Genomic DNA, 955,892 nt, shown 5'->3' with positions numbered 1-955,892 from the left:
AGAGTGTGAGTGAGAGAGTGTGAGTGAGAGAGTGTGAGTGAGAGAGTGTGAGTGAGAGAGTGTCTGTGAGAGAGTGTCTGTGAGAGAGTGTCTGTGAGAGAGTGTCTGTGAGAGAGTGTCTGAGTGTCTGTGAGAGAGTGAGTCTGTGAGAGTGAGTCTGTGAGAGAGTCTGTGAGAGAGTCTGTGAGAGAGTCTGTGAGAGAGTCTGTGAGTGTCTGTGAGAGTGAGTCTGTGAGTGTCAGAGTGTCTGAGAGTGTCTGTGAGTGTCTGTGAGTGTCTGTGAGAGTGAGTTTGTGAGAGAGTGAGTCTGTGAGAGAGTGAGTCTGTGAGAGTGAGTCTGTGAGAGTGAGTCTGTGAGAGTGAGTCTGTGAGAGAGTCTGTGAGAGAGTCTGTGAGAGAGTCTGTGAGAGAGTCTGTGAGAGAGTCTGTGAGAGAGTCTGTGAGAGTGTCTGTGAGAGTGTCTGTGAGAGTGTCTGTGAGAGTATGTGAGTGTCTGTGAGAGAGAGTCTGTGAGAGAGACTGAGAGAGAGACTGAGAGAGAGACTGAGAGAGAGACTGAGAGAGAGACAGAGAGAGACTGTGAGTCTGTGTGAGAGAGACTGTGAGAGTGTCTGTGAGTGTCTTTGAGAGAGTGTCTGTGAGAGAGTGTCTGTGAGAGAGTGTGAGTATGTGAGAGTGTGAGAGAGTATGTGTGAGAGAGTATGTGAGAGTGAGTCTGTGAGAGTGAGTCTGTGAGAGTGAGTCTGTGAGAGTGAGTCTGTGAGAGAGAGTCTGTGAGAGAGAGTCTGTGAGAGAGAGTCTGTGAGAGAGAGTCTGAGAGAGAGAGTCTGAGAGAGAGAGTCTGAGAGAGAGTCTGTGAGAGAGAGTCTGTGAGAGACTGAGAGAGAGACTGTGAGTCTGTGTGAGAGATACTGTGAGAGTGTCTGTGAGAGTGTCTGTGAGAGAGTGTCTATGAGAGAGTGTCTATGAGAGAGTGTCTATGAGAGAGTGTATGAGTGTCTATGAGTGTCTATGAGTGTCTATGAGTGTCTATGAGTGTCTATGAGTGTCTATGAGTGTCTATGAGTGTCTGAGAGAGAGTGTCTGTGAGAGTGAGAGGCTCTTTAGTGGTGAGTAGGGTCAGGATTTAATTAACAGTAATAGATGAAAAGCCTGAGTGCAATATGACAATGCCCAAAAGCAGGTAGCGCTCAAGATTGCTATTGAGAACTCAATTAGCAAAAACCACCAAGTAATCACTCAAAAACAATCACTGAAGTTGCATAAATAATTAAAGATTGTATGTCTTTCGGTAATATGTGCTAAGTGACATCATAAACCATGAAAGACCCATCAATTCATGACATCACAACAGAAAAACATATATTATAATTGAGGAGATAGGACGGTGATGTGCACCTGCGGGAGCTTCATTGGGAATCATACACGGCTAAGCTCGGTCAGCTGGGAAGCACTGGAAGGGAGGCAGATGGTGGCTGCGTGCGTGCACGCTCGCGTGAACGCAAGCACTAGGCCCTAAAAGCCTGCTGTGGCAGCACTTTGAAAACCCCAATACTAAATGTCTCGGAGCAGCGCATGTGCTGGCTCAGCGAGACCTAAAAAATGGACAATAATACTGCAAAGGCCATGGGGACATTACAGTTCAAAGGATCTTTTAGGAGAGCAGGTACAACTACCAGAAGACCGACAGGCAGGGAGGCCTTTCCAACTGACCAACAAAGCCAGCAACAACACCAAAGCCTCACTCATTGGACAGCATAACAACCGACACATCATCAGTGGCAACACCCAGCAAGGCAGTCCTTTCGAGGAAGGTCAAAGGGAAAAGGCCAACCTCCCAGGGGAGGAGGATCAAAAGCAAGTGACTCACTCACCACACAACCACAGCACAAAACACCAGTGTGGGCAGAATAGGAGGATTCCTCCACGAGTGGAGGTCAATCACCTCAGACAACTGGATTTTTAACATATTATGACATGGCTACTGCATAGAACTCACCAAACCACAGCCCCACGTCCCTCCAAGTGTAAACACCTTCAGGGTACTGGAACTCCCACAGCTGCAAAGAGATTTCAGAGAGCTCATCCGAAAATGAGCCACAGAGAAGGTACCCCCAGGGGAGGCAGGCAGGCAGGGGCATCTACTCATCGTACTTCCTAGTACCAAAACAAGATTTAACACTGAGGCCAATCCTAGATTTCAGGTTCCTAAACAATTTCATACGGACTCATCACTTCAAAATGACAACGCTACAGGGTGTACTACCTCTACTAAGGAAGAAGGATTACATGGCCACCTTGGATCTAAAGGACACCTATGTGCACATACTGATAAACCAGATACACCTCATATTTGTCTTGGACAGGGTATACCACCAATTCAGAGTGCTACCGTTTGGCATATATCCTGCACAAAGAGTTTACAAAATGTCTAGCAGCTGTGGCTGTGCACCTGAGAAGACCGGGCATCCATGTTTACCTATTCTTAGATGACTGGCTTGTAAGAGCAATGTCGAAACAGAAATGCCATCAAGACATACAAACAGTAATTGCAACAGTACAACGCCTCAGGTTCACGACAAATCTTCACCGCAACCGTAACAACTGAAAGTGTTCCTGGGAGCAACGCCAGATTCAAGAACTGCATGGTCATTCCAAGTCTCCAAGAGAATGGCAGTAATTGCAGAGCATACACACCATTACCCGAAGAGTCCATCTCTGACAGTGAAGACTGTCATGAAATTTATGGGCATGATGGCATCATGCGTTCCCCTCATACAACATGTGAGACTGCACATGCAAGAATGGATCTACAATGGTTAGTCACAAACTACAGGGAGCTTGGAGGATTTAGTGGTTGTCCGAGCAAGGGTGCAAAAGGAGATAAATTGGAGGAACTTGAATGTGGGGATAGGGAGACCTTTCAAGTGACCATAATAACGGACGCATCTCACAGGGGTTGGGGACTGCACACAGACAACCTGAATCTCGGGGGACTCTGGAGCCCCACGGATGCTGTGAAACCCATAAACTACCTGGAACTAAAGGCAGTTTTCTTAGCAGTAAAAGCCACCCAGGCACATGTAAGGAGACAGACAGTACTAATCCATATGGCGATGACCATGTTCTACCGCAACAAACGGGGGGAAAAAAGCCCTTCACTCTGTTGAAACTAGCACAAGAAATATGGGGATGGGTGATCCAAAGGAACACCACACTGTAGGAAAATGCCCCTTTTTGATATGGTCATTCACATTTTTTGCCTGGTTTGCCTGATTTTTGATGCAATTTTCACAGAAGTGCACTTGACTCCTGCTATACAGGTCTCCAGTGCCTGATCTCCTTACCTAAAAACTGTGCAATTGTTCCTCCAATCGACCATAACTTTAGCACCGCTGTGATTCCCAGTAAATGGTACCTCAAGTAATCAGAGCATGGGTACCAAAGAGAGTCCCTAAGGGCTGCAGCATGTATTGTGCCACCCTAATGGACGCCTCTCCTAACTCATGCAGACTGCCTTCGCAGGCTGCATGACTTGGTGCAGATGAAAGTGAAAACACGACATGGCACACATCCCTGTGTGCCATGCATGCAGAAACTGCATTCAATATAGGTAAGCTACCCCTACAGGAGGACTTACAGCCCTAAGGCAGGGTGCACTATACTACATGTGTGGGCATATCTGCATGAACAAATATGCCCCTGTGATGTCCAAGTCAATTCTTCGCTATCACAAGTGAACAAGTAAGCCATTTTAAGTACATGTGCTGGACATTGGTAAAAACGAGTTCCCGAGGTACATGATGGCTTCCCTAAAATCTATGGTGTTTGGTATCAAACACTTTGTATTATATACCTTCACTTATTCAAGTGGTAGATTTATTAATACATGCATCCGGAGGGCACCATAGAGTTGCCCCATGAAAACCTTCCAGCTTCTTGTGGGTTTGCTGACTGGTGTTGACAAGTCTGCCACCACAGGATTCTGACCCCCTGCAGGTGAGAGCCTATGCTCTTGGAGGGCAGAAACATTGCATTCTCTAGACAAAGGTGTTGTCACATCCTCCAAGCAGGATAGCTAAGTAATCAGCATATCAAGGCAGGAGGCTTCAAAGGCCTCTACATCCTTTGATATGTGACCACAGCATCTCCAGATGGGGGAATTCCAACCCCCTGCCCTTGGCCTATTTGACACCAGGATAGGAGGGAAATTAGATATGCAGGGAGGTGTGGTGCACTTTCAGGCCAGTCACACTCCTAAGGTGAGCTGCCCGATGTATCCCCCTTTAGGACAATTCTGCCATCTTGGTGATGGCAGAATTAGAATCTCTCTAACCGAGTTATGCTCACTTCCCTCAGGAAGTGCTCCTATAGGGGGTGTAGTGACCTCAAGGGTAAGTAGCCCATTGGCTACCACCCTTCACTCCCCTTAACATCCCTAAATCTAGTATTTATGGGAGCCCCTGGCACCATGAAAGCACATTCTACTGACCTAAGAAGTACACTGAAGAGTTGCGAAAAGCATGAACTGAGGAGCAGCAACTGACTTGGCACTAACCCTGACAGCCTGCCTACCGTCCCTAACAATTGTGCCAAAGTCGACTCGCCCTGCATCTGGTCTGCCTTCAAAAGCCTGGGAGGACTGCCAGAACTTCAAGGAACAACCATCATCTCTTGTGGAGTAGTAGAGCTACTACCCTGCAGGCACCCAAGAATAACCGTGAGAGCCCCGGACCTCGAAAACCATACACCAAAAAGCACCACTGCATTTAAGCCCCCTCGCCCGAGTTGAAGTGAGCCTATGGTGCCACCGAGATCCTGTGTCCCTCCAGAGCTGAATCTCACCTTGGGTTTGACTAGACTGGTCTCTCAATTGCCGCCTGCAACCTTTTTTCGCAGGCCCCCTCAAACCACGAGAAGTCTTTAAGACGCGACCCCACCGGGAATAGCCCCACTGCACACGCGCAACATAGCCCGAGTTGCTGTGGAACGACGGTGGCCTTGTGTGCCCAAGACTCTCAAGACCTTAGCTCCCCTGTTGGTTCAGTCGGACTGGCCCCCAGTCCCTACATGTCCCTATATGCAGTCTTTTTTCCCAGGAATGCTTCCCATTAAAACCAATGGGGCACCCACCACCGAAAATCACCTCTGCACCTGGACGCCCAAGAGCCTGCCGAGGTGATGTGTTGATACTGCCTTGGGTCTTGCCCCATACTTACCTTAACTCCAGAAGATTTGTCCTGTAAGTTGCTGCTAAGTACCCATATGCAGTAAATGTGTTTTTCCCCATAGGATAACATTAACACATTCGAGACTAAACAAGTGTATGTACCTGTTTTCTTCAAAATGTCTACAATAACGAAGTTCTTGGTGCCTAAAATTATGTACAAATGTGTTATTTTTCTATATTGGTGTGGGTTGACGTCTTGAGCATGTGTGTATCATCTATTGACTGCGTGTGCACAATAAATATCTAACACTCCTCCTTGATAAGCCGAAGGCTGCTCGACCACACTACCACTAAAAGAGCACTTTGGGATTGTTAAAGCAAGTCCCTGTCCACTCCTAAGGAATCGCTGGACTCTCTACAAACTATACCTTTTTTGGTATATTTTATAAAGAGCCAGCTTCCTACACACTCTATTAGCAATCCGCCTTCCAGGAAAGCAGGACACGGAGGCAGACAGAATGAGCTGGCAAGACGGCACCTCATATGAATGAGAGATAAAACAGGAGGTACTGGACAACATTTTCATACCAAGCATAGACCTATAAGCAAGCGAAGAAAACGCAAAATGCCAAGACCTCGCATCCAGATTTCCACCGCACCAATCCAAGGGGAATGCGCTGTCAATAGACTGGTCAGGGAGATTCACATAGGCCTTTCCACCACTTCCCCTGATCCCAAGGGTACTGGAAAAGCCAGACTACCAGGAACATCGTTCATTCTCATAGTCCTGCAGTAGGCCAGATAAACATGGGATTCAGATCTGATTGAGATGTCCAGAGGACAGATAATTCCAATCAAGGCAACACAGGACATGCTAACCATGCAAAATGGAAGAGTGCATCTAGAACCAGCCACTCAGGCTAGCAGAATGGCTATTGAATACGTAGAATTTGGACATCTACAGCTACCCCCCCCCCCCACAAGACAATGAAAATCCTGAGGGAAGCTAGAAAGCCAAGCACGAGGAAGTGTTATTCAGGGAAGTGGAGCAGGTACATCCACTGGTGCAGGGACAAGAAGATGAAACCAAGGACAGGGTATGAGACAGTTATAACATACCTCACCCACCTACTGGACAGCGGCCTGACCGACGCATCACTAGTAGCCTACACCAGAGAGAGGTACAACATGGAACAATTGCACACTGGATAGAGAAGAGTATACAAACCTACTACACCAGGGACAGAAGGGCCCTACCTGTATGCCCCATGGCACACTCAACCAGAAATAAGGGTGCTACCCTAGCGTTCCTTGCAAACATACCTATTGATGACATCTGAATGGCCGCGACTTGGTCATCCTCATATAGCTTCACAAAACACTACTGTGTGGATATCCTAATGAACCAAGAAGCACAGGTTGAACAGAGAGGACTACAACACCCGTTTGCCAGCACATCCACATTTCAGCCCAGCCTACCCAAGGAATGAAATACCTCTACGTAATCGGATCCACAGCATGTGAATCCAGAAAAGAATTCATGCTATAAAACTAAATGGTTCCTTACCAGTAGGAGTAGTTTTGCAACCTGAGAATTTTCGCGAGTCATATGCGAACAAACCACCTCCCCGTAAATGGGGGAAGAAGCAGACTGCCAAGTAGAACAACACTTTAAAAAAATAATAAGGGGAAGAGAAAGTAGAAAAAAGAATCTGAAGATGGCGACTACACACAAGAACTTCTGCTGTTGTCATTGCAAACCGTTTCTCAGTCAATCAAACATCATTTGTAAAGTGCAACACTGTCAACCCTAGGGCTATCTGGGCACTGTGTCTCTGTCGAAAAGCCAGGTCTTGAGTCTATTCCTGAAGTCTGCCAGCGATGGAGCTGTACGAAGCTGGAGAGGAAGGTCATTCCAGGTCTTGGGAGTGATGAAGTTGATGAGATACCAATACTTGAGAAAAGGGTAAACTGTTTCTTTTGACATCTTTTCCTTTGAGAGTCATGTCAGATGGCATTGGGGACAGCAGACAGTGGCCCTGGGGACCACTATAGTCGACCCCATGTCTTCCCAAATGTGAATCCTTTTTGTTTTGTCTTTAAAGCAGACCCTGGCCCTTTACGGTACTACAGGGTGCTCTTAGACTTGAGACTGTGACGGCAGGGATGGAGGCGGGCTGTCTCATGCAAGGTTACAACCCTATGTTGAAATCCAATCTCATGGGCCTCACAAAAAGCAACCAACCTACTCAATATTCATTAGGCAGTTCATTTTGCGATCCTCTCCAAATGAGCATTCTGCAATGTGACCGATTAGTACATAATCTCATCAAATTGGTCATAAACAGTTGGTGTGCAGGTTACACCCACTATTTGCATCCTGGCATCAGGCCTCCAATAATTGTGAGGACATTTCAGCACGAAAGTTCTCGATGCCAGGCACCCCTGGTCAATCGTAGGGAAGCACATCACCCCTCTACCCTGTCCCAAGCCTCCTGCAGAGCATGCTGAGACAATTCAAGATTGTGCCATCAAGTTGTCTGTATTCACATCTCCTCTGGGGGCCTTAGCTCCACCCCTAGCAGACATCACTGCCAGGAGAAGTTCCCACCAAAATTTCAAAGGGAAAACCCCTCTCCTGAGTTGGCTCCAGAGGTCATCCTCCTTTGTTCCGTGGGCCTGGACTGTCCCAACCCTTGTACAGTGTGACAGCTAATTAACAGATGCAGATTTTCTTCCCACCTTTTGCTCCTTGGGAGCTGAGTGAAGCACGGTTAATGACTCCTTTTGTGTGGGGAGGCTTTTGTTCCGTCTGCTGGAGAGCAGAGTAATTAACTTGGCCAAGCATAGTGACAAAAGGCTTGGAATCTGATCCTGAGCTGGGCCAAAGAAATATGACATTGCTGGATGGCCCATAACGTGTTCATGTAGACTCTTGGCACTTGTGTATTCAAACTTGGAGCACCAGTTTGATGCTACACTGGACTTAGGTGGCCTAAGGGAATCGAAACTCCATTTTGGGACAGATTCTCCACTGTCTTTATTACACAGTGACACTACCAATAAAACAGTAAACCCGGGGGCGTGGCCTTAGCGCGCATGGAGTGAGACATGTCCCATCGAGTCTCCGCTCCAGTGCCTCTGGCCCTTACCTTTTTCTCGGTCTCCGGGCCCCGCTTGCAGCTGGGGCGGGCTCCAGATCCTGCTGGGAACTTCTAGGCGGTGTTTTGGGCACAGATAGTCCCTCGTCGGCCTGGCGCCTGTGCACCTTCCTTGCCGGTCCCGGCCCGGCTTCCTCTGACTGCCATCTTGCACTTTGGCAGCCGCCGCGTCTTTCCTGGCAATTGAGGCTCCACTCTGGGATCACGGAGTGGAGTTGCTGACGACAGCGGGGTCTTTGGTGGCCTGACCCCTGCTGCCCTGCTGGGAGCCATTGCGGACACCCAGATGCCTGCCACCGCTTCTTCACGGCTGCAACCGGCTCGCCTCCTGCCGACCGCCATCTTGGGCTCCGGAAATCCGTCTACCTCCGCTGGCGCCGGTAATCCTGCACGGAGGTGAGAGGCGCTGCTATCGACGAGGGAGGCCCATATCGTCTAGGCGCCTGCAGACCACCTGGTGCCTCTGATCGCTGCAGGACCTGCTGCAGGGCCCCTGGGGACTGCAGAGCCCGGCGACCCCCCTGCTCTACTGACCCCAGCTGGAGGGGCATCCTGTGGGGACATTGGACAGCTGTAGACTCGGTGCAGGTACCGGGTAGGGGGCCTCTCCTGAATGTTTCTGAGACCTGGCTTATCCCTGGCTATGCCTGCTTCCCCCAGCCCCGGCCTTGCTTTGGGTCCCCCTCTGGACTGCTCCCTCTGTGGTACAGCGCGGTGGTGGGCCTATGCTCCCGGTGCCCCACTGCTGGAGCTTACCTTATGATCTCTGCCACTTGAGGCCTCTGCCGTGGCGGCAACGACCGGTGGCACTCACTCTTGGGGCTTTATCATCCCTGCCGGACTCCCACTTGCCTGCGCAGCTCCCTACTTAGTGGGGGCTCTACTGTGTGCCTGCTGACCATCTCGGCCCCCTTGGGGTGTGCACCCTCCCCGCCAAATCTACCTACCTTGACTGGGAGTCCTGCTGGTACTGCGGAACTGGGGATTTGATCTGTGCGGCGCCCTCATAGGCGCACACATATGTTGGCATACCTCCTTCCCCCCTCCACACTTGAGTCCTCCCTGCATCCTGCAGGAGACTGCGCAGGCCCTCTTCACGCTTTGTCGTTTCTTCTGCTGGGCTCTTTCACCGGCTCTCTTCCTTGGCAACCCGGCTACTGAGCCTTGTACCTCTTCTGACTAGACTCTCGGCACTTTGGGACTCCTCACCATGCCGCCTAAGCACAGAGCCAATAAGGACGCCGACGCTGCAGCTTCCCGACAATCCTGTGACCTCCTTGTGGGCCAAGGTGCCCCCATCCACCCAGGAAGACTCTCTTCCCTCCTCGGGACCCCCGGGCTTGTCGCGGTACCGATCACCCAGGCCTAAATGTCATTCTTCCTGCAGGAGATTAAATCCGAAATGTGCTCTCTTCGACAGGATTTCAAATTGGTTTGCAGGATGTCCACAAAGATGTCGTGGAGATTGGTGACAGGGTTGATTGCCTTGAACGGATGCTGGATGCCAGGACAGAAGACATTGAGGGCCTCTGGAAGAAAATATCTGAACTGGAAGAACAAAATATCTCCCTCCAGTTGAAGCAGGAGGACTTAGAGAATCGCAGTCGGCGGAATAACCTCCGCATTCGAAGCGTGCCATTGGGCACAGAGGGGATTGATGTCTTGGCTTACACGGCAGACCTCCTGCACGCCATCCGGGAAGGAGAGGGTACCTCGCCGCCTATGCTGGAGAGGCCACATCGCGACCGTGGTCCCCGCAACCGTCCTAATTTTGTCCCGGACATTATCACAAGGGTCCATTTCTTCGCGGATAAAGAAGCTATCCTTTGGAAGGTGCAGGGGATCCGGACAGTTTCCTACAATGGGCTCTCTATTCACATTTGTCAGGACCTTGCACCTTCTACGCTTCGACGGAGGAAGGCCTTCAAGCCTGTAACTGATAAATTGTGGGCCATGGACGTTAAATACCAGTGGGGTCATCCCTTTGCCCTGATGTTCACCTGGGAGGGTTGACGAAGAGTTATTTGTTCTTTACAGGAGGTGCTGCGTCTCCTCCGTCTTCCTGTGGACTCGGATACTGAAGATCCTCCTTCCACCCGTCCACTGTTCTTCCCCCTCATTCCAGACGCCCCTCGAGAGTCCTTGATTCTACACAAGCCAAGCAGAGAATTCCCATAGAAGCCCATGTTGACACCAGAACATGGGCTTCTATTGTAATTCCCAAGGGCATATTATCAAGCCCATTATCACTGCTTTAGCGGCAGTTTTCTGTCGCTAAAGCGGCGATAATTTTAACGCCGTTTGTTGATAATATGCCCCTAAGAATTGTGGGGTGGCCATTTTGTTTAAACCTGACTGGCGTGCAACGACAACCCAGACTATAGCTGACACTGGTGGATATGGTATGGGGCCGGGGTTCTTGCACCTTTCTTAATGTATATGCGCCTAATCAGAAACAGGATGTGTTCCTGCGCCATCACCTGGGGTCTCTGCTATGTTCCCTTTCGACCCCTATTGCGCTTGGGGGGACTTTAACTTGGTTTGGAATCCTGAACTGGATCACACTGCGCAGGGATACCATGTTACTGGGGCGATGTCAGCACCATTGAGGAACGCCATCACCTACTTGGGGCTGGTTGATGCCTGGCGGTATCTCCACCCAGATTCTCGTGACTATTCCTTTATTCTTACACCCAGCGCTCTTATTCACGTATTGACAATTTTTTTCTCTCTTCCCTTGGCCCATTCGCTGTGCTCTGGGGATATCTCAGACATTTCCATCTCGGATCATGCGCATGCCCGGCTTACGCTCCGTATACCCAACGCTCGTAGCACGCCTATTCCGCGCTGGCGATTACCCCCCATTCTTCTTGACGTAGCAGATATTCGCAAAGAGATTGAATCTTTCTTCACGACAAATTCTCTCTTGGACACTCCTGAGGACATCCGTTGGGATGCCTTTAAGGCTACTATTCTGGGGGTTATCACATCAATTTCCATTGCCCGGACCCGGGAGGCATGACTGGTTGAAACCACTCTACCGGGATATCAGGGAATTAGAGCATGCGGACCATATTGATCCTTCCTTGGCCAACAAACGATGCCTGGCTACCTTGCGCGGTCAATTGCGCTTACAGCGTACTAACAAGGCCGAACGCCTCCTTCTTAATTTCAAACAAAAATACTATGTGGGTGGTGATAAAGTTGGGGCCTGCTTAGCTCGCCGTTTACGGGCGCAAACGGCTCGTTCCCATATAGCGAAACTTCAGAGACCGGACAGATCATGGGCAATCTCTGAAGCAGATAAGGCCCATACCCTGAAGACCTTCTAGCCTGAGATCTATGCCGAGGATTGTTGTTCCCCGGATGCGATTACAGCGTTTCTAGACTCCTGTCCTTGGGACCCTATTGACCCCTATTTCAACATTGAAACAATTGAAACATTTGCGGGTGGGCAAGACCCGGGCCCTGACGGCCTTCCGGTAACTTTTTATCGCATCTTCTATCCACAACTGCGGGACCATCTCCTCCATCTTTTTAATAACTTTACTGATCACACCGGTCTGTCCCCTTCGATGAATGAAGCAGAAATTGTCCTTGTCCCTAAACCAGGAAAGGACACGACCCTGGCAGCCTCCTTCCGCCCCATTGCTCTCTTAAACACTGATGTAAAGGTATTCACCAAAATCTTGGCTAACCGTTTGGAGCCTCACCTTCCAGGCCTCATAGACCCAGATCAGATGGGGTTTATTCGGCACCGTCAAGGAGCGGATAACATTCGCTGGTTCACTCATTTGGTAGAAAAATTGCAGATTAGAGGTATCCCTGCATGCCTGGTTTCCCTCGATGCTGAAAAGGCGTTCAATCGCGTAGATTGGGGATTCCTCCGAGCTGTCCTCCAGAGGGTTAGCTTGGGGCCGGGCCTCATCTCTAAATTGATGGCCCCCTACGCGAAACCTACCACCCGCCTCAACGGAACTACCACAGCCCATATTTCTATTCATCGAGGCACTCGCCAAGGGTGTCTGCTTTCCCCTCTCCTTTTTAGGTCTCGCCTTACCCAGCGCATGCGCTGGTCTGGCGAGACTTATTGAGAGGGCTCCAAAAAGTGCTACCAGGTCAGCTAGAGCTACAGTGCATGTGCGCGGGCGCGCACACCGCGCTTTACCGCGATTACTTTCACTTTCGCAGCCGCACGGCCGCTTTGATGTTTGATCGCAATCACTTTCACTTTCGCGGCCATAGCAAATAGGTCTTGCTTTTGGGACCTTATAAGTATTTAGTTATGCAACTGTTGCATGGCTAAACACTTATAAGGTCCCAAAGGCGAGACCTATTGGCTATGCCAATGCTTGTTGTCGAGCCCCTAGCCATCGCTATCCGTCGCCACCAGACTATACAGGGTATTCGCATGGGGGCGCTGAGCACAAAGCCTCTCTTTTCGCGGACGACTTGCTTCTATCTATGTCTTCTCCCTCGACATCCCTCCCAGCAGTGGCTGAGCTTTTGAAGTCCTTTGAATTTGCTTCGGGCTATCGGATTAACCTTGCCAAATCTCATGCACTCAATCTGACACTTTCACCCTCTGAGGTTCAGGGCCTGAGGGATTTGCTCCCGGTGCAGTGGACGGAAGAGTCTATCCGCTATTTGGGTCTTGATTTGACCACTAATCTCGATTCTTGGTCCTCCTCCAACTGGCCTAGATACCGGAGGTCCATTTGTGATGAAATTCATCGCTGGGAAGACCTCCCCCTGGCGTGGCTGGGACGTCTTGATGTCGTCAAAATGTCTCTTCACCCTAAGATTCTATATTTATTTCAATCTCTTCCTACCCCCATACGGCGCGCTGACATTTTGGCTCTCCAACGGGATTTTACCAATTCCATCTGGGGGAAGTCCCGCCCCCGCTTCTCCCAGAAATTACTTATGCTACCCGGGTCTCAGGGTGGCTTGGCCTGCCCCAACCTGCTAGACTATTATTGGTCCTGCCATCTCCGGTTTATATCGGAATGGATTGTCCCTGAAAGCGAAAAACACTGGTTCCATATGGACCATGCGGTGGCCTGTAGACCGCTGTGGGACCTGGCGTGGCTTCCACGCGGTGCACCCCCTCGCAGTGCCTACATAGCGACTCCGACGAGAACGGTTTTGGAAATCTGGGATCACTTGGCGCTTTCCCGAGGCCTTAAGACTTTCCCTTCCCCTAACACTCCCCTGACACTCAACCCTGCCTTCCCTCTTCCCCCTCTACAATCTCAGAGTTTTGCGAAGTGGACAATAGAAGGTCGGCGAGTGATTCAGGACTTCTTTGAGGGTCCGGCCCTCCGTTCATTTGACCAATGCAAGCAATTCTTCCGCCTCACGGATAGCGCACGCATACAATATTGTCAAATACGTCATTAGCTATCTTCCCCGGGGTACTCCCAGGGGGTGACTCGTCAGCTCACTCCTTTTGAGGCCCTCGTGCGCAGATTCGAGGGCTCAAGGGGCTTAATTTCTAAAATCTACTCTGTCCTACAAACCTCTCGACAGCTTCCTCCTTACGGCTATCGGGTGCGCTGGGCTTCCGATTTGACAGCTGACATCCCCCGAAGGCCTGGGACCACCTATGGACGGACATTCCTAAAGTATACCGTAGCATTTCTCAGCGCAAATCTGCTTACAAATTAATGACCCGGTGGTACTATACCCCCACCCGCCTGCACCAGATATTTCCGGACATCCCGCCAACATGCTGGCGTTGTCAGACGGAAAGGGGGGACTTCCTTCATATTTGGTGGTTATGCTCAAGCCTTCTCATGTTCTGGAAGGAGGTCCTCAGCCATATTAGGGAGGTAATGGGTTTCCCGATCTCCTCAGATCCGGCCCTAGTGATCCTGGGCATTCGTCCGGGTACACTGAGGACCATGCCTACATCCCACTGGTATTTAATAATCCTCTTACTGGGTGCTGCGCCTCCTGCTGGAAACAACCTCATCCCTCTCCCTTTGCAGCATGGTTTCTCCGTCTGTGGGATGTCTTGTCTTTAGAGCTCCTCACGGCCCGTCTTGCCCACACGGATACACACTTTAGCCGTGTCTGTCGCCCACTTAGACAATTTCTCACTAGCACTGCTAACTCACGCCCCATGCCCCCTCGGCTCTTTGATGACCCCTTAGTACCCTTCCGGTGGGGTGAAAGACCGGCCACCCCGGAGTAAGCTGTGTGTCTGATGGAAGTTGACCCCAGGGGCCTTTTGCCCTCAGGGAATTGCCTGTTCCCCATGCTCGTCCCTCCCCTTCCCCTCCACCACTTAGGCGCATCCATAACTGTCCTTTCTTCTTATCTTTGCCGGGTCTCCCCCTCCACTGTTCTTTTCTTCCTCTTCATTGTTTATTTAAGTTCTTGGTTCTTCTTATTCTTTCCTTTTGGCTTCATATTGTTTTTGTGTTTACACTTGGCGTTATGTGTTATTATTACTGCAGAATGTGCTATGGTTCCTCAGAGAAGGGGGACCCTAGCTTTGATTCGATTTTGTTAACTTTGTCCTTTTGGAGGGTGGTGGGGGGGTTGTGCTCTGAATAGGTGGCTATTGGACTTTAACACTGGATTATGTGACTTTGGCTAGGGCCACCTTCGAAATTTTTTCCTTTTTCACGTTTGTCTCCAAGAGTGAGATGTAAGTCCCTTTTTCTTTTTATAGCACCCCCTATTGTCTGAGACAGCTTTGAGCTTCATCTGCAATTGGCTTTGAATTTCCACCTTGCTTGTTGATTGCCGGGTTTGTTTGTTACTCTTTATCACCGCAGTCGGCTCCTCCCCCACCCTGGTGCTTCTGATTTTGTGCTATGAGTCACCCCTCCCTCTTTTTCTCCCCTTTCTTCTCTTTTGTTGTATTTTTTGATTATATTCAATAAACAGACTTAAAAAAAAAACAGTAAACCCTACTGACCTTACCCATGAGCGCCCACTAATATTCTAAGGCCTTCCCCAGATCAACTCTAGCCTTGCAGAGTCTCCTCTGCGCAAGGCTACCTCTGTGCAGTTACCAGGCTGTGCACAATGGTAGTCTCAAATGTGCAGCAGGTACAGGTGATTTATTTTTGTGCTGTTCCCTCCCACACTGTCTCCTTGAGATGTTTTTGACTGTTCACCCTCCCTATTTGGAGAGTCAAATACCTAAAGGGTGTATTTTGGCCAGTTTGCAAAGCTATTGTACCACAAATCACAGGAAACCAACGCCAAATGACCTCAAACACCACTGTTGGGGCCTTATAGCCCCTGTCTGCCGTGGGATCATTTCAAATGGTTTCTGACAGTGCTTAATCCTAGTTCTTGACTCATACGCATAGAAACTATTGATTGTATACAGTGCTACAACAAATATCCAATCGAATTTCAAATAGTAATGATAATTTGTCGTAAGCAATGATCCTATCACAACTGCTCCCATACCAATTAATTGACTACCGATCAAAGAAACGTCACAATTCAGGACTCTTAACTGTCCCTAGGCTGTGGATGGTCATTTTACAGCCTTGATTTGGGTCCTACATTACTTATAATGAGGATTGTTTATAAGTGCAGACCATAATTGTTCACCACTGTTACCGTGGGTAAGAAGTCTAAGCCCCTAGATTCACAGGCTTGACCCCTGTGATCTCCTATGAACAGACTGATCATCTGTGTGCCCTCCTCTGATGGACCTGTTTCCTTTTCATTTTTTAATTCCACTCCTATGTTCTATCACTCACTCCCCTGTCCTTATTACTTGATCTGCACAGTTAAGTGTCCAATCCTTTTTCCTCCTGTTACCTTTTCCAAACACCTTCTGCCCACTGCTTCGGTCTCCATCTACTTCCACCAGCTTTTTCTTTTCCAGTTCTTGCTTACTCTTTCTGTGCCATTATTTGTTGCTTCTATATCCTCCTGCCTGGAATTACTTCTGCCATCCCCTTTTGTAGTTTTTTTTCTCAGCCTTTCTGTACTCAACATTACCTCACATCTGCGAGTGATAAACCATATGTTATGAAATATGTCCACTAACAAAAGGAAGGCATCCTAGGCAGCTGCAATTCCAGTCTTACTGTACTTTGCACCATTCACTTGATGCCACTGCACTCTATGCCAGTCCACTCTGCACTCACCACCATTGCACTTTACTATGTAGCACTCTCGTGTATGCCACTGCATTCTGGATCATTGCATTGTACACTGCTGAATTCTATCCTGTTGCACTCTACACCACTGTATTCTATGCTACTATACTCTGCAATACTTTATGCCAATGCAGTCTACACCAGTCCACTATACTCTACTCCATGCCATTGTACGACACTGCGCTCTACTCTACGTCACTCTAAACTATGCCACTGCACTCTGTGCCAATGCACTCTATGCCAATCTATACCACTGCACTCTGACACTACAACACTCCACTCTACACCACTCATGCCACTAGCAAGAGGCGTTCAGATTCAACTCGCCATATGTGCTATCCCCCGCGGCACAGGATGCTACTTGAAGGTACTTTTTGGTCCTAAAGAATGTTGGGGTTTCTGACTGATATTGGACCTCATGATTCTGTAGGCCTTTCTCAGGAAAGAAAACTTCAAAACGTTGATGAAGGCTGAGGGCATGGCAGCCTTGTATCCTGGCGGCTGAATGGCATCCTTGGGGTTGCAGGATGTGTAATTTCATGCAATGATCTTGCAGTCACACAAGCATTTCCTCCATGTCCGTGATTACAGCACACCTTGGCAAGTCAAGAGTACCTCAGTTCCTGGGTGCTAAAGCTGTTCTTACCTCAGTCATAGTCAGATCACTTGAAAGTGACAATTACATTGCAGTCCACTATGGGTTTTTCCATCAATCAACCAAACTCCCATCCTCATCCCATGCACAGGATTCTTTGTATAAGGGTCGTTAGAGGGATACGCTATCTCACGCCACATCGGAACGCGCTCATAGGCGGTGAATGTCAAACTGAGGATCAACGTGGACCTTAAAAAAAGCCTTCCGTATTGAGAAAATATCCAATTGAAAAAATGGGGGTCCTTAGAACACAGCCTCCAGACTAGAAGAGTCCGTAGAGAGCATAAATACCGGCACAAGGATAGACAGCACAAAGACAGCTTGCCGGCTACTATAGAGGCCATGAAATACGGCAGAATTTAGCGAATACGTCCCATATATATAAGGATAGTGAAATCAGAAAGTGCTTCTGAGGAAACAATCAGTATTTTTGTCTTGAGAAAGATGGTAATAGAATTATAATCCATCGAAACGCATCGACGCAGTTGCCAGCACAATCTTGAGGACGAACAAAGACTTGTAGATATAAGTGTTGCGAAACATATCACAAGCATTGTTACAAAATTTATGGTCCTGCGGATGTGCAATATATGACAGAGTTCATTGTCTTTTTATGTTGTTTTCTCTGTTATGCTGGTTCATAACGGCTGTTATAATGTGTATGTTATAAAAACGTCTGTTTTTGATAAAGTGACCCCTATGAGAGATTGTGAGGTGTCACATGTTTAATTTGTACAAAATATGGTTTTAAAGTAAATAAACTGAGTATGATACGGTCTGAATGTGTAAGCGTATAATTGGTCTGTAGTGTGTTTCAGATATAGGATTAACGTGTCTTGATGCAGTGGACTTAATGTTATTATTGGTTTAGTCAAGGGATATTTCTTGTTTTACTAAGGGTCATCCTGGACATGGTGGCTTTGAAGGTCTTTCCACCTCTTCAGTGTGCTCCGTAATCAGCTCTGGTGGTGCCCGGTGCAACAATAATTTTTGGTGCCCCTATACCCCATGACCACCTCCTCGGATACTCTCACTCCCACCGGAGCCCCTCATCTCTCCAATCATAACTTATTGCTAAATACAGCGCCCCCGCCTGAGGTCAGTGCCCCTCCAGTGCAGCCGCACTGGTCGCGTTGCCCAAAAGCCGGCCCTGCCCGTAATTCATGTTATAATCCTGATGTTTTTGGGCTCATGTTTTGGTTCCAATCTGGATAGTTCTGAGGCTTCCTGGTCTCGTGACCTTATCCATACTGCTTGCGACTCATGCCCGTTAGCACATGCAGGCTCTGCAGTGGAACTATCTTCTTATTTTTTTGTAAAATATTTTTATTAGCTTTTCTATATTTTCGATAAATCACACAGTACATACAGATCATATTTGGTTCACACAATTCTTGCGTTTTTCCCATATATCGTTTGTAATTACAACAGTTCGTTTGGGATAGTACCTACCTACTCTGTGTGAGGTATAAATGTATGTAAGTGTGTAGTCGCATTGTTATGTGCTCTTATGGATATGGAAATGTACCTCCTTCCTGTAAATTATCGGCCTGCTAACTACCGGTGTAAGTTCTCAACCGTTGGAACTTTCTTCTTCAATGGGCCAAACACCGGTGAGGCCACTGACAACATCCACATATAGTAAACGGCAGCCTATGATCTTCTGTGGTGGAAGAAGTATGCCAACCTGCAGCAGACCATACTGCGTGTCCCACAGAGCTCACGGTAATTACAGACCCATCTTCTCGGAGCTAGGAAAGCCTCTGGGGTGACATGGAGATTAGAGGCTTCTGGTCGCTCACCATATTAACCTCTGGAGCAGCGTGCCATATTCATGGCCCTGAAGACTTTTCTGACTTCTATCAAGGGCCAATCAGTCAAAGTTCTGCTGGACAACATGATGAACTTGAGGGCAGAGTGGGGTCCTGTAAATTATCGGCCTGCTAACTACCGGTGTAAGTTCTCAACCGTTGGAACTTTCTTCTTCAATGGGCCAAACACCGGTGAGGCCACTGACAACATCCACATATAGTAAACGGCAGCCTATGATCTTCTGTGGTGGAAGAAGTATGCCAACCTGCAGCAGACCATACTGCGTGTCCCACAGAGCTCACGGTAATTACAGACCCATCTTCTCGGAGCTAGGAAAGCCTCTGGGGTGACATGGAGATTAGAGGCTTCTGGTCGCTCACCATATTAACCTCTGGAGCAGCGTGCCATATTCATGGCCCTGAAGACTTTTCTGACTTCTATCAAGGGCCAATCAGTCAAAGTTCTGCTGGACAACATGATGAACTTGAGGGCAGAGTGGGGTCCTATACCTGCTGTCTTTTGAGGCTCTGAGACTGAGACAATGGCTAGGTTCACACAGGGTTGCCCTGCTGGTCAGTCACCTTACTGGGCTTGCTGAACATCAGGGCAGACAAACTCAGCAGGCAATATCTTGTAGATTATGAGTGACTCAGTGCGTCATTGCACAGTCAGCGGTGCCCTCAGTAGATTTGTTCAAGACTGCAGAGAACTCTGAATGTCCAGCCTTTCACGCCCTGAAGCTCGCTCCTCAAAGCTGTTTAAGAGGTGTTTTCCACCTTTGGTGGGACCCCAGCCTCCATTAAGCATTCCCATCTCAGCTGCTCATCCTACGAGATCTAACGAAGCTCTGGAGGGACTGTGCCCAGCTAATCTTGATAGCCCCAGATTGGGCTCTGAGAGTTTCATAACCTGACCTGTTGGATCTGAGCAGTTGCCTCAACTTTGGCCGCCTCTTGGAGGCTCTGCTTTCCCAATAAGAGAGCAGAATTCTGCACCACCATCACAATGTGTGGAGACTGAGTGGAACGAACTTAGGGGCATATCTACAAGGCGGCGATAAAATATTATTGCCGCTTTTGCGGCTGTTTTCGGCCGAAAAGCGGCGATAATTTTATCACTTTATCAGCAAGGTCACGCTATCGCGTGAATCCTTGCCTTAGCGCCTGTTTTCTGAGCGCCCAGCTTTGCATCTCTAATGAGATGCAAAGAGGGCGTTTCTTCCTGAAATAACTGGAGAAATGTCGCTAACCGACATTTCTCCAATTATCAAGGGAATCGCTAACAAGCATAGCGATAAGAAAAGTAGCGCTAACCTTGGTTATCGCTACTTTCCTTACGCCCGCTTTTCAACTGACTTAGCCATGATATCCCATGGAAGGTGGATATCATGGCTAAGTCTGCCTTGCCCTATCAGCAAGCTATCGCCAAACGTTGTGCGATTATCGCTGGAGTTCCAGCGATAATCGCACAGTTGGCAGCTTGCGCGTTGAATTTTATCGCTTTGGAGATAAGCGTTGCTGATAGCACACTATCTCCGCGATCAAATTCAGAGTTGGCCGGCGATAATTATCCTCGCGCTAAGAGCGCTGAGCGATAATTATCACCTGGCCTTGTAGATATGCCCCTTTGTAGCTACGATCTCACTACGGATGTAGTGGCTGTGATTTTGGATCCTTGCCATCCATCCACAAAGTCCACTGGTCTAAATTGTGTACCTTGTGTGAGGACACACAGGTTCACCTCTCTCCAATGAACCTGTCTGATATTATTTTTATTGTTTTTTCTGTAGCCTTTCGAGGCTTTGCTGTGGGCAGAGTCAGAGGTTACTTACTCTCGCCGTTTTAGTTTTTTCTTTGTTTTCCTGGTCAGCCCTCTTTATTCAAGTCACCTATTGTGATGCGTTTCCTAAAAGTGATTACATATATGTTTCCCCCTTCTCGGTTTATTAGGGCGCAATGGGACCTTAATTTGGTTCTTACTTTTGAAATGAGCAGCATTTGAGCCTATGTACAGTTGCGCCTTGAGACGTTTGACCCTCAACATCATTTCATTTCATTTATAAAGTTTTATATAGCGCGAACAAGATCCCGAAGGATATCAGAACGCTTTAAAATAAGTTGGGAGAGAGGACAAAATGAAATATACACAGCAATTGTGGAAAGAAAAAATAAATAAATAAGTAAAATAAAATAAAAAACAATGATCGGATTTCATTTCTCTGTGTTGCGTCATTGAATGGCATAGTTGGCCCGTCAGGCACTGTGTGCCACTTTTTGCATTAACCAGTTGGAGCTTTGGCCGTAGGGACCCATTTTGCTGAATGCGGTGTTGCCTTTTCCTGTGAAGCATTCCATCACAGACCCTGCATTCTTGCTTCCTCTGAGGCAGAGGTGAAGCTACAACGGTTGGATCCTTCTGCATAGACAGTGGCACTGGGTGGAGGTTCAACTCTTTGCATGGCTCGCATGTGCAAAGAAAGGCAGTCCAGAGACGGACATTAATGAAGCGGATTGGCCTTTGTATTAAGCTGTCAGATCCTCCTGAGGTGTTCTGGTGTTGGACATCTGCCAACCTTCTTATTTTTGATTTATAATTTTATATAGCGCTCGAATGCCCTGAGGCGTCTTAGCACTGCTGCTTTCATGAAAGAGAAAAGATAAATGGGTGGCTGTTCATATCCACATCAGGCAATACTGTATCAACTCTCAGGTTTGCAGGAGGGTCCTTTTATCTGCTCTGTTCTGCAGGATTTCCTGGTGTAGAGTCCACTCTTGAGCCTAACCACCTTTCGGAGGGCACTGCTTTCGTATTGATTCGTAACGATAGGAGGTAGTTGAAAGAGCAAGTTACCTACCTTCACTTATGCTCTGTCTGAGGGATACTCTATCTACATGCAGACTTCTTCCTTCCCACTTTCTCCCCATTCTGAATAGTGGATTTTTCCTAAGTAATAAGATCCTGCTCTAATTTCACAGTCGCTCTGAGGGTACAGAAAATGTTGATGATATACTGATATCCGCATGCAGGGGTGGTGGTGCCTTTTCACAGCTCCATGTTTTCTCATCCGGAGATGGGACATGATTGTGGGGGAAGCCAATGGCTCCGCCAGGCGGCGCATGGAAGCTATTGCAGATGTTTCAATATCTAGCCTGACGCCAGGGCAGATTCCTAAGGAGAGGACTGTGTGGTAAGATACAGTAGCCACTAGAAAGAAAGTACGTAACATGTCATCAGGCTAAAACACACTTCTGTCAGACACCTGCGAGGTTTGGGAGGAGCGCATCACTCCGAAGGTGCTTTACTCCCCGTGTTTTGTCCACATTGCAATGTCCAGGCTGCCCCAATTAGCAGGTCTAGATTGCTTAACGTGTTTGGGGAAGTTCCCTGGTGTCCTGGAAGTCGGTGTAGAGCCACGATCTGGCTATAAATTACGTTTAGAGAGCGAAAGGCACAGTGATTAGATGTTTGTATGTTACACACAGCAGCAAATTGCTATCTCAGGTTAGCTGAGGCCGATCTTTCTTTCTGTATCTTTTGGGTCTGCAAAAAACGCTCTCCACTGAGAACAAAATGGATGCGAAGTAAGAGTTTTGGGCTGACGCTTCTGGTCTACTCAATTGTAGGAAGGTGAACCTCTACCCAGGAATCCACTCTGTGACTTTAACGATTAGTCAGGGGTCATTGAGACTGTTCTAGGACACATTTTTAAAGTGCTTTCTTCTTATAATTACTGTTTTGAGTATGCACTGATTAAACGGCCACTTGGCTAGAGTACTCTGTGGTCCGCATGCTCAGTTGTGCTGCCACCTTCCCTGTGCCTCCTGCACCAAAGTCCCACCTCTTCAAGGCACACCCTTTTTATATGGAACGCAACAGTATTGCCGTGTCTGGGAACCCCCCGAGGCAGGGTTTACTGATGGGGTGGTTTTGATATCTATGGAGTATAGCTACACAGCAAGGGAGGCTTTTAGCATTTATCAGCACATACGCCAAACAGTAACTGTAAGGAGAAGACACTTTGAAATGCTAAGCGAGGAACCTTGGGACACCCCCTTGGTTGACTGGTTTAAAAGTAGAGCACTAAGGAGGAAGATGCATTGGTTGGGTTCTGTCCTCCAGGTACGACTTGCACCATCCTAGCGCTGAGCCTCTGACCCCAACTTCTGCTTGTCTGGAGCGTAATAAATCCTGGTTGACTGTATCGATGGCAGCGGACAGGTCAAGCACCACTAAGGCTATCTGATGCCCCCGTACGCTGCCGTATGACTATCATCCAGCACTGTTGTTAGTGCTGTTTCAGTCCTGAGTAGAGGGCAGAAGCCACATTGTGCTTGGTCTAGGAGAGAATATTCTTTTAGGTGCATTGACAGCCTCATATTAACATTCCTTTCCAATATTTTGCTTGGGAACTGCAAAAGTGATATGGATCTGAAGTTGCTAAGGCCAGTAGGGTCGGTGGAGACTCTTTTTTTAGAAGAAGAAGAACTAAAGCCTTTTTATACTCTACAGGAACTGTAGATATTACAGGGAGAGATTGCAGATGGTCAAAGGGGACAGCAGCTAGTGGGGGGTGGGTGCAGCAGCTAGTAGGTCGAATAGCATTTTCCAGATTCTTGGTGGAAGGGGTTCTAGCGGGGAACCAGATGAGGCAACATTAACTAAGTTGGTGAATTCAACATCTGACAGCCGACCGAAATAGTCCACTGTGTTGGGCAAGTTGCTTATGTGGAACGTACCGGTCTGATCACGGTCAAACACAGGGCCGACTTTAGCGCTGATGGCGCCCTGTGCGACGATCACTTTTGGCACCCCCACATCCCATGACCACCTCTTCGGATTCTCTCCCTAGCACCTGCAAAAGTGCCCCTTATCCCTCTCATCATAGGATATTACTAAACACAGTGCCCCCCTGAGGTCACAGCGCCCCCCTCCACAGGTCAGCACCCAGTGCGACCGCACCAGTCGCACTGCCCTAAAGCCGGCCCTGGTCAAACAGCAGGGAAGCAGTCGGCGGTTGAGGGTCAGTCTTTGGGTAGAGTGATGCTATCATACTTTTGACTTTATTATCAAAACATCTGAGAAATTGTCACATAGCAACTGCGTGGGCATGACCTGCCATGGTGAGCAGGCTAGCTTGGGGAGGATCGAGAAATAGGAAGGATTTACTGGGCCACATTAGGGGCCTCGAGAATTTCTTTTGCTGCTTTAATCAGTTTCTTGTGTTTTTTTCAGAGCTACTTTGAGTTGGAGTTTAGACTTTATGCCTCAAAGCCTACCGCCACCTTTCGTTTTTCCAACAATGGCTGCTCGCGGACATTGCACTAAGATATGGGGTGCCTGGGCTATGGCGAGAGAGTGACGGGTGGTGGTAGACATCCACCTGGTGGTGCCAGCAATGACTTGCTGATGTACCTATTTCTGCGTGGCAGCCCTTTGGCAAAGACCCTTACCCTGTGGCCACTCCCTAAGCCTTGGGGGAAATCCCCTGCTCTGATGTTGGGGAATCCTAGAGACCCGAGGCACCATGGTCATCTTCCATTGGGTACACACGCCTCTGCCTGCCAGAAAGGAATACCAGGGATCTGTTTCTCATTTTGGCATGAACACCAAGGGGCAGATTTATGAGGTTTTGCCGTAGGGAAGCGCAGCAGGCCTTCCTGCTGCGCTTCCCTACGGCAAAAGAAAAGGGCAGGGATGCGCCGTATCTATAAAATGCGGTGCATTCCTGTCCTTTTCCCCTGCGCCGGCGCACAATGGTATGCCTGCGCCAACGCAGGCACCTCTGCACCATGGTGCAAGGGTGCCTGCGTTGCGGGGATGAATATTTTTGTACAGGAAGGGAAACCTTTCTGTACAAAAATAATCACAAGAGGTTTTTCCTCTTTGTATGGGTGCTGCAGAATGCAGCACACATAGAAAAAGGAAAAACGAGGAGAAATAAAGATATTTCTCCCCGTTGCACCTCCCTTACGCCTCCCCTGGGGAGGCGTAAGCTTTTGGCGCTGCCTCAGATTTACGATTTCTCGTAAATCTGGGGCAGTGTCAAAAGGCCATGGATGTTGCTGGGAACGCCCCCAGCAACACCCATTGCACGCCCCTTTAACGCAGAACACTGCGTTAAAGGGAGTGATATTTATGAGACAGCATTAAGCCACAAAAAGTGGCTCAGTGCTGCCTGATAAATATCACGCAGGCTTCTGCGCCACGGAACGTCACAAAAAGTGACGTTCCGATGGCGCAACGGGCCTCATAAATCTACCCCCAAGTATTTACATTGGTCTGTCTTGAAGGGGCGTGGCGGAAAGGATTGAAACATTCCAACAAAATAATCAGCCATTGGATTATAAACCAGAGGTGTGCATGTTGGGATTGATACCAAATAAGGAAAGGGGAAGGGGACACACATTTATTTGGTACAACTTTTGATTTAAAGAATTATTGGGATGTTGTGAGTTTCCCCTTTGCTCTGACTGAGCAAATATTGCCTACATCGTTTGGTTATCTTCTGAAATTTTCTGTTTTCTGCCAATGTTTATTATATGGAATATTTCTACAAAGTGAAAGGAATTTCCAATTTCATGTGCCACCCCCCAGCATTGCCATTCAACCACCTTCAACTGTTGGTTCAGTATAAGCACCAAATAGAATAAAGGACATGAGTGGGCAGAGGAGGAAAGTTTGTTTGTGGGAGATACCAAACAATCTAATAGTTGTGTGACCATAAGACCAGGTGTATCCATTCATGGAAATGTATTCTCATTGTTATTATTGGTAATTAGGATTTGTATAGAGCACAGACTGCCTCCTCCCCGCGTATAGATTCTACAAACCTTTCTTTCTATCGTAATGGAACTATTATTGTCTGTTTTGTTTTCTATGTTTTTATGATTATATTAACATCTTTCCAAAAATACAATTTTGTTTTCAGGGAGAAGGTTGTTTTACTTTGAACAAAGTCATGGACATTGCTTATGAATTCATCTGTGCAGAACTCTTACGCACCAAGTCCAGCATCAATGCCCACCATTGCATATTCGCTGAATAATTTTGAAATATTCTTCATCAACTACTGAACTCTTAGTTACTTTATATCATATCCGGTTCCTCGGTAGGTTTACGCCGGGGCACTGCTGACCATGATAACCTTCAGGTGGAGATCACGTCTTTTAGTGCCTTTCTCTAGGGTTCTGCTGCTCTCCTGTACAGCTAAGCACACTAATGGGTTAGGGTTAGATTCAGGAGATTGTCACGTAGTGCAGCGCTCCAAGTCACCTTGCTGCAATGCGTGATAGGGAAAGGGCGGGAATGCATCACATTTAAGGCAATACAGCGCATTCCTGCCTTTTCCCCTGCTCTGGTGCCCTTTTGGCAGCCCAGCGTCAATGTAGGCACCCTTGCACCATGGTGCAAGGGTGCCTGTGTTGAATGCAGGATTGTTTTTCTGCAGGACGGTGCCCATCTTCCTGTACAAAAACAATTCTGAGAGGCAAATTCCTCTTTGTATGTGTGCTGCAAAATGCAACACACATAGAAAGTGAAGTAGCGAGGAGAAATGAAGATATTTTGTCTCATTATGCCTCTCTGGGAAGGCATATCTTTTTAGTGCATGCCCTGGTTTACCACTTCTGGGGAATCTGGAATGCTTCAAAAACCATGTGAGCTGCGTGGGAACACCCACGCAATGCCCAGGAAACGCATTCCTAGCGCAGAGTAAGGCAACGCAGCAATTTGCACTGCTTTACTCTAGATTTATGGAACCACTCAGCACCACGCACCGTATGTGGCTTCATAAATTGCAATTAAGGTTTGCGTCGCTCTTACACCATGTTGTGTGGGACAAGAGCGACGTAAACCATCTCATAAATATACCCACAAGTGTTTTTCTTTTCGAACCTTGCAGCCGGCACCCTGCACCCAGTCCATAGGTCTATCTTCTAGTCATTCGCACCGCAAAGTGGTCTAGAATCAGGTAGCTACAACAGCCCTTATAGAACCTTCCATCATTTTATGGCACATTTTTCATTTGTTATCCTGACATCATCACCTATTCTGCCAACTCCTGCTTCTGTATGTCTTTTGACCAACACTCCAATCTGAGCCTCTGATGGCTAATCAATGTATTGTTATTCTCCGTCTCATTAGCGTTTGCCCCTATGTCACATACATATATGTCATCTCGCCCTTCTTTGGTCGTGCCATCAATGCCAGTAGCCACTCCCCGGGGTCTGATATAATCATTCCCCCGCCACAGTTTGCAGGTGTTCTACTGTTTCGCTCAGGAAAGCCTGCACTTCCCCGCACGGCAACATCACATGGATAACATTTGCTTCTTCCTCTCTGTATCGAGGGCAAGCTGTCGTGCATTCTGGGTATATATTGTTAAGCACATTTAAGGACAGATAGCTCCTTTGTAGATAAAAAAGACTGCACTAAATGCAATTTTCCATAGCTTGTGGGTATCTGTCAGTGCTTTCGGGTCAAGTCCATCCTGATTACCTCCAACCATCGGTGGCCTTCAGGCCAGTCTGCCCTGGCTTAATACAGCATGGAGATCACTTACCACCCCTGTGAGTGCCAGCACCTTTTATTATTGGTGCATCTCTGCAGTTCTTGTGGGAAAGACATCTACATGGACTTAGTTACTTCTCTAGCTTTGATTATATAAAGAATTGCTGGGATGTGCCCAAAAGTGTGTCCTTACCTCTTCAAATGTCAGGGATCTTAGGAGAACAAGTCAGCCATGTTTTCCACAAGATTCTGCTTATCAAACCCCTCCCCTGACCCATGCTGCGGATTCAGTATGTAGTAGTCTGTAAAGAAATTCATAAGTTGTAGTACCTCATCATATTTTGTCAGACAGCAGAATTCAATGCTTGTTCAACATCTAATTCAATCACTGCATAGCCGCCATCTTCCGTTGTCAGCTGATGCTTGAGATAGTGCTCCAGTGGAAGATTATCCAACATTGGTCAAGGTGCGTCACACTTTCAGTTACTCTCAAGAACCTACCTGCAAGAACTTTAGTCAATATTTCACAATCTGCATTTATCATCGACAGGGTTCTGTATGATCCACGTGTCAATAGGTCTATTTCCGTCAAAGGATAACATTGACTGCCATCTCTCTCAATGTGGGCAGGAATCTTCCCAGCTCTTTAGCCTCTATATTGACTTCCAATTGTTTTTCCTTCACTATTTCTGTGTTGGTCATCCATAAATCTCCCGACAGGCCATGTCTGTTTTTATGACTCAAATGATATCTATCAATCTTTCCTCAACACTAGTGCCTTTGGTTTCTCTATTTGTTTGGGCATGTGCTTAGTTAGATTCAACCGTTCACATATTAACACAGAGTCAGGGTGGGCTGCCTGCACATATAGGGGCATATTACCAAGGAGATAAATATCGCAAAGCGCGCTTAGCGCTGTTATTTTTATCGCCGGCTATCGCTGGATTAAATCGCCGAGATAGAGTTGTATTATCAACGCTTATCTCAAAGGCGATAAGAAATCCAGCGATAGCAGGGTTTTCCATGGAACATCGCTGGTTTTCCAGCGATGTTCCATGGAAAACGGCGATAGGCTTAATAATAAGGCCCTGTGGCCTTAGGCACACAATCCACCCTCCATGTTAGGTATGCCTTAGTCAGGAATTTAACAGACGTTAAATTCCTGCGTTAAGGCAATGTTAGCGCAATTAAAATTATCGCTGCAACTCGTTGGTAATATCGCGAAGCTGCCATTGCGATATTTACCCGTGTTGTTTTGACAGCCACGCCTACTTTGCATCTCATTAGCGATGCGATGGTAGGCGTGCTGGAAATGGGCGCTAAGTAAGGAAAACACGCGCTAGCGTGTCCTTGATGATATTGCGATATAATTATCGCCGCTTTTTGCCCGAAAACGGACGCTAAAGCGGCGATAAATATATCACCAACCTTTGATAATATGCCCCATACATTCTTCCGGTAGTTCCTAAACTAATAATTGATAACAATTTTAATAGTTAAATCCCCCATCATCTGGCCGTAGATATTAGTCTTTGGCTGCTCACTTTTAAATAACCATGCTAAAGCATGCCTTGATGTGGCCCTGTTCTTTGTGGAGTTTTGCTTATGTTGTGTATTTGTGAATTTCTCAATTGCTTTATATGTTTTCCTTAAGCTATTTTCTTTTTAATTTCTGATGATTTCGTGACCTTCACTGTCGAACATTGTTGTCTGGTCTTACATTTCCTAGTCTCTCCCAAGTTGAAGCCGGATATTCCTTACTCATGCACACCCCTCTCAGTGCCACTTTCAGTGCTTCCCATTCCGTAGCCCTAGATATTCTGGATCCCCACTTTGTCGTACAAAATTGTTCTATTTCCGACCTAATGTACTGTCTAAAGCCCGAGATCTGTTTTGCCTCTGTATGGCAATGTAGGAAAGGTCTGTTGGGTTCTGTTTTCTGCACACATTTTGTGTCCAAGTCCTCTCAATGATCTTGCTAACACCAGCCCTTTTTTGACTACTGCATGCCTGTGGTGGATGGCTATCCCATGCATCATTTAATGTATATTTCATATTGCTTACCCTGATTGACCATCAGCACATCTGTATAAAGTAAATATTTGTTCCTGTAAATAATCTAAGGAGGCCAGGTTATTTATGTTAGGAGCATAGATCATCAGGCATATATCCTAACCATCAGACAAGCCATGTATCAAGTACGGGCACAATAACACTATGCTCTCCATTTCCTAGCCAGTTGGCCATACTCTGTGCTCCACAGTTGGATTTCCCTGAGGAACACAATCCATAATGTCTTAATAAGAAATTGCTCTCTACACCTCATGGAGTAGTTATTTAATCCTTAAACATTCTATGTGTGCAACCTGCACTTTTATTTCCATTCTAGATACGTATATGTGTAGTCATAGTCCATTAATATTTACTCATTGTAGCATCAGAAGAGAGAGCCGTACATATTCGTCCTTCTCTCTAAATAGTTTAATTTCTTGTCTTCTTCTAATACTGCATTTCCAGGTACTGCCCCTTAATATCCAAACTCTTCAAGCTCCCCCCTCTTCCCGGACAGCTGTGCTCATATCCAAAAGACATAATGAAAATTCTCTTAAAAGTAAATTATCCACTCACTGTAGCATTAAGGCCTGCGAATGTCAGCAGACCTTAAAATACGCCAATAAGAACCCCTCCCCTTACTTTATGCAATCAACTGTGATCTCAAAAATTTATTAACTGTAGAAAGCAAATCAAGTCCTAACTTAGTCTGCCCACAAACTTAAGTAGGTATGTCACTGCAGTCAAGGCATTCTGCTCCAGCCCGAAGCCTAGTTACGGTATAGTCTCAGTCTACTAGGACATACTATCCAGCTTCACCATATATCAGTAACTAGTTTATTGACACCGAAGTCCACACAGGCAATGGTCAACCATCCATAAGCTCTTCTGACTCATCTCTGACCCATCCGAATAACACTGGCTTCCATTGATGGTGCAACCGTCAAACCTGTGAAGGTTCTCCTCTGCAGGTCCAAGAAGTTTGTGAGATGCATTCAAACTAGCAATGTATTCTGTGCCTCATCTTTGTACTTCTTCCTAATGCTTCTGTATTGCAGCCATTGTCTATAAGGCCTAATCTCATCTCAAGCCACAGCAGTCACTGTTCCTCTCAGATGCACTTTGATTTTAGTCCTTAGTTTGAGGGCAACAATCGTGGTAGAACTGTTGTTCTGTGCACCATTTTTAACTTCATACAGCAAATTCCTGTCCTTTCCTTGTTATGTTATGTTATGTTATGTTAATAGCATTTATTACGCGCACAGCTGCCCCAGCTAAGGGGCGTCCTGGCGCGCGACAAGGTACAACACAACCAACACAAGACCACAGGAAAGCAACAGATTTAAAACAAGAAGGTTTTTAAGGATTTCTGGAATAACAAAAGATCGTTAATTGTACGGAGCTGAAGCGGGAGCGAATTCCATAACGCTGCAACCTTCGCCCGGAAAGAGCGCCCACCAGCTCGGCAGAGCCTGAACCTTGGGACTACAGCAAACGCCTGCTCCGAAGATCTTAATGCACGGGTTGGTACATAACCGGAAATGAGATTGGAAAGAATCAGGGGAGCAGATCCTTTCAAGATTTTAAAAAACCAAACATAAAACTTTAAAATGAATTCGCGACTTAATCGGCAGCCAATGCAGTGCTCGAAGAGTGCTGGAGGCCGAGCAAGACCTAGGCAAGCCGACAATTGCTCGGGCAGCGGCATTTTGAACGCGTTGAAGCCGCACAATTTCTGCCTGATTGCTCCCTAACAGGAGCGAGCTGGCATAGTCCAGGCGAGATAAAACTGTTGCCTGCACTACTACCTGCCTGGTAGAGGGATCAAAAAACTTAAGGACAGGCCTTAAGCCCCGAAGGACACCAAAGCAACACGCCGCGGTTTTCTTGGTGTGCCCCACAAAGCTGAGAGTAGAATCCAACCAGACTCCCAGGTTTCTCAGCTCCATAACTGGAGTTGGAGCTACACCAAGTTCCGGCGGCCACCATCTGTCACCCCAGAGGTCCCTACCCTTCCCGACGATCATGACCTCGGTCTTCTTTGCGTTCAGCTGGAGACAGTTGGCCGTCATCCAACTGGCTACCGCCCTTAGCCCGTTCTGGAACTTGGGGGCATCCACATCGGTATCCCCACTGATGGTAACCGCTAGCTGAGTGTCGTCAGCATATGAGACCATATACATGTCCCATTGCTTGACGACATCAGCCAGCGGTCTCACATAGAGATTGAATAAAGTGGGACTCAGTGAGGAACCTTGTGGTACTCCCAAGTCCAGAGGATGGAATTTGGACTGATGGGGGGGTATGGCAACGCAAAAAGACCGGTCCACGAGAAAGGAGCGGAACCACTGAAGGGCAAGCCCAGTAACGCCAATCTCTTCCAGGCGGTGCAGAAGGATACGGTGCGAGACCGTATCGAAGGCGGCGCTCAGATCTAATAATACTAGCGCCGCCGTCTGTCCCTGATCTAGCACCGACCGGAAGTGTTCAACCATGGCGAGAAGGGCAGTCTCCGTGCTATGCCCAGCTCGGAACCCATGCTGGGTCTCGTCCAGAATGTTGGCTTGAGTAAGATGGTCAGTAAGTGCCTGATTGACATGGGCTTCCATCAATTTAGCCGGCCATGGGAGCAAGGAAATGGGCCGGTAGTTCTCCGGTCCCGAAGCGTCCAAATTTGGCTTCTTCAAAATAGGAGAAACCACAGCACACTTCCATTTGGATGGGACCGTGCCCGTGGCCAATGAAGTATTAATCAGGGAACAAACCGTAGAGGACCCCACAAACGACTGGTTCCTAAACAGGGCAGGACATACCGGATCCAAAGGCGAACCGGATTTGACCCTCTGAGTCAAAATATCAAAAGCCTCGGATGAGAGTTGCGGAAAAGATGCCAGCATGGAACAGGCAGGGACAGTCACCGCGGTCTTCTGAACGGGCTCAGAGCTTGGAAAGGCACGGTAGATGTTCTGCACTTTTTCAAGAAAAAAAGAAGCTAGGGCTTCACAGTGCGAAGTAGAGGCCGTGACTGTAGGAGTGGAGCGCTTAGACAGCAGATCCTTAAGAGCTTTAAAAATAGTCTTAGATGGGTTAGGGCTATTACGAAATTCCAGAGAGTAGAACGTCGCGCGAGCCCTACAAATGGCACAATGGTAGATTTTAATAGAGGCCAAGTACAGCGCTTTCTTCGCCGTATCGTAGGATCTCCGCCATTCTCTCTCGGCACGCCTGCAGTTCCCTTTCAGTGCACGTAGAGCACTGTCATACCAGGGGTTAGACTTTTTAGGACTGATCTTGCTCGTCCGAATGGGAATCAAGAAGTCCAGCGCCCTGGTAATCCAATTACAGAACTGTTCATAGCCCAATTCAACATCACTCGAGAGTTCGAGCGGATCGGCAGTTAGAGCAAGATGAAGATCCTCTAACCTAAGCTTGCCCCAATGTCTTCTAGGGATAGAACGAGCTAAAGGAGTTGGAATAGTATCAGGTAGAGGAACCTGAATATCCACTAGAAAATGATCTGTCCATCCGAGGGGCGACACGGAGCGTATTGAAGCTTCCGTTAGATTTGTAAAAAAAGGATCCAATACATGCCCTCCAGAGTGAGTTGGTTGGGAGACTCTTTGGGACAGTTGAAGGGCCTCAAGGTCCGCAAGAAAATTACATACAGCCGGAGTCTTCTCGTTATCAAAATGGAGATTCAGATCTCCCAGTATAGAGAAATTGGCGCACCCCATTGCCAGAGCACTGACAGCATCAGGGAAAGCCTCTCTAAAGGCGACATCATTACCTGGAGGGCGGTAGACCACCAGCCCCGAGATCGAATATTGGGGATTGATCCCAATCTTAAAGGATGCACTCTCGCACCTAGCAATGTGCACGGCATTCCAGATGCAGGAAAAGTTAGATTTCACTGCGAGTGCAATACCCCCCCCCTCTAGTAGGGCGATTAAGGGTAAAGGTAGAGTATTCCGATGGAAAGGCAAGATTGATTATTGCTGCATCGTCCTCCTGCAGCCAAGTTTCAGTAATAACGAGGATATCTGGAGACTCATCGTGTAAAAGATCGAAGACGTTTTGATGATGCGATACCAGTGACCTAGCATTTAGGCTAAATATCCGGAGAGCGTTCGGCGAGCTAACCCTGGTAGTGGGACATAAAGCAGCAGCAGCCGTCTGGCGAATGGTAGCCGGGGAAGGCAGAGCAAAACCTTTGCAGGCACAACAAAACGGGCCGCGTAAAGGATGGATGACCTGGGTACATTTAATAATGGTCAGACCAATAGACCGTAGTGTTTCGTTCGAATATGTAATCATCTTATCACCATTGGCTAACCATACGAATGCACTCACCTGCTAAGCCCCGCGCGCCCTGCACGTCCCTAGCGCGGACGAGCGCAGACGGGCAGGACTCAGGCACGACTCCGGCTAAGCGACGGCGTCCCACTGCGCGGTACCGCTGCGCGGGAGGAAGCGGCTTTAAATAGGCATCCGGCGATGCAAACCCGAGCGCTGTAGCGCTCAAAATGGCGCCCGCCACAAAGATCCCCTGCCCAAGCCAAAATGGCGTCCACCCCGGGAATCCCCGTGACCCGGACCCACCAAAGCGGCGGTGATAGAACCAAATTACATGCGGTGAGAGGGGGGGGGGGGAGATTAGCAGCCCACTAGCACCCTGAGCGCCTGTTAAAAACAGGGGAGAATGGGAAAACAACAAAAACAAATATAAAACAGGAAATGCTTAAAAATCGGACGCTAACAGCAGCGCGAGCGTCGTGATGCTGAATAAGTACCTTGTCTAGCAGCCAAAAGAGAAATCCGCCTTAAATAGGCGTCCGGCGATGCAAACCCGAGCGCTGTAGCGCTCAAAATGGCGCCCGCCACAAAGATCCCCTGCCCAAGCCAAAATGGCGTCCACCCCGGGAATCCCCGTGACCCGGACCCACCAAAGCGGCGGTGATAGAACCAAATTACATGCGGTGAGAGGGGGGGGAGATTAGCAGCCCACTAGCACCCTGAGCGCCTGTTAAAAACAGGGGAGAATGGGAAAACAACAAAAACAAATATAAAACAGGAAATGCTTAAAAATCGGACGCTAACAGCAGCGCGAGCGTCGTGATGCTGAATAAGTACCTTGTCTGGCAGCCAAAAGAGAAATCCGCCTTAAATAGGCGTCCGACGATGCAAACCCGAGCGCTGTAGCGCTCAAAATGGCGCCCGCCACAAAGATCCCCTGCCCAAGCCAAAATGGCATCCACCCCGGGAATCCCCGTGACCCGGACCCACCAAAGCGGCGGTGATAGAACCAAATTACATGCGGTGAGAGGGGGGGGGAGATTAGCAGCCCACTAGCACCCTGAGCGCCTGTTAAAAACAGGGGAGAATGGGAAAACAACAAAAACAAATATAAAACAGGAAATGCTTAAAAATCGGACGCTAACAGCAGCGCGAGCGTCGTGATGCTGAATAAGTACCTTGTCTAGCAGCCAAAAGAGAAATCCGCCTTAAATAGGCGTCCGGCGATGCAAACCCGAGTGCTGTAGCGCTCAAAATGGCGCCCGCCACAAAGATCCCCTGCCCAAGCCAAAATGGCGTCCACCCCGGGAATCCCCGTGACCCGAACCCACCAAAGCGGCGGTGATAGAACCAAATTACATGCGGTGAGAGGGGGGGGGAGATTAGCAGCCCACTAGCACCCTGAGCGCCTGTTAAAAACAGGGGAGAATGGGAAAACAACAAAAACAAATATAAAACAGGAAATGCTTAAAAATCGGACGCTAACAGCAGCGCGAGCGTCGAGATGCTGAATAAGTACCTTGTCTGGCAGCCAATAGAGAAATCCGCCTTAAATAGGCGTCCGGCGATGCAAACCCGAGCGCTGTAGCGCTCAAAATGGCGCCCGCCACAAAGATCCCCTGCCCAAGCCAAAATGGCGTCCACCCCGGGAATCCCCGTGACCCGGACCTACCAAAGCGGCGGTGATAGAACCAAATTACATGCGGTGAGAGGGGGGGGGGGAGATTAGCAGCCCACTAGCACCCTGAGCGCCTGTTAAAAACAGGGGAGAATGGGAAAACAACAAAAACAAATATAAAACAGGAAATGCTTAAAAATCGGACACTAACAGCAGCGCGAGCGTCGTGATGCTGAATAAGTACCTTGTCTGGCAGCCAAAAGAGAAATCCGCCTTAAATAGGCGTCCGGTGATGCAAACCCGAGCGCTGTAGCGCTCAAAATGGCGCCCGCCACAAAGATCCCCTGCCCAAGCCAAAATGGCGTCCACCCCGGGAATCCCCGTGACCCGGACCCACCAAAGCGGCGGTGATAGAACCAAATTACATGCGGTGAGAGGGGGGGGGAGATTAGCAGCCCACTAGCACCCTGAGCGCCTGTTAAAAACAGGGGAGAATGGGAAAACAACAAAAACAAATATAAAACAGGAAATGCTTAAAAATCGGACGCTAACAGCAGCGCGAGCGTCGTGATGCTGAATAAGTACCTTGGTGAATAAGTACCTTGGTGAACTTTTGGCTGCCTAGCGCCAATACAGGCACTCTTGCGTCATGGTGCCAGGGTGCCTGCGTTACAAGGCAGGATTGTTTTTGTGCAGTAAGCGACACCTTCCTGCACAAAAACAATCCTCAGAGGCCTTTTTCGCATTCTATGTGTGCTGCATGCAGCACACGTAGAAAGAGGGGAAAAAAAGGCAAAATAACGATATTTGTCCTCGTTACGCCTCCCAAAGCAAGGTGTAGCATTTTGATGCATTCCCAGGTCTACCACTAATAGAAAATCTTGGAATGCACCAAAATCCAGCCAACCATGGAACGCCTCCCTGGGGCAGAGTAACCAAGGCAGCGATTTGCACTGTGTTGCGCTCCTCCAGATGTATCAAGCCATGCAGGGCCACGCAAGGTGGCCATGCTTGGCATGATAAATCTCACTTAGGTTTTGGGTTACCCGAGCGCCCACTTGCGTGGCACAAGGGTGATGAAAAACCTTGATAAATCTAGCCGCAAGTTTAGTACTTGGGGGGTTCAGGTGTAATAGCTGACCTTGGTGTTGACTGGCAATTTGGGCGCACAGGCAGTTTCTCAGGTGGATGGATGGACATCTCTAAGAGGAGGAAGTATTAAGGTTAGGAGGAACTATTAAGGTTGGCAGGTCCATGTTGATCTAAACAGAATTAATTTAATTTATGCGTGACACATTTTGTGCACTACATAAGGGATCATTTGAAGTGAGAGAAACATGTTAGCAGATGTCCCTCATCAATCTGTCCATAGGGAATCGCTCAGAGACGGTGCCTGGATGCAAAGTTTTGGCATTTCACGTTAGTACAAGAGGTGAACAGATCTTTTTTGGGGGTTCAGAATGTTGAAAGTATCTGCTGAGTACATGGGAATTGATCTCCCACTTGTGCCTTTTCTAATCTCTTCTGCTGAGAAGATCAGCAAGTCGTTGTTCACTCTTGGCGAGTGCTCTGATAATAGATGTATGTGGAGTAACTAATGTAAGATTGCCTGAGCCAGCCTGGATAGCTTTGGTGAATGTTTTTTGTATGGAGTACCTAATCTAACTAATGCCAAGTTGCCTTAGCCATCCTGCATAACTATGGTAGATGTTTTTTTGGGAGTACCGAATATTGCCTTCCTCCACATCTTGTGTTTCTGTTCTAATTGAATCAGGCAGTTAAAATCTTCTGTCACCTCCCTCTGGTGTTTCGCCGTACCAGGCTAGAAGTGTCATTGAGTTGGCAGTACAGCACTGTGCTTCAGCCTCTAACTGCCACTTGCTTACTAGTAGCACCTATTTTGTGCTTTATTTATCAGATTATAGGGTATCTCCTCTCCCCTAAATGAAAGCCTTTTACCTGGCTGTGTGGATGATGAATGATCTGTGGTCACCTGGTGATGATGAATAAAGGATCCTGGGGGCATATTATCAAGAAACGACGTTAAAATTATCGCCGCTTTAGCGGCAGAAAACTGCCGCTAAAGCGGCGATAATGGGCTTGAGAATATGCCGCAGAGAATTCCCATAGAAGCCCATGTTCTGGTGTCAACATGGGCTTCTATTGGAATTCTCCGCGGCATATTATCAAGCCCATTATCGCCGCTTTAGCGGCAGTTTTCTGCCGCTAAGGCGGCGATAATTTTAACGCCGTGCTTGATAATATGCCCCCTGGTGTCTGGGCTTGAATCTTTTCTCTACCCATTCTTTTTTTGGCAAAGTCCTTGACTTTGAAGTTATCTGTTGAACATGTGAGCGTTGCCTTCAGCATATGCAAATATTCGTTGGTATTCTTGGTCTTAAAGAGTGTCTCAATGAGTAAATCATTTTCTTTAATTTCTATTTGTATAGTGTTGCTCTGCAGCCTCTACTGGTTAATGCTTTTGTGGTTCATCGTCATGAACATGCACCCTATGGTCTTGCCATACATGATCGTCTTGCTTTGTTGTCCCTGGTTGATGATAAGAGGGCAGTGGATCTGAAAAGATATCACTGTCTGATCAAATTTGAATGATGAGGCTGAGATGATTGCGTGGATGGTGGTGACCAATTTCCTCCTAGTATTGATACGGAGTACCCTGATATCCTCTAAAATTACTTCTTCAAAGGTAAGCCCACATTTTTTATGTAGTGGGTGCAAACACTGGCAACAGTATGACTTGTGTCAAAATCTGTGCAAATTTTACGTAAACATTCCTTTGGTTGTGGAGACATCACTTCCTTTCTGCCCGTACATGAAGGCTGGATCCTTACTTAAATATGAGGATCTTGTGGGGTTAGTTTGGTGCTAGGGATTGGTCTGGATCATCTCGACATTGAGATTCCTCCAAAGTCAAGGGTTGTATTCGAGGTCAAACAGTATCCGGCACAACAATTAGAACTGACAAAGGAGGGCAAGCTTTTATTCAAGGTGGGTCCCTGGTAATGGAATGGTGTTTTTTCAAAATTGTTCTTTGAATTTTTTTTTTAGCAGAGTTTTATATAGCACGAACTTGACCCGAATCCAATCAGGTATCAGAGCGCTTTACATAGCACCAGTTATGTTACATGAGGACACACATTCATTTTTTTATTTTTTGTTAGGCACGGGGAGATTAAGTGATTTGCCCAGAATCACAGGAGGTTTAGCGTCGTTACCGAGACTCAAACACAGTTCCCCCAGGTCCAAGGTCGAGCGCCCTAACCGTTGAGGCCGTTGAACCTAGTTGAGGCCGAATCCTGCGGAGAAAAGGGTATGCATGCAGACATTGTTGGTTCCAGGCTGATGGTGGTGCAACCGGTCCTTATTGCTGAGGTCTGAAATTCGAGTTGTGGTCTTAGCCCATACACAGGCTTTGCTGGGGCCACTAGACCTTGATTTCTAGATTCCGAGTTTGCTGGAGAGAGTGATATGGTTCTCTTCTCTTTTTGGTCTTCTTGGATACCATAGGGGTCCCCGGTTTGTGGTCTTTACTTGAATAATTTGTTTTCTATGTTAAAGACTCTGACGGATGGAGTAATGAGCTCACCTTTGGCCACTTCGGGATCAAAAGGAGCCTCAATAGGCAAAGGTTACAGACTCACTGTTGAGGCAGGGCAAAATTTAAAAGGACTGCTTTCCATATCATCCCAAAAAAATAAGTCCTTCTCATACAACCTGGTTGCAGGCTCTTCTGATACATAGGAAGCAAGATTACAATGTTCTTGGTCCATGGTGCACAGTGGAAGTCTTATGTTAAAATTCTATATCATTGGGGTGACTGATCCGATCTTTGTTGCTTTGGTCTAATTTTATGTATTTCATGTGAGAGGTTACCTGATTCATTTCTCTGTTTCTGTGTGTGAGAAGATTCTGTAAGGCTTGTGACGTAAATACGGAGCTGGACACCGCCTTTGTAAATTAACTAATGTTCTCGTCCTTTTTCTATGTATTAAACGTGACTTAACACCTCTCGCATTCCTCATCAGCTTCAGGATACCATTGGTTGAAGTCTTTACATAATTATTACCTTCAAGTATCATTGCACAATGGTTACAAACATGTCTGAATTAAAATGATCTCCTTTCATCAGCTCGTGATCAGTTCATAAGACCATGTGTTCTAAATCTCTTCTCAGCATGCGACTCTCCGCAAACTGAAATAATTTGAGAATTTTTAAAGTTCTGGTCTGTGTCTGCTTCAAATGCCTCTTCACTAGACCTTGCCTTCTCATCAGATCAGTTGCCCAAACAAACTCTGCGCTTACCATTAAACACAAAACTCACTCAGGTAATTGGGCAAAACATTTATTTTTCTAAACCAAGAAATACAAATGAAATGACTGAATATAAATGTTGACTGTGAATTATACAAGATGTTTGCTAATACTCTGGTGGTCCTGCCTTCCATGCTGTCCAATTTATAAATGAACTGACCTGTGTATGAGAAGCATTTTCCTGTTATAAATCTCCTCCTACTTGTTGCTTTGGCAAACTACATACACAGCTATTCCCGAGTCCTTCTGTGTTTTGTTTTGAGTGGGTAAATGTATGCCACATCACAGGGACATCATATATATTCTACATCATTTCCAACTCCTTTTCCTTCAGGTCGATTATATTTGTTAAATGTCGTGCCATATCCTCTTTTAAATTTCAATATGGAGAATGTGTTTATATACTGGCCTGATTCAGATCCTCTTCCAGATACTACTTTGGGGTCTAAGGATATAGATTTGGGAGGGGGTATTAATATGTTGTCCCCTTCAAGGTCTGCTGATTAGCGTTATTATTTTTTCTGCTTTCTTCAACCCTGCCTTTGAAGAACAAGTTATTTTCTCGAGGTTAGGTTTTCCAGAATACTTTAATGTTTTAGTTTCTACTACCGTACCCTTGCACAAATTCATCACTTAATTTCATAAGCACATGATCTAGGCTTTCATTCAAGGTGAGTTTTTCCTCTTGAAGCTATTTGGCTAAGTACATCTACTTAGGAAATGGGATCTCCCATCCAGTGTTCTGATTTATCACTAATAATAAATACTGGTGGGATTCCATTCACATGATGTTCCTTGGGAATTTGTAACCCTCTCTGCTAGCTCTTCGTTGTATGTACATTATTATCTCTTGGAGTGTTAGACGTTGGTTAACGATGCAGATGTATGAGGACCAAACAGCTACTCCTTACTGATGTTATTTTATATGTACTACTAAATCTACACACATCTTTCATTTGAAAATTCTTCACTGGAACCATCAACTTCCTTTTCATTAGAATGCCTTTCCAGGGTTCTCATTTTTGACATATTTCTGTGTAACATGGTTCTTATATGGGGATGTTCATCTAAGTGTTAGTTACCAATAGTTATTTGGATATGGAGCACATTTAGTAAATTGCAGGATCATCCTATATCCAAGATTGACTGTGATTAAGCTTTTAAAAATGCATCTTGCCTCACCATATGTGTTTTATTTCCTGAATTAAATGCTTAGAAACCAATATAATTGATGAAATAAAGAGGAATGTGACGGCCATAGTCACTCTTACTTGCACTATGCTATTTAGTAGTCTTCTTAAACAAATAACATAGCAGAGCTGCAGAGCAGCCTGCCATGTAGGAGCAGGAGTGCTAGAAACAAGCTTGCATGGTGAAAAGAATAGGAAGTAGAGTCATCCTACGGTAGCGTTGCAATGCAATACACAGTTATGGCATCTTAGAGTTGTAGACGCTATATGTTAATTTGTGCAACTTATTTCACTTTCTCCCTTGACCTTATGAAGGCAGGGGAGCTTCATATCTTCTTAAACACATATGTCTTATATAGGTGTAGTGAAGTCACGTTCATGCCTGATTTTCATGCTTTCCCCAAAACATAAATTTACATACAGTAATTTAAATTGAACTCATTTATACAATGTTATTTCTGGAAATCTGGCCTTGATCATGCATGCCACACAGTATGTACTGATGGCACTATAATTCATTGCTGAAAAAGTTGATAGTCCATGTTGTGCGATGCAGGTTATACACTGATTCTCGGTATGTAAAATCGGGGCCAGTACAACCAGATAGTCTATTGACAATTCAAGCCCGTCCACTCTGGGCCATACCAGTTCATATCTAGGTGCTTGGATGGATATTCTCCTTTAAGGGAACTTAATGAGGGTTTGTCTCACTGGCTTGCCATATCACTGCAACTAGGATGTACCAAGAGGACAGCAAGTAAAAGGCAGCCTGAAGATTAAAGTAACAGCTTGACAAATAATTCACATCCTTCTTTTTGCTCTGGCTAATCAGACCTGTATGCAGTTCTTCAGACTGTGTTATGGAGAGCAACAGCCTTAGTGATCCAAGCTGCACATGGGTGAGGGACCCATCAGGAAGAAAACCTGGTTAGTGGAAAAAAACTGAAATTCAGAATAATGACCAATCAATAAAAGTGATACACTGTTGTGTTACCTGCAAATTATTGAGGTCACCCACCTAGTAGATATCCTAACCTCTAAAAACAACACTGGGGGGCATATTATCAACACGTAGCGATAATTATCGCTAAACGCGCTTAGCGCGTTTTTTGCTATCTCCGGCTATCGCTGGTTTGTATCGCCATGATAGCGCTGTATTAACAACGCTTTGCGCATTGGCGATTTAAAATCCAGCGATAGCTGCAAAATGCTTGAATATCGCTGGAAATCCAGCGATATAAACTCACCAATGGCTAAATCCTTGTTGATACGCCCTGGTGGACTCAGCCTGACAATCCACCTTCAATTAGCAGGATGGCTAAGTCAGGTTTTCTTCAGGGGTGAAAATCAGGCGCAAAACGCGGTTAGCGCGGCTTTTGTGATCGCCTGACCTGCCTCGATAATAGGGCGATGTTGTGTTTTTGACGGGATCCATGCGGATTAGGTTGGGAACACCTACTTTGCATGTCATTAGCGATGTATATCGGTGACATGCAAAGTATGGTTAAAAAGGCACCTGACTCAAGGAAACTCGCGCTAAAGCTTGATGTCGAGTCCTTGTAAATTGTGAGTTGCAAAAATCGCCGCTTTTCCAGCGCATAGCACCAGTAAAGCGGCGATTTTGCTCTTGATAATATGCCCCTGCCTTTTTCAGAGAAAGGTAAAACTGGCAGGTGCCTCTCACTCTTTTCCGACTGAGTAATGCTCACATAAGTGGAAGTGTTAGGGGTCAGACAAAACCTGTCAAAGAACCTGTCATTTGCAGGTGATATATAGAGCCCCGCCCCATACCCTAACATCAGTATGTACACAGTGACTAGTATTACATTGAATTATAATTTGTTATTCACTATTTATCTGCAAATCATGTGCATCAAAATGATTATGAATATTATAAATTTATAATCAATTATTATACATATTAGGATAAAGGTTAGATAAGCATAAGCCCTAGTCATATTTCGTGAAACATCCCTGTCTGCTTAGGCCCTTAGCACGAGTGGCCTGATAAATGGCCCGGATTTTCCCTAGCCTTGGAGTTACCGATACCCAGGGTATTGGTAACACCGTTGGTGGAGACGGTAACTTCTGTTACTGGCCCCATTGGAATTAAGAGGCCATTCATAATGAAGATCTTATTCTATATCCTACCTAAGTTATAACCAGGTTCTTGCAGCATTTTTGCTTTAGTCTATCATGATATGGCACATCAAACAGCTCACAAATAGTGATTTTCCCCTTGTAAACATGTTGTAGAGAAAGTGCCATTAAGATTGAAGAAGGAGCTGTTGCAGGGACCTTACATATCAGGCAGCCTTGCCACGATAAACAAGAACAGTTCGACATAATTTAATATTTTACTGGTGCCTAGCATACTTATCCTTGCTTGCTTTCTTTACTGTTGCTGTACAATGCATGGTGATACTATCCATACAAGCTGGATATTGATTTCATTCTTACAAGGCTATGTTACACTGAATTCTTGTCACTGAAATCCCCATTAATTAATGCAAAATGGTGGCTTACCAGCATCATAGACATAAAAGAAAGTGATGACAGATTAAGGACCACAAGTAAAAGCCTACAGCTACCACTGAACCACTGGAATGATGTACATATATTAAGGTAAACGTGACTTGTTTATATCACCGCCACATTTTTCCCTACCATTTGGACCTTTTTTGCAAAGTCGCAAATCAACTTGCTTTCTCGAATGAAAGATCCTTACATAAACTATACAAAAAGAAATTCGTACTGGTTAATACATGTGTAACTAAGTATAGACTGCAAAGTGAAAAATAAAAGTTTAAGTTGGTGATTGTCGCAGTGCATGTTGTCTAAATAAACGAAGATACCGTGTGCTTACTATAGGCATTTATAGTCCTGGGCCAAAGTACTGCTACCCTCTCTTGGGACAATTGGCTTACAAATACAATGGTATGGTGAACTGGGTTCTGCATGGAATAACACAGATACACACAATAAACCCGGTCCAGCGATGGTCCTTCTGAAGGATCCTGATGAAACCATTCTCGTATAGGCGCAGGTTGCCGCTCTCTGACTCAGTCGAGGGTGTACTGGAACTGACCTGGTGGGTGTGGCAATGTGAGACGTCTTCCTTTCCAGAGAGGAGAAATACCTAAGCTGTCATGGCAGCCTCTGAGCTTAGACCTGTGGACTTTCTCTCCTCCTGATTGCAACAAGTTGTGAGGCCACTCAATGAGCTGATTGGTTTGGACTCAAACCCAGCTGCAAAGTAGAAAGTACCTGGTACATTCTCTTGTCCTTGTGAGGTCAGCATCGATTGCTCCATTTCTGTTTAAGGTGGGGGCGTGAGCTGTGAGAAGATGGACAGACAGGCCAGCGCTAGAGTCCTCCAAGAAATGAGAGGGTACTGTGCACAAAGGAAAGAGTCTGTTGTGGCATTCATGTTCATGCAGGTTAGTGCAGGCAGATGAGGTGGGCTTTTGAAACAGGCGTTTTATAGGTGACAGACAGAAGGACTGGCATTTGCCATACCAACCTGGTGAAAGAATTCAATCTGCTATCTAACATTTACAAGCCCACAATAACACCATGAAAATTCTTACAAACTAATGCACATCTTCTCAAAAATAAAAAAAAAGACGAGATCGAGTTTTAAAAGAGTGACTGTCTAGTGGGATTGTGTTAACTTAAACACTGATTAACACTTCTGAAACACGTTGAACATACATTTTGATTACGGGGCAACATGGCGGACGCGAGCGACTGAGGCTCCGACCGTTACCTCCCGGACATCCTGCCGATCATCCTGAGAAGGGGGCAGATCGTGGTCGCTGGACGTAGGTCCGGTGTGGGGCAGTGCAGAGCAGCTGGCGTGGCCCCGCGAGCGGTGACTGTGAGGCGCTGCGGCCCGGCGGAGCTTGTGCGGAGAGGAGGCGCGCGGCGGCCTGTGAGGCGGGGCCTGCTGCGGGACCCTGCGAGGAAGCCGAGAGACGGAGCGGGAGATGGCGCTGAACGCGAGGTTGTTCCCCTGGCGGCTGCGGTGCCCCGGCGGCTGGGAGCTGCTATCACTGGCGGTCACAGGTCGGTGGGAGCCCTGACGGGTGCTGCGGAGCTGCGGGGGGCCCCGGAGACGTGGAGTGGAATGTGGCGCCCTGGCCCTGCAGGTCAAGAGATCGCCACGCATCGCGGAGGGCAGGGCGGTGGAGAGCTGAGGAGCGGCAACCCCCCCCCCCCCACCCCCCCCGTGGACCCGAGTGGTGGGGACCGCTGTGGACGCCGTGACGGCGTGAAGAGCTGTGACCGGGGGCCTGCAGCGGTGAGTCCGGAGTGCATGGGAGTGAGCCGCGTGTGGCGGAGGACCCTGAGCTGGAGTGACCTGTGCGGCGGAGTCTGAACTGGGGCGGCCGGGAGAGGACAGTTGCTGCGCGGGAGAGCCCGGAGGCAGTGGTGCGGGCACTGAGGCCTGAGGCTGACGCCATTACCTGTGAGGTGCCACACTGTGAGTGGCCGCGGCGGAGGATGGTGCACTGGCCATTGAGGGGGCCGCCTGGAGCAGCGCATCGAAGAGGTGAGAAGCCCTCGCCCGGGGTACTAGACGCTGCGCCGCTGGGAGCGGGACCCCGGATGTGGTGCTGGCCGGCGGGGGCTTTAGCGCCTGGGTGCACCTAGCGGGGCCAGCACGGGTCTAGACTGACCGCCGGCTAACTGGAGCATTGGCGAGGGGGCGCGGTGGTGCGGAGCCCTGAAGGGAACTGGAGGACTGCTGCCGGTGGGCCCCCCCTACCGGGGCCGGTTGCTGTTGCGGGCTGTGGGGTGCCCCCGATCCCCCCCCCTACTGACTTCGGCCCGGCGGCTGGGCCTCGGGGTCCGAGTAGAGGCCCGGTGGCAGAGCGGAGCGGGGAGCCGGCGTGGATTGGAGGGCCCGCGACAGGTCGAGTGCACGGCACCTGGCAACGAACTGTGAATGACGACCGCCCAACAGTACGCGTTGGGCCGACTACGCGACAAGACGCAGCAGGGTCTGCCGCGGGCTGGGACCGCGGACACTGCGCAGAGCTGGCCGGGGGGGGACGCGGAGTCGCAAGCGGCGGCCCTCTCGACCAAAATGGACACCATGCTAGCGGCAGTGGAGAGGCTCGGCGCCACCCTGGATCAGACGCGGGCGTCACTCGAAACAAGGATGGACAAGGTCACGTCTGATTTCACCCTCCTCCATGCTGACCACCGCAAACTGGCCGAGAGAGTGGAGTCGCACGGTCAGACGCTTCAAGAACTACAACCTACTGTACGGAGCCATGGCGCGGCGCTGCAGGATGTATTGGACCGGGTCCATGCACTCGAAGACAGGGTTGATGATGCGGAAGGACGCTCGAGGCGCAATAACATCCGCGCAGTGGGTCTCCCGGAGGGCAGGCACCCAGAGCAATACGTGGAGAGCTGGCTGAGGGGCCTCCTGCCCCGGGGGTGTTATCTCAACACTTCGTGGTGGAAAGGGCGCACAGGGTGCCGGCGCAGAGACCCCAGCCGAGGGCCCGGCCCCGACCGTTCCTATTCAAGCTCCTAAACTACCGGGACAGAGACGCGATCCTCAGCGAAACTAGAAGAACTGGTGACCTGACCGTGGGCAGTAGCCGAGTCATGCTCTTTCCCGACTACACCGCAGCCGTCCAGCGGCGACAAAGCAACTACATGGCGGTGAAACGCCAGCTGCGGGAGTTGGCTCTGCCTTACTCCCTGCTGTTCCCGGCCCGCCTGCGAGTGGTGGCAAAAGAAGGGGCCCGTTTCTTCGACTCCCCAGAGGACGTGTGGGACTGGCTGGAGGAGTCGGGACAGTGGACGGGGGCAAGGCCTGCTAGCTCGGAGGTCGACGGCCGCCCGGGGAGGCGATCCAGAAAACTAGGGCGCCAGGGGGGCGCGGCAGCCGGCGCGGCTGGGACCGGTAGCACCTAGCCCGGAGTGGATCTGGATGGAGCGGCGGGAGGCGGTGGCGACGCTTGGGACGCCACCCGCCAGTGACCGCATGGAGGCCTGCACGCCCAGTGGGGCGGGAGCGAGTGGGGCATCGTCCCCGTCCACAGTGGTCTCGGAGGACTTGCTTCTGCCAGTGGTGACCCCGCAGACGGCGGACCTGATTGTGTGACCAGATGTCGGGATGCCGAAGGTTGGACAAAATCTGCAGGCACTGAACTGGGGTCGTGCGACTGCCTTGGCGCTGTACTGGATGAATCCGGTACCCTGGGCCCACTCGGGGGGCAGAGGGCCCAGAACTGGGAGCGCCTGGCCCTGCGGGGGCGGGCTGGGTGATGCGAACGCCACCTGTCATTACACCTGTGGAAGCCTCCCGCTGGGGGCTCACATTGGACCTGCACGGCAGTCCAGCTCCGGACCTGATGCTGCTCCTTCCTCTTCCAGTTGGGATAGGGGAGGGGTACTAGGGTCAGGAGGTTGCTATGATTGCACAAACCCCATTTGTTACCACACTGCAATAGCCTAATATTACTTGGCGTAACTGAGGTTTGGACGGATGCCCCGTTGGGAATACGCCCTGTTTGTTACACTGTTTATAATGGTTCTACTGTTTACATGGCAGCGCGTTAACATGCTCCCCCCTGACTGTGGCCCCCCCCTTTCCCTGGCGCGGGCGCCCTGGCCCCAGCCCGGCTTGCTTACCTAGATTTGCAATGGCGCACACTAACATTGTGACCTGGAACATACAGGGCATGCACACACCGTCCAAGCGCTATGCCATCTTCTCCTATCTGCAGCGACACTCAGTCGGGATTGCCCTCCTACAGGAGACGCACATGTCCTCGACGGAACTGGGCAGGCTCTCTAGGCGCTGGAGGGGACACACGTACAGCACCGTTTACTCGGGGCACGCTTATCTGGGTGCGAGCAGGCGTTCCTTTCGATTGCACGGAGGTGGTAGTGGACCGGGAGGGGAGGTACACCTTAGTGCGGGGGAAGCTGAACGGCCAAGAGCTGTTGCTGGGCTCACTGTATGCGCCCAACGTGGACCAGGCCTCTTTTTTGGCGCGATTGACGCAGCTCCTACACCCTTATGCTGGGCTTCCCTGGCTGCTGGGAGGGGACTTTAACATGGTACTGGACGTCCAGTTGGACAGATCTTTCCCTCCCCTCCGTGCCACGGTGGTGGAATCTAACGCCCCGGCGCTGGGAGACTGGCTCACGCACTGGTCGCTGCAGGACTTGTGGCGCACACTTCACCCGACGGACCGGCTATATTCTTATTACTCGGCGGTCAATGATCTCCATGTACGGCTGGACAGGATAGTGGGGTCCCAATCATTGCTCCCGCTTATTGAACAGTCGGAATATCTGGGGCAGACGCATTCCAACCATAACCCCTTATGGCTTCGGATTGGCTGGGTGGCGGAACGCTCACCGGTGCCCACCTGGCGACTTCAACCGAGCGCTCTGGAGGATCCGGAGTTCCGTTCCTCCCTTGGTACGGCTGTCCTGGCCTATTTTGACGCCAACGAGGGGACGGCGAGCAGTGCCTTGGTGGAGTGGGACGCCCACAAGGTGGCCATTCGGGGGCACTGCCTGGGGACCCAGTGGAACATACGAAAGGCCCTCTCGGACTCCCTGGCGCGCCTTGAAAACGACCTCCTGCAATATGAGAGGGAAGGAGAAGGAGGGGGCAGGCACTCACGCAGCCTGGAGGATCTCCGCGGGCAACACGCGGAGCTCCTGGAGCGGCTCCGCTGCCACAATTATGCGGCGCACACCGCCAGAACGCACGCCAGGGTGGATAGGGCGGGCCGCCTGCTGGCCTGGCTAATCAGGCAGGAGGATCGCAGCACCCCGATCGGAGCAATCCGTGGGGAGGACGGAGTGATGGTACACACACAGCGTGAAATACATAGGGCCTTCGTAGGCCACTACAAACGCTTGTACGCGGCTCAGGGGACGGGCTCCCGGCACCTTCTTGGGGAGTTCCTCGCTTCCATTCACCTCCCTGCGGCCACCAGGGAGCATAACGCGGCACTCAGTGGCCCCCTTTCCCTAGAGGAAATTGGGGAGGCGATCCAATCATTGGCGACGGGCAAAACTCCCGGGCCAGACGGATTGTCCGCGGAGTACTATAAGGCATATCGCGAGACCCTGGTGCCGCTGCTGCGTGAGCTTTACAGCAAAGCGCTGGAAGAGGGGTCGCTCCCACCCTCCATGCGGGAGGCGTTCCTGGTCTCCCTACCTAAGTCGGACCGCGACCCCACGGCCCTGGGCTCCTACCGCCCCTTGGCGATGCTCAACGTCGACTACAAAATACTGGCGAAGGCCCTAGAGGACCGGTTAGCGCCAGTGGTCCTGCACCTGGTGCACTCTGACCAGAACGGGTTTGTCCCTGCGAGGTCCACGTTGCTCAATCTCAGAACATACTTTAGGGTGGCCGGTGAGGCAGTGCACAGATGGCCCAGAGCGGGGTGCCTCCTCCTAGACTTGGAGAAGGCGTTTGATTGCTTGGAGTGGGGCTATCTGTCCACGGTGTTGCTGCAGTACGGGCTGGATGGGGACTTCCTCCGGATGGTTGACCTACTCTACAGGAACCCCACGGTCCGTGTTCGGTTGGGCCCCCATGTCTCGGAGGCGGTGCCGGTGGGCCGGGGCACCCGACAGGGATGTCCCTTGTCCCCGTTGCTGTTCGCCCTGGCGATGGAGCCCCTGGCGGAGGCTGTGCGGACGACCCTGGGAGATGGTATACCACTGGGAGACGCGGTTCACCAGGTGTCGCTTTACGCGGACGACCTGTTGGTGTACGTTAGAGATGTAGGTAGTATGCTGGAGCGGCTGGCCCCGTTATTGCGGTCCTTTGCCACTGTTTCGTGGCTCCGCGTGAATGCGGATAAATCTTGTCTGTACGCTTTCAGCGAGGAGACTGCGGACCCGGGTTACAGCCCGTTGACAACCACGGGCAGGGTGGCGCTCGCCAAAATGGTCATGCTCCCTCGTCTACTGTACTACTTTGTCAACCTACCACTGTACGTCACCCACGCCTTTTTTGGCAGGCTCAACCGGATGCTGCGGGATTTTGTCTGGGGCAGCGCCAGGCACAGGTTAGCGCTTGCAAAGCTCTTCCTCCCGACGGACAGGGGTGGTCTGGCGGCGCCCTGCTTTGAGCATTACTACCTGGCGGCCCAGCTGCAATGGATCGCCCGCTGGTTAGCCGACAGGGGCAGGGATGACACAGCCACGGTGGCTGCCCCCTACTCGCTGGAACGTGTGACCGGGCTTTTCCACCCCTTGGCTGCGGTTGCGGGACCACTGCCGCTCCTCCTGGCTGTGGCGCACAGGTGCTTTAGGAGGGCCTTGTACCTCACACGCGCAGTAGTGCCATATGTGCCGGCGATACCCCTAGAGGGTTCTCCTGGAGGTGGGGGGGTGCTTGCGGCCCCCGTGCTGACGGGCTGGTGGGCGGTGGACGTGCACACGCTGGGGGACCTATACAGGGATGGTGAGCTGATACCGTACGAGACCTTGGTGTCGGAGGACGGGCTCCCACCCGGCGGATTCCTCACGGACCGCTCACTGCTGGCGAGCTTGACCGCCAAATGGGGGAGCACGGCTACAGAGCCTGCCCAACACCTAACCATGCAATATCTGCACGTCATGGGAAGAAGCGGGCACCTGGTCCGCTGGTTCGCCGCCTCGTTGCGGGAGCACACGGCGGTTGATCTGGGCCCACTCCGAGGCAAGTGGGAGCTGGACCTGGGGAGGCCGCTGACGGACAGGGAGTGGGAGAGGGTCCTCAAGAGCCCAGTGCGTATCCCCCGCAATATGCGGTTCCGTCAAATCCAGCTGTTCATAGTCCACAGGGCCTACCTCACACCTGAGCTGATTAATAGGTACTTCCACCGCGCTGACGTGCTCTGCCCTCAGTGCCGTGAGCTAGGGGCGGGGCTGCTACACATGCTGTGGGGCTGCCCTGCGCTGCACGCCTATTGGAGGGCGGTTAGTGGGCAGCTGCAGGGGAGTGTGGGGCGCAGCATTCCCTTCGACTGGCCCGAACACATCTTACACCAATTTACCAGATCGCCCAAAGACAAGGTAGCGTCCCGATTCCTGGATCTGGGGCTTGTGGTGGCGAAGCGCCTCATCACCAGGAGATGGAAGGCACACGACCCACCGCACGCACGGGCCTGGAGTTCATCGTTTCAGGCATGGGCCAGAGCGGAGGGGACGGCCATCCGCAGGGAGGACACCCTGGGGCTGCAGAGGGAGCCCATGGCGGACCGCTGGGAACAGTTGCTTGCTGAGTTTCGGCACTCGGAGGGGGAGGGTACCACAGGCTGCACGGGTGAGGCCAGACAGGAAGGCAATGGCGCAAGCGGCGGCGCAGTGTAGGCAGCCTCGCTGACGAGATAGCATAGCCCCCATTATCACTGGCCCATAGATGGGGCGTCTGGGAGCACTTGGGGATATTTGCACCCATTGGGGCTTGGAGGGGTGCTCCTGGAGTTCGGGGGGGGGGTCGGCGTGGGAAGGGGGTAGGAGCACACCACGCGAATCACTGTAAACGCTGCCTTTGTTATGGGTTCTTCCTTTTGTATTGCATGTAACCTTTTCGACTTTATTGATGCCTCAGTTGTGTAGGCGAGATTAGTTTCCTTGTACGGCTCAATGGCTGGTGGGTGGTGGTGTTGGCCCCTAAACAAGAGATGGCATCGGAACTGCTAAGGGTGAAGTGGCTGGCTCCCAGGAGGGTGGCGGTGGGCGCGCAAACAGACATCAGGTTGTCCCCCCCTTGACAGTCGGCATGATTTACCAGCCTGTATAAGTTTGTCTTACTGTATGTGAAGCATGATGCCGTACAATATACTCCTGTACTAAAATTCAAACTCAATAAAAACAGATTTGCAAAAAAAAAAAAACATACATTTTGATTACATTTTGTATATGAAGGAAGGAATGAAGCAAAAATACACGTACAAAAATGTTATAATAATTTTATTCTTCAAACTTACAATAAAAAGTACCTTTAAACAACTTTCAAAAGTTTCATTAACACTTGAGGTGTTTCTCCTGGTTAAATTATTAACAACACAAATAAAAGATGCATAGGATCACTTTCTGTAAAAAATGCATTGCTTACAAAAAATAGCATTACATAGAATCAAATTTCTTTTGGCCCTTTAGGATTTGTTACATAAGGTTTGTTCAGGTTTAATGAGAGATTAAATATATAGCATTTGTAATCTAAAACTTCACTTGCGTTGGTTCATAGAAGAGAGCCCAACAGATATCTCTGCAGGTGGCCTACATACAATGACTTACGTTGATGTAAGTCAAAAGCTTTTTATTTTATTTTATTTTTTTAGAATTGTAAGATATGATGCTTGTGTTCTTGCCATGGCTATTTATTTTTGATGTATCAACAGGTAAACTCTGAGTCTTGCAGATGTCAGAATTGCCCAGCAACCAAGTCAATCCCCACATTGATTTAATACCTGCAAAGAGGAAGGCAGGAATCTTTGCGCCTGTGGTTGCTTTTTAATTATGTATGCATGGACATTTCTGTCTTGAAGGTAAATCAGTTAATTTATACAGCACTTAAAATCAAAGGATAGGGTAATCGGTACTTGAGGGAGAGAAATTATCTAAACAAAGGGTTATTTTAAGCATAGGAAAGAGCTGTAGTAAAATGTTAGTTGCTAACTTGTACGGACCAAGAGTGATCATATACACTTTCAAAATGGTTTTACTCTCTCTGAATTAGTGTAATTAGATGACTCCATGTCACCAGGGCACCACATTCTGAACTATCTTTTTAACAAATCGATACATTCTGGAATTTGTAGCTTTGGTTTGATTCAACTGAACCCATTGAACTAATATACTGATTCAACTGAACCCATTGAACTAATATACCTGGTAACAATGATTTATTTCCCGGAAGTCCCGGACTGGAAACCTGGTGCCATGAGTAGATCCTACTCTACATGAGTTAGAAGATTATTGTAATGTTCACATATGAAGGAGGTATCCCGGCTGTACCCAAGTACAAATTCTGAATCACCCGCTCTAGACTTTTGTCTGGATTTAGAAATGAATAGTATTTTAAGGTGATGCAGTCTTAAGACTGGTCGTGTCATCCTTATTTCAGCAAAATATTGCGATTCGTAATAAATTACACTGTACGAAAGTAGATATTTAAGGAGACTACAATGAAAACATTGGGGCTTTTAGGGTTGAAGACAAAGTGACTAACCTCAAACATACAACCACAAATAATGATGGTGCACTGCATGATTCGTTTGAAATCCATAGACGTACTTGGTTAAGGACAAATGTAGTACTAAAGCCACTGCCTACCTGCAATCTATAAAGCTTTAACATGCTAAGAGACTGTGCTTTATCTTTCTTCTTAAAGACCGATTGGCAAATGTTACTTTACTAAATCAATGCAGTGCAGACTCTATGGAGTCTACTGGTAAAGCACGTCTATCTTGTTTTTGCACCTCACAAATTTGAAAGGAACAGCATATATGAATTATTCCTAAATTTTCTGCAATTTTTCTTAAAAATGTACAATGTGTCGTGGCTAAGTGTGAAAATACTGGTGTGACAATAGAAATATCTGAATGAATAATTTCAAATGATGCAGAGGCCAGCCATGTTGATTGACGTATTATTATTACTTTTTGTACCCTGTCTCTTCCTCATTTAACCTCTCTTCTGTTTCCTTGAATTTTCATTTATGATGCTTCAAATTCACCCCCCCGCCCTTTTCATTGTGAGCGCTGTTTCTCTTCTGGTGCATTTGTCACCCTTTGTCTGCCTTTTTGGAAGTAATTTGACAGACTATATTCTATGTTTGTTTCGTTTGAAGAAGTAGACCAGTTTTTGTACTACTCAAAAGATCTCAAGAACATTGATTTATCTGAGGGAGAACGTTATTAATAAGATACATGTTCTTCAAGATGGCAGAGAACTGGTTAGCTTTTCAAACTGATTTTTCATGCTGGAGGGGAGTGGGTGAGGCTTCACTACTATGCCGGCCCGATGTTGACTAGACTAGTTTTGGCACATTATATAGATGGTCTTATTCAAGATCACTTAGTTTGCCAATGAGGGCACCACGATTCGAACTGTGGTTTGGACTCTGTCGCTTAACCACTAGACTCCACTTACTCATAATAATTTTAACCTTAGTGTGTAAATACATTGGTTTAGTACAATTGTTACACGATGAAAGTTTAAATATCATGAGAAATACTCCATGAATCGGCCAATACTGATTAGATGAATGTGGCTGTAAAAACGAATGACTAGCAATGACTTCTGAGGTTGGCGGTGTGTGTGTAAATGTGTATATATATACACACACACACGCATAAGGCCAAATAGAAGGAAGAGATTAAATAACATTAAGATTACTAAATTGTTCATGATGCCAGCCACATTGATAATTGCCTATAGTAAATGACTACTAAAGAGGCCAGGAAAACTGTGTTGTGCTCCCATTTCAAAAACAGCAGTGACATTCAACAATAAATAGCATTTTTCATACATTTGTTTCTGATGGGTTTGCACCTAAACCACAAAAAAAGACAACTCAGCAAGTCTTTGTACAGTAACTAAACATTCTTATACATGGGACATGGTGTTGTACTGACATATTTAAAATGAACTACCAAAAAGAATCAATGACCTCGCAACAAAACTATTTTTGAAAAATCCAAAACCATGTCTGCAACATGCAACCTACAGAAAAATATTATGTCAACTCATAATTACAAGCATTCGAATGTCACAATAGTATGACTCAACACAGGGTAAGATTGTCACACTTGCAAGGTTCTTTATAAAAAATACTCACTCTTTTTTTACTTTTTATATATAGTTCAAGGTGAACGTTGTTTTTAAAACGTTCAGCAATATATGGCAGACCATTTATAAAAGAAAAAACTCTACTTATAATTATACAGTGTAAAAAGAGAAAAATATGTTTAACTGTTTTCTGTCCTAAAAAAGCAGATGTGTGATAGGGGCTTCAGCAAAGTCTTGGAGGAATCAAATCGGCGAACAAGGCACATTCAGTCCTAAAAATGCAAAGAATAAAAACATTAGTACTTAAAACTAATAGTGCATAGACCTAGCCATCACCTGTTTTGTTTTCTAGCTTAACCAAAGTTCTCCCCATAAGCTCAGACCATATATTATATCATTATCACAGAAGTGTATGCGTATCTATAAATGTATGCAAGCACAGTTCTATGACAAACAGTGTACATTGAAGCATAATAATACTTTCTTTGCATACAACGAAATTACTTCCTTTGCACACTAGGGAGCATATTTACAAGGAGCAAGCACCGCCGCAGCGTTTTTTTTTATGCAGTGGCGGCGCAATCAGTGTTTCACACTGCTCCATATTTACAAATTGACGCATTGGGCGCAATACGTCAGTTTGTAGAGGCATGCGTCACATTAGACCTGCGCCAGGTATAATGTATGCAGGGTAGGCGTACCCACGTTAAAAACCACGTAGAACTGATGCAGTGAAATTTACAACCTTTCACTCTACGACATGACTGCGTCAAAATCCCTATGCCTTTTTAAACCAGGCGTAAGGATTGGTGCAGGGCTTTTAACATGGGACTTGCCTCTGTGTTCTGACACATTGCCAGAGTTGTGTCAGTCTTACAACCAACTCCAGCAATGAGCCACTTTGGCGCCTAAAGATGCATCAGAATTACTAGCGCATCCGGGAATCTTTGCGCCATGGAGTACTGTATTGTAAATACAACGCATCCATGGCATTGTTAGGGCATTTGAGGCAAGTGTGAGAAATCGGACGCCAATGCATCAGTTCTTGTAAATATTTACAATGACCCTGCAGCACTTTTAAGCCACAGGAGCATAACTTTTGTGACGCTCCGGAGGTGCAGTGTACCGGCCCATATTAAGAAGGCCAAGCAAAGCCACCCAGCTTGGCTTTTCGTGGCCTTGTAAATATGGAGTAAGGCAATGTCTTACTCTGCGTAGAAGGGGCTTTCCATGGGTGTTGCTGTGGGTGTTCCCCATTAATTAAAATAGCAATTATCATGGTCAATTCAATTAAATTGCATTAGAACATTTTCAGGCTCTGTCTTTCATGTCAGAAACATAACAAGAATCTCCAAATTATTAAGATTGTCCTCAAATGTTACAATTTTTTTTATGAACAATTAAAGAAGGAAATTCAGCTCAAGAGTAAAGTATATACAATATATATTTTGCTACAACAATAAAAGCACATTTCTAATCAAGAGTGCAAGAAATGCAACATAATGAAAAAATATGTAAAAAAGCAGTGTGAGACGAAAGAAACCTGGAATTTGATTTAAATGCTGTTCTTTAGGCTTCACTTGTCATGGCCCTTCCAGGCATATCAAGGGTACACTTGCGTGTTTGCTGTCTTTTGCCGTAGCTTTGTTGCTGGAATGACTCAGCGACCAAGGATCCCTAATAGAGGCCTGAGGTGGTGGTAAGAGGAAGACCAGAATACATTTAAAATGTGATGGTCTATTTCATCTTAATAAAGGGGCCTGCCTTCAGTTTTGCTCTCAAGGTGCCCCCTTCTTTGTGTGCATCTATGAGAGACCCATACACCATTGGGGTTTTCTCTGTCTGTTGATCGCACAGTAGGAAAACCACTGCTTTGTGCACCCTCCTAATCCCTACACCTTTCAAGGTTTCAAGGTCACACTGGTTTGCATGGATGCGATATTTAATGGACATAGCAACATAAAGGGCAGCAGAGATTCATTTTCCTCTATTACAAGCAAGTGCATTGTCTGTATCATCTGCCTATCTTATCTGAATAGCCATCACAGATGTTGAATTACATTTTACTTCCTGAAAGAGCATTCTCTCTGCCATGGAGATGACTGTAATCATACATGGTGGGGATAATCATTGAGGACGAAGTTCTCCATACAAGCAATGGAATTCAAATGTACACATTTCCAGTTATTTTTAACTTTTCTTCTGATGTGATTGTCCTTTCAAATCATGTAGAGAGCCATTTTTTCGGACTGCTGATCTTAGACCCAAAATGGCCTCCACCTCAAGCCCAGTGCACAGTGCCTGCAGGTGACCTTGCCATTCTGTGTTTGGTTTCATGCATTGAATTAATCTCAGGACTGATCCACCAAGTTGATCTTTATGTGCATTGTTTTGTAGTAGATGGGGCCATCCTGGTCTGCCGTGCCTGCTTGCAAGGCTGTTTTGGGAGTGCTACTAGCCATATCGAGTCCCCTTCCTGGTCTTTTTTCAGTGGGAAGAAAGGATGACAACAGTGCTCTTCAGTGAACTCTCTGTAAGATGGTGGTCCTAATATTGGTTTTGAAATAGGTTATTAGAAAATGAACCTACCCTCATCTGTTTTCCCAGAATGATCAGAACGTTATCTGTAGATTGATCCAAGGTGTTATGCGGTAATATTTTGTCTTTGCTGCCTTGGAAGACCAGTATAATGTTTAGGCTTCAATACGTTTATACAGAGGATCAACTAAGACACACAACAAATCCTGAACATAAACTTAGATTAAAAATCTCCAATTCTGAAAAAAATTATTCAACACAATATCTTACTTCTGTTTGGGAACACCATGAGGAGGGCCGCAAGTGGGGGGACAAGAGAGGCAGGAAAAGTGGTCAATCCGAAGATCACTACATGCATGAATCAAACGACTAAAAAAACCACCACCTCAAACATCAACAACTGACATACATAGAGAAATAGATACATGCTAAGTAAATCATAAGTCCAAGGGAGGGGACCAGTGTCTAGTACCTGCTCTCGGGATGGAGATTATCAGTCCTAGCAACCTCTTTTTCCCTTTAAGTCCAGAAATACTTCTGAAGCTTCTACTTGCATGAACACACAAATCTTGCTCTTGTGTGAACCTTTCAGTTCCGTGGAGTGCTAGGGTGAGGTACCTATTTTCAGTGACATCAGCTCCTTCTGTATGTGCTGTAAATATTGCTCTCTACTCTGTGAGGATTAACTATAGTTGAGGAGCAGTAAAATGTTCATTCATCAAGGGACGCAGGAATGAATCCCTCTATGAAGCCCTGTTATGCTCCAAAATCCCCATCCCCATTAGTTCCGTATTCCCTTTTGCCTCTTTGGTCAGAAGACGCTACGGTTGATAAACAATGATCTGGAAAGGGTAGTTCACTGGTAACAATTACCTCACCATGAACCTCTGGATTGTGGCAACAAGGGAACTGCCCTCCATGGGCCGTTTCAGGATCCCCAAAATATGGATGTTGTTGGCTATAATTCCGTCTTCATTGTGTCTGACTTGAGCATCAAGGTGCAGCAATGACACCACAGCAGCAGCTCCTCGAAAATCCTAATTTAATCCCTTCATCGGTTTCTCTACTGAGGTTTTCAAACCAGCAGCAGAATTCAATGCCCCTCACAATTTATCCTATGATTCATTTATGTGTTTGTCAATGATGGCTAAAGATTAATCTATCTATATGACTTTCTTTTTTTATTTGTTGTATGTTGTAGGTCACGTGTCACGCAAAGACTGCAAATTCAGAAAATCGCACCGGATCTTGACCACAGAATACCTTTTGAGGGTGTTTGGACACCTTTGTGTCTTTCCCTCTAGGAAAGGATCTTGTGTAAAAAAAAGTATCTTTTTTCTTTTTTGCTTCTCAATTTTCCTTCCTTAGGGATGATGGTGAGCACATTCAGTGCTAATAATTGAACACACCTGTGTCTGCTAAGGGTAATTGACTCATTGGCGCCTCGCACAGGTAACACTGTGAGGCGGTGGGGGGGTAGTGGAGTTTGACATATGGCGGGAACGTGGGGAGTAAATAAATAAAAGCACTTACCTTGCGCACACAGCATCGCCGACGGTGCACAGTCTAAATATCGATTTTATATATCGACCTACAGAAATATCGAGTTGCAAATATCGTAGGGACAGAATGTCGAAATCAAGAATATCGATGACCAGAATATCGACCAGAAGGTAAGAAATATCGTTTTTGTTAATATTGAAGTCAGTAATATCGATAGCAAAAAAATCGATGTTACTAATATCGATATTTATATTAGTGTTATGTATTTTATTATGTATTTTATAATTATTTGTTATATCTTTTTTGTTAAGTATTGTACTTGTTTTTAAATATATGTATACTTTTTTTAGAAGTTAGTAATGGTTTTTTAAGTAAATTTTGCGTTTTAGTACTGTAGCGGGTTGTGGGTTTATAGGGGAATAGCGTGGGAAGTAATTTTATTATAGTAAATTAATTAATAATTTTTAGGAATTATTCATTACTTTTAATTTAAAAATTTGCGTTTTAGTTCTGTAGCGGGTTGTGGGTTTATAGGGGACTAGGGTAGGAAGTAATTTAATTGTAACTAAGAAATTAATTGTATTTATTGGTATTGATAATTAATTTATTGTAAATTAATTATTAATTGGTAATTATTTTTATTTATTGATTAATTGATAATTATATTAAGTGTATTAATATATTATAGGTGCTGGTTGTGAGTTTATAGGGGAATAGGTGGGAAGTAATTTAATTCTAATTAAGTCATTATTAATTTTATTTTTGTGTATTGATAATTAATGTATTCTTTAATTATTAATTGGAAATTAATTTGCTTAATAATTAATATTTGTTGGTATTGAAAATTAATTTTTTTGTTAATTAATTATGAATTGGGAATTACTTTTTAATAATAGTTATGTTTTAGTATTGAAAATGTATTTATTGTTAACTAATTTTTATTTGGTAATTCATTTTTAATTATTATTATGTATTGGTGTTTATCATTACTTTTGGTCAATTAATTATTAATTGGTAATTATTTTTTATTAATTATTTATTGGTATTGATAATTAATTTATTGTTATTTAGTCATTAAAACATTATTCATTTTACAAAATTATTTTAATTATAAGTAGGTTATTTTTAACCCCTACGCTATCCAACACTTTCCCTACTGTTGCACTCACTGTAGTGGGAATAGTACTTTTTGCCCCTACGCTATCCAACACTTTCCCTACTGTTGCACTCACTGGAGTGGGAATAGTACTTTTTGCCCCTACGCTATCCAACACTTTCCCTACTGTTGTACTAACTGGAGTGGGAATAGTAATTTTTATCCCTACGCTATCCTACACTTTCCCTACTGTTGCACTCACTGGAGTGGGAATAGTAATTTTTACCTCTACGCTATCCAACACTTTCCCTACTGTTGCACTCACTGGAGTGGGAATAGTAATTTTTACCACTATGCTATCCAACACTTTCCCTACTGTTGCACTCACTGGAATGGGAATAGTAATTTTTACCCCTAAGCTATCCAACACCTTCCGTACTGTTGCACTCACTGGAGTGGGAATAGTAATTTTAACACCTACGTTATCCAACATTTACCCTACTGTTGCACTGTTTGGAATTGGAATCATAATTTTATTCCCTCCACTATCTAATATTGTTTGTATTATTTTAGATAATGTAGTAAATAATTAATTTTAAAAAGGTTAAACATATTTTTTTTTATTTGTTATATATATTTATTTAATCTGTATTTATATTATTGTTTTATGTGTATAGATGTATTTATAATTTATACAAAAATTAAATAATAGTTATTAAAATAATTATTAATACATATTAATAATTAAGTGTATATATTATATGTATATATTAAATGTATTTATAAATTAAATATATAATTTATAAACATTTTAAAATATTTTAACTATGTTTATTTAATTATATGTATTATTTACTTTATTTTACGATATTTTTGTACTTACCATGATTTAGATAGGATGTCGATATTCTTGACTTCGATATTCTTGCTGCGATATTCTTGTAGGTCGATATTTTGACCTTCGATATTCTGTCAGTGATTCATCGCCGACTCAGCGATGATTTTATTTATTTAATAAAAGCACATCCTGGATGACGATGGCACCGCCTTTATCAGCTGGTTTGATTATGATGGCAATGTCCTCTGTGAGTGCCTTGAACTGGTCTCTTTCTTGTGTAGACAGGTTATTGGATGGCCGTCCATTGGTGATTGCTGGGATGTCTCCCAGGATCGCTTGCTCGAAGGTAAGGATCGCATGGGGCGTCATTGCCACCGGTGGCGTGAATCGAGATTTTTTTCTTAAGACCTGTTCCTGTAACAGAGGTCTCAGGTTTGTTCTGAAAAAAAGGTCCTGAGCCTTATCCTCCGGAAAAACTGGTGGAGTTCTTGGTGGAGTCGGAAGGAATACACATGTGGTGTCGGGACGAATTGCCAAACCCTTCTCCAAGAGTTAAGAAGGAATTCCAGGGAAGTAGTCTGTTGACTAACGCAAAGGATGGCATCAAATCCACAAAGCCCAGGAGTAGGAGACTTTTCTTAAGCTTGACATATTTAACATAGAATCAGTAGAATTTGAGAGCTCAATGATTCCATTTCCCCAACGGAACAGTGCTTAGGTAGGCAAAATATTCTTTTTTTATCAAGGAATCCCTGGAAACAGAATAAAATATTTTTTCAGAATATTTTTTCATTCGCCGCTATTGGCGAGATTGGTTTATAATTACCTGGAATAATATGATCACTTCTTTAAAAAAGCAGGCAGAATATTGTCTCCCTTCAAAGAGAGAGGGATCTCATCAGTACTTAAAATGATTCTAAACATGGTGCAAATGTCCACTTAGAATTTAAATTATTAATTTTAATTTGGATGTATGCATGTGTGTGACTTTTATAGCTCAATCCAGTCACAAGGCAAAAGAGTGCTGGGCATGAGGATGGTTTTACAGTAAGTAGTACAGAAGAAGGTGAACTGTCTGCCCCTATGCCTACTTCTGAGCCTAGTGTGTTGGTGAAGGTATGAAACTGAGGCCAGGGTTAGTTGCGACGGGCCGCCACGTTACTGACACTTCCAGCAACGTCCTGAATCTTGTATTGCTGCCTACGGGAACCGCGTAGGATCAAACCATTATCCCAACACTCATGGGTGAGCAACACACAATCACCGTGAGACGTGTTGGGAGATGGAACAGTATAGAAGGGAGCAAGGGGTTGCCAGATAAACCGCGTAGGAGCTTAGAGTGGAGAGAGTAAGGATGCTGGTTTGAGGCTCACAGAAATGGTCGGCCAGTGGCAGTCCTGTGGTGGGAAGAAAGGTGGGGGGACGGGAGCAGTTTTTTTTCAGGATTGTTCCAGCATCTGGGCTTTACTTGAAGAGATGAGTACTCAGCTCATTACAGAAGTTGAGAAGAAATGCAGTCAACTGGTTCTGGACTGCAGTGAAGGGGCAGGTTCTCTTAGGAATACAACAGGAGAATGCCTGGCTCCTCTTCTTCTCCTTGATGCATCTCCTGATTTGAAGTCTGGTAATGTGGTGTGTCATTTTTGTATTCTGTTTTATTTATTTGGCTTTTTCTATAGTGCGGACCGGTGCTTAATTTGAGCCGTTGGTTTTCAGTGCTCAGCACTGGCACTTAATCGTCAACACCAGCGCTTATTGCGCGATCTCAACCCAAAGGTTCAGTTAAGGACACATTCATCTTTCATTTTTTTTGTAAGCCCGGGGAGATTAAGTGATTTGGCCAGATCATAAAAGGGAACATGGCAGCATTCACAACATGTCTGGCGGAGACTTCCTCACCCCATGAGATTGTAGCAAATTTTAAAATCATAATTACTGAGATAAATAAGGCTCTGACTTTTTTTCCTAAAACGAAAAGAAAAATGAAAGACAGTTGGTTCAATTTTTCTTGCTCCAAGGCACATCAAGCACTTAAATTAGCTTTAAAGAAAGTTCCCAGAGACAGAATAGAGGTTACCCAACGGAGGAAACTCTATAACAAGACTCTTACGAATCGTAGAAATGAACTAAAAGAAGAGCACTGGATTGCTCTACATAAGAGCTGTAAATCAAAGGACTCCTCAGCTTTTTAGGAGGTCATAAACTCTTCATTTCTCTCAGGCTCAAAAGAACGTGGTACCATAGAGGTCACTATTACTGAGAACGAATGGACCAACTATTTTTCGCACATGTTTAGTCTCACAGACCCACCCTTGCCACTCCCAGGTCCCGTCGCACAGACCACATCAATTACAAGCTATGCCTCAAATCTTCTCCCTTTAGACTTCACCTTGGCAGATATAAAATCAGCTCTTAAAGCTAGCCGGGAAGGAAGGCTCCTGGCCCGGACGGGGTCCCTATGGACCTATATAAATCAAATATTGATCTATGGGTCCCCCTTTTACATAGAGTCCTGGAAGCTACTGGTAAGGTTGGACTCTTGGACTCTTGGTCGGAGTCCATTTTGGTTCCGATTTTCAAAAAAGGGGACCGCAATAACCCGACTTGTTACCGACCCATCTCATTACTTGATTCACTAGGTAAAGTGGTGGGTCGTATTTTACTTGAACGGTTGCAATGTTGGACGGAGGAGAATAACATCATTTCTGACCTCCAATATGGTTTTAGGGAGGGTCTGGGCACTATTGAACAGGTTCTTAACTTGGGCCTAATAAGAGGAAAATATGTAAATGCAAAGGGAGGCAGACTTTGCATGGCATATGTCAACCTCTCTGCAGCATTTGACTGCGTTTCTCATGCCAAATTATGGACCATCTTGCTAGGCATAGGGGTGGATAAAACCCTAGTGAATTATATTAGAGAACTTTACTCAACGCTACTGCCAGAGTCAGGTTCGGCACAGGGGGCCAGCTATCCACATTGTTCAGTGTGGAGCGGGGAGTTAGACAGGGCTGCGTCCTGGCTCCCTTCCTCTTTACCATATACACCAACGGCCTAGAGGCAGCTATGTTGGAGGGGAGCCAGGACCTACTACAGATCAACAATCGTCCAATTCCCGCACTACTATACGCGGACGACGCGGTAATCCTTGCTTGTACCCCATTAGAATTACAACGCTCCCTAAACCGTTACTATAAATTTATGCCCAACTTAGATCTAAAAATCAACACAAAAAAGACCTTTACAATGACCTCTGAAAAAAAACACTAAAGGGACATGGTACTTACATTACAAACACAAAGATTGACCATACTACAACCTACCCTTTCCTGGGAGTGGTGATAGACGAAAAGGGGACTTGGATAAGGGCAATTGAGTCTAGAAAACTCCAGTTCTTGAAAGCAACGATGGCTCTAGTCACTTTCACGCAGAGACTCAGAAAGAGACCCCCTAAAGAGATTCTTGAAGTCTTTCGTCCAAAGTGCATTACCACCGCCACTTATGGCGCTGGCATATGGGGATACACTCAAGTAGATTCTATTCAAAAAATCGAAAATAGCTTTCTCAGACACCTACTAGCAGTCCCCCAATCTTCATCTACCTACGGTTGCCACCAAGAACTGGGCTTGCCATATATTTCCGATACCATCCGGATGCAACCAATTCTGTTGTGGCATCGCATTTGGACATCAGACAAGTTGCTTTTCACTCAAGCAATCATAAAGGACTGTCAAAAATTAGAAAATACCCCAAAAAATTCTTGGATACATTATGTACAGAAATTTTTTATTGATCTGGGCCATCCAAATTTTTACTCAGCTCCCCAGGAAATGACAACGATCCCACGCAAGTTACTAAAGGCTGAGTGTCTAAAACATCTAGGCGATCTTCGTCTGGCTGTCGAAGCCAATAAACTTTCCGTCCAGCATTCCCTACAAATTCAAACCTCATGTAAAATCGAGCCCTACTTAACCCTAAATTTGCCAACCTATGATGTTTTCTTACTCACCAGAGTCAGACTTAATATTTTTCATCGTTTTATTACTTTCCCTAACATCAATGATTGGTCAAAGGAGCTTTCTAGTTGCCCTTGTGATGATACTTCCACACAGTCTCTTTTACACGTTACTTTTTTTTGCACATTTTATCTCGAACCTAGAAAACGGTGGTTGAAACCTCTTTTGCAACAAATGGCCCTGCGTAAATGTCGCCCGGCCTTGCTGGCACTACAAATGTTGGACTCACCCTTGACATCTTTCAACATTGCAAAGTTCCTAAAATATTGTACAAGGCATCGGACAAATATATAATTACCAACCTTGATTCCATGACTGTCAGCTGTATTTTAATTAATCTATAAAAAAAAATCTTTTTTCTTTTTTTTAACTATCTTTTTAACTGAAACTACAAATGAATTATGTAAACTCGGATAAATTAGATAAACAAATGCACTTTTTTTTGCTACCCTGCACCTGAAATTTGCCGCTATTATCGCACTTACATATTCCCACACAGAACTAATAGTTTTTACGAAAATGCCCGTCGGTTAGAAACCTGAGTGCCATATCTTTCATTGTGTAAATATTGACAATTTTTTTTTTCTATTATGTGTATTTGTATTTTGCTTTTATGGTTCTGCTATGCATTTTCCGAATAAAGCTTTTATTGAAGATTTGGCCAGAATCACAGGATGTTGAGCCTGCGCTGAGACTCAAACCTAATTCACCAACTCCAAAGTAGGCAGTTCTGGCCCTTATGCCACATCCTCCCTCCCCTTGTAGGGGTTTGGTTAGTTCTGGTTTAGGCAGCGCTAATAGGAGCAATGGTCTGGTGGAAACTGCCTCCTGACAAGAGCCCCAGCACTTATTTTTTCACAAATTACCCACTGCTGTGGACATTATCCAAATAGATGTTAGAAGGCTTAACATCCTAAAGAGATAAAGGGGAGCATTTGTGAATTTAAATATTGAGAAGTACATGATATTTCAGTCCGGTTTTGAAAGATATGAAGTAGGGCCCCAGTCTCATTTCAACTGGGATGGTGTCTTGTATCGAGAAAGCAAAAACTGAAGTGTGGGAACTGTGGGATAATGTTGAGCAGTGCTTAATTTCAGCCAGTGGATGCAGGCGGGTCCCACAGGCCTTCATCCCTTATTTTATCTCATTAGATTTTGACCCTGAGCAAGAAAGAGAAGAAGACACAACGGGGAAAGAAAGAAGATGAGAAAAGCGGAAAAATAATGACAAGGAAAGAAAGCAGGGATGAAAAAGAAAAATATCTTAAAAGAGTGGGAAAGGGGACAGAGAGTGCCTGTGGTGGATCAACGGGCGTGAGGGGGAATCAAGAGTATACGCCCTTGGGTGCTTATTTCTAGCCTCTTGTGCCACCAGGTATCCATTTTTCCCATATTAAAAGTGACGCACTGGCTGTGCAAGGAGCTTGTAAATAAGCCCCCTTGTATTTACCACCCCTGATGTTCGATAGCACTGGTCGGGGACCCCCGAACAAAAAACTTGGGCATTGGCACTTATTCTTGTACAAATTAAGCACTGATTGTAGAGGTCTTGTATTGTTTAGTTTCGGGTGGGAAATTGTTAATACTGCAAAGATGGCTGGGGTTACCTATAGATTAAAAACAATTTCTCTGGAAGGAGGGCGTTTCAATGCTTTTAAAACAAATGAGCCCTTTAAGCTCAGTTTGTATTGGTGTGATACTTTCACATCTGTCTGTTCTTGTCTCTGACTCCCTGACTGCCCAATAGCAATTCAGGTGAACAGTTGAAAAGTAAGGGAATGTAAGCAATTGCCCTTGCTGTCATTTACAGCAAGAGCTTACCTGGAAGGGGAGGAAATGCTGCGCAATTGACGTTTTGTAAGATAGTTTCAGCAATAATTAATTGAAATGTCAAGCGCCCCAGGGAGGCTTAATGGAAGATACCCTTGTCATAATGGCAGCTCTGAACTACTCCATTTTGTGGTGGGGAGATCACCTGCATGGCTCGTTCACTAAAACTGAAAGTTGTACAGCTCAGGTATCGTGAGTGAAGGACAAGGTTTGCACGCGTCCCCACCTGCCTGGGGAAATCGAGGCAGCTTGGTCAGCCATTTTGAAATGCTGTTCTCTGTCCCTGCAGAAGAGAGCCCTAAAGCCTCATTCCTGGATCCGCGTAATCCCAGGAGGTAACTGCAGCAGGTAAATACAGATACCATGAAGTAAAGGTTTCTGTGTGTGCATATATCATGAGTTTAAGTATATCAGACCTCAGAATGGTACCAGGTAATTCTGCATGTTTTCTCTCACTATGAGGTGTGCTGTTTGCCTACACAAATAACACCAGGTATCTCCTTGCACAAATTGTGCACGCAAATACCTGAGGGCTGCTGTATTACTGAAACAGATGGAATACCTATTTAGGCACAAAGTCTCACTTGCGCCTGAATCTGCATTTATGCGGGTCCTGGAATGGGCCTAAGAGTGTAAGTGTGATTCCCTACACAGGGACCAATGCTGCTAATAATACTCCACTTTATTCTCGACTGTCGCTGTTCGGTGGGTAAAGCTTATCACAGCTGTAAAAGTTCAAAATATTATTTATAACTTTTTCAAATCTGGTTCAAATAGACAACATTGCAGAAACCAGGGCCCAAATGTACTAACATTTTTCGTCTAGGTTGTGTCACTTTTAACGCGGCAAACACAAAATGTGTATTTCTGGATTTTTTGGGCCTTGCAAAGCCTGGTTTATGTGGCTTTGCATGCCTCAGTAAACAAAAAGTAATGCAGCGCATACGGCTGCCTTGCGTTATGTTATGTTGCGTCTGGGAGGTGTTCCATGGGTGCAGCATGGGCATTCCTATGCATCCACCGATGATTGTTGACGCAACCCCAGATTTGCTAAAGGCAGTAAACTTGGGTTTGCACCAAAATGGTGCACCTACCTGAGGCAGGCGTAGCGAGGAAAAATATCTTTATTTCTCCCCATTACTTTCTGTGTCTTTGGGGCATATTATCAAGGGCTGGCGATAATATTATCGCCGCTTTTGCGTCAGTTTTCGGGCGAAAAGCGGCGATAATATTATCGCTTTATTTACAAGGACACGCTAACGCGTGTTTCCTTGTTTTAGCGCCCGTTGTCAGCACGCCTCGCATCGCATCGTTAATGAGATGCAAAGGAGGCGTGTCTGACCATACTCCATGGGAAGATATCTCTAAACCAGCATCGCGATATTTACAAGGACCCTAAATCCGGCGCAGGGATAATTTTATTCGCGCTAACGCACCTTTAGCTCTGGATTTTAACGTCTGTTAAAATTCAGACTAGGGTATACTTTACATGGGATGTGGATTATGTGGTTACGACCACATGATCGTATCAGCAATGTTTTTGCTGTTTTTGGATGAACATCGCTGGTTTTCCAGCAATGTTTTGCTCTTTTTAGCGCTAACGGTCGAATATTTATCACCTAGGTTATACACGTTGTAAATAACACGTTAACCAGGTGATAAATAACAGCGATAGACGGCGATAAATATGAAAGCGCTAAGCGCGCTTTGCGATATTTATCGCTGTCTGTTGCTAATATGCCCCCTTGTGTGTTGTATTCTCCAGCACAGATAGGAGTAATACACCTCCAGGGATTGTTTTTGTGGTGGAAGGTATCACTTCCTGCAAAAAACACAATCCTGCCCGCGACACAGGCGCCCTTGCACCATGCAAGGGTTGTTGCATGTGCGCTTACTTGATACAGTGCAATTTTGCTCTCATCCTTTCATGCAGCGCAGCGCACCCAGCGCAGCAATTTGCATTGCTGCGTTGTCTTGTGTGAAAGATTAGCAAATCTACCCACTTATAATAAATTCATCCAGCTGAATTTGGAGGGTGGGTGAAGGAGGAGCGACAATGCAATAAAGAGTGATTAGAACTAAGTGGGAACTAGGCTGTTATATGTTAGGCCTATCAATATCGGACTGCTCTTGTGCCAACATATGAATAGAATTTTGGAAATAAATGTTATCGCTCGACTTCGCTCTCCCTTTCCTTCTCTTCTCTTTCTTTCCCTTTTCCTTCCTTTCGGCTTGTCTTTTCTTCTTTTATTATTGATCACTGGGGTTAGTCTCTTGATACCTATATAGGCGCAATAACCTCACTTTATGATTGTATATGTGATAATTTTGCCTTAGATAGCTTATGTTAACCCTATTACAGTTGTTTTCTGTCTTCCCTCTTGAAAATCAATAAAGTATTTTGAAATAAAAAAAATGTTAAAAACTCAGTGGGAAGCACACAATGATCAGGCTTCCCTGAAAAGGCAATGAGGGTCCCCTCAGTGAACCTTATCTCTGAGATATTCATAGGGCTTGGCCTGAAAGGGGGCCCTCAAGGGATAATGCCCCACCTGCACCCCAGGGGCTTCTGTGAAGTGAGGGCGGCCATTTTAGGTTCTCTAGGCATTGTCAGGCCAGGGTTGTGCAAAATATGCTTTCGGGCGCTTTGAGAATAGTGGGCAAATTGCCGTTTTGGACGTGGTATTAGCATATGTTTTCAGAATCGACCCCTAGCAGCACAGTTCATGTTTGCTTCAGATTTTTCCACGAATAAATCAAGCTCGGAACATTTCTCAGAGGAATATGTAGGAAGTGTTGGGGGAGGGGCTGCGCTCCAGCAGGTTTTTTGCTAAATGTTTAATAAAAGCAAGTCGTTTGGCAGTGGTCCCGAGTGACCTTGGTATTCTCTGACCGAAATAGACTCTGTTTGCAGCGTTAATGGCCACATGATAATCTGTGAGAAAAAATATCCCCTTGTGTAAACGGAAAGAAGCCAGATTCGCTGCCTGCCATGTGCTTTCCCTTTCAGGATAGTCATTATGTTTGCATCGACCTGCAAATGTTTTCCCCCGAGCCAGACGTTTTTCGTTGATTTTGTTTATTATTTATACCACCAAAAGCTCCCAGTATTTGTCCCTTTGCTGCTGCTGTCCCTTTGCCCCCCCTCCCCTGGAATGCCAGAGCACTCCCACCTGTCCGTCAGTCACTCTTCACCTTCAAATCACGAGTCAAACGAAAAGCCCTCTTCACCCTACGCTGCCTTCAGGCCCCGCCCTTTCCGACACCCGGCTGGTTACCTCGATAAGCCCCTAAGGCCAGAGGGGCCTATTTTACCTGCTGTATTTCCACATGAATTACATCATAGTAAGCAGCATATATGCTTGCACGTCATATTATTATGTATGTGCATATTTTCCTGGTTGGTCAAACATGTACTATAACAAATGATAATGCGCCTCTTCTCAGAGTGAGGTAAAAATATGCCCATCAGTGCTTTACATGGAAATATAAAGTGCAGGTACTCGCTCTTTAGAGTACCTCTTTGCTCCTGAAAAGTGCCGGTACTCTCCCATTAAATGTATTGCAGCAGTGCTGAGAAGTGCAGGTACTCTCTCTTTCAAATAAAAGAAGTGCAGGTACTCAGTACTGGACAGTACCTGCCCATTTAAAGCACTGATGCCCATCACTGTGGAAAAGCAGGAAACCTTACCTTTCTAACTAGCAATATCAGTGCTCTGATGTCGCATGTATGAGCAGTATAACCAGGTAAGGTTCTGTAACTTACATCCTTGGACCTGTAATCCTACAAGTACCAGAACGTAAAAGAAAGAAGAACACAGACTGTGAGCTACTCCCTACAAGTACCAGAACGTAAAAGAAAGAAGAACACAGACTGTGAGCTACCAAATCAAGGAGTAAGTAAGCCTGACAGCTCTGTTATATCTGTACTTTTAGTTGTTAATTCCTTCGATGTCCAGTATCTTCAAGTCATGGCCAACACAGTATAAATGTGACGAGGGTAAATACATACCCAGGGGCCGATTCACAAAGGGCCCTCTGCACTCGTCACGGAGGCACCGCAATCGTGGTGGGGGACCCGCACTCGTGGCAGGACCCCTGCAATGGGTAATCGCAATACGGAGGTTTCGCCACAATTGCGGAGCTTCTGCTACAATTGCAAGCCTCTGCCACGACTGCGGTGCCTCCGCCACGAGTGCAGAGGCACTTTGTGAATCGGGCCCTCAGGTTCCTCCTCTCTTCTCGGCTCAAAGCTAGCCCTTCTTCAGAGTACACATTCAGGGGCATATTTACAAGGACCTAGCACCGTCGCAGTGTATTTTTTTGCCGCAGCGGGTGCACAATCAGTGCTCCACACTGCTCCATATTTACAAACTGACGCATTGGGCCCAAAGGGTCATTTTGTAGAGGACTGCGTCACATTATACCCGCACCAGGTATAATGTATGCAGCATAGGCTTTCCTCCGTTAAAAGCCATGTAGAACTGACGCAGCTAAATTTACAACTTTTCACTGCATCACTCTATGACTTGAGTGCGTCAATATCCCTACGCCTTCTCAAACCAAGCCTAAGGATTGACACAGGGCTTTTAACATGGCACTCGCCTCTGTGTTCAGATGCATTGCTGGAGTTGTGTCAGCCTTATGACCAACTCCAGCAATGTGTCCCTTTAGCGCCAAAAAATGCATCAGAATTTCTGACGTATCCGTGAATCCTTGCTCCATGAAGCACTGTATTGTAAATACAGTGCATCCATGGCTTTGTAACGGCATCTGCGGCAGACGCAAGAAATCTGACGCATTGAAGCCATTGCATCAGTTCTTGTAAATATGCCCCCAGTTCCAGTACATCCCTTTGCCACATGCACTGTAACCGGCGTGGTACATAAACCATTTACTTTGAACATGACACTTAGACAACTATAAGATACATGAGACAGAACAGTGTGATTACAATGATGGACATCGGAACTACTGGTGACCTGTTAAATTATAAAATAGACTTCTAAACATACTAGAAAAAGCTTTGGAAAAGTTCCAGATGGAAATGAAACGCATTGACTAGGCTGAAGTGTGTGTCTACTATGACTGATACAGGAATAGTAAAGAATTAAGAAAATAATGACTGAACTTGGTGAATGTGGTGGACTGTGCCACAGCTATAATTTGTAAATGTGCTGGACTATGCCACAGCTGTTGTTTGTAAACTAAAGGTAGGCACATACTAGGGTTCCTGCTCTCCTTGATTCAAAGGCAACCCTTCTTCAGGATGCACTTACAGCTCCAGTACAACCGTTGAACAGATATCATTCTAAAACTCTGCAAGAGGCGTGAAGATTGAGGGAAGTTTGTTGAAAATATAGAGTCTTATTTACAAGCCCCTAGCGCCGCAGGTGCGTCACTTCTTGTGACACACCGGCACGCAACCTGCTGCTCCATATTGACAAGGACACCTAAACCCACCCTGCATGGCGTTTCGTCTCCTTGTAAATATGGCGTCTTTACATGCAATACTTTGCATGAAAGGGGCGTGCTGTGGGTGTTCGTAGGGAGGAGCAACGAGGAGAATTGTTTTCAATTCTCCTTGTTTTTTTCCTTTTTCTATGTGTGCTGCACTCTGCAGCACACAAAGAGTGAGGAAATCACCTCTTGTGATTGCTCATGTGCAGGAAGGTGTCCCTTCCTGCACATAAACAATCATTGAAAAAAATGTTGCTTTTCAACTTCTATGTGTGCTGCATTAAGCATCACACATAGAAGTTTAAAAACGCCATTTCAGATTGTTTATATGCAGGCACATAATCAATCATTCCCACCAACGCAGGAGGCACCCTTGCACTATGGTGCTAGGGCCCTGCGTCGTCGCATTGGCAGCAAATTGTGCGCTGGCGCATGGGAGAGCACAGGGATCCGTCTTATCATTGTAGATATGACGCATCCCTGTGCTTCGGAATTAATGCAGCACAGCGCAGCCAAATTGATTGCGGCACCGCACTGCGTTAATTCCTTGTAAATGAGGCCCATAGTATTTAGGGACTGCGCGTACAGAAGTTAATACAAAAGTGAATAAAAAAAATTATTTGCATGTCGGTTCAATTCACTTTTCACATTTGATAAGATATCCAAACAAGAAAGCAGACACAGATTTATTAGGCAGACTCCACTATTAGAACACTGGAATGTTGAGAGCTCTATTGAAGACAATGGAGTAGCTATGGGCTTATTATGGCTGGTACAGTCCGGGCGGTCCAACATTACAATGTTTGTCTTCATGTTTCTCTCTTTTTTATTTAGAACATTCTACCCTCAGTGGGTGGAATCTTCTAATAGACTTAAAGCCCTTCTGCCACGGTCTATACCGGTTGTTAAAGGCTCTCTCTCTCAGTATAGGCTCTCGCCTGCGGGTCAGGCCTCTAAATCGGGTTCAGGGCCTTTAACAACCGGTATAGCCCTCAGCAGTGGGCTAAAATGTTATAGTATTTCTGATTTTGGGGGGCTATCAAAGACATTTACCACCTGCTCTGAGTGGGGGAGGGGTCATGGGGATTAGAGATTGGAGAGGTGGGAGAGGCCAGGGAAGAATATTTACAGACAGGGAGAGCATTACATGCTCCCCTGTGCCTAGGCTGACAATCTGGAAAACAGGTCTGGGCTACAATGCAGCTCTTTTCCACAGCTATTTTACCGGCTTGAATTTCCACCTGTGAAAATCGCATAGCTGTTCCAGCCCCTGGAAAATCTGGGTGTGGGAACAACAGCCAACTTATGATTGAGCAGAGGGGGAATTTCACATGGGAATCCCTCTATCCTCCACAGATGATCAATGCCTAATGTGGTTTCATTATTCATATGTATGGCACATAGACATAGACCAGATGTACAAGAATACCCTTTACATGGAAGATCGTTAAGTATTTTAGCAGTTGCTAATACGATACTGAACATATCTAGATTTGTACTAGAAAATATTTGCTTGTATTTGGTCAGACTTTTTATTTAATTTTATATTTAACCGGACAATGTTAGTGTTAATTTTATATTTTACACCACTGTTTACAATCTTTCCCACTTATTCTATTTAAATTCTCATTAATCTTTAGTTCATGGACTTTTGACCTTCAGATTCAAGGAGCAGTGATGATTTCCTTATGGTACTGGAACGTTTGTGGATATGTGGGCAGTCTGTGAGTGCCCGAAGGACTGGTCTGACAGGTCAGTGTGTGGGCCAGTTTTCTGACTGTTTGTGGGCCTGTTTTATGTTCTGATGAGTGAGTTTTGCTGTTGATTTCACTCATATTACCAAAAACATTGGCTGCAGCAAGCAGACATGCATGATGCCTCTCAGGCCCTGCAAAACACTTATACAGCGTGTCCTTTCAAGTTTAAAACTGCCCCAATTTGCAAATGTGGGCTCCTTTTAAAGTCAAGCCTGTGAGAGCATGTGCTAGTGCATGCTTCTCGCTCGCGAGGCACTAGTGTTTACCAAAAGGGCTTGGAGCCTGCACATTGCTTAACATTTGTTAGCTTCAGCGTCACTCTTCTTTGCAGCCGTCTTAATTGGGCAGTGATGCCGAAACGTCACTTCTGTGGCTGGCAGTGGAGCAGGGTCCAAGTACTGATTGATTCAACGTAATCAGTGATCTTCCACTGCTCCTGACGGGATGCAGGTACTATTTCTTCCCCCCTCCCACTTTCTCTGTCAGCTACTGCCTCCAAAGCACTTTTTTCTTGTTTCTTCTGCATTCTTTGGAGTCATGCAATAAGCAGAAAGGCGTATGGATTCATTAGACAGCGGTTCTTTCACGCTTTGGATTGCAGCTCATAAAGGCAATCAAGCCCATCTTTTTAAAACGCTTTTAACTTCAGTGCTGAAAAATAAGCGGTGGAGTGGTTTCAGAACATCAAATCAGTGTGATTCTTGCCACTGGGGCCTTTACCAGTGCTATTCTGTGGCAAATCTATCCAGTCTCCTCATTTTCACTCTGTCCTCCTTTCCTTGTCGTTCTGTTGGCCAGCTTTATCCGCCCATTGTTTTCTAACGTCTAACTTTTTAAAAATCTCTGTTGAGATTGGGAGGCGGCCAGCAGGGTTTGTGGTGTGAGCTGGGGTGCACTTGCCTCTTGTGACGTCAACCTCGCTCTGTGAACCAGACCTCCCTATGGGGTCATTGTGAGATCTGCAGCACACGAGACACTCTGCGATGTTTTGATCGCATCTTCATATCTCAGTGTAAAGTTAGCATTGCTCTCTGGCCTCAGAAATGAAATGAAATGAAATGAAATAAAGATTTTTATAAAGCGCGTGTATGCTGAGGCGTCTTAACCTGAGCAGAAGAGGAGAACAGAGGTTAAAAGTTGGGTGCGAACAGCCATGTTTTCAGCGCCTTTCTGAACAATTGTCTGTTGATTTGGCTTCTCAGAGTAAAAGGCAGAGTGTTCCAAAGTTGGGGGGCCAGAGGAAAGAAGCTTCTTCCACCCCATTTTATGGTCTTCACCCTGGGGATGACCAACAAGGAGGCAGTCGATGAGCTGAGGTTGCGTTGTGGGACGTGCCATCTAATGCGATTATTGAAATAGGCAGGTCCTGTCCGATAAAGGGTCTTGTGAACAATGCACAAGGACTTCAATTGAACCCTCGCCTGGACTAGCAACTAATGCAGCTCTCTGAGCCCTTTGGACACTGAGCTGAATTTGGGTATTTTAAGTAGTAACCTTGCTGCCGCATTTTGAAGTGATTGAAGCTTACGTATGGTGATTTGGTTTGCACCTAGATAAAGGGCATTGCAGCAATCAATCTTTGATAACACCAGGACCACAATTACTGTTTTCCTTATATCCATCAGGATAAAAGGTAAGATTTTTCTCATGATCTGCAGGGTGTAAAAGAAGGATGATGTAATATGATTGACCTGGTCTGATAAGGACAGTTGATCGTTAAGAAGGACACCTAGACTTTTTACCTTCCTTACCGGGGATGGGCAGGATCCTGCCGCTTCTGGCCACCAAGCTGTTTTCCAGAGGGAGGTGTTTTTTCAGAATAGCAGCACCTCAGCTTTATCGGTATTCAACTTTAAACAGTTGTCACGCATCCATTTAAATATGTGGACCATACAGTTGTTACATTTTATTGCCACGTCATCAGGCTTTGATGATAAGAGACACCACTATTTGCATATCATCCGCATAACAAATAGCAGAGAAGCTGTGAGAGCGGATGAGCATGGCCAGTGGGGCGGGTTCACTGATAGAATATCGATAACAAAAATATTGATGTAAAAATATTGAAAAAAATATAGACTACAAAAATATCGACTCCCATACCTACACAGGTAAGTACAAAAATGTGATGTAAAAATATAGATGTAAAAAATATCAATTTAAATATACATATAAAATAACATAATATATATTAAATATATTTAATATTAATATTAATTTTAACAAAATAAATTACATTTAATATATATTTTAACAAAAGGTTACAAATTTAATAAAAAAAGATAAGCAAACAATCATTTATGCATATATATATTTAATTTGAAATAATTAATAAACTATTATCTTTAATTTATTTTAAAACTTGAAAATTATATAAAAATAAAATATATATATACATATTTTAAAATATTAAAAAAATCTATAATCAATTCAAACATTAAAGTATTAAAAATTATTTAAACTTCGATTTCCCAATACAATCAGTGCAACAGTAGGGACAGTGTTGGATAGCAAATTGATTAAATTTACTATTCCAACTCCATATGAGTGCAACAGTAGGGAAATTGTTGGATAGCGGAGGGGCAAAAATTACTATTCCCACTCCAGTGAGAGCAACAGTAAGGAAAGTGTTGGATAGCGGAGGGGAAAAAATTACTATTCCCAATCCAAAGAATGCAACAGTAGGGAAAGTGTTAGATAGCAGGGAAGTAAAAATTACTATTCCCACTCCAAAGAGTGCAACAGTAGGGAAAGTGTTGGATAGGGGAGGGGTAAAAATTACTATTCCCACTCCAAAGAGTGCAACATTAGGGAAAGTGTTGGATAGTGGATGGGTACAAATTACTATTCCCACTCCAGGAAGAGCAACAGTAGGGAAAGTGCTGGATAGCGGAGGGGTCAAATTCACTATTCCCACTCCAAAGAGTGCAACAGTACGGAAAGTGTTGAATAGCGGAGGGGTAAAAATGACTATTCCCACAACAATAGGGAAAGTGTTGGATAGCGGATGGGGAAACATTACTATTCCTACTCCAGTGAGAGCAACAGTAGGGAAAGTGTTGGATAGCGGAGGGGAAAAAAATACTTTTCCCACCCCAGTGAGTGCAACAGGAGAGAAAGTGTTGGATAGTGGATGGGTAAAAATTACTATTCCCAAAGAGAGCAACAGTAGGGAAAGTGTTGGATAGCGGAGGGGAAAAAAATACTATTCCCACTCCAGTGAGAGCAAAAGTAGGGAAAGTGTTGGATAGCGGAGGGGAAAAAATTACTATTCCCAATCCAAAGAATGCAACAGTAAGGAAAGTGTTAGATAGCGGGGAAGTAAAAATTACTACTCCCACTCCAAAGAGTGCAACAGTAGGGAAAGTGTTGGATAGGGGAAGGGTAAAAATGACTATTCCCACTCCAAAGAGTGCAACATTAGGGAAAGTGTTGGATAGTGGATGGGTACAAATTACTATTCCCACTCCAGTAAGAGCAACAGTAGGGAAAGTGGTGGAGAGCAGAGGGATAAAAACCACTATTCCCGCTCCAAAGAGTGCAACAGTAGGGAAAGTGCTGGATAGCGAAGGGGTAAAAATTACTATTCCCACTCCAAAGAGTGCAACAGTAGGGAAAGTGTTGGATAGCAGAGGGGTATAAATGACAATTCCCACTCCAGTGAGAGCAACAATAGGGAAAGTGTTGGATAGCGGAGGGGAAAACATTACTAGTCCTCCAGTGACAGCAACAGTAGGGAAAGTGTTGGATAGCGGAGGGGAAACAATTACTTTTCCCACTCCAGTGAGTGCAACAGTAGAGAAAGTGTTGGATAGTGGATGGGTAAAAATTACTATTCCCAAAGAGAGCAACAGTAGGGAAAGTGTTGGATAGCGGAGGAGTAAAAATTACTATGCCCACTCCAAAGAGTGCAACAGTAGGGGAAGTGTTTGATACCGCAGAGGTAAAAATTACTATTCCCACTCTAGTGAGTACAACAGTAGGGAAAGTGCTGGATAGCAGAGAGGTAAAAATAACTATTCCCACTCCGGTCAGTGCAACATTAGGGAAAGTGTTGGATAGCGAAGAGACAAAGATTACAATTCACACTCAAACAGTTAAAACAAAAATAAAAAAGATTAAAAATTATAAACAATCATAAAAATAAATAAACAATAATTAGAAATGAAAAACTAAATATATTAAATATATTAAAAGAAAAGAAAATATAATATTAATTATATATAAAATACGTACAAGTAATATATAATATAAAATAATAAATACATTCATAACAAATCTTTTAAACTAGAAAATATTTACAAACAAATAAATTAATATATACATAAATGTATTTCCTACCCTATAACACCACCTTTGACCAAGTAGGGGCCCTTTGCTTTGCGGAAGAAGAGGAGCCAGGTGCTGCAACTGTTGTTTGTTGCCTGCCATTGTTCGCTGCTCACGGCTTGACTGTTTTTGCCCCGCCGCCTGCGGCCAGCAGCCTGTGACCTGCTAGTGTCCCGCCACCTCCCGCCTGCCGCCTGGAGCCTCTCCACCTGTTGCTTCACTTCCACTGCCCCCAGGACCGGACCGCACCATGCCGCACCGCACTGCTCTATACTGGCCCCACGAGCGGGCGGGAGTGCCGGTGGTGGAGGTGAGAGCTGCGAGGGTGTGGGGGGCTGTGAACCGGGGCGCCGCTGGGGCCACGGAGCGGCTGTGTGCCTGACGTGTTTTGGCAGATCACCGCTGTCGGGGGTGCGGGGACAGCAGGATTTGCAGGCAAACATTTGGGAGGCCCGAGTTTTGGAGGGAACCACAGCCGGACCTACAGCCTCACCCCTACTGCCCTTGCAGGCTCACTGGGAGTTCTTGGCCGCTGTCGGCCTCAAGTTCACGTTTTTTTGTCTTACTGAGCCTGTGTGAGAGCAGAGCAGACATAGCAGGCAGTGAACGCCACCACAACAGCCGAGGAGGAAACACGCGGTCGCCGCTGTTGCTACCTCTGCGACCTACGACCCGCAGAATGTTGGCAGCTACCCTCCTGTACCTCCTGTACAGTCCAATCACCCGCAAGCTGCTCTGGCAAGGCACATGGTAGGCATCATAACGGAACGCGAATAAAGACAACCCTAGATGGTAAAACTAGCCTAAAGCTCCTTGAAAAACCCACATTGAGGTCCACATCAGAGTTGCGCAGCTCTTCACAAACTAATCTTGGTCACTGGTCGTATAGTGGTCGCATAGTGGCTGGAAAGCGAGAAAGTGGGAAAGTGGGTAACTTAACATAACAAACACAACCACAACCGAAAATCACAAGGAAACATGAGGTCTGGCAGAGAAAGAAAGACCCCAATAAATTCAAAAGCAACAAAAACAATAAAAAGAAAAAAAGAGATTGAGAGTGGGAGCAAGGTTGACGACCCTCTTGGCTTTGATCTAGACACTCAAAAAATAAAACGTGGAAAGCTCGAAGGAAAAAATGACACGCCGACAGCTATTGAGATCCCCCAACCTCCCTAAAGATCTCCCAACTTACAGCTTAACTCACAACAGCTCTCATAATACCTCTCCAAATTAGGGTAGGACACCACCTAAGGAACCGGAGTCAAAATTTGGGGTCAACTCGAGGCCAGGCTTGGTCGCACAAGGTCTAATAACAATAGAGGGGACCCCCCAGCGGATGAATCCATGCTCCTTCCAGCCCATGATATACACAAGATTTGCTTTTTTGAAAGATTCTGGCACAGTAATATTTTTTAAAACCGGCAAAATTAAAGGAATGCAAACCCCTCTGCAACCAAGAAGCTTCGACTTAACCTCACAACTCTTAATAAACCTCAAACAAATCAAACTGTTGTATTAATTCACTCAACTGAATCTCTGCAACCGAAAACGAACTGAATAATTAACAGTAACTTGAACATCATCTGCAAAACCAAGAAGCAAAAGAAAAAGTTGAAGTGACTAGTGGGTCAAACATAACAGCGGACCATGATAGTATCAGTCCCGAAGTCCAACATCGGTTCAATGTTAACGTCATTGATAATGAGCGAATACAAGAACTACAGGATGGCCCAGGGGCCACCCCGCTTACCGCACATAAACCCCACCAACTCTTTCAACCCCCCGAGGCCATAGCTAGAGGAAAATTAGAGGTAGTTACGCCAAATCACACCAGCAAGGGGGGGGGGGGCGGAAAACTGGAACAGTTTCTAAGACTAACCAGTTTTTCTCACATACAGAAGGCCCTCATCTCACTGCCACTCAAAGCTCAGCAGAACAACTGGGTTTGACTACCACGCTTGACTCAAGCTTCCATCAGGTGACTCAACATAACATAGTAGAGCAAGTAGAACAAAAAATAAAGGAACGTAATTTGCAAGCTACCAGTTCTTCCCCTCAACACTTGCCACTTACTCAACAGGGAGAAGCAACAACCTTGACAGCCGCCAGGAAATCTGTAGAAAGCACATCGCCAGGGCATAGTCAGGTGACTCTTCCAGATGACCACCATAACTCCAATGACGACATGTCCTTTCTAGCATCTCAAGAGTGGAAGGAATTAGTTGCCTCGTATATTCATGACCCTAAAACCTCAACAAACAGTTCGAGCACAGAGAGCAGTGCCAAACGCCAAACGACTAAAGACTCAATTTGGGCAACAATGCTAAGTACGATGCAATATTCAACTGAGGTTTTACAATATCAATCCCATAAAATGGACTTACAGCTCACAGTGCTTCAAACCCTAGCAGTCTTTACTTCGGGGATTGACAGGAAGCTATCCGACTTAAACGGACTAATAAAGAGAGGTCAAGAAGCGGTTTTCAATGATAAGTAATCACAGCAAGAATATACTTGTGCTCCAATAGTGGACAAACTATTTATGTTACCTTCACTACTAGGTGACTTATTATCTGTCATGAAATCAACAACTAAAACTCAGGATGCAGCAAGCAGGGATCCATCCACAGAGGGTGATATAAAATCAGAACCCCAATCCACTGAGACAACAACAACAAACAGGGATCATAACATAGGAGGGAGTGGGTCCCCGCAAAACTCCAAAGTGGAATCTCCAGATAAAGTGATATTACCTGAATTATCTGATAAAAACACACTAGTGAATACCTGTCGTATGAAAAAAAGGAAGGGGAGGAAAAAGAAAATAACCTTTCAGCTCCAACAACCGGCTAACCAGCTACTGCCACGATTACCTGTTACGAATGCCAGCATTAAAAATACCTTATGCTCCCCAGCTCCATCACTGGAAGAAGACACAAAGGTCACATTAATAACAATAAAATCGCCACAAACATCGCCAGGGGACTCGCACCCCCCCATCAAAAACCAATCAAACTAAAGCTTGGTCACATGTAACAACAAAAAGACGCCCTGTTAGTAAACTAACAATATGCTCAAAATCCCATAGCAATACCCAGGAGTTCATGCACCTGACACATGTGGCAGCTACGTCACCCCAAGTCTGTATTGCACCTACGGAAGATGACCAATGACACAATTGACACCAGGCAGTGGTCCGTAGGACACTCATAAAGAGCTCCAAAAACCACAAATGAAGATTCTCGAGCGTAGCACTGACGTACAAGACAAAATATGGAAACCACATGACCTACTGTCAACTTCTCAAAACAGTACTGATGGTAAATCAAACAGCTCTAACAACTCTAGGTCTTTTCTGCACACAGCCATTAACCAATCAAGGAAGAGGAGATAGACACCATTATTTTTTCCCCTCATTACAAGTTGCGAGGTCGAGCAAATATCCTAAACAGAGGGAACGTGCTACGGCTTCTGCAAACCATCCCAAACCTAGCTAATATCAACACCTCTGACCTACTCTCTATAGAGTTTGTGCCAAACATTGTGCCAAGCTCTGAAGCGACGAAAACCAGATGGAAAACGTCAGAGCTAGCAAGCAGAATCATACAAGAAAGAAACAGACTTCAAAGCGGGGGAATTACTTTGAAACCAGTATCAAAACCACCATATCCAGCACCATTTCTAATCACAGAAACGTACAGTCAAAATAGAAAGTCCACCTCAGTACTAAGGGAAGCAAAGGGGCTGTTCCCCATTGGAAGGTCAATCCCTCTTGACTGAACCTACACTAATGAGTAACTGGCAGAACATACAATGCACAATACTGTCAGCGCAACCAAATTGACATCGGATGCCCAGTTCATCAAATCCCCGACCGGCCTGCAACAAAATCAATATATGCATTTGGAATATCAGCGGCTTTACCTCCAAATCAAGAGATCAAGAGGTTTTAAACTACTTAAAAACCTTTGACATGATCCTGCTTCAGGAGACCTGGGAGGACAAACCCTTTGAGCTACAAGGTCATAGCTCTAGTTTTATCCCGGCTACCAAGGGATCTGGCTTCCGTCGCTGTTCGGGGGCCTACTGTTCCTATCCTCAATAACACAAATTGGTGAAATTCTTCCCCTAAAGATTCACATTGTTCCTCCAAGTTGAACTCAGGCTTAGTTAAGCTAATCCGTATCCATACTGTTCAGAAGGTAATAATCATAAATATCTATGTACACCCCAAACATAAATTTAAGACAGCCAAGGAGCTGATCAAAGAAGTAAAAAGAGTAATAGAAGAAGAGGACACGGACAACATCATCTTGGCTGGAGATTTTAAAATGCACCTCTAAGGGCGCGATCAGGACGATGACTCTTCACAAGATCTTACAGGTGCATGGGGAATTCCGACCCAAGGTTCCTCAAAAAAAGCCAAACCAGGAAGATGCTCGAATTACCTTCTTCCGGAACTAGAGCAACTAAACTTGAGAGCACTAAATGGTCGTCTCAAGGGGGACAATCCTCCAGCACCAACACACCACTCAGCCAAAGTATCGTCTCACTTAGACTTTACATTTGTGACTTTAACTCTGTTCAACAAAATAGCCTTTTTCCAAATAGGCAATAACAAATTCAGTGACCACATGCCACCACAAATGAAACTTCAAGCTAACTAAACTTTACTACTGGAGATCGATAAAACCATTGTCTCGGTAGAAACAACAAACCTCAAACGAATAAGGTGTAACTCAACAAACATAGAAGCAGTATCAACCACAGCCAAAGAACTACTCAATCAAGCACAGGACAACATAATCCATCCGCTGGAAAGCTGGGAGAAATTTGTTATGTCTCTCGGCGATAAAATCACAACCAAAAAGGGTCTGAAACAGAGGAACAGAACAGCCCTGCCAATGACGAATGTTAGGAGCCCAGTCTCAAAGAAACTGAAACAAACGATAAATTATGCTCTAAGGCAACTCTGAAATCACCGGGAAACCAGAGTCTGCAGCACTCCCTTTGCGAATCAAAGGCTTTTTTTAAGCGAAGAAGATGGAGCAGCAAAAGAATTAAGAGCAACTAACTTTGGGCTAATCTTCTTTTTGACGCAAAACAGAAAAACAGCGCAAAATTTTGGCAATCTGTTAACAGACTACAGCGGCCAGACCATCTCGGCATCAATGCCCATATCGTCGAAGCAGCCTGGGTAGACTTTCTTTTTAACCACTTTAACGAAACAGAGCAAAAAGCAGTCCCCCACACTCATCTGGGAATTGCAAGCTCTAGCAGGCCTGCAAAAGAAGTAACATATCAAAGCCCAGCACTTTCAGTGGAAAGAGTCAAACCGACAACAACGGTAGATGGAACCAACTTCTGCACAAAACCGCACACTCTGAACAAGGGACAGCACAACAGCCTTGTAGTACCGCAAATAAAGAAACAAATAGCAAGGGGCAGACAGGCGGGAGCACCTGGCTCCAACGGCATTCCGCCAATCTGTTCAAATACGACCCAGAATTTTGGAGCAACGCATTAGCACCAGTTTTTAAACATGCATCCAGAACGTCCTCAATTCCTGAGTCATTGAGTGGCTCAATCATAAGCTCAATCTATCAACAAGGTGAGAGGTCCGCACCAAAAAACTACCGCCTGATAGCCCTCAAAGACATTGAGGCTAAATATTATGCTGGGCTCATCTTAAACTGCCTAGCCACTTGGGCTTCCGAGAATCATATAATCCCGCCAACGCAAACAGGGTTCCGGAAAGGACAAGGTACAATAACAAACATAAAGGCACTGACCTTGCTCATGCATGCAGCTAAACAGGGAAAACACCCCCTGCTTCTCTGCTTCATAGACTTTACAGCTGCGTTTGACCATGTTGACCGAATAAAACTCTGGCAAAAACTGGAGGGCTGGGGGATACCTCCCCCTCTCCTAGATCAACTCAGGAATCTGCATACTAACACATGGGTCAGGATAAAGCTAGCCGCTGGTTCAAACATATTAAAAAAAATACCTACCTCAAAAGGGCTAAAACAAGGGTGCATCTAGCCCCACTGCTTTTTAACCTATTTTTAGCGGATCTCCCTGGGGATATGGACAGATGCACAGCCCATGCACTAAAACTAGGAAACTGTCAAACTTGTTATACGCCGATGATCTAGTTCTGATAAGCCGGACCCCTATTGGACTCCAGCATCTCCTGAACGCGACTCACAGATTTTCACAACAAAATGCATTAAAAATAAACTTCAATAAAACAAAAATAATGGCAGTAAATTACCATAAGAAGAAACACCCTAATTGGTTTCTCGATGGCCACCGTTTAGACCAAGCAGCAAACTATAAATACCTGGGGATAATATCTGTCATAGAGGATAAAAAAGCATTAGCCAAACGAGTTCACGGCTGGGTGGTACTGAACACATACAACGCCCTTAAACCCCAATCCTACTTGAAAACGGGAATAAAAATCACCACCAAGGAAACATTCCTAAAACTCCACATGGGGTCGGTCCCTTCAATCAGTTCCTACCTCCTTGGGAGAGAAGTGGAGGAGACCAGCTCTGCAGTTTTTGTGGTTGTGGTGTTGAGGATGTTATCCACGTTATATGCATCTGTAACAACCTAAGAGATATAAGGATAGCCTTGCTAAAACCAATGTTCAGACAGCATGGAGTTAGGTCCTGCAGAAAAGCGGTAATGCTGTGCTTTAATCCAGAGATAGTACAGCTAAACTGCTGGCTAACAATTTATTTTGATATAACCGCAAAAAGATTGAAAAACTCGCCCGTACTGGTTAAGACCTAATTTTCATCAGAACAGACACTGTTTGGAACAACCTTTGCAGATGTATAAGAGTATGGAGCAGAAGGTTTTAACAACTCAAGTTCACCCCTTATTGACTTTTTATATTCATTTATTTATTGTCGTAAAAAACGTTGGGTCTTTTAATAGGGTCTTTTATTGTATAAGAGCTAGATATTTTATTGTAAATGTATTAATGCATGCAATGGTTTTAATTAATCAAGCATAATAAAAATGTACCTACCTATAACACAACACCAATAACAAAAAAGTCAACATTTTTTATTAATTGTTTTAACAAAATTACCATAATTGATAATCAATGTAAAAAATATTACTAATTAAAAAAACTAATAAACAATAATTGACTACACACACTTTTACACTATGATATCAACGACACACACCTAAATTAAACTCTAAAATAATAAAACACAATTAAAACTGATTGATAAATTAAAAACTATTACTATTAACAACTAATAATAAAGTAATTAAAATGTATTTAATACCCACCCTTTACCCCTTTAAAAGTAAAACAAGCAAAAAAAAAACAATTAGCCAAAATACATATCAAATAATTAACATTAATTAACAACACAATATTAATTAATTAAATACAGATTACTTCCCACCCTTTACTCCTATAAACACCAAAACACACACCTAAAATTATTTACACAATTACCATAATTAATTACCAATTCATTAATTAAAATAATTAACATCTAATTATTAATCCATCAATTAAAAATAAATTACTTCCCACCCTCAACACCTAAAAACACCGAAACACACACCTAAAATTAATTACACAACTACCATAATTAGTTACCGATTAATTCATTAAAATTAATTAACAGCCAATTATTAATCCATCAATTACAAATAAATTACTTCCCACCCTTAACACCTATAAACATCACATCACACACCTAAAATTAATTACACAATTACCATAATTAATTAATTAAAATTGATTAACAGTCAATTAATAATCCATCAATTAAAAATAAGTTACTTCCGACACGCAACACCTATAAACACCCAAAAACACGCCTGAAATTAATTACACAATTACAATCATTAATTAGTAATTAATTTATTAAAATCAATTAACAGACTATTATTGATCCATCAATTACAAATAAATTACTTACCACCCACAACACCTATAAACACCACATCACACACCTTAAATTAATTACACAATTACCATAATTAAATAGCAATTAATTAATCTAAATTAACAACCAATTATTAATTAATTAATTAAGAATAAATTACTATACACATTTAACACCATAACATCTCAATTAAACCAAATATTAATAAATAAAAAATAATCAATACATTTAATATAATTAAATTACTTCCCACCCTATTCCCCTATAAACCCACAACCCGCTATGGAACTAGAAATGCAAAATTCAAATAAAATTTGTTTTAATACCTACTAAAAATTTAACACAAATATTTAAAATACAAACAATTCTTAAACAAAAAACATGCAACACATACATATAAAATATATACTAATATACAAAACATTAATAAACAAACGATATTTTTAACAACTATATTTTTGCAAACGATATTAAACACTTCAATATTTTTTAAATCGATATTACTTACCTTGAGTCGATATTCTTGACCACAATATTCTTGCTGTCGATATTTATAACCCACGATATTTGCAACTTGATATTTGTGCAACTCAATATTTTTGATTCGATATTTTGTCTCTCCACCAGTGGGGTGACGTAGACATTGAACAGGGTTGGAGATAACGAAGATCCCTGGGGTGCTCCACATGGTAGGGCGTAAGAATATGATTTATGCCCTCCCATCGCAATAGTTTGTTCCCTGGTTGCTAGGTACGATCTTAGTATCTCTGAGGTGCCACCTGTGATCCCCATTTCAGATAAGCGCTGAATGAGCACTTGATGGTTTACCGTACCGAATGCAGCTGAGAGGTCCAGCAAGATTAGTATTGCCTTCCCTCCATCTAGCTGGATGCAGATCTCCTCAGTGGCTGCAACGAGGGCTGATTCTGTGCTGTGTATAGGTCGAAATCCATGTTGTGCAGGGTCCATTTTGTCATTTGACTCCAGGAAGTACAGCAAATCTCCGTTAAGCGCTTTTTCAAAAATTTTAGAAGGAAACTGCAGACAGGAAATCGGCTGGTATTTTTTTTTACCTTTGTAGGGTCTTGGGAAGGTTTTTTCAGAATGAGCCGTACTAAGGATTCTTTCCAGATGTTTAGAAAGGATCCTGCACTCAAAATGTTATTTAAAAGAGGTGCTAAATGACCTGCTATGGTCCTAGGTACCATGGGGAGAACCGGACAGGGGTCCAATGGGGAACCAGACTTAGTAGACAAAATAAGTCTCTCCAATCTCTCAAGCGTGAGGTAATTGAACTTATCAAGACGAGCCATTATCTAGGCCACCTATCACGTCTGGGCTGTCCACAGCTTGATGGCTGGAGAACTAGTCAAATACACTTTTTACTTTGCTTTAAAGAAGCCTGCCAATTTATCCAAGAAATCTGTGTTGGGAGTGTTCTGTGTGCTTTCATCTAGTTCTGATGAAGCTGTGACTGTTTTAAAGAGCTCTCTGGCTGATTTTTTAGCCAAATTAATTTTCTCAGTAAAGAAGAGTGACTTTGGCGAGTTTATTGCCTCTTTTGTAATTTTCAATAGATTTTCTATTGTAGTCTTTTTCCACTGCCGAGTACTCTTTTCTACATATTCGTTCTTGGGCCCTACACTTTTTCATTTGTACATTCATTTAAAAATAGAATTACATCTTTTTCCTGGAAACTGTAGGTAGATGCAGCTCAGCTTACGCCCTGCCTGTGTTGTCAAGTTTTTGTAAGTGTCTGTATTATCATTTGGCCTGCTTGCTTGAATAGCGGTGTTAATCTGTCACTACTCTTTGTATTTATTTATTTATTTTATTTATTTATAAAGTTTTGTATAGCGCAAATAAGACCCTAGAGAGTATTAGAGCACTTCACATTATAGGGTAGGTAGGATACCATTGTAAAAAAAGACAATTGTTACATATATGGGAATAGCATGGTAAAACTGGAGTTCATGGTTGCATATCAATGTAGTGGTCATTCAGGGCAACTGTATAGTGAGCAGGTAAGTAAACAATAGTACCTAAAGTATCTTAGGACAGAAACTTGTTCATTAGTATTGTTTTCACTTCTTTTTTAAATGAAGTGGTAGATTAGATTTAACGGACATCTGGTGGCAAAGAGTTCCATATCTTCGGGGCGATGCCCAAGAAGGCTCTGTAGCTTATTCTCTTTTTGTGGAAAATCAGTGGTTCCAGGAGCAGTGAACTTGCACTTCGTGAAGGTCTGCATCCCCCTGATAACTCTAGCTTTTGTGCCAGATATATGGAGGTCTTGAAATGTAGGGCTTTATGCGTCATGCATGCAATCTTTAGCTGTATTCTTGCTTCGCACAGCAGCCAGTTTAAGGTTTTTAGTGCTGGGGATATGTGATCATTTCTTTTTGTACTGGTTATCAGTCTGGCCGCGGCATTAAGGGAGGCCCTCAGCGGGGCCAAATTGTATTTAGGAAGACCGCAAAGAGTGGAGCTTCCGTATTCTAGCCTCTGCAATACAACAGCTTGGACAGCCAACTTAAATTTGTTCCTGTGGTAGGAAGGGTTTGAGTTTCGTTAGTATACTCATCTGGTATTCAGCTCCCTTGGTGGCATTGCTGATATGATTCTGCATATTTAAGTGTTTGTCTAGTGTGATTTTAAGGGATTTCGCGGACTCAATAATGTGAGGAGAACAGTTGAAGACTGTTAGATGCTTCATCCAGAGGTTGATCTTCGGAGTGTGGTAAGGAGGAGCGATGAGGAGGAATTTAGTTTTGGAAGTGTTGAGCATGAGGTGGTTATCAGTGAGTCAGTTTTGAGTGTTCAGCAAGGTAGAGTTGAGTGAAATAACATCTTCTGGGGAGGAGATTTTTAGATACAATTGAGTGTCATCTGCATGCATGTGATAAAGAATGTTTGCAGAATTCAATGAATTTGCAAGTGGTTCCAGGAATAAGTTAAAGAGTAGGGGTGAAAGAGCTGACCCCTGTGGAACCTCATATTGATGGTGGATGGCTGAGATAGGGATTGAGTCACCTTGACTCTTTGGGATCTGTTGTGGAGGAATGAAGGAAACCATTGCAGTACAGGCCCTGATAAGCCCATCCTTTGTTCAAGAATGGAAAGTAAGCTATCGTGTTTAACAGTGTCGAAGGCAGACGATAAGTCAAGTAGAATCAGAAGACATTCATTTTGGTCAAGCATATTTAAAATGTCATCCATGATGCGATTGAGAGCAGATTCAGTGCTGTGACCTCGGCGAAAACCGGACTGATATTGATCCAAAGAGTTAGAATTTCTCAATGTGTATGCAGAGTTGAGTTTGTGTGCACTTTTCTAGTTTTGCCAGAGTGGGGATGTTGGAAATAGGGCGGAAGTTGTTAAGATCAGAGCTGTCTGCATGAAGTTTTTTTTAGAATGGGGATTACTTGCGTAATTTTTAGGCAGTCAGGGATAGTGCTTTGCGATAACGAGGCACTAACAATCTTTGACCATAAGGGGAGAATGGCAGCTTTTATTTCTTTGAAGATTGGAGGTGGTAGCGGGTCACTGAAGTGATTAGATAGGTTAGTCGCTAGAAGGATGTGGTAGATGTCACTTTCGCTGAGTAGCGAGAAGGTGTGCCAGGACGCATTGTTCATAGGGATATCTCCAAGGAGACTGAACTGATCAGGGCCCAGAGAGGCGAGTGGAGAAGCGATCCTTGTATATGGAAGAAAAGCCATCTTTGATTCTAGGTCTATTTCGATGCTTTATGTTTTCTCCACAACGAATGCGGCAAATTCCTCGCATGTAGGAATGCTGTCACCATGGTCTGGCCGATTAGGTGCATGGAGCGATTGTTGATTAACTATTTCAAAAAGTTTTTAGGCACTTGGTTCATTCTTTGAGCAAGTGGGTTATTCTGTCACTGCTCTTTGTAGCGCTTGGCTCATTCTTTGCATAAGCGGGCTAGTCTTTCAATGTTCTATGTAGATCTTGGTTCATTCTTCAATGCTCTTTGTAGCACTTGGTTAATTCTATGAACAAATGGGTTACTCTGCCACTATATTTGGTAGTGCTTAGTTGGTTCTTTGCGTAAGCACATTATTCTATCAGTTCTCTTTGTAGTGCGTTGTTCATTCTTTGTCCAAGAGGACAGTGCTTTGAGATTAAGTGCATGGCATATTTTGAGAGGTTTTGGTGACTATCACCAGTTGGTCTTACACAGAGCCCACTCAGATGTGCAGGGCCACAGCTTACCTATCCTGAGCTGACAGCACTCCGGTCCTCTGCCACAGCTTCTGGCACTCTTCTCAGAAATGTGCTGCTTAGCTCAAGTGCATCCATTCTTTGTCCGCCATGTCTCTTTTTAGTTCTGAAATAATAGGAATTGTTTTTTTGAAACTACAACTGTCAGCCAAGTTAATGTACCCACTGTCCTGTTTATTCTCTTATTTCAGACTTGAACAAAGTACAGTAGGATGTACTTCACGTCGTAACATGGTTTAACTGCTTGAAATATTACTTGTTTAAGCTTGAATTTAATTTTTTTTTTAAATCACCTGGCGCTTGCTCAACAAGCACCCTTATTGTGCCAGCCTTTTTCCTGCAGAATGAAGAAAATGACAAGAAGTGACTGTAAGAGTGTCCAATGTAGGTACAAGACACTTGAAGTGATGCCAGATTTTCTTGTCCTCCACATAAAAATTTACTTACTTTGATTTGAAAGACTACTTATGTAATTAGTCAGTGGTTAGGTTATCATTAAAATAAGGTGTGGATCCAGCCCATCTGGGCTTGATTTGGACATCCATCTCTACCCCAAATTTGTTTAAGATTTAGCAGTTCAACTGATGTTGCACTCCACTGCCTGATGTCCTCAGATGATATTTGGTTTCACAAGGAATTTTTAGGACAGGTTTGTAAGTGTGCTTGTGGACATCTTCCTCCTACAAACTTTATCTACTCAAATGACACATCGAACAGGATTGTCTTAAAGGCATGAGATAGAATTATTGCAGTAAGGGTCACAGGCAGGCTGTTTATTCAGTACTTTAGAATCACCTAGACTATGTATGCCCTGTTTTATGATTCAGAGCTGTAATATTGTCCTTTTCAACGAAAATATGAGCGACCCTAATGTCCACGTGAACAAGGGTATTAAGTGACCTTGGAACAAGTATTCACATGGAACTCATTTAAAGAAATTGTTTTAGTGACAGAATTTTCTGTGTGGACTGAATCTATACCAGTATTTAAATTCAAATATTTGACTTAATTTTCTTGTCTTGACTTAATCAATGTAGACATTAATTCAAAGTCAGCAACCAATATCTTGTGGTTTAATCCGAACCAAATGTTTTTTTTTTAAAGACAATTATACAGTCTTAACAGTCATAATGATATGAGTGATAGAAGATTTTCTGAGAGAGAAAAGCAAACCCCAAGTAAAAAAACACAAAACCCAACAAGTAGGAAAAGAGAGTGGTAAAGTTTGTGAACATCTGAGGTATATTGGTTAATAAAGACAGGCAATTATATTTGAAACAATGAAGGGCACAAAGGGATTTCTCAATGTGCCACCCACACAAAAATTCAATCTGTCTTTTTTGTGTGTTGATGGCGTTTCAACCCTATATCCATTATTAGGGTCTCATAAGGACTGTGGTAACCTGGGGGTGGCTGAAGGTTGAGGGTTCTGTCCTCTCCTTTGAGGACCACTATGGCTATGATGACACAGAAAAATCCTAGCCCAGGGTGAGAATACTGTTGGGCTGAGAAGGTGGCAAGGGTGGCCAATTCATGGAGGCAACATGTCATTTGCAATGCCACGATGGGTGGAAGATTTCTAAAGATGCCACAATCGGCTCCATTAGTTGTGACCTGTAATGGGACAGAGGCAGATCCCTCAATGCAACGCTCTTCCGAGCTGAGGATGGTCTTCAGATAAGCCTTATCTGGCTGTGGTCTGTAATGGAAGACAAGCCACCCGGACTGTGCAGCTATGCGATGCCATAATAATGTGATGCCATACACCCTCCAGTCATTGAATTAACCCCAAAGTCATACACTCTCCAGTTACTGAATAAAAGCCCACAGTCATACACCCTCCACTCACAGAATTAAACCCCAAAGTCATACACACTCCACTCACTGAATAAACCCCCAAAGTCACTGAATAAAACCTGCCACCCCATTCAGACTGACCAAGATTTCATCAGGGCGCATCTCGGTCACCAGTCTGTGATGCAAGCTGCAGAACTGCCTAAAAGGCACCACAGACCACAGACAGTCATACCAGACCAAGCAGACTGTGTGCTATACAGATAACACTATTGTATCAGAGCATACCTCCTCTGCACACATGTAGCATCTCATGAGGTCCCAACTGTCTCTCTCTGATGGACAACTTTCCTCACAGGTCTCAGTATGTTCCTTACCTGCCTCATGTTTAGAATCCCATAATCCATCCAGCACGAAAGAGTCTGACGCCCAAATCACACTGAAGGTTTCCACAGGTACAATCCACCCATGGATCCCAGGGCACCAACAGCATTTGTCTTCTCTGACACCTGCTTCAACTGAACCTTGCGGAAGACATCAGGGCTGTAGCCACATTACCACACCCAAGAGATGACAGCAGTGCTCCAGTTACAGACTGATTTGGGCCGATGCGGGCTGCGCTACTCGCCCAGGTGGTGTCACCAATCGAGAGGTGGGGGGAGGGGAGCGGTAGTGCAGGGCATGCCCACAGAGGGATTAAGAAGCTTTCAGGAGTTTTTAAAACTAGGGTGATCAGCACTGAGCACTGGTAAACTATGCCACATGGCATAGGCAGAGTTTTTGCAAAACTCCATGCTACAAACAGAGTGCGGAGTAGGCAAAACCCTGTGAACTCTGTTGCGGAGCAGAGTTTATCGCCCCAGTCTAAAAGTAACATAATTTAATGGTACTCAATGAACTGGTCATAAAACGATGCAAGACTGCACTGGCCTTGTGAGGATTAAACCTGTCAGATGGGCAAGACTCGATGTCAGTAGCAGGTGTTTAACTCATTGAGCTATCTTGCTAACACAGAGAGAATAGGTTCTTGCTAAAGCACTCGAGTATTACGGCAAATGCTGCAGGCTTGAAGTTAAAAGAGCACTAGGGGGGACCATTTAAACAATGTCGGAAAGGGGAGAGTATATTGTACTACTACAAAAAAAGATAAGATTAAGAATATCAGTTGGTAGTAAGAACAATGGGGCCGATTATGATGTAGGTTGGAGTGGCCTCCAACCGACATCTCTGCGGCTTCTGGACTGACCGACCTCGAGTCTGCGGTCTGAAACCGCAATTAGGATGCTACTTCCATTTCCCTATGGGAGCTGGTGGGAGTTTGTGTAAATCCCTACACCATGTGGCAGGCAACACGGTGCAGGGATATTCAGGGGGAACCATAGGTGCCCCCCAGGCCATCAACCGGAGACCGCAAAGGGAAGGGGGCACTGCTAGGGGCCCCCAAATTCACTTTCCGACAGGCTTTCCATGTCGGAAAGCCCAACATGGAAAGCCTGTTTGAAACCGACATCATAATCCCGACAGCAGAAACGCTGTCCGTTCGGGATTATGTGCGGTTTACAACTGGCCGACTGGCTCCTTGAGCCCGTCGGAAGCCAGTCAGTTTGACCGGCCGGTTTAAACTCTGATCGCCTTCTTTGTAATTAGGCGGTCGGAGTTTAAACCATGGATGTCGGCAGGTTAGAGGTTTTACGACTGACATCCAAATGAGGCCCTTTATGTTTTGTTAAAAAATATATAGAAACTACAATGCGTGTGATACTGCATATACATTATATGTGAATATGAAATGCTGTTTCCTAAACAACATTCTACCATTTATATCTGCCTAAAGAGATTATGGTGCTGCTTTACTGTGGAGTGGTCATATCATACTTGGTTTAGTGTGTGGACCCATGTGGTAATGAAAGTCATACCAAAATTCTCACAGATCATGTTTGAAGTGAACAATCTAGCATGGAGAAAGAAGGGCCAATAGCTGCAAGAATATTGCTATTTTGCACTTTTTAACATTTCGTAATTGTTTTTATGTTCCATAGTCTTGAAGTTTTAATGTGATTGAATTAATATTCCTGCAGAAATGATTTCGAAAAGTTACCACCTCGATGATAAAATAGTCCCTCAAAAAACCTTATCAATTTTTTGATAGTAAGTGATTAATCCACCTATTATGGCGATCTAAGTAAGTGGGACAAATTACTTGGATGTAATTTTACTTAGCGAAGGTGCACCTTTATTCCTCATTGTGGCTCTGGGAAGATAAGTGATGATGGTTAGGCATTTGTTAAAAAGCTGGTTGTATTTCACACCCGGTGATGGCTTTTTGTAACTAAATAGATGTACACTAGGGTACCAATGAAATGATCTAGATAGCTTTAACTGCTTCGTACTGTATGATCAAGCATTATTGTTTTATATGAGATATGTATTTGTGCTTTTAAGGTTTTTAACCAAAATAAAGCTATATTAACGTACTTACTTTACTACAGCAACAGCTTTTATAATGTCTCTACTGTACCTCTGTATCCAAACTATACAGCTCGTCTGTTGTTTGGTTTGAAATGACACAATCACATAACAACTAGCCCGCAATCCCTTCACCACCTCCCAGTAAAAGAAAGAGCAACATTAAAAACTCTGCATTGTGAACAAGGTACTTCATGGTCACTCACCAACCAACCATAGGCATCAGGTCCACCAACCAGTGCTATTGTCAACATGACCCTTCAGATACAAGATATATGGTGGTCAATCTGTCCATAGAGGCTCCTCCCTGTGAAACTCCTTACTTCTGCTTTGGAAACTAGCAAACAATGACCTTAAATCCAGAAGATCTTTAAAGACCCACCTCTTCACCTGGGTGATGCAGGCATTCTATCATCTCCATGGCAGCCATCTCTAGTTGAATCCAGAACTCCTGCCCCGTCAGATGCCTAAGGCCAATCTCGCCTTCACCACTCTTGCTCCCAGGACCCTAGCTGTTCTTCAAGACGTTGTCATCAGGATGGGGATAAGTTTGGCAGTGGGTATCTACAGGCACTTCCAACCCTAAAGCACCTGCACAGTATCAAAAATGAGACCCACGTCTTTGGCTAAGTCAGGAGTCTTGTCAGCTGAAACCTGCCTCGTTTTCACTCCCTTCATAAGTGAAATGGCGTAGTGGTCGCTGCTTATGAGCTGGTGTTGCTAGTGGTGACTTCTGTGACACTCGCAGCCACCTTTAGCATCCCTATGGACTGAAACTTTAGGGCATAAGGCACTCTGAGGTAGTGTACAGTTCACAGATTGCAAGGGTGTGCACTACTGCTGCTGGTTAACCGAAGCATGTCAGTGCTGGAGGCCTGAATGTTTACAGACTCAGATTTTTTTATTTTTATATTTTAATATCCTTCAAGACAAACGGGCATTTTGATGCAAACATTTTTTTGCCTGCTGATGAGCTATATGCATATGGGCAGTGAAGAAGCTGCATTGCACTAGTTGATTTGCAGGGTTAAAGTCGTGGCATTTGTTGGCTTGAGATGTTAGCTGCAATGTAGTTTAAAACAGGTAGTTCGGGAGGAGGAGCCAAGATGGCGACCGGGACGGCAGCGTAGACTCCCGGCTCCGTGAACCTCCGCATCCCGCACGGATATCCTGCATGAGATCCTCAGCCTGCGCTACGCGCTCGTATTCGTGAATGAGAGTGGCAACCGACCGTGTGACTCCGAAGTTTCTGGCGGCTGCACCGCCGGAGAAATGTGCCTTTGAAATTTGCGGCCCGTGCGGCCCTGGAGCCAGGACCTCGAGTGGACGCCTTGGCCGGGTGGCAGTTCAACAACAACGGCCTGTGGTGACTGGGTGGAGTCGGACCGCCGGAGCGGTGCACACCTCGGCCTACATTTCGCCGTGGTCGTTCTTACCGCTAAGCGTAGCGGACCGAGTGCATGCCCGGGGTGGCAATTCTGAGATTCTCCGGTGATTGCCCCTGCCCTTGACGGTGAGCTGCCCGGACGCCGCCCGTCACTCGCCCTGATTCTCGCGGGCTGCTCCCGGATTTTCGCGGGCGCTGGTCCGTGGTGGGGACGACGGTTGCCCGTGACCACACAACGGATAATTTTTGCCTGCCCCCGGAACCCTGTTTCCAGCGACGTGGACCTTGAGGCGCTTGTCCCTGGGTCCCGGTCCCAATACGGGTCGGGCCTACCCGGCGGCCATCTTGTTATGATGAAGCCTACTATCCTGTCCACCGGGTCACAGCAGGATTGGGAGTGTGTGTCTTTTGGGAGTGTGGCGGAGCGATCGCAGAGAGCTGTGCTGGGGTACGGCGACCTCCTCGAGGCTCTCGGTGCCCTTCATTCCACCTTGGTTCATGGCATCGGGGTCTTGGGGAGTAAGCTCGATGGTGTGGCATCAGCGTCGGGACAGTGGCGGCCTGCCTGTCCTCAGGTACACAGGGACTTCCCACACTGCACACAGGAGGACAATGCCGCGGCCACCCCTGAGATTAGTGAACAGCTGGAAACTCCGGACAGTATGCTTCCGTGTGATCGGCTGGTTGTGGGTCTGATCTGTTCCGGAGGTATTGGACCTGAGTGGGAGGTGGTGGCCTCGTCTCGTGCACGGCCTCTGGCGACCCAGGGAAAATTCAAGCAACAGTTGTCTACTTTGGCTGATTCCGACTTCCTGGACCTTGTGTGCAGTGCAGATCCTGGGGCAACACTGGGAAAGACGTCCCTCCATGATGCGGACTGTGTTGGTACTCAGAGACTTCCACCCCACCTGTGTGCGTCGCTTCCCGGTCGTTTTTGGACACTCCTTTACCTTGTACCATTGGACATGGCGCTGGGTCGAGGGATATGCATGTGCAGATTCGCAAAGAGCGGTCAAGGATAAGGCTGATCCTTCAGGGGTGGTCATCTAGTAGACGGGCGGTCTCAGGGGTTGAGTGCTCTCATGGCATAGCTATTGGTATAATTGGTGCATATTGCTCCCCATTTTTCTTTGGTATGGTCGATTTGGTGCTGTTTACTGTTTGCCTTGGGGAAAACTTACCGTGCGGGAGGGAGAAGCCGGGGGCATGTTTTGAAGGCCCTCCTCCAGTTTATTAATACTCTCTCTACCCCCCCGTCTGGTGGGGTTCTTTTCTTACTTCCTTTTCTCTGTTCTTCTATATTTCGGGTCTGGTTCCAGGGCGACAGGCACACTGCTGGGGGGGGGGGGGCGTACTCATCTGCAGAGGTGCAGGGTGGGGGGTTGGGGAAGGGGATTCTTTAGTCTTTACCCTTTTTTTTCCATGGCCTCCTTTTTCTTCTCTGATTCTTCTTTGTTTTTCTTTTCTGGGATCAGTGTGGTACAACTCCTTTGTTGTGAATCACTGCTTTTTCATGTGTGCCACAATTTCCGGAGTGCTTTCTGGGCTTCAGGGCATGGGACTGCAGGCGCAACTGGTCATGATACTTCTCTACATCCTGCACTTCCTGTTTTAGCGCCATTGACTCGATAGATTGCCGTTTATTGCTTGCGTTTGTTATTCTGCCTGCTATTTATCGCTGCTGGGAAATTGTTTGGCACCTGATCCTTTCGTCTTTCCCTATTATAAAATGAAAGCCTTCTTAATCCTGGGGTCCTACTTGCGCCATTCACTGGCCGAGAATATATTAGCATGGAGATTCTGCTCCCCAAGGTTCTGCCTGTGTCAACATTGGATCTCTGTTGCTTTGATTGCTTAGCGGCCGGCCCCGGGGGGTTGTAGGCCCATACTTGTTATTGGTTGAAATGCTAATAAAGGTTTTTCAAAAAAAACAAAAAAAAAAAAAAAACAGGTAGTTCTGGGGTGGACATGTGATGGTTGAATGTGCACTTGGCACGCCTTCTGGTTGGTTTAGTGCTTGAAGCTTTGAGTTTGTGTGGACCTATCAATGCATGATTGAATATTAGGTTAAGGTCGGGGGTAGGTTCACAAGTGGCTTCCTCGGTGAGTTGTCCGTCTTGGCCTGCGACCCTCCTGGTTAAGTATTGTCTGATGTATCTGGATGGAGAGATTTATGGGCTTGTGGTGTGGAATTGCTCTATCCAGTAGTTAGCAGCTTCCCTTAAAATAGCTCTTTGTCTTGGTCATGATACTGGCGCCTCCTGTGGCTGTGACGCAGGATTGCAATTGTAGCATTGCCCACTCCAGGTGCGTTGGACAGGTAGGTGGTCGCAGCCATTTGTACATGTTGTCGCTTAATCCGAAGGACGTTATAAGGGTGATGGTGCCACATGCATAATAATTTGTAAGCATGGTGGTTGCAGGGATCTGTGTTCATATGAATAGCTCTTTGATGAAAAACAGAATGACAAACCCAAATGAAGAACTGATAATGAAAAATGTCTCACTGTGTGATAGGTGTTGATAGTAATGATGAACCTGTGATAAAGACTACAATGATGAAAAAAGTACATCAAGCCTAACCTTATCCCTTCAATTTACCCTAAACTTTTCCTAACCCTAAATTCAACCCTTGCAAATTTGCAATTAATGTTCCATAGATATTTTAAAATATATCAAAAATCTACATTGTTTCCATGTTATTTTTTGTTTTAGAATTATTTAAAAGAAAGTCACATTATTTCATTATGTTTTGCTTATTTTAACATAGTTCCTGTGATTATTTTGACCCCTTCATGCCACTTTGTGCTGTATGTCCTCCCTCTTTTTATATGCCTCTTGTTGACAGACAGTGGTGGCTGTGCTGTCTTTGCCTTGTATGCCAGACCCGATTCTCTTTGGTGTGATACTCCTATGATTTTCTTTTTAAAATATTAGTTTATTGTTTGGAAAAGTGTATGTTTTTTAGACGGATGGGGATGAATTATAATTTGGCCTACATGTGGAATGCAACTTCACCTGGTTATAAAGAGAAGAGAGGGATTTTGAGCAGGAGATCCCATTTTAGCAATGAGGAATAGACATCATATTGACATCAATAGTTTCGGTCCTTTGGGTTTATGTGTCACACCTATAGACTGCATTTTGTTCTTTGCAGACCTGTCAACTCACACAGTGCCACCGTGTGCCACACAATTTCGGTTCCTTTCACACTGTCACCCGTTTGAGGAGCAGATATCACGCTGGGCGCAAAATGAGTTGGAAACCCCTGAGAGAGCTGGTTTCCACCTAATTGTTTGGAGGTTTAGCTCAGCAGATGCCCATTATGAGGGGTTAAACCTTCCCAGGACATCAGCGGTAGCCTCAAAAGCTTTAATTTTGGTTTTTGGGAGGTGTGGAGGCTTGTCCTGGGAGGGCGGGGGGTTGGGCTGTGGATTTAGAAGTGTCTCGGGCTGTGCTCGGCACTAAGGCCCGCCTCTTCATGACCACTTCCTCTCCTCACGTGGCAAAAAAATTCACATGTTGTCAGGTCTGGCTTTGTAATTTGTTCCTGTTCCTTTCTCACCTAGTGTGATCATCGCTGTTCAGTGATTCCCACATTGGCGTGTTGTGGATTAGCGTTCTCGTGGATGACATACCCATAAACACATGTTGGTGGGTGTGCAGTCGAGCCATCCTCGTTGGGATTTGTTTTGTTGTATGACATATGCATGGATATTTCATAGATTATGTCAATAGACTTTTGGCTCAATTTACACATACATATTTTGGACATGTGTTTCTACTTGACACAGTTTGGCTGGCCTACGATACAATTTCATGGCTGCCTCCATAATTTCGTAAGAGCAGAAATAATGTTTTTAACCGTTTCCTACCTTCAGTTTACTATTAATAAAATTAAAGGTATGACATTGCAGAAGAGTCATTCCTAAATTGACATATGATAAATTGCTGACACAGCAGTTAAACAATCACTTAAATTCTCTTAATAATTGGAAACATGTTGGTTGCTTCTCTTGGGCTTACTGCGGGTCAGCTTGCTGAGAAATAAGATAGATGCTTTTTAAGCTGTTGGAAACACTTCCAGTGACACGAATTTGATTATGTGGCAGGTCTTCTCTGTGATCTTATCTATGCCAAGATCATTGTTTTAGTCTGAGTAATATTTAGTCCATACAATAAGTATATCTTTATTGTGTGCGGTTAATTAAAACAATTACAAACAAGGAATGTAAAATAGGGAAAATTCCTGGCACAGATAGAAAGCGCACAGTTAAAAACAGTACGGCTAAGACTGATGTTCCAGTGCCATGCCATTTTTACATAAAAGTTACTAATAAAGAGGAGAACCTAACAAAAGCAATAAAACATCAATATATTAATCAGTGATCCTCAAAGTATGGCCCGTGGGCAGCATGCGGCCCTTCTGACCTTTACATTCTGCCCCCTGGTTAATACCAGCAATGGGCTGCTGTTTACTCAACTATTAATGAGCAAGCATTTATTTATAGGTTAACCAAAGTAAAAGAAAAGGTGTCCTGCACCATTAAACTTTAAGAGCACCTTCACTTTTGAAGACATCTTTCAGCAAAAGTGTATAAAATATGATAACGTCTCTTCAAAATTCAAAAAGTGTATTTCATTAACATTCGAACTTTTCACCTTAGTACTTCAGATCATATCAGTGCATTGGAAAGTATTTTTTAAAGTGATTTCATAAATGATTTTAGGAGCATTCATGCTTCTCCCCACCCTGACATTAATGTCAATAGTGAACTAAGAGGCAAGTCAGTTGTTTTGTACACCCTTTGGGTAGCCTGGGATGCTATTATACATAGCAATATAGTTTATTAAATCAAAGATAGGAGCAGGTTGTGCACAGTGCACATCCTGAAGTTATGCATTTTGAGGTTCTCCTATATGTTATAATGATGAAAAAGGAGAGAAAGTGAAATTAAACAACTGCCTAGGATCACACAATTTGGGCAAGTGGGGTTGCAGGGATTGATGCAGGTTTTCTGGTTTCACATTATGCAATTCAGTCACTAGATGTAGATGTTTCGCGACACTTACATCCACCTTACCACCCCCTGATCCCTCGTCCACCACCCTGCTAGCATCAATGCAGCCCTCGGTCACATCACAGACCAAACCTTTTGGCCCCGGGGAAAAAGTTTGCGAGTACCTATGAATTAAGTGTTGGGTGCTAGCAAACGAATTTGCCTAACGCAAGGGTCATTAAAATGTTTTTAATAAAGCACAGTCCACTGATTTACTAATGAGAAAAAGTCTTCGCTGTGGTCTTGTCTATGCCAATAACAGTGTTTTAGTCTTATTAATGTTTAATTCACATAAAAGGTCTCAGTTGTGGCTGCTTCAGGAGGCTGGGCTTGTTTATGTAGCAAGACGAGGTGCTGGGCAACTGCAAGGGCTCCCGGAGCCATATTTTCTTTTTATTACCTTCTATTAACCCCTTCGCCGCGGCACGAATTTTGCCGCGACGCTGGGGGGGGGTTCGGGGCGAGCGCGGCGCCTCTATGCTCGTGACGGAACCACTCATTCATGAGCCACGGGCGCGCTGTGCTCATGACGGAGTGGTTCCGTCACGACTCCGCCCACTTGCATTATTTGCCCGCACAGGCGGGGAATCAGCGCCGCATGGGCGGAGCGGCCGCAACGGCCGCAGCATGACGGAACCACTCCGTCATGAGCACACGGCGCCCGTGGCTCATGACGGAGTGGTTCCGTCATGAGCAGGCAAGGGGTTAAATTATAACAAAAAGTGCAAAAAATAATATTGTGTCTATCATTCAGCCACGAGGAGAAGCTATTCCTTAAAAGGGCCTGAAAATGACAAGCAAAGTTTAATTACTATTCCATTCGTCATGACCTGCAAAAACCTTGAGGTGAGTGAACAGTCTTGCTGTGCCTTTTTAATTAATACCCTGCGTTTATGAAATGCTTCAAAGAGGGAATATTTCATAATATAGTGGCGGCTTTGTTAACTTACCAGCACACTGCTGCTTCAGTTATCCTTCCAAAGTCCAGTGGCCGATGATGTAGAACAGATTAATACCCACAAGACAGAGAGGAGCCGCGATCACACACCTGACACCTGGAAATAAAGGAAAAAAAAAAGCAAATATAAAGCGTATGGGTCACAACCCGTTTCTTCCAGATGATCCCATGCATGCAACAATAGTAACCAGAAAAATAAGTATGTTATTGATAATCGATACAATGCTTGCAAAACGCCCTAACAACACCAGTGATCACTTGTAGTTATTTCCAGATTTTCTAAGCTCCAACCAGACCCACTAGGGCAGGACAGCACTTTAGGGAGCAGCATGAAATATAAGAGAATGTGATCACAAGGGTACAACATATCACATACTGGTGTTGACAACTCGGATTATACACTATGAAGGTATACATCTAATGGGTGAAGATTGGCAACAAGATCAACATTCCAGTAAATGATAAGGGGGACTATTATCTGTATCATGGCATCACTAAGAGTTGGCAAAAGGCATCACTCCTAATCTCTTGTGGACATCCCAAACTGTGTCAGTCCTTAAGGGTGAGGCCTAGAAGTGACGCAGAAGGAGAAAGGCCTTAAACTCAGTTCTAAAATTGGAACATGTGGGACAGACTCTCACAGCTGGAGGGATAGAGTTCCACATTTTTGGAGACTTGCCTGAGAAAGCTTGTCACATAGGAGCATATTTACAAGCCCCTTGTGCCACCGGTGCGTCACCTTTTGTGACGCACCAGCAGCGCGGTGCTCCATATTTACAAGGACATGCAAAGCCACACTGTGTGGCTTTTCGTGTCCTTGTAAATACTTTCCCTTTACATGCAGCACTTTGCGTTGAAGGGGCATTCCATGGGTTTTGATGTCGGTGTTCCCACGCAACACTCACGGATTCTGCCGCAATCTCAGATTTGCAACATTTCGCAAACCTGGTAACGTTTTGGTTATCCGAAGTGGGGGAGAATACCATACACAATAGCAACCTGAGTTTGCCATGAAAATGATTTTTGGTTGAAGACCTAACACCTTGCCCTTATGAAATGTATGCTTCTGACATGTTGGGCTGGAGTGGGACAGAGGCCAAACACAGGTGGCCATTATGTGCCATTCTCTCTTTGCAGATGACAACCAAATAAAATCATCTATGCTTTTAGTGGAAATAACTTAAACTTCTTGTTGTGTATATTTATTGCAGTTAGACAGTTTAGAAGCTAGCTTTCCTGGACTGATGACTTGGCTGTAGGCTTTACCAAAAGCTGCTTGTCATATGCATAGAAAAATAACAAAAAACCTTAGGTTTCCATAATTAACAAGAAGGGAAAATAGAGACAATAGCAAATAAATAAATACATAAATGTGGCCTACTCTGTGACATTATGAAGACAGTTCAAGGGACAGAAGATCTAAAAGGAGCAAACAGATGCCTAATTACCACGATGTTAGGATAGATAGAGCTGCACCAGTGCAGGGCAGTATCATTAATCCCAACTTAAGAGAGATGGCTGACAATAGGAGCATGGCCTACTCTAATAAGTGTGTCTGAGACACAAAGGCATATCTACTTCCATCCTCAAAGGACTGAGAGTATTACCAACTTAGTCCCTCTTCCTGGCCTACACCTAACCTAGAGGGTGGGGTGTGTGCCCAGAGTTGCTAACCTCAAAAAAAGAATGAAGCTTGAAGGAGTACCTCTTGCTTCAGGGGTTTAGCAGAAAAAGCGTGGACTAAGTATGAAATTAATTCTAAGCAACATGGTATTAAACAAATTTGTCACAGGTTTGAGATTGCAGGAGTTCTCAATATGGGAATAAAGATAGACGAAGGGCAGGAGTCAAGTGCAGAACCACTTTATATTCAACTAAGAGGAAAAGTCATGCGTCTCATCTGGTTTAGGTAATGGAATAAATACATGTTTAGTACCTTTATGAATTGAAAGTTTGGTTTTTACAATCTTAATATCATTTCTGCATTTTTTGACAAAGTACATCACCTTCGGTTTCTCACAAAAAAAGGGTTGATACAGAAGATCGACTGTAATATTAAGCTGGCCATTTTAAATGTCTGGGCCCTGACGGACCTGAATTCCAAGGAGCGAATCTGGATAACTCTGAGATTGATGGTGGCTAAGCGGAACATTGTGCGACTGTGGAAGGCTCGAGACCCGTCTCGTTTAGTCGACTGGGGCAAAGATATGGACTGGTGCATGGTCACAGAAAAGACCATATATGAAGCTAGGGGTGCCCCACCAAGTGGACGCAGATCTGGGAGAAATTGAATAATTATCGGGGAGGGTTGTGTGTGCCCCCGCTGATGAGGGACGCTGCTGTCACACGGAGTCTGGCCATGCTAGAACTGTGATCATTCTATTGCTGATTTGTAACTATTGTGTTCTGTGTCTCCCCTGTATCATAATCATGTTGCTATTACTTACGTGTGCTGCCTCTTTTGAATGCCATACCCTTATTTCAATAAAAAGAGTTACAAAAAAAAAGGGGGTTGATAAGTTATTTCATAGAGACTGTGCAGAGCCGAAAGCATCTTGTGCATAAAAGCTTCTCAGAATCCCAAACAGGTTTTTTGGGAAATGGAAAGTTTAATTTGTATACCATATCTTTTTTCCCTACCAAAACATCTTTGTAAAATAGTGGACTACAGCTAATTTATCTCAACCACTCAAGTACGAGATCAAAATATTTGAAAATTTTAGGAAATTGGATTATTAGCTGTGTGACCTGAACAGGTAATAGGTCCACAATGGTCCTTACTGGGAACCAAGCACCCCATTGTAGCGCTTGACTCTCTCCGGCTGTTGCAAGGCAGAGCAGTCCAAGGCCTACTAAGGTGGGGAAGGGGGGGGGGGGGGGGGGGAGGTGGAATAGTAATCACCATTCGCAAGCACGCAATAATAACACTCAAAAAAAGATTGTCCAGTCAGTATGTTTTCTTCAGAAAAAGGAGAAGTGCATTTATTACACACACACACAACGCATGCAGGCACACATGCACACACACACACGCACCTATGCAGTAACTTACAAATATATAGATTGGCAGATGGAAAATACCATAGATGACATTACATAATCATGCAAACATATAAGGTGAGTCTCCCCTTGGTTTAAAAGCAACAAAGCACATGTTAAAGACATCATTTTGTACTAAGATACAATTAGCAGTCAATAATAATCATACGTAAATTCACTGGTAATTGCCCCATATATTACATCACTTATGACATCTTCTATGACATAATTAAAAAGATCACTATAACATTTGCGATGAAACTATTGATGAAAAAACTGTGCATGGCGGGGAGTGCGAGTTATAGTTACTTTAGGGCATAAATTATAGTTACTTGAGATAACTACAACTATAACCGATGAATTTATGTGGTTTTAGAGTTTAAAACGTTATTCTCTGAATATTTATATATATATTAATACATACACCCCGTCTGTTTCATGGAAGTTGATCCTAACTGCATTGATGGGTAGCATGAGTCAGCATTAATCCAGATAATCCACTGTTTAAATGTCATAAAGAAATCAATGTGCCTCTTTTATTACTTAACATTTATTGATGCACAGGAGTAAGACGCGTGAAAAACCGATGTGTGGAATTCTTTATGAAATTTGAGCACCATCTCTGACACATGGAGAGGCTGAGCTGGAACAATTCCACGCCGATTAGCACAGTGAGCCAAATTGAAGAGTGACTTGCTTTGTGACTCCTGGAACCTACTAAAGGATATTGTGTGAGCATAAATAAATATTATATGGCGCATGGAACCCACTTAGGGTATTATTGAAATCGCTTCGAGGACTACATATCCCATCAGGCAGTACAGTGAACTACGCACTTAGCGCACTTCAGGAGGGGTAATGAACCAATAAAAACATGCCATGCAATTTAAAAATCAGAAGCGTCTTCCGCGCCATGTATATGCTAATTGCCTCTGAGGAAGCGGCGGAAAGCCGTGAAACGCGTCAGGCATCATGAACAGTACCGGGACATCGATGCAAGCTGATTTTTAGCACCGGATGGTGGGGCGAGCTGTCGAGTGCTTCCCTGAGCTCCCTGGGCATTTGTCGATTCACATTTTAACACGGCGCTCGGGCCGTGGGGGAATGCACCATCTCTGACACATGGAGAGGCTGAGCTGGAACAATTCCACGCCGATTAGCACAGTGAGCCAAATTGAAGAGTGACTTGCTTTGTGACTCCTGGAACCTACTAAAATATTGTGTGAGCATAAATAAATATTATATGGCGCATGGAACCCACTTAGGGTATTATTGAAATCGCTTCGAGGACTACATATCCCATCAGGCAGTACAGTGAACTACGCACTTAGCGCACTTCAGGAGGGGTAATGAACCAATAAAAACATGCCATGCAATTTAAAAATCAGAAGCGTCTTCCGCGCCATGTATATGCTAATTGCCTCTGAGGAAGCGGCGGAAAGCCGTGAAACGCGTCAGGCATCATGAACAGTACCGGGACATCGATGCAAGCTGATTTTTAGCACCGGATGGTGGGGCGAGCTGTCGAGTGCTTCCCTGAGCTCCCTGGGCATTTGTCGATTCACATTTTAACACGGCGCTCGGGCCGTGGGGGAATGCACCATCTCTGACACATGGAGAGGCTGAGCTGGAACAATTCCACGCCGATTAGCACAGTGAGCCAAATTGAAGAGTGACTTGCTTTGTGACTCCTGGAACCTACTAAAGGATATTGTGTGAGCATAAATAAATATTATATGGCGCATGGAACCCACTTAGGGTATTATTGAAATCGCTTCGAGGACTACATATCCCATCAGGCAGTACAGTGAACTACGCACTTAGCGCACTTCAGGAGGGGTAATGAACCAATAAAAACATGCCATGCAATTTAAAAATCAGAAGCGTCTTCCGCGCCATGTATATGCTAATTGCCTCTGAGGAAGCGGCGGAAAGCCGTGAAACGCGTCAGGCATCATGAACAGTACCGGGACATCGATGCAAGCTGATTTTTAGCACCGGATGGTGGGGCGAGCTGTCGAGTGCTTCCCTGAGCTCCCTGGGCATTTGTCGATTCACATTTTAACACGGCGCTCGGGCCGTGGGGGAATGCACCATCTCTGACACATGGAGAGGCTGAGCTGGAACAATTCCACGCCGATTAGCACAGTGAGCCAAATTGAAGAGTGACTTGCTTTGTGACTCCTGGAACCTACTAAAGGATATTGTGTGAGCATAAATAAATATTATATGGCGCATGGAACCCACTTAGGGTATTATTGAAATCGCTTCGAGGACTACATATCCCATCAGGCAGTACAGTGAACTACGCACTTAGCGCACTTCAGGAGGGGTAATGAACCAATAAAAACATGCCATGCAATTTAAAAATCAGAAGCGTCTTCCGCGCCATGTATATGCTAATTGCCTCTGAGGAAGCGGCGGAAAGCCGTGAAACGCGTCAGGCATCATGAACAGTACCGGGACATCGATGCAAGCTGATTTTTAGCACCGGATGGTGGGGCGAGCTGTCGAGTGCTTCCCTGAGCTCCCTGGGCATTTGTCGATTCACATTTTAACACGGCGCTCGGGCCGTGGGGGAATGCACCATCTCTGACACATGGAGAGGCTGAGCTGGAACAATTCCACGCCGATTAGCACAGTGAGCCAAATTGAAGAGTGACTTGCTTTGTGACTCCTGGAACCTACTAAAGGATATTGTGTGAGCATAAATAAATATTATATGGCGCATGGAACCCACTTAGGGTATTATTGAAATCGCTTCGAGGACTACATATCCCATCAGGCAGTACAGTGAACTACGCACTTAGCGCACTTCAGGAGGGGTAATGAACCAATAAAAACATGCCATGCAATTTAAAAATCAGAAGCGTCTTCCGCGCCATGTATATGCTAATTGCCTCTGAGGAAGCGGCGGAAAGCCGTGAAACGCGTCAGGCATCATGAACAGTACCGGGACATCGATGCAAGGTGATTTTTAGCACCGGATGGTGGGGCGAGCTGTCGAGTGCTTCTCTGAGCTCCCTGGGCATTTGTCGATTCACATATATATATATATATATATATATATATATATATATATATATATATATATATATATATATATATATATATATATATATATATATATATATATATATATATATATATATATATATGTCTGAATAGATAGACGGACAGACAGACGGATAGATAGATAGATAGATAGATAGATAGATAGATAGATAGATAGATAGATAGATAGATAGATAGATAGATAGATAGATAGATAGATAGATAGATAGATAGATAGATAGATAGACAGATAGATAATGAAATCTCCATTAAAGGGTATAGGCAAAATGCTTTCTCAGTAATGTCTTTCATGAAATTGTTTTTCTATGAAATTAAAAACAATTTATATCCCACAGTCGTGCATAATCTCAATTTAATATGCTTTTATCATCATGTAATTGAATGACATGGACTACCTTAGTTCTCTGTCTATAGCTTCAACCAATAGCAACTTGCCCAGTGAAAAACGTTCAGATCTTTCATGCTAGTGGTACTTAAGAAGTACCCAAAAATACTACTAGGAGTGCTAGCTTCAATCAAACACAGAACAGGCGCAGCAAAGGTAGCAACAGTGCAATCGTCATTGCAATACTTTTAATTTTTCCACCTTGTCACCTTCAAGTAGATTTTCAGTTCTTATATGTCACTGCAACTGTAATTGGAACAGCCAGGGTGGAAAAGTCAAAGTACATGAAGATAAACATTTTAAAAATGAAAAAAGGGATCAACCTCATTTTGAAAATTGTAAGAGGCTTTACCAAACAGCATATCAGTTCATTTGACCTGCATATAAACCCTTGGGGATTTAGACAATTTTTAGGGAGTGAAAAAATCTTTCTGCCATGTTCTCTTGGATGGGGCACTCCAAAGACCAGTGGTAATATCAGACTTGTCTGACAAACCATGAAAGAAATGGATTATTTCATAAAGGCCCCTCGGCCTGCTGGAGGAACTTGATATAAAGCTGGCCTTTATCACTGAATCGTGGACAGACAATGCTTCTGGACCAGACCTAGTGAAGGCTACTCCCACGGGGTTTCATTGTTATACTCTGAACCAGCCACTTAAAAAGGGGGGGGGGCTTGCAGTCATTTATCATGAATCAGTGGAACCCAACTTTGTTCCCGCCTCTAACATGGCATGTGAGGCATTAGCCTTTAATATTCATTCAGCCATTTATATAACTTTTAAAGGCATACTACTATATCGCCCACCGGGACCTAAAAGTGGGTTTTTGGACACAGTGGGTACCCTACTAGAAGAAGGGCTATGTCTGGAGTCCTATACTGTATTGGGTGATTTCAACATTTCTGATCCTGATATGGATCGGTTAGAGCAAATCATGGGTGCTGGAGGCCTCAAACAATTGGTGAAGGCCCCAACTCATGAAAAAGGACATACCCTGGATGGTATATATTCCAACAATGGTGACCTAGTTAGCACCTCAGTCCTCCCAATCACTGCGCCATTCAGTTTGAACTAAATAGCTACAGGGGCCACTCAGCCAGTACTAAACTGACTCAGGAGATTGTAACCAGAGCCTGGGGAAAACTGGATATTAAGAAATTTGAAAACTCCCTTAGGAGCTCGCTGCGTCACCTTCCATCAGATGTGGAAGAGGCCACGGCTGCTTATAATCAATGGCTAGTTAGTACTTGCGATAATCTAGCTCCTAGAAAAAAGTGGACTCCCAAACGAGCTTTACCTACAGCTCCTTGGTTTTCTGACGAGCCTAGAGCCAAAAAACTGGCTTGTAAGCAATTAGAGAGGGCATGGCGCAAAAAGTATGCTGAAGCGGATAAGAAAAGATATAAAATTTCCATCATTACTTATGAGCAATCGCTTCTAAAAGCAAAAAAAAAATTTCTTTTCAATTCAAATAGCATTAGCCAAATCCAACTTAAAGGAACTTTTTAAAACTATTAAAAAACTGTCTACCCCGAATACTCCCAAAACCCAGGCAAATTTTGAATTCTGCAATAAAATTGCTGATTTCTTTAGACATAAAGTTCAAATTATCTTCTCGTCATTTATCAAAACTAATAAAAGGGCACAGAATAGTCCCTCAATGAAGAAAGTGAACAAGCATGGATCCCCAGTGATATGTGACCAATTCTCACTCCTGGAGACATCGGATACGATTAAGGTTCTGAATTCGATTCGATCAGAGGCCCCGAATGATCCTTGCCCTGTTCGGGTTATTAAACAAATTCCTGTAGTAATTGGAATGCCTTTGACCCCCTTGCTGAATGCCGTGTTTACATCTGGCATATTTCCCAAAATCTAGAAGAAAGCTTCTGTTCTTCCTTTGTTGAAGAAACAGACTCTAGACCCCAAAGATCCCAACAACTACAGGCCGATTTCGAAGCTTCCTTTTCCTGCTAAAATCTTGGAAAAGGCAATGAACAACCAACTCAGTGCTTTTCTTAATCTAAACAACTTCCTGGACTCATCGCAATATGAATTCAGAGCCTATCACAGCACTGAGTTGGCTCTGCTGAAATCCACGAAGGAAATTAGAGAGGCTGTAGACAGGGGAGGAAATGCCGTACTAATTTTACTGCGCCTGTCGGCGGCCTTCGACACTGTCCATCATAAAGTATTGATTGGCCGGTTGTCTGAGATCGGTGTTGAAGGTTTCGCGGAGAAACTCTTACAATCCTTCTTAACAGACAGGTCGCAAACTGTGGATTTGGATTGCAATTTATCCAACCCTTTCTCACTCCCTTGTGGGGTGCCACAGGGCTCATATTTTAGCCCAACGCTTTTTAACATGTATGTGGCACCATTGGCTGGAGTCATCTGGTCATATGGCTTCCAGCTCACCACCTACGCTGACGACACACAAATTGTGTTGTCGCTGACAGAGGGAGCTGAAAAGGAGTCTGGGGAACGCTTCCATGACTGTATAAGTGCTATCTCGGTCTGGATGTCCTCCAATTGTTTAAAACTCAACTCCAGCAAGACCGAGGTCATAAAATTTGGGAACAATCCTCAGGTGTGGACACCGGAGTGGTGGCCGGGGATCCTTGGTTCATGTCCAGTATCCACAAGAAAAGCCAAAAATCTTGGAGTATTGGTGGACAACAAACTTACCATGGGGGATCAAGTAAGCATGGTGACTTCAGCCTGCTTTATGATTCTCAGAATCATAAGGAAAATTAAGATCTTAACCGAGAGTAATCTCAAGACAGTGGTGACGGCCCTCATAATGTCAAGTTTGGACTATTGTAACGGCCTATATCTCAATGTCCAAAAACAACATATAAGTAGGCTTCAACTTGTCCAGAATGCAGCTGCCAGACTGCTATCGGAAACACCTAAGTTTGTTTCTGTGAAGGAAGAACTCAAGAAATTGCACTGGCTCCCTGTAAAGCAAAGAACACGTTTCAAAGCATTATGCACCGTTTTTATGTCCATTAATGGAACTGGTCCTGAGTTCCTGAGGCGCAAATTCCAATGGCATGTTCCTGGCAGAAGGCTATGGTCTACGGGCGCCAAACAAGTGCAAGTCCCCAGATTTAGAAAACCAATCGGGGAGGTAGAAGTTTCATTCTATGTGCTTCTAGCGCTTGGAATGAGCTTCCTCTTTATCTTAGGGATGCCCCAGATCTCCTTTCTTTTCGAAAGAGCTTGAAGACATGGCTCTTCTCTCAGTCTTCCCCAGTAACCAGTACTTAGCGCCAGGACACCCCAGGGTAACCGTGCGCTCTATAAGTGCAAATAACATAACATAACATGAACTGCTAATGAATTTTTAAATTGTGATGTAAAATGCACAAAGGGGCTTCATTTGTTCAAACTTTTCTTGGGAAGGCATGATTCCTCAACATCGATACGGATAATCAGCTTCACTGTGCAGTATTTGGAAATACAGGTTTAAACATTTCATCAAAGGGAGGAGAGAAAAAAATTCTAAATCTAACTAGGGAGTAGTGGGCTATTCACGAAATAGGGCCAGATGTCCTATTTAATGGCCACAAAATACTGGTCATAATATGTGACCAATATTTTTGCAGCAAGTTAATAATTTTAAGAACCGACCTGGGTACAAATAGGTGTGTTCGTAAAATTCCAAATCATATTGGGTTGGAAACTGACTAAACTCTTGAATAATAATGAGGTAAGTTGCAAATTGCGACTCACTACTTTTGAGGACCATCAAAGGGATGGTGTTTCTGTGACTCAGAGCAGGAAACAGATTGAGTTACGTTACCTTAAGTCTACATTAGACGGGGAGCAGGTCAACAACAGGAATCTTTCCACTATTAACACTTACCCAACTATAAACTCATATAAGTTCTGAGTTATATGTTTGAACTTTAGACACTTCACAAGAAAAGAAAAGCCATCTGTTGATCATGATGCAGGTCCTGGTGCAAACGAATACTCCCCACAAAGCACACTTGTTTATAGCTCTACTTTTGCTGTTTGCACAATAGCGAGTGGAGCAAACTCATTTTATTCCAGTCCATTTCAAACAGAGCAATTTGCACCACGGCAAAAATAGGTGAAAGGATTATGAAATCATTGCCGAAGTTATAAGAGGCAAGTAGTGCTTATAAATAAGTTTAGAAGTAAAAAGGTATTTTTTAACACACAAACCCCGGCCATAAACATTCCTCCTAAAATTAGAAGTGGAGAAAACTATTCTTGCACTATGAGGCTGCAACGGTAGTGCAGTTTTCATAGTTTTCGTTGGCCCAGCTGCAAAAACTTTAGGTTCATCCTTTATTATTCTCTATTATGCAATGAGCTACAATAGGAATAGCTGGATTTTCTGTTGTTTTGCACCTGCGCACAACTTTGTTTAATAAGGGTCAGATCACAGAGAGTAAAGCAGTGCTCTTTTAGGTCTGGCCTAGAGACAGCTTTAGGTATCTTTCATGCCTCTACTATTCCAAATATTCATAATAATACATATATTCATATCATACAATGGCTTTTGATCAGACCTCGCCATCCACTGGTCTTTTCTAAGCCTGGGCAAAGCACTACGCTACGCTTGCGTAGTTTGCGAAATTTGCGCTACTTCGCACTACGCGAATTGCACGTAGCACAGTGCGAACACGCGTAGCATAGTGTTGCGTAGTGCAGCGGTAATTTTTTGCTTGCTCGCGGTCCTCAACCTCAAGTTGGCGACCGCGAGCAAGCAAAATGACATCCCGGCGAGACTTTTTCCTCGTTCGCGATCAGCAACATCAAGTTGGCGATCGCGAGCGTGGAAAATAAACCTCCCGGCGAGATTCTCAACGCGAGGAGGTAAGGTTTCTCATTGCGAGTGGTCGTGTATGCTCGCGACCGCTTACGATGAGAAACTACCAGTTCGCGTTGAGAAAGCTGCCGCTCGAGTAAAAATCTACTTGAGCAGCAGAAAACTACAGCTCGCACTGTGCAAGATGCCGTTTTCAATGATTGCAGAGTGCCGGTTGCTTGTCCGCACTGTGCAATCATTGAAAACGACATCTTGCACAGTGCGAACAGGGTAGTACGCAGTTCGCGAAGTGCTACGCGTAGCTCGCGTAGTGCGAAGTTCACTTTGCGTAGCTTCGCGTAGTGCTACTTCGCGAACTACGCCCAGGGTTAGTCTTTTCAAGTGTTATTTGTATTTTGTTTCCACCCATGTCAGCAGACAACATGGAGCAATGGATCAGCCTACTTAATCCATTGTTTCTTGAACTGTGAGAGGTGCCATTTTTCCTGTTCACTCCTGTACAGCTGCCTGAAAAGGCCTGCATTCAGTGCCAGGTCTATTGTGTCCGGGCTGCAGGGCCGCTCATTTATCTTTATTTTTTCAATATGTCTGAGACAGTGCTTAATTTGAGCCAGTGGTTTCCGGTGCTCAGCACCGGCACTTAATCATCAACACCAGTGCTTTTCATTTAGGGGTAGAGTAAGCAATTTGCCCAGAATCACAGGATGTTTGAGCCAATACCGAGATTCGAACCTGGTTCCTCAGCTCCAAAGTCAACAGCTGTGGCCATTACGCCAGATCCTCTCCCCACTTTCATGGTAGGTAGTTGGTTCTGTTTTAGACAGCACTAACAGAAGAAATGGGCTGGTGCAAGCTGCCTCCTGTCGAGAGCCCTCGCATATTTTTTTTTTTCATATTAACCACTGGTTGAGAACTTTTTAGAATAATGTACGTGTTTTTGCAAACAATAAAAACATTGAACGCTTGCCAAAGCAAAAGCTATTATTTGCCTTTGCCAATGCTTATTCATTTTGAAGAAAAGCAAGACTTCTGCATATGGAGGCGACTGAAACAAACAGTAACGATAGCAAAAGTGGTGCTGCGGTTTTCAGGGAAAAATGTCATCAAAACAGAACCACAAATCAAGCAATAAAGCAAGTCTTGGCTCCACCGCTCTCCTCACATGCATACAGTGTTTAATTTGAGGTGGCGTTTTCAGGTATGCCCATCGTATCAGACTTAATTTTCATCAGTTTTGGACTCCGAAAAAGAGACCGGCAGCGAAGGGGGAAAGAAGGAGGAAGTGAAAGATGGAAAACAGTGACAAAGGGAGAAAGCAGCCATGAAAAAATACAGGATTGAGTTTAAAGGGCAGGGAGGGTCTGGTGGATGAAAAAAAGGCACAAGGTCAAATCAAGAGCAGACAGCCTTCGTATTCGGCACAGTGACGTTTGACAGGGGCAATCTTTGGGCCCAACAGTTTAAAACAAATACAAATTAAGCACTGCCTGCATATAAGCAGCACGTGCAAATATGAAGGCCTTGCTGGCGGCTGTTCCACTATATGTATTAGCAAGTACCAAAAGTGTTGCCGAGGAAATTCTCATTAGCTTTTCATGAACTAGTTAGTAATGATAAACACATTTAGGTTTCTGATTGGAAAACATGATTTAAAAAGAGTGAGGCAGATGGCCTGTTACTGTGTTTAGTTTTCTAGTCCTTACTAATTTGGTATTCGTTTTTTCCACTGCCAGAGTTGTTGCTCATCGGATACTGTCACTGGCTGGCTAAGAGTTTTAGAAATCCCTAAATATAAACCAGAGCCTGCGAACCCCAGGCTTAGCACGTGGCTAAGGGATGCGCATCTGCTGGAAGCCAGCCAGGTCTCCTGACGCCCACTGCGATGCAGCGCCAAGCGCCCTGGTCCAGAGCACAGTGCTGTCAGCCCCATGAAAACAAAGGCAAAGATTTATGCGCCCCAGCCTCTAAACATACTATCCATCAACCATGACTCTCCAAGGCTACAGTTTCTATTTCCTGTATTCTGCAGACCTCAGCATGCAAAAGAAATACAACCAGTGCTTAATTTGAAAATAAAAAAAAATACAGGGACTCTCGAGTTTTTTTAGGAGCAATTCAATCTGATGTACTGAGCAAAGGAGCCAGAAAATTAAATTACACCCCACTTGGAAGCAAAGATCTGATGGCAGCAAGCAAGCGAGGCAAGTGAGCCTCAACCTCTCTACCAGAACGCCCTTTACTCTTCCATTCAAGCATCTATCCATTCATTCCGTCACCCTTGCATCGACCCATTGATATTCACTATGTCACCTTTATATGCTGTAATCCATTCATCATTCTTTTCTCCATCATTCAGTCTTTCACCATTCCATTCATCCATTGGCCATTTCATCCATCCGTTCACACATCCACCATCTATGCATTCATCCATCCATTTACCCATACACCCATCATTTGACTTAGCCATCAAGCAAGTCTTTTATCCGCCGATTGATCTAACCATTTATTCATCCATCAATCCTCTCAGATTTCCATTTGCTTTGCCATCCATCCACATTATCAGATTTCCATTTGCTTTGTCATGTTCTATCAATCCATCTTAGCCATCCTTTCACCCACACACCCATCCTATCAGATTTCCATTTACTCTACTATCCAGTCATCCTTCGATTGATCCATTCATCCATCCATCCATCCACCCATCCTTTCTGATTTCCATTTACTCTGCCATCCTCTCATCCACCCATCAATCCATTCAATGTCTTATATTTCTATTTACTCTGACGTACTTCCAGACATCCATCCTCTCAGACTTCAAGTGACTTTACCATCCATCCATCAATCCATAGTTTCACTCACTCACCTTTACAACTCATCCATCATTTTAGCCACCCATCCTTTTACCTGCCCATCCATTCTTTTACCCACCCATCCTTTCACCCACCCATCCATTCTTTCACCCTCTCATCCTTTAATTCACCTATCCATCCTTTCACCCCATTCTTTCTTCCAGTCATCCATCCTTTCAGGCACTCATCCATCCTTTCACCCACCCATCATTTCACCTATTCATCCAGCCATACTTTCACCCACTCATGCATCCCAGTCATTCATCCTTTTTAGGTCTCGCCTGACCCAGTGCATGCGCTGGTCTGGCGAGACTTTTTGGGAGGGCTCCAAAAAGTGCTACCAGGCCAGCCTAGAGCTACAGTGCATGTGCGCGCGCGTTGCGCTTTACCGCGATTACTTTCACTTTCACGGCCACTTTGATGTTTGATCGTGATCGCGATCACTTTCACTTTGCATAGCCAATAGATCTCGCTTTTGGGACCTTACAAGTATTTAGTTATGCAACTGTTGCATGGCGAGACCTATTGGCTATGCCACTGCTTGTTTCCCTTGTCTATAAGCCCACCCTTGTATTAATTATAAGGGTTTATCTTCCAAGTTGCAGATAAAAGAGGCCCATTAACCCCCAGCCCCTGGTACTGAGACACATTTTGCCAGGGGATCAATAGAAGAGCGGCGACCACGTGAGACAAAGGTGAACCCAAACACTGCAAGACATTCCCTCTGACAACTAACCAAACTGTATCTGAAAAAATAATTGAACTAGCCCTAACAGACAAAAAATCAAACATAATGCATGTCTTTAATTTCAAAGCCTCACATGAGTACATTAAAATCACAGGTGCAATCAGAGAAGAAAAAATGATAAACTTCCTTCCTGGTTGATTTATCCAGGACAACTTTGCACAGAAACTCCAGAAATAAAAACACAAAACAAATTAATGTTCTCAATTGTTTAAATATTTCTCAGATTCAGACTTAATCACTTAATTGTATCATCTGACAGTCTTTTCTATGCTGCTCTGCTCGTGGTTGCACGCCTGCACAGGTAATAGGAACGCCGCAGAGGATAAACGCTGCCATTCATATTGTACATGTGGCAATGGGGAGAAGCACCAGCTAAAAATCTTAAGGGTAAAACCGCATAAGCAGCTCTAATGTGTGACGATGTTGAAGGGAAAGCTACTATCCCCCCAAAAAAGGGAGGGTTCCAATTCTTTCTGTTATTTTTTGGCACTAACGCCTAGGGCATGATCACAAGAAAATGTCGGTGAGCAGAGCTGCTCCAATTTTGGCAGCGCCACGCTCTGACATTTTCAACACGCCAAGATGCACCATATTCACAAGAATACAGCAGACCCCTGTGTTTCCGCTGGAGCAGAAAAATCTCACTAGCGCCTGCACAAGCACCGTGCTGCCATGTTGCAAGGGTGCCTGCACTGCAGGGACGATTGTTTATGTGCAGGAAGGGACACCTTCCTGCACATACACAACCAATAATGGCAATTTGCACCTTCTATGTGTGCTGCACACATGGAAAGAGCAAAAAACAAGGAGAAATTAATTATTTCTCCTTGTTGTACCATTCTGACGCCTAGTATTCAATGGCGTTAGTTTTTGGCATTGCCTCAGCCTTGTAAATGGGGGGCAGCGTCAAAAAGCAATGAGTGTTGTGGTGGAACGCCCACAGCAACACCCACTGCACGCCCCTTTGCCGCAGAGGACTGTGGCGGAAAAGGGCATGTTTAGCGCCACCTTGTAAATATGAAAAATGCTGTTGCGCCACCTCAGTGCCAAAAAAAGTGATACTCTAGTGCCGCTGAGGGCTTGTAAATATGCCCCCCTGTCTACTGTTGTTGGTAGATAGGGTTTTGAGTCAAAAACCATGGGTGGTTACATGGGAAAACACATGTACCACCCACGGAACACCCTTTTGACATAAAAATGCAAAGTGCCGCTGCTTTGTGTTACTTTGAGGCAACTTTCCAGTGCAAAAAGTTTAGCTATGGACATTAAATCACCCCAAAAAACATTTTGTGTAGGTTTGCATCACTTTTGTGAGGCAAACCCAGCTGAAACGTTTGTTAATCTGGACCTAAGTATGTATTCACAAGGCCTCTTGTGGTTGTGTACTAGGGAGAGTTGCTGGTTGACACACTTGACCACAACATTCACTTGGGGAATAAGGGAGTGCTTGTAATGGAATAAGGCTCCCAGGTTTCTTACTTTCAGTGTGGGAGCTGGTAGCGTTTCTAGATCTGTAGGACAGTTAAAGGGGTAAAGAGTCAATTTCTGCTCTTTCTAGCACCGGGAACTCAGTCTTACCTTCACTCATTCATAAGAAATTCCCTTTCATTCAATATTAAACAAAGTCCAATGTGTGGTGATATTAGCCTGGTTTTAAGACCTGCTTTTCCACTCCAAGTGGATTTGCGTATCATCAGCATGCATTTTAATATTCATTTAATACTACTCAAAGACTACAGAAAGAGTGAGAACTCTGATTTGAGACTTTACAAGCGGGAGCCAGAAACAGGTTTATATTCTGATTAAGGTGACAAGGTCCATATACACCCCGGATGAAACTAGGAGCAGGTGCCTATGTTCTCCTATCTTGCATCCACTTTTTCCCATCTGGATGGTACAGGATCCTGAGGTTCAGACTGGCAAGTTCCTAAAGGAAGACAGATTTGGATATGTCTGATATATGTCTGAGTGAGCCAGTGGGTGAAAAATTATGAACTGGAATTCGGCCAAGGGCGACTGCCAGTGAATAAGATGAATTCAAGCATTTTTTCTTTCTCTTTGTTGTTTGTTGCAGTAGATTTCTTTTTTGCAAGAAAGCTTTATATTTTTTTATTATACAAAGAAAATCCCACCCATCCTCGTATAACATATAACAGCTTTGCAGGTAGGCTAGACAATAAAGTTGGCACATCTGCGCAAGTCCATAAATAAGTAAAGACGCAATCATCTTGCACAGTTCTGATTAGGACAGTAAAATGACTAAGGAGGGGTCTCCCCTAAGGCCACAAGTCAGAATAACCTCAGGGATCTCGGGCAGTCATATGCCGGGCCTTTGCCCGATAGGTAGTCTACCAGGGGATGCCATTATACATCAAATTTGAGGTCCTCAATAGCAAAACTCCATGTCAGTTTCTCCATGGTGATCAGTGCCCATAGTTATCCCGGCCATTTCTGCATGGAAGGGACAGTTGAAGTCCTCCAACGCAGTACCATGAGTTGTTATGCTGCCAGTAAAATGTTGCCTACTATTATCCAATCCGCCTTAGATAGGGGTCGCTATTTCCACCGGTTTGAGATCCATGATTATGGTTGCAGGGTCGAGTTTCAATGGATATCCTATCACCGCCCCCCCGCCCCCCCTCCCCCAATGTGACTGAGGCTCACATTCCAGAAACTTACTAACTTAGGGCATTACCACCACATATTGTAATTGTAAATGCATTTATATAGAGCTCACTACCCCTGTAGATATGTTGTAGCGTTTTTTCGGTGAGTAGCACTCTACTCCGGAACCCATAAAGAATTAGTGTTGAATTAGTATAGTGAAATATGAAAGTAATTTGAGTGGTGGATATGTTAGTAAGTTATTTGGATTGAGAAGGGTCGCAGAGGGATAGAAGAGGGACAAAGGTTTGGATAAATCTAGCACTTGTTACCCCTTATGGGGTGTTGAAGCTCTTTTTCGGCGACTAGCACGCTACTACGGAACCCATAAAGGATTAGTGGAGACTTTAGTATAGTGAAATATGAAAGTAATTTGAGTGGTGGATATTAGTTAGTTATTTGGATTGTGAAGGATAGCGGAGGGATAGCAGAGGGAAAAAAGGTTTGCATTTATATAGTGCTTGCTACCCCTGATGAGAGTTGAGGTAGAAAATATATTGAGAACGGTATAGGGTGAGAAATAAGGTAGTGCATCGGATAGGCCGAATTAGAAGAAAGTATTACATATATAGATCCATAAGTACATGGAAAGTTTATAGATGCTTAAAGGAAGTAAGTATATGTAGATTAAAGATATTGATAGAGGTATAGGGTGAGAAATAGGGTAGTGCATGAGTATGCTTTTTTTTTAATGTACTTATTTTTTTGGGAGGAAAGTAATAAATATATAGATCCAAGTACATGGAAGGTTATTCGACATGTTTATACAAAGCAATTCACATATATATGTATAAATCTATAGTACAAATAAATGCTTATATACAGAGGGATATGCTGTATATTTCTGTTTGCGTATGATGCTTATGTGGGAAAGAGCCAATTCTTTTGTAGTGTTCTGAAGCTAAGGTGGTTGTCGGTGGATCTTATGTTGGGGGTAAAGAGTTCCATATTTTGTCTAGAGGTAGGTTTCTATGATGAATGTGTTTGGTGATTTTATTCCTGATGAAGTGCGGTCCCATTCCATTTGTCGCTTTGTGGGTGATACAAAGCAGCTTGAACGTGGATCTTCTATGTATATAGTCAGTCTCCTGCCCTCACCACCTCCAGCCCAACCCATCAGTTGACCTGTATATCCGTTTCCGTTTAGCAGGTGTGACATACCACATTGTCATAATTGTATAGATTGCTCCTCTGTTTTGCACATTCTTGAAGTGAGTTTATCAGTCTAGAGTTTCTCCCAAACTGCCCTGGGAAAGTGGCGACAGAGAAACTTCGACAACTGTTTCATGGAAGGCCATTCCTTGTGAGGTGGTGTCTTAGTCAGGAGAGCTTATAGGCCACTGTATGTGATGAACAATCTCCCAAGTCGATAATGGACTGGTGGCCACTTTGTTATTATCCAGATAGAGGGCCCAATGCAGTAGTAGGAGATATCGCAAGCGCTAAGGTTCTGTAACTGAAATTCCTGCTTACATCTTAGGAATTCTTTAATTCCCTCACCTCAGAAGAGATCCCAAACCATCCTACAGCCCCCTTTGTCCCACTTCATTGACAATACGTTTACATTCCCCAGGGAGACATCCGCGTTGCCTAGCAGGAGTGTACAGGGGACGGATAGGTCATGAGCCCACGGCATCTGGTGAATTTATCCCATATGTCAAGCGTAGTCTTAAGGATCTCAGTGAAGTAGCACACTGTGGGTCTAGAATATTTAGGGAGCCATGGGACAGCCCAGTGAGCGCTTCCAATGCCCGCAGCATCAATATGGACTTAGTGGTATTCAGTCTCATATAGGGAATATTTAAATAAAATGTGCAGTTGAGCCACTTGATAATATTTCTGCATATCTTGCTCAATTTGCCACTGGATTTAAGCTAGCCTGGATGATGAGGGGTGTTAGACCAACACCAGTCCCAGGATGCTTGTTACTGGGCCAGGGAAGACCTGGCTTGGCAGTTCGGGCTGGACTGTTCCCATGAGGAACAGGGTCAAGACTGATTTGCATATGGCTGGGTCTGAACTGGGGTGGCGAAGTGAGCAAAAGAACAATGAAGGATTCAACCCACATCTAATAGTGACTCGAGGTGAGTGTCTAAAAATTTTCAGCGCTCCGTCCATCATCTTATTGTGTTTGCTTTGCATATCTGGGAGGCCGAGGTCACCAGACCTCCTTGAAGCTATCATAATCACCCCTGAGATGTGAGCTTTCTTCCCAGCCCAAATAGTAAGGTCTATGTCATGTTGCATGGACTCTCCAGAAAGCTAGCAGTAGATATTGAGGGGCATATTTACAATAACTGGCGCATCCCTGCATATCAGCAGGGATGCGCCAGTTATTGTGCGCCACAGCTCCGCTGCCATGGATGCGCCGCATTTACAATGCGGCGCACCATGGGGCAAAAACGGCACAGATGCGTGACGCATCTGTGCCGTAAAAGTGGTGCATTGCTGGAGTTGCATCGCAAGCGCGACGCAGCTCCAGCAATGCCCTGGGGGGTCCTATCTTGTTAATGCTGCGTCAATCCTTACGCCTGCTTCAGGCAGGCGCAGGGTTTTGACGCAGCATGGGCCTAAAAGTGACTGAGTGAAATCTTGTAGATTTCACTCAGCCACTTTTAGGAGGCGTTCCTGCGCCGGAACGCCCCCCCTGGGCAGGAATGCCTACATGTGGCACAGGGCTTTACAACGTGACGCATCTCCCAGATGCATCACGTTGTAAGTACCCCGCACCATGGCGCAGGATTTGCGCCGCCGCTGCGTCACAAAAGTGACGCAACGGCGGCATAAATGAGGCGCAAGGGGCTTGTAAATCTGCCCCTTAAGATTCAGGAGGCAAAAGAAAATGATTCACATTTTATAAAATGCATTTGATATCTTTATGAATTATACTGCATACCTCGTGTTCACTAACTAGATGGTTCGTAACAGTTTTGAATGTCAGTATTCTTATAGCATGGTCTAAACATGTTGATTTGACTGCTTGTAATCACGTGATAATCAGATAGAGCAGAAGTCAAGGTCAGATAGGAATCTAATTTTGCTTCCAGCTATTGTTCCATCTGGAATATATTTCTAAGCCTGTGTTTTAATTTAAAAATAATATCCATGGCCAAAGCAGATTTCACGTAATTTGATGCTTATCATGGGCATTTAAGGGCTCTCAGTCTCACACAAAATGGGTTTTTCTGGCAGAGTGTGTCCTCAGGTATATTTTTTTAATATTTAAACGTAAAATGAAGGGACCTGAGAAATGTGTTGTACCAGCAGCACTTAGGTCCTCGTTGTGAGTGGCCGGGAACGTGCCCCATTATTTACGAATCCCAGACCTATTGATACATGGGATCTCGGTAAATACACTGGGTGTGGGGGATTGGAATTAACAGCCATACCATGTTTTTATACAATAATTTCTGGGAATCTGTGTTTATATTCATTTCCCAAAGTGGTTGCCCTGTTATTTCAACTGAAAGCTTCAACTACTTCCAGTCTACAGGTGAAAAACTCCAGATGTGTTTTTCTGCTGAAATTCCAGCGGAGACAATAATTTCTATTACTGGCCCCATTAGATTTCCTGGGCTAATCGTAATAAGGGCCGAAGAGATGGATAACTCATGGTTGGTGAATCATGGGATACATCTGAACCTTATCCCAGAGATCATTATATGGGTATTTGACTAGGGTACAAAGTATTGGAGATGGTTCCAAATAGGTCTAAGCGCTAGGTCCAATAGCCTTGCAGGACAGCAGCATTGGGTGTGTGCTCTTCTATAGGTCATGCTCTGTCTTGTTGGCTTGGAAAGTTGCAGGTGACTGATAGGGTCCTTGCAGTGGTGTGTGGCCTGCAATCCCTCGTATGCCTCTATGCTCCTCTGCCTGATCATCAACAGAGCCTTTACATAGTTGTTGTCCTGAAGTGGATCATTATGCTTGTTGGCCAAGCATTAACAATTGGCTGCCTTATGATCCTAGAACAAACTCAGTTTGGTTACTTGCGGGAGGACAGTGGTAGCTCGAGTGGGTCACTTGGGGACCCACACTCGATATCTGAAAGCCCGCTGATGGTCACGGAAGCATTGTGCTGATGTGAGTGATTTCATCCCTGAAGCACAAGTTACTTACTTGTGTAACGATATATCTGTAAGAGACATTAGTTTAGTTATAGATTCCTTACCTTAGACTATCCCCAGGTGTCAGACTGGATCCATAAAGATTTCGTCAGCAGTACACCTGCGCGTCGGTAGGCGTCGTTGTACAGCTCAGCATACGTCGCTGCCGTCGTAGCCGAGATGACGTTGTCGAAGGTACTTAGACACGCCCACGCGCACTGACGTCAGTTCTGTACACAACTTTTCCGCGCCAGGAGCACAGAGCCATGCCAGAGACAGACTACTGGTGCAATAGAACTAGGACCCTAAAAGGGAGTACCTGAACCCTAGAGAACAATTCGCAGAACGGGGAGGATGGGTGGGCGGTAAGGAATCTATCACTAACTAATGTCTCTTACAGATATATCGTTACACAAGTAAGTAACTTGTGCATCTGAAAGAGACACGTTAGTGATAGATTCCTTACCTTAGAATACATACCCAAGCAGTACCAGCCCAGGTGGTGGGTCTGCGAAGTGAGATTACACCAGAAAGTCATGGAGAACTGAACGGCCAAAGAAGCCATCTCTCCGGACCTGACTGTCAAGGCAATAGTGCTTAGTGAAAGTATGCCCAAGTGTCCGCCTGACAGATGTCTTGCAGGGGGACACTGCGTCCCAAGGCTGTAGTAGCTTTTGTCGCCCTGGTAGAATGGGCGCGCAGCCCAACCGGAGGTTCCTTTTTAGCCAAAGAGTAACAGGCTTTAATGCACAAGACAACCCATCGGGTGATAGTTCACTTGTGCACAGCCCGGCCTTTCTTGGTGCCCACATAGCCAACAAAGAGCTGGTCATCCACCCGGAACTGTTGTGTGCGGTTGAGATAGAATGAAAGCGCACGTTTTGGGTCCAGACGGTGGAGCCTCTACTCTTCTCTGGAAGGGTGCGGAGGCGGAAAGAAAGTGGGCAGAGTGACAGATTGCCCGAGATGAAAGGCAGAGACTACTTTTGGTAGAAAGGAGGGACGTGGTTGAAGCACAACCTTGTCCGGATGAATCGCCAGGAAAGGAGGTTTATAGGGAAGAGCTTTGAGCTCACTCACCCGCCGAGCAGAGGTGATGGCCAACCGCAAAGGACCGTTATGAAGAGGTTCAAAGGGAGCACACATCAAGTATGTGAGAACCAGGTTCAAGTCCCATTGAGGCATCACAAAAGGAACAGGAGGGAAAAGGTGAGTAATGCCTTTGAGAAATCTGTTGACAACTGGGGACTTGAAAAGAGAGGGCTGATCAGGCAGCCTAAGAAAGGCTGATAGAGCAGAAAGATAGCCTTTGATAGTGCCCAGAGCAGAGCCCTGCTGGGCCAAAGAGAGAAGGAACAAGAGGACCTCAGAAAGAGGGGCAGAAAGGGGGTCTACAGCTTTCGCTGTGCACCATGCCACAAACTCTTTCCACCGACAGGCGTATACAGTTTTAGTGGAGGGACGCCTGGCTGCCAGAATCACATTACAGACTTCAGGAGGCAAGTCAAATGGAATCAGCTGTCGCCGCTCAATCTCCACGCAAGGAGGTGGAGACTGGACAGGTTCGGGTGGAGGACCGCCCCCTGTTGCTGCGACAGGAGATCCTCCCGACGAGGCAGTCGGATCGGGAGATCCACGCTCATACTGAGTAGCTCGGGATACCAAACTCTTTGAGCCCAGTCCGGTGCCACAAGAATGACTTGGGACCGGTCGCGTTTGATCTTCTTCAGCACTCTGGGCAGAAGTGGTAAGGCGGAAAGGCGTACAATAGACCGCAACTCCACTTGCGACAAAAAGCGTCTCCGAGCGAGTGCCGCCTTGGAAACTCCAACGCGCAGAACTGCTGACATTGCGCGTTCTGTTTGGTGGCAAATAGATCTAACCAAGGTTCTCCCCACTGCTGAAACAGACCTTGCGCCACCTCCGAGTGAAGACACCATTCGTGAGCCAACATGCGCCTGCGGCTGACTTCGTCCGCCCTGATGTTCAGGGTACCTGCCAGGTGTTGAACCACCAAGGAAATGCCTTGACGTTCCAGCCACGTCAAGAGACGTAGAGCCTCTTGACATAGGGTCCACGACCCCATCCCGCCCTGCTTGTTGCAGTACCACATGGCGGTGGTGTTGTCTGTGAACACCTGCACTACTCTCCCCTTCACAGAGGGAAGGAATGCTTTCAGTGCAAGTAGGATCACCCTGAGCTCCAAAAGGTTGATATGGAGCTTGGACTCCGCTGGAGACCAGAGGCCTCTGATCTCCGCCTCTCCCATGTGACTGCCCCATCCCAGGAGGGATGTGACTTCCACACGTTGATGGAAAACCCCAGCAAATGCAGGAGGTCGGCCGTAGTCTGGAGGTGGGAAACGACTGCCTGGGGCGAGCCCACCTTTAACAGCCAGTCGTCAAGATAGGGGAAGACTGAAACCCCTGGTCTGCGCAGATGAGCTGCGACCACCACCATCACTTTCGTGGACACCCGAGGGGCGCTGGTAAGGCCGAAAGGGATCACAGTGAACTGAAAGTGCTCGTGGCCTACCGTGAACTGAAGGTAACGCCGGTGGGCCGGCATGATGGGGATATGAAAATAAGCATCCTGCAAGTCCAATGCTACCAGCCAGTCTTGTGGGTCTAGGGCAGACAAGACCTGAGCAAGCGTGAGCATCTTGAACTTCTCCTTCCGGAGGAGGCGGTTGACGTTCCGGAGGTCCAAGATAGGACACAGGCCCTTGTCCTTCTTCGGAACCACGAAGTAGTGGGACTAACAACCACGACCTACTTCTGGCATCGGAACGCGCTCGATGGCCCCCTTGGCCAAGAGACCCGCAACTTCCTGGAGAAGTGACAAGTGATCCCCCGACATGTGGTTTAACTGAGGTGGCATGGCTGGAGGGGTAGACTCGAAGGGGAGGGAGTAGCCCCTTCGGACTATTTGCAGAACCCACCTGTCTGAGGTGATGGCGCGCCAGTGGGGAAGGTAATGGTGAATCCTGCCACCCACTGGCGTCTAGTGGGCCTAAAACACCAGACTAGGAAGGTTTTGAGGCAGCGGCGACAGGGGCGGTGGTGGACTGACTCACACGCTGTCCTCGGGACCCACCCTGGCAGGCCCCACAACCACAGCTGTGCTGAGACTGAGGCTGCGCAAGCTTGAGGGTCTGAAAGGAACGCGCCTGGGCGCCTCGACCCTGACCTCGAAAGGAGCGAAAAGCGGACCCGGAGGGAGTAAGCGTGGTGGCGAGACCTAAGGACTGGGCCGTAGCTCGAGAGTCCTTAAAGCGTTCCAGGGTGCTATCTGCGTGTGCCATGAATAGGCGTGACCAACAGCGTGTTCTGGACATCCCCGGAGAAGCCAGTAGTTCTAAGCCAAGCGTAACGGTGCAGCGCCACCATTGTGGAAAGTGCCCTGCCGAGAAACTCGGCCGTGTCAAGCCCACAACGGATGGTACATTTAGCAGCATCTCTTTCCTCGGTAATGGCCTGGGAGAGAATCACCCGCGCCTCCACAGGGCACTGAGGTAGCACCTGTGCCACGGTATCCCACACAGAATGGGAATAGTGGCCCAACAGACACGCAGTATTCACCGCTCGCAACCCGGAACTGGCAGAAGAGAAAATCTTTTTCCCAAACTGCTCCAGTTTCCTAGATTCCTTGTCCAGTGGAGCAGAAGGGAATGCACTCGGCGAGGCAGAAGCCTGGACAACCAGACTCTCAGGCGTCGGGTGTTGAGTGAGAAAGCTGGGATCGCCGGGCGATGGCGGCGTACCACACCGTTTTCTACAGGAACTCCTGTGTTAGGTTTGTGCCAGGTGCTCAACAGGATATCAGTAAGCGCCTCATTGAAGGGCAGCAACGGCTCCACAGAGGAGGACTGTGGCTGCAGCACCTCGGTCAGGAGATTGGTCCTGATAGGTACAGAAGGGAGCTCGAGGTTAAGAGCCTCAGCTGCCCGACGCAACACCACTGAAAAAGTCCTCCGTAGCCACGGAAGAAGGGGACAGTGTACCACGGTGTGGAGAAAAATCCATATCTACTGGATCCTCCACGTCACCTTCCCATTCAGGCTCATCCTCGCATTGAGCTGCAAGGGGGTCCTCAGACCCCTCCCAGTACTCCCCTTCATCCACCGGTTATTTAAGAGGCCGGTAAGGACGAGGTGCCCGGGGCAGTGCTGAGGCCGACGCCGAGGCCAGAGCCGGTGGCACCGCAGGGTATGGTGCCGGCGTAGCCTAGACCAAAGGCGGCAGCACGGAGGCAGACTCTCCCAACGGATCCACGGGGCCCGAATGCGCTCCGGAAGGACCCAAGGGGGCAAACAAATGGCGCAAGGCCAACACGAAGGCCTGCATCTCGTCCAAAGTCACATGCGGTCCCGGAAAGGGTGGGTAGGCCCAGGCAACAACGGAGGCTCCAGTGGAGCCGCGGGGGAGTGACCACCCGCCCTCTCCACCGTGTCCCAGGACCGGTGAGGGGTAGAGAAAGAGCAACATCACTTCTTTGACTTTTTATGACGCCTAGACTTACCTGTCCCCGATTCCGACGAGCGATGCTGATGGCTGCGCGACGGGTCCCTTGACCTCCCATGGGAGCGGGACCGCGATCGGCGCGCAACCGATTGCCAGACCTCCAACAACTTTCGGGAACGCTCCCACAAAGCTTTCGGCGCCATGGCCCGACAATCGGGGCACGCCTCGGGGTCATGGGCATGCCCCAAGCAGAAGAGACACACGTCATGCGGGTCCGCTACCGACATGTTCCGGCAGCAGGCCCTACAGGACTTAAACCCAGGCATCCCTACTGCACCAGGACTTAAACCTAGGCATCCCTACTGCACCAGGAGTCAAGTACTCAACAAAACAAGTTGTCAGAAACCTATTTAACCTTTAACTAGGGGTACCGCTCTCTCTCGGATCTGCGCTGCTGCGCGGAAAAAGAAAGAACTGACGTCAGCACACGTGGGCGCGTCTAAGTAGCTCCGACGACGTCATCTCGGCGGCTACGACGCCAGCGGCGTACGCAGAGCCGGTCGACGACACCTACTGAAGCGTACGGGTACTGCTGATGAAATCTTTCCGTATCCAGTCTGACACCTGGGGATATTCTAAAGTAAGGAATCTATCACTAACGTGTCTCTTTCAGATATGTCAAGTCGCTGCTACTGGTTCCTACATGTGAAGCGAACATACACCATCAAGAAAGAAATAGGTTTTAGTCTTTCCAGTTTGTTTCTCATACTCGACTTATGATATTTCTAAATATAGAGTAGAGAGGATTTGCCCTTGTCAACCCCCTCTGTGGACTAGGTGTTGCCACCTTAAATCTTTTCCAAAGACATTGATCTAATGACAACGACATCTCACGTTTACCAGGTTGGGGTTATTTAAACCTGACATGATAGCTCTGAGTAAAACACTGCTTATGACTTTATTTTGTTGTAGCTACCTTTTCTATCTATAGCAATAGCACTGTTTTGGTGACTAAAGTGAACACAGTGGCATTTATTTTTGTCATGGATTCTTTATTCTGTTTTGTACTGTATTAATCTATTGGGCTTCGCTTTGAAGGTTGGGAGTCTACCATCTCCCATTCTGGGGACTATCTGGATTTTACCTGCCAAATCTTGAACTTGCCTCCACGTCTCGCGGCCCCCGCTGCGCGGGTGCGGCTCCAGGGACCAAGACTCTGCTCTCTACTTCTTTGGAGTCCCACCGGTGCTTTTGTTCTACTCTGCCCGGATTGCTGAATTTCGCCCGAGATCGGCGAGGGAGCGTACCTGGACACTCTGTTCAGTGTGAGTGCCCGGCGCATTCGGGACTGCGAGGACCAGGGTGCTGCGCGTGGCGCAGATCAGCTGCACCTGGTCCTCTTCCCGACTCCTCCCCCAACATATTTATTAAGCATCGCTGCTCTTGTTCCTTGGGCATCGCTTTGAAGGTTGGGAGTCTACCATCTCCCATTCTGGGGACTATCTGGATTTTACCTGCCAAATCTTGAACTTGCCACCTTAAATCTTTTCCAAAGACATTGATCTAATGACAACCACATCTCACGTTTACCAGGTTGGGGTTATTTAAACCTGACATGATAGCTCTGAGTAAAACACTGCTTATGACTGTATTTTGTTGTAGCTAACTTTTCTATCTATAGCAATAGCACTGTTTTGGTGACTAAAGTGAACACAGTGGCATTTATTTTTGTCATGGATTATTTATTCTGTTTTGTACTGTATTAATCTATCGGGCTTCGCTTTGAAGGTTGGGAGTCTACCATCTCCCATTCTGGGGACTATCTGGATTTTACCTGCCAAATCTTGAACTTGCCTCCACGTCTCGCGGCCCCCGCTGCGCGGGAGCCTCTCGAGGGACCAAGACTCTGCTCTCTACTTCTTTGGAGTCCCACCGGTGCTTTTGTTCTACGCTGCCCGGATTGCTGAATTTCGCCCGAGATCGGCGAGGGAGCGTACCTGGACACTCTGTTCAGTGTGAGTGCCCGGCGCATTCGGGACTGCGAGGACCAGGGTGCTGCGCGTGGCGCAGATCAGCTGCACCTGGTCCTCTTCCCGACTCCTCCCCCAACATATTTATTAAGCATCGCTGCTCTTGTTCCTTGGGCTTCGCTTTGAAGGTTGGGAGTCTACCATCTCCCATTCTGGGGACTATCTGGATTTTACCTGCCAAATCTTGAACTTGCCTCCACGTCTCGCGGCCCCCGCTGCGCGGGGGCCGCTCGAGGGACCAAGACTCTGCTCTCTACTTCTTTGGAGTCCCACCGGTGCTTTTGTTCTACGCTGCCCGGATTGCTGAATTTTGCCCGAGATCGGCGAGGGAGCGTACCTGGACACTCTGTTCAGTGTGAGTGCCCGGCGCATTCGGGACTGCGAGGACCAGGGTGCTGCGCGTGGCGCAGATCAGCTGCACCTGGTCCTCTTCCCGACTCCTCCCCCAATACCGTTTCCTTTTTTCTTAAGAACATAATCTTGCCTTCACGCGCTAGCGGGACGCGCGCGGGTCTTAGCACGGGGCTAAGACCGGGCAAAGAGCGGGCCGTTTGAGGCCGTTAGAGAACGGAAGAGACCGGACCGGGCCATCCCCCTAACGCTCTTAACTCTTTGTGAACTGTGTACGTATTACTACATGTAATTTTATTATATTATTAGTGTATATTTATGTTTTAAAAGTCTGAGCATTTTTGATCAATACGTGCACTTAAATCCTCACCCATTTCCACTGGTATTCAGGAAATATGGTATTAACCAGAGGAAAAAAATCCAAAGTTAAGGGGGGTGGGGGGAAACTTTCAGGCCCCATGGATGATTTCATAGCCAAAGCAAATACATTTATTGACCAAAGTATCAGCTTAATAGAAGGTAGGGTGTCTTTGGATTTAGCTTTGGCTAAGAGATCGTCCATTGGTAACCTAAGGAATGCGAAAACCCCGGAAACTCTTAGCACCAATGGGCGCAGGTTATCCTGCGAGGGTAGGCGTAGCCTGCCAAACAACGTTGATCTATCGGCCTCTCAACTATCTGAGTTTCAGCTAAGTCTAGACTTAGAGAGGACACCAGAGATGATTCCTCAATTAACACCGGAAGATTTGAGACAATCAAGAGGGAGGAGAGAGGGCGCCATACGGAAACAAAAAAATAACTCTAAAAATTCTAGCTCTCGAGAAATTGCCGATCAGCGTAGTGGGGAAGAGATCGTATCTCACAGTGCAGAACAGTTAACTGACCCTATAGCGATAAATCAGTCTACGCATGATATTTTAGAATTAATAAGCGAGGAAGTTCCTATGCATCTACCATCTAGTAAAACAAGAAATGAGATCGAAAATTCACAATTGATTAACAATCTCACAGCCCTCCTAAAATCTTCCCTCGCTCCACTTGAATCAAGACTAATACAGATAGAGCACCAGCTATCGAACCTGACAAATGTTATGAAACTTAAGCAAGGCCCTGGGGACCATAGTAGGGAAAGAACTAAGATGCCCCCCCAAAAGCCAGTACACAGACAAAATAAAGTCTCAGAAATTTTACCTGTAAAAGTAACACCAAAATTACCATCCTCTAAAGTACGAAACATCAACAGAGTAGTGGAATCTACCCTAAATCCCGCGACAACTTCGCCTCAGAGCAATGCCCCGATAGGAAAAACCTCTGTCCCGATAACCCTGGCACCTAAAAAACTGATGCCTAACACAAAAACACTGTCCCCAAATAAAGCCCCCACAAAAACCGTGGCGCCTGACAGCAACAGAGGCGATTTAAGGAAGCCTCTTGAAACTAGTCTGGCTGTTGATTTGCCCCCTGAAGCAACTCCCTTCGTGGTTGTAATGACAGGTGTCCCTGAAATAGACAACCCAAATACAGAACCTACGTGGTCATTGAAAAATAAGGTCCAATACTGGCTAAATACTAACCGTCCAGTACCAGCAAATTGGACTTGTAGGATTCTGATGGTACGCAGGACCCCATGGGTGGGAAATAGTAGAAAAACTATACCAGGAGATTGCATTCTGATCACATTTGAGGACCCAAGAGTGGTAAACTATATTTGCTCCTGGGAATTCTCGAATGTAAATGAGGAAATAGGAACTAGGAGACTCTCCTTTTTCTATCCTTCCGGCCTCGATAAAGGGATCCCAAATCATTATGCTCGCCCCTGGGAAGTAACAGCTTTACCCCATGGGAAACAATCTAATTATTGGCAAGTAGCGGGTTCCCGCCATTATGACCACGACGGCCCCTGGCATCCATCGGGGCCACAACATTGGGGAGGAGGACGGGAGGATTGGGTCACTCGTATGGCATACAGAGAGCCACCCCAAAGGGATTTTTGGTCCAGTATTCCGACGGCAAATAGGTATAGTGTCCTTGAATCAGTTGACTGACTATTAGAGTCGACAGAAACAACACGTTATCCAATGCCCAAGGAAAAAACAATCTGTCTAACCAATGAGCTTGTGACCTACCCTGAAATCATTAACTCCAAGATATGTTACCCAGAACCCAAAGGAAAAACGACTCATATAGCAAATGAAGCCCCGACTAATATAGAATCGCAGCCCTTACCTATCCTCTTTTGGAACGTAGCGGGCCTCCGCTCCAAAATTGATGATGGGACGGCTGTTACCTTCTTGGAGTTGGGGAAAATCATATGTCTTCAGGAGACATGGTCCATGACTGAGCTCCATCTTCAGGGCTATAAAACCTTTTTCAATCCCGCCCTGGGTACTAATGTAGGCAGACCCAAGGGAGGGTTGATCACATACATCGCAAATACAGTCAATTTTTTGAAAGTATCTGTAGTAGTGTATGATCCAAATTTCCAGCTACTCTCCCTTGTGCAAAAAAACAAAGAGTCGATCCTATTGCTCAATTTTTATAACAACCTAGAAGAGGACAAACTCCTGACTGTTCTCTCTAACATTAAGGAAAAGTTAATCCACAAATTAAGGATAGGAAAAGGGGCAGCCCATCTTCTATGGGGAGGAGATTTGAATCTACACCCATGCCCACATGTCGGGAAAAATCGTTGCGGGATTGTGGATGAAAATGATATTCCCCTCATGCACTTTTTTCATAGCAGGGGGGGGAACGCAATGAATAATGTTCTAACAGACCTGGAACTTGTAATCGCTAATGAACCAAGTCCAGGTACAAATTCCCTGCAACCAACATATGTGGGCCGGGGCCACAAAACAACAGTAGATTATATCCTCCTATCAATAGGACTGTTGCCTCGAGTCAGGCTGTTTGAGGTCTTGACAAATGATCTAAGTGATCATTCTGCCCTTAGGATGGAGTGTCATGTAACTGATTGTCAATCTCCAACTGCTGTTATAGCGAAGACCCTTGCACAAAATAATCTTGAGCTAGGAAGGCAAAATGGTTACACATTAAAATGGGGAAAAGTGAACCCGGAAGAAATCACAGGAAAATTGGTAAATGAGGCATATGCAAATATAATTAAGTGTTTGGATTTAGGAGTATCAGACGTAGAAGTCCTAAATAATTTTGTACAAATATTAGAGAAAATTAAGGGACTTCTCACAGTAACTTCAAACAATTCAAATCCAACTACTAAAGGGTGGTTTAACCATAGCTGTACCATGACTTTAACTAAATTAAAGGAGGCGTTAAACAAAACTGATAGAGATCAGGCTCAGATCCAATCTCTGAGACATCAATATCGATGGGCACGTAAGCAAAGAATCAAAGATTTAAAAGAGAAACTTTGGAATGATTTACACTCCAGTGCCGCCTCCAATAACAGTGTCGCCTTTTGGAGAACTGTTAAAACCCCTTACTTACAAGATAAAGACGGCCCAAAGATAGAAGTTGTAATAGAGGAAGATATCTGGGTGTCTCATTTTTCTAAGATCTTTAAAAATACAGCTACACCGGCAGGGACACAATCGCTACTTCCAACAGTTGTATATCCAATTCCCCTGTACTTCGCTATTTCTGAAGTTATAGAGGCCTTGGAAGCGAGCAAAAGTGGGAAAGCCCCAGGCCCAGATGGGGTTCCAGTGGATCTTTTTAAATTCAATTTAGATCTCTGGTCCCCCATTCTCACGAGAGTATGTACTGCAGCAGTGAAGTTGGGTCTGTTAAAATCCTGGACAAAATCGATTATGGTCCCCATTTTCAAAAAGGGTGATCGTCAAGACGTGAAATGCTATCGTCCGATCTCCTTATTAGACTCTTTGGGAAAGGTTGTTGGCAGAGTCGTGCTTGAACGACTCCGGAACTGGGCTGAGGAGGGAGATATCGTTTCAGATCTTCAATTTGGATTTCGGGAGGGTTTCGGAACTGTAGAGCAGGCCCTTAATCTCAGTTTGATAGTGGGCAAATATCTCCAAGCAAAGAAGGACACAGTTTACATGGTTTATGTGGACCTGTCCGCCGCGTTCGATTGCGTCTCGCACGCAAAACTTTGGACGATCCTGGCTCACATGGGAGTGGACCCCCCTCTTTTAGATTTTTTAAGAGAACTGTATTCAAACGCATCAGCAAGGGTCCGTTTTGGCACGAAGGGGGAGTTGACAGCACCATTTGCAGTAGAGCGTGGAGTCAGGCAGGGATGTGTCCTGGCTCCCTTCCTCTTCTCTCTGTACACAAATGGACTAGAGGAGGAGATGTTGAAGGGGGCGCAGGACCTACCACGAGTAAAACAACGCCTGATTCCCGCCCTGCTCTATGCAGATGATGCTGTCATTTTGGCACGCACGCCGCAAGAACTACAAAGATCCCTGAACAGATATGTCGATTTCATGGGTGGGTTGGATCTACAAGTAAACGTTAAAAAAACGTTCATCATGGTAGCAGGTAGCGGGAAAAAACGCCTAAAGAATACTTACCTTAAAGATCAAAAACTGGAGCTAACCACTCAGTACTGCTACCTGGGCATCATGATTGATGAAAAACTTAATTGGAGACCAGCAGTAGAGGCCAGATGTCATCTTCTCAAAAGAGCAATAACTTCGTTGATGAGTTTTTCTCAGAGACTGGGGAAAAGGCCCCCAGTGGAATTACTAAGAATATATATAGCCAAATGTCAGGCCATTGCACTCAATGCGATTGCGAGCAGTCCGGTGGCAGTGGGCTTGCTCGTGGGAGCTGAGGGCTGCGATTGAGCTTCTAAGTGCTTTTAGCGCGTTGTCACGCCGATCGAAAGCGGCGACACGCACTCGTTTTTAAATTGCTTGTTTCTGTTGTTTAACCTGTACTGAAAATTAACAGGTACCTTTTAACCCCCACCCTGCTTTGTCTGGGGCCCAGCGAGGCTGGCTGGCAGCTGATTCCACCTCAGGCGCCTAGCGGTAGTGGCCGCCATCTTGGATCGGGCTGGCTCGCCCGACCCCACCCACGCCACTCCCCCCACGCTGCTCCTCTATTTAGGAGTGCTTCACAGTTTCCCCAGCGATTGCGAGCAGTCCGGTGGCAGTGGGCTTGCTCGTGGGAGCTGGGGGCTGCGATTGAGCTTCTAAGTGCTTTTAGCGCGTTGTCACGCCGATCGAAAGCGGCGACACGCACTCGTTTTTAAATTGCTTGTTTCTGTTGTTTAACCTGTACTGAAAATTAACAGGTACCTTTTAACCCCCACCCTGCTTTGTCTGGGGCCCAGCGAGGCTGGCTGGCAGCTGATTCCACCTCAGGCGCCTAGCGGTAGTGGCCGCCATCTTGGATCGGGCTGGCTCGCCCGACCCCACCCACGCCACTCCCCCCACGCTGCTCCTCTATTTAGGAGTGCTTCACAGTTTCCCCAGCGATTGCGAGCAGTCCGGTGGCAGTGGGCTTGCTCGTGGGAGCTGAGGGCTGCGATTGAGCTTCTAAGTGCTTTTAGCGCGTTGTCACGCCGATCGAAAGCGGCGACACGCACTCGTTTTTAAATTGCTTGTTTCTGTTGTTTAACCTGTACTGAAAATTAACAGGTACCTTTTAACCCCCACCCTGCTTTGTCTGGGGCCCAGCGAGGCTGGCTGGCAGCTGATTCCACCTCAGGCGCCTAGCGGTAGTGGCCGCCATCTTGGATCGGGCTGGCTCGCCCGACCCCACCCACGCCACTCCCCCCACGCTGCTCCTCTATTTAAACGTCCCCCATGTGTCAGCGCAGCGGACGAGCGCAGCGGGCGCGCCGTAGGCTCGCCGGAGTCAAGCCAGAGTCCTGCCCGTCTGCGCCCGTCCGCGGCAGGCCGGGGCTGGGGGCTCTCCCTTATGCCCTCCCGCTGTCATACACTTCCTCCGAGCTTCTTTCTCACTGGATCCCTGGCACTATTAGTCCTATTGTGTCTAACTCAGTACAACATTTAAATCTCCTTACGAGCCCCCCCGCTGCACCCCCCGCCGTTATTCAAAGTTGTCTTCCTCGGCCTCGGGCCGCTGCGCCTATTCATTCCATCTTGCCTGTTCCCCACACGCCGTCCTATAATACCACTGCCATACTCCTCAATACCAGATCTGTCGTTAGCCATCAGCATGAGCTACACGATTTTCTTGACAGCCACAACCCGGACCTCTTGTTCTTAACAGAGACCTGGCTTAAGGCAGACTCCCTCCCCAACGTCTTAGCCGCACTCCCCCCCTCTTATTCCATCATTCGTGCGGATCGCCCGGAGGGCAGGAGAGGCGGCGGAGTAGCCCTGATAACACATACTGACTCCCCCTTTCAAATACTCCCCTCTCCTCTTATCCCCGAGGTAGACTGCCTAATAATTCGCGCTAGCTCTTACTCTACCCCCCTTACTGCTGTTCTTATCTATCGACCCCCGCACACAACTTCCAATTTTGTTTCCTGCCTTCAGGACATCCTCGCCACACTGGTTATTAACAACTCCTCAGTGTTGGGCTGGGTGACTTCAATTTTTGGCCCAACGATCCCGTCGAAACCCCCCTTTCCAAAGAATTCACCAGCCTCATGACCAGTCTTAACTTTTGTCCCCTCGTTCACAGCCCCACCCATGTTCATGGCCACTCGCTCGACCAGGTTTGGACCCTAAATATCCCCACCACTTCTCCTGTCATCTCCCCCTGTTCTTGGTCGGACCATTTTTCAATCTCCTTCTCCCTCGCGTTAGCCCCAGTGCCTATACCTCTTCTCCCAAAGAACATCTGGGCTAGAAAATGGGGTAAGGCAGACATGCCTTTGTTTTGCTCATCCCTGGCCAATTCCTGCCCTGACCTCTCGGGTCTCGCCGCCCCGGACCAGCTGACTATCATCGATGGCTGGCTGACCCGGGCAGGCGATGATTTTGCTCCCCTGAGACGGATCACGGTGAAGCGTGCCCATGCTGCCAATCGCTGGTTTACCCCCGATCTCAAGGAGAAGAAATTAGCCGCACGCAGAGCAGAGCGCGCATGGAGAAGAGAATATAGTCCCGCCAAAAAAATCATCTACCTCTCTGTGCTCAAAGTATACAAACAAAGCATACTTGACGCCAAGACCCTGTTTTACTCAAACAGGATACTAGCAGCTGAATCTCAATCTAAAGAGATTTTTGCCACAGTACATGAGCTTGCCTCGTCTAATAGAGCCACGGCCTCGATCCCCCCTTCTCAACCGCTTTGCGACTCCCTCAACGACTTCTTCGTTGATAAGGTCGCAACGATCAAGGCTAATATCTCCCCCCCTTCCCTCACCTTCACTAATCCCTCCCCCCCTGCTATCACTTCCAAACTCACTTCCTTCCCCCCTCTGACCACAGTTACACTTCCTCTCCTGCTCCAAAAGGTAAAGTCAGGTTCCCCCCTAGACTTTGCCCCTGCTCGTATCTTGCGAAAGTCTTCCTACACTGCCCTACCCCTTCCCTTACACTTTTAAATGACTCACTCAAATCCGGAGTGGTCCCCACTGCCCATAAATTTGCGGCAGTCATTCCCATTCTAAAAAAACCCGGTGCCGACCCTTCATCCCCTTCCAATTACCGTCCCATTTCCCTGTTACCCTACCTGGCCAAGGTTTTGGAGACCCATGTAACCAGCACCCTGAGCACCTATGTGGAAGCCAACCACTGCCTCTCCCCCCGGCAGGCGGGCTTTCGCCCCCTCCACTCGACGGAGAAGGTAGTGATCTCAGTGATGGACAGCCTACGTGAGGGCATTGATACCAACGTCCCCCAGGCCCTCATTCTTTTAGACCTATCCGCCGCATTTGACACGGTGGACCACTCCATCCTCCTCACCCGTGTCAAGGCGGCGGGTATAGAGGGCTTGGCCCTCACCTGGCTTAAGTCCTTCCTGAGTGACAGGGCTCAGGCAGTCCACCTTGCTGGCTTCACCGCTGCCTCTCGTAAGGTTGCATGTGGAGTTCCCCAAGGCTCCTCCCTCTCCCCTCTTTTGTTTAATTTATACATTTACCCCCTCATTTTTATGTTACAGCAGCTCGAGGTCACGGTGTTCAATTACGCCGATGACCTCCAGCTAATTTTTGACCTTTCCCACTCCACTTCCTCTGCTTCAAATGTCCAATCCGTCATGCTGTTCATCCAGGATTGGATGAACTGCAACCACCTCAAACTCAACCCGGACAAGACGGAATTAGTCTTGACCAGAGGTGGTTGCAGTCCCTGGTCCCCCTCCCATTGGCCAACCTCACTTGGTGTTCCCCCGCTCCCAGTTCCCAAGGTCAAGACCCTTGGCATCCTCCTGGATCCCTCACTTTCTGTTCACTCTCAGGTCAATTTAGTTGTTTCCTCCTGTTTTTTTTCCCTTCGAATCATTAGGAAGATTTCTCGTTTTTTTTCTTTACCTGCCCTAAAAATTATAGTGATGGCCATGGTGCTTTCGCGCCTCGATTATGGGAACATCATCTATAATGGCGCTCCAGCCTACGCCACTCGCCGTTTGCAGCTAGTGCAGAATCAGGCTGCCCGCCTGATCCACGGCCTGCCCAAATACCATAGAGCTACTCCCCTACTGCAGGCCTTGCACTGGCTGCCGGTGAAAGAGCGTGCTCTGTTCAAGCTTGGCAGCACTACTTTCCAGGCCAAAACAGGCACTGCCCCGGAATTTATCTGTTCTGCCATCACCCCCTACATACCTGGACGAGAGCTTAGGTCTACTCATCAGGCTTTGTTAACCATCCCCCGCTTCAGCAAGAAAAAGACTGGCGGTACGAAATTCGCAGTGCTTGCTCCTGCATTTTGGAACTCCCTCCCCCCGGAACTCCGTATGTCATCTTCCTACATTGAGTTCCGGAAGGGTCTTAAAACTTTTCTCTTTTCCCGTGCTTACAATGCTTAAATTCCCCTCTGCTCCTGCTTGCTTCTCGCAATCCAACAGCGCCAAGAAACCGCTTGGTAAAAGTGCGCTATAGAAATGTTTTTAAATTCAAATTCAAATTCAATGGGGCGGGACTCTGGGGATATGCAGATGTTAGCGCCCTACAGGTGGTTGAAAACACCTTCCTTAGATTCCTCCTAGCAACACCGCGTAGTACTTCGACTTACGCTTCCCATTTAGAACTCGGAATCCCTTATTTAGAGGATCTACTAAAGATTCAACCACTATTGCTTTGGCGGCGCATTTGGATCTCCGATAAAAACATTTTAACTCAGGAAATTGTGGCAGATTCAATGATCCTTGACCAATCAGCAAAAATCAAATGGCTTCGGTACATCAGAAATTTCTTCAATGATCTCGGATTGGAGAAATATTATCTTGAACCTAAAAATATTATCGAAGTATCAAAGCGATCACTGAAACAACTGGCCCTGACACATCTAGAATCACTGAGGCTGACATCCGAGTGGACAAAACCCTCGGTTCTCCATGCCAATATGACCCAGCTCACGTTTTTTATTCAGCCCTATCTTACATTACAGATTAGTACCTATGATAGAATGTTATTAACAAGATTCAGACTAGATCTTTTTCACAGATTAGTAGCATTCCCAGATAGAAAAAATTGGGATCCAATTCTCTCTACTTGTCCTTGTGATGAGGAATCAATACAGTCAAACCTACACACAATACTGTTTTGTAAATTCCACCATTCACATAGGAGGGTTTGGCTACTTCCCTTATTAAAGCAGAGGGGACTTAGACAATGTCGTCCAGCTATGTTACGTCTTCAACTGCTAGAATCTGAACTGGTCTGTTATCGTGTCCTTAATTTTTTTAAATGTATCGTAAAGCATAGGAAAAATCTGTAAAAAATATGTTAGATGTACTCCCAAATACGGTATTGAAATCATAAGAACTGCTTTCTGTAAAACACTTGACTCTGACCTGTGTAAATCTTATCTTATTTTATTATGATTTTCTGTTTTATTGTATATTTGTATTTTTCTGTGAAATGTACCTTTTATGGTTTTACAATTTGTAAAAACCGAATAAAGAAGTTTATTATTATTATTGGGCATTGTTACTTATAAAGGTGGTTCCCATGTTTAGTTCATCTAGAGAAAAAATCTCAGGAAATTACTAAAAGGATTTACCCCCTGTTCCCAGTGTCACAGAGCTGAAGGTATTATAAGCACAGAAATATTAACCTAATTTTTATAGCTCCTTATACCCCAATATCAAGTTTACAAGCCCTGTCTATAACTATTGTTGCCCAATTTAATGCACTACAATTACAGACATCAACAGAATAGAAGAATCGATTGACCTGGCAGGGATTAATCAAGCATATGCCCTACAGATTAGAGTAGATGTCAGCAGTGAGCATTTAACTGGCAGAAAAATCTAACCGGCAACATCTAATGAAAGCCAACAGAACTGTTAAACATTTGCTTTTGAATTCATGGTGCAAGTCACTCCTTGAATTTTAGCAAGTTAATATAACCACATTGATTAATTTCATGAAATGAAATAATACCATTCTTAGTAACTATTTGTACAAATCGAAATAAGAGAAGGATGTTCTTAAGCAAAAAGATGGCAAACGAGACAGAGTCACAAAATAAACTGAAAATGTTTAGTTTGGCTAGAAAAACAACAAATGAATAAAGATATGAGAAGCATAAATATTAATTGAGTGTAAGATTGCGCACATTTCACAAAGTGCTCTAGTTGGGCATACCATCAAATGACATAGATAGTTGGGGTTGGAGGATGAAGCTAAATGCAAAGAAACACATATGCTTGCAAATAATGCAATAAGTGACGATGACCTAAGAAGTCTTGTCAAAGCACTATTGTTTTTAACTATTCATGAAATTTCAAGTGGTCTTGTTGTTCTACGAGGGATAGAAGTAGATTGTTCTTAGTTTCTGGGCCTTTTGAACTCTGACTTCTTAGAAGGACACCCTTGGGTCAAGTAAGTGATTATTTTGTTTTGCAGGCTTGTTTTAAGAGATCCGGCTATGGGTGATGTCTTTAAGTCTTTTCAAAGGTAGTGTTAGAATATTGTCCTTTTTGAGGAATTTAGGAGCCAGGAAAGGTTTTTAATGTCAGGTTTACCCTGGGTTCTCTCATTTAAGAACACCAGTTTCGCCCTAGTAGCATCCTCCCATCACCTTTTGTGTGCATCATGTACCACCCTAAGTGGCATGGGTATGCCCAGACATGGGTCTCGTGCTCACTGTGTCACTGGAACCAAGTTGTACCAGGCTGATGACCCCATAACTAGGGCAAAACCAGTCCTGGGTTGTTTGCGTTTCTGCTCAGGGAGAACCTGGCTTGGCAGTTCGGGCTGAACTGTTCCCATGAGGTGCTGGATCAAGACTGATTTACATATGTCTGGGTCCAAATTGAGGTGGCGTGGTGAACAAACGAACAATGGGTTGGAGTGCCACACGAGCTATTACCAGTGGTTAGACTTATTGCAAGCATTCTTTTCATCACCTTTTGTGTGTTTCCACTTCTCTCATTTAGGGCCAATACTTTTATCAAGGAGGGAGATGAAAAGTCGGTAAAAACTGTGTAATTTGCTCATGATTAATGTGTTTACTAAAATTAGCCATTATAAGTCATGAGGAAGTTTAAGATTTTTCATGGGAGTTAATAATGAACTGTCAATATGGCAGCTAATGTCTGGGGCTGTAAGTATAGCTTTAAGTTGCAGATCACATGGAGGATAAACCACTGTGATATTGCTGCTAAGGGATGGCCATGGGATGATGGTCAATTAAAGGGTATCTGGCTGTATAGGTGGATGCAACTAGGCGATGCTTGTGTTGGCTTCATCCAGGTATTCTATTATATGTGAAATAAGAGTTTTTTCTTGTTGGTTTAGTCTGCAGGATTATTTGGACTGCCACAGTATTTGAGGTGGTTTTGAGTGTCACTGCATAAGTTTTGGAGTTTGTGATGTTGCCATAAGAGCATGGAGCCGTAGGTAATCTGGTGTGGAATCTTGGAAACCCTGTGTGTGGCTAACATGTTTTCAATAGTATGATTACCCTTCTGCATAAATGGGACGCCTTTTTAACAAACTGATCTAACCTTTCAACTCGGATTCTGAATATCCAAATTTGCTTTTCTAATCGTATAACAGAGTGGACTACTGAATCAAACATTGTAGACTGGTCCAAAAGATTAAATACTTGTCTTTTTCTAGGGTTAAAACTATTTTCTTCATAATGTCCATCAGGGCACTTTCCGTCCCTGCCCCATGTCTAAAGATTGTTTCGCGATGATAGATCATGATAATGATTTCAAGTGTCCCTGGATTTGGTGTGAAGTTGAATTGAACTATCTATGGTATACTGGGTAGACATGATATGCATCCGTTATGCATCAATTATCTTTAATGTCTGTGTTTGGTTTTTGTAAAATGTGAATGACCCAGGATCCTGATCATGATTGGGTGATTCTTCTTCTCTTCCACCCTTCCAGAAAGAAATTCACTATATTTCTAAAACTTTCACAAGAGAGAGTTGTGGATAGGTGATAAGAATGGGCACATTTATATTTTGGCTCTAATGCTGGCAATTTCTGTCTAGGAAGATCTCTACTACTTCCTTGGAAGGTTTTATGATGTTTTGCATTTCTGGGTCCGTCACATCTATGATAACTGTGAACATTGCATGTTTTGATATTAAATGCTGAAATTCTGGGTCTAAAATATTTTTTCCTAACCTGAGATACTGTTGTTTTTCATTTTTGCTTTCGAGAAGTTACATTTAATTATTCTAATAGTTCACTGTGTAGCTAACTACTTGTACAGTCATATTCAGACTAATGGAGAATTAACCAAACTTTGAAAGTGATTCCAGAGAGTGTTAGAGACAATTTAGAGAAAGCAGATTGTCAGAACGTTCCAGACATTAAGATGGTCTTTGGTGCGTTCTATTTTAGCTAGGTGTATTGCTCTCACATTAAAAAATATTTCACTATTTCTTTTCATTCACTCCGTTATTTGTTTTGCTATAGTGTTTTTGTCCAAAGCACTGTACAATAATTAATGATATGGTAAAAAAGATCACATAATTGTAACACATGTACAAACATATCCAATAATATCAGAAGTCGTATAAGAAAACAAAACAAAATGAATAGAAATAGAAATAATTATGCCAATAACAGCTGCAAAATGATAAGCTAAAATTTATAACAAACTAATGACAACAGGATTTGGAGGGGACTAACCTTCCTGTTTGAGCTAACAAAAAGGCCTGGACCAGGACACGTTTTCCTTTTTTAGTGCTTAGACACCTCAGGTCTTGTTTGTGCAGGGATCTTTGAACAAGACTTGAGGCATCATTAAGATGGTGATGTAGAAAGGGACCACCAGCCATAAGTGTGGCGGTCCCGTGGGGGTCATTAGGATGCGCCCGCCACACTGGCGGGCGCATCCTGCATTCTTGACATTGCGGCGGGCGGTGCATTCAGCACCGCCCGCCGCAATGCCAAAAAGACATGTCGTGCATTTGCATGCACAACGTGGCAGGCACCGCGCTGTGCCTGCCAGGTTGTGCATGGAACTGCAGTGGAAGTACCATAGGTACCCCCCATGTGCACGACACACCTCACAACTTCCTGGGGGCCCGCTACGGGCCCCCAATAGTAAAGACCACATGACTTTCCGTGGCAGCAACAGCAAATCCCGCATGCATTATAATATGGATGGCGGTGTCTAACAGACACCGCCACCATATTAAAACTTTTTCTGCCCGGTCGACTCACCAACCGGGCGGAAAACCGGCAGATGGTCTTTCCGTCTGCCGGGGTCCCCCCCGCCATAGTAATACGGCTTGGGGAGAATGGCATGCGGGCGGGAAAGAATGACGGGCGGATCGCCACCGCCATGCGGGCGGTGGCGATCCACCTGACATTCTTATGGGCCTCATAGTATCTGGAACTGTATGCTGTTTTGCACCGGTAGTGAATTCATCCATCTTAAATAGTTGGAATTATAGGTTGGGGATGTCTCTTATGTCTTTGTTCTGAAATGCCAGTTGTCCTTTTGGGAGACTTTCTTTACATCATTATGGCTCTAGATCCCTCTAGTACTCTTGAGTATGGGCCTGCTCACTGTTGAACCATTCATGAGTGCATTTGAGACTGGTAGGCTTTGGTGCTTTTAGTTTTCTTACTCCTCTGAGCACTACAGCTGTATGGATTATTTTGCTCTGAGTGTCACACAGTTTCCTTTACAAAAAAACAGAACTTCAATCAAGAAATGTAGATGTGCGGTAAGAGTTAGAGCTGCCGATTTTGGAACTGTGAAACCAGGTTCGAGTCCCAGTGTCGGCTCAACATTCTTTTAATCTGGATAAATCACTTAGGTGCTTATTTAGGTGAGGCGTGTGCCGTCGCAGCATCACTTTTTTGATGCTCCAGCAGCGCAAGCCTCTCAATCATATCCATGAGGCCACACAAAGCCATTTTGCGTGGCTTTGCATGGCCTTATAGATGTGGATTAAGACAAAGCAGCACAAGTTGCTGCGTTGCCTTACTCTATGCTTGGGAGGCGTTCCATGGGTGATGCAGCGGGTTTTCCCACGTAGCACTCATAGATTTTGACACTGCCCCTGATTTACCTAATCACATGCACCTGCGGCAGAGCCAAAACCTTATGTCTCCCCAGAGCAGGCATAACAAGGAGAAATATTTTTACTTCTCCTCGTTTTTTCTCTCTTTCCATGCGTGCGGAAAACGCCTCTCTGGATTGTTTTTGTGCAGGAAGGTGTCCCTTCTAGCACAAAGACAATCCTGCATGCAACGCAGAAACCCTTGCACCATGGTGCAAGAGGGCCTGAGTTGGCGCTAAGTAGATAATTGTGCGCCAGCGCAGAGGCAAAGGACAGGAATGCACCGGATTTGATAAATATGATCCATTCCTACCCTTCCACATTGGCGTAGGCCAGCACAGCAAGAAAACATGCGGCGTAAATGAGGGCCTTAATGTCTCCTTGCCCAAAAAAATTAATCTGCCCTTTTGTAATGTAACTAGTGTAAAGAGCTACATTGTCCTGAGGCTGAGTTGGTGCTAAATCAAAAACAAACAAGGGATTGAAGGGTGAAGCTGTTAAATGCACTTACACAGTATTCAGCAGAATTGACGGGACTTCCAACCCTGAGAAACAGCGTCTGAGGGAGGCAGCCAGCGCATCTAAAAGATATAAAACACAGAAGTGATGCATTAGTTATACATCATGTTACTGGAAACTATAATTTTGTAAAGATTATTTTGACAAACCTGAGAAGGAACTAGAGCAGTATACCAATAAATTAGTATATTTGAAACAAGAGAAACCCAAACAAGTAGAACACAACAACTAAGACAACCTCTATCTGAGGCTAAAAAAACAAAGATAAATGACTCCTGAGACACAGCGGATTCAGAATTAAACCCAGAATGACCCACCTCAAGCGGTAGTGAACCTTCATATATCAGACATTCTTTTTATACTGGTTGAGAACAGATTACAGAGTGGCATAGAAAAATGAGGTCCAGCATGCGGGAGAGGGTGAAACGTCTTTTAAACAGCGGTATGTGTAACCTGAGATTCTAAAAATGGCCACTCTACCAACTTCCAACGGCATTTTATAATTTACATGTCTTCCCTAAGAATGTAGTCATCCACTAAGAGAACCAACCGTCTTAAAGCAGAGATAGAATAAGAATTACTTGAAAGGACTGTCACATGAACATTCTTTGTCAGTTGTGAAATTTGTGAAACAAGTACTAAACGTTTTGAGTTTTTGTCCACTGGTTATATTCCAGTAAAAGCAATCGTCTATATCTTTCCTCAGAAACGTGAATCTATGACTAATCATCCTGGTAGGTCCATCATACGTTTCCAGAATTCTTTGTGTCAGCCCAGGTCAAATTTCGTTGACCATTTTATGTTTCCCTTGGTGTGCAAAGAATCCCCTTTTCTTAAGAGCCCAATGACTTTTGCATATTGTCTATGGGACGGTGACAGGTGCCCATCATTGGTGGTATTCATGCTGTATGAGAAGCCTTAAGTGAATGTAAGTTTAAGCCATCTTGGTACTGTATTGCCACGATGGAACAACCTTGGTTGCATTAACGCTAGTACTACATATTATCTACTAAGAGTTACCATATAGACCCTCTCCAAGGCAATAACACACAGCGGCATCCAGATTATCGAACATGTACCAGATGACATTTCATTTACACTAACACTGCATAGGATTTACATGCACACTTTGTGGTTCTGCAACAAAATGTTCAGCTGCAATGATTGAAAAAGAAAGTGTTTGTCAATTACATTTTGACCACAACTTCCTTTTATAAACAGTTTTCATAACTTACATTTGAATATTGGGTACATGTTTGTGTGTGAGCTGGTGTACATTGTTATTGTGTAACACAAAGGTTCATAATGAAGCAAGCTGCACTGTACATGTGAGACCAACTATTTCACTCCCGCATCTTTTTGACATGCCTCTGTCTGCACATTATGGATCTGATTCACACAAAGCCAGAGAGAAAAACATATACTTTTTTTAAATTTAACATGAATTTCAGAAGATCTCCTTTGTGTCCAAGAAACTCTTAGATTTCCAAGAGCACTCAAATGCCTAACCATGTATGCAGCATTTGTCCACTTGTGTATGGTTTCGTCCAGAAAGCAACTTCAGAATTGCTGGTCATGTCCTCGCACTCTTGCATCTGGATGGTGGACACACTCTGATCCATGGTGACATGGATGCCACAATGACACCCCTAAAGGACTTCCTATACAATTTCAGGTGGCTCTTGGTACACCTGAACCCAGGACACCGTCAAACCTCAGACTAAGAAGTGTAAAAAAGAAGAAACAAGGCAGCAGTACTTTACCATTTGTGCACCCAGGATCTCTAACAACATCCCTGTATATATCAGGATCCCTTCAACGCTGCTCCAATGTAGGAACGTTTTGAAGGCTTACCTTTTTAAAGAACACTACATCACAATGCTCGTTGACTTTAAGCCTGGCTTTGACCCTTTACAGTGCTCTGCTGCTATCTGGCTACATACACACATACATATACATACATGCATACATACATGCATACATACATACATACATACATACATACACACATACATACATACATACATACATACATACATACAAGTATTACTTCCTTAGGAAGCCATTAAAGAAGACAGTGGTATTGAAACCCCGTTAATTGTTACTCTGATGAAAGAGCATATGAGGGGGAGACAGCCAGTCTGGTCAAAGGAAGAATGAAGTCCTGACACCACCACTAAAATCCTGCCTTAGGGGGGAAAAGTGTTAATGCCGCCCATGCAGCGAAGTGGTGGCAGAGAGGCTGCATCTGCATATGGTACTTCTAGGAAAGAAGATTCTGACCCATGAGAATCCCCATTATTTTTGCAACAGGGCCTTTGTTTTTGTTTTTTTACCTCTGATGTAAGTGAGACACCCTAGTGGAATACACTGTACATTTCTCTTAAAAATTATTTTGAGCTATAACCTTCGTAGCCCACCTTCACAATAAGCTGCTGAACACCAATGATAAGAAGCTCTGTGTGCATTACATGTGGAACACATGTCCACACAAACATATGTGTAGACATACATGTAGAGGCTGAAAGAGGTACTGCTTGTCTGGTTTTGTACGGCATCTGAACACAGGTATCACTGTGCCAAATTGGACACAGAACAAATTGGTTATGGCTTGCTAAGGCCTTATAAATTCATAGTTCATCTGAAAATGCAAGAAGAAATGTCCCCTTTCATTTTGTTTGAAGTGTAACATCTGTAGTGATGAAACTTAGAATAAAATATGCCTAACCCATACATTTCTATTGACATGAGATAGCAACCTCTTTGAAGTGTCTTTTCCAAACAAAGTGTGAGTCATGAATGCATAGCCGGAGTCAGTTGTCCTCTATGAGTTATTGTTGCATTTTTAAAGTTGGGCATTTTTGCATGAGCCAGCCTTATGGGAACTCATGCTTTGAGCAACCCTGATGAGCCAGATGGTTACTCGATAAATAGCCTCCAGGGAGCAAATGCACTTAGGTCCCTAGATGGAGCAGAAATGCTGGTGCACTGCTCTCAGTGCACTTACCCATCTTGTTTATAGGTGCGGGTGCTGCCATACGTATGTCCCGGAATATCCGGCCATGTAGCCTTCAAACATAGCATCCACTAGCCCTGTGATGAAGGGGATGCATAAGAAGCGGTATTGTATGAGGAGTAACTTTTCCTGGGAGCTCGTGCATTGGTTGGTCCACCCAGAGAACCTGGAGAGCATGCCCACACAATGCTAAATCACGCTCTTTGGAGGTGGTTGGAACAACTGAGCGTTAGAGCAAGAGAACATTGCTTTCCTTGCCTTGACCTTGGAGCAGCAGTCAGTGGAGGACGGTAACCCTCAACACTGGAGGGGCTGGGGCATCAGGGAGACTGGGAACCAAACTCAGTGCGGGTAAAAAGATAATTTAAAGAAAAGGAAACGTACTTACCCATGTTTCACTCTCCTTTCTTTCCTTTGACGGCACCTCATGGACCCTCAGGCAACTCCCTTCTGCAAATCCCGACGCTGCCCTCATGCTGCAGATGATTAGCATGAGAGCAACACCAAGATTGGCTGGAGCGGGCTACCTCGACGCTCCAGTAGGCACAGAACCTGTGCCTGCTCTCCACCCACCTGAGACAGCTAGGTTTAGAAGTTTACACTGCGCGTGTCAGACTGGCTGTTGCAAGATGGCCGGCCAAAGTGATTTGCGCAGTGTAAACTGGTGTAGTGAGCACCACTCCCCTGCTGCCAGTCAGGGTCATACTTTTCGGAAATAAAGACTCCAGCAGGCACATAATTTTTTTTTCAAAGAACAGAAAAGGGCATTGCTACGTAAAAGAAGCATGAAAGAGAGCCCCCCATAAAGCCTCGAGAACTACAAGTGCAGCCCCCTCTGCACCTCTGACCTCTGCCATTTAAAAAAAAAGGGACTTTGTCAGTCTCCTTGGATAGGATATTGATGATCCAATGAAAAGATTTTGCTGCTATGATGGACCTGTTGATGTGCTCTTAGGGTGTACTGGACACAAATTGTTTCGGACTTTCAGGCAGCCGGGTCTAATGGTAGAAATTTTGTCTTTCACTTACATTTTTGTGGTTTTGTAATGTTTGCAGTTGAGATTGTGTCAAAACCCATAGGTGTGTTTTTTTCAATAGGAAAATATGAACCTCCTTCATCTTGTAAAGGTATCGGAGTGTTAAATGATAATAAAAGGTCTATGATTTTAACGTTGGATGCATTGGGAGCAAGCACCATGTGAAAAAGTACGTTCTGCTGAATTTGTACACACTATCAAAAGGTTTGCTTTGGAAAATATGAGGATATTGTGGTTTCAGGAGTTAGGCTCCCCTGTTGCGTAAACCATTACCTAAGAGGTCTCGTTTTCATTTAGGATTTATTCTGTCACCTTTCTTTAGGGCACATTCCCTTTAGTTTGAGAGGCTCCTTAAATGGTTTTTCCATTGTTTGTTTCACCTGACATTTTGTATGTAGTTTTTAGTTGTGTGCACTGTAGCTTTTTGGAAATTAAAGTACTCTTTCTTTGTGAAGCAAAACCATTGACTTGAAGTTGATTTATTGTGTTATTCTTTCTGTTGCTGAGTTCTGAGTTTCCAGCCCACAGCACTTCCCTGAGTAATCCTTGGACTGCGCTGCCGTCCTTGAGAGGCAATTTCTTAATGGAGTCCAACATGTCGAGAGGTGACTTTATTGGGGCTACAGGACGGCACGTGATAGACCCCATTTATAACTGTGGATTTCTGTTCAATATGCAAATGTAAAAAAAACATTTTAAACGTCAATTACCTGAGCATAAGACACCTGATAATCAGTGGAAATAACAACTATTAGAACATTGGAATGTTGGGAGCTCCATTGAACACAATGGAGTGCTCCGGGCTTATAATGGCTGGTATAACACCGGAGCATCAAGATTCGAATATTGCCTTTGTTCACAGCTCTGGCTGTGAACAAAGGCCCTTATGGAGCCCAAGGGGATTTCAACCCCCTCGGGCTCTGTGAGGCCTTTGTATTACTATTTAGAATATTCTGCCCTTTAGGAGTACAATGTCTAATAGCCCTATAGCCCTCCGTAGCATGGTATACCGGCCATTAAAATTCCCCTCCCTTGTTGAATCCCCTTGCATTCGCTCAGACCTTTAACGCTGGAGCAAGCCTTTAATGTCTGGTATAGTCTGCTACGGAGTGTTATAAGCCTATAGTGAAAGAAGTAATCCATGCACTAGAACTCACAGTGAAGGAAGGTGGTTCAAAAACTCAGTGGTTATGGTGACACGGGAGTTAGCATACTATGGTTCCTCTCGGATATCAACATTTAAGAGTTAAGGTTCAAAAAATGAATTTTGACGGATAGAACCTGCGTCGTACAAATACAACATGGGGATATTCCACACTCATTATTCTTGTACAACATTGTACTGGAAAACTAAAAATATATAAATTATTATGTATTTTACCCAGAAATGAAGGAGTATGATATGACTGGGAGTTAGAAAGCTCCAAAACACATATACAGATGACTGAAAGTGACACTACTTTGCTTCGGTTATCAGAGTTCAGCCTGCGTGTTTCTCCCTCAGGATTACTGACCAGTAGGGGATGTGCATTGGGACAGTTTCACACCAGGCCTCAGGATTGAACTTTGCTTAAATTCTCCAGCATATGATACAAAATACATTGGAAAAGGATGAGTGCACAGTAAAATACAACTAAAGAAACTGAATGCCACAACCTTCACCAGCTTGATTGAAAAATGTTTTGGCACTATGTACAGCACAATGTAAAGCAGTGTATATAAAATATTTACATACATTATACATCTTTGTAGTATCCCTTTGTAATACTTCATTAACCAGTCCCAGCACTGGACAGTGCTAATCACTGGCCTCTATGGGATCTATCTAAATTTAGGTGACTGGAAGTTAGCAACACAGAGGGACCTGACTAGTGATGGGCTCAGTAAAGATAGCGCCTCAAAAACCATGGGTTGTATGGAAATGCTCATTCATACACCACCCACAGAAAAGCAGCGCTGAGGAATGTTTTGCATCTTCAGGCAACTTTCCAGCAAAAAACAAGCTTTGCACTGGAATGTAAATCTCAAATAAACATTTTTCACTGGTTTGTATCACTTTTCTGATGCAAAGTTGGCACAAAATGTTAGTAAATCTGCCCGGTGGTGTTATCCTGGGCTATTTCTAGGTCGAACATTTATTCCTACAGTGAGGGTGTGACTGGAATCTAAAGATTATATTTCCACACTCATACACAGAAAACTGACTAAACAGTAGAGAGACATTAAAAGACTGCCATGAGCTAATATCAAGAGATTATATTCCATCCTTGAAAAAATACATGAATTCCTGAGAAGAATACGAATGGTTCAAGAAGGGACTTTAAATCTTAACCAAGCCACACCATTCCAGCACTGCAGCATTACAATCGCCTTTTGTTAATTCATTGAAACATGTGTTGTTTCAAACTGAACCAAACTGGATGTGGAGTTTATTGAAAAGATCTACATGGACTAAGACGAGTGTAAACAAGTGAAAAAGAGTGTATGAGTACAGAATGTGAGACTGTGTGACAGAGTCCAGGACTGCTGTGGTGTGCCTATGGGGGTTTAGTGGTTTCAGCATGGTATTCTGCACTTATTACTCTTACACCAGTTAGCTGGAACACTATCACACCAGCCATTTGGTGAACTTGGAACATGAGCTAATTGTCAGCATCAAGTGACCAGTGACTGAAGAAAGCATGTGTAGAGTTTCCAGGTGGGAGGAAGGTAATAAAGTGTCTTGGGGATGAAATTCCGTCCGATGAGAACAACAAGCATTAGGCATCCAATGTTTGCAAGACCAGCACCAATAGATCTGCTAAATGTTGGCATGTAAAGGCATTAAATAACTCACTTATGTTATACTTGGTGTTATTTGTGAAGTTCAACATCTTGTAATGCCTTGGTTTCTTGGTGCTCTATGTGCTATTGTACATAAGCAGGGTTCTACACAGAAACACGCGATGTATGGGAGTATGCATTGCTCAGTGTATTGCAGGATTTCTTTATTGGTTTATTGGAGAGAGGTGGGGGTGCTGTGATGTGGGATAAATATGTAAAGTGGAATGGATAAGTAGTAGATTGTATGTAGAGAGGGTGTGAAGAACAACTGGTGGGTTTGTCATTTTGTACTCTTGGACGCGTTTCTGTTCAGAATCTGTTCATTATGAGGCTGTGGACTACAATGAGCTCCGCGTTTTCATGACCACATGTTACAACAAGGCACAGTGTTTGACTGAGTTCTGTCAAGCTGACTTCAGAGAGAGGAACCCACGAGGCTTAATTTGTAAAATAATAAATGCTGGTGCCCAAAGAGATCTCAAAGTCTGCAGCCAGTGCTGCAAAATTTCAGGGTTGCCGAATACCAAGACTTCGAGTCTTGTTTCCACCTCATGCCTTTTTCATCCACCATTATAACCTTCTTGCCCCTTTATTCCACTCTTGCAGGTTCTTTTTCTTCACTACTTTTTCCTTGTTTTTTCTGTCTTTCTCTTCCCCCTTCCCACTTTTTGGATTTTCTCTTTCTTGATCTGGGTCCAAGACTTATGAGGAAAATAAGTGTAAGCCAGTGGGCCCCACCTGCAGCTACCAACTCAAGTTAAGCGCTGGGAACACCTAATACCAAACACCTCATACACACAAACAAAATAAGGAGATAATATGTTTGAGTTTGGACACAGTTGGGACTGTGTAGAGAGGATGAGTGTGAGGTGACTGTGCATGAGTGTACGTGAGAAGGTAGGCCATGGAAGTCATTATTGTTCATAAACTTCATTACATTGTAATTTGTGAATTTTTCGTACTTTTAATTGAATTTCTGGCATACATTAATTAAACAGTTGAGAGCCACTGGAGACATTGAAGTGCCTCATGGAAAATAATGGCTGGTATAGAACTTCTGCTCCAATATTCCAATGCGTCTCTTTCTGTTTCTCCATACTTATTTCAGAACACTCTACTCTCACTGGGTAGAATGCTCTAATACTATTTTAGCCCTTCTGCCTCAGGCTATACTGGTGCCTCTTCTTCGTTATAGGATTCTTGCAGTGGCTCATGCCCATAAGTCGGGTTCGGGGCCTTTAGGAACTAATAATAACTCTTAGCGGTGGGCTACAATGCTAAATTATTCATGAGGGATAGTGCTAAGGTGCAAACCTTATTGTGATCATGTACATGCTTTGAGAGCTACACACATACCAAATACTGTCACACCCCGAACTAAAATTCTAAAAGCAAACTAAGGTAAAAAAAGGAATTAAACGAAGCTGACACTGCCGCCATATAGAACTCCGCATGACTCGCAGAGCTCTTTTATCTAGCTCAGTTTATTGTTGCAAGACCCTATCTGTGTAGATAGGGGTCGGTCTAGTAAAAACTTAGCAATCACTTATGGATATGTTTATTACTAACAACTAAACTACATTTGAGTTGACAAGTGGTGTTAATTTTAACTTATTTATTGTATCTTGTAAGCCTGAAAGTGAGTGTCATTATTGTTTTGCATTTATATGGAATTTATGTTTTTTTTTTCAAAATATACATTCCCGGTGGCACATACTACAATGCACTTTCTTTGTGCCTCTCACTGGAATGTGGGGTGCACAAAGGAAGTTAATGCAGTACTCTGTCTTCAGGAATGCCTTTGGAAAACCTACACTGAACTATTGATAATTTAACAATTGTGGTTTTCTGTACACTGTAATGCATGCCTTGGGCAAACCTCTGCTCTTCCAGAAACATCCATCAAAGGCCTGAAACGCTGCAAACTGAGCCAAGGCTCTCTGAGCAGCGCATGCAGGTGAGCACAGAAAAGTACCTACATTTCCTATCAGAAGTCTAGCACAGAAAGAAACCAAAAACAGAAAAACCTATTCAACATTTACTACACGTCAACAATAAATCAAAATGCTTTGCTGTCCTAACTTGGCTTCCATTTTGTCGGGAGGCAATTGAACACAGTTGGCTTTCCAGTTTGTGAACTGCAAGCCCACATAGAAATGTTTTTGGCAATAGACATCTGAAACCAGATGTGCAAATGTTGCGGATTCAGAGAACACACCAGCTGTGCTCTAATCTCCACTGTGAACATGCGATGTCTCTGTTCAGTTTCAGTTCTGCTCAATGTTAGCAAGACATTCAGAGTGGGTGGAGGCCTGCAGGGGGCAGAAAGCACTGCAGGCTGCCATGACTGTGATCCACAGTGAATGTTGTGCACAAGGGGTCCCCCCTCCCTCCCCCCCAAGGTGATAGAGTGGCAGGGCCATGTGATAAGACACAAGTTTATCGCTAAAGCTGCTCCAAAGGGTGTGAGGTGCCAGGCACCATGACAGTATCAGGGGTCCCCCCCAAGGAGATAGAGTGGCAGGGCCATGTGATAAGACACACGTTTATCGCTAAAGCTGCTCCAAAGGGTGTGAGGTGCCAGGCACCATGACAGTATCAGGGATCTCCCCGGTCCCAAGGAGATAGAGTGGCAGGGCCATGTGATAAGACACAAGTTTATCGCTAAAGCTGCTCCAAAGGGTGTGAGGTGCCAGGCACCATGACAGTATCAGGGGTCCCCCCCCAAGGAGATAGAGTGGCAGGGCCATGTGATAAGACACACGTTTATCGCTAAAGCTGCTCCAAAGGGTGTGAGGTGCCAGGCACCATGACAGTATCAGGGGTCCCCCCGGTCCCAAGGAGATAGAGTGGCAGGGCCATGTGATAAGACACATGTTTATCGCTAAAGCTGCTCCAAAGGGTGTGAGGTGCCAGGCACCATGACAGTATCAGGGGTCCCCCCCCGGCCCCAAGGAGATAGAGTGGCAGGGCCATGTGATAAGACACAAGTTTATCGCTAAAGCTGCTCCAAAGGGTGTGAGGTGCCAGGCACCATGACAGTATCAGGGGTCCCCCCCCCCAAGGAGATAGAGTGGCAGGGCCATGTGATAAGACACAAGTTTATCGCTAAAGCTGCTCCAAAGGGTGTGAGGTGCCAGGCACCATGACAGTATCAGGGGTCCCCCCCAAGGAGATAGAGTGGCAGGGCCATGTAATAAGACACAAGTTTATCGCTAAAGCTGCTCCAAAGGGTGTGAGGTGCCAGGCACCATGACAGTATCAGGGTTCCCCCCCCCCCCCCAAGGAGATAGAGTGGCAGGGCCATGTGATAAGACACAAGTTTATCGCTAAAGCTGCTCCAAAGGGTGTGAGGTGCAAGGCACCATGACAGTATCAGAGGTCCCCCCCCCCCCAAGGAGATAGAGTGGCAGGGCCATGTGATAAGACACAAGTTTATCGCTAAAGCTGCTCCAAAGGGTGTGAGGTGCCAGGCACCATGACAGTATCAGGGGTCCCCCCCAAGGAGATAGAGTGGCAGGGCCATGTGATAAGACACAAGTTTATCGCTAAAGCTGCTCCAAAGGGTGTGAGGTGCCAGGCACCATGACAGTATCAGGGGTCCCCCCCCCCCCCAAGGAGATAGAGTGGCAGGGCCATGTGATAAGACACAAGTTTATCGCTAAAGCTGCTCCAAAGGGTGTGAGGTGCCAGGCACCATGACAGTATCAGGGGTCCCCCCCCACCTAAGGAGATAGAGTGGCAGGGTCATGTGATAAGACACAAGTTTATCGCTAAAGCTGCTCCAAAGGGTGTGAGGTGCCAGGCACCATGACAGTATTAGGGGTCCCCCCCCCAGGAGATAGAGTGGCAGGGCCATGTGATAAGACACAAGTTTATCGCTAAAGCTGCTCCGAAGGGTGTGAGGTACCAGGCACCATGTCAGTATCTAAGCAAGGCACCATCCTCTTTTGTGTTGCCAGCAATGACTCGGATTGGGTTTGCAGGCTATGGCCTTGGCAGTACAAAGGGGAGCACCCAGGAGGTAGTGTTTACTGTAGTGCTAGTCCTAGCCAGGGCAGACAGCTCTACGTACATCCATAGGGTCCCTCAGAATTGGGAGGGCACCCATGAAGATGGGCTCCTCGGTGGGTGAGCTTGTCGGGTGGTATATAGGATCGGTATAGGGAAAAGCTTGTTAGTGTATTCTTTTGGTACTGTTTGGCTGATGGACATCAGCTATCTTTATATTTCTGCTGCTCTTGCGTGCCCCAGTTTCTGACACTTTAATGCATACTTAGTATTGTTTGACATCATCAGGGCTTGCATTAGCTGAAAATGATCAATTTATTTATACTTATTTTGAACAGGGACCTCCAAAATATGTGTTGCCCGGTGTCACAAAGTTTTTAAAAAAAACATTCTATTTAGGGGAGAGGATTTATATATATTAGAATGTGGAGATGGAGATGTGGTTGTCCTCTTTGTAAATCAGGTGAGATCCTTTACAGGGTTTTTTGATCTTTCTGCACATCTGCTCCAAGAAGTTCTAGCGACGAACCCCTAAAAGACCTTATAAAGAACTTATCAAGCCCATGTGCGTATGTCTTCCTTCATTCTCCAACTGACTTAAGGATGGAGGGGGGGCATGCACACCTTATCGCAGGTGGCCAATGGTCTTCCTTCTTTCATTTTTCCAGTGGTACAAAAGCAAACCCTTCCCCGCTATTTGAGGATTAGAAGTTTTTGTGGAATCAATCCATCGGGTTGGGTGGGATGAGCTCGACTAATATAAGCCTGTTAGGGCCCTGGTGCTGGTTTGGCTTATTTAGAGGTTTTATATATTCAGGAGGCAGGCGGCGCAGATACGAAACCACTGTTAGTTGTAGGGGAGGGGTTAAGGAAAATGAGAGGTGACTGCAGAAGGTGTGTCTGGGCTACCACAGGGAAAACAGAGGGTGTATTATTATTATTTTGAGTTTTATATAGTGCGGTTAGACCCGCAGGTATGATGTGATAACGTTTACAAGAGGTACACGAGGGGATTCGTAAGAGTCTTAGTTAAACAATACTACTTTAAGTGGTTATAAAGTCACACAAGTAAAGGTCAGAAGAGTGAACAGTAGCTATGAAGTCACAATGTCCAGTCCAAAATGGCTGCGTCTGGTGCTGTGAGGTCTGGGGTTTCTGATAGAATGAGACATAAGAGAGAAGGTTCTCTGAGATCTTCGAGGATGGGATGAGGGGTTCAGGGGCCAGGTTGCATTAGGCATTTGAATATTGATAATGACCCTTATAGTGCACCTGGTGATGAAGCTGAGGATACAATAATTAGAAGTATGATATAATCTTCTGAGCAAATGTTTACGCTTTTCACAGCATCATGCCTGTATCTGTTTGCTTTCTATAGAAATATGAATGCGAGCAATGATAAATGATACACACACAGCTGTTCCCCTTCATTATTTCACTCCCAGCAAACACAACACGGCCGAACATGTCTCACTTTCCCATTGTAACAATCTACGTTAAGGAAAACCTATGATAGGGCTGACAATCTCTTCAACACCCACACACCTTACTGGAGTGCTCTCCTGCATTGATAAGCATAGCACTATGCCCTCAAATGCTAATGTAGAGATGAAACATAAAAGTACATTTCTTGTACCTAAAACAGCGATGACATTTGAAAAAGTAAGCTATGCAAATTCATTGCTGAAACATATTTTCTTTAAGTTTTTTTAAATTGTAAGTTTATTGCAAAATTTAGTAAAATCATTGCAAATCATATCAGAGTAAAAATTGCCAACTAGTATGAATATAACAAGTCATAAAATGCATAATTAAAAGAAAACAAGTACGAATCATGAGGCCAACCCAGATCTCTTTAATTAGGAGTGAAAGTGCTTACTACCATCAAATTCGGCCTATATTAGCAGCTACAGACAGTGGCGGTCGGCACGGATCTGGGTTGGCGAGGCGAGGTGGTAAGGGGGTGTAAAATAAGAAAAATAGACCTACCTTCTTGCCGCTCGCCTCCCACGTAGTCTCTCCTCTGTTGGCCAACCAGGAAGCAGCCAGGCTCCCCTGAGCCAATTGCAATGCTGCGTTATGATTGGCTCCCCTAAACCAATCACAACGCTGCAATGCTGCCTTGTGATTGGTCTGAACACTGTAATTCAGCACTCAGACAGAGACAGGGGGCCTGGGCATGTTCTCCATCAAGGTTGTAATTCAGCCTGGGTGGAGAACATGCTAAGTGAGCATGACTTTTGGTCGGCCCGTGACGGCTGGCCGTGTGTTCACCACTCCTCCCCTGTGAGCAGAGCAGCCCCGCCCTGCCCCAATGCTGCTGCAGCAGGAAGGAACAAATGAAATGATAATAAAATCAAGTTATTATCATTTTATTTTTCCTTTCCTTCACTGCTGCAATGCAGTGGGGCAACGCTCCTTCGCCTTAGCGGAGGAGCCGCCACTGGCTACAAAATACACAGAAGCCGATTATATATCAAGAATGACAAAAAAAATTGCAAATGACTAATAACACATAAGATACTAAAATATATGCAAAAGGCTGCATGATTACATCCCTTAAGAATTTATGTTCCTGTTGAGTGTTGCATCAGAATCATATTAAATACCAAGATCTCTCTCGCAGACAATTAAAATGCAATTACTTATCAGTTTTGGCGTCTGCAACTGTAAACTGATGGATCAACTGCTGGAAACAAATAAGTCCTATTAATTCATGTGCAAAAGATGCTGTGCAAATTAGCAACACAATAGTTCTCACCCCTGTGAAGACAATAAATAATTATATCAAGATCTTATTAAATACAGTAATTTCTCCTCAGAGTAATTAAAGTGCAGGTGCTATTCACGTCTATGACTGTATATGGCAGCAGTGCTTTAGAATGGCGACAGCAAATATGGCGGACAGCAAACTAAGGATGGAAAGAAACTGTAGAGTGTGGTGCATGAAAGTGATTTGGTATGTGCACATTAGTGTTAAATGACCCACCAGCTCCGTGACTCTGCAGCGTTTAACACTGTTGTCCTTCATGAGTTTTGAAAATCTTGCAGTTAATTGACATGACTCTCCTTGCAAGCGTTCTTCGACTGCTACTTTGCAAGTTCAGTTATATGATGGAACCATGCATGCCATTACAAGGCATGCCATAACAACATAGCCTTTACAATGCATTTATCTTTACCACGCCAACATTTACAACGAATATGCATTTACCACGAAAAAGTAAGTATTTTGCAGGTAAGTATAAAGCCTTTTCAATGCATTGGCTCAGTATCCTAAAACTACGTGCTCTACTTTGCTCATGAATTCACATCATCTTATCTATTTGAATAAAATGTACAATGGCATCTACGATTGTGAGAAAGGCTGTATTTCAGGCCAAAAACATGTCAAGGTTTTGTTGCCAGTAAACCTTTACAACTGGGTAACCCAGCAGTGGTGGTACCTGTTCATTCATGAAGAGAGCAGGTTTTGGGAGTGATTGGGTTTGAGTCTGCAGGCACCGGAAACTGACACACTCCTCGATAAGGAGCACCGCGGCTGCCAGCACAGAGGAAGGGTTGTATTACGTGCATGCCGCGGAGCCCCCCACCCACAAGCCGTTAATCATTTTAGTGCCAAAGCGGAGGTAGCAACCAGTAGCTGGAGTGTCGCATGACGCCAGAGACTACAGGTAAGCGAAGCTGCTATGGTGCTTTCAGGAATTTTGCATTTGGGAGAGGGAGCTGCTTGATTAGCACAGCGAGTCTGGAAACGCTAAGTTTAATTGTTTTGTAGCAAAATGACCACAGAGTGGTTAAAGGAGAGAGAGGAAGCAGCTGAAAAGATGTACATTGAGGATGTAATATCCAACACAAACAATGACGGGCAAGTCTCTGGCACCAGTCCCCAGATGATGGATGCTCACACAAAGTTGCGAAGATTGAAAAAACTTCATAAAAATGAGGTCTCCTAGTGGTGGGAGTGCAACTCCCTCCAGAAGTATCTGGAGGTGATACGCATATCCTGAGGCTTAGGCATGCTGATCGCACAGACCTACGAAAACTCTAACCCAGACAAGTTTAGGGAATGGGCCAAGAACGACTCAGAAGCATTCAGAAGAATGATGATAATTCTTGTCAAATATGGTGACCATGATCGCAAGAAGATACTAGATGAAATTCAGACATTCAAGCAAGAATTAAGTGAGTGACCTGAGCAAGAAGTAATTGTGAACTTTGACAAAGAGATGAAAGGACGCCTAGTTAAGTATGAACAATCTATAAAGGACTCCAAAACCACTAAATTCATTCAAGATAAATTAGCCTATCAAGGAGGAAAAATCTTCACCTTCTCCAGGTGGTTTGATAATCCTCTCAGACAAAAATATATCAGAGAAAGTGCTTGGTAATACACAGTCCAAGCCTGCTGAGACCTTCTCTGAATTCAGTTCGGAGGTGGAAATTACCCTGATGAAGGCTGTTCAGGGAGCACTGGTTCTATTAGAGATGTCCCCACAGTTGTGGAAGAGCTTTGCTTTTTCCAACTGGACTGGACACTAAACGTCAGGCCATGTCCAAATCGAGAAAGAAATCCAAAGGGTGGAGGCAAAGAAAAAAATGATGGAGCGGAATCAACGCACGGTAAAAAGCTCAAACAGATGCATTAACCCAGAAAATTAGTACTGCAGACACAAGATTCATCATTAACCTATCGGACATACACTTAAGCCAAGAGGATGAAGAAACTTTGTCTTTGGGCCTTCCTAACTGCTCCCCTACCAGCTTCAATTATGGTCAAACTCTGATAACTTTTTTCAAATTCATCTGGAAAATAAAACTCAGAAAATATTTTCTTAATAAAGAATTGACCAGCACACGCTAAGCCAATGGTTCTGCTAGATGAACTACCAACATTCTAGTATCAGACCTAGAATGTATGTTATGGCTTGATCAGTTAGAAAGAGACTGTTCTGGTAACAACGCGACAATACCTGTATTTAACCAGTTTGTGGCACAGGGTTTGGATGTTTGTGGTAGTGTTACAACACCATTCAGGCCCAAGTTTATATTTATTCCTATGTTACAGAAGGATTTAATCAACATATTTTCTGATCTTGTGGTTAAGGACATTAAAGACTTGTCCAAGTATGCCCACCAAAGGGAAGGTCTTTCTACCTCTGGTCAGACAGCCAAATACATCGGCTTATGGACAAACTAAAATGCAGACAAGATGTGGTAATACGCCAGTCTGACAAAGGGGGAAATATTGTTCTTTGGCCTCTAACCATGTACAAAGCTGAGGCACTACAACAGCTAAGTGACATGGACTACTATTGTAAAGTGTTTAGCTCTAGTGTGAATGATGTGAAAGTGACCTATATGAATAAGCTTTCTAGGTGGCGAGGAATGGGATTGAACTCCTCAGACGAATTTCAATTTTTGACGGGTGACTCACCTGTGACTCTGATACTATACCTCATTCCCAAGGTATACAACAATATTCACAACTCTCCGGGTAAGCCAGTTATATTGGCCATTGGGGGTTGTTTGAAAACACATCTAGATTTGTAGCTTTCTTTCTACAGGAACATGTCCATAATTTACCCTCTTACATGCAGGACACCGGTGATTTTTGGCACAGAATATATCGCATAGTGTTGCAAGACTCCTTTGTTTTAATTACCATGGATGTTACATCCCTTTATACTAGTATTGCCCATCACGATGGGCTGAGGGCACTGGAACATTTCCTGGGAACAAGACCAATTTGTTTACACCAACACACATGCATGCTGATTGGACATGGTACATTGGTGCCTACATAACAACTTCTTTTTAATTGGCAAGGAGGTATTTGGACAGGTTAGGTGCACTGATATGGGCACCTGCTTCACCCCCAGCTATGCTATTCTGCATATGGGCTAGAGGGAGGAGCAGTTGCTCGTCCATGAGTATGCCACTGAATGGACTGAAAATGTGGTCCTCTGGACACGATTGATTGAAGATTTTTTCATCACTTGGAGGGGGACACCGGTCACGGCTAGAGTGCTTACAGAAAAACGTGATGACATTAATTTGAATTTGAGATTTACCACCCGTTTCAGCAAAAAGGAAGTCCAATTTTTGGACTTATTGATGGCAAGATCCATACCAGTATACACAAAAAGGCGTGATACCCTTGGATTTCGCTCTGAGCCCAGTTGGCTCCTCAGTAAGATAAGTAAGAGGACCTAAAGGGTTCCCTGTTTTTCACTACCTCCTATAATTCCAGTTTTCAGGCAATTCCAAGAATTGGACGAGGGTGGCTCACTCACGTAACATGACATGCTTCATCATTTGCCACCTCGTCCCACCCTGGTAAGATGGTACTACCAGGGCAGACTCAACCTCAGGGGCAGATTAACCTGAGGGAGTTCTTAGATATTTCTTATCTTTTCTGGATAATGCTCCGATCCAGTTTCCTGATTTAGAAAACCTTTGACTAAACCACAAAGGTATCCTTTAATAAGGTGGTATCCTAGGTTTATTAAAAATTACCAAAGGGTAGAAAGCTGGAGGCATATATTTGTATAATGATTTTTCTGGTGCCCAAATTGACCGGGGGTTTCCATCTGGTACTGGACTTGAAGGCTCTAAACAAGTTTGTGGTTCCCCTGCCCTTCAAAATGGAGACTCTTCAGAGGGCAGTCATTTTCAGTTTCAGGTCCTGCCATTTGGCCTGCAGTCTGTCTCGAGAGTGTTCGCGAAGGTGGTAGCTCCGTTAGTGGCTTCCCTGCATCTTCAGGGGATCCTGCTTTACCATTACCTTGATGATTTACTGGTCCATGCTCCTTCTCGGGATCCTCTGCTGGTCGCTCAAAGAGTGGTGTGCTTGGCTTTGGAGGCTCATGGGTTTCTTCTGAACCTTCCCACATGTCCTCTGGTGCCCTCTCAGGATCTGACATTTATCAGGGCTCACTTTTGCACGGACCTGAACTGGGATTCTTGCCGGATAGCCGAGCTTTGACCTTGGGTTCCCTTGCTCTGTGCTTCTTGCAGGGGGTCTCCTTTACTGTTCGACTTTTGTTGCGGCTTCTGGGGCTCATGGCAGCGGCAGTGTTCATGGTCCCTTGAGCGCAATTTCATCTCCGTCCTCTGTGGGTGCATCTGATGTCCAATTGGCCTTCTCAGTCTCGGGATCTGGGGCTTCTGGTTTCTCTTTCCCTCCTCCCAGCTCTGCGCTGGTGTCACCCAACCTTTCTGGGGGTTGCCCTTGCAGCACTCTTCTTCTGTGGTCGTGACTGCGGATGCCAGTGCTTTCAGGAAGGGGCCGATGATGGGTTATGGCTCATTGCAGTGACGTTGGTGCCTCCTGGAGGGGAGGCGCTCCTCCAATTGGAGCGAGTAGTCAGCGGTGTCTCTAGTGGTCCTGGGGTTCCGTCGGATGACTTTGGGGCAGAACGTGGTTGTGTGATCTGACAACATGGTGACTATGGCCAATCTGAATCATCAGAGGCGATACGGTCCCGGTCTCTGAATGCAGTGGTAGTTCCCTTGTTTTGTTGGGCAGAGGAGCACCTGTTGTCTCTGTCGGCGGTTAACATCAGTCGTTTTTCTCCCCCCTCTCCCAGGAATTGTCTCTGTCGCCAGTGATCTTTCTGAAGATTTGCGGGAGGTTTGGTCTTCCCTTCCTGGACCTCTCTGCTTCCCTGCACAATGCTTTGCTTAGTGGGCAACCATTAAGTCATTTTGTTCCCCTTGGGGGAATTTGTTGGATGTGGACAACTTAGTGTCCAGGTTGCTGAGGAGTTTTTCATTGTTTCGTCCTTTGGTGAAGCTCTTGTTTCCTTTGTGGTACCTTCCTCTTGTGTTACGTGCATTGGTGGCTGCTCCGTTTGAGCCTTTGGTTGAGGTGGATCTTAAGTTTGTCACCTTCAAGGTGTTTTATTTCGTGGCAATCACTTGAGCCAGTCGCCTTGTTGAGTTGGAGGCTCTGATGGCAAGGGAGCCTTTCCTGTCGTTTTCTGATGATGGGGTGGTCTTGCATTTGGATTCCTCTATTGCAATCACCTGGGATCCAGGTAGGTGGCTTATGACACCAGTATCTTCTAGGGAGGGAAAGGAAGGAACATAGGCAGACAACGTGGGAGAGAGGCTCCATCGTAGAGCGACAACCCCTGCAAAACCATCCTGCTCACCGGATAAGCGACCATATTTATATGCTTTTATGGGTAGTTTTATTCTTATTAGTTGGCAGTTTTTGTGATATGACGAGCAATTATTTTAATTAATTGTGCAATAAACAATAATCTTAAACTTATTTTCTTGCTACCCATGGCTGCACTAAGAAAATCCTTCCACTCCTTTCTTTGCCTGTGGGAAAGTGGCAATTCAGATTTACTTTCCTTATCAATGAAAATGCTTTTATGTCCCCAGTGTGCCCAAGTTTATTCAGTCTTCCATGCATGCCAGGCAATCTATTAAAATCTGCTTTATGCATTGATAAAAAGTGTTTCTTAAGCACTTGGTAGTTTTACCACACCACATAGTGTTTAGTATGGGGACCTTTGTTTAAGTATATTTTCTGCTAGCTGTTACCTTAAGTGCTTATCCTAGTAACATTTTCTAAACCCAGTAGTCTCTATAACTGCTTAACAATTGAATCTCCGATAATGTTATAGAGACAGATTTATTTATGTGCTCTGGTATTTGGCAATATAATACTGAGATATGTGTTCATATGATAAAACATGGTAGCAATATAAGTATGACATTACATATGCACTATTATGAGAATAGTGGTATCAGAACCTTACAGTTAACATATTGATACAGCAAGTTCACCACATTCATGCTGCATTTTTCTGCCCAAACCTGGCTACTGTCTAGGATAAAAATGCATAAAATTATTACAATGTTCCATCCATCTGGCCTACCAAACTGAGTTATAGACATGGGGTAACACATCCCCAATACGGTACCTATATGATGGCAGGCTCCACCAGGGTATACTCCCTACCACTCGTGGCACTACACAACTGGAGGCCTGTGGCAATTTAACACCACCTAATACATTGAATTTCTTTACTTACCTACGTGAGGAATTTGGACTTGAACTATCCCAGTTTTCTCGCTATCTGCAGTTACGACACGCTTGAGGCCTTACCTCACAAACCTTGATGAATTTCTAGAATACTGCCCCCGTGAGCCAAAATAACATATTACCCAGATGTCAATCAGGGGTAGACTATAATATGTATACAAATGGATAGTAGTAAACATCTGAAATACCTTTAACAAATTGCAAACTGTAGGGGAAGAAGACATTGAGCCCAGGGAACATGTGAAATTGACCTTTGCTCAGTGGCATCAAGGGAAGTTGTAATTTCCACCAGATATTCCTTAATGCAGTTTAAATACTACAACACACCTACCTAACGCCACTGTGTTTACGGTGAATGCAGTACATCCCAGGGCTTAAAAAAACACATATGTGCCTAGGCTATCGTCAGGAGACCACTGCCGCTTGCACCATACATTGCCCTACCAGTGCTGCCAATGACAGTACAACACTAACTTTAAAGATGTGGTCATCTCTAAATTAGCCAGACACTGCTACCTTGTGGCAGACTGTCAGTGACCAGTGTTGACAATTAAGTGCTGGTACCGAGCACCAGAAGCCACCGACTCTATTTAGGCACTGCCATATCTTCAATGTCTTAGAACCGAAACTGGGGGCCTTTTACATACTGTTTAGATATGCAGAGCCATTCGACCTTTTGGGGATCATATCAGTGATATAATTAGACAGGTACTAGGTCAACCCTTCGATCTCAGCCATAAAATAACACTGCTAAATATTGTGGGTGATGAAGGATTTACACAATACGAGAAAATATTCTTGAGAGTGGGCTTGGTGTTGGGCAAGAAAGACACAGCACATAACTGGAGAAACCTCCTAACCCTTACATTTGGAAATGGATGGCCAGGTTGCTGCACACTAGAGTATGAAGGGTGTGAAAGTCAGAGATAAGGGGCAACAGGAGACGAGATAACCATATGGAAACACTGTCCGTCCGCCCACTGTGAGGAGATACATTATCCTTGCTTAACAGTGATTGGGTGATTTCTGAAGACCTCGACTGGCATTTTTATTGTACTGACTTTTTTTTACTTGTTTGTTTTCTTAAAATCCAAATTAAAAGATTATATAAAACATTACTATGTTTACATACCTAAGCAGGGAGTGAGGAACGAAAGGCAATTCAATTTTTAGGTTACAACTCAGGGTAAAAAAATAAAGCGCTATCTTTAAAATGATTTTTGCAACTGCAACATTTGGTCATTGACATATTACTATGTTTACATACCTAAGCAGGGAGTGAGGAACGAAAGGCAATTCAATTTTTAGGTTACAACTCAGGGTAAAAAAATAAAGAGCTATCTTTAAAATGTTTTTTGCAACTGCAGCATTTGGTCATTGACAGAAAGCGCTGGAATGTGGCTGTTTGTAGTTGTTTGTATTTTTTTACATTTCAATGAGAGTAAGAATTAGGTAGATATAGATAAGGGGAAAGATAGTGAACAAAAACAAGAAGCAAGCGGAAAACAGATATCAACAAATGAAAATGTGAAAATGTATCTATTCACTCTCTCTTCCTCACGATGATATTCAACAAGATTGGATTCTCTAGCTGATCCCACCTCTCTTCGATCTATATTTAGAACCCCGTGACTCTCGTTACAGAAAATCTAATATTTCCCTTACACTTTTATGCTAACAATACCATGCTTTGCTTAAAATTCTGCGATGCAGAAGACTTCATTACACTCTCTTAGATCTTAGGAAAGTTCATTGTTAGATTAGATGTTCATCATCTTAAGGCCATTCCACTTACAACTGGATACTTTTTGATATTCCCTCCTCAAAAGAATATTCCAGTTCAGGCCTAGTAAAACTCACTCAACATGCTATAGCAGCTATACTGTAGCCACACATTATTGATTGTGCTACCTCTCTGGATTTCATGCTGGACAAAAACTTGATACTTCACGCCCACTAGTAAAAGGCGGTCAGTTGCGGCATCGACTGCTGAAATGAATTAAGCTCTAGATCCCAGTAGACGCCTGTAAATTTGTGGTCTAGTCTGTAGTTGTATCAAAAATTTACTTTACTAACTTGCTTGTTATAGATCTAACCAGGCAAACTAACTGAAGGCTGCTCTCCGCACAATAGAAGGTCTAGTCTTGTAGGAGGGATGGAAGCACATATCTCTGCTTCGGATCATGCTTACGTGGCTTCCACATGAAGCTAAAGATATATTCAAACTATTCTGCACATTTCATAATTCAGTCTGGATCTCCCAAGTACCTTGCTTAGAAACTGACCATTTCAGGGGGCACCTGATTCCTCTGGATTACTGATTATCTTCTACTTAAAATGTCTTACCTGAAAGCGAAGAGGTCACTTAAACTCTATCACCGAATGCTGCTGCTATCAGGATTGGTCCCATCATTTGAAGTGTTCAAAAGAGAAGCTGTAACCTTGCAGTGCCAGTGTCACAACACACTCATGACCATGCCTCTAATGCCTTTCTTCGTAAATTATGTTTCCTTGTCTCTATAATTTTCAGGTGTTTACTCAGCATATTATTTGAACTTTTATTTATCCTTAAGTTTCGATCTACATTTTGCCCTTAACAGATTGGGAAGAACTACTGTAACTTGTATGTTTACTTGTACATTTTGATTGTATTGTATTGCAGTGGTATTTATATAGTGCTTTTCATAACCCTTACAAGGCCCATCCAGCCTACGAAAAGATAACCTGCTTTTTATCTATACATATATCTCAAAGTGTCACATGTAACAAATAGTTTGCCACTTTGTTTCTGTTACTGTCCTCCTCTGGGAACTTACGGACCTATTCACAAAGGTAAACCGATACGTGAGTACATTTATAAGTGTAAGTTTACTCTTACACTTTTGAGTCATTTTACTACTTTTAGCTCTTCACCATTCACAAGTGAAAAGTTTCTCAAAAGAGAAGACTGAAAATGATCATTTATGCTAGCAAAGTTACTACTAGTGCCTTTACAATTACAATCATATTTTATGTTCCGCACACCTTGTGGAACCTCCACTCTCGAGAGAATAGGACATGTTACAACGCAATCTTTTACAACCAATGCCTTTTCAACGTGGTTTTTACATCGCAACATCCATTACAACGCAAACTTTTACAACGCATGCCTTTACAACGTGGATTTTACATTGCAAAATCCATTACAACGCATGATTTTACAACGCATGCCATCACAACGCATTTTTAGAAACTACACTTACAACGCATTCCATTACAACGCATACCACTACAACGCATACCATTACAACACATAATACTTTTAGGGCAACAGTAGTGTAAGTGTTGGATAGTGTAGGGGTAAAAATTACTATTTCCACTCCAGTGAGTGCAACAGTAGGGTAAGTGATGGATAGTGCAGGGGTAAAAATTACTACTTCCACTCCAGTGAGTGCAACAGTAGGGTAAGGGTTGGATAGTGTAGGGGTAAACATTACTGTTTCCCATTACTTACCTTATAATGCGTTGTAATGGCATGTGTTGTAGTGGCATGCGTTGTAATGGCTGCGTTGTAAAGGTAATGCGTTGTAATGACTGCGTTGTAATGGTTGTTTCCCCTCTCGAGACAGTGACACTTTGTAGGACCTCTGCACTGGAGGGGGAGACCTCTGCACACTCGATGGAACCTCCCGAACCAGAGTGGAGTCCTCTGCATGGAAGTATATAGGAAAATTATCTGCACTCATAACACTCATTCCCTTCGAACAACAGAAATACTGCACATAAGAGCATTTGCTATTTTCTTCTTATCTTGCTGACAATCACGCAGAAGCATGAAGAACATCCTGGTCAAGAGGAAAAGAAGTTTCACTGAGGAGAACATAGCTCTTGCAGGTACGTTTGGTGTAAAATACTACAAGCAACTATTTGGGCTTGCTCCCTTTTCCCTCAGTGGAACACAGAAGGTAGCATTATAGCAGGAGGTGACAGACTCTGTGCACATTGGGGCAGGAGCCCCTGTACCGTAGAGGACATTAAAAAGAAATGGCAAGATGAGAGGAGGCAGGAGAAGGAAAGGTTCTCCAGCAGTCAGTTGGTTGAAGTTCTGCCAGGAGGGCCAAATGGATCGAGTCTCTATTTCACTCTCCTTGAGAAGGCTGTCCTCTCCACAATGTACCCTTACTTGCTATATGGGCTGTCTCTTTCTGCCAGCGCTAATGTGGTGCCAGTCCGTTACTCATCTCTGCATTATTTTGCACACATCACATACGTACTACTCGAAAACACCCCCTAACACAGCTCCTATATATTACTACATGCTTTTTCATTTGTTATTTTTTATAATCCTTTCATGCCAAGGACAAATATTCGGAGGAAGGGATTGGACTGCAAAAGAGGTCTCTAAGCTAACGGGGCAGAACTGTCCCTCGAAGGTTGTTTTTCTGGGAGGGCGCTGGGAGGAGGAGATGATGCCTGTTCAGGGGGTTCAGCTGGAAGCTCCAATGGAATGGGAGCCTCTGGAGTTAAGGGAGGACTGGGTGAAGGCCCATATGGTGGCTGAGCCTGCTTTTCAGACACCACAGGTTGTTATTGTTCAAGGTCAGGAGGAGGCCTGAAATCTGCTTTCTCCTAGCTGTGGTATCCACATCCCCCTGCTTCCCCCTTTTGCATCTTCAGCCTACAGGTGATCTTTAGATCGGGTCTGGCTGTGGTTGATTCTTTTTCCTCACAAGTGGTGGAAAGTCTTCCTCCCCACCTCTCAGTCGAGGACCTTTGTTCTTGTCCCAGGTCCTGCTTCGATGAAGGATGGCCAGTCCTGTCAGATCAAAAGGAATGTTAAAAAAAGAGAGAATTTTTATGTTCAATAATTCATTTCAACTTAACTTTACATAAAAGGGGTGAATTCTCTGAATACAAGAACTGACATTGTGGAGTTTCTATTAAACATGTTGCTTTTGTAAGCTTTGAAACTGATATTTGTGCCCTTCCAAATAGTTAGAAATTACAGTTCTTAAAATATCTGTGGAATGAGGCATTTAAAGGAGAATAAAGGGTTGTGATAAAATCTTTTGTAATTGATTAATCATGTGCTAAAAGTGCATAAAGATGTTTTTAGCAGAATAAACACATTGGTTATCTGAGATGACTATGTTTTTTCAAGGCAACAAAGCATTGTAGAGAATTGTATTTTAAATTATTTTTCTCAAATATTTCATACATCATTTATTATTTGTGTGATTTTATAATTTAATAGGTAACAATATATAGTGGTTGGATAGTAGGGTAAAGGTACACAATGTCAGTATCACATAAACTAGATTTGGCGAAATGAAAATGCAATATAACGTGTATCTGTAAATACCACATTCACTCCTTTGGGCATTTTGGTGCAGAATAACAGATGTTTATTGTTAACTTACTCAGTGGTACTCATTTTATCGACCTCTGGAGGATGAAAGGCTGAGTGAAATTGCTAAGTTTGGAATCTGTGACCATGAGTTCAAACAAAGGCTTCTACAGTGAATACATTAGTCTGCTTTGCTACCAGACATGGCTAAGCAGGTCACTAATGTTGAAGTTGGGTTTTAACTGTTATGTTTCACAAAATATAGATTTTTAAAAGCATTTTCATAATATCAAGATCAGATGATTAGTCAATCAAACAAACAAAGTACTAAACATGCATTTTAGAAATGAAAAACTTTCAAACCTTTCATAACACACTAAAACATGTTAAATACAATATGGAAAATTCTAAAAACACTCTAAGTGAACACATGACATGACACCACTATCTAAATGCATGTGCACTTAAGTGAATATTAAAAAATACACTTACCATCTCTCTTCTGCTCAACCTCTCCCAACTGAGCAAGGAGTGGCAGCCAGGCAGCTTCTGGGGCCTTCTTGTGCAGAGACGTCAAGCAGGGGATTTCGAGATTGTGGCTTGGAGGACAAGCCCATAATGTTTTGAGCCTTAATTCGGGCCCAGCGACAATGGTCCTCCCAGTGCCTGGAGCAGAACTTCCTCTGCCAGGTGTTGACACCCACTGAACAGCAGCACATGGCGATGTCCCACCACATTTCTTACAACACCGCTTTACTCGACTCCTGACCCCCATAAAGCTGAGGGTACTTTCTGATGCCCCCTGACTGATGACATTTAGTTCAGCATCACCAAATGTTGGGGCATTCTCATCAAGTCGCTCAGACATGTTAGACTAAAATGAGTGCAAGGAGCAACGGAATGGAGGAGAATGGTAAAGCGCCGCAGCCTCAGAAGGACCATGGATTTGCCAAATTACTCTTTGTGTATGTCATTCCTTATTTGCCACAGTAGGTGACTGCCTACAGGGCATGGGGGGGCCGAGACTCTGCCCACGGGTGGAGACTCCATATGTGGGAAGGAACCACAACTTCAGGATGCCAAAAGTGTGTTATATGATGGCTTGTATACGTATGTGTGTCCTTCTGTTGAGGTAGTGTTGATGGCTATCTGCACGGTATGAGGAGATGGGGAGAAAGAGCATACCCGTCACCACCTGCAGCAAAGACATGTGAAAGGTTTTAAAAGGAGCTCTATTGTAAATGTAAGACATCATGCCTACAAACATGCAGTGGATGTGAGGGTAATGTGTGCGTATTGTGATGTAGTGATGATTGAGTACTTTAAAGATGGCACTCCAAGATGCCATTGTATCTCCATTGTGAGGAGTTTATACTTAACAAAGAGCAACAGGTCACCAAATCCCCTAGCAATCAAGTGACATGCAAGAGGGGACTATCAGAAGATGTAGCTGTTGTTTGTACTTCCAGGAAAGCAAGCATACACAGGGCTGTGGTTTTCTACACAAAACCTCAGTACCGACCAATGAGAAAAAAACTCCACAGTTTCAGAGTATGAAGTAAAAATGTGGGGCAACTGACCAATCTGGAACATTTGAACAACACACACACACGCACACATACACACACACAACATAACATATCTAATATTATGAGGACCGGCCATTGACTGTAATGAAGTGTACATTTACTTTTCTAACTCCAAGTGCGCTTTGATAGTAGGGTTGCTTAAAAAACCAAGACAGATATAAGTGCACTTTTAGTTTTCTGATATACTCACTCGAAAGTACCTGAGCACATTACTGGGACCAGTCCGCCCAACGGATCAGCCCTCACAAAGATAGTGTTTGTCTGGTTCTGTCAGAGTTTGCCCACAATATGAGGACCAATCTGGTCCACACAGTGAGGGGTATACATGCCCATACACACACATGAATAATAGAACTGCATTGTTAAACTCATAAACATCAAATCTACTTTTTACTATTTAAAAACTGTTAATATAGAAATATAGAAATAATTAACATGTGAAATACCAAGCATACAATTATTGACATATTAAAAGTAAACTCTCTATATACATCTAAATTAAGAAAGTCTAAAGTTTTAACACAGCTTAAAAATTAAATTCACTAATGCAGCCTAATAAGTAATGAGTTATTTCATCAATGAGCACCACAAGTTCCAGTGGGATATGCTCAGAAGTCTCCTGGCTAGACTGATCCGGCTTCGATGTTGAGCAGTTGATCCTGCTTGCCAGATGTCACAATATCCATCAGATGTAGCCGGTCAAATCGAAACAGCATAAAGAATCTTCTCAAGTATGGATTTAAAAAATAAAATGTTTTTATTTATTTTTTGTAATTTGAACTGACAATAAAAGAAATCATGAGTACACCATACAAACTGGTTACTGGGCGATTGCATTTGATACAGGGCAAAAAAATATATAACAACAGTTCCTCTGGAAGAGGGCATGAGGTTAGAGCCCAGTAGTACATAGATACATGTGCTAAGGGTCACATCCAATATATCCACAACTATCAGCAATGGGTCAGGTATCACAATTTTCAAGGCTCTTTCCCCGATCTTCGTACCAGCAAGTCTACTCCCTAATCCTCACCCAGATCCAAGCCATAATACTTTATCCATGGTGCCAATATCTTTCGGAATTTTCGGAGCCAACCCCTGGCCTTGTATGTCACTTTCTCCGCAGCCATATAGAGATATTAACCTGCTCTCCATTTTTTAAGTGTAGGGAGTCGGTGGGCCCCCCAGCATGGAGCTATGTCTCTGTGGCAGGTCCACATCCAAGGGGATGCCCAGTAGGAGGAATCTTGGCTCCAACTCTAGTTGGGCTTCTAGTATACTGCTTAGTTCCTTCACTATCTTACTCCAGTATGCTTGAACCCTACTGCATTCCCAGAGGGTATGTATAAATGTACTGCATTCCGTGTGGCATCTAAGGCAATCCAGGCTATCTGCTCTCCCATAGCGTGTAGTCGTGCTCTGTCAAAGTAAGTCCTGTGTAGGATTCTATACTGGATGAGACACATTCGTAGTTTAATCGTACCTCGCGGGGGTGCATGAAAGCAGCCTCCCAGTCAATATCTTTCTCAAGTATGGATTAATCGAGAAAATTCAATATCATGGAAAGAAATCCACAGTTCATTGAGATATATATAAGATTTATTAGATTTCTTAATCATAACTTTAATGAAAGGTTGAGATATTGCACAATCAGTAACCAAATCATGTAGGCTTAAATTTCTATCCCAATTTTTAGTATATACTTAAGAAGGTATTTCACTTAACCCCAACAAGTTATAGTTCACAGCAATTCTCTTTTGGGCCAAGGGACAAATAGATTCCTAGACTACAGAGGACTTGGCAAGACTCTGACCCAAATTCAAACAAATGGTTAGGACCGGTATACATATAAGCAACCGCATTGCCTTGCAAATACTCATCCAGTTTATCTAACCGACGTAGGTGGGATTGCATCCAGTTCAATTCACGATCAGTTATAAATCCAAGATAGTTGTGATTAGCTGCATTAATTGGCAAGGATTCTTCATACTTCCATTGAAATTGAAGTAATTGCCAAAATACATATTTCTGCTTTTATTTTGATTTACCTTCAAACCATTGGTACTACAACAGTTCTATTATTGATTCAACAATTGTTTGAGCCTTGTGGTATTATAGTTAAGAAAAGTTATATTATTCTCTAAAACAATGTGGGGAAAACATGACCCCACGATTAGGGGGAAAGCCAATCACTTCCAGAAAAATACGATGCAAATTAAACATAAATATATTGAAAAACAATGATGCTGACGAACAACCCTTTGTCACCCCCTCGAGTCGGCCACCTCATTAGGTACAAATCTAACAAAACAGAGCTCGGCGCTGTTAAAAGGGACTCTCATTCTGCTGTATAAATCTCCTGGACAAAACTGAGCTACGCGGCAACCAAATACTCTTTTGCTGCTAACACCTCGAAGCATCTTCCATAGCTACTTGGGAACTGAAACATCAATCTGAATCCCATCATCAGGACACACACGTGAATAATACTTAGTAATCTTCAGACCCAGAGGTATATCCGGCATAGATGGTAAAAACGACAACAGATAAATAAAGGCTCTCATTGAAAAGATCAGACTATAGTGATGAAGCATGATGGGAAAGGAGGCTCGGTAGTCGTAATAAAGACTACCGTGCTCATACCAGAAGCACACAGTCAACCTACAAATGAATGTTTTGGTTTGAATCATATCTATGAGACCAAGTAAAGGCACTTTGCGTGGCTTTGAATGGCCTCATAGATATGCAGTAAGGCAAGGCAGCGCAAATTGCTGTACTGCCTTACTCTGCCCTCGGGTGGTGTTCCATGGGCATTGCGATGGGTGTACCCACAAAACGCCCATGGATTTTGATGCTTCCCCAGATTTACAAAGCCATATAAATCTGGGGAAGTATCCAAAACCTTACGCCTCCCGAGGTGAGGGGTAACGAGGAGAAATATTTTTATTTCTCTTTATTTATTCCTCTTTAGATGTGTGCTGCATTCTGAAGCCAATATAAAAAGAGGAAAATGCCTCTCAGGATTGTTTTTGTGCAGGAAGGTGCCCCTTTGTACACAAAAACAATCCTGCCGATGACACAGACACCCTTGCACAATGTTGCAAGGGTGCCAGATTTGGCGCTTGGCTGTCAAAACTGCAGCAGCGCAGTGGGAGAGGACCGGAATGCACCGTATTGGATAAATATGGTGCATTCCTGCCCTTTCACTTTGGCATAGGGCAGCGCCGCAAGGTGACTTGCCGTGCTGCCCTACGCAAAATCCCAGTAAATGAGGGCCTCTGTTTTTTATTGAAATTGTATCATGTATATAGGAATTGTAAGAGGATGTTTTGGTTACAATCTTACTGGAGAATCATTTTATCTATCACAGGTTGGCATGGATTTTTATAAATTTAGGTTAGAACCAGTTTGCCCAGTTTGAACAGAGGGATGGTATATACAAATTGCGTGTGTTGATGTGATGAACTTTTTATCATGTACTCTTGTTCAATTTACTTTGCATTCTACTATGAGAACAAAATGTTGAGATGTGAAACTATTCATGCCATTTTTCACCAAATAAAAGGATGCATGCAGGTGTATTTCTATGTGTTGCTCACCATAAAATGTTATTGAAATTAATTAATTGTTCCAAATGGTATAGTACTAACTTTAGATGATTCTGATTCTTTTTCAAATTGAAGTAAATTGTTGTGAGAAATGAAAATGCATTTTATTATTTTTATGTGTTTGAGTTAGTACATTGTATTTGGATGTTTGTACACTTTATTTGTACAATACCATTGTATTAAATTTTAGATTAAACCAGAACGTCATAATAAACACACATTAGACCTGATTTTTTCCCAATACTTTTTTATTGATTTAAAACGTTATTTCACACTAGAACCTAATACTGTTCTGGACATACAGAAGAACATTTCTTGCAGTCTGATCATTTAGACAATAAATATTCTGTAAAACTGTTTGGATGCTTCTTTTCAGATACATTTATAATTGAGCATAGAGTCTTTGTTACAGACAATGTTGCATATAATATGTAGCAAATTAAGATACAGAACAGTAGAGTTCCCTTTAGTCAGGTTTCTAGACGTTTAACTTAATACACCATTGGTACCAGTGGGGGGCAGCATTCTCGGTGTCATAACCACTGATTAGATGTGTGCGATGCAGCAGCCTTGTGGCAGGGGTTAGACAGCTGGCCAGATGAGCTGCATAGGGCCTAGTGATTGGGGCGACAGTAGGCTGACCATGGAGCAGACAGTACAAGAAGAGCAGGGGATTGGTATCTGAGAGCTATATTTATTACACACATCAGTATTTACAGGGGGTTGTAGGTCAACTTTGCCAGTGTACTAGAGTTGAAATAGCATAGTGTCCCATTCTACGGAGATCAGATGTTTACAGACCAGGAGACCCGCTTGGGGAGAGCTGCATCGGGGACATACTAGTGGATATCTGCAAACATATGGTTGAGCTTGTCAGGGGTGAGGTAAGCTCTATGCCCGATCGAGAATAGGAAGTCTTTGAATCGAGGCTTGTAAGACAGCGCATGGGGGTACTCAGTGAACTTGTTCCACTCAGTGTTCTGCAACACACTTTTGATAACAGCCTCCCAAGTCTCCCGGAGTTTACTCAGTGATACCTGTTTATGTTCTCTCAATGCCCAGTAAAGCCAGGTGATGAGGTGCCAACTGTTCCCATCGTGTAAAGTACCTGCGTTAGAGCTTGCGTGTCTGGCTCTGCTGATATCGCAGACCATTGCATGTTGCCATCCAGGACTATTTGTTTGTAAGTTAGGAATTGTCCCTTGTGTATATTGTATTGGGCTACTAGCTCTTTGAAAGTAAGAAGGGCACCCTTCTGGAACAGCTCTGCAATAGGATGAGAGCCCACGTCACTACAGTAACACAATTACAAAGCAGTAAGGAAACACTTACCCTTAGGGAAACCTAGTAGTGGAATGGCTGGGTCATCGGTAACATCGTATTTGTTTAGCTGGAAACTTAGGTGGAGGCACCTGCAAGCTACTTTCACTAGTCACGGCACACCACCAACATACATAGTCCGTGGCAGTGCGAGAGGTCGATCTGCCTGACAGCCAATATGAAATCTATTGAAGCTGGGCCACCAAGATGTACTGTTCGCAGACAGGTGCCCCCAGGCTTCCCTTATCAATAAGCAGTTGTATTTATGTATTTATTTATTGAAAAGTTTTATATAGCGCGAACATGACAACCGAGGGTATCAGAGCGCTTTATAGTTTTACATCCAGAAAGGGTACAAGCAACCCTGGTTAATGCAACTCTGTGTTGGCCATTATGACATATTAGGTCATCCAAGTCCCTAAAGAACTTTCTGAGGGTGGGCGGGTTTAGATGGGAAGGTTGGAGAACTAATATAAAAGCCGGGGAAACAGTATCATTTTAGACAAGGCTATCCGTCCTGTAACTCCCAGCGGGAGTCCCCTCCAGAAGTCAATCTAACCTGGCAAAGCTGTCGCTGCTAGAACGAGATTGTTCTCATACAGATCCTGATCTGCCTTGTAAATGCTGACTCCAAGGCACTGAAGGATGTTCCCTCCCACGGAACAGAGCCACCTTCTAGGTCTATACTAAACACGGGTGCTCCAGGTCTAAGTGGGAAAACGCATAATTCTGACCAGTTGACCTGCAATCCTGCCACCCTGCCAAATTCATGAATGGTGGAGTCTATGCTTTTGTGGCCTATACTGATGTATTTCCACACATAAGACCTGAAAGGAATTCTGAAACATTTTCCAGTTGGACCAAAGACCATGTTGCTCTTCTTCTAAGGGATCCATCAAATTAAATCTATTGTGCTATTAAATATGTAGCAAGAACAACACCAATAGCACCAACAAAATCTAAGAAACATCTCTGGTTGGGTACAAAACATTTTAAGCCACTGGTAAAGAAGTCACCCAGCTATTGGCCCCTTCACGAAGATATAAACTTAGCAACTGTGGAAGTTGAGTCCTTCTTCACCAACAACCCTCACAAAGATGAAGTGAGTGGCAGACTGCAGGGAATTCCTAGATTAGCAAAATGCAAATACAGAGACAGGAGATAAATGTGTACAGTTAACAGGAACCAGAGCAACCTAACATTTGACAATGAAATTAACCATACAAAAAGGACAAGAATGCGAACAAGGATGCAACAAGTGTGTGCTGACCTTTCTAGTGCACCATTACATTTAATCACCTTATCAACTCTTAGTTCCCTTCATTATGCATTTATGTGAAATGAATGACTTGGACTGGAAATTAACATATCTTATTCAATTTCATAAGAATTTAAATGAATCCTCATCACCATCAAATTTAAAACTCACACAATCCTCAAAAATATTATCCATTTAAATAAGACTATCAGCGTGAACGGCAGAAAATACAGACATCAATATCTTTCAGTCACACTGATCACTCAAACTACCTATTTTGGGAAATCCTGCATGCGTTATGTGTGGTGAGTAGTGAAAGAAGGGGAATTTGTGGCTGCAGTCACAAGACTGTGGATGACCAGACCCACTGACTGCCCCTTACCTTAATTTCTCCCAAAAACGTTTGTAATACAAACAAAGCATCATGTCTCCTTGGTGGCTGCCTTACTTGCCCAGCTCGAGTTACCAGTGACTGCTGGTGATCTATTCTATATTCTGAGAGAATCCTTCCCAACAATCTGATCAATTTAACCTAAAGATTGTCAAATGCAGACTCACAAACTAAACAACAAAACAAGAGACATATAACAGCACAGCCAGTACACGCACTCAAAACGGGTGACTGATCTACAGTTATAGCAATAGAAAATAGGGACATACCACATGGCTACAACAATTTCAAAATACAGGATTCTTTCATCTATTGATTTATCAACTACCATTTCCTGGAGGGAAAGGTGGGAAGAGATCCAGAAGAAGAATGGATATATCCTCTACTGTTCTAGCATTGATCATAGGAGCAATGACACACCCAGAAGAGAAATTAGTTTTCAACACAGGACATATTATTAAGGACATGATGGTAATCATTAATAGGATCTTTAACCAACAGAGAGACAAGAGGATATATTAATTCAAAATTATGCAACTCTTTGAAGCTCGACCAACTGGATGATGATCACAGTACAAAGGAGGGAGAGCGTTTGAGGGGGTTATAGTAAGAAGTAAAAGCCATTAGCTTCCATTTTCCTTCCACACATCTCAAAAAAGATACCCCATTGGGCAGGTTGGACTAAAAAGCCTTTAGCACCACCCGTTTCTTGTTCCTCGAGAACTGTAGGCGGTATGTTCCAAAAATGTCCCAGCTCATTTGACTATCAATATATCAAGGTCAAGAATATCATCCTACACGTATATCAACTGCACAATATTGACTTCCATCATATTGTTCATGTAAACATGCACTGTGACTTATAAATTTGCTGTTCTAATTCTACAACTAATTACCTTGATGATATGTTGGTAGTCGATACGGTGCATCTCATATAAGTGCAAGTTGATGTAAAACAACTCAATATTTTGTGTAGAACACCCCACACACAATTAACATGAGCAGCCGCAGCTCGTACAAGTAAGAGCAGCAGAGCGGTGGGGCCAGGTGGGGAAAGGGGATTTCAACAGACTACGACTAGCGAAAATAAAATAAATAATTAATTTTCCCTCGCAGTTGTTTGTCGAAATAAAGACCCCCAACCCGGCCCACCAATCTTACCTGCACGAGTCGCGACTGAACATGAGCGAGGTAGAAGGGCCTGTCAAGTGTCAACTTTGCAGAGAGGGGCTGCGAAACAGAATGTGGCCTGTTAACTGCAACTTTATGAACATGTTAGGATTAATGTGAACCCTTGTAGTGAAGACCTCAACCAAGAAGGGATGACCGTGAAGCCTTTAATATCACTAAGACGGGGCAGTGGTAGTCCAACATCGCAAAGATACAAAAACAGGACTAGGAAGCAGGCAGCAAGTACGCACCTTAAAACAACATTGTATGAGTTGTCAATTTTACCAGGATACGTTTCTGAATAAAGTATCAGAACTGAGCAGAGCGTGGTAAAGTGCAGAAACATATTGATCTTAAAGGAAGTGGACTCTTTGAACCTTTTCCAGTTTCGGTTTTTTAATCATGTCTTCAGGTCTCAATGGAAAATAATTTGCCCACCTGTAGACATTTTCTTACTGCTGGTGCAAGTAGGTAGAATTGAGGCTACAACACCAGCACTGGAGGTGGAAGGAAATCAATGGTGAAGAATTAGACAAAATCTCTACTAAAAAAAACCCTATCCTTTGGCTAAGGCTCCTCGATATAAAAATTGACAAAAAAGCAAAGATGATTACAATTATGGTTTTATGAGAGGCTGATTTCTGCAATGACTAAGGGATGCCCATTCACTGTTGGGGTTGCAATTGTAGGGATCTTAATATGGCATGGCCCTTGAGCTTTTATAAAGGTCTTTTCTTCTGTCAAATTGATTTTGTGAAGGAATAGTGCCTCATTCACATACAGGAAACTGGGTTTAGGATACACACATGAGGCAGCACAAAAGAGTTACACATTTTTCAGTTCTCCAAGAGGATTGCTAGTCTTTTTGTGTATATGTATAATTGTGGTACATATATGTTTAACTTCATACGCCTCCTACGTGAGCTAAAATGATTCATTGTGACCATCTTCGAAATCAGTGAAACATGTAAATTGTTGAGGAAATTCTCAAGGTAGGATTAGCTGAAGGAATTTCTAGATATTCCTATAAATTAAATCTGCAAGCATGGATAAAAGTTCAAATGGGAATGGGGGAGGTTTGACTAGTGAATTAATAATCAACAGGCTGAACATGGTTGCATACTTTCCTCTTTTTTTACACAATTATGTTAGATTTACCAATCGTGCTTCAATCATGCAGAACAATCCTACCAAAGTTAGGCCCATACAACAAATAACTCATGCTGATAATGCAACATTAACGGACTTTACTCAAATATGCTTTCAACATGCTATCAGAGTTTTTTTTAAATACTAATATAATGGAACTAACCTATTGATTACATTAAATTTAATTAAAGTTGTCATTTTTTTCAAAAATTTGAAGACAACTCAGCAAGGTCAGTATGTGGGACAGGAGAAGGTTATAATAATATCAAAGCACTGCAATATGATCTGAGGTTCATTCTTGTCTAAAGTGGGCCATTTCTCATGATGCATTAAAAGCAGAGGATCCATTTCACAAACGTATGAGTGCAAATCTACATCTCCACCTCTCCTATCTTTTCTATGGGAAAATCATCACATATATGTTTTTTACTAAGAAGTAAAAGCGTGAGGTCACAAACGGGAGTGGTTGAAAAATGGGGGCACAGACTCCAAAATAGGTGAGGTTAATGAAAGACTAAGGAGGGTTTAAGGGAAGTTTAGGGAGGGACTCACAAAAGTGTAAGCCCATTTCTATTCACAAACTGCACTTCAAAAGTTATTACAGCCAGAAAAGGAACCCAAAACAGTAGTAAATTACTCAAGCTGAGTGATGGAGTATGTCCAGCATCATACATGGCCAACTACTGATACTGCAACATCCTCAAATTGAAAATAATTGTGTTAGGGACTTGAAATAAAACCCCACGGCAAATGACGTTAAATGAAATTAAGTTATTTACAATAGTTAAAAAAAAAATATATTAATCTAATTGAATGTTAAAAAATCTGAAAAGAAAAAACATTTATTAGTTAATTATAAAATATTTTAACTACCTTTTCTAAATTTATAAATCAATGCAACAATCATTTTAATTCAAATAAAATTAAACTAAATGTAATTACATATCACTTTTATTAATTATTAATGCATAATAAAAATATTCACTTTTGTTATTTTAGGAGGGAAATTATTTTTTAATTCAAACTTGAGAAAAATATGTTTTCATTTAATTTAATATATTTAAATTAGTTAAAGATTTAATTCAAAATGGAGTGAATATTGCTACAGAATTTTTAATTAGTTCTACATTTTAAATAAACATATACATTTGTTTTACATTCATAGTTAACATAAAAATAATTTGATTCATTTATTTCGAGTCAAACCAACATTTTAACTGTTCCCTTTACCTTACATTAGGAAGAATCTACAGTTGAGGTTGGGTTCTCCCTAAGATAAATTATAGGGAAAATTAAATAGTTTATTACATTTATAATAAATTAGTAAAAACATTTGTGTGGCAAATATTAATGTAAATTGAAATAGTCTTGAAACAAAGATTTGGATGGGAAGTTCCTGAGGCATTGTTGCCTCTTGACAGCCGGGAAAACCAGGCACTTTCTGTTGGACATTGCTTGATCTCAAATGCTGAGCTAGCATACTTAACCCATACTGTATCCTTGGCTGAGGAACGTTAGTTCAATAACTTGCCTCCTCTTTTGTGACTTTTGCAGTATATTTTGACTAACAGATACTTCCGTTAGGGAAGTGTGGGGTGGGGGATATTGTGGGGTGGAAAGCTTACTCACATAGGGTAGTTAAAAACATTGGTGCACACTTGGACAGATGCATAGGCAATTGCACACTGCTATGTGTTTCTTCTTCACACACATGGCTTCATTACCACAAGATATTTGAAAGCTGATAATGTGGAGCATTAATGGCCTTAATGATAAAATAAAGGAGAGTGCCTTATTTCAGTATATCAACAGGCACACTCTTGATGTATTACTTCTATAAGAAGCGTACTTTCTAGGCACTAACTTCAGTTTTCTGGACCGACATGGATTTCCACTGGTTTACCATTCGAGCTTCACTAAAGGCTCTAGACGGTGGCAATACTCCTGCACAAAACATTCCTCCTTAAGGTCAACACAGTCCCCATTGACAACTTAGACAGAAGACACAAGGCCATCATGAGTTTCATGGGCGAACAGACATGTTCTATACTCAGTGTGCATATATATATATATATGGATGCAAATCGCCGCTGCCAATGCCTTACTAAGACACAGAAACGAAGAGCGGACCCAGAAAAATTGTGCCAATCAAGGTGCTTTATTTAGTTGCCCAGCCAGTCCGCCATAATGCGTTTCGACCCCCACTCGGGTCTTGATCACATGACACATTGCTAACGTAAGAAGTGGTATTTAAAGTAGTTTACAGGAAATGGCCTTATATATATATATCTATTCCAAAACTCTCCAAATGTGCAGTCGCGCACAAAGACAGGAACGGACAACTTGGATTGTCAGTGCTCAAAATTCGAATTTATTCAATCAAGATAAGTGCACAGCTCATGACGCGTTTCGGGCCACTCGGCCCTTGCTCACATATATATATATATACACACACACACACACACACCACTGATGATTGTTAGAGGCATTTGCCAAATTATCATGCAGATACTGCTCTGAACACCTCCAGGTATGACTGCACTTGTTGGCAATTTTAACGGGGTCCTGGATCTTCATATGGACATCCAGGCCTTGGGGACACCGCACAGGACTTCAATACTGCCTGAATGGATGCAATCTTTGGGATTATGCGATCCGTGGAGGTTGAGGTTTCCCCAGGAGTGAGCATATACATAATACTCAATTGCGCACTTGTTCTCCCAGTGTATTACTTTTTTAATCCCTGCAGGAGGCCTACACAAATTGACACCAGATTAAAATGGGGCTTTCCTCTGGCTAGTAGGGAAAGGTAAACAGTCACCTAGGAACAATATCTTGGACTAAATTAGCCTGAGAGGCCCCACAGTTTAGAACCTATCAACTTGACAGGTCAAGAAAACTCTAATACTGTCTGGCCACCAGATAAGTAATTCTGAGGCTAATACGGGTTATTGCGGGCCACAGTGGAGAAATCATCAGTGACCCCATAAAAATAGTTGTGACATTTGCCTATTACTATGAAAAGCTCTACACAGCATAGAATCCTCCCAAAGAAGAAACAGAAAATCCCACCATAAGTAATCTATGTGTGTCTAGGCTCTCCTTTGCAGACTGACAGCCACTAGAACTCCCATTAACTGAAGAGGAAATTCTGGAGGTGATCAAAACAATGCCTTCTGGTAAAACACTGGGCCCCAAAGGCCTTTCATAGGGTACTTTAAAAAGCATGCTTCCCTTCTGGCTCCATACTTACTAAGGCTTTTCAATGAGGTGCCCTGATCCAGCCAATTTGTGAGGAGCCACTATTTCCATGATTTTAAAGCTTGCGAGGAGCCACTATTTCCATGATTTTAAAGCCTGACAGCCCTCTGACAACTTACACCTCATATTAGCCCATCTCACTCATCAATATCGAAAACAAAATCTTAGTTAACATCCTTGCCAACAGTGCTTTGACTATAATTACCTCTTGTGTTCATGGCTACATGCCAAAGTGGGGTACTTCCTCTCACTCTGACGCTTGTTCTGGCCGTCTTAAGGGAAGCAGTGCCCTGGTCCTCATGAACTTTGAGAAGACGTTTGATTCTGTCCATCGACCTTTCATGTTCTGGGTCCTGAACTAAATGAATTTTAGTCCACTGTTTAGGAAATATGTTAACATTCTATGTTATGTTATGATGTTAAAGTATTTGTTAAGCGCATGGCTGCCCCAGCATCGGGGCGTCCCAGCCTTCTGAAGGTCAGGTGGTAAGGGCTGCTGCAGATGTGAGTAGGGAGGGAGTTCCAAAGGGCGGGAGCCAACAGCTTGAAGGATCGGCCACCCGCTCTGGCCCTCCGTATCCGAGGGACTCTGGCCAGGAGCAGATCTGCTGAGCGCAGCGCTTGTGTGGGTGCGTAGTACGAACATAGATCACTCAGGATTCTTGGGCCAATGCCCAGAAGGATTTTATGGGTGATACACAGTGTTTTGAAGCGCACTCTCTGTTCTAGAGGAAGCCAATGTAGGTGACAGAGGAGTTTGGAGACATGACAGTGTTTGGGAAGGGCAAAGATTGCGCGAGCAGCAGCATTCTGAACGCCCTGCAACCTTTTGATCACGGATTTGTTGGCTCCCAGAAGTAGCACATTACAATAGTCCAAACTGGCAAGGATGGATGATTGGATGATCAGCTGCTGAGTCTGAGAGTCAACGAGATCTAGTATTGATTTGAGGCCACGCAACAGTCCGAAACATTTCCCTGCCACTGATTTGGCGTGGGCCTCAAAGGTGAGATCATTGTCCATCATTATACCTAGGTTCTTCACCACAGGTTTGGGTATGGGGGCACTCCAAGAGCAGGAGGCCACCACTCATTGCCCCAGAGATGGGAATCCCAGCCTACCAGAAGGATCTCGGATTTGGCTGAATTTAGCTGCAAATAATTAGCGGCCATCCACTCCGAGAGGGCTGTTAGATCCTGTTTAAATTTTGCCGCGTCCTGGCTGGGATTGTTGCAGAAGGCGATCACCAGCTGGGTGTCATCTGTGTATGACACCAGAGAGATGCCCCGGACTTTGGCCAGCAGAGCCAATGGTCTCACATAGACGTTGAATAAGGTAGGGCTCAATGCTGACCCCTGGGGCACCCCACAGCGCAATGGATGAGAGCATTAGTGGAAAGGAGGGGCAGTGACTTGGAAGGTCCAACCGACCAGGAGAGGGCTTTGCCCTCGACACCGATCTCCTCCTATATTGCTCCCCCTGGGCCCAGATCAGGATGAATGGGGTGCTTTCTCCCTGCTTTCCCAGTCGATGTGGAACTAGTAAGGGATGCACTTTGTCACCCTCTCTTTACACTTGTGAGCGAGCCCCTCGCAGAGTGGATTAAACACAATGCACAACTGAAAGGATTCATATAGGATGATCAGCAAGAGGATAGGGTTGCCCTCTATGCAGGTGACATGCTCCTGTATGTATAGGACCAGGGCTACTCCATATCCAGGCTGATAGGAATGGTGTAGGTCTACACCGATGGCTTTGGTGTGAACTGGGACAAAATTGTCTATGTACCCATCACAGGTGCTCACCTTCCCTCAAGACACGGTTAGGTTCAAATGGACACAGAATCATTTTAAATACTTTGGCATCTACATTGCTAAGGACCAGTGCTGGAAATTAAATTCTGTTTCATTTTTCAGGCAGGAGAAAAGGGACATGGTGGCCTGGAGCAAAATACTATTATCTATCATTCGGCGTAGTGCGCTATTAAAAAGAAATCATTTCACAGCTGCTATAAGTCATACAAAACTACCTGTATGAAATTCCCATGCATACCATTGACAATCTTCTGTGAGGTCCTTCCTGTGGGCAGGGGGGCAAGCATGAATATTATCCACTAGATGCTTAATGCCACAATATGAGGGAGGGCTAGGAATAGCAAATATGAAATTATATTATAAATCTGGGCATCCCAAATATCCCCCATCACTGTTTGAGTAATCCTGCAGTGCTATGATCCTAGTATCCCGCTCAAACTGGAGCAGTTGGACCAATATGGCCTTTGACTGGCTGTATGGATGGGTCTATCATGTGGACCTTTCCCTCATCACCAAATTTGCGCTGCTTTGCATCTCACACTGAGGTGGACTCAATGGGAGGCCGTTCTCACAGGTGAGACCTACCCACCCTGTGGTATGGGACCTGGCTCAGACAACTATCTGGCCTGTCAGTTTTAGAGATTGGGAACTCATAGGTATATCAAAGCTTAGGGATGTGTGGGAAGGTGACCATATAGAAACGTGCAACGGGCACCAGATTTCCTGCTGCGCAAATCACAATTCTATTGATATCTCCAGGTACAGCATGGCCTTGAAAAATACAGACGAGGAGAAAAGATTGGCTCCTCCCTCAATTCAATCCACAAAAATGGAAAGATATGGTGGATATGAAAGGTATCACCATGCTTTACAAATCCCTAGTCAACAATACCCATGATGTGTTGGTGCTTGCAAGATCTTATTATGTGTGGATGATATATTGTTGACTTTGGGTGATCCTGCCTCCTTTGTTCCCCAACTCAGGGCTTTAATCAAGACTTTTTCAATCTTCTCTGGATATAAAATAAATTGGTTCAAGAGTGAGGTGATGCCACTCACCTGAAGGAATCAGAGAACCATGCAAGGCAAGTTTGGTCTTACATGGAAGTTCTCAGTTTTGAAGTATTTGGGTCTGCTGATAAATAGAGTTTTGGATAATATGGTGGTTCATAATACCTGGACATTGATGATTAAGATGGAACAGGACTTTGTGAGATGGTCTGCATTACAGGTCTCTTTCTGGGGTATTGTACAGATGATTAAGATGGTGAGAGCTCCTAAATTCAACTACATCTTTGGTGTGCTGCACTTGATTATTCCTCCTTGTACCCTTCACGCTATAAATCTGAGTATTAAGAGGTTTATTTATGCTGGCAGGAAACCGTGACTTAAATCGTCAAAATTACATGCAGACTCCAGGTTAGGTGGCCTTCAGCTCCCTAATATGTGTCTTTAACTATTTGGCTCAACATTTATCACAACTGGCTTATTAATTGGTTCCTGTTACTGATCAGCCAAATTAGGTGATATGGGAGAAGAATTTTGTTAAGGCTCCTGGGGGCTTGGGTATCTAGTACAATTCTGTTGTCTTACCAACCTCACTCTGTCCTCTGACTTTTAGGGCTATGTGGGCTGCTTGGAAATATTTGCACCCACTTTTGAGAGTGAATAGTATAATTCATAAGGACACACCACTTTGGAATAATGAGGGAATCATTGTAGAGCGAAAACCGTTTAGATTGGCTTTTTGTGGGAAGAATGGGGAATTAAAACAATTGTAGGCCTCCTTGATGGGGACTCGCTTTGTTTTTTTGAGTCATTAAAAAGAGAATTTTCTCTCCCCAGTCACAGCTTTGGAAGTATTGGCAAGTGCGCCGTTGCTTGAGAGGTAAACTAGGGCGACGTCTGATTCATCTCTCTGCCTCATCGGTCGTGGACTACCTTAGACTTTGGGGTCTTTCTAAGGATGGTGTGTATTGCTTAACATGTGTTGGTTAAACGTGATGACTAATCTGTTGCTTATTTATTTATTTTATTTATTTTTTTCTCTCTCTCTCTCTCTTCTTCCTTTCTTAGGATCTTATTTTTCCTTATTGGGATCTTATTTATTTTAGTGTTTATGAGGTACATTGTGGGGTACTTTGCTCGTCATTAAAATTGTTTTCATGAATTAAAAAAATCAAAATAAAGAAATGTTTAAAAAAAACAAAAAAAACCCTGATCCTTAAACTCTTATTGTCTATGTGAGAACCGGACCTGGGACCGCTGGAGGAGGCCGACCAGATGGAGGCAAGAATAGCCCCCCACAGTCTTGCGGTGTCCACGTGAGTTCAATTAATACAACAGGAATATTTTCACGGGGTCTATTACAACCCCCTTAGGCTGCGAGCCATGAAAAGGAGTCCCTGCCCCAATTACTTCTGGCGTAAAAATTAAATAGGCACCTTCTTTCATATGACAAGGTCATGTCCCAAGACTCAGCTGTATGGGCGTGATGTGCACAACACGCTAGCACATGTAACTCACAGACATGTAAAGCCTGACCCCAAAATGGCACTACTTGGGATCAGCGATTAAAACATTTCAAAGGTCCTGGGCTCGCGTTGATCAGATTAATATTATGCAGCGTTGATTCTGGTATTGATCTTGATGGGAGGATCTTTGGGCTCCCATGTACGACATGTCTGCGTTTGTCTAAAACCCAATAAAAAGATTTGCTAAAAAAAAAACCAAAAAAATAGAAACCCTCAACACAGGTTCCAGTCACTTTCTGGGTGATCTACACCTCGCTTTTGAAATCAGACGGACAAACACCATGGTGAAAATACACTCTTCCCAGGCCTCAGGGTTGTTTGATTTACACCTCGCTGTGCAAAAATGGAGAACAAGGTGTGCTGTGTGCACACATTTTCGAACCTGTTACTTTGTGCATTATTACCCCGTTCTCACTGTTCTGTGCTCGCCCTTACGTCACGCATGCCATAGGACTCTTTTCTGATGCTGTGACAACAGCAGGTGGTAAACAGAAATGTGTGCTCAGCTTAGTCGAGCTAATGCTAAAACAAGCGTGACTGTCAGTTGCATCAATTTTACAACCGGAAGTCACACATTCCATTTCCTGCTGCTAAAGGCCTAATCTCCTACTCAAGGTCATGGTGTATTTTATTAATACTTCTGGAGAAATAGTGACAGGCTGGTATGGCTGTGGCATTGGCGACCACTTAGTTTTACCATAGAGAGAAACAGGAATAAAACTGTGCAGTATTCGACATGAAAGTTGAATGTGGTCAATTCCCAATACACATTGCCAGAACTAGATCACAGTCAAGGTATCAAAATATACATTTAAATAGTTGGGTAATCCAGCAGCAAGTGGCATCAATAACTGAAGTCGATTTGAGTTTGATACTATTGCACTTACTAATAGCATGTCATCTGCGAAGTTTTATATGACACCTCATTGGCATTGGTTTTTAGGTTGAGCCTGGGCAACACATGCGCTGCGTGCTGCTCTATGAGGCATGCTGTATTGGGGTATGGACATGAAGCCCCGCCCACTCTCCGTCCATATTTGTCATTGGCTTGTGTCATTGTCCTTCATAAGTGCTTCCTTCTGATTCGTTAACAGGCTTGTTAGTCCCTCCTTAGTACCAATTTGTTTTCATTTGTAAACTCCAACTGTTGTTACACCGTATGTCTTATTTAGTCTGTAAGCACTATTTACTTTAATGAGTTTCTCCCACTGCAGGCATTACATGCTGTCCTGCAACATTCAGCATGCCGTGCACGATTTCACTTTCCAAGTAGCCCTTAAAAATGTTGGTCGCTTCTTTGAAGTGAACTAGGTCTCGCATTTACAAGAGTTTGAGCTCTTGGCATTGTAAATGACAATACCTTTTATTTATGTGTTAATTATCAAATCAGATGAATAAAAGGCATGGTCATTAACAATGCCAATAGCTTAAACTCTCGCTAATGCGATACCTATTGCATTGCAAGTGCTTGTTTCATTAGTGGCTTCCCACAGACGTAGTGTGCTGTTTGCAGATGATAATAAAATGAATACTGCATTTCGTGGATGGATACCCTTCTGACTTTCATCTATGTCGGCAGAGATATTGTTTGGTAATTATTTGCTTTACAGTATCAAATTCATGATATTCGGGGCCTCCATGTGCCTACTGTTCATATTACAGGCATGCAACCAAGCTACAGTTATTTAAATTGGATAATGAAACAGTCACAGGTTAAAAGGTTACAATTGAATTGTTGGTTCAGGCATTTCAAGACATACCATAATGCTCCATTTGCACAAGGATCTGCACCAGAACACCTCTAGGCTGGTCGGAATAAACCCACCTTTCTAGATTCCCACCCCTTTTGGTTATCTGTTTCTACGTGTTTTGTGGAAAGCCCTTGAAAACAAACATCCTCTTAAGTGGATTATCAAAAGACAATCGAACTCTGGCAACTACAGAACTCAAATTACTTGATAGGGATAGAGTAGCTTTCAATAAAGGAACATAATTGCATTCATATTAAGTATTTCATTAAATATTAGAAGCATGGTGAATGCCATGATTGGACACAGATCAAACAGCTGTTGACTGTTTATGGTTGGACTTCAGACTACAGTCGTTGCCAAAGGGTTGAGAGACATTGCAGAATGTTGTACCTTCTTGCTAAATATCTACAGTGAGATGTATAAATGTATGTATGTCACAAACCTAGTCTAAAGGCAGCGGAACACTGCACATAGGCCAGATACAGTCGACGAGCAGGGTTCTGACAGCGGTAGTGGCCCACTGCTGCTTTGTGGTGCAGGTTTATAAAAAGAGGTAGATTTTCAGAGAAGGGTTGAGGAGAGCCTGATGTATACAGGGATGTGTTTCCAGAACTTAGGTGAATAACGGAAGAAGACCTAAGGCCTGATATACTACATTTTTATTTGCAAAACGTGGTCTCAGATTGGGCATCTACATTTTGCAAATGGAAAAAAACTTTGCAAACCGACCTAGTAATTATATGCTGGTTTACAAATTTCTGAATAGTAGTGGGTCGCAACCAATATTCATAAGGTAGGTTGCAACTCACTACAATTGGATACCATCGCAGGGATAGTGGTCTGCCGGAGTCAGCAGACCACCATGTCTGTGATGGCATTTTAAATAAGTCAACTTTTGTTATTAATGCATACCGTTTTCTTTTAAGGAAATAGGGCAGCATTTAAATATATATATTTTTTAAAGTTTGTTTCAGAGTTGGAAGTAGTCCTCTGGACCACTGGGTATTCACCAACAAACTTTTTTACATTTAGAAATTGGATGAGTCTAAAGGGGAACCCTTCTCTTCTGTAAATTTTTTACCACCTCAACTCTGGAGTCAGCAACTTTTCACTGTTTTGCGACCAAATTTTGGTTGCAAAAAATTAAAACATACCATAACATATCTCTATTTGGAAGGAGCACCCTAAAGACGCCACTTCCAAATACCGATTTGTTATGCCTTTCTAACTCTATGTTACAATTCAGTAACATGCTACCAAATTGCAAAATGAATTTAGTATATTTTAAAAAGTCATTTTGTGGTTGTAAACCCTATGATTATGTAAATCACAGGTTTTACAACTACAAATGGATGTGTACATCAGGCCACTATTGCCTTTGCCTTCAGTCTGATGGTGTCCTAGCTGAGAATGCACTGAGAACCACTAGAAATTGTGGTCTTCTAAGCCACTGAGGCAGTGGCGCCGGTAGTGATAGCTTTGCAGATGGTGAAGACAGAGTGCGTTCTCTGAATGTGACTCCACTAGCTCCATTCATAAACTGCCTTTCATGGGTTTTGCAGGCTCATGTCCAGATCACTTACACATTCGGCTGAAAATGTGTATAAGTCGATAAATAGGGCTAGGAAATTTTCTGAACACAAAACCTTGCCTGATGTTTAGCATTTTTAAAAATGGCTTGGCATATTTTGATGCTCCCTCCATTTGAGTTGTTTTGGCACATAAAGTGCTCAAACAGGCTTTGCTCCAAATAAGTCCTGGCATTTCCTTTAAATAGGCTGCCCATAATTCTATCAGGTCAACGATTCTCCCCTTGCAATTTTGCTGCTATCAAAGTTCAACCATCTCTCACCAGGCACCAGCAGGTTATGAAACTTGGTGTTTCAGCAAATTGTCCTTTCTATTAAATCAAATAACAGGATTTGAACCTCTTTTGCTACAAATCTTAATAAAGCCACATGTAATAGGATAGGGATGTCCAATGTAGATGAGGAATAATGTAACCTGTGTCAGATTGTCCTGATGATTACTAACTATGTAAATGAGTTCAGTTTGGGTCCAATAAATTAACAATTTTCTTATGTGAATATCCTACAATTCTGGCATAGATCTGGTTTTCCTGGACCTACTGTCATACGGTTCATGCTTTCTCAGTAAAACTGTGCATTTGTTGGACAACATAAACATCAAAACTGTGCCAGACTGATTCTATGCACACCATCAGGATATACTGGCCTTAGTCCTGCTAGGTCACAGTGCACCATCTGTACCCCTAACCTGGTATGGTTACAGGTGGAATGTGCAACCTCAGAACATGGCAACACTGACTCCCCAAGGAAAACATGGAAACAGATCTAGAATCCTTTCTTTTGGTAACTCATGCATAGCCAAAGAGATCCACAAGAAATACACAACATGGCATTTCAATATTTATTGAAGCATATGATGCTTGTGTAAAATATGTGTGCTGCAATTATTAATAGAAGGATCCAGAAAATGTGTGATCAGCATTACAAGAATGGTAACAAAAATAAACAATTCAATCATTGTGCTGTTACATAGGATATATGCTCGCCTATGAGTACTGGTAAATTTTGTTCTCCTACCTAGCACTACCTATCCTAGTGTGTCTAGGATGGGTGAATCTTCCAGAATCTCTGAAGGGTTTTCTGTGGGTAAGTGTCATCAACAAGCCCGTCTTGGTGGAGAGCTGGGTAGCATCCCTCGCAGGAGGTAAACAGGAATCAGTGGGCTGGAATTCCGCCATGGAGCAACCTCAGCAGTGTCAGCTAAATGCTCCTCTGTCTCACAAAGGAGTGATGTTATTTATATAATAAACTTCACTGATGTGATCATGCCGAAGCCCCAGTGAGGCTGCTATTGTTGATTCTTTTGTGATAGCACTGTGACTGACCGGAAAATAACAAACAACAGCAATTTGTGCAGTGAACTTAGTCCTTGTATAGAATGTTCAAGGCACTCGATAATATGCCTATGAAAAAGTGTAAATGTAAGCAAAGCCATTTCATAGAATATTATCCTGTACAGGCATGCAAGCAAATGTGTGTCAAATGTTAGCTTTTAAGAAAAGATGGCAACTTTAAATCGTGAGCATGTAAAATGGTGGTGTACCTACTCAGACCTAATGTGATCACATGACACTATGTGGTACAACTTCACAAAAAATCTACAAAAGGGTCCTAGGGGGACTAGTTTAGGGACTACAATACCTTCAATCCCCAGAATACACCGAAATACACTAACAGAAGCTCCGCCAATAAGGGTGGGCTGATGGACTCTTAATCTCCCTACTTAGTGATGTACTAATTCTTTGAAGAGGTGTGCACAGTATATACAGCACTATCACGTTATAGCACTGCAATTTGTTGAATCCTCTGAAATATTATTGCACACTTTGGCAGGAGATTTTTTTCTTTAGGGATCATTGGGACGGGTACCCAGTAGAGCCAGGTGGCTCGTGTGTGTGGGCCCTGACTTTGACCCCTTAGGGTCTCATATGACGAAGCTCCGCCAATAAGGGTGGGCTGATGGACTCGTAATCTCCCTACTTAGTGATGTACTAATTCTTTGAAGAGGTGTGCACAGTATATACAGCATCATGCGGCGTTTTGTTTATTTTTGGACTTAAGACCTTCTGTTAGTGTATTACTATGTGGTACAATCCATCTCTAAGAAAACTCAATGACGGGCTGACCTAAAAAATGAAACATGTTTGGCCAGATGTGAGCAGGTTGATGGATACGCAGTAGCAACAGTGACTTTTATTCCAGAGAATGCCCCTTACAACACATTTTTTTTTAATTGATGCAGAGCCCTTCATGCCATTGCCAAATGCTGGGTTGCTGAGAACCATGGTTGCCTGGTCATACTTCCATCATATCATTCTTTCTTCCACAACCCGACTACACACAATCAATATAGAAATATAGCATGTCACAACAAACTTGGTGCAAAACAATGTACAAACGCACTGTAAATACGGCATATTTGTTGCAGGTAGAGGATCTGTGTACTCATTGTGGTAGTGAACAAAAGCAAAACTGATGAAGAATGGAAGGGTGTAGGACGTCAGGCAATACGTGTTTGTCATTTCCACCAGCCTACCGCCATTCGAGCAGGATGCACAGATTCGAGTGAGAGGGTTCATTTTGTTTCAAGTGCGTCAGTTAGCCAGAAGGTACAAGAGTTAGTGATTTGTTGTGCATTGTGGAACCAGACTGGAAAGGAGTCAGTGGTAGAAGGGGGTGAAGTTGTGGCCAATTGGTCTAAATTACCTGTGCATGCAGTGAAGCAGGATAGGTGAAAGCAGCAGGAGGCAGAGCAGGCGCCAACTCCGCTGGGTACAGGGGGTAGGGCGCCCACACTTCTGGGCTACTGGAATAGAGTGCAGGCACTGTGAGCTCATCTGCAAGGAAAAGAACACAGACAGTTAGTGACTGCAAAAAAGAATGCCCAATTACATATCTGCAGTAGAGCAAAGCTGCCATTTTTATGGACACCGCAGAGGTTCTCTGCTCATCAAGCAACTATTGACCTGAGTTAGACCCTGGTGGATGGCCCGCAGTACTTCAGGGCAGCAGAAGTCTTTTCCTCCGCCACCCTGGGCAGACTGCAACTGGGCAGATTTGGAGATCATTCCCAGCCCTGCGATTAACTCTGTGCCTTCATAGGGAGTTGCCACTATAGCGGCTCCTATGAAGACTCTGAAAGTTTGGTGTGTGGCTGTCGTCTTTTAGGCAGGTGTGCACCAAACATTTTTGTTTTTCGGAAAGAAACTCCGAAAAGCAGGAGTTTGTTTCTGAAAAAAAAAAAAAAGTTGCCCTGACACCCTGGCAGTTTTCTCTCAGGTTGTAGGAGGTTATTATTTTATTTTGTATGTGTGACCACCAGGTTTTACCTAGAAGTAGCAGACAGAAAAAAAAATAACATAAGACTGTCAGGTCTAAATAGGGTGGGTGTTCTGATGCCCTTACACCAACTGTCCTTACTCTATTGGACCGTCAAATTTGGTTTTCCAACTGGAAAGTCAGCTAGGGCCTTGCCATCAGAAAACTAACAGTCCACCCAACTTATAATTGAGAGGTTGGACAGAGGGTTCGGCAGGCAGGATATTTCATCAAGTTTGTGACTGAGTATCCTGTCTGCTAAACCCAAAATGAGGCCATGTGACACATGGAAAAAACTTTCTGAGACAGTAAAAGCCTGGGTATGGTTTCTAGTGTGACTAGTGGTATTCAGAACATTGCTAAATCACCCCATTGCTATCGTTCTCAAAATGGCAGAGGGATCAAATTTTATGGTATTTGTTGGTGCTGGTATCTGATGCCTGGCAAAAAGGAGAACCAGGCTATGATGTAATTGACAGATAGTCAGCATAAGGTTCACATTTTATGTTTGTATCATCAGAAAGAAGCCCATCTTGCAAGGGAGTCATTCTAGCATTATGAAACTGCATTCAGCTTTACATGCACATGTTAACGGGCAATGGAGAGTGCTCGATGAAGAATAATTGTGGCAATGATCCATACCAGTATAACATTAACACTAAAAATATCTTTCAATAAGATTTAAAAAAAATCATGGTTGGCCCCAGCCCAACACACAATCATTCCATACTTGAGTATTTAATATTTAAAAATAAATATTTAACAAATTTCCCTTTTTAGTATCAGGGTTCGTGAGAGTTGACAGCAGCGATCAACACAGCTTGATAAACTACAATTGAGAAGTCAGTGGCTTGCTTAGCACATGCTTCCTTATGCAAGTTGGATTCTATTAGCTACAGGGCACACTATTCCAGCTCGTGCCATGGTGCACCTTTATTTGATGGAGCATGTCGCAGACTGGGACAGGGCACTCAATTACGGATAAAAACAAGCATTGGCAAAAAACAATAGGTTTTGCCAATGCAAGATCTAATGGGTTTATCAATGTTTTAAGACATGCTGCACAGCAGCCCAGGCTGCTGTGCAATATGGCTGAAAGAAAAAAAAAGTGCCATGACAGCCAGCATAATCGCGTTTTTTTCTGTAAGCCATGTTGAACAGCAGCCCGCACAACTGTGCAATATGTCTAAAAAGTGCAGGGGCAGGCAAGAAACATGAGTGAGGTGTGGGGGGGCCGAAACAACAGACATCGGTGCTCAGGAAAGCAACACCAGAGAGGTGCATGGGAGGAGAGAGGGAGCAGCAACGGACAGTGGAAGAAGGCATGGGGGAAAGCAACACAAGGGAGCTGCGGGAGAGGTAGAAGCAACAACAGACAGTGTGAATAGAGTGGGTGGGGGAAAATGTACAGTGGCATGCATTTTTGCAGAGTGTATGGCAAAAAGTTTTAAAAAGTTTACTGGAGGAACACGTGGCCAGTGGAAAAACAATGGCCGTGGACAGGAAGATGTGCCAGGTCCATGCACCACAGCAGGGACAGCAGCCACAGGAGAAAGCAGGAGTAAGCATGCAGCTGGGAGAAAGCAGGAGAGACCAATAAGACACAAGTAAATGAGAGTGACGTGTAAGCCAACCTATAGTAAGTATTGGTAAGTAATAGGTGGGCTCTCAGCCTGTTTGAAGCTTTTTTTTTATAATCAAAAGATTTGGCAACTATGCATGTGTGCTGTTTCAGGCAAAAATGAATGAGCTCTCCCCAACATAGATGTAAACTTTGACAGTTCATACCAGAGTGGATGAAAGAGTACGAACGACAGAGCTATGGCTTAAACTTTGTTAGGTAGTAGTCCCCATAAATCTCTCCATCACTTGACTTCAAAACAGAACAATTACTCGACAACTCCATACATTGTGAAGCAAGGGGGCTCAGATGCATGGCATCTATGGCACCTATTGCTCCTGCTGTGATTAATCTTATGTATTCTTGCTTGAGTCATATGTGTACGGTGGACCACATGGAAGGAAGTCAGTTTAAACCTTGTATTCTTTGAGAACAAGATGTTTGCAAACTTTCGAGCACTTTCTGGAAGGTATATCAGTATATATGTGTCATATTTAGTCTCCCATGTATTCCTTGTGGCCAGTAGAGGGAGTGGTGTGTCATATCATATAGCCATATACATAGTTAATTAATCTCACCCCTCCCTCATTTCCAAAATGCTAAAAAGAGATGGCATATGAAAGAATACAAATGCATCAGGGAAGGTTGACCATGTATCTTTGGTTGCTTTGAGTAGTCTAATCTATAGTAGGTTTTAAGGAAGGCCTGTTCCACAATACTAGGCTAAAAGCCAGAAATCCAAATATGTAGGGTTACTCCTACATTTGGCATAGCTAGATTAGGGTCAAGGTAATAATGTAGGAATATTGGTGGTGCGGTTGGTAAGAATGTGGTGGTGTATGGTGTAGCTTAGGTGGTGGGTGATGAGGATTAAGTGGTTGTATGGTGTAGATTGAGTGGTGTAGGAAATGTTTGAAGGTGCAGGGTGGGGTATACGTGAGGGTAGTTGTGTATGGTGTATGCAGTGGTGTGAGTGGTGGTATAATGAATATGTGTGTTTGGCAAGTGATGTAGAACATATGTGGAAAAGCAGATGAACGGTGATGGTGTAGACCATGGTATGGACAGGGCTGGATTGGGTACGCAAACCTTGCAATTGCGTCGACCCGCCCGGGGAAGTGCTCTTGGGAAACACTGCTGCAGCGCTTTTGTTACAGGGGCCGTTTAGCAAAACCGGCCCCCTGTAGCAAAAATGGCCCCAGCACTTCCAGAAAAATGCCCGGTGCATGCTACTGCCAGTCTGGCCCTGGGTGTGGATGTAGTTGTGCAATATCCCAAATGTGTAGTTGTGCAATATCCCAAATGTGTATTGTTTCTCATTGAATGTCAGATAGCTATCAATAACAAATAAAATCTCCCATCATAGACAATTGTTAATAAAAATGAATACCACATTTATTATGGTATTGAAGAGTAACACAATTCCAATACAATTCAATAGAGTTCCTTAGTTATCTTTTTGTTCCACTTATCACTTACTATGTCCTCCAAATGAGTCTATCGGATTTCACTGCTCTGTTAATGACATTCCATAGCATTTGTTTCACACAAAGACAATCCTTGACAACTGTAGGCACTGATCTTCTCAAGTTTCGGCAGCCCATATAGCTTCAGCATTCTGCCATGTTCACAGTAGGTGTTGCTCTAAACCAGCTGATTGTCTTCCGCTTTATCAAGGCTAAATTATTCAATGAAAGCATTTCCGAATTTGCTTTTCACTAAATTGTTGTTTTTTCAAAGCTTAAAAAAGCCATGAAGCGGCTTCTCACCAAATTACTTCCATCTAATACAACAGAAAAATGTGGAGTTCTTGTTTCCATTTTCATTAAGCCCATGATAAGGCCATACCACCTTTGATCACGGTGCACGTCTTTATTCGAAGGTATGGCCATATCATGGGCTTAATAAGAATGGTAATGAGAACACCAAAATCAGTGAAAGTATAATTTGGCGAGAAGCCGTTTTATTCAGTTTTCCTGCAATTAAAATTTACAGTGATTATTTGTGCTTGTTGTTTCCGGTGGAGGGCAACAGCACTTATTTTTGGGGACTGGGACTTATTTTTCCTCATCAGACTGTGACCCAGAGCAAGAGAGAGAAAAGCAGAAAAGGTAGGAAGAAGAATAAAGGAATAACACTATGACAAAGGGAGAAAGGGATGAAAAAGAACATGCAGGAGTGAGATAAAGCGAAAGAAAGTGAACGATGGTGGAAGAAAAAGGCATGAGGTGGAATCAAGACTATTTCGAGGTAGAGTCCTAAAAATTCGTTGGCCAATTGCACCTTTTTATTTTTAATTTAATGAACTATGTCAGATTGTATGTTGTTTTCCATTCTCTAACTGCATGCTGCTCCAGTCTTTTGGTCCCAGTCTCACCATATCAACTCCTGCACTAGAAGGCAATATTCTATTTAAAAATGCTGCCTCTGCACCTGAAGGTAACTGGCGTGTGACCGCTGGAAGGAACAGCTCGAGTGTGTCAAGGGTTTGTTTGCATGGCGAGTCTGCCGCCTTCCCAGTGTCAGTGTTTCCATTGTTGAAGTCTATTTTAATAGATGTGCTCTCTCTCTCTGAAGTTCAACACGGCAGGCTGGAGCTGCCTTATAAGAGCATAAAACGGGCAAGATCTCTCCTCCATCTTGTTGGCTCGAGACGTGTCTCCAATTGGGGAATTCGTGACTGGCCCGATTCTCTTTTATGTCTTTTTGGACCAAAGTCAGTTCGAAAACGTATTTGCCTCCAGGCGCGTCTGGCACGCTCGTGGCGTCCCCTTGCCACCCACGTGCTTGCCGCACGTCCAGGTCTTCGGAGCACGTAGAGCGAAAGCGGAACAAACGCGCGGCATTGTTGCATTGTTCTTTCCAGATATTTAAAAATAAAAGTGTCTGTTAATGTGCCAATTTAAAAAGTAAAATCTTGAAGTGAGGACACACAGCTGTGGCTGTCAGAAGTGATCTCTGCGTGTTTACAAAGTATAGCATATATGTTTTAAAGTACTGTAGATACACTGCTTATGGTTACGAGTTAGTCGTGGTTGTGACAGGACGACGGCCCGATTCGGTTTTATGCAAGTGATTAAACATTATCACAGATACAACACTTCGCCAACTAAGGATTTTATATATTCAAAGGCGGGATTTAGAGTATAGGGAAGCCCTGGTTCACAAACAATCCTAGGAAAAAAGTCAGAAATGCGCACCTGTAGAATTACACATACATTTGGCATAGCTAGATTAGGGTGAAAGTACTAGTGTAGAAATGTTGGTGTTGTAGGTAGGTAAGAATGTGGTGGGGTGTGGTGTAGTTTCGCTGGTGGGTGATGGTGGTTTAGGGGGTTTGGTGCAAATGGTGGGGTGCAGGATGTGGTGTAAGTGACGGTGTAGGTATTTGTGTAGGCCGTAGTTTGGTTGGTGCTATAGAGTTTATGGGCCCGATTCACAGAACTAACTTAAGACAAAATCCTAAACTTACTACCATTTTGGTTTTCACAGAAGGCACTTACTCATTTCGGTATTCACAGAAGTTAGGAGTCCTAACTTTAGGACTCCTTAATGCCTTCTGTGAATACCGAAAGTCTTAAAGTTAGGAGACCTAACTTTACTACTCCTAAACTGAGAAAAATCCTAAGTTTAAGACTTTCAGTATTCACAGAAGGCATTTAGGAGTCCTAAAGTTAGGACTCCTAACTTCTGTGAATTCCGAAATGAGTAAGTGCCTTCTGTGAATACCAAAACGAGTAAGTGCCTTCTATGAATATCAAATTGGTAGGAAGTTTAGGATTTTGTCTTAAATTAGTTCTGTGAGTCGGACCCTATGTGAGGTTGACCATATATAGTGAATATGCTACTTATCAGTATGCATCTATTCTTGGCATGTAGGGCTGCTGACATTCATATCTGTGCATAGATCGCCGCCTAGTGTTGGGTCCGGATGTTTGCACGTTGTTGTCCTGGAAGAGTCTTCGAAGTATCCAGAGATAGGTGACTCCTCCCCTGGACCACAGTGCGCATGGGCATCCTCTCCATCCTCAGATTGTTTTTCGCCATTGTGGCAGTGATGGAGTAGATACAGAAAGTGATGACCATGCTATACAGTAATTCTGAGAGCTGCAGCTGCTACAGGCGCCGGGGAGGAGGGTGGGCGATATGAATGTCAGCAGCCCTACATGCCAAGAACAGATGCATACTGGTAAGTAGCATATTCAGTTCGAGGCATGTGGGCTACTGAATTCATATCTGTGCATAGAATACATAGCAGTACCTCCAATTAGCGGCGGCCACCAGTGCCAGCTGCAGCGGTCTGAAAAAGAGTTTTGAGAACAGCCTGTCCTACAGCTGCCTGCTGTTTTGAGTGTACATCTACACAATAGTGTTTGGTAAATGTATGTATAGTGGACCATGTGGCTGCTCTACATATATCCTGTAAAGGAATGTTTCCCAGGAAAGCCATGGAGGCCCCTAACTTACGTGTTGAGTGGGCTCGTGGGGGAATCGTTAATGTGCGTTTAGCCTTTTGATAGCAAATTTGAATACATTTAACGATCCATCTGGCTATACCTGCTTTGGAGATGGCGTTGCCTTTGTGTTGTGGAGAAAAGGCAACGAAAAGTTGTTTTGTCTTCCTAAAGTCTTTAGTTCTGTCTATATAGTACATGAGGGCTCTTTTGACATCTAGTGTATGGAGCATTCTTTCAGCGACAATTTGTGGATTCTGAAAGAAAACAGGCAGTTCAATAGTTTGATTCATGTGGAACTGCGATATTACTTTAGGCATGAATTTGGGGTTGGTACGTAGTACGACCCTGTTTGCGTGAACCTGTATGAATGGCTCTTGAATGGTTAGTGCCTGGAGTTCACTAACTCTTCTTAACGAAGTGATTGCCACTAGGAAAGCTACTTTCCAGGTGAGGAATTGAATCTCACATGAGTGGAGAGGTTCGAAGGGTGGACCCATCAGTCGGGTGAGGACCAAGTTGAGGTTCCACACCGGTGCTGGTGGGTGTCTTGGGGGAATTACTCGTTTAAGTCCCTCCAAGAAAGCTTTGATGGCAGGCACTCGGAATAAAGAGAGGTGCTGCCTGTTCTGGAGATAGGCTGCTATTGCGGTCAAATGGATACGTATTGAGGTGTATGCCAGATTGCATCGGTATAGGTGTAAGAGGTAACAGATTATGTTTTGAATGGATGCGTCTAGCGGGTTAATGTCATTGTTGTTGCAATAAATGACAAACCTCTTCCATTTAGCTGCATAGCAAGCTCTGGTAGTGGGTCTCCTGGCCTCCTTAATGATCTCCATACAGTCAGGTGGCAGGTTTAGGTAGCCAAACTCTAACACTTCAGGAGCCAGATTGCCAGGTTCAGCTGTTGCGGATCTGGGTGCTGAATTTCGTCATGGTTCTGCGTTAAGAGTGCAGGTTTGATCCGCAGCCTTTGATGCGGCACCACGGAAAGTTCTAGAAAGGTGGTGTACCATGGCTGGCGCGCCCATGTGGGAGCAACTAGGATGAGTGTCAGTGAGTGCTGTCGCAGTTTGCGTGCCACCAGCGGTATTAATGGCGCTGGGGGAAAAGCGTACGCAAATCTGCCGGACCAGTTCATCCATATTGCGTTGCCCTGCGACTGTGGATGTGGGAACCTGGCGGCAAAGCTTTGGCATTTTGCGTTTTCGTTTGTGGCGAATATGTCTATCTCTGGATGACCCCACTGTTGGAAGTACGGTTGGAGTACTGACGGGTGTAGCTCCCACTCGTGCATCTGGTGGCTGTGTCTGCTGAGCAGATCCGCCATCTGGTTGTCCTTGCCGGGGAGGTGTTCCGCCATGAGGAATATGTTCCTCTGAATGGCCCAATTCCACATGCTCTGAGCCAGATGAGACAACTGTGGAGAGTGTGTTCCTCCCTGCTTCTGTATGTAATACATGGCAGTCATGTTGTCCGTCCGGATCAACACGACTTTGTTGCACAAGTGTACTTTGAATGCCTTCATTGCCAGGAAGATTGCCATCAGTTCCAGAAGGTTGATGTGCATCTTCTTTTGTTGTATTGTCCATAGTCCCTGCACTGTGTAATTGAGTACATGAGCTCCCCATCCCTGGAGAGATGCGTCCGTCGTCAGTATGATTTGTGGAACAGGCTCTTGGAACGGTCGGCCCTTGCAAAGGTTTTGTGGATTCCACCAATGCAGAGAGTTGTATGCCCGACCGCTCACCAACACTAGGTCTTTTAATTGCCCGTGAGCCTGATTCCATTGACGTGCCAAGCACTCCTGAAGCGGGCGCATATGTAGTCTCGCGTGTGGGACTATGAAAATGCAGGAAGCCATCATGCCTATCAACTGCATGAACACTCGCGCAGGAAGGGAGTGTTGAGGTTTGAACTTTGAGTTCAGCATTTGCATGCTGTTGATCCTCACTAAATTTGGCTGAGCTGTGGCTGCCAGAGTGTCTATGGTCGCACCCAGGTACTGTTGTACGTGTGCGGGTTGGAGATGTGATTTTGGGTAATTTAGTGAGAATCCCAGACTGTGAAGAAGGTGAATGGTGAGGGACATGTGGCTGGCACATTGCTGGGCTGACTTTGCCTGAACAAGCCAGTCGTCCAGGTAAGGGTAGACGTGAATGTGTTGTCTCCGTAGATGTGCAGCCACTGTAGCTAGGCACTTGGTGAAAACTCTGGGTGCTGTTGTCACATCGAAGGGGAGGACTTTGAATTGGTAGTGCTGCCCCTGAATAGTGAACCTGAGATATTTCCTGTGTGACGGGTGTATGGGTATGTGGAAGTACGCATCTTTGAGGTCTAGTGTGGCTAGGAAGTCTCCCTGGCTGAGCAGCGGGAGAACCTGTTGTAGGGTGAGCATATGGAAATGCTCTGAGAGAATGTAGTGGTTGAGGGGTCTCAGGTCTAGTATAGGTCTGAGCGACCCGTCCTTTTTTGGGATTAGGAAGTACAGAGAGTACACCCCTGTCCCCTGCTGGTTGAAGGGCACGACCTCTATTGCACCTTTTTGCAGCATACTTAGCACTTCCTGCTGCAATAATGCTAAATGCTCTGCGGACATAGGACGGTGCTTTGGCGGTATTGTGGGTGGAGTGGAGGTTAATTCGAGACAGTAACCGTGCTGGATAATATCCCTGACCCACCTGTCCGTGGTGATGGTATTCCACGTGGACAGGAACCGCTGGAGTCTCCCCCTGACAGTTGTTATGTGGTCGGGGGGAAGGGAGAGGGCGTCACTGTTTGTTCTTGGGTGAGGACCTGGTGTTGCCGTAACCGCGTCCTCTGCCCTTGGTGCTGGAGCCACGATATCCACCTCTGTTGTTTTTATCGTAGGTACTCTGTGTGCCCCCTTTATTGTATGTCTGCTGTGACCCCTGTCCTCTAGCTGCTCCCCTATTCCCGGGGCGACGAAAGGAGCCACTACGAAATGTCTGCATTTGCAGAGCCCCCATTGACTTCGCAGTGTCAGTGTCCTTTTTTATCTTTTCTAAGGTGGTGTCAACTTCTGGTCCGAATAAGTAGTCGGGGTTGACAGGCTGATTTAGGATGTTGTTTTGAATCTCAGGTTTGAATCCGGAGATTCTTAACCAAGTGTGTCAGCGTAACATGATGCTGGTGTTTATCGCCCTCGCAGCTGCGTCGGCAGCATCTAGTGCGCACTTAATGGATGCGTTTGTAAGAAGTTGTCCCTCTTTGATGAGGAGCTCCGCTGCCTCTTTTACTCGTCTGGCAGATGTTGGAGTAGTGACTCTAGCGTGTCGTAGTGTGAACGATCGTAGCGAGCCAGGAGGGCCTGTGTATTGGCAATGCGCCAGATGTTTGATGCTTGAGCTGCAATCCTCTTGCCTGAGGTCTCCAGCACCTTGGACTCTTTGTCTGGGGGAGGAGCATCACCAGTTGTTTGCGAGTGCGCTCGTTTGCGAGCGTTAGCAACCACCATGGAGTCCAGAGGTAACTGACCTCTAATGTACATAGGGTCCCCGGGCGCAGGTTTGTATTTTTTTTCAATCCTGGGGTTCAGCACCCATGCCCTGGTTGTTTCTTTGAAAATCTCCTTTGCTGGCTTGAGAACACCTTTCAACATGGGCAGAATCTTGACAGTCCTCTCAGAGGAGGCGAAAGTGTCCACCAAGAAGTCGTCCTCAACTGTGTCAGAGTGGAGTTGCACTCCATGATTGGCTGCAGCACGTTCTATGAGGGCATTGAAGGCAGCAGTGTCCTCTGTGGGAGATGTTTTTGCACCGTAAAGCTGCGTGTCCTGGGTATCTGTTGTGGCACCCGGGTCTGCAGGGTCATCCCAAGCTTGATCTGGGTCCTGCTGCTCCTCAGGATCTATATCCCTAGGGTAGGTGGTATCATCACCCATGTAATCCTCCATTGCGTCCGTGTCGGAGGGCGTCGGAGAAAAGGACTGGGGATCCAGATAGGAGGTATGCAGGCGTTCGTATAGAACCGGTTCCGATTCTGCTGGCAGTTTCTGCTTTAGAGGGATTCTGTAAGAGTCCAAGGTCTGCTCTGGTGTGACCTTCCGTTTTCGGAGCATGAGTCTGCCGGTGTCGGCGTCGATGAATTGGGACGGTGAAGGCTCAGTAGGAGAGTGTCCAGTAGATGGGGACCTTGTCTGGCGGACACGTGTTCGGATCTCGAACATCTTTGGCGCCGTGGACGGCGGCAAACCAAAAGTGATGTTGGTTTGTGCCGAAGGTGCCTTTGGAGCCTTTTTCGGGTCGGGGCCCGACGTGGACTGGAGGGCTGCCTGTTCTCTGATGCGTTGCAATGACGCCGCAACTTGTCGCACCGAGAACGCCGAAGGTTCTTTGGTGCCGAGTGGTTCTGCAGAGGTAGGCGTGGACTGCCTCGGAGCCACAGGGTCATCGAGTCGAGGAGAGGTAGTAGCAGTCGACGGAGTCGATGACTTGACCCTAGTCGCTGCCTTCGAAGTGGACTCCGATGGAGCGGCCATTTTAACTTTGGTGGTCGTGGCCGATTGCTTCGGTGCCGGGGGCCGAGGCGCTTTTGAGGTACCGATGGCCTTCTTTTTCGGGTCGGTACCGACATCCGCTGCAGCGAGTTCGGCGCCGAAATCCCTTTTAGTGCGTTCGGAGCCGATGGTCTGGGCTGGCGTCGAAGGAGTGGAGGTCTTCGAGGGCCTCGAGCCGACCACTGCTAGTTTCACTTTCGGTTTCTGTGGAACCGGTGCGACGATTGGTTTCGGTTTCGTTGAAGGGAAACCAGTCTTTTTCGGTAATAATGGCTCTTGCTGGATGTTCGAGGCCGGGCCCGAAGGCGGGGCCGAGGAACTGCGGGATTGATCTCGGGTAAGGCCCGGAGGCGATCCCTCGACCGGAGCCGTAGAATGACGCACTTTGATAGCCTCCGTTTCAACGGGTAGGCCCTGCTCTTCACCAGAGCTATCTTCTTCGGCCCCAAAGGCCTCATCGTAGTCTCCTACCTCATCGTCGGCTTCTTCCCTGTGAAAAAGCGCTTCATCGGCGTCTTCCGATCGGGAATCGTGTTCGGAAGCGGGGCTGTAGTTCATGTCTTCCACGCTTTCAACACCCTCGTCCTCGGTGCTGAAGATGTTGGCCGGGGCCGGTGCCGATTGCTGCGCTTCTAATCTCGCTGCCCGTCGATTCCGGAGAGTCTTCTTGGATCGGAATCGGGCACAGGCCATACATTTCGATTCGTCGTGATCCGGCGAGAGGCATTCGTTGCACACCGGGTGGACGTCGATATGTGGATATTTGGCGTGGCAAACAGGACACCGTTTGAATGGGGTCCTCGATTCCATCGTCGATGTAAGGTCGATGGTCGGATTAAACGGATCCGAAAAACTTGAAGAAGTTTGCTAAACTAAGCAAGAAAGCTGTCGATACCGAGCGGGAACAGTACCGACGAAAACTAAAGGCCTTTTGGCCTTAAATTAAATTTTCCTAACTTGAGCTAAGATAAGCACATCCGAACCCAATGGCGGAAAAAAACTATCTGAGGATGGAGAGGATGCCCATGCGCACTGTGGTCCAGGGGAGGAGTCACCTATCTCAGGATACTTCGAAGACTCTTCCAGGACAACAACGTGCAAACATCCGGACCCAACACTAGGCGGCGATCTATGCACAGATATGAATTCAGCAGCCCACATGCCTCGAACTGATGTATAACATATGTGAAAATGCAGATGAACGGTAATGGTGTAGACCATGCTGTGGATGTAGGAGGTGGTGTAGGTGGTAGTGCAGAATGTAAGGTTAAGGGAGCCGAGGAAAGTGGTGTATGGGTTGGTGTGGATGTAGGACGTAGTGTAGGTGGTAATGTGGGAGCGGGAGTTGCTGAAGGAGGAATGAGTAAAGGGTGGTGTAAGGTATAGAGTACAGGTCTCCAACCTTTTCTGTAGTGCGAGCTACTTCTGATCACAGAAAATCACCGTGAGCTACTGAAGGTCAAGCAACCCACGCATTGTTACCAGACACCCCCATGCTTGCTTCATTAACTTTAAGCCTAATGAACTTAGAGCCAAATACTGGGGGTTCATCAAAATATTTTGACTAGGTGCACTATGACAAGCCTGCCATGTGTGTCAGTAAGAGCAATGGGAGTAATGTGTATGGGTGACTGAGAGCCTGTGTCATATATACTTGTGGCACAGGGCATACCTTTCACCATATATGGCACTGTTACATGTATAACACAAAGATACAACCATTTTTTTAAAATGTGAGACATTTAAAGTTAATGTTCTGCAAAAATGTTCAGACTATGGAACATTTTTCTGCACTTTGAATTTCTACCATCTACAAAAAAAAGCGGTATTTTTCATTTATAAATATGGCACAGTGCCTACTAGCTGCTGGGATCAAGAGGCCTGCTGTGTGAAAATGCACCACTGTGAAATGGGAGAAAATGTTAATTAAGTGTTAACTTTATGTTTATATGGCTAACATAAAACTTATCCTTTTAATTTTCTCCCATTTCAAAGTGTCAGATTTACAAACAGCAGGCATCTTGCTCAGGGGCCTGTAGACACAGTGCCATATTTATAACAGAAAAATACAGCTATTTGTTTACATAGGGGGAAATTAAAGTGAAGAAACATGCTTTAAAAGACACAGAATAGATGGACGGAATGCAGAACAAATAATTTCCTTGTGTTTGCTTTATAAAACATTAAGACATAATTGCTTAATTGAAAGTGGAGCTGCTTGTGCTGCTGCTTGTGTTTAGCGTTATTTTTCATTTTGGACACACGGGTGCATGAAACTAGTCCTAAATGCCAAGAGTAAATTCGAGGAAACTTTCTGTGGTGTAGGTGATGATGTAAGAGGGTAGTGTGTAACTGTTGTAGAGTGTAGGTGGTATCATGTTGAGAGTGCAGGGGGCAGGGGGCAGTGTAGGAATATATAAAGCCTTATACAGTGGGAATGGTGGTGAAGGGTTGTGGAGTAGTATGTTGGTGGTGATATAAGGTTTGTGTAGTAGTGAAGAATGTAGATGGTTTGCATGCTATTGAGTGAGGTGTAAGTGATGGTGTAGGACATAGACAGTTTGAGAACAGGCTGAATATGTATGCAGCAGTTACTAAAGGTAAAGGTGTAGGGTGAGTGTTGTGAAGTTGGTTGTGTGGAGGTTTAATGGGTGGTGTAGTATGCTGAGTGTAATTGGTGTATAGGATGTTGTTGAATGTAAGAAGTAGGTGGTGATGTAAGATCTACATTAGTAGTGAAGGTGCTGGTGTAGTGTATAGGTCATGTGCAGGTGTGAGTAGTGCAGATGTGGAGCATGAAGAGTATTTGGTGTAAATGGCTTGCAGGTGAAGTAGGGAGTATGCGATGATGAACTCTGTAGGTGGAGAGTATATGTGTGGTGTAGGTGTCCTACATTGTAGGTGACATAAACTAGCGGTGGTGGCATAGTGTGTAGTTGTTGGTGTAGGTGATGTGAGATGAATGTGATGATGCAAGGTGTAGGAGAGTTGTATGGTTCAAGCGAGGATATAGAGTAGATGATGTACATAGCAGATTTGATAGAGTCCATAGGTGCTAGCAAGGTGGTGGTGTTGATAAGGTGGCAGTGTAGAGTGCAGGTGGTGGTGTACAATGGGAATATAGGTGTAGGTGTAGCGTATAAATGACGGTGCAGGGCGAACATTGAATGTGGTGGTACTGCAGGCAAAGGTAGTTGTTTAGGGTATAAATAATGTGAGGATAGGGTAATGGTAATGTGGGGTGGTTCTATGTGTAGGTAGAGGTCTGGTTGTGAATAACAGTTTACTGTATGTGGTGTATATGTAAAGTGGTGGTGTAGTGTGCAACTGGTTGACTAGGTATAGGGTGGTGAGTAAGGGGTAAGCTTTGTTGGATGTAGAGTTTAGAGTAGTGTAGATGTATGATGGTAGAGCAGGTTGTAGTGTCAGTATGAGGTTGTAGTTTGGTAAGTGTGAGTGTTTGTTGGGGTTGCAGGGTGTGTGGAGGATGCTTGGGAAATAGTAAGGGGTAAGTAATGGGTGTGTCCAACGGAGGGTGTAGAGTGGAGGCTTTGTAGGTGTGGGTAGTGGTATGGAGTATTAAGTGTTAGGTACAAAGGGTGCAGGGTGTAGATAGGTGCTTGTGTAAGGTGTTTTTGTAGGGTAAAGGTAGTCTGGGCATTGGCTTTAGGGCATATTAGATGTATGGTGGTGGTCTGGGGTATTGGTGTAGGTGTAGGGGGTGATGTAGCTGTAAGGGGGACTATGTTGTAGGTGATGGTATAAGTCCACTGTCTGACTATCTTTCATCTTTCAACTGCTGAAGTATATAGGGGGATGCATTAGGGATAGGCGGTGCAAGTGTAAGCTGGTGCTGCAGGTGAGCTCCCCCTTTCTAAAATTGACATTCATCCAAATGGGGCCAGATCCAATCAAAATGTTCACACCCTGTGCAAACGGATGTACAGCAAGGGATACTGTGTTTGGAAAGCAGCACATTTGAAGCACACTGTTAACTTCCAAGGCATTCCTATAATACCAAAGCAACAGTTTTACTATTAAGGCACTAAAGACACATAAAAGCTGTGATGACACTTAATAGTGATAGTAATGCACCACCTAATATTTCCTATGAAACCGCCAAAATCGCGCAGACTTCAATGCTCCCTAAAGTGTCTGTATTACAAAAAGTCAATTGTTCCAAAATCAATTATATATGTCAATGTTCAATGCAGCAAAATAAAGCAGAGGTTTGGTGATCACTTGAAAATTATTTTCAGGACTGAAGCATCAGTCAAAACATAAAGCAAAACAGTAATGTATGATAAATATTAGACAGGTTAATTATTAAAGTGGATTGTCCAAAATGGAGTAATTTCTCTTTACCTAAATCTTACCTTATTTGTAATTATTGAGGCTCAAATGTTGAGTATCCTTTTTAGGTCTCACGTGCTTTGCAGGGCAGAGCCCTGCTCCGGCTCCGCAAGAGATTTTGTAGGAGAGGATTTTCAGAAGTGGGCTTTAAGCCCCGTCCCTCATTCCCATTGGCCGGAGTCACCGTTTATGTTAAACGATGGCCTGCCATTGGAAATGAGGTGTTTTGGTTGCCTCCCTTTGGCTTGCGATCTGGACTCGGTGGCCTGCTTCACGGCTGCCATGAAGCACTTTCTTATCTTTATGGGGCCGTGTGTTTAAACACATGGCCCCATAAAGATAATAGATCCCTATGCTCAGGCACGATCCACTTTCGCTTTCGGGACCGCGCTTGTTTTTACAATGTTGTGCCGATGTCCTCGCAGGCAGGTAATTTAGATAGTCTGTAATACTACAATGCGTTCAATATATTTATCATTATTCGTGCCTCATATTTAGTATTCGCTGTTGACCCTTGAGCAGTCCTCGTGGAACTCTATCTGTTGGTACTGTTCTGTTCCTGTAAAGTTTCTAGCGCTGTGTGTTTCTCGTGCGGGTACCTTCAGCTGCTATACAGCAGGTATGCATAGCCAGTCCCCTGCCATCGCCCTCTTGGGTGCTGTGTTAGCTTTCTGCATTGACAGACCTGCATATCAGTTTGTGGACGCATGTTGTGTGTGCGCGTTAAAATAAAAGGATCTTGTTTTTATTTAGGTCTGCTTGCCAAGTCTAAGCGCTGTACTGTCGGCGCGCATGCCTATTTTATATACGGTTGTCCAAGTGCACCCAATGTGTATGCTGCATGTTGTGTGGGCATGCTGTGTGTTTGCGTGCCCCGCTCGTTAAACACATCATATGCAGGGTTAGCTTTTAAAGGATGTTTTCCAGGGTAGATCTTAAGACAGTTCTATTTGTGTTCTGAATTTGTGGGGGTCTTTGTGGGTTTATGTGTAGTGGTGTGATTATCTTTGTGTGTGGGCCAATGTGTCTGTGTGTTTGCCTGATTGTGTGTGTTTTTGTGTACGTGTGTGTCTGTCTGTGGTTTATGTGGGTGTCTGTTTACGTATATGCGTCTGTGTGCATGTATGTGTCTTTATGTGTGTTCATGAGTGTGCATGCCTGTTTGTGTGTCTGCGTCTCCTTCCCTTTACCTGTTGTGTCTGTGCGTGCATGCGTATCTCTGTGTTCATAACACCGCGGGTGTGGGGGCATCAGACGGCGGGGGCAGGAGTCGCTCAGTAAAACCATATTTCTGACAGCAGCATCTCTGATGCAAACCATAACGCGCGAAGTGAGTGCCCCTCCGGGGGGCTGCGGGACCTGGAAGCGGACTCACTCTGGCGCATGTGCTCTGTGTCTGTGGCTTGTTGTGGTGTTGTACGGTCATTGTCTTCCCACAAGCAGGCCTCGTCTCCGCTCCCAGGAGACTGATACATCCCAGATGGGGCCGATTCAAGCGTGAGTCTCTTATCAAGAAACAAGGAATCATTTTACAATAAAGCATTTTAAGGTTCAGCAGACCCGGGTTACAAGTGTCTTGGAGAGAGCAAAAAACCAAATTGTTTCGTATCAGACTGAAGTGTCTCCTGAACATGACCACCAGCCTCCTGATGTCCCAAATGACGTGCATTGTTAGGGATTCATCACCGAACCTGCGGCGATTGTTCCAAGAAGTGTGGGTTTGGCTTCATCAGCCAGGAGCAGTGTCTGAGAATCAAGGATTTACCCTACTAGTCCACAGCTATGAGGGAGGGGGGTGCTGGGGAGGGGTATTAGTGGATAGCAGTACGGATTTCAAAAGGCCAAACACTTAAAATAGAAACACATCTTTATTGTTGAATAGTTCGAGTGATGTTTCCATCAGTGAAGGACTCATCTTCCTCAACTATCTAAAATGATATAGACAAATTCACTAAATTGTATTAATTTCATCCATTCAGTCAGCAAACATAAATTATCAAGTTCCAGATTAATGATCCTCGGGCCAAGTTATGTGAAACAATTTACAGGATTTTGTAAACCAAGCGAAGAATTCTCAGTTGAAACATAGTCGGGATCCACCACCCTAGGCCCAATGAGCAAGTCACTAGAAGCATCTGTATTTACTTGTCTCAAAGCGTTCTGGAGCTACGATAGGTTTCCTTTGCGTGGATCACCGGCCTCCTTGTGCAGTTCATTGTCATGTTTATGTCTCTTGCATGTTTTTGATCAGTGACTTAAGCTGTCCCTCACTGATGAGCCTAGCCTTGCTTATGTTAACGTATGAGACGGCATGCATCCTAGCAGTTTGGACCAGGACCACGGCTGATTTGACATATGGTTGGTTCCCTTCTGTAATAGTACAGATGAGGAAGAAATGGTAGCCTGGTGGTTCTCCTTAATTCAAAAATGTTCATACACAACTTTTTGGCTGAGTTCTTCTTCCCGGACATCCTCTCTAAACACTGGCACAGAGCCCTATACAAAACCTCAAAAATAAAATAAAAACAATGATTAATGCCAGCAAAAAAAAATCAGGCTGGAGCCCAAAACAGTTGCGTTTTCCTTAATGATACATTTACGTAGAACCTCCTCAGAAGTATCGAGGGAGATGATCCAGGGTTATTTGTCATTTGTGCCTCACCTGTTGAAGATCTTCTTCAATACACTATCTGACTTTCGCAGCACCCAAAGAACAACTACGAAAAGGAACACAATCCAACAATTATAGAATATGCTTTGACAACACTCTCCAGTTCTCATGAATTGTATTTATTCTCCCTTAAGAAAAATGTTATCCCTTTGCATTTGTCCTAGGATTTCGCCAAATTTCCGCTTAAGAGACATTATGGGCTGTTTTGCGTATACTAAAGCCCTACACAAATGGCACTTTAAGTAGCTTGCCCTACAAGAGCCACATTATGGCAAGACAAAAAGAACCATGCATGTCCATATGGTTTCTTTTGTGATATGAGCTGATAATGCAACAGTACATTATGCATTGAATGGACCCTCATTTGCAAGATGGCGTGCCTCAGACAAACGATGGATTCGCCTCATACACCAAGAATGTACCAGCTAGGGTTATCCTACTAACTGGTTTTTCAGTCTTCTTTAAGTATTTCAACAACATGAAGCACTGAAAGCGTTGAGGGTTAAGATGACAGTCAAATAATAGTCTCTGTCAACAAGCAAAGTTATTGGATCCGTAAGTGAAATGCAAATACATTCTAGGACCCTGAACCGCGTTCACTACCGTGGATCACTCTACCCTCATATCTACCCTTTTGACTCTTGAGTTTTCCTAGTTTTTAGGCCAAATGTATCTTCCTAACAGTGCTTATTGCTTTCACCACAAACTGTATTACCAGCTGGTGACTCCCAAGTACTGTCCCTGGCTCTCCGCTTTTCTCCAGCTATATTTTATCTCTTGATAACGTTATATCGTTCTATGCTTTTTTTGCATCATTTCTATGCAGATGGTACCCATTTTCTTCTTCTCTTTCTTATCCAATGTCTGACCCTTCTGAGTCTCTGACTGTATCACAGCACTCTCTGTTATCATATAGTGAACCCTTCTGACAGGTTAATGATCTATATACTTGCTAAAAATAGTTTCTACAGCTCTTACTGAACCTATATGATTCCCCCCACACCTTTAACTTGACACCATTCACTAGAATCTTTAGCATACTTTTCACAACTAATGTGTGCCTAGAGTCTGTCATAACAACCATACCTTTAGCTACTAGATACCAAAGACTGAGCATCTGCAAAAGCCACCCCCACATTCCTGTATATACTGCTAAAACATGTATTAGTAGGCCTCATGAATATTCCCTGCTGACTAAGGTAATACATTTTACCACCAGTGCTCTCTATAACCTTCCTAGGCCATCCCCTTCCTCAACCCTTCGTCACCAGGTAGGACGGTTATCTGCTGAAAACAAGGCCCTATATAAAGTATAAACTAACTACTATGTAACTGCCTAGCTGGAAGCCTTTCTAGGCACTTATCGTCCTTCACTTTTCACCTCTGCAACCTTCACTCAGTGAAGCTTAATCCTCTAGCAACACCCAGCAATCTCTGGGTAACCTCAAGTGATGGTCTTTTAACTTGCTTGGATCTCATGAGTGGAACTCACTGCCCATGTACTTGCATTCCATGCCCTCTCTATTCCCTTTTATGACTGCTTTAAACCATTCCTTCGCAAACAAGAAGGTGAGATTGACTACTACTACTTTAAAACAATCCCATTTTACTGACATTACAATTAGCAATCCTACCAGTTCCTCAAAATACACCAGTTAAGGTAGTCCCCTTATCTTATACTAAAAATAAGGGGTTAACTCGGAAATGGTCCTCCGTCAACCCTGAGATTGTTCTTGAGGTGATTATAAAGAGCAATTTTGCGCAAGTACTGGACTGTTTGGATGAAAATTTAAGTGTTACATCCATGATCAAATCGTATAATGCAATAATTGAGACAACAAAGGCGCTCTTAACTAAAAACCAGTTGAACAGCTCACAGAAAAATAAAAGGTGGTTTGACAGGGAATGCTCCCAATTACATAATAAATTAATTAAGATCCTAAAAACTATACCTCGAGATAAGGTGGGAGTGAGACAGGCGCGCATAGATTATAAACGCGCACTGGAGAAACGCAAGAAGGAAATTAGGCAAGAGGCATGGGGCAAATTCCACCTGGCATCACAGAGTAAAGATTCCAAACTTTTTTGGGAAACTGTTAAAGAAGAATATTTTGGTGACACAAAAAATGGCCATATTGATGCAACAATCATGCCGAATCGTGGGTAAAATATTTTGCCGGCCTCTATAGTAATAGCACTGAGAAACAAGATGCCGCTCGCCTCCAATACGTGGCATGTCCTATGGAACCCCCAAATCTAGTTGAGGTAACCAGGGCGCTCTCTCAGACTGTAAAGAACAAGGCCCCCGGGCCGGACGGTATACCAGCTGATCTATTTTTAGCAAACACTCCCTTGTGGCACCCGTTATTAACAAATATATTAAGATGCTATGCAGTTCAGGGCCCCCCAGAGTCATGGAGATCAGTTACAATAGTTCCCATATTTAAAAAGGGTGATAGATCAGATCCCAAATGCTATCGACCTATTTCTTTAATCGATAGCACTTGCATGATTATGGGACGAGTAATACTGGAGAGATTAGAGACTTGGGTCACAGAAAAAGGGAAGTTCTCCGCTGTCCAGTACGGCTTCAGGAAGGGCCTGGGCACTGTAGAACAGTGCCTTAACCTGCACCTGGTCATTGGAAAATACATCATGGCTAAGTCAGGGTCCTTATAACTGGGGTTTATGGACCTGACATCTGCCTTTGATTGGGTGCAGAGGGGGAAATTGATCCCTCCATTGTCCATTTTTTAGCTGCAATGCATCAGGGTGTCACAGGTAGAGTACGCTATGGAGCAACTGGAGAGCGTACCCGACCCATAAAGATGGATTGTGGGGTCCGACAGGGATGCGTACTTGCTCCTTTCCTTTTCTGTTTATATATAAATGATTTAGAAAGCCACATCAGAATTGGAAACGTAGATGCACCAACAATAGGCCGCAGGACTTTACCAGCCCTGTTATATGCGGACAACCGCGTCCTAATGTCGAGAACCGGGGTGGGTTTACAAAGGCTTTTAATTAGTTTGAATGAATTCATGTGCGATATTGGGTTAAAAACAAATGTTGCCAAGTCACACGTCTTGATAGCATGAAAAGCTCCTTCTAAGACGAAAACTTTCTACATAAAGAATGAAATATTATGTCAAGTGCCAATTTTTTCTTATTTGGGCATTCTTTTTAACGAAAAAAACTCTTGGTCCCACCTAGTTAATGCCAGGATTGGGGGCTTAAAAAAAAAATGGAGGCCCTTTTTAGCTTCACAAAAAATTAGGTTCTCGCCCCATAAAAGTAATTATTGATATTTACAAAGCAAGAACATGCGCCGTTACATTATACGGCGCTGGAGTTTGGGGTTGCTCAAACACATCGGGCCTCCAAAGAGCCGAGAACTTAATGTTAAAACGTGTGTTGACATTACCTAAAAGCACCCCTGCCATTATGTGTCATAATGAATTAGGTGTTACACCATTATCTTTTCGTATGCCATTAGCACCATTGATGCTTTGGCGTAGCATCTGGGTAAAAGAGGAACCAGTCCTGAACTGTGACATAATTTTAGATTGTTTAAAATTGGATCATGTAAAAAAAATACCATGGCTCTCTTACTTGCAAGAACAATTGGGGAAGTTGGGATTGCAGGATTGCTTTAACAGTCCGGGAAATATATCTGCAATTCCTAAGGCCAAGCTTAAAAGTGATTTTCTTTTACTTCTGAAGCATGAAAGAGATAGCCAAGAGATGGTAAAAAAAAGGGTCGTTGAGCATTCACTGTTAATTAGCTCCCCACAAATTGAAACCTATCTTTCTTATTATTTTAATCAAGCAAAGATGTTCTATTTGATCAGGTTCAGGATGGGTATTGCTCATTTACTGGTATCGTACCCACGTGATGCATATTGAGATGCCAAATTAGAACTGTGTCCATACAGTTCAATTTCTGCACAAAGCACTTTGCACTTTATGTTTTTTTGTAAATTGTATCTTAACCCCAGACGCACTTTTTTAAAGCCATTATTAAGATTTTTAAATATTAGAAAGTGTCAACCTGCATTATGTCATCTACTTCTTTTAAATAATGAATTCACCTGTCTCATGGTCTATAAGTATATCTCCACTGCAGTTCGACTTCGCAATGCTGTCGGAAAATGAATTCTTGGGTATTATTGAAATTGGTTAAAATCTTAATATGCATATTATTGTTAAAATAATGTTTTATTTGTTCTTTTATGGCTGTCATTAAGCCGAATAAAGATTTTTGACTGACTGACTGACTGAATCCCATTTTTCACCCCTATCCCTTCACCTGTTTCCCTGACAGCCATGTCCAATATACCTATACATTTTGTGAGGTATGTTGATCTTTGTTATATCTTGAAAAGGATTCAACATTGTGCTTTATCACTCACCATCAGCAGCAACCATCATATCCGTGTTGTCCATCAAGCAATATACGGCTAAACACGCTTCTGTGTACAGCATTTCTAGCCAAATCGCTCCTCCTATTAATAAACAATTCACTCTTTCAAGCAACTGCCAGGACACATCCTTAAATTATCATATGGTGCAGTTTTCTTCCCTACTGAATACAGTCCTGTTTTTTAAAACTCTAGAATGTGCAAATTGAATCCTTGTGGCCAAAAAGCAGATTTTGTTGCTCACAAAGATGCAGGTCTAGCTAGCCTCCTGCAAAAACCAGCTAACACCTCTCATTCCCGGGCCCCAGGCAGATCACTACATTTTATTATTACTTCCAGTTAAGAACGTTGGCTGAGGGTTGTATGTGGAATGCTGAGCATTTAACACAAGTCTTATCTGATACTTTTGGAATTTAATTAATGGCATGAAGTATCATCGTAAAAGGATCCACACACGGTTATAATAGCAAAACATGTTTTTTCTAAACTGGCACACCAGGCTCCATATTCTGGCAGGTCTACATAGACATGGTATCTATGTCTGCAGTGTTGTTTTCTTTCATCCTTGAAGCTCCAATTCAGGATATACCGCCAAAAGGATCAATTTTGTATTTCGAGAGATACAATGGTAATTGCTCTCCTTGTTGATTTGGCTCTCCGAATGGATGAGAAAAAAAGACGCTTAGGAAAGGCATTTTCTTTTTCCAAAATAAGGACGTATCTTAGCAAACAGGAATGTTTTTAGATGTTCCGCAGATGTTCAGGTGGCTCTTCGACAACCTGAAGCTGGGCATTTGAACAAACATCTCTAGATCTTCACTGGCCACATCATCTTCGGATTGTGTGGTTCAGACACACAAGAAAGAAAACTCACAATTGAAAACACTGTACCTGATATAAGGTTTTTGACAAAGCAGCATAATTTCCTACTCCACAAATTGATGGGAGAACAAATGTCCCATTTAGAGCCCTTTATCAAAGCAGAGGACATTTCCCTAACTAGGCTGATGGGTCTACCAAGGTAATTCCAAGATTAGAGATCCATTGTAAATGCCCACATGTCTTTTATCTAATTTGTGGGGGGATGTTTGCAGCATGGTGGCTTCTATACTTTCCTTTTTTGTGAACATCTGTAAATTCTTTGCATAGTAGTCTTTTAAGGTGCAGCAAGATATGGTGGCAGATTTGCCAGTCTGGGGCGGGCAGCTGACACTCAGTCATTTCTTGTAGACGTACCTCCACACATTGGCAGGACAAGTGGCGGAATCAGACGAGTTTCTGCCGGTGGGACATGCATCATCTGCATCACTTCAAATAGGGGCGATATATCTCTGAGGTGCGGATACTGCAGATTTTTCCATTATCGCTTTCACCTTCTCCGAAACTAAGCCAGGTGGGTTTAGTTCACAACGCATGGACATGAAAGGCCACCGGATTACCTCACCAAGGGTTTCTCACTCTGTAACTGACTATAAACCTAAGAACAGCTTTCGTGATTGAGCAAGTTATGGAGACCTCAATTCAGGTTTGGAGACTTCCTTAGATTCTGCATATCATTGAAGATTCAGGACCTCATTCAGAGGTGATGGGTAACGGCAAACCCACCAAAAATCTGCGGCTTCCCAGACTGCTCACCATTAGGGATCCCTACCTCAGGTAGATGTGAGAAAAACAGTTACGTGGAGCCTCAGTTGGCATTGCCATGCAAAAACACACCTTGCTAGTAGGAGAGCCACTGTGGGCTTGCTATAAGACATTGAAAGGTACCCCTTTTATAGGGGAAGGTTTGCAATGATGTTTGAAATACAAGGCATGGCAGTCACGGGCAGTAAAAAAAATCAATTTTTTTCAGGTTTTTTTTAGGAGCAACCATGAGATTTGGGGATTTGTTTCTGAAAAGCACAACAATGATGGGACAGGCACACTGTGCAGGCCAGCAGCAATTACATGGTTTTGACAAACAGTGGTGTCACCTTGTTGGAGTAAGTATTTTTGGCCAATAGCGGCAGCTCTTCTGTTAAGGTGGAGGAGCGTTGTCCCACTGCTCTCAGAGCAGTGGAAAACGGAAAAATAAAATTATAATAACACAACGTTATTATCATTGTATTTTTATTATGGGCTACAGAGCCAGGATAGGACGGGCGGAGCTGGGGTCACAGGGAGTAGGAAATATGTATGTACCATAAGTGCGCATGACAGTTTGATTGGCTGTCTTGGGCCGGCCAAACAGTCATGTGTACTTAGAATTTCTCCACCTGGCTGTGTTGCACAGCCTGGCGGAGAACACTCTCAAGGCTCCCAGGCACTGTCTGAGCGGATCACGACACTGCTGTCATGCTGGTGACAGCAGTGTTGTGATCGGCTTAGGGGAGCCTGTGTGCTGCGGGGAGCCAGGAAGAGAAGAGTACGGAGAAGAAGCTGCTGCCGTAATCAGCCAAGTGATTTTTATTTTTTTTATCCCCCCCTTCCCTGCCCTGCCCCACCACCCCTGCTCCGTAGCAGGCGTCACTGGGGCTTGCACTCAACAAGCAGCTTGGCACTCAGCCTACCACATAACAGATGAGGTCCCTACCATTTACTGTCACCTGTGGCTCATGGACGGCATAATATTCAAGAGAAATAGCAGTCAATGAAAAAGCTGTGGAAATCTGCTTCCCATTATTCCTGAAAGTGCTTTCAAGTAACTCCAAAGTGGTGTGAGTACTATATAAACCAAAAGACACACAATTGATGGCCGGAATGCAGAACAAATCAAAACATTCACTCCCAGTCAAGAGATTTGGGTAAATCCATCATTCTTTTGCTCACCATGCCACCCCAGTTTAGACCTGGCCATATGCAAATCAGTCTTGACCCTGTGCCTCATGGGAACAGTCCAGCCCAAACTGCCAAGCCAGGTCCTCCCTGGTCGGAAAACAAGCATCCTAGGACCGGCTTCGGGGTTTCACCCCTCTTCAGCCAGGATAGCTTGATTCCAGTGGCACAGTGAGCCCAGGACCCACGTCTGGGCATTCCTGGTGCACTCAGGGCTAGAAAGCAAAAGACACACAATTGATGGACGGAATGCAGAACAAATCAAAACATTCACCCCCAGTCAAGAGATCTGGGTTAAATCCATCATTCTTTTGTTGTTTTTACTATATAAACCAGGCAATAAATAAATCCATTCTTCCCTTTAAAAAGTGTATTTAGTTGATTCATTGAACATGCGGTGTTCTTAAGGCAGCTACTGGCTTTTGACCATCCTGAAAAGTTTAAGTTCCTTTTTGCAATTAAGTCATTGGGATGGATAAACCTGCCTCAATTATAGCTTTTAGAGCATTTGTTGGATTCTGATCTATAAATCTTTCAAAGCAGGGATTACGGAGCTGGACCACTCTATCTTTAGGAAGTAAAGATTTTTCCACGCAGTACTTATTTATTCCATTTATATTTTTATGTATTGCTCTCTTGAGGTAGTGTCATTGCACACTTGAATCAGAAGTTATCGTCGAATCATTTATTTTAATTCCTCAGATGCGTGTGAAATGCCTGTGCACACACCTTTGATAATCTATGGACTGTGGACAGCATGGGGCGTAATGGTGCACTAGAAGCGAATAAAAGGAATTTTCAACCCTACCTGTACTTTCTGGGTAATAAAAAAGCTCCAGAAAGCAAATACTTCTGGTATATGATGACAAATGCCCCAGTACCAGTAATGCACTTATTACGCAAAATACCCCAGTAATACCCCAACATGCATGTAGTAAATAAATAAATACAATTAAAATATCGCATGTTTTTAAAGTCAGCTGATTAGCTTTGCCAGTGGTTGGTATTTTTTTGTTGTAACTTTTTGCTGTTTTAACATCCTCATGCCACTCAAAAACACATCAGCAAATAAGAGGCTGTTCCAGGTTGGACAAGGTGTCACTTGTATGATGTAACTTCCTCTAGTCCTAGTATTGTGGGGATCAACATCCATGCATAAATGGTCTTATATATGTCTGTGAATGAATTATGCTGCAGCCCAAGAATATGAAAACACTGGAAGCCCAGCACCAGCCCATCAAGAAGTCTGGTACTTAATAACTACCATCCCATGGATTTCATCTATAAAGCATCTTACGACATGATAATTGTTTCCAACCATAACACAAGTGCAGTAAAGCTTCATTTGTCTTTTGTGCAAAGAAAGAGACACAAAACGTTTTAAAAAGAAACTAGTGAAAGATCTCGTTAAACGAAACATGAAGGTCAGATATTCATATGTTTATCTTCATGTACTAACTAACAATGATGAGCAGGGGGGAAGAAATGGGCCTTTTATGAGCTCATGTCTGCCTGTCGCATCAGCGACAAGTCACTCCTACTTAAATCACTGACTAAACATTTTTAAAGGTCATTGTGACTTTTTGAAACAGCAGAATTTCCTGGTGTTTATGTTACGAGTAAACAAATGATTCTGAAAGAGTGCTGGTAAATTACAGATGTTGCATTTCTTCGTCGCCAGTGTCGCCCAAATCTGGTCCATTTTTTATTCTATTTTAATTTATTGTGTTGCCAATATTCATACCTTTAAAAAATACTACAATACACTTACAGCATTATCCTCTCATATCATTAAATACTGAATTCAACAACATCAAAATGCATTTAATTTTTATGTCACCGATGCAAGAATAGATTTGGAGACCCTGAGCTGGGATACATTGCTGGTTACCACAATGTCAATCACGATTTGCCAATTGGCTTCTCATGCTCCCCTCCTGTCCCAAACTGAGCATTCTTGAAAAAGTATCTTTCACTGTCTTCAGAGGTGACTGTATCAGTGTCTGGAAACCACTAACGCCATATTGATTGGTTTGAATAATTTCAACACTATACAGTTCATCATGCAGCTGTATTCCTATATAGAAATTGTCTACATAAAGGTTACAACCTTTAAGATAGATAGAATGAGCAAGAGCCACACAATCTTCTGGCTAGTTGCACATGAGTAGGAACAATAAGCAGGATTTGTACTAGAGTCCTTTCCAGTATACAAGGGTGTATGCTTAACCAGCAGGGCTTAATTTGAGCTGGTGGTTGCTGGTGGGGAGCACAGCACTTATTTTTAGGAACCAACACTTTCTTTTCTGCATCATTTATTTACGGAGCGCAAGAGAGAAAAATGATACAGATTGGAAAGACAGAGGAAGAGAAAGACTGCAAAACCGTCAAGGAGAAAGCAGGATCCTGCAGGAGGGAGATAAAGGGGGAGGGAGTGTCTGGTAGTGAGTTAAAGAGGTATGAGGTGGTTTTTAAACTACCAGCCTTGGTAATCCGCATGACAATGTTTCTTTGCACAGACTGTGGGCTCCTGAGCAGAGTTTCAGGCACCAGTACTCGTTCATTCACAAATTAAGCTTTTTTTTAGTTTTATATAGCGTGAACTAGACCCGAGACATTGGGTATCAGAGCGCTTTACATGAGCACCCGTTTCGTTACAGAAGAACACACTAATTTTTGTTAGGCATGGGGAGATTAAGTGATTTGCCCAGAATCACAGGTTGTTAAGCTGTTGTTGCCGAAACATTTAAGCATTATTAACCAGTGGCCTTGATATTGTATGAGCTCTCTTAGTAGGTATATACTACCTGAACAGCAGCTGCCTTTTGTATAAGATTAAAAACTCGTCCACCACTATACTCTGCCTTTGAGTATAACCCTCTATCCATGACTGGCTCAATTTAACCAACCTGGCATAGTCTGTGTGGTTCAGTGGCAATGTGGTAGCGCTATCAATATGATGCAAGATACATTGCAGCGTCAAACAAGCACTGGAAAAGCCTAAAAGTCTCACTCTAAAGGCTTGAGCTGTTGCCTTTAACAATGCTTGTTTAGTTTGGCTTACAATAAGTCCAAATTGGGTGCCAGTAAGTGATGACACATAAACATGTATGCAGACATGTGTGCAGTAAAGAAAAGCCATTACAGGATTGCTCCCGATATAGGCAGTCCTGATGCACTGTCAGGCCTTTTGGCATATCTTTTTTTTTACCATTTCAACATGGTTAATGACCATTTTATAATGTAAATAAAAAAGATAAAATAAAATTTGTAGGAGTAGAGAAAATAGCATATACACGGGCTGGTAATACTATACTACTACTGCTGCGTAATCAGGGAAAAAAGGAAAACATTTAAAAATGGGGAACCGGAAGGGGGAGAGGAATGTTCAAATTACAGTGTGTCGGACAGTTTGGAGTAACCTCAAAGGATTACTTCTGAAGCTTGTTTGTAAAAAGGTCGTAAACGGGCAGTGCAGTGGTGCCTATGCAATTCTGTGACAGACAGGAAATGGATGTGCTCACTACAATTTATGATGAGAGCCCTTCATCAGTCACGGTTTGGGATCAGTCGGCAGAAGTACATAAGCCCAACTGTATACTTCATTATAACTAAGGCTCCCTGTTTTCCGTTTTTACGGATTTTTACAGATAAATACAGACAGAAAACATTTATTTTCTTGTCTGTATTTATTTTTAAATGTGGATAAAAACGGAAATTGGGTTGCTTTTTGAATAATTCTAAATACTGTCTGCCATGACTGCCAGGCCAATTGCTGTGTGGATTGATAGGTATGGGGATAAAAAAGAAAGGAATTTTAGTAAAGAGGTTTTAACAGCATTAGATATGCACAAAGTTGATACTGAATTATGCATATTTTCTTATCAGTGCATTGATTTATCTTCTGTGGGGGTTTACAACATTGAAACCTAGTAGGCATTCAAGCATGACTGCATATTTACCGGTTAAATAAATGTGGAAATATACTAATTTCAGCTTCATTTTTCCACAAATCCCAAAATAAATATGGATAAATACAGATAAAATTAGCAAAAAATAAATATGGATAAATACAGATGGGAATTTCAAAAAAATAAATACTATAAAACCGGGAGCCCTAATTATAACAAGAACGTGAGTGGAATTAATAAAACGGACTACCTGAGGTGACTTGTAAAACCAGCAAATGGTACATGAAATTGGCTATCCACCTGATCCATTTGGCAGCGCACAATGCATACATTGTCAATTGTCTGACTACCACTGTGGTTTCATTTCAGAAGAATGTATTCTTCTGCTGTTAACTATGTGTTGGTGAAAAGCGCTGTACATAATTCCTTCCGCAGAGATAGCTGGAGGCATCGTGGGTAAAGTTGATTAGGATTAGTTGGACTGAAGGGTGAGCTGCTCTCTTCCATCTCTCTGTTCACAAAAGAGATATGAGGTTTTACAATTTAGAATTTTTTTAAAATTTCAGAGGACTTGAGTATTAATAGAAGAAATAGATCTTGGATAGCCTGTATCCTTGTACCGTAACCAATGAGTAAGTATCTGATCTGTGTTCTTAGGGCATATTTTGCATAACTCCTCACTTTACTAATTATAACACAGTTAACCAGATGAACAGCCTGACCTTTGTCAGAGGAAGGGCAGAGACATGCAAAAATAAAAGCCTTATTACAGAAAACCTACACTGATGTGTATCATAAGAATTTCTGATAATGCTGTTAATAGGCAGGGCTACAGCAATTATGCGGCATAGGAGGACCAAATTATACAGAAGGTTTGACCAAATTATGTGGCAAAACAAAAGATAAAGTATCCAGAGTAATTCTGCACATTTTGTGATAGTATGTAGCCAATACAGCAATAAACAACAGAAAGGTGACTGGTCAATCTTTGCGAAGGACCTTCCATTGCGCAGCAACATGTGGTAACACTTTTTTTGTAACTTTTGATATTTTTTTTTAGGTGGAGTTTTAGATAGGGCGAACTAGACCCGAGCGCTTCACATGAGCACCAGTAATGTTACAGATGGACACATTCATTTTTGTTAGGCACGGAGAGATTAAGTGATTTGCCCAGAATCACAGAATGTTGAGCATCCCTGCCGAGGCTCAAACCTGGTTCCCCAGCTTCGAGGTCAACCGCCCTAGCCGGTAGGCCACAAAGAATTTGTTTCTTAAAATCTGCAGATTTTGCAGCAGATGATTCTGTAGCAAATATGGAAAATCTATAATTATGTGGAAAACGCAGTAGCCACAAAATCGCACTATTCCAGTGGACCTGTTAAATGGTATATAAATGTAGGGCCAGATTTACTAAGATTTTGCATCAAGTATGCGTCACTTTTTTGGCACAGCCCTGCGCAAAATCTAGTTGGGTATTTACAAAGCCTTGAAAAGTCTGATTTGCGTTACTTAGAGTGACTTTGTAACGAAAAAAGTAACACAAGGCAGCTCATGCTTTGCCTTGCATCACCCTTTAACCAGGGAGGCGTACATGCGTGGAGCATGGGCATTCCTGTGCATCCACCGTTGTATTTTGATGCAAACCCAGATTTACTAAAGCCTGTAAACCTGGGTTTCCGCCAGAATGGTACATCTACTCGGGCTGGTGTAACCAGGAGGAATATCTTTTTGCATGCCTGCTACATTCTGCACACACTTACACAGAAGAATATGCTTTTAAAGATAGTTTTTGGAAGGGTAGTCCTACCTGCATGAAACTATCTAGCCCATAACACAGGCACCCTTGTGGATGGGCAGCCACAAGAGCGGCAGTGCAGGTATAGAGCTGAACAGCACCATATCTTTATAAATATGTTCTGATCTCACACGTTCACGCAATGCAGCGCAGCACCTTGCTTGCTGCACTATGTTGCGTGAACTATTAATAAATCTGGGTCATAAAGAGAGATGTATTTGGTTGGCCAAATGAAAAGTCTCAAGTAGAAAGAAGCACATTACATTTTTAGTGTTTGAAGGTTGGGCACTCCCTGACTTTCTGCTTTATTGATCAGCAGCTACACTGAAATTTCACAGCATATTAATAATCTTAAATAAGAAGTGAAAGTAATATATATTTCAAATAATTTGTCCCCTATGTTCACCCATTAATTAAGCTCTTTAGTGCGACCCCGCCAAGTACTTAAAAACAGGACTGAAAACCGCCATATATGATCAAAAGTAGAAACTACTGAGAATATATGCATTTTTGACAAAAAGATTGTTTTAAGATATCCTTGGTCTGTCCATGTAATAATTGATGATCAATGTAGTATAATCAGGAAACAAGTTGGAATAAACCACATCAATCAATCAGGATTTATAAAGCACGGCTAAGCCAGGTGCTTACAGACTCCGGAGGCTTATTCGAACAGCCAGGTCTTGAGGGCCATTTGGAATTCTGGAAGTGAGGTGATGGTCCAGGGGGGCGTGGAGTGGCTGTTCCAGGTCTTTGTTGCTAATGTGGGAGACGGAGCGTCCTCCACTTCTGCTTCGGTAGATGCGGGGAGTATGGGCAAGTGAAAGGGAGGCGGAGCGTTGTCTTCACGATGGTTGGTGGAAGTTCAGGTGGTGGTTAATGTAGGCGGGTCCTTGGCTTGTAGAGCCTTGTGTGTGTGGGTCAGCAGCTTGAATTTCCATATCTTCTGTGCGGGGAGCCTGTGCTGTTTCCTAGGGTGGGGTGTGATGTGGATTCAACGGGGAAGGCCGAGGATGAGTCTGGTTGCGGCGTTCTGTATGGTCTTAAGTCTCTGTAGAAGGTGTGTGGAGATTCCTACACAGAGAGCATTGCTGTAGTCCAGTTGACTGGTAATGAGGGTTTGTGTCACATGCATCTCATGTGTAGGGCTAGCCACTTGATGATCTTACATACCATGTGCAGAGTGAGGAAGCGGACGGAGGAGATGGTGTTGATCTATGATTTCATGGTGAGCTTGTTGTCAATGATGATTCCAAGGTATCTGGCGTAGGTGGGGGGAGTGGGTGCAGGTCCTAGGTCAGATGGCCACCAGGAATCATTTCATGTGCTGCTGCTGTTACCAAACATTAGTACTTCGTCTTGTCTGTGCTCAGCTGCAGGCAGTTGTTCTTCATCCAGTCGGAGGTGTTTGTCATGCATCTGTGGAAGTTGGTCTGGTGGTAGTGGGGCCATCTGTGATTGAGGGGATGAGTTGGGTGTCGTCTGTGTAAGAAATTATGTATAGACCGTGGGAACTTTTGATGTTGGCCAGCAGGGTCATATATGCGTTGAACAGCGTGGGCCTGAGGGATGAGCCCTGGGGGGCAGTGCAGGTGATCTCCTTGGGTTCAGAGGTGAAAGATGGGAGGTGGATCCTCTGAGTTCTTCTGGTGAGGAAGGTGGTGATCCATCTGAGTGCGTCCCCTTGGATGCCGATGTGTTGAAGTTTTTCGATACAGTGTCAAAGGCTGCCGAGAGGCTGAAGAGGATCAAAGCTGCTGGAGGATGGGTTCGGATGTCGTCGGGGTTTGCGATCAGTGCGATTTCAATGCTGTGATTGCTGCGGAAGCCGGATTGGGATGAGTCAAGTAGCTGGTTCTGCTCCATGAGCTGATTGTTGATGATCTTTTCCCGTACCTTCGCTGGAAATGGGAGCAGGGAGATTGGACAGTCTTTTTGAGTTTGTCATCTGACGGTTTTTTGAGAAGTGGTCTGACTTCAGCATGTTTCCAGGCATCTGGAAATGTTGCGGTGGTGATAGAGGTGTTGAGTAGGGTGGTGAATTCCTAGCTGATCCTTTGGTTTCCGAAAGTTGAAGATGTTCTGCTGGCATGGGTCTGTAGGAGCTCTAAAGTGGATGGATTTCATGGTGGAGGTGGTGTACTGGGTGGAGAGGATTTTCCAGGTGGTCAGTGTGTGACTCGTGTCAGTTACGGTGCTGGCGTATCTGTCGAGGAAGTCCATAGGTGTGGGCTGCTGTTCGAAGTTTCTGTATATGGTTGCGATCTTGTCGTGGAAAAAGTGGGCAAGGTTGTCGCACAGCTCCTGGGAGGGTGTGATGTTGTTTTCGGTGGCAGCTGTGTTGGAGAGTTCCTTAACGATGTTGAAAAGTTCCTTGGTGGTGTTGGCGCGGATTTTGATGCATGGGGCAATGGCTATCTTCTTTGTTGCCTTCAGCAGGTGGTGGTAGAGGTTGAATGCTGCCCTGTTGGAGGTGTCCTTGCTGGTGCCTCATCTTCTCTCCAACTGTTTGCTGTCTCGTTTCACTGTCCTGGGCTCTTGGGTGTACCAGTTGGGCTTTTTGGAAGATCATCTCTGGATGTTGCTCTTGATGGTGACGATACTGGCTGTGCAATTGGTGATCCAGGCATTGAAGTTTTTCGCTCCCTGTTCGAGGTTGGTGGTGGTAGCAGGGTTGGAGGTGGTGAGGGCATTCACCCAGCTGGTCTCTGAGATTTTGTTCCACTTCCTGTAGGGTGCATTGGTCATCGTGGGGGGGGGGGGGTGCGGGAACTAGAGATGCTGATGTGGACAATGGAGTGATCGGTCCATGTGAGTTCTGTGACATGGCTGTATTTGATGCGGTTGCTGGAGGTGAAAATTGGGTCCAGCATGTGTCCTGTGGTGTGTATAGGGTTGTGGACGATCTGGGTCAATCCGAGGCTGCTCGTACTGTCGAGGTGGTGTGCAGTTATTTTGTCGTTTCGGTCATTGGTGTGGAAATTTAGGTCGCTGAGGAAGATGTAGTCCTTGGAGTCTAAGGCTAGGGCTACAATGAAGTCTACAATGGTGTTGCAGATGCTGGAGTGTGGATCTAGGGGCAGGTATGTGAGGGTGCCTCTGATGGTTGTCTTGTCGTCTGTGTGTAGCTTGAAGTTGATATGTTCCATGGGGGTGGTGGTGTTGTAGGTGGTGGTGGAACACTGTATGGTCTCTTTGTGATTAATGGCTGTTCCTCCTCCCGGCTTGTTGGTGCGGTCCTGGTGATTGATTTTATATCCATTGGAGATATCTGTAGCAATGTGTGGGGCAGATCTGGATCTGGGGTTGAGCCAGGTCTCAGTGAGGAAGACAATGTCAGTTGTGGAAGTGGCGATGAAGTCCCATAATTCAGTGGAATGCTTGCATAGTGATCGTGTGTTGAGAAGGGTGCATGCGAGTTGGTATTTTTTTTCAGGTGGTGTCTGTGGTGTGTATGAGGTGGGGCTGGTCAGTGGGCTAGTGTGTGTGCTGTGGCAGGTGAAGTGGCAGTGGGTGCAGGTAAAAGGTCCTACCGTTGAGCATGGGTTGGCATGTTGGCAGTGTTTGTTGCGGCATCCATCGTTGAGGGTGTAGAACTCGGCGATAGTGAATCTTCAGGGGGTGGGAGGGCCAGAGCCGTAGCACTAGGCGCTGTCCAGGCATGGATGGGTGCAGATGGGCTTGCCTTTGGCTGATCACTGGCATGTCCGCTGCGTTCATCTGCTGCGTGGATGCCCTGTGACCTGCATTAAGTAGGTCCTCGGGTGGGTGGGGCTTCTGTTGGCAGGAAGAACAGTGAGTGGGAAAGCCCGGTTAGAAAAACCCCAGGTGGAAAACCCGGGCAGCTGCGGTGTCACTGGGTCAGTCTGGTACAAGCTGTAACTGAAGACCGCAACCAAGTGGCAAGCTAGGTGTCCAGGTGCCTATTGATGTGGTTTTGCTGCGGCCTGGATTAAGTAGGTCCTGGAGTGGGCGGAGCTTCTGTTGGCAGAAAGAACGGTGAGTGGGAAAACCCAGTTGGGAAAACCTCCGCGGGAAAACCCGGGCAGCTGCAGTGTCACTGGATCAGTCTGAAACAAGCAGGAGAGGGAGGCCACAGGCAAGTGGCAAGCTAGGTGTCCAGGTACCTATATAAGCGAACTAATTGGCAGTATGCGCATTATGTCATACGTTTTACTTGATAGTTGTCATTTAATGTTATGTTATCAGGAATTTATAGAGTGCATGTTCACCATAAGGTCTCTTGCCACTAGGGTGGGGAAAGCAACAATAGCAGCAAGATTAGCCATAAGCTTGTGTGAACAGCAACGTTTTTAAAAGTTTCCTGAAACCCACATAATTAGCAGATGATCTGACGTCAAGGGGATGGGAAAGTTAGTAAATTCAGATGAGCTGATCTAAGATGGAGGGTAGGCATAAAATGCGGAATTCTCGAGGACACGAAAGCTGGGCTTTTGCTGTGAAGGGCTTTAAAGATAATACAGGTTGTTTTAAAAATGGCCCTCTTGAATACGGTAAGCCAGTGTAACGTTTTCATCAGAGGCTTAGTATGGCAGTGTCTTGATTGGCAAAAAAACAACCGGACTGCCTGATTTTGAGCCAATTGCAACCTGTGGTTTAGGTCTATAGGGAGCCCCAGATAAAGAGTGTTGGCATAGTCATTCCGAGACATCATCAAGGCAATAATCATTTTGATGACAGCATCCAGCGTGAAATATCTTCTGATTTTCCGGAGCTTGAAAAAACAAGAGGATGGGATGTCTGATGTTTCAGGGATAGATCGTCATCGATGAAAATCCCAATACTTTTCACTGCTTTCTTGGGCATCGAGGGAATCCCATCCCAGGGGGCCAAAAGGAAGGATTCTATTGATGCGGTTTTTTCCTCGTGACCACAATTTCAGTTTTGTCGGAGTTTAACTTCAACCGGTGACTATTCATCAAGTCCCGAATATATAACATAGTGTTTTGAAAAAAAAACTGAGATTCAATAGTGTTATCAATGGTGAAAATGAGCTCCACATCTTCAGCGAAGATGTATATGTTCACCTTCTGCTTCTGTAAGGAATATATCAGTGGGCGAATGTAAAGAGTGAACAAGTGAGGGGAAAGATGGACCCCTGAGGGGCTCCACAATCTCGTTGGACCTTAGCTGAATGAAAAGGGGCGAGGTGGATCGTTTGAACCCGGTCTTTAATAACATTTGATAAGCATTGTATGGAAATAATAAAACTAGGTAAGTAATCAGATAATTCTCTTAGTTAGATGGATTGCCATACTTTATTTTATTGGATGCTCTGCATGGTTAATAGTAGTTATTAATACTTAATTTTATACGGAGCGTCCTGCTTCACTTCTGCCATTTCTAAGTGCTGGAAATAGGAGATATCTCGATTAGCTGACTTACTAGAACTCAGCTTACCTATGTTGTAAGTGTGGAAGGTTGTGTTGGCCTTGCCTGGATTCAAACTCCTTATCTGCAAATCACTACAGATGCCAGCTGCAAACGTTTAGCTAAGTCAACTAACTGACGTTTGGGTTCAGTTGGTAAATGTAACTTACCACTTATATACTCCTAAAATTCCAGGTATGACATACACCTACTCATGCAGAAATGCTTAGTGAATGAGGCTCTAAAAATACTCACTTTAGAGTGAAACAATAATGTACAATGTAGTAGCTACATGGCTCTTCAAATGACCAACGGAGCTGCAGGCACCTTGAGACCCCCACGGGCGAGTAGTGCACTCTAAACCCCTGATTGATTGAGCTATACTGTACACTTGAAAAAAGTAGCTAACTTCTTGAAAGGGGAAATCAAGGTACCAGATATCATGTAAAAGGGGATTGTTGTGAGAGGTTTCAGGATTTTGTACAATTACCTAATTTGTGGAACAATATATTTGCTTGAGTTTTGGGGTGTATTGGTTCTCTTAGAGCTGCTGGGCTCATTTCAGCCAATCTGGGATATCTTGCTAATTTATACCTACAGTTTATATGTTGAAAATAAATTCCTTATCGATAATAAGCAGCAAAAGGATAGTAAATGACTGCTGAGAAAATGATGTACAACAATGCATTTGAATAAAGAAACCGATTATATAGGCTGGAGCTGACCACAGGGACACAAAGTTCATAATTCGGATTTATTAAAAGCATTCAAGAGAATCACAGTTATCATTCGCATTGCTGAAATCTTTTTGTGAATGGAATTTTGTTTTATTTTTTAATTTATAAAAATATTAAAACAAATCTACATTTTTACCAGTATTTACATGAGGAACAAAATAGGATGTCTCAGCAAGAAAGGTTTACCAAGTGAATTCGGTCAATTTTTATCATTATTATAAAACCGCTCACACGCAGAAACACCCATGACGGGAAAGAGAGACCAACATAAATAAACCTTACAAGTTAACAAAGGAATTGATTTCTTCGTTGTAATCTGATTGAGCAATATCCATATGCACAATTGTGGCAAACAGAGAGGAAAGACTGACTGTGTTTATGTTTGCATAACCTAGTAACAAATGAAACATAATGTTGCCACAGGCAAACATTAGTGCTCCGGGAAGGGCAGTGCAGCAAGGGTATTTTACCTAGCCATACTTACAGCTGTGTTCCTTTTTTGCTTAATCAGTTTTGTCAGACTTCCAGGAAAACAAACAGAGAAACCAAAACCGGGGTCAGGATTGAAATGTGCACAGTATAGGACAATTGCCCAATAATACATAAAATGAATATAGAAAGCAGACATCACATTTCCGACAATAAAGAAACAAAGAAAATCGAGAACACAAGGAAAAGACAGGAGAAAGTCTGGCATTGTAGATACATGTAACCGACAGCAACAGATAGACGCATAAATACAGAAGTAAATCAATTAATAGTAAGTAAATAAATAAATGAATGACTAAAATGCAGGATGTCTGACTACCACTACAATCACAAATCCAGAAGCAAGAAGGGAAGAGTGATGGCTCTTGCATACACTCCGAGAGGGTTTATGGACTTCTTTGGAGATTGTGAAAATGAACAGGAAACATGCTGTGCTTAATTGTTAAGATTGTGGGGCTACAATCAACATAACATTTTATGAATATAATACAAACTGATGCAATCTAATGCTTCTTCTTAAAATGGCAGGGTTTAGGCAGAGTGTAAAATATGGAGTTCTTGGTACCGCATAGTGAGTACGTGATATTTTATTATTGTACCATATATGTTTATCTGGCCTAATTATAAAATGAACACGTTAATTAAAATTCAAAGGATAAGCTTTTAGTTCTGTTAGATTTAGGGATCGGATTTGCCACACTACCACTCTATGTTCTACTAAGTCCTTTTTAGACTTTACTTGTAGGACCATTTCATTAAGTTTGTCTAGTTTGTCATCTGTTATGGAGGTTGTCAATTCTCCCTGGAACAATCCCTGGATTGCCCTGGTGTCATGAAGGCAGTATCAGAAACAGAAATTGAACAGGACTGTAAGGGACCTGTTTACTGTACCTTCTATAATTATGACTCCTTACCTCCCCCCTAAAAGCTCAGCCTGCAAAAAGGTGATTGTTGAAGGACAAGTGGAAGAGGGGAGGCAAAGTTTAATCCTTTATTAAAATCAGGGGGTCAAGGCTGTGTTATGTCAATTCTGCAACTCTTGGCATTCTGAGGAACCAATCTATGATATGAACAAAAAAGAGGGCATTGCATTGTTGTTTCAAGTATAGCATAAAGAGAGCTCTGCCCAACATAAATAAAAAGAAAAATGCCTGACCTCATGCTTCAAAGGGCTTGCTCAAATGACAACTGGCAATGTCAATATGTCTGGCTTTATAATACTGCAACCTGCACTCTGAAAGGCACACTGATCACCCTGTATTCACATGGGCACACCTCTCACCATGCCAGAAAAGAAGTGATGGAGCTCTGGGCCCTTCTAACAAATCTTCACTCCTGAGTTGATAAATCTTTTAGAGCTTGAGAGGTAAGAGGAAGTAAAATATTTATTCCAAATGTAATTAACAGAATAACTCATTTAGTCCCCAATAAGGCCAACACCACTATAAGGAAGGTTTACTTAATTACAGACTGAGAAACAAACTGATATAAATGAGTCCAAGTAGCATTTTATAGAAGTACAAAATAATCAATATGAGCCCAAATCTCTGAAGTAATTTCAGCCTAAACAACATAAAACATACTAAGAATTCAGTTTGGCCAAAATCTTAGCAAATAGACCGGCCCCAATGGTACCCCGGCTGGTCCACGCTGATCAAAACGGTTTCGGACCGGCTCGCAGCACAACGCTGAACTTGCAAAAGTTCTTCAGAGTAGCTCAATACTCGACAGAACACTGGCCGCCTTCAGGTTGCCTAGTACTCAAACTAGAGAAAGCGTTTGACACGCTAGAATGGGACTTCTTATTTGCCACCCTAGCTAGGTACGAACTGGGTGCTTATTCCCTGAGTCTTGTTAAATTACTGTACACCCAGCCTACACCACCTACTCTACAAGTCAAGACAGGTCCTTATGAGTCTAACTCGATTCCCATTGGACGTTGTACCAGACAGGGATGCCCGCTTCCCCCATTTCTGTCTTCCGTAGCCATAGAGCCACTGGCCGAGTCCCTACGTAAAGTGGGAGAAGAATGGGGAATCCCCCTGGGAGATGGCATACACGGGGTATCCCTGTATGCTGATGACCTGCTGGTATACCTCCGAGATATAAGAGCCATGTGAAGCCATAGCGAAAACACTGTCGGACTTTGCTTCCCTATTGAGATTGCGAGTGAACTGGGGGAAACCATGCCTGTACCCATTCGCTGAGACTGCCTCCAATCCAGCATTAGTGGCCAATGGCGTCTCGGTGCAATGGCAGCAGTCGACATTCCTCTATCTACCATCAGCCAGAGGATCTCCTAGAAGAGACCCTTACTTGAGCCAACAATGCGATTAGGTTACAGATGGCATTCTTCCGCACACTCCCCCTGGCTGTCATGGGTCGATTTGCACTCTTAAAAATAGTAGTTCTCCCATGACTACTATATCATTTCACCAATTTGCCTCTGTATTTCAAGCCCCCAGTCTTCCGATCGCTCAAGTGCGATATGCGACACTTCATATGGCATGGCTCACGATGCAGAGTAGCATTGGCCAAACTCTACCTGCCGATAGATCAGGGATGGCTTGCCGTAACTAACATGGAGCATTATTACTTAGCAGCGCAATTACAATGGGTAGCCCGGTGGATCAGGGGGCTGTACCTAACAGACACTGCTACACAGCAACCAGGACATACGCATCCCTACATCACAAAACTGTTTCATCCTGCCAGAAAAGAAGCAGCACCTGTCCAATTGATGCTGGCAGTCTCCTACAGCTGTTTCCGCTGTAGTTGTTGGCTCACAAGAAATGTCATCCAATATGTGCCTTCCATAATGATACAGGGCACACCGAGAAAGCATTGCGCTGTCACCACAACAGAGCTCTCCACCTGGGAGGGAGCGGGATTACAGGCATTAGGAGATATGTACCAAGACAAGCAATTAATGCCATTTGACACACTGGTCGAGGAGTGCGGCCTGCCACGAGGCCAATTCTTATTGCCTCTCTGATGCAGACATTGTGTACCTTGTGGGGCGATATTACCCAAGAGCCTACAACACACCTTTCTGCCCAATACCTCCACAAAATGGGTACCAGAAGACACCTCACAAAATGGTTCACTGAATCACCAAGGACGCATGCAGCACACCCGTTGGTATCACTCAGACAACACTGGGATACTGACCTACACAGACAATGCACGGAGCGTGAATGGTCGGCTATACTCGAGGGGCCCACACGTATTCCAAGAAATGGCAGGTTTCGATTGATACAATACTTCATAATACACAGAGCATACCTGACACGAGCTAAGATTAACAACTACTTCACTGGCACTGGTGCCCGCTGCCCCAGATGCGGACAGGTAGATGGGGACCTGTTACACATGTTGTGGACCTGCAATTGGGAAATTGTCACTACACAATTATCGCAGTGTACTGGCCGAATTGTGGAATGCACTTGGGAAGTCTGTCTCTAGGGCTTGTATCATAGATCCAAAAAGCACAAGGTGACATCCCGATTTATAGACCTCGGTTAATTGTGGCTATACATTAGATTAATAGGCGCTGTAAGTCCTCAGAACCCCCGGCTAAGAAAGCCTGGTTTCAATCACTAGCGTGTTGGGTTCCGGTGGAAAGTGTTGCACAAACCGTGAGGACATCATGGGATTGTGAACACTCCCGATCGCGAGGGCATGGGACATGATTTTACTAGACCTTCGCAATACCTGGCCGGAGAGTATGGGGACATGTGAGACCACCCGAGATACAGGTAGGGCACAAACACCAGTAGCTAACAGAGTAATACAGGTAACTACATGAGGTCTGTGTCTCGGGTCATGCATGATCTCATGACTTGTGCACCTTACATACACATCCAGGACACACCACAATCACTTAGATGGGGTCTGTACTACATAAAAATATCACACTAATTACACAAGGATGCGGAAGTGGCGCAGTCACTGGAGGCGACAGAATATCAAGTTGGGCAACTGTTTCCACCCCACTTACCTACTCATTATCACCCTTGCTCCAACCCCCAATCCCCTTCCACTAACCTCCTATCCTACCCTACACCCCACATGCTACGTACAGAAAATACACCAAAGGTGTTATGGATAAATAACTGTAACTTGTATGAATTTATCTCTTGAAATATATGCATGTACAAGGTTGCCTATAAGGCTTGTTAAAATCAATAAAACAAATTTAAACAAAAAAAACATAATAAGAATTCAGTAGCGGCTATACAGAAAATAAGAAATAAGATTTGCCCGTTAAATTGTAAATTACAATCTTCCTGTCTAGTCATGAGTAACAACAGAATCTCTAATTTGCCCTACACTATCCTATAACAGGGAACCCTAATTAGTCAAGGAAGCAAGGAAAAGGTATCCGCAATAGTGGAGACTTCAGAACAAGTGCTCCAAATCGAATAGAAGCAAGTCTCTTATTTTGCACTCAGATAGGTACATCACTAACCCTGCTCTTACAGGGGCACACTTGTCAAACCTTGCACTCAAATTAGCACATTGCTCACCTTGCAATCACAGGGTCACACCTCTCACACTCTGCACACACTCTGGTACACAGACACGTCCATCATGCGGCACTCATACAGTTGAACCCATATGCACAAACAGGGACAGCCAACAATTACACATCTCACATAGGTACACATCTCACTTAGCACTAAGACAAGCACACATCTCACCCTGTAGTCACCACTTAGGGGCTGTGAGGGTAGAAGAGTGGTTGGCTACCAGGGTAGAATGGTAGCTGGTGTACAAGGTGGAGAGCAACAATATGGGATCCAGGCAAATATGAGCAAATGAATAAGGTCAGAAGGAACCAAGGCTTCCAGAGCCAAGTAGCAAAGTGTGCACAAATGCTCCAGTTAATGGCTCAAAGATGAAAAAAGCCAGACTCATCCTGAATATACCCTTCCACAGTCACATCACGGGTCACCTGAGAGGCCTCCACTGGCTCTCGATCAACAAAAGAATTACCTTCAAGCTCCTCATGCATGCCTACAAAGCCCTCCATAACACCGGACCCGCATACCTCAACCCCCGCCTCTCCTTCTACACACCTACCAGACATCTCTGCTCCACCCATCTGGCCCTGGCCACCATCCCATGGATCCACAAGACCACGGCTGGAGGAAGATCCTTCTCCTACCTTGCGGTGAAGACAGGGAACTCCCTGCATCTACATCTCAGGCAATCACCAACACTGCCTCAATTGAGGAAGGACCTCAAGACCTAGCTCTCCAAATGAACTGTGGATCAACCCCCCCCCCCCCCCACAATAGTGCCTTGAGACCCTAACGGGTGAGTAGTCATGCTTTACAGGAATCTTGATTGATTTTTACCCACCAAATTCCGAATGTGTCAGAATTTACCAAATTCTTGTATATGGAGTGGAATTTACCCCTGCCACCTGTAATTGGGGCCTCAATATAAACTGCACTAATGGTCAGTGCATGACTTAGGCAGCCACAGACCACTCAATGCATTTCACATTCCATGCTCCAGACAGAAAACCTGCAGGCATCATTAACACCCATGATGGAGTGAATAGCATACAATGTAGAGTAACCCACAAACAGCCTGGACCCAGAAGTATTGGCAACTAGGCGTCCACTGCAGATGAATTTGCCCTCAGCTCCCCTATGACTAAATGGGAATACTCTCCCTAGTTAATTGATGGTTTGTCAAAAACACCATGGGCATCATCTTCCTTAGGATGTTCCCTCACCTCTCCCCAGGACAAAGTTGACTCGATTTACCAGACCTGAGTGGCATGCCCTTCTCTCGTCTATGGTACTTACTCTATGGCAACTCTCCTGCATGTGGCTTTAAGTTGTTCAAGTGCAGATTGTGTTTTTCCGAGAATTTACAAATTGACCAATAAATTACCAATTTGGTCATTGTGGATTTCCGCCTTGCTTGGCCAATTGATGTCTTCTTCTCCTTGCACACATAGGGCCTGATTATAATTTGGGCTGTTAATTCCGTCCTGTGCGTAAAACCTTATATATGCACAGGGCGGAAATATGTTTTTTTTTAATTTAACTCGTGATAATTATCGGATGCGTTAAATTACTCAACCGTCTTTACATTTCGGCAGGTTAAACCTGCCTAAATTTAACAGGGGAAAACATAAAGTATTTACTGCATCATGCAGATGTTTGGTGCATTGAACATTAAAATCTTCATTTTATTCCCATAAACTTGTAATAAGTGTTATTTGTCGCACTTTATTAATAATGTACTCCATGGTACGGTTAGTTATCAGTTGCCTTAAATAACGCATCAGCTTGTAATCAGGCCCATACTGTACGATTTGATGGCTCAATAGGAAACGTGTACTCACCCCCTCCTACTCCTTCAGTGTCTGTAGATTAATAATTTGGATGGCCTCCTTAAGGATGCTGCTCAAAGTTGAACTTCTTAGACCACCTTGCCATTGACTCTGGAGACTGTTCTGAAGTTTCAATCGCCAAAGTCTGGTAACTGGTCTCTTACCATACGCGGCTAAGACAATGTACGACACTCCAATTCTAGCGACATCTTTCTCCCCTAAACCATTTGGTGCCCCTTGCACCCCAAGTCAGAGATTCAATCGCAGCTGTTTTTACAGATATTCCCAACCAGTCAATGTTGTCAATTCTTTATTTCTGTACAGTTGTACTGGACTTAAGAATGAAATGTCGCTTAAAGGAAGAGTCAGCCGCATTGTTTTTTTCCTGACAGCCCAAAAGACAAACATTCTGAAGTGAACAACAATGCTCAACAGCGCGCCCTTATTTTGTTGCACCCATTTCAGACTGGGACTACTCTAAAAAAATATGTTGTCTACAGTGCAGGCGTGAACTCAGTCGGCAATTTGCGCTTACGTGAAAACAAGGCCATGGTTTGAAATTGCACCTGGGTATTTCATTGGAGTTGAACCCACTTCATGTTCAAGAGTGGACAAGGATCCTCCCACTGGCGGTTGCCGCGTCTTCCTGCACCCTCCCAGAGGGGGATTCCTGGGAGTCCCCCACTGGCGGGTGACGCGTCTTCCTGCACCCTCCCAGAGGGGGATGCCTGGGGGTCCAAGGTACACCCACAACCTCCTCCCAAGAAGAGACCTGCGGACACCCTGACTGCAGAGGTGCTAGAAGTGGGGGTGCGAGAGGTGTTGCTGCACCCCTAGAGTAACCATGCAAGATTTCCAAATAAGATTGATCGACAGAGAGGCCTTTCATTTGGTTTTACTCTTTTAGTAGCATCCTCTGTGCATTCAAAGACAGATGTCACATGCCAGGCAATGTCTTCTGGCAAACCATTGTATTCTTTTTTTTTTTTTTACACTAAGAGTGGTATTTATTTTTCTCTTCTCTTACTGCAAAGTGAGTGAATTATGTAACCAACTGACAAGCATCCTGGGGTAGAGAGTGTGAGTGGAAAAGGCTGCAGACTGTCAAATGTTTGGAATACTTGTAAATGAACTTTACAGATATTTCATAATATATCCACAGCAAGTAGAAAACAAATGATTACTGCTGCTGCATTAAGTAAAATATTGGAAAAACATACAGTTAGAAGTGAGAGGTTTATTTTACTAATTCTGAAGCATGACGGAAACAAAGATTTTAAAGGATGAAAACAAACCAAGACACTTCACATATATGATACATATGCACAGATACCGAATGTCCGCCCGCTGTTTGTGCATCATACAGGTTGAGCTGTAAAACTACACGCCTCATGCAAATGTAATAGACATTTCAAGAGGACAATTACATTGACAATGTGCTGTCTGTAAATTGCACTACCCCCTCCTCCCTGCTTTACTCCTATATTTGGGACAAAGTGCTGCAAAATGCACTATTAGACGCTTAATACAACTCTAGCATTCTCCTGCCGATTGGGCGTGGCCCATTTACTACATTTTGATGTAGCACTTTCTTAGATTTTTCACAACCTGACCTGGGAGAGGATGTGGCGAAGCGGGCAGAGCTGCCAACTCAGGAGCTGGGGATCCAGGTTCAGAGTCTCGGCGTAGGCGCAGCATCCTGTGATTCTGGGAAAACCCCTTAATCTCCTGTGCCTATGGAAAGCTCCTGGATACCCTCATGGGTGATTAGCTGCGCTACATGAATCTACAAGCTTCAGTGACGTAACATTGATGGCAGCACCCCCACTCTGAAAGTTGTTTCAGCACCACTGCCTGTGTGTCACTTTATAAATGGCACTCAATCACTATGCCTCCAGGCAGCTTCTTTGCCATTGTGCCCAAGTCTGTAATGAGCCTGGGGTGCAATGGGAAGGGGCTCCCTTATTTGAATGTGGCCATGCCCCAAAGTAAATGATCTTGCTGGTGCTCACCTAGAGCCAACACAAACCCCATTACAGAAGGGACAGTACAAGCGTCTGCGGCCCGTTATGTAATACCAAGCTGCAAACAGCGGTTAATATGCCCACTGCTGCTCCTAAAGAACTTTGTATAAGTTTGCACTTTGTCGTGGAGAAGTGTGGCTCAATGGTTAGAGCGGCAGATACAGAGACCTGGCCCGGGACCAGGGTTCAATTCCTGCCTCGGTGGGTCTTGAGCTCAATTTCCTCTGACCTGATAATTCTCGCCTCGGTGCCTACTCTAATCATGGGTCCCACTCTGCAACTCTGGGCAATAGCTTGCTTAATCTCCACAATGGCCCTAACAGCGTTGGGGATACCTGGCTTCACCTTGGGGGTGCCCAGGTGTGGACATTTCACAGGGAAAGCCAGGGAGGGTTCCACAGCGGTATGAGTACAGCGCCAGGACACCCCGTTGCTGGGGCAGCAGTGCGCTATGCAAGTACAACATTTCATTTCTACATGTTGAAATAATTAGGTTTTGATATCAAGCCTCTGACTTTGAAGTGGCTGATTCGATGTATGGTGGTCTGCTGACGTAGAAAATGTTCTGCAAATCCATTACATTAATAAATCAAACTTCTATAAGAAGCCAAGTCCTGGAGTTTAAAACATCCGGAAAAAAAAATGTGCCAATTTTTACATTCCTGTAATTACACAATATCTGGCATGCAACATGTTTCCCACATTGTGAAATAATCACGTGACCTCGGGTGGTGGACAGGGTCTACCAACAGCAACTGCGAAAAAAAATGTCATGTCCATTTCAGTCAATCTGAACTTACTTTTAGATCTGATGAAGTGGTTAAAATATGTCAGACCTGTAGGCCTCCCAAAACGACATGGGAACTGTTCTGTTATCTAACTATTAGGGCACTATTCCATGCTCAATAACTTTGCCAATTCACACGTCACTTTGGAAAATACAGTTCAGCTTTCAGGATTTCATCTTCCCAAGTCTGGTGAAGACTGATTTAAGAGGGTAAAAGTTATAATGGAATGTTCCAAAAAGTGTTTTTTTTCATTTCACATGAAAAATCTCATAGGCAAAGTCATCCATGAATACTGAAAACAGCTGAATGAAAGTGGGGCAAATTAGACAGTCAGTGCAGTTTTGTCAAGGCCACTGGAATTATTCTAATGTACAGCTGTTGTATTTTGCGCATAATTATGGATTTGCCACCTTTGCCACATAATTCATGAATCTGCCGCACAATTTGCACAATTCTCATATCTTACAAAAAAGAATAATTTCTAGTTCAGGTGGATCAAATGTTTCAAAAAATGCCCCAAAACGTGGTTCTGCACGATGGCAGACCCTTTGCAAAGATTAACTGTTGACCTTTCTATTATTGATTGCTGAATGCAGGTGCTGAACTGGTATTAATGAGGTGCAGCTTTGCCCGGGCAGTATTGAAAGGTGCTGAAAGGAAAAAATAATGAAATAACATAGCCACGGATTGGCTCACGCTGTGCAGGATAATGTGCCTTTTCTTCCTACATACTTATGTCAACCCTGCCACATAATTTGGCCCTCCACTGCCACAACGTCCTGCTGGCCCTCTTTATTGGATGTGTGAAAAAATGTGTGAGGTTAGAAAAATGGAATGGGTGGAGTGGGGTTTAAGGTTAACCTACTAACATTAACAGTTGTCTTCCTTGTCTTTTCATTTTCTTTTTCTATTGACCTTAATTAATCTTCGACTAAAGCTGTCTTCCATCGAATCAGAGTATTCTTATTCAATTCATATCAATTTCAATATCTCAATATATTTGGGAAAAAAGTGGTAACCAAACTGTGAAATAACACAATTAAATAAATAAGTAAAATAAACTCCCCCAACCAACCATATCTCAAAAGTTCTGACACCTGCCCTCTATGGACTTCAAATGAACGTTTTGTTATATCCCCTTTCTCTTTTCAGGAATACCTTTCTTTCTCGCGTAAACCGCAGTCTATTTCTACCCCCATAGTCAAATTGACCTCTAAACTTCTCCATTTACTGACTCCCCTCGCACAACACACTAAGGACTCCTTCCTCAAATCAACCATTTGGCATAATAAAAGTTCTGACACAACCAAGGCAGCAAATGACACTGAATTAAACATACATTTATAGTGCTAACTGAGCTTATTCAGATATAAGCTTTGCAGGTTCATACTGACACTTGACCGTGTAGAACCAAACTACTGTTATCACACAACCACCAGAGAGATACACAACTATGTCCAGTAGGCCTGGGCGGCCTCTTCTTACTGAGGAGGACACATCTATGATCAGACCTACTACAGCCAAATGTAGGCCACCATGGCCTTGAAGAAGGTTGTTCGGCAACAAAACTATAGACTCAAGGTAGACTTACACTGGTCTCTGCTGATAAATTGAGGTACGGTGTTCAACTGAAGAGTGCTTGGATTCGGCGTCCCGACTAGCTTGTTCTTGGCCATTTTTGTGTTCGCCTTGGCAAACTCTAGCCGAAGGGTTTGTGGAATTTCAGGATCAAATCGAATTCCCTGCATAAAAAATAAAGAATAAAAAACATGTGTGAAGTGGAATTCATTACTAAAGAAACGGGACAGATACTTTCATATGTGAAGAGTCAGAGACGAAAAAGAGCACCAACAACATCGGATGGTCTCTTGCATACCTTTTGTGAGCCAGAGCCATCGATGCCATTTTCTCCCAGGCTTTTACTCAACTGTGCATGTTCCAGAATTTCTTCAACTATATATATTTTTTAAATGTATCTTTATTGTGTTTTAACAATTTACCAGCTTGCAACAGCCTAACAGAAACTATTCCATTATCATAATAACATAATCCTCTCTTACCGCATCGCCCTCCAGGATAGCAACTCCAGCACTCCTCCACATTTATGTATATTGCATGTCCATAATCTATTGAGGCTTTCACCACCATAATCATATGACTATACTATATCCCACCAGCAAGCCCCGTAACTCCACCCTTCCCCGTACCAAGTCCCCCCTTTCCATTATCGCATTGGAATTTATTAAAATCTTACACCACCTTGATGCCCCCACTATCACCACCGCCCTGTATTGCTTGGCAGTTTCAGGAAATAAAGATTTTGAGAAGAAGAGCAAATTACAAAGGGTTCTTTAAATGTCTCATTGTTTCATTTTTAGAAGTACCTGAAATTACTTTTAATTTTGTAGCATTTGTAACATTTAGAATTGTGTACTCTGTTTAGCACACTATGCTCTCTCATACTTCTTGAAACAGAGGCACAACCTCCTTATGGGTGAGCATAAGGAGGCTGACTCAATACTCCATTTAAAAGGGCTACAACATCAGTCCTGGTGCACAGAATGGTATTTGTACTACACCACCTTGATTTGCAGCAAAGAGAGGAGGGTGACTTTACGGACTGAAGCAGTCTAGGGTGTGTTGTTGTGCATTATAGACAACAAAATAAAATAAACTAGGAGACATGCAGGCAGAAGGAATAAGGCAGTTACCCAGTTCTTATAGTTCCTATCTTGAAACTGGGAGAGCGTAATTTTACATTTGCATAATTAAAACATTCATGATCAAAGTGCGATTTAAAATGCTAAATAACATGTGTATATTATTCACATAGGGGCAGATTTACAAGCCCCTTGCAGCACTTTTAAAATCTACAAGATTTCACTGCGTCACTTCTACGCCGCCACTGCGTCAAAACCTTACACCTGCTTGAAGTAGGGGGTAAGGAGTGACGCAGCACAATAGGAATAGGCATTCCTCAGCATTGCTGTATTTGCATTGTGCTTGTGACACAACTCCAGCAATGCGTTACCTTTACGGCAACAAATGCGTGACGCATCTGTCAATCCATGCGGCACAGTGCGCCACATTGTAAATGCGGCGCATCCATGGTGGCACAAGGTTTTTTTTGCGTGAAGCAATTGAACTGACGCATCTCTGCTAATATACAGAGATGCGTCAGTTCTTGTAAATCTGCCCCATAATGTGTAGTAGGTGACTACCTTTAGCCAATATGAGCAGCACCCAAGTTAACATGCTATGTAACTTAAGTCAGTAATGAAACAAGTTGTCCGTGACTGCTTTAGAGAAGAATAAATTATAATTTATCATGTGTGTGTAGCTTAAATAAGTCAAACACTGGTAAAAAATACCAAAAATAAATGCAACATACCCTGCTGTCTAAGATAGCATTGTTCCAAACGTGCAGTCAATGTAAAGCACAAAAGCGCCAAAGAATTGTTTAAGTTCAGTATATTTAATTTCATATACTTGAAACAGATCAAAATTAATTTGACAAAGGGAAGGTACAAAGGTTGCTCAAAGGAAGAGAGAAGAATGGGTGTGCTCGTGATGGGTAGGGAAAAGTGAATAGTCACAAATATTCAGAGTTTATACATTTTTACGGCTTTGGCAATGGACTGGTAAATAGACCAGTACAGAAAGGCCTGTCCCAAACAAATCATTTATAACATTTTTTATATACTTTTTGTAAATGCATAAATGCAACATCAAGTGAAGGGGATGGGATGTGATACAGGCCGTTAGTGGGTGGGGTGCATCAACGTTTCGACTCGGCTTGTGCATAGAGGGAGACTTAAACCTCCGCTGCGAGTCTTCTTCAGGACGAAGGGGGGGGGGGGGGGCAATCTTTTCCTGGTGCCACACAGGCATCTCAGGTACAACACTGGAGGTTGAGTACTTAATGGCTCTGTCAGTGTTATCCAATAGTAGTGAGCTGAAATCCACTCGTGAGGACCCACCTTGTGAAGTTCTCACCGGTTTTTAATACCGTAAATTAGTTATGACAAGGTCATCAGACAACTGATTTAATCTGTTATACACAAATGGGGCCGCTCCTATTAGAATTACCTAAAGGGTGCTCAGTAGTGTTGTGTGTATGTGAGTGTGGACATCTCACAAAAAGTTTAGGACTGGCCTCACACACCACCTGGTGTTATGCTTCATCATTGGCCAGTCCTCGCCCTCTATAAAACTCGGTTTGACAGAGGGCGGGCATACACCTGACGACAGGGATGCACTTCTAACTAAGAGTGAGTGAGGGAAGTTAAAAGCCATTACAGTTACCTCATTTAATGTTAAATGATCTAGGTGGCTGTATGCTATATAAAAACAAGTGAACGGCGAAATGGGGAGAGTTATTGACCCCTCGCCGTGTAGAGTTGGGTCGACATGTTTCTGCCTTGTGTCAACAGAGGTACTCGGCATTCATCAGGACCTAGATACTTAAATACATACAGGGCTCCACTCTTACCAACAATGTGGTTAGAAAAAACCTGCGGTGGGGTGACCTTTGTCACTTTCTGCTGTCTAGGGGTCTTTAGTACCCTGTAAAAACGAAGAATAAACAACACATACTAAGCAACCATCAGAAGTGAAGGTCATTCATGAAAAGGCAAACACCACTACTCACATTTTTTAAGCGCGCGTGGCTTAAGTGTATAACACGTGTCTGTCATACGTGAATACACAAGTGAATATAAAAACACAGGAGAGAAATATCTCCCACATCTTACCTACAGACTTAACCCTATGTGCTTCATGGGAGGGGGAAGTAAAGGAGAACCCCTGTAGTCAAACCCTGAAGAAGTAAGCACATGTAGAACAACATTAAGCGGCATGATTTGACCGAAAAATACTAAAACGGGAGAGACATCCCCTGCACATGCATCCAACGTACATTCATACCCCAAAGCCTTACTTCGTCAAGGTGCGCTCTCCGTGGTATCACCTAGCTGTACACTGCTCTCATCCCCGGTGACTAATGAGTATGGAGGGGGCAGGCATATAAGTAATACCCTTTATTGGTAAAACACAGGGAGGGGCCAGCTTTAATCATTGATTGGACCCATCCGTGTGGTATCCGGTGTCCGAAATGCACCCGGCCACATTGGTGCCTGCCGTGGCCTGACCTGCGTGTAATGCGTCGCTCCGCATTACAGAAGGATCCGGAATCCAATCAATCCTCTGTGTAGCGCGCCCGAAGTGCCTGATTATCGCTGCTCTGATTGGTGCGCGGCTACTACAGGAAGTGTCTGTCCCATCTACCCTGCGTGTAATGCGTTGCTCCGCATTACGAGAGGATCCAGTGTCCGTGCCATCCTCTGTGTAAAGTGCAGGGTATGCCTGATCTACGCTACTCTCTATGGGGCGCGGCTTCGAAAGGAAGTTTCTGTCCCATAAAACTGAGACACCGGAAGTCAGGCAGGTTAAGTACTACGGGGGTACGGGGCTGCCCTCGAATAAATACACTGTCAGTCTCTGGAGGCAAGGCAGAATAAATATAGTGCACAAAAGAGAAAGTGCCATGATATTTCTCAAAAAAATATAATATAATAATGCCAAGTTTAAATGGACAGTGTATAAATGCCGTAATTATACAAAAAGCTCTGGTGTAGGAAGAGCGTTAGGGTCACAGGGTCCCTGTTCCAATATGTAAATTTAAGGAATGCAGGGGCCGCATACAGAGTTAAATAAATTGAGTCGAAGGAAAGGCTAATTATTCATTGGGTGTGCCTGGCTCATAACAGGACTTACTGAAGGGATAAGGTGTCCCCTTTGGTATTTATACCCAAGTGTTATTAAGCCCATATTGAAATTGCCATCGTCCCATTTGAAGCCAGGGGATTTCATCATTCAGACCAACATCCCAAGAACGTAAGCGGAATACCCAATGTTATTATCTTAGAAAAAGGGCTTTTGTCAGATCTGTTTTTCGTCTGTTCATGACCTCCAGGACCACCCATCTTATGTCAGTGTCTTTATGGTTTGCCTCAAGGCAATGTCTGGTTAGCTTGGTGTTGGATCTACCGCAGCGAATGGTGCTGCGATGTTCGTTCACTCTGGTTTTTATTTTTCTAGTGGTCATACCCACATACCTGAGATTACATGGGCACGTCAGTAGGTAAACGACCCCCTCAGTGTTGCAGTTACTGCTAAAAAGAAACAGCAGGTCCGAACAGCCCTTCACGGGGCATTTATGACAGAATATCTCAGAAAGAATACTGCCCCTAGAGGACTAGTTGTGACCAACGAATCAAGACTCTTTTTAGACAACAAAGAGTTTCGTATTAATTGGTCGGGATTGCATGGAAATGCACGAAGGACTGGTTAGTTCTTATAATCAATACTGCTAGACAGCTAGCAGATGCATTACTTGTTGAAATACAGCAAAGTGAAAGCCGATTAAAAACTCTTGTCTACATTACCGTTTATAAGAAAAAAATTGGAGGAAATCAATAGTGATCAGTCAGAATACCGGGAATACTTGACCCAGTGTAAAATCACTAAACTGCAAAAGGATATACAAAAATTCAACCGTGATACAGTATATCCTTATACCACAGATGAGTATTACGACCAGCCACAACAACCAAAGACAACGCGCAAACAGTCGTTCAGACCTACTCCACAAAATTGGACATTCATTTCGGGTGAGGAAAGGAGTAGCTCAGAAAGCAGTAGTGATGAAAGTACAGGCAGACAATTTGGGAGCAAACACCAAAACCCACATCACCCAATGTATGCACCACCAATACATCCGTTTGGTTTTTGGCAACAACCCTTCTACCCCCAAGGATTTGGATTTCCACCAGGACCCCAGCCTTTTTTATCCAGAGGCCGTGGCAGAGATAGGGGAAGACAAAAACAAAGAAGAAACATAAGAGTCCAATGGGACGACCAAACGCCAAATGCAAGGGGGGCAGTGACTCGGAGCAGGGGCAGAGGCAACGGCCCTTCAACGAGCAAGGAATGAGTAATATTGTTAATCTGAGTAACCACATAATCACAAAAGATGAAGAGTCTGTCTTATCAAATGGTTTGGGGTTTGTACCAACGCCAACCAACGTCCCCTTCCTCCTGCACACAGAACTGGTGCAGTTCTTCAGGAAGATAAAACTCAGGGAGTTCTTCGGTGACAATGAAGAAGAACACAGCTCCGAGAACAACACTGGACTAAGGAAGACATCTACTTTCTCACCACCATCACAAGATATACCATGTAACATACAAGCTTTTGAAAAAGCAGTCCTGAATGAGGTGGATAGAATTGATTTCCAAAACACAAAAGGCTTCCAGAACCTGACGAAAGGTGAAAGGAGTGCACTTCAGTCCTTGAAGAATAACAGAGAGCTGGTAATCAAACCAGCCGACAAGGGGGGCGCGATCGTGCTCATGAACCTGGATATGTACCAGGATGAATGTAATAGACTGTTGAGTGATACCAACAGCTATGAGGTTTACAACAGCGGTCCCACCAACCGTCTTTTGAACCGAATTAAAATCATGGTGCACGAGGCGGTTACCAATGATTGGATAACGAAACATGAAGCTGAATTCCTGACCAATGACAATCCCTGTACACCCAGATTCTACACCCTCCCTAAGATCCACAAGGGCAAACCACCACCACCAGGTAGACCAATCGTGTCCGGCATTGGTTCACTGCTGGAACCCCTGTCACAGTTTTGCGATTGGTTTCTCAAACCAATTGTTCAAAAATCGAAATCATATTTACGTGACTCAGAAGATGTCCTATGCAATCTACGAGACCTTGAGATAAATAGCGCTGAAGACATACTCATAACTATGGATATCGAGGCGCTTTACACAAGTATCCCGCAGAGACGTACTCTGGCGGTAATTGAACAGATCCTGCTTAATATGGAATGGATCTACACTACCCCGATACATTTCATTCTAGAGTGTGCAGAAATTGCCTTAACTTAGAACATTTTCGACTTCGAAGGTACTATATACCACCAGATCTCTGGTACGTCCATGGGCAGCACATTTGCGCCGAGCATGGCATGCTTGTATGTACACCAGTTTGAAGAGAACTTTATCTTCAACCAGAATAACCCCTATGTAGCACAACTTAAGACATGGAAGCGCTACATAGATGATATACTCATCATCTGGCGGGGTACAATGGAAGAAGCGAAACTATTCACACAATGGATTAACTCTAAGGATGTACACTTGAAATTCACATACTCTATTGATAAAAACCAAGCCATCTTCTTGGACTTGGATATCTCCATGAGCCCAGAAGGGATACGCACTAAAGTACATAATAAACCAACTGATAAAAACAGCTTACTGTTATATGAGAGCTTTCATCCAAGGGCACTACAACAAAATCTCCCAGTGGGTCAATTCCTCCGGATACGAAGGAACTGCTCTGATACGGACACTTTCAAAGAACAAGCTAACCAACTGGAAAAGAAACTACTGAATCGGAATCACCCCGTGACTATGGTAAAAAAAGCAAAAAAGAGGGCCAGGAATAACCACCGAGAGATCCTCTTAGAAACCACCAATAAAGAAAAAAACAATAGGATAGTCTGTGTTACTACCTAAACTCCAGTATCAAATCTGGTCCAAAACATCATTAGAAAGAAATGGTCTATTCTGAACAGCGCCAACCAACATTGGGAACCCCCGCTCTTTGCATTTAAACGCAGCAGAAGCCTACGTGATGATCTGGTCCAGGCACAAACACATCAGAATGAAACCACAGACCAGATCACACTCTGGGGCCAGCCAAGACCATACGGACACTTCCCATGTGGGAATTACGTAGCATGCCCCCAGACATAAACAACTAAAGAAGTTGACATTGGGACAGGCAACCCCTGGAGGTTGAAAAACTTCAGTAACTGCAACACTGAGGGGGTCGTTTACCTACTGACGTGCCCATGTAATCTCAGATATGTATGTATGACCACTAGAAAAATAAAAACCAGAGTGAACGAACATCGCAGCACCATTCGCTGCGGTAGATCCAACACCAAGCTAACCAAACATTGCCTTGAGGCAAACCATAAAGACACTGACATAAGATGGGTGGTCTTGGAGGTCATGAACAGATGAAAAACTGATCTGACAAAAGCCCTTTTTCTAAGAGAACAACGCTGAGTATTCCGCTTACGTTTTTGGGATGTTGGTATGAATGATGAAATCCCCTGGCTTCAAATGGGACGATAGCAATTTCAATATGGGCTTAATAACACTTGGGTATAAAAACCAAAGGGGACACCTTATCCCTTCAGTAAGTCCTGTTATGAGCCAGGCACAGCCAATGAATAATTAGCCTTTCCTTCAACTCAATTTATTTAACTCTGCACGAGGCACCTGCATTCCTTAAATTTACATATTGGAACAGGGACCCTGTGACCCTAACGCTCTTCCTACACCAGAGCGTTTTGTATAATTACAGCATTTATACACTGTCCATTTAAACTTGGCATTATTATATTATATTTTTTTGAGCAATATCATGGCACTTTCTCTTTTGTGCAGTATATTTATTCTGCCTTGCCTCCAGAGACTGACAGTGTATTTATTCGAGGGAAGCCCCGTACCCCCATAGTACTGAACCTGCCTGACTTCCGGAGTCTCTGTTTTATGGGAGAGAGACTTCCTTTCGAAGCCGCGCCCCATAGAGAGTAGCGTAGATCAGGCATACCCTGCACTTTACACAGAGGACGGCACGGACACCGGATCCTCTCGTAATGCGGAGCGACGCATTACACACAGGATAGACGGGACAGACACTTCCTGTAGTAGCCGCGCACCAATCAGAGCAGCGATAATCAGCAGCGATAATCAGGCACTCCGGGCGCGCTACACAGAGGATTGATTGGATACCGGATCCTTCTGTAATGCGGAGCGACGCATTACACGCAGGTCAGGCCACGGCAGGCACCAATGTGGCCGGGCACATTTCGGACACCGGATACCACACGGATGGGTCCAATTAATGATTAAAGCTGGCCCCTCCCTGTGTTTTACCAATCAAGAGTATTACTTATATGCCTGCCCCCTCCATACTCATTAGTCACCGGGGAGGAGAGCAGTGTACAGCTAGGTGATACCACGGAGAGCGCACCTTGACGAAGTAAGGCTTTGGGGTATGAATGTACAATGGATGCATGTGCAGGAGGATGTCTCTCCCGTTTTTGTCTTTTTCGGTCAAATCATGCCGCTTAATGTTGTTCTACATGTGCTTACTTCTTCAGGGTTTGACTACAGGGGCTCTCCTTTACTTCCCTCTCCCATGAAGCACATAGGGTTAAGTCTGTAGGTAAGATGTGGGAGATATTTCTCCCCTGTGTTTTTATATTCACTTGTGTATTCACGTATGACAGACACGTGTAAACCATGGCGCGCTTAAAATGTGAGTAGTGGTGTTTGCCTTTTCATGAATGACCTTCACTTCTGATGGTTGCTTAGTATGTGTTGTTTATTCTTCTTTTTTACAGGGTACTAAAGACCCCTAGACAGCAGAGAGTGACAAAGGTCACCCCACTGCAGGTTTGTTTCTAACCACAGTGTTGGTAAGAGTGGAGCCCTGTATGTATTTAAGTATCTAGGTCCTGATGAATGCCGAGTACCACTGTTGACACAAGGCAGAAACATGTCGACCCAACTCTACACGGCGAGGGGTCAATAACTCTCCCCATTTCGCCGTTCACTTGTTTTTATACACCATACAGCCACCTAGATCATTAAAAAATTAAATGAGGTAACTGTAATGGCTTTTAACTTCACTCACTCACTTCGGGCCCCCACTTAGTTAGAAGTGCATCCCTGTCGTCAGGTGTATGCCCGCCCTCTATCAAACCGAGTTTTTAAAGGGCGAGGACACCAGGTGGTGTGTGAGGCCAGTCCTAAACTTTTTGTGAGATGTCCACACTCACATACACACAACACTACTGAGCACCCTTTAGGTCATTCTAATAGGAGCGGCCCCATTTGTGTATAACAATTCGTGTTGGAGGCAGGCTACCTCCTATCGCCCTGGTGTGCCTCTAGTTCCCTTCCCCAGTAGAATCTGGGGCTAGTGTGCGTTAACTGATTTAATCTGTCAAGACCTTGAAAGAAAAACCAGGCGTCGCACGCCTCGTAGAATCCCTTCTGCCAAGTTCAAGGGCCACGCCCGTTTTTTCTTTCAAGGTCTTGACAGATTAATTCAGTTGTCTGATGACCATGTCATAACTAATTTACGGTTTTAAATACCGGTGAGAACTTCACAAGGTGGGCCCTCACAAGTGGATTTCAGCTCACTACTATTGGAAAACCCTGAATGCCTGTGTGGCACCAGGATTAGGTTGCCGCCCAAAGCCCCCCCACCCCCCTTCATCCTGAAGAAGACTCGCACCAGAGGTTTAAGTCACCCTCTATGCACAAGCCGAGTTGAAACGTCGACGCACCCCACCCACTAACGGCCTGTATCACATCCCAACCCCTTCGCTTGATGTTGCATTTATGCATTTACAAAAAGTATATAAAAAATGTTATAAATGATTTGTTTGGGACAGGCTTTTCTCTACTGGTCTCTTTAACAGTCCATTGCCAAAGCCGTAAAAATTTATAAATTCTGAATATTTGTGACTATTCACTTTTCCCTACCCATCACGAGTACACCCATTCTTCTCTATTCCTTTGAGCAACCTTTGTACCTTCCTTTTGTCAAATTAATTTTGATCTGTTTCAAGTATATGAAATTAAATATACTGAACTTAAACAATTCTTTGGCGCTTTTGTGTTTTACATTGACTGTACGTTTGGAACAATGCTATCTTAGACAGCAGGGTATGTTGTTGCATTTATTTTTGGTATTTTTTACCAGTGTTTGACTTATTTAAGCTACACACACATGATAAATTATAATTTATTCTTCTCTAAAGCAGTCACGGACCACTTGTTTCATTACTGCATTGTACCCAGGTCTTGCGACGTTTATTGGGTTACCCCATTAATTTGTAATGTAACTGAAATCAGTCACATTTCTATTGCGATCTTGAACATTGACTTTTAGACGTTTAAGGCTAAGAGGCCTGCATATTTCATTCTCACTTGTTTTGCATGATTATGTGTTTTTTCATTGCAGATGCTGTTTTCCCAGACGCCTGTTGCTAATGAATGAATTGCGTGTTGTTATGAATTAGACAACTAATAGTGAGGTTGTCATAGGAAGAAGATAGCAAGGCGAGAGAGGACTTGTGGGAAGAGTTGATTGTGTTTGGCAGTCTGTCCAGTGTAACAATTCAAGGACATAGCCATGCATGGACCACTGTGTTGGCCTGACGAAGAGGGGAGTTTACCTGTTGCCAGAGTCTGGAGTAATATGATTGTCTCCCAATAGTGAGAACAAGCTGTAATGTTTCAAACTAGTGCCTTAATGTATAATAATAGTGTGTGTTCCTTAGACTAGGAAGGAGGTGCTTGCTGACTTCGAACTGAGAAGATCCTTTTCAACTCTGCTGATCTCCACAGCATGGGTGCAAAGGCTTTATGTGCAAGCATTCATAATCTCTCATCAGAGACCTTTATTTGTTTTTCTGAAGCTGACACCTTACCTTATTTGCCTAACCAACTGCCCTTTCCTGACCTATACCTACTTAATTTAGATTAGGGGGTTTCTCTTATGGAACACACTTTTTGGATAGTCCGTATTCTTTCTGAGGTTTTTTACTAATGTTCTATTTTTCCTCATTTTGAAATATCGGCTGCTGGACCATTTGAAATTGAAATATTGATGCTTACATTTGAATACTTACCAAATAATGCCTTTGATTTAACTAAATTTGTTAATACATCTTTTAAGCTTATTCAAATCTCGTTGTTGTTTCCTGTGGTGCAGCACTGGTTTTCTCTGTTTATGGAATTTCACGTAAATGATTGCTCCTAACACTCTCTCCACGTTGACGAACAAAGGTCCATCATACCAGTGTCAGGTTTTGTATGGTGAATGCACACACCATTTGATATTTAAGAATCCCCTTTCATCAAGATGTAATCTGGGCTAATTCATACACTTGAATCAACTTTCCTCCAGCCAAAGCACTCATGAACAATAAAAACAAAAAACAATACCAGTCATCTGCCTGAACCCTCCAGCAAACATCCATGCCATTTCCCACTGTATTCCACATCCAGGATTCTGTACCAGATAAGCTCAGAAGAATTTTAGTGGTTACTCGTACACATCATATATCATGCTGAAAGCAATAGGTGCTTGGGAAATAACTTGTTCTTCTGTCCCATCAAGCAGTCTTTATAGATAAGATGTCCTGGAGGCTCAGATACTTTACACATTTTCAGGATATCTACAGAGGTCTAACACAAAATAATGGGGGCCCTCTGCAGAATGTGGAGAGGGGTCTCTGAGTCTACCATATTTTACAGATATTCATTGCCTTTGGGCTGAATGGGGTGGCCACTCTAGCACTGTGGACCACCCTGCACCACAGAGGTTGAAGGGGCCTGTGTTACACCCTCTGATATTGCAAATTTACAGGCAATTAATTTAAATAGAACATATTTAAATAGTCAATGGTCATCTAGACAATGTGGCATGGATCTGGCCCTCAAGCACCTACGATAGACAGATCTGTGTATATCCACATGTTTATAGAATGCCAAACATAACCCAGAGGAGACAAAGAGTACAGCTGTACTCCAGTAAATCCTGGGATAATATGTTAAGGACCACAAGCTGCCAAAGCTGGTCCACAGCTCTTTGGTTTCTGTCAAAGCAGAGGTGCTTGGGCTAGATGTAGGGAGTTGGCAGTTCTTCAGGCCACCACAATGGGATCATACCTGACAGTCCTTTGTGGTGGTCTTCGCCTATACAGAAACAGCCTCAATATATTGCATGATCATATTTTTTCTGCAAAATAATATTTAAAAATGTAACGAACAAGCAAATGAACTACTGTGGTAATGGATCCATTTGTGTTAGGCTCATGAGCAACTGTGATCAGTGCACACAAAGGAGACTAAAATGCATTATTTTGCTCCCTGTCCAATCTGACACTTTATAGCAGCACGGTCCTTCTTATAGCCTCAGTACTAGACATGGAAAAACTTCAGCACTCTCTTAATATTATGCTTCCAGAGTTGCCTTTCTGTTGGAGCAGTATAAGACAATAGGTATTCACAACTCTCCACTGGTTCAAGAATAACCTAACATAACTTTAGGCATAAAACACGGATATATAAGGAGGTCAAACTTCTTGGTGAAGAAAAAGGGAAATGATTGCCCTCATAACACAGCATGCACCTTACTTATTTTGCTTTCTGCCTTTTTTTTCTTAAGATTTTGTGATAACACAAGAATTCCCCTCCTCGCCTCTAAGCGGAGAATGAAATTTTTACTGGGGCTAGGTTGCCCAGTGGTTAATTCGAGCCGGTGCTTGCAGATGGAGCTTACCAGCACTCATTTTTGGGGACCAGCACTTATTTTTCCTCATCAACTTTGACCAGGAGCGATAGAGAGAGAAAAACCCAAAAGAGGAAAAGAAGGAGGAACAGCATTATTGAAATTAGTGACAGAAGGATGCAAAAGAACCTGCAAGAGTGAGATAAAGATGCAGGGAGTGTTTGGTGGTGGATTAAAGAGGCATCAGGTGGACTCAAGACTATGCAGCCCTAATATTCAGCAAGCCAGACGTCCATAGCACCAGCAGTGGACTACTGAACAAATCTATGGGACAATCACTTATTCTTTTACAAATTAGCATTGAAGATGAGCTGGGACTCCTGCAGCACTGGTGAGGCGGGAATTACAGGTTTATCCCACCACAGACACCCTGCTGAACGGGTCAGGAGGCGTAAACATTTGATTTCACATTAAAGTCAGCACATTTGGCCAGTTCACTGTTAAAAAGGCACTTGATTTTCATTCCATAGAGGAATCTCAACACAACTCATACGGATGAGCTCCCTCTGTGCCAATATATTCAGTCTTTGTCTAGGTCCAGTAAAGTGAAGAGACAAAGGCACACCGGCTATGTGGGATAATTAAGCATTTCAAAGTCTTGGACAGCGGATACTCCTAGGCCCTCCTTACAAGATGGCTGATAATTGGTGCGATATTCATTGAACCCACAAAAATCTTACTGCATTGACTCGGAATTTATCGGGTGTGATAAATACCACCTAATTACGAGTTATTCCTCAATAATGGGGAATAACATGCAGAATTTGGTGCATACTGTTCCAGAATCTGCAATGTTCCAAGTATTTTTCCCCTGATAAATATAGGCAGGTTTGACCTGTCGAAATATATCCAGAGGATGCTATTTTTATCCTAACACTTGCTATTCTGATAAGTACGGTATTAGAGGTTAACGCTCATACTGGAATTAAACTGCCAGCATGTAACTAGCAGCCAGCCTGTTAAACAATAACTAAAAAGTATTTTCTCTCTGCTCCTACTTTTCAGCACTTACTACTGCTATCTATTCCTCAAGGCTGCCTTTCGTCCCTTTAGTTTTCCCTTTATTTGATGGAATAAACTAGGTTACCATTATAGGAACTTTAAAATGCAATGAAAATGCATTTAACTGCTACAACTGTAATAGTTGTGTTACTCCTGTCTTATTCAACCAGTGCTATATTTGGTGTACCGAAGTTCACTTTTCCTATATACACTGATAAAAACCTTTTGAAAAAAATAGAGAATCTGAATTAGTTTTCTCCTGACTCGTCTGCCTTTAAAGGTGGAAGTGGAGGGCACAGTGGTGCCTTTAAGGCCTATCTCCAGCAGCTCTCACAAACAGCCTTGTACTGCTTCTCATCTCTCAAATGCTTCTTTCTTGCACCCTGAACCTTTCCTGCAGCATCATGCTAAGGGTACCTAAAGAGTTCGTCTCGACTAATCCTAAATTCACTTTGGTGTTCAGATTTCCGTAGGAGTCGCTTATTTACTATCTCTCCAGCTGCCACGGTGTACAGTATGCTTACCATCCAACCAGTGAAAGAGTTGTTGCAAAATTCAGAATGTTTTACTGCAACACTGGTCACTGCATATGTCTACATGGACCGGAAAACCCACTTGCAGGGGCATACCTACCATTGGTGCAGCTGGTGCAGTGGAACCAGGGCCCAGCGGCCTACGGGTCCCACTAAACCCTGCTTATTGACGCCCTTCACAGTTTAAACAGGGGCTCATTCCCTTTATTACAATGGGGCCCATGACATGTTGGCTACTCCAATGCCCACTTGTGCCCACCTCCATGGTCCTTCATTTGGGTTCTTGGTTGTTTAACCAATCTGTTATACTTACCTGTTACACAGGGAATGGACACTGTACACCCTGTAACTCTGCTAACACATCCATGTAAGACAATAAGCCCATAAAGTTGAAAAAGAAGGGTTGATACATGCCGTTTAATACAACGTCAACTTCTTTGAAGGTCAATCAATCAATCAATCAATCAATCAATCAGTCAATCAAGTCGCATTAATATAGCGAGGCTTGTCACCGAGACAATATCCAGGCGCTTGCTGCAGGTATCAGTCGAACTGCCAGGTCTTGAGTGCCTTCCTGAAATGGGTCAGTGAGGGTGTGAAGCGGAGGGGGAGGGTGTTCCAGTCTTTATCTCAACCAAAGTGTGGCGTACATATCTTTAATATTCAGGTTGGTTGTTTTCAGTAAGTAACTTCATTACTCGGAGTGCTAAGGGTGCGGTGCCAGAATAGTGTTGTCATAATATTGTCTGACATAAGTAGTGTGTCCTAAATATTGTTTAAAAATGAGATAAAGGAAATCCACACCCAGTGGAAAGATACGTTTGTAAACGATATTTAGGGCTCAAAGTGTTTGTCCGATGATAATTCTGTGTATGATATTCTGAAACACGCAAGCAAGTTGTAACAATTATTGGTCCTCTTTCAGGTTGAAAGATTCAAGAAAGAGAGGTCGTCCCATATGTGCATGCCCCACCACCCGCATGCCCTCACCTTTAGCTGACACTTATCCCACAAAGAACATTCCATCGGTCCACAATCGAATTCCATGACCTCATCATGCATTCATATGTAGCCCACACTGCACAGCAAAAACTCTTGACAAGATATAACACATCTCTTCTCCTTCCAATAAACACACACAAAAGTATAAACATACATCCCTTTCCACTGCAACATATCATATAGACCACAAAAATAAAACTGGAAATGAGGACAAACAAATCACACATCAGTCCAGGAAAGAACCCCAGTAGCTGACACCAGTCCAAGTATTAGTTCAGGAGAACACACCATCAGAAAGCAAATTACTCTCCACAACACACCGGATGGGCTGATTAGAGCCCCCGTCAAATCCTGTCTGGACTATTGTAAGTCAATTTTACACTGGCCTCCCCAAAACTCTCCTTGCCAGATTACAAAGGCTACAGTAGCAAGCCAACAGAGTGTGCCCTAACCTCTGCAGATGAGACCACATCACCCCTGCTCTGAAAGCTCTACACCGACTACCGTTTGACGAGAGGACCACATTCAAGGTTCTCTGCACTGTCAACAACTCCTCAGGGGAAAAGGACCAAAGCAGCAGCAAAAAAGCGTCACACTACACCCCAGCCAGAAACCTCTGCTCATCAGACGCTAACTTGATTCAGCAACGTTCGATCAAAGGGATGAAACATGGAGACTGATCCCTGAGAGTACAAGAAGCGAAACTGTGGAGAGCTTTCAGCCCCTCATTGAGAACAGAACAGACCACAACCAGCTCAGGAAGCCCTGGAGAAGTAAACTATTCAAACCAACTTACTAATGGGCCCTCCAGGCTTTCAGAGGCTGTGATCACAAACCATCAACCTTGAGCCCCCTTTCTAATCATCAGGCGTGCCCCCCCCAATTACTTTTCCTTTAGATTGTACCCTGTTTTATTTCACATCCAGCTCTCTGAAGTAACTGAAAGGTTACACTGCAGCAGCTTATAAACATCTATCATAACTAAATAATAATAATGTTGCCAGCAGATTGCAGGAAGATATAGACCAAACCTGTATGTCAAATGACTCAATCTTTGAGCAGCATCCTATGAAACCTCTGCCTAGTTAGATCAAAACACTTACAGGGAGAGTAAACGCTGCATGAGGTATAGTGTGTCTGGGGGAACGGAACTCATTGGAGATCTGTTGGGCTAACCAAACAGCGCAGACTCCCACCAGGTAGCCAATGACATACAGAGCCCAAAGAAGCTGTGGTGGAAATGCCCATTGACTAAGTATTCACTTGCTCTCCAGAGGGCCCCTCCCACGCAAGGGCCTAGTGCCCCCTAAAAGTCTATCAGTCTCAGTCTTTTAGTGGCAACCCCATTTTTGAGAGGTCCTGTGAGGATGCCCTGAATCACTCAAAGGTGAGGGATAGAGTGCACCCCCAAATCCAGACAGAGAGATCTCTATCTATGGAACAAGACTCAGACCAGGATGGGACTCGCCTATAGGGTAATCTGGCTGCACCCCCTATAGGTTTGTTCTCACAGGTCAGTGTGTGGACTTTTTTTGTGGCTGTTTGTAGGCCTTTTTTAGGTCGAGCCTAGCACAGCGCACATGTGCTGCTCTAGGAGAGGACCTCTTGGAATCACTCCAGACTTCCAAGAGACTTCTCCGTGTGGGTTGGACTCCTCCCACACATTCCATTGGCCTTTGCGTGTGGCTTTCAATAATGAAATCATGCAAATGGCCAATGCGGGTGCATGTCCGGCCTTTCCTCTAAATGTTCACTCCCATGGCCTTTGGGTCTCGGGAGCGAGCAGCGGCGCTCAGGCTGGCAGCTGGTCATGGATCAGGTTACTAATTTAACATTGCACGGTTGCTTTCACTTTCGCTGCTGCGCTCGTTTATTTTTTACAAAACGCACACCGTGCTTTATCTTTAACAAGGTGCCTGCTTTAAAAAAAAATCTTTTTATACAGAACGCATACCGCACTGTATGTATAGCACAGGCCCACACACTTTTAACAATGGCACCCGCGGCTCACAGCCCATCACCCCCGTCCCGCCCCTGGGTGCCGTGCTTAATGTTACAGCACAGTGCCCGCATATACTTTCACAATGGCAGCACGCCTTTCTTGTTTCACTTTAGTGCTGCTAGAAACATTGCCTCCAGTCGCATCTTGCTGTGTAGAGATGAGCAGGACAGGCTCAGTTAGGGAAGGCCTGCTTCACCTACCCCTGGTGTTTGATATACAGGTTGCATTAAAGATTTGTTCTCTGATCATCTTGCTCTGTCATGCAGATGAGACCGATTCCTTTCACACAGAACCTTCAATAGCTAAACAACACCAGCACACCAGTCTGACTTCAAAGCAAAGGGGACCAGATTTTCCACATACGTCTGTAGGCGCTGCAGGATCATAGTGCGGTGCGTTCATCGCTGCAGTGTATTTTTGATAACAGTAACCGAGTCGCGTAGTTATGGCAAGGGGGGTGCGCACTTCGATGCAATAGCTCATCCCTGGCTCTGAATGTAGGAGCCTAGTTGTGTAAGTGATAATACCTAATGAGTCTGGTTCTGTTGTAATGCGATTGGGCTAGGTTTGCACTATAAAACTGTAAAAAAAAAAATAGAAATAAAGTGACTGTTCATGTGCTATGTTCCATTTGGTGATTTTTGTGGGACCTGGGATTGTGCGACATATAATTAGCGGTTGTGAACACAAAATCCCAGCTACAGCGCCAAGAGTCCATGGAAAGAGCAGGGCTGTATTTAATATATGTGGGAATGTCTAATGGTGCATGTTAGTTTTAGATCGTACTTTTTTTTTAACAAGTCAAGCATAATTGCTTTTCTTGGTGAACTCTTTTGTTTACTGTCCCAAAACACATTCTGTGCAACTGGGTGGGACAAAGCCCACTTGAAACTGTTAAAGTGCAGTTTACACCAGAGTGCGAAAACAGGCCAGACTGCAACTTCTAGGTTTAACTGTTACTCAGGCTCCAACCTGCCAGTAGAACTGCGACCCTAGAATGCAAAGGCCCCCTTTCTAGGGGAACTCTTACACTTTATAGCCAAAAAAGGTGATATCTATCAACTTTTATTTTACTACTTGTTTCCCTAACAAGCTCTCCCATCTAGGGCAAGTCAAAGGGCAAATATAATCGCTCCCCGTCTGCAGGGGAAGACATAGGTGATTCCACTGTAAATGGTGCTATATTTACCTTTGGTGACAGGACAGGGAACCTATTTGCTCAGCTGCTTAGATGACATAGGCCGTGGTATGTGCGATATGAGGTAGGGTAGGGGTTTGGAGAGCGGGGATGAAAGCTCTTTTGTAAAATTCAACTACAAACCATGTCACATAATTCCACTCCACATAATTCCACTCCATTCCACCTCACATAATTCCACACCATTTCAGACCATGCAACATCATTTTTCTCCACATTATTCAACTCCACATGACTTCACTCCAGTCCTCACCACATAATTAGACTTCATATGAATCCACTCCTCACCACATAGCAACACTCCACATAAATACACTCCACACAACGCCGCATAATTCCACTCTACACCACATGATTGCAGATCAAAAAACTGATTTTTACAACACAATTGCACTATACACCACATACATCCAATCCACACCACATAATTGCACATCATACCAAATAATTCAACTCCACTCATGCCACTTCACAACACAATACCACTCACATAGTTCCACTCCATGACACACAGTATACCACTCCGCATAACTCCACTAGACTCAATACCACATAATTATGATCCACATAATTCCCGTACACCATGCCACATGGTTCCACTACACATAACTCCACTCAATGAATGCCACACGATTCCATGAAACACAGTTCCTCAAAATACAGTTCCACTCCAACCCACATAATCCTACTCCACACCACATAATTGCAACCCACACAATTTAATTCAATATGATGCCACATAATATGAGAATATAGCCTTCAATTTCGAGCTGGATTGTTCAACCCCATAAAACATAATTCAAATCCATGCCACTCCTCAATACCACTCCACGTCATTCCACTCCATGCCACATACGTATATTCCAAATAATTTATATATTATACAAAATAATTCCACTCCACAAAATTCCACCTAATGCAACAATTACATGCCACACAATTGCACCCCACAACACTTAATTTCACTCCACATCAAACAATTCCAATCCACAAGAACAAAAGGAAAAGCCAGGGGCAATAGTCTCGAAGGCAAGACCTATTGGCTTTGCCAATGCTTGTTATGAGTTTTTACAACAGTTGCGTAGTATGGGGTTTGCGGGGGAGGGGGCGGTCCGCCCTGGACAGCACAAGTTTGGGGGGCAGCGAGCTCCCACCCCCGCTCGTACCTGTAGCCGTCGTGGGGCAACAAATGCCGGAATCTCCAGCACACCCCACTCTTAGATGTGGTGGCCGCAGGGCGGCAAATGCAGGGACCGCTACGGGCAGCCAAAGGTCTAGGTATGCTGCTGCTTTACAAGTTCAAACATGCCGTAGATTGGCAAAGGTGGGCTGAATTTTCAGCTATCTGATTCGCTAATGGGGTCATTTTCTATTTGGCACCCGGGCATATTTTTTTGTCCCTCTCTAACCCTAACTCGGGCGCTCAGATGTGTGTCTCAAGAGATTCAGAGAGCCCTTCCTTGTCTCCCTAATTTTGGCCTAATCTTCAAACAAACCTTTGAATGGTCTGCATTAAAAGACTGTCTAGGGAGGTGCAGTTGCCAAAACACCTGGTCCATATTAGAACATATAATTCTGGGACAATCAGTGAGTTCCTCAAATTCAAAGGAAGCATCCATTGCAAATAAGGAACTACATGAAAGAATTATCCTATAGAAATTATATTTATCTTTGCATTTAGTAATATTGAACAAGCAAAAAGACCTCTTCAAAATCACTCAACTCCCTGAATGGAATGCATGCAATTAGAGAATTTGCCAAAATTGCACTACATGTGCTGTCCACTGAATCTACAGAGACTGTGTTAACTTGGCATAAACCCAGCTGAAAAAGTCTGAGGAACATAGACCAAAGAACAGTCAACATGAAACTCAGCCAAGATGACAAAAAGATAAATTGAACGTACATCTAGACAGAACTTGATGAATTTAAGAATAAAACAACAAACTAGATGCTATTGAATCCCAGGTCCAGAGAAAAATAAACAAAATTAAAAAAGAAATTCTTAAAAGTTAGTATAGTTCTTGTTCTGAAAAGAACTGAATGTTTAGGAGAATCACAGCAGCTTTGTTTCTAATGATACTGCATGCTTTCCAATGGAAGAATAGCAGAGAAGTTGAGCAGGGGGAGAACAAGATGAGAGAACACAATAAGGGTCTTGGATGAGGGGTTAACGGTGGAGAGATGCGATGGGGGGGGTCCTCCTGGCATGGTACCATAATATTACGGATTAAATATTTCCCTACAAGAACATAACAGCGAAAATACTAACTAATAAAATATTGTTGAGGAAAGTATTCATAGGTAAATATAGATTTGCTAAATGTATACGTTGACAAGATGGGGAGTTAAAAATATGAAAACTATACTAACCCACATATACCTATGTAGACAGTATTTTGGTAGTTAATATTTTGACTGATTTATTCTTGTAGGACGATATTAACATCCACAATATCCTGACATGTAACCCGCCTCCGGATAGGAAGACTCTAGTCAAAGCCTGGCTTTAAATTTAAAGTGTGCATGTCTCTTTGGCCGACATACAGCCAGACATGTGCATTTTGAACCTCTCTAACCCAGCTGCCTAAGACAGCTGGGTTAGAGAAAGCATAGGGCTCCAGTGTCCGCGGGAGCACCAAAGGAGGCTGTTCCCTCCAATCCTGCTACCTCTCTCATGCTGCATGAGAGCAGTGCCAGGATTGGTTAATGCAATTTCCAGGGACCCGTGTTGGAGCCTGCCTCAAGAAGACTCGAGCTAGGAGGACATCCTGCAAGGAAAGTAACTGTAATTATTTTATAACTTATTTATTTTTGTACCATCCGCCTCACCACCCTCTGTACATGCCAGCCGCCACTGCTGGCATCCAATGCTTTTTGGAGAATGTCCCTCATCTGCCCCCTAAGTCTCAATGTCCATTTAAATAACCTAAATATTGCATAAATCCCATTGAAGCTACTGTCAGGGATAACATTCTATTTCAAATTTGATTTCAAAACTCTATTACAGTCCCTAATCCATCTAGACTTTCCTACCTACCTAAAGCCCAATTCGCCACTTTCAAGTCAACCTGACATGTGGCCAATTGACTACTCATTTGACAATATTACAGCTGCCCATACCAGGTTCCATTGGCTACCAATTGTATATATGAACTAGAATGTTTGACACACAAGGCTGGCACAGAAACTAATTGTTTCTGAAGTAACACACAAACATCGAAATGCTGAGTTTCTTCTTGCAGAGACACAAGCCTTCAAGGAACAGCCTCAAAAGAGCAGCCTCCAAGGAACAGTCTCCAAAGAACAGCCTCCAAGGAACAGCCTCCAAGGAGCAGCCTCAAATGAACAGTCTCAAAGGAACAGCCTCCAAAGAACAGCCTCCAAAGAACATCCCAATGACCAGCCTCCAAGGGAACAGCCTCCAAGGAACAGCCTCCAAGGAGCAGCCTCCAAGGAACAGTCTCCAAAGAACAGCCTCCAAGGAACAGCCTCCAAGGAGCAGCCTCCAAGGAACAGTCTCCAAACAACAGCCTCCAAACAACAACATCCAAGGAACAGTCTCCAAAGAACAGCCTCCAAGGAACAGCCTCCAAGGAGCAGGCTCCAAGGAACAGCCTACAAGGAACAGCCTCCAAGGAACAGCCCAATGAACTGCCTCCCATGGAACAGCCTCCAAATAACAGCCTCCAAAGAACAGCCTCGAAGGAGCAGCCTTCAAGGGACAGCCCAAGGAACTGTCTCCAAGGAACAGCCTCCAAGGAACAGCCTCCAAGGAACAGCCCAATGAACTGCCTCCCATGGAACAGCCTCCAAAGAACAGCCTCCAAGGAGCAGCCCAATGAACTGCCTCCCATGGAACAGCCTCCAAGGAACAGCCTCCAAGGAACAGTCTCCAAATAACAGCCTCCAAAGAACAGCCTCCAAAGAACAGCCTCCAAGGAGCACCCTTCAAGGGACAGCCCAAGGAACAGTCTCCAAGGAACAGTCTCCAAGGAACAGCCTCCAAAGAATAGCCTCCAAGGAACAGTCTCCAAAGAACAGCCTCCAAAGAACAGCCTCCAAGGAGAAGCCTTCAAGGGACAGCCCAAGGAACAGTCTCCAAGGAACAGTCTCCAAGGAACAGCCTCCAAAGAACAGACTCCAAGGAACAGCCCAAGGAACAGCATCCAAGGAACAGCATCCAAGGAACCGCCTCCAAGGAACCGCCTCCAAGGAACAGCCTCCAAGGAACAGTATTCAAAGAACAGCATCCAAAGAACAGCCCCAAGGAGCAGCCTCCAAGGAACAGCCCAAGGAACAGCCTCCAAGGAACAGCCTCCAACAAACTAACTGTAAGTCAGTCCTTCTCCACATTTGCACCCCGGATCTGGGTGTCTTTTATACCTTCTCTCTAGACCCGTTCTTATTTACCTGTTTTCAAAAAACAGAGCTGAAGATTCTCTCATTTCAAAGACATTTTCAACAGTAAAAACTATCACCTTGGTGACTTAATCCCGTTTTTAATCCCTGCCTCCCCCTATGCTCCCGAAGGAAAGATTTACTGTCTCTTTCTCTACATCAAACATGCTTCCTGATATAACCTTTGTACATCTCTTTCTCGTACAATTTGCAGGAGCGGCCGGTCCATTAGGGCTGAGGGGCCACCCCCCTCCACCTTTCGCCCCTCATGAACAGTGTCTGTCAGGCTGCACAAAGGTCAGCCTGACAGACACTGTTAACTTTCAGTTCAAGCAGCCAGGAGCCAGACATGCGCATTTAGCGCAGGCTCCTGGCTGCCTGAGCTGAACTTTGCTGGTCGAGGAAGTCACAGCTCCTGTGGGCGTGACATCCTCAGCTTAGCAAAGGTCCCTGAGGCCCTCCCCTCAGTGACGAGGCGTAGCGCCACTGATTGCCTCGCACCTGGGCGCTTCAGCTTTAAGCCCTGAAGCGCCGAGGGTCGAGTGTCTATCAGTGACACTTCATCACAGAGTGGGATGGGGTCAGCAGTCTTACTGACCCCATCCCACTCTGTGATGACGTTGGGACTGCTGCCTTCCCTATGGTCAGCCAATGAGGGAAGGCAGCAGTCCCAAGCCTTCTGGAACCTCAGAGGCAGAGCTGGCTGCAGGTAAGTGTTTGTTTTTCTTTTAAACTGTTTGGTGCATGCGTGTATGTATGAATGCTTGGTAAAGAGTTTTGCGAATGGATTTGTTTGAGTGCATGTATGAATGTTTGGTGAAGAGTGTTGTGAAAGAATGTGTTTGTGTGCGTCTGTGCGAATACATTGCTTTAAGTGTTATGTGTATGTGTGCATGTGAGTGTGTCCCGTCCCGTCCCCCTGCCTCCAAAAGTTACCGGCCATCACTGACAATTTGTCAGCATTTGTAGTCTTATAAATTAGTACATTCTATGTTCTAGTATTAACTACACTGTGCTAAGCTGCCTCTTGACCCTGAACTTTATTTTTACCATTTTTACTTCTCATTCGTCAATTTATTTATGACTCGTTTTTTCTTTATGGGCAACGTTTAACAGATAATGTTATATTGCTGGGATGCGTTTAACACCGTATGACTTTGTTTGTGCTATATAAAACAACAAAAATACAATAAAAATAAAGTATACAGCCTTTGTCTCTTTTCAGTTTCATCAGAGCACATGGTATGGCTGGCTGCTTAACTCCCATTTTGTGGGTTGCTCCGCGCCACTCCGTGGTGGACTCTCTCCTCAGATATACACCATGGCATAGTGGCTATCCTCGGGGGCAGTGTACAACTTCTGGGCACTTTCTTATGCACTTTTCCACTACATCCATATGTAGGAACAGCTACATGCTTGCAGCAACAGGGTTTAAGCAATCTCTCCCATAAGCTCATGACACCAATAGCATTTTGCACATAGGCCACACAGCACCAGCACACTTTCTATCCATCTGTGTCCTATATCTTTAACTTTCAGGGACCATTTTCATTGGGGGAACACGACTGGTAGGTGTAGCAGTGTGCGACCAATCTGGTTTAACTTTATATTCAGGCTCCCTTGAGCCGGTGGAGTCGACGGACTCATGGTTACGCACCTGCGCGCTACGAGAGGTACTAGACCTGATAACGATTTTAGCAGCTTACACAGCAACCCCACACATTTTCCTACTCCCTGCTGACGAGAGGCAACTACCTCGAAACACGTGTCCAGGGATGGCACACGCCACGCATACTTGCATTCACACTCGAGCATAGGTGTATCCGCCGACGCTGACCTTCAGGGACCATTTTCATTGGGGGAACACGACTGGTAGGTGTAGCAGTGTGCGACCAATCTGGTTTAACTTTATATTCAGGCTCCCTTGAGCCGGTGGAGTCGACGGACTCATGGTTACGCACCTGCGCGCTACGAGAGGTACTAGACCTGATAACGATTTTAGCAGCTTACACAGCAACCCCACACATTTTCCTACTCCCTGCTGACGAGAGGCAACTACCTCGAAACACGTGTCCAGGGATGGCACACGCCACGCATACTTGCATTCACACTCGAGCATAGGTGTATCCGCCGACGCTGACCTTCAGGGACCATTTTCATTGGGGGAATACGACTGGTAGGTGTAGCAGTGTGCGACCAATCTGGTTTAACTTTATATTCAGGCTCCCTTGAGCCGGTGGAGTCGACGGACTCATGGTTACGCACCTGCGCGCTACGAGAGGTACTAGACCTGATAACGATTTTAGCAGCTTACACAGCAACCCCACACATTTTCCTACTCCCTGCTGACGAGAGGCAACTACCTCGAAACACGTGTCCAGGGATGGCACACGCCACGCATACTTGCATTCACACTCGAGCATAGGTGTATCCGCCGACGCTGACCTTCAGGGACCATTTTCATTGGGGGAACACGACTGGTAGGTGTAGCAGTGTGCAACCAATCTGGTTTAACTTTATATTCAGGCTCCCTTGAGCCGGTGGAGTCGACGGACTCATGGTTACGCACCTGCGCGCTACGAGAGGTACTAGACCTGATAACGATTTTAGCAGCTTACACAGCAACCCCACACATTTTCCTACTCCCTGCTGACGAGAGGCAACTACCTCGAAACACGTGTCCAGGGATGGCACACACCACGCATACTTGCATTCACACTCGAGCATAGGTGTATCCGCCGACGCTGACCTTCAGGGACCATTTTCATTGGGGGAACACGACTGGTAGGTGTAGCAGTGTGCGACCAATCTGGTTTAACTTTATATTCAGGCTCCCTTGAGCCGGTGGAGTCGACGGACTCATGGTTACGCACCTGCGCGCTACGAGAGGTACTAGACCTGATAACGATTTTAGCAGCTTACACAGCAACCCCACACATTTTCCTACTCCCTGCTGACGAGAGGCAACTACCTCGAAACACGTGTCCAGGGATGGCACACGCCACGCATACTTGCATTCACACTCGAGCATAGGTGTATCCGCCGACGCTGACCTTCAGGTACCATTTTCATTGGGGGAACACGACTGGTAGGTGTAGCAGTGTGCGACCAATCTGGTTTAACTTTATATTCAGGCTCCCTTGAGCCGGTGGAGTCGACGGACTCATGGTTACGCACCTGCGCGCTACGAGAGGTACTAGACCTGATAACGATTTTAGCAGCTTACACAGCAACCCCACACATTTTCCTACTCCCTGCTGACGAGAGGCAACTACCTCGAAACACGTGTCCAGGGATGGCACACGCCACGCATACTTGCATTCACACTCGAGCATAGGTGTATCCGCCGACGCTGACCTTCAGGGACCATTTTCATTGGGGGAACACGACTGGTAGGTGTAGCAGTGTGCGACCAATCTGGTTTAACTTTATATTCAGGCTCCCTTGAGCCGGTGGAGTCGACGGACTCATGGTTACGCTCCTGCGCGCTACGAGAGGTACTAGACCTGATAACGATTTTAGCAGCTTACACAGCAACCCCACACATTTTCCTACTCCCTGCTGACGAGAGGCAACTACCTCGAAACACGTGTCCAGGGATGGCACACGCCACGCATACTTGCATTCACACTCGAGCATAGGTGTATCCGCCGACGCTGACCTTCAGGGACCATTTTCATTGGGGGAACACGACTGGTAGGTGTAGCAGTGTGCGACCAATCTGGTTTAACTTTATATTCAGGCTCCCTTGAGCCGGTGGAGTCGACGGACTCATGGTTACGCACCTGCGCGCTACGAGAGGTACTAGACCTGATAACGATTTTAGCAGCTTACACAGCAACCCCACACATTTTCCTACTCCCTGCTGACGAGAGGCAACTACCTCGAAACACGTGTCCAGGGATGGCACACGCCACGCATACTTGCATTCACACTCGAGCATAGGTGTATCCGCCGACGCTGACCTTCAGGGACCATTTTCATTGGGGGAACACGACTGGTAGGTGTAGCAGTGTGCGACCAATCTGGTTTAACTTTATATTCAGGCTCCCTTGAGCCGGTGGAGTCGACGGACTCATGGTTACGCACCTGCGCGTCGAGAGGTACTAGACCTGATAACGATTTTAGCAGCTTACACAGCAACCCCACACATTTTCCTACTCCCTGCTGACGAGAGGCAACTACCTCGAAACACGTGTCCAGGGATGGCACACGCCACGCATACTTGCATTCACACTCGAGCATAGGTGTATCCGCCGACGCTGACCTTCAGGGACCATTTTCATTGGGGGAACACGACTGGTAGGTGTAGCAGTGTGCGACCAATCTGGTTTAACTTTATATTCAGGCTCCCTTGAGCCGGTGGAGTCGACGGACTCATGGTTACGCACCTGCGCGCTACGAGAGGTACTAGACCTGATAACGATTTTAGCAGCTTACACAGCAACCCCACACATTTTCCTACTCCCTGCTGACGAGAGGCAACTACCTCGAAACACGTGTCCAGGGATGGCACACGCCACGCATACTTGCATTCACACTCGAGCATAGGTGTATCCGCCGACGCTGACCTTCAGGGACCATTTTCATTGGGGGAACACGACTGTTAGGTGTAGCAGTGTGCGACCAATCTGGTTTAACTTTATATTCAGGCTCCCTTGAGCCGGTGGAGTCGACGGACTCATGGTTACGCACCTGCGCGCTACGAGAGGTACTAGACCTGATAACGATTTTAGCAGCTTACACAGCAACCCCACACATTTTCCTACTCCCTGCTGACGAGAGGCAACTACCTCGAAACACGTGTCCAGGGATGGCACACGCCACGCATACTTGCATTCACACTCGAGCATAGGTGTATCCGCCGACGCTGACCTTCAGGGACCATTTTCATTGGGGGAACACGACTGGTAGGTGTAGCAGTGTGCGACCAATCTGGTTTAACTTTATATTCAGGCTCCCTTGAGCCGGTGGAGTCGACGGACTCATGGTTACGCACCTGCGCGCTACGAGAGGTACTAGACCTGATAACGATTTTAGCAGCTTACACAGCAACCCCACACATTTTCCTACTCCATGCTGACGAGAGGCAACTACCTCGAAACACGTGTCCAGGGATGGCACACGCCACGCATACTTGCATTCACACTCGAGCATAGGTGTATCCGCCGACGCTGACCTTCAGGGACCATTTTCATTGGGGGAACACGACTGGTAGGTGTAGCAGTGTGCGACCAATCTGGTTTAACTTTATATTCAGGCTCCCTTGAGCCGGTGGAGTCGACGGACTCATGGTTACGCACCTGCGCGCTACGAGAGGTACTAGACCTGATAACGATTTTAGCAGCTTACACAGCAACCCCACACATTTTCCTACTCCCTGCTGACGAGAGGCAACTACCTCGAAACACGTGTCCAGGGATGGCACACGCCACGCATACTTGCATTCACACTCGAGCATAGGTGTATCCGCCGACGCTGACCTTCAGGGACCATTTTCATTGGGGGAACACGACTGGTAGGTGTAGCAGTGTGCGACCAATCTGGTTTAACTTTATATTCAGGCTCCCTTGAGCCGGTGGAGTCGACGGACTCATGGTTACGCACCTGCGCGCTACGAGAGGTACTAGACCTGATAACGATTTTAGCAGCTTACACAGCAACCCCACACATTTTCCTACTCCCTGCTGACGAGAGGCAACTACCTCGAAACACGTGTCCAGGGATGGCACACGCCACGCATACTTGCATTCACACTCGAGCATAGGTGTATCCGCCGACGCTGACCTTCAGGGACCATTTTCATTGGGGGAACACGACTGGTAGGTGTAGCAGTGTGCGACCAATCTGGTTTAACTTTATATTCAGGCTCCCTTGAGCCGGTGGAGTCGACGGACTCATGGTTACGCACCTGCGCGCTACGAGAGGTACTAGACCTGATAACGATTTTAGCAGCTTACACAGCAACCCCACACATTTTCCTACTCCCTGCTGACGAGAGGCAACTACCTCGAAACACGTGTCCAGGGATGGCACACGCCACGCATACTTGCATTCACACTCGAGCATAGGTGTATCCGCCGACGCTGACCTTCAGGGACCATTTTCATTGGGGGAACACGACTGGTAGGTGTAGCAGTGTGCGACCAATCTGGTTTAACTTTATATTCAGGCTCCCTTGAGCCGGTGGAGTCGACGGACTCATGGTTACGCACCTGCGCGCTACGAGAGGTACTAGACCTGATAACGATTTTAGCAGCTTACACAGCAACCCCACACATTTTCCTACTCCCTGCTGACGAGAGGCAACTACCTCGAAACACGTGTCCAGGGATGGCACACGCCACGCATACTTGCATTCACACTCGAGCATAGGTGTATCCGCCGACGCTGACCTTCAGGGACCATTTTCATTGGGGGAACACGACTGGTAGGTGTAGCAGTGTGCGACCAATCTGGTTTAACTTTATATTCAGGCTCCCTTGAGCCGGTGGAGTCGACGGACTCATGGTTACGCACCTGCGCGCTACGAGAGGTACTAGACCTGATAACGATTTTAGCAGCTTACACAGCAACCCCACACATTTTCCTACTCCCTGCTGACGAGAGGCAACTACCTCGAAACACGTGTCCAGGGATGGCACACGCCACGCATACTTGCATTCACACTCGAGCATAGGTGTATCCGCCGACGCTGACCTTCAGGGACCATTTTCATAGGGGGAACACGACTGGTAGGTGTAGCAGTGTGCGACCAATCTGGTTTAACTTTATATTCAGGCTCCCTTGAGCCGGTGGAGTCGACGGACTCATGGTTACGCACCTGCGCGCTACGAGAGGTACTAGACCTGATAACGATTTTAGCAGCTTACACAGCAACCCCACACATTTTCCTACTCCCTGCTGACGAGAGGCAACTACCTCGAAACACGTGTCCAGGGATGGCACACGCCACGCAAACTTGCATTCGCACTCGAGCATAGGTGTATCCGCCGACGCTGACCTTCAGGGACCATTTTCATTGGGGGAACACGACTGGTAGGTGTAGCAGTGTGCGACCAATCTGGTTTAACTTTATATTCAGGCTCCCTTGAGCCGGTGGAGTCGACGGACTCATGGTTACGCACCTGCGCGCTACGAGAGGTACTAGACCTGATAACGATTTTAGCAGCTTACACAGCAACCCCACACATTTTCCTACTCCCTGCTGACGAGAGGCAACTACCTCGAAACACGTGTCCAGGGATGGCACACGCCACGCATACTTGCATTCACACTCGAGCATAGGTGTATCCGCCGACGCTGACCTTCAGGGACCATTTTCATTGGGGGAACACGACTGGTAGGTGTAGCAGTGTGCGACCAATCTGGTTTAACCGTATGACTTTGTTTGTGCTATATAAAACTACAAAAATACAATAAAAATAAAGTATACAGCCTTTGTCTCTTTTCAGTTTCATCAGAGCACATGGTATGGCTGGCTGCTTAACTCCCATTTTGTGGGTTGCTCCGCGCCACTCCGTGGTGGACTCTCTCCTCAGATATACACCATGGCATAGTGGCTATCCTCGGGGGCAGTGTACAACTTCTGGGCACTTTCTTATGCACTTTTCCACTACATCCATATGTAGGAACAGCTACATGCTTGCAGCAACAGGGTTTAAGCAATCTCTCCCATAAGCTCATGACACCAATAGCATTTTGCACATAGGCCACACAGCACCAGCACACTTTCTATCCATCTGTGTCCTATATCTTTAACTTTTTTGGTTCCAATTTCATGCATAGGGACAACAGCACAACAAGATAAGAGCACAACTCTGGCCAAGACACATCAAACAATACCATACAGGCGAAATGGCAGGAACAGACTCTTCCATCCACAATACTCACATGGAGTAGCGTGCTACCTGTCCACAGATGCACCTTGGCGCATTGCTGGGGGTGTGAAACACTATATGAATGCAACTACAATATACAACCTAACCACTCAAACCGGTTTATGGTATCCAACACAACTGCTTAAGTGTTGTTATAGTGAATCAAGCAAAGCTACTCATGAAGAGATGTAGCCTTTTTACAAGAGGGTACATACTATGATAAATTAAAAGTACACTATGGCACTTGTGACGACTCTTACAATTGCATACCGCTTGCTGCATCCCACCGCTTTCCAAAGGCTTTGTTTGCAGAATATTATGCACTGACTTTGATTGCAATGATGTGTGGCCTATAAACTTAACTCATTATAGTGATACAAGTCAATGGTCTTCCTGCATGTTTTTACGCACCCTTTGTAGACGTATAGCAAAGGGATGTATGACGTTACAACGCATACATTTACATCGCGGTACACTACATCGCGGTTTTGACAACGCAAGTCGTTACAACGACTTGCGCTAGATGGCGCTCTAGGACAAGGAATAGGACTTAGGAGTAGTATAATTTACTATTCCAACTCCAGTCTACGTACAGTAGGGAAGGTGTTGGATAGTAAATTATACTATTCCTTGTCCTAGAGCGCCATCTAGCGCAAGTCGTTGTAACGACTTGCGTTGTAAAAACCGCGATGTAATGGCATCGCGATGTAATCCCCGCTTTGTAAACGATGTTTCCCATAGCAAAGAGATGACTTTGCTTAAATGTTGACAACCTTCCCTTATTTCTACCAATGTTGAGTAAATTACCACTAGGACCGTAGGTATAGCACACAACAGATTACTCTTTTTTGCAATTTGTAGCAAACAGTGGAATTTTAACTTACCCTATTCTATAAATTAATATAACGAGACTACCTAAAAAGTGGAAGCTAATGATGAAGAACCCGTAGCCTCAAATTTGCAACCATCAAGCTCCACCTATATTTCTTTTGTGTGCTCTTGCAGGACATTCTTGACTCTCCAAAAGCAGATTTCTTACATATTTGCATGGGCTAACTCTCCTGCTCTTGTTATGTTATTGTTTGTAAATCAGATGTTATTGGCTGATAGATCTCAAAGCACCTTGCACAATATGGTGTAGGAGAGCCTCCTCACAGGTTACTTGACGTTTTGGAAGTTATTTCCTGGGTGGTTTCTTCTGAGAATTAGAATACCACAATGCTTTTCCTACAGAAGTTTTTTTTATGCTGAATTGTAATTGATTTTCCCATGCCTTGCATAGGCAACTTGTTGCAACTCGGGACAGGTCATCCATGAGTGGTACCTTAACCCCGCCACAATGTCCTAAGTTTTTACTTCTCATTTTTCCATCTCATTAGTTTTCTTACATGATAAAGCAAACCCCACAAAATGCTACCTTGTGAATTTGTATTGTGGACAGGCAGGGTGCAGTGTCTCAATGCCCAGCTGATTGTGACATGTATGGAAATGTATAGGTGTCCCTCGGATACAACATGAGTCAACTGCTTCTCTGCACCCTGAAGTCATTGTACGAGCTCTAAGGTACTCTGCCAGCATATTAGTCCAGGAAATGAATAATTTCACCCTGAGTCCTGATTTTTTGTGCATAAGTGGAAACTGTATATGCAAATAACTGCTCTGTGGTTGGAAATCCCCTAATCCTGATTCACAGAATTAGGATCTGTGGACAATTGCACACAGATTGCCCATTGGAGTAAATTTCCAACTGATGACGGGACATGGATTGTTCCTGGATCAATATATATAATACATTTGCAGAAGTCATATAAAGCCATGGGTTCTAGGTAATTGAGATTGTTTTTCAGATCCTTACCCAACAAGGAAATTTACTCAGGTGAAGAGCAAAGGCAGCACAAGTTCCACGGTGAGACAGGAAAGTGTACGTCCTTATTTCAAAGGGTTTTAAGGTAAAGATTAATCCAAGAGGAATAATATTTTCCCCATGGAATACAAATACATTACTGATTTTTGCTCATTGTACCTAGGTCAGCGGATTAACCTCCTTTTGGACAATCAACTGCAGTATGCAGTGGACCCTGAACATGCCAGGACTTGTCATTTTGGGTAGATTTCCAAAGTATACTTCATTGTTTGTGTGTAAAACCTTCAAAATGAATATATCTATACATACTGTAGGAAAAAGTCAATGATGCATAGATGTACGCATTTTTTGTTAACCGGACCCCTGCACTGTATTGTGATACAAGTATGAGTTACTATGTTACTATGTTACTGGGTACTTATAAAGCACACGGCTACTCTCTGGAGGGTCAGGTACTTATATGGATGTCCGGAATGTACATGGTCCCAGTATCCCAGTATTTACTTTATTATTCATCTTTTTGCTCAAGTTTACTGTCATCAAATGTTATACCAATATGTTTTATTCATTTACTTATTTAGAAATATATTTATTTTCCCGTATTTGTATTTTGTCTTTGCTACTGTGGCAGGCTTTTTAGACCTTTTGACTTCTCAGCAACTTCCCAAAGGCATTGTAAGAAATTCAGTATTTGCCCTGTGCAAAAATTCCTAAGTACAAGTGTCTGCGGCAAATATACACCCAACAGCTAGAGTTCTATAGGCCTTTTCACACTCAAAGTGGGAGCTCGTGCCAGATCAATGCGACTTGTTTCCTACTATTTAGCATAGATTTTATAAATACAAGTGATCATTCGGTCTGGCTTGAAAGTGAAATTGTTTGCAGTAGCTATTGTTTACCAATTCTTTAAAATGTATATAGGATGGGCTTTGGCTCCACTCAGAAGAGTAATACTCTCTCACGTCATGCCAATGGCTGTTTGGTGTATCATTCCACCTTACAAGAAGTACTTTCACTAGAACGCATGAGGAACTATTTTACAGTTGAAAAGCGCACTCAGCCATCATACTGTGTGCCTAATTTAATTCTTTATCTTCTATATATATTCTATACAGGAAGGAATCTGTTTTTGCTGCTTTTCCCAGGATTTCATGCTATAAACAGCGTTTTTTGCATGTAACATGTTAACACCATTTTTGTATGCCACCATTTACATTTGTTGGACATTAAAGCCAGACCTATTGACTATACAAGACCTCGTTTTTCTATTCTAGATACACCATGACATCTTTAGCCCAATTGTGAGTAGGTTGGAAAAGATACAGTAGTTACCACATCAAATAAATACCATTATCCTGTAGTGAGCTTTTTACCATTAGAGGTAAATACCGGCTATTCTGAGGCATCTATTTACTAAGATTTAACGCCATGTTGTGTCACAAAAGTGACGCAAAATTAGGCGACATCTTTTTTACTAATTTACTTTAGCGCTGAAAAACACTAGTGCATTGCGCTGCTTTGACATTACTTAGCACAAAGGAGGCATACCATGGTTGGTGCAAGGGCGGTCCCATGCAACGACCCAAGGTTTCTGTCGCTAAACCCTATTTACTTAAAAAAGTATACAGGGTTTAGAGTGAGAAAATAGCGCCTATTGCAAATAGGCGCTATTAAGGAGAAATGCTTTTATTTCTCGTTTCTTTTCTGACTTTGTATGTGTGCTGCACTGCACAGCACACATACAAAGTGTGAAAGGTTTCTAGTTAGTCTAAGCATGGTATTTTGTACTGGAAGGGTACGGGACCAATGTGGAGGAGACTGACTACAAACACATGCACTTGCATGGCGTGCTAAGAAGAAAGTTTAAAAAAAGTACTTTGGGAAGCACGCGGCCAGTAGAAGGACATTGGCCACGGACAGGAAATTGTACTTGGTCCAAGCTCCACAGAATGGACAAACACTCAATGCAGAAGAGGAAGCAGGAGGCTCTGCCGAATCAGAAGCAGGGAAACCAGAGTGGCATAGAAGCTAACCAACAGTAAATAATGGGTGGTCTCCAAGGAACAGTCTCCAAGGAACAGCCTCCAAAGAACAGCCTCCAAAGAACAGCCTCCAAGGAACAGCCTCCAAAGAACAGCCTCCAAGGAGCAGCCTTCAAGGAACAGCCCAAGGAACGGCCTCCAAGGAACAGCCTCCAACAAACTAACTGTAAGTCAGTCCTTCTCCACATTTGCACCCCGGATCTGGGTGTCTTTTATACCTTCTCTCTAGACCCGTTCTTATTTACCTGTTATCAAAAAACAGAGCTGAAGATTCTCTCATTTCAAAGACATTTTCAACAGTAAAAACTATCCAGGTACGTGAATTTGTAGAGGTCTCCTGGGCGTAATAGCAACAACACAAAAGAGCAGAGGAGCAGCACAATATCCGATAATAACAGCAGAAGGGAAATCCCTGTTAGCCAATATGGCACAAGTGTAGAAACAGATAGGTATCCCCCAACAGCTACTACGATTCAGCAATACCTTGTAAGCACCAGTAGATAGTCAGCGTTAGGGGGGTGGCCCAGCCCTGCCTATTCCTGGCAATGACGGGCAAGGGACGGGCCCGCCCTTGGCCCGGGCGCCGCTGCGGGGCACCTGGGGATCTTTTGAACAACCCAGACAATTTTGGTTCTCCCGGTCTCCAATCTCCAGGTCACAAAAGGCGTGTAAAAACTATCACCTTGGTGACTTAATCCCGTTTTTAATCCCTGCCTCCCCCTATGCTCCCGAAGGAAAGATTTACTGTCTCTTTCTCTACATCAAACATGCTTCCTGATATAATCTTTGTACATCTCTTTCTCGTACAATTTGCAGGAGCGGCCGATCCATTGGGGCTGAGGGGCCACCCCCTCCACCTTTCGCCCCTCATGAACAGTGTCTGTCAGGCTGCACAAAGGTCAGCCTGACAGACACTGTTAACTTTCAGTTCAAGCAGCCAGGAGCCAGACATGCGCATTTAGCGCAGGCTTCTGGCTGCCTGAGCTGAACTTTGCTGGGCTGAGGAAGTCACAGCTCCTGTGGGCGTGACATCCTCAGCTTAGCAAAGGTCCCTGAGGCCCTCCCCTCAGTGACGAGGCGTAGCGCCACTGATTGCCTCGCACCTGGGCGCTTCAGTTTTAAGCCCTGAAGCGCCGAGGGTCGAGTGTCTATCAGTGACACTTCATCACAGAGTGGGATGGGGTCAGCAGTCTTACTGACCCCATCCCACTCTGTGATGACGTTGGGACTGCTGCCTTCCCTATGGTCAGCCAATGAGGGAAGGCAGCAGTCCCAAGCCTTCTGGATCCTCAGAGGCAGAGCTGGCTGCAGGTAAGTGTTTGTTTTTCTTTTAAACTGTTTGGTGCGTGCGTGAATGTATGAATGCTTGGTAAAGAGTTTTGCGAATGGATTTGTTTGAGTGCATGTATGAATGTTTGGTGAAGAGTGTTGTGAAAGAATGTGTTTGTGTGCGTCTGTGCGAATACATTGCTTTAAGTGTATGTGTGCATGTGAGTGTGTCCCGTCCCGTCCCCCTCCTTCCAAAGGTTACCGGCCGCCACTGACAATTTGTCAGCATTTGTAGTCTTATAAATTAGTACATTCTATGTTCTAGTATTAACTACACTGTGCTAAGCTGCCTCTTGACCCTGAACTTTATTTTTACCATTTTTACTTCTCATTCGTCAATTTATTTATGACTCGTTTTTTCTTTATGGGCAACGTTTAACAGATAATGTTATATTGCTGGGATGCGTTGAACACCGTATGACTTTGTTTGTGCTATATAAAACTACAAAAATACAATAAAAATAAAGTATACAGCCTTTGTCTCTTTTCAGTTTCATCAGAGCACATGGTATGGCTGGCTGCTTACCTCCCATTTTGTGGGTTGCTCCGCGCCACTCCGTGGTGGACTCCCTCCTCAGATATACACCATGGCATAGTGGCTATCCTCGGGGGCAGTGAGCAACTTCTGGGCACTTTTTTATGCACTTTTACACTACATCCATATGTAGGAAAAGCTACATGCTTGCAGCGTCAGGGTTTAAGCAATCTCTCCCATAAGCTCATGACACCAATAGCATTTTGCACATAGGCCACACAGCACCAGCACACTTTCTATCCATCTGTGTCCTATATCTTTCACTTTTTTGGTTCCAATTTCATGCATAGGGACAACAGCACAACAAGATAAGAGCACAACTCTGGCCAAGACACATCAAACAATACCATACAGGCGAAATGGCAGGAACAGACTCTTCCATCCACAATACTCACATGGAGTAGCGTGCTACCTGTCCACAGATGCACCTTGGCGCATTGCTGGGGGTGTGAAACACTATATGAATGCAACTACAATATACAACCTAACCACTCAAACCGTTTTATGGTATCCAACACAACTGCTTAAGTGTTGTTATAGTGAATCAAGCAAAGCTACTCATGAAGAGATGTAGCCTTTTTACAAGAGGGTACATACTATGATAAGTTAAAAGTACACTATGGCACTTGTGACGACTCTTATAATTGCATACCGCTTGCTGCATCCCACCACTTTGCAAAGGCTTTGGTTGCAGAATATTATGCACTGACTTTGATTGCAATGATGTGTGGCCTATAAACTTAACTCATTATAGTTATACAAGTCAACGGTCTTCCTGCATGTGTTTACGCACCCTTTGTAGACGTATAGCAAAGGGATGTATGACGTTACAACGCATACATTTACATCGCGGTACACTACATCGCGGTTTTGACAACGCAAGTCGTTACAACGACTTGCGCTAGATGGCGCTCTAGGACAAGGAATAGGACTTAGGAGTAGTATATTTTACTATTCCAACTCCAGTCTACGTACAGTAGGGAAGGTGTTGGATAGTAAATTATACTATTCCTTGTCCTAGAGCGCCATCTAGTGCAAGTCGTTGTAACGACTTGCGTTGTAAAAACCGCGATGTAATGGCATCGCGATGTAATCCCCGCGTTGTAAACGATGTTTCCCATAGCAAAGAGATGACTTTGCTTAAATGTTGACAACCTTCCCTTATTTCTACCAATGTTGAGTAAATTACCACTGGGACCGTAGGTATAGCACACAACAGATTACTCTTTTTTGCAATTTGTAGCAAACAGTGGAGTTTTAACTTACCCTATTCTAAAAATTAATATAACGAGACTACCTAAAGAGTGGTAGCTAATGATGAAGAACCCGTAGCCTCAAATTTGCAACCATCAAGCTCCACCTATATTTCTTTTGTGTGTTCTTGCAGGACATTCTTGACTCTTCAAAGGCAGATTTCTTACATATTTGCATGGGCTAACTCTCCTGCTCTTGTTATGTTATTGTTTGTAAATCAGATGTTATTGGCTGATAGATCTCAAAGCACCTTGCACAATATGGTGTAGGAGAGCCTCCTCACAGGTTACTTGACGATTTGGAAGGTATTTCCTGGGTGGTTTCTTCTGAGAATTAGACTACCACAATGTTTTTCCTACAGAAAGGATTTTTTTATGCTGAATTGTAATTGATTTTCCCATGCCTTGCATAGGCAACTTGTTGCAACTCGGGACAGGTCATCCATGAGTGGCACCTTAACCCCACCACAATGTCCTAAGTTTTTACTTCTCATTTTTCCATCTCATTAGTTTTCTACTTGATAAAGCAAACCCCACAAAATGCTACCGTGTGAATTTGTATTGTGGACAGGCAGGGTGCAGTGTCTCAATGCCCAGCTGATTGTGACATGTATGGAAATGTAGAGGTGTCCCTCGGATACAACATGAGTCAACTGCTTCTCTGCACCCTGAAGTCATTGTACGAGCTCTAAGGTACTCTGCCAGCATATTAGTCCAGGAAATTAATAATTTCACCCCTAGTCCTGATTTTTTGTGCATAAGTGGAAAGTGTATATGCAAATAACTGCTCTGTGGTTGGAAATTCCCTAATCCTGATTCACAGAATTAGGATCTGCGGACAATTGCACACAGATTGCCCATTGGAGTAAATTTCCAACCGATGACGGGACATGGATTGTTCCTGGTTCAATATATATAATACATTTGCAGAAGTCATATAAAGCCATGGGTTCTAGGTATTTGAGATTGTTTTTCAGATCCTTACCCAACAAGGAAATTTACTCAGGTGAAGAGCAAAGACAGCACAAGTTCCACGGTGAGACAGGAAAGTGTACGTCCTTATTTCAAAGGGTTGTAAGGTAAAGATTAATCCAAGAGGAATAATATTTTCCCCATGGAATACAAATACATTACTGATTTTTGCTCATTGTACCTATGTCAGCGGATTAACCTCCTTTTGGACAATCAACTGCAGTATGCAGTGGACCATGAACATGCCAGGACTTGTCATTTTGGGTAGATATCCAAAGTATACTTCATTGTTTGTGTGTAAAACCTTCAAAATGAATATATCTACACATACTGTAGGAAGAAGTCAATGATGCATAGATGTACGCATTTTTTGTTAACCGGACCCCTGCACTGTATTGTGATACAAGTATGAGTTACTATGTTACTATGTTACTGGGTACTTATAAAGCACACGGCTACTACCTGGAGGGTCAGGTACTTATATGGATGTCCGGAATGTACATGGTCCCAGTATCCAAGTATTTACTTTATTATTCATCTTTTTGCTCAAGTTTACTGTCATCAAATGTTATACCAATATGTTTTATTCATTTACTTATTTAGAAATATATTTATTTTCCCGTATTTGTATTTTGTCTTGGCTGCTGTGGCAGGCTTTTTAGACCTTTTGACTTCTCAGCAACTTCCCAAAGGCATTGTAAGAAATTCAGTATTTGCCCTGTGCAAAAATTCCTAAGTACAAGTGTCTGCGGCAGATATACACCCAACAGCTCGAGTTCTATAGGCCTTTTCACATTCAAAGTGGGAGCTCGTGCCAGATCAATGCGACTTGTTTCCTACTATTTAGCATAGATTTTATAAATACAAGTGATCATTCGGTCTGGCTTGACAGTGAAATTGTTTACAGTAGCTATTGTTTACCAATTCTTTAAAATGTATATAGGATGGGCTTTGGCTCCACTCAGAAGAGTAATACTCTCTCAAGTCATGCCAATGGCTGTTTGGTGTATCATTCCACCTTACAAGAAGTACTTTCACTAGAACGCATGAGGAACTATTTTACAGTTGAAAAGCGCACTCAGCCATCATACTGTGTGCCTAATTTAATCATTTATCTTCTATATACATTCTATAGAGGAAGGAATCTGTTTTTGCGGCTTTTCCCAGGATTTCATGCTATAAACAGCGTTTTTTGCATGTAACATGTTAACACCATTTTTGTATGCCTCCATTTACATTTGTTGGACATTAAAGCCAGACCTATTGACTATACAAGTCCTTGTTTTTCTATTCTAGATACACCATGAAATCTTTAGCCCAATTGTGAGTAGGTTGGAAAAGATACAGTAGTTACCACATCAAATAAATACCATTATCCTGTAGTGAGCTTTTTACCATTAGAGGTAAATACCGGCTATTCTGAGGCATCTATTTACTAAGATTTAACACCATGTTGTGTCACAAAAGTGACGCAAAATAGGGCGACATCTTTTTTACTAATTTACTTTAGCGCTGAAAAACACTAGTGCATTGCGCTGCTTTGACATTACTTAGCACCAAGGGGGCATACCATGGTTGGTGCAAGGGCGTTCCCATGCAACGACCCAAGGTTTCTGTCGCTGAACCCTATTTACTTAAAAAAGTATACAGGGTTTAGAGTGAGAAAATAGTGCCTATATCAAATAGGCGCTATTAACCCGTTCCCCGCTCATGACGGAACCACTCCGTCATGAGCCACGGGCGCCGTGTGCTCATGACGGAGTGGTTCCGTCATGCTGCGGCCGTTGGCGGCGGCTCCGCCCACGCGGCGCTAATTCCCCGCCTGTGCGGGCGATTAGCGCAAGTGGGTGGAGTCATGACGGAACCACTCCGTCATGAGCACAGCTCGCCCGTGACTCATGACGGCGTGGTTCCGTCATGAGCACAGCGGCGCCGCAAACCCCCCCAGCGCTGCGGCGGAATTCGCGCCGCAGCGAAGGGGTTAAGGAGAAATGCTTTTATTTATCGTTTCTTTTCTGACTTTGTATGTGTGCTGCACTGCACAGCCCACATACAAAGTGGGAAAAGGTTTCTAGTTAGTCTAAGCATGGTATTTTGTACTGGAAGGGTACGGGACCAATGTGGAGGAGACTGACTACAAACACATGCACTTGCATGGCGTGCTAAGAAGAAAGTTTTTAAAAAGTACTTTGGGAAGCACACAGCCAGTAGAAGGACACTGGCCACGGACAGGAGATTGTACTTGGTCCAAGCTCCACAGAATGGACAAACACTCAATGCAGAAGAGGAAGCAGGAGGCTCTGCCGAATCAGAAGCAGGGAAACCAGCGTGGCATAGAAGCTAACCAACAGTAAATAATGGGTGGTCTCTAAGCCCTTTTAAAGCTTTTTTTAACAAGAAATTTTGCAAGCACAGCACAAGTGCTGTACAGGCAAAACCTAAAAATGTCAAGAAAAACACAAAGTTAGCACACATTTATTCATAAAAGAGAACAAATCAATGTGCCTTCTTACAAAGCAGCGCGCCTCTGCTCACCCGAGAGCTATTTTTCAACTACGGTTTTCAAGACTACAACAACCCACGGCATAGACTCTCTACCGGCTAGACTCTCACTTTTCCAGACTGCTTATGCAGCTTTCATGGAACTTTACATAAGAAGAGATTTTACTGTCATTTAGCGCCAAGACACCTCCGGGTATATGTGCGCTTTTATACATTTCTGTAACATAACATAACATAACATAACATACCCACACTGGCATAGCAGGGGTGCCACGGTTCCTAATGCAAGCAAGGGAATTACGTAAAACCAGCTATAATTGGGGCACAGTTGGCCCTTTAGACCTCTGGACAGCAATGCCACTGCACCTGCAGCACTCTTGATAACCACGCCCCTGTATACCCACTGACATTGAGAGCTGTACCTCTGTGAGGGGAAACCATCGATGATGATGAAATGGCCACCATCCTAGATGCAATACGACAAGACAATTGTATGCCGTGGTTGGTCTATAAGGTAGACGGCAAACACATGTCCCTGCGTGCAGTGGCTGGCACACAACCTTGACAGCTCAAGCCCTGGAGCCATGTACTTCCTCTCTAAACAGGCAGAGAGTACATTACATATTTACACGCTGGGGGGCATGTCTCGACTAGTGGCCTAGAAGAGCTACTCAACGCTGCCAAAGGGCAAGCGCACTATTGCACACATCCTTAAGGAGTGACACAACTGGATAAGTGGGAGGAACGGCAAAACCAACAAGACAGGGGGTGCTAAATCCAGCGACACTGAGGCCTAAAATAACTCTACAACGTTTGCCACACCAGGCCTTCCCACCTCTTTTCTTGCAGCCTTGACTTATTGTTTGTTCTGGCATTGACTGCCTGGCAGCTCAGCTTCAGCCAAACATGTCTGAGGTGTTTTTGAGTATTTGTTAGAACAAATGTTTGCTAAAGAAATACAGGACGCTTTGGTTGCGGGAGACACCAACAAGATCTGTTGGTTGAAAGAACTCAAACTGAAATTTTGCTCAACAAAATGTTTTTAAAAATCTGCTAACTACTACTAGTTGGTTAGTGCTGCAAAGAGCCATACTAGATGACGATGAAGGGGGTAGCTGAGGTCAGTAGATTCTACTCTGCTAGAAATTCTAATTGTCTCAAGACGGCCAACCAAAGGGACTTTGAGGGTGAAAAATAAAATGGCAGAATTGCCATTTTATATTTCATTTCAGGGCTTTGGGGGGATTTTGAAGTGGGGTGATGCTCCTCCGCTCAAACAGAGGAGGCGCCCCTGCTCTAGAGTTCGCTATGGCGCTGTGATTGTTTTTGTTTTTTACCAAAAATGTATTCCGATGACAAAGTAGAGCATTTTTATCAAAAACAACCAATGTTTTCTGGTGCGTGATGCTGCAAAGGAATGAGTGGCCAGCTGCCATGTTTTTAAATTTCACGTCATTTGTTAATGCTAATTTGACTTTTCTTGCTGCAAGTTTTAGTCAACCCTGCTGCCTAATTCCAGTGGCCCTATTACTACTACTGATGGCACTTCCAACTCCACACACTTAGTGTGCTCTCCCCCCCTACTAATCTCTCCATCTATCATACCACTTTATGATCCACCCTCACTGCCCTCTGACTTAACTTACCAAATGATTTCCCATTTGTTCACTCTGCTGCATCCATGATGTAGACATTTGCTTCATCTCCAAACTTGAGCTACTGGTTCTATACGCTGTGTGTTCATTGTGGAAAAAACCCTGTGTTTTTTAATTGTTTGTTCTTTGTAAAGCACTCAGGTGCTACTCGGTTTTGCTGCGATATAGAGGAAATGTAAATAAAAATAACTAAACTAATTCATACATTGAATGTTATTGCCAAAAAGGACAAAGTAAGTGTAGAAATAGTTTCTGAAAGACACATAAACACCCCTATTTTCCAAGGAGTTAAATGGCAAGGTATTTCAATCTGGAAAAATATTTTACATGTGGGTAAAAAACAATTTACAGTGGAAAAACAATAGGACATTCTATTGGTTGAACGAAAGTCCTAACTGAAAACAACAACCAGTTTCAATAACCATGACACGGAAATCAGCTAGAAATATTTTCCTATTACAGTTGAGTTGAAGTGAAAAGCTATTGGGGTCATTTAGAAGTTGGCAGTTATGGGACTTGAATCAAACATTGCATGAATGCCTCAGTTCTTCCACCCATTTTGAGGTTGGGGAACCACTGTGTGTCCAATGGCAGAGCCGTGGATGTAAACATCCTCAGTGCTGGGCAACCCCTGGCATTTGCAGGCAGACACCGTATTAAAAACCCATATTAAAAGTGACACACCGGCGGTGCAAGGGGCTTGTAAATAAGCTGCATGGCGTCGGCAGGACGCCTTATTTAGAAGGACTGCTGATCCCATGTGTGCTGTGTTTTATGATGCTGATTACAAACATATCACACCCAGCATTTCAAGAACATTGACTAAAAATCACAGCAATTATGTGGCACTAAGAGGCCAGTGCTTAATTTGAGCAGGTGCTTTCCGGTGCTCAGCACCGGCACCTAATCCTCAGCACCGGTGCTTATAGCACCAGTTAAGGACACACTCATTTGGAAGGCATATGATTTTCTACAAAATCATAGTATTTTGAGCCACGGCGAGCCAGCTCCGATATCGTCAGCTTTAGCCATTAGGCTGTCCTCCCCAGAATAATAAGTGCCAGGGTTCTAGTCAGGAGGCAGTTTGCACCAGCACATTTCTCCTTTTAGCTTTGCCTCCGGAGGAGAGCCCCGGCACTTTTTATCTTACAAATTAACCACTGTAGGAGGCTTATTTTGCGATAGCATTACTGTATTATTTAGCAATTTTTTCACACACTAACGCAGTCCAGGCAACACATCCGCCTCATTAGTTAGTACCAGTTAAACACCCAAATATAGCAATATGCAGCAAAAAGGTGACCAGTCCACCATTGCAGAGAGCCTTCCAGTTTGCTGTAACGTGTGTTGAAATGTTTTTAGTAACTGCAACTTTGAACTAACTAGAATTTGTTTTGTTAAAATCTGTAGATTATGGAGCAAATGATGGACTATGGTGCAAATATACCGAATCCATAAATATGTGGAAAACGCCGCAGATGCAACACCGCATAATTGCAGTGGCCATGAGTATGGGCTACAGGCTAAGCTGGAATAGCGATAAGAGAGGAGAGTTAGGTGCAAGTTATGAATTCCGATGGAGCAGAAAGAAGTGAGTTGTGATCTTTCAAGAAACCATCTAAAGTTTTCTGGTCATGTACTCCAAAGGGTGAGAGCAGCGCCCGAGAAAGACTAGTAATCATCCCAATGATGTTGGATTTTTTTAATGCAAAATGGGAAGTGACTTTAAAAAACATTGAGAAACTTTGTGAATCACTAGTCCCCTTGTTGAATGAGGTAAAATGTTTTCTGAATTTAGCTCTCGGAGTGCATGTCGATATTACACCTCAATTAGTGTTATTTGGACACGAGTTCGGCATAAATATCAGAAAGCGCTCAACTCCTGAAAAGGGATTTTTGCTTTTATGTATGGCTGTTTTTCGTTTATGTATCACCTCTCAATGGCTGAATCCGGATTCACCGTCTTTTTCTATTTGGAAGGCTAAACTGCTAGCTCTGTATAATTTGGAAATTGCTTTGTATAAACTTAAAGGTAGAAGAAAAAAAGAAATTTGGGTTAGCATTATGGGCCCCAATAATTAATTGGATTTGATGAGGTTTTCCTTGTGTATTGAATAGGTATAGAGTGAAATTCTATGAATGTAAGTATGGAATTATCAATGCTGATTTTCAATAAAATATAAAAATAAAAAAAAGAGAAACTTTGTGAATGCGCACCCAGTTTAGAATATGATGGCGTTTACACGTTTCCCTTCGCCATCTCCTTACCTTTCTATAGGGACCATCCATATTGTAATCCATAATTTTAAAATTATGAATTCAGAAAATCTACTGCGCATTAATCAGGTGTTCTCATTTGTATCTGAATATGGCATACCTCATTCTTATATCCTGGTTGTATATCGGAAGCAGATTTTTGGTAAAGGGCCCTGTATGCGGGAAACACAGGGGCTGCGATGCAAAAAAGGAAAAATAAAATGATAATAACACACTGTTATTATCAATTTATGTTTCCGTGCTGAGGCAGTTTCGTGGGGCGGGTGGGGTGGGCTGCTCACAGAGCAGGGGGAAGAGTGGTTGGGGCATTTTTTTAAGTGCACATGACAGTTTTGGCTGGCCGTCTTGGGCCGGCCAAACAGTCATGCGCACTTAGCATGTTCTCCACCGGGCTGTTATGCACAGCCTGGGAGGAAACATGCACAGCCTCCCAGGACCTGGCTGAGCACCGAACCACTGCAATCAGACCAATCATGACACTCCTGTCATAGTGAAAGCAGCATTAAGATTGGCTTAGGGGAGTCTGGGAGCCTGTGTGCTTCCGGTTCACACAGAAGCAGAGGCCGGTTGCCAGGCTGGCAGGTGAGTGAGCTTTTTCTTTCTTTTCTGTTTTTTTACCCCCCCCCCCCTCGCCCCACTACTACTGCCCGAGAGCAGCTGCCACTGTGGAAACATAGAGGGGCTCTGACTCTGAATGGGTAATGAAGGCTTTGCGAGGTATAGGGATGGGGCTACGAGTTAATTAGAAATTGAAACCATCATGGGTGCGATGATGGTTCATTTTATGGGTACCTTTTTTAGGTTCTCCATTTTCTCCTGTAGGATAGATGAGAGAAAGATCCATTAGTACCAGTGCAGTCCTAGTCTGGCTAAAGCGCACTAGGTCCGAAACCAGTTTACAGAAACATATATGCGTAAGTGCAATAAACCACTGAGTGATCAGGACAGGACTGGGAACCCAGAAGTAGCCTTGGCAAAAATGCTCCAAAATAGCCCAGCACCATTTGTCTTCTTCTGCTATCGATCTCTTTCCATCCACCCTTTCTCTCTTTCTCTCCTTCTCCCCTCTCTCTCTTCTTCCTATCTTATCACTTCCCCCCTCCCTCTCTCTGTCTCTGTCACTTGAAGCCTCCTGTGCCTGCTGCTATTAACCTCGGGAGTTGGGGTAAGTAGCATAGGCACCAGGAGAGGTCCTGGGCTTTCAAAACTGGCCTCCAAGGACGACAGCCCGCCAGTGAAATGCAGATGGAATGAAAGGCCTGTCCATCCCTTTGAGTGATCAACTACAAGTTGCAAAAGGTGGAGCAAAACATATTATACTGGATGGAGTACTCAAGCATAGATCTGGGAAACCTCGGCTCTCTACTGTTACTACCACTAGATTTGAGCCCATGACTGTGATGTTAAGAGCAAACTACAGGTCTTACGATGCAATGTATTGCTTGCTAAACTAAAGGAAAAGATGATGGTGTCACACACGACATGGGGCCACTTGGCTGATGGTGTTTTATGTATCCCCTCAATGGGTCTAATTGGCAGCTGTGGTCTTGCTTTTAGCGCGTAGGTTCATAGGGATATTTTCACTGCCTCAAACCCAGAATCATGATTTACTGGCTTTACATTCACCCTGAAGAGAAGCATTAGCCATATCAGTCATCTCACCAGTTAAAGGTAATGATCAATGGTGTGGCTCTTTCATTCCGTATGGCACCATCTTGGATCTCTCGGTTTAAACTGATAATTTTCCAAAATATTTTCCTGCATGATGTGATAAGGTTTTCACAATATTCAACAAATCAAACAGAATAATGACAGTACTAGCAGAAGCAACGCATTGGTTCCATGGTGGACGTGTCCAGGTAGAAGTAGAACAAGCTTCCCTAAAACTCGGTAAGACCATTTATGTGGGCCCTCTGTCTGGTTGCTGAAGGACTCCACTGACGTCCTACCAGATGTCTGTCTCTGAGTTGGCTATGGGTATAGTCGATGCCTCAAACTGGAGTTTAGTGTCAGATTTGGGAGGACACAAGGATTACCATAGGACACTCCCCAAACACACCCAACCTTCAGAGCCCAAGTTTAGTGTGACAAAAGACTTTTGCCATCTTGAAAATTCCCAAAGTAGGTAGAGTTGGCCATGGGAACATTCACCTCACTGGGTAGGGCGTGCGCAGCTGTCATTCCCACCACTAGCTAGTCCCAGGTAAAAAATGGCAACTCCAGGCACCCAATTCAAAACACTTCTGGGACCTGTGGAAGATCAGAAGAGGACTGGATCTGCTGTCTGTGATTCGAGAGGAGCTCTGAAGAACTGGAGCTGCTCCCTCTTGTATTTGGAACAAAAAAGTGCACTCCAAGGGTCATTAGGCTCCTGAGCTGACCAGTGGCAATTGGATCTGGACTGGATCCTGCTGTTGGCCTCTGCCTGACACCCTGTGAGTCTATGTGGGCCTCTCCTGAAGTCCTGGGTTTTTAGATGTATACTCCAGTGGGGAATTGGAATTTAAAGGACTAAGTCAGAAGGTAAGATTTTTGACCAGGAGGAACCTTGTTGGTGCATCCGAACATAGCTTCATCGTGGTCCGTATCAAATTGCACCTAGGTCCCGGTCTACCGCAACTATTGACTATCATTGGCGTTTTGTGCTGTTTGGTGTTATTTCAACTTAAAACTCTAAAAATTCATATCTCCATTTCCCCTCATTGGGATTTTGCCATTTTGGTGTCATTTTGCTTATTAAACTTTGCTCTATTTTTCTAACTGAGTTCAGTATTTTTATTGTTTTGCATTCTGACTTTATTACTGTTTTAGTACTACATAAATACTTTACACATTAACCTAAATTAAGCCTGTCTGCTCTCCGCCATACCTACCAGGGGTTTGAGCTCAGATTAATTTAGTGACTTTGAGGATTCACCCCGACAACGGTTGGGATTGTTCCTTTAAATGGGTAGTCATCCACCCCAAATAATCAAATTTCATAAATATGATTTTGTTATATTACAGGCCGAGACTTCTATTTATTACTTAATCTGCTTTACCCCACATTACCCTGTATTAGAAGACAGAAGGTGTTTTCTGAGCATCAAAAGACGAAAAGGATATTCCTCAAATTCACTGATACGGATTACATTCCTTGTTTGACTCTAGGTTAGACTAAAGAAGGTTACTCTGATTATTTTATCTTGCATTTTATAAAAGTTAGAATTTACTCTAATTATTTTTCTCTCTACAGGATTTAAAAGGAAATTACATTAACTACTTTACTCTACATCTAGTTATATGAGATGACATTAATTACTTTGCACTAAAATACACATTTGAAGATTCAGTAACAAGCATATGGCACATATAACACACAGACAACTGAAGCGCAAACATAGATGCTATGTCATAGCTTGTGTGTCACATTCAGCCATTCCTGGTATATTCGCAAAGTGCACATTGCATTTTGGGATTTGATGTTTTGACATTTCTCATTAGGGAACATGCTCCCAAATGTCTCTGTTTGCAAGGCATCACACAATACATGGGGATACGTGTTATTGACAGTTATGTGTAGCCATCCCTCACACTCATCACAGGTGCAGCACAGGCAGCAGCTGTGCAACCTTCTCTCACATTTTGATTTCAAAATACAATTTTAATTTTACCATCAATTTCTTTAAAGTAGACTATCTTAACTACACTGTATTCAGGACAGTTAACATGTCCAATTGTCCTACACTTCTGCTTCAATACATCCTCCAAAATAAAAATCGTGCTAAGGATTTATTTTAATAATAACACTTGATTTTTAAAATACATACGGTTCCACCAATAAGCGCCATCTCGATTTCCAATACTCTCTGAGAAACCCTGAGAAACACTTTTGAAGCATTACTTGTCACCAACAAGTTCAGAAGCGCAGCAAGGATGCCTTGGGCCCTGGTACAAGCAATGAAAATGGACCCTTATATTGCTTTTGGGGTAGTCAAAACAACAATGTTCAGGGTTGGACGGGCCAGCAGGTTTTTGGGCTCCGGTGCTGCTGCGCCTGCTGCACCAATGATAGCCACGCTCATATACATGTTGCCAAATGTGATCTTCAGTAACAGGAAGGAAGGCACATGATCTCAATTTCTTGATTGCTTTTAAATAATTAAAAGTTCTACAGTTAATCATCATCTCCATTCACTGATACCAACTGAGAAACCCAAGATATGAAACATGCAAAGTCATTTCGGCTGAAAGAAGGGGTGCAACTGCCTGCCATGGGCTCCACAAATGAGGATTGTTCTTCTCCTAAGAGCTTCATGAATGTCTTTTTAAAGTCACTCATCCAGTGAATGGCTTCATGTCACATTAACTGGACCTTATATTTTCCATTTTATTATATTTAATTAAAATAATGAATTGAAGGTATGGCTTTGGTAGGCATCATTCAAAGGCTACTAAGTCTGGACTCATTTGTCTGCCACATAGCAGGCTTTCTTTTACAAGCTTCTGAAAATTGTAATAAATGGACAGTGTCTTTTTATGTTTTAATGCAAACTTTTTAAAGAAATGTTGTGACCAATAACCTTGAATTGAACTTTCATTTTTGACCTTGAATTCCAGTGTTGTCCATCTTTCTAGAACCGTTGAATGAGTTCTGCTGCTCCAGTTTCCTCCTGTCTTCTGTATTTATCTTTGACCTGCATTCCTGACTAATTTCAAGGATGCATAAACAGTACAAGGGGTTGCATTACTGCAGGCTAAATTGCATTTTGCCAGTGAAGTACTCCCTATCCCGTAAAAGAAGCACATTTTCACACAATTGTTTGATCATTTTACATCGACAAGTGGTAGTGTCCTAAGAAAGCTGCCAGACCTAGCCTTGTAGAAGTGCCAGACTGAGACTATGTAGCCTTGAAAAACTGTGAACGGTATAGAGTTTATGATCTCTATACCGTTCACAGCAGTGCCCAGTAAGTATTCTCAGAATCCGGGCACCACACGATTATCAATTTTTGCCTTTTGACTCCCAATTTTGGGAACTTCTCCCTAAACTTAGCCTGCCTCTCTGGATCACATAGGTGGTGTTCCAATAACGAATTCCTATTTGAAAGTGGTAAGGGGATGTGGCCTTACAACTAGAGTGGTCTACCTCAACGCTGGGGAACCGGGTTCGAGTCTTGGCAGGGACGCTCAACATCCTCTGCTTCTGGGCAAAGCACTTAATTTCCCCGTGCCTAACACAAAATGAATGTAACTGTTACGCAACTGGTGCTCATTTAAAGCGCTCTGATATCATAGGGTCAAGTTTGTGCTATATAAGACTCCGAAAAAAAATATATACGACCAATTCATGGAATAGTCAGAAAGGGACAATGCTTTTTACTATTCCTGGGGCAGACAGAGCACCCATTCCCGAGCTCTTTGTGTCACCAGGGGCAACCGATGACACCGTGCAGTTATCAATGACATCTGCTTCATCCCACACACCCAGGAATCACGTGAAACCTAAATGTCATGTTTCCAGTCCAAAGGTGCAGATTCCAGCTAACACTCTGGAGCCTATCGTTGACGTAAGCTAAATGGCATGCGTGGCGCAGTGTTCATATTTGCAAATGTACACATCTCAGCCCAAAACTTGTTGAGGTACCGGCTGGTATGCATTGATGATCCCCACACGAGGCACAGGGCTTTACCTTGAACAATCCCTTCTGTACAGTTTGTCGGCTCTGGGCAACAGCACAAGCCTTGGTGAGCTCCCTCCAATAACACATCAGCCCCTCCAGACTCTCTGGAGCCTGGCTGCCATCTTCTTGGCATTTTGATTGACAGGTGGGAGAAAGATACAGATCAACATGAGAGTTTGACACTCCCTACACATTTTGAAGGGGGAGCCAGGGCCTTTTGATCATCTCATGTGAAAGATGTAGAAATAACTAAAAAAGGATATCACATTGGGCTCCCTAGAAAGCTGGTTTCCAGATAGGATAGCAACACAGAGGAAGTCAGGCCCACAGAATGACACTCCCTGGGTTTCAGTTGGTTTTGCTGTTGTGGCAAGTGAGAAATAGGAAGCTATCTTCAGGGCCGGACTGGGAACACAAACCAGCCCCGGCAATTGTACCGGAGCAGCCTTGGGGGTTTGTGGGGGGTGCAGGGGTACTAGCAAGAAGCAGCACTGCTTCCGCTTTAGCACTTCTGCCGGTTTTGTTACAAGGTGCTGCAAAACCGCCCCCCCTGGAAAAAAACTGCCCCCCCCCACCACTTGAAAACCACCCCCCACCATTCCAGCCCACCGGGAAAATGCCCGGTGCACGCTACGGCCAGTGCGGCCCTGGTTTTCTTGACCCTCATGTTTTTACCAGTGCGCGGTAGTTCTTTGGTTACACATCAGTTGAGGCACAATATAGGTATTGGTCAAATACACGTTTTACATATAAAAAGAAGATAAATGTTTAAAGTCCACAAAAAGCTCCAAAGTGTTCATTGATTCTCGTTTTTTATTTTTCTTTCTCGTATTGCCCAAGTATCATTACAACACATAACAGCCGACACGTGTTTCGTCCATCCGGACTTTTTCAAGGCTTCCCTACTGTGCAATTTAATCGAAGTCGTGTGAATCCTTGTTCTATGTCTCAATGGGGACCCCTGTCCCAAACAGTAATAGTACGATCACGCTTTAAGTTTTGGCCGTCCAAATATTTTTCTTTTAGAAGTTCCCCCGATTAGGGTTTACTTGTACAAAGAGTTGACTGTCAGGTCGTGATACACCTGTCAGCGGGACCTGTGTCCGCGTCTCACCTCCTCCGTATTGCGCGGTAGTTCTTTTGCTGGCATATTAGGTTAATGGGCCTTTTGCAAAGGAATCAAATTTAAGAGGTACACATTCTGGCAGCAATGATGCTGTCTTTCATCCTTCTGAAGCTGAGCCTGATTGGGGAAGTAAAAGCAGCCCTGGCAAAAAATGCTCAAACCAGTCCCTCTCCCTTCATCTCCTTGTCAATTCCTTGCTTTCCATCCACCTAGCCAGTCTCTCTCGTCTCTTCTATGGGAAGCCATTCATGTCAAAATAACAGCCCCCCCATACAGGACATCTTCTGAAATGCATAGAGTGCTGTAAAATACTTTTCTTGTCTGTTCTGAAGTCGACAAATTGTGAACCATAAAGTTTGGATAATAATACTTGCTTTCTATAGCCATGGGATATCCTGGTGGGGTTTTGGCATTATGAAAAAACATGTTGATAACAATATACTTTGGCCTAGATTTACTAAGCTTTTGTGTGAGTCCTCGTATGTGGTCCTTGTGTGATGCAAAGCACAGCTGTACAAATGGCACCGCCAATTAATTATGCAGTGCTAAATATATTTTGTGCTGTAAAGTTGGCATTAGCGCCATGTCAAATGGCTGTGGGCTGTGTCGTGTCAAGGCCCAGATAATGAATGGACTGCTAGGATTATACAAAAAGTCAGATCAATTAAAGTAGCATGACGTGGTTTTGCATAAAATCCTAATGCTAAATGGGACCAGGCGCAACCAGGGGGCAAACGGAATATCGGGGGATATTCCAGCTTATAAGGTGCAATTCCTGCAAACGTTATTATTATGCTTACTCCTAGGCAGTTTGTCATTGCGCAGACACTGGTACTGAAGGGTATTCCTCAGTGCTTAATTTGAGCTAGTGGTTACAGGTGGGTCCCACCAGCTCTTATTTTTGGGGATCAGCACTTATTTTTCCTTATTAGACTTTCACCCAGAGAGAGAGAAACACTTGTTGTAGCACTTTCGAAATATGCAAAATGTGCAAATATCGTGTGAAAATAATTCTTGATAATTCGTTTTTTAACTTTGCACAGAGACAGAACCGATGAACTAATGATGTTGCACCTGGAACGAGTTTCTTAAGTCAATTAGAAGTGTGAATGAGGTTATGAATAGTTATGCCACATTTTCATGTGATACACCATTATTTTTCAAATGGATGCAGTTTCTAGTGTTCTATTTAACTTGCTCCTGCTCATTGCCCCTCCCAATCAGTGTCCCGCCGAAAAGCCATCTCTCACCTTGTTTCCACAGAGCATCAAGTGAATGGCGTGAATATATTAGCCATGTACTACATTGTTAAACAATGTATATTGTGAATGAAGCTTTCATCGTGTACACAAATATCAAATTCAAGGACTTCCTCTGGAAGTTCCGCTAAAGACTTGTTGGTGCTAGTTCTATGAGCCAATGTTTAAGAAATTTGTGATTTTTTTGGGTTATACATACTGGACAGTTACTGTGATGGCAGGTGGAAGATTTATTTTACCGTACAAAATGGGTTAGTGGTAATATATTGCATGGTTTTTAATTATTACGCTGCTGTTTCTGATTTGCCAAATGCGACCCTAACCATGACCATGCTATGCTGATTTTGAAGATGTTATTAATAGCTTTTGTGATTTGTCTATAAAACATTTGGGTTTCTGTCTTGAGGTAATGCTGTCAGTATTCTTTATGAGTTTGACACTTGGATTTTGTTTTGCTTAGACTCTTCCTAACTAGAGATTATATAGTTTTATGATTTTGTATTTATTTTGTATTTCTGTAATTTGGCCTTCGTGGCAATTGATGCGTGTTTGTCTGTACCACATTTTGACTATTCAGTAATAAATTTACTTTTGCTCTGTTTTTGATCTGAAACTCAGACTTTATGCTTCCAACATTATCTTCTGTTTAACTCTGCTAGTTTGTGTTTTCCTGATGAGAAGTGTAGTCTCTAACCGCTAGACCAACTGGAGACATTGTAGCCAAATTATTTTGGTACAAATTGAGGTGATAAAAAAATGCGGTTCAGGTGATTATTAGGGTTTGGCTCCCACACACTGAAGAAGGAAAGGTGGAGGAAGAGAAAGATGGAAATATAGTGACAAACTGAGAAAGCATGGATGAAATAGAACCTGCATGAGTGAGATAAAGAAGCAGGGACTGTCTGGACGTGGATGAAAGCAGTATGAGGTGGAATTCAGACAATTCATCCATGATAATAGGAACCCCGATATTTATAGTGCAGGCGTGGGCTTCTTAACACAACTTTGGACCTCAGCACTTATTATTTTGCAAATTAAGAACAGGCATTCCTTGAGTGTACATTTTATGCAAGACCCCACTAACTTGCTTTTGTGACATGGTGCAATTCTTAGTGAATTATTTTGCATTAGCACAGCCGATTACCTCATCGGCTCAAGGCTCTTTGTAAATATGGTACTACACAATTTGATAGCAAAACAATGGGAGAGCAAGGGAAATAAGGTGTGCATCTGTATCCCCAGTATAATGATAAGCTAAACAAGAAGGGACGAACCCGCTATGGGGATGTGGTACAACCGTATTTTTGGTTAGTATGTGGACCCACTAGGTTTGTTTAAAAGACCCCTCACACACCAACCTAGTTGGTGTCATGCTTAATCATTGGGGTCCCAATTACAGCGGAGCTGGTGTGGTGTGATGTGTCGTGATTAGAGTTAAAAATACCTTTGAGAATCCTTGCCAATGTCTTTATTAGTGGTGGCTCAGGATATGATTAAAAATATGTGTGGTGCAACTAAAACGGACAATTATTATCCTTAGTTGACTATGTGAATGGTCTACATGTTTCAGCCCGTAGAAGTAGTAGTAGGGGGCTTTCTTCAGGACTGCATAGAGAAAGTGTGATTGGCAAAAATAACCCAACTGTGGACCTGTTTCGGAATCCCAGACTATGGGATTCCGAAAGAGGTTCACAGATGGGTTCTTTTCTGAAACCAAATTCATGACATCGGAGGACCCCTCCCGAGCGCCGATCAGCTGCCTAATTTCATACACAGTGTTTTTCGAGTGTCCGTAAGTACGTTGACACCCAGTCCACACACCTTAGCGCGAGTGTAGGTACTTCACCCTCTTTTCTCACGTGGCACCACCTTTTAGCCACTCACACTTTCTCTATCCGGTCCTGAAGAAAGCCCCCGACTAACACTTCTGCGTGCTGAAACATGTAGACCATTCACATAGTCAACTAAGGATAATAATTTTCCGTTTTAATTGCACCACACATATTTTTAATCATATCCTGAGCCGCCACTAATAAAGACAGTGGCAAGGATTCTCAAAGGTATTTTTAACTCTAATCACGACACATCACACACTCACACCACACCAGCTCCGCTGTAATCAGGCGTCCTAGCACAACCGGGGGGCATTCGGCCACTCGGTTGGGACCCCAATGATTAAGCATGACACCAACTAGGTTGGTGTGTGAGAGGTCTTTTAAACAAACCTAGTGGGTCCACATACTAACCAAAAATACGGTTATACCACATCCACCTAGCGGGTTCGTCCCTTCTTGTTTAGCACTACACAATTTTGTACCATTATACAACTCAGCTCTGAAGATTTTCACTCAGAGCTGCCGTTTACTAAATCTTAGCCCCTGTCACTTTTTTATTTTTAATGATGCCTCAGGGCATTTAAGGGATGGTATGCAGACTACATCAAATAGAGACCATGGTGGAACATTTTAGACCAGGGTGGAACATTTTAATTCACAGTGGCACCAAAAAAGTGTCAAAAAACATCACACAATCTGCTTAAGGATGATCAAATTATTAGGATTCACAGAAACATGAAAGTTTACGCAATCTTGAAAAAATTACAAAAACTGAAAAAGTGCCAGGACTAAACGCAAAGGGCGCATACCTAGTTGAACTCTGCAATTTGCAGCAATTCATGAAAAGCTGCCCAATTAAAGGCCTTGTTGAGGATTAGCTAAAACTTTCTTCAATGCCCCCAGGATATTTTGCAAGAAAATTATTATTTCCTGTCTTTCAATGAATCCCTGTGTTTTGACACAAAATGTACACACATATTTTTCAAGGGGATCCGCACAGTTTTTCCATGCAGTTGATGTTCAAAAACAGCACGGTAAGTCTAGTGTCTCTGTGAAAAGAAGATAACCTTTGTAATATCATGTGCCGATTCACAAAGGTATTCATGAGTAAGTGAAGTAGTGCTCCTGTAGTACTTCTTCTGTTACTCAAAAGTGACTTCATGAACTGGCTCCAAAAATCTATAATGAGAATATTCAGGGATTATTCATACACAATTAGTACAAATAGGAAGGTCTGAGCCCTCTTTACACTTTCACTAACAGGGAGTTTGACATTTTGAGGAAATCCACGAAGGCATTTATGAGTACGTGAAATAGTGCCTCAGTGCTTAATTGTAAAAGACTAAGTGTCGGACCTAAGGTTCTTCTCAGAAGCCCGCGGCAGGCACTACAGATCCTTGCCATGCCGAATACCAAGACTGCAAAGCCTTGATTCCTCAATAATCCACCACCAGAGCTCACTGCCTTGTATTCTCACTCTTGCATATTTCTGAATTTCCCTTCCCTTCCTCTCCTGTTTTTCTGTTTTCCTCTTTCTTCTTCTCACCTTGTGTGTTTGTCCTTCGTGTGCTCCTGGTCAAGTCTGATGATAGAGATTAGTGGTCAGACAGGCACTGCAACCCAAGCCTAAGCCTACCGATTGATAGGTCACAGGCGGGGTTACACTTAGCCAGAAGGCAAAAATACTGATCGATCCCACAGATAGGCATTTACATCACAAACAGGTTTGAGGAGATTGGCGACAATAAAACACATTTGGCCACAGATGCGCGTTCCCAAAATACCACAAAGTCAGATGTCATGTGTAGTTAGGAAAACTCAGCCAATCAGAACAAAGCATGCACACCACACGCAATGATCACACACTCCTCATGCAGGACATCTGGATACATACACACTGACCCAAACTAGCTCTCCACAAGGTCAAGAGCCACATCTGTCTCCCTAATCAGATGGTTGTATTTTATGGTTCATGACTAGGCCCTGATCTACATGTTTTACAAGAATGTGTAATCATTTTATTTCACATCAAGCCCTGTATTTATTACCGGCCAAAACTTCTGTACCTGGAGACTGTCTTCAGACACGACCTGTTGATGCTCTCTAAAGAATTGGAGGTAGGTTTCTCCAGTAGAGGAACTGCTTTGACCTTTTTCCAGTGATTTGACACCCCAGCTGACTCCAGAGGGTTGTTAAAATGCTAATTTAAGATAAGTACAGTCATCCATAGTGTTAACAAGCAAATGGGCATGGGTCAGTGGGAGAGCCCGACTTGCAAAGTTGTACGCTGCGTTTATATAAACCAACTTGTTCCTGTTATGCCAAACGCCTCTTATCTTTTCATTTTTGTAAGGTAAATTCATATCCGAGCAACATTATTTAACATCTATATGGCACCCTTGGCCTCATTCATAGAATCTTGTGGCTTTAAGGTAGTTTCTAATGCAGATGACAGCTGTTACTCACCATCAGCTCTGCTTCTTTAGATGCTTTAACATACTATAAATCATGCCTAATCGAAGTATTGCATTGGATGAATTAAGGTTGCCTACAATATAATTCGGAGAAAAATAAGATAATCTTCTGTGAACTAAGGGAGAACTGGTTTAACAACTGCTGGCCTAAGAACTCCCTCTCCCTCCAGCACCTACAACAGTTGCCAAAAATGTGGGGGTTAAGTTTGATGATAAGCTCGTCTTTCAACCCCAAATCTTGGCTATAACTAGAACTCGCTTCACTCTTCGTTCGTTAAACAAGCTCCTTGATCTTCTCTCTTTGGCTATACAGAATACGGGAGTTCATCACCTCCAAGCCTGATTATGCCAACATCTGATATGTGGGTCTTCCATACAAATTCCTCTGTATGCTCCAAACCATACAAAACTCTGCTGGGCACCTCATTCGTGACATTCCGAAGCAGGACTCTGTGATGTGGTATCTAAGAAACTTGCACTAGCTGTCAGTCAGGAATAGAGTTCTGCTTAAAGCCCTTATCACTATCTATCAGGCTTTCTATAAACATGGCCCCAAATATCTTATAGATAGTGTAGCGCTCTACCATCCTGCAGGAAACCTCAGGTAGTCATCTTCCTTGTTAGTCAAGATGATGAGGTTGGATCAAGTCAGATAGGGTGGACGGTCCCTCATTGTCCTAGCGGACAAGGAATAGAACCGTCTTCTCTTTGCAATGAGGTTCCTTACTAATGAGATTGCATTTAGGAAACCCCACAAAAACACTTATTCTCCTCCTTACAGTATTCAGTGGTGGGAACTCTGATCTTCTTTCCAGTGTTGTGATACTTTGTTGAGTAGCAGTTTGCTTAACACAATGTTCATTCATTCATGCATCATGAAACATGAATACGAATGCATCATGATGCTTACACTTGTGTGCATCGTGAGGCATGCATGCACACATGTCATGATGCATGGTGGCCACTTTGTTATTATTCATGTACAGTTCTAACATGACAGATGTCTATGTTAGAATGGAATATTTAAAGTAATAAAACAAGTTTTAAAAGTGTGTGGCTGCAAAAAAAAGGAAACAGGTGGCCTGATAGCACTTTGCAGCTGCTGCGCCCTTATAAAAAAGTAAAACAAATATTTAACATGAAGAATGGTACCGAGGGCACTTAAGATAAAATACAGCTTATCGCATCAGCACAAAGTGAGATCGAAATTCTCCTGGGCAGGACAAACCAATTTGTGTACGATGTACAAGATGGAGCATAAGTGTATAATGTTCACGTACACTTGCGATTGGTGTTAAAGGCAAGTACGTGAGCAGTAGGTCAATGCGAGGAGTGGCAGAGGGTCATACTTGTTTCCCACCTTATGCAGGGGTGACAATGTGTCCATATTGCAGTGTCGTTTAGTCTGGAGGAACAAGCGTAGAGTGACAGAAACTTGCAACCAGAGGTGAAAGAAAGTTCTATACCCCACCCCCCTGAAAACCCACTGATGCTTCATTTTCGGGTATGACAGCCTAGGATGTGGATATTGGAAGTCAAGGCCATTGCTTCTAGAGGTAGAGGGGTCTGACCAAGCAACATCACAGGAGAAAGACAGGGGGGCCCTGAGATAGCAGAGGGGAGAGAGGATTAGGTGAAGTGGTGGTTGGCCATGGGTTGTAACAGGATAAGGAGGCAGGATGTTGTCCAGGGTCTGCGACGCGAAGGCGCATAGGTTTCAGCCCCAGTGGCTACGAGGGTGAATATCCTCAGTGCACGGTACTCTTCCCTGAGGAAGGTGGAGCTGTCTGCCTCTGCCCATTTGGTTACCTTGGAACGCCAAAGCAGGAATGAGAGGGAAGAGGCTGATTTCCATTGTTACTGCTCTCTTGGACAAGAGGAGTATATGGTTGGTAAAATAAGTTGTGGCTTTGAATGTTTTGGGATGGAGGTTTGGACCAAGTAGACTGTTGGGCAGTGTCTTATCGGTCCTTGCCCGTAGCTTGTGATATGTCGGACAGTTTTGTTTAAGGGTCCGCAGGCCCAGAACATGTGAACTGCTGAGTCTCCTCTGTATCTAGGGCTCTCATCCATGACCTTGGAATAGGTGCGGTGGAGTTGTGGGTGGGGCTGTGCAAGAGGCAGAATTGTATGTATTTGAGTCAAGGGAGGGCAGGACAAAAATAACAGCAGGGAGTGATGCCATTAACCCCTTCGCCGCGGCAGGAATTCCGCCGCGGCGCTGGGGGGGGTTTGGGGGCAGCGCGGTGGCGCTGTGCTCGTGACGGAACCGCTCCGTCACGAGCCACGGTTGAGCTGTGCTCATGACGGAGTGGTTCCGTCACGTCTCCGCCCACTGCGCTAATCGCCCGCACAGGCGGGGAATTAGCGCCGCGTGGGCGGAGTGGCGGCCAATGGCCGCAGCATGACGGAACCACTCCGTCATGAGCACAGCGCAACCGTGGCTCATGACAGAGTGGTTCCGTCATGAGCGGGGAAGGGGTTAAATCAAGATCAAACATGAGATGGACAACAAAGACATCCAATAAGAAGCAAGGGACTGACCCAATGCTCACTCTGGGGGCCTCATTACAAGTTTGTCGGAACAGAGCGGGCTATTTGCCATGTGTGGAAATGACCTCCTACTTCATGTTTTGAATGGGAAAACGAGGCATAACATGAGAAATCGCTTTGGAACACACTGAATTCTGTATGTTTTGTCTTTATTCTAGGTCTTTTTCCCTGATAAATTTTGATAGGTTTGATCCGCTTGAATTTATCAGGGGAAACCTGCGAAGGTGTGATAATTATCACGCAACTCCTAAACCTTTTCCCTACACAAACACAAGATTTCACAGGGATCAGAATTTAGTCCTGAATTCATAATGAGGGCCTAAGTATATGTTATGGATTGAAAACAACAGGTCTGGTAAAAGGGGATTCGGTACTAGCATCGTCAGATACATTATACAGTGCTTTTCTAACACATTCACATTGGGCTGATAAAATGTAATTACGAATATTGTTGGTTGGAGATAAACTACTAAACTACGTGCGCGTTTAACCTGGCAAAAATACTTTTTAAGGTAGGATTTTGTTTTTTTAAAAACAACAAAAAAACAACACTAGCTCCCTCTTCCCCTTTGGCTTAAGCGCTTCTTCACCTGGAATACAATACCCAAAAAATCCCTATCGTGCAATTGGACCATTGACCAAAAGGTGTTATTTGCGACTATCAAATTAACACGTAGCCTAGGGAATACAAGACACGCTGCAGCCAAATGACATGACTACGTCATCCGGGCTTTAATCAAAAAGTGGACTTCATCGTGATCTGAATTAAAAGTTCCACGATCCTTAAAAGCCCTGGAGCTCGAGTGACCTCATTAGCTTGGCAGAAAACTCGAGGCTACAGAGCGTCGAGCGCGAGGCGCATTCCTGCAGCGTGCAGCCCGAGCCGCAGCACCATATTTGGTCGTCTGTCTATCTCAGCGCGCGCTCGGCCCTGGGGATTAGCCAATGCAGAAATATTTTTACATTTAAAAAAAAAGAAAATCAGGTGAAGTCCACTTTCGCCGACATTTTAGTGCTGCCTTTATGACACGAATCCCCGGGCAATGATTATTACCGCATCCAAAATAGCTGCACGATTAATGATGGATTGGCGCGTGAACAACTGTGTGGAAATAGAAGCAGGCTCGGGGGTATGGTTTTCACAATATGCTCCTCGTGCGGCCTACGTAATAACAGTAATTATGCCTCAAACGTGTGTTTGGCCTCGAGGCCTTTTCACCAGACCCCATCCCAGCAGGCTTCACGCTCATGGGGAACAATGTGCCCGCCTGTCTGCGCCATTTTTAGACAAAGGTTGTTCAAGCTGACACAACAAAAGCGTGTGTTAACCAAATATTGGCACGCGAGTCAATGATATCTGCGCATGCAGCAAATAAGGTGAAATAAGGTGCCCAGAAAGAGTGCATTTACATGAGCACGTTTATGCTAAGCGGGTGAAACAAATTAAGCAAGCGCGGCGGGGCATGATAAGACACTTAGGGCCAGATTTATCAAGGCTTTGCGTCGCCCTTGCGCCAAGTGCGACACAACACCTAAGTGTGATTTATCTGGCTGCGCACGGCCATCTTGCGTTGCCCTGCATCGCTTGATAAATCTAGAGTAACTCAGCGCAGTGCAAATCGCTGTGTTGCGTTACTCTGCAGCGGGGATGAGTTTCATGGGTGGAGCATGGATGTTCCCATTCATCAACCTATGGATTTTGGCGCAATCCCAGATTTTCCATTAGTGGTAGACCTGGGAATGCATCAAAATGCAGTGCCTCCCCAGGTGTGGCCTAAAGAGGAGAAATATCTTTATTTCTTCTTGTTTTTTCCTCTTTCTACGTGTGTTGCATTCTGCAGCACACATAGAAAGTGGAAAATGCCTCTCAGGATTGTTTTTTGTGAAGGATGGTGTCCCTTCTTGCGCAAAAACAATCTTGCCTCCAAAGCAGGCACCATGATGCAAGGGTGCCTGTGTCGGCGCTAGACAGCCAAAGCACAAGCGCTAGGAAAGCGATGTATCATGTTAAATACAGCACATTCCTGCCGTTCCCCTGTCATGCAGCGCAGCCCAGCAAGGTGACTTCCTGCATTGCACTGCATGAAAAAATGGTAAATATGGGCCTTAGAACCTAATTACAAGTATAGATGATATTTATGGCACATGAGAAAAAGCAATATCACTGGGTATGTTATTTATCAAGTGCGACAAATACCACCCTTTACGAGTTGTTAAGTAATAACGTGTTGATTTTTTCATCATGTGGGCTGGGGCGGAAGGTATAGTGCTACAGTGGGAGGAGGCCAGAGGAGAGAGGAAGCTTCCTATAACTGGGCAATGGAGAAATGTAATGATAACATGGGAAAAGCCCAGTGATGTGAACCCCGAGGAAAATCAGGTGGGATGAGGCACCGGTAGTAGTGGAGTTTAACGGAGTGATCTAGGTAGTAGAGATCCCGCCCTGAACGCTGCATGGGTTTACACATAATGTCGAAGCTTGATTAACCTGTTATTGAAACAGACTTGTTACACCCCTCTTCTGCAACAGTTTTATGTTATGTTCTTTCCTATTATGTGGATTATCTTATATTAGAACATTGGCATGTTGGGAGCTCCATTGAAAACAATGGAGTGCTCCGGGCTTATAATGGCTGGTATAAGCCCGGAGCACCAACATTCCAATGTGTCTTTGTTCACAGCTCTGGCTGTGAACAAAGACTTCAGGGAGCCTGAGGGGATTTGAATCCCCTCGCGCTCCCTGAAGGCTTCGTTTTGTAAGAACATTCTGCCCTCTAGTGGCAGAATGTTCTAATAGCCTTATAGCCCTTCGTAGCAGGGCTATACCGCTATTAAAGTCCTGCTGCGTTAGTTAAAGTCCCTCGCCTTCGGCTCGGGCCTTTAACGCTGAAGCGGGCCTTTAATAGCCGGTATAGCCCGCTACGGCGGGCTATAAGGCTATATTAGAACATTGGAATGTTGGAAGCTCCATTGAAAACAATGGAGTGCTCCGGGCTTATAACGGCTGGTATAAGCCCTGAGCTCCAACATTCCAATGTTTCTTTGTTCACAGCTGTGGCTTTGAACAAAGGCTTCAGGGAGCCTGAGGGTTTTTCAATCCCCTTGCGCTCCCTGAAGCCTTTGTTTTATTTGTTAGAGCATTCTTCCCTCTAGTGGCAGAATGTTCTAATAGCCTTATAGCCCTTCGTAGCTGGGCTATACCGGCTATTAAAGTCCCGCTCCCTTGTTAAAGGCCCTCGACGCTGGAGCGCTCCTTTAATAGCTGGTATAGCCCGCTACGACGGGCTATAAGGCTATAGTGTATTGGGTTTGTACATTATGGATCAGAACGGTGTAACTAACAAAACAGATCCGATGACAATGGAAATACATATTAGTTTAAGTCTAAGAATAGTAGACCACCCATCTCGGAAAATTGTTAGTGTGTGTTACAATAAGAAAACAGTATGCATATGTTATTTTGAAAAGAGCCGAATGTACTGAAGTATGTAATTTCACAAATGCAAGGCTCTCTGGACTGCAATGCTGAATATTAAATACCAATAAAGATATGATTAAAAATAAAATAACATGTTGATTTTGGTGTTTAACATGCCAAAATCCGAATGTACGGTAAATACCGTATGGTTTTCCCACGTAAAAGTTTGGCACAGTTGATCTGCCGAAATGTAACAAAGGTTGAGTTATTTAACACATCCGATACCTAACAAATCGTAATTCCAACCCAGGCGTAAACAGGGGTTTATGCATGGGCTGGAATTAAACGCAGGCAAGGACAGAAATATTGACTGTCCAAAATGACACTTCCACTACATTACCTACTACTTAATGGTCCACTAAGTTTGCATTTACTATTTTTAACTCCTGACCTTGATGGTGGAGCAGCTTAATTTTGAATCCACCCTTATATGTCACAAGTTAGGCAACTACTATGCAACTAACACATTTTATACTTCTTTAATGAATTAACAAGTAATAAACAATGGAGCTTCGATTATATTCCTGAAAAGTTCCACGATAATTCACTAAGAAACATATAATGTGTGCATACTAATGTTGAAATATTTTATTTTAAATTGTTGTTCTCACTTATAGTTACTCGAATGTTTTACAATGTAACCTTAACTCACCTATAACATTTCTGTAACCACGATTTAGTCATCTAAAATGTATTCATATTGTACTTATATTTAAATGTCTGCTGCTCATTGATTGTTTAATTAAGTTAGCATGGTAAAAGGGCTTAAGCTTTTGGGATTTCAATGTTTAACCTTCAATGTGAAAGTTGCTTGCTTGCATATTTTCTGTCCTCTGCAGGTGCAGATACAGGGTTACATTAGTTAATGAAGAGGGATTTCTTATTTGAAGAGATAGCAAAGTGTGGGAGGAAATTTTTGGCAAGAAGAATAGGCGCTATCAAAGTCAGGGATGAGTTCTCATGGCGGAGACAGGATGCTCAAGGATGAACGAATGTGCTCGATTGAAATTGTGGGAGAAGAGCTGAATGTTGCCAATTATTGCCAAGTGAGATGGAAACGTACTTTAGATTATGACGTTGGTTACCTTGGACACTGCGGCTTATTTACAAGTCCCCTTTGCGCCGCCGGTGTGCCACTTTCTTGTACGCACCGACGGACAGTTTGGTACTACATATTTACAAGGCCAGGTAAAGCCACTCTGCTTTTCGTGGCCATTGCGCAAAAGGGGCGTGCCATGCAGTGGCGGCCTGCCATAAACAAAGGGTGGTGCAGCGGGTGGAGGGAAAGCGGGAAGGGGCGCACAGGAGGGGTCGCACGGGGGTGAGGTGGGGTTAGAAATACTTTATTTAAAACATTTTTTTATCTATACCCACCGGCCTCCTCCAGTGTCAAGTGGCACCACCTCTCCTCTTCCTGCCAGGTCCCAGCAGCTCATGGGACAGACTCCCATCCAATCTTTGTGCTGCAGAGTAGCGTGTGGATTGGCCTGAGCGGGCTAGCAAGATGCTCCGCTCAGGCCAGGGAGTCTGTGGGGTTTCTACAGCCCGGCTGCTCAATGCAGCTGGGCTGGAGAAAACCTAAGTGCGCAGGTGTATTTTGGTCGGCCTGAGACGGCCGGCCAAACACACATGAACACTTAGGGAGTGGAGTGCACAGAGCACTCCTCCTCCCCCTCCCATGCCTCGGCCCTGCCCTTCAACACAGCGCAGGCTCAGAGCTGGCAAATGCAAAATGAAACGATGCAACATCATTTTATTTTTAATTTGCTGGCTCTGAGCCAGGCAGGAGGGTGACGCCCCTCTGCCATTGCGGAGGAGCCGCCACTGGTGCCACGGTTGTTGCTGCGGGTGTTGCCACGCAACACCCATGGATTCTGCTTCATTCCCAGATTTATAACCTTATGTAAACCTGGGAATGCGTCAGAATCCTACGCCTCCCAGGAGAGGCGCAACAAGCAGAAATACTTTTATTTTTCTTCGTTTTTTCCTCTTTCTATGCGTGCTGCCATAGAAAGAGGAAAACACCTCTTGTGTTTGTTTTTGTGCAGGAAGGGACATCATCCACGCAATGCAGGCACCCTTGCACCATGGTGCAAAGGTGCCTGCTTTGGCACATGGCAGCCAGTTGTGCGCCAGCGCAGGGGAGAGCTCAGGGATATGTCATATTGTTCTAAATATGACGCATCCCTGTGCTTTGAAAGTGACGCATCACGGTGCAGCTAAATGGCCTGCAGAACCGTGCTGCATTACCTTCTTGTAAATAGGAACCTACGTGTGTTATTAGGTGTTGTATAGTTGGTTAGAACAGCAGACACCTTTAGACTTTCCAGAGGTACAGACCTCATTGCGATATCTCTCTGAGTGTGGCTTTACGCTACACAATCTTTCAATTGGAGTGCTTGAACTGAAGTCTCCATTAAGCTGACACATTTCTTTGCTTTTTGATTAATTAGGATTTCCAAATTATGTAGTGTAGAATAATATAGGGCCCGATTCACAAAAGTAATCTGAGACAAAATCCTAACTTTACCACTTTCGGTATTCACAAAAGGAATTTAGTAGTAGTAAAGTTAGGATTCCTAACTTTACTACTACTAAACTGAGATAAAATCCTAACTTTACGACTTTCGGTATTCACTAAAGGCATTTAGTAGTAGGAACCCTAACTTCACTACTACTAAATGCCTTTTGTGAATACCGAAAGTCGTAAAGTTAGGATTTTGTCTCAGATTACTTTTGTGAATCAGGCCCATAGATTTCTCAGTTTTACCCATGACTAGGCAGGAAGAGCAAATCTTACAATTTAACTTGCAAATTTTATTTCTTAGATTTTTCATTCAATGATGGAATTCCTTGTATGCTTCATATTGTTCAGACCAAATATCCTTAGGTGATTCAGAGTTATTTTGGTGATTTTATACCTCTCTAACTTACTTTTGAGACACATTTGCTTTAGTTTGTTTCTGAGTCTTTAATAAATCAAATACCTTGTTTAGCAGGTGTAGCTGTATTACATGATCAAATGTGTTACACTGTTAATTAATTAGTAAAAAATTGATTATTAACTCTCTCTTATCTGTCAAGCTACTGTAGGATCGATCGACCAAATAAGAAATGTGTCTGATAGGCCCAGGGCTCAATCAATGGTGTATTGATAAACAATGTAGTGGATGCAATATTTTTGTCGTGCAACATATCGTGACTCCCACTCTGCAAGAAGCAGGAGCAGATGTGGTGACAGTAGCGACTATAATCAGGGGTACTTCTTTTTCTTGACATTTTCAGTAAAAAGAACACTACAACATAGATCACCGTTAAAAGCCTAGACATCATACACATGGACACTTTAAAACCCCATTATCTCCCCTGATCCTCCACCCCTCATTGTGATTCTCAACATTGCTTGATGGTTCTGCCAGGGCCATCTGTTCACAGCCAGCAACAGTGCCTGGGCACCACATATATTACCTCTATAGTCATTCCATTGTCCCCAAATTTTAACCCATTTTTGGGGACAGACCGACCTTCATAGACAATCCTGTCAGCAGTAAATAGCCATCCATATTGTGCTTCCAACTTTTTAACTGGGGCACTGCTCCCCACATTTGTGCAATATTTCTTTCTGTGATAGCCAACCCCAGCATTGACCATGCACGTTCCATTTTGTGTTTAAATCAGTTTATTGCTATTTCCTTTTATGGTTACAGTTTCAAAAGGAAAAGGATTCCAGGAACACAGTGTACGATAATGACATCAGTTAACAATTGCATGTTATTACCTTGCAATAGCGACGTGATAAATGACATTGCTGGCAATATTTCATGGAACATGAAAGTACATTGCCGCTCTGAGTACATGTGATGTTAATGGGAGGCGGTCTGACAGGAGAGGCATATGCAAACCATAAGAAGTGGTACCGCAGCTGGTTGCACCTTACATCGAATAGGAGTTTACTGTTCGCAGCAAGCAATAATACATAATGACGGAAATAAACAGCGGAGAGTCTCAATCAACAATGAGAACGTGTGTGGAGAAAGAACGTTAACAGTAACTGTCATGTCAGCCCTGCCCCCCCCCACCTTCCCCACAAACAAACCCCACCCCGTCTAGTTGCTAAGCGAATTACTCATGTCTGTCTCCAGGTATCCTATCAGCGGGCCATTATCTAGCATAGGGTGCATGTCATCCACTTCGAGCCTGCTGAGAGCGTCTATTTTGACGCTCTCAAAATAGCCACAAATTCGTTTGTATATGAAATGATGGTAGACATTGATGATTTATATAAATACACAACCAAGGTGGTCTAACTTTCAATCAATGACAAATGTTATTGTCTATTGTTGTTCTATATAAAAACTCTCGTATATAGATTGTGGTATGTTTATGATATACTGGTTTTAAATATTGTTTGTAATACAAATGTTTTTATTGGGATCTTTTTTGATCAAAAGGTTTTTTATCCAATTGTGTTTGATGAAATATACTGTAAAAGAATTCTATTGTAATAAACTCAAGCTTTAAATCTACCTACGACGAGTCCTTGTGCCAAGACACAACCGCTTGTGAGTGGTTCCTAAGAGTGGTCTAGAGTGAGTGGTTTGTATATGATGAATGCAAGTTGAGGTAGTGTTTTTAACTCCTCCCAGAGGACAATTCCATATATAGTTTTGTGCTTTTTACCCAGCCGGTATAGGCCAAGTACACACATCTCCTATGTATGAGCGAGAAAACTCCCAGTACAGTGCACTAAACGGGTACAGACCTGCCGCCAATAGCACTGTAGAGGCGTGCAGGCCCAGAACATATGTATGATATCTGCATTCACCAGCACGCAATGGGGGCAAGCGACGTTCGTACAGTGAACGTATTTGTTGATGTTGGCCGGAGTAAGGTAGGCCCTGTGTACGATGTATAGCTGAATGAAGAGATTGCGGGTGTTGAGTGGTAGGTGACTATGGCCCTCAGTACAGTGGACCACTCTCTATCCGTACAGGCACAAAAAAGGTAAGCCGCCCATTGTGGCAGCAGCAAAGCCGTATGAGAGTGCAGAGGGAGAGCAAGCCAGCACACCAAATTAATGCCCAGGTCCATGACATGCATGTACTGTATAGTCATATGCACAGGTGGCTCCCGGGTCATGTCCCCCCAGTGCCCCCATTAGTGATGCATGGAGAAGGAACTGACCAGGAGGGAGACCGTCCTCCTCCACCAACAGCTTGTAGGGCAGATGCTCGCCGTCTCTAGAAAGATCGCACATCGTCTGGCCTCCCACCACAGTCCAAGTGGTCAGCTCTGACACAGTAGTGTAGGGCTGGCCACTCAACGTGCCCAAGAGCATAAAGGCTGGTGCATATGGCGTAATCTGCCGCATAAGGTAGAGACTTTGCCGGAAGCAACGATTCACCACCAACAGAAGCACTGGCTTGGGCAGGAGCGGTCAGGCGCAAGAGTGGAATAACTGGAAAATGCTGGCCACGGTTCAGGCCGGCAGCAACATGGCAGTATCTGATAACTGTAAAGCAGCAAGCCATCTTGACACTCATTGAAGCTGGGACACTAAATAATATTGCTCTGAATGGGACAGCCAAAACCCTAAAGGCTGTGGGTTGATAAAGTTCATAGAGTGCTACGCGGCACCTGGAAGTGTTCCAAATGAAGGTTCTGATCTCTCTCTCAAAGGAACGGTACAAGGAGACGTGTATGTACAAGGGCAAGTTGACAAAGTAGTTCAGGAGTCGGGGAATACGACCATTTGGAGCAGAACTACCCTGCGTGCGACAGATAGAGGCAAAGTTCTCCAGAATGTAATGTGGGTTTGCAATGAGGTGACAGCGCGTGTCAGGTTACAGTCGAGGAGATAGGCAGATGGATGATAGATTTGGATGCCCAAATATCCAAACGTGCTGGGTTGCCAAACAAGGGAGGTAGTGAACAGGTCATTGTTTGAGCCACTGGTGGTAAGAAGCAACTGGGGAAAGAGAGAATTTTAGCACACTTGATTTTTAAGCTGAAAACCATAGCGAATTGTCAGAGAGTGCAAGGGATGCCATACAGGATAGTAGAGATGTCCCTCAAATAGATGAGAAGATCAAATGCATAGAGGGAGAACAAGTGCACGCGGTCACCTCGGGGTACACCCCACTCCATGCCCTGTGCACGCAGGCGAGCTGCCAGAAGCTTCACCACTATGGAGAGGAGCAGAGGGGAGAGCGGGCATCCCTGGTGCATGCCTCTGCCTATGGGGATGGGGCCAGAAATGAGGGAGCCAGTCTTGACCCGGGTCAATGGCAGCGTATATAGTGATTGGGCGAGTCTCAGAAACCTGTCTCCATGACCATACAGGGGCAATACTGCGAATAGAAAGGGCCACTCTAATCAAAAGCCCTCTCTAGGTCAAAGGCCAAACATCTGCATGGGGCCATTTGATATAGACATGTTCCATCATTTGGAAGACCTGTCTCAAGTTGAGTTGGGCTGTATGAGCCCGCACAAAGCCATTTTGGTCTGGGTGCACCAGCAGAGCAAGCAGATCCACTAGAATTTTCGCCAGGATCTTGTAGTCCGTATTCAGCTAGCAGGCGGTACAACCCCAAGGCCTCCGGATCAGACAGCGAGATAATGAGTGCTTCATGGAGAGAGGCTTGGAGGCAGAAGGTCTCCATTGCCTCTGCATATAGTGTTTGTAATTGGGGGATCAGTTACGAGGCATAGGCCTTATGGAATTCCACTGGTCGTCAGGGTCAGGGATTCTGCCAGTCGCCATTGTACATATAGCTTCCTGTATCTCAAACGGTGTGATAGGGTCATCTAATCCCACCCTTATTTCGGGTATGGTACGAGACAGGGACCCGGCGGTCAGAAATGAGGCAAAGTCATCCTGAGTGATAGGCTCGCCTTATCCTCGGGCCCAAACCACTGGCATGCCGCTCCTGTTCAGCCAGCCTCAGCGACCAGCCGCACACCCACCCAATTGCCACTAGGGGCCTGCTGTCAGGCCAGCAGGAGGCGTCCGGGAACGTTGTCTTGCCGACACGGCAGATAGGCAGTTCACAGAAGTCAATCTGCGTGAGGGTGGGATGTGCTGGTAGGGGCTCAGGCAAGACAGGCATTGGATGGCAGCTGGAGGCTAGGGTAATAGCCGCATAATGGGGAAGAGATGTGGAGCCTCCTCAGAATGGGTCCACCATCTTGGCTCTGCTAGCCATGCACCTGAACCATATACGTTCCATACGGAGCAAGTCTGTTTCCTCCCAAACATTTAGGAGACACCTCTTCACTGTCGGGAGGATCCTCACACTTCATTCATACAGTCAATTACTCTCACCCAAAAGCCATTTGTTGTTGGACATTCCAGCGCTCTCTTAAGTGTGTTAGGGTATCAGGACTGTTCTGCAGTAATTTTTTATATGTCAGAGACATGGACTTGCGTGGCATATGTTTGTCTAGTACTCTGTCCCCCAGCGTTGAGGACTTCGGTAATACTGTTTCCCTTGGCAGCACCAATATCAATGCATGGTGGACATGCAGATAGTGGCATGGTTTGATAGTTGCTAATTGGTAATCTTGTTGGAAGTCTTTGAAGGGAACGACATCATCCTGGTGCCATAAGTCTCCTACTCTGGAGAGGCTGATTAGATCACACTTATCAAAGCCAGGGAGGCGTCACAGTGTCCCCAGTGCAGCCAAGTCCCAAAGAGGTGGAGCCTGTGTGATCTTCACTTTCCAGCCCCGGGCTCGAGTGGGTGCATACCAGATGTCAACCACTATTGCTGTTGGTCCCTGCTGTTTCAGGCGCTTGGGAGACCCGTATAGTGCCCTAAGGTAACCTCCTGGCTGCAGCCCCATCCTCTCCACCCAGTAGGCCAGCTCACCAGGGGATCTAAAGACCCAGCTGTTGATGGTAGATATCAGGTGTACTTTTTGTTTATATTTTCTAACTTTCCAATTGGATAGTGGCAAGTGTTACTTATTCATTTATTGGTTGTTTGTAACATGTTCAACAGAGTGATCCATCTGCTCCAAGACCCTTGATAAATCATTAACTGGGGTGGAGAGAGGGATACTTGTTGTAAAGATTTGGAAATCATTAGATAAACAGGTGCATTTTGAATTTTTAGGTCTGGCTTCACAGTGCAGCTGTCGCCAGACGTAATATTATTGACACAAAAAAAGCTTTCAGGTGTACTACAGAGAGGGGCTTTGGCTCTGCTCACATATTGGTAGCCAGGAGGACATTTTTTGATTAGGCAAAAGTTGCAGAACTTGTGTGGCTCCACAAAGAGAAAAGTGCTCCCCCGCCATGCAGCTGTGGTTATTTTGTTTATTTCACCATCTGCCTAAGCCAGCACAGTATGGCTGTCTGAGCTTGAACTTCCAGAGGCACACATATGGCCCTATAATACTATTAAAGTGTCTTGCAAAACATGATGACTTATGGTGTTTGGTTTTCGCTGGCAACAGCACAGACGGGAGGTGGGCAGCCACGAGGAACATATTGCAGACCCAGCACCCTCTTCGGAGTTTAGTTTTGTATTTGAGAGAATTATGAGATGCCCCGGGCTACACTAATCTACATGGATTTTCAGATCTGACTTAACAGTGTAGCTGTTACTTGACCTTATGTGATCAACAAAAAGAGGTTTCAGAGTACTAATGAAAGAGGATTAGGCTCCATCCACATGTTGGTTCCTGAGTACAGGATTTAAGTGGTCTGAATTTGTGTGCTTCCACTAAAAAGACTGCTTGGATTGCACTTTTTGGCTTGTGGTAAAGTGTAGACTCCATACAACACAACTGATTTATTTATAATGAAATACTATGTTATGGGCACTAGGCTCAAGTATTTACTGTGGAAAGTATATGGTAAGGTCAATAGGCATTTAAATGTGGATTGTCATTACTCTATATTAGAACATTGGAATGTTGGGAGCTCCATTGAAAACAATGGAGTGCTCCGGGCTTATAATGGCTGGTATAAGCCCGAAGCTCCAACATTCCAATGTGTCTTTGTTCACAGCTCTGGCTGTGAACAAAGACGTCAGGGAGCCTGAGGGGATTTGAATCCCCTCGCGCTCCCTGAAGGCTTCGTTTTGTAAGAACATTCTGCCCTCTTGTGGCAGAATGTTCTAATAGCCTTATAGCCCTTCGTAGCAGGGCTATACCGCTATTAAAGTCCCGCTGCGTTAGTTAAAGTCCCTCGCCTTCGGCTCGGGCCTTTAACGCTGCAGCGGGCCTTTAATAGCCGGTATAGCCCGCTACGGCGGGCTATAAGGCTATATTAAAGCCCTCTGATAGGTATTTTGTTACAGAACGTGTTACAGATTGCCATAATAGCAAAGGGTGTTTAATGTTGGTTACCCCATTTAACATCCCATGTATATAGAAGGTTTGCTATGTGAGAACCTTTTTAGGCCCACTTAGGAGATATAATATTTTGCCAAGCCATCAGTAATTTTGTATATTTTACTAATCTTATGACTGCGTGACTGATGGTTTATGCTCAATAAAGGAGGCCTGAGTTGGTTATCGTGACAAGTAGGGCACAGATAAAAGGAGTTTTAGCCACCTTTTCTTTGAGTGAGCCACTTATAAGCTTTCAGTAGGTGGCTCTAGATGGATTGAGAAGCCTTAGTGTGAAGTGCTTGATGAATCTGGCACAGAGATAAGCAGGGTCTTCGCAAGAGCTTTTTGTGTGATGCGGAAGCATATGAAAATAAAGAATGCTTACACAAGCAGCTAATGTGGCTTTCTCGCCACTGTACTAGAGGGACTGTGTAACTGCAAGTTAAATGTGAGTCTTGCAACTGTATTTAGTATGGTTTGGAGCTTGTTTGTAAGGGTGACAAACAGAACAATATAGAGAAAGTTGACATAGTCTAACCTTGGAAGATTGTCTGCTCTGACAAAGCAGAAAGGGCTGATACTACATTAAGGTCATTGTAGTCCATCCGTAAGTATGGTTTCAAATTCTACAGTCGCACTAAAGATACTGAGATTATCAACAAACTTATAAAACAGTAATTCAAACCTTCCTTACCTTGGAAAGTGCCATATAGATACAACCACTTGGATGCGCCCAAATGTATTGCATCATTACAACTGATCACTAACGAGGCAGGCCACCCGGAAGAAGGTCATCACCTAAACCTCTTTCAAAAGGCTTGGATTGCGGTGTCAATCTTTCTTTGACTCCCCACGTCTTCCAAGTCGAGTGGCTAGGGTTGTACATCCTACAGACTTGCAGAAGATTTTAAGCTTCTCTTATTTTCCTCACAACGTGTTTGGAGTAATGGAATTCTTTTTCCACAAGATGAAAGGCCAAACAAAATCTATTTCTAAGAGGATATGTTATACTGTCACATTGAGCAGCACCAGCAGCTTCAGAACACCACCACCCTTCTTCTGTTGAATACAAGAGGAAAATATAAAATTGTATATGCCAAACGTCATTGGACTGGCTCAGAATGAAAGAAGTACAGCGCTGTTTGCACAGTGCATATCAGTACTGGGTGAACAAGAAATCAAGGCCTTACTATACAAGTTGGGAATTGCCCCGAAGAAGACCTTTAAAAGTAATGTACTAGATTCAGAGGTCAAAACATGTTGGCACACCATAATATATCGAGAAGCATAAAACCATTTGTTGGACTGGTCTCTGTACCTTGACTGAAAGCATCTTTGAAAAGAGTTCTTTGGGTTTAAAGGGCTATAGCCCTCACCAAGTAATACAGTTAAACTCATATAATAATTTCTGTGTGAGCTATATATAAAACTATGGCATAATCCATGGCTAGTGGGGGTCCTTGATTTAAGGCTAGGAAGAATTCCCACCCCTTAAAAAAAGCAAAGAAGACTTGGCTTTTCTGACAAAACTGATCTCTTAATTCCAATGATCAGTACAGGGTAGATATCAGTGGCAAGCAACCATATAGATGGTGAACTTGTGCTTAATAAATCCTATGAACATACCATCAAAACAGGGTCTGCGCTTTATTGACATACCTGACGAGACAACAGCATTACAAAACATGTCCCCTCCAGTAGCATAAGTCCCAGGAGTAGCTGGAATTTTCCTAGCAAATTTATTATTCCACACAAAACTAAAAGCAAACTCAAATTTGTAACTCTGCTTCAAGCTTATAAATATTAGTCAGTTCTCATTCTTGAGACAGACTGTAGGGTTCTATGCTTTGAACCAGTTTGTCGTGTGATTATTGGTTTGCTAAATTAAAAAAAAAAAAAAATTATTGGTTTGCTAAATATTGTTACAATTATTAGACAAGACACAAACACAATAAATATGGACTGAAGAAAAACCCAGTAACCAAAGTGACACAATAAAATATAGGAGGGGTAGAGCTTATTTATCCTGGCTCTATCGCTAGACAATTGGCTACAAGAGAACTAGACATACCAAGCCAAAGGAGCATTCATCTAGTAAAAGAAGAAGTGTGTAGTAGCCCTGATAGGTTTTTATGTATTATGTTTTTGCCAAGATTTTAATTAATCATGCAAATAAAGATTGTTCATTCATTCATTCATTAGTAAAAGAGGAAGCACTAAATTATATCTTGAGTGCCATACAAATACATAAACTTAACAAATTCAAAAAATCACACCATCTTTTGCCTTAGGACCCTCTAAGGACGCCCTTGAGTATAAGGCGCTTTACAAATATAGTTAGTCAGTTTCACTGGATGGCACTTCAGGCCATGCAGATGCAGTACAGAGGTGTGAGATTATCTGGCACAGGAGACATAGTTAGCATGTTCTCCATGCGCTCTATACCAAAGGCATGCCAATGGCAGAACAAAGGGACCTGGCAAGAGGATTGCACCAATAACCATAGAACCATCTTGTTGGCGTATTCTGTGCGAGAGATAGTGGAGGGAGGCAAGGGGACGTTAAAGAGTTAACGTGCAGGATACAGTCATGCATTCCAGCTACCGCTTTGTGATGCTGGTATGCATGAACAGGAGGCAGCGGGAAGGTTGGTGGAATAGACATCCTGTATGGTGGATCAGCAAATTACCCTGTTCATTACCCTTCTCAGGAGCACCGCTTATGGCTGGCCGAACAGAAGGTATCCAAGATAAATAAAATCTAGTTTTTTGACATTAGTGTGCCCTGACGTCAGATAAAAGCATAGAGGATCATTTATACATATGTAGAATGGAGGGATTATTGTGAGTGACTGAATTCTGCCCTTTTCAAGGAATTAACCGGACCCATTTCCGGTATCCTAAATAGCTCCATGAAGGAAGGCACCCTCCCACCAGAATGGAAAGCTGCACAAATACTTCCTATCAGGAAAAATCCCAATATTCCCCCTGAGGATGTTTCCAACTATCGCCCCATCTCCCTGCTCCCCTTACAGAGCAAACTTCTAGAAAAACACATAAACAAGCACCTGTCCGAGTTCATTGACTCCTCAAATTGCCTGGACGTCTCACAATCTGGATTCCGGCCCAGACACAGTACAGAGACTGCGCTGGTGGAAGTCACTGACAACATCAGAGCGCGGCTGGACAGCGCTCAAGCGGTACTTTTAGTGCTGCTTGACTTGTCCGCAGCGTTCGATACCATCTCCCACCAGACTCTACTGAGGAGACTACAGGACATAGGCCTCAAATGGAACGCCCTGAAATGGATGGAAATTTTTCTATCCGACAGAACGCAAACCATTCACCTCGGCCCCTTCCGCTCACAGACCACCAAGGTAACCAAGAGAGTGCCACAGGGCTCCTGTCTGAGCCCTACTCTCTTTAATGTCTATGTCACCCCTCTGGCAAAACTACTGAGAAAGCTGAGATTCTGTCCTATGTCCTACGCCGACGACACCCAACTTCTCATATCCGTTGATAAAAATAACTCTAGCATTCAGGACACCTTTGCGGAGGGCATGAAAGTCATTGCGGACTGGATGAAGGATAATTTCCTCAAACTAAACGCAGGAAAGTCGGAGATAATGCTATTTGGAGAAGCAACAGTTAGATGGTCCCCAAGCTGGTGGCCAGAGGTTTTAGGCCCCGCCCCCAATCCAAAATTGGTAGTAAAAAACCTGGGCGTCAAATTAGACCAGAAACTTACTTTGGGGGAACACATCTCCTCAACTACGGAAACCTGCTTTCAAAATCTCAGTCTCCTTAGGAGAGTCTTCCCCTTTCTCCCCCTGTCCACTCAGAAGACCTTAGTCCAGGCACGGGTGTTTAGCTGTCTGGACTACTGCAATGCACTCCTGATTGCAGCCAATGAAAAATCTCTGAACAAATTGCAGGTAGTCCAGAACACGGCGACCCGCTTGGTGACCAACGCCCCGCCCAGAACTGAATCTCTCCCTCTCCTCTAAAAACTGCACTGGCTCCCGGTGCGAAAAAGGATCAAATTTAAGATCAGTTGCATGGCATATAAATCCTTAAATAACTTAGGCCCCAACTATCTGAAAGACAAATTCATCAGATACCTACCCTCCAGATCCCTCCGCTCCGAATCAAAAGCTCTGGTCTAAATCCCCCGCTTCAACGAAGCACGAATGGGTGGCACGGCCTGCTACCATCTGGCCCCACGATACCGGAACCAACTCCCCATCCACTTTCAACTATGTACGGACTACCTGAAGTTTAGAAAAATGCTAAAAGCGACCCTATTCTAATCTAGTATCCCCTGAAGCCCTATAGCACTTCGAGCGCGGAGATACCCTGATGGGGTGATTCGGGCGCTTTATAAACCATTAAACCATTTCGCAAGAGGCGCATCTGCACACAAAAGTAGCTTCTTTCAGTGCCAGGGACTACGAAAGCAATATGTGCTTTTTGAGACAAAAAATATTTTTACTTTCAGCCATTGTTTGTTTTATATTGTTGTGTGCCAAGCAGCTCCCCAACAATAAAGTTTTTCAAAAACCATCACAAAAACAAACAAGAATTGACAGTCCAAAAGGATGGCTACCAAGCTTTGTGAGGGCTTGTTTCTGGTGAAGCAAGTGATGCTTAGTTCAGTTTAACCTCTTCTGTGCCCATGACGAGATAGTCTCGTCATGGAGCACGGTTGCGCTGTGCCCATGACGAGACTATCTCGTCATGAACCCCGCCCGCTAATGCAACGCCCGACACAGGAGGGGGAAAGGGCGTGGCACAGAAGGGGTTAAGAGTTACAAATGAGCGGCAACTCAAGCATTTTGTGACCCTGGATGATGACTTCACAACCAATCACCAAGGGTTTGCAAAAAGTCTGGCAAAAGTGACTGTTTCGTTGTGGGAACCAAATATTTTGTCTGTGAAATCAGCCAGTCTGCTGAACAGAATAAAGTTGGACACAAACCACGCTCAATGCGGAGATGATTTCTTACTTCTGTGATGCACTTTTGGACAGCTCAGCATCACCAGGCTCGCAAATCACGAACTCTGGAGCCGTGCCCGGGAAATCCACTTAAGGCCAGATTAAAAGCAGATTTTTGCGTCATACCAGTTTAAAGTCTGACACGTGAGATCTTCCAAATCTGCAACTCCTCTGTCCTGTCGAAATGTCACAGTATTAAGTGTACAGTTTTAGGCAATAGATCCAGAAAACTTGACAGGTTAAAACTTTTGTGATATTGTAAAAAAAATGTAAATATCTTCGGTTCTGATGAATGGTGCTTATTAATGGTTTCTTACCACTCTGTTTGTGCAGCATCTTGAAAATACTTTTTAAAACTGAAAATGGAGTGTGGTATTTTTCAACATTAAGCTCTGGTTTAGAAAGTGGTCTGTAGCCTTCTCATCCACCAACCCCTGCCTCGTTTGCCCCATTATTTCTCATTACGTCCTCCCCAAGGCCCATGCTTGTAACATTCCTAGCCTAGCTTAATCTCTGTGTCTGACGATGATCAGACAAAGTGAAAAAAACGCAAAGCAAAAAAATGTTTGTAGCCCACTGATAAAAAATATTTTGCTGACCCACAGGTCCCCACTGGTACAGCACGTCAGGGGACAAGCCCTAAAAAACAGAAGTGGGGGAACTAACCAAGTTAGGCAGAATACAAGTGACATAATGCTGCATGACATCACAGCATGACATAATGGCATTACAGGAAGTGACCAGAACCCATGACCTCGCTGGATGTGAAATCAGATCTTAACACTTCACACGTTTCGCAGGTCTATAATGAGTAAATTTGAGCGCATTATGAGATTTGACAACTGAGATGTTGCGTCTAGGTTGTGCCACATAAGTGACGCAACCCTGACGCAAAATGTGGGCCTCAATTTATATTTATATATATATATATATATTTTTTTTTTAACTCTGTCACAAAGAAATTGACAAGGCGAAACATAGCAGTAAATCTATTCTGCTTAATTGGTTGTAAAGTCTGCATTTTAAAATATCTTATGGGGTTAAGGCACATGCTGCAGACATCTTTGTGTGCCCAGTAAATCCCAAGGATGAGACGTTGGATGCACTCCAAGTACCAGAGAGCCGAGTGAGAGAAAACGGCCACACCCACTGGGGGCGGTATCATTGTGGAGAACAAGTGCATCCTCTTGCCAGCAGTACGACTTTGATTGGCCCTGGATAAAGAGCGGGAGCCCGAAACACGTTGGCCAGATAAATGGCTTTAAAGACTGCCGTGTTCATGCTGTAAACTCCCAAACAAATTTGACAGCATACCTACCTATGTGGGCCACGTTCGTTGGAGGCAACTTCTTTGTTGGATATATATATATATATATATCTGTAGAAACATATATTTTAACTCTGCCACAAAGAAATTGACAAGGCGAAACATAGCAGTAAATCTATTCTGCTTAATTGGTTGCAAAGTCTGCATTTTAAAATATCTTATGCGGTTAAGACACCTACTGCAGAGATCTTTGTGTGCCCAGTTAATCCCAAGGAACAATAATAATGTTCAGATAGCTTTGGTGGGTAACACATTTTTTGGCGAGACCTGTGTTTTCCTGTGTCTGAAAATTACACCGGGACACCTTCATCATATTTCAGTGAGCCCCACTTCTTGCAGGATGGATGGCGTCCAACCTGTGAAAATAGTGGGTGGACGTCGTACCCCCAACTTGTGCCCTGCCACAGGAGCTTTAGCTAGCTCCTTCTACCCCCCCCCCACCCCTTCAGTCTTGCCTTGCCTGTGAACAAAATCTGCTTCTCACCAATTTTCCATAAATTTCTAATTGCAAAGTGAGTGCAGAGCTGTCTCAAATAAATAAGAGACTTGGACATCCACCTAGGCAAGCGCTACATTAAGGCAGCTGCTAGAATGTGCCACAATAAAAAGCCACTAGAGGGTGCCAGGTTGCAACACAAGGCATCAAAAGGGCCAAGTTAGTCGAGAAGGGCGACAAAGTGGCAATGGAAAGCAACACAAACTAGACTGCTGTGAGTGGGTACTCGGCAGGGCCGGACTGGGAATCCAAACCAGCCCTGACAATTTTGTCAGATAAGCCCCCTGGGGTACAAGTGTGAAGCACTTCTGCTTTTGTTACTGTGGGCCGATATTGCAGCACCACGGCAAAACCGGTCCTCAGTAACCAAACCGCCTCCACCACTATATAAGCAGCCCCCAACCTTCCAGCCTCTCGGGGAAAGGCCAGATGCCCGCTATGGCCAGTCCGGCCCTGGTACTCGGTGCCTCCGTGAAGGGAATGGCAATGTTTTCACACACCCAGGGTGTCACAGAACCTTGCAATGGCACAGAGGTACGGGACAAGGAAGGACAGTGGTTTCTGTGGACGACGGAAGAGGGGAATGATTAGGAGTTTGTAGTGTTTCAGTCTGAAAATGAGCAGAGCCCCTTATTTCGATTCTCAGCATTTCAACGAACGTCAAAAGGGTATAATTTACCACTTAACATTAATTTACAATAAAGAGAGGCAATGGTGTCGCAAGGCTTCTATAAGCCCTAAAACAAACCAGGAACAGGACCCCTACCCCTGACCCTTTGTTGGGGATTCAAATACAGGTGTAAACATGGTACGGCTCAGACACCGGTGCCACTGCACCTGCTGCACCATCGATAGCTATGCTCCAAATGGCAGAGGAGAGGTTTAAATACGTTGGTTGGCAAATATTTTCTCGTGATGTCTCATCAATCGGTATCAATTAATCTATGTGTCATATTACAGTCTAACCAAAAATGCGACACAGATTTCATCCTTCATATAAACTCCACGGAGGCAGCAGTGGCCCAGGGCTTAATTTGAGACGGTGGTTGCAGGCGGTGGGCATCGCATTCCTATTTTCGGGCGGCGACTTATTTGTCATCATCAGACATTGAGCCACAGCGAAAGAGAACAATGCAGAAAAGGGAGGAAGAGGAGGAATACAAAGATACGAAAAAAGTGACAAGGGGTGAAAGCAGAGATGAAAAAGAACCTGCAAGAGTGTTATAAAGGGGAAGATGGTATAGGGTGTTGGAAGAAAGAGGCATGAGGTGGAATCAATGCTAGCCAACCTTGTTCAGCCGCGCAGGTGGCAGACTCCTAATTAAAACGTTGGGGGCTCCTGAACTTTTATTTTAATATTATTCTTTACAAACTATGCACTGGAATTCTTCCTGTAAATTACAATAGTTAAAGCAGCTAGCTTTAACCCTTGCATGTGTGTGACTTCTTGCACACCTTAGCTTGCAGCTTATTTGAGCGGGATGATCAGAGTAAAACAAAAAAGCAAATGTTAAATCGATCCTACATTATGCCCTGTAAAGCGAGGCGTGTCTATTGCGCTCCCAGGGTCATCGCACATCTATCTGCATTAAGTAACACTTCTGGATACTATAGCGCTCATATTGTTGAGGTTAAGGGTTCTGAACAAGAAAAATAAAATGGACTAGGCTCCGAAGACTGTACAACATAGAACCAGAGACAATGTTGGTGCGTGATAGCAGCCACGGATGAAAGGTCTCTGTCAAATCCATTTCTTAATAAGGGTGAATCTGATTGGAGAACCTATAGGATGGTGTCTATGGACACAGTCCCAAGGGAACAGGGGTCATCAGTGTCCTGGCTTTACCAGTGATTTGTTGCATGTCCGAAGCCCTATCTAATGCAGTAATCAATCATTCAATTCTTTATTCGTGTACAGAAGTGACCATAAAAGTCCTTTAAAAGCACACACACACAATAAAAACCACATTCTGTGTAAAGTTAAAACGTCTAAAAAAAGCAATCCATAAAAATCAGTCATCATACAATGCAGGAAAGTTGTCTAGAGTGCCAGGCTCGAGGGCCTTCCTTCTGCAGTACTTTTTTTTTTTTTTATTTCAAAGTATTTTTATTAATTTTTACAAAACAGGTACATTCGTTTTTACATTGAGGGTTCCCAGATAAACGTAGTTGGTATTACAGAATTTCCATGAAAAGCTGCTGACTCTTTGGCTTCGACAATGCTTATTTTGTTTGTGATTTTTTTTTGTATGAAGGCATACAAAGAAGCATTGTCTAAAAGACAAAAATATATATTTTTAAGTAATAGCACACATTGCACCGGCAGCCCCTGGTACTGAAGAGGATGACACGTTTTGCGATGTGCACATTGAGCAAGAACAACATATATTTTTTATTAACCCCTTCCCCGCTCATGACGGAACCGCTCCGTCATGAGCCACGGTTGCCGTGTGCTCATGACGGAACGGTTCCGTCATGCCACGCCCGTTGGCGGCCGCTCCGCCCACGCGGCGCTGTTTCCCCGCCTGTGCGGGGGGACAACGCAACTGGGCGGAGTCATGACGGAACCGTTCCGTCATGAGCACAGCTCAACCGTGGCTCATGACGGAGTGGCTCCGTCATGAGCACAGCGCCACCGCGCTGCCCCCCCGCGTCCCCCAGCGCCGCGGCGGAATTCCCGCCGCGGCGAAGGGGTTAAAAACAAAAGGTATGCCCAAAGCCAGACCTAAAAATCAATTGCCATTTATGGACAAAGGCACTCTTCCCAGTTTTTCAAAAATGTATGACACAAGGGTTTAGTTTCAAACTCCTGGACCTAGATCCTTTTGATCTCTATTCATAAACAAGCATTAGCAAAACCAATTTAACCACCTTTGGGACCTATTGGCTTTGTCAATGGTTTTAACCATGCTGCTAATAAACAGGGAAAAAACATACATGGTTAGCTGAGTCATTTTGTAGGCCCATGCACCAGGCATGCGTGGGCCTACAAAATGACACAAGCAGAAAGCAGGTGGGGGAAGCAACATGGAGGATGGAATCACAGAGGGTGAGGAACATGTTGGTCTGCGTAGGAAGCAACATGGAGGGTGATGGTGGGGAATGCAGCACGGAGGGCGCAAGGAGGAAAGCAAATGGAGACAGAGCAAAGTGGGGCGGTGAAGGTGAATGAACAAGAGAGAGAGCAATGTGGAGTTAAAGCACAGGAGAGAGTGGCTCAAAGGGCGAAGCTGTATAAAAGTCAAAGCATACATAAGAGTGTGTTGAGGGACAAATTTCTGGAAAATGAAATTTTCATAATGGTATGAAAATAAATGCGCTGGTGGAGCAGGAATCCACCGGCTGCAGGCACGCCCTCCACGCCTTGAACACCGGACACCCAAGCAAACACTGTTGCCATGCAGCTCCACACTGGGACCGTTCTCCTTTGCCAGATGTGCCTTCTCCTGCACCAGCACGAACACCGTCAAGTCGCTAAACACCGCATCGACCCCTCACCATACCAGAAGCGACACCCCGGCTCAAATGCATACTCTTCAACATGCACTCTATTTGTAAACACTCCACAGAGTTATAAGACCTCATCCCCCCTTTAACACCCAACGTCATCTTCCTCATTGAGACCTGGCTCTACCCTGCATCCGCCCCCAACATCACCATAGCGATTACCGACAGATATAGAATCACTCACTAGGATTCTAGCAACAAACCGGGAAGAGGAATAGCCATTATCTACAAAGAGACCATGCAGTGCTCCACCACCACCGACATTACCACCACCCCCATGGAACACCTCAACATCAAACTCCACATGGACGAAAAAACAACCATCAGAAGCACCGTTGCATACAGACTTCCGGATCCGTACCCCAGCTTTAGCAACACCATTGCAGACTCCATTGCACCCCTCGCCCTAGACTCCAAGAACTACATCTTGCTCAGTGACCTCAACTTCCACCTCGACCCCAACAACAACTCTGGCCACCTCCTCAACTGCATGAGCAGCCTCTGACTGACCCAGATAGTCCGCGAACCAATGTACATCGCAAGATACACACTGGACCCCATCTTTACCTCCAGCAACAGCATCATCTACAGTCACAGAGCTCACATACCCGACCACTACATTGTCCACTTCAACATCACCAACCCCCGCACCGCCAGCCTCAAGTTGGCCGGCACCCACCACCACAGCTGGAACAACATTTCAGAGGCCAGCTGGACAGATGTCCTCACAAACTCCAAGACAGCCACTGCCACCACCACCAACCTGGACCGGGGACACAAGAACTTCAAAGCTTCAATCGCCAAACACATCAACAGCATTGCGTCTGCATGAGCAACAATCACAGAAGATCCTCCAAAAAGGCCAACTGGTACACCCAAGAACTCAGAACAGAGAAACATGACAGCAAAAAGCTGGAAAGAAGATCTCATGCAAGCAAGGACACGACTGACAGGGCAGCCTTCAAGACCTCCCTCAACCTCTACCATTGCCTGCTGATGGCAACAAAGAAGACAGCCCTAGCCACACATCAGCTGCAACAACAGCAAGGAACTTTTCAACATCGTTAAGGAGTTCTTCAAACCAGCTGCCAGTGAAAACAACATCACACTTCACAGGAGCTGTGCGCCAACTTCACCAACTTCTTCCATGACATGATCGCAACGAAATACAGTAATTTCGAACCTCAACCCACACCCACGGACTTCATTGACAGATATACCCTCACTTCAACCGACACAAACCACAGACTGACCACCTGGAACCAGCTCTCCATCCAAGACACCGCCTCCATCATGAAATCTATCTACTCAGGAGCTCCCATAGATCCATGCCCACACCACATCGCCATCTCGGAAGCCAAAGAATAGGCAAGGAACTAACCACCCAGCTCAACACCTCAATCACCACCGCAACATTTCCTGATGCTGGAATCACGCAGAAGTTAGACTACTACTCAAAAAACCCTCCGTCGACCCTAGTGAACTGAACAACTACAGGTCAATCTCCTTGCTTTTTTATTCCTTGCCAAGGAACTGGAAAAGGCTATCAACAGGAAACTCGCAACACAGCTGGAGCAGAACCAGCTACTTCACTCCTCCCAATCTGGCTTCCGCCGCAATCACTGCACCGAGACCGCCCTGATTGCAGCCACCGACAACATCCTAACACTCCTCGACCGAGGAGAATCAGGGGCCATGATCCTCCTTGACTTCTCAGCAGCCTTCGACACCATATCCCACCACACGCTGATTGAAATACTCCACCACATTGGCATCCAAGGGTATGCACTCAGATGGATCCCTTTTTCCTCATCTGAAGAACACATAGGGTACGCCTAGCACCTTTCACCTCCGAACCCAAGGACATTGTGGGCGGTGTCCCCCAGGGCTCAGTCTTACGCTCTTCACTGTACATATGACCCCACTGGTGAACATCGTCAGATCCCATGTTCTCAACATAATATCCTACACAGATGACACCCAACTCATCTTCTCCCTCACTGATGACCCTACCAACACCAGGACCAACTTCCACAAATGCACGACAAGCGTTGCTGACTGGATGAAGAACAACTGCCTACTCAAACATGGACAAGACAGAAGTACTAATCTTCTGTAACAACAACAACCCCTGGGATGACTCAGACCTTGGACATGCACCCATACCCACAGACCAAGCCAGAAACTTCAGAATAATCATTGAATACAAGTTCACCATGAAATCACAGATCAGCGCCATCTCATCTGCCTGCTTCCTCACTTTATGCATTTAATGGCAGATCTTCAAATGGATTCCCCAGCACACGAAACACACAGTGACACAGGCCCTCCTTACCAGCCGACTGGACTATCACAATGGTCTTGCCACAGTGAACGACACACACCCCCTACAGAGTTTTCAAACCCTACAGAATGCCACAGCCAGACTCGTCCTACCATATGAACCCACATCACACCCCACCTCAGGCAACTTCACTGGCTCGCCTTACAGAAGAGATGCTAATTCAAGCTGCTGACCCATGCACACATGGCTCTACACAACAAAGGACCCGCCTACATCAACCACCACCTGAACTTTCACCAACCGTTGAGAAAACTAAGGTCCACCTCCCTATCAGTGGCCCACATTCCCTGTATCCACTAAAGCAGAAATGCAAGACGCTCCTTCTCCTACATCGCTTGAAAGACCTGGAACAACCTCCCCATGTAGCTCTGGACCCTCACCTCACTTTCAGAATTCCAAAGGGCCCTCAAGATCTGGCTGTTCAGATTAGCAGCGCTTTATAAATCCTGATTGATTGATTGATGGGCAAAAGAAATTCACACTCATGAAGTGCTTTTAGAAAAAGAAAACCAGTTACTAAAAAGCAGACAATTGTGGAAGGATATTTAGAGAGACGAGAGCCAATCAGAGAGATGGAAACAGGCTATGATCCACAGACTAAATAGATGGGATAACACAAATAAAACCATTAAATTTAAATTAGGAAAATAAGAAAGACAAAGCAAAAAGCTGATGGAAAGGAATGGGTGGGTTTGCTTACCAGGTTAGCTATCAAAATGTCCCCAATAAGTCTTTTGCAACCAGACAATTGCACTGCCTGGCAGGCTTCACATTATAAGCATTTGCAATGCAATAGGTCGCGCATTTACGAGAGTTTGGGCTATTGGCATTACAAATGACAATGCCTTTTATTTATGTGTTGTTTTTAAAACAGAAAAATAAAAAGCATTGTCATTTACAATGCCAATAGCTTAAACTCTTGCAAATGTGAGACCTATTGCATTGCAAATGTGTTTGTGCTATAAAAATGATAAAAAAGCGTTAGGAGAGAGCGTGTCCTGCCTGCAACAGCAGGCAGGAACAAACCTGAGAAAATAGTGCTCGGAGGCCGTAATTAAAGCCTACAGAGTAACAAAACATGAAACAGGGGGTGTCGCCATAGGAGGTTACAAAATGAGACAAGTCGATACTAAGGAGGGACTACTAAGCCGATTGACCAATGAACAGCCACAGTTTACAGTGGACAATGAGACACAGCAATGAAAAATATGGGCGGAGAGTGGACGGAGCTTCAAGTCCCTACCTGAATACAGCATGCCTCGTGCAGCAGGGCATTCGCTGCCCAGGCTTGACCTAAAAAGGGTAATAGATATCCATTGACCTATTGTGTTACTCAATGCAGAATGAAAGATTTTTGTAAAATATTTCCTGCAAAATGTAACTAATTGTGCACGCTTCAATACCATTCCCGGTTCAGGCCAGGCTAAGCCACTAACAACAACATAACGTCTCTCACTAGTGCGTTCCAGTCAAATAGTGTGAAGAGCTTTTTCTACTTTAATCTATGCTTGTGTTATTGATAGAAGTTGACCCCTTATTTCAGCGCTATCAATCAATCAATCAATCAGAGGTTGTAAAGTGTGCTACTCACCCGTGAGGGTCTCAAGGTGCTGGAGGGGGTGGAGTGGGAGCGGCTCCGGATCAGTCGAAGAGCCAGGTCTTGAGGTCCTTCCTGAAAGAGTGCAGGGTCGGGGAGCATCTGATGTTCACAGGGAGCTTGTTATGGGTCTTGGCTGCGAAGTAGGAGAAAGCTCTCCCACCGGTTCTGTTTCTGCGGATGTGGGGGACCTCTGCCAGGGGGAGGTCGGAGGAGTGGAGGTTCCTATTGGGTACGTGGAAGGATACTCTCTTGTTGAGGTATTTGGGTCCGATGTTGTTGAGAGATTTGTAGACGTGGGTGAGGAGTTTGAAGGTGACCCTCTTCTCGACAGGGAGCCAGTGGAGGCCTTGAAGGTGTTGGGTCATATGTTCGTGAGGCAGTGTCCCGAGGACGAGTCTGGCTGCGGCGTTCTGGATGGTTTGAAGTTTGTGTGAAAGAGTTCTGTTGATTCTGGCGTAGAGGGCGTTGCCATATTCCAGTCTGCTGGTTATGAGTGCGTGGGTGACGGTCCTTCTGCAGTCAGGGGGGATCCATTTGAAGGTCTTACGGAGGATGCGAAGGCAGTTGAAACTCGTGGAAGCGACGGCGTTGATCTGGCGGTTCATGGAGAGGGAGGAGTCAAGGATGATGCCGAGGTTCCGAGCGTGGTCTATAGGGGTGGGTGGGTTCCAGAGGGTAGAGGGCCACCAGGTGATGTCTCAGGCGGAGGTGGAGGGTCCGAGGATGAGGACCTCGGTCTTCTCTGAGTTTAGCTTCAAGCAGCTGTCTTTCATCCAGGCTGCCACGTTCTTCATTCCTTCCTGGAAGCAGAGTCTGGTGTCTTCGGGATTCTTCGTGAGTGAGAGGATGAGCTGGGTGTCGTCAGCATAGGATACGATGCTGAACCCATGCTGTCTGACGATGGTGGCGAGGGGGGCCATGTAGATGTTGACGAGCGTGGGGCTGAGTGATGATCTCTGAGGTACTCCGCAGTTGATTTTAGAGGAAGGGGAGAGGAAAGGGGGGGAGTCGAATCCTCTGGGCTCTGTCGGGGAGGAAGGAATGGATCCAGTTGAGGGCGGCTTCTTGTATCCCTGCTTCGTGAAGTCTGGCTGTGAGCGTGAGATGTGAGACGGTGTCGAAGCGGAGAGGTCTAGAAGGATGAGGGCCGCAGTGTGTCCTTGGTCTAGTAGCATGCGGATGTCGTCGGTGGCGGCGAGGAGGGCGGTCTCGGTGCTGTGGTTGCTGCGGAATCCAGACTGGGAGGTGTCTAGGATGGAGTTCTCTTCGATGAAGGCGGTCAGCTGGGTGTTCACGAGTCTCTCGGTGACTTTGGCCGCGAAGGGGAGGAGAGAGATGGGCCGGTAGTTTTTCAGGTCCGTTGGGTCGGCTGTTGGTTTCTTGAGGAGGGGTTTCATTTCTGCCCGTTTCCAGTCGTCAGGGCAGATGCCGGATCTGAGGGAGGTGTTGATCGTCTATCCTAGTTCATGTGCGATAACGGCGGCGGCCCTGTGGAAGATGTGCGGTGGGCAGGGGTCCGTTGGGGGCTCCTGAGTGCATTTTTTTCATGGTCGCGGTGATGAGTTTGACGGTAGCGGGGTCCCAGGATGTAATGGTCGGCTTATCAGAGGCGGTGGGTAGGAGGGTGGTGTCCGGTGCTGGTTCGCTGAAGGTATCGTAGAGGGCCATGATCTTCAGATGGATGTAGGAGCAGAGCTTGTCGCAGAGTTCCTGGGAAGGTGTGACGTCCGCGGGTTCGCAGGAGGGTTTTGCTATGGAGCTCTTTCATTGAGACTGTCTTCAGGAAGGCCTCCCTCTGCTGCAGACGATTGTGGTCAATACAGTCTCCTCTTATTCTGTCCTCTTTGCTGTTTGCTTCTGCACTACTTTGGCTTCTTGGCTGTTGAAGTTTCAGATTATATTTTTCACCTCAGGATGAAAGATTATACAGCATTACATGGGGAATAAAAGAGCAGTCAGCTGCAATGACTGACCAGCCATCTTTCCTAACTATGCCTCAACTCATTATCAGCAGTGGTCTGTGCAGGTAAGCACGGGGAGACGGGGAGTCGACAGACGACGGAATAGGGAAAATTACATAAATAAATAAATAATCCCTATTCGACATCCCCCAGGCCTGCCCCACGGGCGCTTACCTGCATGGGCCACTGCTGCTCATTATGATTCTTTGGACATGAGACTAAATTTTCTGTTTCCACAGTTCCTCATAGATTGACTCCTTGACCACTTATACCGCAAACTCCATATCCAATACTTCGAGGTCTGGCGATACAAGCCTCAAACTTTAGAGCGGAACTGCTGTGTGCCTGCTATCTAAAAGCATCGTGAAGGAAACAGCAGACTCTCTCCCCTAAAGGCAGGCCCCAATCCCTTATGTATGAGCCGCCGCTGGGAACAAGATAGTCTCTCTGCTCTGCTGACAGTTAGGCAGAGTCTCTGGATACCAAGATTATGAGAAAGGCACAAGTAGGATCACAAGCTATGCCCAGGTGAACATGGAACGCATCTAAAGAGAAAATGCATATTTAAACTTTACAGACAAAGGCATAATATAAGACAACTATAAAAAGCAACCTTGGTTATATGACCAGCTGTATCACCTAACTCTGTTTTAAGAAGTTTTTTTTCCAAACAAAAATTGATTGTATTCTTAGGTATGATGTAAATGTATTTGTATGGAGCTTTAAAAAATGAACCAACAAATTCAGACTAATTACCAACGTAAAATCTTTACCATTACGAAATGTACACGTAATGCTGCGATGCACTGCCTGATAACAAGTGGATCATTAAATTGCGATCACTCTGCAAACACTTACTTTTTTTTGTATCCAGAAATTACCAGATGTGATAAAGATCAGATTTTTTATTAAATTTGGGCAGGTCAAACCTTCCAGCATTTAACAAGCAGAAAAGGCCCAGTATTTACCGGGACTTGTAGATTTTGGTGCAGTAAGCACCAAAGTCCATATGCTATTCCCCGAAAATCATATTAAGTAATACTTATCTGATACATTTCTAACACCTCTGAGTCGAATTTGTATGGAATGCCATAATTATTTGCCTACTCATAATCAGGCCCATCATTTTTGGGGGTCCTACCATTCCCACAATGGCTGATGGAACAGTTTTACGTTACTCTTTGTCTCTGCGCTGTCAGATGTAGTCCACCTAAAGCCAGTAATTTGAGATAAAAAGTAGGCAAAGCACTACTATTTAGCCACCTCCACAGTGCTTGACAACAGTAACTGAGAGACGAATTATCGTGTCGATATGGGGCAAGTTGGAGATGGTGGTGTCATTGCCTCATTGTGTGGTCTTGACAATGGAGGCTTAGGCACATTATTGGAGTCTCTTCTGCGCATACAGGCAAAGGACTTATTTACTTGGCAACAAGACGAACAGAATGGAGTGAGTAAATACCTGTCTAACAGATACAAAAATGGAATCTGTGAGCCAATTTTGAAAATTGCAGCCTTTTAAAACTAGGGGTCTGATTTACTAAGAAGATTTACAAAGACAATCTTAAGACTCGCTTAAGTCGGTTAAGAAAGCCTGATTTACAAAATGAAAGGAATGATCATAATGGTGATAGTAAAGGGAGTTACCAGTCCCATCGGAATTACGAGATCTGCGGTAGGACCACTGATCTGATTGATAACTTCTCGGATTCATTCTGCTTTACTTGGGGATCCATCTGCTAAAAGCACGCCGAGTCTCCAGGTGAAATACCAAGTGGAGATAAAGACTAGCCATGGAAATCAGGACCCAAAGTGACCAATTTCCCAGTAATTCCTCATTTGTTAGAGGACCAGCAGAGTCATACAGGCAATACCAGGTAACACAGGCTCCTACAGGTGCATAGAGGTGCACAGAAATTGAAAGTCCAGTGGTGTTGACACCATAATAACAAGCATTGGCATAGATAATAGGTCTCGCCTTTGGGACCTTATGTGTTTAGCCATGCAACAGTTGCATAACTAAATACTTATAAGGTCCCAAAAGCGAGACCTATTGGCTATGCCAAGCGGCCGTGCGGCCGCGAAAGTGAAAGTAATCGTGGTCAAGCGCGGCGCGCGCGCCCGCGCACATGCACTGTAGCTCTAGTCTGGCCTGGTAGCACTTTTTGGAGCCCTCTCAATAAGTCTCGCCAGACCAGCGCATGCGCTGGGTCAGGCGAGACCTAAAAAGGATGCCTAAAAAATGGAGAAAAAAGCGACAAGAACAATTCGACAAGTTAGCTGCATTTTGAAAAAGGGGAACTTTCCTACAGCATATGAAGAGCCGATATCAAACCAAGACATACAATAAGATAAGCATAGGTATTGTCTATGAGAGCTATTGGCTTTGGCCCAGCTACAGCCCATGCAGGTAAGAGCGGTGGGGCCGGGTTGTGGAGGGGGGGAGATTCGACAGAAGACCAAGATGGAATATTAAATAAATAATACATTTTCCCTCTTCCTCGCCTGTCGTAATCTCCCCTCACCTGGCACCACTGATCTTACCTGCACAGGCCGCAGCTGCTTTGGTCATGTTTTGTAGCCATGTTATACAGCAGGGGGTCAAGAAGACGGACAGCGGAGGGTGGGCAGGAGGGTTTGGGGGCAACCAGACAGACAACAGAAGCTGGGTGAAAGGGTTCGCGACAAACATATTGACAACAGAGAGTGGTCACAAGAGTTTGGAGGCAAGCACATGGACAAATGAAGGTGGGCTGAAGGTGCTGGGGCAAGCAGACAGACAATGAAGGGTTGGACGAGAGGGGCTGGGGAAAGCAGACAGACAATGAAGGGTTGGACGAGAGGGGCTGGGGAAAGAAGACAGACAATGAAGGGTTGGACGAGAGGGGCTGTGGCAAGCAGACAGACAATGAAGGGTTGGACGAGAGGGGATGGGCAAGCAGACAGACAATGGGGGCTAGGCAGGAAGGGCTGGGTGCAAAAACACTTGCACTGGACGGTCCATAGGAGTGACTGGGGGCAAGCACATGGACAACCGAGGATTGGCTGGGGGTTCTGAGGCAAGCACAAGGATAATCAGGAGGGACTTGGGGAGGAACAAGGATAGTGGAGAAGTACACAAGGAAGACAGATGTAAAATATGCACTCTTGTAGAGTGCTTACGCAGAATTAAAGAAGTAGCATCTTACATAAGAGCAGTGAAAGGACACAAGTAATGTGTCCATTTTCCAGGGGAGGGGCAAACACACGAAGAGGAAGGAAGCCTACAGAAGCTGATTAATAAGAAATGAGCAAATGAGAGTGACAATGAAGCCAACTAAAGGGTGGCCTCTAAGCCCCCTGCAATGTAACAAAAGTTGTTGTAAGAGATAGCGCTTGCGCTGTGTTTAAGGCGAGACTTAAGTAGGCAATCACCTTGATCAATACAGCTATTGTGAATATATGTTTGGACTGCCCAAAAGGCAAAACATTCAGCAGCATCATACATTCAGGAGCATAAGAATCTTTACAAACAAACCAAATGGGCGTAGGACATTCTTGAGACTGTTTTGTATGATTTAACATGGGATTTTCCCGACTGACGACTGTCTTAAGACAGGGGAAGACCTTTCTTGAATCAAGCCCTTTACATCCCTTTAGACTGTCTTAAGTCTGGAAAACACCTTCGTGGATCGGGGAAAATGTTCTGAATTTGTCATTTGTGAAATGTTGCTGGATCTCATTGACAAATCTTTGATTTCATTTTCTGTATTTGTAACCCCATAGCTTGCATTTTCTAATGATATTTCCAACTCGTTGTGAGAAAGTGTGAGGTGTTGTGATTGGAAGCAGAGATCTCTTCCACAAATACAGATCATGTGAGTTTGCATGTGTGGTATGCAGCTCATCGCTGTTTGTTTATATCTTGGATGATGTGCTAATGAGCTGCTGGATACATTTTGTAAGCTGAAGCTAGATTTATGTATCCATAAACAAAATGTGTCCAAGGCCTGCTATGGGGTCATGGGAAATGGCAGCCGAGGATTGTTTCTTGCCATTGGTCTCAAAAGCGACTCTACGCTGTATTAGAAACCAGCACATCAACCATGAGGAAACAAACAATGAGCAATACATTTAAATAGGGGAAATCATACCAGATATTTCCCAAAAAGTTTATAGCCAACCCCAACCATTTGTCATTATAAAGCTGAGACTGCAAGGAGTAGCTGAACAAGATAGTCACAACAAATGCCACATCAAAAAAGTCTGGCACAGAGAACCAGGAAAGAGAACATGGCACAAAATCACATAGTGTAAGAACATAACACAGAAAAAAAACATAAGCAAGATATGATACTGCAAATCAAAGCTGAAAACAAAACTAAAAACTATATGAAAACTGTACTGAAAGAAACCAATCAGTGCTTCATTTGTGCTTTCCTAATTCTGAAATATTTGCACAGCTCATTTACAGACATCTAATTATTTTTCTGTGCTAGGAAAAAGCCTTTCCTTTCACACCCCCGGATTGTCACAAAAATTCACTCACTTCGAAGTCAGAAAAGGAAAAGTGAACATCAAGCTCCCTCTGAAGACAGAGCTTGACAATGGACCTCTGTCTTTTAATGCACAGCAAATATGACAAGATAAGACCAAAATGCAAAGGCCTATTTACAGAAAGCGATTACTGATGGAAGAATACAGAAAACAGGCTATGATCCTTGGTTGGGGCAGAGACATGCTTGACAGTCTATAAAGCCAGCAAATAGCAAGCAATTGTGAGTTTCATACCACGCCAAACCTTACCACTTCAAATCGCATCATTTATATGAGGAGGACCACCATGATAATAAAGATGTTGTAGTCAACATCCTCATGGTGGAAAAATAAATTTAAAAGACAAGCATTAGATGGCATAGGCATAAAATGGCCTCAAAAGTTGATTGTTGCTAGGGGAGAGTGAAAAATACAGTTTTCGAAAAATCCCTCCCCTGTACCAGATAAAAAATACAAATTGGAGCATTCTCTGCCTGCAATCAATGAACTTTGGTGATCTTAACATTTTATTAAAAGCATATAACATTGACTTTATCATCCATTGTTTAGGCAAGGCATGTAGAAGCAGTAACTGTAGTCTGCATAAATTAATACCAGGATCTAGAGATTGTTCCCCAGAAAAAGCCAGGAGCGGAACCAAGAAGAACTTCCTTGAGGTGTAAACTCTATTACAGAAGTTGCATACTGTCAATGGGTACGTATTTTTAGACATCTATTCCAGCAGCTGCCTGACGTTTACCTGCGTGCAACCTGTGTACCAACTTCTGAAAGACCATATTACTACTATCCCACATCCCCACTATAAGCCAAGGGGAACACACTGATGTGGGGAAGGTCACTTTCCTTTTTGAAAACAGCAGATTTAATTATGTCACTATAGACATAAAGACATATACAATTAACAACAGGTTGACAGGCGTTGCCCACAGCCTCCTGTCGGATGACCACAGCCAACTTTGCTGTACATATATACAGAGAAAAGAGACAAAGATGTCACAAAACCTACACATAGTACCTTCTGTATATAAACCAACAAACCTCTCTAGAAGAACACTTCCATAGCAGGAAAACAGAAAGTTTAATAAATACACTATCTCTTAAAAATCACAGCCTTGATAAAGAAAACATTGATCATGTTGATAAAAACCAATAGACATACTAAAAACCAAATAGAAATACTAAAAACCAATGCATACAAACCACTATGACCGGTACCTACAAAGAAGGAGGCACCCCTAAAGTATTTGGTTTCACTTACGCCAATAAATACACAACAGTCTGAGAGGCCTCTCAAACCAAAAACTCAGAAACCTTGAACTAAAATATCAAGCAATAAATACCAAGACACACCAGGGTAATTTCAGGCAATGGCAAAATGAAACAAGCATTGGCAGAGCCAACAGGACTGGCATTGATTGTTAGGAGCGGAATGATCGACTCCCCAGTAATTTCTCATTTCTAAGGGGACCTTCAATGTCTCACAGGTATTATCAGATAACCCAGTGAAAGAGGCCGACAGAGATTGATAAACCAGAGAAAGAGGCCTACAGAGTTGATAACCCAGCGAAAGAGGCCGACAGAGATTGATAACCCAGAGAAAGAGGCCTACAGTGATTGATAACCCAGCAAAAGAGGCCTACAGAGATTGATAAACCAGAGAAAGAGGCCTACAGAGTTGATAACCCAGAGAAAGAGGCCTACAGAGATTGATAACCCAGAGAAAGAGGCCTACAGGTATTGATAAACCAGCGAAAGAGGCCTACAGAGATTGATAACCCAGAGAAAGAGGCCTACAGAGGCTGATAACCCAGTTAAAGAGGCCTACAGAGATTGATAACCCAGAGAAAGAGGCCTACAGAGATTGATAACCCGGCTAAAGAAGCCTACAGAGATTGATAATCCAGAGAAAGAGGCCTAAAGAGATTGATAACCCAGAGAAAGAGGTCTACAGAGATTGCTAACCCAGCGAAAGAGGCCGACTGAGATTGATAACCCAGAGAAAGAGAGATTGATAACCCAGCGAAAGAGGCCTACAGAGATTGATAACCCAGAGAAAGAGACCTACAGATATTGATAACCCAGGGAAAGAGGCCTACAGATATTGATAACCCAGAGAAAGAGGCCGACAGAGATTGCTAACCTAGCGAAAGAGGCCTACAGAGATTGATAACCCAGAGAAAGAGGCCGACAGAGATTGCTAACCCCAGCAAAAGAGGCCGACAGATATTGATAACCCAGCGAAAGAGGCCTCCAGAAATTGAAACCCAGAGAAAGAGGCCAACAGAGATTGAAACTCAGAGAAAGAGACCTACAGATATTGATAACCCAGCAAAAGAGGCCTACAGAGATTGACAACCCAGAGAAAAAGGCCTACAGAGATTGATAACCCAGCAAAAGAGGCCGACAGAGATTGAAAATTAGAAGGTCCAACGTTTTTCATACCAAAATAAACAAAATGCAGAAACACTGGTCAACAAAGCTACACAAAGCATGAGTAAAACATGTTAGTTGCATTTTGAAAAGTGGGCTCTTTCCAACAATACGAGAAAAGGCCTTATCAAATCAACACAGAAAGACATGAATCGCCATGACAATACAACTATTGTGATTTGTGAATACTTGGACAGAATAAGAGTGAAATCTTTCTGCAGCATCAAGCATTAGAGAAAACAGCCATTGTTTCCTGAGCGGAAAACTCTTTACAAAGAAACGAAATGGGTTTTCGTCCTAAACACAGACCAACTGGCTTGCCCCTGCACCTTGGAAAGGCCCACAGACAAATGAAGGGTAAATATTTGTCTAACTTTCGACCTGGCCTTGCACTCACGAATACTTTTAAAACTCCACCAAACTGTCATGGGGGAAGACATATGATATAATTAAGGACATATACTGACAGAATAATGCAGCTTCCATAGATTCTTGTGCACAGGAGAAGGGCATGAACCAGTGGTGCTCCCGCACCCCCACTCTCTTTAATCTGTCCATGAATGACTTGCCAACCACTCTGGGGGGCTTTCATCCCAAGTACTGGGTTAACGTCATATTTTGTTTAAATATGTTTATTGTCATTTGGCTTATTTAACCCCTTCGCCGCGGCAGGAATTCCGCCGCGGCGCTGGGGGGGGGGGTTTGGGGGCAGCGCGGTGGCGCTGTGCTCGTGACGGATCCGCTCCGTCACGAGCCACGGTTGAGCTGTGCTCTTGACGGAGTAGTTCCGTCACGTCTCCGCCCACTGCGCTAATCGCCCGCACAGGCGGGGAATTAGCGCCGTGTGGGCGGAGCGGCGGCCAACGGTCGCAGCATGACGGAACCACTCCGTCATGAGCACAGCGCAACCGTGGCTCATGACGGAGTGGTTCCGTCATGAGCGGGGAAGGGGTTAACAGACACATTGCTGTTAGACATAACTCGCAAATGCATTACATTTCCATTATATGTTTCAGTGTGTAACCAATAATAAGATGCATGTTATCAGTTAGATACAGAAGATTGTTCGTACAAGCGAAGGCTTCCCAGTGAGTACTTCTATGGTGTATACATCCTATGTTAAGCATGACTTTACTCAAAACTTGCATGTTCTTAGTTCATGTAACCATGTATGAGCGGCCTTCTTTCATGCTAATGATTTTGCTCTTCAGTCCCCTCCACAAAAGAGCCCATAACAAAGCTTAAGCATGGTAGAAATATACTGCAGAACTCGGTTCTCTGGACATAAACAAAACAAAATAAAAGTGATCATTTTCTGGATAAAAACAGCAAACACCACGTTTCATCGCAGCAATGGGGTCCTCCAACGAAACAGGCGAGTTATGGCACCATTTTCAGTGCCCCAGGAAGCTTCAGGAGACGAAAGCATTCTAAGAAATAAACCTGTACATATATTTTGGAATAAAATTTAAAATACTTAATTTCAACTTTGATCGGCACTTGTTCACTATATCATTTAGTCTATTCTCATTTGTGGCAGTGAAGTAATGGGATGACACAAAAGACAAACAGATCTAAGGGAGAGTCAATCCCAATATCGAAGAAGCATTTACTATTTTTAAATAGGCCCTTACTGTATACAGACACACATTCAATAATGTATGTATGTAGAGACAAACAGTGCAGACAGGTCTAATTCTAGAGACAGAAAAGCAAAATAAATGTTAGGTCCAACTCAATGAAAGTCATACAAATCCCTGACACCCTAATACACACAAACCACAACAACATGAAAGAAAGACTTCAAGTAGTAGCAGACAAACTACATTAATTCTGGCTTGCATTTTCCATGACAAAATGTATCTATTGGCTTTGGCAAAGCTACCGGGCTCAATTTGTGTACTGAATTTCTATTTGAGCAGCTACACGCTGGCAGGGGAGTTGCCAGAGGCACAGTCTGGTCTCTGAATGTAGTTGCTAGGGACACCTAAAAAGGATTTCCAAGCAATTCACATATTTTGCTGTAAAGTGAACTAATGTGTCTTGCAATGAAAAAATTAGCAAAAAAGGATTGTTTTTTGAATACCACGCATGTATGACATAACAATTTGAATTTGAACAAAGAGTGATTACTTACTGAACTTTTCAGTTGCAGAATAGTTCCTCATGCGTTGCAATGTAACCATTTCCTAGGAGGTTGAATGATACATCCAAAAGCCAGCTATATGAAGTTAAGAGAATACTCTTCGCAGCTGATCCAAGCTCTGATTGACATATCTCAACGCAATGGCTGAAAGGGGTTCATCCAAACAAGCCAGTTGGCGAACGAGGCGGGCCCAGAGCCTGCTCCATGTACATAATAAACAGTAGGTTTTGCAGGAGGTTATGCTGTCAACCCATACCTTAAACGATGGCGAACCGCAGAAAGTGTCCCTCTATGTTTCCTGTCAAATGAGGCTGATCAACTCTATGTAACCTATTGGATAACTCAGCTGGTTGGAAGCACAGAACAAGATGCAATGTCATGGGCTCAGAACAGAGGTTACAGACTAGCAGCATATTTAATAACAGGAAAACATTAAACCTAGAAAACTAATGACCAAATATGAACTCAGCAACGCAGATTGGAAAGAGACAGGCTAGGAGACATGACAGAGCAGAAAGAGGGAAAAATAGGGAGAGAAAGAAGGAGTTAGAAAGAGAAGAAATATATGTATACAGGTATGAGAAGCGTGTAAAACACTATGCTCCTTATCACGATGGGAGTCAGAAAGCCTCCAACCTTAGGTCAGAGACTATCCAAGCCTCATTGTGGTTTCAGTTTCGATTGCCGCATTACGATGCAGATGGTCGAAAGTGAAACCGTCCTGTCATTCCGACTGGATTCCGACAGGCTCCTTGAGTCAGGGACTGGCACTTAATCCCAAAGGATGGTGTTTCCGTCGTAGGGATTACGATGTCAGTTTCCAACAGGCTTTCCATGCTGGGCTTTACGGCATGGAACGCCTGTCGGAAAGCAACACTGGGGGCCCCTAGCAGGGCCCCCTTCACCCTGCGGCCTCAGTTTGAGGGCCTAGGGGGCACCTATGGTGCCCCCTGTAAATACCTGCACCGTCAGCAAGCACCATGAGGTGCGTGCCGCACGGTGCAGGGACTTGCACAAAATCCCATTTCTCTATGGGAGCTTGTGCTAAGGCCGGTTTACGGCTGCAGCACAAGCTCCCAGAGGGAAATGGGAGTATGCAACCACACCTTGTGCGGTCGTATCATAATTATGCGGTTTGGACTGCCAACCGGAGGTCGGTCGGTCCTGAATCCACAACATCATAATCAGGCCCTATATGGTACCTTCTAAAATGGAAATGAAATAAACTCATTTTGTAAGGGACCAAAAAGGCTACATAGAAGTCACACAATATAAAGTTTACAATCATTAGTGCATATTTACTGACGTATCTGCAAAAAATGCTAACATCACAGAAGCTTTTGTACACATTAAGTGCAACTTGCATACATAGTGAACCGTCACAAATGAGTTTCGGGAGTGGGCCAACCAGACCATAGCGATTTTATGCCTACAAGAAATACAGCAGACAATCTTAGGCCGCTGGGACCTGTAATGGGAGAGGTTTTAAACAAACAAGGAGAGCATACTGTGACCTCACATCACACAGAAAAAACCTTCACTTGTGTATCCTGGATGCGCCTGTTCCACATACTACGGTGTATGAAGTTTGATTGTAGTTCTACCTGACAGCTGGGAGTTGGGCAGAGAAACACACCGAGAATGTTTTCTGACCTCAATTGTTTTAACTATGGTGACTGAATTGCTGACGTGCCAACTGAGAAAGGGCAACCGAATAAAGAAAAATAACACTGAGCATATAATAATGTAATAATGCAGATGATATATTGATAGTTTGAACGGGTTTCTAAGAACAATCCCCATTTAATATGACACTGTAGACAATTTGTGGGACATGTCTGTCCATCGTTTGAAGGTGGACATATCTAGTCTTGACCTAAAGGTATGTAGGGGACAGACCCTCTCACAAGCTGCCAGTAGTGACTTTGAAGTGTGTGAAGTTATCCTTTTGTTACTTAGGGATTAAAGTTGTGATCTCTGGATTACATAGCCAGGAACTGAACCTTTCCTGGATAATACATGTTTTGGTAAGCTGAAATATGTTTGACTGAAATTACCACTGTCGTTGATGGGAAAAATAGTCGTACCCCATTAATGACATGGCCGCTATCTCTCGCTTTTTCATATTACATCTTTCAGGTTAATAAGTGTATACCTGCAGAAGGCTGTCAAGAAAATTGACAAAGTGCCGTCCATAATGGCATGAAGCACAATACAAATAAAGTTGCACATAGCATAAATGGATAAAGGAGAAGGGGTTTGCTAATGCCACACATTGAGAAGTGTTACTTGCTGGCTCAGCCACACTACATATCTAGTTGGTTTGTGGAAGTCTGAAGTTTGAACAATTTAAAGAAACAAGGGAACCCAGGAAGTTAAAAGGGACCTAGGGTACAAACAATTTATAAAGGAACAACGGTCCCTTTCAAATAAGGTAATAAAACCATGATACACAGAGATACAATGATATCTATGTTTTTGAATTCCAAATGGAATATATTAGTTTATTAAATCAAAACTTAAGTAAAAAAGGCCATAGGAGTGGGACTATATACAACTGGAAAGGAAGTCAGTTGACACCGATGACACAGCCAGGAGTGACCATTCTGGGTCTTCCACACATACCAGCGTGTCATCAGGGTATAGAGACAGCTTTTCGGGGACATCTGTTATTTGGGGCAAACCTACTATATCCACTCTCGGCGCGCCCAGCAGACCAGTGGTTCCAAGCATAATGCACACAGCAGAAGCGACAGAAGGCACCCCTGCCTCATATCCCTCCCTAGCATGAAGGTCTTCGAGACCACCCTGTTCGCTGGCACCGCCGCAATAGGCAATTTGTAGAGAAAAGCCACCCACTGGCGAAACTTAAGCCCACAGCCAAACTGTTTCAAGGTTTCAAGCAAGTACTGCCAGTCTATTGAAACAAACACTTTTTCAGCATCTAGGGACAGGATCGCTCTAGGTTTCTTGTCGGCATAGATCTTGTATAGCCACAATTGCAGCCGCCGAAAATTCAAATGTGCCGCCCTTCTGGGCATAAAGCCCGTGTGATCAGGGTGTAGCAAGTTAGTTATCACCCGGGTAGACACGTCATCAGAATCTTGGCCAAAATCTTACTCTCAGTGTTCAGCAAAGAGATAGATCTATACAAGGAACATAAATTCCCCGGTTTCCCCTCCATAAATATAACCACTATGATTGTGCGGTTGAGATGTGGAGGCAATCTCCCTTCATCTCGTGCTGCCCCAAATAGTCTAAGTAGGTCGAATTTGAGGAGGGAGGCCAGTCGCTTATAAAGCTCTACTGGAAGACCATTAGGCCTGGTCGTTTTCCCGGATGCTATTGCCTGTATTGCCTCCCCTAACCCCTCCACTGTTAAGTCCGCTTACAATTCTTCTCTCCTGGGAGCGTCCAGGACAGGAACTGGAATATCCCCCAGGAAGGCTCTAAAATCCGAGTCTGCACAGCCCCCACAGGGGCATAAAGTGCTTGGTAGTATTCTGCAAATGCCTGGGTGAATCCAATATCGGTGCGATTGGTGTCTCCTGCATCAGTCCGCACCTTGACCGCCCACCGCACTGCATGCTATCTCTTCCCCTGCCAGGCCAAGAAATAGGCTGCTTTGTCTTAATTGTCGTACATTTTCTGCTGAACTCCCAGGTAATGGTGGCGTGCCTCCCTGGTCACATAATTATGATATTGTTGTCATGTCGCCTCCAGGACCAGGTATGTCGCCTGATTACCAGTCTCCACCCATGTCTTTTTCAGTTGAAGGAGTTGGCACGTAAGTGTTAGGGTTAATATGAGGGTTATTTTAAAAATAACAATTAAACTAATTACATTTTGTTTAAATACATTAAGGGACAGGGTTACAATTACAATTAGGAAAAAGTAGCTAGCAAAAGTAAGAATAATTAACCTAATTATAACTTTGAAAAAAGGTAGAGGCAGTTGCAGGGTCAGGATAGCAGTAATCACCTTTTAAACTTACCGTGGAGATGCATTGGCATTGATTTATTAATATTTTTAGATAGAGATCTTAAGGTAGTAACATGCAATCAAACGAGAACATAACTTTACAGCATTTTTGTGAATCAGGCTCTTTATCCTTATCATTTACAAATTAATTATTGATTTTAAAAGCAGGCTTGCTAGGTTATAATTCCACAAACATCAGATGTTCATATATTACTTAAATGATTATTTTGCCAGTTTCATTTAATATATTTTATACATTTTTGTACTTGATAATATAATGCCACAACTTAGAAAATTATTTTTGCATTCCGTAACTAAATAAAATATAAGCACATTGTATAGTAAAATTGCAACATTGTATGGGATATGGCATGAACACTAGTGTATTAAAACTCATAATTAGTTGTAATAATCCCATACCCCTGAATTGCCTCAATATCTTAATGGGATGGTGTAACTTCTCTGAATTATGGTTTCTACCAATTAAAACTTTGAGAAATTCTTTACAAGGCATATGAAAAAAACATAATGGAAAGGTCTAATAATTCCTTATTCGGTGCCTGATGACGTTGGTAAACTAATTTGCTCTATACCCAGGGGCGGCTGGTGACATTTGAAAGTGGTGAGGGGTAAAATGATTGGCATACTGCACCGTAGCAAGCGAGCGTAGCGAGCAAGCCCGAACAACCTAAGGGGGATTCGGGGTGGTTCTCCCCCCGAGAAAAGTTTGAAAAAAGAGAGGAAAAATGGTGCATTTTCAAGCAAATTTGAGAAAGCAGGAAGGTTAATAAAGCAATTGTCAAAGTGCAGTTATTACATTAATAAAGGGATGTCATATAAAATAGGTAGCTGCTTATTCAGTATAACCACAGAGCTTCATAACAGACTTCGAGATACAATGCATTTCTGAGTACCTCACTCACAGTGAAGAACCATTCTTTGCTTAAACAGCTTTTATTTACGCGTCTTTGTAAATATGACCTAATGGGGTAGGTGGGGAGGTTCTCGATGTATAAGAATGCAAAAGAGTGCTTTTGGTTAAAGGGGGAGGGCTCTCTACGGTGCGCGCCCTCTGCTCTCCACACTTTGTAACACGTAAAGTTGAGAGAATTGTAATGGCACTTCCAGGCGTCTCTGGCCTGCTGAGACGCTCTGGGGGGCACTGTGCAAGCAAGGGTACCAGCCAGATTTTCTGTTGTGACTATTGCTGGCGGTGAATGCAACGTTTCTACTCCCTCCCCTCCCATTGATTATATTGGACCTCTCCTGCCCCTCCCTGCTCCTCTGTGGCTGCCAGTGTGGGCCCTGCCCTTGGCTCTGTGTGTCGGAGGCTCCACGTGCTTTCTGGTTGCAGGAGCACCGGGTCCCGGGGGCATGTTCTGACGTCCGTGGAAGGTCCAGGCGTTGGTAACTTGACTCGGAGACATTCAACAGGGTGTGATCCCCTGATAACAGCTTTACCCTCGCTCACCTGTTGAGTGACTGCTAACATCGGGACTCCTTTTGGGCTGAAGTGTGCATTCGTGAGCGCCCATTTTGTATGTTTATGGCCTGTTGCTATAATTAGACTACCATGTCGTCCTCATACCTGATTCTGAAGATGGCGCCCCCTTCCCTGATCTGGAGGATCTGCTGAGCATGGAAATAGAAATAGGCCTGCTCCTTTCCCAGGTTTCGATGATCTGCTGAGCATGGAAATAGAAATGGGCCTGCTCCCTTCACAAACTATGGTGGCCATCTTGGAGTGGTCATTCATTTTACCTATACTCACACTCCTGGTCCCTGCTATGTTTGCCCAATATAACATACTGGTTGATGTTGCCTATCTTCAAAATGGCGCCAGTCAGGCGATTTCAGGTCTACGACCCTGTGTGATCCCCAAAGGTGAGCAGAGGGGCCAGCTGGACATCAGACTTTGTTTTCTTCCTCATCTTGTTTTTCTATGTTTATTGAATGTACTAGCAACGGATCTAACTGTAATTGATGTAACACTGCAACACGTCTTAATTCTCATGTAAAAGCGCTCTGATACCTCCGGGTCTAGTCTGGACTTCCTTGTCTCCTCACTATGTCTCCTACCCCCTCCCCCACCTCTTCCCTCCTTCATTCTTTGCTTGCCTCCCCTATTCCTTCCCTCTCTCCCCTGAATCTCTTTTCCCCTGCATGCTTTGTTTATCCTTGTGATATGCTTCGCTCAATCTCCCTCCCCGTCGCCCTTTTACATTATCCCCTTACCCTTCTACACGCCTTGAACCAATGGATGTAACTCTTAATTGACTTTCCTTCTGTAACAATGTGTAACTAGTAACCTATGTAACCCTACCAGCCTGACTCCCTATTATGGCCCCCTCTAGTATGCCCTTGTCCAAAGCACTCCTACTGCCCTTATTGGGGATGGATCCAGCACTTTTGCCCTAGAGTCTCAGAGACCCTTCTGAGAGAGTACACAGTGACAAGGAAGTTTCGCATAGTGGAGGTCTGAGATTGATACCCTTACCACTGGGAATCGTCTCCTACCCTGCCGGAAGTCGGACACTGTGTTCACGCTTGGTTTTCTACCCCCTCCCCCTCCTCCTCCCTCTTTCATTTTTCTAAGTGTGCCCATGACCAAAGCACTCGTCTCCCCTTGTTGGGGAGGGATCCAGCATCTATGCCCTGGAGTCTCAGCGACCCCGCTGAGAGAGTCCACCGCGACAAGGGAATCACACAAAATGGAAGAATGGGAATGATCCCTTTACCGCGGGGAGCCGTCTCCCACCTAGCCGGACATCAGACACAGTTACTTCCTCGTCTCCTCGCTGTGTCTCCTACCCCCCACCTCTTCCCTCCTTCATTCTTTGCTTGCCTCCCCCATTCCTATCCTCTCTCCCCTGAATCTCTCTTCCCCTGCCTGCTTTGTTTTTCCTTGTGCCAATTCTTCGCTTAATCTCCCTCCCCGTCACCCTTTTACATTACTCCCTTACCCTCTACACGCCTTGACCCAACGGATGTAACTTGTAATTGACGTACCTTCCTTAACAATGTATAAATTGTAACCTATGTAACTCTCCTAATTGAAAGTGCTCTGATACCTCCGGTCTAGCCACCGCTATATAAAACTCAAGTAAAGGTTTGGTTACAGAATCCTTTCTTAAATGGTGAGAAGAGAGCTATTTGAGGGATTTTTATAACCTACAAATTATGAACTAATCAAATAATCAGCAGGTAGGGAGTTTCTTCTGTCTTCTATTCAAAATTCTGAACACAGATTTTACCTTACCAGGCTGAATTTTAATGTACACTTTTGTGTGGCTTTCCCGGTGCAAGGCACCTGGTTCTCTACTGTCCCAAACTGCCCCTGTGATTATGCGTCAAACCAAAGCCCTATTCACTTCATACTATTTTGCACTCCGTATTCCTTGCATGGAAAGCTTTTTTTGGTCGTGATATCATGTGCTGCAAATATAACACAGCATAAGGCAGCTTTTGTTTACCTGCAAAAAATGTAAACCTTACACTTATTATGTAGTGATTAATTTCATTTGAAGTTTCTTAGCCAATAGGTAGAGGTATGACTCAGCAACTTGCCTTAATTAGATTATTAATATGTGAGGACGTCTTTTATGGAATTGATAAAGATTTTTTTTCGATTTTTATATGATTATTGCTGTACTGTGTGTTTTATAGCAGTTTCTAGCTGAATAAAGTCAATTGACTGACTGCCTGATGGTTTCAGCTGCCACCCCAAGAGGCATTCACCATGGGAGCAGTACAGTGGGCACATGACCAGAACACTGGCAGGCTGCATTTGGACAGTACCCTGCAAACAGCCTGCATCTGACACAGATGCAGCACCCTGAAACATAAGCAACACCATGGCACATATGGTACCATGGTGCATACGCAACACCTGCTACATAACCAGTAAATGGCAAGTGAGAAGAATATGGTAAGCAAACTGCACCCTGGTACATGGACAGCAGCTGGGTGCCTGTGCGGCACTTTGAAAGAAGTGAAACACATATGAAGCAGCCCTGGCACATAAGCAGCAATGTTGGCAAATGCATTGGCTTTGTCACATCGCCAACTCTGGCACATGCCCATTGCTCTCACACATGAGCAGCCATCTTGGCACAGCCTACTCACGCGTGCATATCCTTGTAACATGAAGTTCAGCATACAAGAAGCATCTGACACTGGGAAATCTCTCTTGCAAATGAGAGCAGCTTTGCACATGGGCAGCAGATTGTCCACAATGGGCAGCATCTGACACATGAGCAGCTCTAGTATAGATGGAATGGACACTGCTACATGAGTACCCAGGCATATGTCAGCAGTGTCTGCGGCGTATGTTAGTAGCACCATTTGCCCACGAGCAGTCATGGCAAATGTGAGCAGCACCTTGGCATATCAGTGGCAGCCCTGGCCCGTGTGAGCAGCTCTAGCAAATGTGAGCAGCACCTTAGCACATCAGTGGCAGCCCTGGCGCATGTTAGCAGCACTAGCAAATGTGAGCAGCACCTTAACACATCAGAGGCAGCCCTGGCACGTGTGAGCAGCTTAGGCAAATGTGAGCAGCACCATGGCACATCAGTGGCAGCCCTGGTGCATGTGAGCAGCTCTGGAAAATGTGAGCAGCACCTTAGCACATCAGAGGCAGCCCTGGCACGTGTGAGAAGCTTAAGCAAATGTGAGCAGCACCGTAGCACATCAGAGGCAGCCCTGGCACGTGTGAGCAGCTTAGGCCAATGTGAGCAGCACCATAGCACATCAGAGGCAGCCCTGGCACGTGTGAGCAGCTCTAGCAAATGTGAGCAGCACCTTACCACATCAGAGGCAGCCCTGGCACGTGTGAACAGCTCTAGCAAATGTGAGCAGCACCGTAGCACATCAGTGGCAGCCCTGGAGCATGTGAGCAGCTCTAGCAAATGTGAGCAGCACCTTAGCACATCAGTGGCAGCTCTGGCGCATGTGAGCAGCTCTAGCAAATGTGAGCAGCACCATATCACATCAGAGGCAGCCCTGGCACGTGTGAGCAGCTTAGGAAAATGTGAGCAGCACCATAGCACTTCAGTGGCAGCCCTGGCGTACGTGAGCAGCTTTAGCAAATGTGAACAGCACCTTAGCACATCAGTGGCAGCCCTGTCACGTGTGAGCAGCTCTAGAAAATGTGATCAGCACCTTAGCACATCAGAGGCAGCCCTGGCCCGTGTGAGCAGCTCTAGCAAATGTGAGCAGCACCATAGCACATCAGTGGCAGCTCTGGCGCATGTGAGCAGCGAGAAGCACCTTAGCATATCAGTGGCAACCCTGGTGCATGTGAGCAGCTCTAGCAAATGTGAGCAGCACCTTAGCACTTCAGTGGCAGCCCTGGCGCATGTGAGCAACTCTAGAAAATTTGAGCAGCACCGTACCACATCAGAGGCAGCCCTGGCGCATGTTAGCAGCTCTAGCAAATGTGAGAAGCACCGTAGCACATCAGAGGCAGCCCTGGCACGTGTGAGCAGCTTAGGCAAATGCGAGCAGCACCTTTGCACATCAGTGGCAGCCCTGGCACAAGTGAGCAGCTCTAGCAAATGTAAGCAGCACCTTAGCACATCAGTGGCAGCCCTGGCACATGTGAGCAGCTCTAGCAAATGTGGCAGCACCTTACCACATCAGAGGCAGCCCTTGCGCATGCTAGCAGCTCTAGCAAATGTGAGCAGCACCTTAGCACATCAGAGGCAGCCCTGGCATGTGTGAGCAGCTTAGGCAAATGTGAGCAGCACCTTAGCACATCTGAGGCAGCCCTGGCACGTGTGAGCAGCTTAGGCAAATGTGAGCAGCACCATACCACATCTGAGGCAGCCCTGGCACGTGTGAGCAGCTTAGGCTAATGTGAGCAGCACCATAGCACATCAGAGGCAGCCCTGGCACGTGTGAGCAGCTTAGGCAAATGTGAGCAGCACCTTAGCACACCAGAGGCAGCCCTGGCACATGTGAGCAGCTTAGACAAATGTGAGCAGCACTTTAGCACATCAGAGGCATCCCTGGCACATGTGAGCAGCACCTTAGCACATCAGAGGCAGCCCTGGGACATGTGAGCAGCTTAGACAAATGTGAGCAGCACTTTAGCACATCAGAGGCAGCCCTGGCACATGTGAGCAGCTTAGGCTAATGTGAGCCGCACCATAGCACATCAGAGGCAGCCCTGTCACGTGTGAGCAGCTTAGGCAAATGTGAGCAGGCTCTCTGGCATGTTAACAACACCTTAATATTTCTGGGCCATGCCCCTTGGAGTTCGTTTCTAACAATGATACACAGAAGTGCTTCAGGGACATTACTCCCTACAAACTCCCTGACTCATTGAGTGAAACCCCTTCCACTTTTGCTGCTATGATGGCCCCGGTAATTGAAATGGAGCTGGTATAGTTCCTTGGCCGCATAAAGTCTACCTCAGCACTCACTGCCGAACATGCTATGCAGGGTGTCTCCGGTTAGGAGACCTGCATCACCAGCTCCTGCTTCCTGACTATTGAAGATCACCCCTGCATCTTCTTCATGCAGGGGTAGGACACTAGAAGTTGCAGGTAGCAGATATCTTCCTTGACATATGGTTGAACAAGTCTGTGCCTGTCAGCAACAGTTTGGTACCAAACGTGCCCGTGCCTCCATGTTTATAGTCCAGTTAGGTAAATTCTGGTGGCCTTTGGCAAAGCATGGCATTCACCTATGGATTGAGCTGCCTGTGTGTTACTAATGTCAGTTTGCTGCTGAACCTGTTGCTGATGGGGGAGAAACTAGCCATAGCTTTCTCTGTGTATCTTAGAGGGAGGGGCGTGTATTTGATTATCCTGTGTGGTGCCCCTGTATCTCAAGCAGTGCGGGGCAGTTTTGTCACATTTATTACTTATTCCGATTAATAAAGATCAATTGACATTTTTACTTTCCTTCTCATTGTTTGTGCACTTATTATCAGTTAATAACAGTGCTTAATTTGAGCCGGTTGTTTCTGGTGCTCGGCACCCGCACTTAATTGCCAGCACTTACAACAGCTGCCACATGGTGGCACTGTTTGTCTAAGTAAAAAAAATGAGCAGAAAAACAGTTGTCTGTCAATTCAATATACATTAAAAACAACTAATACCTGCCACCTAAGCCATTCTTAAAGCATTGGGGGCCTCGAACAGTCTGAATTGTCACACTTGTAGCTGTGTGATGGTTAGGAGTTGTGTAAGTACTGTCATTGGCAGTGCTGGCAGGGGCAAAGTGTGGCGCAAACTACGATAGCCTCCTGACCAGGGCCCTAGCACTTCTTTTTTTTTTTTTTTTTTACAATGTAAGCACTGGTTATGCAGTTATAATTGAATTCTCAAGAAAACACGTCATAACTGAAACCCTTGTCATCTCTGTTCCCTGAAGTTTTAATCAAGAAAAAAATCAACAATCAGGCCCATTCAACGCAGATAGACATATTTTGTTCAAACAAATTTGGCAGGGACAGAAGGATTGGCTCTGGTTAGCCCTGACATTGATAATCACATGATCCCCCACAACTCTACAACACTGATATTCCCTCATCCTGTTGGAGTCACGTGATGCGAAAACTTCACATGCCTATTTGCAGGGACTGTAGGTTTGTTCTGGGTCATAAAGTGCCTCTTAATAATCATCAGTGCAAATAACTTTGCTAAATGCTATTTCACTCTCTTAAATCATGATACTCAGGCCTAAATACACAACATGAAACATAGTCACTTTTTGTCCTACTGAGTTCCCAGCAAATTCCTAGCACTGAGAACTGAAAAAGGGAAACTCCTGAACCTTTTTAAACTTGTGGAGTGGAAACACTGATCGGCTTTTACACTGAATTTTTATTAGTATTTTAGCATTGAATTCAAAACAGGCATAATTAGAGGGCCATGTTTTGCACCAATATCACGTGGACACATTTGTGACATAATTCAGAGAAACAATTTACTCCAAATTGTAGTAAGTGTTTGCATTAGTAAAACAAAAAAATCAATATCAGATAAAAAAAATTCATGTCAATTAATATCTGGATCTAAAGTTAGGGCTGGAGAAGAAGTGCAGTAGATTACTGCCATGGTTAACTTCAGTTTGTCTCAGAGAGAGGTAGATCAGTGAGAGGGAAGGATGACTTTTTGGGGTGGAATATCAGAATATCTAGTCAGAAAATCGTCTGACGTAAACATTTGGTCTTAAATATTGCTCACAAACATTTCTTTTCGATGGGTGTAGACTTTCTATAATAATACTACAATGGGAATTTTTTGGTAAACGATATTTTGAACACAATATTTAAGTCAGACGATATAATGACCACGGTATTCTGGTGCTATATCACTATAGTCAAAGTATTATGTCAGATAACACACTACATTGTCTATTGGCAAGACTCTAAGGGCCCGATTCACAGAATTAACTTAAGACAAAATCCTAAACTTACTACTTTTGGTATTCACAGAATGCACTTACTGCTTTTGGTATTCACAGAATGCACTTACTACTTTTGGTATTCACAGAATGGATTTACGACTACTAACTTTACGTCCGCACTCGGGCCGGAAGTTCTGGCCCGGAGGCGGGGCTTCCGGCCCGGAGGCGGAGCTTCCGGGCCGGAGGTGGGGATTCCGGCCAGTGGCAGAGATTTAGCCATGGCCAAAAGCTCCGCTTCCGGCCCGGAAGCTCCGCCTCCGGCCCGGAAGCTCCGCCTCCGGCCCAGAATTTCCGGCCCGAGTGCGGACGTAAAGTTAGTAGTCGAAAATCCATTCTGTGAATACCAAAAGTAGTAAGTGCATTATGTGGATATCAAAAGTAGTAAGTGCATTCTGTGAATACCAAAAGTAGTAAGTTTAGGATTTTGTCTTAAGTTTATTCTGTAAATCGGGCCCATAATGTTGGTGCACGTTCCCTGTTTGCGCCCGGCGCACCTTTAAACAGCTGCTCTGCGTTTCACCGTGAAGGAGGCAAACAGCCAGCACTTTTAAAGGGGATTAGAGATCCCCTTGCAGGTCGGTGCAGTGAGTAAATGCACCTGCCTACAAGGGGATGTCGGGGGGTCCAGAGGATCACCTTTGCCCCTTCTAGAGGGCTGCAATCAGGGAGTGCACTGACACTGTGCCACCTTTTAGGTGGTGCACTGTGAGCGCGCCTCCTGACAGCTTCTTTGCCTCTACGCCCGCGTATATACTACGGAATGGGTACAGAAACAAAGGGTTTCCCTCATTTGCATGGGGCCAAGTACACATGCAAATGACGAAATGCCCTCTGAAGATAGCGCACACGCCCGTTGCACCCCTGGGGCAATTCCATAATATGGCCCATGGTGTATGTCTGCGAGGTCAGAGTACTTTAGACATAGAAATGCATCTTATTTCTTTTCTAATCTCATTTCTTGCCGTTAGGATAAATTGCTTAGACAGAGATATTAGCTCTGTTTTCATTTCAGTTTATACTCTGCAAAACAAACATAGGGGCATATTATCAAGCCAGGCGGTAAAATTATCGCCGCTTTAGCGGCAGAAAACTGCCGCTAAAACGGCGATAATGGGCTTGATAATATGCTCTATGGATTTCCAATTGAAGCCCATGTTAACTGTGAAGGACGTCTAACATGGGCTTCAATTGGAATTCCATAGAGCATATTATCAGGCCCATTATCGCCATTTTAGCGGCAGTTTTCTGCCGCTAAAGCAGTGATAATTTTATCGCCTGGCGTGATAATATGCCCCTATATTTCTTTTAAAGAGCCTATACTGAGTCTGAAGTTTAGCATTTTATAATTTCATTAATGAAGCTAGCACACAGAGCCCGAGCACGCATGTGCCTCATTCTGAAAATCATTACAAAAGGCACTGAGGATTCAAGCATTACTTTTTTTTTATCACCAACATTAAAAGTAGGAGATAAATTACATGCAGGGCAACTGGTATTAAACGGCAGTGGAGGACTAAATTACGAGGCAGGGTTAACTATGATTATGTGGCAAGAAAAACCAAATTATGTGGCGCAATGCGACACAGTTTCATATAGTATTATTTTCTATTTTGCCATTTTTACACATGCTAACATTGTCTGGGCAATGGTTTCACTTCATTAGTTCCACTTTAACACACAAATAAAGCAATAGGCAACCGGAAGGTAACCAATCAACCTTTGTGAAGGGTCTCCCACTTTGCGGCAACACATGTAGCCGCGTTCTTTTGTAATGTTTGATGCATTTGAGATAGAATTTTTTTTTTTTTTAAATCAGGATGTTATGCAGCAGATGATTATGTGGCAAATGCAGCAAATCCATAATTATGAAGAAACCAGTGCAGCATCAAAATTGCATAATTCCAGGTATATACTGGAATTATACATTGATTATATGTACTTCACATTATGATAACAATACCAACAATAAAACAACAGTAATAACAATAAAAAATTACAATATTAATATAAATAACAATAACAACAATAACAATAACAATAAAAATAGCTTTTTATATTACACTAGCCACAACAGTTCTGTTATTTTGCAGCACTGTACATAACTGATGTTAATGTTACACAGTGTATAATGCTAGTCCACTAATGAGCCTTTGAAGGATGAATAGCTTAATCAGTCCTGCTGAGGCTTGAACCTATTAAATAAATACAAGTCACACAGATATCGAGAGCAAGTGTGTAGATTGATGAGCTATGTCCAAAACTTGACATACATTTCAACTTACTTTACTAATGCAATATAAGAGAGCTTTTGGTTCCCTGTCTGCTTCGAAGGCCAGTGGCACTGGTGTATCAAAATCGTGAGAGCCGGTACCACAGCAGCAGCTGCTATTCTGTTCAGTGATCCACCTTTCACACTGTCAGCTGGTTGAGGACTTTGTGTTGCCACAACTTCACTGCAATAACTTACTGCGATGCTATCTCAAATTTCTTTATAATCAGAAATCTGTGATCTACACAGTCGCAGATTATAAAGAAAAGACGTCAGAACTTGACTATTTTACCGTAAGGCACATAGGCTAATATTATGCATAGTTCCTTTATTGCCCTCATACACAACAGCAACAAATGAACTCAGAATTAGAATATTTAACGTTCTGGAACTTCTTTAAATATGCATATGAACATAGAAGCGCAGCCATCTTCCTTCTTTGTTGCTGCTCATACACAGATAAGTACTATCCTATGGGTTCTTTCAAATTAAGTGTGTATGAGGGGGTTATGTAACGAATTTTGTTGACCTATGAGATATATGTGTCTGAAAAGGAAGCGAATGTGGTATATGTAAGTACAATATCCGGTTAAGTTAAAAATAATTTTTGTGGTTTTTAGGAAACTAGCAAGTGGCTTTGGCTTATGATGAGAGTAGGAGATTATGTTTTGAGCGTAGTAAATATTGAGGCAAGCGTTGTTTGTAACTTGTAGTCGCGAAGGCGATCGGTGTGGGACAGGTTTTCCTAAACTGTCACAGATCAGAGCCAGCGGATGTTGAAAGACTGCAGGCAGAAAAAGCGTAGAGGCTTTGGTGCTGGGGTGACACACTGTATCCGCTTTTTGCTTGGTGGGAGTGTTTTTTAGATTAAGAGAGATTAGATTTATGGCTTATCAAAGTCAGCTTTGGGAGTGAGGCAGTGCGTGGGTCGTGAATGCCATTAGAATTTAAAAGTAAATTCTTCAATGGGTGATTCTCATGCACTGATCGGAGAAGAGCGTGCTTCATTTACGGATTGCGCGGCTCGCACATGGGCGTCACAAAATTGCAAGCTGCGGTATGCTCGTGCGTGAGGCGGCCATTGGGGAACTGGTAAATGTCTCATTTATTATGTGCAGGATCAGAGTGGCCTTATTTTGGGAATATTGCATATGAGAGTGGACTGTTGAAGATCATCTTGAACAGGTGTTTCGAGTTGTTACGCATGGTAGGGTGTGTTTCTTTTTTGTTTTTTTGTGAGGAGTGAATAATAAAGTTAGAGATAACATTATGGAGCCAGTGGATGATCAATCTTTAGATGTAAAGGTTAGGGGTTATGTAGATAAGATATTTGGTGATTTGGCTGAAAGGTTGGATAAGAAAATAGAGGATTGTGTGTGAAAGCGCATTATTAAAAGGGGAGGATCAAGCAATGTGGTAGCGGATGAGTTATATTAGTCAGTGGAGGAAGTGGCTCTTACAGCAGGCTGCTCAGAGGTCATTGGTCAGAAAAGCACACAGAAGAGAAAGCACAATGAGGTGCATGGCTATACAAATGCTAAGAGGTCTGGGCGTAAGGCTACGGAGATGGGAAATGCTATTAAGGCAAAAGGGAAGGGTCACAAGGATGTGGCATGTGATGGGACATTGATTAGTGGTGATGTAGAGTTGAGCTGTTTATCTGATTTCAGGAAGAAGAGCGTGAAAAGCCAAAGAGGCGTAAAGTTGATACAAATAAAATTCAGTTTGAGGATAATGATTTCTTAGACTCTCTGGGGGAAGAGATGTTTGATACTCTTTTGATTCAACAACCTTTGTCACCACAGTGGGCCCCAGCTGTTCATGTGGCTCGAAATATATCTTATTGGATACAGCAGGAGATACCGAAGGAGGTACGAACACAGTTGAGGTCAGAGTGTCCAAGACCTATGCTAGGCTCTAAGGTGGCTTATACATCAGAGTTGGACCCAAAAATCTTGAGTTTTTAAATAAATCTGGACGTGACCCTAGGAAAGTGTTAGATAAGGGTCTAAAGGGTTGCCAAGATAGGCTTTTGAACTTCTTAGATCCGCTGACTAAGGTGTTTGACTTGTGTGAGGAGGCTCACATTAATAATGCAGGTGTAGATGTGGAAGAGATGCGTCAATGGATTCAGAGAGCTATATGCCTTTTGGGAAATACTAATGCTGCATTTTGTATGGGGCGTAGAAAAAGCATATCGATGAAGATTGACCTGAAATTGGCTGAATTGCCCAGCAACCAGTTTGCATCAGATAGTTATGGAATGCTTTTACGAGAAAAGTTTGTTAAAGAGGTATCCGGGTATGTGGGCAGTTTTCTGTTCATCCTAGTGCCATGATGTCCCTTGGGATGAATGTTGCGTTTTATAAATACAATTACAAATACAAGGCAGAGACAAAGGGCGCAAGGAAGCCGGAGTGAGAGGATATCAAACGGAGGAGCAGGTATGTTTAAAGCAAGACCGTTTATAAATTCATGTAAAACTGGGTGACAAACTAGCTCAGTTTATTTCACGATGGAAGGAAATTACAAAGGATCCATGGGTGTTGAGGACAGTGAAGGGTTATCAAATAGATTTTTTAAGGACAACAGTGCAGGACAGATGTCTGAGGGTGTTAAGATTTTTAGAAGAACAGAAAAAGTTGATAATGCTGGAATGAAAGGCACTTCTAATGAAAGGGGCAATAGAGAAGGTAGAGGACTGTCCAGTGTGTTTTGTAAGCAATATATTTTTTAATGGAGAAAAGGGACAATGGTATGAGACCAGTCAGACCAGTTAGGGTGTGTTACAATCACATCAAGATGGACGGTATCCATATGTTAACAGACCTTTTGAGGAAAGGGGTTTGGCTAACATGGTTGGATTGAAAGAATGCTTATTTAGCGGTTCCGGTATGTGCGGAACAAAGAAACTTCCTTGAGTATTGATGGCATGGAATATGGTGGACCTAGGATTTGGTGTTTTATGAAGGCAATGAGTCCAGTGATGACTTGGTTGAGGTTACATATGGTACTCTATCTGGACGATGTTCCGATTATGGCAGAGATGAGGGAGCTTGCATTGGAGTAGACGAATTTGGCAATGCGAATGCTGGATGAATTGTGGTAAACAGGGAGAAGTCGTAATTGAGGCACGCCAAGGAGATTACATTTTTAGGTTTTCAGAAACAGACCGTGGAGGATGTGTGGAGATTGCCTCTAGAGAAAGTGAAAAAGATTTGCAGGGAGTTGAAGAGAGGCGAGGGTGCAGAATGAATTTCATTACGCCAACTGGCGGGGTTACTGGGTCAATTCAGACCATTTTCCCAGCACCTTTGCATTACAGGGCATTTCAGAGATTGAAGAGTTATCACTAGCGTATGGGGGTGAAATATTCATCAACAGTAAAGATGAGTCAGGAAGCAGTACAGTAGGTGAACTGGGGGTTAATACATTTAGAAGCATGGAATGGCAGAGCATTTTTGGGGGAGATTCTGGAGGTGGTGATTGAGTTGAATGCAAGCCTATAAGGATGGGAAGCCAAGCGTCGTTCAGTGATGACAGGGGGATGGTGGTCGGCCATCGAGAGTGGAATGCATATCAGTTGTCTAGAGTTGTTGGCAGGGTCGTTTGCAGTGAAGGGTTTTGTCAGGGATCAGGTGAAATGAGTACTGTGAAAATGGACAATGTCTCAGCAGTGAGGTATGTCAACAACTTGGGGGACCAAGGTCGAGAGTGCTGGTAGAAATGGCAAAGGTGTTTTGGAGTTATTGTTTGGACAAGTATATATTAGAGCAGGCACAGCATATTCTAGAGTAAAGCAATGTGGAAGCGGATTGGAGTTCAAGAAATTTGAGGGATTCCAGCCACTGGAGGTTGAACTGGAGGGGTTTTGGGAATTTAACAGGAGATGGGGTCCTTTGGAGGTAGATCTGTTTGCGAACATGTTGAATGCGCGACTTACAAGTTTTTACAGTTGGAAACCAGACCCAGCAGCGAGTGTGGTAGATGCTTTTCTACAGAAGTGGGAGGAGGGAAGGCTGTATGCATTTCCTCCTTTCACGATGATACAGAGGGTGATCATGAAGGTCAGGAGGGAAACAGCGGAGATGCTATTTATAACTCCTTTTTAGAAGTCGCTGGTGTGGTTTACAGATGTAATGGGCCTATTGCTAGATGATCCAATGGTCTTACCTTGTTTTCCACAGTTGCTGGTGGATATTCAGGGAGGATACCATAAGCATGTCAGTTATTGTTGATGGGATGGACGATTTCAGGAGATTTTGGTAGGTGTCCGGAATATCGGAGGAGGCTTCGGAGCTGATCAAGGAGTCTTGGGCATCAGGTGCAACAAATGCATACAGGACAGCATGAAGAAGAAGATGGAGTTGTTGGTGTTCTGCTTGCCTCGTTGTTGCTTGCCCCATTTCTCCACCCCCTCCCATATTGTAGCTTGCCCCATTTCTACCACCAAATACTGCTTTGTTGCTTGCCAAATCGCTCTCACCCTCTCCCACTTTGCTTCGTCTGATTCCTCCTACTCCGTCCCACTTTGTTGCCTACCTCTGTCCCTCTAATCCAGTCTGCTTTATTTGCTTGATCCCTCAAACTTTATTGCTTTCCCCATCCCTAACACTCTCCTCTGGTTCCCCTCCGCTCCCACTATGTTGCTTGTCCCACCCTTCTATCACCGCCAGCTTTGTTGCTTGCCCCGTTGTATATTACCTCAACCCATGTCCCCTCCCATGTTGCTGCTAGCCTGACAGATATAGACCCCACCTCCCCTGTTGTTGCTTGTCACATCCCCCTCCTACATTGGTGTTTACCCCATCCTGTTGTGCGTCATAGCACTTTTTCCCCCTAACTTTCAGCCATGCTGCACAGAAGCTGTGCTGCTGTACAAAAAGTCTAAAATGCATTAACAAAGCCAATGGCTCTTGCATAGCTGAGAGCTTTGGCAGCTTGTTAAGAAATGCAGTACTCAGAGCATGATTTATAGTTTGGTGGATCGGATACTCTTACAAATGTAACAGATAATTAATCCACATCACTGCAAATGCATTAGGATATAATGTACATTTAATCAGGCGGGTGGGATCTCTTCACAATTGTGACAGGTTACCCTGTCCACCAGACTCTAAACTAGGCCCCAAGGTATGCCTATCATCTACCCTGAGCACTAGCTGAAGAATATATTAGCAGTTGCCTGACTGTCGTCCCCATAGAATGTGTGGTGAGGCAGGACCCTGTTAAGAGCAGGAAGAATAGAAGTTTAGAGTGATCCCCGACACTGCACCAGCCGGCACCAAAGAAAACCGGTGAATAGTTTGACACAATGGTTCTTAACTTTTTGACTTCTGTGGACCCCAATTAGTCATTGCTGGAACCCGGGGAACCTAACAATCATTAATGGAATCTGGGGACCGCCACTGAGTCATTACTGGATCCTAGCTTAAGCATTTTGATGAACTGATACACAAAGCGCTAAACAAAATATACAGACACAAGCATTCATCAAACAAATACACAAATTAAATAGTTTATTTAATTGACAGAAATATATATGTTTAAAAAAAAAAGATTTAATGGGAAGATTGGAGTTTTTCTAAATTCAACTGAAGCCTCTAATTGTCCGTACTATATTCTGTTAGTTGCACTTGAACTGTTCCGCCCATCAAATCAATCTGAGGATACCAACTCCATTTTTAGCCTTCTATTCTAAATTAATTCACATTTACAGAAGCTTTTAAAATTCTCAATTGTCATGTTTCGTCTTGTTTTCTATACACTTTATTAATCTGTTAATATTATTTAATTTTCAAAGCAGTCGTGGCCCTCCTAAGTAGATTTCGTGGACCACCAAGGGCCCCCGGTCCACAGGTTAAGAACCACTGGTAACACTTCAGAAAGGATTGAAAGTGCAGGAGTGCACGAGGAAACACACGTTTTCAAGTGCACACAAATGTGTATGTACGGATACACACAGACACATACAGCAACAATACAACAACAGTTTTCATTTAATATATTGTTTTTTTTAAACACTACATGCTTTGATATCAATAGGGCGATTTCACTGTTTTGCCAGAAATCTCACCTACGCACAGGTGTGTCTGAGTGAAAAACAAAGTACTGCTCTTCCAAATGTCATATGTTCATGATTCATTTCCCAATGAACATTGCCAGTGCTTGATGCTCAAAGTAGGCGCTTGAAACTTCAAGTTTGACCGCAGAAAGACTGAGAGCAAGCCGTGGAAACTCATGCGCCAAGCATGCTGTCACTCATCAATAACATGTGATGCGAGAACTATTTTTCCGATTTTTTTTATTTTGTATATATTGTTTGTGTAAAGCGCCAAGGTAACAAGAGGATACTTTAGTGTGTGGAATGATTAAGGGGTGGGTTAGAGGAGGCAGCAAATGCTGCAAAGCAATCATTAAAGGGAAAAGTTGTGAGAACGTATTGACAAGCATGACATATGCATTCACAATCGTGACAGACCCCCATCTGCTCACAGCCACAAAGTAGGTTTGAATTCATACATTAAACAGAGATGTATTCTTGAAAGTTGTGATTGCTCATATGTCCACAGAAAGTGCAGGAAGGGTATTCAATCCAGCCAACATTCACTTGCGGCTACTGGTTCACCACCAACATCACATCGGCTTATTGAAGTAGCGTGCATGCTTAGCATGTAGCATGGGAACAGCTCTGAAAATTATATCTTTACACTTTCAAAACTTGTAAAAATAAGTACATTTCACCAATAGTATCAAATCATTAGTGAAGAGGCATTAAGTTCTTCCACTAACGAGAAAGGTCTTCTGGCTCAAGCTGGCCACCGTACCTCCTGAATGGGAACACTGCATATAATTTGGCCTGCCACCGGTCCCAGGATGCTTGTTTCCACAGGGAAGACATGGCTTGGCAGTTCGGGCTGGACTGTTCCCATGAGGGACAGGGTCAGACTGATTTGCAGCCGCGGTCGGTAGTAGGAGTACCTGCAGGGCGGTGACGTGGGGAGGGGGAGGGGCAGGGTGGGGGGTAGTAAACTATGGATTACGGAGGTTTACAGGTAAGTAAACATATAAATTAATAAAACGAATTTCGTTGCGCGCACTGCATCGCATTTGGGGATGCATTGCACACAACGAAATTCGCTTTATTAATTTCATATTAAACAGACCCTTAAAATCCACCTGGCTGTGCAGGGACATTTGTTGCATGCAAAAACATGCCCCCAGGACTGGTGATCTGTAGGTAGTAATCTCCACAAGTCATTGATCGTACCTCTATAAACCAAAACATTTAAATCAACTTCCTAATAGCTGACCTCTGTTTCCTTCCGAGGCCGAGAAGTAAAGTTCACCATTCTCCCATTACATTAAGGAATCTGGGCTAGCACAGCACCTACCCTCTTAGTGCTAGCATCTGCAGTGATGACAGAGTGCGTGTTGACCTCAAAGCTGCCCAATGGCAAATCAAAAAACATCTCTTTCTTAAAATCCTACGCACCTTTTCACCTTTGACCTTCAAATATGCATCTTAAATTGGTATATTTTCCTCACATTGCTCTTGCACATTTGGAGTAGCTCTTCACAGTCCATAAAATGACCTTATCTGTTATTCATCCCCTGCCATCTTCACTTCTTCCCCCAAATTTCCCATAGAAGTAATCCAATCGTGAGAAATAATGTGTCCTTCAGTAAGACTCTGAGCCAATTTACACCTCCTCTTGCTGAGAGTCAAGCAATTGTACTGCAGCATTTACAGAACTCAGGGCCGGCTTTAGGGCAGTGCGGATGGTGCGGCCGCACTGGGCGCTGACGTGTGGAGGGGGCGCTGGCCTTAGGGGGGCGCTGTGTTTAGGAATAACTTATGAGTGGAGAGATGAGGAGCACTTTTGCCTGGTGGTAGTGATAGAATTCGAGAAGGCAGTGTGGGGGGCGCCAAAAATGATTGTCGCACCGGGCGCCACCAGTGCTGAAGCCGGGCCTGACAGAAATTCAAATAACACCTCATAATGTTCCTCTTTACTCCCTTTGTGTAAATTGATACTTGTCTGCATTATGTCCTGGAAGATGGTTTTGCCCTTTGATACAGGGGACACAATGTACACATTCATTAAGATTCTTTGAGGGAAATGAAGTACAAACACAGAATTCTCCAAGAAGGAAGGTTTGTTTTTAACTTCTAACTCAGTGATTCTTAACCTTTTGACTTCTATGGACCGCCACTTAATCATTGCTGAAACGCTATTGGAATCCAGGGACCCCAATGAGTCATTATTATACCACAGCTATTTTAGATGATCTGAACCACAAAGCACTACACAAAAAATACAGAAAAAAGCATTCATCAAACAAATTCACAAATGATAAAATATGTTATTTAAATCACAAACATATATATATGTATATAAAAAAATCTAAATTTGTATTTTAATGGGAAGCTTTGAGTTTTTAGGTCTCGCCTGAGCTAACGCATGCGCTGTTCTGTGAGACATTTAGTAAGCGGGTTTTGAAAGTGCTACCACAGGCTTTTGGTGGTCTCAAGCGTGCGGTTACGCGTGCGTGCATGCACGCAGCCACCATCTGTCTTTCCTCCATCATGGGTCATTAAGTGCATCGCGATCACTTTCACTTTCGCGGCCCTGCGCAGCGCAGAGGCGCCATCTGGCTTTCCTCTCGCTCTCCCTGTGTGCGCGCACACCACTCAGGTGTTTTTTTTTATTTTCTTTTTGCTCGCGCGCGCACACACAACTCCCAGTCACGGCCGCACATTTTATTTTTGCTCGCGGCCAATGCTTGTTTCTTCTTCTCCTGGTGCTCCCGGTGTCGGCCGCACGTTTTCTTTTTGCTCGCGGCCAATGCTTGTTCATATTGCCTCCCTTTCTCTCTTTCTTTACTATTTCCGTTTCATATCCTCGGCCGACCTTTACCCTTCTCGGACTTATTTTCCAAGCCCATCTCACAGCCCCTCCCTCCGTTCATCCACTCTCTGCTTCTCACTTCACTTTCTTTGCCCCCTCCCCATCTCCAAGCTCTCCTTTCACTTGTCTCACTCTAGCCGGTCTCTCGTCTCTTCCACCTTAGCCGTTCCTTTTTCCCCTGTCCCCTTTGACTCCCTGCCTCCCTCCTTATCCCCCCTCATCACCAGGGCCAGGTCTCCTTTCACTGTTTACATGGTATGTTTTATGACAGAGCCGGGAGCATATAAATAGATAGACAGAGCCCTCTCTGTGTCATCTGCTGCAGGTATCATTACCCTATCCTTGCTGGGAGCACCAGGCCAGCTGGAGAAAAGTCCATCCTTCAGCAGGAAGCTTGCTCACCTCCTGGTTACAGACTTAACCTTTCAGATTCAAATACGTGCAAGTTTGTCTGCAAACCTATACCCTCAGGGTTTTCTACCTTCAGATTCTAGATTCGGAGAAACAGCATATTTCGTAGTTCTCAAAAAACACATTTGTCACCTGAAACCATCTTCGCCCCGACGACCATCATTTCCAAACATAGACTTCACCATCAAACCGAATACTAGCCCTATGACAGATCACAGGATCCACTCACCTTCAACCCAGAGTTTCAATTTTAAAACGAACTGCATTCTGGGATGTTGCCCTGTGTCAGTGTTGAAAAGAGACACACACACACACGCGCGCGAGCGCGCACTCTCTCTCTCTCTCTCTCTCTGAATCACCTTTTAACCTTACCATAGGGACCGACATAAATAAATAACTAGTGCCACAGAATCCACAAGCCTCCACATTACCACCACCCCATAGACAGAATCCTCGAAACCCATCAACCTCCACAAACCATCCTTGTCTATCCAAACAATTCACCAGAACCTCAGGACAGATCACCAATATACACACACTTTCTACTGTGAAGTTTCTGATCATTTGCTATAACAAAGGAATGTTTAAAATAAGACCAATCCAGAATCAAAGGAATGTTTAAAGATGCACTGTAAGAAGAACAAGCATTGGCATAGCCAATAGGTCTTGCCTTTGGGACCTTATAACTGTTTAGCCATGCAACAGTTGATGTTGTTGCACCAAGGATATTGTGCTGCATAACTAAATACTTATACGGTCCCAAAAACGAGACCTATTGGCTATGCCAATGCTTGTTCTAATTTCAATTGAGGCCTCTCCTTCTCTGTACTGTATCATGTGTGCTGCATTTACACTTCTCCCACGAATCCTTCTGAGGATATCAACAAACTTTTTGGCCTCCTATGTCAAATTCATTCTCATTTAGAGAAGGTTTTAACATTTTCCTGTGTCATTTTGCGTCTTTTGTTTTATACACTTTATTAATCTGTTAATATTATTTATTTTTGAATCAGTCGTAGACCCCCTGAGTAGGGTTCGCGGATCCCTAGGACCACAGGTTAAGAGCCACTGTTTGAGCTTGCAGAAGTGTGTTTGGCTCATCTGCACTATTCCATTCAGGGCTTTTAAAATTAGTTCAATTGCCCCATGCTACTGTGGCAGAAGTCACTATTCACTTGTAGTAAATTATTATATCCTAGGAGTGGTGTCTTTTTCTTACAGGTACCTTGTGAACAGGAGTTATTATACATTTTATGAGTTCTGATATTTTAAACTTTTATGATAATGCCAGATTAACAAACCAAGTCTAAATACATACATTTCAGTGTAATTAGAGTGGCCGCACTTTGCTGAAATTGATGCTTGATTACTAAACCAATATGAGGAATGCAGCTATTGAAAATGCTGGACTATTTATGACTTGACTTGATGGATTAAATGTACAATTAAACATGCTGTGGCAAATATATTTGATTAGTAAACTTAAACATAAATGCCAATTTACTGGGGTTTGAGGCGGCGTGTGCCTTAAAGCCAGGAAATCCTCATATTAGAAATTATAGAAACTGGAACCGTATATATCCGAGCGAGGACTTTTTGTTAAATTCAACCAAGATATGTAAACATAAAAATCTGATTAGAGCTGGTGCTTTAAGGTGGACAAAACAAGCCGCATACACAGATTGTACTGACCCATGCTGCTCTCTTGTGGCAAAGCGATACCAAAGGGCATGATGGACGGAGTGTTGAACATTGCAAGCACTCACCCCCAGTCAACTGACCTGGGTTTAATCCATCATTGTTCTTTAGCTCACTCCACCACCCCAGTTCAGACATGGCCATATGCAAATCAGCAGCCGCGGTCGGTAGCAGGAGTAAAGGATCTAGTAAAGGATCTGTATGGCATAGGAAATGTTTTTGAAGATTGCCTGTCTAGACTCCTGTTCCAGTCTTCTGGAGATAAAGCAGTGAGGCAGTGTCTGTTCTATTTGTGGCCGAAGGAGTTATTTGTAGGAATAAGTGGTTAAGGATTGGGAGGAGGATAAAATAAAGCGAAGAGTAGTACACATGTGGCATAGCAGGCCCATACTGGATGAGGGTGATACGGAATTCTGGTCTGTGAGGGAGGATTTAAATTTGATGTCACCTACAGTTTTGACGGGGAAAATCTGATTCCCGTGGTGGGGCATCAAGTAAAAAAGTCAGCATCGCTCCTGAAGGCCATCTGAATCACAGTATAGCGAATGAACATATTGGAGGCCTGGTTTGGCTGGTCATGTGAGAGATTATGTAAAGTGTACGACTAGAGACAAAGTAAAGTTATTAGAAAAACACTACTGCCTCCTGTTGTGGCTCTATGGCACCCATGAGTGAAACTAGGGTTGTATATTGTGTATGCAATGTCCATGATATCCTCTAAGAATGCTTTCTGTTGCTTGATTGCCATGCTAGGTGGACTGATAAAGGTTACCATTTGGTTGGCATAAGGATTTCCTAAAAGAGGTGTTTATGTGGGAGGTGGCTTTTAATTACTGACAATGTCTTGCAATTTGTTTCGAGAGCAATGAGGGAGTTTCTTATAGAATATCCGAGGATGACACTGTATTGTCCCAAGATACTGTTCTCCTGGAGAGAACATTTCATGTAATAACGTACCATCATCATTTGCCTGCTGAGAATGGTATTGCCGTAAGATATGGTTGAGGCTGTCGAACAGCCTCCAGTAGTGTTACTTGAGTAGTGGTCCACACCTAACGCTCATCCCGTTCCCATTTTCATGCGTATTGCAATGAGTGTGAGTGAATCTAGAGAAGTGCTTGTATGGTCTGGTGTCCATGGAAGGTGGTGTAACTGAGCAGAGACATCTGTTGGCACTTTTCTAGAAGACTCCACCAGAATCCAACTACACCTAGGTTCACAAGTCATGTTATGGTCATGTGTACTGTTCACCTGTGTAAGTGTCAGTGAGGCAGACCCCAGAGTAGTGCCACTATCTCACGCTTAGTAGATGCATCAGGCCTTTACTGCGACAGAGGTTACTTGACCGCAAAAAAGCCTGCATATATGTTGTGTTGGTGCTGACAGGAACTGTCCATGGCCATGAATGATTGTTAGGCCCAGATTTACTAGGTTTATGTATATGTATGTTCTGTCATTTATTTGGCTCAGCATCAACTTAAAAATCCATTTTACAATTTACAAAGCCTTTGTAAATAAAACAAAAAAAAGCAAAGCAACATGGCGCATAGCACTGCCTTGCGTTACCTTGTGTCAGGCAAGTGTTACATGGGTGGTGCATGGGCGTTCCTGTGATCCACCCATGGATTTTGGCCCAAACCCGTACTTACAAAAAACCTGGTTTGTGCAAAATGTTGTGCCTACCTGAGGCTGGCATAACAAGGAGTAATATCTTTATTTCTCCTCTGTATTCCTTCTTTGCATGTTTGCTGCCTGTGTGCTGCATTGGGTAGAACACATACAAAGAGGAAATAGCCTCACATTTATGTTTTTGTGCAGTAAGATATCTCTTCCTGCACAAATACTATCCTGACCACAATGCATGCACCCTTGAACCATGACTCAAGGGTGCCTGCGTTGGCACTAGGCTGCCACACAACTAGGCTGCCACAAGTGTGCCAGCACTAGGAGAGAGGAGAGCTGTGACATATCTTTGAAAATATGGCGCTATTCTGATTTCTCCCTTTCACACAATGCAGCACAGCAACTTCACTTGCTGGCCTGCGTTGCGCTGCATGAAATGTTAGTAAATACATCCCTTAATTTAAAAATGACACTTGCACTCATATTCTACAATACATTAAAATCTTATTTAAGACGTCTATTTACCAAGCTTTTACAATTAATATTATCTCAGAATTTATAAAGTGTAAAAGAAAAAGAAAAAAAGAAAAGTGATTTTCCTTTCCATACACTTTCTAAGCATACTAATCATTTACTCTGCAACCAAATTTATCATATTGAAGTGTTCTAATGAGATTTTACTGCATCAGCCTATGCATGCAAAAGGTAGGTACACGCACTACCTGGTCCTTGCGTACCCAAATCCAGCACCTTTAAGGTGAACAGATATTTACTGCACCTACAAATAGCTAGTTGATGGACTTCCTTTACGGCAAAATTCCTTTGAAGATTTACATTCATTAATAACTCTCTTTACAACCAAATTACGTCATGCAGTCAATCAAACAATGTTTCCAATCTTGTGTGTCGGGGTGGGAAGGAGGGATTTAGTTTGTCATAACTTGGGTAACACATTTGAGATGCAATAAGACATCATTTCATGCCGAAGAGAAAAATACTGTTTGAGCCAAATTGCTTAGCCTTAGGTATCTGTCTAGTTAAAGTGAAATTGTAATGTAAATAAAGGTCTCAAAGATAATGGTATACTAGCATGAGAAAAGATAAGCTGAGCATTAAAACCCTTTTGAGCTACAGAGGATGGAAACCCCAAATAAAGTACAGCGAAAACAAAGCAAGCAGCTGTTAAAGCTTTACTAGGTCGACAACATTTAGTTATATGAAAACCTTAATGCTGTCCAGTAAATGTGTCCAGCAAATGTAAAATCAGATTAACTGAAGTAGAAAATTCTGTTATTACTTTTTCCAATGAAGGATACAGCATTCAGGCGCTCTGCAGTCCTGTCAAGTGCCACGCATCAGGCGTTAGACTAACGCATTTCAGTGTGGTGCTCCGCATCACCGCACTTAAATGCATTGTCATGCATATGTGAACATCTTCCATGGTGCGGCTCAAACAGCCTGAAGTGAGGGTAGTGCCCAATGTGACTATACATCCAGCCCCAAAGATCTGGAACTCTCTTCCACCGGAAGTATGCAGAATCCCCTCCATGGTTGCTTTCAAATTGGAAGCTAAAAGATTCTTTATGAACAAGTTCTTACCTTAATTAGTTCTGGATCATCTGTTCTAAGGCTCTGGTCTTACAAAATTGGGACCTGCACTGAGTGTTACTCTTCTTTTAACCGATCATTTGCTCCCCGTTCAACATGCCTTGTACCACTTATTGTTTTACTTTTTATTGACCCTTTTTATGTTGTAAATGTTTGATGTATTATTCTTATGTGATGCCGGTACTGCAACTTATTACCTTCCTTCCCTCCTATTGTAAAGCACTCTGATATCCTTTAGGAGGATGTATGTCGTTACAACGCACACTTTTACAACGCATGCACTTACAACGCATTTTTTACAACGCAAAATCCATTACAACGCATTCCATTACATAGCATGACACTACAACGCATTTTTAAAAACTACCTTTACAACGCATTCCATTACAACGCATACTACCTTTACAACGCATACCATTACAACGCATAATATTAAATTGCATTTAAGGTAAGTATTAGATGGTATAGGGGTAAAAATTACTTTTCTAACTCCAGGGGGTGCAACAGTAGGGTAAGTGTTGGATAGTATAGGGGTAAAAATTACTATTCTAACTCCAGGGGGTGCAACAGTAGGGAAAGTGTTGGATAGTATAGGGGTAAAAATTACTATTCTAACTCCAGGGGGTGCAACAGTAGGGTAAGTGTTGGATAGTATAGGGGTAAAAATTACTATTCTAACTCCAGGGGGTGCAACAGTAGGGTAAGTGTTGGATAGTATAGGGGTAACAATTACTATTCTAACTCCAGGGGGTGCAACAGTAGAGTAAGTGTTGGATAGTATAGGGGTAAAAATTACTATTCTAACTCCAGGGGGTGCAACAGTAGGGTAAGTGTTGGATAGTATAGGGGTAAAAATTACTATTCTAACTCCAGGGGGTGCAACAGTAGGGTAAGTGTTGGATAGTATAGGGGTAAAAATTACTATTCTAACTCCAGGGGGTGCAACAGTAGAGTAAGTGTTGGATAGTATAGGGGTAAAAATTACTATTCTAACTCCAGGGGGTGCAACAGTAGGGTAAGTGTTGGATAGTATAGGGGTAAAAATTACTATTCTAACTCCAGGGGGTGCAACAGTAGGGTAAGTGTTGGATAGTATAGGGGTAAAAATTACTTTTCTAACTCCAGGGGGTGCAACAGTAGGGTAAGTGTTGGATAGTATAGGGGTCAAAATTACTATTCTAACTCCAGGGGGTGCAACAGTAGGGTAAGTGTTGGATAGTATAGGGGTAAAAATTACTATTCTAACTCCAGGGGGTGCAACAGTAGGGTAAGTGTTGGATAGTATAGGGGTAAAAATTACTATTCTAACTCCAGGGGGTGCAACAGTAGGGTAAGTGTTGGATAGTGTAGTGTAATATTATGCGTTGTAATGGTATGCGTTGTAAAGGTAGTATGCGTTGTAATGGAATGCGTTGTAAAGGTAGTTTTTAAAAATGCGTTGTAGTGTCATGCTATGTAATGGAATGCGTTGTAATGGATTTTGCGTTGTAAAAAATGCGTTGTAAGTGTAGTGCGTTGTAAAAGTTGCGTTGTAAAGGTTGTTCCCCCCTTTAGGATCATGTTTGCGCTATAGAAAACTTTATGACCAAACAAATTGGTCTGGTGCTGCGATGGACGTCACATCCTGCTACTGAAGGCGGGTAGTTTGTTTTGGGAAGCAAGGTTCGGGCTGGCTACTGATTTGCAGACACCGTCGCAATCATGGCACTAGCAGCACTGCCTGCTCCTCACACCAGCCTGGGCCGCTGTTGCGTGCTGTTGAATATCTTGTGAGCCCGTGGTGAATTCAATTATTCTTTACCGAGCTCATGTCATGGAGTCAGCGACCGGCGGTTGCAGCGGCCGCCCAAGACAGCCTGTAACCGGACAGCAGCAGACTCTGCCAACAGTCCTGGATGAAGGAGGCAGGCGGCAAACGACTCATACATAGCTGCCAAGGTTTCAGATTGCTATGTGTGACATTTTCATAATTTCACTGTATTTATGAGTGACGACTATAAATGACACTTTCCCGCGAGCAAAATCAAGCAAAGACGATTAGAGAAACATAAATATAAGAAATTACACCCCTCCCTCCTCCTTTGGAGTTCATGAGGAACTATTTTTAAACACTGAAAGGTTTGCTGGCTTTCAGCACGGCACCGGAGACAGCCAGATCTTTTGAGATCCTGCCTCAGCAGAGAGGACTGTAAAAGCTTGCCTGCTCTCTCAATGGTCACCATGAGGATAGGCAGCAAACTGGTGGCACACAGGGAGATGCATTCACTGTTGGCTGGTAGAGAGAGCAAAGTATTATATGGTGAAAACTAAAGTGTACTAGCGGAGGAGTCACTGTCAGTCAACTCTACGTACATGGTACTCGCTCATTCACCTGCAACACACTGGATATACACTCTCTCATTTATGTGTAGTCACAGACAAAAATCTGTGCATCGACCTCTACACACCTGAGGAATGTGCACTCATACTCCTGCCATCACCGCACATGTGAGATTACCACGAAACCTGCACCTTCTCTGTATTTTGTGAATGTGCACCTGCACATATGACATCCTGTGTACCACAATGCACACACACAGGATTATCTCTAAATGTTGTGAGCCAGCACTCCCATATTGAAGCAGAGGCATTTTAGGCTTCAGAAATCTGGAGTCTCCGGCCTGAGTAGGGTCTGTCATCATCTATACAAATGTTACTCACCTCAAATGCGTGGCAAGGTATGTGTAACAGAAACTCGGCCTTATTGAAGCCTCATAGAGCATGCAAATTACCGACTTTAGACATTGTGTATAACACGATAACAAGCACATTGGTAAAAACACATTCTGCTCCTCCAAAACCATCTTATTTACAGATGTAATCTTTTTGTTTGTCTGTAGCTTTGCAGCGTTGCAATTCTACTAATCAGCCCAGAGCAAAGCACCTTAAGCTTTCCGAATTTTCAGGCCTTGGCATGACCCAGTCTGTGGTAGAATGTGCGCATGGCCATGAGCAGGGCCGGACTGGGCACCGAAACCGGCCCTAGCAAATTGCTCGGCCGGGCCCCCTGGGGCTGGAGAGGGGTGTGGCCGAGCTGTTTGCTCGAGCTGGTCTTGGTGATTTTGTTTCAGGGGAGCGATATTGCAGCCCCCCTGTAACACAAAGGGCCTCCCAGAGAGCCAAATCCGGCCCCACCCTGGCGGGCCACCGGGGAAACGCCCGGTGCCCGCTACGGCCAGTCCGGCCCTGGCCATGAGGATGGACCTGCAAAACATTCCGTTATTCTGGCAAAATCACCCAATCTGCCCAGGCTTAAAAACTGATTATGGCCCTTGCCGCGTGACTGGTGCTACTTTAAAGGGCTTCCTAAGTTCGGTTCAGGTTCGCACTGTATGAAAGTTCAAAAACAGACAGCAAAGAATATCAGAGGCAAGTGTTGTCAAAACACGGAAACTAGAGCTCATATACCGGGAACAACTGGAACTGAAACCGTTTTAACGTTTTCTCAGCACTGCAGTGCAGCCGCGTGATGTTAATCAAAACTCGGATGGCTGGTACTTACGAGCAGTCTTGCCAAGTCCCACGCATCAGGCGTTAGAATAACGCATTTCAGTTTGGTGCTGATGATTAGCAGGCATTTGGTGCCCATGCTGTCAGGCTACATCAACCAAGCCTTGACAAAGCGTTCAGAAATGTCCGTGATACACCACATTTGGTAATTAATGGCTCAATTAGGTGTTAGGCAACTCCACTGCCAAACCTCCATTGTGATGGAGACAGACCCTCCACTACACCAATGACAATCATGCCGTAATATTCACCTCTCGGAGGATCGCCACCTTGAAGTGATGAAGGAGCTTGCCTGTCTAAGTGATCTGGAGGGGTATGCCAGTGGAGCTTATTTTACTGACAGGGTCGCCCAAGCCGGACAGGTCAAAGGGCAGGGACAAGATGAAACACGATCCACTGGTCCTCCAGTTTGGGAGTTGGGCACAAGGCTAACAACCTTGTTCCATAAGAAGCATTTGTCATGGCAACAGCAGCAAGATACACCAAAGTAGGCTTTGGACTGTTAAAATCAAGTTTTATGTGTTAGAGACCCAAACAGAAAGCAACAAATATGTTATTAATAATAATAATAGTTATTCAAATATGAAGACAACACGTGCCTGGTGCTGACAAGCAAAGCATCAATATCAGCGTTGTAATGAGGCTATCTTAGCAGCACAGGTAGATGCAATTTTGTGGAGTATATGTATGACATAAAAATGTGTGTGATGGAGCTGGGATATTTGTGGCAAACACACGGGCTACCGATTTAGCATACAGGGTTAGTAAAGATTGTTAAGAATTCTGCCAAACTATTTCAAGCCGAGCACCTTACTACAATAGAATAAAACATATTTGACCTAAACACATGTAAACAAGGATTCTTTTTATTAAGTTAGATGGACTTTTTAACTGATTATTAATGAAGGCAGTGGATGAAGAATTTTGAAATAAACAACACACATTACTAGCAATGCTTAATAAAATGAATTGCTCGAAAATACCCCAAAACAATGGCGTGTCACCTATTTCCCTTTCAAAGGCGAAACTTTGGCTCTCACACGAGACGGAAGCCTGGATGCAATGCATATTAGTCTATGGTAAGGAATAAGAAGGGCTTAGGATGGTCCACAAAATTGCCTAGGAAAAACGTTGGAACTTTACAGTAGCTTCACACATGGAGTCATTTTCTGGCTTTTCTTGAAATCTGAAATAATTTGAGGATCACACCTGTGATTCTACAACTATTGCAGATTTCCAGGTATCCTCCCACATGAACGTATTTCCACATATAGCAGGTGTACCTTTGGATATGGAGCTACTTAACACAAAAAAGTGCATTTGGCCTTTAAAACTTTCTTTTCCTCAGAGAAAACCCCTTACGTTTGACTCCCTCAGCAATTTTAGGGCTGTTTCCTCCCCAAACTCAACATGAAAAAAAATGTATTCTTACATTTGACAGGAGAAAATGCAAAAGTGTATTTGGAATGGGGTACTATCTGCAAACGTTTGGTGAAAGCCATCAACGTGCAAGCTAGTATACACCAACTTTTTAGGTCTCGCCTGACCCAGCGCATGCGCTGGTCTAGCGAGACTTATTGAGAGGGCTCCAAAAAGTGCTACCAGGCCAGCCTAGAGCTACAGTGCATGTGCGCGGGCGCCGCGCTTTAACGTGATTACTTTCACTTTCGCGGCCGCACGGCCGCTTTGATGTTTGATCGTGATCGTGGCCGCTTTGCATAGCCAATAGGTCTCGCTTTTGGGACCTTATAACTTATAAGTATTTAGTTATGCAACTGTTGCATGGCTAAACACTTATAAGGTCCCAAAGGCGAGACCTATTGGCTATGCCAATGCTTGTTCTGATAGTGTTTACTTGCAAACAAATCTCTACGGGGGCATAATCCACCTGTACCTGATACAGGAATGGGATTTTGACCTCAGAAATGCCTTTATTTGCACTCCTAAATTGCACTCAGATCTGCAAAAAACGTTTTGAAATGGGCCTATCTAGTTTAACTGACACTGGAAACTGATATATTTTGACAAAGTAAGCACAAAGAATAGTAGGCAGTTTTTATACAGGAATAACATTATGTCACAATAGGCTGATACTTAAGGGCTAATGTGGACCAAACCCATATTTTTCAAAATATTACCATGTTCATACCTCTGGTTGACATATTGCACTAGTTTCATTTATTTGAGTTATACCGTATCGCAAAAGAAAATAGCTCAACCCCCCCACTGAAAGTACCTTTGAGTTTCCTTTTCTGTGTCGCTACGAAGTTCGTTCAAAAAACAGCACTTGAAATAGATCCATATGGAATGTAAATTACACGTGTAAAATTGGCAAATTTTGTGTTATGCGAAATTCATGAATTTCACCCAAGACAAAATCACCGAAATGTTGCTCTATGCAACTATGCACAGTTTTTGGCTTGTGGGAGATGGGTTTGAGCAGAAAATGTCTCTGCGGGAGGCATTTTTTGCTCGAACGAGTCTCCTGCTAGTATCTTGCATGACATTCAAGCGGGATGTGCTCATAGGTAAAAATGGCATGCCTGTACCTGCAAACCTCACTCTGCATTTTGCATAATTCAGTAAAAGTTTGTAAAAAAATGTGGTTTTAAAACTCAAAATTAAAGACGCGGCAAACGATTATTATTGATAACAGAAAAAGACATGTAACAGTAACGTGAATTCACGTATCAATACTGTTCTTAAGATATACATATTCATTTTGGTTGTTCTATGAATTGTAGTTTTGTTTCCAGTACTCCGTTATTCTTGAATCCTTAATTCTCCTGTTGATTCATTTTTTGCTAATGGGTTTTATACCTTTTATGGCGTAGAACCAAAATACAGTGGAGTAAATTCACAAAGGCATCTGTGAGTAACTGAAGGAGTACTTCCTCCAAGGACGCCCATTCACCAAAATGCCTGGGGTAGCGGAAGTGATACCGCACGCCATTTGACCTTTACTTTGACTCACACACACATGCTTATGCATACTAACACATTCACACACTCTCACGAACATAAACACATTCTCACCCGCAAGCATGCATACAACATACATTTAACTGAATTTTTTACTTACTTTAGCTTCCAGATAGGATCATGTTCAAGTTAATGTACTCACTTTATTACACTAATAGTGAAAAATATTATTCACTATTTGTATAAGGATTCTTTTTTTTTACAGCAACCAGGCAAGTGGAGCTCAAAATAGCGTCCATTAGGAAGAACTGCCCCTGTGTTCCAGGCACTGATGATGCCACCTGTGGGGCAAAAACAGTGCTAGGGGTAGCAAGGGCAGCTGCGACCCTTAAATGACGTCAATGATTACCTCACATACGCACAAATGCTTTGTGAAATGGCTGTAGGTTCCCTGCTGCTGTGAAATGGAACATACAACAAGCCAATGGCTTTAAAATGGCGCCCGTCTTACAAAAAATAAACAATCTTTGAAACCTCAAGGAAACAGTGACACAGACTACTAGAATCACAGTGCAAGATAAGATCGCACTATCAAGCATTCTTGCGAGCAAAATTGAATACTTACATTCAAAGCATTCTTCGCTGCTTCTGCTTCAGAGCGACTGTCAAAACTGACAAACCCCACGGGCTAAGGAAACAAAAGCGTGCATTACAGTGTATTACTAGTCAGGGAAGAAAGACATGTTTGCTATATCGCTTTAAGACTGCTGAGGGCACCCAACCACTGAAGTCAAGGGTCAGTCGCTCAGTCCATACATAAACAAAGCTCACCTGCAACTCCGCTCAGAACTAAAACGCCAGGTAGGATCAGCAAATTCCAGCAGATCAATCTATTTTTCTTTTCTAAAATAAAGTTCTTGAGAGCGATTCTCTCTGGTTGGGAATACTACGTGCAACTTTTTTGTAAACACTTTTAAATATGTATGAACCTCCTGTTACATTTTGAAAGTTACATTTTACGTCCTCAAATGGAAATGGGATTCGATTATTAAAAAAACACCAAGGACAAATAAAAATCGAATGATTCAATTTGCTGAATCGGCTATTTCCCAGCTTGATATTTGTCAATTTAAACTCTGGGCCAGGTAAGTATATGTGAAATGCAAATTAAAAGTTGCTGATCTCATAGACATGATATCTGCTTGCTCCAAGATCTTTGACTACTGGGAAACCATTTTGACAATTTTCCTGTACATTGATAAGGGGTAGCCATGGATACCAGATGATTGCTGTGTGTCACTTCTGGCACAGCCCTTGCTACCCCTGGTGTGGGCGAGGGGGGGAGGAGTCATAAATGCAGGGGCAGGAACTGGAAGTAAGCTTGACTTTTAGAGCCTTCTTTACCTTCTGTATTTCCCAGGCCTTCCCCTCGCCCACCGACCAATAAGAGGCTAAAACCTAAAACAGGGTAAGGGATTACACTTGCCACTGGGGGGCAAAGGGTGCGTGATGTTACTTCTGATGTCCTTGTTATTTTGGTGATTCTATGTAGTAAATGATTGGTCTAGTATGCTTTGTAACTGTCCATGTGACGGTAACTCACCGCAGACAACAATCCATGTAGTGCTCTTTTGTAAATTCTATGTAAATCAAAGAAAGGCCTGGATTTTAACGATTTTATGGGCCTACAGCCTTAGATAATGTCGTGAAGCTTTTATATCACTTCGATCGTTAGGCGAGGTGTACACTAAACAATCTGTGGCAATGTATTTAAAGAAGGTGATTAGACACAGAAACAATATCAAACTCTGATTTTTGACAATGTCAATATGCCTGTATTTCATGATACATTATTTTAGCAGTGGTGTCTATTGTCAAAGCTTCAGTCATTAGACGACAAATATACTACACAATCTATGGCAATGTTTTAAAAAAGGTGACTAGACGCAGGGATGAAATAAAATTTTGAGTTATTGATGATGTAAATATGTCTGTATTGTATGATGCATTTCTTAGCAGGGGCAATTATTGCTGAAAGTTTTAATTTTAAGTTAAACAGCTTTATGTTTAACTAATTTTTAACTTGTAAACAGTAACTGCATTTTATATATATGAATTTTGCTTTTATGGTTTCTACTGATGAAATCAAATAAAGTGTATTGAATTGAATTGAATTGATGAATCTATGTCTAGGACAAAATTACTCAAATTAAGAAGACTTCTTTAAAAGTTTATTGTGTTTTGTTAAAAAGATGTTTGTTGGATAATGAAACCTTTGACCTCAATTTAAATCAGATTTTAAAAGACTTTAATAGCTTGCTCGTGAAGAATGGCCAATCGGCTGTAAAAAATGGGTTTATGGATTGCTGACGTACAATGGCGCTCATGACTAAATTACGTTTTACAGACATTAAAAGATGAGATGTGAAAATATTTGAATGCTCGTGTTATGCTTCTATGCAATACTTCTTTTATGCTTCTATGCAATACTGTAAATTGAGATTTAGTAAAATGTTTGCTAGCACCAATAGCACAAAAATGAATGGTTTCTTTCTACATAGCAGCCCCCTCCTCATTCTACCAGTTACTTCCACTGCAAAGCCTGCAGATTGCAATGCAGCGAAACAATGTATTCCAGTCTGTGTTGCATCATGCGTAGTATTGCTGCTCATTTATTTAGCATCTTGATATCGGCATGACGAGTTTGCCTTTGTTACAGACATGAAAAGGGGCCAACATGCTTCCAAAATATTTCCAAGGTTTTTTTTTTAGATTTTAATTTCTTTTAACTTAGTTTTACAAAACAGAATAGGAGGCAGATCACATAAAGGAAGCTGTGGAAATGTTAAACTAACATATGATCTTTGGTGGTGTTTTTGGCTGGTTGGTGTCTTACAAGGCTGAAATAGTAAATAGTTGTTCTCCAGTGGAACTTTCATAGGAGTTGCTGCTCTTGGATGGTAAACTAGCTGGATTTGTGCAGTCTATAAATAAAAGATGTAATACAATGAAAAAACAGCAAACAGGATACAAAAATACAAGAAAACAGCAACACAACGAAAATTGTACAAGAGGCAACAGAACACAATGCACCATCACACAAAAAGACGCGATAACAAAATACACCGCACATTCTAGCACAATATTGCAAAACAAAAATAGCACAGCACAAAATCCGCAATTCTTGCTATTTTAAAGTGATATTACGATTTTGTGGTGTGGCGCTGTTGCACCTCACCTGTACTCCATCGGCTTCCATTCGCACAACCATTCTTATCACATTTTATCACTACCACAAATCTGCATTTATGATACCATGGTAAAGAGCGTTTACGCGTGTTGTTATTTACCACCAATATATATTCGTGCCGACCTACTATATTTTGTGATCTGACTCTATTAGAAAAAATAAAAAACGACGCCCCTCCCGAACGTGGTTATATATCGTGCAACTTGGTTTCAGCTGGATTGCCATGAAGCGCATAAACTAAACACAATTATGCATGCACCTGAACAAAAAGATAAATAACAATGAAATAGAGAGGTGCTGTGTTGCATCCAGGGTCGGATTGGGATCACAATTCGGCCCGGGCACTCTCAAAAAAGTGCCCCACGTTCCTGGATCACACCCGTTCACGAAACAGCATTTGGCTAGTCTCATCTGGTCATTTTTAGAGCAATGTTTGATAAATGATGTATTTTAAAGCTCACAGAGCCTGAAAAATTGGTGAAAACTAGAAGCACTACATGTTGGCGGGGCGAGTGGAGTGAAATAAAGTGGCCCAATGGCCACAACTCCTGATATGGCTATGTTTGCCCCCTGGCCGTTTTTTTAAACACCTAAAGCGGGTATTTTCTCCCCTGATCGATATGTACTTTAAAGTTTGAACAGTAAACGTGAGGTGAAAGCAGTTTAAAATGTGGTCTAAAGCTTCTTTAAAGATCCGTGACTGATAGTTAAAACTAAACAAAGGAAGAAAAGCCATGTTAAGAAGGAATACAGACTTTTTTATTATTGAATAAAGAATCCACTCTCATTATTAAGTTCCAGCTTTTGCAGAGTCTTAAAAAGTGAGCAAACAGAAGGTTATTTTTTTTATTGTAGGTTTATATAGCGTAAACTCGGCCAAAGGGCACCATTATATGAGCACCAGTTACATTACAGAAGATCAAATTCATTTTTATTTTAGGCCATGCGCAATTAAGTAATTTGCCCAGAATCACAGGATGTTGAGGTGAGGCTGGGACTCGAACCTATTTCCATAGTTCCATATTCGGCAGCTCTTTTTTTTTTTTGCAGAGTTTTATATAGCGCGAACTTGACCCGAATCCAATCAGGTATCAGAGCGCTTTACATTGCACGAGTTACGTTACATGAGGACACACATTCATTTTTTTGTTAGGCACGGGGAGATTACGTGATTTGCCCAGAATCACAGGATGTTGAGCATCATTACCGAGACTCGAACCCAGTTCCCCAGGTCCGAGGTCGAGCGCCCTAGCCGTTAGGCCAACTCCTCTCCCCAGCTCTGACCCTAACATTACATTATCTAAATTTTCTGCTCTGGGAAAGGTGCTTCATAGCGAGGTTTATGCAAACATACACCCCCCCTCACCACCACCACCACCAAGGCCTGAAAGACACTGTAGCGGAGGTGCCAAACAGACAGGCTCTCTGCAAGGCCATTCACTTACTCACCCCAGCCTAGCCAACTGTAGCCTCAGGGTGATGGCCTGGCAGCGGAGGGGTGAAGAAAAGCACAGAGATGCTGCAGCTCTAAGGGAGCGGAAGTGATAATGGCCCACAGCAGGGAAGTGGGACATTGCTTCTGGGCGTCTGCGTTGGTCCAATGGGAGGCCAAGATAAAGTCTGCAGCGGACAGAACAATATTGGCCTAGTGCCGCTGCTGAAAGCAACCCCCTCAGAGCCTCCTTGCTCATGCGGCTGCCCCCCCCCCCCCCACCCCCTTTTACAGGGGCCTGGTGGGGAAGATAATAAGGCTCTGTGGCGCGGTTGACAAAAAACAGCCCACTGGTGACCAAAGCCCGACTGCCCGCCTTCCCAATCCGATGCTGGTTGCATCCCGTAGAGATCATAAGTACTCCACCATCATGGCGGCATATTATCCTGTGGAAAGAGTAATGCGTGCACAATAGCTTTCCAGTCAAAGTCCTTCTTCAGTTTCACATGTTTCTGTTAAAGCCCTGCACGACGGCCTGAGCCTCCAAACATTCCAGGATGTTCCACATTACTCAAGATGAGTGTTGTATTCGCTTCATATATACTAAAGTAGCCAGAGTCTGGTTAAAGCGTCTCTTCCTTTCTTGCATAGGCAGCGTTCTATAAATATCAACGTGAAACAACTGTCAGCCATGATGGATGCCGGGGATCAACTTTAGTGCTCCAGCACAACGTCCAAATGCGTTCCGGCTTTAAGGTCTTACATAAATACCTCATAGAAGCAAAAGCTAAAATGCATTTGAGTAAAAGTTGAACGAATGCGTCTGGATTTACGTGTCAGTGGACCAAGATCTAAAAATAAATCTAGGACAGCAGATACCCATGAGAAACCGTAAACGGCCCTGAAAGTTTGACTTGCTGGGAGTGTAATTCCAGTATACATTTAAATCAAGCTTTCAGCACTAATCCCGGTGACCTTTAGTGTGCAAGCACACACAATCACGAGACCTTACAGCCCACCAATCAACAGGCTCCGTATAATATAAATGTCGTAAACTGTTGGTGATTTCATATGACGTCCCCCAAATGTGTTTAATATTACACTTTCGAAATATTCCAATAAAAACGTCTGTCCATTTATGAGAATTCTAAAATTGGATTGCCCTGATAGACCAGAGCAATTTTCCATAAACGTATAAAATCAATGTATATTTTGCCCGCTGTTGTCTTTTAGTGACAAGTGATAAACATATCTAGACCATCTCCAGTTACTACGTCAAACATGATAGTGTTTTCGTGCTGAATCATGCTTGCTGCTTTGGAATTTGATGTACTCTTCATTCCGACAAGTGATAAGCGAGTTCAAATATCTGATCAGGAGCGACTTAGCTGACTCAGTAATAATGTATATGCTATTCAGAAGACATACTCATTCAATACCTCCAGTTAATACACACACTTAGACCGACTTGCTTTGGTAATGTGCCAGCCATTTAACCAAGTTAGCACTTTGCTAGACCTCTGTCCACACCCAAACCTAGATCTGCTTATCAACAAAAATACATCACACCCAAACCTAGACCTGCTTATCAACAAACGTACATCACACCCAAACCTAGATCTGCTTATCAACAAAAACACATCACACCCAAACCTAGACCTGCTTATCAACAAAAGTACATCACACCCAAACCTAGATCAGCTTATCAACAAACATACATCACACCCAAACCTAGACCTGCTTATCAACAAAAGTACAACACACCCAAACCTAGATCAGCTTATCAACAAAAATACATCACACCCAAACCTAGATCAGCTTATCAACAAAAATACATCACACCCAAACCTAGATCAGCTTATCAACAAAAATACCTCACATCCAAACCTAGATCTGCTTATCAACAAAAATACATCACACCCAAACCTAGACCTGCTTATCAACAAAAATACATCACACCCAAACCTAGACCTGCTTATCAACAAAAGTACATCACACCCAAACCTAGATCAGCTTATCAACAAAAATACATCACACCCAAACCTAGACCTGCTTATCAACAAAAGTACATCACACCCAAACCTAGATCAGCTTATCAACAAAAATACATCACACCCAAACCTAGACCTGCTTATCAACAAAAGTACATCACACCCAAACCTAGATCAGCTTATCAACAAACATACATCACATCCAAACCTAGACCTGCTTATCAACAAAAGTACATCACACCCAAACCTAGATCAGCTTATCAACAAAAATACATCACACCCAAACCTAGATCAGCTTATCAACAAAAATACATCACACCCAAACCTGGATCTGCTTATCAAAAAAAATACATCACACCCAAACCTAGATCAGCTTATCAACAAAAATACATCACACCCAAACCTAGATCAGCTTATCAACAAAAATACCTCACATCCAAACCTAGATCTGCTTATCAACAAAAATACATCACACCCAAACCTAGACCTGCTTATCAACAAAAGTACATCACACCCAAACCTAGATCAGCTTATCAACAAAAATACATCACACCCAAACCTAGACCTGCTTATCAACAAAAGTACATCACACCCAAACCTAGATCAGCTTATCAACAAAAATACATCACACCCAAACCTAGACCTGCTTATCAACAAAAGTACATCACACCCAAACCTAGATCAGCTTATCAACAAAAATACATCACACCCAAACCTAGATCTGCTTATCAAAAAAAATACATCACACACAAACCTAGATCAGCTTATCAACAAAAATACCTCACATCCAAACCTAGATCTGCTTATCAACAAAAATACATCACACCCAAACCTAGACCTGCTTATCAACAAAAGTACATCACACCCAAACCTAGATCAGCTTATCAACAAAAATACATCACACCCAAACCTAGACCTGCTTATCAACAAAAGTACATCACACCCAAACCTAGATCAGCTTATCAACAAACATACATCACACCCAAACCTAGACCTGCTTATCAACAAACGTACATCACACCCAAACCTAGATCTGCTTATCAACAAAAACACATCACACCCAAACCTAGACCTGCTTATCAACAAAAGTACATCACACCCAAACCTAGATCAGCTTATCAACAAACATACATCACACCCAAACCTAGACCTGCTTATCAACAAAAGTACAACACACCCAAACCTAGATCAGCTTATCAACAAAAATACATCACACCCAAACCTAGATCAGCTTATCAACAAAAATACATCACACCCAAACCTAGATCTGCTTATCAAAAAAAATACATCACACCCAAACCTAGATCAGCTTATCAACAAAAATACATCACACCCAAACCTAGATCAGCTTATCAACAAAAATACCTCACATCCAAACCTAGATCTGCTTATCAACAAAAATACATCACACCCAAACCTAGACCTGCTTATCAACAAAAATACATCACACCCAAACCTAGACCTGCTTATCAACAAAAGTACATCACACCCAAACCTAGATCAGCTTATCAACAAAAATACATCACACCCAAACCTAGACCTGCTTATCAACAAAAGTACATCACACCCAAACCTAGATCAGCTTATCAACAAAAATACATCACACCCAAACCTAGACCTGCTTATCAACAAAAGTACATCACACCCAAACCTAGATCAGCTTATCAACAAACATACATCACATCCAAACCTAGACCTGCTTATCAACAAAAGTACATCACACCCAAACCTAGATCAGCTTATCAACAAAAATACATCACACCCAAACCTAGATCAGCTTATCAACAAAAATACATCACACCCAAACCTAGATCTGCTTATCAAAAAAAATACATCACACCCAAACCTAGATCAGCTTATCAACAAAAATACATCACACCCAAACCTAGATCAGCTTATCAACAAAAATACCTCACATCCAAACCTAGATCTGCTTATCAACAAAAATACATCACACCCAAACCTAGACCTGCTTATCAACAAAAGTACATCACACCCAAACCTAGATCAGCTTATCAACAAAAATACATCACACCCAAACCTAGACCTGCTTATCAACAAAAGTACATCACACCCAAACCTAGATCAGCTTATCAACAAAAATACATCACACCCAAACCTAGACCTGCTTATCAACAAAAGTACATCACACCCAAACCTAGATCAGCTTATCAACAAAAATACATCACACCCAAACCTAGATCTGCTTATCAAAAAAAATACATCACACACAAACCTAGATCAGCTTATCAACAAAAATACATCACATCCAAACCTAGATCAGCTTTTCAACAAAAATACATCACACCCAAACCTAGATCAGCTTATCAACAAAAATACATCACACCCAAACCTAGATCAGCTTATCAACAAAAATACATCACACCCAAACCTAGATCTGCTTATCAAAAAAAATACATCACACCCAAACCTAGATCAGCTTATCAACAAAAATACATCACACCCAAACCTAGATCAGCTTATCAACAAAAATACATCACATCCAAACCTAGATCAGCTTATCAATAAAAATACATCACACCCAAACCTAGATCAGCTTATCAACAAAAATACATCACACCCAAACCTAGATCTGCTTATCAACAATAATACATCACACCCAAACCTAGATCAGCTTATCAACAAACATACATCACACCCAAACCTAGACCTGCTTATCAACAAAAGTACATCACACCCAAACCTAGATCAGCTTATCAACAAAAATACATCACACCCAAACCTAGATCAGCTTATCAACAAAAATACATCACACCCAAACCTAGATCTGCTTATCAAAAAAAATACATCACACCCAAACCTAGATCAGCTTATCAACAAAAATACATCACACCCAAACCTAGATCAGCTTATCAACAAAAATACCTCACATCCAAACCTAGATCTGCTTATCAACAAAAATACATCACACCCAAACCTAGACCTGCTTATCAACAAAAATACATCACACCCAAACCTAGACCTGCTTATCAACAAAAGTACATCACACCCAAACCTAGATCAGCTTATCAACAAAAATACATCACACCCAAACCTAGACCTGCTTATCAACAAAAGTACATCACACCCAAACCTAGATCAGCTTATCAACAAAAATACATCACACCCAAACCTAGACCTGCTTATCAACAAAAGTACATCACACCCAAACCTAGATCAGCTTATCAACAAACATACATCACATCCAAACCTAGACCTGCTTATCAACAAAAGTACATCACACCCAAACCTAGATCAGCTTATCAACAAAAATACATCACACCCAAACCTAGATCAGCTTATCAACAAAAATACATCACACCCAAACCTAGATCTGCTTATCAAAAAAAATACATCACACCCAAACCTAGATCAGCTTATCAACAAAAATACATCACACCCAAACCTAGATCAGCTTATCAACAAAAATACCTCACATCCAAACCTAGATCTGCTTATCAACAAAAATACATCACACCCAAACCTAGACCTGCTTATCAACAAAAGTACATCACACCCAAACCTAGATCAGCTTATCAACAAAAATACATCACACCCAAACCTAGACCTGCTTATCAACAAAAGTACATCACACCCAAACCTAGATCAGCTTATCAACAAAAATACATCACACCCAAACCTAGACCTGCTTATCAACAAAAGTACATCACACCCAAACCTAGATCAGCTTATCAACAAAAATACATCACACCCAAACCTAGATCTGCTTATCAAAAAAAAAACATCACACACAAACCTAGATCAGCTTATCAACAAAAATACATCACATCCAAACCTAGATCAGCTTTTCTACAAAAATACATCACACCCAAACCTAGATCAGCTTATCAACAAAAATACATCACACCCAAACCTAGATCAGCTTATCAACAAAAATACATCACACCCAAACCTAGATCTGCTTATCAAAAAAATACATCACACCCAAACCTAGATCAGCTTATCAACAAAAATACATCACACCCAAACCTAGATCAGCTTATCAACAAAAATACATCACATCCAAACCTAGATCAGCTTATCAATAAAAATACATCACACCCAAACCTAGATCAGCTTATCAACAAAAATACATCACACCCAAACCTAGATCTGCTTATCAACAAAAATACATCACACCCAAACCTAGATCAGCTTATCAACAAATATACATCACACCCAAACCTAGATCTGCTTATCAACAAAAATACATCACACCCAAACTTAGATCTGCTTATCAACAAAAATACATCAGCTGTTCTAAGACAGTCTCCTACATATCGCAGCTCGCAGACAGCACCAGACTCTGGCCTGCGACGAAATCCTCGAAACAGGGGCGAGGAAATACCAAATACATTGGCGCTGCAAAGCAATACCAATGGTAGAGTATTTGATATATAAATATGTATAGGATAACATCACAAACAAACTATACCATGAGATGATATAGCGTAATATAAATTCAAAGAACATACTGCATTTATGAAAATCAAGAATAAGAAACACTTCCTGTTGAATCAATTCTTACCTGTTTCGATGTGAGCTTTATAAGGGAACCTTCATAGCCCTAAAATGATGACAAAAAATACAGTAAATACTCAAAAATGCACAATGCGACAGGCTTACTTTTGCACAATGATGAATTAATTTGCCTCCTCCAGAAAGTCTTCCTGTTTTAGGCTGGCTTTCTCATTCTTTGACTGGTGTGCATACTTTATTGCCCCTCACGCTATAGAGTGCTTCATTTATGCCAGTGGTTGCTGGTGGACACCCCTTTCACTTATTTCAGAGGCCAGGAATCTTTTCAACCTCACTCACTGCCTTGGTCCCTGGTCTGGTGCTGACTTAACTTACATTAGCTAGAGATGGCAGATCAGTCCCTCTTTTATGACTGCTACAGTCATGGAAACAGAAGAACCAACCCCATTACAAGAACTCATCATGTCTGCATCATTTCAAATAGTTCAATTCCAGGCACTATTTGTACATGAAAAATGATCATTTTGTACAATTGTACCTTAACACAGTCTAAAAACTCTTTATTTATGGCCATCATTTGTCAAATAAATTAAAGCAGTAGGTGCAGGGATTATAACAGAACATTATGTCATGAAAGCTGTAGTATATATGCATTTATCAAACACTGTACATCCGCTCAAAAACCTTCAGCCGAATTGTTAGACTACTGTGAAACGATTGACCCACAAAACAAGTTCAATTTCACAACCCATCCTAAAAGCATCACCCTACTTACATCTATTAGAACAATGTATACCGGAGATATCACATAATAAACCTCTCATTCCCACCCTGCTAAAGAGGCCATTAGTGTTTTAGCCCATCAACCAGGTATGGTTCCAATATGTGCATTGAGTTTAGAATATAACATAAATAGCCCGGCATACATCCTTGGATGTGGAAACAGTTGGTATTGTTTTAGACTGAAAGTGTTCCAGATCATTACAAAGAGCTGCATGTGTAGGACATGTAGAAGGAGATAGGGGTGTGTATTCCTACCATGAAGGAGCAAATGTCCATTTTGACGACAGTAAAGGAAGTCCCAAGAGCTTCTGGACCTTTTGCGAAATTCTTTAATGTAAACAATCAGGTATACTAAATGATTGAGTTCCAAATAGTGGGAAATAATGTTCTCTACATTCCATTGTATTCAAAGTATGTAGTTTTGTGTCTGAGGACAACACCAAGACAGGTATAAAAACTATGTGCTGGGGTGCTGCTACACCAACTGCAACACTCTGAAATCTTAAGCCAAAACATATGCATGATTTGCATAGAGTGGTAGAATAACTGAACTGTCACTCTGGGCGGAGGTCGCCTGCACATCATATTCGCGGACCTCCACCATGGCTTTGAGTAAGTAACTAGTCCAACCTTATGGTGGGTGCTGCAGGAGTTGGGGTGCCTAATTACTTACAAGATATTATAATGCGGCTGCACAACAATAACTACGTATAGGTCAGGGGTGAGAAGGCGGGTGAGCTTACAGAGCCATTTCCTGTAAATAGAGGGGTGAGGCAGGGGTGTGTACTTGCCCCCACGCTATTCTCACTCTTCATCAATGGCCTTATAAAGCACTTAGACCAGGGTGACAATGATGCTCCTAAACTGGCAGACATGAGGATCCCTGCCCTCGTTCACCGATGACACCCTCCTCTCGAAGTCACCCATGGGCCTTCAAATATTACTGGACCACTTTGGAAATGTGTGCATAGAGCGGGTCCTCGAAATAAATGTGTCCAAAACCAAATTTATGGTAATAAACCCAGGTCATACATTCAGGGTAAATCCGACACTGGAGAGAGTGCAGACATTTACTTATCTGGGTATCACATTAACAGAGCAGGCGGGGTGGCAGGCACATATTATGCAGCGCAGATTAATACTAGAGCAAGTTGCAGGATGTATTATAAAGATAGCCCATAATTCTGTGATCGAACCGGCAATTCAGGTTGACTACCACCAAGCCCTGGTGACGGCCACGTATGTTGTGGAACTGTGGGGCCATCTAAATGTTTCTTCGCTAGAATTGGAGGAAAAGCGATTCATGCAAGCATTAGTGGGTGTCCCTATAGGTAGGCCTTTGCTACCTCTTAGGTTTGGTCTTGGGTTGAGACCCCTTTCAAACAAAACTGGCCTTTGTCCCATCTTTTTTTGGCGAAGGATCTGGGCCACTCCAGAGCTCTGTTCATACCAAGATGGAATAGAAGAAATACTCAGGCTGGTGGGCGCGAGTAACATCCCTTGAATTAAGTACATTAAAGCCACCTTTGGAGAGATTGGGTTACCATCATTGTGGAATTCCCCGAGAGAGGCTAGGTCAATTTACAAATAGTAACATTAAATTAGCATATTGGCAGCACCTAGAGACCTTAAGTCACTGCAATGCCTGACATGGTTCTCTGACCGTTTCCTTTCTCTTGATTAAAGGCACACTCACTAGAGAAGATTTCATGGATGAGATTGAACCCCTGAAATGAGGCGCTTCTTCCTGTTATTCCGCTATGGGACGATACCCCTCCGTTCATTCACAGCAAAAGGGCCAAATCCCCTACGGCAGATGAACAGCTGTGCCTAGCGTGTGGGGCCGCTAAGCAGACTTCAGAACACGTATTGTTTTTCTGCCCAGCCTACATAGATAGTAGGCAGGGTTGGATTTTACCACTTTGTCGGAATTTGGGGATTAGAAAACATAAGAATGCCCTGAGGATTTTAAAAACTGACCTTAGCAAACCATTGGTTTTTGCACTCTCCCGTGGCCTGCTTGTATGTGGAATACCAGGGCCACATTTAGTGTCTCAAACGGCTGAATATCTAGTGCTATTGTGTTAATGTACATAAATGCAACAAAGCTTGCACTCTTAACATTGTACGCTTTTATCCTGAACCCTATCTCTCTGCAAATACGATAGTTTTAAGGTTGTTTTTAGGTGCATTCACTTTTATAACATGTATTTATTGTATCTTGATTATTTGTGTTTTACTATTGCCAATTTGTGTGATTTTATGGCCTCGAGCTGAAATAAAGGGGTGAACGTATGATAACTGTACGTTGGTTCTATTAATTCATAAGGTTATTTCCTTATTTTGTCTACATTTGCATTACCACTTGCTTTCTTCAATTGGACATGCTAAAGCTGCCGATGATCTAGATTTGGGATCTAGGGAACTGCCAGCTAAGGATCTCACATAAACTTAGGGAATATGTCAGACTCCAATATACCTGCCCCTTAAATGTAATGGCAAATTCCATAGCTTGAAAGTTCCTGGGTGCCACAAGGAACAACTACAGAATACATCTCATTATTTTGTGAGTGCACTAGTAAATAAAGCTATCTAGTGTGTTGCAATGGTATAGTTTGCTGAATGCCTTTTAACTAATTAGTTGGTTGCCAGGAAATAGACTCTCATAATTATGCAGTTTTGGTGACATGGACTAGTGGACCTTCTTAGAGGCGTTGCTTTTAATCTTCTCATGGAGCTGGAGTGTCACCGCCTTTTCTAAGATCTTCCCCGAGAAAGGCAACTGTGTGATCAGATGGTAACTTGTGAAGATGATGTGAGCCATAAGTGACATTTTAGAAGGATCAGAATCTATCCAGTCACAATGAAGTGCCTTGCATTTGGAACCCATTCACAATTTTCATTTAAGGCGTGAAAGCCTTCAGTATCAACACCAGTAGGCACTCTCTTAATAAAACGCAACCATCAAGCATCGGAGAAGCTCTGCCAGATTATTGAGAGAGATGAGGTTGAATGGGGGTCACTTGGGGATGTTCTGCGATGGAATCATAGTTGGGATGTTGGGTGCAGGTGTGCTGCACATGTGATGGTGGATCTTATCAATCCGGCTCAATAAGAAGTTCTTAATGTTGGTGCACTTCAGTTGGATACCTCACTGATGTCAGTCTTATTTGAGTTAGCCTTGACCCCTGGAATAAGCTGTCTGTGTATGATACAGAGACATTTTAGGCTAAAAAAGTCATATTTCTTCTGTGTGCGAATCCACTGGTTGTCTTGAAGTCTCATGAAATGTTTGCTGTAGGAACATTCCTGGGTATCATATTGGTTGCTTCATGATTGCAATGCCCTACCTTGGTCGCTCGGTGCGTTGCTGTGCTGGATGTTGTGGGCTTTTGTGACCAGGCCATCGAGAAGAGGATGTGCAAGGTACATGGGAAGAATCAAGTCTGGTTAATGGTGTGAGATCATGTTTATTGGTGGTGGGGTGGTCTGCCATCTTGGCTGCATGTTTGACTCCAGAGAGCAATCATGAGCATGAAATGAAAGCTGGCTCAATGAGGTGTTTGTTGTGGGTTTTGTTGAGTAAAATGATGATTGGATAATTGAATTGGAAGTGCATGGGTGAAGTGTAGGTTTGTGTCATATTTAAACACATGAGGTGTGGAGAGAGCATTGGGTGAAGAGAAGAGGATGCTATAGGCAATGGAGGCGGTGAACATTGAAAGTGAAGGTGCGTAAATACCTGCCTCGAGTTGGACTGAGTGAATGTACCCAACACCCTTTCCCCTTGATAAAATATTGAAAATAACAAGGCCAAAAGAAGCATTTTACATCTCAATCTTCACATAGAGTGGCTAAAAATGCAGAGGTGCTCTTTGAAACAGGGTTTTTATTGTGTGACACTGCAAGTCTTATTCTCCTCATGCATTTTGGGGCTCACCCTTCCTAAGGAAACTTTGACAAAAAGGTGGCAAAACACTGGATGTTTTACCACAATTTACTCTAGAAATTGGCTAGAGAGTAATATCTATAACAATCAGTAACATCAAGATATAAAACTCATCAGTCTCTTGATTTTTCCGTCCTGTCCATTCAAAGAAGATTTACTGTTATATGTTGTAATTGAGAATCTATTGGGAAGGAGTAGGGTCATAAAACCAAAACTTATGGTTATCCAATAATCTGAAATTGTAGTCAGCAGAACTGGACAGACATTACAAAGCAATACTCCTTCCTAATTACAAAGTGCGGTAGACAGCCCCGGTCAGTGCAGGTAACAGCGGTGAGGCAGTGGGGCCATGTAAGGGGGGATTCCGAGGGACGATGCTGAGGGAAATTTTATAATTTATTTAATTTTCCCTCTGCATTGTCCCTCGGAATCCCCCCTTACACTGCCCTACCGCCCTACCACTGTAACCTGCACGGACCGCGGCTGCATTTTTGACAAATACGTTTCATGCCTTCCCCATCATGGATGTTGGGCCATGATGTCAGGGCTTATATTATGCAAGAAATAGCTAGAGGTATGTTCAGAATGCCCAGAAAATGGCAAGCATGGGCACTATTATGCATAGGATAGCTAGAATATTGGTAAAAAAGACCTCTATATATCAAAGGTGGACACTTATCTTAGGGACAGAAATAATTTTGTCAACACTACCCCAACAAGTATGGGACACTATTATGTGAGGTACGTTGTAGTCAAAATGTTGTCAAGAACAACCACAATAGGGGGCACTAAAGGGCACAGCAGAAAGCTGCCCACACACTAACGAGGTTCTGGTGGCCGGAACTTCACTCCACCACCCAGCGACAGTCAATGGCCTCAAAACACAGCAAAAATGGCCCACATTAAGTGATAAAGTCATCAAGTTGCCATCTGAGACAGATTGGCGGGAAACTTTTTTATTTGTATTTATTTATTTAACATATTTCTAGAGCGCAACGGTCACCTAACAGGTATCCTGGCGCTATAGTAACTATTTAGGGTGGATGAGTTGTCCTGTATTATGATAATTTTCAAGCCATGCCGAACAATGTCAGTGTCACAAAGGGAAAAGCCAGGTTTTAAGGCCCTTCCTGAATTTTAGTAGGTTGGTGGATAGTCTCAGGGTGTCTGGTAGTTGATTTCAGAATCCAACTCTAAGTACAAGGCGAGATCTGCAGTGCAGCAGAGTAGCACATTTTGCAGCACCAGACAGGGCAACCGGCAATTTAGAAGGCGTCAGAACAGGGAAGCTATTGGCAAGCGAAGACCCGGCGGACCTGGGAGAGGTGAGGAGTAGATGGGCTGTGCACGGTAGGTGCCGCGGTGTGCGGTGCAAGCTACAGATCCAGCTATGTGAGTGAGGAAAAGGATGGCATGGGCCTTGGGATAGCTGGACTTGCCTCATCCTTTGCGCCACGGGCGGCAATTGGTGGTCTGCCCTGGTGGCAGTAACTGCATGGGAGGGAGTTGAGTTGTCGGCACCCCTCTGGCTGGACACTCCTGCAACGACCAGATAGCCACTTTTACCATTTACATACTGAACTTGTGCAACTATGCTGAACAACTTACTGGGCACAGAAAACTGTTACTGTGCAGGGGGGGCTTCGTAACAAGGACTCTGCCCAGGCGAGAGGAACAACTTACCCTCTCATAATTTTACATGCGACATAAGGCCTTCATCATGGACAGAGGTTGGAGGCAGAAGTATCAGCGAGATTTGCTGGGGTCACTACAGGACTGCCAGAGTGTTGCTCACCAGGGTGTCCTGCCATACCTGCCTGCATCCATCGTTCTAGCCCCGTTCTGAAGCAGACCCATAATGATTTGATGTCCTCCTGTGAGATCCTAGTCACTGAAATCTGGAACAAGGGCAAGATGGTCTGTGTGCTTCACTCGATCTATCATCCCCCCTGGGATAACCTACGCTTTGTAGAGCAACTGATGGAATCCATCTCGGCTAGCTCAGCCCTCCACCCCAACCATATCTTCCTAGTTGACTTCAACCTTCACTGGAATTGCATGAATGATACACCAGTTTGCTCTCTTAAGTCATTCCTCTCCAACCTCAACTATATACAGGCTTGCAACGGAACCACTCATTCCAAGGGCGCTACCTTCAACCTTATTATAGCTAGAGATCACATCATTCAACTGGATTACATAGTACCATGCAATTGGTCGGATCATCACCAAATCTACTTTCACATCCAGGAAAAGGTATTGCTCAGACAAGGTCAACCTCTCAAAAGCAAACAACTCACTCGTAACCTGAGAGACATCAACATGCCTAACCTCACCAACTTAAGCAAGAATCTTCTAGAACCTCCCGCTAACATGAATATTTTGGAAGAGTTGACAGAACACTACGTCAACGCCATGAAAAATATTCTCGACTCTGCAGACACCCGAAGCAACTCAAAAGGATTCCTTGTAAACAATCCTAACCTTGGTTCAATGGTGCCCTTAATGATGAACGACGCAATTTAAGGCTCTCTGAGAGATGTTGGAGAAATGCCCCCTCCACCTCTAGTCTCAAACAGTTAAGGAAGAAGAGAAGCTCCTATAACAAACACATAATGCTAAAAACCGTCCCAAAAAACTGTTTGATATCATCAAACAACAGGCTAATCCGACTCCTGCAATCAAAACCGCTGGTCCCAGTGAAGAAGACTTCTCAGCGCACCTCTCTGAAAAGTCTAGGAGTATTGATCGGGAGCTGCAACGTGCGGCTACTAACCTGCTGTCGTTGAGCTCCTTGGGTTTGACAGTACCTGTTGCAAAATATATATGTCTATCCATTTAAATTCATATGTATGCACTCACACTAACATGAGGCCCTGAGCTCCAAAGAGCTTCCTATCTGACCTTGACTGGACAAGCTTCCAGCAGCTATTCTGAATCAGCCTTAGAGGTCACTTTCCTTGTCCTGACGTCATCATAAGTTTCCTTATCTGTTTGTGCAAGTTCCTTACACAGTGCCGAGCCAGCCTTTCTGGTCTGCCCATATCTGGCTGTTTATAATTTGCATGGTGCAGACATTGCACATCCATGTTAGCCATATTTGGCTTGGTGCCTTATTCTAGTTCCGCTGACATGGCATTACTAAACTATATAGCACCAAGAAACCTGTCACTCTGGGAAGAAGCAGTCTAAGAGCCCCTAAGGTGGCAGCTCTGACTTCTTCCTTGCTAATTAGTAATGATGCATGCTTTTGGTACCAATAAATAAATGTCACTCTGTTTCTGAGCAAACCTGCTATGTCTGGTGAGTTTCATTCATTTGCTCCTGGGAGGGTGCCAGTATTTCCCCATCAGAATGGTGTCAGAAAGTGGGACATTGGAGAACTGTGATGTCACTAGCCGGTAAGTGAGCTGTAAGCTAAATAACCAACTTGCCTTGCTGCAAGTGACCTTTCAGTCTTTCAATTGCATATTAAACACATAGCATTAATAAAAGGGGCATTGACTGGCATTAAAAATAGACAGGTGACTGTAGAGAATGTTTTTTAAATATTCTCTGTATCAATACACTAATTGATATGTGGCATACACTGCAGGAGAGCCTGGTTTAGAGAATAATTTATGTGTACCTACACATATAAGAAGTAGTGAAACAGACGACTGATAAGAAACTAAGTTACTTTATGTCAATAAATATTGACAAATGGCTAGACCTTTCGAAGGTTTTATAAAAATCCATTGCAGGAGACCCTGTGCTAGGATGGGGTATTGATTTTACCCACAAAAAGAAACCCTCTCAGAATATAGTGAGCGGAGCTTCTGATTTGCGGGTTGCACCGGAACACAGGTAAATGATTTTGAAATATGCGTAGTTATGTCACGGATGAATGACTGCATTTAAATAGGGTATTGATCTTCAGTACTGGACCTCTATGTTTCCTTGAAATGTTTCTTTGATTTATATAAAAAATGGAGCGCATTAGTGCATTAGAAAAGTAAATGAGTTTTATGTGATGTCTCTGGCTGGTCCATAACTGTTGATTTTCCTCTTTTTAACACATTTTATCCACTACCTAACAACTTTTCCTTTGTTGGAGACCTTTTATATTTATCTTTCAGGGTAAGTGCACATTGTGAGTAAACAAAACACATTTCATGAGAGGGGATCTCAGACGAAAATCATGGTAAGCTCACTAGAAAATTGTTTAAAAACTGGCAGGAGGAAAAAAGGCTCAAAACGAATAATCACCAGATAGCCCTGCAGATAAAGGTAAGAATTACACTTTAAATTTCAAAGAATGAATTATATAAAATATGTTCACAGCTGCACGCTACTTTAGAGAGTAAAAGCAGTAACAAAGTATAGATGTGTTAACATTAAATTATTATATTCCCACAATGGTAAAAATTAGAATTAAAAATGGAGGCAGAATTGCCTAGCATTCCATATAAAAAGAGAATGGACTTTGCATACATTGTCCTGTGTTTCATAGAAGATATTTTGTGTTTGTTTATGTACATAATTGATGTATTAAGGAAGGTTCATGTTTTATGTCCCTCTTATAGATGTTATCTCACAACAAATAAAGCGCTCTGAACCTTTGTGTATAGCTAGAACTATATAAAATTAAAAATAATAATTGTAACATGGTAATGTTAAAACTAACTTTTCCTAGGAAAGGGCACTAAATAGGAAAAGAGTAGGCTACACAGAAAGAAAAAAAAGAAAAAATGAATTTTCAAAGTAGCAGTAAAATGTGCACACAGGCCTAGAGTTTCAAAAAGGCTCCTGTGCAAAACGTTACATCACTCTCCTTAGATACATGATATTAAATATTAAAAGCATTCACATTGTGTGAGTAGTTGCTGCTGTATGGGTAAAATGCTAAAATAAAAACGATAGATTTTGGCTGGCTTGGAATGCCTGGGTTTTAATAGAATGAACAGAGCTGAGTCCCAGCACCAGCTGCTGCTTTCTCTCCTGAGAAGTGTAGAAGCTGACACATGCCGGTCATAAAACACAGCTACAGGCACAAGCTCCAAGTTAAGACAGTGGCAACTAGGTTTTAAATTAGTATCAAATAGCACATACAAGCCGTGCCTTAAAGACAGTCTTGAAAGTTTTGAAATATAAGTTGATTATTTTGGATAAAAGAAAAGGGATAAAAGTCAGGACTTTCTTTCCTGCTTTTCCTAAAAATTACATTAGTGGATCTCATACTAAATAATTACTTATTTCTAAAGGGTGAAACAAACTTTCTATGTTTAAGTAAAGCTTCCATGCTTAGTTTCAAAAGAAGTTCTGTAAGTGTTATAAATAAATGCATTTAAAATAAATATTTGCAAAGCGTGCATTCAGATTTCAATGTGCACATTAAGAATTCTATCTCCAACTGGTTAAAATATGTTGGTGCACCACATTAAAAGGTTGAATATTAGTTTATCTACCAACACCAATATTACTGTCTCTTAGTGACAAACTTAAAATGTAGCATGGCCTAATGACTGCACTGTCAAATACAAAGGCTATTAAAAGTCATGCAAAGGGTAGCTTTGGAGACATGTGACTTACATTGCGCACCTTAATGCACAATAGTTCTGGGCACATTATGGCATTCTGAAAGCTGAAATTTTGAGCAAGTTCTTTAAGGACTAGAAAAGCACAGTGCACAAAAATAAAATAAAAAAGCATCCTACCTTTAAAAAATATCAGCACGCAGGCATGGAGCTGGGATGCCCCTTCAGTAAATAGGAGAGTTACTTTGAGCTGTGATGCCCACATGAGAATAGCCTTGCTCAGACAGGGGACAACAGGTTTAAGGGTCAGAGGCCAAGTTCTGTATTTAGAACTGACAACCACTACTGAACGTAAAATGTCCATGCAGGGAGTCTTGGAGCATTTTTTTATCTGAGGTTAGCCACTGTGACTGTACAGCATTTCCTGATGTGTACATGTACATTTATAATTGCGTAAATGCAAGTTGTACATTTAGTCTATATACCTTGTAGTAATAATACAAATAAATAAATAAGCAGGGCTGTATTTGATTGGACGGGGAACATATTCCTTTTCAGCAGATGTGCTTCTATTTTAGTCTACAGCAAATGACACGTGTTATGCAAATGCACACTCCAGTGCCACTTCTTCTAGATAGGAAAAACATAGATATATAATACCTGCTTGTAATGTTGAAGAGTAGTTTAACAACTTAATTCCTTTGTATTAATTACATTTCCTGATTCTAACATTGTAGGATAAAACACTACAGGAATTTACAAATAAGATCATAGCATTTTTTTTAAATTGCTCATTTATGAGAATGTTAAAATGAACTTCGCTCTGATGATGTCTCAGGCTATCATGTGCCTAGGAAAATTAGGGTCAAATTAATGCTCAATTCATGTAAATAATATTCAGGATATCATCATTAGTATTTTAACTACATTTAAGAAATGGAAGAATTTACATAGTTGTTTCAACTAAATTATGGCCTTGATTAAGCCTTCCTGGAACTAGATTGGACACCACATATCTGTTTTAGGTACCATTAGCTAAAGGAATTATTGCATATTATGTTAGGAGTAGATGGGGATATCACTATTTTCTTGAGAAATAATACCTTTGTAGGAGATATGCAGGGTGGGATTTATCTTATTGAATAACATTATCAAGGGGCACAACGTAGATACCAGAGAGTACATAAGAGTAGGGTATCAGTGTTATTTTTGCACAGTGTTTCAGGATGAAGGTATCAGACACGCCCAAGGAGAATGTCATGTTTCCACTAAGGTAGGAGATGTTTCCACTAAGGTGGGAGATAAAGGGATACATTTCACAATTTTTATATAAATAAATATAATGTTTTGCAGCAGTATATATATATTTTTTTAATAAATGGAATTTACTCACAATTACCTAAGGATAGGTTAGAACAGGTCACTTACTGCTTGCAGCTTCAGTAAGGATTCTCTGTTGAATGCACCCCCTGTAGAGCACGTGTGGATATGTTGAGAGATGATGAATTATGCTGTTAGACTGCAGTTTGTTACATATGAAAAGGAAAGGGATGGATGTACACAAAACTAACAAAAAGGTTATAGAACTAGGGAACGGAGAGGTTTGGCAAAATGCCCTCACCATGAAATGATATTTAAAATAAAAAAAAAAAAATTAAAAAGAGAGGGTGGTGAAACTATGATGTCCCCATAAAGTGATAACCTTATGAACTTGTGATTCCATTAGAGCCTGTTGTGCCTGACACCACTACTATATTATTATTTATACCTGGAGAGGCAGAGTATTTTTCCCTCTTCAGTGGGTTTTAGCATTAAAGTCCATCTACAGAGTGAAAGCCTCTTATGCCGTCATGCTGGGATACCCAGTACCCTTCGTTCACTGTGAGTCCCAATGTCCATGCGCAGGCAGTAAAGAGAGACTTGGACCACCTATGCCTGGAAGGTGGTAGCCTCTTCTTGCAGTAGGCTGATGACCTCCTTGTGACATCTCCATCACTTGAGGCTTGTGAAAGCCTGTGAAAAAGACACTGTAGCTCTGCTGAACTACCTCCAGAAGAGAAGCCTCATTGTGAAAATGCCAGTGCTGCCAAAAAGAGGTGACTTACCTGGGTTTTGTGATATTCCAAGGTACATGCCGCATGCCCTCTGACAGAATAAAATTGTTTCAGGGGATTCAGCTCCTGCCCACCAAGAAAGGAATGATATCCTTCCTGGAGATAATGAACTGCTGCCACCAATGGGTCCATGAATGCAGATGCTATGACTAATGAACTTGCAAACTGTTTCAAGAAATTGAAAGAGATATTGTGCACTGCACCATCATAGAGACTGCCTGACTACAAACTGCCTTGACATCTCTGTTTCAGAGCAAAATAACATTGCAAATGAAGTGGTGGTGCACATGGTGTGCTGACACAGCTGGAAAAGAAAGGCCAGTGGGACACAACTATGTGACTTTGCTTTCTGCAGTGAGTAGGGGTCAGCTATGATGGTGGAGAGGATGGCTCTAATTGTGTTGGACTATACTTGTATTGTCTAGGTGCCACATTTGGTACGGTTGTTGTCTAGATCAACACAACACTTTTCTGCTGGCAGGCACACAGATTATAATGGCACCATGTTGTCTAATTGCAATGTCATAATAAGAGGCCCACCTGTTAATTTGGCAAACGTATTACCTGCAATAGGTTATTCTGATGAGATGCATTTTCTTAGAAACAGATAAGACCCCAAAGTAAGTTGGCGTTGAGATTGTAGAAAACGGCACCATGCCAAGATTACACACTATTAGTAAAGACAGACTATAAGTGGTACACTGATGGTTTCTTCAGCAGACTGATAGACACTAATTACAGAGCAGGGTATGCCATAGCAATAGCAGACCACAAAGTTGAAAGTGCAGCTCTGCCACTTGAAACATCTACCCAGTAAGATAAGTTGTATGCTGTAACAAAAGCATGAATACTAGTCAAGTGTAAAACTGTTAACATTTACACTGACACACATTATGCTTTGCAGTTCTTATTTGTGGCCAGCTGTGGAAGTATTACGGATTCATAACAGAAGCAGGGCACCTTATTAAAAATGGTCCTTTAGTAAGCCTACACAGGAGCTTATACTAAGTTAGCCAAAGGTGAGTGCTCCGCCTTACTGCACACCCAAAAACAATGCCTGCTGGAACACCTTCATACTCCCGGACTTGGAGGAGGTATCACATTCATTGGCATCTATCAAACCATCCAACCATTTCAGTGATCCACTCCCCGCTATGCTGCTCAAAGACCTCAACCCGGCCATTCTGCCTCTCTGGTCCAAGATCATCCAACAATCTCTGTTACAGGGGAGGATTCCTGACTGCCTTAAAACGGTGCAAGTCACACCCATCCCCAAGGAGCCAAATGCAGACCTAACTGACCCCAATAACTACTGGCCGATCACCAGCATCATGTCTTTAGTGAAGTTGCTCGAGAAATGCGTCTCCACACAGCTATGCAACCACATCGACAAATTTCAGCTGCTAGACCGACATCAGTCAGGATTTAGACCAGGTCATAGCACAGAAACAGCCCTAACGCACATTGTGGAGAGCTCTGGACCAAGATGCGCCTTGTTTTCTAATTCTTCTGGACTTGTCCTCTGCCTTTGACACTATCAAACATGATAACTTGTTTAACCTTCTGCAATATAGGATGGGGTTATCTGGCCCTGTCTTAAATTGATTCTCCTCCTTCCTACACAACCAAACACAGAGAATCAAAGTCAATCAATCTTTAGCTGCAAAGATTTTCACGTGGATGATGTAATCAGTGATGTCATCACTGATGTCATTTGAGATGTCATTGATGTCACTGACCATGTCATGAATGATGTAATATGTGACGTCATCAGCAGTGCATTGCGGGAGCGTGAGTTATAATTAGCTGAACTAACTATAATTGTCGAATTTCTCAGGTTTTGTACGAGTGAAATGTCCAGCTAACTATAATGTCCCTGAAACCTATGTTTTTTTTTCAGTGAATTTCTAAGATTTTTTAAATGCTAATTTCTAACTATAAGGTGCCTGAAACCTATGTTTTTTTCAGTGAATTTCAAAGGTTTTTTAAATGCTGATTTCTAACATAGCAGTCGCGTTTGCAGAGTGGTGGACAAAGGTGAGTGTGGCCTCCAAACACCTATTAGCAATCCCACTGTGTGGGATTTAGCAGAGGTAACAGGAGGGATAGTTAGCCCCCAACTTCAACCTTGGGGGCCAACTACCCCTTTTATTACCTCCAGTAAGTCCCACAGAGCAGGATTGCTAACTTGTTATATCAGGCCCGCCCCCACCCTGCACCACTGTGCAAAGGCGCCCCCTGGCGCATTGTAAATTGGGGGATTAAGTCCCCCTGAAACCTGAGGGTCCCTGTGGGGCCAACTAGCCCACCACGTACCTCCAGTAAGCGCCACAGAGCTGTGTTGCAGAGAGGTGTAAAAATGGCCGTGGCCTTGAACCACCTCTCTGCAATGCAGCTCTGTGGCGCTTACTTGAGGTACCTGGTGGGCTAGTTGGCCCCCAGGGACCCTCAGGACTGAAGGGGACTTAATTCCCCAATTTACAATGCGTTAGGGGGCGTGTCTGCACAGTTGTTATATCAGGCACCCCTCCCTGCACCACTGTGCAAACATGCCCCCTAGCACGTTGTAAGTTGGAGGATTAAGTCCCCTTGAATCCTGAGGGTCCCTGGGGGCCAACTAGCCCACCAGGAACCTCCAGTAAGCACCACAGAGCTGTGTTGCAGAGAGGTGTAAAAAGAGGCGTGTTCTCGAACCACCTCTCTGCAACGCAGCTCTGTGGCGCCTACTGGAGGTACCTGGTGGGCTAGTTGGCCCCAAGGGACCCTCGGGATTGAAGGGGACTTAATCCCCCAATTTACAACCCCCCAAGGGGCCCATTTGCACACTTGTTATGTTAGGCTCCGCCCCCTCTCTGCATCACTGTGCAAACGCACCCCCTGGCGCATTGTAAGTTAGGGGATAAAGTCCCCTTGAATCCTGAGGGTCCCTGGGGGCCAACTAGCCCACCAGGCACCTCCAGTTAGCTCCACAGAGCTGCGTATTTAAGGGGACTTAATCCCCCAACTAAGAACGCACCAGGGGGCGCGTTTGCAGAGTGCTGCAGGGAGGGGGCAGGCCTCCGGCGAGTTGAGTTTTTTTTTTTGTTTGTTATTCTTATATTCTGGGAGGGGGACTGCATGGCCCCCCTTCCCTGGGCCACTTTTGGCCCCGGTGACCCCATCCCCCAGGGCCTGAGCATTTTGTTTTTCTTTTATTAAAAAGTAACGGGAAGCGGGCCATGTGGCCCCCTTCCTTGGACCACTACTGGCCCCGGGGACCCCATACCCTGGGGCCCGCCCATTCTTTTTTTAAATTAACACAGAGGCTGGCCTTTTGCATTGGGGACCTTGGGGGGAGCCCCAATGCCCCCATGGTCCCGCCGGCTCCCCGCCTCCTGAGGGAGCCGGCATTGCTTTTGAGCATGGGGAGCTGCTAACATGCAGCTCCCCTTGCTCAAAAGCAATCTGCTTTGCTTCATTGAAGCAAGAGTAGGTTTTCCTACCGTGCTCCCGACCTGCCAAAGCAAACAGCAATGTCCCAGGGGAGGTCCCTGCGGCCGCGGGGGACCCAGTGGGTCCCCGCAAATTATTTGGTGAATGCCCCCGGGACCTGGCCCAGCCGGGGGCTTAACACTAATGAGCGCGGAAGTCAGCGCTTCGTTTTTTGTTTTTATTCTCACAGCCGGATTCGCGACCCCAGCGTGAATTCGGCTGATTTTATTTTTACAAAAAAATGCTTTTTTTGGGCCTGGGCGCCCTTGTGGGACCCCCTGAGCAGGCCTAGGGGGTCAGGGTGTTTCTACCCTGCTCCCTTTTCTTCATTTTTCACTTTGTTTCACCTTATTTCTTGTGACTCGGTTACCGAGTCACAAAGTGAAGCTCGTGCCTGGGAGGGTTCGCGAACTCTCCTTGGTGCTCAGATATCGATATTTTTCTTTTAAAAAATTTTCAGGAACTTCTGAATGGATTCACACCATTTAACAACAAGCATTTGCAATGCAACAGGTCTCGCATTTATAAGAGTTTGAGCTATTGGCATTGTAAAATTACAATGCCTTTTATTTATGTTTTGGTTATAAAACAAATAAAAGGCATTGTCATTTACAATGTCAGTAGCATAAACTCGCATAAAAGCAGTGTGTGGAGTGCAGCAGTGTGCGGCGTGCAACAGTGTGCGGCGTGCAGCAGTGTGCGGCGTGCAGCAGTGTGTGGCATGCAGCAGTGTGTGGCGTGCAGCAGTGTGCCGCGTGCAGCAGTGTGCGGCGTGCAGCCGTGTGCGGCGTGCAGCAGTGTGCGGCGTGCAGCAGTGTTTCGTGTAGCAGTGTGAGGCATGCAGCACTGTGACGTGCAGCAGCGTGCAGCAGTGTGCGGCGTGCAGCAGTGTGCGGCGTGCAGCAGTGTGCGGCGTGCAGCAGTGTTTCGTGTAGCGGTGTGAGGCATGCAGCACTGTGGTGTGCAGCGGCGTGCAGCAGTGTGCTGCGTGCAGCAGTGTCATGCAGCATGCAGCAGTGAGTAATGCAGCAGTGTGCAGCAGTGTGTGGCGTGCAGCCGTGTGCCGGTTGCATCAGTGTGTGCCGTGCAGCAGTGTGTGGTGTGCAGCAATGTTTCGTGTAGCAGTGTGTGGCGTGCAGCAGTGTGCGGCGTGCAGCAGTGTGCGGTGTGCAGCAGTGTGTGGCAGTGTGTGGCGTGCAGCCGTGTGAGGCGTGCAGCAGTGTGTGGCGTGCAGCAGTGTGTGGCGTGCAGCAGTGTGAGGCGTGCAGCAGTGTGAGGCGTGCAGCAGTGTGAGGCGTGCAAGGCGTGCAGCAGTGTGATGCGTGCAGCAGTGTGAGGCGTGCAGCAGTGTGTGGCGTGCAGCAGTGTGAGGCGTACAGCAGAGACACGTGGAGGGTGAGGAGAGACACGTAGAGGGTGAGAAGAGACACGTAGAGGGTGAGGAGAGACACGTGTAGGGTGAGGAGAGACACGTGTGGAGGGTGAGGAGAGACACGTGTGGAGGGTGAGGAGGAGACACCTGTGGAGGGTGAGGAGGAGACACATGTGGAGGGTGAGGAGGAGACACGTGAGGAGACACGTGTGGAGGGTGAGGAGAGACATGTGTGAAGGGTGAGGAGAGACACGTGTGGAGGGTGAGGAGAGACGTGGAGGGTGAGGAGAGACACGTGTGGAGGGTGAGGAGAGACACGTGTGGAGGGTGAGGGGAGACACGTGTGGAGGGTGAGGAGAGACATGTGGAGGGTGAGGAGAGACGTGTGGAGGGTGAGGAGAGACGTGTGGAGGGTGAGTAGAGACACGTGGAGGCTGAGGAGAGACATGGAGGGTGAGGAGAGACACGTGGAGGGTGAGGAGAGACACGTGGAGGGTGAGGAGAGACACATGGAGGGTGAGGAGAGACACGTGGAGGGTGAGGAGAAACACGTGGAGGGTGAGGAGAGACACGGAGGGTGAGGAGAGACACGTGTGGAGGGTGAGCTGGAGTATGAGGAGAGAGACATGTGGAGGGTGAGGAGAGACGTGTGGAGGGTGAGGAGAGACATGTGGAGGGTGAGGAGAGACATGTGGAGGGTGAGGAGAGACACGTGGAGGGTGAGCAGAGACACATGTGGAGGGTGAGCAGAGACACGTGTGGAGGGTGAGCAGAGACACGTGTGGAGGGTGAGCAGAGACACGTGTGGAGGGTGAGGAGAGACACGTGTGGAGGGTGAGGAGAGACGTGTGGAGGGTGATGAGGAGAGACACCTGTGGAGGGTGAGGAGAGACGTGTGGAGGGTGAGGAGAGACGTGTGGAGGGTGAGGAGAGACACGTGGAGGGTGAGGAGAGACACGTGTGGAGGGTGAGGAGAGACACGTGGAGGGTGAGGAGAGACGTGGAGGGTGAGGAGAGACACGTGGAGGGTGAGGAGGGTGAGGTGGAGGGTGAGGAGAGACACGTGGAGGGTGAGGTGGAGGGTGAGGAGAAACAGAGTTGGAGGGTGAGGAGAGACGGAGGTGGAGGGTGAGGAGAGACGGAGGTGGAGGGTGAGGAGAGACGGAGGTGGAGGGTGACGTGAGACGGAGGTGGAGCGAGAGGAGAGACGGAGGTGGAGAGTGAGGAGAGACCGAGGTGGAGGGTGAGGAGAGATCGAGGTGGAGGGTAAGGAGAGACCGAGGTGGAGGGTAAGGAGAGACCGAGGTGGAGGGTAAGGAGAGACCGAGTTGGAAGGGAATCAGAAGTGGAGGAGAGAGAGAGGTGGAGGGTGAGGAGAGACAGTGGTGGAGTGGGGGGGAGGGGAGGATTTCACTTTTACTTCATCTCCTAGTGTAAAGTAACGCCCCCACCCCACAGGCCCTGCCGGGGCCGAGAGCAGATCACTGTTCGCATCAGCCGTCACCCGAGACCGCTCCGTACTTGTTGGTAAATAGAGGTTGACTATCTGTTGATAATGGGATTCACTTGAGGGGCTGACTTACCTCCTCCACCCCCAGGGCCAACACTGAGAAGGCATCAGAGACCTGGTGCTGCCTATGCTGCAGTACTGCGAGAGAGAGGGATGGGGGGGCGGGCAGAGGAAGAGGAGTGGGGTTAGAGAAGGGACAGGTGGGGAGAGAAAGAGGAGAGAAGGGACAGAGACAGAAAAGGAGCAAAAAAAGAATTAGAGAGAGTAAAGAGGAGAGTTGGGGAAAATGAAAACATTAAGAGAGAACATGTAGCAAAGAGGTGGAGAGAGAAGATGGGAGAGAGTAAGGACGCAGCCAAGAGATAGGGCAGAGACAAAAAGAATCGAAACAATAAAAAAGTATTGTTGGAGTGCTTATTTTTTGTGCAAAGACTGTTTTTTGCTTACCTTGCCCTTGAAATGTTTTTGGTGCTAGTGGTACCTTGACGGCAGCTCTGGGCTTAAGTTATTTAAGTGTTTGAAGAGTTGCAGAGGGGTTTTTAGTCGCTTCTCTGATCGTTTCATAGTCATTCTTAGGAATAAGTTATCCCATATACTTTTAGTGTATTTTATACGGTTACAGCTTTTATACAAGAGTAATGTTTCCTTGCGATAGTCACCTTTTGTCATTCACTCTGGGTATGGAGGCCTCTCAATCGGTGGATCTAAATTAGTAAAATTGCTGCCACAGTTTTCAGATTGCTGCAGCTTAATAGGTTTGCATGTGACAGCAGGCAATATCTTTTCATATATGTGGACCCCCCTCACCCCCGATGATATAAACAACCTACCTCTTCAAGCTTTAAGAAGGTGTTGCTAGGTAGCTGATGCTAGTTTTTTAGTTGTGGAATTTGTTTTAATGAAAAAATGAAATTAAGTTGCCATTTATGTAAAGTTTGTGGGCGCTTATTAGTGGGTTTTTTCAAGGTATGTGAAGGTAATGCATACTTTGTGAGGTCAACTTTATTTTCTCACCCTGCACTGTTGCAGCGGATTGTTTGTTTCTCACCAGATGCAACCAATGAATGTTATTCATAGTGTTTCTGCTTTGAACAAGAAGTTGTTAAAATAGCGGACTCAGTGAGCTGAACATCAATGGCGGAGATCTGTGTATAACCTGTAGTTCGTAAGTTTAAATGCTGACTGTCAACCCAAATGAAGTTGATAAAAGGACATCTTTGAGTTGGATAATTAAGGCTCATTTGATTTCAGCATGGACAGACAATTTGGTTTATGGCCGTATAATCCAAATGGCTCTATTTCTTTCCCAAAAGAATAATACATATTTTTTTTGTAGTCTGTTCCGCACGAATCAAATCCTAACAAGTAGTTACAGCTTGTTTAGTAGCTGTGTATTGAGCTTTGTAAATGATTGATGAATATTGATTATATCATAGGAGATACCTGTTAAAATCTTGCTTCAAATGTGCATTTTCAGACTTGTGAAATGTTATCTTTCAGCACAGAATACTACAGAAGGATGGCGAGAGGAACTGTCTGGGTCAGAGAGTGGACTCTTAAGTGGCTTGCAAATGTAACATAACCCAGCCCCCATTTAAAGTAACCTCACCTGCTTTAGTCAGATGCACCCAAATCTGATGTAGGCAATGAACAGTTCCGTGGTCACTCTTCCTTAATATTCTCACTGAAAGCATTAGCCCATTACATAAAGTTGTCTCCAATCCGTGAAGTAACCGCAGTGTAACATAGCGTTGCGCTTAACATCAGTGCCTGCAAAGTAGCTTAATCCTTATTTTATCCAAACATCAAAGCGGCGAAAGTGAAAGTAATGGAGCAAAGCATCAAAGGGCTGGGTGAGAAGGGAGGGGGGAATGCAAGGGTCAAAGCGGCTAAAGTGAAAGTAATCGAGCAGAGCATCAAAGGGCTGGGTGAGAAGGGAGGGGGGAATGCAAGGAGCAGCTGTGCACGTGCACGCCATCGTGCACTCAAGCCCTAGGCCAGCAAAACCATGTGGGTAGCACTTTTGAAAGCCCACTTACAAAATGTCTCAAAGAGACAGCTTTCGCTGTCTCAGCGAGACCTAAAAAGGGCGCAGTCTAAACCAAGACCTACCTTTTTGCCAAATTTGGTGTAATTACGTTCAGCAGGTCGAGCTGTAGCCTGTAATAAAGTTCCTATGAAAAATAACATGGAGAAAACGCGCTTTGGGATCCCCTTTTATCTCGGCCCCCGCTTGACGAACCACCCCGATCACTGTGCAAACGCACCCCCTGGCGCATTGTAAGTTAGGGGATAAAGTCCCCTTGAATCCTGAGGGTCCCTGGGGGCCAACTAGCCCACCAGGCACCTCCAGTTAGCTCCACAGAGCTGCGTATTTAAGGGGACTTAATCCCCCAACTAAGAACGCACCAGGGGGCGCGTTTGCAGAGTGCTGCAGGGAGGGTGCAGGCCTCCGGCGAGTTGCGTTTTTTTTTTTGTTTGTTATTCTTATATTCTGGGAGGGGGACTGCATGGCCCCCCTTCCCTGGGCCAATTTTGGCCCTGGTGACCCCATCCCCCAGGGCCTGAGCATTTTGTTTTTCTTTTATTAAAAAGTAACGGGAAGGGGGCCATGTGGCCCCCTTCCTTGTACCACTACTGGCCCCGGGGACCCCATACCCTGGGGCCCGCCCATTCTTTTTTTAAATTAACACAGAGGGGGGACGCGTGGCCCCCCTCCGGGGCCACTCCTGGCCCTGGGAGACCATCCCCCGGGGCTGGCCTTTTGCATTGGGGACCTTGGGGGGAGCCCCAATGCCCCCATGGTCCCGCCGGCTCCCCGCCTCCTGAGGGAGCCGGCATTGCTTTTGAGCATGGGGAGCTGCTAATATGCAGCTCCCCTTGCTCAAAAGCAATCTGCTTTGCTTCATTGAAGCAAGAGTAGGTTTTCCTACCGTGCTCCCGACCTGCCATAGCAAACAGCAATGTCCCGGGGGAGGTCCCTGCGGCTGCGGGGGACCCAGTGGGTCCCCGCAAATTATTTGGTGAATGCCCCCGGGACCTGGCCCAGCCGGGGGCTTAACACTAATGAGCGCGGAAGTCCGCGCTTCGTTTTTTGTTTTTATTCTCACAGCCGGATTCGCGACCCCAGCGCGAATTCGGCTGATTTTATATTTACAAAAAAATGCTTTTTTTGGGCCTGGGCGCCCTTGTGGGACCCCCTGAGCAGGCCTAGGGGGTCAGGGTGTTTCTACCCTGCCCCCTTTTCTTCATTTTTCACTTTGTGTCACCTTATTTCTTGTGACTCGGTTACCGAGTCACAAAGTGAAGCTCGTGCCTGGGAGGGTTTGAGAACCCTCCTTGGTGCTCAGATATCGATATTTTTCTTTTTAAAATTTTTCAGGAACTTCTGAATGGATTCACACCATTTAACAAAAAGGGCGCAGTCTAAACCAAGACCTACCTTTTTGTCAAATTTGGTGTAATTACGTTCAGCAGGTCGAGCTGTAGCCTGTAATAAAGTTCCTATGAAAAATAACATGGAGAAAACGCGCTTTGGGATCCCCTTTTATCTCGGGCCCCCGCTTGACGAACCACCCCGAAACTTTCAACACACAAACTGAGCAGTCCAACCCTGTTTTTGGGAAGATTTCACGAAGATTTGTCAAACAGCGCCAAAGATATTGGCAAATCAAAAAACGCTTTTCCTATGGAAACTAGGTCCTAACTATAACTACCTACTGGCGACCGCCAGTAGGTAATATATATATAGATAGATAAAATATGATGAGAATATTAATAAAGTATGCCTCAAAAGACCGCGATAAAACTCTGACCGAAATAAACATATTGGAAGAAGATCTAAAAAAAACTTGTGGGCGATGAAGATATGCAAAAATTCCAAATAGAATTAAACGCACGTCTGGTTAAATACGAGCAATCTATAACGGAAAGAAAAGCGATAAAATTTCAGCGGGACCGTCAAGATAATCAGAGAGGGCAAATTTATACGTTTGCAAGCCGATTTGACAACATCAGGAAACAAAGGCTTTCCAAAGCCAGTAGCACCCTGGGAACACAATCAACAAGAGGAGCTAGTGGACGCGGTGAAACATCTGATACAAGCTCATTTGTCAGCTCTGATATTGAAACAGCCTCAGAAGATGGTGCGAGTATGGTGAACGAAATCTCAAACCCGCCAACAATCATTGAAGAGTTTGGTTTTTTATATCAGGACCGGACTCAGGGTGTCAGAACGAATTTTCAAAATCAAAGAAAAGGAAATTGCGGAAACGGAAAAACAGAAGGGGTGGGCATGGAACTCCGATCAGGCAAGAAGAAGAAAGAAGTACATCAACGGAAGAATTGGAAAAAGTAGAAACAGTAATTAATCTGTCCAATCTGACTCTAACACCTGATGAAGTCAAGGTATTATCAATGGGATTTTCATTCTGTAAACGCACAAATTTTAACTACACACAAACACGTATTGACTTCTTTAAATATATAAGGAAATTAAAGTTGAAAAAGTTTTTTAGTATGAAGAGTAACACTCGCAAAGATAATATGGAGATGACGAACGAGGATCCTGGTAATTTGGAAGTTGGAGATATGGAGGTACAATTCGCATGTCAACAATTGATAAGGGAAACAGAGGGGTTAGATGTGGTAGATTCAATTAGTCAAACTGATGACTTATGTTGCTTAAATGTCTTTGATAGACCAAGCACAACCTTTAAACCCAAATCAACATTTATACCAAATGTCCCAAAGGATGCGATTGACATGTTCTCTGATCTTGTGGTAAAAGATTTAAAGCAATTATCGGTATTGTCAAGTAAGGAATTTTTTAAAAATGAAAGTCAGTTTGAAAAAAGATATCAGGCTGTGATAACTAAGGTCCAAAACAGACAAGATATTGTTGTAAGACAAGCAGACAAGGGTGGGAACCTTGTTCTGTGGCCGTTAGAGGCATACAACACTGAAGTCATGACACAGCTGAATGATAAAGATTGCTATCTAAAAGTCCCACAGAGTAATCTATTAGAGATTAAAAACAAATATGTAACGTGTCGCCCCCCTCCGCGGAACCAACCCTGCAAGATATCATGGGGGCCATCGAGGGGATGAAGTCCTCTATCGGACAACAATTTGAGACCCTGGCGCATAAAGTGGATGCCATATCGATCGACGTCAATCTGATTCGGGCAGACCTGGGGAAAACTAATGAGCGGGTTCAGTCCTTGGACCTCAAGACTGCAGGCCTCCTGGGCGACGTCTCCGGCCTTCAGCTGGAAGTCTGTCCCTTGCGGACTGCAAATGATCACTTTGCCCGACGGTTGGAAGAGTTCGAGGGCCGCGCAAGGCGCAATAATGTGCGCATTATTGGGGTCCCGGAAAATTCGGAGGAACAGTCAGTGGACCTGTTTGTGGAGGACCTGGTGGTGAACCATCTGGTGCCCAAAGGCCTTAGTAAGTTTTTTACTGTTGAAAGGGCCCACAGAGTTCCTGGCGGGAGGCCCAAGGTGGGGGCCCCTCCGAGGCCAATTGTCGCCAGGATCTTTAACTTCAGGGACCGGGATGCCATTCTGCAAGCATCACGGGTGTCCGGCCCGACGCTATTCCAGAACACCACTGTAAGTTTCTATCCGGACTTTACCCAGATGGTACAGAAGCAACGACAAGGCTTCCTGGCGGTCAAGAGAAGGCTACGAGAGATGGGACTGAAATATGCCATGCTCTTCCCGGCCAGGTTGCGTGTGGTGTTCGAAGAGCGGACTTTCTTTTTTGAATCACCAGACATGGTCGGAGATTGGCTGGACACATTGCCCCAAGGACGGACTAACGTGGAACGCTCCGGTGGAGCAGACGGTGGCGGTGATGAACAATGAGCCTGGACTTAAGTACCAGATCTCCGGTTCCCCCGGGAGGGTGACAGTCCGGGGGGTAGCGGGGGCAGTATGGGAGCTTTTTCCTCCTCTGGGGTTCTTTTTGTAGATTAGTCTTTGTATGGGGCGACAGGCACACTGCAAGTTGGGGGGCATTTTAGAGCTTACGCAGGGGTGCAGGGTGGGGGGTGGATTGGGGTTGTTGTTGGGGTTGTTGTTGTTTTTGGTTATGCAAGGCGTAAGGATGCAAGCTTCTGTGACTCTAGTGCGGTTCCACGCGGGGGGGTGGTCTCCTTACATGTTGGGATGGGGGGTAGGGGCTTAAAAATACTCAGTTGGAATGTAAATGGCTTGGGGGATCGTATTAAGCGTGGGATTGTCCTGCAATTCCTGAAGCGATGTGCCCCTGATATTGTCTTATTGCAAGAGACGCACTTGATTGGTAACATGTGCTATGCACTCAATAGGAAAGGCTACAAGTTTGTTGCACACTCCGGGTTTTCCTCGGGGTCTAGAGGGGCTGGAATACTCGTCAGGTCCTCCCTGCCCTTCGAGGTTGACTCCACTACTGTTGACGATAGGGGACGCTTTGCGGCTGTAGCGGGGAGGTGGGAGGGCAGGACGCTGGTCCTGGTGTCGGTTTATGTCCCTCCTGCACTGCAACCTTCCACACTTGCGGACTTAGAGAGGACTTTGTTGGATCTCCCAGAGGGAATGTTGGTGGTGGGTGGCGACTTTAATGCGGTAGGCTCCGGATTGCTTGACAGGCACCCGCCAAGGAGCTCGGGGGGGGCTCAGAAATGGCTTCCGGACTTTGTAGATACCCTTGGACTGGTTGATTGTTGGAGACTACTGCATCCCACACAGCGGCAATACACTTTCCATTCCGGGGCGCATGGCAGTCTCTCCAGAATTGATTATGTGCTTACCCTAGCTGCACACGCCTCCTTTGTCTCTGAGGCCAGGCACATGGCACGGGGTATTTCTGACCATTCGCCGGTGTGGATCTGTATGGATGTTGGTAGAGGAATGGGGGGTAGGGTGGCCCCAATTAACCCGTTGTATCTCAGGGACCCTATGACTCGTAGTGCGGTGCTGAAGGCGGTCGATCGTTACTTCCAGGAGAATCTCGGCTCGGTCACGTCGGCTGTGTCTTTGTGGGAAGCGTTCAAAACAGTGCTTAGGGGAGAGGCCCTCTCCTTGATAGTAGCGGCCAAGCGTCGGCGAGACGCGGAGGTCGCCCAGATTGAGGCGGAGATCGCGGAATTGGAGCTGTCATTGGAGGGGGAGGTTACGGCGGCGGCGCTGCACAATTTGACCCTTAAGCAGTCGGAGTACAAGGCCCTTGTGACGGACGCGGCCAAAGCCTTGAGTAGGGAACAGCGGGGCCGTCTGTACGACGTCGGGGACAAGGCCGGGAAATTAATCGCGTGGCTGGATAAAAAGGAGCGGGTCAATCGTGTTGTGCCGGACCTCGTGACGGAGGATGGCGTCGTTGTCGCGGAGCCGGATGGCATAGTCCAGTGCTTTGCGGATTACTTCCACACGGTCTATGCCTCCGTGTCGGACAGGCCAGTGGGGGATTCGTGTGAACTCCTGCGTGATCTTGCTTTGCCTTGCCTTTCCGACATAGATAGGGACGATCTTGATGGCGATATCACAGTCGACGAAATCGCGGGGGCAATCCGTTCGTTACGTTCGGGCAAGGCCTCGGGCCCGAATGGCCTGCCAATTGAGTTCTACAAACTCCGGCCAGATAAGATCGCTCCGCATTTGCGAGCTATGTTCGTGGAGGCGCGGGAGACGGGATGCCTCCCACGCGACCAGCGCCTGGCAACAATCGTGGTCATACATAAAGATGGTAAGCCCAGGAACAGGTGCAGCTCATATAGGCCGATCTCGCTCCTTAATGCCGAGCCGAAGATCCTCGCTAAAATCCTCGCTAATCGTTTGGTCAGGGTGATCGGTGATCTGATCCACCCTGACCAATCCGGATTCATCCCGCATCGTAACACCGCGTTGAACCTTAGGCGCATCCACGGAGTGATCGCAAGGGTGGGGACGATGCGGGAGCCGGCCATTGTGGCAGCGCTCGACGCAACGATGGCTTTCGATACGGTAGAGTGGGAATACCTGTGGGCTGCGCTTGCGAAATTCGGCTTTGGACCCGGATTTATGGGCTGGGTGAGACTATTATATGAAGAGCCTCTCGCTAAAGTCGCGGTCAACGGTAGGGCGCCCCGCCCTTTCGGGCTGGGGAGAGGTACCAGGCAGGGCTGTCCTCTGTCGCCGCTGTTGTTTGCTCTTGCTCTCGAGCCGCTGGCGGCCTGGATACGATGGCACCCGGAGGTGAGGGGGCTTCGCTGGTCACCTGACCACGAGGACCGCATCTCCCTCTATGCCGATGATATCCTGCTTTATCTCGCTTCACCCCGAAAGTCCCTCATAGTTGTCTGCGACATTTTGACTTCCTTCGGGAGGAACTCGGGACTAACCATTAACTGGGGGAAGTCATATCTGTATGCCTTGTGTGGAGACGTCCCGGTTCCCCCGCGGAATTGCCCGATCCAGATCGCCCGGGAGGGTTTCATGTATCTTGGGATTTATATCTTCACCGACCCAACGGTACGGTATGAGAGGAACCTGGTCCCTCCGCTGGCGCGCTTGCGGCGAGATGTAGCGGGCTGGCGGCGGCTGCCGCTTTCCCTCCTTGGCCGCGCTGTGCTATTCAAAATGATGTCTCTTCCCCGTTTTCTCTATGTCTTGCAGAACACCCAGGAGCTGGTTCCGGCCAGCTACTTTCGGGAGGTCGAGAGTCTCCAGCGCTCGCTGCTGTGGGACGGCCGTCCGCGTATAGCGATAGCAAAACTAACTCTTCCTTGGTACGATGGGGGTATCGCGCTTCCCGACATCAGAAGATACTATTGGGCCTCCCAGCTGAGTGCGATCAACCATGGAGTCTACGGCCCGGCGCTTAGCCCTGGCTTTGCTATGGACCGGTGGTTGCTGCGTGGGGGTGGCTACTATAGAGCACTTTACTCGAGGCCCCCGGCTGGGTCCCTCACGGGGCCGACCGGGGTGGCGGTGAATGTGTGGAAGACAGTCACGAACTCGTTGGGCTGGAAAGATAGGCTCACCCTCGCCACTCCGTTGTATGACTCAGATATGCTGGGGAAACTTTGGCACTCTAAGGGATTCGAGAAATGGGATCTGATTGGCATCTCCAGGGTGGGCGACCTGCTGGCCAAGGGGCGGATTAAGTCGTTTGACGAACTACGGACGGAATATGCGCTGGAGGGCACGGAATATATCCGGTACGCGCAGGTGCGCCATGCGCTGCGGTCGGTGCTCGTTGAGGGGGAAAGGGTGCCCGAGTCCTCTCCCTTGGAGGACCGGATCCTGGACGGCCATATGCCGGAGAGCACAATCTCCCTAATTTACAAAAAGCTTGTGAATGTCCGGACCGACCTCCTCATGGGGGTTCGGGATCAGTGGACTAGGGACGGCCTTGAGCTGGACGATGAAGATTGGCAATACGCCGTCTCCTCTCCTAAGGAGGTCGCGATCCCTGCCAGACTACGGCTGGTCCAGCTTAAGATACTGCACAGAGTCTACGTCACTGGGCCCCGGCTGGTACATATGGGCTTTTCCGAGGATGGGTTATGCAAGAGGGGCTGCGGGATGGTGGGCACCTTTCTACATATCATATGGGAGTGTGGTGTGATTGCGGACTTTTGGAAGCGGATTCACGTGGTGATGCAGGAGGTCACGGGTATAGTACTGCACCCAGAGGCGCGGCGCCGTCTTTTGAATGTGTGGGGTCCTACGGATTATGACGCAGCGCAGACTCAATGGGTGACACTAGGCAATATGGTGGCTAAGCGAGATATAGCACGACTGTGGGGATCCCATAGCCCGCCCACCCTGGATGCATGGAAGGACAACATGGACTGGAGCATGTTTCGGGAGAAAACGGTGTATAGTGCACGGGGGAGGCCTAAGAAATGGCATAAGGTATGGGGAAGTTGGAACCAATATAGGGGAGGCATATGTCTGCCTCCTGCCATTGAACCGCCAGAGGAGCAACTCTCCCCCTAGCCTCACTTCCGACTTGGGTTCTTCTGATGCACCTCCGTTAGAATGTTAGTGCCTCTGCTCTCCCTCATCCTCCCGATCGGTGGCTTTGATTTGATGTTGGAAATGGGGCCGCGCCCCCGCTGGAAACTGGCACGAATTTGTGGTGTATACTGCCTTGCTTGTTGTGTTTATTGTAGGTAGTTTTCAAAAATGAGACCTTTGTCATTCTCCTGCATTAGAGCTATGGAGGACTTCACGTGTTGACTGTTTAGCTGCCGAACCTCCGGGATGTCGGCTGAATAGCTGTGTATCTGATTTATGCGAATAAAGGTTTTTAAAAAAAAAATAAAATAAAAATATTTAAAGGACCTGACTAGATGGCAAGATTTGGGGCTAATCAGTAAAACTGAATTTTTGTTTTTGAAGGTAGACAAACTGGTAGTACCAATTTTATATCTAATCCCGAAGGTCCACAAGAACAAAGAAATACCTCCAGGGCGACCAATTATTTCAGCCATAGATAGTTTATTCGAACCAACCTCCAGATACCTTGATACATTCCTACAGACCCATGTGAGGACACTTCCTGCGTACATACAGGATACAAGAGATTTTTTAAATAGCATAGTGGACATAGAATGGAGGGAGACATATCTATTGATGACTTTGGATGTGGTTAGTCTGTACACCAGTATCTCTCATGACGATGGCATAAGGGCAGTAAGACACTTTCTAAATAAGAGACCCATTAATTTATATCAGCACACAAACATGCTGATTGAAATGTGCAGGTTATGTCTCAGCAATAACCATTTTCTATTTGGTGGCGACACTTACAGGCAGTTACAAGGGACTGCGATGGGCACCTGCTTCGCCCCCAGCTATCCTAATTTGCATATGGGCTGGTGGGAGGAGCAGGTGCTCAAAGTTGACCACAGTATGGAGTGGGAGACCCACATAGTTAAATGGATTCGTTTTATTGACGATCTATTTATTGTATGGGATGGTCCTAAAGAATTGGCATATGAGTTCATTAACAAAATCAATGTGAACAATCTCAATCTAAAATTTACTGAGTACATAAGCAGCATAAGTGTCACATATTTAGATTTGGAGGTGTACATCTCGCAAGGGAAAATACAAACACGCACTTATCAAAGCCGACCGCAGGGAATACAATCCTGCATGCGGAAAGTTTTCATCCTCCGGTTCTAAAAATGAGTATTCCCTATGCAGAAAATCTTAGGCTGAAACGGAACTGCAGTGAAAAAGAAACTCTTGTTGAAGCGCAATATACTTTAACTAAGAGATTCTTACAACGAGGATATGCCCCTAAAGTATTAAATCAGGCAAAAGAGAAAGTAAACAGCATACAAAGAGAAACTTTACTAAAACCAGATGAAGAGAAGTTAAATGAGAAGAGAAAACGAACACAAGACCAGATTAGAATGATTACAGGGTACAGTGCCTACCAGGCGAAAGTGAGAGGTAGCTTGTGTAGGCACTGGCACCTAATCAAGCAGGACCAGGTACTACATGATCATGTGTCAAGAAGGCCTATGATAACTTTCAATAAAGCAAAATCAATGAGAGAGGACTTATTTAAAATAAGTCCTAGTGTGGATAAGGGAGGAGGGAGTTGGTTACAGACCACCCCAGGCTTCCATAAATGTTATAAATGTAAGGCCTGTAAGCACGGTAAAAATGAAAGACAGGTAACATCCTCCCTGTTAAATAGCCCATGGAAGATAAGAACCTCAATGAACTGTAAAAGTGACTATGTTGTTTATGTTTTGCAATGTTCATGTCCAAAAATGTACATTGGAAGTACTATCCATATGGTTCACGTTCGCATACTCCAACACTTGAGAGCAGTTAAGAATGATGATAAGAACTATGTGGTAGCTCGCCACATTAATGAAGAACATAAGGGAAACATTAATGATCTTGTTTACTTTGCAATTGACCAAATTCCTAGAAATCTGAGAGGTGGCGACAGAGAAAGAAAGTTGCGCAAATTGGAATCAAAGTACATACTCTTATTCAATACAAAAATTCCAAATGGTTTGAATATAGAGGAGGATTTATATGTACACTTAGTATAATTATTAAATCCAATTTCCATTGTTTACCTGAATTTTAATAATTTTAATTTAACACTACTTTTTAACACTTAGAAGAAATATGAAGGTCCGTAAATAGGTGTATTTCATGAAAACATTGAGTATGTGGCAACATGATGAACAAAAGTGCTAGTTTGAGTCACTTGACAAAATACTCTATTCTGCAAAAAATGATCAAGTAATATTGTTGTGCGCCTATACCTATACGGAAATGTGGGAACACACTGATTTTGCACTAGCAGTATATTATACATATATATATTCACTGAAAAAACCATAGGTTTCACACATGTTATAGTTAGCTGGACATTTTACTGATAAAAAACCAATGAAATTCCCCCGTTATAGTTACTGTAGGCAACTATAACTCACGCGACCGCAATCCTCTGCTGATGCTAATACTGTATTTAGACACTTATTTGCCCATATCTTCTTCCATTAAATTTTAGCTATACATATATTACAAATATTTTTTTTTCATAAAGACACATATGTCATCAGCAGAGGATTACGGTCGCGTGAGTTATAGTTGCCTACAGTAACTATAACGGGGGAATTTCATTGGTTTTTTATCAGTAAAATGTCCAGCTAACTATAACATGTGTGAAACCTATGGTTTTTTCAGTGAATTAGCAAGGTTTTTTAAATGCTATTTCCTAACTATAACGTGTGTGAAACCTATGGTTTTTTCAGTGAATTTGTACGGTTTTTTAAATGCTAAGTTACTTTACGCCATTTGTGGCGTGCGCGCCCACTTAACGCAGTTCGTTCCGTGCACGGTTTTTATCAACTTTAATAAGCCCTGTACATTTGGTGGCCTTCGGCCACCAAAAGCACAGGGGGTGAGGTCAATGTGGATAGTGTTTTTTTTATTTCGATTTTATAATTTCATGTTGCCAAAATTACGTTTTTTTTCTCTATTAATAAGCCCTGCACATTTGGTGGCCTGCGGCCACCAAAAGCACAGGGGGTGGGGTAAGTGTGGATAGTGTTTTTTTTATTTTTATTTTTTTACCGTAAGCGTACGGTAAGCTTACGGTAAGCGTACGGTAAGCGTACGGTAAGCGTACCCCGCGAAATTGCCGAAAAAAAAATAAAACCGTTTTTGCTCTTGGGGGATGTTTGGGGACTCCCTCAACATGACTATGTGGGAGGGAGTTGTCAAAACAGCCCCGTAACATGTTTTTGGCCATCATGTTTGATAAACAACACTCAGTGCGAGAGACAAAATGGCGGACGCCGCTTCCTGGTTTCGGCCGATTCGAATGTTTACTAAGATCTAAGAGCCAATCAGAATCGCGCTCGCGCACGCCACCGTAAGCTTACGGTAAGCGTACGGTAAGCGTACCGTAAGCGTACCGTAAGCGGGCTCAGATATATATATTGATTTAAAGGCTATTTTCTCAGAATCTACTGAACAGATTTACACCAAACCTACAAAAGGCACTTCCTTGACCTAGGGACTACCTCTCTGCCAAATTTCTAGTAATTCTGTTCAGCCGTTCGGGCTGTAGCTCGTTCTAAAGGTCCTATGGAAAAATGCATGGGAAAAACGCGTTTTGGGACCCCCCTTTTATCTCAGCCCCCGCTTGACGAATCCCCCCGAGACTTTCAGGGTAGGAGCGGAGCGTAGCGCCCCACCTATTTTGAGAAATTCGCGAGGATTCGTCGACCGGCGCCAAAGTTATTCAAAATAGAATGTTGAGGTTTTCCTATGGAAACGTGGTCCTAACTATAACTACCTACTGGCGACCGCCAGTAGGTAATATATATATATATATATATATATATATATTTGTGTCCCTAAATTCCAGTGGAGGTACATTATGGACATTTAAAATTTTAAAATATTAATGGCATTAAAACTACTACTATTTTTGCACAACCTTTTCGCTTGATATTAATGAATATATAGAGAATTTTTGTAATGGTTTGTAATTTTTTGTAATCTTGAAATTTTAGATTGTTATTGTAAAGGTATTAACTCCAATTGCTATTTTGCACAGAAGATCTAAGAAGTTGCACTTAAATATCAAACGTACTGTAAAGCACTTGCACTTTAACATTAATGAACTGCACTAAATTAAAATCTGTTTTTATTTGTTGACAGACTAATGTATTGGATAAGACTCAATATTGGGGCACTAGCCCGATACTGCTTTGAAAATGGACATTATGACCGACACCGTGCTGATTTGATGTGATGATTTATATAATATCATGACTGATGTTTTCAATTGCTTATCCCCTGAGAGGTTATCAGGAAATAGTGATTATTTGTGGGAATTACATTTGAGTTTGAACAGTGACAATTTAGTCATGTTAAACCAGAACAAAGAAAAAAATTCTCCCCAAGGAAGTATGGTTCACATTATGTATTAAGTTTCAACATATATAGTATGGACTTTTAAAATAAATAATATATATGTGGACTTAGTAGTGATTTCAACTACTGGAATAACGGGTCGGTTTGAGCAACAATAATAATGATGTCTGGTTTGCGTAGTCTGTTCACTATATCTACTATACCAACAACCATGTGACCTTCAATTTTGTGTTTATAAGTGGTGTTTTTTACTGACTTCCCATTGTGAACAAGGCAAGTGTGCCGAAACGCGTCAAGCTAAGCATATAAACTAAAAGCTGGATGGTGAAACTTACCCAAGTGTCGGAGTCTAATTTCAGGAGTTGAAGTTGGAGGTGGTTTGAATAGATAGATAGATATAGATATATATCTATATATAGATATGTATATATATTGTCATAGCACTGAGGTTTGCTGGTGTGTTTCCAGATCGCTGGTGGTGCCATGAATGACCTTTAAAGACAAGCATTGGCAAAACCAATATGTTTCCCCTTTTTTGCAAAATCTACTGGCTTTGTCAATGATTACTACATGTTGCACAGCGGTTGTATTGCTTATGAAGACGCTAGCAGTAGCAACATTCAGAGCACCACCAGCGACCTGGAAGCACACTGGCAAACCACAGTGCTAGAACTATATATTTATATATATATATATATACACACATATATATACACACACACATATATATATATGTATATATATATATATGGAATGTGCTACTTACCAGTATGCATCTGTTCTTGGCATGTAGAGCTGCAGATCTACACACTGTGCATAGATCGCCATCTGGTGTTGGGCCCGGATGTTTGCACTTGTTTTTGTCTTGGAAAGTCTTTGGAAGTCACGAGGTATGTGACTCCTCCTTTGGATCATAGTGCGCAGGGTCATCGGCTCCATCCTCAGATTGTTTTTCGCCAGCAGGGAAATGATGGAGCTTAGTAAGAAACAGGAAAGATGCCCATGTGTGGTGTATCTAAGTAAGATAATACTGGAACAGATAAAGGTAGCCGGGGAGGCGGGTGGGCGTGTGTAGATCTGCAGCTCTACCTGCCAAGAACAGATGCATACTGGTAAGTAGCATATTCCGTTCGAGGCATATGAGCTGCAGATTACACACTGTGCATAGATTGTAAAGCAGTATCCACTCCTAGCGGCGACCACCAGTATCTGTTGCAGTAGTTTGAAATAGTGTTTTGAGTACAGCCTGGCCCACACTAGCCTGTTGTTTAGTTTTCACATCTACACAATAGTGTTTTGTGAATGTGTGCGGTGTAGACCATGTAGCTGCTCTGCAGATATCATCTAAAGGAATGTTTCCTAAAAATGCCATTGAAGCCCCTATATTTCGTGTAGAGTGGGCTTTAGGAGGAACAGATAATGTACGTTTTGCTTTGTGGTAACAAATCTGTATGCATTTAACAATCTACCTAGCTATCCCAGATTTTGATATGGGGTTGTCCTTGTGTGGTGGTGAGAAAGACACAAATAGTTGTTTGGTCTTACGAAAGGGTTTTATTCTCTCTATGTAGTATAGTACTGCTCTTTTGATATCTAAGGTGTGAAGAGCTCTTTCTGCGACTGTTTGTGGCTGCGAGAAGAATACAGGCAGCTCTACAGATTGATTGAGGTGGAAAGGTGAAATGACTTTAGGGAGGAATTTAGGATTAGTCCAGAGAACAACTTTATTAAGATGTATCTAGAGAAAGGGTTCTTGAATGGTTAGTGCTTGTAGTTCACTAACTCTTCGCAGAGAAGTAATGGCTACGAGGAAAGCAGTTTTCCATGTTAAGAATTGTAGCTCACATTTATGTAGAGGTTCAAATGGAGGCCCCATTAGTCTTGTGAGAACGATGTTTAAATTCCACACAGGTGAAGGTGGTACTCTGGGGGGAATTATTCTTTTAAGTCCTTCCATAAAGGCCTTTATGGCAGGTACTCTGAAAAGTGAGAGATGCTGTCTATTTTGTAGATATGCTGCAATGGCAGCAAGATGCAGTTTGATAGACGTATAGGCTATGTTGCATCTTTGGAGGTGTAGTAAGTAGCCTATGATGTGTTGGATAGACACATCTAGGGGATTAGTGTTGTTGTTATGGCAGTATATGACAAATCTTTTCCACTTGGCTGCATAACATGCTCTAGTGGTAGGTTGTCTAGCTTCTTTGATGACGTTCATACAGTCAGGAGGAAGGTTAAGGTAACCGAATTCTAGGACTTCAGGAGCCAGATCGCTAGGTTGAGCTGAGCTGGGTCCGGGTGTTGGATTTCTCCATGGTTCTGGGTTAAGAGGCGTGGAGAGAGGTGTAGTTTTTGGTGTGGAACTACTGAGAGTTCCAGCAGTGTGGTGTACCATGGCTGTCTGGCCCAAGTTGGAGCAACTAGGATGAGCGTCAAGGAGTGTTGCTGTAGTTTGCGCACCACCAGCTGAATGAGTGGGAGAGGCGGAAAAGCGTATGCAAATCTGCCTGACCAATTTATCCATATCGCATTGCCTTTGGGCAATGGGTGAGGATACCTGGCGGCGAAGTTTGGGCATTTGGCTTTTTGTTGGGTGGCAAATAGGTCTATCTGTGGTTGCTCCCACATGTGGAAAAACGGTTGAAGAACTTGCGGATGAAGTTCCCACTTGTGGATTTGTTGTGTTTGACAGCTCAAGAGATCGGCTATTGTGTTTTGGACTCCTGGAACATGTTGGGCTAGGAGAAAAATTTTCTGAGGTATAGCCCACCTCCATATACTCTGTGCGACCTGAGAGAGCTGCAGAGAGTGTGTCCCGCCTTATTTTTGGATATAATACATGGCTGTCATGTTATCGGTGCGGACTAAGACAGTCTTGCCTGATATTGGTTTTTTAAATGCTTTTAAGGCTAGGAATATGGCTAGTAACTCCAGGTGGGTGATGTGGAGTAACTTTTGTTGAGGTGTCCACCTGCCCTGCATGGTGTGATATAGTAGGTGAGCTCCCCAGCCGGAGAGCGATGCTTCCGCTGTCATGACTATTTGAGGAACTGGCTCGAGGAACGGTCGCCCTTTGGAAAGTTTTTGGGTGTTCCACCACTGCAGAGAGCAATGGGTACGACCGTCTACCAACACCAGATCTGTTAGCTGACCCTGAGCCTGGTTCCATTGACGTGCTAAGCACTCTTGGAGAGGACGCATCTGGAGTCTTGCATGAGGCACTATGAATATGCAAGAGGCCATCATCCCTATGAGCTGCATGAACACTCAAGCTGGAAGAGAGTGTTGCGGTTGGAATCTGGTGAGAAGAGCTTGGATGCTCGCTATACGGGCGGGACTGGGGTAGGCAAGCGCTCTGGAGGTGTTTATTGTGGCACTGAGGTATTTTTGCTTGTGGGACGGTTGCAGCTGGGACTTGGCGTGATTTATTGTGAACCCCAGGTTGTGAGGTTGTTGAATAGTGGTGTGAGTGTGTTGTACACACTGATTGTACAATTTGGCTTTTATAAGCCAGTCGTCTAGATATGGGAAGACATGTATGTGTTGTCTTCTCAGATGTGCTGCCACCACTGCTAGACATTTGGTAAACACTCTTGGTGCTGTGGTGACTCCAAACGGGAGTACTTTGAATTGGTAGTGCTGACCGTCCCCTACGAATCTGAGATATTTTCTGCGAGCGCTGTGAATGGGAATGTGGAAATAGGCATCCTTGAGTTCTAGAGAAGCAAGGAAGTCACCTTTGGAAAGCAGAGGGAGGACCTGCTGGAGTGTGACCATGTGGAAGTGGTCTGAATGTATGTATAAGTTTAGGGGTCTGAGGTCTCAGAGATCCATCCTTTTTTGGTATGAGAAAATATAGGGAGTAGACTCCCTTGTTTTGTTGGTGCAGGGGAACTGGTTCTATTGCACTTTTTTGTAGGAGGGAGATCACCTCCTGCTTTAATAGTAACAAATGTTCTTGTGACATTGGACGGTGTTTGGGTGATATGTTTGGGGGGTAGATGTTAGTTCGAGACAGTAGCCTGATTGAATGATTTCGTGGACCCACCTGTCTGAAGTAATGTTTATCGAGGCAGAGAGAAATTGGTGTAGTCTTCCCCCGAATGGAGTGGAATAGTCGGGGGAAGCGGAGGGAAGTCATGGGGTAGGTGTGGAGGCAGAGCGGGAGTTGCTGTTTTTGCCTCTGCCTTTGCTGTTATTCCCCCTGTAACCACCCCTTTGGTAACCTCTAGTAAAGGTAGAATGTGCGGGAGCTTTGTAAGAGGTGGAGGGGCTATCCTGAGGAGTAGCCTCGATGGGTGCCTCTAAAGGATGAGTGACGAAAAGACCGTCTGGGAGCTTGCGATTGCAAGGCTCCCATAGATTTGGCGGTGTGTGTATCCTTCTTCATTTTTTCGAGGGATAGGTATACATTGGGGCCAAATAGGTGTTGCTCATCAAAAGGCTGATTGAGTATAGTACTCTGTACTTCGGGTTTAAAACCTGATATACGTAACCAGGCATGCCTGAGCAAAAGGACACTGGTGTTGATTGCCCTTGAGGCTGTGTCTGCTGCATCTAGGGCACAGCGGATGTAGGTGTTAGTGATGGTTTTACCCTCTTGGATTAGCTCACTGGCCCTGTTTTTGTATTTGTCAGGGAGGTGCTGCATTATGGACTCAAGCTCATCATAATGTGCCCTGACATACCTTGCTAGGAGCGCTTGGGCCAAATATTTGCTGCCTGTGACGCAGTGCATTTGCCAGAGGTATCTAGGAGTTTTGATTCCTTGTCTGGTGGTGGTGCGTCACCTGACGTTTGGGAATTCGCTCTCTTCCTGGCATTAGAGACTACTAGGGAGTCTAGTGGTGCAGGGCCCTTAATGTATACTGGGTCAGTAGGGGCAGCTTTATATTTTTTCTCTATTCTTGGGTTGATGACCCGAGCCCTGACAGGGTCTTTAAAGATTTCTGAGGCGTGCTTAATGACCCCCTTTAAGCATGGGCAGTGTTGAGGTGGACCTTTGTGAGGTTTCAAAGGTATCCATAAGAAAATCCTCCTCTACTGAGTCTGTATGCAGGGCCAACCCGTGGTATTGGGCAGCTCTTTGAAGGAGCTGGTTGAATCCGATATTGTCCTCTGGGGGGGAAGGCCTGGAGGGATAAATATCATCTTGTGGGGTGTAAGGGACATCTGGGACAGTGTAATCATCCCAGGGATCAGGGGAGCCAGTAGGAGTAGGGTCTCCAAGGGGTTGATCGTCTGCACCTCCCCCTGCATCATCTGAGGTGTTGTCATCACCATCATCATCAATTGGGGTAGGTGATGGTGTGGGAGAGTAGTGTGGAGGAGGAGGAGGAGGAGGAGGAAGAGGAGAAGGAATTCGCAATGGAGAGGTAGCAAAGTCTCTCTTCTTTGGTGGTGGTGCGGGCGCAGGCATTTTTAGTGGTCTTTTCTTGATGCTGGGCATTAAATGACAAGTCTTAGGATCTTTCATTAAAGTCTTTTGGGTAGGATCTGGACGAAACAGTTCATCTGTGGGAGACAGATCCTTCGGAGTCGAGGGCTTCGGTGCCGTAAGTTTTTTGGGCGTGGACTCGGTAGCGGTTCTAGGCTTGGAACCGTGTAGTTTTTAAGTGTCTTTATCAGTTGGAACCGGTTGTTGTTTTTTCGGTTCCGAGGTCTTTGGCTTGGAAGTATCGGGACCTTTCGGCAGGCACTTTTTAGTCGGCTCCGAGGCTGTTGTCAGTGCCGAGGAACTGGTGCTAGCCTTCGACGCTGAGTGCTTCGATGTGGGAGCAGCAGTCGGCGTGGATGAGGTCGATGACGCCCTTTTCTTCGGTGCCGTGTGTTGCTTTTCGGTACCGAGGGTAGGCTTAATAGGCTTCTTTACCGGGCCCGAATGCGGGGCATGGGAAGCAGTGTCTCGGCGTGCATCTGAGCCCGAAGGTGGAGGTAGTACCAAAGCCTTTTTCGATGGTATGGAAGGGGGGGTGGGTCGGGGTCGACGTCTGTACTCACGGTGATGTCTTAGACGTCGGAATCATCTGCTTCGGAGGCGCTGATGATGTCCTCGACTCGACTCTGCTCCGGAACATCGACGGCCTCTTGAAAGATGTCGTCGGGGATTGAAGATGACGAGGGCGCTATTGTTCTTCGAGCTCGTTGGTCCCAGATGGTCTTTTTGGAATGAAAGGAGGCTCGAGCTGGACAGTCTCTGGCCTCGTGCTACGGTGAAAGGCAGAGGTTGCAAACTTCATGTAGGTCGGTGTGGGGAAACTTCGACCCACATCAAGGACACTTTTTAAATGGCGTCCTTTCCATGAGCCGGAGATGAGGCCCGGGTAGGACCGAAGGTCTTTGTCGACAACCGGAATCGAAGACTTCGAAGTTGAAGGGTCGCGTGTGGCTGGAAACGCGATCGAAAACAATACCATCGAGATGGGAAGGATTGCGCGTCAAAAGAGAAGACCGTTAACGGTTCCGAACTGGAACGCGAGAACACATCCGAGCCCGATGGCGGAAAAAAACTATCTGAGGATGGAGCCGATGCCCATGCGCACTATGATCCAAAGGAGGAGTCACATACCTCGTGACTTCCAACATACCTCGTGACTTCCAAAGACTTTCCAAGACAAAAACAAGTGCAAGCATCCAGGCCAAACACCAGATGGCGATCTATGCACAGTGTGTAATCTTCAACTCATATGCCTCGAACACACACATATTACCTACTGGCGGTCGCCAGTAGGTAGTTATAGTTAGGACCCTGTTTCCATAGGAAATCCGCAACATTCTATTTTGAATAACTTTGGCGCCGGTCGACGAATCCTCGCGAATTTCTCAAAATAGGTGGGGCGCTACGCTCCGCTCCTACCCTGAAAGTCTTGGGGGGATTCGTCAAGCGGGGGCTGAGATAAAAGGGGGGTCCCAAAACACGTTTTTCCCATGCATTTTTCCATAGGACCTTTAGACAGGGCTACAGCCCGAACGGCTGAACAGAATTACTAGAAATTTGGCAGAGAGGTAGTCCTCAGGTCAAGGAAGTGCCTTTTGTAGGTTTGGTGTAAATCTGTTCAGTAGATTCTGAGAAAATAGCCTTTAAATCAATATATATATCTGAGCCAGCTTAAGGTACGCTTACCGTAAGCTTACCGTACGCGTACGGTGGCGTGCGCGAGCGCGATTCTGATTGGCTGTTACATCTAAGTAAACATTCGAATCGGTCGAAACCAGGAAGCGGCGGCCGCCATTTTCTCTCTCGCACTCTGAGGGGGGGGCTGTAAATAAAGGCAAAAAACATATAAAGGGGCTGTTTAGACAGCGCCCATGCACATAGCCATGTTAGTTGAGTCCTCAAAGATCCCCCAAGGCCAAAAACGGTAAATTTTTATTTTTTGAAAATTTCGCCGATTACGCTTACCGTACGCGTACGGTGCGCTTACGCTAAAATTTTAATAAAAAAAAAAACACTCTCTGTGCATGGCATATTATTGTCATCACTTACAAATTAAATTTAACAGATTACCTATCACAAGGAAGCGCATAATATGTCCTCCATGTGCGCACGGTGCGTAACGTGGGCACGCGGTGCGCGTAGCGCACTGCGTGCCCACCTTGCGTGTACGGCACTAACTGCGTAAAGTGGGCGCGCGGTGCGCGAAGCGTACCGCGTGCTCACTGTGCACGCACGGTGCGCGAAGCGCACCGTGCGCGCACGGAATGAACTGCGTTAAGTGGGCGTGCACGCCACGAATGGCGTAAAGTAACTTAGCATTTAAAAAAACGTACAAATTCACTGAAAAAACCATAGGTTTCACACACGTTATAGTTAGGAATTAGCATTTAAAAAACCTTGCTAATTCAATGAAAAAACCATAGGTTTCACACATGTTATAGTTAGCTGGAAATTTTACTGATAAAAAACCAATGAAATTCCCCCGTTATAGTTACTGTAGGCAACTATAACTCACGCAACCGCAATCCTCTGCTGATGACATATGTGTCTTTATGAAAAAAAAATATTTGTAATATATGTATAGCTAAAATTTAATGGAAGAAGACATGGGCAAATAAGTGTCTAAATACAGTATTAGGATCAGCAGAGGATTGCGGTTGCGTGAGTTATAGTTGCCTACAGTAACTATAACGGGGGAATTTCATTGGTTTTTTATCAGTAAAATTTCCAGCTAACTATAACATGTGTGAAACCTATGGTTTTTTCATTGAATATATATATATATATATATATATATATATATATATATATATATATATATATATATATATTGAGTCTAACCCCCTTTTTAAAAAAAAAAAAATTAAATTGACATTTATTCTTTACTGGGGCAGACCACTCAACCGCCCCGTTTTTTAAATTATTTTTATTTACCCTTTTTTTAACCTTACCACTCTATATCCTTACCTACCCCAAACCCTAAAAACATCCTTACCACCCAATACCCCTACCCACCCAAAAGCCCTAAAAACTCCCTTACCATCCAATGACTCTACCCACACCTAAACCCTAAAATATACCTTTACCACCCTATTCCCCTACCCACTCCTTAACCCTAAAATGTCCTTACTCCTGTATACCCTTATCCACCCCTAAACCCTAAAAACACCCTTACCACCCAATACCCTACCCACCCTAAACCCCCAAAACACCCTTATTACCCGATACCCCAACCCCCACCCAACCCAAACCCTAAAAATGCCCTTACCACCCTATACCCCTACCCACCCCATAACCCTGAAAACACCCTTACCACCCCATTCCCTTACCCACCCCATAAACCCTAAAATGTACTTTTACTACCCAATACTCGTACATGACCCTAAACCCTAAAAATACCCTTACCTCCCTATACTCCTACACACCCCTAAACCATTATAACACCCATACCACCATATAACCTTACCCACCCCAATACACTTACCTTACTTTGTAAAGGCATGCGCAGTAAACGTATATGCCTGGTAAAGGCATGCGTGTTAAAGGCATTGCGCTGTAAAGGTAATGCATTGTAAATGATGCGTGGTAAAGGCATTGCGTGTTAATGCCTGCATTGTAAAGGATATTTCAACACCACTCAGGAAGATGACGCTTTCCTGAAACTTATTTAATCAAAGTGAAATGTGATGATACCAAGACATTATCTTAGTATAAACTGAACTGCATTAAGTGCTAAAGTGAGGATTAAAATAATGAAATGAAAATTTTAGGGATGCCAGGATCTGCAGACCAGTGCGAGATCAAGTACACACACACCTCTTGCAAAAAGATATGAGGTAGAATATATACAAGTGGGGATAGATCCAGTGGGGACTAAGGATCCAAAAAAGACTCCGCTGTACATCAGATTTGAAGTAGACACTTGTTCCAGGTTAGCTTGATCACTTTCGGGCAGGCAGGGCAGTTTAGTATTCCAGGAGTTGCATGCCTTCGAGCAGACGCATGGCAACCTGCTTTGAGTTGTTTCAGCTTGTAATATGCTGTAGTTCACCGCTAGCTTTTGTCTTCCCTTGCCTTTCCGTTGTACCTTTAAGCTTCCCAGTCTGGCCCTGAACATTACAATATAAGCTTGCTCTTACCGATGAACAAGGTCAGCATAAAGCAGAATAACACCTGTTGCTGGGCACGATGAGGAAAGACCAGTGCTCAGTTTGTACAAGAATACCTGCCAGCGCCCAAGTCTCTGTTCAGAAGCCTGTGGCCGGTGCTTATAAATACCAGCACACCAAATACCAAGGCTGCCAAGTATTATCGCCACCTCATGCCTTTTTAATCCACTCCCAGACACTCCCTGCCCCCTTATCTCACACTTGCAGTTTCCTGCTTTCTCCCTTTGTGCCGTTTTTTTATCTTCATCTTCTTCTTCCTTCCAATTTCTTTTTTGTGTGCTTTTCCCTCTCTTGCTCTTTGTAAATGTCTAGTGCGGAAAAATAAGTGCTGGTCACCAAAAATGAGTGCCAGTGGCCCCCAGTGGCTCTAATTAAGCACAGAGGAAGACTCCCTTCTTCATGTTGCATTGCTTTGAAATCAAGAAACGCTGATGATGTAGGAGATGTAGGTGCTTGTAGCGATGGTGTATCGCTTTAAGTAGGTTCGTGGGGTAGGACTAGAACCTACACATGTAATTGGAATGTTATGGCTTGAAGGGATGTTCTGTAGTCTTTATCCGTTGTGCTGTGTGAGCTGCTGGTCCCTGTTGTACTCAGTTACCATGGATTAAACACTGGATTCATATCTACGATCTTCGCATGTATTCCTTTCTTCCGAATCTATATTTGGAATATTGCTACATAATTTTGGCGACTTACTGGCAGAGGAGATAGGCGACCTACAGAAGCAAGAAGGGCCACTGCCTGCTCCCTAAAACCAAATGTAGGAGTATTTTCATAAGAGGCCAGGACCCCTTAAGATGTTATCCCAGAAATAGTCATTTTGTTACTTTTTTAGGAAGACTTGATAGTTGAATTATGAAGACACATGCAACTATCTTGGGAGACCATGAGCTGGAATTGTGAGTAAGATCTCCATGTGCAAATCAACCTAGAGAAAAGACCACCTTACTCATAATCAACAATGTGTCCTCATATAAAGCAACCGGTGCTCGTGTAAAGCGCTCTGATACCTGATACCTTCGGGTCAAGTTCATGCTCTATAAAACACCAACGAGCTGAGAAGGTTCTAAGGTGGTTCAAACCATTCTGACAGACGTAGGCATGATGTGGCGAGGTGTCACATGGAGTGGTGTGTGCGGGCGTTTGATCTGCCTTGATAATACCATATTAGGAGTGGTATGAAAGAGAGCTGTGATAGGCTGGGTAAAGATCACTTTCTATGTAACCTACCTAAGAGATGATTCCTCTTTATACACAGCCATTTTACAGCTTCATCTGATTTAATGATATGATGTCCACGAAAAGAGGTTGCGTAAGCTAGACAGAGCACATTTAGAATAGAGACACTTGGGTTTCAATATAACATTTCTAATTGGTGGCAGTGAGAGAGCTAAAATGTAATAGACATGTCTGAGGTAGATGGAAGCTGACATTCAGTTAACAGAGATACAGGCAGGTGCAGCTAAGAGCTGTTGTTATGTTATGTTATGTTAGGCAAACTTATATAGCGCACAGCTACCCTAGGGTGTCCCGGCGCTTGCTGTAAAGCTCCCAACACTTAGCAAAACAGAAGAATCAAAACAACCAAGTTTTGAGCGCTTTCCTAAAGGAAAGAAGATCGTTAGAGTTCCTCAAGGCAAAAGGCAATTCATTCCAGGCCCTGGCTGCACCTGCCACAAAGCTTCTCCCACCCCATTTAGAATGATGAGTTTAGCTCCGAGGGAGCGCAGAGTTCTAGCCGGCACATACCAACAAAATTGTTGTCTCATGTAAAGAGAGCCTGTATTCTGCAAGGCGCGAAAAACAAAACATAAGGCCTTGAAAAGGATTCTCTTTTTTACCGGCAGCCAGTGAAATTTTCTTATTGCGCCAGAGATTGGGGTAGATCTCGATGTGCCCGTAAGCAACCTGGCTGCTGAATTTTGAAGCATCTGGAGTTTACAAAGATTGCCCTCCTGCATGTTCAAATAAAGACCATTGCAGTAGTCCAGGCGAAACATAATCAGCGCTGTAACCACTGTAAGTTTATACTCCACAGGCAGGAGTGGGAGCACTTTCCTCAAGTTCTTGAGAACGAACGAGGTGGTAGAAACAACCGCGTTTACCTGAGCTTTCATGGAGAGGCAATCATCCAACACTGCCCCCAGATTTTTTACTTTCTGGGAGGGGACTGGGAGAGAACCCATGGCCTCAGGCCACCAACTAGGAGTCCACATATTGGCATTGTTGCCGATTAACATCACCTCAGTTTTACTTGCATTTAGTTTAAGGCAGTTTTGAGACATCCAGTTTCCTACTGCCCCCATGCAATCATGTAGTCTCTCCCCTGACACCCTCTCCTGACCTGGTAACATAGATATTACAATCTGAGTATCGTCGGCATAAGATGTAAGACAGAAGCCAAACGATTCAATCAGCGGGGCCAGAGGGGCAACATACACGTTAAAAAGCGTAGGGCTGAGGGAAGAGCCTTGTGGGACTCCACAGGGAAGAGAGAAAGGGTTTGAGACGAAGTCACCCAGAGCCACTGACTGTCGTCTTTCAGAGAGGAAGGACTTTAGAAGAGACCAGGCTTTATTCCGTATACCACTGGCCAATAACCGGTCCATTAGAACACCATGATGGACCGTGTCGAAGGCCGCGGAGAGGTCCAGCAGGATCAACACTGCCTTACCACCTTGGTCCAGCCCTCTCCTAATCTCATCTGTAGATTTAAGAAGAGCGGCCTCGGTACTGTGTCCTTCTCTAAAGCCAAACTGGGTGGGATCCAGGGCATTGGTATCACGCAAGAAGATACTTAACTTAGTGTTCAAATATCTTTCTACCAATTTAGCCGTTAGGGGAAGGCGCGCGATAGGACGAAAATTATTAGGGTCGTTCATGTCCAGATTAGGTTTTTTCAGTAGAGGAAGTACCGAAGCTACCTTCCAACATTTTGGGAACTGTCCCAGAGAAAACATAGCATTGTAAAGCGCCGTCAAAGTTGAAGCTATGGGTTCGGGTGCCAACTTTGCAACTGCCACTGGGCATGGATCAATAGGTGATCCAGATTTTGCCGTTAGCAAAAAGTTGAGCGTCTCTTGATATGTTATGGGCGGAAAGATATCCAGAGAGGGTTTTAAATCAGAACAGTCGGTAAGGCCTAGATTAACACTAACCGGATTTTTGAAAGTGTTGAAGATTGCTGCCACTTTAGACTGAAAAAAAGTAGCAATTTCTTCACAAAAATCCCTGGTAGGTGTAAGGGGAGTTGTAGGGCTGAAGTGGGTACCTCTCCTCTAGTAGCAGGGAGAGGGTCCCAGGCATGTCTTATCTAACCACAGAAGTCCAGCTCATCATGAATCCAGAGAGACACTGACCTATGCTTCACTCCATCTCATGGACAGGACTGATCAGGATTGTCACAAAGAGGACTGTGGTGCTTGTCTCTGAGCGAGCAGTAAATTATTAACTCCCCTAAACAGGATACAATCTGACTATCTAGAAATAGGGAGTTCATGACACACTGGGATTTAAATGTCTCACAGATCTACAGTGCAAGGCAGGGTGAGCAGCTTACTCGTCGGAAGGTAACGTGTAATGTCAGTGATCTTATGGTGGTAAACAGACATAATATCGAATTCAAAATATCGATACGACAGAATATCGAGTTTTTAATATAGAATGGACAGATTATCGAATTGCCAAAATATAGTGGTGAAGAATATCGAAAATCAGGTAAGAAATAAAATATCGATTTTAATAATACAGAAGTAAGTAATATCAACAGTCATAATATAGTTGTTAAAAATATCGAGTTTTTTTTATAGTGTTTTAAGTGTTAGCATATGTGTTAAAAGTATGTATAAATTTTGGAATGTATGTTTGAATATTTTTAAAGTAATGAATTGTATGTTATTTAATTTTTGTGTAATTTGATTCCGTAGCGGGTTGTGGGTTTATAGGGGATTAGGGTGGGAAGTAATTTAATTATAGTACATTAAATAATAATTTTTAGGAATTATTAATTATTTTTAATTTAATTTTGCGTTTTACTTCTGTAGCGGGTTGTGGGTTTATAGGGGAATAGGGTGGGAAGTAATTTAATTGTTATTAGGTAATTATTAATTAGTATTGAAAATTAATTGGTTGTTGATTAATTATTATTTGGTAAATAATTAGTATTAGTTGGTAATTAATTAGTATTAATTGTTTAATTAATAATTATGTTAATTGTATTAATGTATTATTTGTAGCAGGTTGTGGGTTTATAGAGAAATATGGTGGGAATTATTTTAATTGTAAATAATTATTGAAATAATTTTTGTATATTGCTAATTAATTTATTCTTAATTAATTATTACTTGGTATTAATTTTATTTATTATTTTTTGGTATTGAAAATTAATTGGTTGTTAATTAATTATTAATAGGTTATTAATAAAAAAAACATTGGTATTTATAATAAATTAATTATTAAATATTGTTTGATTGGTAATTAATTTTAATATTTTTATTTGGTATTAATAATATATTTATTTTTAATAAAATATTAAATTATTATTTTCCCTACTATTGCACTCACTAGAGTGGGAATAGTAAGGTTTACCCCTACGCTATCCAACGCTTTCCCTAATATTGCACTCACTGGAGTGGGAATAATAATTTTTACCCCTACGGTATCCAACGCTTACCCTAGAGTTGCACTCACTGGAGTGGGAATAGTAAATTTTACCCTCCCGCTATCCAACGCTTTCCCTACTGTTGCACTCTCTGGAGTGGGATTAGTAATTTTTACCCCTACGCTATCCAACGCTTTCCCAACTGTTGCACTCTTTGGAGTGGGAATAGTAATTTTTACCCCTACGCTATCCAACGCTTTCCCTACTGTTGCACTCTTTGGAGTGGGAATAGTAATTTTTACCCTCTCGCTATCCAACGCTTTCCCTACTGTTGCACTCTCTGGAGTGGGAATAGTAATTTTTACCCCTACGCTATCCAACGCTTACCCTACAGTTGCACTCACTGGAGTGGGAATAGTATTTTTTACCCCTACGCTATCCAACGCTTTCCCTACTGTTGCACTCTTTGGAGTGGGAATAGTAATTTTTACCCCTACGCTATCCAACGCTTTCCCTACTGTTGCACTTTCTGGAGTGGGAATAGTAATTTTTACCCCTACGCTATCCAACGCTTTCCCTACTGTTGCACTCTTTGGAGTGGGAATAGTAATTTTTACCCCTACGCCATCTGACGTTTTCCCTACTGTTGCACTCACTGGAGTGGGAATAGTAAATTTTGCCCTCCCGCTATCCAACGCTTTCCCTACTGTTGCACTCTCTGAAGTGGGAATAGTAATTTTTACCCCTACGCTATCCAACGCTTTCCCTACTGTTGCACTCTCTGGAGTGGGAATAGTAATTTTTAGCCCTACTCTATCCAACGCTTTCCCTACTGTTGCACTCTTTGGAGTGGGAATAGTAATTTTTACCCCTACGCTATCTAATGCTTTCCCTACTGTTGAACTCACTGGAGTGGGAATAGTAAATGTTACCCTCCCGCTATCCAACGCTTTCCCTACTGTTGAACTCTCTGGAGTGTGAATACTAATTTTTACCCCTACGCTATCCAATGCTTTCCCTATTATTACACTGTCTGGAGTGGGAATACTAATTTTTACCCTCCCGCTATCCAACGCTTTCCCTACTGTTGCACTCTCTGGAGTGGGAATAGTCATTTTTACCCTCCCGCTATCCAACGTTTTCCCTACTATTGCACTTACTGGAGTGGTAATAGTAAATTTTACCCGCCCGCTATCCTACGCAAAAAATATCGCATTTTTTTAATAAATATTACGTTAATATATATGTATTATTATTTTTTTTACTTACATTAATTATTTATTAATTTTAAAGTAATTTAAGTATTTTTAAGTATGTTTCAGTTAATTATATGTTTTATTTCATTAATTTTACATTAATTTTAAGACATTTCAAAAAATGTGATATTGTGACTAACTATATTTTTTACAACGATATTTAGGATTCTATATTTATGTACTTACCTGTTTGGAGATAGGGCTTCGATATTTTGGCATTCTATCATTTTTTTCCTTCGGTATTTTGGCAATTCGATATTCTTCTTCTCGATATTTCGTCAGTGATCCCTTATGGTAGGCTACCTCAACTTCGGTGGTCGCACCCCCTCCCCATCACCACATTAACAAAGAGGTTTACAACAGATTTCAGCCTTTGTGTGATAGGGTTATGCTGAAACTTAACCTTGGTGTTAGATGTTTGGTTCTGTAGTGGCCACAAATTTAAAGACATGAAGACTTCACTCTGCACTCCATGCTCCACAAGAGCTCACCAAGCCTCCTGCTCCAAACTCAGTGCAGACATTCTAAATCTGCCTGGGCAACCGACGCGGGCTACCTAGAAGAATCTAGAAGCGGCTCTTGAGTCACCTTCAGTGACAGGACACTATCCAGAATCTAGTCGGGTCACTCAGCCCCAATGACCGGTGTTTGTTTGTGATATGTGTACAGCAGGCAGTGCCGTAGTCTGAAGGGGAGGGGCAGAGTGGTGGTTGCCCCGGGCGCAAAATTATTAGGGGCATTCTAAGGGTCGCACAATTTTAAAAGCAAATGTTGACTTCTAAAAATGCAAAAGGATACTTGACTAACCCCGGGCTGGCGCCGCATGCTACGCCGCTGCCAGCAGGCATCACAACTAGCGTACACCTCAAGCGCAGTGGAGGCTCAGACGAGAAGATAAAAACTTTGATCTATTACAGTGCACACAATGCGTGAAGAGGAGACAAGTGGTTGCTACAGTGCACAGTCATAGTAAAGGAGAGTAGCCTCAGATTCCCCCTACAAAAACAGTGCATTTACAGAAGTGACACACTGCCAATGTTTAACCCAATAGAGATAAATGTCTTGCCCTATTTATTTATAGGCAATGACGTAAAATTTACTTCTTGAGTTGTTTGAATCTAACGAAGGTAAACAATTTCCCACGTATTAATTAAAATAGAAAAATAAATCGCATCAGTTATAATCAACATAGAGGTGGAGTGAAATAAACTGACCCAGTGATTTGTAAACAAATATGTCTGGTCGGGACAGTAAGGCGTGGGACATGTATACTACTACTAATATTTAAAACACCTGTGACATTAGTAACCCAAAATGGTCAGGATAGTGCCTACTTTGTAGTGGAGTTACCACAGGAAATGACATGGGTGCCTACAAAAAAACGCAATGATAAATGTATGGACCAGATGAGTTTAAACAGGAGGAATGGATTGGTGTCAATATCCCAGAATGCTGGTGATGCACCCTGACGCATAGTCCAGTAGGAAAAACGCCTCACGTCACCTACCGTAATATAGCTGAAAGAACCGAATCACAAACGCCTAGAAGAACAGCGCTAAAGGGTAATGTATGATCCCAGTGTCCCAAAACAGTTTAAGAGAAGGAAAGAGAGACTGCTCCCTCCTGCTATGGTGCATGACATTTGAAACAGCACAAAATTCTTGAATGGTGAATTAAGACGCCATAGAACATATGACATTGTACATAAAGGAACAACAGCATTGTTTACAAACGTGAAGGTACCGTAGGTCAAGAAGTAACCAGTTTTCATGTCCTTACACCATATGGTCTGAATTAAAAATATGCAAAAACATTACAGTTCCCATTCAGTTTCTATCAGATGCATGTTTAAAAAAATATTAGCCTTACTGTGATTAATGGGGTGCCAACTTGTGGCATTTCCAGTGAGAAATACTGCAACGGATTGTACATATTAGAAACAAAAAAACTGCGAAATGAACGAAGACTAACGAAAAGGATATTGACAGGAACTCGAAATACAAGCCAGTGGGAAGGGCTGCAGTCTAACCGCCTCCAGCTTGTTTCAGCGGGAGCCAGCTCAGAAAGCTGGGTGCATGTACAGAAATGAAAACAGCGGAATATGAGTTCTAACATGACGTCAGCTGCTTTGATTTTTTTGGGATGCACTTTTGAAATTTGGCTTTGAAAAGACGACTTTTGACTGAGGTCCAGATATACGTGTGTGTCATTATTTAAGAATTAAGGATATGTAAGACGAGACAAGCGTTTCCATACCATTTACAGTTATAAGCGTGATTTCATCTTTAAGTACAGTACCTTAAATGGCCGGAATAAAAGGTAGAGCTCTCGGGGTTTGATGTCCAGCGGCAGGCCACTGACAAAGAGCGTCCTCACCTGGAAGGAAATGAGAGAGCCAGTCAATATGGGATAGCCAGTTTTGTGCATTTCCAACACTTACATTTTAAATCACATCCCCACACAGACACATCCGCACATCCCCATACACACACAACATAGATAAGTACACAAAAATCACCCACAGTTACAGGAGAGACTCGTCAGCCCCAGTAAATAGGGAGTTGGCAGTCCCAGAAGAATCCAGAAATCCCAAAACAGCCACCTACAACGCTCACCCACTAGATCTGGCCACCAAATAAACATTTCATACCCTGCATGTTGTGACCATGCTTACATTCATGCCAGTCCACCAAGAACTGGCACCTTGAAATCACATTATTCACTTTATGCCACCCTCCATCGCAAAACCGCAAAGTGGACTTGGGAGAAAAAAATGGCATCACGCAGTTGGTTTCATGGTGGGCCATTTTAAACCGAGTTTCAAGCATCCTTGTTGACAGTGACCAGACAACTGGCAAAACAGGATGATTGTCACCGGCCAAACTCAATACGAGACTACGCTATCCAACAGGGCTTCTAGATCTATCTGTTCCTGGACCAGGAGACCTTCTTTCAGTGCGCTTCAGATGAGTGGAGCAAGGGTCTGAGAGGCAGGATCCCTTCAAAGGCTTCAAGATTTGACACCGCTCACTCCTCTGGGCCACAGAAACCTCACCGCGCCATCTGTCAGTGGCAAGCGGAGCATCGGACTTCAGCTAGTGTTGCGTGGAACCTGCTGCCATGGGCTTGATTACTTGGAGCTCACAATCCCACACTTCTCAGTCTATTGAGAGCAACTCAGGACTGACTCTATATGGGAATATGGGAGAAGTAGTTGTATCAGAGATGAGGCTTCATAAGAAAGGAGATGAGAGCCTAGGCATTTATGGAGGACTATTTTACGACCAAACTTTTAATCTTAAAAATTTTAACAACTCAAACACTCATGAATCTGTCTACATTATTTACTCTTGAGTTACATTATTCTGTCCTGTGATTACTCATTAACGCATATTAACTAAAAATCGTTTGACATCAGGGACTTAGGGGGGGTCAGACATAGATCAGGTTCAGTTGGGGATAAGGGGTTGTTTTAAGGTGTCAAGGCATGTTCCACCTCTGTGTGCCACTTCCCACCCCACCATCGCTCCTTCAGCCTCCATGTCCGAGGGATGTCACCAGCATGATTGTTTCTATTAAGTGAATTAAGAAAGGGGGTAGTGGTGAAAGGGGTCTGGGGGAAGCTAGCCCATTCTCTCTCTCTTCATCTTTGTTAATTTTGATCAGGATCACATCCCGGGATCTGGCCTGGTCCATCTTCTGCCTTCCCCTCTTGCCTTCCCAGAAAAGAAACATGCTCTTATATTTGGCCCATTTCATTACATCCTCCTTCCAGGTGGAAAGCATTTGTCCTTTCACTGCCCTCCACCTAATAGTCCCCTGTCCTTTTGCCAGTACTAATGACAAGTCAATCAATGTACAAGAGACTGTCTTGCCCTTTGGGTGTGGGTACATTTCTAGTATACAGATCTTTGGTGCTGGTCCTTTATTTCTACTTATTGCTTTGTGAATGAAGAGAACAATCACTTCCTGATAGTATGGTATCATGGGACACCTCTAAACCTCATGGGAATGATCTGCCTCTTCCTCCCTACAACTAGAGAATTGAGCTTATTGGTCCTCCTGGGAGTGATGTGAGCCCTATAAATGTGGTAAAAGAGAGTTTCTTTAACACAAGCGTCTCTAGAAATTTTGGGGGCTTTTCTAAGTTTGTGGCCCCAATCCTCTTCATTAATAGATTTCTTTATGTCCACTGCCCATCTTTCCCTTAGTGTGTCTGGTGTGCATTTGTTTTGACTGATTATCACTCAGCAGAGGAACATCACCATCTTTTATCTGCTGTTAATTGTGCCTATCATTTTGAGTCCCTGACGTATTGACAATGCCTCATGCTTCTTCAAGGGTGGAAAACAATTATGGCTACTTGAGGCAGTGGCTGGCATTGAGTCTAGGATGATGCATATCGAAGGGAGGTTGGTGGTCATGCCCAAGGGAGGCAGAATAACAGAATTGGCTATTCAAGCATTGGAGAAGAGAATCAATGCACTGAAAGCCTTCCCGTCTTCCAGCGAGAGCTCGATGTCCCAGTTGCAATGTTCCAATCCTGCACTGCAGCTTGTATCTTCAACTTTGAAGACATGTTGGAGCCTCTTGATAATGCCAGTCCAGTAGTCAACATCTGGCTGATTGGCTGGCAAGTACCTGTTGGTGCACATCACGTCTGTGATTCTAGCAACGCTTTCAAGCATAATGAAATGGACTATCCAAGGGACCCAAAATCTGACATCTTGAAATGGGCGGTACATTTGCCAATGAGAAGTCACAAGATGGGGCAGATGTCCTGGCACTGTACTATTTACATTAGCTGAAGAAACACAAAATGGCGTGATTCTGAGGTGGGCAGCAAGGAAAGGGAAAGTGATGGATCTGGGCCAAGCACAACTCTTTTCCAGTGGTTAATCTGTTAAAAAATAAGTGCTGGGTCTCCCGTCGGGAGACAGCTTGCACCATCCCATTTCTCCTGTTAACGCTGCCTAGAACAGAACCAACTACTAACCATGAAAGTGGGGGGAGGATCTGGTGTAATGGCACAGCTGCCGACCTCGGACTAAGGGAACCAGGTTCGAGTCTCCGCGTCGGCTGAACATCCTGTGATTCTGGGCAAATCGCTTAATCTCCTCGTGCCTACCATAAATAAATGTGTCCTTAACTGGTGCTCATGAAAAGCACCAGTGTTGATTATTAAGTGACGGTGCTGAGCACCGAAAACCACTGGCTCAAATTATGCACTGCTCTTTTACCTGATGTCAGCCCTTCTACCATACCTAGAGGAAAGAAGTAAAAAAAACTCAGGCAATACTTCACCAATCAAGTATCCCTGGTGAAAAGCGCAACTGAGGTTGGGTCTAGTAAATAAAGTCTCAATGTTTGGCTAGGTGAAGATAGCTCCTACTTTCTATAGTGCGTCAGTGCAAAGGGCACGTCTGCTGTACGAATGAGTTATTAGAAATGATCTTTCTCTCTGCACTGTATCTCCTGCAGTTGATGGTCAGTGCAGAGTTGCAGGCATGACATAATAAATATAATTTTTTATAAACAAGCACGATCAATAATTTCATTTCTTTTCTGATCCACCTAAAAATAGAAGAAATTCATTCAGAAATATGAAAAATACCTCGAGTCTATAAAAATCACACTTCAGCTAATTCTCCAGCTAATTCATTTAATAGGAACTACACAATGAATTGTTTGGCCAAGGTTGCCAACACAGACCTGTAGTGGAACACAACCAGACCTGGCAAAGGCACCTTAAAGATTCAACGTAAAAGGATTACATGGGAAATGGCAAATGTGCCAGCATGAAAAGCTATCCAGCAACGACGAGTTGAGAAAATCAAGAGCCACCGGGTGGAAGACACAACGTCAGCAACAGGAGCAGGGGCACAACCTCACCCTCTTAAAGGACAGTCTGCAAAGCAGATTAGCTGGATCATACCAGTTAGCCCCTGCCAATGCACCCAGATACAGTCGCGGCACTGCCAGCTACAGATCTGCCAACTAAAATTTTTAAAAATCAACAGTGAGGAGGGGGCGGGGCATCGTGCGAAGAAGTGTCTATAAGGCACTTTTGCCCCAGCCCGCCCCAAACCCCCTCCTCCAAAGAAAAGGAAACAAGCATTGACATAGCAAATAGGTTTCGCCTTTTGGACCTTATGAGGGTGTAGCCATGCAGGACATTATCCTGAGTGCTGTGCCGCCAGGGATTAAAGAGCTATTCAATTATCTACACACTGTTTTTAACTTGTACTTTAGCTGGGGTGTCAATTGATTTTCTAATATTTTCCAATATCAGAGCCACGCCCCGGGGTTCAAAATGAGTTTGGATAACCCACTGTAAGTAATCACACTCCTGCAACAGGTTTATTATGTGACACTTTCGAAAAGCCCTGGCTATTTAGCCAAAAGAACATTTGGATTCTGGGTCTTGTAGTTTTGGTTTTCTTGTCCTAGGTATGTCCCCCCCCTTAAATACCAGCATGCTGAGTGTTTGCTAAAAATACTGGCTGGGCCTATAGGGCCCTCGTCACGGAGGCGGCCAGGGGCCTCAGCAGAGAGCAACAGGGGCGATTGTATGATGTGGGTGATAAGGCGGGCAAGTTGATTGCGTGGTTGGATAAGAAGGAGAGAGCGAGTCGTGTGGTCCCGCTGATTGAGAGGACGGATGGCGTGCGTGTCATTGAGCCGGAAGGCATTGTTTCTTGCTTCGCGGATTATTTCCGCGAGGTATATTCCCCGGTTTCTCCCTGCTCGGAGGAGGATTCCCATGCCCTGCTGCGTGACATCGCGCTCCCCTCCCTTTCTGTGGAGGACAGGGAGTTGCTGGATGCCGCCCCCACCTCGGACGAAATCGCCCTCGCCATCCGCTCGGTCGCTTCTGGCAAGGCCATGGGCCCGAACGGCATTCCTATCGAGTTATACAAGCTGCGACCGGATGTACTGGCACCCCACCTCCGCGCAATGTTCCTTGCGGCCCACTCGCGGGGCTCCCTCCCGCCGGACCAGCGTCTGGCTACCATCGTGGTCATCCACAAGGAGGGGAGACCTCGAGACCGGGTCACATCCTATCGGCCTATCTCGCTCTTGAATGCGGAGCCTAAAATCCTCGCCAAGGTGCTCGCCAACCGGCTGGTCGGCGTGGTGGGCGACCTGGTCCACCAAGACCAGTCCGGCTTTATTCCCCATCGCAATACGGCTCTTAATCTGCGACGCCTGCACGGCGTGTTAGCGCGTGCTCCGTTCGTGCGGGAGCCGGCCATCTTGGCGTCTTTGGATGCCACTATGGCGTTCGACACACTCGAGTGGCCGTACATCTGGGCGATGCTGGCGAAATTTGGCTTTGGGCCGGGTTTCATCAGCTGGGTCAAATTGTTGTACTCGGACCCACTTGCGCAGGTGGTGGTGAATGGTCGAGTCTCGGCCCCATTCGTGCTGGGACGGGGCACGCGACAGGGCTGCCCCCTGTCGCCGCTCCTGTTCGCACTGGCCTTGGAACCCCTGGCGGAGTGGCTGCGGTGGCACCCTTCTATCCGAGGTCTCCGTTGGACCCCCGAGTATGAGGACCGCGTGTCTCTCTATGCAGACGACATCCTTTTGTACTTAGCCTCCCCGCGCAAATCACTAATTGTCCTGGTCGATGTTCTGCACTCTTTTGGCCGCAATTCAGGCCTTGTCATCAACTGGGCCAAATCCTGTGTTTATGTGCTTTCCGGGGAGGCTCCTGTCCTCCCGCGGGGCTGTCCGATCCAGATTGCCTCGGAGGGATTTCGATACTTGGGTGTCTACATTACGCTGGACCCGGTGGCCCGCTACGAGCGAAATTTGCTTCCCCCCCTCCAGCGCTTGAAGGAGGATGTCGCGCGCTGGAGGCGCTTGCCACTTTCGCCGCTCGGCCGGGCGGCGTTGTTCAAGATGATGTCACTGCCGCGCTTCCTGTACGCTCTCCAGAACACTATGGACTTGGTCCCAGCGCGCTACTTCCGTGAAGTGGAAGGTTTACAGCGCCGCCTGTTCTGGGACGGGAGGCCGCGTATAGCCTTGGCAAAGTTGACGCTCCCGTGGTACGACGGAGGGATTGCCCTCCCGGATATTAAACGGTATTACTGGGCCTCCCAGTTAGCTGCAATTAATCATGGCCTCTATGGGCCCGCCCTAAACCCGGCATTTGAAATGGACAAGATGCTCCTGCCCGGTGGCGACTACAATCGCGCGCTCTACGCTAGTGTGCCTGATTCCCGCTTGACGGGACCCACGCGTGTCATGGTGCGAGTATGGCACGCGGCTAATGCAGCTATGGGCTGGAAGGACCGTTTGACCCGGGCGTCACCGCTGTATGCGTCTGAGAGGTTGGGCTCTCTGTGGACCTCGAAGGGCTTTGCGCAGTGGGACACGATAGGCATCAGTACAGTGGGGGATCTCTGGACGAGGGGAGGATTTAAAACATTCGAGACGTTGCAGGCGGAGTTTCAGCTGCGGGGCAGTGAATACTTTCGGTACCTGCAGGTCCGTCACGCACTGGGCTCCGTCTTCCCAGACGTGGCCTCCATCCCGGAGTCCTCCCCCCTGGAGGATCGAGTGCTAGATGGCCATGTTCCGGACAGCACGATCTCTCTCATTTACAAGAAATTGATAAATGATCGCTCGGGCTTACTGACTGGCCTCCGCGAGGCCTGGGTTGCCGATGGGCTGGAGTTGGACGACGAGGACTGGATTTCCGCGGTGGCCTCTCCGAAGGAGGTGGCCATCCCGGCTCGCCTTCGTTTAGTCCAGCTTAAGATACTCCACCGGGTGTACATGACGGGGCCAAGGCTTCTGCGTATGGGCTATGCCGAGGACGGATTGTGTAAGCGTGGGTGTGGTGCTTCAGCGACCTTTTTGCACATTTTGTGGGAATGCCCGAGGGTGGAGCGATTCTGGCGTGGTGTGCATGAGGTCCGGCGAGCGGTTACGCAGGTCGCGCTGTTGCCTGAAGCGAGGAGATGTTTGCTGAATGTGTGGGAACCGACCGATTACTCGGTTCCGCAGACGCGATGGGTGACTCTGGGCTATATGGTGGCTAAACGGGACGTTGCACAGCTGTGGGGATCCCAGAGGTCCCCGGCGGTGTCGGCCTGGAAAGAACACATGGATTGGTGCATGTTCCGAGAAAAGGTGGTGTATGTGGCGCGGGGTAAGCCTGGGGCATGGGTGAAGATATGGGGCCCCTGGAACGCCTACCGTGGGGATATCTGCAAGCCGCCGTTGTTGCCTCCCGCTTCACCAGCTCCATCCCCCTAGTTTACTCCCTCCCTCAGTTCCGAGCACAGTGTTCTCCCAGTCCCGGACCTGTTTCCCTTCCCCTCTCGGGGGTTTTCAGTGGATGGTTTGGGGTCCCCCATTTGAGGAGCACGTGCTGCCACTTTCGATCGTGGGTTGCCTTGCGGGTGTGTGTTTATTTATGTTGTTGTGTTGTATAAAATGAAACCGTATTGTGGGCTCAGAGCCATATGGCCCGCGTTGTTGATACCTCCTGCCTTAGTGTCTATGCAAAGCCAAGCGCCTCATTGTATGTATATCATTTGTTATCGTCACTTTAGCGGCCGGCCGGAAGGTTGTAGGCCCATACCTGTATATATTTGAGATTGCAATAAACGGTTCAAAAAAAAAAAAAAAATACTGGCTGGGCTGGGGCATGTGACAGCCTGGCAGCTACGATGCATAGGAGGAGTTACGAGAGAGCACCCCTTGTTTCCGCAAGCGCTACAAATCCACCAATCTGTGGCAGCAAGCGCTATGAATAACAAATAGGAGCAGATTTTGAAAGCTTGTACCAGCACAATGCTTGACCAATGTGGAAGCTTCCGTAATACTCCTTATACTCCATGAAGTACAAGGGATCCAGCAGCAGAGAGGTATGGGCATTGCCCCCTTTAAATGACTGTAGCTCTGCTGAGGAGTCCTGATTTTATACAGTGCAGCCGGCTGTCTGAAAAGCGATTGCTTGAGCCTCATTATTGTCTTACTGGTCGCTCATAGAGGTGAGTAGGGGTTCAACAGTGAGGCATGGAGCTGGAGGAGCCTAGCGCGCAACCAAGATGGCCGCGTAGGTGCGAGGCTCCCGAGGACCTCCGCGACCTCCTGAATTAATCCTGGCGATATCCTGTCCTTGTTGAGGGGACTGTGTCGGGGAACCCGAGCTGAGGCGCCACCCGTTTTTCGGGCTCGAATTGGACCCCGGACACCGGTGGGAGCACCGATCGAAGGTTGCGGCCTTCTCCTCGCCGGCCCCCCGGATTGGAGTAGTGGGGCGATCCGGGGACGAAGTGAACAACAGCGGCGGGCAAGGCTGGGCGACTCGCGTACCCCGCACTTTCACTTTCGCTTTTGCGCCCTCCTTGCCCTCAAGCGAGGTAGGGTTGCGGAGCGGGGTGCGGTGGTGTGGTCTTGTCTAAGTGCCCGGCTGACCCGCCGGCTGTGGGTTGACCTGCGGCTCTGTGGTCGCCCCCGCCTCCCCCCGGAGCCCGTGAATTGGTATAGCGGCCCGTTCGAGGAGATTGGCACGACGGTGGGAGGGCGAGCATGTCCACCAAACAAGATGGCGACCGGGCGAAGGTGAAGACGACCCGCCGTGGCACGGCGCACCAAGCTAACAGTATGGACCGCTACACTCTCCAGAAGGGTTCCCCGGAGACATCGCGCACATCCCCGGCGGGCCCGACGGAGGCATCTGCTCAGCCTGTGGATCTGACCCTCCGGGACGTCATGGGCGCCATCGCAGAGATGAAGGCCTCGGTGGACCAGCGTTTCGACACCCTAGCGCAAAAAATAGACTCGGTCCTGGTGGATGTGAGCCTTGTGAGGGCAGACTTGTCCAAAACGAACGACCGGGTTGATTCCCTGGCCCACACCGCAACGAGCCTCACGACGGATGTGGTGGCCCTCCAAAAGGAGGTGCGCCGGCTTGGCCAGGCGAACGCCCTGATGGACCGGCGACTGGAGGATTCCGAGGGTCGGGCCCGGAGGAATAATGTCCGTATTGTGGGGGTGCCGGAGGGACGAGAGGCGGAGGCGGCGGATCTTTTTGTGGAAGAATTGATCCTTACCCATCTCCAGCCCCGGGGGCTGAGTAAGCTTTTTGCGGTGGAGCGTGCTCACCGGGTCCCTGGGGGCAGACCTAAGGCCGGTGCCCCGCCGCGGCCTCTCATTGCCCGGATTTTTAACTTTCGGGACAGAGATGCTATCCCCCAGACCTCCAGGCAACAGGGACCGGTCAAGCTTGACAACATGGATGTGCATTTCTACCCAGACTTTACTCCGGCGGTTCAGAAGCAGAGACAGAGCTTTCTTGGTGTTAAACGTCGCCTACGGGACCTGAACCTTAAGTACTCAATGCTTTTTCCAGCTAAGCTGAGGGTGGAGGTGGATGGTCGCACGCACTTCTTTGACCGGCCAGAGGCGGCTGGGGACTGGTTGGACACTCTGCCTGGAGATCGGGGCCGGGGGGGCGGGGGGGGCGCGGCTGGCGAGGAGGGCCCGCCGGATCAGAATTGAGGGGTGACTGAATAGGCCTTGCTCTGGACGATGTTCCTTCCCCATTTATTGATTGCATATGTTCCCCTCCTATGGAGGTCGTGCGGGGTCTGTTGGGGGCTTCCCTCCTCCTCTGGGGGACTAGTTAGTTTTTAGCTATGGGGCGACAGGCACACTGCACTTTGGGGGGGCTGTCTGGGCTCATGCAGGGGTGCAGGGAGGGGGGAGTTCTGTTGGGATGGGGGGGTGGGGGGGGTGTGTTGTTTGTTTGCACCGCAAGGCAAACCCGCTACTATATTGTTGTTTTTAAGATGCTCTGTGGGGGACGACCGATTGTTTCGACGTATGATGGGGGGTAGGGATTTGACTGTGTTGTCATGGAATGTTAACGGCCTGGGGGATAGGATTAAGCGTGGTGTGGTCCTGCAGTACTTGAAACGTATTTCACCAGATGTTGTCTTCCTGCAGGAGACACACCTTATAGGTAACTCCTTTCAGGCAATGAATCGGCGGGGCTATCGTTTGGCGGCCCATTCTGGCTTCACTTCGGGCTCGCGGGGGGTGGGTATTATGATCAAGAACTCGCTCCCGTTGGAGATCGATGAGGTGCGCCATGATGAGAGGGGACGCTACACTGTCCTGGTGGGAAGAATGGAGGGTAGAGTGTTTATTTTGATATCAGTGTACGTCCCGCCTGGGTTACAAGCCACCACATTTGCGGACCTGGGGCACCTCCTCCTGGACCTTCCGAGTGGCCTGCTGGTGGTTGGAGGGGACTTTAATGCGGTAGCTTCTGGGTCTATGGATCGCCATCCCCCCAGGGACCTCCCCCGGGCACAGGCGTGGCTGCCCGGCCTTTTAGACACGTTGGGCCTGGTGGATTGCTGGCGACTAAAGCATCCCGCACAGCGGCAATACACCTTCCACTCGGGTGCCCATGGTAGCCTCTCGCGGCTTGATTACATCCTTGTCCCGGCGGCCCATGCAGGGAGGGTGGGGGAGGTGCGCCATCTGGCGCGGGGTATCTCAGACCACTCCCCATTGCTGTTACATTTCGATGTCTTCCCGAGGGGGGATGGCAGGGTGGCTCCAATCAATGCATGGTATTTGCGCGACCCCACCATTCGTGCCGATTTGATCAAATCCTTACAGCGTTATTTCGACGAGAATGTGGGGTCGGTCCCTTCGGCCATCTCCCTGTGGGAGGATTTTAAGGTAGTTCTTAGAGGGGAGGCCCTCTCCTTTATCTCCCATGCCCGGCGGCGCGAGCGGGAGGAGGTGACCCGGGTAGAGGCCGAGATTGCAGAACTGGAGGGTGACCTGGGGAGCGGGGTAACAGATGCCAAGCTGCATGTTCTACACCTAAAGCAGGCGGCCTATCGGGCCCTCGTCACGGAGGCGGCCAGGGGCCTCAGTCGAGAGCAGCAGGGGCGATTGTATGATGTGGGTGATAAGGCTGGCAAATTGATTGCGTGGTTGGACAAGAGGGAGAGAGCGAGTCGCGTGGTTCCTTTGATTGAGAGTGCGGATGGTGCGTGTGTCACCGAGCCGGAAGCCATTGTCTCCTGCTTTGCGGATTATTTCCGCGAAGTCTACTCCCCGGTTTCCCCCTGCTCGGAGGAAGATTCCCATGCCCTGCTCCGGGACATCGCACTGCCCTCCCTTACGGTGGAGGACAGGGATTCGCTGGACGCTCCTCCCACCTCGGACGAAATTGCCTTGGCTATTCGCTCGGTTGCATCCGGCAAGGCCATGGGCCCCAATGGTATCCCCATCGAACTATACAAGCTACGCCCGGATGTGTTGGCGCCCCACCTGCGTGCGATGTTCCTGGCGGCACACTCGCAGGGTTCCCTCCCGCCGGACCAGCGTCTGGCTACAATCGTGGTGATCCACAAGGAGGGGAAGCCCCGTGAACGGGTCGCATCCTATAGGCCGATCTCGCTCTTGAACGCGGAGCCCAAAATCCTCGCCAAGGTGTTGGCCAACCGGTTGGTTGGCGTGGTGGGCGACTTGGTCCACCAAGACCAATCTGGTTTTATACCACACCGCAACACGGCGCTCAATCTACGGCGCTTGCACGGTGTGCTCGCGCGTGTCCCATTTGTGCGGGAGCCGGCCATCTTGGCGTCCTTGGACGCCACCATGGCGTTTGACACGCTTGAGTGGTCATACATCTGGGCGATGCTGGCGAAATTTGGATTTGGACCGGGCTTTATTAGCTGGGTCAAATTGTTGTACTCGGGCCCCTTGGCGCAGGTGGTGGTGAATGGGCGAGTCTCGGCCCCGTTCGCGCTGGGGCGGGGCACGCGACAGGGTTGCCCCTTGTCACCTCTCCTGTTTGCACTGGCCCTGGAGCCCCTGGCGGAGTGGCTGCGGTGGCACCCTTCCATCCGTGGTCTCCGCTGGACCCCCGAGCATGAGGACCGTGTGTCCCTCTATGCTGATGATATCCTCCTCTATCTCGCCTCCCCGCGTAAATCACTGATCGTCCTGGTTGATGTTTTGCGCTCATTCGGTCGCAACTCAGGCCTTGTCATCAACTGGGCGAAATCCTGTGTATATGTGCTTTCCGGGGAGGCTCCGGTCCTACCACGGGACTGTCCGATCCAGATTGCCTCCCAGGGGTTTCGGTACCTGGGGATATATATCACTCTTGACCCGGAGGCCCGTTATGAGCGGAATTTGCTGCCCCCCCTCCAGCGCTTGAAGGAGGACGTGGTGCGCTGGCGGCGTCTGCCGCTTTCGCCGCTCGGCCGAGCGGCCTTGTTTAAAATGATGTCCCTGCCGCGCTTCCTCTACGCCCTCCAGAATACTATGGACTTGGTTCCGGCACGCTACTTCCGTGAGGTGGAGGGCCTCCAGCGGCGCCTGTTCTGGGACGGGAGGCCGCGCATTGCTCTGGCTAAATTGACGCTCCCGTGGTACGATGGGGGGGTCGCCCTCCCGGACATTAAACGGTATTACTGGGCCACCCAACTGGCTGCAATTAATCATGGCCTTTACGGGCCCGCCTTGAACCCGGCGTTTGAGATGGACAAGATGCTCCTGCCCGGTGGCGACTACAATCGAGCGCTTTACTCTGCCGCGCCCAGCCCCCGTCTGACGGGACCGACGCGCGTCATGGTGCGTGTCTGGCACGCGGCTAATGCAGCTATGGGGTGGAAGGACCGTTTGACCCGGGCGTCACCGCTATATGCGTCAGAGAGGTTGGGCTCCCTGTGGACATCGAAGGGCTTTGAGAAGTGGGACACGATCGGAATCAGCACTGTGGGAGATCTCTGGACGAGGGGGGGATTCAAGACTTTTGCGACGCTGCAGACGGAGTTTCAGCTGCAGGGCAGTGAGTACTTTCGGTACCTACAAGTCCGCCATGCGCTGGGCTCCGTCTTCCCGGATGTCGCGTCCATTCCGGAGTCTTCCCCCCTGGAGGACAGAGTGCTGGATGGCCATGTCCCAGACAGCACGATCTCCCTCATATATAAAAAACTGATCAACGACAGATCGTGCCTGCTGACTAGTCTCCGCGAGGCCTGGGTTGCCGACGGGCTAGAGCTGGACGACGAGGATTGGATTTCCGCGGTGGCCTCTCCAAAAGAGGTGGCCATCCCGGCTCGCCTTCGTTTTGTCCAGCTTAAGATCCTTCACCGGGTTTACGTGACGGGGCCAAGGCTTCTACGTATGGGCTTTGCTGGTGACGGAATGTGTAAGCGTGGCTGTGGCGCGTTGGCAACTTTCATGCATATACTGTGGGAGTGCCCAAAGGTGGAGCGATTCTGGCGTGGTGTGCATGAGGTCCTGCGTGTGGTTACGCGTGTCGCGCTGTTGCCTGAAGCGAGGAGATGCTTGCTGAATGTGTGGGAACCAAATGACTATTCGGTCCCGCAGACGCGGTGGGTGACTCTGGGATACATGATAGCTAAGCGTGACATTGCTCAATTGTGGGGATCCCAGAGGCCCCCTGCGGTGTTGGCCTGGAAAGAACATATGGATTGGTGTATGTTTCGTGAAAAGGTGGTGTATGTGGCGAGGGGTAAGCCTGGGGCGTGGGTGAAAATCTGGGGCCCCTGGAACGCCTACCGCGGGGGTATTTGTGAGCCGCCACAGCTACCGGCTGCCTCGCCTGCTCCGTCTCCCTAGATGGCTCCCCTCCCTTGGCCTTGGGCACGCGGTCCCCCAGTCCCTGATCTATTCCCATTCCCCTCTCCAGAGTTCTGCTGCTGGTTGGGATCCCCCACTTATGGAGCACGTGCTGTCACTTTGGATCGCGGGTTGCCTTGCGGGTGTGGTTTTTTGTGTTGTTTTGTTTTGATAAAAGGGAACCGTACTGTGGGCATGGAGCTATGCGGCCTGCAACATTGATTTCTCCTGTTTTGCTAAGCTGCACTGCCAAGAGACTCTTACTGTATGTATGCAATATGCTTTTGTCACTCTAGCGGCCGGCCGAGTGGTTGTAGGCCCATACCTGTAACTTTTTCAAACTGCAATAAACGGTTTCAAAAAAAAAAAAAAAAAAAAAAAAAAAAACAGTGAGGCATGGAAATGTCTGCAGCAGGGTCCTAGACACAGCACTGTTGCCAGACTCAGATGAGACTTGCTGGCATCTACACATTAAAAATACTGCAGCTCTAATGAATAGTGCCGGCCTTGTTCAGCGAGAAGTGTTGGTCCTGCGGCACCAAAAGTTTTTCCCTTATCCTCTGTGCTTTAAAAAGATGCATAGACGTGCAGGTACTCACTATTCCAGAGCACCTGCTGCTGGTACTTTCCAGTTCATTAGAGGTACAGCATCCCTGCTGAGAGGTGCCTGTGCCTACTGTAGCAAATAAAACGTGCCAGTGCTCAGTATCTGCCCATGTTAATCACATGCACTGTTAATAGATTCCATTACAAGGACTGGTCAGCATAGTCAGGTACTGGTCAATATATATCCAATATCCCAGCCATCAATAAATTAATCATTTTCAAAATAAAAGTGCTTTGCAATTTAAAGAACGGCTAAAATATATGTGACCTGAACCTCGCCTACCACACGCAAGATGGACAAAGGTGAAGGCACAAATGAGCACTCTTTTGAGTTTGTGTTGTTCTTCCGCGATCCCCACGGGTGTGCCTCTACGTTGTGTTCTGTCAAGCGCTAGCATGTAATTCACTTTTTTGATGTTTTGCTCCAGCCCGTAAAAAGTTAATTTGGTCAGCGACACAGCAAGCATGCAGCACTTGTGTGAAGGTGCTCTTAACGAAATAACCATGCAGGGATGATGGGAGGGCGGGGCACTGAACAAGCGCCCTCTGAAAACCGCATCTAACATTTGTCCTAGGTCTTTGAATGCTATGCAAATTTGACGAGATAAGAACAAAACTTACAGGCCTGTATACAAAAACGGAGCAAAGCTCGGAGAGAGAATGCTCTGCAAATGAAAAGGGAAGCTTTGCTTTACTTTGCACGTCTAAGAAGCGGCTGGGTTTTCTATTAATGCTTAGATGAATAATTATGGTAACTTCATTGATTATTATCGCAGTGAAACTCGTCGGAGGCACTGGCAAAATGAATCGCAAGCACATGCTGACATACACACAAAAAAAGTCAACGGCAAATACGAGCAAGAAACAAAGGAAAAAATTGTCCCACAAACCAAACACATAAACACAGAAGAATAAAGATACCACTAATTGGAGGGTGTTCCGTGGGAGTAAGCAAAACACAAAAGGAGGGACAAAGAGGAAGGATTAACCACTAACAAGCAACCATTTTTGAAGGACAATCGAAGGGATGAATAAAAAGGCAATGGGCGGGCTGTAAGCCCACAGAGTGGGTACAGCATATCTCGAAGAAACAGTGCATGCGCTGCCTAGGCTTGACCTAAAAATGTTTGCTGAGGTTGGGGCCAATGTCCTGGGGTGTTTTCACACTCCTTAATGGACATCGGCAGGTAAACATCTACGAAATTGAGCCGGAAATCTGATGTTTACAGTGGTTTTCAACTTGTTTTCCATGCCACTGAGTGATATTGGCACCTCACCGGGTGACTGTGTGAAGTGAGCTGATATCATGTGTCACACGGTGGCACCATGTGAATTGGCAGGTTTGTAGTTACATAGGCACCACCACAAGCAACGATCACCGGTAGACATTGCTAACAAAGTTGCAGACCAAGAGGCAGATACAAGGTCCACAAATGCCTGACTTCATAATTTTGTTCTAAGGTATGAACTATTGGCTGATGCCATTCAAGAAAATCATATAATGCCGCACAAAAGAAAAAGTGAGCTAGCTGAAGATTGTTTGAATCATGCAACATGATCGAATGGAAAAAGATCATGGATCGCAAATTCAAAAGGGTACAAAAACAAGAGGCTGTGAAAGCTGGCACCGAAGAACAAAGTAAGCACAACTATAAGTTAGATGAGCGCAAGTAAACAGTTAGGATCAACTTGCTATGTCTCATGTACCGAGAGATGGGCCTCTTTCATACAGTATCAGACTAACATAAAGGGCAAACAGGGGGTGGTCTAACAGATGGTTTTTGGTCTGTTTGTGAGTCTGTTTTGTGGTCCAATGGGCCTGTTTTTACTGTTGATTTCCCAAAATCACCAGAAACATTGCCTGCAGCAAGCGCAAATGCATACAGTCTCCCCCACCTTGCAAAACACCAATACAGCGTGTCTTTACAAGCTCAAAACTCTCCTGATGGGCAATTGTGGGCCACTTTCTGTTAGTTATTTGGTTCACTAATGGGAACTACTTTTATTTCCTATTCCAGCCCTACCCTGGTGTCATATGCACAGCATTCAACACAGTTATTTGTGCATGTTCAACAGTATGAACGCATAAACTTTACCAACCAAAGTCATGTTCAGTGGATGGGTGTTGCGCAACAGTGTTATGTGATGTAGTGGAAGGGGGGGTCTGTCCGGACCTTAAAGGAATATACACACACACAGGACTCCCCAGTCAAAGAATGTGACATGCAAGAAGGAAGGGGCTAGGTGTATCCTCAAAATATGCTGCTACAGGACCCTATGCAAAAATTGTTATATTTTATGGCACAGCTCTGAATATAGTACATGTTAGAAGTGGGCAAGGTAAGAAAAACATAAGGAGAACTGAACCAGAGTCATGGTACATGCCTGATTTGGCTCTAGCAGTCAGATTATAAATAATAGAGCAAACGTAATGAAAAAATATGATAAACACTCTTTCAGACTAAAAATAGGTTATTGCTTGAACACTTTTTTTTAATTTTAGTACACTGGGCTATGTCACTGCATGGTCACCTGTTAAAAGTAATATATTTGAAGCATGAAGGTTTCCCCCATCTACAATACCCAGATAACACTGGTATGAGTAAACGAAAAGATGTCAACTTGTCAGTGCACTGTATATGTGGCAAATATTGTTTTATCTGGGGCAACATTATTGCCTATGAAACCATATCCGGAAGTGGGGGTTTTATTTAGTGCACACCCTAAACTGAATTTCTTCAAGGTAGTCTCAGATTAGACGCTTAATTAAAATGAGGCACAGACAGGTAAAATTAACTTGCCTTAGATCACACAATTTGGCCAAGTGGGAAGCCTGGTCTATGAACCCCAAACTTCATGGAAGCAGATTCTGCAGTTCAGACACAGAAAGACTATGCCCTTTTATCATCCAAGCCGAATGTTTTGTGTTAATGTATATTATTACCTAAATCAGTACACTTTGTTCAGAAAACACACCTATTGCATGCAATTTCAACGTGTCACGATATACAAATAAAATGTCTTAATGTTTTCTTAAAAAGAGAGTTAAGTGTTAGGGAAGGAAGGAGGTTATTTTGCTGTTAGTATCACTGCCTTCCCCTGACTTGACAAACGGTAAAGAGAGAGATGGTCAGCACCTCAGTGAGGGTAACAGCATTAATTACATTAATAAAACAAAGTTAACTCTGACTTTCCACAGTTCTTTAGTGAGACGTGAAATGCAGGCTAGTTTGACTGCAGATACACACAGCAGATAATTTAGTTTAGTTTTAATTTTCGTGCACTCAACTCTTATGCATCTAGTGGTGTTAGGACCACATGTATGAAAGGATTTACCGGTCGCAAACGGACAATCGGGCCATTTGCGACCGCTAAATAGCCTTTTGACATGTACTAACCCTATTTTGTGAGTCGGTAACCTAATGCTGAATCACAAAATAGAGTTTGCGAGTCGGTATTAGGAAGGGGCGTGTTAAGGACGTTTCTTCCTAATAGCGAGTCACAGGAGGATGTATGAATGTTTTGCAGCTGGAAAGCGGTTGCAAAACATTTGCAGTTTACCACCAACTTCAAGTTGGTGGTAACCCATTCGCAAATGGGAAGGGGTATTTTGCAAATGTGGGCATAAACATTTCATAAGAGCAGGTAGCAGTCCCATGGACCACTGCCTACTCTTAAAATATGAAAGGAAAACTTTTCATTATTGTTTTTGAAATGTATCCCATTTTCCTTTAAGGAAAACGGGCTGCATTACAAAAAATAAATAGCTTTATTGACAAAGCAATCACAGACATGGTGGTCTGCTGACCGCCGCAGGCCACCATCGCTGTGATTTTGGCCAGTCCAAATGGGTCGCAAATTGTGACCTGCCTCATAAATATTGCAGAGGCAGGTCCATTTGCAACCCACTGGGAATCGCAAACAGTGTCAAACACACTGTTGTGCATCGCATTTTGCGACTTTCTAGTTGAGAGTCACAAAAGTCGCAATTAGGTACTCGAAAAATATAGCAATCGTACATATGGCCCTTAGTCTTTTAAGAGTGAAATGGGGAGGGAAAAGGGCAGTTCCTCGGTTGCTTGGCTTGGTTCCATTTTTGCTCAGCAGTCCTCAAGGAACAAGAGCCAAACCACAGCCAGTCATTCAATCCAAGCCAGGGTCAGGCTTTGATTTGCTTGGCACCTACCTCTAGTACATGTCCCTCGTGATGCAATACATGTAATGTTTTACATTTTCTCATCCTCTCTCCTCTCAAACGCACAACAGACCAGCCACTGAGGAAAGAGAATCAGCCTAACAGAGACATTGATAGGAATGCTGCATGTCACTGGACATATCATCCCACTTTGCAATCCATACACTAATGTTTGGGTAGTCTGAAGATTTCCCTTAAATCTTTGGCACAACAACCACGATGAGCAATACAGATTATGTACTTGCATTTTAGGACTGTCATATGGCCATGGGAAAATATCCCAGATGTGTAGGTGCATCGTCTTCCTGGGAGCATTTTCCAACCATCCAGTCGCGGCTGGTGCCGGGGCAAAGTGGTGGGCAGGGGAAGCGGGGGGGACAAAACAAAAACAAATTACAAAACAAAATGGACCTGAATCCTGCTGCACCTCTGCTTTTCTGGCTGCACTGCAGGCACAGGCTCCCAGATTGCCCTGCGGTCAAACTTGACGCTGCTCTCACAGCATGACAGCAGCGTCAGGATTGGCCTGAGCGCCATCAATTTGAGACTGGGAGCTTGTGCCTGCTCTCTCCAACCCGGCAACGGCGCTCGGGTTGAAGAGTTCCTCAGTGGGCATGACTGAGAACAGTGCACCTATCACTCGCCCTGTGCTTGTCATTTCCCTGGCCCCACCCCTTGACTCCATGGCACGGAGAAAAACAAAACAATACATTTGCTTTATTATCATTTTATTTTTCAAGTTTTGCAGCTGCCGCTGGCAGGGGGGGCGAAGCTCCTCCACCGCCGCTGCAATGATCCTCTACCCTAGGACGCAACCTATGGTTTAATTGAGCTCAGCATTCACCACAGCCGGTAAATGTACCAAGAGGGCGATACGTACAGATGATCAAGGTTTGTATTCAGTGTTAAAGGTAGGACATTTTATAGTTCAGAGGCGTGGATGGAAAAGACCCTACCGTCTGGGCACTTTTAAACTTTAAGGTAGAAAGCAAGCAGAGAGGCGCGGATGTATGACATTACAACGCGTGTTATTACAACGCGTGCAGTTACATGGCATGCGTTACAACGCATGCGATGTTACAACGCTATGCCATTGCAACGCAAGTCTTTACATCGACTTGCGCTAGATGGCGTGCTAACATTAGAAAAGTGTAATTTACTATTCCAACTCCAGTCCACTTAACAGTAGGGAAGGTGTTGGGATAGTAAACTACACTATTTGTAATGTTAGCACGCCATCTAGCGCAAGTCGATGTAAAGACTTGCGTTGTAATGGCATAGCGTTGTAACATCGCATGCGTTGTAACGCATGCGATGCAAAAGCTGCGCGTGGTAAAAACCACGTTGTAATGGCTGTTCCCCGAGAGGCGCTGATATTAGCACTCTCCAGGACTGGTAAAACGCTTGTTTTTAAAAATCAAGAGGCCTGTCACTACACATAGAGCTTTATTTGGATTGTTTCACACAAGTAGCCTGTAAAGTGAACTCACTGCAAAGATATGTTATGTCAGATCAGAGAAAGAGCATCGCTTGGAGACCTACAGTGTGTACGTTTTGTGGGTTTGAACACCTTATTGACTTCTACCCTGGTATGTGCCAATGGAACAATCCAGTCTGTAAAACACCAATGTCATCACAACTGGACTTTCTTGTAGAGAGGTATAAGATGGAAGATGTCCTAACGGGTCAGAGTATAAAACCAGTGATAGCTACCATCGAGGTCTTTGGTGCCACTGTAGTACTGGAATCCGTGAAGATTCATTTTTGAGTAAGATATGGGTCCTCATTTATAGATTTCCAGAGCAGGATCCCAGCCACAAACCAGCAGGACTCACACCTGAACAAAAGACTTCATTTAGAGGTGAGGGAACCATTAGGTTTCCAATGGAAGGGTCTCCAATGACCCCACGTTTGGAGACCTTTACCTAGCAGCCCATCTGCCGCAGGGCTGGAGGCTCAATATACCTACAGCGGACCTTCTAATCCATATTTTTTTGCCATGGACCAAATTGGAAGGCATGGCAGACCTGGGCAGGAAAAATTATGAATGGCCCCCACAAACACGGAGAAACCCTAATAGCGACTTGGGGCTTGTTTCTGAAATACAAAAAAAAAATGCTGACTGGCTTCCATGATGCTGCAGCGGCTGGCCGACACTCTTGTTTAGGAAAAAGTGTTCTTTTCACACCCGCTGAAGCATTTTCCCCCAAAATGATCGCTGCTAAGGCGAAAGGTTCTTTAGATTGGCCATGCGCTCCTCCGGGGGCTGGCAGAGGCCAGACCCTCAGCTGCACCGGTGGGCTGGATGGCTGCCCACCCAACTCACAATGGTAATCGGTGCAGATGACGACTTAAGGGCTTTTGGTGTCAATATCCAGCAGCTCACTCACACTATGCATAATGATACCAGGGTCACACTATGCATAATGATACCAGGGTGTGCGAACAGGCAAAATCAGAGAGGTCTGGATCCGGGAAGCACAGGCTTGAGGGACTAATCAGGGAAGACCCTGAGGCCAATGGGGACGTGTCTAGTGGCGGCTGCTGCAAACAAGACCAGGAAAGGCAGTGATAGGCTATGCATACTGGGTCAAATTATGCTGCAAATGCAAAGGATGCTTAGTGTTATTGGACACAGAAAACATGAGTTGGGTAGCCATCATGAGCACAGAGGAGAGCACTTTGCTGGACTTGGCAGTATGCACCACTCCCATATATTAATCCAGATTCACTTATTTAATTAATTATTTATTTAACATTTTTTTATACTGCACGAGCACACAGAGGAATTGGGGTGTGTTGCATATGACTTGTACTCAAAGCATTTCATAATGTAAAAAACAGTAATATGAAGGACAGAGAACATGTGATTGTTTGATATGAAGCTTAATACTCTTCACACCATTATAGCAGTATTAAGGATAAAAATCAGCAGTCTGCAGTATTGAAAGCGAACACGCAAAGTAGTGTGTGCTAAAAAACAAGTCCAGGTCTAGATAGCGGTCCATGAGATGTACTGGAGGCATAAGGATGTCTTCTCATTGACAGGCACACCCCCTGGACAGCAACAAGTATAGCACAAACCAACCTCTGCTGGGTGTCTAGACATTTCCAACACTCTGACAACGAGGATGACAAAAAGAACAGATTGATTCTGTCAGCAGGTCCTTCCTCAACCTACCAGTGTCTGTTGTGCTTCTTGCGATGGCTGTGTGCATTCCTCAGTGCCGAGGGTAAGTATGGCCTCTACGCATGCCATGATGTAGGAGCTTGTGGTCCTCCAATGGCATGGCCGAGGATGCCTCGATCCTTGTGTGGTTTCATCAGCAGGGCTACTGCAATAGCCATGTGCCTGATAGCTGCAGCTACAAGACCTCAGTGGGATCCCTCTCCTCCGTGCAGTCATATAAGCGATGACAGGTCATTGGCACTTTTGAGTGGTCCATTGTAGCAGTTGCAGAATTGCTTTTTGCCTCAGTAGGTGCAGAGGTAGTCCTGGATGAGGGGGCCTGTGTCTATCCAGGGGTGGGAGTAATGTACTGATGCCCATATTGTGCAGCATGAGATACACACTGCATTTATCTCCCGCATACATCCAACTCCAAAGGCTATCTTAAAGGTGCTTTGTGGCCGCATGTACATCCTGTAATAACTCCTCTGTTCACTTTAACAACTTCCAATATTGGTACCTGCTGTGCTCCACCGAAGAGCTCATGAAGAGCAAAACATGCGTCCGGGGCTAAGAAATTGAAAGATTTGCAGAAATAAATAGCTATCAAACTTTGCTTCACTGGATGAACTACAACTTTGAAAAAGATGGACCGCATTCACCAGAATGCACTGAGCGGACTACCAAGTCACGTTTCACTTGAAACCCACAGATGAAGGCTGTTGGTGAGTGCCAGTCCAGTTTTGAGTGCTGCCAAAAGGAGGTTTTTGCTTCTTGCATAAAATGGTTGCCTGGGCCAAATGCTGTACACAAGAGGGAGGAGACTCTTGCAGTAACATGCTGTTTGATGAACAGTTAAGTTGCAAACAATTTTGGCACTCAGTACCTGCTGTGCCTTGCCAATGTGATCATGATGAGCGAAACATGTGTTTGGGGCTAAAAAAATGAAAGATTTGAAGAAATGAAAAGTAATCAAATTGTGCTTCACTGTATGAACTACAACTTTGAAAAAGATGAACTAAATTGACCAGCATGCACTGGGAGGGCTACTAAGTTGCTCTTCACTTGAAACACTCAGCTGAAGGCTATTGGTGAGTGTCAGTCCTGTTTTGAATGCCGCCAAATAAATGTTTCTTCTTATTACCAGTCATGTGACTAATGAATATCTACTGTCACCTGTTACAGGAGAATGACGCCATGAGCACAGTTTTGTGAGCTTGTGCTATTATTTGGCCTGTGCATGCAAGTGTTGTGTGTAAGTCTTGCTTGCCTTTTGGACTGGTGCATTATGAGAAGTTACAGGGCATACATCATAGAGTTTGGGAGACCCTGCGAGTTGCTAGATTTCATTGAAAGGGAGTGCCTTTGAAATGCCAAGTTTGTCTCTGGCGACTCTCTGGAGGGAACCACAGCATAATAAATGAATGGGAATGATTTAGTCTCAGGAAACATGGCCACATGTGTCCTCTTTTCACTGTTGAAGTGATTTTTCATCAAGACCAGGTACAAGGCGCACAAACTCAGAATGCACACTTTTTGTTCGCAGAAACCTTGACAGTGAGAGCTGTATAGTTGCCACCGGGCAGACAATGCCGAATTGGGTTCCATGCGCCTATTTCAACCCTATTCAGTATTTCTGTGAGTGTAAGAAGGAGGCTCTTTCCATTCAATTTTATGAAAATTTGTGTATATGTTTATGGCAAGTTATTGGCTGGAATCCGGCTTAACTTGAGCCGGTGGCTTCAGGTGGGCCTACCAGCATCCCTTTTGTAGCCCGTCACTTATTTTTTCCCAACAGACTTTGATCCAGCTCAAGAGAGAGAAATGCACAAAAGGGGGGAAGAAGGAGGACGAGAAAGACAGATAAAATATTGACAAAGGGAGAAAGCAGGGTGTGGCATCTTGAGATGTCACTCATGTTGCTAAGCACTCTAGAATGTTATCTTCTGCATGAGCCTTATGATGTAATGAGTACAGGGCAGTTGCTGCCCAGCTTTCATCCCCACAAGACCTGTTTATATGGATGGGATCTTTCTATGAATAAACCATATACTACAAGCAACCTTCCTGGAGTCTTCATTACATTTGGCGACTGAGGATGGGATGACCTGAAGACTTTCATCTTTACTCCATGAAGGACTATTTTTTTTAATGGAAAGATCTCAACATTTCTTCATCTAAGCTGTGGAACTGCTTGTTACATTGATCTCTTTTTAAACTTTGCGCTTGGCATGATTGTCTCTATCTGCGCTGAGAACTGGATCTCTCTTCCTGGTTTGCCTGGGGGACCTGTTGTCGCTTCGTGACTCGACCTTTATTCACGACGAGGCTCGACTTTGTGTGTTTTCCCCACTGCTGACAGGCGTGTGACTTCCCCACTGCTGACTCCCTTTGAACTGTGCAGCCATTTACGACAGTGCCCCAGCGCGTTTTTCATCTCTATTTCAACGTTGCTAGTTCACAGCCTCAACGGGAGAGTGTATTTATTTTTTTAAAAAAAGAGACACGGCACGCACTTACCTCGCGGAGCAGCGTTCCAGATCAGCGGTGTTCGACGCTCCATGAGTTCCGTTCTCTCCGTGCAGGGAACTTCATCAGCGACGCTCCGTCATCCCGGCATCTGCTTCCAGAACTCTTCTACGACAAGCGCGCAGAGACGCAACGTCAAGTGCGCAGAGACGCAACGTCGTCTCTACGTCTCTACGTGAAGCGTTTGGTTGCTTAGCAACTCCACACAACTTCTCTTCGCGTTAATCGCGCCGTCACAGATGAATACAAAAGGAAAAAAATAAGAAAACAAGCGCTCAGCGCTCACGTCAAGGGTGGTAAAGTGAACTTTAACCATTTGCTTCCCAAAACAGCAAAAGATACGAACAGCTCGAGGTAAATTCTAATGTGTGTCATAGACAGTGATACACACACAGTTTTTTTTGTTCTTTCAAATTTCAAAGTGGACAACAGTGATACACACACTTTTGTGTGTCGCATATTTTTTTTTTTTTAAAAAAAGGGGGAAAGAATATTGTTTATTTTACTTGCTTAATTATTGTTGTTTCAAAGCTAGTATATAAAAGACGGGGAAGACTATGCAGAACGTAACGGCACCACCGTTCTTTCTGTCATCGCCAGGTGATCCCCCCATTAGATGGAAAAAATGGCGAAAGGTTTTTGAAAGATATGCAAGAGTGTGCGGCTCGTCCCTAAGTGCAGAGAGGAAAACCGCTCTACTCTTACATTGTCTGGGATCTGAAGGACAGGAAGTTTTTGATCACCTTCCTGAACTTCATGATAGTACCCTTAATGAATATGAAACTTGTATTGCTATGCTTGATAAACACTATTTACCCAAAGTCAGTACTATTTTAGAGAGATACCATTTTGGCAGGAGGACTCAATTAGAAGATGAGAGTATAGAGAATTACGTTACGTCTCTTAGAAAATTGGCTTCGTCATGTAAATTTGAGGGAACACTCGATGAGAGAATAAGAGATCAGTTCATGCTGGGTTGCAGCATTGAACGTGTTAGGGAAGAATTGTGGCAGAAAGACGAGCCAAATTTAGAAGATGTAATTGTAATTGCAAAAAGAATAGAACATTCGCTGAAATGTGTAGATGTCATAAAGAAAAATGGTGAAACCAAAGAGAAAAATTCTATTCAAGCTGTTACTGTTAAACCTAGAGGGACAACAGGTAATGTGTGTAATGAGAAGATTAACAATTCAAAAGAAATAGGAAAGAAATTTGATTTCTCAACTGTTAAATGTTTCCGCTGTGGGAAAACAGGTCACTTTGCAAATGACAGACAATGCCCAGGGTGGAGGGCCACGTGCAGTAAATGCAAAAAGAAGGGTCATTTCTCTGCCATGTGCAAAGGAAAGAACTACAGAGGTAAGATAAGTGAAGTCTACTATGATGTGGATGGTAGCTATGAGTCTCAAGAGGAAGTAGACTGTGGCCAAATTCAGGTTCAAGCCGTGCAGGGCGGGGAAGGAGGAAAATCCCCAATAGATGAAATTTTAGTGGAAGGGAGACCCACTAAAGTACTTTTTGATTCAGGTGCAAAGATTAGCATTATTTCAAAAGATTTCTTTAATAAAGAAATGTGTGGAAAAGTCAAAGTTTATCGCCCTGACATAAAACCGTTTGCATATGGAGGTGAACCCATAAAATTGTTTTGGTACTTCTGGGGTTTAATTGACTACAAAGACAGGTTAGTAAGTGCAAAGATTTACATTTCACAAAAAGGAGACAGCATATTGAGCTGGTTCCACCAGAGGGATCTAGGCGTTAAGTTGGACCCGAATTCCGATCCACCTATCATACTTAGAAAAGATTTCAAATCAAATCTAACTTTAGTTAGTCAGAATACTGTAGATGAAGGATTTGCTGAGAGTTTAAAAAAAAGATTCCCAAATGTGTTCTCGGACAAGCTAGGGTGCCTCAAAGGGTATCTTCATCACATTCGCATGGTTGAAAATGCTAAACCCATTTGTTGCAAGGTTAGGAATGTCCCATTTACAGTAAGAGAAATGGTCAAATTAGAACTCGAACGCTTGAAGTCTGAGGGAGTGATTGAAGATGTAGAAGCTACACAATGGGTCGCTCCGGTGGTCGCCGCAAAGAAGGGGGATGGATCTCTTCGTTTGTGTGTCGACCTTAGGGAATTGAACAGGAGTGTGGTAGTTGACCGTTATCCGCTGCCTAAGATTAACGACATGTTAATGCTGTTGAAGGGGGCAAAGGTGTTCAGCACCATTGACCTAAGGTCAGCCTATCATCAAATTAGATTAGATGAGGTTTCGAAGGACCTAACAGCATTTGTCACTCCATTTGGCACTTTTCGTTTTTCAAGACTCCCTTTTGGCCTTGTATCAGCAGCCTCAGTCTTCCAGAGAGCTCTGGAAAAAGTTTTGAAAGGCCTCACTGGTGTTAGAATTTACCAAGATGACATTTTGATCTTTGGAGGTGATACCAAGGAGCATGATGAAAGGCTATACATGGTTTTGAACAGGTTACAAGAATTCAATTTAACAGTAAAAATGCAGAAATGTAAATTCAGAAGAAACTCCATTGAGTACTTAGGACACACTATATCCGAGGGTGGTGTTTCGCCAAAGGAAAGTTTAATTACTGCTATACAGGATTTAGCCACCCCAAAGAATAAAGAGGAACTAATGAGTTTCCTCGGTATGGCTGAATATTATAGTAAATTTGTAAGCAGTTTTGCTTCCTTATGTGTTCACATGAGAGCACTGCTCCGCAAAGGTTCTGTATTTCAGTGGGACAACAACTGTGATAAAGAGTTCAATGCTGTTAAAGAGAAATTGAAAAGTGCTCCAAAACTATGTAGTTTTGACCCGAAGAAGAAATCCGTTCTAGTCACGGATGCAAGTTTAAAGGGGCTAGGAGCAGTGTTATTACAAGAAGGTCATTCGCAGGAACAAGTGATTCTCTTCTTGTCTAGAAGTTTGAGAGGCGCAGAGTTGCGTTATTCTGTGATTGAGAGAGAAGCACTGGCTGTTTATTGGTCGATAAGAAAGTTGAAGGATTTCCTTTGGGGTGGTGAGTTTGAAGTCAGGTCTGACCATAAACCGTTGTGCGAGATCTTTAGGAATAAGGGTATTGACGCGGTTTCTAGTAGAATTACGAAGTGGATTGTAGGTCTACAAGATTATGAGTTTGAAGTAAAATATTTGCCTGGAGTAGAAAATAAAGTAGCTGACGCTTTGTCAAGACTGGTTGTTGAGAATGATCAGGTTTCGGATGAAGGTGAACAAGATGATGATATGGTTTGTGTCGTTGAAGAGAAAATAATTGACAGGTGTAAATGGCAGGAAGCGTTACAACAAGATTTGGAGCTAACTAAAGTGTTAGAAATTATTAACAAAGGTTGGGAAGGTAAACACAAGGCAGATGAGAACTTGGCAAAATATTGGCATGTGCGAGATCAATTGTCTCAACACGATGGACTCCTTTTTAGGGGTTTAAGACTCATCCCTCCCAACTCTCTTAGAGCAGAACTCATATCGTTGGCACATATGACCCATCAGGGTGTTTCTAAAACTAAGGAGAGACTTAGATTAAATTATTGGTGGCCAGGAATGGATTTACAGGTTGAACGAGTGATAAGAGATTGTGTTGATTGTGCCCTCAGTGAGAGGGTAGCCAAACCTAAAACACAGCCCATGATCATAAGAGATAGACCAGATGCTCCTTGGAAGGAGGTAGGTTTAGACATTCTGGGTCCGATACAGTGTTCTGGTACTGTCTGGTACGTGTTTGTTTTAATGGATTTTTACTCTAGGTGGCCTGAGATTGGAATCTCCAGAGGAATTGAGACTAGACACGTTATACATTTTCTAGAAAAAGTATTTGCTAGGGAAGGATTACCTAATAGTATTTTAACTGATAACGGTGTACAGTTCGTGTCTAAGGAAATGCAAGTATTTTTGGATGCACGTGGTATTAAACATAAAAGGCCCTCTCTGTACCACCCACAAACGAATGGTATGGTTGAGAGATTTAACCGTGTGCTTAAAGAGACTATCAGCATGGCACGAATGAATGGGCAGGATTGGCGTACACAAATTTGGAAAAAGGTGGAGATTTACAGAGTGTCACCTCATTCTGTGACAAATAGAACTCCCTTTGAATTGTTTAGGTCTAGATGCCCTAATACTCTAATTGCACCTCCCTGGGTAAACAACATGCAACCTGGTTTACTCCTTGAGAATGAAAGCAAAAAGTGGAAACTACATGAGTCTAAGACTGTTGAAGCCAGGAAAAGGATTCATGATCTTAGGAACTCTGTTAGGAAAACCTTAGTCAAGGTGGGGGATTGGGTTCTTATAAAGAATCCCTCAAAGAAGAAATCCATGTCAGGGTTTTTGAAGCCCATCCAAGTAATCAAACTTTTCAACAATGCTATAAAGACTGCAGATCATCGTATTTGGAATTTAAACAGGGTGGTGGTGGTTAGGAAAGATTTTGCAGCTGGTCAAAGTCATTCTAGTTCTGCAGAACCAAAACCTAACCCTCTTGCTATTCGGAAGTCTTCTAGAGTCACTTCTCCACCAAAGTTTTTGAGAGATTTTGTAAAATAGGTCATCTCATGTGTTATTAGTTCATGTTTATTGTCTAGATGTGGATTTATTTGTTTTTGATGTAAAGGATGGGGATGTGTGGCATCTTGAGATGTCACTCATGTTGCTAAGCACTCTAGAATGTTATCTTCTGCATGAGCCTTATGATGTAATGTGTACAGGGCAGTTGCTGCCCAGCTTTCATCCCCACAAGACCTGTTTATATGGATGGGATCTTTCTATGAATAAACCATATACTACAAGCAACCTTCCTGGAGTCTTCATTACACAGGGATTTAAAAAACACATACAAGCCTGTGATAATTCGGCCAGGATTGTCTGATGGTGGATTAAAGAGGCACGAAGTGAAATCAAGACTACGTAGCCTTGGGACAAAACTTTGGGCACCAGCTCTTATTCTTTTGAAAATCAAGCACTGGCTTAGGGTAGTGTTTAACAACAATGATGAGAGCGGTGCAGCAAATGTAGCAGAATTCACCTTAATTAGTATTCCACCCCTGTGGTGATTAATGTGCAATCGGTTCACTCAGGATCAGGGCTGGACTGTGAAACCAAAAGCAGTCCTGGCAAAAATGCAGAACCCGCCACTCCCTTCCTCTCCTCGCCCACTCGCTCTGTTTGATCATCTAGTCTCTTATTCTCTACCTACCCCCTCCCTCCTTCTCTTGAAGTCCCTCTACATCTGCTGCAATTCACCTTGGGGAGCTGGGGAAGTAGCAGAGGCACCAGGGGCGGCCCCGAACGTTTAAAACCAGCCTCCTAGATTTACAGCCCACTGGGAAAATGCCCAGTGGAATAAAAGGCCTGTCCGGCCCTGGTCAGGATGATCATGGCTGTGCTCTTAGGGCCTAATGTAGCAAAAGGCAGAGATGTTTTAAGGCGTGGGCTAAGTGGGCTCTGGCCCAAGGTCCCAGCCTTTCAAGTGGACCCCTGATAGAGACAGCTCTGTTCTTGCCCTGATGACTTTAAATAATTCTTAAACATATTGTTTGAAATACCGGCTTTCTTTAACTTACGTTTTTTGATGTGTGAGAGACTATTACAGACGTTTTGCGGATAAATGTGTTTATGTTTCATGCAACATCCATAAAAAAGTTTGTTTTAGATCAAAACAAGACCTCACATAAGAGAAATGGGAGGATGTCAGAGAAATTATCTGCAGTCAAGTTAGTGAGATGCTGCTGTGTTACAACATTGAAAACACACACCACTATCCTTGAAAGTTAGATGTAAATGCATTTAGAATTAGGACCAGAGGGCCTGAACACCACCAGTAACCTGGCTAAAGAGGGTATGAAAGAGCTGAAATTGAATCATAAACTCAAAACTGTTCTGAACAGTGGCACCCAAAATAGATTTGGCCCAGGGCCCCCAAAATCCTTAAGATGTCCCCTGAAAAAAGTTTTTTCCCATTTGTGTCAATGCAAAAATCTGATACTGCACATGGGCGTCAGTTTCTTTCCTTCCACTTGGCGATTCTTAAGATGAAGATTCTCAGAATTCCAAGCGTGACGGAGGCATTCCTGCTTGGAATGACTGATAACCTCCTGGTGACCCGTGAGCTGCACACTCAACGCTCTTATCACTTGGACAGCAGGTTATATATATGTCCAAGTCCTCTGTCAACTCTGGATGTCACGCATGAAACAAATCAAGTTACCCAAAAAACACACAAGTTGAATAGAAGTGCTGATACATGGAAGGTCGGTGTTTTCGTGCTTGGATTGAGTGACATGTCAATCAAGGCGTGACAGGTGAAAATACAAAAGCCGCTCTTATGTGAGACTGTGCGCGCAAAAATGCCCTTGCTGACGGAATGCCTCTCGTGCTGAAAAGACAGACATATTTTTCTCCCAATAGCATTGTTCATATTTGTTGCCATAGCTCAAACTCCAGAAACATTACAAATCAAGTATTATTTGAAGGTCGGGACTGCCACATGGAGTATTTCCACGAGGAATGGTGAAGAAGGCCGTTAACAAAGTCTAGTCATGTTGGCAAGGTGTGCATATTTCTTGTCAGCACTTTTCCTCCACTGCATGCTCCCTCACCACGAGGGCCGGACTGGCTGTAGCGGGCACTTGTCATTTTCCCAGTGGGCCTGAGGGGTGGGGGCCAGTTTTGTGCGGGTGGGGGCCAGTTTTGTGCCCGTGGGGGTCAGTTTTGTCACTGGGGGACTGTTTTGCAGCAGTGCTGCAATTTCAGCCCCCTGTAACAAAAGTGTGAGCGGTGCTTCTTGCGAGCCCGCCCCCCCCCCTCCTCGCTCGCAGGGCCGGTCAAGCAGCAATCTGCCATGGCTGGTTGCGGTTCCCAGTCCAGCCCTGCTCACCACAGACCCACTGCCGAAAGTAATGTATAACAGGAGCACTTCCAACCATGATGAATGCCTTGTACTGCATGAAGACCAACTAAATAGACTCACACACATCCCTACACGGTGTAGCGTGCTGCCCATGTAGGCAAGTGCTTCGCTTCAGTGCCCCACGTAGGGGTAGAAAGTGCTTTATAAGTGCTCCACTGCAATACAATACAATGCCTGTAGGGGCGTGGCTGTCATTACTGCAGCGGGATGAGGGGCCCACTGATCCCAAATACAGGGTGACCAGACGTCCCGGTTTTCCACGGACAGTCCCCGTTTTTGCAGAAGTGTCCCTGTGTCCCGGCACTTTTCTCCAAATGAGTCAAATGTCCCCGTTTTCGAACAGTGTCCGGGTTAAACACACAAATGTCCCGGTTTTTCATTGGTCCGGTTGCGCGCATGCTCTGTTTGCACTGCGTGTGACATCACTGAGGTAAGCGCTGTAGCAGGAAGGGAAATCCTATGAAGAGAGACATTTTCTCTCTGGATTTCCCTTCTCTTTGTCCACGCAGCGCCACCTACGTACTTTTGCTGACTTCCAAGAGGTGCCCGCACAGGCGTGTTGCAAAAATGTTAATCAGGCTTCATGTGCACATTAGAACAAATCCTCACGCCCTGCTTGCGGCACCACACATGCCTTTTAACTGCTGGGACCGCCTACTAATACTGGTTCGGTACCTGGTGTAAACACAAGTCTCTGCAGTTTTGGGATCTCAAAAGTCTCTGCCAATGAAAGGGAGAAAAAGGGAGGAAAAAGAGGAAAAAAGTAAGATTTAATTTACTGGAACGAGTGGGTGTTGCATTTTTTGGAATATAGTCTTTTAAACAGCAGGCCGCTACTGAGTACACTAATATTCTCCTTTAAAACGTATACTTGCTCAGCTTAATTGACCATTTTGTCAGGGATATTCGGTGAGGTTTTCTGCAGCCCCACAAATTACTTTCCGCTAAATGTATTCCACTCAGGCGTCCTACCCCGCCCACGGCCCAGACATTGTAGCTCACACATACGTATCCTCGGGTACCTCACACCTACCTGCTGCATCGGCACACCCGCCTTGATCTATCCCATGGATTCCTCAGCCAATGACTTTCTTTTTGTCCGGGGCTCCCACATCCCACCCGCATCTAATATGCAACGCGGGATTCTCACACAGGTTTTGCTGATCCAGCACTCCATCCTTTTGCGCACCGCATACCCCAGAACGGGTTGGAATTATCACCAGTCACATGGGGCCTACTCTCCTCTTGTTTCCAAACATGGAGCAGCCCTGAAGAGTCACAGGATCACTCCTTGTGACGAAACACGTGTCGGCTGGTTGTTTGGTTTAATACAGTCGTTGCCTTGTGATATAAAAAATACTTTTTTCAAACTTACTCTGGTGTCGACCGCCGCATTGTTATTACATGAAACACGTATACTGACTTTGTGATATCCTCACCACGTGTGCCCAGGACTGTGCTCACTTACCAGTGTGGATCTTGTGACTCACATGAATCCGAGGGTTATCAGGTAAATCCCCCGACCTGGTAGCACCGTTTCTTAATCAGACGCGCATTAGTCTGAGCGCCATTCTTCCTGTCCTTACTAAAAACCCCACCCCTAGCATTAACTCCTACTTTTATGTCGATGGTTACTGCAAACCGTAGTCCTACTTCTATGTCTATGACCTGTCCCTGTTTTTAGGTCTCGTCTGACCCAACGCATGCGCTGGTCTGGCGAGACTTATTAAGAGGGCTCCACAAAGTGCTACCAGACCAGCCTAGAGCTACAGCTCATGTGCGCGGGGCGCGCGCGCTTGACCGCGATTACTTTCGCGGCCGCACGGCCGCTTTGATGTTTGATAGTGATCGTGATCGCTTTCACTTTCGAGGCCCCACGGCCGCTTGGCATAGCCAATAGATCTCGCTTTTGGGACCTTATAAGTATTTAGTTATGCAACTGTTGCATGGCTAAACACTTATAAGGTCCCAAAGGTGAGACCTATTGGCTATGCCAATGCTTGTTTGTTTTGAGAATCTGGTCACCCTACCCAAATATGGAAGCACTTTACTGTCTAACAGGGGGATCAGTAGGCACAGTTCCTTGCTTGCATTAGGGCCCATGGCATTCTTGCTACACCACTGCACACCTATATAGCACATGAACGCGCTTAGGTGTTTGCAGTACTCTATGGCATGACCAGTTCCTTGTCAAAGGTTTCTCTTTGATCAATTTCCTTCATTTATTCCCGGGGCACTCATCTCCGGAAGGAAAACGCCAACGTCGCATTAGGAACACTATTTCTTTGACTGACTCATACCACCTTTTATCTAAGCGCCTTATTACATAGCCCATGATAGCCAATGGAACAGCAGCGGAGGGTCTTATAGCAGATTGAGACCAGTGCCTTACTTTGTGAAGCGACCTATGTATTCATAATTAGGGTCACAAAATAACAAGCATTTACAATGCAATGGTCTCGGCATTGGTAAAGTTAGAGCTATTGGCATTGCTCATGACATTATTTTTGTTTATGTTTTTGTTTTTAACAAATTTAAAGAAACGGCATTGTCCTGAGCAATGCCAATAGCTCTAACTTTACCAATGCCGAGACCATTGCATTGTAAATGCTTGTTTTAAGGGTATTATCAGTACCACTGCAAATTCGTTCACACTGTGCTGACTGTTCGAGGGGCGTTTTTCGTACCCGAGCGTTGGCGTAATAATGTAAAACATGTTTTAAGACTGCTCCGATGATCTGTTTTGATCAGAATTAAAGAGACAGAAAGTGGACTTCCACCTCAGACTACATAAGAATAAAGCAGCCATCTTGCAAATGGCATTCTTCAAACATATCACAATTGGAAAAAAGACTTTGGACTCAAATCGATCAAAAAAACACAGTCAAATACTATTGAAAATATGTCCCATTTTTGCCTTTTATGCAAGATTATAAAACATTATTAAATACTGTATCTATAAGTTTGTATAATATTCTGGGGGGGAAATAACGAAGCACCCGTATTTACTCTTAGCCTGCATAGGTCTGATAAAATGAGCGTTTCATTTCGATTTAGCCTTCGCATTTGCAAGAGCGCCGTTATACATAAATATGTGACTTTGCATTTAACAGGAAGTAATCTCTAACTGAGCCCTTGAAAATGTACCCCTCTGTCCATTGCAAAAGAAATGGCAATAGTTCTAACTTTAACAATGCAGAGACCGTTGCATTGTAAATGCTTGTTGAAAGGTGGCTCTGTAACGTCCCAAGTGCACCAATGATGCCTCCACATACATACAAACACAGTGCAGCGACAGCCATTGAAGTGTGGAAATATGGATTTTTCTGGTCAGTTATGTCCCCTATCTTGGACCCCAACGGTTCTATGTGCATGTCACAAGTACATGTATGTTCCCTCCAGTTCCAGTTATGAAGACGCAAATACATGTGCGTCCACCGTCAACATGTCCTCTGTCAGATCCGCCATGAATAGGCCGGATATTCCATTCCTAAGTACAAAAGGCCACCGGCTTTATATGGCTCACTTATGCCATTTTACAGTCCAGGCAAGTAGGCCCTGATTCTGTCATCAAAACTCTTCTTGCCTTCTGCCTCTGAAAGCTCCAGTCTGAGCCTGCATCTGTGACCATGAACTTTGTCTCATTCTCTGCGCGGCTCACGAAGCCTGACATCAGCCTATTCTCTGCCAAGAACTGTATTTCACCTTCGAGTTATCTGCTTCCCCCTCAGCCGATGCATTCCTGCCTAGTAGTTTAAGTAAACATTCTTCCAGCCACCGAGCAAAAGGCCCGGCTTCTCTGCCCTTATGCAAGTAATTCATAGTCCTGTTACTATGGAAGATTCCTGTCCTCGCATTTAGTGTAGACACTTAGACGCTTGTACACGCACGCACAGTCAGTATAGAATAGATTCTGTTCGAGAGTCCTTCTTTATGGATAACATAGTTCTTTAAACATAGGATGTTAGATATGATTTGGGATTAGGTTGACTTGACCCCTCAGACTTCTTGTCTCCACATGTAGAGCTAAATGTCAAGTCCCCTTCACCCCCTAGTTACACGTCAATTACACGTCATGCTGCTGCGCGCGCATCTATGCCAAGTATTATCTTATGGATCCACCTATAGGTGACATCATAACCAATTACGTTCCTTTTTACTCCTTATTACACCCATTTTTGGTTACGCAGATATATCGTCATTTTCCTTATCAATTGTTACGCCTACTGCATTCGCCTCATTGTAATGTATGTACTATAAAAGCCATTTCATGTCAATAATGTATGTACTTCACTTCCTGAACCTCCGTGGTGATGGAACTTGGAGCAACCGATTATAATCGATTATTGGAATAAAGCTCATTCCGAACCTCTAATACCACGGATTCTGCCTCTCATTTTACTGAGCTATTTTATTATGTTTCTGTATCAAATTCAGTCCAGGTAAAGGAAAATTATTTACCACATGAATGGCGCCCGAATAGGGACACTTTCTCATCTCACGCGCCGGCGGTGCGTTGCAGGCCCGGTCTCCTGCCACAGCTGGACGGACAATAACGCGTACCAGCAGGATTTCCTGTATCTCCCTCCGGTCAAGCGGGGGCGACTGAGACTGCGATCAACACCCAGACGAGGCGGTGAGAAGTGCGAAGTATCCCGACCAGAGCCTAGCTGAGAGAGCAAGATCCGAGGTATACAGAGACCCACCAGTCCGAAGTCAAGCCCAGTGTCCGACGAGTCGAGTCGAGTCCAGTCCGGTTCAAGTTCAAGTTACTGAGGCCTTCCGTTTCCGAAGCTACCCGGTGAGTAGCATTGCTGGGGAGGCATTTCTGACGTGCACATAGGTTGTGCCGGTCAAGACGGGTTTGGGTACACAAATCCGGTCTGCACTGTTTCAGCAGTGTATCTGTACTGTTTAGCAGTATATCAAGTATTCCGAAGTATCTAGTTATTGTCAAGAATTAAGCTTGGTGATTAGTTATGCAGACGATCATCATTGTTGTTTCAGTTAAAGGTTTAATGTTTAATGTTTAATGTGGTTAAGTATGTTCTGTATATTGTGGTATGAATGACTGTTCATTATCGTGTTTATTGTATTAAGTCTGTTCAAAATCAAGTATCAGGTCAGTTGGTCAAAATCAAGTATAAGGTCAGTTCTCAATATGCCGCTCTTTTCGAAATTAAGACAGATCACTACCAGAAAAGGGGTTCTCGAAGAAGCCGTTCCTATTCCTCCTAGGGACACTCCAGGGCACTTTATGTATCATAAACATGGCCTAGACGCCATATTATTTCTTGATTTATGGGTAGACTACACCAAGGAATTACCAGAAAGTCAGAGGTGGCCCACAGCGGGAACCTGGGATGCAGAGTGCATCATGAAAGTAGAAGAAGAGTTATGGAAAAGGAAAGTCAGACAGTCACAGAAAGATGCCATTGAATTATGGCGTAAAGAATCACATAGACGAACAGAAAAAGCACGTAGACAGGAAGAGAAGAGTAAAGAGAATTCCAATAAAGTTCGAGAAAATCTATTAATTGAGGAAGGTATCCGAGTGAAATCAGAACAAGTAGACAGACAAAGAAATGCCCTTATGAATGGTATGTATCCCCTTCTGGCCGAAGGATTACCTAAGGCTACCCCAGAAATACCGAAAGACTTGCCACCCCCATTGTTCCCAATAAAGGTACATCCTAAGGGGCATCCTAGAACAGCAGAAGACGTTTTTCTTTCCTCATATTTAGATGACGCAGCTCCCGAATATGCTAATTCCGCCCCGCATAGACCGCATACCAGGGAGGTCCAACGCCCAGATCCAGCACCCGTATCCCTACAGCAACAAATCGAGTCACAAGTTCTGGCAAGCACATCTGTTTCTGCATCCGCTCCTACAGCTACTTCTATAGCTGTGTCCACACCTGTAGTTGCTGTGTCACGTTCGACGAATCCTTTCACACCCGACACCCCAGATGGGGCCACGGGAGGTGCTACCAATATCTTTTCTACGCCACCCAGAATAAATAAACTTACTTTTCAAGAGTCAGCACATTCACGTACACCCAAACTCATAAGTGCCCGTACGCTGAAGGAACTTCTTATAGATTGCAGATATGATCCTGTGCCCGGTAAAGAGGACGAAATGACCCTGGCGTCATTGCGTATCAGACGAGCCGCAGTGTATTTAGGGAAGTTACCAGGAATGACTGCGCATCTAGATAATATATACCATTTTGTCCAAACAGGGCGAGATCCAGAATGTATTAACAGAGCTATGGAATACCAGAAAGTAGAGATACAGGGGGAACTGTTACGTTTCCTCATAAACTGTGTGATCAGAAATCAAGACCGACCGGGGGTAGACCCGGAAGCAATGCAAATTCTTACAAGATGGAACCAGAATATATCAGAAGGGAGACATGATAAACAAAATTGTATAATAGCCATGTGCCGAAAGATCCGTAAAGAAATAGAACGCCTACACGAAGAGAGATTAGAGGTAGACGGTTTCGAACAAAGCGAGGAAGAAGGGTCAGGACCGCCCACAGGACAGTCAGAAACTATAGCCTATGTAGGTAAAAGAAGATCTTATAATAGTACGAGATGTCTTATTGACCCGATACGCCCGATATGTCCAGACAATAACAGGGGTTTCCCAACACCCATAGTCCATATAAGGTCTAACGAGCATTCGTTCCAAACCGCCGACAAACTACTCCGAGAACGAAGGGGTTATCATTTTCTCGATTCTATGGATGAACAAGATTTAGCCAGGGCAGCTGTCCATTGGGTGGACAGTCCCGGAAAATATAGTGATGATACAGTAGTACGCACATTCTTGAATCTTACCCCAGATGAACAGAGGTTAGCTGGGATTTATATGATTCAACAACTCATTATACTATATCGAAGTCAGCATTCGGACCCTGGTCCCTTACCTGACATACTGACTGAATTACTTATGAATAAATGGAGAGGTGCAGGTACTAAATTAATTAAAGAAATTCTAGAATCAAGAAAGCAGTATATTCTTTTTGTATGTTCAGAACATGTCTCATTGCCCGTCAAGGAGAGAACCACGTATCACATGGATAGACAGAATCCCTTACGAGAAGTGCACCCAATAAAGGGCGAGGACAACGAGTTCAAACGCGTATTTGTATATACGCCCATATCGAAAATAGAGTTGTTACAAATGAAGAAAGTGGTACCCAGTCATGACAAAGACCCAGCGGGTTTTCACCGAGAAATTAAAGACATGTTACTCATGGGAGAGTACACCTATCCCGACATTATGACAATATTAAAGGTATTGATGCCTGCTGGCATTTATGAGAAACTCAAGGAAAAAGAGTGGGAGGTGGGAGACCAAAAGATAGAATGGTCAGTGTTAGAAGCGGAAGAAAAGGCCCGAACTGCAGGAGCAGGACTTGGGGATAAAACTAAAGCACTGCCAGGTTTATTAGTACAGGTACTGCCACGCTTATTAACTACGAAAAAGGAAGATTGGGGTACAATTTCAGCCTGTAAACAGAAGCAAGATGAAGACACTAGTGATTACTATGCCCGATTTGAAAAATGTTTTGGTATAAATAGTGGCATAAAAGCAAGTAGCGAATCATACCCACATCTGTTTGTAACAAAATTAGTAGAAAATGCCCTGCCCCCAGTAAAGAATAGAGTATTAAAATTCGAGAGTACCTGGCAAGGTAACACTCCATCACAAATGTTACAAATGTTACAGTACCATCACAATAGAATTAGAGAGGAACAAGAACATGAACACAGACGCATGAAAGACACGAAAATGAAAATGTTAGTTTCCCAGACAGTTCCAGCTGAAGGACATAAAAGGGGTATGACACATTCCGATTCAGCAGGACCTGTAAAAGGGACATGCAATTATTGTAAAAAGCCAGGTCATTACGTACACGATTGTCCCGTTTTAAAACATAATATCAGCATAGGTAAAACACAAGAAAGATCACGGCCACTTAGACAAGATCAGAATGAACAAGGAGCTCTGCAGCATGCCCAGGCCATGCCAGCCGCACAACAGCCAATACAGTTTGTGCCAGCTGCACCACCATTGCCTGTTGCTGCCACACAGACAACAACACGACAAATGTATCAGACCGCACAGTATGAATACCCTGAGTATCAGCGTTACGCATGAACTAGCCTAGAGAGGGAAGTTGACTTACCCCTTATCGAGATACCTGTAGATCAAGAAGGACCTTATGTACACAGTGAATTATTAGGTCAAGATAGAAATTTTTTACTCGATACAGGGGCAAGTCGAACAACTATAAAACGTAGTGAAGTTCCAGGGGCACCCCTCTCAGGCTCACAAAATATTTCCCTTGGTTTTTCAGGAAAACCTATTGTTAATGAAGTGTCACAACCTCTGCCACTTACGATAGGACCTCTGACCCGAACTACAGATTTATTGCTTACTAAATCATGTCCAGAAAACCTGTTAGGAATAAAAACATTAAAAGCTCTAGGAGCTATAATATGTTGTTCTCCGGAAGGAGTAAGATTGTTTTTACGTGATTTTAAAGGTCACTATGTATCTAGAGACATGGATCCCCGACTGCAGACTTTACCTACACGTCTATGGGCACAAGGCCCTACTGATGTTGGTTGCATGAATATTACACCATATCGAGTCACATTAAAGGCAGGAGTGGTGCTACCACGAATGCGACAATACAAGTTACCCCCAGATGCTGTAGTGGCTTTACTACAAATCATTGACGAGCTCATTACCCAAGGAGTAGTTGTAGAAACAGACTCCAATGTATGTAATTCCCCGATAATTCCGATTCTTAAACGAACAGATCCTAAGGCCCCGCCAGTATATCGATTGGTTATTGATCTGCGCGAGTTAAACAAATGCATTGTGCCACAATTCCCTGTGGTCCCAGATATCTCGTCATTACTGACAGCTATTGATTCCGAAGCGACATTCTTTACTGTAATCGATCTCAAGAATGCCTTTTTCAGCGTCCCAATAGATCCGGAAAGCCAATATTTATTCGGATTTAGTTTAAATGGACGTAGCTTTAAATTCTCACGCGCACCTCAAGGATTTACAGAAAGCCCCAGCATCTATAGCCAAGCACTGAAACGAGAACTTGACAGTATCCACATGCCAGTTAACACTGCTCTGCTTCAATACGTCGATGATCTGCTGATCACCGCCCGAAGCGAACCTGAATGTGAAAAAGCATCACTGACAGTTTTACAATTTCTAGCCGAAAAGGGGCACAAGGTGTCCCCTTCTAAGCTGCAATTCTGTGTCCAGCGAGTTATTTATCTTGGACACTCGCTGTCCAAGGAGGGAAGGCAGCTTACACCAGACCGCATTCAGTTAATAGCTAACATGCCAATACCCAAGACACAAAAGGAGGTGCGGGCTTTCATAGGCCTCACTTCATACTGTAGACAGTGGATCCCGCAATATGCATTTCTAGCAAAACCACTCATTCAGTTGACAACCCAGGAGGCAGCCACATCGACTGTTCTCCCTTGGACTCAGGAACATACACAAGCTTTTGAAAGCCTAAAGAAAGCTTTATGTCAAGCACCTGTTTTAGCGACGCCATGTTACAGAAAACAGTTTACACTCTTTGTTACAGAACGCGAAGGTACTGCTTTGTCAGTACTCACACAGGAACAAGCAGGAGCACACAAACCATGTGCTTATTTTTCTAGTACATTAGATCCCGTAGCTCAGGCTTTGCCTGCATGCCTGAAATCAGTAGCAGCGACAGCTTTAGCAATCAGACAAAGCGATGCCATAGTGTTAGGACATCCATTGACAGTTCAAGTACCACACACAGTAGAAGTCCTTGTGAATAGAACGCAAACACAACACTTGACTATAGCGCGACTTACAGGGTATGAACTTACATTGTTTCAGCCACATATAGAAATCAGACGCTGTAACACATTGAATCCTGCCACACTTTTGCCAGTAACCGGAACAGACCCACTAGCTCATGACTGTATTGAAGTTATTACTATAACGACAAAACCCAGACAAGACTTGACAGATGTCCCATTGTCAGATCCAGACCTGACGTTGTATGTAGATGGTTCATGTATGAGAACAAGTACAGGAGAGTTAGTGGCTGCTTACGCAGTCACAACAGATACAGAAGTCATTGAAACTAATCGTATTAATACTTTGTCAGCTCAAGCCGCAGAGCTCATCGCTCTGACACAAGCCTGTATTCAAGCCACAAGTAAAAAAGTCAACATATACACTGATTCACGTTATGCATTCGGAGTCGTACATGACTTCGGCGTGCTGTGGCGAGAGAGAGGTTATTTAACTTCCCACGGTGCCCACATTCAGCACGGACCCCTCATTCATGCCTTATTAGATGCAATACATCTACCTACTGCAATATCAATTATGAAATGTAAAGCTCATACGAAAGTTACTGATATCATTTCTCAAGGCAATGATTTAGCCGACAGAACAGCTAAACAGACTGCTCAAACTCAAACCCCCGACATGACAAAGACAATAGTCCCGATGCCGACACATTGTATGACAGTTAAAGATCCTACTCTTGACGTAATTGACATACAGACACATGCTACACCAGACGAAATAAAGAAATGGACTGAATTAGGAGGGATCCAAACGGACCAAGGATGGATGATGAAAGAAAAGTCTGTATGGTTCCTTCCTGATTCAATGGTCCAAGTTATAGTTAACACTATACATAGTCCAGCACATCTAGGAGAAAAAGCTATGCTAGACAGCATTCAACACATTTGGTTCAATAAACATTTACGAGCAGCAGCCAAACAAAAAGTCCGTACCTGTATGATCTGTTGCCAGTTCAACCCAGGAAAAAGTGTTCCCGTAGAACAGGGTGGATTTCATCCTCCTGATCACCCTTTTGAAGTCCTCCAGATGGATTATATCCAGATGGAACGATGTCGAGGATTCAAATATGTTCTCGTAGTTGTCTGCGCTCTGTCCCGTTGGACGGAGGCATACCCGGTTTCAGATTACACTGCCCCGACTACTGCCAAACAGTTAGTTCGAGAATTCTTCCCACGATACGGTTTACCACGTGTTGTCTACTCAGATAACGGCCAGCCGTTCTCATCCGAATTAATGAAACATGTTTCACTTCTGCTAGGATATCAGTGGAAATTCCACTGTGTTCGACACCCCGAGGCAGCAGGTCTCGTAGAAAGACATAATCAGATACTGAAAATCAGACTGTCCAAAATATGCAGAGAGAAAGGGGTCGACTGGATAGTAGCATTACCAGTTGCACTCTTTTACATGAGAATGGTAGCACACTCTCGAACAGGGCTATCCCCGTATGAGGTGATCTTCGGCAGACCACCAAATATGTGGGGGACGCCTATACCACGCAAAATAACTGATATTGACTGTAATATGCTGACAGATTACTTGGCTTCCTTGATGTCTGCACTACAATCTTGTCGTTCACAGGTTGCTGCAGCATTTCCCGACAACACTGAGGTGAAACCCCATGACGTAGTTCCGGGTGATTTCGTGTTTGTGAAAAATTTCGACCGAAAGACTCAGCTGGAGCCCAGGTGGAAGACACCCAAGTTGGTTCTGCTGACCACAAGAACAGCTGTGAAGATCGAGGGCCGCAAGGGCTGGATTCATTCAAGTCATATCAAGAAATTTCATGGACAATCCTCGGATATAGACATTGTGCCCTGCACTCCCTCACAGACTGATTCAAAACTTCCTTTGGTTGAAAAAACTGAAAGCGAACTCTATAAAGTTAAGTTGAGGCCTAGAACGTCAGACGATTTGATTGTTTAAGTCCTCTCCTAGGTGAAGCGGTTGAATCTGTCTCTGACATGTATCCTCTAGACCTGAATCATGGACAATTGCGAACAATGATGAAACGACAGGCGTATTGTAAATCACTGCGTAGCCACTGTATAGTGACATTAATAATATTGTTTTTCTTGAGTCTTTTAATAATTACTGCAAGCATAGTGTTGCACATATATTACCCTATTTCTAGACCTGTTTACAATGTTACCGCAGAACATTCTTTTAGTAACTTACCCCCGCATGAATTGTCTTATAGACTTGCGCTGCGCAATAACACTTTCATTAGTATGTTACATCATTCCCATCAGACTAGTAATGCAACTAATTGTTGGGTGTGTGGCCGGCTCCCTCCCTATCAGAATTATGAAGGAGTCTTGCCTTTCTTTCCGCACCCATTTACACATAATGGCTCCTGTGGAGCATGGTTTAGTTTAATCAATTCCATAGACTCAGACACAGCAGTTTACCAAGATCAGTGGGTATGGGGAAACCTGAACCTAGTTTTACTCAAGGTCTGCTATCCTGACAAGGAGGGTCGCCCCAAAAGAACAGGAACTGATCTAGAAAATGAAGTATATGGATTAGGTAATTTTACACCTAATCTCATGATTCTAAATGTCGTATCCGAAGTTGAACTAGTCTTACCCACCATGTCAGTATTCCCAGCGAAGGGTGAATTGTGTGTAAGAAAGGTTGGTTCCATACATATGGGCCATAGTAAATGCACTACTACAGTAGAATTCAGTGATCAAGGCAAATCCTCATTCAGAGCTTATCGCCACTCCTACTTTATATGTGGTCAGACTGCATATATGCGTCTACCTCTAGATTGGGATGGTACCTGCTACATTGCATTCCTTTGCCACCTGTTTTCCTAGCTCCTCCTGATTATTATAGAAATATTCATTTAGTACACAATAGAGAGCGGAGAGATCTCCCGATTGTCGATTACACTGAAACAGCATGGGAAAAATACACAGATTTCAATAAAGGCATCTTTCCCTATATAGGTACTGTTACTAATAGTAAACTAATACGTAGATTAACTAGAACCCTTGAAGCAGTAGTGAATGAAACTATTTCCGCCTTAGGCAATTTAACAGAAGAGCAGTCTGCTATGCGGATTGTTGTGCTTCAAAATCGTCTTGTCCTTGACGTCATCCTGGCTGATAGGGGCGGAGCTTGTAGGGTCATCGGATCAAGCTGCTGCGTATTCATACCAGAAAATTCGCCATCAGTATATAAAGCCATAACTCGCCTTCATGAGATTGTAAATCAGATACACCAGAACCCAGGCACTTGGACTTGGTCCAGTTGGTTTTGGAGTGTGATATCAGCCTGGGGATGGAGAGTTCTATCTTTCCTAGGTATTGGCCTTCTCATACTATTCAGTTGCTGTCTATGTCTACAATGTGGTCCAGCGATCTGTGGTCTGTGTGCCACATCGTATATTCCACCACCAAGATTTCATTCAAGATCCCGGAAGAAGAAAGAAGAACAAATGATGCTATATGAACAGATCAATGGATTAATGAAGATTGATATCTCTTAACGGGCAAGTAGGGGACAAGGAGGGAATGTGGAAATATGGATTTTTCTGGTCAGTTATGTCCCCTATCTTGGACCCCAACGGTTCTATGTGCATGTCACAAGTACATGTATGTTCCCTCCAGTTCCAGTTATGAAGACGCAAATACATGTGCGTCCACCGTCAACATGTCCTCTGTCAGATCCGCCATGAATAGGCCGGATATTCCATTCCTAAGTACAAAAGGCCACCGGCTTTATATGGCTCACTTATGCCATTTTACAGTCCAGGCAAGTAGGCCCTGATTCTGTCATCAAAACTCTTCTTGCCTTCTGCCTCTGAAAGCTCCAGTCTGAGCCTGCATCTGTGACCATGAACTTTGTCTCATTCTCTGCGCGGCTCACGAAGCCTGACATCAGCCTATTCTCTGCCAAGAACTGTATTTCACCTTCGAGTTATCTGCTTCCCCCTCAGCCGATGCATTCCTGCCTAGTAGTTTAAGTAAACATTCTTCCAGCCACCGAGCAAAAGGCCCGGCTTCTCTGCCCTTATGCAAGTAATTCATAGTCCTGTTACTATGGAAGATTCCTGTCCTCGCATTTAGTGTAGACACTTAGACGCTTGTACACGCACGCACAGTCAGTATAGAATAGATTCTGTTCGAGAGTCCTTCTTTATGGATAACATAGTTCTTTAAACATAGGATGTTAGATATGATTTGGGATTAGGTTGACTTGACCCCTCAGACTTCTTGTCTCCACATGTAGAGCTAAATGTCAAGTCCCCTTCACCCCCTAGTTACACGTCAATTACACGTCATGCTGCTGCGCGCGCATCTATGCCAAGTATTATCTTATGGATCCACCTATAGGTGACATCATAACCAATTACGTTCCTTTTTACTCCTTATTACACCCATTTTTGGTTACGCAGATATATCGTCATTTTCCTTATCAATTGTTACGCCTACTGCATTCGCCTCATTGTAATGTATGTACTATAAAAGCCATTTCATGTCAATAATGTATGTACTTCACTTCCTGAACCTCCGTGGTGATGGAACTTGGAGCAACCGATTATAATCGATTATTGGAATAAAGCCCATTCCGAACCTCTAATACCACGGATTCTGCCTCTCATTTTACTGAGCTATTTTATTATGTTTCTGTATCAAATTCAGTCCAGGTAAAGGAAAATTATTTACCACAGAAGAACATCCCTCTGTCGCAGACGAGCCGAGTCAGTCAGGCGGCAGCAGCATCCAGACACACATACATGCAGATGTAGCGCTAGTCTATCCTGAATGCAAATCGAGTGTATAATGAGTGTGTTTTGTCTAATAATGGCTCATCGAGGGGAGAGGGTCAGAGTTCCCTACCTCACGTGCCTAATGAGGGAGGTGACGGGCAGCGAAGCAATTCACACTTGGCTGATTTGCTCGCCGTCAGCAAGTTCCGCGAACCCACCAGCAGGCCTTTAAGGGGAAGCCACGAAAATAATAAATACGGACTGGCTCTTCAGGCCTGAAGAAGTTATCACTAGAATGGAAGTCTGGGGTGTTGATCCCCTAGGAAATTAAAACACAAAGAGTCACTCCGAAGCGTGCGGATTTGCTCGCCGTCAGCAAGTTCCGCGAACCCACCAGCAGGCCTTTAAGGGGAAGCCACGAAAATAATAAATACGGACTGGCTCTTCAGGCCTGAAGAAGTTATCACTAGAATGGAAGTCTGGGGTGTTGATCCCCTAGGAAATTAAAACACAAAGAGTCACTCCGAAGCGGCCCTAGCCGTGCGCCTTTCACCGAGGTAGAGCAGAAATGCCTCGGAGAAAGGCAGCGTCGTTTTCGGATTCGGGGGCGTGTTTTGCTGTTGTCTCCTCCTTGAGACTTCTTGCAAAAAACACGCCCCCCGATCCGAAAAGGACGGGGCCTAATCTGAATGACTGACCTCTTCTCCAATGGCTGGCCAGCATTCAAGAGGCCAGCCAATGGAGAACAGGGGAGAAGAGGGGCGGGTTCAAGCCCCTCTTCTCCAAGTCATTAAATCTCGGAGCGAGACTGCGCAAGCGCAGCCTTCGCAGCCGAGACCTAAAAAGCACAGTGGAGCAGGTTGCGGGTGTTGCAGACTGACCTGCATAATGAACATTTTAGGCAGGTCACAGCATGCAACTCACTCCTATTGGCTGCAAAGACAGGCATAGGGCCTGCAAGGGTCAGGAGACCACCCATGCGTGTCTTTGTATTTCAAAATTGAAAGCTGTTTTTTAAGTACCGCAATTTCCTTAAAGGAAACATGCTGCTTTAAAAAAAATGTTTTGGGCAAACCAGAGAAAGCGGAGACCCCGGACCACTGCCTATACCCTGAAGCTGACACTCAGTTCACAAAAGGAAAGGCGACTTCTTCCCTTGTGTGAATGTGCTACCTTCCAAACTTGGGAGTCAGGTATTTTTCAATAGTTGGCACCTGGAATTCTGGTAGCAACCTATCAATAACTAGGGTATGAATCGCAATATGGAAAAACGCCCACAACACATAAATTCCAAATTGTGATTTTTACTCCATTTCTAAACCCATTAACTGATTCAGATACATTTATTCAATGATTTTATGAATCACTGAATACATTTAGTAAACCCAAAAAAGCTTTTTATCCATTGCAAAACATTTGTTTTAGTGAATTGGAGGATTTGCAACCCTTAAAACGTTTAGTATATCTGGACCATTTTAAGTCTAGCTTGACAGCGCCGCTGTTGCCTGACTTTATGCAATCACAAGAAAATGATCTTTCAGAGTACTACTGAGAGAGTGGCTCAGGCTTCAGCCGCATGTTGGTTCCTCAGAGTAAAAGATTTGATTGGGCTATATTTGTGTGCTTCCACTAAAAAGACTGCTTGAATTGCACTTTTTGGCTTCTGGCAAAGCTTATACTCAATACAGCAAGACTAACTTGGGTAGGATGGCAAGCCAATAATCATGGCCATAGGTCTGATCTGCTGATTATAAAATGCTACAATAAAGGCAGTAGGCCTGACATATATATTGTGAAAAGTGTAAGTTAACTGCAGCCAATTTAAGTGTGGTTTGTTATGTCACTGCATGGAAACCTGCAGAGAAGGACTTTTTATTAATGGAATCTCGCAGGTTACTGTCGAAGGTAAGGGTTGAATTGCTCTGTGAGAATTCTTGTTAGGCCGTTTTATAAGAAATAATATTTTGTTTAGCCAACTTTCATTTTGTATACCCTTGTGATTTTATGACTGTATACTTGATGGTTGTCTTGTGGGAAAGCTTATGCTCAAAACAGTAGGCCTGAATTTCTTATGGTGCCTGACTGCTACATGGGGAAAGGTTATGCCCAATGCCATAGGTCTGATCTGTTTACTATGAAAAAGTATGACAAGGACAGTAAGAATTTGTTTGTTAAAGTCTGTAGGCACCTTGTTATCATTATCGTGTTACAGGCTATGGACAGATAGTTTGTTCCATGCAATCTCTCAGATTACTATAACAGGCAAGAGTTTTGGTTTTGGCCACACACTCGGGCACACCCTGGGGGTTTTCATTGTGATGATTCTTGATAGGCCCTAAAGAGAGAGGTTGTACACTGATTTGCAAACTGTAATTGTGTGCATATTTGTAATTTTATAACTATATGCGTGATGGTTGCTAGGCTATGTCCACTCCATTAGGCATGAGTTGGTTATAGTTTCAAGCCAGTAGTAAAGGGTACAGGCCTCATTGGTTCACTGGGAACGGTTATGTCATACTCCTTGGGTGTGGTGCATTTATAATAAAATGCTATGACAACACAAGTAGGCCTGACTTACTAATTGCGAAAAGTATGTGTGAAGGGCAATAGGCTTTTAAGTGTGGATTGTTATTGGGCTGTGCGGTGCTAAAGCCTGAAGGTATTTTACGAAAAGGAATCATACTTATTGCCATAGAAGGCAAGGGTTATGATATTGGTGACCCACCTGAGCAAACCATGGGGATAGAAGAATTGCACTATGATAATCATTACTAGGTTCTCTCAGGATGGATTTTATACTGTACGTTTTTACATATTCGTAATATTATAACAGTATACCTGATGGTTGCCTAGTGGGAAGGTTTATGACCAACACAATAGGTCTGAATCGGTTATGGTGATAGCTAATGATAAAGGTTATGGCCTGATTGGTTATTAACGAAAAATGATGATAAAGAAGTAGGCCTGACATATTGATTATAAAAAGCATATGTTAAAGTCACTAGGCATTTAAGGGTGGATTGTCATTACTCTGTATTTAAGTTTATAGGTAGGAATGTTGTTACATGGAATTCCACGGATTTCTGTAGTAGGTAAGTGTTTTGATGTTGGTTACCCCTCTGACAAACCATGGCTTTAGAAGTTTGCACTGTGAGAATCCTTACTAGAACTTCTTATGAGAGATAGTATGTTGCTTTGCCTACTGTATGCATGTATACATTTGTCATTTTATGACTCTGTGCCTGATAGTTGCCCTGTGGGAATGCCTAAGCTCAATGCAGTAGGCCTGGGTTGGTTATGGTGACAAGCCAATGAAAACATATATGAGCTTGATCGGTTCACAAGGAAAAGGCTTTTCAGATGCCATAGGTCTGATCTGTTTATTATGAAAAGTTGCAACAAAGAGAGCTGGCCTGATATATTTACTAGATAACACATATGCTAAAGCCAATTGACTTTTTAAGGCTAGATTGTTTTAGCAAGGTATATGCAAGATAAAACAATAGAAGTGGAAAAAAGAAAACATGCTGACATATAACCACAGCAGGCATATGCTTGCAATAACAAAACGAAACATAGCAGCCCATGTCCATCTTGGCATGGTATTCTTCAAAATGTATTGTTGTTTTAAAGTTCTGACATGGCCACCACATTTAGAACCAACATGTTGGCCATATTGGAATGGTAAAACAATGATCCCCTACGCATAACTACATTCCATAACAATTACCTGGTTGAGAGGAAGAGGCCATGCAGTGTCGTGAACCCCCTACCAAATTGAGATCCATATCTTGAAAGATTTTCCTAGCTCCAACTGGAACTTGCTTATTGCATCCCCTTCAGAAAAAGGAAAACAGACAGGCGTTCTTCTTTGGACTGTGAAAACCAAACCATGTTAGACTCCCTCCCTAGAAGGGGGTGGTATCCTACCCTGTCTCGATTACAGGCAGAGATTCTGCACATGATTGATATCCAAATGGTATTCCACTGTGTGCAATGGCTAAAGCACATTGTATTGTATTCCAACATTTATATAGCACTTACTACCCTCGTACGCTGAAGTGCTTGCCTACATGGCACACCACTGCAAAAGTTACTCAAGAAAATCAATGTAAAGAAGTTTGTTAAGGTAAGTTGTAGTTCTCATCTCAGATGACATTTTTGTGAAAAGCTAACGATTACAATGTTTCAGACAGTATATATTATATCTCACAAATACCATATAATGTTTTACACATCCAGTGTAAGGATAATTTTCAATATATTCGGTGGTGGTGGGTTTTTGAGCTCCAATGCACCAATAACACCAGCAATCAGTCCACACATACCTATAACACTGCCTGGCAATTATCCAGTCCAGTCCAGTCCAAAAAGCTTTATTCGACACTTTGTCATAAAAGCATTTTACACATGTATACATGATTATTCCGCAATACAGCTAAAATCTAGTAAAATATGTGACAAACAGATAAATATCCTACAATAGTTATTACCACTGGAGCAGGTTACAATTAAAAAGAGTTAAGAAATTGCCTTAAAAAACAGATTTAAAAAAATTGCAATAAAAAATTGTACAGTATCATCATTTCTTTTGTTCACTTCCAGTTAATTTTGACAATAGAGTAAATCTGCTGCCTGGACAATATAATTTTCATTATATCAATCTACGGCTATCTAGTTTAAAACAGTCAAATTTGCTCGTGTTATTGTAAGTTTTAGCCTTATTACCCATGCCCACCCCAGAAATTTGGCAGCTCCTATAGAGATATACGATAAGGTGCTAGTACGTATTATCCTTTCTGCCTCCGCACTCTTACTCGTACCCAATATTTTACATATAGGTTTCAACCAAATCCGGCGCGGGGCAGCATAAGCTGGGCACACAAATAGCATATGGACAATCGTTTCACTACATGATAAACAGACTGGGCACTTGTCGTCACCTGAGCTCGACCACCTAGATGTAAAAGATTTAAGAGGCAGCGAGCCCACTCGCAGCTGGAAATACAGGTTTCTATCCAACGGTTTGGTTATGGTGTCCCAGTAGGGTTCAAAGACAGGGCTGTCTTTAGAATTCAAAAACAAACCTGTCAATGAAGATGATTCACTATATCTTTGGGTGTTAGGCACCACTACCTCCCAGTACCTTTCTTTTAATTATCAGTACTAGATGGTTGCCTGCAAGGGCATTATAAAAAATGTGTTCCTCACACCATTTGTTACTAATTTGGCTGCATCATGTATGTCAATGGTATACTTTACCTATTACAATGTATGCACATTTAAATGAGGAAGAATACTAACATTAAATATGTAATATGTTTATGGCTTACTAGCAAAAAACATGCACTGCTGGGACTATTAGTATATTACGTTAATTTAGAGATTGATTACCAATTATGATGTATTGTTGTTTTATATTTTTATATATATATATATTTATATGGAACCGCCAAATCACAACTGGGGATGGGGAGGCAGAGCACTATACATGCTGAAAACTTGCTAAAAAATAATAGAGAGATTTCAGATATTAAGCTGTAAAATACCTGTACAGAAGACAAACAAGGATAAAGACAGCAAATAAACACTAAGGTGCCGATTCCGATCCTGGAAAAACTGGGTACGAACCGTCAGTCGGAGGGTTTTCTCCGTCCGACTCGTACCTGGTAAAAAAAACTTACAAACATGGAAGTACGATTCGCACGGAAACACCATTTCCGTATGAATCGTAAAAAACACCGACCGACGAAAATATACATACAAATGTGATCCGGGAAAGCGCCGACGTGACGTCGAGACGCAGTCAGGCTCCGTTTCACGAACAAGGAAGTACGATTCGTACCGACACCAGTCCGGACGGCAATATTTTTACGGCACCCAAAAAGTGCCGGAAAAGCGAAGTACAGCGCGATGCGAGGGGAATTGGGGGCCCGGTACGCGCCGAACCCCCCCCAGACCCCGCGGATGTACGTGCCGTACCCCCACCCGTGTATGTACACCAGTGTATGTATGAGTCGAACCCCCACCCGTGTATGTACACCCGTGTATGTACGAGTCGAACCCCCACCCGTGTATGTACACCCGTGTATGTACGAGTCGAACCCCCACCCGTGTATGTACGAGTCGAACCCCCACCCGTGTATGTACACCCGTGTATGTACGAGTCGAACCCCCACCCGTGTATGTACACCCGTGTATGTACGAGTCGTACCCCCACCCGTGTATGTACGGTGCGTACCCCCAGCGCTGGGGTATGCACCGTACATACACGGGTGGGGGTACGACTCGTACATACACGGGTGTACATACACGGGTGGGGGTACGGCACGTACATCCGCGGGGTCTGGGGGGGGTTCGGCGCGTATGCGGGCACATGTCTCCATGGTTGCTATTGCAGTTCGGTCCGTACGGTGTATTTTCCATACGGTTGTAAAATTGGAAGGACGGGACGGATCGTACTTGCGCGGTCGGACTCCATTTTTCCGATTCGTAGGGTAAATCGTCCGAGGATGTGTCGGACTCATTTTCCGACCCGAGGACGTGTGGGTATATTTTCTCAATGCGATTCGTATGGACTTTTTCCCATACGAATCGTACTTGGCAGTTTGTACGCTACTTGTACGATTCGTACGGTAAAAATCCCAGATACGATTCGTATGGGGAAATTTTTTCCAGGATCCGAATCGACACCTAAGCATACGAAACAAATCAGCGACAGGCATGCGTTGCATGTATCCATATAAAGGCTATGGTTCCCTTCTTAATTGTAAAATGTGTATCCAGCACACTACGGGCCAGATGTAGGAAGCCAAATAGCGACTGCAAATGCCGAAATTCTCAGAATTTCAGCCTTTGCGATCGCAATTTGGCTTTGAGCAATGTAGGTAACATTAGACCTACTTTAAATAAGGAATCGCAAAAATTGAGATTCCTTATTTTGCAATTGCATTTAAGGAATCGCAAATTGCAATTCCTTAAATGCAATGTAAGTAGCACAAAAGAAAGTGCACTTTGGCCTTAAGGAATCGCTAATTACCACCAACTTCAAGTTTGTGATAATTAGCGATTTCCTTTAAAAAAGCACCTTTTTGCCATGTGGCACACATTCATTCCCTTAGGGCATGTATGTGCTCCACATGTGCACACATTTCAGGGGTGCAACAGGGTGTCCTTTTGGAACCCTTGCACCCTTGAAATTGCGCCCGGAATTTGCGAGTGCCTCTTGGTTACTCTCAAAATTGCGGGCGCAAATCCTATTAATTCCTATGGGCCTCTTGGCCCATAGGAATGAATGGGATGGTATTCCTTGATTGCGAATCTCAATTTGCGATTCGCAATTAAGGAATATTAATATTTGCGATTCCTACCTACATTCAATTTAGCGAGTCCTTAATAGCGATTTGGTAAAACTCGCTATTAAGGACTCGCTAAATTGAATTTACCTACATCTGTCCGCCCTACGTATTTAGAAATAGATGCCTGCACAAAAATGAATGAGTGACGTATGCACCAATTAATTTTAACAATATTTTACGGTATTTTCGTACAGTGGATATTCATTTGCGTATCTGCATGAAGCAATACAAAACACACACAACTAATAAGTGAACTGAGTTTCTAACACTCCTTTGCAATTCGCTCTCTATGGATGTTCAAAACCTGACAAGTTTAACAACGCTGTGCAAAGTACATTGAGTCATATTTCAAAACAACCCAACATGGGTACAAGAAGCTAGGCATAGGATCAACATTCATCTGATGACACGTGATCAAAAAAACTTAACCCATGAAACAAAAACAGACAAAAATAAGCATTGACAATGCTTAGCAGTCGCGCCTGTAATAACCAAGCAGAGAGCTACAGGTTTTGCCAATGCCTGTTTGCTTTGGCATCAAGCAAAGTATCAAATAAATCCAAAATGACCTCTAGTGTATCCTATACATGCGCACACATGTACTTTTACTTTATCACAAATACCATCCCAAGATGGCAGCTGGTTCATCAGCACACCCTGGAATCGTTTTTGTCGTAAAGTAAAAGCATTCCAAGATGGCTGTCTGTGTGTCTGCATGAGTGTTGACACAATAGTGGCCAACTACCAAAACATTTTCTCCAATTTATTATTGATTTACCATTTCAAGATAGCCGACAGCCATTTTTGAATGGTAAATTAAGAAATAAAGTATACAGTAGGATGCTATGCAATTAAATAGAAGCAAGTAGGTCAGTAGCCTTGTTCCTACCTGTCCCTTGCAAAAATAATTTTAAAGATGAACAACAAAGCGGTTTATGTAATAATGGGATGAGCCCTGGAGGCCAGTGAGCAGAGAGAGTGTGGGGGCGGACAAGGAAAGCCATGTGCTTCCAGTGAGTGCTAAACTGATATTTATGATGGTGTAAATGCCCTGGGTAAGACACACCCATGAAATGAAAAGAAACCTATTGAGTAAGGAACAGGGAACACCGACAAAAAAACTATTGCATCATGAGCAAGGGGCTGACCCAAAGTCAAGTATATATTAAATGCTGCCTGACAGCAAAAAGTGCAACACCCAAATTTCAAATATCAAAATAAAATATATAAAATCATCAAAAACAATATCAAGTCTAAAACACCTAAAAACGAATGAATTTCAAATTGATAGCATCGAAAATAGAATGAACTATCACATCACTAAACTTTATATTGAATTAAATTTGAAATAATAAGAGCAAATATACAAAAAAGGGAACACCACAATCACACAAATGCAGTCAGCCACGAAATGTGCATCTACAAAACAGTACCTAGAGATGTGTCTTATTGCATTATGAGGGAACAAGGTACACAAGTTGTAGTTAACCCTTCCTTTGAAAAAAATGTCAGCATGGGAAAGTATAAGAAAAAAACTAAGCCAATGGTGGAACAATCATTCATTCTACAAAAATAACGTTTCCACACACCACAGAAAAACGAAATACAAAGATCACAAAACATCTTCGAACGAATGAAGCACAATTAAACAAATTTGCCTAAATGTAATGTTCAAATGTTCAAAATTAATTTTGGATCTAGACTAAACAAGATAGTTCACCAAAAAAGGACATTGTTCATGCCTGACCAGTAGAAGGGACACTTTTGCATGTCAATGAAGGACATTGCAGTTTGTGTTACAGGTGTTGACGAAGAACATGCTAAAGAGCCACAAAAGTCAAAGGTAAAAACGTGTGGTAATCAAACAAAAACTATAAACGAGAGAAATAATTATTTAGCAAATACAATTAAAGCCCCCATGAAACGAAAAATGTACATCGTGCAATAAATGTGTTCCTGGTATATCATTAAATACATCGAAAGATAATGGCACCACATTAGTTGCTCAATCAGTGTAAAGTGAGATAGGGCTTTCATCATTTGTGACTTTTAGTACCTTACATTGCTTTAATGAGCTTGTATGCATAATATATACAACTAAAATGTAATTTCTCGCATTCTGGGCCTTTCCTCTACATATATTTCTCCTTGTGATTACCATAAACCCCTTAGTAAGAGCCTATAGAGTCTCTTTTCTTCCTACTCCTGGAAAAACTAAGTGCCTCTTACTCTCATGGTAAAATGTATAGTATAACTTCATGGATGAATATGCATTTGGATAGTGTTGATTATTTAGATCTTAACAAAATGTCCATGAAATGTAGTATTGCCAACTCACTGAAGCCTACTGACATTTATCAAAAGTACTTAACTTTAAGATGTATGGAAATGCCATCATTCACATGGTAGGTCCTTTCCAAACAACAGTCTGGCTAAAAATCACATCACTAAACAGGCCTGCTGGAGAGCTCGTCAAAGCCTTTAAACGACATGTTTTATGCATCTTCTCCAAATAATTTACAACTTTCAAGAGGGCTGCATGATAGAACATTGAGGAAAATATCATATCCAATATTGACTACCACAATACAACAATTATTCAAAACTGATATCACAGTAGATAAAGATACAGGCACAGGGTATGAGGCCAGTTTGGGTTTCATGGGCAATTAAAGTGACATACAACATAGGGCCTCAATACGATGTCGGTCAGAAAGCCGCAGACCGACAGTCGGATTCCCCTAGACCGTGTTGGAATCCATCCGCCCGACTCAGTCGGAAACAATTCCGCCCGACCGATTACGATGCTCGGGGTCGGAAGGGGAACCATTCGGTCATTCCGAAACGGTTCCGAAGGGCAATCGGAGAATCCGAACCAGTCAGAGGCGATCGTAGAGCACTCTGGAACGGGTTTCCGACCGACCGATTACGATGTAGGATTCTGACAGCCTTTCTGACTCGGTCTGTCAGACACGAAAAGGCTGTCGGAAACTGACTTTGGGGGCCCCTAGCAGCCTTCATCCTGAGGCCTCTGGTTGGGGCCCGTGGGGGTACCCAAGGGAGCCCCCTGTAAGACCATGCAAAGTGTGGCAGGCACCATGGGGTGCCCGCCACAAGGTGCATGGTTCTCCGCGAACACCCCTTTTCCCCATAGGAGCCTGTGTTGTCAGTCAGAACACAGGCTCCCATAGAAGTCAATGGCAGTCCTTCCGAACATTGATCGGAAGCATCGTAATCACTCGGAAGGAACCGCCGACCGCGAGTCGGTCGGTCGGAACCGAATCCTACAAGGCGTCGGGTGGTTTTGTTTCTGACTGCCATCGTAATGAGGCCCTAAATGGTGGTTAAAAGACAAGAAACATTATTTACGATATTACACGAACAGTAGGTGATAGACAACCCCAGAATAATGTCTCAGACTACAGTAGTAAGTACAGTGATATTTTGAACATCCCTGCTTTCCAAAGAATCACCATTATATATTCCTCTTCCATTTTGAATAAGGACTGGCAACACCGTTTTATGTTGTAGCTCATTCTTTAAAAACAGGGACTAAATGTGAGAGTGTGGCTGCCATTGAAGTCATAAAGAAGCTCAATTAACAGATTAGAAAGTAGTAAGGTAAATGTATTAGTAAATATAAGGAGGAATAAGAGAATATAAACATCTGCAATATTCAGGAATTAATTGTACATCAAGAGAGTCAGGGTCCAAAAATGATTTGTTGTACTCCGCTTGGTGGAGTAGATATGGGATGAACTAAGCAATTTTCCTGAAATACGCTAAAAAGCTCATACCAACTATGAACTATGTGCCAGGAAACCTGGTGAAGTGTCTTTCACTTCTATCATTGATTCATAGCAATGTTACAACTAATCAGCAACCCTAAATGTAGGAGAAGTCCAGCACTACTTCTGTACACTGTGATGTATCTGCTTTTCAAAAAAATGGTGTTGTCTACGATGCATGTGCTAATTCCATGAGTTAGTTCACAGGTTGCAGACTGCACAAGTTGGAAGCACACAGTGGTGTGTGCTGTTCTGTGTCTTCGAGATGTGGTGTAAGGAGCACAGTCCCTGACTCCTGGGCTTTCTGAGTGAGTGTATGTGCTGTTGACAATCCAATATGTTGAAAAAAGGGTGTTTGGCTCTATACTATGTCTATACAAGGGGTTAGAACAAGATCATTAAATACCTCTTATGTCTATTCTTACTGTGGAAATGTAAAGATGGGATGTTAAAAGAAGAGAAACAAAATGTACTATCTGCTTGCGCACATAAATAAAATTCAATATCACACCTCGACAGGAACATTTAATGGAAATGTATGTAATAGATTAAGGGCCTGATTTGCTTTGAGTTGGTCTTACTTACTATTGTAGTACTCTTGACTTACACCTGGTGTTGGCAAGCAAGATCTTGGTGAAATTTCAACCAAATACTGTATTACATACTGCCAGTTTAGATTCAACTATAAGGTTCAACTTTAAGTGTTTGGGTAAATGTTTGCTTTACATTAAGTCTAAAACCTTATATTGAACTTGACCTAGCAAAGACAGCTTTAGATTTCGTTATCACTACTAATCATACTTTGCAGATTCTTAAATTAAATGCAACATTAGAGCAGTAACACACATAAGGGAAGATCAGGTTGGTTTCAAACTATTGAAAAAAAGTCTTCAATTTCCATGAATAACTTTCATTATCAATAACATATGCTGTACTATTCATAATTCATAAGATCTAAGTCTAAATAATACCATAGTGAATGTCAGACAGAAATGTCTTCACTGAAGGAGTGAGATACATGGACCTTGCATTGAAGCCTCACAGCTCCTCGGAATCGACGCTGCATGACACATCTCTGACCAGGAACTCTCATTGCCTCGACTGCGCGACGCATCTTCGCACGGGACCTCGCAACGCTCCACAACTAGGATTTAAAGTACTCTTGTTCAGCGGGCCTAACTGGGTCCCTGTAGTCAGCCCGCGCTCCATCTTGGGGCTTTGTCTCAGTCTAGCGTGACCAGATTACCACAGTTGACGCTAAGTGTTTTTGGCACTATATTCATGGAAATCTTTACAATTGCATATCTCTGGTTCTACTGATTGGAATTTTGTCATTTTGGGCTTGGTTTGTTTATTAAAATGTACTCTCATTTTCTTGTGTTGTGTTTTCAGGTTATTACTGCTTTAAGTGCTGAATAAATTCTTTCATTTCATTTCATTTATTACACATTGCCTCTAAGTTAAGCCTGGCCGTTCTGTGCCTGCTATCAGAGGGTTGAGCACAGGCTAATTTGGGGGTTGCTTGTGACTTCACACTGACAAGGATTGTGGTTGCTGCCCCAGAAGGGTTTCACCCCTCTCATCCAGTAACCCTATTGCTTACAACATGCATCTGCAAAGTCAGGAGAGATTAATTGTTTTGCAGTGACAAGATTTGGTGGAGTTAATACTAAGATGTGTTGTGTATCATGTTGTATAAGACTGTATTTGAAGAGAGTTGTTAATTTGCTAGGTAGTATTAACCGCGACGGCAGGGGATTGAACTCCTGAATCCCAGTTGCATGCTGAATGTCTATGCAGGTAAAGCACACACTGGTAAAAAGTTCAAAAATCTACCTTCTGTTCTCAGAAGGGCTCCTATACTTTCAATGAAGCATTTAGTTACACCACCACCAGTGCTTAATTTGAGCCAGTGGTTTCCGGTGCTCAGCACCGGCACTTAATTGTCAACACAAGTGCTTGAAACAGTCTGCCACAAGGTGCGCTGTCTGGCTAATTTCGAGATGACCGCAAAAGCAGGTAATTATTATTTTAATATACATAAAAAATGACAATTACTTGCCGCCCAAACAGTGGTGGCCCCTTTGCTAAGGCGGAGGAGCGTCGCTCCACTGTTCAAAGGAAAACATAAAATGATAAGAACATAACGTTATCGTAATTTTATTTTTCCTATTGCAGTCAATGGCGGGGCGAGGCAGGGTTGGCCCGAGCAGGGGGAGGAGTGGTGTACACTCCCTAAGTGCTCATGACTGCTTGGCTGGCCCTCTTGCACAGGCTCCCATTCCCCATCTGAGTGACGAACCACGCACTCAGACCAATCACAATGCTGCATTGCAGCGCTGTGATTTGCTCAGGGGAGCCTGGGTGCTTCCTGCTGCCGGCCGGGACTGAAAACTGCACTTTTTAGCACGTATGTCATACTTAAATTGAGACAATATAAGTAATTCTTAACAGGGCTGCAGTATTTTAAGTGGGATGGTATGGGAATGTATTAGAAGGGCTGCTATGAATTTAATGGGCCAGCACCTGCACATAAAAGCACTGCTATAAATTCAATAGGACAGTTTCAGCTCTTTTGACCACAGACCACATTTTTTATGGAACAGTTTCAGAATGTCTACTTCTATGATTTGAGCAGGGCACTACCATTACTCTACACAAGTGGCACTCATGCACTTACAGTTTGAAAGGGACGGCCGCTTTTCAAAAGGAATGCTAAACACAGTGGTTAATGTGTGCCAGTCAGTGCTTAATTTGAGTCAGTGGTTGCCGGTGAGGGGCACCAGCATTTATTTTTGGGGACTGGCACTTATTTTCCCTTATCATAAGTTTATCAAGTGCAGGAGAAGGAAAAAGACAGTTTGAAAAGACGGAGGAAGGAAAAGTTGGCAAAACCGTCACAAAGAGAAAGTCGGAACCTGCAAGAGTGGGACAAAGGGGGTCAAGAGTGTCTGGTGGTGGATTAAAGACTACCAACTGTGGTATCTAGTGCACCGATGTTTACTTCACCGGCTTCTGAGCAGAGCTTCGAGAACCCGAACTCTTTCTTTCACAAATTAAGCATACTGCCAATAATTTCATGTGGTGGGCCCAGGGTCTTATTTTTGGGAACCAGGACTCATTTTTGCATCAGACATTGACCCAGAGGAAGAGAGAGAAGGCAGAAGAGAGAGAAAGAAGGGAGAGAAAGAGATGAAAACGGCCCAAAGGGGAGAAAGCAGGGATGAAAAAAAACCTGCATGTGTGAAATACAGACAGGTAGTGTAGGGTTTTGGGAGAAAGTGGCAGAAGGGTGAAATCCAGACAAGATAGCTTTGGTATTTGACAACCTCAGCAAGTGGCAGGAATTGCAGCAGTATCTTAAGAAAAACATTTGACCCCTGCACTCGTTCTGTAATGAATTGTGCACTGGCATGGCACTGGCATCTCAGAAGAGATGACATATTGTTAATCGAACTGTACCAGACCTTCTTAGCGGGTGCCTCCTTTAATGCAATAGCTCTGAAGCTTCTAGGTGACTGTTAAGTCACTTTTATTGTATGATTACCTAAAATCATTTACAACTGTAATACATATTACTTTCGAGATTAAAAACGACGGGTTAGTAAAATAACATCTAAAAAGGGTTCTAAAAGCTGCTAATAGCATTTACATTCATCAATCAGTCCAATTTTTGTGTGCATCTAATAGATAAGGCATAGTGCAAGGTGATGCAGTGGAGGTAATACATTTGTGATATAGAACAGTAAACTGTAATAAGTACATCTTAGCTGTAAGGCTTAATGCAGGATTACTAATGGCCGTGCTATGCCGTAGTGTTAGTGCACACCGGCAATAAGCATAAAGTTAGTGTGTTATTCTGCTGTTGTTTTTTTTTTTTTTTGTTCTTGCATTTGGCATAAAGTCTTTCCAGCTACAGCAAAGAACTTCCCAGCACGTGCAAGATCCATTGGTACTGTCGTGGTATAAATAAAGGTTGAGGCCTCCTTGCAGGCTCTTACGTTGTTTTGGATGAACATTGTTCTTAGGTATAAGCGCCTTGGGCTTAACAAAACTGGACAGCAACAGATCACATGCTCTGCAGATTCTATATGGTATTGACATAGGTGACATTAACTGTTTCCAGCTGGTGTCGTTTTCCAGTGTGCCCTGTAGGCCTGTATTGGTAGAGTTAGAAGCCTGGTCTTCAGAACATTTTGAAGAGCTTGTCTGCCCAGACCAGCTTTCAGGTTTGGTTGGCATAGAGTGGCTTGGTGTGAGTGGACAAGGCCCTCAGCGCCACGGATGGCTCTGATCCTTTCGATGTCCTGATATCTCGAAATGATCTTTCCCTGCTTTTTTAGCAGGTTCTTTAAACTGGCCGTTGGCAGTTGGTTGACCGTTGTGAGATCGGCTGTCAGTGGCAGTGTACTATTGGCTGACATGAGGTACCTTGCCCAGCTTCTAGGTGAGGTTATTATACTTGCAATAGTGCAATACTGACAGCTGTTTGCAGACTCAGCAGACAGCACTAGGTTTAAATAAGCAAGGACAGTGTACTCCTCTTGTAGCTGGTTTTAGGGATATTGGTAAGAGTACTCAAGGCAGCATAGCTGGAAGCTTTTCTCATACATATAACAAGTACTACTTACTTACCTATGCCTACTCCCCCTCCTAGGGCATAGGCCGTCAACCAGGACTCTCCAGGCACCTCTCTCTAAGCAGTGCACAGTCGTCTGCAGTGCAGTTCTTCAGCGTCACACAGGCCACAAACGGGATAAGATGCAGCAATGTTTCAATTAGACATAACTGGCACCGTACAGGCAGGAGAAGGATAAGCTTAACTCCACGCCAGGGGTGACCTCTGCATCCGGCCGCCCCTTGTGCCGCTGATGGTGCAGACTTTGTGGTTACCCGAACTTTCTCTCTGCTGACCTGAATACCTGAAGACTGGAACTGTACGTTGGATACTTTCCCATAAAGTTGCATTGTTGTTTTCTTTTATAGGATAACACTGAACTGTTTGAAAATTGCACTGTGTTGACTTTTAAAAGGCGAAAGTATTTTTCCTGAAAAACATACTTACCTTTTTGTGAAGATTTTGGTCTTAAAATAACGGCCAGAGCTGCTGACCTTGGAGCTGGGGAACCAGGTTCGACTCTCGGCATCGGCTCAACATCCTTTGATTCTGGGCAAATCTCTTAATCTCCCAATGCCTACCAAAAAATAAATGCGTCCTTATGTAATGTAACTTGTGCTTGCGTAAAGGACTCGATCACCTTTGGGTCGAGTTTGTGCTATATAAAATAATGAAACAAAAAAAGGAGTTCACCCTGTCTCCTGTCCCTTGCTTTGTATTTGCCTCGTACTCCCAATTTTAGTTAGGACTTTAAATAGCAGAACTACAGGTACCAGGATACAGAAAAACAGTGATCTCATGAGAATACATGCCTGTCGGGAGGTGTCCTGTGTTCTTTGTTGCATATGCACGCTACACTATAGACAGTAGTTAAATATATGGAGTCTGTCAAAAAGTTTTATACCCAAAACATGTTGTCCCATGTCAGATGTGACTGGTGCATCCAGCTCTGTTCTTTCTTTGCATTCTTTTACTTATTTTATTTTCTAAGAAGTGCATGATTAAAAATAGCAAAATGCAAAAACATATATAATACCTATTAACTGTTTTGGGCTGGCTAAACATGCGACTATTGCCCAAGCTGTATTGTATAACTTTCACATTTGGATGTCTAAATTGATAAACCGAGCAGGTAGCTTTACAAAGATTAAAAAACAGAACATGTTACCATTTAGTGCTTTGGTTTGGGCTTATCTCTTTGGGGGTAGGCACCAGCTGACCAGTCAACTAATGGATGTGGAGATTGGGGCTTTTTATATGCAGATTGCTCACTCAACAGCCTTTGCTCAGGCCCTCCATCCTCAAACAGGGCTCACCAGATTCACTACCCAAGACAAAGGTAACGAGGCCAATGTAATTGTCTGGTGACACCATCAACCTCCAAAGTGTTCCACCTGCTCCTTCTTAGCGACACATTAGAACATTATGGACGACAGGGTGGGGCTAGGAGCAGCCGCGGTCCATGCAGGTAACAACGGTGGGGCCGTGTAAGGGGAGATTTCGAGAGACGTTGCTGAGGGAAAATTAATTATTTATGTAATTTTCCCTCTGCATCGTCCTTCGAAATCCCCCTTTACCCGGCCCCACCGCTGTTACCTTCACGGACCACGGCTGGCTAGGGGAAATAAAGACAAATGAGAGTCATTGAGGGAAAGACAATCTTAGGCTACCCGAAGCAGGATTCTCTCGCATCACGTTCCAGGCTGAGGGAGTTTCTTTTGGGGGTACCACTCTGGACAAGAAATCTGAGCTGCCACCCAACTTGTGTAACCTTGGGTGATAGGCTTCCTCCACCAAGGTTCTGACTCCAGCTACCCAGTTGTCTTTTACAAGCTAAGAGACAAAGCAGAGACCCCACATGAGATTGTGGGGTCCTCATCCCTGCCAGCAGCTTCCAAAACATCCCCCATTTTAGATTCGAGTGGCTGTATTTGCTGCCCAATTTTACGATGGACTGGCATGGAGGAAGGTTGACTGTGGTGTAATGGTGGGGTCGGGTCTAGTGGTCTGAAAGTTCCCACCCATCTATACCTCCCCAGGGCTTCGGGAGCAATCAGGGATTCTCTGCGCCTTTGGAGGGGAAAACTGCCCCATCACCCCCGCATGCAAAAGGACCATGGTTATCTGAGTGATTAGCATGATCTGTTTGTTGTGGTGCATCTCAGGGATTCCACACACTATGTACTGATTTGGTGATGTTGACCAAGCCTGTTTTATGAAATTTGCAAGAAGACCTATGCAGGAACACTTCACCAGGAATTACCAACAATCTTGAATCTGAATTAACTGGAAGTGCATAATAAGGGGTTCAGTGTAACGCCCTGGCCGAGACCCCTCCCATTTGTCCGCTGCAGAGGTCGTTTCTTCTCCTACATCATCGCCAAGTCCTAGAACGACCTCCCCCTCTACCTGCACACCTCCCCATCCACTTAGAATTTCAGGAGGAGGCTCAAGACCTGGCTATTTGACCAAGAACAGTAGAACCCCAGCGCCTGGAGACTCCCCGGGGTGACAAGTCGGCCTTTATAAGAACTTCCAGACAAAAAACAGAATCCAACAACAGTGGACAATAGACATGCTTTATTTGATCAACTAAAATATCAGATGGGTGCAATGAGGAACACATCGCTAATAAAGAATGACTGCCCTGGAATTTGAAGATACATGCATTATTTTATTAAAAAGGATCCCAGGGCACTGCCTTCTACATAGAGTTCCACATACCTCCAAGAATAAGATTACAAGTAAATTTCAGGACCTGGGATTAATACTGGCAAAAAGAGACATTACCAGTTACTGGAAAGCAAAGGGAGGCCCACGCATAGATAGATGGAGAGGAGAGTTGATACGTTGGGCGGGATACGAAGGAACGGTGAGACTCAGGGAAGCCAGGCACAAGGGGAGTGAGAAGGCGCTAGAAGCAGCCAGAGCATGGGAAGCGTTAATGACGCATCTCAAGAAACTTGAGGACACCTCAGAAGAAGAGCACCAAGAGGTTCAGCAGGAGGACGAACGATAAAAGTACCCTGAATCAGCAGCATGCCACGAGTAGAGGGATGTAGAAAGGAAGGGAGGAGCGCCCAGATCAAGGGTGAACAGTGATTTGAATACATGAGCAGAGACCACTAGTACACAGACCTGAGGATTAAGCACAGTAACTAAGACACGCCTCGGGAGGAGGGAGGGGAGGGTTGTTAGGTAAAGTAGGATAGGTGCACGCAGCAAAATGTATATGGGATTCTGTACCATCTCCTGAATACTACAACCTTCGAAGGAGTGTTGTCTACACGCAGAGACTATTGAAGTTGCGAAGGTTCGATCACTGAAAGACTATACTCTACTATTTAAGATTCATACACATGTTTGTACATATATGATTCATATATAAATGCCTAATTTAGTTTGTTTAAAAAAACAAAAATGAGGCCAACTGCAACGGGCACAACCATTAGCACTCTTGATCAAGTGTAACACAATTAAAAAGAAGAATAGTAAGCTGTCAGTGGAAGTGTGATTTATGGAGTTGTGTTTGATGGGACAACTTGTGATTTCATTTTGTTACATTAAGTGCCACTTGAAACCCCTACGTCATCCCACAATGAATTTCGCCCATTTGGAACAAGAAATTTGCTGTATATTTTTGGGATCAAAAACCAGGGCTGGACTAGGGAACCAAGAACAGACTCCCACAATCTCTCTCCATATCCATCCATTATTTCTCTCTGCTTCTCCCTCTCACAGCGCTTTCTCTTTACCTTCCCACTCCCTTCCTCTTTCTCTCTTTCTTGAAGCCTCCCCTGTCTGCTGCACTTAACCTCAGGGAGCTGGGAAAAGTTACAGAAAAACTAGGAGCCTCATTTATTGGGTTTTGGCATAGGGCAGCACAGCAAGTCACCTTGCTGCGCTGCCCTACATCTAAGTGAAAGGGCTGGAATGCACCATATTTATCCAATACGGTGCATTCCTGTCCTTCCCCCCTGCGCTGGCGCTATTTCAGTCGCCTAGCGCCAACGCAGGCACTCTTTCACCATGGTGCAAGGGTGCCTGTGTTGTCGGCAGGATTGTTTTTGTGCAGGAGGGGGCACCTTCCTCAGCAAAAAGCAATCCTGGGAGGTTTTCTCCCTTTTTTGTGTGCTGCAGAATACAGCACACATGGAAAGAGGAAAATCAAGTAGAAATAAAGTAATTTCTCTTCGTTGCGCATTCTCTGGGTAGGTGTTAGGTTTTGGCGCATCCCCAGGTTTACATGGTTTTGTAAATATGTGGAAACATCAAAATCCATGGGTGTTTTGTGGGAACACCCACTGCAAAACCCATGGAATGCCACCTTAGTGCAGAGTAAGGCAACGCAACGATTTGGGCTGCTTTGCCTAACTACATATCTACGAGTCCATTCAAACCCAAGCAAAGTGGCTTTGTGTGTCCTCATAATTATGATTTTGTAGTTTGTGCTGCCAGAGAATCACAAAAAGTGATGCTCTGGCAGTGCAAGGGCAGTGGCGTAACACAAGGCCCAGCATCCCCCGTGGTGCAGGGGGCCGCCCCTGCACTGGGCCCCCCCTCAACACAATACGCAGGTCTGAGCGCTCCTGATTGAGCCCGGGGGACCCTCCATGTATCTTGCAGGTGGGCCCCCTCTAGTTTTGTTACTCCACTGTGCAAGGGGCTCATAAATATGCCCCTAGCAGCGGTCCTGGGCTTTCAAAACCGACCTTCAAGGGCTCCAGCCCACCGGGGAAATGCCTGGTGGAATAAAAGGCCTGTCTGGCCATGGTCAAACATTTCCACTGGTAATGTCAGAATCATGCCACAGTACTCCCTTACCAAACCTTAGTTATGCTATTTAAAACCCCTAACATTAAAATAATGTAGATTTCTATATATTACAGAAGGATTTAAACTAAAATTGGCTTTCATCAACCCCCATGGCAGAACCTTCCCGAAAACGCCATCTTGTGCCAAGGGACTGACAGAACAAAGGCAGGAGTTATGTTTTTGAGGGAAGTCGGGGTGAAAGTGTGAATTCCAAATGGATGAGGCACAGTAACGCCAGATAAGCAGCGATGCGGAGCCAACACAGACCAGGACATTCTCCGGCCAACTATGTGGCAAGAGCTGGCATCCAGTGTTTGCAAACCGATGACAGATAAGGGCCGAGTTCTGGGTCTGAATGTTCGCCTGTTCTGGACGTTTTTAACTTCGTTCTGCTGCATAGGCGAATTCTTCAAAAGATGTCTTTGATGCTTATTTTTTTAAATAAAGTTTTACCTTGCTCTGATGCTTTGACCTGGTTGAACATGTGATACTGTTTTGTTTCCCCTTCTGTGCAATTACCTCCTGGCTGCGAGTTCAAACGAGCTGGCAGGCTTGCGAGAAAGCAAACAGTCCCTGTGTGACCCGAAGAGATCTGAAGTATTGTATTGTAATTGTATTTATGTAGCGCCTACTACCTCTGACAAGGCGCTGATGCAGCAGGGTTACAGTTAGCCGTTAATTTCACAGATTCTACCCAAACAAATCAATAGGGTGGGCAAGGCAATGAGGGCTAGATGGACTTTTTGAGGTTACAAAGGGTCCCATTTGAAAAACTGGACCGGCTGCGATCATAAAACGGGCTTCTGATATGTACCAAACACAAATTGTGCCTGCATATTGAATGATATGTGGAAAGGATGTGTTTAGGGCGTCCCTTTCAAACAGCATACGAAAGAGGATGTATTAATGTTTTGCGACCGAAATTCGGGGGCAAAACATTATTATTTTACTGACTACACACAAGCAGCGGTAACCCATTCACAAATGGGAAGGGATCGACACTGGACCGCTTCCCCTTCGTGAACGCTGACAAAAATAGTTTTTTAAGAGTAGGCAGTGGTCTCATGCACCACTGCCTAGCCTTAAAAAAGAATTTGTGCAACAATTTTTTTTAAATTCATCCCATTTTCCTTTAAGGAATATGGGCTGCATTAAAAAAAAAGATTACTTTATTTAAAAGCAATTATAGACATAGTGGTTTGCTGACCCTAGTAGGCCACCATCCTGGTGATGGTGGCGAATTGTAGGGGGGGTGACAATTTGCGACCTACCTCATTAACATTCATGAGGTAGGTTGAATGCGCCCCACTATGATTCAGTATTTTGCAAAGTGACCTACTAGTACATGGGTAGGTTTGCAAAATACCACACTTGTAAAAATACTGGTCACAAATTGCGACTAGTATTTTTGTGAACAGTGTTTAGTACATCTGACCTTAAGAGTGTAAAAGGCTTTGCCATCTTTGGTAATCATTCTTGATGGCACCACGCTTAGTGGCTGGAGTTCTAGGGTCATATCACCACTTTTCACTAAGCATTGCAGAAAGCACAAAGCCACGTGTCAATTCTCTAAGAGAGAACTTATTCTATCAAAAGTCATGGCAATTACTATGTCAAAGGTTGCAACTAAACTTTATTGACTTTCCTATGGCGAATGACTTTTCTATTCTATGGTCTCTAATGCAAGCAATGGAAATGAGCCACTCAAACCTTGGATGTGAACTGGAAATAGCCACTAATTGTGGTGAAGTGTGCCCCTCACACCATGGGATCTGGTGCACTATTGATGGCTCCCTCCCTGGTCCACATGTTATCTCGCTAAGGAGGAGCATTTTGTCCACCGATCTATGCCTCGTGCATGGGCGGGGTCAAGAAACCCCCTTGCATTTCAGTGATATACTATGTTCCATGATATCATTGAAGAGTTAATAATTAAAAGTGCTGGTTGTTTTTCCAGGCAGTCAGACCAGTTAACCTTTTATAGTAGCACGTGATTATTCACTGCAGCTGTCTACTTGTGTGCTCCCAGGCATACAGCTGTATGTCTAGGTCCAAGATGCCTCCTGTTTTTAAGGTCTTATCAACAAATAAAACCTAATTAGGAAGTTTAGTGAGGACCACACATGTAAAGATCAAGGGCTTTATTTAGAGTTTGCTGGATGAGATACTGAGTCACAAACGTGAGGGATATTCCATCCACCCTATTCCAGGTGCATAATAGATTGTGGTAGTTGTAATACAGCAGGTGCGATATTGATCACGTTTTGACCAACTATTCCATCTGCGAAACTCAAATTAGAGCCCAAAATCTCTACTGGCCTGGAAGAGGGAGAAGCAATTATGTCATTCAATCTTCTTGTATCAAAATAAGTAATTCCTGCAAAGTAGTTTTGTGTATTTGCTCACTTTTAAGCTGTTGGCTTTATTTAGAGTAAGGCGGACAGTATAGTGTCACAAACGTGGCACATGTCCGGTCTGCAGTACTACAAGTTCTTAACGGCCTGTGGCAATTGTAATATGGCAGATGGAATATCCATCATGTTGTGACGAAGTATCTCGTTTGCTAAACTCTAACCTAGGCTCAGGTATGTTACTTTGCCTTCTGAATTCATATGCCAGATTCGTCCAGTGAGTATTTGGAGTAAGTGGAAGAATTTCAGATTTCTTCTCTTCCATTTCATGGTCAGAAAATCTGCATGTCCGCTAGTAAAGAGGACTCCAGCAAAAAGAAACATCCCAGCCAGTGCTTAACTTGAGACAGTGGTTTCCGGTGCTCGGTACTGGCACTTTAATGTCAACACCAGCTCTTATGACAGCCTGCCACATGGTGGGGCTGTTTATCTAATTTTGTGAGGCGCACAGCAACAGTTGTTTAATAATTTAATATACATTAAAATCACTTATATCTGTTACCCAAAGCTATTAAGAATAGCCTGGACGGCATGTATTAGTCATTTTAATATATATTTAAAGTCCCAAGCCCGGTAAGCAGCACATGCAGGGGAAGGCCCTCAGGCAGGCCTGCTATTGACTTCTAATAACGAAGCCTCAAAGAAGCATCAGGGAGCCAGGTTAGTAATTCCTGAACACCAGAACATGACCACATAACCATAGACAAGTTCAGTAGGGAGGCCAGGGCACACCATAGCAGAACAAGAGATGAGACACAATGATAAGGAAACAATGAAACCATCTCCAAGCCCAACACAGAATATAGTGGGGATTCTGTTCCTACCCTGCACCCCATGAAGGTAAGGGGGGCACACTCTTTTCTTCCAGTAATCGGTACTCCAGCACCTTAACGCAAACAAACACAATACGGACCCAAGTGAAGCACCGACTATACACAGGGGAAGACCCACATCCAGCCTTGCGGGTGGAATTCACATCCATTGGGGGGCTGATAGCAATATTTAAAAAAGCAGCCACAAACCTAGACCCAAGCCCATTGCGGACCTAGGGAAAGGCAGACCAAACACTACTCAGCACGAAACAAGCCAAACAGGGAGGCGTGGGTGTACACAGATCCAGCGTACACCAGGCCGCAAACCCAGCAGGGGCTCAGAAAGCCAGCAGATTTCAGGGGCAAAATCCACACCAATCAGAAAAGTCCTATAGGGCTCATTAGGCAGTCAGGAACTTCAAGCCAGAGACAGGAAAGACAGGCTGGCTGCCTCCAAAGGAGAGACAAAACAGGATGCTTCAGGGCAGAGGTGGTTCCTTATAGGCACACTTGGAGGGGTAAAGAGTGTTTTTTCTTTTAGGAGGGCAGTATGGTTCCAGTCTCCAAGTTGTGGGCACACCTCATGACGTAAGGACTGGAAGTAATGAGGAGGTAATAGCATTTCAGTGTTCACTTATTTGTGATTATACTTAATTTCCATCTGCACATCCTCTCAAAAGTGGCTCTGCGCAGATTTATTTCTTAAGTGCTGCATTTAAGTTTTTGTGAGGCGAGGTACACAAACACATACCCTAAACCACCATTTTTAATAAATACCAGCGCAACTGGTTTTCAGAATGCCTTACTGCCTTTCTGACTGTGGAACATGTTGATCTCAAATATGTACCTGTGCTTCCTTGACAATAACTCTGTTGTTGAAACTCATACTGATATTGAAGAGGAGATGGAGGAATAAAGAACTGGCATGCAATGGGTGGCAGAGAAAGTGTACCAAGATTTGGTTACACTACTATGGATTACCTATTCTTCCTATAACTTTCTATAAGAAAATCCAATGAATGATGCAAGTAGCCTTTTCAGTATACCTATAAAGGAAGGTGCTTCAGCCACCTGTTGAGACTCCCCTTTATAGACACGACACAAGGCTTCACTGTTGCATCCGCCTTTACTTATGCCGGTCTGACATGTACATTTGCTGTCATCTGAGGAGCTGGTTGGCTGACCTCCTGTCTTGGCTCTTCCTCTGCTCTCTTTCCTGTCTCCTCCCCTTCCCGGAAGTTTCTCTTTGAGGCAGCAGCTAGACTGATAACTAGTCCCAGAATGCTTGTTTCCGGTCCAGGGAAGACCTGGCTTGGCAGGTCGGTCTGGACTGTTGCCATGAGGAACAGGGTCAAGACTGATTTGCATATTGCTGGGTCTGAACTGGGGTGGCGAAGTGAGCTAAAGAACAATGGTGGATTCAACCCAGATCTGTGACTGGGGGTGAGTGTCTGAAAAGTTTCAGCGCTCCGTCCATCATCTCCTTGTGTTTGCTCAGACTGATAACCTTTCCATGTCTGTCGTTTATGGGTGACATTACACCACTTGCCAATAAACTATAAAACACAATTAAAAAGCGATTAGTAGTAAAAAGGTGCAGCTTAAGAATAGTTTGATTTGCATGCATAAGCTGCCCAGCCATTCTAGACAATATAGTAGTTAATCGTTATACTATACAATGTAGATTTTATAATCCAGAGTGAGCGATAGCCCCAAATTAGGCACAAATACTGTAAGCATGCTAACCCTAAAGGGAGTGGGGTGGTGCCACACTAGAATATAAAATGCCATAACACAGCTTTTTATGGGCTGATTCACAAATGTCTTACAGAACCTCTGTGCACAGTCCATCTATCCTGGCTACTTTCCCAGTGATAGTTCACCGACTGCCACAGTAATGACGTCATTTTCAATTGAGCTGTTAAAGCGCGATTTTGCTCTTCCATTTGCAGGTGCGCATTAAAATTCATAAGTAGGTTGTCCCCGCACATAATCATTTATTGTGTTAACATTGGGTCACTAGATCGTGTACTGTAATAATGTGAAAAGTGAAGTGCTAGGTATATTTCAGTGTAAACGTGAAGACGTTAACGTTGCACTTATATGTGGTTAGATGAAAACCTTAAAGTGTAGGGTTTGGACATGTAGCTAACGAATATTCTCACAATTAATGTGCCTGTGTAATGTGTTGATTTAAGGGTGTTTAACAATAATGTTCATTTATAGGTGTGCTTGAAAATATGTGCAATTTCTTATGTTGGCCAATTTCGGTAGGCCTGAATTGTATTTTTCCCTGGAAGCTCTAGCAATAAACTTGTTTGTGAATTTCATGTGCATGCGGAATTTGTTCTTTCACACATTTCTGTTGCAGGTGGAGAAATTCATCCTTGTTAATTAGAATTATATCTTTGTTTTAGGAGTTAAGCTTAGGGAGAAGAAGATACATTGAACGCCGAGGCTGATAATGAGGGACAGTGTACTTTCTCATCGGAGAGAGCCTGGGAATCAAGGTAATCGAGCCAAGGCCTGGGAGAATCACTGCCACGTGGAAAGTTACCTACAAGGAAGTGGCTTGCTTGAATGGTGTGATGTCGCGTTGCATCATGGGATGCTACCTGCAAGTTCATGTATTGAAGTTAGAGACAGAGTTCAGAGTCTGGACACTCCTGCCTTGCCTTGAGAGAGAGAGCATCTTAGAACAAGCTCTGTAGCTTTATGCTACTTGACCCATTTAACGTGAGTGGACTTCTTAGGAAACCTTCACGTGCTGACACCTTTACGGAACTTGCCTGGGAAATGTTAAGTAGAGATGCCATGTTAGTGGTAGTGTAAGGACAGACTAATGCTTTTCACCTACAATCCTCCAATTAAGGGGAATTTGGACGTTGAAGTCATCATTTTCTGTATCCTGGGTCTAGAACTGATTATTTTGTGCATGCTGCACCATCTTAACTCCACCCGTAGGCTTGGTTTTTCATTAGTTCCAATGTATTTTTTTATACCCTCATCTTGAGGTGCTTGTATGTCCAATTGTTCTTGGTTTTGTAATAAACTTACTAAACTTGATTGGGAGTCTGTGATTCTTAGGAGTCATAGTTCATTGGAAAAGTAATGATTGATTGAATAACGATTTCCCTCGCCTCCACATTTCCATGCAAAGAGACATCGCCCTAGGGTTCCAGAGTAAATCTAGAACGCGGAACACGGCTCTTTCAGGGCTGATGACTGGAGTTTGCTCACACAAGGTTAATAAAAGAAAAAGAAGTTGGCAAAAAAAACTACTAATACTAGAATTGGTCCTGCTTTTAAAGGCGCGCTAGGGATTTTTTATATATTGGGAGATCTTACTGTGGTCATTTACAATAATATGAATCTCAAAATTCTCACTCTCATCTATATACATTTATTGTGAATGGTTCCATTGCTACAAACTCCCGTTCCTCTTTTATTCCTCATAATCATTTTGTTGACATTCTTACCCATGCCAACAAACCCGCCAAGGTGCCTTTCTAGCCGTAGCTCACAAAGACCAACTCTGCTCTACAAGGAACCCTACGCAAAAACGCATGACAATATATAACCTAAGGATCACCCTCCAGATCTCCTCCAACACCACAGACAAAGTGTTAACATACTACTACTCGTCCACCTCCCAACGGACCCGTAATGAAACCACTACTCAGCTCCATCAATGGGCCTCATGAATTCACAGCTAAAAGAAGGTCTTTGATAACTTTTAAGCGTGTATGGTGTATGTGATGCATTATTGTCTGACAGGAAACAAACATCTTTATGGTTGTAACCATTTTAGGTGGAATTGTGCTAACTCAAGAACTATTGCCATTAGAATATAGTTTGCACTAATGCTATAAAAACACATTAAATCTACTATGTGAACATGGTCTGAGGTCATTAAAGTGCTAGTACTGATTCTCACCCCCCAAAACCCCCAAGTCTGATCCTCTGCCTCTCCCACCCAACCACTGCCTAAACTACCTTGACGGGTCAGAACTAATGCGTTTACCGCCCAGTCAACATTTCAAGCACAGTTATTCCTCTGCTGGGGAGACAGAATGGGCGGGACAGGGTTGTATTCCTGCCTGGATAGTGGGGCAAACCCTGTACATATGTGGTGGAAGGGTGATGAGGGAAAATGTACTTGGCATGTACTGGGGTTCTTCACCAGCACGCAACCCACTGAGCTGTTTTACCCGAGTCGTCTGCCTCCAGTAGCACCCTCTCAACATGCTGTATAAAGTTTCTTTTTCAATCAAAACCACAGTTCCAGTATTTCATTTTCTTTTTTTTTTTTTTTTTTTTTTTTTTAAACCGTTTATTACAAGACTCAAAAAAAAATTACAAAGATGGGCCTACAACCTTCCGGCCGGCCGCTAGTAGACAAAAGGAGCATATGATACACATTATAAAGCGCATGTTGCGGCAAGGAAGGTGCACAGGAGTTAGCAGCGTTGATAGCCACACCATCCGGACCCCACTGTACGGTTTCATTTTAAGCTTAAAGAACAACCAGAAAAACAAACCAGTATTTCATTTTCAAACTTAAAACAGGATGCTCCATCACACATGTGCAGATATCCCAACCACTTTATTACGAAGCAAAAAAATACAAAAACAAATGAAACACAAATACTTTGTTGCAATAAAGTATTACAAGTGCATTATAGCCTATGGCACGTGTAGTAGGGCAAACAGGCTATCCGCTGCTTTTTGACAGTGTATCCCATCCACTAAACTCTAAACAAGGCCCTTAGACTGCTGCCCTCTCACAGAGTAACAGTCTTTGGACTGCGTCTGTCACAAGAACCAGACAGTCCGCCCACATGCCTACTCCTCTGCATTCCTCTCGCATTCTGTCAGGTTGCCAAGTAATCCGCTTCATAAATCAAGCCACGAGATAAAATCGGCACAGCAGCGCTTAATTTGCGCCAGTCGCAGCAAGTGGGGGTCTCAGGCGTTCATTTTTTTGGGAATCAGGACTTATTTTAGATCGTGAGACTTTGACCTCGAACGAGAGAGAGAAAAGCAGGATAGAGAGAAAGAAAAAGGAACAGAAAAAAAGGAAAACAGTGACAAAAGGGGAGACACTGATAGGAAAGAACCTGTGAGAGTGAGATAAATAGACAGGAAGCGGGAGGTGGTGAGAGAAAGGTGGAAACAAAATTCGCGAGCCTTGGTTTTCAACAGCCTAAAAAAAAGTTGGGCTTTTTTTTTTTTTTTTTTTAAATAAATGAAGCACTGCTTGCAGGATTGAAATTAAACGCATGTCTTAGTTCACTCTTCCCCAGAGGCCTCAGCAAGGTCATCAAACTAAAGCCCAGAGACTGCATCAGGAGGAGGGAATGAGTGAGGATCAGGAGTGGGAGAAAGGGTGCATGCAGGCTGGTTGCACTCGAGTGCCAGGGCAAACAGCAAGCCATGGAAGCAAAGCATCCGACAAGTAACTCTCAGTAGGCAAGGAATGAGTCCCAAGCAAACAACTTTGAGAACTGGGCCCATTAAAAGAAAGAGAGTGGAAATGCACCACTTTAGACTCAGAGCACATTTAGAAGCATTTCATTTTATTGAGATAAATGCATTTTATGTAGTAGCGGAACACACAAAATACCTACAGTCTACATTTAGGTATCATATGAAATGTGTGATCGGTGAAGTATCCACTGAGCGAAAAGGAGTGGAAAGGAAAGTAAACAATCAGTGTCAAAACAAGTAGGCTGGGCTAAATAAAAACAATGGGGGCAAACCCCCAACAGAAGGCGGGAACATTCACAAAACACTCAGAGGCAGATTTACAAGAAAGTAATGCATCTGTGAAGATGCGTCACTTTCCCTGCGCCATCCTGAGATACCCTTGTGCCACTATGGATGCGCCGTATTTACAATACGGCGCACCATGGCGCAAGGATTGAGAGATGCGTCAGAAGTTCTGACGCATCTGTTGGCGCAAAAGTCAAGCATTGCTGAAGTTGTGCCACAAGCATGACGCAACTCCAGCAATACACGGGGAGGCCTATCCTCATTGTGCTGCGTCACTCCTTATGCCTGCTTCAAGCAGCTGCAAGAATTTGATGCAGTGGCGTCCTAGAAGTGGTGCCGGGAAATCTTGTAGATTTCACTGCGTCACTTCAACAACGCTTTTTTGCGCTGGAACGCCCACCCTGCATACATTATACCTGACGCAGGTATAATGTGATTAAGCAAATGAACGTGGTAAGAAGGAATAGATAGGCGAATTACTTTTTCATAGAGTACTTTTAGTTACTCTATTTCTAGTTTATTAATCTAGAATGATTATTTCAAATTATTTAAACATTTCTGCATCTACAATGACATCAGATCAAGAAGAGAGTGACAACTCAACATACAGACAAATGTACACATAAATTATACATAAACAAATTATTGACATACAATGAACCACAGACACTGTCTGCAAACAAGTTAACCCCTAGAAAAGAACAAAAGATTTTTACTCGTGTCCTCCAAATGATTTTAGGACGGAACACTATGCGGTAGTCCTGCAAGAGCGCTGCGACTAAATCAGTTATTGTCGAGCTTTCCAGCGCACTTGGCAAAAAGTTTTCCAATAGTATTTAGTTTCTGGGACTCCTCCTAAAACAAGGTCTACGCAACTGCGTTTCGGCCATACACTTTCCTCGGCCTCCTCAGGACAGGGTTAAAACAAGGACTCAACCCACAATGGGGCAGGAGGCTCATAAATGAGGGTCATCCGTGTTCCCAGAGGCCCGCAAAGTAAAGGGCCTTCCTCGCCCGTGGTATCCCTCCTTGACAATTAATGGATCGAAGCCTTCCTTAGGGAATTTAATCTGGTCCGTAACTTTGACAAATCCGACTGAATAATCCGGAACACGCACCAATGCTCCAAAGTTGCAGAAGGCGCCGGTCAGGAACAGGTATAATGTGATGCAGGGCTTTACAACATGACACATCTCCCTAGATGCATCACGTTGTAAATGGGGTGCACTTTTACGGTGCTGCTGCGTCACAAAAAAGTGACGCAACGGTGGCGCAAAAATGACGCAAGGGGCATGTAAATCTGCCCGCCAATCGTCAGGTGAGAGAGACTACCCCTCTGGGTGGAGCCAAAGCCCCCTGGTTGTATATTTTGATGCATTGGTAACACTAGGAAGTGTTTAAATGGAAATATAGAAGTGCAGGTACTCACTATTCAGAGTACCTCTCGGTGCTCTCCCGTTAAATCTGTTGCACCAGTGCTGGACGGTGCAGGCACTCTCTCTCCCTTTCAGTACCGGACAGTACCTGCCCATTTAAAGCACTGACAATAGGTCTTATGCAGATGCACTGTCAAGCCAGACTTAAATAAAGGCTGTGGTCTGGAGTTAGTACGAGGAGCAGTGCAAGCGGCTTTCATAGGGGGCTTATAGGCCCCAGATCCAAACAAAGTAAATAAGAAACACGCACTGCGGTCACAGCGAGACAGGAAATTAACTTTTCTCGGTCAAAGACACATGATAAGGTGAAGCTACGTCGTAAAAAAGACAGGGATACTGCAATGGTCCGCAAGTTCAATCTCTTGCACCTTGCTTCATTCACCACGTGTCCATTACCAGGAGTCGAGAGCTCCTTGTCTGGCGCCATATCTTTCCTGTAAAATAAATACTCTTAAAAGCTTTTAACCAAGGGGCCCCGCGAAACCGTAGCCCCATTCCAAGGAAGCGGAGTCGGCCCATTTAAAGACATTGACCGGGCATCTTGGATAAACAAGGTGGAAGACAGACTAGGACAAGAATAGAGAATCATGAAAAAGATCTCTTCATCACGAGACCTCTGCGAAGGTTCTCGAAGCAGATGTAAGATGGAGGGTTGAAGCCCAGCAGACGAAGGCCTCTAAAATCACCCATATTAAGACTTGCCAGAGATCTAGGCGATGTCACTGGAATTAGAGAAATACTATGCACCAAATTCATTTTGATAAGTTATTTTGTCACTTAAGTATACAAAATTAATTAAATAAAACGTGGTGATACGGAAGTGTTCCTGCCCTATATAAGGTTTAGTTGGTGTCTTAAGAAAAAAAAAGTATACATTTAAAGCAGACCCTGTTCAAAACGGTATTCACAAACAATTTCTAACTTTATCTTGCTGGGAAACACAAGAAATCCGTTCTTAATAACACTGTCCTTTCTACCTCCCATGAAAAATGAGTATGTATAAAACATATAAAGTTATGGTGGGCAGAAAAAAAGCCTATACATGCACACTTCTTGTAGTAAAAGTGCGTCTCCTTTGCTCTGGGCCTCCCAGTCATGATTTAAAACCTGACTTTTTACGCTATTTTCGTGTTTATTCAATGATCTAGCGACAAGGTATTCAACACTATCTATTTCCACTAAGAAACACCAAGGGGCAGATTTACAAGGACTGACGCATCCCTGCATATTATCAGAGATGCGCCAGTACCGATGCGACACGCAATTTTACCCTTGCGCCACCACGGATGCATCGCATTTACAATGCGGCATACCGTGGCACAGGGATAGACAGATGCGTGTCGCATCTGATGGCGTAAGGGCGGCGCATTGCTGGAGTCGTGTCGCAAGCGCGACGCAACTCCAGCAATGTTCAGGGACCACCCATACCTAACGTGCTGCGCCACTCCTTACGCCTGCTTCAAGCAGGCATAAGGTTTCGTCGCAGCAGCCTCTGAAAAGTGACTCAGTGAAATCTTGTAGATTTCACTGCGTCACTTTCACAAAGCTTTTTCCGACAGAACGCCCACCCTGCATACATTAAACCTGACGCAGGTTTAATGTGGCGCACGGATTTACAATGTGACGCATCTCCCTATATGCGTCACGTTGTAAACAAGTCACAACGCGGCACATGGTTTACGCCTCCGCTGCAACAGCAGCGTAAATGTGTCGCAAGGGGCTTGTTAATTTGCCCCTAAATACATTTGGAGCTATTGTAGGGTGTAAAAATGAGACCGCAAAACATGCAAAATCTTTTCGATTCTTCTAAACCTGGATGTTCCCCTTCACTAACTGCAGCTTTGAGAACGCTGCAATCAATGTAAGCATTAATTGAGATGAATCATGGCACGCAACATTCAAATGATAAAAAGGGCATTATTTTCTCATCCTGCTTTGGAGGTATTATCACGGTCTGGGCACATTTTGCACCAAATCTCTGAGCACAGCAGTGAGTAGTTGAAAGGTGCCAAGTTAACTTTTGCAACTTTGGTTCCTTTGGGCTCATAATATTTTTTGTTGGCATTAGCAAAATATGTGGCAGATAGTGAAATGTGTGTCAAATGTGGCAACTCCAAAATTATGTGGAAAATTTGGCAGCCAGAGAATCCTTAAATTCAGTGCCCTGGGTACAGAAAACATGGCAATTCCAATCATTTCGTCGTTTGTATTGTTAAAATAGTTTGCCAAGCTCCACTGTCCCAGGCAAGGAGCTTAGGGACTGGCAGCAGTCTGTGCAAGCTTCCCCAACACATAGAACCAAATACCCAAGCACAGCATAGGAAGCCCAAGCAGCACGTTGATGCCTCCTTTCGCACAGAGCACATGTCCAGCATGTGCTGCCGCAGTGTAAACTTACCTCACATTCACTGAACTGTTATGGCACAAAAAGCAGCAGTGCAAGCTCGTGCACAATTGCTGCGATTGTAGCACCACTCACCACACACTCACCTCAACCTCACTTCAGTTTAATCCCGCCTCTTCATGATCACTCCCTCAAGTCAACACAGTGGCGTAGCAAGGGGGCGCGGTCTGCCCCGGGCAGCGCAAAGTTCATGGGAGGCGACCTCCCATCCTCCTTCTCCACGCTCTTACCTGCAGCGGGCAAGGGGCAGCAAACGCAGGAATCGATCACCAGCCCCCTCACTCTTACAGCTGCCGCGGGCGGCATAGGCAGGGACCGCCATGGGTGGCAAAAGGCCTAGCTACGCCACTGAGTCAACATAACCTCAGCCACACCTCAGCAACACTCCAACTTCAACCTTACTGAAGTTTACTCTCACTGAATTTAACCCTTGCTTCAAGTGCAACATACGAACCAAAATTTAATAGGTCAAAACTGGGGGGATAAAGAAAGGCAACCCAAGAAGAACTATTTAGACATTAGAAACAAATGAAGCAGTACAGTGAATTCAGAGATTCATGAGAACCCCTGACACGAGACCATCTTAGCCCGTACAAAAAAAAGACAATGAAGGGATGAGGTATGTAAGGGGGGAATTAAATGAGGATTGGTAAGAGAGGAGTGCCAAGATTTACATGAGGTAGAGGGGTGGGTAAGGAGAGGGAGGTGCTAAGTTCAGGTCGGGTTGAGGGAGAAGTTAAGTGAGACTGAGGCAGGTAGTGTTGAGGAAGGGGAGTGACTTGAGGTAAGGTTTAGCGTGAGGGGAAGTTGTGGGAAGCGAGGGTGAGATGAGGTTGATGCGAGGTTAAGGGTAGTTTGGAACTGGGTTGAGACGAGGGTGGGGTAAGGTTAAGGCTAAATGAGGGCAAGGTGAAGACAAGGTGAGGTAATGTTGGTGGCTAAGGAGAAGTAAGTTTAAAGTAAAGTTGACCTGATGGTAAGTTAAATCAAGGGTGATGTGATGGGGATGACAATGAGGGCAAGCAGGATGAGTTGGGATGAGGTTGAAATTAGGAAGGGTACGAGGTACTGTGAGGTTGAGGTGAGGTAAAATGAAGGCGAAGTATGGGTAAGCTCAGGATAAGTTTGCAAGGGTGAGATAAGTTTGCGATAGGGCTAAGTAAGAACAGGGCTCGACTAGCCGTAACGGGCATCAGGTGTTTTCCCGAGTGGCTGGAAGGGTGGGGCCAGTTTTGCAGCGGTACTGCAATATCGGCCAAAAGCAGCAATGCTTCTCACTTGCATCGCCCCCCTTCCCCCTTCCCGGGGCTGGTCCTACAAAATTGCAAGGGCTGCTTTGAGTTCCCAGTCCGGCCCTGAGTAAGAACTGTGGTAAAAGATGAGGTTTACGTGATCTTGGGTTGAGATCAGGAAGGGATTACTTTGAGATGAGATTAAAGTTGAGTGAAATTGAGAAGACCAAACTCATTGAAAGATCAGCCCTGGCCCAGATCTCTGCCTTTCTTTAGGAAAGTAGTCTCCTCACCGGCCATCAAACAGGATTTTCTCTAATTAAACGCTCCCCCTAAAATCCTACCTCTAATCAGAAACCGGTTTCCCCTTGTTAGTGAGAAGTTAGATTCCTCCTGAAACAACAAACTAAAGTTTATCTTTTCAAATCAACTGCGCTACAGCTCAGTGGGGCATGTCTTCAGCTCCATACACAGCACATCAGTGAGTAGCCATGACTCTTTCCTTAAATACTGCTCTATGTTTGAGCAAGTATAACACAACAAGGGATGTTTTGTTCAAAACGTCTGACATCACCGATGACTAGTAGGAGCATTAGTTGGTGAGGTCACTTACTGCCCGATGTGGTCACTTCCAGAAATAGTTACTAGCATTTATCTGTTCTGCCCCAGCATACAGAACAGCTTTCATCCATTTTTATGCCATGTTTTTTGTGTAAGTGATGAAACCACATAATCGTGGCAGAAATATATGTTGCATTTGCTATGTCATGCGGCTTTTGTATAGCGCAACTGTCCCTGTTTCAATCACTGCTTTGCTCAATTAGATATTAAGCAAACTGCTGTCTACTGGGTGTGTGTAATCTCAATGGAAGGGGCTCAGTAAGGGGGTTACAGGCCTCGAACACTTAACCTCATCTGTTGTCTCCCCTAGTAAATATCATGTGTTGGCACCTTCCAGCCACACTCTGCTATACCAGTGAGGTGACGCACCGGATTAACCAATGGCCAAAAATCGGGGGGGGGGGGGGGGGGGGGGGTTATAGAGATCTCTTTATCTCTTTATGGTATCGAGGGCTCTTTATGGAATGTTTGTTTTACTGTAGGGGGCATTCCCTGCGTCTAGCGCCCCCCCCCCATGAAATAGTTTAGCTTTGTGGTCTTTCCCATGACCTTCACTAGTGACCGAGGGCCTCTCCGAGCAGATAGCAGCCCCCCCTCGAGTGTTATTCCCAGGGCGGCCTGCACGGGCATCAGCACCAGAGCAGGGGGACAAGTGAACCTTTGTGCCTGCCGTAGTATCACTGATACTGTGCTGCTACGAGATTAGCTAACGATAATTTCCAAAAACACAGGCTGACACAGAGCCAACACTGTCATTGTGTAACCAACGTGAAAATACACCCCAAGGGCCCTGTGACTGTTCTGGCTCCCCAGCGTGTGCGATGCCTTTTATACCTCTGTATAAATAGGAGAAAATGTGTTCATCTGAAGGGGCAGCTCCAAACACACATGGAATGGCTGCATTTTCTACCGACTGTGATGCAAGGCTAAGATTGGTCAGCTTGTACGAAGCATCCCTGTCTCGGATGTTTTAACAAGCGTGCCTCATTTGTTATTTTTTAGCTTTTACGTCTTTCCTAGGGACTGCTTTATCTGTCTCGCCAGCCACTTATTTTCATAAAAATCATATTTAAAATAGACACTAATACATACAGGGCCTTTTGGTCAGCCCTCTTCACCCATTGGTCTGTTCAAGTGCCATTCACACATTTGCTGTCCTCATCACAGCATTCAACAGGTTGCAAATGGTCAGCCCACTTCCTCCATTGGCTTTTCCTCCACTATGAGAGTGACAGTCATTTGCCTTATCCGATTGGTTATTACATATACATTGCACTTGTCCTCTCCTTCCTTATCTCTTCCGCTCTCCCTTGCACCCTGCTCTTCATGTATGTTAAATGGGGACCAGATTTCACATTTTGGGCCACTGAGAGCTTGATTCCAGGGCTGTGGGGCTGGTTTATGAAAAGCAGACCTGCCGCCTACCCAATAACAGCTAAGAATGACAATTTGAACAAACTGTGCTTACTGTGGACAAGAATAAAAAAAAATAAGTGCAGAGGCTCAAAGTGTTTCTTAGGAGCCCACTACTGCTGAATGCTGGGGTTGCTAAAAACCGAAGCTGCCTAGTCTTGATTCCACCTCATACCTCTTTCGTCCACCAGCTCACACGCCTAGTCTCTTTATCTCACTTTTACTTTTTAATCCCTGCGTTCACCCTTTGTATTATTTACCTATATTTCTCTTCCTATTTCTTTCACCCTTTTCTGGCTTTCTCTCTATCCAATTCAGGGTCAAAATCTGATGATGGAAAATAAGTTCAGGTTTCTAAAAATGTGTGTTGGTGTTCCTCACCTACAGCCACGGCACAAATTAAGCAGACTGTTCCATTGGGACACACTCTGTCCAGATGCCAGCTGAGTTCATAGAAGAGATAATGTGGATCCATTCCTGTGACCCATATTTTGTATTTGCACCGTTACGAGTGGCAGCTGGCAAGGGTAAGAGCCATGGGCCGGGGTGGGGGGGGGGGGGCCGACACACGACGGGGTAGGTAAAATTACATTTTTAAAAAGTGGTTTTATTAATTTTTTTATTAAATTTTTACCTACCCTGTCATATGTCAACTCCCCCCACCCCGCCCCCTGGCCCGCCCCACCCCATTGCTCTTACCTGTGCCAACTACCACTGGCCATTACATCAACAGTTTTGAGTAATAAAAAAGAGAAAAACAGTTTTTCGACCAGTCTGGTGGTTGTGTTCATTCAAGTGCAACCCTCATTGGTAAAAAGAGACAAGGTGGCCACTTCTGTACAATCATCAATAATCTCCTGTTGCACGGTATGCCTCACGATGAAGGGGATGGGAGTTTCCATCAGCAGCACAACCACCACCAAGTTGCTACCATGCCATTAGTAGGTCATTTTCAGGACTGACATTTGGTCTGTGATTGGCCCAGGCAAACGTCTATGATATGCATTAGGTTTGGTTGCTCAAGGGGAAGCCAAGTGGGTCATATGGTAAGGAATGTTTTGAGAAATGCAATCTCTGTTGCTATTCATGCTAGTTGATGATGGTTAATGGGGTTGAAAGCTTTGCAGTTTGTTTTGGATCACTGCCTTTAAAATGGCGGCTCCAGGTATTGCACTAGACTTACGGCAACACACAGTATCACCACTGGCTTTCACATTCTGCTATCCAGACCTTTGGAGCGGTCACAATTTTTCTGGGGTGCAGGGATGTGAGTCATTCTTTAGCACATCTATGAAGAGATTTATTAAATAATGTCTTCCTGTGTTAGTGAAATTTAATTCACACAGGACCTGTGATGCACATAAATTCAAACATTATTGGACTTTCTTTTGTTCACTGCTTGAAAGACAATGCTCACACCTATTGTACTGGCAGATTGCAGCCTGATATAGTACAGAGAGGTTCATAAAGCTCTCACCTCCACGATCAACCCTCAAACCTCCTGCTCAAGCACCACAACAGAGCAGACACAGCTCTAGTGCAATGTTCAAAGCCCGTGCAAAATCATATTTTGCTATTTTTGCACTGTCAATCCCTCACAACAAGACAATTTTTTACCTTTATTTATTGCAATCCGCCCCTTCTATTGGTCATCTGTGGTGCCACCATTAGGCAACTGCATACAAAAGCCTTGGGGCCTGATAACAGGTTGGCGGTTCCGACACTGCAATCAGGATGGGACTGTACATGGTGCGGTCGCATACTATCATTTTTCAATGGGAGCTTGTGCGGCAGGCCGAACTGCCTGCAACACAATCTCCCATTGAAAAATGGAAGTTTAGAAACATCCCTGCACCATGTGGCAGGCACACATGGTGCAGGGATGTGGCCACATGCAGAGGCCCAGGGGGAAGGGGGGCCTGCTCGTGGCCCCCAAAGGCACTTTCTGACAGCAGTTCCATGTCAAAATGTCGACATGAAACTGCTATCGGAAAGTGGCAGCCATAATTGCGACAGTGGAAATGCCGTCTTTAAGGAATTATGAGGCTGATCCGACTGGCCGACGGGCTCCTTGAGCCCGTCGGAACCGAGTTGGATCCCCGGTTTAAACTCCGATCGCCGTCATTGTAATATGGCGGTCAGAGTTTAAATCTACAATGTCGATCGGAAAGCCCCTGACCAACGGTCGGTGTCTTTCCGACCGACATTGTAATTAGGCCCTTAATCTTGCTGTGGCTCTAACCAGAAATAAAAGGCAACTTGCTTCCAGCAAATATATCTCTCTCCTGAATGTAAAATGACAGTTATTGCCCACAGGACTTTACCTTATGGCACCTGTTTACACAACCACACTTGAGACTCTCTGTAAAGAAATATACATCACATTTATAACACCATCCCAGAGGAACATTGCATTAGGCTTTCCTTCAGCCTTTGGTAATTTGGAGATGGCGGTTTCATTCTCTCCTCTATAGCATCTGCTTTTAGCATAACATACATCACATTGTGGAACTAAAGACTACCTCCCAAATATAATAGGAGATGTACACATGTAAAGCCAAACTAACCAATGCGCGCCCTAAAAACAAAGATAACGTGGTCTCCACTTCTTCCATAACAACAATAGTGATTTCCATTTTTCAAAGTAATTTTTTGAATTATAGTACAAAACTCTGATACTGCATTATTAAGGTTTTTCATGGCTATTAATGTTAAAGATGGAATATTACATCATTTTATTACAGAAACGGATTAGTTAGAAACACTCTGTAATCAACAGGTATGTATCCCACAGCAGTGGTTCCCAAACTTTTCACTCCTGAGGACCCCCATTGAGTCACCACTGAAAGCCGGGGACCCCCAAGCAATTTGTAGGATTTAAATTTCAAACATTAAAACAGTAATTAAAAAAAAAATAAACACGCGTGTGCACACAAAACAAGTACTCGATTTACTAAGGATTTCAGGGGCATATTTACAAGTCCCTATCGCCATGGGAACGTCACTTTTAGCGATGTTCCTGTGGCAATAGGGGCTTCGCCTTATTTATAAGGCAGCGTTAAGCCACTTATTGTGGCTTAACGCTGCCTTGTAAATAAGGCCCCTTTTCACGCAATGCTTAGTGTGAAAACGGTGGGCAGTGGGAGTTACAGTGGGCGTTTCATTCCAACACCCATTGATTTTGACGCTGCCCTCTATTTACAAGGTCAGCTTAAATAGGAGACAGCACCCAAATTAAGACCTTGAAAAACCTGGTCTTAACTTGGCGAAATGAGGAGAAATGCCTTATTTCTCCTCGTTTTTGCTTTTTCCAACGGAAAAAGCAAAACACCTTTGATTGTTTATGTTCAGGAAGGTGACCCTTCCTGCGCATAAACAATCTTTAATAAAAATGACGTTTTGCAACTTCCATGTGTGCTGCATTAGGCAGCACACATAGAAGTGACAAAACAGCATTACAAAATTGTTCATGTGCAGGATGTGGGAACATAGCAGCATCAGGATAATGATAGACTGGGAATAACTTTTACCATGCAGTTTGCAAGCAGCTCTTTGATGACAGTTTATAGGACACTGCTAGATTACGATTGTCCCTTATGAATTGCACAGTGACGAAAGAATCTCTGTGACAAAATCAGTAACCTATTGACCTATGCACATAAAATACTGTTTTTTAAAATGCATTGTACACGTTCTTTGCAGTAGGCATATTAACACTCTGTGTCACATTAGATAAGTCAAAGCTGCTACTGGACAAAACTCTCATCTCTCTCCAGCAGGTACATTAATCACTGGCATTTTCTTGACACTTTTATAGTTGCTCGAAAACTGCTAATTTTACAAAGAACTTTGCAGTGCTTTTAAAATTGCTGGCTGAGGACCCCCTGGGAATGTGCCACGGACCCCTGGGGGTCCTCGGACCCCAGTTTGGGAAACACTGTCCCACAGTATTTACTCGTTAAGGCATTTGTCAATAGTACATCACTAAATTCCCCATTATGTGATCCAGGATTTTGAGATAACTTATGGTTAACTCTGACACTTGCATGGGAAAATGTTTTTGTAATCTTGACTAAACGACAATTGTGCATTCTGAAAGTCTGCGTTTTTTCAGGTCTTCCAAGTATTTAATTTAATTCTGAACCCCACAGTTAGAACCAATCAAGAATTATGGATCGCTTAACCAGTTATTTGATAACTTTAGACAGTATTAGACAAACACTGAAGACAGTATTAGACAAACACTGAATTATCAAAAGAAACCCAAGTGTTTGCCATCTTCTTTTAGGCAACCATAAAGTCTGTTGTCAACAGAAGTGGACAGGCCACCATTGATCCCTCAAATTCAGCCTAGGATCTAGTACTCCCGAGTCATCAAAACCTTTATTTTAGTGCAAATTATATCTTAGCCCATTGACCTACAACAAAATGTAAATACCACTAAGTATGCTCTCAAGAAGAAGTATGGGACCTCAATTTCCATAAACCTTAGAAATAACTTACTGATCACCATACTAGTGTATTTACACAACTTTCAGAAAAACAGCTGCCTCTAGTCAGTACATGCCGGCTTGTCTCAGTGTTTACAGATCTTTAGACGGAACAAACAGACATTGTGATTTTTAAACACTATGTTCTCATTAGTTCTCCTAAAGACCATCTATTCGCTGGTTTACTGACCTCTTAGGAGCTTGTGGTCAGCACAAGGAATACGCAGAATGTGCCTACTTCCAATACATTGGTTACGTCCAAGAGACTACGACTCTGCCTACTGTCTATTAATGTCATGAGAAGGATCCTGGTTAAACAATATTTACAGATGGTAGTGGTGGTCTAATTGGTAGTACATCACTCTCTATGTGCATTAAGTTTGACTATACAGTATTGGTGCCCCTCAAGGTCAATAATTTACAACTCACTACCGACTAAGGACGTCTTATATCAAAGATATGCTACTTTGTTTGAACACACGGAGATGTTACTTGACTTTACAAAGATAGCCTTAGAGAAGAATGTTTTCATTCACCAAGGCACGTGGTTCAAACAATCCATGGGTGTTGCCATGGGAGCAAAATTTTCCCCGTCGTACGCTAATCTGTTCATGGGTAGATTCGAGGCCAAACATCTATGGCTTCTGGGACCTCCGGAACTAACAGGACTTATAGTCTATTGGACACGATATATAGACGACATCTTTATCATCTGGGCAGGTAGCGCCAATCAATTTAAGACTTTGACTGACTACCTCCTTAATAACAACACCTATAATTTAAAATTTACATCCAATTACAACAAAACCGAAATTGAATTTCTGGATGTTGTAATCTATGTAAAAATTATAGAATCATGTCCCGGCTATACAGGAAACCTACAGCATGTAATGTTCTTTTACATGCCTCTAGTGCTCATCCTTCGACAAAGGTCAACTCACAGCCTCATGCATCAAGCCAAAATCCAGTCGGTAAAATACCGAATCGCTAATAACACCCGTTAGCGAGTAAATAAAATCTAATCCCAATGCATCAACCCAAATACAAAAATCGCTATTTAAGGAATCCTTAAATAGCGATTCCTTAAATTGCGATTGCATTTAAGGAATCCCAAATTGAGATTCCTTAAATGCAATGCATGAAAGTTAAAAAATTAGCGAATTCGCTAATAGGGGGAGCAAATTACCATGAAGTTGAACTTCATGGTAATTTGCTAAAAGTTTGAAAAATGCACTTTTGTGCATTTTTCAAAGTTTCATGTTGCGCACACACATGCCCTTAGAGCATGTGTGTGTGCAACATATGTGCACATATCAATTTCAGGGGTGCAATAGGGTGTCATTTTGACACCCTTGCACCCTTAAAATTGCATGAGCAATTTGCGAGAACCTACTGGTACTCGCAATTTGCTCATGCAATCTCCAATTCATTCCTATGGGCCTGGAGGCCCATAGGAATGATTGGGACGGCATTCCTTAATTGCTAATCGCAATTTGCTAGTCGCAATTAAGGAAAGTTAAGGAATCGCTATTTGAATAGCGATTCCTACATGCATAGCCTTTTGCTATTCCTTATTAGCGATTCCTTATTTTTCGCTAATAAGGAATCGCAAATGGCATTGTTGATGCATGTGCCCCTCAATCCCTTATGGAGAAATGACTAGACTTAGGAGAAACTGCAGTGAAGACAATATTTTCAATCAAGAATTAACAAATCTTGAAACACGTTTCCTCAGTAGAGGATATTCTACACGTGTCCTCAAAAGACTCGAGAAAGAGAATTTTACAGAAGACCAGACATTCCATATTGAAAAAATCCAACACTACAAAGAAAAAGTCAGGCAGAGATAAGATTAGTCTTATCACTAACTACAATGTACATAGTCACCAGATATACAAAATTATGAGAAAACATTGGCATCTTTTACATCTAGATAGCACAATGAGGAAGTTTGTTACAACAAATCCCAGTATTGTCTATAGAAGAGGCAAAACATTGAGAGACTTCCTATGTTCAAGCTATTTACCTCCTAAACCTACTGAAAGGACTTGGCTATCAAATAAACCGGACTGATTTTATAAATGTGGACAATGTAACATGTGCCAGTTTGCTTGCAACAAACTGAAGGAATTCAAATATAACACCAATACTTTGTATCAGATTCGCCAATTTATTAACTGTAACAACCAGATATGCTATCTATTGTATATGCTGCATATGTGGTTTAATCTACATCGGCAGCAAAATACGACCGCTAAAGGAGAGAATCCAAGAACACATGAGGGCAATTAGAAATTATGACCTTAGCTATCCCTTAGCGGCACATTTCAACTCTGAACATCAGAATAGGACCCTAACATGTCTGACCTTCCATGGCATCGCTGAGATTCAAATTGATGCCAGAGGAGGTGACAGAACTTTAAGGCTTAGAAAATCTGAAGCACAATGGATTACCCGTCTCCGTGCGGTAGAGAGAGGAATTAATATCGATAGGGAACTGCACATTTTTCTGAAAAAATAGATGTGTTCTCTGTGACATCTAATTTCCTGTATAGACTATGTATAATCAATAATGGGCAACAACCTTCCCTAAACTGTAAAACAAACAGAATAAAAATGTAACATATGGATGTAGGCATCTTTTGACAAATGCGAATATTAGACAACAAAGCAACATTACATGTATATTACAATGTATGCTAAATTGTATACAATTATATGTACTGGTAAATACTTCATGCTGTTGGACTCTAAATAACTAATGGCTTATATCCATTGATTTAAATGGCCTTTACATATAATGTCACATGCAGTGAGAACTACATGTGAGAAGAGATAATTAGAAAAACAACAGCATATGCTTTAGCTGTGGTTCTTGATGACTGTGGTATTTCACTGTGGCATTACTATCTTCTATGATATATAAGCTGATGGTATCCAAATGTTTCATTAATTCATTTAGAGAAAAGTTTTAAGAAATATTTATGGCACCGATTATTGGACTGAATGTAACAAAAACATATAAACTTTCATTTTCCGATTCCCTCTAAAAATTGTTTAATTCTGTTGATCTAATAACATTAACGCTCTGAGTCCTTTCTTTACTAACTTTTGTTTATTTATCTCCAATCTTACTAGTTTCTGCTTCTCTCACTTCTAATTTTGCTTAACATCCAACAAAGCAACAGAATATAGATGCTTATGTCTACACAAAATGTTGAAACAAATACTGTTCAGTAATGGCCGCCGTTGGCCGTATAGAAAAGGCTGAAGTTGGACGTACTAGTCCATCTTCTATGTTAGTGAAGAAAAAGCGGAAGTTGCAAATTACGTATTGCAACGCCGGCGTAAGTGGAGGGGATCTTAGATTAAAGAGAAACCAATTGCCGTAATTTTAGATCCACTAATTTTTCAGAACGGCTCTGCATACTGATGCAACTTGCAAATAACAGGTCAGTGATTACGCCTGAGGAAATACATTAAAATGTCTTTAACTGAAACTTTAGTCGTTATCAAACTTTATGGTACCGTATCTTCTGGGGCATGATCAAATGCGTCGTGCACTGGATGTATCAATATTTTATCATATGTAACATGGGCCTTATTCGCTTGACTATCCCTTTAATTACTAGAGATTGATATACATATGAATATAACTCGCCAATACTTTTGGGTCAATAGAATGAGCGGGACGGTAATTTAAAAAAATGTGCAGTGTTTATATTTAAATCATCCCGTAACTATGACACCAGCTTCTAACATCAGGAACCGATTTCTTTCTCCCTAACTTCCGAGCTGTAGCTTTTACGTTATGCTCATAAACGCATTATGTCGTAACTTTTCTCAAATTGTGACACTATAAATTTCTTTCTATACCTCTAGGGGCATACTATAGCCCGAGCTTCGCTGACTAAATACCTCAGTAAGTTCTCTTATATGCAAATCCTCTACGTAACAAAGTAGGATGAGACTATATTCATAGGTGCCTCCTTTCTTTTTCTTTTTCTTTTAATACCTTGACGCCCTCTTTTTGAATTACATATTTCAATGAGCTTCTGGCCAACTACAACTTAAGACAAGCATTTTAAATAGACTTTGATCACTCTGGGACTAAATACTAATGTGATCTCTAATAGTGCGCCCATAGTGATGAACTCCCTTAGCCCTATCTTAATGAGATTTGCTCTATTTGTGGCCACCTTTGGCTATTTTTATACAGATTGTGTCTATATTGACAGATATTAATGTTACTTTCAGGCAATATAATTTTATTTAAAAAACATTGGGGGGGCGGGGAAATCTTCAAACAGATACTGGATTTATGAAGAAAATTATGTTTTTCTCTTTTTCTTTAAGATTACTCTTCACAGATTTCCATTGTATCAATTATCTGAAAATATGGGGAATTACTTTTAATTTGGAGACATATATCTTCCTTGAAAGGTTTAAAAATTACCATCATATATTCCCTATTATACTGAATCTAATGATATAAAGTAAAATTACCTACTCTTAAATACGATCATTTTTTATACCTCATTTAGCTCTTTATTCTTCAACGACCTAAATCTTATTCAAGGATTACACATTCTTACTTGAAGATCTAAAACGTTTATGGAATATTTCTGAGAACTCAACTAATACCTAGCCAAGGTACCATACATTCTCATAGTCTTAATCACTATGATTACTGGGTTCACCCTGATTTCTATGTCTGTGCATCAATATGACACTTATGGTGTATAACATTTATGGTGAAAGTCTACTATTGGTTTCTCTGGGCTTTTTCTATCAATCACACAAATCTGGGTGTATGAGCTCCTAGCACGTTGTGTAATTATACTTTTAGGAAATACTCTTCCTTTCTTCTTTGTTTCACGTTTTCCTCTTATTGCTTATGAAAATAATCATTGGTCTGTACTACCGTATTATTATGGCTGTGAAATGCAACACTCTTCACATACTACAAGATAGATGATCTTTTTGGTTTTTGAAAAAAAGTTGAAAAAAATATTTGAGGTTTCTGTTTCCTTCTCTCTGCTTTCTTGGACATAAAGAATTGTTGTAAACATTGGGTCTCTCTTATGGCATCTATTGCAGCCTTGAAAAAGTTTCATGGAAACGAAACACGTGTCGGCTGCTGGTTCATCACTAAAGTGGAAGGACTAATGTATCAAGCTTTCCGTCAATGCAACACAACACTGTCTGTCTTCAAATATATGATTTGAATGTATTTGATTGATGTGCCAAGTACACCGAATAGTAAATATATTCTTTGGTGTATATCTTTTTGAATAAAAACTTTTTTGTATGAATCAAAATTGAACTGGTTTGAGTGTCGAGGTCCATTTTCAGTTTTGACAAGGATCCTGTTTAATTGACTGCCTGAGATCTTGCAATATCCCAGTAGTTAAGAGTGCCTACCTTTTTTAATGCTATGATTAATATTTGACCATAATTGGACCCCTGTAGGTGCAGAAACGTAACCACATCTAATCACTGAACTCCTCAGCTCTTTCAGAAATATATGTGGCCTTGATTAATACAACTATTATATTTAAAGTATGAGCAAACAACTGTGTTGTGCCCGTACAGGCAAGAAGTAAAAGAAAGAAAGGAAACCTAAACACGGTCATATTTGTGGATTAAGTTCTCCCACACTAATTCCTCATTAAGAGCATTACACACAGTTGGGACTGGAATGTCTCCTGCAGTGTAAAGAACGCGTGCCCCTGCCTTAAGTGACCTGACTACATGCAAATCTAGATTCCTTAGTTTTTATTGTCCAGCTAACATGTTAATCTAGCATCTGGTCTGAGGTCTAGGCCTGTCCATTGGAAAACCAAGGTCCACAACGTGCTGTGTGACCTGGAGGAGCGCAACAAGCGTGCCCTCTTTAATGACATGGGACCATTGTCCATCTCGTGCACTATTGACAAGAAGCAGTGGTGGCAATGTGCCTATTTTTGTTGATTAATAGGTTTCAGCTTTCTCAGCCTCTTTCTCTTCCACAGGGATTGAGCTGTACAGATCCCACTTATGTACAGTTCATCATAGATAGGGCTGAGCTGGCCGTAGCGGACACCGGGTGTTTCCCTAGTGGGCTGCCAGGGTGGTGGGCAGTTTTGGACCCCTGGGGGGGCATTTTTGTTACCCGGGGATGGTTTTGCAGCATAGCTGCAGTGTTTTACAATCCCCCCCCCAGCCCCTGCCCACAGAGGCCGGTCCGACTCAATTGCCAGTGCCGGATTGCATTCCCAGTACGGTCCTGCTCATAGAAGTAGTAATCAGACCCTGAGGCTGACATTCTGTGTGTGTATCAAGTGCACGTATGTGTGGTGGATGTATGGCACATATCTGGTATTTAGACTCTGTGTCTTGTGAGAGCCTCATTACCAGAACTAATGGCATCCATTGCAGATTCACCCTTGTTTATCAGGGTACAAGAAGGAGGGTGGATACACAGTGGAAGTGCATTGACCGCATTCCTGAAGCTGGAGGAAGGAGACCCAGATACTAAAGCAAGGCAGGGTGGAAACATAGCTGCCCTTCACAATTATATAAGGGCCTTTTAGAAGGGCATTGCTGATAGGTTTTTACGGGGCACTGTCATTTGATGAATTGTAGGGGAAAGGGAGCGTGAGTTGATAGAATGTGTTAAGGCAAGGACGTTTCCATGCAGGGCCTGCATTTTGCCTTCTCTTCATTGCTACTTCAGGAAGGGTAATGACAGCCAGGTGCAGAGAATGCACAATGAATTGTTCATGCATTTTGGCTATTCCGGCTTTGGGATCCATCAGCTAGCACTAAAGCTGCAATTGCCACAATGATATTTGAAATGGAACACCCATAAACTGGTTCGAGGGCCTCAGACAGTGAATACACATCCTATGCTTGGAAAATGAGTACATAGATGGGATCCAAAGCTATCTCACCTTTTCCAGTTCCCATTTCTTGTTGACCAAGGAGGAGAGTGCTCTGAAGAGTACACAAAGAGCTACTGTGAGACCAGGACTGGTGTCTGCACGACAGCCAGGCTCCTAGAGGTGAGGGGACATCACCAGAAGTCTGCACAACTTGCTAAATAAGCTATGGATCTATCTAGCACCAAGAAACCTGCCTGTCTGCTCAGAGATTGAAGAAGAGTGTCTGGTCCTGCAAGGGGGGGGGGGGGAGAATGTCCTTGAGGAGAAGCCCATCCATGTTCCTAGTATATAGAGAACCCTGTCAAGCCAACTTACATCGGGAGTGATGCTGGCGTTGACTCAAGCCAGGCAGGATCATCCTTTTTCCTTGCATGGACCACATCGTGAATTGAGTGAAGAAACAACAATCCACAACAACAGCATGCCGTCCTGCACCCCAGTGGCATGGCCAGAGAGACTACTGCTGTGGCTGCCCGATGTATGGCGTATCCTGCAAGAACCATTTCCACCACAAAAGTGGATGACCTATCCTCAGCCTGGCGGCCACAATTGCTGAAAGTGAGCACCCACAGAAGAGGCTTGCCATGCTGTTCATCCCAACAGCCGGAGTGAGGAGCAAAACTGCTGCCCTCAGTCCTGCGCCTCTGATGAAGACGCTGATTGTGTGAACTCAATCGCCGTACCATTCTGCATCGCTGGCAAACAGGTAACACGGGCACTGAGATCAAAACACTGAGAGACTGTATCTTGAACTCCTAAACAACTCTTAAAGTTATGCCTGCCATTAGGAAGTTAACCTTTGCCAGAATGTACTCTTTGGCTGAAGATATAAACAAACAGACCAATAAATTGCCTGGCTTGCTGGTTGTTTTGTGACCTCACACCTGTGCCTAATATTTCTGCATGTTCTTTTCTCTTGGATAGAGCATGTAGTAGGGTTGCAGAACCCTATATATTAATCACAGTCTACGGGATATGGGAAGGTTTTTTCCCAAGTGTAGATTACACCTAACTGCAGACTTACATGTTTCTACTCCCTCAGCTAAGCGGGTGGAGACATCTAAGACAGAATTTACAAGTGTAACGTTACTACTTGTAATTTTTCCCACGAATCCAGAGATCGCCTTCACTAGAGCAGAGCTCTCCCTACGGAAATATATATGGAACATTATAAAGATGATTCATTCTTGACATTTAAAAAAAAATACTTTAAGTAAATTAAAGAAGTAAATGCATTAAAAAAAAGTATATTATTAACTTAGAACTAATAAAATACAATGAGACAGGATCTTAACACATTAAATGAAATGTTTATGAACACATATTTAAAATATATTACTTTAATTCATTCATATTATTATTTGTTATTTTTAAGAAACATCATTAGCATTTTATTATTTAATTAATATGTATTAAATGCAATTATTAGCTAATGAGTGTGCATTAATTTAAAATAATTTTACTTTTTAAAGTTTACACATTTAATTTAATTATTGGTTTACAATAAGCTAACTAGTAATTTTCAACATTATAAAATATTCAATTTAACCTAACTTTGTTCACAAAAAAACAATTTTATTTATATGTTTAATTTAAAAGTTGAAATAATTAAATATATTAAATATTGCCTCCCTATTGGGAATTATATTAAGCTCATACCCCTATTATTTATATATGTGAAGGAGCTGTATTGCCTGTAAGTGGTCATGAGTGGTGCTAGACTTACTCCAAGACAGAGCTGGAGTACAATTACAACTGTCTTAGATGCTTTTTGGCAGTGGCAACTTTAGAAGTGTAGTTTGTAAATAGCAATGGTCTTACTCTTCTGGGGGTGGGTGCTTGCATTTGCATGTCTCTTCCTAAATCCCTCCCATCTAGGAGTAAGTTTTCCCCATTTTCCAGCCACTTACCCAGTCCCTCCCAATTTACTACACAAAAAAATATCAACATATGTGGAGATCTCCGCACAGAAAAGATATGAGTAGCTGAGGCAGAGGTCTCTGCACGTTGGTTTGTGAAATGCATTTTGTAGGATGTGAGCAGTAATACTGTATTTCTACTAAACGTATTACCAAATTCAATTTGAAATGAGGCCAATGTGTGTAGTATTTTACTTTGATGTAGCAGTGAGGTACTTATCTGTTTACTAAAAGAAGCATTGGGCTGGATAGTAAATTACTGTGAATGTTTGTTGACTTTTTGACTGAGCTTGTCTCTTCCTCCTCTCACTACCTTCCTGAGAATCCTTTGACTGCTCACCTTGGCTTCCCTGAGTGCGGAAGGGGTGTATTAGGCCCAGTTTGCATAGTTGCACAGTTGTATGAACCCCAGGGAACCACAGGCAATTCCACAAGAGTTGTTGCCCAATAGTCCTGTCTGCTCTATGGCCATCAGAATTAGGTATGACAATTGGTTACAAGTGATGTAGGGTTTGTAGATTCCAGCACTACCTGGACTTTGAAATCACCGATACAGGGTTGTTGGGGGTAGACCTTGACGGTGGTCGCTGCTTGTCCTTTGACTGCTCCAAATAGGGTCTGACACTTACACTCCTAAATCAGAGAATCCAGTAGGATTCCTGCAAATTTAGTCCTCTCAGTGAATTGCAACTCTTTTTACTTCAACTACAGTAACACCCATCAATAAAACAAATGATCAGAATTATGTTTTTCTACATAATGGTTTAACAGCAGTGTTGACAGTCCTTAATTTCTCCTATTTGAGCTGCGTTCAATAATTCTGCAGCAAACTGGTTACCTTGCGTGTCCTACCTACGGTGCCCAACAAAGGCAGATTGCAACATACATGTAATTTTTGGAGTTGCAGCTAGCGTTTTCAGATAAAACGACACAGACTTCAAGAATACAGAATTCTGCTGTATTCTTGGTAAGTCTACACACAATAAAGTTTTTTTGGCGGAGTTTTATATAGTGTGAAATAGACGGATACATTAATTTTTGCTAGGCACGGGGAGATTAAGTGATTTGCCCAGAATAACAGAATGTTGAGCATCCCTGCCGAGACTTGACTTCGGTTCCCCAGCTCCGAGGCTGACCGCCCTAGCTGTTAGGCCACATTCTCTGCCACAGTTGCTGCAACAAAAATGAATTCACAATTTTTGGAGTTGTCAACCCTGTATCCAGTGGCTGTCCGTGCAGGTAAGCACGGTGGCACGGGGGCGGGGCGGGAGTACAGAAGTCGGCATACAACAGAATAGGGAAAATTAAATAATTCCTATTCCGTCGTCTGTCGACATTACCCCTCGCCGCCCGCCCCACCGCGCATACCTGCATGGACCGCTGCTGTCTGTATCATAATTAAAGTGTTAAAGTGCTAGAGAGACTTGCATAGACCACATGGTCCCTTATATTTCTGTTTCTGCTGCAAGTGAATATATTGGTCCAAAGCCTCACATTTCCAAATATTCAAGATTTTCCAATGGCATCTTATCAACTTAGGTATGACCAAACTGGCCCCGTCCCACGTTGAACCAAACACAGCACGGATATCATCCATCCATTCTTCTGCCTCTTGGAACCAAAAGGGCCTCTGAGTCATAGTATTTTGCCCTTTTTCGTGCTGCTCTTCTATATGTTTCATAAATCCTCTAGTCAAACAATTTGGCTGCAAGCCAGCTGCATGCTTGCCACAGTAACTTAAGATGGAACAACACCATGATAGCTGTAAAAATTGGCCAAACTGAGGGCTCCTTTTCAGACCCTCTAGGTGTGAACTACCCAAGTGAAATGAAGAATTTCTTTCAGATGGGTTAACCCCTTCGCCGCGCGGCAAATTCCGCCGCGGTGCGAGGGGGGGCGGGGCTGGGCGTGGCGCTCAGGTACCCAGGACGGCTCCCGGCCCTCATAAATCACGGTGGGCGTGTGCTCATGACGGCCAGGAGCCATCCGAACTCCGCCCACTAATTATTTCATCCGCACAGGCGGGGAATTTGCTGCACGTGGGCAGAGCGGCAACGGTCGGACGGCTCCCGGCCGTCATGAGCACACGACTACCGTGACTCATGACGGCCGGGAGCCGTCCTGAGCACCCATGTGGTTAATAAATCAATCAGTATAAATGTTACCTTCACATGTTGATGAAGATGCCAATGAACAGAATTTCCTATTTGTTGTACTGTGAAGTAAATTGGAGATTATTGTCTCATGTTAGGCTATTGAAGGAAATCCAATAGTTGCTGTTCATTCGTTAGCCAAATGAAAACATATTGCCAATGTAGCGACACCACAGCCTCACATGAATGAAGTATGGCATTGCTTCATTGACTATGTGGTGCGTCGTCACGCACCAACCTCAAGTCACACTGCCATATAGATATAAGTCCCAAAGGTTTATGACAAACATCCAAGTTTAATCAAATGAATCCACATTTAATCCGTTTTATTCCAATATGCTTCAATGTTTTCCAAAATCCTGGTTCAGGCAACGTAATTCCATACATTAAATGTGGCGATATGCCCATCCAAGCCTTTATCTGCAGCACGTTAGAATTGACATTTCACATTAAATGGTCATACATGTATTCATTCACTCAATGCAATTTGAGCTGATAGCCCTTCGTCAGGGGTAACTGCATTATGAAAGAACCATATGTAACCTTTAATGACTTTATAAAACATAAACTCTAATAAACCAAATCATCAACTTTGATTGTTTAAATCCACCAATCCCCACCAAGACCGGCTGTGATCAGTTATTACACTCATTTATGAAATCAAAATGTGTGAGTTCATGCACAGGGCACACAGTTATTCACGGTATTTGGTCTGTTTAAATTCTTTTTTATTTATAATTCATTTTCAGCAAGGCTTGTTTTAAATTGGGCACGGATTTTGTGTTATAATTTAGAAATCAGTTAACTTTTACTGACTCCTAAAATGGGACTTCAACCCCATACTGATTCAGTATTTGGAAGGTGAATGTTGTACAAGTACCATCAAAATACTGATTTGATCCACAATGTATCAATATTGTTCAACCAAAATATCACCGCAAAACATTGAAAAGTAGCAGACTCCCAAGTTGAAGCAGTAACTCATTTGTAAAAAAAGAAGGGTTCTTTTGGGGACTCTTTTGCATTTGTGAATGTTAGAAAAATTGTTTGGGAATAAGCATTTTAATTAAATGCAAATAGAAAAGCTAATTTTACAACTTTTTAAACTGTTTATAAAGATGTAGAAAGGTTATAGTAATGCATTTTTTATTTTGTAATTCCTTCTGTGTGGTACATGTATACAGACTTCAGTAAACTTGAACCTGACCATGATATCTAGTGATCTACAGCCACATAATCATGCAAAGGGGCAAAAACAGATGATAACAAACATCTAGTCAAAGGAAGGCATGTTGACCCAAGGGGAAAACCCTCATCCATGAAAGAGACAATGAAAGTGAAATGGGTCGTCTTATTTATAGACTCGGTCCAAACACCAGTTGACATTAACGGCGGGGTGTTAAATATACAAATGCAACCAGTACCATCTTCAGGATTATTGGAGCCCCGGCCAAGACATATTTTGGGACCCCTTGTTCAGAACAACTTTTCAGTTTTTACCAGTTGTCAACTAATTGAATCTTTCAGGACACAAAACATTGGGGAATTATGTGTTAAACATTCTGAAACTAGCCCTGTAAGCACTTATTTCCTCTTTAATTCTATTAATAAACGTTGAAGTGCTCAATGGAGGGTGGGCCTGCTGGATTCAAGGAGGGAGAGGAACTGTAATGACAAAAATACTGAATCAGCGCTAAATTTTGCTAAATGTGTGAAAGAAAGCCTCCTCTTGTATATATGTAGAAAGAGGGCATTTCGGGGATGTTTTACCAGAACTACCCTTAGGGAGAATTGCTTAGGGTAATCATTGTGCCACTCTGTCTCCAAACTGCACATCGTTAACGACTGGTTTCCGGTGCTCAGAACAGGGACTTAATCATCAACACCGGCCCTTTTCCTGAGCACCAGTTAAGGACATATTCAGTTACGTGGAGATTAAGTGATTTATCCAGAATCGCAGGATGTTGAGCCAACACCGAGACTCAAACCTAGTTCCCCAGCTCCAAAGTCGGCAGCTCTGGCCATTACACTACATCTTCTCCCCGCTTTGATGGTTAGTAGTTGGTTCTGTTTTAGGCGGTGCTAACAGGAGAAATGAGCAGGGGTGCAAGCTCCCTCCTGATGAGAGCCACAGCACTTATTTTTTTGCAAATTGACCACTGACTGCTGCGCCTTTCCGACCACCCCCTGTAGCTAATGCTGCACTTCTGTCACCCAGGGAGCACCGGGATAGGACAGATTGCAAGGGTGGCCAGGCTAATTCAAACTTGCATTGCAGTAACAGGATGGAAACTGGGTGCAGGTCAGTGAGGAATCAACAGAAGAGGAGGCTGCCTTGAGAATTCATTCACCCACAGAGCATGACCAGAATAAGTGCCAGCAATGCAAGCTTCCCCACACACAGAAGAGGTACAAGAGTCAGCAGTAAAAGTAAAAGATCCATTCAGATGCAGGAATGCGACTTCACCGGTTATAGCAGCGAGCACTTCTAGTGGTGTAACGAAACTTGAGGCGCCCCCCCTGCAAGATACATGGAGGGGACCCTCTCCAGGCTCAATTACGAGCTCTCAGGCCAGGGTACTGTGCTGAAGGGCCCCCCTGGAACTAGTGCCCCCCCCCCCCGAGCCGGGGTTCCCCCGCACCGCAGGGGCTGTGGGGCTTATGTTTCGCCACTGAGCACTTCCTTCACACACATAACAGGCATATCACATGTAGGAGCAGAATAAGCTTCTCTCACGTACAGAACCGACAAGGCACATTTAGCAGGAACTCCTATGGAACAAGAAAAGCACAACATACACATGCACATATACCGAACAAGAAACACGTTAACTAAACGAATATAGAAAGAACAGCACTGATTCAAGCTTCGCAAACACACCTAAGCACACGAGTGAGGAGGTAGGACTCAGTGGCTACAGCTTTCAACTGCCCCAGCCAGCCTGAGCCCTTCTCTGTCCCGCCACCGGCATACCCGCCATGCGGGCAGCACAAAAGACAAAAGCAGATTGCAGGATCCGAGCTTGACTGGAATAAAGTTTAGTTTGCTGAGTGCTGACTACCACAAACACTGCCACTAGTGAGCTACCAGTGGGCCTGCCCAAGACTGTGTCTCCTCCTTGCACCAGGACGCAGGATGAACTGTGACGCAGCTACGATAAATGACGCACACTGTCCTATATGTTTCTCCTGTAAATGGCACGTGCAGCGGTGCTGGATGCTGAGCCTGTGCACTTTACACACAAGAGAAACTTACAACAGAAAGAATGGGCCTGATTCACGAAGGTAGACATACACTTTATTGTAAGATTACGATTGTTTGGTAATCATAAAGGTATTTTACGATTAGTATCTTGACGACTGCGAGTCTCTGCACAAAAAAAGATAGGACTGTCTGCAGTTGTAAAGATACTACTCATAAAATACCTTTGTGAATATCAAACAATGGTGAATGTACCTTTGTGAGTCAGGCCCTCAGTGCGTATGGCTGGCCAGCAGGACCTCAACCCTCACTGCATAATGACTCTCTTGTCAGTTACTAGGTACTTCAATTGGCTGGGGACATTGAAATGACCCTCAACATTTTGGACAGGTGCAGCACTGAGGCTAGGATGCCACAGCTTCCGGTGGGCATGCATTCAGAACCTTTTAGAAGAGGATGACACGTGTGTGTCTAACACATAGTTAATTAGGGTCTGACTTGGTTGTTACAAGAACAATGAGCTGCTAGGTGATGGCTACTGACCCATACTTGGAAAACCAAAGAATAAAACACAAACTGCAGGACCATCAGGATGCTGAGTGAGAATAGTGCCACATCTTGCATATTCACTAACTCATCCATTCCTCTTAGTGACTTAATCTCCTAGAGATCTTTCTGGGACCTACATATCACTAATGCCTTTAGTGTACATGTTCTGTGAGTGATGAAAGCTTGTACTAATCTGCAGTGCTGAATCTGTTTGGCATAATTTGGAAACTGCGCAACTAGTAAACAGTAGTCTTCAATGCTTCCCAATGCTAGATGTGAGAGCCACTAATGAAGCATATCACAGTAGTTAGGCAAGGTGTGGTAAATATTTCGTTACCGGTACTATTTTTTATGCGGTAAAGTCTATCAAGAATAACTCAGTAAATATAAGAGGCAGAATCCGTGGTATTAGAGGGTTTAAAATGCTTTATTCCTATAAAAAGGAAGACAATTCGAATTGTGGGCCTTCTATTCCATCACCACGAAAGTTCAGGAAGGAAGGGAGCATATATTATTGACAGATAGGCAGTTTTATAGAAAATACATTACAGTGAAACAGATGCAAGAGGCGTGACAGCTGATAAAAGGTGCATACGTAGCTAATAGAGGGCGTAATTCAAGAAACGTCATTAAACATGATGTCACAAGTGGGTGGATCCATAAAAGAATCCTGCAATGTCAGCAGAAATGTTTGGCAAAGATGCGCACGCAGCCGCATGACGTGTGATTGACGTGCAACTAGAGGGTGAAGGAGACTTGACATTTAGCTCTACGTGTGGAGACAGAAGTCTGGGGTTATGTCAACCTAATCCCTAATCATATCTAATATCCTATGTTTAAAGAACTGTGTTATCCAAAAGGAAAGGTCTCTTAGGATAGAATCTTATTCTATACTGACTTTACTGACTGTTAGTGCGTGTACAAGCGTCTAAGTGTCTACACTAGATGCGAGGGGGTAGGAATATTCCATGGTAACGGGGCTATGAATTACTTGCATGAGGACAGCGAGGCCTGGCCCCTTTGCATGGTAGCTGGAGGAATGTTTACCTAAACTACTAGACAGGAATGCATCGGATGAGGAGCGAAGGAGATAATCTCAAAGGTGAAATACAGTTTTTGGCAGGCGACAGGCTGGATCAGGCACCGTTAGCCGCGCAGGGAGTAGGACAAAGTTCATGGTCACAGATGCAGGCTCAGACTGGAGCTTTCAGAGGCAGAAGGCAGGAAAAGGCTTGATGACAGAATTCGGGCCTACTCGCCTGAATCTGTGAAATGTGGAAAGTGAACCACATAAAGTCGGTGGCCTTTCATACTTAGGAATGAAATATCTGACCCATTCATGGCGGATCTGAAAGAGGACATGTTGACGGTGGACGCACATATATTTGCGTCTTTAAAACTGGAGTAGGAGGGAACATACATGTACTTATAGCATGCACATGGAGCCGTTGGGGTCTACGAAAAGGGGACATAACTGATCACAAAATTCATATTTCCTCATTCCCTCCTTGTCCCCTTCGGACCCTCAGGAGATATCGATCTTCATCAATCCATCGATCTGTTCATATAGCATCATTTGTTCTTCTTTCTTCTTCCGGGATCTTGAATGAAAACGTGGATGTGGGATACACGATGTGGCACACAGACCACAAATCGCTGTCCCACATTGTAGACATAAGCAGCAACTGAATAGTATGAGAAAGCCAATACCTAGGAAGGATAGGATTCTCCATCCCCAGGCTGACAACACGCCCCAGAACCAACCGGACCAAGTCCAGGTGCCTGGACTCTGGTGTATCTGGCTTACAATCTTATGAAGGCGAGTTATGGCTTTATATACTGACGGCGAATTTTCTGGGATGAAAATGCAACAACTTGATCCGATGACCCTACAAGCTCCGCCCCTATCGGCCAGGATGACGTCAAGGACAAGACGGTTTTGAAGCACAACAATCCGCATAGCAGACTGCTCTTCTGTTAAATTGCCTAAGGCGGAAATAGTCTCGTTCACTACTGCTTCAAGGGTTCTGGTTAATCTACGTATCAGCTTACTATTAGTGACTGTACCTATATAGGGAAAGAATCCTTTATTGAAATCTGTGTATTTTTCCCATGCTGTTTCAGTGTAATCGACAATTGGGAGATCTCTCTGCTGTCTATTGTGTACTAAATGGGTATTTCTATGATAATCAGGAGGAGCTAGGAAAACAGGTGGCAGAAGGAATGCTATGTAACAGGTACCATCCCAATCTAAAGGTAGACATATATATGCGGTCTGGCCACATATGAAGTAGGAATGATGGGAAGCTCTAAATGTAGACTTGCCTTGATCACTGAATTTTATTACAGTGGTGCATTTACTATGGCCCATGTGTATGGAACCATTCTTTCTTATACATAATTCCCCTTTTACTGGGAATACTGACATGGCGGGCAAGATTGGTGTAGCTTCAGATTCAACGTTCAGGATCATGAGGTTAAGTGTAAAGTTACCTAATCCATATACTTCATTTTCTAGATCAGTTCCTGTTCTTTTGGGAAGTCCCTCCTTGTTAGGGTAGCAGACTTTAAGTAAAACTAGGTTCAGGTTTCCCCATACCCAGTTGTCTTGATAAACTGCGGAATTTGAATCTAGGGTATTAATCAAACTAAACCATGCTCCACAGGAGCCATTGTGTGTGAACGGATATGGAAAGAGGGGCAAAACTCCCTTATAGTTCTGATAGGGAGGGAGTCGGCCACATATCCAACAATTTGTGGCATTGCTGGTTTGATGGGAATGATGTAGCATACTAATGAATGTGTTGTTGCGCAGCGCAAATCTATAGGACAACTCATGCGGAGGAAATTCACTAAAAGAATGTTCTGCAGTTATATTGTAAGCATGTTTAAGAATAGGGTAATACATATGCAATAGTATGCTGAAAATAATGATCAGAAGACTTAGAAAAAACAAAATTAATAATGTTACTGTACAGTGACTACGAAGTGATTTACAATACGCATGCTTTTTGAGCTGCATCTGATGATTTCTTTCTCTATTCCGGTCTAGAGGATACATGTCAGAGACAAATTCAACCGATTCACCTTGGAGAGGACTTAAACAATCAAATTGTCTGACTTACTAGACCTCAATTTTAGTTTATAAATTTCTGAGTTCGATTGCTCAACCAAGGGGAGCTTTGATTCTGTCTGTGAGGGAATACAGGGTTGCGTATCTACACTGGGTGGTAGTCCATAAAATTTCTTGATATGACTCGAGTGCAACCACCCTTTCCTTCCCTCGATTTTCACGGCTGTCCTTGTGGTGAGTAGAACCAACTTCGGTGACTTCCACCTAGGATCCAGTTGGGTCTTCCGGTCAAAGTTCCTGACCAGCACCAGGTCACCAGGAACCACGTCATGGGGCTTCACCTCAGTATTGTCGGGAAAAGCTGCGGATACCTGTGAACGACAAGATTGTAGTGCAGACATCAAGGAAGCCAGGTAATCTGTCAGCATATTACAGTCAACGTCAGTGATTTTGCGAGGTATAGGCGTCCCCCACATATTTGGTGGTCTACCGAAGATCACCTCATACGGGGATAGCCCTGTTCGAGAATGTGCTACCATTCTCATGTAAAAGAGCGCAACTGGTAAGGCTACTATCCAATCGACTCCTTTTTCTCTACATATTTTGGACAATCTAATTTTCAAAGTTTGATTATGGCGTTCTACGAGACCTGCTGCCTCGGGATGTCGGACACAGTGAAACTTCCATTGATAGCCTAATAGAAGGGAAACGTGTTTCATTAGTTCGGATGAGAACGGCTGGCCGTTATCTGAGTAGACAACACGTGGTAAACCGTACCATGGGAAGAATTCTCGAACTAACTGTTTGGCAGTAGTCGGGGCAGTGTAATCTGAAACCGGGTATGCTTCTGTCCAACGGGAAAGAGCACAGACAACTACGAGAACATATTTGAATCCTCGACATCGTTCCATCTGGATATAATCCATCTGGAGGACTTCAAAAGCATGATCGGGAGTTTGAAATCCACCCTACTCTACGGGGATGCTTTTACCTGGATTAAACTGACAACATATCATACAGGTACGAACTTTTTGTTTAGCTGCTGCTCGCAAGTGTTTGTTGAACCAAATGTGTTGAATACTGTCTAGCATAGCTTTTTCTCCTAGGTGCGCTGGACTATGTATTGTGTTAATGATGACTTGGACCATAGAGTCGGGAAGAAACCATATAGATTTTTCCTTCGTCATCCATCCCTGATCTGTTTGGATCCCTCCTAATTCAGTCCATTTCTTTATTTCTTCTGGTGTAGCATGTGTCTGTATGTCAATTACATCAAGGGCGGGATCCTTAACTGTCATGCAATGTGTTAGTGTCGGGACTATTGTCTTTGTCGCGTCAATTGTGAGAATCTGATTCTGAGCAGTCTGTTTAGCTGTTCTGTCAGCTAGGTCATTACCCTGAGAAATAATATCGGTAACTTTTGTATGGGCTTTGCATTTCATAATCGATATTGCAGTAGGTAGATGAATCGCGTCTAATAGGGTTTGAATGAGGGGTCCGTGTTGGATGTGGGCACCGTGAGAAGTTAAATAACCTCTCTCTCGCCACAGTACGCCGAAGTCATGGACGACTCCGAATGCATAACGTGAATCTGTGTATATATTGACTTTCTTATTTTTGGCTTGAATACAGGCTTGTGTCAGAGCGATGAGTTCTGCTGCTTGAGCTGACAAAGTGTTAATACGATTTGTTTCAATGACTTCAGTGTCTGTTGTGACTGCGTAAGCGGCCACTAGCTCTCCTGTACTTGCTCTCATACATGACCCATCTACATACAATGTCAAGTCTGGATCTGACAAAGGGATATCTGTCAAGTCTTGTCTGGGTTTCGTCGTGATAGTAATAACTTCAACACAATCATGTGCCAATGGATCTGTTCCGCCTACTGGTAACAGTGTGGCAGGATTTAACGTATTACAACGTCTGATTTCTATATGTGGCTGAAACAATGTTAATTCGTAACCGGTGAGTCTCGCTATAGTCAAGTGTTGTGTTTGTGTGCGGTTCAAGAGAACCTCTACTGCGTGTGGTACTTGTACTGTCAATTGATGTCCTAACACTATGGCATCGCTTTGTCTGATTGCTAAAGCTGTTGCTGCCACCGATTTCAGGCACGCAGGAAGAGCCTGAGCTACTGGATCTAATGTACTAGAGAAATAAGCACATGGTTTGTGTGATCCTGCTTGTTCCTGAGTGAGTACTGATAAAGCAGTACCTTCGCGTTCTGTAACAAAGAGTGTAAACTGTTTATTGTAACATGGTGTTGCTAGGACAGGAGCTTGGCATAAAGCTTTCTTTAAGCTTTCAAAGGCGTGTGTATGTTCTTGAGTCCAAGGGAGGACAGTCGATGTGGCTGCCTCCTGCGTTGTCAACTGGATGAGTGGTTTTGCTAGAAATGCATATTGAGGGATCCACTGCCTACAGTATGAAGTGAGGCCTATAAAAGCCCGTACCTCCTTTTGTGTCTTGGGTGGTGGCATGTTAGCGATTAACTGGATGCGGTCGGATGTAAGCTGCCTTCCCTCCTTGGACAGCGAGTGCCCAAGGTAAACAACTCGCTGGACACAGAATTGCAGCTTAGAAGGGGACACCTTGTGCCCCTTGTCAGCCAGAAATTTTAAAACCGTCAGTGACGCTTTTTCACATTCAGGTTCGCTTCGGGCGGTGATCAGCAGATCATCGACATATTGAAGCAAGGCAGTGTTAACTGGCATGTGGATACTGTCAAGTTCTCGTTTCAGTGCTTGGCTATAGATGCTGGGGCTTTCTGTAAGTCCTTGAGGTGCGCGTGTGAATTTAAAACTTCGTCCATTTAAACTGAATCCGAACAAATATTGACTTTCCGGATCGATTGGGACACTAAAGAAAGCATTCTTGAGATCAATTACAGTGAAAAACGTAGCTTCTGAGTCAATAGCTGTGAGTAATGAAGAGATATCTGGGACCACAGGATATTGTGGCACAATACATTTATTTAATTCGCGCAGATCAATAACTAATCGATATACTGGTGGAGCCTTTGGATCCGTTCTTTTAAGAATCGGAATTATCGGAGAATTACATACGTTGGAGTCAGTTTCAACAACCACCCCTTGTGTAATGAGTTCGTCAATGATTTGTAGTAAAGCCACAACAGCATCGGGTGGTAACTTGTATTGTCGCATTCGTGGGAGTACTATTCCTGTTTTCAGTGTAACTCGGTATGGTGTAATGTTCATGCAACCAACATCAGTGGGGCCTTGTGCCCATAAATGTGTAGGTAAATTCTGCAGTCGGTGATCCATGTCTCTGGATACGTAGTGACCTTTAAAGTCACGTAAAAATAGTCGTACTCCTTCCGGAGAACAACATATTATAGCTCCCTGAGCTTTCAATGTTTTTATGCCTAACAAGTTTTCTGGACATGATTTAGTAAGCAATAAATCTGTAGTACGTGTCAATGGACCGACTGTAAGTGGAAGAGGTTGTGTTACGTCATTAATTATAGGTTTTCCTGAGAATCCAAGGGAAATATTCTGTGAGCCTGAGAGGGGTGCCCCTGGAACTTCACTATGTCTTATAGTTGTTCTGCTTGCCCCTGTATCAAGTAAAAACTTTCTGTCTTCCCCTAATAGTTCACTATGTACATAAGGTCCCTCTTGGTCTACAGGAACCTCAATAAGGGGTAAGCCAACTTCCCTCTCTAGGCTATCTCATGAGTATCGCTGATAATCGGGATAATCTGCTTGTGCATACTGATACATCTGTTGTGTCGTTGCTTGTGTTGCAGCAATAGGCTGCGCTTGTGGTGGTGCTATGGTCTGTTGTGGAGCTCCCTGTTGCGGAGCTAATTGTTGCGGAGCTAACCTAGGTTGTGCATGCTGAGGGATTTGTTGTTGATTCTGATCCTGTCTAGGTGGACGTGGTCTCTCCTGAGTTCTACCTGTAGTAATATTATGTTTCAGGACTGGACAATCGTGTATATAATGACCTGGTTGTTTACAATAGTTGCATGTCCCTTTCGCAGGGCCTGCGGAATCACCCTTTTGATGACTATCGGCTGGAACTGACTGTGCAACAAGCATTTTCATTTTTGTATCTTTCATACGTCTTTGTTCGTGTTCTTGTTCTTCTCTAATTCTATTGTGATGATATTGTAACATCTGTAGCATCTGTGATGGGGTATTACCTTGCCAGGTACTTTCGAATTTCAATACTCTATTCTTAACTTGTATCAGAGAATTTTCAACTAATTTTGTCACAAACAGATGTGGGTATGACTCACTACTGGCTTTTATGCCACTATTTATACCAAAACATTTTTCAAATCGGGAATAGAAATCACTAGTATCTTCGTCTGGCTTTTGTTTACAGGCTGAGATTGCACCCCAGTCTTCCTTTTTCGTAGTTAATAAACGTGGCAGTACCTGTATTAGTAATCCTGCTAGTGCTGTAGTCTTTTCCCCAAGCCCTGCTCCTGCAGCTCGGGCCTTTTCTTCGTTTTCCAATGCTGTCCAATCTATCTTTTGTTCTCCCACCTCCCATTCTTTTTCTTTGAGTTTTTCATAAACACCGGCGGGTAATAGGACTTTTAATATTTTCATAATGTCGGGGTAGGTATACTCTCCCACGAGTAACATGTCTTTTATCTCACGGTGGAAACCTGCTGGGTCCTTGTCATGGCTGGGTACTACTTTCTTCATCTCTAATAATTCTAGTTTAGTTATAGGCGTGTACACAAACACGCGTGTAAAATTATCGCCGGCACCTCTGATCGGGTGCACTTCGCGTAACGGGTTCTGTCTATCTATGTGATACATTTTTCTTCCCATTATGGGAACTGGAACGTGTTCTGGGCATACGAAATTTAAATATTGGTTTCGGAATTCTAGAATTTCTTTAATCAAATCAGTACCTGACCCTCTCCATATGTTCATGAGTAGTTCTGTCAATATGTTAGGTAAGGGTCCTGGATCGGAGTGTTGGCTTTTATATAATATAAGGAGGTGTTGAATCATGTATATACTAGCTAAACGCTGTTCATATGGGTCTAGATTCAGAAACGTGTGTGCAAGTACATCGTCATTGTATTCGCCGGGACTGTCAGCCCATTGTACTGCTGACCTGGCTAATTCTTGTTCGTCCATGGAATCAAGCATGTGGTACCCCCTTCGATCTCGGAGTAATTTATCAGCGGCTTGGAATAGGTGTTCGGAGGATTTTGGATTTAGCATAGGGTTTGGAAAATGTCTATTATATTCTGGACGTATTGGACGTACCGGATCATTAAAACCTCTGGTATTATTATGGGGTCTTCCTCTACCTACATAAGCTATCGTTTCTACTTGCTCAGACTCTTGCTCCTCCTCTTCTCTGTTTAGGTCAGCGGCGTCTACCTCTAATCTTTCTTCGTGTATTCGTTCTACTTCTTTGCGGATCTTTCGGTACATAGCGACTATACATAACTGTTTATCATGTCTCCCTTCTGATATATTCTGGCCCCAAGTGACAAGTTTTTGCATTTCTTCCGGATTTACCCCAGGCCGGTCTTGATTTCTGATTACACAGTTTATGAGGAAACGTAACAGTTGTCCCTGTACCTCCGCTTTCTGGTACTCCATGGCTCTGCTAATACTTTCAGGACCTCGCCCTGACTGGACAAAGTGATACATATTTTCTAAATGTGTAGTCATTCCTGGTAGCTTCGTTAAATATATTGCAGCTCGTCGAATACGTAATGATGACAGCAGCATTTCGTCCCGTTTACCGGGCACAGGATCATATCTACAATCTACTAGAAGTTCCTTAAGCATGTCGGGAGTTGCTAGTTTGGGCGTACGTTGGTGTGCTAATTCTCTAAGGGAAAATTTATTTCCTCTGGGTGGCGTAGAAAAAATGTCTGTCGTACCTCCTGTAGCACCGTCTGGGGTGCTGGACGTGAAAGGATTTGTTGAAGGTGAGACAGAGATTGTAGATGCGGGAAAAACTGTAGAGACGGACGGGCCTGTTGGAACTTGTGTAGGAGTTTGTAGTTGCGGGGGTACAGACGTATGCTCTTGGTGTTGAACACCATCGGCAAGCGGTGTGGGTGGTATGGCATTAGCATACTCGGGAGCTGCGTCATCTAAATAGGAGGAAAGAAAAACGTCCTTTGCTGTTTTGGGATGTGATTTAGGATGTGCTTTTATCGGAAACAATGGAGGTGGCAAGTCTTTTGGTATTTCCGGAGTAGCCTTAGGTAACCCTTCGGCCAGAAGTGGATACATACCATTCATAAGGGCGTTTCTTTGTCTATCTACTTGTTCTGATTTTACTCGGGTACCTTCCTCAATTAACAGATTCTCTCGGACTTTATTTGAATTCTCCTTACCCTTATCTTCCTGTCTGAGTGCTTTTTCTGTACGTCTATATGATTCTTTACGCCATAATTCAATGGCATCTTTCTGTGACTGTCTGGCTTTCTTTTTCCATAATTCTTCTTCTACTCTCATGATGCAATCTGCATCCCAGGTCCCCTTTGCGGGCCATCTCTGACTCTCTGGTAATTCTTTGGTGTAGTCCACCCATAAATCAAGAAATAATACGGCATCTAGGCCATGCTTATGATACATAAAGTATCCTGGAGTGTCCCTAGGTGGGATGGGAACGGCTTCTTCGAGTACACCTTTTCTAGTTTTGATCTGTCTTAGTTTCGAAAAGAGCGGCATTTTTAGACCTTATTACTAGAACACACTTTATACAAAAAAAAACACAATAATGAACAGTCATTCACACCACAATATATAGAACATATTTAAAACATTTAACGCTTAACAGTTTTACGAACAATGATAACTAATAGAAAACGAGTCACTGACATTTATACTGACACTAGATAATACTTATTTATATGCAAAACATACTATATATACTATATATACTGCTAAACAGTACAGATACACTGCTGAAACAGTGCAGACCGGATTTGTGTACCCAAACCCGTCTTGACCGGCACAGACTATGTGCACGTAAAATGCCTCCCCGGTAATGGTACTCACCGGGTAGCTCGGAACGGAAGGCCTCGGAACGGAACTGAAACTGGACCAGACTGGACTCGACTCGACTGGACTCGGAACTTCGGAACTCGGTGGGACTCTGTATACCTCGGATCTAGCTCTCTCAGCTAGGCTCTGGTCGGGATACTTCGCACTTCTCACCGCCTCGTCTGGGTGTTGATCGCAGCCTCAGTCGTCCCCGCTTGGCCGGAGGGAGATACAGGAAATCCTGCAGATACGCGTTTTTGTCCGTTCAGCTGTGGCAGGAGACCGGGCCTGCAACGCACCGCCGGCGCGTGAGATGAGAAAGTGTCCCTGTTCGGGCGCCAATTTATGTGGTAAATATTTCGTTACCGGTACTATTTTTTATGCGGTAAAGTCTATCAAGAATAACTCAGTAAATATAAGAGGCAGAATCCGTGGTATTAGAGGGTTTAAAATGCTTTATTCCTATAAAAAGGAAGACAATTCGAATTGTGGGCCTTCTATTCCATCACCACGAAAGTTCAGGAAGGAAGGGAGCATATATTATTGACAGATAGGCAGTTTTATAGAAAATACATTACAGTGAAACAGATGCAAGAGGCGTGACAGCTGATAAAAGGTGCATACGTAGCTAATAGAGGGCGTAATTCAAGAAACGTCATTAAACATGATGTCACAAGTGGGTGGATCCATAAAAGAATCCTGCAATGTCAGCAGAAATGTTTGGCAAAGATGCGCACGCAGCCGCATGACGTGTGATTGATGTGCAACTAGAGGGTGAAGGAGACTTGACATTTAGCTCTACGTGTGGAGACAGAAGTCTGGGGTTATGTCAACCTAATCCCTAATCATATCTAATATCCTATGTTTAAAGAACTGTGTTATCCAAAAGGAAAGGTCTCTTAGGATAGAATCTTATTCTATACTGACTATACTGACTGTTAGTGCGTGTACAAGCGTCTAAGTGTCTACACTAGATGCGAGGGGGTAGGAATATTCCATGGTAACGGGGCTATGAATTACTTGCATGAGGACAGCGAGGCCTGGCCCCTTTGCATGGTAGCTGGAGGAATGTTTACCTAAACTACTAGACAGGAATGCATCGGATGAGGAGCGAAGGAGATAATCTCGAAGGTGAAATACAGTTTTTGGCAGGCGACAGGCTGGATCAGGCACCGTTAGCCGCGCAGGGAGTAGGACAAAGTTCATGGTCACAGATGCAGGCTCAGACTGGAGCTTTCAGAGGCAGAAGGCAGGAAAAGGCTTGATGACAGAATTCGGGCCTACTCGCCTGAATCTGTGAAATGTGGAAAGTGAACCACATAAAGTCGGTGGCCTTTCATACTTAGGAATGAAATATCTGACCCATTCATGGCGGATCTGAAAGAGGACATGTTGACGGTGGACGCACATATATTTGCGTCTTTAAAACTGGAGTAGGAGGGAACATACATGTACTTATAGCATGCACATGGAGCCGTTGGGGTCTACGAAAAGGGGACATAACTGATCACAAAATTCATATTTCCTCAAAGGGTACATTACTCTACATGAGTACAACCATATATGGTAATTCTGTAAGAGGGTTGGCTGTTTCTTCCAAGAGTTTCATACTTCCTGTATGTCTATTCCTGTTTACAGACAGCATACAGCAGTCCTTTGACTTCTCTCACTTCCTCTTTAGTGTATTAGCTACCAGTGTTGTACTGACCAATATCTGTGAGAGGTGGTGTCATATCCTTTCTGCCACTGCCACCTGTCTTGTTACTTATTCTTTGGGGTAGGGAAGGTCGCATTGCTGCTCCTCATGTTTTTCATTTATTACATTGTGAAGCTCGGTATAAAACTTTCCCCTATACAAAAGACAAAACGATTCTTGTGAAGCTGCGGCTTTTCCGCTATGACGGAGGAGCGTCGCTCCCCACTGCCAGCAGCAGCATTCATAAATCTTGAAAAATAAAACAATAATAAAGCATGTTTATTATTGTTTAATTTTTCCCATACCATGGAGTCTAGGAGGCGGGGCCATGGGGATGACAGGCAGTAGGGGGAGTGGTAGGTACACTGTTGTCAGTGTGCATGACGGTTTGGCCGGCCGGCGGTCTCCAACCCGAGCTGTGTTGCCAGGTTGGAGAGAGCAGGGACATGCTCCCAGTCTCCCTGGGAGAGCATATCAAGGGCACTCAGGCCAATCCAGGCGCTGCTCTCATCCTGTGAGAGCAACGTCAGGATTGGCTGCAGGGCATTCTAGGAACCTGTGCCTGCAGTGGAGCAGAAGAGCAGCGATGCGGCGGGATTCAGGTAAGTTTCGTTAGGTCTCGCCTGACCCAGCGCATGCGCTGGTCTGGCGAGACTTTTTGAGAGGGCTCCAAAAAGTGCTACCAGGCCAGCCTAGACCTACAGTGCATGTGCGCGGGCGCCGCCCTTGACGTGATTACCTTCACTTTCGCGGCTGCACGGCCGCTTGGCATAGCCAATAGGTCTCGCTTTTTGGACCTTATAAGTATTTAGTTATGCAACTGTTGCATGGCTAAGCACTTATAAGGTCCCAAAGGCGAGACCTATTGGCTATGCCAATGCTTGTTTTTTATTTGTTTTTTGATTTCTCCCTCCCTTCCCCACCACGCCACTGTGCCCCGTCACCAGCCACGACTGTTGCCAATGTGTTTTTGAATGTATGTGGTGAATGGAAGAGTGAGCCCTCAGAAGACAAGTGAGCAGTGTTTACTTTGGGCTTTATATGAAAACAAGTAACATTTGAAATGGAGTAGAGAGCTTTGGGAAATGGTGAAACACAGCTGACAAGTGATTTCCATGTCATGTACACCATCTTCAGCCAATCTGTCATTTTAGCAAACAGCACTTTGTGTGCTGGGGTTTAAACACCATAATTAAAGTGTTAACGAAAAACTGCGAGCCTCACAATGCAATATGCTGCTAGTTGAAAAGCCAGGAATGGCTGATGGTGCCACATGTCCTTGTGCACTGGGCAGACTTATGCAGGACACATTAAAATGTAGTTCCTGACTTTCTTTCTTTTTTTCTTGTCAGTAATCAGTAATGTAGGTGAGAGGGCAGAGCTTGCCTTTTAAAGGCACATGCAAGCATTTTACAGCTAATGGGCAGATGCTGGATGTGTCTGAAAATACTGACAAATGGAGAACAATGGACTGGCACCCAGTGCTTAATTTGTAAAAACACAAGTGCCAGGGCTCTCATTATGAGGCTACTGCAGCATGCACCACACATTGCCCATGCTGCCAATGGCAGTAACAACTCAACTACTAACGATCACAATCACAAAAAAGTTTAAACATTCGGACTATTCCAGGCCCCCAAAGCTATAAGAATGGCTTGGGCGGCAGGAAATAGTAGTTTTTAATGTATACCGAATTAATAATTGACTGTTGTTGTGGTCCTCTCAGACAGCGCCACCTTGTGGCAGACTGCCTCAAGCGCCGGTGTTGACAATTAAGTTCCGGGCACCAGAAACCACTGGCTCAAATTAAGCACTGCTGGCACCCTTCTTCTTCCTGAACCCATTATCAACATTGAGATTTGTGTGAGTTCCTTGAAACTCCTGCAACACAATTGTAATAAATCCTGCCTTGAACAGGTGCAGCATGTGCTGCAGGTGCTAACCCGCGAGGGCCACCAGTGGCTCTTTTTCTTATACAGAGTGTTAACAGATGGACTTTAACTGTTGCTTCCAGATCACATTAGAAGGGGGGGGCTGGAAAGTGACAGCCAGTGGCAGTTGTCCACTTTGCACATGCCTTAAAATGGCCCTGCTTGGATTCACAGTTATCATGCAGTATCACCCCGTAAAAACAGTGCAGTTACTATTTTTTTTGCACAGAATGGGGAATAATATGCAGGTGCAAAATTGCCAAACCTCTTTCTACATTATTTTCTACATTGCAGGGGCAGTTACGGCCACATAGTCCACCATTTTTAACAGGGCATTAAAAGGAAGGAGGCATGTGAAAGACATGCTTGAATGGTGGTTTTGGGCCAACTGAGGTTTAAAGTGGGGCAGCAGTATACCTGCACTCAACCAATTTCGATTTGACAAGCCCCGGATACTCAGAATCCCACAGTTGAACCAAAGTGATTTGATAGTAGCCGCAGGACTTCAGCTTTCTTAAGTAAAGTAGAAGAAAAGTAAATGTTATTCAGTGTTACGACCGGTTTCAAATGTTTGTGCACTTCAGTTTGTGTGCACTTGAGTTTGGGCCGTAAACAATTGTGAGCAAGCCACACCATTTCACCTTTTCACTGGAGGTCAATTCAATTTTCTTGGGAAAAGAAGAAAAGACGTAAGATCCATCTGATGGCACTGAGAGCGACTCAGACCATGATCTAATTTTTCGCATACTGAATGTCAGAAGAATTTTTGTTGAAGGGAAGCTAAGTTCAAAGATAGCTTCCAATTTGCCTAAGAGAAATTGTTACTTATTAACACTTTTCAAATTGGGCAATTGAGATGGAGCCTATGTTAATGTATGGGGATCTTGGAGATATACCTACATATGTCTGGCTTGACTTTTGAAACACAGAAGTGAAGGAGCCACAATGTTGCTGCCGGTTCACCTAAGCACGCTAACATAACCCTGGCTCTCGTTAAGGTATGCGGTTCTCCCATAGCTCCATGAATCAAATTAAAATAACCAGCCATAGCCCACAACATGATTACAGGAGCAGTATTTAAAATCAAAAGCTCTCACACCATTGGCACTGGATGGGACTGATCTCATTGGCATGTGACACTCCCCAACAAATGAGGTCTACCCAGGGGGTCGAAAACCTTACAGAATGCACTAGTGGTGAACATTTTACTGCTACAAGGTGCTGTTTACCAGACGTAAAAGGAAATAGTTCTTGCAGTGTGGTTAAATGTGCTTTGCATAATATCGGCCTAGCTATATTTGAGGACAGAGTCTGAAAGGGAAGAAAGCATGCTGTCGCAGAGCCATGATGACTTTGCCCTTTTATGTTTTTAGGTCGAGTCTAGCGGCAGCGCGCACGCGCTGCTAACTCCGTGAGGCATGCAGTAGTCGAGCAAGGTGTGGAAGCCTCGTCTTCTCTCCGCCCATATTTTGATTGGCTGGTGTCATTGTCCTCGGTAAATGCTGATTTCGGATTGATAATGAGGCTGGTTAGTCCCTCCTTGTTACCGCCCTGTCGCCATTGTTACCTCTCATGAGGACTGGATCTTTTACTTGTGGCGTTACACGGTCTCCTTCATGAGTCGGTAAGCACTATTTTTTTTTTATTTGCAGCGCGGTCTGCTTTTACTTTACGGCCGCGCTTGTTTATTGAATTAATTTGCCGTGCGAGCCAAAAGCGAGCTTTTCTACTCACTAATCCTACAAGCATTTGCAATGCAATGAGTCTCGTATTTACGTGAGTTTCAGCTATTGACACTGCAAATAGCAATGCCTTTTACTTTTGTTTTCGTTTTTAAAACATAAATAAAAGGCATTGTCCTTTACGAATGCCAATAGCTTAAACTTGCATAAATGCAAGACCTATTGCATTGCAAATGCTTGTGCTTTTTTAAGCAGCACAGCCGCCCCTTAACACGGGCGCCTGCTTTCAATCACTTTGACCCGGCATTATCGCGTATCTTTTTCAACCCCCCCCCCCCCCCCCTCCAAGTAAAACGGAATTAGAAAGGATTCGCGAAATAAGTCATGTGAATTCCAGGTAGCACATACTCGTGTGCTAATGGGCTGGATCTGACAACAGTACATCTGTGTTACATGTCATCTGTACTAAAGCCACCTGATAGGTTGTGTTCAAAAGCCTGTTTTATTAACAACAACACCACCAATAACTCCACCACTACCAGTACCACCACCATCAATACCTCTACCACCAGTACCACCACCACCAGTACCACCACTACCACCACCACCAGTACCACCACTACCACTACCAGTACCACCACCACCATCACTACCAGTACCACCACCACCACCACTACCACTACCACCACCAGTACCACCACTACCAGTACCACCACCACCAATACCACCACCACTACCAGTATCACCACCACAACCACCAATACCATTACCACCACCAGTACCACCACCACCACCACCAATACCACCACCACCAGTACCACCACCACCACCAGTACCACCACCACCAAAGGCATTGTCATTTACAATGCCAATAGCTTAAACTTGCGTAAATGCGAGACCTATTGCATTGCAATTGCTTGTTTTTATAGAAAACATTTGCATTACATGCTAAGTGGATCCAGACACATACACTGCAAAGATGGCACTACGTATGCCATTTTGCTGAGTGTAGGTGGATGAAGATATAGACAAGGGGCGCCACAACTAAGCGCATCCTACTACTGCAAACGTTGCTATTTGCTATTACCTATTATGCAACATGGTATCAGGGCAAGACTTGAAATCAAAGCAGCCCTGGTAAAAAATATTTAAACAAGCTTCAGTTCTATTCCTGTGTCTTTCTTTTGATTCTCTCTCTCTCGCTTCCTATTTCTGTCCTCTCCCTCTTTCGACTGCTTTCTCTTTCTGCCCACTCGGCATCGGCTGCCATAAACTTCAGGGTGCTTCAGACAGGAACCGCAGCAGTGGGCCTAAATTAATCAGCCTCCAAATGCTCCAGCCCCCAGGGAAATGCCAGGTGGGATAAATTGCCAGTCTGGCCTTGTGTGCTTCTCCAGATAAAGCACTATGCCTCTCAGTACAGATGACACGTGACTCCTACACCTTGTAGTCCTCATTGTCTTATGTAACATTTCCAATACCCCGATTTGCACATCTGTATGATTCATTTTCTCTGTATAATGTGTGTGTGATGTGAAGTGCTCTGACAACCTTTATTGTTATGAGCAGCGCTATAAAAGAAAATAAATACAAGTGAAAGAGGGGCTAAGGAGGGATGAGGGGCACTGTTGGAGGGTGGCAGTAAGTGGAGAAGGAGGTTATAGGGGGCACCAATAAAGATTGTCGCACCAGGAGCAGGGTCGGACTGGTCGTAGTGGGCACAGGGTGTTTCCCCAGTGGGCCGGAAAGGGGGGGGCAAATTTCTTACCAGTGGGGGGCGTTTTTGCAGCAGTGCTGCAAAATCGTCCCCTTGTAACAAAAGCGCAAATGCACTTCCGCCTGACTCCCCACACCACTTTCCCCTAGGCGGTCGGACGTAATTGCCAGGACTGATTTGCAATCCCAATCCGGCCCTGACCAGGAGCAAACCAGTGCTATATCTGGCCCCGCTTACAGCTCTTAGTACCTTACTTTTGTAGTGCCTGACAGTCCTCCTTGCCAGACCTAAATAACCAAACGACTACACAAACATCAGATTGGAAATCAGTGCTGGCCCTTTATACTCATTCAATTAGCAGAAAACTATTTGGTTTGATAGTTTGATAAAGCACTGAAACCCAGCAGCCAGTGAAGCGTGCACTGATGCCAGAAAAAATACGAAAACAAGTAAAACAAGCTCTAGGTAGGAGTCAGAGACGTTTTAAGTCATGGGCAAAGTGGGCTCTGGCCCAGGGCCCCAGCCTTTTCGGGGGGGGGCCCTGACAGATCCGTGTTGTGTTCTCCACACAGTCTGGCCCTGATAACATTGAATGATTCTTAAAAGTAAATTGTTTTAAATGCCACTTTCTTTTACTTTATTTTTAATACTGGTGATGTGTGGGGAGTCTTTTACAGACATTATGCAGAGAAATGTTGTGTTTATGTTTTCCAACACCATGCAACATCCACAAAATTTCCTTTTTGATCGTAACAGCACCTCACATTTGAGAAATGGCAGTGGCTGACAGAGATCATTTCGATAATATTAGTGAGCTGTTCCTATATTTTATTATTGAAAACACACATCACTATCCATAAATATTAGATGGAAACGCATTTGGAATTTAGACTAATGTGCCTGGACAGTGTCAGTGACCTAGCCAAAGACAACATGAAAAACCTGAAATTGGGTCATAAATTCAAAGCTGTTCCAAACAGGGGCCCCTCAAAATATGTTGGGCCCAGGGCCCCCAAAATCTTCAAGATGTCCCTGGTAGGAGTGACATTCTGATGTTTTGTTTTTATGGTAAAAAAGGAATTGGGTTAGTCCAAAATGGCTGCCGCGCAGAGGCACGAGGTGAAGCATCAAATCCGCCATTTGGGGTGTTTCCCAAGCGCCCTTACACCGAGGAAGGTATTTAAGTTACAAAGGCAGGAAACCTTGCCTAAGGTACAAAGATTTTATGAGTAATTTCCAAGTGTGGTGATAGTGTTTCTGAAGAAAACACACTGATCACAAAAAACACCTGTAACAACAGCTCAAATACTTTAGCCACACTGAGAAATGTTACAACATCTCAGAAAATGAGAGTTAGAGTTATTAACTACAGTTAATACTTGTTTTAAACTCCTTTATTTCTCAAAGAAAACTCTGGATTTTGAACCCAAGCGAGGCCTCAGCAAAGCGAACCAGGGAATGATGGCATTTCTTTAATGACTTGTGTTTTCTTGCAAAGTTGAACTTCAGGTCAGCCAACTTTGAAACTGTCAAACTATATTGCATTGTTAGTCAAGTGCAGGGAGGGAACCAAAGGAAGGGAGCGGTGCCTGCTAGTGAGGGATTTCTTTTAGAGAACAGGCTGCTCGGAAAATAACATTTTAGTCCTGGAAATTTGAGATCGGAAGTGTGGAGAGCTGCAGCATTGTGAGGAAATCATGAGTGACTCCAAGTGGGCGTTTGGCGGTCATACAATGTGGATACACAGTGCACCCTGCAGAGTTACTGGTGACCCTTTTGAGTAATTGTAATAGTCTCAGTCTTAAGATTTGTAAGGCAAAAGGCCTTATCACAGGAAAGTAGAGACTAGTTCTAGGACACATACGGGTTATTTTCAGTGCTCGGGTAACATAATGTGGTAATACAACACTGCTCCTAGGAAATTCGTTTTTTTCCAGGATTGTGTTATTAGTGCATATTTAAGAGTCCTGTCAGACATGGGTCCCATACACAGGGCCGACCTGCCCGTAGCGGGCACCGTGCGTTTCCTTGGTGGGTTGCCAGGGTGGGCCGGTTTTGGACCCCTGAGTGGCCGTTTTTGTTACCGGGGCCAGTTTTATCGGCCCCCTGTAACAAAAGTAGCTGCAGTGTTTTCCACAAATCCCTTCCTCCCCTCCCCCCACTGCTGGTCCGACACAATTGCCAGGGCCAGTTTGCGTTCCCAGTCCGGCCCTGCCCATACACACTGTGCCACTGGAACCAAGTTATACCCAACTGAAGAGGCTGAATCTGGCTAAGGAGTCTTGGGTTGCTTTTGGTCCAGTTCAGAGAGGACCAGTCTTGGTACTTGGGGCTAGGCTGTTCCTATTGGAGCAGGACCAAGACTGGTTTGCATACAGCTTGGTCTAATGTGATGTTGCATGGTGCGCAAAAGGACTATGGGTTGGAATGCTACCCTGGGCGATTGCCTGTGGTTAGACTCTTTGCACACATTCTTACCGTCACCATTTGTGTGTTGTATGTAACGCCCTAGCTGGCCACGAGTATGCCCAGACATGGGTTCTGTGCTCACTGGGGCACTGGAACCAAGCAACACCCAGCTGAAGAAGCGCAATCAGGCCAAAACCAGTTTTAGGTTGCTTGTGTTCTGTGGCAGTCCTCCCATCATCTTTTGTGTGCTTTATTTTTAGGATAACTATTCAGCGGTTCTTTTAAAGTGTATATTATGCCAATTCATCATATGTCTGTGTCTTGAAAATCTTACATGGATTTGACCCTGCTGGACCCACAGTGGACAAATGTGGGTTAAACAGACAGGCTTTGAAATGATGTATTTTATCCAAATTCGACCAATGTGGGCTAGCGGCAATTGCCAGCATCTGCACATCTTCCAGTTACATTAAAAGCAGAGCTGTCAAGTTTCCCAGCTTTTATCATGTTTCTTTTTTCATTTAGTTGCTGCTTCAGGCTATTGACATCTTTCAAATATATTGGTTAAATACAATATTTGTAAAAACACATTTTTACATTCACTTTTTTTGCTGATGAACATTTTACATTGAAACTGAAAGGGCTGGCACATTTCTCTGTGCATCAATAGTAGTGTTGCCATTCTCTAAGAAAAATACTGGACATTTGTTCGTTTGAAATCCTAGAGTATCCATAAGGTGGTACTTTTTTATGAGTTATGTAATCCTCTATACTCATTCTCAGCTGTCAATTCTGCTTCTGTTTACTTTAAAGAACATTTACAATTACTGTAATCTCCCCTAAAATACTGTTAGAGTGGATTATCTCGTTTATTTCAAGTTCACGTTTCAAAGTGAAAAACACCACATTTTGATGTTTTTCGCATTTTTTAAAAAATGTTTTTCGCATTTTTCTTTACCTGCCCCCAAAACAGAAATGCTGGCCGTCGAGCTAAAATACAATCCAGGCGTCATCCTAACCATAGCTGCTCTGACTGAATAGTGCACAGGCTTACCAAGCCACACCCTCTCATTTTTTTATTTTTTTTTAAACATGTTTTTATTGCAGAGTTATAAACAAGGCATCCATTAAGTCAACCTGTACACGCATGTCATCTCAAAGCACATCCGTCGTTATAAAAATGCACACAGCCATTCAGCCCACATCCCGGAGGCCGGGCGGCGTACCAGTACAGTGACTCAGAGTATCATGGCGAACACCTCATAGAGATGTCAGGTCAACAGCATAATATAGTATCTGCTTTTATACCCATCAAACTCCCTCCCCAAAAACGCCGCCAAGTATAGTCAGCCACTCAGAGTGGTTGGCACCAGTATTGTTCGTGTCCACAACATCAGGAAGCCTCACCCTCTCATGACCTTCCAATAAGTAGCTGCTATCTTTCTCCATTCTTTTGCAGTGATGACCCTGGGTGTAGAACACACAGGGCGCAGAAAGGTTTGGGCAGAAGATTATAGACTCAAAACAGCACAAAATGTGTCTGATGGGCACCTGCATACTTTTGAAGATCACTATTACCTTGACGACCATGAAAATCCACCTAGACCCCCCTGGAAAGGCTGCTCACTTACTCAGTGCTGCTGTGTGGGCGACTCAGTGGCCCACAATCCATCGAGCCCTGAGCAGGAGGGGCTCCAACGTTCATCGCACTATACAAGCGCTCTCATCTCCCCACAGCGTGGGTCATTTGCTATTGTGTGGGGACTCAATTGTCCTCAATCCATCGAGCCCTGAGCAGGAGAATGAGGGATTCCTTCTTTCATCACGCTTCATTAGCGCTTTCATCTCCTTGCGGTGCAAGGTGTGCGCAGGACATGCCTGGGCAAAAACCAGGCCAAGAGTGGGCCCGTTTGCGCCCATCCACAGCCAAACGAGATTGGGTTTGGTCACCCCTCCAGGTACTGTAGTGGCATGCATGACTGAGCTTGGGACAAAAACCCTGACTGCCACTGAGATCTCTAGTGCTTTTCCTTTAGGAGACCTGCACTTACTTCAAAAGTCTGGGTTGTTCTTCATCTTCTCTGCATGGGACAGTGATTCTGTTTTATAGAGGAAGCTTGGGCTTCTTGGTTCAGTTTTGGGGAAAAAGAAGAATGCTTGCTCAAACAAGCCCAGGGACTCTCACAGCAGCACACTGGACTCTTTTCTTGCCCTTACTGTAGGAGTAATTATCAAAAAAATAGATCTGGCTGAGAGACGTTTGTCCTTGGACCTAGGCGAAGTGCCCTTCGATCAGCCTACCATTACCCGTCCAAGGGAATACCACACTCATAATGTAATTCATTACACGACAAGTCCACCATTACTCGCTATGAACTCCTGTGCCAATATCGTTTTTTTCAGTCACTTGCAACTCAATCACTCAGCGCGATAGCTCTCCCACTGCAGATAGTAGGGCAGACATCAGACCACAAGCCAAGAGGAAGAGAAAAGTGAGACATGAAGAACCCCAGTCGTTACTTTTTAATCCCCAACCTTCACACACAATTGAGCCGACTTCAAGCAGTATAGCCAGTGCGATTAGTACACTTAGCCGGTACTTGTACTGGGAGGCGTTATTTGTCAAATTCAAGTCGATCGTTGAGTCATGTATCGGCCATTAATAGAGCGTATAGGTGCACTAGAGAAAGAAGTAGCCAAACTGTCTACCCTACCCCAGGGGGGAGTCTTAGGTGCTCAGAGAGGTGTTCCGTGCATCCTACTCGTCCCGCCTACCATGCACCACTCTATATGGGGGACTCCTCAGTGCCTGTCACTACTGAGCTGCCTCTGCCACAGCCTAACACTGCATCTGATGCATCAGTAGGTCAGGCTGGGAAGGAGCCCAGCTTCAGCGTTAGTAGCCAGGCAGGGAATCCTGCGAAGGTGGTACAGGGAGAAACCGTTCCTACGCTTTGCCCCCTAGGAGTAAATCAGATGATTTTATTAATTTGCCACCTGACGCTTTGCCGTGTGTAGCTATACTCAGTAGCGTTCCACTGTTGAACCCTTATGCATCTGAGACAACTGCACAATTAAAGAATAAAGTGTGCAATTGGCTCACTAAGTACGCAAATTTTAACACTGGAACTGGAATGGAAAGACATTATGCTGGTAAGGATAGTGGGGTCGATTGGAACCACTAAGAAGAGCTTCCACAGTGATTGTGTAATCATTAATTACAGACACCATGACCTGGCATGTTACACACTAAGCTCGGCTGGGTTTAGTCAGCCTCAAGAGTCGTTAATTGGCATCTTGCTGCCTGGTTTATTTTATCGACCATCATCCCTAGTATCTGACCCTTAATTGGTGATCCTCCGCATGAAGGGAGGGAGACAGCAATCAGAGTGTGTTACAGGATCCAACCGCTTCTTTATGTTAATTAATGTTTATAATGCAGTTAATTAAGTGGAGAAAGCAGGTAGTGTTGTAACTCTGTTTAATGTCATTGGCATTCTCAGACAGAGATGCTTTTTGGTACATAATGCTTTAGAAATATTCTTGGTGGTGATCTTAACTATACAATTGGCACAAGTCACACTTAGCTTGATCCCTTTTCCCCAAAAATGTACTTTATCAATCAGAGAGAATGGATTCCAGAGGGGAAATCTGAGATAAGAAGTTACTTGACTTCAAGCAGGTCAATTACATTGAAGTTATTGGAGTCGACGTTAGTCAAATCCCTATGTTCTTTTGGACGGGGCAGAGGTAGCATGATCGATTATATCTTTATCTCTTCTTCTCTGCTCCCAATTAGTGAATCGGGGGATGGTGGAGAATTAAGCAAGCCATCACAACCCCAACACTTTGACACACAGGGTACAGAAATCTGAACCCCCTTCTAACTACATAGACCCGAGTGGTGCCAGGATGGTGGATAAAGGGCTCCACCTTAAATTGCGACCAATGGACTGTAATTATATATTTATATGGCTGGCTAGTTCTAATATTACCTTGTTTCTGGATAAATTGTTGATTGAACCTAGGGCACAAGGGAAATATGTGGATGCATTTATCAAACTGGGGGAAATGATTAAACCAGTGTCTAAGAGCTGCTTTTAACCATACTACCATGGGCAGGGACTTCGAGAGCTTCACCTTAACCTTAGTGCTTCTGTTCAATATGGCTCCGGCGGTGGGGGTACCAAGTCTTTTGGTTTGGAACAAGGTGTAATACAGGGTTGTGTGCTTGCCCCTATTTTATTTTTACTATATATTTATAAGCTGCATGATCATTTAACATCTGCAACCTACTGTGAGAAAGTGAGTTTCTGTTGCAGTAAACCCCCTCCCTCTGCCAGACTACTGATGCTCTTTGGCTTGGTGTGCCCTGGGCTCCTGCCAATCAGGTGCCCAGGGCCTGTGTTCCTTCCCTAAAACTACCTAACAGCCTAAACCCAATTGGCATCTCTGGCCACATATCAGCCCCTGGTAAATGGTACCCTAGGTACCCAAGGCCTTGTGACCAGAGAAGGCCCCTAAGGGCTGCAGCACTTATTGTGCCACCCTTAGAGGCCCTGCACCCTGACACACACACACTGCCTTTGCAGGCTGAGTCTCTTGGTGCGGAACAAAACAGAGAGTCGACATGGCACACATCCCTGTGTGCCATGCCCACAACACACACTGCCCTGGCATACCTCAGTCACCCCTCTAGCTGGGTGCCCTATGCCAGTGGTGTGGATACAGGTGCATGAGCCCTGTGCCCCTACAGTACCCAGGTCCATTCCTGGGGACTGTAAGTGCAGTGCTGCCATTAAGAGTATATGGTGCTGGGAGGTCGTCAACACGAACTCCACAGCACCATGATGGCTACACTGAAGACTGAGTTTGGCATCAAACGTCTCAGCATATTAAACCTACACTGATGCCAGTGTGGGATTTAATGTAAGATGCACGACAGAGGGCAACTTAGAGTTGCCCCCTGAACCTAACCTACAAACCCCGACCTGTCTGAGAGGCTGCCTAGGCTGCTACACAGCAGACATGTTGCTGGACCCCTGGGTAGAGAGCCATCTGCTCTCCTGGGACTGCAACAATGCACATCCTGGGCGAGGTGCTTGGTCTCCTCCCCCAGGATGCGCAGGGGAAGCTTCAAAGGCCTGCCGCCTTTGTGAGCTTCTCCAGGCCACTTGCTGTACTCAGCAACTGGCCCCCACCGGTTCTGACCCCCACTCTGGCGGGAAGACTGGCGGGAAACCCCAAGGGAGGAAAGGGGGTGTGCCAGCCTCTGGCAACCCGACCCCTCAGGTGGGGTGGCGAGGTGAAGCACATCTCAGGGCGCTCGCCATCTTGAAGATGGGGAGCCATGCCCAATCAGGACTAGGCTACTGCCCCCCTCCCACAGGAGAGTGGCAGGATAGGGGGTGTACCCACCCCAGGGAAGGGACCCATTGGTCCCTGCCCTTTACCTACCTGTACCACCCCTAAATTTAGTTTTTAGGGGCTCCCCGAACCTTCCTTCCTCAGATCCCGATTCCAAACAAGCAAGAAGAAAGAAGACCTGCCGTGCAGCTGCTAAGAAGAGGAAGACACCAACTGATTTGGCCCCAGCCCTACAGGTCTGTCGACCCTCGAACCTGCTCCTGCTAAACCCCGGCGTCTCCAGTGGTCAGCAACCTCAAAAACCCCGGAGGACCTGACTGCCTTGTGACTCTAAAAGACTGGGACTCCCACGAGCAGTGGTTCTGCTCAAAGCAAGTAACAGACCCCTGGCACCAGCCAGGAACCGCGACTCCTGCACACTCTGCACCCGCCAAGCCTGGCGTGTGCCGGAGTGGACAAAGACCACGAGGACGTCCCCCCGGCGACTTTGAACTCGAATCCAGCACCCAAGGACCCTCCTCGATGCTCCTGACGACGCCTGCATCTTCAACACCAGAGATCCCCCCACCCGCGACCAGCTGAGGGTAAGATTTCCCGACGCGAAAAGACACCCCTGCACCCGGCGCCCTGCGGCCTCCTGTGCCCAGCTCCTGGGTGCCTACCTAACCTACAGCCTCCCAACTTACCTCTCGAAGTGGTGGTCGCACCTGAAGAATCTTCACCCCCGAGCTTGCAACCTTTGTTCGTCTTGTAGCTTCTCCATAGAAACCTATTGAGCGCCCGACGGCTCAAAAGCACCGTGCACCGAGCCGCCCGGGTGCCCCTGGGAGTGCAACATCTATCCTAATCTACTTCCCCACTTGCCCTGAGTAAGTGACTAGAAGCCCAGTTCCCACAGCCGCGTGGCCTGCTTGCCAGCAGCCACCTACCAAAGGCCCCCTGCCCGCCATAGGATAACATTGGGCCTAACTCTCACTGCACCCAGCTGCCCCTGTGCCGCTGAGGGTGTAACAACTGTACCTACCTGACCCTGGGAGACCCCTGAGTCTATGCCCAGAACCTTAACTCTGCCAGTCGAGTACTTACCCAAAAGTCGATAACTCACTTTTCTTCCATGGGGTAACATTGACTGGTTTCACTTGGAAATTCATCTGTCGAGTTTTGAAACTTTAAAATATTCACCTAAAATAAGCCGAATAACGAAAACGAAATTACTCACCTGTTATCATGAGAGATCCCAGTGCTGGATCTTGGTGCCCAGCACTGACCCTGAAAAGTAATTACAACTGTACTTACCGCTAACTTGATTTTCCTCCATAGGATAACATTGCCTGGTTTTCACCAGAAATTCTTCAAAGCGTCGATTTTTGAAACTTACAAATATTCCTTAAAAATCGCCTGTATAACAAAAACAAATTATTTCAACTGTTTACAGGAAATGCACCAGTGCTGGATCCAGGATCCAACACTGAGTAAGAAAAAGTAACAATAACCCTACTTACCTGCTAAGTGAATTTCCTCCCATTGGATAACATTGGTGATTCTATGTAAAATACAATAATATTCCTTAAAAATCATACCAGGAACCAAAACGTATTTACTTACCTGTTTCCAGGAAATGTCCCAGGACTGAATCTAGGACCCAGTCCTGTGGTTAGAAAAGTAATTAATTGCATTTACTTAGAAATTCCCATTGAGCTCAATGTTATAATTGTGTTTAAATTGTGTTGCCTATTGCAATAACTGTATCTATTGCATTCAAAAGTCTATTGCCTATTGAAAGTATTTCAATAGCGTCTCATTCTGCGAAAGTATATTTTGATACCTATTGTTGGTTCTAAAATAAAACAACCATATATTTTTATATACAAACCATTGGCCTAGAGTTCAGTTCTTGCGTGTGTACAACAAATGCTTTACACTGTCCTCTGATACTGCCTTACTGCTCGACCAAGCTACCACTTTAGAGAGTAAGGTTATATCTAACTTTAGCCTCTGCCAAACCTCTGGGGACTGTGGAGTCTGTGCACACTGTACCTATTTGGGAACAGTATACACAGAGCCACTTTCTTACACCTACCTAAAATTAAGAATCGTCCAGTGGCTGCTCTTTAGTATGCCAATGACGCTGTTTTGTTTCCCTGGACTCCTGCTGGTCTAAAAAATCAGATTGATAACATTGTGTCAATTATGGGTGATCTTAATTTGGAGACCAATTTAACTACAACACAGTAAATGGCCGGGGGACATTGGCCATCCAAGATTAAACCACTTTTTGCTCCGGGAAGGCGCATAGAAAGGGTTCATAGTTTCCCATTTCCTGGTATCACTTTTGATTCCTGATGTAATTGGAAACCATGTTTGAGAAACAGGGTAGGGAGATTTGTGCAAGCAATGGGAGGTGTTTTCCAATTTGTCAATAGAACAGGATCGAAGCCAGTTCCCGCGAAATATATACACGCAAGTGCCTCCTTGTTCTGACTCATGGGACACCAATTTCAGGCAATTTCTCAATTTGATGTCTGGAAGTTGAAAAAAATAGATTTTACAGGAAGCATTTAGGGCTACACCTTTGTAGCCTCACTTTATCATCCATGAACAGTTGTGGCTTGAATATGCTATGGATGATACTAGGTTGGCCCCGCTGAAGCTCTGGCTATCGGTGTGGACTAACACATAAAGCTAACCTCAAAAGAGATCTCACTGAGGACTGTTTGAATTGTACCTACAGCTCTAAAATACCTTGGCTGAATTATATCAAACAGATGACTGCTGAGCTAGGACACGATTTATTTCTTGCACGCGGAAATATTACTAATCGAGACAATAATTGGGTGAGGACATATTATTGGGAAAGGAGGAAGAGAGATAGAGAGCTTGTGGAGCTTCTGAAACCTTCGTTCCGCGACTTTGTTGTTATTCATTCACCCCCTCTTATCGGTCTTACCTTCTTTGAGTTAATAATGTTTGGGAAAGAACACTTTTTTTTTTTTTGCAGAGTTTTAAATAGCGCAAACTTGACCCAAATCCAATCAGGTATCAGCGCGCTTTACATAGCACCAGTTACGTTACAACACACATTTATTTTTTGTTAGGCATTTTAATGAGATTTCAACTGTGGCATTGGGTCGCTTTCATCTTTTCCCTTGGATCAATACGATTCTTACACTTTTTAACCTGTATTTGTGATTAATTTTCTTGTCAGACTTTGTTGCACTTTGTATTTTTTTTACGGGCACTATAAACAGTTTACCAAGCGCTACTTAAGACCTGTTCTGAAAAAGCAAGGCTTTTTGCAGTGTCGGCCATCTTTATATTTTCTGCAGTCTCTCCAGAAAGAATTTGTTGGTAGTGCTTAGGGAGTTTTTCCTTTTCAAATCATCTGAACATTATTGTAAATGCATGCTTTTATGATCTCTGTTTGTCACTAACCCGTTTAACTGTTTTTATGGATTTCTATATATTTTTTATTAACTTAACCTTATTTGTTTTGATGGATTGTCTTTGTTGATTTTATTGTGTGTACTATATGTAATATTTATTATGCTTTTATGGAAATTTTTGATTAGCCGAATCAAGCTTGATTTAATTTGATTTACTAAGTGATAACAGTTTTGCTAACTTGTATGACATTTGTGCGGTGTCACCCAATGCCGGGATCCCCAAGTGAGAAATGGATCCAGCAGGACTGACTGTGGATGCTGTTGCCACATGCTCTCGCGTATGTGATTGGACCTATGGCTGGGGCAATACTCACTGATGGGCACTGCTGCGGCGATGCTTTAGGTTTAATGTAGCCTGCCAACTTCAACTTCCTGTTCTAAGGTGGGAGGCTCCAGACAGATTACATTTAGTAGATATTTCAGAACTTCCCTGGTTGGTGAGAAATAAAATAAAGAGAGCAATAAAAACCAGCAAGCATGTTAATTTAAGCAATCAGTGACTTTCCACTTCAGAGGTGGTTTCACTCTCTGATCCACTCCTTTTAATTCATCCTCTATGAGATGACGTTCCTTATTTACTCACTCAGCAGTGGTGCAATAGGGAGGAATAGTTACCAAGGCAAGGGAGAAACATTGCAAGAACAATCAGCCTCGTTCTGTTATTTTTACTTTTTTATTGGTAGCCCAATCACAAGACACCCTTTCTAACAAAGAAAATAAGACGAATTGCTTTCAAGCATACAGTTGGATTTATTTACACAAAATAAATGACATCTACATCAACTTCCCACTTCAACACGAGGAAGGTAAATCCCAAACTTATAGCAGGCAAAACATTTCTGAAAAATGAGTTAATTCCCTTGTGCATAAACCTCACAATTTTTTTTTTCAAAGTTTCACTTTTAAACCAATATTCCGCCCAAAAATATGTTTTCAGATTAATTTTGTATTTCGTTTGAAAATTCCAGTCAGCCAAGGCAGGAGGAAGGGGGACCCTTCCAGCATTAGTCAAACGAAGATGGTGCTGCTAGCAAGCAGGTGAATAAAAAGTTCTATTCTATTCTATGCTATTCTGGGTGATTTATAGAGCGCGTGGCTATTTGAGGGCTTCCAAGTGCTAAAACAGCCTGAATAGTCGCAATTTTCTGTTTCCTATTCACCTCACTGTGCAAGTGCCTACATCCATGGCCGGACTGGGAACAGCAACCACCCTGGCATATTGCAGCTCGACCGGCCCTGAGAGAGCGGGGTGGGAGGGGGAGTGCTGGTAAGAAGCACCACTCCCGCTTTCGTTACAGGAGGACGGTTTTGCAGCAGGGCTGCAAAACCGCCCCCCTACGGCCACAAAAACGGCCCCCACCCGGCCGGCCCACCGGTAAAACCCCCGGTGCCTGCTATGGCCAATCCGGCCCTGCCTACATCCCAGACAGATCAGAGTTAGGTATAATCCACAAGCTGTCTCATTAAAGCCAGAAAAAAAGCCACACAATGTACTTCGAAGACTAGGGCATGCCCACAGCCCTTGTCCCTGGAGTGTCATGGATTGGCCATACCTTGATATGACGTATCCATTGCACATTTTATAGTATGATATTACCTGTGAAAAACAACATGCGATCAATGGAAAGCCTGGATTGGCCACAGGTAATTACTCTGATTCACATTCCATTCCTTCATTTGTTTGTTAGCTTCACAGTCCAGGCAGGGCCTAATCAGGTGCAAATCAGCAAAAAGCCAAGGTTTGGCCTGAACTGCTAGGCCATGTCACTCTGTAGTGCTCAGTGATTGGCCCAACAGGACTGAAGCATGTCTGGGGGCAGAACTGAGCTGCTTGTGTTGCCAGCGAGAAATGTACGCAGCCAAGCAATTTGGGCTGGGCTATCCCTTTTGGGGCAGGGCCAAGAAAGGTTTTCCTATGGTTAGTTCCTGCCTTTAATGACATATCGACCAAAAAAAATAGATACATTGATTGCACCCACGGTAATTGCCAGCAGTTAATTTAAGGATTTTCCTCCATTTTGTTTTGTGTTTCCAAGTGCGTCACCATAGGCGGCACAAGTATGCCAATTTGTGGGTCCCACAGATCACTGTGCCATGGGATACAAGATGCACCTCACGGATGAGACCCACGAAGACTAAAACACGTCTGGACTTTTGGCTTGTGTCACATACTGTTCAGAGCAGTGCTTAATTGGTGCCGGTGGTTTCTGGTGCTCAATATCAGCACTTAATTTTGAGCACTGGCTCTAGTGACAGTCCACCACATGGTGGCACTGTGTATTTTTTAATTCCGAAATGAGCACAACAACCGTGTTTATTAATTCAATATACAGTGAAAGTCAATAATACTAGCTGCTCATGCCATTATTATAGCTTTGTGTGGCCTAAAATAGTCTGAATTGTCGCACTTGTAGGAGTGCGATGATTTGGTGTTATATTGGTAATGTCATTGGCAGGGTATGGGCTGTGCAGGCTGCAGAGGCATTCTGAGAATGGCCCTGGCACTTACTGTTTTACAAATTAAGCACTGATCAGAATGGGCGCGGGTTAGCAGTTTGGGCTCCACTGACCACTTTTATGCAGGTCTAATACTGTTTGTTATAGGGTTGTTTCCTGAGTGATATGGCAGTGGCCAAGAGCTATTCAACCATCTCTAGGCCTCATTCTTGCATTTCAGTGTATCGAATAATCTATAAGCAGAGTAAAAGGGAATTCTTCTAAGGTTTGCTACCCACAGACCCTACAGTATGAAGCGAGCAAAGTCACACAATTTCTTCCACTGAGAGTGAAAAATATTTTTATCAAGACTTATATTCCAATATATGGCCAATAACATTTCTTTTTTGTTGGGAAAAGGTATTTATATTCACGTATATAACATAAATTCCAAATCTTACTCGGATCTTGAGAACTTACATAGATTTATCAGACGAGTTCCTTCAATAGTAACTTCTAATAGATATAGGGAACAAAATAATTTTCCTCGCTCAGCTAGCACAAAAGTCTGATTGAATTTCCTATAAAATGTGTTATTATTCTAAAGTACATTATTTGCTCCATTTCCAAAAATCGAGAGAACTCTCAGTTTATGAACTCTACCTCTGTGACTGCATCTGGCATGCTGGGGTCTCTATGGTGTGCTTTTATTGCAAGAGAGCGAAATGAAACATGATTCAAACACGCCCTTAAAACGAATACAGGAAATGTTCTCTGTTATGTTATGTTAATATTCATTTGTTAAGCACAAGGTCGCTTGGCGCTGTGCCACCCAGCAATCCATACCATGGGTGGCAAAGACTGGTGGTTGGCGGGGGGGGGGGGGGGCGGGGGGGGGAGGGGGATGGGGTGTGTGGGGGGGGGTTCTCCAATTGAAAAGAAACTCCCCCTTTTTACAGCACAGGTTTGGGATGAGTGAACTAGAGAAATGACAAAAGTTAAAACAGTGAGAGGGAAAGTCACCGAAGGGAGAGACACAACTAAAACTAGTAAAATGAATAAACATGGCTAAAGTCAACTTTGATGAAATTCTATGACGCAACGTCTATAGATGTTTAACAGGATAGAGGACAGGCAAGTACTGTAGGGGTCACTGCCTCAGTGCTTGGATTGATGAGGGTCCAGCTCCTTGCTAACACTCTGTGTGATCTTGACCAATTCATCAGGTTGATCCGTTAGTTTTCATCAGTTATGTAAGAGGTGCAGTATAATGTAAGACATAAAAGACATGGCTTGTTGTATCTGAGTCGCGTGAGAGATAGGTCTGATGCCTGAGCCTGCTAAATATCTCTGCTGAGGAGGAAAAGAGCTCTTAACATCTGTGTCACAGGGATAGATCTGCTATTTGAGGCCTGGACCTGTAAGTTCTGTGTAGACTGAGAGATGGCTCTGCTATCCGAGGCCTGAACTTGTAAATTCTCTGTAACCTAAGAGATAGCTTTGCTACCGAAAGTAAACACCTGTCTGATCTGTTGACCTTGAGACCTAGCTGTGCTGTCCAATGTCAGAGCAGTTCAATATGTGTTTCTCGTGGGCTGCCACTGCAGTGTGAGGCCTAAGCTTGTATGGATTGTGAAACCTGAGCTGTAGATCTGCTGTCTCTGAGCTGACACTCGAAGATCTGTGCACCTTGAGGAATAGCCCTGAAGTGTGCCACCTCGCGCGGTGCATTCTATGTCCTCCATGGATAACTGTGCTATGTACAGGGATCAGAAACCATTGCCCTGAGAGCTAGTTCTCTAGTATATGGATTGAGTCTGTAAGTTTATTGTTGCCATATTCTGTTATTTATATGATTTTTGAGGGGTAAAGATCATAGAGTAATAAGCCCAGCACTCGACAATACAATTCCTTCGATAAGAGACCCTCTTCACCTTAAAAATGCCAGTTAGCCCTTTGGCGGAGTCATCAATTGAAGTCTTAAATATCCTACCACATTGAATTCTTTGAGTAGCCAGTACTAAAGGTCATATAAAAGAATCCAAAATCTGTGATTGCCTAAAATATCACCCTTGCTATACATAAATACAGCTTTTGTGTTCTGATGTGCTCCTGTTCCCGAATCACAAAATAGAGGTATAAAAATGGATCATGAATGCATGCTAGCTTTTAACCCAAAATTAATATTTGTCGCAAAAATTGTGACTTTCACTAAGATCTTAATTTAGTGTCTGATGGACAGGATACTCTTCAAAGGTGGTGGATGTCCTGTCTGTCATATTTAGAGAGCCATTGACTGTAATACACTTGAAGTATGGCAGATGGGATATTTGCCACGTTTTGACAGAGTACCCTGTCCCCCAACATTGTGGTTTACCTCACTGTGAATTATTGAAGCGGACCGCTGATAAAAACATTTTATTTCGGCCTCTGGTTAGTCATGTCTTTCTTTGAGAATGCAGCCTTATTACATGGATGAATGTGACACTGTATGGAGCTTTCTGCAGGAACCCAATTGGAATCCCTCCCTCTTTTTATTGTTTTTTTCAGTTTAAAGAGCTTTATTGAAGCAAATAAGAACAAAGTTAGAGCATTTTATCAACTGTTATAGGACAATTACAACATATATCATACAGTATATATAAGCATGGTAAAAAGAAAACTTATTTCAACTACCTTTATCAAAAAGTAAAACCAAAAGCTAGGAGCAATAGTGAAGAGTTATGTACCATAGCAAATTAGCATTTTAAGTTTTATCGGGGAAAGAAAGAAAAGATAGAGAGAGAGAAAAAGAAAAACGCTATTTTTATTGTTAAAAGATCAAGTTCACACTCTGGAACAACGTTAGCAGGTTTGTCCTGTTTCTTTTAGACTCATGTGGGTGACAGGGGGCTGATGATTCAGCTGTTGAGAGAAAGCATCATCTCACGCAACAGGCTATAGAAGGAAAAATGTAGGGAGAGCAAACCATTTCATAACATCAAGCTCATATGGAAGACACAAACTTACTACTTCCCCTGCAAGGGCTTTTTCAAAATAGAATGTGATCATCTGCACAGCATGGGTGCAGTGGGCCCTGGTGCAGACAAAGAAAATGGCCGCTCGCCCACTGGTTAGGTAGTAAAATACAGACACAATTGGCATTCAGTGGGGCCCGAAAAACTTCTGAGCTCCAACGCAACTGCGCCTGCTGCACTATTAATAGCTACTCCCCTGAATGTGATCTGAATGGACTTTGCTTAGTTTCATAAAAGATTTCAAGAGATTTTATTTATTGCATTCAGCATGTTTGGGGAAGGAGCAACGTCAAACGCGGTGTCCGCCAGTTGGAATGTGAGAAAGAACATGCTTTATACAACGTGAACCATGGCTTATAATTCTTTGTATATATTTATTTAAAAAATAGCTTAGCATGTACGCAACCTCATACATTCCAAGACTCAAACATTCCACATTGTCAAGTTTCTGATAAGTGCGTAAGAGCAGAATGTATGTGGGTGCTATTCCTCTGTATTGTGTTATATGCAAATCACATTAAAAAACATACAAAGTGAACCATGTATTATTCCCATATTTAAATTAACTTACTAACGAATGTATGAAATATTCATTTTCTGTATCGTTTTTTAGAGGCCAACACTTACTTTGTGTGTCTGATATATTTTGAAAATATGCCTGAGTAAAAAGGTTTACAGGAAGTTCGTCATCATATATTAAAAATGTGTTTCAACATTTCAGCGCCTAAAATCCACTTTTTAAGATAAAGACTCCAGCTGTTTCTGGTCATGAGTGCTCGACTGTGCATTGTTTTTGTGGCCCTTTTTTTGAGGGACAGTTTCATTCTAGACCTGTGCATAATTTAAATTATGCTTCAGAAATTCTAGAAATTCGCAAGTTTCCTGTAACGCAAAATTCAGGAATTTCGTGGTCACAATTTAAATTTAGAATGAAGATCAGTTTATGAAATTTCGCATTACGTTAGCATTTTTGGCTTTCACTTTCATGCAAGTGTTTCAAATAGAAAGTCTCTTGCTGAATTACAAGTTTTGCTCTAACCAGTCTCCTACCAATGATACTATTTTGAATACTAGTTTGGTACTTATGTGCACATTTCGGCAAACATTTTATACCATTTGCGTGATTTAGCAATTTTTTTAAAAAAAAATCGCATATATTTACTGCATTCTTCAATTGTGTGTTGATCATAGGCACCATCTTTTTGAATGGCTGCAAATGTTTTGCAGGCTAATATCTGTCAACGACACTGTCTCTGAGTGGACCTATTTTGTAAGTAAAGGTGTGATAGGTTTTGGAGGCCATGGCAACTACTCCATGCCTCGGTGTTAGCTCCACCTATGGAGTACGCCATAAATGCAAAGAATACTGGGTTGCAATCAACAATGGCGAGTCTATGAACCTCAACATATAAGTAAGCTGCATCACCGCACCCCTGTAACTCAACAGTACTCTTGCCGCTTGGCTACATAGAAGATCTTTAGTGGACTCATATTCAAGAAACAAGTTAAAAATTGATCTACTGCTCTCTCCTATTTAACATCAGCAAGAAAAAAACAAGAACTTTATACGGTTTCCCAGGGGTCGTATTCCCAGAGTCCCTTACGTATTTTTAGTTGTCCTCATTTAATTAACTATTGATGAGATGGCCAGGTTTCTTCCCACTGGACCACTTTTCTTGGGCAACTGTCCTAGAACCATGGGGAAGTAAGGGCCTTATGTACGAACACATTTTCCCATAGACACAGAATGGATAAAACCCTTTGATAAATTTGGCCCTAAGTGTCTCTGAGCCAGTGCAAGGATGGGTGATGTCTCAAGTGAGGTGACATTTGTCTGCACCCATTCCTGGAAATGGAGGCAGATTTCATACTTTTAGGAAATATATGGCACCTTCGCTGGTGATGCCCTGGTTTGCTGCCTAGAATTTCCTTGTTGTGGACCCAACTCCCAGTGTTCCGTAGCACTTGAACTATAAGCGGACCTGAAGTCTCAGCTAGTTATACCAAAATTTCTCCGGCCTGTACCGAGATACATAAGAAATTTAGGGGCATATTTACTAGAAGCTGGTGGATCGCAGTGTTACGGCAAAATTGGAAATGCTGCACTCCGTCAGTTTCAAAATGCAGAGATGTGACGTATTTACGTATTTACAAGAATGAGGCGCACCCCTGCATTTCCCCTAGCACTGGCGCCAAAGAAGCCACCTAGCGCCAGCGCAGGCACTCTTGTGCCATGTTGCGAAGGTACCTGTGCTGCAGGGGTGATTGTTTATGTGCAGAAAGGGACACCTTTCAGCACATAAACAATATTTACAGGTTATTTGCTGTTGCATTCTGCAGCACACATGGAAAGAGGAAAATACAAGGAGAAATTAAACATTTCTCCTCGTATCACCTGCCTAAGACCAGGTATTCCCTGGCGATATTTTTGGTGCCGCCCCATACCTAAATATGGAGCAGTATCAAAAAGCAATAGGAGTTTTGGCGGAACACCCACCACAACATGCCCCTTTCAAGCTAAGTGATCCTTGAATAGGGGCATTATTTACAAGGTGGCATTAAGCCACGTTAAGTGGCTTAATTCCGCCATGTAAATAAGGCGAAGGACTTAACGTCACCAGAACGTAAGAAAAAGTGACATTCTAGTGGTGTTAACTCCTTGTAAATATGCCCCTCAGTTCGCCCCTGCCTTCTAGGTTTTTTTGTTTGTATCATTCACCACAATGTGGATTCACCACAAACCTAGGGTAGCAGAGATGATATCTCACACCCTTACAACCCCACAACATCACAGTTTAGACACCTTGTCCCACTCTTTTTTTGTTAAAATCTGTTTTATTAACATTTTTGCAAATTTTAAAAACAAAACATACAGTCAGAGCAGTGCTCGTGCATCAAGAAGGAGGGAGAGGAAAAGTGATTATCAACAGCACAATGTGCAGCACCCAATAACAAAGAATAACAAAGGGAGAGACAGGCGAGTACATTTCGATGAGCACAGTCATGAGTCCACAACCCTAGACAGGGTGGATCAAAGCTGACCACCGGGTAACATTCGGGTGGTTCAAATGTAGTGCAGTTCGAACTCAACTAGGGACATAGGGTACAACAAAATGAGGACAACATAAGCCAAGGAAGGGAAAGGGAGTCGTGCGTGACAAGCTGCCGCATCTAGTGTAGTCGGGGGAGTCAGAGTTACTAGGATCTAGTGGCGATGAAATTCAGGAGTTAGAGAGCTAAGTCAGTCTGGAAGTCAGTACTACTCAACACCCCCGCCGGAGGGAGATGGATCCTGGGTACCTGCCCCAGATGAAGTGTCCGAGTCCCCCGTGCCAGAGACTAGTCCTTGGAGCTTGGAAACCATTGCGTCCCACTGAGGCGCCAGGGGGGATACACGTATGCCCAGTAGGTCCTCTCTGCATAGGGCCACACCCTCCGAACACCTTGTCCCACTCTTAGCCCCTCAGCAGGGCCCAGTTTGCTGCTGATGGTCTAGAGGAGACGATGGTAACTGGGTATTGAAGAAAGTCAACAGAATTCTTAGAGCCCGGTTGACTTGCTGTTCCTGGCATTGTCTTCATGAACGCGTAACCAGGGTTAGGACAGATAGTACCAGGGTTAGGAAATAGCCAGCCAGGAGTGAACATGGCAACAGCTAATTTACCTACAGGTTCATAGAATTTTGAAGATGCTACAAAGGAGTTGGTCTTTCTCATTTATGTTGGCCATCTGCATCTAAGACCTCAGGGCAGCTGGTGGTCAATAAAAGAGACTAGGGAAGTCGATTGGTTTTTCAAAGCCACTGGAGAGCGAAAAGCATCAAAGTTACAACGTTTTGTGCACACAATCTGAGCAATGCGTCAAGTTGTATAACTTCTGAACAAACTCCCTTTTGAGAGCACACCTTTCAGCTTCCTGTCTGAAGGCATTCCACAGCCGCCGAGGTCACATCCTCAGGTGAACTCTGCCCCTAAATTCCTGGAAACCAACATTTGGCTACACACCCAGAGGTAAACAACACCACACAGGAGTGAACATTCTTATCTGAGACAGAACGCTTATCTTTGCCGAGGACTACCCCTCAATCGATGGGGCGGGTTAGTGTGCCACGGATATTGTGTTACAAATTTTTTGCTGCCTTGTTGTGTAACTAAACAGTGAAAACATGTGATTAACAGATAGTGGGGTAAATATACAAAGTGGATGAAACATCATAGATAACATGCCAAAAAAAATGCTATGATTTTATCCAATAGCTGCCGATGTTTGTTACTCACAAGTTGACAGAAGTGACATTTTCGGTCAGGCTTTTTAATACGACACATTTTATTAAACGATAATAAAGAAAACGAATTTATTGGTACAATATAGAGCACAAAATTGGCACTCTTTTCCTCGAAAGGCAGAACTAGAAGATCGACTCGATTGAGGGATGCTATGGTCCATGAAGAGGCTGGCAGGAAATGTTTAATTGCACAAATCCGGTTTTGAACATGTCTTTTTTAACCCGTTCCCCGCTCATGACGGAACCACTCCGTCATGAGCCACGGGCGCCGTGTGCTCATGACGGAGTGGTTCCGTCATACTGCGGCCGTTGGCGGCACGCGGCGCTAATTCTCCGCCTGTGATTAGCGCAGTGGGTGGAGTCATGACGGAACCACGCCATCATGAGCACAGCTCGCCCGTGACTCATGACGGCGTGGTTCCGTCATGAGCACAGCGGCGCCGTCAACCCCCCAAATCCCCCCAGCGCTGCGGCGGAATTCGCGCCGCAGCGAAGGGGTTAAGGCATTTGCCTCACATCTCAATAAACATCGAATCCATGTGTAAACAATGGAACTGAGGGATTCGAATGGGCCTCTCGGGCTAGTGAAAGTTGTTACTACCTTTGCCTTTAGGGCAAGTCCAACAGCTTTGCTGATTACATGTTCACTGTTTGCTTACTCAACTCTCCCTACGGCCTTTGGTTTTATGACTGAAGTGTGGCCGGAAAAAAGTGTGTTCGCAGGTGAATTGTGGGCCTTAGTGGGATGGGCGCCCTTCTAGGTGGCAGAGAAGGATTTTAATTCAAGGTGTGCTTTGATGTGAGCGAGTGAGCAACCATGAGCGTTGGAGCCATGAAGTCAAGCCATGAGGTGTGGCGCCGCGGCCAGGGTGACTGCCTCCGGAATCTGTGGATCACGGTTCGATCCCTGGCGCTGGCGGCAGATTAGCCCAGCACCATGTGACTCTGGGCAATAGCTTGCTTTATCTTCCCGACGGCCCCAAAGCGCCTAGACACCCTTACGGGTATTTGTTCACGCTTTAAAATGTATTATTATTATTTTTAATTATTAAGCCTGTGTTTGTCAGTGGTTAGGCTGTGTGAAAAGTGACCTTGAGGGTGGGGAGGCTGGTGCATAGCTGCCAAGGTTTCAGATTGCTATGTGTGACATATTCCTAATTTCAGTGTAATTATGAGTGACATTTCAGCAACTATAAGTGACACTTTCTCGCGGGCAAACTCAAGCAATGCAGATGAGAGAAACATATAAATATTTGAAATTACACCCATTTGAGCAAGGAGAAACTCTAAGAAGCTCTTAAAACTGCTACAAAGCACCAAAAGTGGAAGGGCACTAACCGGAGACAGACTTTGTGACTGCAGTTCTCAGTAACAGAGGGCAGGCAGGCACTCATTCATTGGGCGTCTTGTCTGCTTCTTTAATTTGTGGCTCGTCCATTCATTGGGTGTATCAGGATTCGATAAAATTAGGATGGTCATAAGAGAAAAGCTAGAGAAAGTGAATTTAACAAGTGTATGTTGGCATCCATGAATCTAAATCAGAGTTGGGGATCGAGTTACCTTCGTTACACTAAACATGCTCACAGTGGGGATGGATTCACTTGGCTGCAGTGACCTATGGAATCCAATGACGTGGAAATACCTTTGGTTTCAAGCATGTCAACACACCTCCAAGTAGGAGGCTCTTGACTTTTAAAGCCAAATATCTACCAGCCGTCACCACAAAAAGTGTCAATGACACTACACCTGTGGAGCGGTGCTAATTACTGAAAAGCAACGTGAGCAGGACAGGCGGCGCCATGTGGATTCTCGAAAGGGCACTGCCGCCGGGGATAGAGCCGATAGGCAGTGCCGTAGTAACATTGGCACGCCTACCTGAGGCTTCTGTGGCAAGTCGAAAGAACGCCGGTGGGGCTGGTCTTGTGGACGAAGCGCTGTGCAGGGTGTGGTGCTTCCCGGCCCTGGCACCACTTCGACTGCTGAAGTGTGAGTAGGGTGTTGTTGTAAGTCGTGGTGGGCCCTGCCGGATTGGGTCGGTCATGCAGCTGTATTCATTAACACGGAGCTGCGAGTTCATCAGGCAGCAGCCACTACTCTAAATTCAACAACTGCTGCCCGCTCGCGCCATTTGGGACAGCCCACGCTATATAACGACCCACTCTCCCTATAAATGGGAGTCTATCAGAACTCACACAGATTCCTCAATGTTACAGTATTAACCAACGGCAGGCTCGACTACTTGACGTCATGTCAGTGAAATATATGCTGCTTCGCCGATGAGTGAATCCTGTGCTACATTGTAGCATTAAACAGCTCAACCAGCCCACAAGAAGTCTGTTGAGCAGAGCGTGCTGCCTGCCTGTACCGCTCAACTTAGTGCTATTATAATAATTAGCAGCCAGAGCTTGGGCCGCAGCGCTTGACAGGCACTTCGCATTTCAGTGTGGTGATGCGGACCACCACACTGAAATCCGTTAATCTAACGCCTGATGCGTGATACTTGGCAGGGCTGCTGGTGACCAGGACGTTGTTCGGAGGGAGGGGTCGCTAACTGCTGGTTGTAAGTCTGCAGTATAAACCCAGTCAATTAGTCTTAAATTCATTGCGCCAGTGAGTACTCGCGTTCATTTCCAGACTTGTTTGAAGAGAAGAGTGTTCAATGGCCATCTGAAAGGCAAGTAGTTAGGCTGCACTCTTGTGGACATATGTACCTTCAAGGACCTGCCTCCCTGCCTTTTCAAGCTGCCTACAAATTGTCTTTGTGCTGGTAAAGTGAGAAATGGAGTCTATACTTTTTGCATTTGTAAAAACCCCAAACACTTGCTTATGTCGTAACGTCCATCATCTTAAACATACTACATGCTCTGAACCCATTGAGCAAGAGTATTGAAGAACAGATCTAAAGAAGAATATGTTTTGCTGACAGGAAACTATTATGTTTTAAAAAAACATTTTGTCTGAAGTCGTTTCATTTTATGTCTGGTCCACAACTTATGGTACAGAAGGAGAAAGAAGCAGCCGATCAGGAGAATGGAAAAAGATAATTTTAGCAGATGTAGTTCTGCCTCCAAGGTCTTCCTTTCACACTGTCTTCTTGTGGCAGGCACTGTGACATCCCATCCCAAGTGCAGTTAAGCAGCTACGTCATTAAGTGACGACACAACTAGACTGTAATGGAATATCAGACACGGGGATTTTAGGCTACCATGTATTGTGTATTTGAAGTGTTCCCCATCCTACAAGGTAAACATTGACTAGTTACAGGAAGTGAGTGTAATTGTTGAAAAGAACCACAAGGCAATCAGTGGGATTGTTTTGGGCTTTTTCAACAAAGGGCAAATTAATGATGGCTTGTTTAATCAGTGTACATTTACCTATATTCAGATCTGCTCCAACTGAATAAAGTGTAAGTGTGCCAAAGTCATAATCAAGTTTGTAGCAACATGTTCCTCATGTGTTTTCCAGACTGTAAAATTTGTAATGCATACTGATAAGACTCCAAGGTTACTTTCTGATTAATTTTGGATTTAAGATTTGGTAACTTGAGACCTATACCATACTTGTTTCCATCTCTGGTGTTAACACATGTTGAATATTGAAATCTTGTATTTTTTACCAGCTGCAGGGCACATACGGCTTTGGAAGGGAAAGTGACCCGTAGGACTGGAATGCACCAGTTGATTCAGGCATTCTTGCAATTTCCATTAATAAGGTTGCAGGACTACATGTTTCATTCAGTAATCATATATCAGGAATCTTGAATAGGGTCACTTATTCTCTCAGTGATTTTACCTTCCATAATTATTTACTGGTACTAAATGAGCCAGTGTTTATTGAAATATTGTACACTAATTAGATATTAGCATTTCAAAAACCTTAGATATTCATGGAAAAAAACCAAAGGTTTTAGGGACGTTATAGTTAGTCTGACATTTCACTTGTACAAAACCAGAGAAATTCAGCCGTTATAGTTAGCTGAACGAACTATAACTCGTGCCACAGCAATGCACTGCTGATGACGTCACATATTACATCACTCATGACATGGTCAGTGACAACACTGATGACATCTCAAATGACATCACTGATGACATTGTCCACATAATCTCTGATGCACCTACTCACACCCCAATATAACCTTTCATATATATATATATATATATATATATATATATATATATATATATATATATATATATATATATATATATATATATATATATATATATATATATATGGTCAAAGTACGAAGGTGTAGAAGGAATAGTAAATCCATACTTCCACTATATGCACTTTGATATTCTTGCATCTTGAGATTCTTACTTAGCCTTGATATTAAGTTGCACAATTATTAACACAGCCACACAGATATACCCAACTATAGATCCTTTCACTTATCCACAATCACAAAACACCATTCTACCCATCCTCAAACACATATCAATCACTTCCTTCGTTACCCATCAATACAAACTCAATTATCCGCCCAATTAGCTGCATGTAATTGCACGTTTGGAGCAATTGATGAAACATAATTGTACCACTCACTAAATGATCAACTAGCACCTCCCTCACATCATGCACTGTGTATATATGTTGAAGGAGGAGAATTCTCAGCATATGCCGTGTTTCCCACAAAGAAAACAGCAACGCAACAATATTTTCCAGATTTTACTTTTTTTTTTTTAGGCACAACATGGTACTCACTCATGCATACACTCCAATAAATGCCCAAATGGAGCTTCTCAACCCTCCCGAGTGACATACATCGTAGCAGTATCGAAGGGTGCCGATAGATCCAGTAGGACAAGGGCGGAGCTCCCTCCCCTGTCCAAGGTTGCTCTGATCTCTTCTGTTACCACTACCAACGCAGATTCGTTACTATGACCTTTTCTGAACCCAAATTGGGTGTCATAAACAAAGTGATTATTTTTGATGACGGAGGCAAGCTGCTCATTTATCACTTTCTTTACTAATTTGGAGGGATAGGGAAGTCTAGAGATGGGTCGATAATTGTTTAAGTCCAGTACATTAGGATTACGTTGTTTATGAAGTGGTAGGGATGATTTCCTATGAGAGGGAAGACCCTTATACATAGCTGCATAGATGTTTGATAGCTGAAGCACTAAGGGCTCACATGGAGTCGAATTTAATTTTGAGGATGAATGTCCTCAAGTGTTCTGCTGTCGGGGCTACGAAGGTCTTAAGAGCTGGTCAGTCTGACCCTAGGTTAGGAGTCTGAGTTGTGATTAGTCAAGTTGCCAGCAGCAAACTTATTAAAAATAATTGTGACCTTATCTTGGAAAAATATTGTCAAGGAGTCACACGACTGTTGGCTGTTAGCTGCCGTATTGCTATTTGAGGGTATGGTCAGTTTTTTGATCGTATGAAAGAGGGTTTTATTTGAATCATTGGCTAATCTAATTTATGTTGAAAATAATTCTGCTTTAGCAGCTGTCTTCAGTTTTTTGTGTTCGGCCAAACTAGTTTTGTTAATAATTTTCTCTGAGGTCTCATATCTGTCAAGCACTTTTCGTTCTTGCCTGCAGCATTTATGTCTAGAGGATCTAAGGATATCATTATACCATGGTTGTGAGATTCTTTTCTCGGTTTTAGACTTTTTTTTGGCAGGGGCAACGCTATCCAGGCACTTTTAATCCAATCAGTATAATTCTCCGCCATCTGCTCTGCACTATCCGTAACTTTAGGAAGTGACCCCATAAATACTGAATTGTGTTCTGAAGGTTGAATATTCTGCCAGTCTCTGCAATGAGAATTGTGGTTTACTGATGCTCGCACTAGTTTTTCTTGAATCTGGATCTGCCAGTTCACCGCAAAATGATCTATCCAGGTTAGAGGCAGGATTATCGGGTCGTCAAAATTGGGATTATTTGAGAATATCCCATCGAGCATATGACTGGTTCGGTGAGTAGAACCACTGGTACTTAAAGAAAGACCAAAACCTGTCAAGATGCCTATCAGTCTTCCTGAGTCAATGTCCGATTTCTCTCCCAGATGGAAGTTGACATCTCCCAATATTGAGAAATTAGAATTTAGAATTATCGCCTCAATAAGATTACTGAGCTGGTCAGAGAAGCAAATTCTGGGACATGGAGGGCGGTGCACCAGCATGCCATTAAATGATTGCAACTTCTTTAGCTCAAGATTAAACTGTAAAGCTTCAAAGCCCAGCCAGGAAGCTGGGGTGAAAGCTGCATGTAAGTGGTCACAAAAGATCACAGCTAGCCCTCCACCCTTTGTCCATGCCTATCTAGCCGGAAGATGTCATAGGTCTCTGGTGTGATCTCTGGACCGGAGAATTAGTCGGCCCACGTTTCTGTCACAAAGATTTTCTATCTTGTAAATCAGTAGGAATTTGTGGAATTCAGGATGGCGCTTGACTAAAGATTTAGTATTCAGCAGTGCGCAGTTAAACTTGGAATAAGCTGTGGGCCTTTTGCTATTTGTATTGATGGTAATGACTTCATAGCCTTCGTGCTTTCAGGGGGATAAGGTGTATAACAGGTAGTTTGGCATCGTTGGCATAGAGTTGTTACAGATTCAGATAAAGCAGAGTGGCACAGTCTAATACACTAAAGGGACTTGCCAAAAGAACTGAGAGCCAGCAGCGACTCTCGAGAGTATGTTAGTCTTCGATCCTGGTCTAGGTGAAAATGGCCAGGGGGATGGGCGCTGGGTGCAGTCTGGGCATGGAAGGGTGCAGAAAGGCTTGCCTTTGGCACGCCAGCTGGGCGCATTGCTAGCTGCCGTTTCATCCCACCATGAGAGGAGAGGAGCCGGGGGAGTGGCAAGTGCCGCAAGTAATGCAGTGGAGTCTGAAAAAACAGGTAGGAGGAACGCAAATTCAAACTGAGGTCCAGCAACCTCTGTCCTCGAGCACAGGCTTCCCTGCGGAGGAAGGCTACTAGCAAAGCCATGATTAACAGTAAAGTAAAAGGGAGTAACAACGCATAAACTGATTAAAACATCCTAAAAAGGGACGAGCCCTTCTACAAAGATGGCGCTACCTACGGAGCCAGGCAACTTCGATAAGACGTACCTAAGTGCCGTACAAGGAAATTAATGAGCATCAACCTTGTTGCAACAAAGAGCTTCAATCAAGTCTCCATATTGTATTAAGACAAAAGTTTCAGCTGAGTAGTCTTTGTCAAGTGAGGCAATGACCACCTTAAAGAGTACAAAAATTGATGGGCGGAATGCTTGAATTAATCTCAGCCACTGGTAATTACTCGGGGCTGCATCCCAGTCCATTGTTATTTTCCACACCATGTCACTTCAGTTTGGACCCAGCTAAATGCAAAAGAGTTTTGGCCATCCTCCAATGACCACTGTAGCAGCCACCACCTTTCCAGTCATACTCATTGGTCAGGCTAGTATCCAACAGAGTGGAAAAGTTTACACATTGCCAATTAGATTATTTAGACCCAATTTCTTCTGTTTCTCAACGATATAGCTAGACATTTGAAGCTGTGAGTTAATTTACCACTTCCATTGATCAGGAGAAAAACTTTACCATTATCCTTACACGATTTTGGGATCTGATTAGAACCGTCTGTGCTGCTTACCATCAGCTATCTTTGAGAAATTAACCTCCATTATAATTTTGCTTATTCTGGGCAAGAAGACGTCACAATGGGTGTGCCTGCCCATATGTAGAGGACTCTTGGACTTTGAGATTTCTATGTTTCTTACCGAGTTTCGATTAGCACTATAGACCTGATTACAAGTATAGGCGGTATTTGATACATAATGATACCACGGGGTATGTTTTTTATTGAGTTTGATAAATGCCACCTATTACGAGTTATTGGGGACTTATGTGGATTTTAATAGGCATGATATAGTAAATGCTGTTTGGTTTTCCCTCTGTTAAATCTGGTTAGATTTGACTTGCCGGCGGCTCAGTTATTTAATGCATCTGATAATTATTGGATGTGTTAATTAACTAACAAACTGGTAATTCCGAGCCGTGCATAAACAGGGGTTTACTCATGGGTTGGAATATACTGACCACCTGTTAATCAGACCCATAGACTTGTTGACAGAATGACAGAATGATATTGACAGAATATCTTCTTGCATCTATATCCTTAACGTTATAACTGATAGGCTACGTGCCTGGCAAAAACGCACTTTTTAAGATGTACCTACAGAATTGAAGTTAAACAGAAAACGAGCTATGTTTCATGTCTGGGATGAAAAGACTGATAGCATTTTCAGATCACACAAGTTATTGCAGTCCCGGTCATTGGCAGGTATGGGCGGGAGAGCGAAGGATGTCAGGTTTGCATAGCATAATAACAATCTTCAGCCCAGCCATGTATCACAAGGTCAGCTAGCTTGGACACTCCAACCCTCCTTCATGGCCCATGTGGTATTAAGAAAGACCATGAGCCCTGGATCAAAAGACTTGAAAATTGAAAGGAAAAAGTCTTTGTTGTCTTGCCAGTTTGTTAGTTGTGATGTATTGCTTGTGGTCTTGGCACAGTGATTCATATCATACTAGTCGGCCAGGGTACAGTCTTTAAAGCTTTTTTAACTTTCTGCAAAACAGAGCAGAGGTGTAAAATGTCCTCCATGCAAAGTTAGTTGATATACTACCAGAGGGTGTTTGTGGGAGCTTCAGATTGAGAGAGTTCATGGACAGATACAGTCACCTGGGATTTTGAGGCTTCCAGAAATGCATATGTTAATCATTTTTCTGAATTTGTACAGGTTGTTCAAGAAAGGAAGCAAAAAATAGAAAATTATAAAGATGATACATTTTTATGGTTCACTTATATTTTTTCCGGTTGGCTTTCAAGTCCACCCAGGCGTGTAAATGCCCGCATGAGGGAGCTTTGTGGTCTTGACAGCTACTCAAAACATGCCTTAGATTATCTTTGAAGGATCACATTGTTTAACTTTTTTTTACTCTATGTTTTGTCTAGCTGTTGCAGTGTTACCGCTTAGGACGACTCACTGTGTAGAACACTCACTACTGCCATCTACTAGTATCTGCAGATAACATTCATTTGAAAGCATAGACAAGGCATCTTTCCTTGAATATCATTAAATCTGTTCATGGTGACAACTGTTACAACACTTAGAAAAGGCAGGAGTGTTGTATGAAGAACTTCAGAAGAAACACATTTTTAATTATTTTATTTTATGGACATTTAAAACAGGTGATCATAAGGTCCATCAAGAGAGTACAAACAGGTTTAATCAGTAAACATGTTGCCAAATTGTATTCCTGGTTGGAGTCACTACACCTTCCAGAGATTTGTCACCTGAACAGAAACTACAAAATCTATTAGAAACATCAGAGCTTCAACAGAGAGGAGAAAAATAAACTCACTATCAAGCGTGTAAATTTCCATAGTCGTGGTCTTGTTTTCAATCACACAATTCACTAATATGTCAATCAACAAACACACCAGGGTAAAAGTACAAAGGTGCAGTTTAAAGTTTGTCAACTTCAGGCAATGCCACTAGCCTACTAGGTAGTCCATAGGCAAGGAGTTGCAGCAGCAGGAAGATCCAAGTTATTTCCAAAAGGTAGCGAAATTGGCAGAGTTGTCAAATTACTTCAGGCTTCACCATTGATTTGCTTCTCTCTTACAATGATATATTTTATTTACTAGAGTGAACATAATGGCGCTGGCTCCTCCATAGCATTCTGCATTAAGCTGGTTTTGTAAACTCACCCTTTTGCCTCAGTTCACCTGCAACATCGGTACTATTGCATAACCTTCATCAATTAATGGTGCAATAGCTGTCTTCTATGTGAAATTGGTAAAATGTTTATACAGTGCAAACTTTTTATCATAAAACATAAAATGTTCCTTATTCCATGAATGCTGGCATATTAATGAATTAAATAGTAATTTACACGAAAGAAAGATAAGGAATAAAGAGGTGGGTAAAACTCCTTCCAGAATTAACTACTTGCATCCATCAATCATTAAAATGTAAACAGGTTTTTAAGAGACTTTGGGCCTGATCTATATATTGGCGGAGAGGGTACTCCTACGCAATGGCAATGGGGTTCCCTCCCTGTCACTATAGTGGTCTGCCTGCTGCAATTACATGCAGGCAGATCTTAGGGTTAATCACGGTGGAAACTACTCTGTCTCTGCCGTGACTAATCCCCTCCCACGGCACTGGGGAGTAAGGGCCGTTGGAAGAATGGAAACATGTCCGTCCACCCAATTTGGATGGGCAGACATCTAGTCATTTTTTAATGTTTCTTACTGTCAGGTAAAACCTGGTGGTAAGGAACACTGAAAACACTATATTGCACTCCCTGTCATGGGAGAAACCTCCCATGGCGAGGGGAGCATTACTTTTTAGGTCTCGCCTGCGATGCAGCACACGCGCTGCTTCGCCTTGGCGAGATCTATTGTCGTTGCTTTTGTGTCCGGCTTCTGTGGAAGCGGGGTTGGTGTCCGCCCTGTCGGCATTGGGCCAGCCCACCCGGACTGGAGATTTCGCTTGCGCACGCTCGCGCACGGTGTCTCAGGCAAGAACCTGTTGAAGATGAAAGCAGCAGTGGAAGAAACCTCTTTAAACGTGGTGAGGCCAGAGCTGTTCTCTTTTGCTCCTGCCGTTTCAGGCATTGTGTGAAGCACAACGCTCGCATGTGGCTTTCTCTCTGGCTTCTTAGTGGATCACCAACTCCCATGGCGACAGCTTGTTCTCTCAATGTTTGTGAGGCACTCGCAGAAAAAAGGGGTGAGCCGGCTGCTGCACCCAGGAGCGGTTCTCGAGATGTGGAACATTTGTCATCCGGGGACGAAAATACTGACAAGGAGCACACACCGTGCTGATAGGTCATTAAACCTCAGCACGCTTTGACATGTCTCAGTATTAGAAGGAAGCAAGTGTGTGTTTTGGCGAGAGGTTGCCATTCACCGGGGTTAGGGCTGTAAGGAGCCGGAGGCAGCGCGCACACTCGCCCCATTGACGGTCTGAGCAGATGGTCCTTTCCCAGCCCGAGCTTAAGGTCTCTTGAGCTGGTGGGAAAGAAATGCCCGTGAAGGGATCGTGGCCTCCACCTGCCTCAGCCCTCCCTGCCTCGAGCCCCCCAGGTCATAACAGACACTCCAGGCGGCTGCAGCGTGAGGCCGAGGCACGGGCACTCCAGCAAAGCATCTCCACGAAGGAAGTGAAGGACACCGTTTAACCCACAAATGTTCCTAAATGATTTCTAAAGTCAATAGCCGAGGGCACCGGGGCCCTCCCAGTCAACAGACGGAGCCATTAAAGGCTGTCACACGGCACGCAGCACCAGGAGCTGGCACGAGCCTCTTACAGGCCAGGCTTGTGTTCGTGCCGCGAGTGTACTCAGCGCCCTTCTAAATCACTGACCTTATGTTTCATTTGTGTCTCAGTCCCTCAAATCTCGCCTCTGATTTGCAAGTCCACGTGCTGCATGCATTAAAAAGTTGTTCCCATGGCAAACAAAACATTTGTAAAAGCAGAGAGAGCCGGAGGGGCTGAAAGAAGAGTCTCTTGTACGATGGACCCCTCTTGCAAGCAGATTGAACCTGTCAGAATTTACCTTATCATGACCCCACAAAAAGCATCTGTTAGCTGGAAAGGAGTCCCCGCAGGAAAGAGTGGACTTAGTTAATTATATGTTCATTGATGATTAGTGTGAACCATGGCAAGGCATGCTCAACATTTCATCCTTCTGATGTCGATGAACGGAAGACCTCTAAATTGTGTAACAGTTAATACATGTAAACGGTGTGACTGCAGTATTAACTGCTGCAATAATTAACAAGCCCTGGGAGGCATCGAACTGCTCTATAGAAGTGCAGGGGCCAACTCAGAAGGTCTAACACAATACAACCATTATCTACCGGCAAGAGGATTTTCAATGCTGCATGCTTCGTTTCATATGACGACACGTGTGTATGGTTCTGTTATGCTATATTCACATGTGCAGTTTCTCAGAAAAAAGTTATGCAAGTCATATGTCGTCATGAAGTAAATTGAACCTCGTGGTTAAAATCACCGACTCTGAAATTCAGAAACAGGTGTTATTAATATCGGCATCATTACTTGATCACACATTGTGTGATTATGGGCAACTCCCTTCATGCCTCGAATGGGAAATGTGAGGGACTGTATAGATCTGTAAAATGTTATATTAAATCAACTACACGTCGTGCTGTCTAGCACTGTACCAACTGTTTCTCCACGCCACTTTCCCATTACACTCTGGATTCAGCAATCCAGCCACAACCAAATCTCTACAAACACACTCAACACTGGTCCACATACATGAATACTGTTTGACACTTTCCTGCTCGTATACAGAAACAAGCATTTGCAATGCAATAGGTCTCGCATTTACTCGCGTTTAAGCTATTGGCATTGTAAATGAATGCCTTTTATTTATGTTGTTAAAACAAAAAGTAAAAGGCATTGTTATTTGCAATGTCAATAGCAGCTCAGACTCGCGTAAGTGCGAGACCTATTGCATTTCAAATGCTTGTTTTCTTTTGAAAAAAAAAGGACACTGTTTGCTGCAGGATTGCGTTCTTCTGATGCAGCCATGCTCGCGTTCACTTCGGCGGCTACATATGTGGATTTATTTACCCGAAAAAGGGCTTATGTCTCACTGCCTGAGAGGTGACAGTCTATATGTCGCATTCAACTTATTTTGAATTAGATTTGTGAGGAGGACAGTGCAGTCATCGCTTCCTCTATGAGGACCCAGGAAGGCAGATGTGTGTGTTTGACTTGATAGGGGTGCAAACAAACAGCACTATCAGATTCAGTCTTGGTTTGTTGGTTCCTCCGGTTTTTATAGGAAAGTTGCCAATGATGAGAAAGCGAGCCAATTGGTGAGCAACTGCCAACAGGCTTGTGGTTGTTACTTACATGAGGCACTTCTTATATTTTTACACATAATCTTTATGAACTGTATGAATGTGGAAGTCCTTTTTCACAGAGCCTAGCAAAAGTATCACACACAGGTACTGGGTTAGTCTCTAAATATACATCGGAGCAGGACCCTCCCCTAGCACAAAATAATGATAGAAGTTGCCTATTAAGAAATGTGTAAGTATATGCCCTGTGTTAGAAGTATCGGGGGCTATGAAGTTAATATTGGCTTTTTGAGTGGAAGGCGCCCTCGATAGAGAATCCCTCTTTTGCTCCTATTGTGTTGGAGCTCCTGTCAAGAGATGACTGCAGCCTGCACCATCCATTGCCCCGCCAGTGCTGCCAATGACAGTACCAACACAACTATTACCCATCACACTCATACAAGTGTGACAATTCAGATTATTGCAGGCCACCAACGCTATAAGAATGGCTTGGGCAGCAGGTATTTATCATTTTTAATGTATATTGAATTAATAAGCTACTGTTGTGCTCATCTCTAAATTAGACAAACATCGCCACCATGAGGCAGACTGTCTTAAATGCCGGTGTTGACAATTAAATGCTGTTGCTGGGCACCGGAATCCACAGGTGCAAATTAAGCATTGGACTTACCACTTACTCTTTCCCTAACTGGCACTTGAACTAACCCTAGCCAGTGCTCAACCAAAATATTAAGGGCGTTTTTTAATATCAAACTGCATTTATATATATATATATCTACTGCACAATATCGGCTGCCGACATATTATTGAAGTGAGTATATATGGAGTTACGATTAGTAAATCTATATTTACCTAAATACTTAGCAAGATAATATGTTGGCAGTCGATATCGCGGAGCCAATATGAGTGCAGGTCGGTGTTACTCACCTCGATATTTTGGCATACAATCCTCTAAAACTAATATCACACACTACACTTTTAACACACCTACTCCGTTGTTTTTGTCAAATTAAAAAAAATTAAATGTATTTCCAATATGTATCTCATAATGGTTTCTTTTTATAATGGTATTTTTTATCAGAAGTGACCACAGTGACACATTTCCTAATAAAGTAAGTGCAACAAATCTCTTATTCTTGATCACTAACAGCATGAATTTCGTATTTTTCATCATCAGACCTTGACCCAGAAGAACAAAGAGAAAGAGAGAGAGGACGAAGGAAGCAGAAGCGTGGAAAACAGCAATAAAAATAGAAAGCATTGTTGAAAAAGAGCTTACAGGAGTTGGTGGAAGGAAGTGTAGGGCAGGGGGGAAACTGAGGGATGCGATGCAATCAGTCCTAGGAAGCTTTGGTATTCAGCAACCATGGAACTCGGGAGTAGGCTCATAAGATAAACTTTGAGCCTCGGCACTTACGATTTGTTTTACAAGTTAATCACTACTGCTACCCATCTGCAAAGCATCCTGCCTCTTCATTGGTGGATCCTCTTTCTATGTATCCTCTGGATCACAGTATCCTTCCTCACTCCCTACACAGGTTGGATGCCCTATAGGAAAACACTGAGAAGATGGAAAAGCAAGAGATCTTCCTGTTGGCCATTTCACATCAGCACAGTAACACAATTGTTTCAACGGCGTATGGTCTATGCTCCACGGCGTATGGTCTATGCTCCATGCCAGGGTGCGGGAGATGCAGCCATATTGGTTTTGAAACAGTAAACAACCAGAAACAATAAACAATAAACGATAAACCCTCTGGAATTTAAGTTCTTCCAAACAAAATATAAAGCACCTATCTGATTAAGCAAGCTGAATAATACATCTACTCTGGGTGCGGGTGAATTCACTCCCTTCTATGGAATCTGCACGCCCCTCCACCTTTAACCCCTAATGACACCATTGATCAATGGGTCCCTGTTAGAACTGCCACCTCTGCAATTCTGAAATCTCCTTATGTGCTAAGTCACCCCATTAAAACCAGGACAAGTGGTACAGTTACATTCGTGTGCAAGGACAGGCATTGAATAATTGGCACTGTCTTGGCAAAGGTGGGACATTTGGCCACCCTCTGCTTCAAGCAATGGTGTCACTTAGGCATCAGGTACCCCAATAACGGCACATGGGGGAAATCACAAAACAGGCTAAACATATTGATGCTTAACTAGAAAATTCCAGGCTGCATAACCATTTTGTATTAGCATTACAACCATTCCTACGTAAATACACACAGACACACACACATCCATGCACGCGGAACTCCTGCAGTGAAAGATCAGGGTGTCCCCTGCAGTCTCCCCGTACCCACAGCAGCCGCCAGCCTATTTGTCGCGTATCAATGCATCTTTCCATAAATCCAATAAATGAAAAAGATGAAAAATCACATCTCACTGAATTTTGACATTTGTTAAGCTTCTTTTCATTATAATGTTTTTAACAGTATCATATATTTGTAGGAATTAATTATTAAGGCATATGGGTTCATCTGTGTTGTCAGCTATATTTTTCACAGTAATTTCCAGTAAAATGAAACCCCCTCTCATTTGTTCTGTAATGGATTCTCCTGGTTTCGTTTGCTTGGCTTGACTATGCTTTCAGTGCTTGGGTGTAACAAGCAAAACAAAATGAAATCTGTTAGCATTATCCCTGCGTAGGCAAAGAGTAAACAAGGATATCACTGGTTACCACTTTGGGTGTTGTACCTGTGATCAAACACAGTTAATGAACATGTGGCAGCCTAGAGTTGTGCTGATGATTTAATTGGATCAGATGTAGAGTGATTTCACTTCCAATATGTGACGTTGCAACGCATGCATTTACAACCGGTAACTTTACAACGCGGTCGTGGTTGTTACCACGTGTGCCATTACATCGCAGGTCGTATCAACGGCTTGCTGTAGGGGGCGCGCTGGACTTAGGAATAGTATTAATTACTATTCCTACTCCAGTTTGTGCAACAGCAGGGAAGGTGTTGGATTTACAATCCAACACATTTCCTGGTGTTGCACGCCCCCTACAGCAAATCGTTGATACGACTTGAGATGTAATGGCACGGGTGGTAACAACCACGACTGTGTTGTAAAGTTACCGCGTTGTGGAGACAGCGTTGTAAACGCTATTTCCCTCTCACTTCCTGTATTGCAATTGAATGCAAAGAGTGTCTACTGTATTAGGAATTTATACATATTATGCTAAACCCCACAAATCAGCTACAGTAGTATCAGAGCACTGTGCTAGGGACGTCAACCAGTGGAGGGGAGTGGTCATTCATTCATTGAGAGAATGTGTACCATTCTTCAGAAGTGACAAGAAGATGGAATCACAGCCGGAGATGTTTTGAGATTCTGGTCTGGTCAGACTGGGCTGTGAGTGCCTAGGGAGTATGTCATTTCAGAGCAATGATGCAGAGAGCCCTGATGTGTGATGTCAGTTTCAACAACCCCCTGATATTGGTGGGTTTACTTCCAAGGGCAAGCATGCTAGCCTTTCTCTCTTCCATTTTTACTTTTTGTATAGCTTTACTCTTTCACTTACATCAGAGATTAAGGGGTCATTTTGAGTTTGGTAAATCCATGGTCATCTGCCAAAAATTGGCAGATTCCATGTCTGTCAAACACGCAGTTCCTCCGCCCACTCTAGAAGCAAGGGAGAAGTGGGTGTTCAGAAGGGGACCCGCCGTTGTCTCTCCTGTGGAAACCCTTGACCTGTTAGCCTGTATGTCACAGGGCCGGCAGGACACAGTGATGGGCATCCAAATCTATTTGACATGAATGACTGTCCCTGGGTTTCCCTACCCTCAATCACAAAGAGAAGAATTGTAGTCCAAGGCAGGCGAATCAGTCAATGCACTTGAGACACAGGACTAAACCTCCTTCGCATCAGGGCCATTGTTTTTCTTAAATAAACTCTCTGCTTGAGAGGTTCTTTTAGGAAAAAAAAGTTTGCCAAGAGGGGTTAAAAACATGGCACCCACTCAGCAAACAGCTCTGCCTACAATGTATCCACCATTCATTGTGGGCAGAGGGATCCCCAGCCGGTGGCCATCTCAAAATACGGTGGGTGGTCCTCTGCCGGGGCAGCAGTTGCCATGACCTCTCTGACCTGCGGTGCTGGTGGCCACATGTGTAAGTCTCAACGACCCCCTTTGTCATGAGTCAGGTGTATGTATCTGTAGCAATTCACCATTTTTAGTGTGGTCGCTCCTGACTTTCCATCTCTAAGTAGTCCTTTTGCTGGAAATTTGACTCTTTGGACAATGCCACTGCCTTAAAGTGCCACTGTGTGTGTGATCTGTCCTTCTTTGAATATTTTCAAATCTGTTACCAATTACTCTATTTTACTTTCAAATAGGCCATGGAAAGGAAAATATTATGAGGGATTTAGCGTGTAGTTAGACCACCACCTAAATGACTAAAGTATTTGGCTACAGGGAACACCATTCTGCTCTGTCTGATCTACAGCTTTAAAATCACTGCAAGACTATGGAAAGGAAAACTGCTTTGTCATGTAGAAAACCTGCTTTAATATATTAGCTAAGTCACTCCTAAGTATTAATGAAGACTACGTCCCCACAGTAAACAGTTGCCTAAATCTTTTTGCCAGTGTGTGGTCCAATAACATTTTCCACAAACAGGCCCGGTTATAAATAAAAATTGTTTTTGATAACTCACACTGGGAAAATGTTAGCGGGTAGCTAATGCATTCTGGGTGTTGTGGTGCTGTTTTGCTCATTGGACTAACACACCTCAAATCATTATTTGTAGGTGGGAAGTACAGGACTGGAGACAATATCCATAATGAGCTGGAGTGAGGTGGTCACCCTATGTCTCTGGCTTGCCATGGCTGCATTTGGCCTTTGGTGTTGTGCTGGCACTTTCCTTTGGTGCCCCCAGATACCTCTTTTAGCCTGCACTACTGTGTCTTTGCATTGCATCGTGGTGAGTGAGGCAAGGCCAGGGCCGGATTGGACGCAGCAGGCAACTGGCATTTTCCCAGGAGGCTGGAAGGGTGAGGGCTGGATTTGCAGCAGTGGGGGGGGCGTTTTTTTTTTTTACTAGGGGCTGGGTTTTGCAGTGGTGCTGCAATATCTGCCCCCACTACCAAAAGGAGCAGTGCTTCACACTTGCACCGCCCATACCCAGGGCTGGTACTACAAAATTGCCAGGGCTACTTGGGGTTCCCAGGCAAGGCCCAGAATCCTTTCTGATGACCCTAGCCATCCCTTAGGCTTCTGCTGGACACAACAGCAGCACCAGCACCAGCACCAGCACCAGCTGCTCCTCTGAGCATTCCGCTGCAAACCAGAACCTTTTCTACCATAAATTGTTTTAATATCACAATACATGGCTAGATCTATTGGTTATATCAATCCATGTTTACTCCATGTGGGTCCAAAAAAAATGTTAAATGTCAGCCGGTTGCTTAATGCGCCCTAAATTAGATTGAAGAAAAGTTGCCAAGAAATTCAGCAAAGCTGTTCAGCACAGTCTAAATATTTGCCATCAATGTTGAAATGTTCTGGGCTCTGCTAGAGTCACAAAAAGTTCAGACTATTACTTTGAATATTGCGTGTTCCTTGAAGTGATCACAGCGACAACCTTTTATTCGATATAATACATGACTTTCCCTTCGAAATCAGTGTCGAGATTAAAACTATGTGTTCTTTGACACCACAAGCACAAACCATATCTATTTAATTTATGGAATGTCACTTTCACTTCCATAGGAGAAGCAAAAATGAGGTTTCTTGGCCAGGGCCAGACCGAGGAAGCAAAAGCAGCCCTGGCAAATGTGTTCAATCGAGCCCCGCCCCCTTCGTTTCCTTGCACAATCTCTCTCTTTCCATCCATCCGTTCTCTCTCTCTTCTCCATCTTTGATCGCTTTGTATCTACCTTCATTCTCCCATCCTCTTTCTTTCTCTCTCTCTCTACAAGCTTCCCCCTCTATGCCTGCTGCCTCATGGAGCTGGGGAAACCGACAGATGCACCAGGGGGCTTCCAAGTGCCCCAGCCCACGTGGAAATGCCCGGTGGAATGAAAGGCCTGTCTGGCCCTGTCTCTGGCAAAGGAGTGTATATCCAGTGGGAGACACTCTGTAAAGTCAGAATGCATACGTGTGTGGGCATGTGTGGTACTTGTCAATTGGAGTGGGCATTCGCACCACAAAAGCAAAGGAAGATAGGGAAAACAAATATGTTGGAGAAGTGCTGTAGGCATTTAAAGGTTAATGAGCAAAGATAAGTGCAAATTAGGAAATCCCGCTACATATTCCGTGACTCTCAGCTGAGAGCAGTCTTGGGACCCCACTGAGTTTGAAATTGTGGGGAAACATCAAATTAATTGGATGAAACCCCAAAAATTGCAGATAAGTGGGCCCATCTACCACAATACTGAGACATTATCCAAGACCCCCACAAGCAAACTATGGCTCAACCATCCACTCTCCGACAGGCATCTCCGAAGCTTTTTTTGGGATGGGGTAACCATTTTGCAGGCCTTTCTTGTTTTCTCATCCAATCCAATGCATAATTGATGAAACAGTAGCTGGGGTAAGGGAAAACATAGCATTCGTCACCACCACCTAGTGGTATTACAGTGCTAGCTGCATTGAGAAGAAAAAGGTCAAACCTGCTTTTTATTAGGTAAATTTGTGCTATAATATGAAGGTGGGGCCCCAATAAGTACTGGGCCCGGGGCAAAGACCTGCAGCTGCCCTTCCCTTGTGACTATGCTTGAGAGCTTGGCCGTCCTCAGGACAATACCACTGTGTGGATGTTTCATAGTGTGAGAGCCATTTGGGACATCCAAACCTTACTCTTTTTAGGGACTGCCTCGTCGGTCCATTTCGTCGGAACGTCTAGAAGGTTCTAACTCTTTAGTGGGCCATGCTATGGACTATGCTTCATCTGGGGGTAGGTGAAGCGTGAGCCCGTACATAACTGTAGATTTCATATGTGCCATCTTTAACATGTGCTAGACAGGCATGCTTGGGGTTATTTCATGTCCTATGTATAAAGCAGTCCTCCTCCAATAGGAAAGGGTATTATGGGCCTCACCCACATCCCAGCATTTCACTCAGCCATCTTGAGGCTTACTGGGGTGTTACAGATATTTTTAGTGGTATCCTAAAGACAGGAACAACCCACGATTTTTCCTACATCAATAGCATAACATAAATCTGTAGGCATGTGCTGTAACCTGGATATCGCTAACCAGTGCACTACAAGAGTATTGAGTTTAAAATGTCATGCCACTATAATATCGTATGCAATATCAGACTACAGGAGGAAGCCCATAAACCCTATAGAGGGCCAGAGCCAACATGTGTAACATAAAACAATGTCTCAAAGGGTGTAAGTTAAGGGTCAATTCTTGGTAGCACAATTAATTGCTAGGAGCACAAGGGAAAAAAGCAGAGACACAAAAATTCAATGCGACAAAGTGAATTTGTACTATATTAAATGGCATGTAACCTGTGGAATACTGTGCACAAGTGCTCGTGAAATGGTGAACGGTACAAGTGACACGTGAGGAAGTATGTACAGCGACAACACAAAACGATTGGTGACAGAATTTACATTGTAGAGATACCCAAACAATGAATATTAATATATACAGAGGGATTTTAGGTGGGCATCCTCGAAGGAATAGCGCTGTAATTTTCTCCGAGTCAACAGCGTTTCGGCCTGTAGAAATGTTTAGGCCATCATCAGGACCAGATTACAGTTATTTATAACAGTGACGTTGGGCGATGCTGGTTGTCCAATACGGAGATGTGCGAGGGCACATGATAGGTCAAGCTGAGTCAAGGCGTATCCATGGGTCTGGTAGAATCTCTGAGAAGGCTGCGGTGAGGGACACTGGAAAGAAGGCCAGAGATGGTCCGAATGGTACTGCATGGATAAGCAGTGAGGAGAACAGCTGCGGTGTGCAGTCGTTTGATGTGAAGAACGCAGGAATGCGCAAGGGGAATAATTCAAGGCGGAGTGAATCTAAACGTGGTATCAGACCGACATTTCCATTGTGCTCCTTGCAATTAATTGTGCTACCAAGAATTGACCCTCAACTTACACCCTTTGAGACATTGTTTTATGTACCATAATATTGTAGCCAGAATATTTACTACGAAAATATTGTAAAGGTAAACATACATAAGTAAGTATGGATTTATCATATTTAAGTCTTATCTTTCGGATATTTTGAACGTTAGTGTTCTGGTGAAGATATTTTCGAAACACATTATTTTTGAGCTGGATATACTGCTAAGCAACCACACAAACATAGCTAGGGAACACACAGTCTTTTTACATCACTCTAGATCACCTAGAGGAATTGTATGTGATGCTAATACATAATTTCCAGAGGTACTCAAGACATTCCTGTTCTTTTTTGCTCTTTTCATCTCTGTTTGGATGACTAATCATCTTGTGACTTTTAGCAGATGGCAAGTTCAGAATAGTGCTCAGCACAATCTGTGGCCCGTACAGGTGAAAAGCGGTGGGGCCAGTTGGGGGGGGGGGGATTTTGACAGACGACAACGAGGGGAAAATAAATAAATAAATAATTTTCCCTCCTCGTCGTCGGTCGAAATCCCCACACCCGGCCCACCACCCCACCGCTCTTACCTGCAAAGGGCGCGCCTGCTTACGCCCATGTTGGCTGTCTTCAGGGAGCTTAATGGGGTCAGGATGGATGATTCATCTCTAACGTGGGTGTCAAGTGGTGTATTCAGAGGTAGCAGTTACCACCACTGGCTTGCTTTTTAGTGACCCTGACACAGCCCTTGCTGACCACGGAGGCTGTGGCAAGCACAGAAAGCAAATAGTGCCCTGTTACAACAATACTTGAAGACTTTTGCCCCCATTCAAAAAGCCTTTTTCCCGATCTGTGCTAGTGCAGATCAGAAGAAGGTTGTGTTTTACAAATGTATTCATTCAGAAAGCAAAACTGTACACGGAAAGTTTGCTCTTGCACAGATTTTTGGTTTGAGGGGATTACCATGCATGTTTCAGGAACAGATTCCTGGGCTTCCCTAATTCACAGAGAGATTCCCTAGAATGCACCTTCAATTCCCCTGCAGTATTCAAGCAGCTGCAAGAGAAGAGACTAAGGAGACCCCCAATAAGTGATATCGCAAATTTGTGATTTGCAGAATAAAAACAAGCATTGGCAAAGGCAATAGGTCTCACCTTTGGGTTTATTGGCTTTGTCACTAGCAGTGCTTAATTTCAGCTGGTGGTTTTCAGTGCTCAGCACCGGCACATCAACATTCACACTTTTCGTGAGTACCAGTTAAGGACACATTAATTTATGGGGAGATTACGTTTTTTGCCCAGATTCACAGGATCTTTAGCGGACGCTGAGACTCCAGCAGCTTAATCACCAAACTATCTTTATTCAATTATTCCTTTTCTGCTGCACAACCAGGTGTGAAAACTTGCGTATCTACATGGCAGTTGGGTTTTTTAAGATAAAAGGTAACTATGAGTTTGACTCAGCTCCTCCTCTACTTTTGACCCCATACAGCGCTATTGGAGTGACATCTCCTGAGCTGTGTAAATGGCTGATTACATTTTCAGAACTGAACATGGGCTCTTTGTAACTTTTCATTGCAAACATACTGCAGGCTGCCAATCACAGTATTAGATTTAGAGGAACTACAGATAGTAAAAGTCACTGTTAGCTAAATCCGTTAGCAGTGCAGAATAAAGCAAAAAAATCAGATGCATTGATTTTGACAGTGGTACAATTGGATTTGAGGAGGTGTTGACGACATAAAACAAGCAATAGCGATTCCACATAATGAAGGTGCAACTGCAAAAACTATGTAGCTATACCTATTAATATGTGGGTGCCTCACATCATACCGGTCAGGGTAAGCAACTACTCCTGGTAAGCCCACTCTTACCTAACCAGTGTGCTTGCACATGTGCACATTCAGCTTCCACAGCTAAAATACACACTGCTGTCCGGATCAGAGCAGATGTAGCGCTACCTGAACTTGCCTACTCCGGTCTTGCCCATACATGTAACAAAGCAGTCCTGCAACACCCTGCTTTTGATATCTTGAGACCATCTTTCGGCGGCTGCCATGTTTTTAAAGACGTCACTTCCACACAAAAAACTGACCAACCCACCTTTTTTATGTTTCGTCTGTACAGCACAAAAGCTTTTGTAAACTAGTAGAACGCAACACAACAGCAGGAGAAACCCGTATAATTATTGGCTTTATGCCGTGCAGTGAAAAAAGAAAAGCATGCAGCCTCCTGAAACAGCTGCATTGCATGAAAGTGGGCGCTGTGCTGAAAAATGAAGCACGGCGCCCGTGTAGATAAACGTTTTACTGTGCAGTAAAAAAGAAATCACGCAGCCACCTGAGGCGGCCGTATTGCATGAAAGCGGGCACCATGCTAAAAAATGAAACACGGTGCCCATGCAGATAAAGGTTTTACGCCGTGCACTAAAAGCACCCGGCCTCCCAAACCGCCCGCATTGTATAAAAGCAAGCACCGTGCTGAAGAAGAGGACAGCACACGGCGAAATGGTAGGTGAGACCGGAAAGCAGCAACAGAGGACAAGGGTAAGCAAGCAAGGCAAATGAAGCGGTCGCGAACCTTTCATCAAGTATGATGTAAACAAAACACAACACTAAAAATTAGCGTAGGCAGGCCAACAAAAAATAGAGTGCTCTCAAAGTATCCTAAATAACATGAAGAGTGAGAGCACATGTAACAGGGGCAGTCCTCATGGGAGGATACAAAAGTCCAAAAGGAGGGACTACTAAGCGTTTTCACCAAAACAGAAGCCAGCATTTACAAAGGCCAGTAAGAAGAACCGATGAAAAAGATGGCCAATGCTTGAAGCTCATATTGTAGATACAGCATGTATCAAAGAGAGAGCGCATATGCGCTGCCTAGGTAGGACCTAAAAACCAGGAATTAATTTTGTGGGCTACTGAGTCTGGCCCCCCAGCCCTCTGCCCCCTGCACCTAATCACAGACAGGACACAACTTGGACAAAAAAAAGTATGCCTTGTCCATGACGTGAGGCATTTCTGGCTGGTGGGCTGTAGGGGGGGCAAGAGAGCATCCCATCCACCTGCACAGTTACTGTTGCACACAGGAAGTACTTTCTGAATGCAGTTGGGTGGCCCTGCATGTGTCTGAATGTTGCCATTCAGCCCCAGGACACAGCCAGTGTAGGGGGACAAGTAAACAAATATACACTCAATATTTATCTACCACATAATTATTAAATGCATTGGTTTTTGGCACTCAATAATAATGGTTTACAACTGCAGAATAGAACCAATTTCATCAACCTTAGAATATTGATAGTCTGAATGAAAACCTGTATGGACTGTGACTTTTTTTGCAGTTTTGTATTGTGAGAACTCAACCCAAAGGTATTGGAGCACTTTACTTGAGCACCAACTACATTACATATTCTTTTTTTTGTAGGCACGAGGAGATTAAGTGATTTGCCCAGAACCACAGGATGTTAAGCAAAGCCGAGTCTCGAACCCAGCTCCAAAGTCGGCAGCTCTGGAGGTTACTCCAAATCATTTTGCCAGTTTGGCCTTCTAGGCAGGGGCGTAACAAACACCCCCGCAGCACCCGCGGTGCGGGGGGGCCCCCAGTCTTCAGTACATGATGGGGGCCCCTCAGCTCATCGGATCGGTAGAGAGCTATGGGAGGTTAGCTCTAAGGCAGCTAAGGCAGCTGCAGTCTGCAGCCTGCCCTGAGCTCCCTGCGCTGACCCAGGACTGAAGAGAAACAAAGTAACAAGTTACATTGTTTCTCTTCAGTCAGAGCCAGGAGCCAGGCCCAGGGAAAGGATGGGGGTGGGGGCTCCGGAGGCAGCACAGAGGAGACTCAGAGAGCTGACAGGGTAAAGGATGGGGGTGGGGGCCCCAGAGACAGCACAGAGGAGAGCTGACAGGGGAAAGGATGGGGGTGTGGGCCCCAGAGACAGCATTCACCACAGAGCACTGCTCCTCTGAGGCAGCACAGAGCTGACTTCGGCCAGAAAGTTTGCAGCTCCAGAAACAGGATCTGCTGGGAGGCATTGGAAGGTGAGAGTTAGAGCTATTGATGTTGTAATGGACAATGTATTTTACCTATACGTTTTCTGTTTGGAGGGGAGGGAATGTGTGTGGTGTCAAGTGGACATGTATGGTTTGGACTGGAATTGTTAGTTGTGGAATTGTGTTGCGTGGATTGGATCTGTGTAGTGAAATAATGTGGCATGGTGTGGTATTGTGGACTGTGTGTCTTGGAGTGAGATTATCTGGAATGGTATTTTGTGTTGTGGAGTGGTATGTAGTGAAGTTTACTTTTGTGGTGTGCTGTTAAATATTGTAGCTTGATGTGAAATTTTGTGGTGTAGATTGGATGTATGTGGTGTGGTGTGCATTTATTGTGTTAGTCTGAATTATGAAGTTTGTTGTGAATTATGTGGCGTGTAATGGAAATGTGTAGAGTTGAATTGTGTGACGTGGAAAGTTGCGGTGTGAGTGAAATTATGTTGAGTGGTATTATGAGGCATGGTGTGAAGTGTAGCTATGTGGAGTGTTGCTACGAGGCATAGACTGGATTTATGTGGAGTGTATGTATGCAGTATAGAGTATGGAGTAGAGCATAATTATGTGGAGGTTAATTATGTGGAGCTGAGTGGTATTATGTAAAGTGTTATTATGCTGTGTGATAAATTGTGTGGGGATGAATTGTGGAATTGTGGAATTATGTGGCATGGTGTGGTGTATAATTATGCGGAGTGGAATTATGCAACATGTTGCAGAGTTGTATTTTGTGGAGGGTAATTATGTGTTTTAGAGTTGAGTGTAAATATGTTGTGTGAAGTGTAATTATATAGGCTGAAGTGGAATTAAGTGTAGTTGAGTTGTTTGGAATGTAATTATGTGGTTGGGAGTGGTATTAAGTTTTGTGGAATGTTTTTCTGTGATGTGGAATGTTATTCTGTGATGTGGAATTATGTGGTATGGAGTGAAGTGGAAATATGTGTATTTTTAGGATTGTAATTATGTGGTATGGAATGGTGTAGGGTTACATTATTTATAGTTGAATTGTGTGGCATGGAGTTATAAGCAGGGGTGTAACACAGGCCCCAGGGGCATAACACAGGCCCCTGCAGCCCCCGCGTTGTGGGGAGGCCCTAGCGCTCCAGGGGCCCCCTCGGCGGTGCCAGCAAGCACTACACATCTGTGACCATCTGGGATAGGTAATTAATTAATATAGGTAGGTTATGTAACTTACGCTTGCTCTTGACTTTTCTTCATAAATTAAATTGTAAAATCTTTAAAAAATGATAATGGTGCACACTGCGTAGCGTGCAGATGTCTCCGCCGCCACATCTGCGCGGTCTTACTCTTCACCCTTAGGGTGGGGCTGTTGACCAATTGTCATGCGCATTGCTGACTGGTGAAGCGAGGAGGCATCCCAGAGGCCAGAGTGGAGACAATTGAGAGGTAACGTGCGACGGCGACCACCGGCCATAATTTAATTATTTCTCTGGCTAGCCTTGTTTGCCCTGACTTCTGCAGCCCGCGCAGGTGAGTCATGTCTGTTCCCCCAGTCTATGCCCCCCCCGCAGGCAAGTGCACCCCACCCAAAATTCATTGAGACGACCACTTGTGTGCGTAAGGTCTCCAGTTTAGAGTGAAGGCATTTAGTAAAAGAAGGGCGCCTTTGGTACATGAAGGTTGTTTTGAAAAGAGGGGGGGGGGTTATGTTACACATTAAAGATTGAAAGTGTGTGTCATCAGTTTCACCTGCGATTTATGTTGATTTGCAATTTTACAGAAAACCCAAAAATCGTCATTGAAGTTTGTGGGCACAAGAAAATGTACCCTTCACCTATGAATTTACACCTTCTTCTGTGACTTTGGGAGAAGTTCCCTGGTTTCGCCCGACTTTGTCAAGGCAAAGTGGTACCCACCTTCCCCGAAAACTGACCCAATTTCTTGTCGCTGATTTCTAGCTGCCGAGTGATGTTGGTTCTGAAGGGGCGGGTCCAGCTGAACTGGACATCAGGGTGTGAGTGGATGGAGTGGGGGGGGAGGGTTGCGGCAGAGAGGGTGAGGATTGGGGCTGTGGTGGCAGTGGTGCTACATAAATTGCAGCTTGCAGAAAAAATGGTTTATAGCTGAAACAGATAAAAGTTACAAAAATACAGCAACATACATTGCTGCACAGTCGAATGCCCTTCGCTAAAATTGACAGGCCACCTTTCAGTTACTCTTTGCTGTTTGGTTGTTAAACTGAGACTGAGGTGAAACATTTGCCAGCACAGTCTTAAAAGGTGCAAAAATTAAAAAATTTAAGTATAAGTATCACAAAATGTGCGGCATTGGACCGCATAATTTGCCTTTTCCTGCTGCATATTTGAGTACCTGCAGCTTAATTCTCATGGCACTGCATACCATGTACTTCCCCTCTGTTTACTGCTGTCGCAAATAACCACCAATCCTACCCCATTGATATGAAAGGAAAAAATAACATTTACAGCCTTTCTACGTTACGAAGCATGTTCTATCAGAGGTTGCACGTGACTTCCGTGGAAACAGGCACCAGCGCGTGTAAGTCTCTTCTCTTTCTGGACTTTTTTTTATAACACCAGCACAACCTACCTAACTTGCGACCTTTGAACTGTGGGTCGCTCCGTGCACTTTTCCGCCCTGAAACCCTCGTACTTCGCTCAGTAGCAGTAAAAGGATCAATGTTTCTGGTCCATAAATGGCTCCAAATGCCTGACTTTGTGGGTGTGACAAGATTACCCAGCATCCTGCCCCAGAAACCTGCCAGCCCCACAGACCTTTCCAGGCAGAGAAACCTGCCAGCCCCACAGACCTCTCCGGGCACAGAAACCTGCCAGCCCCACAGACATCTCCAGGCAGAGAAACCTGCCAGCCCCACAGACCTCTCCGGGCACAGAAACCTGCCAGTCCCACAGACCTCTCCGGGCACAGAAACCTGCCTGCCCCACAGACCTCTCCGGGCACAGTAACCTGCCAGACTCACAGTCCTCCCCAAGCAGAGAAACCAGCCAGCCCCACAGACCTCTCCGGGCACAGAAACCTGCCAGCCCCACAGACCTCTTCGGGCACATTAACCTGCCAGCCTCACAGACCTCTCCAGGCAGAGAAACCAGCCAGCCCCACAGACCTCCCCAGGCACAGAAACCTACCAGCCCCACAGACCTCCCCAAGCACAGAAACCTGCCAGCCCCACAGACCTCCCCAAGCACTAAAACCTGCCAGCCCCACAGACCTCCCCAAGATCAGAAACCTGCCAGTCCCACAGAACTCAGGCAGAAAAACATGCCAGTCCCACAGACCTCCCCAGGCAGAGAAACCTGTCAGTCCCTTATACCTCTCCAGGCAGAGAATCCTGCCAGTCCCACAGACCTCCCCGGGCAGAGAAACCTGCCAGCCCCACAGACCTCTCCAGGCACAGAATCTGCCATCCCCACAGACCACTCCAGGCAGGGAAACCTGCCAGCCCCACAGACCTCCCCTGGTACAGAAATCTGCCAGTCCCACAGACCTCCCCGGGCATAGAAACCTTTCAGCCCCACAGACCTCCCCACGCACAGAAACCTGCCAGTCCCACAGACCTCCACAGGCACAGAATCTGTCATCCCCACAGACCTCTCCAGGCAGAGAAACCTACTAGCACCACAGACCTCCCCAATCACAAAATCCTGCCAGGCCCACAGACCTCCCTAGGCAGAGAAACCTGCCAGTCCCACAGACCTCCCCAGACAGAGAAACCTGCCAGCCCCACAGACCTCCCCAGGCACAGAAACCTGCCAGTTCCACAGACCTCCCCAAGCACAGAAATCTGCCAGTTCCATTGACCTCCATGGGCACAGAAACCTGCCAGTCTCACAGACCTACCCAGACACAGAAACCTGCCATCCCCACAGACCACTCCAGGCAGAGAAACCTGCCAGTGCCACAGGCCTCCCCAAGCACAGAATCCTGCCAGCCCCACAGAACTCTCCAGGCAGAGAAACCTGCTAGCCCCACAGACCTCCCCAGGCAGAGAAACCTGCCAGTCCCACAGACCTCTCTGGGCACAGAAACCTGTTAGCCCCACAGACCTCTGGGCACAGAAACCTGCCAGCCCCACAGACCTCTCCGGGCGCAGAAACCTGCCAGCCTCACAGACCTCCCCGGGCAGAGAAACCTGCCAGCCCCACAGACCTCCCCGGGCACAGAAATCTGCCAGCCCCACAGACCTCCCCAAGCACAGAAACCTGGCTGTCCCACAGACCTACACAGGCACAGAAACCTGCCATCCCCACAGACCTCCCAAGGCAGAGAAACCAGCCAGTCCCACATACCTCCACAGGCAGAGAAACCTGCCAGTCCCACAGACTTCCCCAGGCAAAGGAACCTGCCAGTCCCACAGACCTCTCCAGGCAGAGAAACCTGCCAGTCCCACAGACCTCCCCCGGCACAGAAACCTGCCAGTCCCACAGACATCCTCAGGCAGAGAAATCAGCCAGTCCCACTGACCTCCCCAGGCACAGAAACATGTTAGCCCAACAGACCTCCTAGGGCACAGAAACCTGCCAGTCCAACAGACCTCCAAGGGCACAGAAACCTGCCAGACCCACAGACCTCACCATGCACAGACACCTACCAGCCCCACAGACCTACCCAAGCACAGAATCCTGCCAGTCCCACAGACCTCCACAGGCAGTGAATCTGCCATCCCCACAGACCTCTCCAGGCAGAGAAACTTGCCAGCCCCACAGAACTCCCCAAGCACAGAATCCTGCCAGCCCCACAGACCTCCCCAGGCACAGAAACATGCCAGGCACACAGTCCTCCCCAGGCAGAGAAACCTGCCTGTCCCACAGACCTCTCCAGGCAAATAATCCTGCCAGTCCCACAGACCTCCACAGGCACAGAATCTGCCATCCCCGCAGACCTCTCCAGGCAGAGAAACCTACCAGCCCCACCAACCTCCCCAAGCACAGAATCCTGCCAGCCCCACAGACCTCCACATGCAGAGAAACCTGTCAGTCCCACAGACCTCCCTAGGCAGAGAAACCTGCCAGCCCCATAGACCTCCCCGGGCACAGAAACCAGCTAGTCCCACAGACCTCCCCGGGCACAGAAACCTGTTAGCCCCACAGACCTCGCAGGGTACAGAAACCTGCCAGTCCCACAGACCTCCCCAAGCACAGAATCCTGCTAGCCCCACAGACCTCCCCAGGCAGAGAAACCTGCCAGCGCCACAGACCTCCCCAAGCACAGAATCCTGCCAGCCCCACAGACCTCTCCAAGAAGAGAAACCTGCCAGCGCCACAGACCTCCACGGGCACAGAAACCTGCCAGACCCACAGACCTCACCATGCACAGAAACCTACCAGCCCCACAGACCTACCCAAGCACAGAATCCTGCCAGTCCCACAGACCTCCACAGGCAGAGAATCTGCCATCCCCACAGACCTCTCCAGGCAGAGAAACTTGCCAGCCCCACAGAACTCCCCAAGCACAGAATCCTGCCAGCCCCACAGACCTCCCCAGGCACAGAAACCTGCCAGGCACACAGTCCTTCCCAGGCAGAGAAACCTGCCAGTCCCACAGACCTCTCCAGGCAAATAATCCTGCCAGTCCCACAGACCTCCACAGGCACAGAATCTGCCATCCCCACAGACCTCTCCAGGCAGAGAAACCTGCCAGCCCCACCAACCTCCCCAAGCACAGAATCCTGCCAGCCCCACAGACCTCCACAGGCAGAGAAACCTGTCAGTCCCACAGACCTACCTAGGCAGAGAAACCTGCCAGCCCCATAGACCTCCCCGGGCACAGAAACCAGCTAGTCCCACAGACCTCCCCGGGCACAGAAACCTGTTAGCCCCACAGACCTCACAGGGTACAGAAACCTGCCAGACCCACCTGACCTCCCCAGGCAGATAAACCTGCCAGCGCCACAGACCTCCCCAAGCACAGAATCCTGCCAGCCCCACAGACCTCTCCAAGAAGAGAAACCTGCCAGCGCCACAGACCTCCCCAAGCACAGAATCCTGCCAGCCCCACAGACCTCCCCAGGCAGAGAAACCTGCCAGTCCCACAGACCTCCCCAGGCAGAGACACCTGCCAGACCCACAGACCTCCCCAGGCAGAAAAACCTGCCAGTCCCACAGACCTCCCCAGGCAGAGAGACCTGCCATCCCCACAGACCTCTCCAAGAAGAGAAACCTGCCAGCGCCACAGACCTCCCCAAGCACAGAATCCTGCCAGCCCCACAGACCTCCCCAGGCAGAGAAACCTGCCAGTCCCACAGACCTCCCCAGGCAGAGACACCTGCCAGACCCACAGACCTCCCCAGGTAGAGAAACCTGCCAGCGCCACAGACCTCCCCAAGCACAGAATCCTGCCAGCCCCACAGACCTCCCCAGGCAGAGAAACCTGCCAGTCCCACAAACCTCCCCAGGCAGAGAAACCTGCCAGCGCCACAGACCTCCCCGGGCACAAAAACCTGCCAGTCCCACAGACCTCACCGCCGGGGCACATGAGAATGTTTTTCTATTTTTTTGCTGTGGCCAAAATAGAATAAGCTTACTATGGGCTAATTACTGTTGCTATGTCAGTGCAAAATGAATATGTTCTGTTTTTTACCTGGTGTTAAATTGGATGTCTTATGGCCTGAAGTTGTAGGTCTGTTGTATTTCTAATGCGATAGCTCCATAACTGAAATAACAGTCATTTCTGGCATCTTCACAGTGGCGTAAGATAAGCCCCCGCAGCCCCCTCGGTGCAGGGTGGGCCCTCAAGCTCCAGGGGGCCTCCTCTGCAAAAGTGGTTGGTGGTGGCCCGGGGAAGGGGCCCCCTTCGTGTACTTTGCAGGGGGGCCCCCTCAACTTTCGTTACGCCACTGCTTCTAGGTTATAAGCAGCTGTTTGCAGATGGGGCAAAACCCACTGAGACACTTTACAAAGACTGTGACCTGTATGTTACACAATAATTTCTTCCAGGAATGCAGTGGGTTATGGGATTAGTGAATCATCTCAGCTGTTCTAGCTTAACCCATAAACTGTGACCAAACAGATTGCATGCGTGCCCTCTGTAATGATGAGCAAATGTTATTCCTCATGTTGTGTTTCATGTACAGAGACAAAGCACTGTCATATAAACGTGCACCCATTTTCCCTCAAAGCCTTTCGTCATTATCAAAACATGAAAAGTAAACGCATAGTAGAGCAACATGACCCCCCTTTCAGTTTGGCACATATATTTATTTTGGACTAGCACCAGAATTCGGCTTTTTAAAGTGGATTAAAAAATAGAAGAATCCTGGTGCTAGTACAAAATAAATAATCATGTTTTGATGACGAAGAAAGCCTTTTGGGAAAAGAGTGGGCACATTTTCATGACAGCACTTTGTCTCTGTCCGTGGAAAACAACATGAGAAATAAAGTTCGCACATAATGACAGGGAGCAAGCACACAGTCTCTTTGGTGGCAGGTTTACAAGTTGAGGTAGAACGGAGGAGGCCGTTACTTTGTTAAGCACGACGAATCCCCTACCCTAGAGAGAGAAATAAGGGTACTTACTGGTGGAGGCAAAAATGTCTGCTGGGATCAAAACTTATAAACCATGCCGATCGGAAAGAAAAGTAAAATGCATATACATGCCGATCGTAAACGAAATACAAAAATGACATGACGAATGCTGAGACGAAACCAAAAGAAACATGATGTAGACATTTTTTTTCTTGCAAGCACGGCGCATGCCGATCATAAACAAAATGAAACAATGGCGAAAAATACTACAAGAAAGAACAATGCCGAATGCTAACATGAGACAAACAACATAGTTCAGAAAAGAGCCGCTTTACAGAATAGATGCTGCACTCTTATTTCTCTCTTAGGGATTTTAAGGTAACAAACATCTCAGCAGTATGACAAAAAGTAGACCAAGGCAATAAAAACAATTGTGTTAGGGTTCCATTAAAGTCTCCCCATAGTCTGGGACAGTTTACACAATCCATCCTAACAGTACTTTGTGAACACAATGGAATTATGCGGCCCTTGCAGGCCACTCAGATACAGGGCACTGATCCCTCCAACTGGAACATGGACTGAGCAGCTGGAAACACATGCCTCTCTTGCCAGAAATCACCCATGTGCCCGCATTAAGACAATGCTAGCATATATGGTCCTCTCCGTGGGGACTCCCTCCACTTGCACCCGGTATGGATTTTAAACTCCCATACCAGATGTGGCATGGTATAGCGAAACAATGCTTTTGTAAAGAATTGCGTATCCAAGAAGAAGTTACGAGCAAAAGAAGTCATCGAGACAGGGCGTGTACAAAAATGTGCAGGATGGAAGCATGGTGCTAATACCACCCCTCTAAAGTAGTGGTATCATCCAACTGAGATTGCGCTTCTCAGTGGGCTGAGCGCCAGGTTACCCTCCTCGAACATACCTAATGTCAAGACGACACAACCACCCTTGTTGTGAGCATACACACAGAGTACAAGCGCAGAGTCCAGACGCCCACGCCTCCCTCCTACAAATAAAAATGAAGATCACATAACACCCCTACACGAGGGCAAGAAACCCAGAAAACATTCAGAGGTCACGATAACCCCATAACATGTACCCAGCATACTTCTTCCCTGGCAGTGGTTGACTAGAAGCACTTCCAAATGAAAGCATTCTGTTACCCCTCCTGGTCTGAGCACAACGAATAAGAAGTGCAAGAAATCAGAGTCAATGCTCTCCTGGCCAAGAAGAAGAATAAAGCAAGCACTGGCAAAGACAATAGGTCTGAATCTAATGTGCTAACACATGCAGAGTTAGCTCATTAGAGCAAATCATACAGGACAGAGCCAGTAGGGATGGCAGAGAGTTATATTCTTGTAAAATGGTGCCTTCTGCAGTTCAGGTTAAGTGCTCGGTGGAGATGACAGGAGATAGCATTGGGCAGGGCTGGCTTTAGCGTTGATGGTGCCCTAATTACCTCCTTCTTCACGCTTTCCCTCCCCACCACCCTTCAAGGATGCCCCTGATCTCTCCTTAGTTCCTCACATTTATTTATTTTATAGCGTTACGCAACCTAAAGTAGCCTGCTTTACATCACAAACATATTATACAGAGACAATGGGGCCGATTCACCGAACTAATCTGAGACAAAATCCTAAACGTACTACTTTTGGTATTCACCGAAGGCATTTAGTAGTAGTAAAGTTAGGACTACTAACTTTACTACTACTAAATGCCTTCTGTGAATACCAAAAGTAGTAAGTTTAGGATTTTGTCTCAGATTCGTTCGGTGAATCGGCCCCTATGTGTCATACAAGTGGGTAACTCAATGTATAGGAAATGTTACATAAGACAATGAGGACTACAAGGTGTAGGAGTCACATGTCATCCATACTGGTAGACATTATTGGTTAAGAGTGCTTGGTTTGGACAAACGAAAGAGAAGATTAACTAAGTTTTACCGATGAGCAGTAACAAAAGTTGCTGTGTTGCGTTGTGTGAAAAGAAGAGAGCCCAATAGAACCACATCTATTAAGATATGGTGCTGTTGCTATGGCGTAATTCGGGCTGCCTTGCACCAATGCGCACACTCTTTCACTACAGTGCAAGGGTGTGTGCGGGATGTCAGGCATAGGTTTTATACTGGAAGGGTACACTTCTGGCAAAATATTTCTTGTTTTGACAAAGTTTACCACTTTATCACTGTATATGTGTGCTGTACAGTGCTGCACACAGGCACAGTTAGTATCTTTAGGGACTGCCTCGAGGAGGCAACATTTTTTATACTAATCCCTTTCTACCAAAGTTAGTAGATAGGGTTTAGCCTCAAAATCCATGGGTGAGCCCATGCGAACGTCCATGTACCATTAATGGTATGCTTCTTAGACGTACAGTAGGACATACTGCTATTTTCTGTTACTTTAGGGAAACTGTTTAACGCAATTCAGGATTTGCACTGGAAAGTAAGCCCAAAACACTTTGCAACAGATTTGCGTCACATTTATGATGCAAACTTGGTGCACATTTTAATAAATCCGCCCTATAAATGTAATACAATGATTGGTGTGTCATACAAATAAAATAGTAGTGCTACCCAAAGAAACCTTTTTAGCAACCTTAGAATAACGAAAGTGTTGTAATTACTGACATGATTTGGATCAATCCGTTATCCCCTTTCCCTTTTCCCTTGGGACATTCCCCTCAACTGTTGAATTAACATTCCACATCTGACTCCAGCTGACTGGAACCTTGTGATGGTGTAGGAAGCATAATAAAGATCTCCTGTTTGAGCCTCTGCTTGTTCACTTTGTAACACTGGTGAAGAGGATGGGATTTGAACCCACGTGTGCACAGCACAAAATATCTCTAGTAGGGAGGAATGTTGTTGTATTAGATAATAGCCAGACCTGGGTAATGGATAAAATAATATCACATAATCCTGTTCAGGCAAGTTCACAAAATAGAGGTGATAAAGGTACAAAAGAGCGAGTAAGGAAAGATCACGAGGGCGTTAAGGAATCTGGAAGAGTGAGTTCTCCTCATTGGCACAAAGATTATGTTATGAAATAATGTACTGAACCTTGTACCTATGCTGTCTGGTTATGTAATGATGTACTGGACTTCTTTACAAATATGTTGTGGGTTCGTGTCCGCTCCAATCCTCTACAGTATACGTTCATTCTCCTTTTCCTTGAAAGGTGTATTGATATAAAACGATTGCATTATAGGCCATCTCCGATAGTTCTTTTTGTCTTATTGCCATGTAGTTCTCCCTGTGTTGTTCTTACCCTTCCACCTCCTTATAAGGCTGTATGTCCTATTATCTTCCTGTTCCTTCCTTAGAATTCCTGATAAGGATGTTGTGTTATTGTCCCTTCTCCCTTCCAAGGGAGGTGTGTTATAATTACTGACCTGATTTGAATCTGTCTGTTTCCCCATTTCGCTTCTCCCTTGGTACATCCCCCCTCAACTGCCAAATGAACATTCCACAGCTGACTCCAGATGACTGGAACCTTGTGATGGTGTAGGAAGCATAATAAAGATCTCCTGTTCAAACCTCTGCAAAGGTATTGGCTGAAGAAAGCATGTCGTTGAAATGGGCGAATCGAAAGCCCACTCACTGAATATTCTAAACAAAACAATAAATCTGCTTGGCAGCTCCACTGAGAAATCCCAGACCTAAAACGTTAAGTCACAATACCATTTCCCCTCCTTGTGATAAAATGATAACCATAGTTAGCTAAGGCATTTTAGTGGCATAAGAGCGGTACAAGCCTTTACAAATTTACCTGTGTGTATTTTAAGATGAATCTAAATGGTATTGGGTGGTCGGGGTGGGGGGGGGGGCTTTTTAACAGTGGTTTCATTGCTTTATTTTGGTGACCGGGGGACTTCCATTACTTATGTTTTTCTATTTGTTCCTCCTGCTTCGCGACCATTTTTTCCTTGCCTTGGTCAACTAGAGTTGCCATTTTGGGCACGCTGTACTCCAGTCGGCTGGCAAAGTAGATGACTACTTATTTAAGGAGCACAGTGGCACGGATGTGCTTCGGCGTGCCAGAAGCAAGTCCATCTGTGCCAGTCCGATTCTGGACCACGGCAAGGACCAGCCATGCTGCCTGTGTTAGTATCACCAGGCTGGATTGCCTTAGGTACTCGGCGCAGAAGTTAGAAGCACTTGGGTCGCCTCTGTGATGTTCTGTGAATTTGGAGGTAGGAGCCTGCCTTTGCGCGGTAGCTTTCTCCGATTGTCACACCATTCTTCCTTTTGAGGAGTCAGTTGGGCAGGCAGCAGAAGCATGCCCTAATGTGGGTGGGAAAGTAAGGGTGACGTGTGGTCAGAGGAGAGGAATATCTGCACTGTTCATCAATGTCCATCCTTCACTGAATATCTTTGACCTTCTAAGTAGCTTAGAATTGGATGTGTTTTTTATAACTGAGACTTGGCTTAATGACTCTGCTCCTGATACTGCCTTAGTGATTCCAGAAGGTTATTCTCTAATACATTTGGATAGGACCCACTAAAAGGGCGTTGGGGGTGGTGGTGGTGATTGCCTCTAAATGCTCGTTGCAATGTACCACCTTTGGGCTGCCCAAAATTCTCAAAGCTGAGAGTTTGGGATTTCACTTCTCATTATCGGCGCAATTGTCTTCTACAGGCGCACTGATTTATCGCCCTCCGGGCTATGCGGGTAATTTTATTAAATCACTTGATTCTGCGTTGGCTTATCTTTCAGTATATTTTGCCAATTTTACTCTGCTAGGGGATTTTAATCTTCACTTCGATGATCCTTCTCACTAGATGGTAGCTACTCTAGCTGAAATTATGGCATCTCTTAATTTGTCTCAGCTTGTAACCTCCCCCACTCACTCAGCGGGTCATATCATTGATTTGTTCTTGTCAAACCATTTTCTTAATATCAGACCCCTGGAGGAAATTCCCTGGTCAGATCATTTCCAAATTCCATTCAGATGGAGGTTTAATAACCACACCCAACAGGCTATAGTCCTGTAGCACAGGCACTTTTCTGCACATGGAACAAATTTAAGGACAATGACTGGTCGGAGGTCTTAGCTAGAACTTTCCCCCTTTTGAGTAACAATGTAGATTTAAGTGTGGAGGATATTTCTACCTGACTCAGCAGGGCTGCTAAGGCTCTGACCTGTGGCAGTTGGAGAAGGAGAGGCAGGGAGGGGTATCCATTCCTTGGTTCTCCTCTTTCCTGGCTGCTGAAAGGATAGCGTGTAAACTACTCCCTGGAGAGTAATTTAGGTACGCCCTCAGGATTTACCACACCTCCATTAAACAGGCACAGAGTGCATATTTTGAGGGGGAAAATCAGTGGTGCTTTTAGTATCTCTTGTGCTTTTTTTAGGTCACGATATCCTTTTTCTATCCAAAGTGCTGTAACTGAGCGATTGTCCCCTCACAGGAGTTTTGCAATGGACTTGGGATTTCTTTGAGGCTAAAATTGACAATATCCAAAGGTATCTCCCTATTCCGAAGGCTGCTCCGCCATCTATGAGGCCGGACTATAATAACAGTAATTTTGACAAGTTTAGGGCAATTTCCCTTGAGCAATCAGCTGAGGCAATTTTGAATTGCAAATCTGGCTCCCTGCTGAACTGTTGTCCTCCTGCAATGCTAGCGGCTGCCGCTGAGGTGATTAATCTGGCGATCAATAAGAGTAATTAACCTTTATTTATCATTCGGCACTATGCCAACTGCTTGGAAGCTGGCTAAGGTGGTTCCTCTTCTTAAGAACCCATCTGTAGATCTGAACATCTTTAGCAAAAATAGGCCCATCTCTTTGTTGCCTGATTTTGCTGAAATGCTGGAAAACAGGTCAATATCCAACTCTCAGATTACCTAGAGCAGGGGTTGTCCCTGCCACAGCACAGAGACTGCGCTACTAGAAATATTTGATCATTTCAAGATGTTTCTGGATCAAGGCAAAAATGCAGCGATGATCCTATTATCAGCAGCATTCGATACCATCCCATACATGATTCTTTTACAACGCCTCGCCAACCTGGCGGTTGGTGGTTCTGTGGGGAATTGGCTGCCGTCATTCCTTAATTCCAGAGGGAACCTGGTATTAGTGTCGCCTTTTATTTCTGACATCAAAGGGGAGAGGGCGGAAGTGCCTCATGGTTCCTCTCTAAGCCCCAATTTATTTAATGTCCTTATGTCCCCGCTGGCTGTGTTGGAGGAATCATTTGGCTGTAAAATTATTTCTTACGCGGACAACACCCAGGCTCTGCTTGGCAGTTGTGCAAAATGCTGCTGCCTGGCCCATCCCGAGACTTCCTAGATAAATTTCGACTTCCGGCTTCATAACATCTCTGCACTGGCTGCCCATTAAAAAGCAGATTCTTTTTAAATCTGTATCTTTGATCCACCAGGCATTGTTCCAAGCCAGCCTAGGTTATCTCTCCAACAGAGTGCTCCTTTACTGCCCTGCCAGAGCTTTGTAATCGCCATCAGCAGCCTTGGTGGTAGTGCCTCGCATCAAGCATGCAAGGAGGGGAGGTAAAGCATTATCGGTCTTAGCGGCCAGAGCCTAGAATCAGCTTCCTTTAGACCGCCAGATGCTTCCCCCGGAGGAGGTCTTTCATAGGAAGATGAAAACCTTACTCTTTTCTTCTGTTCACTAAGGGTTTCCTTTAGGTGTTGGGTCATACTAATAGCTTTAGCGACGGGGCACTCTCTGAGCAGCCATGAGCTTCACAAACCCTGCATTCATTAATTCATTCAGCATTAAAATATTCTGTGTGTGCCCCTGAAGTTAAGCTCAGACACCTGGATAAATAAACAAAATTATCACTGCTGTGTGAAGGGCAAGCACTTTGTTTATGTGGAAGCGCACAACTTGTGCTCAATCACTACATGTACTCCCCGGTCCCAACATTTAGGTGGAGTACAAAAAAATGTACAAAATAAAAAATAAAAAAACTTACCTGATGGCCACCATCTACCGCCACATCACACTCTTCTGTCTTCTGGGCACAGGCTTCCAGAATGCACTGTGGCCAATCATGACACTGCATGAAAGCAGCGTCGGGATTGTCCTGAGCGCCGGCAACATGCGCTCCCAGGCAGACCGGGAGCCTGTGCCTGCTCTCCCCAGCCCCAGCAATGGAGATTGGGCTGGAGAGAGCTTCACTGCGCATGAGAGTCTGGCCGGCCTGAGACGGCTGGCCAAACCCTCATGCACAGTGAAGGGAATGCCCATCCCTCCCCCACCAGCAGTGTCATCCCCTGGACCCCCCCCCCCAAGACTCGTCAGAGTCCTTGGGGCGGGACCAGGGGAATAAAACAAAATGATAATGAAACGGGTTTAAACCCTGTTTTATTTGCTGGCGGTGGCAGTGGGGCAGCGCTCCTCCACTCTAATGGAGCGGCCGCCGCCGTCTAAATGCAGTACTTCTCATCAAAAGTTGGAGCTATAAAATAAAGTTTTTATCATCAGATAATGTTGGAGATATAAATGCAGTGTCTATCAGTACCTCTGTGACATCGCTCACCCTATGTCCCTCCTCATCCATCACACCTTTCCTTTGGACATGTAGAAAATCATTGTCAGGAGAAACCAGCTTGCTTCATTGACTAAAGAGTTCTCTCCCCCTCATTTCCACAAATAAAACTGTTGGGTGGTGTGCCCTATTATCTGCCTTCTCATTAACCCTTTCTAGCTGGACAATCTCTTCCCAGATGCTTTGACAACAAAGCATTCACTTGCCTCCCTCCCAAAGTACCAGCTAATCTCTACTAACACACGTCCTTATATTCAAAACTCATATCATGGCCACTCTTTTTATCATTCAACCTCAGGTGTTCCTAAGCAGCAACATCATCCTCAGACCTCGGAAACTGTTCTTGACTGGTTTACGGAATAAAGATAGCTACAGCAGCAGCGGTGGCCGATCATCTCCTTCTGATCAACTCTGCTCTAATGAGCCTTCTTGACTTTCAGTAGTGATTGACACCTATGATTGGTGGCTCTGGCTTCTTTTTATTTCATACATTGGGCCAGTTCCTAGCTACACAAAAGAGACACATAAGTCCTCCAAGGATGCTGTGCAAAATGCCCTGTCCCAACTACTAGCTGGTCTCCCAAGGTCTAATCTCTCTTCAGCACTCTTCGCCGTCTACATACAGCCCATGTGAGAAATTCTAATTGCAGTAGGCTTCAACTTCCACATCCATACACACACTAGGTCATACCGAAGCCTTGCAAGATGGCTGCCACCACGTCTGTCAAGTCTCTTACACTTTCAAGAACATTAGCTCCAGGATCAACGACACATGCTCCAAAAGAACATGGGTCAGAGTGGGCTCTAAAAGAAATGTTCTCAGTCTCTGCTCTACATGTCACAACCCCTTCATTCCCAAGCACTAGACTAGTCTGTCTAGGGAGAAAAGATCTTCTAGAATCCCGGTGGCTAAGAAATGGAAGTCTCCAAAAATCTCAGACTGGTGAGTGCAACCACATAAAGTTCCAGACAACTTCAATGGTTTATGTCATAGGTGTATTTGAGAACACATTTTTGCTGCATATTTCCCACAACAAAATTAAGACCCACCCCTTTGAAAAAAGAAAGCAGTGAAATAGCAAAATAAGGCCCACATTATGAGTTGCATGGTATTGGGCGGATTTACCTCACAACAAATTTGCATGTAAATTTACCTTTACTGTGCAGTAAATCCAACCCAGTACAACACAATTACAAGTTAAACCACAAGTAATGGGGAATTACCAAGTGAAACTGATTTTTCCCATCAGTATTACCAAAAGGAATTCCAAAATCTGTGGAGTTTAACATATACATTTACCACCTGCTTTAGGTGTTAAATGCATCCCAGGACCATTTGGCAGGTGGACGAAGGAGGCTGAGAGTGAGTAGAGGAAGGGGGTTATTTCTGGGAATGAGAGCACTGTATGCATGCCCCTACAGAAATAAACAGAGAATGAGGCTAATACGCTTTCTGCAGCAAAGCCTCATGCAATTTTACTGTTCAAAATTACCAACTGCAAAACTGCAGAGAAACAGGGGATCAGGTGGAGCAGAATTCCTTGAGGTAATTGGAAACATTGGTGAGTCTATCACTTGCTGATTGCTCTATTTGGAAATTCAGCTTAGTGCCCGACAGCTCTATTCAAAAAGTTCCTCCTATCCATGTGAGTGTCAACAATAACTTGAATATCCATTTTTCTGCGTTATATGAAAGGATTTCATCAGCACTTCTATCTCTGGGAACTACTTCGACAAAGCTTTCCTGGCCTTACGGACCAGACTCACCACTCAACATTCTTCTGTTGGTCCGTCTAAGTTCAAAATATTCTTTAAAGGACAAACAATGATTTTTACAGAACCAGCGGATCTACAAACGTTCATGGATAACAAGTGAGGATCCAGCATGGACGCAGATCCTACCCGAGGCAAGGCCCACCATGATTACTGCAACACCAGAAGAGCTGCATTTAGAATCTTCATGACAACCTGTTCTTTCTGATACTGCTGTTAGTATTTGTTTGTCATAAATAGGAGGCACCCTTCATTTCTGAGAAGTAGGTGAGTTACTTACTTTATGTTATTTGGAGTCAAGATGCGATTAGAACTATTGCTGTTACATCCAATTGACTGCTTGCAACCAGGTTTACTCATACTACAGTAGTGTGCTGTACACTCAACTCTCATTCATCTCTTACTCAATCACTCTCCTACACATGTATGAACTTTCTCTAACATGGCTGGTCACACCATAGCTATTGACGACCACTTACTGCACCTAAACATCCACTAAACAGACACCGAAGCGTAAGTTGACTATGTTGCTTATTTTTCTGAGCATATACAGTGCTGATATATTTCTCTTTAATAAAAAGTCGCCATATATGTTTGTATTTCCCTGGAATTGACCTGTTTTTCAAATTCCTTGCGTAGTCACTTTATTATTTGTTCAAACTATGACTTGATAAAGTTTTGAACCTATCTTATATTGCCTTACCAGTTACCTATTCTGGTATTACGTTTATACAATTTGTTGCCTATGTTGCCAAAGGTGTATCGCTATCCCATGTGGTGGTTTGAGACAATCTCAATACTTATATTATTCTCACATTATTACACATTATCATGCGTATCCAATCTACGATTGATCACCTTACGTGCATCACGCTCATAGCTCACACTATCCCATGTACGTAACTGGACATACAATGCTCTCCTTTGACATATTTGGTAATTCCACTGATAGTATGCCCACCCATTATATCTGAAACGTTCACTCAGTAGTGAGTGTGGTGTTCACTCAACTAAAAGATGGATATGACTTTATGGCCTATCCTAATTAATGTTTGAAGTGTTTATATGCTATATTATAGAGGACAGAGGTTGAAGATTTACGTTTCATCATGTATTGCACGTTTCCATATTCTAGCACTTGTTTTCTTAATGTTCTCACGTTGCTTACATCAAAAGTTTTACCCTGTGTTATGCTGTATTATTTCCTATTTTAGGAGATTCGGATTGATATCTAGACAACATGTTGTCCTCTGAGAGTTATTCATGTGATTATACGTGTTAGTATTGGCATGGGGTTTTCTGGGGTTCCCCTCTTCTTTCATGGGCTTCTTCACAGCTTCTTGGGGTGTACCTCATCTCCTTGAGACTACCCCTGGAGGGAGAGGGAGGTTGAAGGATGGGTGGGCTTTATTTTCCCTTTGCATGCTATTTCTCTCAACATTGGGGTTGTCGTCCCCTTACATGTGTTTTTCTTCCAAGTCCCTCTACTTTTTTTTACTTTTTTTTTTTTCTTCTTTTTTCCTTTCATTTTCTTCCTAGATATTTGTGGTGGTTGTCTAGGTTTAGTGGGAGCGTTAGAGCATGCTATGTAGTCAGGCTCCATACACCCAACATCTATCATAGCTTAATCATATCATGTTCCCCACCTTCCTGCATGGCTTCAATAAAATTATAATTCTTAATAACAAAGGTTTGAATCATCCAGTGAAGAGGAACGATATCTCTGACTATGCTAAAGACCCCTTAGATAATGACTTTATACTTGAATCCAAGTACAAGAGGTGAAAGGCAGCTCAACAGGGCATGTAAGACAACACGATCAATAATAGAACGTACCTTTAAAATACTAAAGTCTTGATGTCTCCACAAAACGTATGGAGCACTGCTTTACAGACCCAAGATGTGTTGTAAAATCATTGCCTCATGTGCCATTCTCCACAACATAGCCGAGAGGAAGGGTCTGCACAACATCAACATAGAGCCAGATTCAGACTCACATGAGGAACTACCACCACTACATATTCAGCAGGATGAGACACGTGCCGCAGAGGGGCGAACTCGATGCACAGAGATCATCAACAACTATTTTTAAGATAAAAACAATGACCACATCTAAGAAATAAATGAAGCGTATCCTAGAGTTAGGAGACGTCCCCCTGTGCACAGCTCGAAACCCCTGAACACCGGGGTTGATCAAGTTAAATTGAATCATTAAATGTTTATGATTTGAAGAAAATAAGATGCAGCGAAGCTTTGGTCAGGTTTTTCAATTGATGTTTAGTAAATCATATCAAATGAATATTCATCCGTTTTACATCCAAACGTTAAACATTTCAAAAGTTAGCCCAATGCATTGGTGTTCAGGGGTTTCGAGCTGTGCACAGGGGGACGTCTCCTAACTCTAGGATACGCTTCATTTGGTTCATCGTTTTAACACTCCGGATCAGAGAGTGATACCCCAGTAGCACGCCACAGCTTTACAAACTGTTAGAATTTCAGTTGTGCGCTTATCCATATCTTCTTTCACATCTAAGAAATAGACAACACACATGATGGTAATGTTTTATGCATGACGGGAAGATCACCTTTTATTCAGGTTGCAACAATGTAAATCATCATCAACTGTATCCACAGAGGATTTACTTTTCTGTCAACAAATCAACAAAGTATAGAAACACAAACATACCAAAGTAGCCTCATAAATCTGAGTGTTTTTTTTACAAAATTTACTTTTTACGGCATCTGGCGTTGGTTGCCTGCTGAGCAGGACTGGACTGTGGAGGAGGGAATATGTCTGTTCCTGATGTGTGTTCGCCTGGTACAGAATCCTTCTGGCACAGATGTGGCACTAAGGCTAGAGCTGTCTTCACTCAGGTGGCAGAGAAATGTTAGGGACAGACAGGTTGTGTTTGTATGTTTTCAAGGGCTGTGGTCACTTGTACCAGCCCACGTACAACATCTTGGGAGCAGTGCCATATGTGATTTTGTTTATTGACAGTTCTCCTGGCAAGAGTGGTCATGGCTACTACAAATCAATTTATCGATTTAGTGAAGGCATCATGGTCTGCCATACGCTGCCTGTGCCTCCGTCTTTGCAGACATTGCTCCTTCTCCATGGCAGCAAACCAACAGTCTTGTCCTTTTTGCAAATTGCAGCATTGACCTTGAAATACTTTACAGATGCCTATTAACAGTTTTTATATGTTTGGCTTGCAGGCACTGTACCGAGATTATGTATTTCTCCTGGCCACAAAACAAAGGAGAACTGTCTGCCATGCCATCTGAGGCATTATCATTGTGGACTGTTAGTTGAGGACTCTTCGGTGTCTGTGCGTCCTGCCCACAGACGTAGTTGTTGTTCCAGCTTTCTAATAGTTCTTCATCACCATCATCAAAGACTGGTAGTGGTGACACGTTTGCTCTCTTAGTATTTGGAGTTGGAGTAATGGGTGTAGGAGTTGCAATTGTGCTGCCATTCATTTCCACGTGTGTGTCAATAGCTTCATCAGCCTCAATAGTTTCAGACATGTCCTGGATGTGATCTGTGGCTATGTATGTATGTAGTTATTGTAAATGAATGGTTATGTTTATTCACAATATTGTTGTCAACTGTGAGTTATGTGTTTGTGACATGGAAATAATGTATACATATGTGTAGTATATTTATCAGCACACAGTACACCATGTAACTTAGATGTACTACAACTCCCATAATGCATTTCAAAGTACAGCAAACATCTCACTGAAGGTTTGTTAGCTAAGATGTTGTACTTGAGGACTTACAAACAATATGTTACTGTAAAAAATTAAAAACAAAATTACTTACCTTGGCTGGAGCCTACAGGATTGGAGGTGTCAATGTCTGACACTCCCACCCAAGTGTCTCCTCAATCAGTGATTCCATTGGAGTGGGAGGGGGGTGTTTGGATGGTTCAACTACCTGTGCCACGAGCCTCAGTCATCTTGCTGGCCACCTTCTCTTTGGTGCGGGATCTTAGGTCATACCAGTGTTTCCTGATCTCTGTTTCAACAGATTTGCTATTTGGCAATAGCAAACACTTTCTTTCATACAAATGGCCCTTTGTTTGGTAATAATCTAGCAGAATCAGTAAGATAAAATTGTTCAAATAAAATAACGTAGAATTATTGCTATTATTTCGATAACATAACATTTGATTAATGGGCTAATAATATTACATTATTTTGTTAACAATATAATCATACATGCCAACCCTCCCGATTCAGGCATTCAGAAAACTGATTCAGATTGCCGAATCATGATGTGCTGAAAACAAGGCAGAAGTGTAATGTTGAGGCGTATCACACACACTCCCATCTCCCCGTCCAAGAATTACCTCTGATACCAATGGTTAATGCTTTGTAATGAAATCTTGGAGGGGGAGATTAGTAAGTGTGACAGCCCTTCGACATTTTATTTGTGGCAGTTTTACATAGTCCATACAAAACAGAGTTTAGAGCTCTGTTTTTTTTAGTTATACTATTAAACTGCCAAAAATGAAATGCTATTCGACTTTCACCATACATGCCAACAGACCCAACTCAGGCAGGTTGCCTCTGCTTCAATCTAAGTCAATGAGGTAAATACATTCTCCTGACTTTTTTTTGTGAATCTCTCACTTGCCTGCTCTAAAACGTTGGAATGTATTAATAAAATGTATGTGTTTTACATAAATATATATAATCTCTCTTTCTCTCTCTCTCTCTCTCTCTCTCTCTCTCTCTCTCTCTCTCTCTCTCTCTCTCTATAAATATATATATATATATATATATAAAAATTTCCATAAGAAATGCAATGCATATGAGATGCCCAGCCTCTCGAGCCAGGGCCTGTTAGCAGGCGTCCGCCTGACTGGCCCCGGCTCGAGAGGCTGGGCATCTCATTTGGTCGCATTTCTTATGCAATCTATTTAAAAAGGATGCCTGCTGGTGGAACACTGAATACCGAATGGAATAATTCAAGGAAGGGCCACTGTGTTACGGGGCCCGCCTGTTATGTTATAAGGGGCCATATGTAGGTAGCCTAACATTTACCACTTCATAAATACCGAATTTTACCGATTCGGTATTTAAGAAGTGGTAAATGATATGTAGGTAATCCATCGGTAATATTTACCGATTCGGAATGGGTCGGTAATTTAGAATTGGTATTTACCGATTCGGTAATGGTAACTGGCTTCCCATTGCTTCCTATGGGCCAGGAGGCCCATAGGAATCAATGGGAAGCCAGTTACCATTACCGAATCGGTAAATACCGATTCGGTAATGGGGGGAGCACAATCAAGGGTGGCAGGGTGTCACAGTGACACCCTGTTGCACCCCTGATTCCTGCATGTGTGCACATGTGGCACACATACATGCCACATTGCACACTTCAAAGTGCAAAAAAATGCTTTTTTACAGCCATTCGTCATTTACCACCAACTTTTAGTTGGTGGTAAATAACAAATCCCCACAACAACCACACACTCCCCCTACATATCATTTCAGGATTCGGTATTTACCGAATCTGTGAAATTAACGATTCGGTAATTTTACCGATTTGGTAAATTACCGAATCCTGAAATGTGCCCCCTACATACCAAAAGCCTGAATACTGGTCGGTAACGGGATATTTACCGAAAATCGGACGTTAACGACCGGTATTGGGCTTCCTACATATGGCCCAAGATGTTTTAGGACCACCAGAGTTTTCAGGGACATGGAAACCCTGCGCATACCGGTTGTGGATATTTTTTGTTAATGTACTGCGTCCAGGTGAGAAACTGTGAACATCTTACACTAAGGAAGGGCAGCATGCTGCTTGGGACTGCATAAATATTATGCTATAATTAGCCCAAAATGGAATTGATTTCTTTGAGGTTGGAAGATTATGTCTATTTAAATGGAGTCCTAAAATTGCAGGAAATGTTTTGAGAAACATTACCAGTTGCATTGCATTCTGGATATTTTGGTCTTCAAACAACGATACTAGAGGAATCCGCGCTAAGTCCTTCCCCGCTGTTGATGAGTGGTGTCTTTTAAAGCTGAAACAACTAACTTTTCCTGATTTGCATATGATTAAGACCTGCAGAGAGGTTCAAACTCGTTATGCTAAATGGACCGGCTGCTTAATAAAGCTTTTTAAATCAAAACTGGATGGAGGGCCTGATTACACGCTGGAGGTTTGGCGTGTGGGTGTCTTTTGGATATAAATATATAACGGCTAGGGCGTGCGACCTCGAATCGGGGGAACCAGGTTCGAGTCTCGGCAATGACGCTGAACATCCTGTGATTCTGGGCAAATCAGTTAATCTCCCCGTGCCTAACAAAAACGAATGTGTCCTCATGTAACGCAACTGGTGCTATGTAAGGCGCTGTAATACCCGATACCTTCGGGTCAAGTTCACGCTACATAAAAAGCTGTAAAAAAAATAAAAATTATAAATATTAATATGAATACACCATTAAGTATTGCGTTATTCTGCACATTTCAAGATGTCTGCCACCTAGTGGAGCTTCCGACTTTCATTTGGAGTGCTTTCTTTATGTTGTGCGCACTGGGCAACTGTATGTACGGTTCACACTTTCTGTGATACACGACCTGTGAGAAAGGCTTTGGTAGCCGAAACGTGTCAGGGTTTGCAGCTATAGAAGAAACAAACTCTTGTTCCTGCATTACAGCAAGAGTACGTGTCGTTTGCCAGGACTGAACACAGCCAAACTCTGTAATACATACATGTGTAATTTTTGATTACTTGAGTCTGTCTCTATTCCAGATGTCAGGAATACACAAAAACAGAAAGCTTGCAGTTTAGCGTTTTTACAAGATGCCGTTCATTTGAACTGATGACGCTACTCTTCTGAATTAATAAAATCTCGGAGACAATGTCCTGCCTGCTCTGACTGATAATAAAAGCTGAGAAGAGACAGATGTCTCCGACATTTGGTCCAGCTGCATATGACAATTTCCAGTGGTTCACAAAACAAGTTTGAAATGTTTCCTTCATTCCGTCTATGCCAGTTAAATACTACAACGTGCCCTGCAGTCCCACCAATCACCTTCTGTTTAAAGATGTTTATATTATCTTACATGAAAAGGAATGGCGAACTACCACCAAAATGCGTGTGTCTTTGCTATAAAAAGAAGTGTCTGACATTGGTCCAGGGGCGCCCGCTCAATGCAAGATTTACACGATAGCTACATAACATCAGTGCTTAATTTGAGCAGGTGGTTGTCGTGCCACCGCTCTTAATTTTGGGGACCAGCACCTCTTTTTCAATGTTAGAAGTTTACCAAGTTCAAGAGAGGGAGAAACACACAGATCGGAAAGACGGAGGAAGAAAAAGATGGTTAAATGTAACAAAGAGAGAGAGCAGGAACCTGCAAGAGTGAGAGGCAGGGAGTGTCTGTAGTGGATTAAAGAGGAATGAGGTGCATTTAAGGCTTTCAGCCTTAATATTTGGCACACCGACGTTTAATTGCACACACTGCTGGGTGGTGAGCGGAGCTTTGGTCACCGGCACTCTTTCTTTCACAAATTAAGCACTGCATAATATAAATGTACATATAACTGATTAAATGTGACTTATTTACGTGGTAGGCGGTTATCCTGAAAGTTTGGCTTGGATCCAGCTCTCCTTGGTCTAGACTAGACATCTCTGGTTAGATTGAGGCTACAAACACAATTCTGTGCGTCCATTGTTTGAAGCTGTAAAAAAATGTATGAACATAGTCTTGTAGCATATCTTATGCCTAGCCTTTAGCAGAACACACTCACCTTACCTCTTGCTGCTTCACCTACAGAAAGAAGTGATTCTATGGAGAGGGTGGATATGAGCTGTATGCTAATGCTCGAGAAGAAATCTTGAAAGGTATTCCATTTTTAGTTTATTTTCTTTTGCTGGCCTCTGTAGATCACACCGCTTTGCATATATGTGCTCTCGTACAGAAAAATCTCACCATGCCCATTTATGGAAAGCTGCTTTTATAGAGGCTCTCACAAATGCACCGTTTCTCACAGGCACCGCTTACGAACTATTGCCAAAGACTCCCTTCAAAGACTCCCCTGAATGAAAGTTCATTTTCTTCAATCCCCTGATCCCTCCTGAGCAGAATCCCTCTCTCAGACACCATATAGTGTGCTCTGCATGAGAAGTGGCTCGAGTGATGCAACTTGTATCCAGGGCCAACTTTAGCGATGGTGTTGCCTAGTGCGACAATCTTTTTTGCCCCCGCCCAGAAAAAGTCTTCTCCACTAATTCCCTCATCTTCACCCTCCATCGGTACCCCTCTACTTTCCACTGACCCTCCCTCACATGCATTTCATTTGTCTCATAGCACTACTCATACCAGCGTAGGGTGTCAGAGCACTTTACATCACTCACACATTATACAGGGCCAGGTAATCATATGTGTGTAAATAAGTCTATATGAAATGTTACATGAGACAATGAGGATTAAAATGTGTAGGATTCAAATATCACCAATACTAGTAGTGGTCTGGAGAAGCACAAACTCTAAATTTAAACAAACCACAGTGGTTAGCTTTACTAATAAGAATGTTTTTCTACCCAAATGAACCCATTTAGCAACATTAGGATAATAAAAGACTGGGGGGAAAAACATAACATTCTAATCTATACCCAGGGCCACAGGAATTATGCAAGTGTGCGTCTACAATGTTTTTTGCATAATTAAAGATTTGCTGCGTTGCCCATATAATACATCATCTTCTACGCAATCTGCAAATTTTAGAAACAAAAATGTTGTTTCTAGCTCAAGTTACTAAAAATGCAGCAACACGTGTTGCCATGCAGCAGAAGCCCCTTTGCCAAGATTGACTGGTCACCTTTCTGCTGCTTATTGCTATATTTGGGTGTTTGATGGTACTAAAGGGTGCAGCCAATGCCCAGATAGTCTTAACACATTTAAAAATGACAAAATAATGAAGTAATGCTATCACAAACTGTGCCGCATTACACCGCATAATCTGACTTATCATGCTGCATTAGTTACTTAACTCTGCAACATTATTTTGCCCTACCCTGCCACATATTTCCAGTGGCCCTGCCTATGTCATACCGTTTGCATGCAGCTCTTTGATGACATGCTATATTAGGATTGTAATGTATGAGCTGCAAGTAACAAAAGGATCTCTGTGACAAAAGCAGTAACTTACTGAGCGCTCCACTTAAAATACAGTTCAGTGATTTGCGTGGTACATGTTCTTTACAGCAGGCATATTAACCCTCTGTGCTACTTTATCATGAGTGGAAAATGCCAGCAGACAAAACTCAATCCCTCCCCATCAGAACATGAATCACCAGAGTTGTCTATGACATTCTTATTGTTGACTCTGAAAACTGGACACACAAGGCAGCAGGCCTTTTTAAAACGGTGTAATTACTAAACACGACGCCCCGCCCCCATCTCCCGAGGTAGGTGGCAGGTGCGGCAACTCGGGTATCACCACCCTAGAGCCGGCCCTGCTTGTATCTCTTTAACCTATGTAAGAACCTCAAGCACTGCTAATTACACTGGCCCCAACCCATCATTATTTCAGACATCAATCGTGTAAATCGGTCTTTGCCCAACCTCAAATCGACAGTTCAGCCCGAATTGCCACGTTAATTTAAAGAAATATCACCTAAAGGGGTTTGAAGATGTATAAACCATTTAGTTTTGACACAAGAAAAAGATAAAATAAATGATTTTAGACAAAATAATATCTAAAGATCGTTTTTCATTTAGCATTTTTGAAAGTAGTAGGTAAAAAAACGATTAATTTTATTAAAGGATCTTAGTGGTGGCATTATTGGGGTGTGAGTTCCTCATTTCTTAGTCAACTCAGATAACCTGCCTCCATTTTGTGAGCTGCCAGTAATTAACATTGTGCAAAGTTATGGTTGAGGTATTCTAATGATGCAGAAGAACACCAGGGAAGGGGATCACAATGGTCATTGAATACTGATGTTGGGAAAGAGGAAGATATTGATATTTATATGCGAACCTCCATCAAATTGTTGTTGCCATGAGCCTGTGAAAGTACTAGAGTTCAACAGCATAAGCGTTTATTAGGAACATTGGAATGTTGAGAGCTCCACTGAAGACAATGAAGGGGTTCTGGGCTTAAGATAGCTGGTAGAAGCACGGAGCATCAACATTCCAATGTTTACTCACAGCAACAGCTGTGAACAATGGCCTCATGAAGCCTGAGGGGATATCAACCCCTTCAGGCTCTGTGAGGCCTTTGTTTTACAAATTAGAACATTCTTCTCTTTAGGGACGGAATGTTCCAATAGCCTTAGAGCCCTCTGTAGTGGGCTCTACTGGCCACTAAAGGTCTGCTCCCATGTTAAAGGCCTGAGCCGAAGCTCCCTTGTTAAAGGCCTGTCAGGCCTTTAACGCTGGAGCGGGCCTTTACTGGCCGGTAGAGCCTGCTACAGCGGGCTCTAATACTATATTAGAACATTGGAACGTTGAGAGTTCTCCTGAAGACAATGAAGTGTCTCTAGGCTTACAATGGCTGGTATAAGCCTTCTTTTCCAACATTCCAATGTTTGTCTTTCTGTTTCTCCCTATTTAACTTCGACCATTCTACCCTTAGTAAGTGGAATGTTCTAATAGCCCCATAGCACTTCTGCCTGGGCTATACCGGTTGTTAAAGGCTCTCACCATCATTATAGTCCCTTACCTGCGACTCAGACCTATAACTCGGAATAAGGTCTTTAACAACCAGTATAGCCCTCGGCAGCGAGCTTTGGGGCGATAATAAACTACTTTTTAAATTATGTACATTGGTACTATTTTGCTGACAAAGTTTTTTGAGAAGGAAGAGGGGATTCAGGCTAGACATTTCTCCGGTCCCCAAATTTATGTTAAGGCACAAATTGATCATATAGTCAGTTGGTGGCTTAGCAATATAGTATCTATAGCCAATAGCAGAGGGTTTATGAGTGTCGTTTGCACTGTCAACTGCTGCTTTGGCATCGGTTTGAATTGCAAGGATGGAGGAAGGTCGCACTGTTCTTGTTTGCAGTGGGATCGGCTGAAGATAGGACACTTGAATGGCATTTCAGAACAACAAGAAATTCAAGGTTCATGGGATTAAGATGGTTATGGTTCCTTATTGTCTGGATTGAGATTCTGCAGAGGTGCAGCATGGCTCATCAAGAGAATGCTTAGTGAGCTGCTAATTTGCAAGCATGCTGCTGGTATGAAATGATGATTTCTTGAAAAACATACTTACATGTGGTGGGATATAGAAGTGAGGGTTAGGCTCCACGAGGTTGCTTTACGTTGCATTTTTTGCTTTTGAGCTGCACCCTTCACTAGACAGAGCCTCATGCATTTTCACACTGTGGATTTGTGTTGGCAAAGTAAAATATCCATTTTGTGCAATTGTACCTACCTTAAGCTTACGCACATACTCAACAATATGCAACGGCAACAATATTTGCAGCTAGTTCCAGATCCGACACCACAAACACTAGCCTGTGTCTAGCAGGGTCTGACTGGCAATTCTGCCACTCTGGCATTGTCTCAGTGGGCTACAGGCTAGGGGCTGCTTTCAGAGTAGAAAGGGATGCCACAATCTAAGCATGGCCCGCCCACTCTACACAGCTTCTTGAAGTGTGGGGCATGTTGAATGGTTTATTCAGTGCTGATTTTGGATTCCAGTCTGGCCCTGATGTCAGTCCTGCATGACGTGTCTACTTTGTACACCTGGGCCCTGTACACATCACAGGGTTCATTTTAACCAACCATTCCATATTTGGTATACGGCTATTAAACTTTTGCTTACTGTTGATTTGAACAGGTTCTCATCCAAGTGTATGGTGAATACAATATCCTTGCAGAACCAGCACATTTCTCCTCTGTCGGACCTTCTTGTGTATAATTTGTTTACACACATTTTTATTTTTAGGTTTTTTTATGTATAGAGTTACCCTAGGCATTCTTGTCTAAAATAACCTAAATTAAATTATCTAGGTGGCTTGTGATGACCAGTAAGTTTTGTGGAAAGTTGGGATTCATAGAAACACATGGAGTTGGTAGAGAGTGGTCGGGGTCAGGAAGAGGCACCACCTTTCCCTAGCTTTAATTAAACACATTACTTGATCTGTAAAGGGCAGAACCGAAAATTATAACATTCACATAATCTTAAACCAGTTTTCTTTTAATGAATTAGATAGGAAATTAAGTCTTCTTTCCACCACAGTTTATTTGTTCATGTATCATGGTCCAAAATGTGACTTCAGTATTAAAAGTTGCTGTTCGCTACTAAAAATCCATACGATCTAGGGGTTTCAAGAGGCTGATCCCATATTTCCACTGAAGCTAGCAAACACTGCTGATCAGGGAAAGTTGGTGGGCTTGCTCTATGTCTGGGTTGCACCCATGGTCTCTGGTTGCTAATGGTCTATCTGTCCTTCTGGCAAGTTTGGAGGAATTTCTGTGTAAATGGGACATACTTCCCTATCTAGTAAATGAGGACAGAGAGATCAGGGTGAAAACATGCGCACTTATCTTCCCTGCTCGTTCCCAGAATGCTTCTCACAATGATAAAATAATGATTGTGAAGTCATTGTATCAGTGTATCACTGCATCAGAGAAATCAGGCACGCATTCTCCCAGAGGCAACACAATACTGTTCAAGCCACGCAATATGAAGACTATTGTTATCAGAATATTGCCTGACATAAATTTTGTGTCTTAAGTGATACTTACAAAAAAATTTACCTAATGGTGGTAATATTAGAAAATTTGGGGACGATATTTTGGTAAACAATATTTAGGAAACAGTATTTCTGTCAGATGATAGTTCTGCAAATGATATTTTGACATTCAACCGGCCGCACCGTCAAAAGAGTCAATGTTTAATAAGGATACCTGTGCTACACCTTACATCGTGAATGAGAGTGATATGCGCATTATGTATCACAGTATTGCATCTTTTATATCGTCCAGTAAAAATATCAACTCCCCAGTATCGATCACCACGATATCGTCAAGGTAAGTACACATAGAGAAGAATGTATTTAAAGTTCTTAACTCCAATGCATCGCACCTTAATGATCAAGTGGTCGTCGATAGGTTGGAGTCAATATATTTGCATGTTGATATAAAAGATACAGTATTGTCGTATAGCACTGGTAGCCCAAATAAATATTCTTTTCAAACATCCTTATTAATTGCAACACATTTTTGTACTTTCCAGATGTGTCTCATTTCAACGGAACACAACCAAGGTTTATTCAATCAAATCAGGTAATTCATTCTAAGATTGCTAACAGAGCCCTTTAATATGCGGCATATATCTTATCGGAAAGTTTACTTCCAGCAACCAGTAGCTACAAACACATATTCTTGCATTTCTCTGGTTTAATTTCTCCGTTTCCTTAGGGTGTCACAGATCTCACTTGCTTGATTACTTAATTCTCCTGTTGAAGATGCTCATTTTGATCTAACACTCAACACTCAGGTCAGATTCCTTCCTGTGAAGCTGTAAATTAGTCTTTAATTTGATTGGATCTCTTGTTGGGGTCACCAGAGGCGATTGTTTATAATCCTTATTCCCAAGTAGAATGACAGCTGCATAAAACATGTTTGTGCTTATTCTTTCTGGTATTTTCAGCCCCTGCTATAAGACACCCACTCTTGCACTGTCTAGGTTTAAAAGATGTACGCTTGACTGAACCGCAGTGCACAATACAAGTCATCACCATAAGTACAATGACTTTCCATTCTCCCAGCTTACAGAGAATTTCTATTGAGGGATATTGGGCTGTAAAATTCGTTCTCCCATTCATATATCTGATACTTGGATCAGCACAGAGCAGGAACAGCTGCCTCTCAAAAGATGATTCTGAAACAACTGCAGCGCGGAGAATAATGAGGGAGAAATTGGTGGCAGAACTGATGCCCCATCTTAGAAAGTGAAATACAAGTACTGATGTGCTGAAATAATAATGCTAGTTGATATTAAATGAATAAACATGAAGGAGGCATTTTTCCACTGAAATCTTTGCCCGTCAGGCATATATAGGAAATATTTCAAAGATAGTCTAAAGCTTATGTGGCAATACATAATATGAAAATGAATGCCGTAGAATCTGATTTTTTATTAAATGCGTTCATTAGTCGATCTCCATCTAGGATCCTGAAATGGGACCCAAAATGGATATACTTTCCAAAACCATTCAATATCACTCTCCTTGGGGACTGAAAAGGTCGAGCTGTATGATATGAAGCTCAGTTTCCAGCACTGATTTTAGGAATGGGTCAATACCCTTGAATCCCTGTGAATCAGTGGATTGAAATTAACACCAATGCCAAAAGGCTGAATATTGCTTTCAAATTTGAAAAAAAACGCAAAATGTTTTTTTCCTTAAGCCAAAGTTGTGTGCAGAGTGCAATCCAAATGTAGGGCTAAGCAAAGCTTTAACAAATTGTAGGACATTTGAAAAAAACAGTGAAAGCACCAATGTGTGACGTACATAAATTAAAACATGGCTTCAGAATGTACAATAGTGTTATTTGACTGAGGAAGCAATCAATGTAATAAGCAGAGCATGTAGTTATCAATACCACAGCAAGTGACGGGCCACCGGGGCTCAGGAGAGTGAAAGACCAATGGCACTTCACCCCTATTATGGATGTTTTTCACAACTAAACTTGAGAATGTCTGGAACCCTTTAGGTCTCACTGCTGCTGCAGCTTCATGATACAAATACGGCCATGTCTGATGATCCATGCTCAGGTATAAATAATTTCAGATTTTTTCTTTTTGAAAATGCTGGTGAGCATTGTTAATAAGTTTTTTTTAGGTCTTTTCTACTAGACAGCATACTGGGTCCTGGGTCCGGGGGGCCCCTCCATGTACTTTACAAGCGGGGTCCCTCAAGTTTCGTTACGCCACTGTCCATGTCTTGTGTGGTCTTACCTCCATGCTACAAGGTTTCTCTCCATTGTGTGCTTTTTACCCTACCCTCCATGTTGCTGTCTCTCTCGTGTGGAATCCATTTTTATGGGGCCCTTTTATGATGCAAAATGTTCTCAATTTTTTTACATACCGATCCAGGTGGTGTCCACCATCTAAAATCAGTAAATAAAACAGGAAAACAAATGGCACCTACGTCATTCCACTGGAGTACTCATGCATTGTAATGCATGCACGCGCATATGTCATTACCCAAATGCATACACCAGAGAAATGATGGGAACGCAGTCAGCAGTTGCGTCATTGTTCCATTTTCCTTTTTTTTTTTTTTTGCCGATACGCCATCGACATAAAACATTTAGCTTTTTCCTCTAAACTCAACAGCATCACCACAAAGCTATAGCAATGCCAATGGGCAACCGAGGTGAAACCTACTGTTTTAGCCAATGCTTCTTTCCCTTTTTGGCTATGCAGAACTGCATCAGCAGAAACCAGTGGCAAAGCCAGTAGGCCTGCAGTGGAAAAGTGAAAAGGTGAGACTGATTTGCTTTGCCAGTGCTTGTTTTTATCTTGCTTCCATTTGGAGCCCTTGGCACCTATGAGCAAAGCCATCACTCAAGTTTAACGCTTAGGGGTATTCCAGAGTTCAAAGAAAATTCTGCAAAGTAGAGAAGAGAGCTCTCTGGGGGAGAGGGTTCCTATCCACAGGCATCAAAAGAATGCTAATTAAGGGAGAATGCTGACAGGAAAGGTTCATGGGTTAAAGATGTTTATCTACATAAAGTAAACAAGTTGGTGCATAAAGGAACCTTCAAAGGGGAATCTTTTCCGCTAACCAGGCACACCTCACATTAGCCAAATGTTACAGTTTAGAGGTTAAATGTTCGGTATGTTGTCGACGTCCAGCAGACAGTCGAATTATAACGGCACAACATGGCCGCCATTTAAATACTATGACGTCACTCGTTTAAACAAATGACTTTCTGTTCAGAGTGCGGCCAAGGATATTACAGAATCTGACTCGACCTCTCACCCCAAATGGCCGCCATTGAAAGACTCTTACGTGGGTTGCTCTTCTGCCTCCTGGAGGCGGCTGACGCTGCTGCTAAGAGGGACGAGCTTCAACTTTTATTAAAAAGTGGCTGACAATTTGCATAAAATAGAAGGTACATGGTTATTTCCATGAAATGACAAACATTTCTAAATGTCATAAAACATTAAATTCTACGTTTTACCGGCAACGTGTTAAACAGAACCCAAACAGCATTGGTAAAAACCCAAATTTCTGGCATCGACCACCAGGCTTTCGGCTTTGCTTTGTTGTGGTTGTTATCAAAGCTGTATTGTTGGGGAAGCTGCCAGGCCCTCACCAGTCTGTGGTGTAGCGGTGTAGCGGTCTAGCGTTTGCAACGCGCGCCGCGTGACGTCACCGGACGTCCGGCGGCGGCCATTTCCCGGCGCATTAGAGTGCCGAATTCAAGGTAGAAAGAGCTCCGCTCCGGCGCTGCCGCGAGTATACAAATAAACACAGTGCACCACAAAACAGCGTCTGCGTGATCCTTGCAGCTGGTATACACCCAGGCACATCATTACACAGTCTAGGGAAAAACAATCACTGACCGATGGCTGAAGTGGGTGACCTTGGTTGCCAATTCACGCAAAAGCCTAGGGTAGCAGAAGTGACATTGCACACCATTTGACTTTTACTTTGACTCACACACACATGGTCACACATTACTAACACATTCACACACTCTCCCGCACATAAACACTCTCACCCGCAAGCATGCATACAACATACATTTAATATCATGTTTTTCTTACATTAGCTTCCAGATAGGGTCATAGTCCAGCTAATGGACTCCATTTTATATTACACTAATAGTGAATAACAGGCGTGCAACCAACGCCCATTGGGCTCAAAGGGCTTCAGCAGCCTGGGCACACACACACTGGAGTACCTCACAGGTCTTTAACCCTTTCGCTGCGGCGGGAATTCCGCCGCAGCGCTGGGGGGTGCGGGGGGGCAGCGCGGTGGCGCGGTGCTCATGACGGAGCCGCTCCGTCATGAGCCACGGTTGAGCTGTGCTCATGACGGAGCGGTTCCGTCATGACTCCGCCCAGTTGCGTTGTCCCCCCGTATAGGCGGGGAAACAGCGCCGCGTGGGCGGCGCGGCCGCCACTGGTCGTGGCATGACGGAACCGTTCCGTCATGAGCACACGGCAACCGTGGCTCATGACGGAGCGGTTCCGTCATGAGCGGGGAAGGGGTTAAAAGACCATTTGCTTGTTAATGCGACTTTGTTGTTTTTCACCCCTTCTTAGAGCCCCTGCAGCTCCACTCTGCCTATTGCTTGAAGAATTAGCCCCCCATTTTTTCTTTGCCCCCCCATCCCCCGAAATGTGGCTCTAGTTGTGCCTCTGGTGAATAACATTATTCACTATTTGTATAATAAAAGAATTGACAGAAACCAGGCAAGTGGCGCTCCAACCAGCGTTGATTAGGAAGAGCTGCCCCTGTGCTCCATTCACTGATTTTGCCGACCCTGAGGGCAGGGGTCGCAAAAGCAGTGCCAGGGGTAGAAAGGGCAAGCCAGCAACCCCCTAAGTGAGGACCATGTGGGTGACCCTTTGTTCCCAGGCCGTATGCTGTAAAGGATGGAAGAAAAGTGTGAATAAAGAGCTCCTAGAAGTGAGTCTATTACAAATGTAATTTCATTAAAATCAGAAATCTTAGCTAACAACAGAACTAAAAATCTGCTTTACTATGAGATGATAATGATGGGGTTTATTGTAGTAACAATGAGTACAACATTTGTATTGGTTATGTTTTTTTGCCCTATCTAAGCAATATGTAGTTAATAAACACAAAATCACCATCAAAATTGTCAGTAAGTGCAAAGAGTAAATTTCAGATCTCACAATTTTTTTTACATGAAATCCATACATTTGTGTTGTTTGACACTATGCATAATTTGAAAGATAGCATGACAACTGTTACAATAAGAAGGCAGTACTTAATCTTTAGAATAAATGGGGTAGGGGCTAAAGATTTTCTTAGGAGCCCTCCTTCGGCGCTGCTGAATCCAATATTGCATAAGGCCTGCCCCTTCATTCCACTGCCTGAAACTTCTGGTCTTTTAGCCTTACTCCTGCCGGATCTTTTTCATCCCCACTTTCTCTCTTTTTTACTGTTTTCCTATATTTCTCTTCCCATCCTTCCTTTTCTGTCTCTCGCTCTCTTGCACTGGGTCAAAGTCTGATGTTAAAAATAAGCTTCCGGTGATCACCACCTGCATCCATCTGTGCATATTAAATACTGAAATAGGGTAAATGAAAGGAGCACTGAATTCAAAATAAAGTTTAATAAAGTGCCCTTAATCAAAATCACACCAACATGCACAAAGGAAGCCTCAACTTCAGTGCAGGAGGATTGATATATTTAACTTTGCGAGTCGGGGTTAAACCAGGCGCTAGGTCGAAGATATCCATTACGCTTGCGTCTGCTTGTGCGAAGGAGGCGGAGGCTTGCAAAGCAGAGGATACGGACCACTGCAGGAGTTCGTGGAGTGCAGTCGGAGAGCTACTAGGATCAAGATGCTCAAGGTTGTGGTCTAGTCCATCTTTGAGCCACTTGGACCAACCCCAACAGATATGGGATATGCTTAGGTATCTTACAGCGGTGGTGATTGGAAGTGGATCGTGGGCATGGGTTCAGTATGAAACAGCAGGTAATGCTGCACCCTCTGTGCACCTTCTATGGTAAGAGGAAGCGGAGGACAGATCGCTTATTAAGAATCAGTTAACCATCACATGCCTGGATGGCATAGACCTTTCAGCTTCCAAGCCTGGGATAGATTTGAGGCTGATGGATGTTGTTGCTAGGGTTTATTACTTAGCTAATGGCGGCATTTGGGAGGAGGCAATTTGTCTAGCAGGGACATGTACACACAGATGTTCTCCTCGGCTGGTGCATGCACACATGGTTTTGTCACTAATTGTGTATGTTCAAAGTATATCCCAGGTAGGAGGCGTATGTGAAGTGCACATTTGTCACTGGACATAGGTCAGGGCTTTTGGATCCCAGTTAAACTATCAGTTTGACACACAAAATGGACCCAGCTGTATGGCACCCTTAAAACAAAAAAGAAATGGTGGACATATTTGGAGCATTTGTAGGATTGAGGCATCTGGTGAACATTTGAAGTGTTTGGGTGTAAACAGAAACATCGCACCCAGCTAGTTAAACAAGCCCCACTTCCCTGAGTGAGGGGGGGGGGGGGTTCCAGTGAAAATCTGGATAATTTGAAGCCATATTGTACACTTTAGAAAACAATATTCAAATACCTTAGTATAGCAGACAATTGTAACAGGCCGGCCACAAGTCTGATCTTATCCACATAGCGTTAGATATCATCCCACAAGAAAACTTCATGAAAGGTGGTAGAAGAGTGAATTTGAAGCCCAATTTCGCTAAAAACAAATAGGTGAAAAGCCCAGTTTACCGAACATGCAGTGTAAATAACCTGGGTGTGCAGTATGGCCTGCTATCATATTCCAAGATGAATATGGCATGCATCTTCTCTTCGGCTTTTCATTTTCCCATTCTGCCCCTTCCAAGCAGTTTTGTAATCATAGATTATGACCGAAAAACTAGTTGGAAAGCATGCGAAAAAGAAATTACAAATATTTCCTACGCTCAAACAGCACACAGCCGAGCTATACATTTGGTTAGACAGCTCTCACAGACTGAGACTCTACAGCTACTGCTCGGCTTACAGATACCTCTCGGATTCAGACGTATGTACAATATTATGCCAATCGTAAAGGCCCTGACCTAAGAAAGGAGGGAGGATAATGTCATAAGACATTTTACCAATATAGATTAATTAATCCCTTCGTATGAGTCGGAAAATAAGAGTTACTAGCAAGTGCCCTCTTGCACAAAGGAAACAACATCAGCAATACATGTAATCAAATATTGAAAGCTGTCAGTGAGCTGATGGGAGATAAGGAATCCCGGCCTTTACATTACACAAAATGTTGTTTATCCCCATACCATGCAAGGCTCTGTTTTTAGACCAGTGCCTGCATCACCAACCCCTTCCTTTCCCAAAACAAAACAAGCATTGGCATGGCCAATAGGTCTCGCCTTTGGGACCTTATAAGTGTTTAGCCATGCAACAGTTGCATAGCTAAATACTTATAAGGTCCCAAAAGCGAGAACTATTGGCCAAGCCAAGTGGCCGTAAGGCCGCGAAAGTGAAATTAATCGCGGTAAAACGGCGCGCGCGTCCGCGCACATGCACTGTAGCTCTAGGCTGGCCTGGTAGCACTTTTTGGAGCCCTCTCAATAAGTCTCGCCAGACCAGCGCATGTGCTTGGTCAGGCGAGACCTAAAAACTCCTAACCAGTCCTTTAATTAACCAGCCAATATCACGTGTTCTGTAGGGGTGAGTAAAACATGGAGGCCAGTTTGAAGTCTTCTGTTATTGCTTTTGTTCTGATTAGTGTAATGTGTCAATCACAGCAGTAAAGTTCTGCACATCTTCATTTCCTGGTGTTATATTAGGTGTACGTCGGTACAGTGAACCCCTGGAAGATGAACTACTAGCAGTGACTTGGCAATAAGTTCAACAGAATGTAGAACAACCATGTAATCACTGCTATGGAAATTGAAGACATAGGAAGTAGGATATATTGTGTGTCTCACTGCTTATATCCTCGGTGTGTTCTGACCAGTGGTTAATTTGTAAAATAAGAAGTGCCGGGACTCCCATCACGAGCCAGCTTTGACCAGCCCCTTTCCCCTGTTGTCACTGGCTGACATAGAACCAACAAACACTACAAGAGGGTAGGAGATGTAGCGTAATGGCCAAGCTGCCGACCTCAGAACTGGGCAACCAGCTTCGAACCTCGGGGTGGGCTCAACCTGCTGTGATTATGGACGAATCACTTAATGTCCCTGTGCTCACCAAAATTGAATTTTTCCTTAACTAGTGCTCAAGCGCTGGTGCTGATGATTAAGTGCAGGTGCTGAGCACCGGAAAGCACCTGCTCAAATTAAGCACTGGTTCTGTCTGCACAATCCCCGGTATGGTAGATGTGCGCCTCAGCTGTATTCTTTGTAAGTCATCCTTTGTAATGCTCGTCAAAGCACCACAAAACCATCAGTTTCAGATTACTACGAGGGGTTTGGCTACAATTAACAAACAAAAATGAGAATGTTATGTTAAGGGAAAAAAACAAAGAGGCTCGTTGAGAAAAAGTGAAATATTAATCTGTAAGCGGTTTCCCGCTTCCGGAGAGGAAACATGTAGTCTAACTTGCATTAGTGGCTGTAACTCGGTTTGACTGCAAACTTGTCGTTCTAGGATTCTTTAACCGCTGTACACTCTGTAAAGCAGTTCAAAGCAAAGGCATGCAGGCATGCTGTGTTTCGGAATTACAAAGAAATAATCACTAGTCTTCTTCACAAGCAGATTGCAAATTTAATTGCGCATTCCATGGTCACGACGCCCATTTGTGGTCCATGACGTTGCATTCCTTTTGACTCCAACTAAGTGTTCCCAGACCAGTCCCCGGTATGGATTGGGACTCTCTTTAGTCTCAGCATTACACTCTTGCTTCCAGCACGTCTTAGCTAATGTATTTTCATAATTACTTGATTATAGCAAAACGGTTCCCATATTTGGACCCAGACTCTTGATTGCTACTGGCCTCCTGTGCGTTGCCCAAAGATGAGGGTCAGGAGTAACTCAAGAGAAGCTCAGAGAAGAGGATGTGGCCTAACGGCGAAAACCGGGGTTGAGTCTCGGCTGGGACGCTCAACATCCTGTGATTCTGGGCAAATCACTTAGGGGCATATCAACAAGGGCTTTATCTCTGCTTTTTTGGCTTTAAAAGCCAAAAAAGCAGAGATAAAACTAGCACCCTATCAACAACAGGGTGCTAACATGCAAATTTGCATGTTAGCACCCATTTACTCTACGCTTCCCCTTGCGTCTCTAATGAGATGCAAAGGGGGCGTTCCAGAGTAAAATAATAGGAGAAATGTCGCTAAGCGACATTTCTCCTACTATCAAGAATATCGCTAACCCTGTTAGAGACAAAAAAAGCAGCGCTAACCGCGGTTCACGCTGCTTTTTTACGTCTGGTATTTTTCTGACTTAGCCATGATATCCTATGGAAGGAGGATATCATGGCTAAGTTTGTCTGTCCCTATCAACAAGCTAACGTGAGATTATCGCTGGGTTTCCAGCGATAATCTCACGTTAGCCACTTAGCATGAGGATTTTTATCGCTATTGAGATAAGCGTTGCTAATAGCACGCTATCTCAGTGATAAAAATCAACGCTTGCCGGCGATAATTATCCTCACGCTAAGAGCGCTGAGCGATAATTATCGCCGGGTGTTGCTGATATGCCCCTTAATCTCCCTGTGTCCGTCTGTAACGCAACTGGTGCTCACGTAAAGGCCTCTGATACCTTCTGGTCTACTTCGCGCTATATAAAACAAAAACAAAATTACAAAAGTAAACGACATCAAAGGGCAGACTGACCAGTAGTTTCCTAAACATGAAAGTGACAACATCTTTGAAGAATTTCTGGATTACATGAACCCCTTTCTATGCAGAACCTTGTATCTACAGTCAGTGCTTAATTTGTAAAAAACAAAAGTGCGGGGCCCTTGTCAGGAGTCCACCGTAGTTTGCACCACACATTGCCACTGTACTTGCACAACTACTAACCATCACACTGCTACAAGTGTGACAATTCAGACTGTTCGAGGCCCCCAATGCTTTAAGAATAGCTTGGGTGGCAGGTATTAGTTGCTGTAATGTATATTGAACTAACAAACAACCATGGGGCAGCTGTCATAAGTGCAGGTTCCGGTAATTAAGTGCCGGTGCTGAGCACCGGAAACCACCTGCTCAAATTAAGCACTGCTACAGCTTAGGCTGGGTAGGTTCCCCGTAGTGTCCAATAGGAGGAAGTGGATGGTATCTTAACCTAAATGCAGCCTGTATCACCTCTATCACATGTCTGATGAAACTGAAGAGCGCGTGCTATTCTCCTGCCCAGCAAACAACAGATAAGATACCGAGGGATCAAATCTCTCTGGCTCATTTTGGGAATAAGGCAATATCAAGATGCTGTAAGAATATGTAAATCTCATGCCTGCTCTTGTGTTGTATTTGCCCGCTCAAAATATCTTTCAAGCAGTTTGCGGTCGATAATGAAAGCACTGAGAACAGCTGAACAAATATGGCGTCCATTTTGCACAAATATTCGACTTCGAATGGGTGAATTTGTTCATGTTTTTTTATAGAAAATTGTTTAACAAATGCTGCAGCGTTAGAAGATAACTTATTGCTTTAAAAGTACCCACTGAAAAGTTCCTTGTGTGACCAGCAGGTTTGAGGCAACAGTAAAAATGTCAAGCTAATGCATGTGAATCCTGTGCCTGCCGGACACAGGTCAGAGTTTTGTCTAGTGGCAGTTTCCATTCATGATAAAGTAGCGCAGAGGTTTAATATTCCTGCTGCAAAGAGTGTGTACCATGCAGCTCACAGAACTGTATTTTATTAGGGTATCTCAGTGGGTTACTGTTTTTGCCACAGAGATCCTTTTGTTACTTGCAGTTCTTAAGTTACAATCCTAAAGCATTAAATAGAGTTTTAAATAAGTACTAAAACGTGTCATGTGCATGGGCCAGGGCGATGGACATTCAAATAAAGAAGCAAGATTTCTTTATGGGGGGTGGTGGCACGAGCCCAGCTGAATGCAGCAGTCTGACCCCTTTCCTATAATACTGTTTCCTGCATATTACATATAGGGTGGCATTGCACGCAGCATTAATTGATGCTCAGTCTTTGAGCAAGCACTGCCTTAAAGGGCTCAATTTTTGAGAGTTTTCTGATCCATAGGGGACTGGGTTCTGCTCTCAGGGCAGGCTTCAAAGAATTCCAGAGCATGGGACCCTGGCCCTCCGATGGCCTGCCTCTGTGGGGTGTATGTTGGCTGATTGTACGCTCCTGGCTGGAGTACCGTAGGCAGCCGTGTTTTCAAGATATGCTGGGCCTCTGTTCCAGTAAGCTCAGTGGACATTAATGAGGATGAAAGTGAAACAGAGGGAAAGAAGACAAAGATAAAGGGAGAGACAAGCTGACCAACAGAGTGAGATGATGAAACAAGCATTGGCAAAGCCAACAGATTCCTTTTATGCGAGACCTATTGGTTTTTCAATGTTTTTTAGGCATGTTATACAGCAGCGTGGCTCCATGGCAAGAACTGTGTGGCACATTACCTGATGGATGGGCATTCTGTTCAGGGCAACTGTTACACAAGCATTGTAAAGAGCTGTAACAGGGGACGATGACACGGGCATAGATAGCAGTCATGAACTCAAAACAGGCAGAAATGAATTAAAAATCTTCCTGATGGCAGGGAGTGGCAGTGCTTGGCGGTGGTGCCAGGTGGTGGTGCCAGCAGCAGAGGCATCCTAAGATGTGTTGATAAAGTCAGTACATCGCACTTTTCTTCAAGCGGAGTTACACTTTCAATCTCAGCTGTTACTGGGTAAAGCAATTTTGATTCTATTTCTTCCGTTTTTGTACACTAAGGGCTTGATTACGAGTTTGGTGGTGTGGGAGTGAGGTGGTACACCACCAGCCAGCTCCCACACCGCCAAACCCGTACGCCGCCCGCCAGATTACTAGTGAAATCGTGATCAGGTGGGCAGCGTGGCAGTCCCACAGCAGTGTAGTAAGAAGGCTCAAATGTGAGTCTTAATGCTGCATCACTGCGGGACCGCCACAGCGCACTCCAGAACGGCTTGGACTGTGAAGTCCATGCCATGCTGAAACTGGGGGTGCATGAACACAGGGAGGCACACCATGTGCCCCCCTGCATGCACCAACATGCATGGAACAAGGGGGACCCTGTAGGGTTCCCTTTGTTTCTTTACCGCCAGCAGTTTCATTGAGTAAGACGGCTGGCAATCAGGAAACTCGAAATATACATGGCGGTGCGGCAGCAGCACCACCAGCATGTTGTGAGCCCCTGACCGCTGCGCCACCGCCAGGGATCGTGGTTCCCTGGCGGTTGTGGAGGTTCCTTGGGGGCAGAACTGCCAAAGTTGTAATACGCCAGTGCGGCAGTCGCCAGACTGCCACCGCTGCACCCCTGTGAGAATGGCGGTCCACAGACCGCCAAACTCATAATCAGCCCCTGAGTTTTTAGCATTTATAAATGGAAACCAATTGTACGCTTACCATTGTATTGTTTTTTAAGATGCCTTGGCTACTGGCAGAAATCAAATATTGAAGCTGATAACATTTTCAGCAAAGGATAAGTCATACTAAAGAGCACAACAGAACTAAGGACATCCATGCTGGCACAACACGTGGGTAACAAACAGCGCTTTCACACCCAAACCGCATGGGCGCCATGAGCCAAGTGGTTTGGCAATTGCGATGGGGCTGGCAACAGGTCTGATGTAATTCTAGGGATCCGTTGTGTTTCCCAGACAAAAGCAGCTGCAAAGTCAGAGAGAAACTCCAGGAAGTAGCGAGGAACTACCAGAGGAGCTGGGTAATTTCACATTCATGAGAGTTTTCTTACAGTACATCCTCTACGATCCAGGCCTACTGCACCTTGCAATACACAGTAAATCTGCCCACCCCTCGAGAGCTATTAATGCCCCCTGTATTGGTTACTCCAGCGAGGGGGAATTCTAGGACCCACACAGAGGCACTCAGGCCCTCGACCGTGTGTAAAGCGCCCTGATACCTTCGGGTCTAGCTAGCGCTATATAAAACTCTCAAATAAATAAATATATACATATGTTCCCACGAAACCAGTCCTGAACTGCGCAAGAGGGCAATGCTTGCGCATGGATTGCAGTCTGGTGCTGGGCCGAGCTGGGGCGGGGCACGGCGGAGAGGATGAGGGAGGGGAGTTCGCAATGGCAGCCTTCATCCAAAAATGTGCTGGGAACTGTTTTAATCGTGAAATCATCCGATCGCGGTTTTGTTTTAATTAGAAGAGTATGTCACTGCCAGCCTTTCAGATTGTATTGTGAGTTTACTCTGAGCCTGCTCATTCATTAACAGATGTCAGAAGCAGGCAACAGTGCTGTTTCCCAGTTTATCCAAACTCTAGAAGAAAATGCAAGTAAGCTACTTGGTTCACAATAAAATGCTGCAAACATATTGACGCCTGCAGTGACTCCCTTTTTAACAATACTTCGGAAGCTGTGTACAGTAGTGTGTGAGAAGGGGTCATCCTCAGGAGCCCTTTGGGATAGCGTTAAAACACGGCAGGGATCTAAGCAAGCGTTAGACATATATTCCAGTCTCGGGATAACTGATTCCCATAGTTCGAAACTCCCCTCCCTCTCTTTGAAACTCATCCAAGGCTTTTTTAGGTCTCGGCTAGCGAAGGCTGCGCTTGCGCAGTCTCGCTCGCGAGATTTAATGACTTGGAGAAGAGGGGCTTGAACCCGCCCCTCTTCTCCCCTGTTCTCCATTGCCTGGCCTCTTGAATGCTGGCCAGCCATTGGAGAAGAGGTCAGTCATTCCGATCAGGCCCCGTTCTTTTCGGATCGGGGGGCGTGTTTTTTGCAAGAAGTCTAATTATCTCCTCCAGCCAATGGCTGGAGGAGAGAAAAGACAAACACGCCCCCGAATCCGAAAATGCCGCTGCCTTTCTCCGAGGCATTTCTTCTTCGCCTCGGAGAAAGGCGGTGGCGTTAATGGTGTCCTCTCACCCTGCTGTCGGCTCCCCCTGGTCTCCTCCCCCTTGGTTAAAGATATATGGCAGCTTCGATTCCTGTAATTACCGTCAGAGGCCCCTTATGTTGTTCGTTCCTTGGATTCAACTCCTGGTTTCATGATCTTCGGCCCCGTTCAAAGTCTTTGTGCAGAAACGCGACATACTTCTCCCGTACTTCTCACCACAGCCGCTCCGAGGGTCACCAAGGTACGAGTCTCTCCCCCTGCACTCGCAGCCGGGGCCCGCACCACGTGTGAAGCCGCGAGCTCGAGTTACAGGAGCCACCCGCAGCGTTCAGCTCCGCCACCTCGGCCGGCCGCCTCGCTCAAGCAGGTTGTGTTCTCTACTGAAAACAAAACGTGCATTTATGAACGCATCTGTTCTGTTCAGTACCATTTACAATCATGAAATAAATGGATCATAAGAAATTAATATGATATTGTTGAATCGCATCACTTTTTAGCTTGAAATGGACGAAATATTTCCCGAAACTCGGAAAGTACTTTCAAATGGTAAAAGAGACTGAACTTTGTCTATGCCTTGCTGTGTGCCATATTCAGTATTACATTACGGTACGAATGCACCATTCCAAGATGGCTACTCCACTCACGACATCGGGTTAGTCGTTCCCTGATCTTCCGGATGACACTCATTCAGCGCCTGCGCATTGAAGTCGGCTGAGAGCTATCGGCGCAGAACGCTTTCCTTTCTGCTCGTGGAGCGCCACCATGGTGAGTCGAACTGCGATCTGCTCTGGGGCAAAAGTGGTTGTAAGAGGACAGGGTGGTGGCTAGGAAGAAAGACGGGGGGTCGCGGTAACATTTGGGGTGCAACTCGTGTGTTTTGAGGAGAGGCAGAGCTGTGTACCTTAGGTGAATGGCAGGGACAACCACATATCCGCTTCCTGCAGCCCGGGCGCTGGCCTCCGTGGACGTCCATGAGCCGGCGAAAAACTAGTTTCACAGCTGGCCCACTGAGATTAGTGTTCGCATTGTAGAGTTCTTTTAGTGGTAACATCCGCTTTATTTGAAGAAAGAATACTTGACAAGCTGATGCAGGTTGAAAAATTTAATTAAGCTTGTATGAAAATAAGGAGCCCACAACGTGTGCAGCCAACCCGCCATCAGTGTCTCAACTGTGGTGGGCTCGTCTTCTCCCCCTGCTCTCGGCTCCCTCGGTGCTTCCCGTGTCCGGGTCCGTACAGGCAATACATGCTTACTTAAAATGCTGCCTTTACGAGTTGGGGGCAGGGGGTTATTTTGACAAGTAGACGTTCAATATAAGATATTCCATCAAGGTGCCACCGTGAGACATAAAATGAACAGAAGGAGCTAAAGGCAAAGTGAAGAGAGTGTGACGCGCGTTTGTCTCCGTTTCATCTGTTTCATGCAGGATTTAAATCGGGCATAAACCTACCACCCCCTTTTCATGACCTTTAGTAGAATGAATGGCTGATACCGAAAATATAATGTAATTATCTATGTCGAAATCCTCAGTTAACTACGTTCTTTGAAAACCTACTACTGACGCCCCCTCAAAGTTGACATTAAAATGTTTCTGGGCATTTACAGTATTATGACCAGCCACAGTGCTTTCTGGGAGCTGTAGTCGTAGTGCAGTTCACTGTACCACTGGACGTGCGGCGCTGTACTGGAATGACTTCACTCGGTACCCTCAGCTCAGTGCAGTGCAGCCCTGGTGTGCTTCTCTTCGGGACCTTGCAGTTTCCAAACCTGATTCCTCGGCAGGCTGCAGGGCAGCGCCACGGTCTCTGTTTTTAACGCCTTCAAGGTCAAAAGAGAAAACTTAGCACAAACTCTGCTGACAAGTGACAACCCTGAAAATAAAGGTAACTTTATTCACACACGTAGAACCGATGCATCATTCAGCATTTACAATGCATATGAAATGTCACATGTTTAAGGGGCAGCACTTTACATTTCGAGGGTGTTGCACCCTCTGCCTGTTTCACCAGCTCGGTATAATAGCACCAGGGGTGGGTGAGTACCTAAGATCTGTCTTATGATAGTGACCAATCAGCTGTCTGATGCCCACGTGATTAAGACCAATGTAACAAGAGGGATTGCCCTGCTGTTTGAGGCTGTAAGATCTGTGCAACCGCAGGGATAGCTCTGCTGTGGAAGGACCAAGCACCTAACAGCCGTCTAACCCAAGGGGCAGGGGAGGGGGTTAACATGAGAACAAAACAGGCACTGACAAAATAATGTCTAATTCGCTTTCACTGGAACGCAGTGATTATTAGAGGCAATACATGCTTACTTAAAATGGTTAATTATGCTTATCTATGTATGTATGTATAATTATATGTGCACAAATGATTCAAGGGAGAGACAAACACAATATGGACAAGTTGTGAAAAGAAAAGCCATTGAATATTGAATAAGTAGCAAATGAGAGTGACAAAGGCAACCAATAGCAAATAGTTGACGAGCTGTAAGCCCCTGTGAGCTATTGTTAAACCCACAATATGGTTTTGTAAACTGACAGCTTGCTATCTGGAAGGCGCAACCTAACAGAGGCTTCTAAAGCCACCTTGAGGAGTTTGAAAATGTGCAATTGCTTTTTAGGTCTGGGCTCGAATGCCAATGTCATGAGCAATACCAATAGCTCTAACTTTGACAATGCCGAGACCATTGCATTGTAAATGCTTGTCTTCTCTTCCATGAAGTTTTGAAAATCTAACCGCTCTCTCATTTGTTGGCTTAGCCCTGCGCATGCGTAGCGGCGGCTGCATCTTCACCTGAGAAAAGGTGGATGATTTTCTGGGTGAAATTATCCTGGGCGCCATAATCCTGATCCAAATACCCTGCTCTTTTCACCCTCTTTTTCTGCTGCGCACTTGCTTCGGATTGGGGGATTTGAACCATGCCACCCAATCGCCAGCTTCCAATTTCGTAGGTTTACGTGATTTTTGCAGGTTTACCGCCTTCCGTGTCCTGGCGGACCTTACCTCAGGACAGGTTCATCACGAGCCCTTCATACGTCCGGCTTCGCCTTCCCGCGACTTTTCCTGCATATCTCATATTTCTTATTACTAACCCAATACAGTAGCTAGACCTTTGGCCGACTGTGGCGGTCTCTGCGTTTGCTGCCCCGCGATGGCCGCAGGTAAGAGAGCGCAGGGAGGAGGCCGCCACCCCAAAAACTCAGGCACCCCCTTGCTGCGCCACTCACCCCACAGATTGCCGGGACACTTGAAATGAGGCCTCTTACACCATGACATGAGGTAACACAACATGACACTAATATAGCACTAGATAGAGAACCTAGAATGCACAGGACATATTATCCATCACTTCACAGTTGTGTGCTTCAGTAAAGGCAATCAGACTCAGGTGTGGTGTGTTGCATGACAATGAAACTTCTAGGTGACATGCAGTATAGGAGGTCACAATAAGCCGCAGTGCCATAAAAATAGAGGTGTCCAACATAGTCCATAATAGATGGCTGTTTGGGACTTTTTTCAGGATAACAACATGAGATAAACAAGCACAGGCAAAGGCAATTGGTCTCACCTTTGGGACCTGTTGATGTGTTAATGCTTTTTGGCAATGCTGTACACCATTGGTGAGAAGCAAAATGCTTTTTGCCAATGCTCTGCCAAATTGGCAAAATAAAATAATGAAAAAATGCATCATGATCCCTCAGTTGCATAGAGTGTACACATGACGTGACTGGAGTCTGCATTACTAAGTAGACTTGTGCACTAGTCACCATAGATGCGTACGCCTACAGAATGACATGGGCATCCTTTTCCATATATTTTTCTTTTCTGCTCCAAGATGACAGAAAGCACTCGGTACGGTAAATAAAACAATACATTTTTAATTTTGTGGAAGCACATCCCAGCAAGCACAGTGGCCTAGCAGCAGATTTGAGTTGCCATGGAAAAAAAGTAAACATATTTAAAAGACCTTAAGGGAAGGATGTACAATGGGAATTGGTTGGAGGGAATTAACGGAAAGGATCAGAGGGCGATCCAATAAAAATAAAACTTAGTGGATAGTAGAATCGATAAAGGCTGCGAGCACTCATGGATGTATGTTTGGCATGGGAAAGAGCATGAGGGAAAGAACTCTCATAGTGCTTAGTGAAAGAGAAAAAAGTAGCGTCCTAAATCTGAGGTGGAAGTGAGCTAAAGAACGATGATGGATTGAATCCAGATCTAATAGTGTCTGGGGGTGAGTGTCTGAAAAGTTTCAGCGCTCCGTCCATCATCTTATTGTGTTTGCTTTGTTCGCCCTAAGTTGGCAGGGTATGCCCAGACATGGGTCCCTTGCTCATTTTGCCACTGTATTCAAGGTAGCCTGGCTGATGAGGGGTGTTACCCCGAAACTGGACCCCGGGTGCTTGTTTCCGGTCCAGAGGAGACCTGGCTTGGCAGTTCGAGCTGGACTGTTCCCATGGGTTGCAGTTTCAAGACTGATTTGCATATGGCTGGGTCTGAACTGGGGTGGTGAAGTGAGCTAAAGAACGATGATGGATTCAACCCAGATCTAATAGTGACTGGGGTTGAGTGTCTGAAAAGTTTAAGCACTCCATCCATCATCTCATTGTGTTTGCATTGTTCGCCCTAAATTGGCAGGGCATGCCCAGACATGGATCCCTTGCTCATTTTGCCACTGTATTCAAGGTAGCCTGGCTGATGAGGGGTGTTACCTCTAAACAGGTCCCTACGTGCTTGTTTTCGGTCCAGGGAAGACCTGGCTTGGCAGTTCTGGCTAGACTGTTCCCATGAGGCACTGGGTCAAGACTGATTTGCTTATGGCTGGTTCTGAACTGGGGTGGTTAAGTGAGCTAAAGAACGATGATGGATTAAACCCAGATCTGTGACTGGGGTGAGTGTCTGAAAAGTTTCAGCGCTCCGTCCATCATCTCCTTGTGTTTGCTTTGTTTGCCCTAAGTTGGCAGGGTATGCCCAGATGTGGGTCCCTTGCTCACCGGATTCAAGCTAGCCTGGCTGAATGAGGGGTGTTACCCTGAAAATGGTCCCAGGATGGTTGTTTCTGTTTCTTGGCAGTTCGGGCTGGACTGTTCACATGGGTAGCAGGGTCAAGACTGATTTGCATATGGCTGGGTCTGAACTGGGGTAGCGAAGTGAGCTAAAGAACGATGATGGTTTCAACCCAGATCTAATAGTGACTGGGGGTGAGTGTATGAAAAGTTTCAGGCCTCCGTCCATCATCTCCTTGTGTTTGCTTCCTAAAAGTGAGCAGTGGAATGATACATGTCAGCCATTTAAAAGGATGTTGGAGATCTGAGGAGGGACAAATACAGGAAGAGTAAAGAAAGCCATTGAATAAAAAGGAAGCAAATGAGAGTGGCAATAAAGGCAACCGTTGGAAGCATCTCTGTGGGCTTTACGCTGATATGGTTCAACAAAGATCTTCCGCAACCTGATAGCTACATTCTGTCTGGTAGGCGAAACATAAAAATGGAATGGAAGTAGGTTACCTAGCTTATGATAACCTGAAAATCTGGCATAGATCCTGCACTCTTGGGCCTACGTTTGACACCCTTGCCATAAATGCTGTACAACAAATCTTATGAAATGACTAACATTAAAAAGAGCACCAAAAAAATATGCTTCCAAGGGGTAGAACATAATTTGCATGTTTTGGTTCCTTAACAGGTTTCCGTTCCCTTCATTATAGGAGAGAATAGTTGGCCTACTGGCTTTGTCACTTGAATTCTATGCCTGTAATCTGCATTCTATTTTCGACTTCTGCACTTATGCCCAAAAATTCTATGATTGTGCATAAATGAATGCGTTTTATTTCTTTTTTCTTTTTTTGTGTTTTATATAGCGCAAACTCGGTCCAGAGGTATCAGAGAGCTTTACATGGGCACCAGTTGCGTTACAGACAGCCATATTCATTTTAATTTTTTTTTGTTAGGCACGGGAAGATTAAGTGATATGCCCAGAATCACAGGATGCTAATTGTCCCTGCCGAGACTCGAACCTGGTTCCCCAGCTTTGAGATCGACCCTCTAGCCGTTAGGCCACATCCTGACGGAGTGACTTAAATCGTAAATATATGTGATATAAAAAGTGACTTTACTGTCCCAACTAAAAAGTGCCCACCTCTCTTTCTACTCTGCTCTATGTTCGTAGTATATAAAATACTTACACTTACCGCCTCTGTTATTTATAGCGCTTGATCTGCAGTAACTCCTCAAAATGCCCAGAGATAGCCCTATGTTGGCAATGAAACCAGGGCAGAGGTATTCTTGAATCAGTGCTACCAAGTAGACCTTTATCAGGTCTGATACCTTCGCCGGTGTAAGTCCAAGCTTTTCACTCCATTTTGGCCTTGGGAGTTCACATTTCCTGCATGCAAAGTGACGGTGGCTAAAACTGGCTAAAGGTGGCATAAGTGACATGGGCATTAATAAAATGAAACATGGACACCCAATCATTAATATTTACAAATCTTGACACTGTTGAAAAATCATTATCATATTCAACAATATTTAGGTTAATTACCTAAAGGCTATTGTTAGAAAACATATTTAAACTTTCATTGGAGAGCCAGAACAGGGCATCTTTCAATGGAAAACCACCTAGGTCTCTGGTGTGGGCAGCTAATCTTTAACAAAAAAATATTTAAGTTAAAGTGGTTGCTTTTTCAGATGATACATCACTAAAACGTAGGTCTACTAGGAGAATAACTTTTTTTTATTATTTGGAATGTAGTGGATGTATTGAACAGTTTAAGAAAGCCAGAAAAACAACGAGTTAGGAACGGAACCAGCATTCGCTTATTCTTTTGTGTTTGTAGATAACACGTCACTTTGGAAATTCATGGAAGTAAATTTGTTTCAATTACTATTTTGTGTTTTAAGGCTGGAATGTTCTGCATGCACTTGATGTTGCAGCTGATAATAATTTATTTCATATATGGCTTCATCCTGAAGTAGGTCAACACTTAGAGCTTCAGATGGCCGGCGTCACTATTAACCAGTTTGAAGGTTCGCGGATTTCCAATCTCAAAAAGATGAAAGGCTGAGCTGGGCTGTCCATAGTTCAGACTCAAGGGTATCAGGCTCAGCAGGGAACGTTCAACTCCCTGATCTATCATGCGTGAGTAAAAGAAAGGTAAGGAAATTGGATTCTCACCTATAAGGTGGACCCAACCGATAATATACATGTCTGGTTGTATCGTGCCCTTGTTTCTATGGGTTGCTCTCTGCCGCCCAAGCTCAGCATCAGAACACGGCCCCACAAACGCCACGCCTCATTCGTGCAATCACTGTCTATCCATGGATTATCTTGTTAATGCTTATGCGTCCTGTCTCTCAAACCTTCTCCCTTCAAATTCACATACAGTCACAGTGACAAAAAGACAATAAGAACACAACCCTGGACCCCACACATGACAACAGAGTAACCTCAGAGTTACCTGTATGCAAGTGTGCATATTTATTTATGCATTTTTATATAGCGCAAACTTTCCCCGAAGGTTTCAGAGCGCCTTACAATAGAACCAGTTACATTACATAGGGCTTCGTCGGGAGCATGGAGTGCCCTATGAAAGCATCTACAATACAAGAATTGTTTTAAGTGATGTGAATTACGTTTAACATCCTCAGGGCTTGTGCATTCCTTGATTTGTGGGGTGAAATCTGGATCTGAACTAAGCTTCATAAAACCCACAAAGCAACCACAATCACATTTCTATATTTTCTGTTATAGTAGAGTAGTATGTATACCAGTTGTTTTTTTTAACATACTTTATTGAGGACCTTGACATCACACCCAATGCAAAGATTAATACAAAAGGTCATTTGTTCTTCATACAGTTTCTACAGAAATATTGCAAGAATCTACTGTCCAGTGTTCGAATATCATGACAGAAATTGAACTTCATGTACTACCGAATAATAGCTATGATTTATGAAATCGTAAAGTAGTGTCACATAAACATCAGTATGTATACCAGTTAAGTTACAGAAATGCTTAAAACTGCAAATCATTTCTGTTGGGCATATCAGGAAAATCGAATTGCCCTATGTCTTATGCTATTCGTTGCAAAAAAGTGTTCAGATTCTGGAACTTACTATGGTGTAAAGTAAATTAAATACTCAAATTGAAATTTACATACTTTCCCAAATTTATTTTTAGGCCTTCTTTTGGTTTTGGAAAAGACTAACCGTACTAGCAATTTTAGAAGTCTAGAGATTTTTATTTCTATAGTTTTTCATAAAATCATCTCATGTTCTAAAGACTTTTCAAAACGGCCCAGTTTATCCTTATGGAATGGTATCTGTTGAAACACAGAATTGATACAACACAAACTTTTCTCCACAATATTTCAATAGAAGAGATATTTTCGGTTGACATTAACCTGTTTTTAAAAAAAAATCTGCATTCAACTCTCTTGTCAAGATGACGTTTTTGAATATCCATTAAATGCTTCTTTTGTAATCTCTCTCTCTCTCTCTCTCTCTCTTTCTCCCTCCCTCCAGTAAAACCAACAAACAGCACAGGGCTTAAGATCCCACATACATAACATAACAAAAGGTTTGTTTTCAGAGAAGTCCATCTCTGGAATAACAAGCCACCTACCCCATAAAAATTCAGCTAACATTTCCTACTTTGGACAAACAACAAAAGCCCACTCTCCACAATTCTTTACATAATTTGCATAAAATACTGTTTTATGTACAGCGCCTTGTGAGATGCTTCTGCCGCAGTAACGATGTTGTCAGTGTAGAGTCTGGCTGCTTCTTGGACATAGGAATAGGCTGTATCAAATACCCAAATAAAATAAACATTTGTGTGTGATAAGTATACTCTTAGGTCCTACACTGACCTGTCTAGTTCAAAGCGCCCTGAAGCTGCTGTGTGGTGTGCAGTACAATGGATATGTATAGGTACTAGGTACTGGAGATGTACTATGATAAATCCACTTCACGTGAACGACTTGTTGTTTATGGTATTTTTTATTAACTCGTTCACTTTCTATCGATTGTCTATCATCTTTCCCTCCAAGCTTCTAGAAAATTCTTCAGGCAGCTGTGCAGTTAAAGGGGCATGCCATAAATGAACAGCAGAGAACATTCCGGAACGTGGGGGCAGCCTGGAGGCCAGGGTGACCCAGAGCATTTCTGCAGTGCTGGAGATTTCACAGGCACCATTAGGCCGCAATTCCTTAGCAAACAAAACACTTTTTTGCTTTGAAACCTTAGCATATTTATGATTTGTAAACAACTTTCATTGATGAGCTAATGCCTCAGTCGGCAAGAGGTCTTCTATTGCTCAACCACGAGAGTTCATGCGGCGAGGAACGCATGTCACGTGACTATTGCAAAATGTGTTCCTGCTGTTAAGGAGTCGAAGAGCAGTTCGCCTTCGCTTTTTACACGTGTCATGTGGAACTGTCGTCCTTGTGGCATTTTCCCTATCTTTAGTCCGTATGAAGGCCTTAATGCCCACCTTTTTCCTCTGCATTATATGTACCAACTGCCCGAGTCTACAGGGGCATTTTGAGAGACATTTAATTAAATTCACAAGGAATGCCAATGTCAACAGGACATATTGAGATGACTATTTTCTGTAATGTTCCTATTCCCCGCTGCTTTACACTTCCCAATCACAAAGGCTTGCCTATGGCTAGGAGCCAAAGTTAGTGACCGTAAGTAATACCACATTGGTAAGACATAATAGTAAAACTATTCAAAAGTGTGTTTATTGAAAGAACAAAAGGTGTCAAAATATAATACAGCATGACAATGAATAATCAACTAATACAGAGTAGCTCTCAAAAACAGAAATACTTGGATTGGTAAATGGGAAAAAAAGGAAAAAGAAGGATAAAATACATTTAGTTCATAAGAATGCAAAGGAACAATTAGGGAGGTCATGGAGGTTGAAGAACCTCCTGATGGTCAGGACTCAGCGTATAAGACTTTTTAGCGCTAGCATCAATAAATAGCGTAACAGGTGATCAAAGGTTTAAACGTTTCGTAGCCAACTGAATAGGATAGACAAAAGAGGTATCCAGTCTGTGATTATGGCAGACAGCATACCACCATGCTTGATATCAGATTTTGGTAGAATCTTTCCAATTTTGGGTGATTTGTTGAAAAGCGACTGCCAACAACAAATCAATGATCTTGACATTGGAAAAATGATTCGCCCAAATAGGGGATAAACTTCCCAAAAACACACAAGTAATAGAAAAGGGAAAGCTAGAGTCAAAAATCAAGTTAATTTGAGACCAAACACTTCTCCAAAAATTACGCACATGTGAGCAAACAAATAACCAATGATACAAGTCTGCAGGCGAAGTTGAACACGTCCAACATGTGTCCGGAATAGTAAAACAATAAAAGAGGCCGATTAGGAGTTGGGCGCAGTTGCGCCGACTCTCCACCCGGCACAGCTGTGCCAAAGCCGTGCAAGGACCGCTTGCCGTATTGCAAGTTGAACCCGTGTATGGCAGATGATCCTTTGCCATTCCCATGCCAATGCCTAAAAAAACAGGCACCACCATGGGAACGGCAAAAAAATTCCAGCATGGCTTGGATGGTGACGTTGATGCCGTGCTGGAACTTTGGGGGAATACAGACAGGGGTGCACATGTTATGCCCACCTGAATATAGCCCATGGCGGGGCTCCCACCATGAAATGACTGGCCATGGTGGAACTTGTAATATGCTCAGTGGGACTGTGTCAGTCCTGTTGTGCATTGTACATTGTGGCGCAGATGCGCCACTGCCAGTGAACGAGTGTTCCCTCCACAGCTAAGACTTCCAAAGTCGACGGCCACTGCGAGTCTGGCAGTCGCAAGACCGTCAGTCTCGAAATCAGGCCCAAAGCTGTTCACTGTAACAACTCATGTGTTCATGTTCATAGAGTCCCCACTTCCTCCAATATGATAGGATGCTGCTATCCTATGGGATACATATTATTTCTTCATTTGCCCTTTCCTCTCGTGCCATGTCCTGCAGGTTTTTTCCTCAGTTAACATTTCCTTGTCATTTTTTGGGTAATCATCTTTTAACTATTTTCTCGGAGTCTTAACCATTTAATCATTATGTCTATTTCCTGTGTTCTAAGCATTCATGAAAATTATTATTATTTTATTAAAATATTAAAATGCAATTCATTATTGAAATTAAACAATTTTACTTAAACCAAAACTTTTAATTTTATACCCAATTCTAATCCAAACGTATTTTCAATATCTAATTACTTTATCTTGACCTTTTTTTAAACCACAATTGAAAGTCCACTAAAAGTGGTTTGCCAAAAGAAAGACTGATAATGAAATGATAGGTTCCTTCTGCATGGCATGGAACTGGAGCACAGTCTAAAATAGAATTTTTCACATTTGGAATCCTAGGAACATGCACTCCCTTGTATGTGCCAAGGGTGACCACCAATAGATCTATTGGTTTAAAAAGACTTTAGTGCTGTTTTGTGGACCTAGGGTCAGAGTGGGAGCCGTACAGACAGAGTGGAATGTGGCTGTGGGTTTGATGTCTGGCTGTTGTCACTGGCAGTACTTTGATAACTCATACTTACTCCAATTTTTGTATTATTATTATTATTATTATTACTATTATTATTATTACTATTATTATTATTATTATGATGCATTTGTTAACCTCTTCTGTGCCCATGACGAGATAGTCTCGTCATGGAGCACGGTTGCGCTGTGACCATGACGAGACTATCTCGTCATGAACCCCGCCCGCTAATGTAACGGCCGGCACAGGAGAGGGAAAGGGCGGGGCACTGAAGGGGTTAAGTGCAGCTATCACTCTGGAAAGAGTCTCTTGGGGTTGTGGCAAGGAACAAAAAGGTGACGCGTCACCAAGAAGCTGAACAATTATCCTTCTAAGAAGAGTCACAGTTTTAGGGCCCTTCTAAACCCAATCAGGGTAGGGCAAAGCTCTCGATGAATTTGATTCTATAGAGTGGTTCTGTGGACTCTGAAAGCTCATGAGACTCACTGTAAGTACCTGTAAGTAAAAATTACAAAAGTGACTTTGCTGCCAGATCTTAAATTCTGAGAAGGTACGTTTTTCTGGAATAAGTTGGATAGAAGTTTGGGTGCTGCCCCGTAGAAGATTGGCTGGGGTCTGAATGTTTGCATTGTTCAGCATTCCGTCCATCATCTGTTCTTTTTGCATTTGTTGCCCTAAGTGGGAAGGGTAAACCGAGACATGGGTCCTGTGCTCACTGCGTCACTGGATTCAAGCTAGCCTGGCTGATGAGGGGTGATACCCTGAAACCGGTCACAGGATGCTTGTTTTCGGTCCAGGGTAGACCTGGCTTGGCAGTTCGGGCTGGACTGTTCCCATGAGCAGCAGGGTCAAGACTGATTTGCATATGGCTTGGTCCAAACAGGGGTGGAGCGGTGGGCAAAAAACCATGAATCAAACCCAGATCTGTTGACTGTGGTGAATGTTTGAATTGGTCAGCATTCTGTCCATCATCTGTTCCTTTTGCATTTGTTGCCCTAAGTGGGAAGGGTATGCCAAGACGTGAGTCCCGGGCTCACTACACCACTGGATTCAAGCTAGCCTGGCTGATGAAGGGTGATGCCCTGAAACCGATCCCAGGATGCTTGTTTCCGGTCCAGATAGGACCTGACTTGGCAGTTCGGGCTGGACTGTTCCCACAAGGAACAGGGTCAAGACTGATTTGCATATGGCTGGTCCAAACTGGGGTTGTGTGGTGAGCAAAAGAATGATGGATTAAACCCAGATCCTTGTGACAGGGGTGAATGTTTGCATTGTCCAGCATTACGTCCATCAATTGTTTCTTTTGCTTTTTCAATAAAGCAGTTTTTATTTTTAATGCAGCCCATTTTCCTTAAGGGAAAACGGGATGCATTTAAAAAAGAAAAATGAAACGTTTCTGTTTCATTTTTTAACAATAGGCAGTGGTCCGTGGGACCACTGCCTGCTGTTAAAAAATATTTTTGCATACATTCACGAAGGGGAAGGAGTACCCTGGGGACCCCTTCCCGTTTGAGAGTGGCTTACCATCTACTTGAAGTAGGTGGTAAGCTGCAAATTTTTTACGGCCACAATTGCGGCTGCTAAACAATCTTATATCGAAGTCCGAGTCGCTAGTAGGAAGGGACACCCTTGGCACGGCCCTACTTAATAGTGAGTCGCAAACCCTATATTGCGAGTCGGTAATAGGTTACCAACTCTCAAAATAGGGTTTGCAAATGGGGCAGACCTATTTTGCAGTCGCACACAGGCTGATTTCCCGTTTGCAACTGCAACAAACGGTCGTACATCTCGCCCCTAGAACTCAAAATCACACTTCTAAAAAAAGTACAGCTAACTGCAAAACGAAGGAAGAAATATCTGTGAGAGAGTGAAAATAAAAAGGTTCTAAAGAAACAAGTACCCAAGAACACAAATCTATCTTAAGAATCACTTCAGTGCCACACACAGCCAGGACACACCTTCACCACATTTGATGTATGAATGTACACACCCAGCTTGGAAAGCATGCAAGCCAAGGCTCCTGAGGGTAGGGTGACGCAACCACATCTGCGACATAGGAACTCTCAGCAGGGAGCACGACTGTGGCGCAGGACCTGCCCCACCCACCACCCCTCTCTCGCTGTCTCACTCTCTCTAGAGAAAGAAAGGCTCAAGCTGGCACATCAACTGACAGATCATGCTAAATTGCTTTCTCCTACAGAATTGTGCCAAAGGGTCTGTGGCCTACCAATGAAGTCTCCTGCCGGGGCTCTTAAGTGAACAAAGTAGACATGTGGTGCTCTAAAAAACGAAGAGCCTCATTTACTATATTTTGATGCACGGCAGTGCAGCAAGACTACCTGCTGCGCGCCAAATTAAAAGGGCAGGAATGCACCGTATCTACAAGATACGGCACATTCCTGTCCTTCTCCCCTGCTCACAAACAGCAGCTGTGAGCCAGCACAGACACCTTTGTGTCATGTTGCTAGGGCACCTGCGTTGCGGGGATGATTGTTTTTGTGTAGGAAGGGACACCTTCCTGCACAAAAACAATAATTGATGGCATTGATGCAACACACATAGAAAGAGGAAAAAACGAGGAGAAATAAAAGCATTTCTCCTCGTTGCACCACTCTGGGAGGCGTAGGATTCTGACGCATTCTCAGCTTTACAAGATATTGTAAATCTGGGACTGTGTCAGGTTCCATGGGTGTTGCATGGGAACACCCACAGCAACATCCATGGACCACCCCTTTCACGCAGAGTAATGTGTGAAAGGGGCCCATATTGACAAGGCCATGAAAAGTCATGCAGGGTGACTTTACGTGGCCTTGTATATATGTGCAAGCCCATTGCGCTGCCGTTGCGTCAAAAAAAGTGACACACCGGCAGCTGATTGGGCTTGTAAATGAGGTCCTAAGTACCTGCAGTTTGAATTCATAAAGAATGGCAGACAGACAATATTTTTAAATATAGGTCCTGACGGAAAACTTCCCCAGTAAATAATACAAAAATGGCTTGTCCAGTAATACCATTCCTGGCAGTCATTTTCTCGATATTTTAAACTTGCTCAGAGGTATTGGGGAATAACTGTCAGAAACATTGTTCCTGTCGGACATTACAGCAAAACAACCACGAAGGAGTGGCCTGTGCAGGTAAAAGTGATGGGGCTGAGTTGGGGAGGGATTCGACAGATGACAACAAGGAAAATTAAATAAATAATTAATTTTTCCCTCGTCGTCTGTCAAAACCCCCGCCACCCGGCCCTACCGCTCTTACCTGCATGGGCCGCTCCTGCAACCATTACAGCAAAAGGCTATCAGAGACAATGGAGACATTTTGGGAAATTATTGGGAGTTTTCCAGTATTATTGGCGATATGTCTCACTAACATCTGTAAATATCTGTAAAGCATGGGAGAGGGTAAACTGTCCAGTGACTGCGTTATGGTTTCTATCTTTGGAATAAACTACAATTTTCTACAGGACAGGATACTGGGCAGTGCATTTGTGTTCCCAATTGCACCGCTCTATCTACTATTGTAGGTCTGATTCACAAAAGTTTTTGTTTCTCTATTAAAGTTTATGTAGGTGTGCAAACAATTGATTTGCGATAGTAAATTCCACCTTCTGAGTCACAAAGTTTGAATTTGTTGAATTCTGCAATCAAAAATTGCACTTATTTTGGTGGATAATGTATTCTAGTTTGAGGGATTCTTCATTGTTGCACATTTAGGTCTGGAATGGAAAAGGGCATGTGTATGTGTGGCGGTCCTTCAAAATCCAGTCAGCTCACACAATCTCCTCAGATTGTGGGATTTACAAACAATTTACAGTTGGTTCCCCACCTAGAAAACACACGTGAAATTTCTCCTGTAAAAGGCATCAGTTCTTTAGGTGTGCTCAGTTTTCAGGAGTCTGTCCCATTGTGCAGCTAAACTGTGGAACAAGGTGCCGGCTGCCATGAGGCTACAGCCAAACAGGCAGCATTTTAGGAAAACGCTTAAAACCTGGTTGTTCACGTTCAAACTGAGCAGCTCCACTCGCACCTCCACCGCGCCAAGACGCCGCGGCATTCAAGCGCTTTATAAACTTATCTTACTTTACTTTTACTTACATGCGTGCTTGGAAAAATCTGAAAATATCTCTGAGTCAAGTTTTTCAAATTTATTATGATGAAACAAGGCACATAAAAAAGAGTCTCACAAGGAACAAGTGTAGCAAATGAGACACGTCTAGTCAACAGGAGAACGGTATGGGTGGGCCATGCAGCGGGTGCTGCATTTCGGGGTACACTGTCACAAATATAACTAAAGCACGATGTGGTAACGCACTGTTACAGACAGCACGTCTTCCATTGAAATGCCAACTAAATTCGCACAGACATGCAATTGTACTGATAAAACTATGCAGCACACAAACAATAATGTGTGCAATCGGATTTCAGTGAATAGTTATCACTTGTGCATCACCAAGTTCAGTGTCTTGATTTGTGTTCAAATCTATGTTTCAACCAGCATCAGAATTGGAAGAAAATTGGGCTTTGTGCTTTCCTAACTGCTGATATATTTTGAAATATTTGTACAAAACATTTACAGGTATTTAAATGTTGTTATGTGTTAGAAAAACATAGACGTCCTACAGCTTTTCCTTTCACACCTCCTGTACCCAAGCAAGATTGTTACGTAGTTCACTTTATAAAATCCTTTCACTTTGCAGTCCGACAAAGAAAAGTAAATTTCAGTCTCCCTGTTAGTAATAAGTAGCAATTTGTCAGGAGACACAGCCTGACATGTGACTTCTGTGTTTGGAGGCACAGCAAATATGACAAGATAACAATAAAATGTAAAGGCATCTTTATTGATTGAGTAATCACCATCTAAACTCCAGCATGGTTATTTTGGGGGGGTTTACAAAACCCCAAGGAACCCTACTTCCACCGTTTATGTTAACAAACATTTCCAATGTAATAGGTCTTGCACTGTTTTAGAGTTAGAGCTATTGGCGTTGTAATGGAGATCAGCTCTGCAAGCAGCGCCGATTCTGAACAAATAAAAGCAAGTTTAAAGTGAAAGTGGCACATTTAATAAAGGCTTGATGTTTTGAAAAGTGAATACGGTGAGCAGCGCATAAAGAAAGGCACGCAGCTGCCATTTTCTAAGTGAAAGCGTGGCATGTTGCGCTTTAAAAAATAAGCACTTTCTGTCCCAACAACAAGGGATGAGTTGCACAGAGCTGTGAAGAAGAAAAGGCTCGTGTTTTAAAGGGCGGTGCTCAGCTCCGCAAAAGGCACCGATTCTGAACGTATAAAGGCAAGCTTAAAGTGAAAGCTGCGCCTTTAATAAAGATATGATGTTTTGAAAATTGAATACGGCGAGCCGCCCATAAAGAAAGGTGTGAAAGTGTGGCATGTTGCGCTTTAAAAAATAAACACTTTCTGTTCCAACAACAAGGTGGGAGTTGCACGGCGCTGTGCAGAAGTAAAGGCACGTGTGTTAAAGGCCGATGCTCAGCTCTACAAGTGGCGGCAATTTTGAACAAATAAAGGCAAGCTTAAAGTGAAAGTGGCACCTTTAATAAAGACTTGAAGTTCTGAAAGTGAGTACGGCGAGCTGCGCATAAAGAAAGGCGCGCGGCCGAAATTGCAGCTGTTCATAATTATGAGGAGAATAACGAGGAGAGGGAGCAAGCATTGGCATGACTGAGTTCTTGAGCCTAAAAAAAGTCAAAAGGAAAAAAAGAGTGCTCAGACAGTAATAAATAACATGATGAGTAACGCCACATGTAAGAGGGGCAGTCCTCATGGGAGGTTACAAAAGAAAACAAGCATTGGCATAGCCAATAGGTCTCGCCTTTGGGACCTTATACGTGTTTAGCCATGCAACAGTTGCATAACTAAATACTTATAAGGTCCCAAAAGCGAGACCTATTGGCTTTGCAAAGCGGCCGTGTGGCCGCGAAACCGAAGGTAATCGCAGTAAAGCGCGGCACGCGTGCCCTCGCACATGCACTGTAGCTCTAGGCTGGCCTGGTAGCACTTTTTGGAGCCCTCTCAATAAGTCTCGCCAGACCAGCGCATGCGCTGGGTCAGGCGAGACCTAAAAAGGAGGGACTAGTGACCATATTAACCAATGAAAAGCAGCCATTTACCAAGGACAGTAAAAGGAGCCAATTAGAAAGATGGGTGTTGCTTAAGGCCCATATCCTGAATACAGCATGTCTCGAAGACACAGCGCAAGCACTGCCTAGGCGAGACCTAAAAACTACAACCTTGTCTCACCATCTTCGTTTCTTGGTACAGGATGCACCAATCAGGGACATCCCAAAGCAGAAAAAAGGCATAAGAAAAGGCTGACCCCTATCATGATCACTGATAGGACAGGGGAAGACTGTAGACAAGCACAGTGTGGGGTTGAGGGCATGCAGTCCTGGGTGGGCAGGTCAACCGGATGCTGTTCAGAGCCTGACTGGTGGGGAATCTTTGTGCTGCAGCTCAGAGCATGAGATGGAGTGGGCGACTGCTGAACAGCATTTAGAGATGCTGCAACAATTTCCGACAGCCCCACTAAAGCCCTCATACTGTGCCTCATTTTTTCTAACTACTGGTAGCAACGCAATTGTATGTCACAATATCACAATCCACACATGGACCTAAAAAAAATATTCACATCCACAATATCGAATGCCACTATATTTTCATGGTAAGTGTACTTTTGAAAGTATAGATTTACAATTCTTAACTCCACATCTATTAACCTTGAAGATATAGTGAAAGTCAGCATTGTAGATGCAATACTTTTTTGCAGGGTGACATTTTGACCACAACATTTTGCCATTCCACCAACAGTTCACTTAAAAGTGTCTAACGCCTAATCAGGAAAAGTCAATAATAGCGCCACAGAAAAAATTATTAACTCAGGGATAAACCATGTTTGTGGACGTTCCCTTCAACTGACTTTCCATAATATTAATGCAAAGGAGACAGAGGGGATAAACAAAGCTGGAAGCCGTATCTGGGCTTTAGGGCTGAAAATGAAATAAAACAGGTCAGTAACAAAGAGGGGCCACTTGACACAAAAGTAGCAACACAGTTGGGTGTAACTCCACACTTTTTGCAGTCCGACTGAATCATTCAATGAGAAACAAAGGTGAGGAGATTGGAGAGTACTGTGTATGCTGGGAACCTGAGGATACTGGCCACCTAAACTACAGCTTTGACGGGATTTGTCTTTGTCCAGTGACTTCTAGATGGAAACATCTATTCAGTGCCCACAATACTGGGCAGAGGGGGGATTAAGGGGTGATTAATGGCCTGACACGTAGGGCTGTCTTTACTTTGTCTGGGAGGGTGAAAGAGGAATTGAAATCAGTAACCCTGAAGGACAGAAAACTGCCATATTTAGATATCACAGCCGGCCCTAGCAGTGATCTCTGTACCTTCAGGTGACCAGGGTCACAGGGGTTCCTCAGAAGCCACTACAAGTTTGGTGGACATCCGCTGCCTGTTCCGCAGCCGTTGAACAAACACTTTTATTTTTCAGAAGCAAACTCCCCAAAGTGGGAGTTGTTTTCTGAAAAACAAACAGCTAATGATCCCCACATCCCAGGAGTTTTCTCCCACGGTATGGGGCGTCTTTTTTTTCTGTCTGTGACAGACAGTTTTTTTTGGTGGTGACAAACAGAAAAGAATCTGAAAACTAACAATGGAAAACTGACACTCCTCTGATTAAAAAAAAAAGAGGCGGCCCAAGGGTTTGGAAGACAGGATACTCTGTGACATTAGCCCCCAGGTCATCACACTCTAAATTGGGCCCTAGGTTTTTTGAGCTTCCCACCAGAAGAGGGCACAGTGTTTGTGCAAAGAAGTGATAACAAAAAGACAGAAGAGCTACTCTCTTGGGAACTTTCGAATAATATCACTAATCAGAGGCTTTCTAGGTTCAAATTTTATCAAACGTCAAGTTGGGCCGCTAGTTTAGGTAAAGATGGGGGAAGGAAATGAAGACTTTGAAAATAATCTGCTTGGGCCCCTCTACCAACGTAAAGAAGCCTCCAAATGGTACTGGATGCTGGTAAAAGGGGACCCACCACCTACGTCTATGGAGGAGCCCTGGAAGAGAGACCTGCCATCGGCCGATACAACACTCTTATGGCAAGTATCGATGCACACTTTATGGGTTGTTGTTAAAGCTGCTCCTCTCAGAAGGAACCATTTGTTTACACTTTACAGAGCATGTTGGACCCCTAAAAGGCTATCAAAATAGTTAAGGCCTGCTTAAAGTGTGCTTCTGTGAATGTGGATGATTTGCATATGTCCTGGCAGTGTCCCCAGATCCAGGCTTCTGGCAAGACGTTGGTAAGACTATCTCAGAGATTCTGGGGACAGAAATTGAGGTAAACTCTGCTCTAGTTATTTTGGGGATTCTACCAGGAGAGGGTGCTAACTGTAAACTTATCGCCTCTGCCCATAGTTCTTCTGGACTGGGTTAGTTCAGTTAACAAGGTGGATCATGGTTATCTTTCTAAAAACCTAAAGAGATTTTGGGCGGTTTAGGAGAAATGGGCCAATAAGTTGTACAATATAACATCCTAAACTGCTCCTATGATTATGAAATAAGTAAGACCATGGCAAGGAGGTCGATACTTGATAAGATTGCTAAGCTTCCCTCCTTCTGCCTAGGCATCTTGAGGTTGGTCCGTCAGGATTCTTGGAGATGGCAAGGTAACAGTTAGAAGATGAGGCCTTCCTCCATAGGAGCCGTTAAAAAACCCGTACCTTCCAAGAGACAATTACTTATTTATGAATGAGGACAATTAAAACAAAAAAAAAGACAGAAGATGTACTCATAGTAGCAGCTGAAAAGAGGGACTTCCACTTTCAGAGCAACAAAGGTGCTTTTATTCCTTGCCTTCAAGAGGGACAGAGAAATGGTGACACAACATGCATGTAATATGGGAGGAGCTTAGATATCTTCAGGCGGGAAGTGTCAATCCTGTACATGGCCGTTGCAAGTATTTCACAGAAGGTAAGTCATGTACTCTTGCAGGTTGCTGGGACATGGTCAATGCCGAAGGGAATTGAAGGAGCTGAGCCGAAAGAAAGGGGGTGTAGGATGATTATTTCACAGTGATGGCTGCGAGTGAGGTGGGGGGATTTTTTTCATTTCAAGGAGACACTAAATACGTAACTTGCAAACGCCGCAGAGAGTTGTATCCTATGAAACAATGGAGTCACTGCCAAATGTATATATACATTTTCTCTTTGTTAAAGGGGTCTACTTTCCCATGTACCTAACCCCTCCCCATTTTAGATGCTATCCAATTTGGAGTGGAATTTAGTGATTTTTGTAGTTCGGCCCTCACAATTTGTTTTGGTATATATAATAAAAATTCTGATAATATTTGAAGTTTCAGTAACTTGTTGGACCTGTATATGATATGACAGGTAATGAACATGACACGTTTTAAATATTTATTGACAGAACAATATTCAGACAGCTGCCATCACATCACATGTGAGACCAAAGAAGCAATCCTAGCCAAATTTCCCATAAATATTCAATAAACAGGGTTTACCAAAACATGGGACTAGTGGTGCTGTAAATGAGCTAGAACCCAAAGTGAGGCCTCGTTGGGTGTCAAAGTTAATGCACCGCATATTGAAAATAATTGGTTAGTATTTTTAGTTAGTTGTGAAATTTAGAGTCCCCGAGATAACCTTCAGATCCAGCAGCTTCTCATTAGCCGCCGGACAACTGAAAGGTAGTTTTAGAGTCCAAACACGCGTTTAAAACACAAAGACCCTGTAACCAAAAGGCCATAAATGGGTGACTGGCCTTAGGCAATAGAACTCTACCTAATCCACTGCGAGTAATAGAAAAGACCATGTGCCTCATAATTCCCTAAATGGGTTGCTCTGGACTCTCATTTAGTCCAGAGGGCCATGGTGTAGTGCAGGCTCCCCTCAAGATGCTGTCATTCAGAGATCCACACACTTCATCCACTCTCCAACGCAGAAGCGTTTTTTGGGTTTGTCCTAGCATTTCAATGCAGACTCTGGGGCTCCAGAGCAGGACAACTTATTTGAGTCGTCCGCCGTACAGATCCAGACGGATGGTTCTTGTTCTTGCTGTTCCATGTCAGGGATATCCTCTCCTGTCTGAGGGGTTCGAATAAAATCTTCCCACAAGCGCACAGTTGTCAGACTTCTTCCAGTATCCTAGGACAGGTCGTAGCGTCAAGTAAAACAGTACCAGGGGGTATCCTGGTTTTCGTCAGAGATCTCTCAAAGCTGGTGCTAAATAGCTTCACCCAAAGCCTCCTGGACAAATGCAAGCGGCAGGTTAATATATCATAAATGGCAGGAATCTGATCCTGATCATGTGATAATATTAGGTTAATAATCACAACCAACCAAAGTGGAAAACCTTTTTGTGGACTTTATTCAGAGACTTTCAGTAAAGGAAAGTAAAGGCAGGCACCAACTGTGGAGGAAAATCTTTATTGCAAGGGAGGCAGCCTAGAATCCAAAAGGGGTGTTCTCTTTAATTCCAGACAGTTTTGGCAGCACAACAAATTGAGACAGACTTCAGATGGCTCCAGGATTTGGACTGGGCCAAGGGTTGAGAGCATACAGTCCCAGCCAAGATAGAGGTTTTATGTGGGCAGATCTGGGACAGAGCTGCCCTAAGCACCAAAACAAGTTCTTCATGTGTTTCGTCACTGCTGTGGCATGCATCGTGACATGAAACTTGATATGAATACCTTCATCTTTCTAGACTGCTATCAGATGCAGAAAAGGGGAAGTGGACAACACACCCACAGTCAATGTTCACCTAGCTGGGGATGCACCGCATACAAGCCACATATTCCAACTCAACACACACAAGCACCAGAAGACATTGAAGGGACCCGGTAAAAGGGTGCTGAGCAAAGTTTAGACACAGTGGGGGTTATTTTCTAAGAGTTGGCGGGTTCTCGCAGGTGCAATGCAATTTTGCGCTGCACTCCCTGGCTTTTATAATGGTAAGGTAATTGCTGCAAAACTTTGGGGCAGATTTACAAGCCCCTTGCGCCACTTCTGCTTCACTTTTAACATGGAAAAGTGATGCAAAAGTTGCACAAGGGGCTTGTAAATCTGACCCTTTGTATCGCTTTGTCCCACACAAATGCCTGAGCAAAACCTTTGTGAGTATGTGCCAGAGTCACTAGTATATTCTCCCAGCGGTATGGGTAACAAAATGGCGGGGTCCTCACCAGAGAGGGGTTTGTTGGATGGTCCCTTAATATGGCAGGTTTACGTACACACAAGACACATATTTTAAGTTAAAGCGATACGAAATCTAACATTCACATTATTTCCGTTGCTGAATGCGAAACGGGAATTAAATATATCCCATGTCAGGGGGAAGGGGCCCCATGACTCAGCTGGAAAAAAACAAAATGATGACTTCATTTTAAATGAACGTAAAATACCCTTTCATCGACTGGATATGTATCTGTATCTAAAACGAGCAAAAGAAAATGTCAGCGTCGACCAGGAAAAGACGGTTTGTGAGAATCAAGAACACTCAATTGTTATTTTGCCAGCATAAATATTGGTTTTAAAAATACACAATGAGTTCATGTGCATTAAGGAGCGAGCGCAGACTAGCCTAATGTTTATCTGGTTGTATAAACACTGCTTCTCTCTCAATGTATGTGCGCAGTCAGGGCCCGACTGGGAGCCCAAAGCAGCCCTGGCAATTATTTCTCGTACAAACCCCTGGGGAAGCAAGGTCTGGCCCCGGGAGGCTGGAAACGCGTTCTTGCTGCTTTTGTTACAGAGGGCCGATATTGCAACACACAGTAGGAAAACTGGACCCCCACCTCTGCAAAACCGTCCCCCGCCCTTTCAGTCCCCTAGGGAAACGCCCAATGCCCGGTACTGCCAGTCGGGCCCTGCACGCAGTGCGAGAAAGAGAGCTCGCCATCACTTCCGACTCTGCTTTCATGTTCACCATTGCTCAAGACTATATTTGACGTATGCACTTAACCAGTTTTCCAAAAACCGGGTTATCCTTTGGTTTTTGCTGCCATACAAACATAACATAGCTCAAAACTCTCATTGGCTTCACCTAAATATGTCTCTTTTACTAGTGGGGGGACAGTGGCAGGAGGGTGGGACGTCAAAATAAAAAAAACAGTCTTGGTTCTTTCACCAGCCACAAAAATTCCAATATTCAAATTATTTTTAGCCACTGAAGTCCATACCCTAGAATTTACTGAGAACATTTCATGAACATCACTCAGAAAAACAAATTAAATGTATTCCAAGAATAGTGAAGTATAGCACGCGAGTCAGAGAGTAAAGCACCAGGGCCTTTTCACAATGGGGAAGAGTCTTTAAAGATTTTGCACACTTAAGTATCCCATATGCAAAAAGATGCATTTTAGGGTGGCGACCCAGCCGTTATTTACTCGGGCTGTCTGTAAATCAGCCCTAATGTCCATTGTCCCAGATTGGTGTTTTAATTAATGACATTTTCCATAACTTTAGCACTTCTTCTAAAAGATGAGATACCTCAGTTTATGAGGGAGGGAGTCTCCTGTGCTGTGATGCCAAGGGAGGGGCAGAAAGCTAAACAAGAAACAAGCCATCTTGCTAGGGTGCCTGCTGCCTAAAATGTAAATGTGTGGAATTGGTTCATTTGCAAATGTAAAGGTAGCTTGGATGCGGGTACAAGTGTTACTTAATGAAGTCACTGACAGCCTCCTGAGGACAAGACATTTATTTTTTCTTTTTGAGAGGTGTTGTAAGGGTGTTACCAGCTGAGTCATTGAGTGACTGCTTTTAATGGGCAGTTATAAAAATGTTTGCACTAGGTATAGTCTGAGTATTGCTTTAACTTCTACTTTGGAAGTCCTTTTTTTCTCATAACCTTATTTTGTAGTGCATAGTGTGGCAACCTATCTTATACTGTTCTGTTATGTTAAAACAATTTATCAAGCGCACAGCGACTCCAGCGAAGGAGCATCCCGGCGCCGAGACAAGGAGCAGTTATAACACAACATGGAGAATACTGCAGCAAAGAGGGACAGAAAAAGGAGACTAAAATAAGAAGGTTTTTATGGCTCTGCGAAACGTCAGCAAGTCCTCTATCAGCCGGATTTCAACTGGAAGGGTATTCCAGATTGACGCAGCTCGCACCCTAAAGGACCGGCCCCCCATCCTGCTGAGCCTAAATCTGGGAACAACAGCAAGGGCCTGACCCTGAGATCGAAGATTGCGGGTGGGAACATAAAAAGAAATAGTATTGGCCAGGATCTCAGGGCCTATGCCTCTGAGGATTTTGAAGGTCAGACACAAGACCTTGAAGACAATACGCTTCCTCACCGGGAGCCAATGCAAAGAACGGATGACCTGAGACACCGGGCAGAACTTAGGGAGTCCAACAATGGCTCTTGCAGCGGCGTTCTGCACCCGCTGCAGCCGGGTTAGCTCAGCCTGGTTAGCCCCCACCAGCAAAGAGCTGGCGTAGTCCAGACGAGAGATGATAATTGCCTGGACCACAAGCTGTCTGGTAGGGGCATCAAAGAACTTGAGCACCGGCCGTAAGCCCCTTAGAAGACCAATACTGTAAAACAAGTTTAAAATAATGACTTACACATTCACAGTGCTTTCTGTCACAAGTTGGACCCTCGTAACACTAAAAATATACTATTCACCACTGCACCAAGGATTCAATTCTGTGGCTCTCTGGTTGTACACAGACATCTGAAGTGATCGCATTAACCAATTGAGGTTACAAAAACATAAAGTAGTGCATTTCTCACTGATTAATTTAGCTTGCATGTATTTTTCATTGAAGATGTGTGTTACTTTATATGCAGTTACCTGTTGGTGAAAGCTTAACAAAATAGGTACAGAATATTTTGTTTTATTGAGCCATGCCTTTGATTCCGCTTTCACGCTCACTGACCCTCTCTCAATTGCATTCAGGATCACAATAGCCATATTGTTTTTATTGTACCTTGACCGTGTTGAATATCTATGTAAAATCTGTGAAAGTGCCTGTGATGTTAGTATATGGTGTCCTGCCTTCTCTTAACTTCACTATGTACATTTTTTGCTTTTTAGAAATTATGTCAGCATAACCTGTGATCTGTTTTTGTTAAACACAAAGTACTCTTTATATGACAGAACTGTACAAAAACGCTGTCCACTAGTGTTAAACATGAATGAGAAAAAGTATTTGACTTAGGGACGTAATTGCACATGTAACTAGCAAACTTGGGTTCAAATCGGGGTTTCCCAACATGACTAAATTGTATGATCTAAATCAAATCAATTTACTTCATGTGTTTAATTTACTTGAGTGTGATCTTTGCAAGTACTTTCAAGTAATTCAGTTCAATATGGAACCTGTACAAAAACCTCACTAGTATATACCTTAATAACCTGTAATGTTCCACCATCCACAACAATAATATTGGTCATGATGGAAGGGACACCAAAAAACTGGTTCACTTGGATCACTCACGGCATTGTCAGAAGGTAGTGTTAATAAATGTTTCAAAGTTCATCTTTAGGAGCTTTCACCTCAAATAAATGTTAATGTAATGCTGTGATCTAATGTACTAAACTGAAACCCTTCCATATATTAATGAAACACTTTCTACATTTTGAAATCGTTATCATGTTCTTACATTTTGTTCATGTAATTTACATCCCAAGTAGTTTGAAGAGTAGGAATGTTATTCACCATTTAGGAATGAGCCAGACCACTACCTCGACCATGGCTCGACTGCAGACATTTTAAGACATGGACAGATTAGTCAGTTGCCCAGGGCCAAAACTTCCAAGCAGGGCCGGACTGGCTGCAGCGGGCACCTGGGCATTGCACCAGTGGGTCGCCAGGGCGGGGGCCGGTTTTGTGCCCCTGGGGCGCCGATTTTGATACAGAGCCGTTTTTGCAGCATTCTACAATATTGGCCGCTGTAACGAAATCGTCCGAAACCGGCCCAGGCAAACTGCTTGGCCACACCCCCAACCCCTCCGGGGGCCGGCCGAGCACTTTGCCAGGGCCGGTTTTGATTCCCAGTCCGGCCCTGCTTCCAAGGGGCCCGGCCCCTGCCCACCCTACACAAGCACCACCAGCTGACCACTGCACCAGTAGAGTTTGATGGTGAGGATGCCGCTTGTTCAACCACTCGATAGTGACTCTTCTGTTTCTGGCCTCTTTGCTGAGACTACTCTCACGGTACGCAATACTTTCTGCTACTCATGGAGGGCCCATTTGTCTGATTTTAGGATTTGTTCCACCTAGTTCTTCTCTTCATTATTTCTACAGTTCTTAGCAACAAACCTTTGTATCAGGGGATCTCCCATCTATCTCAGCTTTCTCCTGCTCTTTCGGTACTGTACAGTCAGGCTATTATGATACTTCTGTCCCTTTCAGGCTTCTATGCATTCTTAGAGCCCCTCATCAATGCATTTCCTACACTGATTTGGCTAGGCAAGTGGCACAGGCCATTACGCCCCTATATACAGCTCTGAAGGTGTCTTTGTGGCTGGCTTTTGCTAGGTGTTTTTTGCACCAACTATGAAATCTACAGCAGCGCTGCCATTGCAGGATTAAAATACAGCTTGCCTGACAACCCTGTTGTCTGACCCTGTTCGGAGGGCCATGGAGTCAGGCAGGAGCTACTAGGCTTTTGCCATGGTGGTTGAGGTCATTTGCCACTGATGCGCCAAGTCCCATTCTACTGTGACCCTGCAGACTCGGCCAAGTATTGCCCTTCTGCGCTTGATCCTCAGAGTAGCAATGGCAAGACGTCACAGAATTCTCAGGGAGGCCGCACGGCCCTCAACAATCTCCCAAAAGACACCATAAAGTTGATGTCCAGTTGAGTACTTATCTTTAGAAAACAAAAGTACTTAAATCACACAGTTGTACTAAATACTACACACTACACTACATGTGTGCTACATGGTGCTATCTCTTGTAGTCACTCCCTCTCCGTCCCCATTCTGCTGGTGTTTTCTCTGGCTCTGGGTTACCATTTGTAGAGTGATCAGCAGTAGCATGAATCAGGCTCAGGTGTAGTGATTTGGTACTACACTTCAAATGTGCTGAGACTGACATGAACTCTTGAGGTCAGTGACAGGCCACGGCCTCTGTACACATGCTTAGATTAGCGTGATGCCATGGCCAAAATAAACAAGGCAGGATATCAGATATACGTGCAGTTGGGCACTCCTGACAGTGGAACACACAAATGCGTAACATGCAAGAAACATACCTGTCCCAACATAAAATCTTGGCTGTCAGAGTGGAAAATACTGCATTACCATCACTCTGGCCTTTTATCTCACAGATACACCACTAACTGCTTCAATTCATAATTACAAAACTCCACCCCACTGACTTTGCTGTCTAGGAGACAACAAAACACTGTATTGACCCTGCCAGGACGTGCTTCTCCTATTTGCAAGTTATAGATAGGCCTACGCATTTTGGCCAAAATCTACTGAGGTATTTTGCTTAAAGGAAACTAAAAGTCTGAATGCAATGTTCTAACTCCTTTTAGCAAAGTCATAGGCCACCCGACACTATAACCCCCACTGCTGACCCCATTTCACACAGCACCGCCACACCTACAGAACATCACAGACCTCTGTGGGACATTGTGGAGATACTTTCCAAAGGTTTGCTTGTTGCCTGATATTGCAGCCAAGCATAGAAACTTGCAGTCTTTCTAGTTCAACACCTGTTACAATGCTGTGGACAGGCCCATCACTAACCTGCCTGCCACAACTCTGACTACTATTTCAAACAGAAGGACTTTTTAAATATTACATTTCTTTGCTTCTGTCCACTTTTCCATATATGATGCATTTTCATACATGACTACTGGAGCAAGCTTACAGTCCCTTGCTCTCGAGGACACGGCTAATGGTTGCCTGTTTTGCATTCTTTTATAATATTTTAACTATATTCTCTGACAACCTATCTTGATCAGTCCTCTCCAGGATCCTGCTCCCCTCCGAGCTTACCTTATGTGTGAGGGTACATGCCTGCTGTAACATTAACCTTGCAAAACCAAAGGGGATGATGGACGGAGTGTTGAACATTGCAAGCACTCACCTCCAGTTAACTGATCTGGGTTTAATCCATCATCGTTCTTTAGCTCACTCTGCCACCCCAGTTCAGACATGGTCATATGCAAATCAGTCTGACCCTGTGCCTCATGGGAACAGTCCAGTCCGAACTGCCAAGCCATGTCTTCCCTGGACCGGAATCAAGCATCCTAGGACCGGTTTCGGGGTTTCACCCCTCTTCAGCAAGGATAGCTTGACTCCAGTGGCGTAGTGAGCACGGGACCCACGTCTGGGCATACCCTTCCCACATAGGGTGAACAGCAAAACACACAAGATGATGGACGGAATGTTGCACATTGATAAAACATTCACCCCCAGTCACAGATCTGGATTTAATCCATCGTTATTTTGCTCACCACGCCACCCCAGTTCAGACATGGCCATATGCAAATCAGTCTGACCCTGTGTCTCATGGGTATAGTCCAGCCCGAACTGCCAAGCCATGTCTTCCCTGGACCGGAAACAAGCTTCCTAGGACCGGTTTCTGGCATTTCAGCCGTCTTCAGCCAGGCTTGCTTGATTCCAGTGGCAAAGTGAGCAAGGGACTCACGTCTGAGCATACCCTGCCAACTTATGGCGAACAAAGCGGTACAAAAGGGGGTGGTGATGGACGGAGCATCAGAACCAATCAAACACTCACACCCAGTCAACAGATCTGGGTTTAATCCATCTTCGTTCTTTAGCTCACTCCGCCACCCCAGTTCAGACATGGCCATATGCAAATCAGTCTGACCCTGTGCCTCATGGCACACGGTCATTAACCTTGACCTGGTTAACTGGCTTCACAAGAGCACTAACAAACACACAAGTTGATGATGGTGCACTGTTCAGAGGGTGGAGGAACACTTTCCTGAGGGTGGTGGTGAACGGTGCTATGTGTGGTGATGCACTACGTTACGTCATCGGTTCGGGCCATGTTACACATTGGGCACCGTGCAGCACATGGTGGTGCACTGTTTGACACAATCCTAGTATGAAGATCATGGAGTACTCACAACATTGTTCAAATTATTGTATGTGCTCCTTTGCTATCCCTAACAATTTTTTTTTTTTAGTTTTGACGTCTAGTGGAGGGCGAATTGAGACAGATGTTTTTCTTCAACTTGTTGTCACTAGCAAAAGGTGAAAAAGACACTTACCTTAATGTGTCCCAAACTTTTGCCAGGGGTTTTAAAAGGTTTAGAAATTAAATCAAACATTTTCTGTTGCCGGCTTTTCTTCAAGAAAGAATGGGGACATTTGGGCAGCGGTGATGCCCTTGACAATGTGATCAAGGGCATTAATTTGTAACTGAACTTGGACATAATGCGCAACCTGACTGTAACCTACCTAGAGGCAATCACATACAGAGCACAGTGAAGAAATAGTGCACTATCAAAAACAGTAAAGAAATGCACTGATTAAGTAATGTGGTGTGGCATTCTTCTTTGGTGTGTCTGTAAAACTGACCTTTTGTCTGGAAATTTGACCCTTTGTCCTGAATTTATACAGTTCTGTCCAGAATTTGCCTCAATGCCAGGTGCTCATGCTAATGCATCTACACCAATAACTGATAACTTGATTTGCAGAATCAAGATTTGTGGATACTTAGGGCTGCTGGTGGAGCTCCCAATTGGGGAAGATGCACAGAGAAGTCAGATTTCCCACAGTCGGAAATGTGAGGTGCGGACACTGCAATGAGGTGTGAATTGGGTGATGGTATTGGCAATACGAAAAAAAACCACAAAGTCAGACCGTTGTGGGTATTCCCAAACATCAGCAATGCCTTTTACTCACTCACTTTATATTTACCACGTACACCACGAAGGCACAATGCAGGGTGGGGTAGCGCCCCGAGAACCCCATGTTGTGACTGGGTGTAGTGGATGTGATTTCTTGATATTAAATTGAATTCCCGTAAATGTTGCCAAATTCAGTGAAAATTTTGCAGACCAGGAGGAATTTCTGTAAACTAAGTTTACGGATTGTGGTTGTTCCCAGAGAGCGGCAGGTTGATCACTGGGGAGGTAGTAAATGCTCAGAAACTAATACGTTTGTGATTATTCCCAATATACCCACAATTATCATTCACCTGCTCATTGCAGGTAGGGCAGAGCAGTTTCCCTGGGTGTTATACTGTTGGTCCTAATCACTACTGGGCCAGTGTTCTTGCTCCTTTTTTTCCAGGTCAAGGAACACCGGACTATTTTACCCGCCAGTAAAATCCTATGCGGCTTTGGCTGAAAGAGCAGCCTTTGTGCCCATCCCTCCCCAAGCATGTTTCTTCAGCAAGGCCGTCTCATGTCAGCACATGCCTATCAGTTCACATTTAGCACCTGCCCAAAGTAGGTGGCAGATGTGAGTGTTAATCCCCCTGGCACAAGGGAAAATCGTGTGGAAATCCACCTGGTTAAACAGGGTCAGAACAGTTATTCCACATTCTGGGGGGATTAACCTTGTAACTGTAAAGTAGTGGCAGGGTGCTACTGAACAGTAACATGAATTTGAATTTTTAATTTTTGTGCACCCTGCTAGTGTTTTGTACGGGGCTGGACTGGGAACGCAAACCGGCCCTGGCAATTCAGTGAGATGGGCCGCGGGGGAGAGGTGGCATCCTGGCAGGAAACAAGGCTGCGGCTTTTGGTACAGAGGGCCGATTTTGCAGCACTGCTGCAAAATTGGCCCCCTGTACCAAAACCGGTCCCCATCCTTCCGTCCCACCAGGAAAACGCCTGGTGCCCGCAACGGCCAGTCCGGCACTGGTTTTGTAACACATAGGAGCTGATTTCGATCTTGCTCGGAAGGGCTCCGAAAGCGATCCGGCCGGAAAAAGAACGAGCCGTACGCGTGTTCTCCGCCCGACTCGTACAGCTGTATGAGCGAGCAAGTACAATGCGAGCAACACGAAAATCGCAGACCGAATCATTACCGGGTCCGAACCACTCCGTACGTCTCGTCCGTAAGCAAACCGTGCCGTGCATTGGAGGCATTTTCTGACTGAGTCAGTACAATGCACGTGTCAGACAGCCGGATCGAGCCTAAGTTTCCAGCTTGCAAAACGTCCAGGAAGCTGCCTTTGGGGGTACGCGTCAGACCCCCATCCCCCGCAGCCTTACGACTCGGACACAGGGGAGATCCAAGGGTCTCCCAAGCACAGGCATGTACGGTGCGGATGGCACTGACGCGTACCCACTGTAGGAGGCGCCCTTGTGCGAGACGTACCCATTCAGTCACTGGGAGCCCATGTACGCGTCGTACGACCAGCTCCCATTTTCTTCAATGGGAGTCCGACCGAACCGAGTCCGGCAGCATGCGGCCGCATCGTACTCGCTCAGTCGGACTGCATGAGTCCGGATCGGTCGGAAAACACTCCGGATCCGGCTCGGTCGGAGAGCTTTCCGACCTGATCGGAATCGGCCCCCTAATGTGGGCCCTAAAGTTAGCTCCTGTAAAAGTTAAAGTAAGATTGCTAATTGGATGCGATAAACAATTGAACAGCTATATGCTTCATGGTGTTGTAAGGAAGAAGTTTCACCCTTTTGAAAAATATTTAATATGTGGTGAAAAAAGAAAGGAATATGTTGTAGCAACGCATTGAAAGTTTACATTTTTTCACTGGCAGAAACGATAGGTATATGCATAGTGAAATTTCTCACGCTTCCACAGTGAATTGACTCAGCACCTAAAACAATTGTGACAATTGCATTTGAAAATGTTAATGCGTATTCATGTTGTCGCAAATGTAATGTTCAAGAGGAAAATGTGCAGGAATTTAAGCACAGTGGCATCTGTCAGGATCCCTACACACTTTGGGAGAAATTTACTAAAATGTGACGCCATGACAGAAAGTAGCTAAATGCATAGCACAACTTTGCGTTACTTTAAGCAACGTTTGAATGCAAATCAAGATTTGCATTGGAAATGAAATCTCAACACAACACTTTACGCTGGGTTTGAGTCACGTTGGTGGTACAAACTCGGCCCAAAATGTTTGTAAATTTCCCCCTTTATCTACTCCATAAATGTAGGAGAAATCTGCACTTATTTGACAGACATGCAGAGGCTCTGGGTCCTATTCACAGGGACCTAACTTCAACTTTGGTGTACAAAAAAACCTATGGGCACGGATCTCAATAAGGGATAGCCAGAGGTAGCTGCTGCTACCTGAACATAGACCTTCTGCCAACGTTAGTCTGAATGGTGATGAAAGCAGTGGCTTCATCAGAATGCAAAATGGCTTTTGCCACACCAAACTGCCTCAACAGCAAATACAAGAAATTCAAAGCCTAAAGATGGGATGAATGGAATGGTAAAACCAGTGAAGTCATTGAGGGGTGTCAAAGTGAGCATGACGTCACTTCCTTTCCCCATGGCATTTTGTTGACTCGAAGTTGATGTCTATTGCCATGCTTGCACAGGTTTGGATTTACCAAATGTGGATCTGTGGAGATTGATGCCGATCGTGCGACTGAGGGAAATCTGCAGAAATACCATATTTTCAGCCGGCAAAAATTCTGGGGCCCATAATCCATGCAACACAGACAATCACGTATGCGTGAGGGCATTCGCAAATATTTTGCACTGGAGTTTTCTCATACTAGCAATGCTCACAGATTCACTCCAAAAAAGGTTAAAGTTTGCTTCCGTAGTAGGCAGCCCCCATCCATCTCTTAACAGTGAGGGAGGGGTTTCTACACAAAAAAGTAGTAAAACTAGTTTAAAAAACTTTCATAAATCACTGCACAAATTAGCTCAAGTCACTCAAATGAATCGTATGCCCTGTGGCCAATCCTTTACAATACTCAGGGAAGTCCAATTTATGAACCAATATTCCAGTACAACCCTGGGGATTTTTTGACAAAACTAAAACGTTGCACATCTATCAACATTGTAAGCCTAGGAGTGGATTTCAGACTTCAGTAAAGTTTTGTGAATTGACCCGACTGAGCATGTCTCAATTGTCACATTTTAATTTCTTGCATGCACTTCTGTTGTGTGCAAATTAAGCCTGGGCAATATTTTCGTTACACCAGAGTAATCTTGTTTATTTTTCAGTACTTTCTGTTACACTTGTTACACAAAGTTATTCAAAGGAAGCTAGTATACACTGTTATGTAATTTTAAGTCTGTTTGAATAGAAATCCTATTGCAGGCCCACTGGAACAACCTAAATGAACAGAACGTGAGCGCGTACTGTCCGCAGCACTTGTGTTTTTTGATCTTTTTGTAGTGTAAAATGCATGGACTAAGGACATATTGCGCGCTAAAACAAAGTGCTAAATTCCAGATTTACATTTCACATAATTTTGCATATTTTTTTTTTAAAAAATTGCGTTATTGCTCAAAAGCAAATAACCGGGATTTCTGCACCCCTAGCACTGAAAATAAAATGTGCATATACATTTAAGATCCATATTGGAAGTATCAAGTGCAAATATTTTACTTCAATTCATTCAGCACTTTTTTTTGTTTTGCAAAACTAGGTCTATTAGAATCTGTCAAAATGAGTGATATTTAAGAAAAATTTAACTACCGCCCTTAGATGAAATATGCAATTCCACACATATTTTTGAAGGAAAAACTCTTGGTAGGATTCTACAGCGTACCAGGCACTGAGCACTCCTACATCTGGAGATAATAAACAACGAGGAAGTCATCAGTTACATGGAGATAAGACAACATTTATGGAAAAGCGACTAAAACATGATTTCTGGCTGGAATCCAAAAAGGAGATAAAATATGTTTAATATAATTATTATTATTTTGAGTTTTATATATCGCTAGCTAGACCCGAAGGTATCAGATGCTTTACATGTTATGTGATAACGTTTACAAGAGGTACATGAGGGGATTCACAAGAGTCATGGTTGAACAATACAGCATTAAGTGGTTATAAAGTCACACAAGTATAACACAACGGCGCATTGAGAACCCCATGTTGTGACTGGGTGTAGTGGATGTGATTTCTTGATATTAAATTGAATTCCCGTAAATGTTGCCAAATTCAGTGAAAATTTTGCAGACCAGGAGGAATTTCTGTAAACTAAGTTTACGGATTGTGGTTGTTCCCAGAGAGCGGCAGGTTGGTCACTGGGGAGGTAGTAAATGCTCAGAAACTAATACGTTTGTGATTATTCCCAATATACCCACAATTATCATTCACCTGCTCATTGCAGGTAGGGCAGAGCAGTTTCCCTGGGTGTTATACTGTTGGTCCTAATCACTACTGGGCCAGTGTTCTTGCTCCTTTTTTTCCAGGTCAAGGAACACCGGACTATTTTACCCGCCAGTAAAATCCTATGCGGCTTTGGCTGAAAGAGCAGCCTTTGTGCCCATCCCTCCCCAAGCATGTTTCTTCAGCAAGGCCGTCTCATGTCAGCACATGCCTATCAGTTCACATTTAGCACCTGCCCAAAGTAGGTGGCAGATGTGAGTGTTAATCCCCCTGGCACAAGGGAAAATCGTGTGGAAATCCACCTGGTTAAACAGGGTCAGAACAGTTATTCCACATTCTGGGGGGATTAACCTTGTAACTGTAAAGTAGTGGCAGGGTGCTACTGAACAGTAACATGAATTTGAATTTTTAATTTTTGTGCACCCTGCTAGTGTTTTGTACGGGGCTGGACTGGGAACGCAAACCGGCCCTGGCAATTCAGTGAGATGGGCCGCGGGGGAGAGGTGGCATCCTGGCAGGAAACAAGGCTGCGGCTTTTGGTACAGAGGGCCGATTTTGCAGCACTGCTGCAAAATTGGCCCCCTGTACCAAAACCGGTCCCCATCCTTCCGTCCCACCAGGAAAACGCCTGGTGCCCGCAACGGCCAGTCCGGCACTGGTTTTGTAACACATAGGAGCTGATTTCGATCTTGCTCGGAAGGGCTCCGAAAGCGATCCGGCCGGAAAAAGAACGAGCCGTACGCGTGTTCTCCGCCCGACTCGTACAGCTGTATGAGCGAGCAAGTACAATGCGAGCAACACGAAAATCGCAGACCGAATCATTACCGGGTCCGAACCACTCCGTACGTCTCGTCCGTAAGCAAACCGTGCCGTGCATTGGAGGCATTTTCTGACTGAGTCAGTACAATGCACGTGTCAGACAGCCGGATCGAGCCTAAGTTTCCAGCTTGCAAAACGTCCAGGAAGCTGCCTTTGGGGGTACGCGTCAGACCCCCATCCCCCGCAGCCTTACGACTCGGACACAGGGGAGATCCAAGGGTCTCCCAAGCACAGGCATGTACGGTGCGGATGGCACTGACGCGTACCCACTGTAGGAGGCGCCCTTGTGCGAGACGTACCCATTCAGTCACTGGGAGCCCATGTACGCGTCGTACGACCAGCTCCCATTTTCTTCAATGGGAGTCCGACCGAACCGAGTCCGGCAGCATGCGGCCGCATCGTACTCGCTCAGTCGGACTGCATGAGTCCGGATCGGTCGGAAAACACTCCGGATCCGGCTCGGTCGGAGAGCTTTCCGACCTGATCGGAATCGGCCCCCTAATGTGGGCCCTAAAGTTAGCTCCTGTAAAAGTTAAAGTAAGATTGCTAATTGGATGCGATAAACAATTGAACAGCTATATGCTTCATGGTGTTGTAAGGAAGAAGTTTCACCCTTTTGAAAAATATTTAATATGTGGTGAAAAAAGAAAGGAATATGTTGTAGCAACGCATTGAAAGTTTACATTTTTTCACTGGCAGAAACGATAGGTATATGCATAGTGAAATTTCTCACGCTTCCACAGTGAATTGACTCAGCACCTAAAACAATTGTGACAATTGCATTTGAAAATGTTAATGCGTATTCATGTTGTCGCAAATGTAATGTTCAAGAGGAAAATGTGCAGGAATTTAAGCACAGTGGCATCTGTCAGGATCCCTACACACTTTGGGAGAAATTTACTAAAATGTGACGCCATGACAGAAAGTAGCTAAATGCATAGCACAACTTTGCGTTACTTTAAGCAACGTTTGAATGCAAATCAAGATTTGCATTGGAAATGAAATCTCAACACAACACTTTACGCTGGGTTTGAGTCACGTTGGTGGTACAAACTCGGCCCAAAATGTTTGTAAATTTCCCCCTTTATCTACTCCATAAATGTAGGAGAAATCTGCACTTATTTGACAGACATGCAGAGGCTCTGGGTCCTATTCACAGGGACCTAACTTCAACTTTGGTGTACAAAAAAACCTATGGGCACGGATCTCAATAAGGGATAGCCAGAGGTAGCTGCTGCTACCTGAACATAGACCTTCTGCCAACGTTAGTCTGAATGGTGATGAAAGCAGTGGCTTCATCAGAATGCAAAATGGCTTTTGCCACACCAAACTGCCTCAACAGCAAATACAAGAAATTCAAAGCCTAAAGATGGGATGAATGGAATGGTAAAACCAGTGAAGTCATTGAGGGGTGTCAAAGTGAGCATGACGTCACTTCCTTTCCCCATGGCATTTTGTTGACTCGAAGTTGATGTCTATTGCCATGCTTGCACAGGTTTGGATTTACCAAATGTGGATCTGTGGAGATTGATGCCGATCGTGCGACTGAGGGAAATCTGCAGAAATACCATATTTTCAGCCGGCAAAAATTCTGGGGCCCATAATCCATGCAACACAGACAATCTCGTATGCGTGAGGGCATTCGCAAATATTTTGCACTGGAGTTTTCTCATACTAGCAATGCTCACAGATTCACTCCAAAAAAGGTTAAAGTTTGCTTCCGTAGTAGGCAGCCCCCATCCATCTCTTAACAGTGAGGGAGGGGTTTCTACACAAAAAAGTAGTAAAACTAGTTTAAAAAACTTTCATAAATCACTGCACAAATTAGCTCAAGTCACTCAAATGAATCGTATGCCCTGTGGCCAATCCTTTACAATACTCAGGGAAGTCCAATTTATGAACCAATATTCCAGTACAACCCTGGGGATTTTTTGACAAAACTAAAAAGTTGCACATCTATCAACATTGTAAGCCTAGGAGTGGATTTCAGACTTCAGTAAAGTTTTGTGAATTGACCCGACTGAGCATGTCTCAATTGTCACATTTTAATTTCTTGCATGCACTTCTGTTGTGTGCAAATTAAGCCTGGGCAATATTTTCGTTACACCAGAGTAATCTTGTTTATTTTTCAGTACTTTCTGTTACACTTGTTACACAAAGTTATTCAAAGGAAGCTAGTATACACTGTTATGTAATTTTAAGTCTGTTTGAATAGAAATCCTATTGCAGGCCCACTGGAACAACCTAAATGAACAGAACGTGAGCGCGTACTGTCCGCAGCACTTGTGTTTTTTGATCTTTTTGTAGTGTAAAATGCATGGACTAAGGACATATTGCGCGCTAAAACAAAGTGCTAAATTCCAGATTTACATTTCACATAATTTTGCATATTTTTTTTTTTAAAAATTGCGTTATTGCTCAAAAGCAAATAACCGGGATTTCTGCACCCCTAGCACTGAAAATAAAATGTGCATATACATTTAAGATCCATATTGGAAGTATCAAGTGCAAATATTTTACTTCAATTCATTCAGCACTTTTTTTTGTTTTGCAAAACTAGGTCTATTAGAATCTGTCAAAATGAGTGATATTTAAGAAAAATTTAACTACCGCCCTTAGATGAAATATGCAATTCCACACATATTTTTGAAGGAAAAACTCTTGGTAGGATTCTACAGCGTACCAGGCACTGAGCACTCCTACATCTGGAGATAATAAACAACGAGGAAGTCATCAGTTACATGGAGATAAGACAACATTTATGGAAAAGCGACTAAAACATGATTTCTGGCTGGAATCCAAAAAGGGGATAAAATATGTTTAATATAATTATTATTATTTTGAGTTTTATATATCGCTAGCTAGACCCGAAGGTATCAGATGCTTTACATGTTATGTGATAACGTTTACAAGAGGTACATGAGGGGATTCACAAGAGTCATGGTTGAACAATACAGCATTAAGTGGTTATAAAGTCACACAAGTATAACACAACGGCGCATTGAGGAATTGTATCGGGGACAGAATAGGAGAATGTCATATGTGTGTGTGTGTATATATATGTGTGTGTATATATATATATATTACCTACTGGCGGTCGCCAGTAGGTAGTTATAGTTAGGACCACGTTTCCATAGGAAATCCGCAACATTCTATTTTGAATAACTTTGGCGCCGGTCGACGAATCCTCGCGAATTTTTCAAAATAGGTGGGGCGCTACGCTCCGCTCCTACCCTGAAAGTCTCGGGGGGATTCGTCAAGCGGGGGCTGAGATAAAAGGGGGGTCCCAAAACGCGTTTTTCCCATGCATTTTTCCATAGGACCTTTAGACAGGGCTACAGCCCGAACGGCTGAACAGAATTACTAGAAATTTGGCAGAGAGGTAGTCCTCAGGTCAAGGAAGTGCCTTTTGTAGGTTTGGTGTAAATCTGTTCAGTAGATTCTGAGAAAATAGCCTTTAAATCAATATATATATCTGAGCCAGCTTACGGTGCGCTTACGGTACGCTTACCGTACGCGTACGGTGGCGTGCGCGAGCGCGATTCTGATTGGCTCTTAGATCTAAGTAAACATTCGAATCGGCCGAAACCAGGAAGCGGCGGCCGCCAATTTCTCTCTCGCACTGAGAGTGATTTTTAAAATATAAAGCCCAAAAACATGTAAAGGGGCTGTTTAGACAGCTCCCACACACATAGCCATGTTGAGGGAGTCCCCAAAGATCCCCCAAGGCCAAAAACTGAATTTTTATTTTTTCGGTAATTTCGCCGATTACGCTTACCGTACGCGTACGGTAAAAAATTAAAAAAAAAAAAATTATCCACACTCTCTCCACCCCGTGTGCAATTGGTGCCCGAAGGGCACCAATTGTGCATGGCTTATTACACATGAGATAAACTAAAATATTAAAAAAAAAATAATACAAAAAAAAATTATCCACACTCTCTCCACCCCGTGTGCAAATGATGCCCGAAGGGCACCATTTGTGCATGGCTTATAAAATATACGAAAAATTAAAATATTACCTTTCAAAACGAAGTGCATCATATGTCCTCCATGTGCGCACGGTGCGCGAAGCGCATCGTGCGTACATGGCCCATCTAGCGTAACGTGGGCACGCGGTGCGCGTAGCGCACCGCGTGCCCACCGTGCGTGCACGGCACTAACTGCGTAAAGTGGGCGCGCGGTGCGCGAAGCGCACCGCGTGCTCACTGTGCGCGCACGGTGCGCGAAGCGCACCGTGCGCGCACGGAACGAACTGCGTTAAGTGGGCGCGCACGCCACGAATGGCGTAAAGTAACTTAGCATTTAAAAAACCGTACAAATTCACTGAAAAAACCATAGGTTTCACACACGTTATAGTTAGGAATTAGCATTTAAAAAACCTTGCAAATTCACTGAAAAAACCATAGGTTTCACACATGTTATAGTTAGCGGAAATTTTACTGATAAAAAACCAATGAAATTCCCCCGTTATAGTTAGTGCAGGCAACTATAACTCACGCGACCGCAATCTTCTGCTGATGACATATGTGTCTTTATGAAAAAAAAATATTTGTAATATATGTATAGCTAAAAATGTATGGAAGAAGACATGGGCAAATAAGTGTCTAAATACAGTATTAGCATCAGCAGAGGATTGCGGTCGCGTGAGTTATAGTTGCCTGCACTAACTATAACGGGGGAATTTCATTGGTTTTTTATCAGTAAAATTTCCGCTAACTATAACATGTGTGAAACCTATGGTTTTTTCAGCGAATTTATATATATATATGTGTGTGTGTGTGTATATATATGTATATACATATATACACACACATATATATACGTATACACACAGACATATATATATATCCGCAATATGTCGCATACAATTGCATACAGCTAGAACATGTTGTGCATCATAGTACATGATAGTTCACTATTTTGCAGTAGTTTACCAAAATAATGCTATTTGAGTGGACAAACCTTGGTGTTGCTGGTGTGTTTATGTGGTCTCTTTGTATGCTTATAGCTACAATGATCACCCGCAATAAAGAGTAAACATTGAAAATGTTTTCCGTGTTACCATAGTACCCCTTATTGACATGGTGGGTCAGTTAATCTGAATCCTTTTTAAAGACGCCTTCCACTGGAGGATTTCACAATGGGTGTAATAACCTTCTCCAGAATTGATCTGACAGACGCCCTGTATGATCCGCATTGCTGGGACTCTTGGTGATGCTAGACTGAGCCAATAGAAAATATTTTAGTAAATGTTTAAATGTTACCTCGAGGTTAACCCAAATCCAGTGTAAAAAATGTCAGCTAAACTGCACCTTGTGGTAACCCCAAAATGAGCACCAAATGACACAGCTCCATTGATTGAAGGAGGCAGTGGCCTTTACATTACAATTAATTAGATAGAAGTGACCAGTATCTGGGTTTACTCAAGTAAAGGAAATCATTAATTACTCGGACGTATATAAACCTATATCAACATACATTGAAATCTCATCTTGAAAAGCTGTCTGAGGCTCCACCCCTTCTGATGCCACATGAATGGACATCAAAATCCAAGAGAGGAAACCAAAACCAAAAAACATAACTATTGCTATGAGCCAGTTTTGCAAAGCAGTGTGTCTTGTCCACTCAGCGGTTGCGTTCTATTTGTCAAAGCTCTGGTTTCCTTTCGAAAACTGGTGTACATTAGGGTGATTTCAGCCCAAAAATGATGTTGCAACTTGGCTAAAGTGCAGTCAATAAATCATTTTTGTTTGTTCACTTTGGTTAGGCGATGAAGACTGACAGATATGAGGACAACATAAAAGAACTGTTCTGAGGAACTGGCCTCAAGTCTGTGAAATACCCGGATGCGTTGGATTCCATCAAAGAGTGGAGGGAGCATCAAGGGACACAACAGGGTACCTTCCACTTTTTAACTGTCTAGGAATCCCCCCAGAGTTTAAAAATTGGGCAGAAACAAATATTTTACCCCCATGTAAAGTGGAGCAAATTAGGACAGACCTTTTTCTTATTAAAGCATTGGCATAGTTAGGTTTGGTGTTGCCTTGTCAATGCTTGTTTTGTCATGGTTTTTCTAAAACTTTTTGGGTGGTGGACCTGCTGGGCTTTCACTTATGTAAAAAATGGCTAATAGGAAAATTATTTGTAGTCTTAAAAAGCAAGCATTGCCATAGCAGTCCGTCGCACTGAAGTGAACTACTTTGTGTGGGAATCTGATTCTTGTGCAAGAGCAGAATGCCATTACCCACAGTGGGGTCAGTCAGTGGCTGGAGTGGGATGCCCCATTGCTCCATTCTGTATGCTGTAGTGAATGAAGGAAAATGTGAATGACGCAACAATAAACCAATGGATGAAGAGGGCTGGTTAGAAGTTCCTGCAAGTAAATATATAAATATTACTGTAAAATGAAAAGGTCCTGGTTAACACCAGACCTAAAGATAAATCAGTGCATATTTATTAGCTTCAGACCCTCGCAAATTCAAGCTCAATGGTGTCCTGTGAATAGTTGTTCGGGCCCTTCAAATTTCCTCGATAGTCTTCAAATATTCACCTGCCCCCCATGCAGTGTTTTTTAAAACACATTTTTAGACTGCAGGGGAGAATAAGTCAAGGTGGGACTATACCACATGTCCCCGCCCAGGAAACCCCCACTCACTGTGGAAATGTAGGCTTCCTCTACATGCAGTGTAATTGCACATAAACTCAAAAACAAACGCACACAAACATCCATGGTATTACTCAGAAACTACCATTGTCTAATTTTAGTTGTTTCTTGAACCTCCTTCGTTAATACAATCCCTGACCTGGGCATCATCCCTTGCGGTGGCAATATCCTACAGGTATTATTTCATATATATATATATATATATATATATATATATATATATATATATATATATATATATATATATATATATATATATATATATATATATATATATATATATATATATATATATATATATATATATATATATATATATATATATATACACACACACACACACACACACACACACACACACACACACACACACACACACACACACCAAGCCTGAACATGCTTCAGTGTACTCCTAATTCGAATGATCAATCTAAATGACAATTTATGCGCTGTTCATAGACTCATGAATCTTATTGTCACTTAATAACTATCTAGTTAATATTTTTTCTGTCGTCCAGATGACGTTAATCTTAGCAGGAATGGAATTTATTCAAAACCATATGACACAGGCCTGTTTGGACAATAGCCTTGGGTTCAGGTGTGGATCGGGTTGCGTGGCCACGCCATTGCCATGCGGTTTGGCTTGGGTCCAGAGATGTGTAGGATTTATCAGCCCCCAAGGGAGAGGGAAGGTATACACACACACATAATCCCACATAAAAAGAACTGCACAATAAGAGATGTGTAATACGATCTCACCGGTCTCATGGAGACCAAACCATGAATCATGTCTTCCAAAAAGGAAATAACAGAATTGTTCTTTTTCATTATACCGTTTGCACATTAGTAGACACTATATATGGGTTAATCCCTAGACCTCTTTCTTTTTAACTGTGTCCCTGCGACCACCCAATGAAGTGGATCCAGAGAGACACTTTTAATCACTCACTGACCTTTTTTTGCACTCAGCCCCTCAGTCACCACTGTCCATACGTTCATCTTTGAGAAAACACCTCAGCTTCACCCCTCGGGGAGTCGTAGCCCACAACCTGGGTGTGAGGAGGGAACCCATATGATGAAGCATGTCACCTAACGGTGAGTGACGATTCTTGTCCTGAAGGAAATTTCTCCTCCTGTTTTTGTATCATCTGACATTACACTATCCCTACCTTCCCTTCTTCTCTCTCACATACAGCGGGATGTACTCTGTGTGATATCAAGTAATCTACCTCGCACAGTGTGTGTCAGTTTGTAGGAGCCCCTGGAGACAGGAAATCCGAGTGAAATCACTTCTTGCCAGAATATATATATATACCACCGTGTAGAGTAGATTCCACCGACCGTATGGAAATGGAAGGAGGTAGATTGGACCGCATTGTTTACATCAGGGATGAATAAAGAATAGCACACCACGCTCAGGTTCTTACATGTACACCATTTGTGTCCCCTGCATACTGGAGTATCTGGGTTCAACTCGAAATAACAACAAAAGGTATTCTGTGCCGCTCACCTTACAATCTTAAAAATATATACTTACGACCTACCACAAAGGAAAACCTCTTACTGAACTTTACACGCTGCTATGGACTCATATGTTCTTATTATTACTATCTGAATGTTTCATTGTTAGGTCTCGCCTGAGCAGCGCGCACGCGCTGCACTGCGAGACTTATTGTAAGGGGGCTTCAAAAAGCTGACGACACGCTCGTGCGTGCGGTTACCCGCACGGGCGCCATATGTTTAGAATTATCGTGCCCAGACACGGGCGCGATAATTCAAAACATATGGCCTGGTGCTCGCGCGCACAGGCTTGTTTGTTATTGGCATGACATTGTTTTTGGAAGGCGCCTGTTGTCCTCTGTCTCCCAACACCTTCCCGGTTTGCAGCTGGACACCCTCCCCCCTCCCCCTAAGCACTGCTTCACCTTTCCGGGTTTCAGGCAATTGCTATGACACACCACGGCACTCTAGCAGCTCAGTTGCCTTGCTGCATGATAACAAGTAGGCTGTGCACACTACTAAAAAGCCGGTGGTCATGGACTTATTTGGACATTACGAAAATGCATACTCTCATAACTGAATGTCAGGGTACCACACCTCGAGATATGTTATTGACTGCACTGACAATGTACTTGTACGTTTTTACCAAATCTTAAAGAGCTTAGCTTGTGAATTAAAAGTTATATTAGCTAATCTTAGCTGTAGCTTAAGGTTCGCAGTTCTCAAAGTGAGTTTCAAAACATGAAGCCTCCATCTCAGGAGGACGGGCAATGAATTGTACAAGCATTATCGTCCTTTTTTTTTTTTTAAATCAATGGGTTAAAGTAATGTTTTGGAGTTTCTGTTGTGGCTTTATTAACGTGTTTTCTTCAAAACTTGTTGAACCCTAAATCATGTATCGAATGTCCGACAGTGATATGTCAAATTTAAAACAATCTCTGCGTTTGTACGTATTCTAAATTTTGCCATTCCTACCTAAAAGACCCAGCGAAGCGCAGCTTTTCTGAGAGCTTTAGCAATAAACACTCAAACACTTTCTCTGGCGCACCCTGGAGATGCCTGCAGCAGTCTGCGCATGCTCGAGTGACTTCAACATACAGGCGATCTACTCAAATGTTCTCTAAAGAAGCTCCACTCCACTCCTGAAACGCTTCAGACATCTCTTTGTGTGTTCGGATGTGAAACGTCACCGGAGTCCAAGAGAGTTTTTGTCCCATTATAATGCCCCGGATAGCGTGAAATAACTCGCAGTAAATCTAAAGTAAACTGTTCATTCAGGTCTGAGTGGTATTCTCTATGTCTGGGTAGATCAGTGGCTGCATGCATTAACAAAACCCAATTACTAGTCATGTGGCACAATGTTCAAAGCATGTGAGCTTATTGTACATATTTTAAGCCATACCCTTTGATTCCCCGCTGTGTTTAGTCCACAACTCTTGAAACCGCATGCCTACACACGCAATGCCCGCAATCAGAATAGATTAACAAAAAACACGCTGCCCTCCAGAAGCACGCAAAGCAAACCACAAGCAAACAATCAGAACTGTGATGCGCAGCCCTTCATCTCGCACTAGCATATTAGAAAGGCACAATTACAAGAAAGCAATATATTTGAAAATGGCATAAACACCACCTAGTAAGGAAATGCTGTAACATTTACACACAGTCTTATGTTCTTTATCTGAAAGGCTGCGTGTCTTTTATTTTAATTTATTTAAGTTTGTAAACTTTTTTATGTTTGAAAGGGAGCATAAAGCACATTGTTTTGTAAATTACTTTTTCCTCCGATACAATGTTACTTTCTTTTGTTAACATTATTTTATTTTTCATCCAAAGTAAGCGTGGACGGACAAACATAATTTAAAGTTTAACATTAAAAATAACAGCGAGAACAATCTTAACAACTATGCTAATTTGCTCTTTTAAAGAACAATGTTGTCTTCTTTTCAAACACAGCTCAAAAATCAGCGTGCATGCTGGCAGCATTTCTATTTTCGCGTATCAAAAGAAAATTAACAAAACGAATCAAAATGCTGACACGCTCCCTTTCCAAGCTACATAAACCCTAACAAGCAAAAGACACGCTGCCTTTGAAATCTGCCTAAAGCATACAACAAATAAACACCTATGACAAAGACATGCAGCCTTTCATCTTGTATATCCGCACATTGGTTGTCTTTTAAATGTCGAGTTAATAAAATACAACAACCTTTTGTGTGCCTCTGCTGGAGCAAAATGGAAGTGTGTTCTTTTTTATCTGCCACAGGTTAACTTTTTACTTTTGAGGAAATAATCTATACATAAAGAACATCACATGAGGCTTAATAGCAACACCAAACGTATTTACAACTTGAAAACACGGGGGCATATCAGCAACAGACGGCGATAAATATCGCAAAGCGCGCTTAGCGCTTTTATATTTATCGCTGCCTATCGCTGTAATTTATCGCCTGGATAACGCGTTATTAACAACGCGTTACTCCAGGGCGATAAATTTTACATCAAAAGTGGCGTTATGCGGGAATATCGCTGGTAAACCAGCGATATTCCCGCAGCGATAGAAGAAACCTTGATGATAGGGAGATGTGGATTCAGCCACTGAATCCACCTCCCATGTCATAGATAGGGTAGTCATGTAAATTAGCAGACGTAAAATACCAGCGATAACAGTTGTTAACGCTGTATTTTACATCGCTACGGGTGTCCTGGGCCGTATTGTAAATACGGAGTAGGGCAGTTAGAGATAATTTTCCCTTAGTTTTTGCAGGGAACGCCTACTTTGCATCTCATTAGAGATGCAAAGTGAGGCGTGAACTAAACAGGAGCTGATTCAAGGAAACACGCGATAGCGTGTCCTTGTAAATAATGCGATAAAATTATCGCCGCTTTTCGGCCGAAAACGGCCGCAAAAGCGGCGATAATTTTTTATCGCCTCGTTGTTAATATGCCCCACGGTTCCTTCCCTAGTAGGAAGATCCAGATCCTGTGATTGAGAGCAATTCACTTGGGGGCATATTAACAAGGGCTTTATCTCCGCTTTTTTGGCTTTAAAAGCCAAAGAAGCGGAGATAAAAATATCACCCTATCAACAACAGGGTGCTAACATGCAAAATCGCATGTTAGCACCCTTTTTCACTACGCTTCCCTTTGCATCTCTAATGAGATGCAAAGTGGGCGTTCCAGAGCAAAATAATAGGAGAAATGTCGCTAAGCGACATTTCTCCTATTATCAAGCTTCACGCTAACCCTATTAGAGACAAAAAAAGCAGCGCTAACCACGGTTAACACTACTTTTTTACGTCTGCTAATTTTCAGACTTAGCCATATAATCCAATGGGAGGTGGATTACATGGCTAAGTCCACCATGGCCTATCAACAAGGATATCCCTATCCTTGTAGTTTTATCGCTGCATTACCAGCGATAACCTCCCAAAATGCCGCTATCGCTGGATTTTTTTTATATCGCCTAGGCGGTTAGCATTGTTAATAACGCGATAAACAGGCGATATTATCCAGCGATAGCAGGCGTTAAAAAAATTAACGCTAAGCGCCCTTAGCGTTAATTTTCCCTGTTCCTTGTTAATATACCCCTGAATGCTTACATTCCCAAAACAGACACAGATGCAGGCCATAAGAGCAACTGCGATCTTTAGAGCTCTACCAATGGTCACTCTGAAAGCGCATTGTGGACCCTTTACAAAACACAGACAAAAATAAATTTGGTCTGTTGAAGCGCGCCCCTTTTACTTACTCGTGGCTGTTTGTGCAGTTTAGCAGTGTGGTGCAATTTGCTGTCTCAATTGGACCTGGAGCCTATTGTTTTGGACGTTTTATTATGTTTTTAATGTACCAATTTTTTTTGTTCAATGTCGCGGTTGCACGTTGAAATAATGTAGTGGTTTAGGTAAACATTGATCCCACCCTTCCCACACATCACACAACACAGGTGAAGCTAAAGAACATCCAGCAGTGCTTTCTTTTGAGCTTGCTTTGCGGCGCTTAAATGGTGTATTGTGTAATTTATGCAAACTCTTAAAAAATATATCCTCCTGCGCAATATCACCTCAACATCAAACAAGCATCACCACAAAACCAGCTGAACCGAACTCAGCACCAACTAAGGAGCACCTAAACACCACCGCAATACCACCACTTCACCATGCCTCACTACCTACTTTCTCGTTCTTACAGTCACTACCACCATAGCATCACTAAGCACCACCACAGAATCACTCAACACCGCCTCAACATCACTAAGCACCACCTCAACTTTAGAACAGCCAGGAAGAAGTTGCCAGCATTGCAAGGACAAAAACTACGATACATTTTTTATGTGTATTCTTTTTTTAATTGAGTCATTCAGTTGTACATATTATCTTCTTAGTTATATACAAGGTAAAAAAAAATACTTATAATACTTTTATGCAGCCACAGTGCTCTACAACAGAGCTTAAAAAAGCATTGACAAAGCTGATAGCTTTTGCTGAACACTTATAAGGTCCCAAAGGCGAGACCTATTGGCTATGCCAATGCTTGTTTTTGTTGCTATTCTGGCTGTGCGTCATAGTAGCAATCAGTCAGAATGCGGCAACACTAAGGTCCTAATTACATGTGGGCGGGTAATTCTGTTTCGGGTGTAAAATCGTATTTATTCCCGAAGCAGGATTACAATTTGGGAATACTGGGCATTTAAAAGCTAAGCAGACACATTGCCATTTTTACCCAACTCTGAACGAGGGGGGGGGGGAACACGTGCAATAAGCGCTTTATCCCTCATTTGGAGGTGTAATGCTAAGAACAAGGTGGAAATTTCAGTCATCAATTTCGCACCCCGCACAAATACTAATCAACAGGTGCACAACTTGCACCTGCAATAGCGCCTGAGTTGCAGTCAAGTGCAAAGGGGCATATCAGCAAGGGCCGGCGATAATTATCGCTAAGCGCACTTAGCGCAAGGTTAATTATCGCCGTCCAACTCTGAATTTTATCGCGGAGATAGCGTGCTATCAGCAACGCTTATCTCCAAAGCGATAAAATTCAGAGCGCAAGCTGCCAACTGTGCGATTATCGCTGGAAATGCAGCGATAATCACACAACTTTTGGCGATAGCTTGCTGATAGGGCTACACATACATAGCCATGATATCTACCTTCCATAGGATATCATGGCTAAGTCAGTTTCAAAGCAGGCGTAAGGAAAGTAGCGATAACCTCGCAACTTTCTTGTCGCTATGCTTCTTAGCGTCAGGCTTGATAATAGGAGAAATGTCGCTTAGCGACATTTCTCCCGTTATTCTTGTGAGGAACGCCCACTTTGCATCTCATTAGAGATGCAAAGCTGTGCGTTAAGGGAAAGGGCGAAGAAGCATGGATTCACGCGTTAGCGTGTCCTTGCTATTAGGGTGTTAAAATTATCGCTGCTTTTCGTCCAAAAACGGACGCAAAAGCGGCGATAATTTTTTATCGCCTCGTTGATAATATGCCCCAAAGTGTTTAGGACCAAGAGGGACATAATTCATGAAGGTTTCCACAGCCAATTATTGTAGGAACAAACACCTACATTTTTACACACATAGTACAATCCCTAATTGTACGCAGACAATAGTTTGGACCCACAGTGCGATTAACTGGGCCTAAATGTTTCAGGAACTTCTAGTTTGCTTACGTCACGGCGAGCTAACCGCCTATCTCGAGTCGTCATTGGCCGCAGCATTTATCAGCAAGGATAGCTGATTAATATTGTTTACCAATTCGAAAGTTCCAGATTGGGGGAACAGCACAGGGCTCATGCATGTGTAAAGCACGCAGAAAAACGAAACAGAGACAGTCTACTTTAGAACCACCACCATACGCGACCCCATCACTGGACGGCGCTAATAGCGAAAACATCTCGATTCTTCATTGAGATGGAAACCTTTGGGTACCCTTCAGAGTTACTAAACATATCCTCCATAGGTCCCCAGTACAGACCATTGGTTTAGTAAATCTGGTGTAACAGTTACCTCATAAATATTTCTGAATTTTAGCAGAGTAAGGCCCCAAACCGTCCTTGTTTCTGGATTCTATTATATTTGTAGGCCTTCTGTTAGAAATTCAGAAATATTTATGAGGTAACTGTTACACCAGATTTACTAAACCAATGGTCTGTACTGGGGACCTAGGAGGGTTGTGGCAGAACTTTAGCTCTCAGTTCCATAAAGTCTAAAACGTTGGATACAATTTAAGCTGCCATGCGATAATCAGGATAGCACACCTGAAGGAATCTCTGGGCATATTATCAAGGACGGCGTTAAAATTATCGCCGGTTGCCGCTAAAGCGGCGATAATGGGCTTGATAATATGCCCGTGAGAATTCCAATAGAAGCCCATGTTCACACCAGAACATGGGCTTCTATGGGAGTTCTCAAGGGCATATTATCAAGCCCATTATCGCCGCTTTAGCGACAGTTTTCTGCCGCTAAACCAGCGATAATTTTAACGCCGTCCATGATAATGTGCCCCATGGAGAGAGATATTGCTGTTACCTTAAAACAGCTCTAGTTTTAGTCTAGTATGCCGTGAGTGACATGAATATCTCGTGAAGAGAATCACAACTATTGCAGAAGAATTCTAACTTTCCACTGTAGGAGGCCATGGATTGTGGGCCAGACTTAGGAAGACTTTGCTGTGATCTACTCTAGTAATTCTTCTGGCTGACTCTTGAATTTCAGGAGAAACCCAGGAGTACTCCTGGAATTAAAGGAGAAAGCCAGGACTACTACAGGAGTAACTCACAACTAATCATGGCAAAATCTTTCTGAATGCAGGCCTGGTCTGTTTTGACCCCAGCGCCAGGAATTTCTTTCTTAGCCAGCTTTCTGAACAGACTAATCTAAGGAATTTTAGGGAGGTTCTCACCACATTTCAGGTCAGCTACTTTCAAGTTCAAAGAATATGAATGTGTCATCTTTAACAGTAGAATAAAATCACTCATAACGATAACAGTCACAGTTTTAATGAAGTAAATATCACATACAATACATTTTAACAATTTAAAACAGCTGCCCGGCTCATTTTGAAATGTGTTAGTGAACTATCAGAAAGAGTCCTTCGGGTTGTAAACATCACACAGTTTGACTGCAGGCCTAACCCAGCACTGGCAAAGCCAATAGGTTTCACTTTTGGGACCAAAGGTTTTCCATGTTGTACAACATCCCCGATGCTGTGCAGCATGGCTAAAGAAAACAACAACAAAAAGATGCTTTGATGCAGCAGCCATGTCATTTTGTAGCCATGAGCACCACCCATGCGCATACCTAGAAAATGACACTGGTGCTTTTTTTAGGTCTCGGCTGGCCCAGCGCATGCGCTGGTCTGGCGAGACTTATTGAGAGGGCTCCAAAAAGGGCTACCAGGCCAGCCTAGAGCTACAGTGCATATGCTTTACCGCGACTACTTTCACTTTCGCGGCCGTACGGCCGCTTTGATGTTTGATCGCGATCACTTTCGCGGCCGCACGGCCGCTTGGCATAGCCAATAGGTCTTGCTTTTGGGACCTTATAAGTATTTAGTTATGCAACTGTTGCATTGCTAAACACTTATAAGGTCCCAAAAGCGAGACCTATTGGCTATGCCAATGCTTGTTTAATGAATGAGTTGGATCGATAGATAAGAAAAATAAGTAGCGTGAGAGTGTTTTTTATTCCAAAGGGTGGGTGAAAGGGCACAACACAGAGAGCGAACAGAGAGAACCATCATAGATGGGCAAGCATCATGAAGGATGTAGTGGTGGGAATCATCACAGAGAACACCGGGCATTGGAAAAGAACATGGAGAGCACAGGTGAGTAGGGGACAACACCAAGGGCGTGGGTGGCGGGAAGCAACACTGAGGGCGGAGGGACAGAAGTAACTCAAAGGGCTGGGGATAACGGTAGAAGCAATGGGCAAAAGAGAGCAACATGGAGCGAGTGGGGCCAAAGCGCATAAGTGAGAAAGGTGTGCAGGAGGAGAAGTACACAACGGTCTGTTCAACATCGAGGAACCGGAGGAGAAGCACACGGGCAACAGAGAGCAACTTGGAGTGTGTTTGGTGAAGGGAATTACATAAGGGAGACAGCTGGAAAACACACACACCCTCAAGGAGTGCTCAACCCAAAAGTAAAAAGCATTGATAAAACCCAATAGGTTTCTCCTATACTAAATCTATTGACGTTATCAATGTTTTTTTTACATGATGCACAGCAGCACGAGCTGCTGTGTAACATGGCTTAATGTAAAATAAAGTGCAATGACGCGGTCAGCATTGACCGCATCATAGAGCTTTTTTTCCTTTACATGCACACTATAAGAGTGGATGTCCAAAAGTAACAAAAGAGTACCTGCAGGAGCCTGCAGTCAGTGGAAAGACACTGCCACAGGAAGCTGTATTTGGTCCATGCTCCAAGGCATGGACACACAGAGAAGCCACAGGAGGAAGCTGAGGTGAGAAGGTGCAGACCAATGGGAAGTAAAGACATACGAGTGATGTGGAAGCCAACCAATGGTAAGTAGATGTAAGTAATGGGCGGGCTTGAAGCCCCTTTTAAGATTTTTTTTAAGAACAGTAGCTGTCGTAGACAGGGCATGTGTACTGTAGATGAAACCTAAAAAGTAATGCTTCAAAAGCAGGCACTGGAAGCTCACATGTAATCCATCAATCCTCCAAGGAAGGGACAAACGCAAGAAGAGGAATTAAAGCCCACACAAGCTTATGAATGAAAAGCAAGCAAATGTGAGTGACAGTAAAGACAACCAATGACAAGTAATGTGTGGGCTCTAAGCCCACTGTAAACTGACAATAGGTTTTTTCGCCAATAGGCAGCTTGTGCCGTCTGGCAGGCAAGACCTAAAAGTCATGAATTGACATCGAAGTAGTTTAGGCATTATAACAACTAACCCTGGGCGTAGTTTGCGAAGTAGCACTACGCGAAGCTACGCAAAGTTCACTTCGCGCTACGCGTAGCACTTCGCGAACTGCGTAGTACCCTGTTCGCACTGTGCAAGATGCCGTTTTCAATGATTGCACAGTGCGGACAAGCATCCGGCACTGTGCAATCATTGAAAATGGCATCTTGCACAGTGCGAGCTGTAGTTTTCTGCCGTTCGAGTAGATTTTTACTCGAGCGGCAGCTTTCTCAACGTGGACTGGTAGTTTCTCGTCGCAAGCATACGCGACCACTCGCAATGAGAAACCTGACCTCCCCGCATTGAGAATCTCGCCGGGATGTTTATTTTCCACGCTCGCGATCGGCAACTTGATGTTGCTGATCGCGAACAAGGAAAAAGTCTCGCCGGGATGCCATTTTGCTTGCTCGCGGTCAACAACTTGATGTTGAGGACCGCGAGCAAGCAGAAAATGACCGCTGCACTACGCAACGCTACGCTACGCATGTTTGCACTGTGCTACGTGCAATTCGCGTAGTGCGAAGTAGCGCAAATTTCGCAAACTACGCGAGCGTAGCGTAGTGCTTTGCCCAGGCTTAATAACAACAATGATGCACGCTGTGCATCAATATTATTTTTTTCAAAAGAAGAAACAAAATGCGGTGCATATAATGTATGCAAACCATATGAGAGGTGTATGAGTGAGCATTAAAGACCATGGTAAAAGCTGTAGACATATTACAACACATAACTTGTGTTAAGAGCTGCACAGAACTATGAGTGACGCATTGTGATCAACAATTACTACAGACAATCTTTATACTCCGGTGACCTGAGGTAAAAAGGGGACTATGTAAGAGGCGACTGTAATATAACTAGGAGGATACATGAATATGCTAATAGTTTCAACATTGATTTCAACAAAATGTATGGAGTCTCCGCTCGTTTATTCAATGTTGTACATCAATATTGCCACAAAACAGCCATCACAAACAATTCTCGAGAGAAATGATGCTTGTTTGATGGAAACGTACAAAATGGAGCCCAACATAGACTGGTAGTAGTTCCATGAGGTATCTTGCTGCTAAAGTTTTAAATTGATTGTGAAAATACAAAGATGTTCTTGTCCTACTATATTAAATTATTATTTATAAAACTTCCAAACTGCATTCCCTGTGAAGCCTTGCATTTGTCGACAAGCAGGAAATGTCCCAAAGATGCAAGGGAACATTTTGCCAAATTATTATCTGCATATTTTACTTCCAAATTTATGAAAATGTCAAAAGTACCCTTGTCATGCTTAAATTGTCTCAAATATTGATGCCTGTGGATTTGTTGTGCAAACTGGCTATCACTACTCTTCTTTCCTATTTACAGGAATGGTGTCCAGTTCTATACTCATGGACTCCTGGGAGTGTAAACAGTGCTACCACTGTTAGCACATGCCTATTCATCAGTCCCTGATGAGTCTCGGGTATTTGTGCTCCACAAATGAGTTGGGCAAATATTTTAGATTAAAAGGCTCTTACTTATGGTATAATAGTGATACCTCATTCAAAACCTAATTAGACCTTCAGAGTTACTTCTACTTTTTCAATCCAACCCAGTCCACAATTTTAACACCTTTATGCTCACCTCTCCCAAGATCCAGGCGTAATTTAATCTTTTGCTTCTAAGAAGCAAATCTGTAGTGTATTTGCACTTGAATTACAAACAAATTCTTCTCCACCTCGAGTTTTACAGCATCCATCTGCGTTTGTAACTTTTATGATGTTTTACCCCAAAATGCCAGGTTACACACATACTGTAACATGTCAACATTCTCCAATAGTATTATTTAAGGATACCTTCCATAACTCTAATCTGCCAGACAAATATCGAGAAGTATGAGGGTCAAACTGTAGCCATTTTGAAGCCGTTAAATATAAAGATGTTCATACGTCAAGAGACTTTACCTATGGTAAGTGCTTCCATCAATAAATTAGTGTGAAAGAGAATGAGATCCTGGTCAGAGTTGTATTCTACCCCATTCTAAGCACATTTACTGATCTCAACGTCCTATGGATGGTGTGGAATGTGACTTAGAAGTCTATGACTGCAGAAAAGAGACGTTTGATTATTTTCGATCGATGATTGGAATATACTCCAAAGAGGCTAAAGACCATCACCAACCATTGAGAATTCAGAAATGAAATAAATATCTTTCCAAAATCAGGACCCAACTTATTCTCCATCAGAACCATGGCTGGTTTGAAGGTGCAGCTTGTGATCCGATCCTCCTATTCTTACGCCACGTGCATAAGCAGCACGTAAATTCCACTACTACAAGTCTGCAACACGCTCTCATACCTCATGCATAACCCCAAAACTCAGTGCTAATAAATCTCATTTCAACCAACCGCATTCTCACATCCATGCCCTGAAGAAGTATTAATCACTTGTCTGGAAAGTACTTGGGTACCTTGACAAGACGTAGAAAAGTGTTACAGAAATGCTACAACACCATGTAATACACAGATGAACTGTGGCATCTGAAATCTAGCTGAACTTCACCCATTCTTAATGTTTCCATAATAACAGATTTTCAGTCCCTTATCACAACTCAGTTCAAAAGTAAGACTATACATTTGAATTTGTGTTGACCATCGCCTGATGGAGGTTTTGTCGGCAAAGGTTGCTTTACAAAGGCTTTCAGATCTTGTCTCTGCAAGATGAGTTCCTACTACATGCCATGGCCAACATCTATCCACTCTGGTGCCTCTCTTCTGTCTCCTCTCAAACTAAGATCTTACTTCTTCCATCCGTTTCTATGGCACTCTGCCCCAACACACAATGGTATTGTCTCATTCATGTGGTGCTGCGTCATTATAGAAATGTATGCGTCAGTGGGAGATTTCCACTATTGGCATAATATCAGAGCGACAGCATGCAGAGATTGAGCATGGTGGCCTCACACTCTTCAAAAAATATTTATTAGAAAGATACAAATTAAATTAAGGCTAAACAGGTTTTATGATCACCAGCTTTCTGTGTAAAATGAAGCCTGTCACATCACATATTATTTCTACGGGTGAAGCTCTTTCCAAAAGAACCTATGACACCCAAATACACAAATGTTGCTGTGAAAAAGACATTCTTTGCATGAGCTACTTCTAAGGCGGGCAAACAATGTCTTACTTTGCTTGAGCAGAGTCCCATCCTCGTCGCCACTTGCCAAGATATACTGCAACACTCTGTTGACTTCAATACTTTCTTGAAAGCCCCCCTTTAACTCTTGTTAACAGAATCTCTAACAACCAAGATTCTGAATGGTGACACTTTCCAGTTTTAGGGGTAGCATGCTAAATATAAAAGATTACAACACAGTGATATACCACAACTTCGTGGAGAAGCCGTCGTGACCTATAGAGAGGCATGCGCTCCTCCGCATTAGAGCGTGAGCATTGAGGATCTCGGTGTAATAGCGAAGTCCCACTAGCCACAACAGACTTTTCGCTAGTCATGCAACAATAATACGCTGAAAATGGAATAAATAAACCCCCTCATTGATACACAGATTTCTGTTAGACTTTGAAACTTTCAGCTACTGCTGTAGAAGTCACCCCTCGAGAGGACCCTCTACAACAGTAAGCGGCTACTCTAGCTCATCCGGAAGGCACTGCAGTTTTCAAGGCTGTGACAACTTGAGCAGCGTGAAGAACAGGCCCTGACTCAAGAGTGGCATAAACATAGGTGCAAGACATCCCACCTCCCCTATAGAGGGCTGGGAACAACTCAAGTCATGGCGCCCATTCCTCAAGGGGTAAAGCAACGAGGATTCTAAATGAGGCTTTGCTGCTTGACAAATTATTTATTGCGAAAGAACTTCAGCCTAAACCCAATTTCCCCTGTTTCTATTCCTAATACCGTTGACTCAACGTTATTAGGAATAGAAACAGGGGAAATTGGGTTTAGGCTGTTGACTCTTAGTCAGTGCTTAATTTAAACCGGTGGTGTCCGGTGCTGAGCACCTGCACTTAATTGTCAGCACGGGAATTTAGACCAACAGAACCACCATGTGGCAGATTTACCTAATTTAGAGATCAGCACCACAACATTTGTTTATTAATTCAAAATACATTAATAACGACTGATACCTGTGACATAATCCAGTTTTATAGCTATGGGGGCCTGGAATAGTCTGAATTGCCACACTACTAGGCGTGTGATGGCTAGTGGTTGTGTTGGTACTGTTATTGCCAGCGCTGGTTAGAGCAATGGGAGGTGAAAGCTGCAGTGGCCTCCTGATGAGAGCCCTAGCACTCATGCAGTGGCCTCCTGATGAGAGCCCTAGCACTCCTTATTTTACAAATTAAGCACTGCTCCCTGTTCCAGCTGGTTTTGGTCCAGTGCCAAGCCAAGTTAAGAGTAGGGCTTGGTGTTTTTTCAGGAGCTATGAAAGGTATTGTAGAACCAGGAAGAGTTCACAGCATAGGACCTAGTCACATAATCTGCATGGTAGCCTTCGTCCGTGACCAGGTGAGTCAGCCGTGGTGTGAATAGATGTTTTAAAACCCCACAGTCACTCCTAAACTCGGCCTTGGTTATTCATTGTTGGAAACCGAACCGGGAGTCCGTGGAAAGTTAAGGAGAAAATTAACTTTTTAAGGAAAAAAGTTAAACATATAGATAGATGCTGTGAATGTAATGTCAACTTTTTCTCCCATCTCGGGTCACTACTTCGTAAAACTTGCATCAGGGTGAACTATTTACGCAAGGAGTAACTTATCACACTGCCTGGCTGCTGAAACGTGCGTTCACAACTTTTCACGCAGCCCAAAGATTTGTTGAGTTACGTGGCAAGCAGTGTCTCGCGGCGTGGAGGCGCAGCACAGCTGCGCACCGCTATTTATTCTGGGATTTGGAAGAAAATAACAACCCCCGCCGAAACAGAGAAACAGCTTGAACTACGACATACAATGTGCTTACTTATACATCACTTTTCAAAGTTCACAGAATCTGGTGTAATGTGCTCCCAAAAGCTGCAAGACACGTATCTTTTAAACTATGTTGGGCAACACATGAACTTGGCACGCTGGTTGGTGCCTGCATTTCGCTTCTCCTGCCTTCCATGAACCTTCACCTGAACTTTGCCCTGTCCTGCCCAACGCTCTTTATCTTTCCATCAGTGGACCGCTCCCCCTCTATAAACATTTCAGAGTAAAAGTCACACACACGCACCGAGAAGAAACAGCAGCCCGTATACAAAAGCTGACCCCTTCTGGGCAATACCCGGCACCTGAGGCGCCCTCTCTCGGGCGCCCTCTGCCGGCACACCGATGAACCTACCTCCGGCTCCTGCAGGTTGACCTCGTTGGGGGCGTTCTCTTTCTCTGCGCTGCTCATCTTCGTGCTGTTTGCGGTCCGGGCTGTTCCCTTGACGTCCCGTCCCAAAGATTTCGCCTCGCACTGATCCCAGAGTTTGCCTCCTCGTCCCGACGGCGGCAGAGTGAGGCGCCAGGGGCTGAGGGAGAGCTTCAGGGGAGGCTGGCCGCGCAACTGCCCCGCATCAGAGCTGACACTGGAGTGTGTTTTATGCCACAGCGCAATAAATGTACAAAAAATACACCCTGGGTTGGTAGGGCGCGCGAGGGGTTAAAGGACTGTAATAAAAGGGGGCTCTGGTTTGGGGGAGACGGGTGCAGAGTTTGCTTTCTCCAGATATCTGCTGCGCACTGCGGGGAGGCAGGAGCTCGGTCCGTTTCCCAGCTCTGTCAGTGGGTGGGTGGGGGCTGCCGCCGACAGGAAGGGATGGGGCTGAGGAGGACTCCGTATCACTTCCAATTACTCTTAGGGAGAGTACAAAAATACGTCAAGACGTTTTAAACATCCTTGTAAAAGAGTTTGAAGATTTCCAGAAAAGGTCAGGATTAGGAGGTGAGGGTAGGAGGCGGAGGGAGGGCAGAGAGAGAGAGCGCGAGCAGGGAGGGAGAGGCCGAAGGAGGACAATTAATGATGTAGGGTGAAGGGGGAGGAGGCGCGGGGGGGCAGAGTAGTCGTTGCAGGGGGTGTGAGGCAGCCGTGCATGACAGCAAGGGAGTATTTTCAGGCAAAGTGCGAGTGTGCGCAGAGGAATCAGAAAAATCACAATCTGCAGTGCATTCAAAGAGAGAAAAAAACTTCAAGCACTGCCTTTCACACAGTTGTAGTTAAGTTTGTTGTTTGTTACTGTACCAGCCCAAGAAGGAATTTCATCATTTCGTCTCTCGGACAGACCGCCGTGTCCACATACATTCATCCCTCGGTCTTTTTAAAGTGTTGTCACACTGCAGAAAGGGTGATGTAATACGTTTAATCCGTGTACCTCCCTTTCCCCAAGGGCAAACTGCTTCATGAGTGATATTATGTGGCAGTGTGCAAAAACATGTCTCTCTCTCTCTCTCTCTCCATCTGTACATCCAATCTTCCCGCCACCCATCTTTTTTGGCAGTAAAGCACGCTAGACGTCCATAGGCCCCCCTTCTTCACCATCTACATGCTGCTCTCAAAACTGCTCTTGGACGTCTCACCACTCGAGTCCCCTTTCACATGTTAATTTACCCTACCACCCATGCTCACATGCACCTCACCCCCCCTCACATGCACCTCACCCCCACCACATGCACCCCCCCCCCCCCCCCCCGCACGATGACTTGTAGGCACTAGTGCAGGAAATGAGGGGGATCCAGACGCATCCTGGTTCTGGCAGCTTTTCCTGAGCCGGGTCTGGCTTCCGGCTGACACAGTGGAATATGCTGAATTTGTCCTGGTGTCATTTTGAGTAGGGTTTTTAACTTTGTTCACCCCCTCCTCATGTAATAGATGTGCTTGCATTGTAAGAATGCCAGATGCATCTGTGTGTATGAGTAATTTCACAAATAACAATCCAAATGGTGCTTACTAATTTGTTTATATAGTGCTACTCATTCTAGAGTAGGGTGTCAGGACGCTTTTGATCCCACACACAGAGACAATAAATCTTAAAAATGTGGAGGAAATATAACATAAGATGAGATGGGTTACAAGGCGTAGGAGTCATATAGCAACCATACTAGTAGATATAATATGTTAAGAGTGCCTGTTGGGCCATGAGCTGAGAACTGAGAAGGGCAAGGTAGTCAAAGGACATCGGGGAAATTGCGGCAGAATTTGTGCATTTCTCCCATTCCTTATTTAGTAAATGCACCACGCCAGGCGCGCAACACCCATTGGACTCACAGGGCTTCAGCCCCCCCCCCGTCGCGTGTGGCAGCCCGGGATGAGACACCTTCCCGGGCAAAAAAGCAGCCGCACCCGAGCACTTCACAGGTCTTTAAACGACCATTTGCATGTTGATGAGGCCTCGCTGTTGTTTCACCCCTTCTAAGAGCCCCTGCAGCTCCACACTGCCAATTGCTTAAAGTTCAGCCCCCCCCGAAATTTTTGCTCAGCCCCCCCGAAATTTGGCTCTAGTTGCGCCTCTGCACCACGCGATCCCACGCAGATATATGGGAGTTCCTTGGGGATATTACAGTGCAGGAGCTCACTGATGAGGTGAGGTAAGACAGGGTGCAGACATTAGTGAGGAAGAAATATTGTTGGCTATCAGGGACATACAGAAAGAGAAGGCGCAGGGACCGAACGGCCTACCAACAGAGCTATACAGAAAAGTGGCAAGCGAACTGGCCCGCACTTATGCAACATGTTTCAGGAAGCGAGGAGTCGGGGTGTCCTCCTGAGTGACCAGAGATTAACCACTTTTGTGGTAATCCACAAGGAAGGGAGGCCCCATACACATTGCGCCTCCAATAGGCCAATTTTGCTTCTGAATGCGGAGTGTAAAATCCTTGCTAAACTCCTGGCCACCCAACTAAGAAGGATTGTACAGAGGCTAATACACGTCGACCAGTCGGGCTTTGTGCCAAACAGAGGGACACAGTTGAATCTCAGGCGGCTATACGCTTGTATGGAGGGCACCAGGGTTGGGATTCGGCCAGCAGCGGCACTGTCGCTTGATTCTGCCAAGGCCTTTGATACGATCGTGTGGGAGTACCTGTGGGGAGCGATAGAGAGGATGGGCTTTGGTCCTAACTATATAAAGTGGGTAAACTACTGTAAAGTCAACCATTGGAGCAGGGGAGAGTTAATGGGATGTGGTTCTGACCGTTCTTGCTACACAGGGGCACTGGCAGGGGTACCTGGTGTCACTAATGCTCTTCACCCTGGCTCTGGACCCCCTAGCATGTTGAGTGCCCATTAACCTGATAGTGAGTGGTTTAGTTTGGGGAGGGGAATGGGAAGACAGAATTTCCCTTTATGCGGATGATGTCCAGCTATATGTGTGTCTGATCATGAGTTCTCCATTCCCAGACTGCCCGATATGTTCCACCTCCATGGAACCTACTCAGAATACACAAGAAATTGGGGGAAGTCCTTACTTTATCCCCTGGGTGCATGGGATACCCACCACATCCTCCAAGAGGGTTTGGCGGTGGAAACTGAGGGATCCAAGTATCTGGGCCTATACGTTAATAGGAAGCCTGAGCTCTTCTACTCAGTCGATCTATAGTGGTTTCCAAACTGTGCTCCCTGGACCCCCAGGGTCCTTTACACATTCCCAGGGGATCCGGCAGGCAGCAGTTTTAAAATTACTGCAAAGTTCCTTGTATGACCAGCTGTTTTCGGACAACAATAAAAGTGTCAAGATAACTCCAGTGATTAATGTACCTGCTGAAGAGAGATGGGAGTTTTGTCTAGTGGCAGCTTTGATTAATCTATAATAGCGCAGATGGTTAATATGCCTGCTGCAAAGATTTTGTACCATGCATTTCAAAGAACAGTATTATATGTGCATAGCTCAGTGGGTTACTGCTTTTGTGACAGAGATTCTTTTGTTGCTGTGCAGTTCATAAATTACAATCGTAATCTAGCACAGTGAGCTATGAACTGCCATCAAAGAGCTGCATGCAAACTGCATGGTACAAGTTAGTAAGTTACGTTTTTTCCCAGTCTTTAAATATCCTGATGCTGCTAAAAAAAGTTTGGGTAGAAATACATTCCTATTATTAAAGTCAACGCTAACCACTGTGTTTTGAATCTTGAATTTGTGCTTCTCCAGACCAAGCACTCTTAAAAAATGCCTACAAGTATGGATGAGGTGAATCCTACACCTTGTAGACCCCTTTGCCTTATGTAACATGTTCTATACACTGATTTATACACATATGATTCATTGTCTCTGTATGTGTGTGATGTAAAGTGCTCCTATACCCTACACTGGTATAAGAGGTGCTATAAAACAAATGAAATACTTGTGGCAGAGGGGTTATGGAGCGATAAGAGGCTCTAATGGAGGATGATAGTGAGGAAATCATTGAAGAACCACCACAAAGAATGTTGTATCCTTGTGCACAGTAAGGTCATCATTTACTATGCTTTAAAAGCTAATACAATTGAAAATATAATGACAAATGCGCTGTAGAATGCACAATTTTTACCCACATTTTCTTAAAAGGGGGTGGTGGAAGCCCCCAAATTCCCTCCTTTGCTTATTTTTTCAATATAAGTATTTGTTTGGTGTGTACTTATTTGTGTATTTTTTGTGAATTACTGTTTTGATATTTGAAATTTAATTCGTATAAATTGCTTCGGGGTCCCTGGCTTCCAGTAGTGACTCAGTGGTTGTCCTCAGGAGTCAAAAGCCTGGGAACCGCTGCTTTAGAGCGGATGTGCAACATTGGCTATTGCTTCCTCTTTCGCTCCTGGGGAGAATGGCAATATACAAAATGATCGTCCTGCTGAAACTCCTGTATGTACTACAAAATACTTTGTATCAAGAGCCGCCTGAGCTTTTAAGAGGGTTAACCAAACAGTTCGACAGTTCCTATGGGATAGAAAGGTACTGTTGGGCGTTGCAATTGATACTTGTCAATGAATAGGTCTTTGCCTTCCTGAGGGAGCCCTCGATCAGGCTGGACCCCAGGGCTCTGGGCTCTAGGGGCTTCATGTGGGCATTAAACTCCAGGAGGGGTTGCAGATCTGTCCCGCCTTTTACAAGTGTCACAGCCTCATCCCGGTGGGTGGCAAACAGGTTTTTGGCCTGGCAGGGAAGACTCACAGCGATGATCCCGTTGTGGGATTGTGACATGTTGGCTGAGATGTGGAGACTTAAAGGGTTTTCTAGTTGGGATCTGATTAGCATCTCAAAGTTGGGAGATATGTGGGAGGGGGAGGATCTGATAGCCTGAGAGGAATTGCAGGCGGAATACGCGATGACACCCAGGGAAAAATTTCAGTATCACCAGCTGAGGCACTCCTTATAGGTGCATGTGGAGCGGGGCGGGGAAGATGCCTCGCCATTAGAGGATAGACGGTACAGAACCACTCCTCAAAAAAGCGATCTCCCTCACATACAGCAAGTTGATGAATAACACCCCCAACTCCTAATTGAAGTGAAAGGAGGCCGACATTGGGGAACTAAGGGAGGAGGCGATCCGTTCACCCAGAGAAGTGGCAATCGGGGCGTGATTTCAACTGGTCCAGCTGCGTCTAGTGCATAGGTTCTGTTACACCAGAGTACTTCTACAAAGGGTGGGTAGGCCCACCACCGATGAATGCACTAGAGGATGTGGGTTCTAGGGGAGAGGGTTCTACATACACTATGGGACTGTCTACATCTAGTGGACTTCTGGACAGGAGTCAAGGAGGGACTCAGGGAGGGAGCTGACCTACCGGCTCAGATCTCACAAAAAATGATCCTTTGAATATATGGAGGGTGGAAAATCCAGGAAAATACCACAGGCGGCTATCCACCATGGGATTTGCAGGGGCTAAGAAAAACATTATTTACAGGTGGGGAGCAGATGTTCCACAAGTGTTGGAGTGAAAATCTGATATGGATTGGTTCAGAGCAGCACGTCTATAAAGGTTAAGGGTGCCCCCGCAAGTGGAAGAAAGTATGGAGTATCTGGGGGACCTAGCAGGGCCTTTCGGATGACCCGTTGGGACAGGAATAGTATCCCGCCTTGGATAAGGTTCATGTGCGACAAGTGCCTTGTTGATTGAAGGGTCTCATGGTTAGAAGGGTCAGTACGGGAAAAGGCATTGAAAAATGTGATATGGTATCCTGCGAGATAGTTTGAGTGTATTGTTGGTTGTGTTTTTTGCTACAAAATAAAACTTGTTTTATAAAAAAAGACTAGGCAACCTTGGCAATCAATAACCTTGGCATTAAGTAGTAGTGATGGTGGAGGGAACATAATACAAAAAAATTGGTGCATGCATGCACTTATTTTTTTTTTAACCAAATCTATGCCATATAAGAGATATAACACAGATGAGTCGTGGCCTTTCGCCTCATGTTCTGGTAAACTGGGGGCCAGCGGGCCTTGCATAGAGTGAAGTGCAAACATCGCAAGACCAAAAGGTGATTTAAGGCAGCATGGGTTCAAATTATAGGCCATTATGGGCTTGCTAACTTGATTGGGTTTTTCATTTTTGCTGAAATTATGAATAGTTTGGGTTTTAAGAGTTGAGTTGATTTTGAGAGTCAAATGATTGACATTTTGACTAGATTCTTTAAAGAAAAGCTAGATCTATATCATGCCCTCTATTTTGGTGCCTATGTACACATTTTTGGAATTCACAGGTTTTGAAGCCTACCCCTGGAATCATGCGACCTACAGAGGCTTCTTAATGCACTCCTGGATAGCATTTCTACATTCCAACTTATGTCCATACAAAGACAGCTCAACCTATGTAATGGTGTATAGTGTGCAGCTGTGCACGTAAAAATGCTTTTCCATTAATTAAATTGCTCATTTTCACTTTGCATTTTCTCCACAAGAATCGTTTTACTTGTGTAGGAACCACTGCTCCTAAAGCACCACAGACTGTGCGGGCAGCCCCGCCCATTTCCTGGGAAGCAATTTCCTTCCTATCTTGACAGGGGTAAATCTCCAGCCATTTCAATCGAGGGAATGAGTTTTGAAACAAATTTTGAATAGCCACGCACTCCCCTGTGTATGGGTGTTCCTGTTCTTTTCACAGCTTCCCCTCCCTGGATCTCCCACTCCTGCACATAAGAATAGATTTACTCCTCACAATATTACACCACACTTTTAACTTTATGCATGAGTAACATTGTGGTGTAAGATCACGCATAAGCAAATTAAAGTTTTGGAAATTACAAAAGTGAAGTTGTACAATTTAAGCTGTTTGGATGTCGCCTCAACTTAATCCTACAAAAGGCTTTGTGAATAGGGGTTTCTGAGTTAAAGTTAAGAATACGCCACAATCTCATATTCCCCAGGGCACAATCGACTTGTGTTGAGTGAGCATGGAGAGGGGTGGTGGGGCTGTGAATTTGTACAGTTGTGTATTTGTATTGCAAGCCGTCATTAAGTCAAAGTTTACAATAAAAGTGCTACTTTTATTTTTTAAAACGTATGCCAGCTTCTGTGGGTCTCCTGGAAACCATGGGTATGCCAAAGCCACCAGCAACCAGGATTTGGAAAATCTAAAGAAAGTACAGTTTAACTACCAACTTTAATCAACCGTAACACAAACCAGCCAAAGTAGCTTGAAAAATGTTTTTAAAGCGGTGGATGTGAACCCTGGACTACGCATGCATCCTTACCATTGGCGTGACGGAGCACTGAGTTCAACAGTCAGTGCTTCAGCGAGGGGTGATCATGTCACTAGTTGGCATTCCAGCAAGGGCAACAACGTTTCCTCCTTTCAGGGTGGGTAAATAGATTATCGTCACTAACTCTGAAAAGTGCAGCCATTAGAAACGTGGTATATAATGCTAGATCTGAACAACAGTAGCTACCAATTGGAAATATGCATATTTTAAAGGAACAAAACTGGTTCTGTATCATAGGAGATTGAAACGTCATCGTATTCTTAATTTTGGTCACCCTGCCTCGCTTTATTACATGCTATTCGTCATGTGGTGTTTGAAAACAATGGCAGAGGTGGGTGGGCTTAGATCCTCTGATGCCCTATAATGACACACTCATACAGTAGCTTGCAACTAAATACTCTCCCCCCTAGAGCCGAAATTGCATGTTACTATTTGCCATTTTAATTTTCAGGGAACATTTGTTCTCTGATACAGAAAAAATAGCTAAATGGAATTACACCAAATTTGGAACAAAGCTAGAACTTTAATCATGAAAGTGCGCCTTTTGTGATTTGGTGCAAATCCATTCACCTGTTTTCAAGAAATGAAGGTTTAAATTGGGGCTGGGGTTTGCCACGAAGGAGTTGATCCACATAAAAAGTTCAAGATCTCTGGATGTTTGTTCCTGCAACAGTCCTGCAGTCCTCTTATGGTACTTCCATGGTACGAGAACATTAAAAAAGTAGTCACTTTTGATTGGTTGAGGGATTTATTTTCTCACATCGACCATTTCGGTACTGTTGTACCGAACCAATCATAGTGGCTGGCTGAAACATCAGAGCAAATGTTGTGCTTCCATTACAGGACGCGGAGACTATCAGTCCGGAGTCCTTAAAAAGATTTGATAGGCCCCATAAGGGGGCTGGGTGAGCATATCCTACCCCCAGCCCCATGTTGGGGAGGGCTTCATAGAGACCCACCAGAAATTAAAATAAAAAACAGCAGACTTTGTTGCTGGTACAGCAGTACTACAGCGGGGCGCACCGAGGTCTGTACGGTGCCGGGGTACTCCCATGCTACTGCTGGTGCATTGGGTGCAGGACGACCAGGCTCTGTGGATTAACCCCACTGCGTCCGGCTAAATGCAGCGGAAGATGGTTGCTCCATGGACATTTTGGGGCAGACCAGGCCCTGCGTCTAATCCCTTCTGTACAAGGCCTTCAGCAGTGTGCAGAGGGGGTTGGTGCATGATATAGATTTAGGTGAAGGCCCTGGCTGCCTCTGTGAAACTACTGCTGCATATGGCCAAAGGCCATATGCAGCAGGGCCAGACCTTCTGCGTATGGCCAAATGCTGTGGGCAGCGGGAGTTGGCTGATCCACCGGTGGGGGAGTTTGGTCTCTAGGCCAGGCCCTGCAGCCAACCCCCCTGTACCAAAGGCCATGCGCTGAGGACGTTGCCCACTCCATGGGCAGTTGGGTTAAGGACGTCTGTCAGGCCAGGCCCTGCAGACAGCCCCCGCTGGGCACAGCCACAGACCATAAGCAGCTGGGGCTGGACGCTCCTGGCACTTTGGGCGCAGTTCCTTTCTTCCTGAGGTAGAACTTGGGAAGCAAATATAACACACCATATCTGTTGCATGGAAAAGATAGCATTCATGCAACTTGGTGGCCGTGCTTCTCCTCCTAGCACCCGGAGGAATGCAATGCAACACCCAAGCGCAGCCACAAACAAACATTAACAACGCCAAGGGGCTTGTAACAATATTACTGAAGTTCTAAGAATAAATATCCTAACGCATTAGCGTAAATCTGGATGTATTTGAGCAAACTCATCCTGCATGTCGTATGACAGCCAGCGCCGGTTCATAAAATTGGAACCTACAAAAAAGAAGGGGTGTGTGAAATGTGCTGAATTTCCTTTTACTTAATCCCACGAACTTTTGAAAAAATTATGTGAAATTGTGCGAAATGGAAACCCAGAATTTAGATCTATATTTTACTGCAAAATTTGTGGAAGCAAGGATGTATTTCGCTTTAAAACATAGCCCAAAAAAACACGTGCTGCGAGCAACAGCTGTTCGAGTTCTGGTCTTTCGCATTGTTCCTGTGCTCCTGCCATAGGATTTTTACCTAAATGGTCGTTAATTGCTTGAAGGTGGGTTTGTGGTTCTAGGCTTCGAATACTAGTCAGGGGCACAGCCATAATGGGAGCGAAATGTCTGGCAGATTTCTAATCAGTGGGAACCATGTTTATTAAAAAAAACCTTAGTGCTGTGAAGATAGCCAAAGCAAAGACCCCAACATTCCAAGTTACTCCTGCATTGTTTGAAGCAGTGCTGGAGAAGCTATATCAGGCAAATAGGCGTGAAAATCATAAACTCCTCATATCTGTTATTGTGGTTTCTCGCTAGATCTGCCCTGATTGGACACGTGACAGTTCGAGAACAATGGAAAAGAGTGAGTATTACCAGAATTGGAGATCTGATGGAAGTGGAAAAACTGGCAACATGTGAGGAGCTACCACAGGCGTATGACATACCTACCAGGCAGTTTATCACCTGTGGCAGACTATCGCGCAGAGATGGAAGGGGGGTCCAAAGCAAATGAACCTCTATAGATAGAGCATAAGAACCTTTGCTCACTAAGAGTACCAGACACAATACATACACCCAATTGTATAGTGAACTGAGAGCAAGTAGAGCTACACAGCTAGAAGACGTTAAGCAGTGCTTAATTGGTGCCAGTGTTTGACGGTGCTCGGCACCGGCACCTTTTCTAAACACCGGCACATATTTATCCACCACATGGTGGCACTGTGTGCACATTTACACACTGGCAATTTGAGATACTTTTTCAAAACTAGCAGATAGTTACTGCTGTCACCGGCATTTGGCAGCAGTGGCAGGAGTTGGAGCAGCATCAGCTGCAGTGGACACCAAGAATTATTTTGGGCCCGGGCACTTCATTTTTTTCAAATTGAGTACTGATGTTAAGGCTAGATGGGAACTGCACGTAAACATGACCATGCCTGAAGAAGAATGGAGTAGGGAAAAATAATTTGTCCTACAAGTGTGCTCACCCTTTAAATACATATAGATCAGCAGTCTAGATCAGATTTATGTAAGCCCCCAAAAACATATATAAGGTCTGTCTGAGAGCAAAGTGTTACTGCCCAAGATCTACAGAAGAAGAGTCTGGCTTCTTTCACATGATACGTTGTGCCCGGAAATAAAACACAAACAATTCGGAGCCAAGTTACAGCAGCGCACATGGCAGTGGCAGCTCCTCCGCTATGGCGGAGGAGCGTCGCCCCACTGCTTTCAAGCAGTGTGGGAAGAGGAAGCATAAAATAAATCCACAATGGATCTGCAGATCCAGACCCCAAGTGAAAAAATATACAGCAACCCACAGATCCACTCACACTCTCTCACCCCCCACACAACCACTCACACACCCACTCACACATCCACACACCCACTCACACACCGATAAAGTCACACACACCCTGTCATACACTCATACGGTCACTGATACATCCACTCAGTGACCCAGAGAACCACTCACACACCCACTCACAGACACACACAGGTACTCACATCCCACTCACAGCCATATACGCTGCATGTGGGGGGCTGGCTGAAGGGCCTTACTGCAGGCCAGGTCCTGCAGCTAACCCCCTGCAGTGCACGGAGGAAGGCCGTGCACAGTTTGGAGTTGGCTGCATGTGGGGGTTTGACACATGGCATGGCCGCAGGCCAGACCCCCACTGCACACAGCCAATGGTCGTGCGCTATGGCAGCTGGGTTAAAGTATGTTAATTAAATATGCGGGCCTTGTGTCCAATCCTCCACTGTATGCAGCCTTGTAACGTCCCTGTAACCTTTGTTTCTTTCTGTGAAAAAAAAAAATATAATATATATATACATACACGCATTTTACGGAGAAAACCTTTTTTTTAACAGTTGAGCCTGTAAGTCAATAAGTCAATATCAACCAAGAAAAGTTGAAGGCATATCTATCTATCAGTATATTTACACACAAACACACACACGTTACAGAGATTTTTTTTTAAAATGGGCAAAAGTTAAGAAAAATTTAAGCCATTTACTATATAGAATGTCCATATACAGCCTAGGAGCTCAGTTAGTGAGTTGCAGGTAGGATTTTGCTTATATATCTGATTGCCTCTCCTGCTCCTCATGCTTCAATGAGCACATTCTTCCCCTGGATATCTTTGATGGGGAAGATACCTCCCTGAAGGCTACTCGTTTCAAAATAATTAACCATGTCACTCACCAAAATGTGGAATGAACGTCTGGAGTGTGGGTGGTTGAAAAAAATTGACAACTTCTAAGAAGAGGGTGAAATATACATCCTTATTTCACAGATATGATTTTAGGTACAACACAAAAAGATGCATAAGGGTCCTGGTTGCTGGTCCCATGGGAATCTAATTAGTTTCCCTTGAGTGTAGCGTAACAATAATACAACACATGGATGGTTTTGGGAGCTCTGTGTACTCGCAGTGCTACTGACAGGTAGCCCTGTGCACAGGCAGCCCACTACACAGACTCCTCTTCTCACAGAAGCGCTTCACACTGTCATCACTGTGCATAGGTAGACCTCTGCACAGAACTTCCTCCTCGTAGGCAGCGATGCTCGCAGGCAGCCGCTAGAGGCGTATGTAACATTGGTGCAGCAGGTACAGTGCACCGGGGCCTAGATGCCTGAGGGGCCAATGAACCCTGATAATTACTGCATTTAACTATCTCAACAGCAGCAAAGGGGGCATTTTCCTTGCTTGCACCAGGGCCCATGGCATCCTTGTTACGCTACTGGCAGCCATGGGTACAGGTGGCCCTGTACACATATGACCTTGGGCATACACAGACATAAAATAATTCCAGAATACTGGCAGTGCTGCACTCTTGCTGTCATGCGCACTGGGTGCTCTATTTACACAGATTCTCACTAAATGCCAACCTGTGCATCACCTGCAATGATGGCAGGCTATCCCTCAGCAAGCCGCACAGGCGGCCTGCCTGCCTAGCAGACTTCTGGCCATGCAGACATCCACCTGGTGCCGTGACGTGCAGTCATTTGGAGGACTGTACACCTTGTCTACTTCTGGCACTCACAGCAGCCTTGTCCTTTGCTAGCCTGGCCTAGCATTAGCTTACCACTCTATCTGCTAGTCCTGCACACAGCCTGTCCCGAATATTGCTTGCCAGGACTGTACATTGCTAGCCCTGCGCACTGCATGGTTGCCACTGCCACATTGAAGCCAGCCTTGCACACTGCTTACCACCCTCCACACTACCAGCCCTAAAGCAGCCTTGGCACTTCCACCCCTGTCACTGCTCACCCTGCACAATGTCTGCCAGCCCTGCACACCTCCACAGTCTCTCTGCCAGCCATGTCCACAGCCAGCCATGAAACCTGGGGTGGCTGCCAGACACAGGCGCAGCTTTGAACTAAAGCCTTTCACACTGTGACTGTGACTGTGACTGTGAGCTGCATTGACTCCCTGGCGATGGAGCGGTTTTCTTTTGTTTATGGTACTGAAGCAGAGTTAAGAGCCATGCAAACCCCAGCTTTGGCAATAATGTATCGTTAGCCTTGATAGCAAAGCATTGGTGTGGTGTCTCGGGTGAAGGAGCTTGTGGCTTGGTGGTGGAAGATGGAAGGCAATCAGATGCAGGGGGACCAGTCCTGGACACATTGATGCAGACTGTAAAAAATACAACTGCAGAGGCCCAAAGTGTTTCTTACGAGCCCCCACTAGTGCTACAAATGCCACAGCTGCCGAAAACCAAGCCTGCCTGGGTTTGATTCTACCTCATGCCGCTTTCTTCCGCCACCCTGTGTGGTATTATACAACTACAATGCATCCAGTACAACCCATTACAATTACAACAAAGTTTTAACAACACATTTACCACTACAATGAGGTAAATTATAAGAAAGCAAGATAAAATGCTTTACAGTTACAAGATATTTCTAATGGGAAAGAAGGTTTGCGACGGGTAGTAAAGGGTTTAATGATTGGTAGTATTTAGGGGTTTTAAGGGTTTTAGGGTTCAGGAACAGGAAGAGCCTGATTCACAAAGGTAAACTTAAACTTTTGTGTACGATTACTGCAAACTATGAGTTTAATTTTACTAACAATAATTTTACGACTGCGGAGCTTCCACAGTCGGGGCGGAGAACTCCGCACATAAAAAGATTAGACAGGCCTATCTTTTATGTGCTGATGCTCCACCACAAGTGCGAAGTCTCCACAGTGGTAAAATTACTAATAGTAAGATGAAACTCGTAGTTTGTAAATACCATAAAAATAATAAAGTTACACAAATGTGTAAGTTTACCTTTGTGAATCATGCCCATAGTGTGTAGGGGAAGTAAGTGTTTTTTTAGCGTTCCAGGTTAGGTCTGGTGTAGGGGAAGTAATTGTTTTTAGGGCACATGGATAGGTAGTGTATAGGGGTAGTAATGGGCTTCTAGGCTTCTAGGTTTCAGAGATGGGTTGTTCAAAGGGCTAGAAGGGGGTTTTTAAGTTTTACAGATGAGTAGTGCTTTGGAGTAGTAAGGAGTTTTTCTAGCTCATGTATGGGTGGTGCAAAGAGTTAGTAAGGAGTTTGTAATAAGGGATATATATATATATATATATATATATATATATATATATATATATATATATATATATTACCTACTGGCGGTCGCCAGTAGGTAGTTATAGTTAGGACCCTGTTTCCATAGGAAATCCGCAACATTCTATTTTGAATAACTTTTGCGCCGGTCGACGAATCCTCGCGAATTTTTCAAAATAGGTGGGGCGCTACGCTCCGCTCCTACCCTGAAAGTCTCGGGGGGTTTCTTCAAGCGGGGGCTGAGATAAAAGGGGGGTCCCAAAACGCGTTTTTCCCATGCATTTTTCCATAGGACCTTTAGACACAGCTACAGCCCGAACGGCTGAACAGAATTACTTGAAATTTGGCAGAGAGGTAGTCCTCAGGTCAAGGAAGTGCCTTTTGTAGGTTTGGTATAAATCTGTTCAGTAGATTCTGAGAAAATAGCCTTTAAATCAATATATATATCTGAGCCAGCTTACGGTGTGCTTACGGTGCGCTTACCGTACGCGTACGGTGACGTGCGCGAGCGCGATTCTGATTGGCTCTTAGCTCTTAGTAAACATTCGAATCGGCCGAAACCAGGAAGCGGCGGCCGCCATTTTCTCTCTCGCACTCTGAGTAGGGCAGCATAAATGAAGCCCAAAAATGGGTAAAGGGGCAGTATATTGAAATAATAATCACCCAGCAATGATATACGGGCCCCCAAACAACCCACAAGGCCCAAAAAAAATTTTTTTTTTTTTTCGAAAAATCGCCGATTACGCTTACCGTACGCGTACGGTAAAACATTTTTTTTTAAAAAAAAAGTATCCACACTCTCCCCACCCCATGTGCAAATGGTGCCCGAAGGGCACCATTTGTGCATGGCTTATGAAATAATTGAAATTAATAAACAAAACATTTCACAACGATGCACATAATATGTCCCCCATGTGCGCACGGTGCGCGAAGCGCATTGTGCGTACATGGCCCATCTCGCATAATGTGCATGACCACCGTGCGTGCATTGCACTAACTGCGTAAAGTGGGCGCGCGGTGCGCGAAGCGCACCGTGCGCGCACGGAACGAACTGCGTTAAGTGGGCGCGCACGCCACGAATGGCGCAAAGTAAGTTAGCATTTAAAAAAACGTACAAATTCACTGAAAAAACCATAGGTTTCACACACGTTATAGTTAGGAATTAGCATTTAAAAAACCTTGCAAATTCACTGAAAAAACCATAGGTTTCACACATGTTATAGTTAGCTGTACATTTTACTGATAAAAAACCAATGAAATTCCCCTGTTATAGTTACTGTAGGCAACTATAACTCATGCGACCGTAATCCTCTGCTGATGACATATGTGTCTTTATGAAAAAAAAATATTTTTAATATATGTATAGCTAAAATTTAATGGAAGAAGACATGGGCAAATAAGTGTCTAAATACAGTATTAGCATCAGCAGAGGATTGCGGTCGCGTGAGTTATAGTTGCCTACAGTAACTATAACGGGGGAATTTCATTGGTTTTTTATCAGTAAAATGTACAGCTAACTATAACATGTGTGAAACCTATGGTTTTTTCAGTGAATATATATATATATATAGATAGATAATAAAGCAATTGAAAGGAAACGCCGCACTCGCTCCAGTGTAGTCAGTTGATGTTTATTGACTACATAGCTCTTCAATAGCACATTTAATTGAAATTAAGCCAGCGGACAAAGGTGGCAACATTGTCATCCTCAACAAACAGGATTACATTGATGAAGCCACACATCAACTTAATGACCAGACCAACTATACTACACTGACTCACAACCCTATTCCAAAAATGACCATAGAAATACAAGAGCGGCTAATGCAATGGCACAAAAAGGGGCTATTGAGCTTCGAAGAAATGATCTTCTTAACTACAAATAATCCCGTAATACCAACTATATACTTTTTGCCTAAAGTGCACAAAACACTAAACAAACCTCCAGCACGTCCAATAATATCCAGTTGTGGATCCCTATATGAAAACATAGCATCCTATGTTGACCACTTTTTGGCACCAATAGTTCCAACTTTAAGTTCCTATATTAAAGACACTGGGGACTTTTTGAGGATCTTGATGGAAACAGACTGGCACCCCGAATATTTGTTGGTAACCATTGATGTCGTGTCTTTGTACACTTCTATCAATCACAATATTGGGTTAGCTGCCATTGCCTACTTTCTTAAACAGAGACCAATTGGGGACTTACAGCACTCCAATATGCTGCTAGAAATGATCGAACTATGTTTAACCAACAATGTGTTTTTGTTTAACAAACAAATGTACTCCCAGAAATGCGGTACTGCTATGGGAGTTTCCTTTTCTCCAAGCTACGCCAATCTCACCATGGGTTGGTGGGAGAAAAACGTGGCTTGGAGAGAGGAAAACGACCCATATACTGCCAACGTGGCATTATGGCTACGTTTTATTGATGATCTCTTCCTCTCATGGAAGGGATCCAAAGACAAATTGATAGAGTACATAACGATACTAAATCAGAACGATGTTGGTCTAACATTTACCTTTAACATCCAACAGAAGGAAATTGAGTTTTTGGACACTAAGGTGTACATAAAATGTAATAATATACACACTACTCTATTTCGTAAAAAAACAGCTACGAATAGTCTCCTTCATGGTAACAGCTTCCACCCAGAGAATTTAAAAAGAAGCATTCCATACGGTTAATTTCTAAGGATGAAAAGAATTTGCTCTGAACCGAAAGAAATGGAGGTTAAGTTTGAAGACACCAAAAAGCGATTTCTTCAAAGGGGATATAAACACAAGGATATTACAAATGGAGAGATCAAAGCTAGACAGAAATCAAGAGCCCAAATTCTGACTTGTAAAGACAAAAGGAGAACTCAAGCATCGAATAATGATTCACCAAGACTCATCCTAACATATTCCAAAGAGAGTTTCAAAATTCGCAAAACTATAATGAAATATTGGAATATAATCAAAAAGGATCTTGACATTGGGACAAAGATAGGAAATCAACCATTGATTTCTTATAGAAAAGCACCTTCAATTCAGGACACATTGGTTCACAGCCATTTTGAGACCAAAAAAACAGAGACCTGGCTTCAAAAAAGACAAAAAGGATTCACCAAATGCCTGAAATGCAAGGCTTGTAGAATGGGAAGAAATCTACAAACAATCAAAGACCCCAAAGGCCAAACTTTTGAAATCAAGGGCACCATCACGTGTGAATCCCAATTCGTCGTGTATTTGATTGAATGCTGTTGTGGCCAACGATACATAGGATCAACAATTTGTCCGTTGAAAAAACGTACATTGGAACATATCCGAGCTATTCAGAATAAAGATAACACCTATGCAATAGCAAAGCACATTCAGCAACATGAGGGCAAGACTTGGTTGGACATCAAATATTCAGGTCTAGCATTGATACCCAATCATGAAAGAGGAGGCGATAGAACTCAGAAATTGCGACGATTAGAATCTAAACTCATAATTCGGTTCAAAACCAAAAATCAGTTTGGGCTTAATGGAGATGAGGAGATGCATGTACATTTGTAGAACTTTGTACCTACAAGCCTAATGAAATCTAAGGATTGCTACAATTCAACTTCTCTTCTCTTCCATTGTGTACCATGTTTCCTTAACTTATCTTTTTTCTTTCTCCTTTCTTCCCCTTTTTCTTCCCACTTCTTGTTTCCATCTTTTCCTCACAACCTTCTGCCCTTCTTCTTTTTCTTTCTCTTTGAGTGAATAGATGTATATGCTAAGTCATCGGTATAATAATTTTGTTGTAGATTGGTTTCATTTTTCATGTAATAATTGGGCACTCAGCCCCTAACACTATGAGCAACAATACGAGCAGACATTAGCACCTGTTGGACTTGGCCCTTCTGGCCGGCTCCCCCCGAAACTTTTTGCTTAATATTGTGACTTGGTTTAGTGATTTTATTGACTTCTGCGCACTTTACCGCTGTGTCCCAGGGTAAAGTGCGTGCGTGTTGTGAGGTTGGCCTGCCCTCCCATAGGAATGCATGGGGGAATGTCTGTGCCCTGGTAGTTCCTGATGCGTGGGGTGTGCAGGCCCGTGTTTGGTATGTGCGGACTCGTGTGAGTGAATGCTGCGCGTTGATGTGTGCGGCGTGCATGTACCTAGTGTGGAAGTGCCACTTCTAGAAGTGGGCACTTCAGTGTGCAGTATGAAATGTGTGGCTTGTCTGGCGATTGGCTGGTGAGGTCATGTGACGGGCTAGGGATTCCCCAGAGTCAGGAGGAGTCACCCAGTGGTGAATGGGAGTTTAGCATACTGATGGCTGGGGAGGAGTATACCTGGGTCCTGAATAGGACAGGGCTTTCCCCACACACTGCTGGCTCCGGCCCCTGTGGTGCGTCTGATGACCCTGGCCTGCCAGTGAATAGGAAGAGGGGCTGAGCAAAACAAAGTGCTCAGGAACCTGTTGGAACTGGTTCGCCCCTTCCCTGCACCTTGCAGACAAAGACTTTTTACTGTATAAAAAGGGGCTGTGTCCCCTTACAGTGTGTTCTCTTGCAGGATCATCTGAGGGGGGCCTGCTGCTGCTGGGCGCCAGGAGAGACCGCCACTGGGGACTGCCTCCCTGCTGGAGGGCCCTGTGTGCTGGCTCTGGGCCCAGCCTTTGCCCCCTGTTCTTTAAGGACTCTTTACTGGACCTTTTTGTTGATCTACAGCGCCTGGGAGCGCTCCTTGAACTTTGTAGCGCTGTGCGCGCTGTTTTCCTGGACTTGCTATCTTTGTAGCGCCTGGGAGCGCTTGTTGGGCTTTCTAGCGCTGGGAGCGCTGTGCGTGACTTTATAGCGCTGTGTGAGCTTTGATTCTGCTAGCGGGTGCCCACCCCGCTGATTTTCGCGCCTCTGGCCGTGAGGACGACCGCGGGTGCCCACCCCGCCTTGTGTGATCGTTGGCGGGTGCCCACCCCGCTTATTGCCGGTTTAAAGTTGCGGGAGCCTACCCCGGCGAAACAGGAAGTCAGGCGTCCCCTGGGGGCGTGTCGCGGGACGGAAGCCTCGTTCTACAACCAGGAAGCGGACGGGAGCCTACCCCGCGCTCCTGGGATCCTGACCGCGAGGGAGGAGAGAAGCGGACGGGAGCCTACCCCGCGCTCCGGTGAGACGTGCGTCTGCTTCCCTTGCAGGGCTCCCGAGTGGTGAGAGCCCTGCGAAGTCCAGAAGAGCAGCGCCGCCGTGACCGGAGAAGCAATCCCGGTGAGTGGGGGCCGTGTGGGGCAGCAGCGTGGAAGAGTCCCCCGTGTGGGACTCCAACTGAACGGGGCATTGTCTGGTGTTCAGAGCGCCCGGAGCGCTCCAACGAAGGGGAGCATGAGTGTCTAGAGCGCTAGACGCTCCAACGAAGGGGAGCATGAGTGTCTAGAGCGCTAGACGCTCCAACGTGGGGGACATTGTCGTTTCTGAGCGCGTGGCGCTCCAACGGGTCCCCAGTGTGCCTTGAGCCCCGTGTGGCTCTAACGTGGTGGCAGTATTTTACTGAGTCCGGTGAGACTCCCACGAGTGGCCCAGTATTTGTTTAGAGCCTGCGAGGCTCTAGGGGGCATTTTGAATGGTCAGAGCCCAGAGAGGGCTCCAGAGGCACGCAGAGTGCCTGAAGTTTCGTTTCCCAGCTGCCCAGCACTTAGTGGGCAGCTGCCACGTTTAGGTGGGGATAATTTACATTCTGGCTGGCGCAGCTGGCGCAGCTTGACTGAACGCAGGGCGTCCTAGCCCCTACCAGGCCAGTTGGCCCAGGGACTGCCACAGGTGGTGGCTCATGTGGAGCTTTGCGCTGTTGTCCCTACCTGCACCTCTGAATGTGTGTTGATGCATCATGTGCCATTGCTTTACACCTCTGAATGTGTTTTTATGCATCATGTGTTTTCCTTCCCTACACCTCTGAATGTGATGCATCATGTGTAACGTCCTATTACCCCTACAGGTATTGTGATACTTAGGTGGTTGTTTGCTTTCTCCTAGTACAGGTGGTGCTAGTGAGGTTCCAGTCCCCTGCGTGACAGTTTCCTAAGGTAGTTAGGGTTGCGTAGGTGGTACTTACCTGATACCAGTAAGTACTGGTTGTGTGCTATACATATTATTTTTGTGCTACAGTGATCTTATATGTTTTTGTGCTACGTTCTAAAAAGTGCTAATTCCTGACAGTGGTCCAGATGGCTCTGTCTTGTATATAATCCCTTGTAAATTCTGCCAGTGCCTGTTGGCACATTGTAAAGTGTGTGTTTTTATCTAATGTGTTGTGTATAATACAAAGGTTATTTTTATAGAATACCTTGTGTGGAGTTTCCTTTGTGGTGGGCCTTGGGTGTTGTTGCTGGGTGCGCGCGCAAACGCTTTACACATCGCCTCAGAGATAAGCCTGACTGCTCGTGCCAAGCTACCAAGGGGGTGAGCAGGGGTTATCTTTGGCGTGTAACTTCCTTGCCCTGACTAGAGTGGTGGTTTCTGCCTGGCTTTGGCGCCAGCCCTAGCCAACCAGAAATCGCCAGGTCTAACATTGGTGATCAGCGGTGGGATTTGGACTTGCGTTTGCGCTGTACCGCAGCAGCGACTGGCTACACTACAAAACTCTGCATTAGATAAATCACATTTTTGGGGATTATTGTTTTTGAAGCTCCTTTATTTCTTCTCCTGAAGGTATCATTGTGTAATTGTGTCCAGTACATTTGTCCCCCGCCCTGCGCCCAGAGTTGGTACCTGTGTCACGTGGTGGTCAGGTTGAGGGATCAGGGGTGGTAGAAACTGCCTTACCAGTCCGAGGGGAGGGTTGTGTGTGGATGGTGTGTGTGGCACTAGACAGTGAGTGTGAGTTCTCCAGGATAGAGAGCTCACTGAAACCTTTTGTGAATTGTGTACTCCTGTGTAGCTCCGACCCCCAGGTTCCTTGTGTTAAACTCTTCTCAGGAACGTCCGCCAAAATGGAGCCTGCTTTTAACTTCTGTAGTCTGTTTAGGTACAGTAGGTTGGAGCTGGTAAGGTTCTGTGAGGAGAGGGACATAGAGGTGGGTGAGTTAGATACCCAGTCCAAACTGAGGGACAACCTGATCCTTTGGCAAAAGGAGGAGTGGGAGCGAGAGCGCAGCGAGGAAGATAGGGCCCGGGCCGCACGCCGAGAGGGTGGTGGGTCTGAGGGGAGCCCTGAGGAATCTGAAGAGGAGGAGGATTACCTGACAGGGACGCCAGTAGAGAGTGAAGACCCCATAGATAGGGAGTCCCTTGCTGGGTCCAGTGTCAGGAGCAGCACCCCATCCCTTTCCCTGTCCCCAGAGGAGTGGAGAGATAGGAGGGAAGAGAGGGAGCATCAGCTGGCCATGGAGAAGCTCCGGTTAGAGCATGCCCGGGGGATGGCGCAGCTGACTATAGAAGAGAAAAAGCTGGAGACCGAGAGGGTCTTAGCACAGGAGAGGATGGCGGAGGCTGAGAGGGCCTTCGCCAGGGAGAGATTAGCTCTAGAGGGTAAGTTGTCCCCAGAGCGCAGTGGTAGTTTTCTGGGCTCCCCAGGGAGGGTTGAGTCCAGTGGTGGCAGCAATAGAGAGACCAGTGCAGAGAGTCCCATTCCCAGTTCCCCCAGTCTGGTACCTGTTTCCCAAGAGGAGGAATGTAGGTTGAAATTCAGGGGCAGGAAGAAGCTGCCTCACCAGTCTTGGGAGAAGTTTGTGAAGGAATGCGATGATGCACTGTTTGATTGGGTAATGGTTCGCACGAAAGAGGATTATTACGAGCTGTATGATCTGGTTATAAAAGAGCAGCTATCCAGTAGTTTTTATCCCGAGTTGTGCCAACACCTGTTAGCATGGGGGTGCACTGATCCATGGAAACTTGCAAAGGAAGCAGACCGATGGGAAGGGGCCCCCAGTTATGATGAGGAATGGGATAGTTCTTCCCACACTAGTGACTCAAGTAGCTCCCAGTCCAGCGTGGTGGAAGAGGCTCCGTGTAGCCCAGCTAGGTCCCAGGATAGCGAGGAGGGTGTAGGGGCTTACGGCCTGGCTCAGTGGAGCGGGAGTAAGTGGGTGACCGAGGGTCCCCAGACGTACGAAACCCTGCCTCAGGACTTGGGTGGTTTCATGAGGGAACACCAAGTTGGGGACCTAGGCTGTCCTGTTAGCCCATTTGAGGAGGATCACCTAGTGAGTAGAGGACCTGGAGCGCCTGTAAGCAGGGCTCCTGTGGTTCTAGAGTCTGGCCGTACCGCTCCGGTAGGGAGGGTACAGGAGTCCAGCGTGAGGAGTGGTTGGGAGATGAGTTTCCCAGTGGATGCACCAGTGGACCATGGACTAGCCAGTTGGGCTAGATCTTCTTGGGGGGACCCGGGTGGCGCCACTTCTGTTCTGGGGGATCTTCGCGCACTGTCAGGTGGACAGGGGGCGGGAGATCTGCGCCAGGCAGACAGTCACACGACACATGGGTCATGTGTCAGCCTCAGGGGGATGGTGTGTAAGTCCCCAGAAGTCCTGGAGTGCCAGGCAATTATTCCACCGAAGGTTTTAGACCAGAGGTTGGAAGGCCAGGTTCAGGAGCAGCCTGACCTGAAGGGTAGGACTACTGTAACAAGTGTCCTGACCGGTTCTTCTTCCAGAGGTACCGCCCCAGTTGGTAGGGAGCAGGAATCTGGAAGGGGGTGCAGAGGGTGGGAGAGCCCACCTCTGACCCCGGTGCAACCTGAGGGGTTAAACCCTAGGTTGGGAGACCAGTTCTCAGGGAAGGGTCCTGAGCTGGTTGGTGAGTTATGTTACGAGGGTGCCTCTCAGAGGAGGAGAAGACGGAACCCTAGAAGAAGAGGTAGGGGGAGGAGAGCCTCACCCGTGACGTTTGGTCAGCTTGAGGGTACCGACCCTAGGCTGGAAGATCAGTGGCAGTTTAGAACTGCCCTGATGAGGGGTAGAGTGGAGAATGGCTGCTATGTGCCAGGGGTTACTACCCCCCACTCTGTGGTTAGGCAAGGACCAGTGGCACCTGGGTGGCCTAGGGCCTGGTCTTGGCCGCGGACAGCTTGGGAGTACCAGTGGGGTAGCCCAGTTGGTCCGGAGAGTGGTGTGAGAAGAAACCCCATGGGTTCACCGTGGCGTAGAACAGGAGGGTGTCCCGGCAGTTGCGGGCCCGCGTCCGTGTTCTATCGCCCCAAGCAGGGAAGTCCATCACGGTGGTGATTGGTCTACCCTGCGTTTTGGCTGGAAGGGGGTTGTGTTGGACTTGGCCCTTCTGGCCGGCTCACCCCGAAACTTTTTGCTTAATATTGTGACTTGGTTTAGTGATTTTATTGACTTCTGCGCACTTTACCGCTGTGTCCCAGGGTAAAGTGCGTGCGTGTTGTGAGGTTGGCCTGCCCTCCCATAGGAATGCATGGGGGAATGTCTGTGCCCTGGTAGTTCCTGATGCGTGGGGTGTGCAGGCCCGTGTTTGGTATGTGCGGACTCGTGTGAGTGAATGCTGCGGGTTGATGTGTGCGGCGTGCATGTACCTAGTGTGGAAGTGCCACTTCTAGAAGTGGGCACTTCAGTGTGCAGTATGAAATGTGTGGCTTGTCTGGCGATTGGCTGGTGAGGTCATGTGACGGGCTAGGGATTCCCCAGAGTCAGGAGGAGTCACCCAGTGGTGAATGGGAGTTTAGCATACTGATGGCTGGGGAGGAGTATACCTGGGTCCTGAATAGGACAGGGCTTTCCCCACACACTGCTGGCTCCGGCCCCTGTGGTGCGTCTGATGACCCTGGCCTGCCAGTGAATAGGAAGAGGGGCTGAGCAAAACAAAGTGCTCAGGAACCTGTTGGAACTGGTTCGCCCCTTCCCTGCACCTTGCAGACAAAGACTTTTTACTGTATAAAAAGGGGCTGTGTCCCCTTACAGTGTGTTCTCTTGCAGGATCATCTGAGGGGGGGCCTGCTGCTGCTGGGCACCAGGAGAGACCGCCACTGGGGACTGTCTCCCTGCTGGAGGGCCCTGTGTGCTGGCTCTGGGCCCAGCCTTTGCCCCCTGTTCTTAAAGGACTCTTTACTGGACCTTTTTGTTGATCTACAGCGCCTGGGAGCGCTCCTTGAACTTTGTAGCGCTGTGCGCGCTGTTTTCCTGGACTTGCTATCTTTGTAGCGCCTGGGAGCGCTTGTTGGGCTTTCTAGCGCTGGGAGCGCTGTGCGTGACTTTATAGCGCTGTGTGCGCTTTGATTCTGCTAGCGGGTGCCCACCCCGCTGATTTTCGTGCCTCTGGCCGTGAGGACGACCGCGGGTGCCCACCCCGCCTTGTGTGATCGTTGGCGGGTGCCCACCCCGCTTATTGCCGGTTTAAAGTTGCGGGAGCCTACCCCGGCGAAACAGGAAGTCAGGCGTCCCCTGGGGGCGTGTCGCGGGATGGAAGCCTCGTTCTACAACCAGGAAGCGGACGGGAGCCTACCCCGCGCTCCTGGGATCCTGACCGCGAGGGAGGAGAGAAGCGGACGGGAGCCTACCCCGCGCTCCGGTGAGACGTGCGTCTGCTTCCCTTGCAGGGCTCCCGAGTGGTGAGAGCCCTGCGAAGTCCAGAAGAGCAGCGCCGCCGTGACCGGAGCAGCAATCCCGGTGAGTGGGGGCCGTGTGGGGCAGCAGCGTGGAAGAGTCCCCCGTGTGGGACTCCAACTGAACGGGGCATTGTCTGGTGTTCAGAGCGCCCGGAGCGCTCCAACGAAGGGGAGCATGAGTGTCTAGAGTGCTAGACGCTCCAACGAAGGGGAGCATGAGTGTCTAGAGCGCTAGACGCTCCAACGTGGGGGACATTGTCGTTTCTGAGCGCGTGGCGCTCCAACGGGTCCCCAGTGTGCCTTGAGCCCCGTGTGGCTCTAACGTGGTGGCAGTATTTTACTGAGTCCGGTGAGACTCCCACGAGTGGCCCAGTATTTGTTTAGATACTGCGAGGCTCTAGGGGGCATTTTGAATGGTCAGAGCCCAGAGAGGGCTCCAGAGGCACGCAGAGTGCCTGAAGTTTCGTTTCCCAGCTGCCCAGCACTTAGTGGGCAGCTGCCACGTTTAGGTGGGGATAATTTACATTCTGGCTGGCGCAGCTGGCGCAGCTTGACTGAACGCAGGGCGTCCTAGCCCCTACCAGGCCAGTTGGCCCAGGGACTGCCACAGGTGGTGGCTCATGTGGAGCTTTGCGCTGTTGTCCCTACCTGCACCTCTGAATGTGTGTTGATGCATCATGTGCCATTGCTTTACACCTCTGAATGTGTTTTTATGCATCATGTGTTTTCCTTCCCTACACCTCTGAATGTGATGCATCATGTGTAACGTCCTATTACCCCTACAGGTATTGTGATACTTAGGTGGTTGTTTGCTTTCTCCTAGTACAGGTGGTGCTAGTGAGGTTCCAGTCCCCTGCGTGACAGTTTCCTAAGGTAGTTAGGGATGCGTAGGTGGTACTTACCTGATACCAGTAAGTACTGGTTGTGTGCTATACATATTATTTTTGTGCTACAGTGATCTTATATGTTTTTGTGCTACGTTCTAAAAAGTGCTAATTCCTGACAGTGGTCCAGGTGGCCCTGTCTTGTATATAATCCCTTGTAAATTCTGCCCGTGCCTGTTGGCACATTGTAAAGTGTGTGTTTTTATCTAATGTGTTGTGTATAATACAAAGGTTATTTTTATAGAATACCTTGTGTGGAGTTTCCTTTGTGGTGGGCCTTGGGTGTTGTTGCTGGGTGCGCGCGCAAACGAGCTGTCTATGAAGAAGAGGCTGCCTGCCTCGAAACGCGTCGACAAAGTCAAATTCCAACCCCACGTGAAAGATGCTGGCTCTCTGTTTCAATAAAACCTTTTGGTTTTACAACTGCTGTCGAGTGCGCCTCTAAAACCCTCGGGACTTTGGAAAAACAATATATATATATATGTATATATATATATATATATATATATATATATATATATATATATATATATATATATATATCCAAGTACCACTCCAAAGCGCTTCTCGGCACCATGAACAGAGAGACGGACACCTTCTTCTTTGTAGAAAACTGCAGCCGCAGTGTCGTATTTATTTAAATCATAGAATCAGTGCAAATGAAACGGGAAGACGCGTTTCGGCCAACTGTGTGGCCTTGCATATGTATATATATATATATTCACTTAAAAAACCATAGGTTTCACACATGTTATAGTTAGGTGGATATTTCACTCGTAAAAAACCAATGAAATTCCCCTGTTATAGTTACTTCAGATAACTATAACTCGCGCGCCCGCAATTCTCTGCTCATGACGTCACATATTACATCACTCATGACATGGTCAGTGGCATCACTCTTGACATCACTGATGACATCATCCTTGTGATAGAGTGGCGGTCGCGCGAGTTATAGTTATCTGAAGTAACTATAACGGGGGAATTTCATTGGTTTTTTACGAGGGAAATACCCACCTAACTATAACATGTGTGAAACCTATGGTTTTTTAAGTGAATTTGCAAGGTTTTTTAAATGCTAATTCCTAACTATAACGTGTGTGAAACCTATGGTTTTTTCAGTGAATTTGTATGGTTTTTTAAATGCTAAGTTATGTATGTATTTTTTTTTTAAATATCGTTATTTTTCAATTAACTACGTTTAAAAAAAATGTTTTTTATTTTTTTTATGGTTTTTCACGGTGCGCGCACCCCCGCGATTTAAAAATGTTTTTTTCTGCCTTCGGGGTCTTTCATGGACCCCCTGACAGAGGCTAGGGGGTCAGGAACTCTCTACCCTGCCCCCTTTTCACGTTCGCCACCTTCCTTTTCCACTCTCGCACTGAAAACAAACAAAATGGCGGCCGACACTTCCTGATTTCGACCGATTCGAACGTTGAGTGACATGTAACAACCAATCAGAATTACGCTCGCACACGTTAGGGTGCGCGGCTATAGATATGTATGTGCTTTTAAATGCAATTTTCTCTGGAAATACTGAACAGATTGACTCCATATATGCAAAAGGCACTTCCCTGACCTGAGGACTACCTCTCTGCCAAATTTCAAGTAATTCTGTTCAGCCTTCCGGGCTGTACCTTCGACTAAAGGTCCTATGGGAAAATGCATGGAGAAAACGCGTTTTGGGACCCCCCTTTATTCTCGGCCCCTGCTTGACGAATTCCCCCGAGACTTTCAGGGTAGGAGCTGAGCTGAGCGGAGCGCCCCATTAGTTTTGAAAATTTCGCGAAGATTCGTCAACCGGCGCCAAAGTTATTCAAAATAGAATTTTGAGATTTCCTATGGAAACACGGTCCTAACTATAACTATCTACTGGCGACCGCCAGTAGATAATATATATGTCAATGTTTGAAAAGAGCAGCAATATTGAAAATTACTCTGAAGCCAAAACCTCTTCAGCAAAAACGGATTTGTAAGAAGCAAATTGAGAATGTGGGAAAAGTTGAGCAGGAAATAAATAAATAAGTCATGGGAATTACCTTAAAAAAGTACCTAGAAGTACAACGTGTCCCCAGAGGATTAAGAATAATGTTGATGGCCAGTCACCAAGACTCTACAAATTAACTCCTACAAGAATGGGGGGAGTACATCTTGAATTCATCACTGAGTCTAATGAACATACTAGTGAAACACATCGAAATAAGCCTGGATAAAATCAAAGAGCAATTACAAGATCTGGAAAAGGACATAACCACACTTAAATTGAGCGTGGAAATGACAAAATTCAAAGATGAACTTGAATGCCTAATCGACAAACATGAAGATATAGTCAGGCAACGTAAACAAACTAAGTTCCAGCGAGATAAAACTGACTATGCGGAAGGACGTATTTTTCCGTTTGCACGAAAATTTGATTCTTTTAAGCAGCAAGATAAAATGTACAGTGCAACCAGTGTCTCCAGCAGTTTCTCCTCGTTAACTTCAACAGATGGGGAAATGGAAACGCCATTAGATAGTTCTAAACTTACTTTTTTAGGAGACATGCGTCTTGTACTGCAACAAAGACAAAGGGAACATAACCGACTGTCCCAGCAGCACCAAAGAGGAAAAGGAAGGGGACGTCAATGGTCCCCAAGAAACCAACAAGAAGAGGAAAAAGGTGCAACCGGGACCTTAGAGAAAATAGGAACCACGACGAGGAGCATGCGACAAAAGAAAAACCACTAAAACCATCAGATGAACTTCAAGTGGTAAATCTCTCAAAAAGACCACTGTCGGAAGCAGAAACATCGCTACTAAAATGAGGCATGATTTTCTGCCCCACTCAATCAATGGATTTGGCCCAAATAAGGATTGATCTTTACAAATACATTAGGAAAATCAAATAGGCAAAGGTCTTCACTGAAAATCAAGAAATGCGGACACATTTTAAAACTGTTTCACAACCAGTGTCAACATTGTCAGCTAAAGAGTCAGAAAACCTCCTAACTTTGTTAAATCTTAATGTGGAAAATAAACAGGACAATATAGACCTACAATCTGCATGCACTTAAATGGGAGCAGGTTTAAGTGGCAAAAGACCAAACTCAAGATTTTACCCCCAACTTACACCGGGCAACAAAGTAGATTTGTTTCAGGAAGCAATAACCCAAGATATATATAACCTAAAAAGAACCAAACACATGGACAATCTAACCAAATCAGAAAGAGAAGCACTGGCTAATTTGACTCAGGACAACCAAATTGAAATTAAAATCGCCGTCAAAGGCAGGAATGTTGTAATATGGGACCGCTCCACCTATGTCACAGAGGCACATCGTCAACTGAGAGATATGTGAGTATTATGAAAGATTAAAAACGAATCCAACAATGGATATAAATAGGAATCCTGGAATGGTCATCAAAAGACCTCATTGACGAAGAAGAAAGAAAGTATATCACTGTAGAATTCCCTACAACACCCACCATTTACTTCCTGCCCAAATTGCATAAAGACTCAAAGAAACCACTAGGCCGCCCTCTCCTGTCTGCCAAAGGCTCACTGTTAGAGCCAATCTCAAACTATATTGATCACTTCTTATTGCCCTTTGTTGCCAGATTAAATTCCTATATAAAGGATATGTGAGAAGTTGGCCTGGCATATGCTGGTCACTAGTTACAGTGGCCACCTTGCACCAGTCCAATTCGACTCTTAAGGTGATAGGTTTAAAAGACAACCTTTAAAGAAAGCTATCCTAGTGGTAGCTGTGGAGAGCAGCCTTCAGGCTAAGTCTTGAAGGAGTGTTAAGCTTATTGTTTTACCATAGATAACCTCTTGAATGACCAAATGAAGGAGTATCCCACACAGGTATATATATAAAATATATGTATTTATTCTAAACAGAATCCCACAAGTCTCTTTATGAGGCTAGAGGTAAAGTTACAATTCAAACAAGCATTTAGAGATACAATAAATAGCACTGGAATCATAGGGCCCCAGGGGGGGACCAAACCATATATTAAAAAAGTGGTATAAGAACCACGACAATTCTACAGACAATGCCTAGGGCATTTAGGATCGCTGGCCCCTTGAGAATCCACCCCAGGTTATGAGGAAGGGGACCCACGGGAGGCGCGTGCAGTGGAAATAGCTGCTATCGGGATCTCCATTAAAGCCTATGGAGAATGTCGCGGTTTGATTTAAACAGATTAAAGACACTTCTAGCAGGAATTCAAAGTTAAAAACTTAGAGTTAAGCTTTTGAGGAGCCCACTACCACGGGAGTACCGAGGTACCACTGTTACCTGCCCCAGGGAAGCCGGGTGCATAGGTCGTTTTCGATGTTGGCTTGCGGGCTGATTTTCAATGGGAAAATGTACAAAACTGCTGCTAGCCAAAAGCGTCGATGATGCCGTGAAGATTGAAGTTGTAGATCTTGTAGAGAAGAACCTGAAAGCAGAGGGGACAGAGTCTGGGTCACGGCACAGTGACCAGGGAGCTCAAGGAAAAGAGCCCTTCAATGTCGGGTGCTTCAAGTGGAAAAGGTGTAGCTTGGATCTGCAGCCACGAGCTGTGGGAGGCTTCAAGGAAGGCCAGCTTCTGGAGGGCGACTGTCCCACGGAGGATGAGGGTCGCTGCAGTGTTAGTGTCCGGATTGGATCCACTGAGCCTTGGCAACCGCAACCCACGCAAGATGAACAAATCAGCTACTGGTGCAGACCCACGAGGTCTGTGAGAGGTCTCCTTTGAGGAGACTGTAGAGCAGGCCTGGAGCAACCAGGGGAACTCTTAAAAGTAAGGATTGTCCTCCGTCAGGGCCCCCAAGTCGAGAGACTAGGGACCGCTGAAGGCAGCAATTTGGAGTGTGTAAAAGGGTGCCCACGGGCCACCGGAGTGCGCTAGGGCGCTGATCTTTGGCACAGTTGCTGCTGAGAGGTTGGCTCAATACTGGGCCAAAGCACAACTTCCCCACTGGTCAGGGTCGTGTGCTACGCAAGAGATGGCTGGTGTCCTGGGGTATTGGGGATCTCGGCACCCACGCGGTCCACGGTGCTCAGACTTGCTGGGCACGCTCACTGGCCTCTGGGATGCTAGGAAACCCACCTCAAGGTTGAGAGGAGTCGTCGATGTCCGAAGGAGCAGCAAAGTTCCAACCGGGTCACTTGCAGTGTTTCAGGTGCCTGCCAAGCAGGGGGGTAACTCCTTTACCCCAAGGGAGATTTCTTCAGTCAGCTGGGCAACAGCTCGTCGAAGGTCAAGTCTGTGAAGTCCAAGAGTAATCTGATTCTCCGGGGACATGTTATTCACCTTTATCCACAAGATTAGGGGGAGTGTCCAGATCAGTGTCCACCAATGGTAGTTGAGGCGGGAAAGGGTGGCTACACCCTCTCCCCTTTGTGTGTTTCCTGCCTGGGCGAGGGGCAGGATGCTCCTGAACCGGTTCCAGGCGGTGTATGCAGAATGTAGGCCTACGTGCAACTCTGAAAGGTATCCTATGGTGCACCCACCCAGTTCCAATCCACATAGCCTGTCTGGGAAGGTGCTGGCACCTTCCTGCAACAGGATCCCTATTGTCCAGCTGCCGAGGCTGGGGTTTTCCCCAGCAACAGGCAGCCAGAGTCGTGTGGGTGGCGAGTAGCATCCATTTTGTGATACGTGTCCACTTTTAAATTGGTGTCTAAATTCTGCCGCTTTTCCCATATCGCCCCTCTAGCAGGAGGGAATCATGCCCTCATGTCCATGACTGGACTGAGGGTATGATTCCTACATGTTTGACACCAAACACGATATGGGTCTGTGTAGCCATTCTCAAGTTATCACCCTATCGCGATATACTTATAATGCGGTTAAGAGTATATGGTATGGCTACACTACAAACAACCCAGCAATAGTTTTACGAGGGTTGCAGAGGGGCCCTACTCAGGTAGGGGTCCCCCCTTACACATATCTCAGCACCCTGCCTTGTAGGATTAGCAAGGCCTGCTTGAGGGGTGACCTATGAGGATATATGTGTTGTATTAAGTGGGATACAGGATCCCTATATCCCTGTAAGGAGTGCAAGCACCACCTTACCCAGACTACAGTAGTGGTCTGGTGGTGTCACTTGGTATGGCTGTCCCAGGGGTGGCACAATAAATGCTGCAGCCCCTGGTAGGCCTCTGAGGGACCCATGCCCTGGGTACCTAGGGTACCATCTACAAGGGGCTCGTAGGGTGTCCTCAGTATCCAATTGGAATGTACCTAGGGTACTCACATCAGTTTTAGGGAGGAAGCAGATAGGCTGGGGTCCTGAATGGCAGGATCCCAGCCAGACTAGTCAAAAACCATCCAAATACCAGGCAAAAAGTTGGGGGCAACCATATAGTCAGATTCCACCTTCCTACATAACCCCCCCCCCCCAAACGAAAGGAGATAAGGCTAACCTTGTCCAGATAAGCCTTTATTTCCTGAGTGGCCATATAAGGAAGAACCTGCACTAGCATGGTTGCTCCCTGTCTCATGGTCCACTTGGGAAATCCTACCCTAAGGGGTTTTAGAGTTTCTCCAAAGTCTAGGGAAATTACCTGTATTGGGTTTTGGTACAAAAGCAGGCTGGTGGGGTGTCTGAGTCTGGAAGTGATGCCCTATTTGGGGTGGTCTCAACCTCCTCAGGTCACTGGTCACCATGGAAGCCTTTCTGTCCATGACTGTGTCATATCTGGCCCTAAGGGTCAACCTCTGGCTGCCTACAGCTGGGGTTTGGGTCCCTCTGGTTGGAATGGTGGAGGGCAGTGAAAGGTTTGGAGCAACTATGCTCCAGGTTTCCCTGAGCCCAACAAAGTCCATCTGGGGGGTACCTGTACCTAGGGGTAAAGGGGATCTCTCAGTTTGTGGAGGAATGGTCACCTGGCTAGAACTACTCTGCTGGGTGTCCCTAATCTGCTGATGAGGGGGTTCCTCTGAACAGGGGCCCATTGACCTCTGCAGCCCTGGGCTGACTGCGGCAGGGTAGAGAGGGGCAGGATACCTGCTCCAGACTGGGTACCACCTTGGAAGGATCCCCTGCCATCAGAGCTGTAGCCAGGACAGGCCTGACCACTTCTGGGGCAGTTACTTCACAAGGGGCAGGATCAGTTCCCTTAGGAAGCTGACCCTTACCTTTAGTCTGGTGGGGGGAGGACTGTTCTTCACCCCCTATGCTCTCTGTCTGGGTAGAGTGATCCACAGTTTCAGGCTTCACTCTCTTTAATTCTTCCTGGGGTGGAGGTGAGGCCCTCAGGGTCCAATCCATTCTCTCAGGGATGCCTAACATTCTTAAATGGGCATTGTGGTCTACCTCAGCCCAGGCTGAGATTTCCAGGTCATTCCCCAGTAGACAATCTACAGGCAAGGTTGGGGACACTGCCACTCTCTTTGGGCCAGTGACACCTCCCCAGCTGAGATTTACCACCGCCATGGGATGATCTGTCCTAACTCCATCAATATTGATCACCTGATAGCTAAACTCAGGTAAAAGCTGTTCCAGGGGCACTAGTCTCTTTGTCACCATGGTGACACTAGCCCCTGTGTCCCTGTAGGCCACAGCCTTCTGACCATTGATCATGGGCTCTTGTCTGTACCTGCCCAAGATATTGGGACTCATGGTAAAGTTGGCAAACCCCATGCCACCATCACACACTAGAGTTGCTTGTGTAGGGGACCTGGTTAGGCCAGAGTCCACCTGAGTTCCCCAAGAAAGCCCAACTAAATTTTTGGGTGCACTCCCACCACCTGGGGGATTACTACTAGTAGTAACAGGAGGTGTAGGAGCTGCAATAGGAGGAACATTTAATTTATTGCCATTCTTTGGACAACTGGAGTCAATTTTCCAGTGGCCAGGTTGCTTACACACATGGCAATATGGTTTCTTATTGGTAGAGGAAGGATTTTGGGACCCACCCCCAGAACTGGATTTTTGGGGCCCTTCGGGGGATTTTTCTGTTTTATTATCCCCACCTTTCTCTTTGGGCTTTGTGGAATCTTTCTTCTGGTCTCCACCTTGGTTCTTGGGCCTAATGCTGGTTCTGACCCATTTGTCTGCCTTCTTACCCAATTCTTGGGGAGAGGTCAGATCAGAGTCCACCAGGTACTGGTGCAAGAGTTGTGTTGTAATCGCCTACTTGGTACGTTCCTTCCCCCCCCCCTCCTTCCTCCTCCCTTGGTTCTTCCCTCTCCCTGTCACCAACATTCCATTGCACCCTTCCTCTGACTAGGCTGGATCCTGTGGTGGTGTATGACCATTAAAGAAGAGTTCTTACTTACCTGCCTTCTGGTCATCTTTATAACACTGGCGACGCATTGCTGTGTGGGGACGGCTCACCATCACCCCCAATTGCTTCTTCAAATCCAGCTATCCTGTGTAGGCGGTCGTGAGTACCTTGCTGCCCACGGAGGCTCTGCTGCTTCAAAGTAAGACTGAGGCTGTGCTTAGAATGGTGCTTCCACCTCCTTCATTTTATTAAGCTATTTTGCTGCTGCATGCTTGTGGCTGAGAGAAGGATTAAACTGTGCCACGTTCGTTTCGCCTCCGTGGTCTTATGACACTTGCTCTGTGTGTGGGCCTCTTAGCGCTGCTTCTCCCGTCTTGCCGCGGCTCCGTCTGTGGTCCTGGAGGTGAAGGATCGCTTCCAGCGCTGGTCCGCCTTCGCCTCAGTGACGAGGCTTCTATTGTCATCTGTCCCTCTGGTGACGCTTCGGCCATATGGCAGGTGACTCCCTTTTGTCTCCTCAGTGCTGTCCGGAGTGAGGCAGGCTGCTGTCTGAGGTGCTGTGTGGTCGCTCTATTCTTCGGTCGGAAGGCAGCTTCTTGGAAGTTTCTCTGGGGCATTCCCTGTGTGATCTACTCTCGGCGCCACTTTCCAACATCCTCACATGAGCGGCGCATTCCATTTCGCACGCCCTCAGCTGATCGTCGATGTTGACTTTCCTCAGCTGAGGCGCTCAGGGTGCGCTGCCGATTTTGGCCTCTGGGTGGCAGTGTGGCTCAAGTTTTCAGTCCGGTTGTGAGGAGATCGTCTCCAGCGCTAGTACACTTTTCATCCACGTTGTGGGACCCTCTATCAAGCTAATTTTTCTAATTAACTGACTGACTGGCTAATTTTTCCTACGTTCGCTGATGGGCACAGCTCAAGGGATTCCTGCCTGTCATATCACGCTGACGGGCACAGCTGCACATTGTGTTAATCACTGCTGGGCACAGTCATACCTCTTAGGACGTGCTTGTCTGCTCACGCTGACAGGCTCAGCTGCTCCTCGCGAATTGTTGCTGTCACACGCTCTAAGGGTCATTTTTTCATTTTGAGGAGATTTCCATCATATACTGCGGAGTTTAGTGATTCTTTTGCTTATACGTCATGGTTACTGCACATTGGTGATTTTGTTTCTTATACCTCATATTGTCTGTACAAGCGTATACCTTGGATTTTATGTACTGCTTCATTCATGTATTGCAGTGTACAAGGGGGTTGTGCAGGTGGGGGGTTGTAAAGCAAAAGTAGAAATTGTGATTGCTTGTCTGCATTCTTAGCAACGTTTTGCATTGTGTGGGGTGCTCTTTCCAGTCTTTGTACATAATGGCAGCCGCTAATATGTCGCAGCCTCCACCATTCCTTAACGAGGCAGGAGAGCCAGTTCTGCCTTGGAAACAATGGTTTGGGTTACTGGAGTCCTATTTAATTGCTATAGGGGGGGAGACATTTTCCCATTTACGTAAATTACACACCCTGTTACACAATTTGGGTATTGAGGGACGTAAAGTGTATGATGACATCTCCACTAATGCAGAGGGTGGAAGTGACAGTGATGACGATGAGAATGTGTATATGGTGGCAGTAAATAAACTACAAAAACATTTTAGTAAGAAAATAAACGTAGTGTTAGAGAGACATAAATTCTTCTCAAGAACACAGGGAAAAAATGAGAAGGTTAAACCATTTATTGCAGCCTTAAAGGGTTTAGCGAACACATGTGAGTTTGAATCCCTTCAGGATTCCCTGATTAGAGACCAGTTGGTCAGGTGCACCAACAATCATAAGATTCAAGAGAGGCTGCTAGTGGCCAATTCCAACCTCAAGGAAGCCATAGATATAGCGGTAGGGATTGAGCACACGGCAGATTGTATGGTTGAAATGAAAGGTGAAGGGGGCAAAACCATGGAGGTCAATGCCATAAGCAAAGATCACAAAAGTAAGATAGCTAACACCCCACTTCAGGGAAATAAATTCAAGTGTTATAGATGTGGGAGCCCTACACACTTAGCCAATAACCCGATTTGCCAAGCACGTTCTGTTGTCTGCCACAAATGTGGGAAAAAAGGACATTTGTCCAGGGTATGTCATGATCAGCGCTCTAAAGCGGTGTTGGAGATTGAGCCACAATTATTTCCTGATCCCAAGTTAATTTTTCAACTTAAAGACAAAAACAATACCGATAAATTCCCATCTTGCAACATTACCCTGGATAACAAAACCCTAACGGTCTTTGCTGATTCATGTTCCCCTTACACCCTGGTTGATGCCACCATGTTTTCTCAACTGTTTCCCTCATGGGAAGAAACGGTACAACCTCCGGACATACAACCAGGAGGCTACAATGGGGACCCCATACCCCTATTAGGCATGACCACTAAGGAAATAGGGTTCAAAGGAAGGAACACGGTGGGCAAGATATACATTACCCAGAAGGGGTCCAACTTGTTGGGATGGAAACACCAGAGGGAACTCGGGATTAAGTTAGACCCCAACAGTCCCGACCAAGTCCTCTTAGTGGATCCCTCGGTGGGAGGGATGGATGTTTGCAATGATTTCCCCAAAGTGTTTTCTGATGACCTAGGATTACTCAAGAATTATCAGCATTCCATCAAATTGAAATCCAATGCCAAACCGGTAGCACACAAAGCCAGACCCATACCACATTTAATGCACGTGCCTCTTCAAAATGAGCTAGACAGATTGCTGTCGTTGGGGGTGATCGAACCCATAGAGTGTTCACAGTGGTTGGCCCCCATTGTTCTTACCACCAAGGCTACCAGTAAGGACATCAGGCTCTGTGTGGACCTCAGGGACCTTAACCAAAACATATGGGTAGACAGGCACCCCCTTCCACGCATTCATGAGGTGCTTACCCTCATTAATGGTGCGAGTTGTTTCAGCGTTCTCGACTTATCCTCTGCCTATCACCAGGTGGAGCTTCATCCCAACTCACGACATCTCACCTCCTTTGTGACACCCCTAGGAGCCTTCCAATTCCGTCGCATGCCTTTTGGGTTGGCTTCTGCTGCGGCCGCCTTCCAGAGGATCATGCAGCATGTCTTGAAAGACCTTCCCAGAACACTCTGTTTTCAAGATGACATATTAATCTACGGGAAGGACTTAAACGAGCATAACGTCACCCTCAGGATGGTCTTGTCCAACTTGGAAAAATCAGGGCTCACTCTAAAAAAGGAGAAATGTCGTATAGGGGTGGGATCGGTTGAGTATCTAGGACACACCATCTCTCAAGATGGGATCAAACCCAAAATAGACCTAGTTAAGGCGATTAGGGACACTGAGGCCCCTAAAGGTGTTCAAGACCTTAAATCATTTTTGGGCCTTTCCGAATACTATTCAAAATTTGTGAGGAACTATTCCTCAATAGTGGAACCTTTACGTAACTTACTCAAATCCAGAACCTTGTATGTGTGGTCCGATGCCTGTCAGAAGGCCTTTGATCTTGTCAAAGAAAGCATAATTTCTGCACCATCCCTGGGTAGGTTTGACCCGAACAAAACCACAATCCTTTGCACTGATGCAAGCAATAAAGGGTTGGGGGCCAGTCTCACCCAAATGGGGGAAGGCAAGGAACACATTGTGGCCTTTGCATCTCGAGCTCTTAAGGGGGCAGAAATCAACTACTCAGTGGTGGAGAAAGAAGCACTAGCTTGTTTCTGGGCGATTAAACACTTCCGCTTCTTTCTGTGGGGTATCCCTTTTACTGTAAAGACGGACCACAAACCACTGATGTTTGCTTTCACCACCAAAGGGGCTAACAAAACCACTCCCAGAATTGCTAGATGGATTTTGGGACTGGAAGGATACAATTTTTGTGTGAGATATATGCCAGGTCATCAAAACACGGTTGCTGACTTTCTGTCACGGTCTCCCTCAGAGGGAGAAAGTACTCCTGTTAGCTGTGAATGTGATGATGTGATTTTGCAACTCACATGCCTAAAAAAAGAAGAATGGAATGACAGTATGCAAAATGATGCAGAGATGTGTTCAATTAAAGAGTTCATCAAGAATGGTTGGCCGGAAAACAAGAATGATATTCCTATCAGTTTAAGTAAATTCTGGGATGTCAGAGTAGAACTCAATATACAAGGCAATGTGGTTTGCAGAGGGGAGAAAGTGATTCCACCGGAGAACCTGAGAGAAAAGATTGTGGGGCTTGCGCATGCAGGACACTTAGGGCGAAGCCTAACCAAGAATAAAATCAGACTGGAATATTGGTGGCCAGGTATGGACGCCATGACGGAACAGGTGGTGAGAAATTGTGTAGACTGTAGCCGGAGTGACAAAACTCACCAGACCCGCAAGCCCCCCCTGTCACCTGTCGAAGTGCCTAATCGACCATGGTCAAAGTTAGCCTTGGACATCATGGGTCCCCTCAACCTAAGAACATTAAAGGAACGGTTCATTCTGGTGCTAGTGGACTATCACTCAAGGTGGTTGGTCTACAAATGTGTCCAGCAGATAGACACAAGAGTCCTCATACAATTCTTAGAAAGTGTGTTCTTTGAGGAAGGGTTACCTGATACCCTTATAACAGACAATGGAGTACAGTTCACTTCGGACAAGATGAAAGAATTTCTGTATCACCGGGGCATCACTCACCTCAAATCTGCTTTGTACTGTCCCCGTGCTAACGGGTTAGTGGAAAGGATCAACCGGCTGTTCAAAGAGTGTTTGCAGAGAGCAGAAGTAATGGGGACACCAGCAAGTTCAGCGTTAGTGGAAACAGTATGGGCATATCGCACTTCTCCAAACAGTGTGACTGGGGTTTCTCCGTTCACCTCTCTCAAAGGAAGGATCCCGAAGACCAAATTAACTCCACCGGTAGGGCCAAGGAAGGACGCCGGTGTAGTAAACAGAGGTGAAATCTCAAGGAAAGTGGAGGAACACCAAGCTAAATACAAAGTCAGGTATGACCAGACCAAACATGTAAAAACACAAATGTTCAAAGAAGGTGATTGGGTCCGGGTGGATTTACCTAAAGCACGCAGGAAAGAAGCGTCAAGATTTTCGGATCCTTACAAAATAACTAGTGTGGGTAGGAATGTAGTCCATCTCGACAATGGCCAAACATGGAGCATGGACAGAATCATTCCTCATGGACAAGGGGGTGACTTGGACAACGGAAGTGACCCGGAGACAGAGTTGCAAACCCTCAGTCACAGAAGGTCTATGAGAGCAAGGAGCTCACCTGTATGGACCAGAGACTACTGTGTTAAATGAGAATTATTGTCAAATGTTCCTTGTGGTTCTTTACCTAGCTTTGTTGTTCTACTGCTTACATTGTTCTGCAGTGACCTTTCGCTGCTTGTTATATCTGCTATGTCTCTCTTTGCCCTATGCAGGGAGGTGTGTTGTAATCGCCTACTTGGTACGTTCCTTCCCCCCCCCCTCCTTCCTCCTCCCTTGGTTCTTCCCTCTCCCTGTCACCAACATTCCATTGCACCCTTCCTCTGACTAGGCTGGATCCTGTGGTGGTGTATGACCATTAAAGAAGAGTTCTTACTTACCTGCCTTCTGGTCATCTTTATAACAAGTTGGTTTTGACAATTATTAAGAATCTGCTCCCTCATGATGAGATTGTACAATCCTTGATAATCATTTACTTTACTGCCATTTAACCAACCTTCCAGAGCCTTGGTAGCAGAATCCACAAAGTCTACCCAATCTTGATCCTGTGCTTTCTGGGTGTCTCTGAACTTTAATCTATATTGATCAGTGGTTAAGCCAAACCCATCTATCAAAGCATCGCTCAAAATACAATAATCATCTGCATCCTCTTCTCTGACAGAGAGGAGCTTGTCTCTACCTTTGTCTGCAAAGGATAGCCGTAAGATTGCTGCCCACTGCTCTACTGGGACCCTCTGAACTTTACAGGCCCTCTCAAGTGCAGTGATCCATTTGTGAATATCATCCCCTGACTGATAGGGGGGCACAATCTTATGTAGGTTCCTATTGTCAGGAGCTTTCTCTCTAACTCTAGGGGTATTACTGCCACCAGGGGTCTCTAGACCCCACTTTCTTGAAGCTTTCTGAAGCTCCAGGGATTCCCTGTCCAATGCTAACTGTTCTCTCCTGAGCTGTAGCTTAGCCTGCTAAAACTGGATCAGTCTGCATTTCCTCTCTTGGGAGGATTCTCTTCTCTGAGAAGAGGCAGAGGTCCCTTTGGATCTCTCAGAATGGTTGGACCCCACTGAGGGGGATCTGTTCCTTCTGTTTGGATCCACCATTCTCCCTTTAGGGATGGAGAGAATGCCTCTTGGGCCATCACCTCCATGTTGTGAATGGTTTTGTTCATCCAGGTCAAGTTCCTCTTCCTCTTCCTGGTCCTCATCAGAGTCCACCCCAGGGGTGTCCTCTTCTGGGGGATGCCCACCCAACCTGTCTACCCCATCAGACACTAAAGTCTGCTTAAAGTCTGCTATGAGCAGGATTTCCCTGAGACGTTGAGTATTGGCACCTTTGTTTGTCTTAAGTTGCCTAGTGATGCACATCTCCCTAAGCTCAGCAAAGGAGAGATGATCATATTTGTCGACTGGAACCCTATGGGGTCCTTCCAGAGCCATATGGACACCTGAACTTAAAGACATTTCTAGTGTAGTGGTACTGGTGTATCTACCTACACTAGGTGTGGCCTACTGAACCCTTTCTTGAGTTGTAGTCAAGGTGTGCTAAACCCTCTACACACAACTCCTAAGTTCAGTAGAACTTATTATATTCGAAGCTTGAATTTATATGTACCTTTAGTACCAAGTGGCTTTCACTTTAGAAATTCAATTTGGTATCTGGTAAAACAATGGCAAGCTTGAATCCAACCGCTGCACACCAATGTGAGAAGTTGGCCTGGCATATGCTGGTCACTAGTTATAGTGGCCACCTTGCACCAGTCCAATTCGACTCTTAAGGTGATAGGTTTAAAAGACAACCTTTAAAGAAAGCTATCCTAGTGGTAGCTGTGGAGAGCAGCCTTCAGGCTAAGTCTTGAAGGAGTGTTAAGCTTATTGTTTTACCATAGATAACCTCTTGAATGACCAAATGAAAGAGTAGCCCACACAGGTATATATATAAAATATATGTATTTATTCTAAACAGAATCCCACAAGTCTCTTTATGAGGCTAGAGGTAAAGTTACAATTCAAACAAGCATTTATAGATACAATAAATAGCACTGGAATCACAGGGCCCCAGGGGGGGACTAAACCATATATTAAAAAAGTGGTATAAGAACCACGACAATTCTACAGACAATGCCTAGGGCATTTAGGAATGCTGGCCCTTGAGAATCCAACCCAGGTTATGAGGAAGGGGATCCACGGGAGGCGCGTGCAGTGGAAATAGCTGCTATCGGGATCTCTATTAAAGCCTATGGAGAATGTTGCGGTATGATTTAAACAGATTAAAGACACTTCTAGCAGGAGTTCAAAGTTAAAAACTTAGAGTTAAGCTTTTGAGAAGCCCACTACCACGGGAGTACCGAGGTACCACTGTTACCTGCCCCAGGGAAGCCGGGTGTATAGGTCGTTTTCGATGTCGGGTCGTGGGCTGATTTTCAATGGCAAAATGTGCAAAACTGCTGCTAGCCAAAAGCGTTGATGATGCCGTGAAGATTGAAGTTGTAGATCTTGTAGAGAAGAACCTGAAAGCAGAGGGGACAGAGTCTGGGTCACGGCACAGTGATCAGGGAGCTCAAGGAAAAGAGCCCTTCAATGTCGGGTGCTTCAAGTGGAAAAGGTGTAGCTTGGATCTGCAGTCACGGGCTCCGGGAGGCTTCAAGGAAGGCCAGCTTCTGGAGGGCAACTGTCTCATAGAGGATGAGGGTCGCTGCGGTGTTAGTGTCCGGATTGGATCCACTAAGCCTTGGCAACCGCAACCCACGCAAGATGAACAAATCAGCTACTGGTGCAGACCCACGAGGTCTGTGAGAGGTCTCCTTCAAGGAGACGGTACAGCAGGCCTGGAGCAACGAGGGGAACTCTTAAAAGTAAGGATTGTCCTCTGCCAGGGCCCCCAAGTCAAGAGACAGGGGACCGCGGAAGGCAGCAATTTGGAGTGCGTAAAAGGGTGCCCACGGGACACAGGAGTGAGCTAGGGTGCTGATCTTTGGCACAGTTGCTGCTGAGAGGTTGGCTCAATATTGGGCCAAAGCACAACTTCTCCACTGGTCAGGGTCGTGTGCTACACAAGAGGTGGCTGGTGTCCTGGGGTATCAGGGATCTCGGCACCCACGTGGTCCACGGTGCTCAGACTTGCTGGGCACGCTCACTGGCCTCTGGGATGCTAGGAAACCTACCTCAAGGTTGAGAGGAGTCGTCTATGTCCGAAGGAGCAGCGAAGTTCCAACCGGGTCACTTGCAGTGTTTCAGGTGCCTGCCAAGCAGGGGGGTAACTCCTTTACCCCAAGGGAGATTTCTTCAGTCAGCTGGGCAGCAGCTCGTCGAAGGTCAAGTCTGTGAAGTCCAAGAGTAATCTGATTCTCCGGGGACACGTTATTCACCTTTATCCTCAAGATTAGGGGAGTGTCCAGATCAGTGTCCACCAATGGTAGTTGAGGCGGGAAAGGGTAGCTACACCCTCTCCCCTTTGTGTGTTTCCTGCCTGTGCAAGGGGCAGGATGCCCCTGAACCGGTTCCAGGCGTTGTATGCAGAATGTAGGCACTGTAGCAGCCTACGTGCAACTCTGAAAGGTATCCTATGGTGCACCCACCCAGTTCCAATCCACATAGCCTGTCTGGGAAGGTGGGGGCAACCATATAGTCAGATTCCACCTTCCTACAGGATACTAATGACGTACTAAGAAAGCTACAAAATACACCTCGGCAGGAAACCTATAAACTCATCACAATGGACATCATATCTCTTTACACAAACATAGAGAATGAGATAGGTATCAGGGCTTGTAATTCCTTTCTTCAGGAAAGAAACATCCACTACAGTGACCATAATAGGATGTTACTTGAAATGATTTTGATCTGTCTGACACAAAACATCTTTCTATTTGGCGAGGAAATATACCACCAAAACAAGGGAACCGCGATGGGGTTTTTGTTCAGCCCCAGCTACGCCTGTCTAACAATGGGTTGGTGGGAAAAGGAGGTAGCATGGCACCCACAAAATGACAAATTTGTGGATAAAACGATAATGTGGATCTGTTTTATTGAAGATCTGCTAATCATCTGGGATGGTACTGAGTCTGACTTCCAGGAATATTCTGAAATCTTAAATACCAGCATAGCAAATCTGAAATTCACCTATGAGATCAGTAAAGAAAAGGTGACATTCCTAGATACCGAAATTTATATCAGCAACAACCAAATACAAACGACTCTCCATCAAAAAATAACAGCTACTAATGCCACTTTACAGGCTACGAGTTTCCATCAACCATCGGTAATCTCAAGTATACCATACAGCGAATTCCTGCGAATTCGTAGAATTTGTACTGAAGAGGAAGAATGGCAAAAAACACAGCGCAGCCACTGCGGAAAGATTTGAACAAAGACAGTACAATAAGAGCATAATAAAAAGATACTTAAAGAAATCAAATGAAAAATCAAGAGAAGAATGCCTAATTCCAAAACACAGAATCGTGACACAAGAACCTGAACCTATAGGGCTAATCATGGATTTCTCTAAAGAATCAAAGGAGGTAATCAAAATTCTAAGAAAAATTGGAAGATCTTGCAGATGGATACCACTTGTGCGAAAACACCCAAATATTACTTATCGCAGAGCCAGAAATTTAAAAGATCGGCTAGTGCACAGCCACTTCATAGTAAAAAACAAAAGAAATTATCAATGGCTAAAAACAAAGTGGTTTGTCAAGTGCCACAACTGCAAAGTCTGCTAAATTGCAAAACCAACTACAGAATTGAAATTAACAATAACGTGTGGAAAATCAAAGAGTTAATCACATGCAAAAGCCAAATTACAGTCTATGTGATTAAATGCCCGTACTTTCTCAAATATATAGGCAGTACGAACTGTGAGCTCAAAAAGGGAATACTGGAGCACGTTCGGGCCACTATCAATAAAGATAAAACAAATGCGGTGGCAAAACATATGGCGCAACATCGCAAGAGCGATTGCAAGTTACTCAAAACCTATGGGATTCAAACAGTGACACAGAATGACCGTGGTGGAAACAGAGAAAAAATACTTCGGCAAAAGGAATCAGGCCACATTGTAAATTTAAGAACACTAACACCTAATGGTTTAAATCAAAGTGAGGAACTGTATATCCATCTATAAAACGTGAATCGCTTCCCTGAATTCATGGTTATTGAGGTAACCAAAGATAAGAAATTAAGAAAAAGAAAAAAAGAAACAAAAAGCACAAGAAAAATAAACTTATCATGGATCAATTTATTATCTAAAATAATGTCTAATGGGCCCCAACGATCTAATGGAATAATATCGGAAAAGGTTAGAAACAAGAACTGGTTAAAACAAACCCACTGGAGGCAATAGAAAGAGACATCAGTGATGTCATGAGTGATGATACTGACCATGTCATGAGTGATTTAATATGTGTGATGTCATCAGCAGTGCATTGCGGGGGCGCGAGTTATACTTAGCTCAACCAACTATAACGGACAAATTTCTTTGGTTTTGGACGAGTGAAATGTCCAATTAACTATAACATCCCTGAAACCTGTGTTTTTTTCAGTGAATTTCTAAGGTTTTTAAAATGATAATTTCTAACTCTAACGTCCCTAAAACGTATGTTTCTTTTCAGTGAATTTCTAAGGGTTTTTAAATGCTAATTTCTACTTAGAACATCCCTGAAACCTGTTTTTTTGAGTGAATTTCAAAGATTTTTTAAATGTGCAGAAAGAGGAAGAAAGGCGCAGAAAGAAGCAAGAGAAATGCAGAAAGAGGCAACCGAAGTCCAGCAAGACGAAGAAAAGTGCAGATAGAAGCAAGAGATATGCAGAAAGAACCAACAGGGTTGCAGAAAGAGGCCTTGTTGCAAAGTCATCCTGTGCTCCCAAAGTCTTGCTGTCTGGTACTGGTGGTAACTGACTCTGACTAACCAGGCCTGGAGCCAGTGCTATGCTGAAAGACACTTAGAATACAGTGAAAACACCTACATACACTAGTGTACACTATGGGTTGTGGTACCCCTGTGATTGGCATTACCTCCCCTGTAAGGACCTAGTACATAATAGGGAAGGGGATTAAAACTACCTCTAACTCAGATGTGCAGCTAGAGGCAAGAGTGGTTCAGAAAGAGGGAAGAGAGGTATAGAAAGAAGCAAGAGAGTTGCACAAAGAGGGAAGAGGGGTGCAGAAAGAGGCAGGCGGGTGCAGAAAGACGCAACAGAGGTGCCGAAAGAGGCAAGAGAGGTTCAGAAAGAAGCAAGTGAAGTGCATAAAGAGGCAACAGAGAGGCAGAAAGATTCAAGAGAGGTGCAGAAACAAGCAAGAGAAGTGCAGAAAGAGGCAAGAGACTTGCTGAAAGAAGCAACAGGTTTAGAAAGAACCACAAGAAGTGCAAAAATAGGCAAGTGAGGTGTAGAAAGAAGCAAGAGCAGTGCAGAAAGAACAAACAGAGGTGCAAAAAGAAGCAAGAGGGGTGCAAAAAGAGGCAGGAGAGGTGCAGAAAGAGGCAAGAGAGGTACAGAGGGAGGCTGTAGGGGTGCAGAAAGAAGGAAGAGAAGTGCAGAAAGAGGCAAGAGAATTGCTGAAAGAAGCAACAGAGGTGTAGAAAGAAGCAAGAGGAGTGCAGAAAGAGGAAGGTAAGGGGCAGAAAGAAGCAAGAGGAGTGCAGAAAGAACCAAAAGAGGTGCTGAAAGAGGCGCGGAGGGTGCAGAAAGAGGCAACAGAGGTAGAGAAAGATACAAGAGAGGTGCAGAAACAGGCAGGAAAGGTGCAGAAAGAGTTCTCAGGGGTGCAGATAGAGGCAAGAGAGGTACAGAAAGAGAAAAGAGGGGTGCAGAAAGGGGCAAGAGATCTGTAGAAAAAAGCAACATAGGTGATGAAAGAGGCAAGTGAGGTGCAGAAAGAAGCAAGAGAGGTGCAAAATGAGTAAATAGAAGTGTAGAAATAAGCAACAGAGGTGCAGAAAGAGGCAAAAGGGGTAAAGAAAGAGGGAAGAGAGGTGTAGAAAGAGGCTGGATAGTTGCACAAAGAGTGAAGAGAGCTGCAGAAAGAGGCAAGAGGGGTACAGAAAGAAGCAACAGAGGTGCCAAAAGAGGCAAGAGAGGTGCAGAAAGAAGCAAGTGAAGTGCGTAAAGAGGCAAGAGAGTTGATGAAAGAAGCAACTGAGGTCTAGAAAGAACTAAGAGAAGTGCAAAAAGAGGCAAGTGAGGTGCAGAAAGAAGCAAGAGCAGTGCAGAAAGAACTAACAGAGGTGCAAAAAGATGTAAGAGGGGTGCAGAAAGAGGTAGGAGAGGTACACAGAGGCAAGAGAGATACAGAAAGAGGAGGAGGGGTACAGAAAGAAGCAAGTGAGGTGCAGAAAGAGGCAAGGTAGGTACAGAAAGAAGCAAGAGAGGTACAGAAACAGGCAAGTGAAGCACAGAAAGAGGCAAGAGAATTGCTGAAAGAAGCAACAGAGGTGTAGAAAGAAGCAAGAAAAGTGCAGAAAGAGGACATCTTTGGGGGCCAACTATCCCTCCTATTACCTCCAGTAAGCCCCACACAGCAGGATTGCTAAGTTCCCATAGCAGGCCACACCCCCTTTGCCCACTACTCCACAAACGCGCTCCCTGGCACGCTCTTGGATGGGGATTGAAGTCCCCTTCGCTGCTGGGGATCCTTTAGGGGCCAACTAGCCTACCTCTTCCCTCCAGTAAGCCCCACTCAGTGGGATTGCAGTGAGGAGGACAAAAGCCACGCCCCCTTTCCCCACCACTCTGCAAACGTGCCTCCTGGTGCATTGTAAGTTAGGGTATTAAGTGCCCTTCATTTCTGATGGCCCCTGGGGGCCAACTAGCCCACCAGGTACTTCCAGTAAGCGCCACAGACCTGGATTACTGAGAGTGGTCTGAGGCCACGACTCCTTTTTACACCACTCTGCAAATGCGACTCCTGGCTCACTGCTGCTCAGGGGATGAAGTCCACTTGTGTCCTGAGGTCCTCAGGACACAAGAGGACCTCATCGCCCCATCAGTAGTGTGCCAAGAGGCGTGTTTGCAGAGTGGTGTAAAAAGGGGCGTGGCCTCGGACTCCCTCTCTGCAATCCAGCTGTGTGGCACTTACTGGAGGTCCCTGGTGGGCTAGTTGGCCCCCAGGGACCCCCAGTATTCAAGGGGACTTAATTCCCCAACTTAGAACGCGCCTGGGGGTGTGTTTGCAGAGTGGGCCAGGAAGGGGGCGGGGCCTCTGGCGAGATGCCGGCATTTTTTTAAATATATATTTTTAGAAGGGGGTTGTGTGGCACCCCTTCTTTTAGTATTTTTGGGGCCCTGGGGACCCCATCCCCCAGTGCCTGACACTTTAAAAATATAATAAATAAAAAAATATCGGGAAAGGGGCCGCACAGCCCCCCCTCCCGAGGCCGATTTCGGCTCTGGGAACCACATCCCCGGGGCATGGCCTCCTTTTTTGCTATATATTTATAGGGAAGGAGGACGCGTGGCCCCCCTTCCCTGGGTCACTTTTGCCCCGGGGACCCCATCCCCCGGGTCTTGGCCATTTTAAAAATTATTTTCATATGTGGAGGGGGGCCGCATGGCCCCCCTCTCCCGGCCAATTTCGGCCCCGGGGACCCCATCCCCGGGGCCCGGCCATTCTTTTTTTTTAAATAAAGGGAAGAGCGCCGCGTGCCCTCCCGGGCCAATTCTGGCCACAAGGACCTCATCCCCTGGGGCCGGCCCTTAGCATTGGAGACCGTGGGGGGAGACCTAATGCCCCCATGGTCCCAGACGGCTCCCTGTCTCCCTATGGGAGCCGGCATTGCTTTTGGGATTTATCGGGCCGGCTGCAAGGAATGAGGTCGTCTTAGCTGAATGGGGCTTTAATTGAAGGGATTGGACTGCAAATAAGTAAGATGCTTTTACAAGACCACTGTAACAGCTGTTTACAGGGAAATCATTGTTGAATTTGGATGCGGATATATGTAAGAACTGCTGATTGGGAATTTAGCAGGCAAGGATGACCTAATGAAATACGGTGCTCATGACATTTTGGAAACCATTATTTTAGAAGAAAAATAAAAATAAAAATCAGAACCTTTTGCATGATAGGTAAAAGTTACACAGAAAGAACACTGAACTATAGCCCTGATGACGTCCTACGTTGGACAAAAAGCGTTGGCTGAATTTATTAGGAACTTCTGTTGATGAACTGCTACAAGCTTGTCAATCAAAATTGATGAACTGTCATTATCGTTGTGGAAACACTATCCTAAAGTGATGTGCAATAAATTGTGGATCTGTGGATTCAAGGAAATCTTTTTTTAAAATATTTTTATTAACATTTTCAATAAATAACAATGCTGCTATACCGTACAAGATCATTGCGACATATATCGCAGTGACGACCCACGATAAGATCATGAGATACTAAAATTGGACCAGTTCCCTTTCTGGGTTTTTCTTTTGCACCCTCGTTTCTGTCCCAAGTTATATATAGTGTATGCATATCTGCTGTTGACATCCCATCTAGTCAGTGTCCTCCGATAGAGAGTCCTCCTGTGGGGGTTCGTAAATGTTTCCTCGGTAGGAATTTTACTTTCCCCATATTCTTGTCCATTTTTTGGGGCATCTCCTATGCACGAATACTGATTTTTCCATCACCATTAAGTCGTCCATGTCTCGACACCATCTACCCGTCGTGGGAGCCTGCCTGGCACCCCACAATTGTGCTATGTTCCTTTTAGCTAATGGAAATCTGTTTTTTGATTGAATCAGTTGGGAACAAATTTGCATTTGCAAATACAGATTACTGAATACGGCGCTCCCTTCATTGTGGTATTTTTCATTGGAGGTGGACCTGCAGTGGTGGGCTACAGAAGGTTGAGCGTGATTGATTGGATTAATAACATTGAATTGATATAGCAATAATTCTGTCCTGTGCACACCAGTTGGAAGCCCTCACCGCTAGGGATTATTATTGATATATTTGAAGTGTTCCTCATCCTACAAGGTAAACATTGACTAGTGGCAGGAAATGAGTGTAATTGTTGAAAACAACCACAATGCAATCAGTGGGATTGTTTTTGGCTTTTTCAACAAAGGGCAAATGAACCCTGCCTTTTTCCCTAAAGTATGTGCACAGAAATCTCTGCATGTAATGTATGCTTGTTTAATCAGTGTACATTTACCTATATTCAGATTTGCTCCAACTGAATAAAGTGTAAGTGTGCCACAGTCATAAACATGCTTGTATTGCCATTTACCTTATATTTTTTACAGACTGTAACATTTGTAATGCATACTAATAAGACATAAGACTCCAAGGTTAATTTCATATTTGAGATTTGGTAACTCTGGTGTTAACACATGTTGGATATTGCAATCTAGTATTTTTACCAGCTGCAGGGCACATACGGCTTTGGACGGGAGAACAGGCTCCCCTTGAGGTAGCATCATTGTCATTTGAGATGTCATCAGTGATATCACAGACCATGTCGTGAGTGATGTAATATCTGAAGTTATAAGCAGTGTATTGCGGGGGATCAGCTATAGTTCAGTAGCTATAACTGCTGAATTTCTATGGTTTTGTGGGTGTAACATCTAAGCCTAACCTTTGCTTTTATTAGTGAATTTCCAATGTTTTTTCAAATTGTATTTCATAGGTATAACTAGCCTGTAGCCTTTGTTTTATTCAGTGAATTTCTACAGTTTTTTTAATTCTATTTCCTAACTATAATATCCCTGTAACCTTTGGCTTTTCAATACATTTCACAGTTGAAAAAACTATGTAAATTTTACTACAATTTCACCTGTATGTTCAATTTAGTAATATACATTTTTAGAAGTTTATAAAGACATTTTATTCACGCATTTATTCTCACGATACATTTTAAGAGTAACAACAACAAATCAATGTAAGGTAATTTATGTAGTCTTTCTCTAAATGGAATACAAGTTATTCTCCTTTTGTATAAATTTTATGGATCCATGGATCCGCCGTGATGCCATCACGAGTCCACTGCAATTCCAGGAACTCACCCAAACCTCAACTTCTCATTGGATACAGTAAGGCTCCACCCATCCACATTGCAACACACACCCTAAATCAGTTATTTGGGTTTCACATCTCTCTGAAGGCAGACTAAAAACCTCAGCTTCATCCTGTTTCTCACTTTCCTTCAAAAGTACAGTGTTTTAAAGTCAAGATATCTTTTGGTGAAGATAGAAAAGAAGGGGAAGAGCAGGACGTTTGAAAATATTTCTTCATTCCTCCAGGAGAAAATAAAGTTGTTCCAAATATTGTCCAATGCAATATATGCAACAAAAACTGTCAAAAGGTACAGGGATGCAGTATTCACAAGGCACATTCTCTGTGTGAAGCACCTGAAAACCATTCAAACGGAACGGTATCACAGGATGATGAGAGGCCGGGAAGGTTGTGCATCATCATCAGCAGCTGGACCATCTGCATGACCCTTACCATTTGAGCCAATGGTTAACAAAACTGCAAGACATGATAACCCATTGTGGCAAATGTCATGTGCCAGTTGCACTAAACATTTCTCCTTTTGACCAGTTTATAGATTCTGTGAACAAGCATATTTCTTTTAATCTCACCATCCTATCTTCCATTCCTCTTTCAAGTAGATATCTGAAAAGAAAATATAGAATACATTTCATTTTGCATTACATACCATTAGATTACATACTATAAGCAAGGGAATAGCTACATAAGTGGTTATGTCAGTGTCTAAGGGGCTAAGTGTCAGAGTATGGGTGTAAAAATGGGTATATGAGTGGCTGTACGAGTGGGTGACTGGGTGTGTGAGTGGTTAAGTGGATATGTGAGTGAGTGTACCAGTGCCTCTGTGGGTGTATCACTGGATGTGTAAGTAGGTGTGTGGGTGTTTGACTGGGTGTGTTGGTGGCTGTATGGGTATCTAAATGGATATATAATTGGCTGTATGCATTGGTAACTGGCTGTGCTAGTGGGTGTTTAGGTGTGTAACTGTGTGTGTAAGTGCCTCTGTTAGCGGTGGATACATAACTGCTGTGTGGGTATGTGAGTGGATATGTAAGTGCCTCTGTCGCTGTCTCACTGGGTATATGAGTGGCTGTATGGTTTTTAGGTCTCGGCTAGTGAAGGCTGCGCTTGCACAGTCTCGCTCGGCGAGATTTCATGTTTTTCAGTAGTGGGGCTTGAACCCGCCCTCTTCTCCATTGGCTGGCTTCCTAAACGGAGGCCAGCCATTGGAGGAGAGGGGCGTCTGTCCATTTAAGCCCCGTCTTTTTCGGATTCGGGGGCGTGTTGTTTAGTTTCTTTCTCTCCTCTGGAATGTAAACATTCCAGCCAATGGGAAGAGGAGAGAAAGAAAAACACGCCCCGGAATCCAAAAATGACGCTGCGTTTCTCCGAGGCATTTCTGCTTGACCTCGGAGAAAGATGGTGGTGTTCATGGAACGTAAACCGGTAATTCCAATTAAAGTTTAATCTAAAGGTTTTCATTCTAATAAACACAGCATGTCAGTAACTACTCAATATAATTCCGTACTACTGGTACAGCATGTGTTGCAAATCGTAATTTTTTTTAATGGAGTGTCTTGTTTCGTTCCCTCCCTTGAACGCGCCTGCCTATTTCTTGTGGGTGGAGGGACTAGCGAACAGGGAATCCCCATACTTCTCGGTGATTGCTAACGCAGGCCCATTGCCCTCACGTGCTCTGCACGTTGTAATGTTGTATGGGAAGCTGCACCGGTGGCCTTGTCCGGTTACAGAATCTGCATTTGAGGCGAGAATATGTGCTCCTTTCACCGGCTAAAATGCGGACTCGTTAGGCCAGAACCCTGTGGCTGGGATCCTAAACTTCCCCGGGGAAGGTGAGGGACGGGACTCTCGCTGCTCCAGGCATTTGGAGATTTCAGGGGCGAGGATAACAATTGTTTAAGTCCCCACCGAGGCACCGTCCGCCCTAAACCACAAGTCTGTGCCACCGCCATCGTGGAACTGAGCTTCCTTTTTAGGTCTCGGCTAGCGAATGTGTATGTGTCTAGATCTATGTGTGTGTGTGTGGTTCTGTATGTGTGTGTGTGTGGCTGTGTGTGTATGTGGCTCTGTGTATGTATGTGTGGCTCTGTGTGTGTGGCTCTGTGTAAGTGTGGGTGGCTCTGTGTGTGTGTGGGAGGCTCTATGTGTGTGTGTGTATGTGTGTGCCTCTATGTGTGTGGCTCTGTGTGGGTGGCTTTTTTTGTAGGTGGCTCTATGCGTGGGTGGCTCTGTCTTTGTGTGGGTAACTCTGTGTGTGTGTGTAGGTGGCTCTGTGTGGGTGGCTCTATTTATGTGTGGGTTGCTCTATGTGAATAGCTCTGTGTAGGTGGCTATGTGTGGGTGGCTCTGTGTGTGTGGGTGGCTTTGTGTGTGTGGCTCCGTGTGTGGGTGCAAATGCAATAGGTCTCGCATTTGAGAGAGATTAAGCTATTGACATTGTAAATAACAATGCCGTTTCTTTAAATGTTTTAAAAACAAAAACATAAACAAAAATAATGTCATGAGCAATGCCAATAGCTCTAACTTTAACAATGTAGAGACCATTGCATTGTAAATGCTTGTTTAAATAAGTATATGAGTGGCTGTATGGGTGGGTGACTGGGTGTATAACTGGGTGTACGGGTATGCAAGTACATGTTTAACTGACTGAGTGCTATATAGATGTGTGAGTGGGTGTGAGAGTGCCTGTCTGGGTGTGTGAATGACTATGTAAGTGGATACATAGGTGAGTATAATGGGTGTGTGAATGATTTTATGGGAGTATGACTATGTCAGCTATGTCTGGCTATATGAGTGGTGGGTACATAAATGCTTTTGTGGGAGTATAACTGGGTGTGTAAGTGCCTGCCTGACTGTGTGAGTGGGTGCAAATGACATACTATTAAATTACATACTATAAGCAACCACCAACATCTAATTTCAAACACATTAATCAATATTGGCTTAATAAAATAACTGAATTTATAGTATAGCAATTCCTCTTCCTCCTTTGCTGCTCACTAAATTTGTGTTAATGTTTTCATATAACCTCCCTTCTATTTTGCCTTTTACTGTAGTGTCTAGAAGCTACACATTTTCTTTCAGCTTATATACTCTTGATGTCTGTTTAATCTTTTTTTTTTAATAGTACAACCTTATTAACATATCTGTAAAATCTCTTTGCTATTGTCCAACTTTTATTTTAATATCTGTTAACATCTGCTTTCCGATGCAAATGTCAAACCTGAAATATGGCAATCCTCCTCCACTCTCAATACAACAGTACCAATAATGGCTACCCTTCCCACATTGCTCTCACTCATACTCCTGCACTTAGCAAATCACAGGCTTCCTTTCATCTTTTATTTTTGTGAATCCATGGTAGATCCATGAATCCACATGGAAGTCCTTAAAAGCATGAAACAATCTGCTGTTAATGTTTTTCACCTACATTTTATTTTATAAAATATTGTTAATTTCAAGACATATTGAGCAATTTTTGTACTCTAGTTTGCTTTTCAATTTCACACTCCAGTCTCTTTTGTTCTCTTTCCCACACTCAGTTAGCTCCATTTCCATAGTAAACATGTTTCTAATAGTCTCTGCCTACCAGTAGGTCAAAAGTTCACAAGACCATCTCTGAACAGCATACTAGCTTCGCATTAACTGTAAAAGGTGTTATTGATTGTTTGCAATTCCAAGCATATACCAAACATTATAATATTTTTTTATTTTTCCAAAGTCAATGATAGAGTTAGTTACTTTTTTCATAAAGTTACTACCTAATTTTAGTTCCCTGCACATCTTCAGCATCCAATCAAATATGTTTTTTTACATTTTACTTGCTGTCCTCCATTGTAACTGCCTTTTATCTCCAAAAATGTCTCATTGTGGTTCATCCTTTTTGTGTGTGCTGCTCCTGCCTGTCTCCAAAATGGTCAGAATCTGGAATGTGGGCCATAGTTTTGTGATTTAAGCCAGAGAGACTGCTAGAAAGAGAGGCATTGAGATGGACCTAGGTTTACCTAATGTAGACATTAATTGGGTTGGCCAGAGAGAGTGTTAAAGTGGCATCAATTCCTGCCTTTTGTTGAAAGCATTGAGGAATGTCAACATGATTGTGCACTGTGGTGGCAATGACCTAGGCACAATTACTGGGGTAGCACTGAAAATACCTAATGAAGGATACCCTTGGTAAATTAATGTATCTTTTCCCACATATGCCAAAGACAGAAGTGGCAGTAGTCAAACCAATTTTTGATGCAGATAAGGAAAACCAGGACACATGTCAAAAAAGCAGTTTCTGCATTTCTCTGAGATCACAACATAGTAACTTAGGCTAAGACATGGACAGAATATATCAAAAGATGAAGTCCATTTCACTGACACAGGCAACAGGGTGTTCCACAACAACTTAAAAGACCGCATCCTGTTCTATGTGTAATTATCATCTACACACCATAAACAAATTCAGAGCCATCCATTATCCCAAACACTGGTTCTTTTTGTTTTCAAATCCTTTTTCAAATTTCTCACTCAGTTCTGTGGCCAAATAATGGGTCGGCCAACTATCTTGCAGGAGGATCCTCAATAGCTCAGCAGATCCATTCCCAACCAAAAGCATACATCCAATACAAAACAAAACAGCAGCATATTTAATACAAACATATCCTATTACAATTTACATACATGTATCACTGCCTATATGTGAGTAGCTGTGTAAGTAACTGTGTGGGTGTGTGAGGAGTTATATGGGTTTGTGAGTGGGTGTGTTAGTAGCTATGTGAGTTTGTAACTGGGTGTGAGAGTGACTGTGTGGGTGTGTCAGTGGTTTTGCTGTATTGGGGTCTGCATTTACAGATCTGTTACAGATTCACATGCGTGGCAGTGTGTGAGTGTCTGTATGGGTGAGATGAATTTTTGTAATTTAAAAGTGACACGTTGGCAAGGTCTCATTTCAACAAAGCGAGCTGGAAGAAGGCTAAATGCCGAAACACGTCCTCGCTAAATAAAGCTATGACATTGACCCCGTGAGTGCGATGATCCTTTTGGATGTGAGCATGATTTATTTATATGGATCCATCACCATGACACATTGCACCCGCCGCGAAGAGTGCATTAGCAGCCTATGGTGGAACAGGAGCGGAGTGTTTAATAGCTGTGTGCACCGCCAAGGCAAATTGAAAACACCACTGTTGACGAGGATCGACAAATATCTAATTTATTGGAGCAGTACCATATAACTGACTCCTGCGGTCGATGATGGGAAGCTGCCATGGTTGGCGAGGGGTCGGCATCATGGGACACTAAAGAAGCAACTGTGTACTTTTGATAACGTGGGAGGACTGCACTGACTTGCCCATTCAGGAGAACATTTACTGCGAGTGCGCCGCAGTGGGTGTGCTAATCCTCATACAAATGGGGATTGAGAATATCGTTTGGTCCCGCTGAGTTACTGGGAGGTCTGGATACATCGAATCTTGTAGTCCTCTCTCTTTATCAACGATTTCCTCATCCAATGAGGTGAATTTTTGTAATTTAAAAGTGACACGTTGGCAAGGTCTCATTTCAACAAAGGTAGCTGGAAGAAGGCTAAATGCCAAAACTCGTCCTCGCTAAATAAAGCTATGATATTGACCCCGTGAGTGTGATGATCCTTTTGGATGTGAGCATGAGATATATATATATATATATATATATATATATATATATATATATTCACTGAAAAAACCATAGGTTTCAGGGGCGTTATAGTTAGCTGGACTTTTCACTCGTACAAAACCATTGAAATTCCCCCGTTATAGTTAGTTCAGCTAACTATAACTCGCGCGCCCGCAATGCACTGCTGATGACTGATGACGTCACATATTACATCACTCATGACATGGTCAGTGACATCACTCATGACATCACTGATGACATCTCAAATGACATCACTGATGACATCACTGATGACATCATCCAGTGAATGTGTGTTTTTCTGAAAATTACATATGTTTTATATATGTATATCTCAAGGTCGATAGAAGAATAAATGGGTATATAAGTGTCTAAATGGATGATTTGTTTTTGAAAAATTGATTGTATAACTGACTGATTAAGTGTATCTTAGTGAATACATGGTTAGTGAGTAATGTTTAAATATGTAAATATCTGTATCAGTCTCTCAGTTTGTGTATAAGTGGCTGCATGGGTTGGTGAGTAGCTACATGAGTGTCTATATAGGTTATTAGTTGGTTTTTTGAGTATCAGTATGAGTGTCTGAGTGTCTGTATGGTTCGGTGGGGGTATTACGTAGTGCATAGGTGTATGAATGAGAGACTCACTGTTTGTATGTGTTGAAGACAGCATGTGTGCAGGACTTTATGGGTGGATGAGTGTGTGCATGGGTGTGTTAGTGAGTGAATGACTGTCTCAATAGTGTCTTTATGAGTAACTACATATGTTTTAAACTAGTATATGTGACTATTGGTGTATATAAGTGAGTATATGTGAGAGTGAGAGATTGAAAGAGTTCCTGTATGAATAAGTATGTGTTTCTATAAGTGATTGTTTAAAAGACTAAGTATGTGTAAGTTTCTGTAGAAGTAAGTGTGATGGTGTGTGTATAACTGTATATGCAAGTAAATGGATGTTTGATCCTTTATTAGCATGAGTGACTATGTGTGTGAGTAACTTTATGGATGAGTGGCGTTGTGTAACAGGATGTATAGGTGTATGAGTACATATGATGAGTGAGTACATGTATGAGTGACTGTATAGGACTGTTGGTGAATGAGTGGATGTATATGTGGATCTTAGAATTACTGAATAGGTTGTTGTAACTGATATTGGTATGTCAATTGTTTTGAAAATGTTAGTTTCTATTTTTGAATGTGTGTATCAAAGGTTATATTGGGGGAGAGGAGGGCTGCCACACTATCACAAGGATGATGTCATCAGTGATGTCATTTGAGATGTCATCAGTGATGTCATGAGTGATGTCACTGACCATGTCATGAGTGATGTAATATGTGACGTCATCAGCAGTGCATTGCGGGCGCGCGAGTTATAGTTAGCTGAACTAACTATAACGGGGGAATTTCAATGGTTTTGTACGAGTGAAAAGTCCAGCTAACTATAACGCCCCTGAAACCTATGGTTTTTTCAGTGAATTTCTAAGGTTTTTTAAATGCTAATTCCTAACTATAACGTGCTTAAAACCTATGGTTTTTTCAGTGAATTTTAAATGCTAATTTCTAACTATGCCTACAGAGATAGGACATGTGAAGAAAGAAGAAAAAACGAACAGAAAGAAAAAAAAGAAATGCAGAAAGAAGCAACAGAAGTCCTCAAAGACGAAGAAAAGTGCAGGAAGAAGGATAACGTGCAGAAAGAACAAACAGAAGAGCAGAAAGAAGCCTTGTTGCAAAATCATCCTGTACCCTCAACTTTTTCAGACGGATACTGGTGGTAACTGAGTCTGACTAACCAGTCCTAGAGCCAGTGCTATGTTAAAAGACACTCAGAATACAGTGAAACCACCTACATACACTAGGGAACATTATGCGTTGGGATCACCGTGTGATCAGCATGACCTCCTCTGTAAGCCCCTAGTATATAATAGGGCAGGGGATTAAAACTACCTCTTAAAACGCGCCACAGGGCATGTTTGCACACATCACCTCAGGCCCGTCCCCTCACTTCCCCACTGTGTAAACACGCCCTGTGGCTGTTTTAAGTTGGGAGATTAAGTCCCCTTGAATCCTGAGGGTCCCTAGGGTCCAACTAGACCACTAGGTACCTCCAGTAAGCGCCACAGAGCTGCGTTGCAGAGAGATGTAAAAAGGGGCACGGCCTAGACCACCTCTCTGCAACGCAGCGCAGTGGCACTTACTGGAAGCACCTGGTGGGCTAGTTGGCCACCAGGGTCCCTCAGGATTGAAAAGGAATTATTTCCCCAACTTAAAACGCACCACAGGGCGTGTTTGCACACGTCAGCTCAGGCCCCCGTCCCCTCCCTTCACCTCTGTGTATACGCGCCCTGTGGCCGTTCTAAGTTGAGAGATTAAGTCCCCTTGAATCCTAAGGGTCCCTAGGGTCAAACTAGCCCACTAGGTACCTCCAGTAAGCGCCACAGAGCTGCGTTGCATAGAGGTGTAAAAAGGGGAGTGGCCTCAGAACACCTGTCTGCAACGCAGCTCCCTGGAGCATACTGGCGATACCTGTTGGGCTAGTTGGCCCTCAGGGACCTTCAGTATTGAAGGGGAATTAATTCCCCAACTTACAACTGGCCAGGGGGTGCGTTTGCAGAGTGTTGCAAGGAGGGGGCGTGGCCTCCGGCGCGATGCCGGTCTTTTACTTATTTTATTTTTTAAGAAGGAGGGCTGTGTGGCCCCCCTTCTTTTTCTAATTTCCTGGCCCTGGGGACCCCATCCCCCAGGGTCTGCACCCTAATTATTTTTGTTGAAAAAAATTAATTTGGCCCTCCCAAGGTCTTAATCGGCCCCGGGGACCCCAACCCCCGGGTCATGGCCTTTTTTAAAAAAAAATTCTTTAGGAGGGGGCTGCGTGGCCCCTCTCCTCAGGCCACTTATGGCCCCGGGGACCCCATCCCCCGGGGCCGGCCTTTGTTTTTTATTATTTAAAAAAAATATATATTTATAGAAACACCTAGGACATGCTGGACAAACCGTATGTACCTATCACCATGACGATTTGCGTGATATTCATTAAAAGGCGACTATGCATAGAATGAATCCACATGGAATGTATTTACACCGCTAATGAAGCTCTGACGTGTCTGACGACCCACCGTGCCTAATCCCGGCGTCCCCGCCAGTGGGTACTCTCCAAGTAGACACCCTTGTCGTTTATTTATACAAACATAGATAACTATTGATGGGCACATTTAATATACACGCACACCAAGCCATTCAAAAGGGATTCGACAAAAATTCGACCAAACTATGCAAGAAACCCCCCTCACGGTTAATAAAATGCACATCCACCACCGGATGTGTAATACTTTTTATTTTACTCTCTGGAAAGGAGATGAATCTCACTTGAGAGTCACAGCGTGCTCCGGGCTGAGCCCAATGCTGTGTTACACCCACCAGTGCCCGCCGAGTGCCTCACACCTCTGTGTTGTATTCCACCAGCTAGTGCGTATGCTATGACACTCTCTAGCCCATGTGCACTGTAACACCACCCCGTGAATATGTCATGCCACACTTGTCTTCGCACGGGTTATATTGCCCCATCTAACGTGCCTTCCTCGATGCCTATGTTATAACGCACAACGCTATGCCATACATATTACAATCTGGGATCCATATCTTTGTCACAGTGCATATGCAACGTTACACTCCCCAGCACATATTTTATATTACAACTTTAGAGACTAGTTAGGTTACACAACACTGCCCTGTGCATATTACACTCCAAGGCGCATATTGCATAGCACACGCTAGTGCCTGTGCTATCTCGCGCTCTCCAATGAATCTGTCATTGCGCACAATGTATTGCATATTATATTTCAAGCCCCGGTTCATCTTATATCACACTTTTTGGTGCATAGTTTATACCATATACTATATCTAGTTTTCATTTTCAATCGTGCTCTCAGGACTATGTTCTATATAACACTGCGTCCACCTACCCTTTTCACGGGCATTACATTTTGCGATGGGGGGTGGAGGGTCAGGGGGTGTTTCTGCCAAGTGAGCCTGGAGTCACAGTCACAAACGTCCTCTTCTTCCTGAATAAAAGTGAGATTATGCTGCACACTTGTTCATATTGTAAGTAGTTCGCACAGACACACATTTTAAAAACAATAAAGTTTCTAATACCCACCTTCTCTGAACAGTTAGCTTGCTGCCCCATCCACCTCCTCCCTATCCTCTGTTGTCTGAATCCATGGACTAGCCTCCCCCCGCCTGCCATGCATGGTCTGATGTGCTGCCACTGCCCTCCATTTAGCATGATGTACCAGTCCACTCCACCTGCCCTCCATTGCCCAATTCTATGGCCCATCATTGACCTCCTGCTTAGCCTCTGTGCTTAACTTGCCGCCCCTATTCTCCTTCCCCCTGCCCTCCGATGTCTTTGTGCATGCCCCTGCTCCATCCTTTTTGCCCACCATGTACCATGGACCTGCCACTCCTATCTACTCTGAGTGTTCTGTTGAGCTGCCACTCCCCTCCCACCTGCCTAGCATTGTCAGATGACTGTAACTTGTCCCTGCCACCTCCACCCTGCCTGTCTACATGCCATGCCCCTATCCCCTTCCTCCTGTCCTCCAAGGTCCATTTTACTGCCACACCCTTCTGCCCTCCCTGGTCTGTTCTGCTGCAACTGCTCCTCCTGCCTGCCCCGCACGGTCTGTTGAGAAGCCCCTTCCCCTGAACTCTCTTGTCTGTGCCAGGTCCTGACCCTCCCTTCTATCCTCCATGGTCCTTTGTGCATGCCCCTGCACCCTCCTTCCTGCCCATCATAGCCATTGTGCTGCCACTAACCCTCCCGCTTGCCATGCATGGTCTTCTGTGCTGCCATGGCCCCTCCCACCTTCCACGTGTGGTCAGCTAGCTGCCCCTGACCCCCTCCCACCTTCCCTCCATGGTCTGTGTGTTTGCCATCATAGTCTCATTGTTGCTCTCGATGGAGTGTCTTGTTTCTAGTGCCCATCCTGCCTGACCTCCATGGTCATCTTGCTGCTCCTGCCTGCCCCCTTGCCCCCAGCCCTCTGTTTCCATGTGCAGACCCCTATTCCCTCCCTCCTGGCTTGTCTGTTCCATTGTAATGCCCCTGATCCGTCCCTCCGCCATTTATGGTCTGTTATGCTGCAGCTTTCTCTCCTGTCTGTCCATTATGGTCAGCTAGCTACCATTGCCTCTTTCCCCTCTGTTCTCTGTTGTCCATGTGCATGGTCCTGTCCCCTCCCTATTGCTTTCTATGGATTGTTGTGCTGCACTCCCATCCCGCATGCGCTGTGTGGTGTAATGTGCTGCTGCAAACCCTGATGCCTGCCCTGTAGGGTCAGTTTGGTGCACCTCTCCATGTCCCTCCTGTCCTCTGTTATCCAAGTCCATGTCCCTACCCCAACTCCTCCTGCCTACCATGATCCAATGTACCATACTTGCGAACGTTTTGAACTTGGTAAGAGGGAGATTTTGATAAAAAACTGGGGTATTGATTTTCCCCTTTGAGTTACATTGAAAAAGAGGAGATTGTAGACAGGAGACAGATCAAATAAAGCCCATTTGAGCTTAAAAACATTGGACGTTTCCTGGCTGAAACAGGTCTGTTGCATGTATGGTTGTACTACCACTGCCTCTTCCTTCTGCCCACAATGGTCTATTATATTGCCACAGCCTCTCTTGCCAGTCCTGTATTGTTGGTTTTTTGCCCCTGCCCCCCTTTCCACTGCCCTCTATAGTCTGTTGTGCTGCCACTGCCCTTCCTGCCTGCCCAGTGTGGTAAAATTGTTGCCTCTGTACTCTCCTACCTGCCTTCAATTTTCAGAGTCCGTGCCCCTGGCCTCTGCCTCTCAACAGTATCCCAATGAACAACTAGATTGCTAACATTCTATATTTATTACAAAAGTGTGGAATGCCTGACGTCATCTTGATGTAATCAAAACTGTAATACCTAGAGTATTTCCTTTAGAAATTACATATATGAGAGGGTCTTATTTGCATCAAAATAATGGTTAGTGCTCTAAAAAACTAAAATGAGAACATATTTTCTGAGTTTTCAAATAGCGACAAAGAACTTTTAAATTATTTGTAATCTTTATGTTTTTTTATCCAGTTGACCACTTGATTAAATGTTGCACCTAGGGGAGAGGATGTGGTGTTACTTCCAGAGCTGTAGACTTTGCAACTGGGAAACCAGGTTGGAGTTTCTGCTTCAGCTCAACATTCTGTGATTCTGGTCAAATCACTTGATCTCCCCATGTCTACACCAAAATTAATTTGATCTTGTGTGATGTAACCAATGCTCATGTAAAGCACTCCAATACCTGACAAGTCTGCACTATATAAAACTGCAAATACACAAAAAATAAGTGTTTTGCACACTTCTGTCATTGGGCTACATGTGGGCTACATCTGGGTGATATTTGTGCTGCATTTGGGCTCTTTTGTCTCTGGTGGCCATCTTGGGAGATGTATTTGTTATGAAGTTTTAAGTGTTACCAGTTTATTCCAATCAAGATGGCTTCAGGTGCGCCATACTTTTGTCATAAGTAAGACTGTTAGCGCTCTAGTTGTTCGTTAGAACACTCTGGGACATTCTGTCATTGGGCTATACTTGGGCTACATCTGGGTGATATTTGGGCTACATTTGGGCTCTTTTGTCTCTGGTGGCCATTTTGGGAGATTTATTTGTTATGAAGTTTCCTAATTTCCTCATTTACTGCAGTCTCCTCAGTAGGAAATACTTTCAGTTTTTTACTTTGGTTCCATCAAGAAGGCATTCAGATGTGTCACACATTTGCCATAAATTCGGAATGTTAGCACTCTAGTTGCTCATTAGATCACTGTAGTAAAGGTACTGCTCACCAGGGAAGTCTGCTGCTGGTATTCAAAGTGCATGTTTCAGTCTGCATGTCAGAATTTTTTTATGAAATAGAAGAGGATTTGAGAAGTCAAAATGTGCCCTAATTTTTCTTTCTGCAGCACTAATCCTAATTTCTATGGCAAAATGAACCCCCTCATTTTGTTCCTTTGTAAATTAAATGTTTTAAGTGTTACCACTTTATTCCAATCAAGATGGCTTCAGGTGTGCCATACTTTTGTCATAAGTAAGACTGTTAGCGCTCTAGTTGTTCGTTAGAACACTCTGGGATATTCTGTCATTGGGCTATACTTGGGCTACATCTTGGTGATATTTGGGCTACATTTGGGCTCTTTTGTCTCTGGTGGCTATTTTGGGAGACTTATTTGTTATGATGTTTCCTAATTTCCTCATTTACTACAGTCTCCTCAGTAGGAAAAACTTTCAGTGTTTTACTTTGATTCCATTAAGAAGGCATTCAGATGTGTCACACATTTGCCATAAATTCAGAATGTTAGCACACTAGTTGCTTATTAGATCACTGTAGTAAAGCTACTGCTCACCAGGGAAGTCTGCTGCTGGTATTGAAAGTGCATGTTTCAGTCTGAATGTCAGAATTTTTTAATGAAATAGAAGAGGATTTGAGAAGTCACTCAAAATGTGCCCTAATTTTTCTTTCTGCAGCACTAATCATACTTTCTATGGCAAAATGAACCCCCTCATTTTGTTCCTTTTTAAATTAAATGCTTTAAGAGTTACCACTTTATTCCAACCAAGATGGCTTCAATTGTGCCATACGTTTGTCATAAGTAGGACTGTTAGCGCTCTAGTTGTTCTTTAGAACACTCTGGGAAGCTGCAGTAGAACACAAAGGAATCAACTGACAGTCTCTGCCCTTGTTGGATGTACATGTTTTATTGAGAATGTCAGACTTCATTCTCACGTGACTGAGAAAGATAATGTGAATTTACAGAAAATATGCTCTCAGTTTAGCTTATAGATCACCTTCCAAACCTCTGTGGGAAAAGCATGAGAAAATAGTTTTCTCTCAAACATGATTCATGATATCACAGCAGAAGGCTTTTTCACATGGTAAAATCACCTTAGAACACACCACAATACCTAAAATGAGTATGGTACCATCAACAAATGATTTATAATGTAACTAAAGTCTTAAAACCTTCTATTAACTGCAATGCTTTTTAATGAGGTGCTATCATGTATATTGGTCCCAAGATGGCTGCCAACACTTCTTGGATGAACTGCTGACAGCCAATCAGATCTCACGATGAGATGTGTAGTTAGGCTCCACCCAGATATATATATGATTTTACTTTTGATTTTCTCAGGAACTACTGAACAGATTGACACCATATATGCAAAAGGCACATGCCTGACCTGAGGACTACCTCTTTGCCAAATTTCAAGTAATTCTGTTCAGCCGTTCGGGCTGTACCTTCGACTAAAGGTCCTATGGGAAAATGCATGGGGAAAACGCGTTTTGGGACCCCCCTTTTTTCTCAGCTCCCGCGCCCCATTAGTTTTGAAAATTTCACGAAGATAAGTCAAGCGGCGCCAAAGTTAATCAAAATAGAATTTTCAGATTTCCTATGGGAACTCGGTCCTAACTATAACTATCTACTGGCGACCGCCAGTAGATAATATTAATAAATATATATATATATATATATATATATATATATTCACTGAAAAAACCATAGGTTTCAGGGGTGTTATAGTTAGCTGGACTTTTCACTTGTACAAAACCATTGAAATTCCCCCGTTATAGTTAGTTCAGCTAACTATAACTCGCGCGCCCGCAATGCACTGCTGATGACGTCACATATTACATCACTCATGACATGGTCAGTGACATCACTCATGACATCACTGATGACATCTCAAATGACATCACTGATGACATCACTGATGACATCATCCAGTGAATGTGTGTTTTTCTGAAAATTAAATATGTTTTATATATGTATATCTCAAGGTCGATGGAAGAATAAATGGGTATATAAGTGTCTAAATGGATGATTTGTTTTTGAAAAATTGATTGTGTAACCGACTGATTAAGTTTATCATAGTGAATACATGGCTTAGTGAGTAATGTTTAAATATGTAAATATCTGTATCAGTCTCTCACTTTGTGTATAAGTGGCTGCATGGGTTGGTGAGTAGCTACATGGGTGTCTATATAGGTTATTAGTTGGTTTTTTGAGTATCAGTCTGAGTGTCTGCATGGTTCGGTGGGGGGTATTACGTAGTGCATAGGTGCATGAATGAGTGACTCACTGTTTGTATGTGTTGAACACAGCATGTGTGCAGGACTGTATGGGTGGATGAGTGTGTGTATGGGTGTGTTAGTGAGTGAATGACTGTCTCAATAGTGTCTTTATGAGTAACTACATATGTTTTAAACTAGTATATGTGACTATTGGTGTATATATGTGAGTATATGTGAGAGTGAGAGATTGAAAGAGTTCCTGTATGAATAAGTATGTGTTTCTATAAGTGATTGTTTAAAAGACTAAGTATGTGTAAGTTTCCGTAGAAGTAAGTGTGGTGGTGTGTGTATATAACTGTATATGCAAGTAAATGTATGTTTGATTCTTTATTAGCATGAGTGACTATGTGTGTGAGTAACTCTATGGATGAATGGCATTGTGTAACAGGATGTATAGGTGCATGAGTACATATGATGAGTGAGTACATGTATGAGTGACTGTATAGGACTGTTGGTGAATGAGTGGATGTGTATGTGGATCTTAGAATTACTGAAGAGGTTGTTGTAACTGGTATTGGTATGTCCATTGTTTTGAAAATTTTAGTCTCTATTTTTGAATGTGTGTATCAAAGGTTATATTAGGGTGAGAGGAGGTCTGCCACTCTATCACAAGGATGATGTCATCAGTGATGTCATCAGTGATGTCATTTGAGATGTCATCAGTGATGTCATGAGTGATGTCACTGACCATGTCATGAGTGATGTAATATGTGACGTCATCAGCAGTGCATTGCGGGCGCGCGAGTTATAGTTAGCTGAACTAACTATAACGGGGGAATTTCAATGGTTTTGTACAAGTGAAAAGTCCAGCTAACTATAACACCCCTGAAACCTATGGTTTTTTCAGTGAATTTCTGAGGTTTTTTAAATGCTAATTCCTAACTATAACGTGCCTGAAACCTATGGTTTTTTCTGTGAATTTCAAAGGTTTTTTAAATGCTAATTTCTAACTATGCCTACAGAGATAGGACATGTGAAGAAAGAAGAAAAAATGCACAGAAAGAAACAAAAGAAGTGCAGAAAGAAGCAACAGAAGTCCTCAAATACGAAGATAAGTGCAGGAAGAAGGATAACGTGCAGAAAGAACAAAAAGAAGAGCAGAAAGAAGCCTTGTTGCAAAATCATCCTGTACCCTCAACTTTTTCAGACGGATACTGGTGGTAACTGAGTCTGACTAGCCAGTCCTAGAGCCAGTGCTATGTTAAAAGACACTTAGAATACAGTGAAAACACCTACATACACAAGGGAACATTATGCGTTGGGGTCCCCCTGTGATTAGCATGACCTCCTCTGTAAGCCCCTAGTACATAATAGGGCATGGGGATTAAAACTACCTCTTAAAACAGGCCACAGGGCGTTTTTGCACACGTTAACTCAGGCCCTGTCCCCTCCCTTCACCACTGTGTAAACACGCCCTGTGTCCATTTTTAGTTGGGAGATTAAGTTCATTTGAATCCTGAGGGTCCCTAGGGTCCAACTAGCCCACTAGGTACCTCCAGTAAATGCCACAGAGCTGTGTTGCAGAGAGGTGTAAAAAGTGGCACGGCCTGGACCACCTCCTTGCAATGCAGCTCAGTGGCGCTTACTGGAAGCACTTGGTGGGCTAGTTAGCCCCCAGGGGCCCTCAGTATTGAAGGGAAATTATATCCCCAATTTAAAACGTGCCATAGTGCGTGTTTGCACACGTCACCTCAGGCCCCGTCCCCTCCCTTCACCACTGTGTAAACGCGCCCTGTGGCTGTTCTAAGTTGAGAGATTAAGTCCCCTTGAATCCTAAGGGTCCCTAGGGTCAAACTAGACCACTAGGTACCTCCAGTAAGCGCCACAGAGCTGCGTTGCAGAGAGGTGTAAAAAGGGGCTTGGCCTCAGAACACCTGTCTGCAGCGCAGCTCCCTGGCGCATACTGGAGATGCCTGTTGGGGGCGCGTTTGCAGAGTGCTGCACGGAGGGGGCATGGCCTCCGGCACGATGCCAGTCTTTTATTTATTTTAATTTTTTAAGAAGGGGGGCTGTGTGGTTCCCCTTCTTATTCTAATTTATTGGCCCTGATGACCCCATCCCCCAGGGCCTGTCTCCTAATTATATTTTTTTGACCCCAATCCCTAGGGCCGGCCACTGTTTTTTATTATTTTAAAAAAATATTTATTTATAGACACACCTAGGACATGCTGGACAAACCGTACGTACCTATCACCATGACGATTTGCGGGATATTCATTAAAAGGCGACTGCATGCAATGAATCCACGTGGAATGTATTTACACTACTAGTGAAGCTCTGACATGTCTGATGCCCTACCGTGCCTAATCCCGGTAGACACCCTTGTCGTTTATTTATACAAACATGGGTAGCTATTGACGGGCACATTTAATACACATGCACACCAAGCCATTCAAAGGGGATTCGACAAAAATTCGACCAAAACTATGCAAGAAACCCCCCTCACGGTTAATAAAACACACATCCACTGCCGGATGTGTAATACTTTTTATTTTACTCTCTGGAAAGGGGACGAACATCACTTGAGAGTCACAGCGCGCTCCTGACAGAGCCCAATGCTGTGTTACACCCACCATTGCCTGCCGAGTGCCACACACCTCTGTGTTGTATTCCACTAGCTAGTGCATATGCTATGACACTCTCTAGCCCATGTGCACTGTAACACCACCCCGTGAATATGTCATGCCACACTTGCCTTCGCACGGGTTATATTGCCCCATCTAACGTGCCTTCCTCGATGCCTATGTTATAACGCACAGTGCTCTGCCATACATATTACAATCTGCGATCCATATCTGTGTCACAGTGCATATGCAACGTTACACTCCCCAGCACATATTTTATATTACAACTTTAGAGACTAGTTAGGTTACACAACACTGCCCTGTGCATATTACACTCCAAGGCGCATATCGCATAGCACGCGCTAGTGCCTGTGCTATCTCGCGCTCTCCAATGAATCTGTCAGTGCGCACAATGTATTGCATATTATATTTCACGCCCGGTTCATCTTATATCACACTTTTTGGTGCATAGTTTATACCATACACTATATCTAGTTTTCATTTTCAGTCGTGCTCTCAGGACTATGTTCTATATAACACTGTGTTCACCTACCCTTTTCACGGGCATTACATTTTGCGATAGGGGGTGGAGGGTCAGGGGGTGTTTCTGCCAAGTGAGCCCGGAGTCACAGTCACAAACGTCCTCTTCTTCCTGAATAAAAGTGAGATTATGCTGCATACTTGTTCATATTTTAAGTAGTTCGCACAGACTCAATGTTTTAAAAACAATAAAGTTCCTAATACCCGCCTTCTCTGAACAGTTAGCTTGCTGCCCCATCCCCCTCCTCCCCATCCTCTGTTGTGTGAATCCATGGAATAGCCTCCTCCCTCCTGCCATGCATGGTCTGATGTGCTGCCACTGCCCTCAATTTAGTATGATGTACCAGTCCACTCCTCCTGCCCTCCATTGCCCAATTCTATGCCCCATCATTGACCTCCTGCTTAAACTCTGTGCTTAGCTTGCTGCCCCTATTCTCCTTCCCCCTGCCCTCCGATGTCTTTGTGCATGCCCCTGCTCCATCCTTTTTGCCCACCATGTCCCATTGACCTGCCACTCCTATCTACTCTGAGTGTTCTGTTGAGCTGCCACTCCCCTCCCACCTGCCTAGCATTGTCAGATGACTGTAACCTGTCCCTGCCACCTCCACCCTGCCTGTCCACATGCCATGCCCCTATCCTCTTCCTCCTGTCCTACATGGTCCATTGTACTGCCACACCCTTCTGCCCTCCCTGGTCTGTTGTGCTGCAACTGCTCCTCCTGCCTGCCCCGTGTGGTCTGTTGTGAGGTCCCTTCCCCTGAACTTTCTTGTCTGTGCACAGGTCCTGACCCTCCCTTCTATCCTCCATCGTCCTTTGTGCATGCCCCTGCACCCTCCTTCTTGCCCATCATAGCCATTGGTCTTCTGTGCTGCCATGGCCCCTCCCACCTTCCCTGTGTGGTCAGTTAGCTGCCCCTGACCCCCTCCCACCTTCCCTCCATGGTCTGTGTGTATGCCATCACAGTCTCACTGTTGCTCTTCATGGTGTGTCTTGCTTCTAGTGCCCATCCTGCCTGACCGCCATGGCTATCTTGCTGCTCCTGCCCTGCCCCCTTGCCCCCAGCCCTCTGTTTACATGTGAAGACCCCTACTCCCTCCCTCCTGGCTTGTCTGTTCCATTGTAATGCCCCTGATCCGTCCCTACTGCCCTTTATGGTCTGTAATGCTGCAGCTTTCTCTCCTGTCTGTCCATTATGGTCAGCTAGCTACCATTGCGTGTAGCCCCTCTGTTCTCTGTTGTCCATGTGCATGGTCCTGTCCCCTCCCTCTTGCTTTCTATGGATTGTTGTGCTGCACTCCCGTCCTGCATGCCCTGTGTGGTGTATTGTGCTGCTGCAAACCCTGATGCCTGCCCTGCAGGGTCAGTTTGGTGCACCTCTCCATGTCCCTCTTGTCCTCTGTTATCCAAGTCCATGTCCCTATCCCATTTCCTTCCATGATCCAATGTACCATACTTGCGAACATTTTGAACTTGGTAAGAGGGAGATTTTGAAAAAAAACTGGGGTATTGATTTTCCCCTTTGAGTTACATTGAAAAAGAGGATATTGTAGCCAGGAGACAGATCAAATAAAGCCCATTTGAGCTTAAAAACATTGGACGTTTCCTGGCTGAATCGGGTCTGTTGGCAAGTATGGTTGTACTACCATTGCCTCTTCCTTCTGCCCACAATGGTCTATTACATTGCCACAGCCTTGAAGGAGGGTAGATTTTGTATCACAGGGGGCCCCTGGCCCGTTCTGTCCACACCTGAAGTATGAGACCCTTGTCCTTGCCCTGCCAGCCGCATTTGTAGGCCGTATTAAATTGACCAGCGGGTCCTGTGTTGCTATATAATTATCCTGAGACATCCTTACCACTCAGCCAGCATAAAACCCCTGTGTAGGCCCTTCTGTTCAATATGTAGGCCTCTTTGTTAAATTGACCATAGCTCTGCAATTTTAGTGTATAGCAGTCTGAAGGCAGGTCTGCGAGGCCTTCTGCTCCAAACTAGTAGCCCCCACCCTACCCGAGTGCTCCGTGCTCGGTATCAAAGTTCAACATCCCACTGAAGCTGTCGACATACAGTAGGCTGCATCCTGGACTGGTACTTGCTTCCTGGGCAGGTTTCCCGCTTTTAAGGAAGTGGCAACCGCAGAGCGTCAAGTTAGGAGAACTGAGGAGATTTTGTACATGAATATATTGAATTCCCGTACAATACCCATTATTTTCTGCTTGCTCTATGGAACTTACGATAAGCGATTGGCCTGAGAGACTGACCTTTTCACCCAGTCCATTGTCAGCATTAAGTGGGTAAATGACGAAATGTCTGGTAAAATCTGCAGACGAAGCTTTTTGGTAGCATACGTAGGTAGATGTAGCGTGCAAAGGAGCCCACAAAATGATATAAAAAGGGAGCACCCACAGATATCGACGGACTACCTCGCCGTCTGTATGTAGGTTAACAGGCTGTGCAGGTTTTCCCCAAGAGCTGGGAGCTCTTGTCTTCCTTTGCTTAAAATGTCTTGCTCTGCTTTGCTTGAAGTATCTTATTCTATTTTACCTATATGAAATGTCATGTTATGTTTAACCATTGTTCTCTTTACTTTTGCATTTAAAAGATTTTGTATTGTAATTGCAGGAATGCTTGCTCTAAGAGTAAACGTGAGTGTTCCTAGGTAACATTTTCCTTGGTGTAACTTGTTTCTCATGATGCATTTATAGATGTGTTTTCTCTCTCTCTCTGTCAGTACATTAATTGAGATACAGAGAATATCATGACAGCTGTATGATTATCTGGATTCTGTATTTTGTACTTTATGTCTCTATTCTGTGGTTTCTTTGAAGTTGTATCTTCTCATTAAACTGCCATTGTATTCTGCCACCAATTCCATGTCTCATATGTCTGTTTTCTTCATTTTTGGAGCAAGCGTTCCTAGGCACCCCGGCTCAAATTAAGGTGCCCCTTTTGTCCCTGACTCACTCTCCTGCTCAGTTCTGTGGTGGCTCCCGGGGCTCTGGGGACCGCCTCTAGCTTCCTTGACCCGTAATAGATCTTCCCTCCAACAGCCTCTCTTGCAAGTCCTGTATTGTTGGTTTGTTGCCCCTGCCCCCCTTTCCACTGCCCTCCATAGTCTGTTGTGCTTCCACGGCCCTTCCTGCCTGCTCAGTGTGGTTAAATTGTTGCCTTTGCACTCTCCTACCTGCCTTCAATTTTCAGAGTCCGTGCCCCTGGCCTTTGCCTCTCAACAGTATCCCAATGAACAACTAGATTGCTAACATTCTATATTTATTACAAAAGTGTGGAACGCCTGACATCATCTTGATGTAATCAAAACTGTAATACCTAGAGCATTTCCTTTAGAAATTACATATATGAGAGGGTCTTATTGGCATCAAAATTATGGTTAGTGCTCTAAAAGACTAAAATAAGGACATTTTGTCTGAGTTTTCAAATAGCGACAAAGCACTTTTAAATTATTTGTTATCTTTATGTTTTTTTATCCAGTTGACCACTTGATTAAATGTTGCACTTAGGGGAGAGGATGTGGTGTTACTTCCAGAACTGCAGACTTTGCAACTGGGGAACCAGGTTGAAGTTTCTGCTTCAGCTCGACATTCTGTGATTCTGGTCAAATCACTTAGTCTCCCCATGTCTACAACCAAAATGAATATGTGCTTGTGTGATGTAACCAATGCTCATGTAAAGCACTCCAATACCTGACAAGTCTGCACTATATAACACTGCAAAAACACTAAATAATAAGTGTTTTGCACACTTCTGTCATTGGGCTATATTTGGGCTACATCTGGGTGATTTTGGGCTACATTTGGGCTCTTTTGTCTCCGGTGGCCATCTTGGGAGATTTATTTGTTATGAAGTTTCCTAATTTCCTCATGTACTGCAGTCTCCTCAGTAGGAAATGCTTTCAGTTTTTTACGTTGATTCCATCATGAAGGTATTCAGATATGTCACACATTTGCCATAAATTCTGAATGTTAGCACTCTAGTTGCTCATTAGATCACTGTAGTAAAACTACTGTTCACCATGGAAGTCTGCTCCTGGTATTAAAAGTGCATGTTTCAGTCTGCATGTCAGAATTTTTTAATGAAATAGAAGAGGATTTGAGAAGTCACTCAAAATGTGACCTCATTTTCTTTCTTCAGCATTAATGATAATTTCTATGGCAAAATGAACCCCCTCATTGTGTTCCTTTTTAAATTAAATGTTTTAAGTGTTACCAGTTTATTCCAATCAAGATGGCTTCAGGTGTGCCATACTTTTGTCATAATGAAGACAGTAAGCGCTCTAGTTGTTTTTAAGAACATTCTGGGACATTCTATCATTGGGCTATACTTGGGCTACATCTGGGTGATATTTGGGCTACATTTGGGCTCTTTTGTCTCTGGTGGCCATCTTGGGAGACTTATTTGTTATGAAGTTTCCTAATTTCCTCATTTACTGCAGTCTCCTCAGTAGGAAATACTTTCAGTTTTTTACTTTGATTCCATCAAGAAGGCATTCAGATGTGTCACACATTTGCCATAAATTCAGAATGTTAGCACTCTTTTTGCTCATTAGATCACTGTAGTAAAGCTACTGCTCACCAGGGAAAACTGCTGCTGGTATTGAAAGTTCATGTTTCAGTCTGCATGTCAGAATTTTTTAATGAAATAGAAGAGGATTTGAGAAGTCACTCAAAATGTGCCCTAATTTTTCTTTCTGCAGCACTAATCATACTTTTTATGGAAAAATGAACCCCCTCATTTTGTTCCTTTTGAAATTAAATGTTTTAAGAGTTACCACTTTATTCCAAGCAAGATGGCTTCAGGTGTGCCATACGTTTATCATAGGTAGGACTGTTAGCGCTCTAGTAGTTCTTTGGAACACTCTGGGAAGCTGCAGTAGAACACAAAGGAATCAACTGACAGTCTCTGCCCTTGTTGGATGTACATGTTTTACTGAGAATGTCAGACTTCATTCTCACATGACTGAGAAAGATAATGTGAATTTACAGAAAATAAGCTCTCAGTTTAGCTTATAGATCACCTTCCAAACCTCTGTGGTAAAAGCATGAGAAAATATTTTTCTCTCAATCATGATATCCCAGCAGAAGGCTTTTTCACATGGTGAAATCACCTTAGAACATACCACAATTCCTAAAATGAGTATGGTACCATCAACAAATGATTTATAATGTAACTAAAGTCTTAAAACCTTCTATTAACTGCAATGCTTTTTAATGAGGTGCTATCATGTATATTCGTCCCAAGATGGCTGCCAACACTTCTTGGATGAAGTGCTGACAGCCAATCAGATCTCAGGATGAGATGTGTGGTTAGGCTCCGCCCACATATATATATGCTTTTAAATGCTATTTTCTCCGGAAATACTTAACAGATTTACACCAAACCTACAAAAGGCACTTCCTTGACCTGAGGACTACCTCTCTGCCAAATTTCAAGTAAATCTGTTCAGCCGTTCGGGCTGTAGCCCTGTCTAAAGGTCCTATGGAAAAATGCATGGGAAAAACGCGTTTTGGGACCCCCCTTTTATCTCAGCCCCCGCTTGACGAATCCCCCCGAGACTTTCAGGGTAGGAGCGGAGCGTAGCGCCCCACCTATTTTGAAAAATTCGCGAGGATTCGTCGACCGGCGCCAAAGTTATTCAAAATAGAATGTTGCGGATTTCCTATGGAAAAGGGGTCCTAACTATAACTACCTACTGGCGACCGCCAGTAGGTAATATATATATATATATATATATATATATATATTACCTACTGGCGATAGCCAGTAGGTAGTTATAGTTAGGACCACGTTTCCATAGGAAAACCTCAACATTCTATTTTGAATAACTTTGGCGCCGGTCGACGAATCCTCGCGAATTTCTCAAAATAGGTGGGGCGCTACGCTCCGCTCCTACCCTGAAAGTCTCGGGGGGATTCATCAAGCGGGGGCTGAGATAAAAGGGGGGTCCCAAAACGCGTTTTTCCCATGCATTTTTCCATAGGACCTTTAGAACGAGCTACAGCCCGAATGGCTGAACAGAATTACTCAAAATTTGGCAGAGAGGTAGTCCCTAGGTCAAGGAAGTGCCTTTTGTAGGTTTGGTGTAAATCTGTTCAGTAGATTCTGAGAAAATAGCCTTTAAATCAATATATATATCTGAGCCAGCTTACGGTACGCTTACCGTACGCTTACGGTAAGCGTACGGTGGCGTGCGCGAGCGCGATTCTGATTGGCTCTTAGATCTTAGTAAACATTCGAATCGGCCGAAACCAGGAAGCGGCGGCCGCCATTTTGTCTATAGCACTGAGAGAGATTTTTAAAATCGGAAGCCCAAAAACATGTAAAGGGGCTGTTTTGACAACTCCCTCCCACATAGTCATGTTGAGGGAGTCCCCAAACATCCCCCAAGTGCAAAAACGGTTTTATTTTTTTTTCGGCAATTTCGCGGGGTACGCTTACCGTACGCTTACGGTAAGCGTACGGTAAAAAAATAAAAATAAAAAAAACACTATCCACACTTACCCCACCCCCTGTGCTTTTGGTGGCCGTAGGCCACCAAATGTACAGGGCTTATTATAAGGGGAAAAAACTTAGCATTTAAAAAACCGTACTAATTCACTGAAAAAACCATAGGTTTCACACACGTTATAGTTAGGAATTAGCATTTAAAAAACCTTGCAAATTCACTGAAAAAACCATAGGTTTCACACATGTTATAGTTAGTGGAAATTTTACTGATAAAAAACCAATGAAATTGCCCCGTTATAGTTAGCGCAGGCAACTATAACTCACGCGACCGCAATCCTCTGCTGATGACATATGTGTCTTTATGAAAAAAAAATATTTGTAATATATGTATAGCTAAAAATGTATGGAAGAAGACATGGGCAAATAAGTGTCTAAATACAGTATTAGCATCAGCAGAGGATTGCGGTCGCGTGAGTTATAGTTGCCTGCGCTAACTATAACGGGGCAATTTCATTGGTTTTTTATCAGTAAAATTTCCACTAACTATAACATGTGTGAAACCTATGGTTTTTTCAGTGAATATATATATATACATATACATATTTATATATATATATATATATTCACAGAAAAAACCATAGGTTTCAGGCACGTTATAGTTAGGAATTAGCATTTAAAAAACCTCAGAAATTCACTGAAAAAACCATAGGTTTCAGGGGTGTTATAGTTAGCTGGACTTTTCACTTGTACAAAACCATTGAAATTCCCCCGTTATAGTTAGTTCAGCTAACTATAACTCGCGCGCCCGCAATGCACTGCTGATGACGTCACATATTACATCACTCATGACATGGTCAGTGACATCACTCATGACATCACTGATGACATCTCAAATGACATCACTGATGACATCACTGATGACATCATCCAGTGAATGTGTGTTTTTCTGAAAATTAAATATGTTTTATATATGTATATCTCAAGGTCGATGGAAGAATAAATGGGTATATAAGTGTCTAAATGGATGATTTGTTTTTGAAAAATTGATTGTGTAACCGACTGATTAAGTTTATCATAGTGAATACATGGCTTAGTGAGTAATGTTTAAATATGTAAATATCTGTATCAGTCTCTCACTTTGTGTATAAGTGGCTGCATGGGTTGGTGAGTAGCTACATGGGTGTCTATATAGGTTATTAGTTGGTTTTTTGAGTATCAGTCTGAGTGTCTGCATGGTTCGGTGGGGGGTATTACGTAGTGCATAGGTGCATGAATGAGTGACTCACTGTTTGTATGTGTTGAACACAGCATGTGTGCAGGACTGTATGGGTGGATGAGTGTGTGTATGGGTGTGTTAGTGAGTGAATGACTGTCTCAATAGTGTCTTTATGAGTAACTACATATGTTTTAAACTAGTATATGTGACTATTGGTGTATATATGTGAGTATATGTGAGAGTGAGAGATTGAAAGAGTTCCTGTATGAATAAGTATGTGTTTCTATAAGTGATTGTTTAAAAGACTAAGTATGTGTAAGTTTCCGTAGAAGTAAGTGTGGTGGTGTGTGTATATAACTGTATATGCAAGTAAATGTATGTTTGATTCTTTATTAGCATGAGTGACTATGTGTGTGAGTAACTCTATGGATGAATGGCATTGTGTAACAGGATGTATAGGTGCATGAGTACATATGATGAGTGAGTACATGTATGAGTGACTGTATAGGACTGTTGGTGAATGAGTGGATGTGTATGTGGATCTTAGAATTACTGAAGAGGTTGTTGTAACTGGTATTGGTATGTCCATTGTTTTGAAAATTTTAGTCTCTATTTTTGAATGTGTGTATCAAAGGTTATATTAGGGTGAGAGGAGGTCTGCCACTCTATCACAAGGATGATGTCATCAGTGATGTCATCAGTGATGTCATTTGAGATGTCATCAGTGATGTCATGAGTGATGTCACTGACCATGTCATGAGTGATGTAATATGTGACGTCATCAGCAGTGCATTGCGGGCGCGCGAGTTATAGTTAGCTGAACTAACTATAACGGGGGAATTTCAATGGTTTTGTACAAGTGAAAAGTCCAGCTAACTATAACACCCCTGAAACCTATGGTTTTTTCAGTGAATTTCTGAGGTTTTTTAAATGCTAATTCCTAACTATAACGTGCCTGAAACCTATGGTTTTTTCTGTGAATTTCAAAGGTTTTTTAAATGCTAATTTCTAACTATGCCTACAGAGATAGGACATGTGAAGAAAGAAGAAAAAATGCACAGAAAGAAACAAAAGAAGTGCAGAAAGAAGCAACAGAAGTCCTCAAATACGAAGATAAGTGCAGGAAGAAGGATAACGTGCAGAAAGAACAAAAAGAAGAGCAGAAAGAAGCCTTGTTGCAAAATCATCCTGTACCCTCAACTTTTTCAGACGGATACTGGTGGTAACTGAGTCTGACTAGCCAGTCCTAGAGCCAGTGCTATGTTAAAAGACACTTAGAATACAGTGAAAACACCTACATACACAAGGGAACATTATGCGTTGGGGTCCCCCTGTGATTAGCATGACCTCCTCTGTAAGCCCCTAGTACATAATAGGGCATGGGGATTAAAACTACCTCTTAAAACAGGCCACAGGGCGTTTTTGCACACGTTAACTCAGGCCCTGTCCCCTCCCTTCACCACTGTGTAAACACGCCCTGTGTCCATTTTTAGTTGGGAGATTAAGTTCATTTGAATCCTGAGGGTCCCTAGGGTCCAACTAGCCCACTAGGTACCTCCAGTAAATGCCACAGAGCTGTGTTGCAGAGAGGTGTAAAAAGTGGCACGGCCTGGACCACCTCCTTGCAATGCAGCTCAGTGGCGCTTACTGGAAGCACTTGGTGGGCTAGTTAGCCCCCAGGGGCCCTCAGTATTGAAGGGAAATTATATCCCCAATTTAAAACGTGCCATAGTGCGTGTTTGCACACGTCACCTCAGGCCCCGTCCCCTCCCTTCACCACTGTGTAAACGCGCCCTGTGGCTGTTCTAAGTTGAGAGATTAAGTCCCCTTGAATCCTAAGGGTCCCTAGGGTCAAACTAGACCACTAGGTACCTCCAGTAAGCGCCACAGAGCTGCGTTGCAGAGAGGTGTAAAAAGGGGCTTGGCCTCAGAACACCTGTCTGCAGCGCAGCTCCCTGGCGCATACTGGAGATGCCTGTTGGGGGCGCGTTTGCAGAGTGCTGCACGGAGGGGGCATGGCCTCCGGCACGATGCCAGTCTTTTATTTATTTTAATTTTTTAAGAAGGGGGGCTGTGTGGTTCCCCTTCTTATTCTAATTTATTGGCCCTGATGACCCCATCCCCCAGGGCCTGTCTCCTAATTATATTTTTTTGACCCCAATCCCTAGGGCCGGCCACTGTTTTTTATTATTTTAAAAAAATATTTATTTATAGACACACCTAGGACATGCTGGACAAACCGTACGTACCTATCACCATGACGATTTGCGGGATATTCATTAAAAGGCGACTGCATGCAATGAATCCACGTGGAATGTATTTACACTACTAGTGAAGCTCTGACATGTCTGATGCCCTACCGTGCCTAATCCCGGTAGACACCCTTGTCGTTTATTTATACAAACATGGGTAGCTATTGACGGGCACATTTAATACACATGCACACCAAGCCATTCAAAGGGGATTCGACAAAAATTCGACCAAAACTATGCAAGAAACCCCCCTCACGGTTAATAAAACACACATCCACTGCCGGATGTGTAATACTTTTTATTTTACTCTCTGGAAAGGGGACGAACATCACTTGAGAGTCACAGCGCGCTCCTGACAGAGCCCAATGCTGTGTTACACCCACCATTGCCTGCCGAGTGCCACACACCTCTGTGTTGTATTCCACTAGCTAGTGCATATGCTATGACACTCTCTAGCCCATGTGCACTGTAACACCACCCCGTGAATATGTCATGCCACACTTGCCTTCGCACGGGTTATATTGCCCCATCTAACGTGCCTTCCTCGATGCCTATGTTATAACGCACAGTGCTCTGCCATACATATTACAATCTGCGATCCATATCTGTGTCACAGTGCATATGCAACGTTACACTCCCCAGCACATATTTTATATTACAACTTTAGAGACTAGTTAGGTTACACAACACTGCCCTGTGCATATTACACTCCAAGGCGCATATCGCATAGCACGCGCTAGTGCCTGTGCTATCTCGCGCTCTCCAATGAATCTGTCAGTGCGCACAATGTATTGCATATTATATTTCACGCCCGGTTCATCTTATATCACACTTTTTGGTGCATAGTTTATACCATACACTATATCTAGTTTTCATTTTCAGTCGTGCTCTCAGGACTATGTTCTATATAACACTGTGTTCACCTACCCTTTTCACGGGCATTACATTTTGCGATAGGGGGTGGAGGGTCAGGGGGTGTTTCTGCCAAGTGAGCCCGGAGTCACAGTCACAAACGTCCTCTTCTTCCTGAATAAAAGTGAGATTATGCTGCATACTTGTTCATATTTTAAGTAGTTCGCACAGACTCAATGTTTTAAAAACAATAAAGTTCCTAATACCCGCCTTCTCTGAACAGTTAGCTTGCTGCCCCATCCCCCTCCTCCCCATCCTCTGTTGTGTGAATCCATGGAATAGCCTCCTCCCTCCTGCCATGCATGGTCTGATGTGCTGCCACTGCCCTCAATTTAGTATGATGTACCAGTCCACTCCTCCTGCCCTCCATTGCCCAATTCTATGCCCCATCATTGACCTCCTGCTTAAACTCTGTGCTTAGCTTGCTGCCCCTATTCTCCTTCCCCCTGCCCTCCGATGTCTTTGTGCATGCCCCTGCTCCATCCTTTTTGCCCACCATGTCCCATTGACCTGCCACTCCTATCTACTCTGAGTGTTCTGTTGAGCTGCCACTCCCCTCCCACCTGCCTAGCATTGTCAGATGACTGTAACCTGTCCCTGCCACCTCCACCCTGCCTGTCCACATGCCATGCCCCTATCCTCTTCCTCCTGTCCTACATGGTCCATTGTACTGCCACACCCTTCTGCCCTCCCTGGTCTGTTGTGCTGCAACTGCTCCTCCTGCCTGCCCCGTGTGGTCTGTTGTGAGGTCCCTTCCCCTGAACTTTCTTGTCTGTGCACAGGTCCTGACCCTCCCTTCTATCCTCCATCGTCCTTTGTGCATGCCCCTGCACCCTCCTTCTTGCCCATCATAGCCATTGGTCTTCTGTGCTGCCATGGCCCCTCCCACCTTCCCTGTGTGGTCAGTTAGCTGCCCCTGACCCCCTCCCACCTTCCCTCCATGGTCTGTGTGTATGCCATCACAGTCTCACTGTTGCTCTTCATGGTGTGTCTTGCTTCTAGTGCCCATCCTGCCTGACCGCCATGGCTATCTTGCTGCTCCTGCCCTGCCCCCTTGCCCCCAGCCCTCTGTTTACATGTGAAGACCCCTACTCCCTCCCTCCTGGCTTGTCTGTTCCATTGTAATGCCCCTGATCCGTCCCTACTGCCCTTTATGGTCTGTAATGCTGCAGCTTTCTCTCCTGTCTGTCCATTATGGTCAGCTAGCTACCATTGCGTGTAGCCCCTCTGTTCTCTGTTGTCCATGTGCATGGTCCTGTCCCCTCCCTCTTGCTTTCTATGGATTGTTGTGCTGCACTCCCGTCCTGCATGCCCTGTGTGGTGTATTGTGCTGCTGCAAACCCTGATGCCTGCCCTGCAGGGTCAGTTTGGTGCACCTCTCCATGTCCCTCTTGTCCTCTGTTATCCAAGTCCATGTCCCTATCCCATTTCCTTCCATGATCCAATGTACCATACTTGCGAACATTTTGAACTTGGTAAGAGGGAGATTTTGAAAAAAAACTGGGGTATTGATTTTCCCCTTTGAGTTACATTGAAAAAGAGGATATTGTAGCCAGGAGACAGATCAAATAAAGCCCATTTGAGCTTAAAAACATTGGACGTTTCCTGGCTGAATCGGGTCTGTTGGCAAGTATGGTTGTACTACCATTGCCTCTTCCTTCTGCCCACAATGGTCTATTACATTGCCACAGCCTTGAAGGAGGGTAGATTTTGTATCACAGGGGGCCCCTGGCCCGTTCTGTCCACACCTGAAGTATGAGACCCTTGTCCTTGCCCTGCCAGCCGCATTTGTAGGCCGTATTAAATTGACCAGCGGGTCCTGTGTTGCTATATAATTATCCTGAGACATCCTTACCACTCAGCCAGCATAAAACCCCTGTGTAGGCCCTTCTGTTCAATATGTAGGCCTCTTTGTTAAATTGACCATAGCTCTGCAATTTTAGTGTATAGCAGTCTGAAGGCAGGTCTGCGAGGCCTTCTGCTCCAAACTAGTAGCCCCCACCCTACCCGAGTGCTCCGTGCTCGGTATCAAAGTTCAACATCCCACTGAAGCTGTCGACATACAGTAGGCTGCATCCTGGACTGGTACTTGCTTCCTGGGCAGGTTTCCCGCTTTTAAGGAAGTGGCAACCGCAGAGCGTCAAGTTAGGAGAACTGAGGAGATTTTGTACATGAATATATTGAATTCCCGTACAATACCCATTATTTTCTGCTTGCTCTATGGAACTTACGATAAGCGATTGGCCTGAGAGACTGACCTTTTCACCCAGTCCATTGTCAGCATTAAGTGGGTAAATGACGAAATGTCTGGTAAAATCTGCAGACGAAGCTTTTTGGTAGCATACGTAGGTAGATGTAGCGTGCAAAGGAGCCCACAAAATGATATAAAAAGGGAGCACCCACAGATATCGACGGACTACCTCGCCGTCTGTATGTAGGTTAACAGGCTGTGCAGGTTTTCCCCAAGAGCTGGGAGCTCTTGTCTTCCTTTGCTTAAAATGTCTTGCTCTGCTTTGCTTGAAGTATCTTATTCTATTTTACCTATATGAAATGTCATGTTATGTTTAACCATTGTTCTCTTTACTTTTGCATTTAAAAGATTTTGTATTGTAATTGCAGGAATGCTTGCTCTAAGAGTAAACGTGAGTGTTCCTAGGTAACATTTTCCTTGGTGTAACTTGTTTCTCATGATGCATTTATAGATGTGTTTTCTCTCTCTCTCTGTCAGTACATTAATTGAGATACAGAGAATATCATGACAGCTGTATGATTATCTGGATTCTGTATTTTGTACTTTATGTCTCTATTCTGTGGTTTCTTTGAAGTTGTATCTTCTCATTAAACTGCCATTGTATTCTGCCACCAATTCCATGTCTCATATGTCTGTTTTCTTCATTTTTGGAGCAAGCGTTCCTAGGCACCCCGGCTCAAATTAAGGTGCCCCTTTTGTCCCTGACTCACTCTCCTGCTCAGTTCTGTGGTGGCTCCCGGGGCTCTGGGGACCGCCTCTAGCTTCCTTGACCCGTAATAGATCTTCCCTCCAACAGCCTCTCTTGCAAGTCCTGTATTGTTGGTTTGTTGCCCCTGCCCCCCTTTCCACTGCCCTCCATAGTCTGTTGTGCTTCCACGGCCCTTCCTGCCTGCTCAGTGTGGTTAAATTGTTGCCTTTGCACTCTCCTACCTGCCTTCAATTTTCAGAGTCCGTGCCCCTGGCCTTTGCCTCTCAACAGTATCCCAATGAACAACTAGATTGCTAACATTCTATATTTATTACAAAAGTGTGGAACGCCTGACATCATCTTGATGTAATCAAAACTGTAATACCTAGAGCATTTCCTTTAGAAATTACATATATGAGAGGGTCTTATTGGCATCAAAATTATGGTTAGTGCTCTAAAAGACTAAAATAAGGACATTTTGTCTGAGTTTTCAAATAGCGACAAAGCACTTTTAAATTATTTGTTATCTTTATGTTTTTTTATCCAGTTGACCACTTGATTAAATGTTGCACTTAGGGGAGAGGATGTGGTGTTACTTCCAGAACTGCAGACTTTGCAACTGGGGAACCAGGTTGAAGTTTCTGCTTCAGCTCGACATTCTGTGATTCTGGTCAAATCACTTAGTCTCCCCATGTCTACAACCAAAATGAATATGTGCTTGTGTGATGTAACCAATGCTCATGTAAAGCACTCCAATACCTGACAAGTCTGCACTATATAACACTGCAAAAACACTAAATAATAAGTGTTTTGCACACTTCTGTCATTGGGCTATATTTGGGCTACATCTGGGTGATTTTGGGCTACATTTGGGCTCTTTTGTCTCCGGTGGCCATCTTGGGAGATTTATTTGTTATGAAGTTTCCTAATTTCCTCATGTACTGCAGTCTCCTCAGTAGGAAATGCTTTCAGTTTTTTACGTTGATTCCATCATGAAGGTATTCAGATATGTCACACATTTGCCATAAATTCTGAATGTTAGCACTCTAGTTGCTCATTAGATCACTGTAGTAAAACTACTGTTCACCATGGAAGTCTGCTCCTGGTATTAAAAGTGCATGTTTCAGTCTGCATGTCAGAATTTTTTAATGAAATAGAAGAGGATTTGAGAAGTCACTCAAAATGTGACCTCATTTTCTTTCTTCAGCATTAATGATAATTTCTATGGCAAAATGAACCCCCTCATTGTGTTCCTTTTTAAATTAAATGTTTTAAGTGTTACCAGTTTATTCCAATCAAGATGGCTTCAGGTGTGCCATACTTTTGTCATAATGAAGACAGTAAGCGCTCTAGTTGTTTTTAAGAACATTCTGGGACATTCTATCATTGGGCTATACTTGGGCTACATCTGGGTGATATTTGGGCTACATTTGGGCTCTTTTGTCTCTGGTGGCCATCTTGGGAGACTTATTTGTTATGAAGTTTCCTAATTTCCTCATTTACTGCAGTCTCCTCAGTAGGAAATACTTTCAGTTTTTTACTTTGATTCCATCAAGAAGGCATTCAGATGTGTCACACATTTGCCATAAATTCAGAATGTTAGCACTCTTTTTGCTCATTAGATCACTGTAGTAAAGCTACTGCTCACCAGGGAAAACTGCTGCTGGTATTGAAAGTTCATGTTTCAGTCTGCATGTCAGAATTTTTTAATGAAATAGAAGAGGATTTGAGAAGTCACTCAAAATGTGCCCTAATTTTTCTTTCTGCAGCACTAATCATACTTTTTATGGAAAAATGAACCCCCTCATTTTGTTCCTTTTGAAATTAAATGTTTTAAGAGTTACCACTTTATTCCAAGCAAGATGGCTTCAGGTGTGCCATACGTTTATCATAGGTAGGACTGTTAGCGCTCTAGTAGTTCTTTGGAACACTCTGGGAAGCTGCAGTAGAACACAAAGGAATCAACTGACAGTCTCTGCCCTTGTTGGATGTACATGTTTTACTGAGAATGTCAGACTTCATTCTCACATGACTGAGAAAGATAATGTGAATTTACAGAAAATAAGCTCTCAGTTTAGCTTATAGATCACCTTCCAAACCTCTGTGGTAAAAGCATGAGAAAATATTTTTCTCTCAATCATGATATCCCAGCAGAAGGCTTTTTCACATGGTGAAATCACCTTAGAACATACCACAATTCCTAAAATGAGTATGGTACCATCAACAAATGATTTATAATGTAACTAAAGTCTTAAAACCTTCTATTAACTGCAATGCTTTTTAATGAGGTGCTATCATGTATATTCGTCCCAAGATGGCTGCCAACACTTCTTGGATGAAGTGCTGACAGCCAATCAGATCTCAGGATGAGATGTGTGGTTAGGCTCCGCCCACATATATATATGCTTTTAAATGCTATTTTCTCCGGAAATACTTAACAGATTTACACCAAACCTACAAAAGGCACTTCCTTGACCTGAGGACTACCTCTCTGCCAAATTTCAAGTAAATCTGTTCAGCCGTTCGGGCTGTAGCCCTGTCTAAAGGTCCTATGGAAAAATGCATGGGAAAAACGCGTTTTGGGACCCCCCTTTTATCTCAGCCCCCGCTTGACGAATCCCCCCGAGACTTTCAGGGTAGGAGCGGAGCGTAGCGCCCCACCTATTTTGAAAAATTCGCGAGGATTCGTCGACCGGCGCCAAAGTTATTCAAAATAGAATGTTGCGGATTTCCTATGGAAAAGGGGTCCTAACTATAACTACCTACTGGCGACCGCCAGTAGGTAATATATATATATATATATATATATATATATATATATATATATATATATATATATTTTTTTTTTTTTTTTCACTGAAAAAAACATAGGTTTCAGACATGTTATAGTTAGGAATTAGCATTTAAAAAACCTTAGAAATTCACTGAAAAAACCATAGGTTTTAGGGGTGTTATAGTTAGCTGGACATTTCACTTGTGCAAAACTATTGAAATTCCTCCGTTATAGTAATGTGTCCCCTAATCTCGTGCCTATTGATTTAGATAAGTTTATCTATCTTTGTTTATTTTTTCCAGAGACGTTTTGTTGATATTGTTGTTTTTTTGGGGTACAAAATGTATTTTACATGTATTATAACTAATCCTTGCATTGCAAGAAAACTGTTGATCTTGATTTTCAAAACCACGATGCTTAAATCTGTTGTCTATGTTCATGAATACGATGTCACGTTATCACGCACTTGCACTTTAAATACTCAGGCTTCCTTTGTTAGCGTCATGTGACCAAGGCCTCCAGTAGGTCGAAACGCGTCATGGCGGTGGTGCAGGTTACAGAGTAAAATAAAAAATTGAGAGCACCTATTCCTGGGTCCGTGTTCGTCTCTGGCGTTTTCATGCAGCGCATCCTGTGAGGCGATTCCTTGTGGCGTTTATCGTTTCTCCGTCCAGCTTCTACGGAGAGTCACGGACCCCTTCTTTGCCTGGGCTCAGCAACAGGAAGCACCCTTCTGGTCCCCCGGAAGTTCTACAAGCTCCTAGTCGGAGAGGTTGCGAGAGCCCCCGGTCAGCAGCTACGACCCCTACCGTGAGCCAGTGGCCAGCCAGCCTTAGTTGCGGGCGGCCGTGATGATTGTAAAGGTAGGCGGATTGGCATTTTTGACCGGTTAAGAAGTGTGCTGATTCACATTCACGAGTATCGACAATGGGCGGTGCCGTCAAAGTGAATACATTATAACATCAAGTTTCCGTAACCTGGGCACCATGGCCGCCAGCGCTGCGAGAAGCCGTGAGGAGGCGGCAATGGAAATGTTCGACGATTCTCCGGTCATGGAGTCCGAACCGATCGGTTCCGCGGAGGTTCCCAGGGTGGGCAACGCTGATCTGAAAGAACTATTTAAGAAGTTGGAAAAGGCCATGCGAGTAGAGACCTCGAAATGGTGGGAACATCGTTCGCTATCACGCTATTTGGAAGTTGGACGCATACCTCGTGGTTTGCGTATCATGCTGGCACCCAGCTACGAGAATCCGGATCTTCAGATGCTAGTAGACTGGGCGGAATGCAACTTACAATCTTCTGCTAACTTGTTGAAAATTCTGGTCAGGTACGCTGAAAGCGATCGCCTAAAAGTCCAAACAACTATCGAGGAGTTGAATGAACAAATTAATAAACTAGGCCCCTCGGAATTGGAGAAAAAATATCGTGATGAAATACCCGATTAGCCAAAGAAGAAGAGGCCATCAAGAAACGCAAGGCCTTTAAATTTCAGAGGGACAAAATTGATTATCAAAATGGTCAAATCTTTACATTTGCCAGGAAGTTTGTCACTCTTAAACAAAGGGTTTGCCAATCTGCCACAACATCGAAATTGACGGGCAACACAATCGGGGCACATTCATCATCCTCTGTTTCTGATCTCAGCTCCTTTCCAGGCAGTGAGTCAGAAAATGAACAAACCTCCACGAGTAAAGATTTGGGGTTTACAAGGCTTACCCCGGCGCAAGAGGTGGATTGCCTTCGACACGACAGACGCCAAACCTTAAGGCCCCGTGTGCAGAATACAAGAATGGCAGGAGAATCAACATCAAGCGAAGGGAACGCAGGAAACACCACAAGATCAAACAGCGGTCAAACAGTTCCTGGTTTTGAATGTTGACAAGCACTTGACAGCCAATTAGCATTCAGCTCGTGATCGGGAGTGTGCGCTCAAGGTGCGCGGATCCAGCGCAGCCATAGATATATATGTACTTTTAACTGTAATTTTCTCAGGAACTACTGAACAGATTGACACCATTTTAGCAAAAGACATGAGTCTGAACTGAGGACTACCTCTTTGCCAAATTTGGTGTAATTCCGTTCAGCAGTTCCTGCTGTAGCTGAGGCTAAAGGTCCTATGGGAAATTGCATGGGGAAAATACGTTTTGGGACCGCCCTTTTTTCTCAGCCCCTGCTACACGAATAATCCCGAAACTTTCAGGATAGGTGCGGCTCGGAGCTGGCCAAAAGTTTTGAAAATTTCGCAAAGATTCGTCAATCGGCACCAAAGTTATTGTGAATAGAATGTTGCGGATTTCCTATGGAAAATAGGTCCTAACTAGCGACCGCCAGTAGGTAATATATCTATATACACACACACATATATATATAAATTTGCACATTTGAATCATGGAGTTTACAATGTTTTTACATGGTCTGTCTAATTTTCCAAGAGTTTATAATAAGTCATGTACAGACATCATTCAATATTATCACCATGGAATTTCATAAGACCCATGCTATTACAATCACCAATATTGCCTGTATGTGTATATATATTGCATTGTGACATTTGCCATGTAAACTATAGTATTTTTTCCATGTTTTTTTAACACCGGCATCACGAGGTCATAGAGTCCTTCCCAAATATAAAGGTTAATGAAGCGGCAGTTACGTTATGTGATCAAGGCCATCTGGTGGCCGAAACGCGTAATGGCGTGTTGTGTGGGTGCTGTTTTTCATTAAAACCTGCGTTTTCCCCATGCATTTTCCCATAGGACCTTTAGTCCGAGCTACAGCCCGAACGGCTGAACAGAATTACTTGAAATTGGGCAGAGAGGTAGTCCTCAGGTCAGGGATGTGCCTTTTGCAGGTCTGGTGTAAATCTGTCCAGTAGGTCCTGAGAAAATAGCATTTAAATCAATATATATATCTGTAAGCGCGCTCCGTGCGCTTACGGTAAGCTTACCGTACGTGTACGGTGCCGTGCGCGAGCTCAATTCTGATTGGTGGTTACATGACTGTAAACATTCGAATCGGTCGAAATCAGAAAGTATCGGCCGCCATTTGCTGTCTCTCGCACTGAAAAACAAAGGTTGATAACATGAAAAGGGGGCAACGAAGAGAGTTGCAGACCCCCTAGCGTTCGTCAGGGGGTTCACGAAGGACCAAAAAGTATGAAACATAAATTTAATAATTTAAAAAAAAAAACGCGGAGTGCGCGTACGGTAAGCTTACCGTACGCGTACGGTAAAAAAAAAAAAAAAAAAGAATTAACAATCACATTTAATATATAAATCTAAGGACCCCCAAGGGAGAAAAAAACAATTGATATTTTGTAAAAAATGGCGAGGCGTGCACGGTACGAAATGCGCAACGTGGGCGCTCGGTGCGCGAAGCGCACCGAGTGCCCACAGCGCGCGCACGGTGCTCGAAGTGCACCGTGCGCGCAAAAATTAAAAATAAATACATAACTTAGCATTTAAAAAACCGTACAAATTCACTGAAAAAACCATAGGTTTCACACACGTTATAGTTAGGAATTAGCATTTAAAAAACCTTGCAAATTCACTTAAAAAACCATAGGTTTCACACAAGTTATAGTTAGCTGTACATTTCACTCGTAAAAAACCAATGAAATTCCACGTTATAGTTAGATCAGGTAACTATAACTTGCGCGACCGTAATGCACAATGTGTCATTTCAGATGTCATCATTGATGTCATGAGTGATGTCACTGACCATGTCATAAGTGATGTAATATGTGACGTCATCAGCAGTGCATTGCGGGGGTGCGAGTTATAGTTACCTGATCTAACTATAACGTGGAATTTCATTGGTTTTTTACGAGTGAAATGTACAGCTAACTATAACTTGTGTGAAACCTATGGTTTTTTAAGTGAATATATATATATATATGGAATCCACAATCCTGAGCTACCCCAGTCACGGGCGCAAGAAACAGGTACAGACCACACTCGAGGAGAACAAGTTTTTCCTTTATTTGTTGCAGATAAAAGCGTAGCTATTCAAAGCAAGTGCCCAGCCTGACGCGTTTCGACTGCCCCACGGCAGCCTTGATCACATGACGCGCAGGACCTATCAGTGCAAATATATAGTGTGAAAGACATAATAGGCACATATTACTGCTCTTCTCATTGGTTTAAATAAACCTAGTGCTCAAAAATTATTTAAAGGGCCACATTGCTCAAATACAATTGTGTTGAACAAATACCACATAAAAGAATATATATAATCCACAATGGAATACAGAATCAAAGCATGGTGCTCCTATTACAAATAAAGTGTTCTGAAATTAATCTTCATTCGTTTATATCTTCTATATAAGTACATAATGTAATCTTTTTGTGGTTTTTACCCTCATTAAAATTCTGAGCACTGAAAATATATTTTTTATCTCATAATAAGATTTTGACAGTACATTAAACAGTGCCAAATAATTGAAGAATAAAGTGCATATGTGCAAGTGCCAAAAAATTCAGAAAATCTATTTACACATTGGATAACAGTATAAATACAAAGGGTAGCAGCGTATTTGTAAAGTTCCCTTGAAAAAAAGTCTTTTTCCTTTGTTTCAAATCATAAGTTTCAAGCATTTTTCTAATATCGAGTTCCTTTGTTATGTTCCAAGAATGAGTCATCGGGTAAATCTAATAAAGAAAGACAGGAGGATATCATAGAATATAACTTAATATGACAAGACACTCAAACCTAAAAATCTGGCCAATACAATAATTGAATTAAATAATAAATAGTTTATCTATAGTTTGTTACAATTTGCCGGTAACTATATCCCATAAAACTTAATAAAATCCGAAATCAGATAAAACCAAGTACAATGGGACTATCACCGAACCTGTCATAATATTGTCCGTGATACATTTACTCATTAAAATACATAAATAAATAAATATATTAACTATAGATCATAAAACCAATTATTGAAGTTGTACTAGACAAGTCTCTAGATTTGAGTTTTCGGCAATATTCCCAGTCAATGTAGATAAAATTTAGACTAAAATTACCGGCTACTTGTCAATGATGAGACCATTTTATAAAACCCATTATCTTATAAAAAATTGTGCAAATCATCACTGTTATTAAGTCCATTGGGCATTTTCGAATCAAGTAGCATAATGAATTCAGATTCTACTTGTCGTAATCTTTTTTCTCTGTTGCCTCCCCTGAAATTTTTGGGCACTGAGCAGATAACAAAATACTTCAGATCTTTTAGCTCATTATTGTGTACCAGTTTCAAGTGTTTCGCTACTGGATAGCTCGGATCTGAGTTGACCACTGCCCTGAGGTGTTGCAGAATCCGGTTAAATACTTGCAATTTGGTGCTTCCTACATATTGTAGATGACAAGTGCACTCTAAAACGTATATTGCATAATCTGTTCTACAGGTGTAGGGTCCTTGTATTTTAATTGGTTCAGAGTTAAAAGCTGTAACATATTCTGAAGTGTTTTTGCCAAATTTACAAGCACGACATGAACTACATTTAAAAAATCCGGATCTTGCTGTTAGCCAGGTGTTAGAGGTTATAACCTCAGGGCTATTTTTAACAAGGGCATCCCTCATAGAGGGTGCTCTTCTAAAAGTGAGATTCGGAAGTACTGGCAAGATCCTTGACAGAGTCATGTCTGATTTAACAATTGGCCAATTTTTATATAAGATTTTGCGGACTTTTCTCTCTTGTCTACAAAAGTTAGTTATCAATCTAATTTCGTTACTTGACTCAGTGATGGTCATACCTGTCTCTTCTTCAATTTGCACAACTGTGATAGGGGTTTCACCAATTTCAGAAAGGTGACCAGTTTTGTTAGCTTTGTCTTGTGCTTTGGTCAATTCTTCTTCTTTATATCCCCTATTTAAAAATCTCTTAAAGGCTTCTGTTTGACATTTTTCGGTCATCATCATGGCTACAGATCCGTTTAATTCTTAAAAATTCACCATAGGGAATACTACGTATAAGATGTCTAGGATGTGCACTCTTGGCGTGGAGGATCGAATTTCCCGCTGTTAACTTTCTATATAGTCTAGTCTGAATTTTATTTTCTTTTATATAGATTTCTACATCTAAGAATTGAACTTTTTCTTTACTAATCTCTGATGTGAATTTCAAATTAAGGGTGTTATCGTTCAGGGTTTTAATAAAGTTTTCAGCTGTTTCTATTGAACCTTTCCAGATTAGACAGACATCATCTATAAATCTCCACCAGTGAAGCACATGTTGATCAAAACTTTTTTGGTGGGTACCTCTCAGTACATGCTCCTCCCACCAGCCCACGTGTAAACACGCGTAGCTGGTGGAGAAGCATGCTCCCATCGCCACACCGCGTAATTGTTGAAAAATCTCCTTATTAAATAGGAAATAATTGCGGGTTAGGCAGATCTCAATCATTTCTATCAGCATTTTGTTATGTTCATACATGTGTATGTTTCTTTTATCCAAGTAATAGCGTATAGCATTAATACCATCACTATGATGAATACTGGTGTACAATGAGCTAATGTCCATCACAATTAGTAAACAATCCTCATCCCATTTAACAGTTTTCATTTTACATAAAAAATGTCCAGTATCTTTGATGAAAGAAGGCAAATTTTCAACAAATTCATGCAGAAAATGATCAACGTATTTCGACATTGCCTCCAATAGACTTTTTTGGGCCGAAATAATAGGCCTGCCTGGGACTGGAACCACATTTTTATGTATCTTAGGAATAAAATAAAGAAAAGGAGTCATAGGATGCTCATTTTTCAGAAAACTGTATTCATTCTTAGATAATAGTCCTGAACGTTTCCATCGTGCCAACTCACTGAAGACAAATTCTTTATTCAATCTTAAATCTTGGAAGCTGGCTTTACGATAACAATTAAGATCTTTGAGGTGCAATTCAGCTTCTTCCATATACATTGAGCGAGGCCATAAAAAAATATTTCCCCCTTTATCTGCTTTGTTAATAATGACCTCTGTATGTTTTTGTAACTTTTGAATGAGTTTAGTGTATTGGATTTCAGCTTGACTACGTTGTCTATTTTGTTGCATGACCTCACAATTCAACTTCTTTAAGTCCTCTATCATGCAATCACTAAACACATCGATTGCATCCCTTGGCATCAATGGTATAAAGGATGATGGAGGTCTAAATGGGCTAGCAATGGGAGTATTGCACGCTATGCCCGCTTCCAAGAGTTTTTCTTGTGTAGAAATTCCCTGTGTATTATTGGAATTAGCCAGATCCTGTGCTGTAATCAGAGTTCCCACATCTGCTACTTGGAGATTGGAGCTCAGACTATGAGTATTTCTGCTCTGAGATGCCTTATCCGCCGCTTGATTCAATTGAAAGTGTTTTCTAAGTTTTAGTTTGCGGATAAATTTAAAGACATCTACTCGTGTTTGAGTATACTTGAAACAACTCATAGGACAGTATGACAAACCTAAAGACAATAGTTGTTGTTCTGCCACAGTTAAAGTTCTGTCCGACAAATTGATTACTGTATTATCATTTATAACGTTAGATACCTGATCTATTTGTTTCTGTTGAAATGCCTCTGAAGTTTGATTTTCCGCCTCTGTTTTCTCCGTTGATTTCTTCTTGTCCTGGTTTCTGATTGCGTGGTCTGAGAGTTTGCCGGCGGTCCTCCACTAAAAAAGAAAGCTCTTCTCCTGGTGCCAGATTAGTTGGTACTTGTGCCATGTTTTGCCGCTGCTCCTCATCTGAATCGAAATTACTGCTTTCTAAGCTACTGGATTCCACTGAAGATAAATCACTCTGTATAGGCAACGCGCTTGTTGTGCTTGCAGTGTTCTTTATACCTCCATTAGCAAGCGCTTGGCGCTTAATATTATCAAATTTTTTTGAAAAAGTAAAAACACGCCCAGTCTCATAGTCTTTTTTGTCGCGTGCAAACTTATAAATCTTCCTTTCTTTTATTATTTCTTCATGTTTCTTTAGTTTTGCTGTGATTTCCTCTCTTCCTTTGTTAATTTGTTCTTTTTGTTCATTATTTTCCAGCATAGCATTTATTTCTTCGATTTCTTTGAGAATTCCTACACGATCAATTTCCGCGTATTTAATCAATATTGACACCATATTCATTGATGCATCCAGGTTATTAGTAGTCCACTCCTTTAACATCATAGGGTTTGGGTTTTCAAAAGAGGGAGCGATCATTACCCTTAGTCCTCGTGGTACTCTACCAACCTCTTTATACTTCTCTAATGATTTCTTATCCCACCATTTAGTCATCTCATTTCGATGAAGCTTTTCAAGCCTTTTTAAAAGAGTTCTGGTATCATTGTTGGTAATGGGGGGAATATCAGCATTATGTGGTAATTCAGCTTGAACACTGTTCGAAAATAGGGCATTAGCTGCTGCTTCCCGGTCCTTTAGCGCGTCAGCTGTTGATAGCATGGCGTTTTTCAAATCTGCGTGCGCTTCACACAAAGTCTATGAACGTAATGTCTCGTCCCCGTGAAGCTACAATGTTTCTCTATCCCTTCTACCCGCTGTAATAAGTGCTTAGAACAAACGAGCTGCTCACCTCAAAAGATATCGGCTCCGGAAACCTTAAGCGTCCTCCGACTCTCCAGGACCTTCGCACTTCAATCTGATCGGTGAGATAACGCTCTTACTTCCGTTGTCACTTAGCGGGGGGCTGGTTACGTATATCCTTCATGGATTACAACACAATTCACTTCCGTGATTTCTTTTCCCACCATTTAGTCATCTCATTTCGATGAAGCTTTTCAAGCCTTTTTAAAAGAGTTCTGGTATCATTGTTGGTTATGGGGGGAATATCAGTATTATGTGGTAATTCAGCTTGAACAATGTTCGAAAATAGGGCATTAGCTGCTGCTTCCCGGTCCTTTAGCGCGTCAGCTGTTGATAGCATGGCGTTTTTCAAATCTGCGTGCGCTTCACACAAAGTCTATGAACGTAATGTCTCGTCCCCGTGAAGCTACAATGTTTCTCTATCCCTTCTACCCGCTGTAATAAGTGCTTAGAACAAACGAGCTGCTCACCTCAAAAGATATCGGCTCCGGAAACCTTAAGCGTCCTCCGACTCTCCAGGACCTTCGCACTTCAATCTGATCGGTGAGATAACGCTCTTACTTCCGTTGTCACTTAGCGGGGGGCTGGTTACGTATATCCTTCATGGATTACAACACAATTCACTTCCGTGATTTCAGCCGTTAGATTGCCAGCCACAGCGCGAAGGGAGGGTCCGTAAAACGAAGACAGCTGACTCCGTTGAATTATAAGGAATCCACAATCCTGAGCTACCCCAGATATATATATATATATACAGAGAGAGAGAGAGACGCACACATATATTTATAAATACATATATATTTATATATACTTATGTATATATATATATATTTATTTTTTCAATGAAATTAACAAAGTTTGAGGATAGGTTTTAGTTAAGAAGAGTTTATTTATTCTTTCTATACCAACCCAACTTCAACTATACAAACATTAGGCATTCTAAAGCTATAGCTATAACTTACATTGCTAATTTATGCACCAGCAGTTATAATTTAAATTTATAATTTAAGCAACACCTTCAATATACTATAAGTCATGCAGCTCTGTACACAGTCGTGTCATCTCACTTGCTACACTACATTAAAGTATAACTCGCCCTTTCTCCATGCACTTGTTCCTATCATATTATATGTCGTATAGCATGTGAATGGTAGCATTTATAACAACTATTATAACATCTCAAATTACTTCATTTGTGAGAATACAGTTCAAAGTAGAGTGATGAGTTATAGTTAATGTAGTGTGGTGAGTGAGTTGACAATACTGTGTATGGAGGTGCATGACTTGTAGTAAATTGAAGGCGGCGCATAAATTATACATTTAAGTTAGTTATAACTGATGGTGTGTAAATTATAAATTGAAGTTATGACTATAACTTCAGAGTTTCTAATATTTGTATTGTTTAAGTTGGGTGTGTATAGGAAGAATAAATACACTCTTTCTAACTGTAACTTACCTTTATCCTTTGTTTTTTCATTGAATTTAAATGTTTTTAATTTTTTTAATAAATATGTGTTTTAAACCGTAGTGTTGAGTGTTATTTACTTAAGAGTTGTTGAGTGCAGTGCCGTAGAGTATAGTGAAGGATAGTGTGATAAAGTCTAGTGCCATAGGGCTTAGTGTAATATAGTGGATTAGAGTTGAATGGAGTGGAGTGGAGTGGCTTTGCGTGTAGAGGAGTTAACTGTTATACAGATGATTGGTGTGTAGCATAGTGGAGTGGAGAATCAGAGAGTGGAGTACCATGTTGCACAGTCAAGTTGCGTGTCGTACAGTACAGTGGAGTGTCATCGACCGCAGTGTCGTGGAGTCAAGTGTCAAGGAGTGGAATGCCATTGAGCATGGTGTCCTACAGTAGCATAGAGTGGTGAAGAGTGTTGCAGAATTTATTGGCATAGAGTGGAGTACAATTCAGCAAAGTGTTGCAGAGTTCAGAGTTGTGGAGCGGAGTGTTGTTCAGTAGAGTGGCAGAGAGTATCGTACAGTGTAGTGTCGTACAGTGTAGTGTCGTACAATGGTGTCATACACTGGACAGTGGCAGAGTTTTGTATAGTGTAGGAGAGTGTTGTAGAGTGTAGTGTCTTAACATATAGTAGAGTGGCGTGTCTTAGACAAGAGTGGAGTGGCATTTGTAGACTGTCATACAGTGTAGTACCGTGGCATAGAGTGGATGGGTATAGAGTGGAGTAAAGAGGCAAAGAGTGTGGCAGAGTCTTGTAGAGTGGAGTTGCATAGAGTACAGACGGGTGTCGTACAGTGGACCGGCATACAGTGGAGTGGTGAACAGTGGCATAAAATGGGCAAATGTATCATACAGTGGAGTAAAGTTCAGTGGAGTTGTGTAATAAACTGTAATACAGTGGACTGTAATGATGTACAGTAGAGCGGCGTGGACTGGAGCAGGATTGCTGGCATAACATAAGGTGTAGTAATGTGTCATAGAGTGGAGTGGTGTGTCATAGAGTGTTTGAAAGTGTCATGGAGTAGAGTACAGTGGAGTGGCAAGGAGGGGAGCTTAGTGTTGTAGAGTGCAGTGGCGTGTAGTACAGTGTTGTACAGTGTGTTAGAGTGTAGTGGTATAGAGAGCTGTAGAGTAGAGTGGCATAGTCGCGTAGAGTGGAGTGGTGTACAGTTCAGTATAGGAGTACAGTAGAGTACAGTGGAGTAGTGTGTCATAAAGTACAGTGGAGTAAAGTGTGGTGGAGTGGCATTGAGGTAGAGGCGTAGTGTGTCTTAGAGTGAAGTGAAGCATCGTAGCGTGCATAGAATTGAGTAGAGTGTTGTACAGTAGCATAAAGTGGAGTACAGTGTTGTTCAGTGGACTGTAGGGACATCCAGTGTAGCACAGTGTCATACAGTGGCATAGAGTGTAGTACAGTGTTGTAGAGTGCACTTTTATAGAGTAGAGTACAGTGTTGTAGAGTGTAGCGGCATACATTTGAGTGTCATACAGTGGCGTAGAGGGGGATAAACTGTTGCATATATTTTCTGAGAAAATAGCATTTAAATCAATATATATATCTGTACGCGCGCAGCGTGCGCGCAGAGTGCGCGCACTCGACCGTCCGCGAGCGCACTTCTGATTGGTTGTTACATCTTAGTGAACATTCGAATCGGTCGAAACCAGGAAGTGTCGGTCGCCATTTTGTCTCTCGCACTGAGGGTGTTGAAACATAAAGGAGAAAAACATGTAAAGGGGGCAAGCTGAACAGTTCCTGACCCCCTAGCGGTGGTCAAGGGATCCCAGGAGGTCCCCCTCGGGCAATTCAAAAAAACGATTTTTTTTCGGAAAATCGCCGAGTGCGCGAAGCGTGCGCGCACTATCGAAATGAAAAAAATTCCGCGAGGTTCGCGCAGCGTGCGCGCTCGGTATATATGCTATAAAATAAAATTGCAATATCTACCCCCCGTGTGCACATGCTGTGTGAAGCACAACATGTGTGCATGGCTTATGCAACAAGTAACAAAGTATACCACAACCCTTAACAACAAAGCGTATCATGTGTCCTCCTTGTGCGGACGGAGCGCGAAGTGCACCGTGCGTACATGGCCCATTAAGCGTAACGTGGGCGCGCGGTGCGCGTAGCGCACTGCGTGCCCACCGTGCGTGCACGGTGCGCAAAGTGCACCGTGCGTGCACGGCACTAACTGCGTAAAGTGGGCGCGAGGTGCGCAAAACGCACTGCATGCTCACCGTGCGCGCACGGAACGAACTGCGTGAAGTGGGCGCGCGGTGCGCAAAGCGCACCGCGTGTCCACCGTGCGCGCACCGTGCGCGCACGGCACGAACGGCGTAAAGTAACTTAGCATTTAAAAAAACGTACAAATTCACTGAAAAAACCATAGGTTTCACACACGTTATAGTTAGGAATTAGCATTTAAAAAACCTTGCAAATTCACTTAAAAAACCATAGGTTTCACACATGTTATAGTTAGCTGGGCATTTTCCTCATGAAAAAACAATGAAATTCCCCCCTTATAGTTAGTGCAGGCAACTATAACTCACGCGACCGTAATCCGCTGCTGATGACGTCAGATATTACATCACTGATGACATATGTGTCTTTCTGAAAAAAAAAAATATATATATATGTATAGCTAAAAAAAAAAGGAAGAAGACATGGGTATATAAATGTGTAAATACAGTGATGTAATATCTGACGTCATCAGCAGCGGATTATTAAAGACAAAGTTCTGCTTTAAATTCAAACCGGATTCCTTTCAGAAACACCCACTGGAGGGCAAATACTAATTACAAGCAAGGCTACATGGCGGTAACTTTGGACAAAATACAAATCCCATGATACCCTTGAACTGAGCACCAGAGCCAGCCCACCTGGGGGCAGGTAATTATTTAAATGTGGGGCTTGTAAAGAGGACGTAATCTCTGCCAGTAACCAGCCGGTCCGTGATCAAGAGGCAGGAGCCTTGAAACGCGTAGGACCTTGTTAAATGCTCTGAAATGAAAGCCGGTTTTGCAACTAAATAAAGGACCTTTTTGAAATGGAAAGGGGTCCTGCTTTGTTCTTTGAGTGCGACTCCAAGCTAGTGGCAACACAATTGGGACATGTAATACGGCCAGCCTCGGTCGTGGAGCTGCACCGCCATAGAAATTAATGGACTGCTGCGAGATACTGGAATCTCGCTACATGCAGAAAGACAAAGTTCTGCTTTAAATTCAAACCGGATTCCTTTCAGAAACACCCACTGGAGGGCAAATACTAATTACAAGCAAGGCTACATGGCGGTAACTTTGGACAAAATACAAATCCCATGATACCCTTGAACTGAGCACCAGAGCCAGCCCACCTGGGGGCAGGTAATTATTTAAATGTGGGGCTTGTAAAGAGGACGTAATCTCTGCCAGTAACCAGCCGGTCCGTGATCAAGAGGCAGGAGCCTTGAAACGCGTAGGACCTTGTTAAATGCTCTGAAATGAAAGCCGGTTTTGCAACTAAATAAAGGACCTTTTTGAAATGGAAAGGGGTCCTGCTTTGTTCTTTGAGTGCGACTCCAAGCTAGTGGCAACACAATTGGGACATATATATATATATATATATATATATATATATATATATATATATATATATATATATATATATATATATATATATATATATATATATATATATATATATATTCACTGAAAAAACCATAGGTTTCAGGCCTGATATAGTTAGGAATTAGCATTTAAAAAACCTTAGAAATTCACTGAAAAAACATAGGTTTTAGGGGTGTTATAGTTAGCTGGACATTTCACTCGAACAAAACCATTGAAATTCCTCCGATATAGTTAGTTGTACTAACTACATCTCGCGCGCCCGCAATCCACTGCTGATGATGCCACATATTACATCATTCATGACATGGTCAGTGACATCACTGATGACATCTCAAATGACATCACTGATGACATCACTGTTGACATCATCCAGTGAATGTGGTTTGGTTTGCATTGAAGAATGAGTAGATATACAAATATAAATATCTGGATGGAGGATTTAGTAGCAGTGTGATTGACTGTTTACTTGACTAATTTATAGTGTCTCACTAAATATATTGGATAGTGACTAAACTGTGTGAATATCTGTATCACTTTGTCAGTTGTTGTGTATACTGCTGCACCAGTTGGTTACTAGCTACGTGGAAGTCTATATTATTTATTGATTAGTTAACTGAGTATTTGTATGGGAGAGTGAATGTGTGTGTGGTTCGGTGGGGAGTGTGTGACTGCCCAAAGATGTTTTTATAACACACTAAGTATGATTTATTATCTATATGAATAGATGAAGTGGTGTTTTTATAAGTGTATAGGTAAGTAAAAGTGAGTATGATCCATTGTTTGCATAAGCGAGTAGGATGACTTCATAAGTGATTAGGATGTGTGCTGGTGTGTAATGTCGATATAGGTGTATACGTGATAGTGTTCTATTGATCATTGACAGCATGTATGAGTGAATCTATAGGTAAGTGATTAGATGTGTGTATAGATCTAGGAATCACTGAGTGGGTGTTTAGAAACTTGTATTGGTGTGTCAATGGTTTTAAATCTGGCACTCTGTATTTTACAGTGAGTGATGAAAGGTTATACTAGTGTATGATGAGGTGTATCTGATTGTCACGTGGATGATGCCATCAGTGATATCATCAGTGATGTCATTTGAGATGTCATCAGTGATGTCACTGACCATGTCATGAATGATGTAATATGTGACATCATCAGCAGTGGATTGCGGGCGCGCGAGATGTAGTTAATACAACTAACTATATCGGAGGAATTTCAATGGTTTCGTTCGAGTGAAATGTCCAGCTAACTATAACACACCTAAAACCTATGTTTTTTTCAGTGAATTTCTAAGGTTTTTTTTAATGCTAATTCCTAACTATATAAGGCCTGAAACCTATGGTTTTTTCAGTGAATTTCAAAGGTTTTTTAAATGCTAATTCCTAACTATATCAGGCCTGAAACCTATGGTTTTTTCAGTGAATTTCAAAGGTTTTTTAAATGCTAATTCCTAACTATATCAGGCCTGAAACCTATGTTTTTTTCAGTGAATTTCAAAGGTTTTGTAAATGACAATTTCTAATGTATTAATTGTGATACTGATTTACTACATTTTTTAAACTATTTATTTTTAGGTATATTTTTTAAATTACATTATAATTACATTATACATTACAATACAAAATATACTTTCTCAGAATGAATTACTTTAGTTTAAATACTTGGCAAATAGGCAACAGACTTTTAAGTACAGTAGTTACAGTTGTTGCAATGGGCAACACAATTTCAAACACAAAGCAACATTGAGCTCAATGTGAATTTCTAGTTAAATGCAATTAGTTACTTTATGGATTACTTTTCTAACCACAGGACTGGATCCTAGATTCAGTCCTTGGACATCTCCTGTAAACAGTTGAGTAAAAGCGTTTTGGTTACAGTAGTTATTTTTAAATATTATTGTATTTTAAAAGTTGACTGAATTTTTTTCACATAGAATCACCAATGTTATCCTATGGCAGAAAATTCACTTAGCAGGTAAGTAGTGTTATCGTTACTTTTTCTTACTCAGTGGTGGATCCCGGATCCAGCACTGGCCAACCTCCTGTAAACAGTTGAAAGAATGTGTTTAAGTCATACAGATGATTTTTTAGGAATATTTTCAGTTTGTGAAAATAGACTCGGCTGATTTTAGAGGAATATTTGTACGTTTCAAAAATGTACACTTAGAAAATTTTCTGCTGAAAACCACACAATGGATTCCTATGGAAGGAAATACAGGTTACTGGTAAGTACGCTTAGAATTACTTTTCAGGGTCAGTGCTGGGCTAAAAGATGCAGCACTGGGTTCTCTCCTGATAACAGGTGAGTAAATCGGAATTCGTAGTTCGGCTGATTTTAGAGGAATATTTGTACAATGGTGAAGGAAGGGGGAAGGGCCTGAGGTGACGTGTGCAAACACGCCCTGTGGCGCGTTTTAAGTTAGGGAATTAATTCCTTTTCAATCCTGAGGTCCCCTGGGGGCCAACTAGCCCACCAGGTACCTTCGGTATGTGCCAGGGAGCTGCATTGCAGAGAGGTATTCAGAGGCCACGCCCCTTTTTACAACACTCTGCAACACAGCTCCGTGGCGCTTACTGGAGGTACCTGGTGGGCTAGTTGGTCCCCAGGGACCCTCAGGATTGAAGAGGAATTAATTCCCCAACTTAAAACGCGCCACAGGGCGTGTTTGCACACATATCACCTCAGGCCCCGCCCCCTACCTTCACCACCGTGGGGTGTTTTAAGTTGAGGGATTAATTCCCCTTGAATCCTGAGGTCCCGTGGCGGCCAACTAGCCCACCAGGTACCTCCAGTATGCGCCAGGGATCTGCGTTGCAGAGAGGTGTTCAGAGGCCACCCCCCTTTTTTACAACACTCTGCAACACAGCTCCGTGGCGCTTAGTGGAGGTACCTGGTGGGCTAGTTGTCCCCTAGGGGACCTCTGGATTGAAGAGGAATGAATTCCCCAACTTAAAACGCGCCACAGGGCGTGTTTGCACAGTATCACCTCAGGTCCCGCCCCCTACCTTCACCACTGTGCACTGTGTTTTAAGTTGGGAGATTAAGTCCCCTTAAATCCTGAGGTCCCCTGGCGGCCAACTAGCCCACCAGGTACCTCCAGTAAGCGCCACGGAGCTGCGTTGCAGAGAGGTGTAAAAAGGGGCGTGGCCTCATTACACCTCTCTGCAACGCAGCCCCCTGGCGCATACTGGAGGTTCCTGGTGGGCTAGTTGGCCCCCTGGGACCCCCAGTATTGATGGGGAATTTGTTCAGGGGGCGCGTTTGCAGAGTGATGAAAGGAGGGGGCGTGGCCTCCTCCCCATCCCGTTTTTTAAACATTTTTCTTATTAAGAAGGGGGGCTTCTCATTTTTTGGCCCTGGGGACCCCATCCCCCAGGGCCTGCCCCCTATTTTTTATTTTTTAAACTGTGGAGGGGGGCCTTAATCTGCCCGCGCTTCGCTTTTTTTTTCGTCAGCGGGATGCGCGGACCCTAAGCGCATCCCGTGATTTTCTGGCCTTGGGGGTCCTTGTGGGACCCCCTGAGCAGGCCTAGGGGGTCAGGGTGTTTATACCCTGCCCCCTTTTCACGTTTTGCAATGTTTTTTTTGGGGCTTCTTGTGCCTCGGTTCTACCGAGGCACAAGATGGCTGCCAACACTTCCTGATTCAGAGTGTTGGCAGTCAATTAGCATTCAGCTTGTGCACGGCAGGGTGCGCGCTGGGTGCGGGGAGGGTGCGCGGATCCTCCGAGGCCATAGATATATCTATCTTTTTAACTCTAATTTTCTCAGGAACTACTGAACGGATTTACACCATTTAAGCAAAAGGCACGAGTCTGAACTGAGGACTACCTCTTTGCCAAATTTGGTGTAATTCCGTTCAGCAGTTCGGGCTGTAGCTGCGTCAACAGGTCCTATGGGAAAATGCATGGGGAAAACGCGTTTTGGGACTCCCCTTTTTTCTCGGCCCCCGCTTGACGAATCACCGTGAAATTTTCAGGATAGGAGCGGACCGGAGCTGGCCAAAAGTTTGGAAAATTTCGCGAAGATTCGTCAATCGGCGCCAACGTTATTCCAAATAGAATGTTGAGGATTTCCTATGGAAAATAGGTCCTAACTATATCTACCTACTGGCGAGCGGCAGTAGGTAATATATATATATATATATATATATATATATATATATATATATATATATATATATATATATATATATATATATATATATATAATATATATTCAGGCTCATGCTTGACTTCCAGTTGCTTGAGATGCACTCGAACTCCAATGCGGGGCACCAAGCTCCAACCCCATTTAAACGGCATGGAAGACGCCAGCCAGCTCCCCTTTCACAGTCACAGTACCACTCTGCCGACACGTTTCGAAATGTATTCTTCTTCAAGGGCTCATGGTAAAAGAATCAAGCACATTCCCGGGACTGTCTCCTTAAATATGCGAAATGGCGCGCTCTCTAATGGGCTGCTCTGAATGAGTCTACGCTGTGCATCCTGGGAGATGTAGTACCAAGGAATTACCATATTCACTTGCATCTTTCCTGTTGGTCTATTGAGAGTTTGTAGATAAACTCCGGCTGCCGGGCGTCCCCCTAAATCCATCCTTTATGCCCCACTGCAGAGGCTGTTGAATACAAGCCCCCGTGGCCCCCAGGGGAATGGGGTGGTGCATCTCGGCGGTACGGACCCCGCCAAATATTCAGGCTCATGCTTGGCTTCCAGTTGCTTGAGATGCACTTGAACTCCAATGCGGGGCTCCAAGCTCCAACCCCATTTAAACGGCATGGAAGACGCCAGCCAGCTCCCCTTTCACAGTCACAGTTCCACTCTGCCGACGCGTTTCGAAATTTATTCTTCTTCAAGGGCTCATGGTAAAAGAATCAAGCACATTCCCGGGACTGTCTCCTTAAATATGCGAAATTGCGCGCCCTCTAATGGGCTGCTCTGAATGAGTCTACGCTGTGCATCCTGGGAGATGTAGTACCAAGGAATATATATATATATTCACACTAGGTTTTGCCCAGTTACGAGACCGCACACCGCTGCAGGTAAATTTCAAACTTTAATTAAGAAAGGAATCCAGCTTTCCATCCCCATGTAAGGTCCCTGGCCTTACGCGTTTCGAAGCATTTTAGCTTCTCTTCAGAGGCCCGTGTCAGCAGCCCATTCAAGCAGGTTACCATATCCTCCCCTGCGTGCTTTTTTATACCTTGGCTTCTGGTGTGCCTTCATGATGAAAAAAGTCATTTGACAATGCACGCTGGGATATGTAGTAGTTCCCATTCAATTTAAGACCCTCCAGTGGGTGTGGTTGCTGCAACGTAGATTCTTAAAATGAATGGGATCTACTACATATCCCAGCGTGCATTGTCAAATAACCTGCTTGAATGGGCTGCTGACACGGGCCTCTGAAGAGAAGCTAAAATGCTTCGAAATGCGTAAGGCCAGGGACCTTACATGGGGATGGAAAGCTGGATTCCTTTCATAATTAAAGTTTTAAACTTTAGTGGAGTGCGGTCTCATAACTGGGCAAAACTGTGTGTGTGTGTGTGTATATATATAAATATATATATAATATACTTGCTCATGGTGTCTTTTCTTTAGCCCTCTTCATCCATTGGTCCGTTGTGGCATTCACAGCTTTCTTTCACCCAATACATCATACAGCATGGGCCAAAGGGTCATCCCACTTAAGCCACAGGCTAACTTCCTGTGAGTGATGGCAGTCTACTCTTTCACAAGGAGCACACAAAGTAGTTCCATTCAGTGCTGTGGACTACTATAGCAATGTGTGTTTTTTGAGGCCAAACAATAAACAATCAAGTTTCACACAAAAAAGTGGACACTACAAAACAAGCATTGACAAAGCCAAAATTCTGACAGTCTACGCAAGATCTACTGGCTTTGTCAATGCTTAATTGTTATCCTTTAATATGCTGTTATATAAAAATATTGTTTCAAATTAATCTAAGATTTAAGAAATCTATTTTAGTTTGATCTAAATGGCTAGTAATCAGCATTGGTCAATGCAAAGGAAGAATTTTCCCACAAAAACCAAATCATAAAAACACAATCGGGCGCCTCTTCCTCATTTCTCACGGTGGACGCAGCCATAAATCAGCTCGAGAGGCTCAGACACAAATCTGCAGGCTCCTGCTAGCCTTTCATGGGCTGCCGACCATGACCGTTCACCTGTGTTTCTTTTGATGTGGTGCAGCAAAGTTAAACATTATTAACTAAACAAAGAAGGCGCACATTACTTCAGACCCCTTTTGTTTCATTCACTCCAGATCGAAATCTGTAGGTTTCACGTTTGTCATTATCTGAGGTACCCCCTTCTGAAAAGAAGGACTTTAATTTCTGTTTAATTTTCTAAATATCAAGCAACGTCTCGTTCATGGCGAGCAAAAATAAGATTTAGAAAAACACACAACAGCACTCCTTGTGATACTAGCATGAAACCCTTTGACAAAGTTTTCCAGAGTATATTGTGTTATTGTGCGCATAACGAGCAATGTGAAGCTTGTTACATAACTCAGTGAATACCTTTTGAATCTCTTGTAATGATTGTGAATATTGGGGATAGTAGACTACAGATAAAAACTTTGATACTTAAGTGGCATGTATATCTGTCTTTGCCCTCTCTCAAGCATGTTCTAGCTTGTTTTAGCTCATAAACCTAGCTGTATGTGAACTGTACACAGGGACACTGGAATTAAGTGATTCGCGTCTGCGGCGTTTGCCACATAATTTTGGATTTGCCACATAATCCACCATGTGCTGCATAATTGTAACTCAAGGTAGGAAACAGGTGGGGTCTTGAATTCCCTGAGTGGCTTCGGATTAGGCGCTACGTCTTCTACTCCACCTGCAAAGTGCATTTAGGCATTTTTTTGCCTGAGATCCACGGTGCAGGCAAATATAAAAGCTGATGGATTCTGACATTTCACGTTACAGCTAAATAATTTGCCCACTTCTAACCATGGCACATAACAACTTTACTTCCACTTAAATATATAGGGCCTCATTTACAAGAAAATGCCGCAGTGCGGCACCGCAAGCCCTTTGGCTGTCCCACGCTGCAGCACTTTCAGAGCACAGGGATGCGACATATTTACAATAGTATGTCTCATTCCTAAGTTCTCCCCTGCGCTGGCGCCTAATGGGCTGCCATGCGCCGACGCGGGCCCCCTTGCACCATGGTGCAAAGATGCCTGCGTCACGGGGATGATTGTGTATGTGCAGGAAGGGTTCTCTTCTTGCACATAAACAATCTGAAATGGTGTTTTACATCTTCTATGTGTGCTGCATTAGCACACATAGAACTTGCAAAACATAATTTTTTTAATGATTGTTTATGTGCAGGAAGGGACACCTTCCAGTACATAAACAATCACCAGAGGGGATTTCCTCATTCTATGTGTTCTGCAGAATGCAGCACACATAGAAAGAGGGGGAAAAAAGAGGTGAAATGAATACATTTCTCCTCGTTGCGCCTCCTTACACCTCCCCTAGGGAGGCGTAGCATTCAGATGCATTTCCAGATTTATGATTTCTCGTAAATCTGGAAATGTGTCAGGTTCCATGGGTGTTGCGTGAGAACATCCACAGCAACACCCATGGAACTCTCCATTCACGCAAAGAGCTGCGTGTAAAGGGGCCATATTTACAAGGACAAGAAAAGCCACGCAGGGTGGCTTTTCCAGTCCTTGTAAACATGGGGCAGTAAAATGCACCGCCGGTGTATCACAAAATGTGACGCACCGGTGGCGCAAGGGGCTTGTAAATCTGCCCCATAATGTGAGGCCCAGTAGCATATCAAAGTTTCTGGGCCATGATTGGGAAGCACTGGAGCAAGACTGCTGGTATGGGCAAGCATGGTTTTGGGTATTGGGGATCTAATGCGGATGTAAATGTGGCATTTCACAGATGTGAATCACTTTTTTTAGTAGATCATATTTGCGATATGCCATGGGTTGCTATCAAGGTTGATATAAGACCCTCCCAGCCAATGGGCAGAGCCAGATGTACCACTGCAGCCAATGGCTGCTAGGTGCTGTCCAAAAATACTTAGAATGTATGTAAGTGCACGTGTTGAAAGAGATTTCCCCAGACAACTAAGGCTGTTGGTAGGTGAGACCTAGAAACTCCCAGTATCACAAACACTACACCAAAAGACACTTCACTAGGCAGTGGTCACTTCGAACTCTCTACTCAACCATCTAGCATAACCTCCCCTACACAACTCTCCTCTTCCTGCCACCTGAAGCCCATGACAACACTCTTTCAACCCTCCTCTTTACCAGTAAGCCTATCTTGTCCTCCTACCCACCCTACAACTAACACTCTTCATCCCATCTCTCATTCCCCAGAGACTCTCCTTCAACACCCAACCCTATTCTCTCTCCTTCACCATCCACACCACCCCAATCCTTCACATCAAATCCTACATCTCAAGCCACTACACCAATGTCAGATAAAACAATGCCACCAAAACAAAACCTTACACATCCTTTCTCTATGAAATATCTTAGACATTCCCAAACACCTTCCATCTCACCATTAAAACACACATCAACTAAGCACGTAATGCCAATGCAAATTCTCACCCACTTCTACCTAACAGTTTCCAAGCAACAAAGACACCAACCACTCAGTCCATAAACACACAAGAACATGCCTCACTTGCCCAACTACCATTCTTTGCAGAATTCAGAGCCATAACACCAGACCCTAGTGCTCCACCACCTCTCACCCATACCCTTGCCACCACCAACATACACAAAAGACAACCACTTCACAGCCTTCTTCATTTTTTTAAACTTTATTTATTACTGGTTGCAGGCTTTACATTATAACAGCTTCATATTTTCAAACTCAGCAGCACTCTTCATAAACTTCCATTCCTTGTCTACCACTCACCAAATCTACTAGTCAAAGACAACTCTATAGCTCATCCACTCAATTACAACCAGTCTCAACAGCACCCACACACATAGAACCTACAAAATGCCTTCTAAGCCTGCTGGGTGAGGATAATAACACACAATTCAGCTCAATTTCTGTCCTGCTACAGCTAAGAAAATCACTAATAACACACCACCTGCATTCTCCAATGCCAATACTCACTCACTCTTCCAGAGCACAAAAGCTTACCACCTTCAAAACAACTCATTTAAATGCTTGTTCTGTGTCCAAAAACAAGTACTTCGACTTATTGACTGACACAGAACCTGCCTACTCATCATTAAAGAATCATGGCTGGGAGAAGACATGGCTTCAAAATATTGCATGAAGCTGTTTCACCAGGCTATACAACTGTTATGCAAAATCACACAGCCAAATGAGGAAGTGGTTTAGAAACAACAACTCTTACCAAAGATGAGTAAGTGTCCTTACAAAGTTGTGAGGCCCTCTCGTCAGAGTCTAACCCTAAACTTTTCCTATAGCCTTCTCCTTCTTTACAGACCCCCACCTAACAATGGAGCATCCCCAGACACTTTTCTAGACACAGTTTTAAATCTACTTACCAAATATTCAAACCTATGCAACTCGGTGAACTGAACATAAAGTTTGACAAACCTAATATGCCCTGCCTGAGAATGATCCTCACTGACTGAGACGCGCTTAATCTACAACAACTCAATTTCAATTCCACGCACATTGCAGGATACACCTAAGACGTCATTGACGACAACCCAGTTGCATTCCAAAGGATTACTCTGATCACATGGTCAGAACACCACCTGCTTGTCTTCCAACACGAGACACCACAGCTCACCCTATCTAAACTCAGCATACCTGCAAGTACATCTCGATTATGGAACAAGCTGCATATGTAGAACCTAGAAACCCACTTTACTTCTAACAGAGATCTTGACACTATAAACTCAGGTCATAAACACTATGAATAGCAACAATAAGCTTTTGATGTATTAATCTCACAGAAAACATCAAAATATAACAAAAGAAAAAACCCTGTAGATTAAAAATATATATATATATATATAAAACAATAAACTGCAATCATTGATCAGGCTCAAAACAAATAGCCATCAAGACAAAATATGCCTGCGAACTAACGGAGGGGTCTGCACCATTCTTACAGCGGTTGGTATTCCATCAGCTCACAGCTGCCTGCAAGTCACTGCATCCCACTTTTCCAGAACCCCTACATTGCACTCATTAGAGAATCTGCTTACTTCACCGTCCTCGAAGAAACTGGTCACCTGACTTTATACGTACACGCATTCCTACACGCCGTGGGCAGATCCGGGGGCGCTCAGGCAATTGCGATTGGACCTCCCGGATCAGCTTTCAGACGACCAGTGGGCTTTCTGCTGCGCACAAATGAGACACCTTTCCCCAAATTATAAATGGCTAATCCACTTTAAGTTTCTCCACCGTTATTGCCGTACTCCCCTACAACTATGTAAATTGAACCTCAGAGCCACCTCAAGTTGCTGGAAGTGCAGGCGGGAGGGAGCTGCCTTTCTGCATGTAGCATGGGAATGTCCTGTTGTCGCCCAGTATTGGGGGGAGGTGTCAGACACGATTCAGGTTGCTACTGGCCAGCCACTCGAATGCTCTCCAGTGGTTATGTTATTGGGCTATGTGGTGCAAACTAAACTAGAACAACGCCGCTTAACCGCAATGCTTCTACTACTTGCCCGGCGCCGTCTGGCTATTCACTGGGGGTCCCAATGGGTCAGCGAGTGAAAACTTGGATACAAGATGTTGCCTATTGTCAGGAGCAGTTAGCTAATTACTGGGACCTCATGCCCACTGCATCCCGCCCCAAGGACATCTAGGCACCATTTATGAAATTGGCTTCGCCTCAGAGACAGCTCCCTTGGCGGGGATGACTCCATTTACACAGCGGTCAGCCCTCCCACTCCCACTTAACAGGGGTAATGCTACATTTGCACTGCACCAACACTGACCCATGATATGTATATCGGCACTAGACCGCGCTACCGCATTATCCCAATTAGGTAACTGTACACTGTTCGCTCACACGCTTCTCTGACCATCGTCCATTGATACCCAATGCTGCCGTAATGTATGTTTTGATTGTAAAACTGTATTGTAATCAACATGTGTTGTGTTATCTGGCATACTGGTCCATTACAGGTGACCCGTTGGATTGTCCTAACTATGTTTTATTGACTGTCTCTTACAAAATAAAGTTAAAAACAAAAAAAGACAAAATATGCCTGTGCAGAAGTAACAGAATATACAAGTCAACAATCAAAAAATCTAACAATGCTACTACTCAAGCAAAATCCACAAACCAGAATGCCCACTAAAGATTTTTTTAATACTTCCGCAATCCAAAATGCAAACAAGGATTCCAACGCATTTCTCAGGAATTTCGGCACAAACTAGCAACTCAATACACAACCAAAGCAGACATGTTGGCCTCATACCAAACCCACAAGAAAATCAACAGCATGAAACTATTTCCAACAAACCTCTGGAGAGGTTGGTTCACTAAGCCTCTGCACTCTGTCAAAGAACTCTCACCAACTGAATATCAGGATCTTGCCAAAGCTAGCAGATCAGTCGGTTGCCCCTCTGACCCTTGTCCCTCACAAATCTGCAAAAGTATTTTTCTAAAGATTTCAGCGCCCATCCCAGTCAGAACATTGATCAACAATTCCTTAATGGGGGGAGGAGCCTAGCGCGCATCCAAGATGGTCGCGTGAGCACAGGGCTCCCCGGACCCTCGCTGCTCCTCGGAATTTATCCTGACAATATCCTGATTTGGTTTATGGAATCTGGGAGATGACGACCGGCTGAGCACGTATCTCTTTTCAGAAATTTAATCGGACCCGGGAATCCTGAGTTATCGTTGGTTGAACTTTTGGGACCCACCCGGCGGAGGTGCCCGGGGCGAAGGTGGGCCGTGGGGCCGTGTCGCAGTTGAACAACAACGGCTGCGGCGCGGTGCCAGGGGCCGATCGGCCACTTTCGGTTTCACTTTCAGACCTCAGGGGGCTGGCCGGTGGAGCGATTGAGGTGGCGGGGTGTTTCCCTGACCTCTGCACAAAGCTTTGTCACCACCTGCCACTAGAGTGCCTATCGCCTTGGGTCCCCCCGCACCGCCATATTGTGGCCTCGGGTGAGGCGCTGGTTTCCAGGGCCGGTATCCCAACTACTTTTGATCGGCGGTCCCCCTCGAAGTCCGTGGCCGCATGGGGGGCAAGGGGGGCCCCGAGGGGCGCAAGACTAAATCCTCCCTCCGTGGAGGATCGGTCCAGACCAACAACATGGACCGCTACACTCAGGGCAGAGGCTCTCCTGGAACGGCCGGTCCCCCCTCAGACGTCGCCGGTGGTGGCACATCCGTCTCTTCGGAACTTTCCCTACAGGACATCATGGGCGCCATTGATGGCATCAGGGAGACCATCGCCACGCAATACGAGGCCCTGGCCCGCAAGATCGATACGCTGGCGATTGATGTCACCTTAATACGGGTGGACCTCTCCAAAACAAACGAGAGGGTTCAAACTCTCGATGCGCGGACCTCCACCCTGGGTGCGGATGTGTCGGACCTGCAGGCCGCGCTTGGCGACATCAAGGTGGTCAATGAGCAGATGGCCCGGCGGCTGGAGGACTTCGAGGGACGGGCCCGACGCAACAACATCCGTGTCATCGGCGTACCGGAGTCCTCCGACGACCGCCCGGTTGACCTCCTGGTCGAGGAACTCATCCTCCAACAGCTGACCCCTGAGGGCTTGAGTAAATTTTTTGCCGTTGAACGGGCTCATCGAGTTCCGGGCGGGCGGCCACGGCCGGGGGCCCCCCCGAGGCCTATCGTGGCCAAACTGTTTTACTACAGAGACCGGGATGCGATTCTGCAGGCCTCGCGGGTCCATGGCCCGGTTCGACATGAGAACTCATCCATTAACTTTTATCCGGACTTTACTCAACTTGTCCAGAAACAGCGGATGGGATTCCAGGGGGTGAAACGTCATCTTCGTGAGCTGGGCCTAAAGTACTCTATGCTCTACCCTGCCAAACTCCGAGTGGAACATGAGGATCGGACTGCCTTCTTTGACTCTCCTGTGGCCGTGAGTGACTGGTTGGACTCGCTGCCGGACAGGGGTGGCCGTCCCGGGCCCTCTGCAGGTGCCAGCGGTGACGGGTCCCCTTTGGAGTGACTCTTGGTCCTTGATTTTGCCAATTTGCACTGCTCAGCTGGGTTGTACTTCTTTGGTTCAGTGTGTTTTGCTAGTACCTGTATGGGGGGCGGGCGGGGACGGGTCCCTTTCCTCCTCCGGGGTCTTTTTGTAGACTGGGGTTAGTTGGGCGACAGGCACACTGCAATTTGGGGGGGTTTTTTGGCCCGCAGGGGTGCAGGGTGGGGGGAGTTGGGTGTTGGGGGGGGTGGGGGGGAAGGAGGGGTTGTTTTGTAGTGTGGTTTTTGTTTGCAGGGCGAGGTATTGATTTTCTGCCACCTTTGGGACTTGTGCTACTTGCGGGGGGACCTCTGATCTATTGGAGGGGATGGGGGGGACGGGTTGAAGCTGATGTCATGGAACGTCAATGGGTTGGGGGACCGTATCAAACGGGGTGTAGTTCTGCAGTATTTGCGTCGTCTGACTCCTGATGTGGTGTTTATCCAGGAGACGCATTTGGTTGGCAATGTCTGCCATGCAATGAACAGGGGGGGATACCGCCTCGTGGCTCACTCTGGTTTCACAACTGGCTCCAGGGGGGTGGGCATTCTCCTGCGATCCTCACTTCCGTTGGAGATCACGAGGGTGGTCTCAGATGACAGAGGGCGTTATGTTTGTCTGACTGGGAGGTGGGAGGGGCATCCCCTTGCCCTGGTCTCAATTTACGTCCCACCGGGCCTCCAGAACTCCACCTTCGCGGACTTGGGTCGAATGCTGCTTGAACTTCCGGATGGCCTTTTGCTTATGGGCGGGGATTTTAACTCGGTGGTTTCGGGTGACCTGGATCGTCACCCACCCAGGGCCCTCCCCGCTGCCCAGGCTTGGCTAGGTGGTCTGTTGGAGACCTTCGGCCTGGTGGATAGTTGGCGATTAATGCATCCGACCCAATGTCAATACACCTTTCACTCTGGGGCACATGGGAGTCTTTCTAGGTTAGACTATTTCCTTATGCCCGCGGCGCAGACGGGTCGAATTCGAGAGGTCAGGCACCTGGCGAGGGGTATCTCCGATCATTCCCCGCTGTAGCTTCTCTTTGACACCGAGTCGCGGTCTGCAGGGCGGATCGCTCCCATTAACCCGTGGTACCTGCGAGACCCTACGACCCGCGAGAGTCTGGTTAAGGCTATGGACCAATACTTTCTTGAAAACGAGGGGTCTGTGTTGTCTGCAATGTCCCTGTGGGAAGCCTTTAAAACCGTAATCCGCGGACACGCCCTCTCCCAGATAGTGGTGGCTAAGAAGCTCAGGAGTGAGGCGGTGGTGAAGCTGGAGACTGACATCTCGGGGCTGGAGTCGGCCTTGGAGGCGGGTGTCACTCCGGACGGGCTCCATGCCCTCAGCCTGAAACAGTTTGAATACAGATCTCTTGTCACCGACGCTGCCAAAACTATGTATAGGGAGCAGCAGGGTCGGTTGTATGATGCCGGGGACAAGGCGGGAAAGCTGATTGCGTGGCTGGACAAGAAGGAGAGAGTGAATCGTGTGGTCCCGGAGTTGCGTGTCTCGGATGGAGTGTGTGTGACTGAGCCTGGTGAGATTGTGGAATGTTTTGCCGACCACCTCCGGACTGTGTACTCCCCGGTGACTGATAGGGATGAGGAAGATTCTCGCCTTCTCCTGAGGGACATTGCTTTGCCTGGCCTTTCTGCCGAGGACCGTGAGCAGCTGGACGCTCCCTTGTCGGTAGATGAAATCGCGACTGCGATTCGGTCCCTTCGCTCGGGCAAGGCCATGGGTCCCAACGGTCTACCTATCGAATTATATAAGTTGCGCCCGGATAAACTAGCGCCCTTCCTCCGTCGTATGTTTCAGGAGTCCCTTGAGGCCGGTTCCCTTCCGGTCGACCAGCGACTGGCCACGATAGTCGTGATCCCCAAGGAAGGTAAGCCACGGGACCGCTGTGCCTCTTACAGGCCTATCTCACTGCTAAATGCAGAGCCTAAAATCCTGGCTAAAGTCCTTGCCAATCGTTTGTTGAGCGTCATCTGCGATCTGATTCATCCTGATCAATGCGGCTTCATCCCACATCGCAACACCGCCCTCAACTTGCGGCGTCTCCATGGCGCCCTCGCCAGGGCAGAGTACCTCTCCGAACCGGCCGTGCTGGTTTCTTTAGATGCCACGATGGCCTTTGACACCATCGAGTGGCCATTCCTCTGGGCTGTCTTGACCAAATTCGGCTTTGGGGAGGGATTTCTTGGCTGGGTGAAGCTTCTCTACACGGGACCCATGGCTCAGGTGGTGGTTAATGGGCGGGTCTCTCGGCCCTTCGCTCTAGGTAGGGGTACGAGGCAGGGGTGCCCGTTGTCCCCTCTGCTCTTTGCTCTCGCCCTGGAGCCACTCGCCGCTTGGCTCCGCTGGGAGCCCTCGATCAGGGGGATCCGGTGGGCCCCGGGCTTTGAGGATCGGGTCTCGTTATATGCTGACGATATCCTCCTGTATCTTACCTCGCCGCGGCAGTCGCTTAACGTTCTCTTCGATGTTCTGACTTCCTACGGGAGAAATTCGGGTCTCACGATTAACTGGTCTAAATCCTGTGTCTATCCTATCTCCGGTGGCCCCCCTCTCCTGCCGCCTCGGCTTCCGATCCAAATATCTCTGTCCGGCTTTAAATACCTGGGGATACACATCTCGTTGGACCCGGTAGCTCGCTATGAGCACAATCTCCTGCTTCCACTTCGGCGTTTGAGGGAAGACACGGCTCGGTGGTGTAGGCTGCTCCTGTCCCCACTGGGTCGGGCCGCATTGTTTAAAATGATGTCCCTTCCCAGGTTCCTCTATGCACTTCAGAACTCCTTCGACATCATTCCAGTGGCCTACTTTCGGGAAGTAGAGAGCCTGCAGAGGAGACTGGTGTGGGACGGACGGGCACGTATCGCCCTGGCCAAACTCACTCTCCCCTGGTACGACGGGGGCATCGCGCTTCCCGACATTCGCAGGTATTATTGGGCCTCACAGCTATCAGCCATTAACCATGCCACGTATGCGCCTGGCTTGAACCCGGCGTATGAGATGGATAAATTCCTGCTTCCCGGCGGTAACTATAACAGGGCGCTTTACTCCCGCTCGGCTGGACGGACCCTGACGGGCCCCACTAAGATCGCGGTACGGATTTGGAAGGCGGCCAATGTAGCCATGGGCTGGAGTGAGCGACTAACATGCGCTACTCCTTTATTTGCCTCCGACCGACTGGGAAGCCTCTGGACAACGAAGGGGTTTGACCGTTGGGACACGATTGGCATCAGTAGAGTGGGAGACTTATGGATGAAGGGCGCGGTTAAGACCTTCGCGGTGCTCCAGAGCGAATACGAACTCACGGAAAAGGAGTTCTTCCGATACGCCCAGGTTCGGCATGCCCTGCTCTCTGTCTTTGGGGAGGGGACCAAGATCCCGGCCTCTTCGCCCCTCGAGGACCGCATACTTGATGGTCATGTTCCCGACAGTACTATCTCCTTAATCTATAAAAAACTCATTAATAATCGGGCTGACCTATTGGTGCGCCTTCGGGAGACGTGGACGGGGGACGGGGTGGAATTAGACGACGAGGACTGGCAGTCCGCACTATCGTCCCCCAAGGAAGTCGCCATTCCAGCCCGTCTCCGCCTGGTCCAGTTAAAGATTCTCCACCGGGTGTATGTGACGGGCCCCCGTCTGGTCTCGATGGGATTCTCGGAAGATGGGCTCTGCAAGCGGGGGTGTGGGCTCAGTGCCACCTTTCTCCATATCCTTTGGGAGTGCCGGGAGGTGGCGGAATACTGGCGTCGGGTTCATGGGGTCATGGGACAAGTCACCGGGGTGGCGCTGCTGCCGGAGGTGCGTCGCTGTGTCTTGAATGTGTGGGAGCCCAATGATTATAACGCGGCGCAGACTCGGTGGGCGGCCCTGGGCTACATGATTGCTAAGAGGGATATAGCGCAGCTTTGGGGCTCCCAGCGGCCGCCCACCGTGTCAGTATGGAAGGAAAACATGGACTGGTGTATGTTCAGGGAGAAGACTGTATATGTGGCCCGCGGTAAACCCGGGGCATGGGGTAGAATTTGGGGGCAATGGAACGTGTACCGTGGGGGTATCTGTACGCCCCCCCTAGTGGACACCGATATTGCCTTGTCCCCCTGACCCTTGATGGTTCCTTGCAACTGATTGTAATAATCGAATATAGATGTTCCTTTCCCGTTACCCCCCCCCGATCTTTCAGTACTCCCTCCTGTTGATAGCTAATTGAAGGTTTGGAGTAAAAGTCCCCCGGATGTAGCCTGACCCACGCTTTTTGCCCGTATGCCTCGCCTTTTGTTTTTTGTTGTTATTTATGTTAAATGTATGTCTCCTGCTTCTCTCGAGCTATCCTGAGCCATTTATGGGGCTGGGCCCCAGGTGTCGCCTACTGCTTTAACTAATGTACGATCCTTTCGGAGTCTAGCGGCCGGCCCTGGTGGTTGTAGGCCCATGCTTGTAACTGATTTATTGTTTTAATAAAAATTTTTGAAAAAAAAAAAAAAAAAAAAAACAATTCCTTAATGACAGGAGTTTTTCCAGAAGCCCTAAAAAGGGAAATACATATGTCCATTTTTAAAAAGATTTTTTTATAGCACAAACTAGACCCGAGACATCAGGCATCAGAGCGCTTTACATGGGCACCAGTTTCGTTATAGAAGGACACATTCATTTTTTTGTTAGGCACAGGGAGATTAAGTGATTTGCCCAAAGTCACAGGATGCTGAGCGTCGTTGCCGAGGCTCGATCCCGGCTCCCCAGCTTTGAGGTCGACCGCCCTAGCCTGTTAGGCTACATCCTCTCCATTATCAAAGAACACAAACCTGGACCCCCAAGACGCCAATTACAGACCTACAGTTATATTTTTATGTTATGTTACTTCTGTTTATTGAGCAAGCTTACACCAAAGGTTTCATGGCACTAAATATGATAGCAAGTGAGTGTAGAGGTGGAAATGAGATTGTTCAGGGTATTGAACCAGGGATCAACAAGAAATGGCATGTTTTTTTTTGTAAACAAATTTCATTCATCAAAGACACATCCAGCGAAGCTCTGTGACCCAGAGACTTCAACCATATCAAAAGACAACATACCAGTTTTGACATTTTTCTCATGATGTATCGTATACAGACTACAAAAGAGACATGCAGAACCAAAGCAGTCCCCTCCCTTAAAAAAACATAACACCACCCCCCACCCCACTCCCCCACCCATCGCACTGTCCATCCAGTTAAGGCAGCAGATCTATGCACGACTACTATTCTGTTCCGTCCATGACCCATACCCCCCAGACCCGGCTGTGCCTGGTACTCCAGTGTGCCATGCCTCTTTAAAGCTAGAGGGAGATGGTCCACCACCCACCCAACTATTCCTCCAATATGGGCTCTAAGTCCAGTCCCCTGTAGTCCGCCCAGCGCTTCCATATTTTATAATGTTTACGGGGGCAGCCCCGTGCCACATAGATGGGGGCCTCCAGTCCCATACAAAAATCGAGACCGGTCTTCCAGACAGATAGTGAAGGTGCGGCTGTCGCCTTCCACGCCCTCGCTATATCTCTCTTGGCTAGAGTAAAACCCAGGAGCATCAGATGGCGCTTATAGACATTGCCCCCTATATCCTCCTATATGCATGTTTAACCATACCAGTGCCACGGGCCAATTTAATCGGGCTTATGTAGAAACGGAAAGTGCTTGGGCTGATCAGATCGGTCCTGAGCACTGCCCTCTATTGGCAATTGTTTTTCTTAGACTCCCTTTCCACTTTGCGATTACCCTGTCCTATACAGCAATTCATCTACCTTGCTGCAATAATCAGGGGTTATTCATTCTCATAGGCATGCACCCTGATCTCTGATAACAAGAAAGGGGGCGCTAGTTTGAGCTCGCCCCGCCAATGTATTTCTATTGTTTTCTGTGTTAGCAAACGCTTATTAGTCTAAGGCAATGGGAGCAGCAACTTTTTCAAACCTCCCACACATGCTTTATATTTACATCCAGCTCGCCTTCAAATTGCTGGCATTAGATGGCACAATGGGGCGAGTTCCATTCTCACTGACCAGAGGAGGAACTTGAAGGCAATTTGTGAATCAAGAGCCACGGACTACTATGCTTTCAATCCAGGAATACAGGGCGATTAAAGACAAGGCCCTGCAAGCACAACCTGCGACACATTTGAGGTAGATAACTGTAACAGAAATGTGTTCTCACCTCTCTGACAACACTTGTGCCTGAATTTGCACGATAACACTTTTAGAGCGCCATAAAAAAAGATAACATCGTATGGCAGGGTGAGATTTGATGGAGTAGAGAGTCAATTGCGGTCCGTGCTCTGAGTTAGTGCTCTCAGCCTGACCTAACCTAAATAAACATGATCCTGGCACAAGTTCTTTTTGAGCTCTGTTCTGCAGCCTTCACAAGATGTGGAAAACCTGAAGCAATTGTGAAAAGATTTTTTGTAACATGTTGTGTTAAAAATGCTTGAAAGTTATTTTGGGGACACTATTGCTACCTTTCCTTGATTCGTAACTGGACATGGCTGACAATGTTTGCAACTTGGCTTCACATGCCATGGGGATGGGTCGCATTGAAATGACATAAGGATTGCGTTGCACCAACTGCAATGCCCTTTCTTCATAGAGCAAGACTATTCCTGCCTCAGAAGGCTGTCTCTGGCGATAAGGCCACCTGTGAACTCTCATGTACCTGAAACAAACTACTGTACCAAGCGTGCCCAGGGCGATGTTGAATCTGTCAGTGGGGGGTTTTTGTGGGAATTGTTACATGTTGCCTGATGGGTATGCCTTTTGACACCAGGAGGGAGTTGCATACCTGACTGCTATATTGGTTGATAATAACTAAAACAAGCATTGGCATAGCCAATAGGTCTCGCCTTTGGGACCTTATAAGTATTTAGCCATGCACCAGTTGAATAACTAAATACTTATAAGGTCCCAAAAGCGAGACCTACTTACTATGCCAAGCGGCCGTACGGCCGCAAAAGTGAAAGTAAGCGCGGCCGAGCACATGCACTGTAGGTCTAGGCTGGCCTGGTAGCACTTTTTGGAGCCCTCTCAATAAGTCTCGCCAGACCAGCGCATGCGCTGGGTCAGGCGAGACCTAAATAGGGAGGACCTGAATAACCTGTCTAAAACCTAGGGATTTAATAGTATTGCAAAGAAACGGTTCTCTGTAGGGACAATTCAAGCAATTCTGTTGGCAACAATAATCAACTTGTAGCTATGTCTACAGCAGTGGGATCTATGGCTGTCTGTGCACATTGGTGTTTGATTGTAGGCATAGGTGAATGTCGCAATGAAAAGGTGTCATCCTCAATCACATTTTGTGCTATTTTCTGGTGGGTTGGAAAAGTCCTAGTACTAAACAAAGATGCGTTTCAGTTCTGTGTTCAACTTGTCACATTTGCAGGTTCTTCAAATAAAGAGGTCAAATGTCTGGCTATGTCTTCTGACAATTTGCTACAGTATTGGTGTTTACTTTTCTTTCTCTTACTGCAAAGTGAGAGGAGTTTTTTAAGTGAGTTATGTGAAAAAGCAAAAATAAAACGCATTTTATGTAATTCTGAAGTGTACTGGAAACAGGTTTAATACGATCAAAACAAATCAAGACACTTGGTGATACACAAGTGATAAATATTCATAGCAATCCCATTTTACACTGTTAGAAATTGGGGTCTCTAGTTGGCAGAGGTATGAAACCTAGACCTGTGCTGAACTTGGTAGCTTGGCACATAGCAGTTAGACTTAACTTAGGAGGCAATGTGTAAAGAATTTGTGGATCACATGATTACAGTAATACAGTGAAAGACACCTCAAAAAGACTCACCAGTTTAGAAAAATAAAGAATTCTTATCTTAGTTAAATTAGACCAAAATGATAAAAATACAATAAATAGATCTAGAGATATGAAGGTTTTAAGCTAGCACGTTTTATCATGAAGTAGTCAAGATCATAAAACGAAGAATCACATATATCCATTTAAAGTGATGCAGGTTTTAAATCGTACTGTTATGGAAGCCCTTGCGCTTCTATTCGTAAGTCTATGGCTAAGACTCAATAGGGAATAAACAATTAAAAAACGCTTTCACAGTCCGTGGCGGACAACTTACGTCCGGGCCTCTCTAGGTTGGTGAACCCAAAGCTTTGGTAGGTTATGTAGAGCAGCTCCCACAGCCTTGCGGGTGTAAGCATTACACAGTACATCTCGGGTGGAAGAGCAGAGCAGATGTGGCGGTCTCTCCTCACATGGAACCACGTAGGGCTGGTTCTAATCCTGTTGGCATCGCTGGCAGAGTTGAGTTGGTAGATGTCTTACAGGCAGCACAGCACGCTCTAGCAGTGCACCACAAAAGGTGACTGTGTCACACGGCAATGGCAGACACAACTGTCCAATCGGCGCACCACAAAGGTAGATGCGCTTGATGAGCCCAAAGCAGCTGTCACACGCTGATCTCACGGAAAGGGTAGACAGGATAGCTTGATTGTTGCAAAAGTAGTCTTTCGTGGCCCTGAAACTTTGGGGAATCGGGGCAACGCAACAAGTCCTTGGAGAATCTTGGTTCCAGGATGTAGAGATAGGCGTAGTCCTTCTCACTCAGGATCAGCAGGCAGCTGGCCAATAAAGCAAAGCAAATAGCAAAGTGACAGTCCCTCCTACAGCACAGCACACAGCAAGCAATAGGCCAACACAGCAATGCAGTTGCAGAGTGGCAGTCCTTCCTGGTAGCACAGCAATCTTTCTTCCTTGCAGAATGTCCTTGGTGACAGTAGAGTTTGGTGGGGTTTGGGGTGCAGTACTACTTATACCCAAATGTGCCTTTGAAGATCTCAAGGTTTCTGCCCTTCCTTCCCTGGCTCCACACACTCACTCTCCAGAGGGGTATGCAAGCCTTTTTGTGAGGGTAAGCACAGCCTCAGGTGTAGGTGTCAGCTCCTCCCACCCATCTAGCTCAGGAAGAACCAACAGCCTATTGATGTGCCATCAGGATGCAAATGTCACAACCAAGCTTCCTCTGTGTGTGGCTGTCTAGAGGGAATGCACAAAGCCCAGCTGTCACCTACGCCAGACGTGTATTCTTTAAACAACAATCAGAGCAACATCAATGGTATGGATGGACACAGACTCTCCAGATAGTATTAGTAAATTACCTGCATTTCTGTGGCGCCCCATATATAGTAGTGATGGAGGATAGAGACAGGGCTATCCTTAGAGTTTCAAAGAGGGCCTTACTATCAAATGTCTGCTGATTTGTTCATCATGGGCATTTACACTTGGTGAAAGTTAGGTGTGAGGGGGTAGCTATGCAGTTTTTTGTTGTTTAAGGGGAAGAAGTTCTTGCCAGGAATGACCTTCACTCTTTCCCTGACTGAGGAGTCAAAAAGAAGCAAGATTTTTCCACTTCAACAGCACATTTAGATATCGCTTTATTTACATGGCTATTGTTGTGAAGACCTTTTGTATAGCTGTTGACTATCTGTGCTTAATGTTAAAATATGTTCTTTATCTTTACATGGTGGAACCCGTACATGTGACAACACTGTGATAAGGGGTGTACTGGCGAAACGAAGAAGAACATGAATAAACATGTGGCCCTGTAGGCAAGACTGTTGACCATCGTCAAAGAGGTGTCAATAAGCTAAGTCAGTGAGTAGAAGGTATGCCAAATCCGTGGACCTCCTGGGAAGCCCACAAAACGCAACTTGTTATACTCTCTGGGAATATGGATCAATTCCCTACTCTTTCAACATGAAAATCATAGGGACAGGTTATAGGCATACCTATTTTTGCAGGCGGGCCAGCAATAAACATGGAGTTAGTTTAGGGTCAGTTTGTAGGTTCGTGGTTTGCAATTTACCTTCTTCCAATGCCCTCACTGAGGTGCTTTTGCTGGCATAAGACCCACAGATTCAACCCAGATCTGTGACTGGAGGTGAGTGTCTGAAAATCTTCAGCGCTCCGTCCATCATCTCCTTGTGTTTGCTTTGTTCACCTTAAGTTGACAGGGTATACCCAGACCTGGCTCACTTTGCCACTGGATTCAAGCAAGCCTGGCGGATGAGGGGTGTTACCCCGAAACCGGTCCCAGGATGCTTGTTTTCGGTCCAGGGAAGACCTGACTTGGCAGTTCAGGGTTGGACTATTCCCAAACGGAACAGGATTCAAGACTGATTTGCATATGGCTGGGTCTGAACTGGGGTGGTGAAGTGAGCTAAAGAACGATGATGAATTCAACCCAGATCTGTGACTGGGGGTGAGTGTCTGAAAAGTTTCAGCACTCCGTCCATCATCTCCTTGTGTTTGATAAGACCCACAGCATCATATTTTACAGTTGGTTCAAGGCAACCTCACTATCATTTTGTTTCTGCTGTCTGTACTAAGAATTTTTAGTCCAGGGACAGGTTGCAGGCACAATCTTTCTCTCTTTTTCCCTTTCTATGTGGACCAGGAACTTCAACAACCATCAACTACACATGTTTAGCCTAGGAACAGTTTGTAGGTTCATGGTCTGCAGTTTGCCTTCCTCCAATGCCCTCACTGAGGAGCATTTGCTGGCATGAGAGCCACAGCACCAATTTGTACAGTTGGTTCAAGGCAACCTTGCTCCCGCTTTGCTTCTCCTGGTTGTACCAAGAATGTTTAGTACAGGGACAGGTTGTAGGCACACTCTCTCTCTTTTTCTCCTTCTAGGTGGACCAGGAACTCCAACAGCCATCAACTACACAAGACTGCCAAATTCCAATCTGTTGCTTAAATCAAAATGGATATAGTGTACCTACCACCATGCATAGATTGGAACAGGTAACCATTGCACCAATGAGTGATCTGATTATCGAGTGACTGTGAGTGATGATTGATGTGGTGACTGACACTGTGTTGAACTGTAAAACGGGGCATTTTTGAGATGATTATTGATTTGCAATGTTTGAGGCCTGATTGATGGGCAATCATTTTTTTCCCTGGAGGTGATTGGCCCTTTCACACTTAGCCAGATTTATTGCTGGGTCCTCTCCTTTTTTCTGGTTCTTCAGAGACCAGAACAGTCACTTTAGTTAACAAACAAAAACCTATGCAAAATACTGTAATTCTGTTTCTCTACTTCTACTTCAGCAGCAGTGCACAACACATCTATCTTGCTCGGGTCATGATGACTGGTCTGGGACGGAGTTTCTTTGAGTCAGAAGGAGGATGGGAGAACTCAGGGCAGGTGCAGCGGACTAACTTATCAACAGCTAGAAGCAAGAAGTTAGCAACTTCAGTTCAAAGGTAAACCAAGAGTCTGAGGCCTAGTACTCAGATATGTGGAATGGAGAGAGGTGCATTTATTGGTGAAATGCTGCTGTGTGTGTCTGTGTGTTGGACTTGTGGCAAAAGTGAAACTTTGAGTTCCCCTCTTGTTTTTTTTTGCTCTGCCTCTGAGTCTTCTTGATACACTCCTCATGAAGCTTACCTTCCTTCTGTCCTTCTCCTTGACACTAAAATACAGTTTCTGTTTTACAATCCGCAGGCCTTCTAGTCTCCCGCATGAACCAATGGCTAAAGCTGAGGTCAACACTCTTGCTTACCTACCGGACCAGTCCAGACAGTACAATGCAGTATAATTTTTCTTATTTTTCTTATAACAATCATATTTGGAGAACTGAGTGGGTGGGTTCACTCCCCAACCTAGTAGATAGAACATTTAGATATCTGATAACTTGGTTCTCGGGGGCAGAAGGACTGCTTTCAATGCATTTATCTGTACTCTGTCATACTCATTCCTTTGTTTCCTTCCACAACAGATTGAAGACGAATGATGTGCTGCTCATTGCCCAGATGAATGTTGTCCTTGTGCAGTGTTTGTCTATGTGAAACCTTTCCCCAAACCCCCTTTTTCCATTTATTCATCGAACCCCTAACCCTCTTCCCCCGGGCTGTGTGATTTTATTGAGGTTTGACTTAATTTACACCATCAATGGATCACACACTTCGTGGGGCAGGTGTGGTGAAAGCAACACCAACATACTGCAGGATCGTCTAAGCAATGGCCCACACTGGCCCCATTTACCCACTTGCACATGAAAAGTGTTCCATATTTTAGATATAGAATGAAGAACATCAGTCATCAGCATCATTCAGGCCTCCGTCTGTTGTGTAACAGTAAACACCTAACCTAAACTTGTCCTCTTGGCCAGAGAGGCATTTATTTCCTTCTACTCCTCTTCCAAGACCACCAGTCGCTGGTATTCTATCTGAATAAGCTTCAGCCTCTGCCGCCGCAAATTGGCCGATAGCTTCTGTTTGTTGGGTCCTACGGGTGGACCAGCCGGAGTAGCCATATTGAGAAAAAGAAAAATCTATGCGCAAACTATTTTTTTAAATTAGTGGATGACACAGTAGCAGTACATTACTGGCCCCCTAGGGCCATTGGAATATGATTATGATTAGGAGAGCCACAAGCCCAGTTTTGTTTTACCCACACATGCCTCTCATAAAAAGCACTGACTGTGTGGCAGAAAAGTATTAAGGCCCCATATTAAACAAACAGTGATTTAAACTTTAGTTTCTTCTAAAGGTTTTTCAAGTAACTATAAACTGACTATTTGAATGGAAAAATAAATGACCTCTCATTAATGAGTACATCATTGTGCACTATGGAGTACAAATTGTGTGTTGTGCTAAAATAATGAATCCATGCTCATTGCTTGCCAGTGCATCAGGTATTTTGCTACTGTCTGCAGCTGGGGCAACTGTAGTTGACAATTATCTATTTTTAATTCCAATGGCCCTGTTCTTCTCCAAATGCATTTCTCTTTCTAACCTGACTCCAAAGAGTCAGAGGAATAATAAATAAGATATTTTGTCACACACCTCATGTATGAAATGCGGATATTCATATTATCCTGTCTGCCATAAGTAGACATTGGGAAAAATGATGGACTGCACTACTGGCAATATAACGAGCTATATAGATTGTAGTTGGCACATTCGTCACTGTGTATCCCATATGCCAAACTTGACATCCAATCATGTACTTCCTCCCACTTTACTCTGTAACCACATATTATTTCCCCCAAAATTATTTGCTGGGCAATAAGCAAGGAAAGGAAACTTGACTTACTCTACTGCCGGGTAGGGTAGAGGGATTCGATCTTGCATGGCATCGCTGTATGTACAGGAAGTCCCACTTAGGGTTCCCTCCTTCATGCCTGATGCAGTCCTCTGCCACTCCAAGTATGTATGTATCAACATTTATAGAGCGCACTGCAACCCTACGCGCATCCTGTCCTCTGGCTCTCCAGTCCATTCGGCTAACAGGTAGCAAAACAGGTACACAAACCTTTTGCATTCCCTCTTAGCTATTATCTCCTTTGGGGTTTGCCTATCTTTGTCGTGCACCGTGAGAAGCAACACATATCCTTGTTGCTGCTCCCCTCATGTGTGCGCACTGGTCCAATCTTGTTTATTCGGCGTTGCAGTGCGTAAGTACCAGGCTGCCCTGTTACTTTATCTCTTGGTCTGCCCCTCTCCTATGCCTAAATGATGTGGCTCTGAGCCCTGCTAACAGCTTTCCATTGACCTCTGACTCCTCCCAGCTCGGCGCCCTATACCTGGCTCCGCTCCCCTCATGAGGAGAGTGAGCTGCCCTATAGCCTCACTCTAACTCCCTGTTGCATGCCCTCTCTCTCTCAAGCCTCTGTTTGTGCCTCACTTCCTCACGCTGTCTGGCCTGTTCCCTTTGCTCAGAGCCACTTGCTGTCTTAGTTTGTCTGACTTCACCCTCAAATTCGATTTCTGTACCCTCCTCGGTTCCCTGGGCAAACCCTGTAGCCCCACCCTCATTGTCGGTTCCCGGGGGATTGGGGCTCCCTTCATTTTCTGAGCTCACTGTCAAGGACCATTATAAACTTCCCGACACACTTTTGTGCTTGCATGACCTAGTGGGAATGTGTATTTTACCCGCCTTAGAGGTGTGGTGTGTCAGGCATGGTGGAAGGGGAGTCAAGCTTGTGGGGGCCTTTCCTAGAAATGTGGGCTGTGCTGGAGGAGTCTGGGCTTGCTTGCTTTTAGATTTCTCTTGGCTTAGGCCTGTCTGATCTTCTTACGGGGAGTGCGGGGCTCATCAGCTTCTACTATTATTGGGTTTGAGTATACTGGTGCAAGGTGAGCTGGTGTGAGCACGTCCATCCCTGCATATGGTGGGGGAGGTGCTGATGCTTTGCTTGCTATTAGCATTGTGGGGTTATTGGATTGAACCTCTTCAAAGAGAGCCCACAATTCTAATACTGCCTCCCTTTTGTCTGTTTTGTGATCCGTATATCTGTTTTTTATATGTGTTTTAGTGTGTTTAATTGTATCTGCGCCAAATGTTCCCTCCTTAGGCCAGGGAAATGTGTGGGACTTTGTCTGTAAATGCCACTCTTCGCAAAACATATTAAGTCTTTTTATTTGTTTTGGGAACTAGGGGGCATATGTATCAAAATCTCCATTTGCGAATCTCAAATAGCGATTTTTTGAGAATCGCTATTTGAGAACTGCAAAACGGGATGTATTTAAAAATTCGCACATATTTTGTGAATTCTTAATATTCCTTAATTGCAATTAGCTAATTGCGAAATCGCAATTAAGGAATACCTTCCCATTCATTCCTATTGGCCAGGAGGTCCATAGCAATGAATGGGAAGTAATTCTCAAATTGCGAATCGCAATTTGCTAATCGCAAATTGAGAATAATTTCAAAGGTGCAAGGGTGTCATGATGACACCCTGATGCACCCCTGAAATTAGCATGTGTGCGCATATGGCGCACATACATGCCCTAAGGGCATGTATGTGCGCCACATGGCACTTTGAAAAATGCCAAAAAGTGCATTTTTCAAAGAAATCGCAAATTACCACCAACTTGAAGTTGGTGGTAATTTGCGATTTCTTAAGGAGAAATCGCACAACTTGGGGGCGTGTTACATAGCATTTAAGGAATCGCAATTTGCGATTCCTTAAATGCTTACGCAAAATTAAGAAATTGCAAAATTAGCGATTCCTTAATAATGCGATGCTAAAATGGCTCATACATCTCATTTTGCGATTTTGTATTCGCAAACGCTGTTTTTTTGCGTCCATCCCTGCATATGGTGGGGGAGGTGCTGATGCTTTGCTTGCTATTAGCATTGTGGGGTTATTGGATTGAACCTCTTCAAAGAGAGCCCACAATTCTAATACTGCCTCCCTTTTGTCTGTTTTCTGATCCGTATATCTGTTTTTTATATGTGTTTTAGTGTGTTTAATTGTATCTGCGTCAAATGTTCCCTCCTTAGGCCAGGGAAATGTGTGGGACTTTGTCTGTAAATGCCACTCTTGGCAAAACTTATTAAGTCTTTTTATTTGTTTTGGGAACTAGGGGGCATATGTATCAAAATCTCCATTTGCGAATCTCAAATAGCGATTTTTTGAGAATCGCTATTTGAGAATTGCAAAACGGGATGTATTTAAAGAATCGCACATATTTTGCGAATTCTTAATATTCCTTAATTGCGATTAGCAAATTGCGAAATCGCAATTAAGGAATACCTTCCCATTCATTCCTATGGGCCAGGAGGTCCATAGCAATGAATGGGAAGTAATTCTCAAATTGCGAATCGCAATTTGCTAATCGCAAATTGAGAATAATTTCAAAGGTGCAAGGGTGTCATGATGACACCCTGATGCACCCCTGAAATTAGCATGTGTGCGAATATGGCGCACATACATGCCCTAAGGGCATGTATGTGCGCCACATGGCACTTTGAAAAATGCCAAAAAGTGCATTTTTCAAAGAAATCACAAATTACCACCAGCTTGAAGTTGGTGGTAATTTGCGATTTCTTAAGGAGAAATCGCACAACTTGGGTGCGTGTTACATAGCATTTAAGGAATCGCAATTTGCGATTCCTTAAATGCTTACGCAAAATTAAGAAATCGCAAAATTAGCGATTCCTTAATAATGCGATGCTAAAATGGCTCATACATCTCATTTTGCGATTTTGTATTCGCAAACGCTGTTTTTTTGCGAATCGCAGCGTTTGCGAATATAAAATCGTTTGATACATATGCCCCCTAGTCTCCATGTGCTGTAGGGGAGAATCCAAGACAATTTTAGTAATTTGGATAATGCAATTCAATTAGTTTCCTAATTTGATTTGTCAAAGCATAGGGGAAATTCATATGTGGCACACTCTTACAAATTACGCACTATGAGCTCAACAATTACACTTTTTGCATCAAAAAAGTTCAAACAAGCATTTCAATAAAACAAGATAAGACTGTACATGTAATATAATAACACAGGGTGAATAAGTTGTATGTTAGAATAAAACCTGCATAAACTCAGTTTCAATCAAACACTCAATCAGGATTTATAAAGCACGGCCAATCACCCAATAGGGTATCCAGGTGCTAGCAGGCCCCAGAGGCTTATTCAAACAGCCAGGTCTTGAGGGCCATTCGGAATTCCGGAAGTGAGGTGATGGTCCGGAGCTGTATGGAGAGGCTGTTCCAGGTCTTTGCTGCGATGTGGGAGTAGGAGCGTCCTCCACTTCTGCTTCGGTAGATGCGGTAAGTATGGGCAAGTGAAAGGGAGGCACACCGTAGTCTTCTTGTTGCTTGGTGGAAGTTCAGGCTGTAGTTAATGTGGTACTTGGTTGTGTAGTGCTGTCTGTCTGGGTCAGAAGCTGGAATTGGCATTTCTTCTGTAAGGGGAGTCAGAGCATTTTGTTTATAATTGGGAAAGCTGTCAAGCGCCCATCAATCAAAAAAATTGTTAAAAGCAAAAACATGATTATAGCCTCAAAAGGAGAACTGCCATAGTAGTCCCTAGTTTGTGTGAGTATGTCCTCTTCGTAAAAATGGCAGAATGCAGTCACTCACAATAAATTTAGCCAATGGTTGAAGTGGGATGACCCATTGCCCCATACTATAGTGGGGGGAAGAGAAATGTGAATGACACAATAACAGACCAATAAATGATTGGATGAAGGGGGCTGGCTGACAGACCCTCTATATAAGTATATTAAAGAAATAATTTTAGGAAAATAAAAAGATCTTGACTGAGACGAGCCCTACAAAATCTACTACAGTGCAGGCTAAAAGTACTTTGGAAGGACAGTACTGCAACAAACACTCAGCCATTCCTCTGTATTAGTCCGTGAAAGACTATCTCAGTGTTCGAGTGGGTGGGGAGGGGTTGCTTTAATGAAAAGTAATTAACAGTACAGGTCACCCCGATCTGAATGTGACTGCAGCAAAAGACATAAACACAGTGCCACCATGTTACAAATGCAGAACTGCTATTCTCTTTTTTCAGATAATGTTTGGAGAGGGAGTTTTTCGTATAAAGGGTGGCGTTGTACAGTTTGAGTGCCTCGCCCCGTTTTCCCCAGCATTTGCAAGAGCTCAGCGTGGCTCTTGTTCACCGCAGCTGGGATCCCAGAACTTGCTGTGTGGTCATCAGGTGTGAGTGGGAATGAAAAACAGGCTGAGCCACATTTGAAACAAAGGGAAAAAAAATCTGATATTTTAAGCACGTGTATCTAGCCAAATGCAACACTCGGAGATTGCCTGGCAGTAAACAATGTAAGATGTGCAATAATAAAAATTCACCATCTATTTATTAATAATTACTTTGGACTTTGCAGGATGAAGAAGCCGGATGAGAAGTGAAATGAAAAGCATGGGTCGTTCCGTAAAGTACAATAGAAAGATGTGCTGGCCTGCCTATGGTCAATCCAACAAAGTTAAGAAACGTATATTGCCTCCTGTTTCTTTGTCACCTTCTCCATCTCCACATGTTCCCTTCCTGGGTGCACCTTGAGACAGGAATCAATATTGGCGACGAGGAACAGGAAGCACAATGACAAGATTAAGACCCCATCAACAGCCATCTTACACTGGTGCGTGCCCTGCTCTTGACTGACTGCCACTTCTGGCAACAGCCAGCCGGGTGCGAGGCCTGCATCTCCCACCTGAATTCACCACTGTTAATGAACGCCCAACTGCAATCGTCCCCTCTCACTAATCAGATGGTACCTTTCTTTTCCAGGCAGTCAGATCGCTGTACCTTACTAACTGCCTATACATTCCAATACAAGTGCACTGCATCTGAAAATAAGGGGGAGAAGAGACATCAGCTGTAAGGTGTAGCATCCTTCCCAGCTGGGAAGCCTGCAAATGAATATGCCACACAGAGAGCTCTGCAACAGACGTCTTTATTCTTCCCCGTACAATCACACGCCACTCTCTCACTATGTCATAACTGTTAATAACCACAACTTAACACCTCCGAGCAAGTAATTTAGGGGCATATCAGCAACGCCCGGCGATAATTATCGCGCAGCGCTCTTAGCGTGAGGATAATTATCGCCGGGTAACGTGGATTTTTATCGCTGAGATAGCGTGCTATTAGCAACGCTTATCTCCTCAGCGATAAAAATCCTCACGCTAACTGCCTAACGTGAGATTATCGCTGGAAACCCAGAGATAATCTCACGCGATGTGGCGTTAGCTTGCTGATAGGGACTCACAAACTTAGCCATGATAACCACCTTCCATAGGATATCATGGCTAAGTCAGTCCTGAAGCAGGCGTAAGGAAAGAAGCGATAACAGGGGTTATCGCTACTTTTCCTGACGCTATGCTTTATAGCGTGGGGCTTGATGATAGGAGAAATGTCGCTTAGCGACATTTCGCCTGTCATGTTAAGTCAGGAACGCCCACTTTGCATCTCATTAGAGATGCAAAGCTGGGCGTTAGGAATCCTGACGCTAAAGCAAGGTTTCACGTGTTAGCGTGGCCTTGCTAATTAGGCGATAAAATTATCGCCACTTTTCGGCCGAAAACGGCCGCAAAAGCGGCGATAATTTTTTATCGCCTGCTTGTAAATATTTCCCGTAATTCCTTAGTGAGTCTACCCAGAACCGCAAAGGTACTAGCACACATAGCCCCAAGACACTACATCTCCCCCTTTGTTAAATAAAAGGGTATAAACAACAGTCACATCACATCTCTTCAAAAGGTTGTCGAGGCACTCACACTAGTCGGCCAGATCGAGTGGTATGAGGTAGCTGAGATGCACTCTGATCGTGCACTGATGGCACAGGTTCTGATGCTTGATCTGAATTGTTACAAAAGGGGGTGGTAGAGTGGGCTAAAGAATGGTGATGGATCAAACCCAGATCTGTTGACTGGGTGTGAGTGTTTGATTGGTTCTGATGCTCCGTCCATCACCACCCCCTTTTGTACCGCTTTGTTCGCCATAAGTTGGCAGGGTATGCTCAGATGTTGAGTCCCTTGCTCACTTTGACACTGGATTCAAGCAAGCCTGGCTGAAGACGGCTGAAATGCCAGAAACCGGTCCTAGGAAGCTTGTTTCCGGTCCAGGGAAGGCATGGCTTGGCAGTTCGGTGCATATGGCCATGTCTGAACTGGGGTGGCAGAGTGGGCTAAAGAACGGTGATGGATCAAACCCAGATCTGTTGACTGGGTGTGAGTGTTTGATTGGTTCTGATGCTCCGTCCATCACCACCCCCTTTTGTACCGCTTTGTTCGCCATAAGTTGGCAGGGTATGCTCAGACGTTGAGTCCCTTGCTCACTTAGTCCCTGGATTCAAGCAAGCCTGACTGAAGACGGCTGAACTGCCAGAAACCGGTCCTAGGAACCTTGTTTCCGGTCCAGGGAAGGCATGGCTTGGCAGTTCGGGCTGGACTGTTCCCATGAGGCACAGGGTCAGACTGATTTGCATATGGCCATGTCTGAACTGGGGTGGCAGAGTGGGCTAAAGAACGGTGATGTATCAAACCCAGATCTGTTGACTGGGTGTGAGTGTTTGATTGGTTCTGATGCTCCGTCCATCACCACCCCCTTTTGTACCGCTTTGATCTGAATTGTTAGGCAGGGTTGCCTCATTCATGACTGCAGGAGCTGACAAACGTTGAGGTGGGTGCTTAAAGTGTGACGAGTCCCGTGTGATGGACTTTTTGGGACGATGCGCCATCACTATGGGTCCATTGCACGTCACAACTCTCAGAGGATCGACAGAAACAGAGAGTGAGTTTCTGCTTTAATTTCTGCTTGATCAGGACCCAGTCACCGTCATCAAAAACTGTTTCCTTAGTTTGCCAACGCCAATTGGCATAAGTCTTCCTTTGACGCTTCTGTGCCACAAACCTCATCAGCATTCCAGGATCAGTCTGCAGTCCACTATGGTAGTTTGGTTCTGATGGCTCTCCCAAACAGCAATGTGGCAGGACTCTCACCAGTTGTGGGGTGATGAGTTGAATGATATTCGCGGTGGGCTTGACACAGGGCTTGGTTTACCTCTATTCCCTCCATCAATGCTCATTGAATTAACCTCTTAAGGGTACCCATGAATCGTACAACACCACCATTGGCCTGGAGCCAAAGAGGTGTACTTTTTGATGCTTGACATTGAGTCTAACGAGAAACTCCTTGAATTATTTGCTATTGAACGGCAGAATATTGTCGGATTTGAGAATGGCTGTGATACCCCACGCTGCAAAGATGTCATCCAGCTCGATGACCTAGTCATGGGTTGTTGATGATAACTTCTCTACTGAAGGAAAGTGTGACTACTCATCAATGACTACCATGAGATTTATGGCCATTTCCCAGGCATGTGCAGGGAGGTCAGACACTTTCAAAGGATGCTGCGTAAGTTTGGGGGAAATCCAGTTGCAAAGATGGCACTCTTAGTTCCCTCTCAACTCGCTCAACTAGTCGCGGGAACCACACTCGGTCTTATGGCTCCTTTGGTGGCTACAATGACACAATGTCCTTCACGAGCTAGTTCAATGACTTGCTGTCTTAGGCTTTCAGGTATGACAATTCTCAACCCTCTCAATACAATACCTTCCCTGGTAACAGACAGTTCGTCCTGTACATTTTTGAATTTTTGAAATTCAACATCGTCAGCAAAAGGTAGAACACACTTCTTTCATGTTTGAGTTGAAATAATGTCTTTGAGGATAAGCATGCTTTTATCAACATCAATGGCAGCAATAATCTGTTCAATGGATAGAGCTGCTGGCGTGTTGGACCTCACAATGAAGTTGATGTACTCTTCAGCTGCTTTGGGTGTCGAATTGTGACGATGCAGTGGCATCCATGAAAAGTCATCAGCAGGATTCTGATCCTTGCCTGGCTTGTGTACAATTGCTTAATCATATTCTTGTAGTCGCAACCCTCACCTCAATGCAAGGGGGCATCTTGGCTTTCCGGTTTCCAAAAATAGTGAGCAGCGCTTGGTGGTTTGCAATGATAGTGAAGTGTTTTCTGTATGGAAACACATGAAAATGTTCATAGGCCCACACTACAGCCAGGCTCTCCTTCCCCAGTTGCAATATGCATGTTCTGTGTCAGACAGGCTCAACTTGCATAAGCCACAATTTGTTTCTGACCGTTCGGATGACAATTATGGTGAGCAAGGATTGCCCCCAGCCCCACCAGGCTCACACCTACTGTGATCTCAGTATATAACTTGGGGCCAAAATAAACCATCTCAGTTGCATTCTCAAATGCATATTTTATTCTTTTGAAACTTTGATCACATTCAGGAGACCACGGGAAAGGGACATTTCATTATGTCAAAGTCACAAATGTACCTCGAGCAATAACAGGCCATGCCTAAGAAGGATCACAGCATGGTGACATATTGTGGGGGGCAGGTTGCTGCCAGTTCATGTACTTTATCTGGGTCAAGAGGTAACCCTCATCAGAGAATATGTGCCAAAAGAACTTAAGTTTGGTCTTGTGAAACTCACACTTTGCTGCATTCAGAGTGAGACCTGCCTACACGAGTAGCTGGCACACCTGTGTAAGAGCCTTTCAATGCTCCTTTTGTGTTGTCCCAAATACCAGTATGTCAACACTGTAGCTAAAAGCATGTGTAACAGGTTGAATTATTCGACGTATAGCATCTTGAAATATTTCTTCAGCTGACGACACTCCAAAACTCCACCTTTTGTATCCGAAGTCATCAACATGAGTTGAAAAAGTATTAACATACCTACAGTTCTTTTCCAGCTCAAGTTGATGGTATCCTTTGTTCAGGTCAAGACGGGAGAAGACTTTGACTCCGTTAAGCTGCATGATCATGTCCGCTATGTGTGGACCAGGATGTCTTTCTTCCTCGATTGCCATATTGGCCTGGTGCATGTCAACACAGACGTGCACCGCCCCTCCACTGTCCTTTTGGCACCACCACTATGGGCGAGACCCATGACATAGGACCAGTGGAGCGTTTAATTATGTCATGCTTCAACAGCGTTTCTATTTCTTTCTCAACAATGGGAGCTGACTCACAATTTCAGATTGAGTACAGAAGTTATAGTTGAGAGATATCAGTCCCATGTCAGCAGCAGTGGCAAAACGGAGTAAGCATGCACTGGATGAAGTGCCCTGAAGAGCGTGAATTGGCACTTGCACTGCCGTTGTTTTATATTGCATGGATGCTGTGAATGACCCTTGACTCTGCAACGGTTCAGAAGCAGCCCACGTGTATACCTTTGTGTTTGACTGGTTGAGGCGTGGCACAGGAGACAGACTGTTAAGCCTTTTGACTAGCATGATGTTAATCGACACACCACTGTTTATGATAAAGGTTATGGGCCAACCGTTGACCTGTATTGTAATCTTGAGGCACTGCCCAAATTAATTCTGTGGTTTCATTTGTTGGTTTGACTTTGTCTTTTGTTCTTCTTTGCAAGCAGCCAAACCTACAAGTGCATGTTGTGTTTGGTTGATACCATCATCGCACACCCATCTTCTTCATTGGCGCTTGATAGTGACGTTGAAGAGCCTTTGTAGGATGAAGTTGACGATGATTGACTTTGTATGGTTTCTACTTGTCGTAACTGATGTTGGCTTCGGCCTTGTACGCGTGGCGGGAATGCTTCTGGAACCTTATGGCCTCCATTCTCTCTTGCTATGATGCAGTTGGCTTCTCTTTTGCCTTGAAACTTGTGAAGAGGTTTTCTTTCCCACAACCTTTGCATGCTTGTCCTATGGCTGGACATTTATCTTCATGGGGAAAAGAAAACCCACATCGGAAACATAACTTTTTTTTGGGGAGACATAGGCTTGCGTGTATATACCTTGTGGTTGTGCTCGCTTTTTATGACCAATGCTGATCCACTCTTTGCTGTTCCAGCCTCTATATCAGCAGCCTTTTGATTCGCTCTTCCATCAGCCCTTGCAGCAAATAGTACTTCCTCTAAACTGAGAGTTATGCTCAAAATGCTTCTTCTGAATGATTCTGAAAGATAGTCATCGATGACTCTGATGCATATGGCTTCTTCATCATTAAACTCACTAAACTTACAGTGTTTGATTAGCATATCAAGTCTCCCAACATACTCATCCATCTTTTCACTAGTTTGCTGTCTTGTTTGATTGAAAATGTACCTTTCATAGTTGACATTCGCCATTGCATAGAACTTGGTTTCCAATGCTTCTCGGTTCTGACGGTACGATATTGCACCAGTCTGCAAGATTTTCTTCAGCACTTCTTTTACCCTTTCACTAGCAAGGTCCTTTAAGTAATTAGTGATTTTCTTAACATCTACTTCTAAGGCATCTATGAAATCATCAAAGTCTTGATCCATGCAGTCTACCTGGTGCCAATGTTCTGCTTCTAGGTGGTGTTGAACGGCGGTGGTGGCTTTAGAAATGCAACTGCATCATACTTTGCACTCCCTTTTGCAACCATTAATAAATTTCCCTATTCCGATGACTTTCATCATGTCCACAGGAACCTGCATCTTCTGCAAGGATGACCCCGTGTTCACGCTCGAGTCGTCTTGCCTGATTTTGAGGTCATAAAGTGTTTTGACTGCTTTCACCGCTGAGTAAATTTCCGTTTCTCATACCTGGTTATCACTGCCTTTAACGTTTGCTCTGCATGTACTATGGCTCTATGTTTTGACACAGCTCAATATGTCTTCTTTCACCCTTACCAACGAACTCTGGCGGGCTTTCCAACTGTGCTCTTCCACAGGGCCTTCACCTTCTTCAAGGGCTGTGTCTGAGCTGGAGCGAGGCTTTGACTCCACATATGCCAACTTTGAACTGCTTCTCATCAATTTAGGAGCATGTGGCACGTACAAGCAGTTTGCTGTATCATTGAAAGCTCTCAGGGAGAGCAGGCTTGCATCTTCGGGGCACGTATCCCACCTTCGTTGCCAGTTGTAGGGTCCTCCCAGCCCAGGAGCATACAAATGACTGCGCCACACACAGAGCTCTGTAACAGATGTCTATTTTTCCTCGTACAGTCACACTACTCTCTCATTACGTCATAACCGTTAATAACCACACCTTAACATCTCCCAGCAAGTTACGTAATTCCTCTGTTGAGTCTGCCCAGTATCACAACATTCCTAGCGCACATAGTCCCAAGACCCTACAGAAGGGTGACTATCCTTAATAGTTCTCTAAAGGAAGATCACTCAACCACCAGTCGTGCGAAGCTCCAAGAGAGGGCAACCCGCTGCTACCTTCAATTGAGATAAGAGTGTTGTGAAATGCATTTCTCACAGTATACCCACCACGAGCCTCAACTGTCCATAGAAACATGCCTGCAACAAGTCATGTGTAACTGTGTGGACCTTCTTTTATTTCTACCATTCGTTTGAACTTCCTGGGTACTATTTTGTCGGCTCCAACATGAATGGTATGGGTTGACCACCTTGAAATTTACTTTGCTGCCACAAAGACAGAAGATGCAGGAGAAATATCTATGTTCCTTTGTCTGGTGGGTGAAGCTGTGTAAACACGGGCATAGCTTGCTCAGTATGTTTGGGGGGGTTGTGAGTTTCAGATCTCCCAACAATCACGTTGGGACATCTTGATAAAACACATTATATGAGAAGCAGGGCATGAAGGAGGCTTAAGGGGCAGATTGTTAATGGTACTTAAAATGCAATATTTTTCAAACTAATTAACATTTTTGAAGTCCTTCAAAACACAGATGTAAGAGAGTGTGTATTTTTGTCAGGGTGGGTATGTAAAAATCCTAGGTGAAATCCAGCAGACATTTCACATTACCAGACTGAAAGCACTTATACCCAACTATTTACTACAGAATTATTGATTTAGTGGGGTATAGCACTCCAAACACCCCCCTGGAGCTATGCTTCTGTCTGTAAAACCTGTTCAAGTCTCTACATGGATCTAGCCAACATTTTACTAACAACATGGAACTGGCAGCGTTGCCCAGCTTACACCACCTGCTAACCTCGACTATAAGCGTTGAATCCTCTTTTATGCCAAGCAAGGGCCAAAATGAAAGGTAAAGTATCTATCTGTTTACTTAATTTTCTTAATAATGACTTTCATTCTATACCAAATATGAATTTCATCAACCTGTTTGACTTTTTTACCACCCTACACCATTGTAACGATTTCAATAATCTAGCTGGTATTTGTTTGGGGTTCAATTTAATGCTAAGATTCCAAGGGGAAATATCCCAATTATAGAACCTATCACCAAGGCACATCTTTGCAACAGGGGGGTAAAATTATTGGATCATCTGCGAAATCACAATTTAATCAATGTGATGGAAATTGCCACAATAACTAATAATAATAATCCTCCTGAACCAACATTCAGAGGTAGTGAATGTGCCTCCCCCATAGATTATGTTTTTATTCCCCCCACCCTCGAAGATTGCCTGTTGAAAGCTGAGTTTGTCCCAACCACTCATGGCGATCATAATCCTATCAAGATAACTCTGAGAATTGCCCTCAAGCCGACATATAGTAAAGAATGTGGTGATAGGAACTTGTCCGTCTCTACTGATAATTTGAGATTAGTTTGGCGAGGAGTCAAGAACACTGATTTATTTAATAGGATGGTAAGGATTTACCCAAGATTTATTAACTCATGCCTGTCATTACAGAATTATAACCCGGAGGTAATTGGTGCTTTTTCCAAACTTTGTGTGAGTATTAAATCTATATTATCTAAACCAATTGTGGTAGCACAGCATGTACCAAGATGGTTTAGCATCGACTGTTCATTAGCTAATAGACAGCTTCAAAAAATCCCAGAGACCCTTCCCTTATCAAATCGTTAAGGCAAAAGTACAAGGCAGTTATCTTATCACACACAGGAAGGATGAAATTGTAAAAGACCGCTGGGACGCCCTTGCCGCTACATTAAAGAATGGGAACAGTTTTTGGGCAGTGGTTAAAGTTGTGAGATCCATGGGACAATCTTTGAGCCCGATAAACTGTAACATAACTAGCGAGGCATGGGAAGCTAATTTTTCCATGATTTACGCAGGTCCAACACAAAATGAGGATTCCGCTGAATATCAGGTCCCTACTGGGATCTCAATATCTTTATCTGAAGTTGAAGATGCCATCCATCAAAGCCTGGGCAACAAAGCTCCCAGACCCAACGGGCTGCCCATCGATCTTATTAAATATAAACCTGAGTTTTGGGCGTCACTTTTATTAAATGTTTTTAATAATTTAACTTATGCTCTGATCCCAAGTACATGGTCAACTAGCATCATAGTACCAATTTTTTAAGAGGGTGATCGATCCCAACCAAGCTGTTATAGACCGATCTCCCTAATAGATAAAACACTGAAAATTATAGGGAGGATCTTACATAATAAGATCAAGTCATGGGCTGAGGAAGAGTGTATTTTACAACAATGCCAGTTAGGTTTTAAAAGCAAAATAGGAACAAAATTGAACAGTGCCTAAAACCTTAACTTAATTATTGGAAAGTATACAATAGTGCAACAATCCCCTATATATTTGGCTTTTATGGATCTTACCTCAGCCTTTGATTTTGTTAACCGGTCACGCTTATGGCCCATTCTTTTAGAACATGGCTTGGATGAGGTTTTAGTTCATTTTTTAGCCTACTTGCATTAGGACCTAAAAGCCAGGGTGAGGATCAATAAGGGTGGGGTGGTTTCAAACAACATTAGAGTCGGTAGAGGGGGCAGGCAGGGTTGTGTCCTGGCCCCTCTACTCTTCTTTTTATATATCAATGACTTGCATAAATCATTGATAGGATTCTCCAATGACGTCCCTAAAATTAATGGTAATACTCTCCCCTCCTTATTGTATGCCGATGATGCGGTCTTAATGGGCTACACCCCCAATGCTTTACGTATTTTAGTGTGGGGGTTTGTAGATTTTATGGCTAGTTTAGATTTACGTACTAATTAAAAAAAATCTTTTATAATGGCTTGTGGGCCGCAAAAGCATCTTTTAAATTCTATTACTATAGGCAATCAAAGTTTACAATGCACTTGCACTTTTCTCTATCTGGGGCTGGTCTTTGTTGCTAACGGTTCATGGGTTGACCATGTGGTGCACAGTAGGAATACGTTTTCTAAAGCCATTAATTCAATCCTTGGTCTCATGCAAACAAAAAGGACAGGGGTAATTTTAGCTATCACATAAATCTTTAAATCCCAGTGTATTCCAACAGCAACATATGGTGCAGAGGTCTGGGGCATCACAAAGAGCAGTAGCATTCAGTGCGAAGAAAATAAATTGTCGAAAACTCTTGGGAGCGCTCGATCTCATCATCACAATATGTTTGTCATAATGAATTGAAATTGCTTTACATTGAGGATTATATAAAGGCTCGACCTGCCATATTTCGGCTAGCAATCTGTAAAAATCCGGCTGCGGCCCTTACCAGAGAGATAATAGTAGATTGTCTCAAGTGTGAGAAGGGGAGGGTAATACCATGGCTTGCCGCAGTGAGGGAGAGTCTGAGTAGAGTGAACCATGAGCAATTCTTTTTAAATCCTACCGACTTAGATGGCATGAACAAAAAAGTCCTTTGGAGGCCCTATATGCACATTATAGCAAAGTAAGAAACGAAAGGGAGGTCCAGAAAACAACTGTTGTTAGGGACATGACCATCGAGGATGTCTCCTAAATGCCATCTAGTTACCTTTTACAACCGATAGGCCGCTGGGAGAGAAGACTTCAGTTTTGTTTAAGGGCTGGCACAGTAAATTTTCTATTTTGTTTTCCTCTGGGGTATAATGCCAATTTAGATCAAATGCCATGTCCTTGTGACGTCCGGAGCGGGCAAACGATGCTCCATTTGTTTATTTATTTTTAATTTTTATTCTAAATATGCAAAATGGCTCTTGATACCATTTTTTAAAAACCCCTACATGTTCATCCTGAAGCTGCATACATGAAAATCCTGAAATTGGAAGAGGACAAATTAATTTTTTGTGTATGCTCCTTCTTGAAAGTTGCAGTACATACTCGTAAAACAATGTGCACTTTATGAAGGTTGTTTTTATTGATTTTATATTTGTATTGCAATTATGATTAGTGTGAAATATATTGACACTTTTTATAGATATGGATTTTAAACCCTCACTATGATTATGAATAGGCATAAACCAAGAGGGCCCTAATTGGTAGATTGTCTTCTTATGACATCTGAATATGAATTGATTTTATCTTATTGTTTTTATGATTAATAAGACTTGAGTACTATTATGCTTCTATGTGACTTGTGCTTTTATGGATATATTTGTATCCGAATAAAGATTTTTTAATTGAATTGAATTGAAAGGTAAAGTTATGATTCAAGGTCAACCCATTTTTGTACTAATAAGCACTGGTAAAACCATTAATAAGATTATAATTTGTACATCTCACACCTTCACTGAGGCCCACCACTGTTTGTATCTGTGCATACATCCACTCCTTACTTCTTCCGCTCTGTGGCATCTTTGTATCTAAAATCTGACATAATGGTCACGCTTTGAGATGAACAGTATTCATCACAAAGACTGGCTGCACACTACAGAGCAACTACACCTGCTGCAGTTTGACTTTAATTTCCATACATGCAAGCTTGCTGACTTACTGGGTGATTATAGCATGTTGTTCAAAGGCTAGCTAATCAATGTATGTATTGATGAGATTGTTTATTCTGCTGCTCTGTGTCATCTGTGCATTCTTCTTCACAAGAACTGAAGCATTCTGGTGAGGTGCCCCTCTACATGGATATAAGTCCCTGAACAAAGCAATTTGCAGGGAGTGCTACATGACATCCACCGTTGATGATCGTGTGGCGGAGGTTAATGGGTCAAAATGACTCTACAAGTAGATCAGTACTCTGGAGACCATCAGCTCTTCCTTGACCCAGAATCATGGTACAACACATGTAGATCTTTGGTGGTACAAACACATAAGTCTCAGGATTTCAAGTATAGCCAGAGCTTTAGAGAATGCTGTAAGGGTGATGCTGTCTGGCCTTTTAGGTGTGACAAATATCAGTAATATCTTTCTGGTCTACACAGCCACATTCGAAGAACAAAAAGCCAATCTAAGAATGGTGTTTCAGTGATTCTGAGAGTGTGAACTTACTCTTCATTAAGTTGATTGTCTGCAGCTAGCAATCAATGCCAGCCAGCGTGGCAGCAGGAGATATCTGATACAAGATCAGCCATGCCGTACTAAAGCAATGGGTTTAACATTCATGTATTGCATTTTAATGTGTCCCTTAATTCCCGCTTAATTTTGCCAGTAAATTGTGGTCCAATTACAAGACCTTCTTCTTTTTAGAAATCGCTCGCCAACGACTTAACCGTCGTGCCTATATTATGTGTTCCATCCATTGTATGTTTTCTGAACCGGTTTCTAAGTTTTAAATGTAAAACCATCATGGAATTGATCACATTTGACCTACAATTGTAAGACCTTCGTGATACCTTCTGAACAGACCCACCTCGAAGTATTCTCTCAAAATTATGTGCACGACTCATGTGGGCTCAACATGAATGGTCACGATTCACATATTTATAATTGGCATGGTCTGCCTAACCATCTAGCGGCTCACATTCTTTTTGCAGTATTAACCTTATCGCGCCCTTTATGTTCTTAGATCAAACCTCTCTGGTCCTAAACCGTACCACTTTGTAATGCGCACACTGGTTATTCTTCGTTGACACCTTGACCTAAAATAAGCACCATCTGCTCGCTCGTACCATCTAACTGATCATATTCACATCTTCCCCAGCATGGATTCGTATTCGCCCTCATTGCTCGCGTAAGCACTGTACGCTTTTTGGTCTAATTAGCCACTCTGACAGATCACACGCATATTTTTAATCCATGGTACTACGTACCCTATCACTGCCAATGCCGCTTTTTAACTACGCAACTCACTACCACTCACCGTTCTTCACTTCACACCTTCCTGAGTCTTAAACCGCGTTGTCTTTTAACTTCTTGACATCTAAGCATATATACCCTAATTTCCTCTTTGATGTATTTTCCTTCCACACTTTCCCTTCAGGCTAATAGGCTCTACCTAACAGGCATGTACCTTATGTCCTGATGATGAACCGCCTATTCCCTCCATGGTTCGAAACGCCGTCGACACCTTGATACACCTTATATGGAAAAAACTTTTATTTACTTCTTTATAAAGGTGTTCCTTGCGATTTGTTCCTTACAATTCTGTGTATACTCATGTGAAACAAACCAATTAGCATTGCCTGAGCCTCCTGTTGTTTTTTCTTGTACCTCATGGCTAAGTAGGACACAGGCTTGTGTCCCACTTTATGTATTGTTTTTACTAATTGTTTTAAAATTGCTAAGAAGTAAATAATAGACCCCTGTCCGGCTGGACAAGTCAAGCTAATATAGCAACGACTGAGTCTATATTTATTCCGCTCTCTTAAAATTCTTCCTTCTCGGGACCATTGTTGTCTAGAATAATTAACTACCAAGGTCCCTGGTCCATAACCTTTGGGTTCCCTTGTTGCTTAAAATATGCACTAAAGCAATGAGCAATTCCAGTCCTCATTCTACAAAAGCCATCTCAAACTGCGAGTCATAAAAGATGGGCTTCTACTGATTGAAACCCACCTTTTATTACCCGTGACCCCAAACTGAATGAGTCTTCAGTGGATACATGCCTGTCATCAAGGCTTAGGCTTGCTTCCATGCAGTGTGGTTTCCACATCTGGATTCCCAGGTTGAATACTTGGTGTCAGATATCCAGTGCGCCAGACCCCTCAGCATATATGATCACCGAAGAAATTCCAACAACCCCTTAGATAAGGGTTAGTGTAGATTTTGATAATCTTTCCAAGACAGTCATCACTTCGAAGCCAAGATTAGTGAGTGCAATAAGTACCTGAAGGTGGAAATCATTGGCACCACCTCATCTAATGAAGCTCTTCCAAAGACTAATATGGTGTTTACCTTTTTCAAGAAATGCGCACTGACAAGAATTCCCCATTACAAGGACAAGAGTTTTCTGAATACCCTAAGTACATGCAACCTAAACACATCATATCAACCCCATGCTTTGGGATAGCGGGAAAGATAAAGATGGTGTTTACACAGCGCAAACTTGGCGCAAACTCAAATTGCCACTATGTGCACTAGGGATGGACCTTTATCTCGATCTGAGCCTAAAATCATAAATTCAGCAATATATCAATGACAATGAAGCAGAATTTGGGCCACAAGAATTACAGCAGATGGTAATTTTTCAAGCCATGAAGGTTTATTAACAAATTAGTAAAGTTACAAATTTCAAATCGAATCAGTTAAGCATAAATAATTAGTCACCTGAATACAACATGTGTGAATATAATACAGGCAATTCAATGTGGCAAATACAAGTACACTTTATTAAAGACAGCTTACGCAAAGTAAGGTAAAATTCGGTTTTCATAAATGGAAACTCCCTGATGCTAAGGTAAGGTTTTGGGTAAGTCTGTACATTTTAAAACAGCTGGTGTCAGCAAATATAGCATCAAAAGTAGAACGAAATGAAGGCTGCAGTCAAGAAAAGGAGAAATGTACTTGCTCTAGAAAGTAAGTCTATAAGCAGAAATAAAAGGAGCATTGTGTCTCGAGAGAGTGAGAGAGAAACGAACGTCCGTCTACAAAAAGGGGCTTGGGCAAGTCTCCTGCTATCTAAAATTTGTACGTGTTCCTACCCATGCAAGGATGTGGCCTAACAGCTAGAGTGGTCGACCTCGTAGCTGGGGAACCGGGTTCGAGTCTCGGCAGGGACACTATACATCCTGTGATTCTGGGCAAATCACTTTATCTCCCCGTGCCAAACAAAACAAGCATTGGCATAGCCAATAGGTCTCGCTTTTGGGACCTTATAAGTATTTAGTTATGCAGCAAAATATCCTTGTTGCAACAACAGCAACTGTTGCATGGCTAAACACTTATAAGGTCCCAAAGTGGAGAGAACTATTGGCTATGCCAATGCTTGTTTTTCCTTGTATGTGTGCTTTCTGCAAGCATAGAAAAAGCAAAAAGCCTCGGAGAACTGTTTTTGTGCAGGAAGGTGTTCCTTCCTGCACGAAAACAATCCTGTCTGCAACTCAGGCACTCTTGCACCATGGTTCAAGGGTGCCTTTGTTGGCACTAGGCAGAGGTGTGTGCTTCAGCACAGGCAAAGAGCAGGAATGTGCCATGTCTTGATTAATATGGCGCATTCCTGCCCTCTCCCTTTCATGCAGCACAGCAATGTGTCTTGCTGCATTGCGTTGCGTGAAATAATGATAAATATGGTTCTTAGTGTCTTTAATGTGGGGTTTCCCATCATATGTAGTTGATAAATATGTGGTTGTTAAGTGATCTGACAGCTCCCTCCTCGGTGGGGAAGTGAGCAGAGACCATTCTTTGTATGTAAACCTAGCCAGCACATCTTCATTAAATGCCATGGGCGTTAATACACTGTTGCTTTGTCCAGCAGGCGTCTCCTATTGGTGTTTCACTTTGCTTTTATCCTAAAGCATGCATATCTTGTTATATTTTTGGGGCACAGAAGAGAGGTGCATGCTTTATTGACAGGAGAGGCTTTTGTAGCATACATAGCTCAAGGAAATAAGCATGAAATGAGGAAGTATGTAAATGCTACAATAAAATATATAATACAAGGCAATCCACGACACTCATCATGCAGCCCACAGCTCTCAAGTGTGATTTGGCGGGAGCTTGTGTATCGGAAACTTAACAATGTTTACTCCCTCTCCTCGAAGGTTCCCTGAGGATAGGGCGTTTGCAGCTTTGACTGCCAGTATCCTGAAATATGTTTTTTTTTACAAAAGCACCATCTCTCGAAAATTGCATCTTTTGCGTTTTGTTTTTAAAAAAGAACTAATTTCGTACAGCTGAGACTACATTCCTGTTATTATTGGGAAAAATCACGTAGGACATTTTCAAGGGACGAGGATTAAAAATTAACCGCGCCAACCTGTCTTAAAAAGTTTATGAAAATCAGACAGACGAGAAGTTTTTCAAAATGCAAGCCATATTAATCTTCTAGAGGCCTTTAGAAAATCACCTATAGTCACTAAAAGGCAATCTGTAGAGGCGGTGGCTGATTCTAATGGTTGTGAGTAAGCGGGGCAGCAGGGGAGCCCCCGCACCAATGTCCACATGCTACTTGCTGCTCACTCGTCCTGCCCATAACGGACGTTGCACTCTGGAAGTCAAAGGGGTATTTCCGACTTATATTACATAACTAAATACTAAATATGCAGTAATATTGCTTACACTATATCAACCATCTCCATTGCATGAGTGGGTCAGCAAAATGTAAGTTAATATGTAGTTATGGTAGTAGAGCTGGGCCAATAAATATATTCAAACAGAAATAGGAGAGTAAAGATATTTAACAAATTGTGAAGTAAAATATATAATAGCAAATTTTCTATTTTTATATACTTATACGGGAACATTTTATAAATATATAAGAATAGGTTACCTAACAAAAATAAGGCTAAGGGCACAATATTGAAAATATAATAAATAAGATGAAAGATTGTTATAAAAGCTACCTTAATTTAAGAGAAAGGGGTGATATCAAGGACAATATTATACAATATTATATTTAGTAGAATAACTTACTTGAACAATATAGTGGTAATCGATATAAACAGGTCGATATTATAACCGTAAGAAAAATAGACTCGGAAATATCAAAAACAGTGCATGGAAACCTGACAATATCTTAGGATGTCTGACAGAAATGGTAGTTGAAACCAAGAAAAATATGTTATTGTATCATTTGATCTCTACTTGTTTCATAGAATATTTCACGTTTTCAGTGTAGCTGGTCTTCTTCTTTTTTACATAAGTACCACAATATTTCCTGAATCGTAGTAACTAAACGGCGACAGCTAAAGGTGTTTTGGGGGATTTTTGTCTGTCAATCAGTCACACAGCATAAGATCTACAGATTATTATCAATTGTCTTTATAGTGACAATTCAGTTTCTGGCCTCTTGGTGGCAGAATATGCTAGGATATGAATCTTTGGATGCTCCCAAGGTGTGTGTGCGTGTGCGCGTGCCCATGACGAGAGAGGAAAGGAAGATGGCGCCTCTGCTCGTAACTGTGCGTGTAGCCACACACTCTAGGCCACACAAAAAGCTGTGGTCAGCTTTTTAAAGCCCACTCACTATGTGTCTCGCCAGAGCAGCGCATGCGCTGGCTCAGGCGAGACCTAAAAAAATGAATGGGTCTATCTGTAACACACTGGTGCTCATGTAAAGCACTCTGATACCTTTAGATCTAGGTCACACTATATATAAAAAAAAAAAAAACCAATCAAAAGCACAGTATTCCTGCTGTACTTGGTGTTAGCCTCCTACCCACAGTTAATACAATGAAAATCACAATATCTCACGAAGGGGGGTGGGGGCAGAAAGACTGCTCCACCCATTCTGAGGGGTGGGGTCATGACCTGATGCCTGTGAGGGCCACTCCCAGGGCCACTCCCACCCCTTCTTTTCAGCTATTTTTTTCCATTGTTGCTGGAGCGCTTTCTTCCCCTCCGAGGCAGATTGGAGCAAGACCCCCAGAATCCACCCACCGGTCGACAAAAAGACTGTTGGCCCCTTCTGGGGCGGGGACATGGACTGACGCCTGAGTGGACACCGCCAGCCCATCTTTTTTTTACCCCTTCTTTTCTGGTGCCTAGTAGGTTTTCTGCCCCCACGGGCAGATTAGGGGTAACCCCCAATCTGTACTCAGTGGGGGAAGGAAAGAGTGTTGGACCCCTTCTGAACTGGGGGGGTGGGCACAGATAACAGGGTGGGTCATCATCACCCCTTCTGTTTTTTTTAACTTATTTTCCTTTGTGTCTAGTGGTGTTCCAGACCATCGCAGGGGGACAGATTGAGGGCAACTCCTCAATCTGTCCCCAGTGGACCCAGAAACACTGTTGCACCTTCACTGGTTCAAGGGTATGGCCTGATGCCTGGGTGGGCCACCCACAACCTTACTTTTACTTTACCTTTTTTTCCCTTGGTGCCTTGTGGATTTACTGTCCCCCCTAAGGTGGCAGATTGAGGTAAACCCCCCAAACAGCCCCATGGACAGAAAGACTGTTGTACCCATTCTGGGGTCAGGCACAGTCCAATGCCTTGGTGGGCAGCCCCTGCCCATTCTTTTTTTGCCATATTTTCTCCTGGTATCTACTGGGTATTTTGCCCTCTCTCCTGAGGGGCAGATCGGTGGTAAATGTCAAGGAGATACAATATACTTCTACCTATTCTGAGGTGGGGGCACAGCCCAGTGCCTGGGAAGTCTGACCCCACCCCTTCTTTTTGAAAGTTTTACCTGATGTCTAGTGGGCTTTATGAACCCCTGTGGGGCAGATTTGGGGAATGCACCCCACCTATCTGCCCCTCAGGATGACAGAAAGACTAATGTGCACAGGAGCAGAGGGAGAACAGGCCAAGCCCAGGAGGGCTGATCCACCTCACAATCACAAATCCCTGGTGTTTAGTGGAGTGGATCCCTGCTTGGGATTGTGTAGCCAGCATGTGTGCTCAAGCAGGGATCCACTCATGAGAGACAGTACCGAAATGGGGTGCAGCCTCTCCCACAGCTTTAGGCAGAGTTATGCTCCCCGGCATCGATCAACGGCGAAATCAGATCATCCATTAGCATGGTCTGAGTTCACTTTTTTTTTAGACATCACAATTACGCAATTATAGGTGTTACAGCACAACAAATTCAGGACAAAAGTATAGCCCTTCCCTTGCGTCCTGATTTTGATTTTACAAAATAAAATGTTTCTGGTGTTTTCTTGTGTGTGACTATTGCAAATATGAAAAGCTGTTTGTGAAAAATATAAAATGTTTTAAATATAAAATGATTTATAGAAATGTTCTAGCCTTTTATGTTAGCATAATATCTGATGTTTTTTGTGTGGGGGGGTCCCTCTTATATATTAGACTTTATCCTGTTCTATACTAACTGATTGAATAATCTCATATGGCATACATTGTATCCAGTCTTGGAAGAAGCCTCCAGTGCCTACAGCCTAAAGACAATCTGCTGGCGTCCTGGCTTATCAGTTCAGTTCTTATTTCAACTTGGAGAACCTGCACAAACTCTGTTGGCACCCTATGAGACCTAGCTCTGCATACATTTCATTCTTAGCAGGGGCAGTAGAAGGGATCTTCCTGTTGGTAACAAACCATGGATCTAAAAAGCCTGCTGCATTTGTGTGAAGTTCATTCCCATGGATATACATTTCTGTATAAAATACAAAAATACAAATGTGCATGGCCACACTCCACCAGAGATTGGGACTTACACATACATTACCTGCAGAGTCAGAACTCTGCCACTGTGTAATGGTGTTTATAAGCAACATCAATGCAGCAGAAAATGTAAGATCAATTGTACTTGTGTATCGATTTGCCTTCTCAAATTGTATTTTGATAATTGATTACATTTTACCTTTATTGGAATTTGAGACCATTTGTAATGATGGGGACCTGTGTCCATGGAACAATATGGCTGTTCTGAATGTGTAATTAGCTCCTTGACACCGTTGTACTTTTAGAAAAAAACATTTCTATGAAGATAAATAGGGCTGTAACAAACTGGGTTATTTGTTGAGGTGTGTGGAAACCCCACTCAGACAACAACCATAATCCTTGTCAGAGTGAACCGCAAACTCACTAAATGAATCTGTGCTTAATCCTCTGGTAGCTTGGCACAAAAGCAGTCCGGCTTAATTTAGAGGCAAAGTGTATTTATGCAGCACACAAAAAGTAATAAAGTGTAAACACAAACAATCCCAAACCAATTTTGAAAACAAGAGTAAATTACAATAAATAAATAAATGATGTCAGAACAACGAAAATCCACTCAGTACTACTGGAGATATTCTATTTTAAAGCTTTTAGTGAAAATACAGCCTAATAGTACAAAGCCCCACTTGTGGTCATCTAGTCGAGCTAGAAGGGGGGGAAAGGCACAAGTTCAGGCCAACCGCGAAGGAGCATGGCCAGGATACAAGGCCAGTATACAAGGTCAAGTTAGTCCAGCTGAAATGTTACCTTCTAAGTTCCACACGAAGAGTTCTGCTCACGTTGGAGGAGGCTGCGAAGAACAGGCTGAGCGTTGCAGACGGTTGTCGCTGTAGCAGAAAGGGCAGATATTATGCTGCTGGTCTCCGCAGATAGTTGTCAGCGAGACAAGGAGGGTTCACCGGAGCTTCGCATTGGTGGCTGTCACGGGCAGCAGAGCCTTGGTGTGAACAAGCCCGTTCACGGTCGTGAGGAGCCCAACTTTTAGGATTTTCATCTATCCTTTAGGAGAATTAGACTCTGATGCCAGCCAAGCCAAGGGTCCAGGATCTGGAGAGGCGCTTCTTGGGGATCAAGATTTACTCCAGCAGAGGCCAGCAGGTCTCAGGCAAGTCCCACTGCAGGTCCAGGCAGGTCCAGTTGCAATAGGTCAGCTGGGCTGTTGCAGAAACGCCACTGAAGGTTGTTGTGTCCCTGTAGCTCCCTCAGGAGATCAACCAACTTATCCTTGGAGTCACTCTGTCTAGCCTGGGATGAAGGCAAGCAGGTCCAATCTTCTTTCTCAGACAGCAGGGCACTCCTTCAATTAACAGGGGAGACATTCTTCTGTAACTTTCACAGGTTCAGAAGTCTTCTGATGAGTGGCTTTGGTGGTCAACATTTATACCTGTTGCCAGCAATCATGCTGGGGGACTCCCTGTCCTACCCCCACATCTGGTTCTGGAAAGTTCTCCCTCTTTCCCTGTAAAAGGCTCCAAACTGTATGGGGGGACAAAAGACAGACAGCCCTTGTGTCAGATTCTGTGTGTGTAGGATGCAAAGCCCTTCAAAGTATGCGTGAGAATGGGTACACTCCCTCCCCTGTCAATCTGTCAGGGTGGACCATCCTATCCACACCTAAGCCCCCTTTGTGTCACTGTCTGGAAGAATACACAAACACTAACAGTAGAGTCCTTTAAAGGTATGTGAGCCAGGACACTAGCAGAAGGCACAGATAGTTGGGACAAATTTGCAACTGAAAATCCTATATCACCATTAAAGAGGATTTCAAATTACCATTCATTTGATCGTAAACAACATATATTTATCTGCTCCTAATTTAAAGTTAGCATTTATTAACTCTAATAAGGTATGGTAACCAGTGTTAGTCAATGGGAGAAATTGGGCTCACAACAGTGAAAAACGACTTTAGGACCTCTAAAACTTCAGTACACATTTACTACATTTTACATACAATGCACCATGCCGTGTGAGCATTTACGGCCTCCCTTAGAGATGACTTATGAGTACTAATAGGGAAGGTTTAGGTGTGGCAAAAGGTTTACTTTGCTAAGTCAAAGTGTTGGTTTAAACTGCACTACAGGCTGCAGTGGCAAGCCTGAGACACATTTCAAAAGGCTATTTTAGTGGATGGCACAATGACTACTGAAGGCCCACTAGTAGCATTTAATTTACAGGCCCTGGGCACATGTAGTACACTTTACTAGAGACTTACAAGTAAATTGCATGTGCCAATAAGGTGTAGGCTAATTCTACCATGCTTGAAGGTGAGAGCACAAGGACTTTAGCACTGGTTAGCAGTGGTAAAGTGTACAGGGTCCTAAAGCCAGCAGAAACAAATTCAGGAAAACAGGCGGGGTGAAGGCAAAATGCTTAGTGGACTACCACGCCAAAGATGTCAGGTATAACAGGGGTAGTCTGTGGGACATACTGCCAAGGCAGAGGTCCTCTCCAAGGATCTACATTTAATGGGAGATGCTCCCAAGACTCCATCTTTCCCTGCTTCACAACAAAAGCTATGCATGTAATTTAATGGCATAATTCAAATACAAAATCTGTACTTTAAATACAATATATTAACATAAAAATATACCAGAGAGTGACCTTTCTCTGTCCTTGTAGCTGAGATAACATCAAATCTGCAATCAGTATTAACAGTTCTGATTGCTGTGTTGTTTTTCCCCCTTTCCCCGATCCATATATAGTATTCTTGGGGGTACCCTTCTATGATAACAATAACATCCAATCAGGGCTATGAACCTGTACTACAGTGAGAAAGGAATGTCACAGCTCCAGCAATTATAGGAGCACTCACTTCCATCCTGAACCAATATGTAGCTAACCAGAAAATGGCAATCATTGTCCCACTCATGACTCCGACTCGTGGCCTCTTTCCTTCAACACCACACTTACCACAGGAGCAATTCCCAACCAATAAAGCACATCATAATCACACATACCACACCCATCTCAAAGCTGTACAATGCTGACCCAGGCTAACTAGTTAATTTCCAAACCCTTCTTTCCAAGCCTTAGCTGAACCTCTAAGAGGACGATCACAAAGGAATTCTTTCCAGTTGGAATACCATAGCCTTCTGAAGCCCTGAGGGGTTCCTTCCATTAAGAGGTGAAGGCAGGACAAGTGCAGTTTTCGTAATAGACCACATCGATCACAATACACATCTCAAACAACTAGCTGAGCATGCTAGCATTGGAGAAAAAGCAGTTGATGAAGTAATGTCTTGCCTTTATGACAGGCCCCATCATGTTAAGCTTGGCATCATCTTCCCAAATTCGTCCATCACTTGTGGAGCATACCAAAGTAATATATTTTCTCAATATTCTGCACAGGATACCTGGCCCTACTCATGTTGATCAGTGACTCCTACACCGTAGTATATCGCATGTACACCAATGATACTCAGCTACATGTAAAGCTGCATGAAGGTTCGCAGTATCGAAAACAAGTTGGGGACTGACTGAGTCACATGCAAAATGAATACACAAGAAATGTATGTGTCAAAAATCGAGATAAAGGTTATGAGTTTAAAAGACATCACTGCTCACGTGTTGAGCGAAACGCCATTTATTTATTTGTTTATTGAGTTTTATATAGCGCTGGCTAGACCCGGAGGTATCAGAGCACTTTACATGAGGAAGATACATTGTTTCAGAACATGGTTACAAAGTTACGTCAGTTAACTGGATCTTAGTTACAGGAATTACCTGAATACAAATGCATTGCATAAACATGAGGAAAAAATAGCAAGGGGAGAGAGGGAAGGATTAGGGGAGGCAGAGGAGAATAATGGAGGGGAGAGGAGGGGGAGGGTATAGGAGGCACAGCAGGGAGACGAAGAAAAACAGTGTCCGACGTCCTGGGTAGGTGACGGCCAAGGGGTGAACCAGAGCCAAACTCCTCTATAGCTGCATGGGACAGCTCCACGGGTCATCGGCCAAAGGTTGCTCGGGAACCGCAGTACATACAGAAAGGTTATAGTTTCCGCCTAGGGGGACATAATCCAGAAAGTTCCAACAAGCGCGCCGGTCACGGTGTACGGTGCTGTGCTCTCAGAGGTAATGGGGTAATAACCCAGGCCTCCACTGTGTGAGACTCCCTTGTCGCTGTGGACTCTCTCAGAGTGGTCTCTGAGACTCCAGGGCATAAATGCTGGATCCCTCCCGAACAAGGGGAGAAGGAGTGCTTTGGAAAGGGGCCCACTCATGGTGGCCATTATTAGAGAATTGGTGTGTCAGATGTCCCCAGAGGTGGCCATTTCGAACTAATTTCGCTTCAATAGATCGGACTAGCTAGTTCGGCCATTTCGATTCTTAGTGAGGACCTCTTTTGTTTCTGATCCAGGGGTGAAGACATCTTTCTATTTCGCTTCAATAGATTGGACTAGCTGGCTCGGTCATTTTGATTCCTAGTAGAAAGCAGGAGCAAAATGAGACGCTGCTAAAGAATATTAGGTACAAATATCAGAAATAGTTGTTGTTAGGAGCATTCCAGCGCACAGCCCCGCAGTGGAAGGTGAAAGCGCTCCTAGTGCTACTTGAGTGGATCACATTCTTAGGGTCAGGCAGCTTGAGAAACTAGTGCAGCCTGAGCATTAAGAACATGGTAGGCTGCAGTTGAGATGGAGTACCTTGGTGATGAGAAGAGAAGTCAAAAGGCATTTCAGTAGTAGGCACTCACAAAAGTACTTCGTTACATTGCTGCTTGAGTGGACGCCATCTTAGGGTCAGGCAGCTGAACACTATTGCGAGCCTAAGCATTAAGAACATAAAGCAGGCTGCAGCTGGAATGGAATACCTTAGAGACCTTCAAACCATCCACAGACTTCTCAGGTGGTTAATGTTGAAGAGAGGTGAAATTCCCAAACTACTAAGGCACTGTCTCGCGTCTTCCCTTCTTTATCCTGCCGTCCCCCAGGGCGCTGTGTCGTGTGAACGAGCGCGTTAATTAATCCGCCCGGCAGGCAAGGTGCATCAATTCTACACTCCGCCCTCGGCCCCGCAGGGCAAGTGTGCACTCACCGCAGCAGTCTGTGGCTCCTCCGGTCTCCGCAGGTGTGGTAGTGATTAAATATCGCTGCCGTCGGTGCAGGGCTGTCGTCTCGCCCACAGAGCGTCAGGGAGCCTTCAGGTACGTACAATCCGGCAGCCCGCCCAATCAGTGCCCTGATTCCCGAGGCCCACCACAACAGCTGGGTCAAGCACCTTCTTAGCTCCGTTCCCGGGGTGATCAGTGCATGGGCCTCGGAGCGCTCCTCCGACGGTGGATGCGTTCAGCAGCCCGTTCTTGCATGTAGTCTTGCTGCGCCCCGCTAGGCTGCACCTCCCGACACCGCTCCCGTCACCTTCAGCCACTGATTTCAGCACTTACAGACACCTTACTACGTAGCGTTTCGTTAGTGTTTCAGCATACACTATATTTGTGGCTGCAATTCCTCCGGATGTAGTGGATTCCTTCAGCCGCTGTTTGGAGCTCACTCTATTAGCAGCCATCTTGGTGTCAGGCAAGCTTGGTGGTGACATAGCCATATATGGTTACCTAACCCAAACAGACCCAGAAGTGCAACCCTGAATTGAGCTTCCTCCCACAAATCAATGCCATTTTCGGTGGCAACTCCAACCACCTGTGACAATTAACAGGGCTTCTCCTCTGTCTAATCCTACAGAACAATATTCCCCTGGCCCTTACTGTTAAAATAGCACAGATGAGCTGCTTAAAACCTACTCACACAAGACTACCCATTAAGACATCACACATCTCAGCAGATCCTGAACTATGTCATCCTCTTCATTGTCAAACAGCAATGTCTCAAGCACATCCCTTCTTTATTGGTACAGCTGCTTATCAAAGAATAATCTCAATCTAAGTCCATGTACCTAGTACGCAAACAGTATCAGCTAACCTAACTAAAATATTTTCACCTAAAGCTAAGTAGAATTTAAAGGTTGGGTTCTGTGAACCAATCTGCAGTTCAAGCAACTCGATACAAGCATTTCAGAGGACGATTACTTTATACACAAGACTCACATCTCTGGAATTCGAATGAGTTCATCGTAGACTGAAGAAGTCTTCTTGAGATTCTGCCTAAGGTTGAAGTCCCACCATACCGTTATGCTAGAATGCTTCAAAGTACATGACTCTGTGAAGACTTGTCACGTGAGCAAGTTGGCCTTCACCTTGAAGTGCTTTTAAGTGGCTCTGAAGCCACATCAACAATTTTAGACCGGCTCCCCAGGCTATGGGGAAATGAGGGGTAACTGGTCAATCGTTGTTGCAAGTATTGCCTGCTATTTCTCAGGAACCATATAATTCGACGAGATCATTGAAAGTCAAGAATGGCCACATAATATCAAGTACATGTGGGCAGAGTTCTTTTTTGGAAGGAGTTGGGCACAGAGTGTATGGCTAAACCATAGTTGGACGGAAAATGTTTGAACTGGTCCAACACTCAGGCAGCCATGGTCCTTTTCTGCAGGACAGTCTGCAGCTTGATGCCACTCACAATGGAAAGCATAGGTGTGCTCAGCCTACAGGGCGAAAAGTAGCCATTCCAGTTGAAATCATGTCCATAGTAGAACCATGCAGGAGTTGCACCTGGGGATGCGCAAAATTTGCATTCATGTACTTATGCAAAATTTTATGAAATGTATGTAAAATTAAGTGTAATTATGCGAAATGCAGAGTGCGTCCTCATGTCTATTTTGGGCATGAGAAAAAATAGTGCTGTAAAAAAATAGTGCTAAAACACACATTGTTCATGAGCTCCTTTGCTATAGTTTTGTGGTGAACTCAATACAATTACGTGACGAGACATGAAGGCAAATTTTTGGTTATTTTGCATAACAAGTGTAGCATGAAATTCCTAAAATTATGCAAATTACGCTGGAGTAATTGAAATTCCACCCCAGCTCTTTCATAAGTAACAGTATGTTGGGGTCAGGATAGGCGGCGGCGTTCGTCCAGTTTTGGCAGATCGCCACATTCCAGGCGATAATTTTCACAACAGCCCACCAATAGCCTGGCCTCGCTTCTTTGAGCTGGGAAAACAGGTTCTCAGCACTTACATCAGTCTAACTCCTATGTTGTCCGGTACATAGCAATACAATCTTCCATCACACGTCTTACAGTCTAGCTTTGACTCAAATGGGGGCAGGGCCAATCTTCTTGTTGCTGGTACAGTTCTTTTCTGATTGCATTCAGAGCTGGATGCCAACTTAAACACACGTTCATGTCTAACAGGACCAGTGTATAAACAAGAAAAGGTGGTGGATGTAGGTGTGCATTCAGTCTTTCAGAGTTGATCCAGCTCTAAAATGTTGGGTGAGTCTCAAGTGTATGTTGCCTAAAGTTCGGTTTGGCCTCTTGGAAAATAACTTGCCATTATATCTGGCACAACTTTGATGGCAGACATCCACCAATATTTCCATGGATTATGTATTCATATCTGAGAGTCCTTCATCGAATAAAGTTCTTGTTGCTTGGCTTAAATGTTCCTGTGACAGAGCAGTTTGAAGTGGGCTAGAGGGGCACTCAGCACAGCTCCTTCATTGAGATCTTACTACGGCCATGCCATTGGACACAGTCTTTGTTGAGGTGGTCCTTCGTTGCGACATGACCAAGCTAGTCTGCACCAGTAGGGTAAGCACAAAGGATCTGCGCTTGATCTACTGAAAGTGTTGTGAATCATGACCAGATACACAACAACCCAGCTACAGTGGGCCGAAGAAGGGAAGGGTGACCAACGCAGGGACACTCATGTGGATAATGCAGGCAGATATTGCAACGCCCATGCTGCGAATCATGCCAAACAATCTTCTTGGGGTTCCAGACACGCTGGGGGAGGAACCCTAGTTTCCCCCCAACCCCCATGTATATCTCAAGCATGATACACCCACGTCACACTCGTCTGGAAGTGAATTGTGGTGCCAGTCATATTAGACTACAAACAATCACCAGAGATGGAAAGTAGTTTGCCTCCAGGCAGTGTGTGAAGACAAAAAGGCACGTACCGCACAACTAAATATCCAGCAGCCACCATGACCAGGAGAGGGGTTGGTAGCCCCCCATGTAAAAAAGAATACCACTTTAGGTGATCCCCCTGACTAGCAGGGTTAATCACTCTGCTGGAGAGCAGCTCACCGGGTTCGGCACCTGCCGAGATATGAGTCCTGTGCAGGAACCATACAGCGCAAGTAAGAAAATCAGGAGTCAGGAGTAGTCACACAGCGCGACTGCGCCAAGGACTTTTGCGCCTGGAGCATTATATAAAAACAAGGAATATAATAAAACCAAGAAATTAAATTATTAAAAAATATCTAAATAACTTAGAAGAAATAGTGAACGAGAAAATCTGCAGGTCCGCCTATTAATCAGCACTGACTGAACTTTCGATGGAGAATGTTACAATAACAATATGAATATATTTAGCATCTGCAGGAAATCGTTAGTGTTGGGACAGATCCTTTGTTGAAGAAAATGCACCAACTGTTTATTTATATTATGATGACTAGCTGAAGGAAAAATGTGCACAGCTAAAGCTGCCCTAATGACACAAAAAACAATCCACGGAAAAAGAGCAATAACTCCTAGATGACATTCCCCAGAGAACAGCCAGGTCTTAACTGTTGGCTACGATGAGGTATCATAACTATTTTGTTATTAGTAATAGTTTGAGCACAATATTTGTACAGCATTCAGTGTTAAACTACACAATGAAGAAAAATAAATGAATTGCGGTGTTAACTTTGGCGTGGGTGTTCTCAAAACTATCCTCTCTACACTTGTACACAACTTAGTCAATGCTTAGTTTGTAAAAATAAAAAATAAAAAAATAAAAGTGCAGGGGATTAAAGTGTTTTTTGGGTGTTCCCCACTAGCTCTGCCTGAATACCAAGGGTATCTAGCCTCCTCTCAACCTCACAGCCCTTTCTTCCACAACCCTACGCTTCCTGTCTCTTTATCTCACTCTTAATGTGGTATTTTCCATCCACTCTTTTGGCCCTTCTTCCTGTTTTACTATCTTTCTCTTCCTCCTGCCTTCTGTCTTTTCTGCCTTTCACTCCTTGCTCTGGGTCAAGGTGTGATGATGAAATTTAGGTCTCTGCCCTACAAATGAGTGCCGTTGCCTACCACCTGCACTAATTAAGCATTGAATGTAATGGTGTCTCAGTCAGCAGAGACTGTGTACCACTAGTGCCCTGAACATACAACTCAAAGCTAGTATAATAATTTTCACTTCTCTAGTCGTCTTCTTCGTAATGCCGAGCTATGACGTATCCTATTATTTGTGAAAGGAGATGGCACGTGCTAAGACTAAGATGGCGGACAGGCGGATGACATTCCTGCTACCCATTGCTGCTTTATATCCGTTCTTACCTATTCTTTTTTATTTTAATAAATCTTTTTATTAGAACAAATTCGACAACAAGGCATAGTATCACAGAATCACAGTAAAGGTAGCCGCAAAACAAAGATACATCAGGATACAGTAAGCTTATGCAGTAGTAATTACAGGGAGGAGGAAACATCTTCGTCCTGTAGTCGAGGGGGGATACATATGTTTCCACAATATAAATTCCAAGGGGCCCATATCTTGGACCATTTACGGGGGCAGCCCCGAGCAGTATATACAAATTTCTCTCGTTGCATACACCAATCAAGGTCTTTTTTCCAGTCCGCAATTGTGGGTGCATGCGAGGCCCCCCAGAGCTGTGCAATGTTCCTTTTGGCTATCATGCAACCGAGAGTGACCCATTGTGTGGCGTAGGTGTTGAGGTCTGTCGGCTCCCAGATGTTAAGGAGGCACCTAGGAGCTTCTGGCTGGATCTCAGCCTCTAAAGTTTCACTCATGATTACATGTATCTTACGCCAGTACTCCTGGATTAGCCCGCAGTGCCATATGATGTGAATGAAAATACCTGGTTGAGAGCACCCCCGTCTACAAGACCCATCCGTATGACCCCCCATGTGCACCAGTTGGGGGCCTGTTACATATATTCTATGCAGGATTTTGAGTTGCACCAGTCAGAGCCGCGCTGATATTGCTACTGTTTTAGGGGATGAAATTGCCGTCTGCCATCCTTCGTCGTCTAATTCGATACCGTCCCCGGTCGACTTCTCTCTCAGTGAGATCAGGGGATCGCTCATGTTAATAATACGTTTTCTGTAGGTTAGGGATATAGCCCTTTCGGGCATGTACCCATCTAGCAGTCTGTCCTCAAGTGGGGAACTGTCCGGTAGGGAGGCGTCACAAGGCAATGCGGACTGTAGTGCGTGTCGGACCTGGAGATATCTAAATAACTCAGAGTCCGCCAATGAATACTGACTCTTAAGAGCGCTAAATGGTTTTACCCCCTCTGTGCCCCACAGGTCTCCAATACTGGAAATGCCAATCAGGTCCCACTTGTCAAAACCTTTGGTGTTACCCAGGTACCCTAGTGTTTGTGAGTCCCAGAGTGGGGTAGCAAGTGTTAGTCTATTATTCCAGCCCAGCGATTGGGTCGCAGCATGCCAGATCTTACTGTGTGTTTGGTAGGTCCTGTAAGTGGGTATTTGTCAGGTTTGGAATATAGTGTTCGGGTGTAGGTCCCGTAAGGGAGGATCCAGCGGTCCATACGGAACCCCGGAGCGTCAGGGCGGCCGTAGGTGCCGTGGTTTATTGCTGTGAGGTGTGCAGCCCAGTAGTATTTCCTTACGTCTGGTAACCCGATTCCACCATCGTACCAACTAAGCGTGAGTTTTGGTAAGGCAATGCGCGGTCTTCCACATCAATGGAGGTCCCTCTGGAGTCCCTCTATTTCCTTAAAATAGGAGTTTGGGTCAGGGTCAGCCGCATTTTTTAATGCATAGAGGAAACGGGGCAAGGACATCATTTTAAATAGGGCTACCTTGCCTAATAGAGAGATCGGGAGCGATTTCCAGTCTATGATGTCACTTTTAAGCCGCTGCAGGGGTGGGACCAGGTTGCGGGCATATCTGATCGTCAGGTCAAGAGAAATAAATATACCTAGATAATTAAAGCTTTTAGTAACTATTGAGATGGGGCTGTTTCGGGGCAGTTGGGGAGAGTTCCCATGGAGAACATATATGGGTGACTTCTGCCAATTGACTCGAAATCCAGAATATCTCCCAAAAACATCTAAGAAGTCGAATATAACAATCAGGGACCTCTTGGGGGAGGCGAGGTAAAGGAGTATATCGTCCGCATAGAGAGAGATACGGTCCTCCCAGTCTGCCGACCATTGCAGCCCTCGGATTGTTACATCTTTACGGATCCATGCTGCAAGAGGCTCAAGGGCTAGAGCGAACAGCAAGGGAGAGAGGGGGCAGCCTTGGCGGGTGCCCCGACCAAGTGTAAAGGAGTTGGATTTTTTGTTGTTCACTACCACTTGCGCCAGAGGCGCGTTATAGAGGAGTTTCACCCAGCTGATGAATATCGGGCCAAATCCTAGTTTTGTTAGTACTGCGAAGAGATAGGGCCATTCAAGGGTGTCGAATGCCATAGTGGCGTCTAGGGACACTATGATTGCCTCTTCGCGAATGGTCGGGCCCTACCCAGCACCCCGTGGACTCTGCGTAGGTTCAGGGCAGTATTTCGCCGAGGCATTAATCCTGATTGGTCGGGATGTACTAGGTCTCCTATCACCTTAATTAGTCTGTTGGCGAGTACTTTAGCCAGGATTTTAGGCTCAGCGTTAAGCAGGGAGATGGGCCGATAAGAAGCACAGTCGGTTTTGGGTTTACCGTCTTTATATATGGTGACAATGGTCGCCAAACGTTGATCAAGGGGTAGTATTCCCTCCTCCAGACTGTTAGTATACATGGATTTCAGGTAATGACTTAATTTGTCAGGGCGAAGCTTGTACAGCTCAATAGGGATACCGTTTGGGCCGAGAGCTTTACCCGGACGTAGTGCTCGTATTGCTAATGCGATTTCCTCAGCGGAAAGGGAACTATCTAGGAATAGGCGATCTGCCTCTGGGAGGGTAGGGAGAGAGATATTCTTTAGAAGGTCCAGGGAATCTGCATTTGTATATGGGGCCACATAGTTATATACTGTGTAGAAATGGGCTGCAAATTGGTTGGCTATCTCTTGGGGATCCGTTATGGGGTTGCCGTCAGCTCCTCTAAGCTCTGAGACAAGGCGGTTAGCTCGCTCCTTCTTATCAAGCCAGGCAATCAGTTTCCCTGCTTTGTCTCCCCAGTCGTAGATCTGGCCCAGCCTTTCTTGCCTCATTAATTTGGCGCGGTCAGTGACCACAGCCCTATATTCGTCTTGGCGCAGCTGGAGTGCATGCAGCGTTTCGGGCGTGGGGTTTGAGTTAGCGTCTTGCTCGAGTTGATAGATCTCCTGTTCAGCGTCGGAGATGTCTTTCAGTCTTTCTTTTTTGGCTCCCGCTATGAGGGACAAGGCCTGACCCCGGACCACCGTTTTAAAGGCTTCCCAGAGCGTCTGTGGGGAATCAACTGTATGTTCATTTTCCGTAAAGTAGTCATCAATGGATTTAATCAGATCTTTACGTATTTTGGGGTTTTTGAGGTGCCAGGGATTTATAGGGGCGATGCGCCCTATTTGTTTGTAGTCTAATACTAAGTGGGCCAACAGGGGGGGAGTGGTCAGATATACCTCTAGCAAGGTGCCTGACCTCATGAATGTTGGCGACCTGGGAAGCGGGGCAAGTATGTAGTCCAGACGGGAGAGGCTGTTATGTGCACCAGAGTAAAAAGTATGTTGTATTTTGTCCGGGTTATAGGTTCTCCATACGCCTACTAAGCCCATTGCCTCCAGAAAGCTAGGGAACGAGTGTGCTGTTGGGGGTAGCACACGAGGCAGATGTCTGTCTAGCGCGCCCGATACGACGGAGTTAAAGTCCCCACCGACAACGAGGTGCCCCTCAGGCAGCGCCAGCAACAGAGCACTAAGGTCAGTGAAAGTAGCATGTTGTAGTCCAGGGGGTGCATAAACAGACAGGAAAGTTATATTTTGACCCTCCCACGTGCCCGTGACATCAACATATCGTCCGCGGTCGTCTATGTATGTGGACGTGACAGATAACGGGATTTTTTTTTTTTCATTATGCCCACCCCTCTCGAGTTAGATGTAAAGCCCGCGTGTGTCAACATCGAGAATCCCCCCCTGCACATCGCCCCACACTTGTTGCCTATTAGATGCGTTTCCTGAAGCAGGACTATATCAGAGGAAAGTCGTTTTAAGTGCTGTGACACCACACTTCTCTTAATTTTGTCTCCTAACCCGTTAACATTCCAACTTAAGATTTTAACTTCCTTGTTCCGTTGCGCACCTATTTGCATACAAACAAAATAGAGCACTGTATTTCACAGCTAGGGACTATGCCGTCGAATACATATAAACAACAAATGACAATAAGAAACAATCCCCCCCAACACCCCCCCTCCCTGCTTCCCTGCATTCTGGGCTCAAAACTGCCCATCTGACCAAAAAGTGCAGAGTGCCTGTCGCCCATCAGAAAAAAAAAGAAAAGAAAAACCAGCTAAAAGAAGAACGTAAGGGGAGGCTGTGGCACTCCGCCGATCCTCCCTCCCATCATAATGAGCCATCTAAACATTGTGTGAGGAAATCGGGCTAGGGAGTATTGGTTTATGCCATAATAAAGTGCACAGTTCATCACCGGTGGGTATTAAGGAGTCATGGTCAGGTTCCAGTCCACGATGGAAGACGGTGGCCTCGTAGTCAGTAAAGGACTTCCAGCGCAGGCACCTCCTCCGTTTCAACTGCCAAGGGGGCCACTTTCCTGATTGTCCCTCCGACTGTCCAACCAGTCAGATGCGGCCTCCGGAAGATTGAAAAAATAGGTTTTCCCATCCGCCTCGACAAGCAAACGCGCAGGGAAGAGCATGGCGTATTTCAGTTCTCTGGCCCTAGTCGTCGCTTGACGTCTTGGAATGAGCACCGACGCATCTGCACCGCGCGAGTAAAGTTGGGAAAAAAAGTAACAACTGCGTTGTCCAGGTGGAGTGGGGGGCGACTCTGGCGGCTTGTAGGATCGTATCCCTATCTCGGTAGTTCAATAAGCGGGCCAATATCGGGCGGGGCCGGGCTCCCGGTCGCGGGCAACCCCCGGGTACTCTGTGTGCCCTTTCGACCACAAAAAGCTTGGATAGACCCTTTGGTTGCAATTTAGTCGTGATCAGGTTCTCAATGAACAAGCCCACAGTAGGGCCCTCCATTTTCTCCTGCACCCCCAGAACGCGTATGTTGTTGCGCCGTAGTCTCCCTTCATAATCATCGAGCTTATCTTCTGTGGATTTGCGGAAGGCTTGCAGTTCTGTAACATCAGTTTGCACTTGCGAGATGTCTTCTGCTAGACCTGTGGTGGTGGTCTCGAGTTGTTTTACCTTTTCCCGATATTTGGCGAGGTCCGCCCTAATTAATGTCACTTCAGAGGAGAGGGTATCAATGGACGTTCGAACTCCAGTGATTGCTGCCATTAGGTCCTTCATGGTGGGTTCAGGAGGGTCCTGCTCTGCGCCACCTTGGTGCATGTCTCCTCCTGCCTTCTTATCAGGTAGGTCCGCCTTAAGGCAGGTGTAGTGGTCAAGTTTGCTCTGCTGGGATGCCCTCGCGCCCTTTGAGTTGGGCATGTTGGGGCTCCCGGCCCAGCCAGCGAAGACGCAAAGCTAGTCCTCACGAAGAAAGGCACCAGAGCAGGATGGTTATGGGAATAGCCGCCCCGGATATGTCACCTAGTACATGGCACGCAGGTGAATGGCCACACAGCGGTGTCCCGTGACAGCCCGCGGGTCAAGCGGATTTCCCTCGTCTCTCCCCAGCCACTCCGCCACGACAGGGTCCCGTCACGTGCACACTGGCACCCAGGACCCCAGAAGGCGATATCAGGTCTCCCAGTGCGCTTTCGTCGCGTGGCAGTCTCTTTCCAACTTTCTGTGATTACGGATCCACGGGGGAGCCACAGAGGGCAGCAGCGCCAGTCCCCCCAAGGCGCTGCGTCGCCCCAACTCCAGAGGCCGGGGCCGCCTGTAGCGCAGATAGTCAAGCCCTGCAGACGTCGCTCCAGATTATCGCTCCAGGGCACAATCCCACGGCAATCAGGGCAGTCAAGAAGGGCCCAGCCCAATACTTATGTCCCGCTGCGGCGCGCCCCACTCCCCTACCTCAGGCAACAATGCTCCACTCGTCCTCCGTATTTGGCCACTCCGCCCCGGCGTGAGTCTCTTGACGCTCCGAGCGAATCAGAGTGGTGCCTCCTTCACCGCAGCCTCAAAAAACAGTGATCGCCCGTTGAAGTCCTCCACAAGCAACGTCGGGGGTCCCGGAAAGGCACCGCACATCAAAGGAGCAATGCAGACCCCAGGGGGTCCCCGTCAGACCCGCCGCCGCCGTAGCGTACCGGCGTGGGGGGGGGAGCAGGGGGTATGCACTATGTACTCCTCAACACAGGCGGGAGGCCGCCACAGCAGATGTCGCAGTGCCGCTTGTTTTCAAAGGGCGCTCCGCAGACCGGCGACTTCCGGTGGAGGGCAGCCGCCGCTGCCGCTGAGCCGTGCCGATATGCAGGCACACTTTAGCCCCAGGCTTCAGGATTGCCCCCGGGCCTCAGATAACGGGATCCACCTCCCAGGCTTGGAGGTAGCGCCGGGAATCCTCGAGGCATGAACAGGCACCGCTCACATCAGGGACTCCGATTCCAGCACAGGATGTTAATCAGGTAGGAGGTTTTCGGCGGAGCTGAAGAGCTACGCTGCCATCTTGCTTCGAAGCTAGGCCACGCCCCTCGTTCTTACCTATTCTGAAGTCAAGCCAGCCACCCTACCAAGCCTTAAGCAGGGCTTCATTTGTAAAACAAAATTCTTAGGAGCACACCGCGGACACTGCATAACGCCAGAGTTACTGAACACCAAGCTATCCAGTCTTGATTGTACTTCCTGCCTCTTAGTTCACCACCTTACACCTCCTGAATCTATCTCACTCTTGTATGTTCTTTTTCATCGCTGACTCCCCCCTGCTTCTCTTTGGCACCTTTTGTCCCACCTCAGCATTTGTTCTTCTTTCTGTCTTTTCTGCTTTTTCTCTCTTGCCCTGGGTCAAAGTCTGATGATGAAAAATATGTCCTTGCCCTCAAGAAATGATTGCTGGTGCCATTCACCTGAAACCACAAATTTACTATGGTGGCCTGCTGAGGACAGCAGGCTGCCCTGTCTATGATGGCATTTCAATAAAGCATTTGTTTTTAAAATGCAGCACATTTTCTCAAATGGAAAGCAGGATGTGTTTAAAAAGAAAAATGAAATGTTTTACAGACATGTTTGATTACTTAGTGTTCCCATGGACCACTGCCTGCTCTTTAGAATGTTTTTTTAAACATTCACAGAGGGCTATGGGTCCCTTGGGCACCCTGTCCCATTTGCGAATGGGTTACAAACTGCTTAGAGGTCGTGGTAAACTATTAATGTTTTGTGTCTGGATTTCGGTCGGAAAACATTAACATATCTTCCAAATACCCATTCATAAGGGTTTCCTAAACCCATCTAACGATATGGAAAACCTTTCCCAAATCAAAACAAGCATTGAAAATGCAATAGGTCTCACCTTTTATTAAGTTAAAGCCATTTGCTTTGCTAATGGTATTGTACAGCAAAGCAAATGGCTTTAACGTAATTAAAGGCGAGACCTATTGCATTTTTAAGGCTTGTTTCATTTGCACTAACAAAGCGGGTGCTGTGTGTTCTCCTGATTTTAAGCCCACCCTGTTCACACACAAATACATGTATCGAAGGTTCAGCCGAAGATGGGCAAGAATTACACCAGACGAAGACTGGGTGCCGAGGGTGTGTGCAAACAGGGACGCACTCTAAGGGACATTGCGAGCCTACTCTCTCCATCGGGGGAGGGCAAAGGTGGAGAGGCCTGAAGAGGTTGCCTAGAGCACCACATAATAACCTGTCAACAGGGCCAGAGCCAGAGGCAAGAAAGACGAGGTAACGGGTGCAAAGTCTTCTAGCTTTGTCCCAAGGCCTTTGAGGGGGCCAGTCAGAGCCCCGACACTTGCCAAGTTCTGACGGCCACTCAGCCAACAAAGCAGCTTCTGAGGCGGTGAGCGTTGGAGTGGCAGACACAAATTGCAGTTCAGCCATGCTTACCTGGAGCGCAGTAGCAGCTGAAGACAAACAGCAATAGAAAACCAAGGACGGAGGTCGGAGAAGCTCCACTGGACCCGTAGTTGAAGCAGAAAACATCTTTGTTGCCAATGTGAGCATGAGCAAGGCTACGTTCTCGTGCTCAAGCGAAGGGAAAGTCACCAAAAGCGATTGCCCAACACCCAACAGGAAGAAAGCACAAGCAGGGTGACACCGGAGCCCCCGGCTGTACCACAAGGAGGTCAGATGGTGGAGGCGCTCGACTCCATGCAGAGCAGCCCCTCCATCGAGGACCGGAGGAAGGGTCTGCACAACAGACGCAACATGTAACCCCGTACAAAAATATATGGTATATTCAGCGGCTCGTCGTATTTGTTGAAACCTATTCGACAGATTAGAAAATGCCCTTATTTCGTTTTCTGTGGTATGCGAGGTGGTCTCGAAACACAAAACTCTGTTCCAATATGGCCGCTACAAAACACAAGTTAACCCCCAGAGGTCGGATAAACTAAATGAAGTGACTTTGAACAAGCAGCATGCGCTGCCCACCCCTCGCGCACACCGGCCGGCTTTTTGTTTGTCTTGCGCATGCGCCGCTGCCATGTTTAGGTCAGGCAGCGATGCGCAAGACAAACAAAAAGTCCGAACAGTGCGGACTAAAACTGTAGTTGGTGGCCGCTGCGTCCGGACTACACGGAAGTCAGTTGGGCCACTGAAAAACAAGGTAAGAAACAGTACGCCAACACTAAGCCAATGGCAAGCAGCAGGAAAAACTACCGGCTGCTTGCCAACATATAGAGATTACTTTAGGTCTCGCTGAGACAGCGCATGCAGCGCATGCGCTGCCAAGGCAAGACCTAAAAATGAACTTCGTACATTTAAAAGGGGGTTTTAGCATTCGAAAACCCTCTGATTTACCAATTTAGCAAATGCTAAAATCATTAGTATGTGAGGCCCTAGGATAGTGACTAAGCAGGAGGCTTTGTGGTGCCTGTCAGAGGCTGCTTCTGCTGTGTCTCCATTAGGATGAAGGAAACGAGCAGTAGAGAGAAGGCCTAGAAGCCCAGTGCATGCTGGGGCGTGGCAGAAGTATCATGAGTTACAATAGAAACTTTCAGAAGGATTTTTCACCTCCACCTACCTTACAGTCATGCCTGGTTAGAACAAGGTCATTGCTATGGCAACGGGGGAAATGACCCTGCTTGAAAAAAGACAGAGGGGTCCGTAGAGGTTCGAGCTGTGGTCCTCTGGTGAGACAGTGGCTAAGGCGTTGCCTGAAATGGTGAGTTGCCACTATTTTTGAGTCTCTATCCCCATTCCATCTGCTGGTTATAGGTTTGGGAGAAGTTGCCAACTTTATTTTCACCAATTAAACGAGAGGAGGAACAATTTTGCATGCAGCAGAGAACAAATAAAGACTCTGATGTAGGACCCTAGAAGCCTTGCCCACTGACATTTGAGGCCTCCTCTAGCCTTAGCTCGTGACAAATACTAAGATTTCACAATATTTAAGATTTTGTCTTTCACTGAAGAACTATTAGCTATTATCACCCACAAATAATCATTCTGAATGGACCATAGGTTAGGCTGGAGAGATTAGCACTCCGAAACTGTAGTTTTCACGAAGAGGAGGGGCTAAGGCAGGCCTTTTGCCCCACCCACTCTGGTATGGATTTTTGAAGGAATGTGGTGCTGATTGGGTGCTGCAGCAAGGAGCGCGAGGTGCAGTTGCACCTCCTATTCTGGAAACAATCCTAGTAATACCCATGTGTAAAACTAGTTGCATTTGGGCATGTATGATAACATAGAAAATGTATGATGAGGGCCATACGCCACATGATGAACTGAATAGGAGACCCTGATAATTATTTATTTTATTTTTGCAATTTTAAATAGCGCGGACATGGCCCGAAGGCATCAGAGCACTTTACAACAAGCAGGAGATAAGGGTTACAGCAGGTTACATTAACAGTAATTAAACTCAGACGATTACTTCGGTGGGTGGGTGCAGGAGTAATCACAAGAACAGTTACAGCAATTGGGCAGAGGATATACACAGGTAAAGCATCGATTTAGATGGTGGAGTATTATAGCGAGGGCAGGTCAGATCGCAATTTGAGAGAGTACTTAAGTCTGGTTGAGGGTGAATTAACCAAGATGTCTGTCAAAAAGTTGGAGCTTAAGGTCCTTTTTGAGGGTTACTAGGCAGGTGGTTTGACGGAGGGAGGGAGACAAAGAGTTCCAGATTCTAGTGGCACTTCCAGAGAAAGACTGGTTTATGTATCATTCTCGACTGAAGGTGGAGGGCTCCAGTAGCAGGGATTGGGCATTTCCGGAACCCCTATTTGCTCCAGAGGTTTTCAGTTTCTTGTTTAGATAGGAGGTTGAGGAGGAGTGCAGCGTTCTATGGGTAATACAAGCGATTTTGAATTGGGCCCGCACTTCAATGGGAAGCCAGTGGAGAGTTAGCAGAGCTGGGGAAATGTGGTCAAATTTCTTGCGACCTAGAACGAGGCGTTCTGCAGCATGTAGTGTTGCTCTCAGAGGGCCTAGGTGAACTTTGGGAATGCCTGAGAGGAGGGCAATTCCATAATCTAGTCTAGAGAGCACGAGTGACTGCACCAATACTTTGAGGTCTTGTTCCGGAATCAATTGTCTGATTCCCCAAACCTACCTAAGTTGAAGTCATGCGCTGTTGGCCATGGTTGCGATGTGTCTGTGAAGATTGAAATGATTGTGAAGGGTGATGCAGAGTGATCAGGCTCTCTGAACAATGACGGGGCAGCCCTCCAGAGCAGGAAGGTTAGCCATCCATTCTTGTACTGGCGTTTTTGTTTTCAGAGGTGAGATCAAAAGAAATTCTATTTTAGTTGGGTCAAGTTTTAAATTGTGCTTGGACATCCAGATTTGATACTTTAAGAGTGTATTTAAAAGTAGGGCAACGTCTTCCGGGAAATGATTTTCAAGTATATTTGGGTGTCGTCGGCATAGAGATGGAAGAGAATCCCAGAGTTTCTGAGAATCACAGAAAGAGGTGCTAGGCAGAGGTTAAAGAGCTTTGGGGAGAGGATCAAACCTTGAGGGATCCCTTGGACCCTTGAACTCCAGTCAGATCAAACTGCAGCACTTCAAGGAAAGAGCTTAATTAAAGTGCAAAATAGTACAAGGCAACACAGCGACAGGAAAATTACTCAGACTACAGCTCTGAGAGAAAATCGTGGGAAGGCTGCTGGGGAAAAGGCACTGACCATTGTTCTGTGTCAATGAGCCTCATATAGCCGTCCTGTGAACGGGAGAAGGAAGAACACGATAATTATTGTAAATAGTGGAGTATTTTCAGTTAACGTGTAGTTGTCTTTAAACCCACAAAATATGCTGTAAAATTGATATTAGAGTTGTAAAGTTACCAACTCCTCAGTATACACCAAAGAGAAATTTTGATGAACAAGGATTGTGGCTTATTTAGGTGAAAGGAAAAAGGCTCTAATCATGTCTTATTTGAAATAGACTATACATACAACCTATATCATCTAGAAGGAACATTGACAACATAATGTCCAGTATGCTTGCTTATGGGATATAAATAGGGGATACTTCTGCTATCCATCAAATGGAATAATGTCCATTTTGTCAGGTGATCGGGACCCTTTTGACAGCTGTACTACCCCATCCAGTGAATGCTCCTTCCTCCCTGCATTCCCACCTCTTCTAATGTATGCCCGACCAAATGTTGCCACCATATTGGGAGAGTCAATGACACTTGAGGATTCTACCATTTTCTTTCTTTTAAACAGCATAGTTTTCAACATTTTCTGATGGAACTTCTTTGCTCTCTTTATATGTATAGGTTCAGGAGCTGTGGTCAAATCAGAATTCCTTCTGAAACACAGTACACAACCCTCTACTTCAGCTGTGTGAGTGTAAGGAAACCAGGTGTGACAGCAAAGAAATTATTGAAGCACAATGGGTTTATGGCTCTCTGACCTCATTACCTGATAGTTTATGTATGTAGGACTTGCTGATGCCACTGTAGGTTTCACAACAGCATAGAATGCTGCTGGACTGTGTGGACACGGCTGGTAGTGAAACATAATGTGGCCAGGGCTCTGTAATCTTGATACTCATTAACCCTTAACTCTTATTTGATCGGTAAACACTACATTGAGTAATGGGTTCACTCTATGCAGGTCACACAGAGGTTGCATTTTCACTTTCATGAAGCATGTGATTATTATAGTTTTATTCAAATGGTCAGTTTAAACAGATCTGAATAATCAATAAAGCACAATAGCAGACACGGAGAGCCCATAAAACAAATTAAACTGTATACGGCTGTAAGCACATTTGAAACAGAGTAATATGGATGCTTTTGTTCTTGTATATTTACACGTGGTAGCTAGATTAAAAGAATGCATATGTTATTGGCCGTTAAGTTTATCATAAGAAAGGGAAGCATGAAATTGAATAGGATTAAAGTGTTCTATTGTTGAAGTATAAAGCACTGACCACCCCCTATGGGAGCAGCAGGAGTACTTGCCCAGGTGGGTAGCCCGCTACACACCATATGAGTGTTTGCTTGGAAGAGTGTTGTCTTTGCCTTGATCCTGTGTGGGAAGTGTTTCCATGTCGTGTGTGAGGACCACCAAGATGGTTTTATCATGTTATGGGATGCAATGCTTAGTGGTATGAGGGTTGAGGAGGTGTGAGAGGTAGATGGGCAATTTATAATGCTAATGTTGGCTGCTCTGATCAGATCTGCAGGTCTCTTCATTGGGTAGATAGTTTTATGTTCTTTTATGTTCGATTTCCTTTGCTGGCCGGAGCAGGAGTTGGTAAAGCCTCATATCTTTTGGATCCAGAAGAAGAAACAGGAGTTGCTAAATAGCAAGGAGGGATCATAGATCTGCAGGAGCTGTATGAAGGTGGATTCTGACTGCATGGTTACCCCTATTGTTTTCCTGGTGTTTTGCTGGTTTTCGACTTAGTTTGACTGAGATCCTGCTAATCAGGACCCCAGTCTATCTGCTTTCTCCCTAAATTGGTTATTCATGTACCTTAGGTACACTCCAGATTGGATTCTGGGGTACCCTCATAAGTCCCTAGTATATGGTATACTATGTACCCAGGGCATAGGTTCCCCAGAAGCCTCTCAGGGGATGCAGCATGTATTATGCCACCCCTAGGAGACCATTCAAAATGACACAACAGGTCTGCTACAGCAGCCTGTGTACGGTGGTGCATGTGCCCCTTACTTAGATATAGGTTCACTATATCTATCCTAATCACTGAACATATAAACCTATCAGTCACCCCTATGGCAGGCCTTATCAGGCCTGAAGGCAGGGTGCTGGGTTTTATGTGAGAGGGTGCCCATGCATGAGCAGAGCCCCTCTGTAGCCTTTGAAACCTCTATTCCGGGGTTATTTGTGATGCAGCCATACCATATACTCTTAAGTGCATTATAACCTCGCGGTAAATACTAACTTTAAAACGGCTGCATGGAAACATGTTGTGTTTGGTGTCAAACACCTTGGAATCATGGTGTGGTAGGTATGATTCCACCCTACTAGAGGGAGAAATTTGACAGCACCGGTAAATCCGGTACCAGCTTTGCAAGCCCTGGCATCACAAAATGGATGCTGCCAGCCACAGACACGAGTCTGCCTTCCTGCTGCTGGATGAAACTCCGGCAGAGGACGGCTGGACAATAGGTTTCCTGTCACAGGGAGGTGTGACCACCTCCCAGACAGGCTTTAGTGTATTGGGGCTGGGTGGGTGCACTCTGAGAGTGCTTTGATATCTGCACTGGGGGAACATTTGGTGTCCCTGTGCATAGTCCAGCTCAAACCGGTTGCAGGGTCTACCAGCCCCTGCTCTGGTGTGAAACTGGACAAAGGATATGGGTGTAGCCACCCCTCTGTCCTGACCCTCCCATAGGTGGGTCCCCAGAGTTTGTCCCACCCCTTCCTTGGGTATAAAGTTGGAACCCCTGGCTACAGGACTTTAGATTTACCTGGACGAAACTCTGCTACAGAAACCAAGTACTTCAACTAGCTACACTACGCTGGATGACCGAAGAATCTCCCTTGGAGTAAAGGAGTTACTCCCCTGCAAGGCAGGCACCTAAAACGCATCTGACCAGTTTGCATCTCCGCAGCTCCCGACGGACTCCAAAGATTTTGCAACACAGGAGGTGGGTTCCTAAGCTTCCCCGAGGCCAACCAGTTCTCTCAGCAAACCTGAGATCCGCAGCCCTCGTGGGGACCGTGCAACCCGTACCCCTGGACACCATGCACATTTGCAGCAGCATATGCTTTTTGGCAATCCCTGAGGCTGTGCTTTAGGCTACTTGTAGTCCAGACCCCGAGCAGTGATTCCACCGAAGATTACTGGCCTGCACTCCACGAGTGTTCCGTGGGCTGGTATTTAGTGATTCCTCTTGAGGTCCCATCGCGATCTCTGGTCCGTCGACCTGTGGGTCCCTGAGGAGTGAACTGTAACTTTAAGTGGGCTTACCTGGTTGCTCCAGACGTGCCCTGACAATCTATTGGTTGGGGAGTCCCCAGGACCTTGCTGGTCCACACCGAAGCATCTTTTCTCTGACCGCGTGGGTTGCAATTGCCAAGGCTTGTTGGTCTCCAATCCGGACACTGACCCCCCCAGCACTCGACATCCTTTGTGGGATAGCTCGCCTGCAGACTTTGGTCATCGTCGACATCTCCTGGTCCCCGTGGCTGCAGAGTCAAGCTTCAGCTCATCGCACCTGAAACACCTGGCATCGGTGGGCATTCGTCTATCGTGCCCCTGGTCACTGGCAAGTGACCCAGACTCTGTCCCCTCTGCTTTCAGGTTCTTCACATCTCCAATCCAGGTTTAGATCACCCCGGACACTTCTCATCTTCCAGGCAGCAGCACTTTGCAGAATCAGGCCATTGAAAACAGCGAAGATTCCCGACACCATTTGACACCTATGCACCCGGCTTCCCTGGGTTTGGTAACACGAGTACTTTGGTGCTCACATGGCCTTAGAACCTTCTAAGTTTGAAAGGGTTTGCTATAAGTCCTCTCCTAAGTGTCCTTAATCTTAAAAATTCCAACCGCGACTTTCCCATAGGATTTTACGGAGCTCGCGGCTGTGTTCCAACACTGCACGCGTCCCCTGTGGGTCCCCTGTGTCACTACCTTGGGTGGTTCCTTGGGGTCCCAGCGATTCTTCGTGCTCTAGGCACTGTGTCTAGTCAAGTTGTGGTTCTTATACCACTTTCTTAATATATGGTTTGGTCTCCCCCTGGGGCCCACTGTGTATTGTGCTATTTACTGTCGTTTTAGTACTGTAATATAATGTGCCTTGCTCTCTAATCTCATAAAGAGGTTAGTAGAGAGTGTTTAGTAATAAATACATATATTTTAGATATATATACCTTGTGTGGTTCTCCTTTCATTTGGTCATTCAGGAGGTTATAATCTGGTAAAGCAAACTGCTTTACATTCCTTCGAGACTTAGCCTGAAGGCTGCTCTCCATAGCTACCACTAGGATAGCTTTCAATAAAGGTTGTCTTTAACCTAATCATCAATAAGGGTTGTTTGGATTGGTACAAGGTGCCCACTTTAACTAGTGGACAGCATATACCAGGCCAACTTCTCACAGGAGCAGACTGTGTTACTCCTTTATATGACTGTTATTCTGCGATGTCAATTAAGGAGAAAGTACATTGTGGGATGTTTGCATTTAATCTATCGAAGATAGGATACTCTTCAAGATAGCTTTCTTGATGCATAAAGCCATACACTATAACACCCCGGCTTACTTGGATAATAAGCTTGAACTATCGGGCTCATGTTGGAACTTAAGAAGTACGTCTACCCTACTTTTGAAACCTCCCGAATTCAAAAAGAAAAAATCTTACAATCGTGCCTTCAACGGGCTTGCTCCAAGAATTTGGAATGCTCTGCCTTCCGAGATCAGTTCCAATCCTTCCACTGCATCTTTCAAGAAACATGTCAAAGGGCTATTCTTGAGTGAACACCATCAGCATCAACATGTTCTCATGCCCTGTCTACATGTTTGATTCCTATTCTACACCGTTGTTTCAATTTATTGTATTCTTGTCTGATAATTAGTATCTTGATCTAGGCCAATCGATTCTTATTTTACACTGTTGTGTCGACTTACTGTATTCTTGTCTGTTAATTGATATCTTGCTCTAGGCCAATTCTGATTAGGTACGGTTCGGGCCAACTCCCCATCTCCTGACCTTGAATGTTTTACCCCCTGTTTGACAGTGTGTGGATTTATCTACACCATTTGTACAATTGTGTTTTATTTGTGCCTTTGCCACATCTGTACAGCATTCTGATACCCATTAGGGTCTTGTTGCCGCTTTATAAAACTTTTCAAATAAAAAATTAAATAAATAAACTGTATTATCAATGATGCTGAAGCTCTGAAACCTAGAGGAGCACATATCTAATATGTCACCTCAACCATGTGCAGTGCTAGCTGTGCCACTGAACTAAGGCTTAAGGATAGGCATTTGAAATAGAGATCCTATGTGGAGAGCACCTTTCAAGGTCCCAAATGTATTGAGGCTTTGTGCTCAAACCAATGCAGGAATTATGAGCAAGAGGTAGATGGTTAGAGGTCAGTCAGGCCTCTCTAGTCTAAGCCCCTATCAGAACAAGAGTGTGAGGAGGTAGGCAGGCCCCTGGTCCTCAAACCCTAGCAAGGGCTTTGTTTGTTTGTCGACAGTCAAGTCCTGATCACCTTATGTTCAGTCACTTCTAATTTGGGGATGTTCCCCAGAGGAGTCTGTCCTTGTAAAGGACCATGCCCCACTATATAAACATTTCCTTTAAAAGGCTTGGCCTTGTCTTAGCATAGCTAAGATGTGATATGTCCCCACTTTCACAATGCAGTGTTGTGCTTTAATTTCCCACAGTAAGACCAAAGACAGTAGTAAAGATGAGTCGGTAACAAGCTACCGGTAGTGACTGGTTCTACATACAGAAACATAACAAATGTTGAAAAAAGCTTGAAGTCGGTTTTGTTTCAAACATTGACACAACACTAAGATTTTTTGGGTACATGTATTCCAACCAACATGGCAACCACATATTTACATATGGAATCAGCTTGGTGGTAGGCTATTAATTCAGCCAACAGCACTCACTACTGTCAGATTTTACAACACATATATTTTCACCTGCAATGGAGGAAATGGGCAAACAACGTTTTACAGTTATCTGGTCTCAGCCACTAAAAATTTAAAAATCATAACTACTGTCATGCTCACCCTAATGACCACACAACTCCACAAAATTGAATCTGACTCCGGCCTGCAATGAAAGTCTTTGAAAAGTTATATCCTGGACTACCGAATGTGCTGCAATATCATAATAATAGCAGATTGTGTATTACACATACACTAATTGAAAATAACATTTCCAATCCAACCTAATCCAGAATAAATAAGACTGACATACAACACAATAAGGTAAAGTTCAATTTGTTGTATTTGATTGTGTGTTGGATGTTAGCACAACAAACATGGGCTGCCAAGAGGACAGGAAGCTAGCGTGTGTGAACAAAACCATAGTGGGTCTAATTCACAAAGCCTTTTTTGCTGTACGTTCAACTTAAATGTTTAAATGACTCAAATCACAAAAGGTGAATGTGCAGTCATAAATCGATTCACAAATGCTTAAGATTACTACAGTAGGAAATATTGATAACCTTGAGTAAATCTCTTACCCCAGGAGGGAGGAGGTAGGTGGCACTCCAGGCTAGGGATGCTGTTGGAGCTTGGGCCCAGTCAAACATTTATCTCCAGAGGGGCGACCTTTCTAGCAGTACGAGAGGTAAAGGCAGAAACTATCACTTGTGCAACCCATGTGGCCACACAATAATCCACTCAACAACTTAATCCGAGTTTAGTAGTGTTTAATTATAACTTTAGAAACAAATCAATGTAGACCAATCTCAACATAATCATATAAAAGTACAGAAAAAACAAGATAACACCAAATCTCCTGAAGAGATTTACCTTATATAATAGAAAGCAGACAACTAGCTCTATGACAATAATGCAGACGATCAGGAAAAATAATTGAGTATTACATTTTATCAGATGATTCTCCTAAATGAGCATGAGCCAGCTATCTTTCCCTAAATCTTCAAAGGGCAACCCAAAACAAAGAAGCATTTGGTAAGGGTGAAATCAGAAAGGTGTCAGCTGTCAGAGTCTTCAGTATAAGGCACTCGAACCATGGGTCAAGAAGGATAAAGCCGCAGAAGCATAGGTCTGCTCTCTGTAAAAACCTAAGATGACTCCTCTGTCCTTCACTTTATCCAGCATAAAATATCAATTGCAGTTAGAGTACACAATCCCAATTGCTGGTCAATTCCCATGGCTTAAGTACAATTGGATACTTTCACCACCTTTCCCTCATCAATAAGTTGCAACTCCACTCGTCCTTGGTCATTCCTCTCCCCTCCCATAAGAATGCTCCTCCTTGCTCATTACCATGCTTCTCCTTGCCAACTTCGTCTTCTCACACTCTCCTTGCCAACTTCATCTTCTCATACCTTGCAATCTAAAGAAAACAAAACCCTCTTATTCTAACTAATGAGGCTTTCTCTCTCCATACCTGCTGTGGAAACAAAATACAAGTACCTTTATTCTACACTGAAGGTTAAATACAAATTACATGTTAAACTCTAAACGTGGGCATGGACCAAACTGTTTCTCGAGGCCCACTCTAGACAATTTTAGTAGTGCACAGGGTTACACAATATGTGCACATTGCTAGACACACACAAAATGCAGCTCCTTAATACATGTATAAATTGGGAAGAATTACGAAGATGTCATTCTAAATGCACCTCAATGGAATAAATTCTTAATACACGTATAAATGTTTAAACATTAGTTTACACACATTCAAATTGAATAACCTCACAATGGGACACATCTATGTTAACTTATCCTATAACATTAATATGTAAGAGTCACATAAACCTTTATTAATCACGTTCTATACATGAGTATGTCATGTGAAATATTTTAAATGTGCAATACTGCACTCCCTTTAGTAATGTTAATTACACAGAATATATTTGAGTGCTGACTACGTATGAATATGATGCACTCCTACGATATCTCAGATGGGATCAAGATTACACTTGATCACTCTGCCAGTATCTTCTGGCATCCGGACGCCGACTTTCTGCGGTCCCGGCACACTGTCAGGGCAGACCCTCTTTTTTGCTGTACCCTAGGACTATGCATCTAGCCTTCTGCAGCTAGAGTTTTGACTGATGCTCTGCTGTTTCGTGGGCCCTTTATTTTCATCGAAATTGCCCATCAATGTCTGGCTCTGTACTTGGATCCCCTCTAGTCCACACATCCTGTTACAGAGGATTTCTGGACAGGAGCTTCAGCTAGGATAGGGAGACTGTTTTCTCCCTCAATTTTTTTCTGTCATTTCATTTTAAACCAGTAATTGAAGAATGTTGTGGGCCCCCTATACCTGCTTTCTCAATGAGAGTAGCCTGGATGGCAACTGCCACAGAATTATATATATACACAGCGCCCTGATGAAGGTTGCACCATCTGCTTTCATCTTCTTGTAACTTCCGAAACGCGCATCGGCGCACTTTTGTCTACACAACTTTGTACCTTAGAGAATTGTTTACTACTGCACTATTGTTGTTATCACTTTAGGAATTAAGATTCCATTATTTATTTGTATTTCATGTCCCGATATACATATTGTTTCTCAATGTGAATGTATGTGATTGTCTTGTCGGAACTTGTGATGTACTACATTTATTGTTGTCTTTGTTTTCAATGTAATGATTTGGCTCATATGTGATCTTTTATATATGTGAAGCTCACAGATTGTACATGTGTTTATTATTGTTAAATATTATTACTAAATATGTTTTTTCTAAAAAAATGACAACCATAAAAAAAGGAAAATGTTTATATTAAAAAATCAATAAATTATTATTAACACTGGTCTAATATATGGTTAATTTATATCATAAATGTAGTGCTTTCCTATTTATACTTTGGAGAAGATTGTGTTTACTGTTACACTTCTTCAATACCCTGACATGTTTGGGAATAGCCACACACTCATGAGTGCCTGGGTATTCACAAAGTTCGCCACAACACAGAGCTACCCTGAAAACAGTAAGTGATTTACTCCTGCCAAGGGCACAAGGGTAGGAATAAATGCGTTAACACCTTGGGAATGGGATGGAACAACCTCATAACTGGTGTGGTTGGAAATAGTTTTCACTGTGGCGGATACAATTAAAAGTGTGATTGCAGTAACATGAAGAAATGTCTTCAATGTACAAATATGCACTATGTATAATAAGGCATGATATTGTAGCCAAATAGACCTAATCAGGAATTTACTAAATCTTTTCAGGAGTACTCCCAGAAATCCGACTGTCGCAGGATTCCAGGAGTAGCCCTGAAAATGGTAGTAAATCTGGAAAATGTGTAAATATGAACCCATCAAATGACATAAACTTATGGGTACTGTAGGGTTAATTGTTCCTTGGGGCGGGGTTCACTGCTTGCCTCTCACTAGGCCTGGCTTGATAGCGTAACTGTTGCGAGACCTAATATGATCAGCTTAAAATGAGCTTTAAGCGTACGACAGAGAGGGGCTTTGGCTCCGGCTACATGTTGATAGCCAGAAGTACATGTTTTGATTGGGCAGAAGTTGGATGCTTCCACATAAAAAAAATGCTTCTCCTCCACACAGCTGTCAGTTTTTTGCTTATTTATTCAGCTGCCTGAGCCAGCAGAAGGAGTATGGCTGCCTGAGCCTGAACTTTCAGTGGCAAACATGTGACAGTGTAATGCTGTTAAAGTGTCTTAGATAACTAGATAATTTATGTGTTTTTTTTCTCTGGCAGCAGCACAGATGGGAGGAGGGCAGCCGTGGGAAATGTATTGTAGCCCAAGCACCCCCTTCTATTATTACTTTAGACTTTAGGATGCAGTTTTGTATTTGAGAGCTGTATGTGATGCAAAGGACTACACTAATCTACATGGATTCTTAGGTCTAGATTGACAGTGCAGTTGTCGCTAGACCTGATGTAATCAACAAAATAAAAACGTTCAGAGTTGTTCTGAGAGACGGTCTTAGACTTCACCCACATGTTGGTTCCTCTGAGTAAAGGATTTGATTGGGCAAAATGTGTGTGCTTCCACTAAAAAGACTTCTTGTATTGCACTTTTTGGCTTATTGCAAAGCTTATACGCTATACACCACAACTGAGTTGACTATGGTGGCAAGTCAATGAGCATAGCTATAGACTGATCTATTTATTATGAAATGCTATGATGAAGGCAGTCGACCTGAACTATTTATTGTGAAAGCATATGCTGAGGTCAATAATTAGATATTTGAGGTTTGGTCTGTGAAAATCCGTTAGGCCCTCTTAGGAGAGATATTATTTTGATTAGCATATGCAATGTTGTATGCATTTCTAATTTTATTATTGTTTATCTGATGTTTGTGTTGTGGAAAAGTTTGTACTCAAAGCTCTAGGCCTGAGTTGGTTATGGTGGCATGGTATAGGCCTGACTGGTGCACTGGGAAATGTTATGTCAGATGCCATATGTCTGTTTTTCTTAATATGAAACATTATGGCAAAGACAGTTGGTCTAGCTTGTTAATTGTGAAAAGCATTTGTTAAAGCCAGTAAGCCTTTAAGAAATTGTTGTGTTACCAGATATAGACAGATATTTTATGACATCATGATGTGTACAGAGTAACATAGTAGGCTTGGGTTTTGGTAATAGCCACCCACATCCAAGGGGGGGTTCACTGTGATGATTCCTGTTATGCTTTGTTGACAGGGGTTTTATGTTGTTTTGCAAGCTGTATTTTCTTTTACATATTTGTAATTTCACATCTGCATGCATGATGGCTGGTAGTGATGGGGCCGAATTCTTGACTACCTGATTATCTCCAAGAATCCTCTCAGTTCACCTGGATCTTTTTATCTGCTAAATAGTGTAGAGGGGAGGAAATATAATTATCAAAACGTAATCGCCAATATTAGATCTCATTTGGAAAGGACCACTGACTCCGAATCTAGAATTTGTAAGATTTTATTACAACCAAAAATAACTGCACATACAAACACCTTAGTACAAGATGTAGAAGATAAATGGGCACTAATACAAATGCAAGCCTACGTAGGATTCTCATCCGACTCAAAACAAAAAGAATCACTGACTCTAAAAGCATCAAGAAAGCAATGGTTAAGCCAATGTCCAAATTAGGAATCATTAGTCTAAAAGGAAAAAATTGTTGTCTATCCCTACTCTAACTCTAATATGACATCCCTACTTAACAATTCCCTTTCCAGGCAAGAGAATAAAAGGTGTCAGAAGTGAAGACTTCCTAAGAAGTACCTTCACTTAGTCAGAGCTCGTTCTAAGATGCTCCTTCTAGCTTCCCATCTAAACCTCAACTGCTCAACCCTCGGGGCACTGTCCCTAATACAAAATCCCCAAATCGTAGAACACGCCCTTCAGCACACCTCTTCGGCCAGGTCTTCTTCCAGTACTTTTCCATCGAAACTTGTAAGTCATCCAACGACGGTTAGCTTGACCGTGGGTCCCAGGCACCTTCTCCGCTGAAAGTATCATCCTCACATTCCAATGTACTCCCCTGTTGGCTTCTCATAGCATACTAACTCCTAAAACAAAGACCTAGTCTCACTAACGAGCTAAATGTCCTTGCACCTGCAACAGAAACATGGGAACGAAAACTTTTTCTCTCCTCTAAGATTTTCTTCATACTGCAACCCACAGCCTTTACCAGGGGAAATCATTTTCGGTCCTCCAACGTTTAGCTAGCATAAGAAAATGAACAGGCCTTCTCCTCAAACGTATATGCGATCAGGCCTTTACACTGTTAAACACATTACTAAATCACACTCTAAGCATTAGTTCATTATTCTTGTATACGTGAATAAGCAACTTGCACGTTTGACTTTAACATGGCACGCATTTAACCTGATACATTGCATCACATAAAACTAATCATTATGCATTTACTAAAATACATTTATGATAATCTACAGAGTCACTCTTCACAAAATCATTATTACATTTCTAATCACCTCTATGTTAAACGATTCTAGTAATACATTTCTATGGCACACTTAACCTACATCGATCAATATGCGGGTGCTGACTAACTGTGAATATGATGCACCCCTACAAATTTCAGAATAACATGACGCTCTATCAGTTCCCCCCTTTGATGACAAATGTCATCACACCATCACACCATTAACTCCCTTGGAGAAAGTACCGACCTAAACAGTACTTGTTGCCATCCTCCCCTGTCGGAACCTCTCCATATTCTTGATTTTCTGAAATTGACTGTCCTGCAGTCTAGCCATTCGCACTTCACTCGCTCTGAGAGCTCTTTCGATTCTGTTTCCTCTGTACCACTTATAAGCTCTGATGAGACCCCACAAGCAGATCACACAAACCACAACAATGATGAGAGGCTTGAGCCCAAATCCATGGAACCCCTTTCCCAAATTAGCAAACCATCTTCCTACACAACCAAATCCTTTACCAACCTTTTCCCCACACACCTTCTTCAGTCAAATCTTCAATCTCTTGATGAATCGTGGTAATGTTGTCTATATATCTCTCCATATCCTTGCTATTGTCTGGAATATACGTACAATGTTCCTGAACTTTCAATAATTTACAAACTCCGCCCTCTTTTGCCAATAGTACGTCTAAAGCAAGGCGATTCTGCAAAACCATCATCCTTATCGATAACATCTCTCCATCCACCAGTATCAATGACCTTGCGGTGTTCATCGACAACTCATCAACCACAGTTGCCAACCTTCTTATCTTCACATCATTCAGAACCACACCCAAACTTGGCATCATTGCTCCAAAAACATCACCAATCACTGTTCCCGCACTCAAAGCTCTCCGTACTTTAGAATAATGTCCAGTCTCCAAAAGCTCCGGATCTTCTGCATGATAGATTTTCGGAAAAATTATAGCTAAATAACATGTACCATACCAATTCGCAGGCAACCTCACATAGGCATTCCTTCTGCACACATAATACACAGTTGGAATCCCTTGCACCGAACCTTACAAAAAGTTCTTAGCAGAATCTTCCATTGTAAAGATATGGTCACACATACTTTGTCCTACCAAAACCGTTTCATAGTAGGTCTGAGGACGTCTTACACACAACTTCCCCTTTTGCACCTGGTCCAATGCTATGGGACCATAACTCCCCTTAGATCTATGTAGTCTCTCCTTGTCAGTCCAGTCTACTGGACTATCTCCTGTGTTTCGTGTCTGTGTTAGATTTCTATATCTATCCTCCACCTGACCTACAAACTTCTTCTCTGTATCTGACAATGAACCTGTCAAATTATGTCGGCGAGCATAAGCCGTATCCAGTTCCAAAGATGGTATGAAATACTTCCGGAGTCTGTCCTCTGACTTGTAATAATCATATTTGTTCAAATGCTTGTAAGCTGGAACTTCGGGAAGTACTGCATCGTAATTGGAAAACAAATACTCAAACTGCTTTCTCTCATAAAAGATACTGAGAAACAAACTACAAGAAATTCCATATGTTAGTGGAAGATGATGGTATCTAATACCCTCATCTACAGAAGAAGGTAGCTGCATGCAGACATAGCAGTCTTTCGCATCCATCGCATCCACATATTCATACAACAGTTTTGCATACGCATTAAGCTTAAAATCACTTCTAGATAAATCTATGTGAAATCTACGACTCTCTTCAAGTAGCATAGCTCTTTTAGCTCCTATAGTAACCTCCTTCTGGCTAGAGGTGGTAGGTGTAGGTGTTTCCTGTACCTCCCCCGCCTGCTCATGTGAAACGATATATGAGGCTACAACTATCACAACTATAGAAACTATCACCCACCCTAAGAGTGTACCTATCACTAATTTAGCCATACCGTGAGTATTTCCAGCATCTGCCATCTTTGCAAAGTTCTCAAAGTTCTTGGCTAGACAGCAACAAGTAAGAGTCTCTTTCTCCTCCAGATATTGTTTGTCAACCAATTCAGACGACACTTCAAAAGCTGGAACTCCCCTTGCAAATTTCAGTTCCTTATTTACACAGTCCACAAAAAGACTACCCTAGCCCTCTTTCATCGTCTTGACGGAAAGTCCCTAACTTTATTCTTCTTCCACTCGGGCCTAGGTTATCTTCTTCTTTGGACTTTTATGTACAACAAAGTTTTTACCTTCAGTCCAGAATAAGATCAGCTCCCAAAATCTCCAAGACACCTTGCAAAATTTCAAGACGAAGTACCACTAACTCTTGATGCGGTGGTACAATACCAAAAGTCGGAAAAACCCGCGTCTCCAAAACCAATTCACGAATCTTGCTCAGAAGTGGTCCAAAATTATTGAGAGTCAGTATTCCTTCGATTTCCACCCCTGGAACCAGTAATAGCACGTCGATTTTCAGGTTCGGAGAATTGCTGACCAGCGTCAAGGTCCTCAACCTCCCTGTGCTCAATACACCTGGCATCAGTCACAGCGTATATCCACTCTGGTGAGGCGTACCTTTGACACAGCACTCTTGTTCTCCTTGACCTTCTCAGATTAGCTCGAACTTGCTCTTCCTCACTTTGTTCAGATTCAGACGTCTCAGTAACTGGGGCAAGATCTCTCTCAGGTGCCAATCTCAAGTTCAGCCGCCTCTGACTCACGGGCCAAACTCTTTCTGCTTCTGTGGCACTTCTGCTCTCCCTTCGAATACCCTGTGCACTACTTCCTTCTTCAGCAGAATTTGACTCTACTCCACCCACAGCAACACTTTCTCCGTCTGAGTCAAATTCGGGGCTTCGCTTTGCACAACCCCTTTGAACTCGATCTAGTGCACAACCAACTGCATTAGCAACCCGCACAGCTTGGCTTGCCCTCTCAGATGGCCCTACCACCTCAGCTGGATTTTCATTCATGAGAGGGGCTGTATCTTCCAAGGGTGCTGGAACTCTGCTGGTATGGGAGGCATGCACCCAGTTCGGCAGTTCCCCACACTTCACTGCCGTGTTCGTGACTAGTATCACCTGATACGAACTACGCCAACGAACATCCAGGCAACTCTTCCTCACGTGTTTACGCACAAGCACCGAGTCTCCCGGGCACAAGTCGTGGCACAGGTCACTTGCGGCTGGAACAGTTGCTGCTTGCACCTGCTGGGACACAGAACGGACTACATCAGCCAGTCCCTTACAGTAGTCGAGTATCAAGTCATCAGAGATGTTAATCAAAGCAGTGGCAGGTATCGCTGGTACTCGCATTGCCCTCCCCATTATGATTTAGTGTGGTGACAACCCAGTTCTCCTATCAGGAACACTACAAAGGCTCATGAGGACCAAGGGCGGTGCGTCAGGCCATTTCAGGGATGTCGACGAACACACTTTCGCCATCCGCGCTTTCAAAGTCCCATTAACTTGTTCCACAATCCCAGAAGCCTCTGGTCGATAACTGCAATGCAATCTCTGCTCCACATTCAAGGCAGCACAAAGCAATTTCATGATTTCACTATGGAAGTGTATCCCTCTGTCTGACTCCAAAGAGGTCGGGAAACCGAACCTCGGGATAAGCTCTCTCAACAACAGCTTAGCTACAGTGAGTGTGTCACATCTACGTGTTGGGTAAGCCTCCACCCATCTTGAAAAGACACATACCACAACTAAGATGTACCTCAACCCATTACACTTTGGCATCTTGATAAAGTCCAATTGCATCCCATTCAAAGGCCCCCCTGACCTGCAATGTGACTTAAAGTCACGGCAGTTCTCTTTCCTGCATTCATCTGCTGACATGTAACACACCTCTGACATACAGCTTCAGCAACTGCACGAAACTTCGGATTGTACCATGTCTGTCTGAAAACTCGCACCATCGCATCTCTAGCAAGATGTACTGCACCATGTATCAATCTTGCCATTGGACTCAACAGACATTCCGGTAACACAGCTCGTCCATCACTCGAAACCCACACATCCACATCTCCTTTCTCACATCCTAGTCTTATCCAGCCATCCCTTTCTTGATCAGGAACCTCATCCTGCAATCGTTTTAGCTCCTCCCAGGTATTGGCCATGGCTAACATCATGCTGAGATCGGTTCTTTCTTGGCTTTCTCCAGTATAACCTCCAGTAAATATGCATCCTTGTTCTGGACAAAACTGTGCAACTTCGTCGGCGTAGTTGTTCCCCATAGACACAGTCACTTCCTTTGGAATGGGCAGAACATTTGACAACAGCAATTTCTTTCGGACATTGTAATGCTTCCAACAACTGTCTCACATATTCCCCATTTCTGATGGGAGAACCTGAAGATGTCATAAACCCTCTCTGTGACCATAACTGTCCGAAATCATGAACAACACCAAACCCGTACTGACTATCGGTATAAATCGTTATCCGAATCTGATCAGCAGCCAAACAGGCACAAGTCAAGGCAAGGATTTCAGCTACCTGTGCGGAGTGTACTCCCTCTAAACAAGCAGCTCCAACCACCCCTGTGAAGGTACATACAGCAAACGCTGCTCTCAATCGACCGACATTGTCTCTTAGACATAAACCGTCCACAAAGAAAATTTCATCAGGGTCAAGGAGCGGTTCATCAACAATGTCTGGTCTCGGTTTGGTGCATAGTTCAGTCACGTCGAGACAATCATGATCCTCACAATCTTCATCATCCACATTTGGAATAGGCATCAATGTTGCCAGATTTAAAACAGAACACCTCTTCAATGTTAAATTTTCTGCAGCAAGTATAACTTGCTCGTAACGTGTCAACCTGTTGTTCGTGAGGTGCTGTGTTTTAGTCCTTGTCATAAACAGTTCAACAGAGTGCGGCACGTAAACTGTAAGTAGATGTCCCATTACAATACTCTCGCATCTTTCAATACTGACACCTGTTGCAGCAACGGATTTAAGACATCCGGGCAACGCAGAAGCTACTGGATCTAAAGTAGCTGAAAAGTAGGCAACTGGTCTACGGACACCTCCATGATTCTGAGTCAGGACCGACAATGCACAACCTTCTCTCTCGCAACAGAACAATGTGAATGCCTTATTGTGATCTGGCATACCCAAGGCTGGAGCGCAACACAGGGCTTCTCTCAGCCTCAAAAATGACCTCAAGCAGTCGTCGTCCCATGGTACCGGATTACTCACATCCTTGTGCGTCAGCCGTTGCAAAGGCTTCGCTTCAAAGGAGAAGTTGGGGACCCATTGGCGACAGTAGCCAACCATCCCTAAGAACATTCTGACTTCTCTATGAGTGGTGGGCACAGGCATATTCATAATGGCCTCAATACGATCTGGTGACACCTTTCTCTTGCCCATCTCAATTCTGTGACCCAAATACTGCACTTCACTCAGACAGTACTGCAATTTACTCGGAGCCACTTTGTGTCCATTCTCTGCCAAATGATTCAATAGAGCAATGGTATCGATCCTGCAAGCGTCTTCAGTTTCTGAAGCAACAATCAAGTCACCAATATATTGCACCAGAACGGAGTTTTTCGGCAACACAAGACTTTCAAGATTCTTCTTCAGGATCTGATTAAAGATCGATGGACTCTCTGTGTACCCCTGTGGGATACGACACCACGTTAACACACGATTCTCCAGCCGGAAAGCAAAAAGGAATTGGCTTTCCTCATGGAGTGGGATCGAGAAGAACGCTAGGCATAAGTCAATCACTGTAAACCACTCAGCTTCAGATGGGATTTGAAACAGGATCACAGATGGATTCGGTACCACCGGACAACATGGAACAACTATATCATTGATTTTTCGCAGGTCTTGTACAATACTGAATTTCCCACTCGGTTTCTGTAGTCCCATGATAGGTCAATTACACAGGCTAACCATAATCTCTTTCAGAATTCCCTGTTTGATCATAGACAGATTTGATCCCTGCAATTGTCTCAGGCGACAAATTGTACACGGGCGTCCTTGGGAATTCTACATTCGGCTTGACCTGAATTTTCACTGGATCTACACCTTTGACCAGTCCGATCTCTTCTCCACTCAGGTCCCACACATCAATTGACACAGAATCCCTCAAATCAAGTGGAAGCTCCTCCACTGTCAGCGCCGGGTACATTTCTATACACACGCGCTGATTTGCAACCTTAAAGGTCGCATCATCATCATCCTTTGTCTGTACTTCAACTCCCTTTGGTGTGCAATAGATGGTGCAATTCAGCTTGCACAACAGATCTCTTCCTAGCAGGCAAACTGGACTCGAGTCGCACACCACGAACTGGTGTCGATCTTTGAAGGTTCCTATTCTCACAGGAATTGGCTCGGTCAGTGGGCTAGTCAGTTTCTTATTTGCTACGCCAACAACTTGGATTGATTGTCCCGAGAGGGATAGGTTAGGGACTACTGCTGATCTTACAGTAGACCGGGTAGCACCAGTGTCAACCAAAAAGGTGGTAGGGTGACCATCAATGTCTGCTTCTACAAATGGTCCCCTCTGGTCTAATTCCAAGACTGCTCCAAGCGTGCAGTCTTCCTCCCCTCTCAGGCACCGTCATGCCAACGGGTCTGGACCAAACTCCTCTCACCCTTCGAACAAGGGCACCTGCTGGTAAGTTCAAATTCCTTGCTGAACATTTTGGACCCTAGGTGGCTGAGGAACTTGTACCTGCGGACTACTAGTCCCCCCTTTCACCATCTGTAGGAGAGTAGGATCTGCACTTATGTTGCCCCCACTTTTTCTCTGATGTATACACTGGTTTCTGGCTATAGTCGGGCTGGGTCCCTGCTAATCAGGGCCCCAGTCTCTCTGTTCTCTCTAAACTTGGAGTGCATATTAGATGCACTAGTGATTGTATACTGTGGTGCCTTATGAGCCCCTAGTATATGGTACCCAACGTACCTAGGGCATAGGTACTTCACAGGCCTACCAGGGGCTGAAGCATGTATTATACCACCCCTGGGAAGCAGACTAAATCTGACACCCCAGGCCTGCTACTGCAGCCTGGGTGAGGTAGTGTTAGCACTCCTCACTGAGGTATAGGTTCCCTATATCTCACCATACACACACATATAAACCTATCAGTCACCCCTAAGGCAGGCCCTATCAATCCTGAGGGCAGGGTGCTTAGTTTACAATGTGAGGGGGTGCCTCTGCATGAGCAGGGCCCCTCTGCAGCTGGCAGAGTCTATTCTCTGTGGCTGTTTGTGGATGCGGTTAAACCATATACTCTTAAGTGCATTATAACCTACCGGCAAATGCTAACTTTGGAATGACTGCATCAAAACATGTCGTGTTTGGTGTCAAACAACTTGGAATCATACCCCCACACCAGTAACTGGTATGGGAGTATGATCCATCCCTTCTAGAGGGGACGACATGTACCCACTGTGGAAACACGGTAGAAATCTGACAGAGCCCTGGCATCACAAAATGGATGCCACCAGCACAGACACTGGGCTGCCCTCCTGCTGCTGACTGAAACTCGCAGTGGAGGAGGCCCAACAATAGGCATCCTGTCATAGGGAGGTGTAACCATCTTCCAGACAGGATTTAGTGTATTGGGGCTGGGTGGGTGCACTCCTAGAGTGCTTTGAAGTCCTGCACTGGGGGAGCAGTAGGCTCCTCTGTGCATATGCCAGCTCAAACCGGTTCAGGGGGTACTTGTCCCTGCTCTGGCGTGAAACTGGACAAAGGGAAGTGGGTGTAACCACCCCCTACCCTGACCCTCCCAGAGGAGTGGTCATAGAGCTAGTCCGTCCCTTTCCTTTAGTATAAGTTAGGGGAACCTTGCCATTGCAAGCTAGATATCCCTGGATGATGCTTTACAAGAAGAATCCTGGTCCTTCGATGTTCCACTACCTTTGGAAGACAGAAGAACCTCCCTTGGAGTCAAGGAGTGACTCCCCTGCTTGGCAGGCACCAAAAACTTGAACCAACGGTCGCAAACTTTCCCACTCCCGCTGGAGTCCGAAGTCCCTGCAGCCCAGAAGTGGATTTCCTGACTTCTCGACGGCCATTGTGAGTCCCCAGCAGAGCTGAGGCGAGTGGACCCCACGAGTGACGAGGAACAGCAATACCTGGGTACCATGCACTATAGTCAAGTACAACCACTTCACGACATTCTACAAACTTGTGCATTGGACCACGTGTGTTCCAAGCCTCCAGCAGGATTTCCTTTGAAAATCAGAGGCCTACCTCATCCCGAGTGACCGTGGGCTCCTGTGAAGTGAATCCTCACGAGGCGTCTTCACAATCCCTTGCTCATTGGCTTGTGGGTCCCCTGAAAGATTTTTCATCAAACCAAAGGGCTCCCCGTGTTGCTCCAAGCCTGCCCTCACTTACCTTCGCTGGGTGAGTCCCTCAGACCTTGCTGGTCTACACCGCTGACTTTCTTCAGTTTCCACAAGACTTGCTGTTGCCAAGGCTTGTTGGTGCCAATCTGGTTTCTGACACCTCAGTAAGCAGCAGACGTCATGGGACACTCCGAATCCAGCTGCTGGTCATCGTCGATGCCTCCTGGACCTCGTGGCTGAAGAGTCAAAACACCCTTGATCACCTGAAATCACCCGACTTCCGTGGGCATCCATCTTCCTGGCCCGGGTCACTGGCAAGTGACTGTGAACACTGTCCCTTCTGCTTTCAGGTCTTCTTCATCTTGAATCCAGCCTTGGATTCCACCGGACACTTCTCCAGTCTACCCAAGCAGCAAATCTTCATCGGCTTCCATAGAAAACGACGACGCGACCCAACATCAAAAGACACCTATGCACCCGGATTCCCTAGGTGAGGTAACTTGTGCACTTCAGTGCTCCAGTGTGTGTTGGCCCTCAAATTACTTACCTTGTAAGTGGCTTGCTTGTAGACTTCCTCGAAGTACCTTAAGTCCTTAAAAACCCAACCGCGACTTGCTCCATTGAAATCAATAGGGAACCCGTGGCCGTGTTCTCACACGGCACGCGTCTCCTGTGGGTCTTTTACTTACCTGCCTTGGGTGGATTAGTGAAGCCCCAGCGATTCTACAGGCCCTAGGCCTTGTCCCCTTGCAAGTCGACTTTTCTAAACCTCTTTTTTAGTATATGGTCTGGTACGCCCTAGGGCCCCAGCCATATTTGTGCTTAACTTATTGTGAAACGTTGATATTTGTACATGTCCTTGACTTCTAATCTCATAAAGAGATTAGTAGAGTGTGTCTAGAAATAAATACATATATATTTGATATATATACCTGTGTGGTGTCCTTTCATTTGGTAATTCAAGAGATTATAAGGTAAAACAAGCTGCTTTACATTCCTCTGAGACTTAGCCTGAAGGCTGCTCTCCGCAGCTACCACTAGGATAGCTTTCTTTAAAAGGTTAAACCTATCTACCATAAGAGTTGAATTGGACTGGTGCAAGGTGGCCACTATAACTAGTGACCAGCATATGTCAGGCCAACTTCTCACACCATCCTAGGTCTAGTCACAGTGGGAACCATGTCAGGTACAGGTACCTGAACTATCTCTCCTTCTTGCTGCACCTGATTCATCGGATTCAAGGGACACTCGCGTTTCCAGTGTCCCACCTGGTGACAAAGATGACACGCAGTGGTCTTCTTCAATGTCGCCACATCCATTCCTGTCCTAGGATCAACTGACTTTGGTCTTCCCTGACCTTGGACATTCTGATTTCCTCCTTGGTTATTTCCCTGCTTCCTTCCTAACGTTCCTCCATTAGGCTGTCCCTGAGCCGTTTGCATCTGAACAAGCATCAATTTGTCCTTCAACTTCCTGTGCTTCGATTCTATCTCATCACTACAGTATCTGGCATACCGCAAAATCTCATCCACCGGCTTATTCTGCCAAAAAATCAAATGCTGCTGTATCATGAGACTAACCTCTGGTCTCAATCCCAATACAAACTTCGAAACAAACTGTCCCATGTCTTTTGTATCCAATACATCTAATCCACTGTACTGCTTGAAGGCCTGCAAGAGTCTTTCATAAAACTCGTGCACTGTCTCTTTTGGCTCTTGCACTGTCCGATCTATCTTGACCCAATCAATATCCTGAGGTGAAATTTTCGACTTCAGCCACGTAATCACCTGTTCAAACTTCTTCATGACTATGGGTGACGGACCATTCGAGATAGGATCCCTGTCAGGCTCTGAAGTTGGCCACTCAACAGCGATCTTACATGCCGACCATAGATCACTCGGTACCACAATGTCAAACAATGTGTTCAAGTCAATCCACAACACCTTCGAGATTTTGACAAACCGGTCAACCTGCTTGTACCACTCGACAAGCCGCTCCCTCAAGCGGGAAAAATCGTTCGTAAATGCAGCCAAATCACCCCTACTCCAAGGCACATGCATGTATCCTTCATTCTGTACCTCTCGTAAAGGGAAATTTCCTACATCCATCATTCCCCCACCTGGAGGTGGCGTCTCTCCTATCATACTTCTAGAACTCTTCTTCTTGGACCACCTTTCTTCCCACTTGTCAAGCATGATCCATGCACACATTGCTACAATCAAATCTTTGATATGGGTCCTCAATCCCATGACCCTCTTCTCTTCCAATTCTTGGTCGCTATACTGCAATCTATGGCTTCCCTGCAATGATTTTGTTTTAGACAGGTCCACATCATACTTCTTAGCCAGATCTGACAACTTCTCATGTGCAGTTCTTGCCTTGCGAGTCACATCCTTCGCTACAAACAATAACTCGTCTTGCTCGTACATGTACGTTTTTTCAAGAGGCAAATTTCCACTTATTATCTCATCTACTTCTGCCTTCAACTTTACAACGTCTAACATTCTTCCTCTCAGAGCTCCTTTCAATATTTCTCGACAAGCTGCTCCATTCCATTCATCATAATCACATTCCCGTTCCTGAGATCTACTCTCTTCTGACATGCTCATAGGAACAGAGCGATTCACTACAGTGCCTCGTTCACTTTCTACAGTCCTCTCACTCTGATTCTGATTTCTCACTGGTGGTGCCCACATCCGCAAATCTGATCTTGACTCGGCCAAAGACCTCGGCCTCACTGGTCTCGCCTCCTCCTGTCCCCTAGAGGAGTCTGCTGTAGCTGGCAATGGCGTACTCCATTCAATAGGTTTTGGTGTCTGCTCCATTCCACTCACGGATCCATTTCCCTCGACCACACTCCTCACTCCTACAACTGACTGCACTGAACTCCCAACCTTCTCTTGATCTGGGTCGTAAACTGAAACGATAGGTCCAATGGTAACCGGTACTTTAGAGCATCCGGTAACCTCACACCTCCCCCAACCTCAGTGCTTGCTACAGACTGATTTTTCATGCCCTCAGTTTCTGTCGAGATTTTCCCTTCTACCCTAACCTCTGACCTTGTCTGTAATCCACTAGTCCCTTCTACTGGAGCTGATTTCCCTTCATAGGAATCTGGATTGTATGGAGGTGGTCTCTCAGACAGCAACCTCTCTACTAGGCTGTCATCTGTATCACTGTCATCGTCATCCACACTCTTTGACTTAGGACTTTCTGTCTCTTCTAGTAGTGGGTACAACCTGTCCCCTTCTATAGTTTGTACTCTCCACCTCTTCTCTTGTGCATCCCACCTCGCTTCTTGGAATGCCTTAATTGACTTCTTCACCCTTTCCTGACTGCGGTCTCTCTGCTTGTCATGTGCTGCTCTAACCCATGCATGCAATGCCTCAAACTGAGTTGGTCTCGGCAATGGTCGTAGTGACGCCATTACAGATTTCAACTGATACAACACTTCCAACCTGAAGGAACCATATCGTGGAAAAGCCAATTCTCCATCGCCTTGGGTCATGTTATGCCAATTCTCAAGCCAAATTATGGAATGCAACCCCACATTTCTTGTCATATAATGCACCGGAGTATCCTCGGGAGGGGATTCTTCTCCCCCTCGAGTAACCACACGTTTGTCACCTCTATATAATTCTCGGAAAACCTTAAAACATTTCAAGATGAACAAATTTTTGCTCGCGCACAATGTTTTAGTTCACTTCCTGATGTCAAATCCACCAAAAGCAGCGCGACTCACACCAACCGACCTATCGCAGCGCGGCACCTTCTGACGTCACTTTTCCTCCGCTCGCATCAGTTCCCCTCCTTCACACTTCGCGTCTCACCCTTGCATTCGTCCCATTCACACGCTGAAATAACCATTTGTCCCAAACAAGTTACTTCTCTGACTGTCCGTCCACAGTCTCTCAAAGTTGTCGACCTCAACTGGCAACTGTCTGTCCGCAAAAACGACCAGACAATCACCTCTGATAGGTTTCAAGCAGTCAAATTCCACATACAACAACCCACGACCAGCGTTGGTTACTCACGCACTCACACATTCGCACCCCCTATCTCGGTCCGGGTAATCGATGACGTCTCACGATCCCCTTTCGGTGGTCAACAAAATCTACGTTGGGTGTCTTCTACACCACAATCACTTAAGCTACTCGTCGAGCCTAAGATTTTCCCGGGCTGCGCGCGCTCACAGCATGATCTCACAATCACTCAACACTCACTCCAACTCCGCAAGACATCACACAACAAATCAACACCGCAATCTACAAACATCTCACCCTATTCATACTCACTCCTCCACGAACTGCTGCTTTCCGCCGCGCTGCTACTCTCCATCAATCTCCATCAACCGCCGTCTTCCGCTGCTTGCCATCCGATGAGTCACCATCACTTGACTTCTATGGGCCTCTAGAATCTCTTATCCTGATTTAGATCTCCCCTCACTATCAGAGATAACCATCCTACTCTGCTACCAACTGATGGAGCCGAATTCTTGACTACCTGATTATCTCATAGAATCCTCTCAGGTCGCCAGGATCTTTTTATCTGCTAAATAGTGTAGAGGGGAGGAAATATAGTTATCAAAACGTAATCGCCAAAATTAGATCTCATTTGGAAAGGACCACTGACTCCGAATCTAGAATTTGTAAGATTTTATTACAACCAAAAATAACTGCACATACAAACACCTTAGTACAAGGTGTAGAAGATAAATGGGCACTAATACAAATGCAAGCCTACGTAGGATTCTCATCCGACTCAAAACAAAAAGAATCACTGACTCTAAAAGCATCAAGAAAGCAATGGTTAAGCCAATGTCCAAATTAGGAATCATTAGTCTAAAAGGAAAAAAACGTTAGTCTATCACTACTCTAACTCTAAGATGACATCCCTACTTAACAATTCCCTTTCCAGGCAAGAGAATAAAAGGTGTCAGAAGTGAAGACTTCCTAAGAAGTACCTTCACTTAGTCAGAGCTCGTTCTAAGATGCTCCTTCTAGCTTGCCGTCTAAACCTCAACTGCTCAACCCTCGCCTCGGGGCACTGTCCCTAATACAAAATCCCAAAATCGTAGAACACGCCCTTCGGCACACCTATTCGGCCAGGTCTTCTTCCAGTACTTTTCCATCGAAACTTGTAAGTCATCCAACGACGGTTAGCTTGACCTTGGGTCCCAGGCACCTTCTCCGCTGAAAGTATCATCCTCACATTCCAATGTACTCCCCAGTTGGCTTCTCATAGCATCTTAACTCCTAAAACAAAGACCTAGGGGCATATGTATCAAATTCTCCATTTGTGATTCTCAAATAGCGATTTTTTGAGAATCACTATTTGGGAATCGCAAACGAGATGTAAGTAAAAATTCTCAAATTGTTAGCGATTCCTTGGCATTCCTTAATTGCGATTAGCAAATTGCGAATCGCAATTAAGGAATACCTTCCCATTCATTCCTATGGGCCAGGAGGCCCATAGGAATGAATGGGAAGACATTCTCAAATAGCGATTCGCAATTAGAGAATCGCAAATTGAGAATAATTTCAAGGGTGCAAGGGTGTCATAAGGACACCCTGATGCACCCCTGAAATTAGCATGTGTGCGCATGTGGCACACATACATGCACTAAGGGCATGTATGTGCGCCACATGGCACTTTGAAAAATACCAAAAAGTGCATCTTTCAAAGAAATCGCAAATTAGCACCAACTTGAAGTTGGTGGTAATTTGCGATTTCTTAAGGAGAAATCGCACAACTTGGGTGCTTGTTACATTGCATTTAAGGAATCGCAATTTGCAATTCCTTAAATGCAATAGCAAAATAGAGAATCGCAAATTTGCGATTCTCTAATTTGCTATACCCTTTTGGGATGATACATCCCAAAAGGCCTTTTCCTGTTCGCAAACGGGCCGATTCTGAGAATCTCCCCATTTGCGAACGGGAAAAGGGCTTGATACATATGCCCCCTAGTCTCACTAACGAGCTAAATGTCCTTGCACCTGCAACAGAAACATGGGAACGAAAACGTTTTCTCTCCTCTAAGATTTTCTTCATACTGCAACCCAAAGCCTTTACCAAGGGAAATCATTTTCGGCCTACAACGTTTAGCTAACACAAGAAAATGAACAGGCCTTCTCCTCAGACGTATATGCGATCAGGCCTTTACACTGTTAAACACATTACTAAATCACACTCTAAGCATTAGTTCATTATTCTTGTATACGTGAATAAGCAACTTGCACGTTTAACTTTAACATTGCACGCATTTAACCTAATACATTGCATTACATAAAACTAATCATTATGCATTTACTAAAATACATTTACGATAATCTACAGAGTCACTCTTCACAAAATCATTATTACATTTCTAATCACCTCTATGTTAAACGATTCTAGTAATACATTTCTATGGCACACTTAACCTACATTGATTAATATGCAGGTGCTGACTAACGGTGAATATGATGCACCCCTACAAATTTCAGAATAACATGACGCTCTATCAGTAGTTTATCTGCACTTGTATAGTCCTGTGTTGGGTAAGGTGTAAAGCTGATGGTAAAGGGTTAATTGGGAAAATTCATGCAAGAGTTCATAGGATTGACTTGTTGATTATGAAATGTTATGACAAGGCCAGTAGCCTGACCTACTACTTGTGAAAAACATGTGTAATAGGCTTTTAAGGATGGATTGTTTTTACACTGTGCTAACGTCTGTAGGAAGGTCGTTTGTTACATGGAATTTCACAGATTACCGTTGTAGGCAATGGTATTGGTGTTGGTGAGCCACCTGTACAAACCGTGGGCATGGAAGATATGCACTACGAAACTCCTAGATCGGCTGTCTTAAGAGACATAATATTTTGCTTTGTCAACTGTAATTTTGGATACAATTGTACTTGTATGAGTGTATGTCGTACGGTTGCCTTGTGGAAAGTTTACTCTCAGTAAAGTAGGCTCCAATCAATGATAAAAGCTACAGGCCAATTGTTTATTTTGAAAGGTTACATTTAAGACAGTAGATCTGACATATTGATTGTGAAAAGCACACGTTAAAGTGAATCTGCATTTAAGAGGGAATTGTAATTACTCTGAATTACAACCTACAGATAGCTTTTTGTTGCATGTAATCTCACAGATTAATGTAACAGGCAAGGGTTTTGGTGTTGGTTACTCCATCTGACAAGCCATGGGTAAAGAAGATTTGCACTATAAGAATCCTTGTCAAACCCTGTTAAGAGAGAGAGTAGCTTGCCAACTATAATTTTGTATACATTTGTAATTTTATGACTATATGCGTGATGGTTGACTTGTGGTAAGGCTGATTTTCAGTACAGTAGGCCTGAGTTGGTTTGGGTGATATACTAATGACAATAGCTATAGGGTTGATTAGTATGCAGGAGAATGTTATGCGAGATGCCATAGGTGTGGCAATTTATTATCAAGTGTTATTACAAAGTCAGTAGGCCTGGCTTATTTGTTGTGAAAAGCACATATTTTAAAGTCAATAGACTTCTAAAAGTGAACTGATATCACATTATTTTGACAGCCAAAGAAAGATATTTGGTTACATGTACTCTCACATATGATCATAGTAGGAAAGGGTTTTGGTATTGGTCACCCATTATGAAGAGGGGTTGTATATTGTTTTTTTCACTTTTTATTTTGTATATATCAGTAACTTTATTATGGTATACCTGATTATTGCCTTGTAGATAGGATTATGACCAACACAGTATATATGAGTTTGTTATGATGACAAGCCAAGGATAAAGTTTATAGGTCTGATCTTTTATAATGAAAAGCTATGATAAATGAAGTAGGTCTGATATACTGAATGTGAAAAGCATATTTAATTGTTCAAATCTCTTTATTCATTTATGCCAAGAAGGATAACAGACAGCAAATAGTACCTTTGCATACAATATCAGCAAGGAAATCTACAAGTCTCGGCTTTAAGTAGACAACACACTAAAACATACCCAGTACTCTCCCCGCTCCCTCCCAAAACACTCAATTTGTTCCATATAATTGCATTGACAGTATCTTCATAGCCCATTGTGTGAAGCCCTACCAGTGCAAGTGGTAAGGGTGGGTTCAGATAAACGCAGGATCCAAAGGTATTTAGGGCAGGTCAGTTCCCGAAAGACCCGGGAAAGGAGAGATAGATAAGGGCGGCAAAGTTTCCTGAATGATGTCCCTTGGTTGGCAATAAAGAATGTGATTTTTGCCATGCCAAGGATGTGCCAAAGGTGGTTGAGCCATCCCAACAGTGTAGGTATATGTGTCATCCCCCAGTGAGAGAGTATTTTCTGAATCGCTGCCCCTAAAGCTAGACCGATCTGCGCCCTCGTCTGGACTTCTGGGGGAAAGTAAGAGGATTTGGTAACCCCAGGAGCGTGTAAGAAGGAAATCATGGGAGTTGTGTGTCTAAGTCGTGGTCTATATCGAAAAGCACCTGGGCCCAGAATGTTTGGATTTGTGGGCAGCCCCATAAGAGATGCACTAGGGTCCCTGTCGTGCCACACCCCTCCAACAGTCCGAGCTCCTGGTTGGGTCGATCCTGTGTAACCGTTCTGTGGTCAAGTACCACAATGTGGCCATTTTGGTAAGTGTCTCAGTGAGGGCTGAGTTACTGGCGGTTTGACGGCCCCTGTAATATATAAGGAGATCACCCCCCCTCGTCTAGCACATGTCCTGCCGAGCGGCAGGAGGTGTATCGCCACTTTGAAAAATGTCCCGGCACTGCTACCAGAGAGAAAGTCTGGGTTGTCAAACAGAGGCGTCAGGGGAGAGGGAAAGGACGTTAGTCCATATCTGGTGCTGCATTGATCCCAGGCGTCCATGGTAGAGAGGTAGAGGTTCAGGGGCCTATGCGTCCTCCTCAAGAAGGGAATCCTCCATAGGGGAGTATCCTGAACCTTCAGCTATATTTTTATGCAGCTCAATTTAGGTACCTCATTGAACGGAACAAAAGTGAATCGGAATGACACTGACTTTTTCAAGATTGCGAAATCTTGAAAAGGCCAGTGTCATTCCGATTCACTTTTGTTCCGTTCAATGACATTCCCTAATTTAGCTGCCTGAAAATATAGCAGAAGGTTCGGGATACCAAGTCCCCCATCGTCTGGATGGAGATAGCTAACCTCTCTCCTCATCCGGAGCTGCTACTCTGCTCAAACAAAATGGAGCAATTCGGTTTGCAGCTTAAGGATCATACCGTTCACTGGCGCCAAGGGGAGTTTTTAAAACAGGTAGAGAATTTTTGGTCATCTTGATGGCTGCGATTCTGTCAAACCAGGAAATCGGATGAGGTCGCTAACGGGCGAGCTCAGATTTTATGTGCCAAGAGAGGGACTGGTAGTTCATTAGAGAGGTAATTTGTAGAGTGGAGGCCGGGCGTATCACAAGTAAGGGATCGCGGATTTTGCCCATTGAATAGGGTACTGCGCCGCAAGTTGGGCTTCCAGTACGGGGTATAGAGATAGGTTCAGAGCCTGGGATTTGGCGACATTGACACTGAAGCTTGAAGCCAGGCCGACGCTCTCCAATTCGGCTTGGAAGGCAGGGAGTGCCGAGTTTGGGCTATCCAGGGTAACCAGCACGTCATCCGTGTATAGGCTGAATGTGTGTTGGTCCCCCCGAATGCAGTGCCAGTGATTTTGGGTTGGTCAAGGACCCTTTGGGCCAGGGGCTCCATGTACAGGACAAGCAGCAGGGATGACAATGGGCACCGATGCCAGGTCCCTCTAATAATGGAAAAGGGGGCAGAAACAAAGCCATTCACCCTGAGAGATGCTGTGGGGAAGTGGTAGCAGTTGAACACCCAGGTACTACATTTCTGGGCAATCCCAAAGTGGGTCAGAACTCGTTCTGAAAAATGCCAGTGAACCTTGTCGAAGGACTTCTTAGTGTCGATTGCTAGGAGTGTAAACTCCCCTGACGTGCGTGAGGCCTTTTTTATGATGTGCAATACGTGTTTGGTGTTGTCTCTGGTCTGGCGCTGAGGAATAAAGCCTGCTTGATCTGGATCTATGCTAGAGGGCATGTGTAGGCCCAACCTTGTTGCCAGGATGCTAGTGAACAGTTTGAGGTCCACATTTAAAAACGAGATTGGACAATAAGAACTACACTGATGTTTGTCTTTGCCATCAAAGCCGTCAGCATCGAGGAGTGAATAGCTCCTGGGGCGGAGAAGGAGTTATGTAGCCGCGTTAGAATCGGGTCGAGCCCCATGCAGAATGTTTTATAAAATGTGGATGGGAATCCGTCTGGACCTGGGGCCGAGAAATCGATGAGATCACCTCTTCCACACGGATATCGTGCTCCAACTTTCGGAGGAGGGTGTCAGAGGTGACGTATGAGCGTCGGCCCAGTACGAAGCGCAGTCTGCAGGGTCTAACTGTTGGCTTTGTATATAGAAGTCTTTAAAAAACTCAGCGATAGAGCCGTCATCTGTGATAAGCAGACCTGACGGGTTTCAGAGTGAGTGCACTCCCAGCTATTGTTGCTGAGTACACAGTTTGTTAACCAGAAGACGGCCACTCTTGTCCCCCCTACATATAAGGTATGGCGCAATCTCAGTGCAGCATATTCAGCACTGTCAAGGTCAATGCTTGCCAGTTGTACACGTGCGGCGGACAGGTGGCGCAAGACTCTCAGAGCCCCTGTACGCTGGTGTATACCCTCCAGTTCTTTCACTTGTCTCGATAGATGGGCCCTCGTGTGTTTGTGTATTTTATTGTCCTCAGTCGAAATAGCTATAAGCTCACCACGGATGACTTCCTCTAAGGTCCCCCAGAGCGTAACAATGGATATGTCGGGAGTGTTATTCAGGGCAAGGAAGTCAGTAAGAGCTTGGTGAACTTGCTTCACCACTTCGGGGCATTGTAGTAACATTTCCCTCATTTGCCAAGTCCGTGTGGAGTGTCACTTAGGGGGAAGTGTCATCATGAGCTTGATCGCTGCATGGTCTGACAGTGCAGCGGGGAAAATCTCTGTGCAGGAGGAGAGTGTGAGGATGTCTTTCATGCCCAGGAAGTGATCTAGCCGGGTGTAGGTTTTATGTACGTGGGAAAAGTAAGAGTAGTCACAGGTGTTTGGATTGAGTATTCTCCAGATGTCCAGTAACCCCATTTCCCTAAGCCATCGCTGTCCCTCTTTTGTTAGAACCCCGGCCTGATCATGCCTGTGTGTGGACCCATCTAGGTCATTATCGAAAACCAAATTAAGGTACCCTCCCACTAATACCCCTCTTTCCTGTGTAAATAGGACTTCTGACAGTGCCGAACTTAAAAACACATCCTGACCTTCATTAGGGGCATACACAGATGCTAATACAAATGACCAGTCATTAAGAGTGAGATGAAATGCGAGGAGACATCCCTTAACTTCTGCTTCTTTGGGACCAACTTTCCCCTTAAAGGCATGTGCTACCAAGAGGGTCACCCCTGCTGTCTTGGTTCGTGTAAAAAAAAACAATTGAAGCAGGATGACACGTGAGCAAAGCGCGTGATAATCCTGTGGGAGGAGGTGTGTCTCTTGAAGTAGATACACGTCCGCCCCTGAGTTCTCTAAGAATGACAAGATCGTTTTACATTTGACCGAGCTATTAAGGTTCTTCACATTAAGGGAAAGGATCCTAAGGGAAGTGCCACTCATTGCATGCTTGGAATGTTCTAACAGCTACCTCTGATGGCTTTAAATATGTTTTCCGGGAGGCAGTGGGTTGTCTCCCCGAACCGTCCCTGCTTCGTGTGCATCGTGTCTTATCTGCAGTGAGCATGAGTGTGTACCCAAGTCGAACAAAAACCCTGTGATGAAAAGAAGTAAAAATGCAAACTGGAATGTAAGTGAATAGTCATACAGGAAAACAGTTCTAGTTTTCCGATCGTCCATGATGGGGTTTCAATCCATGGTCACCCTTCCCCGACCCCCCCCACCCGCCAGCAATGCAGACAGGGAAGATATTTGCCCTACACTATAGGGAGCCAGTCTTGGCCAGAGTCCCAGGAATCGACTCCAGTGCTGCCTGCTGTCCCTTGGCTGTTGTGGCTGGGTGTGGCCAGGCAGATCTTTTACCAGGCTCACAGGAGTGTCAGCGGCGCTGCCCATCTGTAGAGTGAGCCGGAAACGCCTATGCCACGGTACCGCCCGCCGAGGTCTCAATGCCCAGTATGCTGCATGTTTCTTCCAGGGACTGCAGCTGGAAGTGTCTCCCATCCAGGCGGAAGACAAAGCAGAATGGATGCCCCCACGAGTAGGGCACCCCCATATTCCGAAGGTGGGAATTTTCAGGCCTGAAGGCGTGCTGCTTTTGCAGAGTTGACACCGCCAGGCCCTGATATAGAGTGGGTGTTTGGTCTCTGGATGTAATAGGGTGTTTCTCCCGAGCCTTGTGAAGAATTTCTTCCTTAAACCTGGAAGTCGTGCATACAGAACAGAATGTCCACAGGTGGGGCCTTCTCGGCCCGTAGGGGGGGCGACAATATGCACTCGATCCACTTTTATCTCGGGGTTGGGGGGGTTGTCAAGAACCATCCGAAAAATGTCCACAACGAAGCCAGCAAGGTCTGTGCTCTCTGCTTTTGAGGAAACACCACTGATCCTAATGTTATTTCTGCATGATCTGTTCTTGACATCTTCGGCATGGGCTTGGAAGTCAAATTGTTGGTCACGGAGGCGTAAAATTTCCTGCTGCAACCCTTCGACATCCATCACGTGGCTATAATCCTGCTCTTCTCACCTGAGTTTCTTGATGTCACTGGAGAGGTCCTTCTTGGCCTCTTGCAGATGGAAGTAGTGAGTCACTAGTTTCTCTGTTTCCTCCTCGTTTGTTGGGTGGGATGTGGAAGGCGCCGCTGAGCAATCCCCGGGTCCGCTCCCAGACAGAGCATCTCCTTAAGTTGCGATCCTTCTTAGATTTCGATGTAGCCATCGCTGGGGTTCCCACTTGCACTCCCCTAGGGCCCTACCACACATCAAATCCAGCCCTTAATGAGTCCAGCCAGCCATGTGGGAGTGGGACTCCTGGGGAAGTTGGCCCTCGGAGCTCCCAGCCCCTCCTGCTCTCTCATAGGGACGCCCCGCCACTGCAGGCCCACCAGGCGGAGTCCCAAGGTCCCAGTTATAGCCCCAGGCCAGTCTTTGTCTGAAGCTCGGGAGTTGGGCTAAGTGTTCAGTCATGTGGGCATCAGGGAGGGGGTACTACCCCAGAGGTTCTGAAGAGCTCCGTTGCTATTGTCTTATCCGTCAGTGCTCTGGACATGCATTTTACGGCATAAGCAAAATGCTTCAAAGCCTGGTAGCCGATCTTCAGCAGAGGGCCTACAAATCACAAGCATTGATCTTGAGGGCCCCTGTGTTTCAAATTCCCTCCGGGCGCAGGCCTAGTGTCCAGTCAATCGTGGGGCCCAAGTGCCCAGGCACCTCATCTGCTAGGGTTGTCCAGCTCCTCTGCAGCTGCCGCACACACTGCACAAAGATGTCTCTCTCTTCTGTCCCGCACCCACCTCCAGCAACGATATGTACCTCCTCTGGGCCCCGTCTTTCACTCGGTCGGGCCTGTTGCTCAGTCCTAACGGGGGGAGAGGGTGGGCGGAAGAGGAGCAGCCTCCTCCCCGCTGGCTCACTTCCAGTAGGCCCACTGGTGACTGCGTCAGGCCCCAAAGCGTGTCAATTGCGCTCCTAGTGTCCAGCTTTGTTTCAGCCCTCTCAGGTCTCTGCCTTCCTTCGATTAGGACCGCCCAGGAACCTAGTAGATCGGGCCAAGCATCCTCTGCAAAGCACATTTTGGAACTGGGAATTATCCCTTTTCCTAGTACACAATGCCGCTCTGTCTTGTTGGTGTGTTTATATATGTATATGTTTATTTATATGTATGTTATTTATATGTACCTTTTTGTTTATGATTAACATCCCTGAAGAAGTCCTGGTTCAGGACGAAACGCGTCGGCTGGTCTATCTGTAGAGTCATAGGAACTGAATGTTATGTTTCTTGAAAATATCAAAAAAATGAAAATAAAATGAATATAAGGAATGATCTCTGAAGAAATTTTATAATTGGAAATGAACTCTGTCTTTAAGTTTTTCGTGTGGTGCACCTCTCTTTTGTTGGTATACACTTTGATTCCTTAGGGAATAGGCATTGTAACAGTGGGTGCCACTGAGTGTGCACAAGAATTTCCATTAAATAAAGGGTTTGTACTGTGAGAGTAATAATTGGTTAGGTGCTGGTCAATTGAAGGCTCCACTGTTTTTGTTGCTCTACATCCTCTGCAAAGCCTCGAAGTGGGCAGGCACAAAAGCTTATAGCCACGCTTCTGCATCACTCACCTCAGTGTGCCCTGATCTCAGTGTGGAGGCCCCTCCGCTAGGCTCTGCGCTCCACAGCCACCAGCTGCAGCATCTCCCAGCGCCGCTCGGGAACACACCGCCTTGAAACCCCGGCCTGTCATTCCGGGACTCCGGTAGTGCAAAAGCAGCTCTGGCAGGGCAGTTGTGCTGTATGTAGCGGCTGAGATCGTAAGCGGAGCTGGAGAGACAGAAAGGAGCGCCTCACTCAGTCGCCATCTTGGCCACGCCCCGAAAAGAATATATTGTAAAGTATTTTGTTACATGAAATGTCACAGATTACCTTTGTAGGGAAGAATTTTGGTGTTGGTGACCACCTCTGACAAGCTTAAAGGGAAAAGTATTTGCACTGTAATAATTCTTACTAGAATCTCTTCTTAGCATTCAAATATCACATAATACATAAATCTTTATATATAAATATGTATCCCTACAGATAGATAGAGGGCCTTTAGGTCAGTTCTATTTTGCCATTGGTCCGTCTGAGTGTCATTTATACTCTGCTTCCATCCTTTATAACGTACTGCATGGGGTAGCAGTTCAGTCAACATCAGTCATTGCCCTGTGAATGATATAATTTTCTGATCACACATGTAACACTTCCTCTAAACCAGGAGCCCATTAGGGAATGCTGTTGTCCATAGTGTATCATTGTTTTATCATTCCACGATGGGCAACACTTTGGTTCTAAATGTGGTAGCCATGCTGAAACTTTACAACAACAAGAGACTATTTAATATACCTCTGCAAGATGGACACCCAGTGTTATGTTATGTTTTATTATTGCAAGCATATGTCTGCTGTGCTTAGATTGCAGCATGTTTTCTTTTTTTACTACTTGCATTCTTTTAATTTATCTTCCATATGCTTTTGAGCTTTTGTGTGTTTTACTGTGTTTTGTATCTGAGGGTGAATGCAAGAATGAGTCAGTGGATGGATGAATGGGTGCATGAGTGGCAGAGTGCATGTGTGATGAGCACCTAAACCACTCAAAGATACAAAACAAGACTTATTGGCATTATCAATGCTTGTTTAAAAAAATACTTTTTGGCAACTCTGTATATTTCTGGAGATTCCAAAAATGAGTATTTTGTTCAGAGCGCTCTGTGTTATGGGGTGTTGCTCCCTCAAAGAGCGCCAGTCACCGCTGGAGGCACTGGGACCTGCTGAAGTCATACTTCTTATAGCATGGGTAACTACTCTCCAAATGACCATAGCATGATACTACTAACAGTTGGTGATAGCTGATTCTTGTACTGGGGTACAGGCCGTTTTACCTGCTCAACAGGGTTGAGACTGCGTCCTGGTTGGCCATAGCAAATCAGCGTGGAATGTTATTGATTGGCTGCCTCATCCACTTAATTGAATGTGTTCTGTGATTGAGTATGCTGACTTTGCTGGGTACATGTGTAATCCTGTAACTATATTGGGATTCCCCATGTGTGCACGTAGCCCATAAAGTTTTAAGGTGCTGCATGTGGTTAGTGGTAGCCAAAGTTAACTGCCTCCCTTCATTGTACATGCCACACTGCACTCTTCCTTAGACCCCACCTACCACACACATACACACACACATACACACACGCACACTTGTTGTAAAACCAACTACAGTGGCTGGCATTGAATCAAGTCCCAGAGGAAGAAATGTTATTGCGAGTGGCTGAAACTGGCCGAGTTCCAGCAGGTAAAGGTGTAACCTGGCCCGAGAGCAGAACTTGGACAAAGACTACGGCCTGGAAACCTGGCCTGGGACGCACCCATCAAAGAAAGACTGTACTCACTACCACACCCTCATATCATGTGATTTGTTTTGTGGTTGTGAGCAGAAACTGACTACCTGGAATCCACAACCTCAGTGGTGTAGTAAGAGTGCCACAGGCCCAAATAGAATCAAGGACAATGAGCCCCCTTTAACCCAGGTTGGCTTGTAATAGACAGCTATAATTGAGGTGCAGGGCCCTGGTGCCACTGCACCTGCGGCACTAACAATAGCTACCACCATGTACAAAAGTGAAGGAAGCAGTGTTAAATCTACATAGTTGCTATGGGGCTGAGACCACCCAAATGGATAATGCACTTCATTGTGATTGGTTCAAACTAAAGGTCACATACAGGGTTTAGAACAGGTGCTTAACACAAGTGCGGGGTGGGGTGCTTAACCCTCCAACCCTTCAGGGACCTGCAAACCCTTCAGAGGCCCCCATTTTGCCCAAGCCCAATGAATATCTCGGAGATATAGGTGTCTCGGGGGCTCCCCTTCACATTCTGCAGGGGGCCTCACCATTTTACGTTTAGAAATGGCAACATTCTACAAGACTGAGGGTGGATTTGTACTCCTTGGTTGGTGGGGCCCTACTTTTGTTATTTGACAGACTGATCCCATATACGTTAGGATGCTGTTCGAAGGGGAGGCTGGGGTTGTGATAGTTGTTCTGCATTCTGTACTTTATAATGTTGGCTGGCAAAATGAGATGTATGCTTCGGGCTATGGCCAAGTGTTCTAAATGCTGCGATCAGGTTTGTGAAAATGGGGTTGGGTTGTATGCTGCACTTTACACTGCTCAAGTTGCTGAAATGAGATGCTGGCCTAGGGCAATATATGTCCACCCTTCCAAGAAAGTATGGCCCTGCACCTTGCACTTCACAATGTTCCTTGGGCTTAAGTGAACTATACATTCTTGGGTTCTTAAGGACTTAAGGATAGCTTGAATGTTCTTAATTGGTATGTGTTAATGTTATGACCCTTGATTGAGTTTTTAACGTGAAGACATTAACCCCTTCGCTGCGGCGCGAATTCCGCCGTGGCGCTGGGGGGGTGCGGGGTGAGCGCGGCGCCGCCATGCTCGTGACGGAACCACTCTGTCATGAGTCACGGGCGAGCTGTGCTCATGACGGAGTGGTTCCGTCATGACTCCGCCCACTCTCTATTTCGCCCGCACAGGCGGGGAATCAGTGCCGCGTGGGAGGAGCGGCCGCAGCATGACGGAACCACTCAGTCATGAGCACACGCCGCCCGTGGCTCATGACGTCATGCGCACGCAAGGGGTTAAAAAATCTATATGGTATGTTCTTTTATTTCTGGCTGACCTTAAGTGGGATGGGTTAATCGAATGAAGTGTTATGCAAGGATTCTATGATGTTTGTAACTGTGTATGTCAAATGAAGTCTATGTAATATTTCTATAAGAATGTATTTCTTAGAAATAAAGGATTTATTACTTTGACTGTAAGAAGCACTGTAGGAAGAAAGAAGTAAATATTACAGTGGTAAGGAAGACTCTCAAAGCTCAAAGATAAGCCGCTTGCCCCGCGTAAGGCTTTTAAATTCAGCAGTATATATGCAGTATATAATGGGGAATGAATCCTTTCACTTTCTGCTGGGATGTCCTCAATAGGGCGTTCATTGTTCTAACTTAACGAGGCTTACAGATTTTTGTAGTCTTTGCATTTCTTGTGTATTTTTAGCCTGCAGATGATTAACCCAAAGGAGTTGGTTCCCTGGCCTCTTTGTCTGTGGAAAGCATGCTGAACTTCCTGACCCTGCCACTTTTTTTAGGCAGCTTTTATCGCACTACTTCAGAATTTGCGCGCCATTGTTCGCGAGGCTTGCTAGGACATGCTCTGCATTGATAGTTTTTTTTTTTTAATGGAGCAGGGCTTTCTCTCTCCGGTACCACTGCCAAAGTACACAGCCAAAGTAGGCATCATCGTCCAGGTACAAGCCAGTGATAGGGCGCTGCAGCCAAGAGCTCCTCACATTGTCTGCAGCGCACATGTGTTAACGTTTGAAAGCAACTCTGGTGAAAGTAATGCTATTTATGCTAAATAAGGACGTATTGCACTTAAGTAGTTATTCGGCACGATTAACTGTTTGGCGCTAGAAATTTGCTTCTCTAGAGTTCTTCCTCTGTTTGGAGCAAATATCTTAGGCCCTGATTACGACTCTGGCAGTCCGAGGACCTTCAGACTCACAGGGGCGCGGCAGTGGCGGTCCAGCACCGTTGGTCTGACCGCCCTATTGGGACTTCGGAGGTCGGGCCGCCATTGCACCGCCACAGCTGCGGTCCCGTGACGGTCTTAGGGCCGCAATAGGCTTGGTGGTGCCTTGAGGCACCGCCAAGAATATTAAGACTTTCCTCACTGCCAGCGGTCTCATGGAGTGCCATCCTCCATGGAACTGCTGTCGGTGAGAAAAGAAATGGAGCCCTACAGGGCCCCCTCTTGCCCCTGTGCACGTTGGTGTATGCGGGAGGGGTGGGGGCACAAGTGCCCCCTGTATGTCTGCACCTCCAGTTCCTGCACAGGAAGAAATGTACAACATGGTGCATTTCTTCCTGTGCAGGAATGTGCACTGGTGGTCCTGCAGGGGTGCTGTTTCAGGCTCTCAATGAGCCTTTTAAACAGCACAGCAGTGGGACTGCCACACCGCACACCTGCCAGACTACAAAAAACTTGTAATCTGGTGGGCGAGCAGCGGCGACTCTTGGCATTGCGGTGGTGCTGCAGCCAGTGGCGTAGCTAGAGCTTGTGGCGCCCGGGGCTATACCTCAGATTGCCGCCCCCCCCAGGGGGGGGGGAGGGCATGCACTTCAAAGAGGTCCGAGAGACACGTAGTATCGCCGCTAATAGTTACCTTGATCATGCAAGTTACATGCACATACATGACACGGTCCAAGGCTACACAGTTGAATACACCGGTGACTGGCAGTACAAAAGAGAACACACAGACTGCATGATCTATCTGGGGACTCATAAAAACCGCATGTGACATCCATCAGAGAGCTGCGTGAACAATGACCTGGTAATCCCCTCAACACAATGCAAACATGCACATACATGACACTGTTCATGTAACCTTCATCTACAGCTGACATTAAATGACCATACATCATGGTCCCCCCCATTAAAGCAGTGGGGACCTGCACAAACGTGAGTGCTCTGTGGACCCAAAACCAACTTAACAGTGTCGAAGCCTGTGATTCTTTATCTTTCAAAAACAGCAAATTAATTATTCACAGGGAGTGACTCACTGTGTGCCCTTAAAACTAAACGCAGCACAAAGGGGTCAGTCAGCTCCACCTTGCTAACACAGACCGGATACAAAGCCCACTCTGGTGGCCCAAAGGCATCAACCAGGGGTCGCTCCCTGTCATTAATTCCAAGCAGCAGCAACCAACTCCCTGGGAATGAAAAGACGTGTGCTCTTGGCACCCAAAACCAGCTTGTAATAGTGCATCTCTCCTTCACAGCAGCCTCAGCACACACATGGTGCACAGCCTGCCTGGGGGCCCAAAGCTAAAATACAGGGAGGGGCGACACATTCTGATCACAATCCTTAAACACAGTTGTGGGGGCCATGGGAACTTGTTCAACTTTATCCAAGACCCGGGACAAACTGTTCCGGCGCTGCGGCACTCCTTGAATATTCAGAAGAAACAAGAAAAATAGGACCAGTAAAACTCACTCTTTTCAAAATCTCTTTCTAAATATTATCACTTTCCATGTAATGTTCCTTTAATGGGAAGAGGAGGTTTCTGAGGTGGGAGTATCAGGCAAGTGATACTACTCAGGCTCCATCTGTTCGAGCCTTCATGGAGTATCCCTCTTCATTACTACCTCCACCTGACTCCGGACTCTGCAACGCACTCCCTTACAGGCTCCCTCTGTGCGAGCCTTCAGGGAGAATCCCTCTTCATTACTACCTCCACCTGACCCCGGACTCGGCAACGCTCTCCCTTACAGGCTTGATTATCCACTACTCATCTCTCCAGTGCACCTTATCTCACAGCTGACCTTGGGCCCCAGCCCCATATCAGGCACCATCGGGCTCCACTTTGCTTTTTCCCGGTAAAAACATTAGTAAAATCACCTTCAAACTTAAAACATTGAATATAGCAGTAAATATAATTAGCATGCACTTTAAAGTATGTTCCACAGTAGCCCTTATGACCCGACTGATAATTAAATAAACAAAAACAGAAAGGCCATGACAGGGCCGGCTTTAGCGCTGATGCGAAAGTCTTTTTTGGCGCCACACTAATAACCTCTTTCTCCGTAAATACCTTTACTATTACCTTCCAACAGTGCCCCTCATCCCTCCATGGCCCCCCTAGTGACCTCCTCCTCAGATTCCCTCACTGCCTCACGCCACAAATGCCCCTCATCTCCCCATAGCCCCTCCCCCTCATGACCTCCTCCTTGGACTCCCTCACTGCCACCATCCACCAGTGCCCCTTATCTCTCTGTAGCCTCTCCCCCTCATGACCTCCTCCTCAGACTCCCTCACTACCACCCTCCACCAGTGCTCCTCATCTCACCCTAGCTCCCCCTTCACACCATGACCTCTTCCTCGGATTCCCTCACTGTCACCCAGGGCACAAGTCCTAAAAAAAGTAGTGGGGGGACACTGACGTCACAACAGCAAGTTATGTCACGAATGGTGTCTTGCACCATCAGACTCATTGCCTCCCCTCGCTCACCCCTTAGATGCCATTGCATCAAAGAAGCCAGCGCATGAGCAGCGTTCTGAATGAGCTCCGATCTCGCCCCAGAGAGGCCAAAGAGTAAATGTGTGGCTCCATTTGCTCCAGTAATCGAGCTCCCGTTAAAATAAGTGAGGGGACGCCGTCCACCCGCCTGGTACCCCGACTCGAGCCCTGCAGTCACCCTCCACCAGTGCCCCTCATCGCTCCACAGCCCCTCCAACTACCTCCTCCTCAGATTCCCTCACTGCCACCCTCCACCAGTGCCCCTCATCGCTCCGTAGCCCCTCTCTCATATGCATTTGTTGTTTAGCGCTACTCATATCAGTGTAGTGTGTCAGCACTTTACACCACGAACACATTATACAGAGACAATGAATCATACAAGTATGTAAATCAGTCTACAGGGAATGTCACATAAGCCAATGAGGATTACAAGGTGTAGGAATCACATGTCATCCATACTGGTGGGCAGTATATTTTGAGAGGGTTTGGTCTGGGGAAACACAACCTTAGGATTTAAAAGAGTATTCCATGGGGGTCAGCTTTACTGATAAAAACGTATCTCTGCCCAAACAAACATACTCATTTTAGCAACATTAGAATGATGAAAGACTGAGGAAGTTCTAACTATATCACAAAACAAAAAAACGATACCATTCATGTTTGTATTGTATGCAGCTCTTTGGTGACAGTTCATTGGTCACTGTCCTATGTTAGGATTGTAACTTCTGAACTGCAAGTAACAGGGGGATCTCTGTGACAAAGGCAGTAACCCACTGAGCTTCCACACAAAATACAATTCATCTGCATTTAAAAACCACTAACAGACAAATTATTGCTCTCCAGCGGATCATTAATCACCAGCGTTATTGGGACATTTGTTATTGTCTTATTGTTGTCCTGCAGTGGCCATGATAATGATAAAAACTGTTTAAATGAAGCGCACACGAAGTACGTGTCCTGCTGGGCCTGCGCATATTTTTAAAACAAAAATAAATAGTCTCACACATTCTCTTACCTACTACTCCATTAGTCAAACTTTGTGTCACAGCCTGATGTGATAAGCATGTGATAAGTCAGGAAAGGTGATTAGGAATAAACAAACTTCTTTTCTCCTGGCTGCATATTAAACGAATTATCCACGCTGCCGCAGCAGACTGCCACAATTGGGTCCTCATGAGAGTGCGTAGTGGTGAAGCGCGTGACGCGTCACCGCTACGCTCTCATCGCAAGGGCCGGGCAAAAATGTAGCCCAGGGCCGTCATTGGTAGCGCTGGCGCGCGCTCTCCAAGATTGACGGCCCTGGAGCAGGCTGGGATGATCAACGTCATGGTGCGGTGGCATTGATTGCAATGCAGCAGCAGGCGCTGACGCACTGACGCACAAAGCACTTCAACCAGGTAGGTGAGGTGCGCGCAGTGCGCAGCGCGCTGCTTGCACGGTGCACTCTTTAAAACTGGTCCGCCGCGGCCGCGCGCGCCGTTGCGGCCGCGGCGGACTTTATAATTTATTTAGTGACACACTGTGTCCCTAAATAAATTATAAAGGCCGCCGCAGCAGCAACGGGCCACCAGTGCCGAGCGGCCACCCTAAATATAGTGCCGCCTGGGGCGGTCCGCCCCCCCCCCTAGCTACGCGCCTGGCTGCAGCGGCAAGCCACCCACCCTTGCACCGCCAAAAGTCATAATCAGGCCCTTAGTGTTCACGAAGTCACAAATAATACAAGTGGAACTCCTTCAGTCATTTGATGAAATCATTTCATATAGAATTTCAACCTGCTGCAAAAGTCTGCATGCAGATATGTGACATAAATGCAGTATCACACATTTAACTTTATTTTATGCACTTATGAATTTGTTTGCCAAGAACAACTTTATGTTCTTTCGAAGACTGGTAAACTATTTGCAAGGTTAGGAACACACCCACAAACATATGAGTTTCTGGGTGTTCACATACTTTGCTGGCTTCCCCACTCAGAAACTTCCAAAGTCCTGACACTAACACTTAGAATGCAGCACGCTCTCACACTAGTAGGATGTCTGCATTCTTAAATACACATAAAAATGTGTATTCTGCATTTGCAAAGAGCCCATGTTTTGCACCTTATATCATCATAGATATGCAAAATGCTTTATGAATCACACCCGTAGAGTCCAGCGATCATGCATGTTTATCTTTTGACATTTTGGGTTACTATGCAGGTGAAAAAAACATAAGATTAAGCCCAATCCACTGTTTTTAGTAGCACTGATAAGGGGCATTGCACCTAAATATTTTTCCAAAATATCTCTGACCTATAATATCGCGGTCAAAATATTGTGAGTGCAAAGATATTATGCATACAAATATTGAAGGTAAGTATATAATGTTTTATTTTTTTAATATTGAAGTTTAAAGTATAGTTTATCATTCTATCTTTTTTTATATGTTGGCTTCCTGCATTGTACTATGTTTTTATTTAGTTATTTATGTTACTTTGAAGTTTAATTTTAACTATTGTGAAAAATGTTATAGCAATGTAAAAGTTGTTTTCGGATTGATGGGTCTATTGGGGTATCAAGTGGGTTATGTTTTCTTAAATTATATATTAATGAATGTAATTGATTAACATGTTCCTTATATGACCTTCTTAACTTTTATTTATTTGTTTGCGCTTAATAATTTTTAGCGATTAATTTTAATTTTGAATTGTAGTTAATTTGGGAAGATTTGGGGGTGATGTTTTAAAATACATATATAACATTGATATCAATTGGTTGATGTATTAATTATGCACGTGCTTGTACTGGAAATAATTTTATATCTGTAACAAATTTTAAATTATGAAACTGTTTAGATTTTATGAATTTTACATGGGTTGTGGGGTGTATTGTGGTTTGAGTGGGTAGTGTTATTTTAAAAGTGTAATCTTTTTTAATTGTTTAATCTGGAATGGTTTACTTTGTTATTTATTTGCTTACATATTGTATAATTGTACATTCATTTATTTGCATAGTAAGTATGTGAGGTTTATTGGGGGAATGAGAGGGTATTTTTTAATTGAAATAATCTACTGATGTCTGTTAATTGATTAATCATGTAATTATAAATTATTCATTACTTTAAAAAAAAAAGGTGTCATGTTTAACATTTTTAAACTAAGTGATTATATGTTTTATGTAAAAAATACATTCCTATTACAAGTTGTTGATTATATTGGGGACTGGATGGGTAGTACTTTCTAATTAATTAAAAAGTAAAACATTACAATTCTGAAATTGGTAATTACGTTTTTGGTTATGTAAATACATTTCCATCATCAAAACAGATTTGATTCATTTACTTTTAAGCGTGTGTATTCTTTTGGGAGTGGGACAATTGACAGATACTGTTATATGTTTTTAAATAACTGTCAAAGAATATCAAAATGTTGATATATTAGTGAAGGCTTCAAATCTATCTTAATACTATTTTGAAATTTTATGATATTAAAATTAAATAGGTTTTTGTAAAGAGTTTATTTACATTTCAGAAATATGTTTTAGTGGGTATATATGCTATTTGGGTGTAGTGAATCTGACCTCATCAATGTATGCATGTGAGAAGGTGGCCTGATATATGTTGCCCACTAGTTCTAGTGGGCACCCTGTATCAGTCCAAACAACCCCTTATGGTGATAGGTTAAAGACAACCTTTATTGAAAGCTATCCTAGTGCTAGCTATGGAGAGAAGCCTTCAGGCTAAGTCTTGAAGGAATGTAAAGCAGCTTGTTTTACCAGTCTAAAATCTCTTGAATGATCAAATGAAAGGAAAACCACACCAGGTATATTTTTAAAATATATGTATTTAGGTTAAAACACACCCCTCTAGTCTCTTTATGAGACTGGAGTTCGAAGTACTTAATTTAGAAGTGAGCAATCATCAGTAATAGCACAAATACACGTTTAGGCCCTAGGGGCGTACCAAACCATATACCAAAAAAGTGGTATAAGAACCACGACTGAACTAGACACAAGGCCTAGAGCCTGTAGAACCGCTGGTACCCCAAGGAACCACTCAAGGCAGTGACACAGGGGACCCATGGGGACTGTATGCAGTGTGTGAACACAACCGCGGGTTCCCGTTATCTTCAAGGGGCAATGTCGCAGTTGGAAATTTAAAGATTAGGGACACTTAGAATCGAGTCAGGACCAAACCCTTTTGGACCTAAGAAGTTCTAGGGCTAGCACCCACAGGAGCACCGGAGTACTCGAGTTACCTCACCCAGGGAAGCCGGGTGCATAGGTGTCTTTTGGTGTCGGGTCGCGTCGTCGATTGCAATGGAAGCCTGCAAAGAACTGCTGCTGCCGTGAAGAGAAGTGTCCGAAGAGATCCAAGCCTGGATCTAGGATGGAAGGATCCTGGAAGCAGAGGGGACATAGTCTGGGTCACTAGCCAGTGACCAAGGGCAGGATGGACCAATGCCCACAGATGTGGGTGCTTCAGGTGAGTTGACGGGTGTCTTGACTCTTCAGCCACGAGGTCCAGGAGGTGTCGACGAAGTCCATGAGGCGGATTCGAGCTGTCCCACAAAGTCTGTCAAGTGCTGCGGTGTCAGCAACCAGATTGGACCCAACAAGCCTTGGAAACGGCAAGTCACTGGAATTCAGAGAAAGGACTGCGATGCAGACCAGCAAGGTCTGAGGGACTCACCCAGCGAAGGTAAGTCAGGGCACGTCTGGAGCAACCAGGAAAGCCCAAGCAGGAGAGGAGTTGCCTTCGTGGGGACCTGCTAGCCAACGGGCTAGTGATCGCAAAGGAGCCTCGAGCAGTCGCACTTGAAACTGGCCCACGGGTCACTCGTGGAGTGGAGGCCAGCAATCTTCGGTGCAAGAGTTGCTCAAGGGTGGGGCTACTCGGAGCCCAAAGCACAACTTCGAGGAAGCCCAGGAAGATGCTGTTGCTGCAAAAGATCACGGTGTCCAGGGGTCACGGTTCCACATCACCCACGATAGCCATGGGCCTCAGCTTTGCTGTGGACTCAGGGTACCCTCAGGGGAGTCTGGAAATCCACCTCTGGTGATGCAAAGACTTCGGCGTCCGGCGGGAGCTTCAGCGATGCAGACCAGTCAGTTGCTTCTTTGGTGCCTGCCAAGCAGGGGAGTCACTCCTTGACCTCGAGGGAGATTTCTTCAGTCTTCTAGTCAGGATAGAACGTCGAAGGTCCAGGATATATGTTGCAGAGTTTCGTCCAGGGTAATCTAAAGTCCTAGGGACTGGATTCCTATACTTAAACTAAGTTTAGGGGATCGACTAACTCTAAGGCCCCACCTATGGGTGGGTTTGGAAAGAGGGGTGGTTACACCCATTTCCTTTGTCCAGTTTCGCGCCAGAGCAGGGGCAGGTAGCCCCTGCAACCGGTTTGAACTGGACTATGCACAGGGACAGCAACCGTGCCCCAGTGCAGGACTTCAAAGCACTAGAGAGTGCTCCCGCCCAGCCCCAATACACATCTGCCTGTCTGGGGAAGTGGTTACACCCCCCTTCGACAGGAAACTTATTGTCCAGGCCTCCCCTGCCGGAGTTTTGGTCAGCAGCAGGTGTCTGTGGTAGAGGCATCCATTTTGTGATGCCAGGGCTCAGGAAAGTCTTACCGGGTTTGACCAGTGTGAACATGTCTCTCCCTCTAGAAGGGTGGAATGCTACCCCCGCCGCCAGAACTGGCAGGGGGGGGGGGAGGTAGTATCCCAAGATGTTTGACACCAAACACGACATGATTTGATGCAGCCATTCCAAAGTTAGCATTTACCGCAAGGTTATAATGCACTTAAGAGTATATGGTAAGGCTGTATCACAGAACAGCCATAAAGAACTATTTCCGAAAGCTGCAGAGGGGCTCAGCTCATGCTTGGGTACCCTCTCTAACAAAACCAAGCACTCTGCCTTCAGGATTGTCAAGGCCTGCCATAGGAGTGACTTATAGGTTTATATGTGTCTGTATATATATATATGGATATAGGTAGCCTATACCACTGTAAGAGGTGCAAGCACACCCTTACCCAGGCCGCAGTAGCAGACCTGTGGTGCCATTTTGGAGTGCTTCCCAGGGGTGGCACAATACATGCTTCAACCCCTGATAGGCCTCTGAGGTACCTATGCCCTAGGTACATAGTATACCCTATACTAGGGGTTTGTAAGGCACTCCAGAATCCAATTAGATATGTACCTAATGTACATGCAAACCATTTTAGGGAGGAAGCAGCTAGGCTGTGGTCATGATTAGCAGGGCCACAGCCAGACTAAGATCGAAAAACAGTGAAACACCAGCAAAAAGTGGGGGTACCCATGTGAAGTAGATCCTACTCTCCTACACAACCCCCCCCCCCAAACGCAGGTACAGTAAACTAACCTTGACCAGTTGAGTCTTCATTTTCTAAGTAGAAATACCTAGAGAGTCCATCTGTTTTGGCATGGTTACTCCTAGGTCTATGTTCCACTGTAAAGTCCATCCCCTGTAGGGAAATGGACCACCTAAGCAGTTCGGGGTTTTCACCCTTCATTTGTTTTAGCCATTAGAGGGGCTTATGGTCTGTCTGAACAAGGAAGTTAGTAACAAACAAGTATGGCCTCAACTTCTTCAGAGCCCAAACCACAGCAAAGGCCTCCCTCTCAATGGCTGACCAACGTTTCTCTCTGGGGGTCAACTTTCTGCTTATGAAAGCTACTGGTTGATCCTGACCTTCATCATTCAACTGTGACAGTACAGCCCCTACCCCCAATTCAGATGCATCTGTTTGGACAATGAACTTTTTGGAGTAGTCAGGACTCTGCAGAATGGGAGCAGTGCACATGGCCTGCTTCAGGTCATCAAATGCATTTTGACAGCTAGCTGTCCACTGAACCTTTTTGGGCATCTTTTTAGAAGTTAAGTCATTCAAGGGTGTCACTATTGATCCATGCCCTTTGACAAATCTCCTATAGTACCCAGTCATGCCTGAGAAGGCTCTCACCTGAGTCTGGGTAGTTGGAGCAACCCATTCCATTATGGTCTGGATTTTGCTCTGCAATGGTTGAACCTGGCCTCCACCTACAATGTTGCCCAGGTACACAACCTGACTCTGCCCTATCTGGCACTTAGTAGCCTTGATAGTTAAGCCTGCTTTTTGCAGGGCCTCCAAAACATTCCTCAGGTGGACCAAGTGATCCTCCCAGGTGGAGCTAAAGACAGCAATATCATCTAGATATGCTGCACTAAAGTCTTCCAGGCCTGTAAGGACTTGATTCGCCAACCTTTGGAAAGTGGCAGATGCATTCTTCAAACCAAAGGGCATTACCACAAATTGATAGTGCCCACTAGGGGTAGAAAATGCTGTCTTTGGCTTTGCATCATCAGCTAGTCTGATCTGCCAGTAGCCAGCTGTCAGGTAAAATGTGCTTAGAAACGTGACTGAGGCCAAAGTATCTATTAGCTCATCAACCCTGAGGATGGGATGGGCATCAGTCCTAGAGACTGCATTGAGACCCCTGTAGTCTACACAAAACCTCATCTCTCTTTTCCCACCACTGGTGTGAGGTTTAGGTACCAGGACTACTGGGCTAGCCCAAGGGCTAACTGAGGGTTCAATCACACCCAGATCCAACATCTTTTGGACTTCTGTCCTTATACAGTCCCAGACATGGTCAGGTTGCCTGTAGATCTTATTCTTCACAGGTAGACTGTCCCCAGTGTCCACTTCATGAGTGCACCAGGTGGTCTGACTTGGAGTCAGAGAAAACATATGTCTAAACTGACTGAGGAGGTTTCTGTAGTCAGTTTGCTGCTGAGCAGTGAGGCTGCCTGCCAAGGCTACACCATCTACTGACCCATCATCAGGATTCTGAGAAAGAAGGTCAGGGAGTGGGTCACTCTTTTCCTCCTGTCCTTCATCAGTAGCCACGAGCAAGCCCATGTCTGCCCTGTCAACATATGGTTTAAGTCTGTTGACATCAAGTACCCTATGGGGACTCCTAGGGGTTCCAAGGTCTACCAAGAAGGTAACCTCCCCTTTCTGTTTAACAATTGTATGGGGGCCACTCCATTTGTCCTGGAGGGCTGCTGCGGCCACAGGCTCCAACACCCACACCTTCTGTCCTGGCTGGTAAACAGTCAGTACAGCCTTTTGGTCATGCCAGTCTTTTTGCAGTTCCTGGCTAGCCTCAAGGTTTTTGTTTGCCTTTTTCATGTACTCAGCCATCCTGGAGCGGAGATTAAGTACATAGTCCACTATGTCTTGCTTTGGAGGCTTGAGAGGTAACTCCCATCCTTCCTTCACCAAAGACAACGGACCCCTGACAGGGTTACCAAACAAAAGTTCAAATGGGCTGTAGCCAACCCCCTTTTGAGGCACCTCCCTGTATGCAAAAAAGGCAGGGCAAGAGCAGGTCCCATTTTCGCCTAAGCTTCTCTGGGAGTCCTTTAATCATGCCCTTTAAGGTTTTGTTGAATCTCTCAACTAAACCATTGCATTGTGGGTGATAGGGTGTGGTGAACTTGTAGTTCACTCCACACTCCTTCCACATAGCAGTCAAGTAACTAGACATGAAGTTTTCACCCCTGCCAGATACTACCTCCTTAGGAAAGCCTACTCTTGAGAACACACTCAAGAGGGCTCTTGCCACTACAGGTGCTGTAGTGGTCCTTAGTGGAATTTCCTCTTTTGTACCTGGTGGCATGATCCACCACCACCAGTATAAATCTGTGCCCAGATGCTGTTTGAGGATCCATGGGACTAACAATGTCAATCCCAACCCTCTCAAAGGGCACCCCAACCACAGGTAGTGGTATCAGGGGGGCTTTTGTAGTGCCACCTGCTTTGCCACTGGCTTGGCAGGATACACAGGAGCGACACAACTCCTTTGTGTCTTCAGACATGTGGGGCCAGTGAAAGTGAGGGACAATTCTGTCCCAAGTCTTGTTCTGGCCTAGGTGTCCTGCTAGGGGAATATCATGGGCTAGTGTCAATAGGAAACCCCTAAACTTCAGAGGTATAACCAACCTCCTGGATGCACCAGGCTTGGGGTCTCTACTCTCTGAGTATAGGAGTCCATCATCCCAATAAAGGTTATGGGTGCCACTAGCATTCCCAGCAGCCTCATCAGCAGCTTGCTGTCTGAGGGGTTCAAGAGAGGGGCAGGTTTTCTGCTCCTGGCTCAGATCAGACCTGGAAGGGCCCCCTGTCCCCAAGAACTCATCCTGGTCAGGTTCAAGCTCCTCTGGGACAGTTCCTTCTTCAGGCTCAAGATCATCTCCCTGAGGAGACTGATCAACATTCTGAGTCAGGTGGGAAGGCTCTGCCTTAACCCTACTGCTCCTCCTCTTGTGAGGCACCTGGTCCATTATTCCAGAATCCAGGGCCTGTCCAGTTTTAGACATTTTAGCCTGTGACCTGGTTACAGCAAAGACATGTGCAGGGATCCCTAACATTTCTGCATGTGTCCTGAGCTCCACTTCAGCCCAAGCTGAAGTCTCTAGATCATTGCCAAGCAAGCACTGTACTGGTAGGTCTGCACTTACCACAACCTTCTTAAGGCCAGTTACCCCTCCCCAGGAGAAGTTAACAACTGCCAGAGAATGGTCTGTTCTGACATTGCTAGCATTGGTCACTTGGTACATTTCACCAAGTATAATCTGCCCAGGATTCACAAGATCTTTTGTCACCATTGTGACACTTGCTCCTGTGTCCCTGAATGCCCAAGCTTCTACTCCATTTATCAAAGGCTGATGTCTGTATTTGCTCAGGTTACTGGGACTCACAAAGGGGGACATATCCATGCCCCCTTCACTGACAATCTCAGAACCCAGGGGCAACCCTACTACTCCCTTATTCTGTGTATTCCCACCACCAATTGTAACTGCACTAGGGGAAGCAGGTGCCTTAGGGGCATTGGTGGTGGCTGGAGTATTTTCTTTGGCCTTGGTGCAGTCACTGGTCCAATGAGTTTTCTGTTTACAGATTTTGCACCAAGGTTTCTTTTGGCCTTTACCCATACTTGACTGTGCCTCCCCATTAGAAGACGATTTTTGGGGCCCTTGAGAAGACTTCTGGTCTTTGCCCTTGTCCCCACCCTTGTCAGAGTTCTTGGAATCTTGCTTCTTAGGGTTACCACCTTGGTTCTGTACCTTCTGCCTCACCCTGGTTCTGACCCATTTGTCTGCCTTCTTTCCCAATTCTTGGGGTGAGGTCAGATCGGAGTCTACCAGGTACTGGAGCAACAGCTGATTTTGACAGTTATTAAGAATCTGCTCCCTCATTATTAGATTGTACAATCCTTTGAAGTCACAGACTTTACTGCCCAATAACCAACCTTCCAGAGCCTTAGCAGCACAGTCAACAAAGTCAACCCAGTCTTGATTTTGTGCTTTTTGGGTGTCTCTGAACTTTAACCTGTATCGTTCAGTGGTTAGGCCAAACCCATCTATTAGTGCACTTTTCAAGACCTGGTAATCATCAGCATCCTCTTCTCTTACAGTGAGGAGCTTGTCTCTACCTTTGTCTGCAAAGGCGAGCCATAAGATTGCTGCCCACTGACCTTGAGGGACCTTCTGTACTTTACAGGCCCTCTCCAAGGCAGTTATCCATTTGTGGATGTCATACCCACTCTGGTAGGGAGGGACAATGTTACTTAGGTTTCTATGGTCATAAGACCTCTCCCTATCTCTAGGGAAATTGCTGCCACCAAGGGACTCTAGTCCCTCCTTTTTACTAGCTCTGTAGAGCTCTAGGGCTTCCCTATCTAAGGTTACGGACTGGCCTCGCACACCGCCCGGTGTCATGCTTCATCATCGGCTGTCCTCGCCCTCTAAAAACTTGGTTTGATAGAGGGCGGGTATACACCTGGAGACAGGGATGCACTTCTAAATCTAAGTGATGGCCGTGGGGGAGTGAAAGGTGAATTAAAAACCATTACCCTTGTCCATATACTATGTTTATTCAGGGAACAAAAGTATGGTGATTAAAAAAGTGATTGGTGGTATGGGACGTTATTCTCCCTTCACCGTATTATATAAGGTCGACATGTTTCTGCTTCCATGTCCCCGAAGGGTACGAAGCATTCTTCAGGACCAAAGGGGAGGTTAACCTTCTGACACCTGGTGTCAGAATGTATGAACCTGCCTCTAGTGTGCGAGGGGGCTGTGTTATACAATTATCCCTCTCGGTGTAGTACCCTAGTAAGTGACTCTGTAGAAAAGGAAACAAAAGAACAAAACAAACATACACTCCAACGTGTGAGTATGTAGAGAACTAGTACATTGTACCATCCATGCAGCGCCATACCTATTGTGCGCGTTGTGTGGTCTTCATGAGACACGTGACATGTACACATGTATCCTTGCAACCAAAAGAAAAACTGGTATGGTATCAATCCTTACCCTATAGTCTAACCTACTTGCTCCATGGGAGAGCAGAGGTGGAAGGACCTACTTAGACTTTCTGGAGATGAGATGTACAAACAAAACAAAAACCCACATGTGGTGAATGGTTCTATATCCCAACTTTAAAATGTTAATAAAAGATTTGAACTTCCACAAAGGCAGAAATCCAAGTACTAGGCGATCCCAGCAAAGTGGAACACCCACACTCATTCAACACCATTCACACTCTTACTGTCTTGCTTCAGTGCTTCCAGCCGCTTTGCCTGAGGCGTCCTCTCGGTCTCCCCGTCGATGGCAAATGATGGGAAACCCGGGGGTATAAATACCTTAGTAAAGTGTTTAATTGGTTCAGCAATGAGTGTTAAGTGGAGGCATCAGGTGTCGTTCCTGTGTCCCACTCGTATATGCCTGGCTGCCTGAGGGTGGGCGTGTCAAAGTGAGTCTGCGTTTATTGGCCTATAGACGGAGAAAATGGAAGAGACCCAATCCTGCGCCTGCACGTTGAAATGCTTGCGAGGTGGTGTGCCCTCGACACTCTGTTTAAATGATTAAATGACGGAATTTCAAGGGGCCATGACTCGCTCGTGCGAGTACCACTGTTCATTGTAATCTACCACACTCGCCGCTGCAGAAAGAAGGTGGGGATGCCCGGCCGTATGCGAGCGGGTAGTGTCTCAACGATGCGCCTGCGCACTTGTTAAAGCAAAGATGAGGTTACTGTCAAGGTCTAGTTAGTGCTCGTACCATGCCGCTACACATGCGCAGTGGGATGCACGCTGCCGTGCAAATAAATTAAATGGCACATTGGAACAATGTCCAAACAAAAGGCACTCTCATACCTCTATTCACAATAAGAGAGGTGGTGCTGCTTGATGGCATGATCAAGTGCAAGCATAAAACAGCTCTAAAGTATCTCAAGTATATGTGTATTACACCCTGTCGTTTGAGCCATATTTTCTCATTTTTTGAACCCTACGTGGCTATACTGCTTTCGCCCATGGAACGATCAGCTGCGACAACATTTGCTGTCAGTGGTTAAAGGCATGTTCATCCCCTACAGGACTGTTAGGATAGGGGGGGCGCGCGGACTCTATAATTATCTTTGGTATAACGCTGTATGGTTCATTTTGCAAGTTGCAGCCATGGAATTTCCTCATTGAGGCCTTTCTCCCAGCTTCGCAGTCTGTATACCCACTGTTGTTCCCGAAGATGTACCTGTCTGGGGGTGTCGGTTCTCTGTCTATTCATAACCTCTAGTACAACCCACTTGAGGTCCTGGTCGCTGTGACCTTTGTCAGCGAAGTGTTTTGTGAGTCTCGTGTTTGTCTTCCTACACCGGATTGTACTGCGGTGTTCACTGACCCGCACCTTCACTTTCCTAGTGGTCATGCCGACATATTTCAAGTTGCATGGGCAGGATATTAGATAGACCACGCACTCCATGTTGCAGTTACTGAATTTATTTAGCTTCCATGGGTTCCCTGTGCCAATATCGACTTCTTTCGTGATGGTAGTAAGTTGGCAGCACACACAATTCCCACATGGATAGTGGCCCGTTGATTTAGGTAGGCTCCATAGGGTCATTTGGGTATCAGCAGTTTCTTTAGTTGTTTTGGAGTGAACCAAGTTATCCCTAAAGTTTCTGCTGCGTTTGTATGCGAAGGGGGGGGCTCGCATTTTCGGTTTCCACTGTTCAGGATTGACCATTTTTTTCAGATGATGTTTTGAATTTTATTAGACACGTCGTGTATGTTGTTACACAAACTAAGCGGTCACCCGGTTCCTTTGGTGTTGTTTCCAGGAGCGCATCCCTGTCATTGTTACTTGCTCGTCTGACCATTTTCTTGGGATAGTGTCTTTCAAGGAGTTTACTCTCAAGTTGTTCTGCATGTAATTGGAAAGTATTGAGCTCAGAACAATTCCTTCGGATTCTATGGAATTGTCCCACAGGTAGGTTTTCCCGAAGAGTCTTTGGATGGTAACTCTCGTACAGGAGCAGACTATTCCTGTCTCTGGGTTTTATATGGACCTTGGTGGAGAGCCCTTCTGCTGATAAAGTAATATCCAGGTCCAGAAAACTGCATGGTTTCTGTCAATGGTGTGTGTGAACCTGAGGTGGGGGTCTTTACTGTTTACTGTTGACCCACTCCACAAATTGTGTTGCTTCCTCTGTTGTGCCCTCCCAGATCACAAGAATGTCGTCTATGTACCGTTTCCAGGTCTTCATCTGAGGCATGAAAGGGTTAGGTTAAATATGTAATCCTCCTCAAATTGATGGACATACAGGTATACCATGCTCGGCGCAAATGTGCAGCCCATGGACGTGCCTTTTACTTGATGGTATAGGGCGTCCTCAAACTCGAAAAAATTCTCAGTGAGCGCTAGTTCAGCGCACTCCATAATGAAGTGTAGGATGTCATATATGCCCATTCCTGTTCTTGTAGGATCCGTTCAACTACCTCCAAAGTGCGTCTCTGAGGGATGCTCGTGTAGAGCGCCTCGATGTCCATGGTTATGAACATGTCTGTGTCGGTGTTTGTTTCCATGTCTCTAAGGTGACAGAGTACGTCCTTGGTGTCTCTCAGATAGGACCGTGATTTTTGTACAATCGGTTTCAAGAACCAATCGCAAAACTGAGAGAGGGGTTCCAGTGCTGATCCTATTCACAATACTATGGGTCTCCCTGGTGGTGGTGTTTTGTTTTTATGAATTTTGGGAAGTGTGTAGAACATGCATCTCCAACGAGTAGCTCGTGAGCTACTGGTAGCTCGCCAGCCCCCTTAAAGTAGCTCTCAAAGGTGGAGCCAAGCCAATCACAGAGAGTGTGTGCATATTAACTGCTCATTTTAAGACCCTTACAGGGACAGCCAGCCAAACCGATAGCAAGGACTCTAGATAAGACTGAAACACACACTGTGTTGGCTTTTGGGGTCAGCCACATGACAATCTGTAGACTTGCCATGTTATATGCCTTGCTCTATCAGTCGCACCACACGTGTGTGAACAATGCACCATCTAAGACAAGTGGCTGCAGTAACCAGTGCTGACCCCCCAAATGTGTGATTATGGAAGACATGATTAGCCCAGGAGCTGCGGAGAGGAGGGTAGGGATCAGAATAGAAAAAATGCATTCACTTATGTTCATGTCCGTCTGACATTGTGTCCCTCTCTAATGAACAGTGTTGTTTTCTGGAAGATATGCCTAGTGTCAAGGACTGTCAAATGTGTATGCTGGCTCCATTCATAAGGGTCTTATCTCTAGGGCAATTGTGTCAGTTCATGACATAATAGTGTCGGTGCCATGAGTATGGTCATCCTTGACTATTTTGGGCATTTGTGTTCTAGTTCTGCCGTACTGGCTGCCAGTATCGACATATTAAGAGCATGATACACTGTGGGCATTCTCAATATTAAGGTGTTCAGCCTTGACACAGTGGTGGCCCTGGTAATAATGGTAGGCAATATTAGCATAACTCATGCATCCATAGTCTTATAAAGAGCATCCTGAGCCTAAGATAATAGCTGGGTTTTCAAAGCAGAATCTGTCTATATGAGTTATTTCTACACAGTAGTACTTGATTAAAACGACAAGCTGATGTTTGAAGACTGTTTTTTTCTAAAGATTATTTCTGAAGGCAAACAATGTTTTTTCACAAGAGTTTTTTCTTCCGGAAAATTGAGGTTGTTTGCCCAAAGTGAAAAGTGCTATATGATAGAAAAATAAGTGCATATTCAAAAACAAATATGCTGATGAAGACAAAATATTGCATTTCTTAAACACATTCAAAGTTGATAGCCAAAGGATATTTCAATTTGAGTTAGGGAGACTTCCTGTTATGATTATAACCTTTGTGCCCCAGGGCATGTGATGATTTGAATATTACTTCATTACCCAGGTAGATGCATTTAATACTGATTATTGTTCTCCTGGCATTTCTGCTGGTAACCTCGCCTAGAATGCTTGGGTGGTCACTAGTGATAATCCTGCTTCAGAAGTGTTATGTTAACACATATCGTCATTATTTTACAGTGATAAAATAGGCAAGTAGCTCAGCAGTAATTTACTTGAGCAGATGTAGCTCTCACTACGGAAATTGTTCACACACATGTGTGGTGCGACTGATAGAGCAAGGCATATAACATGGCAAATCTACAGATTGTCATGTGGCTGTCCCCAAAAGCCAACACAGTGTGTGTTTCAGTTGTATCTAGAATCCTTGCCATCGGTTTGGCTGGCTGTCCCTGTAAGGGTTTAAAATGAGCAGTTAATATGCACACACTCTCTGTGATTGGCTTGGCTCCACCTTTGAGAGCTACTTTAAGGGGACTGGCGAGCTACCAGTAGCTCACGAGCTACTCGTTGGAGATGCATGTTGTAGATGGTCACATGGACTGACGTTTTGAGTTTACTCTCGCTTTGTTGTATTTCAACTAGCAGAGCATCTGCTAGCTGTCTGGCTGTGCTGATGATGAGCACCAGCCAGTCTTTGGTGCACTTCCAGGCTATGCTGGACCAAATAATCCTGGACTCTTTATTGTTCAAGAATAACCTGGGTTCATTCGTGACCACCAATGGTAGTGCATCTCCCCCTAACTCTGTAGATACCTGCAGGAACACACTTTAGGGGCAGCCCTCTTTTGTGGATTTATAGTAGAGTGGAGGCTGGCTTGCCCCTAAGCCCTGTGCCACTGGTTCCCACCCTTGGCGAACGCTAAGGTTAGTGTGTGTGGAACTTCCTTATCTAAGGCCATCTGCTGCTTTCTGAGGTTGAACTTGTCTTGCTCATACTTCAGCAGTCTTTCTCTCCTCTCCTGGGAGGTTTCCCACCCTCTGTGAGAAAAGACAGAGGTCCCTATAGAGGAGTTAGACTGGATAGATCCCCTTGACAGAGATCTATCCCTTCTAGCCCTCTGTTCAACTCTACCTGGAGGGACAAAGGCAGGAGCATTGTTGTCATCCTCCTCATCCTCATCCAGGAGAGCTGTGTTCACCAGATCCTGATCATTGTCATCAGGCTGGTCAGCATTAGAGATAGGGTCAGGGGAATTGCTAACCCTAGGCCCACCCTCACCTGCTGTCCCACCCACACTGTCTACCCCATCAGGCCCACTAGGCCCTGTGATATCATCCAACTTAAGTATCTTTATGAGATGCTGGGTGGATGTACTTTTGCCTGTCTTCAGCTTCCTAATGGAACATAAGGCCCTTAGCTGGGCAAAGGAGAGATCCTCATATTTATAGGGAAGGAGCTCACTGGTTCCTGGTAGGGACCCACTGGTTCCTGGCTGGTTAGACATTACTAATGTGGTGTGGTGTATTGCACTACCTACACTAGTGTGGCCTACTAAACTCTCTTGAGTTGTAGAAAGGGTGTGCTATCCCTTGACACACAACTCTAAGTTCCGTAGAACTTACTGTAGCTAAACTTGATATTATATGTACCTCTGGTACCTTTAGTGGTTTTCTATTGATCAATTCAATTGAGATTATCTGGTAAAACAATAGCAAGCTGAAATCCCACATGCTGCCACCAATGTGAGAAGGTGGCCTGATATATGCTGTCCACTAGTTCTAGTGAGCACCCTGTATCAGTCCAAACAACCCCTTATGGTGATAGGTTAAAGACAACCTTTATTGAAAGCTATCCTAGTGGTAGCTATGGAGAGCAGCCTTGAGGCTAAGTCTTGAAGGAATGTAAAGCAGCTTGTTTTACCAGTCTATAATCTCTTGAATGATCAAATGAAATGACAACCACACCAGGTATATATTTAAAATATATGTATTTAGGTTAAAACACAAACCTCTAGTCTCTTTATGAGACTGGAGTTCGAATTACTTAATTTAGAAGTGAGCAATCATCAGTAATAGCACAAATACACATTTGGGCCCTAGGGGCGTACCAAACCATATACCAAAAAAGTGGTATAAGAACCACGACTGAACTAGACAAAAGGCCTAGAGCCTGTAGAATCGCTGGGACCCCAAGGAACCACTCAAGGTAGTGACACTGGCGACCCACGGGGACTGTATGCAGTGTGTGAACACAACCGCAGGTTCCTGTTATCTTCTATGGGCAATGTCGCGGTTGGAAATTTAAAGATTAGGGACACTTAGAATCGAGTCAGGACCAAACCCTTTTGGACTTAAGAAGTTCTAGGGCTAGCACCCACGGGAGCACTGGAGTACTCGAGTGACCTCACCCAGGGAAGCCGGGTGCATAGGTGTCTTTTGGTGTCGGGTCGCGTCGTCGATTGCAATGGAAGCATGCACAGAACTGCTGCTGCCGTGAAGAGGAGAAGTGTCCGAAGAGATCCAAGCCTGGATCTAGGATAGAAGGAACCTGGAAGCAGAGGGGACAGAGTCTGGGTCACTAGCCAGTGACCGAGGGCAGGATGGACCAATGCCCATAGATGTTGGGTGCTTCAGGTGAGTTGATGGGTGTCTTGACTCTTCAGCCACGACGTCCAGGAGGTGTCGACGAAGTCCATGAGCCGGATTCGAGCTGTCTCACAAAGTCTGTCGAGTGCTGCGGTGTCAGCGGCCAGATTGGACCCAACAAGCCTCGGCAACGGCAAGTCACTGGAATTCAGATAAAGGACTGTGGTGCAGACCAGCAAGGTCTGAGGGCACGTCTGGAGCAAACAGGAAAGCCCAAGCAGAAGAGGAGTTGCCTTCACGGGGACCTGCTAGCCAATGGGATAGTGATCGCGAAGGAGCCTTGAGCAGTCGCACTTGAAACTGGCCCACGGGTCACTCATGGAGTGGAGGCCAGCAATCTTCAGTGCAGGAGGTGCTCAAGGCTGGGGCTACTCGGAGCCCAAAGCACAACTTCGAGGAAGCCCAGGAAGATTCTGTTGCTGCAAAAGATCACGGTGTCCAGGGGTCACGGTACCACGTCACCCACGATAGCCATGGGCCTCAGCTTTGCTGTGGACTCAGGGTAGCCTCCGGGAAGTCTGGAAATCCACCTCTGGCGATGCAAAGACTTTGGGCGTCCGGCGGGAGCTTCAGCAATGCAGGCCGGTCAGTTGCTTCTTTGGTGCCTGCCAAGCAGGGGAGTCACTCCTTGAGCCCAAGGGAGATTTCTTCAGTCTTCTAGTCAGGATAGAACGTCGAAGGTCCAGGATATATGTTGCAGAGTTTCGTCCAGGGTAATCTAAAGTCTTAGGGACTGGATTCCTATACTTATACTAAGTTTAGGGGATGGACTAACTCTAAGGCCCCACCTATGGGTGGGTTTGGAAAGAGGGGTGGTTACACCGATTTCCTTTGTCCAGTTGCGTGCCAGAACAGGGACAGGTAGGCCTTGCAACCGGTTTGAACTGGACTATGCACTGGGACAGCAACCGTGCCCCCAGTGCAGGACTTCAAAGCACCAGAGAGTGCTCCTGCCCAGCCCCAATACACATCTGCCTGTCTGGGGAGGTGGTTACACCCCCCTTCAACAGGAAGCCTATTGTCCAGGCCTCCCCTGCCGGAGTTTCGGTCAGCAGCAGGAGGCCAGACCCGTGTCTGTGGCAGAGGCATCCATTTACTGATAAAACAAACAAATGATGGACGGAATGCTGACAATGCAGACATTCTCCCCCAGTCAAGAGATCTGGGTTAAATCCATCGTTCTTTTGCCCACTACGCCACCCCAGTTTAGACATGGCCATATGCAAATCAGTCTTGACCCTGTGCCTCATGGGGACAGTCCAGCCCGAACTGCCAAGCCATGTCTTCCCTGGACCGGAATCAAGCATCCTAGGACCGGTTTACTGATGCCAGGGTTCAGGAAAGTTCTACCGGGTTTGACCAGTGTGAACATGTCTGTCCGTCTAGAAGGGTGGAATGCTACCCCCGCCGCCAGAACTGGCGAGGGGGGGGGGGTAGTATTCCAAGATGTTTGACAGCAAACGCGACATGTTTTGATGCAGCCATTCCAAAGTTAACATTTACCGCAAGGTTATAATGCACTTAAGAATATATGGTATGGCTGTATCACAGAACAGCCATAAGGAACTATTTCCGCAAGCTGCAGAGGGGCTCAGCTCATGCTTGGGCACCCTCTCACACAAAACCAAGCACTCTGCCTTCAGGATTGTCAAGGCCTGCCTTAGGAGTGACTTATATATAGGTAGGCTATACCACTGTAAGGGGTGCAAGCACACCCTTTCCCAGGCTGCAGTAGCAGACCTGTGGTGCCATTTTGGAGTGCTTCCCAGGGGTGGCATAATACATGCTTCAGCCCCTGGTAGGCCTCTGAGGTACCTATGCCCTAGGTACATAGTAGACCACATACTAGGTGCTTATAAGGCACTCCAGAATCCAATTAGATATGTACCTAATGTACATGCAAACCATTGTGGAGAGGAAGCAGCTAGGCTGTGGTCCTGATTAGCTGGGCCACAGCCAGACTAAGGTCGAAAAACAGTGAAACACCAGTGGGGGTACTCCTACAATGCACTTCGAGAATTTGTTGGACTGGAGTTAGAATAGTAAATGTGACCCTGTTTCCTGGTGTATGCATATTTCTCAGAGTTTGTTAAAGTGAAGTGAGAACAGAAAATATGTCTCCTGCACCCCCAAATGTATCTACTTTCCCAATGCTTGTCAGACTCAAACTGCAATAGTGCACTGTACGGCCACCCCCCAATGTATTTATTCACTTTCCCCAATGTTTATTAGGCTGGAGATAAAATACTAAATGTGACACCCCCTCATCCAATGGATGCACTTTCTCTGCTTCTTGCTCAGCTGGAGTTTGAATAGTAATTCTGCTCCCTCGGTGTATGTACTTTCCCCAATATTTGTTGGCCTAGTGTTAGAATAGTAAATGTAACTCTCCTCAATGAATGCACTTTTCCCAATGTTTCTTAGACTTGTTAGAATAGTCAATCTGCCTTACCCACATATGCACTTTCCTCATTGTCTGGTAGAGTTGAATTAACCAGTAAATCTGACCTTCCAATATATACAATTTCTCAAAGGATTATAGTTAGAACATTGTATTTGACCTGTATTTCTTATTTTTTTTTTTTTATGGGTTTGAGTTGGATTTAAGTTACAAATGTTCTTTAGAATTGTTTTAATGATATTTTGAACATATCTAACTTAAAAGAATATGTTTTAAACTATTTTATTTCTTTTATATATTTTTGCTGTTGTGATTTGTTTTCAATAATTATTTTCAATATTTCATTATGTTTTAAAACAGTTTTAACTTAATAACATTGTTGCATATTTTGAAATGTATTGGAGGCTGCCATTTTTAAAAACATCTCTGTTATTCATTTTTCTAGAAGGATCTTAGTACATATATCATACTAACATTGACCTGCAGCAAAAGTGGCACTGTAGACTGCTAATCATTAATCCTTCCCCCAATCAACAACCCATCCATCACCCACAACTTCCACCTCCCTCCACTAACTCTTCCCTGCTGTCATTATGAAAAATTATAGGAATAGGCTTAACAGTTTTAATTCATCACACTACCACATTTACACATGACTTCTTGGATATAACTCTGATCATTTTTCAAACAGACAATGCTGTGAGTCTCATAGGGTATGTGAGCTCATAATCAGAGTCTGGTACAGATGAGACCAATGGCTGCCAGACATTCAGGAATGTATGACCTTTCTCAGCCATACTAAAGGATAGCCTCTCCAGGAACACAGTGTCCCACAGCCTCAAATACCAAATGGAAATAGTCGGTGCAAGCATCTTTTTCTAAATCATAACTATCACTAATTAAGCAGTTAACATTAATTAACACACCAACTTCCATCTCTATAAGTTAATCTCGTCCCGTGCGGTCAGTTTATAAATGCAGGGTTGGTGGTATACAAAGGACAGTAGACCGCCATCCCTGCATTTGCATTGCCCAACCAGAATTTTTTTTTTAAATCATTTAATGTTCATTAAAGGGACAGGTGCTGTTTTTTTTTTTAACAAAATATTGTTTCTGATTTGTGAAGGCAATGGGACAGTAGCAGTCCTCTGGACCGCTGCGGGTGCCAATGATATCCTATGGGGGACCTGTCCCAAGGAGACCAGGTCCCCTTTGCAAATCAATAACCACCTCAGTTTGGGAGTTAGTAACTTTTAAATGGCTTGAGACCACAACTACTATAGCTCACAATTAGGATGGGATCTCCCTATTATGCTGCCTTCTCGTTGCAATTTGTAGAGTCAAAAATGGCAACTTGAGGGTCAGAAAGGATTTTCTGATTCGCAACATGCCTTTGATACATTCCATCCTTGCACTTTACTGATGCAAAGCCTGTGTTTTTTTTATCAAGATTTAAAATCATAAAACATAGTGCTGCATAGGGCCTCCTGCCATCAGAGGTAGTAGAGTTGGCCTGTGGGACCAGAAGAAGCCCAAAATAGGCACTCTGCCCTAGGCAGGCAGGCAATAAGAATACAGAGCAGAGATGTATGACAAAAAAACACATCTCCAGCATGCGTGAGATCACACCACACTACTCGGTACAACCCTGTATTTCTTGGTTGCCACCCAACCGATAGCACCCAGCGATAATATGGATGTTCATTATGCATCAGTATTTTTAGGTTGAGCCTGGGCGCTCTGCGAAACATGCTGTATTGAGTTAGGGATTTGAAGCTACGCTCACTCTCCGCCCATATTTTTCATTGGCTTGTGTCGTTGTCCTTCGTAAATGCTGGCTTCTGATTCCTTAATCGCCTTGTTAGTCTCTCCTTAGTACTGCCTTGTCTTCATTTGAAACCTCCCATGGCGACTGGCCCTTTTACTTCTGTTGCACTGTTTTCTTTAATGGGTTTTGCCCTACTGCAGGCACTACGTGCTTTCCTTACATTCAGTGCGCCATGTACGCTCTCACTTTCCAAGCAGCCGCAACAATGGCGGGCGCTTCTTTGCAATGCAATAGCTCTTGCATTCAGGACAGTTTGAGCTATCGGCATTATAAATGCCAACAGCTTAAATTCTCGTAAATGAAAGACCTATTGCATTGCAAATGCTTGTTTTATGTAGCATTTCACAAGATTACCAGCAACAGTCCCCAAGCATCCTCCATTCCTGAGGCTTTGTGAATTTCCCTGTTTAACTACGCCGTCCCATGGCCATGGTCAATGTAAATTTAGCTCTCGACTTTCCGTCTACCTCATTATATAAAGATTAATCAGATTATGCTTACCTGCGGCATATTTCTTATACATACTGTTTTCATTTCAGAGGCTGTCTCTTTCAGAAGAGTGCAATATAAATAGTTTCTCTGCAAATGATGTTGTCTAAACTCTTGAATGTATGGATTCGATGAGAGATGGAAAAGGAGGTAATCTAAAGCTTCCATGGCACATTTGCTATATTAAATACACTGATGAAGTTTCACCTAGGTTGGGGAACTGTGTATGCCTCCACCTTATTGACTATTTCTTACTCTGAGAATGCCATAATTAAAAGCTCCTAGAAGGAGAATTGCTGATATGTTGAAGTTCCACACATCTGATTCAATATCAGGTTTTACAGAAAGTTAAATCTAGCTTGCTTAAAGTCCCTTTTATTACTTTCAAAGTCATTAATTACCCCTTCACATGCTAAAAGTCTCTTATCTGGCTAATGCTTCAACGAGAAACTATTGATGCATTAGGAATAACATTTTAGTCTGTCGTAAAATTACTTTTACTAATTTTGGACTCTTTAAATATTCTGTAAACTCCAAGATAGTTTCTACTTGAAACTCTTCTTTTTTTGCACCTTGGTTATATAAATTCTTCTTCCATCGCACGTCTTTTGACATATATCAGTTTATTGGCTCTCTTTCCCTTTTCACATCACACTTCCTTTCTGGTGTTCTTTAAGTCTATGGGGCGACTTATGATGGAACCTATTTGGTAGAACTTTTTATTGTGTAAATAGTTTTCTATGTCTACCTACTAAAATCATTTTTTTTGTATTTGTTTAATGTTTAAACCATCTACAGCCTTGAAGAAGTTACGTTGTAACGAAACACGTGTCGGCTGTCTTTTCATCACTGCCAGCAGGAGAGGCATTATGATCTTGACCTCCGTGGAAATTTAAGGATTATGTTCTTATTTTTGGTTCACATCCCCATTTTTTTATTGTATCTAACCATGTGATTTCTGGAAATTTATGACATTATATATCACTGTGAACTATTTTTGGATCTTAGAGTTTGGTTTCCTGTGAGCCTATATATTTACTCTGGGTGTGTTACTCTGTCCAAATTGTTCGACAAATTATGATATATCTAGAGTGCCGAGGTACATTCTATATGAACCCTACCGAACATCCTGAACAATCCTGCCCAAACGCAGCCAGTACGGAGTGAGGTGTGTCAGCTAGTGCCATTACAGAGGGAGGCCCAGCTTTTCGCAGACAGCAACATAGAAATCGAGCCCCAGTAGCGGAAGAGATGGCTGGGGGAGTGAGGCCTGAGACAAGGGCCACGCCTAGCGCAGGATGTGGCAATCTTTCAGAGGGTGGATGGAGTCAGGGGTCAAGACCAGTATGAGCTCCCACTGCAGCGGCAGGAGGTGTAAATAATCGGCACCTTTGGGGTGAATGAGGTGAGTGTGGGCCGAATCTCCCACCCCCGGCATGTGCGCCTGGCTGAGACTCAATGAGGACCGCAACTGCAGTAGATTGGAGGCACAATAGCACCCAGTGGGCCTGCCGCGGCTTGAAGACGATGGGAGTGTGGACCGATTCTTCCTCCCGGCCTGCATGCCCAACAACAGAGACTCATTGAGGATGGCAGGTGTGGGCAAGGGTGCCCTGAGGGAACCATGAGACACCTGCACAGGTGCCATTAAACTAGTCTTTCCGGCCCCAATGTAAGGGGGAATGGCAGCAAACTCTGTGCCTAAGGAGAGTAAGGTTCGGGCTTGCGGAGTCCCACACACCCCTGCGAGGACCTCAGCCCTGACCTGGAAGACAGTGCGAGAGCCCAGGAAGAGGGGTGACCTCCAGTTGGGTATAATGCACAGGATTAGTACCAGTGCTACTGATAAAGATCATCATCAGGGGCCTGTTCAGCAGGCCAGTACAGGGCTCTACGGCAGTGGTGGCAGTGAGGCGGCCACTCCCCCGGAATGAGGGTACTCAGCTGACACAATCTGATCGGGGGTCAGGAGAGATTGGAGCGAGCACGAAGGGACTGTGGCTCCATCCAGGGGCTCTGAAGACCAAGGCCACTGACATAGTGGTGGGGATCTGGCGTGGGGGGGTCCACACAACCCACAAGACGAACATACAATCATACTTTGTGAAGACTGTAGCAGGGTGGCAGGGAGGTGCAATGCCAGTGGAACATGCTGCACTTGACCTGCAAAGATATCTCACTATAATTTGTGATGCTGTGAATAGGGTCCCCCATGCCAGACACTGTAAAAGGAACACTGTTGGCCTATATCCCACACCTTGGGACACTTTACCCCAAACCCCTCATAACAGTGAGACCCAAGGGAACCAAGTTGATGCAATGCCGTCCAGGGACATATCTGAGAGGCTTGCTACCCAACCATCAGGGAGAGGGCTGCTGAGCCAGCTGGAATCCATACTGGTGAAACATACAGATCAATTAGAGTGTCTCCTCCAGGCAATACAGGACACTAAATCCAACCTAGAGACACAAATTGACTCACTTACCATAGAGGTAAATCTGCTACGAGCTGACCATCAGAACTAAGGTAGATTGTGTGGATGACACAGAGTCAGCATTAACCTCGATGCAAAATACTGTAAAAGAGATGCACAGTCAATTGCACGGAGCTCAAGCGGCAGACAAAAGATGCGAAAAGCCGATCCAGGTACAACAATATTTGCCTTCTCAGGATACCGGAATTAGCAGAAGGCTCAAACATGGAACTCTTCCTTGGGAAGTGGCTATTGGGCACTGTTTTTGTTAGTCCGCTCCCTACGTTTTTAGGTCTCGCCTGACCCAGCGCATGCGCTGGTCTGGCGAGACTTTTTGAGAGGGCTCCAAAAAGTGCTACCAGGCCAGCCTAGAGCTACAGTGCATGTGCGCGGGCGCGCGCGCCACACTTTACCGCAATTACTTACACTTTCACGGCTGCTTTGACGTTTGATCGTGATCGCGATTACTTTCACTTTCGCGGCCGCTTTGCATAGCCAATAGGTCTCGCTTTTGGTACCTTATAAGTATTTAGTTATGCAACTGTTGCATGGCTACACTTATAAGGTCCCAAATGCGAGACCTATTGGCTATGCCAATGCTTGTTCTCTGTTGAGCGGGCACATCGCCTACTGGGCCGACCTCTGCCTACAGGGAGTGCACCCTGCCCTCTCATAGCCAGACTCCTAAACTACCATGACAGGGAAATCATCCTGCAACTTTTTTGTACCAAAGCCCCCTAGCGCTATGAGGGTGCAACAGTAACGGCCTACCCCGACTACATTGCAGAGGTACTAAAGCGCCGCAACTCATTTGGGGCTGTAAAACAGCAGCAGAGAACAATGGGCCTGAGATATGCTTGTCTCTTCCCCGCTAACCTGTGTGTAGTAGAGGGAGACATGACACACCTCTTTCAAATTCCAGAGGAAGCTTGGAAACGGATACAATAAAAGGGGGGCGCCTTCCTGACGAACAGAGAACCAATAGCCGAGCTCTGAGCACGAGCAAAATCGGCCAAGCGACGCAGAAAGAAACCTCAAGGCCATCCAATGGAAGACCAGGCGGCCAGAGCAAGGGCTCAGGTGGGGGGCAGATGTCATACAACACGGCAGAAACCCCAACACCGCACTAAGATCAGAACATGGTTCGGACTCAGAAGCTGAAACCAACAGATCTGGGTCCTCGGAGGGGACACATCGGCAGGGCTTCTGTCACCTAGTTTGGTAGACTACCTTGGCTGAAGGCCGGATTTGGCAGCTGCCTGTCACTGTGTGAGGTGGGTGGTTGGTGGCCAAGGTGACAAATGGAGCTAATGAGGATAAAGGCTGACTTGGTATGAGGAAGGTACGTTAGGGGATTTCATTTCTGGAGCAACATAAGCCCAAGGGACGCGCTCCCACAAACTGATTTGGACACTAGGAGTGTATGTTCTTAATTGTTTACAGTTTCATGTTGTTAATGGCAGGGTGCAAGCGATGTATCATGCCCTAGGAGGGTTAGTTACAGGGGTTGTTATTAGAATCAGCAATGTCTAATACATGGTACACCATATGACAGCACCGAACATTGTTATGTTTTATTGTTTATTGTATAATATTGTATAAAGTATAGAAAATAGGGATTGTTTCTTTAAGTATATTTAATTATATATTTTATGGGTATGTGCTCACCTTGTTTTCTTTTGTAAGTCTCCTTTCGTTCCAACAGCTGTGTCCAAGGCTCTGGATTGTGCAGAATGGACAGAGCAGCTGGGCTGAAGGAGAGAGAGGATGTGTACCAGGAGCAGTACTGTTGGTGTTTCAACTTTGCAATAAATACTTCTTTAATGAACGTGGTTGCGAAATGTACTTTACAAAATTGTCGACGATCTACTAGAAACACCAAATGACCTGCTGTACTTTTGACCATTCCCCGTCTGGCGTGCACAGTGCAGTTTTTTTCCTGAATCTGACTGGGCTGAGGTTTTGTGGACATACTGAGCCAACATTGGTTTTGTGACGTCCTGCCCCTGGAGTCATTTGACCATTTTGGATTTAATTCAAATGAAGATTAAGGAGGTTACTTATTGCCTACATTTTGTCTACAGCAACGTTCTTCAATTGGCTTTCCAATGTCCCTCCAGTATAATCTGCATCTTTTGATTTCTAAGGTTCCAGCGCGCTTACAGGCTGACGCAACACCCAGATTCGAGAGAGGGTAATGAGGAAACAAAATATAAGATTAATAAATTGTACAATAGAAACAGAAAGGAGAACGCAAAAACTATTGAACCTGTTAGAAAGAGTAGCGCCAAATCATATACTTGCCGCGCAGATAGGGTACTTACATCGGAACCGCGCACATGAAAGGCTGATGTAACAACACTGCTCACATCTTTTACTCACTGGGCATATTCAGAAATCGCAGGTACGGGACCCGTCACCCAGCCAGGAATGGAGGCGGCGCGGGACCCAGTGAGTCAGGTATGGGATCAGTGTTGTTACCTGCCAAAAATCTGCCGCTCGGAGGCTTGGGACTTACTCAAATCGATTGGGCTCACACTTTGCTTCATCTCCACGCTCGCAGTTGATGAAACGCTGCTGAAAGGGGAAGTTGGTGTTTTTAATTGGACTGTTCTTCACGCGGGACTGCGAGGACCAGGCTGCTCGGCGATCACTCACCTGCCCCACCTGGCTCCTCTTCCCGGCTCCTCCTCCTCCACGCCTCTTCCCTTCATTAGGAAGGTTCCGCCCACACGCGTCAGCGGGACGCGTGCGGGACGCAGCCCGGGGCGAAGACCGGGCAAAGAGCGGGCCGTTTGAGGCCGTTCGAGGACGGACGAGGAAGGAGGAGGACTAATATCCTGCGCTGAGGGTCACCGGCACCTCCCGTCCCACTATTCAGGCGAGGATGTCCCCAAGAACAACTAGGAGTAAAACATCGTCGGCCCTGGAGGCTCCCAAAGGTACATTGGACACATATTTTGTGAAAGCGGTGTCCCTTCTCATAGATGAAATCACCATATTAGAAAGGCGTATTTCCCAAGAGCTAGAATGGGCTAGAAGATCTTCCCTGGGCCACCTCCAACATGTTATATCCCCTGATCCCCTAGCTAGTTGCATAGTAACAGAAGAAGGGGGGTCAAACGGAATTGTGTCTACTATATCCGAACACTTGGTACATGGTAATTCCAATTTTTCACCATCTGAATGTGATTTTTCTACTCACACTGATCTCAGTTTATTACCCCTCCCGCCACCTATTGCTTTGATACCAACAACCATTACCGAAACTAGTCTACCCAGAGAGTCAATTTATATTCCTATTGCTCAGCATGACCCAACATCAGTATCTGCTGGGGATGGAGCAGTTCGAAAAACTAAGAGAGGGACTCAATTTATAAGCAGGGGAAAAACTAAAACTAAACCCACTAAACGCACCCCCACAAAGGCCAATAATGCATCTAGAATGACCAAACAAGGTATGACTAGAATACAAAATCAAGGGTTTATACCCTCTACTAACCCACCCAAGGAAACATCAAGTATAAATGTCGTATCAGGAGAGGAGGGCCTCACATTATCCAATATTGGCGCACTTCTGAGGGATTTAATTAACCCTATTTTAAGCTGCTTAAGAAAGATAGAAAAAGCATTAACTACTCGACAGAAGGATTCCATACCAGTAGCCCAGGGTCCTAACTTACCCAACAAGATCCCAAGTAATAAATCTTCTGGTGCCGCTATTACTCCCATACCTGAGATTTTAGAGGAGGCTGGCTGCTCGATTTCACAACTCATACAACCACAGCAGCCATTTACTACCTCTGCAGTGCCACTCAATCATAATCGCACAACGCAAGTAAAAGGCCAAAGTGACCAAGTAAAGACAGTGGCACCTCCTAGGGGCACTAACGGTATTGACCTAAATTATAGAACCATTGATCTCCCGCCCGAAGCAATACCATACACTATAATCCTAGCTGGCATCCCAGAGCTAAACCCTTCCACCAGAGAATCACCGGGAGCCCTGAAGAATAAGGTGATTCATTGGCTCTCTATAAACAGGCCACTACCAGAGGGAATACATAGCGAGGTACTGATGGTGAGTCGAATCCCCTGGATAGGCAATACTAGGAAGTCAATCCAGGGTGATTGTGCCCTGATTAACTTTAGAGATCCCCTTACTGTTTCGCACATATGCAGCTGGCCATCTCAGACACAGGGGTCATCAATACACTCCCTTCCCCTGTCTTTTTTCTATCCAACTCCTAACTGCGAAATGCGGGAGGACCAATGGGAAACAGTGCTTAGAAGGGCAAGAAATCAGGCTCCAAGAGTACCAAGACTAATTCCCCATACCAAGCAATCTAGTCTTGACTATTTTTCCACATATAATAGATTTAGCAGTCTTGACATGGTGTATTGACCAACGGTGATAGAGGGGGAGGAAATCCCACTGTCTAAAGGTTCTACTGATACACAAGATAGGTTTGCTGTTCCCCGAGAAAAGAATAAAATCAGCGGGGTATACCATGTCATGGAGATAGATTCCGGAACTCCCCTCCCAACGCCCAGTTCTTCTGAGGTACCCCCACTGCAAGTGTTGTACGCACAGGGCGCTTTACCTTTAGGGCAGGTAATGAGAGAGGTTGTACCTATAGCCCCAGCAACAGAGAGACCCAACAGCCCCTGTCTCAAGATCCTATCCTGGAATGTGGCGGGTCTGGTTAACAAAGTAAATTGTCCGGAATGGTGTGCACATATCCAGGCCCAAGACATTTGTCTCTTTCAAGAAACCTGGGCGAGAGAACATCTTTATCACGCGGGTTTTGCCACATTCTCTAAGCAGGCAAAATGGGCTGGCATAGGACGCCCTTCGGGAGGTTTGGCTATCTGGGTATCTAGTGACTTGGGCTGCAGGGCTGATGTTTACTCACAAAATTCGGATGAAATTCTTGTGGTCCGGCTTGATTGGCCGAATGCAAACAGCCTTCTGCTGATCAATATATACTCCAGACCAACTAAGAACTCACAGGCATCCCACACGATAGAGGAGCTGGCCGCTGTCTTAGATTATATCTGCAATGGAATTCCCTTTTTAATAGGAGGAGACCTTAATTCCCACTATGAGCCCCTCCCGGGCCTATTGTCAGATTTAGCAGAGGAGGAAGACATGGAATGGTCCATACCCCCCTGCAAGCATCGGCTCCTAGAGCTTGGACCGCTCTTGCCCTACAAATTACCGCCTTAACCATGAACTATGGATTGCGGGCATGTAATGGTAGGGCATCCTCGGATAAACCGGCTAGCTACACCTTTAATAGCAGGGGAAGAGAGTCAAGACTGGACTATATACTTGTTCCTTTAGCTCTTTGGGCGGGCATTGTTGACTTCCGGGTGCTACCCAGAGAGGACAGCGATCATAATGCGCTTGAATTGGAATATGTCCACCCTGGTCTAGACTTAATGCCGAGTCAGAGGGTGCCTCCGGAGGATGGGCTCGGATTTACAGGAAACAGACGCAGAATAAAGTGGGAGAAATTAATCTCTAACCCAGAGAAGATTCCCATGCTTTATGCAAGGGTAGTTCCCATACTTGAAAAGGTACAGGGACGCATGGCTCATGACCCAACCCAGAGTTTCCGAGAACAACTAGGGCAATCCCACAGAGACCTCTCGGCCTCAGTATCCGCAATATTCACCTGCGAAGTAAAGAGGGACAATGGTCGCGTTGCTGGACCAATTTGGTATAATAAAACCTGCCGCAACGCTAAAACATGCTTATTGAACTCCATTAAGGCCGGTATGGGAAGTGAGGTAATCAGGGCTAAGAGATCTGCCTATAAAATTCTAATCAGCAACGCAAAAAAAGAATGGGAACACCAAAAATGGGAAACCCTCTCTGCATCACTTGCCGTGGGCGACTCACGAAAATTCTGGCGAATAGTGAACACTGGTTCGATGGAACTGGCCACAGCACTGGAGCAGAATATTTCAGCCAGTGTATGATCAGACCACTTTCGATCGTTATACCAACTACCAGCTGGGGAATTGGCCGCTACTCCCCTATCATTGGCTGAAGAACCCATAGAAATGCCTTTGTTTACAATTAAGGAGGTTAGAATGGTTATTGTTGGACTGGCATCAGGCAAGGTTCCTGGTTTGGACGGTCTTCCGGGTGACCTTTTCAAGCAGGAGCCGGATATTTGGACACCCTATCTTGCTCTATTATTTAATTGCATTTTGGGTGGCATGGAAGTCCCTTCTTCTTGGCTGGGTGCAGAGATCGTCCCCATATACAAAAAGGGCTCTCCTCTGCTCCCAGCCAACTACAGACCGATTAGTCTCATAGACGTCCCTCAAAAAATGTTTGGCAGACTGATTTTGAACAGACTTCAGGTCTGGATGGACGAACACAATATTCTGAATCCGTTCCAAGCAGGCTTTAGGAGGGGTGTTTCAATGGTGGATCAAATCTTCAGTTTGAACCTCCTCTATTGGAAGTCCGTAACAATCGAGGGGGGTAGTCTATACACAATATTTGTAGACTTGCGAGCGGCATTCGACTTAGTCCCTAGGGACAAACTCTGGGCTGTGTTGACAGCCCTGGGGGCTCCCACTGATTTACTTATTATCTTGAAAAAATTACATCAGGGCAATTATGCAAGGGTAAGGTGTGGCAGAGGAGGAACCCTTTCGGAACCCTTTCCCGTTGACAGAGGGGTTAGACAGGGCTGCGTGCTGGCACCTACCCTTTTCTGCCTCTTTGTCAACGGGGTTTTTAGCCATTTAAACGGGTTAACTAACATCGATGCCCCTAGGTTGGCGGGCACCAGGGTACCAGCAATTATGTCTGCGGATGATACCCTGCTGCTCTCCAAATCTCCTATGGGCATACAAAGGGTCCTCGATGGATTTGTTGACTTTTGTAAGTCTCATGGGCTGGAGATAAATACCACAAAAACGAAATATATGATCTTCAACCCGCCCGCCTCAACCCGATTGAACCCGCGGATAGGGACTTCCAGCCTAGAGAGGGTATACACTTTTGAATATTTGGGGGTCATTTTTAACCCATTTATGAAGTGGGACTCACATCAGACAAAAGTACATCTGAAGTTGTCACAGATGACAGGCGCCATCTCCAGGATGATGAGTGGGCTGAATTACAAACCAATAGGCCCAGGTCTCCATATTTATAAAACTCAGGCTAGGGCGGCTGGGCTATATGGGGGCGAAATCTGGGGACATACATCAAATCAGAAACTGCAGATCACTGAAAACAATTTCTTGAGGCAGTTGACAGCTCTTCCGACTAGCACTCCACTATTACCTCTAAGATTAGATATGGGGTTAAGACCCATTGCGGTCGAGCTTGGCCTTAAACCACTAATCTTTTGGCGCAAATTATGGTGTACCCCAGAGCTCGAGAACTACAGAACGGAGTTGCAAGAGATCTTGCGTCTTGTAAGATCTGACCGAGTACCATGGCTACTGTACGTCAAACAATCCTGTGAGTCAATAGGTAGACCCGATCTGTGGACTGACCCAGCCAATGCATGCTGTAGGACCTCTCGTAAAACCATCTCATTGACCTACTATGAGCACAACTTACGCATCCTATCTTTGAAGGTTAGGCCTGGGTCTTTAACGGAGCAATTCCTGGGATTCAAGGATATGTATAAGCGAGAAGTAGTCCTAGATGCTATTGAACCATTGCTAACCAGGAAACTCTATTTGCAATGGCGCTATGGCACTCTGCCTCTAGGAGCTCATACTGCTAGATGGTCACACTCTCAGTTAGTAACACATTGTCCAGCATGTGGCCATCCTTCTGAGTCTGACTTGCACATAATATTATTTTGTCAAGCATACCATAGATCAAGAAAATATTGGCTCCTTCCACTTTTAAAAAATCTGGGTTTTAAGCACTATATTCCAGCTTAGAGAATTTTAAAAACTGACTTATCAGCACCCACAGTGTTTGCTGTTGCGAAATTCCTAACAGCCATGTGGATTAGTCGTAATCGCTGTATAAAATCAAACACTGAGCTTGAATAGGTTTCTTACTGCTAAATAGTAATTTTTAACTGATGTATTTTAACATATTATGAGTACTGTGTTTTTTACTGTATTTCTGTATTGCTTTATTCTTTTATGGCCCTAGTGGCCGAAATAAAGTTGATAATGAATGAATGTATACTGTCATCCAGAAAGAAGGTTTAAAATGCTATCGTTGTGATAGTAGTGCCCATTTGGCCTTGAGTAAATTTTGTCCCACGCTCAAGCAAAAATCTTCTGCTTGTGGTGTTATGGGGCATTTTGCTAAGGTATGTAAAAGAAAAAAAGTGTTCAAGGGTAAATGTGTGGGGGAACCTATTTCCAGTGAAGAGGAAGATTATGTGGAGAGAGTTATGCATTGCAACATCCAAGATAAAAACCAACAAGATATGTTTGTGTTGAACATCAAAGACACTGCAATTGAAGTTAAAAAATACTATTTGCTGAATGTCTATTGGTGGTGTCAAAGTATATATGTATGCTGATTCTGGGTCTCCCTTCACCATTATTAATGAAGAAGTGTGGAATTCCAGATTTGTGTCTAAGATTGGTAAAACACTTCCTGAACCAGATATTAATCTGGAAGGTTACTCAAGGGAAAAAATAGATTTGGTTGGTATCAGAAATGTAGTTTTAAATTTTCAGAATTGAGAGTCCTTGGGGAAACTCTATGTTGGTAAACAATGGCCTTCAGTTTTAGGCTGGAGAGACCAAGGTGATTTACATATTAATTCAGACCCCAATAGTCCTGATCCAGTTGTGATTGTGGATGAGAGTGCAACTTTGAGTGATAACATGCTTAAAGGATTTCCTCAGGTGTTCTGTGGTAAAATTGGCAAGTTATAGGGGTTTGAACATCGCATTGTGTTAAAAAGTGGTGCATGCTCAAGACACATAAGGCCAGAAATATTCCTATTATTGTGAGGGAAGAAGTGGAGAAAGAGTTAGACAAATTAGTCAGTGTGGATATAATAGAGCCCATTGAATCATCAGAATGGATTTCTCCAGTGGTAGTCGGAAGATGGAGTAATGGGAAAATTAGAATCTGCATTGACTTATGCCACATGAACAACAACATAGCTATTGACAGGTTCCCTCTTCCCAAAATTTCAGAAATGCTTGCATTAGTCAAGGAGGCTAAATGGTTCTCCACCATTAATTTATCAGCTGCATACCACCAGAATCAGTTGGCGGAGGAAAGTAAGCCTTTATCACTCCCATGGGGTGCTTTCAATACAAAAGGCTGCCTTTTGGATTGGCTTCAGCTGCAGCTATTTTTCAGAGACTAATGTATTAACTATTTGGGAGACATACCTCAGAGTTAAATGTTTTGAGGATGACATCCTTGTCTTCGGGAAAGATAGGCAGGAACATGATGATGTTTTGGTGGATGTGTTGAGCATATTGGAAAATAATGGTCTGACTGTAGAACATGGAAAATATAAATTTGCAGTACGTTCTGTAACCTAGTTAGGTCACATGTTGTTCGGTAATGGTGTTGCTACCAAACCAAAGTTAGTGGAGGCAGTCCAGAATGCTCTACTTCATTCTAATAAGGATGAGCGTAGGTCATTCTTAGGGCTTGTGGAATTTTATGTTAAATTTGTGAAAGGGTTTTCTAGTAGATTATTCAATATAATACAACTTTTAAAGAACAAAGTAAAGTTTGTGCGGATGTAGAAATGCGATGAAGAATTTACAGATATAAAAAATGCTATCACTAAAGCTCCAGCGCTTAAGGGTTTTGATCCTGAACTTGATAATGTTATCACTGTAGATGCCAGCAATAAAGGTTTAGGTGGTGTTTTTTCGCAAATGGATAGAGATAAAAAAGAATCCATATCAGCATATACGTCACATGCATTATCCCCGACAGAAGAAACATTCTCAGCTATTGAGAAGGAAACTCTGCCATGTGTGTGGGCTTTAGAGCACTTTTGATCATTTGTATGGGGTAAAGCATGCACTGTGCACAGTGATCACAAACCTCTGGTCAAGTTGTTAACCACGGAATGACTCTTTAATGCTTCTGGAAGGATAGCAAGATTGTCCATGCGCTTGCAAGATTTTATTTATGTGGTGGTGTATGTTCCAGGAAAGGGTAACATGCTGCCAGATTTTATTCCTTGCCTGCCTACACAAATGCAGGAGTGTAGTAAGGATGAATGGGAGGATCTACATATTGCATTTATTCATGACCAAGGTGCACCTAGTTTTGGGGAAGAGATATGGAAGAAGGAATATTTGAAAGATAGTGTTCTTCAACAACTCATTGTTCTTGTGGAACGTGGTTGGCCCCAGAAGAGCTGTATGGATGGTAGGTTAAAAGGTTTTTGGGAGATCAGAAACCAATTATCTGTATATTATGGCATGGGCTTTAGAGGTGAGAGAGTTATTTCCCCATTTACCCTAAGAGAGAGTGTTATGAAATGTGCCATGAAGGCCATTTAGGGATTGTAAAGACCAAACAGAGAGCACAAAAGTGGTATTGATGCCCTGGAATGGATTTACATGTAGAAAGATTGGTGAGGAATTGTCTGTAGTGCGCTAATGCAGACAAATTTCTCAAAACACTGAGACCTAACGTGCGTGCCTATCATATCTAAACAAAAACTGGCACACCGTGGCTGTGGACATTATGGGTTTGATAGGTTCACCAACCAAGTATATCATTCCCATGATTGATATTTCTTCTAGATGGCCAATTGCAATGGTAGTGGAAAGAGTTAATTCTACAGAGGTATTGCGATTAATTGATAACACCTTTGAGGATGAGGGTTTACCTGTCCAATTAATCAGTGATAATGGAGTTCAATTTTTATGTAATTTGGAAAAGGATGTGAAGTACCATTACTACAGATTATTTCAACTGAGTAGGTGTCGAACACAGAATCACCTCTCTGTACAACACTAGTGGCAATGGTATGATCGAGAGGTTCAACAGGGTGCTGAAAGAAGCAATACAAATAGCAATAAAGAATGGAGTAGATTGGGAGATTCAAGTTCACAAAGTGGTTTGGACATATATGACCACTCTTCGTGAGGCTTTGGAGCCATCTCCTTTTGAGGTTATGAGAGGAAGGAGTGCCAGGACCAAATGTAATCCTGAATGGCTTTTAACCCCTTCGCTGCCGCGGACATTCCGCTGCAGCGCTGGGGGGGGGCAGGGGGGCAGCGCGGTGGGCCTGTGCTCATGACGGAGCCGCTCCGTCATGAGCCACAGTTGAGCTGTGCTCATGACGGAACGGTTCCGTCATGACTCCGCCCATTTGCGTTGTCGCCCCGCACAGGCGGGGAAACAGCGCCGCGCAGGCGGAGCGGCCGCCAACAGGATTGTCATGACGGAACCGTTCCGTCATGAGCACACGGCAACCGTGGCTCATGACGGAACGGTTCCGTCATGAGCGGGGAAGGGGTTAAAAAGCACAGAGTTTAAGGTACCCATTGAAGAAGTGAGGGAGAACATGATGGGGAAACACAGGAAGTACAAAGAAGAATGCGACTGTAAAAAAGATTCAAGAAATGCTGTGATTGCTAAGTGCGATTGTGTTAAAGTGAAACTTCCTTGGGTGGTTAAGAAAGGCAGTGGTCAATTTTCAGGACCTTTGCAAGTGGTGGATGTTTTTTGCAATGCTGTTTGCCTTAATTAAAGAAAATTGTGGTATCTCAAGAGAATTGCAGTCCTCAAGGAAAATCATAACATTTATACCAGAAGTCTTGGGGGTTCAAACAGTCGTGTTTTGGGTTTTGAGGTTGCTGGTGATATTGGAAGCTCAGTTGATAAGGAAGCAGAGTATGTGGATGGTTGTGATGTGGAAAACAGGAAGGAAGATGCTGTTGTGATGGACAATGAAGGACCAAGTCAGGTCTATGATTCCAGCGTTAGTGTGTAGGTTCCAAGTCAGGTCCCCAACAGCAGTGAAATGGTTCTTAGAGAAGATTTGAAATTTCATCCTGAGTTTTAGCCAGAGTATAATGCAGAGGTGGCTGTAAGGGAGGATGTGGATGATTGTGTATCAAAAGTGCCTCATAGTAATGAGGTAGATGGGCGCAATAGAAGAGTTTGTACAAGAATCAAATGTATGTCTAATTTTGAATATGACAGCAGTTCATGCTAGTTTTTGTGTTATGTTTTATCATTTATTGTATAATACTGTATAAAGTATAGTAAATAGGCATTGTTTCTTTAAGTATATTTAATTATATCTTTTGTGTGCACGTGCTTAATTTGTTTACTTTTATAAGTCTCCTTTCATTCTAACTGCTGTGTCTAGGGTTCTGCATAGTGCAGAACAGACAGAGTAGCTGGGCAGAAGGAAAGAGGAAGAGTACCAGAAGCTGTACTATTGGTGTTTCTACTTTGCAATAAATACTTCTTTAAAGAACTCGTGGTTGAGAAATATACTTTACGGGGAGAGATAGGGAGCACCACACATGTTCAGGAGTTACCATGACGACCACAGATAGGTGACAGCAATCGCTTATACATCTGAAGGCTCGAGCAGGGGGACGGAGCACATCCCCCTTTTTATAATATTATTAAACAATACAATGTTTTGGTAGCTTTGGTCAGGTGATCACACATCGAGAACATAAAGTCTTAGTGTCAAATATCAGCAATGGCCTGTAGTGGATGACAGTGTTCGCCTAGTATCTACACCCTGCTACCACTAGGGTGTACCTAGATCATGAACCAAAAAGTTTCAAATCCCAATAATTCGAAAATAATGATACTGAAGCACACTACACAGAGTCCAATATATAAGAGTCCGACAAAAGGTAATTTTGCCACTAGATGCAACCTTTAGAACATTAGGGTCTTAATTTCATGTATGCTTTATGTTTTCTATATACCACAGCTGGAGGATTATCATGGCCTTTGATGTGTACACTTTTGAGCCTGTTCTTGGTCAGACTTTGGATTACTACCCCTGATGTTGCTGTCTATTACTCTAACTGTGCTGTGTGGGGATTAGTACATGTAACATTACTTACAAGGATGCTTTTTTGTACTTTATAACTCTTCTTATCCACTGGCGGAGGATGCATATCGAGTTGCATGTTCACATTTGTTACTTCTCATCCTAAGGTGTCTATAATATCCTTCTAGTGATATTATGCCCATCTTTTGCCACTGCCACAGAAATCTGGGTTATTCTAAATACTGTTTCCACACGATGATTTGTGCTGAGGTATCCCATTTTGAATTTTACCCTTTGGAGACATAGTTTGTCCACGTTATATGGTTTAGCTAGACCATCATACAACAGGTGTCTTTCCCTTGAGTCGTTTGTTAAACTTGGTGCAAGGCCACTACTCGGATTGTTTGTATATATTAATATCTAAAAACATTACATTAGTGATGTTCATACTCACTTTGGACATGTTTGGTTTTCCACTGGCTAATGTCTTCCTAAATTCACACTGGAGGTTATTGTGTGTGTTCTACTTATCACTCTTCTCATAATGTTATTGACAAACACCTTCTGGGTTTGGACGTGTGCATGTTTGGGTTCTTTCTTTGTCTCTCTTTTTCTCCTCATATAAAATGGTTATAATTTTACATGTGGCATATAAGATGAGTTCTTATCTTTTCCTACAAATTGTTGCAACCTTGAAAAAGTTGCTATGTGACGAAACACGTGTTGGCTGCCATTTGATGTATCAACCAAACAATATATGAAATCTTGGACTGACTTTGGAATAAATACTTCTGGAACCTTTGGCACAGAACGATTAATGGACTCATATATTGGACTTTGTGTTAGTGTGATTGAGTATCAATGTTTTCAACATTTTGGGATTATAATATTACGACACGGAATACACGGCGTATGGCAACCCCCACACAATGCCATGCAGTATATGAGTATCTCAAGTTCACATTCAGATTGCCTATCTACAAGCGACACATCTGGTGCAAATGGAGCTGTGCAAGAGATGGCAGGGACAAATCTATGGTACAACCTACTCAGCATACTCCTGTGGGATTCTGATATAGATGGCTGCGAGGGTACCCTTTGTCTTGAACACATGCAGGTCAGATCCCGAGGGTAGATATGTAGTAGTGGAGGAATGGCTAGATGTGGAATACCTGACGTTTCTGGTGATTTATGCCCCAAATGTAAACCAATCCAGCTTCCTAAACTAACTTACCCCAGCACTCTCACGCACCTTACTGGCCTGTGCCTATGGGTAGGGGATTTTAATTGAACAATGGGGTAACTGAATCGGAGTACCTGCCTCGACCGATATCAGATCATTGCCGTCAGAAAATAGTGTTACAGTGAGGCTGGGGCAGAGTGAATTCTGCTCAGAGGCCTTACAGGATGCACCTTTTTGCAACATAATTGAGAAGCATATAGCACAGTGCTTCACAGAGAATGAGGGGTGACCTCCACAAGGGTGACTGAATGGGAAGCATTCAAGGTGAGGGGCGATTGCATTGCGACAACATGGGGGGGTCAAGCACACACTAGTTAGGGAGACTCTAGCTTTTGAATGGGCCCCGCGTATCTCGGAAAAGGAGATACTCACACAACTGGACTATGCGAACTGCACAAGCAGCACTCTACCATGATGAATAGACTAGGGAAACTTGACTACAGAGAAGACATAGCCAGACAATATGGAGAAGGGAACAAGGCAGGTACCCAATTAGCAAGGCTTCTGAGCGGGGTTATGACATGAACATCCTTCTGTGCCATTAGAATGCCATGGCGCATCATGGCTATTACTCAAACTGACATAAACACAGCCTTTGCTGAATACTACAAATCAAGTTTTTGTCAATGGGCTCCTGATACTTAAACGTAATCCACTGCAATACAGTGAACTGGAGATGCCTCTTCAGGCAGAGGAGACCCAAATGGCTATCAGACAAAGGGTGCAAAATAAAACACCAGGATTGGACGGCCTCCCTGTAGAATTGTATGCCACATACAGTGCACAGGTGGTGCTGAAACTACTGCAGGTTTATGAGGAAGCGAGGTCCACAGGCATAGTACTAGACATCATGAGGGAGGCTTTGATAATAGTTCTACCTACACAGGGACGTGACCCATCCGATGTATGCTCACACTATCTCCTGTCCCTGCTAAATATAGCTTATAAGCTGCTGGGCAAGATACTAGCAAACAGATTGAGGCTGATAGTGGGGACTTTAGTCCACACAGACCAAAATGGGTTCATCCTGGAGAGGAGCACCTTTCTTAATGTTCGCCGACTGCTGAGCCTGATGTATAATGGTGAAGTAGTGGTTAAGGACTGCCTAAATGTATCCCTCAATATCGAAAAGGAATTCAATATACTGGGCTGGCCATACTTCTTGGAGGTGTTTAAAGAAATGGGTTTCGGTCTGATATTCCTTGGCTGGATTAAAACATTATACAATAAGCCATCGACCAGTGTCAGAATGATGCAATAATCTCCGAACGTTTTGACATACAATAGGGTACACAACAGGGTTGTGCTCTTTCCCCATTGATATTTGCACTGGCCATGGAACCGCTAGTGTGTAAGATACGTGAGACAGCCCACAATTGGAGCGTGCGGGCATTCAGAAGATGTTGTGTAATATCCCTATATGCAGATGACGCATTGATTTACTTGCAACAGTCAAGGGAGTCTCTTCCAGGCTTAATGGAAACACTGGAGACATTTGGGGACTTATCTGGCCAGAAGGTCAATTGGAATCAATTAGGCCTGTTCCCTATGAGGCCTGCACCCCAACTACAGAGAGAAATTGGACCACAAACTGGGTTAGAATAGCACTATGTCTCATTCAAATACCTGGGTGTAGGAGGCTGGCTTAGTATATGGTGCTCACTTATGTAAGTATAGCACCCAACACTAATCCAGACAACCCTTATGGTGATTTAAGTGGTCTTAGACAACCTTAGTAAGCTCTCTAAGTGGTAGCTGTGGAGAGCAGCCTTCAGGCTTAGTCCAGAAGGAGTGTAAAGCAGCTTGTTTTACCAGTTTTTAATCTTATGGTATAGGTTAAGTGAAAAACAACCACACAGTGAGGTTATAAAAATATGTATTTATTATAAACACTCACTAACACATTGCAGTATCTCCTACCTGGAGATAGAAATGCATTACACACAAATACTTTGGAAATAGAACATTACACAGTGGTCTCCAGGGGAAGACCAAACCATATACTAAAATAATGGAATCTGAACCACGGCCTAAGTCAAGAATGGACTCAGAAGACGTAGAAGAGCTGGGGACCAAGGAACCACCTGAGGTGAGTATCTAGGAATCCCACGGAGGTCATGTGCACAGTGGGAACACAAAAGCGTGCTCAGTGCAAGTCAATGGGTACGTCGCGGTTTTCAGAAAATTGACCCTTCCCAGTGGACCCTGAAGCAACCCCGTGGAAGATGGAAGGTTGGAGAGTCACCCCACCCGTGGATACCCCAGGGACGTAGATACCTACACCAGTGGAACCAGGTGCATAGATGTGAAGTGATGTCGGAAACCACAGTAGACCACAATGGAGGACTTAAGAAATTATGCCGCTGGTGAAGAAGGTGAAAGAGTCAAGTGGAATCCAAAGATGGATTCAAGATGAGAGGTAACTGCAAGCAGAGGGGACAGAGTCGATGCTATTCAGGAGTGACCAGGATGCACAGAAGACGAATGCCCACCGATGTCAGAGATGCAGGAGATTTGACAGTGCTCTTAAAGTTGCAGCTGTGCGTTCAAGGTGACGCTATAAAAGACCAGGAGCCATTCACGAGCTGTCTGATGTCGAATGTCAAGAGCCAAGGGGCCAG

The 955,892-nt window shown here is 44.4% G+C and overlaps 1 protein-coding gene across 2 annotated transcripts; it reads right to left on the bottom strand.

Annotated features, from left to right (window-relative positions):
- Positions 1–51,871: 51,871 nt before the first annotated feature.
- RBPMS (RNA binding protein, mRNA processing factor) lies at positions 51,872–705,593 on the bottom strand. 2 transcript variants are annotated; one of them, XM_085641072.1, is made up of 9 exons: positions 705,085–705,593; positions 439,310–439,387; positions 388,488–388,526; positions 377,912–377,974; positions 243,498–243,648; positions 194,949–195,079; positions 145,524–145,593; positions 101,910–102,014; positions 51,872–54,981 (listed from the first exon to the last, which is right to left on the bottom strand). In XM_085641072.1, the coding sequence occupies exons 1-7, from the start codon at positions 705,139–705,141 to the stop codon at positions 145,531–145,533; spliced, it is 582 nt and encodes a 193-aa protein (XP_085497198.1). In that variant the 5' UTR covers positions 705,142–705,593; the 3' UTR covers positions 51,872–54,981; positions 101,910–102,014; positions 145,524–145,530. The 2 variants fall into 2 exon arrangements, with proteins under 2 accessions (XP_085497198.1, XP_085497199.1); XM_085641073.1 differs by lacking the exon at positions 194,949–195,079 and having other exon boundaries at positions 705,085–705,522.
- Positions 705,594–955,892: the final 250,299 nt, after the last annotated feature.

The sequence above is a fragment of the Triturus cristatus genome, chromosome 2_2 (assembly GCF_964204655.1).
Source record: "Triturus cristatus chromosome 2_2, aTriCri1.1, whole genome shotgun sequence".
Lineage (NCBI taxonomy): Eukaryota > Metazoa > Chordata > Amphibia > Caudata > Salamandridae > Triturus > Triturus cristatus.
This window is presented reverse-complemented; position numbering and strand designations above follow the sequence as displayed.

Bases quoted from the DNA above. Each gene is read 5' to 3' on its own strand.
- RBPMS (XM_085641072.1), bottom strand. From the start codon at position 705,141: ATGAGCAGCGCAGAGAAAGAGAACGCCCCCAACGAGGTCAACCTGCAG. The intron at 439,388-705,084 runs GTAGGTTCATCG...ATTTCCTTCCAG, and splicing joins TCAACCTGCAGGAGCCGGAG to GTGAGGACGCTCTTTGTCAG. The intron at 388,527-439,309 runs GTACTGTACTTA...TCATCATTTTAG, and splicing joins TTTTATTCCGGCCATTTAAG to GGCTATGAAGGTTCCCTTAT.